Raw genomic sequence first — 1153433 nt, 5'->3', positions numbered from 1 at the left:
CCGCGTCGGTCGCAATACATTATTTATCTTCCTATCATTGAATCGATTGTGGTCCACGATAGAAAAATCTGTAACAATAGGTGGCGAATAAATCGGAACGATCTTGGGAAATTTTACTTGTCAACCCACAAACAATGCTCGTTTTTAATTCATGTATAAGCATATCAATGCGTTAAGTACAAGATATTGACAAAAAATGAAACATTGAAGAGCATTATTATAAGTTTTACAGTAAATAAATTAATAAATATCCAAGAAAAGGCTCATTTTCGATTTTTAATTTTCGTCGCCTAGTTCTAGGATTTCTTTAAAATTTCCTGCACCAAAGTAGTTAACAAAACGGCATTTTTGAGGTCACTAATTTATTTTCTCCTGAAAAAGCTCGACATAAAATAAACAATGTTTACTCTTAAACGACGGTCTGATCATGCTAAAAACCAGCAGAATATGATGATATTTCAAAATTTACAATTTTAGTTTTAAGACCATATAAATTGATTTAATTTAAAGTTACCCAACAGATATATTATTCCTGCCATATTTCAGATAATTCATCACGAACATTTACAGGAATTTGCAAATCGAGGTAATAAAATTTATATTAATATTATAAGAAATAAGGTTGGTGTAATAAATATAAGAAATGCCACGCTAATGGCGCAATAACGAACTTTTTCAAGGCCTCATGTACCAAAAAATGCAGATTTATATACCGAAATCAAACAATACGAATTGTTGTTCCCAAAATGTTTTACTAACAAGCTCTTTATATTGTCACGAATAATTATTATTGCTTTATGTATAGTTGGACGAAATTTAACACTAAAGTCACGTGTTGATCTTCTATTGGTCACGAAATGTTCATTGTTATCTTTTTTTTGTTGTACTTTTATTTAAAGTCATAAATACCAAAAATTATTAGATTTTGAGTTACAGGACCTTAAATACTTCAGTTTTAAAGTTTTTTTTTTGCAATGATTTAAGTTACTTCTTTATGACCTCAGTTCTACTTTAAGGCTTCATTTATTTTTAAATAACAGAGTTGTGAAAAAAATCATGAATTTTAAGGGAAAATTTTGTTATAGTCAAATCATATTGTGTCAATCATTCTAATTTAACTTTTGTTCCAGTTGCCTGTACTAATTAATTAATGATTTTTAAGTTGAAATTACTTTGCTATACCAGGCAGTTAAACCACAATTTAAAAAAAAAATTTAAAACCACTTTAATTAAAATTTTACCTCAAGTGCTTTGACTATTTAATTAATTTTTTAAAGGCGTTTTAATCGGAATTATTTCAAAGTTCTAGATAATTAAGTCATTTTAATTAAACATAAATTTCAACTGCGAGGACTATTTCATAAATGAAGTTTAAATTAGAATTACTTAACTATTCCAGGCAGTTGAGTCCTTATTTCTTTTTAAGTCGTAAAAACTGCCTCGACTAATTAATTTACTAATTGATGACTTATTAATGTTAATTTAAAATTATTTTAAAGTCATAGATAGTTCAGTCATTTTAATTAAACTTATGTTTCAATTGCCTGGACTAATTAATTAATGAAATTTAAACTGCAATAATTATCCTATTCCTGGCAGTTGAGCCATTATTTCGTTTTAAGCCGTAAGCAACTTAATTAAATTTATACCTCAACTGCCTCGACTAATTATTTAATATATAATAAAGCTTAAGTTGGGATCATTTTACATTAGTTTAAATTGAAAGCACCTTAATTAAAATTTTATTTAAACTGCCTTGGTTAATTAATTAATTTATTAATAACTTATTAATGTTTAAATTGGAATTATTTCATACTTTCATACAGTTAAGTCATTCTAGTTAAACTTATGTTTTAATTTCCTGGATTAATTAATTAATTAATTTATTAATTACTAAGTTATGTTCAAATCGGAATTATTTCATACTTCCAAAGAGTTGGGCCATTTTAATTAAGCTTATATTTCAATCGCTAGGCCTAATTAATTAAAGAAGTTTGAATTAGAATTATTTTTCTATTCCTGGCAGTTGAGCCATGGATTTTTTTTAATTGTAGGTACCTTAATTAAAATTTTACCTAAACTGCCTTGACTAATTAATTAATTTATTAATAACTTTCTTTTCAAATTGTAAACACCTTAATTAAAAGTATATCTCTACTGCTTCGACTTATTAATTAACTTATTAATGACGCTTAAGTCGCAAATAATTAATAATTCCAGATAATTTAGTCATTTTAATTTAACTTGTGTTTACTTATTAATTAATGACGTTTAAGTTGAAATTATTTTCCTATTCCAGGCAGTTGAGCCATAATTTGTTTTCAAATTGTAAGCACTTCAATTAAAATATTACCTTAAATGCTTTGACAATTAATTAATTTATTAATGACTTATTAATGTTTAAATCGGAATTATTTTATAGTTCCAAATAGTTAAATCAATTTAATTAAACCTATGTTTCAATTTCCTGGACTAAATTATTAATTGATGACTTATTTATGTTTAAATCGGAATTATTTTATAGTTCCAAAGAGTTGTGTCATTTTAATTAAACTTCTATTTTAATTGCCTGGACTAATTAATTAATTTATTAATAACATTTAAATCACAACTATTTCATAATTCCAGATGTTTTAGTTATTTTAATTAAACTTAAATTTCACTTACCAGGACTAATTAATTAATGACGAGTAAGTTGAAATTAATTTACTATTCCAGGCAGTTGAGCCATAATTTATTTTCAACTTGTAAGCACCTTAATTAAAATTATACCTCAACTGCCTCGACTAATTAATTAATATATTAGTTACTTTTAAATCGCAAATATTTAATAATTTCAGATAGTTAAGTCATTTTAATTAAACGTTTATTTACTAATTAATTAATGACCTTGAAGTTAAAATTATTTTTCTATTCCAAGCAGTTGAGCCATAATTTATTTTGAAATTGTAAGCACCATAAATAAAATATGACCTCAACTGACTCGACTAATAAATTAACTTAATAATGACATTTATATTGCAAATAATTATTAATTCCAGGTAGTTTAGTGATTTTAATTAAACTTTTATTTACTAATTAATTAATGACGTTGACTGAAATTATTTTCTTATTTCAGGCAGTTGGTTTATAATTTGTTTTCAAATTGTAAGCACTTTTATTAAAATATTACCTCAACTGCCTCGACTAATTAATTAAGTTATTAATGTCGTTTAAACTGCAAATAATTAATAATTCCAGGTAGTTTAGTCATTTTAATTAAACTTTTATTTACTAATTAATTAATGACATTGAAGTTGAAATTATTTTCCTATTTCAGGCAGTTGGGTCATAATTTGTTTTCAAATTGTAGGCACTTTTATTAAGATATTACCTCAACTGCCTCGACTAATTAATTAACTTATTAATGACGTTTAAATCGCAAATAATTAATAATTCCAGGTAGTTTAGTCATTATAATTAAACTTTTATTTACTAATTAATTATTGACGTTGAAGTTGAAATTATTTTCCTATTTCAGGCAGTTGGGCCATAATTTGTTTTCAAATTGTAGGCACTTTTATTAAGATATTATCTCAACTGCCTCGACTAATTAATTAACTTATTAATGACGTTTAAATCGCAAATAATTAATAATTCCAGGTAGTTTAGTCATTATAATTAAACTTTTATTTAATAATTAATTATTGACGTTGAAGTTGAAATTATTTTTCTATTTCAGGCAGTTGGGCCATAATTTAATTTCAAATTGTAAGCACTTTAATTAAGTTATTACCTCAACTGCCTCGACTAATTAATTAACTTATTAATGACGTTTAAATCGCAAATAATTAATAATTCCAGGTAGTTTAGTCATTTTAATTAAACTTTTATTTACTAATTATTTATGACGTTGAATTTGAAATTATTTTTCTATTTCAGGCAGTTGGTCCATAATTTGTTTTCAAATTGTAGGCACTTTTATTAAAAAATTACCTCAACTGCCTCGACTTATTAATTAACTTATTAATGACGTTTAAATCGCAAATAATTAATAATTCCAGGTAGTTTAGTCATTTTAATTAAACTTTTATTTACTAATTAATTATTGACGTTGAAGTTGAAATTATTTTCCTATTTCAGGCAGTTGGGCCATAATTTGTTTTCAAATTGTAGGCACTTTTATTAAGATATTACCTCAACTGCCTCGACTAATTAATTAACTTATTAATGACGTTTAAATCGCAAATAATTAATAATTCCAGGTAGTTTAGTCATTATAATTAAACTTTTATTTACTAATTAATTATTGACGTTGAAGTTGAAATTATTTTCCTATTTCAGGCAGTTGGGCCATAATTTGTTTTCAAATTGTAGGCACTTTTATTAAGATATTACCTCAACTGCCTCGACTAATTAATTAACTTATTAATGACGTTTAAATCGCAAATAATTAATAATTCCAGGTAGTTTAGTCATTATAATTAAACTTTTATTTACTAATTAATTATTGACGTTGAAGTTGAAATTATTTTTCTATTTCAGGCAGTTGGGCCATAATTTGTTTTCAAATTGTAGGCACTTTTATTAAGATATTACCTCAACTGCCTCGACTAATTAATTAACTTATTAATGACGTTTAAATCGCAAATAATTAATAATTCCAGGTAGTTGAGTCATTTTAATTAAACTTTTATTTACTAATTAATTATTGATGTTTAAGTTGAAATTATTTTCCTATTTCAGGCATTTGGGCCATAATTTAATTTCAAATTGTAAGCACTTTAATTAAGTTATTACCTCAACTGCCTCGACTAATTAATTAACTTATTAATGACGTTTAAATCGCAAATAATTAATAATTCCAGGTAGTTTAGTCATTATAATTAAACTTTTATTTACTAATTAATTATTGACGTTGAAGTTGAAATTATTTTCCTATTCCAGGCAGTTGGGCCATATTTTGTTTTCAAATTGTAGGCACTTTTATTAAAATATTACCTCAACTGCCTCGACTAATTAATTAACTTATTAATGACGTTTTAATCGCAAATAATTAATAATTCCAGGTAGAGTAGTCATTTTAATTAAACTTTAATTTACTAATTAATTATTGACGTTGAAGTTGAAATTATTTTCCTATTTCAGGCAGTTGGGCGATAATTAAATTTCAAATTGTAAGCACTTTAATTAAGTTATGACCTCAAATGCCTCGACTAATTAATTAACTTATTAATAACGTTTAAATCGCAAATAATTAATAATTCCAGGTAGTTTAGTCATTATAATTAAACTTTTATTTAATAATTAATTATTGACGTTGAAGTTGAAATTATTTTTCTATTTCAGGCAGTTGGGCCATAATTTAATTTCAAATTGTAAGCACTTTAATTAAGTTATTACCTCAACTGCCTCGACTAATTAATTAACTTATTAATGACGTTTAAATCGCAAATAATTAATAATTCCAGGTAGTTTAGTCATTTTAATTAAACTTTTATTTACTAATTATTTATGACGTTGAATTTGAAATTATTTTTCTATTTCAGGCAGTTGGTCCATAATTTGTTTTCAAATTGTAGGCACTTTTATTAAAAAATTACCTCAACTGCCTCGACTTATTAATTAACTTATTAATGACGTTTAAATCGCAAATAATTAATAATTCCAGGTAGTTTAGTCATTTTAATTAAACTTTTATTTACTAATTAATTATTGACGTTGAAGTTGAAATTATTTTTCTATTTCAGGCAGTTGGGCCATAATTTGTTTTCAAATTGTAGGCACTTTTATTAAGATATTACCTCAACTGCCTCGACTAATTAATTAACTTATTAATGACGTTTAAATCGCAAATAATTAATAATTCCAGGTAGTTTAGTCATTATAATTAAACTTTTATTTACTAATTAATTATTGACGTTGAAGTTGAAATTATTTTCCTATTTCAGGCAGTTGGGCCATAATTTGTTTTCAAATTGTAGGCACTTTTATTAAGATATTATCTCAACTGCCTCGACTAATTAATTAACTTATTAATGACGTTTAAATCGCAAATAATTAATAATTCCAGGTAGTTTAGTCATTATAATTAAACTTTTATTTAATAATTAATTATTGACGTTGAAGTTGAAATTATTTTTCTATTTCAGGCAGTTGGGCCATAATTTAATTTCAAATTGTAAGCACTTTAATTAAGTTATTACCTCAACTGCCTCGACTAATTAATTAACTTATTAATGACGTTTAAATCGCAAATAATTAATAATTCCAGGTAGTTTAGTCATTTTAATTAAACTTTTATTTACTAATTATTTATGACGTTGAATTTGAAATTATTTTTCTATTTCAGGCAGTTGGTCCATAATTTGTTTTCAAATTGTAGGCACTTTTATTAAAAAATTACCTCAACTGCCTCGACTTATTAATTAACTTATTAATGACGTTTAAATCGCAAATAATTAATAATTCCAGGTAGTTTAGTCATTTTAATTAAACTTTTATTTACTAATTAATTATTGACGTTGAAGTTGAAATTATTTTCCTATTTCAGGCAGTTGGGCCACAATTTGTTTTCAAATTGTAGGCACTTTTATTAAGATATTACCTCAACTGCCTCGACTAATTAATTAACTTATTAATGACGTTTAAATCGCAAATAATTAATAATTCCAGGTAGTTTAGTCATTATAATTAAACTTTTATTTACTAATTAATTATTGACGTTGAAGTTGAAATTATTTTCCTATTTCAGGCAGTTGGGCCATAATTTGTTTTCAAATTGTAGGCACTTTTATTAAGATATTACCTCAACTGCCTCGACTAATTAATTAACTTATTAATGACGTTTAAATCGCAAATAATTAATAATTCCAGGTAGTTTAGTCATTATAATTAAACTTTTATTTACTAATTAATTATTGACGTTGAAGTTGAAATTATTTTTCTATTTCAGGCAGTTGGGCCATAATTTGTTTTCAAATTGTAGGCACTTTTATTAAGATATTACCTCAACTGCCTCGACTAATTAATTAACTTATTAATGACGTTTAAATCGCAAATAATTAATAATTCCAGGTAGTTGAGTCATTTTAATTAAACTTTTATTTACTAATTAATTATTGATGTTTAAGTTGAAATTATTTTCCTATTTCAGGCATTTGGGCCATAATTTAATTTCAAATTGTAAGCACTTTAATTAAGTTATTACCTCAACTGCCTCGACTAATTAATTAACTTATTAATGACGTTTAAATCGCAAATAATTAATAATTCCAGGTAGTTTAGTCATTATAATTAAACTTTTATTTACTAATTAATTATTGACGTTGAAGTTGAAATTATTTTCCTATTCCAGGCAGTTGGGCCATATTTTGTTTTCAAATTGTAGGCACTTTTATTAAAATATTACCTCAACTGCCTCGACTAATTAATTAACTTATTAATGACGTTTTAATCGCAAATAATTAATAATTCCAGGTAGAGTAGTCATTTTAATTAAACTTTAATTTACTAATTAATTATTGACGTTGAAGTTGAAATTATTTTCCTATTTCAGGCAGTTGGGCGATAATTAAATTTCAAATTGTAAGCACTTTAATTAAGTTATGACCTCAAATGCCTCGACTAATTAATTAACTTATTAATAACGTTTAAATCGCAAATAATTAATAATTCCAGGTAGTTTAGTCATTATAATTAAACTTTTATTTAATAATTAATTATTGACGTTGAAGTTGAAATTATTTTTCTATTTCAGGCAGTTGGGCCATAATTTGTTTTCAAATTGTAGGCACTTTTATTAAGATATTACCTCAACTGCCTCGACTAATTAATTAACTTATTAATGACGTTTAAATCGCAAATAATTAATAATTCCAGGTAGTTGAGTCATTTTAATTAAACTTTTATTTACTAATTAATTATTGATGTTTAAGTTGAAATTATTTTCCTATTTCAGGCATTTGGGCCATAATTTAATTTCAAATTGTAAGCACTTTAATTAAGTTATTACCTCAACTGCCTCGACTAATTAATTAACTTATTAATGACGTTTAAATCGCAAATAATTAATAATTCCAGGTAGTTTAGTCATTATAATTAAACTTTTATTTACTAATTAATTATTGACGTTGAAGTTGAAATTATTTTCCTATTCCAGGCAGTTGGGCCATATTTTGTTTTCAAATTGTAGGCACTTTTATTAAAATATTACCTCAACTGCCTCGACTAATTAATTAACTTATTAATGACGTTTAAATCGCAAATAATTAATAATTCCAGGTAGTTTAGTCATTTTAATTAAACTTTTATTTACTAATTATTTATGACGTTGAATTTGAAATTATTTTTCTATTTCAGGCAGTTGGTCCATAATTTGTTTTCAAATTGTAGGCACTTTTATTAAAAAATTACCTCAACTGCCTCGACTTATTAATTAACTTATTAATGACGTTTAAATCGCAAATAATTAATAATTCCAGGTAGTTTAGTCATTTTAATTAAACTTTTATTTACTAATTAATTATTGACGTTGAAGTTGAAATTATTTTTCTATTTCAGGCAGTTGGGCCATAATTTGTTTTCAAATTGTAGGCACTTTTATTAAGATATTACCTCAACTGCCTCGACTAATTAATTAACTTATTAATGACGTTTAAATCGCAAATAATTAATAATTCCAGGTAGTTGAGTCATTTTAATTAAACTTTTATTTACTAATTAATTATTGATGTTTAAGTTGAAATTATTTTCCTATTTCAGGCATTTGGGCCATAATTTAATTTCAAATTGTAAGCACTTTAATTAAGTTATTACCTCAACTGCCTCGACTAATTAATTAACTTATTAATGACGTTTAAATCGCAAATAATTAATAATTCCAGGTAGTTTAGTCATTATAATTAAACTTTTATTTACTAATTAATTATTGACGTTGAAGTTGAAATTATTTTCCTATTCCAGGCAGTTGGGCCATATTTTGTTTTCAAATTGTAGGCACTTTTATTAAAATATTACCTCAACTGCCTCGACTAATTAATTAACTTATTAATGACGTTTTAATCGCAAATAATTAATAATTCCAGGTAGAGTAGTCATTTTAATTAAACTTTAATTTACTAATTAATTATTGACGTTGAAGTTGAAATTATTTTCCTATTTCAGGCAGTTGGGCGATAATTAAATTTCAAATTGTAAGCACTTTAATTAAGTTATGACCTCAAATGCCTCGACTAATTAATTAACTTATTAATAACGTTTAAATCGCAAATAATTAATAATTCCAGGTAGTTTAGTCATTATAATTAAACTTTTATTTAATAATTAATTATTGACGTTGAAGTTGAAATTATTTTTCTATTTCAGGCAGTTGGGCCATAATTTAATTTCAAATTGTAAGCACTTTAATTAAGTTATTACCTCAACTGCCTCGACTAATTAATTAACTTATTAATGACGTTTAAATCGCAAATAATTAATAATTCCAGGTAGTTTAGTCATTTTAATTAAACTTTTATTTACTAATTATTTATGACGTTGAATTTGAAATTATTTTTCTATTTCAGGCAGTTGGTCCATAATTTGTTTTCAAATTGTAGGCACTTTTATTAAAAAATTACCTCAACTGCCTCGACTTATTAATTAACTTATTAATGACGTTTAAATCGCAAATAATTAATAATTCCAGGTAGTTTAGTCATTTTAATTAAACTTTTATTTACTAATTAATTATTGACGTTGAAGTTGAAATTATTTTCCTATTTCAGGCAGTTGGGCCATAATTTGTTTTCAAATTGTAGGCACTTTTATTAAGATATTACCTCAACTGCCTCGACTAATTAATTAACTTATTAATGACGTTTAAATCGCAAATAATTAATAATTCCAGGTAGTTTAGTCATTATAATTAAACTTTTATTTACTAATTAATTATTGACGTTGAAGTTGAAATTATTTTCCTATTTCAGGCAGTTGGGCCATAATTTGTTTTCAAATTGTAGGCACTTTTATTAAGATATTACCTCAACTGCCTCGACTAATTAATTAACTTATTAATGACGTTTAAATCGCAAATAATTAATAATTCCAGGTAGTTTAGTCATTATAATTAAACTTTTATTTACTAATTAATTATTGACGTTGAAGTTGAAATTATTTTTCTATTTCAGGCAGTTGGGCCATAATTTGTTTTCAAATTGTAGGCACTTTTATTAAGATATTACCTCAACTGCCTCGACTAATTAATTAACTTATTAATGACGTTTAAATCGCAAATAATTAATAATTCCAGGTAGTTGAGTCATTTTAATTAAACTTTTATTTACTAATTAATTATTGACGTTGAAGTTGAAATTATTTTCCTATTTCAGGCAGTTGGGCCATAATTTGTTTTCAAATTGTAGGCACTTTTATTAAGATATTACCTCAACTGCCTCGACTAATTAATTAACTTATTAATGACGTTTAAATCGCAAATAATTAATAATTCCAGGTAGTTTAGTCATTATAATTAAACTTTTATTTACTAATTAATTATTGACGTTGAAGTTGAAATTATTTTCCTATTTCAGGCAGTTGGGCCATAATTTGTTTTCAAATTGTAGGCACTTTTATTAAAATATTACCTCAACTGCCTCGACTAATTAATTAACTTATTAATGACGTTTTAATCGCAAATAATTAATAATTCCAGGTAGAGTAGTCATTTTAATTAAACTTTAATTTACTAATTAATTATTGACGTTGAAGTTGAAATTATTTTCCTATTTCAGGCAGTTGGGCGATAATTAAATTTCAAATTGTAAGCACTTTAATTAAGTTATGACCTCAAATGCCTCGACTAATTAATTAACTTATTAATAACGTTTAAATCGCAAATAATTAATAATTCCAGGTAGTTTAGTGATTTTAATTAAACTTTTATTTACTAATTAATTAATGACGTTGAAGTTGAAATTATTTGTCTATTTCAGGCAGTTGTTTTCAAATTGTAAGCACCCTAATTAAAATATTACGTTAACTGCCTCGACTAATTAATTAATATATTAATGACTTTTAAATCGCAACTATTTTATAATTCCAGATAGTTGAACTATTTTAATTGAAATTCAATTACCAACACTAATTAATTAATAAGATTTAATTTAGAATTATTTTTCTATTCCAGGCAGTTAAATCATAATTTTTTTATCGTAAGCATCCTAATTAAAATTGTACCTCAAGTGCCGCGACTAATTAATTAATTCACTAATGAAGTTTGAATAGGTTAATTATTTCGTAATTGCAAATAGTTCGGTCATTATAATTAAACTTGTTTTTACTAATTAATTAATGGCGAGTTTAAGTTGAAAAAATTTTCATGTTCCAGGCAGTTAAGCCATAATATATTTTTAAATTGTCAGCACACTAATTAAAATTTTATCTCAACTGCCTTGCCTGATTAATTAACTAAATAATGATTAATTAACTTATTAGTTGAGCGATAGGTTTCTTATAAGGTCTATGAGTATAATTTTTAATAAATGTGTAATAATGCCTCTACATACCTCTACCATATAATGAAGGGTGATATGCCAATATTCTACATGAATCATCAGCATTACAAATTTTCATCGAAACTCATCTGAATTGATCCACTCAGGTGAGTACGATTTCCTGAATAATTAACTCATAAAGTTTAATTTGGAATTAATTTACTATTCCAGACAGTTGGGTTAATTTTAAAAAAAATCGAAGCACTTTAATTAAAGTGATTCCTCAACTGCCTCGACTAATTAATTAATTTAGTACTGACGTTTAAATCAGAATTCAAAAAGATTCATTTTCCAACAAAATATAGATTATTTATTCCTAACCTTACCTTTAACCTTGCCTTTTATCTTGAATGTCATTTAAAAGTCAAATTCTTTTATTTTTAACAAGAGAATCGTGCAAACTCACGAGTTTTCAGAAAAAAAATCTCTCTCAATTTTTCGTTTTTTTTTTTTTTGGAAATCCGATGCGCATTATGTGAAACAAACCTCGGCCCACCTGCTGACACCTCTTGCATGAATTGCAAATTAGGCAATTTAATAATTTATGCGGAAGATAAAGTCTTATTTTCGTTAAAAGAAATAAAAAAAAGTCGAACAAAGCGTTAATAAATTATTTGATTTCGACAGTCAAATTATCGGGTAAAAACGACGAGGGTCGTTTGGGACGAACGTTTTTGGCAAAAGATTAATATCGGGCTAATAATATTTACATTATATAGAAATATTTGCATTTACATCACTTTTGTCAGTAACAAAAAAATTTAAGTTCTATATCTGATTTAAAACGGAAGAAATACATAATACATTACTTTAAAGATGTCTTGCACTTTATTATCAAGAGAACGACATTTTTTATGTATGATTTAAATTTTGTCCTAAAATAACATTTGAGAATCATCTTCTTTGTCGGCGTCGCCTAGACCCATGGGTGCGACAAGGATAAAGCAAGAGACCACGACATCTCTTGAGGACTGTAGAAAGTTCACGTGAGCGAAAAGTTCTCCGCTAGAGGGGGTAGTTTAAATCTAAATATTGGCGCGACTTTTAAATGTGTGTTTCGTCATTGTACACTAAAGTAGTAAATAACTGAATCCGTAGAAAAAATTATTAATAACACTCATTCAATCTTAATTTTCAACGCTAATTTCCGTCGTTTATCGTTAAATGTATCAAAGTCATCATCGCTCCAGCAACAAGAAACCAGATACAAATCTTGGTTTCTTGATAAAGCGAGTCTTTCTTAATTGATCGCCCTTCGCCAGGCAGGCAGCTGTACACATTGTGTAACGTAAGCGAAAAATAATAATAATAATAAAAAAAAGGAAAAATCGACCTGCACCGCTCATTTAGATAAACCTTAAAAGTAAAAGTGACCGTCTGACTCAAAAACAGTTACAAAACCGGCGGATATACAGGCGACCAGTTTTTAAAACGGTTATGTGAGTATATGTAGAATTTTTTTTTCAAGTTTGGATGTACTACGTGGGCCGAAATGTGTTTACATTAAGCGCTCGTTTATATGCTTAATATTACTAATATTGAGTAAACAGACGGTTTGTTTTTTTTCTCAGGTGAATTTAAATAAAGCCCCGTCATATTTTGATTAATAAACCTTTAAGTTATTGCCTTATTTATATATGAAAAAAAATTATTAATTTGTTCCGGAGTTAGTGGAGTCTTGGAAATACCGACTCTTTTGAGTAATGGATTCGAGGGATGCAGTTTGATCTTTAAGGTTTACTCATTTAAAATCTTAAAAACTAATGAGTATATTTTTATGAAACAAAAATCATAATATTCTTAGGGACATTTCTGAGAAATGCTCTTTTGGGTTTAAGGCAGTCCAAGTAAAACTAAAAGAAATATCGAGCTCAACAATTCAACTTTCCCCCTATTTTCTGTCTCATAGTTTGATTTTATTAATAATTCCTGGAAAAATAGTGTTTTTCGGGCTTACTTGGTCCAATTATGCAAGAAAAATATCATTTCATTTCCATCCTCCTCTAGTTTGTAAACTGGAACAAGGATATATAAAACAGAACTCAACTTTTATCCCTATTTTCTATATCATGGTTTTATTTTATTAATAGTGTCTGGATCGTCTGAAAATAGTGTTTTTTCAGTTTAATTATATACTTTTTTCCCATCGTCTTTTAATTCTTAGACTGAGATAGGGATACATAAATGAGAATTCAAATTTTCCTCCTATTCTCTATATCATGGTGTTATTTTATTAATACTGGCTAGATTTTCTGAAATTATTTATTTTACAAACTATTAAGGTAAATAAAAAGCTAATATATTAGACTCTTGTACGGTGCAAAATTTGTTCTAGCTACAGGGCGAAATTTAGGCTTAAATAAAAATTCTTATATAACTTAATTATAACTGACGACTCAAATATCTGGAAGAATGGAATTAAAAAAAAATTAAACGTCATTAATAAGTTAATTAATTAGGCGAAGCAGTTGAGATAAAATTTTAATTAGGGTGCTTGCAATTTAAAAATATATTATGGCTTAACTGCCTGGAATAGGAAAATAATTTCAACCTAAACTCGTCATTAATTAATTAGTAAAAACAAGTTTAATTATAATGACCGAACTATCTGAAATTATGAAATAATTAACCTATTGAAACGTCATTAATGAATGAATTAATTAGTCGCGGCACTTGAGGTACAATTTTAATTAGAATGCTTACGATAAAAAAAATTATGATTTAACTGCCTGGAATAGAAAAATAATTATAAATTAAATCCTATTAATTAATTAGTGTTGGTAATTGAATTTCAATTAAAATAGTTTAACTATCTGGAATTATAAAATAGTTGCGATTTAAAAGTCATTAATATATTAATTAATTAGTCGAGGCAGTTAACGTAATATTTTAATTAGGGTGCTTTCAATTTGAAAACAAATTATGCCTCAACTGCCTGGAATAGCAAAATAATTTCAACTTAAACGTCATTAATTAATTAGTCCTGGAAAGCGAAATTCACGTTTACCTAAAACGACTCAAATATCTGGAAGAATAAAAGTCAAGGCAGTTGAGATAATATTTTAATTAAGGTTCTTATAATTTGAAAACAAATTATGGCTCAACTGCCTGAAATAGGAAAACAATTTCAACTTCAACGTCATTAATTAATTAGTGAATAAAAGTTTAATTAAAATGACTAAACTATCTGGAGTATTAATTATTTGCGATTTAAAAATAATGAATATATTAATTAATTATTCGAGGCAGTTTAGGTAAAATTTTAATTAAGGTGTTTACAATTTTAAAAATGCTAGGGTTTAACTGCAAGGAATAGAAAAATAATTTCAATTTAACCTTCATTAATTAATTAGTCCAGGCAATTAAAATATAAGTTAAATTAAAATGACACAACTCTTTGGAACTATAAATAAATCCAATTTAAACATAAATAAGTCATTAATAAATTAATTAATTAGTCGAGGCAGTTGAGATAATATTTTAATTAAGGTTCTTATAATTTAAAAACAAATTATGGCTCAACTGCCTGAAATAGGAAAACAATTTCAACTTCAACGTCATTAATTAATTAGTGAATAAAAGTTTAATTAAAATGACTAAACTATCTGGAGTATTAATTATTTGCGATTTAAAAATAATGAATATATTAATTAATTATTCGAGGCAGTTTAGGTAAAATTTTAATTAAGGTGTTTACAATTTTAAAAATGCTAGGGTTTAACTGCCGGGAATAGGAAAATAATTGCAATTTAAACTTGATTAAATTAATTAGTCCAGGCAATTAAAATATAATTTTAATTAAAATGACACAACTCTTTGGACTATAAAATAATTCCAATTGAAACATTAATTAGTCGAGGCATTTAAGGTAATAATTTAATTAAAGTGTTTACAATTTGAAAACAAATTGTGGCTCAACTGCCTGGAATAAGAAAATAATTTCAACTTAAACGTCATTAATTAATAAGTAAACACAAGTTAAATTAAAATGACTAAATTATCTGGAATTATTAATTATTTGAGACTTAAGCGTCATTAATAAGTCGAGGCAGTTGAAATATACTTTTAATTAAGGTGTTTACAATTTGAAAAGAAAGTTATTAATAAATTAGTTAATTAGTCAAGGCAATTTAGGTAAAATTTTAATTAAGGTGCCTACAATTTTATTTTCATGGCTTAACTGCCAGGAGAAGAAAAATAATTCCAATTTAAACTTCATTAATTAATTAGTCCAGGTAATTCAAACATATGTTTAATTAAAATAACTCAACTTTTTGGAACTATGCAAAAATTCCGATTTAATCATTAATAAGTAATCAATAAATTAATTAATTAATTAGTGGAGACAATTAAGGTAAAAATTTAATTAAGTTTCTTACAAATTTAAAAGAATTAAAAGGTCAACTGCTAGCAATAGAAAAATAATACCAATTTAAACTTCATTAATTAATTAGTCCAGGCAATTGAAACATAAGCTTGTATAAAAAAAATATAATATAAAAAAAATTCTTACGAGTTTCCTTCTAAGTTCAACTCCTTAAGAGTTATTCACCCATTTTCCAATAAATGGAAAAAATCTTGATGCTGTCAAAGGCTTCAGAAAAATCCAAATATTTTACAAAATCTTGTAAGGATTTTAAAAACTTTAGTTTCAAATGAATATAAGTGAGTTTCTTTGCAAAAAAGATTCCTACGAGTTTCCTTCTAAATTCAACTCCTTTAGAGTTATTCAGCCATTTTCCAATAAATGAAAAAAATCTTGATGCTGTAAAAGGCTTTAGGAAAATCAAAATATTTGACAAAATCTTGTAAGGATTTTAATGAATTTAGTTTCATATGAAAGTTCATGAGTTTTTTAACAAAAAAGGTCTCTTTAAGTTTCTTTGTAAATGCAATCGTTTTGGAGTTATTAGAGTCGTTTTGCAATATAGTAAAAATCAATTATATCAATTATACAAAATTTAAAATATTTTGAATACTCGTGTTTCGATTTTCTTGATTTTAGTTTCGCATAAAAGATAAAGAAGTTTTTTTGCAAAAAAGACTCAAAAGACAAATTGGAAAAAGTCAAAAATTTAAATAAAAAAATATTTATAACGTTATAAGAGTGAGAAGCAAAGGGATTTTGTAATGAAAAGTCCCATATCAACTAAATACTTATTCCCAAATAAAATTAATTAACTAACAGACCGACACTAACTAAAGCTAACGTTAATTTTTCCCAACGCATTCACCAAAATCTAGTAAAAGTTAATTAAATTCAAATTTACTAGATAAAAAGGTATGGGTACTGGACATAAATTCAGTAGGATATGCTTTGAATAGTATTTAATTTATATAAATCAGTAATGTGAAATTCAGTTTTTAATTATAATTAAATGATGATTTATATTTATATTGAGGTCATCTGCTTGTCATGGCTTGTGATAACTCATTTTACAAAAAGAACTTTGGAAGCATCTGTCACTTTTGTAGGTGACAATGGTGATCAAAAAGTGGAATTTTTCGAATGAAATCGCCGAAAATAGACTTGTTTACATAGGAATGCTCCCATTTAATCACATATAGATAGATAGACATGATTAAAATGTTATCAGCTTTTGTGAGAGACCTAAATATAGATTTTATTTTTTAAATAATTTAGGGGTCACATCTAATTAAAATTCATTAAAACGTCACCACGCTTTCGTACACCGACGACATAATAAGTTAAGACAACAACTTTTTTTACTTAATACTTACTTAATCGGTATCTTTAAAAACCGTATAATTATTCTTTTAGACCCCGCCATATTGTTTCTCTAATCCGATACAACGGCACGAATATTTCATTTTTTTAATTAACATGTTAGGTGGCTTTGTCAAAACGATATTTCTGATCGAGTGAAAAACTTAATTTGTTTGTTTCGTTAATTCTAACGCACGCCCAGATTAGTGTCGTTATTGTGAAATGTATTAATCATTTAAGGAATCAGGAATTTGATTGTTTTGTAAAAGGTCACTTTGATTTTTTTTACAGTAAAATCCATTCTTGGAGAAGAAACTATAGAGAATGGTTCAGCTGTTGTTTAACAGCAGTTTATCTCAAGGTAGTATCAGCAGCATAAATTTTTAGATGAAGCTTGGACGTTCCCGTTTGGATACATTAAAAAGTTTAGTTCATGCAATTATTTAATCAAACATATGAAAGCAAGAAGAGCAACAAAAATGCTTCTAATGATAAGGTACTTTTTTCAGAAGCAATGCGTGATTGTCTAGTTCATTACCTAAATTTTGGATAAGGGACAATTGCTTAATTTCTTTTAATAATATGAAGTTATTAACTGCCTGGAATAAATAAATAATTACTTCCAGGCAGTTGAAAATTTAATATTAATGGCCTGGAATTAACAGACAATTATTATAAAATAGTTGAAATTTTAAAGAAAAAACGCATTAAAAAGTCTCAAGCAGTTAAAAATCACTTCCACGCACCACTGATTAAATGCTTCAATAGTGTATTGATTGGATTATCCATAGAGTATCAGTGTGGGTCATTTTGAATGCACTAGTCCTTGTGGTCTTCTGCAGACTTAGTCCATTGACTATGTAATCTACTTGCAGTTGAAGAGATTCCTTGTACCTTTCTAGACCACCGTTCTTCAAAAATTGAAAATCTAGAATAAATAAGTAGGAGTTCATAATATAACCGAGTTGTTGCTGCTTATTCGACCACCACTCTATAAATTTAAAAAAAAAATAGTAGAATTTGGTAATATAATCGAGTTATTGCTGCTTATTCGACCATCGCGTCGTCAATTGAAAATTACAAGAATCAATAAAAAATGCATAGGGGTTTACAGCACAATTAATTTGTTGCTGCTTATTTTACTGCAAGTTATTTTTAGCATGAATAAATCTCAAATTAATTAAGAGTACACAATGAAAAGCCTTTGATAAATCGTAAAAGATTGTTACGAAAACCCCACCATCGTTAATCTGGATATATGGTGGGAAATTAAAGTTGTAATTGGCATTGTCTGTAAGTCGTTTCTTAAAAAATAAATTGTGTTTAAGAGAGTGTGTTTAATCACAGAAAAGTCATCATGCTTTTTGTCTTTTATGGTTATCTATTGAGTAGTTCATATGTAAATAATGGCAAATTTTGTTTAGTGCCTGGAGGATAACAAACGCACCAACAAGTTTCATTTTAAATGCCTGGAATTTAATGAAAAATTACTTCAAATGCCTGAAAAAAGAAAAGAGCAAAAAAAAATTCAAATTCCTGGAAGTCGCGATAAATTCTTTCCAGTATCTGGAGAACATTAGGCACAGCATCAAGTGCCAGAAATAAATGCTTTTCTAGAACACATTTTTAAATTCCTGAAATAAATTGGGTAGTTCATATGTAAATATTGGGAAATTTTGTTCAGTGTCTAAAGGATATTAAACACACTAACAAATTTCATTTTTAATACTTGGAATTAAATGAAAAATTGCTTCAAATGCTTAAAAGAAGGAAAGAGCAAAAAAAATTCAAATTCCTGGAAGTCGCGATAAATTCTTTCCAGTATCTGGAGAACATTAGGCACAGCATCAGGTGCCAGAAATAAAATAAAGAAACGCCTTGCTAGAAGATATTTTTAAATTCCTGGCATTGGATAGTTCATGCGTAAATAATGCGAAATTTTGTTCAGTATCTGGAGGATATCAAACACACCGACAAATTTCATTTTAAATGCCTGGAATTTAATGAAAAATTACTTCAAATGCCTGAAAAAAGAAAAGAGCAAAAAAAATTCAAATTCCTGGAAGTCGCGATAAATTCTATCTAGTATCTGGAGAACATTAGGCACAGCATCAGGTGCCAGAAATAAAATAAAGAAATGCCTTCCTAGAAGATATTTTTAAATTCCTGGCATTGAGTAATTCATACGTAAATAATGCGAAATTTTTGTTCAGTATTTGGAGGATATCAAACACACCGACAAATTTCATTTTAAATGCCTGGAATTTAATGAAAAATTACTTCAAATGCCTAAAAGAAGGAAAGAGCAAAAAAAATTCAAATTCCTGAAAGTCGCGACAAATTCTTTCCAGTATCTGGAGAACATTAGGCACAGCATCCAGAGCCAGAGATAAAATTAAGAAATGCCTTCCTAGAAGATATTTTTAAATTCCTGGCATTGGGTAGTTCATACGTAATTAATGGGAAATTTTGTTGAGTATCTGGAGGATATCAAACACACCGACAAATTTCATTTTAAATGCCTGGAATTTAATAAAAAATTACTTCAAATGGCTAAAAGAAGGAAAGAGTAAAATGAAATTTAAATTCCTGGAAGTCGCGACAAATTCTTGCCAGTATCTGGAGAACATAAGGCACAGCATCAGGTGCCAGAAATAAAATAAAGAAATGCCTTCCTAGAAGATATTTTTAAATTCCTGGCATTGGGTAATTCATGCGTAAATAATGGGAAATTTTGTTCAGTATCTGGAGGATATCAAACAGACCGACAAATTTCATTTTAAATGCCTGGAATTTAATGAAAAATTACTTCAAATGCCTGAAAAAAGAAAAGAGCAAAAAAAATTCAAATTCCTGGAAGTCGCGACAAATTCTTTCCAGTATCTGGAGAACATTAGGCACAGCATCCAGAGCCAGAGATAAAATAAAGAAATGCCTTCCTAGAAGATATTTTTAAATTCCTGGCATTGGGTAGTTCATACGTAATTAATGGGAAATTTTGTTAAGTATCTAGAGGATATCAAACACACCGACAAATGTCATTTTAAATGCCTGGAATTTAATGAAAAATTACTTCAAATGCCTGAAAAAAGAAAAGAGCAAAAGAAAATTCAAATTCCGGGAAGTCGTGATAAATTCTTTCCAGTATCTGGAGAACATTAGGCACAGCATCCAGAGCCAGAGATAAAATAAAGAAATGCCTTCCTAGAAGATATTTTTTAATTCCTGGCATTGGGTAGTTCATACGTAATTAATGGGAAATTTTGTTAAGTATCTAGAGGATATCAAACACACCGACAAATGTCATTTTAAATGCCTGGAATTTAATGAAAAATTACTTCAAATGCCTGAAAAAAGAAAAGAGCAAAAGAAAATTCAAATTCCGGGAAGTCGTGATAAATTCTTTCCAGTATCTGGAGAACATTAGGCACAGCATCAGGTGCCAGAAATAAAATAAAGAAATGCCTTGCTAGAAGATATTTTTAAATTCCTGGCATTGGGTAGTTCATGCGTAAATAATGCGAAATTTTGTTGAGTATCTGGAGGATATCAAACAGACCGACAAATTTCATTTTAAATGCCTGGAATTTAATGAAAAATTACTTCAAATGCCTGAAAAAAGAAAAGAGCAAAAAAAATTCAAATTCCTGGAAGTCGCGATAAATTCTTTCCAGTATCTGGAGAACATTAGGCACAGCATCAAGTGCCAGAGATAAAATAAAGAAAGGCCTTCCTAGAATAAATTTGTCTGAAGAAGTCTGAATGAAATATGCAAATTAAAGACATAAAAGTTAAATATTAGGAACAAAATGCTCCCAAACACCTAAAAACCTAATAAATAATAATATTGTAAATTACCCTAATTTTGTAGATATTTGGAAAAAAATGTAAGGTAAAAAATTGAATTTTTGGCGCCCAACACTGTGTTTGTTTTATATTCGATCGATTATTTCGATTAGTGAGTTGCGGATAACGCTATATTTAATTCTCTTCTTAAAAAAAATATTCATAATATAATTCTTCAATCTCTCCCTTTTAGCTCGAAATTATTCAATAACGTATTGTTTTAATTATCCATGAACTATCAGCGTGTGATTTTTAATTCAGTAATTTTCTTACGGTCTTCTGCATACTTAGTCTACATTTGTCATATGCAATCAATTTTCTGTAATATAATCAATTAGTTGCAACTAAAAACTCAATAATTTCCATTAAAAGCTTATAATTTGTTCGAATTTACACCCCCCGGATGCAAAACGACTCAACTCTTCAGATTTATAACGTAAAACGCCCTAGCAAAGTTTGCACTCATTAAACCACTCATAACTTCATTAATTTTTCTGCTCTTAACGCTCGCAATAATTAATTAATAATTAATTAATTCATTAGTATCGAGTTAATATACGTCCGCCTTCTCTCGCTCTTACACAGGGTGATCCCCGTTTGCCGGCCTTGCGGTTGTCAAGCTAACATATCACCGTTATTAAGTTGCAATGTATAGGTGTAGATTTAGTTATATGCCCGACCCATTATATCCCACAGTACGTAGCACGGTAGCCAATTCCATTTATAATTTTTCTATGGTAATTTATGTAGCGGATTTTCATTTACAGGGCGTGTTTTAAAATAATATCGACCTGCAGTAGGTCTTTATTATATCGGCTAGAGTGTAACATATGAATTAAAAAATCATGACAATACGCTTATTTAATTAACGTAATTTATAATTCGATATGAGAAACCTTGCATATACCTAAGGAACAATGTAAAAAACATCAATATCCCCTAATCAATTACGCGTTTGGCAGTTTTTGTTAGTAGGTAGACAAAGACACTGGCTAACAATGGGTTTACAAATGTTTTGACTACTTCGATCTCTAATTCGACGCATTAGAGGGAGATAACTCCGGGAAAGTATGATTGATCGGTCCGACAAAAAAATGACCGGGAACCATAATTTATTATTTCTGTGCGTGTTGAACAGTGACAGCGATAGTAAAATAGTAAAAGACAAATATTAGAGCTTAAATTGATGTAAAAATTTTGTATATATTTGCCAAAAGTTTTGTGATTATAAATTGAATTTTTGGCGCCCAACACTGTGCTTATTTTATATTGTCTCGTTAGAGTTTGAGTTTTGGTTGTCAAATTAAATGAGTTTAGTATAAAAATAATATTAATAGGAAATGAGAGAGGGTATTTTTAATTTTTCATAAAAAGAAAAAAATTACTTCCGAAAGCCTGGAAATCATGGAAAAATGCCTCTCTAGAAGAAGGTCCAAGCAAAAAAAATATCAATGCACTGGAAATCATATCAAATGCGTTCCAACCTCTGGAAGATGACAAATGCTTAGAAAAAAATACTGACTAGCTCTACCTGGACGAAATTAATTACACAATAATTAACGGATAAATATAGATAACCTTGCTCACAGCTACTTTCTAAGTTAATAAATTGATTTTTACGCAAGACCTAAACTTTGCGAGACCAGTAAAATGCGTATGAAAAAATATGGATTTATCAAAATTTAATTTAAATTCAACCGACACCGAAATATTTCTTTAACTCCCTAGACGAGAAATTAATTACACACAAGAACTTTGTTGGTTGATAGTTAAGATATCTTAAATGCTTGGAATTAAATAAAAGGTTCCTTCAATTGCCTAAACAAAGAATGGAGCAAACGAAGAAATTATTTCCAAATAACTGGAAATCACAAGAGATCCAGTACCTAAAGGGCATCAAACATATAAATGTCTGGAATATAAAAAATATTTCTAATCCTTGCAAGTAATAGACTTTTTTTTCTCAATTAGGTTAATTTTGTATATATTTGCCCAAAATTTTGAAGTTATAAATATGAAACTTTTTGGCGCCCAACATTGTGTTTGTTTAATATTTTCTCATTAAAATTCGAGTTTTGGTTGTAGAATTGATTTGATTTTTAGCTTTTTAAAGCATTTATAAGCTAACTTACCTCTTATTATTATTGCGGAAATTCAACAATCAATAAAATAAAAGAAAAAATTTCTCCTTAGAAGACATTGTAATGCCTGGAATAAAACTAAAAATTGCCTAAAAAGCCTGGATATTTTTAAAGACTAGACTAGGAATGCCTGGAATAAATAATTTAATGAGCTTCGAAGCAACGACCTAGAAAAGTTGTAAAGGAGCCTGCAATAAAAATCAAGATAAGTCCAGAAGTTTAAAATGTATCCAAGAAAATAAACCATTGAGCTTTTATTTGTTACTAAAATATGACTTAGATCTTCTGGAATCTCGTCAGTATCAAATTTATTGTCTAAAACTTCTGAGTCGTCAAATCAATAAATTAAAGCCACAACAAATTTTTTAACTAGTACGTCCTTATCATTCTTCCCAGTTATCTTCCGATAAGACACTTGCCCTAATATTTGATACAAATTTGTCGAAACATTAATATTAAATATCAAGAAACAACTCTACTAAAAATAAGGATCATTGCTAATGAATATTCAGTAACTATTTAATTACAATCGTTGCCTGACCATATGGTAAGATGATTATTATCTGCTCTTGATCTTTCAATAATTATTCTTTTAAAAATAACTCAACTATATATAATAAGCAAATAGGACTGCGATGAAAGTACGGATTAAAAAGAATACAAATAAAGTTTTAACGGAGATTATATGAACAGTAACTTATTTCTATCTTGTTTAGTCCCGTTGAAATGATATACTGAAAATTTCATGTTTTAAGTAAGTTAAAACATGAATTACTTTGTTTTTTAACACAAAGGAACTTATTTCAAAAAATGGCTTAAAATAGTAAAAAGAAACTTAAAATATGATTAGTAAAAATGACTGAAACATAAATACCTTTAAATAACTAAGGGTGCAAAAGAATGTACCTAAAATGCCTCGAATTAAATAAAAAATTAACTTTCTTTTCGGAAATTGAAAATATATAAAAAATAAGTAGGAGTGCGTAAGCTGAACTCTTGCAGCTTATTCGACCATTGATTTCAAACATACCGTTTTTGACAAAAACTGTCCTCGCTATTGAAGCCTCAAGAAAGTGTGAAATTTAAAATAAAATTTCTTTTGTCAACTGTTTAAGTATCAGTTTAGTCTATGAATCATTATAATAAATAAAAGCGTCACTTTGCGGGTATTATTTTCAAGTTTATCAACGGTTTTCCTCGAGAGTTGTCACGTTTCTTGATGCGTCTCTTTAATTTCTTTATTGTTTCTTTACTTTATTTAGTTTTTGGATTTTTATTTTAGTTTTTTATTTCAGAAATTCAAAAATGCCTTTAATACCTGGAATAAAACAAAATATTGCCTAAAAAGTCTAAATATTTAAAAAAAAACACGACAAGGAATGCCTGGAATAAATAATTTATTATTTAATAAGCTTCGAAGTAACGACCTGGAAAAGTTGTAAAGGAACCTGCAATAAAAGTCAAAATTGTCCTCGCTATTGAAGCCTCAAGAAAGAGTGAAATTTAAAATAAAATTTCTTATATTAACTGTTTAAGTATCAGTTGAGTCTATGAGTTATTATAATAAATAAAAGCGTCACTTTGCGGGCATTATTTTCAAATTTATCAACGGTTTTCCTCAAGAGTTGTGACGTTTCTTGATGCGTTTCTTTAATTTCTTTATTGTTTCTTTACTTTATTTAGTATTTCTCTTTACATTACAAATTTTGAAATAATTACATTTTGAAATACGTCAAGAATTGATAACCGTCAAAAGCGTCGCTTTACGAGGATTATTTTTAAATTTATTAACGCCTTTCCTCAAAATTTGTGAGGTTTCTTCGTGCGTTTCTTTGATTTCTTTTATGTTTGTATACTTTATTCGGTTCTATTTTTCATTACTTTTTTTTTTAAATCAATCACAATCAAAAAAGACAATTTTGGCGTATGTGCTTAGTGTGAAACTAGTAAAAGCTTATTTAAAAGTATTGGAAACCTCTTTTCGTAAAATAAAAGATTCTTACCATGTATTGCTCATATTTAGCGTAAATCTACAACCATATTCCAGGGAGTGTAAAGGGTGAGATGTCGAAAGCTTATATTGCCTGGTTCAGCTTATTAAAGCATGAAAGAATATTACTGTGATAAAATTCATTTATTAGAATATTAAAAAAACATCTTACTTCAAAGCTTTTAGGATCATTTTGGATAAACCCATGGCATAGGGAAAAAGAACTTATTTTTTAGAGGCGTTTGAGCGAGATTTAGAGCACTTAAAGTTTGAACAATCCCAAAGAGTTAGAATAAAATTACATAAATGAAGTATGAGAATTTTAGAGCAATTGAAAGACGCTCAACTCCCTGGAATAAGGCAAAAATTAATTATTCATTTTTCTTTACTGTAGCTTAAAGCTTCTGTAAGAAATCAAAAAAACGTCTTTACATAAACGACTTGATGCTACTTATTCGATTAATGTCCTTTAAAAATTAGAAAAGATTCAATGTGAGTTCCTTATGGAATTACTTTGATGCTACTTATTCGACCGCCGTTCTTCATAAATTGAAATAAATAAGTAGGAGTTTGTAATGTCATGTCGAGATGTTATGTTCGTAATGTTATGTTGACACCCTTAAATAAATGAAAAACTTTCCAATCACTGCAAGTTACAAACCTCACATCGAATGTCTGGAACTAAAGACACATTCACTCCCAAAGGCCTGGAAATCTTTCCAGTGGCTGAATGTTATCAAACACGTCGTCGAATGCCTGGAATAACAACAAATAAGTTCCTTTGTGTTAAAAAACATACTTATTTATAAATCAAAGGAGAACAACACAAAGTCTCGGTGTCAAAAAAATTCTTTTATTGTTAGAGTGAGAGAACCAAATAAAATTACAAAAAGACCTTAAAGTAAAACGAAAAAGTGTACCTCAAGAAAATTAAAAACACGCCCGACTGGGTCAACTGGGTAATTTTATTTGGTTTTGTTTCCATTATTTTTAGGTCTGATGATGATGCTCTTAGGAGCGAAACACGTATCACCACTCTAACAATAAAAGATTTTTTTTTTGAGACCGAGACTTTGTGTTATCAGTGTCTCTTTGAGAATATGGACGACTTCTTACATACTTATCTATGTTTTAAGTTACTTAAGTATTTTCTTGTCTACATTTTAAACTTCTGGATTTATCTTGACTTTTATGGCAACAACTTTTCCAGGCCGTTACTTCGAAGCTTATTAAATTATTTATTCCAGGCATTCCTAGTCTAGTCTTTCAAAATATCCAGGCTTTTTAGGCAATTTTTAGTTTTATTCCAGGCCATTGTCTTAACTTCAAGCATTACAATGTCTTCTAAGGAGACATTTTTTCTTTTATTCCAGGCATTTGAGGGATTGTTGAATTTCCGCAATAATAATAAGAGGTAAGTTAGCTTATAAATGCTTTAAAAAGCTAAAAATCAAACAAATTCTACAACCAAAACTCGAATTTTAATGAGAAAATATAAAACAAATACAGTGTTGGGCGCCAAAAAGTTTCATATTTATAACCTCAAAATTTTAGGCAAATATGTTCAAAATGAACCTAATTGAGAAAAAAAGTCTATTACTTGCAAGGATTAGAAATATTTTTTATATTCCAGGCATTTATGTGTTTGATGCCCTTTAGGTATTGGATCTCAATTTGCTCGTTTGCTCCATTCTTCCTTTAAGCATTTAAAGGAACATTTTATTTAATTCCAAACATTTAAGATATCTTAACTATCAACCAACAAAGTTCTTGTGTGTAATTAATTTCTCGTCTAGGGAGTTAAAGAAATATTTCGGTGTCGGTTGAATTTAAATTAAATTTTGATAAATCCATATTTTTTCATACGCATTTCACTGGTCTCGTAAAGTTTAGGTCTTGCATGAAATTAATTTATTAACTTTGAAAATGGTTGTGAGCAAGGTTATCTATATTTATTTATTAATAACTCGGTCCGTTAATTATGATGTAATAAATTTCGTCCAGGTAGAGTTAGTCAGTATTTTTTTCTAAGCATTTGTCATCTTTCAGAGATTGGAAGGCATTTGCTATGGTTTCCAGTGCTTTGATATTTGCTTTTGCTTGGACCTTTTTCTAGAGAGGCAATTTTCCATGATTTCCAGGCTTTCGGAAGTAATTTTTTGAAGAATTAAAAATATTCTTTCTCATTTCCAATTATTATTATTATTATACTAAACCCATTTAGTTCGACAACCAAAACTCAAACTCTAACGAGATAATATAAAATAAACATAGTGTTGGGCGCCAAAAATTCAACTTATAACCACAGAACTTTTGGCAAATATATATAAAATGTTTACACCAATTTAAATTTTAATGTTTGTCGTTTACTCACATCGAATGCTTGGAACTAAAGACATATTCACTTCCAAAAGCCTGCAAATCTTTCCAGTGCCTGAAGAGTATCAAACACGTCGTCGACGACGAATTTTGACTTGGAATTAAATGAAAAGCTACTTCGAAGGCCTAAAAAAAATCCTAGAAATTTCGAGAAACCTTTACCAATGCCTGGAACAATACAAAATTGAAAATTACTACAAAAGTCTTAGTATGCATGGCAGTGTTCCTGGATCTGACGAAAGCCTTTGACACTATACCACATTAAAGACAAATTACATGCATATGATCTACGAAACACAGTATCTGACTTCTTTTCAAGCTACATCGAGGAAAATTTTATGGCAATGACTTACTTCTTATGGAGACCAGATTGTGCATCTAAGTGCCTTTAAGCAGTTGAGATTTTATATTGTGCATGCAATTGAAGAATAGAATCAGGATACAAGCTCAAGAATACAAACGCAATGACAACAACTTAAGAGCACAAAATCCTGAACTGGACAAGCTAAAACTTCTTTCAGCTACCTGGAAGATCCAAATCATTCCTCTTCTTTTCAATTTAATCCCAAATCTTCAACATTTTCTGGAGATTAGTGTTTTTGTACTTGTTAGCCTCAACTGCCTGGACGACCATTAAGAAATCAACTTAAGACCATAAAACTGTGATAATTTATGCACTCTAGACGAAGAAAGAAGCTATAAAACTATAGAAATGAATAAATCTCCATAAGGCCATGGGATACTCCAAGGGATACTAGCCCTTCACAAAGTGTCACATTCTGTAACCACAAATGAGAATAAAATTTAAGTAAAATTCAAGCATTCTTTTCGAGACGCTACTGAATCGAACGCGTTAATTTTAACATTATCATGGTACTACAATGGCCGAACCAGTAGATGAATAGAACGGATGACAAAATGCGTAATAAATCTCCGAGAAGGATTTCGGGGGTCTCACAAAAGAATGTCAAGTTTCTCAACTTTACGTTCTTGTGGACCGTTGATCAGATACAAAGTGAGTAATTCGATTACACTCCGCGGAAAGAAAAATGACCGCATTGTTAACTAGAGGGAAAGATTGTGATCGTTGGCTTCAAAAAATTTGAAAGGAGTTTTGATTGGAACAATTAACTCGAATGTGACGTTAATTTGTTAAAATTAGATGGATGTGGACCACATAGAAATCACTCTCTTAGATGTTTGTTATTAAGTTCGAGATGATTGAGTGATAAGATTTAGAAATCATAAGATGCAGTTCGGTACTATTGTATTTTATCATTTGAGTTTTTTTTTTGACGTTAATGGCCATTTCCTTGTTCTGTGTACTATAGAGAAGTTTTTCTCAAGATTCAAAGTCATTATTAACATCTTACAAATAGTTCAAGTAAGTGTTTACGGATTCTGGGTCCATTTGGTCCATCTTCCAGGCATTTGAAGTTTGAAGGTTGAAAATCTTGAAAAAAATAAGTAGGAGTTCGTAATATAATCGAGTTATTGCTGCTTGTTCGACCGTTCTTTAAACGTTGCAAAATTAAATTCCTCTGTTTACTTACTTGAAGAAAAAATTGATTCATAAATCAAACAATGGATTTCTTTCTTCCAAGCAGTTCAAGTGATGATGTTGAGAAAGTTTGATCGTAAAAGCAACTGCAGTGGTGAGACAACAGTGACGACCTCAACTGCCTGGAAGAATCAATAAATTACTTCGTTTATTTCTTCCAGGCAGGTGAAGTGAAGGTTCTAAGAAAGTTTCTAATAGAATTGTTTTATTTTTATTGTGAGATAAAGAAACCAGCACTAGTAGCTCGTAATTTAATCTAATTAATGCTGTTTACTCGACTACCGACCATTGAAAATTTAAAAAATCAATGAAAGATGCATAGGGGTTCATAGAAAAATTAATTTATTATTGTTTATTTAACCGCGGGTCTTTTTTGACATTTTAAGTAATTTTCACCATCTTATAGGAGTATGTACTATATTTAAATAAATAAATAAATAACGCCTTTATTTAAGTGTTTCTTTGTACATACAATGCAAAAACATATCAAAATGTACACTCACAATTCGCCGGATATTAAGTTCACCATCTTTAAATGTTAACAGAGAAAGTCCAATAGAATGCTTTTAAGAGATAACACCGAAGATGGTTTTTTGTTAATATTTTCGAAACGCCTAGTCGCAATTTTTCGAAAGTCATTGTTGATAACTGATTTTATGCTAAAATATATACAGGGTCGATTAAAATTAGTGGTCAGCAGACATAAAAATGTCATAACTTTTTCTCTGGTTACTTTTTAATTATGTGGATAGTAAAATTAAAAAGAACCAACATTTTTGCAAAAAAAAGGTGCTTATGTCTTATTCCGATAGGAGCGCCCGTTTTTGAAATAAGTTTACTTACTTGAAATAAAAATTGATTCATAAATTAATAATTGATTTCTTTCTCCCAAGCAGTTCAAGTGAAGACTTGATGACCTCAACTGCCTGGAAGAATCAAGAAATGACTTATTGTATAAGTATAACTTATATCATGTTATATGAAAAACTAATTATTTATTTAATATTAAGTTATATAATAATATTAATTTAAGATTCTTTAATTACCTAGCCCCTAAGAACTTATGCTGCCTGTTAATATTAAAAATTAAAAAGTGACCAAAAAAAAAATTATGACATTTTTATCTTTGATGACCCTATATAAATTTTATAAAATCAGTTAGTAACAATAACATCAGTAGTATAGAATAAAAATTTAAAAAAATAACGACCAGGCGTTTCGAAAATATTAACAAAAACCCATCTTCAGTAGGAATGATAAAATACCATGTAACATGAAAACGATTCACTCTTAAAGATTCCTGTATATGAAGTTTTTGTCTTATTTTTGGCTGGTAAAATATTGCGATATCATTTCGGGACACCCTGTATACATACAATGTATCTCTCACTAAAAATACCTTAAATGACCAATATTGCATACCTCAAATTGAAGAGGTAAATTATTATATAAGTTAACACAATTATAACTGAAGCTCTTTAAAAAAAAAAGTTGTATTGTTAAATAATTTTTCTCTCGTAAAGAGCGATTATGCACAGCCTCCCTATAAATTAGGTTTTTAAACAAATATACATTTTCTAGCAAATAGAGTCAAGTTAAAATTATCCCAGTTATCACACTCAACTCTTTTATATTTTCTGAGACATGATCAAATTTTCTTAATTTATAAATAAATCTACAGCATGTATTTTATTTGAATTTTTGCTGCTTATTCGACCGCCATCCACTGAAAACTACAAAGATCAATAAAGAATATATTCATAGTATAATAATTTGTTGCTGCTTATTTGACCGCGGGTCATTTTCAGCATCTTATTTAAGGAATTCTTCATAGCTTTTGGGCTCTCGTGTCTCTTCTGTGCAACTGAATGCGTATATGGATATTAAATGACTGAAAGAGAGAAGAAAAATATACTTCATTAGTCTCAAAGGGCGAATTTTCATAAAAACTCAATTTAAATATCAAAATTTGCACTTTGAAAAAAGTGACTAATATTCAGTAGTTGACCAACAGAAGTGCCGTGGTGCAACAAAAGACTGAAAATCGGCAGCTTCTTCTCGATCGTATCGCAATAGCTGAAAGTGCAAATCGCAACATGGCAATTTATTCGCCCGCCGACGACGTATTATCTGATAAAAGTCTAAGGAATAAGTCTATGGTGGTTATACGTCGATATCTCAACGTGTGATCTTCGGCTCTATAATGCTATGAAGCTAACTGTATTATTTGTAGGTCCAACATGGAAATTGATGTTAATTATTGGTATGTTTTATTTGCGAAATCCGACTTTTACATGTAGGCCCGGCAGGTTTGGTGTATTCACTTTCAGTTTTAAAATGGGAAAATGTGCATGGATGTCATGGATAATTATCAGAAAAGGCAGCAAACCCATGTAAGTTCATATAACCATCTTCTTCTGATGGATATAAGTCAATCGTTAGTTAGTCTCATTTTTCTGATACTGTCCAAAATATTCAATAAAGAAGAAATGAAATGTTCAAATAAATAAAAATAGCTCTTTGTATGCCACCTGGAAAATCAAATTTTTAGCTATAGGGGGTATAAAAATTATAAATGAAATTATATACCTTCTATACATAACCTGTGTTTTTATCAATGGAACGCCCTGTAAATTTTACCCAATTTTTACTCTTTATTTAATTTTACATGAGAAATGTATAATATACTATACGTCAAATATTGATGGTTTTTGATATATATATTTTAAATGACATCATAATAATAACTCCTTGTTATGATGTATCAGTAAATGTGTATACAAATATTCATAAATTTTCAAAGTTAGGTTAGGTGACTAATTAGTGAAACGAATTATTATATTTTATTTTCGAACATATGACAAAACGTTCACAAATGGTCGATAAATTTTAAAATTAAGTTTAAATTTTAGGTTAATATGCATTAATTAAAAAATAGGCAGAATGCTAACCAATTATACAAATCCCTGCAGGTTCCGAGCCTTCAAGTGAACAACTTAACTGAGCGTGCATAAAATAATTACCGTGTGGCCAATAAGCACCATCTGCTTAGGCTCACTTTGTTATAATTACCGAAAGAAGTGAACTGTTAAATTCCAGACCGTTTGTAAGAAAACGTGTAAAAATGGGCCTTGAGAGGCTGCACGTTCATTTGTTCTTACAAAATTGAAAAATTATAGGTATGCAGTTTCCTAAAAAGAATTTTCATTGTAATTTAGCTAGAACCCAAGGGTCAGGTACCGTAAGAGGAAAAACCAATGAGGTGTTGCTACCTATTCGACCGCCGTTCATGAAAAATTACGAAAATTAAAAAAAAAATTAAAATATGTAGGGGTTCGTAGTAGAATTAATTTCTTGCTGTTTATTTGACCGACGTCCATGGAAAATTACAAGAATTAAGAAATTTAAAAGAAAATACATAGGGGGCTTGTAGTAGAATCAATTTGTTGCTGCCTATTTGACCGTCGTAAATGGAAAATTACGAGAATTAAAAAAAAATATCTAGGGGCTTGTAGTAGAATAAATTTGTTGCTGCTTATTTGACCGTCGTCCATAGAAAAGCACAAATATTTAAAAAAGTATATATATAGGGGCTTATAGTAGATTCAATTTGTTGCTACTTATTTCACCGCAAATCTTTCAGGCATTTTACCTCTTCAATTCAAAAACTGATAATCTTTAAAAAAACCAAGTAGGACTCTGTAATATACTCGAGCTGTGGCAGCCTATTTGACCATCCTTAAAAAATTGCAAAAATAAATAGAATTGGTACTTTTGTTTTCATCCGTTAATTCGATGCGTTAGAAAACTGTGATAAAGCATGATTCCTCTACTTCCTCCCTTCTCAAGTTCTATATAATAACTTGAACCACAATAAAAATAATTCTCTAAAGTTAATCCTGGACACGTACACACACATTACTAAAAATAAAATTCAAGCGAATCGAAATACTAACTGCAAGACACCATAAAAGCGTGATCAGACCGTAATTTCAATGTATATTGTTCGAAAAATAACAATGCCCATAAACAATTTGTTGGCGTTTTGTCATGACTAGGGTTGGGTTATTATTATTATAGATGGTGCAAGAATCCAAAACCGAAAATAGTGCAGCCTTTAAATTGGATGTTTTGCGGATGATTTGGGCGAAGCAAGGTCGGAGGTAGAACAAGGATGAAATCGTTCGTTATTTTTGATGAGCAACAATTTCGTGTTATGATTGATGATGGCCCAGTATTTGGGTTCCTTGAAGGTTGCCCCAGATTTTTTATAATTATTGGTTATGTTAAGTTGATCATTAATTTCTATGATCTTGTGTTATTTGCGGAATTGGAAGGATCAATGTTTTTTTATATCATTTATTTAAATATAAATTATTAATGGAGAAAAATGCCTGAAAACAGTAAAAATTTTCTAATTTATTATAATGGAATGCGTCGAAAGACAAATGTGGTATTTAAAGAATTTTATTAAATTCCTGAAGTAAAATAAAAAATTAAACGAGGTATTCCAGGTAATTGAAATCAGAGTAACTCAAGTAATTGTTTATATTTTTGGAATATTTCAAGTAATTTCCTATTTCATTTCAATGGCTTTAAAATGCCTGAATTATATGAAAAATGAGTCGAAATTTATATAGTACTTGAAATGTTTGGGAAACCGGAAAAATTACTTTAATAAAATTACCAAAATCTATCTATATACGGAATCTATACAAATGCCTAGAATAAAATGACAAATAAATTCAATTGCTTCAATAATAAAATATTACCTTATATTCCTGGAACAAAATTAAAAAATCATTTGTAAAATATCAAAATTGGCTTTAAAAGCCTAAAATGTATAAAAAATTTTGTTGAAACTCATGTAATAAGATGAAAGTTATTTTATTTAAAACACATGAAAAATAACGATAAATACCTGGAATAAAATGCCTGATAAGCAGAAAATATGGCTTCAAATAAATTAAAAATTGCTGCAAAAAATTAAGTCAAATTGAAAATTTCTTCAATTCTTGGAAGCTGTACAAGGAACCGAAAATGATTAAAAATTATTTCTGTATTAAGAAAGCCCGGAAAATTCAATATATGTCTGGAATAAAATGAAAAATGGCTGAAAAACAGGAATTATCACGTTAAATGCCTGGAATAAAATCACTTCAATTTCTAGAAAATATGCAAGAATATGATAAATTTAATATGTGTCCCTGTAGCATATGATATCAGTCAAAAAACCTGGAACTTATTGAAAATTATTTCAACTTCCTGGAAAAAGTAAAAAATGACATTAAAAGTTGTTGACGTCAGATGCCTGGAATAAAATAAAAAAATTATTTGAAATGTCTGGAGAACCTGAAAAATGACTTAAATGCCGAAAACACGATAAAACATTTTGGCGCCCAACAATTCATGTTGACGATTCAAATTTGTGTACTACGTATCAACATTAGGGCAAAATGGCTTGAAAAACATGAGTGTAAGGTTTGTATGATTCATTTGGTTGCTATAAGGTGTTTTTTTAATTAAATTTATTCATCAGTCAGTGTCTAATAAATGAAGAAATTGCTTTAAAGTCTAAAAGTACGTAAGATGAAAATTTTTAATTGTCTAGAAGAGAAATAAAACTACCATAAGAGCCTGAAAAAAATTAATCACATTATATGCCTAAAAAGTAAGAAATTAAAAAACTAGAAACAACTGTTGGCCTTTAAAATGAAAGCATATACTATCGCCCAGTTTCTTATGAATAACACAGTAACAAGAGGAAGCCTTAAAGTACATTCATAAACGAACCCACTATCGCTTCTCGATCATTATTACCTGAAAATAATTAATAAAAGGTAATTTCTATTATGATCACGGTGATGCATAAGTGTGCATCTTTTAATAATGGGCTCCTATACAGGCTTCCAACAAACGACGTGTTCGCTACTTGCCTTGTTTCCTATTAATTATCAAGAAATTGACTTTGTTGCCTGATCTGAGCGATTTTTATCCGATAACAACTTAGTATGAATTTGCGACTGTAAATTAAGTCCTGTATAGAATCGAGGGATGAATGAACGTTAAGAGTGAGTTATCCGGCTAATACAATGCAAAATGCGAATTCCTATAATGATAATAGTGGCATAAAAGCCATAATTTCGTAGTGAACAAGTTAGAAGCCACAAATCGTGTCCGAAATATAATAAAATGGCCACTAAATTATCGAGCGGCACTCGGCAGTTCGAAATCGGGTACAATTCGTGAATAAGGGGCCGAGCAGGAAAAGATTGCGACGAGGTCGTGCCACGATCTGATGCTTTTATTCTTCGACTCTGTGAAAATTGCCGCTCCTTTTTCACTTCCCTAATCTATTCGCCGAACGGCTGTTTTTGTTTATTGTCGACATAATCCCGGTATGTGGTTTTTAGGAAATACCAGACACTGATTGATGAATTGATTTCATTGAAAGGACACCTAATATTTCAAACTATCGTTCTCCATAATTGAAACTAAAAATACCCTAAATTACTGCATGCTTAGTGCACAAGCTTCCATCAGACTTTTCGTCGACGTTAAGTGTTGGGCGCCAAAAATGTCGATGCATACCAGACGTGAAATATTCGCGACAATCAAATAAATAGTTTTCAAACGCAATCGTGAATATCTGAAATAACGCGATCTAAAATACGACTCCGGTTGAGTTTTCCACATGTAAATTCCGCCATTGTTGTCGTAATAGACACCGTAGGAGAGCACAGACGTTATTTTTTTGTGGTGATTAGATCTTGCAAGTTTGTTGAATTTTTGAAACGATAGAGATGATGCTTATGATTAATTCATGGTACTGAGATAGAGTATCAAAAAATTGGGTAAAAAGTCCACTTACGACTTTGATCGCTTGAAAAATACATAGTAATGTACTACGTAATTGAAAAACCTAATTTTTTAATGAACCTCAATGATTTGTGGGAAAATCAGGTCAAAAGTCTGCTTTTTGAATTTTTACCGCATTAAATAGTTTTTAATTTAATTTTATACATTTGTTATATTCTCTGTCTGCTTTATAACTCAAATAATATGAATTTCAACCTTTTGGCGCCCAACACATTACGCTGATGAAAAGTGATTCAGCCCAGTTTTTAGAGTTTCTACCGCGTTTCACTTCTCACTTACTCTTGAAATATTCTTTTTCTTATATAGAAATTTTGCTTATAGACGAGGAACCTCATTTTATAGGGATCGTTAATGATTCATGGGTCTGAGGAGGAAAATTAGGCCAAAAAATGAATAAAAGTCCACTTTGATTTAAAAAATGAGTACAAAGATCAAATTTACAATTAAAGAACTAGAGCTATGTTTTATTTTATGCAGAAAAGACTTCCTGCTAAGAAAGTCGCTTCCTTGATAAACATTTGCTCAGGATAGACTTCTTTAATAAAATAAAAATTATTATAAAAATTTATCAGAAAAAATGCCTAAAATAAACTAAAAAAATTATAAAAGACTAATCAATCAAAATGGACCTTAAAATTTATTAAAAGTGGATTGAAATTCATGCAGTTCGGGTTGAAATTTAGACACAAAGAATTACGTTAATACCTAAAACAAAATTGAAAATTATTTGAATTATGAAAAACCCGAAAAATTACATTATATTCCGAAAATACGAATAATATGAAAAGTTTATTTAATAACCTCGAAGGATGAAACTACCCCAAAAGCCTGAAAAATTATTTAAAAAAAAACACATTATATGCCTGGAATAAATGTCTGAAAAACATAAGAAATTACGTGAAACTTCTGGCATAAAATTAAATATTATTTTAAATATAAACCCTAAAAATCTGGAAAATTGTCCTTACGTAATATACATAAAATATATAAAAAAAAATAATTAAAATTAATGAAATTTGGGTTGAAACTCAGACAGAGAAAATTACATTAATACCTAAAATAAAAATTTATGTAATTGCCTGAAAGCTTAGTATTTTAAATATCTGAGAAACTGGAATATTACCACGTAAGAAAAGTGATTTCTCCAGGCGATCCAAGACGTAAGTGAGACCCAACAAACTTGCACGATCTAATTATCTAAAAAAACGTCCGTGATCTCTTACGGTGTCATAATAAAATAAAAATGCGACAACAATGGAGTGGTTTGTATGTTAGAAGTTCTATTCGAACCGTACTTTAGACCGTTATTTGGTTGTCTCGATAAAACTTTTTGGCGCCCAACACCTTTCGCGAAAAGTGATTTATTCCAGTTTGTGAGTTTCTACGGCGTTTCACTTCTCACTTAGGTCTTGAATTGCCTGGAATAGTTATTTTATTTTCGTAGTGATGTTGTTTGCAATCGAGGAACATTAGTTTAGAGCGATCGTCAGTGATTCGTAGGCCTGAGGAGCAAAATCATGCCAAAAAGATGATTGTTCAATTCCAAATCTTGTACTCAATTTTTTTCTTTATTTTAATATTTTTAAATAATTAGCCTTACTTAGTGATACTATGTACTTTAAAATTCCAATAAAAGCGTTGATTTTTAGTAATATAGTGTAATTTTTAAAATAAATGGACCTAAGCATATTTTATATTAAGTTACCAAAATTTACAGCACACTATAGGCACCTTAATACTTTGAATATACGACATACTTGGAATACTTTTCCAAGTATGTCGTAAACTTTTAATAATAATAATAATATTAATAAAAGACGACGCATGATTTTTAATCAATTTTTTTGTTCGCGCAAATATTTACCCGAACGTTTTTTGAATTTATGCGGCACCGGAGGCGGGTTTCGATCATAAAGTCGACCGGAACGAAGGACATAAATGTATACGAAAATTACAATAAAAGCCCCGTAAAAACCGAAGATTTGGGACGATTTAAACCGACGCTTAATTGATTTTGACAACGTGAATACGGCCGCGAAAACAATTTCCGAAAAACGTTTAGGCAGACCCGCTTTTCTGCTGGTATACGTCATTATTTACGTGGACAGGAAAATTAGTGCCGATCTTAAAGCAATCAATTAGGGAAAATTGCCGAAACCGTAAACCATCGTTTCGCTCCGGGTTAATAAAAAAAAAAAAACACGAGTCAGTTATTGCAACACCTGATTTTAATACGAAAGAAATCTTCATCAAATTGATCAGTACATTATTTAATAGTTTGCAATTTGATTTAATATTTAAGTGTATTGCACGTAGTGCATGCACGCACTTTAGAAAGAAATATGCCAGACTGGTATAGGCAAAATAGGCAACATATACATGCAAACCAACTAAAGAAGTACGTAGATTCTTAGCACAATATTTAATAATATAAATTTAAATTCAATAGGGTGCCTTGATCAAGTTGATGCCATACACCGACTTCTCCAAGGCATTTAACAAAGTAAATTACTTGCTCTTGTTTAATATAAATATAGAGTTTTCTAATGGGTTTGCAGGGTGGGTGCTTAGTTTTCTTTGCGGTCGTTAAGGTTATGGTAAAAAATCTTCTTTCGCTATTAACTTGGTCTATTTATCAACGATCTTAAGCACTGTATAAACCATTGTCAATTGGTGTAAGTGTTATTTGTTAAATCTTAACATAGATAAGTGTTTCTCTCTTGGCCGCTAGATGCTCAGTTTTTGCAAAATGAAAAAAAGAAAAGAAAGTTCTTGGGTGCAGAAAACACAAATTAAAAATAAGATGTTTGCCAGGCCGGTATGGATAAAATGTGCAGCTTTTTTAACCATAATTTCGATCTGGGTTAATTAAAAACAAATTTAATTTTCACTTTTCTTATAAATATTGTTCTTGGACAAGGGAGACGAAAGTTTGTATTTAATTGTTTTATAATTTAACGAACCATTGTAAAGGCAAGTTTCCCTAATCTGTTATTGCTTATTTTATTAATTTATAATAAGCAGTTTAAAGAAATTCACTCACTTTTCACGAGGCCATGAGTGTTGAGAAGTCTTCCTTCTTGAACTTATGATTTTGGGCCCTAAGCAAACCAAAAGTATAAATACATATCATTAAACTGGCGCAGTCGGTAGGATCACATCTAACTTATGAAAAAATGATTTCAATTGAAGGTATCATCCAAGGAGTTAACTGTACCATCGAAGTATAAGACTTGGCTCCCTAAAACCTCCTACCTGGCTAAATTCCAGAACATTTAACTGCTTAAATTATTTTTTTCAAGTCCAAGAATCACGGAACTGAGATAGGTTACTTCATCGGATTATTGAGTAAAAAATTAACTACTTGAACTATAATTTTCTTATAAATCTATGATCTATACAGCCAGAAGGGATCAACTAATAAATATCGATCAAGAATAAGTTTAAATTTGTTTAAAAATAAATTTTTTACCCATAGTAGCTAGCTACACGATACCAGTTTACAGCTAAACTAAAGATATCAATTTAGTTAATAATTAATAAATAAATCAAATTTATATTATTTAACTAGGTGCAGTCGGTAGGATCACACCTAGTATACGAGAAACTCCCCTTCACTGTAACATTGGAAAATTTATTGTCTCTAAAAGTTACGGTACAGGCAAAATATATACCATGCTTTTCTTTGAAGTCCCCCCCCTCCCCCATTTATTTTTTGAACGGGTCAAAAAAATTTTTTGAAACTTGGCATAAGTAAATTGGTCTATAGATACTATTTTTCACTGTAAACTAGGTAGTTATAAATTCCAAGATGGCGGCTGGGCGATATCTTGAGAAAAAATTTTAAATAGAAAGAGGGGTCGTGTGGTACCTCATTTTAAAGGTCTCAATGAGTACTTTATAACCCTGAAATATTAGACCCATATCTTAACACGTTTCAAAATGGCGGCCTAATAAAAAAGTATTTTTTTTAATTTTAACGTTTTACATTTTTATGATTTTTGAATAGGTAAAAATCAGTATACGAAAATAAATGCGTCACTATTTTATTTTGACATAAAAACGACAGTTCTAAATGTCAAAATAACACATAAGCGCCATCTTGAATTAAATAGAAATCTTGTGTTACCTCATTTAAAAGGTTTTATTGAGTACTTTTAATATTTATTACATGGACTCGGTGGACTCCGTTTTGACCTGTTTAAAAGTAACAGCCAAAAAAATACACTGTTGCGATTTTATTACCGTTTTTAATAATAATATACAAATAATTTATAATTTTTGAATTTTGGATTTAAAGATTAACTTTTTGGTTTCTAAAGACTTACTGAACCGCCCTCGTATGTCACATTTCACGTTAAAGGTTATTGAACATTATTTAGACATCCCAAAAACCAAATAGCTATTAAAAAAACTCGAAAAAAAATTTTAAGATATTTTTCCTTAACCGGTAAATTACTCTTGTATCGGTCATTGTTAGATGTTGTTTAGTGTGTTTGGCAGTTTGAATTTATTGTTTTTTTCAAAATGGTTAATTCTCGTCCATTGGAGGAAAAAGTAGAAGCAATTTTTATTTATGGAGCAATGCGTAATTTTCAGAGACTGAAAGGGTTTTCAACGAACGTTTTCCTGATCGTCCTATTTGCCGTTAATATTTAAGGGAACTTGTAAATAAATTTACAACTACTGGTACTGTCCAGGATAAAAAACGCCCAGGCCATATGTCTATTTCAGAAGAAAAGCAAGTCCAAATAATTGGCGAAATAATAGAAAATCCCCAACATTCTACTCCAACTGTTGCTGATATCTGTGAAGTTTCAACTTCGACGGCATGGAGAGTTTAAAAAAAAAATAAGTTTCACCCATACAAGATCCAAATGGTCCATCAACTGACTGAAGATTATCCTGACCGAAGAGTGCAATTCTGTGAAATTATGGCAGAGAGAGTAGAAAGGCAACCTACGTACGTGCGCAACATTTGTTTTAGCGACGAATGTACTTTTTTTTTAAATGGTAATGTCCACAGACAAAATTGTCGATATTGGAGTGATACCAATCCACACATTTTTCGTGAAACCCGATTTCAGTATCCGCAAAAAATCAATGTATGGGCAGGAATATTAGGGAATCATATCGTAGGGCCGCTGTTTTTAGAAGAAAATTTAACAGGTGAATTGTACTTAAATATGCTGGAAAATGCTATCGATCCTCTCATAACAGAAATTGTTGAGGCTAATGTACATGAATTTGACATGGAAATTACATTTCAACAAGATGGTGCTCCTCCGCATTTTGCCAGGAATGTGAGAAATTATTTAAATGATAATTATTTTGGTCGTTGGATAGGTCGTCGGGGTCCTATTGAATGGCCAGCTCGGTCACCAGATTTAACGCCGCTAGACTTTTTTTTATGGGGATACCTAAAGCAAAAGGTATACGAAACAGAACCTGCCTCAATTTTTGAGCTACGACAAAGAATCACTAACATTTGTCAAAATATTGAGGCAGATGTATTTGAAAATGTTCGACGTGAATTTTCAGATAGGTTATTTATGTGTCAAGAGGTACAAGGAAATCATTTCAAATTAAATATTGTTTATCTTTTGATAAATTGTTTATTTGCTAATTGTAAATTAGTATTTCATTGTATTCTATTAAAAACGTTAATAAAATCGCAACAGTGTATTTTTTTGGCTGTTACTTTTAGACAGGTCATTGAAACCTTTAAAATGAGGTACCACACGACCCCCCTTTCTATTTAAAATTTTTTCTCAAGATGTCGCCCAGCCGCCATCTTGAAATTTACAACTACCTAGTTTACAGTGAAAAATAGTATCTATAGACCAATTTACTTATGCCAAGTTTCAAAAAATTTTTTTGACCCGTTCAAAAAATAAATGGGGGGGGGGGACTTCAAAGAAAAGCACTGTATATTTTTTAACCATAACTTTGCTCTGGGTTAATCACAAACAAATTTAATTATTACTTTTTTTATAAAGTTCATTCTTGGACAAACGTCTTGATATTTACAAAATTTTCGATTTATTGTGTCCTTTACTGCTTATTAATTTATAATAAGTAGTTTCCTCTGGAGTGAAACGTCCTTCTTAGACTAATCATGTTTGACGTAGACTATTTTGGAATACCTATAACTAAAACCTTGTTTAGTTCACAATGCTCTGTATAAAGAAATAAAAAATCAATTTGGAATACTCCAATAAAACTACTGTCTTGAAGAACCATAGATAGTACTTAGATTTGTCAAGTATGTCATAATCGGATTTGAACATGAACATGAAACAAGTACAGAAAAGACCATTAACACGTTCTTTTTAAAACAATTTTTTACATATGTAATTTGTTTAATACGCTTTGTAACTACAACATAGATCTATTTGTTGATACGCTATCTTCTGTGCTGAGGCTACTCAATCAATAACCTAGTATTACAACCTGTAAGTACCTGTCTAATGCTGTTTGTTATTTAGAAGTGTGGCATAAAGGTTTGTTGAGTTCTTTTTTTTTTATTTTTCTTTTCTTTTTGTTTATTCTTTAAATTAGTTTTAACTGTTTTACTTTACTACTTTGTTTTTTTGCATTTAATTTTTATTCTGTTATTATTGTTTTGATTTGTATTTTTTTTCTGCACTTCCTGTAAGTGGGTGACCGTTGGAAATAAAGACTTATTTATTTATTTAAAGACTTATTTATTTAAAACAAAGGAAAATGTGTATTAACTGAGCAATAATAAAATTATCCTTTAACTTCCAATACGTTAGGCACTCAAGAAAGAAATTTGCCAGGCCGATATAGGCAAAATGTGCAGTTTTTTGCTGCCGGTTAATTAAACACATATTTAATAGTGGCAAGTTTCTTTGCTTAATTCATTAATTTATAATCAATAAAAATGTCAAATAAATAATAAAGTTTTTGAATGGCACAAGTTGAAACAAGAGAACGCCATGGCGTGAAGCACTCGAGAAAGAACGTTTCCAGGCCAGTATAGGGAATACGTACATCTATTTGTTTTATTAAACTGTGTCACAAAAGTTTAATTAATACCTTAAGGTAAAATATAGTTTAAAAAATCGTACTGGTCCAATCAGCAGTTGTCAACCTTAATTACGTTTTGCATAGGACCTACTTGGTACTAACCCAACGAAATAAATTGATTGGGCAAGTCGTGCCTTACCGCGGCGCTCGTTCTAAGAAATACATCAGGGGTGGTACAACAACTACTCATAGTCGTTATATGGGAAACGAGATTTGTGCATCGTTGCTCGCAAGTTACGAAAGACACATCAGAAAATGAGAAATAGAGAACACCGAGTGGCCGCACCTGATCGCAAGCTGTGCGAAATAATGCAAAATTATTATAATGCGCGAACATTATTAGGAGAGGTCGCTGCACGATTTTTCTTCTTTTATTTGAAACCCGATATTAGGCATAAAATAGTTGGTATTACCTGAATATTTGTGTTATTTTAATGGTGTTAACTCCTTGCACATAAGTCTGCTTTAGAGGTTCCTTAAAAGAAAGGCAGAAGAGAGGAATATGAATAAATGCACTTGAAAAATCTCCAAATACCAAGTTTCTGTTTATAATTCAATAATTGGATTCTAGTCTTATTAGCATGAAACAACGAGAAGCTACTGTGTATGTATTTTTAAACTATAACTAACGATAAATAAATTAAATGATTTTCCAGGCATTATAATTGATTTTATTCCAGGTATTTGGCGTGAAAATGGCTGCCTTCCAGAAAATTGATATCTTGAATTTTTCCTAGTTTCCAGGATTAATTTTTGTAACTTTCAAGCAATTTGAATATTTTTAATTGACCATTATATTTCAGACATATTTTTGTCATATTTTCTTGAATTATCAGGCACATTTTTATTTTATTCAAGTATTGGAGGTAAATTTATGATTTTTGTATTTTACTTGGCATTTTGTCGTATTTTTGGGTAATTTTTTTATTTTATTTTAAGTATTTATTATATTCGCTCATCATTTCAGGCACAAGTGTTTTCTCTAATATAAGTTTTCTTATTTTCCAGGATTTCGCATCAGTTTCTTGTTCTTACATTCCAGAGACCTAAAGACACATGTTGCCTTATTCCAGGCATTTATTGTATTTTTCCCACTTTTCCACCTTTGTAAGTGTTCCAGGAATTTTGTTTAAAAATCACATTCTAGGAATTCAATGTAATTGTTTAATCTCTTTTAATAAGTTTATAAGTGTCAAGTAATTTTTCACTTCATTCCTGGAATTTTTTGAAGATAAACGATTTATATTTATTTTTATTCCAGGAATATGAAGTAATTTACTATTTTATTCCAGACATTTAATATTATTACTTTTCTAAGCACTAACTTTTTTTAATTTATAGCTTTTTAAATTTCAAACGAGATTGATCGAGTGCACATAGAAATCGACTTTAACTAAAAATCTTGACTTAACATAAGTCATTTTTATCAAAGAAAATTACTACTTATAATTATAATTATTTTCATATTTTTTTAATAATTTTTTGTTTTATTAGTTTCAAGAAGTTCCAATATATTTATTTTTATTTTAGTATTCGACGTAGGGTGAAGTGGGGTAAATGTAATCAAGCCCTATGATTTTTTTTATAACGTTTTGGAACATATTTTCTTCGAAATTCGAAAATATGACCCTTTTTATACCCATATTACTTTTTATTAACCTCATAGTTCCAGTTTCAAAGATTTCCCTGTTTCTTTTTTGTACTTTGACATTTATAATAATTTTGTGAGTGCCTTTTTGGAATTTTAATTCCCTATTACTACTGCTAATATTAGTATTTAGTTGTAATATTTTGCTCCCTTATTTTCCCTTGATTTTCGATACTTAACAAAAAATGTATGCCAGCGATTACATTTACCTCACCGAAATACGCATATGGGGTAAGTGTAATCACTGAGACTGGGATAAATGTAATCACTGACTACATTTGCCCCAGCCTCCTCCTTCTTGAGTTTTTAGGCTATAACCTATCATTTTCTCTATTGTTACAGGCTAAAACTAATATCGAAGAAATAGTGTAAATACTCACCAAAGACCTAAATTAATTGTAAAGACAGTGTGGAAATCTTTAAAATAGGACCGATCTAAGACTAGTTTATACAGTTCCTAGTGAGTTCCTTCAAAATGGTGAGAGTGTATAAAAAAAAGAAACAAGACCCTTCTTACAGTGCTGAACTTTTAAAAGATGCGATCAGAAATATCTAAGAAAATTGTGTCAGTATTCGTGGTGCTACCCAGAGGTATCAAAAAATACTTACGAGGAACCCGAGGATCAAAAAGCACGTCCAAAGGAACACCCACCGTAATACCTGCAGCTGATGAAGAAAAATTAGGGAATGCCATAAAAATCATGGGGAAGTGGGGTTGGGGACTCAGCAGAAAGGAAATCCTAGAATTGGTGGGAAAGTATGTCACGAAAAATAGTATAAAAACGCCATTTAAAGATGGAATACCTGGCGAGGATTGGTTCTTATCCTTGATCAGCAAAGCCAATGATCCATTTGTGATTGAAGAATATTTTGACATGTTAAAAGCAACCTTAGAAAATAAATTAACATGCAAAATAAGCCTTCTCAGATTTATAACATCGACGAAACTAGTTTTACGCTCGATCCAAGTAAAACTATAATTGTGGGTCAGAAAAATGCCCCTGCTTCAAGAATAACCATCGGGCCTGGAACAGAGAGTACGACAGTTCTCATGGGTGGCAACGCCAATGGGGATAAACTATGGAGTACCTGGTTGGCTTCCAAGGAATCTACCTTTCCAGGTACTTCTTATGCTGCGTAACCAAATGGTTGGATGTAAACCGAAATCTTTGTAAACTACTTTACAGAAACTTTTATTCGTAACGTTGTACCTGAAAGACCAATCCTGCTTTTGTATGATGGACATTCAACGCACTTAGACCCAAAACTTATCGAGGCGGCTGTCGAAAATGATATAATTGTACTTAAATTACCTCCACACTCCAGCCACCTATTGCAACCCATGGACCTAGCGGTCTTTAAGAGACTTAAGTCACGGTGGGATTCCAAATTAGCGAAGGAAACATGTGGGTGTTAAAATACCAAAAAAAAAAGATTTTTCGGTACTTGTGAGCACAATTTGGAAAGAGACAGATCCAGCTTTACTGACATCGGGCTTTCGTAGAGGAGGAATATGCCCATTTAATAGATCTGTCATCGACCGCTCTAAATATGATCCAGAAGCTCTACGAAGATATGAAGAACGTTTGAGAAATCCCCAACCTGCCACAGAACAACCTCTTAATGAACCCAGCACAAGCAGCCATCGAGAGAGAAACCAACCACGCAGCAGCTAGCATCAGAACCGCGACCAGAACCAATAGCAGGGCCAAGTAGACCAATACCAATAGCAGCACCAAGTAGCGGTTCTGTATCATTTGAAGAATTGTTGCTGGAAACAGTGAGGTAATCGCCCCGCCCTAACGAAAAAGAAAGAAGAAAAAGAGTAGCTCCGGGAGCGAGTTTGTTTCTCAAAGGGGTAAAAAACCTTAACATTGGAAACTGGGTTTTGGTGTCATTTAAAGGAAAGAAAAGTATACTTTTCTATGCTGGTCAAATAACAACGCTTGATGAAGAATCGCAACCTACCATTGAGTTTTAAAAAAAATTAAACCGAAACGCGCATAGTTCAGTGTTTTACTGGCCTGAACAAGAGGACCATCACTTAGTGGCTGCATCAGATATAGAGCGACTTTTACCAGAACCCACTTTAGGGCGAAGAGGAGAACTAACTTTTCCAGTATCCTTTACCTCATATAACGTTAAATAAATAAAAAAAAACATGTCACGGCCTGTTTTGCTCAACTTACCTACGTAATATACTTTTCAGAAAATCTTTGAGTTTTATTCCCTATATCATTGCTCCACGGAAAAAGTTCATAACTTTCTTATAAATTAAGATATAGGTATCAAGCTATTTTTTTAACCCAGAATTTTTCATACTATAGTATACTTGCCCCAGATCTATCGGCAGAATAAGCATATGGCAGTTAGGAGCCGTGAGTACACTTGCCCCAGAAAATGGGGTAATCAGCCGACATGTTTTTTTTAATTTGGTTTATAAAAAAAACAAAAGCAGACAAAAAATAAATAAATATGACATTGATTTAACAAAGAAATAAGCTCTGTGCCTACTAAAAATGAACCCGATTTCTCTTTTGGTTTTTTTGTTATGAAATTTTAAAGTGCCACTATCATTTTTTTGATTACACTTACCCCACTTCACCCTAACTTAAATAAAATAATTTATAAAAATTTTAAATTTGGAAAATAAGGAAAAATACAATAAATTTTCTGAAAAACAATTTAACATATTAAAATTATATTTTTCCATATTTTTGGAATTTCGATATAATTTTCAATTTTAAGAAATTCAATGATTTTTATTATTTATAGTTTTATTCCAAATATTTCGTGTAATTTTGTTTGTTTGTCAGGAAACTTGTTGTTTTTTGTCCTATTTTCCAAAATTTCAAATTTTTGTATTTATGAATTAATTGGAATATTTTTATTCATATTCCAGGCATTTGAAGCCTTTTATCATTTTATACCAAACACTTATTATAATCTTGTTTCTTTTTCAGGCAATTTTTTATTTTATTCCAGGCATTTATTGTCTTTTTCGTATTTTCCAGGATCTCGAATTCATTTAAACAATTGGTATGTTTTTTTTCATATTACAGGGATCTAAAACCATTTAAAAGGTTTATTGTATTTTTCTATATATTTTTAAGGCTTTCGGAGTAATTCTGTATGTATTCCAGAGATTTTAACAAAAGTCACATTCCAAGAATTTCACGTAAATCTTTCAGTCTAGGTATTGCAAATAGTTTTTCACCTTATTCCAGGAGTTCCTTAAATATAAGTTATTAGCTTTTATTGGTATTTTTAGTTCAGGAACATGAAATCATTTATTTTTTTATTCCAGGAACAAATTTTGATGTGTTCCAGGGATTTGAAATAATTGTTCATATATTCCAGGCTTCTGAGGAATTTTTATCTCTTTTAGGAAATTTAATAGAAATCATATTTTAGGAGTTTTTGGCAAGTAAGTCCAGTTGTTTCAAGTAAAATTTCACCATAATACAAGATTTAAATTAATTTTAATTTTTATTCCAGAAACGTAAATTTATTTACTTTTAAATTACAGGCTTCAATTTAATTTTACCATATTTTCCAGGCACTTAAAGTATTCTCTTTAAAATAATTTTAAATTTTTTCTAGGTTCTTTTAATTATTTTTTACGTATATATTAAGTTATAATGAGACCATTATTTTCAGGGCGCCATTAAGAGATCCTAGAAATTAGAAAAAACCCAAAAGAAGTCCAAAATTCTAAGCAATGATTAATTAATATTAAAATAATCATACTGTAACCCATTACACAGATGGTGCCAGCCTGTGTTTAATCCTCCCTAATGGCCATCCTGGGCCCTGAGAAAAGCAAACAAGCCCAAACAGATTACAAAGGGGTCACAGAATAAACGATCTCTGAGATCGTTTCGATCTGATCGATCTGAGATCGTTTATTCTGTGAAGGGGTCTTTAGAGAACCGATAAGATTACGATGCACCCTATCATAAGCCACCCAGAAAAAGAAAGTGGCATCACGTCTTCTTGGCCGGGTTTTTGGAAGGTTTAGTCAGTCCATTTGCGGTATTATTATCCGTCGGTTTCTAAGCGCTCGTTGTAGTATTTCTTTATTTATTAAAACAATATTTTGTTCTCGAAACTTTATTTGTTTTATTCACATCGATTACAATACATTTTTGTAGGCATTCCTATAGACCCTCCTGTTATTCAAATTTATTTCCATAGCAAGTCAAACCAATTTTGTAATAAGCCATTTGCAGGTGATGAATACTCCAATGGCCATAAAGAATAAAACACTGCAGAAAAGTTAATCAACCTTTCGTCCTTTTACTTACTACAGATTATGATGATCCTTATATATATTGTGTCCGATCGTTCGTACTCACTTACTCTTGCAGTTGAAAAAATCCTCTCGTTTTTACACTCACTATCCGGCATTCAGGAATTATCTTGTTAATTGCCCCGAAGGTGCGACAAGGATGGAGCGAGCGACATCTACGGACGCACGTCGAAAGTTGACGTGTGCAGTGACCTCGCCGCTAGGTGGCGAATATTGGCGCGAATTTTAAACCGACATAACTAATACTGGGCGAATAAATGTTTATAGTAGTCTTAAGCTGTTGGGTGTTTTAATTCACACATAAATGAATGAAGCCCTCATATCGGGCACCTCCTTTTTAATCTTTTGCTTGTTTATTCAGATTATTAGTTGCGTATTAACAAGCAATATATTTTGGAAACGCCCAAATTACGAAAAATATCCACTTTCTTAACTTTAAGACCCAAAAGCGCGCTCCATTAAATTTTATCGTATCAAAATTAATTTGGCGAGATTGTGATCGGTTGAGGTGGCTGCTTTTTCATTAAGCCGAATTACCGACTAACTCCCTATCGAGATTAACTCATAAAAGTGGCGTTTTTTTTCCACTACATTCCGTCCAAAGTGTCCGACTGATTATTCTTATTTTCTTAAATTATATGCTGGTGAAGGTGAAATTTGAAGGTAATTTGTGGTTTAAACATAAATTGGCTTTATGACGTTCTAAAATGCTACTGTGACTTTTTGACAGTAAAAACAGTATCGCAGCATAGATAATCAAGAAAATAATTAACCAGATCGTTGATTTCATAATAACGTTTAAAAACGAAATAATTTACTGATGAATACTAACGTGCCATTAAACCAGTTGAGAGCTGTCAGGATTAGCACGCATCACACAAAATTACTACCAATTAAGTTCAGTAAAACTATTTTCAGCAGATATGTTGTAATAAACCGCGTTGTTTAAGTATAAGAAATTACTTATTTTATGACTACGAGTTAGAATCGAAAAGAGACAGGATCAGGTATGGAGGAATTTGCAGGGAAACAATATAGAAAAAAATATTCTACGGCCAGGGATTGGCTTTGTTGTTGCTTAACTGGGGCACTGAAATATTTTAACCAATATCCGATCCGTGTAATTCGATTGGCTCGAGAGATGAGCATGTCGAATCCAACTATTTCTTCACCATAAACAATGGATGCCTAGCAGCGTGGTCATGATGAGGCTGAATTACGATTTTATTAGTTCACAGTGACAAATTTCAAAACGTGCAAAAAATGTAACGAATAAGGTGATTTTTTTTTAACGATAAATTTATGCCCAGAAGGTGTGGCGTTTACCATTATTTTCTTGTACGATCCCCACTAATACGTGTATACACTTTCACTGGTGTACCAATAGCTTTGATTACCCTATACATTAGTTAGTAGGAAAAGATGTTTTTTTTTTTTTAATTGATTGTTGCGTATAATATACAGTGTGTTTTTTATATATTGCGACAAAATTCAGTAACGTATTCTTTGAACAAAAATTCGCAAAAAGTTCCTATAAAAATAGGTCCTAAACCTTTTAGATTTTGAGCTACAGCACAAAAAATTAAAAAACATTTTTCTACTTTTACTGATCGCTAAAATTTATTTTTTCTATGATCGTTACAAAAATTTTTTTTTTTAATTTTGTTTAAAATTTCATTGTAGTTCATAATATGTCACTTTATTTAACATGTTAAAAAAAGTGACATTGTGAGTAACATGTTAATATTTCACGCTTCCAAAATCGCGAAGTAGCCTGTGAACATAATTTTTTTTAACGTAACTACGGACAATGCCGCCGTAACGATATTCACATTCTTGTTTAGGAGTTTAATCTTTTTACCACATTCTTCCTCTGCCCACGATAAAGTTGATATTTGTAAGATTTTGTGATATTTTAAATTTTAAATCATAGTCACTGTCCGCCAGTTGACAAGATTAATTTGTTAAAAAAATGGCCAACAATTACACAAATAACGAAATGTGCGATATGCACTTCTGGCTAACGAAAACCCACGATAAGCCTTGCGTATTTATGCAGAATCTTACCCGAATCGTGTTATTCCTCATCACTCCATGTTTACGCGTTTACGCCAACGTCTAAGTGAAACCGGCAGCTTTAAAAAACTCACCGCTGAAAACGGACATCCCAGAACAGTTACTCCTCAAATTGAAGAACAGGTGCTCAATGAATTCGAGGAAGATCCCACCACAAGCACTAGGAAAATTGCTCAGACGGTACACATTAGTAACTTTACAGTTTGGAATATTCTTAAAAGAAACCTTTTATACCCGTATCATATTTAGCGGGTGCAGGCACTTTTGCCAGGCGATTTTCCGAAAAGAACGGCTTTGTGTCGTTGGATGCAAGAAGGCATAAGGCAAGACGCACCGTTTATAAGAAAAATACTTTTCACCGATGAGGTTAATTTCTCCAGGGACGCAATTATGAACTTCCACAATAACCACATATGGCATTATGAGTGGTAGAAAACCGTCATCAGCACCAGTTTTCACTTAATGTATGGGTCGGCATTATTGAAAACTTTCTCATCGGTCCATTTTTTTACCAGCAAGTGTATCAAGAATTTCTTGATGCTAGAAGATGTCCCCATTCAGCTGAAACAGCAAATGTTTTTTTTTACATGACGGTGCTCCAGCCCATTTTAGTTTAGTGGCTTGGCAGTATTTGGATATTACGTATCCAAATTGTTGGATAGTTCGGGGAAGTATTTACCCTTGGCCCCCACGGTCTCCCGACTTAAATCCGCTGGATTTTTTTTGTGAGGCCACCTTAAATCACTGGTTTATAGAAATCCAATTGATAATGTGGAGGAATTGCGTAATCGCATTATAACGTCTTGTGACATAATTCGGCAGACAACAGGAATTTTTGAACGTGTCCGCCAATCAATGCGACGTCGATTAGATGCCTGTATTGATGTTGGAGGGGCATACATTGAACAACTTTTGTAAAAATAATAATATTACTTAAATAAATAATAAAAAATGAAATATTTTTTTATCACTTAAAAACTTGTATTTTAAATTAAAGATTGTAGAAGCAAAAGTTTTAAATCCTCAATTACAATTTTATTAAATTGGGCTGACTTTTGTACTAAATTATTTAATAAAAAATTTATTATTTATTATTAAAATTGCAATAAACTAAAAAAAAACGAATAATTACTAGAATAAAGAAAGTCTAATCAAATCTGAGCAACATGTCCATGATTTTTAATTTTTTGTGCGAAAACCGTGCATCTAACGGACAAAGTCCAAGGGATCAAAAAAGTTGCAAATAAAACGAGGAAGTTAAAAATATTTTTTAATACAAGAAAAACCAGTGGCGTACCATTTTTCTTTATAAAAGTATTAAGCGGAAAACCCGCACACACGCCACTGGAGAACATAAAAATGTTAAAATTATTGTTAATTAATTTTATAATTTTAAATAGTAATAAAAAAATACAAAAATATATTTAAAAATAAAGTTAAACAAAAGTTAAGCTCTGTGTTCTATTTTACGCTATCCATATTGGTCTAATGATCCCACTAGCGCGGCGGGTTCCTGGCCTCGGTCTCGCAATACGCTGACTCTTTGCTAGATCAGCATAAGACGCGAGGGGACAACAGCGATAAAGATGACGTCATTGCTCACACCGCCTTTCCTGACCTAAGAGAACGTCCTCGTTCTTGAAATTGTATGCAGTCAACAGAAGACTGCCCTTGGGATCATTGCTGTCAAAATAAACCAAAATTAAAATCAATGTAATTATTGTATCTCAGTTAAAAGCGTCCTCTTAACCCAGATACGAGATTAAATAAATAAAAGAATACATGGGGAATTAAAAAGTTGCCATAGACCAGCCAAGAAACTCACAGGCACAATCTAGAATAAAGGCTCAAAAAAGAAACATTACGGTCACGAAAAACAGATCAACTGCCACAGACAAGTCAAGCAAAGCACAGACACAGTCAAAATCAGATACCTAGATTTTAATTAGACGTACCCAACCTTAAAAATGAACTACTTTTCATCAAAAGGATTCGTTGCTAAGTGAATCCAGGCTTTAATGTTCTCAATACAAGCCACTCCAAGATAAGATTTATGCGAACGTTTAGATCCTACCACGTCACTTACTTCATAACGATCGTTTTCTAAAACTTTGGTTACCCGGAATGGACCTCTCCACTTAGGAATAAGTTTTCGACTAGTTCCTGTAGCCGGTAAACTAGTTACTTTTATCAAAACAAGATCTCCCAACGAAATGATCTTGGGTTTACATCTTGATTTGTCGAACCGCTCTTTATCTTGAAGTTGTTGTTTTTGGATTCTTTGAACGACTTCTTGACGTACTTTAGTTATATCGATTAGATCTTCAATAACTGGTTCCCTTCCACCATGCACTGAGACTCGAAACCCCATTAGTACTTCACTCGGTGAGACTTCCAATGTCTTATTGACAGTACCATTAATACCCAACTGTAGTTAAAGAACATTCTCGTCCCACCGTTTGTCATTATCCTTGCTTAACGCTGCTAAGGATTCCAATATGGTTCGATTGTACCTCTCCACTTGACCATTTCCCCTTGGCAGTGCGACAGCAGTGAGATGGTGAGTCATACCAAACCCCTTAGATGATGCTGTATCTCAAGACCCTTTTCTTGGCCATATCGTCTTCATGGGGTAAACGCAAAGGGGATGTATAACTTTCACAACGTCGCTGTTCAGATAATTGTTTATGTGTACCGGAATATCGCGTCGCGGTGGACCGGCGCCAGTGTTCAGCGGAATGTTTTGGCATTTTTAAAGGCATAATGGGTGATTCCACTTCTGATGTTAATTAATTTTATAATTTTAATTAATTGAAATTAAATTAATAAAAAAATACAAAAATATATTTAAAAATAAAGTTAAGCTCTGTGTTCTATTTTACGCTATCGATATTGGTCTAATGATCCCACTGGCGGGTTCCTGGCCTCGGTCTCGCAATACGCTGACTCTTTGCTAGATCAGCATAAGACGCGAGGGGGCAACAGCGATAAAGATGACGTCATTGCTAACAGTATGTTGGTAAATGGCCCTGGATACATAGACCCTGCATACCAATCTTTGGACAAATATCTACAAGGGTATTTAAGTTATCGAAAAAAAATCATTTTTTTGTTAAAACTTTACCACCCTGTAGCTCGAAATCTAAAAGGCTTAGGACCTATGTTTATAGGAACTTTTTGCGAATTTTTGTCCAAAGAACACGTTCCTGAATTTTGTCGCAATTTATAAAAAACACCATGTATATGTTTTGATTTAATTTTGATAAATTTGACAATTTTTATAAATAATACAAAGATCTTGGACTAACTGTGGGACGAATTTCGTACAGTCAGGTTTTTAAACAAACCCTCTATTTTGACTTATAGGGTGGTAAAACCTTCATTATTAGATATATTTCTAAAAATTGCTAAGCGGTTTCTATGAATCCATGGGCATTTATCAACGCATCATTGAAGTTGAATAATATTTCACTTCTCGGACTTTTGTTGCTACATATAGAAAAAAAATGGGCATAGCAATTAAATTTGAGTAGGTCAATTAAGTAGGTATTTCTTGATTCTAATAAATATTTATGACATTTTTATTTAAAAAATTGTAATTTAGGATAAAAGTTAATATTTTTAGGATCTTTTTCGCTTAATTCCGCCTAAAAAACACGTCCCTGTAATTTGTTAGTCATATTAAGGAAACACCACGTATAAAAAAATAGCTCTTTGTTACCCTATGATTTAGGTATTTTAACGAAAAAAAAAACTTTCTTTCTATTTTACTACCAGAATTTGTGATTGGACTTTATTATGTTCATAGGAGCTTTTTACGCCTTTAAATTTTTGTGTCTGACATAATTGTTTATATTTTCAAGTAGACTCGGTTGTTTTCAATTATTTTTCACCTTATTCAAAGAAGTCTTTATCCATTTTATATGCCAGGCAATTTTTAATGTTGGTGCATTTATGATATAATTTAGTCATGGTTTTATGTGAAAAATGACACGCAAAATAATCAGCACTTTTTACAAAAAAAAACCCGTAGCTTCCAAATAACCCGTTGTAACCTAACCCTGCTTAAGTACCTATGTTTAATAGATCAGCAACGGTATAGCAAGCTTTTGCTAGATCCAGAAATATTTTCAATGCTCCTTTATCAGACCTATTCAGATTAATTTTTTTCCACAAAACTACTTTTACTTTTAAATTTCGAATATTATTCTGGACTCTTAAGAGTCCTCCTCATGAGAATTAAAGTCATTCCTCATGAGAGTTTTCTCTTCTAGAGGAGCGTTTTTTAAAAATTATAAAAAATAAGTGGGAGTTTGTAATATAATCAAGTTGTTGCTTGGACCATCTTTTAAAAATTTCAAAATTAAATAGAATCGTGTTTTTTTCGTAAAAAATAACTAGGAGTTCGTAATAACCTTCATTTGTTGCTACATATTCGACCGCCGTTATTTAAATATTGGAAGAAAAAATTAAACTCTTAAATAGAAGCAAAAGATAGTAACAGTTTCAAGGAAAAATAATTTAATTCTTCATTAATTTTTTACCCAAGACGATTTTGTTCTTCAAATTTGTCACTCAATTCAAAGACCAATATCTTAAAACCTAGCGGAAGAATTTTCACGAAATAAAAAGAATAATATTTGGAATTGTGTACCCTATAAGAGTCATTAATAAGTTTAATTAATTTAAACAAGAATTTTAAATAGCTTCTTTTCCAGTCATACTCAAGAAGAAGGTATGTTCTTTAAAGTTACTACTCACTTCAATGGGCAAAATCTTAAAAACTAGTTAAAGAATTTTTATGGAATAAAAAGGATATTATTGGCAATTGTGTGCCCTATAAGAGTTGTTAATAAATTTAATTAATTCTATCAAGAATTTCCTGGATATATGACATCTTTTCCAGTCATACCTAAGAAGAAGGTATGTTCTTTTAAGTGATTACTCACTTCAGAGGCCAGTATCTTTAAAACTAGTTAACGATTTTACATGAAATAAAAAGAATTTAATTTGGAATTGTCCGTTTTATAAAATCTATTTTTTAAAAGGCGATTTTATTGATTTTTTCCAAATTTCTTTTAGATAAAAGCTAATGAGTTTCTTCAACAAAAAGTTGTACATTTATTGAGTGGTTGAAGAAATCTGGATAGTGTCAAAGGCTTTACTAAATATATACCATCCCAAAATTTTTCAACGATTTTTTAGTAAATTTTGGTATATTTATCAACCGTATATAGACAAGGTATATTTATGATACCGTAGAATATACGTATATTATATACAATTCTATTTAAAAAAGAGGGAACATTTTAGAAAATTTAACACGTGATTTTGTATCTATTTTTTAAACTCGATTACTAGATCTCAAATAGTTAATGAAATTCATCTGAAAAATCATTGTTTTTCGTCCATAATATCCAGTCTAATAACACGCTGTTTTTGTATTAAATAATTTATATATAAGATTATATCAAATTTAAATAAACAGCATTATTAAATTAAACATTGCATGTATGCAGAAACATTATTTTTCATCAACATAACCCGTACCCCCCCCACCCACCCCAAATATTTTCCCAGTAAGAAACTCCTTTAAAAAATCACCGTTTTTCGTCTATAAAATCCAATCTAATAGCGCTGTTTTTGTATTAAATATTTATATATAAAATTATATGAAATTTAAATAAACAGCATTATTGAATTAAATATTACATGTATGCAGAAACATTGTTTTTTATCAACATAACCCGTACCCCCCCACCCACCCCACACAATTTCGCAGTAAAAAATTCATTTAAAAATCACTGTTTTTCGTCCATAATATCCAATCTAATAGCGCTGTTTTTATACTAAATATTTATATATAAAATTATATCAAATTTAAATAAACAGTGTTATATAAATTAAATATTGCATGTATGCAGAAACATTATTTTTTATCAACACAACCTGTACCCCCCCACCCACCCCAAACATTTGCCCAGTAAGAAACTCCTTTGAAAATCACTGTTTTTCGTCCATAATATCCAATCTAATAGCGCTGTTTTTATACTACATATTTATATATAAAATTATATAAAATTTATATAAACAATGTTATTAAATAAATTAAATATTGCACGTATGCAAAAACTTTGTTTTTTATCAACATAACCCGTACCCCCCCCACCCACCCCAAATATTTTCCTAGTAACAAACTCCTTTGAAAAATCACCGTTTTTCGTCTATAAAATCCAATCTAATAGCGCTGTTTTTATACTACATATTTATATATAAAATTATATCAAATTTAAATAAACAATGTTATTAAATAAATTAAATATTGCATGTATGCAGAAACATTGTGTTTTATCAACACAACCTGTACCCCCCACCCACCCCAAACATTTGCCCAATAAGAAATTCCTTTGAAAAATCACTGTTTTTCGTTTATAAAATTCAATCTAATAGCGCTGTATACAAATGTAAATATACAAATATAAAATTATATAAAATTTAAATAAACAAACTGTGTTATTAGATTCGAAATTAACAACGAAATGAGTTGTTACTCATGCGTATTATTTTGGGAAACAATGATTTTTGAAAACAATTTCTTACTGGTAAATTGTGTGGGGTGGGTGGGGGGCTAAGGGTAGCCTAATAAAAAACGGTTATATTTTCACAAAATAATTGCCTGAGAAAAAAATACCTTTTAAAGGTGAGAATATACGTATATAATATACAATTCTATTTACAAATGTGAGAAAACTTCGGTATTTAAAAAATTTGACACACTCGGTGTAAACTAAAAATGAACGTTTTTTTAACTATAGTGTATTGCTTGGATATATTTTCAAATTTATTCTCATGTTCCACTCAGTTTATTTAGTAAATTTTTAAGTGGAAAAATATATAACGTATTCCAACTGTGTATTAACGAGTATCCGATTACCGGCACGATCCCTGATGAATATTGATCGAAGCAACGTTTCAATAAACAACAATTATTTTAAAAATTATCCCTTAATCGGCCTCCATAGGAAATAACTCAGGGCCCAATTAACCGAACCCCGGTAAAAAAATTTATCGGTTCCCAATTTAAAAATCGACTCGTAAATTCGGGTATTTCCACTCGATATTATAAAGAAGAACAAAAATTGCCAACGCGTCCTGAAAAAAAATCATTTTACTTGTCGGTTTTTCGCGTAAGTCATGATTAAAGGTTAATTACAAGGCGCTGGGGTAATTTATACGATCCGACTTAAGTCGCCATTTTAAATGAGTGAAAGCGTGTTTCAAAAAATTTTATGCTCCCGATGAATTTTTTCGACTCTTAATTGCGAGTAATAAATTATTTATGGCGTTTTTTTTTAACATAATTATTAATTTCGTTATTGGCGTAACCTCTAAGTCACTTCTCGCATTACATTCGTGATTTAATAACAGGGGTTCAAAAAGATCTATTGAAGAATCAATTGTGTTTATCCTTAGACACTAAATTTTGATTCATAATTCAATAATTCTCACGATAGGGTAGATTGTCAAAATTATATGCTTTTGTTGGAATAAATCAAAATGTTCGTCCAGCCAATTGAGTCAATTATTATTATTATTAATAATATATCCAGTTATAGCCCGTTCTACTGTACAGCAATGTCAGTGATTGCCTATTCCTCGTTACAAAATTTATAACCTCCGTTAACGGAAAAAATGCACTCGCAGATAGAAGATACCCAATTAAATTGATAGGTAAATACATTAATTAATGTAAACCCTCAAGGTTCTTACTTGAGATGATCGACATTACTTAAAAGATCTCCCCGTGATAATTTTATCGGTTTTATAAATAACAGTCTCCTATAAATTAATGGTCGTACGCGCTAATTGAACATGTCCGGGGCAAACGAGGCCTATCTCGGAAATTTGTTGACATAATATCGAACAAACGGGAATTATCATTAAATAAAATTAGGATCGGATGGTGTCGCTTCACATGCGTTAAGTTCAATTTACAACGTCAGGTTTGCCCGTTAATTGAGTGACACTATCGCAGTTTATGAACGATGCAGCGACAAGTTCTTGCGGCAAAATTGTGGGAATTATGATAATTTGTTATCACGACGGCACCTTTTGCTCGCCGTAAAACTCGATGTTTATAAATAAACCTACTGGGCAATTGATCGTTTATAAATCCTTAAAGTTCTAATTAGTTAATCTTAATTGGGGGCCTTTAGAGGCTTAATATATGAACCAAAGTGCCGATATTATAACATTATTTCTACCGCAAGAAAATATGCCAAAGATGGAGAAGTAGCAGAACCAATCTAGTGCAAAATTTCCTTCCTACAAGATTTCCTTGTAAATTATCAATTGAGACAATCGCAATATCTCGAACCTTTTGCAGTCATTCTGGGAAACAGCATCAGGAATTTATCTTTTTTCTTTTCTTTTTTTTTTTGAACACTTATCTAGATCTCACGGTGGCAAGATCGGTAGCAAGATCATAGATCCATCAATGTGTAACAGTACGACGTACACAAAATTGATTGCCACTGAAATCAATAGGAATCAATAGGAATAAAACACATTTCAATGATGTGAACATTAATCTCGCTCGTATTTTATTACTTACGAAATAACGTATTATTTGTCTTTCGGTTGATATGTAAACTAGGTAAGATGGGATCGGTTCCTTAAGGTCAGAGAGAAAGAGGTTTTAGAGATATGCGCTGTTTTTTTTTGTATTCGCCAGAAGATTTAAATAGACTAGTTAAATATTTTATTAAAACTAAAAGAAAATTAACATAAACAAAAGACAGTAAAAGCTTCCAGTCTTGTTGTCTGGCAGAATAATTTGATAACTACCAAAGCTTGGGTTTTTTTCATTTTTCGGGTATACCCCCCCCGTATCAAAATTTTCACCAAAAATTGATTTTTTTCGAATTTGAATTAACTATACCAGCGGCTTGTTCCCATCACCTACAACACGAAAACACCGGGTTATAATGAGTTTCGATAAAAACTAAGGGAATTATAGCACTTTGAAAATGCGAAAAATCGATTTTCTTTAAACCCAAAAATAGCTATGGAAACCCCTATCAGCGGCTTATTCGCATCACCTACATCACGAAAACACCGGATTATAACGAAATTCGACTAGAACAAGTGGAATTATAGCACTTTGAAAATTCGTAAAAAAGTCAATTTTCGACCCCGTTTTTGAGCCCAAAAATGGGCCACAAAAATGCGATATCTCAGCTAATATGGGAGCTACGACCTTGCGGGTGGTCTCGTTGGATTCAGAAGGACGAAACTAAGACAAAACCGTTGGAATTTTCCCGATAGCTCCCATAGAAGCCGAGATATAGGCCTTCAAAGTTTGGGTTTTTCATTTTTCGGGTATACCCCCCCGTATCAAATTTTTCACCAAAAAGTGATTTTTTTCGAATTTGAATTAACTATACCAGCGGCTTGTTCCCATCATCTACAACACGAAAATACCGGGTTATAATGAGTTTCGATAAAAACTAAGGGAATTATAGCACTTTGAAAATGCGAAAAATCGATTTTCTTTAAACCCAAAAATAGCTATGGAAACCCCTATCAGCGACTTATTCGCATCACCTACATCACGAAAACACCGGATTATAACGAAATTCGACTAGAACAAGTGGAATTATAGCACTTTGAAAATTCGTAAAAAAGTCAATTTTCGACCCCGTTTTTGAGCCCAAAAATGGTCCACAAAAATGCGATATCTCAGCTAATATGGGAGCTACGACCTTGCGGGTGGTCTCGTTGGATTCAGAAGGACGAAACTAAGACAAAACCGTTGGAATTTTCCCGATAGCTCCCATAGAAGCCGAGATATAGGCCTTCAAAGTTTGGGTTTTTCATTTTTCGGGTATACCCCCCCGTATCAAATTTTTCACCAAAAAGTGATTTTTTTTCGAATTTGAATTAACTATACCAGCGGCTTGTTCCCATCATCTACAACACGAAAATACCGGGTTATAATGAGTTTCGATAAAAACTAAGGGAATTATAGCACTTTGAAAATGCGAAAAATCGATTTTCTTTAAACCCAAAAATAGCTATGGAAACCCCTATCAGCGACTTATTCGCATCACCTACATCACGAAAACACCGGATTATAACGAAATTCGACTAGAACAAGTGGAATTATAGCACTTTGAAAATTCGTAAAAAAGTCAATTTTCGACCCCGTTTTTGAGCCCAAAAATGGGCCACAAAAATGCGATATCTCAGCTAATATGGGAGCTACGACCTTGCGGGTGGTCTCGTTGGATTCAGAAGGACGAAACTAAGACAAAACCGTTGGAATTTTCCCGATAGCTCCCATAGAAGCCGAGATATAGGCCTTCAAAGTTTGGGTTTTTTCATTTTTCGGGTATACCCCCCCGTATCAAATTTTTCACCAAAAAGTGATTTTTTTCGAATTTGAATTAACTATACCAGCGGCTTGTTCCCATCACCTACAACACGAAAATACCGGGTTATAATGAGTTTCGATAAAAACTAAGGGAATTATAGCACTTTGAAAATGCGAAAAATCGATTTTCTTTAAACCCAAAAATAGCTATGGAAACCCCTATCAGCGGCTTATTCGCATCACCTACATCACGAAAACACCGGATTATAACGAAATTCGACTAGAACAAGTGGAATTATAGCACTTTGAAAATTCGTAAAAAAGTCAATTTTCGACCCCGTTTTTGAGCCCAAAAATGGGCCACAAAAATGCGATATCTCAGCTAATATGGGAGCTACGACCTTGCGGGTGGTCTCGTTGGATTCAGAAGGACGAAACTAAGACAAAACCGTTGGAATTTTCCCGATAGCTCCCATAGAAGCCGAGATATAGGCCTTCAAAGTTTGGGTTTTTTCATTTTTCGGGTATACCCCCCCGTATCAAATTTTTCACCAAAAATTGATTTTTTTCGAAATTGAATTAACTATACCAGCGGCTTGTTCCCATCACCTACAACACGAAGACACTGGGTTATAATGAGTTTCGATAAAAACTAAGGGAATTATAGCACTTTGAAAATGCGAAAAATCGATTTTCTTTAAACCCAAAAATAGCTATGGAAACCCCTATCAGCGGCTTATTCCCATCACCTACATCACGAAAACACCGGATTTTAACGAAATTCGACTAGAACAAGTGGAATTATAGCACTTTGAAAATTCGTAAAAAAGTCAATTTTCGACCCCGTTTTTGAGCCCAAAAATGGGCTACAAAAATGCCAGATCTCAGCTAATATGGGAGCTACGACCTTGCGGGTGGTCTCGTTGGATTCAGAAGGACGAAACTAAGACAAAACCGTTGGACTTTTCCCGATAGCTCCCATAGAAGCCGAGATATAGGCCTTCAAAGTTTGGGTTTTTTCATTTTTCGGGTATACCCCCCCGTATCAAATTTTTCACCAAAAATTGATTTTTTTCGAATTTGAATTAACTATACCAGCGGCTTGTTCCCATCACCTACAACACGAAAACACCGGGTTATAATGAGTTTCGATAAAAACTAAGGGAATTATAGCACTTTGAAAATGCGAAAAATCGATTTTCTTTAAACCCAAAAATAGCTATGGAAACCCCTATCAGCGGCTTATTCCCATCACCTACATCACGAAAACACCGGATTTTAACGAAATTCGACTAGAACAAGTGGAATTATAGCACTTTGAAAATTCGCAAAAAAGTCAATTTTCGACCCCGTTTTTGAGCCCAAAAATGGGCTACAAAAATGCCAGATCTCAGCTAATATGGGAGCTACGACCTTGCGGGTGGTCTCGTTGGATTCAGAAGGACGAAACTAAGACAAAACCGTTGGAATTTTCCCGATAGCTCCCATAGAAGCCGAGATATAGGCCTTCAAAGTTTGGGTTTTTTCATTTTTCGGGTATACCCCCCCGTATCAAATTTTTCACCAAAAATTGATTTTTTTCGAAATTGAATTAACTATACCAGCGGCTTGTTCCCATCACCTACAACACGAAAACACCGGGTTATAATGAGTTTCGATAAAAACTAAGGGAATTATAGCACTTTGAAAATGCGAAAAATCGATTTTCTTTAAACCCAAAAATAGCTATGGAAACCCCTATCAGCGGCTTATTCCCATCACCTACATCACGAAAACACCGGATTTTAACGAAATTCGACTAGAACAAGTGGAATTATAGCACTTTGAAAATTCGTAAAAAAGTCAATTTTCGACCCCGTTTTTGAGCCCAAAAATGGGCTACAAAAATGCCAGATCTCAGCTAATATGGGAGCTACGACCTTGCGGGTGGTCTCGTTGGATTCAGAAGGACGAAACTAAGACAAAACCGTTGGAATTTTCCCGATAGCTCCCATAGAAGCCGAGATATAGGCCTTCAAAGTTTGGGTTTTTTCATTTTTCGGGTATACCCCCCCGTATCAAATTTTTCACCAAAAATTGATTTTTTTCGAATTTGAATTAACTATACCAGCGGCTTGTTCCCATCACCTACAACACGAAAACACCGGGTTATAATGAGTTTCGATAAAAACTAAGGGAATTATAGCACTTTGAAAATGCGAAAAATCGATTTTCTTTAAACCCAAAAATAGCTATGGAAACCCCTATCAGCGGCTTATTCCCATCACCTACATCACGAAAACACCGGATTTTAACGAAATTCGACTAGAACAAGTGGAATTATAGCACTTTGAAAATTCGTAAAAAAGTCAATTTTCGACCCCGTTTTTGAGCCCAAAAATGGGCTACAAAAATGCCAGATCTCAGCTAATATGGGAGCTACGACCTTGCGGGTGGTCTCGTTGGATTCAGAAGGACGAAACTAAGACAAAACCGTTGGACTTTTCCCGATAGCTCCCATAGAAGCCGAGATATAGGCCTTCAAAGTTTGGGTTTTTTCATTTTTCGGGTATACCCCCCCGTATCAAATTTTTCACCAAAAATTGATTTTTTTCGAATTTGAATTAACTATACCAGCGGCTTGTTCCCATCACCTACAACACGAAAACACCGGGTTATAATGAGTTTCGATAAAAACTAAGGGAATTATAGCACTTTGAAAATGCGAAAAATCGATTTTCTTTAAACCCAAAAATAGCTATGGAAACCCCTATCAGCGGCTTATTCCCATCACCTACATCACGAAAACACCGGATTTTAACGAAATTCGACTAGAACAAGTGGAATTATAGCACTTTAAAAATTCTTAAAAAATCCAATTTTCGACCCCGTTTTTGAGCCCAAAAATGGGCTACAAAAATGCCAGATCTCAGCTAATATGGGAGCTACGACCTTGCGGGTGGTCTCGTTGGATTCAGAAGGACGAAACTAAGACAAAACCGTTGGACTTTTCCCGATAGCTCCCATAGAAGCCGAGATATAGGCCTTCAAAGTTTGGGTTTTTTCATTTTTCGGGTATACCCCCCCGTATCAAATTTTTCACCAAAAATTGATTTTTTTCGAAATTGAATTAACTATACCAGCGGCTTGTTCCCATCACCTACAACACGAAGACACTGGGTTATAATGAGTTTCGATAAAAACTAAGGGAATTATAGCACTTTGAAAATGCGAAAAATCGATTTTCTTTAAACCCAAAAATAGCTATGGAAACCCCTATCAGCGGCTTATTCCCATCACCTACATCACGAAAACACCGGATTTTAACGAAATTCGACTAGAACAAGTGGAATTATAGCACTTTGAAAATTCGTAAAAAAGTCAATTTTCGACCCCGTTTTTGAGCCCAAAAATGGGCTACAAAAATGCCAGATCTCAGCTAATATGGGAGCTACGACCTTGCGGGTGGTCTCGTTGGATTTAGAAGGACGAAACTAAGACAAAACCGTTGGAATTTTCCCGATAGCTCCCATAGAAGCCGAGATATAGGCCTTCAAAGTTTGGGTTTTTTCATTTTTCGGGTATACCCCCCCGTATCAAATTTTTCACCAAAAATTGATTTTTTTCGAATTTGAATTATCTATACCAGCGGCTTGTTTCCATCACCTACAACACGAAAACACCGGGTTATAATGAGTTTCGATAAAAACTAAGGGAATTATAGCACTTTGAAAATGCGAAAAATCGATTTTCTTTAAACCCAAAAATAGCTATGGAAACCCCTATCAGCGGCTTATTCCCATCACCTACATCACGAAAACACCGGATTTTAACGAAATTCGACTAGAACAAGTGGAATTATAGCACTTTGAAAATTCGTAAAAAAGTCAATTTTCGACCCCGTTTTTGAGCCCAAAAATGGGCTACAAAAATGCCAGATCTCAGCTAATATGGGAGCTACGACCTTGCGGGTGGTCTCGTTGGATTCAGAAGGACGAAACTAAGACAAAACCGTTGGAATTTTCCCGATAGCTCCCATAGAAGCCGAGATATAGGCCTTCAAAGTTTGGGTTTTTTCATTTTTCGGGTATACCCCCCCGTATCAAATTTTTCACCAAAAATTGATTTTTTTCGAATTTGAATTAACTATACCAGCGGCTTGTTCCCATCACCTACAACACGAAAACACCGGGTTATAATGAGTTTCGATAAAAACTAAGGGAATTATAGCACTTTGAAAATGCGAAAAATCGATTTTCTTTAAACCCAAAAATAGCTATGGAAACCCCTATCAGCGGCTTATTCCCAACACCTACATCACGAAAACACCGGATTTTAACGAAATTCGACTAGAACAAGTGGAATTATAGCACTTTGAAAATTCGTAAAAAAGTCAATTTTCGACCCCGTTTTTGAGCCCAAAAATGGGCTACAAAAATGCCAGATCTCAGCTAATATGGGAGCTACGACCTTGCGGGTGGTCTCGTTGGATTCAGAAGGACGAAACTAAGACAAAACCGTTGGACTTTTCCCGATAGCTCCCATAGAAGCCGAGATATAGGCCTTCAAAGTTTGGGTTTTTTCATTTTTCGGGTATACCCCCCCGTATCAAATTTTTCACCAAAAATTGATTTTTTTCGAATTTGAATTAACTATACCAGCGGCTTGTTCCCATCACCTACAACACGAAAACACCGGGTTATAATGAGTTTCGATAAAAACTAAGGGAATTATAGCACTTTGAAAATGCGAAAAATCGATTTTCTTTAAACCCAAAAATAGCTATGGAAACCCCTATCAGCGGCTTATTCCCATCACCTACATCACGAAAACACCGGATTTTAACGAAATTCGACTAGAACAAGTGGAATTATAGCACTTTGAAAATTCGTAAAAAAGTCAATTTTCGACCCCGTTTTTGAGCCCAAAAATGGGCTACAAAAATGCCAGATCTCAGCTAATATGGGAGCTACGACCTTGCGGGTGGTCTCGTTGGATTTAGAAGGACGAAACTAAGACAAAACCGTTGGAATTTTCCCGATAGCTCCCATAGAAGCCGAGATATAGGCCTTCAAAGTTTGGGTTTTTTCATTTTTCGGGTATACCCCCCCGTATCAAATTTTTCACCAAAAATTGATTTTTTTCGAATTTGAATTAACTATACCAGCGGCTTGTTCCCATCACCTACAACACGAAAACACTGGGTTATAATGAGTTTCGATAAAAACTAAGGGAATTATAGCACTTTGAAAATGCGAAAAATCGATTTTCTTTAAAACAAAAAATAGCTATGGAAACCCCTATCAGCGGCTTATTCCCATCACCTACATCACGAAAACACCGGATTTTAACGAAATTCGACTAGAACAAGTGGAATTATAGCACTTTGAAAATTCGTAAAAAAGTCAATTTTCGACCCCGTTTTTGAGCCCAAAAATGGGCTACAAAAATGCCAGATCTCAGCTAATATGGGAGCTACGACCTTGCGGGTGGTCTCGTTGGATTCAGAAGGACGAAACTAAGACAAAACCGTTGGACTTTTCCCGATAGCTCCCATAGAAGCCGAGATATAGGCCTTCAAAGTTTGGGTTTTTTCATTTTTCGGGTATACCCCCCCGTATCAAATTTTTCACCAAAAATTGATTTTTTTCGAATTTGAATTAACTATACCAGCGGCTTGTTCCCATCACCTACAACACGAAAACACTGGGTTATAATGAGTTTCGATAAAAACTAAGGGAATTATAGCACTTTGAAAATGCGAAAAATCGATTTTCTTTAAACCCAAAAATAGCTATGGAAACCCCTATCAGCGGCTTATTCCCATCACCTACATCACGAAAACACCAAATTTTAACGAAATTCGACTAGAACAAGTGGAATTATAGCACTTTGAAAATTCGTAAAAAAGTCAATTTTCGACCCCGTTTTTGAGCCCAAAAATGGGCTACAAAAATGCCAGATCTCAGCTAATATGGGAGCTACGACCTTGCGGGTGGTCTCGTTGGATTCAGAAGGACGAAACTAAGACAAAACCGTTGGACTTTTCCCGATAGCTCCCATAGAAGCCGAGATATAGGCCTTCAAAGTTTGGGTTTTTTCATTTTTCGGGTATACCCCCCCGTATCAAATTTTTCACCAAAAAATGATTTTTTTCGAATTTGAATTAACTATACCAGCGGCTTGTTCCCATCACCTACAACACGAAAACACCGGGTTATAATGAGTTTCGATAAAAACTAAGGGAATTATAGCACTTTGAAAATGCGAAAAATCGATTTTCTTTAAACCCAAAAATAGCTATGGAAACCCCTATCAGCGGCTTATTCCCATCACCTACATCACGAAAACACCGGATTTTAACGAAATTCGACTAGAACAAGTGGAATTATAGCACTTTGAAAATTCGTAAAAAAGTCAATTTTCGACCCCGTTTTTGAGCCCAAAAATGGGCTACAAAAATGCCAGATCTCAGCTAATATGGGAGCTACGACCTTGCGGGTGGTCTCGTTGGATTCAGAAGGACGAAACTAAGACAAAACCGTTGGACTTTTCCCGATAGCTCCCATAGAAGCCGAGATATAGGCCTTCAAAGTTTGGGTTTTTTCATTTTTCGGGTATACCCCCCCGTATCAAATTTTTCACCAAAAATTGATTTTTTTCGAATTTGAATTAACTATACCAGCGGCTTGTTCCCATCACCTACAACACGAAAACACTGGGTTATAATGAGTTTCGATAAAAACTAAGGGAATTATAGCACTTTGAAAATGCGAAAAATCGATTTTCTTTAAAACAAAAAATAGCTATGGAAACCCCTATCAGCGGCTTATTCCCATCACCTACATCACGAAAACACCGGATTTTAACGAAATTCGACTAGAACAAGTGGAATTATAGCACTTTGAAAATTCGTAAAAAAGTCAATTTTCGACCCCGTTTTTGAGCCCAAAAATGGGCTACAAAAATGCCAGATCTCAGCTAATATGGGAGCTACGACCTTGCGGGTGGTCTCGTTGGATTCAGAAGGACGAAACTAAGACAAAACCGTTGGAATTTTCCCGATAGCTCCCATAGAAGCCGAGATATAGGCCTTCAAAGTTTGGGTTTTTTCATTTTTCGGGTATACCCCCCCGTATCAAATTTTTCACCAAAAATTGATTTTTTTCGAATTTGAATTAACTATACCAGCGGCTTGTTCCCATCACCTACAACACGAAAACACCGGGTTATAATGAGTTTCGATAAAAACTAAGGGAATTATAGCACTTTGAAAATGCGAAAAATCGATTTTCTTTAAACCCAAAAATAGCTATGGAAACCCCTATCAGCGGCTTATTCCCATCACCTACATCACGAAAACACCGGATTTTAACGAAATTCGACTAGAACAAGTGGAATTATAGCACTTTGAAAATTCGTAAAAAAGTCAATTTTCGACCCCGTTTTTGAGCCCAAAAATGGGCTACAAAAATGCCAGATCTCAGCTAATATGGGAGCTACGACCTTGCGGGTGGTCTCGTTGGATTCAGAAGGACGAAACTAAGACAAAACCGTTGGAATTTTCCCGATAGCTCCCATAGAAGCCGAGATATAGGCCTTCAAAGTTTGGGTTTTTTCATTTTTCGGGTATACCCCCCCGTATCAAATTTTTCACCAAAAATTGATTTTTTTCGAATTTGAATTAACTATACCAGCGGCTTGTTCCCATCACCTACAACACGAAAACACCGGGTTATAATGAGTTTCGATAAAAACTAAGGGAATTATAGCACTTTGAAAATGCGAAAAATCGATTTTCTTTAAACCCAAAAATAGCTATGGAAACCCCTATCAGCGGCTTATTCCCATCACCTACATCACGAAAACACCGGATTATAACGAAATTCGACTAGTACAAGTGGAATTAAAGCACTTTGAAAATTCGTAAAAAAGTCAATTTTCGACCCCGTTTTTGAGCCCAAAAATGGGCTACAAAAATGCCAGATCTCAGCTAATATGGGAGCTACGACCTTGCGGGTGGTCTCGTTGGATTCAGAAGGACGAAACTAAGACAAAACCGTTGGAATTTTCCCGATAGCTCCCATAGAAGCCGAGATATAGGCCTTCAAAGTTTGGGTTTTTTCATTTTTCGGGTATACCCCCCCGTATCAAATTTTTCACCAAAAATTGATTTTTTTCGAATTTGAATTAACTATACCAGCGGCTTGTTCCCATCACCTACAACACGAAAACACCGGGTTATAATGAGTTTCGATAAAAACTAAGGGAATTATAGCACTTTGAAAATGCGAAAAATCGATTTTCTTTAAACCCAAAAATAGCTATGGAAACCCCTATCAGCGGCTTATTCCCATCACCTACATCACGAAAACACCGGATTTTAACGAAATTCGACTAGAACAAGTGGAATTATAGCACTTTGAAAATTCGTAAAAAAGTCAATTTTCGACCCCGTTTTTGAGCCCAAAAATGGGCTACAAAAATGCCAGATCTCAGCTAATATGGGAGCTACGACCTTGCGGGTGGTCTCGTTGGATTTAGAAGGACGAAACTAAGACAAAACCGTTGGAATTTTCCCGATAGCTCCCATAGAAGCCGAGATATAGGCCTTCAAAGTTTGGGTTTTTTCATTTTTCGGGTATACCCCCCCGTATCAAATTTTTCACCAAAAATTGATTTTTTTCGAATTTGAATTAACTATACCAGCGGCTTGTTCCCATCACCTACAACACGAAAACACTGGGTTATAATGAGTTTCGATAAAAACTAAGGGAATTATAGCACTTTGAAAATGCGAAAAATCGATTTTCTTTAAAACAAAAAATAGCTATGGAAACCCCTATCAGCGGCTTATTCCCATCACCTACATCACGAAAACACCGGATTTTAACGAAATTCGACTAGAACAAGTGGAATTATAGCACTTTGAAAATTCGTAAAAAAGTCAATTTTCGACCCCGTTTTTGAGCCCAAAAATGGGCTACAAAAATGCCAGATCTCAGCTAATATGGGAGCTACGACCTTGCGGGTGGTCTCGTTGGATTCAGAAGGACGAAACTAAGACAAAACCGTTGGAATTTTCCCGATAGCTCCCATAGAAGCCGAGATATAGGCCTTCAAAGTTTGGGTTTTTTCATTTTTCGGGTATACCCCCCCGTATCAAATTTTTCACCAAAAATTGATTTTTTTCGAATTTGAATTAACTATACCAGCGGCCTGTTCCCATCACCTACAACACGAAAACACCGGGTTATAATGAGTTTCGATAAAAACTAAGGGAATTATAGCACTTTGAAAATGCGAAAAATCGATTTTCTTTAAACCCAAAAATAGCTATGGAAACCCCTATCAGCGGCTTATTCCCATCACCTACATCACGAAAACACCGGATTTTAACGAAATTCGACTAGAACAAGTGGAATTATAGCACTTTGAAAATTCGTAAAAAAGTCAATTTTCGACCCCGTTTTTGAGCCCAAAAATGGGCTACAAAAATGCCAGATCTCAGCTAATATGGGAGCTACGACCTTGCGGGTGGTCTCGTTGGATTCAGAAGGACGAAACTAAGACAAAACCGTTGGAATTTTCCCGATAGCTCCCATAGAAGCCGAGATATAGGCCTTCAAAGTTTGGGTTTTTTCATTTTTCGGGTATACCCCCCCGTATCAAATTTTTCACCAAAAATTGATTTTTTTCGAATTTGAATTAACTATACCAGCGGCTTGTTCCCATCACCTACAACACGAAAACACCGGGTTATAATGAGTTTCGATAAAAACTAAGGGAATTATAGCACTTTGAAAATGCGAAAAATCGATTTTCTTTAAACCCAAAAATAGCTATGGAAACCCCTATCAGCGGCTTATTCCCATCACCTACATCACGAAAACACCGGATTTTAATGAAATTCGACTAGAACAAGTGGAATTATAGCACTTTGAAAATTCGTAAAAAAGTCAATTTTCGACCCCGTTTTTGAGCCCAAAAATGGGCTACAAAAATGCCAGATCTCAGCTAATATGGGAGCTACGACCTTGCGGGTGGTCTCGTTGGATTCAGAAGGACGAAACTAAGACAAAACCGTTGGAATTTTCCCGATAGCTCCCATAGAAGCCGAGATATAGGCCTTCAAAGTTTGGGTTTTTTCATTTTTCGGGTATACCCCCCCGTATCAAATTTTTCACCAAAAATTGATTTTTTTCGAATTTGAATTAACTATACCAGCGGCTTGTTCCCATCACCTACAACACGAAAACACCGGGTTATAATGAGTTTCGATAAAAACTAAGGGAATTATAGCACTTTGAAAATGCGAAAAATCGATTTTCTTTAAACCCAAAAATAGCTATGGAAACCCCTATCAGCGGCTTATTCCCATCACCTACATCACGAAAACACCGGATTTTAACGAAATTCGACTAGAACAAGTGGAATTATAGCACTTTGAAAATTCGTAAAAAAGTCAATTTTCGACCCCGTTTTTGAGCCCAAAAATGGGCTACAAAAATGCCAGATCTCAGCTAATATGGGAGCTACGACCTTGCGGGTGGTCTCGTTGGATTCAGAAGGACGAAACTAAGACAAAACCGTTGGAATTTTCCCGATAGCTCCCATAGAAGCCGAGATATAGGCCTTCAAAGTTTGGGTTTTTTCATTTTTCGGGTATACCCCCCCGTATCAAATTTTTCACCAAAAATTGATTTTTTTCGAATTTAAATTAACTATACCAGCGGCTTGTTCCCATCACCTACAACACGAAAACACTGGGTTATAATGAGTTTCGATAAAAACTAAGGGAATTATAGCACTTTGAAAATGCGAAAAATCGATTTTCTTTAAAACAAAAAATAGCTATGGAAACCCCTATCAGCGGCTTATTCCCATCACCTACATCACGAAAACACCGGATTTTAACGAAATTCGACTAGAACAAGTGGAATTATAGCACTTTGAAAATTCGTAAAAAAGTCAATTTTCGACCCCGTTTTTGAGCCCAAAAATGGGCTACAAAAATGCCAGATCTCAGCTAATATGGGAGCTACGACCTTGCGGGTGGTCTCGTTGGATTCAGAAGGACGAAACTAAGACAAAACCGTTGGAATTTTCCCGATAGCTCCCATAGAAGCCGAGATATAGGCCTTCAAAGTTTGGGTTTTTTCATTTTTCGGGTATACCCCCCCGTATCAAATTTTTCACCAAAAATTGATTTTTTTCGAATTTGAATTAACTATACCAGCGGCTTGTTCCCATCACCTACAACACGAAAACACCGGGTTATAATGAGTTTCGATAAAAACTAAGGGAATTATAGCACTTTGAAAATGCGAAAAATCGATTTTCTTTAAACCCAAAAATAGCTATGGAAACCCCTATCAGCGGCTTATTCCCATCGCCTACATCACGAAAACACCGGATTTTAACGAAATTCGACTAGAACAAGTGGAATTATAGCACTTTGAAAATTCGTAAAAAAGTCAATTTTCGACCCCGTTTTTGAGCCCAAAAATGGGCTACAAAAATGCCAGATCTCAGCTAATATGGGAGCTACGACCTTGCGGGTGGTCTCGTTGGATTCAGAAGGACGAAACTAAGACAAAACCGTTGGAATTTTCCCGATAGCTCCCATAGAAGCCGAGATATAGGCCTTCAAAGTTTGGGTTTTTTCATTTTTCGGGTATACCCCCCCGTATCAAATCTTTCACCAAAAATTGATTTTTTTCGAATTTGAATTAACTATACCAGCGGCTTGTTCCCATCACCTACAACACGAAAACACCGGGTTATAATGAGTTTCGATAAAAACTAAGGGAATTATAGCACTTTGAAAATGCGAAAAATCGATTTTCTTTAAAACAAAAAATAGCTATGGAAACCCCTATCAGCGGCTTATTCCCATCGCCTACATCACGAAAACACCGGATTTTAACGAAATTCGACTAGAACAAGTGGAATTATAGCACTTTGAAAATTCGTAAAAAAGTCAATTTTCGACCCCGTTTTTGAGCCCAAAAATGGGCTACAAAAATGCCAGATCTCAGCTAATATGGGAGCTACGACCTTGCGGGTGGTCTCGTTGGATTCAGAAGGACGAAACTAAGACAAAACCGTTGGAATTTTCCCGATAGCTCCCATAGAAGCCGAGATATAGGCCTTCAAAGTTTGGGTTTTTTCATTTTTCGGGTATACCCCCCCGTATCAAATTTTTCACCAAAAATTGATTTTTTTCGAATTTAAATTAACTATACCAGCGGCTTGTTCCCATCACCTACAACACGAAAACACTGGGTTATAATGAGTTTCGATAAAAACTAAGGCAATTATAGCACTTTGAAAATGCGAAAAATCGATTTTCTTTAAACCCAAAAATAGCTATGGAAACCCCTATCAGCGGCTTATTCCCATCACCTACATCACGAAAACACCGGATTTTAACGAAATTCGACTAGAACAAGTGGAATTATAGCACTTTGAAAATTCGTAAAAAAGTCAATTTTCGACCCCGTTTTTGAGCCCAAAAATGGGGTACAAAAATGCCAGATCTCAGCTAATATGGGAGCTACGACCTTGCGGGTGGTCTCGTTGGATTCAGAAGGACGAAACTAAGACAAAACCGTTGGAATTTTCCCGATAGCTCCCATAGAAGCCGAGATATAGGCCTTCAAAGTTTGGGTTTTTTCATTTTTCGGGTATACCCCCCCGTATCAAATTTTTCACCAAAAATTGATTTTTTTGAATTTGAATTAACTATACCAGCGGCTTGTTCCCATCACCTACAACACGAAAACACCGGGTTATAATGAGTTTCGATAAAAACTAAGGGAATTATAGCACTTTGAAAATGCGAAAAATCGATTTTCTTTAAACCCAAAAATAGCTATGGAAACCCCTATCAGCGGCTTATTCCCATCGCCTACATCACGAAAACACCGGATTTTAACGAAATTCGACTAGAACAAGTGGAATTATAGCACTTTGAAAATTCGTAAAAAAGTCAATTTTCGACCCCGTTTTTGAGCCCAAAAATGGGCTACAAAAATGCCAGATCTCAGCTAATATGGGAGCTACGACCTTGCGGGTGGTCTCGTTGGATTCAGAAGGACGAAACTAAGACAAAACCGTTGGAATTTTCCCGATAGCTCCCATAGAAGCCGAGATATAGGCCTTCAAAGTTTGGGTTTTTTCATTTTTCGGGTATACCCCCCCGTATCAAATTTTTCACCAAAAATTGATTTTTTTCGAATTTGAATTAACTATACCAGCGGCTTGTTCCCATCACCTACAACACGAAAACACCGGGTTATAATGAGTTTCGATAAAAACTAAGGGAATTATAGCACTTTGAAAATGCGAAAAATCGATTTTCTTTAAACCCAAAAATAGCTATGGAAACCCCTATCAGCGGCTTATTCCCATCACCTACATCACGAAAACACCGGATTATAACGAAATTCGACTAGAACAAGTGGAATTATAGCACTTTGAAAATTCGTAAAAAAGTCAATTTTCGACCCCGTTTTTGAGCCCAAAAATGGGCTACAAAAATGCCAGATCTCAGCTAATATGGGAGCTACGACCTTGCGGGTGGTCTCGTTGGATTCAGAAGGACGAAACTAAGACAAAACCGTTGGAATTTTCCCGATAGCTCCCATAGAAGCCGAGATATAGGCCTTCAAAGTTTGGGTTTTTTCATTTTTCGGGTATACCCCCCCGTATCAAATTTTTCACCAAAAATTGATTTTTTTCGAATTTGAATTAACTATACCAGCGGCTTGTTCCCATCACCTACAACACGAAAACACCGGGTTATAATGAGTTTCGATAAAAACTAAGGGAATTATAGCACTTTGAAAATGCGAAAAATCGATTTTCTTTAAACCCAAAAATAGCTATGGAAACCCCTATCAGCGGCTTATTCCCATCACCTACATCACGAAAACACCGGATTTTAATGAAATTCGACTAGAACAAGTGGAATTATAGCACTTTGAAAATTCGTAAAAAAGTCAATTTTCGACCCCGTTTTTGAGCCCAAAAATGGGCTACAAAAATGCCAGATCTCAGCTAATATGGGAGCTACGACCTTGCGGGTGGTCTCGTTGGATTCAGAAGGACGAAACTAAGACAAAACCGTTGGAATTTTCCCGATAGCTCCCATAGAAGCCGAGATATAGGCCTTCAAAGTTTGGGTTTTTTCATTTTTCGGGTATACCCCCCCGTATCAAATTTTTCACCAAAAATTGATTTTTTTCGAATTTGAATTAACTATACCAGCGGCTTGTTCCCATCACCTACAACACGAAAACACCGGGTTATAATGAGTTTCGATAAAAACTAAGGGAATTATAGCACTTTGAAAATGCGAAAAATCGATTTTCTTTAAACCCAAAAATAGCTATGGAAACCCCTATCAGCGGCTTATTCCCATCACCTACATCACGAAAACACCGGATTTTAACGAAATTCGACTAGAACAAGTGGAATTATAGCACTTTGAAAATTCGTAAAAAAGTCAATTTTCGACCCCGTTTTTGAGCCCAAAAATGGGCTACAAAAATGCCAGATCTCAGCTAATATGGGAGCTACGACCTTGCGGGTGGTCTCGTTGGATTCAGAAGGACGAAACTAAGACAAAACCGTTGGAATTTTCCCGATAGCTCCCATAGAAGCCGAGATATAGGCCTTCAAAGTTTGGGTTTTTTCATTTTTCGGGTATACCCCCCCGTATCAAATTTTTCACCAAAAATTGATTTTTTTCGAATTTAAATTAACTATACCAGCGGCTTGTTCCCATCACCTACAACACGAAAACACTGGGTTATAATGAGTTTCGATAAAAACTAAGGGAATTATAGCACTTTGAAAATGCGAAAAATCGATTTTCTTTAAAACAAAAAATAGCTATGGAAACCCCTATCAGCGGCTTATTCCCATCACCTACATCACGAAAACACCGGATTTTAACGAAATTCGACTAGAACAAGTGGAATTATAGCACTTTGAAAATTCGTAAAAAAGTCAATTTTCGACCCCGTTTTTGAGCCCAAAAATGGGCTACAAAAATGCCAGATCTCAGCTAATATGGGAGCTACGACCTTGCGGGTGGTCTCGTTGGATTCAGAAGGACGAAACTAAGACAAAACCGTTGGAATTTTCCCGATAGCTCCCATAGAAGCCGAGATATAGGCCTTCAAAGTTTGGGTTTTTTCATTTTTCGGGTATACCCCCCCGTATCAAATTTTTCACCAAAAATTGATTTTTTTCGAATTTGAATTAACTATACCAGCGGCTTGTTCCCATCACCTACAACACGAAAACACCGGGTTATAATGAGTTTCGATAAAAACTAAGGGAATTATAGCACTTTGAAAATGCGAAAAATCGATTTTCTTTAAACCCAAAAATAGCTATGGAAACCCCTATCAGCGGCTTATTCCCATCGCCTACATCACGAAAACACCGGATTTTAACGAAATTCGACTAGAACAAGTGGAATTATAGCACTTTGAAAATTCGTAAAAAAGTCAATTTTCGACCCCGTTTTTGAGCCCAAAAATGGGCTACAAAAATGCCAGATCTCAGCTAATATGGGAGCTACGACCTTGCGGGTGGTCTCGTTGGATTCAGAAGGACGAAACTAAGACAAAACCGTTGGAATTTTCCCGATAGCTCCCATAGAAGCCGAGATATAGGCCTTCAAAGTTTGGGTTTTTTCATTTTTCGGGTATACCCCCCCGTATCAAATCTTTCACCAAAAATTGATTTTTTTCGAATTTGAATTAACTATACCAGCGGCTTGTTCCCATCACCTACAACACGAAAACACCGGGTTATAATGAGTTTCGATAAAAACTAAGGGAATTATAGCACTTTGAAAATGCGAAAAATCGATTTTCTTTAAAACAAAAAATAGCTATGGAAACCCCTATCAGCGGCTTATTCCCATCGCCTACATCACGAAAACACCGGATTTTAACGAAATTCGACTAGAACAAGTGGAATTATAGCACTTTGAAAATTCGTAAAAAAGTCAATTTTCGACCCCGTTTTTGAGCCCAAAAATGGGCTACAAAAATGCCAGATCTCAGCTAATATGGGAGCTACGACCTTGCGGGTGGTCTCGTTGGATTCAGAAGGACGAAACTAAGACAAAACCGTTGGAATTTTCCCGATAGCTCCCATAGAAGCCGAGATATAGGCCTTCAAAGTTTGGGTTTTTTCATTTTTCGGGTATACCCCCCCGTATCAAATTTTTCACCAAAAATTGATTTTTTTCGAATTTAAATTAACTATACCAGCGGCTTGTTCCCATCACCTACAACACGAAAACACTGGGTTATAATGAGTTTCGATAAAAACTAAGGCAATTATAGCACTTTGAAAATGCGAAAAATCGATTTTCTTTAAACCCAAAAATAGCTATGGAAACCCCTATCAGCGGCTTATTCCCATCACCTACATCACGAAAACACCGGATTTTAACGAAATTCGACTAGAACAAGTGGAATTATAGCACTTTGAAAATTCGTAAAAAAGTCAATTTTCGACCCCGTTTTTGAGCCCAAAAATGGGGTACAAAAATGCCAGATCTCAGCTAATATGGGAGCTACGACCTTGCGGGTGGTCTCGTTGGATTCAGAAGGACGAAACTAAGACAAAACCGTTGGAATTTTCCCGATAGCTCCCATAGAAGCCGAGATATAGGCCTTCAAAGTTTGGGTTTTTTCATTTTTCGGGTATACCCCCCCGTATCAAATTTTTCACCAAAAATTGATTTTTTTGAATTTGAATTAACTATACCAGCGGCTTGTTCCCATCACCTACAACACGAAAACACCGGGTTATAATGAGTTTCGATAAAAACTAAGGGAATTATAGCACTTTGAAAATGCGAAAAATCGATTTTCTTTAAACCCAAAAATAGCTATGGAAACCCCTATCAGCGGCTTATTCCCATCGCCTACATCACGAAAACACCGGATTTTAACGAAATTCGACTAGAACAAGTGGAATTATAGCACTTTGAAAATTCGTAAAAAAGTCAATTTTCGACCCCGTTTTTGAGCCCAAAAATGGGCTACAAAAATGCCAGATCTCAGCTAATATGGGAGCTACGACCTTGCGGGTGGTCTCGTTGGATTCAGAAGGACGAAACTAAGACAAAACCGTTGGAATTTTCCCGATAGCTCCCATAGAAGCCGAGATATAGGCCTTCAAAGTTTGGGTTTTTTCATTTTTCGGGTATACCCCCCCGTATCAAATTTTTCACCAAAAATTGATTTTTTTCGAATTTGAATTAACTATACCAGCGGCTTGTTCCCATCACCTACAACACGAAAACACCGGGTTATAATGAGTTTCGATAAAAACTAAGGGAATTATAGCACTTTGAAAATGCGAAAAATCGATTTTCTTTAAACCCAAAAATAGCTATGGAAACCCCTATCAGCGGCTTATTCCCATCACCTACATCACGAAAACACCGGATTATAACGAAATTCGACTAGAACAAGTGGAATTATAGCACTTTGAAAATTCGTAAAAAAGTCAATTTTCGACCCCGTTTTTAAGCCCAAAAATGGGCTACAAAAATGCCAGATCTCAGCTAATATGGGAGCTACGACCTTGCGGGTGGTCTCGTTGGATTCAGAAGGACGAAACTAAGACAAAACCGTTGGAATTTTCCCGATAGCTCCCATAGAAGCCGAGATATAGGCCTTCAAAGTTTGGGTTTTTTCATTTTTCGGGTATACCCCCCCGTATCAAATTTTTCACCAAAAATTGATTTTTTTCGAATTTGAATTAACTATACCAGCGGCTTGTTCCCATCACCTACAACACGAAAACACCGGGTTATAATGAGTTTCGATAAAAACTAAGGGAATTATAGCACTTTGAAAATGCGAAAAATCGATTTTCTTTAAACCCAAAAATAGCTATGGAAACCCCTATCAGCGGCTTATTCCCATCACCTACATCACGAAAACACCGGATTTTAACGAAATTCGACTAGTACAAGTGGAATTATAGCACTTTGAAAATTCGTAAAAAAGTCAATTTTCGACCCCCGTTTTTGAGCCCAAAAATGGGCTACAAAAATGCCAGATCTCAGCTAATATGGGAGCTACGACCTTGCGGGTGGTCTCGTTGGATTCAGAAGGACGAAACTAAGACAAAACCGTTGAAATTTTCCCGATAGCTCCCATAGAAGCCGAGATATAGGCCTTCAAAGTTTGGGTTTTTTCATTTTTCGGGTATACCCCCCCGTATCAAATTTTTCACCAAAAATTGATTTTTTTCGAATTTGAATTAACTATACCAGCGGCTTGTTCCCATCACCTACAACACGAAAACACCGGGTTATAATGAGTTTCGATAAAAACTAAGGGAATTATAGCACTTTGAAAATGCGAAAAATCGATTTTCTTTAAACCCAAAAATAGCTATGGAAACCCCTATCAGCGGCTTATTCCCATCACCTACATCACGAAAACACCGGATTTTAACGAAATTCGACTAGTACAAGTGGAATTATAGCACTTTGAAAATTCGTAAAAAAGTCAATTTTCGACCCCGTTTTTGAGCCCAAAAATGGGCTACAAAAATGCCAGATCTCAGCTAATATGGGAGCTACGACCTTGCGGGTGGTCTCGTTGGATTCAGAAGGACGAAACTAAGACAAAACCGTTGGAATTTTCCCGATAGCTCCCATAGAAGCCGAGATATAGGCCTTCAAAGTTTGGGTTTTTTCATTTTTCGGGTATACCCCCCCGTATCAAATTTTTCACCAAAAATTGATTTTTTTCGAATTTGAATTAACTATACCAGCGGCTTGTTCCCATCACCTACAACACGAAAACACCGGGTTATAATGAGTTTCGATAAAAACTAAGGGAATTATAGCACTTTGAAAATGCGAAAAATCGATTTTCTTTAAACCCAAAAATAGCTATGGAAACCCCTATCAGCGGCTTATTCCCATCACCTACATCACGAAAACACCGGATTTTAACGAAATTCGACTAGAACAAGTGGAATTATAGCACTTTGAAAATTCGTAAAAAAGTCAATTTTCGACCCCGTTTTTGAGCCCAAAAATGGGCTACAAAAATGCCAGATCTCAGCTAATATGGGAGCTACGACCTTGCGGGTGGTCTCGTTGGATTCAGAAGGACGAAACTAAGACAAAACCGTTGGAATTTTCCCGATAGCTCCCATAGAAGCCGAGATATAGGCCTTCAAAGTTTGGGTTTTTTCATTTTTCGGGTATACCCCCCCGTATCAAATTTTTCACCAAAAATTGATTTTTTTCGAATTTAAATTAACTATACCAGCGGCTTGTTCCCATCACCTACAACACGAAAACACTGGGTTATAATGAGTTTCGATAAAAACTAAGGCAATTATAGCACTTTGAAAATGCGAAAAATCGATTTTCTTTAAACCCAAAAATAGCTATGGAAACCCCTATCAGCGGCTTATTCCCATCACCTACATCACGAAAACACCGGATTTTAACGAAATTCGACTAGAACAAGTGGAATTATAGCACTTTGAAAATTCGTAAAAAAGTCAATTTTCGACCCCGTTTTTGAGCCCAAAAATGGGGTACAAAAATGCCAGATCTCAGCTAATATGGGAGCTACGACCTTGCGGGTGGTCTCGTTGGATTCAGAAGGACGAAACTAAGACAAAACCGTTGGAATTTTCCCGATAGCTCCCATAGAAGCCGAGATATAGGCCTTCAAAGTTTGGGTTTTTTCATTTTTCGGGTATACCCCCCCGTATCAAATTTTTCACCAAAAATTGATTTTTTTCGAATTTGAATTAACTATACCAGCGGCTTGTTCCCATCACCTACAACACGAAAACACCGGGTTATAATGAGTTTCGATAAAAACTAAGGGAATTATAGCACTTTGAAAATGCGAAAAATCGATTTTCTTTAAACCCAAAAATAGCTATGGAAACCCCTATCAGCGGCTTATTCCCATCACCTACATCACGAAAACACCGGATTATAACGAAATTCGACTAGAACAAGTGGAATTATAGCACTTTGAAAATTCGTAAAAAAGTCAATTTTCGACCCCGTTTTTGAGCCCAAAAATGGGCTACAAAAATGCCAGATCTCAGCTAATATGGGAGCTACGACCTTGCGGGTGGTCTCGTTGGATTCAGAAGGACGAAACTAAGACAAAACCGTTGGAATTTTCCCGATAGCTCCCATAGAAGCCGAGATATAGGCCTTCAAAGTTTGGGTTTTTTCATTTTTCGGGTATACCCCCCCGTATCAAATTTTTCACCAAAAATTGATTTTTTTCGAATTTGAATTAACTATACCAGCGGCTTGTTCCCATCACCTACAACACGAAAACACCGGGTTATAATGAGTTTCGATAAAAACTAAGGGAATTATAGCACTTTGAAAATGCGAAAAATCGATTTTCTTTAAACCCAAAAATAGCTATGGAAACCCCTATCAGCGGCTTATTCCCATCACCTACATCACGAAAACACCGGATTATAACGAAATTCGACTAGAACAAGTGGAATTATAGCACTTTGAAAATTCGTAAAAAAGTCAATTTTCGACCCCGTTTTTGAGCCCAAAAATGGGCTACAAAAATGCCAGATCTCAGCTAATATGGGAGCTACGACCTTGCGGGTGGTCTCGTTGGATTCAGAAGGACGAAACTAAGACAAAACCGTTGGAATTTTCCCGATAGCTCCCATAGAAGCCGAGATATAGGCCTTCAAAGTTTGGGTTTTTTCATTTTTCGGGTATACCCCCCCGTATCAAATTTTTCACCAAAAATTGATTTTTTTCGAATTTGAATTAACTATACCAGCGGCTTGTTCCCATCACCTACAACACGAAAACACCGGGTTATAATGAGTTTCGATAAAAACTAAGGGAATTATAGCACTTTGAAAATGCGAAAAATCGATTTTCTTTAAACCCAAAAATAGCTATGGAAACCCCTATCAGCGGCTTATTCCCATCGCCTACATCACGAAAACACCGGATTTTAACGAAATTCGACTAGAACAAGTGGAATTATAGCACTTTGAAAATTCGTAAAAAAGTCAATTTTCGACCCCGTTTTTGAGCCCAAAAATGGGCTACAAAAATGCCAGATCTCAGCTAATATGGGAGCTACGACCTTGCGGGTGGTCTCGTTGGATTCAGAAGGACGAAACTAAGAGAAAACCGTTGGAATTTTCCCGATAGCTCCCATAGAAGCCGAGATATAGGCCTTCAAAGTTTGGGTTTTTTCATTTTTCGGGTATACCCCCCCGTATCAAATTTTTCACCAAAAATTGATTTTTTTCGAATTTGAATTAACTATACCAGCGGCTTGTTCCCATCACCTACAACACGAAAACACCGGGTTATAATGAGTTTCGATAAAAACTAAGGGAATTATAGCACTTTGAAAATGCGAAAAATCGATTTTCTTTAAACCCAAAAATAGCTATGGAAACCCCTATCAGCGGCTTATTCCCATCACCTACATCACGAAAACACCGGATTATAACGAAATTCGACTAGAACAAGTGGAATTATAGCACTTTGAAAATTCGTAAAAAAGTCAATTTTCGACCCCGTTTTTGAGCCCAAAAATGGGCTACAAAAATGCCAGATCTCAGCTAATATGGGAGCTACGACCTTGCGGGTGGTCTCGTTGGATTCAGAAGGACGAAACTAAGACAAAACCGTTGGAATTTTCCCGATAGCTCCCATAGAAGCCGAGATATAGGCCTTCAAAGTTTGGGTTTTTTCATTTTTCGGGTATACCCCCCCGTATCAAATTTTTCACCAAAAATTGATTTTTTTCGAATTTGAATTAACTATACCAGCGGCTTGTTCCCATCACCTACAACACGAAAACACCGGGTTATAATGAGTTTCGATAAAAACTAAGGGAATTATAGCACTTTGAAAATGCGAAAAATCGATTTTCTTTAAACCCAAAAATAGCTATGGAAACCCCTATCAGCGGCTTATTCCCATCACCTACATCACGAAAACACCGGATTATAACGAAATTCGACTAGAACAAGTGGAATTATAGCACTTTGAAAATTCGTAAAAAAGTCAATTTTCGACCCCGTTTTTGAGCCCAAAAATGGGCTACAAAAATGCCAGATCTCAGCTAATATGGGAGCTACGACCTTGCGGGTGGTCTCGTTGGATTCAGAAGGACGAAACTAAGACAAAACCGTTGGAATTTTCCCGATAGCTCCCATAGAAGCCGAGATATAGGCCTTCAAAGTTTGGGTTTTTTCATTTTTCGGGTATACCCCCCCGTATCAAATTTTTCACCAAAAATTGATTTTTTTCGAATTTGAATTAACTATACCAGCGGCTTGTTCCCATCACCTACAACACGAAAACACCGGGTTATAATGAGTTTCGATAAAAACTAAGGGAATTATAGCACTTTGAAAATGCGAAAAATCGATTTTCTTTAAACCCAAAAATAGCTATGGAAACCCCTATCAGCGGCTTATTCCCATCACCTACATCACGAAAACACCGGATTATAACGAAATTCGACTAGAACAAGTGGAATTATAGCACTTTGAAAATTCGTAAAAAAGTCAATTTTCGACCCCGTTTTTGAGCCCAAAAATGGGCTACAAAAATGCCAGATCTCAGCTAATATGGGAGCTACGACCTTGCGGGTGGTCTCGTTGGATTCAGAAGGACGAAACTAAGACAAAACCGTTGGAATTTTCCCGATAGCTCCCATAGAAGCCGAGATATAGGCCTTCAAAGTTTGGGTTTTTTCATTTTTCGGGTATACCCCCCCGTATCAAATTTTTCACCAAAAATTGATTTTTTTCGAATTTGAATTAACTATACCAGCGGCTTGTTCCCATCACCTACAACACGAAAACACCGGGTTATAATGAGTTTCGATAAAAACTAAGGGAATTATAGCACTTTGAAAATGCGAAAAATCGATTTTCTTTAAACCCAAAAATAGCTATGGAAACCCCTATCAGCGGCTTATTCCCATCACCTACATCACGAAAACACCGGATTATAACGAAATTCGACTAGTACAAGTGGAATTAAAGCACTTTGAAAATTCGTAAAAAAGTCAATTTTCGACCCCGTTTTTGAGCCCAAAAATGGGCTACAAAAATGCCAGATCTCAGCTAATATGGGAGCTACGACCTTGCGGGTGGTCTCGTTGGATTCAGAAGGACGAAACTAAGACAAAACCGTTGGAATTTTCCCGATAGCTCCCATAGAAGCCGAGATATAGGCCTTCAAAGTTTGGGTTTTTTCATTTTTCGGGTATACCCCCCCGTATCAAATTTTTCACCAAAAATTGATTTTTTTCGAATTTGAATTAACTATACCAGCGGCTTGTTCCCATCACCTACAACACGAAAACACCGGGTTATAATGAGTTTCGATAAAAACTAAGGGAATTATAGCACTTTAAAAATGCGAAAAATCGATTTTCTTTAAACCCAAAAATAGCTATGGAAACCCCTATCAGCGGCTTATTCCCATCGCCTACATCACGAAAACACCGGATTTTAACGAAATTCTACTAGAACAAGTGGAATTATAGCACTTTGAAAATTCGTAAAAAAGTCAATTTTCGACCCCGTTTTTGAGCCCAAAAATGGGCTACAAAAATGCCAGATCTCAGCTAATATGGGAGCTACGACCTTGCGGGTGGTCTCGTTGGATTCAGAAGGACGAAACTAAGACAAAACCGTTGGAATTTTCCCGATAGCTCCCATAGAAGCCGAGATATAGGCCTTCAAAGTTTGGGTTTTTTCATTTTTCGGGTATACCCCCCCGTATCAAATTTTTCACCAAAAATTGATTTTTTTCGAATTTGAATTAACTATACCAGCGGCTTGTTCCCATCACCTACAACACGAAAACACCGGGTTTTAATGAGTTTCGATAAAAACTAAGGGAATTATAGCACTTTGAAAATGCGAAAAATCGATTTTCTTTAAACCCAAAAATAGCTATGGAAACCCCTATCAACGGCTTATTCCCATCGCCTACATCACGAAAACACCGGATTTTAACGAAATTCGACTAGAACAAGTGGAATTATAGCACTTTGAAAATTCGTAAAAAAGTCAATTTTCGACCCCGTTTTTGAGCCCAAAAATGGGCTACAAAAATGCCAGATCTCAGCTAATATGGGAGCTACGACCTTGCGGGTGGTCTCGTTGGATTCAGAAGGACGAAACTAAGACAAAACCGTTGGAATTTTCCCGATAGCTCCCATAGAAGCCGAGATATAGGCCTTCAAAGTTTGGGTTTTTTCATTTTTCGGGTATACCCCCCCGTATCAAATTTTTCACCAAAAATTGATTTTTTTCGAAATTGAATTAACTATACCAGCGGCTTGTTCCCATCACCTACAACACGAAAACACTGGGTTATAATGAGTTTCGATTAAAACTAAGGGAATTATAGCACTTTGAAAATGCGAAAAATCGATTTTCTTTAAAACAAAAAATAGCTATGGAAACCCCTATCAGCGGCTTATTCCCATCACCTACATCACGAAAACACCGGATTTTAACGAAATTCGACTAGAACAAGTGAAATTATAGCACTTTGAAAATTCGTAAAAAAGTCAATTTTCGACCCCGTTTTTGAGCCCAAAAATGGGCTACAAAAATGCCAGATCTCAGCTAATATGGGAGCTACGACCTTGCGGGTGGTCTCGTTGGATTCAGAAGGACGAAACTAAGACAAAACCGTTGGAATTTTCCCGATAGCTCCCATAGAAGCCGAGATATAGGCCTTCAAAGTTTGGGTTTTTTCATTTTTCGGGTATACCCCCCCGTATCAAATTTTTCACCAAAAATTGATTTTTTTCGAATTTGAATTAACTATACCAGCGGCTTGTTCCCATCACCTACAACACGAAAACACTGGGTTATAATGAGTTTCGATAAAAACTAAGGGAATTATAGCACTTTGAAAATGCGAAAAATCGATTTTCTTTAAACCCAAAAATAGCTATGGAAACCCCTATCAGCGGCTTATTCCCATCACCTACATCACGAAAACACCGGATTTTAACGAAATTCGACTAGAACAAGTGGAATTATAGCACTTTGAAAATTCGTAAAAAAGTCAATTTTCGACCCCGTTTTTGAGCCCAAAAATGGGCTACAAAAATGCCAGATCTCAGCTAATATGGGAGCTACGACCTTGCGGGTGGTCTCGTTGGATTCAGAAGGACGAAACTAAGACAAAACCGTTGGAATTTTCCCGATAGCTCCCATAGAAGCCGAGATATAGGCCTTCAAAGTTTGGGTTTTTTCATTTTTCGGGTATACCCCCCCGTATCAAATTTTTCACCAAAAATTGATTTTTTTCGAATTTGAATTAACTATACCAGCGGCTTGTTCCCATCACCTACAACACGAAAACACCGGGTTATAATGAGTTTCGATAAAAACTAAGGGAATTATAGCACTTTGAAAATGCGAAAAATCGATTTTCTTTAAACCCAAAAATAGCTATGGAAACCCCTATCAGCGGCTTATTCCCATCACCTACATCACGAAAACACCGGATTATAACGAAATTCGACTAGTACAAGAGGAATTATAGCACTTTGAAAATTCGTAAAAAAGTCAATTTTCGACCCCGTTTTTGAGCCCAAAAATGGGCTACAAAAATGCCAGATCTCAGCTAATAGGGGAGCTACGACCTTGCGGGTGGTCTCGTTGGATTCAGAAGGACGAAACTAAGACAAAACCGTTGGAATTTTCCCGATAGCTCCCATAGAAGCCGAGATATAGGCCTTCAAAGTTTGGGTTTTTTCATTTTTCGGGTATACCCCCCCGTATCAAATTTTTCACCAAAAATTGATTTTTTTCGAATTTGAATTAACTATACCAGCGGCTTGTTCCCATCACCTACAACACGAAAACACCGGGTTATAATGAGTTTCGATAAAAACTAAGGGAATTATAGCACTTTGAAAATGCGAAAAATCGATTTTCTTTAAACCCAAAAATAGCTATGGAAACCCCTATCAGCGGCTTATTCCCATCACCTACATCACGAAAACACCGGATTTTAACGAAATTCGACTAGAACAAGTGGAATTATAGCACTTTGAAAATTCGTAAAAAAGTCAATTTTCGACCCCGTTTTTGAGCCCAAAAATGGGCTACAAAAATGCCAGATCTCAGCTAATATGGGAGCTACGACCTTGCGGGTGGTCTCGTTGGATTCAGAAGGACGAAATTAAGACAAAACCGTTGGAATTTTCCCGATAGCTCCCATAGAAGCCGAGATATAGGCCTTCAAAGTTTGGGTTTTTTCATTTTTCGGGTATACCCCCCCGTATCAAATTTTTCACCAAAAATTGATTTTTTTCGAATTTGAATTAACTATACCAGCGGCTTGTTCCCATCACCTACAACACGAAAACACCGGGTTATAATGAGTTTCGATAAAAACTAAGGGAATTATAGCACTTTGAAAATGCGAAAAATCGATTTTCTTTAAACCCAAAAATAGCTATGGAAACCCCTATCAGCGGCTTATTCCCATCACCTACATCACGAAAACACCGGATTATAACGAAATTCGACTAGTACAAGTGGAATTATAGCACTTTGAAAATTCGTAAAAAAGTCAATTTTCGACCCCGTTTTTGAGCCCAAAAATGGGCTACAAAAATGCCAGATCTCAGCTAATAGGGGAGCTACGACCTTGCGGGTGGTCTCGTTGGATTCAGAAGGACGAAGCTAAGACAAAACCGTTGGAATTTTCCCGATAGCTCCCATAGAAGCCGAGATATAGGCCTTCAAAGTTTGGGTTTTTTCATTTTTCGGGTATACCCCCCCGTATCAAATTTTTCACCAAAAATTGATTTTTTTCGAATTTGAATTAACTATACCAGCGGCTTGTTCCCATCACCTACAACACGAAAACACCGGGTTATAATGAGTTTCGATAAAATCTAAGGGAATTATAGCACTTTGAAAATGCGAAAAATCGATTTTCTTTAAACCCAAAAATAGCTATGGAAACCCCTATCAGCGGCTTATTCCCATCACCTACATCACGAAAACACCGGATTATAACGAAATTCGACTAGTACAAGTGGAATTATAGCACTTTGAAAATTCGTAAAAAAGTCAATTTTCGACCCCGTTTTTGAGCCCAAAAATGGGCTACAAAAATGCCAGATCTCAGCTAATATGGGAGCTACGACCTTGCGGGTGGTCTCGTTGGATTCAGAAGGACGAAATTAAGACAAAACCGTTGGAATTTTCCCGATAGCTCCCATAGAAGCCGAGATATAGGCCTTCAAAGTTTGGGTTTTTTCATTTTTCGGGTATACCCCCCCGTATCAAATTTTTCACCAAAAATTGATTTTTTTCGAATTTGAATTAACTATACCAGCGGCTTGTTCCCATCACCTACAACACGAAAACACCGGGTTATAATGAGTTTCGATAAAAACTAAGGGAATTATAGCACTTTGAAAATGCGAAAAATCGATTTTCTTTAAACCCAAAAATAGCTATGGAAACCCCTATCAGCGGCTTATTCCCATCACCTACATCACGAAAACACCGGATTTTAACGAAATTCGACTAGAACAAGTGGAATTATAGCACTTTGAAAATTCGTAAAAAAGTCAATTTTCGACCCCGTTTTTGAGCCCAAAAATGTGCTACAAAAATGCCAGATCTCAGCTAATATGGGAGCTACGACCTTGCGGGTGGTCTCGTTGGATTCAGAAGGACGAAACTAAGACAAAACCGTTGGAATTTTCCCGATAGCTCCCATAGAAGCCGAGATATAGGCCTTCAAAGTTTGGGTTTTTTCATTTTTCGGGTATACCCCCCCGTATCAAATTTTTCACCAAAAATTGATTTTTTTCGAATTTGAATTAACTATACCAGCGGCTTGTTCCCATCACCTACAACACGAAAAAACACCGGGTTATAATGAGTTTCGATAAAAACTAAGGGAATTATAGCACTTTGAAAATGCGAAAAATCGATTTTCTTTAAACCCAAAAATAGCTATGGAAACCCCTATCAGCGGCTTATTCCCATCACCTACATCACGAAAACACCGGATTTTAACGAAATTCGACTAGAACAAGTGGAATTATAGCACTTTGAAAATTCGTAAAAAAGTCAATTTTCGACCCCGTTTTTAAGCCCAAAAATGGGCTACAAAAATGCCAGATCTCAGCTAATATGGGAGCTACGACCTTGCGGGTGGTCTCGTTGGATTCAGAAGGACGAAACTAAGACAAAACCGTTGGAATTTTCCCGATAGCTCCCATAGAAGCCGAGATATAGGCCTTCAAAGTTTGGGTTTTTTCATTTTTCGGGTATACCCCCCCGTATCAAATTTTTCACCAAAAATTGATTTTTTTCGAAATTGAATTAACTATACCAGCGGCTTGTTCCCATCACCTACAACACGAAGACACTGGGTTATAATGAGTTTCGATAAAAACTAAGGGAATTATAGCACTTTGAAAATGCGAAAAATCGATTTTCTTTAAAACAAAAAATAGCTATGGAAACCCCTATCAGCGGCTTATTCCCATCACCTACATCACGAAAACACCGGATTTTAACGAAATTCGACTAGAACAAGTGGAATTATAGCACTTTGAAAATTCGTAAAAAAGTCAATTTTCGACCCCGTTTTTGAGCCCAAAAATGGGCTACAAAAATGCCAGATCTCAGCTAATATGGGAGCTACGACCTTGCGGGTGGTCTCGTTGGATTTAGAAGGACGAAACTAAGACAAAACCGTTGGAATTTTCCCGATAGCTCCCATAGAAGCCGAGATATAGGCCTTCAAAGTTTGGGTTTTTTCATTTTTCGGGTATACCCCCCCGTATCAAATTTTTCACCAAAAATTGATTTTTTTCGAATTTGAATTAACTATACCAGCGGCTTGTTCCCATCACCTACAACACGAAAACACTGGGTTATAATGAGTTTCGATAAAAACTAAGGGAATTATAGCACTTTGAAAATGCGAAAAATCGATTTTCTTTAAACCCAAAAATAGCTATGGAAACCCCTATCAGCGGCTTATTCCCATCACCTACATCACGAAAACACCGGATTTTAACGAAATTCGACTAGAACAAGTGGAATTATAGCACTTTGAAAATTCGTAAAAAAGTCAATTTTCGACCCCGTTTTTGAGCCCAAAAATGGGCTACAAAAATGCCAGATCTCAGCTAATAGGGGAGCTACGACCTTGCGGGTGGTCTCGTTGGATTCAGAAGGACGAAACTAAGACAAAACCGTTGGAATTTTCCCGATAGCTCCCATAGAAGCCGAGATATAGGCCTTCAAAGTTTGGGTTTTTTCATTTTTCGGGTATACCCCCCCGTATCAAATTTTTCACCAAAAATTGATTTTTTTCGAATTTGAATTAACTATACCAGCGGCTTGTTCCCATCACCTACAACACGAAAACACCGGGTTATAATGAGTTTCGATAAAAACTAAGGGAATTATAGCACTTTGAAAATGCGAAAAATCGATTTTCTTTAAACCCAAAAATAGCTATGGAAACCCCTATCAGCGGCTTATTCCCATCACCTACATCACGAAAACACCGGATTTTAACGAAATTCGACTAGAACAAGTGGAATTATAGCACTTTGAAAATTCGTAAAAAAGTCAATTTTCGACCCCGTTTTTGAGCCCAAAAATGGGCTACAAAAATGCCAGATCTCAGCTAATATGGGAGCTACGACCTTGCGGGTGGTCTCGTTGGATTCAGAAGGACGAAATTAAGACAAAACCGTTGGAATTTTCCCGATAGCTCCCATAGAAGCCGAGATATAGGCCTTCAAAGTTTGGGTTTTTTCATTTTTCGGGTATACCCCCCCGTATCAAATTTTTCACCAAAAATTGATTTTTTTCGAATTTGAATTAACTATACCAGCGGCTTGTTCCCATCACCTACAACACGAAAACACCGGGTTATAATGAGTTTCGATAAAAACTAAGGGAATTATAGCACTTTGAAAATGCGAAAAATCGATTTTCTTTAAACCCAAAAATAGCTATGGAAACCCCTATCAGCGGCTTATTCCCATCACCTACATCACGAAAACACCGGATTATAACGAAATTCGACTAGTACAAGTGGAATTATAGCACTTTGAAAATTCGTAAAAAAGTCAATTTTCGACCCCGTTTTTGAGCCCAAAAATGGGCTACAAAAATGCCAGATCTCAGCTAATAGGGGAGCTACGACCTTGCGGGTGGTCTCGTTGGATTCAGAAGGACGAAGCTAAGACAAAACCGTTGGAATTTTCCCGATAGCTCCCATAGAAGCCGAGATATAGGCCTTCAAAGTTTGGGTTTTTTCATTTTTCGGGTATACCCCCCCGTATCAAATTTTTCACCAAAAATTGATTTTTTTCGAATTTGAATTAACTATACCAGCGGCTTGTTCCCATCACCTACAACACGAAAACACCGGGTTATAATGAGTTTCGATAAAATCTAAGGGAATTATAGCACTTTGAAAATGCGAAAAATCGATTTTCTTTAAACCCAAAAATAGCTATGGAAACCCCTATCAGCGGCTTATTCCCATCACCTACATCACGAAAACACCGGATTATAACGAAATTCGACTAGTACAAGTGGAATTATAGCACTTTGAAAATTCGTAAAAAAGTCAATTTTCGACCCCGTTTTTGAGCCCAAAAATGGGCTACAAAAATGCCAGATCTCAGCTAATATGGGAGCTACGACCTTGCGGGTGGTCTCGTTGGATTCAGAAGGACGAAATTAAGACAAAACCGTTGGAATTTTCCCGATAGCTCCCATAGAAGCCGAGATATAGGCCTTCAAAGTTTGGGTTTTTTCATTTTTCGGGTATACCCCCCCGTATCAAATTTTTCACCAAAAATTGATTTTTTTCGAATTTGAATTAACTATACCAGCGGCTTGTTCCCATCACCTACAACACGAAAACACCGGGTTATAATGAGTTTCGATAAAAACTAAGGGAATTATAGCACTTTGAAAATGCGAAAAATCGATTTTCTTTAAACCCAAAAATAGCTATGGAAACCCCTATCAGCGGCTTATTCCCATCACCTACATCACGAAAACACCGGATTTTAACGAAATTCGACTAGAACAAGTGGAATTATAGCACTTTGAAAATTCGTAAAAAAGTCAATTTTCGACCCCGTTTTTGAGCCCAAAAATGGGCTACAAAAATGCCAGATCTCAGCTAATATGGGAGCTACGACCTTGCGGGTGGTCTCGTTGGATTCAGAAGGACGAAACTAAGACAAAACCGTTGGAATTTTCCCGATAGCTCCCATAGAAGCCGAGATATAGGCCTTCAAAGTTTGGGTTTTTTCATTTTTCGGGTATACCCCCCCGTATCAAATTTTTCACCAAAAATTGATTTTTTTCGAAATTGAATTAACTATACCAGCGGCTTGTTCCCATCACCTACAACACGAAGACACCGGGTTATAATGAGTTTCGATAAAAACTAAGGGAATTATAGCACTTTGAAAATGCGAAAAATCGATTTTCTTTAAACCCAAAAATAGCTATGGAAACCCCTATCAGCGGCTTATTCCCATCACCTACATCACGAAAACACCGGATTTTAACGAAATTCGACTAGAACAAGTGGAATTATAGCACTTTGAAAATTCGTAAAAAAGTCAATTTTCGACCCCGTTTTTGAGCCCAAAAATGGGCTACAAAAATGCCAGATCTCAGCTAATATGGGAGCTACGACCTTGCGGGTGGTCTCGTTGGATTCAGAAGGACGAAACTAAGACAAAACCGTTGGAATTTTCCCGATAGCTCCCATAGAAGCCGAGATATAGGCCTTCAAAGTTTGGGTTTTTTCATTTTTCGGGTATACCCCCCCGTATCAAATTTTTCACCAAAAATTGATTTTTTTCGAATTTGAATTAACTATACCAGCGGCTTGTTCCCATCACCTACAACACGAAAACACCGGGTTATAATGAGTTTCGATAAAAACTAAGGGAATTATAGCACTTTGAAAATGCGAAAAATCGATTTTCTTTAAACCCAAAAATAGCTATGGAAACCCCTATCAGCGGCTTATTCCCATCACCTACATCACGAAAACACCGGATTTTAACGAAATTCGACTAGAACAAGTGGAATTATAGCACTTTGAAAATTCGTAAAAAAGTCAATTTTCGACCCCGTTTTTGAGCCCAAAAATGGGCTACAAAAATGCCAAATCTCAGCTAATATGGGAGCTACGACCTTGCGGGTGGTCTCGTTGGATTTAGAAGGACGAAACTAAGCCAAAACCGTTGGAATTTTCCCGATAGCTCCCATAGAAGCCGAGATATAGGCCTTCAAAGTTTGGGTTTTTTCATTTTTCGGGTATACCCCCCCGTATCAAATTTTTCACCAAAAATTGATTTTTTTCGAATTTGAATTAACTATACCAGCGGCTTGTTCCCATCACCTACAACACGAAAACACTGGGTTATAATGAGTTTCGATAAAAACTAAGGGAATTATAGCACTTTGAAAATGCGAAAAATCGATTTTCTTTAAAACAAAAAATAGCTATGGAAACCCCTATCAGCGGCTTATTCCCATCACCTACATCACGAAAACACCGGATTTTAACGAAATTCGACTAGAACAAGTGGAATTATAGCACTTTGAAAATTCGTAAAAAAGTCAATTTTCGACCCCGTTTTTGAGCCCAAAAATGGGCTACAAAAATGCCAGATCTCAGCTAATATGGGAGCTACGACCTTGCGGGTGGTCTCGTTGGATTCAGAAGGACGAAACTAAGACAAAACCGTTGGACTTTTCCCGATAGCTCCCATAGAAGCCGAGATATAGGCCTTCAAAGTTTGGGTTTTTTCATTTTTCGGGTATACCCCCCCGTATCAAATTTTTCACCAAAAATTGATTTTTTTCGAATTTGAATTAACTATACCAGCGGCTTGTTCCCATCACCTACAACACGAAAACACCGGGTTATAATGAGTTTCGATAAAAACTAAGGGAATTATAGCACTTTGAAAATGCGAAAAATCGATTTTCTTTAAACCCAAAAATAGCTATGGAAACCCCTATCAGCGGCTTATTCCCATCACCTACATCACGAAAACACCGGATTTTAACGAAATTCGACTAGAACAAGTGGAATTATAGCACTTTGAAAATTCGTAAAAAAGTCAATTTTCGACCCCGTTTTTGAGCCCAAAAATGGGCTACAAAAATGCCAGATCTCAGCTAATATGGGAGCTACGACCTTGCGGGTGGTCTCGTTGGATTTAGAAGGACGAAACTAAGACAAAACCGTTGGAATTTTCCCGATAGCTCCCATAGAAGCCGAGATATAGGCCTTCAAAGTTTGGGTTTTTTCATTTTTCGGGTATACCCCCCCGTATCAAATTTTTCACCAAAAATTGATTTTTTTCGAATTTGAATTAACTATACCAGCGGCTTGTTCCCATCACCTACAACACGAAAACACTGGGTTATAATGAGTTTCGATAAAAACTAAGGGAATTATAGCACTTTGAAAATGCGAAAAATCGATTTTCTTTAAACCCAAAAATAGCTATGGAAACCCCTATCAGCGGCTTATTCGTATCACCTACATCACGAAAACACCGGATTTTAACGAAATTCGACTAGAACAAGTGGAATTATAGCACTTTGAAAATTCGTAAAAAAGTCAATTTTCGACCCCGTTTTTGAGCCCAAAAATGGGCTACAAAAATGCCAGATCTCAGCTAATATGGGAGCTACGACCTTGCGGGTGGTCTCGTTGGATTCAGAAGGACGAAACTAAGACAAAACCGTTGGAATTTTCCCGATAGCTCCCATAGAAGCCGAGATATAGGCCTTCAAAGTTTGGGTTTTTTCATTTTTCGGGTATACCCCCCCGTATCAAATTTTTCACCAAAAATTGATTTTTTTCGAATTTGAATTAACTATACCAGCGGCTTGTTCCCATCACCTACAACACGAAAACACCGGGTTATAATGAGTTTCGATAAAAACTAAGGGAATTATAGCACTTTGAAAATGCGAAAAATCGATTTTCTTTAAACCCAAAAATAGCTATGGAAACCCCTATCAGCGGCTTATTCCCATCACCTACATCACGAAAACACCGGATTATAACGAAATTCGACTAGAACAAGTGGAATTATAGCACTTTGAAAATTCGTAAAAAAGTCAATTTTCGACCCCGTTTTTGAGCCCAAAAATGGGCTACAAAAATGCCAGATCTCAGCTAATATGGGAGCTACGACCTTGCGGGTGGTCTCGTTGGATTCAGAAGGACGAAACTAAGACAAAACCGTTGGAATTTTCCCGATAGCTCCCATAGAAGCCGAGATATAGGCCTTCAAAGTTTGGGTTTTTTCATTTTTCGGGTATACCCCCCCGTATCAAATTTTTCACCAAAAATTGATTTTTTTCGAATTTGAATTAACTATACCAGCGGCTTGTTCCCATCACCTACAACACGAAAACACTGGGTTATAATGAGTTTCGATAAAAACTAAGGGAATTATAGCACTTTGAAAATGCGAAAAATCGATTTTCTTTAAACCCAAAAATAGCTATGGAAACCCCTATCAGCGGCTTATTCCCATCACCTACGTCACGAAAACACCGGATTTTAACGAAATTCGACTAGAACAAGTGGAATTATAGCACTTTGAAAATTCGTAAAAAAGTCAATTTTCGACCCCGTTTTTGAGCCCAAAAATGGGCTACAAAAATGCCAGATCTCAGCTAATATGGGAGCTACGACCTTGCGGGTGGTCTCGTTAGATTTAGAAGGACGAAACTAAGACAAAACCGTTGGAATTTTCCCGATAGCTCCCATAGAAGCCGAGATATAGGCCTTCAAAGTTTGGGTTTTTTCATTTTTCGGGTATACCCCCCCGTATCAAATTTTTCACCAAAAATTGATTTTTTTCGAATTTGAATTAACTATACCAGCGGCTTGTTCCCATCACCTACAACACGAAAACACCGGGTTATAATGAGTTTCGATAAAAACTAAGGGAATTATAGCACTTTGAAAATGCGAAAAATCGATTTTCTTTAAACCCAAAAATAGCTATGGAAACCCCTATCAGCGGCTTATTCCCATCACCTACATCACGAAAACACCGGATTTTAACGAAATTCGACTAGAACAAGTGGAATTATAGCACTTTGAAAATTCGTAAAAAAGTCAATTTTCGACCCCGTTTTTGAGCCCAAAAATGGGCTACAAAAATGCCAGATCTCAGCTAATATGGGAGCTACGACCTTGCGGGTGGTCTCGTTGGATTTAGAAGGACGAAACTAAGACAAAACCGTTGGACTTTTCCCGATAGCTCCCATAGAAGCCGAGATATAGGCCTTCAAAGTTTGGGTTTTTTCATTTTTCGGGTATACCCCCCCGTATCAAATTTTTCACCAAAAATTGATTTTTTTCGAATTTGAATTAACTATACCAGCGGCTTGTTTCCATCACCTACAACACGAAAACACCGGGTTATAATGAGTTTCGATAAAAACTAAGGGAATTATAGCACTTTGAAAATGCGAAAAATCGATTTTCTTTAAACCCAAAAATAGCTATGGAAACCCCTATCAGCGGCTTATTCCCATCACCTACATCACGAAAACACCGGATTTTAACGAAATTCGACTAGAACAAGTGGAATTATAGCACTTTGAAAATTCGTAAAAAAGTCAATTTTCGACCCCGTTTTTGAGCCCAAAAATGGGCTACAAAAATGCCAGATCTCAGCTAATATGGGAGCTACGACCTTGCGGGTGGTCTCGTTGGATTTAGAAGGACGAAACTAAGACAAAACCGTTGGACTTTTCCCGATAGCTCCCATAGAAGCCGAGATATAGGCCTTCAAAGTTTGGGTTTTTTCATTTTTCGGGTATACCCCCCCGTATCAAATTTTTCACCAAAAATTGATTTTTTTCGAATTTGAATTAACTATACCAGCGGCTTGTTCCCATCACCTACAACACGAAAACACCGGGTTATAATGAGTTTCGATAAAAACTAAGGGAATTATAGCACTTTGAAAATGCGAAAAATCGATTTTCTTTAAACCCAAAAATAGCTATGGAAACCCCTATCAGCGGCTTATTCCCATCACCTACATCACGAAAACACCGGATTTTAACGAAATTCGACTAGAACAAGTGGAATTATAGCACTTTGAAAATTCGTAAAAAAGTCAATTTTCGACCCCGTTTTTGAGCCCAAAAATGGGCTACAAAAATGCCAGATCTCAGCTAATATGGGAGCTACGACCTTGCGGGTGGTCTCGTTGGATTTAGAAGGACGAAACTAAGACAAAACCGTTGGAATTTTCCCGATAGCTCCCATAGAAGCCGAGATATAGGCCTTCAAAGTTTGGGTTTTTTCATTTTTCGGGTATACCCCCCCGTATCAAATTTTTCACCAAAAATTGATTTTTTTCGAATTTGAATTAACTATACCAGCGGCTTGTTCCCATCACCTACAACACGAAAACACTGGGTTATAATGAGTTTCGATAAAAACTAAGGGAATTATAGCACTTTGAAAATGCGAAAAATCGATTTTCTTTAAACCCAAAAATAGCTATGGAAACCCCTATCAGCGGCTTATTCCCATCACCTACATCACGAAAACACCGGATTATAACGAAATTCGACTAGAACAAGTGGAATTATAGCACTTTGAAAATTCGTAAAAAAGTCAATTTTCGACCCCGTTTTTGAGCCCAAAAATGGGCTACAAAAATGCCAGATCTCAGCTAATATGGGAGCTACGACCTTGCGGGTGGTCTCGTTGGATTCAGAAGGACGAAACTAAGACAAAACCGTTGGAATTTTCCCGATAGCTCCCATAGAAGCCGAGATATAGGCCTTCAAAGTTTGGGTTTTTTCATTTTTCGGGTATACCCCCCCGTATCAAATTTTTCACCAAAAATTGATTTTTTTCGAATTTGAATTAACTATACCAGCGGCTTGTTCCCATCACCTACAACACGAAAACACCGGGTTATAATGAGTTTCGATAAAAACTAAGGGAATTATAGCACTTTGAAAATGCGAAAAATCGATTTTCTTTAAACCCAAAAATAGCTATGGAAACCCCTATCAGCGGCTTATTCCCATCACCTACATCACGAAAACACCGGATTTTAACGAAATTCGACTAGAACAAGTGGAATTATAGCACTTTGAAAATTCGTAAAAAAGTCAATTTTCGACCCCCGTTTTTGAGCCCAAAAATGGGCTACAAAAATGCCAAATCTCAGCTAATATGGGAGCTACGACCTTGCGGGTGGTCTCGTTGGATTTAGAAGGACGAAACTAAGCCAAAACCGTTGGAATTTTCCCGATAGCTCCCATAGAAGCCGAGATATAGGCCTTCAAAGTTTGGGTTTTTTCATTTTTCGGGTATACCCCCCCGTATCAAATTTTTCACCAAAAATTGATTTTTTTCGAATTTGAATTAACTATACCAGCGGCTTGTTCCCATCACCTACAACACGAAAACACTGGGTTATAATGAGTTTCGATAAAAACTAAGGGAATTATAGCACTTTGAAAATGCGAAAAATCGATTTTCTTTAAAACAAAAAATAGCTATGGAAACCCCTATCAGCGGCTTATTCCCATCACCTACATCACGAAAACACCGGATTTTAACGAAATTCGACTAGAACAAGTGGAATTATAGCACTTTGAAAATTCGTAAAAAAGTCAATTTTCGACCCCGTTTTTTGAGCCCAAAAATGGGCTACAAAAATGCCAGATCTCAGCTAATATGGGAGCTACGACCTTGCGGGTGGTCTCGTTGGATTCAGAAGGACGAAACTAAGACAAAACCGTTGGACTTTTCCCGATAGCTCCCATAGAAGCCGAGATATAGGCCTTCAAAGTTTGGGTTTTTTTCATTTTTCGGGTATACCCCCCCCGTATCAAATTTTTCACCAAAAATTGATTTTTTTCGAATTTGAATTAACTATACCAGCGGCTTGTTCCCATCACCTACAACACGAAAACACCGGGTTATAATGAGTTTCGATAAAAACTAAGGGAATTATAGCACTTTGAAAATGCGAAAAATCGATTTTCTTTAAACCCAAAAATAGCTATGGAAACCCCTATCAGCGGCTTATTCCCATCACCTACATCACGAAAACACCGGATTTTAACGAAATTCGACTAGAACAAGTGGAATTATAGCACTTTGAAAATTCGTAAAAAAGTCAATTTTCGACCCCCGTTTTTGAGCCCAAAAATGGGCTACAAAAATGCCAGATCTCAGCTAATATGGGAGCTACGACCTTGCGGGTGGTCTCGTTGGATTTAGAAGGACGAAACTAAGACAAAACCGTTGGAATTTTCCCGATAGCTCCCATAGAAGCCGAGATATAGGCCTTCAAAGTTTGGGTTTTTTCATTTTTCGGGTATACCCCCCCCGTATCAAATTTTTCACCAAAAATTGATTTTTTTTCGAATTTGAATTAACTATACCAGCGGCTTGTTCCCATCACCTACAACACGAAAACACTGGGTTATAATGAGTTTCGATAAAAACTAAGGGAATTATAGCACTTTGAAAATGCGAAAAATCGATTTTCTTTAAACCCAAAAATAGCTATGGAAACCCCTATCAGCGGCTTATTCGTATCACCTACATCACGAAAACACCGGATTTTAACGAAATTCGACTAGAACAAGTGGAATTATAGCACTTTGAAAATTCGTAAAAAAGTCAATTTTCGACCCCCGTTTTTGAGCCCAAAAATGGGCTACAAAAATGCCAGATCTCAGCTAATATGGGAGCTACGACCTTGCGGGTGGTCTCGTTGGATTCAGAAGGACGAAACTAAGACAAAACCGTTGGAATTTTCCCGATAGCTCCCATAGAAGCCGAGATATAGGCCTTCAAAGTTTGGGTTTTTTCATTTTTCGGGTATACCCCCCCGTATCAAATTTTTCACCAAAAATTGATTTTTTTCGAATTTGAATTAACTATACCAGCGGCTTGTTCCCATCACCTACAACACGAAAACACCGGGTTATAATGAGTTTCGATAAAAACTAAGGGAATTATAGCACTTTGAAAATGCGAAAAATCGATTTTCTTTAAACCCAAAAATAGCTATGGAAACCCCTATCAGCGGCTTATTCCCATCACCTACGTCACGAAAACACCGGATTTTAACGAAATTCGACTAGAACAAGTGGAATTATAGCACTTTGAAAATTCGTAAAAAAGTCAATTTTCGACCCCGTTTTTGAGCCCAAAAATGGGCTACAAAAATGCCAGATCTCAGCTAATATGGGAGCTACGACCTTGCGGGTGGTCTCGTTAGATTTAGAAGGACGAAACTAAGACAAAACCGTTGGAATTTTCCCGATAGCTCCCATAGAAGCCGAGATATAGGCCTTCAAAGTTTGGGTTTTTTCATTTTTCGGGTATACCCCCCCGTATCAAATTTTTCACCAAAAATTGATTTTTTTCGAATTTGAATTAACTATACCAGCGGCTTGTTTCCATCACCTACAACACGAAAACACCGGGTTATAATGAGTTTCGATAAAAACTAAGGGAATTATAGCACTTTGAAAATGCGAAAAATCGATTTTCTTTAAACCCAAAAATAGCTATGGAAACCCCTATCAGCGGCTTATTCCCATCACCTACATCACGAAAACACCGGATTTTAACGAAATTCGACTAGAACAAGTGGAATTATAGCACTTTGAAAATTCGTAAAAAAGTCAATTTTCGACCCCGTTTTTGAGCCCAAAAATGGGCTACAAAAATGCCAGATCTCAGCTAATATGGGAGCTACGACCTTGCGGGTGGTCTCGTTGGATTTAGAAGGACGAAACTAAGACAAAACCGTTGGAATTTTCCCGATAGCTCCCATAGAAGCCGAGATATAGGCCTTCAAAGTTTGGGTTTTTTCATTTTTCGGGTATACCCCCCCGTATCAAATTTTTCACCAAAAATTGATTTTTTTCGAATTTGAATTAACTATACCAGCGGCTTGTTCCCATCACCTACAACACGAAAACACTGGGTTATAATGAGTTTCGATAAAAACTAAGGGAATTATAGCACTTTGAAAATGCGAAAAATCGATTTTCTTTAAAACAAAAAATAGCTATGGAAACCCCTATCAGCGGCTTATTCCCATCACCTACATCACGAAAACACCGGATTTTAACGAAATTCGACTAGAACAAGTGGAATTATAGCACTTTGAAAATTCGTAAAAAAGTCAATTTTCGACCCCGTTTTTGAGCCCAAAAATGGGCTACAAAAATGCCAGATCTCAGCTAATATGGGAGCTACGACCTTGCGGGTGGTCTCGTTGGATTTAGAAGGACGAAACTAAGACAAAACCGTTGGAATTTTCCCGATAGCTCCCATAGAAGCCGAGATATAGGCCTTCAAAGTTTGGGTTTTTTCATTTTTCGGGTATACCCCCCCGTATCAAATTTTTCACCAAAAATTGATTTTTTTCGAATTTGAATTAACTATACCAGCGGCTTGTTCCCATCACCTACAACACGAAAACACTGGGTTATAATGAGTTTCGATAAAAACTAATGGAATTATAGCACTTTGAAAATGCGAAAAATCGATTTTCTTTAAAACAAAAAATAGCTATGGAAACCCCTATCAGCGGCTTATTCCCATCACCTACATCACGAAAACACCGGATTTTAACGAAATTCGACTAGAACAAGTGGAATTATAGCACTTTGAAAATTCGTAAAAAAGTCAATTTTCGACCCCGTTTTTGAGCCCAAAAATGGGCTACAAAAATGCCAGATCTCAGCTAATATGGGAGCTACGACCTTGCGGGTGGTCTCGTTGGATTTAGAAGGACGAAACTAAGACAAAACCGTTGGAATTTTCCCGATAGCTCCCATAGAAGCCGAGATATAGGCCTTCAAAGTTTGGGTTTTTTCATTTTTCGGGTATACCCCCCCGTATCAAATTTTTCACCAAAAATTGATTTTTTTCGAATTTGAATTAACTATACCAGCGGCTTGTTCCCATCACCTACAACACGAAAACACTGGGTTATAATGAGTTTCGATAAAAACTAAGGGAATTATAGCACTTTGAAAATGCGAAAAATCGATTTTCTTTAAACCCAAAAATAGCTATGGAAACCCCTATCAGCGGCTTATTCCCATCACCTACATCACGAAAACACCGGATTATAACGAAATTCGACTAGAACAAGTGGAATTATAGCACTTTGAAAATTCGTAAAAAAGTCAATTTTCGACCCCGTTTTTGAGCCCAAAAATGGGCTACAAAAATGCCAGATCTCAGCTAATATGGGAGCTACGACCTTGCGGGTGGTCTCGTTGGATTTAGAAGGACGAAACTAAGACAAAACCGTTGGAATTTTCCCGATAGCTCCCATAGAAGCCGAGATATAGGCCTTCAAAGTTTGGGTTTTTTCATTTTTCGGGTATACCCCCCCGTATCAAATTTTTCACCAAAAATTGATTTTTTTCGAATTTGAATTAACTATACCAGCGGCTTGTTCCCATCACCTACAACACGAAAACACCGGGTTATAATGAGTTTCGATAAAAACTAAGGGAATTATAGCACTTTGAAAATGCGAAAAATCGATTTTCTTTTAACCCAAAAATAGCTATGGAAACCCCTATCAGCGAACTATACCAGCGGCTTGTTCCCATCACCTACAACACGAAAACACCGGGTTATAATGAGTTTCGATAAAAACTAAGGGAATTATAGCACTTTGAAAATGCGAAAAATCGATTTTCTTTAAACCCAAAAATAGCTATGGAAACCCCTATCAGCGGCTTATTCCCATCACCTACATCACGAAAACACCGGATTTTAACGAAATTCGACTAGAACAAGTGGAATTATAGCACTTTGAAAATTCGTAAAAAAGTCAATTTTCGACCCCGTTTTTGAGCCCAAAAATGGGCTACAAAAATGCCAGATCTCAGCTAATATGGGAGCTACGACCTTGCGGGTGGTCTCGTTGGATTCAGAAGGACGAAACTAAGACAAAACCGTTGGAATTTTCCCGATAGCTCCCATAGAAGCCGAGATATAGGCCTTCAAAGTTTGGGTTTTTTCATTTTTCGGGTATACCCCCCCGTATCAAATTTTTCACCAAAAATTGATTTTTTTCGAATTTGAATTAACTATACCAGCGGCTTGTTCCCATCACCTACAACACGAAAACACCGGGTTATAATGAGTTTCGATAAAAACTAAGGGAATTATAGCACTTTGAAAATGCGAAAAATCGATTTTCTTTAAACCCAAAAATAGCTATGGAAACCCCTATCAGCGGCTTATTCCCATCACCTACATCACGAAAACACCGGATTTTAACGAAATTCGACTAGAACAAGTGGAATTATAGCACTTTAAAAATTCGTAAAAAAGTCAATTTTCGACCCCGTTTTTGAGCCCAAAAATGGGCTACAAAAATGCCAGATCTCAGCTAATATGGGAGCTACGACCTTGCGGGTGGTCTCGTTGGATTCAGAAGGACGAAACTAAGACAAAACCGTTGGAATTTTCCCGATAGCTCCCATAGAAGCCGAGATATAGGCCTTCAAAGTTTGGGTTTTTTCATTTTTCGGGTATACCCCCCCGTATCAAATTTTTCACCAAAAATTGATTTTTTTCGAATTTGAATTAACTATACCAGCGGCTTGTTCCCATCACCTACAACACGAAAACACCGGGTTATAATGAGTTTCGATAAAAACTAAGGGAATTATAGCACTTTGAAAATGCGAAAAATCGATTTTCTTTAAACCCAAAAATAGCTATGGAAACCCCTATCAGCGGCTTATTCCCATCACCTACATCACGAAAACACCGGATTATAACGAAATTCGACTAGAACAAGTGGAATTATAGCACTTTGAAAATTCGTAAAAAAGTCAATTTTCGACCCCGTTTTTGAGCCCAAAAATGGGCTACAAAAATGCCAGATCTCAGCTAATATGGGAGCTACGACCTTGCGGGTGGTCTCGTTGGATTTAGAAGGACGAAACTAAGACAAAACCGTTGGACTTTTCCCGATAGCTCCCATAGAAGCCGAGATATAGGCCTTCAAAGTGTGGGTTTTTTCATTTTTCGGGTATACCCCCCCGTATCAAATTTTTCACCAAAAATTGATTTTTTTCGAATTTGATTTAACTATACCAGCGGCTTGTTCCCATCACCTACAACACGAAAACACCGGGTTATAATGAGTTTCGATAAAAACTAAGGGAATTATAGCACTTTGAAAATGCGAAAAATCGATTTTCTTTAAACCCAAAAATAGCTATGGAAACCCCTATCAGCGGCTTATTCCCATCACCTACATCACGAAAACACCGGATTTTAACGAAATTCGACTAGAACAAGTGGAATTATAGCACTTTGAAAATTCGTAAAAAAGTCAATTTTCGACCCCGTTTTTGAGCCCAAAAATGGGCTACAAAAATGCCAGATCTCAGCTAATATGGGAGCTACGACCTTGCGGGTGGTCTCGTTGGATTTAGAAGGACGAAACTAAGACAAAACCGTTGGACTTTTCCCGATAGCTCCCATAGAAGCCGAGATATAGGCCTTCAAAGTTTGGGTTTTTTCATTTTTCGGGTATACCCCCCCGTATCAAATTTTTCACCAAAAATTGATTTTTTTCGAATTTGAATTAACTATACCAGCGGCTTGTTCCCATCACCTACAACACGAAAACACCGGGTTATAATGAGTTTCGATAAAAACTAAGGGAATTATAGCACTTTGAAAATGCGAAAAATCGATTTTCTTTAAACCCAAAAATAGCTATGGAAACCCCTATCAGCGGCTTATTCCCATCACCTACATCACGAAAACACCGGATTTTAACGAAATTCGACTAGAACAAGTGGAATTATAGCACTTTGAAAATTCGTAAAAAAGTCAATTTTCGACCCCGTTTTTGAGCCCAAAAATGGGCTACAAAAATGCCAGATCTCAGCTAATATGGGAGCTACGACCTTGCGGGTGGTCTCGTTGGATTTAGAAGGACGAAACTAAGACAAAACCGTTGGAATTTTCCCGATAGCTCCCATAGAAGCCGAGATATAGGCCTTCAAAGTTTGGGTTTTTTCATTTTTCGGGTATACCCCCCCGTATCAAATTTTTCACCAAAAATTGATTTTTTTCGAATTTGAATTAACTATACCAGCGGCTTGTTCCCATCACCTACAACACGAAAACACTGGGTTATAATGAGTTTCGATAAAAACTAAGGGAATTATAGCACTTTGAAAATGCGAAAAATCGATTTTCTTTAAAACAAAAAATAGCTATGGAAACCCCTATCAGCGGCTTATTCCCATCACCTACATCACGAAAACACCGGATTTTAACGAAATTCGACTAGAACAAGTGGAATTATAGCACTTTGAAAATTCGTAAAAAAGTCAATTTTCGACCCCGTTTTTGAGCCCAAAAATGGGCTACAAAAATGCCAGATCTCAGCTAATATGGGAGCTACGACCTTGCGGGTGGTCTCGTTGGATTTAGAAGGACGAAACTAAGACAAAACCGTTGGAATTTTCCCGATAGCTCCCATAGAAGCCGAGATATAGGCCTTCAAAGTTTGGGTTTTTTCATTTTTCGGGTATACCCCCCCGTATCAAATTTTTCACCAAAAATTGATTTTTTTCGAATTTGAATTAACTATACCAGCGGCTTGTTCCCATCACCTACAACACGAAAACACTGGGTTATAATGAGTTTCGATAAAAACTAATGGAATTATAGCACTTTGAAAATGCGAAAAATCGATTTTCTTTAAAACAAAAAATAGCTATGGAAACCCCTATCAGCGGCTTATTCCCATCACCTACATCACGAAAACACCGGATTTTAACGAAATTCGACTAGAACAAGTGGAATTATAGCACTTTGAAAATTCGTAAAAAAGTCAATTTTCGACCCCGTTTTTGAGCCCAAAAATGGGCTACAAAAATGCCAGATCTCAGCTAATATGGGAGCTACGACCTTGCGGGTGGTCTCGTTGGATTTAGAAGGACGAAACTAAGACAAAACCGTTGGAATTTTCCCGATAGCTCCCATAGAAGCCGAGATATAGGCCTTCAAAGTTTGGGTTTTTTCATTTTTCGGGTATACCCCCCCGTATCAAATTTTTCACCAAAAATTGATTTTTTTCGAATTTGAATTAACTATACCAGCGGCTTGTTCCCATCACCTACAACACGAAAACACTGGGTTATAATGAGTTTCGATAAAAACTAAGGGAATTATAGCACTTTGAAAATGCGAAAAATCGATTTTCTTTAAACCCAAAAATAGCTATGGAAACCCCTATCAGCGGCTTATTCCCATCACCTACATCACGAAAACACCGGATTATAACGAAATTCGACTAGAACAAGTGGAATTATAGCACTTTGAAAATTCGTAAAAAAGTCAATTTTCGACCCCGTTTTTGAGCCCAAAAATGGGCTACAAAAATGCCAGATCTCAGCTAATATGGGAGCTACGACCTTGCGGGTGGTCTCGTTGGATTTAGAAGGACGAAACTAAGACAAAACCGTTGGAATTTTCCCGATAGCTCCCATAGAAGCCGAGATATAGGCCTTCAAAGTTTGGGTTTTTTCATTTTTCGGGTATACCCCCCCGTATCAAATTTTTCACCAAAAATTGATTTTTTTCGAATTTGAATTAACTATACCAGCGGCTTGTTCCCATCACCTACAACACGAAAACACCGGGTTATAATGAGTTTCGATAAAAACTAAGGGAATTATAGCACTTTGAAAATGCGAAAAATCGATTTTCTTTTAACCCAAAAATAGCTATGGAAACCCCTATCAGCGAACTATACCAGCGGCTTGTTCCCATCACCTACAACACGAAAACACCGGGTTATAATGAGTTTCGATAAAAACTAAGGGAATTATAGCACTTTGAAAATGCGAAAAATCGATTTTCTTTAAACCCAAAAATAGCTATGGAAACCCCTATCAGCGGCTTATTCCCATCACCTACATCACGAAAACACCGGATTATAACGAAATTCGACTAGAACAAGTGGAATTATAGCACTTTGAAAATTCGTAAAAAAGTCAATTTTCGACCCCGTTTTTGAGCCCAAAAATGGGCTACAAAAATGCCAGATCTCAGCTAATATGGGAGCTACGACCTTGCGGGTGGTCTCGTTGGATTCAGAAGGACGAAACTAAGACAAAACCGTTGGAATTTTCCCGATAGCTCCCATAGAAGCCGAGATATAGGCCTTCAAAGTTTGGGTTTTTTCATTTTTCGGGTATACCCCCCCGTATCAAATTTTTCACCAAAAATTGATTTTTTTCGAATTTGAATTAACTATACCAGCGGCTTGTTCCCATCACCTACAACACGAAAACACCGGGTTATAATGAGTTTCGATAAAAACTAAGGGAATTATAGCACTTTGAAAATGCGAAAAATCGATTTTCTTTAAACCCAAAAATAGCTATGGAAACCCCTATCAGCGGCTTATTCCCATCACCTACATCACGAAAACACCGGATTTTAACGAAATTCGACTAGAACAAGTGGAATTATAGCACTTTGAAAATTCGTAAAAAAGTCAATTTTCGACCCCGTTTTTGAGCCCAAAAATGGGCTACAAAAATGCCAGATCTCAGCTAATATGGGAGCTACGACCTTGCGGGTGGTCTCGTTGGATTTAGAAGGACGAAACTAAGACAAAACCGTTGGAATTTTCCCGATAGCTCCCATAGAAGCCGAGATATAGGCCTTCAAAGTTTGGGTTTTTTCATTTTTCGGGTATACCCCCCCGTATCAAATTTTTCACCAAAAATTGATTTTTTTCGAATTTGAATTAACTATACCAGCGGCTTGTTCCCATCACCTACAACACGAAAACACCGGGTTATAATGAGTTTCGATAAAAACTAAGGGAATTATAGCACTTTGAAAATGCGAAAAATCGATTTTCTTTAAACCCAAAAATAGCTATGGAAACCCCTATCAGCGGCTTATTCCCATCACCTACGTCACGAAAACACCGGATTTTAACGAAATTCGACTAGAACAAGTGGAATTATAGCACTTTGAAAATTCGTAAAAAAGTCAATTTTCGACCCCGTTTTTGAGCCCAAAAATGGGCTACAAAAATGCCAGATCTCAGCTAATATGGGAGCTACGACCTTGCGGGTGGTCTCGTTAGATTTAGAAGGACGAAACTAAGACAAAACCGTTGGAATTTTCCCGATAGCTCCCATAGAAGCCGAGATATAGGCCTTCAAAGTTTGGGTTTTTTCATTTTTCGGGTATACCCCCCCGTATCAAATTTTTCACCAAAAATTGATTTTTTTCGAATTTGAATTAACTATACCAGCGGCTTGTTCCCATCACCTACAACACGAAAACACCGGGTTATAATGAGTTTCGATAAAAACTAAGGGAATTATAGCACTTTGAAAATGCGAAAAATCGATTTTCTTTAAACCCAAAAATAGCTATGGAAACCCCTATCAGCGGCTTATTCCCATCACCTACATCACGAAAACACCGGATTTTAACGAAATTCGACTAGAACAAGTGGAATTATAGCACTTTGAAAATTCGTAAAAAAGTCAATTTTCGACCCCGTTTTTGAGCCCAAAAATGGGCTACAAAAATGCCAGATCTCAGCTAATATGGGAGCTACGACCTTGCGGGTGGTCTCGTTGGATTTAGAAGGACGAAACTAAGACAAAACCGTTGGAATTTTCCCGATAGCTCCCATAGAAGCCGAGATATAGGCCTTCAAAGTTTGGGTTTTTTCATTTTTCGGGTATACCCCCCCGTATCAAATTTTTCACCAAAAATTGATTTTTTTCGAATTTGAATTAACTATACCAGCGGCTTGTTTCCATCACCTACAACACGAAAACACCGGGTTATAATGAGTTTCGATAAAAACTAAGGGAATTATAGCACTTTGAAAATGCGAAAAATCGATTTTCTTTAAACCCAAAAATAGCTATGGAAACCCCTATCAGCGGCTTATTCCCATCACCTACATCACGAAAACACCGGATTTTAACGAAATTCGACTAGAACAAGTGGAATTATAGCACTTTGAAAATTCGTAAAAAAGTCAATTTTCGACCCCGTTTTTGAGCCCAAAAATGGGCTACAAAAATGCCAGATCTCAGCTAATATGGGAGCTACGACCTTGCGGGTGGTCTCGTTGGATTTAGAAGGACGAAACTAAGACAAAACCGTTGGAATTTTCCCGATAGCTCCCATAGAAGCCGAGATATAGGCCTTCAAAGTTTGGGTTTTTTCATTTTTCGGGTATACCCCCCCGTATCAAATTTTTCACCAAAAATTGATTTTTTTCGAATTTGAATTAACTATACCAGCGGCTTGTTCCCATCACCTACAACACGAAAACACTGGGTTATAATGAGTTTCGATAAAAACTAAGGGAATTATAGCACTTTGAAAATGCGAAAAATCGATTTTCTTTAAAACAAAAAATAGCTATGGAAACCCCTATCAGCGGCTTATTCCCATCACCTACATCACGAAAACACCGGATTTTAACGAAATTCGACTAGAACAAGTGGAATTATAGCACTTTGAAAATTCGTAAAAAAGTCAATTTTCGACCCCGTTTTTGAGCCCAAAAATGGGCTACAAAAATGCCAGATCTCAGCTAATATGGGAGCTACGACCTTGCGGGTGGTCTCGTTGGATTCAGAAGGACGAAACTAAGACAAAACCGTTGGAATTTTCCCGATAGCTCCCATAGAAGCCGAGATATAGGCCTTCAAAGTTTGGGTTTTTTCATTTTTCGGGTATACCCCCCCGTATCAAATTTTTCACCAAAAATTGATTTTTTTCGAAATTGAATTAACTATACCAGCGGCTTGTTCCCATCACCTACAACACGAAGACACTGGGTTATAATGAGTTTCGATAAAAACTAAGGGAATTATAGCACTTTGAAAATGCGAAAAATCGATTTTCTTTAAAACAAAAAATAGCTATGGAAACCCCTATCAGCGGCTTATTCCCATCACCTACATCACGAAAACACCGGATTTTAACGAAATTCGACTAGAACAAGTGGAATTATAGCACTTTGAAAATTCGTAAAAAAGTCAATTTTCGACCCCGTTTTTGAGCCCAAAAATGGGCTACAAAAATGCCAGATCTCAGCTAATATGGGAGCTACGACCTTGCGGGTGGTCTCGTTGGATTAAGAAGGACGAAACTAAGACAAAACCGTTGGAATTTTCCCGATAGCTCCCATAGAAGCCGAGATATAGGCCTTCAAAGTTTGGGTTTTTTCATTTTTCGGGTATACCCCCCCGTATCAAATTTTTCACCAAAAATTGATTTTTTTCGAATTTGAATTAACTATACCAGCGGCTTGTTCCCATCACCTACAACACGAAAACACTGGGTTATAATGAGTTTCGATAAAAACTAAGGGAATTATAGCACTTTGAAAATGCGAAAAATCGATTTTCTTTAAACCCAAAAATAGCTATGGAAACCCCTATCAGCGGCTTATTCCCATCACCTACATCACGAAAACACCGGATTATAACGAAATTCGACTAGAACAAGTGGAATTATAGCACTTTGAAAATTCGTAAAAAAGTCAATTTTCGACCCCGTTTTTGAGCCCAAAAATGGGCTACAAAAATGCCAGATCTCAGCTAATATGGGAGCTACGACCTTGCGGGTGGTCTCGTTGGATTTAGAAGGACGAAACTAAGACAAAACCGTTGGAATTTTCCCGATAGCTCCCATAGAAGCCGAGATATAGGCCTTCAAAGTTTGGGTTTTTTCATTTTTCGGGTATACCCCCCCGTATCAAATTTTTCACCAAAAATTGATTTTTTTCGAAATTGAATTAACTATACCAGCGGCTTGTTCCCATCACCTACAACACGAAGACACTGGGTTATAATGAGTTTCGATAAAAACTAAGGGAATTATAGCACTTTGAAAATGCGAAAAATCGATTTTCTTTAAAACAAAAAATAGCTATGGAAACCCCTATCAGCGGCTTATTCCCATCACCTACATCACGAAAACACCGGATTATAACGAAATTCGACTAGAACAAGTGGAATTATAGCACTTTGAAAATTCGTAAAAAAGTCAATTTTCGACCCCGTTTTTGAGCCCAAAAATGGGCTACAAAAATGCCAGATCTCAGCTAATATGGGAGCTACGAGCTTGCGGGTGGTCTCGTTGGATTCAGAAGGACGAAACTAAGACAAAACCGTTGGAATTTTCCCGATAGCTCCCATAGAAGCCGAGATATAGGCCTTCAAAGTTTGGGTTTTTTCATTTTTCGGGTATACCCCCCCGTATCAAATTTTTCACCAAAAATTGATTTTTTTCGAAATTGAATTAACTATACCAGCGGCTTGTTCCCATCACCTACAACACGAAAACACCGGATTATAACGAAATTCGACTAGAACAAGTGGAATTATAGCACTTTGAAAATTCGTAAAAAAGTCAATTTTCGACCCCGTTTTTGAGCCCAAAAATGGGCTACAAAAATGCCAGATCTCAGCTAATATGGGAGCTACGAGCTTGCGGGTGGTCTCGTTGGATTCAGAAGGACGAAACTAAGACAAAACCGTTGGAATTTTCCCGATATCTCCCATAGAAGCCGAGATATAGGCCTTCAAAGTTTGGGTTTTTTCATTTTTCGGGTATACCCCCCCGTATCAAATTTTTCACCAAAAATTGATTTTTTTCGAAATTGAATTAACTATACCAGCGGCTTGTTCCCATCACCTACAACACGAAGACACTGGGTTATAATGAGTTTCGATAAAAACTAAGGGAATTATAGCACTTTGAAAATGCGAAAAATCGATTTTCTTTAAAACAAAAAATAGCTATGGAAACCCCTATCAGCGGCTTATTCCCATCACCTACATCACGAAAACACCGGATTTTAACGAAATTCGACTAGAACAAGTGGAATTATAGCACTTTGAAAATTCGTAAAAAAGTCAATTTTCGACCCCGTTTTTGAGCCCAAAAATGGGCTACAAAAATGCCAGATCTCAGCTAATATGGGAGCTACGACCTTGCGGGTGGTCTCGTTGGATTTAGAAGGACGAAACTAAGACAAAACCGTTGGAATTTTCCCGATAGCTCCCATAGAAGCCGAGATATAGGCCTTCAAAGTTTGGGTTTTTTCATTTTTCGGGTATACCCCCCCGTATCAAATTTTTCACCAAAAATTGATTTTTTTCGAATTTGAATTAACTATACCAGCGGCTTGTTCCCATCACCTACAACACGAAAACACCGGGTTATAATGAGTTTCGATAAAAACTAAGGGAATTATAGCACTTTGAAAATGCGAAAAATCGATTTTCTTTAAACCCAAAAATAGCTATGGAAACCCCTATCAGCGGCTTATTCCCATCACCTACATCACGAAAACACCGGATTATAACGAAATTCGACTAGAACAAGTGGAATTATAGCACTTTGAAAATTCGTAAAAAAGTCAATTTTCGACCCCGTTTTTGAGCCCAAAAATGGGCTACAAAAATGCCAGATCTCAGCTAATATGGGAGCTACGACCTTGCGGGTGGTCTCGTTGGATTCAGAAGGACGAAACTAAGACAAAACCGTTGGAATTTTCCCGATAGCTCCCATAAAAGCCGAGATATAGGCCTTCAAAGTTTGGGTTTTTTCATTTTTCGGGTATACCCCCCCGTATCAAATTTTTCACCAAAAATTGATTTTTTTCGAATTTGAATTAACTATACCAGCGGCTTGTTCCCATCACCTACAACACGAAAACACCGGGTTATAATGAGTTTCGATAAAAACTAAGGGAATTATAGCACTTTGAAAATGCGAAAAATCGATTTTCTTTAAACCCAAAAATAGCTATGGAAACCCCTATCAGCGGCTTATTCCCATCACCTACATCACGAAAACACCGGATTTTAACGAAATTCGACTAGAACAAGTGGAATTATAGCACTTTAAAAATTCGTAAAAAAGTCAATTTTCGACCCCGTTTTTGAGCCCAAAAATGGGCTACAAAAATGCCAGATCTCAGCTAATATGGGAGCTACGACCTTGCGGGTGGTCTCGTTGGATTCAGAAGGACGAAACTAAGACAAAACCGTTGGAATTTTCCCGATAGCTCCCATAGAAGCCGAGATATAGGCCTTCAAAGTTTGGGTTTTTTCATTTTTCGGGTATACCCCCCCGTATCAAATTTTTCACCAAAAATTGATTTTTTTCGAAATTGAATTAACTATACCAGCGGCTTGTTCCCATCACCTACAACACGAAGACACCGGATTTTAACGAAATTCGACTAGAACAAGTGGAATTATAGCACTTTGAAAATTCGTAAAAAAGTCAATTTTCGACCCCGTTTTTGAGCCCAAAAATGGGCTACAAAAATGCCAGATCTCAGCTAATATGGGAGCTACGACCTTGCGGGTGGTCTCGTTGGATTCAGAAGGACGAAACTAAGACAAAACCGTTGGACTTTTCCCGATAGCTCCCATAGAAGCCGAGATATAGGCCTTCAAAGTTTGGGTTTTTTCATTTTTCGGGTATACCCCCCCGTATCAAATTTTTCACCAAAAATTGATTTTTTTCGAAATTGAATTAACTATACCAGCGGCTTGTTCCCATCACCTACAACACGAAGACACCGGATTTTAACGAAATTCGACTAGAACAAGTGGAATTATAGCACTTTGAAAATTCGTAAAAAAGTCAATTTTCGACCCCGTTTTTGAGCCCAAAAATGGGCTACAAAAATGCCAGATCTCAGCTAATATGGGAGCTACGACCTTGCGGGTGGTCTCGTTGGATTCAGAAGGACGAAACTAAGACAAAACCGTTGGACTTTTCCCGATAGCTCCCATAGAAGCCGAGATATAGGCCTTCAAAGTTTGGGTTTTTTCATTTTTCGGTATACCCCCCCGTATCAAATTTTTCACCAAAAATTGATTTTTTTCGAATTTGAATTAACTATACCAGCGGCTTGTTCCCATCACCTACAACACGAAAACACCGGGTTATAATGAGTTTCGATAAAAACTAAGGGAATTATAGCACTTTGAAAATGCGAAAAATCGATTTTCTTTAAACCCAAAAATAGCTATGGAAACCCCTATCAGCGGCTTATTCCCATCACCTACATCACGAAAACACCGGATTTTAACGAAATTCGACTAGAACAAGTGGAATTATAGCACTTTGAAAATTCGTAAAAAAGTCAATTTTCGACCCCGTTTTTGAGCCCAAAAATGGGCTACAAAAATGCCAGATCTCAGCTAATATGGGAGCTACGACCTTGCGGGTGGTCTCGTTGGATTTAGAAGGACGAAACTAAGACAAAACCGTTGGAATTTTCCCGATAGCTCCCATAGAAGCCGAGATATAGGCCTTCAAAATTTGGGTTTTTTCATTTTTCGGGTATACCCCCCCGTATCAAATTTTTCACCAAAAATTGATTTTTTTCGAATTTGAATTAACTATACCAGCGGCTTGTTCCCATCACCTACAACACGAAAACACTGGGTTATAATGAGTTTCGATAAAAACTAAGGGAATTATAGCACTTTGAAAATGCGAAAAATCGATTTTCTTTAAACCCAAAAATAGCTATGGAAACCCCTTCAGCGGCTTATTCCCATCACCTACATCACGAAAACACCGGATTTTAACGAAATTCGACTAGAACAAGTGGAATTATAGCACTTTGAAAATTCGTAAAAAAGTCAATTTTCGACCCCGTTTTTGAGCCCAAAAATGGGCTACAAAAATGCCAGATCTCAGCTAATATGGGAGCTACGACCTTGCGGGTGGTCTCGTTGGATTTAGAAGGACGAAACTAAGACAAAACCGTTGGACTTTTCCCGATAGCTCCCATAGAAGCCGAGATATAGGCCTTCAAAGTTTGGGTTTTTTCATTTTTCGGGTATACCCCCCCGTATCAAATTTTTCACCAAAAATTGATTTTTTTCGAATTTGAATTAACTATACCAGCGGCTTGTTCCCATCACCTACAACACGAAAACACTGGGTTATAATGAGTTTCGATAAAAACTAAGGGAATTATAGCACTTTGAAAATGCGAAAAATCGATTTTCTTTAAAACAAAAAATAGCTATGGAAACCCCTATCAGCGGCTTATTCCCATCACCTACATCACGAAAACACCGGATTTTAACGAAATATGACTAGAACAAGTGGAATTATAGCACTTTGAAAATTCGTAAAAAAGTCAATTTTCGACCCCGTTTTTGAGCCCAAAAATGGGCTACAAAAATGCCAGATCTCAGCTAATATGGGAGCTACGACCTTGCGGGTGGTCTCGTTGGATTTAGAAGGACGAAACTAAGACAAAACCGTTGGACTTTTCCCGATAGCTCCCATAGAAGCCGAGATATAGGCCTTCAAAGTTTGGGTTTTTTCATTTTTCGGGTATACCCCCCCGTATCAAATTTTTCACCAAAAATTGATTTTTTTCGAATTTGAATTAACTATACCAGCGGCTTGTTCCCATCACCTACAACACGAAGACACCGGATTTTAACGAAATTCGACTAGAACAAGTGGAATTATAGCACTTTGAAAATTCGTAAAAAAGTCAATTTTCGACCCCGTTTTTGAGCCCAAAAATGGGCTACAAAAATGCCAGATCTCAGCTAATATGGGAGCTACGACCTTGCGGGTGGTCTCGTTGGATTCAGAAGGACGAAACTAAGACAAAACCGTTGGACTTTTCCCGATAGCTCCCATAGAAGCCGAGATATAGGCCTTCAAAGTTTGGGTTTTTTCATTTTTCGGGTATACCCCCCCGTATCAAATTTTTCACCAAAAATTGATTTTTTTCGAAATTGAATTAACTATACCAGCGGCTTGTTCCCATCACCTACAACACGAAGACACCGGATTTTAACGAAATTCGACTAGAACAAGTGGAATTATAGCACTTTGAAAATTCGTAAAAAAGTCAATTTTCGACCCCGTTTTTGAGCCCAAAAATGGGCTACAAAAATGCCAGATCTCAGCTAATATGGGAGCTACGACCTTGCGGGTGGTCTCGTTGGATTCAGAAGGACGAAACTAAGACAAAACCGTTGGACTTTTCCCGATAGCTCCCATAGAAGCCGAGATATAGGCCTTCAAAGTTTGGGTTTTTTCATTTTTCGGTATACCCCCCCGTATCAAATTTTTCACCAAAAATTGATTTTTTTCGAATTTGAATTAACTATACCAGCGGCTTGTTCCCATCACCTACAACACGAAAACACCGGGTTATAATGAGTTTCGATAAAAACTAAGGGAATTATAGCACTTTGAAAATGCGAAAAATCGATTTTCTTTAAACCCAAAAATAGCTATGGAAACCCCTATCAGCGGATTATTCCCATCACCTACATCACGAAAACACCGGATTTTAACGAAATTCGACTAGAACAAGTGGAATTATAGCACTTTGAAAATTCGTAAAAAAGTCAATTTTCGACCCCGTTTTTGAGCCCAAAAATGGGCTACAAAAATGCCAGATCTCAGCTAATATGGGAGCTACGACCTTGCGGGTGGTCTCGTTGGATTTAGAAGGACGAAACTAAGACAAAACCGTTGGAATTTTCCCGATAGCTCCCATAGAAGCCGAGATATAGGCCTTCAAAATTTGGGTTTTTTCATTTTTCGGGTATACCCCCCCGTATCAAATTTTTCACCAAAAATTGATTTTTTTCGAATTTGAATTAACTATACCAGCGGCTTGTTCCCATCACCTACAACACGAAAACACTGGGTTATAATGAGTTTCGATAAAAACTAAGGGAATTATAGCACTTTGAAAATGCGAAAAATCGATTTTCTTTAAACCCAAAAATAGCTATGGAAACCCCTATCAGCGGCTTATTCCCATCACCTACATCACGAAAACACCGGATTTTAACGAAATTCGACTAGAACAAGTGGAATTATAGCACTTTGAAAATTCGTAAAAAAGTCAATTTTCGACCCCGTTTTTGAGCCCAAAAATGGGCTACAAAAATGCCAGATCTCAGCTAATATGGGAGCTACGACCTTGCGGGTGGTCTCGTTGGATTTAGAAGGACGAAACTAAGACAAAACCGTTGGAATTTTCCCGATAGCTCCCATAGAAGCCGAGATATAGGCCTTCAAAGTTTGGGTTTTTTCATTTTTCGGGTATACCCCCCCGTATCAAATTTTTCACCAAAAATTGATTTTTTTCGAATTTGAATTAACTATACCAGCGGCTTGTTCCCATCACCTACAACACGAAAACACTGGGTTATAATGAGTTTCGATAAAAACTAAGGGAATTATAGCACTTTGAAAATGCGAAAAATCGATTTTCTTTAAAACAAAAAATAGCTATGGAAACCCCTATCAGCGGCTTATTCCCATCACCTACATCACGAAAACACCGGATTTTAACGAAATATGACTAGAACAAGTGGAATTATAGCACTTTGAAAATTCGTAAAAAAGTCAATTTTCGACCCCGTTTTTGAGCCCAAAAATGGGCTACAAAAATGCCAGATCTCAGCTAATATGGGAGCTACGACCTTGCGGGTGGTCTCGTTGGATTTAGAAGGACGAAACTAAGACAAAACCGTTGGACTTTTCCCGATAGCTCCCATAGAAGCCGAGATATAGGCCTTCAAAGTTTGGGTTTTTTCATTTTTCGGGTATACCCCCCCGTATCAAATTTTTCACCAAAAATTGATTTTTTTCGAATTTGAATTAACTATACCAGCGGCTTGTTCCCATCACCTACAACACGAAAACACCGGGTTATAATGAGTTTCGATAAAAACTAAGGGAATTATAGCACTTTGAAAATGCGAAAAATCGATTTTCTTTAAACCCAAAAATAGCTATGGAAACCCCTATCAGCGGCTTATTCCCATCACCTACATCACGAAAACACCGGATTTTAACGAAATTCGACTAGAACAAGTGGAATTATAGCACTTTGAAAATTCGTAAAAAAGTCAATTTTCGACCCCGTTTTTGAGCCCAAAAATGGGCTACAAAAATGCCAGATCTCAGCTAATATGGGAGCTACGACCTTGCGGGTGGTCTCGTTGGATTCAGAAGGACGAAACTAAGACAAAACCGTTGGAATTTTCCCGATAGCTCCCATAGAAGCCGAGATATAGGCCTTCAAAGTTTGGGTTTTTTCATTTTTCGGGTATACCCCCCCGTATCAAATTTTTCACCAAAAATTGATTTTTTTCGAATTTGAATTAACTATACCAGCGGCTTGTTCCCATCACCTACAACACGAAAACACCGGGTTATAATGAGTTTCGATAAAAACTAAGGGAATTATAGCACTTTGAAAATGCGAAAAATCGATTTTCTTTAAACCCAAAAATAGCTATGGAAACCCCTATCAGCGGCTTATTCCCATCACCTACATCACGAAAACACCGGATTTTAACGAAATTCGACTAGAACAAGTGGAATTATAGCACTTTGAAAATTCGTAAAAAAGTCAATTTTCGACCCCGTTTTTGAGCCCAAAAATGGGCTACAAAAATGCCAGATCTCAGCTAATATGGGAGCTACGACCTTGCGGGTGGTCTCGTTGGATTTAGAAGGACGAAACTAAGACAAAACCGTTGGAATTTTCCCGATAGCTCCCATAGAAGCCGAGATATAGGCCTTCAAAGTTTGGGTTTTTTCATTTTTCGGGTATACCCCCCCGTATCAAATTTTTCACCAAAAATTGATTTTTTTCGAATTTGAATTAACTATACCAGCGGCTTGTTCCCATCACCTACAACACGAAAACACCGGGTTATAATGAGTTTCGATAAAAACTAAGGGAATTATAGCACTTTGAAAATGCGAAAAATCGATTTTCTTTAAACCCAAAAATAGCTATGGAAACCCCTATCAGCGGCTTATTCCCATCACCTACATCACGAAAACACCGGATTATAACGAAATTCGACTAGAACAAGTGGAATTATAGCACTTTGAAAATTCGTAAAAAAGTCAATTTTCGACCCCGTTTTTGAGCCCAAAAATGGGCTACAAAAATGCCAGATCTCAGCTAATATGGGAGCTACGACCTTGCGGGTGGTCTCGTTGGATTCAGAAGGACGAAACTAAGACAAAACCGTTGGAATTTTCCCGATAGCTCCCATAAAAGCCGAGATATAGGCCTTCAAAGTTTGGGTTTTTTCATTTTTCGGGTATACCCCCCCGTATCAAATTTTTCACCAAAAATTGATTTTTTTCGAATTTGAATTAACTATACCAGCGGCTTGTTCCCATCACCTACAACACGAAAACACCGGGTTATAATGAGTTTCGATAAAAACTAAGGGAATTATAGCACTTTGAAAATGCGAAAAATCGATTTTCTTTAAACCCAAAAATAGCTATGGAAACCCCTATCAGCGGCTTATTCCCATCACCTACATCACGAAAACACCGGATTTTAACGAAATTCGACTAGAACAAGTGGAATTATAGCACTTTAAAAATTCGTAAAAAAGTCAATTTTCGACCCCGTTTTTGAGCCCAAAAATGGGCTACAAAAATGCCAGATCTCAGCTAATATGGGAGCTACGACCTTGCGGGTGGTCTCGTTGGATTCAGAAGGACGAAACTAAGACAAAACCGTTGGAATTTTCCCGATAGCTCCCATAGAAGCCGAGATATAGGCCTTCAAAGTTTGGGTTTTTTCATTTTTCGGGTATACCCCCCCGTATCAAATTTTTCACCAAAAATTGATTTTTTTCGAAATTGAATTAACTATACCAGCGGCTTGTTCCCATCACCTACAACACGAAGACACCGGATTTTAACGAAATTCGACTAGAACAAGTGGAATTATAGCACTTTGAAAATTCGTAAAAAAGTCAATTTTCGACCCCGTTTTTGAGCCCAAAAATGGGCTACAAAAATGCCAGATCTCAGCTAATATGGGAGCTACGACCTTGCGGGTGGTCTCGTTGGATTCAGAAGGACGAAACTAAGACAAAACCGTTGGACTTTTCCCGATAGCTCCCATAGAAGCCGAGATATAGGCCTTCAAAGTTTGGGTTTTTTCATTTTTCGGGTATACCCCCCCGTATCAAATTTTTCACCAAAAATTGATTTTTTTCGAAATTGAATTAACTATACCAGCGGCTTGTTCCCATCACCTACAACACGAAGACACCGGATTTTAACGAAATTCGACTAGAACAAGTGGAATTATAGCACTTTGAAAATTCGTAAAAAAGTCAATTTTCGACCCCGTTTTTGAGCCCAAAAATGGGCTACAAAAATGCCAGATCTCAGCTAATATGGGAGCTACGACCTTGCGGGTGGTCTCGTTGGATTCAGAAGGACGAAACTAAGACAAAACCGTTGGACTTTTCCCGATAGCTCCCATAGAAGCCGAGATATAGGCCTTCAAAGTTTGGGTTTTTTCATTTTTCGGTATACCCCCCCGTATCAAATTTTTCACCAAAAATTGATTTTTTTCGAATTTGAATTAACTATACCAGCGGCTTGTTCCCATCACCTACAACACGAAAACACCGGGTTATAATGAGTTTCGATAAAAACTAAGGGAATTATAGCACTTTGAAAATGCGAAAAATCGATTTTCTTTAAACCCAAAAATAGCTATGGAAACCCCTATCAGCGGCTTATTCCCATCACCTACATCACGAAAACACCGGATTTTAACGAAATTCGACTAGAACAAGTGGAATTATAGCACTTTGAAAATTCGTAAAAAAGTCAATTTTCGACCCCGTTTTTGAGCCCAAAAATGGGCTACAAAAATGCCAGATCTCAGCTAATATGGGAGCTACGACCTTGCGGGTGGTCTCGTTGGATTTAGAAGGACGAAACTAAGACAAAACCGTTGGAATTTTCCCGATAGCTCCCATAGAAGCCGAGATATAGGCCTTCAAAATTTGGGTTTTTTCATTTTTCGGGTATACCCCCCCGTATCAAATTTTTCACCAAAAATTGATTTTTTTCGAATTTGAATTAACTATACCAGCGGCTTGTTCCCATCACCTACAACACGAAAACACTGGGTTATAATGAGTTTCGATAAAAACTAAGGGAATTATAGCACTTTGAAAATGCGAAAAATCGATTTTCTTTAAACCCAAAAATAGCTATGGAAACCCCTTCAGCGGCTTATTCCCATCACCTACATCACGAAAACACCGGATTTTAACGAAATTCGACTAGAACAAGTGGAATTATAGCACTTTGAAAATTCGTAAAAAAGTCAATTTTCGACCCCGTTTTTGAGCCCAAAAATGGGCTACAAAAATGCCAGATCTCAGCTAATATGGGAGCTACGACCTTGCGGGTGGTCTCGTTGGATTTAGAAGGACGAAACTAAGACAAAACCGTTGGACTTTTCCCGATAGCTCCCATAGAAGCCGAGATATAGGCCTTCAAAGTTTGGGTTTTTTCATTTTTCGGGTATACCCCCCCGTATCAAATTTTTCACCAAAAATTGATTTTTTTCGAATTTGAATTAACTATACCAGCGGCTTGTTCCCATCACCTACAACACGAAAACACTGGGTTATAATGAGTTTCGATAAAAACTAAGGGAATTATAGCACTTTGAAAATGCGAAAAATCGATTTTCTTTAAAACAAAAAATAGCTATGGAAACCCCTATCAGCGGCTTATTCCCATCACCTACATCACGAAAACACCGGATTTTAACGAAATATGACTAGAACAAGTGGAATTATAGCACTTTGAAAATTCGTAAAAAAGTCAATTTTCGACCCCGTTTTTGAGCCCAAAAATGGGCTACAAAAATGCCAGATCTCAGCTAATATGGGAGCTACGACCTTGCGGGTGGTCTCGTTGGATTTAGAAGGACGAAACTAAGACAAAACCGTTGGACTTTTCCCGATAGCTCCCATAGAAGCCGAGATATAGGCCTTCAAAGTTTGGGTTTTTTCATTTTTCGGGTATACCCCCCCGTATCAAATTTTTCACCAAAAATTGATTTTTTCGAATTTGAATTAACTATACCAGCGGCTTGTTCCCATCACCTACAACACGAAGACACCGGATTTTAACGAAATTCGACTAGAACAAGTGGAATTATAGCACTTTGAAAATTCGTAAAAAAGTCAATTTTCGACCCCCGTTTTTGAGCCCAAAAATGGGCTACAAAAATGCCAGATCTCAGCTAATATGGGAGCTACGACCTTGCGGGTGGTCTCGTTGGATTCAGAAGGACGAAACTAAGACAAAACCGTTGGACTTTTCCCGATAGCTCCCATAGAAGCCGAGATATAGGCCTTCAAAGTTTGGGTTTTTTCATTTTTCGGGTATACCCCCCCGTATCAAATTTTTCAACCAAAAATTGATTTTTTTCGAAATTGAATTAACTATACCAGCGGCTTGTTCCCATCACCTACAACACGAAGACACCGGATTTTAACGAAATTCGACTAGAACAAGTGGAATTATAGCACTTTGAAAATTCGTAAAAAAGTCAATTTTCGACCCCGTTTTTTGAGCCCAAAAATGGGCTACAAAAATGCCAGATCTCAGCTAATATGGAGCTACGACCTTGCGGGTGGTCTCGTTGGATTCAGAAGGACGAAACTAAGACAAAACCGTTGGACTTTTCCCGATAGCTCCCATAGAAGCCGAGATATAGGCCTTCAAAGTTTGGGTTTTTTCATTTTTTCGGTATACCCCCCCGTATCAAATTTTTCACCAAAAATTGATTTTTTTCGAATTTGAATTAACTATACCAGCGGCTTGTTCCCATCACCTACAACACGAAAACACCGGGTTATAATGAGTTTCGATAAAAACTAAGGGAATTATAGCACTTTGAAAATGCGAAAAATCGATTTTCTTTAAACCCAAAAATAGCTATGGAAACCCCTATCAGCGGCTTATTCCCATCACCTACATCACGAAAACACCGGATTTTAACGAAATTCGACTAGAACAAGTGGAATTATAGCACTTTGAAAATTCGTAAAAAAGTCAATTTTCGACCCCGTTTTTGAGCCCAAAAATGGGCTACAAAAATGCCAGATCTCAGCTAATATGGGAGCTACGACCTTGCGGGTGGTCTCGTTGGATTTAGAAGGACGAAACTAAGACAAAACCGTTGGAATTTTCCCGATAGCTCCCATAGAAGCCGAGATATAGGCCTTCAAAATTTGGGTTTTTTCATTTTTCGGGTATACCCCCCCGTATCAAATTTTTCACTCTCACGAGATGTGTCGAATTTGAATTAACTATACCAGCGGCTTGTTCCCATCACCTACAACACGAAAACACTGGGTTATAATGAGTTTCGATAAAAACTAAGGGAATTATAGCACTTTGAAAATGCGAAAAATCGATTTTCTTTAAACCCAAAAATAGCTATGGAAACCCCTATCAGCGGCTTATTCCCATCACCTACATCACGAAAACACCGGATTTTAACGAAATTCGACTAGAACAAGTGGAATTATAGCACTTTGAAAATTCGTAAAAAAGTCAATTTTCGACCCCGTTTTTGAGCCCAAAAATGGGCTACAAAAATGCCAGATCTCAGCTAATATGGGAGCTACGACCTTGCGGGTGGTCTCGTTGGATTTAGAAGGACGAAACTAAGACAAAACCGTTGGAATTTTCCCGATAGCTCCCATAGAAGCCGAGATATAGGCCTTCAAAGTTTGGGTTTTTTCATTTTTCGGGTATACCCCCCCGTATCAAATTTTTCACCAAAAATTGATTTTTTTCGAATTTGAATTAACTATACCAGCGGCTTGTTCCCATCACCTACAACACGAAAACACTGGGTTATAATGAGTTTCGATAAAAACTAAGGGAATTATAGCACTTTGAAAATGCGAAAAATCGATTTTCTTTAAAACAAAAAATAGCTATGGAAACCCCTATCAGCGGCTTATTCCCATCACCTACATCACGAAAACACCGGATTTTAACGAAATATGACTAGAACAAGTGGAATTATAGCACTTTGAAAATTCGTAAAAAAGTCAATTTTCGACCCCGTTTTTGAGCCCAAAAATGGGCTACAAAAATGCCAGATCTCAGCTAATATGGGAGCTACGACCTTGCGGGTGGTCTCGTTGGATTTAGAAGGACGAAACTAAGACAAAACCGTTGGACTTTTCCCGATAGCTCCCATAGAAGCCGAGATATAGGCCTTCAAAGTTTGGGTTTTTTCATTTTTCGGGTATACCCCCCCGTATCAAATTTTTCACCAAAAATTGATTTTTTTCGAATTTGAATTAACTATACCAGCGGCTTGTTCCCATCACCTACAACACGAAAACACCGGGTTATAATGAGTTTCGATAAAAACTAAGGGAATTATAGCACTTTGAAAATGCGAAAAATCGATTTTCTTTAAACCCAAAAATAGCTATGGAAACCCCTATCAGCGGCTTATTCCCATCACCTACATCACGAAAACACCGGATTTTAACGAAATTCGACTAGAACAAGTGGAATTATAGCACTTTGAAAATTCGTAAAAAAGTCAATTTTCGACCCCGTTTTTGAGCCCAAAAATGGGCTACAAAAATGCCAGATCTCAGCTAATATGGGAGCTACGACCTTGCGGGTGGTCTCGTTGGATTCAGAAGGACGAAACTAAGACAAAACCGTTGGAATTTTCCCGATAGCTCCCATAGAAGCCGAGATATAGGCCTTCAAAGTTTGGGTTTTTTCATTTTTCGGGTATACCCCCCCGTATCAAATTTTTCACCAAAAATTGATTTTTTTCGAATTTGAATTAACTATACCAGCGGCTTGTTCCCATCACCTACAACACGAAAACACCGGGTTATAATGAGTTTCGATAAAAACTAAGGGAATTATAGCACTTTGAAAATGCGAAAAATCGATTTTCTTTAAACCCAAAAATAGCTATGGAAACCCCTATCAGCGGCTTATTCCCATCACCTACATCACGAAAACACCGGATTATAACGAAATTCGACTAGTACAAGTGGAATTAAAGCACTTTGAAAATTCGTAAAAAAGTCAATTTTCGACCACGTTTTTGAGCCCAAAAATGGGCTACAAAAATGCCAGATCTCAGCTAATATGGGAGCTACGACCTTGCGGGTGGTCTCGTTGGATTCAGAAGGACGAAACTAAGACAAAACCGTTGGAATTTTCCCGATAGCTCCCATAGAAGCCGAGATATAGGCCTTCAAAGTTTGGGTTTTTTCATTTTTCGGGTATACCCCCCCGTATCAAATTTTTCACCAAAAATTGATTTTTTTCGAATTTGAATTAACTATACCAGCGGCTTGTTCCCATCACCTACAACACGAAAACACCGGGTTATAATGAGTTTCGATAAAAACTAAGGGAATTATAGCACTTTGAAAATGCGAAAAATCGATTTTCTTTAAACCCAAAAATAGCTATGGAAACCCCTATCAGCGGCTTATTCCCATCGCCTACATCACGAAAACACCGGATTTTAACGAAATTCGACTAGAACAAGTGGAATTATAGCACTTTGAAAATTCGTAAAAAAGTCAATTTTCGACCCCGTTTTTGAGCCCAAAAATGGGCTACAAAAATGCCAGATCTCAGCTAATATGGGAGCTACGACCTTGCGGGTGGTCTCGTTGGATTCAGAAGGACGAAACTAAGACAAAACCGTTGGAATTTTCCCGATAGCTCCCATAGAAGCCGAGATATAGGCCTTCAAAGTTTGGGTTTTTTCATTTTTCGGGTATACCCCCCCGTATCAAATTTTTCACCAAAAATTGATTTTTTTCGAATTTGAATTAACTATACCAGCGGCTTGTTCCCATCACCTACAACACGAAAACACCGGGTTATAATGAGTTTCGATAAAAACTAAGGGAATTATAGCACTTTGAAAATGCGAAAAATCGATTTTCTTTAAACCCAAAAATAGCTATGGAAACCCCTATCAGCGGCTTATTCCCATCACCTACATCACGAAAACACCGGATTTTAACGAAATTCGACTAGAACAAGTGGAATTATAGCACTTTGAAAATTCGTAAAAAAGTCAATTTTCGACCCCGTTTTTGAGCCCAAAAATGGGCTACAAAAATGCCAGATCTCAGCTAATATGGGAGCTACGTCCTTGCGGGTGGTCTCGTTGGATTCAGAAGGACGAAACTAAGACAAAACCGTTGGAATTTTCCCGATAGCTCCCATAGAAGCCGAGATATAGGCCTTCAAAGTTTGGGTTTTTTCATTTTTCGGGTATACCCCCCCGTATCAAATTTTTCACCAAAAATTGATTTTTTTCGAATTTAAATTAACTATACCAGCGGCTTGTTCCCATCACCTACAACACGAAAACACTGGGTTATAATGAGTTTCGATAAAAACTAAGGGAATTATAGCACTTTGAAAATGCGAAAAATCGATTTTCTTTAAAACAAAAAATAGCTATGGAAACCCCTATCAGCGGCTTATTCCCATCACCTACATCACGAAAACACCGGATTTTAACGAAATTCGACTAGAACAAGTGGAATTATAGCACTTTGAAAATTCGTAAAAAAGTCAATTTTCGACCCCGTTTTTGAGCCCAAAAATGGGCTACAAAAATGCCAGATCTCAGCTAATATGGGAGCTACGACCTTGCGGGTGGTCTCGTTGGATTCAGAAGGACGAAACTAAGACAAAACCGTTGGAATTTTCCCGATAGCTCCCATAGAAGCCGAGATATAGGCCTTCAAAGTTTGGGTTTTTTCATTTTTCGGGTATACCCCCCCGTATCAAATTTTTCACCAAAAATTGATTTTTTTCGAATTTGAATTAACTATACCAGCGGCTTGTTCCCATCACCTACAACACGAAAACACCGGGTTATAATGAGTTTCGATAAAAACTAAGGGAATTATAGCACTTTGAAAATGCGAAAAATCGATTTTCTTTAAACCCAAAAATAGCTATGGAAACCCCTATCAGCGGCTTATTCCCATCACCTACATCACGAAAACACCGGATTATAACGAAATTCGACTAGTACAAGTGGAATTAAAGCACTTTGAAAATTCGTAAAAAAGTCAATTTTCGACCCCGTTTTTGAGCCCAAAAATGGGCTACAAAAATGCCAGATCTCAGCTAATATGGGAGCTACGACCTTGCGGGTGGTCTCGTTGGATTCAGAAGGACGAAACTAAGACAAAACCGTTGGAATTTTCCCGATAGCTCCCATAGAAGCCGAGATATAGGCCTTCAAAGTTTGGGTTTTTTCATTTTTCGGGTATACCCCCCCGTATCAAATTTTTCACCAAAAATTGATTTTTTTCGAATTTGAATTAACTATACCAGCGGCTTGTTCCCATCACCTACAACACGAAAACACCGGGTTATAATGAGTTTCGATAAAAACTAAGGGAATTATAGCACTTTGAAAATGCGAAAAATCGATTTTCTTTAAACCCAAAAATAGCTATGGAAACCCCTATCAGCGGCTTATTCCCATCACCTACATCACGAAAACACCGGATTTTAACGAAATTCGACTAGAACAAGTGGAATTATAGCACTTTGAAAATTCGTAAAAAAGTCAATTTTCGACCCCGTTTTTGAGCCCAAAAATGGGCTACAAAAATGCCAGATCTCAGCTAATATGGGAGCTACGACCTTGCGGGTGGTCTCGTTGGATTCAGAAGGACGAAACTAAGACAAAACCGTTGGAATTTTCCCGATAGCTCCCATAGAAGCCGAGATATAGGCCTTCAAAGTTTGGGTTTTTTCATTTTTCGGGTATACCCCCCCGTATCAAATTTTTCACCAAAAATTGATTTTTTTCGAATTTGAATTAACTATACCAGCGGCTTGTTCCCATCACCTACAACACGAAAACACCGGGTTATAATGAGTTTCGATAAAAACTAAGGGAATTATAGCACTTTGAATATGCGAAAAATCGATTTTCTTTAAACCCAAAAATAGCTATGGAAACCCCTATCAGCGGCTTATTCCCATCGCCTACATCACGAAAACACCGGATTTTAACGAAATTCGACTAGAACAAGTGGAATTATAGCACTTTGAAAATTCGTAAAAAAGTCAATTTTCGACCCCGTTTTTGAGCCCAAAAATGGGCTACAAAAATGCCAGATCTCAGCTAATATGGGAGCTACGACCTTGCGGGTGGTCTCGTTGGATTCAGAAGGACGAAACTAAGACAAAACCGTTGGAATTTTCCCGATAGCTCCCATAGAAGCCGAGATATAGGCCTTCAAAGTTTGGGTTTTTTCATTTTTCGGGTATACCCCCCCGTATCAAATTTTTCACCAAAAATTGATTTTTTTCGAATTTGAATTAACTATACCAGCGGCTTGTTCCCATCACCTACAACACGAAAACACCGGGTTATAATGAGTTTCGATAAAAACTAAGGGAATTATAGCACTTTGAAAATGCGAAAAATCGATTTTCTTTAAACCCAAAAATAGCTATGGAAACCCCTATCAGCGGCTTATTCCCATCGCCTACATCACGAAAACACCGGATTTTAACGAAATTCGACTAGAACAAGTGGAATTATAGCACTTTGAAAATTCGTAAAAAAGTCAATTTTCGACCCCGTTTTTGAGCCCAAAAATGGGCTACAAAAATGCCAGATCTCAGCTAATATGGGAGCTACGACCTTGCGGGTGGTCTCGTTGGATTCAGAAGGACGAAACTAAGACAAAACCGTTGGAATTTTCCCGATAGCTCCCATAGAAGCCGAGATATAGGCCTTCAAAGTTTGGGTTTTTTCATTTTTCGGGTATACCCCCCCGTATCAAATTTTTCACCAAAAATTGATTTTTTTCGAATTTGAATTAACTATACCAGCGGCTTGTTCCCATCACCTACAACACGAAAACACCGGGTTATAATGAGTTTCGATAAAAACTAAGGGAATTATAGCACTTTGAAAATGCGAAAAATCGATTTTCTTTAAACCCAAAAATAGCTATGGAAACCCCTATCAGCGGCTTATTCCCATCACCTACATCACGAAAACACCGGATTATAACGAAATTCGACTAGTACAAGTGGAATTATAGCACTTTGAAAATTCGTAAAAAAGTCAATTTTCGACCCCGTTTTTGAGCCCAAAAATGGGCTACAAAAATGCCAGATCTCAGCTAATATGGGAGCTACGACCTTGCGGGTGGTCTCGTTGGATTCAGAAGGACGAAACTAAGACAAAACCGTTGGAATTTTCCCGATAGCTCCCATAGAAGCCGAGATATAGGCCTTCAAAGTTTGGGTTTTTTCATTTTTCGGGTATACCCCCCCGTATCAAATTTTTCACCAAAAATTGATTTTTTTCGAATTTGAATTAACTATACCAGCGGCTTGTTCCCATCACCTACAACACGAAAACACCGGGTTATAATGAGTTTCGATAAAAACTAAGGGAATTATAGCACTTTGAAAATGCGAAAAATCGATTTTCTTTAAACCCAAAAATAGCTATGGAAACCCCTATCAGCGGCTTATTCCCATCACCTACATCACGAAAACACCGGATTTTAACGAAATTCGACTAGAACAAGTGGAATTATAGCACTTTGAAAATTCGTAAAAAAGTCAATTTTCGACCCCGTTTTTGAGCCCAAAAATGGGCTACAAAAATGCCAGATCTCAGCTAATATGGGAGCTACGACCTTGCGGGTGGTCTCGTTGGATTCAGAAGGACGAAACTAAGACAAAACCGTTGGAATTTTCCCGATAGCTCCCATAGAAGCCGAGATATAGGCCTTCAAAGTTTGGGTTTTTTCATTTTTCGGGTATACCCCCCCGTATCAAATTTTTCACCAAAAATTGATTTTTTTCGAATTTGAATTAACTATACCAGCGGCTTGTTCCCATCACCTACAACACGAAAACACCGGGTTATAATGAGTTTCGATAAAAACTAAGGGAATTATAGCACTTTGAAAATGCGAAAAATCGATTTTCTTTAAACCCAAAAATAGCTATGGAAACCCCTATCAGCGGCTTATTCCCATCACCTACATCACGAAAACACCGGATTATAACGAAATTCGACTAGAACAAGTGGAATTATAGCACTTTGAAAATTCGTAAAAAAGTCAATTTTCGACCCCGTTTTTGAGCCCAAAAATGGGCTACAAAAATGCCAGATCTCAGCTAATATGGGAGCTACGACCTTGCGGGTGGTCTCGTTGGATTCAGAAGGACGAAACTAAGACAAAACCGTTGGAATTTTCCCGATAGCTCCCATAGAAGCCGAGATATAGGCCTTCAAAGTTTGGGTTTTTTCATTTTTCGGGTATACCCCCCCGTATCAAATTTTTCACCAAAAATTGATTTTTTTCGAATTTGAATTAACTATACCAGCGGCTTGTTCCCATCACCTACAACACGAAAACACCGGGTTATAATGAGTTTCGATAAAAACTAAGGGAATTATAGCACTTTGAAAATGCGAAAAATCGATTTTCTTTAAACCCAAAAATAGCTATGGAAACCCCTATCAGCGGCTTATTCCCATCGCCTACATCACGAAAACACCGGATTTTAACGAAATTCGACTAGAACAAGTGGAATTATAGCACTTTGAAAATTCGTAAAAAAGTCAATTTTCGACCCCGTTTTTGAGCCCAAAAATGGGCTACAAAAATGCCAGATCTCAGCTAATATGGGAGCTACGACCTTGCGGGTGGTCTCGTTGGATTCAGAAGGACGAAACTAAGAGAAAACCGTTGGAATTTTCCCGATAGCTCCCATAGAAGCCGAGATATAGGCCTTCAAAGTTTGGGTTTTTTCATTTTTCGGGTATACCCCCCCGTATCAAATTTTTCACCAAAAATTGATTTTTTTCGAATTTGAATTAACTATACCAGCGGCTTGTTCCCATCACCTACAACACGAAAACACCGGGTTATAATGAGTTTCGATAAAAACTAAGGGAATTATAGCACTTTGAAAATGCGAAAAATCGATTTTCTTTAAACCCAAAAATAGCTATGGAAACCCCTATCAGCGGCTTATTCCCATCACCTACATCACGAAAACACCGGATTTTAACGAAATTCGACTAGAACAAGTGGAATTATAGCACTTTGAAAATTCGTAAAAAAGTCAATTTTCGACCCCGTTTTTGAGCCCAAAAATGGGCTACAAAAATGCCAGATCTCAGCTAATATGGGAGCTACGACCTTGCGGGTGGTCTCGTGGGATTCAGAAGGACGAAACTAAGACAAAACCGTTGGAATTTTCCCGATAGCTCCCATAGAAGCCGAGATATAGGCCTTCAAAGTTTGGGTTTTTTCATTTTTCGGGTATACCCCCCCGTATCAAATTTTTCACCAAAAATTGATTTTTTTCGAATTTGAATTAACTATACCAGCGGCTTGTTCCCATCACCTACAACACGAAAACACCGGGTTATAATGAGTTTCGATAAAAACTAAGGGAATTATAGCACTTTGAAAATGCGAAAAATCGATTTTCTTTAAACCCAAAAATAGCTATGGAAACCCCTATCAGCGGCTTATTCCCATCGCCTACATCACGAAAACACCGGATTTTAACGAAATTCGACTAGAACAAGTGGAATTATAGCACTTTGAAAATTCGTAAAAAAGTCAATTTTCGACCCCGTTTTTGAGCCCAAAAATGGGCTACAAAAATGCCAGATCTCAGCTAATATGGGAGCTACGACCTTGCGGGTGGTCTCGTTGGATTCAGAAGGACGAAACTAAGACAAAACCGTTGGAATTTTCCCGATAGCTCCCATAGAAGCCGAGATATAGGCCTTCAAAGTTTGGGTTTTTTCATTTTTCGGGTATACCCCCCCGTATCAAATTTTTCACCAAAAATTGATTTTTTTCGAATTTGAATTAACTATACCAGCGGCTTGTTCCCATCACCTACAACACGAAAACACCGGGTTATAATGAGTTTCGATAAAAACTAAGGGAATTATAGCACTTTGAAAATGCGAAAAATCGATTTTCTTTAAACCCAAAAATAGCTATGGAAACCCCTATCAGCGGCTTATTCCCATCACCTACATCACGAAAACACCGGATTATAACGAAATTCGACTAGTACAAGTGGAATTATAGCACTTTGAAAATTCGTAAAAAAGTCAATTTTCGACCCCGTTTTTGAGCCCAAAAATGGGCTACAAAAATGCCAGATCTCAGCTAATATGGGAGCTACGACCTTGCGGGTGGTCTCGTTGGATTCAGAAGGACGAAACTAAGACAAAACCGTTGGAATTTTCCCGATAGCTCCCATAGAAGCCGAGATATAGGCCTTCAAAATTTGGGTTTTTTCATTTTTCGGGTATACCCCCCCGTATCAAATTTTTCACCAAAAATTGATTTTTTTCGAATTTGAATTAACTATACCAGCGGCTTGTTTCCATCACCTACAACACGAAAACACCGGGTTATAATGAGTTTCGATAAAAACTAAGGGAATTATAGCACTTTGAAAATGCGAAAAATCGATTTTCTTTAAACCCAAAAATAGCTATGGAAACCCCTATCAGCGGCTTAGTCCCATCACCTACATCACGAAAACACCGGATTATAACGAAATTCGACTAGTACAAGTGGAATTATAGCACTTTGAAAATTCGTAAAAAAGTCAATTTTCGACCCCGTTTTTGAGCCCAAAAATGGGCTACAAAAATGCCAGATCTCAGCTAATATGGGAGCTACGACCTTGCGGGTGGTCTCGTTGGATTCAGAAGGACGAAACTAAGACAAAACCGTTGGAATTTTCCCGATAGCTCCCATAGAAGCCGAGATATAGGCCTTCAAAGTTTGGGTTTTTTCATTTTTCGGGTATACCCCCCCGTATCAAATTTTTCACCAAAAATTGATTTTTTTCGAATTTGAATTAACTATACCAGCGGCTTGTTCCCATCACCTACAACACGAAAACACTGGGTTATAATGAGTTTCGATAAAAACTAAGGGAATTATAGCACTTTGAAAATGCGAAAAATCGATTTTCTTTAAACCCAAAAATAGCTATGGAAACCCCTATCAGCGGCTTATTCCCATCACCTACATCACGAAAACACCGGATTTTAACGAAATTCGACTAGAACAAGTGGAATTATAGCACTTTGAAAATTCGTAAAAAAGTCAATTTTCGACCCCGTTTTTGAGCCCAAAAATGGGCTACAAAAATGCCAGATCTCAGCTAATAGGGGAGCTACGACCTTGCGGGTGGTCTCGTTGGATTCAGAAGGACGAAACTAAGACAAAACCGTTGGAATTTTCCCGATAGCTCCCATAGAAGCCGAGATATAGGCCTTCAAAGTTTGGGTTTTTTCATTTTTCGGGTATACCCCCCCGTATCAAATTTTTCACCAAAAATTGATTTTTTTCGAATTTGAATTAACTATACCAGCGGCTTGTTCCCATCACCTACAACACGAAAACACTGGGTTATAATGAGTTTCGATAAAAACTAAGGGAATTATAGCACTTTGAAAATGCGAAAAATCGATTTTCTTTAAACCCAAAAATAGCTATGGAAACCCCTATCAGCGGCTTATTCCCATCACCTACATCACGAAAACACCGGATTTTAACGAAATTCGACTAGAACAAGTGGAATTATAGCACTTTGAAAATTCGTAAAAAAGTCAATTTTCGACCCCGTTTTTGAGCCCAAAAATGGGCTACAAAAATGCCAGATCTCAGCTAATATGGGAGCTACGACCTTGCGGGTGGTCTCGTTGGATTCAGAGGGACGAAACTAAGACAAAACCGTTGGAATTTTCCCGATAGCTCCCATAGAAGCCGAGATATAGGCCTTCAAAGTTTGGGTTTTTTCATTTTTCGGGTATACCCCCCCGTATCAAATTTTTCACCAAAAATTGATTTTTTTCGAATTTGAATTAACTATACCAGCGGCTTGTTCCCATCACCTACAACACGAAAACACCGGGTTATAATGAGTTTCGATAAAAACTAAGGGAATTATAGCACTTTGAAAATGCGAAAAATCGATTTTCTTTAAACCCAAAAATAGCTATGGAAACCCCTATCAGCGGCTTATTCCCATCGCCTACATCACGAAAACACCGGATTTTAACGAAATTCGACTAGAACAAGTGGAATTATAGCACTTTGAAAATTCGTAAAAAAGTCAATTTTCGACCCCGTTTTTGAGCCCAAAAATGGGCTACAAAAATGCCAGATCTCAGCTAATATGGGAGCTACGACCTTGCGGGTGGTCTCGTTGGATTCAGAAGGACGAAACTAAGAGAAAACCGTTGGAATTTTCCCGATAGCTCCCATAGAAGCCGAGATATAGGCCTTCAAAGTTTGGGTTTTTTCATTTTTCGGGTATACCCCCCCGTATCAAATTTTTCACCAAAAATTGATTTTTTTCGAATTTGAATTAACTATACCAGCGGCTTGTTCCCATCACCTACAACACGAAAACACCGGGTTATAATGAGTTTCGATAAAAACTAAGGGAATTATAGCACTTTGAAAATGCGAAAAATCGATTTTCTTTAAACCCAAAAATAGCTATGGAAACCCCTATCAGCGGCTTATTCCCATCACCTACATCACGAAAACACCGGATTATAACGAAATTCGACTAGTACAAGTGGAATTATAGCACTTTGAAAATTCGTAAAAAAGTCAATTTTCGACCCCGTTTTTGAGCCCAAAAATGGGCTACAAAAATGCCAGATCTCAGCTAATATGGGAGCTACGACCTTGCGGGTGGTCTCGTTGGATTCAGAAGGACGAAACTAAGACAAAACCGTTGGAATTTTCCCGATAGCTCCCATAGAAGCCGAGATATAAGCCTTCAAAGTTTGGGTTTTTTCATTTTTCGGGTATACCCCCCCGTATCAAATTTTTCACCAAAAATTGATTTTTTTCGAATTTGAATTAACTATACCAGCGGCTTGTTCCCATCACCTATAACACGAAAACACTGGGTTATAATGAGTTTCGATAAAAACTAAGGGAATTATAGCACTTTGAAAATGCGAAAAATCGATTTTCTTTAAAACAAAAAATAGCTATGGAAACCCCTATCAGCGGCTTATTCCCATCACCTACATCACGAAAACACCGGATTTTAACGAAATTCGACTAGTACAAGTGGAATTATAGCACTTTGAAAATTCGTAAAAAAGTCAATTTTCGACCCCGTTTTTGAGCCCAAAAATGGGCTACAAAAATGCCAGATCTCAGCTAATATGGGAGCTACGACCTTGCGGGTGGTCTCGTTGGATTCAGAAGGACGAAACTAAGACAAAACCGTTGGAATTTTCCCGATAGCTCCCATAGAAGCCGAGATATAGGCCTTCAAAGTTTGGGTTTTTTCATTTTTCGGGTATACCCCCCCGTATCAAATTTTTCACCAAAAATTGATTTTTTTCGAATTTGAATTAACTATACCAGCGGCTTGTTCCCATCACCTACAACACGAAAACACTGGGTTATAATGAGTTTCGATAAAAACTAAGGGAATTATAGCACTTTGAAAATGCGAAAAATCGATTTTCTTTAAACCCAAAAATAGCTATGGAAACCCCTATCAGCGGCTTATTCCCATCACCTACATCACGAAAACACCGGATTTTAACGAAATTCGACTAGAACAAGTGGAATTATAGCACTTTGAAAATTCGTAAAAAAGTCAATTTTCGACCCCGTTTTTGAGCCCAAAAATGGGCTACAAAAATGCCAGATCTCAGCTAATAGGGGAGCTACGACCTTGCGGGTGGTCTCGTTGGATTCAGAAGGACGAAACTAAGACAAAACCGTTGGAATTTTCCCGATAGCTCCCATAGAAGCCGAGATATAGGCCTTCAAAGTTTGGGTTTTTTCATTTTTCGGGTATACCCCCCCGTATCAAATTTTTCACCAAAAATTGATTTTTTTCGAATTTGAATTAACTATACCAGCGGCTTGTTCCCATCACCTACAACACGAAAACACCGGGTTATAATGAGTTTCGATAAAAACTAAGGGAATTATAGCACTTTGAAAATGCGAAAAATCGATTTTCTTTAAACCCAAAAATAGCTATGGAAACCCCTATCAGCGGCTTATTCCCATCACCTACATCACGAAAACACCGGATTTTAACGAAATTCGACTAGAACAAGTGGAATTATAGCACTTTGAAAATTCGTAAAAAAGTCAATTTTCGACCCCGTTTTTGAGCCCAAAAATGGGCTACAAAAATGCCAGATCTCAGCTAATATGGGAGCTACGACCTTGCGGGTGGTCTCGTTGGATTCAGAGGGACGAAACTAAGACAAAACCGTTGGAATTTTCCCGATAGCTCCCATAGAAGCCGAGATATAGGCCTTCAAAGTTTGGGTTTTTTCATTTTTCGGGTATACCCCCCCGTATCAAATTTTTCACCAAAAATTGATTTTTTTCGAAATTGAATTAACTATACCAGCGGCTTATTCCCATCACCTACATCACGAAAACACCGGATTTTAACGAAATTCGACTAGAACAAGTGGAATTATAGCACTTTGAAAATTCGTAAAAAAGTCAATTTTCGACCCCGTTTTTGAGCCCAAAAATGGGCTACAAAAATGCCAGATCTCAGCTAATAGGGGAGCTACGACCTTGCGGGTGGTCTCGTTGGATTCAGAAGGACGAAACTAAGACAAAACCGTTGGAATTTTCCCGATAGCTCCCATAGAAGCCGAGATATAGGCCTTCAAAGTTTGGGTTTTTTCATTTTTCGGGTATACCCCCCCGTATCAAATTTTTCACCAAAAATTGATTTTTTTCGAATTTGAATTAACTATACCAGCGGCTTGTTCCCATCACCTACAACACGAAAACACCGGGTTATAATGAGTTTCGATAAAAACTAAGGGAATTATAGCACTTTGAAAATGCGAAAAATCGATTTTCTTTAAACCCAAAAATAGCTATGGAAACCCCTATCAGCGGCTTATTCCCATCACCTACATCACGAAAACACCGGATTTTAACGAAATTCGACTAGAACAAGTGGAATTATAGCACTTTGAAAATTCGTAAAAAAGTCAATTTTCGACCCCGTTTTTGAGCCCAAAAATGGGCTACAAAAATGCCAGATCTCAGCTAATATGGGAGCTACGACCTTGCGGGTGGTCTCGTTGGATTCAGAAGGACGAAACTAAGACAAAACCGTTGGAATTTTCCCGATAGCTCCCATAGAAGCCGAGATATAGGCCTTCAAAGTTTGGGTTTTTTCATTTTTCGGGTATACCCCCCCGTATCAAATTTTTCACCAAAAATTGATTTTTTTCGAATTTGAATTAACTATACCAGCGGCTTGTTCCCATCACCTACAACACGAAAACACCGGGTTATAATGAGTTTCGATAAAAACTAAGGGAATTATAGCACTTTGAAAATGCGAAAAATCGATTTTCTTTAAACCCAAAAATAGCTATGGAAACCCCTATCAGCGGCTTATTCCCATCACCTACGTCACGAAAACACCGGATTATAACGAAATTCGACTAGTACAAGAGGAATTATAGCACTTTGAAAATTCGTAAAAAAGTCAATTTTCGACCCCGTTTTTGAGCCCAAAAATGGGCTACAAAAATGCCAGATCTCAGCTAATAGGGGAGCTACGACCTTGCGGGTGGTCTCGTTGGATTCAGAAGGACGAAACTAAGACAAAACCGTTGGAATTTTCCCGATAGCTCCCATAGAAGCCGAGATATAGGCCTTCAAAGTTTGGGTTTTTTCATTTTTCGGGTATACCCCCCCGTATCAAATTTTTCACCAAAAATTGATTTTTTTCGAAATTGAATTAACTATACCAGCGGCTTGTTCCCATCACCTACAACACGAAAACACCGGGTTATAATGAGTTTCGATAAAAACTAAGGGAATTATAGCACTTTGAAAATGCGAAAAATCGATTTTCTTTAAACCCAAAAATAGCTATGGAAACCCCTATCAGCGGCTTATTCCCATCACCTACATCACGAAAACACCGGATTATAACGAAATTCGACTAGTACAAGAGGAATTATAGCACTTTGAAAATTCGTAAAAAAGTCAATTTTCGACCCCGTTTTTGAGCCCAAAAATGGGCTACAAAAATGCCAGATCTCAGCTAATAGGGGAGCTACGACCTTGCGGGTGGTCTCGTTGGATTCAGAAGGACGAAACTAAGACAAAACCGTTGGAATTTTCCCGATAGCTCCCATAGAAGCCGAGATATAGGCCTTCAAAGTTTGGGTTTTTTCATTTTTCGGGTATACCCCCCCGTATCAAATTTTTCACCAAAAATTGATTTTTTTCGAATTTGAATTAACTATACCAGCGGCTTGTTCCCATCACCTACAACACGAAAACACCGGGTTATAATGAGTTTCGATAAAAACTAAGGGAATTATAGCACTTTGAAAATGCGAAAAATCGATTTTCTTTAAACCCAAAAATAGCTATGGAAACCCCTATCAGCGGCTTATTCCCATCACCTACATCACGAAAACACCGGATTTTAACGAAATTCGACTAGAACAAGTGGAATTATAGCACTTTGAAAATTCGTAAAAAAGTCAATTTTCGACCCCGTTTTTGAGCCCAAAAATGGGCTACAAAAATGCCAGATCTCAGCTAATATGGGAGCTACGACCTTGCGGGTGGTCTCGTTGGATTCAGAAGGACGAAACTAAGACAAAACCGTTGGAATTTTCCCGATAGCTCCCATAGAAGCCGAGATATAGGCCTTCAAAGTTTGGGTTTTTTCATTTTTCGGGTATACCCCCCCGTATCAAATTTTTCACCAAAAATTGATTTTTTTCGAATTTGAATTAACTATACCAGCGGCTTGTTCCCATCACCTACAACACGAAAACACTGGGTTATAATGAGTTTCGATAAAAACTAAGGGAATTATAGCACTTTGAAAATGCGAAAAATCGATTTTCTTTAAACCCAAAAATAGCTATGGAAACCCCTATCAGCGGCTTATTCCCATCACCTACATCACGAAAACACCGGATTATAACGAAATTCGACTAGTACAAGTGGAATTATAGCACTTTGAAAATTCGTAAAAAAGTCAATTTTCGACCCCGTTTTTGAGCCCAAAAATGGGCTACAAAAATGCCAGATCTCAGCTAATATGGGAGCTACGACCTTGCGGGTGGTCTCGTTGGATTCAGAAGGACGAAACTAAGACAAATCCGTTGGAATTTTCCCGATAGCTCCCATAGAAGCCGAGATATAGGCCTTCAAAGTTTGGGTTTTTTCATTTTTCGGGTATACCCCCCCGTATCAAATTTTTCACCAAAAATTGATTTTTTTCGAAATTGAATTAACTATACCAGCGGCTTGTTCCCATCACCTACAACACGAAAACACCGGGTTATAATGAGTTTCGATAAAAACTAAGGGAATTATAGCACTTTGAAAATGCGAAAAATCGATTTTCTTTAAACCCAAAAATAGCTATGGAAACCCCTATCAGCGGCTTATTCCCATCACCTACATCACGAAAACACCGGATTATAACGAAATTCGACTAGTACAAGAGGAATTATAGCACTTTGAAAATTCGTAAAAAAGTCAATTTTCGACCCCGTTTTTGAGCCCAAAAATGGGCTACAAAAATGCCAGATCTCAGCTAATAGGGGAGCTACGACCTTGCGGGTGGTCTCGTTGGATTCAGAAGGACGAAACTAAGACAAAACCGTTGGAATTTTCCCGATAGCTCCCATAGAAGCCGAGATATAGGCCTTCAAAGTTTGGGTTTTTTCATTTTTCGGGTATACCCCCCCGTATCAAATTTTTCACCAAAAATTGATTTTTTTCGAATTTGAATTAACTATACCAGCGGCTTGTTCCCATCACCTACAACACGAAAACACCGGGTTATAATGAGTTTCGATAAAAACTAAGGGAATTATAGCACTTTGAAAATGCGAAAAATCGATTTTCTTTAAACCCAAAAATAGCTATGGAAACCCCTATCAGCGGCTTATTCCCATCACCTACATCACGAAAACACCGGATTATAACGAAATTCGACTAGTACAAGTGGAATTATAGCACTTTGAAAATTCGTAAAAAAGTCAATTTTCGACCCCGTTTTTGAGCCCAAAAATGGGCTACAAAAATGCCAGATCTCAGCTAATATGGGAGCTACGACCTTGCGGGTGGTCTCGTTGGATTCAGAAGGACGAAACTAAGACAAATCCGTTGGAATTTTCCCGATAGCTCCCATAGAAGCCGAGATATAGGCCTTCAAAGTTTGGGTTTTTTCATTTTTCGGGTATACCCCCCCGTATCAAATTTTTCACCAAAAATTGATTTTTTTCGAATTTGAATTAACTATACCAGCGGCTTGTTCCCATCACCTACAACACGAAAACACCGGGTTATAATGAGTTTCGATAAAAACTAAGGGAATTATAGCACTTTGAAAATGCGAAAAATCGATTTTCTTTAAACCCAAAAATAGCTATGGAAACCCCTATCAGCGGCTTATTCCCATCACCTACATCACGAAAACACCGGATTATAACGAAATTCGACTAGTACAAGTGGAATTATAGCACTTTGAAAATTCGTAAAAAAGTCAATTTTCGACCCCGTTTTTGAGCCCAAAAATGGGCTACAAAAATGCCAGATCTCAGCTAATAGGGGAGCTACGACCTTGCGGGTGGTCTCGTTGGATTCAGAAGGACGAAACTAAGACAAAACCGTTGGAATTTTCCCGATAGCTCCCATAGAAGCCGAGATATAGGCCTTCAAAGTTTGGGTTTTTTCATTTTTCGGGTATACCCCCCCGTATCAAATTTTTCACCAAAAATTGATTTTTTTCGAATTTGAATTAACTATACCAGCGGCTTGTTCCCATCACCTACAACACGAAAACACCGGGTTATAATGAGTTTCGATAAAAACTAAGGGAATTATAGCACTTTGAAAATGCGAAAAATCGATTTTCTTTAAACCCAAAAATAGCTATGGAAACCCCTATCAGCGGCTTATTCCCATCACCTACATCACGAAAACACCGGATTATAACGAAATTCGACTAGTACAAGTGGAATTATAGCACTTTGAAAATTCGTAAAAAAGTCAATTTTCGACCCCGTTTTTGAGCCCAAAAATGGGCTACAAAAATGCCAGATCTCAGCTAATATGGGAGCTACGACCTTGCGGGTGGTCTCGTTGGATTCAGAAGGACGAAACTAAGACAAAACCGTTGGAATTTTCCCGATAGCTCCCATAAAAGCCGAGATATAGGCCTTCAAAGTTTGGGTTTTTTCATTTTTCGGGTATACCCCCCCGTATCAAATTTTTCACCAAAAATTGATTTTTTTTGAATTTGAATTAACTATACCAGCGGCTTGTTCCCATCACCTACAACACGAAAACACCGGGTTATAATGAGTTTCGATAAAAACTAAGGGAATTATAGCACTTTGAAAATGCGAAAAATCGATTTTCTTTAAACCCAAAAATAGCTATGGAAACCCCTATCAGCGGCTTATTCCCATCAACTACATCACGAAAACACCGGATTTTAACGAAATTCGACTAGAACAAGTGGAATTATAGCACTTTGAAAATTCGTAAAAAAGTCAATTTTCGACCCCGTTTTTGAGCCCAAAAATGGGCTACAAAAATGCCAGATCTCAGCTAATATGGGAGCTACGACCTTGCGGGTGGTCTCGTTGGATTCAGAAGGACGAAACTAAGACAAAACCGTTGGAATTTTCCCGATAGCTCCCATAGAAGCCGAGATATAGGCCTTCAAAGTTTGGGTTTTTTCATTTTTCGGGTATACCCCCCCGTATCAAATTTTTCACCAAAAATTGATTTTTTTCGAATTTGAATTAACTATACCAGCGGCTTGTTCCCATCACCTACAACACGAAAACACCGGGTTATAATGAGTTTCGATAAAAACTAAGGGAATTATAGCACTTTGAAAATGCGAAATATCGATTTTCTTTAAACCCAAAAATAGCTATGGAAACCCCTATCAGCGGCTTATTCCCATCACCTACATCACGAAAACACCGGATTATAACGAAATTCGACTAGTACAAGTGGAATTATAGCACTTTGAAAATTCGTAAAAAAGTCAATTTTCGACCCCGTTTTTGAGCCCAAAAATGGGCTACAAAAATGCCAGATCTCAGCTAATAGGGGAGCTACGACCTTGCGGGTGGTCTCGTTGGATTCAGAAGGACGAAACTAAGACAAAACCGTTGGAATTTTCCCGATAGCTCCCATAGAAGCCGAGATATAGGCCTTCAAAGTTTGGGTTTTTTCATTTTTCGGGTATACCCCCCCGTATCAAATTTTTCACCAAAAATTGATTTTTTTCGAATTTGAATTAACTATACCAGCGGCTTGTTCCCATCACCTACAACACGAAAACACCGGGTTATAATGAGTTTCGATAAAAACTAAGGGAATTATAGCACTTTGAAAATGCGAAAAATCGATTTTCTTTAAACCCAAAAATAGCTATGGAAACCCCTATCAGCGGCTTATTCCCATCACCTACATCACGAAAACACCGGATTTTAACGAAATTCGACTAGAACAAGTGGAATTATAGCACTTTGAAAATTCGTAAAAAAGTCAATTTTCGACCCCGTTTTTGAGCCCAAAAATGGGCTACAAAAATGCCAGATCTCAGCTAATATGGGAGCTACGACCTTGCGGGTGGTCTCGTTGGATTCAGAAGGACGAAACTAAGACAAAACCGTTGGAATTTTCCCGATAGCTCCCATAGAAGCCGAGATATAGGCCTTCAAAGTTTGGGTTTTTTCATTTTTCGGGTATACCCCCCCGTATCAAATTTTTCACCAAAAATTGATTTTTTTCGAATTTGAATTAACTATACCAGCGGCTTGTTCCCATCACCTACAACACGAAAACACCGGGTTATAATGAGTTTCGATAAAAACTAAGGGAATTATAGCACTTTGAAAATGCGAAAAATCGATTTTCTTTAAACCCAAAAATAGCTATGGAAACCCCTATCAGCGGCTTATTCCCATCACCTACATCACGAAAACACCGGATTATAACGAAATTCGACTAGTACAAGTGGAATTATAGCACTTTGAAAATTCGTAAAAAAGTCAATTTTCGACCCCGTTTTTGAGCCCAAAAATGGGCTACAAAAATGCCAGATCTCAGCTAATATGGGAGCTACGACCTTGCGGGTGGTCTCGTTGGATTCAGAAGGACGAAATTAAGACAAAACCGTTGGAATTTTCCCGATAGCTCCCATAGAAGCCGAGATATAGGCCTTCAAAGTTTGGGTTTTTTCATTTTTCGGGTATACCCCCCCGTATCAAATTTTTCACCAAAAATTGATTTTTTTCGAATTTGAATTAACTATACCAGCGGCTTGTTCCCATCACCTACAACACGAAAACACCGGATTTTAACGAAATTCGACTAGAACAAGTGGAATTATAGCACTTTGAAAATTCGTAAAAAAGTCAATTTTCGACCCCGTTTTTGAGCCCAAAAATGGGCTACAAAAATGCCAGATCTCAGCTAATATGGGAGCTACGACCTTGCGGGTGGTCTCGTTGGATTCAGAAGGACGAAATTAAGACAAAACCGTTGGAATTTTCCCGATAGCTCCCATAGAAGCCGAGATATAGGCCTTCAAAGTTTGGGTTTTTTCATTTTTCGGGTATACCCCCCCGTATCAAATTTTTCACCAAAAATTGATTTTTTTCGAATTTGAATTAACTATACCAGCGGCTTGTTCCCATCACCTACAACACGAAAACACCGGGTTATAATGAGTTTCGATAAAAACTAAGGGAATTATAGCACTTTGAAAATGCGAAAAATCGATTTTCTTTAAACCCAAAAATAGCTATGGAAACCCCTATCAGCGGCTTATTCCCATCACCTACATCACGAAAACACCAGATTATAACGAAATTCGACTAGTACAAGTGGAATTATAGCACTTTGAAAATTCGTAAAAAAGTCAATTTTCGACCCCGTTTTTGAGCCCAAAAATGGGCTACAAAAATGCCAGATCTCAGCTCATATGGGAGCTACGACCTTGCGGGTGGTCTCGTTGGATTCAGAAGGACGAAACTAAGACAAAACCGTTGGAATTTTCCCGATAGCTCCCATAGAAGCCGAGATATAGGCCTTCAAAGTTTGGGTTTTTTCATTTTTCGGGTATACCCCCCCGTATCAAATTTTTTAACCAAAAATTGATTTTTTTCGAATTTGAATTAACTATACCAGCGGCTTGTTCCCATCACCTACAACACGAAAACACCGGGTTATAATGAGTTTCGATAAAAACTAAGGGAATTATAGCACTTTGAAAATGCGAAAAATCGATTTTCTTTAAACCCAAAAGTAGCTATGGAAACCCCTATCAGCGGCTTATTCCCATCACCTACATCACGAAAACACCGGATTATAACGAAATTCGACTAGTACAAGTGGAATTATAGCACTTTGAAAATTCGTAAAAAAGTCAATTTTCGACCCCGTTTTTGAGCCCAAAAATGGGCTACAAAAATGCCAGATCTCAGCTAATATGGGAGCTACGACCTTGCGGGTGGTCTCGTTGGATTCAGAAGGACGAAACTAAGACAAAACCGTTGGAATTTTCCCGATAGCTCCCATAGAAGCCGAGATATAGGCCTTCAAAGTTTGGGTTTTTTCATTTTTCGGGTATACCCCCCCGTATCAAATTTTTCACCAAAAATTGATTTTTTTCGAATTTGAATTAACTATACCAGCGGCTTGTTCCCATCACCTACAACACGAAAACACCGTTTTTTAACGAAATTCGACTAGAACAAGTGGAATTATAGCACTTTGAAAATTCGTAAAAAAGTCAATTTTCGACCCCGTTTTTGAGCCCAAAAATGGGCTACAAAAATGCCAGATCTCAGCTAATATGGGAGCTACGACCTTGCGGGTGGTCTCGTTGGATTCAGAAGGACGAAATTAAGACAAAACCGTTGGAATTTTCCCGATAGCTCCCATAGAAGCCGAGATATAGGCCTTCAAAGTTTGGGTTTTTTCATTTTTCGGGTATACCCCCCCGTATCAAATTTTTCACCAAAAATTGATTTTTTTTCGAATTTGAATTAACTATACCAGCGGCTTGTTCCCATCACCTAAAACACGAAAACACCGGGTTATAATGAGTTTCGATAAAAACTAAGGGAATTATAGCACTTTGAAAATGCGAAAAATCGATTTTCTTTAAACCCAAAAATAGCTATGGAAACCCCTATCAGCGGCTTATTCCCATCACCTACATCACGAAAACACCGGATTATAACGAAATTCGACTAGTACAAGTGGAATTATAGCACTTTGAAAATTCGTAAAAAAGTCAATTTTCGACCCCGTTTTTGAGCCCAAAAATGGGCTACAAAAATGCCAGATCTCAGCTAATATGGGAGCTACGACCTTGCGGGTGGTCTCGTTGGATTCAGAAGGACGAAACTAAGACAAAACCGTTGAAATTTTCCCGATAGCTCCCATAGAAGCCGAGATATAGGCCTTCAAAGTTTGGGTTTTTTCATTTTTCGGGTATACCCCCCCGTATCAAATTTTTCACCAAAAATTGATTTTTTTCGAATTTGAATTAACTATACCAGCGGCTTGTTCCCATCACCTACAACACGAAAACACCGGGTTATAATGAGTTTCGATAAAAACTAAGGGAATTATAGCACTTTGAAAATGCGAAAAATCGATTTTCTTTAAACCCAAAAATAGCTATGGAAACCCCTATCAGCGGCTTATTCCCATCACCTACATCACGAAAACACCGGATTATAACGAAATTCGACTAGTACAAGTGGAATTATAGCACTTTGAAAATTCGTAAAAAAGTCAATTTTCGACCCCGTTTTTGAGCCCAAAAATGGGCTACAAAAATGCCAGATCTCAGCTCATATGGGAGCTACGACCTTGCGGGTGGTCTCGTTGGATTCAGAAGGACGAAACTAAGACAAAACCGTTGGAATTTTCCCGATAGCTCCCATAGAAGCCGAGATATAGGCCTTCAAAGTTTGGGTTTTTTCATTTTTCGGGTATACCCCCCCGTATCAAATTTTTCACCAAAAATTGATTTTTTTCGAATTTGAATTAACTATACCAGCGGCTTGTTCCCATCACCTACAACACGAAAACACTGGGTTATAATGAGTTTCGATTAAAACTAAGGGAATTATAGCACTTTGAAAATGCGAAAAATCGATTTTCTTTAAACCCAAAAATAGCTATGGAAACCCCTATCAGCGGCTTATTCCCATCACCTACATCACGAAAACACCGGATTATAACGAAATTCGACTAGTACAAGTGGAATTAAAGCACTTTGAAAATTCGTAAAAAAGTCAATTTTCGACCCCGTTTTTGAGCCCAAAAATGGGCTACAAAAATGCCAGATCTCAGCTAATATGGGAGCTACGACCTTGCGGGTGGTCTCGTTGGATTCAGAAGGACGAAACTAAGACAAAACCGTTGGAATTTTCCCGATAGCTCCCATAGAAGCCGAGATATAGGCCTTCAAAGTTTGGGTTTTTTCATTTTTCGGGTATACCCCCCCGTATCAAATTTTTCACCAAAAATTGATTTTTTTCGAATTTGAATTAACTATACCAGCGGCTTGTTCCCATCACCTACAACACGAAAACACCGGGTTATAATGAGTTTCGATAAAAACTAAGGGAATTATAGCACTTTGAAAATGCGAAAAATCGATTTTCTTTAAACCCAAAAATAGCTATGGAAACCCCTATCAGCGGCTTATTCCCATCACCTACATCACGAAAACACCGGATTATAACGAAATTCGACTAGTACAAGTGGAATTATAGCACTTTGAAAATTCGTAAAAAAGTCAATTTTCGACCCCGTTTTTGAGCCCAAAAATGGGCTACAAAAATGCCAGATCTCAGCTAATATGGGAGCTACGACCTTGCGGGTGGTCTCGTTGGATTCAGAAGGACGAAACTAAGACAAAACTGTTGGAATTTTCCCGATAGCTCCCATAGAAGCCGAGATATAGGCCTTCAAAGTTTGGGTTTTTTCATTTTTCGGGTATACCCCCCCGTATCAAATTTTTCACCAAAAATTGATTTTTTTCGAATTTGAATTAACTATACCAGCGGCTTGTTCCCATCACCTACAACACGAAAACACCGGGTTATAATGAGTTTCGATAAAAACTAAGGGAATTATAGCACTTTGAAAATGCGAAAAATCGATTTTCTTTAAAACAAAAAATAGCTATGGAAACCCCTATCAGCGGCTTATTCCCATCACCTACATCACGAAAACACCGGATTATAACGAAATTCGACTAGAACAAGTGGAATTATAGCACTTTGAAAATTCGTAAAAAAGTCAATTTTCGACCCCGTTTTTGAGCCCAAAAATGGGCTACAAAAATGCCAGATCTCAGCTAATATGGGAGCTACGACCTTGCGGGTGGTCTCGTTGGATTCAGAAGGACGAAACTAAGACAAAACCGTTGGAATTTTCCCGATAGCTCTCATAGAAGCCGAGATATAGGCCTTCAAAATTTGGGTTTTTTCAGTTTTCGGGTATACCCCCCCGTATCAAATTTTTTCACGAAAATTTTTTTTTTCGAAATTAAACTAAGTATACCAGGTTCTTTTACACGCAGAGATATCGGACCTTCCACATCACCATTACCATTTTTAGACTCACTTCGTTCATTGTACTGTCAATAACACCTAATACACCCAAATAAAACACTGATAACCATCCGTACAATTAACACTCAAATATCTAACAAACAATCCTTAAAAGTATTTCGGTATAATTTTGAAGAATTCTTAGTGAACTTGTCGAGCATTTTTCAAATATTTCAAATTCAGTCTGATCGCCGTTTAAGGAATCGCCTTGAAATATTAGAGTTATATTGAATAGTGTTCCAAGAGCTTCTTATGGTACTGTTAGTGTGGTATTTATTTATTTATTTTCTATTAATTATTGTTTTGTACTTAATGTAGTTGGCTTACAGTTTTAATTTTATTAAATTATTTTTATACGGCAGCATGTAAAAATGCCATTTTTTAGCGTATTAAGTGGTTTTTTTGTCCCTTTTGTTTTAACGGAATATCGCCCTAATTTCCCCATTTTAAATGGGATACCCGGAGTGTTATAAATTGCCATATTTTTAATACGAGGCCCATTACACAACATTCTCCCCATCGCAATTCCCGACCGACGGTGTAATTCAGTAGTACCGCGGTTCTAAATGTAAAAGAGAAAGCAAAAATGACCCGCGTTAAATGGGACGGACCAAGCGTAGTACCGCCTTTTGATACGCGTATGGCGCAATTTAACTTTGTTACCGCAAAATGACAATTAATTATTATTCACGGGCGCTATTTTACATTTCACTTTTGTTAAAATGCGACCTTAATGCAACCAGTCAAGTCGAGCCGAGCCGCTTTGTTGTTGCTCCCAGTGAGATGAACGAATATAAATTTTATTAACTGTTAAGCAATAATTTGTTTCACGACTTAAGGCACTTTTCTAAGGAAACCTATTATAGTGCAATACCCGGAAAATCGGGTAGAATTTGTTTTATGTCATCTTGATGAGCAATCACGTTAAATGAAGCACTTTGTTATTATACTAGCGTTCTTTTGATAAAGGCCCTATTTGCCAAAATGTAGTTTTCGTGAAAATGGCCATTGAAGTTTTAGTTATTGTGTATTTTTGAAAGCTCTGCCGCAGTTAGATTGTACGTGTAAATAAATGTCTTTAAAAAAACATTTTCTCTATAACTTATGTGTTTTTCAAGTTACTCTAAAGAGCATGATAGGTACCTGAATCAATTCTAGTGGTAAATGTTTGGATACTAAGCAGGAAAACCGTATGTGAAGATCCGGTTGGGTTCTATATATTAATATTCTAGTTTACTTAAATTTTTTGTAAAATAAGTGACTGAAGCCTCTTCTTGCCTCAATTAAACCAATGTCCTTCATAAGTGAACGATCCTTATTAAGTTCATTGAGCTGATTTGTAAAAGTAAAATTTAAAGAGTTTAATTCATTGACATTTACTGAATTGTATTTTGTTCAATTCTGAACTTTATTTAAGAAATCCTAAGGCCCTGTTCATTATTTGTTTGTAACTTATCAACACGATAGATCCCCCTTGGTATATTTGACTTTTTTAATGTTTTGTACCCACGTAAAACAATTTGAACAATTAGTATTTAATGAATAAATTAATTTCTTGATTCTTCCAGGCAGTTGAGGTCATATTTTACATAATTCCCACATTATGAGATTAAACTTTCTTAAATTCCTCACTTCAACTGCCTGGGAGAAATAAATCAATTTTTTTCTTGGTAAGTAAATAGAGTAAATATATTTTTTCATTTTGGATGTAAAATTTTCCGCTCTTTCAGAATCCGGTGTCAAAAATAGGGGTTCCCATTAAAAAAAATCGCTTTGACCTTCAAATAACCTTGAAGGTCAAGCTCAAGGTCAAGTTTAAGATCACCATCAGATGCACCGATTGATTCCCCAAAACTTTTGTATTTAAAGATTTTTTCTAGCGCCCATATTTCCCAAGATTTTTGGCTGTGTCCATACTTTTGGGACACCCCGTATTAATTATCTGCTTAAGTATACAGGCCTGGCAAACCGAGATCTTGAGTGCGGGAATTCGTGTATTACAAGCGCAAAGAGAACGGTAGTAAAAAACGAACCACAAAGATACATTAGTCAATATTTAATTGAATACTCAAGGTCCTACTCTTGAGTGAGACTCACATATATGCGAGTTGCTCATTGATGGTTGTAACAATATAGGATTAATAAGTAAGACCACTTTTAATGGAACTTAGTCAACATTAAAATTCTTTTATATTAATGGATTTAATTAAATACTAAAGACCCCGACTAAAATAACGCCAGGAAGTCAGATACTGATTAATTATTTAATTTCAGATAATAAATATCTTCTATCTATAAATAAATAAACAAAAAGATCAGCCTGTGCACCCAATATTTCCTTAATCCATTTTTAAGACTAATTGCTAGCATCTATTTTTATTGACTATTGGCTTATAAAATACTAATAAATTACGTTATTTAAGCAAAAAAAGAATTATTCAAATACCTTTAAAATTACCCGAGTAATAGAGGTTTCAAAATTTCCTTGCCAGGCACTTTCACCATTAATCACCAAACCTTCAAACTCTTATATCTCAGCGAATATTTAACCGATTTTCGAAATTTTTTCACTAAATTATAGAGTAATGACCGTCAATATATCATATTACAACAAATCTGGTGCTACTATGGAGCTTCTTGATAAATCGATGAATATTAAATTTTTACTACTAAAATCCAGAATATTCACTTGCCAATCAATAAGAGACAAATTATTTTGCTTGTAAAACTTCTGGTATAAAAATTTTAAGTTCCTGACTTTTGGTTAATGTATTTAAGTTATTTTTTAGGTTAAGACTTTAAGGTTCTTCAAATTTGTCAATTAATCAATCATTTATAAATTTTGACTAGTAGAACTAACGATGTTCCAAGTTTTGGTTATTTTCAGTTTCGTGTTTGTGACCCAATATCTTCAATATTGCGGAGGGTTGTTGGATATTGGGTCACAAACACGAAACTGAAAATAACCAAAACTTAGACTGGAACGTAACAACATGGGATTTTTGGAAAATATAAAACGTAATCATGGAATACAAACCTATGAGTACTTGAAGAAATGGGCGAACATCAGCAGACAACTTGCGAATTACAGAAATCACAAGTGTTTTCTTTTACAATGTAGAACCAACCAGTGTCCTGAGGATGACTTAATATAAGTCGAAACGTCGACATTTAGGTAAACAGGTTTCTGTTTTATTTCTGATCCCAGCCAACAACCCTCCGCAATATAGAACTAACGATATTCACTTGCCAATAAGAGACAAATTATTTTGGTCCTTACAGGCACTCCTGATATAAAAATTTCAATTTCTTGGCTTTTAGTTAATGGATTTTAGTTATTTCTTTAGAAAAGACTAAAACAATCTTCAGAGTAGTCCATAAATCAAAAATTTATAAATTTCGACTAGTAGAACCAAAGATATTTACTTCTCAATAAGAGACAAATTAGTTTGTTCCTTACAGGCACTCCAGACATATAAATTCCTATTTCTTGACTTTTAGTTAATCGATTTTAATTATTTCTTTAGAAAAGACTAAAACAATCTTCAGAGTAGTTCACAAATCAATAATTTGTAAATTTTGACCATTAGAACTAAAGATATTCACTTGTCAAATTATTTTATTCCTTACAGGCACTCCTGGCATAAAAATTCCAATTTCTTGACTTTTAGTTAATGGATTTTAATTATCTCTTTAGAAAAGACTAAAACGATCTTCAGAGTAGTTTACTAATCAATAATTTCTAAATTTCGACTAGTAGAACTAAAGATATTCACTTGTCAAATTATTTTATTCCTTACAGGCACTCCTGGCATAAAAATTCCGATTTCTTGACTTTTAGTTAATGGATTGTAATTATCTCTTTAGAAAAGACTAAAACGATCTTCAGAGTAGTTCACTAATCAATAATTTCTAAATTTCGACTAGTAGAACTAAAGATATTCACTTGTCAAATTATTTTATTCCTTACAGGCACTCCTGGCATAAAAATTCCAATTTCTTGACTTTTAGTTAATGGATTGTAATTATCTCTTTAGAAAAGACTAAAACGATCTTCAGAGTACTTCACTAATCAATAATTTCTAAATTTCGACTAGTAGAACTAAAGATATTTGCTTGTCAATAAGGAATAAATTATGTCGGTCCTTACAGGTACTTCTGGTATAAAAATTTCAATTTCTTGACTTTTAGTTAATGAATTTTAGTCGTTTTTTTAGAAAAGACTAAAACAATCTTCAGAGTAGTCTGTAAATCAATAATTTATAAACAAACAAACAAAAAGTAAAAAAAACAATGTCACGGTCTCATAAGCAAATTTTTAATTTTTAACAACCTGTTGTCCAACCAGGTTGTTAGTTTTACAGTGTATGTGTAAGTCCTAAGGCCTGATGATGCCCTGTTTATACAAGGCGAAACACGTGTAGCCAATAAAAATTTGCTTATGAGACCGTGACATTGTTTTTTGTTTGTTTGTTTATATTTTGTGTGGTCTCTTGGAGACAATGAATGAGGATTTTATAATAATTTATAAATTTCGACTAGTAGAACCCAAGGTATTCAATTGCCAATAAGAGACAAATTATTTTGATCCTTACAGGAACTCCTGGAATAAAAATTCCAATTTTTTGACATGTAGTGAATGTATTTTAGGTATTTCTTTAGAAAAGTCTTGAATTGTCCATACATCAATAATTTGTAAATTTCGACTAGTAGAGCCAATGATATTCACTTGCCATTAATTGAACCAATTATGTCACCGTCTCATAAGCAAATTTTTAATTTTTAACAACCAGGTTGTTGTTGTTGTTTTACAGTGTATGTGTAGGTCCTAAGGCCTGATGATGCCCTACTTATACAAGGCGAAACACGTGTAGCCAATAAAAATTTGCTTATGAGACCGTGACATTGTTTTTTGTTTGTTTGTTTATATTTTGTGTGGTCTCTTGGAGACAATGAATGAAGATTTTATAATAATTTATAAATTTCGTTTAGTAGAACCCAAGGTATTTAATTGCCAATAAGAGAAAAATTATTGTGGTCCTTACAGGCACTCCTGGAATAAAAATTTCAATTTTTTGACATTTAGTGAATGTATTTTAGGTATTTCTTTAGAATTGTCCATACATCAATAATTTGTAAATTTCGACTAGTAGAGCCAATGATATTCACTTGCCATTGATTGGACCAATTATTTTCTTTCTTACAAGCACTACTGGCAAAAAACTTGAATTTTTTGGCTTTTGGTTAACACGTTCGCTGCCAACTCGGTCTATCAGACCAAAAACGAATTAGTTTTATTCGCCACCATGATCTATAAGACCGAAAAGAAATTTTTCCACCCTCGCCAATGCGGTCTATAGAGCCGAGCTAAATATTCAATCCTCCTTCGCCAACTGTTTTATTTTACATTGGTTTAGGGCTGGTTATAGGAGTTGGCGTCTGACGATAGTTCGAACATATTAGTTTTTTAAAAATATGCCGAACTCGAAATATTTATATAATCTCGAATATTTTATATAATATATTGTTTATTTTTGAAATAATCTTAAACAAAAACCAGTAGTTTAAATAATAATGTATGAACAAACCTAATAAAAAAAAATTCTATCTATAGATTTTCATATCTATGAAATTTATTGAAGCAGTCCAAGCAGAAAAACAGTTCACCATCGCAACCTTCACGATAAAAACGTACTCTAGTGGGTTTTCGTGCCTCTTTCCATCCTTTTTCGGTTCTTAGTTTTTCATAGCATTTACTGCAAGGTCTTCGTTTCTTATAGTCACTTTTGCTCATTTCGTGTTTTTGGCGTTTTCTTTTTGGAGTAATCTCTGCATGCGGTTGCTCTAAAGGATTTTTTAATTTGTAAATTTTGACCAGTAGAACTAAAGATATTCACTTGTCAAATTATTTTGTTCCTTACAGGCACTCCTGGCATAAAAAATTCAATTTCCTGACTTTTAGTCAATGATTTTTAATTATTTCTTTAGAAAAAACTAAAACAATCCTTAGAGCTGTTCACAAATTAATAATTTGTAAATTTCGATCTTTAAAGTAGTCCACAAATCAAGAATTTACAATTTCGATTGGTAAAACTAAAGATATTTACTTGTCAATAAGAGACAAATTATTTTCTTTCTTACAGGCACTCCTGGAATAAAAATTCAAATTTTTTGATATTTAATTAATGGATTTTAGGTATTTCTTTAGAAAACTCTTAAAAATAGTCAACAACTATATTCACTTGCCAATAAGAGACAAATTATTTTGGCCCTTACAGGCACTCCTGGAATAAAAAATTCCAATTTCTTGACATTTTATTAATGAATTTTAGGTATTTCTTTAGAGAAGTCTTCAGAATAGTCCATACATCAAATTCCGACTGGCAAAACCAAATATTTAGTTAAAAGAAAAATCTGAACGCAAAATGTCTCGCCCTTCATACTTCCAGAATTCAAAACGCTCGACGGATTACTTCGACCCCAAGGTTCAATACATATCTGAATGTAAAATTTTGCGCTCTATCTGATTCTGGAATAAAAAAGAGGAGTTTCTGTTAAAAAAAACAAAAGTTGACCTTGAAAAATGACCTTGGGGGTCAAAAACAAGAATTTTTAAGTCAAAACTGAACCAGTTTTCTTAAAAAATGCGATCTCAGGAAATTACAGGGGTGTACCGTACACTCGTATGTAGACTCTTAAATGTTCTATGTGTTCGGTTAAATATTATTCTTTTCTTATATCACACATATAAAGCACTAGAATTTTTTAAGCAATAAGTACTTTTATATATTTTTTTTTATTTTCGCTAGTAATTTACGACTACTATAAAACTGCCGGTAACTAACTACAAAATTTGGTTATTCTGACGACTTTGGTTTCAGTGTACTTATACCAAAAACGAGCCCATGAAATTCCCACTTTATTATAGTTATCAAAACGATTTTTACCGCATTACGTCCAATTACGAGAGGCTTAAAGGTAAATATGTAAGAAAATGGGACGACAAGAATGCCCTCACGATGCAAATAAATGTATTCCACGAATGGACTCCCGCTGCGGAAGGTGCATGAAGATGTCTTTCTAACACGACTCTTTGGATGTTTCTCTTTTTTTGTTTTTAATTTCGAAATAGTTCATACTTAAAGAAATATTAACTTAAAATTAAAATTTAAAAAAAAATCATTTTATTTGTCCAAAATATACACATAAAATACGGTAAGTAATGCAGAGATAATTTTAGCAATTCTTCGATAAAGGACAAATTAGGAAAGCATCGCGATTATAAACAACCCATACACAGATCCATGCAACACCACAAAGATGTCGATATATCTGCGGGATGCTACCCTTTAAAAGTATAAATATACTGTTTTCAGCAATATAAAAGTATCTAATACAAAAATCTTATACTTATATAAATTAAAACACAAGTCTCTTAAATTATTTCACTTACAAAGCTAAAAGAAACCGTAGATTTACGCAATTTGTATTGTATTAATTAGAAATCTATAATAGATTTAATCGAAGCAATAACCTGTGATACACAGATCAATTCAATCACATACACATTCAATTAAAAAATTAAAAAGACATTCAATTTTTATTTTTTATAAAACAATTATTTGTACTTATAACGATGTAACAAGAAATACAAAAAAAAATTAAAATATATAAATCATAAGATATTTCTTTGTTTGGTCAATAAGTCACTTTTAACACTCTTTATAAATGTATACATTTATGTTTTTATTTCGTCCGCTAGTTTATTCCATAACTTAATGATTTTTGGAAATTCGCAGTTTTATATCACGGAATTAAGAATTTATCTATAAGCACCACGAGCAATTAAGGCGTGTAATTTAGCGTGGAAAAATAATTATTTCACCAAGGGACTTGTTGTTGAGGAAAAAAATCGCTCGCGCTGCTACGATGATAATTAAAATACGCCCATTTGTCCCCCATTTTAGTTGAAAGCCAGAACACGGGTAGCCTAGAACCAATAAAATAGATAAGTGCCGGCTAATTACGACTTGGGTAACTGATATCGCTCTTGGGGACAAGTTGCGCACCGTTGAATGCCTTGGGTTTATGTCCGTCGCTTTCTTTTTTTTTCTTTATCATTTGTTTAGTTCAGAAATTTTATTGAGTTTTTTTGCACCTAATATTGAACCCACTATATATATATATATATACCGCAGAACTTCCATTAATATATGAAAATCTTGAGTTATTATTAAACAACATACACATTTCCCCTTGGGGCAAAATTTAAATAAAAACCTACACGAACAGTCATTTTTCAAACATCGCAACTGATAATGGGCCGAATAAATTATGTTATTACCATAGTACCCCGCACATGCTATTTAGTATTAATAATTTAACGATACGGTAATTTGTAATATTTATTTATCCAATTTATTACGGGTATATCTAACGTGGTATTAGTGCCGGCCTCTTTGGTCGAAGCCTACGGATGCTATGGTGCCTTTTGTGAAAAATCACTTTAAGGCTCTGATTCTTGGTGGGTCATAAACAGTAGAAAAGAATTGACATTTTTTGCGATCTCTGCAACGCTTATCTTGGTACAAGTTCAGTGAATTAAATCCTATATGTATCTTTCGTTTTTAAATTCTAAGATTTTTTTATTTGCATTTTGTGTTGTATATTTTACACTAAAATGATGTTTGTGTATGAAATTCGGTATTATTTTATAATACAACTATTGAATATTTACCCATTTTAAGATTCTATATGAAATACCAAAAAACTTAAGGGGTGCAACAAGTGCTACCCTTTGATCAGCCGGTTTTTGAGGTATAAGCAGTTATATATGTATTATCACCAAAAATTATTTTTTTTCGAAATCAAACTAAGTATGCCAGCGTCTTATTCTAATCATCCAGATTACGAAAACACCGGGTTATAACAGGATCCGAACAGAACTAAGGGAATGAGAGCAATTTGAAAATCCTGAAAAAGTCGTTTTCGACGTCCGTTTTTGAGGCCGAAAATGGGCATCAAAAATGCCATATCTCAGCTATCGTAAAACCTACAATCTTGCGGATAGTCTCGTTGGATTCAGAATGACGAAACTAAGACAAAACCGTTGGAATTTTCCCGATAGCTCCCATAGAAGCCGAGATATCGATTTTCAAAGTTTGGGTTTTTTCATTTTTCGGGTATACCCCCCCGTATCGAATTTTTTCACCAAAAATTGATTTTTTTCGAAATCAAACTAAGTATACCAGCATCTTATTTGGGTCACCTAGATTACGAAAACACCGGGTTATAACAGGATCCGAGCAGAACTAAGGGAATGAGAGCACTTTGAAAATCCTGAAAAAGTCATTTTCGACGTCCGTTTTTGAGGCCAAAAATGGGCATCAAAAATGTCATATCTCGGCTATCGTAAAAGCTGCAATCTTGCGGATGGTCTCGTTGGATTCAGAATGACGAAACTAAGACAAAACCATCGGAATTTTCCCGATAGCTCCCATAGAAGCCGAGATATCGACCTTCAAAGTTTGGGTTTTTTCATTTTTCGGGTATACCCCCCCGTTTCGATTTTTTTCACCAAAAATTGATTTTTTTCGAAATCAAACTAAGTATACCAGCGTCTTATTCTGATCATCTAGATTACTAAAACACCGGGTTATAACAGGATCCGAGCAGAACTAAGGGAATGAGAGCACTTTGAAAATCCTGAAAAAGTCGTTTTCGACGTCCGTTTTTGAAGCCAAAAATGGGCATCAAAAATGCCATATCTCGGCTATCGTAAAATCTACAAACTTGTGGATGGTCTCGTTGGATTCAGAATGACGAAACTAAGACAAAACCATCGGAATTTTCCCGATAGCTCATATAGAAGCCGAGATATCGACCTTCAAAGTTTGGGTTTTTTCATTTTTCGGGTATACCCCCCCGTATCGAATTTTTTCACCAAAAATTGATTTTTTTCGAAATCAAACTAAGTATACCAGCGTCTTATTCTGATCATCTAGATTACTAAAACACCGGGTTATAACAGGATCCGAGCAGAACTAAGGGAATGAGAGCACTTTGAAAATCCTGAAAAAGTCGTTTTCCACGTCCGTTTTTGAGGCCAAAAATGGGCATCAAAAATGCCATATCTCGGCTATCGTAAAAGCTACGACTTTACGGATGGTCTCGTTGGATTCAGAATGACGCAACTAAGATGAAACCGTTGTAATTTTCCCGATAGCTCATATAGAAGCCGAGATATCGACCTTCAAAGTTTGGGTTTTTTCATTTTTCAGGTATACCCCCCCGTATCGATTTTTTTCACCAAAATTTGATTTTTTTCGAAATCAAACTAAGTATACCAGCGTCTTATTCTGATCATCTAGATTACGAAAACACCGGGTTATAACAGGATCCGAGCAGAACTAAGGGAATGAGAGCACTTTGAAAATCCTGAAAAAGTCGTTTTCGACGTCCGTTTTTGAGGCCAAAAATGGGCATCAAAAATGCCATATCTCGGCTATCGTAAAAGCTATGACTTTACGGATGGTCTCGTTGGATTCAGAATGACGCAACTAAGATGAAACCGTTGTAATTTTCCCGATAGCTCATATAGAAGCCGAGATATCGACCTTCAAAATTTGGGTTTTTTCATTTTTCGGGTATCGATTTTTTTCACCAAAAATTGATTTTTTTCGAAATCAAACTAAGTATACCAGCGTCTTATTCTGATCATCTAGATTACGAAAACACCGGGTTATAACAGGATCCGAGCAGAACTAAGGGAATGAGAGCACTTTGAAAATCCTGAAAAAGTCGTTTTCGAGGTCTGTTTTCGAGGACCCTTGACTGTTTGGAAAAGTAAAGAAATCATTCGTTTTTGGTCAAATAAATGCTAAAAGCATCCGGTTCGAAGGACCAAAATAACTTGGAATAAGAAATTTTCGGTGTGCTCTTTCAGGCTCTCCTGGACTTTCCTACCTGGAATTGATAGAAATAATGTACTCTTTCCAGGAGTCACTTTTCTCTTATAAATCGTATTGTGCCGTTGCAGTTGTATTGTACAGATGATACAAACCTGTTGGCTAAATAGCAAATGATACCAGTTAAGAATATTCCCAGATATTTCCAGATTTTTTGATTGAAAAATTAATTGATCTGGTAAGATTCTTGGTCTTACCATAAACCTCTAGTTATTTTACTACATAACTCTATTTATTTATTTTTTTAATTGCACTATAAATCTCACAAGCCCCTATTTATTTTAATATGAACCCCTATATATTTTATTATAAAGGACTGCCCTAGCGGTGGTCGAATAAGCTGCAATAATATTAAACAACGGTTGTAGGATCCTCTAGTTATTTTTTTACATGCTCCTATTAATTTTTATTGCATTATTACTTTGTACTTTAATTAAATGGTTTTTAAAGACTCTCAATTCTTCATTCATCAATTATTGCACCTGTAACTCACTTTTCTAACTCTGGACTTTGAATTGAGTTACTTGCTATAAACGTGTGCCCCATACAAGTGTTGGTACCGAATGCCACTCTATAGCATTTAATGACCCAATATTAAGTAAACATAAGGAGTATAATTAGTTGATTAAATGATAAGTCCGCGCTAACAAGTGCACGTTTCTGTTCTTTCCATAAAGCTTTGCAAATACACCGCAATTATATAAAGTTTATTTTAATAAATTATCGTTATAACACAACGGTTTCTTAACGGATATATCGGTTGCATATATCGAGGCGATAAAGCCTATATTTGGCACTTCCGGTATTTTCATCGTCTTCTTCTCCTTCTTCTTCTTCTCGTACTAAACTTTTCAACTTTATTTCCTACGCCATGGGTCTCGCCTGGGCAAATTGGTACCATAAAAATCAACTCGGTATGACAACCACCGAATGGTATGAGTCATTAGAGATCTAATAAGATTCTTCAAATACCGGCGTACTTCCTATGGGTTGCTTCGAAGGTGGTCCCGGCCACGGTGGTACTTTACTGGCGTAATACTCGGCTGGAACCTCTTTATCTCTCTTCGCTTGGACATATGGGAGGCATAATCGTTTATCGGTACGACCGCGGGCAGGTTGCTAGGTGCGTAAACATCCAAAGAGTGCACGCGGATATTAAAAACTATTATTTAACTGTTTTATTGGGTATTACGGACCCCTACTTATTTTAATATTTTATTGTAAAAAATACTAGCGGTATAAGGACTGCGCTCGAATAAGCAGCAATATTGCAAAAAACCGTTGCAGGATCCTCTAGTTATTTTTTTACATGCTCCTATTAATTGTTTCTTTATTGGAAATTATACATTTTATTGGAGAATTCGACTTTAGGATGGCGGTCGAATAAGCAGCAACAAGTTAATGCTCAAACCAGGTCCAACTTTGTAATTTTTTCTCAAGATAACCAGTAAAATTATAAGTTAAATATAAAATTATTTCTTTTAATATCCCTATAATGACCGAGACCTTCTCAATCATGTGATGCTAATAAAGTTTTTTCTAGGATCTTAGATACGGCCCAATAAAGTCGAAGCTAAAATTAGAGTTAAAATAAACGGAAATTGCGGTCGAATATGCTGCAACAAGTTCGTGGTCAAAACAAGCAGGTCCAACTTTGAAAATTTTTCTTAAGAAAACCAATTATTATAAAATTTTACTTGTAATGTCTTTATAAGGATTAAGACTTTCTGATTCATTGGATGCTGATAAAAAAACCCTTATTCAGCTAGTTTCAGAGGAAAGTTCGCAGATTTGTTGCTGTTTATTCGAACGATTCATGCTACAATAAAAGTGTCCCGGGACCAACAATTTTCCAAGAAAAAAATTATCTTCAAATGCCTGAATGTAAGAGGAATACTTTTGAAAAACTGCCTGCCTGGAAGGACTCCATACATTTATTTGATGCTATATATTCGACCGATTGAAGCAATTTGTTGCAATAAAAAGTGTCCAATAGCCACAAATTTAATATAAAAAACGCAATATTGTCTTCAAGTTAAAGTAAGAGGAAACCGTAATTGGCTCATGTAAAACTGCGTCAACTACCTAAACGAAATAAAAAATTACATGAAATCAAGGAATTAATTCTTTTGTTTTTTGATTCCCAATTTTTTGCCCCTTGATGACATTTTAATTCAAGAATGTCTGATATTTCTTATCCTGATAAAGAGCTCTCCTTAGATGAATCAATGGTATTATGGCGCCAAATTTGAACCAGACTGTATTATTCCTATACAACATTTTGCCGATCATAGTTAAATAACAATAATTTGTTTTGAAGTACATAAACTCTTTTATTACACACCATAGGAATAACCCCTTATACTGGAATCAAGCATCGAAGGTGTGATACAAAATACGCATTGTAAGTATTAAATTTGTTATTACAGGATAAACAACTTCTGCATCTATATATGGAGCACAAATGGAGCAGAAAATTCGGACCCGTCGGACAAAATTGCTTATAACTTTGTTGGTATTTGGGTTAGAGAAACGAAGTTTACCTTCTTATAATCTAGAAATATGGGGCTAAAATCTGATTATTTGCAAATTTTTATTAATTTTTTTGTTTAGGAAAAGGACGCCTTCGAAACCAAAAAAATTTTAGTCCAATTTTTTCAATAGGAATTCAATAAAGGTCGCAACGCTTCTTTGAATGTTATGAAATTTTACGAATCGATTAGAATTCACGTGAGAGAGTGCGGTATAGTTTTTGGTTATTCTCAGCATACGGGAAGTATTTTTTTATCGTCCAATGATTCAGCCATGTGTGATATTCTTTGCGGAAATAATGACCTACAGAAGATATGTGCATCTCATCGAGAACTACCAATTTTATTAAGGGTTTTTTTTTCTTAAAAAAATCAATAAAACCTTAAAAAATTGCACTTTTTTTGTTTTTTTTTTTGTGTAAAATTTTAATGGTGCAAAATGTAGAAAAAAATTATTTGGATTAATTAAAGCTGCATCCTTTCCGAATAAAACGGTTTATCAAGTTTAACGCTATCATTTATACGGAGCGAGCACTGTTCATTTGAAAACACCCTTTTTCACACACACACTTTTTTCGACTTATGATTTTTTTTTAATTTTTTGACTTTGGAAACTAATTGTGCGCTTCCTGTATGTTACAGGTGAGCCATAACTACTTGAGCTAATGCGCCATTCATTTTAGTACCTTATACTAAATTCTCATTTTTTCACTAATATTGTAAGTACCGTAAAAATAATTTTTTAAAAAAGTATCAAGCGCGAAAAATCGCCGAAACTCCCAGGGTGATTTTCAATGGCCGCGTTTCCATGGCAACGGAAACGGGGATATTCGCCGAAAAAAGACCCTTTTTATAATTAAAATTTTACTACTAAAACCGATTGAAATGGGGCCAGAATTGATGCTAATCTGTTCCTAAAGATTCCTACTATTTTTCCATGTACAAATCTTAAGGTCAAAACCTTTTTTTATACCCTAAAACGTCGTCTGAAAGTGGTCGATTTTGACGTCTATGCTCGATTTTAATGGCATCATTTCGACAACATGGCGTCAAAGTGGATGATTCGGCTAGGACTTGCTTCCTAATTTCATTGATAAAATGATTAAAAAAGCTCAAAACTTTCAGGAATTGGTATGGAAATATTCAGGAGACTTTAAACAATCCGAATATGTGTGTATCTTTTACCAAATCGTGTTCTTTGATCCGTGATAATTCGGCAAAGTTTTGACGTTTTCGAATTTACCGTGTACTATTATAATATTCATGCAACACAGTGGACCATACAAGGCATTTTGCTAGACAAAAATTACAATACAGTGGGTCCTAATGATAAAGAAAAAATGTAATCGGGTTTATTTTATGTAAGTATTATCATTTTATGTGGGATTATTTTTTTTTAACTTTTTTGTTATTTGCCCGATTTGAATGAAATTTGGTTATTGGGGTTGACTTAAGGTGTAATTATTATTTTTTTAAAATGTTTTGAAATATTGAGTTTTGGGGTCACGTGACTATCAAAACGTTTTTCCTATGGGTCCGATTTCATTGAAATTTGGTATTTGGAGTTTATTTAGGATACAATTCTTCAATTTTTACAAATTTGCAAAATTGTGCATAAGTATTTACGTCAAGTGCTGCAGTCATATTATGTATTAAAGCATACTTGAATTAGAGAGGAGCTCTTATGACATGGTTCTCTGAAGCATGGTACCCCAAAAACCGTCAATTTAAAACTTGTAAAACATACAGGGTGTTCGAAAAATAGACAGAGATATTTCAATGGGTGATTTCTTGTAAAAAAATATGAGAAAAAGTTTCTATAAACATGGGTCCGGAAATGCACAGTTTTCAAGATACAGAGAGATATTTTTTTTTAATATTCATTTTTTATTAATATTAATTAATTTATTTTAAAAAACCTTCCAGAAAATTTCTACTGGTCCAAGCAACATTTATAGTATTAATACAAATAAGAAAAAAAGATTCTCAAAAGCTCTTAAATTGGAAGCTCTCCTGACAATAAGGTGGGTTTGTTTAACGCCTAGAAATACCCATTCAATAAATCCCTATAGAAAATCTGTCGTAACTCAGTGGTAAGGTACCATAGCGGCAAACCATAAGTAAAGAATTCTTCTCGAATACTTCCACGTCCCTCCAATTACCCATCTAGGAACGCCAATCGGTAAATCGGCATCGTTTCAAAATATCACAAAAAAATTCAAAAAAAAAACAAACAAAACTCGCCTTATTTGCGGGTTTCTGCTTCGCTACCATTTTGGTCGGTCGTAACGCGGAGCTTCTTCAAACGCACAGTCGAACACGGGTGCGGAATTACGTCATTATGCTCGTTTCTGTCATTACCATTAGCGAACTAATTGATCACCGATCTTACTTAACTTATATAGTTCGTAATGTAATTACGTCATTTGCTTCGGTTTATCTTCTGTAGGGCCAAAATCCATTCATTCCTAGATCATTTCGCTTCACGTCAATCAACCTCTAAAGGTTATAATATATTTATGTAAGACAACTATTTCATTTATCGTAAATCTTAAGTATTTATTCGAACATTTCCATGAGCTACTTGTACTGCCCGTAATATCTTAAAAGATTTAAGATAGTCAGTAAACTCTGAGTTTATGTGACGGAACTCGATATAAAACCTAATAAAATAATAATGATTGGGTTGTACGTTTGCTACCGGGTATAATACACCTTCCTGTAATTTTACCATAAAGATTTCTTTAGTAATATTCACCTAAATAAGAGGCTATTAATTACATTAAAAGATACTTTACCACATGAAGATACTCAATCATGTGACTTCACCAAAGCCTAGTTTTAACCCTTAACTGGTTTGTTTCTTATTAGAGTGAATGCACATTGTATCTGTAAGGAATAAAATTGATGTTCCTCACTACTGGAACTCGAATGATTCACAAATAGTAAAATTTGAGCGAAAAAACACACTAATTTTACCAATGCGTCCATGAGCGAACGAATCCTTTGTGTTTTTCCTGGTTAATTGTGTCTGGGTTGCGTTAGGTCAGTGCCCATTATTTTAAGTTAACCGAATTACGGAATTAATTAACTAAGTAACAGCGGTGGCGAATCCCGAAATAGCCCCGAAGTCGAGAGCACCACGGCAGACGATACGGTCCTTTAGTTTGTTAAGAAAAGCGCTTTTCTATTTCGCAGACGTGTGAAACTGGAATGCCGTTTGTCTGGAAAAAACGCCGCTGCTGAAGAATCGCGTTGTATCCAGTGAAGTAAACACGTGTCAGCCGTTTATCATGTTTGGTGATTTTTGAGGGAGATATGCGCGTGTATAAGACAATTGATTTTATGCACGTTTTATAGGGTTGAAAGTTTTCAGGTTTTATGACTGTTCTGAGATAAAAAAAGAGTAAAAACTTTGTACTCACTAAATCATTATAGTTGAGAGTTTTACTAAAACTTCTTGTAAGGTTTCATTTATGTCTCTTTAAGCATACTTGCTGAGATTTTTTAGTAAGACTGTATCCATGTGCCTTTGCAGTTTTTCTAATATTATTCTAAGGTTATCAAATGAGTTACAAGAAACTAGGAATGAATAGTTTTTTAGTCATTTTCCCATATCTCCTAGGCCCTTAATGTCATTTTTCAGGCATTCCGAAAGTGTGAAAAACAATAAAAAATAGATGACTTGGAAATTATAGGAAAATCCTGGAAAATATGAACAATTATCTTAAATCCCTGGAAGTTATGAGGAAAGTTTGCAATCGTCGAGAGTGTAATCGGGAAAAGAAGAAGGCTATTTCAAACAAATATAGGACAAAAATGACTGTAATTAATTCAAAATATTATTTTCTATGCAGTTTGTACTTGTCCAATATCCTTGTCTGCTACATTTATTTTGTTATACGGAACAATTTATCAAAAAATCATTGTCAATTTAAGTCAATATTTTACTTTTGTGCAATTTGTACGCGTCCAACTTTTAAACTTATTACTTACTACTCTCAAATCACTGTAAATAAAATGAATTTTAAATTAATCCCAGGCATTTAGATGTTTCCGAATTGCTCCTAAAAAATAAAGTAAAATGTAATTTTATTCCAAGCATTTGGATGTGTCCTAATTACTCTAAAGGTCTATAAATTACTCCCAAGTACCTTTTAGTGGCGTAAATTTTAATTTTATTCCATGCTCAATACAGTTCAATTTTAAACCAGTAAAATAAATGTAAAAAGTAATTAGGGGACTTCTACGTATCGATTATACTAAACTTACATGAAAGTTATCGCTAAGGAGTCCAAATATCCAAAAGTTTATTAACATTAAAACATTATGTGACTTAAAGGTGATGTATGTAAAATAACTTTCTACAAAAGACCCAGTCCAATTAGCGTTACCTTTTCTTTCGTAAAAAAATACCATCGAAGCCATTAACAGCAAAATAAGCGAAATTAAACAACAACCAACAAAAAAAAATTACAAAATAATACCTAAAATAGTGTATTACAAAATTTTGTTAATATTTCTGGAATTTTAATCCGAATTGTTCTAAATTAAATTTAATTTTTTTTATAAAATTTGGGTATTTTCTAACTACTCTATAGTGCTATAAATCACCCTCAAATGCCCTTAAGTGAAGTAAATCTTGATTTTATTCCAAGCATTTGGATATTTCCGAATTGCTCTATAAATCACTTCCAAGTACCTCTGGGTGAAGTAAATTGGAATTTCATTATAGGCATTTAAAGATTTTCAAGTTCTTATCAATAAAAGAGCCGACACTGATATTATCTCCATTTAACTAACTTTCTATATTTTTTAAAATTTTATTCTAAGGTCCTAAAGATGCCTTAAAAACTAGTTTTAGGCCCCAAATTCACCTCCCTTTCTGAATTCATGCATTTTTTGAAAATATTCCACAGTGTTGGGCGCCAAAAATGCACGTTTTTTGGTATGGAGAGAAATGTTGAAAATGGAATGAAATTGAAATGGGAAACGAGAACTGAGGCTTGAATTCAATAGAAATCTGTAGCAAATTAAATAAAATATTTTTTTTCATGCAATTTGTACCCGTTCAACAACCCTGATCTGCTAAAATGCGTATCTCCTATTATTAAAAAAAATTATTTAAAATCCAAGGAAGAAATTAAGAAAGATCCCGAAAGTGTGAAAGACAATAAAAAATAGATGACTTGGAAATTGTGAAAAACTCCTGGAAAATATATCTTAAATCCCTGGAACTTATAGGGAAAATTGGCAATCGTCGAGAATAAAATCATCGAGAGTAATAAGGAACAGCTAGGAAGCTAAAAATGACTGTAATTAATTCAAAATATTTTTTTCTATGCAGTTTGTACTTGTCTAATGTCCTTGTCTGCTGCATTTTTTTTGTTATACGGAACAATTTATCAAAAAATCATTGTCAACTTAAGTCAATATTTTACTTTTGTGCAATTAGTACGCGTCCAACTTTTAAACTCATTACTTACTACCCTCAAATCACTGTAAATAAAATGAATTTTAATTTAATCCCAGGCATTTAGATGTTTCCGAATTGCTCCTCAAGTTGCTCTCAAATGCCTCTTAATAAAGTAAAATGTAATTTTATTCCAAGCATTTGGATGTGTCCTAATTACTCTAAAGGTCTATAAATTACTCCCAAGTACCTCTTAGTGGCGTAAATTTGAATTTTATTCCATGCTCAATACAGTTCAATTTTAAACCAATAAAATAAATGTAAAAAGTAATTAGGGGACTTCTACGTATCGATTATACTAAACTTACATGAAAATTATCGCTAAGGAGTCCAAATATCCAAAAGTTTATTAACATTAAAACATTATATCGTTTAGGCGCTGACCTGAGCGGACGTGTGTTTTTGCGCTGACCAGTAAAGTGTTAAGGTTTGGCTGTATTTATGGTTCGAAAATTCTGAAATTTTCACAGAAGCTTCTCTGGTGACCACTACAGATTGGTAAGTGATTTAATTTCACTTAACCCATTGAATTCCATCAATAAAGTCAGTTTGATCCACACCGCATGAAATCTCTTATCAGTCTATAGAGATAAAAAATGTCCTTGTGTGGGCTTTGCAACACGTCGGCGGGATCCTCTCGCAGCAAGCCGCATCTCACCTGCGCAGGATCTTGTAAGAAGCGATTCCATGCTGAATGCATGCGTATACCCAGTGATGCAGTAAATGTTATTACAGCGATTCCTGGACTGACTTGGCGTTGTCTTTCCTGTCGTAATCTACCTTTGGATGAAATTAAAAGTACCATTCGGGAAGCTTTGCAGAACGACATTTCTTCTGTCAAAGAATCAATATTGCAGACCATAGATGAGAAACTCTCTGTTCTACAACCTACTGAGATCCAGCAACCTAGAGTTAGTTATGCAGATGCGTTGAGCGGTCAAAAAACAAGGCTTATTATAAAACCGAAGAATACGGCACAAGATAACAGTCACACTAAGGCTGACATCTTAAACCGTATCAAGCCAGCGGATGAAAGCATATCCTTCAACCATGTTAAACACATTGCAAATGGCGGTGTTCTTGTCACAGTTGAACCTAATAGCGCAGAAAAAATGAAGGATCTGGCCAATGAGAAACTTAGGGAAGACTACGAGATTCGAGAACTTCAGTCGACAATGCCGTTGATCCGAATAGTTGGTTTATCAGAAGATTACTCTAACGAAGCACTAGAATTTCATTTGCGGTCTCAAAATAAATTGTTGTTTAGTGGTGCATCTAGGATGAGTGTACTTAAGGTCTGGCCTACAAAAAAAAATGAAACTATATTTCAGGCTACTTTACGTTTAGATACTTTTACTTTTAAAAAGCTAATTGATCAAAAAAGAATTGTTGTGGGTCTTGACAATTGCAACATTTATGACTCCACATCAATAACACGCTGTTTTAGATGCAATGTTCTTGGTCATTCAGTGAAGTTTTGCCAAGGTAACGTCGTTTGTCCTCTTTGCGCAGGCGCACATGAAGTTAGAATGTGCACATTAAAAGCAGCAGATAAAAAAAATTATAAGTGTGCTAATTGCGAGTCTTTAAAAAATAAATATAAATTGAATATTGAAATCAATCACGCTGCTTGGGACCATTTTGCTTGCTATGCATACAAACAATCTAATAGCAAATTCAAGTCCGATATTTTTGGGTCCACTCTGTAGCAACCAACTTTATTGGTTTCCCCCAACCTGCAAGGTGAAACCGCCTGCCCTCTCTCTCGTGGTTCCTGCGGCTCGCATTCAGTCGAGTCTCGGCAGCATGGTCGTTGCAATGACCTTCGCATCTGTTATCAAAACGTTAGAGGACTTCGCTCGAAAACAAAAGTACTTTACAATTCTCTTTTAACATGCAATTTTGACGTTATTGCTTTGGCCGAGACTTGGCTGAATGATGGGATTTATAGCTCGGAACTTTTTCCGAATGCGTACTCTGTCTACCGCTGCGATAGAAACTATGCAGAGATGTCCGAGAAGAGGGGCGGGGGGGTGGCATTAGCAGTAAAGCAGTCATTTTCGGTGGTAAAGTTAAACTTGGCGCTTTCTTATAACCTTAAAAATATTATTGAAATCATAGGTATAAAAATTATATTTGAGCACTCTTATGTATATGTTATTTTAATATACATACCACCCGGACTTAATGCTGATATATATGAAAATATTTTTGAATACTTATCTTCTTTAACCTATCTTTTCAACTCAAAAATAATTTTGCTAGGAGACTTTAATATACCTGAGTATATTAATTATTCGGAAAATTCATTATCATCCAACAGATTAAACCAGATTATTTATACTTTAAACTTTTTTGACTGGAATCAGGTAAATTTTATTAAAAATTCTCAAGGTAAATTATTGGATCTGGTCATTACATCAGAGCCTCAATTCTGTACTGTGGAGCGATGCTACGACTTCTTGGTTGACGAGGAAGCTATCCATCCTTCGTTATTTATAAGGTTCAATTATACCCCTGACAAAAAGTTTAATAACTGTAAAATAGATAATATTTTTTATAACTTTAAAAAAGCTGACCTCAGATTGTTATATGACAGTTTTCTTAGAGTTGATTGGAGTGATTTGGAAGCGGTTAAAAATGTTAATACTGCTATGAACATTTTCTATCTGAAGATTTATTCTTGTCTTGATATGTATGTTCCGAAAACTGCAAAAAGAGCTCGTACCTACCCGCCCTGGTTTTCTTTTGAAATAGTAAGAGACATAAAACAAAAACATAAATTTTGGATAAAATTTAGACGCTTTCATTTTCAACAAGATTTAATAAATTTTCGAGAATTGCGTTCTAAAATAAAAAGAAATGTTGAGCTGTCATACAAACAATACTGTGCGAGACTTGAGAATGATTTAAACTCGCAGCCTAATAACTTTTGGAAGTTAATTCGGAGTTCACAAAAAAATAACTCCCTGCCCCAAAATATGTTTGATCAACAAGGAACTTTGTTATCGGATCCGCAGAGTATTACTGATGCATTTGCAGCTTTCTTTCGGAGCTCATACACGACTTTTAGTTCACCTCAAGCCTCTAACTCTAATAATATTCAGACACCGTACCCGGAGTGCATAACCATAACTAGATTTACTGAAAACGAGGTATTAAGTGCTTTAAAAACTATAAAACCCACACCGATAGTTGGACCTGACAAAATACCCGCATTTCTTTTATCAGACTGTAGACATGTTTTTGCAAAACCATTAACAATTCTTTTTAACTTGGCCCTTAAACAAGAATGTTTTCCTGATCTTTGGAAGTCGTCTAAAATTGTTCCCATACATAAAAAGAATGACAAAAACATGGTTGAAAATTACCGGCCTATCACAATAATAAATAACTTCTCCAAATGTTTTGAGCGCGCACTTCATTCTGCTTTATATCCTAAAGTGGGGAGTCTTATAAATACTCGACAACATGGATTCATGAAAGGTAGATCTACCACTACAAATTTGATTTCTCTTACAGAATATATCACCGAATCAATAAATGCAAACTCTCAAGTCGATGTTATTTATACAGACTTTTCAAAAGCATTTGACCGACTAGACCACAACATTCTCATTAATAATTTCGACCTATATTATGGATTTTCTTCTTTTTTGTCAAATCTTTTACAGTCCTATCTTACCGAGCGACCACAACACGTGGAATGTTTTGGTCGTAGTTCGGTGCAGATAGTTGCCACTTCCGGAGTCCCACAGGGCTCAATTCTGGGACCACTTCTTTTCAACTCATTCATTAATACAATATCTGACCAACTTGATGTTAATAGCCTGCTGTACGCAGATGACAATAAACTATATATTAGAATTGACTCTATTTTGGATTGTGAGCGGCTACAAAATAATTTAAGTCTTTTGAATACATGGTGTAAAAATAATAATCTACCCCTTAATGCGGCTAAATGTAATGTTGTCTCATTTGGCTTAAAGAAAAACTTCATTACTTACAACTATACCATAGATGATGTTATTCTGCCTAGATCAACTGAATTTAGAGATTTAGGGGTGATCTTTGACAGCTCTTTCTCTTTTCAACCGCATATTTTAGATATTGTCAAGCGCAGTTATAGAATGTTGGGATATATCATCAGGAACTCGCAAAATTTTAATAATGTTCTTAGTCTAAAAATTCTGTACTTTTCTTATGTCAGATCAATATTGGAATATGCATCCCAAGTTTGGTCACCATATTATACAAATCATATTCATGAACTTGAAAATATTCAACGAAAATTTCTCAAATATCTTTGGTACAAGAGTGACAGAGTGTACCCAGAAATTGGTTTCCCACATCAGCGTTTATTGGAAAGATTTTCGTTTGCTTTGCTGGAGGATCGGCGAAAATCCGCTGATTTGCAATTTTTATTTAAGTTGGTAAATAATATTATTGATTCACCAGATCTATTGCAGCAACTAAATTTTCATGTGCCTCGCATATCAGCAAGGAATACATCAACTTTTTACCTATCAAGACCTAGAACCAACATTTGTAAATTTTCTCCTCTGCGCAGAGCATGTAACATACATGACTCTGTTCTGGATCAGTGTGACATCTTTAATTGCAGTTTGTCGGAAATTAAAAGGGTACACTTTTCCTAGATGTTTTACCTTTAATTTACTTTGTCTATATTTCTTTTGATACCATTTGCTTGTAATTATTGATAATATTGTATTCTTTTTGATTTTCTTAAGATACCTATGTTTTGTAATTTATTGTTGTAATTTTCCCACTCATTAATTGGAATTTATTCTGTGAAGTGGTGTAAATAAATAAATAAATAAATAAATAAATAAATAAATAAAATAAATAAATTATGCGACTTAAAGGTGATGTATGTATGTAAAAAATACCATCGAAGCCATTAACAGCAAAATAAGCGAAATTAAACAACAACAAAAAAAAAATACAAAATAATACCTAAAATAGCGTATTACAAAATTTTGTTAATATTTCAGGAATTTTAATTTTTTATAAAATTTGGATATTTCCTAACTACTCTATAGTGCTATAAATCACCCTCAAATACCTTTAGGGGAAGTAAATGTTGGTTTTATTCCAAGCATTTGGATATTTCCGAATTGCTCTATAAATCACTTTCAAGTATCTCTAGGTGAAGTAAATTTAAATTTCATTAAAGGCATTTGCACATTTTCCAATTCTTATCAATAAAAGAGCCGACACTGATATTATCTCCATTTAACTAACTTTCTATATTTTTTAAAATTTTATTCTAAGGTCCTGAAGATGCCTTAAAAACTAGTTTTAGGCCCCAAATTCACCTCCTTTTCTGAATTCATGCATTTTTTGAAAATATTCCACAGTGTTGGGCGCCAAAAATGCACGTTTTTTGGTATGGAGAGAATTGTTGGAAATGGAATGAAATTGAAATGGGAAACGAGAGCTGAGGCTTGAATTCAATAGAAATCTGTAGCAAATTAAATAAAATAATTTTTTCATGCAATTTGTACCCGTTCAACAACTCTGATCTGCTAAAATGCGTATCTCCTATTATTAAAAAAATTATTTAAAATCCAAGGAAGAAATTAAGAAAGATCCCGAAAGTGTGAAAGACAATAAAAAATAGATGACTTGGAAATTGTAGAAAACTCCTGGAAAATATATCTTAAATTTCTGGAACTTATAAGGAAAATTGGCAATCGTCGAGAATAAAATCATCGAGAGTAATAAGGATAAGCTAGGAAGCTAAAAATGACTGTAATTAATTCAAAATATTTTTTTCTATGCAGTTTGTACTTGTCAAATGTCCTTGTCTGCTGCATTTTTTTTGTTATACGGAACAATTTATCAAAAAATCATTGTCAATTTAAGTCAATATTTTACTTTTGTGCAATTTGTACGCGTCCAACTTTTAAACTCATTACTTACTACTCTCAAGTCACTGTAAATAAAATGAATTTTAAATTAATCCCAGGCATTTAGATGTTTCCGAATTGCTCCTCAAGTTGCTCTCAAATGCCTCTAAATAAAGTAAAATGTAATTTTATTCCAAGCATTTGGATGTGTCCTAATTACTCTAAAGGTCTATAAATTACTCCCAAGTACCTCTTAGTGGCGTAAATTTGAATTTTATTCCATGCTCAATACAGTTCAATTTTAAACCAATAAAATAAATGTAAAAAGTAATTAGGGGACTTCTACGTATCGATTATACTAAACTTACATGAAAGTTATCGCTAAGGAGTCCAAATATCCAAAAGTTTATTAACATTAAAACATTATGCGACTTAAAGGTGATGTATGTAAAATAAACTTTCTACAAAAGATCCAGTCCAATTAGCGTTACCTTTTCTTTCGTAAAAAAATACCATCGAAGCCATTAACAGCAAAATAAGCGAAATTAAACAACAACAAAAAAAAATTACAAAATAATACCTAAAATAGCGTATTACAAAATTTTGTTAATATTTCAGGAATTTTAATTTTTTATAAAATTTGGATATTTCCTAACTACTCTATAGTGCTATAAATCACCCTCAAATGCCTTTAGGGGAAGTAAATGTTGGTTTTATTCCAAGCATTTGGATATTTCCGAATTGCTCTATAAATCACTTCCAAGTACCTCTGGGTGAAGTAAATTAGAATTTCATTAAAGGCATTTGCACATTTTCCAATTCTTATCAATAAAAGAGCCGACACTGATATCATCTCCATTTAACTAACTTTCTATATTTTTTAAAATTTTATTTTAAGGTCCTAAAGATGCCTTAAAAACTAGTTTTAGGCCCCAAATTCACCTCCTTTTCTGAATTCATGCATTTTTTGAAAATATTCCACAGTGTTGGGCGCCAAAAATGCACGTTTTTTGGTATGGAGAGAATTGTTGAAAATGGAATGAAATTGAAATGGGAAACGAAAGCTGAGGCTTGAATTCAATAGAAATCTGTAGCAAATTAAATAAAATATTTTTTTCATGCAATTTGTACCCGTTCAACAACCCTGAAAAAAATACGTATCTCCTAGGCACTTAATGTAATTTTTCAGACATTGTAAATATATTTCTATTACATCCAGTGTCAAAACAATATATCTAGAAGACTTAAATATTTACTCGATATGTCTGGAAAAAGTGAAAAATTATTTAAAATCCGGGGAAGAAATTAAGCAGGATCGCGAAAATCTGGAAGACAGTAAGAAATAGAGGACTTGGAAATTGTAGGAAAATCCTGGAAAATATGAACAATTACCTTAAATCCCTGGAAGTTATGAAGAAAATTGGCAATCTTCGAGAGTCTAATGGAGGCTATTTTAAAAAAAATAAAATTCAGGCAATACTTTTTTATTTGTGAATTTCCCTTTAATTATGCACATTTTGGATTTATTGTAGTATTTTACACCTTCCAGAGATTTGAACTATAGCGATTCTAGCGAAGTTCTCTGTTTCATTGGATGACGTAGAATCTTGGACACTCACCCCAAAAGCATTTGAGATGTAGCTGTATAGAAGAATTCTCATATTGTTCTGGACAGCTCACATTACCAACATAGAAGTGGTAAGAAGGCTATTAAAAAAAGAAAACTAGAATATCTGAGGCATGTTACGAGAAATGGAGATCGATAATCTCTACTGCAAATCATAATACAAGGAAAGGTAATGGGTAAAAGAAGGTCTGGAAGAAGAAGAACCTAGAAGATTTCTATATAATGTCCAATAGAATGTCATTCTTGTGCTATCAAATATCATTTGATACGAAAATCGTGACGCGAGAAGTCGTTACAACAAGTGCGAGATCTAAGGTATAATTTGACTTGGCTGCTCGGAGGCAAGACCCATAACAAATAATTGATAAAAGAAGGCACTAATATACAATTATTATTTATGTGGAACGTGAGAAGTATAAACAAAAACTGCGAAAAAGCTCTCCTATCCGCCGCCGTGTGCTATTATAATATGGCTATCCGCGACTATACTACGATTGTTATTACGGTAATAACACGCTTTCTGCTCTTTTTTTTTTTATTTATACCTATAGTTATGATATTTATGGAAGCGATCTGTTACATAAATCCTCAGCCGCTTCGTGTTTATGAAATGATTTAAAATGCCCGCGATTTACGGAATAAATAGGCGACAGAAACGAATCTCGTGCACGAGAATTTCACCTCTTATTTCGCGCATTTACAGAGGTCAGGAGTATTTCTTATTTTTGTGTTTTTGTGTATTTATTGCAATAGATACATAAAAAATCTATTAATATGTAAAACTATATGTCCCTCACAGTACCCATTCGCAGATCTCAATATCCTCTTTATTATGTATTTTTATGCAGAGATACGCAGGAATCCACCACTAGGATTTCTTAAAATTCTTTGTGGCATAGCTATTGATATTCTTATAAATAGATGCCTACAATTGATATTTGCATTAACTAAAGCAAAGTAATTTAAATTCATTACAACAATGCTCAACATGTTCATGAAACAGCAATTTTTCATCAAGTATTTCACTCTCTCTTTGTCTATGGACAACTTTACTTCATATCACAGATCAAGTTTTCCTTTGAAAGTCTTGGATCCGATTCAACTATAGACTCGTTTAATAAATTTCCTTCTATAAGACAACCAATGCATTTTAAACATTCATTCATTTATTCAAATTATTTCAAGTGCCTGCAGTAATATGAGAAATCATTTGAAATAACTGAAGGACATAAAATATTGTATTGTGGACATGTAATATTAAAATCTCTTGAGAATCCAAAGGAGGAACCGGTATTTAATAAAAAAAAAAATTTTCCATGCAATTTGTATTGGTTCAATTTCCTTATTTGCTGCACTTATTTTGTTATATCGTATGATTTATCAATAAATCATTGCCGAGGTCAATTTTTTACTTTTGTGCAATTTGTACGCATTCAACTTTCAAAGTATCTAATAGATATATTTTTATTATCTGATTATATTTGAGTAGTAGAGGTCCTAAAAATGCCTTAAAAATATTTTTAACTCATCCTCGTCATCAATTTTTCAAAAAAAAAACAGTTTTGAAGTAAACACAATGTTGGGCGCCAAAAATGCGTGTTTTTTAGTATGGAGAGAAATGTTGGAAATGAAAACATAGTAAAATGTGTACAAAAATCATTGTCAAATAAATTTTTTTTAGTTTTGTGTAATTTATACGTGTCCAACTTGCAAAGATCAAAATCTGGAAATCTGACAAAATAGGACAAAAATGACTGTAATTAATTCAAAATGTTTTTTTCTATGCAATTTATACCCGTCCAATTTCTTGGTTTGCTGTATTGAAATAATTTTTTTAAAAATCATTGTCATTGTCATCTTTTCACACATTAATAAATGACTTTTTTAAATTTTCAATCCTTTATATATTTGAAACTATTAAAACACTTGAGAGTTGTATAAAAGTTTTTTAAAGGAATTTTGACAAAGTTTTATTTTATTTATTAGAACAAATATTATAAGAGCAATACCAACGGAGATATTTGACAAAATGTGCCCGTGGACGCTTTTTTCTATACGTCCAAATTCAAAAAGTTCAAAATTGGAACTCTTGCAATGTGCAGGACAAAAATATAATTAATACAAAATATTTTTTTGATGCAATTTGTACCCGTTTAATTTCCTTGTCTGTTGCATTTATTTTGTTCTATGGAACAATTTATCAAAAAATCATTGTCAATATTTTACTTTTTTTAAATATTTACACAGTGTTGGGCGCCAAAAATTCATATTTTTTAGTGTGGAGTAAAATGTTGGAAATGGAAGGAAATTGAAGTGGGAAACGAGACCTGATGCTTGAATTCAATAGAAATCTATAGCAAATTAAATGAAATATTTCTTTTCATGCAATCTGTCTCGTCCAATTTTCTTGTCTGCAACATGTCGGATTAAAAAATTTTTTTAAATAAATTCAGTGGAGAATGACCGAAGTATTGTTAGTTACCCATTGACTTATTAACTCCACTGCAAGAATGGACTACTCCTTCGACTACAAAAATCTATTGTCAATTTAAGTCAATATTTTACTTTTGTGCAATTTGTACCCGTCCATGTTGTAAAATTTATAATTTGGAACTCTTACAATGATGCCTTAATTAGGATTAAAGGATGCCTTAAAAACTATTTTTGGCCCCAAATTTACCTCCCTTTGTAATGGACACTTATGTTAAATAATTAAGCTAAGCAATTGCGACAAATTCATTGTTATAAGAGGCCATTGACACCTTCAAGCCATACCAAATTATAATACTCCAAAATTGCAATAATAACATATTAAGAAATAAGTAGATCTATACGTGTATGCATTACTTATCTGTTCAATGTACTTAAATTATTGATGACCATGACTATTTCGGCGACTGTATTTTTTGATGACCGTTAATTGAATATATTCCGAGCTATGAACAGAACAAGTTGTGTCTAATTAATAAGGGCACGTAGTGCTACCCCCGAACCTGTCCTGTTGGGAATAACCCAACATTACACCTTTCTCAATTCTTGGATTTTTTTTAAACACTTACACAGTGTTGGGCGCCAAAAATTCATATTTTTGGTATAAAGAGAAATGTTGGAAATGGAAGGAAATTGAAAGGGGAAACGAGGCCTGATGCTTGAATTCAATAGAAATCTATAGCAAATTAAATAAAATATTTTTTTTTAATGCAATTTGTACCCGTTCAACAACCCTGATCTGGTGTAATGCGTATCCTTCCCGCTTCCTGGCCTGCAATATTTATTTTATTAAAATTTAGAAATCTGACAAAATAGGAGAAAAATTACTGTAATTAATTTAATTTTTTTTTCTATGCAATTTGTACCCGTCCAATTTCTTGGTTTGCTGTATTAATTTTTTTTTAAATCATTGTCGATATGAATTTTTTCACACATTAATAAATCACTTTTTTAAATTTTCTTTCCTTTATATATTTGAAACTGTTCAAACACTTTACTTATTACAATAAATATTATAATAGTAATACCAACGGAGATATTTGACAAAATGTGCCCGTGGACGCTTTTTTGTATACGTCCAACTTCAAAAAGTTCAAAATTGGATGTCTTGCAATGTACAGGACAATAATATAATTAATTCAAAATATTTTTTTTCATGCAATTTGTACCCGTCCAATTTCCTTGTCTGCTGCATTTATTTTATTGTACGGATTAATTTATTAAAAAATCATTGCCAATTTAAATCAAAATATTTTACTTTTGTGCAATTTGTACGCGTCCAACTTTTAAAGTTGAAAATTTTAAACTTTTACATTAAGCGAAAGGGGTCCCAAAGATGCCTCAAAAACTAGTTTTAGGCCCCAAATTCACCTACTTTTCCATTTTTTGGATTTTTTTAAAAATTTACACAGTGTTGGGCGCCAAAAATGCATGTTTTTTAGTATGGAGGAAATGTTGGAAATGGAAGGAAATTGAGATGGGAAACGAGACCTGATGCTTGAATTCAATAGAAATCTATAACAAATTAAATAAAATATTTTTTTATGTAATTTGTACTCGTTGAACAACCCTGATCTGCTGCAATACATATCCTTCCAACTTCTTCCTTTAAAAATTAAATATATAAGCCCCGTGTCAATTTTTTTAAATACCGAAATTTTCTCCCTTCTGCAGACAGAATAAAGAAGTTGATAAATATACCAAAACAAAAAATTCATTAAAAAATTATACATTTTTAATATATTGCTTGGGCTGCTTACCCCTTGTAAACTGCTCATCTGCCGCTCTTACAAGAAACCTGGAATAATGAAGAGAATCATTAGCAACTGGCATAAGAAATGTGGAATTTTATTTATAATAAAGTGGAATTATTCTAAATAACAATCAATTAATGGAAGTAATATACCGGGTGACACAGGAAAAGGGAACACTTAATAACTTTTTTACTTTTCGTCATATCAATAGAATAGTCACATTGTGTTTTATTGCTTAAATCAGTTTTTCAGAAATACAGTCAGCAAACATTTCAAATATTAGTAAACATTGAAAAAACTACGGCCAATTTATTTGAATAACAACTAATAATAATTGAACTTGACAAGATGTCATGTATTATGTTTTAAAGAAATCAAAGTTTTCTGTGCTATTTATATTAATTAAACGCGTTTATTAAGGGGTCTTTTTTTTTCTTATGGACTTATTTCCTAACCGATTCAAAAAATTAATTATATCAAATTATTGGGAAAAAGAAACCGCGTTTTAAAAAAAATAAAGTAAATGCCCAAATTAATAGTTCGGACATTTTAAATAGGCGTCTAAACGATTTAAGTCATAAAATGCAATGGAAGCTATTTTTCCACGCATTCCTATTTTAAAATTTGTATAAAACAAAAAGTATACTTATATACTCAGAATATTATTTTCTATCGAAATACAAAATAATATACCAATAATCCCCATTTAAAATAAGAAAGTTAGTGTCACTTCCAGTTCAACTAGAAGTGACGGAGAACAACTGAATATGTCAGAAGATGCTCTTATAATAATTCTATCGATATACTAAATTTCATTTGTTTATCGTAAATAGTTATTAAGTGTTCCCTTTTGCCTGTGTCACCCGGTATATTATTTTTTGTGACATAGTAGATTTTTAATAACGTAATTACTGGTTTTTCGAACATACTTAAAATACAATAAACCCGTCACTGTGGTCCTATTTTTTAGCTCCTTTTTCCGATTAATCTAGTGGTGCAACTGGTCCTTTTGTACCATATAAAGAGAACCTCGAAAATTGAGGAAAAAATGCCAGAAATAAAAAATGCAGACTTTTACAATAAGTGAAAGGAGTCCTAAAGTTGCCCCAAATTCACCTCCCTTTTTCAATTTTTAGATTTTTTCAAATATTCACACAGTGTTGGGCGCCAAAAATGAGAGCTGATGCTTGAATTCAATAGAAATCTATAGCAAATTAAATAAATGTTTTTTTTTCATGCAATTTGTACTTGTTCAACAACCCTGATCTGCTGCAATGCGTATCATTCCAACTTCCTGGCCGGCTATATTTATTTTGTTAGATAATAAAAATGTATACAAAAATCATTGTCGAATACAATTTTTTGGTTTTGGGCAATTTATACGTGTCCGACTTCCAAAGATCAAAATTTGGAACTCTGACAAAATAGGACAAAAATGTCTGTAATTAATTCAAAATATTTTTTTCTATGCAATTTGTACCCGTCCAACTTGTAAAATTTATAATTTGGAACTCTTACAATGAATAAAAGGATGCCTTAAAAACTATTTTTCGGTCCCAAATTTAGCTCCCTCACTCAATTCTTGAATTTCGTTAAAATATTCACAAAGTGTTGGGCGCCAAAAATGCATATTTTTTAGTATGGAGAGAAATGTTGGAAATCGAAGAAATTGAAATGGAAAACCGTTATACATGCGTTTTGTAAATTATGAGACAGCTTATAATAAAGTACAACATTCTTAAATGATACAAAACCTTCAAATTAGCGTGACATAAGTATTATCGCAAATCTATATGGGAATCAACGAGCTTCTGATGTTTTTTATTTAATCCTTCGTCAAGCTTTTTGGAATATTGTTTTCTGAAAAGTCGCACTAAAATGCAATAACTGTAGTTCACAACACGATAATATTTGATACCAAATCAAACTCATTTGTTTTCTAACTCGATGTACTTTTTCTCACAAAACCCTCTAAAAGATCAAGGCGACAGATCGATAATTTATTATAACAGACATCGATGATGCGAAAATAAATGTCTTCATTAAAACAAACGTTTGTCTTGTTAAAACGATTTTTATCTAAACTGAAAATCATTATTTTTCCTTAGCATAATGAAGATATAAGCGATTGATTTTGATCTGCATGAACTGCTTGTTACTAATAAGTAGTCGATCACGACCTTTAAATTCGGAGTTACTTTAATATACATTTAAAATGACAAAAACCTATCGTTGAATTAATTTAATGACACCTTCAATAATTAACCACCGAAAAACCTTTTGATTTTTATAACATTCTTTATTAACCTTAATATGGTTTCTTGCTTAATTGACTTTTTGTTTTATTAAATATTAATAAATCAGGTTTCTTTTGTACTTGCACCGGCTTAAGAGAAACCGTATATTTTATTTTTGTATATGGATAAAATTAAAGCAAGAAATTAATTCGATCGTTATTGTTTTTTGGTTTGTTTTAACGGAGAAATAATCAAGAAACGTGTAATTAAAACGCGCTTGATTGGCCACCTCAATTTTTTCGGATACCATAAAGAACAATCAGGTGTGATCATGAGACCAAACATCCATTAGCAATAAGTTAACTGGTGGAAAAAAAAAGGCCGAGAGTCTCTTTAATTGGACTAAAGGTCTTTCCTTTTAAGGCCAATAAGTTTTTAGGTATTTAATACATGTATTTATTAAAAGAATTAATCAGCCTGTTTTCCAAAGTTTCCAGAAGTAAATCATGCTTAAATATAGGAAGTAGGATATGCCAAAAAGTTTGTATTAACAAATATTTAGAAAATCTAAATTTGCGTTTTCAAAAACCCACTCCTTTGGTTTTCGGTGAAGGTGAACACTTGTAGCAGTAAATTTAAGTTTCAAGTAATTAGTATTTTTATTCCAGGCATTTGGAGCTGTTTTGTAACCTTCCAGGTATTTAAAGTCATTTTTTTTATGTAACGCATTTTCATGTTTTCTAGGTTTCTCGAAAAAGTGTTTTTTTTTTAATTATTTCCGGTAATTTTTTATTTAATTTCAGGCGTTAGGGGCATTTTTTTAATTTCTAGGTATTTTTTTTAAATCTTACAGATTTTGAACTTTGTACTCTTTTAAAGAAGAAATCTTACGATTCAAACAGGAAATGTACTTTAATTGCTTTAAATAAATGATTGATTTTCCACTCACTTGACTAATTATTTAAATTAATTAAATGCCTTTAAGAGAAACAATAAGAGACAACACTTGAAATTCAGCTTGAAGGACTAAAAAACAATTTCTTTATTTTATTAGGTATAATAAATCTTATACTATTCAAAAGCCCTACTTCGATTAAAGGATGAATAAAGTGTGTAGTCAGAATGAAAATTAAACCCTTCCACCTTTTCCTATTTCATAATTTCATTTTGCAAAATTATTCTCTGGATCTTCTGGATATTAAGTGACAAAACATTATTTTATTACCTTGATACCACTGTTGGTATTTAACCATACACATTTTATTACTGATTTAGTTCACAAACCTAGAACCTGGAAGAGTTTAATTATTTCTTCCAGGCAGTTGAGTGCTTTAAAGCAGCTCAGTATGTCTAAAAAGTGCACAAAGCTATAACTCAACTGCCTGGAAGAGTTTAATTATTTCTTCCAGGCAATTGAGTGCTTTAAAGCAGCTCAGTATGTATGAAGAGTGCACAAAACTATAACTCAACTGCCTGGAAGAGCTTAATTATTTCTTCCAGGCAGTTGAGTGCTTTAAAGCAGCTCAGTATGTCTAAAGAGTGCACAAAGCTATAACTCAAATGCCTGGAAGAGTTTAATTATTTCTTCCAGGTAGTTGAGTGCTTTAAAGCAGCTCAATATGTGCAAAAAACGCACTGCGTGGAAGAGTTTAATTATTTCTTCCAGGCAGTTGAATGCTTTAAAGGAGCTCAATATAACCAAAAAACACACAAAGCTATAACTCAACTGCCTGGAAGAGTTTAATTATTTCTTCCAGGCAATTGAGTGCTTTAAAGCAGCTCAATACGTCCAAAGAGTGCACAAAGCTATAACTCAACTGCCTGGAAAAATTTAATTATTTCTTCCAGGCAGTTGAGTGCTTTAAACGAGCTCAATATGTCCAAAAAAGGCACAAAGCTATAAATCAACTGCCTGGAAGAGTTTAATTATTTCTTCCAGGCAATTGAGTGCTAATCCAGACTACTAAAAATCAGGTTTGATATGCCATAAGTCCAGTACTCGTCAGATCATTATAAAAAGAGTATTGGTCAAACGCTTCTTCGGTATCCAGAAATACACCACTAAGATAATTCTTTTATTTTCCAAGGACCTGTCATAGTCCTAAGGCAACATTTAAATATTATGACATTAGAGGGCGTATGGCGATATGTAAGAGGCGGGAGATTTAAAAAATATATAATTTTATTACCATACTGAGAGGACGATAAAAAGGCCAATAATAACATGTTATAGGAAAAACCAGATTTGTTGCTGCTTATTCGACCAATATCCCTAAATAGAATTTTTTCCAATACTAGGAGCATGTCGAAAAATAACTAGAGGATCATAAAACAGTTTCGAAGTCAACTATCATAGTTAATATCGATAACGTTAAATACATGGCTGAGTAAGGCATAAAAATACAAAAATATGCGCATTTTCAAGTTTTTTAATGCAAAATTTTCACAAAGTTTGAAGGATCATGTATTAAAAACCGAAAGAACTGAGGTTTATTTAATAGCATCAGGAGATTCAGAAACACTTAATTCTTATAAGGATGATAAAATTAACATTTGAAAGTTTCTGGTTTTCATTGAGAAAAAATTACAAAGTTGGACCTGGTTTGACCACCAACTTGTTGAATTTTAGCTGAGTTTAAAGAGTCGTAGCTTGGATCCTGAAAGAGATAGGGTTTATTTAATGGCATCAGGAGATTCAGAAAGCCTTAATTCTTATAAGAATGATAATATTAACATTTGAAAGTTTTTGGTTTTCTTGAGAAAAAATTACAAAGTTGGACCTGGTTTGACCAATTACTTGTTGCTGCATATTCGACCTAAGTGGAATTTTCTATCGAAATATATAATTGAGAAGGTCTTAATCCTTATGGAGATGTTAAATGGAACCTTTTAGATTCATTGGTTTTCTTCACAAAAATTTACATTACATTAAGTTGAAATCGGTTGACCACCAAGTTATTGCTGCTTATTCGACCGCGATTTACGCTTATTTTAACTCTAATTTTAGTGGAGTTTAAATGGCTGTATCTTAGATTCAAGAAAAGTTAGGGTTTATTTAATGGCATCAGAGGATTCAGAAGGTCTTAATTCTTATAAGGATGGTAAAATTTTTATTGGAAATTATTTAGTTTTCTTGAAAAAAAATTGCAACTTTAACTTGTTAAGTCGAATTTTCTATCGAAGTGTATAATTTCCAATGAAAAAAAAATTAATAGGAGCATGTAAAAAAATAACTAGCGGATCCTACAATGGTTTTTTGCATTATTGCTGCTTATTCGACCGCCGCTAGCTTAGTAGTAGTATTTTATATAAGATGTCGAAAGATTTATTGTGCAGTAATAATATAATGTTAATAATTCGTGAATTTTTTGAATAATTTACGTGAGTGCTACTTTTTGCCACCACATAAAAGTTCAACTTAAAAAAATATTTAATTTTTTTGGTTTTTCGAGGTGGGTTATATTAAAGATTGTTTTTATATACTACTACTATATGTAAGAGGCGGGAGATTTGAAAAGAACATAATTTTATGACCGTACTAAAAAGGCCAATAATAACATGTTATAGTAAAAATCCGATGTTACTAAGCAGTGTCGCAATAAGGCAAAAATAATAGTTGTGGGTTTAGTTAACGAGATCCTCGTCGAGAGAGATTCATTATATCTACTACGTTTTGCCACAAGTAATTTGATAATATGCATGGTGCGCTCGGTTCTGTTATGCAACCCAAGCACTTTTATTGGCAAATAAAATGGCCACTTTAAAAGGGGGGTTTCGCGACCTTTGGCCCCCCTTTGTAACCTACTTCCGTGCATCTAAATAAGATTAAAAGATGTTTATTTTTCGATTCATTAACCTGTCAAAATATTTCAACGAAAGTACGGCGGAGTTTGTGTTACACGACCTCTTAACAGTTCGGTCTAATGGGTCGTCGAAATCTACTCAGCGGGGGCGTGAGACTTTCTGGTTTTTCTCCTCGTCATCGTCAATGACCGAAATAGAATATGAAAGAGACTATAGAGTCGTCGAAATTTTATAATTAAAGTCGTGAGGCGAGAAAGTGTTTCTTTTTTCGTAGTATTTGAACCTCGAGAATTTGCCGAATGTGGAGTGCAATGAAAATTGAAGTAATTGACTTACACAATTTGCATTCAATTTTATAGCGCCTCTATCTTAGTCAGAATATGCGTCTAACCAGTAGTTTGTAATTTAAAAATAAAATAATGAGGTAGAAAACCAGTTGGGGCTTACAGGGGGTCTACATTATTCGATTTAATATTTATACAATTATTAAAAACTTACCTAAAATTGCTTGAAAGTTGGATTTTTTTACGTACGAGTATAGTAAAACCAAAAAAAATTTCCAAATATGCCAAATCCAGCTCAAATGACCAAAACTTTTTAAAATAGCAAAAAATATCCCTAACCAAATCCTAAATTATTCAAAAAATTGTTGACATCTTACAAGGCCCTATATATTTTAATATCAAAAATACTAGCATTATAAGGAATACGCTAGCGGCGGTCGAATAAGCAGCAATAATGCAAAAAACTCTTGTAAGATCCCCTAGTTATTTTTTTACATGCTCCTATTAATTTTTTTCTGCATTGAATATTATACATTGGGACGACTTAAGGATAGCGGTCAAATAAGCAATAACAAATTAATAATTTTGTAATTTTTTCTCAACAAAACCAATAACTTCCAAATGTTAATTTTATAACATTTATAAGAACTAAGTCCTTTTGAATCACCAGATTCCATTAAATAAATTTTATCTCTTTTAGGATCTAAGATTCAGCCCTTTAAACTCAGCTCAAATTAGAGCGAGAATCGCGGTCGAATATGCAGCAACAAGTTGGTGGTCAAACTTTGTGATGCTAATAAAAGAAACCCTAAACCTAAAATTTTAAAATGAGCACATTTTTCAAATGACTCCATTTGTCGATAGTTGACTTCTAGTCAATTCAAAACTGCCCTAGGATCCTCTAGTTATTTTTTTACATGCTCCCAGTATTTTTTTCATATATCGACTTTAAATAGAAATATGGTTTTGGGATGACGATCGAATAAGCAGCAACAAGTTGGGTGTGATGCCAGGTCAACTTTGTATTTTTTTCCATGAAACCTAATAAATTTTAAATGGTAATTGGACCTTAAGATCAACGTTGAAAACAATAATTTGACACTTCAAAATTTGCCTCGAAGGAACAAAAATTGCAAACGAGATATTCATAGAAACTCGATTTAAAATTGGTTCGGTTTAATTCCCTCTCAATAATATTTAATCTTAATACTTCAAAACCTTAAATAGTTTGTTCTCCAATCACTGGATTAATTATTTAAATATATTGCCTTTAAAAGACACATAAATTACTTAATAAAATATGTATCACAGTATTTGAAATTTGACTAAAAGGAACAGAAAAATTACGAATTTCTATCTAGAGCAAATTTTGGCATTTTTTTACATAAAAACTCACCATTTATAATGTAAAATTGGTCAAAAATGTCGTAAAACTCACTTAAATGTGAGTCGATTACCAAGCAAATGGCGGTTTAGAGACCACTAGTTATTTTTATCCGGACTATTTATGAATGTATGATTTTACATATTTTAGACGAAAATATCAACTCGACAAAATAAAATAAAAAAATAAATAAACATGTAAATAAAAAATGTGTAGGTACGGGACCCCAGATTTCCAGATTCCAGGATTTCCAGGAATATTTTCAATTAACGAGTCGATTTTTGACTGATCTATTAAACCTCTAGCTATTTTACTACATACCCCTATTTATTTATTTATTTTTTAAGTGTAAAATAAATCTTTCAACATCTTACGAACCCCTACTTACTTTAATATAGACCTCTACATATTTTATTATCAAAAATACTAAGCAGTGTGAGGACTGCCCTAATCGAATAAGCAGCAGTAATACTGTAGGTTCCTCTAGTTATTTTTTTACATGCTCATATTTTTTTTTGCATTGGAAATTATACATTGCGATAGAAAATTCGACTTAAGGATGGCAATCGAATATACAGCAACAACATGGTAAAACCAGGTCCAACTTTGTAATTTTTTCTCAAAAAAACCAAAAACTTTCAAGTGTTAATTTTATCATCCTTATAAGAATTAAGGCTTTCTGAATCTCCCGATGCCATTAAATAAACCCTATCTCTTCCAGGATCCAAGATACGACCCTTTAAACTCAGCTAAAAGTTGGTGGTCAAAGCAGATCCAACTTTGTAATTTTTTCTTAAGAAAACCAATAAATCTAAATGGTTCGTTTTAATATCTCTATAAAGATTAAGAACTTCCGAATCATTTGATGCTAATAAAAAAATCCTAGTTCTTTTGGTTTCTAATATATGATCCTTCAAACTTTTTTATTTTATGCTTTAGTCAGTCATGCATCTAACGTCATCGATATTAACTATGATAGTTGACCTATTTATTTATTTTTTAAGTGTAAAATGAATTCTTTGACATCTTACAAGCCCCTTGAATATACACCTCTACATATTTTATTATAAAAAATACTAAGCAGTGTGAGGACTGCCCTAATCGAATAAGCAGCAATAATGCTGTAGGTTCCTCTAGTTATTTTTTTACATGCTCCTATTTTTTTTGCTCAAGAAAACCAATACCTTTCAAAAGTTAATTTTATCATCTTTATAAGAACTAAGAATCCGTTGATACACTACGCATATGTTCTGTGATCTCTCTAAAGCATTCGATTTCCATCAAAGCTCCATTTCTATATACCACATCTATGTGCTTTTTATCAGAAATCTTTTTTCTAAAATGTTCCCTAAAGTGAAATATGGATAGCACTACTTCTTTTTCTTATTGATATCAATGATCTACATTTGATTACATAAGACACCAAACTCAAAAGCAGTTTGCTACTGTAAACATCTAGGGTCTAGAGGTCTTTGGAAGTTTCCCTGCTTATCTTCAACAATATTGTGTAACTATTCTATACTATAAAGAATTATCGACGATCATTAGAAAATCGCTTTTGCCTTTTAGACGGTTTTAAAGCATACATCGACTCCTTTGAGGAAGCAATTTAAAAGCGTTCAAATAGAAAATCCCATATGTAACCCGCCAGAAAGAGTAATTGAAGCAATTTTCCCAAGATAGTAGCGGGGCAATTATCGTAAAACCGCGGTGCGATCTAAACGGGGCAAATCTATAGATAGAGAGATTAAGAATGTCGATATGAATCTGCTAATGGCCACTATAATGTCGATATGTGAACGAGGGCTGTCTTTTGATACATATATGTATCACCACAAAAATGAATAAATTTAATTTAAATGATAAGGAACAGTGGTATAATTAAAATCTACAAACTTAAATCTGATTTGAAACCATCAACTTGTTGCTACTTATTCGACCGCGATTCTCTCTGATCGTAACGCCGATTTCAACTTAGTTTGAAGGGTCATATCTCCAAAACCGAAAGATTTACGGTTTTTTTAATAGCACTAAACAATTTTGAAGGTCCTAATCCTTAAAGGACCGTTAAAAGAAAAATTTTAAATTTACTAGTTTTCTTAGAAAAATTGTTGCTGCTTATTCGACCGCGAATTATTCCTACTTATTCGAAGCGAAAAAAAAAATAATAGGAGCATGTAAAAAAATAACTAGAGGTTCCTAGAACAGTATTTTGCATTATTGCTGCTTATTGACCGTCATCGTTAAATTCCCATTTTTTAGTTTTTTAAACGTACAATTTTTAACGCTTAAATCGACAATATTCCTGTGAATCCTGGAATACTTCATTGTTTTCGAGAATCTACATTTTCATAATGCTTAGTATTCTCAGAATATGAAAGATGTTCGGTTTTTTAATAGCACAAAACGATTTAGAAGGTGTTAATCCTTACAGGATCATTAAAAGAAAATTTTTGAATTAACTAGTTTTCTTGAAAAAAAATTACAAAGTTGGACATGTCTTAATCATTAACTTGTTGCTGTTTATTCAACCGCTATCTCTATGTCTAATTTCCTATTTAAATATGATATATGAAGAAATACTAGAGGATCCTCGAACTGACTATCTACAAGTGGATATATGAGTAAGTCGCGAAATAAAAAAATATGCTTATTTATAAACTTTTCAATTTCAAATTTGATAGGTCATATATTAGAAACTAAAAGAATTAGGGTCTTTCAATTAGCATCAGATGATTCAGAAGGTCTAAATCCCTATAGAGACAGTAAAAGGAACCAAAGATTCATTGGTTTTCTTGACAAAAATTTACATTATATTAAGTTGAAATAATTGACCACCAAGTTATTGTTGCATATTCGACCGCGATTTACGCTGGACCTCATTTGACCATCAACTTGTGGAACTTTAGTTGAATTTAAAGGCTGTACCTTAGATCCTGGAAGAGATAGGGTTTATTTAATGGAATCAGGAGATTCAGAATGCCTTAATTCTTATAAGGATGGTAAAATTATCATTTGAAATTCTTTGGTTTTCTTGAGAAAAAATTACAAAGTTGGACCTGGTCTGGCCATTAACTTGTTGCTGCATATTCAACCACCATCCTTAGGTCGAATATTTTATTTAAAAAAAAAATAATAGGAGCATGTAAAAAAATAACTAGAGGGTCCTACAACAGTTTTTTGCATTATTGCTGCTTATTCGATTACCGCTAGCGCAGTTCGTATACTGTTAGTATTTTTTATAAGCTGTGGAAGAATTTATTGTGCAGTGATAATATATTGTTAATAATTTGTGAATTTTTTGAATAATTTACGATTTCGTAAGTGATTGATACTTTTTTCCATCACACAGAAGTTGAATTTAAAAAATATTACATTTTTCTGGTTCTTCGAGGTGGGTTATTAAAGATTGTTTTTATATACTATTACTTAGAGATAAAAAATGAGCAATTTTTAATTTTTTCCAGAAACTTGAGCGATTTTTTGATGTTCTCTTCTGAAATTTAAAAAAGTTAATTTTTTTTTAATGAAATTTAAGGAAGTTTTAGTCTTAGGTTAGGGATTTACAAACTCCATCAGTTCTTGCGGGAATTTAAAATAATTGATGAATTTCAGTGTATTTCATGAATAACTAGTTTCAAATAGCTCAGGTCAACAATGATTACAACTGCCTGGAAGAAATTAAAAATTATTCCAATTACATGCAAGAACTTTCCCAATAAACAGAATGTGGATTTGGTAAGAATTACTAAAGCCATAACTGTTTCCTTCCAGATAATTTTTTTCCACTGTGAAATCAAGTAGTAGCTTCCAAAAACGAGGAAATAAATGACTTCAACTGCTTGAAAAAAAGCTGAAAAGATCGATCGCTAATAATAACGTTCAACTCACCATTGTTGATTTCCACTTAATTCATTATCCAGAATTCAATAATTCGATAGTGCGTTAGCAGCACGATCAATAATCAATTAAGGTAAAAATAACATACCTACCCACCTCCTCGTTAGATCTTTCCATATACACACGCAATTCCCGTAATTATACGACTTATATAGGCGCTATATTATTTCTTTGATCACGGCAGATTTAACAGGTGGAATATTTTCTTTTAATATGTCTCGAGATATGCATCAGCAGGTTGGGTGTGTTTTATATCCACCGATAGGTGCACATTATCACCTCTAAGAAAATTATCGGGGCATTTAAATAAGCCTTTCGAAAGTGCATCTATTGCCCAATGACGTTTTTTTTTTTTTGATTTGCATTAAAATTAAAAGCACAACAAATGGTTTGAACCGTTAAATTAATTAAATCGTAAATTTTGCCGTGCAGCAAATATTGTGATATTTGGGTCAAATTGCCGCCTTCGTTGTTCGGTTCATTCTCGCGAACTGACGCATTCAGTGAATTAAGTTGTTGCAAAATTGATTTAGTCCAGTGGTCCAGCATTAGCCATTAACTTTGTATCATCCGCAAAGATCTTGATTACCGTCGATGGAAGAAATCAAAAACTTCCTATTTTGAAAAGGTGTCGATGTTTATTTACGTCTTTTTCAAGGGTGTTTACTGGCTTTTTTGTCGATTGCATCACTGTAAAAAATGGCTTTGTATTTTTTACCACAATGTTGCATGGCCCTTTTTTTTACAAATTGTAGCAAATTTTTCACTATCAAAGTAAATCTGACAGTATTCCAAACCCGTCGAGTGGTAAATAGCCCAATAAGTAGCATATTTTGCTACAATGAAATCAGGAAATGTGTGAAAGTAGTTGAGAGAGTTATTGCTTTTAATATATTAAGTCTACTCTTAGTCCTTGTCCAGAATTAATTAACTATTTTTAGAAAAAGCTTCAAAAATAGTAGAATATTTTTTTTTGACAACCTTTTGTGACGGTTTTCTTAACAACGAGGAGTGAGGTATGTTATTTTTACCTTAATTGATTATTGATCGTGCTGCTAACGCACTATCGAATTATTGAATTTTAGAGTCTCAGTGGACAAAAATTATCTGGAAGATAACAGTTAAGGCTTTAGTTATTCTTACCAAATCCACATTCTGTTTATTTGGAAAGGAATTCTGTTTATTCTTCCATGTAATATTGGAATAGTTTTTAATTTCTTTCAGGCAGTTGTAATCTTTGTTGACCTCAGCTATTTAAAACTAGTTATTCATGAAATACACTGAAATTTATCAATTATTCTAAATGTCTGACAGAGTTTGGAAATCTCTAACGGAAAACCTTAACTTCTTTAAGTTTCATAAAAAAATATGAACTTCTTTGAATTTCAAAAAAAAGCATCAAAAGATACCTCAAAAATTAAAAATTGCTCATTTTTGATCTCTAAGTAATAGTATATAAAAACAATCTTTAATAACCCACCTCGAAGAACCAAAAAAATTTAATATTTTTTAAATTTAACTTTTATGTGGTGGCAAAACGCTGGCAAAAAAATCACTTACGAAATCGTAAATAATTCAAAAAAAAATTCACGAATAATGTGAATCATCTTATAATCCGTTACTTATTTTAACATTATTATCAAAAATATTAGCAGTATAAGGACTGCGCTAGCGGTGGTCGAATAAGCGGCAATAATGCAAAACAGGATCCTCTAGTTATTTTTTTACATGCTGCTATTAATTTTCTTTTCATTGGAAATTATACATTTTGATAAAATATTCGACCTAAGGATGGCGGTCGAATATGCAGCAACAAGTTAATGGTCAAACCCGGTCCAACTTTGTAATTTTTTCTCAAGAAAACGAAATAATTTCAAATGATAATTTTACCATCCTTATAAGAATTAAGACATTTTGAATCACCTGATGCCATTAGATAAACCCTATCTTTTCTAGAATCTTAGATACAGCCCTTTAAACTAGGCTAAAATTAGAGTTAAGATAAGCATAAATCGCTGTCGAATATGCAGCAACAACTTGATAATCAACCGGGTTCAACTTTGTAAATTTTTGTCAAGAAAACCCATAAATCTGAAAAGGTTCTTTTATTGTCTCCTTTCAAGACCTTTTGAAACAACTGATGCTGATAAAAAAACACACTACCAATTCTAATATATGACCCTTAAAACACGCACTTGTCGATAGTTGACTTCAAGTCGATTCTAAACTAGTTCTAGGATCCTCTAGTTATTTTCGTACATGCTCCTAGTCTTTTTTCATATATATCCGCCCTAAATAGCAAATTTGATTTAGGGACGGCGGTCGAATAAACAATAATAAGTCGGTTATCAACCAGGTCAATTCCGAAGAAAATCAATAATTTTAACATTATTATAAAAATACTAAATTTTCCAATATCACACACCGTTTATTTGTTATTTGTGGCAATTGCAGCGGGTTTTTAAAACATCAATGAGATGGTTAAAAATTATCTTGCACCACCAAGAACTTTCTTTAATTCTCTGTTTTTTTGCATTTAAATTGCAGCCGTTTAGAAATATCTATAACTGAAAACATACAAACATTGATGAGATTTTAGGCAGTTGATTATTTCAAAAAAAAATTATTCATTTTTTTTAATTTCGTGTAATTGAATACATTCTTCCAGAATTTTTTCAAAATTCAGATTACAGTCAGTTAGATGCAAAAATTATTTAAGAATCTAAAAAAGATCCTAGACAACTAAATGTTTTATTTATTCCAGGCAGTTGAGCCCTAAAAAAATGCAGTTTAATCAAGATTTCAGGCTAATGAATCAACTTTTTAAAAATTTTCCGTATTTTGGTCTATTTTTCTTGAATTCCAGGCAATTCAGCCTTTTCAAAAGAAAACTTCCTAGTTTTTTTTAAATCCAGAAAATCGGACAAATATTTCACAAAATTCAGTCAATTTTTGATTTGACTCCATCAAGTGCCTGGCATAAGTAAATATATTTTCATCACTTCCAGGCAGTTAAAAGAAGAAACTTTCTCCAAATCCAGGCAGGCCCGCAAGACATAAAGGACATTCCAGAAGAATCACTTTATTAACTGTCTTTACATCAGGTGAATGCAGACGATATACATTACGATACCCATTTTTTTACCGGCAAGATTAATAGGTGAATCCTACACGGATTTCTTGCAACACCATTTACCCACTTTATTAGAAGAAGTACCCCTACAAGTAAGAGTCAATATGACATGTGGTTTATGCACGACGGGGCTCCAGCTCATTTCAGTGTTCTTGCTCGTCAGCATCTCGACGTCATTTAGTTATAAGTTTTTCATAAGTTTTAGAATGAGTTAAAGATACTTAAAATTTTTTTTTTCGAAAACAAAGCCAGATATGAAGATAATATAAGATACGAAAAAGTTGTAAGCATGTGGTGCCCACTGACACGCCACTGGACCTAATAATTTCAATCTAGTTACAGCTAAATAAGCGTCTTATAACTTCAAATAACTGCACCAAATTTCAACCAAATCGGTTTAAGGATAGTTATAGTAATTTTAAAATACCGTTATTTTTTCACCCTGATTCACCCTGTATAGTTTCGTACCGTAGTTAGGAAACACCTTGTATAATGAGGTTACAACACCAAATTGAAAAACTCATTCAAGGCTTTCAGATTTCTCTAAGGCATTTGATACCGTAAAGCGTCATCTTTTTTTGTACCTGCCGAGTTGATTTACAGACTACTTAATTGCGTTAATATTATTTTGCAGTCTGTCGTGCAAAGTTAGCAGAATATTAAAGCCTTAAGACTAATAAGATTTCTTAACAAATGAAATTTGATTTTACCGCCTTAATTTAGCCTTTCTGCCATCCTGATTGGTCAAACTAACCAAGCATTAATGTCCAACTGTTAAAGTAGATGTAATAGCTCCCATTGCCAAGCGAGAGATCGCTACCCAATCTGTCACAGAATGCAACCAACAATTCTTTATATTTTTGTGTTTTGTGGTCCCCGTTCTCGTGACTTTTGGCCGCATACGCTCTTTGGGAATTTTTTAAAAAAATTTCATAAAAGTCAAGGAATTACTAGACTTTTTAGGATTTCATACAAATATTCGACTTACATTACGTTTTCTATATTAAAATACTACCCATTTTAATGATTGTCGTTATGAACTAGAATGAGGATCGTTATGAACTAGACTTTTTTAAAACGTATCCTTATCAGCAATTTTTGTTTTATTATTATGTCGCTGGAATCTGTAAATTACTGATAAAATCAATTAAAACTTGATTGATTTACCCATAAATTTTAAACATTTCTATGGTTTTTAAAATTAATACATTTCATCCAGCGTATAGTCCAATTAAATGTACCTTATATAAACGGTAATATTTTTAATCAATAAGACGTTTCATTTAAATGTACCTCTTAAACTCATCATTTATTCAACCCTATTTTAGCTAAAGAAATTTTACTCTAACTTTAAATTCGTATACTCTAAAATAAAGTAAATATCGCTTAAAAATAGAGGCAAATAAAGCAATTGTATAAAGTTTAATTATTACTATGTAACAGCAAATTTATATAATTTTATTTCGATATTACCTAAAAAAGTTTTTTATATATAAAACGTAGCAATAAATAAGTTAATGCAAATTTTCCTGGAGGAATAGCCATAGTTTATATATACACTTGTGCAGGTATGCCAAATTTCTTGTAGCAACAATTTTTAGCAACTTATTATAATTTGCTTTTATAATGTCTCACAAATAATTCACTTTCTTCTCATAGGATGTGGCATCAAACTCTACTTATTGGAAATCTTTCTACTTTTCGTGTGGTCTATGATTATTCAATTTTGTAACAGTATGTCCTACTTTTAATATATATCAGATTTTTCGATATATTGTATGTAACTTATTCAAATTGCAACACTTTCGATTACAATTTTAAGGACATTTATAGATTGTACTAATAATTTATTACCGTCCCTATTTGTACCTTTTTTTATAAAGAAAATTGCTCCAATTGTAGCATTTATTCTTACACATTTTTTTCAGTGTATATACTAATGGCAACAGATTAATATATGTAGTTGGGCACATAATATGTGATTATACTTTGAACAATTATAACATAAATCACACCTAATAGACATAAACAATTTTTTTTTATACTTACAGTATTTGTAAATATACTGATTATATATTAATAAAAAACGAACGCGGTCAATAGACACAGATGAAAAGTATTAAAAAAAAATATCTAAGCTACATTCAGTTGATAAATCTTGATGATGAACCGTCAAGTTTGTATCATTTGCAAATATTCCCTATTCAAACGATTGCGAAATGTTCTTGTAGAATGACCCAATATATCTTTAAAAAGACAGTAAACCGATGAAAAAATATTGTAACAATAGCTTTTACACATCATTGTGCCGGTAAACGATCTTAATAGAATAATAACGCGCTACATTGTAATGGTTGTTATCGAATTGCACAAGTTCGCTTATTGAGTGGGAAATTTGCATTGGCGTTTGGCAAACTATTGCGGATCGGTCGGGTTTTTTTAAAGCCGATGACTTTGGGTGCTCTAAAGGTTTTCGTTTTGGTATTAAAAGAATCATGAAATATTGATTATGGAAGTGAAGGTCTAAATATAAATGAAATTTTGCATTTAGACTTAGAAGAGCGGAAAAAAATTGTTATTTTTTTTTGGCTTAAGTCCGACATATAAGTTGTATCATAAGTGTGTGTCTAACGTTGGTTGTATTAAAATTAGGAAAATCAGTTTTATTTATTTTAATTTCAATTATAATTAAGTTTTAACTGTACATAATTTTAATGTAACATTCTTTTTTCTGTTATTTTAATTATTAAATTTATCCAACAAGTAGGTACTCGCTAATGATATAAATGGCATGCCAAAATCAATTTTTGAAAAAAATTAATTCTTTACTTGCTGAATCCAATTATATTATTGAGTCAGGGTTTTCCAGCTGTCTCTTATAGCAGATTTGTGTGTATGTTAGGCCAAATTCTAGGCGCACAATGCTGTCAGGTGTATTAGCAGGCAGATAAAACAACTTTTTGAAAAAACTGACCTGTACACGTTCCAAAACCTCAATGTAACGCAAACTCCAAATTGCAGCATTATTAAGTAAGACACTCAGAACAAGTGAATTATAGAGTGTCATCTTTGCAAACCAACTGGTATGGGTGGACTTGGACATAATACCACGAACAACTCCAATAGCTTGTTTACCTTTTATTTTTTTTTTACCTTTGCTTGTTTTACCGGTATCCTCCGCCATAATATTAAACAATGATGAAGAGGTAAAAGATCCCCCCAGGTAAACATACTTCTTTGTTATCTTCACTTTTTCGCCCTCATATTTAAAATCTTGAATAGCTCGACGGCCACCTCCCCTAGCAAAGATCATAGTATAGTTCTGGTTTTATTTTAATTGAAGTCCGTTTTGATGTGTGTAATCTTCAAGAGCCAGCAATTTTTGCTTCAGTACAGTAAAGCAAGGATGTCAGAAATACTGTCAATATTAATACCATCGAGTCCCCGACCCCGAAAAAATAGTTCAAAGTCACTTAAAAAATAGTGAAAATAAAAAAGGGGCTCAAAGAGTCTCCCTGTAGAACTCCTCCCGACACCGGAAACTCCCTGATAAGCTCGTTGCTACTTTTTACCCTAAAACTGACACAATCGTATAGCGACTTTATAATAGAAATAACTGATGCTGACAACCCAAACGTGCACCAAAAGGTCGTGTGAAAGTGAGTCAAAGGCTCTTTTAAAATCAATAAAGAGTGCATAAACTTTTCGCCCTCTAAGACGCAGATGCAATTGAGCAGACATCATTAGTGTATCTGTGCACCCTCTGGACCTGAAAGCCACTTTGACACTCAGGGATACAATTGTTCTCGTCTGACCATACCTCCAGTCTCCTTAAAATTATCATTGTGAATAGTTTCACCGCGATAATTGTTGGGATCATTAACGGGGCCATTTTTATGGAGCACTGTCAAGATAATGCCATCCTAATTATGCGGAACGGCACGGTATCGCATTATTTTGGTAAAAAAGGAAATGAAATAAGTTATCCAGATGGAAGGTAGAGCCTAAAAAAATTCATATTCATGTGTATTCGCTCGGACTTTTGCCATTCTTGCGACGGTTTAAAGCTTCTTGTACTTCAAAAACTAAAATTTCGTGGTCTAAAAGTGGATGTCTAGCATCAAAGAAGTTATACTGTAATTTAATTTGGGGGCTATTAATTGATAAATAGAAGATATCCCATATGCTAGTTGGTAGATCGCAAAAGTTTTTATTTTGTTTGAACTGCCTGACTGCGCGCCAAAATTCATTGGGAGATTTCGTATTAGAAAGCGAAGTAAATACTAAACTTTCATATTCGTATTTTTTCCCCTTAATTCCGTATTTATAGTTTTTTTTAGCCTCTGCGAAATGTGACCGAAAAGGCTCCGAAAAATTATTTTCTTTGCATAGTTTTAAAGCATTTTTAATTTCTTTTTTTAGAGAAAAACAATAACTATAGCCAATTTTTTACGTTACTGTTTTTAGTTTTTTATATTTATTTTTTATTATTTTTTTTTTATTTAAGTTATTCTGCCTCGTGACCTATTTTATAACTGTAATTTTTGTAAACGGTGCTTTATGATTCAGCAGATTTCTTTATTTTGTTTTTGTTTAACGATATTTTTCTTTGTAATGCCTGTACTCTGTTGCTATAAGTATACTTTTTAATTAGAATAGTATTACTTTAGAAGCAATTAAATTATATTGTCTATTGTCTATTTTAATTATTATAATTGTATTTTAGCGCCCTGAAGATGCAAATATATTTTGCGAAACGTCGGCAAATTAAAATAAGCTTGGACTTTTATTTTATAGATCCCTAAACCCAACAATATCCTAAACAATAAAATTGTTAATAATCAAGAAAACTTCAGATCAGAAATTAAGATCTCATCAGCATGGTACTTTTATTGAATAATTCATTTCTTGATTTATGAGATTTTATCATTTTTTAACTTGAGTAGAATGAATTTACATAATTGATATAAGGTCCTCTTGTTGTGGAGGAGTTATCTCAACGGAATTTTCTTTCTAATTTATTAGTATTAGTTTTAATAATTGTAAAAATAAAAATCAGATAAAGAAACCGTTATTAATAGTTTCTAATATTTGGAATTTTAAAAAAATCCGTGTATAAATAAAAACTTATAAACGATAATTTGTATCTTTTATTAAGAATGCACCAAAGTGACGAAAACACATTTTTTTTGCATTTTTATTATAATTGAAATTTGTTTTTTCAATATCGGAGATTCTTAAAGGATATATTATATCTTAGGTATCAAAAAACATATCGAATTTTTGTATGCATTTTTTTTACTAGTGAATTTATTCCCAGAATATGGACTTAAAATTTTTGGAAATATCATTGAGCAGTATCCCAAAAACCAAAAAACCACCCTATATTTAGAAACACCCTTAAAATAGAAAATGTGTCTTAAATCAGTGGCTTTAGTTACTTGGATAATCTAAGCCATAACTACTAAAGAAAAGTCTTTTGAAAACAATTTTCTTCATTTTCCATAAGTAATTCAATTGGTTGATCCAAACTTATAAAATGCACTGGAAATTATCATTTGTTGCTCTCAAATCCAGATTTTTTTCTAATTGATCCTTGAGTTCTTCCAGGCAATTGGAGCAAATTTTTCATTTCTTCCAGGCAACTGAAGACTTTGTTTGAACCATTTGGATCAGATTATTTACCAAATATATTCAAATTCATCAATCAATCTCCTGATGTAGTTTGACCTTAAATCTCTAGCTAAAATATAATGAATTTGAATTCTTAATACGTTCATTAACAAACTTAATCCATTTCCACCACACAACCCTTAACTGAAAATCAAGTTCCAAGACTAACAAAAGACTGGAAATCAACATTCCTCCTGATGATGCCCCAAATTGGTCTAACCGAAACACGTGATATTAAATTTCTGAATGATTTTTGTATTAAGTATATAATTGTTAGGAAAACGCCATCAAAGACGTTTTGAGCACAAGGTTCTTCGTTCGAGGTAGCCCGAAGTTAACGTGAACGATTACTATAATCGGACGTTTACCGATTTGTATAAAACAGAGCCTAATTGTGCGATCTTAACAGGGGAGATTAAATAGGTAGATTGCGATTAACGTAATTATCAGGTACAAAACAGACTCGACGAGGCTGCTGATTATCATAGTACAAAACGACCATTGAATCATTCACAAGTGTTAACACCCTCTATAGATTTATCATGAATGATTCATTAGGGTATAATCAATATACAGTAGCAAAGGATTAATATATATTGATCGATCCTTGTATGTTTGGACTGGTCCGCCCATTTAGAGAAGAGATGCCAGGTCCATAAAGTTTTGAAACTGTGAATCATTCAATTAAAGTGATCTGAAAGGTTCAAGCAAAGTAGAGCTCAGTCACACTTTGTTAATTGAAATAAAAGTGTTTGAGTTAAAATGAAACTTTAATCCGATGTAGCTCCTCAATATCAAATTGCATGGATCGTTTCCTTTATCAACTGCCTGGAAGAAGTAATTTAAGATCTAAGTCCAGGGACTTATAACCAGAGAGAAAATATGGAAAAAAGAGGAGGAAGACTGATTTTATTTGTCCAAGCAGTTGAAACCGTGTTTTTTCAATTCCAATCCCGATGGTTGAAGCAGGTGTGTCCAGACAGGTCAAATATGTCATCCAAAGGGAACACCTTAATCCATATGTATCATCTCTGTTCTGACCATAAAAGTATTTTCAACACGTTGATGTGAAATAAGGAAATTATAAAATATTTCAGGCAGTTAAAGGGTCTGATATTTCCTCCTTTTGGTAATTAATTACTTACAGACATACTTCAGATCCCTACGAGTTAACTTGACTCTTTAGAATAACTTTCAGCTTAATATTTCCAATTCTGGCTTTTACTTTAAGCTAACTTGAATTTATTTCTTATTATTTTAAAACAGTTCCGACCAACTAATTTCGCCGATCTATCTACTAGTGAATTCAACTGCCTGGGATAATTTCGATCTTAATCCAAGATTGTTGCAAGCAACTACTCTCTGCTTAACTTATTCCAGGCACTTTAAGCAGTTAAGTAAATTATAATAATTTATAGGAACATTTTCGGAAAACCGTTCTGCTGCAAATGTCTACTAGCGAATTCGGCGGCCTGTAAATTGTTGAATATCCCCTTAACTATCTGGCATCTAGTTTAATTTATTTCAGGTAACAGTGACATTTTACTTAATTATTCCAGCAATATATGAGTTCAACATTTCGTCAAGGCAGTTAATATATCCGCAACTACTTTTTTTAGGAATTTCTTGCCGTTTTTATTCTAGTTCTTATTGTTTTAAATTAATTATTATTTTCTGTAATCCAGATGTGCAGGTATTTGTATTTTCAAACTCTTTTTATTGGTTGATTTAGTAAAGTTATGTTCCATGATTATAAATAAATTTATATCCTTGTAATGGTTTTATTTAATAGTCTTTGAATCTACAGATCTTGTTACCTTTCCATCCCACTTATATATACCTGGAATAATTAAATACAAACCCAGACTAATTGCCTGAAACTAATTTAGCTGAGAGTTATTCCAGGCAATTAAAGAAATTCTTAACATTTTCCAGGCTTTTTATTATTATTCCAGGCAAGTGTTCTTTGTTTAACTTATTCCAGGCTGTTAAAATTGATAGTTTTCAGATCTCTTCAAAGTATTCGATATGATTTCTTGTCTTTATTAAGTTATTCCAGGTAGTTGAAGTATATACAAAGGTTTCCTCTTTCGTTCTTTTAATTATCCAGACAGCAGCTCTAATGAATTCACGTGCCTGGACAACTTTGGATATACCTGCCTGGAATCACCTTCAACTTTTAATTTCTTTCATGCATTTGGTGACATTTTACCTAATTATTCCAGGTTGTTGTATTTATTTCCTACTATTCCAGGCATTGGTTCTCTTTTTTGGGTTATTTCAGTTAAAGCTAATAGATCAAGTAGTTTATGTATACACGTAGATTATAATATTGAAGCATTAAATCGAGATTGTCCTTGTTTAGTGTAATTAATAAACTTACAAAATACCCTGTCGGCATGTTATATTGCAGCAACGTTCGTTATATTGCAACAATAATTCTTTTGATATATTACTTCTGCAATATTGTTACATTACAGTAACATTGGATTTAAAATATAACAAATACTGTTATATTTTACATCCAATGTTGCAAAATTGCAAACTGTTGCAATATTTCATTATTGTTGATAATGCATTATATCAGTGAAATGCTAGTGTAATGTTGCATCTGTATTGTAAGCACACTATTGCTGTAATATTGCTTATATAAAATTCCAGCAATATTTCATTTCAATTTATAATTTAATATTTCATCTGCAATATTGCGTATATACTGTTAACTTTATTTGCACCTATGTTGCACCTGCAATACATTTGCAATATTTAATAACCGTCACAAATGCGATATATATCACTGAAATTCGATGTGTAATATTGCAGCTTATGTAAGATATTTAATGATTGATTAAATAGCTGATTAATTTCACAAGTATCTGCTAAATTTTGCAAACAAATGTTTATTAAGTGGGTTTCAATGAAATATAGCATTATATATATAATAATCGAAATATATAGATAGTACAATTATTTATTATTATCCAGGTGTGTAAATATATATATTCAACAAAAAACGCAATATAAATGAAAGATATAAGTAATATTACGTGAGTATTACTACAATACAGCACATATATTAATGCAATATTACAGTAACATACCCCATGAAATATTGCTATAATGTTTCAGCAATGTTGCGGATACAATGAAAAATGCAAACAATAAAACATTGCTGCCATATGACTGTAAGTAACTAGTAATATATGTGCAATATTGCTGCAAGACGCAATATTGCCGATGTAATATTTTTGCAATATAATTTGCCGACAGAGTAAAAAGAAATTCATTATTTACCAAATTCTATATAAAAACACTAAAGTAATAGAAAGAGTAGAGAAAATATGGTGCATAGACTGCAATATTAATGATACGTGGGATCATAGTATTAATTATTAAAAACTCGTATTAAAAATTAAAGTCTTAACAATTCATAATTCAAAATGAACGAAAAATTATTGGAAACACCTGAAAATTGTGTTCTTTAAATAACCTCAATTAATACCTCAAATAAAATGGGAGCAGTCATGAAAATTTCGTTTTAATTTTCAGGCTAAAAAATTAACTTAAATTCTGTGTCTAGAAGACATAACCATAATTTATGATATTATTACCTAAAACGCTTGGAAACATTTAAAAAAAAGGTCAACTGCCTGGAATAAAATTCAAATAATTACTACGTTGTCCTATCAATGTACACTTTGCTCTTTAGAGATACATACGAAAAATTCAAGGGAGTTAAATCAGGTTAATGCGAAGTCTATTTAGTTGATCCTATTTTCTTAATATCTATTAGAAAATATTTCATTTAGATCAATACTGTCATTGTACATATTCTTAATATAAGATATTTTATCATTGGCCTATGAGGGTGATATGGAACTGTAAAACTCGTCTTATATATTTATTGATAAATGTGTGCGTAAGTCCACTCCTGTATAAAACGTAAATACCCATTACGAAAACCGATCCCGAAATAGAAGTGGCGAAGAATCCAACAAATCCTTATTTTTCCCACTTTTTAAAATAGTCCCGGTTCTATTCCCGGCTGCGTCATAAAACATCGGGAGACATTTTAATCACCTGCACCGTTTACTTGTCGTTTTATATCGAATTTAATCGTCTCTATTCGATTAGACGAATAATAGACATCTCGCGGACTATTTCGGACTAGAATGCCGGAAGATAGATTTTTATAATGGGATCTTACGCATTGATCAAATGCCCCTTCTGATGCTTAAATAGACTGTAATTGTTTGAAAAATAAAAAATTTATTATTGCGCCACGTGGTGCGGGGACATTAAAAAAAATCCCGTATAATAAATTATCGGACAAAAACGATTTAATGTTCTCCAAGCAAGAAATCAGAGACATATTTTATGTGGTAACGTTTGTTTTTCTCACGTATACATAAGGGCGTGACGTATATCGACATCGATATTTTATTTAAATCCCGCCATTTGAATAATGTAACCCCTATAAATTATTTTCGCCGGGAAATTCAAACTATTTTCGAGGCGCGACATTTAATAATTTTATTCTGAAGTCTATAGTAAAAGGGCGAGTTTTGCAAAAACGTTCAAGGCAATGCTGAACTCTTCAAAAAACTACCGTACTATGTGGTAAAATAAATAGGGAAAAACTGATCGCTCCTCGTACGCTTGAAGGTTATAGCAGAAGATACATATATAGTTCAGTTCAGAGATCTATTAGAATCTTTGATGTGCCGCGAATAGTCCGTGTGCCGGTGTTGCTTGTATTGTCACATCACATGCATGTTTAAATCGCAAAATTTTATGTAGAAAGAGTCATAAAGTAATATTCTAAGCGATATTTAATAAATAAATGTTTTAAGCATTTTTTTAAGAATTTATACATTTGATTCGTAAAATTTGACTACATGCGCCCACGTACTATTTTGTTAGACGTCTGACCTGAGTCACAGGCACTCAAGCGTGAAAAGTTGCACAGGTCCGGCCTTAAAATTTATTATTCGGGATTATTGGGATTTGTTTTATTAAGTTAGAAATTCAGGATAGTTGATACGTACATAATATTTAATTTAAATATAAGTAAGATTTAAGTACGTAAAATGAGTTTAACCAAAAATTTCTAAATCCTAAAACTACAGTGAGGATACTAAATACTTTTATAAATTTAACCAGTCTTTTGAATCTCGCCCAAAGAGTTAATACAATTTTCTAAATTCTGTTTTTTTACCTTTATTCTTTAACAGTTTCTTTCATTAAGGAAAGAAACAGTTTCTCTGTTGCTGCTATCGATTTCAACTCCATCTCGCATATCAGCATATGGATACTAAAGCATTACATTATAATTATATTCTTTATTGTGTCGCTTAAGGACAAACAGGGGCAATAAGCTGAAAAAAACAAAACTTTAAACTTGTTTAATTAATAAAAATAGGGTTTTCTTACTATGGCAAAAAAGGGACTTTTTTCCAGAGAATGAAGGAAGTAGCAGTCTTTATTGTGTCGCTGAAGGGCACATATTGCTGCATGTTGTCAATGAGCCAAAAGATAAGATTGGAACGAAATTCGTGATAGGGACTTACTAATTTTTGATCAGTTGACTGTCGTTTTTTATAAACTCATTCAATTTTTTTACCCATAAACACTCTATTATTTAAATGTTATTTATGAAAAAACGTTTGAATATTAAAATGTATCAATATCTTTTTGACACATAAGTTTATCTCTATCTAGCTCATAAAGGAATGAGATAAGTATACTTTTATCTCATATAAATGTTGACAAATTATTAAGTTTTTACAGGCACTCCTGAAATAAAAATTCCAATTACTTGACTTTTATAAAATGGATTTTAGTAAGTTATTTAACAAAAACTAAAAAAGCCTTCAGAGTAGTCCATAACTCATTCATTTCAAAATTAAATCAATAGAACCTTAAGATATTAGAGTACTAACTAGAAACAAATTATTTTGTCTTTTACAGCCACCCCTGGAATAAAAATGCAATTTTCTTGGCTCTTAATAAATGGATTCTAGGCATTTCTTCAAAAAAGAATAAAAAAACCTTTAAAGTAGTTCATAAAACAATAACGGGAAAATTTTGACTGTTAGAACTCAAGGTATAAGTAAGATGCCAATAAGAGACAAATTTTTTCCTTCTGGAATAAAATGTCCATTTTCTTCCGACTTTTAGTCATTAAATTTTAGTTATTTTTATAGAAAAGACTAGGGAAGTCTTCAAAGTAGTCAATAAATCAATAATAACGAAATTTTTGCTACTAGAATTCAAGATATTGGCGGGCCAATAAGAGACAAATTATTTTTTTTCTTACAGGCACTCCTGGAACAAAAAATACAATTTTTTGACTTTTAGTAAATGAATTTCAAGCGTTTCTTCAGAAAAGACTAAAAAAGCCTTCAGAGTAGTCCATAAATCAATAATTTCAAAATCTTGACTACTAGAACTCAAGATATTATTGTGTCAATAAGGGACAAATTATTTTATTTTTTACAGGCACTCTGGAATTAAAATTTAATTGTCTTGACATTTAATGAATAAATTCCAATCATTTCTTCAGAAAAGAGATGGCCATAAATCAATAATTGAAAAAATGTTGATTTTAAAAAATTAAAAATATTGGGGTGCCAATAAGGGACAAATGTTTTTTTCGCACAGGCACTCCTGGGATGAAATTTCAATGTTCTGGGCTTTTAGCTAGTGGATTTTAGTCATTTCTTTAAAAAAGACTAAAAAAATCTTCAGAATAATCCATAAATCAATAATCGCAAAATGTTGACATTTTCCTTCTTGAAAAAATGACTGTGGTTATTATTAAGTAAGAAAAAAATGTGACTTGTGTTGTAAATTTCTTCGTCAAAACAAATTCCTAGACAAACACGAAATTTGATCCTCAACTGCGACAACAGAGGGAAGTAAGCTGTAAAAAACAAAATTTTAGACTTATTTTCTTAATAAAAACAGTGTTTTTCTTACTATAGCAAAAAAGGGTTTTTTCCCAGAGAATGGTGGAAGAAGTAGTCTTTATTGTGTCACTGAAGGGCAAACAGGGGCAGTTATAATACTAAAACAAATCCACAAACACAAATAAAAAAACACACTTCCTCACAGTAAAAACTGCAAAAAATTTAGACGAATACAGGCCAAATTCTAAATTCACCACTTTCATAAAAGGGGAAAAAGGAAAACCAGCAAAACCCATTAAATAATAATGACCTCACCTGACCTCCCTCCCAACTATTAAAGGAGATAGACCCATCCTTAAAGATTTCTTTAAAAACACGTCAAAAGTAATACAAAAACAGCCCATAAATTTATCTGGGTACGGCCCCGTAATTCTCAAAATCAGTGGGATAGAGAGAGATACACAATTACTTGCACAGCCTAAAGTAGGAATCGCCAGAACGCAGATGTTTTATTTTTGTTTAATAGACTGGCTAAAAAGAGGTGACAAGTCTGTGAGTGCTGGGAGTGTTTAAAAAATTTTCTAAGATGCTTGGATTTTAGTCCGCGGTCAATTTTTTGATATTATTTTCTTGTGATATTATTTTCTTTCTAAAAATGGACATTTTCGAAAAAAAAATAAAAAATAGTATAAAACATGCGGTTTTACGTATATTTAAAATGATTTCATAGATAAACTATATAAAATCTTACCATTTAAACATGTATATCATGCGACAATAAATACGACATAGGCGCACGGACTAGTTAGTGCGGCATCTGCGAGACATGAAAGATTCTAATAGATCTCTGAATTGGACTTTAAAAGAAGTTTCTTTAGGGTTTAGTTTTAGTGCGTAATCTTTGCTTGCTTTAATACGGTGTCATCTGCGTATTCTAATTTTATTGTTAAGTTGACCATTCATTATAATACCGTCCTCGGAACTCCCTTTCTGACTACAAAGATATCAGACAGTTTGCTTTTGGTTTATTTATGATAAAGGCTTTACTATCCAAAAACGAAAAGCACAGATTAATACAAACCAATCAACAGGAATTAATAATATTTTATTTAATGTAAAAATAAGAATGAATATGAAAAAGTTTATAAAAATCGAAGTAGCAAGAACCTACATATAAAATTAATAAATTAATAAAACTAAGCGTCAAGTTGCTTTTTTAAATATGGCCTAAATATATTAATACTGTCAAAGAATAAGTCTCTTAATAAACTCTAAATAATGGAGTACATATACAATATCGTACTAAATGTCAAATTGTTTTGTATCAAAATAAGGACACCACCTGTTTGTCTTGAATTCGAGTTATATCTTACTTGAACATACATTTTAACATCTTCTATGTCTGTTGTATATCTTACTTCCCTCCATATAATAATTTTGGCATTAATAAATTTGGAAAACTTTGTGAATTCACATACATACATCATTAGTTTGAAAAGGGTGATTTACTGAGTCCATTGCCTTAAACGAAACCCTCCATTTATTTTAATACATTAATATTAGTTATCTGATGTTTTTAATCCGAAATTGAATAAATTCAGTGACTTCGCCTAGTATTACTTTTTGACGTACACCCTGTATCAAGCAAAAATACTTTACAAGCCTCCCTGGTATATAAAAAATAAAGTTGACAAAGTGGCGCCATCTCCTAAGGGATGACGTACGCATGTTGCAGTTCCCTAACAATCCTCCACTTTCATATTTCGACTATAAAGAGATACCAAAGACAATGCTGCATGATAAAACATAAATACTATATGCTTATTAATTACCTTAAAAATTAGAAATATGAAGATAATCGTCAATAAATTGAAATCCTTTCATCCTGTCATCTATCAATTATGACGATAATCAAGCAAGTGACGTTACCGATAAAACAGAACTCCCTGGTGTCAGTTTCACTGAAGGCATTTTGTCAATCAACCATTTTTTTAACGGTAACGAAACCTCCGCGTTGGCAATTAGTACCATTTTCCATTTATTTATTAAACCGAAATTATTCCTCGATATATACGTAAAAGTGCGATTCTTATTAATTTTACCGAAGATTTTCCCGTTGTGCCGTGAAACTTATACAAAAGCGTTTAAATAAAAAAAATCGGATTTGAAAGGCCCGACCTGTCAAATTCAGCGTAGGAATATCCAGTACGATTCATTCCCGCAAAAGATTAATCTAGTCGAGTTGAATCATTTTACATGTGGTGTTCGCGGTGTTCGCCGGCATTTTTCCATTAAATCGCTAAAAAAACACCCAGTTACAGTCGATTAAATAGTGAAACGATGGAGCCAGACACCCTTCAGTTGATAGAAGTGCTAGAAAAAACAGTTTCTCCTGGTAAGTAACCGAACCCCGGCCATAACCGCCGACACTGCCAATTACCAATTGTGTCATTCTTACACTTGTTTACCCCATTATTACCCTTAAAACCCGTTAAATTCGCGATAATCCTCGCGAAATCCCGAGTGGTGTTATCGGATTTTAATAATGTCAATGCCATTAAGGTCACCGAACCATATAATTCAATGGTATCATGTCAGCAGAAGGCCAGCTCACAGTTTGATACTTTTATTGTAATAAAGCTTAAGATACACCTTGAGATTTTATACACCACAACTTCTTCAATAGGGAACATCAATATTACCAAAAAGCCTTAAATTTTTTATCAATAGGCACCAATAAGTATGTATCAATCTGTGCTTACTGACACATCCTTACATAGCTAGATACCAGAGATTCATACCATTCATGTTTGTCAAAGAGTAATCAAAATATCACAAGAGTATCAGCGGGATATAGGGTGATCTTATGTATATTATGTGTTTCAATTGGAATTGTACTGCTTCAATACCATGCACCATACTCTGGTGAGATTTCCCAGTACAATTTGGGCCTATAATGTCTATTGTCATTGCTTACAATATAATGGTCTACGATCAGAGTTCAATCTCTCAGATTATAAGGTTCCTCGAGATAAGGTGCTAGGACAATTGCTCTTTCTGATCTACATATATCAGTAACTTTGATAGTAGTGATCCAGGTATTGATTTTATCTTATTGCGGATGATACTGCATTGAGGAAGAAAGGTAAGACACTTGCTGATCTGCAAATGGGTCTGGAAAAGGCACTTGCTGATTGCTTTTTATGCTTAGCAATTGGGCGTGAATTATAGTAAAAATCAAATTGTTTGTGACTACCTGTAATAGGAGTTACAGGTTGCAAAAGAACAGGTTACTTTTTTGGGATGACAAGTTTATTAAAATACACAGGAAGCAAACCTTTTCTTAGTGTGTAAATAAAAATGATTGTTAAAAAGTATAAATGTTGTTTTACTATTTTAAAATTCTGAACATGTGTATATACTAAGGTTGCTTTTTCAGTCTATTTTGCATGTATTCGTTCAAGAATAAAATATGGGATTCTTGTTTGGGAGTCCTGGAAGTGATGTAAGCCACATTTTTTCCATACATTTCAGTTTCTCTTACCATCTAGTATAAGAATGTTATTTCGCTAGAAAGAAACTTAATAAAGCAGTACTATGTATCTAATCTTCACTTGTGTAAACTATGTTATAAAGTATTAACACCTATAAACAACTTTGTCTTTGTCCAAAAACTAATAATAATTCGCATTAATCTCTATAAGAATAGACACATCAGTTAGGTGTAGGAAGGACCATAAAGCCAAACTTCAATAATTGTGCCCCTTATAATCTTTTATTACAAATACAAAGAACCCATCACTTTTTACTTTAGAACCTTCAATTATATGTCACTGTGATGTCAGTTTTTAATTTTGCACTGTATTCTTTGTTATGGTCTTATTTCTGTATATATTAAAAGATTTTAAAAATCCTCTCCTATGCTAGCACTCGCTAGTATTAGAAATACTAGCTCCTCAGTAGGACAATAGCCAAGACTACTCTCGATATGCAATATCTGAAGTAAGAAAAGCCTAAAGAAAACAAACCTTTATACAGAATACAGAGAGGAAAGTCAGAGAAAATTAAAACACTGATGACCAATGACCCATTTACCAAATATAATTTAATTTTTTTAAATAATCTTGGCTTCAAGATTTCTTATGTCAAGTAGAATATCATTAAAGAACTGAACAGAATTTAGTTATCAGGGCCTCGTCTGCTTTTAGAGAATTAGCAAATTGAAGTTATCGAATCTCATTTTTTTAAATAGGGAACAGTATGTTAAGATTAGTTGGGTATTAGTTCCTCGGCAATCCCTCAAGGTTCCAATTTAGGACTTCTGTTATTTTTAATTTGTATTGATGTTATGTGGTCTATTACTATATTGTTTACAAAAAAAATTGTGTATACCTATATATGGTCAACTGGTGTAACAGATATTCCATTACTTTCAATATTAAATTCTGGCATGTCGGACCACGAGGCAGTGATCTGTGAAATCGGTGACGAAAAATGCCCCAAAACTGCTGAGTGCTCCTACGGTCGAATTTTCAGCAGGCGGTACTACGACAGATTCCATGACTCGTGTGTGGCTGCGGGATGGGAAAGCGTGTTGAATTCGACGGATCCATTGTCGTGTTTCCACCGGAAATTGATAAACCTCTTTGATGTCTCTTTTCCCATGGTGAAAATTAGACCAAAAAAGAACAAGAAGTCATGGTTAACTAGGGGACTTAAAACTTCATGTAGAAATTTGTGATCCCTTCACACATTAAGAAAGTTCACGAATTGCCCGGCTTTTCATCAATATTTTACCTCTTTGTATCGGCAAATAATAAAAATCGCCAAAAGATCCTTCTACTCAAATTGCCTAAATAAGGCCACAAACAAGTCTAAAGAATGCTGGAAGATTGTTAATGATATCCGTCAATCATACAGCAATTATTCCATGGCAGTCCCTGAATGTTCTGCTAGTCATATAAATGACTTTTTTATTGGAATTGCTGATAAAACCCATAAAGATTTGGGTTTCCCAACAACAGATCCACTTACTTATTTATCAAGCACCAGTATTCAAGGATGATTTTTCTTTATACCTACAGACTTGGTTGAGCTTAAGGAGGTATTAACTTCTATAAAAAAACAAAAACTCATCAGCCGGGGAGGATGGCCTATCTGCCAAAATACTCCTGAACATGCCGGACATCTCTCTGAGTGTCCTTGTTGAAGCTATAAATGCATCATGGGTTATGGGCACCTTTCCCACTTGCCTAAAATCTGCTAAGGTTGTCCCAATTCATAACAACGAATTTCAACGACAATCAGATTTTAATTAATTAAGGGAGACCTAGTTCTTTTCCTAACCTGTTTGTTTTAAATGTTTTTCTTTTTTTAACCCTAAATGTTGAACTGTACTTAGTTAAGAAAAGTTAGATATAGTTGATTTTATTAATTCAAATAAAAAAAAATGTAAATTTTAACTGTTTAACTTTGATCCGTCATTGTAACTTGTATTTTTAAATATAATTTTAACCTTGTAACTCTGTCTCTTTAGGATTAGGTGAAGCTTTGTTTATAACAATTTTTTGTTCAAACAATAAAGCATTTGAATTTGAATATTTTTTTGCAATGTCTCTTACTTTCAATAGGAATGTTATCTCATATACTAGTACCTATAGCATTAATGGTATTACAGCTAGTGAATTCAGAAAAAGAGAGAGATTTGGGTTTGATAATGAATTGTAACAGTCACATTGTTAATATGGTAAATCAGGTACATACAACAATGGGCATCATTAGATCTACCAAAAATTTTAATCTAGAATAATGTCTGAAGCTAGTAGTTTGATATTACCAAGATGGGGTTTTGGGCATGACGGGTCCATCAGGAGATGCACAACTGCCTTGACAGCCCACTGTTCGTCAATTACCAAGACTGGAATACAGTAGCATTGTATGGTCTCCTTAACCCTTAAACGGGCAAGTTTTTATTTTTAATTAAAGAATATATTGGCACAGTTTTTTCTTTATTTGTATCATAAAGACTACAAAAAAATCAAAATTTTTAATTTTCTATGCACAGGTACATAGTAAAATTATGCATCCTATAGGGTATACATTATACATTGACCTCTCAGATATCTTAAAAAACAATTGCGCGGGTTCTTTCCTTGCACAAAACATAATCTGACACTTTTGATAAAGAACATAGTTTGTCAGTTGGTACACAGCATACATCTTTCTTTCTGTATGAATGTGAGAAAATGTCCAATTTGGTCATATCTGATATCGTCAGTTGGTTTTACAGTTATTGGCACTTTGATCATTGTTTGCAAAAATGTCCGTCTTTTGCTCGGATTTTAACATCGATAAAGCCAAACTCGGAATTTTTTCAAATGGTCCAAAGGGCTTCACTCTCTTTACTGTGAAACAACCAAGCATTATTTATACAAATGTCAATAAGTGGTCGGAATATCCCAAGATACCAACGCCAGATGCTATTAGTATGTCAGCTAAGTGTACACCACCCATATGGGAATTGAATTGTTTTACAGTTAACTTTCTTTTTCTCCTCTTTGCTGAAAAGTAAGAGTGTGTGATACAACACTTTGTGCCCTAGTTATCAAAATATACATATAACTAGAAGCGGGACCTGGAATTATTTTACAAAGCTTGGTATAACTATTTTACCACAAGAGCCAAGTTCGGCCAGTATATATAAAAAAGTCATTTACTATTCCTGATATCCCTGGTTCTCACAAACATCTTGAATCCCCATTGTTTAGACTTTTCTGGTATATATTGTTTAAGGTTTCCAGATTTAGTCCCTGTATATGGCCATTTCGTCAATCAAATAAAGGTTTTCAGCTTTCATTTTTACACAGTTAGTTCTAATCATGTCTTACAAAGGCCTTATCTTGAAAAGACGATCCTTATTGGCTTAGGATGGCATCCTTACAACTCCCATAAGGAGTTCCATACCTATAGAAACTTTTATTTTATTTAGAAATTTGTTTATTGATGTAGCAGTTGATAATGTTAAGTATATATTTGTTTGCTCAACAATGTACTGAATAATAGGCACTTCCCAGAATTTCTGAAAATATTGAAGAAGGGTAAGTATTCCATCTGGCATCTAGAGAATCGTACTTAATGGGCGTTTGATAAAGCTCAAATCTTCTTTTTCCCATTTAAAATGAGGTCTTTTTTTCTTTTTTCCGATTTTTTTTTTTAATTCGCAGCAATAATGGATAATGGTATATCATCGTCGGAACAATCATAATCATTAGATTGATACATGAAGTGGATGAATTTCAGGATTGCAATCTAAATCTAAAATATTTAGGTTTACCTCTTCATCATCTGATGAAGACCTAACATCAGAAACGTAGCAGTCTTCGGTGGTCATAAAATTCATTTCCCTATTTCTTTTGTTATTGAGGCTGCTCGAAATCTGAAATTTAAAATTCAAGGCTCTGTATGTTGGGAGATACATCAGTCGATTAAGGGTTAATATGAGGTATGCAAACTATAGAATCTACATCAGCATACATTTTTGAAACGCATGTTTTATAAAAAATTTGCATAATATACACAGCAAAATTTGAGGGTTAAAACTTGCCTTGTTTATATTTATATGTATAAACAGGACAAGTATTGACAACTTGTTAAAGTATCTTTAGTCAGCTATTCTGAATTCATGATAAGCTCATATATTTGATTGGTATACCTTAGTACCTAGTAGGTAGTTCCAGAGATACTAATTTGTTATCATATGAAATGGATCCGTTGCAGGTTTTGGAGAGAAAAGAACAAGTGGATTTGATCTATACCCATTTCTCCACTCTGTCCCTATATATAATATAATTTTGTCAATCCTTGCATATTTTTTAACCTAAAACTCAATTTTTTACAAGAGTAAAAAAATATTCAACCATCTCCCATGGACTCTTTGTGAGACTAATCTCAATTTTTATGATTCTCTTTACAAACACTGGGCAGACAGTAATTACATGTAAAGGCAGCAACAAAAATTAAATTAAAACCTTAAAATACAATGAAAAACAAAATTAAAATAAATAAAAATATAACATGGTTTGTAATAAAACCACTGTATCTATAAATCTATATTATACCTATATCTATTTTTAAGGGTCAGCCTTAGATCTGCAGAAGATATAATAATAATAATAATAATAATAAATATTTTTTATGTGCATAGAAGAAACAAAAAAAATACAAGTTTACAAAATCTAGCAATAAATTTACGCAAATAAAACGCCTACAAATTCAGAATTCTGCCATGGCAGATTCTGGTCTTTCACATTGTGGCCCCACACTTCATTAAAAAAAAATGGTAATTTCAGTAACGCTTAACTAATAAGTGATTAAATACAGCCTTTTCTTTAATCATATACCTAATAAACCTACATATAAGAGTTCTAAATTCTAAATTTGACAGTTTAACATCAAGCAAAACAATACACACTGCAAATACCCAAAAAACAGATTAAATTTTTTGTTAAATAACAAAAAATAGAAAAATTATTGCAGACAATAAATAAATAAATAAAATGATCCCAATACCAAAAATTGTAATAAATTACTCAAGAAAACAACCATTCAAAAAGTTAAAAAAAAAGAACTTAAATTATATACCCTGCTGATTCATTAGATTTACAATCATCCTCCTACGAAAAGTATTACAAGAAATTATTAATTGGTCCGGATCCAAATTTAAAGAATTTATTTGATAAGCAAAATTGTAAGAAAATGATCGTTTAAATAACTGTGTTTTATGTCTCGGAATGAGAATAGTATTTCTTCTTAAATTTAAATGGTGTACATCATTTCTAAAAGTTATTTTTTGATAGAGATAGGGCGGACTACGATATATTAAAATTTTATAAAAAAATGTTAAAGAATGAGCAATTCTTCGATTATGCATATTAAGCCATCCAAGTTCGTGAAGTTTATGGGAAATGCGGTTTCTCCTACGAATGCCAAATATTAGTCGAATGCAAGAGTTTTGGAGCTTTTGCAGTCTACCCCTATCCTCATAATCAAGACACCAGCCATACACTACATCACAGTAATTACATTGTGAAAGGACCAATGAATCACATAAATGCTTCTTAATATCTTTACTTAAATAGTGTCTATGCAAATAAATTAATTTCAAAGCAAGATATGCCTTTTTAAGAATATTAGACACGTGATGTTTAAAACGAATATTATTATCTACTATAAGGCCCAAACTCTTACATTTGTTAACAACTGGAATTCTTTCGTCCCCCAATTTAATGTTTATACCATTTAAAATATTATTTACATTAGTTCGATTACCTATGAACATTACAGATGACTTCGAAGGATTTCATTTTAATAAATGCTTTGAAGAAACATCACAAATAGCTTGTAAATCTTGATTAATTTTAAACTCAGCCATTTTAAAATCTCCTGGTAAAAATGAATAATATAACTGCGTGTCGTCTGCGTAAAAATGATGGGCACAATGCTTTAATTGAAGATAAAATCTAGACGTGTAAATGATAAAAAACAAGGGTCCTAAAATACTACCCTGAGGCACACCACTTTCAACTTCCAAAGGATCAGATATGTCGTTATCTATTTTAACACGTTGAATCCTATTATTTAAATAAGAGGCAATTAAATTAATAGCAGCATCAGAAAAGCCAATATAATGAAACAAAGACTTTAAAATTGAGTGGCTAACGAAATCAAAAGCTTTAGTATAATCCAACAACACCAGAGCAGAAATCTTTATATATATATTAAATAAATCCACATGAACTTGATTAAGGAACTGGTTCGTAATTGCCATCACATTATTCATTGGAGACACACTATCAGAAATAACACAAAATAAACTGTGTGGATTCAAAATCCTTAAATTGACTTTTGGTACATTTATTTTGATGAAGTTTATAAGATCACAGTTACAATATTTAATGTTATTTATAATAATGAACAAATATATCACCACTTGTTGTTTTCTCCTATCCAAATCATAAGAGTCTTAAGCATACTCATATATGAGATCATAATATAAGGATATTCATTGTGCTTTCTAACATAGAGATACCTGGCAAATCCAGATATGTGACGCATATTCCAGGTGCGGTCTCACCAAGGCATTATATAATCTTTTATAGTTGGTATTTTAAAATTCTTGCTGTTTCTAGTTATAAAACCCAAAGGTTTAAGAGCCTTCTGTTTGATGTACATGAAATGATTATTAAACTTGAAATTCGAATTAAAAATGTATGTGTGTAAATTGAATAAACATGACGCTTTATTTGACTTTAATGTTTAGATCAAAACGACCAGAAACAAGCGTCCACCTTCCTAGATCAGGCCGCAGCCACAAATCTACTGGGCTTCATAAAAACCCTCTCGGACATCCTGAGACATGGCGGTAACAGCCATGTCGCCCGGATGGCCGCGGGTTTACAGCTCAAAAACCAACTTACCGCTAAAGATCAAACCGTCAAAGTCCAGTATCAGCAACGATGGATCGCTTTTCCCGAAGATATTCGCAACTATATTAAGAAGAATGTAAGTACAACATGATCCGTTAATAATATCCATTATGAACTGTGTAAAAGTGTCACTCAGTATTGACTCTTCTCTGGATAAAGAAATGCTTCTGATGCATGGAACTGTTAAAATAAAAATGTTTACTACACATAAATTAGGTTGTGGGAGCTTTGGGAACTGAAACGAACAGACCCTCTTCGGCCGCCCAATGTGTCGCTTATATAGCGGTCGCGGAATTGCCGCAACAACAATGGCCGGACCTTATTTCCACTTTGGTCAGTAATGTGGTGAATGCCACCTCGGAGATGCAAAAGGAGGCCACTTTAGAGGCGATTGGTTACATATGCTCTGTAAGCACTTAAAGAAATAACTATAAATTTTATTATTAATTATATATTTTGGAAATTAGGAAATCGATTCGGATGTCCTGGTGTCTCAATCGAATGACATTCTCACGGCCATAGTTAGCGGGATAAGGGTGGCGGAGCAGAGTAACCACGTTAGGTTGGCCGCAACAAGAGCCCTTCTTAATTCCCTTGAGTTTACTAAGGCCAATTTCGATCATCCGGCTGAAAGGAATTATATTATGGAGTGTATTTGTGAGGCCACACAGTCTACAGATACCGCGATTAAGGTGAGATAATGAGGGTTACATTTAATTAATTATTATGTGTTTTATTATCATAAAAGTAAATTTGTTGACAAGCTAAGAAGCAAAACGAATGACACAAACACATTAGGCATTATAATGGCAGAAATCTATTTCAGATATCGACAAATATTCATAATAGCAACTAAGAACACTTTTTCTAAAAAGTTTCCAGCTATCTATAGATTCCAAATCTGCTTGAAGATAATTAAAGACTCTTTTACCAGCAAATGAAAATCTCACTTTGTCTATTTATGCCTATTTGGTATGTTTATGCAGAAGAAAAAAATTAACATGAACAACCTTCAGTAAATTTTTTTAAGTATGTTTGATGATAGTTTTTACCTCTATTACGTGTTTAAATGACTAAACTGTCATCGGCAATAGACCGGATATAAATTTTAGTAAACAAGAGACAGAAGAGCTACAAAAAGCAGCTCATTTATTTAAATTCAAATTCTTTATTCATGTCAACACAACTTTCAAGATGTTTGCATATGTCAATCAATAAAAGGATAAGAAATGTAAGTATTAAATGATTTAAAAAAATATATAGATTTAGAGAGTCCTAATTAATTTTCAATTACAATCTTTATACCTACTTTAGAAAATATTAGTATAGTAAACCTATTAAGAAAATTTAAAAAAAAGAAGAAAATAAAATTTAATTAAATTTAAGTCTAAGAATCTAGAAACGGGTGAAATACTTAAATATAGTTAAATTAAAAAATCTATAACTTTTAATTTGATTTGACTAATCTTTAATTAGGATGTTAAAATTTTAATTTATTTTACATTAGAATTATATTAAGAAAATGTGGATATTTTAATTTAATTAATTAAACTATAGGGTTACAGTTTGAAAGTTAATATGTACAATAATAAGTAAATAATTAGTGTACAATATAAAATAAATATTTTAATTTAATTTCTAGGGCAATATTTAATTAAGAAGTAAAACCATCAATTAGTTGTAAATTTATTAAGATACAAAAGTTTTAACCTCAAAGCTAAATTTTGAATATTCTGAAAAGAAATTATTATTTAATTATTTAAGTGACTAAAATTCTAAATTCATTTTATTATTTTGTTTTAATTAAATTTCTCAAACCTTAGGGTGAAAATAGTAAAATGCAACTAAATTGAAAATCTATATTAATCAACTTTGTTTTTTTCTAGGTGATTAGTTAATTAGGATTAATTAAATTAATCCTTATTATTATAATAAGATCACTTTTTAAGAAAATTTATACTCTTTTCGTTTTAAAGTTAAGTTTTGATAAAGAAACCGTCGTATTTATTTATATACATAACAGAATTTGACAATGATAAGTAAAGAATGTACGTGCGTGCGGTATTATATGGTAAGTCAGCCGTTTTATACAAAAAGTGCCGTGTTTTTGTCAAGAAAAACAACCGAACCACAAGTATGTACGTAGCATAAGTTGGTAATTATTTACAAAACGGTTTTCAGCGTTTTTACTAATAAACGGGAAATTCCTTGTTTAGGCACTTGGGTGTTGATTATAAAGTTAATAGATGTGCTGGTGAAAACACGTTTTTTTTTGTAAATAAAAGTCTATATTTTTTTTAATGCAAAAAACAACCAAACGCGGCAAATTAATAAAATTCAGTTTTTTAAATGGGGCATCCCATACATTATTACACCGATTGATAAGAAAGATATTTTTTTTACAAGTAGAAAAGGTGATATTCACAATTTACTGAAAAGTCAAAAATGTAATTTTCCAGTAGTATTTGAAAACTATAGGCCGATAGATCATTATATCCTCGGAAAAAAATAATTTTTGACTTTCGAAAATTTTATTAACTGTAATTTTTTATGGGTTCTCTACATAAATTAATGATAAGTACACTTAACTAAAAACAAAGCAGTGTAACATAGACATAGAACTTTGTTAAAAACAGATTAAACAACATTGACAAATAATAATATTTTTCTTAAATTGTCAACTCCTTAGCTAATTAAATTGACTAACTTAAATGAAAACATTTTCTTTTGAGAACAGTTAATCTTAGTGTTGAGTAATAATAATTCAAACTTCTAAAACTAAGTTGATTATAGATATATTGAGATCTCTTAGTTGTAATTATTTCATGAAATAAGGCGCATAGTGTGTTTTTCTATTTTTTCATTTTAATCCTTCTACTTCGTGGGAAAAATGATTTTTACTGTTTGAAAAAAAGAATATTAAAGTCCCTGGATGTAAGAGAAAAATCACTTTTACTGCCTGGAAAAACAGAAAATGGCCGTTGATCTCCTTTAAAATGTCTAAAAATCAATTTTACTATCTGGAGAAAAAATTAATAACTCAACTGTCTGGAATCAAAATTTCTTTTTTAAATTAGAAATATGTCAAAGGCGTTAAAGCAATGATTTTTACTGTCTGGAGAAGTAATATTTAAAGTTTGGATATAACAGAAAAATTATAAAAGTAATTTTTGCCTGAAAATGTCTGAAAATTAATTTCAGTGTCTGGAGAAAAATTTAATGATTCAACTGCCTGGAATTAAAAAAAAAAAACAAATAAACTTTTCTTAACTGCGCGATATGACTTTCAAATTTTAGTTTATCGTCATTGATTTTCGTCCAAGTTGTTCAGAATCTGATTTTTCAAGCACATAATTTAAAATTCATAACACTAGTTTTTAAATATTTAAAGACTCGATTTCAACGATATCTCTGTTAACTGTGCTATTTAGATCATTATTGCATTTGTGTAATGCTGCAAAAGAATCTGACAAATCAATATGAAAATCTCTGCACAAAATTACCTTTGAATAAAAACTTAAATACAACAACAAAACTTCTAGTCTGAATTAAAAGTCAGTCACATACAAATCAACAGAGCTAATTTATATTAATTGACGATTTAAACGTCCTGTCTTTTCAGAATGTAAAAAACATTAAGGAATTACTTATAACTTATCAATGACAACATAACTCTCAAAAAAATAAGATTTTTTTTAATGGTTAGTGTGTATTTTATTAATTTTTTTTTTGAAAAACATTTAGCAGCACATGCAGATATTCGGTTATCTAGGTGCTTAATTCTAGTGCTTATGCATTATATTTATGTATGTGGATTTATGAAGTAAAAAAAAACTTAAGAATAATAAAGCAATATAAGTTTTTACAAGCAATATAAGAAGTTCATCCATTTTATTTCTTATAGAGTGAATATTAAGATGCACCAAGGAACGTTTAGTAAGGGGGCATTTTTGTTCAAAAGAATGAAAATAATTAATTTCCTGAAAATTTATACTAATATTATTTATTGCACGGGAAATTTCAATTCTCACGGCCTAAATCTGTAGTTATTAACAACATTTACAAAATCACGTGCAGCAGCACAAGTTATTTGTTGATCCTGAATTCTGATTACTAAATTAGACAACAAACGAGAAACACTTATAATTTTTTATCTTTTTATTCAAACTATTGCAAATGTTATCGAAAAGTAAACAAATTTCTATAAATTTATTATTCAACACTTGAAAAGTCAACGTTTTCGGTTAAAATTCTGTAAAATACCTGCCAATACCACTGATGGACATATAGTTGAGTGGTAGGTAAAAATCTGTTTTATTAAGTGGTTCTCATTTTTTTCTAACACTGTAATTGATATCATCATTGAGAATATTTAGCTTATCAGTCCTCTTCTGCAGCTTCTTTATATCTTCAATATAACCCACAATTTCCCTCTCTACAGTATTTGTTTTAATTAGAAAAAGTCTTATTTAACACTACAAAAATTCTTTTTTCCCTTTTAGCCAATCTTGAATTTTCTTACAAAGCACATTTATGTAATTTTTTTAGGGTAAGAAGAAAACTGTTGTTCTGCCTCTGTCACCTTAATTTCAAAAACACCCCTGTTTCCTTGATAAATATGCCCTTTCTTTTTATTTTGACATTTTTCACAAAGACAAAATTTCATTCAAAACTGTATTGGGATAAAGACTCGTACTTGCACCAGACACAAAAGAAATTTGAGTAAAACTTATAAACTCATAAAAATTGGTTCTGTACTGTAGCTAGTTATATATAGGGCAAATTATGAGACAGTTTTACTCTTTATTTTACTCTCGTAGTTACTCTTGTTGACTAATTATTTGACTGTCACACCAAAAGTTCCAACCATAGAACTATATATAGAGAGTTTCTGCTTGATCTCTTTTCACGCCACTTTCATATTCAACAGTGGAATAAAAGAATATTCTATTTTAGGTAACCGCTCTCGAATGTCTAGTGAAAATCATGTCACTCTACTACCAACACATGGAGCCATACATGGGACCCGCTTTGTTTCCTATTACTTTAGAAGCTATGAAGTCCGATAATGATGCTGTGGCTCTACAGGTAAATTGTACATTCCCTCGTTCATCCACAGTTTTAATTGTATTTTTCTTGGAAAGGGTATTGAGTTTTGGTCTAATGTGAGCGACGAAGAGGTAGATTTGGCCATAGAGGACACAGAAGCTCAGGAAGCCGGCAGGCCGCCTTCCAGGTAAACTTTGAACACGTATCTAATAATAATTTAGTCTTTATTTATAAAAGAAAATGATTATACGAATAACGAGCGAAGTTTAGCCTAGGCGACTCCTACTTACACTTAACTCATTAGTTTGATGGAAATTTCCATAGATCTTTTTATAATTTATGGCAATGTTACACTACTCTTTCTTATCTACATAAATGACCTTGTTTTGGAAGTGAAAAATACAGTTACAGACTTGGCAAATTTTGCAGACAACACTAACATCATAGTAGTATCTCTTTGAAGATCTTTGAAGCCGGTCGACTTCAGTGACTCTAGCAAAAGCAGACAATTGGTTTGTTAAAAATAAACTCGCTTTAAATAAGATAAAACACAAATTATCTGCTTTCAAACACTACAACGAAGTAATATTCTGGACTCTGCAGACTGGTGAGGTCACTACAAAATTCCTGGGAATACACATAAATCAAAACTTAAATTGGAACACACATATACAAGAAATTAAACCCTCATTAAAAAGCATAGAAAGTTGGAAGTTACACAAAAGAGAGCAGTTTACACAAATAAAAATATGATATTTAAAAATTACTGTAGAGAAAAATTCAATAAAATGCATTTATTAACTGCATATGCTTTTTATATATTTCAATTATTATTTGCCTTATAAATATTGAACATAAATTATAATACACGCTCATTAAACTATAACGTCCCTTTACACAGATTGTGACATCGTACTATCGTATAACATTGTACTTTGACTTTTGATTACAATTCATTTAACTGTGCAATGTTTATACTTAAGTTTTATTTGTATTGTATGACTCTTTGAATACTTTGAACCCTGCCAAGTTTCCAATAGACCTAATTATCATTTTTTTTTTCGTTGTGAATTGCATAAATTAGAACTTCATAGGTCCAACGCTCGTTTTTTCTTAATTTTTTGCACTGGCTTAAATAGATTGAGATTTTCTTTGGTTAAAATGTCACAAACCCATTTTGATGTGAATTTTCACGACATATTGGAATTTTGCCTTTTGCAAAGACCAGAGCTTTTTTATTTGGATTTAAATGTAGTTTTCTACTAAATAATCTAATAACACTGTATAAATACATATAATAAATAATTCTTTGTCTTTAGAGTTTCTTGTCATTATGCCAAAGGGGCCCTGCATTACATTGTACCGATTCTTTTGCAAAAACTGACAAAACAAGAGGAGTTAGACGATGAGGATGATTGGAATCCCACTAAGGCGGCCGGGGTTTGTCTCATGTTGCTCGCCAGTTGCTGCGAAGACGAAATTGTGCCTCACGTGTTACCATTTATTAAAGGTAGGAATGATATCGTATTTTTCAGGTTGTAACCTGCACAAATAATGGTTCTTGAGGCAGGTTTATCAATTTTTTTGCTTTTTTGCTTTTTAGCCTAAAAAATAAAATATTTCATAAACAAAGTTAGATTTTAACAAATTTACTAAACTCCTAGATTGTCAAATGCGTATAAAATTAAGGTAATAAAAAAATAATAAAATAAGAAGAGCAAATCATAATAATTAAACTTGAAGAAAATATATTTTCTATAAATTAATGTACCACTTGATTCAAGTGTATTTCAAGAAAAACAGACACTTGATCATTGTTACTTTTGAAAGATTAAATATTTAAAGTTGGCAAAGAAATGACAATAAAATTATCATTATTAAGTGCTAAGTTATTGTTGGTTGTTGAATTTCTAAAAAAGATATATTAACGACAATAAAACTAAAATTATCCTTACCGGGTTTTACTTATTTCAGTGGTTCTTCTTTTTGTATGTAAATTAAATTTGACACTACTAACTTTGTATTTTGAAGAGCATTTTCCTATTCTATTTAAATAAAGTAAGTTGTTTACTAAACACATTTGTGAAAAGTACAACTATGTATATTGTTATAAAAACTTGAGAAATTGGTCAAAATGTTATTTATATTTGGATAAGAACAATTTTAGTTGTATTTTTAAAAGCTATCTTTAGGTGTAGAACACAATAGTAAGTTTTCGTTGAAACCTTTGTTTGTCAGCTTATAATTTTTTTTGTTACATTTCTTTATATTTGTATACCTTATATACCTTCCCTTTCACTAAAGTCTAATATGACGGTCACCAGTCTTGCAAAAAAACTGTAGCGAATAATAATCTTTATTGAAGTACTTAGATAAGTCTCTAAGCATGTAGACCAGACCCATTAAAAGCAGCACTTTCTTTTTAATAGTATTTGTCTGTTTTTTGGTGTTATGTTTAATTTAATTGTTTAGAGGTTCCTTTTCTTTCGGAAGGTTATTTACATTTAATTTAATATCATTTAGTTTATTTTGTAGGGATTTGTTTCTTATTTGAAGAGTTGAGATCATATTTCTATTATCTTGATGCAATTATTCAAATGCTTTATTCAACTTCTTCTTTTGAGTGCAATATCTGAGAGTTATATTTTACTTTTAGAGTCAGAGTGTTTAGAAGATTATTCCAGGCACTCCCAAGTAGCTCATTTGAAAAAAATGGCTATGAAAGCCTCGAATATACGAAAAGTAACTTGGAGTGCTTGGAATGAAACGAATAATTATCGGGAAACCCTTGAAAATGTAAGAAGTAACCGAAAAATATAGAAAATGATTTGAAAATCCGCCAAAAGCCAGAAAAGCCTTCACATATCAGAAGGAAACTTCAAATGCCTGGAATTAAATTAAAATTTATCCTCTAGTTAATTTTTTTGTCACTTCTATCCTTGCTATTCTGTTTTTTGAGGGCGGAAATCGCTATACCTACAAGAATCTGGTCAGCCTAATAGATAATATCCAACAAATACTAAAAATCATTTAAAATGAAAACGAAACGCTTAAAATGGAACAGGTAGAACTATGAACAAAAATTACAAGTCTTGAAAAAGATGATTAAAAAAATTGAGAGAAAACGAAATATTTAGAATTTTCTCCATTATTTTTGGCGAAAGAGAGCAATAATTTCATGAGAATACTGACAGTCAAACCAAGCAAGTATACAAATTCTAGAGAATGTAAAATACAGGGAATTACAATAATATAACCTAAATCGGGGCCAAAATGGGGCTCTCAAACAAGATAAACTACTTAAAAACTAGACACTATTGAAGCAAATATTAAGCTAATCGTAAGTAAAACCCTACTAATGAACTTTTAACTACAAAGTATGAATAAAATAGTACAAAAACTAGGAGAATAATTTGCGCATTTACATTTTCATAATACTAATTTGCTGTAATGAAAATTTGCCATTCATGAACTGTACAATGAAGCCAGGCAATTAGAAATTCTGAATTAAGATGCGTCTAGTGCAACTACTAGTAAACTTTTTTTTTCACTAAAATAAGTAATTCTCGAAATGACTGAAATAAAAATGTATGTAGGTATATCAAGTTTTCCTTATATATAGGGGAAAGTTAGCCTGTTATCGGATACTTTTTTCTTTTAATTAACAAAAAATAACTACATACCACATAAATTAATTGCATGTTAAAAACGGTTAGGATGATATATGTTCTTTCATTATGTGACACGAAATAGCTCTAACTGGCTCTAACTTTCACAAAAGGTAAAAAAAAACATAACAGTGCATTAATTATTATTTTGAAATTGGTTTCCTTATATCGGATAGTAGGTGTTCCTAATATCGCATATATCCGACATTCGGAACTTAAACGTTTAAAATAAAAAGCATAGGTATTTGTTTAGATTTTTGTTAATATTAAATTGAAAATACGTTCAAAAACTTTATGAAAAACCTTAAAGTTAATCTAAGCACATCTCACAAATAAACCATAGATTTTTGTCAGTTCCTGCACATTCTTCATGGCACCAATGAAAGCATTGATTGCATCTGATCCACTTTTCCCCTGCTCTGTCCTCTGAATAAAAATTATTGCAATACAGACACTCGGCCTCTTCAGCATCTCTGTCCATATCATCATCACTGTCTACTGACTGCAATTCAATATCAGTGTCATCATCACTGGATGAGGTGAGAGGTTTTTTAGCTTTTCCTTCCCTTTACCATTTTTTTTTGGTTTAGTTTTTGTGCTTCTGTTTTGACCCTTAAGTGCAGTGTTAATCGGAACTGTTTTTAATTTTCTTTTGTTTAAAGCTTCTTCCAGTTCTGATTTGTAAGGCGATCCAGTTATTAACGCAGTAGTGTCACGTCTTCCTCGCTTATTCGTAGATCCGGACGTGGGCTGATATCTGTCGGTTTCACCAACTTTCTGTTCGTAGAAGGAGTGGTCAAGCTATTTATTAAGGGTTTTGTGGGGATAGCATCAGGTGTTTTAATCCTGTCCCTCATAGAAGATAGAGTATTTCATCTTCGCTTTCTATTTCCTCCGATTCTGGCCTGTTTTCATCAAGTTGTTGGGGTGGTGGCGGGGTTCTTTCACGTTGTGAATGAATAGCAAAATCATCGTCTCGGAATGCATGCCTGTTGAGCGGAAAAATTCCACATTTTCTACTAAACTCGAAAAATTCATCCATTATCCCAAAGATGCTGGTCATACACTTTTATAAAAGGTAAAAAACACGAAATCTACAGCATCACAAATACATTTAATAAAATAACGAAGGTTACATGTTTCGCTCGACTAGAGCATCATCAGACCTAAACAATAATTAAAATTATGTAACCCGAAAAAAGGAGAATTCAACAAAAACTTACCATAACATACACAAAACACCTAATATTTAAGTAAACAAAGCTTACAATAAAGTGGCACTATCTATGTACGAAGAACTCAACTAAACAATCAAATCACTTTATACATTTTAGAAATCTAACCATCATTTAAGGGTCTAGAACTACTTAAGGTTATTAAAAACTAGGTGGCCATCAAAATCAAACCTTTCATTAACACAGGACAGATCTGGGCTTTTAAAAGCTTTACTAATCTCCATTGTCTCCAACAAGTCTAGTTTTTTACTTTTGTTGCATTGATGCAGTATTTTTATATTTTGGCTGTCAGGAAAATTATGTTTGGAGTCGAGGAGGTGATTAGCAAAAGCTGATCTGGTCACTGTGATTTCGGTATCTTTGAATTTATTATATTGGGCCTTGTGTTCACTAATCCCAGTAGAAATCTTCCTACTAAGAGGTTTTTATTCAGTATTTTCTTCCAAATACCTATAAAATACATCCCAGAACATGGACACCCTTCTTCAAACTATTATTTAGTTTAATTAGATTAATGACCACTTTCAGACAATATTAAATCGGACAATTGGAGACTGAGGGACGCGTCACTGATGGCCTTCGGTTCGATCCTGGGCGGCCTCGATAATCCCACACTGAAACCGTTAGTGGAGCAAGCGATGCCCACTTTGATCGAACTGATGTACGACAGCAGCGTCACTGTGCGAGATACGGCCGCTTGGACCTTCGGTAGAATCTGCGAGATCATTCCAGAGGCGGCTATAAACGAGGCCTTCCTCAAACCGTTACTGGAGAGTTTAATAAACGGACTGAAAGCGGAACCGAGGGTCGCTGCGAACGTTTGTTGGGCATTTTCCGGTACGGAGATGTTTTGTTTTTTTTTTGAATTCTTTAGAAATTAACGGTTTAATTGCAGGTTTGGCGGAAGCCGCATACGAAGCGGCCGCATGCGAGATCGCTGGTGGTGATGATACTAATCCGGAAACCTACTGTTTGTCGCAATATTTCGAGTTTATTGTGCAGAGGTTTGTTGCGGGTTATTCTCGGGTGATACGGAAATTTCATGATTAATTTTCAGACTGTTAGAGGTGACAGATCGACCGGATGGGGCGCAGCACAACCTGAGACCGGCTGCCTACGAGGCCCTCATGGAAATGATCAAGAATTCCCCGAGGGATTGCTACGTTACTGTGCAAAAAACCACCATGGTCATTTTGGAACGGTTACAACAAGTAAGTTCTGTCTAGGGTTCTATGTGATTTATTTATCAATATAGAGAAAACAAGTAAACATCACAAAACAATCAAGCCTATCAATTATAAGCTTAGTAAAGTGGTTTGGGAGGTATGAACCATCATCAATGCTAACTAACAGTGAGTTGTATGTGTATTTTACAAAAAAAACGACGTTAAAACAAAAGTTACAGATTAAAATGTATTCAGTTGTCAGTGATGCATACCACATTTTTACAAGTTAAGACTTAAATAATTCAACCCCAATATATAGAGTGGTCCGGTTTAAACGTCATTAATTTTAATACTTGATAGAGAATTTAAAAAGAAATAGACTTTCATTTTAAAATTTTTCTCAGAAATGTTTAATAAAGATACAGGGTGTTAAAGTTAAGAATAATATTTTTTTATTTATTTATCATAACATTTAAACTGCCTTTTAAGCAGAAGCTGAATTTTAATTCAGTTTTGCATGCAGATTATTGTAGTGAATTATAAATTACTGATGAATTTCTAAAAAAAATTGCCAGTGACGTAATGTACGGAGGGACTTGGTCCTGTTAGATTCTCCATTTAATTTGGGAAAAAAGTTACTCTTCCAAAATTATGATTTAATGCACTGTTTTTAAAATATCTTTAATTGTTCAGATATACCTGCTAAAAAGTTGCAAAAATTTATAAAAAAGAGGAAATCGAGCTGGGATTTGTAAAAAAGTTTTACCTTTTGCTTTCAAAAAATAACGCAATTCCTTTAAAGTATATGCATTAAAAAAAGTGAAGGAAAAGGTCTCGCTTCCGCAAAGTAAAAGGTGTTAGCTTTTTCTTATTTATAAAAAGAAGCATTTGCTTAAAAACTAAAGGATTTGCTTCTAAAAAAAGGAATCTAGGTTACAGCAGCTTTTCTCATTTTATCATTAGTTGTCCCGGCATCTTAGAGCCTGCCTCTTAAAATTTGTGCATTTCATTTAACAAAATCTATTTGTAAGGGCTTGTTTAAGTGAACTTTGGTTGATTAGTCGCAGTATTGTGTTAGTTATGGCTAATGTGGTGGTGCATTTACGTACAAGAAAATACTACAAACCAAGACGTACACCTCGTGAGTCAGATTTCAAGACGTTATTTAGATTTGAGGAGGAAAATGTGGTGTGGTTGGCAAATTACTTTCTTGGCATGAATTTCGAATCTCGTGGAGCAGCCCAGTCACCTGTGTAGAAAATGAAAATATTTCTGCGGTATTGTGCGAACCCTGGATTTCAGGGGCCGTATTTTTGAAACCATGCGAAAATCTTCGAATGCGAATAAAGTCGAGCGGCAAAATTCGCACACGAATTAAAAAGTGCATTTTTGAACAGCATTCGAAATTTCATTCGCATGCGAACATGAAATGTAGTGGCAACGTAGCAAAGTCGAGTGCTATTGGAGGCCGTGTCAACCGGGATGGATTTTTAACCTAACCTAAAATTTAACTCTAAAAACATTAGGGAATTTTGAGGTTTTTTCATGCGTTTCTTAGGTTTTTGCAAATTGACTTTTTTTTTTAAATGAATTCAAATAATAAAAAATATTGCGGTTTTGTGTCGAGTGAGCAAAAGAAAGAACTAATTTCATTTATGGAAGAGCACCCGGAATTAAAGTCGGACAAATTCACCCAAAATTTTTCGGCTAAAACTGCACAAGCCTTGTGGATAAAAGTAGCGGACAGATTACAGTCTCTGGAGCACATAAAGAGCACATCAATTCTATCGTAATAGTCTTGCTTAATCTATATAATTTATTAAATTGAGCATCTGAATACATTTCAATACTGGGTCAAGAAATGAAGAGTACATCCTATTCCTTTCGATGACGTTTCTTTGCACAAGATTGTTTAATCTTGCCATTTGATTATAATTTTTTTTTCAATAAATAACAAAAAAACACTACGAAAATACTTACCCAACTCACAAATTTAAAAAAAATACAAAGCTAGTTTAAAATCAAAACAAGACAAGTGGCAGAATCGCACACGAACTTTGAAATTCGAATGGTATATACCCATTCGAGACACCGCATGCGAAAAAGTTCGCATACGAAGCGGTCGAAAATACGAATATCGATTTTTCGTGCGAAATCCTCTAATTTCGTATGCGAATCAACGTCGAATGGTTTCAAAAATACGGCCCCAGAGCGGAATAGCTGAAGAATTGGGATTTTTCGCAACCCAGTGTCCAGTATATTTTATGACGTGCTAGAGCGAATTGTACAACAAGCCGGAAAATTTATCAGGTTCCCAAATACAGAAAATCAAATTATGCAGGCCAAAGAGAAATGGTTGACCAAGTTCCGTTTTCCCACAGCTATCGTCTTGATGGAAAACCAGCCCAATTTGGAGATGAATATGTAAATCGAAAAGGTTTTGCCAGTATTAATGTACAGGTTACATGCGACCAAAATTCTGTTATAACAGTATAGATGCAAGTTGGCCTGGATCAGTCCATGATGCTCGTATATGGAAAAATTCGGCAGTGTGTGAAATCATGAAAAAGACAAGAAACACTATTCTTCTAGGAGACAGTGGGTATGGTATAATGTCATGTCTTATAACTCCTTACACCGACCCCACGAGGAATATCAGAGAGTCTTTAACAGGCTGCTTACATCAGAGCGAGTTGTGATTGAGCATACATTTGGGCAAGTAAAGCGGCGATTTCCTATCCTGAAGTATGGATGCAGATTAAAACTAACCAGTATTCCAAAAGTTATAATTGCGTGTGCTGTGTTGCACAATATAGCTAAGCAATTAAGAGATGAAGATTTTCAAGAAAATGACAAAGAAGAAGAACAGGACTTGTCATTTATAGAGAATGAAAATGTAGATGCTATTCGCGCACAAGGACAAGGGCGGCGAGAGGAATTAGCTCGTTTTATTACCAATAACAATATAGCTGTATAATTAGGATTAAAACTTTCATGTAATGCTATGTATATGTCGTTTACTTCAAACGTACAAAGATGTATTTACTTAAACTAAAAATAAACTTACACGTTTGAACTGGAAAAAAACGTTTAATTATTTTTTTTGTTATAAATGTTACATATTACATATACGTCTATTTTTACAAGTTTTGGTAAATATTATCTCCAACAACAACATACTCTTGCGGGGCTTTTTCGTTTGATGCCTCGTTTAAATTTTTTAGCTTGGCAGACTAATGTTGTTGGAGAAGGGCAACTTTCAGTTGTTTAACTAAAACTAATCGTTGAAGCTGGGTTGTCGTTAACTGCCTCGTCTCGTCAGACTCTTGTTTGCTCGAAGCAAAGGTAGGCTTCGGAGGAATTTTTTTTGCAGCAACCTCTTCAACCGATGTGTAGGATCGCTTTTCGTTAGCTACTACTTGAGGCATAATCATCTGATGAGCATCGTTTTCCACCATAATGTCATCCTTTAAAGTAGGTAAAGAAGGTTGACTTGCCACGCCAATTGCAAGAACCCCTAATAAAAATATACATGCATTCTAAGTACCTACAAGGTAATAATAAAGACCTGAATCTATTTCTCACCTGGTACCCGACTTAGTACAGGATTTATGTCCGCATCCATAGCATTTAACATAACTTTCTCCCAGGACAAAAGACGAATGGGCTTGTTCCCTGTTTTATTTTTCAGTCGCGTTTTCATATTGTTCACTTTTTTCATAAAAGCTTTAATATCCATCTCCTTGCCAAATAAAGTAACGTATTCCTTAACGATACAGGTTAATGCAGCAGTTTTCTTTTTTTTAATCGCTGGAACTTGAGATTTCTCGAGAATCTCCGGAAATGCTTGGACTTTTTCAGCGATAAACATCTCGTTAGGGGCATCTTCGGTAATTTCCTCTTCACTATCGGTGTCAGACATTTTAAATATTTTATTTACTTTAAAATAGCTGCACAAATAAGTTAGATGGATCTTCTTTACATCAATTTGACGTGCAAACTGCTTTTGATTATGAAACAAATAAGATCAACCCCATCAGTTACAGACCACATACGCGTTGACTGCACGCTGCAAGTCATGTCTTGTCGAAATCGCTAATCTCTGTACCTTTTACTTTATTTTCCCGAAGCATTTGCTTGCAAGGAAGAGGTAGAGATTATGAATACGAATTAGAGTCAAACCTTTTACTTCTACCTTTTGCTTGTATCTTTTACTTCAAAGTAAATGCTTCAGTTTTATAAATACGGGCTATTATCTCATTTGACAGGTTTAATTCAAAGTTTCTGCATCATTTTAACTGACGTTTCTGTAAAATTAAACTAAGATATTTTAAAAGCAGTGCCTTAAATCAAAATGTTGCAATAGTAAATTTTTTTCCAAATTAAATAGAGAATCTAACAGTTGATCTATATTATTAAACTATATGAACTATAAACATTCATGTTGACAAAGGTGATTTTAAACAATTGTTAAAAATTTATAATAATTAAAATTCGACGTAGACTTTTTCAATAACAATGACATTCAATGTATTACGATATATTTTATAGCAAGATCTGAGACCTGTGGATTTATTTAACATATTTGAATACATTTTGTGTTTGGTATTTATGTTTTTTAATAGTCCTGGGGAGGAGGATGCTCCTGATCCTTTTCCGCTGATAAGACTTAACAGACGAACATTGGGATAGTTACTTCTTTAAGATTGAAATAAAATTAATTGTGACAATTATTCGGAACACTTAAAATCAAATTTATTACAAAATTATTTAAATTTTATCGTTTTAATTATTATTCAAGGTGCTCCAGATGGAATCGCACATCAGCAGTCACAGCGATCGGTCCCAATTTAACGATCTGCAATCGCTACTGTGCGGCACGTTACAGTCGGTACTGAGGAAAGTTACGCCTGAAGATGCACCGCAGATTTCCGATGCGGTAAGTAGTGACGTCAATTGTTAGATATTAAGTACGGTAAAATATCGGGGCTATTTACGGCTTTCAGAGATTAAAAATCCAAAACTCTTTATGATTCGAGATAAATGTAGTTTACATTACATTATCTTATAATAGCTTATCTTGTTTATAGTAGTTTATCAATGCACCTAGGGAACTAAGCAGTATTAATTTAAATATTGTCCTAGATATTACCTCGAATTTTTTCAAGTTATTTGATATTTGATGAAATAAAATTGCTAATTATCTGATTTTAAAGTATATTTAAAGTGATTGCGTATTTGAAAACGACTCAGCAGTAGTTAATATTTTTACCATTAATTTCATGAAAAAATCGAATGGGTTAAAGTCTGGGCTTCGTGCAGGCCAAGGTCTCACGCAATAAATTGCAATAACTAACAAATAGTCTATTGGTTTTATATTAGACTGAAGTATGTGAAGCTCATTTAGTCTGCTGACTACTTGTTGTTTATTATCCATTACTGTAGTCTATTTTACTTTTCAAAGATTTGGTTTATATTTGTTATTTATTATACTGTTTTTTTTTCTTTTTTGGACAGTCTTTCGCTACATGCTCCTCAGCATAAGTTTTACAAACCTTTTTTATTTGGGCACTCACTAATAATTGTATGATAAAACTCTAAGCATTTAAAGTATCTCATGATTTCTTATGTACAAAACCTGGAGTGCATTCATCAAATATTATAGAAGTAGCAGTAATGTTTAGGTTATTGTAGTTTTCAATAAATTTATTTTGTTTTTTCAATGCACTTTTAATGGTCTTCAAGTCAAGATTTCCTTTGACTACTGGTTAAATGAAGTTTTCACTCAAGCTAAGATAAACATTTTGAATACTTCTTTAAAAGATTTCAAAGCTTTACTGTGATTTTCGATTTAACTATAATATTTAAGTTGGGAAATACTATACCAGGTTAAGACCCCTTTTATGACTCTCCTTGTTTCTTTTTTTATATCTGTTAATCATTTTTAAGTTTTATATTCGATTTTTATTTTTCAAGTTATATTATCTTTTCTGTTTTAAATTTAAGGCTTAATTACCAATTTTGTGGAGTATTGATGCAATAAAAATAAAATAAACTTCATCTGACCAACGCAAAAATTCCATTGAATGACACTAAGGGAATATTAATTTGTTTCTTAGGTTATGACGGCCCTACTGACCATGTTTAACTCGAACAAGAGCGGTGGAGTCCAGGAAGATGCGATTATGGCTGTGTCTACTCTAGTGGAGGTGCTCGGCGAAGGTTTCCTCAAATACATGGACGCCTTCAAGCCCTATTTATATTTAGGCCTGAAGAACCATCAGGAGTACCAAGTGCGTCCCGTTAATCCTCTAAAAATATCCCGTTTGCCAAAACGTTAACTCGGGGTTTTTCGTAGGTTTGCGGTACCGCCGTAGGTCTTACCGGGGACATATTTAGGGCCTTAAAACTGAAGGCTTTGCCGTATTGCGACGAGATTATGGCCCTGCTGTTGGAGAATTTGGGCGAGCCTACGGTACATCGGAACGTGAAACCGCAAATTTTATCGGTGTTCGGCGATATGGCTTTGAGCATCGGGGGTGAGTTTAAGAAGTATTTGGAAGTCGTGCTGGCTACGTTGGCGCAGGCGTCACAAGCACAAGTAAGTAGAAATTTACAGGGTGGGAAAATTTGATTTTAGTTTCCTATTTCGGCAAATTAATTGAGGATATAGAATGCCGTTTATTGCAAATTAGGTCAGAATACTAAATGACCATCAAAGTGGCCCTATTTCGGACATAGCAATTTCCTCTTTGATATTAAATTTTAGTTCTTTAAGATAAAATGAGAATCCTACAGTGTCTCTCCACTTGTTTATTTACCATAATTCCCGACATGTTTCAAACATGGCAGTGTCCATCCTCAGGGGATACAGAAGTTAAGTTTAAAATTGGTACAACTTACCCAGAACAGGTTTATGTCAAAAAACCTTTCTTTTTTTTGACAAGGATGAGAGAGGCATGAATTATTAGACTGAATAGTTTGTCAAAGAAAATACTAGACCAAAACTTAGGTGACATCTATGCTGAGAAGTCCTAAAAGCACCCGGGTACCTGAATGAAGGTGTTTTGCAAAAATTTTTGGTCAAAGCTAGAGAAAAGTAGAAGGTTCATGGAGAACATAGTGAAGGAATGCAATGGATCGGTACCATATAAAAAGAAATTGTAAAGGGCAAGAACGATATTATATTAAAATACTATGAAGAGTCACAATACAATGAGTTAAAAAGTTTTTTAATTCTTTCTCACTCTTTGACTTGCTCGCATTCAAGTAACCGTCGCAGAAAAAAAATCCGGTGCCGTCGAATCCGGAGAACAAGGAGGCCAGTCCAAGTAACCCTTTTGATGAGAATTTGATTAAAGAAGTAAAAAGGTCTAGAATTAATTGAACAAAGCCAATATGTACAGAGTGGTTATTGACCAGAGGTGGATTAGATATATGTGGAGCATTATGGTGGGATTTTGTGATAAATTTTCTTATTATTTGTTTGATGGCGTTGTTTAGTGGTATTGAACTGTATTGTCTTGAACCACCTGAAAAACTAATTTAACTAATGGTTGGAATAAATGAAGAATTTGTCGAGAAAGTTGGGGCATTGAAAACCGCTTCAATTGCCTGGAATATCTAAGAAATTACTCCAAATGTTTGAAATAAATGAACAATTATTCCAGGAACTTAAAACACCTAAAAAACGAATTCAACTACGTGGAAAAACTAGAAAAGTGCTGAAAACTCCCTGGAATAAATGAAGAATTTTTCCAAAAAGTTAAAGTGCATTGAAACCCGCTTCAATTGGCTGGAAATTTTGAAAAATGACGTGAAAGTGACCGAAACAAATGAAAAATTATTCCAGGAACTTAAAACATGTGAAAAACTAATTCAACTACCTGGGAAAAACTGAAAAAGTGATCTCAACTGCCTGGAATAAATGAACAATTTTTCTAAGAAACTAAACCGCATAAAACTACGGAAATTTGTAAAAAAGACTTCCAAGTGTTCAAAATCAATAAAAAACTATTCCAGGAACTTGAAACAGGTGAAAAACTAATTCAACTACCTGGAAAAGTGACCCCAACTGCCTGGAATAAATGAACAATTTTTCTAGGAACTTAAACCGCATGGAAACCACTTCAGTTGTCTGGAAATTTGTAAAAAAGACTCCCAAGTGTTCAAAATCAATAAAAAATTATTCCAGGAACTTGAAACAGGTGAAAAACTAATTCAACTACCTGGAAAAGTGACCCCAACTGCCTGGAATAAATGAACAATTTTTCTAGGAAACTAAATCGCATGGAAACCACTTCAGTTGTCTGGAAATTTGTAAAAAAGACTCCCAAGTGTTCAAAATCAATAAAAAATTATTCCAGGAACTTAAAACAGGTGAAAAAGTAGTTTAACTACTCCGAAAAAAACTGGACAAGTGACCCCAACTGCCTGTAATAAGTGAAAAAATTTTCCAAGAAGTTACTGCATTTAAACCTTTGTAAATTGCCTGGAATTTAAAAAAAAATGTGACACCAAGTGTCTGAAATAAATGGACAATTTTTCTAGGAAACTAAACCACATGAAAACCATTTCAATTGTCTGGAAATTTTTAAAAAAAGGTTTAAAATCAATAAAAAATTATTCCAGGAACTTGAAACACGTGAAAAACTAATTGAACTACCTTTCCACTGGGAAAGTGACCCCAACTGTCTGAAATAAATGAAGAATTTTTTCAGGAGGGTAAACTGCATTGAAATTCACTCCAATTGCCTGTAAATTTAAAAAAAATACTTCAAATGTCCGAAAGAAATGAAAAATTATTCCAGGAACTTGAAACACCTGAAAAACTAGTTTAACTACTCCGAAAAAAACTGGAAAAGTGACCCCAACTGCCTGGAATAAGAGAAAAAAATTTCCAAGAAGTTAAACTGCATTTAAACCTTTGTATTGCCTGTAATTGCCTGGAATTTTAAAAAATCTGACTCCAAGTGACTGAAATAATTATTCCAAGTACTTAAGACACCCCAAAAGTCAACTTGACTGCCTGGAATAGTTCAGACATTTTTCCAAGAGCTGAAAACACATTCGAAACGCACTTGAAACACGTCGTCCAAAGAGGGGATTAAATCCTAAAACTAAATAATCATAGTTTTATTATCAAGTATAGACCAAAATACTCATTTTAAATAGAATTTTGAATTGAGCAATCATTGAAATTAATGTACTTGGCTCAAACTTATTGACCTTTATATTTCGTTTATAGACATAGGCGTAGCCGACTTCTTATTAATTTTTTTACTTTTATGGCTTATAATGAATCTCATTAGATCTTGCTATTTTTAATTGTTGAAGTAAATCTTAAATAATTAGGAAATCGATATTAAAATCAAATTAATGCAATCAATTTGATAGCCGTCTGAATTGGAATTAAAAAAAATAGTACATGTATGTTAAATAAATCTATTACTAGAACAATCAGGAACATAGGTAAACACTAAAAAGTATATAATATTAGGTTTTAAAACATGCGTTAAAGTATATTGGTAAAAGGAATTGTAGCTGTTAGTGGAAGACGCAAAACACTCCAGATACAGAAGCCTAGAAGAAGTATTTCTTACAAAGAGAAGTAATTAGCACTTTTTATATTCATAAATATATGCCTTTACATAAAAATATAATATACATGTCAGATGTCAATTAAAATTGTATTAGAAACAAACATTTGTGTTAATGTGATGGAACCAACATATTCTGACTCTAATGGCAAGGTCAGAATTCTCCGAAATTCTCGCTTTGTATTTAGAAATATATTTATTGTCCTTTTACGGATCTTTATATGTATTTGAAAAAGAAAAAGTAATGTTATAAAAAAGCACACGCAAACTTGGCACCATCGCTTAAATATATATAATATGTGTGTATGATTTTATTTTATGTAAACATGTTGAGTGTATCCTTGATTATAAGTCTATGGCTAGCAGTATATCGTGATTTTGTGGGAAATTTGACTCGTTGCCACGGCATTGCCGGACTTTTTTTTTACATATTTTAATGGGTTATTAAATTAATTAAATTTTCTATTATTTTGAGCTGTGTTGTCAAATATGTATTTTTTTTTGAACAATAAAATATGCACCAATTTTTCTAAAATATCATATATCCCTTTTGCTAAAATTGACATGACAACATTGCAATTAGAGACTGTGTTGTCAGGGTTTTTTTCAGGTTCATTTTATGTATTTATTTGTTGTCTTATTGTTATATTTTATTCCATTGGTGTCCCTTTTTACATATTGAAAATAATAAAAGATAGATAACTGTCAACGTCACTGAATGACAATAACAGATTATCTGTCAAAGGATCAACAGTTTAATTGATATTGATAATGTGTCATTTAAAAAAAATATATATATTTTTTAAATTTTATTATAATTTCATAATAAATTTTGTAACTACTCTTATCAAAATTACATAACCTCAAAGCTTCAAAAATTGTCACTGCTGTCACCGAAACTCTTAGCAGTTTGACACGTACGATCTGCCAATGTTATCCAGTGACGTCGACACTTAACCACATTTATTTTATTTAGCATGTTGAAAGATCCATAAAATGGTTAATTGACACTGTCACTGGTTGAAATTGACAAATCATATCTGTCAACAGCTTGAGTGGCAGTGGTGTCAATCTATTCCTTTTATAAGAGTTGAAGAAGTTTCGTAATAGCGCGGGATTTTCACAGAACAATACAATAAATAATCTATAACGCGTTTATTTATTCAGGTTGACCGTACCGATTTCGACATGATCGACTACCTAAACGAGCTGAGAGAGGGCGTCCTGGACGCCTACACTGGCATCATCCAGGGTCTAAAGGGCGACGCGTCGAATCCCTCGCCCGACGTCAATCTACTCGAACGTCACATCCCGTTCATCGTTCAATTTATTACCGCGGTCGCACAAGACGCCGATCATTCGGACGGCACCATTGCCGTGGCAGCTGGTAAGTATTAAAATGAAAATTTAAGTAAATTTAGATGGGTACTTTAGTCTATTAAGCCCATATCTAAAATTTAAATCATTCTACTCCGTTATAGAATTTTTTTTTTTTTTTTTTTAGGTATTGTAGGAGATCTATGTTCGACGTTCGGTCCGCCGATGTTGCCGTTGCTAGAGTTGCCCGCGATCCAGGAGATGCTGGCCCAGGGCAGAAGATCGAGGATATCGCGTACGAAAACTTTGGCCACGTGGGCCACGAAGGAAATGAAGAAGTTGAAGGTGCTTAATCAGCCGACGGCGCCTGCTGCCAGCTGGTAAGTTGACTGTTATAGAGAAAACTTATTCATAACGTTTTAGTTTAGTTCATTCACTTATTTATTAAACATCATTCAGTTTTTTTTTTAATTCCTGATATGTTTCGGACAAAGCGATGTTCATCATTAGGGGATACTACCAGACAACTCGACTTAATTAATATATGGAAACAATTCAACAAAAATATTCGATGATCAACGTAAAAACGTATTTGATGCTTAATTAGCAATTGTAGTCAATCGATAGGTTTTAAATATTTTCATATTATTTACGAAATTAATCCAACATACAGGAACATAAAAGAGGGTAGCAAAAGATCTAAAAAGGACACATTACAGGGGCAAAACAATCTTCAAAAAGACATTAGCCATTAATACATAATATAATTTACTAAATTTCTTACATATTAAATCACATTAAACAACACCGTTTATGCAAACATTTATTTGTTTCTTTATTATTGGTTTTTGATCAAACAGTACTTTATTCGCAATATATTAATAAAAAGAACACAGTAATCAAAGTAGCGAGTAATCAACAACAAATTGGCCAAATAAAAGGGTCTTATGCACAAGTTTTGCATACTTGTATAAAAGTTATACAATGGCACTTTATTTTAAGGTAATCTGCCTTCTTATCGTTATAATTGTTATATTGTTTATTTTTCAAACACTCAAAATTATTTGCCTAATACATATTGATTTATTGTCTAATACACTATGCTAACTTTGTGTCTACTTGTACAGGAAACTTGTGGAAGTTCAGCAAACGTTCTATTGACTTTTATCCACCGTAAGTTTTTTTTTTCATTTAATTGTCAAGCATTACTAATGTGTGCTCTATACTAAAACCTTTTTTTCTTTTCATTTACATTTCTTTTGTTCTGCAAGTTTTCTGTATATACGTATATCCATGTGTGTGTGTGTTATTTTAATAAAAATAAATTTTATCAGTGATTTTTTGCTTTTACTAATTTTTTTTAACAAAAACAAGTGCTATTAATGGCCATACTAGCGGCATTAAAATCAATATTAGGTATTTCATAATGTCAGGCCAAAAATGTTCAAATTAAATTCAAATCCGGTTTTTATTATAAAACAATATTAATCAAATACTAATCTTAGTGCGTACATTTGACTATGTACTAAAAAAAAAAAAATACACACCTATTGAAGTAATAATCTAGCAAGTATCTTACCATTTTGAAATCTAGATTAGATACGCCAACTTTTGAAATCACTTGCCAGCGGTCAAGTAATTTTCTTTTTTCCAGGGGCAGTTAGTTAAATTTGGGAAATAAGGGTCAAAAGACACACCTTTCAACACAATTGTTGCAAAAATCTGATAATTTCGTAAAAATGTAAAGTTTTGTTTGAATTTAGTTTTGTACTTTATCGCGGGTTATTCAGGGTTACATTAAAATAAAAATTGTTAAGAAATTCAAAAATTTGTAGCCACAGTACTAAAAAGATCAACAGGGGGTGTCAATTTTTTTTAGTTTTTCTATGAATGCCTATAATTTTAAAAGTACTCAAGATAGATATTTTTTATTATTTTTTTTGAATCCCTGAGCACCTGGTCTATTCTATTGCCCTTTTTCGGCTCATCGTTAACTTTTGAGACACCCCGTATCTATTTTTTTAATTTATGCATATTTAGGCGAGAGATTGAGTTTTTTTTTAAATCAACATTCTCTGCTTGGATATCTGATACCAATTGACCTTTTATTTGTTTATATATTTTTTTATCTACATATTTACTATTGTTATTATTATTATTATTTCAGATTTATGACGTACCAGTCAGACTATCTTACGACCAACGCGAACACACCCGAAATCGGCCCGGTAATCTTGGGATACGGAAGGTACAACCTGGGCAACTAACACCGGAACCGCAATCAAAATTTTCAATTATCGAAAGTGTCTCGCGAATGGACCGCAGTTTAGCAAACAAACATAATAATAATAATTTGTTTCTTTTAATTATTTTAATTTCGATCTCGCTCGCTCCCTCTCGTGGGGTAGTCTGAGTATGGGTCGGGGTCGTCTTTTTAGTTATATCATTTGTTAGTTGGGGGCAAAAAAAAAATAACAGGGAAAAAAATTGCGCGTTTTGAATGATGCAAATGCGAGGAAATTTTATTATGTTAATCAAAGTTTTATGTAAATATGAATAATATTATAAAGGAAATGAAACGCGCAGTTTTTATCGTTTTGTATCGAACACTTTTAGCCACGTAATTCGAAATTGCTACGGGGTAAGTAACATTGATGTTTAATTATTATTTTTTTATTATTATTGATTCAGTCAACGGATGAATTATAATATATTTTTTTTGTTAAAACTTGTATGTCTACACTGTCTACTCGATATGTTGCTTAAAAAAATATAGTGTAATATCATGTGGTGGTTGTTCAATCGAAACGATATGTAGTTTAGTGTTTGTTCAGAGGCCCCCGCTTCACGCATTAATTTTATTTGTTTTTAATTCGTGTGCAGAAGGGGGTTTTGTCCTTATTATGGTAAATGGGTTAAAAAAGGACAGAATTGGCGCATAAATAATTAAGAAATGGCACGGATCAAGTTGGAAATTTGTGTGATTATCGTCCAATGTTATTACAGAACAGTCATATTTGAGGGGTTCAAAGCTGAGTGTGGGCCATGAAAATTGTCAAAAAATGAGATTTTTTTTGGTAATGTTGCAAAATATCTAGAGGTCAAGAACCAAGGCAGATACAGTAATGAAATTCCGTGTAGAGGTTCTTCATTTAATTTCATGAGACACCTTTTTCAGGATTTTTCTGGGAAATATACTGGAAGTTGTAAAAATAAAATTTTAAAGGTGGCTATTTTTTTTTTCTAAAGAAGTGGCAAAGTGTCTATAACTCGAGAACTATGAGAGTTACAATCATGAAATTTGGTATAGAGGCTCTTTATTTAATTTCATTAGACACCTATTTCAGGATTTTTCTGGAAAACATCTTAAAAGTTGTAAACAAAATTTTTTTAGGGTGTGTAATTTTTTTCTCTTAAAAAAATGGCAAAGTGTCATAACTGGAGAACCATGACAGTGAGATTCATGAAATTTGGTATAGAGGCTCTTCATTTAATTTCATTAGACACCTATTTTAGGATTTTTCCAGAAAAAGATCCTAAAAGATGTAAAAATTTTTTTTTAATGGTGGCTATTTTTTTTTTTTTTTCATTAAAAAATATCGTCTGTGAGCCTGCAATTTCTCCTAACTAAATTTTACCCGATTTTTCACAAGAGCCAAAAAACTGATATTGTGTTAGTTTGTTAAAACTCTCCAAATTTTTGCTGCTCACATTGTTTTTATAAAAGGGTTTTTTGAGTAATTTATTTTAACTTTGATAAAAAGTTTTTATTTTAAGATAGGATTTATTGATATGAAAAAACAGACAGATAGGGTAATTTGAAACAAAAGAATAAAGGGGATAAAATAAAATTACTCTTTTAAAAATGAAAAGTTTTATTTCAAAAATAACTAAGTGAACCAAAAAATATTGGATGGCATTATAGACTACTTCTTCTACATTAAAAAATATTGTGCTTTTAATAACGAAACTCAAAAAACAAACTTATAAATATCAGACCTATAAATGAGCGAAACTATCATAAAAGTGATGGACATCTCATGGCAAAGCACTTTTTAACTTTTGCAAGTGTTTAAATTTACTTACAGGAATTTTACATTGTTGAGTATGCATCTTGGGATATTCCATTATTACCTCAAGATTTTTCGGCCTCACCGGCAACGTTTGCCATTTACCATCAAAAACTGTTTTAATCTGAATTAGATTATCGTATTTTATGCACTTTATGTCCGTAACTTTAGGATTATCTGCAGATTTTCCTGGGCGTATGGAAGAATACCTTAAATGGCCTGCTAGCAAATAGTTTCTAAAAAAACAAAAATACAACTCGACCGCTTCGTAGGGTCTAGGATTATGTCGTGCTTCTCTAGTAACCGACAAATAATCGCTAGGAAGATGAATTTTCTCGATTTTGCAGTTTTCGTTCTATTGTAGAGTGGACTCCATGTAGGGATGTCCGGACTCTAAAAATTTTTGGTAAATGGTCACTCCAAATTTAATAGAAAAGTTTAAAAGAGCATTCGCCATTATGTTGTTTCTATTTTGATACGTTCGAATAAATAATGATGGGAACGCTTGTTAAAACACATTTTTTTTCTAAATAGTCCAACAAGCATGAAACAAAAGTAGACGCTTTCAACTCGCTGTTTTGGTCTTCAGAAAACCAATAGCAACACGCATCATGCGTTTTCATGTTATAAATAGTAAAATTATGGCAACATAATTTTGTCTTATAGTAAAGAGCATTGGCCTGCAAGTATGGAGATAATTTGACTGCTTGCAGATCCATTGAAATTAAGATACAATTATCTAAAAGTGCCTCGCTTTTATCTTTCAGTTTTTCCTCCCGTGCACGATCTTTCCTGCGAATATGCTCTTGATAGTCACTTTCTGCTAGATTTCCTTTCTCATAAGAGGTACAAACGTTACATTTATCTTTTTTTAAAGTATATATAGATAAATTTAATTCCTTAAATCTCCTCGGTAAAGTATTTCCTGGTGATTGATGGTAATTTTTTTTCTGAGCAAAACTCTTGATAAACCTTAAAAAGTTCAAGTTTTGTTTTAAATACCTCCGAAAACAGCTTTTTTGAATTTTTTCTATTATAGTGAGAGGGTAGCTTAGGTAAGGAATTTAAAAACGTATCAACGTGCTGTATACTTGAAGTGTTGCGTAAAGCAATTTCTCGCTTTTTAGTTATTTTACGGCCTTCATCCTGATGCATGCCTGATTCACTACTGTTCACCCAGTCTTGGACTGTTTTGTATCCAAGAGCAAGGGTGTTTAGAAACATTGTGCGACATTTTTTATTGTCAACATTTAGGTAATACACAAAAGTCCTCTGTCGTTGTCTTGAGTTTTCTTGCGTTTTACGTTTCACGGAAATTTTTTCGACAGTTGAAGCAACGTAAACCTTTTTCTGATCCCACGACATTTCGCTCCAAAAGTAATTAAAAATTATTTCTCTCTGAGCTTCCGTAATTTGAAAACATTTTCTTACTTTTGACTTTCTACAGAAATTTGAATTACATCCACCTTTTAGTTTTCTTTCTCTTCTGTTTATATTTTGCTGATATTTTCCATTCTCTCTTCATATCAACGTCCGAGTCAACGTCTGTCTGGACGCCTAAGAGTGAAACGTTCTCAACGTCAACGTAAATAAACTTATTTTATTTTGTCTAACTGACCTTCGTTATGTTTCCCAACAGTCTCAACTTCTTGGCAGATTTGTATTAGTAAATTTGTATTAATAATTTGTATTAGTATAGTAAACTCGCAGCAGAAACACTTTCATCAGATGTTGATGATATATCTGAAGGTACGTAATCGTCACCTGCATTGTCAGAACTGCAATTTGTGGCTTTAGAGAAATCACGACTGTTATCAGGCGGTTATAAAGCTCAAAGCAAAAGAACATTTTAACTATTGCAGAGGTACCTATCTTCCACAACCGGATCTGTGAATATGTCGGAATAACTGTTTTGCAGCACATCATCAGTTATTTGTGCGAAATCTTCATAATAAGGCCCGGAACTGTTTAAAAGCATTTTATCGGTATCTAAAAAGTCATGAAAAATTTATTAAAGAGTTTATAGTAATTTTAATTATTTTCAAATATTTTTCTTAGATTGTTCCGATTTTTTTGCCGACAACTGTACTACTTACCAAGCACAACGACACTACTTTGTGGGTTTTCCACTATATTTATTCCTACAACAACAAAAAATATTTTAATTACTTTTGTATATAAATTTTCCTAATATTGAACCTTTACAACTAATAGTTCCTATTTTTATTAAAAAAACACTTTTGCACAAGTAACTATTATCACAAACTAGAAAAATGAAGCTGAAATCTGCCGACAACAAGTTCTTGCTCGAAAGCGTGGATAAACACTGCAGTTAGGAGAAATTGCGTTCAAAAAACGTGCCAATTCATTAGGAGATATTGCCACAAGGCAATTTTACGCGCGAAAAAATTTTTGACAGTCGAGTTCATGCGCAGTAACGTAAAGACTGTTGGGTTGCCTAAAAGTCATTTTTGCTGAAAATGCTAGTTAGGAGATATTGCAGGCTCACGGACGATATGGCAAAGTGTCATAACTCAAAAACCATGATAGTTAGGTTCATGAAATTTGGTGTAGAGGTTCTTCATTTAATTTCATTAGACACCTATTTCAGGATTGTGCTGGAAAATACTTTAAAGTCTGATAAAATACTTTTTTTGAGACACTGGATTAATATTTTAGTACTGGATGAATAATTTAGCAAAATTGGTATGTGGAATTTTGCCAGTGGTGCTGGCTACTGCTCGTTCAGATTTTTTGTCTAAAAATACCTGGAAAAATTACTTTTTACAAATGTCATTTATTCCAACCTCCGAATGCCTGTCAAAATAATCAAATTTGTTATTTCTTCCAGGAATTTGGAGTACAAGTTAAAGAACTATGAAATTTTGCATTTTTTTCAGGCATTTAGAATAAAAAAATTGATAATATTCAAATTCCTGTTTTCCATTTGAATCAGATTACTGAAAAAAAAAAATTGAAATTTCCTATATCTTCCAGGCACTTGAAGTAAACATTAATTTAGGCAAAATCGTCAAATTTGTCATTTACTCCAGGAATTCGGAGCGAGAGTTTGAAAATATTCAAGTTCCATTTAGTTTTCATTCAATTTATTGTACTAAAAAAAATTCTTTTTTGTCCAGGCAAAAATTACCTAAATACTAAAACCTTGAGAAAACCAAAAATACCTGGAAAAAATGCAACGTTAAACATAGTAACATTGAATTAGATCCATTATTGTCCAAAAACTGTATACAGTTGACACAATTTCTTTTAAAGGGTAAATAAAATTTACGAACTTGCTCCACTTTAGCTTTGAGCCTCTCATTTATCGGAATTATCTGCGACTCCTTGTAAACTATTTAATAAATGTGTTTTGGATGCTTTTGGACACCCCTTATACACAATTTCATATATATAATACTAATATTTAAGGCATAATTATATAGTTGCCAAGAGTCACAGTAAAAGCGAGTTTTTGCCCAGAAACTCTCTTTTTTTTTTTAATTGAAAAATCACAAAACTATAAAGCACTCAGTCAGTCAAACGTCCTTTTCTAACCCATACCAGTTTAATTAAATTAAAAACCAAAAAAAAAACTGAAAAAAAAAGAAATCATTACTACTATAATATACATCGGAACCAAACGGATTCCATTGGATTAAATTCATTGAATAAACGCTCAGGTAAATTTGCATTGTTGCATGTTGATGATGATGGCTGGTATAAAGTGGAGGAGAGAGATTTTCTGCTTGGTATGTTTATTATGGATGGGTAAGTCGTTATCGGTGGTGAATAATAGTGATCGGTAAGGATTTGTGATGAACGTTTTTTGTTGTTGTTGTTGATAGGAGGACGGACGCTCCGCGTTGTGCCTTGTCCGGGTGATGATGATGATGTTGTTTCAGGTGGGTGGGTGGGTGTTTGATTTATTTTTTATTAATGTGAAGGTTGGGGGTAAGAAAGTTATTAAATTGAAGGTTTAAATGCCATAGCCATATAGAACTTACACTTGGAATGCCTGGAATATTTTTTTATATTTATTCTTTTTAAAGGAACTTTTAGTTTCTTCTAAGAAAACCGTGCAATTTAAGTGATTTAACTCATTCATACTCTTATTTGTAACCAGAACAGAACACTTTTCTTTGCACAGGCTTTTCTATGAGGCAATTGACAATTATGTGTTACACTTGTTTTTTGAAAGTCAAAATAGTTTTAGAAAATTATTCTTATGGAAAAATTGTTTACTTCGAACTTTTTAAAAACATAAATTTTGTTAAATGAAATGTTTCGCAATAGGTTTCGTCAATGCAGTGATAGATTTATGAGTTTTTTAGCTTAAAAATTGATTTTCTACATAGCATGATCGATCGTTTCTAAAATAATATTTTTTTTTAAGATTCTTCACTATATACTGTGATAGTTCTTCCAGGCAATTCAGACTCTTGGAGTGCCTGGAATAATTAATTATTAGCTTGTTTTGCCACTGTGTCCCCGACATAGTGCCTGAAATCTTCGAAGTACTCTGATTCTCCTTCCAGGCAATTGAGACATTTGATATGCCTGGAATATTATGTGCTCTAACAGTTCTTCTAAGCAATCGATCCACTTAAAGTTCTTGAAATACTTTTATAAGTACTATGATAATTCTTCCATACGACGAAGAAACTACAGCATTAATAGCAATCGCTAGTGGTTGTATAGTAATTGCATTTCAAGCCTATTTTCATCTAGCTTTTTGTCCTTCTTAAAATAATCTCTATTTGTTGGATCCCATAAATTTGGAAATCCCCTATACAAATCGATTAAATCAAGTTGTTTGTCTTCGTTCCACATCGCAACAGATTTTGTTTTTAATTTTTTTTATTAATTTCCGACGTGTCTCCCTCGGAAGCTGCCACAAACCGTACTAACTTGTACCAACGCGCCTCCGACGGGCCCCCCTTTGAGCGCGTCGAAAAGACCGACAGAAAATGGATCGCAGCGCACCCACAATCGAGCCCGTACATACTTCACGAATTTGGCCCGTCTCCTCAGGTCTATACGAAACTTTACAAAGGAAAGCAGTTTCAAGTTCTTTGGCGAATTTTTCATAACCCTTTCTCAATAGTCCAAATTTTATTTTGAAATTGTGATTGTCTATTTGTAGTTTATCCAATCACGTCCGAAAACAATCATATTATTAGGATTATTCCCTTTTTTTGTATTTAAGTGCCTGGAATCCTCTTCTAAGTACTCTGATACTTCTTCCAGACAATTGAGTCACTTGAAGTGCCTGGAACAATTTTTAATCTACTCTAACAGCTTGTTACAAGCTTATATTTATTATCTTTAAAATAATAATTTTTTTCCAAAGAAACCCGTATATTTCCCATTAATTTAAGGTGGACGCTATAGAGAGTAACGTTCAAATTTGGCGCCGTATGCATGATTTAACTATTATTGCGCTGTTGTTAAACATGTTTTAACCAGAACATTTTTATTTGCGCAGGCTTTTCTGTCAGACAAAGATCTTTGCAGTTAAAATATTCTAAAAGAGGAAAACAGTTTCGAGCTCTTTTGGTGAATTTTTCGAACATATCCCTTGCTCATTCCTTGAATACTTCAAGTTTTATTTTGAAATTGTGATTGTCTATTGTAGTTTATCTAATCACATCTGAAAACAATCATATTATTAGGATTCTTTGCTTTTTTTGTATATGCGTCCTAGATATAGTGCCTGGAATCCTCTTCTAAGTACTCTGTTACTTCTTCCAGGCAATTGAGACACTTTGAATGCCTGGAACAATTTTTAAACTACTCTAACAGCTTGTTACAAGCTTATATTCATTATCTTTAAAATAATAATTTTTTTCCAAAGAAACCCGTACATTTCTCATTAATTTAAGGTGGCCGCTATAGAGAGTAACGTTCAAATTTGGCGCCGTATTCGTGATTTAACTACTATGGCGCTGCTGTTAAACACTTTTTAACCAGAACAGTTTTATTTGTGCAGGCTTTGCTGCCAGACAAAGATTCTTGCATTTCAGATATTCTAACATAGGAAAGCAGTTTCGAGCTCTTTGGTGAATTTTTCGAACACATCCTTTTCTCATTCCTTGAATACTTTAAGTTTTATTTTGAAATTGTGATTGTCTATTGTAGTTTATCTAATCACATCTGAAAACAGTCATTTTATTATGGTTTTTCGCTTATTTTGTATCTGCGTCCTGGATATAGTGCCTGGAATCCTCTTCTAAGTACTCTAATTCTTCTTCCAGGCAATTGAGTCACTTGAAGTGCCTGGAACAATTTTTAATCTACTCTAACAGCTTGTTACAAGCTTATATTTATTATCTTTAAAATAATATTTTTTTTCCAACGAAACTTGTACATTTCCCATTGATTTAATGTGACCGCTATAGAGAGTAACGTTCAAATTTGGCGCCGTATCCGTAATTTAACTACTATGGCGCTATGGCGTTAAACACTTTTTAACCAAAACAGTTTTATTTGTGCAGGCTTTTCTGTCAGACAAAGATCCTTGCATTTTAGATATTCTAACATAGGAAAGCAGTTTGGAGCTCTTTGGTGAATTTTTCGAACACATCCCTTTCTCATTCCTTGAATACTTTAAGTTTTATTTTGAAATTGTGATTGTCTATTGTAGTTTATCTAATCACATCTGAAAACAGTCATTTTATTATGATTTTTTGCTTATTTTAAATCTGCGTCCTGGATATAGTGCCTGGAATCCTCTTCTAAGTACTCTAATTCTTCTTCCAGGCAATTGAGTCACTTGAAGTGCCTGGAACAATTTTTAATCTACTCTAACAGCTTGTTACAAGCCTATATTCATTATCTTTAAAATAATAATTTTTTTTTAAAGAAACCCGTACATTTCCCATTAATTTAAGGTGGCCGCTATAGAGAGTAACGTTCAAATTTGGCGCCGTATCCGTGATTTAACTACTATGGCGCTGCTGTTAAACACTTTTTAACCAGAACAGTTTTATTTGTGCAGGCTTTTCTGTCAGACAAAGATTCTTGCATTTCAGATATTCTAACATAGGAAAGCAGTTTCGAGCTCTTTGGTGAATTTTTCGAACACATCCCTTTCTCATTCCTTGAATACTTTAAGTTTTATTTTGAAATTGTGATTGTCTATTGTAGTTTATCTAATCACATCTGAAAACAGTCATTTTATTATGATTTTTTGCTTATTTTGTATCTGCGTCTCGGATATAGTGCCTGGAATCCTCTTCTAAGTACTCTAATTCTTCTTCCAGGCAATTGAGTCACTTGAAGTGCCTGGAACAATTTTTAATCTACTCTAACAGCTTGTTACAAGCTTATATTTATTATCTTTAAAATAATAATTTTTTTCCAACGAAACTTGTACATTTCCCATTAATTTAATGTGAACGCTATAGAGAGTAACGTTCAAATTTGGCGCCGTATTCGTGATTTAACTACTATGGCGCTGCTGTTAAACACTCTTAACCAGAACATTTTTATTTGTACAGGCTTTTCTTTGAGGCAATTGACAATTATGTGAACACTTTTCTTTAATAAATAATAATTTTTTTTTAAATTGCCCTACTTTTTCAAAAATTGCAGAAATGAATATTTTTGCTAAATGAAATGTTTCGCAATAGGTTTGGTCAATACAATGACACACCATTAGTTTTTCAGATTAAAATTGAGTTTCTACATAACATTCGATCGATCATTCCTAAAATAATAATTTTTTTTAAAGGTTCTCCGCTAAATACTGTGATAGTTCTTCCAGGTAATTCAGACACTTGGAGTGCCTGGAATAATTAATTATTAAGCTAATTGTCGTACTCTGATAGCTTGCCTTAAGTTTATATTCATACTCTTTGAAATAATAAAAATTTTTTAAAGAAAACCGTAGATTTTCCGCCATTCTAACGTGGGCGCTATGGAGAATAACATTCAAATATGGCGCCACATACGTGATTTAACTCATATTGCGCCGGATAGGTGGCACTGCTGTTATTGTGTCTTATTTTAAAAGAAAAAGTTCTATATGGTAAACCAGTTTAAGAATTACTGTCAATCCCCAAGCCTTCAATTAAACGTGTGAACTTTAATTAATTAATTAGAAAAACAAAACTGTGCCTTTACGGGTTAAAGGGGCAGTTACCAGGGGAGGGTAGATCATTAAACAAATTAAAAACAAAAAAAACAACAAAAAAATAATCTGTGATTTGGAAGGGTTTCTGGGAACCGTTGCCAAACAAACAAAAAAAATACGATGAATTCCATTAGTTTTTTAATATTGAAATTGTTGAATGTAAAATATAGAATAAAGAAACCCTTCCAATGTGCGTAATTATAAATCGTAACGATTATATAATTATCGATTCCTCGTATGTATGTGATATTTATCCGTGGGGGCGTAATTATTAATGGACGGCTAAGGAACGAACGGACGGCATTCCATAGAGATTTATTTTTTTACCGCGTTGCGTTTTGCGACATACGATACATATCTAACCTTGTAATTTGTCACAAAAAAAAAAACGTATATACAATGACATATCTTGGGAATGGTAGTTAGTTCGTTATTTAATGTAGTTACCGATGCCTTCTTTGACACGTTTTTTGAGCCTAATTATATTTGCTCTAGACCCAGATATACCCAAAGTTTTTCGTTTTAAATTGTTTCCCCAACAAACAAAATGGTATTAGGATCACATTATGTACATTAGTAATTTTTAATTCTCATCTAAATACTAACTACTATATACACTCAAAATGGACAAGACGCACACGTTTTATATAATATAGACTTTTGTGGTTCCATTTGGCCGAAACCGACGTCCCCCACGGTGCAAAACAAGGCTGTATGAACTAGTATGTAAGAAGCATGATCGTTATTTTGTATGTAAGTTAATTTAAACTTTTTTTTTCTCATTTAGTACAATAAGGATTTTTCCACGTTACTGTGTAAGGATTAAATTACGATTTTTCATACCGAGGCCTACGAACTACTATATATATATATTTTTTTTTAATCGTGAACGCCGAATATTACGGTGGGATTTTTAATTACTAAGTTACAGCGAATCGGTATAGTTTAGATCTCGCGTGTGTCGTTTCAGAACTTCTTAATTGAGGAGCGAAATATACAAAAGGGTCCTAGCATGAAACCAGTATTTCTCTACTTTATTATGTCCAGGATAGGGGTAAAGTGTAATGAATAAAATGTACAAGTTTTGGAGTTTAACTCTTTACTTGGTTAAGATTATTTCGTGATACTGACATTGATTGGTTCAGTACATAATTTTAAATTACTCGGAGGTTAACGTCCCTTACCCTTTACTAGCTTAGGGTTCATTTTTTAAATTGTACTGACATCACTAAGGTGAAAGGTCGTTGTTCTACATCTCTTACTTCCAGAGAGTAAGAGAGGTTGGTTCTGTACCACAAATTCCTAATATGAACGAAGCCAATCGGAGATCTCTACAGAGCCTTTCCAGAGAAGTTGGAATACAAAATTACCTGGAAATATAGATAAATCTGGTCCAAATTTAAGTACAATCAACCGAGATCTATGCACCTAAAATGTTCATCATGTCTTGCAGGTCTTCCTGGACTTAGGACGTTTCCTTTGTCAACTGCCTGGAAGTGCTAGAAATATTTGACTAATGCCAGGCATTTGATGGAGTGGAATTAAAAAAAAACATGAAAATTTACTTCAGAAAATGTTGAATTGTGTGGAATTTAAGAGTAATAGACCAAACTAAGTGAAAATTACAAAAATTGATTCATTAGACTGAAATTTTGATAAAACTGTGCATTTGTTCACTTATTCATGGCTCAATTGCCTGGAATAAAAAAAATATTCAATTGCCTAAAATTCTGAAGGAATTTATCCATGGACATTCGACTGCCTGGAATCGGAACGAAAAGTTTATTGAATTTTGAAAAAAATCTGGAAAAATGCATTCGATTGCCTGGAATTAAAAAAGCATGGAAATTTACTTTTAAAAATTGCTGATCTACCTAGAATTAAATAAAAAATTCACTGAATTTTGAAGAAAAAAGCGATACAATTAAACCCGCTTTAAAAATGCTTGACAGTAGAATCCTAAGCATAGTTTTGACGATTTCCATGCAAAGATCCGTGGTTCAAATCCGCTTAATGTCATATTGGACGTTTATTTTTTTTAGTATGTTATTTGGGTTAGAAAGTAGATGAAGAATTTGGTTTTATAATATTAATGTTTAAAAAAAAAATGCGTTGAATTATTTTGCTTATTGCTTCTCTTCAAATGCTTTCTTTCCAAGATACAGGGTGTCGCAATTATTAGATAGTTCCCTGGAAATTAAGAAAAATAGTAATTTTTCCATGGACATTCAACTGCCTGGAATCGAATGAAAAATTGACTGAGTTTAAAAAAGAAATCTTAATTGGAATTTGTAATGGCCTGGAATTTAAGAAAAATGGCCTATACTAGGTTGAATTATCAAAAAATAGTTGAAGTGCCTCAAAATCTCATAAATTTCTATTTTTTCACTTATTCATGGGTCAATTGCCTGGAATTAAAAAAAAAAATTCAATTCCCTAAAATTCTGTGGTAATTTATCCATGGAAATGCAACTGCCTGGAATCGGAACGAAAAATTGATTGAATTTTGAAAAAATCTGGAAAAATGTATTCGATTGCCTGGAAATAAAACAACATGAAAATTTCAACATTTTTGCATCTAATTATTCTTTTTTACTATAAATTAAATTAATTATGTATGAAAATCTGTATTTAGAACAGTTTTATGCAGGGTAGGTCAGATCTTAGCCAATAAAATTTTAACCACGTCCAAGTACTAGTTTATCATATAAACATATGCGAGAAATGCTTTCTCTCCAAGATACAGGGTGTCGCAATTATAAAATAGTTGCCTGGAGTTTAAGAAAAATAGATTGAACTACGTAAAATTTTAAAAAACTGGATGCATCAATCAGCTTAAAACCTTGACTAAATTCCGCATTTTTTCACTTATTCGTGGCTCAACTGCCTGGAATAAATTAAAAAAAACTCGGTTGTCTAGAATGTTTTAAAATCATTTTTCCATGGACATTTAAGTGCCTGGAATCGAATGAACTGACTGAATTTTTAAAGAAATCAGGATAAACTTATCCAGTTGCCTGGAATTTAAGCAAAAGAATTATCAAAAAAATCCTCAATTGTCTGGGATCTCATAAATTTCAAGATTCTTCCACTTATAGATATTTTTAAAGGGTTGCAATTTAAATGCAAGTAAACGAACAATTAAATAAACTACTACTGGAATTAAAAAAAAAACAAGGAAATTTACTCCAGAAAATGTTAAATTGCGTGGAATTTAAGAGTAATAGACCAAACTACGTGAAAATTACAAAAATTGATTCATTAGACTGAAATTTTGATAAAACTCTGCATTTGTTCACTTATTCATGGCTCAATTGCCTGGAATAAAAAAATATTCAATTGCCTAAAATTCTGAAGTAATTTATCCATGGACATTCGACTGCCTGGAATCGGAACGAAAAATTTATTGAATTTTGAAAAAAATCTGGAAAAATGCATCCGATTGCCTGGAATTAAAAAAGCATGGAAATTTACTTTGAAAAAAATCTTTTGCTGATCTATGTACCTAGAATTTAATGAAAAATTCACTAAATTTTAACAAAAAAATAAAAAAAGCGATACAATTAAACCCACTTTAAAAATACGTTCCAGTAAGTATCCTTGTCATAGTTTTTATGATTTCCATGCAAAGGATCCGTGGTTCAAATCCGCTTAATGTCATATTGGACGTTTATTTTTTTTAGTATGTTATTTGGGTTAGAAAGAAGATGAAGAATTTGGTTTTATAATATTAATGTTTAAAAAAAATGCGTTGAATTATTTTGCTTGTTGCTTCTCTTCAAATGCTTTCTCTCCAAGATACAGGGTGTCGCAATTATTAGATAGTTCCCTGGAATTTTAGAAAAATGGCCTATACTACGTTGAATTATCAAAAAATAGTTGAAGTGCCTCAAAATCTCATAAATTTCTATTTTTTTACTTATTCATGGCTCAATTGCCTTGAATTAAAAAAAAATTCAATTCCCTAAAATTCTGAGGTAATTTATTCATGGAAATTGAACTGCCTGGAATTGAACGAAAAATTGATTGAATTTTGAAAAAAATCTGGAAAAATGTATTTTTGCAATGAATTATTCTTTTTTACTATAAATTAAATTAATTATGTATGAAAATCTGTATTTAGAACAGTTTTATGCAGGGTGGGTCAGATCTTAGCCAATAAAATTTTAACCACGTCCAAGTACTAGTTTATCATATAAACGTATGTGAGAAATGCTTTCTCTCCAAGATACAGGGTATTCCAATTATTAGTTAGTTCCCTGGAATTTAAGAAAAATAGTAATTTTTCCATGGACATTTAACTGCCTGGAATGGAAAGAAAAATTGACTGAATTTAAAAAAGAAATCCTAATTGGAATTAAGAATGGCCTGGAATTTAAAGAAAATGACCTATACTAGGCTGAATTATCAAAAAATAGTCGAAGTGCCTGAAATCTCATAAATTTCTAGATTTTTTCATTTTTTTCAAGGCTCAATTGCCTAGAATTAAAAAAAAAATCAATTCCCTAAAATTCTCTGGTAATTTATCCATGGAAATTCAACTGCCTGGAATCGGAACGAAAAATTGATTGAATTTTGCAAAAAATCTGGAAAAACGTATTCGATTGCCTGGAAATAAAACAACATGGAAATTTCAACATTTTTGCATCGAATTATTCTTTTTTACTATAAATTAAATTAATTATGTATGAAAATCTGTATTTAGAACAGTTTTATGCAGAGTGGGTCAGATCTTAGCCAATAAAATTTTAACCACGTCCAAGTACTAGTTTATCATATAAAAATATGTGAGAAATGCTTTCTCTCCAAGATACAGGGTATTCCAATTATTAGTTAGTTCCCTGGGATTTAAGAAAAATAGTAATTTTTCCATGGACATTTAACTGCCTGAAATCGAATGAAAAATTTACTGAATTTAAAAAAGAAATCTTAATTGGAATTTACAATGGCCTGGAATTTAAGAAAAATGGCTTATACTACGTTGAATTATCAAAAAATAGTTGAAGTGCCTCAAAATCTCATAAATTTCAATTTTTTCACTTAATTCATGACTCAATTGCCTGGAATTAAAAAAAAATTCAATTCCTTAAGATTCTGAAGTAATTTATCCATGGAAATAGAATTGCCTGGAATCGGAACGAAAAATTGATTGAATTTTGCAAAAAATCTGGAAAAACGTATTCGATTGCCTGGAAATAAAACAACATGGAAATTTCAAAATTTTTGCATCGAATTATTCTTTTTTACTATAAATTAAATTAATTATGTATTAAAATCTGTGTTGGAGGGGTTTGAATCACTGGATTTCGAAGGACCACTTGCCCTCTCACACAACTTAATTATGATGTTGACTGTTTAATTATAGACATTGATTTGTTTGATAATTTTATTAATGCTACTAAACGTAAACTTTAATCGATTATATTGTTACTTTGCTTGCAGACAGACATGTTCTATGATAATAATGTACTTCTCCCTCTCCCACTCGCCGTCTTGGAGCTCTCCTCGCATCGGTACAAAGTAAAATTTAAATGAAATTTTATACAGGGCTTAACAATCTGTATTTAGAACAGTTTTATACAGATCTTAACCAAGAAATTTTAACTCAACTGCCTGGAATAAATAAAAAACTCAGTTGCCTGGAATCGAATGAAAAATTGACTGAATTTTCAAAGAAATCAGAAAAACCTTATCCAATTGCCTGGAATTTAAGAAAAAAAATTATCAAAAAATCCTCAATTGTCTGGAATCTCATTAATTTCAAGATTCCTCCACTTATAGATATTTTTAAAGCGTTGCAATCTAAATGCAAAAAAACGAACAATTAAAGAAACTACTTGGTGGTGCGAGGCCTCTGGCCACGCACAAGTCGGTTCTAGTACAAATATTCAAATAGGACAAAGTTCTGTGAATATTTTGTACTAATTATCAGCCATTGTATAACACAACTGTACTAAAAAGACATTTACTTCACGCATTTTTTCCTTGAAGTTCCAAATTATTAAACAGCAGCATTTTCGTTTCGAGGGCGCCACTTTAGTACTTCAATAGTTCCCTTTTGTATATCTCGCTCTTCGATTAATTTACCGTAATAGTACCAACTGTGATAGTTCTAAGGGCCGCGATAATTTTAACCATCTCACTTATGTTTAAAAAAAAAAACCCACTGTAATTACTACTTAAATTACAAATAAACAAACAGTGCGTGATATTGGAGAATTTCAGACCCTCGAAAAGGTTTATGCATTATTTTGCTTGTGTGTTTCAGTTTGTCAGTGCCATGATTGTTGTTACATAAGCGCTAAAGAGTCCGTTTTACAAATGTTTGTAGACGAACATTCGTTAAACGGGCCGGGCGAGCTTGACGAGCCGATGTTTGACAATAGTTCGTTTTATACAGTGTGAAAATGAAGACTGATGATCCCTTATGATAGTGTATAAGTTTATAGCTCAAATGGCCGGTTGCAAGTGGCTGCATCCAGTAAGTACTGTGCTGTGCGCGGCTGTATTCCAACATTTATATTCTTTTTGCTCTTTTAGGTTTATTATCATTATTGTATCACTTTATCTTCGGCGAGTGTTCTTTCCTTTTTTTTTTCTAACGGGATATTCTGTTTTGTTTTATTTAAAGTACACGAGTCAAGCAGAATGTCCTTGGGACACTTTAATGTCTATCGGTTGTTTTTTTTCCATTTCCCTAAAACGGTTTCGTTTTATAGCGTCATTAACGGTTTATTGTAAATTTTTGTTTACCGCGGATTAAATTTTTTTGTGGATATTTTTTTGTAGTTATCATATCAGGAACAATAAACGTATTTCATTTAGCTGTTGTCTTTTTTTTCCCACACACAGGCATAAGAGAAAACAACGGATAGGACATCACACGCAAGACCCTTAAGGATAATAATAACGTTTATTATTTACCATTGAATTTACATACAATATAAACTTACAGGTGAGTATAATAATTGAGGTAAATAAAAGCTAATGTATCAGGAATCTTCTAGCTTAGATTTCATTTTTAAAATTATACTCGCATCACGAACATGAAAAATCTTTGTTTATAGTTAGATCTCTGGGGTTTTTAGTCATAGCTCCCTGAAAACTATACTACTATATACTATATAACTACCAGCAATTAAACCAGGATTCCCAGAGAGTAAGAAAGGCTTGTCTTGTACCTCAAATTCCTAATTTAAACGAAGCCAGTCGGAGATCTCCACAGTCTTTCCAGAGAAATTGGAGTACGAAATTACCTGGAAATAGGGATAAATCTGGTCCAAATTTAATTTAAAAAATTTGTAAGGTCCAACCAACCGAGTTCTACTCACCTGGTAGCAAGTAATAGAGAAATGTTTTCACACTTGCTTATATTAAGACAGCTGACCTATAAATCCCTGAATATCAGTAAATGGTCAAATTAAGAATTATTAAAAGAACAAAAAGTCTATTGGGAATATGGGTTTCGCTTAGTACCTCAGGATGCCATTTTCTCTCTTCAAGGCAGCAGAGGTACTGTGTCATTAATTGTGTGAATCATAAAGTAATGCTTGACTGTTATGCATTTAAAGGGGTCCCTTTATATTGTCAAGTTTTCTTTTTTACTGTTTACTTTTTTTTAGAACGTTTCTTTTGTCAACTGCCTGGAAGTGATGGAAATATTTGACTAATTCCAGGCACTTGATGGAGTGGATTTTTCTATGGACATTCAAGTGCCTGGAATCGAATGAAAAGTTTATTTCAGTTTTAAAAAAATCTGGAAAAACTTATCCAATTGCCTGGAATTTAAGAAAAAGCAGAATGTCCTTGGGACACTTTAATGTCTATCGGTTGTTTTTTTTCCATTTCTCTATAACGGTTTCGTTTTATAGCGTCATTAACGGTTTATTGTAAATTTTTGTTTACCGCGGATTAAATTTTTTCTTATGGATATTTTTTTGTAGTTATCATATCAGGAACAATAAACGTATTTCATTTAGCTGTTGTTTTTTTTTTCCCACACATAGGCATGAGAGAAAACAACGGATAGGACATCACACAAGACCCTTAGGGATAATAATAACATTTATTATTTACCATTGAAATTACATACAATATAAACTTACAGGTGTGTATAATAATTGAGGTAAATAAAAGCTAATGTATCAGGAACCTTCTGGCTTAGAGTTCATTTTTAAAATAATACTCGCATTGCTAAGATGAAAAATTGTTGTTTATAGTTAGATCTCAGGGGTTTTTAATCATAGCTGCCTGAAAACTATACTACATATAACTACCAGTAATTAAACCAAAATTCCCAGAGAGTAAGAGAGGCTTGTTTTGTACCTCAAATTCCTAGTTTAAACGAATCCAATCGGAGATCTCTACAGAGCCTTTCCAGAGAAATTGGAATACGACATTACCTGGAAATAGGGATAGATCTGGTCCAAATTTAATTTAAAAAATTTGTAAGGTCCAACGAATCGAGTTCTACTCACCTGGTAGCAAGTAATGTTTTCACGCTTGCTTATATTAAAAGAGCTCACCTATAAATCTCTGAATATCAGTAAATGGTCAAATTAAGAATTATTAAAAGAACAAAGTCTATTGGGAATATAGGTTTCACTTAGTACCTCAGGATGCCATTTTCTCTCTTCAAGGCAGCAGAGGTACTCTGTCCTTAATTGTGTGAATCATAAAGTAATGCTTGACTGTTATGGATTTAAAGGGGTCCCTTTATATTGTCAAGTTTTCTTTTTTACTGTTTACTTTTTTTTAGAACGTTTATTTTGTCAACTGCCTGGAAGTGATGGAAATATTTGACTAATTCCAGGCACTTGATGGAGTGGATTTTTCTATGGACATTCAAGTGCCTGGAATCGAATGAAAAATTTATTTCAGTTTTAAAAAAATCTGGAAAAACTTATCCAATTGCCTGGAATTTAAGAAAAAGCAGAATGTCCTTGGGACACTTTAATGTCTGTCGGTCGTTTTTTTTCCATTTCCCTAAAACGGTTTCGTTTTATAGCGCCATTAACGGTTTATTGTAAATTTTTGTTTACCGCGGATTAAATTTTTTCTTATGGATATTTTTTTGTAGTTATCATATCAGGAACAATAAACGTATTTCATTTAGCTGTTGTCTTTTTTTTCCCACACACAGGCATAAGAGAAAACAACGGATAGGACATCGCACGCAAGACCCTTAGGGATAATAATAACGTTTATTTACCATTGAATTTACATACAATATAAACTTACAGGTGAGTATAATAATTGAGGTAAATAAAAGCTAATGTATCAGGAACCTTCTAGCTTAGAGTTCATTTTTAAAATTATACTCGCATTGCTAAGATGAAAAGTTGTTGTTTATAGTTAGATCTCCGGGGTTTTTAGTCATAGCTCCCTGAAAACTATACTACATATAACTACTATATACTATATAACTACCAGTAATTAAACCAGAATTCCTAGAGAGTAAGAGAGGCTTGTTTTGTACCTCAAATTCCTAGTTTAAACGAAGCCAATCGGAGATCTCTACAAAGCCTTTCCAGAGAAATTGGAATACGACATTACCTGGAAATAGGGATAAATCTGGTCCAAATTTAATTTAAAAAATTTGTAAGGTCCAACCAACCGAGTTCTACTCACCTGGTAGCAAGTAATAGAGAAATGTTTTCACACTTGCTTATATTAAGACAGCTGGCCTATAAATCCCTGAATATCAGTAAATGGTCAAATTAAGAATTATTAAAAGAACAAAAAGTCTATTGGGAATATGGGTTTCGCTTAGTACCTCAGGATGCCATTTTCTCTCTTTAAGGCAGCAGAGGTACTCTGTCATTAATTGTGTGAATCATAAAGTAATGCTTGACTGTTATGCATTTAAAGGAGTCGCTTTATATTGTCAAGTTTTCTTTTTTACTGTTTACTTTTTTTTAGAACGTTTCCTACGTCAACTGCCTGGAAGTGATGGAAATATTTGACTAATTCCGGGCACTTGATGGAGTGGAATTAAAAAAACATGAAAATTTACTCCAGGAAATGTTAAATTGCGTGGAATTTAGGAGTAATAGACCAAACTACGTGAAAATTACAGAAATTAATTCATTAGACTGAAATCTTGATAATAAAACTCTGCATTTGGTGTTAAAAAGCTTTAAAATTTATTCACTCACAGCGTGGATATAACTCAGAATGTTTACAAACAATTAAGTGCCAAGCCTATAACTGTGTTACATTAAGAGGGATTCAATACACGAGACAAAAACTTCCTATTTTACTCTCGACGACACGTGTTTCGCTAACGATGTTAGCATCTGCGAGAAGATTGAGACAGTTTTAAGCGAAACACGTGTCGAGAGTAAAATAAAGACTTTTGGTTAGTGGGTAAAACCGGCTCGTGATTTGAGGGTCACACCAAAGGATACCTAGTGTTGCATTCTGCTCTTGATACACGTAAACCTAATCAAAGTGCCCAACCACCGCTTTCGACATATCGTCAGATATACCGTACAACCCCAAAACGGGAAAGAACGTGGGAGCGGGTGGTTCTCGGTAGGGCTCCAACGAGCCGCCGTTATTCGTTTGACATATCACATGGACCACCGGTGCCTGTGGGGCCGCCAAAACCGTCCCCGGGGGATTACGGTTCGGTTTTCCCGTAGGTGGAATCTCCTGTAACGTCCTACAGTTTACGCTCGTGTTGATCCCGTGCCGTCGTTTCATGTGTTTGTTGTAGTTTGGCCAATCGGTGAAGTGGTGTTGGCATTCGGTACACGAGTACGGACGCTCCCCTAAGAAACACATGTTGATGTTGTACTGATGTGAAGAAGGCTTTTGATAAAGTAAGGCATAGTTAGATAGTAAATACTCTTTATAAAAGTAATGTGACAAATATTTTTATTGAAATTACTTAAGGCTCCGCTTCCTAGGACCAGAAAAATTGCTTTTTAAAGGTTTTGAGCTTATCCTTTTGGGATGTCTAACCGTTGCACTTTATTACTTTTTTAAATATTTCACATAAAGGATTGATACATACTTAAAACTATATGAGAAGTGTAGTAAAAATTAAGCAATATATAAATTTATCAATTAAATATTGTGATATTTTAAAGTAGTTTTAAGCATCCAGCAAAATCGTTTTTAACGTTATTTCTGTCCCCTATTATATTTGATTCGAATGATGAACATGTTATCAATCGTTCTATTGATGGCATTATGCCGACTCAAGGATTAAGCTGACTGAACCAAAATCAAGAACCGTGGGACGGGAGAGCAACGGAGGCACTTGAGACTCGGCGGGCTCTGACGATACATTTATTACGGTCAACATTAGATGTTGTTATATTGTTTGTTTTAATATTATTCATTTAATTTAACTCTTTGTTCGTTTCGTTTAAGGACCATTAAAGTGTAGAGTAAAGAGTGTGGTTGTTATTTCTAACAAACAATGATGGCGAGGCCAAATAATTTCAATTTAAACATAAACAATTTTTTAAACAGAAATAATTATTTGTATGAATATAAAGCATTTTACTAGCGTGTATTTAATTCGATTTTTTTTTATTCGTATAAATAATAATATAGTTATTTAGTAGTTTTGTAAAGGCCTGTATTTATAGTTATTTCTAAGTCTTTTATTTTCCTTAAGTTGTGAACTTAATAACAATGGTACCATTGAAGTCAAGCATGAAATTTGACAAATAGGTAAAATGCGATGTGACGTAACGGCTTTTACATATTACTAAATTCCTTCATTTCTAATGTAGCGAAGGTTTTCGGGCCAGTGTTTTATTTTATTTAAATAATGCATTTTTTGAATGACTGCGAAACCAAATTATTTCCATTTTATGAAAAATTCCTTAAGTAAAAATAATTTAATAATTAGCAGTAAAAGGGGTGAAGTCTGTATATTCAAGTGATCTGTAAGATATGGTATTTGTGTGATTTAAACTTTTTTATTTTTTTTTGTCCTTAGATGGGACAGCCTTTATCTACTACAATGGCGAAAAGTCCAATTTTTTTTTATGGAATCTCCTATATATTTTATTTTTTATTCTAATAAGACAGTTAAAATAACTTTAATTTAATAAAAAACATTCCTATACCTAAGTATCAGAAATAAATATTTATTTTTTTGTGAAATTTGTTAATTTTAAATATTTTTATTTTGTAAATTACTCTAGTACTTAGTCGGCTATGAAAATGTCACAATGGTAAATAAATGACATTTTTAGTTGAATATGTAGAAAATTTAAGACATATCTAGATGTACAACCAATGGATAAAATAGAACGAATTTGTACTACAAAATAGTTCGTTAGATATACGTAAAAGTAACAAAAGAAAAAAATACTATTATAGGAAATTTTCGAAATGACTCTCACTGTTCTTTAAACATTTACAAAATCATTTTCTAGTGACTATATTCGTCGCTCTTCTAATTTCCCTTTCATCTAGCTCTTCAAAACAGGTAATAACTTACTGACGTACATCTTTACTATTTACTGGTGTTGCGTACACCCTTTTACGCTTTTTACATTACGCCACAAATAAAAACCAAGGGGTATCAGATCTGGCGATCTCGCCGGCCAATCCCATCTATCATCAGACATGATACACTGTCTTCTTGTTACACTGTCTCCTCAGTGAAGGGGGGCGCCGTCGAGTTGAAATAGCGTCTTCATCAATATCCATCAAAATGTTTTCACAGATTTCTATCCTGGATTTGGGGGTTTCAAAGCCTGAACTTGTATGGATGCATTTTATGATTGGCCAATATTTTTTCAATTGAATAATAAAACAAACCTAAATCATCCTAAGCACATCTAATTGAAGCTGGTGGTTATGCGAATACATTCATAATATTATCTTCTTCATTGGTAACTGGCTTTGTTTTATTGAATTCAGGTTTTAATTTAGAGCCCTAATTACCAAAATTGTTTTGTAACCTTACATACGTTCGCCGATTCATGGATAGTAGATCTGGATACATTTCGTTAAATTTTCTACATTTGATCACATTGTTCATGGATTATAAATGAATCGGTCATTTGAGAAACCCCGTAAGTCCATATTTTGGCGAAAATGACATTTTAGCATTATTATTACTTGAGGGTCTAGACGCATCGATTCACAGAGAAACCTTGCTTGTTTCCATATAACTAACGTTTCAAATAAATATGGACTTCTGCTATTCATTTGAGAAACCCCTTAAGTGCAGGAGTTATGGTGTTTCTCAAATGAATGCGCGCGCGATATTCCCACCTACGCAGTTGCTTCTATCGAAAACGTCAAGTATTATAAAAGTAAACAGGCCGACTTGCGTTTATTATTTTTTATAAGCTTATAATCACTTTACCTTTTAAAAAATCTACTGAATAAAATGTCTAGTGATATCGACGAAAGTGTTGCAACGAACCCGAAAAAAAGAAGGAAGGGTGTGAAACAAGTAGAGTACCAGTGTAAAAAAATAAAGAAATCGAGAGTGAAAAACGAGGAATACACAAACTATAGGGGCCATGTTGTTCAACCGACTCCCCATTTATATCCGTGCAAGTATGTATTAATATGTTTTTTTTTTGTTTTATGTTCTACAGCAATAATGTTTTTGTTATAGCTGCAAAAAAAAATGTATACCGAACTTGTTTACAATGCAAGGTGCTGAAATCGTGTACAATGGAATAATTTCATTGCAAAACAAGGACGAGCAAGATATTTTACTGCAAAACAACATAGATATCTTTGATATAAAAAGACGATGTGGCAAAAGAAATGAAGAAGCATCTCAGAGAAATTCATCAGTTAGGTACCTAATTTATGAGGTAATACTAAAAGGTAATCCGACAAAACATTTTTTTAGGTATTTGGTAAATGTTCCCGGAAAGACTAGAATCAATGTTTGTAAAAAAGAATTTGTTAGTGCCTATGGTATTACCGATGATAGAATTCGAAGAATATGTAAACTTTCGGCTGCTGACAGTGCTTCCAAAGACTCCCGGAAATGTAATGCCTGGAGAAATTGTGCAAAAAATCCACGAACATATTTCCTCATTTCCTACAAAAATTGCGCATTATACCACCCGTGAAGTGCTTTAGCTTAACGTTCGTTTAAATGTTAAAATTATATGGAATCTTTATATAGAAAAGTACCCAGATTTAAAAAATAGGGTCAAATACAAATTTTATATGAAAATATTCAATGAAAATTTTGATTTACAGTTCCAACAACCGCAAATCGACACATGCTGTACTTGCGAGGAGCTGTCAGTTAAAATTAAGATTCCTACCTTAAACGAAAATGCTAAACGGGTAGCGATTATTGAAAAGATGGTGCATAATCGCCGTGCAAAAAAATTTTATTCCAAAATTTCAGAGATTCAGAAAAAATGTTCAGAAGATCAAACTGTTCTGGGTATTTGCATGGACTTTATGCAAAATTTGCAACTTCCTGTAATTCCAGTACAGGAATCATTTTATTTACGACAGCTAATAGTAGATGTTTTTAATATTCATAAGTTGCGCAATGATACTTCTAGATTGTACATCTATCATGAAGGAGAGCCAAAAAAGGACCCGATGAAGTATGTTCCATGTTGCTGGATTATATTAATACAGCAATTAACCCATCTGTTAAATAATTGTATGTATTCTCAGACGGAGCCTGGAACCAGAATAAAAACCACGCTGTTGTTCGACTGATGATGGCTTTGCAATCAACTGGTAGGTTTCAACGAATTTTTCAATATTTTTCTGTCAGAGGTCACTCTTTCTTGCCATGTGACAGAGACTTTAGTATCGTTAAACGGAAAATTAGACGAACTGATCGAATCTACACAATGAAGGAATATGTGTCATTAATTGCAAATTTCTGTTCAATTCGTGGAAAATTCACTGTTAAACGTTTACAAACTCATGAGGTCTTAACTTTTCAAAAATGGTGGCCAAAGTTCTTTAAGAAGAATGTGCTCTCTAATGAGTCATATCAAAGAAAATTACCCAAAGAACTGAAGCAATCGTTCACTATCTCTAAATTCAATCAATTTGAATATTGTGAAGGAGTCGTTGTAGCTCGAGATTTCATTGATGAATTGAAATCTCATTCATTTTCATTGAAATTATTGGCAACAACGAGGACTTTAAGAGACACTTTATAATGGCCTGTTCCTATCAATGTGACCAAACTGAATGACGTTAGGAGCTTGATGCAGTACATACCTCAAGACGAAGAAATACAAAACTTTTATGGGGAATTGACTCGATCGGATACTCTGTAGATTACGTTGTAATAAATACATGATTTAATCATGAAATTTTTTAGGCTGTATTTATTATACTAGTTTACCTTAAGCTTAATACTCTGAAAATTGGCATTCATTTGAGAATCCCCGTATGTTTTCAAATTTCAAAATTTTTTTTGAGCTAAAAAATATTTTTTTTTTGTGTGCTATTATATTGTCTTTAATTTTTAACACTAAATTGTTCATTAAATTAGTATTGAAACAACTTTAAATTTATTGTAACTTCTTGTAAGACGTTATATCCAGTTTTCCCAAAATTGTATTTTTTGGACTTACGGTGTTTCTCAAATAACCTGAAGAACCTGAATATGAAAACCTGACCATTTTAGGCTTTTTAATTAAGTTGATCATAAAACACAATGTTATGTATTAGAATTATATCTGTAATCGGCCTTTCCGCTGTTTATGCATTATAAATAAATAAAAACGGTAAGAAAAATCTTGCTTACCGGTGTGTTGTCTCCTGTGTGTAGTAAGTACCCCTTTAAACCTGAACGATTTACCACAAAACTCGCAAGTAAAAGGCATAACCCCTGTATGGATCCTTTGATGTTCCCTGAGGGTACTTTTCTCTCTAAACTGACGCCTACAGGTGTCACACTGGTGGGGTTTAAGCCCCGAATGGATGGAGCTATGGTTCCTAAGGCGAATCTTTAAAAACACATCTAATAACGAACATGGAACATACATAACTCATATAAATTACCAAAGACTTAAACGTTTTATCACAAACGTTACATTTGAACGGTCTATTACTGTTATGAATAAGTAAGTGGTTGTCCAGATTCCCTTTTTGAACGAAACTCTTGCCGCACTGATTGCAGCTGTAATCTTTAATACCTAAATGAATCCTCTTGTGTGCGATAAGGTTCGGTTTTGTTCCTATAATAAAATTATTATACTGATGTTGTGTTTTAAATGGATTGTGCCTACCAAACTTTTTGGGACACTGATCGCATGGATAACAATTCTTAACGCTACTAGGCAAATGAGATCGGTTGTGGACAGTCAATAGGGATTGCACCCTAAACCTTTTGCCGCAAGTGGTACATTGGTAAGGTTCATCCTCAACGTGAGTGATTTGATGCTCTTTTATTTCCTTACTCGTTTCGTACCATTTGTAACATACGTCGCAGCAGAATTTTAAAAATGGTTTGTGATATTTTACATGATTGATAAAACTTACGTATTTGGAGTAAACCTAAAAGGAAAACGCCCAGTTATTGTATTGGGAGGCATCTAAGTCAAATGATTATGAAGGAATTGTAAAAATATGTAAATTAGGACCTCTGATAATAAACTTAATGTTGTAAAGTCCAGTGCAACGATATATTAGAATGGTCACCCGTCAAAACACCAGCATTCCACCAGCCAAACAATGTCATCCACCTTCTATTTACATTATTTGAGAAGTAAAATGCTGGTGTTTTGACGAGTGACCATTCTAATATATCGTTGCACTGGACTTTAAATGGTCTACTTTAATTATTCTGCGTTTGTTCCAGGCAATTAATTGACAAATAACTTCAACTGCCTGGACGAATTTTGCATTTATTCCAAGCAGTTGATCACATCATCTTTTCCATTTAATTGACAAATAACTTCAACTGCCTGGACGAATTTTGCATTTATTCCAAGCAGTTGATCACATCATGTTTTCCATTTAATTGACAAATAACTTCAACTGCCTGGACGAATTTTGTATTTATTCCAAGCAGTTGATCACATCATGTTTTCCATTTAATTGACAAATAAATTCAACTGCCTGGACGAATTTTGTACTTATTCCAAGCAGTTGATCACATCATGTTTTCCATTTAATTGACAAATAAATTCAACTGCCTGGACGAATTTTGTATTTATTCCAAGCAGTTGATCACATCATGTTTTCCATTTAATTGACAAATAAATTCAACTGCCTGGACGAATTTTGTATTTATTCCAGGCAGTTGATCACATCATGTTTTTCATTTAATTGACAAATAAATTCAACTGCCTGGACGAATTTTGTATTTATTCCAGGCAGTTGATCACATCATGTTTTTCATTTAATTGACAAATAAATTCAACTGCCTGGACGAATTTTGTTTCTATTCTAGGCAGTTGATAATGTCATCTTTCCCAATAAAATGAGAAATTGAAAAACTTCAACTTCCTGAAGAAATTTTTTGTTTATGCCAGGCAGTTGAAGACATAACTCCACCCATCTGGACGAATTTTATTGTTAATTAGTTAGCCAATACAGGACATACGACTACTTTATTTCATGCACTTAATTATCTTATTTTACCTTAGGACAGTCTGCACATAGATACTTTACTGAGACAATATTATGCGCCGCGACACAATGATCTTTCAGAAGTTCGGCTCGCAAAAATACTAAACTGCAATCGCAGCATGTCCACGGATAGGCATCCCATCCGTGAATTCCTGGATTCGGAACTACTGTTCTGTCTGGATTGATGAACTCTATTTCTGTAAAGGTATTAAGTTCTTCCAGTTTCGCCTTGGTTTTACTGGCAGTTGATGATTTTTTAGACTAAAAAATAGATTTGTGTTCTCTCCAGATGTCTAAATTCAGTGAACTAGGGGATATTTTGTAAGTTATTTAGGTCTGACTAGAATGTAACATACTACTTTTTTGTGTCCACAAAAGCGCAAAGTACCACAGAAACAACCAGGTACCACCAATTCTAAAAACATAATTTTTATCTATTAAATGATTTTACTTTTTTACTGCAACAGTGAACTAAAGAGATAAAGTATCAATGATTATCTGCAGTCGATTACAATATAATTTTTTTTAAACAGATCATCGTTTGCTTGAAAAACATTATAGGGCGAATTAGCCAGTAGTCGGACAAACCCCAGTGGTCGGACAAAACGTATTTATCGTGAAATAACTTTGAAACGTTATTTACAGTTACGCCAATGAGTTAAAAATTCAGTTCTGCCAATCCTTACCTTTGGTTCTAGAAATTTTTATATTCTTAAGTTGTCTCCATGAAAGAAAAAAAAGCGCGCTAAAGTGACCGCCAGTTTTTGTGCGTGAAAGATAAAAATAAGGCAGGTTTAAGGTAGGTTTAAAAACTTAATAACTTATGAGGTACTTTAGCTTCATGTATATAAAAAATGGGCTAAATATGCCATATATATGACGAAAAACGCATTTTTTTAATATTTTAAGGTTAATTTTAGGTGTCCGGTAAACTCATATATAATTTTGTTATAACTCGAATAGTCGGACGCGTGTCCGACCACTGGAAAGTGAAGCTTTTTTGTTTTTGTCTTTTTCTCGCTTACTGCTACATAAATAAGCTCCTTCTATTTCTAATATATATTGTAAGGAAAAGTTTTAGATGGTATTCAGTGGTCGGACAGCAAAAACAAAATACACACGAGAATTAAATCTATCCGACCACTGGTCAGTATCAAAGTTAATATGTTTCAAAAGTCGGACACTATTCTTTTTTCGACGTCTCTTTGAAGACTTTAAGCCGTTTTTTTATGTTTTTATTTAGTTTTCAGACATGAAACCAAAACCAAAGGGAAAATTTCATCAATACGATGAAGACGCACTAGAACAAGCGGTCAATGCAGTTAGAAACGGGGGAAAATTGCGCAAAACGTGTAGGCAGTACGGGGTCTCCAAGTCAACGGTCCAGGACCGCATTAAAGGAAAAGTTGTCGACCTTTGCAAAACGATGGGGCCAGTTTTGAAAAAAGAAATTGAAGAAAAATTAGTTGAATGGATTAATTGCCTTACTTCTATTTTTTTGTAGAGCTTGGAAATGACACACAGCTTAAAAGATGGAAAGAAAGTCAACCTAAAAAGTGGAAAAGAGCTGTGGCGAAAAAAAGAAGAAGCGAGGGACTTGATTATGTGACTAACAACAAACAGCGGCCAGCCAAGAAACCTCAAGCCATTAACTGTGAAAAGTGTCGTTTTAAATGTCAGACAACATTTTTAGAAGAGGAAAGGCAAACTTTGTGTTTAACTTATTGGAGAATGGATAATTTTACACGGCAAAAAGATTTTATTCTTGCAAATGTCACAAGCTCTTCTCCAGAGAGAAGAAGTCAGAGAAATAGAAATAAGACTCCTAGAAGTAATTCTAAACAGTACTATTTTACAAAAGATAAAAACAAACTAAGAGTTTGTCAGGCATTTTTTTTGAAAACTCTTAATATAAGTGCTGATGTTGTAAAAAATACATTTTGTTATAAAGGCTCTTCTGGCGTATATGTCGGTGAAGACAGACGTGGCAAATCGGTACCCAAGAACAAAACCAGGCCAGAACTTCTTGCCGATGTAGAAAGGCACATTCAAAGTTTTCCGACCGTACCATCCCATTATTCCCGAAAGTCAACTAAAAAGGAATACTTGGACAGCAAATTATCAATAGCTAAGATGTACAACCTTTATGAGGAAAAATGTAAAACAGAAAAAAAAGAAGCTGTATCGTTCATAACGTATAAAAGGTATTTTGGTTCCAAATTTAATTTATCCTTTTTTCACCCTAAAAAAGACCTTTGTCAAACTTGTGAAAAACATAAAACAGGTGATGAGAGTCAGACCGATATTGAAAAATTTGAAAGACATGAAAGTCGTAAAAGGGATTGCTACTCTGCCAAAGAAAAGGACAAAATATGCGCTCTTAACGACCCGACATTTATTTCAGCAACTTTTGATTTGCAGTCAGTCCTTCAAATACCCTGCTCCGACGTAAGCCCCACGTACTACTCAAGAAAACTATGTGTTTTCAACCTTACTATTTATAACTCGGCCCCTCTAAATGATGCCAACTGTTATTGCTGGACTGAGATTAACGGAAAACGAGGAAGTTCAGAAATAGGCACTTGTTTGTTTGAATATACTTAACACACCTGCCTCTGCATGTAAATCGGGTGTCACTCTGGTCCGATACATGTGGAGGACAGAACCGCAACCAACATGTTGCAGCTTTACTGCTTTATTTAGTGCAGGTTACGCACCTTCAAGTTATTCAACATAATTTTATGGAAAGTGGGCATTCCTACATGGAGGTGGACTCCATGCATAGCTCAATTGAACATGCAAAGAAATATGTACCAGTTTACACAATTCAAGATTGGCTTAATATTTTTAGACTCGCCAGATCAAACAGAAATAAAAACAAAAAAAGTCAACCATACAATGTCCAAGAATTAAAATTTAATGACTTCTATGATCTAAAGGCTTTGTCTGTAAAAATACTTCGAAATAAGCGTAAAGATACCGAAGGAAACACAGTCATTTGGTTACTAATCAAATCATTACGTTACTCAAAAGACAAGCCAGGCATAATTGAATTTAAATACATGCATTCTGACCCTTATAAGTATATTAATGTTTTTGGAAGGGGGAAAACCCCAACTTTTCCGAAGGTCTTGAAACCATTATACAGCAAGCAACTGCCAATCACTGAAAAGAAGAAAGAGGATCTTCTAAAACTGTGCCATAACAATATAATTCCGGCCGAATTCCATGGATGGTACAATTCTTTGCCAACATCCACAAATGCACCAGAACACTTGGTCGAATCAGACAGTAGTGATGATGACGATGATTTACCATTAATCACTTATGTCCAACAAAATAAATAAATTTATCAGAAAAAAAAAGCTAACAAATCATGTATACAGCTTTAAAATATCACATATTCAAAAACAACTTTTACAGGCAAATTAAAATCTTTTTTTCCATTTTTCTCACAATTCACTTTTATGGACTTATACGGTTACGGCTTGTACGCCCACGATATGTAAAACCACCAAAAAGTATAGTAAACGGTATACCTCCTCATTCGGTCCTCGGCAAATCAGATAGCGGGTGGACGAGGTCGGAGGTATTTTTCGAGTATGTGGCTAACGACCTAAATAAATGGTTAGAGAACGAAGGGATTCAGAGACCGGTATTATTTTTAGTAGACGGGCATAAATCCCATATGTCTGTGGAACTTAGTAGATTTTGCCATGAAAATGGAATAATATGGTATGCTTTGCCGCCAAATGCAACGCACTTACTACAGCCTGCGGACGTCGCGGTTTTTAAGCCTTTACAGGATTATTGGCGGGAAGAGGTAAGAAAATGGCAGGCTGAAAATGAAAATCGTGTGGTTACAAAGACTGAGTTTTGTCCCATATTTGAAAAAGCCCTTCAGAATCCTAATATGTCAAATAATATGAAACAGGGCTTTAAGGCATGTAGTTTGTACCGGTTTAATCCAGACACAGTAAATTATAAAAAGTGTGTGCAAAATGTTCTGGAGAACTTATTAAGCGAAACAACGCAGGTTGAGGAAACAGTATCGGAAGCAGATATCATAAGCACCGAAAAAGTCATTTTAAAGCTGAAACCGAAGCTATCTGAACTAGCACGGATACAATTTTAACCCTTATAAAAACACTTACTCCTACTAACAGAAGTGAAGGTAATGACGTTTCTTTTTTTACTCCAGAAGAGATTCAGAAAATGAACGTTATTTTTACTGATGATGCAGCTACACCTAGCAGTGAAGTATCAAATCAAGAAGAGACTGAAAACCTTCAAAACCCTCAAGTTGTAATACTACAAAATGTACTTCTCAATCCAGGTCAAACAAATCAAAATAACCGACATTAGAACCAAATGTTTGTTCTTATGAAAATATAGAAAAGAAAAATATCTTAGAAATACTGGATGATTATGAATTTAGAGATTTAATGCCGAGTATTGTGTTTGAAGATGTTAAGATTTCAGAATCAGATGGAAGAAATGACCAAGAAATAAAGAAAGCACATGAGACCATTTTAAAAGAAAATAAATTGGAAGACACCTCAGAGAACATCAAAACTAACGAAGATGAAGAAAATAAAAATCCAAATAAGAAAATAAAGTTTCAAAAAAAAGTCAAACCTGATGCAACAGAACAAGCTAACCCTGTAAAAGGACTTATGGAAATAAATCACAATCTGATTGAGAAAAAAATCACTTCATCCACAATAAATGACAAATGTCCAGAGGAGAAAAAAAATAATCAGGATGACAAAGAGGAAAACTGCACACCTTTGAAAAATGAAACTTTAAATTCAGTTGTAGTGGCTAAGTCGGCTAGCTGGAACAGCTCTTCATTTGAAAGACATCTTGCATATCCACAACCTATTAGCAAAACAAATAAGAAACTGGAGACAGTATTATGAAGGAAAATTAAAGGAAAAAGAGGAGAAAGAGAATGCGAAAAAGAAAAGGAAAATAGCAACCCTACAAAAAAAAACAAAGTAAAACAAAAAACAACAGTGCAGGTAACCAAGATAAAGATAAGGTAAAAGAGTCATCTACCGTACATAAAAAAAGCAAACATGTGGAGAATGCGAAGACGAACTTGATAGTGATACTGAAATCGAAGGTGAAAAGAATGTTGGCTGTGATTTATGTAGTCGCTGGTATCACTTGGAGTGCACAAAGTTGTCAGGACTCTCCTAAGATGAAGTCTCTAACTTGGATTTTGTCTGTAAACTGTGTGATGATGACTAAAACACATACGTTAGTGAAGTACTTAGTTTTTAGTTTCGTGATTTTAGACACTAGTTACCAAAGAATACCTATAACGCTTTTTTTGCTCAAGTTTTTTTTATTTGTTGTTTTGATTGATACTACGTGGAGAAAATTTTTGTTTTTTTTTACCCCAATAAAATATTTTTATTTTATTTAATAGCATTTTATATAATTACCCATGATTTAAATTTTTTATTAAAAAAACAAACAAAAATAGGTAGGTTTTAAAACTGCAACATTAAATTTGCACTTAAATTCTAGTAAACCTTTGATAATACGGGACTGTCAAGAATCAGCCAATAAGAAGGTGTCCGACTAGTGGCAACTACCCGGCCGACCATTGGCAAATACTGTCCGACTACTAACAAAACTTTTTTACTTAAGTAAATACCACAAATACTAAGTAAATTTATGGACAAAACTGATATATTTAACTTTATCCCAAATAACCAAATTATTCATGTCAAAAGACTTTGGTTCTATCAAACCTATCAATATTTTTTTATTCATGATTTAAATTTAGTTTTCTCTAAATTAAAATCATACTACAAGTAGAGCTAAATACCTTTTTACAATGACTTAGCTTCTCATCAATTTGTTGAGATTCACTTCTACCATAGCTAGGTGCCTCGGCACTTTGGACATGATATGAACTCTTCTGTTCATCCACTTGCTTTTCTGTACTAATGATAACAGTATTAATTTCCACATTATTTGTACCTATTATGGGAAATTTGGTTTCCTCGTTGGTCAAAGATAGGGGTGGTATCCTCGTTTCATTAACATGAATCGGAAGTTTTTCTATGCTGTTTAAGATATTAGTTAGTAGTATTTGAGCTCGATCAACTTGTCCTTTGAACTGCCAGATGCGTTCCACAAAGTCAAAACAGCCCTCGCACACTGTTGTGGGCAATTTGTCTTCTATGGTAATTTTAATTTGGAAGAAGTGATTTGCCATGGATAAAAAGCTGGCATTTTCGGATACGTCGATGTTATTGTGGAAAATTTCCGCACACATCCGACAACGGATCTCCATTTATGTCAAAACTATAAAATATTGTAATAAGTTTGAAATTTTAATTCAATTTAGAAGAGTAAATAAACAATTACTGTTGTTGTTTATCAAAACAAGAGGGCATGTAGACAGCATAGTGTACCACACTGTTGCCATAATATATAGTCAAAAAATTGCAGCGAGAATTTTTTCAGACCATGTAAGGTTAAGACAAGTAATCGTTTGAATTGTTAAGTTTGTAGAGAGGAAAGTACTGATGTAATGTATGTAAAGATCTATAAACTCATAAGATTATCTTAAAATAAGAGAACATATATAGACAGCATAGTATACCGCGGAGTTGTGAGAATTTTTTTAGGTTAAGTAAGATGTGAGGTTATGGTTAAGTAAGTACTGGGTGGTACTTAGTTTATGTATGTATTTATGTATGTATGTATGTATGTATGTATGAATAGTGGTATTTAGTTTACAAGAAAGTACACACCAGGATCTATAAAATCAGAAATATAAAATATACCTTCCATAAATTTATTTTATGATATATTTATAGGGTTGCCAGATTTTAAAAATTGAAAAGCGGGAGGCGGGTAGTGTCTTTGAGGGGAAAATAAAGAGAGGCGCAGAATTTTTTTTTGAGCCACGCCTTAATTTTGCCACATTTGAAAATGTTGTAATAAAACGTAAATTTATTAAACTTGAAAGAGAGAAAGAAAGAAAATGTGCTATATTACGTAAGAATAATCTTGTGTACAAGCATCCTACAAGCTAAAAAAAACAAAACAAAAATACAATTTCAAAAATCGACAAAAACAATAAACACAAGAACACAAAACTTTTTGAACATACTTGAAATAAAGATAACTAAATAAAACAATCAATTACTAAATAAAGGTAAACTTGTTGACAAAACTAGAGAAGAGAAAAGGAAAAAAAAACTTTCCAACATGTCAAGGTTAAAACCTATCATTAAAAAAGTCATCCAGGTTATAATATGCCTTAGCCAATAAAAGCCTAGAAGAGAGCTAGAAGAGAATTAAATAAAGTCTTTAATTCTCTTTTATTTTAATTTCTTAACATCCGATATATGTCTAACACATAGAGGAACATGATTGTAAATTTTTTTACTTATGTAAATTAATGAGTTTTTGGTAAGGGAAGACGTAGGAATAGGTAGGGGACCATCATTTACACGACGAGTCAAATGGCCAGTGTCAGAGGGTAGTTTGGGAATTTTGTGAATAAGAGCAGCTGTTTCTAAGATAAAGCGTGAAAAAAGAGTTAGGATTTTTTTAGAAATGAAGAGAGGTTTGCAAGAATCTCTTAACTTAGCAGAACACAGGTATCTAACTGCTTTTTTTTAATAACAAAGACAATGTTAAGTAGCCCCTTATTGGTTAAACCCCAAAAAGGCAAGCCATACCGAATATGAGATTCAATAAGTGAAAAGTACACTGAACGTGCAACCACCCCTCCCAGCTCTTGTTTTGCCATTCTTACTGCAAAACATCCAGAAGATAATTTCCCAGCTAAATGTAAAATATGATCTTCAAACCGAAGGCGACCATCAATGGTAATTCCTAGGAACCTGCAGCACTCTTTATTCTGCAAGAGGGAATTTTCGCCAAACATCAGACCCTGAACATCGCACTTAAACCCTATAATAGACGTCTTTCTTACATTAAACACGAGCCTGTTGGAAGCACACCACCCTGATAAAATCTGAATTTTTATGGCTCCATAGTGTGGTGGTATCATCAGCAAACTGAACCACCTTGCCCTGCAGTTTCAATGAACTCAAGTCATCCACATACAGTAAAAATAACAGTGGTCCCAACACTGAACCCTGGGGAAAGCCGCATTTTAGAGATCTAGAAGCAGACAAACGCTCAGATACTGTGACCTTCTGAGTACGATTTGATAGATAAGACTCAAGCCATCGCAACGCTACGCCCCTAAAACCATATTTATCGAGCTTAGATAACATTATTCCATGATCCACACAGTCAAACGCTTTGGATAGATCACAAAACACTGCCGCCGATGACTCTCCAGAATTCAAGGACACATAGACGCTCTCCAAAAAGCTAAAAACAGCATCATGAATCCCTTTACCGGCTTAAAATCCAAACTGATTTGCAGACAAAATGTCATTATGATGTAAAAAGGACAAAATTCTGCTTTTTGCAAGTTTTTCAACTATCTTAGAGATGGTAGACAAAATAGAAATGGGACGGAAATTACAAGGCTGATCGAAATCTCCACCCTTATGAAGAAGGATAACCACTGCCTCTTTTAAACATGAAGGAAAAATGCCAATATTTAAAAAAGTGTTTATGGCAGAAACTAAAGCATTTAAGGCTGAATCAGGCAAAAAGAGTAACAACCTCGAAGATATCCCATCAGCTCCAGATGATTTATCGTTTTTTAGGCGTTTGATTTCATTTCGTACTTCGATAAGATCGACAGGATGAAAGAAAAATGAATGCTCAACCGACACTCGTTGAAGATAGTGTAAGGGATCAATGTTACTACGAATGCTCTTGAGCAAGATATTAGGTATATCACAATAATAGTCGTTTAAAATGTCAGGTCTTAACTCCGGTTCAGATACTTTTCTATGGCAAAACTTGATAATTTATTTTGAAACTATTTAACAAATCTTGACCAATTTTTCGAAGACAAAATGTATAAGTAGAAACAAATCAAAACGTAAAAGAATATTTTTAAAACCTTAAACTAAGCAAAAAATATATTATATACAAAAACAAATAAAATAAAACCTTCTTCCTAAAAAGTGGAACACATCAAAACTAAATACATTTACGTATGTAATATAATACCAAAAATAAAATATCACTAAACGTTATTAATATTTTTGGCAATATTTTACCTTTTTTATAATATTTGCACAATACTTTTTTAAAAATTGACAAGATTGGATAAAATTATGTTTGACCATTAACTCGGCTTTAATGTTTTTACCATTATTATTTTTCCAGTCTGCTTCTCTCTTTTCTCTATGTCAAACCTATTAAATTAAAAATTCCTTTGGTGATAGCATTTTCTTGCAGAAGGGAGAAAACTAACGAGCAAATTTTGTAAAACTTAGAGGCATTGCTGATTTGCAGTCAGCTCATCAAAATTTCCCAAAAAGGTTTCTATGAAATTTAGTACGATAACAAATTCTTCAAAAATTCAAATTTCGATAGGGAAATCTTCACAAATTTTCAAAAAATTATTCATATTTAGCTTGTTTTGCAAAGCTATTGCACTAAGTGATTTAAACTTATTATCATCATCAAAGTAATATTTACAAATTAATTTTAATATATTTTCAACATAATTATATCTACTTTAGTTTATAATTCTCTCCAAAAATACATCTGCTTCTCGGGTAAACATGGCAACTTTCGAGTTATCATCAGACTTTCCTAATTGAGGAAGCGCTATGATGGATCCATATTATTATTGTTTCTTTTTTAAATTATTGCTATGGCCCTCTGGCTAACTATGGCCCTCTCAATGATGACATAATATTAAATAATTTATTGATAACTTAGTTATTGTATTGTGTACCGATATTAAGTAATAAACCTACAAAAAAAGCATGCAGTTTATTTATGCAGTTTACAAGAATAAAACTAATTTATATAAAGATCTTTATCATAGCAAAATTTTCACCAGCCAAAAATTAATCTCAATAGAGATACAACTGGAAAAAACCTTGATATAACAAATTTCAAGACGTTAAAATAATTAATAGGTGCTTACCTAAATAGGATTCAGCAAGCTCATTTCCAAAAAAAGATCCCAGTAGTAGTGGAGGTCATTCTTGTGAAAATAAGATTTAACGGGAGTAAAATGTTTTAAAAGACTTTCAGTGGCAGGAATTAAAGAAAGCCTTCTTGGTGGAATGGTTCTTATTAAATCGGACCATTCTTTTCCGCAAAAAATGAAAAATTCCTTCAATTCGTTCACTTTTTTGTGCTATTAATAAATTCATTGTTCAACACTTATCTGCGCAATAGGCTATAATGTAAATAAATAACGTAAGTCCATAAATAACTGTAAATACGATTTATAGAGCGAAAAACAAAAGCACATTTTGCTTGAGCAACTACGTCTAAATTATTTTAAAAAAAATGTATAATTTTTTTTCCTGCAAATTTTTAGTCGAATTTTTCTTGTGCTTTTCAGTTTTCATGTGTTTAATTATACCGTTTTCTCTGCCCTGATTTATTGTAAAATGTGATTCACAAATCCAAGAATAAGTTTGGCTCCATTCATTATTAAACTTTATAATCCATTTAGATTTTTTAATAGAATAGAAGGTCCAGCCTTGATTTGAATTATTTGTCTCAAATACCGGAATTTTTTTTCTTGCTTATCATCTTCGTCAACACTTAAATCAGTACTATTAGAAAAATCCTTACTATCAACCTCAAAAAAACAAACAGTTACGACCTAATAGAAAGAACGTGGATAAAATCCGGTGCGTTTTTTCACTTGCCGAAAAGCGGGAGGTTTGTTTAAGGTTGCGGGAGTCGGGAGGTTAAGTAAAAAAGCGGGAGCCTCCCGCCTAAATCGGGAGGGTTGGCAACCCTATATATTTAGTCGTTTCCAGCAGCACCCTCAAGAATGCTCATATATAATTTATTTCTGTTTATTTATTTATAAACGGAATTACGGAAATATATAATGAATAACATATAAGTTTAGTGAAAAGTATCACACTCCATATAAAAACACCATATCCATATCAGTGCAAAGTCAGCAATAAGTACATCATTTAATACAAATTACTAACAAGACCATGGTTAAAGAAAGAACAATTTACAAAATTTGTTTTAATCAATGTGAGTGAATGAAATGGTATATTATATCCCCAAAATAAAATCATTGGACCATTGATATCTAAATAGAGAAATTTTTACTGAATTGTTAGGCCTTTAGTATTAACAGAATTGAAAAAACCAAAATGGAGATCTTGTTCTCGATTTACTGCATTTTCCACAGGACAGAGCACCACGACTAGACAGTGGCTAGATAATCATGATCCAGATCACAGTCTAGTATCACAGATTAGTTTTCCTTTTTAACACTATTCTCGCCAACAGTCATTCTTTGTAAATTAGGTATCAAGTCTTGAATGTCCTTTTTCACATTGCGAGAAGCAATAAAATTTAAATAGTTGAAATCATCCATGTCATAAACGTGATCCTGCACTTTATTAATGGTGTCATATACATCTTTTAGTAATAGCTTTTGAAACTGTTCTTTTAACAATATTAGATAAGTCACATGTTGTGAGGCCAACACTTTCATTTTCTCACTCAAGGGCCTTTCACACCAAGATTTATTAGGAACTTCCAAAGCTTTTTCAAGTATTGAACTGGGAAAATTCAGGTAGTGCACTAAACATTCAGAAATGCTTCTTTCAAATGACGGACAGTTTCCGGATTCTCTCTTCTGTAGCATTAAATCCACGATTTGTGTGTCAAAAGTGTTTTGAACATAAATGTTATATTCTCTATAAAGTTTGTCTACTAATCCAGCACTTTTGTGTATCACTTTGCAGATATATTCGGACTCAAATATATGTTTTAGTTCTGGATAAAGTTGTTTTTTCTCCAGATGTGCCAGATCGAAAATATAAATTTGATTCCAAGTGGAGAGAACGAGAAGTTGTAAGCTACCTTGAGACCTGTGCATCTCTGCTCCTAAGCTTACTACTCCTATCGTTTCAGAATTCTCAAGCACCTCGATAGCCTGAAAATATCTCTTATCAGGATTTTCAATATATATGTAGCTACTGGAAAGCTCTTTCAAGCGAAAATAGTCATTTTCACACACTTTAATAGTTTTACACCCATTGGTATTCAAAGGGCAGTCAGGTTTAGTCTGTTTTGAAGCAGGCCCCTTTAATCTATGTATCTTCGCAATTTCACCCCTGTGAAAAGCATAGATCCCATTGAGAGTATTGTTATTGTTGTGCTGAACAACATCAGTGAGTTCAATGAAATGTTTTCCTCCACCCGAGTATAATCCTTCAAAGATGTCCCCATTTGTTAGTTCCAATATAAGGCGATCTCCTGCATTAAATGATTTATTGTAGTCATCACCAGGTTCCATTTTGTACACACTCTTTTGCAATATAAATTAATTTTGGGGTTTGTTTTGATGCATGCACAATGCACACAAAAATACAGGTTGATGCAGCTTGAAAACAAACACTGACAGCTAACAACTTGTCAGTTATTGAGGTTAGAATCAAAAAGTCACTCAATCAGCTGTTAATGTTTATCTTTTTCAAAAATTGATAAGTAATAAAAACAAAAATTTAGATCTTGATTGTGTATAGACTATTATGTCTAAATTATATATTTACCTGAAATAATTACTTATTTTAAGTGAGGATAAGCAAGAAAAGAGTTAAGGTAATTATTCTGCCATAGAGACATTTTCCAACTTCATTTACTTCGAGTAAAGGAAATTGGAAAATTCTGTTTTTTAAGCAAACCCTGGGGACCAATTGGTCAATTTTTACCATAATGTAAAATAAATATCAAAAAACTACTTGTTACCGAACAGCCTCAATAATAAGCCACATTTAGTCATACATTAACTGTATCATTAAGATGAGAACCAACGGTTAATTTGAAGTCACCTAATTCCAAAGAAAGCTCGCAATATTAAACCATGTTCATACTGAATTATATTTGACTCTGCCCAATGTGATACCGAAGTATTTCTGTACATTTAACTCCAGACAATTTATTTATTTATTTATTTATACTCTTACAAACACATTTGAAATGTAATTATATGTGGGAGTGCTTACTGGCTTGAAGAAAGAAAAAGGAAAACCAATAATAATGATGAAACTAAACCTACACTAAAACTAATAACATTTATTTTTATTTATTTATTTATTTTATGGGATCAACCCCATTACAACAGTAAACTAAATACAAAATCAATTGAACCTAACCATACTTAACAGTAAAATACTAACTATTAAGCAGTAATAAAGCCTACTTATAAATGTAAAATACCGAAAATAGTTTTATAACTTAAATCAATATAACAGAATTCTAAAAATACTAAAAACATACCCTACTAAAGTATAATATTCAGTATTGCACTAAAAAAAAAAAAAAATTATTAAACAATTTCTCTTATTTGACTCTTAAATCTAGATAAGGAAATGCCCAAAATTTCAACCTCCCTAGTATTGACAATTCTTAGAGTTCTTTCAATAGGAGCATGTAATGCATAATTGGCGCTATTAAATGGTAATGAAAAGACATGATACTGCCTTAAATTCCTAGATGGAATATTAAATTGTATTGTCATCAGAAGTTCTGGACAAATTATCTGACCATTCAATAATTTATACAAAAAAATTAAATCTGCATATATCCGTCTTTGTCTCAATGTCTTCATATCAAGCATTTCTAAAACAATATCATAAACATGATCATCCGGAATTCTCATTCGAAGTTTATAGAGACAAAACCTAATAAATTTGTTCTGAACTCTTTCCAAGGACAAGCAATTATTCATGTAAAAGGGCGACCATATCACTGAGCCATATTCCAGCAATGAAACAACCAATGACATGTATAACCTCTTACAGGTCTCTATAGAAAATTCTTTACAGTTCCTTAGTACAAAACCCAGATTCTTAGAGGATTTGAGAACAATATTGTTTATGTGTGCATTAAAGTTTAAATGAACATCAAACGAGATACCAAGATCTTTAACTATGCTGCAATATTGAAGTGTACTTCCTTGAATGTTATATGAAGTGACAACCTTTTAAGTTCGCTTGAGAAAACTTATAGAATTGCATTTGCTTACATTCAAAAACAAATTGTTGTTAACACACCACTCATTCAATCTATCCAAATCACTTTGCAACAAAATCTGATCAAGTATTGATAAAATCTCTCTAAAAAACTTCATATCATCAGCAAATAAAAGGAAGTCACTGTTCTCAAAACAGGCACCAATATCATTCACAAAAATATTAAATAGCAAAGGTGAACAGTGCCCACCTTGTGGAACACCTGAAGTGACATTAATATAGCTTGATCTTGCATTACCTATTTGTGCCTGCTGGGTCCTCCCTGACAGGGAATTTACAAACCAATTTAATAAAATACACCTACTTACAATTGAAAATCAAAAACAAAAAGAACAGATTAACAAGTAAATGATTAATCAGATAAGGATACAAAATCAGTCTTAATTTGGCGAATACTAATATTAAAGAGATCTATATCATATTTTTGTATATAATTATTACTTTCTTGCATCATTCTATTAAATGGCGAACAACTTGAGGGTGAACACTGGAAAAGATTGTTATTTCTTATTCTCAAATTGATTTTAGGAACAGCAAAAGATAGATGATTAATTAAAGAACAGTTCTTATATTTTAAGTTGTTAGTTATGTAGTAAATAAATAAGACATCATTCATATTACGCCTAACACTCAATCGTACCATTTTAAATTCAATTAGCATACTATTATAGAAGATCATATAAGGATATGCATTATGTGTTCTTAAGTACAAGTATCTTAAAAATCTTTTTTGGACCCTTTCAATCATATTAATATGCACCATCAACACACCATCAACAATCTAGGTCCCTCTGAAGTAATGTTGTACCAAATTCTTGATTATTTTATACAATTTAGTTCTACTACTAAGGTCCCTTATAACCAATATAGTCACCAATGCTTTTTATTCATTTGAGGAATTCCTGAGCTCAAATTTCAGTGCTATTGCATAGGCTGGGTCTCTTGACTTTTAGTGTTAAGTGTTTTTAAGCATTACTTTTTAGGCTTATATGTGTTTTATTTTTGTTCTTAGGTGAAACGAATTTTACAGTTTAATACTTTTATTTGGAGTTATATTTTTGACTGACTTGTGTAAAAGCTTTATACTTTTTGGCATGAATAAATAAATAAATAAAAAAAATAAATAACAAGATCAAGAAGTAATTTAGGCAAGCCTATTAGACCCAAAAGCTCGTCTTTGATTGTGTGAAAAATCCCAAAGGTCCATCAAACCTATGCTTATAAATCCCTAAGGATCCTCCCCAGAATGCCAAGAAAAATGTTCAAAGAACAGTGTACAACATAAATACAGTTACAAACCTTAATAGTTATTTTTTTTAGGTACTTTCATTGCATTGTCCCCTAATACATATCATAACAGCAAAAATGGCTCGAGTTATAAACAATGATTATTATATAGCGCTGGAATGTAAGGATCTTCAGGCCAATGCTATGTCTGTTGATTGCACAGGAACTTATGCTTTATTAGCAGGGTAAGTACATCTATTTTATGTTGAATTTATGTTTATTAGATGTGAAAATTGATGAGTCGTAACAGGGAACTAAAAAACAGGTATATCTTTTAAACATGGTTTATTTGTCAATAATATTAATAATCAAGTAATGATTAAAAGCACATTAGTTTTGTAATGGATTTGTTATCAAATGCTTATTTACTTTTTGGAATATTTGGAGCATCTTAGTTGCTTGCCTTAATTCCTTGCGTGAATTTAGTGTCTAACTGCAATCAATAACCACTAAAGTGTTCTTTAAACCTTGCAATAATATATTTAGGTAAACTCAAAAGTTATAGTGTTTGTACCATTATGAGTCTCTGATAGTATAAAAATTTAGTCCCAGGTAACTCTTTACCTTCTTTTACTACTCATTTTATTACACCAACCAGTACCATAATTTGAGTAAAATTGTTGTTGTTGGGTGAACTTTAAAACAAATAACTTTTTGGTCTGTGGGTGCTAACCTAAAGTTGTGTGGACATTTCATTTAAAAGATGGAACCTTTTTGTAGGTAAGGGAGCAAGAGCAGTCTATATGCCTTATGCAATATTCATTGAAACTACTAATTGTACTAGCGAGGATCTGCAGAACAGAAAAATTGCATAAAGCATTTTATATAAATGGGTGTTTCTTGTGCCATAATTCGATTCAGGGTTCATTATTCTGTTACAACCTGTTATTGTCTATTAGTCCTAGGGCTGTACACACAAATTTCCCTATACCAGTGAATCTATTTGGTAATTTTTTTAGGCGAAGATGTATTGCTCTAAGAAACCTAGACGAAGAATACGAAAACATATTAAAATTTCCAAGGACAAGTAAATATGAAGTGGGAGCGGCAGAGTGGAACCCCACGTCACATCATAAGGATATATGTGCTATATCCGTAAGCACTTTTCATCAAATCACGACATAAATAACTATTATATATAAATAAACTCCATAGACAAACGAAAGGCTGGAAATACTTAACTGGAGAGAAGAAACTTTGTCGGTGTCTCATTCGCTACGAGCGCACACCAGATCAATTTCCGGACTAAACTGGCACAAAACCGATCCGAACATATTGGCCACGTCATCGGTGGACACTTTTGTGAACATTTGGGACATACGAGATGCCAAAAAACCCACTTTATCCCTATCGAACGTGGCCGAATCCTCTCAGGTCAGATGGAACAAAGTCTCCCAAAACTTGCTCGCAACAGCGCACGACGGTCGGTTGGAAACTTAATTTCCTGCTGATAATGGCTTTTGAAAAATCGATTTCTTACAGGCGATATTAAAATTTGGGATCAACGAAAGGGAAATTACCCGTTACAGTACATATCGGCTCACTTGGCTAAAATTTACGGGTTGGACTGGAGCCCTCACATCGAGAACCAAATTGCGTCAGCCAGTCAGGATAATACCGTTAAGTTCTTCGATACCAGTAACCCGAGAAAGCCGGAATTTGTTTTGAGTACCGGATCACCTGTCTGGCGTGCAAGGTATACAAGATTTTCCTTATAATAGTTTAGATTTCTATCTGAGGTTGACCGAATATACTTATTTAAAGAATTATAATTACGAATTATACTTTTTAAACACAGGACTTATTTGAATCATATAGACTTCTTCTTTCAATGGTTCAATAAATTTTTTTTTAATGTAGGATGGTATATTTTCAAGCCCTATTGCTTTATTTTTTCATACTAAAAATGCAGAACTATTCCGGTCAAATCCTTCAGTGCCACACACCCGAATATCCCGTTCATATACTGACTGAAAATAGCTTGCATTCAGGGGCGTCTCTAAGCACTTGTGATTGGGGGGGGGGGCAGTTAAGTTAAAAAACCCGACTACATTAAAAAAAAACATTTTTTTTAATATAAGCGGATACCTTATTTCTATTGGGAAATTTTTAATGGTCAAATAAAAATTATACATATGTGATGTATAATAAATAATTATTTAATGATAATCGAGGTATTATATCTAAAAGTTAATTAAAAAGTAGGTACCCTACATGTAAATAAAACTAAAATTATCAATTTCTGATTTAATTTATTTTAATTTTTCTGTTTTTTAATTTGCTCCATTGCACAGCAAGATCTTTAATATTAATTAGGTCACAAATGTCTTTCTCACTAGACAAACTCAGTAAGTAGTCAAGACGCTCGTTACCCATAGTTGAACGACACAACACTTTTAATGTGTTTTAAGAGACTAAATTTTCGTTGATTAGTGGCCACTGAATATTCAGCTGTTAAAATTAGTTGACATAAACGGTATGCAACTTTCAAAGCAGGTTTATATTTTTTAGCTATTTCCATTACTTTTTGCATAGTATCTACCTCGTTTTTAATGCATAGGTCAAGCAACACTTCCAACTCGGATAACAAGGCAAATTCATTGGGCCTGTGTTGTGGAGGAAATAGATTAAGAACTAGCAATACATTACACATTTTAATATTATTTGTCGAAAGTGGAAAAGAGAACAATTTAGGAAACCCTTCAATATTTTTCAGAACGGTTGCCAAATTATTTTGAAGGAAGTTGATTAAGGTATCCAAGACTAAATTAAATTCTTTTCTAAAAAAACTGTTTAAAGTAAAAACGCATTCGGTGTCCCTATTATCATCAATTTTTTTTGGTGTCAATCGTCGTCAATGGTGACGCTCTAGCTGTCCAACGGGTTTTCCACAAATTTTTTAGTAGAAGTGAGTTTTTAATTTGATCTAGTCTTTCTTTAAGACGCTGGAATCGCTTGGTACTAGGAGAAAAAAAAACATACAATTCTTGTAAAACGTTAAAAGTTTCAGCGATAATGGAACTAGCTTCAACACAGTGTTCAAGGGCGGTATTGGTACGATGGGCTTGACAAGGAATATACGGTATATTGTAGCCAATTGAGTCAGATAGTTTCTGCTGACTGCCTTTAAATTTACCTGACATCGAAGACGCAAAATCATAGGATTGAAAAGATAATTTTGATACATCTATACTACAATTTGTCAAGCACCTGAAAATATCGTTTGCCGTACCTTCACCACTTTTATCTTTTGCTTCTAGAATCGACAGCAAACGCTCTTGAGGGCTACCATTATTGTCAACGTACCTTATGACTACAGATAATATATCTTTATTAGATGAGCCTGGAGTGTGATCTGCCATAACAGTAAAAAATGGGACATTATTAACTTCCTGTACAATTTGTTTTTGAATTTCCTTTCCTAACAGCCCTATAAATTCATTTTGCGATGTTGCACTTAAGTAGCTTGTATGATATGGCCGCAATTTTGACTCATCTAAAAACTTTTTAAATACTGGATTATGGCGAGATCTAAGTTTAATAATTTGTACAAAGTTTCCACTTTCATTATCATGTCCGCGGAAAGCTATCCCTTGCTTTGCCATAGTCCTGCAAGTATCCAGCATAATTTCGATAACCTTTGAATTCTGGTTGAGTATGCGTTGTTCCTCGATAATGAGATTCCTTTTTTTACGATCATGCAAAATATTAACATGCTGATATGTTTTTAAAAAAGTACAATAATCCAATAAACCCGACTTGTGAGCTATCGAATTAAAGTGCTGCTGAAGTTTGCCGGCTTTATTTGCTCCAGCGCTTTTCATTTTTCTCCAGTTTCGAACGCCACCTTTTACCCATGAAGATTCTGACTTATCCCGTCCAGGACCATTGGGGAAAAGGGAACAAATAAAGAAATAAGCCGAATCGTTTGCAATACTATACTCAAGATATTTAAAATCACTATACCAATGTGGATTAAATCTGTTGTGGCCATCACTAGGGAAAAAATGTAAATGCGGTTGGTGTGGTCCTAGTTGAATAAGGTAATTTCTTTCTTCCGCTGATTTTACTTACCAGGCTCATGCTCTAAACGTACATTTTCTTTTATTTTATCGTTAATTTTTAGGCTAGAATTGAATTCTTTAAAATTTTGGAAATATGTTTGGCAGTGATTTCTTAAGTTTTTGGTGCCCTCCCGTATTTGATCAGCCGCTTCACTCATTTCTATGACGAAAAAGTATTCTTCAACAATTTCCTTATTTTTGGTTTTATCTAAAATTTTTGCTGCGGCTAGCTGCTTGCTAGCTTCCCCACTCATTCTAGCCACAATAATGAAAGTTTGACAGTTAAAATATCATCTTCCTTAAGTGTGACTTTGGTTTCTGGCATATCGGCTTGAACCTCTACAAAAAATTATATATGTAAATTTACAGGATGTTGTATCGCCATGCGGGGCATAGGAAAACCCATGTAATATTACTAATATTTAAGGGGGTCACATATTGGCTCCCCTAATTATTTTAAGTAAAAAATGTATTAAGGTTGATTAAAGAACACTAAAATCTGCAACTAATCAAATACCTGTTACTAGTTTTAATTAACCCGTTTAAGAATTATTGTCAATAATCTTTTCAAAAATTTGACTTTTTTTTAAATTAGAAAATCAATACTATATATCTAGGGTTTTCTGATTAAAAATCAGTGGTTTTTAAGATGTCGCTTTAGATCGAAATTTTTTTTTGGTAAATACGTAAAAAATTGACATACCGTATTGTTGTATTAAGATGCTAATGTTTATTTCTTAGGAAATAAATTTTGTGGAAGAAAAATATTTACCTGAGTGTTGCATTTCATAAGAAGTACTTGCCTCTTGTAGATCATTATTACAAACGTCAGCGTCTTCATCAATAACCATATTTTCTAAAAAATCTCTAATTAATATACAGTCGTGTGACCCATTTGTTTACGAAATACCCTTATAAAAAATTATTTTTTGTCCAATTTGGATCGTATTTTTTCTTAAATTTTAAAGGTAGAAAAAATGCACCTTCTCACTAAAATTAAATTTAGTTCATTAAATGCCAAGGATGCCATGATAGTCTTTTATGAACAATATTTTGATGAAATCATATTACTTAGGGATTTTCCCAAAAAGAACTTGTACATTGGCTTTTAAAGGACAAGTCAGTTTCAGTGAGAAGGTGCATTTTTCTAGCTTTAAAATAAAAGAAAAAATCGGATCCAAATCAGACAAAAAATAACTTTTTATAAAGGTGTTTCGCGTTTCGTAAACAAACGGATCACACTGTAGGTATGGAAGGGCGAAACATAAATAAATTTACCTAAATTAGAGTTAAAGTTCTCTATGGACCTGGCATTTGATTTGCTGCATTCGTCAATAGTTGTCTAATTAGGTTCTCTAACTGAACAACCTAAAAATTATTAAATAAGCCAACATTTTCAATTCTAAAATTCCTTTAGTCAAAAAAATAATTAAATATAAAAACAATACATCAATACAATACTTTTTTACCTTTTTTGAGCGATTCCAAACCAACATCTTTTTCCGAGTCTTTCTCTCTTAAGCAAGTTTTTGTTTTTTTTGCTGCAATCACAAAAGGATTGTCCAGCGCTCCGACATTTTTAATTTGCACTGTATCCCCACTATGAATTTTTTTTTCATGGGTCTTTTTATAGTCCCTGTTAAAAGTTGCTTTACATCTCACACATTTCACCTGTACCCGACCGGGGCGTATTTTTTTGCTCAATTAATATTTAAAGCTAATTTCAATAAAAACCAACTGTAGGTATAACAAAAAGGCGAAATACAAATACAAAAATTAAACAAATACAAATACAGAAATTAAACAAATACACATAGCCAAAAATTGTCTTTAAAACACTGTAAGAAAATAAGCCGTTTTCCTGCTTTGTTTCATTAATATGTAATTCAAGGTTTGGAACGGGAGATTCCCCGAGTAATCATCATAACAATGTCAGTTGCTTTTACAGGTCGTTAATGAAACTGCTACCCTGTATTGCTGGTTGCCTAGCATATTTGTTTAAATGTATGTATCTAATGGTAAGGTAACATGAAAATTCGTAATAGTATCTACTATGAAATTAATGATTAAGTAATTATATATGTATATGCAATTATACATTTTATTGTGTTTACTTAATCCGGTGGAAATTAAAAAATATTCGAATATGTTATTTAAAAAATATACGTTTTTTACCAGAGGTAAATCAACTCGGCCAATTATTGGGGGGGGGCGCCGCCCCCCCTCGCCCCTCCTCTAAAGGCGCCCCTGCTTGCATTTGCAATTGCCTCTCATATTAAACATCATTCCAATAAACTTTTTCGCACTATTCTTAGAACTAAAATATACTGCCAGAACGATTTGGACTCCGTACTCGTTAGCCATTTTAACATCTCTTTTAATTAACAATATTTCAGATACACACCCTTTGGCAACGGCCTAGTAACAGTAGTAGTACCACAACTACGTAGAGGACACGAGAACAGTCTCCTGCTGTGGAACATTGCGAACAGAACCGCCCCCATGCATACTTTCGTGGGTCACAGAGATGTCGTTTTGGAGTTCCAATGGCGTCCATCGAGATCCAACGATCCGAACTTTCAGTTGGTCACTTGGTCCAGGGATCAAACGCTACTGGTTTGGAAGATCGAACCCTTTTTGCAGAAACTATGCGGCTACGAGCCGGACGATATTAGTTTTTATGACGACAACAGCTCCAGTAAGTATTAGATATCAAGTTGTTGAAGTTCCCGAAGTTCAAATAGTATTCGATTAGTTGGACTTATCGACGAAGTGGCCAGTACAGTATCGTCGCGAAAAACCTCGAAAATTCAACCTCTTCAACAAGAATTCTCCCTGTTGAACGTGCAGATTCCCAATTTGGAAGTGAAGAGCATGGAACCGATATCGAGATGCGTCACCGTAATGGCCAGAATCAGTAGCTTTATCGTTAATATGCAGATAACGTTTCCCAACTCGTATCCGCACGGAGTGCCGCCGGTATTTCAAATAGTACATGGATCCAATATTAACGAATCCTCACGCTCCCAATTATTACAAACTTTGAATCACTTAGGTAAGAATTGTAAGAGAATTAGTTCAAACATTGAATGCCTAGAATAAGCCTGGCTGCAAACCATAGGCGAGGTTGTTGATTTCTTAATCCACTCTAATCTTTAAAATATTCTTTTATTCCCTGACTAATAATATATACCTTGAGACTAATCAAAAAACTTTTCAGAATCAAAAAAATATTTTTCACAAAGAAGTTAATGAGAAAAAAGTAACTAGACAACGTAGAATACCTTGCTATTTACAACGCAAAGATTCAATGATGCCACTTTGTGCTCGATATATGTTTTTTTTGTCCAGATATTAACAATTAATAACCAAATCGATTTATGGTGGTTACAGACCTCTACAAACTAAGTTTTTTTTTTTGTGAAAATTAATTGAGCTTACAACATCGAGAATCGCTTTGTTGCCGACGATTATCGTCCGGTCTGGACTAAGCTTAATACTACCAAAGGTACACCATCCAAAACGAGAGTAAGCAACGAGCGCAGTTGCCAAATACATTTATCGCTACAATATTTCCGGGTGAAATTTACAGCGTTGCCGTTCTGTGTTCTATATATATTTGGCAATTTTAAGAATCCAAATTAAAAATATTAGTAATGAGTATGATTACAGTACAAAATAGTTTTGGTTATTAAACGAATTTCACTTTTTCTTCTGCTTTTTAATAAAGAATGCAATTCAGTTTCTGTTAATTACAATAATTTATTAAATCACTTTATTTCCTTCTGTTGAAATTGAGTAATCGCTGCGCAATTGAGAATAGATGTGGCGCTCAATCCAAAACATTCAATCACAGTACATTTAAAATCTCTCTGCTAAAAAGTCTCTTATTTCATAATAGCCTTCTGCAACAAGCGATCCTTTTACATTTTTTCAAAAGAGCTTTTTATTATGAATCTCTTTGATATCTGCAGGAAGATGATTATACAGCTTTTTACCATCGAAAATACATTTTTTTCTATTGAAGTACTGTTGGGTGTAGGTAAAGTTACATCATTAGCTCTTCTACTGCTATATTCATGTCTTTCTGTTACATTGCTATGGTTTCTATATTTTTTATGAAGAAGACAAACGGATTTCAAAATGAATAAAGAAGGCAGAGTTAAAATTTTGTGTGAAATTAACATTTCTTCGCATGAATTCGTCGCTCCAATTTTGCAGATTTATCTGATAGCCCTTTTTTGCAACACAAAGACACTTTTGAAACACTTTCGGTGTCTAGACCTATAATTGTTTCATCAGGGGTACCTCAAGGGTCACACTGCGGCCCCCTTCTTCAATTTGTTCCTATTAGATTTACCTCAAAATATAAAAAATAGCTCGGTACTAATGTTTGCAGATGATGTAAAGATATTTCGGCCTATTAGAACAATGACTGATGTTAAGCTTCTTCAGGAAGACATTGATAATTTTTATGGCTATCATATGGACCTTAACGTAAAAAAATGCTATCAAATATCATTTTCAAGAGTAAAAAGTCCTATTTCTTACAATTATTCCATCAACCATACTAACTTAAAGGTGACCGATGAAATAAAGGATCTTGGTGTTGTATTGGACAGCAAATTATCATTTGATATTCATATATCGGGTATTATCTCTCGGGCTCATAGAATGTTAGGTTTCATCATACGGTCTAGTAAGGACTTTTCAATTTTTACGATAAAGAAACTATATTGCTCGCTAGTTAGAAGTGTTCTGGAGTATTGCTCATCTATCTGGAACCCTTGTTATGTAACAAATGTAACTGCAATTGAGCGAGTGCAGAATAAGTTTCTCCGTTATATTGGTTACAGGTGTGGTTATATCAGAGATGATTATTCTTATAGTGAATTAAGATCGCTAGTTAATATTGATACTTTGGAAGGGAGGAGACTAAATCTTGAAATTCGTTTACTTCACAAGATTATTAATGGTGTAATTGATTGTCCAGATCTTTTAAATCTAGTATGTCTGAATGTACCTATAAGAAGGAATCGGCATACTAACGTTTTTTATGTTCCTTACCATTCTACAAATTATGGCAAAAATAACCCTATTACAAGAATGTTAAATAATGCAAACTCTCTGCAACAATCTGTAGATTTTTTTGGAACTTCAGAGGCAAGATTTAGAGGATCTTTAAGGCATATATTGTGATATATAAGTCCGTAAATAAATAAATAAATAAATAAAAAGTCGGTCAAAACATGCACCCCGGAAACATAATCCATATCTTAGATTTGATTCAATTAATGCAAAATAAGTATTTTTGGCAACACTAAACCCAACCTCCTGGGACACTACCTTAAGAGCATAACACTTCTGAGATCATTCGCTTAATTGAAAATAAAGAATTAGCTTACAAAAAATATAAAAAAAACAAAACTAACTATTACTATGAAATATTTCAAAATGCTAGACTAACTCTTAAAACACTACTTGATAGTACATTTCTAAATTATTTACGTCAATTACAAAATAATATCCACGCTGACAGTTCTCAGTTTTGGACATACATACAGATGAAGAAGGGCGACTCCAGAATACCAGGTGTGGTGAAAGATGGCACTAATGAGTTCTCGGATCCCAAGTCAATAGTCGAGGCTTTTGCTAATTTCTTCCAGAGCGTTTTTATTGATTCAGATGCAAGCAACTTTGTTCCTCATATTTTACTGCATAATTAAAACACAGTCTTAATTAATCCTGTTCAAGAGTCCGATATAATTGAAGCATCCAAAAAACTTAAAAACAGATTAACATGTGGTACCGATTCTATTCCAAGCTTTTTAGTTAAAGACTGCGTTACACCTTTAGCGAAACCATTAGCTCACAGTTTTAACTTATCCATTCAAATAGGTTCGTTTCCGTCTTGTTGGAAGATCGCGCGAGTTATTCCAGTTTTTAAAAAGGGCGACAAGTCAGAACTTAGAAACTATAGATTGATACCAATTCTATGCAATTTTTCAATTACACGCACAAGTAAGTACGCTAATATCGCCCGATCAACATGGTTTTATGGAACGAAGATCATGTATCACCACTTTCTGAATACATATGTCAAGCCCTAAACAACAGAAGTCAAGTGGATGTTCTGTACATGGATTTTCAGAAGGCTTTCGATCAAGTAGATATCACTATTTTATTGATAAAACTTTATTATCTGGGTTCCTCTGAAAATGTATTAAAATTATTTTCTTCGTACCTTCTAGACCGAATGCAGTTTGTCGAAATCGACGGTTTTCCCTTCAATCAATACATCGTAAGATCTGGTGTCCCACAAGGTGCAAACTTGGGACCGCTTCTTTTTTTGTTGTTTATCAATGACCTTGCACTGACTATTTTATGTTTTAAACTGCTTTTTGCAGACGATTTTAAAATATATAGTAACATAGAAATTATATATGATTGTTAACTGCTTCAATCTGAACTAAATAATATATATGACTGGTGTCGGAATAACAGACTTTTTCTTAATGTGTCAAAGTGTTTTCAGGTAACTCTTTGTAGAAACAAAAATTTTATTGAGCATAATTATGAAATACAAAATTTTCCTTTGACTAGGTGTCTTGAAATTAAAGATTTGGGTGTTACTTTTGACCAAAATTTCAACTTTAAAAATCATATCCATAATACAGTTAGAGCAGCATCCAGGTCTCTGGATTTTATAATTAGAAATTGTCGCAATTTTGATGAAGTTTGGGTGGTGCAGTTCTTATATTGCTCATTTGTTCGCTCCAAACTTCAATTATATGGCATCCAGTATATCAGGTGGAGATTGATAAAATTGAGTCAATTCAGCGTAGATTTTTAAAATATTTAATGTACAAGACCGATGGTGTTTATCCAGCGAGAGGAACATGTCAAGATATAATGCTTGCACGTTTTAACATGAAAATCTTAGCCGACCGCCGTGTGGTAGCGGCAGTGGTCTTTTTATATAAGTTAGTTAATTATAAAATCGACTGTAGCTCATTGTTAAATCAAATTTACTTTGTTGTTCCCAGATTAAACTCTAGAAACTCTCGAACATTTTAGTGTAATAGAGCAATAAATAACATTTTTAGAAGGTCGCCGATTTATTATATGTCTAACTTATTTAATACTCTTTGTAACCACAACTTGGACCTTTTTGTTGCTTCAATGTCTTTCTTAGGAGGATTTTTTAATCAATAATCTTAAATCTCTTAGAGATTTTGTAGGTAGGTAATGCTTTGAGTAAATGTATGTTTTCTAACATTTTTATTAGCCTATAAGCCTCTTCCATAACTTTTCCTTTAGCTTAATATTATATTGTATTATTTAATTTTAAACCTTAAACCTGTTGTACACAATTCTTTCTGTATTTCCTGTAAGTGGGTGACTGTTGGAAATAAAAGCCTTATTATTATTATTATTATAACAATTTGATGCTAGTTTATTGCTTAGTAGCCTAATATGGCTTTCAAATTTTAATTTATTGTCTATGCCAATTCCCAAAACTGTATTTTCACTCAAATTTTTAAAAGCCGTTGTACCCAAGAATACTTTATACTTAAACTACATTTAAAATTTATAATACTGCTTTTGGCAATATTTAGAGTTAATTTATTACAGTCACGCCATTTTTTCATCACAGCCATGTCCCTATTTATGCTTTCATTTAGATTTGCAGCATTAATATCATACCAGAGCACTGTTGCATCATTGAGTAAATTTACCTGTAATCTTTAGACTTGCCATGTCATTCATGTACAGTAAAAACAAAATCGAACACCCAAAACTTGATTGGCTAAACGGCCAACGTTTATTCTAGTGTATTCAATGTTCTAAGGCCATTTTTAGCGCAACAAAGGGTTTCTAAAAACCGAACGTGCCTGGAACCATGTTTGCGACAAATGGTGGCCACTTTGGAGCAACTCGCGTGCGACATAGACCTCGACCGGAACTTCGATAGGGTTTATACAGAGTCCGCTCTAACAGTGGGAGGTTATAACGACTCGTACATCCCGTTCCCGAGGACTTCCGGTGCGAAATTTTGTTCCGTTAACACGCTGGTCTGTTTCGGCAGGCCGTTGCTTACCAGACGGTTGGGCAGTAAAAACGATGCCGGTACCCCGAGAGCGTTGTCCGCGCTGGAGGCCCTTTTAGCTAAACGTTCTACCGACCAAATGACCGTGTCCGCGTATTATTTCCAAAAGCAGAAACAACGGTAAGGACTTTATTTAACGCTTATATTATGATTATTATTGTGCTTTAGGTCTCGCTCGAAGCATACTCTTTCGAAAGCGTCCAAAGCGATGGTTCATGTCTACGATGCTACATGTTTGTTTCTCATTAATCGGCAGTTGGCCGAGGAATATATTTTAGATGGAGATGTAGACACCGTTTGTAAGGTAAGCGGAACGTAATTTTACGCATTTTGCCAAGATACCTACATTGAATTTGATGCTGTATTATAAGTATGTTTCAAAATGTCTTTTCCCTTGTTATTATTGGAAAAATAGTGAAAGGAAATGAGCGGGATGAAATAAAAATGTCTTGACCAATTTTCAAGCCATTTTTTAGATAACTGAATTCTTATCCTTAAATTGTAAACAAGGTTGAAAATGTTTAAGAACTTATTTTTCAAAAATTACCTAATATTGTTCCAATGAAACCTAATTAATTTTTCGAGTACTAACAAGCAATAAATCACTATGAAAACTTTTCTTTGACAATAACACACAGCGATAAAAATAAAAATCTGAAAAATTTTAAATGTGTTGTGATAACTAGTCCTATTTTATTAACTTTTTAACAAAACATTAACAAATTACTTATTAACAAAAAACAGAAAATACAGTATCATTGTTTTCGGAATATTATTTTTTATCGAAATATGTAATAATATACCAAGTGTCCCATTTAAAATAGGAAAGTTAGTGTCATTTCCTGTTAAACCGGAAGTAATCGAAAACAATACAATATGTCAAAAGTTGCTCTTATAACTATTCAATCGATATACCAGAAATTTTGCAGGGGTGATACAGTTTGTCCACTTTGCGCAGGGGCACATGAACTTAAAGCTTGTTCTGTCGCAGCGATCGATAGTAATTACAAATGTAATAATTGCGTTTCCTTAAAAAATAAATATAAATTAAATATTGCAGTTAATCATGCATTGTGGAATTATTCTACCTGCTACGCATTCAAACAAGCCAATGCGAAATATAAATCGGATGTGTTTGGGGGCACCCTGTAGCAATTACCGAGGACGGACATCGCGGCCTCCTCCTCTCGCGACACTCGTGAGCGTCATCGGTTGCAGTCAGTTGAGGAATCACAGAGCGAATGTACCAGTACCACCGACCTTCGTATATTCTATCAGAATGCCAAAGGACTTAGTTCAAAAACTAAGTTGTTTTTTAACGCGGTTGTATCGACGGACTTCGATGTTATTGCGATATCGGAGTCTTGGCTGAATGATGGCATTTTTTCGTCAGAACTATTTCCAAATGAATATTCGGTATACCGCTGTGATCGTGACTATGCAGAGATGAGAGGGAGGAGGGGTGGCGGTGTTATTTTAGCCGTGAAGCAAACATTTTCGGTCATTAACTTCAATTTAAAGCTACCTCAAAATCTTATTAATATGGTCGAGATTGTGGGAACTAAGTTGATTCTTGGGTTTTCTGTCTTGTTTATTATTTTATTATATACACACAACCAAACTTATATGGAATCACCCAGTAATTTCGCAAAATGGAATTTATTTAAAAAAATAGTCATTGAGGATTAAAGGGCACTTTTTCAAAACCAAGTTTATTAAAAAAAATAATAAAACTGATTACAATTTTCACAATAATAGAACAAAAAACAAAAAGTGTAGATTTCTATAAAAATGATTTTTCTGAATATGACAATTTAACAAAAATGTTAATAATCAGTATTGCCACCTCTAGCATCGATGCAAGCACGAATTGTCTTCTTGGGGAACATTTGTCCATTCCTCTAAAACCGCTTGAATAAGTTGCTCAGTGTTACCAGGAGCATTCTGGCGAGCTCTAATCTTTCTTTTTATCTTATCCCATAAGTGCTCTATAGGATTAAGATCCGGTGAGCAAGAAGGCCACTCTAAAACGGCAATACCTTCCGTTTCTAAGAAACATTTTACAACTCTGCTGGTATGTGGAGGGATATTATCTTGCATAAATAGAAAAAAATTGCCAAAACCACCTCGCCAGAGCCTAACTACAGGTTGCAATACCAAATCTACATACCTTTGACCTGTTAGGGTTTGTCGAATTGGAATTAAAGGAGTTCTTTCACCAATCATAATTCCACCCCAAAACATTACAGTACCTCCTTTGTATTTCGGGATAGGTTTGGCAGCACGAAGTCTAGCTTGTCTCCCTCTACCTCTTAAAAATGCGAATCCGCCGTTCATCGGATCGTAGTCCTATTCTGGTTTCATCCGAACATAAGACATTTTTCCAATTTTCAATATCCCAATTTTCATGCTCCAAACACCAATTTAAACGGTCAATTTTATGAAAGTTCTGGAACCCTTAACTGTCTTCTGCTAAATAATTCCCGAGCGCGAAGTCTTCTTCTAATAGTTTCGACAGAAACACTCACACCCGTAGCTTGTAAAAGTTGCCTTTGAAGCTCTGGATGAGATGTTGTGGGATTTCTTCTTGCTATTTGAGACAAAAAGCGATCCTGCCCTTCAGTAGTTGCTCTTTCACGACTTCTCCTTGGTCTGTTTTTTAAGGTTCCCAATTCCAGAAATCTTGAATATGTTTTTGAAACAACACCTTGTGTAACCCCCACCGTTCTAGCTATCTGCCTTTGTGACATGCCTTGTTCTGCCAGAGCAATAATTCTTCCCCTCTGAACTTCCGATAGCCCAATGTATGGCATTCTCGTTTAGTTTTCAAAAATAAATAAATTATAAATTTGATGCGACTTGCAAGTGAAACAGTAAAATCGACACTGCTAGGTAAAACATTATTATTTATTATTAATCTGCCTGTCCTTGAGAGTAAATACTTGTACTTTTTTATTGCTTGCAATAAAAAATATCTTACTAAAATATTTCGTATTAATACAAGGTGATTCCATATAAGTTTTGTTGTGTGTATACCGCCCGGACTCAACTCCCAGGTATATGAAGATATTTTTGAATATTTATCTACTTTAACCTATTTATATAATCAAAGAGTACTTGTTTTGGGTGACTCTAATATCCCCGAGTTTACTTCTTATTCAGTTAATTCTTCCTCATCCAGTAGACTAAGTCAGTTTATTCACCTCTTGGAATTTTTCGACTGGCATCAAAATAATTCTATTAGGAATTCTCAAGGTAGGATATTGGATCTTGTCATCTTGTCTGATTCTGATTCTGACGTCAAGAGCAAGAAATGTAATACTTGTAAAGTAGAAAATATTTTCTATAATTTTAAGAGAGCTGATCTTAGAGTTTTATATGATAGCTTCCTCGGAATTGATTGGAGTGATTTGGGAGTCGCTGGGGATGTCAATAATGCCCTGGAGCTCTTTTATCAAAAAGTTTATTCCTGTCTTAATGAGCTTGTTCCAAAAACTGTAAAACGAACACGAACCTATATATAAGCCATAGTTTACAGCAGAGATAATGAAATCCCTAAAAAAAAAAACATAACAAGTGGAAAAAATTTAAACGTTTTGGTCATCTTCAAGATTTAGCCAGATTTAAAGAAGTACGTTCTATGATTAAAAGAGATATTGATCTGTCTTATAAGCAATATTGTAGAGGGCTTGAAGATGAGTTAAAATTAAAACCTCATAATTTTTGGAAGTTAATTCAGAACTCAAAAGAAAATAGCTCGTTACCAGAATCTATGTTTGATCAGAGAAGAGAGCTGTTAAGTAGCCCTCAGGGTATTGCCAATGCATTTGCCGATTACTTCCAGAGTTCTTACACTACTGGTGAATTGCCGCAAAATAATGTTGATATAACTCAAAAGCCTTATGTACAGTCCATAATTTTGTCTGATTTCACTGAAAATGATGTTTTACTGACCTTAAAGACTATCAAGCTAAAATCAATAGTTGGCCCAGATAAAATACCAGCTTTTCTCTTATATGATTGTGCTTGTATTTTTGCTAAACCGGTAACAGTTCTCTTTAATCTGGCTCTAAAACAAGAATGTTTCCCGAACCTCTGGAAGTCATCAAAGATAATTCCAGTACACAAAAGAAATGATAAAAATCTCATCGAGAACTATCGGCCAATTACAATAATCAACAACTTTTCTAAATGTTTTGAACGTGTTCTTCATTCGGCCTTATTTCCTTCAATGAGGGGTCTTATAGATCATCGTCAGCATGGATTTATGAAAGGTAGATCTACCACCACAAACTTAGTTTGTCTTACAGAACATATATCTTAGTCAATAAATGCCAGGTCACAGGTTGACGTTATTTATACAGACTTCTCGAAGGCTTTTGACCGTCTGGATCATGGTATTCTTCTAAATAATCTTGACCAAAACTACGGTTTTTCTTCTCAGCTAATACACTTTTTTAGCTCTTATCTTACGGGTCGTCTTCAGCACGTGGAATGTTATGGCCGTAGTTCGGCTCAGATAGTTGCAACGTCTGGAGTTCCACAGGGCTCCATATTGGGGCCGCTCTTCTTCAACACATTTATTAATAGTATATCGGAACAGCTCACTGTAAATAGTTTGTTATATGCGGATGATACAAAATTGTATTATGGCATTAATAGTATCTTAGATTGTATGGAATTGCAAAATAATATTAATCTTCTCAATGCATGGTGCAAAAATAACAATCTTCCTCTTAATGCTGCCAAGTATAAAGTTGTTTCTTACTCTTTGAAGAAAAACCTGATTATGTATGACTATACTATGGACAGTGAGACTGTCCCGAGATCAACGGAGTTCAAGGATTTGGGGGTGACATTCGACAGCACTTTTTCCTTTCAGCCACACATTCAGGACATTGTTAATCGGAGCTACAGAATGCTGGGTTTTGTCATTAAGAACGCACATAGCTTTAATAATATCTTTAGTCTTAAAATTTTGTATTTTCTTATGTGAGATCAATACTGGAATATGCTTCTTCTGTGTGGTCACCATTTTATATGAATCATATACATGAACTAGAAAATGTTCAGCGTAAATTCTTAAAGTTCCTTTCATATAAATGTGACGGAGTGTATTCAGAAATTGGTTTTTTACATCAACGCCTACTAGAAAGGTACTCCTTTAGTAGTCTTGAGGAGAGGCGAAAATCTGCTGATCTGAAATTTTTATTTAAACTTCTTAATAATAAAATTGATTCGCCAGACTTATTACGACATGTAAATCTTGTCATGTGCCCCGCATATCATCTAGAAATTCTGACACACTTTACCTATCTAGACCTAGAACGAATATTTGTAAATATTCTCCAATGCGTAGAGCATGAGGCACTTTTAATTCTGTTCAGGATCAATGTGACATATTCAACTGCAGTTTGTCCGAAATTAAAAGAGTGCGCTTTTCCTAGATAGTAGACATAAACAAAATTATTTTTTATTCAAGTATTGTATAATATTGTAGGAAACTATTGCTATTAATAATGTATTCTTTTTTTTTCTCTAGTTTTGGATTGTAATTTGTATAATATTGTATTTTTTCCCCCACTCAATAATTGGAATTTTTTCTGTGGAGTGGTTTAATTAAAATAGAATAAAATACCAAATTTCATTTGTTTATCTTGAAAAGTAACAAAGATATTTAGTGTTCCCTTTTTTCTGTGTCACCCGGTATATATATATTTTTTATTTGGATAAATTAGTTAAACTGGGTTTATTTGCCTTCTTTTTGTATTAGATAACTTTTTAGGATAAATTTAATAAAACACTGTACAGATATTAAGTTCTCTAGTTTTTAACAACTATTAGAAAATTAAATTGTCAATTTTGACTTAATTAAGTGATTTTGCAGCATAATGCGGCAGCTGCCGCAGTAGTAGGTAGAAAAGACTTGGTACAGGCCTGGACTATAGCGGAATTAACTTTGTCCCATCGGCAATCGGATGACGATGGAGTCTGGACCGCTCACCCTTGCGGCGACAATCTCCTGACCGCTCTGTAAGCTGCTTCCGCTAATTTAACTGTTGAAAATCATTTAAATTGTTTTTAGAATTAAACACTACGCGTCCCAGTCGGATTTGCAGATGGCGGCCATGTTATGCTGTATATTTGGGAAACACCAGGCGAATTTGTTGAGGAAGAAAGCGCAACTTTTACCTGCGGTAAGCATTCACAGTAAGGGTTTTTAAATCCATTTTTGGGTCCTAAATATCTAATTTGACTAACCTACCTGAGGGCTTATTGGTGTTCGTTTTTTACCCACTAATGCTAAGACATTTTTCATTTTATAGCAACTAGGCCCAAGCAAGAGGTGGTTTCAGGTAACTAGAAATTTCACGTGCTTGCTTTAGTATTTTTGTTGTCTCAGTGCTATTTTATTGGTACAGTAGAGATAGCAATGATGTAACTAATGTAATTCACTTTGCTTTTTTAGATCGGAGGGTCGCCGTACCACACCATACCCTCGGCAGACATCGTGGCCGAAGGATGGGTACTACCTATTTTAAAAAGCACACGTTCCACTTCGTTGGATAATTTGAAGATCGACGAAATCGTAATTTCGCCCCTTCCCCCAATAGTTCCTTCGAAAGTTCCTTACGTGGCCCTCTATGAATATTTTAAATTGGCTTATGCCGAAACGCTTCATAGATGGCGGCTGCTGTATAACAGAGCAGAGGTAACGTATTCGATTAATTTATAATTAGAAAAGTTTAGTACACAATAAAATGCCAATCCCAATGTGAGGAGTGATGCGTTTCCGCGAGTCTTCTTGCCACCGTCAGGCTAGAAAGTAACTAATTGTCCTGACACGTTCATAAAATATAAGCAATAAATAAAATATAAATAATAAGTTATTACAGATTAGGTATGCCACATTTTAATTGACAGTTTTCTGTTCTTTAATTTTTCTACATAATGACTCATTAGAGGAAAGTCAAATGTTGGTAGAAAAACTGATATCGCGCCGGGGAGTATTTTGACATTCCGCTATAGGATTCGGCACCTTCCACTTGGTTGATTTCGATATAGATCCAGATCCAGATTGTCATTATACTTTAGCCTATTGCAGTTCTTTATAGCCCCAAAGATTAATGCATTATAATTTAAAACGTGTGTTACCAATTATCGTTTTTTGCACTGCTCCGCTCCTAATTCCTTCCAGGTTTTCTAGGATCCGCCAAAAGCGTTCGATTTTATCACTGCCCTTGAAGCAGCTTATTAGGTATTGGTTTTATGGGGCCAAAGTACAGTTTAGCAGACCCAGCGTTATGTCATTAAATCAGATATAATTTCTTAAGTAAGCACGTACTTCGTAAACGGCGATTGTGGTAAATCTGGACATTAATATTAGAAAGACAGACTCACTGATGATTATAGGTAAAGACAACATCAATAACTCTACCGTGCCAAGGCAAAAGAATGTACTCGCAAAAAGCAAGTTTTGAGAAATTAAGGTTTTTGCTTATTTTTTGTGCCCTGCGGTTATTAGTTGACGTATCTTTATAAAAATTTGCGAACCTATGTTTTTTTACCATACCTTTTAGACTATACTAAAATAAAGCTCTATAAATATCAATTTAACGCAGTTATGTCGCTTACATTCTTTTGCCTTGGTAATTATTTTTAAATACCTAATTTCAAAAAATGGCAAAATAATGTATTGGCTTGTACATCATTTTGCCATGGTTTAACATGCGTAGAAAATCGTGAAATGTGTCAAAACAGTGTATATTTTATACATTTATATCTCACTTCTGGGATTATAAATAAAATTAAAGGTTTTTATTAAGTAATATAAAATGTAGGAAAGATTAAAGGAACATAAAAGTAAAACCTTTTAAATAAAAATAAAAAAAAAATTCTAACAAAATAAAAACATATTTGGAAAGTGCATAATAAACAAACAATTAAATAGAAAATATGCCAACAAAAACACGTTTGAAAAATACATTTAAAAAAAAAAAACAAAAATTCTAACTTTTGCATTTGCTTAGAAGTAAAATAAAATGTAGGAACATGTTAAAGAAACGTAAAAATAAAACCCTAAATATTAAAATAGAAAATTCTAAAATAATGGCACATTCTGATGCTCATGCATATAATTGATAATAGTATTTTATTCTTTAGTAAAATATCACAAAGTTTGAAATAAAACGGGAAAAATAAATCTTAAACGTTAAGGTTAAACACATAATATCATTAAAGCCCTTCTTCCAATAAATCTTCCGCTTCTGTTGAAGAAATATCTTCCCAAAATCTTTTGCGCGAGGGTTTCATATATGCCCAGGACAGCGAAAGTCAGTTTTATAAAAGAAGTTGTTTTCTCCTTTCATAAAGGATATTTCGACAATTTCCTTTATTAATATAGTATTGCTGCTATTGCTTTTGCCCTTTTTTAAAGTATTTCGGACAAAAATATTTTGAACATTAAAAAAATCTGAAAAAGTCATTTATTTTGGCACTAAACATTTCGAGGACTTTTCTACGACTTGTACAAAATCATCCATATCTTCAATTGTCTAAAATTTTTTTGTCGACTGTTCTATTTTCCCATGCAAATCATCAGCCGAATTGTATGTATGTCCCTTCAATAAGTATTTTATTGTTACAGAGTGTAATGAACAACATTCGTTATTAATATATAACAAAAGCATGTAAAACAAATACTTATTCTTATTTTGTGCTGTACAATTGTCTGTCCATAAGATTATATCTGTAGCATCTCTACACAAATCTAAAAACCTAACAAAGACACTGGCTACATCTTCATCTCTTCTTCCAGCAATCGCCTCGTGTCACAAAATGGCAAAATGTTTGTCATAATTTTTCTTTAATGAAGCAAAAGTCTCAGTAAAAACAATAAGTCTTGATGTAAAAAACGAGTCTTTTATTTTGGGCATTATTGGCAGTAAAAACACTTTCTGCATATCCACGGCATAAACCTTGATGGCTGGATTTTCTAGGAACTGCTTGGCATCTTTCTGTTATAAGGAGCGACGTAGGTGATACTAAAGAAAAATAACCATAACAGTTGTTGCTCGTTAATATTATGTTATTAAAATCTGCATTAAATTTTATTGAAATAAGACAAAAGGCGGAAATATTATAGGTAGAAAACTTCAAGGATTTAGCTGGTAGGTTAGGTAGATTCAGCTGCTCAAAAATAATAAAATATTATCTGAAATTGAGGACAATAATTTATTATATTTAATTGCAGATACTTTATGTATATTTTGTAGGAACTTTTAAGAGTTTTTTGTTAAAGAAAAGCAAAAGTAATAATTAAAGGCCGGTAAAAGGGTATAAAAATTACCTCTGCTATGTGTTCTTCTTTTTTAAGCTGACTATTCTCATCATTCTGAAGGTCCAGTTGAATACAAGTGCCACACTTATCGGCTTCGATTTCATAAAACCCAATATTCATCTTTTCTATCTCTTTACGGTAGGTTTCGTAACAGACTTTATTTCCCATTTGCCGGTAATGAGAAGGTTTTGGATTGCAGGAATTTGTCATCTTTAATGGGTGTTTTGGATTTTATGTTAGATGAGGTGCGCTTTTCCCTCTGATCGTTTGAAGGGGTTGACAGCTTTATCCCATGAGTGTCTTTGCATTTTTTTTATTTTTAACATGTGGTCGACAATTGTGCTACTTTTATAACCTAAGGTCGACAGACAAAACTTTTGACACACCTTTTTTTCTTCTTCATTATTTGTATTTATTTTTTTTAACGGTAAATTCTCGAGAAATTTCTACGGCTCTCTCGAACCTGTCGTTTAGCCTTTTTCTCAACAATGTGGCAAAAAAGCCACATATTTTGGCACTTTCTTCTCAAGTAACCAGAGGTGGTCGTGAATATTTTTTCTTTTATGTTCATTAAACAAATTTGTACACCGTTTAAATTCGCAAACTGGATTTCTAAGAGGATGGATATGGACCGCACTTGGCAGAGGATTACGAAATACTAAATTAAAACAATGGAAAAACAGGGTATATGAAACGCATGCCTTATTCTGCCTTAATTCTGTTGATAAATATTGTAAAGTGTTGCCAAGGCAAAGTAATGTATGAGCACATACATTCTTTTGCCTTGGTACGACAAAAAAAAATTAATTTAATTTACAATATTTTGTTATGTAAGAGCATATACATTATTTTGCCTTGGTACAAATCCCAAAAAAATGTCGAGTACATTCTTTTGCCTTGGGACAGTACCAAAAAAGTGCATATACATTAATTTGACAGGGCCATTATCTCCCTTATTTTTTAAGCTATAAAAATTCTAAAAATATTCACTTATGCAGGACAAAAATCCGATTCTAAATATCGAAAAAACTCATTTTCGCATTTTTTGCGAGTACATCCTTTTGCCTTGGCACGGCAGAACTGTTAATAGCTTATAAACAACCAAAAACCCATAGTAAGCAATATTACTTATTTACACTGAAAACTGCACCAAATTTTTCTTTTTTTTGGAAATATCAATGAAAATAATCAATGACGAATCAAAGAAATTTGAGGGTATTTTGAAGACAAAAAATTAGATTAATACAATGAAGATTAACAGAAGAAAAAGCCAAAGAAACAAAATTGTAAACACCGAAAACGATAAAGAAACGCATTATCAGCTTTAGGCACAATCTTTGATTAACCTGAAGTACACAATTAACTATTTTTTTAGCTTGCAATACGTGTATATCAAAATCAAAAACAGTCACATGTACAGTCACAATCAAATAGAAAAAATATTTAAAACAAAACAAAAATAAATGAGTAAACAAGACAGAAATTAAAGAAACGCATTAACAAGCGTAACAAGTTTGAGGAAGCGATTGAATAAATGCGGAAATAATTCTCGTAAAGCAGCACGCACTTGTGACGGATAATTTTGTTCAATTACCTGTTTTTCCTGCAACTGAAATAACTTTTTACATATATTTCTTATTCTTATTAAAAACACAACTCATATTTAATATAATTTTATTTATATTCGCGGACAATATGGTATATTTGTTGCAAAATGCATCTACATTTAAAAGAATAATATTATGAGTCTAATATAAGTATTCTTAAGTTTTGAACCTAAAAAATAATGCCCTAATGTAAGAAGTATTACAATTTTATTACTGTAACATGCCAATAAGCAGGTGTGCAAATTTGTGAATTCCATCTCCAAAATGCAAGTCGGAATTTTCCGCTTCTACTACTTGGCATATGAGCTGACAATTTCTAGGATCTTGATGCTCTAAAAATATATGGCTAATTATTCCTAACTGTGTAACTGTTTCTGCATTTAGACATAATACTTGCATTTTTTTTAAACATCATTCAATTTTTTCAAACCTCAAAGTTATCTAGTATTGTTGAATAGAGTTGTAAACTTTAGAGAAACTACTGCCTGGAATTAATTATTATTTTATTCCAGGTAATTGGGATGAAGTTCTACTATAAGGGTAAAAAATATTCAGAGATCAGATTATAAGGGCAAAAAATCACTTCTTGGAATAAAATATTCCACGAAATTGGGTTTAAATTCTAGATAATATATAGGTTAGGAATATTCAGAAATCATTTTATTAAGGCAGCAAAATATGCATAAATTACTAACTGAAATCGATTAATATTTAGAATCAAGTTCTAACTACGATTTTAAGAAATATTTAAAAATCATTTATAAAGGCAGGACCATTTACAGGAATTACTGCCTTTAATAAACTACCTCTTTATTACAGGCAATTTTTAATCTGAGTATAACCTATTTGGAAATCGTATTTGAACTAACGAAAACTAACGGTTTGTCTTTTCTAGTTTTAGCATTTTTGGCAATTTTCTTTAATTACTTATAGTTTTAATTACCTTCAAAGTGAAAGAAAATGTGTTTTTGAAATAGGTCCCACTTTTCTAATTGTGTTAGAATAATGTAGGAACAGTTCATGTTTTGGTTTCAATGTCCTCCGGGGACATAAAATAAGGCATTTTTCTAGATGATTCTGAATAACATTTTCTAGCGATAAACTTTTTTCAGTAATTTTTAATAGACGGATAAAATAACCAAAATTCGTTGTTTTGTGCTTAGCAACGATTACCTACAACGTATAGTTTTATAGAATAAAACAAAGATAATATTATATAATCTACATATAAGAAGTTATCTCAATTTTAGTGGTTTAATCAAAAAGAACGACTATCCAAAATATATACGATTTAGGAAGATATTATTAGATATTGGATAGCTGAATTCTTATGAATTCCTTTTTATGCATGTTCCTCCTGCTTTTAAGCACACTTAATGTATAGGAAATTTGAAGCATCCGATTTTATCGTTGTTACTCTTAATAATGGATCTAATGTGGACTGTTCAATATTCAGGTTTTTTTAAACATCAGCCTTTTCCCAATCTTTTGATCAGTTCCTTAATTTGTTCCTCGTTGTATAACGATATATAAGAATAATATAAGAATATAAGAAAATACAAGTAATTTACAACTATAGGAAAAAGTTACTTTTCTCCTTGCAAATTTAGTAAAAGTGTTTTCTATGTAATAATATGTACCTAACAAGTTATAAGATACCAGAGCATAACTATCATTTTCAATATAAAACAACAAAAATACCTGATTCCAATAGCGGTATCTGGGTCTGGATAAAGACCATAGATAAAAATGCCTCAGGCGACTTACTTAGACTTTTAGAGCTGACTTGGCCTTAATCCATCATAAATCATTTATTTTCTAGGTTATGAAGTTCATGGCGATCCAACCGGAGCCCTATAAAGGGGCCGAATTCATTCCCGACTGTCAGACCTGTCAGACGCCGATTAAAAAGGCGGTTTGCACGAATTGCAAAAAACTGCCCCTGCATTGTATCGTGTGTAACATGGCGGTAAAGGCGTCCGTTAACTGTTGTCTCCTTTGCGGCCATGGGGGACACACCGACCATTTGGAACAGTGGTTTCGGAAAAAATCGGTCTGCGCCCTATGCGGGTGTCATTGTTTGTTCGAAACTACTTCGACCATAGGCAGTTAGATCGTTGGATCGTCCGAGTCGGTTGTTTTGTGATATTATCGTATACTTGTATAGTCTTTACTGAGTAAAGTGTGATTTTTACAGATATATCGTAATTAATTTGCCGCTGTAAAAGTGTAGGGATTAGGAATGATTTATGTTAGTCTTAATTTAATTATATTAAATTATTTCTTTAGTATCGTTGTTTTATTTTAAGATCCACTATAAACGAGGATACAATAGCGTTTCCAATTAGGAGGGTTATTCATTTTCATTTAAGTTATTGGGGTTAAAAAGTCTTACAGTGTCATTCTTATATATTTTATATCAATTTTACAGTACTAGTCTAGTTTCGTGGAATTTAGGTTTCCAGTAATTTCTAGAAAGAATTGTGAGATTGACAAGTATTGGATTTCCTTTGACCCCAGAAACCCTGCTAAAAAAGGATAAAGGAGATATTGGCATTCTACATTTCTAAAATATCAACCAGGCATGAATAGTGAAAGATTAGATCCCATATTACAACAGTTTGATGCAAAATATTCACCAGATAGGATCTACATCAAAGAGAAGGCTTACATTATATTACCAGCAGTTAGTCCTAGCTGTAAAAGGATCTCACAAGAATGAAATGGTGGCCTGTGTTAATGCATTACTCCAATGATTTTATTTAAAGGATGTCATGAAAAGCTTGCTTAGGCATGTCGGTTGGAATAAAAAAAAACTTCACTATTTAGGCAAGTATTCTCTCTATCAAAGACCTGTAGAACAGGAATCTTCTTTTGATGAGAGCGATACGCCACTTACTTCTATAAGGCTAAAGCCTTTATTTGATTGGTTTGTTATTGTAGAAAACTAGTATTGGAAGCTTTGATGTTCACGTATAAGCACTTGTTCTACTCATAAAGGCAGTACAAACAGGTGCAAGAATGGTTAGAGCAATTTTTAGAAGACTGATAGTTTTCGTCAAGGAGTTCCCGGAAGTTTATCTTTATGCAAATTAAGTTTGTCCCTGCTTATTCACACTTTATCCTTAATATCTTCGTAAATATCAATCTCATAATAATAAAGAATGATATAAGTTTAAATTGCTAAAAAATAAAAACGAATTGATTAATTTCTATGATTGATGTTTCATGTCATACGTAGTTTATGTAACATTATGTTTTAAATAAAATATCATTAAGATGTCGACCTCGGCTACGGCGGCAGACGTTTAGATGATGAACCCAATTTTCAATCACTTTTTCTAACAAGTGAATTTCGCGAATAACCCTAGTTGCACCTTCGACTTCCCATATCCCCAAAGAAAAAAGTCCAGGGGAGTAAGATCACAGGACCTTGGTGGCCAGTTGATATTGCCATGTCGCGAAATTATTCGATCTTCAAAACGCTCTCTTAAATTGTGGCTCGGGCGGTGTGTGATGTTGCTCCGTCCTGTTGAAACCAATTCCGTTCGAAGTCTCCACCATCAATTGCAGGCCAAAGAAAGTTTGTTATCATGTCGCGATAGCGTCTCCGTTCACTGTCACAGTAGGCCCCCCTGCATCCTCGAAAATGTATGGACCGATAATTCCACCGACATGCAAACCACACCACACAGTCACTTTTAACGGGTGTAATGGCACCTGTACTAATTTCTGGAGATTGTTCTGACACCATAAGCGGCAATTTTGCGTATTGACAATGTAGTATGGAAGTATCACCCAGTATAACAAATATTGTGTAAATAGGAATCTCAAAAACATTTATATATAATCAAAAACATTTTCGCCCATACTTATACGGACGCCGATTTAAAATAGTGACAGACCATAAACCCTTGTACTTTTAGCCTTACAGACCCATCTAGTCGTTTAACAAAATTTCGCTTAGGTCTTAAAGAATACGATTTTTATGTAGAGTATGTAAAAGGGAGTGAAAATGTTACAGCAGATGCGTTATCTCGAATTATTCTAACATCGAATGAGTTAAAAACTATGAACAATGACATGATTGCTGTTATGACTAGAAATCAGTGTAAACGTATAGCAGAAGAAGATGGAAAGTTAGATAAGGATAGTCATAGTGCTTGGCCTGATCAACCAAACATTGTGGAAGTCCTTAGACAACCAAAAAATTGCACTGAGTTAGTCTTGATAGACTCATCAAAAATAAAATCTTTGTCAAAAATTATAACTGAACAATCAGGAAATTTTTATTATGTACCACTACATCTTACTGTATATTTAAGTCAAAATTCTCGATCAACATTGACGCGAGACGGAATGCTGAGAGACTTGACCGATATTAGTAAGAGAGCTGACATAAAAGAATTGTATATTTTAAAAAACGAAAATTCTGCAGAATTAATTGAATGTATAGGGAAAGAAATAAAAAATAATATTAGTTATCAGGGGCCTCGAATAAATATTTTAAAAGGAATTATCAAAATAGTGGACAATGATGAAAAAAGAGTTATTTTAAATGATTTTCATTTACTTCCAACCAGTGGACACGCAGGTATAAATAGAATGACAAATAATATAAAAAAGTATTACTTTTGGCCAAATTTGTATAATGATGTTAAGGCATTTGTAAAAAGATGTGGTATGTGTCAAAAACAAAAATATTCAAATCATTATACAAAACAGCCAATAGTGATTACTACCACAGCCAGTTCTTCGTTTCAAAAAATTTATCTAGACATTGTAGGACCGCTACCTACAGATATCAATGATTTTTCCTATATTCTTACCCTGCAGTGTGAATTAACAAAATTCGTGGAAGCATATCCATTAAAAAATAAAGATGCTGTGTCAGTTGCAAAGGTGGAAAATTTTATCTTAAGATATGGAATTCCGCAGGAAATTGCAACTGATAGGGGATCTGAATTTATTTCTTCTACAATGAGTGAAGTTTGCAAAAATTTAAAAATAGAACAAGTTCATTCCACTGCATACCATCACGAAAGCATAGGGTCATTGGAAAATTCACACAAGGCTTTAGGAGCATATTTAAGAATTCAGTCAGAAAACCATGTCGCAGCTTGGAGTTCATGGATTCCGTACTGGTGTTTTGCGTATAATACGGCAGTTCACACTGAAACTAAATATACTCCTTTTGAGCTTGTTTTTGGAAAAAAATGTCAGATACCAAGTAATTTAAAAAATATTGTGGAACCTATTTACAATTTTGATAGTTATCCAATCGAATTGAAATACAGGTTACAGAAAGCTTATGATGACGCAAGAAATAATATTTTACTTTCAAAAGAAAAAAGAAAAATATCTTATGATAAAAATATAAATCCCATTAAATATAAGAAAGGAGATTTAATTCTCGTTAAAAATGAAAATAATGGTAATAAAATTGCCAGTCCTTGTTTCCTGGGGCCGTATGTAGTCGTTCAGGATGAATCTCCTAATGTAAAAATTGTAAAAGAAAATAATATATATAAATATTGAAATTTTCAAAATTACTGGATATTAATTGAATGTATGTATATAATTTTAGGAATGTGTTAAGAAGAGTTGTTACTTTTATAGTATATATATCCGGAATTTTCAATTTAAAAGAAATATGTAAATTCCTTAAATTTCCCGGGGAGGTGTAGTATGGAAGTATCACCCAGTATAACAAATATTGTGTAAATAGGAATCTACTATATTGTAATAATACATTAATTAATTCTATATAGCAAAACATTATAATGTCTAGTAAGCATTATCATAAACCAGGTCAACGGGAAGTTCAACGATCCTTGGATGTAGCTTTTTGATATTTTATTATAGATCTACTTAACCCTAAGAAGGTTGTTTCATTTTAACCCTATGTCTTAAATCATAATTTACTACAACAACGCCACTAAGACAAAAATGGGCTTCATCTGAAAAGATGATTTGTTTCCCAAAATCGGCATTTTGTTCCAACTGCAACAGGGCCCAGTCGGTAAACGTTCTTCGCAAACCATGGTCAGCAGGATTCAATTCTTGAGTTAGAACCATCTTATATGGATGTAGGCCTAAGTCTTTCTTCAAAATGCGCCACAGGGACATTGATGAAATGCCTAATTGCTGAGAACGGCGCAAGACAGACACATTGTTATTCGCGTCAACACTTTCTCTTGCAGCGGTTCTTGCACTTTTTTGTCGCGTTGGTGGCTTATTATCCAGAAGAGTGTACTCCCGTTCAAACTTATTGCAAGCTCAGAAGGCCGGCCACGATGGCCAAAATCTTCTCTAAGAGCACGATAACAGGCTCTAACCGATTGCGCATTTTCGTAATACCTTTTCACGATAGCTATACGTTGCTCTTGACTTAAACGATTCATGATGAAATGTCAAAGTATACTTAACACAGCTGACGCTTGATCCGCGTTTTGATACATACCATTTTGCGTACATGGCCCACTAAACTTCTATCACTTCTATTGGTAGACCCTATATAATGAGATCTACAAGAATAATTAAGAGTATTTTTTTCTGTGAGTGCAATACTTTTCTTTTTCCACTCCTGGAATTATTTTACTTCTGAAGATGCCCACCTATTCACCGATTTTTCATCCACAATTAGACTTTCTGACTATATTTGGCTAAAAGTATTATCTAGAAATGCAATTATACCATAATATGTTGCTGGATACCTGGGAGAAGGCATGTTTGATTTAAGAAGGTTAATCACAGGTTGTTAATTGAGAAGATTCACAAAATTGTCTTTTTTTTGTTGTGAAAGTCTGATCGACTATTCTGATCGAAATTTTAACAAGAAGTAAAGACTTTAAACTATATCAGGTTTCATCTCAACTTTATTACACAAAATTTTATAATAAATTTACTGTCTATATAAAAAAAACTTTATTCAACGTCATTCGCTTACCACCTTTACTCTATCTCTTACTAGAGAACTATACAGCTAGCAAGGAGAACCTGTAATGTGTACTATAACTCCCGTCAATAAGTCTGGATAACTTAAACGACAAAATTTGGGTTTAACTAAATTGTTTTGTTGAGGGTAGTAAATGGATCGGTGTTTTCCTTGATCTTGGTAAGGCATTTGACACTGTGATGAGTTAAAAAGGTTTATCAAGAACTCAACACCGATTTCAAGGATTTAAAAAAGCTCTGAAGCAAAGAAGAGCCATTAGGTTTAAGACAACCTTAAAGTAAAAGACAAAATCAGGCGGTAAAAGAACATCCTGGAAACTTTTCGGTTTTTCCAGCAAGTCAAGAATTTTAAGAATGAAGGCTCTTAATAAAACACCACATATAAGTAGTAAAGATTTCTTTAGCATTGAAGTTGCAACCTAAAGAAAAATTAGCAAAAAACCCCAAAAACAAGAAATTGGATGCATGACTTTGGTTTTGTTTGGGTTCCAAATAAATGCTTATTATTCAACAATATATATATATACGTTCAAGTTTTTATTCATATATTTTATTTGTGGGCCCTATTGCCCTTGCCTACCTTACATAATTTTTTAAATTTTATCTAAACTTAAGCCTTAATGTCACATTTAACATAGAGATTCCTAAACGTTGACGATTTTGTACAATTGAAAATATTCTTAGCCCGTGACGGTGTTTTGTGACCATATTAATAAAAACGGATCGTTAATTTTTTTTTGGTATAAACCTATAGGTAAGTATTAAAATTTAATCACTAATAAAAAACAAAACGTACCCTTAAATATCTTAATAATTATACCTTAAGCATTCCTTATAATATCTACCTAATTAATTTAATTCTAGAAATTAAATACCTACTTCGGATAAAATTCAATTGGATTAATTATTCTAATAACAGTCAATAAACAATTTCGTAATGTGACCTATTGTAAGTCACATAACAAATATAAACATGCAGATTTTAGTTTATATACAGGCTGAATTTTAAATACTTATTCCTATCTAATACATAGAAGACGCACGTGCTTATATACAAGATGTCCGCCCGTATGTAAAACATCAAACGTTTTGTATCAAAAAAACATGTAATGTTTTATCATTTGCCAGACCTGTTACATCTCAGTTAAAAGCGGAATTATGTATGAGTACTAGTAAATTATTGAAAAATGATTTTATACGCACATGGAGAAGACACAATGTATTGAAATACTTCAATTTCAAAGGTCTAAGTCATTCATCACGGAAATAAAAAGGAATGAGAGCAAAAAATGACCTCTACAAGCTGTAGTTCACTTCCATAGTCGTTTTCTCACAAAAACATTTCTTCAGCAAATCTTTGAAGCGGTATTTTGTGATTTAATAAAGGCCTTCGACCGTGTCGATAACGAAACAATTACCTACGAGAATTCAGTCAATTTAGGGTAAACGTGATAGTTGTTGGCCCGCAGTTTTTATAATATTTCTAATTAGTGCTGTGTAAATAAACCTTTAACGGTCTTTTTTGATTTGCATAGTGTGATCATCCATTCCTTTAAGGAAATGCAAAGCTTCCGGATATATCATCGTTTAGTTGTCGTTTAACAGCTGTTAGAGAGAGAACGTGTTTTGCTAAAGTGAATTTGTCTCCATTTTTCTTGAAACAGGTAAGTTAGAGCTAATTTTTATTTATAGTTTTTCTTGTCAATATCATCTTTTTCGGTTAACATTCACTTGTAAATCATTTAGTGGGATTTTAAATTAATTTTTTTGAGCAAAAAGGATTAAAAACATGCTTTTTTTACTAAAAATTAAGGGGGCCAATTACTGTATTCGTAAAATGTATAGAATAGATAGTAGAATAATAACTGTAATTTTGCTCTATTATAAAAAAACTTGGTTTAATAGATTTTGCATTGCAAATGGTGTTTATTTTATAATATCAGTACCATATTTTCAATATTTTGTTTGGATTGAGTTATTGTCCACGGCCGATAATTGTGTAAATAGCATTTTGATGAGTTTACACAATTTTTCTTAACTAAGCCACATTTTTGGCATAATTTGTTAAAAATAGCAACAATAATAACTATTTTAATAATAATAATAATATACATAATTAAAACCTTTTATTTATTTTTTTTATAGTTGTTATTGTCATTTTTTTTATTCTAGAATGCCTAAGACTGCAAATCAAGAATCAAATACTAAAAGGTATTCGATCGTTTAAATAAAGCTCTTCAGGAAGTAAATAATGGAATGCCCAAATGAGAGGCTTGTAGAAAGTACAACACTCCCAGAGCTACTTTGCAATTTAGGCTGTCAGATAAGTTTTCCAAATCTTCCCACGGCCCATCTCCTATTCTAACAACCAATGAGGAGCTCATTTTTTAACTGGATTAAAGAGTGCCAAAAAAAAATCCCGCGTAGAAAAGAGGATATCCATATTTCAGTGAAACAATTTCTCGATGAATCACCTCGAGAAAATCCATTCAAAGGTAACCTGCCAGGAGATGGATGGTATAAAGCTTTTATGAAAAGACACCCGGAGTTGACGATCCGAAAAACTGAGTATCTGCTGCATCATCCAACGTTAGCGAGAGTGATATAAGATCTTGGTTTGATGGTATTTAAGTGAAAAAGGATACAGCGAAGTGCTTCAGGATCCCGAGCGACTGTTTAATGCCGATGAGACGAATTTTCAACTATGCCCCCAAAATTAAAAAAGTAATCACGCCCAGGGGCACCAAAAACGTATTTACTCTTTACTTTTAGTGCTGCGGGAAGTTATACTCCGCCATTAATCATAGATCCAGGTAAAAGACTTCGTAAAGAAATTGGTGATTCTGTTCCTGATGGATTTACATTCGCAACTAGTGATACAGGCTGGATGAAAACAGAAATCTCCTACGAATATGTAGCCAATAGTTTCTATAAGCATTTAAAAAAAGTAGGCATTAATTTTCCGGTAATACTCTTCGTCGACGGTCATAAAACACATATTAAACGAAAATTAAGCCAGTTGTGTAGTAACCTGGAAATTATTCTCATATCCCTCTACCCCAATGCAACCCGCATTCTCCAGCGAGCGGATGTATCAACGTTTAAACCTTTAAAGGATGGCTGGAGAAAGGGGGTCTTAGAATGGCGTAGAACTAATCCAACTGAAGAATTGACAAAAAAAGAGTTTGCAGGATTATTGAGCGTTGTCATTTCAAATTCAGTTCGTCCGGAAATTATAATCAATGGTTTTAAAGCATGCGGGTTGTTTCCATGGAAACCAAACTCGATTGACTTTAGTAAATGTTTGGGGAAAAACAATACAACATCCAGTGCTCCAACAAACAATGACGAAAAAAACTATAAACTTTAGAAGATTTAAAGAAATTATTGGCCAAACAAAAATTGATCTACTCACAAAAAATACTGATGGAATTTTTGATACGAATGATGATAATATTTTATATAATCTATGGAATGAATATCAAAACGTAAAAAAAATATAACAAACTGAAGCTAGTGCATTAAATTACGTAGCCAAAAATGTACAAACAGAAACAAATCAAGTACTAGCATCCGAGGAGGCTCAACAAGAAATAGAAAAAGAAAGTGCTACACAAACTATTCCAAAAGAAGATAAAGCAAGTGAAATAGCAAGTTATGATCCTATTCGACTGGAAAATACTGAAAATGACATGTCTAAAATAGATATCCAGACTTTGCCTATTATTATAGAACAAGATGGTGTTTGGCATGAAGTTATAGTTTATCCTGAAGAAAATTTAATGGATTATCCTAAAAGATGGGAATCTTAATAATCCTAAAGAAACTGAGTTTGATTTTGAAGACCTTTTATTAGATGAAATCACCGTGGACAATTTCAAAGAAATTAATAAGGCAGATATACCTTTAGATATTCCTAATGATTTAACTATGGATGATCCTAAAGAAAACATTATACAATTTCCAGACAAAACCGCTCTAGATAAATATTTATACTACCCTAATACGCCCCAAAGGAAAGGGAAAAAACTTCCGAAAAGGTATCTTTTATTTTGTCGTCGTCATCATGGAAAAAGTTTCATGATGATAAAGAACTAAAGAAACAGATCGGGCTTAGTGAAAAGGAAAATAGAAAGAAGGAAAAAGAATTAAAAAAAGCTGCTAAAGAAAAGGAAGCGCTTAAAAACAAAAACAGAAGAGGGCAAAGTGAACAGAAATGCTTAAAAAATATAAAGGTTGAAAATACCATTTTTAGTACTCAACAACCACCACGAGAAGAGCTTTTCATAAATAAATTAACCCTTAGACTAGAGAAACCTTTACAAAAATCACAACTGCAGCGTGTCACGAGAAAACTACAATTTGGAGACATTTCTGAAAAAAGTGATGACCATTCTAACGATCAAGAAAATATTCATGAAGCAGGTGATTTAAAAGAAGTCGAAAATGAGCTCAAATTTATCAAAAATATTCTAAATGAAGGGATTTGCTTTTCACGCACGTGTAACTTAACGTTTTCAAAAGCTGGTGTAATCATTGCAGTAGGACCTATCTCGTTTACCCTACTTCGTTAAAGGCCTTTGAAAGTATCTTATTTCTTGCGACCCTGATTGCTATTCGTATTATTTGGTAAGTGTGCATGTGCCTCATTAAACCCCAATAATAACTCCCTTAAATTTCAATTCTGGAATAACCTCCTCAAACCCCAAGTATTATATATGATACCTGAGGATTTAATTTTTTTTTCGGTGCGCTGAAGCAATTAGCCGCCAGTTCTCGATGGTATCATAAGTGATACATAGCCAATAATGCGCACACATTTTTATTTTGCCGACGCACGCTGTAGTGGTGAGGTTAGGTTACTGTATTGTTTACATTTGCAAGTGCACGTTGCATCATTATGCCTTTTGACCAAAATAAGAGTAAGTAATATTGTTCTTGCTTTTTTATTGTTATATATTGACGGCAGGTAGCACATAGAACATGTTTAATAAAAAATTCTCTCTTAGTAATCTAATCGTGCCGCAAATGGTAGACTTAGTAAAGGTATCACCAGTGGGTATCTAAGACTTCTGTGTTAAATATAAAATCATATTTTGGATTTTTTTAATTATTTGCCTTGTTGAACATCATTATTTCGTAACTCGTCTATGAAATAATTTTTAGGGGCCTTAACCAGCTTCGAGCTAGAAGAATTAGTTAGGACTTAATCTGGACCTAGACCAATCAGATATCGGCGATTTATCGTCGGAGAGTGGAGATGAAGTAGATATGGACTTGGATTTGGTTAATATTAACATTGATCATCAGGATGGATTAGAAAGTATAGAGGATATGGAGATGGCAGAAAAAATGAGTGATTCTTCGGATGACGAGCCTCTTGCCCATGAAAAAACTTGGTCCCGTGTCCGGGAATTTGAACCATTCCAGTTTAACTTTAAAAACGAGAACATTTCCACTCAATTAAATCAACCAAGTATGTACCTAAGAAAATACATTTCTGATACTTTCTTTGAACAAATGGCACTTTTCACAAATATGCGTGCGGTTATTGAGACAGGCCCTTTGTTCCCTTGAAACTTCTGAATATGGATTGCGAAAATTCTTTGGAGCTTCCATGTTGATTGGAATTTATGGTCTACCGAGAATAAGGATGTACAAGAGTACCCATTGTTTCAGACACAATTTCAAGAAATCGTTACTTTATATTGCCATCACGGGTAAAACTTGTAGAAGATCAGAGGGTTACCAATAAAGAAAAAATAATAGATAGATTCTGGAAAGTAAGGCCTTTATTGGACGTAGTGCAAAGAGGATGCCGTTTAAATGAACGAACGAAAACAGTGTCAATAGATGAACAAATGATTTCTTTTCATGGCCAAGTAAAAATGCGACAATTTATTAGGGGTAAGCCAAATCCAGTGGGATTAAAAAATTTCGTCATGACAACACCGAAGGGAATTCCGTTGGACTTTTATCTCTATGACGGAAAAGGACCATCTGTCGAATCATCGCTATTTAAAACACCAGAAAAACTAGACGTAGGTGGCAGAATGGTGCTGAAGCTGACCGAAACTTTGCCGATAGGAGTATCAGTGTATACTGACCGTTATTTTACTTCAATATCTTTGATTGATGTTCTTTTGTCAAGACAAATAACTTTGGCTGGTACAATAATGGCTTCTAAAATTCCCAAAAACGCAATTCCGCAAACTGATAATCAGTTAAAAAAATTGGGTCGTGGATCACATGACTCACTCAAGAGAGGAGATGGAAAAATTATTCTGACTAAATGGTTTGATTCGAAACCAGTGCATTTTGTTTCCTTGTGCTCTGGTGTTGAACCCCTGGGTGGTTGTAAAAGGTGGTCAAAGACCGAAAATAAATACATTAGAATTAATCAACCCGCAATAATAGTTGCCGATTACAATGAGAATATGGGAGGCGTCGATTTATTAGATAGGGTCATTGGAAAGTATGCAATGCGTGGACGTACCAAAAAGTGGACGTACAATTTATCATTTTTTGGATTATGCCGTAGCTGCGTCTTGGCTGGAATACCGACAAAATGCTATTGCAGAAGGCTTGCGGAGAAAAGAAACCTTAGATTACCTTGACTTCAAATTATTAATTGCCAAAACTCTCGTTTACACTGATATTCCTCAAGCAGATTGCGAGCAAAGTGATTCTGATGAAGAGCAGGTAACGCCCCGAAAACAAAGGAAAATTCAGCCTATTCCAAATAGAAGAGAGAGGAAGCAGGGAAACACTCATCTACCAGTATTTACCAAACACGACCAGAAATCCAGATCAAAATGTCGATATCCGAAATGTGGTAAATTTGCTAAGTGTGCTTCATGTGACGTATATCTTTGCTGCTCCGTTGAGCGAAACTGTTTTGCTCTTTTTCACCAATAAAGTTTTTTATTGAAACTTTTTTTGTATTTATTTAAACCCAAGGTATCAAATATGATACCTTACTTTTTACTTGTTGTTTTTTGGGCCCAACACTTTACAAAAAAGTACGTGTTTTAAAAAGATATGTTTTAATTTCACCTTGGGTCTGAGGAGGATAAGGAAGTCATTATAGACATCTAGAAAATGTTAACTTAAACTTCTTTAATCAAGGTTAACCTTGATTAAAGAAGAAAAAGAAAGCAAACTAAGAAACATTGTTGGATCACGTGTATGGAGCTAAAAGGAGACTATACTTATTATATTACCATTACTAGGTAACTCACACATAATATCGAACTATAACTTGAACTGTAACGTGATTATATACAACATCGATAATTGACGCCACCATAACATAACCCGAAAATATATTTTTTAATATAAATGAGTTTTTTTAGAAAAATTTGTTATTTCTATAGAACATAAAGCAAAGGTAAAAAAATAGTTGTATCAGAAGTACTGTTAAAATAAAGACGCTATATTGAATTACTCAATGGTTGTCCTAAGTCCAGATATTTGCAAAAAAAACTAACGATATACCGAGCCGGGGCCCATTTTGACATTCCACCATAGGATTCGGCACCTGTCTTTATTCTTTGATTGATTTAATTAAATTTCAACAAGTATTGTCAAAGGAAGACATAGTGTGAAATTCCTTAATTCAACTTTTCAAGACTTTTTTTTTGAGAGATTTGTAGTAAAAATTCCTTTATGTGACATGACTTAAACCTGGTGATTCTACACAATATGCTGTGAACACATTTTTCTTATTAGAAAGAAGTACAAATATAGAGTTGAATAGTCTGTATGTATCTTTCCTAGAAAATGAGTCAAATGGTATTTGCTAAACTGTCTTGTGTGATCATTACCACAAAGTTAAGAGTGATATTTAGTGATCAGAAAAAACTACATGGTTATCACAATGATATCTAATATATAAGTCCTAATTTACAGGATGAAACACGTAGTAAATTCTTTTGAAATTTCGTAAACACAAACTTGTAATGTGTGTTGATATTATTAAAATGTATAGGATGGTTTTGGTTAGTACGTCAGATTTAAAAAATTGTATGGAGTTTAGATTCTAATCATAAAATTCAAGAATAGACACTCAATACAGTGACTTTGGTATCAATGGAACTTCTGCATTACATCTATGCGGATGAATTTTCAAAGTGCAATTGTTTAAAGTCTAAAAATTGATCTAATTCTAAGGTCAGAATGTATGAATTCTTTGCAAGTGGAAATTTGTCAGATATGAAATCAATACATTTTGGTGAAGAATATAGTCATAAAACTTTGGTAATTTGAAATTTAGTATCTCTACTACTTTCTAATTCCAGTAAGGTTACAATATTATCATATACAGTGAAGATCTTTGATTCTTTGGGCTTCTTAGGACCATGTTTAATCTTGGCAAAAATCTTAGTTTAACAGTTATGGCATATCAATGAAATTAGATGCTTGTGAGAATGATTTCTGTCTTAAAAGACTAAGATCTAAGTAACATAGAGTTGCATGGTTGGTTAGAATTTGATTAGAACAGTAAAAAGGGTTAGCATTAATTGAATAACTTCAATATGTATAGATTGGTTAATGACCGATGGTAGATTAGATTATATATGTGGAAAATTATGGTGGGAATTTAAGTTTTTTCTAGAATTAATTTTTTTATTAAAAATTTCTTTAATTGTCTGGAAATTCTAAGAAATTGCTCTAAGCGTTGAAATAAATAAGAAATTATTCCAGGAACTTGAAACACCTAAAAAACTAGTTCAATTGCCTGGAGAAAATTGGAAACGTAAGGCCCAACTGCCTGGAATAAGTGAAGAATTTTTCTAAGAAGTTAAACTGCATTGAAACCCATTTCAAGTGGCTGGAAATTTTAAAAAATGACTAAGTGTCCGAAATTAATAGAAATTATTCCAGGAACTTGAAACACGTGAAAAATTAATTCAATTGCCTGGAAAAAACTGGAAAAGTGACCCCAACTGCCTGGAATAAGTGAAGAATTTTTCCAAGAAGTTAAACTGCATTGACACCCACTTCAATTGCCTGAAAAAATCACTCCAAGTGTCTGAAATAAATAAAAAATTATTCCAGGAACTTGAAGCACGTGAAAAGCTAATTCAATTGCCTGGAAAAAACTAGAAAAGTAGGGCCCAACTGTCTGGAAAAACCTGAAAAAGTAGGTCCCAACTGCCTGGAATAAATGAACAATTTTTCTAGGAGGTTATACTGCATTGAAAACCACTTTAATACCCTGGAAATTTTTAAAAATGACTCCAAGGGTTCGAAATAAATAATAAATTATTCCAGGAACTTGAAACACGTGAAAAACTAGTTCAATTGCCCGGAAAAAACTGGAAAAGTGACCCCAACTGCCTGGAATAAGTGAAGAATTTTTCTAAGAATTTAAAGTGTATTAAAGCCCTTTTTCTGATGCATCTATTATTGCCTATATTTATTTAAGAAAAATTTCCTTAAATAATGAATGACAGTTTTACTATGATGTTCAAAGGTTAAGGTTTCTCTTGTTTGGAACTTTGTGGAGCCCTATTATTGGCAAACTTATTAAAAAAAGGTTCATAAATAAATAGTTCATAGATAAATTTTGTGAAAATTAAATAAATAGAATTAAATGATAAAATTAGTATTGAAAATAATAAAGTAAATCCATAAACAAACAATTATGTTACATTTACAACTGTACATCTAAGAGCATGTTTTTTGTGTCAATTGTGAAATTTTACATAAAGTGGAGAAGGCAAGTTTTGAACTATTCGTTCATGTTTTATTGGTATTTGTGTTTTTCTATTTTTTTTAATGAAATTACAGGATGGCTTTATAACAAGTAGAATTATATTTATTACTTTAGTATAGTGCCAAAGGAATTATTATTTTTTAAATATCTGTAACAGTGGAAAATTTGTTAGAAAATAGGAAGCTCTTTTACTATATGTGAAATCGGCCGAGAATTTTGTTGATCTTTGATCTCATGATATTTTACCACCTGAAAATATTTTAGAATGTTCCAAATTATGGCACGGTCCTGCATTTTTCTTAAATAAGAAAATTGACTGGTCAAACTCTAAAATAGTATCTTTAAAGGGATCATCAGGATGAAAATTAATAGAAATTAAAGCAATTTTAAGAAATAAAATAGAATAATGAATAAACAGAATTAATAAAAAAATGAGAGCAATTTTCAATTTCCCAAAGTAAAGAAGGAATCACCGATATACAAAATTAAACGTTTGTGGATATTCGCAGTAATATTTTAGCCGTCGTAGGGTCGCTGCTTTATTGAAGGATTTGACTCGACAGATACTTTTACTATAATAGAAATGTTTGATCGCTGATTGCCCCCTGTGCCACTAACTTAAACACTACTTTTGATACACCTTGATAGAAAACATACCATTTTATCCTCGCTAAACATTAATAATCAATAGGCAATTAAATCGATAACAAAAAGGAGGACCAAACAAGCCATATGACACAAACATCATACTTCATCTTGAAAATATAAAAAATGTGGCGTCAATAAATGCGGCAACTACCATATCCGGTTCTCGGTTTGTGGGGCGCGCATCACACCCACCCCACCCCCCAATCGTCTGTAGTTCATCGAGCCGCACAACCGCCACTGGTTCTGTTCGGTGTCGTAGAACTCGATCGTTTTCAAATAGGCGGTACCGTCGAAACCGCCCACGGCGTACAGTTGCCCGTTGACTACCGCCAAACCGACCCCGCTCCTTCGCGATGTCATCGCTACGATGGGGCTCCAGGTGTTCGTGTGCGGATTGTAGCGTTCTGCGCTGCTCAGTTCCATGCAGTCGTCCCTACCGCCCACCGCGTAGATCAGGTTATTGAATACGGCGCAGCCCAAGTGTTTTCGCCTCGTCGACATCGGACTGACCAATGTCCATTTGTTGTGTCGCGGATCGTACCTAATTGATAAAAATTAATCAGTACAGTACATTACAGCCGAGAATGAAATACAACCGTTCAAATGAAAGAATAAGAATATTAACGTATGAATTCAATTGCTTCTGAGACGTAACATAGTTCGTTTCTCACCTATTTATACTTACAGTGCTTTAACAACTTATAATCGACTAATTTTTCAATTTGAATAATTTGCTTTAAAAATAATTAACAAAACTTTGGTCTTGCAGGGACAATTGGTCAATAAGTTATTTTTCTTATGTGGAATTTCTTTCAATTTGTTCTTTGGTTAATTTTTATATTACTACATGTTTATCAAAGCATTTTTAATTGTTAAAGGATAAGATAAGATATAAGACATGTAAGGATAAGAGATAAAAGTAGCTTTAGCTAATCTTCGCCTTTTTGGACAAGTGTAATGTGCATTTGATACCAAATAAAGATATGTTTATTTTTAAAAAAGTATTTTTTTCACCAGAAATGGAGAAGTTTAGTGTTTCAGAGAGAATGTTTGGAAGCATGTAAGAAATGTCTCTGTAAGTTGGGGTATTTGATTTTATTTGGAAAATATCTCTAGTGTAATTAAATATTTGCCTCATTTTCCTTCCGAAAAAAGATCGAGAAAGGACGATCAATTATCAAGAAATGAATATAAATCTGTTTTGTATCAACTATTGTTTCTTTAATCAAAACAAATGTTCTAATCAGGAAATTCAAAATCCAATTACTGTTGCAGAACCCAAGCGGAAAACTCCGTAGGGTTTTGCAACGAAGGGTTATTTTCAATTTATTTTCCAAGTATGTAACGGCACTCCATAAAAGAAAATACACAAAAACTCTTCCCTGTAATGTGAATTGTGTAATTTTATGCAATTTTAAATCGACTAAAGAAAAATAACATCTATAGAAATTGAATTTTGGAGTACATAAACAGATTTCTAGAAATGATTATTTTGAATAAAGGTGGTCCGATAATATAAGAACAGAAGTGGAGTATGTGGAATTTTTACGTCATCCAGAGGAATTTATCATTAAATTATGGTGTAATTGTTATCCGGTTAATTGCTTTACAATTACTTTGGTCTCCTTATTAGTCCTGTAGTATCAAAATAATTTTAAATAAATTCACTGGATAACGTATTGCAGGGAAATGCAGCGGATCAATGCGAATTTCTGATTGGTTTAAAAGCTCACTCCATTGACCAAACATTAGGTGGAAATAGTAAATTTGTTGAATTTAAATTTTTCCATTTATTTGAGGCATTTCAAGGTAGTTTGAAGCAGTTACTGCCTGATGTAAAGCAGTCGAAATTCATAGATTTTATACCCCAAAGCAGTTAAGTAATTAATATGATACTTCAACTGCCTGGACTAATCGAATATGGTCAGTTACAGTTTGATTATATTTTCTTGCAACTAGTTTAGACAATATTTTGAATATTCCAAGTAATTGAGACATTCAATATTAATGAGCGGCTTAAATAAACGATGAATTTTCCTGATTATAAGATTTTGAAAATCATCTTACGCTATTTATATAGTTTACAAAATTGTTAATTTTTTATTGTAAAATTAGACTGAAACTCATAAGTTTTAATGCTAAGCTCTACGTAAGCTATTAAGACAGAAAAATTATATTAACGAAACTGAAAGCCGCAAACAAACAAATAAAAGAATTTATTAGCAAAAATGCTTTCTGAGACATTGCATATCCTAAAAAAAATACCGATTAAAATCATAAAAACTGTGTCTAACTTCATTAAAAGTGGTAAACCAAGAAAGTTTCTTAAAAAATTCCAAATAATACTAAGAAACTATAAAAAATACTAATAGAAAATAAAAAATACTAATCGTATACAGGAATAAAAAATAAGGCTTACACAAAGATGCCAAAAAATCTGACTGGGATAAAAATTCACCAATCAACTCCTTAGAATAAAACCCCAATAAAAATAGAAGACCGCAGGAAGCTATTTTAGAAATCTTTATACAAATACAGGTTAAAGGTATATAATATCCTCTTCAGACCCCCGGTACACATTTGTGTACAAAATATTTAACTCCATTTTTTGACTTTACCGTTTACGCAAATTAAATTTCAATCGATAAATCCCTATTAGTAACAGTCTGTTTACGCCCCGCAAGTGCCACTTGTTCTCTAGCAGGCAACCTGTGCGAAAGTGAAAGTGTCATGGCGTCTACCAGCACAGCTGATTCTGAAAAGGCCAAACCGGTTCGCGGTAAGTACCAAATTTTACTTAAAAACAAATTATGTAGGGTAGAAATCTAGTAAATTAGTATCTAGGAAGACTAAAATATAGGAAAAATTCCTTAAAAATTATAAATTAATTTTTGTTTGTAAATCACGCCACGACAAATTTGTTTGTACACACCAAAAGTGCCTATCACAAATGTGGCCATTGGGTCTAAAAGAAGTTTTTTTTTAGGTCGGAACGTTTATCACAGCGACGAACAATTAGCGGAGATTTTGGATCAGAGCGATTTTTTTTGCCACTGACGAAGAAAGCGACTTTGAAGCTACTAATGCCCATTACGATAGTGACTCCAGCAGTGACTTTTCAAGAAATGGGGAATCATCTATCAGGGAATCACCAGTGATCCCAACAATTAATTTGGATGCCCATAACAATGCAACAAGTTCAGAAGAAGAAGATTCAATTCCCCTTAGTAGAGCTTTTCCAAACTTAATTTGTCCCGTTCAGAAAGACAATGAAAGTGATATCAGCAGCTCCTTCGGTAATAACTCAATACTAGCCACCAAAAAAAAAAAACCATCCCCAAAAAAGAGATCTGTTGGTAACTTAAATCAATCGCGTAAGCGGCAAAAAACTCAAAAAGTACCGGCCCAAAAATGGCATGACGTAGAAGAGGGCTGCCATTTAGAGACTGATTTTGCGCAATTCATTCCTCCTTTACCTGATGTTCAGGAAAGGAAAAACTATTATCCAATTGATTATTTCCATCAGTACTTCGATGAAGCTTTTTTTAAAAGTCTAACGGAAAATACAAATATTCATTTTCAACAAACTTGTAATACTTTGCTTAACGCAAGCGAGACCGAAATACGTGCGTACGTCGGAATTACATTATTAATGGGAGTTTTGGGTTACCCTCGAATACGCATGTACTGGTCAAAATCATTTAAAATTCCACTGAGCGCTGATACAATGGGCAGGAATAGATTTTTTAAAATAAGAAATTATCTTCATGCTGTTAATAACTTGGAAGTTTCAGATGAAGAACAAAAACGTGATAAACTATGGAAAGTGCGTCCAATAATAACTTCTTTTCATAATGCGGTTTTGCGGCTACCGAGAGAGGAGAATGTGAGCATTGATGAACAAATTATACCATTTTCGGGTAAAGTAGCTGTTCGACAGTACGTTCCTCGAAAACCCAACCCCACTGGTCTAAAAAACTATGTTTTAGCTTCAAAAAACGGAACTATTTTAGATTTTGAAATTTACCAAGGAAAAACAACTAATTTTCCAGAAGACGTCGAGAAGGAAAATTTAGGTGCAGGGGGTAGAGCCGTATTGCGTTTAAGTGAAACTTGCTCACCTGGAACAAACATTTATTTCGACCGCTATTTTACAAGCGTTACTTTATTAGATAAACTAAGGGAAAAGGGAATTTCTGGTACAGGAACTACAATGTCCAACAGATTTCCAAAAGTTGGTTTTCCCACTGACTATGAACTAAAAAAGAGATGATAAAAAGGTAGCTCTAGTTAGGTGGATGAACAATAAGGCAATAACAATGGCCTCTTTAGCACACAGCATTAATCCAATACATCAATGTCGAAGATATTCGAGGCCTGATCAACAGTATTTGAATGTTCCCCAACCAGATGTAGTAAGGCGCTACAATGAATTTATGGTAACGCCGAAAGGGGTTAATTTACTGAATTGACTAATTGCAGCTTATAGATGTTATCATAAAACTAAAAAATGGCCAATAAGAGTGTTTCAACATTTCATGGATTGTGCAGTAGTCAACTCATGGAATCAGTATAGGAGTGACTGTGAAATATTAAAAGTCAAAAAGACTGACATTCTAGATTTAATCGGATTTAAAATGGGCATAGCAGAAGCACTGAATATCAACTGCCGAATCTGAATCTGATGATGAGTCTTTTGAACCTATATCGCGAAAAAAATTACCGGGTCGGCCTGGAAGGGTGCCTCTACCTCCTCCAGAAGTGGCAAAATCAAAAGCCCGGCATCTACCAAAAGCCATGGATATTAAAGAGGCTCAGAGGTGCAGAAATCCCGACTGTACGAGACGTACGCGAGTCAAGTGCATTTCGTGTAATATTTTTTTATGCGTTATTAAAGACCGTGATTATTTTATTGAGTTTCATAATTAAAACAAGATTCCTCTTTTATGTTCTTTAGCGATATATGTTATGTTTTTTTTCATATTAAATAAATGCACTTTTAAAATTAAAAAATGTTTTTTATTTTTTATTTTAACTTTAGTTAGATACTAAATTTTAACTGTTGAAAAATATTTTGTACACAAATGTGTACATTGGTATTCGCGAGTTTAAAGGATATATGGACCCAAGATACACATTTGTGTACAAATTATTTTAGCGCCCCCTTTGGCGGGGCAAGTACGATTGTGATAATTATTAGCTTAAAATGGTGCCCTAGTTAACTCCAAGTGAACCAAATAAAAATTGCACACACTATTGTCGCCTGGGTCTGAAGAGGTTATGAGAGTTCACCTATAGAACGTTCTTCCTTGATGATTACCTAAATTAAGGATTATTGAAGAAAATAGATGATATGTCTCTATTACCTAATTTATGAATAATGTTAATGTTAATGTTTTAAATGTTTAATGCTCCTGCACACATAAATAAATAGAAAGTATGAATTAATAAATAAAAAATAGCTAATTTAGTTTTACCTATTCACATTATGCTTAATTGACTTAGAGTTGATAACGTAATACCTTTTTTTTCAAATTAAAAATTAATACCTGCTCCTGCTAGAAATATAGTTAATATTCGCCCATAAAGTAAGATTGGTTTTACTACCTTGAAATACCCAGAAATCAATTTAACTTCTCGATTTATTTAAGACATTTGCTGTTACTGCAAGCGGTTAAATTTTTAAATATTCCAGGCAGTTGAGGAATCTAATAATGCCTTAAAAAAATAATAATTTCCACTACTACATAAAGTTACAACGTCTAACGATTGTAGAGTGTTTGAATCGCCTATTTTATTGCCTTTTGATTCGTGAATTATTTGAAATGTTGATAATACCTTTCAACGGTATTCAGAGGCGACTGTCCATCGGATCCTCCAATGGCATAAAGGTAACCGCCTAAAACGGCGACGGCTACCCCCAAGCGTCGCGTGGTCATCGAAGTCACTTTTGACCATTTATTTTCTTTCGGATCGTACCTGTAAATAGCGTCACTAAGAAACCAATCTTCAAATAATGCAGTTTCTCACCGTTCAACGTGATTTAAGCACTGAACTCCATCTTGTCCTCCAACTGCATAAAGAAGGTTATCTAATACGGCCACTCCGACGCTGGTTCGGCAGGATGTGGTCGGTGCGACGTCGCAAGACCATTGATCAGTTTGAGGGTCATACCTAGGGAATTACGTTAAAGATAAGACTGAAACAACACGGTGTTTTATTACCTCTCGATGCTATTCAGATAGCTTTGTCCGTCGTGCCCTCCTACCGCGTATAAGAGGTCGTTTAGTACCGCGACTCCTACTCCGCATCTCCTTTTGCTCATCGGAGCGACCATTTTCCACTCCATCGTTTGCGGATCAAATTTTTCTACGGAGGCGATCGCGTCGCCGCTACACCATCCTCCAACAGCAAATAATACCTCACCTGTATGAAATACGGTAAACGTAAACTTAAATAAATAAGGCATAACCAGATTGTTAAGGCAGAACTACACAAGAGGTAGTAAAAAACCATATAAAATTGTCTCTTTTACCTTTAAGTGTTGTGGTTATTTGTGAAAAAAGTAGATTTATTTTCAAACTTTTTGTATGAATTTTTATTATCTTAACTAATAAAGTATTGGTGTAATGTAGAGAATAAATAATTTTTGTTTTTTATGTATATAAAGTAATTTACTTTATATGATGTTTGACACTCATTTAGTGGATGTGTCACACTACGTAACTATACTAGATATGTCTATACTAGACTTTAATCATAGTCAAGATTAAGTTCCTCAGGTTCAATATTTCAATGTTAATACAAAGTTTCTTTAAATAATTATATTTTTAATATTAATGGGTATTTTTGCTTTATATGCTATCTTAAGAATTTCTGATATTTAATTTAATAAATACTAGTTCCTCGTTAAAGTCTTTATAACTATAACTTACTTAAGCAGCATAATCGCTTCTGGAATAAACGGCTCTTTTAACTAACCGATATTTTTAATTTACTTTGTCAAGTGAAATATTTTTAAAATCAAAAAATTAAAGTTTCTGGATTTTCTTTTTTTTTATAAGTTGCTTGAAAATTAGCTGACTAAAGAATCTATTGGTTGTGCTAATAGTTTGTTAGTAAAATAAGAACTCAGTATTAAAATTGTAAAGCACTCACAAAATGCTCAATCAATGTGAACTAATTGCCTAATATTCTACCTAATTTCTTTGTTTGACTTCTGTTTGTCTTGATATTAAAATAGATTTTTCTCGTTCTACCTTGAACACTTAACATAAACTGAGATGACAATAAATTACCTCTTCTAGTAGGTTTCCTTGGTCTAGTCCGTGGTCCTTGCATGAGCGGCCTCTCCTGCGGAAGCAACAAATAATTCTTCGCCTCGTCCACTAAGTCCCTACAAGACTCATCAGATCTAACCAGCAGGTCTGACCCAACGGTGCCAACAAGAAATTTCGGACTCAACAGCGGTAATCTGACATGCTGCAGTACCGAGGCCAAATGTTGTCTCCTCTCGGTCACGTTATACTTAACCCAGGCCATCACCGCGTTAAAAACCTGCTCCTCGGTCCTAACGTTTAACTCGTCGCTCGCTATAATGTCGACCAATTGACTGGCCGGTAGGAGCATAAACTCCTCGGATTCCATCACTTCTTGGAAGTTATGCTGGGTGAATTTGTCCGCGATCCGTAGCAATTCCCTGCAAGAGTGAGTGTCGGCGAATGCCCGGATACCGAGACAGTTTGACGGATCCAATTGTCGTTTGAGGAATTCGCAACAAATGTCTTGGATTTCGGTCAGTTGTAGTAAACAAGCGGCCGGTAAGAGCATTTGCACGTTCGATTCCTCTACTGTTATGTGCGAGGTGTAACAAAAGTCTGAAATAAAAAAAAAAACGGTTCATAATGTGGGATAGTAAAGGAACTAAAATAATGAACCTGATTGGCTAAATGTGCCAATCAGGTTCATTAGTTCTGTGCCCCACTGCTCTTCAATCTATTTGTGAATGATATTGTTAATGTGATCAATCATAGTTCTGTAAGTATGTTTGCTGATGACCTGAAGCTCTACATGCAGGTTAAGCAGGTAAATGATATAGCCAAACTTCAGGAAGACCTTGATGCCTTGTGTGAGTGGTCAGTGATGAACGGATTGAGGCTCAATATTTCCAAGTGTTGCTACATAACATTTCATAGAGGTTCGAAGAGATTCAATTCTATATAATACAGCGTCGTTGATAAGTCCTTGCAGTATGTGAATGTAGTCAAGGATTTGGGCGTGTGGTTCGATCAGCATCTAAGATTTGTTCAACACATCTCTAAAATAACTTTAAAGGGACTAAGAGTATTGGGTACTGTAAACAGGTATAGTTCACTTCTCTCTCTGCAAGCCTATAGTCTCCTTTATGTCTTACTGGTTAGATCTAATCTTGAATTTTCTCAGTAGTGTGGTCTCCTCTATATCAGAATTCAATAGATATGAGTGAGTGCAAGATGGATTTTACGGTGTGCTGCATTTAGAATGGGCATTAGCTTTGACGAGTACCATCGTGAGGACATGAGAGTAATCTGGATACATTGGCCAAAAGGCCTCGTGTGAACGTTGATCTTTGTTTTGTCTTTAAGCTAGTTAATGGCATGATTAATGCTCCTGACCTTCTTTCTAAAGTGGGTCTCAATAGAACTCTACGCAATTTTGACCTTTATCATGTTCCTAAGCACAGAACCGAATATGGCCGTCATTCTCCTATCGATAGATCTCTGAGTGTCTTAAACGCTCATAACATTGATTTATGTAGTAGTTCACTGTCCGTTTTTAAGAATAACCTGAGCAAACTATGACTGTAATGGTGTCAACTCAGTTCTTAGATATATACATATATATATATTTATTTACATTGTATCAACTCTTTAATAATAAATAAATAAATAACTTCTACCGTACCATAAATTGTAAAATAGCAGGTCAAATTCAGGGCTTTTCAAACTATGAACCATTTTTTTTTGAGTGTACAGATTCATTATTCCTTTTGCCTACTGATCTACTTGAATGTGCGGTTATTTTTCAATTTACCTGATGCGGCACTAGAGGTGTCAGTCAAAGTCAAAATATGCTTTATTATCTAAAGAATACAAAATTCCTATAGATAAAGCTTTTACATATTTTAATATGTAGTACACAAAATAAAACTTATAAATGTAAGAGAGAGAATAAAGTTACAATACTGGTTGAATTGGCTATAATTAGAAACCCTTCTAATGGAAATAGGAAGATGATTAAACAGTTCCTTCCTAAAGTAAATAATAGAATTATGATAACTCATGGAAGATCGAGGTATGAGAAGGTTTATTTTAAACGTAAAGCGAGTAACAATAGAGTATAACAGATTCAAGTATAAATATTGATGGTAAGGTTAACATTTTAATATGCTTTACAAGATTCTCTATATCCAATATTGCAGAGGTATCTTAGGGCGTGCTTTTGCGAAATAAAGATAGTTCGAAACATGTAACTTAAGCAACATCCTCAGAAGCAGATACCATATCTCAAGTGGAAGTCAATTAAGGTAAACTAAGCACTTTTTGTTATATAATGCCTATCTCAATCTAAAAATTAGAGGGCAATGGGAATTTACAGCATCAACTTGTGAGCCTAACGTTGATTATATGGATTCAGGAATTTGGCTTTTATTTGTATATAGTATAGAGTATATAGAATGTTTCTGTGTATGGTGCCTCTTCAAGCAAGCAGCTTGTGACAACAATATTGTGGCATGAAAGCAGCAAATAAATACCACGGTTAACAGAGATATTGTTGAAATCAAGAAATGGTGTGATTCTAACACAGACTCTCTGGAACACATGGATACAAATATCTCATTGAATACACATAAGAGCCCAGTCAGGAAAGGAGAAGATTTGGGATTGGTGTATCTAAGCATTTCAGGAAAATTAGTTTGTGCAAAGCAAACCCAAGCAGAATTAAAAGTAGCTCAAAGTATTGGAATTCTTAGTACAGGATGACCTGTAAGGAATTTTTTTATAAGGTCTAACTAGTGGAATTCTATGAAGGTCTTTATTAAAAAACCTATTGAATTCCTTCAGTCAAAATATTGGAACTTTTAGTACAGGAGTGCCTGTTAGTAATTTTCATAAAACATCTAACTGATTGAATGTTCTAAAGGTTTCTATTAAAAAAAACATTTCAATTTCCTTAAATTTTCCAAAAAAAGTACAAATATTGGGTTTCTTAGTCCAGGAGTGTCTGTAAGCTGTTTTTTACAGCTCTTTTACAACCTACAAGTCATGGAATTTTATGAAGGTTTTTATCAAAAAAACAATTAAATTCTTTACAGAAAAAAATCAAAATATTGGCATTTTTAGTACAGGAGTGTATGTATGGAATTATCTTACAATTTCTAACTGATTGAATTTTCTAAAGGTTTTTATTGAAAAACATTTAAATTCCTTACAGGAAAAGTAAAAATATTGGAATTCTTGGTCCAGGAGTGCCTGTAAGGAATTTTTTTATAATTTCAAACTGATGGAATTCCATGAAGGTTATTATTGAAAAAAAATTGAATTCCTTTAGTCAAAATATTGGAATTTTTAGTACAGGAGTGCCTATAAGGAATTTTCTTACAATATCCAAGTGAATGAATTTTCTTAAGGTTTCTATTGGAAAAATATTTGAATGTCTTACCAAAAAAAGGTAAAATATTGAAATTCTTGGTACAGGAGTGCGTGTAAGGAATTTTTTTACAATATCTAACCGATTGAATTTTCTTAAGGTTTCTATTGAAAAAACATTTGATTTTTTTACAGAAGCGGCTTGTGACAATAATATTGTGGCATGACACAAATGCTACAGTAAATCTAAATGCCACAGTTAACAGAGATATTGTTGAAATCAAGAAATGGTGTGATTCTAACACACTTTATTTGTTTATCTATGATCCAAGAAATTATTTTATATCAATTACATAAAAGTACAAAATAAGCACCTAAGTAACTTAATACTTGTGTATGCTATATATAAATGTATTCTACATATAACACCAATCTACTCTAAAAGACACTCGATACTACTAATAATAATAATAAAAAAGGACAAGATATAAAGAGTTTAATATAAGGTGGAAAAGGCAAATAATTCAGAAATTACTAATGTTTTGAATAATAAAATGACCGCAATAATGGCCTAAAAGTATTAAAATGCTCATCTTGACCTTTTGAACACTTTCTGATTTTTTTATACAGGAATTCAGTTATAAAATGTTGCTCCTAAAAAATCTATAAAATGAAGAATAATTTCCTTATGATTCTGTGGCAAAAAAAATGTACAAAAGAACATACTTTTTGTATATACAGATGATTTATATCGGTAATATTGAAGTTGTATAGTAGTAAATCAGTTGAGTAAAGTCTATTTGTTGTATAAATTACTTTAAGAATGTAATTTTGGACAATTTTTAACGGTTGAAAATTAGACTTGTAAGTACCACCCCATACTATTAAGTGATAAGAGAGGAGACACTCCACTAAAGATTTCAAAAACTAATGTTATGAATTTTAAATTATGTGAACAACTTGGGACGAAAATAAATTCTTAAATTAATTTATTAACATAAACTTAAATTTGTGTAGAAAAATATCAGCAAATGGTTATGCTCTTAAAGTGGTGAGAAATGTTTATTTTCCTTTAATTGAGTCCCATTTAAAGTATGTGTTGTGTTTCTGGGTTGTATGCATACATTACTTATGTAATAATGTTTTTGTCTTGCAAAAGAAAGCGATACAACGTCTGTGTAATGTGAGTATTAGAAAGTCTTGCAGACTCATAAAATCCTACCTTTCTGGTTCTGATTTACAGTGGTAGCCAAAAAAATTAGAGTGCCTCGTTTTATTTGAATATTTCTAATATTATATTGTGCTACATAGAGAAAAAAACAATAACGATTTCATATTTGTAAAACATATGCCATCAGTGATAAAAAAAATAGATACACGTTATTCTTTGCCAGTTTAATTTGTAATTATAAATAAATAATTTATTTCTTACACGTTTTATGGTGGACAAAAAAATAGGAGTATTTTTGAAAAATGGCCATAAAAAATTATAATTACTCTTATTTTTTTTTGGCCACAACTGTAAATTGGAATCTATTTGTCTGGTTTATAAGAAATTGCTTATGCCAATAATTTATTAATCAAAGAAACATTTTTATTTGATGGTAAATCTCTTTAAACATCTTCCAGTAAATTTAAAAGCTATAGATAGCTGGGCAATTTTAAAGAACTCTTGGTTATAAAGGGCTATTCTGAAATAACTGGATTTTAGTCAAGATCTTTGGTTTCTTGTTTTGCATCACGTCACTTTACCTAATTTGTTTGTGTAACTCACTTTATTTAATTTCAATTTTACATTGCATTCTACAAATAACGTGTTTGTTTGTGTATATATATTTTCTCTATTTACATCTTTGTCCACAAATTTATATACTGATAAATTCAACAACAAAAAAAATCTCAAACTAACTTTTGACGTCACACAAATCGATAATGGGCTCTCATCTCCGTTATGGGTTGCCATTTTGGGGTTTGTGCTCCAAGGCACTGCTTAAAATAATTTTTACTATTCAGAAAAAAACATCTGTGTGGTGTTGGTCTGAGAGTCTTTTGTAAACCTCTTTTTGAAGCCGAAAGAATTTTTTCACTCTTTATATTGGAAACTGCCTCACTCATACATAAGTCCACCATCCTGCGCCAATCATAATACTCGTCAAGTAAACAACTTAATCTCTTCCAATCCCCACCTTCTCACTTATAAGAAACTCTCTTACATTTATTAGTCGTAAAATATTTAATCATGTCATGTTCCTTTTTGCTATTAGGACTGTTAAAAAGTTTAGGAGGGATAATCTTACTTACAGCATTTGAAGAGTATTTTAACGACTCATTTTATTATTTAAACTGAATGGAACTAGTGCAACACTTCACAAATGAAAAGCATGGTTTGCTGACAATAATCTATGTTTGAATCTAAACAAAACAGAGGTGGTTAGTTTCTCTTTAAGGGAAAGACATCAGCGAATAGACGCGATCAAATTTCTGGGTGTTTATCTAAATAATAAATTATCATGGAAGAGCCATATAATAGATCTGGCAATAACACTCTCGTCGTTTCTTTTTTTGTTGCGCAGAATTGTTCAAGTTGCAAAAATCTGCACTCAGAATTCTAGAAAACAAAAAACCAACAGATAGTTGTAGACCTTTATTCAAAAATTTCAAAATCATAACAATGCCTGGCCTATACATCCACCAATGTCTGATGTTTGCTAGAACACACTCTTTTAGATTTAGCACAGTAAATAGTAGGCACCTATATGACATAACCAGACAATGGGGGAAATCTCTTACTTCCACAACACCGGCTTAGTCTGACCCATAAGGGCTATATGACTAATGCCATAAAACTTTTTAATGCAACACCCGAAACCACAAAACAACTACACTTAAATAGATTTAAGCAAGTAACGAAAAACCTGATCTTGGAGATCTGTCCATACTCATTGGACGAATTCTACAATAGTCTTTAACCTAGTCTATCAAAATTTATCGAATATTATACTTTCATACCTATATAAAATTTTAGATGCCTTTTGATTGTGAACAAAATGTAAGTTTTTTGTTTGCACTGTATTATTGGCGTTTGACAGTCTATACTTTTTGACGATGCTAAGCTGTTGAATGTATATGAGCAAATAAAGAAGTATTATTATTATATGCTCCTATGTACAATCAAAATCGATTCTGTATCCTGTTTTTATCCTGTGTCCTGTATAACCAAATAACGACTATATAGTATTATAAATTCTAGGATTAGAAAGCTTTTAGTACAAGCTGGTAAACTTAAATATATTTTGACTTTGACTACCTAGAGAAATACGTACCAATTAACAAATCCATAGCCATCTCATCGATATCCCTAATAGTAACTTCGGTCTGCCTGGACTCGGCCAATTCCCCAGTGAACATGGCTCTAAAATAAGGGCTACAAGCGCTCAGAATAACCCTGTGGGCGAACAGTTTACGTCCGCCTACATTTAGTACCACGTCGCACAACTCGCGATGTCTTCGCAGTAGATTCAGTTCGGTCAGGGTGTTTTTCGGATGTTTATCCGAAGTGTGTGACAGTCGGGCGGGCGAGGGGGGTCGATCCCCTCCGGTACTCTCGCCCATTCGGCAAGGGCCCCTCGACTGCGAGGAAAACTGGAGGCGTAAGGGCGGAGACGCCCAGCCCCACACCGAATCTATCTGTTGGAAATACAGTAATTGTTTATGTATTTTAAACGTTTTTGGGAATATGGAATTACTGCTATAACTTTAATTATAAAACTTTATTTTTTACTAATTAACCTTGATTTCTGCAAAGCTTTTGATCAAATTGACCACTTTGTACTTCTTTATAAGCTAACATTTTTTGGTTTTTCTAAGGATTTAGTTGCTTTAATAAAATCTTGGAAGGCTGTCAGAGTTTACTGTTATGCGGATGATATAAAATTGTTCACAAAAATAGATACTGAAGACGATTGCAAATTCCTTCAGGTAAATCTTAATAAAGTAAAGAATTGGTGCAATGTCAATAGAGTATATTTAAATGTTAATAAATGCTCTATTCTCTAATTTTCTAGAAAACTGTTGCCAATCAATTTTGACTATAGAGCAAATAATGTTGTGTTAGCCAGAGTGGATGAGGCGATTGATCTGGGAATTACTTATGATGCTAAATTAAGTTTCGCCAAGCATATAGCAAAAATAGTTTCTGACTCTGCCAAATTGTTGGGTTTTATTTATCGAAACTGTTGGCATTTTGAAAATATTAATTTATTTATTTATTTATTTATTTATTATTTATTTGGAGGGATCAGTACACCCTGACTCCCTGCCACATTTATTTACAGTAATTCTATAAAAAGAAAAATTATGTACGAACAAAAAAAAAATATATATATATTATTACACTGTATCTATCTTAAATTAACGCCTAGGTGTTCATAACACACCTGTGTGCGCTGTTGTTTCAAAAAAAAAGTTGGTTCTATTTTCCGAATTATAATAAACTTGCTTAACTAACCTTAAAACTATTGTGATAAATCCTGCTCTCGATTTTATATTTTTTGTCCTAGTTTTAAATGAAATATTTTTGTCCTTTTGGTCCTAAACACCTACGTCTCTCAACAATTGCATAACACTTGTTATTACATATTATATACAGGTATAAAAACTAACTATCCTACATTAGAAAAACAGTGGCAAAATCTTGGTAATGGTTATGAACATACTTATTGCATTCCTTGCTAAATTTTGATTTATTTTTTAATTTTTTTAATGTGCAAGGCAGAAGATTATAGGTTTTTGGTGCTAAGTATACAAAGAATTTTAAATTTATATTTTTTAAACTGCCAGGAATGTATAAATCACCTCTAGCCCTTGATCTTGTATTATGGATATGATTTATATGGTTTCTTATGTGAGTTTTAAAATGAATATATGTACATATTGTTGTAATGTATAATGTCCTAATATTAGTTGCTTGTTCTGTAAAAAGTTGATTTGTAGGGAAAAGCCTTGATTTGTTAAAAATAGTCTTCAAGATATATTTATGGACAATAGTTAATTTATATAAAGCATTGTTATATAATCCTCCCCATACTAAAATACCATATCCTAAAATTGACTCAGTGAGTGATTTATAAATTATAATAAGTTCCTTAATATTTAGAAACGTTCTAAGTATATAAAATTTATAAATCAATTTTTTTAGTTTATTTGCCAGATAATCTGCATGTACATGCCATTTTAGATTCTGATCCACACATATCCCGAGATACTTAGTATGAGCTGTTTCCTTGATCTGATTATATCTATCTAATACTTTAAAACTACTCTTACATGTGCTCAAAAATAGAATACAGATCTCTAATTTGGCACCCAATTTACAGCTACTTGATAAATGATATTGAGTGCATTCAGTGCAAGTTTATGAAGTATCTCTGGTTTAGAGAGGAAGGTGTCTTTATATAACCTTTTTCATAACAAGATTGACTGTCTCACCCTTTTGGCTGGATTAACCTTTCAAGTACCAAGAATAAACTCTAGGCATTTTAGATTATTTTATGTAAATCCCGCTGGGACTAATATTTTGTTTAAATCCCCTATTAATATAATGCATCAGAATTATATTAATAATAATTTACATGAACGTTTCGATATTTTTGTTGACAGTTTAAGGTCCATTATAGAAAGTATAAAGTAAATAGGTGATGCAGAGTCTTCCTAGTATGTATATAGACAATATATATAGCATTCTGATTTCTCATTTTTATACATATTTTGGTAATTTTTTTTTTATTCCTGCCTGTAATTGGGTAACAAACCTGTTGGAAATAAATGCCTCTTATGCCCTCTAAATGTGTTAGATCTAACTGGGCTAATATCATGAGGTCTTGTCGATACAGTTTCAGATCATCAGCAAAGAAAATCAGATTTGAAAAAGGATTCAAGATAATATATTATGTAGGTTTCAGACGTCTTATGCCTAATGAGTACCTACATGTTCGATACATTTGAAATCACTTTCTATTTTATTCTGGTAATTTGTCCTAATTGTTTTAATGTATTCCAGGGATATTTCTTTATTGAGGAATCATTGCCCAATGCCCTGGTTAGTATCCTAAGCAAGCAAAGTCTTCTATCATGTCAAAGAGTATAAAAAAAAGAGTCACAAATACACCCAGGATTATAGTTATGCCATTGTTAAAGCGAGACCTAGTATTAAAGCATTAAAGTGAACATAATCAGAAGTAGACACAGGCAGTTTGAACTGTTTGTGCCCAATTTGCTTTTGAGTTATAAGATTATTGAGTTCATTAAAAAACCACTAGTAAAAGAAGTGATATGAGCATAAGTCACATAATATAAATTATAAGTTAACACCAGTGATGTATGAGGTATCCCAGTTAAGAAATATTTATAGATTAGAGAGGTGATATATATAGCAATGTATTGGTTAATCTTGCCTTTGTGGTTTTCAAACTTACTTGTTTTTCTACTATAATAAATATTTAGAAAACCTTTTAGGGTATCCTTGATTTGACTGGAGTGCCCATAAACCTGATTATCATATATATAATGCAGGTTATTTGGTTGTTTACTTAAGAGTCCACACTACTAAACATATACAAACTACTTGCACTTATTACAAAGACCAGAAGCACCTTAAAAAAAAGAACAGTTAACAGTTATTCAGATACCTGGAGAACATATGAGTACACAACAGACCCATCAGTTAAACAGCTAATAGTTGATCGATAGTGTACATATTAGTGCTATATGAGACATATGTATAATTGCTCTAATAAAGGGATCATAATTTTTCTTAATAACAATAAGATGGGATGAACTTATTATATTGTTCTGTTGCCTTACCCACCTTTAAATCGTTGAGAAACTCGGGAGCGAAAATGGTGGCTAATTTTAAAAACTACTCCCTAAATCAAAAAAATTATCGCTTTTGCTTAGGATTAATTAAATATGTTGAGAAATATACACTTTTTTGCTTATTACTATATTTTTTTATTTATTTTGATTTTTTTTGCCCTAACTGTCAGTCAGATGTCATTCGAGAGGAGTTGAGACGTTGACAGATACTGACACGGGAAAATACACCGGTGTTGCCAGAAGTGTTAAATGTCATTCAGGAGAGAATGGACGCGCTTTAAGACCACAGTTGCCGGTGCACTGTATGTATAAGCGGGAGTTTTGAAATGTAGCTTCTCAAAGCAGGCTTCTATCTAACTCCCCTTGTCTTTTAGCTTATTAGGTGATAGACAATTGACCTAATAGTTTATTAGTTTGGACTTAAAACCAATCTAATAAAACAGAATAAAAGCTGCTTTTACAATATGCTGATGATATAGATTCACAAATAAAACAATAAGTAATGCATTTATCGATTATATTTAATTACAAAATTTAACTTACACTAGTTTATCATCATATAAAATTTGACATACAACCTCGCTCACAATATGAATACAGTATAAATTATAATAAAATTTTGCATTTTTGAAAATGTCTTGGGATTGACGGGTATTTAAAAAATAACATCCTTTATTTTATTGATATGAGTGTTAAATGACTTAAATTCATATATGTAAATTAAAACACATTTTTTATTGTACCTGTATAGGTTTCTACTTATTAAATGAAGACTGTTCGATTTATCTTCAACATATCCTTAGGGCACTAAGGTTTGCATAGATCATAGGTAGTCGCAAAATTGAATTGTAACCCCATTGAGATGGCACAGGACTGTTGTTAATGTTTGGTTGCCTATTTGACCCTGAAAAAGACATGAACAAGTTAATAATTATTCAAGTTTAAGACTAAAGCAGTAAATGGCATGGAAAACTTCAAAAGAGACAAAAACACTTTGTACCAATATTCGCGCTCTTTTTAATTAAAATAAAAGCCCAATATTTCAATTTCTGAACTTACTGCCACTTAATGCACTTATTTTACTTCTTTTGCACCAATAAATAGATAAATAAATAAATAAAATAAAGTAGTCAATGATAAGTTATTTAATGTAGGAGCAAAAAGCATATAGCATATTTTAAATATTTGTGTTCAGAAGTAAATAGGAGCATAGAAATACTGTGGTCCACATAGAAATATTAATATTTATAATGGATTTCAGGTAAGATTTAATTATTACAAATTTCCTTAAACCTTATTGCTTTTTAATCAAGATATAAATATGGACGATATAATTCGTGCCTCACACCCACTTTCATGCCTTATATACAAGTGTGGCAATGAGTAATCATACTTTATTTATTTATTCCATTAGATTAGGAGTGGGACATATAATATTCTTAACTTTTTTTATGTATTTTTAGGTAATTTGTTATAAATAGAGATGAATAAGTGCTGTTATGGTTTTCAGTAGAGTAACAAAACAAAAAACAATTTGTCTCATTAGAAAGAAGTTTGTAGGTAGTATTATGGCAATCGATGCAATTGGTAAATGATGCCTTTTCTTTGGATAAGACTCCTGTAAGAATATTCTTATTATTCTTATAGGATTATATTTATTGAGGTAATATGTGTTTCAAAAACCTCAAATATGGTGGCTCTTGGGCCTTGCTGGACAAAATCTGCTCTAACTCAGAGAGTTTTTGAGGTACAAGAAACGTTGTCATAAAAAAAGCCCTTTCTTTCGATAAGACTCCTGTAAGAATATTCTTATTATTTTACAGAAAATTGTGTAAGAATGAACTGCCTTAAAACCAACCTTCAGAGATCTCTTTCTCATATTTAGACATGACATCTACTCTATATTCAGTGCAAAATTTCCAATACGTTAGTTGAAATAATTGGCTATGACGTGATTGTGTTGGCTGAATGACTCGCCTCTTTCTTAGTCTTTTTTACTGCTGCATGCATAATTTATAGAATGTGTCTGTTTAAATATGAATATGTAAATAAATTTCACTGAACCTCTGGGTCTTATGACAGTACTATGACAAAATCTCACTTCAAAAAAAATCAAAAATGAATCACTATAATATACAAGAACTGGTTAACAAAAACCACCTGATCCAGAACTAGTAGATGATTTAGATTGTAGTCTTGTGTTGTGTACATTTTATTATATTATGTTATTGTTTTATTATATTTTATTATATTATATAACTCTGCTATTATTTTAATTTATATGCTTCTTGATTATAGCCTTAATCAATTTAGGACACTCATCACAAATACATTTAAATCAACATAACATCCTGCTTCTCTTACGTTTTTTTCTTGTTGTTTTTGTATTAACTTTAAAAACTCTTAATCATGCATTGTTACCTTATTATTTTAATATCTGTGTTATGTAAATGTCAGATATGACTTAGTTGGTACATTTTACTTTAGTGTTTTTTGTTTTCCTAATCACTTATTATACTTTATATGACTTAGTATTTAGGTTGGTATCTGTAAGTAGCTTTTGGCTGTTGATACTGTGATTAAATAAATAAATATTCAGGCCCACCGAGAGGGAGGGGGGAAAATGAGGGAAATATAGAAATATAAATCAAGAACTTTTCTGGTTCATGCGTATCATGTTGAAAAACAGGGATTTTGCAGAAGAATTTTTTACTAGTAAATTGTTTGGGGTGGGTGGGGGGTGTAAGGGTTGTGTTGATGAAAAACGTTTTTATTGAATAAAATAATTGCTTTAAAAGAAATCATCTTTTGAAATGGTATTTTTTTAATTTCCTTAGTAAATTTCAATGTTTTCTTTCCTCTAAGGTAATTATTTTCTGCAAAAAACCTGTTTTTCATTAATCCTACCCTTACCCCCTCACCCACCCCACACAACTTACCAGTAAAAAATGGTTTTCAAAAATCATTGTTTTTCAAAATAAAACGCATGAATAACAACTAGTTTTATCATTAATATCTAATCTAATAACTCAGTTTTTTTTTATTTAAGTTTGATATAGTTATATATATCGTTATTAATAAATATTTAATACAAAAACAGTGCAATAAGATTGGATTTTATAGACGAAAAACGGTGATTTTTCAAAAGAATTTCTTACTGGTAAGTTGTGTGGGGTGGGTGGGGGGGCAAAGGTAGGATAAATGAAAGACGGATTTTTTGCAGAAAATAATTACCTATAATAAAAAAAATTAGGGTTGTGTCGATGAAAAACGTTTTTATTGCATAAAATAATTGCCTTAAAAGAAAACATTTAATTTATTAAATAATTTACACTCTCAGGTTACAGAAAATTAACTATAATTTAGTAAAAATTTAAAAAATCAACGTACTCATCAGAGATCCTCTTCTAGAACACAACTTTTATTCTGTTGCTGAGTTTATGACCACGCCTTTGAATTAATGACAAATGTGTTTAGATCTTTTGTTAAATTTTATTGTATTACTATTATAACTTTGTTCAGCAACAGTATTTATGTTTTTGTTAAGATGGCATAACTTTATACTTGTTTATATTTTTTGCTTACATTTATATGTTTTTGTTTGTATTTATTTTTAGGTTTGTGTCATGACTTATAGGTATCTAATTTTTTTCTTTTAATCTCTGAATTATTGAACTGTATTTTTAACTTCTGCATACACTATTTTTCTTGGTTTAATTTTGTGACTTGTGTAAGACTGTAAGGGTTACTAGCATCAATAAACTACTTTTACTTTTACTATATTATTCTTTATTTTTAATCACCTTTACACACCAAGGAAAGCTTTGTATAGTCTTTATCAAATCAATCTTATGATTAGTATTTTTTTGAATTTCCTTAGTAAATTATAAAGTTTTCTCTCCTCTAAGGCAATTATTTTCTGCAAAAAACCTGTTTTTAATTAATCCTACCCTTACCCCCCCCACCCACCCCACACAACTTACCAGTAAGAAATTGTTTTCAAAAATCATTGTTCTTCAAAATATAACGCATGAATAACAGCTAGTTTTGTCATTAATATCTAATCTAATAACTCAGTTTTTTTTATTTAAGTTTGATATAATTATATATATCTGTATTAATAAATATTTAATATAAAAACAGTGCAATAAGATTGGATTTTATAGACGAAAAACGGTGATTTTTCAAAAGAATTTCTTACTGGATAAATGTTTGGGGTGGGTGGGGGGTGTTAGGGTAGTGTTGATGAAAAACGTTTTTATTGCATAAAATAATTTCCTTAAAAGAAATCATTTAATTTATTTAATAATTTACTCTTTCAGATTATAGGAAATTAACTATAATTTATATTATTCTTTATTTTTAATCACCTTTACACAGCAAGAAAAGCTTTGTATAATCTTTATCAAATCAATCTTATGAATTAGTATTTTTTTGAATTTCCTTAGTTAATTATAAAGTTTTCTCTCCTCTAAGGTAATTATTTTCTGCAAAAAACATGTTTTTAATTAATCCTACCCTTACCCCCCCCCACACAACTTACCAGTAAAAAATTGTTTTCAAAAATCATTTCATAATACCATTCACATAATAAGATACGATAAAGCTGTTAAACTTTCAATGCTACCACCGACATCGAGTGCAGCTCAATCACATTTATGTCGTGTTTATTATTAAGTCCAGAAATAGCTTGGTAAGAATTTGAATCCAATGAATTGGGGATGGACCATGGTTAATAATTATTTACAGCCAATACAAACATTATAGCCACCTGCTCCTGATGTTTTATTAAACACAATCTTTTGTAATTGTACGAAAGGTTGCGGAGCTAATTGCGGATGTAGGAAACTTGGACTACACTGCTCTCCGATTTGCGGCTACTGCCATGGACAATCCTGTTTAAACATAAAATCGGACAACGAAGAGTCCAAAAACATTGAATTTGATGAAAATTTAGATCCAATGAATTTTTTGTGCTCAACACTTGAAGTTGGGGAAGACTTGGAAGATGCCGCATCACTTCACACTGATGACTAAATAAAAAATTCTATTTACTTCATATTTTCGTTGTAGCTTCGTGGATTAGGCCTATTGGGGAGACCACATAAAAAAAACGCTTTTGGTACTTTACCTCTATGATAACGTGGAAAAAAGTACAATATGTTACAATATTTTCAATGTCCAACATTGAAAGTAAAATTTCTATAAAAAAATTACCTCTACGAAAAAAATGCATAAGACCTTTTTTGTGGAGAATTTCATACTGAACACAAAATGTAATAGCTCATTTTATCGTAGGATTGATAGCTTCGATGTTATTTGTAAAAAAGTGTTTTTTGTGACCTTTGACCCCCCTACGTCAAAAAGAAGCTGTGGTAAAAAATTAAGCCAGATGGGATTTTTTCAGCAGAGAAAGTCTAATCGTCCCGGACTATTATTAATATTTTGTTTCTTACAGGCACTCCTGGACTTTTTTTTATTTTTAATATATAGGGTGTCAGAATGTTTCTATAGGCTTATTTTAAGGAGGTTATTTACCGATTAAAGTTTAAAACGTTGAGTCAAAATTACATTAAAATTTATAGTATGAAACAAATATACTGTACTTATAATATAAAACAAGAACTTTTCTGATCCATGCGTATCATGTTGAAAAACAGGGATTTTGCAGAATAATTTTTTACTGGTAAATGGTTTGGGGTGGGTGGGGGGTGTAAGGGTAGTGTTGTTGAAAAACGTTTTTATAATTGCCTTAAAAGAAATTATTTAATTTATTTAATAACTTACTCTCTCAGTTTAGGTATAGGAAATTAACTATAATTTATAATTATTCTTTATTTTTAATCACCTTTACACAGCATGAAAAGCTTTGTATAGTTTTTATCAAATCAATTTTTTTGAATTTCCTTAGTAAATTACAATGTTTTCTTTCCTCTAAGGTAAATATTTTCTGCAAAAAACCTGTTTTTCATTAATCCTACCCTTACCCCCCCACCCACCCCACACAACTTACCAGTAAAAAATTGTTTCCAAAAATCATTGTTCTTCAAAATAAAACGCATGCATAACAGCTAGTTTTGTCATTAATATCTAATCTAATAACTCAGTTTTTTATTTAAATTTGATATAATTATATATGTGTATATTAATAAATATTTAATACAAAAACAGTGCAACTAGATTGGATTTTATAGACAAAAAACGGTGATTTTTCAAAAGAATTTTTTACTGGGTAAATATTTGGGGTGGGTGGGGGGGTAAGGGTTTTGTTGATGAAAAAAATTTTTTTTGCAGAAAATATATATTTAATATTTAATTTAATAGCACTGTTTATTAAAATTTTTTAGAGTTTTATATATAAATATTTAGTATAAAAACAGCGTTATTAGATTGGATAATATGGACAAAAAAACAGCGATTTTTTAGAAAAATTTAATCAAATATGTGAGGTGTAATAATGGAATTTAAAAACTGGATATACAAATCCGGTGTCAATTTTTTTAATGCCGAAATTTTCTCCCCTTTTGTAAACAGAATAGTATATGATATACGTACAGGGAGGCCAAATTCGACCCTCATCATTGGGATCTCGGAAACTATATTGACTGACTTATCATCTATCAACTTATTTTATTATTAATAAAAACTTATCCAAAAAGCCAAATAACAATTAAACTATTAACACTAATTAAATTTTGATTATAATAATAAAAATACATGAAATGCTCAAATAATCCTCCTTTAACTTCGATGCATTTCTGAATTCGCTGATGCTATGCCTTACTAATTTGTATTTTCCTTTTTTAAAACTCACTTGTTCCAATATTTAGTTGTCAGCATTTTTCAATTATTTACCAAGTAATTAAATAGTAAATAATTTAAAATATATAAATAAGTTATAAAAACAATATTAAACATTATAAAAAAGCTTGTTCATTTCATATTTATGATTAAAAAAAAATTAATAAAATATTTTCGCTAAATGGGCATTTTATTTCAAAATAACTGCTTGTTCCAACATATATAATAATAATAAATATATAATAATAATTATAGTTGTTAGGGCTCGTATACGTACATTCTGTAGTTTAATAAACATATTTAACGATAATAATATATGATGTGTTGCTTGGAAATAACAGACAAATTATTTTGTTTCTTACAGGCACTCCTGGACTAAGAATTCTATTATCTTGACTTTTTGTGAATGAATTTAGTCATTTCAAGAAAGACTTTAGGCTAGTCTAATTTGTTTTTAAATTTGTATATATACAGGGTGTCAGAATGTTTCTATAGGCTTATTTTAAGGAGGTTATCTACCGATTAAAGTTTAAAACGTTAAACGAGTCAAAATTACATTAAAATTTATAGTATGAAACAAGTATACTGTTTAATATAAAACAAGAACTTTTTTATTTTCAATCACCTTTACACAGCATGGAAAGCTTTGTATAGTTTTTATCAAATCAATTTTTTTGAATTTCCTTAGTAAATTACAATGTTTTCTTTCCTCTAAGGTAATTATTTTCTGCAAAAAACCTGTTTTTCATTAATCCTACCCTTACCCCCCCACCCACCCTACGCAACTTACCAGTAAAAAATTGTTTTCAAAAATCATTGTTTTCCAAAATAATACCCATGAATAACAGCTGCTTTCGTCGTTAATATCTAATCTAATAACTCAGTTTTTTATTTAAATTTGATATAATTATATATGTGTATATTAATAAATATTTAATACAAAAACAGTGCAACTAGATTGGATTTTATAGACAAAAAACGGTGATTTTTCAAAAGAATTTCTTACTGGGTAAATATTTGGGGTGGGTGGGGGGGGGTAAGGGTTCTGTTGATGAAAAATATTTTTTTTGCAGAAAATTTATATTTAATATTTAATTTAATAGCACTGTTTATTAAATTTTTTTAGAGTTTTATATATAAATATTTAGTATAAAAACAGCGTTATTAGATCGGATAATATGGACAAAAAACAGCGATTTTTTAGAAAAATTTAATCAAATATGTGAGGTGTAATAATGGAATTTAAAAACTGGATATATAAATCCGGTGTCAATTTTTTTAATGCCGAAATTTTCTCCCCTTTTTTAAACAGAATAGTATATGATATACGTACAGGGAGGCCAAATTCGACCCTTATCATTGGGGTCTCGGAAACTATATTGACTGACTTATCATCTATCAACTTATTTTATTATTAATAAAAACTTATCCAAAAAGCCAAATAACAATTAAACTATTAACACTAATTAAATTTTGATTATAATAATAAAAATACATGAAATGCTCAAATAATCCTCCTTTAACTTCGATGCATTTCTGAATCCGCCGACGCAGATTACTCGTGACTACCCCTTGGATCATTCTTCCTCTTGCCCGTAAATTTGTGATTTTCAAAGTAAAATTGTGGCGGAAAACATTTATATTTTAAGGATTTTCTTTAAGTACATACACGGTATTTTAAATATCCTTATAAAAAATAATCAAGAGGTGACAAATCGAGGCTTCTGGCAGGCCAGCGAACTGCTCCTTGGTTTCCAATTAACTTATTGGGACAAGTTTGATTAAGACACAGCAATAATACCATTATGTGGTGGTGCCCCATCCTGTTGCCACCTTAATTGCTGAACAATATTCAAGAGCTCATCATCTAGGGCATCAAATATATGGTTTTGTAACAAATTTAGGTATTGTTCGGAATTCACATTTCCATTATGGAAAACTGGCCCTAAAATAATTTTGTTTTAATATTGGCCATCAAAAAATATCATTGTGTTGAATTTCCTCCACATTTGCTTGCATTCGCCAGTTTATTGATAGTTGTTGATGAAATTGCCAATTATTGCAAAAATATATGGAGTGCATTAGTTTTTATAAGTCAATACTAAATACTTCGGTTTACTTAGGTTCGTATTAATATATATTTTTTTAATCATGGAAAATCTCAATTTTTGCTATTAAATCGGTTAAAAATAAAAAAGTCTGATACGTCATAGGCTTTATTAAAATATAGGTCAATAAAATAAGGTAATAGCAATCCAAGGCCGTATTTGACAAAAAAAAAGTTGATGATGGTATCTCAAAAACGAAACGTCGTATTTTAATTCTGAAAACGCCTTCTTGTAGAGGAGAAAAAGTGCCCTTAACAAAGTGTTATTTATTTCGTTATACGATGTTAAATAACGTCATAAAAAAATAAAAAAGATTTTTCCAGATATCTTCGGAACTATTCGAAATTTTTTAGGTTTTAAAACGGCACTTTGTTAAGTCTTAAATTGAGCAACTTTGCCATAATTTAACCGACCTTCATTTATATATCGCGGTTTAATGATTTACAATCACATTAGCGTGGAATTAAGAAGTGTTCAGTCTTTGCGCCAGTTTCGTTGTAAACTGAAGTCATATTTGCTTCTAAAAGCCTTTTATTCGATTGAAGACTTTTTTAAGGCTGAGGATGTTGTGTAGTAGATGCTAAGCTTTTAATCTGTTAATTTTAATTTTGAACATACCTTTATGTGTCCCTTTATCTCTGCTACCTTTGTCTACATGCATGTATTTTATTTTGTAAAGATTTTGTTTGTAACATTTTCTCTTGCATTTTTTTTTAGGCATTTTATGTGTTGTATAAATTTTTTATATTTGTTTTGTAAAATCTGATTTCATTGTATTTATTTTCTGAAGCTTTGTCAATAAAATTCGTGTACATGTACCAAATTTTCGACAATAAAGTACTTGAAAAAAAAAAAAAAAATCTCTTACGGTTTCCGAGATCCCAATGATGAGGGTAGAATTTGGGCCACCCTATTCATTCTATAGTTTAATAAACATATTTGACGATAATAATATATGACGTATTGCTTGGGATGTTTGTATCCCACCGGCCTGACATTATATTATATTAAAAAAATAGATACCTATTAGAATAACAACTCCTCCTATACATCCCAAAACAAAATATTACTTAATCCTCGGATAATAATAAAGAACAGACGATCCGGGTAGCTGCCAATTGGAAGCGTGCAACTCGATTAACTGAAGCAACGTACGTCTGACGCTGGCGGAACCGGCGTTCGCCAGAAAACCGTCCCGAACATTGGCCAACAATTGTTCGAGCTGTTGCGGAATTTCCGACTCCAAGTCCCGTCCAATCGACGTCAACACGAAAAAGAGACACTCGGTCTCCGATAAACACTTAATAGGCAAACTGACGCACGCCTGACAACATTTGGACAGCACCGATAACAGCACCAGTTCGGGCTGTAGCGTTTCCACCACTTGTTCCTGGATCTGTTGTCGTTTCAATAAACCGTAAAGTTCGGTGAGAAACCACATGAAGGCGGTGAAACGGGTGCCGTCGCCCGCCTTGATGCCCCGTAAAATTTTGTCTCTTTCTTGATACCATTGTTGGCACGTGTTCAATAAGGATTCGAGAAAAGTGTGATTTTTTTCCGCTTCTATTATCGTCACGCACAACTTAGCGATGGATTCGCTATATTTAATTCCCTCGACCGCTTTTTCCATTATGATTTTCACCAAGTCCATTAGGGTGCGCGAAGGAAGCTGGTTGGGGTCATCTATGGCTTGCTTTATATTGTCTCGGTCTTCTTCGGCAAATACGTTGATATCAATGTCTTCTTTAACGATGCTTTTTAGCTTTGTCATGAGGTTCTGTGAGTCAGAGGCTCCTAAGCTTTTAGACCTCTTCAGGCTAGCTGCCGACGAGGGGGCTTGAGGGGCATTATGAAAATTATTGGGCATGTAACTGCCTTGATGGAATATCTGATGCTGATTCTGTCCGGAGAATACCGGGTGCGCCATCAGTTCTGGAGCGAATTGGTAGTTTGGTCTCGGCATCGCTCCCACTAGCTGTGCCGCGGAAGCAGAATGCAACAAAGGCAAAGGCATTCCCGCAGGCAGTATTGGGATGAATCCCGGATGATGGCTTACGTGACGTAAGATATTTCCACTGGATTTCGAGTGCTGTAGGGGCATCGGCTCGAATCCCATTGCCAAATGGATGTTACCGCTCGACCTGGAGGCCTGTAGCTCATTCATAGTAAATTCTTTGGCGTGCACGTTCAACTTGCCAGACATGTTTGGTAAGTCGGTTCTCACGTTGGGTGGTCTATATATTTCCATGGTGGGTTTACCCGCTTTGATGGTGGCCATGGTTTGACTGCGACGCTTAAGGGAGTCTCTGCTCGGTTTCACGAAACTACGTTCCCTCATTAGGACCCCGGGAGGGTTCGCGGTAAAGTCCGTCTTTTGGCTTCGCTTCAGGTGCGACATTTTCGATTCACTAAACACTAACTATAACATAAAATAATATAGACGGCCGATGACTACTAACTACCACGCAAGATGACCAATTTTGGCGCGGGCAAGGCTGCACCTCGACGCTACTTTTAGTTTAGACGCCGCTTTCATTCTTTCCGGACTTTTTCGTTTAAACAATTAAACACCGATAAGGGACAAATTAGGAACAAAGACGCGCTTTATAGGTTCTACGAGCGATTTTGGTGCGGTGCTCACTAAAACTGTTCGAAGTAAACGCCATATATTTAGAATGTATATTTTTAAACGTGGGTTATAAATAGGCGCGATGTAAAAATTCTAGGCGTACATCATTCACATACATTATGTACATAACCACACATGTAAGTATTATATAAAAACCATACGACATGAGCGTCATTGTTTGTTGACTTAATTGGCAATATTCGGATAGAAGCTAATGATGCATCTAATATCGTGCCAAATGAAGACAGTGTGAATGTTTATGTTCGCTGTTTCGCAGACGTTTTTATGGTTTATTGAATATGACATAGTAGCGACTATATTATACAAATAACGTGGTGTAGATTGTTTAATTTCGAGGGCTTGAATTGTTTGAATTTGAATTGAACAACACAAGTGATGTTCTAAATTAAAAATCCTTTTCGCAGATCTAATTTTCATGGAAATCGGTGAGAAGTTAGGCAATTTATTCCTGGTTTTCTACTTGGAAGTCATTAATTTGTCATAATTTTACGTATTTAATTTTTGTTCTGAAATATTAAGTTTTTCACAATTTTTATAAAAACACTATTTGTTCTAAATTCAAAATCCTTGATGCAGATGTAATTTTCATGAAAATCGGTGGAAAATTAGGGAATTTATTCCTGTTTTTCTACTCGAGAGTCATTAATTTGTCATAATTTTACTTATTTTATTTTTATTCTGAAACTATTAAGTTTTTTACAATTTTTATAAAAACACTATTTGTTCTAAATTCAAAATCCTTGATGCAGATGTAATTTTCATGAAAATCGGTGGAAAATTAGGGAATTTATTCCTGTTTTTCTACTCGAGAGTCATTAATTTGTCATAATTTTACTTATTTTATTTTTATTCTGAAACTATTAAGTTTTTTACAATTTTTATAAAAACACTATTTGTTCTAAATTCAAAATCCTTGACGCAGATGTAATTTTTATGAAAATCGGTGGAAAATTAGGGAATTTATTCCTGTTTTTCTACTCGAGAGTCATTAATTTGTCATAATTTTACTTATTTTATTTTTATTCTGAAACTATTAAGTTTTCCAAAATTTTTATAAAAACACTATTTTTTCTAAATTTAAAATCCTTGACGCAGATGTAATTTTCATGAAAATCGGTGGAAAATTAGGGAATTTATTCCTGTTTTTCTACTCGAGAGTCATTAATTTGTCATAATTTTACTTATTTTATTTTTATTCTGAAACTATCAAGTTTTCAAAAATTTTTATAAAAACACTATTTGTTCTAAATTCAAAATCCTTGACGTAGATGTAATTTTCATGAAAATCGGTGGAAAATTAGGGAATTTATTCCTGTTTTTCTACTCCAGAGTCATTAATTTGTCATAATTTTACTTATTTTATTTTTATTCTGAAACTATTAAGTTTTCCAAAATTTTTACAAAAACACTATTTGTTCTAAATTCAAAATCCTTAACGCAGATGTAATTTTCATAAAAATCGGTGGAAAATTAGGGAATTTATTCCTGTTTTTCTACTCCAGAGTCATTAATTTGTCATAATTTTACTTATTTTATTTTTATTCTGAAACTATTAAGTTTTCAAAAATTTTTATAAAAACACTATTTGTTCTAAATTCAAAATCCTTGACGCAGATGTAATTTTCATGAAAATTGGTGAGAAATTAGGGAGTTTATTACTGTTTTTCTACTCGAGAGTCATTAATTTGTCATAATTTTACTTATTTTATTTTTATTCTGAAACTATTAAGTTTTCCAAAATTTTTATAAAAACACTATTTATTTTAAATTCAAAATCCTTGACGCAGATCTAATTTTCATGGAAATCGGTGAGAAATTAGGCAATTTATTCCTGGTTTTCTACTTGGAAGTCATTAATTTGTCATAATTTTACGTATTTAATTTTTGTTCTGAAACTATTCAGTTTTTCAAAACTTTTATAAATACACTTTTTGTTCTAAATTAAAAATCCTTTCCGCAGCTGTAAATTTCATGAAAATTGGTGGAAAATTAGGGAATTTATTCCTGTTTTTCTACTTGGAAGTCATTAATTTGTCATAATTTTACTTATTTTATTTTTATTCTGAAACTATTCAGTTTTTCAAAACTTTTATAGATACACTTTTTGTTCTAAATTAAAAATCCTTGACGTAGATGTAATTTTCATGAAAATCGGTAAAAAATTAGGGAATTTATTCCTGTTTTTCTACTTGGAAGTCATTAATTTGTCATAATTTTACTTATTTTATTTTTATTCTGAAACTATCAGGTTTTTTAAAATTTTTATAAAAACACTATTTGTTCTAAATTAAAAATCCTTCCCGCAGATGTACTTTTCATGAAAATCGGTGCAAAATTAGGGAATTTATTCCTGTTTTTCCACTTGGGAGTCTTAATAATTTATCATATTTTAACATATTTAATTTTGACTCTAAAACTATTTAGTTTTTCAAAATTTTTATAGATATACTTTTTGTTTTAAATTCAAAATCCTTAACGCAGATGTAATTTTCATGAAAATCGGTGAAAAATTAGGGAATTTATTCCTGTTTTTCTACTTGGGAGTCTTAATAATTTGTCATATTTTTACATATTTAGTTTTGACTCTGAAACTATTCAGTTTTTTAAAATTTTTATAGATACACTTTTAATTCTAAATTAAAAATCCTTCTCGCAGATGTAACTTTTATAAAAATCGGTGCGAAATTAAGGACTTTATTCCTTTTTTTCTATTTGATAGTCATTAATTTGTCCTATTTTTACTTTATTTAATTTTTACACCAAAACTATTCACTTTTTTAAAAATTTTATAGATACGCTTTTTGTTCTAAATTAAAAATCGTTTTCACAGATTTAATTTTCATTAAAATCGGTGCGAAATTAGGGAATTTATTCCTGTTTTTCTACTTGGGAGTCATTAATTTGTCATATTTTTACATATTTATATTATACTCTGAAACTATTCAGTTTTTCAAATTTATAGCAACATTGTTTGTTCTAAATTAAAAATCCTTTCCACAGATCCAATTTTCATGAAAATCGGTGCGACATTAGGGACTTTATTCCTGTTTTTCCACTTGGGAGTCTTAATAATTTGCCATATTTTTACATATTTAGGTCAACTTTGCCGATGACACCAACTTGGTTTTGATCTTTGACTCGCAAATAGATCAAAACCTATACTGTGAGGAATTATGTCACTCTAACTAAAAACTTAGAGCTGATAAAAAATAAATTAGGTATCATTCGTTTATATCAACTTAGAAGGCAAGGGATAGATTGCACCTACATATGTATATGTTTTTCTGAAGGTAAAATTAATGGTATACCAATAGAATTGAGGTGCCAACACTGTGTTACAAATAAAAGCAGCATCCATTCTTTTCCTAATACATATTAATTCATCCTTAAGGACACTATTACCACCCACTATATTAGTTGCACTAAATAAGTTAATATATCAAGGTGTAAGAAACAGTTGCAGGCTGAACAGTGTTCATCACTTCAGTAAGATTCTTATTTAGATCGATCAATCGAATACATCAGCCTAGTACCTGGGCTTTTGCTCCCTGTTGTCCCTTCCAAATTTTATATTTTAGAGTTTTTTTTTAATTTAATCTAAAGGCTTTTCTCACTCAGAAGGAACTATCCAAATATTAACAGTATTATAATATATATGAAGTAAACTGTATATAGAGTAAATCATTGGTGCATAATTTGTCTCAGCAATATATTCACAGTCAGTAAACATGCGCACTAAGTAGTACCTTTAGCATACTCATACTTGACCCTTTTTGGTGATTGTACCACTATTAGCAGCAACAAATAAGTTTAATTTTAAACTATAGTGATGTCAGAAGATACATATAGAGTTTGACTCCATACGGATGCCATTGCATACATCAGCTGGGCACCTGTAATTTGTTCTCTCTCAGTCACTTTCAAATTTTATATTTAGTGTTTCACTTCATGTTTAGAAGGAAATGCCCAAATATTAGCAGGATTACAATATACTAAGTAAACAGTATAGAGAGTAAATCTTCCATGTCTAATTTGTCTCAGCAACATATTCACATTCAATAGACATGCGCACCAGATAGTACTATTAATTGGAGGTATTATCATTTTTCATCCCTAAGGCCCATATTTGACTCTTTTTGGTGACTGAACTATTATAATAAATTTAATGTTGGGCTGTAGAAATGTCAAAAGAGACGGGTTTGATCCCCGGAAGATTCATTTTATTGGACCCTCCATACTAATGCCATTGCGTACATTAGCTGGGCACCTGTGATTTTTTCTCTCTCAGTACCACTATTAGCTGATGCAGCAAACGAGTTTAATGTGAAGTTGTAGTGATGTCAGGAGATCATTTTCTATTGCCGTGAAATTTTCCACTTAGGACATTCACTGTATTGGATCCTCCATAAAGATGCCATTGCGTACATCAGCTGGGATTGACCTTTGATTTTTTTCACTCAGTCACTTTAAGGTATAAAGTCTGTATATAAGGTATAAAGCACTTTACATTCAGCAGGATTACAATAGAGTAAACTGTATAAGCAAACTTTTATATATTCACGTCAGCAGATATGTGTACTATGTTTGACTATGTCTAGGAGGTGATATCTGAAACAATTTAATTACAATATTATTTTTTTTTTAAACGCACATATAGAAATTGCGCCAGATATTTATTATATACGTAGTATATTATCGATTAAACGTTCTGGTACTTCGCATATTTCTTGATATTAAAATAAAAAACGTTCAATGTATGGATATTATTCTCACATTCTTAGAAATATTAAGCCGTTCTAATGATTTGTTTATTTTACAGGTTTTATGTAAATTAATGATAAAACTAACGCGTTGACCGTCCGGTTTTTTGAATCCAAAGTAGGTTTAATAAGTTACGCCTTATATTTTGCAAAAATACAAACTCGCTTCTGATCATTTGCATATCTTGTTTTTTTTTCAATTTACACTGCTTTCCAAAAAATCTAAAATATGCCTCCATATAGAAGCGTGTATTTATGCTTAGGTGAATGCGGTGTCATCTGCAAAGCGGGCAAAAGAAGTTGGTGTCCAGCATGCGATTAATTAGAATATTTAGCATCGGAAATAGGGAGGTTCCATTTTGATAAGCTTACCTTGAGTACCATAGATTTTATTTAACCCGAGCAGTGTATTTTAATAAACCAAGAACCAATTAAGAAACTCGCTGGAGAAAAACAGCTTCTTTGCGAAACGATCGGTTACTTTACAATTCAAATTGTAATCATACGAGTTTCTGATATCGAACGAACAAGAAAGAGCTACTACTGCTAATATTCGCTCTCGCTTTTACTGATAGAAGTACCATATATATAGTATATCCGTTGGTGAGCATGCTCGAAAAATTAATCAAAACCGGCGAAATCAGCATTTTCGATTCCGCGCGAAGTTGCGAATTCGGCAAACGCGAGTTGTGGAAAGTCGACGTGTCTACGTCGGCGAAAAATTGCCGAAACTTTATAAGGGAGATCGTCGATACCCTCGACCTTCAACCGAATCCGACCAAACCGGTCATCGCCTTATCATTAGGTTTGTATTACAATTATAGATAGTCGTAATCAAAAAAATTGGTCACTCCTAATCGGTTAAATCTATCATCCCTAAAGGACCATCATCAGGTGTTTTCATTATTATTAGACCGTAAAATGGTCGTGTCATGTGGTATATTATTATTGTTAAATATCAATTTATTCAAGGATTTTTTAGTAAGTTTTTGATTTTGGTATATTTATCACCTGTATATGGTCCAGGTATATTTATTAACTGTAGAATATACGTATATTTTATACGATATTGTTTACAAAAAGAGCATTTAAAAAAAGTGACACGACGTGATTTAGTAATTGGCACGGGATTTACATATCTAGTTTTTAAACTCGATTGCTGCACCTCAAATATTTGATTAAATTCTTCTGAAAAATCACTGCTTTGGTTCCATATATTATCCAATCTAATAACGCTGTTTGTATACTAAATATTTATATATAGAAATATAACAAAAATAAATAAACAGTGCTATTAAATTAATTATTGAATATATTTTTTCTGCAAAAATTTTGTTTTTTATCAACACAACCCTTGCCCCCCCACCCACCCCACACATTTGCCCAGTAAGAAATTCTTTTGAAAAATCACCGTTTTTCGTCTGTAAAATCCAATCTAATTGCATTGTTTTTGTATTAAATATTTAATAATATAGATATATGTAATTATATAAAATTTAAATAAACTCACTGTGTTATTAGATTAGATATTAACGACGAAAGTAGCTGTTATTCATGCGTATTTTTTTAGAAAACATTGATTTTTGAAAACAATTTCTTACTGGTAAAATATGGGGGGTGGGTGGGGGGTCAAGGGTAGGATTAATGAAAAACGGTTTTTTTGCATAAAATAATTACCTTAGAGGAAAAATTTTCTAATTTACTAAGGAAATTTAGAAAAATACCATTCAAAAAGATTGATTTGATAAAAACTATACAAAGCTTTGCTTGCTGTGTATAATAAATAAAAATCTTATCGATAACTATAAGCCAGTTACACTTATTAATAACTAAAGTTTTTGAACGGGTCCTTCATTCAGCATTATACTTTCCTATAAAACTTTTTATAGACACTAGACAGCATGGCTCCATGAAGGGCAGATCCACTACCACTAATCTTATTACGATCACGGAATTTATATCAGAATCTATAAATGATAATTCTCAAGTTAATGTTCATTCTTATATCAAATCTTTCTGACCCATTTGTGTTTTCATCTCGTTTAACTTCTCTTATCTCTTCTTTTCTCACTAAACGTCCTCAACATGTTGAATGCTGTGCACACAGCTCAACTGAAATAGTCGCTCCTTAAGGCGGACCACAAGGCTCCATATTGGGACCTCTACTTTTCAACTCATTTATTAATATCATTTCTAAAGACCCAGAAGTAAACAGCTCATTATACTGTAGAATTGATACTATTGAGGCCTGCATTAAGCTCCAAGCAGCCATTAAAACTCAGTGAATGAAAGGTGCAAGAATAACAACTTACCTCTAAATGCTGTATGGTCTCCTACTCCTTAAAAAAGAACTGTGTTACTTACCAGTACAAAATTGATAATGTAACACTACCAAGATCAACCCACTTCAAAGACTTGGGAGCCATTTTTGATAGCTCACTTTCATTTAGTTCTGATATCGAAGATATCATAAAAAGAAGTTATAAAATGCTGGGTTTTGTTGTCAGGAACTCTCCATTCTTTGAGAATATCTCTAGCATTAAACTCCTGTACTTTACCTATGTTCGTTCAATTTTGGAATATTATTCCCAAGTCTGGTCGCCGGGCGAATACAGCGAAAATTTCTTAAATTCCTTTGGTTTAAATGCGAAATAGTGTGCCCGGAAATCGGCTTTTCACATGATCGTTTGCAAGATTTCAGGTAAGAAAACGGGATTCGGCTTTATAATTTTACATTAATTAATTAATGGCGTAATTGACTCGCCAAAGATCTTGCAACTTCTAAATTTACACACTCCTCGGCTATCAGCTCGCAGTTCTCAAACTTTTTACCTTTCAATACCTCGAACCAACATTACAAAATTTTTTCCTATACGTAGAGCTTGCAATACATACAAATTACATATGCCGAAATTAAAAGAATTCGCTTAATTTAGATAATCTTGTTTTCTCATTTTTTATATATTTATTAATAATTTATCATATCTATAATATTAATTTTATTTTGATAAGATGATTTCATGTTTATTTTCGTCGTTTTCACTCTATTATTGGAGTTTCTCTGTTGAGTGATGTAAATAAATAAATGATTAAAAATGAAGAATGATATAAATTATAGTTAATTTTCTGTAACCTGACAGAGTAAATTAAATTGTTTCTTTTAAGGCAATTATTTTATATAATAAAAACCTTTTTTATCAATACTACCCTTACACCTCCCACCCACCCCAAACAGCTTACCAGTAAAAAATTCTTCTGCAAAATCGCTGTTTTTCAACATGATACGCATGGAGCAGAAAAGTTCTTGATTTATATTATACAGTATATTTGTTTTATACTATAAATTTTAATGTAACTTTGACTGAACGCTTTTAATTTGAATAGGTATATACCTTCCTTAAAATAAGCCTGTAGAAATATTTTGACATCCTGTATATTAAGAAGTTTAAACAAACTAGACTAGTCCAAAGTCTTTCTTGAAGAAATGACTAAAAACCATTCACCAAAAGTCAAGATAATAGAATTCTTAGTCCAGGAGTGCCTGTAAGGAACAAAGTAATTTGTCTTATAAACAGTGTTATTAAATTAAATATTAAATAAATATTTTCTGCATTAACATTGTTTTTCATCAACACAATCCTTACCCCCCCACCCACCCCAACCATTTACCCAGTAAGACATTCTTTTGAAAAATCACCGTTTATCGTCTATAAAATTCAATCTTATTGCACTGTTTTTGTATTAAATATTTATTAATAAAAATATATATAACTATATCAAACATAAATAAACACACTGCGTTATTAGATTAAATATTAACGACGAGAGCAGCTGTTATTCATGCGTATTATTTTGGAAAGCAATAATTTCTGAAAATAATTTCTTACTGGTAAGTTGTGTGGGGTGGGTGGGGGGGGCAAGGGTAGGATTAATGAAAAAAAGGTTTTTTGCAGAAAACAATTACCTTAGAAGAAAAACTTACCAATAAAAAATACCATTCAAAAAGATTGATTTGATAAAATCTATACAAAGCTATCCATGCTGTGTATAAATGATTAAAATTGAAGAATAATATAAATTATAGTTAATTTTCTGTAACCTGGGAGAGTAACTTATTTAATAAACTAAATTATTTCTTTTTAAGGCAACTATTTTATGCAATAAAAATTTATTTCATCAACACTACCCTTACACCCCCCACCCACCCCAAACTGCTTACCAGTAAAAATTATTCTGCAAAATCCCTGTTTTTAAAAATAGTACGCATGGACCAGAGAAGTTCTTCTTTATATCATACAATATATTTGTTTCATACTATAAATTTTAATGTAATTTATGTGTTTATTTATATGTATTATGTATATAATAATACAATATTGATTATTGTGTATATTGCATTATGTATATTAAAAATTTTAAAAAAAAAACTAGACTAGTCTAAAGTCTTTGTTGAACAAATGACTAAAATCCATTTACAAAAAGTCAAGATAATAGAATTCTTAGTCCAGGAGTGCCTGTAAGAAACAAAATAATTTGTTTCCAAGCAATATATTATATATTGTTATCGACAAATATAAATAAAATAATATAAAAATTTTTAATATTTGGTTATGGTATATTTATTAAACTGTAGAATAAATTCTAATATCATATACATGGAATGCCATACACAAAGAAATGTAAAAAACAGTAGGAAATAGATTCATAAAATGTGATATTAATGTTCCTCACATCCTAATCCTCATGATTCTTGTGTCAATTTTCACCATTGCTCTCCTTTAAATTCATTGATGAAAGCAAGCACTTCCGATTGAATTTGCTTGACAAGTCACCAAAGCCCAAGGGCTTCTCTCTTATTGAGAGAAGTTTTATTGGTTTCAAAAAAAGAGGGCGGCTCAAGATTATGTGTTGACTACAAAATTTTAAATAAATACACGGTACCAAATCAAAATCGCTTGCCGTTAATAGACGACCAGATCGACCGATTATCCAGTTTATTAGGTCTTGCATCAGGATATTATCAAATGATTCACTCTTGACCTACCCAATGTTCTTTCAGGAGATCCTACGGTTTATGGTAACCTAAAACCTGCTCCAGAAGTCACCCGAGCTGTCGTAGAAGTGGTCGAAGAAGGACTCTGCAACGGGTACGCCCCAAGTACTGGATACGAGTCAGCTCGCGCTGCTGTAGCCGAGTACTTAAACTATGACGGCGTGAGTTATAACTCTCGAGACATCATTTTGTGCAGTGGATGTTCGTCCTCCTTGGAACTGTGCATCACCGCCCTATGTGACGGGAGTCGTGGTCAGAATATTTTGATCCCGAGACCAGGGTTCGCTATCTATAGAACTCTGGCAGAATCCATCGGCGTCGAGGTGAAATACTACAATCTGATCCCGGAACGTAATTGGGAAGTTGACCTGCAGCACTTGGAGGAGCAAATTAATGAACATACGGCTGCTATTGTTTTAAATAATCCTTCTAATCCTTGTGGGTCTAATTATAGCGAGGAGCATTTGAGGAGTTTCTTGGAGATTGCTTATAGGTGAGTATAGATATTTTTTAAGTCTTATAATTGTGACAATAGAAAAGCCCTCCAACAACCCTTCGCAATATTGAAGATACTGGGTCACAAACACGAAATTGAAAATAGAAAAGCCTTTTAAAGTTCTAATAAATTTTTATTTACTTCACATATGCACATACATAAATATAATGCATAACATAGATATACAAAAATTAGGATCTTATTTAATAATTTTTTAAATAGCATTCAATATATCAGTGGCAAAGATCGTTGGGAAATAAATACTTTTTAAGTTCCTGCTATGATCAACTCCAAAATATGTCATTTGTAGACCTTTCCAGACTATTCTGTAGTCCAAATTCTCTGGAAAAGCCGGTTGTTCATTAAAATTTATGTGTCTTTCTTAGGGATTCGCTAAAATGGGCATCAACTTTGAATCTTTTACACACTTAACCACATTTAAGGCAAAGCTATTTTTATTCCACTTTGAAATTCTTAATGCAATGATAGATATCTTTTGTCTTCAAGGTCATTATTATTAATGAAATAAGGTTCGGTTGACTTTTGTGTTGTTAACAGGCGTAGGGTACCAGTAATCGCTGACGAAATTTACGAACGTTTGGTGTTTCCTGGCAAAAAGTTCGTCTCCACTGCATCGCTCTTCTCAGAAGTCCCGATTCTCGTATGCGGGGGTACAGCCAAAAGATTCCTGGTGCCAGGATGGAGGATGGGCTGGATCGCTGTACATGACGAAACAGGGGCTTTCGAGCACGTAAGAAAGGCCTTGGTCAGCCTTAGCCAGAGGACCATCGGCAGTAACACTTTGATACAAGTAAGAGACTTCAGAAAATTTAGGAACTTTTGATTGAATAATATCCTTTTGTTGTTTAGGGGGCTTTACCAGCCATATTACAGTACACCCCCGATTCCTTTCATGACGATTTAGCCAAAACGTTGGCTTTACATGCACAAATCGCCTTCGAAAGGTTCAGTTTCATTCGTGGACTCGCCCCGTACATGCCAGAGGGCGCCATGTACATGATCGTGGAAATCAATTTGAGGTGCTTCCCCGAATTCGTGAACGGTCTGGAGTTTTGCAAGCAAATGATGCGAGAGGAGTCGGTGTTTTGTTTACCAGGAGAGGTGGGTCAATAGATGCGATTATTTTAATTGAATTAACCGGCGTTCTTTCAGTGCTTCCAGATACCTGGGTTTATGAGAATCGTCCTGACTGTGCCTCAAGAGATCCTGGAGGAGGCCTGTGAGAGAATCGCCGAGTTTTGTAACCGTCATTATGTCGAGTGAACAGGTTTTAAACCGAATCCTCGCGGTGTTGGCATGCAACATCTTCAGTCAGTTGAAAGAACTCATCTATTATCTCAAAGAGATTTACGTTACTAGAGAAAAAAATAAAAAACTCCAAGTCTCAGTATCAAAACATCTTTTTGTATGTCACGAAGGTTACATGTTTCGCTAATAAAGCATCATCATACCTTATAGCTAGATGATCTGCTAACTACTGACCTTTTGAATCAGTCAAACATTACATTACAATTAGAAAAATCCAAACGGTCATTCGGTAATTTGTTGTATAGTTTTGGGTCTTTTTTAATACAAATTTTTTAGAAATAAGTAGCCTGCTATGAGGCATGGACAAGTCATTTCTAGAACGAGTTGGGTAATTACCATTGTAAAACTACCATTGACAGTAAAGAAATTAAAATTTTTAAAAACATACAAGGAAACTTCAAATATATACACATACGGGACCGAGAAAGAAGAAGTTTACACCTAAGAATCTGTTTTTGGCTAATAAACACTCGACGTGCATGAGACGTACAGCTCCAGAGCTGAATACCGTGCAAAATTCGTGAGTGTATAATAGCATAGCATACACTGATTAATTTCCATTACCACTCTAAGGTTCCTAATGGCATAACATTGATTCAAATTAGGAATTTTCATTCTTTTCAGTGTCAATATACAAAATAAACTTAGGTAGGTTATTAAGAAGAAGAATGGACCTCAGAGATTGATAAATAAAACCTCTGCTCCTAAAAAATCTGTTATAATACCTCAAGTATAAAGTTCATATTTCTTTGAAATACGTGAGATAGTACTTTCTCTATAGATTTTTTACTATAAAAGTGACGTACGTAATACCCAACAAAATAAGTAACTCATTAAAGGTGGAAGCATTAACAACAACTGACTGAAGATGTTGCACATCGTCGCCGTGAGGGTGCTACAATCAAGATGCTCTTTCTCTTCAATATTAACTTGATAAACTTCCGTATTGGTATATGGAGGGTTTTACGTAAAAACTTACTTTATCTACCTCAGCGTCTTGTTTTATCCAAAGATTTTTTTTTGTATATTCGTTGCTATACCTTTAGGCATCCGACTGACTTTACAAATTAAAGGATTAGGATGGAAAATGTCTAGAATTAATTATTGTTGGTGAACTCTTATTTGTACCTGAATAAACTTAAGTAAATATAATATCTAGTGTTTGTTTTCTTTTAAAAAGTGTTGAAATTAGCTCCTACTGTCAAGGATAAAAGAGGCTTTAGACAAGGGAGATTCAGCAGCTTCTCTGAGGAACATCGTCGGTTTATAACCTATTCATACTGGAACAATACATAAAATATCTATGCTTTTTGGAGAATACTCACCATCTTTTATTTAGAAAAATTATGTTTACAAAAATACCTATTGAATGGCAGCGATATCATATACATGAATGTATCAGATACAGAATGTCCTTCATATCAGTACCAGTGAGGTCCAAAATACACTATGGCTCCTAAACAACATGAACTTGTGGTATTACAATGAAGAACCACAGGAAAGCCTGTCTTGTAATTTAATTCATGGTACTTTCATTGAATAAAGCACTTTTAAATATCTTACATTTAAATGAGGAGTGACTTATTAAAGCGCATTATGTCACCTAAATCCAGTTTCTCAATAATGAGCAAAAACGATTTACAGCTAAACCAAAATGGTTTAGAGTAAAATAATGAGTAAAATCGAGAGTTATACATCCGCAGATATAAAAAATTACGTTGTTTAAATCAAAAATAGCAGAGGTTTTTAAAAGAAGTAATAAAATTCTAGGACAAAATGCGTTTTGATAAGTCACTCCTTTAAATATGGAATTTAAATTAATACCTATTTTTTAGTTAGAATTTGTTATTTTACCTCTCTGGCAAATTGATAAAAACTGTTTTGAGGTGTCGTCGAACCGATATATTGGCTCAAGTTTAATTTTAATTTCTATCTAAAGTCACGGTCTCACAACATGTAATGAAACGGGCTACACGTGTTTCGCTCTAGTTAGAGCATCATCAGGCCTTTAGAAAGTCGATCTGAAATTTAAAGCCTGGTGGTTTTAGAAATTATTTTTATATAACTTGGGTATATGATTAAGCATTTAATTTGAATTTGATTAAATTTTTATTGGAAATTATGATATTTCTTATAATTTTATTTTAAATTTAAATAAGTCATCTAGGTGAGTCGTTGCTATTTATTAGTTTGGAATATTGTAAATTTGCCTGGGTATTAAACGTTTCATAGTAAATTTTTGATTGGGATAAACACAGTTAAGCTTTAATTTTTTTTCCTTTGTAGATACTTAGATAATAACTTGCCATCTTTTTTTCTAAAATTCGTAGATGCAAATAAAATAGCAAAACAGCTTTAAAAGATGATAGTGCTCCTCGAATACGATTTATAGATACAAGTTATAAGCTTAAATCATCCATAGGTGCTATTTAAGTAAACTTAGCTGTTAAGTATTATAACCTATCTTCCTGTTGTTATCGAATATCGTTTTGTATTATATCATTAGCATTATGGAATATCGTGGGCTGTAAGAAATAAATACCTGCACCATAGTGCCATTTTTGACCATCTATCCAACAAAAAAAAGTTTCTGAAAATTGGTCAAGAAACAAAAATTTTAGAGGGGTGGCTAACCCTTAAGTGGGACACACTGTATATCATATACGATTTTGTATACAAAAGGAAGAAAAATTGACACGGGATTTACAAATCTAGTTTTTAAACTCGATTACTACGCCTCAAATATTTGATGACATTTTTCTAAAAAATCACTGTTTTTCGTCCATATTATCTTATCTAACAACGCTGTTTTTATACTAAATATTTATATAAAAAATTATAATAAATATAAATAATCAGTGTTATTAAATTAAATATTAAATAAATATTTACTGCAAAAATATTGATTTTTATCAACATAATCCCTACCCCCCCACCCACCCCAAACATTTGCCCGGTAAAAAATTCTTTTGAAAAGTCACCGTTTTTCGTCCATATTATCTAATCTAATAGCACTGTTTTGCATTTAATATTTAATAATAAATATAATTATATCAAATTTAAATAAACAAACTGTGTTATTAGATTAGATATCGATGATGAACCCAGCTGTTATTCATGCGTATTATTTTGGAAAATCATGATTTTTGAAAACAATTTCTTACTGAAGAAAATAATTCCCTAAAAGAAAATTAGGGTTGATAAAATAATTGATAGCTTTTCTATCCATACTTTTTTCACATAACCTTAAGGTTTTCGAGTAAAATGGAGTAAATAATCGGATTTTATTTCAAATTAATTGGTTTATTTATCAATAGTTTATGATCAAGGTATATTTATTAAACTGAAGAATATACGTATATCAAATACGATTCTGTTTACAAAAGAGAGAAAATGTTGACTTAAAAAAAATTGACACAAGATTTAGATATCTAGTTTTTAAACTCGATCACTACACCACAAATATATGATAAAACGATCCCGATTTTTCATACACGTATATAAGTCTTAAGTTTGTCGGTAGCCAGAATTTCTGGATTTCAAGTTTAGGTTTAATACTGGTTTTTTAAAACTAATTATTCAACATTTTGCTGATGGTAAACATATTTGTTTAGAATATAATGCAGTTCAACCACAAATGTGCTTCTGGTATAAGCCAAAACTAAACGTTTATTCAACTATCGTATGTCGATTTGATACTCGTAAGCGATACAGTTCTTAGCACTTTTAGAGGCATTTAAAGGTATATAAATTGTTTTTATTGCACGAGCTTTTAATGGACGCCTGGAGTTTAATGCAGTCAACTAAAAACCTGTTTTCTAGATGCTTAAAGATATTATTTATGAACGAGTTGAAGAATAGAGGTTTCAGCTACTATTTTATGTGTGAATTCAACAAATTGAGAGCGATTAATAAGATAGGAAGAGACACTAAATTCCATTAATATTGAACAGAAAAATTTGATGTAAGAATACAATGGTCAAGGCGGTCTAGAGCTTTCGAGAAGTGTAAATAGACTATACTAACTTGGGAGTTGTTATATTTTATAAACTCTATGATCGTATGAAGATTAGTAGGAGGATATCAGATGTTTCATAAAAAAGTACAATGATGAATGAAGGAGATCCTCAAAAGCTTTAGAGACGTTATTAATAAAAGCAACTGGTTTATAATTATCGATGAGATTTTTTTTATTGATAGGATTAACTTTATACTTTTTAAAAAGCAAAGGACACTTTTCAGTTGCAGGGGCAAGACTAAATAATATCATCAGGCCTTCAAATTAAAGTAAACTTATTTAAATAAAAAAAACTGCAAAATTTAAAATGAGTAAAAATATTTTAAAAGTCTGTCATAATAATTATCCCTTATTTATTATTTCTGTACGTACAAGTTATCATTTTATGTTGATTTATTATTTACAATTTTTTGAAATTAATAAACAGTAAATTAACCCACTTACAAATTATTAATTATTCAATTAAATACATAACAATATAAATGGCTAAAGTACACGCGCACCTTGACAACATAAGTTATTGAATTTATATATTTATCCGTATAATAAAGGCTCTATTATATTTCCTGCAGACAATACTGACTAACTTCCATGAACTTCAAGGGCAAAACCTTGGCCTAAATTAATAGTTTATGTGAAAGCTAAATATATATATTATAATAATTTAAATAATAAAACCATATATTTTTTATTTATTCAAACAGAAGATTCTTTTAAAAACTCGATGATCTATTTATAACAGAACTTAAACAAATATGTATTTATATTAAAACCGAGTAACATCTCACGGAACAGTAACGTATAAGCCCAAAACTCCCCCGACAAACTAAACTTTTAATTCAATTATACTAGTAATTCTAAAACGATTCGATATCCTACCTCAATAACCCGTTTCGTGTACCCCGCAAGAGGCGGGGGAAGGGCAATTAGCGCAGATAACCGGATAGCGGCTCTATTTTAAGATTCTGTTCACCTCGGATCCTTCAAATAGCCTGCAATTCCCTTGGTACCAACACGCGATAGTCACAGGAGACCCAAATCCGATGCTCCCGCTAATGCCAGGATATAAAAAACAGACAAAACTGTTGCAATTCCCTCAGTTCAGTTTTAAATTCGCCACCACCAGGCATTTTCGGTAGCAGCGGTATGAATTAGTTTGTATGAAAACGGAAATGGACGGGACGATAATGGGTCGAGAAAGGTCAGCTGCATTGTAAGTGTACACCTTTTTTTAATTGTAATTTGTTCTAATGGCTTTAAAGTGCTTCACAAACAAAGAGATGTGCTCTCAGTTAGTTTATGTAGATAGATCTAGGGAGCGACATGGTCAAAGGCCTTGCGTAGATCTTTAGAAATTGCACTATAATGCGATGTATCTCGAATAATAATTTTTATACTGATTGATTAGGGATGTGAATTTTTCAACAAAATTGTCCATAAGCACGATTGCATCGTGAACGCTTTGCCCACGGTGCTACCGGGGTCGGCTGTCCATAAGTCAAACACTAGTTCATATCTGAAAAACTAGTCAAAAATATTTTAGAAATTCTTGGTGTCTCTTATAGGGGACATTAGAGCGCACTCTGCTATCCAGTTTTTAAGACTCTAGTTGTGCCAGTTTTTTTGAAAAATTAGGAAAGACTTTGACGTCACCTTATATATTAATTTCACCTTTATTTAATTCTTACTGGAGCATTCGGACCAAACTGCCTATAACTCAAAAAACTAGTCAATAATATTTAAAAAAATCTTAAGAGGATACCTGAGCGCACCCTACTGTCTACCTTTAAAAAAAGACTTAAATTTTGCCAGTTTTTTTAAAAAATTGAGATAAACTTTGACCCAACCTTTGGCTCTCAGTTAGTCTATTTAGTAGAAACTGATAAGTGACATTGTCAAAGGCCTTGCACACATCATAAGACACTCTATAGCTGGAGTAATGCACCTTCTAGAAAGATTTTTATACTGATTGATTAAAGAAGTGAATTTTTCAACAAAGGAGCATTGAGTGCATATTGTTTAACATGTTGAGGAAAAAGTGTCTCATTAATAATCACCGTTTTCAGTTTTTTTAATTAAAAAGAAAACTTTGAATATAATAGTTTTTAGGTAATTTAATGCTATAGAATAAAAATTACTTCAGGAACACCACAAAGTTATTTTAATTCTGTATTGCATGAAACCCTTAAATGCCTGGAATAAACTAAAAAATTACTCTAGATGTCTGGAACATAAGGAGCATTATCAAAAATGCCTGGAATGCCTAAAAATGAACTCAAGCGCCTAAAATGGCAAGAAAAATGGCTGAAAGGGCCTAGACTAGAACGAAAAGTGACTCTAAAAGTTTGGAAGGAAATTAGACTTTGAATTACTAGAATAGAATAAGGAGTCAGTTCAAGGTTTGGGTGAACGCAAAAACGTCAATTCCAAATGCATGGAACACATAGAAAATCTCTTAAAATGCCTTGAATAGAACGAAAAGTCACTTTAAAGACCAAGAACATATAAAAATTATTTTCAAATTCCTAACATATTTAGGTTACATGAAATGCATTCTGGAATATGTGGAACTAACTACTCTTGAGTGCCCGGAATATCTTAAAAAATCACTCTGGAACACAAGGAGCATTATTAAACACCTACAAAATAAACTCAAATGCCTGGAATAGAATAAAGAGTAACTTCAAAGTCCAGGAACACACAAAAATTGTTTCTAAATATGATACGCTTTCAATAAGATCCAGATTTGGCAATTCATTGACAATATACTTAATAATTACATAAGGGTTATGTTCATTCATTAGGTTATCAGCTTTGAAATAAAATTTAAATCATTCAATTTTCCTCACTTTTACACACCCTTGACCCTCACAGCCCAAAGGGCTCACTCTCAATTATCATATTTAGTAAAAACTAATGAATGACATTGTCAAAAGCCTTGCAGAGATCATTAGAAAGTGCATTAGTGATAAGTAGCTTCTAGAAAGGTCTTTGTGCTGAATGATTAGGGATGCGAATTTTTCAAGAAAAGTGTTTATATCTGAAAAACTAGTACTGTCAATACTGTCAAAACTGTCAATATCTCAAAAATTAGTCAATATTATTTTGAGAATTTTTTAAGTGTCTTGTAGAGGACACTTGAGCGCACCTGTTTTGAAAACTCTAGTTATGCAAGGTTTCCGTGGAAAATTAGGAAAGACTTTGACCTCACCTTGAAACACCCTCGACTGTCACCACTTGAATAAAAAAAATAAGACAAATGCCTGGAATAGGTTAAAAAATTACTTGAAAGTACATGAACGTAGAAAAGGTGATTCGAATTTGCTGGTAAACATAGATTACATAAAACACATGGGACTGCTCTCAAGGTCCCAAAATATATTAAAAAATTACTCTGGAACACAAAGAGCCTTATTAAATACCTACAAAATAAAGTAAAATGCCTGAAATAGAATGAAAAGTGGCTTTGAAGGCACAGAGAATGTTTAATACACTAATGATATACACTTAGAAGGATCTTTGTACAAATCGATTAGGGATGTGAATTTTTCAATAAAATTGTCATCGTAACCAAGTTCGGACAAAACTAATTAAAAGTTTGTTGAAAGTTCTTGGTATCTGTTATAGGAGACATTAGCCTAGTTTTTAAGACTCTACCTATGCCAGTTTCCTTGAAAAACTATCAGGGTCTTTAAGGTCACCTAATACATAAATTTTACCTTTAATGCAATTTTAACTAGACCATCCGGACAAAACTGTCAATATCTCAAAAACTAGTCAATATTATTATGAAAATTTTTGATCTGTCTTGTAGAGGACACTTGAGCGCACCCTATTGTTCAGTTTTGAAGACTCTAGTTATGCCAGTTTCTGCAGAAAATTGGAAGACATTGACCTCATCTTAAAACACCATCGATTCTATAACCAAAGAGATTGGCTTTGGAAAAGTGCATTAGTGGAATGTAGCTATTAGAAGGATTTACGTATAGATTGATTAAGGTTATTTCTCAACAAACATGCATTTAGTGCATTTTATTAAAAAATTGACATCCCTCATCATACAATTTTTTATGATGTATGTAAGTCCTTTGACAATGTCACTTATCAGTTGTTACTAAATAAACTAACTGAAAGCCAATTTCTTGGATTAAGAGAGATTTTTCATGTTAATATCCTGAGGATAAGAACAGAATTTATCGAAAAGTCTAAATATCTATAAAATCCCCTAGAAAAATAAAACCATTTTCAAGAAATTAATCTAAATTGCGACAAAACTTCATTAAATAAGTAGTTGAAATAAAGCAAAAATAAAGTATTTTTCAAAATTCCCGGAGCTCCCACTTTTCGCATAATATGGCAACAATGCTAGAGCCGATACCCACGATCTGTGACGAGTCCTCCCGATTTCTCTATAGTTTAACCAACAAGCTTACTGACTGACATTTGACAATACGCTTGCGCTGTTGACGTATTAGGGAAAGCTGGGGCATATCCTCTTAAAAATGCCTTTTTTAGAAATTATTTTAATAAATTAAGTTTTTTATGGTAATCACTCATAAAACGGACTCAGAGCTGAGTCCCTTCCGTTTTGACAGTCGTTAATCGAGGCGCATCGCCGATCCGATGCCTCGTCTACCCAGTGCGATATTTTTAAACATTTTCGATGTTTTAAAGTGAGGGCAAATTTTTTCCTAATTTTTCAAGGAAACTGGAAAAACTACAGTCTTCAAAACTATACAGTAGGGTTCGCTCTAATGTCCTCTACAAGAGACACTAAAAATTTTTAAAAGATTTTTGACTAGTTTTTAAGATATGGACAGTTTTGCCCGGACTAGTTTTTCAGATATAAATACTTTTGTTGAAAAATTCACATCCCTAATCAATCAGTACATCGATCTTTCTAGAAGCTGCTTTTCACTAATGCAATTTCTTAAGATCTGTGCAAGGCCTTTGACAACGTCACTCACCAGATTTAACTAAATCGTGAGCCGATTTCTCTACTTGTAAGGGTCGAAAGTCTCTCAAAGTGAGGTTAATTAGTTTGCCTTAAGACAACTCAGGCAACCATCTTGTTAATTTAAACTTTATTCTAAAGCTGATGAGTGGATTCAATCCTTATGGGCTTATTGAGTGGATTGTCAATGGATTGCAAAATCTTGATGTTATTGAAAGCGTATCACAGTTTGAAGTAATTTTTCTGTGTTCCTGGACTTTGATTTCAGTTTCCATTATATTCCAGGCATTTCAGTTCAATTTGTAGGAGTTTAATAACGCTCCTTGTGTACCAGAGTAATTTTTTATTTTATTCTCGGCACTTAAGGGTAGTTCCATATATACCAGATTGTATTGCCTGTAAACCGTGACTTTAAAGTAACTTTTCATTCCATTCCAGGCATTTAAAGGAATTTTATATATGTTGCATGACCTTTTTGTATTTTCCTGGACCTTGAAGTCACTTATTACTTTATTCCAGGAGCAAGAAGTAATTTCCTTGTCTTCCAGGTCTTTAGAGCCACTTTTCGTTCTAGTCCAGGCTCTTGAAGGTATTTTTCTTGCTATTCTGGGCATTTCAGTTAATTTTTACGTATTGCACGGATTTTTAATAATGCTCCTTATATTCCAGATTTTTATAGTCATTTTTTTAGTTTATTCCAGGCATTTGAGGGCAGCTTCATGTATTTTAAAGTAACTTTTTGTATTCCTGGATTTGATATTATGTCCTTCAGTGCTGTGGGATAATTTTTTATTTATTGCATCAGATTCCGTAAGACCAATCAAGACTAAAATACCCTTAAAAACTAGATGTATAATTTATTCCATAAGAAAATTTTCGAAAAAACTCAGCATCAACATAAGGCACAAGATTTTGTATTTCTGCTGAGGCTGATCCTACTATAGAATTAATCAGTGATATTGCTCCCTGATCTCTATTGCACGAAATACTATAGGTATGACATGCATTCGGGTACTAATAATTCCTGTATTTAACATGGGATCGTGGTCTAAAATATGGGATACCCTGGTACCTGGACTAATTGATCAGTTACCATTAGATTTAAACTTTCGTTAAAGAACGCAATTATTGAAATAAGTGTGAATATAACAGTGCTAATTAAACGGACACTTTTCTCCTTTAATTTAAATTATCTTGCAACTCTAAGGGAATTTCAATGTTTGTTTGTTGGAAAATTGACATCCCTAATCGATCAGTACAAAAATCTTTCTAGAATGCAGCTTATTTCATTGGTGCAGTTTTTCATGATCTATGCAAGGCAAAATTAATGTAATATCAAAGTTTTCCCTAATTTTTCAAGGAAACTGGGAAAACTAGACTCTAAAAAACTGGACAGTAAGGTGCGCTCTAATGTCCCCTATAAGAGACACCAAAAAATTTCAAAATATTATTAATTAGTTTTTGAGATATAGATAGTTTTGTCCGGATAGTCCAGTACAATTTGCAAAAAAGGTGAAATTAATATATTAGGTGACGTTAAAGTTTTTCACAATTTTCCAAGAGATTTTATATTATTACTTAGTACATTGACATCATAAAGAGCCTTGCATAGATCATAAGAAACTGCACCAATAAAAAACAGCTTGTTGAGAGACTGCTAAAGACAGACAAGGAAGAGTGATTGTTTGAAAGTGAGATGACTGCGGTAAATACAGACATTTTGAAAGCATTTGACTCATTGGACCACACATTTTTGGTTGAAATTATTTCTATCCATTAAATATAAAGTATAGTGCAAGCTGATTTGTATGTGAAAACTCCCTGTACTCTAAGCATGATGATTTAAATTTAAATGCTATTTATTAATATTGATTCCACGCTGAATTGCTGAATTGCTGCTTATACGAACATGTTGAACTTGACTTTCTAATAAAGCGACACCTTTACAGCAGGTATCCGTCAAGTAATCGATTATCGCGGTAACGACATCTGTCACCCATGCCCTGCTACAAAACACAGATTTCTCCGACCTTCGAACCAAATTAAACATCGCATCGCATTATGGTTAAGGATGTTACCGATGAGGAAAACAGTGAGAAAACTAAAGAAATCATCGAAGTGGCGAACAAACGAGAGAATGCACCAAGGATCGAGCAACCGGTGAGCAGACTGGTGGTCAGCGCTCCGTCATCTCCTAAAGTGAAAACCGTCACTCCGGAAATACGGGAGACCATCGAAAAATGCGCCCGAAGATCAAAGTCCTGCTTGGAGGGTAGCAAGATCAGATGTACCATCACTAGCGAGAGACTGGCACAGCTTCGGAAAACCGTCGAGGGTGCCGTTAAGGAACACAAAATATTTTCGATTAAGGGTAAGTAGGACTTTAGGCGATATTATACAAATCGATTAGAGAAGTGAGTTTTCAAATTTCTGGTGTAAATCTTTAGATTGCTTTAGAAAACTAAACTTTTTGATCTATCCAGAGGAATTTTGGTAGTGTGGTTGATGGCTTAAACCCAGCTGCTTTAGTAGACCATCATTTATTGCCCAAAAAAACATATAATCTGCAGCAAACATATAAACTTCTGAACTTTACATGAGATCCAAGAACATTAGAAAAAAAAAGTGTGGATATTGGAGTGACCAAGTTATCATATTTCTTTGAAACGACGTTGGGCAGGCCATCACCATATTACAGCACCATAGATTGATGATTTCCAACCTCTTTAGGTCTGATTTCTGTGACCGTGGTGTCACATTGCTTATTGGCCATTCTGCACGCGATTTAAGGAAAGATCAATATGTTTTATTGGACGTTGACTGGCTGAAACATGACTAATACAATTCTTTGTTTCCATCTATAGATGCAACTTTACAATCAGTTTTCAAGCATTGTAATCAGTCACAAGCCAAGTAGCAAAATCAGACTTGGCTTAGATACTCTTCTGTCTGGTCTCTGCAATCCCCTTGAATATTAAATTTGATATTATCAATCTAGTGTAGACTCGAGTGATTCTTTTTAGGTGGTTGGCCTGTTATAAGACGAGAACTCCTAAAAAGAGGTTGGGTGGAAAAATACGAGCATGGCACCAAACAGAGGCTCACCAATAACGACGACGTGACCAGCAATTTACCGGCAAAACAAGAGTGGGAATCACCCGCGAATTATGTGGAGAAATGCGAACGAACAGGTATTTTTAGTATCCAAGTCACTTTGGACAATTAATATCCAAACTGATTTGGATCACACTCATTTCTTTTCCCATAGTAATGTCAAGAATGCTTGCGGCATACGACTGTGACCTCTACTGGTCCATGAGGAAGGAAACGTCTGATCTACAGCATAGAGGAAACGCTTATAAACTAATCAATCGGTTCAGTAGATCCTTGTTTGCCTCAAAAGAAGGACTCGCTCTACTTTTACAACAATCCTATTGGTATTGCGAGGAAAACGTGGCAAATGTATGAGACTGATGAATTTTTTGATGAATGTTATGTAATTCGGTTATTTGTAGATCAATTTTCCAAGGTGTTACGTGCTAGGATTCCCCGACCACTATAACTTATTTGTAGACGATTTCCGGATGACCGCTTGCATGGGAATACTGAAATGGTTCACTGAGAGGTACGAGTTGAAGAAGGAAGTGCATTCCATTGAGGGCACCGTGCCTCATATCGCTTATAATTTTGCAATGGAAAGGTATTAAAAGAGTAAATGAGGTTAAGCTCTACTGATGTGTTGATTTTTAAAGATGTGCCGAGTATATTGCGTCACAAAGGCATCAAGATATCGACAAGGAAATTAACAGGATCTGGGATCATGAGTGGGAGCAGTTTTTGGGGTTCTTTCACGCTGTGGTGCATGAGAATGAGGTTTTTGTTGATTTTAAGGTAAGTTTTGTGTTAAGAATGTGTGTCATAGGAATTAATTGATGCAACTGGATACCAGGGCATTCCATATGCAAGAATGATCATTGATCCGTTTATATGCTACTGAAACAGTGTCGAAACCTCGGATTTTACATTCATTAAAAATAAAAATGACCGTTTGGTTGCTTCCTAATATTTTAGGTAATTTTGTGACTTATATCGTTTATCCCTAATATTTATAAAATTACATTATCATTAATCAAAAATTTAAAAGTGTAAAGATATTTTAAGGTCTAAGACTAAGAGAAAAAGTTGTTTGGTTTAAAACGGACTATGGTTTGCAATATATTTTATCATCTTATGTTATATAGTTTTTGAGAAAATTTAGGAAAACTAATTTTTATATTTTTTCTAATTTTTATTAGAACTGTAGGAAAAAAAGTGTTTTTTATTTTTGAGTTGTATTCTATGTGAGGGTGTCTGTAAAATTTCTAGAATACTTTTTTGCCCTAAATTGCATCTTAAGAGAGCTATGAAGGATTTTTTAAAAAAATAAAAATACCACATGATAAAGCGATGAATTAGCATTAAAAAATCCTTATAACACTTTTTTCTAACTTTGATAAAAACGGCACAAAAAAAATGTGAAAATTTATTTTTTAAAAAGAAAACTGAAAAATTGACTCTTAACTCAAAAAAATGTTGCGTTTAAAATGCTTCAAGGAAGAAGCATAGTTAGGAATGTTAAAAGTTCTCTTTTGAACTAAGAATGTTATTTAAAAAAAAAATCTTTCAAAAACATTTCATATTTTTTATTTATGTCCATTTTCAAAAAAAAAATTAAAAAACTATATTTCATATTTTTCTCATTTTCTGTGGATCTATTGCGATATTTAATGTATTTACTATTGAATTGTATTCTATGTAAGAATGCCTATAAAAAAGCTACAATCACTTTTTGCCCGAAATTGCATAATAAGAGAGCTATGGAGGATTTTTAAAAAACAGCTTCACCTAAATTTCAAAATTTTGTATTTTAAAAACTGTAATAGTTACATAAAAGTTATATAACAGTTTCTTATGGTCCATTAAAGGTACTTTTATGATAATTTTAAATCACGTCTCTATCTTATTTCAGTCAAAAGTTATCTAAAAAAAATATTGGCAACTGGTTTAAGACCCAACAGACTTCACCTTGATTTCAAAAATTTGTACTTTTAAAACTGTAATAGTGAGATAAAAGTTGTATGATAGTTTTTTATACTCTATTAAAGAAATTTTTTTTGTAACTTTAAATCACGTCTCTATCTTGTTTCAGTCAAGAGTTATCTGGAAAAATATTGAGCCAACTAGTTGAAGACCCAACAGACTTCAGCTTGATTTCAAAAATTTGTACTTTAAAAACTGTAATAGTTACATAAAAGTTGTATTATAGTTTTTTGTAGTTTCTTAAATGTACTTTTATAAAAATTTTAAATCACGTCTCTATCTTATTTAAGTCAAAAGTTATCTGAAAAAGTGTTGATGCAACTGGTTGAAGACCCAACAAACTTCACCTTGATTTCAAAAATTTGTACTTTAAAAATTTTAATAGTGAGATAAAAGTTGTATGATAGTTTTTTATACTCTATTAAAAAAATTTTTTTTGTAACTTTAAATCACGTCTCTATCTTGTTTCAGTCAAGAGTTATCTGGAAAAATATTGAGCCAACTAGTTGAAGACCCAACAGACTTCAGCTTGATTTCAAAAATTTGTACTTTAAAAACTGTAATAGTTACATAAAAGTTGTATTATAGTTTTTTGTAGTTTCTTAAATGTATTTTTATAATAATTTAAAATCACGTCTCTATCTTATTTAAGTCAAAAATTATCTGAAAAAGTGTTGATGCAACTGGTTGAAGACCCAACAAACTTCACCTTGATTTAAAAAATTTGTATTTTAAAAATTGTAATAGTTACATAAAAGTTGTATTACAGTTTTTTATAGCTCATTAAAGGTACTTTTATAATAATTTAAAATCATGTCTCTGTCTTATTTAAGTTAAAAGTTATCTGGAAAAATATTGAGTCAAACGGTTGAAGACCAAACCGACTTTACCTAAATTTCAAAATTTTTTATTTTAAAAACTGTAATAGCTATATAAAAGTTGTTTAACAATTTTTTACAGTTTATAAAAATTACTTGTAGGATAATTTAAAATGAGATCTCTATCTTATTTCAGTCAAAAGTTATCTGAAAAGATGTTGAGCCAACCGGTTGAAGACCAAACTAACTTCACCTAAATTTAAAAAAATTATATATATAAAACTGTAATAGTTACAAAAAAGTCATATAACAATTTTTTACAGCCCTTAAAAAGAACTTTTATGACGATTTTAAATCACGTCTTTATCTTATTTAAGTCAAAAGTTATCTGAAAAAATATTGAGCCAACCGGTTGAAGACCGAACCGACTTTACCTAAATTTAAAAATTTTGTATTTTAAAAACTGTAATAGCTATATAAAAGTTGTATAACAATTTTTTATAGCTCATTAAAGGAACTTTTAAAATAATTTTAAATAACGTCTCTATCTTATTAAGATCAAAATTTATCTGAAAAAATAGTGAGCCAACCGGTTGAAAACCAAACCGACTTGACACAAACTTCAAAAATGTGTACTTTGAAAACTGTAATAGCTACATAAAAGTTATATAACAGTTTCTTATAGCCCATTAAAGGAACTTTTAAAATAATTTTAAATCATGTCTCTATTTTATTTAAGTCAAAAGTTATCTAAAAAAATGTCGAGCAAACACTTTAAACACCTAAATGACTTCGTCTAATATGAAAAATTCATATTTTAAAAACTATAATAGCTACATAAAAGTTGTATAAGAATTTTTTGTAGACCATAAAAGGTTCTTTCTAAATAATTTTTTTTTCTAAATAAATCACGTCTCTATCTGGTTTGGGTACCTTAAATTACATACTAAGTTTCAGTTGGTTCAATAACCTGATGAGAAATCGTTGCTTTCGCATGGATTAATGTGTAATTGTAATTTTTCACTGCAATAGAGGGTCGAAGATAAAAAAAAACACGCAATTTATTTTTTTAGTAGCCTAATGTCTATCTGTTGTTCCTTTATCGATTTTTGCCTAAATTGGTATCAATCAAAGATAACTGCATACATTGAAAAGGTCCAGGAAAACCTAAGAGACTTATGAAAATTGATACAATCGAATCGATCGATTGTCCAATCACCATTTCATTTATAATTATTTCATAATTAATTAATTATTCCAAGCAGTTAAAGGTAATTTTAACTAAAGAATGACTCCATTAACTGCCTGGAATTAAAAAAATATTTCTGTCTCTTACAGGCACACAGGGAAACTTGAAAGAGATAAATCGATGTTTGTGCCCTCGATATATAATGCATGCACGGATATTATCAAGAATTCTAGAATGTAAATAGAATATTCTTGCATGATAATATATGGGATGCTCTGGTACCTAATTGAAGTGTAAAGAATCTAGACACAAATCAGGTCTGTGCACATTATGCAGTTTGTCTGCGACCAATTTTTACAGTCCAGATTTCTTGTCATCCATGCGGTTTATCTGGGACCACTGTCTCGAGGTCACAGTAATTATTTTCTTATTTATGATTAATTTTGTGCATTATTTGCATATTGCTCAAAAAAAAAATCTTCTTCATACTTTGAATTGTGCTACATTATACTACTGATCATAATTTTAATGTAAATGCTTCTAAAACTAAGATATTATCATTCTGTTTTGAAAATCGCCTTATCTTGGATAAAAAAAACCTTGGACTATTATATTTGGATACAGACCCAAGATTTGGAGAAACGATTTTTTTTTTAGGATAAACTTCTAAACAACTATGCACAAGCGAAGATAAGACTCAAGGAAATGGCGAAGTATTGGCCTCAATATGAACTGGACGGCATGAGGAATATATGGATAATGAAACCCGGTAATAAGTGTAGGGGACGTGGGATACAGTTGGTCAAAAGCATAGGTGAAGTCGACAAGATAATGGGACTGAAAATTAAGTACGTGGTTCAAAAATATATTGGTAAGTGATAAAGACTAGCAGAATAGAAAACGAAAAACCCTGTATTTTTAAAACAGTACCTAAAAGCCTTTTGCTATGGTAAACTTAAAAGAGTAGTAGTTCTTTTCAGAAAAACCCTTAATAATTTACAAAACGAAATTCGACATAAGACAGTGGTTCATGGTGACCAACGTGCAACCCCTCACCATCTGGATATTCCGGTAACACCTTTCAATATTTCAAAATAGATTTAAGACTTATCCAATAGTTTACAGCGATAGTTACCTAAGGTTCAGCGGACAAACCTTTAATCTGGAAAATTTCCATGAATCGCTACATTTAACCAACCACGCTGTACAGTGCAAATATACCAATGGACAAAGGGATAAAGCTTTACCGGACGATAACATGTGGGACTGTCATACTTTTAAAGCGTATTTGAAGCAAATTGGATTCTTGGATAAATGGAGTCAGGTATAGTACACTAGTAAATTTCCTCATTGATTGCTGTACGTTCTCTTTTTAACTGGTGACTTATTGCATGTTATTACGTTGATTGGCGTACTTAAGAACTTCGTTTACCGTGCCGGTATATCCACATAATTTGAAGAAATAATTTTTATATTTTTATAAGCGTATATATATTAACATTGTATATTGTTTTTATCGAAATTTGCTATCTTGAGGTACACCATACTCTTCTGATACAAAACAATTAATTAATTCTTATATCGCTATCCCACTTGGGCCTATAATAAATCATGATAATAAAACTCTGTACATTAAGTTAAAACAGGGTTTTCAGTTAGCGGGATTTAAAAAAAACAGGGGCGTACCATTTTTTTATACTTTTACTATTTTAGATAAATGACATTTTTATATTAACAGTATTTTTCTATAGCTTCAGTTTCGTTTATTCTTTTAACTATTTTCATATTTTATAACAGTTGCTTTTGAAAATAAGAAAAATACGTAAAAACACGTTTGACAGTATTATTAACAGATGGCACAGGTCTTATTGCACAAATTAACCAAAAAAATCAGTGCAGAGTTGGGCCTTTAAAGATTGTTAAATTCCAGGCAGTCGAGTTGATTTTATTCGAATTTTAAGTAGTTTTTTAATAAGGTTCAAGCAGTTTATTTAATTTTTTTATTAAATTCCGAATTATGCAATTAATTTTAAGAATTTTGTTAAATTTCAGGTAGTTCAGTTCTTTCCTTATTAAATTCTAGGTTAAATCATTAAATTGATTTCATTATTTCAGGCAGTTGTGCCAAGGATCAATTTTTTAAGAAATTTGTCAAATTTCAGGTAGTTCAGTTCATTCTTTAATAAATTCTAGGTTAAATCATTGAATTAATATCATTATTCCAGGCAGTTGAACTAAGCATTAATTTTTCACGATTTTGTTAGATTTCAGGTAGTTCAGTTAATTGTTCATTAAATGCTAGGTTGAATCATTAAATTAATTTCATTATTCCAGGCAGTTGTGCCAAGAATTCATTTTTCAAATTATTTGTCAAATTTCAGATAGTTCAGTTCATTCTTCATTAAATTCCAGGTTAAATCATTTAATTAATTTCATTATTCTAGGCAGTTGAGCCAGGAATCAATTTTTTACAAATTTTGTTAAATTTCAGGTAGTTCAGTTCATTCCTTATTAAATTCCAGATTAAATTATTAAATTAATTGCATTATTCCAGGCAGTTGAATCAAGGATTAATTTTTCACGAATGTTGTTAAATTTCAGGTAGTTCATTTCATTCTTCATTAAATTCTAGGTTGAATCATTAAATTAATTTCATTATTCCAGGCAGTTGAATCAAGGATCAATTTTTTACGAATTTTGTTAAATTTCAGGTAGTTCAGTTCATTCTTTATTAAATTCTAGGTTGAATCATTGAATTAATTTCATTATTCCAGGCAGTTAAATCAAGGATCAATTTTTTACGAATTTTGTTAAATTTCAGGTAGTTCAGTTCATTCTTCATTAAATTCTAGGTTGAATCATTGAATTAATTTCATTATTCCAGGCAGTTGTGCCAAGAATTCATTTTTCAAATTATTTGTCAAATTTCAGGTAGTTCAGTTCATTCTTCATTAAATTCCAGGTTAAATCATTGAATTAATTTCATTATTCCAGGCAGTTGAGCCAGGAATCAATTTTTTACAAATTTTGTTAAATTTCAGGTAGTTCAGTTCATTCTTTATTAAATTCTAGGTTGAATCATTGAATTAATTTCATTATTCCAGGCAGTTGAATCAAGGATTAATTTTTCACGAATGATGTTAAATTTCAGGTAGTTCATTTCATTCTTCATTAAATTCTAGGTTGAATCATTGAATTAATTTCATTATTCCAGGCAGTTGTGCCAAGAATTCATTTTTTAAATTATTTGTCAAATTTCAGGTAGTTCAGTTCATTCTTCATTAAATTCCAGGTTAAATCATTGAATTAATTTCATTATTCCAGGCAGTTGAGCCAGGAATCAATTTTTTACAAATTTTGTTAAATTTCAGGTAGTTCAGTTCATTCTTTATTAAATTCTAGGTTGAATCATTGAATTAATTTCATTATTCCAGGCAGTTGAGCCAGGGATCAATTTTTCACGAATTTTGTCAAATTTCAGGTAATTCACTTAATTCTTCATTAAATTCTAGATTGAATAATTGAATTAATTTCATTATTCCAGGCAAATGAACCAAGGATCAATTTTTCACAAATTTTGTTAAATTTCAGGTAGTTCAGTTCATTCTTCATTAAATTCTAAGTTGAATCATTGAATTAATTTCATTATTCCAGGCAGTTGAGCCAGGGATCAATTTTTCACGAATTTTGTCAAATTTCAGGTAATTCACTTAATTCTTCATTAAATTCTAGATTGCATAATTGAATTAATTTCATTATTCTAGGCAGTTAAGCCAAGGATCTGTTTTTTCAGAAATTTGCCAAATTTCAAGGCTCAACTGCCTGGAATAATGAAATTATCTTCAATTATTGCCTGGAATTGAGCGAAGAATGAACTAAATAAATAGCCTGAAATTTCGCAAAAATCTGAAAAAAATTGAATGCATAATTATTCAACTGCCTGGACTAATCAGACTTAACTGTAAAAAAATTCAAAAATTCACTATTTAATTTTTTTTTAATTTCAATTCAATTGTGATATGACAGTTTTCAGTTAATTTTCACAAGCAGTTGAACAGGAGAAAACGTTCAACTGCCTGGAAGAGTTCAATGCTTACTTGAGCTACTTGGGAGGCAAAAAAATTTAACATTCTTCCAGGCAGCTTAATTATCTGGTTGATTCTTGTAAATAAAACTCCCTCTAACTCTGAAATTTTTTGAGGTCCAAGGAACCTTCATATCTGAAATTATTGGAAAAGGATTGCTTCAATTTCCTTATTTTTCCTGGATGCGTATTCAATTGCACGTCATTTAAACGTATTTACGTTCGATTTAACAGTTAATTCAAGCACTTAGTGTGCTTATATGCATTGACCAATGCTGTTCAATGCCATACAGTATACACGCTTGACAAACGTCGCTTTTGCGTGCATTAGACCCTTAAGTCCTCACAAATTTTTAGGTTATATTTCCCGGTATGAAACAAAGTATCATCTGCGCAATGTTGGCCAGCCAAGATACCATGGACCGAAGACCCAACACCTACGAGATATATGGGGCAGATTTCATGCTAACCGAAGACTTCACTCCGTGGCTTTTAGAAATAAATTGCAGTCCAGATTTGAGCTTTTCGACCTCGGTTACTAGCAGATTGTGTCCTCAATGTATGGAGGATATACTCAAAGGTAAGCATTAAAGCATCAAAAGTATTCACTTTTCTGTCAAGGCCTTTTTTTTAGTTATAATTGATAGACGTAAAGATCAGAATGCTGATACTGGCCTATTTGAATTAGCTTACAAGCAAAACTACCCCAGAACACCCCCGTATTTGGGCATGAATTTATCTGTTAGAGGAAGGAAAATATTCAGAGCGAAAGCGAAGACTGTAAAGTCAGAAGGAAAGGTAGTACCTTTACGTTTAGGAGACACTAATCTATATTTAGAGTGCAGAGATTTTTTAGAGCTATGTGTGTAATACAGTAGGTGTTTTATTTAAGGAGCAAAAAGAGAGGCATTCCTTAACTGTAGCCCGACCAAAACGAGCAACACAACTGATTAAGGCCGAAATTTTGAGTGACGCAGCGGCTTCTAGAGCTTTACCGAAATTACTCTCTCCTAACATTTACTCAGGACCGGTTATTGAAGATCTTATCGAAGAATTACACAAAACAAGTGAGACAATAGGCTAGTTTTAAATTATATTAAGGAGTACACCATTTATAACCATTAAACAACCATTAAAATTCCAACATCAGAATCATGTCACGTTATTAGCTAATCATGCGTAAAGGCTGTCAACTTTCTTTTGATTGAAAGGTGTAAAATTTCATTGATGAATTAAATGGATCCCTAGGGATCTTCCACCATTAGGTATTGTGCAGATGATCAAGAAATATTATTATTGTTAGATCAGTAAGAACGTGAATGACAAAAAGGTCCATAGGATCAGCAGTAATTGAGATATCAAGCAAAATGGCCAGGTTTAAGGTTCAGGACAGGATCCACCTATGAACTTGGATGCAATATATCCAGAAAACTATTAATGTTAGAGAATAAATCTATTAGAATTTCTTAAAGGAAATATTATTCTAAAAAACTTTGATAATAACGAAAAATTTCATAGGATTAATAGCAATTGAGATATTAAGCAAATTGTCCAGGTTCAAGGGTCAGGACCAGATCCACCTTAGAACTTAGATGGAGGATATCCAAAAAACTATTAATGTTAGAGAATAATTCTATTAGAGTATCTTAAAGGAAATGTTATTCTTATTGACTTTGATAATTATAAAAAATCTCATAGGATTAACAGCAACTGAGATATTAAGCAAATTGGCCAGATTCAAGGGTCAGGATAAGATCCACCTCTGAACTTAGATGCAGGATATCCAGAAAAATATTATTGTTAGAGAATAATTCTATTAGAATTTCTTAAAGGAAAATTAATTCTCATTGACTTTGATAATAACAAAAAATCTTATAGAATCAAGAACAATTGAGATATCAAGCAAAATGTCCAGACACTAAATCACAATTTTTTCGACAATATTCTCAGATACACACAGTCGAACGCCTTTGGTAAGTCACAGAACACTGCTGAAGCATTTTAAGCCAAATTGTGCTCTGATCAATATGACTTCTATTAACTATTCAATAATTTTTAAAAGTGTTGTACCCTCCAGCTATTTTTAGTCTGATTCAATTAAAAGGAAATTGGAACCTTTGGTATTTGATATTTATGCATGATAATCTAAAATAGCACGTGGTTTATTGCACATTTCTTTATTTTACCAACGGATTTACATTAAGTGAAACTTAGTCAGTTAATCCTACAGGAGAATAATAACTAGCATGGATTTTTGGGGTATTTCATTGAACCTTATTTACATTTACTGAAATGTTATTTGTGTCACCTCTGTGTTATTCTGAATGGTATAGTTTGCTTTCTATAGAAGCCAAGTAAAGGGTAGCAAAAGCCTTCGAGAGATCAAAAGATATACAGTCTTACCTGGAAAACCTTAAGTATTAAGTCAATAGGTACCTTAGGTTGGAGGGATCCTGTATAATCTTTTTAAGACATTTTGGAAAGTATAGTGATTTAGAAGCTAAATCAGGAGGTGATTGAATTATAAAAAGTTAGATTTGATCGCAGCTTAAAGGGTTTTTTGATTTTTAATAAGTAAATAACAGAAATGTGTTTTAAATATTCCAAAGGGACTTAAAAGGTGCTTGGGATCAGATATGACTTACCAAAATAGCAATTTTTACTCACCAATTGATTCATTATGTTCCATGATTTTTTATTTTAGTTCCAATTTTTGAAACGTATATCTTAGTTTGTTTTACGCAATCAGTGTCTTCCGTTGCATGTTTTGGAAAAATTCTTCATATCTTCAGGGCATTTCAAAGGATCTTTCGATTTACTACTGACATTTGACCCAATGTTTTATGGTTTTCTTACAAACATTGTTTGGCCCTTTCCAGGCTTCTGGACTAGTTTTTAATTTCTTCCAAGCATTGAACGTCAATTTGTCAGGTATTCCAGGCATTGGAAAATATTTCTTAGACATCTCATTGTCATTTTTCATCTTATGCCAGCTTCAGCTTCTTGGGAAAATTGTCGAACTTTAACAGAGGAATTATGAATCTCTTCTAGGCAGTCGAAGTCATTATTTTCAAGTAATTGAAGTCTAGTGACATTTAAAGTACGCTAGTACTTCGTACGTTCTTTTTAAATGTATACTATATCTGTCTGAAAGAAAGAAATATTGACTTTAAGGTTTGTAAGTGATTTCAATTGCTTGGAAAATTTGTTTAATTTAATCAAAGAAATTATGAGTCTCTTCCAGGCAGTCGTAGCCATTATATAACACTTTACAGATAACTGAAGTAACTTTTGGTTCATTTTTAGACATGAGAGTTAATTATGAGTTTATTTGCCTGAAAGAATAATCATTTGGCTTCAAATGTCCATAATTGACTTCAACTACCTTAGAGAGGCTTTTAATTTTAAGTTTCCTATTCAGGCAGTTGAAGCCTCGAAGTCTAGTCACATTTGAAGTGCTTGCCATTCTTTTTAAACGTACTATATCTGCCTGGTAGACTAAAATATTGACTTTTAAGTTCTATAACTGACTTCAATTACTTATAAAATTTGTCTAGCTTGAACAGAGGAATTCTGAATCTATTCCAGGCAGTTGAAGCTGCTTTACGATATTTTACAGTTTTCAGTTCATTTTTAGACTTGATAGTACTTAAAAATTACTTTATCTGCCAGGAATGAAGATTAATTAACTTTAAACGTTCAGAGTGACTGCCTTAAAAAGGCTTTTCATTTCGAATTTCTTATCCAGAAGTGAAAGTCATATTTTTCAAGCAATTAAAGTCTAGTCACGTTTGAAGTACTAGTCGTTTCTTTTAAATGTACTATATGTGCCTGGAAGAAGCAAATATTGACTCTAAAGGTTCATAAGTGACTTCAATTACTTGAAAAATTTGTCTAACTTTAACACAGGAATTTTGAATCTCTTCCAGGCAGTCAAGACTACTTTACGACACTCTACACTTAATTAAAGTCACTTTTGGTTCATTTTTAAGCATGAGAGTACTTAAAAATGACTTTTACTTAGCTAGAAAAAAAAACAATTGACTTTAAACTTCTATAAATAATTTTAACTCTCTTGAAAAGGCTTTTATGCAGCTGAAGTCATATTTTCCAAGCAATTTAAGCCTAGTCACATTTGACGTACTAGTCGTTTCATTTAAACGGACTATATGTGCCTGGAAAAAAGAAATATCGACTTTAAAGGTCTACAAAGTGAAACAAAGAAATGTTGAATGCCTTTCAGGCAGTCGAAGTCATGTTATGACAATTTACAAAGAATTGAAGTCACTTTTGGTTCAAAAGAAAAATAAATTTCATTTTGAGTTTCATATTCAAGCAGTTGCAGTTATCTTTTTCAAGCAATCGAAGTCTGCTCACATTTTGAAGTACTAGCCATTATTTTTAAACGTACTATATCTGCCTGGGAGAGAATTGATTTTAAAGGTTTATGAGTGACTTTAACTGCTTGGAAAAATTGTCTTTTGTTGATCCTATGGATTTTTTGTCAATATCATAGTCAATGGGAATTAAATTTCTGTTATAAAAGTTTAATACGAATAGTATCATTGCAAAAACCTTAAAAAAAAATAGAGAGATTAGAGAAGGTTCTAAAATCCTTTAATTTTTCGAATTATAGAACATGAACCAATTCAACCTTTACACTTCTTAGGCATTTGCATTCCTATGGTTTGTGTCGTAGTTCAGAGTCTTTTGGGAAATGTTTTTAGAGTATCTTTAGTGCAGTGAGGTCATGTACATTAAAATTCATAAAACACACTAACTGGACCATTTCGAAGGATAATTATTAACAGGTATTTTTAAGTTGACATGTTTTCTGATCAGTTGTTGCTTTCGAATGGTTTTCCACGAACTTCTTCCCAACTGCTTTTAATGATCAGAAGAAGAAAGATCCACAAGGGACTTCAATTGCTTTGGAAATTCGTCTAACTTTAACACAGTAATTTTGAATCTCTTCTAGGCAGTCGAAGCTACTTTACAGATAGCTGATGTCACTCTTGGTTCAGTTTTAGGCATAAGAGTATTTAAAAATGGCTTTATCTGTCCGTAAGAATGATTAATTGACTTTAAAAGCCACTCTGAATGCTTGGAAAAAGAATTTTATGTTGAATTGCTTATTTAAGCAGTTGAAGCCATACTTCTCAGGCAATTGAAGTCTAGTCACATTTGAAGTACTAGCTGTTCTTTTTAAGCGTACTATATCTGCCTGGGAGGAAGAAATATTGACTTTAAAGGTCTGTAAAGTAACTTCAACTGCTTGGATAAATTGTCTAACTTTAACAGAGGTCTTACTTTGATTTTGAATTACTTTTAGGCAGTCAAATGACACTGTATAAACAATTGAATATACTTTGGCTCTTAAAAATAACTTTTCTTGCCTAAAGGACAGTAACTGACTTTAAAACTTTAACTGCCTGAATTTAGCTTCAAATTTCTTATCTAATCAGTTAAAGCCATATTTTTCAAGCAATCACAGTCTAGTCACATTTGAAGTACTATCCATTCTTTTTAAACGTACTATATCTGCCTGAAAGAAAGAAATATTGACTTTAAAGGTCTATAATTGACTTTAATTGCTTTGAAAATGTGTCTTTAAAATAAAAATTACAAATCTCTTCCAGGCAGTCGAAGCTATTTTATGACACTTTACAAATAATTGAAGGCACTTTGGGTTCATCGTTAGACATGATAGTACTTAAAAACGACTTTACTTGCCTGGAATAAAAAATAATTTCTTATTTAGGCAGTTGAAGTCACTCTTTTTAAACGTACTACTAGTCACTTTTTTTTAAATAAATTTTATTTTGATTTTTTTCTCTAAGCAGTTGACGTCATATTTTTCAACAATTGAAGTCTGGTCACATTTTAAGTACTAGCCATTACTTTAAAACGCACTATATCTGCTTAGGAGAAATAAATATTAATTGTATAAGTAGAAGTGACTTCAAACATCTTCTCAGGAAAAATTGTCTTACAAAGGAATTTTGAATTTAAATCCATTCCTAAACTTTGATTCAGAATATCCAGACAACTGGTAATGTTAGCGAGTACTTGTATTTGGGTTTTTTAAAGATAATTTCATTCTCACGACTTATATATTAATAAAAAACTGCAAAGGGGCAACTGAAACTGAGATATGAAGCAAAATATCCAGATTAACACCGTTTCCTCCTTTTGTTTTCAGTATATGAATCTGATAGCGGCATAGACTTCGCCTTGCCGGTAAACCAGAAGGTGAACACAGAACTGAATGTAAGAAAGAAACCTACTGGCACGGGAAAGGGCGACATCAGGGTACCGAAATTCCATCCAACACGACACAAAATTAACCAAAGATCTTGTTTATCTAGAAAATCAAGCGGAAGCGAAAACTCTAGAAACACAATAAACGGTCAAAAAGGCATCGGAGGTGCGACCGGTGCGTCAACGTATCAACATAGACGTAGTTATTTCGGGTTATTTCGGCAATGGGCCTCAAAACATCAAGATTCGTGGGAAAAAAGCACCGTTAGCATATTAAAAGGTGAAAATATCGTAAACAAGTCGGAAAGTTCGGCCGGTCACGTGGACGTCGGGAAAAATTTCGTTAAAAGTGTACCTTGTCTTAATTTACAGACTTTTGACTTGAACAAGTTGTTACCGGAAATAAATGCAAGTTGTAGCAATAGTTATTGACATTATATATTTTTAAGTTAACAGCATATTTGCCATAAGACTATAGGGGCCTGTCTACAAGATCCCCTATGAAGTTCATGTACTTGATTTTCTTTATTCTTCTCCCTAAAGTTCCTCGCAACAGATTTCTCTCAAAATTCTCGTCAATTGATTGATCCATTTAACTAAGATGTCTCTCGTAAATCAGAAATGGTGTGGACAAGTGTTTTTTCAATGGTATTTTGTCTATAAGTAGTGAATCAGTCCTGTCTAGTACCTGGGCAAGTTGGAATCTTATCGAATGCCTTAGAGATGACAAGGATTCCTTTAAAGATATGTCTTTTCAGTTTCTTCTTATGACTTTCCCATTGGCTGATAAGAAAGGATTGATTCACCCTGTTTCTGGTGATATAGATTTGGTGGCAAAATTTACTTCTGCAAAAATAGAAAGAACTGTTCTTGCTTTGCATCATTTGTTGATCTACATCATTTGTCATCACCACAGAGTCAAACTTATTTACGAGTACCTCTAAGGAAGAAGGATTTGTAATGGTAGGAGCTGAAGAGGAGGGAGAAAGGTATATTCAACAATTTTTTATTTAAATATATACCAAATTCAAAAGCTAGACTCAAAACAACAATAAAAAAATATTTGAAACTGCTTTTTAAAAAACCCTCAAAAGTGATATTTGGACTCTGCTGTACAATGCTGTAATTTTTATATGTTTTAGTTGAGGTTTAGAGCTGACTTTTCTTTTCCTTTTTTTTTATAAATGTACACAGTGGCTCAACAAATGAAGTCAAAAAACAGCAACAAAATTAACCGAAACCGCTTTTGATAAACTTTTAAAATTAACGTTTGGAATCATTGTACGGGACTGTATCTTTTATATCTTATAGGCAAAAAATTGCAAAAAATAAATTACAATAATTGCTTTTTTAAAATTGATGTTTTAGACCACTGTACAAGATTGCCCTCTTAAAGACGGAGCTAACTTTTCTTCTTCCATAGATTTAAGTAAAAAAAAAACTAAACAAAACTGCTTTTTATAAACTTTTAAAATTATCGTTTTAAACCACTGTACAGAGCTGTACTTTTGATATGTTGTAGTCAAGACTTAGAACTAACTTTGCTCTCCATATAGATTTTTTTAATAATTTACACATTTGCCTAAAAACTATGGTCCAAAAACACCTAAAAAATTTAGAAAAGCCGCTTTTTAAACAATTTTAAAATTTATATTTTGGACTACTATACAGGTCTGTATATTTGATGTGTTATAGCGGAGGCTTGAAACTAACTTTTTTTTATATAATTTTTTGTATAAATACACACAGTGGATTGAAAAATTAGGTCAAAAAGCAACAACAGAATTTGCTTTTTAAAAATTTTTTAAATTAATATTTGGGACCAGTGTATAAATCTTTAAACTAACTTTTTTTTTTCCATAAATTTTTTCATACATGTATACAGTGGACTGGAAAATTGAGTCACAAAACCGCAAAAAAATTGACAAAAATCGCCTTTTAAACATGTTTAAAATCTATATTTAAGACCACAGTACAACGTTCAACTTTTTGTATATTGTAGTCAAGAATTGGAACTAACTTTTCGCTCCCTATAGATTTTTTTATAAACAGATACAGGGGCTGGAAAAATAAGGTCAAAAAACAGTTAAAAAAATTACAAAAACCCCTTTTAAAATTATTATTTGGAACCACTGTATAAAGTTGTACTTTTTATATTTTGTAGTCAAGGAATTACAAAACTCGCTTTTTTAACATTTCTAAATTTGTTATTTTGACTCACTGTGCAGGGTTCTCTCTTTCATATATTCTAAGCAAGGCCTGCAGCTAACTTTTTTTTAGAACGTTTTTTTATAAATATACACAGTGGCTCAAAAAAAGGGTCAAAAAACAGCAAAAAAAAAAATTACAACACTCGCTTTTCAAAGAAGTTTAAAATTAATATTTGAGCCCACTGTATAGGGTAGTTTTCACATATTGTAAAATTTTTTTATAATATTACCAGTTGTCCAAAAACAGGGTGATGTAGTCATGGCTTCTTACTTAAAATTCCTCCTAAAAGAATTTTCTCAGATAAACACCTTCTCGTCCATTGATTAATCCAACTATCTGAGATTGGTCTAGTTTCTCCCCATTGTGTTGTTGTTATGTCATCGGCAAACTGGAAAGTCTGGTTCAATAGACCTATAAGCCAGTAGGCATTCTATGGGAAAACGCTTGTCAATAAAAACCAGTAATATCTGGTTGTGGAGAAAGTTGGAGCCTATCGAATGCCTTAGAGTTATCAAAGAATATGAACTAGTAATCTGACAGGTAACCTTAAGTCTTTCATTGGTGGTTTTTCAGTTTCTTAAGATTAGTCTTTTAAAGACTTTCTCTCCTTGGTTGGTAATAAGAGATTGATATGAAGAGTTTGATGGATCATGGAACAGATAACCTGAATTCTTGACTTTTCGGTTCCTTAGGATTAGTTTTTTCATGACTTTTTTCATGGCTATTAATTCGTCATGCTTGTGGCTCAAGGGTGACGTATTGTGTTTAATTTTATCGAATTTTATTTTGCTATGACATTTTCTTGGTACAAGCTTTTGGTTCTCGATAGAATTGGTTTGAAAAAAAATCGAACTTATCCACGACTATGTTCACATTCATTTATCCACAACAGTAACTGTACAGGGACCACTGTACAGAGTTTTTATAGGTGTGGTTTCAAGGCTTGAAACTAATTTTTCTCTTTCTATAATTTTTTTTCTGCATAGGCACAGTGGGTAAAAAAAACAGGGTCAAATAAAAATATCACTTTTTAAATATGTTGATAAAATTGGTATTTAAAAACTCTGCATAGGGTTGTATTTTTTATATGTTGTAGTCAAAGATTAGAGCTAACTTTTTTCTTTCTATAGATTTTTTTATAAATATACACAGTGGCCTGGAAAATGGGGACAAAAAACAGCAAAAGAACAATACAAAAACCGCTTTTTAAAAGCGTTAAAAATTAATATTTGGAACCACTGCACAGACCTGTGCTTTTTATATGTTGTAGTCAAGGAAGAGGGTTAGTTTTGTTTTTACTATTTTTATATTATTTTTTATAAATATATACAGTGGCCAGGAAAATGAGTTTAAAAAAAAATTACAAAAACCGCTTTTTAAAAACTAATGAAATTAATATTTTGGACCACTGTATAGCTTTATACTTTTTGTATGTTGTAATTAGGTATTGGAACTAGCTAATTTCTTACTATATTTTTTTTTTATAAAAATATACACTAGCCTGGAAAATTGGGTCAAAAAATCAATCAAAAATCACTTTTGAAACATGTTTAAAATTGATATTTATAACCACTGTACGGGGCTGTCTTATTTATATTTTGTAGTCAAGGCTCAAAGCTAACTTTTCTCTATCTATAATTTTTTTCATAAATATACACAGTGAGCAGAAAAATGAGGTCAAAAAACACCAAGAAAAATTACAAAAACTGCTTTTTAAAAATATTTAAAATTCATATTCAAGACGATAGTACAGGATTATACTTTTTATATGTTATAGGCAAGGAATGCAACTAACTTCTCTCTTCCTATAGATTTTTTTATAAATATACACAGTAAGCAGAAAAATGGGGTCAAAAAACAGCAAAAAAAAAAATACAAAAACCGCTTGTTAAAGATGTTTAAAATTGATATTTAAGACCACAGTACAAGATTATACTTTTAATATGTTATAGTCAAGAAATGTAACTAACTTTTCTCTTCCCATAGATTTTTTTATAAAAATACGCAGTGAGCAGAAAAATGGGGTCAAAAAGCAGCAAATAAATTACAAAAACCGCTTTTTAAAGATGTTTAAAACTGACATTTAAGACCACAGTATAGGTTTATACTTTTCATATGTTATAGGCAAGGAATGCAACTAACTTTTCTCTTCCCATAGATTTTTTTATAAATATACGCAGTGAGCAGAAAAATGGAGTCAAAAAACAGCAACGAAATTGACAAAAACCGCTGTTGAAACACGTTTAAAATTATATTTAGACTTACTGTACAGGGTTATATTTTTGATATAATGTAATAAAGGCTTAAAGCTAACTTTTTTCTTGCTATACATTTTTTATAAATGTACATAAGAGCCAAAAACTGGGGTCAGAAAAACAACAACAATATGACTTAAAACCACTTTTCAAAAACCCCTAAAATTAATTTTTTAACTCACTGTACAGATCTGTATTTTTTATATGTTGTTGACACAGCTTAAATCTAACTCTTCTCTTTCAATAAATTTTTTGATAAATATACACAGTGGCTCTGAAAATAGGATCAAAACACAGCAAAAAAAATATGAAAAAACCACTTTTTAAAAACTTTTAAAATCAGCATTTCCGACCACTGTAAACGGCTGCATTTTTCATATGTTTTAGTCAAGACTCGGAACTGACTTTTTTGTTTTTTTTAATTTTTATGAAAACATGCACAGTGGTACAGAAAACAGGCCAAAAAAATAGTCCAATACTGGTCTTTGACAATCCCTAAAATCGCAAACTAACTAACTCTCTTCCTACTGGAGGAATTCTCTCTACAGGACTTACCTCCAATCAGAACCATAAAGTATTTTAAACCCTTGCAGCTGATATCGGTTGTCATGTCGAATAACTTTCATAGTTATTAAACAGTAGGAAGTGATCAGAAGTTAGAATATTTCGTAATTTCCCAATATGTTTGTGCACAATACTTACTAAAGAATTTTAAATTCTTCATAGATAACAAACTCTTCTTTGTTTTCCAGATCTCCAGATACTAAATTCCTCTTTGTTTTCTGTATATGTTTATGTGTAGAATCAGGATCAAGATTTCACGTCATTTCATACCAACCTGTATTTAATAAGTAACAAATAAATTAATATAAAAGACGTCTTAACTAAGCATTATCTGGTACGCCTGTATCTTAACTTCTTTTATATCCATAGAGGGTTAAAGGAATAATTCGTCCTCTAATATAATTTCACAGTAACAAAATATATCACACCCTCGGGTATTAAAAATGGCATTTTCCCTACGTCTGACATATTGGCTTTAAACAAGATTAAAAGAAATAAAATGACTTATGTACTTTAGCAAGTAAATCGTTCAACTGCCTACTTTTAACTGCCAAATTTATGTTCTTTGTTAATTATTAAGCCACGTTTGTTCAATTATTATACATACACTGCCCTAAAATGATATAATTGCTTGATGTATTAATGTTAAATAAAAAGCGTAGTTCTTTGATACATTTTTTTTTATTTCACCCCTTACTTTTAGGAACTGAAAGTACCAACATTAATCAGTGCTGAAAAAAGTATAGAATACAACAAGTTTTATTTTAACATAAACGCGTCAAACGTTTCAACATATATGGGCCAGTTTTTTTTTAAGTAAATGGCCTAGTTTTTCGCCATTTACTTAAAAACTATGCAATATTCAAGAAAAATCCATAAGACTTTCTTAAAGAGACTTCGATTCCCTATAATTTGATATGCATTACAACTAGAAACAAAGCAAATAATATTTCCTTGTAAAAGAACTAGGGGTACGTATTGCCTCAGTTTTTCCTCATTTACTCAAAAACTATGCATTCTCAGAAGAAAACTCATAAGACACTTTTTTAGGGAATTGAGTTTTTATTCTTTTGATATGCATTACTATTTTCAATACTTTTTTATACTTAAGAAACAAGGCAAATTACATCTTTATGCAAAAAAAAACTAGGGGTATCAATTAGTTCAGTTATTCTAAGTTTTCTCAAAAACCATGCAATTTTTAAGAAAACCCCATAAGTTTTTCTTAAAGAGAATTCGATTCCCCGTAATTTGATATGCATTACAACTAGGAACAAAACGAATAATATTTCCTTGCAAAAGAACTAGGGGTACGTATTGGTTTAGTTTTTTCCCATTTACTCAAAAACTATGCATTTTTAAAGAAAGACTCTTGAGACACTTTTTAAAAAGAATTTATTTTCCTTTCATTTGATATATATTACAACTCTCAATACTTAAGGCAAATGACATATTTATTCAAAAAAACTAGACGTACCTACTAGCTCAGTTTTTGTTAAAAACTGCCCAAATTTTAAGAAAAACCCATAAGACTTTCTTGAAAGGAATTCAATTACCTGTAATTTCATATGCATTTTAACTAGAAACAAAGCAAATATAGTTTTTTGGCAAAAGAACTAGGGGTACGTATTGGTTCAGTTTTTTTTCCAATTACTCAAAAACTATGCATTTTTGGAAAAAAACTCTTAAGACTCTTTTTGAAGAGAATTTAACTTTAAAAAGACCCATGATGCATCAGTGCAGCTGTAAAGCGTAAATAAATTCTGAGGTACTGACATGAGTTCACATAATGGGTTTCTGAACCCTCACTTGGAAATCTTAGTTGTACCTCCAAAAGGTTCTCTATTAAAACTATTTTTTAACATTTTTAAAATGATCAACGACTTTAACCAAACTCGTCAACACGTTTTTCTTCTGGCGAAGTTCTTTGATATCATGCAGAACTTTTACCACTCTCCTGGTTTCATCTTCGGTCAAAGTGTCTTGACTACCCCCATTTGATATTTCACACGATAAATGATCGGATCCTGCATCCGAAATGGTCGAGTTTTCATAAAGAGACACCAGTTCGGTCGGTTTTGGCACCCCCAACTCGAACACTTCCGATTTAGCCTCTACTGACTTTTCCCTTCTTGATCTCCTACAAAATAACTCGTCATCAAAGATTAATGATAATGGTTCAGTTGGTTTTAAACTTGAGATACTCGTCCCAAAAGCCTTTTGGTGGCCTATGGCAATGCAGAACTACGAACCTTTTCAATTTTTCACGTTTAACTAGGTCCAGCAGGTTTTTTAACGCGTCCCTCATCGACTCCCTCGTTTGTATCAAGAACTTTCCTGGATCTGGAGTCTCGAATTTTTCAGGTGGTTTTGGGGGTGTTTGCAGTAGGGTCGGGTCTTTTTCCAGGTCACAAAAATAGTTTTCTGGCAATGGTTTCCCGGTTACTTGGAATTTCTGCTTGAATTTAGGACTAGCAGGCATTTGTTCTAAGTAGATTAATTCGAAGTTCCCAGTTGAAGCTTTCGGGTTTCGATCGTAGTCTATCACAACTAAAAAATCAAAATAATGTAAGCAATAGATGCATTTGGAGGTGATAAAGTTAGGAGTTTATCTGGTTTTAAGTGAAAAAGTCCAGGGGTTCAGTTTTTCCCAGTTTTCTCAAAAACTATGCAATTTTCAAGAAACACCCATAAGAGTGTCTTGAAGAGAATTCGATTCCCTGTAATTTGATATGCATTACAACTAGGAACAAGGAAAATAAAAAAATTTTGCAAAAGAACTAGGGGTACGTATTGGTTCAGTTTTTTCAAAAACTATGCAATTTTCAAAAAAATCTTATAAGACTTTCTTGAATGAAATTTAATTTCCTGTAATTTGATATACATTTTAACTAGGAATAAAGCAAATATAATTTTTTTGCAAAAGAACTAGGGGTAGGTATTGCTGTAGTTTTTAGCCATTTACTCAAAAACTATGCAATTTTCGAGAAAATCCCATAAGACTTTCTTGAATGGAATTCAATTTCCTGTAATTTGATATGCATTACAACTAGGAACAAAGTAAATAATATTTTTTTGCATAAGAACTAGGGGTACGTATTGGTTCAGTTTTTCCTCATTTACTTAAAAACTATGCATTTCATAAAAAAACTCTTAAGACACTTTTTAAGGGAAATTTATTTTCCTTTCATTTGATATATATGACAGCTCTCAATACTCTTTTATATCTAAGAAACAAGGCAAATTACATCTTTATGCAAAAAAAACTAGGAATACCAATTGGCTCAGTTATTCCCAGTTTTCTCAAAAACTATCAAATTTTCAAAAAAATCCCATAAGACTTTCTTGAAAAGAATTCAATTTCCTGTAATTTAATAATCATTTCAACTAGGAACAAAGCAAATAATATTTTTTGCAAAATAACTAGGGGTACGTATTGGTTCAGTGTTTCCCCAATTACTCAAAAACTATGCATTTTTAGAAAAAAACTCTAAAGACACTTTTTGAAGGGAATTTAATTTTAAAAAGAGATGTACTTGTGAAATCTCTTTCATAAGATCTATGATGGATCAGTACAGCTGTAAAGTGTAAATCAATTCTGAGGTACTGAATTGAGTTCACATAATGATCCTGATGAAAAAAAAAACTTAGTTGTGCCTTCTGAATTAGGTCTAAAGAGCCCTTGAGTTTGCCTCATACTTATCTGAATCCAATGAAGAGTTTTCTTGTTGAAAATATCCAAACTTCTTGAAGAAAATTTTGACTGGATCTGATAATCATGAGAATGGATAGGATCAATTATTTCTTCTGGATTTATTTGTGGTTGCATTTCTGCAAGGCATGTGAGTTGTTTTTTTAATAAAAGCCTCACTAATTTATCGTAACAGGCAAGTAAGATAGAAACTCTTAATAATTGTCTTCGAAGAAAATAATTTTAAACTCTTATGGCTTTTTTCACATATTCTGGAAATGTCCTGACTATCGGATAGCAAATGCAGTTAACTGGCCCTCGAAACCACCATAGTTAAAGCCTCTGGACCATGCATACAGTAAATTTCCCATACCAGAGAACCTTAACGCGTTAATTGCCATATGACACACGGATGTGTCACAGAAAATATTTCTTAACAGATCCTGTGACCTCGTAACTCAATTTTGAAGTTGTGTACCGTCCGTGCGCCACGGCATTTACATAATCTTAAGGACGAGTAGAGAAATTACACATGCAAATATTTTAGAGGTAATTTATTTGATATGCATTACTACCCCAATACTTTTTATACTGAAAAAAAGACAAAATGACGCAAATGACGCAATCTTTATGTAAAAGGACTAGTGGTACCTATTGATACGGTTTTTCACAGTTTTTTCAAGAACTATCCAGTTTTCAACAATGACCCATAGGACTTTCTTAAATAGAATTGGATTCCCTGTAATTTGATATACATAACAACTAGGAACAAAGCAAATAATATTTCCTTGTAAAAGAACTAGGGGTACGTATTGGGTCAGTTTTTTGCCATTTACTTAGAAACTATGCATTTTCAGAAAAAAAATCATAAAACGCTTTTTGAAGGGAATCTATTTTCCTTTCATTTGATATGCATTACTACCCTCAATAATTTTTTATACTTAAGAAACAAGACAAATGACATCTCTATACAAAAAAACTAGGGATATTTAAGTTTTGCATCATTTACTCAAAAACTATTCAATTTTTAAGAAAAACACATAGTTTTAATTGAAACTGACATCTGAAGAATCTAAGATTTTCAAATTTTAATTATATATTGGTACTAACTTGACTTGAATTCAAGTAAGAGAAGCAGTACTATTTGAAAAATTATTCTGAAGGTCAGTCTTAGGTGAGCTAGAATTTTCGAAAACAGAGTTCTACTTTGAGCATCTAGTGTTTCTGAGTATATTATTGAAATTTGGATCCACTGGAAGAACAACTTCCTTATTCAAGGTTCACAGAAAAAGAAAGTAAACTAATACCTCCATAATAGTTAAAATAACATATCGAACTATGAATAATGTATTCGCTTGACAATATCATACCTTTAATTGATTATGTTACAATTTTGGAAGACACAGGGATCTACAATTGGACTATTCCTTATTTACACCTTTGTCATTTTTTAAGCCACTTTATATATTCAATCTTATGTTGACGACACTCAGCTGCTGCATTGCTTTGACCCTAATAATCTCACAGAAACTGAAGAATTCCTTAGTAAAGATCTTAAGTCAGTGTCTGATTATTTATCTACTAACACAGAGGTGATCTACGAAGGTACGTTCATGTTTCAGTAAAAATTAAATAGCTTAAGACTTCAAATTTAGTAAAGCTTTTAATAGTCCCATATATCTGAGAGAAAAATTGGTATTTCAAAGATGTTTCACTGTTAGATTACGTTTCTTGAATTTAGGGTGCATTTCAAATTTCTCCTCTACTTTTATTGATATACTAGCTGCTAGAGTTAAATTGGGAAAGTATAACACTAGCCTAGACTAAATCTCGTCATTTTCTTCAACACTATTATTAAACATACAAATAAAAGACAATTTATGATACCTTTGATCACATCTTCAAGCACCTCTGGACACAGTCTAGCGGTAACCGGTGTAGACGCATGTAGAGCCGGATTAGAGTTGATCTCCAGTAGCCAGGGTTCGAAATTTTCGGCCAACATAAAGTCGGCACCGTACAGCTCAAAGCAGCACTTTCTTCGGTCGATTTTGTCCCGATGCGCTATCATGGCACCCGTGATACACTGCTTCATTCCCGGATAGATAACTGTGTCGAAAATCTCTGGGAAGCCGATATCCGATAGGTAGTTCTGAAACGAAGAAGAATGTGAAGTAGGTTTGTTGATATTGGAAGTTGTGCACGCAAGACCTGACTTGGCCAGACCTGTATAGATAGCACTTAAAGGGGCATATTTGGTTATATGCGTCGTTGAGAGAGACAATTTTTTTCTCAATTTGTCTTTTTCTATTAATCTTGCGTAATAAATAAAAAAGTTTGTTCAGATTAAAATAAGAGAACTTCTGTCCTTTTCATATGCACTAACTTTTATTCGGGCCACACTTCGAAGATTACTCTTAGATGGCGCCACGACTAAAAGAATAAACATTTCTACTTTTTGAAAAAGGGAGAATATTACAAATTCCGAGGTTCTAAAAATTATGTGATGAAGAAATAGATTCATTAGGTAATCAGTGAGTGAATATTCATTAATTAAGTTGACTGTGGCGCCATCTAAGAATCACTTAATAGTTATTAATAGAATTATATGCTGTTCTTGAAGCTATTTTATTCCTGGAATAATTGTATATTTTCCAGTTTTTAAACTCGATTACTACACCTGAAATATTTGATGAAGTTCTTCTGTAAAAAGGCATTTGTTCTAAGTATGTTAAGTCGAAGTTCCCAGTTGAAGCGTTCGGATTTCGATCGTAGCCTATCACAACTAAAAAATCAAAATAATGTAACCAATAGATGCATTTGGAGGTGATAAAGTTGAGAGTTTATCTGGCTTTAAGTTGCTATAGTGAAAAAGTCCAGGCGTTCAGTTTTTTCCAATTTTCTTAAAAATTGTGCAATTTTCAAGAAAAATTCATAAGGGTTTCTTAAAGAGAATTCGATTCCCTGTAATTTGATATGCATTTCAACTAGGAAAAAAGAAAATAATATTTTTTTCAAAAGAACTAGGAGTACGTGTTGGTGCAGTTTTTCGCCATTTACTCAAAAACTATGCAATTTTCAAGAAAATTCCATAAGACTTTCTTGAGAAGAATTGAGTTTCCTGTAATTTGATGTGCATTACAACTAGGAAAAAAAACAATATTTTTGCAAAAACATTTTTTTTCATTAAAAAAAACCCTTATTCCCCCTCCCCCACCCACCCCAAACATTTTCCCAGTAAGAAATTCTGTTGAAAAATCACCGTTTTTTATCCATAATATCCAATCTAATAACACTGTTTTTGTATTAAATATTTATTAATATACATATATATAATTATATAAAATTTAAATAAAGAACTTGTGTTGTTAGATATAATATTAATGACGAAACCAGCTCTTATTTATGCGTATTATTTTGGAAAAACGTTGTTTTTTCAAGACAATTTCTTACTGGCAAGTTGTGGGGGTGGGTGGGGGGGTCAGGGTAGGTTAAATAATAAACATGTTTTTTGCAGAAAATAATTGCCTGAAAGAAAACTGCTTTTTAAGAAAATTATAGGTTATAAAAAAATCTATAGTTTTTGCATCTATACTTTTCTCACATAACATTATCCTTGTCTATCTAGAAGCTACTCTAGGCAATTGAGGTAAGTTTTACTGTATTTCGAGCTCCTGGAATAATGTTTCAATTTTTCTATCTACTTAAGTTTTAAAGGTTTCCTAGGATGTTTTTCATTTGTTTTAAGTTCCTGGAATAACTGTTGTTTTCTTTCAAGTAATTAGTGTACATCACTCTTGATCTGTTCCATCTATTCTATCTATACGTTCCAGATAATAGTGGACTCCAAGGACATTTTTTTGGAATTTCACCTGGAATTCTCTAGAGATATTCCAGTTTATTGGGTTGCTACTGGATTGTCTAAGTCTACAATTAGGGTCCTTATAGATCCATTTTACTTGCATAAAGTTCGTGCCTATACCCTATTATATGCACATCTAATCTCTTTTATTATTATTTTTTATATTTACTTGTCTCATTCCTATTTTTTTAAATTACCACTCATAAGCAAATACCTCATTAATCATGCAATAGTAATGGTGCAACATGTTCTTATGCTCACCATACATTTTTACAGTGCAGTTTAGTTTTCATGCTCTTCAGTTCCACAGTACTTGAACCTTTCAAGCTTTTTCTTGATGTTCTATATTGTCATTTACAACTAGTTTTCTATAGATCAAACTCCATCTGGATATTAGTGTCTATACGTAAATGTAATTTGCTATAGTAGCCTCTTGATAGAAGGAAGACGAAGCTATTATAGGCGAACCAAACCTGCTCACACCTTTTAGTTCTAACAAAAGTCCTCGTTTTTCTCTTTTTAACTTTTATGGTATTTGGGACATTGCCAGACATGTATACCTATAGTCTGTTCACAACTAACTGACAGTATAACCAATTTGTTTTGCTTCTTATTGCTTGTAAATGGACTATATTTAATCTCCAACACTCTTACCTTAAATTGTTTTGAATCCCACATTCCGTAAGAAGGAAGCAACGGATCCCTCGTGTTTTTTTGCATATACTTCGCTTGCACCGAGTTGTTTGTCAAATGTATCGACTCGTGCAGTTTCCTTAGGTTGTACGTTTGGGAACTGAATCTCAAGTAGCACACCCTACAATTACCATTTAAATATTTATAATTATTATAACTGGGTAATTTTTAAAGTGCGACATACTTATACAACCAAATTGTCAGTGGGTAAGAACTGCTTACTAAGAACCACTGTCTGATATCGAACTTTGTGTCGTGGATCAAAAAAGGACGCTCTAAAAATTGTCACTTGTTTAAGTCAGTTTTTAGGAATAAATCAATTCATACCGATGTATTTTTGAATGACGTATCGCCTATTCGGGTTCTTCCTCACAACTTCCAAAATGTACTGAAGGGTTCGGCAGATGTGTATCCCTATGCCCCTGCTGCTATTCGTCGGTTTCAAGATCCAGATGTTCATGTACCCGTCCATATCTAGCCAAGGCATGTACTCCCTCAATTGATTGAGTAGATAGTTTGATTTACGTACCATATCCTTAGTTTCTTTAACAAACAAATATTGAGTTTTGAGTTTATAAATAAGCAATAAGAATAAATCACTAGACACAACAAGTTCTTTTTCAATATTCTCTAATTACTCATTAAATTGTATATTTCTTTTTAAATAATAATAACTTTAATCAATCAATCAATTACATATTAATTTACAGTTATTATGTGCTGATGATATAATATGAATACAAGGGACATATTATGTCTGTGTGTATGCACATTCAGCTCATCAATAATTAGTTTATAATGAACTTGAACCTAAGACTAATAATTCCTGCTTAAATTATATTATCAAATTAAGAAATATTAAATTGACTAAATACTAGCTTGGTATAATTTAATAGAAGTTAATGGCACCTTTGATGAAATTTATGTTATTTTTTAATATACATAAATAACATTTTAAGCTAATTTTTCTTACTTATTTGTAGAGTCAGAAGATTTCAGAAGCCAATACTTAATTAGTGCAAAATTTTAATGGATAGGACGCACGTTTTCTATTTTGATGAATCTCCTATTATTTCCCGATTTCCTGGGATACCCTATGCATTTATGGAAAATTATATAATAAGTAATAATCGAGTCCAAGGTATGAGGAGTAACATATTAAAATTGCAACACTGTATAGTGGTTCTAAATATTTAATTTTTGTAAAGTGGTTCTACGTTGATCGTTTTTCTTGGTGGTAATTTTATCCCAATTTCCATGGACACCCTATATATTTACCAAAAAGTATGCTCGGTATTTCATATTTTGTTCGCATTTAAAGATTTTATTTAAATTAATTTTGCAAAATTTCTTTTTTTTAAGAGTCCAAAATATGGGAATTTTAGATAACTGGAGCAATAATTTTACTTCTACTGCTCAGATTTGAATAATTTTTATTTTAAAGGATTCTCTGGATTATTTTCAAGCTTCCATTGAAACAATCCCGAAGCTCCATACAATGAAACCTTTTTTATTCAAGTTTTGGTAAATCAAATCCAAAAAAGGCAGGTTCAGGTAATTAGGGTTATAATTTCACTTTTACTGCTCAGATCTACTTTATTTTTATTTTAGAAGCTTCTCTGGATTATTCCTAAGTTTTCATTGAAAAAATGACTTGTTTATCTAAGTTTTTGTCAATCAAGTCCAAAAAAAATGCAGGTTCAGGTAATTGGAGCTTTAATTCCACTTCTGCTGCTCAAATCTACTTCATTTTTATTTTAAGAGCTTCTCTGGATTATTTCTAAGTTTCCATTGAAAAAATCCTAAAAATCCATTGAACGGAACCTTTTTTATTCAAGTTTTTGTAAATCAAGTCCAGGTAACTAGGGCCATAATTCCACTTCTACTACTCTGGATTCTCTGGATTATTCACAAGCTGTCGTTGAAAAAATCCCGAAAATCTATGCAATGGAACCTTTTTTATCTAAGTTTTTGTAAATCAAGTCCAAAAAAATGCAGGTTCAGGTAATTGGAACTATAATTCCACTTGTACTGCTCAGATCTGCTTTATTTTTGTTTTAGAAGATGAAATAAAAGAATAGAAGAGAAATGAATATTATATGGTGTTTAATGAATTATCTTTCATCATTTTTAAGAAAATTATTAATTTGAATTAAATCGATAGATCCTTGACATTCTGAGGATTTCAATTGCTTTTACTTAATAGCAATTTTTCTTACTTATTTATAAAAGAGTCAACTTGTGCAATTTGTTTTAGCATCCAGTGATCTAAATAAGCACAAAACAAAACTGTAATATAAAGGGCGTTTTTTTAGAGGCGGAGAACTTTCATTTGGCAACACTGTTTTTTATGGCAGCCGACCTGACAGTTCTGGGATATTTTTAGATTAGTTTGGTTAACCCCTATAAACTGTTTATCATGAACAGACTCACGCTGGAGCAACGTTTCCAAATTATTCAAATTTGTTTTGAAAGACATGGTTCTATTCGAGAAACACATCGGGCATTACGTGAGTTTTATGGTGCTCATAATCGTCCTTCAGAGAGATTAATTCGAGAAACTGTTGATCGTTTTCGCAATACTTTTAGTCTAGTCGACAATACGCATCCCGTAAGACGCCGTACAGTGCGCACGTAACAAGCGATAGCTGCTGTGCAGCATAGTGTTGATTATGATCCAAATGTATCAATTCGTCGTCGTTCTCAACAAGTCACAAACTTATGTCCATCCACTTTATGGAAAATTTTGCGCAAAGATCTCGGATTGCGAGCATATAAAATTCAACTTGTCCAGGAGTTGAAACCCCAGGATCATCTTTTGCGCCGTACATTAGCTGAATGGGTGGAAGGAAAGATTGCTGTTAATCCACGATTTCATATGAAAATTTTGTTCACTTTTGGTTAAATGCAAATATAAAAGCAAATTCGTTTATAATTTTAATAATTTCAATTTAAAGTTCTCGACCTCTAAAAAAAAACACCCTTTATATACAAAATTAAATTATTACCTTGCAAGCAATCTAAGTCCTTATCAGCCAGTTTAAAGTGATTGCCCACATGCACGATTTTATAAAACTGATCGAGAAACTCGTTCCATTCTACTTCCATTGCATCGCGTATTTCTTCATCTATATCTTGATGTGTCTGTTGTTTTATGAACTTGTAGCATTCAGCTACGGCAAAGTGGAATGCCTTCATCTAGAATTTTAGCATTATACTAAAAAGTAATATTAGTATATTGAAAACACTTACTGGAATTTTTCCTGTATCACTTATAATCTTACACTCCCCAGTGATGTTGTTCTTTATCACCCATTTAAGCAACGATACTGCCGCAGTTAGTCCGAAATCTCTTAGGAAAAATTTGGTGTCGCCTCCTTTGGTTAGGACAAAGCATCTAATAATTAAATAAGATGACCACTATTATATTCAAATTAATTTATTTGTATTTGTATGCCTTATCGCTATTATAACAGTCACATTTTTTTGATAAGCAATTTTTAAAGCAACGTCAAATTATACACTAATTAGTGTAAAGGATTTAGGGCACATTTTAAAAATGACTTTCTGTAATCCAAATAGTAAAGCATCTATAGACTACTGACTTTCAAAAGTCTATATGAGTGATGTTTTTCATTTGTGTGTTTAATACTGGAAAAAATTAGACAACGCATTCATGGAACTCCATGTTCATCAAACCTTTTTTTAATGTGCCCCTAATTATTGGATATTCTATTATTATAACTAAAAATTTAATAATTGGATACTTAATTTAATTAGGAAATTTCTTTACTGTAGTTTCTGTGTTTTTTACTCAAATTTATACCTGGACTGGACTAGACCTGGAATTTCAAAAGAATATCATATTTAAAGACAATAAACCGCTGTGCTGCCAAAATGGGTCCTTGAGGGACTCTATTAATAAGAATCTCTTATATGAATATTAACAGCACACAATGAAATACCTTCATAGATTATACTATATCCATAAAGGATTTTTTTATTCAAATATACCATATATTCATTTTTATATGTACACCAATCGAGGGATTTCAGAAGCCAATACTTAATTAGTGCATAATTTTAATGGATACGAGGCACATTTTCTATTTTGAATCTCCTATTAATCTTTGAAATAAATATTATTAAGTAGGTGTTTAAGGAATTATTTGTCATCATTTTCAAGGAAAAAATTTATTTCAATTAAATCAGATTAAAAAAAATAGATTTCAAGTGCTTTTACTAAATCAGTGCATAACTTTAATGCATATAGCACACACTTTCAATTTTGTTTCTACTATTTTGAATCTTATTAATTAAAATTATTTTTACGACTCGTTTCGGTATATTTCGGGCATCTTCAGGAAAAAATTAATTTGAATAAAATAATGATAATTCTTTGATAATTTTGGGATTTTAAATAATTTTACTTAATGAATGCATAACTTTAATGCATGTGAGGCACGTTTTCGATTTTTTTTTTATTATAATTTTCTTATTGGATGATAGTTATTAAATAAGCATTTAAGAAATTATTTTTGTCACGGGTTTCGGATTATATTTGATCATTTTGAGAGAAAAAAACTCAAATGCTTTTCCTTAATTAGTGCATAACTTTAATGCCTATGATGCACATTTTATATTTTTTTCTATTTTAAATTTTCTATTAATCTTTGATGTTTATTATTAAATAAATATATATATAAAAATTATTTTTTTTTAATCATATTTAGGGACAATATGAATTTTTTAATAAAATCGAGAGTCCCTCAATAATCCTAGAAGTTTAAATGTCTTTACTTAATTAGTGCATAACTTTAATGTCTCTAATAAACATTTTCTATTTTGAATCTGTCATTAATCTTTGATATTAATTATTAAATAAGTGTTTAGGAAATAATTTTTTTCCACGCATTTCGGATGTTTTGAACACTTTCAGGAAAAAAAATAATTTGAATAAATACGCCAGTTTTTTGAGAATCCTAGGATATCAAGTGCTTTTACTTAATTAGTGCATAACTTTAATGGATCTGATGCACATTTTTGTATTTTGAATCTTCCATTAATCTCAGAGATGAATATTATTAAATAAGCATTTAAAAAATAATTTTTACGACGCGTTTCGGATTATAGTTTATCATCTTCAAGAAAAAAATTAATTTAAATAAAATCGATAGTTCCTTAAGAATCCTGGGATATCAAGTGCTTTTACTGAATTAGTGCATAACTTTAATGAATCTGATGCACATTTTTGTATTTTTTTGTATTTTGAATCTTCCATTAATCACAAAGATGAATATTACTAAATAAGCGTTTAAAAAATTGTTTTTACGACGCGTTTCGGATTATATTTTAACATCTTCAAGGAAAAATCGATAGTTTTTTAAGAATCCTGGGATATCAAGTGCTTTTACTTAATTAGTGCTTAATAATAATAATTTTAATGGATCTGATTCACATTTTTGTATTTTTTTATATTTTGAATCTCCCATTGATCTCAGAGATGAATATTATTAAATAAGCGTTTAAAAAATAATTTTTACGACGCGTTTCGGATTATATTTTATCATCTTCAAGGAAAAAATTAATTTAAATAAAATCGATGATTTCTTAAGAATCCTGAGATATCAAGTGCTTTTACTTAATTAGTGCACAACTTTAATGGATCCGATGAATATTTTCTATTTTGAATCTGCCATTTATCTTTGATATTAGTTATTAAACAGGCATTTAAGAAATTATTTTTGCCACGCGTTTCAGTATATTTTGATCATCTTCAGGAAACAAAAATAATCTAAATTAAATTGATTTGAGTTCCTTGATAATCCTATGTATTTTTTATTTTTATTTTATTTAAAATCTCCGATTAATATTTGATGAATTTTTTTTTGTCACGGGTTTCGGTATGTTTTAATCATCTTTAGGAAAACAATTAATTTGAATTAAATCCATGGTTCCTCGATAATCCTGGGATTTCAAGTGTTTTTACTTTATTAGTGCATAATTTTAATGGATATGATGCACATTTTTTAATTTTTTTCTATTTTGAATCTCCTATAAATCTTGGACGGGAATTATTAAATAAGCACTTAAAAAATTGTCTTTGCCACGGGTCTCGATATTTTTTGATCATCTTCAGGAAATAAATAATTTTAATAAAATCGATAGATCCAAGTGTATTTCAAGTGCTTTTACTTAATTAATGCATAATTTTAATAGATGTAATAAACATCTTCTATTTTGAATTTTGCACTAATCTTTGATGATAACTATCAAATAAATATATAAAAAAATATATTTGCCTTACGTTTTGGTATGTTTTGATCATCTTCAGGAAAAAAATTATCTCGAATAAAATCGACAATCCTGGGATTTCAAATGCCTTTACTTAATTAGTGCATAACTTTAATGAATCTGATGCACAGTTTCCATTTTAAATCTCCCATCAATACTTGACGTTCACTGATAAATAAGTACTTAAAAAACCTCTTTTATCACGCGTTTCAGAATATATTTAATTATCTTCAGAAAAACAATTAAAGCTTTTTTACGAAATGTAATTAGAGCATCGAACTTACTTCACAAACAGAAGTAAACTAATGATAAACTTAATACCTTGGATGATTTATGCATGCCACACCGGGAATTTGAAGCCAGTGTGCTTCTCTAGCCGCTTGGCACAGTCCTTGTTTACTCGTATAACTAAAAGACTCCCTTCTAAATCGATTGATGAGCGTTAACTGGAAATAAAAGTACAAATTATCGATTGGCACAAGAGCACTTTAACTCATTATTGAAACATGTTGAAGATAAAAGAACTTTCATAGAAGCTGAACCACCGCACTCAAGATGGGAGTTTGCCAGACCTGTATACATTTATATACCAGGGAAAACTAACAGTAAGTCTGAGAGAGTTAGAATATACTTTTCATCTTGTACCTGACTAGCACTTAACCTCAATAAGTCGCTTAAGTAGATTAAAGAGGATTAGCTGAAGAAGGTGATATGCTTCTGGAGATTTGCGATAAATTTACCTTAATATTATCAGGGCATTCTTTAAAAGCATCATAGGTGTGGTCCCAGTAAAGATCTACCTGAAAAATCAACAGTTAAGACTTAGTAAATATAAGTAGAAAGACTCTGCTTACCTGATGATCTTTTAAAAGTTTCGACTTGATGATTTTCTTAACAGACTCGGCTTGCTCTTTATTCCTTAAAAGATCCACTAAATCGGTGACTTCCATAAACTTAAATTGCCGAAAATCGTCGTTCAACCTGAAATTAAATACATGAAACCCCTTTAACAGTAACAAAGAAAGTTGAGCCTCTAGGACCTGTGATTCGGATGGTACTTTTCTATCCATCCGCGTTTTAGGAGAGCCCTTTTTACAGCGGGAAATTGCCCTTTAATGGTGAAAGTTTTCTTCTCCCTAATAGCTCGGTCTACTTCGTCTTTCAAAATCCCTAGGGGATTGTAGATCTCCCTAGGGGGACCTACCGAGTTGGATCTCCTATGTTCGGAGGTAGGTAGGGGTCGCCTCAGGGTCGGACCGTCTGTTGTCTTAGGCCTACCTAATCTAAATAAATATTTAGTAGTAGTAAGTTACTCTTATTTCATTTAAATGAAATATTCATGCGGTTTGTCTGTAGACGGATTTTTAAGGTCAGAAACGAACGAATGGGTCTCAATGCGGTTTATACAACTGAACGATATTCCAAAACCGTTCTAACCAGAAGAACAATAAACTATTGTTATTTCTTTCTAATTTTTCTCAAAAAAATTTGTTAATGGAAATCAAAGGCTCTTAAATAAGAAGAGAAAGAAAAAGACAAAGAAGAATAAGAAAAGAAGTACGTGTTAAAATTAATGAACTACGTGTAATAGAAAAATTAATAATTTCTTCCAGGCACCTAAAAAAGAAGAGGAAGAAGAAGAAGAAAAAAAATATATTAATATCTTCTTCCAGGCAATTGAGAATGACATAAAGAAATGTGGTCTGATTCCAATTTCTTCCAGGTACTTAAATAAGAAGAGAAAGAAGGAGAAAAAGAAGAATAAGAAGTACGTGTTAAAATTAATGAACTACGTGTAAAAGAAAAATCAATAATTACTTCCAGGCAATTGAGGTCATAAAGAAGAATTGTGGTCTGTAGTGACTCAATTGCGTGTAAAAAATTCTGTAATTACTTCCAGGCACCTAAAGAAGAAGAGAAAGAAGGAGAAGAAGAAGAATAAAAAGTACGTGTTAAACTTAATAAACTACGTTGTAAAAGAAAAATCAATAAATTCTTCCAGGCAGTTGAGGTCATAAAGGAGAATGACGTGAAGAACTGTGGTCTGTAGTGATTCAATTGCCTGTAAAAAAATTCAATAATTTCTTTCAGGCAATTAAATAAAAAGAGACAGAAGGAGAAGAAGAAGAATAAGAAGTTCGTGTTAAAATTAATTAACTAACTGTAAAAGAAAAATCAATAATTTCTTCCAGGCAATTGAGGTCATAAAGAAGAATGACATAAAGAACTGTGGTCTGTAGTGACTTAACTGCCTGTAAAAAAATTCAATATTTTCTTCCAGGTAAAGAAATAGGAAGAGACAGAAGGAGAAGAAGAAGAAGTACGTGTTAAAATTCTGCTGTCTGTAAAAAATTCGTTATTTTCCAAATATTTCGAGTTTTGAGCTACGAAAACCAGTGATGTTTCTTTTACGCATGTATTGTTGGATTACCACTAATTGTTATTTTAATTAATAATTTTTTTTAATTCTTTTTCTTAAGAACTTATTTCCATATTTGAATTAAGCCTGTAATTTTTTGATTAATTTTTTAAAGATAAAAAGATTTGCCTATGTTGTTATGTTTGATACGTTCGCGTCTTTACTTCAGTGCCTGAGGAAGCTGGATTTTAAATGGTAAGTAAACTAATAATAATTTAATTCCTACTTCTAATTACCATTAATCTTAAAATTAAAACTGTACCTGGTTATGGTGTCCGTGCTTGGTCCTTTGGCAGCCTTACTTTGAGCATTTAAATACGAATTCTCTTTAGGGAATTTTAAGTTTGTTACTGTAACCTTCTCCTTAGAACTAGAAGGTCTCTTCTTCAAACCCTTGGTAGCCTCGGGCTTCCTGGACGACGTTACAGAATTCGTCGTGTTACTGGTTTTCTTAACTTTGCCCTCGTTATTTTTATTTTGCCTTAATTGGTTCGTTTTCGTCTTCTTTTCCTCCTCCGCTTTCTTCTTCCTCGCTTCTTCCTTTTGTTTATTGATTTCATCTTGTTTCTTGTAAATTTTGTTCAGTTCCACCTCTATATTCGTAAGGGATTCCGATTTCGAGGCACTTTTTACTAAAGAGATGCCGTTCCTTAGGTCCTGGAATACATTTGCCATATCACGTACAACCTAGAAGATTACATCGGTTATAGTCATTTAGTCCAAGGAAAAACTTTATAATGTTCTCAGCACATAGAATGTACAGTAGATTTGTTGAATTGCCTTGAATTTACTCAGTCAATTTTGCTGAATTTTGAATCCATACAAAACTCAATTAATATTTAGGACCTGAAAGTAAACCACCCATAAATAGCGACGTATGTTCCCTTAATAGACCCTGGATCAGTTGGAAACTAACTCTAATATTCTAGTCCCAAAGGCATTCTGGACTGAGTCAACTGTATGCTGATGATTACGATATTCTTTTGGTCTAAATTGAATGATATGAATAGCTGCTATATGGTGTTGAATTGTACTTACCTTCTCAAGTGTGAGATCTTTTATATGCCCCACTGAGTTTGAATGGTTCGAAATCAAACTCTTTATGTCCGGTACTACGTTTTTGACAATTTTCTCGACATGATCTTCGTATCCTTTGTAACTTTTCTAAAATTTAACAAGGAAATTTTATGGTGTAAATTATATATGGAATTTCATTATTGTTGAGGCTTACCGGGCGGTTTGACATCGCGGCCACGTTTTATTTCACTAAAATTTTGATAATTTACATTTTTTAACACGTAGAATTTAGGACATCTTTAAACTCTGACACTGTTATTTAGAAATCTGCGTTCGGAAAATTGAATTTTCTAAGATGAGTTCGACATTACTTAGCTGCCTTAATAAAGAGAAAATGTCCAAAGGAATAAGATGTAGTTTTGTAGGGCATAAAAGTCTCCTAAGAATTTAGTTGCTTCAGAGCCAAGGTTGCCTCAGTTTTTAAATTTGAATTTGGCGGGAAAATTAACGCGTGTGAAAGCGACTTAAGAAAATGACAACACTAAAGTTTGACATTGACGTGCGCACTTTATGTCAATGTCACACTCAGCTGATTTTAATGTTTGACCAATCTATTGGGAACGTAAACAATAATATAATTATTAAATAAAATTCAACCTAAAAGAGTAAAAATTAGGTAATATTTAAACCAACAGTAGGTTTTAAAGTTCCCTATATAATATGTCAGCCCTTTATTCATATTTACATTGCCTAAGGGTGTTATAACAACTTTATTATATATTATACTTTCATAATTGTTCTTAGATAATCCATGGATAATGAAGAAGCGACTGCCTCAAACCAAATGGGAGAGTGTTCAACGTATGACGAGAAAAAGAAAGAGGAACATGCGAGCCGATGGAACAATTTGCAAAGAATTCGACTAAAAAAGCAGCAAATCATGAAGATTCCTTTGAGCGGAAAACTGCAAAGGCTCTCCGTCTACTCCAAATGTCAGGTATTAACTTGAATAAAACTCAATTTGAACTGTAATTACTCATTCATTTTATTGATTTATCTATCATTGGACTCAATTAACATTGTAGTGTTAAACATACAATAGGTTACATCCGAGCTTAGTGAAAATTATCACACACACACACACTGTATCGCTCAATATAAACCAAAAGCAGTATCACAGTAAGTAAGTCATTTAACATGACCACAAATTAGTAATAAGACTGCAATTGACAAAAGAATAATTTACAAAGTTTGTCTCAGTTTTTTACTTCAAAACACTAAATCTCCAGAAATATTTATTTAACCAGTCATGTAGTCAAGAAGAAATTCTAATTAATATTCAGTATGAACATATTATAATTTCTATTTCAAAAAAGAGATTCTTGTAAACCTCTCTTTATATCTCAAAAAATCCTAACTCTTTTTTCTCTTTTTATCTTAGAAACAGCTACTCTTATTCATAAATGTCCTAAACCTCCCTCTAACACTGGTCATATGACTCGCCAGGTTAACGATTTTCCCTTACCAATCCCTACATCCTCCCTCACCAAGAACTCACTTATATACCTTAGCAAAAAAATTTACAACCATGTTCCTCTATGTATCAGACAAATTTTAGAAGTTAAGAGATTCAAAAAAGAATTAAAATCACTTTTATTATCCAGGGCATATTATAGCCTTGACGATTTTTTCAATGATACCTTTTAACCTGTGCTCTGACATCATTTTAGTGTTTTAGTTTTGTTTCCTGTTAAATAATTTAATTTACTTCTTCTAAATTCTGTTTTATTGACAGCTTTACTTATTTTTTAATGAAATTTATCAAAAAGATGCTTTTTTTTTCTCAATCTGTTTTGTTATGATTAATTTTGGTAATGTGTGTAAATGTTATGGTAAAGTGTTTTAGATGTTATGTTTGTTTGAAATTTGAAATTTAAAGTAAATTTGGAATTTTTTAGTTTTTAGGATGCTTGTACACAAGATTTTGTTGTCTTACGTAATATAGCACATTTTCTTTCTTCTTTTCTTTAAACTGAAAATGTTGCACTGATAATATTTTGCTAGTATATTAATTAGTGTTTAATTTTTAATTAATATATAGAAAGAAGATATTCAAGAATTGAACATTAAACACTGCTTTTGTTGCAAAATCAAGGTATTCGGAAAGTATCTATAGGATAAGTTGACAACCTTATATTACTTATATAACCAAAGAGTAACGTGAAATTTCAAGTTGAACCTCGATATCTTAACTCTTTAATTGACCGAACTCTTTTCAGGTTGCCGGGTGTGAATGTATCGGATGGAAAAGACCTGAAAAGTCCGAAGTTCCATTGCCAGCCCCTGCCTTCGAGGACCCTTGCAAATGTGAACATAGCTTAGGTAAAATTAGCTGATTATTTTAGACTTTTTATATATTTATAAACATTTTAGAACACCATGTTTCCCATCTAAGATCCATGCCTTCAGACACCATTAATTGGCTTTTAAGCATGATGATCGACGTGGACATCTTATACTCAGCAATGCAAAGGCAAGAGAACCCGGAAAATAAGAAGGTTTACCTGTATTTTTATAAGGTGAGACTACTATATGGGATATGTTGAACATTTTTTAAGATTTAAATAACGTGCGTAAACATTATTTCCAGTTGTTAAGGCACTGCGTTTTGACTCGTGAAAAACCGGTTATCGAGGGTCCCGTGGGTCAACCGCCCTTCGAAACCCCTAGCATTCAAAAGGCCGTTACTAACTTACTAGTGTATAAGTACTCGCATATTGGGCAGGAGCTGAAGCACATGTACGAACTGGTTAAGATACTGTTTCACTGTTTGAACACTTGGGATTTCCCTACACCGAGCAGTCAGAAGTATATCGTCAGTCCGGAGGAGGCCACTTTGTACACTATCGAGTACACTAGGTATGTATTTTTTTATTCCTAATAGCAAAAGGTAACTTTGTATAATTTATTGGTCTTATTGTTAAATGACACGGAATTTATAGAATTTTTTAATTTTTAATCTCGATTACTACAATTCAAATATTTGATAAATTCTTTTGAAAAATCGCTGCTTTTCTTCCATATTATTCAATCTAATAATGCGGTTTTTATACTAAATATTTATATACTTGAACTGATTTTAGATGGTTGATGTTTTGTTATGTGCCCTCGTTTTGTGACTCGCTGCCCCATTATGACACAGTCGACGTTTTCGGTCGAAGATTACTCAAAAGTGTCTTTAAGTATATCAGGAAACAAATGATGGATCAATTTTATTTGGAAAAAGAAACAATGACACCAGGTGAGATAAGTTAAGATTTAATAGAGAGGTATCTTTAGAAGGACCTTTTAGAGCGAAGGGTGATGTTATTGAACAACTTTCCTCCTTTTCTTAATCAACTGGAGGAGGAGATTTACTCCCCGAATTCGGCCATTTGGGATCCAGATTTCGTTGCGCAACCCGTCAGTTTTCCTTTGGAAGCGGTTAAGACTAATCGGGGTAAATTAGGTCATGCTTTGTAACATTTTGTACTACTCAATCATTTAGGTATCACCACAGCTAAAAAGGGAGAGTTCGAGAAACTTACCGGGGGTACTTTAGGGAAGGACGGATTTACGACTGTCACGGTTGCCTCAGGTATACCTCCAAAGCTTTTGAATAATTTTATATTTTAATTTATGTTTTATAGGCAAGGCACTGAGACCCACCGAAACTCCCCAGAGGGAAGTGAAAAGGAAGAAACTCGCCCAGGACGAAGTGTTTGAGGATCTTCCTCAAGAAACTGTGGACGAAATCACGAGGATTATTGACGATCCTAATTATATGACCGGCACCGATGTAAGTAATTTGAATTAATCAACATTTGGCAACACTTTTCAACTATTTCTCTAACTTTTTGAAACTATCTTATTTGATTGATTCAATGATGAAGTAAAGTATAGTATGTCAACATAATTTTTCCCGAAAAAATCAACGTTAACCAACTTAATAACAGTTTGCCAATATGTACAGGATGCTTTTAATAAATGAGGACAGTTTATACTGATTTGGAGAGGGATTTCATAAAGTAGCAGCATAGTCAGATAGTAAATTCTCTCTCTATAAAAATATTCGTCTCTTTAAATGATAGGCAGCAAGCAATATGTTGAATTCAGGGGAACTAAGTCTGATATTTATACTAGCACAAGGAGTCCTCCAAGGCTCCAATTTGGGGCTCCTTTAAATACTTTGTTAAGTTCTGCAGGTAATTCAAATAACTTATGTTTCTATCACTATAAAATCTGCATGGAAATAAGTTATAATATTCTTAGAAGCAGTTGAATTAGAATCTCGTCTCTCTATCTCTCTGTCACATGGTACTTAAGTCATTTAACTGCCTGGAATAAATTAAATTATTCTTCCAGGCAGTTGAGTTATAGATTAGTCTATAACTTTCCACTTTCTCAATAAAGATCTCATTGAAAACGCAAATAAAACTGAGGTGCAATAACTCTCTTCTCTATATGTGACTTGTGGCTAACTTCAGGCGTGTCAGCCAGCGCCATCTATGTACTTAAAAGAGAACCTATAAAATATTTCTGTTTAACAATCGAGAGTAGAAAACTGAATTTAGAACTGAAAACTGCAAGAAGGAATGAGTATTCTGTTTACAGGTGTAAAATCACTGATTGAACTATTTTATATTAATATAAAAAAAATTAATCGTGGGACTCAGAATCTACTAAGAATAATAATGAAGCTTTATCTACCACTCTCAGAGTCTCTTTGCTGTCTCTCTCTGACACATGGTTAATTGCACTCAACTTCCTGGAATAAATTAAAATATTCTTCCAGGCAGTTGAGTTGGATTCTTTTTTCTCTCTTTTCTCAATAAAGATCTCATTAAAAACGCAATTAAAACTGAGGTGCAATAACTCTCTTCTCTATCTGTGACTTGTGGCTGCCTTCAGGAGTGTCAGTCAGCGTCATCTATGTACTTAAAAGAGAAGCTCGTTACCACTGTTGTGAAAACTCACAACAACACCGCTTTACTAATTTCCTTTCTGTAAAGAACCTAAATTTTAAACAAAACTTGCAACACCGCTTTAAACTCTAAAAATAGATTACCGAGCCGACAGCGCACCTGAGGCTGATGGGAGAAAGAAATTGGGTCAGTCGTAGTATGTAGTTGTTGTTGAACGAAAGTTGCGCCGCCTGGTCTCTCTGCTCTGGTTTTACAACGTGTCAATTTAAAAAATGGCCCTTGTAAGAAAAAAAGGTTGCTTTAATTAATGATATAGTCTCTCTGTACTGTCTCATATCAATTGGTTTGTGTTGAAGTTCTCTGTGGCCTAAATACTTAAACGTATTAATTCGTTTAACCCAAGTTATGGAATGGAAGCAAAATGGCGGCCTTTATTATGTCAATAGTGTCTTGTTGTTGAGTGAAGTTGAAGCAATGTAAAGAAAAAGAAGTTGTACAGTGTATATAATGACTGAAATCAGTAAGTGAGTAAAATTTGTTTATTAAATGTGTACATATTATGTTGTACAAGTGGTGTTTTATTTTTTAATCATATTGATTTGGTCTTTCGAGTAATTAGACACAACTCAGTCTTGTTGTGTCCCCCTTGGATGATGGGAACAGGATAAGACATCCACCCTTCAATCACTAATAATTCCGTAGACTAATTTAAAATGCTTAAAGTATTTAAGTTGATTAATTTTTAAGAATGAGAAATCTGTGTCCAGCCTTTCGTAAAATGTAAAGTGCTCTTTATTATAAATACAGTTTGTATTAATTGCTTTGATTTCTAACCTTTTTAATTTATTTAAATTGTTTTCACTGGTATTTCCGTAAATTGGGATCAGATACCTTAGATGTGGTTCTATAACGCTATTGTGTTATTTTAATGCTGTCCAAGTCCAGTAGAGTACGTTCGAAAAAAGACCATTTTCCTAATTTTTTTTCAATAAAAAAATTATGTAAACTGTATCAAATGCTCTTTGCAGGTCAACAGACATAATTATTATGTACCTGTTTTTATCTATCTTACTAGTTATGAAATCTAGTAGATCTATTGTTATTCTTAGAGTGCTGCTTTCCTTTTGAAAACCGTACTAATTGATGCCAAATTTGAAAGTGTTGCCTATTAATTCTCTATCATTCTAGCTTTTATTGCAATGAAGGATTGTCATAGTTTTAGTAATTGTAGGTATTGACAAAGAACTTTAAAAATAAAGTTTTTTTTACTTAAAGTTTAAAAATTTTGATTCAATAAAGGCAATTGAATCAAAAATCTCTTTTCACTCTCTGTTACATGGTACTGAATTGATTCAACTGCCTGAAATGAATTAAAATATTCTTCCAGGCAGTTGTGTTATAAACTTGTTCCACTTTCTCAATAAAGATCTCATTAAAAACGCAATTAAAACTGAAGTCCAATAACTCCATTAAATCTCTCCTCTATCTATGAATGTGGCTAACTTCAGACGTGTGAGCCAACGCCATCTATGTACTTAAAAGAGAAGCTCCTATGGAATTTTCCTGTTATGTCATCTAGTAGATCTATTATTAATCCCGAAGTGCAGCTTTTCTTTTGAAATCCATACTGATTGTAAGTGTTGTCTATGAATCTATCATTCTAGCTTTTATTCCATTTTCCAGGATTTTACTAAAGGTGTTTAACAAAGAAATTGCTCAATAGTTATTTGTTAATGATATACATTAATGTATAATGTATATGATAATATACATTATATATACATAATGTATATGATATACATCATTGGACTGTGAATCTATCTGCTGATAGACATGCGTGTTACTAGATATTTGTTATGGCTATAGTGTTTTATTACCTATTATTTTACTATTTATGTGCTAAATGTACACTGTATCTTATTTTGGTTAAAATTGCATGGTTATCTTCCATCCTCGATTGTTAAACAGAAAGATTTCGTTGGGACATGTCTTTTAAATATATAGATGGCGCTGGCTGACACGCCTGAAGTCAGCAACCATTCACATCTAAAGGAGAGTTATTGGCATCAGTCTTAATTGCGTTTTTAACGAGATCTTTATCAAAAAATTGGAGCTAGTATATAATTCAACTGCTTGGAAGAATATTTTAATTTATTCCAGGCTATTGAATATATACTTAATTTCCATGTAACAGAGAGAGAAAAGAGATTCAAATTCAACTGCCTGTTGACCTCCAAAAAGCATTTGATACAGTGTACATACAATTGTTAATAAAAGAATTTAAGAAAATGGGATTCTGAGGTGTATATCATAAGAACTTGCGATCATACTCTACTGGAAAAAGACAGCAAACAGGGAAAAAAATTAACACGTGGACATTATTAAAATTGCACAACAGCTTTATAGGACCACATCTAATCCCACGTTATGGAAATACCAGTGAAAATGATTTAAATAAATTACAAAGGTTAGAAAATAAAGCAATTAAAACTATATTTAATAAAGAGTACTTTACACCCAATGAAAGCCCGGGCACAGATTTCTTATTCTTAAAAATTGAAACAACTTTGAACATTGCTACTCTCGATTGTTAAATAGAAAGATTTCATAGGAGCTTCTCTTTTAAATACACAGATGGCGCTGGCTGACACGCCTGAAGTTAGCCAAAAGTCACAGAGAACAGATTTAATAGAGTAATTGTTTTAATTGCGTTTTCAATGAGATTTTTATTGAGAAATTGCAATTAGTTTATAATTCAACTGCCTGGAAGAATATTTTAATTTATTCCATGTAATTGAGTGCAAATAACCGTGTGACAGACAGCGAGAGAAAAGAGACTCTTATATTGAGAGTGGTAGATAAAGCTTTATTATTATTCTTAGTAGATTCTGAATCCCACGATTATTTTTTTTTCTATATTAATATAAAATAGTTCAATCGATGATTTTACACCTAGTGAAAACCTGTACACAATACTCATTCCCAAAAATTTAAGAACTTTAATACTTTAAACAATTTGCGGTTTTCAGTACGGTTCCTTCAATCTAAATACAGTTTTCTACCCTCGATTGTTAAACAGGTAGATTTTATAGGAGCTTCTCTTTTAAGTACATAGATGGCGCTGGCCGACACGCCTGAAGTTAGCCACAATTCACAGATAGAAGACAGATTTAATGAAGTTATTGAACTTCAGTTTTAATTGCGTTTTCAATGAGATCTTTATTGAGAAAGTGGAATTAGTCTATGACTCAACTGCCTGGAAGAATAATTTAATTTATTCCAGGCAGTTGAATCACTTCAGTACCATGTGATAGAGAGAAAAAAGAGAGTCTAAAACTCAACTGCCTGGAAGAATATTTTAATTTGAATTACTTGCGTACCATGCAACAGAGAGAGAAAAAAAACACTCTTGTTAGTAGATTTTGAGTCACAGGATTAATTTTTTTTATTAAATAGTTCAATCAGCGAATTTAGTAAAAATCCATGAAAGTTCATTCATAAAAATTAACCAACTTAAATATTTTGAGCAATCGAAACTAGTGTGTATAAAACTGCAGACAAATTTCATAAAAACAAATTCTGACTTTCATGGGTATACTATGAGAACAAACGGGCGATTTAGAGGACGTACAAAAGCAGGACAGTACTCTGGTTTACCAGTTTTATTTTATTCCATACTCTGTATTTGAAAAGACAACTGAAAAGGTGGTGTAACGGGACCTAAAGACTTTCTGGACAAACAAGGACTGCTAACCAAACAAAAAATTGCTATTTGAGTTATATTTAAATAGTCTAAGGCCTCTGAAGTCTAAGTACTTATTAAAAAAATAATTTCTGCATCTGAAATCGTTAATAATCCAATAATAACTCTATACAGCTGGTATTCTCCGAAACAACTGCAGCGACAGACGAAGCTCCCAAACTGGAAGAAAAGAACGGAATCATTCAACTTCATTTAATAGGAAACAGCCTCACCCAACCGGTCACCAAACAAGTCATGATCTGGCTGGTGGGTTTAAAAAACGTATTTTCTCATCAACTACCCCGGATGCCACCGGAGTACATTTCTCTATTATTGTTCGATCCGTAAGTACCTCTATAGTAGCATATAGTACCTCTAACAGTTCTTATTACAGCAAACACCGAACTATCGCCCTTATAAAAAACAATCAGCCAATCGGAGGAATATGCTTCAGACCATTTTTCACGCAAGGTTTCACCGAAATCGTGTTTTGCGCTTTAGTATCGCGCGAGCAAATTAAAGGTTACGGCACCCACATGATGAACCATCTGAAAGATTATCACGTGTCCAAGGGTATTTATCATTGCTTGACCTTCGCCGATAAGGAGGCCATTGGTAAATTACACCGCAGTGAATATGATTCTCTTACTGTTAAATTATATATTCTAGGTTACTTTGAACGTCAAGGCTTTTCCGATCACATCAAACTGAGTCCATCAGTGTATCAAGGCTACATTAAAGAATACGAGGCGGCGACCTTGATGCACTGCGAACTAAACCCGAAAATTATCTACACCCAGGCGACTAGCGTGCTTCAGAGACAAAAGAAGTTCATTAAGCAGCTGATTTATCAGCAGCAGAAAACGGTGTCTAAAGTGCATCCCGGAATAACGTTTTTCAAAGATGGTATTTAACTTTTTGGGTTCATCTTTGTTGAGTTTTAATTATATTTTTTAGGGGTCAAAAGTATCCCGGTCGAATCGATACCCGGACTAGACGAAACAGGTTATAAGCCAGCCACCAGGGTGACCCGAGGGCAACTGTTGGAAGAGTCGCAAGATATCGATACGTTGACCAATATGCTTCGGAATGTTTTAAATGCGGTATGTATTGCATTTTTACACGAAATCCTTCAGGGTTAGTAGTGGTAAAACGGACAGACAATATTCTTCTCGGGAAAACCATGAAATTCGATAGATATGTCACTCCACTACGATGCATTTTAATTTTAGTACTTAATTAACAATCGCTCGATTAACGTTGTGAGACCGCAGGCGATCCTCGTACTTCAGATGTTCCCGCGAAAAAAATCAAGGAGAGAAATCGGGTAATCCCGAAAGTTTCATTCAGAAAATGCCGCTCAGCCTGAGTGCTTAGGTGATGTACGGAATGGCATTTCCACTAAATGCCGTCAAATTGCGCCCGATACTCTTCACAATATCTGGGAATACTTTGACCAATTGCTGTATTATTCTATGGAGATGAATGGCAGACAATAACATCAAACGTATGATAAGTGTAGCAGTGATGCATTAGCCTGGACCTCGGCATTAATTAATTACAAAACCTATTTTCCAGATATGGGTTACACTTTAACTACAAAAGATTGTGTGGTCTAAAAGGAAATGAATTAATGAAACTGTTGATTTTAAATGTTCGCCTGAAGAGCATTTAAGGGGAGATAAATCGGGTGATCGTGCAGGGCATTTAAGGTGGACTTTATTTTGACGATGATCTTTCCGTCAAATTCGGGCAAGAAATCGTTATGACCGTCCTGCGTACAGCCCCGATTTAACTACCAATGACTAATATTTGTTCCTCAACTTGAATAGCACTTGCGGGAAAAGGGACGGAATCCTCAAGAGGTGTAGAGCTGAATGCAGCAGTCGTTTCCTTCCTGTGGGACTTGAGAAGTGCACGCGAATGACAATTGTCAAGTTATTTCCAGGCAGTTGAAGGAAAAATGACGAATTACTTCCAGGCAATTGAAGTAATTCGTTGATGCTGGTGAAATGATGAAAAAAATCCGAAAATTTCAGTTCAGACCACGTAAAGTCCAGTGCAACGATATATTAGAATGGTCACCCGTCAAAACACCAGCATTTTACTTCTCAAACAATGTAAATAGAAGGTGGATGACATTGTTTTGCTGGTGGAATGCTGGTGTTTTGACGGGTGACCATTCTAATATATCGTTGCACTGTACTTTAACTGTTTGGACTTAAATAACATAAAATCCAGGATCGAGAATTTGAGGCACTTGAGACCACACGTCACGGAATTTCGTTAATCGCTTAGAATTCCGAGCAGAATCGAATAATTCCAGGATACAGAAATGTTCGATTGACTAAACTGCGTGGAACTATAAATTAAATTTAATTTTTGATCAAAAAGTTGAGGCGATAGAGATCACATCGCGAAAGTGCCTAAGATTCCAAAAGAAACCCTGGAATTGAGACGGAGATTCAAAATCCAGTAAATTCTATTAGAAAACAGAGCAGTTCGACTGCCTCAACTACCTGGAATTACATAGAACACCCTGAGTGTGAATATATGAAAAAAAGGCAAAAAATAATTGATGTAATGTTTTGGAATTTCAAGCGAGCCTGCGAAACCATTGATAGAGAGTTATTGTTCCTAAAATTGCGAAAATATTGGACCGGGCATTAAAGTGCTTATAGGCAGAAATCAGCTTGTGAAATATAATAATTCAAAGGCGAATTTCTATATTTTAATTTGATTTGTCGAGAACCCTTAAGAGACCTGGGAACCAACTTAACGGAGTTGTCATATTACGTCATTTAAAACAAGTACCAACGAAAAGGGGTGTAAAGATTATTGTTACCTTAAATCATGCACTAACAATCCGTTCCAAAAAAATAAAGCTGATACTTGAGAACACTAAGTTAGTTCAGAGTCCAGAATCTATCTTGATGAGAATTCCTTTTCTGACCAATGAGACATAGTCAAGTGTGTGGCATCAAGTGCTATACTTATTATGCACTTAATCTTTTGCCTGCCATTCATTTCTATACAAAAATACAGCAAATTCATTCAAAATGCCAATCCATACATCACCTAAGCGCTCAGACTGGGCGGCATTTTCTTGACTGTCCTGCGGGATCACCCGATTTGTTTTCCCTTGATTTCTTTTTGTGCGGACATCTGAAGTTTCATTAATTTATTTCCCATTAGACCACACCAATATCGAAAACTATATGAGCTCCTATGATTAAGGTGTAATCTATACCCTGCGCTATTTTCATAGATAAAGAATAGGTTTTGTAATTAACTGATGTTGAAATTCAGACTAATGCACCACTGCTACACTTATTAGGGATTTTATTGTATTAATTGTCCACCATTGATTTCCATATAACAGTAGAGCAACTGTTCAAAATGTTCCTGGACATTGTGAAGAATATATCTCGTAATTCTTTCATTCAGAGATGCTATTCCGTATATCACCTAAGCATTCAGGCTGGGCTTCAATTTTTGAAGGTAACCTTGAATGCCCTGCAGGATCACCCGAGTTGTCTCCAATTGTCACGTTTGCAATAAAACGTAACGCAATAATACATTTTGGTCAAGCATATTTGGGTTCGATATTATTTTCATCTTTAAAATTCGTACATCTTCAGCAAATAGTAGGTAAAGCGTTTCATTGGACCTTCCTTCACCACAGGATCTCTCAATAATCAATCAGACGACGACCTTTAACACAGTCAAAAGCCTTGGATAAATCAAAGAAGACTGCAGCGGAAGCTTCAGTCCTCTACAAGCTAAGGGTGCAAAGAGAGTTGTCAGTCGTGTCATTTGTGCTTTAATTTACCCAAAATCCAAACTGGATTGATTCTTGATGTGTGGCGGAAATTGGTTTGAAATTTGAGGGATTGTCAAGAGTTCATTGTGTCATTGTTGTCATTTTTTATATTGCTAGGATTTTAGAAGACTGCAGAGATGCAAATACCAATCGGCTATGAAGTGTTGATTAATTTTCAAAAGCCTTAAATAAATCAAATAATATTGCAACGAAAATGAAGAAGAACGTGCCCAAATTGTACAAAGAATCATTTACGTTTGAAATACAGTCATCTTAAAACCTTGATCTCCTCTTTCCTCCGGTTATATAATTTTAAAAACATCAGAGGGAGGGACTCTGAAACAGCAAAAGCTTCGCTTTACGGAGATTTTACCCAGTACCTTGTCCAGTGTGTCTTCTTTAATTGTTTTACTATTTTTCTTTAAATTGTTCCTCGATTACTTCCATACAGTTATTCTATTGCTTGCAGGAAGTTCGGGTCGTCTGTTCCAGGCACTCGAGATAACTTTTTGACTATTCCAGGCACTTCGAGCTCTGACAGAGTAAAAAAACTACCTTCAAATGCCTGGAAATAAAGAATTTAAAAGAGCATATTTGAACCGCCTGGAATAAAGAAATAAATACGTAAAACGTCTGTACAATGTAACGAACATATGCATTATATTTTTAAAGTTATTTTGTGTTTCTTCCAGACACTCGATTAATTTTTTTTACTTTTTCCAGGCATTTGGATCATGTACGACTTGAAATGCCTGAAAGGGGCAAAAAGTGCCTAAATTAAATACAAAAATAGCCTTTTTAGGCATTAGTAGTCCTTTTTCCAGGCAGTTGAGGTTGAACGATTAGTTACTAACTCCCTAAAATTGATTCAGGCTTATGTTCCTGCAATAGGTAAAAAGTGACTGACTTCAACTGCCTGGACAGAAGAGAAAATGTCCGTCCAATTCTTAAAAGAGCGAGACTCTTTAAAGGGTCCAAATGACTGGATAAATTACTTTAATTTAATTAAAAAAGTTTAGCGGATATCTGTACACCGGTTTTGGCAAACTCTAATAATACTAATTGCCAGTGTAAATTTTAGAGAATTGAATTATCGTTATATTCTACCGAATTCTTTAGGTGAAGGCTCACGACGCATCCTGGCCCTTCAGGCAACCGGTGAACAAAGCAGATGTCACGGACTATTACGACCACATCAAATACCCCATGGGTAAGTGATTGATGATCACATGATTCTCTTCCTTAGTTTTGTTGGTTAGTACCGATGTCATGAAACGTTTCAGATTTAAAAACGATGACGGAAAGACTGAAGGCGAAGTATTACGTTTCGAGGCGACTCTTCATCGCCGACATGATGCGAATATTTACCAATTGTAAATTGTACAATTCGCCCGAGACCCGGTACTATGAGTGTGCCGTAACACTACAGCAGTACTTTCAGACCAAACTAAAGGAGCTTGGATTGTGGGATAAATAAGTCATGGATATTTTTTTTTGTTTCTGTCTAGCTTGTATCTATTATTAATATAATAGGTATGAGTTTAAAAACCACTTTTTTGGTTTAATCCTTAAGCATCCTTAATGCATGTAGATTACTAAGGTAGTAAAATACTAATAGTATATTTATTATTCTTATATAATCTAATCCAGAGCTATTCTAAATAAGTGACTATGAATATGAATCTAACCATTCTAAATATACTGTCGCAGGCACTCGAACAGGCGCGACGTTGCAAAATTTCGCCTCTATGCGGTTTCCTATAAGTAACGAACGAAAACACGATCTGTATATATAAAACTAAATGGTAGGTATAAAGGTGGAAGGTATAAAACTAAATGGGGTATTAAAGGCGTTTTTAAGCAACTTTATTTGGGATAACTTGTAATGACCTTCTAAAATCCTGTAAATGAATTAGAATATGAATCAAATTCACCTGGATTTACACCACACAGGCAGTTTAGGGATCACTTACACTAAATAGTGTACAAAGCTTTAATTCAACTTCCAGGAAGAATTTGATTATTTCTTTCAGGCAGTTGAGTGCCTTGAAATATCTCACTAAGACAGAAAGCAGTAACAAAACTGCCTGGAAGAATTTGATGAATTCTTCCAGACAGTTAAGATCAAAAGAGTGCACAAAGTTTTAGGTCAGCTGCCTGGAAGAATTCGATTATTTCTTCTAATTACTGAGGATCATGAGACAAAGAATTATGCAATTAGATGATATCCAATCACTGAAATTCAGGTTAATGCAATCAGTAACTGAGCAGTATTTTTACTGTTAAGTTTTCATTTGAAAGGCAATTTAGGTTGGCTTAATGTGACTTTACAGTGATTTTAACCCATTAAAGAAGATCCTGATTGTGAATTTAGTCGACGATCATTGATTGGTCTGTAGTAATGTTATTCCTCTAGATCCTTCCCATTTGGATGTTTCCAAAATTTAGTTTCGTGAAGTCGTGGAACTTCCTGGTGTCCGTCCGATTACAAACGATTTTCGAAATTCTATTGCTTTTTTGAGGAAAACGGGAAAAGGTTTCCAAATTGGAAATTAGTATAAGTGATGGAAATATTTTACTAATTCTAGGTAGTTGACAGGAGAAACGTCGTATAACCAGTGGCGGCTCGTGGGTCAATCTTCGGGGGGGTCATTTTGGTTTGAAAACTTATAGTATACTCTAATAAAAAAAAAACAAATCAAGCTATTAATTTTTTAAAGTATTTGAAAGATCTTTTAGCATTTATATTTTAGATAAAAAATACAGACTTGGATAAAACCTCAATAATATTTACCGAGATTTTTGGAATGCTTTTGACAAGCGTTTTCTCGATGCTCAACATAGACAAGGCACTCTACATAGACAAGTCTAGATTGTCTTATCGTATTACGCAGGAATGTTTTTACTCTTTTTAAGGTAGAAAAACATCTCACTCACTTTCCACGGTTGTCATAGGGAGTGTGCACAAAATATTTAATAATTTCACTGCTTCAAAAAATGTTTCAGACAAATTCATGTTAATAAATAGCTGAAGTATGGCTACTGCACCGGCACTATTGCGAAAATCCTCACGACAATATATGACTTCAAGTTCCGATTTTAGTTCGGAAATATTTACTGTGGGATAATGATCCTTCACTATATTTAAAATATTTTGCGGAAAGTTGGAAGTGTATGCTTCAAATTTCTTTGTGTAGAATAACTGTAAAATCATGAGATGATCATTGAAATCAAACCTGTGATTTATTTCAGATATAATAATATCACAAATTTCCAGTGTAGTTCGTCGCTTTGGATCCTCTGTAGCTGTAGTACTTTTTCTTTTTTTTTTTGCTGTTCATGTGCTTGGTTCTTCTGATTCCAATATAGTATTTCTAATTATTTGGATATTGTTGTTAAAAGACAGTATATAATTTTTAACAGATATGACATCAATATCTCGCATTTGTAATTGTTTAAACAATATATCAACATGGGGCATTATTTTATCGAAAAAATTCAACCAAAATAAAAAAAAGCTCATCTTTCAAATGTCTTTTTAAACCAGTTGCTTGATTTATATTATTATTATATTACCATCTTGCTCCTCATCAATAATTTCCTCTAAGCAAGATTTTAAATCATCTTTATAAGTGTATACAATTTCAACACATTTTGTATTGAAAGCCCATCGAGTGGGTGCAGCTTTAGGTAGCCTTACTTTAACCACTCTATCCAGAACCATCGTACGTTTTGGAGATCGGTCGAAAAAGGACGAAAATGCGTGTAAATTTGAAAAAAAATATTTTTATACGTTTATGTTGACTCGCCGCTTTTTGCAGGATAAGATTAAGTTGATGGGCATAGCAGTGAATAAAGTGTGCATTTGGGTATATTTCTTTAATTTTTGTTTGTACTCCTCCCAGTTTACCGCTCATGACTGATGCACCATCGTAACTTTGGGCAATCAATTTTTCAGGTGCTTCATTAATTTTTAATAATTGAAGTTCTTCCAATATTACATTAGTTAAATGTTATGCTGTGGTACCTGGTGGGTTAACAAATTTCCAAAATCTTTCATGTACAATACCAGTTAATACATATCGTAATATGACAATTATCTGCGTTTTATTGGAGCTGTCTGTGGTCTCATCTACTTGAATTGCCACAAAATTTGTCTGGCCAATCTCCTTAATTATATGAGTATGTACAATGGCTAACATTGATTCTAAAATATCGTTCTGAATTGTTTTTGATGTTGCTTTAAATACTGTACTTTTTTCAATATATTCCTTAAACATTAAATCCATTTCAAAAACAAAATCGATAAGGCCCAGAAAAATTCCAGGAATATTGGAGCTGTTACTTTCGTCATGACCGCGCAATGCAATTTCGAAAACTCCGCAAAATTTTACACAGACGATTACTTTGTTTAAAATACAGTACCTAACGAAAACATAACATTCATCCAGTCGGGCCGTCGACTACGTTAGCGATATAGGATTGAAAGGTGACTCTCACTCCCGCTCACGAAATGCGAATCTGTCCTCTTTGTTCTATTTTACATGCATTTCTCCATAAGCCATAAGAACTGTATAGGGACAATTTAAAATACGGCCCAGCCACGGGCTTGTGTGATGAGCGCGAGGCGCGACGTTAGTAATATATTTATTTGTTTTGCTATTATATTTGTTTTGCCAATGCAGACTGCTTAGAATTTTATAATTCACAGTGAAGTTTTAGATAAAAGATATTTTTAGAAAATTGGTATTTTTATGAGATTATTTTAGGGGGGTCATTGACCAATTGACCCTAAGAAGGAGCCGCCATTGCGTATAACAACGAAAGCCTGCAACTTTCAGAAGATTTACTTGATCAACTGCCTGGACTTATTTATAAAATATGTACATCACTTCCAGGCAGTTGAAACAGAAGAATTACTTCGTCAACTGCCTTTACAGAAACGAATGCAGACGATAAAATATAATGAGGCTATAACATTAAATTAAAATTATTGAGAAGAAAGAGATAGGTTTCTGCAAAGGTACAGTTTCCTTTAAGAACCATCTGATATAATAAAGAAAACTTAAGGAAGACTATACAAGAAACCTTGCCTTTAAGTTTATGACAGTCAAGCAGTACTTTATGCCTAATCAAAAGCTTTAGACAGATCACAAAACACCGCTGCTGCTTTGGAGAAAAATAAAATGACATCCTGAATACCTTTGACTATGGCTACCAGGTGGTGGGTTGGCTTAGATTGGATTAGACTTTTAAAGAACTTTTTATTTAATTTGGATTGGAGTTTTTCATATTTCCAGGTAATTTTGTATTCCGATTTCTCTGGAAATGCTCTTTAGAGTTATCTGATTAGCTTCGTTCAGACTAGGAATTTGAGGGGCAGCACAAACCTTTCTTACTCCCTAATGTAATATCAGTTTTAAATATAAAAATAAATAAGTACCGATCATGTACAATTAAATTAGGCACTAATTAATATAGCTGAATTATCACATTTTAAATGAACTTTCTGGATTTTTTGGGATAATTGGTCTTCACTTAATCAGGCTATCATAAGGATCATTACGCCAACACAGTTGGTGTGCCAATAATAAAATAAATTATTTTTTTCATTTTTAATTTAAAAAAAAAAAACGATCATCATCAACATTTAATTTCGAATAAATAAATGCAAGAGTAGACATTTAACCTTGGACTTCGTCTTCGAGGTCATTTGAAAGTCAACTTTTTTTCAAAGTTTTGCGGCGACCTTGACAAGGTCAGGACCAGACCATTCAATGTCAACTCAAAGGCATCTCGAGAGCTACTTCTGGTTTAACATAAATCTAACAAAATGTCATTTATTATTGTACTACGACATGGTTAAATCACCTTGATGCACACGGATATTTTCGATTGGCAAAACCTTGTAATTTAAATTACATACTTTGACAGTTACCTACAAAGGAAAGAAAAATTTCGTTTAGTATATACACGCCTGGCCAAGGAAGTAATAGAAGAATGAAATTTGCCAGCCGTGTATACGAGGTAAAATATAGGACCAGATTGAGGGCCTCTTGAGGTCCTAAAAGGTGATTCTATAGTTCAAGGAGTTGTTGAGTTAGAGCAGTTTTGCTTGAGCCCTATTTCGTGAAACTTTTCCTACCAAAAATCTAATTCTATGCAAGATAATTTAAAAACTATTCCAGTCCTATACACCACTTCAAGTGGTGTTTTTTAATGAACAGTTTGATATATAAACGACTCTTGTAGCTTAAGAACTCACCGAGTTACAGCCAATTATATGAGAACAAACAAGAATCCTTAGAGGTTTTCACTCAATTTTTTCAGGAGGGTATTGAGTTGCAGTTTTAAATATAAAAATAAATAAGTACAATTAAATTAGGCACTAAGTAATATGGCTGCATTATCACATTTTAAATTAACTTTCTGGATTTTTTTGGATAATTGGTCTTAACTTAATCAGGCTATCGTAAGGATCATTACGCCAACACAGTTGATGTGCCGATGATAAAATAAATTATTTATTTCATTTTTAATTTAAAAAAATGATCGTGGTCAACATTTAATTTCGAATAACTCTTGTCTGAGTAGTTCTGAAAAGGTGAAACTTTCAATATAAGCAGGTAGTACTAGTAAAATGTTCCTGCAGAAATTTAACCAACTATAAGTATAAACAGCTTTAATAAATGTGCTATAAAAATAGACCTTGCCCCCTAATATACGTTGTCATCCTGCTATAGTCTAGGTGCAATATATATTAAAAAAAAAAAACTATTTACTTATAAATATTATATACATTATTTACTAATAAAACACATAGTTCAGCAAAGATGGGTCACCCCATAAGTCTTGTAGCTTAGAATGGCATCTATCAAGTAAATTATCGCAGCCAACAAACCAATAACCTAAAAACAGATTGTGGTATGTTTATTAAAACATTATTTAAAAACTGATCGTTCCTCTGCTTACCCCTCCTGCTACAATAACCTTATTATCCGGAAACTTATCTATAAGCAAGGAAGACACGTTTAGATTGAATATAAACAAGAAGAACAGTATGTAAAATTGTCTCCTAAGCAGTTTGTTGCAATATAAACCCAACGTGGAACTACAGCTCAGCGATAAGATAATCGCGGAAATTATAAGTCCTAAAACAGTGGCTGCATAAAATGCGTTCACGGTGGTTATCACAGATTTCCAATTGGCCTCTATGCCGACCAAAAGGGCCCCAAGAAGACAAAATAACTAAAAAATGAACGTCGGATGACTACTCACTTAAAATCTCATTTGAAACTCACTATTTCGAGTAACTTCAGTATTCCTAAATGTGTTCTTATGTGGTTTCTTCCATAGACCACACCCTTAAAAAAAAATATTAAAATGAATATTTTTTATAATAGTAATAATTCGTGGTTCAAGAGGGTTAAGCTGTATCCAATTGATTGATTAACACAGATTTAAGTTGATGATCTCCTGTGATAAGTCTGACATCATTGTGAAGGACAAGGGGAAGAAAGGAGGTTAATTGAATATTGATTACCGTCCCTACCTCCATTTTTTTTTTCGCTATTTTGTATACTGCACCAATATCTTTCTATATATGCCTTAAACTGCACCACACGACATAATATAATAGCGATAAGAAATTATTTTAATGTAATTATTGAAATTCGCCACTATCTTATCGATATCACTGCAAAAAAATTATGTTTCATGAATTATTTTCCGATTAGAGTCGTATTAAAAAGAAAATTATCGATGCAATAGAATAGATATAGTTATGGTTTACTTTATGCACGCCCGTTGCACCCGAGAAAGAAATTTGTCGAAGGTGTATACGCGGTATATAATATACTTAAAAGGATCGTGTAACATCAATATTAAGAAGTATCTGTGAACATTGGATTCTTGTCAAATGTCTTGTATATTGACGAAAATCCATTCTGACGTTACCAAGGCGTTTGACATAGTGAGTGCGTCACTAGAATTTGCTGGACTAGACAGCAGTGATCTATTTCTTGCAATCGCATCTCTATAGACTGCTTAATCCAACAAAATGTTAAGAAATAATTTAAGTGTCAAATTCTTCTGATATTTAAATTCCTGTCATGTTTTTGCACCTACCTCCTCGACCAAGGAAGGTCTATAAGGTCAGATCAAGGTCAAAAAAGTACTCATCAGTCTTCATTAACTTTTAAAAAATTAAACAAGTGCAAGTGAATATCACCTTGGAGTCAGTTTTCAAGGTTCCTTGCAAGTCAAGGCCATTATTTTAATTAGAATGAAAATTTTACTAATTTTTAAAACGGTTTGTGGCGATCTTGACAAGGTCAAGCCGAGATCAAGTTAGATCAAAGTCAGGGCAAGACAACTTCAATCAAGGGTCGAACTGAGGTCATGACCAAGTCAAGATCGAGTTAAATTAAGGTCAAGTAAAGATCAATCAAGAGTCAAGGATAGTCCGAGTCTAAGCTTGAGTTAAATTTTGAAAAAATCCTCATTAAAACCTATAATATGTAATTTTTTATAAACTAATAGGTGAATTTGACCTCGGAGTTTATTCTGAAGGTCACTGAAAAGTCAAGATCCATATTTTTATTAGAACTCATCCCTATATCTAAAGTGAAGGTCTATTATGTAATGGAACCCCCAGTATTTTAATTGATTTGTTACCTTTTTACGTTGAATGTATTTCAATTATCATTATTACTATCTTGACAAGGTTAAATCAAGGCCAAGTCAAAATTAAATTTTGAAAAGGTGCTCAGCAGAGCCCTTTATAAAAAGTCAATTTCACTTTGGAATATATTTTCAAGGTCTCTTGAAAGTGAAGGTCTATTATGTAATGGAACTCCCGGTATGAATATATTTCAATTTTCATTACCATATTGGCAAGGTCAAATCAAGGCCAAGTCAAAGTTAAATTAAAACAAAAATGGTCATCGGAGCGCGTAAATTCTTAACAAAAAAGAAAGAATTGCAAGTGAATTTGACCTTGGAATCAATTGTCTAATTGGCTTGAAAGACAAGGTCGTTGTTTTAACTGGACCGCTTTTTTTGACCTTGATAAGGTAAAGATCAATTAAGAGTCAAGGCCAGTTAAAGTCAAGTTCAAACCAAATCAAGGTCAGGTCCAAGTCAAGATCAAATTTTGGAAAAGTGTTCATCAGAACCTATTATTTCTTTAAAAAAAAACCAGTAAAAGTGAATTTGATTTTAAAGTCAATATTTAGGGTCACTTGAAATTCAAGGGCATTTTTTTTTAACGCAACCCACCTCCCCGTTATTTTTAATTCATTTTTCGAATTTTTACATTGAAATTTGTTCAATTTTTGTGTCGACCTTGACTAGTTCAAGCCAAGTCAAAATCAAGTTAGAGGTCTAAGTCAGGTCAATTCAAGGGTCAAATTAAGGTCAAGATTAAGTAAGGTTAAATAAAATTCAAGTAAAGATCAAGTCCAGTGCAATCAAGGGCCAAGTCCGGGTCAATACCGAGTCAAGGTCAAGATCGAGTTAAGGTCAAGTAAAGATCAAGTCTAGGCCAGTCCAAGCCGAGTCAAGGTCAAATCCAAGCCAAATTTAAAAAAAAGTTCAAATGAATTTGTTCGAAAATGAACTCCAAGGTCAGTTGAAAGTCAATGTCTATTTTCTTAACTCCTATTTTTCACTCAATTTTTTTGGTTAGTTTTTCTTTAATTCTTGTGTAGAACTTGACCAGTCAAGATCAATTTTAGTCTGAGTCAGGTCAAATTAAGATCAAATCCAAGTCAAGATCAATTCAGGTCCAAGTCAAAGTCAAAATTCGAAAAAGTGCTTATCAGAGCCCATTAATTAACACATGCAAGTGAATTTGACCTGAGGGTTCAATTTTAAGGTCACTTGAACGTTAAGATCAATTTTTTTAATGAAACCCTCTATTCTTAATTCCATTAATTTAAAAAACCAACTTGGATTTGACCTTAGAGATTATTTTGAAGGTCACTTAAAAGTCAAGGTCCATTCTTTTAATTATACTCATCCAATTTTAATGAAATTTTTGTGGCGACTTTGACAAGGTCAAGTCAAGGCTTAGTCAGGGTCAAATCAAGCAAGTCAGATCAAGATCGAGTCAATTCAATGCTAAGTCAAGATCAAAAACAAGTGAAGGACGAGTCAAGGTCAAGCCTAGTCCAAGATCAGGTTGAGTCAAGAGCTATTTCTGTATAGACAAGTCAAAATTTAGTCTTGGCAAAACCTTTAGCTCATTTAAATTGCATATTTTGGAACTTACCTACAAGGGATTTTCATGGAAGGAATAACTTTCGTTAGTATATACACGTATGGCAAAGAAAGGTGTTGAGTGCGGATAAGAATATGTACAACTAATATCATAACAATGGATTTTTTTAAATGATGAAATAGGACATAAAATGGTAATTTGCCAAGGAATTTAGGTCCATTTATAAGTTTGTACGTGTTTGTGTAAAAAGTAAAAAATTTATCGTTCTTCTAAAGATCCGATTCTTTCCTTATATAATAATCGTGTAAATAAACAAAAAGATTCCAGACTTAGAGGGGGGGGGGGGGGGTTGCAATAATATAAAACTAAACCACTTTGTATAAACGAATAACGATTTTAATAATTATCATTACAATTCACGTTGCCATAATTGAAGAGGAAGTAGATCTATTATTGTCTACACCTTAAAAATACATTATAAGGTGCAAGTTTTACTCGGTATGTATGTACATAGACCGCTAATACAGTTTAAACAAATACTGTGAACAAACAATCTTATACTTATAATAAATATATACCAGCACATAAACTTACTCTAAGCCTCCTTTAATACTGGGCAGCATATATGTTTAGTTGCCTTTTTTTTACAAACGAGAGAAAAACACACAATAGAGAGCCACGATTCATTTGATTTGGTTGCAAAGTAAATTATCTCTATGTAAAGAATACAATAACACCGATAAGTTTCATTATTCTTACATATAGAGGAACATAATATTAAAAAATAAATTAATATTGTTTGCACTTAACATTAAAAACTTTAGACGCTCCTAAATATTTTATTAAAAATTTGAAATAATTGACCATGATTTTCGGTTCGCGTTCTTTCTAATAAAGCATAATAAAGCAGATCATGTAGATGAGTTGTTCCATCCTTTTTAAGTTCGTTTGATGCCCAATAACCTCTCGGCTACCCCCAAGTAGTACACGGTTTGAGCTATTCCAAACAATGGGGCGATTACGATCATACGGCAGGCGCCTCCTTTGAAGAAGGCCGTCGGTCCTTCGTACCTTAGAATGTTACTGAAAAAAAGTTTAATGGAACTTAAATTCGTTGTTAATTGTTCCACTGTGTCGATAATAAGCAATCAACACACAGTAAAGATACAAATTACCATGTTGAAGGAATTCGTGCATTATGCTCAATATATTACTTTGATACAATTTACAACAAAACGACAGAACTCGCTACTAACTGCAGTGGTGTAGTGATGATCTTTGATCATTTATTTTATTTGATTATATAGTTTTTGATTTGCGTTCTTTCCCAAGTACCCTACCAGGTTCATTTACTGACCTAAAATTGCTCTACTCTACTATTGTGTAAATGATTTTTCTATGCATGTATGAGTCAGTTCTCAAAGCCAACTTTATCAGGTTTCTTCGGTTCATAGATTCGTCAATGTTTGAACAGTAAAATATCTATAGGGATCGCAAATTTATCGATCACCTGTAGTTCAAAATCTAAATTCTAATGGAATTTAACTGTACTGATTTAAGTGTATTTAATCTGGTCTAAACATATCGTCCAGAATTAAAGATTTTAAAAAGGTAATTTATATTATATCTTAGGATTTACCGAGTAGATTAATCTTTAGATAGGATTATTTAGCACTGACCACTTTTTATGTTTCCACTGAAATTCTCTTGAAAATATTACAGCAACCCACCTTTTCAGACTAATTGGTATTCCAAATCCTCTGGAAACACCTTATCACTAAAAATTTTAAAAGTTTTTTGGCTGTCCTATAATGAAAAAAATTGATGCTTTTACACTCCCAGGTTTTCTTCGGCCCTAACAAGTAATTTATAATGAAAAGCAAAATATCACTATTTTAAATCTCAGTTGGGGTTATTTGAAATTGCACGTCTTAGAGCCTTATAATATTGTTTAATTTCTTCTTTTACCCAAATAGTATTTGCCTTCTATTGTAATACTTGAAGACTTAGAAGTGGCTTTGTACCTTAAGTTGACAAACCATGAAGTGAGTTGAAAAAACAAACATTAATGGACAAACCAGATTTTCAGCAGCAAATTCTTGCGTGAAATAAAGTTCTTCTTATAAAGACGAACCAGTTACATCTGAATGGCATTACGAAATTAAGGGACATGAGAAGGTCAATTAACCAGAAAAAGCGAAATCAAAGGACAAAAATCATAGGGGGAAATAATTGGGTTAAAAAGAGAACGATTCTAATTTCTAACATATATGATTTTCTCAATAATATGATTGGCGAAAGGAGAAGAGGTATTGGTTATAAATCGGTTTCTATTCTTTTCAATGAGTTTATTATGTTCTTTGACTCTCGTCTCGATTCTCCTTCCGCTTTGTTACATCGCACACATTGTAGTCAGGATGAGAACATGTAAAGAGAGAGAGATTTTCATTTGAGACCGGACATGGGTTCGAGCCCTGGGGCGCATACCGAGGTGCTCCATGTTTGTCAGAAGGGGTGAGGGTTGGATCTTTTGGAAATCCTAGAAATAAATAAAGCCATCAAATCACCGGTTTACACTTGTATTAATGAGCAAACTCAATTTGAGAGCAACACTTTCTTTAATTCCTTGGGTCCTAACAGTAACACTGACATTTGATTTGATCTGACTTATTAACACACATTTATTTGTTTATTTGTTCACACCCTATAAAACTACAGCCCGATGGCTCTCTCTCACTCGCTCCCAGTGCTCAGTAGAAATCTGCTAATCTCATATTGTTCAATTTTATTATAATTTTAACTGTTCACTAGATATCGTGCAATGTACTATTCAAGTATTGTTTGTTATTGTTTAGAATTTGTGTATGTGTTAAGTAACCCAGTAAGTATTTTACAATTTCATAATTTGTCATCACATGTCACCTGTCAAGAAAAAAAAAATTCGTATATGCTTTTGAACTGTTTGAAATATATTTTAGAATCATGATGACAAGAACACTTGCCGAAATGCATCACTCCTGAAATTAGAGAATTGGCATTTTATTTGTGGAGAAAAGACTTCCTCTACTGACTTTTCAATAAAATGATTAGAATTAAAGATTTTGTAGTTTATTTGAACCTGACTCATATTTATTTATGCCTAAAAAAAATCCAACCACTCATTATTTATAGCCTTTGAATACGGGTACAAGAAGGTTATCTCTGGTATAAGTTAGAGCTGAAGTTCTTAAGGTTTTAAACTACTTTCTGGAAAATGGAAACGTTCCTTGTTGTATTGGACAATTCCCTAATAATTTAGGAAAAACCCAATCCTACCTAAGGTTGTCAGGCATTATTAAAAATTGTACAATAAAAAATTGATTTTTCCTATACTCATAAGTTTTAGAGTCCACAGTCATTTTCCTTTATCTATGGTTTTTAAATGTTTTTTTTTTTTAATTTAAATTATCTGCTGAAATATTGGGATTTTCAGAATCTCTTGAAGGACCAACTTTGTAAACGTCAATATCTCGAATATTGTTAAAGATACGAGAAATTTACAAGAGATCAATCAATAATAATTGTTTTTTTATAATCTATAAAATATAGAATGAAAAATTTGATTTTTTTTGCAGTTTTTCTCAGACATGTATAGAAAATTGTGCTCTGCCTAAAAGGAGCTCAAACACATTGAAATTATCCGCATTATTTACTGAGATAATGGGATTTTAAGCGCATAAATCCGGCTCGAAGGACCAACAATGTAAACGTCAATATCGCGCATATTAGTAAGATACGAGAAATTTACAAGAGATCAATAATAATTGTTTTTTTATAATCTATACAATAACCGTTTTATTTATTTCTTTGTTGAAATATTTGAATTTTTTTTGTAGTTTTTCGTCGGACGTGTAAAACTAAAGCTTCTAAAAATAGAGACAACCAAACGGAATTCACACAATTTCTTCTTAAGATAAAAAACAGACTTCCCAGCATTCAAGGTTAAATTATGATCCACTGAATACTTGTGTATTATACCAAGATGACTATTTAATAATATAGAGAAAAAAATTGAAAACTCCAAGTCTCAGTCTCAAAATGTCTTTTTAATTAATCAGGTGGTGACATGTTTCGCTAATACAGCATCATCAGACCTTATAGCTAGATGACCTGCTAAGTACTCTTAATAATATATTGCATAGCCTAGTTCTACTATAAAAACAAGGGACTTGAAATATCTCTAGATGAACTTCTGCGTAATTTACAAACTTGGATAGTTAGCTCGAACTTTTTAACATAGCATTAAGCAAAGCAGGAAAAATCAATAGGTATGTATGTAAAAAACACCTTTACCTTAATAATCAATATTAGTGATAAGAATACCGATATTTATTTTACTTTAATGTTTAACAATCTATTTGTAGTTTACTGGAAATATCGTTACCGTAATAATTCGACGATAACTTGCATATATAGGATCCGCTTTATGTAAATGTAGATGATTAATATTTTCTCATTTAGAGTAAGTGTTAATTCATTTCAAACTATCAAAAGTCATTAATGCAGACAATTTACATTTCTAGAAAACTGTCAGGAAAGAAATATGACTTTTGCAGCAATCGAAATTATTTATCGATAAGTTTGCAACACAGAATTTAATGATATCTGATCACAAGAACAGAAATCTGAAATGGAAGAATATACTTAGCTTATTGAAAATAAAAAACAGTCACGTAAAATAAGTGGGTAATGAAAAGCCAACAATATGCCTTGCAAATTTTAAGAGCAAAAGAGATCATAGTCAAATGCCTTCAAAAAATCTAAAAGCAGCAATAATATTTTTAAATTTACCTCCTCACTTTAAGAATAACTTAGTACTAAATATTCAGATTATAATCTGAGACCATTAACTTTGTGTCCCTTCAATCTCTGAATATTTACTACTGTTTTGAATTGACCCTATACTGATGACCGTAGTAAAAAAAAAATACTTACACAAATGCATTAACAACTCCGGAATAAGACCGTTCACCTTCGGCCTTATGAATGGCTTGCAACCGAGTTTTGACAACGTCAAACGGATTCACTGCCAAAGCCGCAAACGAACCGGCCGCACAACCGGACAAAAAGGAGCACCAGAACACAGCTTCACCTAAATCCAGCAATAAATTAATTTAGAGGAAAATTAGATGTTATCGATAAAATTTACCGGATCCGTCGCTTTTCCTAGGACCGAGATCGTTCAGGGTAGCGAAAAGTGGGAAATATATCACAGAAAACGAGACGTCTCTTAACATGGTGGCCCCGGTGCCTTTGTAAAGTCCCAGGATGCCGTGCTGTTTAAATAGACCGAGAGCGAGTTGGGTAGCAGAGGTTCTCTGCACGGTTTTACCCACTATAATTAAAATACTTTTATTTGCCTAAATAAACACGAAAAAAAATCAATGTTAATGCATAAGTATAGTAAGCAACTAAAGAAATGTTCATGAGACAAATTAGGAAGACATCGCGATTATAAAACCGATACATAGACACGAAACAATGTTGGGAAGTCACAACAATGTCAATGGCGGAACCGTGTGATGCCACCCTTCTAAACGCCATAAACAATACCTATTTTATAAACCTGATACAAAAAGCCAACGGCAATTAACTTTAAGATCTATTATTTTAAAATAAAAATTGAATATACCGCAGTGTTTACCTAAGAGAGCTTGTGCTGCAACCCTTCCGGCGTCTTGCATTTGGATTTTCAGTAGTTCCATCGGGGTGGTAATGACGATTTGACATAGTCCAGCCAAACCTCCGGCAACCATTTGACGAAATAACGGAAGCGTTCTGCAACGATTTTATTGCTCCATTTACAATTAAATTAATATTCTTATTGACTTACTTTTCTTTGGTTTGTAGATGGTACCGGAAAAAGTCATTGGCAGCCAACTTGATCGCTTTTTCGGGAGTGATCAGTAGAATGTTAACGGCCGATCCGCGGTACATGCCGAAGAAACCCTCATGCGCTTTGATTTTCTTAAAAGCGTCAAACCTGAAGCGCATAATCAAAATTTAAACTGAATTTTCCCTCTTTATTAGATGCCTTACATGCTGTTATACATTCTCTCTCCGTTCGGTCCGATTTGTTGGTTTTGCAGCCGGGTTTTGACCAGATCCAAAGGGAAGACGCAGGTGACCCCGATGATGCCAGCGATGCCGCCATTGATAATTTTTGGGACCAAGCTGATAATATATTTAATTGGTTTCAAATTAATAAATTAACATTGTATCAAAGCAAAACAAAATACATTCCGTTTGCATCGTAGGTACTCCGATGGCTTACCTGAGTTTCAGTTTTTAAATACTTCTAAACACTAAGATAATATCAAATATCTGGGTATAATAATCGATAACCACTTATCCTTAACCACAAGGATAAGCAAATGGTTTATATTATATATGTTATTATATAACATCCAAAATAAGATATTTGATATCACGCTTTTCTTTATTCTATACATCACAATTTTTATTTTCAATACCCTGTATGCGAGGTGTAAATAAATAGATGCGAAAAAATTGTTATATTATTAATGAAATTAAGAGACAACATGTAATTATTAGAGAAAAACAATCATATTTGAATATCTTTTCCAGGCAGAAAGGCAAGGACTTTTGGGAAACTTAAAATACCTTATTGCAAAACATACATTAGAATTACCAGAAACCCTAAAAAATGCCAATTTAATGCACTCGTACTTTCAGGAAACCGATAAATTATTAGGCACTACTTCAACCGACTTAATTGATTTCAATCGTAACAATTGGATAACTAACTAGTGATCGTTTAAATTGATTAATGCTATCGAAATGGATATGATTCGCAACTATACTTAATGTGCAAGAAACTCAAGATAAACTAAATTCGGACCTTCAGAACATACTAGAATTAATATCTTGAAAACCTCTGGTGCATCTCTTGATGGAGTTTAATATTTGTATTTATTGAGCTTTTCAAAGTTCTCCATTGAGTTACGTTTTGACAATAATTGCTTCTTAATTTATATATATTAGCATATACCAAAAAAGGTCATACTTACGAGAATGAACTTTGTTTTTCTGCCATATGTACGTCTTCCCTAAAATAAATAATAAGTGATATGAAAGCTCTCTTAATAAAAGAAAGATTAAATTAATAAGAGGAATCATAATCAAGGTATTATATGGAATTGTTTCTAATTGAATTATTCCTAAAAAAAATCATTATTGCATATTTGGGTCCAATGCAGTTTAGGCTTCTTATTACGAATTATTTCTGAATACCCCTATATACAAATCAATTTTTTTACATCTTAAGACTAAGTACGACTATACTATTTAAAATAAAGTACTTTAAATTGTTTCTAGTACTAAATGTTAAGTAGGTTTAAAATATATGTCAATTAAAAATATTTTATTTTATTACTCATTTTCATCTAAATATTTTACTTGAACTTGACAATTGTGGCTAAATTTAAAAAGGTAAAATCCAATAGCACCAAAACAAGAAGTATTTAAATAGAAATCGGAGTCTATAGGATTTTAATATTAAGAAAACATGTATGTTGTAGTGTTCAAGTCTTGAACACCCACATTTTCCTAAGAAATTGCCCCTAATATTGCAACTAGGAATAACAAGAATCCGCGGTTCTGTGCCTCTTATACTGCTATCCTTGTCTATTTTACTTCAATTAAAATGTTGTTTTTCATATTTTAAACACGAACTTAGTACCATCATAATCCTTGTAATTACTTGTGTTTATTGGCGAGTGTAGTACACACTTAAGTGTATTTTTTTATAAACTGTAGTGATTTAACAATTGGGTCATTACCATGGTATTTCAGGTTAACAAAAAATGCATCAAATATTATTAGGACCGAAGGTGAGACAATTTTAGGCGGCCTGTACTTAATAATTCAAAATAAAGGTGCATTAAAAATGATTACTTTATTTCTGTAAGGCAATATCCGATAACAAACTTAATATTTATAATAACAATTGGTTGATAAAAAGTTGGGTTTATTAAGTGTCTAGCAGATTTGATAATGCCATCAAATATTATCAGTTGATTATCGAGAATTGCATATACAGATAAGTATATCAATAATTCGAGTTTCAAGCAGGCTTACTGACACATTTTTAAAAAATAAATATGCATATATTTAATCAGAATTTTCAACTTGATCCTAAACTGACTTGGTGCAACGTTAATATTGCTCAAATTTATCAAAAGTGAAGATACTTTTATTTGAATGTTTTCAATACAATTTGACTGATAAAATATTCTAAAATTAGCCTTTGTTATACAGTCATATATTAGTTAATTTAAATTAATAAACCAATTTATTTGTGTGCAGCAATCTCCCGAGCACCACTAGCAGCAAGGAATAAAAATTAACTTATGTACAAAAAAACTATTAGAGTGTGGTCTGACTCCTAAAGCCTCTACTGCTCTAAATTATTTTCATCAAACATAAATATTTAAAAAGGTTCTTTCAACTTATAATAATAATTACAACATAGGTGCTACTGAAAGGACTCTTATTGCCTTGTGTAAGAAAACTATGAAAGCACAACCACCATTATCACTGACTTCTATTGCCTGGAATAATACAAGAATTTGTTTGATTGTTTGGAATAAGAAAAATCAAAAAACACAACAAGGAAACAAATTATCAACTGAATAAAAACAATAATAATTGCCCTCGAAAGAAATAAAAATTGGAATCTGATTGGTTGCTTGGATCCAGGACCTCTTGGGTTTAAAAAATTTTTTATCTGAAATAATTAAATTAATAAATATATAATAATTAAAACTTACTTTTTGCAAATTTTATGCTTTATGAATCTTCAGGGTTTCTATTTAATAAACAAATCAAAATTGCCGCAATTTTTTGACATAACCTAAAATACTGCAACGTTGAAAGTATTTTAGGTTATGTCTGTTACCATGGTAACTAAATATTCAAAAAAAAAAGGTCAGGATTTAATTTAAGGCTCCATCACCCTGTATATAAGCTACTTTGCCCCCCAGTTAAATCGATCATAATATACCTCTTATAGGGTTTCCAAGATCCTGTAAAATCTGTAAAATAATAGGTCACATTAACTGAATTTTTTTTATTAAATATTAGGAAATAATTTTTGACCTTTTAACCGGTTAACCTCCGGGGGTGAAACCTATAAAATCGATTTAAAATTCAAAATCAAACGGAATTAGGTCAAAAATATCCTTTTTTTAAGTTACCTTGGCTATTTCCCGTGTCAATTATTATCAATATTACGCTGCAAAAATACGCGAAAAAAAAATTATTGGCAGAAAAACAGCAGAGGTTGCCCGAAATTTAACTACTACTAATATATTAAAAAACGTTCATACCCAGCTGACCCGAAGGCTACGCTCAATAAAATACGGGGCACATTCGTTCCGCTTACTCTCTCACTCTTAAAGGAGGTTTTCCACATGTGCGAAAAAGAGACAACTACCTGAACCGACCAGTGATCGATAGTGAAACGAGTAAGGGATTAATTCAGTTGGAGTTTCCTGTTAGGTGCTGCCTATGTTTAAATTGTAAGCTAACAGATGGCCCTAGTGGCTGGCAAAGAGTCGAGGACTTTTAATTTCGCTAATTGAATGCTTCACATAGCTCTAAATGTTCAGGAAATGGTCTGGAAACCTTCAACAGACTACGGGCATTTTAAAAAGACGAACACTTTCTAATGAATCGTGTTTTTTTGGCCGCAATAATTCCGCAAAGTTTGACGTTTATAATGCGACACAGTGGACCGATACATGGCATTTCGCTAGACAAAAATAATGACACAGTGGGTTATATAATGAAAAAAAATCTTAATGTATTTATTTTTTTTAAAGGGAAGATTTAATTTTTTTATACGTTTTTTTTTGCTATTTGTGTGGTTTTATTAAATTACTAAGATGATAATTCAATTCATATCATAATTGTGAAATATACACTTTTTAGGTTACGTGTTTAATAATTAATGGTTTTCTGAAGGAATAATACAATGACCATAAAACATTTTCTTTTTAAGTATACAGGGCGTGTCTAGGAGAATTGCATCAACGCATTATAAGAAAATATTGAAAATTATATAATAGAAATATAAATTATATAAGAAAATTATTGAATATTGGCAACGTGGCTCAGCTAAAATATTTTAATAGTTTTGACCAGTTGTAGGTCAGTAAAGTTTAAGAAACTAAAAATTATCAAAGAGACACGTGCGTTAAAGTTTGGTGTGTAAATTTATAATATAGTTATAAGAGTGATTTAATGTATTCAATCAGACATTCAACCCCTCAGTATCCACCATTGGTTACATATAAAACCGAAGAAAAAATGAAGGAATAACCGAAGAAAAGTCTAGACACGAAAACAAGCAATTTTTACAATCCAGTCAATACCAGAAGAGAAACCAAGAAAGAGAGGAACTTGGTGTCCAAATATTGCCCTAGAAGAAGAGACTAGAGGTCCATCATTAATGGATCTGGAGAAATTGTTTTTATTAGATCTGGTTAGTGAGAGGGCCAAATATTAATGGGAAGCAATTCGTCATATTTATCTGGAGCAGTTTTAATTCCTTATTATTAATAACCCACCCTTACATAAAAATACAGAAAGCACAATGAAGTTGGCCATTCTGCTTATTGATTAGTCTAGTTTAAGACTTCAACATAGTGGTGTTTAAATGTTAATTAAATTAACGGTGCAGTCTGTATTTGGATATTAGAATTCACTCTTTTTTCTATGTGCTTCAATAGAGTTGTTAATCCCCCTGTGAACGTTTTGTCCTGAAAAGTCATGAAATAGTTTATATTTCTTCAGTTGTACATGATTAATTTCTTATAGTTTTGCATGTGTATATGCCTACATATGTATAGATCCTCTCTGGTATTCTCAGTATTCTCTTCTTTTATTATTCTAATATATATACCACCTGATTTGTACATAATTTATGTAGAATTGTGTGAACCGCGTAACATATTAATCAGTGTCATTTTATTAATCAAAAAATATGTCATAGTTAAACGTATTATTTGTACGCAACTGAATTTTCCTATTTTCTATAATTATTTTAAATGATTTGAGGCTTAAAATTCTGATATTTATTTGTCTTACATGATTTAAGGGAATTATTTTAAAATTTTGCCTTACACATCTTGGATCTGGTAAGTGCCATATACTAACTGCATTGTATTCAAAGTACTTTCAATTAAAAAATGAATAGTAATAAAGCATTAAGTTGACGATTTTTAATAATAAAAATGATTGGCCAGAGCATTGTTACTTTTATAGCTCACCTATGTAAAACCATAAATAATTTTCTAATGTTCTATGTAGACGCAATTATATAACACTAGGGTAACACGATTCAGTGTGGCGTTTTAAGTGATCTTTATTTATTTTAGAGAAATTTATTATAATGGCGGAAAATCAGAAACAGTTCACGTAAGTCCCCTTAAAAGTTTTAATTATTTATTGCAAATTAATTTATTAATATTAAAGGTTACTACCTAAGATTTTAAATGGGGGCATAGCAGGGATTGTTGGGGTCGCATGTACGTTTCCGTTGGATTTAGTTAAAACTCGACTTCAGAAACAGTCTGTTGGTAAAGATGGAAAAATGATGTACTCAGGCATGTAAGGATCTATTATATCTTATGGTTCTGTTTTTCATGTATTATATTTAGACCGGATGCCTTTAAAAAAATTTTCGCGTCAGAGGGATTACGTGGAATGTACCGAGGCTCAGGCGTCCTTATCCTACTGGTTACACCTGAAAAAGCAGTCAAATTAGCGGCCAACGATTTCTTCCGTTATCACTTTAAAGACGCACAAAAGTATGTCAATCATTAGACTTCCATAATAATTTATTTTACACTAATTTCACTCCTTAGTAACTTAACAGTATTTCGGCAAACGGTAGCAGCAGCACTGGCGGGTGTCGCTCATGTTTTCGTTACCACACCAATGGAACTTCTTAAGATCCAGTTGCAGGATGCGGGAAGGATCGCGGCAATGGACGCAAAAATTGGTAAACATTTCAAATAATTTGTTCCACCCCATAAAACCCCTTTGGTCCCTATTAAGATCCGAAAACTGGTAGAGCAATCATTCCCAAAATATCAGCGACAAAAATCACCATGGACATCATAAGGCAAAGGGGCGTCACTGGGCTTTTTAAAGGAATAGTTGCTTGTTGGGCCAGAGACGTACCTTTTTGTATGATATATTTTCCACTTTTTGCTGCGTTGGATCGGTATGGACCTAGAAAACCCGATGGATCAGGTACTAATCTAATAAAGTCTTATGCTTAAATGTAACGATTGTTTGTTAAAGGGGATGCCAAGTTTTATTGGTCCTTTATATCGGGAATGGGAGCTGGTGGGACCGCTGCCTTCTTAATGACCCCATGTGACGTCATAAAGACTCGAATTCAATCACTCAGTAAAGCCAAAGCGGACAAATCCTACGCAAGCGTTTGGGGTGCCTTCAAGTAATTATAAGCATTGAAAAGGTTCAGAATTCAGATTTTAGAACTGATCATTCTTTCTTATAGGGATATTTTACAAAACGAAGGAATCAGGGCGTTTTTCAAGGGTGGTGCCTGCCGCCTAATCGTCATCGCCCCCTTATATGCCATAATACAAGGAGTTTACTTCTTGGGGGTCGCTGAAAAATTATTAGGAATCGAAAAAGATGTTAAACATGTAAAGAAATAATATGAAAACTGGTATTTTTAAATATATAAAACAAAACAAACGCGTTAGTCGTAACTCCCCTTTGATCATATTTACTAGTTAAAAGTGCGACTTGGAAAAGTATTAAAACAAGTCTAAAGTCCAGGAAGAACTAAGTTTATACTTCCAGGCAGTTGAGTCATAGTTTTGTGCACTCTGGGGCCTTACTGAGCTAGTATAAAACACTCAACTGCTTAGAAGAAATAGTCAAATTCTTCCAGGCAGTTGAATCGTAACTTACATGAATTTTTGATTTAAAAGTTAAAGGGAAATAGGTTTTAAACATGAAAATCTAGTTGAATTTACGACTTCAATTATTGGATGTCTAGAATATTCATCTACATGACAATATATTTGTTGTTGAGAAAAGGACTTGCAAAATCTACATCTATGCATTGAAAAGAGACTCGATTATTGGATTGTTTGGTTTTAGTGATAGCTTGATATCCTTTATATCCTTAAGTTCCACAGCACTTGAATTATTTTTAGTAGATTCTTGTACGTCTTTTAGAGTCATCGCTTTAGGTGAGATTCAAAGCACTCAACTGCCTAGAAGGAATAATCAATTTCTTCCAGGCAGTAGTTGAGTGCACTAGCGATATTCTGGATCTTTTCATCCCTGCTCCTCAATCAGAACACATATGTCTTGCATGTATCTTAGAATAAACGAGGCCGAAAAGAAAAGTATGAAAAATCCTGCATACTAAACTAGCAGGTAAATACAAAATGGAAGCGCAATAGGAAGCTTAGTAGTACCAATTATGCAATATAGTTTTGGAAATTTCCACTGACTGGATCATCGTAAGAATGAAACAGATTCATCGTCAAGACTGGAAATCTTCTAATAATTAACGGCGGCAGAGGATTATTAACTTTGGCCGATTTCGTATCAAGTAACCAATAAATGAGTTCAGCTCACTAAGGTCATATAGAATAGTTAAAGCTATAACTCAACTGCCTAGAAAAATAGACTGTTTCCAGGTACTAACTAATTATTTTTTGGTCCGATGAACCTTCAGTCATTGTGCCTTTAAGGCTGCTACAACTATCTGGAAGAACTAAGTCTATTATTTACTACAACTGCCTGGAATAATAGACTTGGTTCTTCCAGGCAGTTGAGTGCGCCAGTAAACCAGCTCGCGACGATCATAGAGTGCACAAAGCTATAACTTAACTCTCTGGAATTTAAAAAATATTCTGTGGCTTAAAAGGTTATCATAAAAAGCTCTCGCCGCTAGATGGCCAGTTGAAGTCTAAAAATTGGCGCGACTTTTGAATCGAGATAAGTCGCAGGAAGTAAATATTGCGTAAATAAATGTTTTTAGTAGTCTTAACTCATTGTTTTTAATGTGGACACGTGTAAATTATACGGGTTGTACATAAAATTAATAAAAACTCAACTGCCTGTAATTGAAAAATCATTCCTGATAATGTCTCGTAGATTTTTGTCCAACCGATATATGTATCACAAGGGAGGGAATCTACTGACTCTATTCTGAGTCCACTTTGGCTCCAAGCCTTGCTCGACTTAATAAGTCAGGGAAAGTCACTCTGCAATAACACTTACTCTCTCGTACATTCTGGAGCATGGGTATCAAATTTAGAATCATTCAACTCCTTTTTGCTTACCATCTAGTCATTACGAACTCTATCCAGTTGCACTTGAATTTTTGCTTCCTATAAATCCCGTCAATTAATAATGTAATGCGGTAAAACAGCAAAAAACAATTTAGTTAAAGTTCTTAAACATTTCGAGCGAGTGGCGACATCTAGAGGAGATACGGGGAAAATTAGAGTAAAAAGCTGTCGCCGCTAGGCAGCCAGTTGAATATTGGCGCGACTTTTAAATTGAGAAAAGTCGTAGGAAATGAATACTATGTAAATAATTGTGTGCAATAAATACGTTGTACATGAAATTATTAAGGATTCTATAATTCAACATCATGACTTAACTGCCTGGAATTGAAAAATAATTTCATGGATCAATTGTCTGGAATATTGAAACAACTGGACTATAAACTGTCTGGAACTAAGCTACAGACCGTCTGAAGACTGGAATACTGACTCAGTTCTGAGTGCACTGTTGTTCTTAACCTTACCTGACTTAATAAATCAGGAAAATTATTTAATCTGTTTGCGGATGATACTTGCTTGCGTCTGCAGGTGTTTTCATTTACACCTAAACGAATAATAAACATAACAAATTATTTCGTATGTGAGAAGAGGATGAATAGTTCTAGTGAAAGGTTCAAATTTCCTTAGTTTTCTCTAAAGCCCATAATATGTCTAAGACAGGGGACATTTTTTTCTTATTTAGTTCGTAGGGAGTTTCGAGAAGTAATAAAACCCAAAAAGTCGTAATAACTAATGAGTCGTATATTTTTTCAATTAAATTTCAGTGTATTTGTTGGAAAACTGAAACTGCTGCAACGATATAAATGATGGCGAACGTAGACTCTATAACCTAAAAATAAATTGATTAATAATAAATAACAAATTGAAACGCATAAGTCGTACCTGTGAAATCGTTTTTAATCGCATGCGATTTTTTATCATTATCAGCACTGAAATACCCGTAAAAGTTCCAACTAAAATTAATTTTATCGTTAACTGGATATAGTTGGAACATACCGTGTAAAATTCGGTTGTACACCCCAACCAACTGGACAATACCATCATCAATCCCAAAAAACAAGTACACAAAAGAGAATCTATATAATGACAATCCATGTTTCTCTCTACTCGACAGTAAGTTGTCAACTCGACAAGCAATCATTGCCAACTAAATTAAAATAATCAATAATTAACATAATTTTTTACAATTTATGTGGTATACGAGTTCATATACCGGTATAGCAAATTTGTTACTTGAGTGCCTATAAGTTAGTAGACGACGCACCTTCGTTGACCAGGCCGGTATATATAAGTGAACACTTTAAGGTTATTTTATTAGTTTATCAATTAAATGATAAGAGCTTACTTAAAGCACTCAATTGCCTGGAAGATATAATCAAATTCTTCCAGAGAATGCAGTTATAGCTTCGTGCACTCTATGGTCTTAGTGAAATGGTTTAAAGCACTCAATTGCTTGGAAGAAATAAATTTATTCGTCCAGGTAGTTGAGTTACAGCTTTGTGCCTTCTATGACATTGGCGAGCTAGTTTGAAGTACTCAACTGCCTGGAAGAAATACTAAATTAGTGTAGCAGAAGCCCTAAATATGCAGAAGAAGTTATTTGGGTAGTAAGGCCTCGTAGAGAGGGATCAACTACTAATAGAGGATCAAATAGAAACTATTGGTACTCAAGAAACTTTGTCCATATAACTGCATAATAAAAGCATCATCTTTCAAAAGAAAAACTGAATAAACTAAGAATAGTACAGTTGTTGACACTGTTACAGTTTATTTTCGTCAGATACATAAAGAATAAGAAAATAAAATGAATCTAAAATGTTAGCGAAAGCATAGCTCGATTATAGAACTTTAAGAGGCAATTCCTAAGTTATTCTGGTGCTAAAATTAATAAAATCAACAGTTATCATTTCAGTATTAATTATATTTTTGATATCAATAATTTTCAACCCTTATGATGAAACTCAAATTATTAATCATAACATCATAATTTTTTTTAATTGTTTTGATTTCACTAATGTCAGAAGTCATATCCTAGCCAATAAGATCCCAGCTCATTCTCATATATCCCTACTAAAACCATTTCTGGCGCGAAAATCTTTGACCTCTAGGAGTCTTGAAGAACAAGCCTTTGAAGAAGGTTGTTTCTTGGTAATTTTGCCGATTTTACTCCCATGAAAAGTTGAAAACTCACCTTTTGGGTATTTTAGTTTGTGGATACTAAATGCCATACTGCAATAGTGCAGGATTATAAGTGGTGTAGTTAAATCCCAACTTTTTCAAGGTTCTTTGTTCAAGTGTCCAGTTTTGTGTTCCCGAGAAAAGGCCAATTCCATTGGCTTTTTTCTTTTATCCCCCAGTATGGTCTTTATCCACGATTATGAGAGGTAGAAATATCCACTCATCTACTCCAATAACGTCCACAACATTTACATTGACATTCACTGTTAAACCGATCCACCCAGGTCCCCCATCGCAATTATGCAGCCCTTTTGGAGCCAGGTTTGATTAATGTTTGTGACGTTTAGTGAACCATGCAGTCAGTAAAACAACCTAACCAGTAAACCAAAGTCCTGTCAATATTCATTAGCTTTACTGTAGTATATTAGATTAAATACTAACCTCAAAATTACATTGCTACCACTCTCATCATTAGATTTTACTACCACACCATTGTTTTGAATAGTTTCATAATAACTAGGTACATATTAGTTATTTTATTGAAATAGACCGTATAGATCTTGTAAACTGGATAAATAGGCCTATTTCGAAGGTACTCATGCAAACTTTTAGCCCCAAACAACATAATACAAGATTTTAGTTTTGATATAAACACTATATTTAGGAAGGGCAACATAACTTGTTCTTAGAATAATAAGTTTGATTATTAATTTTTCTTTTAATATAGATTCACTTAAAACTGTCTGTTCTTCCTTGTGAGATTTTCTTTCAGGTTTATAGGTCCTATAGTGCTTTTAGTAATTTCCTGTTTTCTTGGTCATCGGGATTTTCTTATCCATCTGGGATAAAACAGGTGGCGCTTATATTTTATTGATCTCTTGTTGAATCCACGCCACTCTACCAAAGTGGTTAGTGCTAGTCGGCTTCCCTTTGAGAAGATCCCCTGAGCTGTCTCCATAGCCTATAGTAAGTCTCCCTCCTTCCATTGGTTCCCTTGTACCCACTTTCTAATCCTCACTCCCCATATCTTTACTCTCCTTTTTCCTTCCTGTTATTCCCCATCCCTCCATTCAAATTTCATTTAATCCAAGTATAATTAAAGCAATATTAAAGTAATAAATTTTTATTGATTAATTATAATTATTTTTTTTTATATTTTTTTATTTTTATTTTTTTTATTTAACAACACGTGCTTATTGCTTACTACTTTAAGGAAATTCCACATAGTTGAACCGCAGAATAATTTTTCAATTCCAGACAGTCGAGCCATGAATTATTGGTTGAACTGTAGGATTTTTAATAATTTTATGTATAAATCATGTGTTATGCACTAAACACAACGGCCTAACAGGCTCCCAAAAATATTTATTTCCTTAATGGATTTTGTCGATTCAAAAGTCGCGCCAATATTCGGGCTTCAACTGGCCACCTAGCGGCGAGACCTTTCTACGCTAATCTTCCACGTGTCTCCTCTAGATGTCGTCACTCGTTTGAAGTTTCTAAGATCGTTACATTATTGTTTGACGGATTTAGGGAGAGCAAAAAGTGAAAAAGAGTTCAACAGTGGAAGGGTTCTAGTAAATTAAGAGTTATTTATTACACAGGTTCCAGAATAAACGACAGAGGTGCAGACACTTGGTGGGTCATTAGGAACCGAATGCTGGAGGTTACAGGGATTTATACTCTCTAAAGTAAATATTGAAACAATGAAATCTGTACATATAATCGATTTATTTATGTTATCAGGATTTTTGAATTCCAGGCAGTTGGAATCCTTTTTTAACTCTGTAGTCTAGTTGTTTTATTACTTTACGTAGTTGAATGATTTTTTAGTTTCAGGCCGTTGAATCATGAATGATTATAATGAATGAGTAATAATTTTATGTATAATCATGCACGTGTATACACTAAACTTAGGACCACTAAAAACATTTATATACTTTCCTACGACTTATCTCGATTCAAAAGTCGCGCCAATATCCAGACTTTAACTGGCCACCTAGCGGCGAGAATTTTTTACACTAATCTTAAATGTGTTTCCTCTAGATGTCGCTTGGTGTATTTGGCGCTCGCTCGCAGCTTTTAGGATCGTTACATTATTATTTGGTGGATTTAGAGAAAACAAAAACTCGAATGCAATTGCATAGAGTTCGACGCCTATAATGACTATATGGCAAGCAAAGAGGAGTGATGAGAGGAGTGAGTGATTTGATACACAGGTGCCAGAATGTACGACAGAGAAAGTGACACTCCAAAGATGAACGAAAGTATATGATTGAATTTCCCTGATTTATTAAGTCGAGCAAATTTTAGAGCTAAGTTAGTCTTAATTCCCTAGAGACATCATCAGGAATTTTTAATTCCAGACAGCCTGGCACAATTGTTTTAATATTCCAGGCAATTGATCCGTGGAATGATTTTCTAATTCCAAGCAGTTGACCCATGGAATACTTTTTTAACTCCAGGTAGTGTAGCCATGAACGATTGGTTGAATTATAGAATTCATTACTTACGACTTATCTCTATTCAAAAATCGCGCCAATATTCAACTTGCCACCTAGCGGCGAGAGCTTTCTACGCTAACTTCCACGTGTCTCCTCTAGATGTCGCCCTGTTAATTCGCGGCTGTTATATTGGAGTGCAAGTGAATCACACCGATATATTGAGTAAAAATTGAAACGATCAAATATGTGTATACAATCGATTTATTTATGTCATCAGGGAATCTTACAAACAATTTGTTATTAATTATTTCTACAGTAACGGTATAAAATATGTTATAGAGATCCGAAACAAAACAGACAACTTAATCAAATTAATTTTTGTTAATAGATTATTATTAATGTAGGGCTTCAATCGACTTTTTTGACAACAACGTAGAGCACACAATATCCAATGAGAAATTGATTAAAGCATGTTTTACCTCTGAATACAAAAATTACACTTTTAGACCGATTTTTCAAGAGCTCTCACTTGTAAATATCATCATATTATCAATAAACAAATATACTGGGTCCCACTTTGGGATTACGATCTCCTACCAATGAATAAAATAAGTTATATGATTCACTATATACTGATAATACCTTTTCTTTACTAACAATTTAAAGTAACTTTGTCACTTTTGTAATCACAATTTGGTTTCATAATAAGAACGCAACCATTGACGATTGCAATCATATAACGTCATCAGATCTATGCAAAGAAACCATTTTAGTAGCTCCTAAAGACACCCGATCATTTTTTTTTAAATTAATTCAGTATTTGGTCAATATAACACTTATCTAACTAATAATACTTTGGTATTGGAATCTCTTCTTTTTTGGCAACAATTACTAGTCTACAAATGTCAATATTTAATTTACAACTGATCAAGTACATTGCGACATAAAGGAAAACCTTATATTAGTTTTTTTGCTAATTGGATTGTGTTTAAAACGCTGAAATAGGTCAATTTAAACCGAGAATCAGTATACGAATTTTCAAATGTATAGGTTGAGTAGCTTTTGAGTTATGAAAACAATAAATAACCCAATCAATGCAGCAAAAAAACTAATCCTGGGTCAAAATAAGACCTTTTATCCCTTATAAACACCCCATACGTAACAACCAAACTTTGACAGAACGTTTCTATATAAAATAACTATAAACAAAAAAAATATATATATATATATATAAACTTTTGAAAATCATTAAAAATCGACTTAAAGCTACATTTATTATTATATAGACGAATATAACAATAATAATTATTATCTGTATTATTTTTTTTTTAAGTAACAAGCACACACATATAGAAGTACATTTAAAGTCATATAACTATCAAGTATATGAATAAAAGTGGTGTTGCTTTTAAAGCAACTTTTCTGCCCCAAAATATTTATTATATCCGGTTATTATAACCTACTTATATTGTTTAATACTATCAATTCAATTTTACAAAATACGACTTTTTTTAATAAATAATTTATGAGAATTGCAAATCCCTTTTGTCCACTTTGTGTACACTCTTGCCAAATAAACGTTTTAAGAAAAGTAGTACGTAAAAAAAGGGGTTTAATCATAAAATAGGATGTTTCAAAGCTGAGTTATTTATTATTAAGAGTAAACGTTATTTTGAATTTCCCGCTATTCAAAATAATTGATAGAACAGATCTCTTCTTTTTTTTTACCGGCAAGCCCTGTTAAGGAATTTTCAGTTAACAGTAATAAAGCAGCAAAAGATTATTTAAAACAGCGTCATAAACTCCCACTAATTTAAACACTTTTTGAATTTCCCGCCCTTGTCAATAGCCGATCGAACAGATCTCTTCTTTTTTTTGTCTCTAAATCCTGACAAGGCTTTTTAAGTTGACAAAGGTGAAGCGGAAAAAGAACATTTAAGAGGGTCAAATAACTGTCACTCACTCCGTGAGTATAAGAGTCATAAATTGCCAAAAATACCATGACATTTTGAATTTCCCGCTTTTGTTAACAGCCGATCGAATAGATCTCTACTTTTTTTACTTCCAAGTCATGACAAGGTATTCTCCGTTTATAAATCTAAGCTTCATAGACTTCCATAAATTCCAAGATTTTTTTTTAATTTCTCGCCCTTATTAATAGTCGATCGAACAGATCTCTACTTTTGTCATTTCCAAGTCATGACAAGATCTTCTTCATTAACAATGTTGAAAATAAGTCTAAGCTTGGTAGACTTCCACAAATTCCAAGACTTTTTGAATTTGCCGCCCTTGTCAATAGCCGATCGAACAGATCTCTACTTTTTTTAATTCCAAGTCAAGACAAGGTATTCTCCGTATATAATAGTGAAGATATATCTAAGCTTTATAGATTCTCAGAAATTCCAAGACTATTTGAATTTCCCGCCCTTATCAATAGCCGATCAAACAGATTTCTACTTTTTTTACTTTCAAGTCGTGATAAGATATTCTCCCTTAACAACAGTGAAAATAAGTCTAAGCTTCATAGACTCCCAGAAATTCCAAGACGTTTTGAATTTCCCGCTCCTGTCAATAGCCGATCAAACAGATGTCTACTTTTTTAGTTCCAAGTCGTGACAAGTTATTCTCCGTTAATAATAGTGAAGGTAGATCTAAGCTTCATAGACTCCCAGAAATTCCAAGACTTTTTCAATTTCCCGCCCTTATCAATAGCCGATCAAACAGATCTCTACTTTTTTTACTTCCAAGTCGTGACAAGTTTTTCTCCTTTAACAATAGTGAAAAAAGATCTAAGCTTCATAAACTTCCACAAATTCCAAGACTTTTTGAATTTCCCGCTCTTGTCAATAGTCGATAGAATAGATTTCTACTTTTTTTACTTCCAAGTCATGAAAGTTATTCTTCGTTAATAATGTAGATAGATAGTGTAGATAGATCTAAGCTTCATAGACTTCTATAAATTCCAAGACTTTTTGAATTTGCCGCCCTTGTCAATAGCCGATCGAGCAGATCTCTACTTTTTTTAATTCCAAGCCGTGACAAAAATTATTCTCTGTTAATAATAGTGAAGATAGATCTAAACTTCACAGACTCTCAGAAATTCCAAGACTTTTTAAATTTCCCGCCTTTAACAATAGCCGATCGAGCAGATCTCTACTTCTTTTACTTCCAAGTCCTGAAAAGGTATTCTCCGTTAATAATAGTGAAGATAGATCTAATCTTCATGGACTTCCATAAATTCCAAGACGTTTTGAATTTCCCGCCCTTATTAACAGCCGATCGAACAGATCTCTACTTATTTTAATTCCAAGTCGTGACAAAAATTATTCTCTGTTAATAATAGTGAAGATAGATCTAAACTTCACAGACTCTCAGAAATTCCAATACTTTTTAAATTCCCCGCCCTTAACAATAGCCGATCGAACAGATCTCTACTTCTTTTACTTCCAAGTCCTGAAAAGGTATTCTCCGTTAATAAAAGTGAAGATAGATCTAGGCTTCATAAACTTCCATAAATTCCAAGACTTTTTGAATTTTCCGCCCTTATTAACAGCCGATCGAACAGATCTCTACTTTTTTTAATTCCAAGTCGTGACAAAAATTATTCTCTGTTAATAATAGTGAAGATAGATCTAAACTTCACAGACTCTCAGAAAAATTCCAAGACTTTTTAAATTTCCCGCCTGTAACAATAGCCGATCGAACAGATCTCTACTTCTTTTACTTCCAAGTCCTGAAAAGGTATTTTCCGTTAATAATAGTGAAGATAGATCTAAGCTTCATAGACTTCCATAAATTCCAAGACGTTTTGAATTTCCCGCCCTTATTAATAGCCGATCGAACAGATCTCTACTTTTTTTACTTCCAAGTCGTGACAAGTTATTCTCTGGTAATAATAGTGAAGATAGATCTAAGCTTCATAAACTTCCATAAATTCCAAGACGTTTTGAATTTCCCGCCCTTGTCAATAGCCGATCGAACAGCTCTCTACTTTTTTTACTTCCAAGTCGTGATAAGTTATTCTCTGTTAATAGTAGTGACGAAAGATTCAAGTTTCATACTCTCCCATAAATTCCAAAACTTTTTGAATTTCCCGCCCTTGTCATTAACCGATCGAGCAGATCTCTACTTTTTTTACTTCCAAGTCTTGACACGGCATTTTCCGTTTACAATAGTGAAGATAAGTCTAAGCATCATAAAGTCCCTTTAATTCCAAGACTTGTGAGTAAGTGAATTAAATCACTTACTCACGCTGAAGAGACAGTATTAGCATAAGACTCCATCTAGCGGTTTCTACTAAGCCACACCTGATTTCTTCAGTAGATTCCATTTATGTTACCTTGAACTGCGCATGATGAACTTTAGGGACCTCAGATAACATCAAGATTCTCCAAAAAGATCTAAAATTTACTCTTAGGACTATCGATGTGTTTTTAATAATAGGAAATATTCAATGATGCTAGTTATCAAGCATCCACGTTAACTTTTGTTCCAATATGTAAATGACACCTTTATTATATAGTATATGGGAGAAATACTCTATGAAAGCATAAGGAATATGTAGCAAGACAGTATTGGGAGGCACACTCTCAAAAATTGTCAATGAAAGAGATACCAATGCATTAATTAATGGACAAGTATATTGACCATGTAACTATACCACAATCATATATATACTAAACGAAGGAAGGAATGTTAATAGATGTAGTACAGTTATTGTATTAGAATGAATCACTCAGCTTTGAAACACCTTGTATACAATCATTTCCAATGCATTTAGTCTGATTTATTTTGATTGTACTGCTCTAAAAAACACTATTAAATTTTAATGAGTGATGTATGCCTATTTTTTTTTTAAATGTCCTGATATGTCCTGATACCTTTCATCTCAATAAAAGGATAATTAAACATTCCACGTTTTTACGTCGTACTTTTCTTCTATGTCTCAACTATAAAGTACCGCCTTTTACCATTCATTGCGCCACGTACCATGGTCCGGGTGAGTATTTCAAACGTTCATAGCGTAAAATACCGGTTTTTGATTGGTGACAGTCACGGGTGGGTTTTGAGGTGACGTTGGTGAGGTCATGGTGCTATTGGAACTTTGGCTTACACCTGAAATTAACGAAAAATTCAATCCTTTTCCAGGCGAATGACTTCTTATAAGGAATATTAAGTCGTACCTGACATATCTTGTGGAGAAACACTCGCAGCACCTTCGGGAACTCCTCTTTCAATAAACCGGGGTTTAGTCGGGGAGTTTGGAATGGATAGGTCGGGTCTATTATAACCGTTCGGAATGGAACCGCTATGCTGACTATCGCTGTCCGTTAATGATATGCTGTCAGCCGGAGGATATCTATTAAAAATTAGGAACATTAGAAGAGTCTGGATCAAGAATTGACTGACTTATATTTACCGAGGAATAGCTGCCGGGAAACTGTGCCTGTTCACTTTAGTCGCGTAATTTCCCTCCCCCTGCCAGATTTGAACCGGACGGTACCGGGGGTTGCCCCCCGGGTAATATCCGCACTGAGACATAGACGGGACCGGAGTTTGCGTAGATCGAGCAGTGGAGAACTGACCTAAAATCATTATAAAATTAAGTCGGGTTTTCCTCGCGTAACATCAGTCGTTTGGGACGCGGTTATTTAAATATGAAACCTTCAAAAAACAGGAAAATTTTAGCATCGAAAGCTTAAAGGAGGCTTAAGAACTGTTTAGTTTTTGAACCGGTTCGGTATACGGGGAGGGTTATTGTGTCCCTTATTAGTGAAGGGACCTCCAAATCCACTTTATTGAAAGGGCGAGAAATGGTCCTTAGGCATGATTTGCTCGCTACTTTTAGCACAAAGTCTGTAACAAACTAAACATTTTGAGGACATTTTTGATAACATTAATTTGTGAAGGAAATAGGATAAGTTTCTTTTGTATATAAGAAACTTCAGGGTTTAAGTGTATGTTCTACAGAAAAATTCTGAAATAGGTGTCCAATGAAATTAAATGAATAATCTCTATATAAAATTTCATCATTCTAGGTGTATTGGTTTTCTAATTATTGACTATTATTTAATAGTTCTAAACATAAAACGCAATAACTAACTAATTCTTACCCGGTAACGGTGACTCGCTTCTGCTGCCCGCCATCATGTGGTGGGCAGGGGGGGCCTGCCCGTTTGGGTACGACACCCGATTCATTTTCGGTGGTACCGGTGGCGGAACCACGTTGGGGTTGTAATGGTGGTGCTCCTCCCCGTGATGGTGCACCCTGGACGACTGGTACACCGGCTCAACGTATCGCTTGTTAATTTGATTTTGACTAGAGACCCTCGACACGTACTCGCTCGAGCCGGTGGTGTGTTGGTAATACTGTACCGGTTGGTATCTGAAAATAAGTCGAATTTATAATCATTTGAGTCGTTATAATAAGAAGAACTTACCCGTCTATGTGGTTGTACGGTATATAGACCATGGTTTGGTGGTATTGTCTGGACATGTCCATGGGAGGGGGAGAATGGGGCCTTCCGGTCCTTTGCCTCGGCAACGATTGATAGCACTCGTTATTCGTTCGTACATACACATTGGCATTTGTTCTGAAATTGGAGAAGTTCAATCGCGATCACGCCATCTATATGTTAATACAGACTAAATAGGATGATTCTCAATTTTAGCACGAGATGGCGTGGTAAAATTTGGGATGCCTTGGTACCTGGCACAGACTAAAAAAAGTTCTAAAGGTAATTCCTCCTTACCTTTGGTACATTTCTCTGGAAACACACATCTGATTGGCACAATTCTGATACAAACTCTCGTCGTGTCCTGCAGGCGTGGTCTGCTGCCTATATTGAGGCGGATAACCTCTACTCTTTATCACCTCCTCTCCGACATTAATATAAGCGTAATTCCCTTGATTTATGTTCTTTTGCTTCGCATTTGAATCGCTCTCTGAGTAATAGGGCCAAGCAACCTAAAAATTCATTAAAAAATTATTAAGGGGTATAATGCTAAATATAGGGTAAGTACCCTGGTGGCCGGTGGTGCGGGTGGTTGCAACTGGTTCTGAATTTGCTGTAGAATTTCAGTGGTCGTACTGAATCTGGGTTTGATTCCACGGACACTGGGTCGCCTGTTGAACCCGTAATCGTCGTGTTCGTCATCCTCGTCGTCGTTATGTTTATTGTCTTTGTGTGGCTGATTTTGTCCTTGTTGTTGTTGTTGTTGTTGCTGTTGTTGTTGTAGCTGAATCTGCAATTGCTGTTGTTGTTCCATAGGCAAGTACCTGTAATAGAAAATATATATAATAATTAATAGCTCACTAGTTAAGGTGCCACAGGACGAATGAATGTGTGCAAATGATCTACTATCAGTGATCCTAAATTGAACGTTAATATTCGATATTTGGACTTTAAACCTTAAAACTTATTTAACTGACTTAGGAGTGAAACAGGTGTCTAATGAAATTAAATGAAGAGTCTTTGTGCAAAATTTCGTTATTCTAAATGTCTTGGTTCTCGAGTTATAGGCAATTTAACACTTTAAAAAAAAAATTAGCCACATTTAAAATTTGTTTTTTTAAATTCTCTGTATGTTCTAAAGGTAAATCCTAAAATTGGAGTCTAATGAAATTAAATGGAGAACCTCTGGACAAAATTTCATCATTCTAGTTGTCTTGGTTTTCGACTTATAGACATTTTTCAACTTTTTAGAAAAAAAAAATAGGATACACTTAAAATTTATTTTTTTACTTCCTGTATGTTTTGCAGAAAAATCCTGATATAGGTGTCTACTAAAATTAAATGAAGAACCTCTGTACAAAGTTTCATCATTCTAGGTGTCTTGGTTTTCTAATTATAGACGTTTCGTAATTTTTTTAGAAAAAAAAATTTAGCCACATTTAGAATTTTTTTTTTAATTTCCTGTATGTTCTAAAGGTAAATCCTAAACTAGGAGTCTAATGGAATTAAATGGAGAACCTCTGGACAAAATTTCATCATTCTAGTTGTCTTGGTTTTCGACTTATAGACATTTTTCAACTTTTTAGAAAAAAAAAATAGGATACACTTAAAATTAATTTTTTTACTTCCTGTATGTTTTGCAGGAAAATCCTGAAATAGGTGTCTAATGAAATTAAATGAAGAACCTCTGTACAAAATTTCATCATTCTAGGTGTCTTGGTTTTCTAATTATAGACGTTTCGCAATTTTTTTAGAAAAAATAATTAGCCATTCTTAAAAAAGAATTTTTAACTTCCTGTATGTTCTGCAGAAAAATCCTGAAATAGGTATCTAATAAAATTAAATGAAAAACCTCTATACAAAATTTCATTATTCTAAACGTCTTGGTTCTTGAGTAATAAATGTTTTGGTTCTTAAGTGCTTGGTTCTTTGTCACTTTTAAGAAAAAGAAATTAGCCACTCTTAGAATTTTTTTTCAACTTCCTGTAGGTTCTGCAGAAAAATCCTGAAATAGGTGTCTAATAAAATTAAATGAAGAACCTCTATACAAAATTTCATCGTTCTAAATGTCTTAGTTCTATAGTTATAGACATTTTTTTTTAGAAAAAAAAATTCACTTTAATTTTTTTTTTATTTCCTGTATATTCTACAGAAAAATCCTGACATACGTGTGTAATCAAATAATTAGAAGAATATTTCTACAAATTTTCAAATGTTTAACTTGATTACTTTTTGAGTTTTGAGCATTTTATGCTTCTTGGCGAATTTTTTTTTGAAATATGCTCCCTTTAAAGTGCAATATAATAAAAAATAAATATCGTAGGACCACAAATTTGGTTTCAAAATTTTGAGAAAAATCTATTTTATAACTTTTATTAATAACTCCAAGTACTACAGTAACGGCTCTAAAAGTTATCAAGGAATTGGATAACACAGCTTTTCTCTTTAAAGACACCAAGACTGTCTTCAATATGTTCATATGTGCACTTAAATAAAAACTGTCACATGTAAATATAAATATCATTCTCTATTTACGACATATGACCACAATCGTCTCTGATCTATAAGGTCAAAAAATGGGTCATGCCAGTACTAGTTTCATAATTTTCCCTTTTTAAAAAAATGTCAACGACAACGGTAGACAATAGAAAAATCTACTAAGAATTAATTCCATTGTAGAACCGTAGATTAAAGAAAGTGTAACACGGTAGGCAGTAGTGCCCGCCATATATCCGCGGTTCCCACTAACTAACTGATTTAGGTCTAGCCTCTTGACAATTGAAATTGCCCGCGTAATTTGATTCGTCAAATTAAATATGCGCGCCATGAACCTACTTCTTTTTGATTCGTTCAATTCTCCCGGCATCTTGTTGAACGAACATGGCCAACTCGTCTCCTGACTCTGAAGCAGACGGGGTGCCGGCCAAAACGTCTGGAGCAATTCTCTTTTGCTCTTCCTCTTCAGTCTTATTGAGTCCCTCTTCAATGTCTTCCAGGCTGTATTCGGTGCCTGAGCTAGCCACCGAGACACGTTCACCTAAAAATTGTTTTGTACTGTTAGTTCGTTTAATACTTTTTTTATTTAGTTAGAATTTGGTTTGTGATTGAATCATCGCGAACGAAATTTCAAGAACCCGATGATGAAATAAAAATCTGCATTGCAATCTTAGAGAGGAGAAAAAACTCACCTGGTTGATTAAGATGTGGATGATGATTACTCAGATGATAGTAATAGTCATCATTATGCGATACTCCTCCCATACTGACGCAGGCAGCCAATGGAGTGAGACTAGAAAGGAACTGACGTCGGGATTCGCTGGTGTTGGAAGACGAGCTCATCCTGTTAGCGACAAGACAATGTCCCGGAAGGTCGGGAGGGTTTGCCGTGACTCGATGAGGGATATCTGAGATGTCATGGTTGTGAGGACCACCTGTAAAGAAAAAATACTTTAAATTATGCTCTCTTATGAGACCCTTGAGTAAGTAAAAACATTTGAAATCCCATGATTCATCACTCAAAATGATCAGATATATTTTGGTAAAAGTTTTTTTTTTAAATAGTTACGTAATAGTAAAAAAGAATAACGGGAAATTCGAAATAGAACATGTGCCTCACTAGTTGAGTAAAAGCTTCTGAAATCCTGTGATTCCATATCGATTTTTATCCAAGTTAAATTTTTTCGATTGACCCAATCAAATTTAAAGTCATTTTAAAAGCTTTTTTCAAGTTCAAATTCAAATATATTACAAAACGGCATAGACACATCAATAAATCATAACTCGCGCTTATAAAGCTGAGACCACTGTATTTAAACGTGCTTATCATTTCAATTATCGCTAAAATCAATTTTTTAAACAACAGATTCGCTCTTGTCTGATTGTCAAAAAGTGTTGGCCTACAAATGAGATGTGAACCTGTTTTGTATAAATAATATTGTTCTGCATATAACTTAATACGTTTTTAAGATAGAGTTCTCTTATTGTCAAACTCTACTTTCTTCCACGCTTGTTGTGCAAGCACTGCCTCAGATCCTTATACCATAGTTTAAAAGAAATTCCTCCAGAGAAAAGAGGCATAAAATAAACTCACGAAGTCGATAAAATTTGTCATTTGTTTTTCTGATTTGTTATGTAGTCAAAGTGTATCTTATATTTTAAGTTTTCATGAGCCTATGCCTAACTCTTTTCAAAGATTTGACGAGCTCTTATGTAAGTATCTATCGTTGTTGCTGCTCAATCTACACTACTTTTCGCTGGCATGTTGACAAGCAAGTATTGGTCGTTGGGAATCAACTATTCTTTCATCCCAATGTCACCAAAGAGGGTTTAAGCATGACAATTGAGAGCAAGAAATGACCATCAGCATGCCTTATGCGCTTTTGAATGGTTGGAAATATATCTATGGAAATTTCGAAAAACTGGAAAATGCCAGAGTTAAAGGGAAATGTTCGAAAATTTGCCTGTGCCGAAGACAAAGTGCCATAATTTCCCCAATTTTCCACCGATTTTCGTGAAAGTTGTTTCATTAGGAAGGGTTTTTAATTGTCAACGAAAAATGTATCTACAGAAATTTGCATAAACCTAACTGTTTTCTAAGATAAATGAAATTTTGAAAAATTTAAAGAGTCCTCGATAGAGTGTAAGTGAAAAGTGTGAAAACTTCCCTAATTTTCCGTCGATTTTCATGAAAGTTGGCTCTAGAGAAAGGGTTTTTAATTTAGAACAATAAGTGTTTCTATAAAAAATTTGAAAAATTGGAAGGTTCCAGAGTTATTGGGGGATATCCAAAAATGTGACAAACTAAGGAGTGTCTAAGAGAAAAACTAGAATAGCCTTCTTAATTTTCAACCGATTTTCATAAAAGTTGGCTCCAAAGAAAGGATTTTTAATTTAGAAGAAGAAATGTATCTATGAAAATTTCAAAAAACTGGAAAGTTCCAGAGTTACAGGGGGATATTGAAAATATGACAAACTAACAAGTAAAACAGGTAACAGGTAAACTGGACCAGTTTCCTTAATTTCCCACCAATTTTCATGAAAATTGCATTGATGCAAAGGGTTTTTAATTTAGAATAATAAATGTATCCATAAAAAAATTAAAAAATTGAAAATTTCTAGAGTTACAGGGGTATTTTCAAAAATATGACAAAATATCAAAGGTGTCTAAGAGGAAAACTGGACTAGTTCCCTTAATTTCCCACCGATTTTCATGAAAATTGTATTGATGCAAAGGGTATTTAATTTAGAACAATAAACGTATCTACAAAAAAAATCAAAAATTGGAAATTTTCAGAGTTGAAGGGGGATTTTCAAAAATATGACAAAACATTGAAGGTGTCTAAGAGGAAAACTGGACTAGTTCCCTTAATTTCCCACCGATTTTCATGAAAATTGCATTGATGCAAAGGGTTTTTAATGTAGAACAATAAGTGTATCTATAAAAATTTTAAAAAACTGGAAAGTTCCAGAGTTACAAAGGGATATTGAAAATATGACAAACTATAGGAGATGTCCAAGAGAAAAACTGGAATAGTTTCCATAATTTCCCACCGATTTTCATGAAAATTGGCTTAAAAGAAAGGGTTCTCAATTCCAAATGGAAAATATATCTACAAGAATTTTCATAAACCCAACTGGTTCTGAGTTAAAGGAAATTTTGGAAAATTTGAAGAGTCCTCGACAGAGTGTAATTGAAAAGTGTTATAACTTCCCTAATTTTCTATCGATTTTCATAAAAATTGGCTTGAAAGAAAGGGTATTTAATTTAGAACAATAAGTGTATCTATAAAAATTTTAAAAATCTGTAAAGTTCCAGAGTTATACGGGGGGATATTGAAAATATGACAAACTAGAGAGGGTGTCTAAGAGGAAAACTAGAATATCTGTCTTAATTTCCAACCGATTTTGATAAAAATGGGCTTGGAAGAAAGGATTTTCAATTGCAAACAATAAGTGTAAATACAAAAATTTCCATAGACCCAATGGTTTCCGAGTCAAAGAAGAATTTGCAAGATGTTCCAAAGTCCACAGGGTGTGGAGTCAAAAACTGGGATAACTTTTCCAATTTTCCACCGATTTTCATGAAAATTAGTTTAAAAGAAACGTTTTTTAATTTCAAACAAAAAATGTATCTACAGAAATTCTCATAAACCCAAATGCTTTTGAGTTAGAGGAGATTTTAGAAAATTTGTCAAAGATCTCGACAGAGTGTAAGTGAAAACTACAATAACTTGCTCAATTTTCCATCAATTTTCATGAAAATTGGCTCTAAAGGAAGGATTTTCAATTTAGAACAAAAGACATATTTATGGAGATTTTGAAAAACTGGAAAATTCCAGAGTTGAAGGGAAATGTTGGAAAATGTGCCTGTGCCGAAGACAAAGTGCCATAACTTCCCCAATTTTCCACCGATTTTCGTGAAAGTTGTTTCATTAGGAAGGGTTTTTAATTGTCAACGAAAATTGCATCTACAGAAATTTTCATAAACCCAACTGTTGCCGAGATAAATGAAACTTTGAAAAAATTGCTAGTAGTTCTCGAGTCCTTCCTGTTAATGTAAGCATCTACTCAGTTGTTGACCGAAACCTAAAGGACCAAAAGTTCGTCAGTTTACCCAGTCAAAGGCCTTCCTGAAATCAGTATAGATGGAATTAGTGTGTTAAGGCCCTACTTATGAAAAATTGAGGAAATATGTGGAATCAGTCACGTTCATATTAGTATTTTAATTTTAGCAAATGGTAAAAAGTGTTATGGCGCATATAGCGATAATAGTTATTTTAGTTCAAAGTATTTACCTATTAAGGTCAGCCAATCAAGTATTCTTAATAACCAGGTCAATTATGCACCTTTTCTGCATTCGAATTATTACTTCACTATGAGTAGAGTGGCACCAGTTGAAGAGAAATAGCCATAATATGGGATCATGAGAATTTTTCTAGATTCATTTTTAGACAGTCCAGACCCAGAGCTGAAGATCAGCTAAAACTTTTCTCAAATAAAACCTAAAATTCTGAGCCTTTGTGCTATTCACGCCAAGTCTAATTAGTTCCTCACTACCTTTGGCTCTCCAGGTACTAGTAAATGATATTGCAGCAAAGTGGTCTCATCTGCAAATTAATTCACGTAAATAAGAAATAACCGTAAAGAACTTACTGCAGACACTTGGACAGTTAACCCAAGGGCTGTGGATTCATTTTAATTGATATAAACTTCTAGACTTACTAGGGCTTTTATAAGGAAATCATGAAGGTTGGTCCTGTTATAGGCTGTATGTACATAGAAAAATTAATAAAGTGAATCTTGGAATTACTTAGAGCTAGACTAAATCTGGGTTTTTGATATTATCAAGGCTTTTGACACCGCACTGTGTTTGTGGGAGTCAAATATGTCAGCAATAGTTACAGTTTAACGAGACTGGAGTTGACAGCTTTGGCATTTATAATTATATCGGAAGTAGATCTCAATAGTTTTATATAAAACCCTGATACTATAAAACATTTATCTTTTTCATAAAAGGGCTATCTATATTAGCAAAAACGGCTTCAAAAAAAAAAAAAGAACGATAAAACCTTTAATACGAAAGCACGGGAAGAAATATGAGTCGGCAATATTTGAAAAAGGCGCAATAAAAAGTGAGTTACCGAAACGACGTCGTCCTTGTCCCTTTTGCGAAAGAATGTCGCCTCCGCAATAAAGCTTCAAGCGATCATTACTCTAATGCAGCAACGTGGGGGCTAAACACCCTTAAAATAAGATTAGTACTTGCTTGTTTTCATATCCGGCTCTAAGGACCAATGTTGGATAGACAAATTACAAGATTTAAGCTTACTAATAGCTGATTTACAAAGAAATTAAGATAAAGAGTCATAGGCTAGAATTTTCCAGCATGCCATTAAAACGTATAATCCTTGTATGTAGTTTATATACATAGAATTTCTGGTGGAGCTTTAATTATAGCGTAAAAGTGCCGCAATGGAGGCGGAAACCTGACGTGACGGGGCAAAGCACTTGTCTTTTCTCCTCGTGTGAGAGTGTGTGTTGACCTTTGAACCGACTGACGAACCCCAAGGAAATCCCGGCGAAACGACGAACGCTACATTTCTTTAATGAAGTTTTTCTTAACAATCCTCCGCTGTCTCTGCTTTGCGTTTCCTTTCTTTCGAAAAGAAAATTCAATTTGCTTTGGCTGTTTTTTTAGGAGTGAACTTTAATTGTGATTACAATTTTCTTTTGTGTAAATGGGTTTTATTGAGTTAAAATTGTATAAAATCCATTCAAGAGAGCACGAATCTTTTCCTGAAAATTGCCACGTTTGTACTTGTTTAGTTGTTTTTTTGGACTTTTATGGCAAGCATTTCGAGAAAATACACAAAATGCACGGTTGTGCATTAATTGTCCATAACAGCTTTATCTAGTAATAACTATAATTAACTATATAAACTGGATAAAATAAAAATCTATCATGCCTATTAAAGTTATGCATTAATTACACTAAGGAGTATTAGTAAAGGCATCTGAAATCTCGTGATTAGATGTTTGATTGATTTTGTCCTAATTAAATAATTTCCTGAAGATGATCAAATATATTCCTAAACGCGTGCCATAAGTAATTTTTTAATATTTATTTAATAATAATCGTCAAAGATTAATGAAAAATTGAATATAGAATATAAAGTGCATTATATCCATAGTTTATTTAATGCGTCAGACAAAGATAGATAATTTTTTTTTCAAAGTCATATGCGTGGACCCAAAGACAATAAAATATTTTTTCCAGAAAACCTAGTAAAACGATTGTGTACGCATCTCTATTTAACTCACAGTCTTCGCATTAAATTTGTCTTTGTCATACACATTTTATGGCTAAAAAATTAGGACTTTAATTTAAATTTCCCGCGATTTTTTGCAATCTACTGAGTATGACAGAGAAAAACTTATAGTTTATTTAATGGGTCAGACAAAGATAGATAATTTTTTTTCCAATGTCATATGCGTAGACCTAAAGACAATATAATATTTTTTCCAGGACCGTATTTAAGAAAATAATAATATAATAAAAAATCAATAAAAATGATTATGTACGCTCTTTATTTAACTTCCAGTCTTACACATTTTGTGGCTAAAAAATTGGGACTTTAATTTAAATTTCCCGCGATTTTTTGCAATCTACTGAGTATGACAGAGAAAAACCTATAGTTTATTTAATGCGTCAGACAAAGATAGATAATTTTTTCCAAAGTCATATGCGTAGACCTAAAGACAATATAATATTTTTTCCAGGACCGTATTTAAATAATAATATAATAAAAAACCTAGAAAAACGATTGTGTACGGTCTTTATTTAACTTACAGTCTTCGCATTAAATTTGTCTTTGTCGTACACATTTTGTGGCTAAAAAAATTGGGACTTTAATTTAAATTTCCCGCGATTTTTTGCAATCTACTGAGTATGACAGAGAAAAACTTATAGTTTATTTAATGGGTCAGACAAAGATAGATAATTTTTTATCCAAAGTCATATGCGTAGACCTAAAGACAATATAATATTTTTTCCAGGACCGTATTTAAAAAATAATAATATAATAAAAAACCTAGAAAAACGATTGTGTACGCTCTTTATTTAACTTACAGTCTTCGCATTAAATTTGTCTTTGTCATACACATTTTGTGGCTAAAAAATTGGAACTTTAATTTAAATTTCCCGCGATTTTTTGCGATCTACTGAGTATGACAGAGAAAAACTTATAGTTTATTTAATGGGTCAGACAAAGATAGATAATTTTTTTTCCAAAGTCATATGCGTAGACCTAAAGACAATATAATATTTTTTCCAGGACCGTATTTAAAAAATAATAATATAATAAAAAACCTAGAAAAACGATTGTGTACGCTCTTTATTTAACTTACAGTCTTCGCATTAAATTTGTCTTTGTCATACACATTTTGTGGCTAAAAAATTGGAACTTTAATTTAAATTTCCCGCGATTTTTTGCAATCTACTGAGTATGACAGAGAAAAACTTATAGTTTATTTAATGCGTCAGACAAAGATAGATAATATTTTTCCAAAGTCATATGCGTAGACTTAAATACAATATAATATTTTTTCCAGGACCGTATTTAAAAAATATAATATAATAAAAAACCTAGAAAAACGATTGTGTACGCTCTTTATTTAACTTACAGTCTTCGCATTAAATTTGACTTTGTCATACACATTTTGTGGCTAAAAAATTGGAACTTTAATTTAAATTTCCCGCGATTTTTTGCGATCTACTGAGTATGACAGAGAAAAACTTATAGTTTATTTAATGGGTCAGACAAAGATAGATAATTTTTTTTCCAAAGTCATATGCGTAGACCTAAAGACAATATAATATTTTTTCCAGGACCGTATTTAAAAAATAATAATATAATAAAAAACCTAGAAAAACGATTGTGTACGCTCTTTATTTAACTTACAGTCTTCGCATTAAATTTGACTTTGTCATACACATTTTGTGGCTAAAAAATTGGAACTTTAATTTAAATTTCCCGCGATTTTTTGCGATCTACTGAGTATGACAGAGAAAAACTTATAGTTTATTTAATGGGTCAGACAAAGATAGATAATTTTTTTTCCAAAGTCATATGCGTAGACCTAAAGACAATATAATATTTTTTCCAGGACCGTATTTAAAAAATAATAATATAATAAAAAACCTAGAAAAACGATTATGTACGCTCTTTATTTAACTTACAGTCTTCGCATTAAATTTGTCTTTGTCATACACATTTTGTGGCTAAAAAATTGGCACTTTAATTTAAATTTCCCGCGATTTTTTAAAATGTAATGGATATGACAGAGAAAACCTTATAGTTTATTTAATGCATCAGACAGAGATGGGTATATTATTCGTGCTTTTTTAAAATAATGTTATACGTTTTTTTTTGTGCAAAAGGCAAATTTTGCATTACTTATTTAAAAAAATATATTATAAACAAAGACAATCATATACCTATCTCTATCTAACTCATGATTTGCTCCATACGTTTATCTCTGTCAAGCATATTTTGTTGTGAAAAAATTTTAATTTAAATTTAAATTTCCCGCGGTTTAACTAGGAACAAGTTTCTGAAATCCCGCATGATTCATTATTGATTTTATCAAAATTAAACTTTTTCCTGAAGATAATCAAATACATTTCGAAACACGCATGAACTGATTTTTTTTAAATATTTATATATTTAATAGTGAACATCAAAGACTTATGGGAAATTCAAAAGAGAAAGTGTGCATCATGTCCATTAAAGTTATGCACTAATTAATTAAAAGGTCATGAAATTCCATGACTCATCATCGTTTTTATTAAATAAAATTTTTTCCTGAAGATGACCAAATACATTTCGAAACGCGTATAAGAGTGATTTTTTAAACATTTATGAATTTAAGAGTGAACGTCAAAGATTTATGGGAAATTCAAAACAGAAAGTGTGCATCATGTCCATTAAAGTTATGCACTAATTAATTTAAAGCTCATGAAATTACATGACTCATCATCGATTTTCTCAAATTAAATTTTTTCCTGCAGATGATCAAATACATTTCGAAACACGTATAAGAGTAATTTTTTAAATATTTTATATATTCAATAGTGAACGTCTAAGATTTATGAAAAATTCAAAAGAGAAAGTGTGCATAATGTCCATTTAAGTTATGCACTAATTAATTAAAAGCTCATGAAATTCCATGACTTATAAATCGATTTTAACAAATTCATTTTTTCCTGAAGATGACTATTGACATAGCGAAACGCGTGGCAAAGTAAGTTTTTTTATATAAAAATATGTTTCAAAATAGAAAATGTGCGTCACTTTCATTAAAGTAATGCACTAATTAAGCAAAAGCATCTGTAACCTTTGCTTAAATGAGGTACACATAAAATTGAGCATGACAAATATTAAATATGATATTGTGTGATCGGTCTGAGGCCTTTGACTGTCTGCTGTAAATATTCGTATAATCAAATGACTAGTGGAGTCCAAAGGAAATGTATGGTCTTCAAGGTAGCCACTCACTTCAAAGTGCAATATTTCAAAAACTAGGCAACATATTGTTGTGAGAGAAAAATCAAAATACTTAGAAAAGTATACTAAACAAATACCGTTAAAACCTTAAAGTTGTCCAAGTAATAGTTTGGGAGATATCAAGCTTTATCTTCTAGTGGGGTTCAAAGAGAATGCCTGGTCTTGAAGGTTTTACTTACTTTAAAGTCCAATATCTCAAAAATTAGTCAACGTATTTTTATGAAACAAAAAGTGACATATTTAAAAAAGTGTGATGTACAAATGTTGCTTATGGTCCAAAGTTGTCCAAGTAACATTTTGGAAGATATCACACTTTTTGCCCTCGAGGGTCAATTTTGGAACCACAATTCTTTATTGCCTTTAAATATGACTTTTTTGTAATACCAGGTCTGGATGAACACTATTATACCTATTCCAAATCTAATTTTAAGACTACTAATAAAAAAAATACATCAATAAAGTTTAATAAGCCATTTCGTAATGAATCTCGTGATTGTAAATCAAATCCTACACCAAAATGGTTTTCCAATTTATCAAACGCTTCGAGGGGCAAACTTGCGGGTATAAATAACGCAGACTTCCTACGTTTTTACGGGTTTATCGATCCGTTCTCGTCTCTACCCTTTCATATTTTAGGTGGCCACAAAACAGTTTATATAAAAGGCTTCAATGTCATAGATCAAACTAATATTAGGCACACATTGTTCTTTTATTATTTTCTTATTTATTACTGGGTTAATGAGTGCTTTTTTTTAACCCAAATTAGTCAGAGTTTTTAACCTTATAACCAGCGCTAAATTTACATGAGAATTTGGCAACAATAATCAGCAAAAGTGAGGATTTTTTAAAAGCTCTTGAATGCTTTTTTCATTAAATAGATTTTTCTAATATTTCCCTATATTTAGAAATTTTTCTGTATTAAAAAAATTATGTTTCTTCAGTTTTAAATCAGTGAGAAACTAGGAATCTTATCCCACTTTTTCTCCTAGGTACTCTCATTAATTGAAACAGGTATTTCCAATATGTCTTTACATTCCAGAAATGTTATAGTTTAGTTGGATAATTTATTAAATGCTAAGTTTTCTTAATAGAAACCCACAAACTCGACCCTAACTCTAGCATCTAACTCCTTGATTGTACATATACTTACTGATCATTTTTGCATCTTTCCTTTGGCATAAAATATGTATAACTCCCTTCAAATTGACTGTAATTTTAACCGAGTTTCAATAAATCGAAGTTTGACTTACCGATATCAGGCAACGGTTTTGTATCCCTCCTAAAATTATTCTGGATATCTGGCACAGCATCCACCCTCTTCAGATCCAGCATCAACACTTGCTCGCTCGCATTTGACAATTTTCTTATCTGAAATAATCATGCATTTGTAAAATTTTCACACTTTATCCAATATATGAGTCAGTTCTCCGCTTATCATATGTGTTATCTCACAACTATTTAGATATAATTATTTTTTTAAGCATTTATCAATTTTCCAAGCACTTGAACATATTACGTCGTTCATCAACTGCCTAGAATAAGGAAAATTATGTTTGTCTTAAGTGGCAATATTTCCAGGCAGTTCCAGCATATCTTTTTTAAGAACAAATTTAAGAAGATATTTTAAGCTCTCGGATTTTATTCCATATATTCGAACAGTTGAATACGTTTTAAACCTCAAACTCAACCTTGCCTGGAATAAATGAAATAATTATTATTTTCTTCCAGGCAATTGATAATCGTAACATCTTTGAATAGTTGAAAAACACCCTTCAACTGCCTGGAATAAGTTAGTTATTTACTTCCAGGCAGCTGAATAAGAAAAAACTGATTCTACTTCTATTTATATAAATAATTTTTTTAAGTAGTGAGTTACCCGATTATAGTTTTGCTGGTTAATCGACATAGAACTGCTCGAACTGGCACTACTAGAAGACGAGGGTGAAAAGCTCTTATCATTGCTTTTGTTGGCACTAAGTGTATTTACATCGGGCGATACCCTGGATTCTTCTCCCGGTGGACTGGCACGACTATCCAAGACATCCTCGGGTGTTTCACCGGATTCTATTGACGATTCATGAGCGGTTGTGCCTTCTGGTTTAATTTCTGATATTTCTTCTGTAAAAACGTAAAAAATCAATATGAATCATAGATTGAAATAGTAGCATATAAGAGCCCGAATCCTTTAAGTGTCACAATAATTTTTTTCAACATTTAAAAAACACTTTTTTCCTTACTTAAACCAGTTTGTTTAACAATGTTATTTTCGATAGTTTTTGAGATATTTGAATTTACGTGAGTGTTAGTTGGTTAGAGTAAACCTCTCCTTAGTCTTAGATAACTTTAGAGCTTCCCTCTTGTTGAAAAAATGAAAACTCATACAATAACCCACATTTAATGCCAAATGAACTGAATTGGAAGTGAAAACCACAATTTAAATATTTACTTACAAATCAATAGTCCGAAAACTACCAGGCACTGATTTTATGACAGTTCGGTTTTATATGCTGGGAAAAGCGTAAAAAATCACACTCGTAATTGAACTTCGTGCAGATGGTATGAAATTATAAAATGCAAACGAAGAAACCGCTTCTTTCCATTAATGAAAAGATTTCTAAACTGACCAAAACGATATACATACATGGAAGAACGATACGGTATTTACTCGCATACCTTCGTGCCCACTCACGCTTACATAATGAATATTAATTTAATTCTTGTGGAAGTAATTACTGTACGAGGAAGGTTCGAAATGTATAAACAATAAAGTTTATTTTAATTTAATTATATTTAGAATGTTGGTTTACGATTCTTGTCAATGACTTTTTATTAATATTTTATTGATTTTGGTCGATATTTCCGACATATGCCTGTTTCAGTTCTCTAATATCCTCTGTATAATTTTAAAATTGTGTTTTTCTATTAAGGTTTATTCAATTACGTATGAAAACAGTCATTTTATAATAATTCTTCGCTTATTATTAAACTGTGTCTGGGATATACGTCTTTGGAGAGCGAAAATCTCGACTTTTGGTCGGTTTTTATATCCTTATATCCTTGTCTCAGTTCTTTAATATCCTCGGTATCATTCGAAAATTGTGTTTATATATTGAGGTTTATCTAGTTACGTATGAAAACACTCATTTTATAATAATTCTTCGCTTATTTTTAATCTTATTAAAAAAGAGAATAGTTGAAAATAAAGAGTTGTACTACTATCTCTTGAAATTGGTAATCCCAAATTTCCAGAAGTTCTTGTGGAAGATTCTCTAACATCAAATAATTGGCCCAAATCAACATGTACTCCATAGCTTTCCGCCATTATTATTTTATAATTTACCATGAAAAAGTAGATTTCTTACCCTATACATATGATATACACTGAACTAAATATTTTTTATACAATATAGGTATTGACTCATCAACTACTATCAGAAAAACAAAATCTATATACACCTCTGACAAAACTCTTTCTTGACGCACGCAAGACCTTAGTTTGCCCCGCGTGTATACACTGCAATTACAAAAAAAAAAATGATCTCACCTGTTTGCATATTACAATTCGACATATTAGCCGAATTATTATCGTCCACGTTACACGTAAGCTGCTTAATCCTCTCCACAAGGGAATTATCGTTTTTGTACGGTTGCCTCTTGTTCCTCGGTTCGTAACGGATCAGGGATCTTCTCAAAGTATTACGCTCTATCGCTCTTTTGATCGGCTCATCAATATCGCCAGTCTGGATGATCTGAGGTAACTTGGAACGTTTGGCTTCCTCAAAGGCTTTAAGGGACTCCGAAGTGACCAGATACTAGAAAAAAAGCAAAAGTTTCAAGTGAAACTTTATAGTATCATTAGGACATCATGATTACACGTTTCTCCTTCAATGGTATTAAAAACTGTTTTTTTGTATTAAAAAGTGATAAAAAGAAATTGTTACAATGTATGTCACAGTTCCGGGATAAAATACTCGAATTCCCGATATTGGCACCGGAAGCGAAAAAGTTTTCGACTTCCTATAAGCCTTGGAGGATTTTCAATTGATTTCCTGGCACTTATTGCTTTCATATATGCAGATGTACGAATATTTCACCTCTCAATATACCAGAGTGAATATTTTGATATTTACAATACCTGTACCTTCTCGGCACCTTAATTAATGCTTTAGAGCGTGACTCTTAGATGGCACCACGGTATAGAAGAGGATTATGCAATTATATTGTAATAATAAAGTTAGTTTCTAAGGAATCTGTGCCAGAAATGCAATTTAGATGAGTAAATTAAGTAGCAAAGGAAGATAATAAAAAAACTAAATATTTTCCTTTCAGATCTTCATTGACCTTAATTCATGGTTTGAATTACGACTCTAAGACACTCAGAGAAAATTAACTTACTTGCTGCGAATCCTCTTCCTCTGGAATCTGAATAACTTGAGGTGTAGCCAGACTTTTAGTGCAGGACGAGAACAGTTGCCTGACAGCAGAGTTCGGCTTCAAACTGTTCTCTGACGGGATGAGCAGATGGTTCCCAAACCTCAAAGTTATATCGATGGCATCGGTGGGCGAAGTACCGTAAATATCCTGTTTGTTACTCTCTTTGTCCTGATGGTTCTGCGTTCGGATCTCTTCTTCGGACGTACTTTCGGGTGCACCGTCGCAGCTGACACGTTTCTCCTTTTCGTCGGTTTCGATGAATCGTACCGAGCGTTTGTTGGTCGTCTCTTCGTCCGAAGTAACCGAGTCAGAAGACTGGAAATTATGAATAAATTTTGTTAGAGTAAATGCTGATCAACTAGTTCAATTGGACCTCTTGGAGACATTTGCATTCAAGTAGAACTAATATTAATTTGATATGTAATGTCTTGATAATAGTGCAAAATATTCGTCAGAAATTCAACAAAAGTGAACGGAGTTCCTCGTTTTACTCTAACTCTACCGGTGTGGTCGATGAAGCTTTTATATGCGAAAATTAATATGGTTAATTAACGTAGGGAACTTGCTGTTTATATTTTGCTTGCTGTTAAAATTTGCCCTACCGGTATATACCGTGTGTCCCAGAATAAGCAAATTTATACGTAAAAATGGTAAAAACGGTCAAATTTCAACTACGAAATGTTTGTCATTTCTACATATAAATTCCCTCATCCTGGGACACACTGTATGTGCAAAATACATTAATATAAGAAACATTCTATACAAAACTTATTTCGTAAGATCGGAATGGAAAATTAATATATTATAGATGTTCCAAACTTCTAATAGATGTTCAGATGCCAGCTTTCTCTTGGAAACTTAATTCAGACTTTCTGAGCCAGAAATAGAAATAAAAAGAGCATAATTTTTGAGCATAACTTGATGATGCTTAATCGTTTACATAACCTTTATATAGAGCACAAGTACAATTAGGGCATTTTTGGGATCAAATCTTCAGTATAAATATATTTTAGGTAGTGTGAAAATGATTTGCTAATAATTCTAACATACAGAAGTCTATACATGGATTAACTTAACCAGTATCGACTGCTACTTACATGAGTATTTAGCTCCAAGTTCTTTGCCAAATTCGCCTCAATACTTTGCTGTTTCCACAGCCTTCCCCCTTTTAAGATTCCACTGATAGGTGAACCTTGATTCGCTGCAGATCTTCGGGAATCTTCTGATGATGGCCTCGAAGGGTACTGCTGAGTCACTTTGGTACTGCTTAAGGTATCCAGGATGTAGCTTTGGTTATTGGAGTTTTCTGGAAAAAATTCTATTTAGTTGTTTGATTTCAATTGCTTTCCTAAGAGAGTATACAGAGTGTTTCAAATTTGACCCTCAACATGAAGATCTCGGAATCTTAAAATATTCAATTCAATTTAAAAAAATTCCGAATGATTCCGAAGATATTCGAAAAAATACAAAATTTTGAAAAATTCAGTTTATTTCTTATCCGATCTTAAAATGAGTTGCACATTTGCGTTGCCACTTTTTTCGTGCCACATGATGGTGTTTTTAGATTTTTGATACGACAATTCGTCTTTTGCCAACCATCATCAACTTTGTTTTTGCTTATAGGCGCTTTGTTTTGCATTTTTAAGATCTTTGCAAAATTTCCTTTTTACTGGTATATTAGAAAAAGTATTTAAAATTTTTAAAAACCTGAATTTTTGAGAAAATCTAGATTTATCGCAGTGCATAAACTGACAAGACAATAATTAAACTGTCAATAAATTAGACATATTTGAAGTCATTTTCTATTTTATTTTACGAAATTGCTTTAAATACTAAAGAAAATGACGCAAAATTCCTGAAAAATATGAAAAAAATTATTGAAATTCATGGAAGGAGTAAGAATTTTCTTCAAATATCTGAAACAACATCCAAACTATCAACATCCAATAAATTAATCCAGTTTTCTGGAAAACCTGCAGAATTACGTTAAATGTCTGGAAGTCATAAAAAATCACTTCAAGTGTCTGGAAACTGATTCCAAAAAACATGGAATAAAAACCAAAAACCTGTCAATTTTCTAAATAAAAAAAAATCCATTGTATTCCAATATTATATATTCCAAATACCTGAAAGACATAGAAAAATTACCGCAAACCTTGGAATAAAACAAAATTTTATTACAAATGCCTGGAATAATATAAAAAAAAAATAAAAAATCTAGAACGTATTAAAAGTTACTTCAAAAATTCTGAAATTAAAAACTGACAACAAAAACCTATTTTAAAGCATTAAAATTAAAAGAAAAGTTACTTAGAATACCTGGAAGACGTAGAAAATGATTCCGATGAAGTCCTGGAATAAAACAAGATTTTATTCCTAATGCCTCGAATATTAAAAATTGGAAACAAAAATTTGTCCTAAAACAATAAAATTAAAAGAAGAATTATTTGAAATAATCGAAACACGTGGAAAATGACCGTAAAGTCCAGGAATAAAATAAGAATGTATTCCAAATTCCTGGAATAACATAAGAATACTTGAAAAATTCGTAAAATATTAAAATTTCGTTCAAAAATTTAAAAATTCTGACTTCAAAAACTGAAAAGAAAAACTATTTTAAAACATTAAAATTAAAAGAAAAGTTATTTAGAATACCTGGAAGACGTAGAAAATGATTCCGAAGTCCTGGAATAAAACAAGATTTTATTCCTAATGCCTTGAATATTATAAAAATATCAAAAAAATCTGGAAAATTTGAAAAATTCTGAAATTAAAAATTGATATCAAAAACTCATCCTAAAGCATCAAAATTAAAACAAAAATTATTTGAAATAGTTGGAGGACGTGATAATTGGCCCAAAGTCCTGGAATAAAACAAGATTTTATCAAAATGCCTGGAATAATATAAAAATACTTAAAAAATCCGGAAAATGTTAAAACATTTAAATTAAAAATTGAAAACAACATTATATTGGGGCATTAAAATTAAAAGATAAATTATTTAAAATCTTGAAAGGCAAATGACCCTAAGATCTAAGAATAAACTGATATTTTATTCAAAATGCTTGCAATATTGCAAGGATGTTTGAAAAATATAAAAAATTCTAAAAATGTTTTCTTAGATTTCAAAATTTCTAGAATTAAAAATTGGAAACAAAAACTTTACCCTAAAACATTAACATTAAAAGAAAAATTATTTAAAATAATCGAAACACGTGAAAAATGTTAAAATTTCGTTCAAAAATTCTGACTTCAAAAACTAAAAAAAAAACTTATTTTAAAACAATAAAATTAAAAGAAAAGTTAATTGGAATACCTGGAAGGCGTAGAAAATGATTCTGAAGTCCTGAAATAAACCAAGATTTTATTCCTAATGCCTCGAATATTATAAAAATATCAAAAAAATCTGGAAAATTTTAAAAATTTGAAAAATTCTGAAATTAAAAATTGATATCAAAAACTCATCCTAAAGCATCAAAATTAAAACAAAAATTATTTGAAATAGTTGGAGGACGTGATAATTGGCCCAAAGTCCTGGAATAAAACAAGATTTTATCAAAATGCCTGGAATAATATAAAAATACTTAAAAAATCCGGAAAATGTTAAGATTTCGTTCAAAAATTCTGACTTCAAAAACTAAAAAGAAAAACTTATTTTAAAACATTAAAATTAAAAGAAAAGTTAATTGGAATACCTGGAAGGCGTAGAAAATGATTCTGAAGTCCTGGAATAAAACAAGATTTTATTCCTAATGCCTCGAATATTATAAAAATATCAAAAATATCTGGGAAATTTTAAATAATATTTAAAAAATTTTGAAATAAAAATTGAAAACAAAAACTTATCCTAAAGCATTAAAATTAAAACAAAAATCATTTGAAATAGTTGGAGGATGTGATAATTGGTCCAAATTCCTGGAATAAAATAAGATTTTATCAAAATGTCCGGAATATCATAAAAATACTTAAAAAATCTGGAAAATATTAAAATATTTAAATTAAAAATTGAAAACAAACTTATTTTGGGACATTAAAATTAAAAGATAAATTATTTAAAATGCTTGGAAGGCAAATGACTCCATGTGTTATTTCAAATGCCTGGAATATTGCAAGAATGTTTGAAAAATATACAAAATTCCAAAAACGTTTTTTTAAGTTTCAAAATTTCTGGAATTAAAAATTGGAAACAAAAGCTTACCATAAAACATTAAAATTAAAAGAAAAATTATTTGAAATAGTTGGAGAATGTGATAATTGGTTCAAAGTCCAGGAATAAAACACGATTTTATTCCAATTGCCTGGAATAATATAAGAATGCTCGAAAAATCCGTTAAAATTTCGTTAAATAATCTAAAAATTCTGACTTTAAAAACTGAAAAGAAAAACTTTTTTTAAAACAATAAAATTAAAAAAAAAGTTAATTAGAATACCTGGAAGGCGTAGAAAATGATTCTGAAGTCCTGGAATAAAACAAGATTTTATTAAAATGCCTGGAATGTCACAAAAATACTCAAAAATTCTAAAACATGTTAAAACATGTAAATTAAAAATTGGAAACTAAATTATTTTGGGTTATTAAAAATTGGAAACAAAAACTTACCCTAAAACATTAAAATTATTTGAAATAATTGAAACACCTGAAAAATGACCAGGAATAAAACACGATTTTATTCCAAATACCTGGAATAATATACTCGCCGGCACAAAATTCCGCCACCCTGAAATATTGGCCAAGTTTGATGTTTTATAAATTTTTTATTTTTTATCAGATTCTCACGATTTTGCCATCAGTATTTAGATACATTTGTTGTGATTTTTTAAAATCATTTTGTAAAGTAGCATTTTTCGATTAGACTATATTATACAGGAGTATAATAACTGTTATTTTTTCTCGTAATTTCAAAAGACCCTGTAGGAAAATTAAGGTGGATAATTTTGTTTACATACTGTTCCTTGTAATCTTTGATGTATTCTAAACATTTCGATTTTTGATTGATTCCAGTATCTCATTTCTGCTGCGAGCTGCAAATTTTTTATTAAAACGCTGATTTAAAGCGTATTTTTATTAGGAGAAACAAACACTAGGTATATCATAAAGTTAATTAAAAAAAAAACAATTTTAATAGCGTGTATTTCCTCCTCTCGCAGCAATAACAGCTTGCAGTCTTCGCGGCATCGAATGAATAAGGTTCCTTATTCTTTCTTGAGGAATAGCCTCATATTCTTCGATCAGCGCTAGTCGTAAGTCTTGCAAGGTTTGTGGTTGTACAGGACGACGACGAACGGCCCTTTTAAGTTGATCCCAAAGATGTTCTATTGGGTTGAGATCCGGGCTACATGCGGGCCATTCCAATCTTGGGAGTCCAACTTCGTCCAGATATTCGCTCACTACATGTGCAATGCATTATCATGCATTAATGTAAATTGCTTCCCAATAAATGGAGCAAATGGGACAACAACTTCTTGAAGGATTTCCTCAATGTAACGGCGGGCAGTTAGAGCTCCATTTTCAATAAATACAAGATTGGTGCGTGCTTCGGTAGAAATACCCGCATGACTGTGATTTGTTCTGAAATGGTGCAGTCAGCATATCTTTCATTTCTACGTCTGTATACCCACTCACGACCATCCGGCGTCCTTAAACAAACCCTGGATTCATCTGTGAATAGTACGTTTGCCCACCGTTCTAGAGTCCACTCAAAATGCGATCTTGCAAACCTCAGTCGGTGTTGTCGATGCCGAGGAAGTAATTGTGGACATCTTGCTGGCCTTCGTGAATAAAGTCCAGCTTCTGCTAATCTTCTACGTATCGTTCTTTCACTTACACTTACTCCATGAAGTATTCGCAAGTCATTTTTTAGACACACAGCAGTAGATCTTCGATCTCTTAAAGAACTAATGGTGACAAAGTGATCATCAGCTGCAGTGGTCATTCTCCTTCTGCCAGAGCCTTGTCGTCTAGTAAAAATTCCCGTCTGTAAATACCTATTCCAGGCATCTCGAACTGTAAACCACGGAAATCTCAGAGTACGGGCGACATAACTTTTGCTACGGCCATCCTCTATTAACGGAACAATTCTATCCACGTCTGCTGGAGTTAATACCATATTGACACACAACAAATTATAATAGTGACACTGTCAAACTTTATGTCACATTAATTGCGTCCTTGGCCAACGTCGACCAAATTCATTTATTATTTCTGTTAAAAATGCAATTGTTTGTAAATGTGATTTTCGGCCCATATTACCTTTATAAACAATTTTAATCATATATTGCTTTAATTAATTCGTAAAAAAAAACATAATGGCAAATTTTTAGTAAAAATAAAATAAATAAAAATAAAAATATAATATTTAATAAAAATATTTGATACTTATGACAGTTTATATATTGTCTTTTCAGTTTATCACGGCCTACTGCGGTAACTTTGTTTTTTTCGAAAAATGTGAATTTTTACAAAAAGTAAATATTACTTGTGACACATTGTTAAAAAGGTAAAAGGTAAAAAATATAAAAATTTAATATGACGCTTATAGCAGAAAACAGAGTTGATGATGGTTGGCAAAAGAACGAAACGTCGTATTTAAAAACACCATCATGTAGCACGAAAAAAGTGGCAAAATAATTATTTTAAAATCGCATAAGGAAAAAGATCAAAAAAAAAAATAAAATCGATTTTTCAAAATTTCGTATTTTTTTCGAATATCTTCGGAACCATTCGAAATTTTCAATTTTTCAAAAACTCAAAAATTCTCAACTTTGGCTTAATTTAACCAATCTTTATTTTCACAGATTCCGAGATCCTCATGTTGAGGGTCGAATATGAAACACCCTGAATAAAGTAATAAATATTATAATTACACGTACATTAATTATTTGCCATTAGAATAATGTAAACGCCTAGGAGCTGAAATAATTTTATCCAATAATGATTTAAACAGGTACAACATATATCGTAAAAACCATTGAACCGCTGTTTATTTATCGAACAACTGTCGGCCATTTTAACGCAATATTGCCTGCTAATAAATCTTGCGCAAATATAAAATATATGCACCGGTTATTATTAGGTAATAAATTATTTTACCGCAAAATTATAAAATGAGAGCAGGGTTTTGCATAATACTCGAAGTTTGTTTGTTTACAGTTTGCACCTTAATATTTTAAATTGGGAACCTATACAGGAATAATTAGTATTAATGTCCAATTTAATTATAATCCTTGTATATCTCATTGACGTTCTAGACATGATCCTCTAATAAAAATGAACAAACAACAGCCGGTTATTCGTTCATTTTTCATGGCTATATATCAGAGTAAGAATAATTTAATATATATCTCTTAATAAATATACAAAGCAACACGTAAAGAGAATTTTCCAATTTTCTTAAGATAATAACTACATATTATTATTATTATCTTAAGATAATTGGAAATAAGAAAAACTAAACGGAATAGAATAGAGTGTGGAAAAATACCATTCTTAGACTTGTAAATAGTATGACCTGTTCTTTAAATTTAATGTACGATTTTCCTTTGCTATACAGATGGAATATATTGAGTGTTGTTTTGCAGAATATACAGTGAGAACATCGTAGAAAAGAGCCGATACATGATAATCTTTTTAAAATTAATTTACCAGTGTCTAAAATACGTTAGTAACAAAATATCCAGAAAATATAAACTTACATAAACACTGTGAAGTTCTGCGAACATAAAAGGGTTGGTAGCCAACGAAAGCGGGTATATCCGAGCCATTAGTTAAACTTTGTCACCCCCAAAGCGGTTCCCAGTCTGATTAAATCTAACTTCTCTCGCCGCATTGTTTGTCGAAAAGCGCTCCTTTTGAATCGCAATGAATCTGTACTGCAGAAAATACTCTCTCCAGAGGTGTTTATTTTACATTTAGATGCACAGCATAAGCTAATTCTTAAGCATTTATTAAAGCGACATTATACTGAAGTTAACTCACCCAGTTGGGTTAAAAAACAATTAACAAGTAGACATGAGGGATGAATGAACCTTAGTACGCAAATGTAGAGAATAGAGACAGGGGTATTAGGAGCTGATAGTCAATAAGTCAACGTGATCTACACATACATATATAACATACGCTTGGATCAACACATTTAATAATACTTTGTTGGGCGCCAAAATATCGCCCAAAAAGAAACAGAAATTTCATAATTTATTGAAGTGTAAATTCGCACTAATACTTTCAGGGATAAAAAATTAATGCAGCAGTTCAAGAGCTTGAATAAGAAAGAAACTTGGCTTAGAGAAGATTCTATTATAGAAAAACCAATTCAGAGTACTTAGAAAAGTATTCCCAGTAGTAAATTACCTAAAAAAACTGTCAGAGTACTTAGAACGATATTCCAGGCAGAAAATAGAGGGAAAAGTTCACTTCTCATTTATATATCTCTTTTTCAGTCTGAAAATTAGAGAGCAATAGGAAAAAAACTGATATTTTATAATTAGACCAAATAAACCCGAAAAACACTATTTCCAGACGATCCAGACACTATCAATAAAATAAAACCATGATATAAAAATTAGAGGAAAAATTGAAATTCTATTTATATATCCCTATCTCAGTCTAAAAATTAAAGAAGGACGGAAATAAAATGACGTTTTTCTTATATAATTAGACCAGTTATGTCAGTGTGCCTTTCATGATATTTCAGACATTTCCGAAAATTAACCTGTACACTCTGTTGAGCGCCAAAATATAGCCTATAAAACAAACAAAAAGTTCGTTATAATTTTTTTAATTTTTATTATTTTTAAGCCAAATTTTAAACGCCTTTAAAGTATTCTGTATTGACCATATCGCATTTCTTCAAACGCAAAAAAAAATCGTTTTAAGCCTTTTTATCCACCATTTAAAAAAAAACTCGTGCTAATGATTGTTGGTTTATAAAGTGGGTCAAAGTGGTGATAGTTCAGCAAGTATTGGACCAACAAAAAATGATTTATATTCTAAGAAAACGCCCAAAAATGTTGTACTTTCCTCTTCCAAGCAGTTGAGGTAAAAATTATAATTTCTTCCAGGGAGTCGGAGCCATTTATAACCTCAATGGAACCTCAAGTATGTAAAGTCTGGAAGGAACTTCAGGCAGTTACCTTAAGGTTGCTGAAAGAGGTGACAAAGGACTTTACGAATTAAAAATTACCTCAGGTGTCTTCAGTTAAATTCAATAAGTTGAAATAGAGTGGAAAAACTTGTAAATATCCTCAAGGGCATAAATATAATTTATATACTATAAATGGCTTCAAATGCCTGGAAAAAAATCTTGGCCAATTATAGTAATAACTGGAATAATTTACTGTTTTGAGAACCTTGAATAATTAAATTTTTTTAGTAAAAACCTGATATAAATACGTACGAATTTATTTAAAAAAATACCCTGGAATTACAAGATTTTTAGCCAAGACAGCTTTTCATCTAGTTTCACTTTTTCTGGATAGACTTGATCTGCAGAGTAGCCCCTATAATACAGTAAAGGAATTACAAGAATATATTAAATAAATTGAAAGTTATAAAGGAACATGTCCAAGAACAATTTGAAAATTTAAATGGTTAAAACTGGCTAAAAACGGAGCCTCTATATCTCCATTGCTATTGGTCAAACTAAGTGTGAAAGATACAATTTCCAGAGAACAATAATATAAATAAACTTTTGTTTTTCAACTGCTCCCAAATAAGGATTTGGCATTTAGACAAATACCGCGATAAAGTTCAATTCGCTAATTATGCGACTCGTCGGAGCCCTTTTGAACCCCTCTTAATTACGAAAAATACTGAATTCGCACAGAGGCTCGAATTAAATTCTCGCTTTAGCTTAAAATTACGTTTCAGGTGTCAAAAGGGGCTCGGAGATTGCACACATTTAGATAAATCCGCGTAAATTTAACGCATAAACTCACAGAAATAATGTGAACGAGTTTTTCTCACTAGATTTGATAGTATACCATTGTCAAATGCCTTGGTAAAATCTATATAAATAAGAACATAACTCTATTAGAACTATATGTTCTTCAATTGTAAATTGTTGCTAACTTCAGACGTGTCAACCAGCGCCATCTATATATAAAAAAAACAAGCTCCTATGCAAGCAAGTTTCTTCTATTAGGCTTTTAAGAATTGAGGGTAAAAAACTGTAATTTGTTTAAAAGAAGTTGTTCTGCAATTAATTGGTTACCTTATCAAATGCCTTAGTAAGATCTATATTATTAAAACTATATAAATTACTTTGCAACATATGAATAATAAATATGCATTGCCTTTATTCATTTATACTATTACGCTCGCATAACTAATTTCCATTAATAAACCCTTTGAAAACGACCATATTCGGAGTTCCATTAATGTCGCTAATTTAATATTCCGCAGAAGTTTCTCCGCCCAAAACGTTTGTTTCCGAGTTGATCAAATATTAATTATGATCGTTAAGCCGATGTCAGGGCTGCTTCAAGTTGATATCTGTATTTTATGTAGTATACATTAGAGAAATTAATGATGGCATATACAGTCGTACCTATTGAAGCTAATATATGCATATGCATGAGCATTAAGGGTGAAAATGCCTTGGTTTATGTCCAGAGGAAAAGAGAACTACTGCTTATTCATTTTGCAGATGACACCACACTGCCTTCATAACTATGAGTACTCTCTTAATATGAGTGCACTTAACTGTCTGGAAGAAATTAAAATATTCTTCCAGGCAGTTGAGTTATAGACTAGGTCCCATTTACCAATAAAGATCTCGTTGAAAACGCAATTAAAAAACCCAATGACTCTCCTCTATTTATCTATTCATCGTTGCTAACTTCAGGCGTGTTAGCCAGCGCCATCTGTGTATTTAAAAGACCAACTCCTATGCACGTTTCTTACTTAACCATAGACAATTGAAGGAGTCGTACTATCAGTTCAATTATTCGCCATTTTGTGAATAAAAAATGTTCGATATTAAGAATATTGCATATAAATGTTAATTAATTTGCTTTATATAGTAAATTGTTATACATGCTTCCTTAATATTTCTTTTAAATTATACCTAGAATTGAAGTAAAATCAATCATATTTGATTAATTTTCGACTACTACTAACTTGTTATTAACTATTTCCAATTTGACAATAAAGATCTCATTGAAATGATTCTTCTCTATCTATTCATGGATGCTAACTTCGGGCGTGTCAGCCAGCGCCATCTATAAATTCAAAAGACAAGCTCCTACGTAAGTTTCCTATTTAATAAACGAAAACTGTATTTAGATTGAAGGAATCGTGCTAACGATTCATATATGCACTATTTTGCGAGTAAAAATAATTGAATATTAAGAATATCGCTTTGAAATGTTAATTAAATTGCTTACTATAATACATCGTAATAGATGCTTTAAAGAAAACTCTATAGTTTCTTTTTAAGATCACTTAGAGTAAAAGAACTAACTAGTTTCTCACGCAACAATCTCTGCTATTCTAACTCGGAATATAAATGCACTAAACTCGACTATATTTGTTACTTCTGGGTCTGTTTTCTTATTATCAAGTAGTACTAAGTATTTATAACTTATTTCTAATATGACAGAGACAAGATGTCATTAAAAATGAAATTAATAGCTTCTAGTAACTCTTCTTTATCTGTAAATGTTCAGACGTGTCAGCCAGCGCCACCTTGAAATTTAAAAGTGAAGCTCCTGCGCAAGTTTCCTATTAGACGTTTATCAATTTAGAGAAGAAAACTGCAATTAGATTAAAAAAAGATGTTCTGCAATAGGGCTTTAAAATTTGATGATATCTCCCAGGCAGTTGAATTGAAGCCTTTCTTCTCTCTCTGTCACATGGTACTTAAGCGATTCAACTGCCTGGAATAAATTAAAATATTCTTCCAGGCAGTTGAGTTAGAGTCTTTTTTCTCTCTCTGTCATATCGTACTTAAGTAATTAAATTGCCTGGAATAAATTTTAATTTTCTTCGAGACAGTTGATTTATAAACTAGTTCCAATATCTCAATAACGATCTCTTTTGAAACGCGATTAAAACTGAGGTTCAATAACTCTTTAGAATCTTTCTTAGATCTGTGAATGGTTGCTAACTTCAGACGTGTCAGCCAGCGCCACCTTTGCATTTAAAAGAGAAGCTCCTACGCAAGTTTCCTATTAGACGTTTAACCATTTAGAGTAGAAAACTGCAATTGGATTAAAAAAAGATGCTCTGCAGTAGGGCTAGAAAATTTGATGATATCTCCCAGGCAGTTGAATTCGAGCCTTTTTTCTCTTTCTCTCACATGGTACTTAAGCGATTCAACTGCCTGGAATAAATTAAAATATTCTTCCAGGCAGTCTTTTTTCTCGCTCTGTCATATGGTACTTAAATGATTCAATTGCCTGGAATAAATTAAAATTTTCTTCGAGACAGTTGATTTATAAACTAGTTCCAATATCTCAATAACGATCTCTTTTGAAACGCAATTAAAACTGAGGTTCAATAACTCTTTCGAATCTTTCTTAGATCTGTGAATGGTTGCTAACTTCAGACGTGTCAGCCAGCGCCATCTGTGTATTTGAAAGACAAGCTCCTATGCAAGTTTCCTATTTAACAATCGAACTTTATTTAGATTGAAGTAGTCGTACTGACGAATCATATATTCACCATTTTGTAAGTAAAAATTGCTTGATATGAGCGATATCATAATATATCTGAGAAAAACCTCAAGATTCTATTACCAGTTAGGAAGACACCCTGCAAATATAACAAAAATGATACTTTATAAATAGTAAAACACTAGCCTTAATAAGCAAACCATAACAAATAGTAATGCGCATGAGTATTAGTAGATTCAGATCGATATACATCCTTGGCAAATATTGTTCTTACGCACCGAATAGCCAATGAAAATCGAAAAACGAGCATTGATGCTCTACTTGGAAAATATTTCTCTGCCTTTTTTCTTATATACAAATTATTTTCAATCATTTCTTTGATATGTTTCTTTCACTTCCATCTTTTATGAATAACTTTGTCAAATGTTCCTCCACCTGCGACGAATGTTGAACGAAGCAAAACGCCAGACGGCGTAACATTTTCCAACATAAAAACATAAAAGGAAACACGTCGAAAGAGAGTTCAGATTTAGATTCAAAGGGACGTTTAAAAAAAAAACGGAAAATTTCGCTTCAAAAAATTTCATTAAGAAAAGAGGAGAGGAAGCGACTTAAATCAGTGAAAAGCGTTAAACAAGGTGATTAAAAGGGTTTAATTATAAAAGATTTTAATATAAACAGTAAGCTAAATATTATTTAGACTCATTAGCAAGAGGAATTCTTAAACAAAGGGAAGTTGTCGCAAGTTCCTTGAGGTTCACTCCTAATCCTCCTGCAGACACCTCAATCTGGAAAAATTGGAAAAAAAATCCGCACTTTGCACATTTGCTTCTATGTTAAATTATTACCAGGTGCCCATCTATAGTACGTAATGGCCACGTAATATTTAAAACAGACTCTGTTTATGTTTTGGTATAAATAAAATCAACCTGCAGTCAAATGATTTATATATGGTCAAACATTCGCTAAAGAAATTGCTTGAGTTATAGTCTCTTTTCTCTCTCTATTATATGGTACTTTAGTAGTTCAACTGCCTGGAATAAATTAAAATATTCTTCCAGGCAGTTAAGTTATAAATTAGTTCCAATTTCTCAATAAATATCTCGTTTCTTAAAACTCAATTAAAACCAAGGTCCAATAACTCTATAGAAGTTCTCCTCTATCTGTGAACAGTTACTAACTTCAAGCATGTTAGTCAGCGCCATCCATATATTTAAAAGCCAACCTCCTAAGCAAGTACCCTATTTGACAATCGAGGATTGAAGAAATCGTGCTATATGAGTTCAAATATTTACTATTTTGTAAATAAAAATTGTTCGACATAAAGAATATCGCATTTAAATGTTAATTAAGTTGCTATATGAAGTAAATCATAATTTCTTTTAAAGAACACCTAGAACTGAAGTAAAATTAATTAATTTTCAACTACTACTAATACTTCTTATAAATATTTCCAATAAGATAATAAAGATCTAATTGAAAAAGCAATTAAAAGCCTTACTGAGTTCTAGTAACTCTCCTTTATCTGTGAATGATTGCTAACTTCAGACGTGTCAGCCAACGCCATCTATGTATTTAAAAAACAGGTTTCCTATTAGAGATTTAGGTAGAACCATTGAGGTAGAAAACTGCAATTCCATTAAAAGTCCTTTAAACACAATTCACACATAAACATGGAAGGGTACTAACCTCTTCCCTTTTTCAAGTATTCAACGACCTTTAGTGGTGTGTTATTTATATTTTTAATGTTGTTTCAATTTATGACAATGTTTTCCCACTATATGGTGGCTCATACGCTGAAAGTGCTCTGCTAAGACATTAATAAAAACTTTGCCCCAAATAAATCTGATTTCATTATTTCATACTATTCTGCGATCAAGACATCTACGTGACTCAGTTAATTAATTCATAATAAAAATCTCGTAAAAAACGCAACTAAAATGGAGGTGCGATAACTATTTAGAACCTTTCCTTTATCTGGAAACGGTTGCTAACTTCAGGCGTGTCAACCGGCGCCATCTATGTGTTTAAAAAACAACCTCCTAGGCAAGTTTCCTGTTTAACAATTGAGGATAAAAGACTGTATTTAGATTAAAGTAAATGTACTAACGATCCATATGTTCACTATTTTGGGAGTAAACATTGCTTGTTATTAATACTTAGACGTTAATTAAGTTGCTTATTATAATATGTAAATGGACGGAAAAATGAAAACCGAAAGATAATAATCTTTAGCAGTAAGAAAGGTATTTTGCAATTATAACCAAAATGAGACATAATGTACATAAACCATATAAAAGGTAAAAAATTAGCCACAATAAAAAAAACAATAACACGATTTTATGACTTTAAAAAAAAATATATAAAAACCTAATATAATAGGCCTGTTGTCTCATACAAATTTCATCAAGTTTTCATCAAAACAAAATATTCTTTCTGTCTTTGTCCATCTTGTGACTTTACTTAGGGCTGATGTGTTGGTGTTTCATGTTCCTTATTAAGGCAACATTATCGTGTCACCTATTCTTCAATTATAGATTAAAACTTCCTTTCTTAGGGCAAATTTCAATAATTTGTTGGGCGCCAAAGTATCTCTCCACTACATTTCGAACTATTGTAATTTAAAAAAAGCCTTAGCGTTTAACTTGCCTTAATAGCGAACAATTTTAGGCTTCAGATATATGCACAAGTATTCTTTAGCAAAAAATTCTATAATAAAAGGGTGGCATAACACACACTACCTTTCAAAAAAAAAAAAAAAAAAAAAAACATGTTAAGGTTAAAACAACCTTGCTATCGTATCATCCCAACGATAAATCATTATATTTTAATTTAAATAATTTAAATATTAGTCATTAAAAATTACATCGGTGTGCCAATTTGGGAGGACGATGGTCTTTCTCTCTCTGTTCATCTTATGACGAAATTTAGAGCTGATGTGTTGATGTTTTATGTTCTTTACTAAGGCAACATTATCGTGTCACCTATTCTTTGTTATAGATTAAAAGTTCCTTTCTTAGAGCAAATTTCAATAATTTGTTGGGCGCCAAAGTATCCCTCCACTACTTTTCGAAATAATGTAATTTTAAAGAATCTTGAGCGTTTAACTTCCACAATTTTGGACTTCAGATATATGCACTTCTAATAAGTATTCTTTAGTAAAAACTTATATAATAAAAGAGTGGCAAAAAAAAATCAGGTGAAGGTTAAAACAACCTTGTTACCGTATCATCTTTATCCTATATCCCAACCATAAATCATTAAATTTTAATTTAAATATGAGTCATTAAAAATTGCATCGGTGTGCCAATTTGGGAGGACCATGGTCTCACTCTCTCTGTTTATCGTGTGACGAAATTTATTTGAAAATTTTGTGTCTCATATTTCTTACTAGTGGACTATACTAAGACATCATCGTATCACATATTCTTCAATTTACGCAAGACGAATTTACGCAACTTGTTGGGCGCCAAACTATTTTCCCTTTACTATTCAAAATAATGTAACTTGAAGTCCAATTTTATCCCTTCGCGTTTAACTTACAAGGCTAAGTGTCAAATTATAATATACCGTTTTTTAGTGGTTAATACTATTTAAAAAAAAGTGATAATAGATTAATGTGTTTATGTTCCTTAGTATAAGAGCATCCTTGTGTCACCTATTCTTAAGACAAACTTAAGCAATTTGTTGGGCGCCAAACTATCTGTCTACTATTCAAAGTAATGTAACGATTTTATCTTAGTACAAGTATTTGTTGATAATACTTTACATCTTAAAGAAAGGGCGAAATTTGTTTTAAACTGATATCCCGTTAAGAAAAATGCCCAATTAATACGGACAATCTTCCCTCTCTGTTCATCCGGTGACGATATATAGGGCTGATTACTAATGGGACATTATCGTGTCACCTATTCCTCATTCATACTTACAAATTCCTTTCTGATATCAGCTTAAGACAAATTCAAGTAATTTGTTGGGCGCCAAAGTATCTCCACTACTTCCGTTCGAAACAACGTAATTTTTATCGAAATATACCGCATGACAAGGTTAAAACTGATTAAAACGACCGCTACTTTCGTCAAATTTATAGCAAAACTCACTTACCGATACTGGGAGGTGTGGTGGGCGTAGTCTGTTGACTTTGATCAGTCTTTTCTTTCTCCTCCTGTTCCCGGACGTCCGTCTGTCCGTCCATATCACTGTCAGACTGCGACGCCTCACCTGAAATTAATAATGCGACCAACGTTTTATAAAATAATTTAACTTATTTAGTGCTTTATTGTTTGTTCTGTCAAGTTATCGAGTCGCTATCAGCACTAAAGTCGAGGAAGGTACTATAAAAGAACTGATCACTTATAGGGACTACAGAAATATGTATTTAAGTACGTTTATTAGTGATGATCGAATATTTTACTTTTTGATTTTTATACATCGAATGTTTTTTCCACTTTCAACGTTTGTCACCACAAAATCCGCAAAAGCCATACATGTTTTCGTACTTTGCCCACAAAGACGAATCCTCGTCCCTTTTTTCTTTTTATAGCGATTTCTTAGGTTAACGGGTACAATTCCCTTGACAATCAGAAAAAGGCGACGGTCGACTTAGAAACCGACACTCAGGAGACATAAAAACGACGAGCCCCCGGAATATGGGACTGTAAGGACAAAATCCCAGATAGCTGCTTCTATTTATGTTTTCGCTGATTGATAAATCCATTATAAATACTATTTTGGTCTCAAAAAAACCTTGAGGATAAATCCTGGGGGGTAGTAAACAACATCCTTTCGCTTATAAAAGGTTTTGCTTAGTTTATTTTAGTAGTTGATAACTAGGGCTTGTCCATATGCCTGTGCCAAAAGTTCAGTCAAATGCGACCTTACACATTAATATTGAACGATCCGAAGTGGATTTTACTTTTCGGAATAAAGGGATGATTTCTATTTATAGAATATTGCCAAGTGGCTGTTTTAAAACATAGATGATGTAATAAGACCACGAAAGCGAAAGATGCGATAGTTATATATTCCTTGTTTATTTTTTTGCTAACACGCAATCAAATAAAAACAAAGATCCTTACCGACAGAAATATTAATATCGTTCCACCATGTGTACACGACCGGTATAACGGTGATTATGTTGGCGCCCACCAGGTGGGGAACTTTTAAAACGTCTTAAGAGCCATTTATTTAATGCCCCATTTCAGTATACGTCATAAATTTTATTTACACGTCATAAATCGTTTAGTTTTTCTATTTGTGACCTCGATTCATAACAAACTTTGACACTCGGTCGCTTTTACGGTTTCGTATCCTAGGATGCTATAATTTTAATGCATACATATGCTGTTCATTTTTGAATTTGATTTTAAAGCATCGCATCATTTTGTAAATAGTGCCTGGATCCTCTGGAAATAAGATTTTTCTACCTTAATTTGTCCAATTATACCCAAAAAACATCACTTTATTCCCATAGTCTTGTAATTCTCAGACTCTCATCATTTTCTTAATAGTGCCTGGTTCGTCTGGAAATAGTGTTTTTCTCCCTTAGTTGTAAGCTTAATTGAATAAATAAAAACTGGTTAAATAATAAAAATAGCAGTCGAATTGATGCAATCCCTACAGGTACTATAAAACTCTTGAAATTAATAATGTCCTGTGATTGTAAAGTCATTTACGACTCTTTTAAATATGGAATATTTTCGGAAAATCTAAAAATTGCTTAAACTGAATCCGTGCTTTAAAAAGGGAGATTCTTCTGATAATTTTAATATTTAATTATAGGCTCGTAAGCCTATTACCTGGGTTTTTCAAAAAGTCTGATTAATTTCTTTACTTTCAATAGTGAAAATCAATCAGTTTTTTAAAAGGCGAATTCCCACAAGCCGTATTATATTTGCATTTATTAAAAACATTGTAGACATCTTCAAAATGGCGAAGTTGCTCTTGAAATGCTTTTGGATCTAACCAAAACGAATGAATCCCTTGACAGGGTGATACCATATAAACCAGCTAATAAAAAAGCGAAATTCTATTTTTAATGGTATAAGAGTAGTTCAAAAATCCTTCTGTGTATAATTTTTGCAGAATATAAATCTCGCAGGATGATCATCATCCTAATTAACGGATTGGGAGAAGGGATCCTATGAATGGCCACCCTGATCACCAGACCTAACACTTCTTGACTTCTTTTTATTGGGTTAGCTTAAATCGCAACCTGTGTTACTATAGACACTTGAATAGTTCAAGAATAGCGTGCTATCCAGGCAAATATTTGTAAAAGTACGTGAATAATTTTTGTCTTCAAAATAACGGAAGTTATTTTAAACATTTCATTAATTTAAATAATAAATAAAAAATTTAAAAATGTGTCTTTATTTATTGTTTTTCTTGAGAAGAATTTCATAAAATGTGGCTCTCTATGGTATCACTGGAGGGCCTTTTTCACGATTATGAATCACCCTCTTCTCTATTTAAGAATTCAAGGGTGTACGAGGGTGGTCCCAGAAGTACCCGACCCAAGAAAGAAAACACGAAAATTTTGGAAAAAAACTGCATTTATTTTTCTCCTTTCAGCTCTATACACTTTTCCCAGCGATGTTTTATAAGTTCGATACCCTTTTTATAATAAGAACTGTCTTGCGCCTCGAAATAGCCATTAACTGCAGACATCACTTCTTCATCGTTGGAAAATCTTTGACCACTGAGCCAGTTTTTTAAGTTTGGAAACAGAAAATAATCTGACTAAATCTGGCGAATAGGGTGCATGAAGTAGCAATTCAAACTTTAATTCGTTAATTTTGGCCATTGCAATAACGGATTTGTGAGCTGGTGCATTGTCTTGATGAAACAACACTTTCTACTTAACCAAATACGACCGTTTTTGCTTGATTTCTTCGCTCAAACGTTGCAATAAATCGTTAGTGTATGATATTTCTTTATTACACTATAAGGTAAATACGTGTATGAAAAGTATATCGTATCCTACACAATAGCATATATGGAAAATCGCTTTTTTTAGTAATTATTTTCTGAAAAAAAACCGTTTTTTCATTAATACTACCCTTAGCCCCCCACCCGCCCCATACAGCTTACCAGTTAAAAATTTCATTCAAAAACCATCGTTTTCCAAAATAATACGCATAACAACACACTTTGTTTATTTAATTTTGATATAATTATATATATGTATATTAATAAATAATTAATAAAAAAACAGTGATTTTACAAAGAAATTTCTTACTGGGCAAATGTGTGTGGTGGGTGGGGGGGAGGGGGGGGGCAAGGGTATTTTTTTTAAAGATATTTTTTATTTTAAAAAAAAAACTACCCTTAACCCCCCACCCATCCCATATACTTTGCCAGAGAAAAATTCTTCCCAAAAAATCACCATTTTTTCATCTGTAATCCTAAAAAAACTACCCCTTACTAAAACAGCTCTGGTTACCTCAATTTTTCACCCAGACTGACGTTTTTACCCTCAAATCCATCCTCAGGAATCACACTATAACGACGTAAAAGAATCATGGAAATATCTTAAGTAGTTTCGGAGTTATGACCAAAATTGCCCGGTAATAAATAAAAAATCTTGTATTTCCAATGCTATTCAAAAGATTTCAATGATCATTGGTGCCTGTAATAATTAATTAATTAATTAATTAGTACTTGGATTGCTAATTAATTGGTCCCGATCAGAGCTGCGCTCGCTTTTTCGATCCCTGAAGATGGTCAAATACGAATACGAAATGTTGGCACAAAATAAATTATACTGCCTGGAATAATTTTTTTAAATATTCCAGGCAATTGAACTGGTTGGTAGATCAATTTTCTTGAAGTTTCAGGCACTTTCAAATGCTTGGAATAAATAATGAATTTATTAATGACGTTTCAATTAAAAAAATTATTTGACAATTCCAGGCAGTTGAACCATGAATTTCTTAAAGATATTCCCAAAAAAAAGTTAGAAGAAGCAATAAAAACTACCCCTAACTAAAACAGCCCTCAATATTCAACTTAGACCGACGTTTTTACCCTCAAATCCATCCTCAGGAATTACACTATAATGGTGTGAAAGAATTATGAAAATATCTTAAAGGGTTTTGAAGTTATGATCAAAAATGTCTTATTAGGGTAATTTAATTTATATAAGGGTTTTAGCAATAAGTTTTAAGTCTGTCTATTTGTTTTTTTTTAATAAGTAGATCCAAGTATATACTCCAGCAGATACAAATAAACTTATAACATATTTGGAAGACTTGCTTTCAGAATTGATCACGTATTAATTATATAAATTAATCATGTATTAATGCACGTACATTTTTTTAGGTGTTCATTAAATTATTAACTTTCTCTCAGCCACTTTCTTTACTCTTTACTCTTATATACGCAAACACCCTTAATTAATTACTCAAAAATCAAATGAAAACCCTTTAAACGTTTGATTAGTATGGGCGCAAAGCGTAAACGCACTTTTTATGTGTTAAAACGCTCGAAAAGCATTAAAACGAGTCGGCTACTTACGAAGGGTAGAAAACCCCTCGAGGGGTTTTTCACTAATTAACGTAATTATGAATTTAAAACGATAGGCGCTTATAGAAAAAGACTCTTTCTCTCCTACTTAGTTGGATACTCTCAAATGCCTGAAAAAAAACATTTAGACAAATTTCATTGAATTTAACTCTTTAAGAGAGGAAGAGAGAGATTAAGAAACTCCAACTTAACAGCCTGGAAGAATCTTTCCATTTATTTCAGGCAGTTGAGTGCATTTGACTACATGATAGAGAGAGAGAGAGAGAAAGAGAGAAAATAATTGAGTTCAAGTCAATTTCATGGAAAGGTCCAAATTTTAATTTCCAGTCATAAGTATATTCTCAGAATCTAATTAAATAAATATTTAAGTCTTAAATAATAAATATTCTCAGGCATTTAGCCTCAGGAGAAAAACTATTTGATAAATTTAGAAATTACGTCACCTAATGCTTGAAATAAAATTATTCCAGGAGGTATTAAGAAATGATGATAATAACTTTTATAATAATAAACTAAATAACATTTTATAAAACTAAAAAGTTATTCTACTTTAGAATTAGAAATTTTAATTAGGTTCATGTATACCAAGGTGAAAAAATCAAACAGAATCGAGTTTTAGATTTGCCTTTTTTTCTTACAAATTCCTTATGAAATATCGAATTTTGCTAATTGAAACTATTTAGCGATAATAACGCAAGTTATTCTCATCTGAATAACTCAAATTGAGAGAGAGAGATAGGACTACTCCAATAACTCAATTGCTTGGAATATATTTTTTTATTCTAGGCACCTCAGTGCATTTAACCACATGAGAGGAAGAAAAAAAACAAGAGAAAAAAAAGATAGAGTTCAAGTCAATTTCATAGAAGGATCTTTTTATTTAGTCCAAGCATTAGGTTACATGATAGAAAGAGAGATAGAAGAGAAGAGAGTAATAATTCTAGGCATTTGAGCGTATTATGTTACACGACAGAAAGATAGAGAGAGAGAGAAGAGAGTAACAATTTCCAACTGAATTTCTAAGAATTTTTTTTACTACTTCAGACATCTCATTGAATTTAACCCTTAAAGAAAGGAAGAGAGAGATTAAGAAACTCCAACCTAACTGCCTGGAAGAATCTTTCTATTTATTTTAGGCAGTTGAGTGCATTTGACTACATGATAGAGAAAGAGAGAGAAAAAAAATAAATGTGTTCAAGTCAATATCATGGAAGAATCTTTTTATTTAGTTCAGGCAGTTGAGTGCATTTAACCATACGAGACAGAGAGAAAAAAATTAAGAAAGTTCAAGTCAATTTCATGAAAGAGTCCAAATTTTAATTTCCAGTCATAAGTATATTCTTAGAATAAATATGATTTAAAAAAATAATTACGATAAAGCTTTTACAAAAGTGTGTATAAGGGTTGCACAAAAGCGAACCGGAAATTTCCTTTTTATAAAAACAAGCGAACTATTCAAATTTAATTAAAGCCCTTCTATTTCTGGAAAGGGTACAGATAACGAAAATTTGAAAATTTGATGCTAGGCGAGGTAGAACGTTTGCGTTTGTTTAGGCACGAAATATTACATGGTTTAGTCAAAACTGGTCTTATTTACTTTATGGAGGCGAAAGTTTACCTTCTATATATTCCTTAATTGCATTAGGTACAACAGCAACACTTAACACTACTGGTCGAACTTTTTTTGTAGGTAAATAGTTTATTAGCACGTGCGTTTCAAGCAAGTGCATTTTTTCTACAATATAATAGTTTAAAACATAAAGCACTATATTTAACACGGATTTACTTGGAAATTGCAACTTTTTTATTTAGTCTAGCAAAGCATAATAAATACCGAGAATATATAGATCGCGTAATAAATTACGCCAAACAATTAATTTTATTTTCATTCATGATTTACTTTACACGTGTGCAACATTCTTATCGTACTGATATAAGTATACATGAATAAAAATCACTCTATAGTTATAAATAGCACTGATAAAATGTATAAACATTTACCTTTGACAATTATTATTAACATACAGTGCTTTTATTTCAGAAGTATCGGAAAACACTTCGGTGTAATTGGAGAAAGCTAGTGCTGCGACATTTGTGGATACACGTCGAAAATTGGCAAAACAAGTCAAAATATTGGCGCCACTTTTAAACCTGAACAAATAAATACCGTGGAAATCAATGTTTCTAATAGTCTTAGATGATTGCGTTTAGTCTGTAATAAATCCTTTAAATTAGACTCTTCTTATGAATCGAGTGGTTTATATACTTCTCTGGCACATATAACGTGCAATTGCTTGAAAAAAATCAAAATATTTTTTCAGGCAGTTATAGTTATAGAACAAATTGGTTCGAATTTGTTAATAAAGATCTCGTTCACAAAGCAATTACTACTGAAATCCAATAACTCTCTAACAAAATTTCTCTTTTTATCTGCGATTGGTTGCTAACTTCAGACGTGTCAATCGGCGCCATCTATGTATTTAAAAGGCAAGCTTCTATGCCAATGTTCCATTCAACAATCGAGGGTAGAACACTGTATATAGATTGAAGGAATCGTACTAACGATTCATATATTCACCGTTTTGTGAAATGAATTTAATCCATTATCAAATCAGCTTCGTTAAAATTTTGTGATATATGTACATCTTGAGTAAGTATCGCTTAGTTTAATATTAGATACCCAAGTAATCCCTGATTTACTTACTGTAACTGAAATTTCAATTAAGAGCAGTAAATTACGATTTTTTACAGTGCAGGAAAAAATTTGATTAATCATAAAATAGGCGTGGAAAAAATTAAAATTCATCTAGACTCATACATTGAACATTTTGTGAGTAAACATTGTTTAATATTAGGAGTATCGTAAAATATATTAGGAAAACCTGAAGATTATATTAGCAGTGCGGGACACGAAGACGTTGCAGTGACCCTGCAACTATAACTAAAATAAAACTTAGTATACATATAGTATATTAATAGTAAAACTCTACCCGTAGTAGTAACACTTATGTATAACAGTAGATTAACATTAATATACACCCTTGGCAAAGTACGTTCTTGCGTAATATAACTCAAAAACTAATATAACTACAAAATTTCTAGTAGCAGCCTCTTAACCCTTTCAAAAGTTAAATATTGTAACAATCTTAATCTCGAATGTTCTCCATCATTCGGGAATCATCTGGATGGAACATACCTTGCTACATCTGTGGACACACGTCGAAAGTTGGCAAAACAAGTCAAAATATTGGCGCATTTTTTAAACCTGAACAAATAAATACCGTGGAAATAAATGTTTCTAATATTCTTAGATGATTGCATTTAGTGTGAAATAAATCAGATGACTCTTCTCATGAATCGAGTTGTCTAAATATTTCTACTAAAATCAATTGCCATTTAACCAGTACTTACACAACAACAAGCCATGAATCATCAAAATGACATAATAATTGATTAAATAATTGTTCAGAACCGCCTTTATGTTATTCCAACGGTCCCTTTTGTGACCCGCATTTGCAGATTTGACCTTATTAAGCCTGAAACTCGAGTTTGATCCAGGGATTTAGGGAATAAATTCTGGATAATGGTGGCCCTAAAAACTAAGAGTAAGCCGATGACTGTTAGATTGTAAATTAAGTGCGTGCTTAAGTTTAACGAAAGTTCTTGGGGAGTTAATCTTTGCAGAGCAATATGACTGGTTCTATGAAGCTATTTATTCAGATTACTCCAAGGCGTTTGATCGTGCATTAGTAGTAGGAAACCTTTAACTTTTATGACTGTATCAATTAATGTACATTTTATGTTAAAATCACGAGCCAAATATGTACATATTCGCTATTTAATAAAATGACCACAGTGAAATTTTCGGCTTCAATTTAATTACACTAGAGGGAAAAAATTGAACGGGGATTTGCATTGGCAAGTCAGTAATTGAAAATCCCGTTCGATGTACCCGCAGTTTTTAATTATCAATATGTTGTTTTTTTTTCAACTATAGGCAAAAATTGTATCAGTACGTTATTTATTAACTATTTTAGAGCATTCATACGTTTTAATTAAATTATTTGTGTGATACATAGGCAAAGCTTGTAACTTGAACAATGGAAATTTGCTTAAAAATGAAATACAGTGCGGGAGCATCTAATAATAAAAATGAATGGAACAATTGACTGTTATTTATCTAGGAAAAAAACCCAAATATGCCCCGATAAAAAAGTTTTCCATTCACCCTCTGTCGGATCAATATAAAGCGTTTGCCTTTTCACGGTTTTTTTTTATGTCGGTTTATCCTCGCATGGGAGATAATGCCGAAATATCTATGTTCCCTGAATATCTCAGCTTGGCTCGGGACCTTTTATACCGTTGAAAGATATTAAAGCCCGATACAATAACGATACTTATAGACCAAAAAAGTGGGATTTTTAGATTAAACAGATGAATTTTAACCGATTTGTCCCATAATACTTACAAAATGGGTCAGTTGTTCATGACCATGGGGATCACCGGTTCGCATTAGATTTGACCTTAAAGTTCATTTTTAAGGTGAATTTTTAAAGGCACATCTATTTTTTACAATGGATTCGGATAGCGAGAAAAATGTTGGTCCAAAATGATTTTTTTTTGTTGGGACTTTGACAAGGTCAAATTAAGTACTAAAATCCGTGAACTTTTTCACTCTTTCTGAGTTCTACTCTTAATTTTATTCGAAAGACCTTAAAATGACCTTAAGGTTACCAAAACGTGACGATCCAACGTCATTATAACTTGTTTTGACCCATTCTAGGATAAATTGGGTTCCGTACAAAAATCTGAATAGTATGAAAACTCGTCAAAGGATCTAATTGATTTTAGTTTCATTTGAAAGCTAATGAGTTTTCGTAAAAAAAATTATTACAAGTTTCCTTGTAAATTCAACGGTTCTGGAATTATTGGGCAGTTTTTCAATAAAATTCAAAAACTATCGATAGAGTCAAACGCTTTGCAAAAATCCAAATATTTTGAAAACTTATTAAGGGATCTTGCTGATTCCAGTTTTATATGAAAGCTGATAAGTTTCTTTCATGAAAAAGTTCATTATAGGTTTCCTTGTAAATCCAACAGTTTTGGAGTTATTAAACAGTTTTTCAATAAAATGCAAAAAATATTGGTAGAGTCAAAGGCTTTGTAAGAATCTAAGTAGTTAAAAAATGTTGATGACATGGAATAAAGTGATGCAGAGAATGCATATCGTTAAAGTGAAGTAACGTCTTGAGTGCGCAAAACAATGTATTACATTGCCTCTCTCCAACACTTTGTTGGGCGCCAAAATATAGCCCAAGACAACCAGAAGTTTATTCATGGCCTTTCTTAATATAAGGCACTCCAAAAGGCTCAACTGCCTGAAAAGCTGCTAGAGTAATCATTTACAGTCATAGGAGAGATTTTATAAAAGTCATTGGATTTTAGTTTGAATTGCGTTTTGATTTTTATTGATAAATTGGAACCAGTCTATAAATGAACTGCCTGGAAGAAATTAAAATATTCTTCCAGGCAGTTGAGTACCCTTAACGATGCAACAGAGAGAGAGAGAAAAGAGGCTCCAAATCAACTGCCTGGAAGATATGTTTTAATTTATTCCAGGCACTTAAATCTATACCGGTCTGGCAAACTAAGTGCAGATCGTTATTAGTAAATTTAAGATGACCATTAATAAAAATGATATTATAAATCGAGACCTGATCTATTCAGAACTACCGTGTAGCGGCATGTCACCGCAAAGGTATTTGTGCACGCAAAAAACAAATTTGCCAGCCCTGTATATTTCCTAATTGTCCTATAAAATGTGTATATTCCTAACGTAATCCCGACACAATACTTGCAATTTCTCATCAATAGAGCGTCAATCAATCAAACGTGATTTTGATGCAGAGCCTATAGCAAAAACAGTGCGCCACTTGACAAAACAATTTATCATCATGGATCAATATTGACCAATCTGTATGGAGGATTAAACAACGCATTTATGAAGGGTCGATTCAATCACGGTGTTGCTATTAAGATACACGAGATGCCTGAGAATGGTAAAATATGAGGGTATAGGGTTAATATGGGCTTATTATAAGGAGGAAGTATAAACCTATATAAAATTGTTTTGTATGAATTAAGCTTGATTTATTTTTATGCCCGCTTTTATATGAAGAAAAACGACAAATTCCGTGAAGTACGGGAATAAGAAACCCCCGCAATCTTTATTTTCTTCCGAGAAATAAAGAAATTTGTCAGGTTAAGTTCGTAGGAAACAGCCGTAATGGACCAAATTTATTTTTCTAATTGTGCCATTTTTAACATGGGAGTTATATGGGGGGACTTCTTGGTAGGATCCGGGTTATCTCACATAAAAGATCTCGATGTCAATTTGCGGTAAAAGGACAATAAAAAATTAACTGATAGAAATAACACTTTGGTTGCTCTCAATTCATCATTATAAGGATTAATTAAGTGAACAGATAATGAAAGGATATAATTAAGCAAAAATCACTACTTTTATGAAATAAGTACTTATTCAGAGAATGAAATGATGTTGTTGATGCCTGAAGTACTTGTATCATGTTTACATTCCGTAATTGAATTCGGCACCCAATTTTTTATTTAATAATTTTTTTTCTATCGTCTGGTTATTATTACTATGAACTCTGAAAGTCTAATTTCCTTTCCAATATCCTGGTCTGAGATTTTTTTATTTATGTCCCCTTATGCCTTTAATGGCACATCAACCCTAAGTGAAAATAGGAACAGGTAAACCGGCAAACCCTTTTCAATCAATTTTTAATGCTTACAGACCGGAAAAAGCAGGATATTGCTTAAGGGTTGGTGTATAGGAGAGCCGTGTATTTGAAATACCAATTTTTAACCGGATAAGGTTTGATTTATTCTCAGATAAATTAAAATCAAATTATTTCGTACTGATTATATATCCTCATTTCCGAAATAAACCAGCCATACATTAGTTCCTATATAAGGGCTTATATACGAACTGGTGAAGGTAAGTTTAACGAGAAACACTACTAAACAACGAGAGCTCTGATTACCGACTAATTACGAAATATCCGAGAAACAAACATAAAACTCCAGCAAACTCGATTGGCCTCTGTTAAACAGAACAACGAAACGCTGCACTGAATAAAGCTACACTACCGAAAATATTTGTTGAAAAACATTGATTGGATTTTCGTAATAGGCTTAACAGCAGAAGAGAGAGAACACGAAATATCCCGTAATTCCCTTTTCTCTCTCTCTCTCTGTGGCACATATAACGTGCATCAAATGCTTGGAAGAAATCAAAATATTCTTTCAGGCAGTTAAGTTAGTTAACAAATTAGTTTCAATTTGGTAAAAAAGATCTCGTTCAGAAAGCAATTACAACTAAAATCCAATAACTCTCTAACAAAATTTCTCTTTTTATCGGCGAATGGTTGCTAACTTCAGAAGTGTCAATCAGTGCCATCTATGTATTTAAAAGGCAAGCTTCTATAGTAATTTTCCTTTCAACAATCGAGGGTAGAACACTGTATGATGTCATGAGTTAGTATCGCTTAGTTTAATAAATTAGAAACCCAAGTCGTCCCTGATTTACTTACTGCAACTGAAATTTCAATTAAAAGCAGTAATTTACGATTTTTTGCAAATTAATTAATTGATTAATCATAAAATAGGCGTGGAAGAAATCAAAATTCATCTTCCAGGCAGTTGAGTTAGAGTCTCCTTTTCTCTCTCTGTTATATCGTGAAAAGAAATTAAAATATTCTTCTAGACTCACATATTGAACATTTTGTGAGTAAACATTGTTCAATATTAGGAATATCGTAATATATATTAGGAAAAGATGAAGATTATATTAGCAGTGAGGGAGACACCCTGCAACTATAACTAAAATGCAACTTAGCATATTAATAGTAAAACACTAGCCATAATAGTAACACTCATGTATATCAGTAGATTAATATTGATATACACCTTTGGCAAATTACGTTCGTGCATAATATAACTCTACAAAATCTCTTAATGATAACTTCAGGCATGTCAACCAGCGCCATCTATGTATTTAAAAGACAAGCTCCTATGCAAAATTCCTATTAGACATTTAGCAATTGAGTGTAGAATACTGTAATTAGATTGAAACTTAAACACCTAGAATGCCTGGAATAATTTTGGAAATACGCTAAATACTTTTTCGGGCAATTAAGCCACTTGAAGTATAATTATCAACAAAGTGTTATTTCGGTTCACAGGGAGGAAGACACTTTAATTAATAAATGTCAATTTGCGACTTAGGCAAGAGACATTGTTCGGCGCACTCCAGTCCTTAGTTTGCCATCCCGGTATGCATTCCAATGTAGTTTTTAGTCAAGGAATCACTTTACTCCGTTACGTTAATAAATATGTGGTACTTAAGTGATTCAATTGCCTGGAAGAAATTAAAACATATTTCCCATACAGTGGAATTGGAGCCCTTTTCTTTCTCTCTCTCTCTGTCACATGGTTAAGTGCACTCAACTGCCTAGAAGAAATTAAAATATTCTTCCAGGCAGTTAAGTTATAGACTAGTTCCATTTCTCAATAAACATCTCGTCGAAAATGCAACTAAAATGGAATAACTCTATAAAATCTCTCCTCTATCTGTGAATGTTAGCTAACTTCAGGCGTGTCAACCAGCGCCATCTGCGTATTTAAAAGACAAGCTCCTATTCAAAACTCCTATTAGACATTTAGCAATTGAGGGTAAAGAACTGTAATTAGATTGGTATTAAGTTGGACACTTGAAATGCCTGGAATAATTTTTTGTGTAGTCTAACAGCTTTTTCAGGCAAATTGAGCCATTTAAAGTAGCTTATAATAAAAAAGGTTCATAGCCCTAAAAAGAAAAATTTCATAACCATAACCTAAAAACCAAAAATATATTGGAACCTGCCCCTGGAATTATCTGGAACTTACTCGTGCTTAGCGCCATCTTTGTACAGTCGAAGAGAGAAATATTTAATATATTCGTGTTTGTTCAGTCAAGATGTTTTTTCTCTGGACGATTTGTGTGAAGTGAAGAAAAAAATATTTGAAACGGAAAGACATTTGTTTTGTTCCATTTTTTGCTTCACGTCAACTGTATCTATCTTAGCAAATTACACTAGTCCAAATAACAAGAGTTTAGTACACAATTATTCTGTCTCTGGATGGTTAGGTTATGTCTCTAGGTTAGGTTTAATCATAATTAAACTTTTGTTTTTTTTGGGCTATATTTTGGCGCCCAACAAAGTGTTGACTACGTATTTTGTTACCTGAATTTTATTGAATTATATAGTGCGGTCAATTTCGGTTTTAACTCTAGCTAGTAGAAAGAAAAGTGACAAAAATACTTTCAAATTGACGACATAGATAAGAGACAAAGCTATATATTGATTTCTGCACTCAAAAACTTAGTTTGCCCTACCGGTATGCATTTCAATATTGTTTTTAGTCAAGGAATTACGTTATTCTGTAATCTAGTTAAAATAAAAATTATTATTTAAGGTAAATGAATATCTGGTGCTTAAGTGATTCAATTGCCTGGAAGAAATTAAAACGTATTTTCCAGGCAGTTAAATTGAAGTCTCCTTTCTCTTTCTCTGTTACATTGTTACGCGCACTCAACTGCCTGGAAGAATGCTTAAATTTCTTCCAGGCAGTTGAGTTATAGACTAGTTCCAATTTCTCAATAAAGATCTCGTTAAAAACGCAACTAAAACTCCTCTATAAAATCTCTCCTTTATCTGTGAATGTTCGCTAACTTCAGGCGTGTCAACCAGCGCCATCTGTGTATTTAAAAGACAAATTTTCATGCAAAATTTCTATTAGACATTTAGCAATTGAAAGATTGAAACTTAGACACTAAAAATGCCTGGAATAATTTTGTAAATACTTTTTTGAGCAATTAAGCCACTTCAAGTACCATTTATAGTTAAAACAAGTTGATTAAAAAATGACTAAAGTACTGTTTTCTTTTGGGTTATATTTTGGCGCCCAACAAAGTGTTATTTAGTTTCCTGAAATTTTTGAATTTGTACAATGCCCTTTCTCTAACGTTAATATAGAGGATAGTAGAGAGGACAATGAGAAAAACACTTTTAAATTTGCGACTTAGGCAAGAGACATTGCAATACATTGTTTTGCGCACTCAAGACCTTACTTTGCCATACCGGTATGCATTTTCTGAATCACTTTGTTCCATAATCAAGTTCTGTAAAAATTATTAAACGAATATCTGGCAATTACGTGACTACCTTTCAAACAATTACACGCATGCAAAACAGGAATTACGTGCTGGATTGCGTCCAAATAGAGACACTCGAACAACAACAATATACTCGACGGAGATAAATAAAACTCGAGATCTTCATTATTTATTTGACCTAAATAACCATTTACCCTAGAATATAATATGATATTTTCCCTGTTATTGTGAAAAAAATCCTTCAGACAACGATAACGAGACTGCGCTCGAATGTGGAAAACGTCAAGGTATTTTCCCGTTTTAATCCCTTTCGCCCTTTTGCGATTAATTATTCTTAAGGGGAGGCGATTTTTCATTTAGGGCGGAAAAGGGTTTTGTCTTGCCGCTTTCTTGTTTTTCTGTCGTTGAAGTTGTAATGGGGCATAATTTAGTACTCGAGAGAAGGTCTTTATCGCTGTAAAATTTAATGAAGAGCATGTTAATGAGCCTCTTTTTCATTGAAACTATTTATACTCTAAGGAGCTCCATTGATAAGACCCATAAATTTTCATTGAATTGGTTTAAAAAAAGCTATATCAAATACAGAGTATTTTATAGCTTCAGTTTATTTAAAATCTATTTTTTTTGGAAATCCCATTGACATATCTTTCTCTCTTGCACTCATGGAGTTCTTATGGGAAGTACTAGAAGAAGTAATCGGACATGCAAGTGCGATACCTCATTTAAAAGGCAATTAAAAATACTTTTTAAAAATGAGAAAATTTAATACGGCGCCCATAAGAAAAAATAAAGATGATGGTGATCGAAAAAGAACGAAACGTCGGATTAATTTTTTTTTGCGTCATGTTGTAATACATAAAAAGTGGCAATGAAAAACTATTTTTAATTTTCTAATATCTCTTTAAATAAAGTCGGTAGAAGGTAAAAAAGATTTTGACAATTATTTATTTTTTTCGGATAACTTCGGAAGTATCCGGAATTTTACAATTTTTTAAACGTTATTTTATTGGACTCCAAATTGCGCAATTTTGCCTCCATTTAACCGACCCTGTAACCCTTACGGTTTCCGAGATTCCAATGGTCACCCTTGAATTTGGGACACCTGTATAGAAGCTTCTTCAACATATTCCGTTTCATAGGATTATTCCTATATCTTGGACAAAAATGTCAATGTCAAAAGCTTTAGCGAGATCCATGAAAACATCAAGGCACATAATAAAAAACCTCCAACGTTTTTTTTATCGTAAATTGCTTCAAAAAGTACGCTATTTTAAAGTGCTACTTAAAAAAAACCACACCAGTTTATAACTTTCGTTAACAGTAAATGATATGCCTGTTAAACAAACATTCGTAAACTCTTTTGTGTATTGTTACAACCCGCAAATGCTAAAACAAAAGCGAAATATTCTTTGATTAGCTCTCATTTGTATTCTACACGTTAGAGCAGACCCGAAACAATAACAGTGAAAGATGCATAAAAACGAGCCCAGTCTAAGTCAAACAATGGACATTTGTGTATTCTGAATATAAACAGTTAGGGCGTGCCTTCGTGGTGTAAATATGTGAAGTTTAAGGCGATAATTTTTAAAATTTTATTTATTTTTTAAGTCGCAATGCAGTAGTATCTAAAAAAGACACTCAATCATTAAAACCCACTCAAGAGAGATAAAAAGTCAAATCAAATCAATCAAAGAGAGTTATGTTTGATAAACTCAGAGGTTGCAGAATATTATTATATTCAAAACCCAATATCCTAATTCTAAATGCTACAAATTGGAAACCATATCAACGCAGCAGTATTTTAATATATACAATCAGTGGTTAACGTTAACTTGTCAAGTTTGCGTTTATGTTATCTGCAAACTTCGACTCGGTAAAAAGATTCAATAAAAATGAGTTCACAATGACTGTGCTCGGTCTACAATGAACTTTTGGATAGCTGAGGCAAAACTGGACTTAAATTGGTTTATTTCGTAGTCTAGTTGTAATAAAAATTGTTATTTAAGGCAAATTCAACTGCCTGGAAGAAATTAAAACACACCTTCCAGGCAGTCGAACTGAAATCTCTTTTCTCTCTTTTTCTGTCATCGTTGAATGCACTCAACTACCTGTAAGAATATTTTAATTTCTTCCAGGCAGTTGATTTATAAACGAGTTCCAATTTCTCGATAAAGATCTCATTGAAAACGCAACAAACATGAAAGATTTCTATAAAATCTCTCCTCTATCTGTGAACGTTAGCTAACTTCAGGCGTGTTGACCAGCGCCATCTATGTGTTTAAAATGCAAGCTGCCATGCAAAATTCCTATTAGACATTTAGCAATTGAGCGTAGAAAACTAGTAAACTTTTTTAAATATAATCAGTGGTCAAGGTTAACTTATCAAGTTTAGTGCACAATGGAAGTGTTATATCAATTAGTATGTAATCAATACACAGTATATTCTCAGGCTCCATCAGTATAAGAAACTGACTGGAAAATGTGTGTATCATCTGCAAACTTTGACTCAGTAAAAGGATTCAATAAAAAAAATGAGTTCACAATGACTGTGCTTGGTCTACAATGAAGTTCTGGACTTGTTATGTAATAAAGGCCTTTGATAAGTCCATAGGACCAGAATAATGAAGCTCTGAACAATGATTCACTTACAAATTTAATTTTCCAAAGTAATTTAGTCTGAGATTCGGCAATCAAGAAGATGGTCCCCAGCATTCTTCTCTTAGGATTCACTTTCAAAGGGGAACATATTTTCAGATCTATGTACCTAACTTTGATTTGAGATATATCACTGCAACAAATTCCATATTTTTTTTACAGCAATTTCATCCAATATTTTTCTCTTGTGATTCACTTATAAGAGAGATAATTTCTTCGGACCTATATGACGAAGTTTATTACTAATAAAACCTTTATAATCCATGCTGCTCGTAAACAAATAACACGTTCAAAGATAATTTCTTAATGGCCCATAAGTCCAATATTTGTGGAATTTCTGAAGAAATGAAAATATTCTTCCAGGCAATTGAATTGAAGTCTCTTTTCTCTCTCTCTCTCTCTCTCTCTATTGCATCGTTAAATGTACTCAACTGCCTAGAAGAATATTTTAATTTGTCAAAATTTTGTTTAAATGTCAAAACAGTCCGAATACTTTATTGGAGGTTTGAATTGGGTTACAATCGTACAAGATATCAATACAATATTAAACCTTTTAAAAATTTGCTTTATTTAATGCTAACGTTTGCATTTAAATTGTCTAGAGTAATAATTTTTCATTTATTCGAGGGGTCAATTTTCACAGTTTTTCAAGGCATTTCAAAGAAAGTCTCAAGCTTCTGGAATAATTTTTTATTTATTTCAAAAGTCATTTTTGGCATTTTCCAGGTAGTTGGAGTCTCCAATTTCTTCCAATTTTTCCATACTGTCGAAATTATTTCTCAAGTGTCGTCATTTCATCTGCTCCTGGAATATTTGTTCATTTAGTCCAGGAGTCACATTTTTCAGGATTCTCAAATAATTCCTCAACTTCCTGGAATAATTTTTCGTTTTTTCCAAACAGTTAAGTTCCTTTCATCAAATTTTTTTGACAGTAATTTCTGCTCAAGCACCTACAATAATTTATCGTTTATTTCAGGGATAATTTATAATTTTTTTGTAGGCATTTCAATAAAACTAAATTATTAAAGATTTTCTCGGGTGCTGAATTCAATGACGGAATGTCATAACACTTCGAATACTTTATTGGAGGTTTGGAGGTAAAAAATATCAATAAAACGTTAAAAATTTGTACTAAAAACGCCTTATAACACGCACAACAGACGTCAAAATGCCTAATGCAAAGAGGTTTCAAAGGATTTCCACCCATTCATAACTTTTAAATAATTTCTCAAGTTCCTGGAATAATTTTTAATTTATTCCAGGCAGTTAAGATTATTTTTTCAACTTTTTTAAGCAGTAATATGTACTCAAGCACCTAGAATAATATTTTGAATATTTCAGGGATATTTCTTCGTATTTTCATGGCATTTTAAATATTTTCTTTATAACTGAATTATTTGAAATTTTGCTGGGTGCCGAATTTAATAACGGAATGTCAACACACTCAGTCAAAGTTTCTTTGGAGCAGTTAAAGCAATTAAAAGCTGCTGCAAATGTTTTTTATTTTTTTTAGGTAGTTCAGATGGAATTTTCTGTTTCAAGCTCTTGAAAAAATTGTTCCATATTGTCAGTTGGTGTAATTTTTCCAGACTTTTCCAGATCATTCAAGTAATTTCTCAAATGTCTCAATCTCCTGGAATATTTTTTTCAATAATTGCAGGGGTCATTTTTGGCATTTTTCATGGATTTGGGGTCGTTTTTTTTAATTTTTGCATGCTGTCAAAGTTATTTCTCAAGTGCCCTGATTTCATTTAATCCAGGAGTCACTCATCATATGAAATCTCAAATAATCCCTTAAGTCTCTGGAATAATTTTTCATTTTTTCCAGGCAATTGAGATCATTTTTTCAAAATTTTCAGACAGTAATATCTACTCAAGCACCTAGAATAATTTTTTAAATATTCCAGGGATCGTATTTTCTAGGCATTTCAAATAATTTTTCTATAACTGAATTATTCGAAATTTTCCCGGGTGCCGAATTCAATGACAGAATGTCAAAACAAAAATTAATTTTGTATTGATCTTCAAGGCTAATGGTTACTTTCAACCGAGAGATTCATTATTTCCAAAGTTCCTCAAGTTTGAAAAAAAATAATTCCGATACAAAAATTAATTTTCGAACATTTGAGATATAATTAATTGTCTCTTCAATATCAACACAAATTCTCCGAAAAATCAATGTAGCCTGTAGAGTGAGCGATATTTTCAAATTTAATTAATCATATTTATAGTTGGAAATCAACTTTTGTTACCCTGTATCTCCATTATAAGTGAAATTGTGAATCCATCTCCTTGTGCCCCACACACAATAATAAATAATGTGTAAAACAAGGAGATCTCTGCAAGAAACGTGTTCCATATTGAATTACTAACGTGGACCAGAGCAGAGAGCTGCATCTGCTTGTCAACACCGTATTATTACTTTGGCAGTATGTTAGTGTCACATCCGCAAAAGCCTTGTTCCAAAGGATATGCGGTTTCGGAGATTTATCGATATTAAGCTGGAAATACGTAAATTAGAACTAACTCAAGACGTATCAGAGCAAAATGGATTAAAACGTTATTATTAAAAGTACTCATTTAAACTTATAGCGCGTGATATGGCATAACAATAGAAAATAACCTACCATACGCTAATCATAAGAATTATTACGTAAGAAACTAATAAGGAAAAACATGATTACGGGTTCGTATTAATTCATAATCTAATGACTTGTGTCTATTGAATTGCTGACTGTGAGAAATTTTGTGAAATCGCAATGAACCCTCGATTGTATCAGTTGAATTTTAATTAGGATACCGGCAGAAACAAAGCCAAGGTTGTCGGCCTGATATGGGAAGTGATTTTTTGTTTTTATTTTCTTAAATGTGAATAATTTTTTTTAATAAAAAAAAGTAGCAAAGAACATACCTTAGCTATAGAGGCAACTGTATATAGATATGATAAAAAACTAGACAGCAACTGAACGTATACATATGTGGTTTTCTTTTTTATGCCCATGATATTGCTGTGAAAACAAATAGCTATCACAAAAGTAAGGATATCATTGGAAAGCATATTAAATGCAGTAGGTTTTGCTGGAAAAAAAACATGTCCCTATTCGCCAAATTTTAGAAAAATGACAACGAAGAAGATACTACTAATTTTGTACATTTCCCAAATGTTACATTTAACTTCTGATAACACCCGGTACAAAAAATTACTCAATCTTATAGCAAATTTAATTCTCTTTCAGATGGTATATCTAAATTTTATATGGTGGTACGAATAACGGAGGTATTCTTGTTTATATGAGAAAAAAAATAAAGAAATTTGATAAAATCAAAAAATGTTAAATACCAGAAGAACTAACAACTTTTCGAAAATATGTTATACGACTTTTTTGTTGCAAATGACTTGTATAATCACCTCTTAAAGTTTGGCGGTTTTTATAGTAGACACCCTGTATAAATATTTACCTTCATCGTCCAGTTCGTCCTCATGTGTTGCGCTACATTCCCTGCATACCGGACCTCTCGTCTGCAACCTCCCCGCCATCATTTCCATGTCCTTGTAACCCTCCGGAGGGCTTAAAGTCACCACGTCCACAAACTCCATCGGCGGTGCGAACTTGGGGCTTTGGGGGGTCGGTTCCCCCGCGGCTCCCTCGTACTGACAATTACAATTCGGTTCGCAACACGTGAGCCGAACCATTTCGTGTTGCTGACACGTACAAATACCGTCGTCATCGTCCTCGTCCAGTTCGCAGTCCTCACGGATGAGGATGATGTAGTCGGCGTCGAAAAACTCGTTTTTGTTCTCGTTGAAAATCACCCGGTTCGATTTTTTATCGCGCGATTTTCCCGGTTTTTTCAGTAAGGATTTCAGGTTGTCGCGATCCGGGTTATGTTTGGAACGGTCCGAGGTATCGTTTACCATTGCTCCGTCTCCGTTCGTCCTTCTGGAAAACGATCATCATTATTATCAAATAAATAAACAATATAAAACTGAATATTGCATGAGTTTTCCAAATATTTGGATATGATGTTTGTAAAGTCTTACTTGACACTATTAAAATTTATTCAATTAATAACATACTCTTCCACGACAATCAATCCAATCTCTACAACTGAATTGAGGTTACGTCCATAATGTTAAAGAAAAGTAGTGTCATTAGCATTTGCAAGAGTCAAAGGCTTTGATAAAGTCCGTATTTTCACACATACATATCTCTTATACTAAGAACCCCCAAGTATTGAGGAAAACATCATCAATTTTCATTCTTATATTAGCCCTCCAACTACCTCAAATGTTTAACTCAGTATTATGTCATTACCATTACTGGTTTATCCAAAGAACATTCTCTTAAGGTTTAAAACATTGCCAGAAGATGTGAATAATGCATATTTTATCTATTTTCTTTGATGTGACCGACATAGTCCAGGCGTTTAAGAGTTTGTACAATTAACATTAAACAAATAAAATAATCCTTAATATTCGGATTTTTAAAGTCATTTGCAGTACTCTACAGGTTCGGATATGAAATATTTATTATTAATTTTATGGATATTTATAGGAAAATAACGATCTGAGTCACGGACATGTAGGTTAATTTGAATGTAACAGATGACACACAAATTAAACGTTAATATGTACCATTTGTTTGGAAACCATGCCCATAACTCTTGGTTAACAGTTTTTCCAGATAAATCTGCAGCATGTTTTTGTTCTTCTAGTTCTTTCCTTAGTTTAATAGCTTTAACAGGTAAGAAGTTACGGCCATTTGAATCTAGATTCACGTCAGCGGGACCTTGTTGCGTTAAGCTTAGGGTACTCATAACCAAAGTTCAAGAGGGATTGATTATATTAGCTTGTAGGATCAAGGATGTCGAACGTCTTACTGTAATCTAGAAAAACAACCTGTTTCACCTGCATGTGCAAAGTATTTAACCCCAAATAAATCAGACATACTCTAACATAGAAAACCGATTATAAAAACGATGCCTGGACTATGCCGCTAAGATCAAAGGAAATATCTTTATAAAAGTTTAAAAACTTACCTGATTACAATAAAGTGGTCCTCCTCGCCGCAATCGCAAGAGTCACTGGACGAGCTGTCCTCGATATACTCATTATACAGCGCCAAATCTGGTTGACCCACTGAAAACGTTGAGAATCCAGTCACGTCAAACTGACAGAAACCATGAGATTCGTCCAGGATAAAGTCGTCGGATAAAGAATTGTCTGGACACTCGGTCGCTTGTTTACTTTGGAACTCTGAGTAGTCAACAAACTTTGGATTCAAGTTAAGTTGGGGCTCCTCAGAGTCGACGGTGTAGGAATGCGATTTTACAAAGCTACCGTCTAGTTTCAAATCAGTCAATTGCGAACTATGATCACTAATAGAGGTCTTGACTGTATCAGCTGCATCCCGATTGTTTTCTCCAATAAGATCACTGATTCCAGCTTGCTTAAGCTTACCCTCCAAATATTTTATGCGAGTATCCTCGGAACGACGATTGATAGACTTACTAGACAATAGACTAGTTGTTACCCTGCCATCTGTTGAACTGCAACTGCTTAATAAAGAAACAGGTGGTCTTTCATGACTGTTCACTTCCTCCTCTTTTGATTCTGCGGTGTTTACCTCCTCACACTGGTTCTCAATAAACACCAACCTGCCATTTTCATTAAATATCCACGTCAGCTGTTTACGGGAATCAGTAGATGCTATACCGCACCGATCCGGAAGCGAGCGCTGACCCGTTCCGCAGCTATCAATAGAGTTTCCCGTCGAAGTTGAGCTATCGGCAGGAGCTGAACGAGCCGTTTGCGAAACACGAACGACGCCAACGTCGGACTCGCGACTGGATAACGACGCTTGCTCCTGCTGGACGTCGCTGCCGTCGATCGATCGTCGTTTTAGTAGAGAGGAGGCGCAGGATTCCCGTTCGGGATGGCCAACGTTCGGGAATGGATCTGGAGGATTACTGACGAGGTGCTGGGCTAACGTTGTTATTGGGTCAAGGTTAACCTCACTTGATGGCAGTGAGGCATCTTCTTCTTTTCCCTCCGAGGGTTGATTACCGATGTTTTTTTTTGTGCTCCAATCAATAGGTGTTGAACTTTTAATCGTATTTACGTCTTGCTGGATAAGCATTGACAAATTATCGTTAGTGTTTTCCTTTAAGTTACTTAACAGATCCAGAAAGCGTTTATAGTCATCCGCATTCTGAGGCTGGTCCTTCAGTTTTTGAGCCAGTAGTTTTAGGCTCAAAAAGCTGTCAGCCATCAGCAGCAGTTCATTTTTGGCATGCATTTTTATGCAATTTTTATCAAACTGCTCCCCACTAGTTTCTAAACAACGATCTAAGACCACCGGTTTAGGTTCCGCATCGTTCGCTATTTTCTCATCGTTATTGTCTGTGATGCTTTCACACGATTCCTTTATGCCTATTATAAAATCGTTATCATTAGTCTCCTGATTAGGTAAGTTTTGAATGTTTACGTAGCAGTCTTTGCAAAAGTGGCTTTTCTCGTTTTTATCGCAGTTGCACTTTATAAACTCCCTTGCGTCCAGCGTTAACATTTCAATGTAATCTATGGTGTTGTTGTTTAAATTGTTTTCAATATTGTCGTTCATTTTGTTTTGTGCGGTTTCTAGGGAGGTAGCGTCTTTTTCTTTGGGTACTTGGGTTATTGTTCCTTGATCTATAATGAGAATAAAAAAAATATTCGTTAGTAACGGTTTTTTATAAAACAATTAATTGAAAATTACAGGCATAACAGTACAAAACAACAGCTATAATCAAAGAAACTGAATTTGAAACTTGTGCAAGGAATTCTGGAAAGCTGACTGAACCGAACTTCCTGAAACTCACCAGTATGAAAATTCTTAATGGAAACTTAGTCCTAAAACAGGCTTCTTTTTTTTGATCATTAAAACCCACTGTATTTTAATTTTTATGTCTTTCACGGTAAATTCTAACACGTCAAAACTTTGCTCAATTATCACGGATTAAAGAACATAATGGGGTAAAAGATATGCATATATTTGGACTGTCTATAGTCTCTTTAATTTTTCTGAGACAAGTTTCTGGAAGTTTTTAGCTATTTGAAGCATTTTATCATTGAAATTAGGAAAGAAATCCTCGGTAAAGAGACACTATGAAAATTGAGAAAATGATGTCCTAAAAATCGACCATTTTCAGAGGATGTTTTAGGGTATAAAAAAGCGTTTTACCTTATTGGTCTTTTTTTGGACAAAAATTACTTTTAGGATAGTTGTAAAAATGATGAAAAAAAATGGTTTTAGTGTGTTGTAGTAAGATGAATGAGGCATCTGCTCAGCTGGTTTTGGTTCAGCTAGGATATACAGGGTAAGCACAATTAATTTTCAAAGGTTCAAGAATTCATAACTCGAAAACTGTTTTAGTTACAAGAAAGGTTGATACAGGAAAATGTTCTTAAAATTACGGACTATATGCCGTCTTTTGGCTCTAGGTTGTGTCACTAAAAAGATATTAAAAATAATAGTCTTTTTAAATGATCAATACTCTCTCTGTATAAATGATAGCATTAAGGTGCATACGTCGTTTTATTCGGAAAGGATTTTTATACAAATAAAAAATTGTACACAAATAAAATTTTAAAAAATGTAATTTTTTTATCATAAGACCTTCATAATAATTATAGTCCTTGATGAAAGGCATATATCTTCATAGGTCATTATTTTTGCAAATATACCGTTAAACCTAGGCTATAATATCACAAATTTCTTAAACTTTGATTGTTAAAAAAAATACTTCCTGCATACTGACGATAGCCAAAAAGTATATGGTTTAAGTTCATATGAATTGTAATTGACCCGTTAAGTTTCATGAAATTCTATGAACTGTTGCGACCTGTATTGAATCCCATGTAGAAAAATTTAATTTTTTTTTTAAATTCTAAAACGCCTTAGTCCTAAATACATAAACAATTAAAAATGTGTAAATAACCAAGTTATAGCCTTATATTTTTAGATTATAAACAGGTACACTTCGTTTCTCTATCCTAAATAGAAGCAATGTTATAAGCACTTTTGTCTAATAGATGATGATTTTATTTCATGAAAGTTCCAATAACTGTCCATACCTCAAAAACTACTTAACTTACACATTTGAAAATTCATATATAGATTCTCCGTTTAAATTGATTAGACACCTATTTCAGCGTTTTTCAAAAAAAAATCAGAATCTTGAAAAAAAAATATTTTTTTAAGGATGAATTTATTTCATGAAAACTCCAAAAACTGTCCATAACTCAAAAACTACTTAACTTATATATTTGAAAATTCGTATGTAGATTCTCCATTTAAATTGATTAGACACCTATTTTAGCGTTTTTCAAAAAAAATTCATAATTTAAAAAAAAAATTTTTTTTTTTTGAGGATGAATTTATTTCATGAAAATTCAAAAAACTGTCCATAACTCAAAAATTTCTTACACATTTGAAAATTCGTATATAGATTCTCTGTTTAAATTGATTAGACACCTATTTCAGCGTTTTTCAAAAAAAAAATCAGAATTTTCAAAAAAAATATTTTTTTTTAAGAATGAATTTATTTCATGAAAATTTCAAAAACTGTTCATAACTCAAAAACTACTTAACTTACACATTTGAAAATTCGTATATAGATTCTCTGTTTAAATTGATTGGACACCTATTTCAGCGTTTTTCAAAAAAAAATCAGAATTTTGAAAAAAAAATATTTTTTTAAGAATGAATTTATTTCATAAAAATTCCAAAAACTATCCATAACTCAAAAACTACTTAACTTACACATTTGAAAATTCGTATATAGATTCTCTGTTTAAATTGATTAGACACCTATTTCAGCGTTTTTCAAAAAAAAAATCAGAATTTTGAAAAAAAAATATTTTTTTTAAGAATGAATTTATTTTATAAAAATTCCAAAAACTATTCATAACTCAAAAACTACTTAATTTACACATTTGAAAATTTGTATATAGATTCTCCGTTTAAATTGATTAGACATCTATGTCAGCGTTTTTAAAAAAAAATTAAAATTTTGAAAAAAAGAATATTTTTTTAAGTATGAATTTATTTCATGAAAATACCAAAAACTGTCCATAACTCAAAAACTACTTAACCTACACATTTGAAAATTCGTATATAGATTCTCTGTTTAAATTGATTGGACACCTATTTCAGCGTTTTTCAAAAAAAAATCAGAATTTTCAAAAAAAATACTTTTTTTTAAGAATGAATTTATTTCATGAAAATTTCAAAAACTGTTCATAACTCAAAAACTACTTAACTTACACATTTGAAAATTCGTATATAGATTCTCCGTTTAAATTGATTAGATACCTATTTCAGCGTTTTTCAACAAAAAATTCAGAATTTTCAAAAAAAATATTTTTTTAAGAATAAATTTATTTCATGAAAATTCCAAAAAATGTCCATAACTCAAGAACTACTTAACTTACACATTTGAAAATTTGTATACTGAACAAAAAGCGTGCAAAGCAATTATAATCAAAGAAACCTAATTTTATAACATAATTTTAAACTTGCAAAGCTTTTTGGAAATCCGACTGAACCGAATTTTCTGAAACTCACTAGTACGAAAGACCTTCATGAACACTTGGTTCTAAAGGGCGCATTTTGCATACAGTCCAGCAGAAGATGCTTTTTCTCGTAAATGTTCCTTAATAAATGTAGTTTTTATAAATGTAATTCAGTGCCAATAAAGCCCAATTCGCAAGTGATCCTGACAGTTATTTAGTAATAAAATGGTGAAATAAAAAAAAGGTGTACTTATATCCATATCTCAGTTTAAAGCACCATGATGAAAATGAAGTATATCCAACTTAATAGGACAAATCACAATTTCTTTATAAGCCGATTATAAAATATAATAATTAAAAATCATCATTACCTTCATCTGCTTGCTCCTCGCATTTCCCTCCACCAATTCCCGCAAATTCAGCATCGATCACCACAAATACACTCGATTCGTGATTTTCACTATCCGCCACTTTCTCTACAGATTTTTCTCTTCGACAAGTTACTTCATCGCTTCCTTTATCTAAACACTTGACGTGACTTTCTTCGGTATTGAAGGAAAACGAGTTATTGTCGTTAATCGAACGTGACGACTCTTCATTGACAATATTTTCCCTCGTCTTTGGATTATCGGACGCTGATGATGATGAGTAGGTTAATTTACTTTTACGGTTAGAGGTTGGATTTTCGTTTCTATTAGTTGGTTGCAGCATCTGAAAGAAACAGTGAAATTATTAAATTAGTAGGACAATTTACCCAAGAAAAGAGCAACATTCTTTGCTTTCAACTTATCAAGAGTATAGTCTGAAATGCCATGAACTAATAGGAATATTTTTAATAAGAATCCAATAGTGTCCAATAAGAACGTCTCATTTAAAACTTCACAGAATATTCAAATCGATTCAAAGACATGTCGCGATAAACCCAAAAGAGAGAAAAACGCCGCGAAAACTTTATTAAAACTTCTCGTTCCCCCGACTGATGAAGACCTGAGAAAAATTCCCTTAACCATTTTCTGCTTGTTTGCTCGGGCATGAAAGGCCTTAAGAGTTAATCAAAAATTCCCGGATGGTGCCTTATTTTTACTCGTTTCCTATAAAATGAAAATTTTCATCGTAGAGGCGTCTATACAAAAATCTCGGTCGGTATTTGATTACTTTCTATATTGTTTGTACGTAGGTATTTTATATCAAAATAAGGAGAGATCAAGCTGTATCGAACGCCTTAGTGCAGTCAGTAAAGATCAAATCATTAAGCCTGCAGTATGTTTTGGTGTGGATATAATTGCAGAGGCTCATTATACTGAATAACTGCTCCTTCTGTAAACTGTTTTAAAAATTAAAGTCTCGATAAATTGGACATGTTTAGTGTTAAAATTTGAAAGCTGACATTTGAAGATGCATTAAGATATATTGTAGTGCCTACTTAGTTCATAGACCTATACAAGAAATCAATAATTTCTTCCTGGCATTTGACGTGCTTAAAAAAGAAGATGAAGAAGAAGAGAAGAACCGCTTGACAAACCTGTCTGTCGGGAATCAATAATTTCTTTCAGGCATTTGATGTGCTTAAAAAAGAAGAAGCAGAAAAGAAGAGTTTGGCTTAACTGCCTGTAAGAAATCAATAATTTCTTACAGGCATTTGAGGTGCTTAAAAAAGAAGATGAAGAAGAAGAGAAGAAACGTTTGACTTAACTGCCTGTAAGAAATCATTAATTTCTTCCAGGCATTTAAGATGCTTGAAGAAGAAGAAGAGAAGAAACATTTGACTCAACTGTCTGTAAGAAATCATTAATTTCTTCCAGGCATTTAAGATGCTTGAAAAAGAAGAAGAAGAGAAAAAACATTTGACCTCAACTGCCTATAAGAAATCAATAATTTCTTCCAGGCATTTGCGTGCTTAAAAAGGAAGAAGAAAAAAAAGCGTTTGGCTTAACTACCTGTACAAAATCAATAATTTCTTCCAGGCATTTGACGTGCTTAAAAACGAAGATGAAGAAGAAGAAGAACAAAAGAAACATTTGACTCAACTCCTTGTAAGAAATATTGCATATAACTTAACAATTTCTAAATAGGAAGAAGAAGTGACGTTTGATTCGACTACCTGTAAGAAATCAGTAATTTCTTCTGAATATTTGATGTCTCCAAAACAGAAGGAATCAATATTTTCTTTCTATCCTTCTTCTTCTTCTTCTTTAAGGAAGAAGGTCAGACTTTCTTCATATACATATGCGAAAAAAATATTGCAAATAGATCAACAATTTTCAAAGAGAAAAAAAAAGAAACGTTTGGTTCAACTGCCTGTAGGAATTAACAATTTCTTCCAGATATTCTTTTTGTTCTTCTTCTTCTACTTCTTCTTCTTCTTCTTCTTCTTCCTCTTCTTTAAGGAAAAAATTCGTGGACTTTATCTGTTCTTCTAGGTATCCTTATTCTTCATCCTTAAGGAAGAAAGTCATAGACTTTATTCTTATTTATTTGTGAATAGAATAATGCATCTAGATTAATAATTTCTGAAGAGGAAAAAGACGAAATGTTTGACTCAACCGCCTGTTATAAATCAATAATTTCTTCCAGATATTATTCTTCTTCTTCTTCAAGAAAGAAGGTCATAGACTTTATCCGTATTTATCTGTGAATAGAATAATGCCTATAGATTAACAATTTCTACCAGGTATCTTACTTCTTCTTCTCGAAAGACCATTGAAGTTAACCCTGTCAAACGCCCTGGAAAAGTCAATATAAATTGAATCAACCTTATTATAGATGAATGTCCCAATCATTCTTGAACCTCAATCCACCTAAGATCCTTAATGCTTTTCTCTAGCAATTAATATTTGAATGCATAATTACATCAAGAAATTCAGTCTGGGAAGCATGATATTATGGATGGATCTACTCACAGACAAACATCAATTTAAGAGTGCACAAAGCACTCAATTTCAATGAATTCAATAAATAATCGTCATCATCACTCATGGCTAATCCTTCAACATTGACCTTAAAGTACATCAAAAACAGCTGAACCATGTATTTAGCCCTGATTCTTTGCAGGTTCTCTCAGTAATAAAAAAAGTATCAATTCTTAACTGGATTTTCAATGTAGTATACTGGCATGATTTTGAGAGATACGAGTACATCTTTGTAATTTTCTGTTGTCTCCAAGGGTCTAATTGAGTCACTATACTGGGATGTGCCTTACCTGCAAATCCAGCCTCAGCATTAGTGATTATGAGATATAATGATATAAATCCACTGAGTAACAATCACCATATGAACAAATACCATTCACCGAACTAAATCACTACGTTTAGCAGTTTTTTTATTAACCATTGAATTATGATTAAACTATCGCGACTCACGTGTACCATATGTCGGAATTTAAATGGCTTTCCTATAATACTGGCGCCTTACGCGAATAGAAATCAATCATTTCTTCCAGGCATTTGACGTGCTTAGAAAAAAAAGAAGAAGAAGAATGAGAAATCAATAATTTCCAGGCATTCAAGATGCTTGAAAAAGAAGAAGAAGAGAAGAAAAATTTGACTTCCACAAGAAATCAATATTTTTTTCCTAATCTTCTTCTTTTTTTTTTAAGGCAGAAGGTCCTAGACTTTATCCGTATTTATCGGTGACTAGAATATTGCATATAAATTAGCAATTGCTGAATAGGAAAAAGAAGAGACGTTTGACTTAACTGCCTATAAGAAATCAATAATTTCTTCTGAAAATTTAATGTCTCTAAAAAGGAAGAAAAAACCAATAATTTCCTTCTATCTTTCTTCTTCTTCGAGGAAGAAGGTCAGACTTTCCCTATATACATCAATAATTTTTTCTGAACATTTGATGCCTCTAAAAAACAAAAAGAGAAGAAATCTTTGAACCCAACTACCTGTAAGAAATCAGTAATTTCTTTCAGGCACTTGACGTGCTTAAAAAAGAAGAAGAAGAAGAGAAGAAACATTTGACTCAACTGCCTGTAAGAAATCATTAATTTCTTCCAGGCATTTAAGATGATTGAAAAAGAAGAAGAAGAGAAAAAAGATTTGACTTCAACTGCCTGTAAGAAATCAATAATTCTCTTTTTTAAATTGAATCAATCTATTGTCTCCAATAGTCTAATAGAGCCACTATACTTGGATGTTCCTTACTGTGACTCACCTGCAAATCCAGGCTCAGCATTAGTGATTATGAGATATAAATCCTTGAGGTCACTCAGTAACAATCACCATATGAACAAACACCATTCACCGAACTAAATCACTACGTTTAGCACTTTTTTTTATTAATCATTGAATTATGATGATTAAACCATCGCGACCCACGTGTACCATATGTCGGAATTTAAATGGCTTTCCTATAATACTGGCGCCTTACGCGAATACATATTATTTTGTTTTGGTCACTTTAACTCGCTGCACGGCCTTCTTCGAGCGAAAAGTAACGGTGGTACCCCCCGCGGCACCGGACGCGTACTGGGTATGGTTATGGTAGTACGGCGTGGTGTAGTGGTATACGTTCACGTGACGTCGACATACCTCTTTTGTTTTTGTGAACGGTAGCGAAACGAGCCGTAATAAAAAACGAAAAAAAAAAAAAAAAAACAGGAGGAAGTAGAGGTGATATGGTGGACTAATCAGTGTGAGAACCGCAGAGCGGCGGAGTTCGGAATTTATGGATATTTATTCATGAAATTTCTTTTTGTTTTGTAGGTTCGGTCGATGTATTGAACTCGTTGTTTGCAAGTAATTGATTAATAATTATCAAAGCATTTTTCAGGCACAATCTATTGGACTTGGATATGCCCAAAGACCTCCCACCAATTAACGCAACTCTTCCAGTTATCACAATGTATGCATGAAACACTATATGGAAATTTATTGGTGTTTTCTTCAATTTTTTAAAGCAGCGTTTAATCAATTGCAGGTTATGCTTAGGATCACGGTTTTTGGACTAGAGGCAACTTTTAATGGCAAAGAATTTTTTTCAAAAAAGAATTAAAAAATCAATTAGTAGGGCTAGTGGAGAATCCTGAATACCTTGAGGGGTAAGACTGACTATATATTCACTGTGAATTGATTGAATTCGCTCAACTGCCTGGAAGAAATTAAATTATTACTGTAAACTGTTACAATCCTTTTTTTCCGTTTGAGGATTTAATACACTCAAGTTTCTTTATAAAACAAGAAAATCTTGTCGAGAGTGTTCCTTTGCTGTCTGTGAGTGGTTAAGTAAACTCAAACTATTCTTCTAGACAGTTTTCAAGATCTATCGATTTTATTAGGATTATTTTTTTCCTGAAGATGATCAAAATTAATCGAAATCCGTAGCAAAGACAACTTCTTAAGTGCTTATTTAATAATTAATATCTAAGATTTATAGAAAATTAAAAATAGAAAAAAATAGAAAAATGTACATCATATCCATTAAAATTATGCACTAATAAAGTAATAACATTTGAAATCGCAGAATTATCCATGAATTTAATTTAAATTAATTATTTTCCTAAAGATGAATAAAACATACCGAAGCCCGTGAACAAAAAAAGAATTTCATCAAACATTAATCGAAGATTTTAAATAGAAAAAAAAATACAAATTTACATAGGGTTATCAAGGAACTCATATCAATTTTATATAAATCATTTTTGTTTCCTGAAGATGATCAAAATATACTGAAACGCGTGGCGAATATAATTTCTTAAATGCCTGTTTAAAAATTAACGTCCAAGAATAATGGGAGATTCAAAATAGAAGAGTATAGAAAAATATCCATTAAAATTGTGCACTAATTAAGTAAAAGCATTTGATATCCCATTTTTCTGGTTGTTACTGGCAAGGGAACACTTTCATTGATATTCTCCGACTACTAATAAATTGTAAAAGTCGTTGGTAGAAAGACTATAAATGTAAATTATGCTTGTTACACAAATCAAAAATTTCATAGGCTAGTTTTTCATTTTTAATAATACAGAAAAAATCACTATATATGAATATAAAATATTCTTACTTTATAAGACCTTACTCCTTCAGCAGTACGGTTATGCCCCAGGGGCAGGGGGATCCTTGACAATTGACGCGTTTTCTTAATTTCCACATAGCCCCCCTTATTTACCCGATTATTTATTTCGACGCCCCGTTGCTTCGTCGCGATTTTCAAATTCGATTTTGACCTTGAACGGTCCCGAGATATTTCCATTTCCTTCGACGCGACGTTTGAAGATCCGTAATGAGTGTGCCACTAACTGGAAATAAACATATTAATTAGGTTCGGTTTTTATCAAAATATCAAGGACCAAATCATTGAAAATATTTAAAAAATGAACAGTGGATATAGAGCAAAAAATCGCGTTATTAAAGCTTTTTATGCTTTGCGGACGATGCAAACCTCTTGGCAGCAAATAAAGTTAGTACTGGCACACAAATTTCACATGAACATCATAACCGCAGAAATACAATTAATGCTTTTACCTCTAAGGAACCCATAAGATGCATATAACACTATAATCCAAAAGAAAAGAAGATTCAACTAACCTAAAGTGCGTTAACTAACTCAAATACTTATTTAAAGCAATTTGTAGCCATACAGTGCTGACTTTTTGTAATAAAATACAATAGATATCTGTCTGCGTTACTTAATATTGAAAAGAAAGAGATACAAACGTAATCTTCAGACATAAATTATCGTAGTTTATCTTAAAAGACTGTTTGATTCTGAATGTTCATAGTATTTTTCGTAAAAGATTGATAGGAATTATTTCAAATTATTTCACAATATACTGAAGGAATGTACGTTTAACGTTTTAGAGTTTCGGTGGTCTGGTGATGAAAAATGGTATTGGAAATGTTTGACTGTTTTAAATGCGTATTGTATAAACGGAATTTTCTATTTTATTTGGGTTTAATTAAATATTGTAGTGAAATGAACTGGGTGTGAGTAAAATGTTGTTATGCTTTATCCATCAGTGTAAGTAGGTTACAGTTTTCTGTGATTTTAAGAAAAAGTGTTTAAAAGAGGAAAATTCCAACAGTTCTGTCTTAGTTTCGTCCTTCAAAATTCAACGAGACTATCTGCAAGGTCGTAGCACTTAAATTAGGTGAGTTATCGCTTTTTTAGCTTGGGCTCAAAAATTAGGTCGAAAAATTACTTTTTCTAAATTTTTAAAGTTTTTTTTTTGATTTGCAGTATAGATTTTTATTAGTAATACCCTTTCCTTTTTGTATCATACATTTATTTTCTCTTCTCTAGTCATTTTTTGTTGTATAAGTATAGAACAGTGGCCATACCTAGACTAAGTTATCCTTAGAATTTAATTAATTTTTTTTTAATAAGGTTTTAATTTCGGACTTCTTACTCGTAAAGAAAAAATATTTATTTTTTTAATGTCCTGAAGGTTACCTGTTTCGCTTAAATTAACGCATCATCAGATTTGTCTCAAAGCAGGTCACCTCGTGAGAGATATTACTAGTTTATAAGGTCTGATGATTTTAGGCGAAACATGTTACTTTTGGGACATAAAAAAAAGAAAAATTGAGATCCAGACTTACGGTTTTTATTTTAACTCTACTGGCGTAGATCTCTTTGAGATAATGGACAAGTTCTTTCAATTCTTACTCATAGTCTGTTTTTCATTATTAATTTATTTTTTCTTTGCTCTAATAACTTGATTCAGTGGAGTTTAAGGGCCTATTATGTTTATTTTATACATACCATGTATTGATATAATTAGTCGAATAAAGGTTATATTTATTTATTAATTTCTTCCAGGCAGTTGAGGTCAATCTTTACTTAAATTCAGTAGGTTTAGGATTATTTAAAAAACATTAAAGTTCGGCTTTAATTTTCAAAAAAATTCGATACGGGGAGGTATACCTGAGAAATGAATCTCGGTTTCTATGGGTCATATGGGGCAAATTCCAACGGTTTTGTCCTAGTTCGAAACTTTCAGGGTACATTGGAGGATCTTCACAATAATTTTTATCTTCCTAGCTAAAATAGTTTTTTAATTAAATGAGAGTGAAGTGCTTAATTAAATTATGCCCTAGTATGGTGTTTAAAATCAAATAACTTTTGACTGATGACAATTATTAGTATGAAACTTTTAGGTTCGATAGGTAGTACCTAAGGGCATTTTTCTACAAAAATTCAGCTTTCTAGCTAAAGTAGTTTTTTAATTAAATGACCGTGAAGTGCAATTAAATTATGACCTACATTGGTGTTTAAAATTAAATAAGTTTTGACTGATGAGATCTATTGGCACGAAACTTTCAGGTTCGATAGACAGTACTTTAGGGCACTTCTCCAGAAAGTTTCAGCTCAAGTTTTCAAAGTTTCTAGCTCAAGTAGTTTTCAATGAAAAAATAAATAAGTGTCGTGTTAAATTTTGCATCAGTTGATACTTGGGCTTAATTTCGTAGTACTTCTAATAGCTGAGATGTCGCATTTTTCGAGCCCATTTTTGGCCTCAAAAAGTAAGTTTTTTCAAATTTTCAAAGTGCTGTTATTTACTTAGTTCTGCTCAAATCCTGTTAAAACCCGGTGTTTTCGTGATGCAGATAATGCCACTGGTATAGAAAGTTTAATTTTGAAAAAAATAAATTTTTGAGTTTTTTCGTCCATGTTACACCAATCAAAATTACCGATCTTTAGAAAGTCAGGCATAAAATAAATGGGAAACCTCCTAAACCAAATAAAGTTAAAAAAATGGAGTCGTATTAACTTAAGTAGGAACCGAGACCGTTTCCGAATTCCGTATCAATTTTAAAACCTGGACAAATACACCGCGCTCCGGTTTTACTGCGGGACAGGACTTAAAATGAATTTTCCTCGTTTTTCGTGTCCCGCAAGGCCGATTTATCACTGAACCTGTCATCTACAAATACGATCCATTTCAACCTTTTTGCCTTATTTATACTTAATATATCCGCGGTACGGAAAAAGCAATCAATATTTATTTAATTTCGATAAATTATGTTCTTTCAATATAAAAGCACCATAAAGTGTTCTGTACAGAGTGTCCCAAATTCCAAGGTGACCATTGGGTCGGCAAATGGAGGCACAGTTGCGCAATTTGGAGCTTAATATATAAAATCAATTTATTTTGAAATCCCATTGATAAATCATTCTCTCTTGCACTCATAGAGTTCTTATGAGAAGTACTAGAAGGAGTAATCGGACATGCAAGTGCGATACCGCATTTTAAAGGCAATTAAAAATACTTTTTAAAAATGAGAAAATCCAATATGGCGCCCACAAGAAAAAATAAAGTTGATGATGATCGGAAAAAAACGAAACGTCGGATTAATTTTTTTTGCGTCATGTTGTAATACATAAAAAGTGGCAATGAACAACTGTTTTTAATTTTCCGATATCTCTTTAAATGAAGTCGGTAGAAGGTAAAAAAGATTTGATTTGAGATGACTGATATTCGGTTTTTTTTGGATATCTCAGAAAGTATCCAGAATTTTACAATTTTTGAAACGTCATTTTATTAAGCTTCAAATTGCGCAACTTTGCCTCCATTTAACCAACCCTGTAACTCTTACGGTTTCCGAGATTTCAATGTACATACCTATTAAATTATCTAATAACTGATAATCAGGCACGGCGGTATAATATGTATTTAATTGGACTTAAGTACGCGTCACTTTAAGTCCAATGCACCGACTTCTAAGAAATTAAATGTACATAGGTACGCACAAACAATGAAACCACCACATGCATTTTACAAGTCCCACGAAACATTTACTTAAAGATAAAGAACAGGTGTAATAAAAAAGAAAACGCACGACGCACACGGTTTGGGTAACGTTAGCGAAGTAACTGACTTTTTAATGAGTCCTTCCTATACTTCCTAATTCCCTTTGTAGTTAACCAAACTTTATTATAATAAGGTCGGCTATACAGAACCGGACTATACATTAGGAGTTTTAGAAGTTGATCCAAACCAATAATTGGGTTGTAGTCTATTACTGATTTTACTGTTGTAATCTCAATTTTATTTTGATATCTTGCAAACTTTAGCTGTTTACGGCAACTTCGGTTCACTTGAGCTGAACCTAATTAGGATAGATTACGTACCTTAAAATCTACTAATCAATGTCTAGGTATATCTAGATAACCTTCCTTAAACAGGAAACCAATATACAACGACCCGCTTACTTTAATTTAATTTTTATTTCCCAAGCAAATAGTGACATATTACGAAGCCGCATTAAGCATAAAATGTTGACTAAAAACCATTAAAATGGCAACCTGCGAAGCGCACGAAAGTGCCTACTAGAGAACCGTAACAGCTTTAGAACTAATTAGCGTCATTTCTTAAAATTACCGACTAATTGGGCATTGTCAACTTTAAAAGCTTAAAGATCGGTTGTTTAATCGGTGAATTGCTTTTAGAACCAGAAAATTGCCACGAGTGTCATCTGGAGATATGCTCGAGAGGCTGCAACCTATTTCTCTGATGTTTGTTTTCTGCTTGAAATAATTGAAAAAGTATAAGAAGTTCCGCATACGAGAATATAATTATATCAATTATTAAATTGTCGTAATAACTAAAAAAAAATTGGAGGAATTGGGAGCATATGAAATTGTACCTGCTTCTTTTCTATCTTCTAGTGTTTAATGGCCTTAATATTATCAAAAGAATAATGAACTTATGGTAAGATAATGACTTTAACTGCCTGAAAGAAATTAAGTATGATTTAATTAAAAGTTTTTTTTTGGCCTTGTTGGCACATTTAGGCACTTGTTACAAAATACGAACTCATTCATAACAGAACAGGTTGCTAATATAGTATTTAAAAAATTATACTATTGGGTAGTATGACATTGTATTGTCATTGTATCTAAAGTTTCTAAAAAGGAGTATAAAAAAGAAATCGTTGAAAAGGGAATTAAATGGGCTTTAATTTGATGCATAAATGTTATGGAGTTCATAAGAGAAATTGTTGAGAAAATTAGGGTAGAACTTCGGGAGAGTTAGATCAGGTGTTCCTGGAAGTAATTTTAAAATAATTACGGGATGTTTGAGAGTATGCCAACGATGTTTATACCGTTAAAAAAAGAATTAAACGGGCTTTCATTTGGTGGATAAATGTTATGGAGTTCATAAGAGAAATTGTCGAGAAAATTAGGGCAGAACTTCGGGAAGGTTAGAACAGGTGTTCCTGGAAGTAATTTTAAAATATTTCCGAAAATTTTTCAAATATGCAAACCAGATTTATATCGTTGAAGAGGGAATTAAATGGGCTTTAATTTGATGCATAAATGTTATGGAGTTCATAAGAGAAATTGTTGAGAAAATTAGGGTAGAACTTAGGGAAGGTTAGAACAGGTGTTCCTGGAAGTAATTTTTAAATATTTCCGGAAATTTTGAGAATATCCCGACGATGTTTATAACGTTGAAGAGGAAATTAAATGGGCTTTAATTTGATGCATAAATGTTATGGAGTTCATAAGGGAAATTGTCGAGAAAATTAGGGCAGAACTTCGGGAAGGTTAGATCAGGTGTTCCTGGAAGTAATTTTTAAATATTTCCGGAAATTTTGAGCATATCCCGACGATGTTTATAACGTTGAAGAGGAAATTAAATGGGCTTTAATTTGATGCATAATTGTTATGGAGTTCATAAGAGAAATTGTTGAGAAAATTAGGGTAGAACTTCGGGAGAGTTAGATCAGGTGTTCCTGGAAGTAATTTTAAAATAATTACGGGATGTTTGAGAGTATGCCAACGATGTTTATACCGTTAAAAAAAGAATTAAACGGGCTTTCATTTGGTGGATAAATGTTATGGAGTTCATAAGAGAAATTGTCGAGAAAATTAGGGCAGAACTTCGGGAAGGTTAGAACAGGTGTTCCTGGAAGTAATTTTAAAATATTTCCGAAAATTTTTCAAATATGCAAACCAGATTTATATCGTTGAAGAGGGAATTAAATGGGCTTTAATTTGATGCATAAATGTTATGGAGTTCATAAGAGAAATTGTTGAGAAAATTAGGGTAGAACTTAGGGAAGGTTAGAACAGGTGTTCCTGGAAGTAATTTTTAAATATTTCCGGAAATTTTGAGAATATCCCGACGATGTTTATAACGTTGAAGAGGAAATTAAATGGGCTTTAATTTGATGCATAAATGTTATGGAGTTCATAAGGGAAATTGTCGAGAAAATTAGGGCAGAACTTCGGGAAGGTTAGATCAGGTGTTCCTGGAAGTAATTTTTAAATATTTCCGGAAATTTTGAGCATATCCCGACGATGTTTATAACGTTGAAGAGGAAATTAAATGGGCTTTAATTTGATGCATAATTGTTATGGAGTTCATGAAGAAAATTGTCGAGAAAATTAGGGCAGAAGTTCGGGAAGGTTAGAACAGGTGTTCTTGTAAGTAATTTTAAAATATTCCAAATTTAATTTTTTTTTTAATAATCTTGAACCTACTGAATTTAAGTAAAGATTGACCTCAATTGCCTGGAAGAAATTAATAAATAAATATGACTTTTATTTGAATAATTATACCAATACATAGTATGTATAAAACAAATATAATAGGAGTATCTTTACCAATACAAAATTATTAACGCAAAGATATATAAAAGTATCTTTACCAATAATAGGAGCTTTAGTTTGATTATACAAAACTTCTAATTCTTTAGATTTTTCTTCTTTTCTTTCTGATAGCCTATTTTTATATTTATGCACAAATACAGTATTTTTCGTAAAAATTCCTATATACGGGATTCATTTGTGATTGCATAAGGCTCATGTGGAAGTTCCTATTTTAAGGTCAATAATTTTAGCAGGGGTTTTATTAAAATTAGGGGGATATGGTCTTTTGCGGTTAATAAATATTTTTATGGAAACTGGGTTAAAGATAAATATTATTTTTATTGTGATTTCTTTGATTGGTGGAGCTCTTATTGCTATTATTTGTGTATGTCAAAGAGATATAAAGATACTAATTGCCTACTCTTCGGTGTCTCATATAGGGTTAGCGTTAGCTGGGATTATAACTATAAATTTATGGGGATTTTGGGATGCCTTAGTTTTGATATTAGGTCATGGTCATTATTTCTCACTAAAATAAAGCATCAGTAAAGATATAAATATTAAAATTATTTATATCTTTACTGATACTTTATTTTAAGTGAAACATGTAACCTTAAGGACACGAAAAAAAATGAGACCGAGACTTAGGGTTTTTATTTTTTCTCTACGAGTAAGAAGTTCAAAATTAAAACCTCATTAAAAAAATAAATTAAATTCTAAGGATAACTGACTCTACGGGTCGCCACTGTTCTATAATTATACAATTTAAAAAATGGGTAGAGAAGAGAAAATAAATATGATAAAAAAAAGGAAATAGTATATTACTAATTAAAATCTATACTGCTGAATAACTGATAACCCTAAGTTTGTTTCTTATAAAAATATACAGTGTGGTAGAAAAAAATAGGTTGAATTAGGGCACTCTGATAATAAGGCATCGTCAGTTTGGTTAGTGTCCTAATAACAATAACATTTCTCTAATGGTTATAGGAGACTTTGGAAAGAAAACATTTTTTATAAGAAAAGTGCATGAATAAAGTATTCGACGCTGATCTATTTGAAGCCAATCTATTTTCTTATATAAGCAATACGCCTTGCTTTTCAGATAAAATAAGGTTTTTTCACGTTTTTTTCTCGAAAACCTTAAGGTTATGTGAAAAAAGTACAGATTTTTTTTATCATCTATAATTTACTTAAAAAGCATTTTTTCCTCAATTATTTTTCTGCAAAAAAAAACGTTTTTCATTAACCCTACTTTTGCCCCCCACCCACCCCACACAACTTACCAGTCAGAAATTGTTTTCAAAAATCACTGTTTGCGAAAATAATACGCACGAATAACAGCTAGTTTCGTCGTTAATATCTAATCTAATAACACAGTTTTTTATTTAAATTTGATATAATTTTTTATATAAATATTTAGTATGAAAATGGTGTTATTAGACTGGTAAAGTGCATGAATGAAGTATTTGACGCTGATCTATTTTCTTATAAAGAGATTAAATAATGTGATCAAATTTTCTTTTACCAAATACAAACCGGACACAAGCATTTTGTAATTTTTGAATTTTTTGTTTACATACATTATCCAAACAATGCCCATACAAAAATTACAATTACTAAACTCTCATATAGACTACGTTTAAGTGATTGACATAAAAATCATAAAATAAACCTACTATATAACAATCGTAAAGTCATAAATTTATATTTATTTATATTTCCAAAAATCATAAAATTACATCTGATTTAATACAAATTTCAGCTTCCGCTGATGTTTTCAGAACCTATAAACAGAAATACATTAACTGTCTATCGTCAATAAACGCGTGAACCTTATTAAGTGATGTAAGGATTTAATTTGCTATGCTTTAATTAATAATAACTGTTTGGAAAAAAACTACCCTGAAACTAAAGACATTAATGAAATGAATCCTAAAACGACCTCCACCCCTTAGAAGTAATTAAAGATGACCTTAAATGTTTTAATAAAATCACAAGTAAAATTCTTTTTAAAAAACTATTGAATTCAAGGCAAGATGGGCCTCAACTGCCTGGAAGAAATTAAATATTACTTACTAGGTCCACAATTTTCAAGTTAAGATAAGACAATTACGTTATGAATTAATAAAAGATGAACCCAAGCCCTAAAACGTTTCGTTTGCATTAAACTTGGTTTAATAATTCGTCCCGTCAGTCTAGTCGCAACCCAACCCATGCCATTGTTCGAGACTCACCAAGTGTAACTTTACAAGACAACGTGGAACTCAATTAACTCTTAAATTAACTGCCAATTATTATTATACGTTCTTGAAGTTCAAGCTAAAGGGTCTCTCTCCTTTGTAATTTGACTTAGCTATAATTTTCTGCAAATTGTATTTATTTTATTATAATTTAATGCTATTATTATAAATTGATTTTATATAGTGGATAAAGATCAGAGTACTCTAGCACGGGTATCACATAATAAAATGAATCAGCTGATGGTAAAACGCAATAAGCACATACACCCTTGGTCAGTTTAGGTCTTGAGTGCGAAGTTAGACCTCAACTGAACATAACTTAAATAGTTATTAACCCGTCTCTTATCAAAAATTCCCGTATAATAAAAATATTATACTTAGCATTTTTATCGACTTAAAACGATCATTTGATACTATAGATCGCGATATCCTTATTAGGAAACTAAAGTTATATGGAGTTAAAAGTACTGTATTAAAATGAAAATGGATAAAGGATTATTAAATATAAAGGTGATAGATTTTCAAATAAGGTTCTCAGCAAACTAGGTGTGCCACAGGGCAGTGTTCTTGGGCCCTTATTATTTATAATTTACGTAAATGATATAAACACAGAGATATAAACATTGCGTAATTCATTTATTAACCTGTTTGCGGACGACACTGTGGTATGTGCGATAGGAAACGACTTCAAAAAAATTACCAAAATAATGAACTCTGAGATGCATATTTTCTATGATTGGTTGTGCAAAAATAAATTAAAATTAAATATAAATAAAACAAAATGTACTGTGTTGGGGTCAAAGACATACTATGTAATAAATTTTATGAATCAGGCTGTACTGTAAATATAAATGGAGATCAAGTAGATTTCGTTTCTGAAATTAAATGCTTGGGAATAATTATTCATCCACAGTTGAACTTGCACATAGTTTGTAAAAAATTAGGTAAAAAAAATTCATTTTTGTCTCATATTTCAACTTGTTTGTCACTATGGTCTACTTGCAAACATCAAACTTGGCCAATATTTCAGGGTGGTGAAATTTTGTGCCGGCGAGTGTATTTAGCGACGTTTTTGGAAAAAAGAGAAAATTTCTATCAATACAATATTCGGACAAAGCAGATACAATACTCAACAATATTCAATATGTTATCACTGTTTTTTAATGGAATTCGCCTGTTTAAGAAGCAACATCACTGAATATGTTTAATAGAAAAGAATCAATTATAATTTAATTTTAAGGAATTTATTATGTTACACACATGTATAATGAAATGTTTGTTATATGTACTAGCCAGGTGCTAAATAATGTATATTATTATTATTATCAAAACCGTTTTTTCCAATACAGTTTTCTTGATAAAGAAGCAAAAGTTTCTCGAGATACTTCGTTATATAAAAAACCGACTCGAACAGCTGTTAAAGTTTCCAAATAAGACATAGATTCTCCGTGCTCGCTAATAGCGTGCTGAGTTTCTGGAACAATATAAAAAGTGGCGAACAGTGAAAGGCGACAAGTAGACAGCGAGTTGTTTAGAAATTTTCGCACGTTTTTCCACTACCCATGAAAATACACAACTGGGAACGAAGAGTTTTTCGGAAACTTCTCTGGTCACAGATGAAATAATTTAACTTAGTACCCTTATGGATATATAAAAGGTGAGTCAATAAGAGGCTTCAAGAACATATCAATAGTATCAAATAAAAAACATTGAAGTACTCTTTATATGGCCTTAATTTAACGAAAGTTTCACAGTCTGATATTTACCCACTAGTAGTAGAGACTGACTTTCTGTGAAATGTTCTCCTCAAAATTTTATATGGGAAGAAAATTTCCTTCCTCTGGACTTACCAGCCTATCAATTCGGATGAAAACGGTCATAATTTATTAATTTGGTAAACTATATATAAAAAAAATACAATTTCTAAAATGGCCACAGACACCGAGAGTCCACAAGAAGTTTAATAAAATGGGATTTTTTTTTAAATACATTTACTACTACTGTGGTTATTTTTTTAAATTTGCAGATTCGGTTTATGTATCAGAGGGCGTTTTTCGACATACAAAGAAGAAAAAATAATGTTTAACAATGGCTTAAATAAGGGATTTATTGTAGATATTATTTAATAAAAAAAGTACACCACTGCATTTTTCTAAACGATTATTTTTATTTTTTAAATCCTTTTTTGGTTTTGAGCAAATTTGTATTCTTGAGTTTTTTTATTTCTATATCTTATTTGGTATAATTATTGTTTCATACACGTTTATTGTATTTCCTATTTATTTCTAGATTTTTTTGTGTATAATATTCCATTACTACACTATAAGATGTATGAAGTATGAAAAGTGTATCCTATCCTACACAATGGCATATATGTTCTATCGGCGTCGTTTTATTACATACTTGTAATAGGTGTAGTGATCGAGTGTAAAGACTACTAGTAGTTATGTAAATTTTTATAAATGCCGAAATTTTCTTCCTTGTGTAAACAGAATCGTATGGTAAACATATATTCTATTGTTTTATAATTAAACCTTGACCATATATGGTTGATAAATATACCAATAGTCTTAATTTAAAACCTGTATTTTTGAACCTAGAGAATGAAAAGTTGTCTAGAACCAAAAAAAACTGATTTTTTTGCAAAACTTAATGACCTATCTAAAAAACCTGAATTTCCACTTATTTGCGATAAAAAATGGCTCAACTACTGTAATTTTCATAGCGATATGCCTTGCTTTTTAGATATAAAATAGGGTTTTTTCACGTTTTTCTCGAAAACCTTAAAGGTATGTAGGAAAAGTATAGATACAAAAACTACAGATTATTTTATCATCTATAATTTTATTAAAAAGCATTTTTTTCTCAGACAATTATTTTCTGTAAAAAAAAAACGTTTTTTATTAACCTTACCCTTGCCCCCCCCCAACCACCCCACAAAACTTACCAGTAAGAAATTGTTTTAAAAAATCACTGTTTTCCAAAATAATACGCATGAATAACAGCTGGTTTCGTCATTAATATCTTATCTAATACCACAGTTTTTTTAATTTAAATTTGATATAATTTTATATATTTATATTAATAAATATTTAATACAAAAACGGTGTTATTAGATTCGATATTATGGACGAAAAACGGTGATTTTTCAAAAAAATTTCTTACTGGTCAAAAGTTTGGGGCGGGTGGGGAGGTAAGGGTTGTGTTGATGAAAAACAACGTTTTTGCAGAAAATATATATTTAATATAGTAACACTGTTTATTTAAATTTTATATAATTATATATATATATAAATATTTAGTATAAAAACAGCCTTATTAGATAATTGTATTTATGTTTGCATAACTTTTATATATGTAGGTACTTATTGACTAAAAATGCCTTAAAGTTTGCATCATTAACAAAACTCCCAATTAATCTCTGAAATGAGTTGATACAATAGGAAAAAATTGGCTTTGCGAAAGTTGTACCTACTTCTAATTCTGGTCAACTACTTTAAAATGTACATACTTAAAAATATCAACAATTAGTGAAACATCAGTCGCAGGATGTTAAACAATCTCAAACACTAGAGGCAAAACAGGTTTTTCAACATTAAATTCCAAATCATTGAAAACCAGGACAAGGTTGTTACCTTGTGCATTATTGTAATATTGTTACATTGTTTTGGAGGAGTAAATGCAAGAAAATCATTTAGATTACTAAGCTTAGAGCTTACTAAACTAAGGACAAACTTACCCAGTACGAGAACCTTTATAACAAAATTAATACCCCACCTATCTCAACACAAACAAGAAGGTGATCAAATAATGCTTCATAATGAGTAATTGGAGTTATCATTGATCCAAATCAATGCAGAAAAAATTACACTCTCTGCTAACCGAACTGTATAAAAGTCAGCTATGAGAATATTGGTGTGTTATCTTAATGATAATAATTAAAATTTACCAATAATAGTCATATTTAATCTCTTCCAGGCAGTTGAGGTCAAAAAAACAATAGTCCTCAAGCTGCAATCCAACCCAAAGGTAAGTTTCTTATAATTATGGGCTGGGCTATGTTTAAAACTAATCCGATACATTCCAACCAGTGTCCAACATTGCACTTTTTAAGAATTAAAGGCCTAGGAATAATGTCTGATCTTCACTTTAAAATCGAAAAAACTTTACTATAAAAGGTTCATATTAATTCAAGCTAATTATTGTAAGATGTATCGCCCTTTTTAGTGAGTGGTCTCTAGGGTTGTCGTTTAATCTTCAACGTGTTGAGTTGCTTCAAATTCCAAAATCTCAAAAAACACTAGAAATATTCCTACTTTAACTTCTGATAGTCCAACGGTTGGACACAAGGTAGCAGTGAGGCATATGCCAGTGTAAAAAACGCCAATCAGTAAATTAAAAAAGAAATTACGTCGATTAGTGAAATCCATCGGAGCCGCCCTTAGTCGAACATAACCACAATCTTTTTATTTACTATTCTAACCTGTTTTGAATTTGGAGGTTATGTTATCAGTGTTTTGATGAAAGATTTATATTTATACATTTTTATTTTTCTCAAATACTTCTTTGTTCTAAATAAATAAATATATTTGACGATTATCCTAAAATGGCAGGAGAAGTAATTGTAGACGCGCTACCTTATATCGACCAAGGATATGATGAACCAGGGGTTCGAGAAGCAGTAAGTTTACTTTGATTTTTTTTTTTACCAATTTACCAAGGAAATTAAGGATATAGAGCTTAAATGGCTCTAATTATCTTATTTACTGCAACTTTGAAGTTCTAGAGTTCATAATTTAATTAAAATGCTTGTTATGTACTGGCTTTTTAAACATTCGCACAGCAGGTCTACCTCAGAAGAATCTTGGAGGTTGAGGACATGTTATTATGTATTTGCATGCTTGTCTGCTTAATATTTAATTAATGCAAGGAGTTCACAAATTGTATCTTGCAATGTTCTATTTTAATTAAAAAATTGTATAGTCCTCGCCATAATATATGGTATATATACAAGTCGAGTCAATGAAAGCTGCAATAAGAGTGTATAATATATAATACTCATACTCATTTATTCATGTAAAATACAAAATTGTTTACATTATGTCAGGCAATATAAATTTACAAACTAGAATCATAAAATGATACATACTATACAAGATACACTAGTTACAAACATCGAAATCTAAATTCAATGTACTTGCCTAATGAATTAAAACAATTACTTATTAAAATGGACTTAACTTTTGTATAAAATTCATTTACAGGTAACTGCTTTATTTCTACTGGTAAAACATTTAAAAGCTTGATAGCCGAGTATCCAGGTCCATCCTGGCACACCAATATATGAACAATACTTTTCGCTCATATACACAAATATGAAAATCAAAATTTTACCCTAAAAAACACAGTTTTAATAAATATCACAGTGAGAAATAAAGTGAAACAAACTGAAAGTGTTGCGTTAGAGTATAGAATGTGCATGGAAATAAAACTTTCTTTCAATCTTTGCCTAAAGTCACAGTAAGAATCAAGGCTTTCATATTTTTTAGGGACAGGTGGTTATAGATTTTCTTTCAACGAACAACATGTGAATCAAATATTGTGTCCTAGAAAAACCCCAGAAAGCAACACCATAGTGAAGTTGATAATCAACTAAATTAAAATAGGCGGTCTATGCTGCCTCCTAGGGCAAGTCATTAGAAATTGCACACAAAGTAAAACAAGTTGAGGCAAGCTCTTTGGAAAGTTTAACTATGTGTGTGTTAACATTTAGATTATTATCAATGTGTACTCAAAAACATGCTTATTTATCAGATTACTGCCTAACCAGATAGTATTCAGTGAAACTCCAAGACACTAGTCTTAATAATATTCAATAACAAACTGTTGAAGGCACACCATTGCCTGATTTTAGCCAAATCTTACATACCATCTTGGAAAGTTCCACATCATTACTTGTTAAACCTTGATGTATAATCAAGAATTTCTTAACAAACCCTATAAAATCTTTGCCTATATTATAGGGTTGGGGTATCCTGATACTAGAAATTTCTCTGGATAAGTGTCCGTGACATTTTGTGTTATATTTAGGAATTTATCTATTATTCTGTCTATTTTAAGCAATGACATACAATGATTCACAAAACCATTATCACTTAATGGATTATGGATATATAACAGTTTCCGAAAAGTGTTCCAACTCCCTATGATAAATTTTTACTTGATTATTATTTAACTACAAATAGTGTTTCTCTTTATTTGTTAAGAGCATTTAAATTTTGCTTATTTTGCAGTGTTAATAATATGACTCCATTTAGTTTGTTCTAGATTCTATGTGTTTGATAGCTCTATAAACAATTTATTTGAGCCAGTTTGTTACTTATCGGAGTGTTTTATTATCAATCCTTGTTTAATTATTATGGATCTTGTATATGCTTCCTTGCTTCAATCATTATAATGATTTGGGACTTTTTAAGGGTGTAATCAAACAATCTTATTGGTCATAGATAGAATATATATTCTCGATTATTGAACCCATACAAGGTTTTGACCCAGTTACAAGGTTTACAACAATAAATGCCATATGGACTTTTTTAATTGTACAAAATATTTCTACTGAGTGTTACTACATTACACCATCATAATTGACTCTATATGCATTGGTTCAAAACCCCAAAAAGCCAATTTAACATTTCTCAATTAATTTGGAATATTTGTTTGTAAATTAAGTACTTAATGTATGCAACGCATCTGATTTTGATTAGGAATATTTTGCAAATCACATGTATCATAAAATGAAACAGATTGTTATTATCATGCATACATAATGCCATTAATAAGTAACTTATTCAACAATATCCACAATAACTCAATTTTAGGCCTTTGCTATGGTAGAAGAAGAGTGCAGACGTTACAGACCGACCAAGAATTACTTAGAACATCTTCCACCCCTAAACATATCCTCGTTTGAAACCCAAATCATGCACAACGAGTTTGAGAGGCTACAAAACCGTCTACCGATGGAAACCATATCGATGAAACGTTACGAGCTTCCACCGCCTCCCAGTGGTAAATTAAACGAGTTAAGTGCTTGGGCCGAATGTGTCGATAACTCCCATGCTCAGCTCGAGCATCAGGCCGTTCGAATATTGAATTTACAGCTTATGATGGAGTATTGTTGTCCAGCTTGGCAAAGGTAATAAAAATGTGCTTTTCCACCCTTGTTCTGTATAGTAAATATATCTTTATTTGGTATCAAATGCACATTATATAACATATGCCCAAAAAGGCGAAGATTAGCTGAAGCTACTTTTATATGGTTTGACAAACAAGTAGTAATATTTTCAATTAGGTCTAAGTCGATTATAAATTGTTTGGGCATTATAAGTAGTATAACTACACGAGAAAAGAGCTGCCCGATGGTGTGGCAATAACATTGTCTTATGTATCATCATTTAACTTCTATATTACTTTCAATTCGAATGTATTAGTTAAGCTAACTATATTTTGTTACAGATACATCCAAACCTTGCAGGACATGGAGAAGAAAGCGTCGAAGAAACTGGCCACCCTGCGACAGGCCTTGCAAGAGGTCAATTGGCAAAGGAAGTCACTTCAAACGAAAGGGGGGGATCAGTTGAAAAGTCTCGAGGCGAAATGGGTGGCTCTGGTGTCGCACAATTACGAGATCGAACAGGCCTGCGTGATGGCCGAGGAGTACATTCAGAGGGTTAAGCAAGATCCTGAACTTATAAATACTCAGACTGTACCTAGTAATTCTGTGCAGTAAAAACCGTGGGATTGATGTAAGATATGTAATATTCTAATAATTAGAACCTTAAAGCTTCAAAATAGGAACTCTATAAAAAATAAATTCAATATTAAGAACTCGTGAATCTCCATTTTTGTTTCTTGCCTACAAATACAATTTTCTCATTAAATACCATTAACAGTTATTAAAAAAATATATTTATATACAATTCACTTAATACTAAGTTGAATATTTTTAAAAATATCCGAAATAATATCAATATTTTCGATTAAAACGTTGATGCGATCCAGTCTGGTTTGTATAATGGTTTTGCCTATTTTCCTGGATGCCCTGACGTCGTTTCGGGATATACGCACGAGTTTTTCACACAAGTCGGCTATCTGGCAAAGTCTTCGGTTGGCGACGAATTGGATGTGTTGGGAGTCGCCCGTTATGAAGAAAATGTCTTTTTTTGACGATTTACCGTAAAGAGCCTTTATCTGCCAAAAAAAAAAACATAGTTATGTTTATTAAGGGTGTTTTCATCGCGGTGTTAATGTCTTGTCTGTCTAAGGTGTTCGGGTGAAAAAATTAAAACCATCTTCTACAGGTTGTATGTCAGTTTACATGGAAATGAAGGGTTTCTCGCAAAAGATCTGAACTACCTAAAGAAAAATATTATTGGATATGAGATGCATCCTAAGACAGAAACTCACAATTCACTGTCAAACACTATTGATTCATTAATGAATTCCATACATTGGAAGAGTGTACCAAAGCAAAACTGGTTGAATATCAAAATTGTTGAAGAAGAATTCCTGGATTTGATGTAAACTTCAGCTCTATTTAAAGGCCTAAAACACTTGTAAGAAAAACAAAATTAAAGGTTAAGTATTCTAAGGACCAAAATTTGAAACGTCTTACGCAAGACTCAATCAATCAATCAATGCTTTATTGTCAAGAAATTGTTACAATTTGTAGACAAAGCTGTAAAACAAAAAAGACACAAAAATGCAAACAAAACACAATTAAAAAAAAGAAAAACAAAACAAAATTTAAAAAAAATATAAATAAATAAATAAATAGAATAGATTATCTACAATATATACAGATTAATACAATTTAGAAATTGTAAGTAGTTAAAAATATTATTATAAAATATACAATTTAATGTATACAATGTCAAAAAAAAAGATCATTAAAAAATCTCTCTACGTTAAAAAAAAATGTAAAAAATGTTTAAAAAAGTAAAAAATTATAAAAAATCCTAAAATAGCTACAAAAAGCAGTATACCTAAACATGTACAGATAGTAAAAATACATAATCTGCTAGTGCGAAATTTCAAATTAATGATTACAAAAAAAAATCGTTAACTGTGTAAAAAGCTCTCTCCAGTAAGAATGCTTTTAATGCTTGACTCATAATGATTCACTGAAACTTCCCAGAGGTCCTTGAGTAGGCTGTAAGGCGTAAATAGATTCTAAATTACTGACATATGAACCAGAATTTCTGGAGTTAAACAGCTTTTTCTGCCTTTTAACACTCGAAATATGTTTGCATACATAAACCTCTGATTCCTATCACATAAATTTAGTAACGGAAAACTAAACCAAATAGAGAGAAATGAATATTAGTGCAACTTAATATGCACAAAGATATCTTGAAAAAACATCAATCATTTAAAAGAAAATAATGTTTTGATCAACAGGAACTAAATGTTGAAAGAACTCGTCCATTATCTCAAAGAGACTTATGTAACTAGAGAAAAAAAATGAAAACTCCAAGTCTCAGTCTCAAAATGTCTTTTTTTTTTTTTTTTTTTTTTTTTTTGTCACCTGAACAATAAAAAAGACATTTTGAGACTGAGACTTAAAGTTTTCATTTTTTTCTCTAGGAACTAAATGGCAATTTGTTTATCCAAAAACAGTCACCTGGACACCTTTCGATGGCTATAAATAGAAATTGTTTATAACGATTATAAACACAAACAGATTAAAAGGTAACACTTTTTTACGGATAATTGAAGATAAAATTTAAATTTTGCTTTTCTGTATGAAGGGGAAACGTTAGACTTGTTTTTCAACCAATTGAAGAAATATCGAGTTCAGACAGTTAGTCTAGAAGGGAGCTACTATTTAAAGGTGCACTTCACTGGTAGTTAAAGCTAGTGACGATTTTGAGGTAGCCGAAGTATAATTGTGTTTGTATTATATGCCAGGTAGATGTAGAGGAAGCAACTTTAAAAAACTGTTTAATTTTTCTTTTCAACTGCCTGGAAGGAAAAATTAAAGATTTCTTACAGGCAGTTGAAAAAGAAATTGTAAATGTTTGAAATATATTTTTTAATAATGTTCAATCAAAGGTGTGGTATGGTAAACTGAAAATCTTTTTTTTTTAAATAAATACAATGGAATGCGAGTATTAAATAAACCATACAGGAATGCTCTGTATGAACAAACAGCCAGCACGTATTTTGCACTAGCATTATTGGCCCTGGCAAGAGTCGTACACAATCATGCAATAGTTAAGTACTGACATAATCAGTGACTTTGACAGTTTTTATTTACAACTTTAAGTATGCATAAACTTTTAGTTTAGCCCTTTAAATAGAGCTAAAGATTCCAACATATCCAAAAATTCTTCACAATTCAGCTAGTTTAGGTAAACTTGTACTAATAATCAGTATCTGCACAAAAACTCAAATCATACGTAGAATATTTCATTCGTGGGTGTCAAAATACCGGTACATTAACAGGCAATGGGAGTTTATAGTCCAGGCATTAACTTGTGAGTGAACCTCTACTTGCAAGGTTACATTGGACGTGTATACTTTTAGTAATTTGTATTAAAGGCTATTTTGATATATAACTTAATTTAATTAATGCTGAACCTTAACTAACTTTCATTTTTTTTTGTTTGGTGTGGCTTTTGGTAGTAGTAAGTAGGGCCGTTTGTGTATACATTTTATTCAATAATTCTTTTGTCTATTCGTAGTGTGCATCAACTAAAGTCTTACTGTATTTTTCAACCAATATATTCTTCCAGGCACTCGTACCGCTTCCCACTGCCTGGAAGTAATAAATAATTTAATGTCTCTCCAAATTAATTGCTAAGAAAAGTGCCGTTTGAATAGCCCTTGCAAAATGACGCCACGCCCCTTGTTACTCTGTTGTCACACGTCACGTGATCGATTGTATAAGTGTCAACGGTTGGTCATGTGACTGTCAAAGTAAGCTCCGCGCACCAGTTGACGTTCCAAGATGGCCGTTTTAGGGAAAGAGTCAATTAGTCAATCAAGAACAGTTGTTTTACTGTTTGTTTTTTTTTCTCATAAAAGTGTAATAATTTTTTTAAAAAATGTTGGACTGCCTGGAAGAAATCAATCATTTATTTGTTTCCTAATAATTAATAAGCAAATAATTGACAGAATATCAATATGCGTCAATAGGAACAAGTTTTATTTTTAATGTCTTCTATAAACATCAATTTTATACATTAAAATTTATACCCAGGCACAAAAACTTGGTAAACTTAGTAAAATTTAGAATTTAATTTCTTGTGATCCTTTTATATCTGTCCACGGAGCTGTACTGTTTTTGCACTCTTCCGATAGATGGAATGCATCAAAGATTCAATCGTTTTTGAATAGTAAGTCGTGAGTTTCTGACTCAGGATCATGGATACGATGCATTTTATCTGGAGTAATATTTTTCTTAAGGAAAACTTATCATTTCCATCTAAACTGACATATAACCTCCTGCATATGGCTTTCTTTACTCGAAAACCTTGAATCGTACAAAAAAAATGCAGAAAATCAGATTTGCACCCAAAATATCTAACAAAAGACAGAATATCTAACAAGAGACAGAATGCAAACATAATGTAAACACGATTTAAAAAAAAAAAAACTAGAAGACAGACTCACCGTTTTTGACATCAGCTGAAAATCTTCCTCCGTGGTAATTTTAATGCCTTCTCTTTTCCTTAAGACGCACATGGATATAAACGTCATCGCGTCCATCCTGTTCTTTGGCACCGCTATGGCATCCTCGAACCTTTCGCCACTTTTAGGTTTTATCACGAGCCCATCATCCGGTTCGATATCTTCGAGAGACATACAAGAACTGTTAATAGAAGAATTGTCATTTTTGGAAGTATAGTGAATTATTAATGCATCACTCTTGAAACAAGATTGGCATTTTATTTTATGGATAAAAGACTTCCTTCTTAATACATTGCTATGGTATTTTTCAGTAGAGAAACATTAAAATTTAATACTCTAATCAGCCCAGATAGCACCATTTGTCCAGTGGATATTATCCAGTATGTCCAAGTACAAGGAGTGAATATTCATTGTAGAGCCAACTACTTATTGTTGTCCAATGTTGAAAATATTGTTAATTCAAAAAGCCATTAAGTACAAGCAGAGGTTTCAAAATGGTGAATAAGGGAGTACATCCTGAATGGCGTGTGTCAATGCTAAATGTAAATGTAAATTTCCAAGGATAAAAAGCAATCTCCCTTATTTTTCTTTCTCAAACTTATGTGAAGCAATCAATATGTTTTGGCTATTGATTTGAATGCGTGTTTACAGTATATTACTTAATTATACAGTCTAAAAGCGATTAAAGTATTTCAGAAATCAATCGTTGTTAATACTTTAGCCACTAGAAATCGAAATATTTAGTTGCCAATAAGAGATAAATTATTTTATTTCTTCCAGGCACTCCTGTGAGAAAAATGTCAATATCTTGATTTTTAGTGTATGGATTTCAATAATTTTTTCAGCAGTTGCTTAAAGAGCCTTTTGAGTAACCTAGCAATTAATAATTACAACATTCTAGCCACTAGAATTTAAAATATTCAGTTGTCAATAAGAGACAAATTATTTTATTTCTTCCAGGCACTCCTGTGAGAAAAATGTCAATATCTTGATTTCTAGTATATGGATTTCAATAATTTTTTCAGTAGTTACTTAAAGAGCCCTGGAGTAACCGGGAAATCAATAATTACCACATTTTAGTGACTAGAATTCAAAATATTCAGTTGTCAATAAGAGACAAATTATTTTATTTGTTCCAGGTACTCCTGTGAGAAAAATGTCAATATCTTAATTTCTAGTGTATGGATTTTAATAATTTTTTCAGTAGTTGCTTAAGGAGCCTTTGGAGTAACCTAGCAATCAATAATTACAACATTATAGCTACTAGAATTTCAAATATTCAGTTGTCAATAAGAGGTAAATTATTTTATTTCTTCCAGACACTCCTGTGAGAAAAATGTCAATATCTTGATTTCTAGTGTATGGATTTTAATAATTTTTTCAGTAGTTGCTTAAGGAGCCTTTGGAGTAACCTAGCTATCAATAATTACAACATTCTAGCTACTAGAATTTCAAATATTCAGTTGTCAATAAGAGGTAAATTATTTTATTTCTTCCAGACACTCCTGTAAGAAAAATGTCAATATCTTGATTTCTAGTGTATGGATTTTAATAATTTTTTCAGTAGTTGCTTAAGGAGCCTTTGGAGTAACCTAGCAATCAATAATTACAACATTCTAGCTACTAGAATTTCAAATATTCAGTTGTCAATAAGAGACAAATTATTCTATTTCTTCCAGGCACTCCTGTGAGAAAAATGTCAATATCTTGATTTCTAGTATATGGATTTCAATAATTTTTTCAGTAGTTACTTAAAGAGCCCTGGAGTAACCGGGAAATCAATAATTACAACATTAAAACCACTCGAAATCAAGATATTTCAGTTGCCAATAAGAGACAAATTAATTTAATTCCTCTAGGTACTCTAATAGGGAAAATGTCAATATCTTGATTTCTAGTGTATAGATTTTAATCATTTTTTCAGAAAATACTTGAAAAAAACCTTAGAGTATCCCAGATAGCAATAATTACAACATTTTAACTACTAGAAATCAAGGTATCCAATTGCCAGTAAGAGACAAATTATTTCTTCTAGGCACTCCTATGAAAAATATGTCAATTACTTCTTTTTTAATGTATGGATTTTAGTAATCTTTACAAAATCTGCTAAAAAACCATTAGACCAATGATAAACTGAATTGACGGTTTTTAATCTTTTCCTGACGATGCTAACAACCTTGGCGAAACACGTGTCGAGAATAAAATAAACACGCTTTTGGTTAGTGGTAAAACTGTTTTGTGATTTTTTGTATTTATCTAATTTTAATGTGTCTTTTTTAAATTTTAAGTAAATTTTCAGTGTCACTAATTCGTACAACTAAGTGTACATTATAGAAGAAATATTGGATGCCCCAAACTGCGTTGTTTTCTCTCCCTTGAATATTCATTGGATATCTATCATTTGAACAATATTCGGATGTCCAAAAGAGTACATCCATGGTACTATCTGGGAGGTGAACTCTTAGGAGAAATTCTTATATACCTTCTCCACCTCTAAGATTCTTCCTCCTGACCCTCAGTAGATTCTTATAGTACTTCCATTTTTCCTGCACGAATTTCTTCACTTGACTCTCATCGTCCGCATATAAATCCTTGGCGTCTGCATAGTAAATATTGACGATGGCAATGTAAACCGTCATAAACAACAGGGAGAACAGCATGAATACTACGTAAAATAACACCCCCAACGGGTGATTATCGAACTGCTTAACGTTAAAGTTGTTGTATAAATTCATGCTCAGGAGAAGTAGCGTTGTAAAGGCGGTAGGATAATCTCGGAAATCCTATAAAAAAACCTGATGATGCACAGTGACTTGCTGAGGGTTATATATGATTCCTTACCTTGCCTGACGATGAAATAAATATCACAAAAATGGCCGAAAATGCTATCAAGTACACGGTTTGGTATAACATGCATACTAGTAAAGATTTCCAACTGAGGCTTATCGTTTTTTCGGCTATTTTTATTATTACCATAAACCTAAAACAAATAAAGCAAAAGGCATATATGTTAGGAATATGAAAATGTTGCTACCTTAATAACTTCCAGAGGCGAAGAGTGGCCACGAACACTAAACTCCCTGTTAAAACAGTCAACAAATCATCCGTGTCAAATAAATGAAAATATGGTATAAACTCGTTGTTTTTCGCATTTGACACCGTTTTTATATAGGACTTGATCGCTTTGTCTCTGGCATAAGAGAAGTAAATAGAAATCCCGGTTAAAAGAACTAAAAACCATCGGTTAAATAATCGCAACCCTTATGTATATACACTTACTAATAACAATGTCAAACAAGGACCAAACGTCATTAAAATACGCTGCTCTTTTCTTAACCAATTTATACAGCACACGTACCACCAAGATGAAAATAGATATGGCAAATAAACTAGATGTCACTTCCAACGTAAAGATTCTGTTTCTATCGATCAAGAGGAACTTCCTGGTTAAAATCTACAAAGTAATAATATAATGCAAAAAAAACAGCTTATGAAAACCAACCTCAAAATGCCTGATGATATATCCAGCGGAGTTACGCTCGAATATGACAGTGACCCCATTAAACAGGTTAACGTTAGGGTTATAATTTAGGAACTCCAGAAAAACCGCTCTGGTTCTCAAGTCGAACCATTTGTGCTTCTGCAGATATTGCATGTTTATCAAGGAGTTCTTTAGGTTCCTTCCTAGGGTTGCCACGTAACCTCCACCTGGATAATACGCATATTCACCTAAAATAGAAGATTAAAGGTAAGGGCAGGGTTAATGAAAAAACGGTTTTTTGCAGAAAATAACTACCTAAGAAAAAAATGCTTTTTAACAAAATTATAGGTGATAAAAAAATCTATAGTTTTTGTATCTATACTTTTCTCACATAACCTTAAGGTTTTCGAGTAAAACGTAAAAGTAAAACTATATATAAAACCTATTTCTTTTCTCGAAAGCAAGGGGTATCGATATAGGGTCAAGGTATAATTATTATTAAACTCTAGAATATACGTATATCAAACACGATTTTGTTTATAAAAGGGAAAAAAATCGGCATAAAAAAAAATGACAAGGGTTTTACATATCTAGTCTTTAAACACTGTCTTTAAATTTGACTAAAAAATCTTGATAAAAAAATCTTGACTGACTTTGGTTTTCAGAAAATAAAGCAATCTGATTTAAGTCGGCGTTAATTTTATTCTGAGCCACCTGAACGTCTGATATTTTAAAAGAATTATAAATTCGGGAGTCGTCAGCAAATTGGTGCAGCTTACAATTTTTGATGCACTGCTTCATGTCCGCAACATATAAAGAGTAAAGTAAGGGGCCTAATATGGAAACCTGAGGCGCCCCTTTTTTAAATGACAAAAACCTTGAAAATTTAAATTCACCATCATTCACCGTTCGGACACAATGTAACCGATCTTTAAGATAAGAGCTAAGAAAATTTATAGCATTTGCCGAAAAACCATAATAGTGCAGTTTTGCCAAAAGCATTTAGTGATCTATGGTATCAAATGCTTTACTTAGATCTAAAAGAGTTAGGCAAGGTATTTCCTTTGAATCCTCTTTAAACCTGATATCATTAACAATACTGATAAGACTTGTTATAGTACTAAAAGATTTACGAAATCCTGACTGGCAATCAGGAATAATTATTAAATTATAAACATAGTCAGCTATTTCGTTATATACGTGACGTTCTAAGATTTTTGACATGACAGGCAGCATATTTATTGGTCTAAAGTCTTTATAATCTGTTAGACAAGGTATTTTTGATAAGGGTAATGAGTAACGCTTTTTTCCAATCATCGGGGAATTGGTTTTCTAAGATGCAGGAATTTAAAATATTGACTAATGGCTTAAGACAAAATGGAAGACATAGTTTAAGATCTCTAATGGAAATTCCATCACCATCTATTGCATTTGACCCTATTTTATTTATAATATCGACAGTTTTATTTTCAGTTATAAGACTTATATTAAATTCCGTTTCAAAGTGACTAAATGTATTGGAATTATAAAAGTTAAGTTTTTCTAATGATGTTGAATTAGTAGGGCCCACGGTGTTCGAAAAAAAATTATTTAAGTCCTCGGGTAAATTGAGATTTTCAGGAATAGGGTCAATCTTTTTTTTATTAAAATTAAGTTTTTTTGCTTTGTTCCAAAATTCTTTACCCTTTTCTATAGACATTTGCTTGAAAAAAGTATTTTTTTCGCGATTAATTGCGTGTTTAGTATAATTCTTTAATTGCCTGTAATATGTCAAATTCACGAGAGTTTTTTGTCGAGTATATTTTTTTGCGAGCTTTGTCTCTTAATTTAATTAGATATTTAATATTACTCGTTATCCACGGCAAAAATGGTCTATCCTTATATAGTCTTGTTTTAAACGGAGCGTATTTATTTATTAAATAGGAAATATTATAGGTAGTATGACTTTTTGATTAATGTCAGAAATATAATAAATATTATGCCACTGTAGCTGCTGGGCCTCCTCCCCAAATGAAGTCATGTTAATAATATTGTAGTCCCTGGACCTAACAACTTTTTTACATAATTTAGATTTTGGTAAGTTTAAAATCGCTTGAACTAGATTATGATCAGATATGGGCTCCGATATACAGGTAGATTGAGAGCTAATACACTCGATGTTACTGCTAGCTACAATGACGTCAATAAGGGTATTAGACCGATTGTTGATTCTAGTAGGGTTATTAATCAGTTGCCGAAGATCGAATACTTCCAAAAGATACTTAAATTTTTGAGTTGCTACAGTTGGTCTCAGTAAATCTATATTTAAATCCCCCATAAAAATTGTACTATCATAGCATGGAACAGATATAGTAAAAATTTCTTCAACAAGTTCAAGAAATGTAGGCATGCTAGAAGAGGGTGGCCTATACATATTTACTAATAAAATATTTCTTTTATTTGCAATAAACCTTATACTTAAATACTGAAACTCATCAGTTATATGGGGAAATTATATGCAATTATATGAAAATTCCGATCTTTCCTTATAAAATTATAATTAGGTATGTTAAAAATCAAGCTATCATCATCTGGTGTAAGCCAAGTCTCTGTAACTCCCAAAATATCAAAGTCATATTTACTGGCATAATTTAGAAATTCATCGAAACCGGTTTTTATGGAGCAAAGATTTAAATGAGCATATCATGATTTAAAGTGTCAAATGCCTTACTAAAGTCCAGTAAACATTAAGTTTATTAATTGTTTTTGTTCTTCATAGTGCCTGATATCATTTATAAAATTTACAAAACAAGTGGTTGTAATAAACTGTCTCCTAAATCTGGATTGACATTCAGGTATAATTTTATAAGAATTTGAAAATGAAATATCTTGATTATACATGTGTCTCTCTAGAACCTGAGACAAGACAGATAAATAAATAGTGATAAATCTTTAGCTTCTTTGGGGTTTCAAACTTTTGCAAATGGTCTGGAAATTGATTTTCTAAGATACAGGAATTAAAAATGTTGAGAACAGGTTTGCTTGCTACAAAATGGAAAATAAGTTATTACATCTCTTATCGATAATACATCATGGTCTACTGAATTAGTACCAGTTGAAGCTATAATATCTTTTAAAGTAATTTCAAGATTAAAATTCAGTAAATTGAACGCTCTATTACTTTGATTATCGTTATTTATCGCATTTAGTACATTTCCTTCAGATGTATTTTTTCTTTGAATAATATTTACATTTTCACTGTATCCCAATAGAGCTTTAAATAGATATTTTAAGCCCTAGAATCTTAGAAAATAAATTAATTACTCAGGTTTATCTGAATTAATATATAAATCATCAGAACTATTTATCCCGAAAACAGTAGGTGAATATAGAATAACTGCTTGTGACATCTAGGAGTACAATGGGAATTGACGAATGTTCCGAAACAGTGTTCCCTCACCGCAAGGAGGCGCTTATCAAGGCCTTAGAATTAGACCAAGAAAACAAACTCTCTTGATTTTTTTTTCTTATGGAACTATAAATTCTATGAATGTCTTACCGAAATAAAAGGGTGCTTTAGTAACGCTACTATCGCGATACTTCCAAACGCCTGTCATGCGACCAGTGGCATTGATAAACTGATTAGGAGGCTGCCAGTCTTTGGAGTACTGCCCTCTATCGATGAAACGTCCAAAATCCGGACGGCATCTTTGGTTCCACGTTAAATCCATCATTTCTGGAGGTATTTTGCAGTGGACTTCCTGCGTTCGGTGCTGCCTCAGACGAATTACACCTAAATGAGGATTATCAAATTTAATGGCGGCAATGTGGGCAAATGTTACCGAGGTAAGTGTTGGAAAAATCCCTGGTCATTCCGGGGTTTTCTTGGATAAACTTGCCGTACCACTTGAGGGACTGAACGGACGGCAGTAGCATTTCCGTTATGTAATTTTCCATGCTGAAATTAGTTGCTTCATAAAAATTGGGTGCTACAGTTACACGACTAAATCCACCTTTTAATAGACCTAACTTTAACTGGTTTCCTATCAATCGTCTTAAATTCAACCAGTTTCTTCACCTCCTTATGGCTATAAATCGCCTGCTGTTCTCTATCCAGCATCAACATTAGATAGAGCAAGGTAACGTACAGTATTATCATCATTAAATCGTCTAGTATTTCTTTGATTCTTAGCTTAGTATATTCCCATTTTATGCGTTCCTTAAAAAATATTCTTTGTTAAGGAGAAACCCAGTTATTAAGCCAAATATGAGTAAAAGATTTGTATTTAAGCGATAATTAAATCAAAAAATTACCTTTAAAGAGATATAATCCAAATCATAATACAAATGTTTCAAATAAGGCCTCAATCCCAAAGCACCGAACCGCTTATAGACCCAGATCCGTTGCAACTCAACATAATTAATGATTCTTTTAATTGTTTCCGCAAACGATTGCGCCTACAATCGACTTCGTTTAACATCAATAATGACCGATTAAATGCCTTTACCTGTATATGTAACTTTATACAATAAATGTAGAAAATCCTGGATAAGTTCTGCAAAAAGAACCAATTTATTAAAACGGCCAATGCAGATGAAATCAGCCATAAGAGGCTCGTGTCCGTTGGTATAAAGAAACCGCAAACTATAAGGGCCGTGACTGATGCTAATAGAATGAAAATCAGTAGAGACCTAAAAAAAGGTCTAATTATTAGTCTCCTCTTCTGGGGTCAGCAGATTTTATGTTAATTATACTCTTGTTTTATCAGTTAATTAATGAGAATATTATGTTGCAAGTCGCGGAATTCGTTCCTGGTTCATAGAACTACCTGACCAACCATATTGTAACATTATTGGCAACACGCCATCTCTGGAGACATACGGAAAGTTGCTAGCGAATCTTCCGGACGCCGCTAGGTGGCCAGTTGACTGTTCGGTTTGAAATATTGGCGCGAGATTGAAATCTGGCATAAATAGGGTGAAAATAAATATTTCTAGTAGTGTAATTAAATCAGTTGACCATTTTTGGGCATCGAGTGTTTTAATTCACACCTAACGAACGGGTATAAATGCCACAATATTTATGATAGATACAGTGAGGGTTTAAAAGATGGAACAATGCAAGAGATGTTATTAATAACGAAAGTTATTGCAACCATGTTTCTCTTGGTTAAGCCAAGGCGTTCGATCTTATACTGAGAATACGAGAAGTGCTAGATCGGATCATACCTGGAGTTCAGTGAATGATAATGATACCACCTTGATTTTTAATGAAAGTGAATGAGAGATTTATATATAATAAACAGAGTAAATTTATGTGGCTCTGATCACGCTTTTGAACGCTCGGAATAATCCTTTAAGTACTCTTAAACCTCTTCCAGTGATTTGATTTTCTTTGAATGCCTGGAATCATCTTTCAAGTACTTTGAAGCTTTCGTGTTTAATGTGAGATATTCGAAAGTAATGCCAGAGGCTTCTTTCAGAAGTAGTTTATCAATTTCTGTAAATTTTTCATAGTTGGACTTCATCCCAAGTGCCTGGAATAATCCTTTAAGTTCCCTTAAACCTCTGTAGGTAATTTAGGTAACTTTAAGTGTCTAGTATAATCCTTTAAGTACCTTTACGCCTTTTCCATCTGTTTGGACTTTAAATGAATACCTTCTAAAGTAATTCCAGAGGCTTTTTCCAGGAATTCGAGTGCTTTACTCTAAGCTTTGACTTACTTTGAGTGTCCAGAATAATCTTTTCTCCTTCTTAGTATGGTTTTTATCGGTTCATTTAACTAGAATATTGTGTGTAAGTCGTGGAATCCGTTCCTGGTTCATAGAACTAACTGACCAACCATATTGTAACATTATTGGCAACACGTCATCTCTGGAGACTTATGGAAAGTTGCTAGCGAATCTTCCGGACGCCGCTAGGTGGCAAATTGACAGTTCGGTTCGAAATATTGGCGCGAGATTGAAATCTGACATAAATAGGGTGAAAATAAATATTTCTACTGATGTAATTAAATCAGTGTGCATCAAGTGTTATGAACGGTTATAAATGCTACAATATTTATGATAGATACAGTGAGAGTATAAAAGATGGAACAATGCAAGAGATGTTATTAATAACGAGAGTTATTGCAAACATGTTTCTCTTGATTAAGCCAAGGCGTTCGATTTTATACTGAGAATACGAGAAGTGCTAGATCGGATCATACCTGGAGTTTAGTGAATGATAATGATACCACCTTGATTTTTAATGAAAGTGAATGACAGACTTGTATATAATAAACAGAGTAAATTTATGTGGCTCTGATTGGGCTTTTGAACGCTTGGAATAATCTTGAACGCTTGGAACATAGTTGGACTTCATCCCAAGTGCCTGGAATAATCCTTTTTAAGTTCCCTTAAACCTCTATGAGTAATTTAAGTAACTTTAAGTGTCTGGTATAATCCTTTAAGTACCTTTACGCCTTTTCCATCTGTTTGGACTTTAATTTTTAATTTAAGACATCTTTGACTGCTTGGAATAATCCTCTAAGTAGCCTCTCCCAGTGCTTTGAGTGCCTCGAATAATTTTTTATACTTCTTAGAGGTTAGATGATTTCCCGACAAATGGACGTCGACGTTACGTTCAACGTATTTTCTTTATAATAAAGTTTAACGTCCTTAGTGTAAAATGGAAAGAAACCGTCCCAGGTTTAGGACTTCAAATAAAACTGATTTTATTTCAGAAGAATCGCGCCGACGTTTCGGCCTTTATTTAGACCATCTTCGGGGCTATTTCTGTTAAAAAAATCTGCATGTATGTCCAGTGATGAAATAAGTAATAGTAAGTAGTAAGTAAGTATTCATAATCAAGTAATAATCAGTCGCCATAAGATGCAATATCTGTTATCCGATATTTTTTAAAGCTGTTATTTTCGATACTCACTATAATATAATAATTTAATTATTACGTAGTTACTATAACAATATACTAGAATTTTCAAATAATTATGTACGTTTACTGTCGGTACAACAAGTACTTACCTTTAAATACAGATACAATATTAAAAAATACTTGTAATTAATAATTTCAGTAATAGGGAACAAATAGACGTTACTTGGGGCCAGATCTGGTGAGCATGAAGGGCAATTCCTTTACCCAGGATATGTTTGCATGTGATAGCAATTCAGTCCCCTAATACTAATGTGACAATTAAATTATTAAACCAACTCAGTATAACTACTATTATAAGGAAATTAGGAGTGTGCAACTTACCACTCAATATGGCAAATAACTGTGCACTTATTCATATTCCTATTGCCAATCAGTTTGCCTCTTTTAAATAAATAAACGAAAGGACATGTGATAAGAAAGGCGATACTGCTTCCAACTAGCGGAGTCCATATTATGTTTATATGAAATCCAAAAGAGTTCATGTCAATTGTATCAGACTCGTTAAACTGCGGTACTGAGTAGATGAACATTATTATCACGTACATTAGGAACATTGCAGTAAATATTAACATCACCCGTTCTTTTCTCGATAAAAGAGCGTCTTTGGCACTAAAAATTAATGATTTTATCATATAAATAAGTGCAGCTACACTACTATTACCTAAGCGTCCATAAATTAACTTCGATCTCCAGTTTACCGCATAAATCCCTGATAGCATTGGCAATACGTGAACTCTTAATAGCATTCTCCTTAGAAACGGATCTACGTTTTACTGGTGTCAAGACAAACTTATGATGTCCCTCTTTAGTCACATTAAACCAATTTTCTAATTCAAACAACCATGCGGCTGACGTTTGTAAGTCGAAGATTTCGATTTTTGAACAGTACCTTTATTACAAAACCAACAAGATATGATAGGTCACTAAATAATCAAGCAAAATTACCAGTTGGTATTATTTCCAAGGGAATCAAACCATATCTCTAATTCCGTTATGTCACCCAACCTCTTCTGACTGGCCACCACGAACCAACATTCCGTTTTTCGTTGCATCATCACTAAATCCGGATCTGGATAGTTTAGTACGTGCTCCTGTTGGAAAACAAGGTTAGTCTCATGTACAAGGATTTAGAAATTGTCGTTTGTTGAAATCAAGTCAATGCATTTTAATTTATAAACTTGGATAGAATAGGAGGGAAAGTATATAGACGATATATTCGTCTCTAATTAACTATTTTTTGTCCTTAGTATTTTCCAGTTTATGGAGGATTGTAAGGAGAGAATAGTAATATCCAACTGTTCAAATGTTGCTCCAGGGAGTTCTCTTAAACCCTGATTGTTCAAAGTATTGTCGCAACTGTTTCTAACCAATTGTGTCAATAATTAATAAATTATTGGGTCAAAAATCTGCAGGAATCTTTGATGCACTGGGTATTGGAACCATTATACTAGTTTTTAAATCACTTGGCACGTTTCCAATTGATAAGCACGAATTAATTAAATAAAGGGTATGCAACGACACTAAATAAATCTTTTACTAATTTCACACTAGCACTAGTTTTTTATAAGGTATATTTAAAACGTAAAGCAAAAAAACTAAATAAAGTACACAAACAATAAAGAAATTAAAGAAAAGCACGAAGAAACCGTACAATTTTTAGGAAGGACGTTAATAAATCTAGAAATAATCTTCGTAAAGCGACGCTTTTGATGGTGATGGAGATTTTATAACCAAATGCTCCCTTCTAGAGAGTCATTTCATTAGTAATACAATCCCTAACACATTGAGTTGGTTTCAAAATGCAATTGTTTCAAGCTCTATTAAAGCAGCTAAAGAAAAATAAATGTAAAAGAAAAAAACTGAATAAAGTAAAGAAACAATAAAGAAGTTGAAGAGACGCATCGAGAAGCGTGACAACTCTTGAGGAAAAACGTGGATAAACTTGAAAATAATGCTCGCAAAGCGACGCTTTTGTTTATTATATTCACTCCTAGACTAAAGTGGCCTATAAACAGTCAATATTAGCGATTTTCTTTTAAATTTCGCTCTTTTTGAGCCTTTAAATAGCAAGAACGACAGTTTGCTTAGGAGGGCTACGTTCTGTGCTGCTATGATTTTTATTGCAGATATCATAAGTGTGCCAGCAATTTGTCTACAGTTCACTCCCTATTCTACAAACATTCTCTATTTGTCTATAAAACATTTGAAGATTTCATTCAATACTACCATTCAGAATAAAAGTTACTTCCAGAAGCCTGGAATAAAAAAGAGATTTGCTTCGAATAAAGTGGAAAATTATTCCCTATTCCTGGAAGATCAACATATACGTCAGATGCTTGGAATAAAACGAATTCTATTAAAAACTCACTCACAAATGTCTTGAAGGTAGGAAAAGATAGCATGATTTTAGTTTCTCAAAAATTAACAGCTCGTTTATTTTTACAATTGAAAACTAAGTTTCATTACTTACAGTTTTACCCTAAGATGGATAATATCTTGCCACGATGTCTCTTGCAGTATCCAAAAAACAAATATCTAATTCTAAGCAAGATATTTGAAAAACTATTTCAAGCATTTTAATGGAAATTTCACCGTAAGTTAAGGTATTTCTTAATAAACAGTTTGACATATGAACGACCCTTGTAGGTTAAGAACTCATTGAGTTACATCGAATAATGTGGGCCATGGTCCCAAAGTGTATAGCTTGGAATTTAAAAAGTGACCATAAAACACACTTTTGAGGCTCAAACAAGAACCGTTTGAGGTTTTTACTCCAAGCAAGATATTTTAAAATCTATTCCAGGCACTTCAATGGAAATTTCATTGAGACTTAGGGTGTCTCTTAACAAATAATTTGATATAAGAACGACTCTTGTAGGTTAAGAACTCATTGTGTTATCGCCAATTATGTGACACATGGTCTAAAGTATAGAGTTTGGAATTTGAAAAATGACTATAAAACACACTTTTGAGGCTCAAACCAGAACCGTTTGAGGTTTTTACTCAATTTTTTCAGAAAAGTATTAGGGGCTTCTTGAGGTTTATTTTGAGGTATAAAAGATGATTCTAGCTCAGGGAGTTGTTGAGCTAGAGCACTTCTGCTTGAGGCCTAATTCATGAAACTTTTTCTACCAAAAATCGAATTCTAGGCAAGCTATTTCAAAACTATTTCAGGCACTTTAATGGGAATTCCATAGTGAGTTAGGATGTCTCTTTACAAATAATTTGATATAGGAACGACTCTTGTAGGTTAAGAACTTACTGAGTTTCAACCAATTATGTGAGCCATGGTCCAAAGTGTATAGCTTGGAACCTAAAAAATGACTATAAAACACACTTTTGAGGCTCAAACCAGAACCGTTTGAGGTTTTTACTCAATTTTTTCAGGAAAGTATTGAGGGCTTCTTGAGGTTTATTTTGAGGTATAAAAGATGTTTTTAGCTCAGGGAGTTACTGAGCTAGAGCACTTTTGCTTGAGGCCTAATTCATGAAACTTTTTCTACCAAAAATCGAATTCTAGGCAAGCTATTTTAAAAACTATTTCAGGCACTTTAATGGGAATTCCATAGTGAGTTAGGATGTCTCTTTACAAATAATTTGATATAGGAATGACTCTTGTAGGTTAAGAACTTACTGAGTTTCAACCAATTATGTGAGCCATGGTCCAAAGTGTATAGCTTGGAACCTAAAAAATGACTATAAAACACACTTTTGAGGCTCAAACAAGAACCGTTTGAGGTTTTTACTCAATTTTTTCAGGAAAGTATTGGAGGCTTCTTGAGGTTTATTTTGAGGTATAAAAGATGATTCTAGCTCAAGGAGTTGTTGAGCTAGAGCACTTCTGCTTGAGGCCTATTTCATGAAACTTTTTCTACCAAAAACTAAATTCCAAGCAAGATATTTTAAAATCTATTCCAGGCACTTTAATGAGAATTCCATGGTGAGTTAGGATGTCTCTTTACAAATAATTTGATATAGGAACGACTCTTGTAGGTTAAGAACTTACTGAGTTTCAACCAATTATGTGAGCCATGGTCCAAAGTGTATAGCTTGGAACCTAAAAAATGACTATAAAACACACTTTTGAGGCTCAAACAAGAACCGTTTGAGGTTTTTACTCAATTTTTTCAGGAAAATATTGGAGGCTTCTTGAGGTTTATTTTGAGGTATAAAAGATGATTCTAGCTCAAGGAGTTGTTGAGCTAGAGCACTTCTGCTTGAGGCCTATTTCATGAAACTTTTTCTACCAAAAATCGAATTCTAGGCAAGCTATTTTAAAAACTATTCCAGGCATTTTAATGGGAGTTTCACTGTGAGTTAGGCTGTTACTTAATAAACAATTTGACATATGAACGACTGTTGTAGCTGAAGAACTTACTGAGTTATGGTCAATTATGTGACCCATGGTCCAAGGACCAGCGTAAAGTTTGGTTACACTGGAAAGAATTTAGTGTTACTTCCAGGCATTTGCGAGTAATTTTTCTTGCTTTGATCGTCCTTTTTTAAGGTATTCGAACTAATTTTTCATTTCGTTTCAGGCATTTTTTCCATTTTCCAGACATTAGAAAGATGCAGTAATTCTTATCCTGTGACTTCACTAAGGCATTCAATTTTTCAAACCTTTACTTCTGTAAATTAGGAGACAATTTCTCAGGTGTATTCAATATTTCGTGTTCCCTAAGGTTCAGAATTACCTTGTTTGCGGATGATGCTACAATAGTCATTAAAGAGTACCAATTTTGTCCCAAGGAGAGGCAATGCACGAAAACGTTTAATAAATGGTTTTTTTACACTAAGAAAAGCATATTTCAAAAACATATCTAACAAGGTCTTTAAACTACATAGCGAGAAGCAATTCGGATTTTTATATTATAGGGTCTACCGTAGAGAAGCTTTTAATTGCCTTGATATAATGAAATTTTAATATGATAGTAGTTCTGTAGATTTTATTTATAAAACCGTCTTTATTCTTTAAATAGTTTCCAATAATAAGGACCTTTGGGTTTGATATTTGTAAAATCTGTACCGAATAATGTTCAGAGAGTTCTGCCTCGACTATTTTTTGGTCTTCGACAGTTTTCTTTTAAGGAATCTGAATTATTACACTCGATTACAACACCGTCATGACCAAAAGCCTTTACTTTATAGATTGTCTAGAAATTATAAGACATGTCTAGGAAAGCCCAAAAGCCTGGAAGAAAAAAAAAACATTTAAAACATTTGCCTGGAATTAAATAGAGAATTATTTCCAATACCTGGAAGAGCATAAATGACGTCAAATGCCTGGAATAAAACAAGGAAATACTAAAAATGTCTTGAAGGTAGGAAAAGTTTGTTTAGTTTCTCAGTCTGGTTACAACTTAATAACTGACTTTCACTGTTTCACTAAAATACCCTAAATATCTTACCAAGCTGTCGCCCTCAGTACCCCGTAACTTGACGGTTACATTAGACGTGGTACCCGCGTGCTTCTTTTTCCCAGTATTAACGTAAATCAAATAAGCATATTCGTAGAAACTGGGCACGTCTCCCACAAAAAAAACCATTTCCAATATCTATAAATTGTTCCCGTATAAATATCAACTCTACACTCCTAAAACAAAACCTCTTACATCATCGTCGCGCTCGAAACTAGTCATGAACAGTAGCAAAGTGAAAACCGTGAACGTTACTAGAGTCGCGGCATAAATAATCCAGCAGTAGGAAATTTGTAACTTGAAATTGAACGCTTCTTCTTCCTCGTATGTCACCACGATGTCCCTGCGATAACCGGTGAAGGTTGTACCAGATTTGCAATGGCAGGTTATGTTTTTCGTAGTGGTTTCTTCGGCCTAAAAAACAAATTTAACTAAGCCATAGAATTATTATTTTATTCACAAGTTTTTTGTTCATATTAAGATACTTAAAAGCTTCTTTAGAGTCTTCAGAATCCGAATCTGTAGCTTGAAGACATACCAAAATATGCCGTTCTTGGTGTACTTGCTGAGGTACAACCAGTCAAAGGAGTAGTCTTCAACATTGTCGTGAATTCCCTTTTTTTAGAATAATGAGTTGGCTGACCCAGCTATTGTAGCGTCGTCCGCAAATAACGTAACTCAGAAACTTAGGGAATACTAATATAGTGTACACCTTCATTGAAACACCCATTAACCCCGACAAATTGTGTCCTATTTAGCATCTAGTAAAGTACTTTGTTTTGAAAAATTGTATTTTTTGAAGCAATGTCACACAGTCAAAGTCACAGAATAAGGCACTCTTTTCAATGCCTGGAAGATGGAGACAATGCCTAAAATGAAGTGAAAAATGCCTCAAAGAAGGATGGAGCAAAACTCTTTTGAAAAAGTTGAGTAAAAACCTCAAAGGGATCTTATTTGAGCCTCAAAAGTATGTTTTTTAGCAAGTTCTCAATCTTTGATAGTGATGGTCCTTCCATAGCTATTTAGATCATATTAATCAGACAACCTGTATATGCATTTTTATATTTCTATGTCTAAAAGTTTTTGATTTGCAAGCATTTTGTGATATATTTTTTTTAAAAACCTTAAATAGGTGCCCAATCAAATTAAGCAGCACAAATTTTCATACTTTTATGTGCAATAGTTTTTCAGTTACAGGCATTTTGTGGTTTTTTCATTAATTCTTTAAAAAAAAAATTATTTCTATATTTTTTTCAAAAATCCTGAAATAGGTGTCCAATTAAATTAATCAGACAATCCGTATACAAATTTTCAAATTTCTATGTCCAGTAGTTCTTGAGTTGCAGGCATTTTGTGATTTTTTCATTAATTTTTCACTTTTTTTTTTAATGTATTATACCACAAGTTGACTTTATTCTATAGAACACAAAAGATCATAATCTTTACTACAATAGATGATATAGTGCATAGATATGCAATCAAAGGCTTTGCTTAAGATGCAGAATGTGCTTATTCCTTTAATTGGGTTGACGGTTAGAGGACAAATGGACCATGGTTGTTTTGTATTTATTGTATTTATTTTTTCTTGTATTGTATTTATTCATGTCAGATTTCGAGGAAATAAATTATTTCTTTTTAATATTTAAGGAAAAATCCAGATTTGTATTTCAAAAATTAAAAGAGTCACAATTTCAAGGACCCAGTGAATCAATGAGTCAAGGAGTGAAAAATTCAAAGATTCAAGGATTCAAAAACCAAACAATTCTAAAACTGCAAAGTCAAAAAGTCTAAATTGAGAAAACTAAAAATCCACAAACTTATAAACTGAAAAATCCAAAAAACCAAAAAGTTTAACACTCAAAAAACGAAAAATACAAGAAAACAAAAATTCAGAAAACTTAAAACCTAAAAGGCCGAAAAGTCAAATATCCTAAACTCCAAAAATTCAAAAAATCAAGAACCTAAAAACTGAAATATTCAAAAATCCAAAAAAACTTGAAAAATGTAAACAAACACAAATTTAAAGATGAAAAACTCTAAAAATCTAAACCACAGATCCAAAAAACCAAAAAGACATACAAAAATTAACGAAAAAAAAATTGAAAAAATTCAAAACCTAAAATATTCAAGTTTCAATTATCCAAGAAATCAAAAATCCAAAAAACTAAAAATGCAAATGCCAAAAATAAATACAAAATTCCGGAAAACTAAAAATTCAAGAAACCAAGAATCCAAAAATGTAAAAGTTCAAACTCTACACTTTGGGCTGGTCTTGGACCATGGCTCACATAATCGACTGTAACTGAGTGAATTCTTAAGCAACAAGAATCGTTCATATAGCAAACTATTTGTCAAGAAACACCGTAACTTACAGTGAAATTCACAATAAAGTGTCTACAATAGTTTTTAAAATATCTTGCCTGGAATTCGATTTTCAGGAGAAAAAGTTTCATAAGTTTCAAACTATACACTTTGGACCATGGCTCACATAACTGCCCATAACTCAGTGAGTTCTTAAGCTACAAGAGTCGTTCATATATCAAATTGTTTGTTAAGAAACACCCTAGGTTACAGTAAAATTCCCATTAAAATGCCTGTAAAAGTTTTTAAAATATCGTGCTTGGAATTTGATTTTTGGTAGAAAAAGTTTCACGAAATAGGCCTGAAGCAAAAGTGCTCAGCAACTCCTTAAGCTAAAATCACTTTTTATATCTTAAAACGAATCCCAAGGAACCCTCAATCTAATCCTAAAAAAATTGAGTAAATACCTCAAAAGGTTCTTGTTTTAGCCTCTAAAGTGTGTTTACTATCCAGTTTTTAACTTTGAAACTGTACTGTACTGTAACTGACACCTTCTGGTTATCAGCCCCTTGTACTAACCGCAGATTTAAATGCCTGGAATTAAACAAATGATTTCTAATTTCTGCAAATTAAATTATAACAAATGTCTGAAAAACTCAAAAAACCTGAAAAAAAATTGAAAATAGATAAAAACAACTGAACACAAAGTAAACGGTCTCATTTTATAAATTTATGATACGTGTCCCGCAACGAAGAAAATTGATTAAACATGGAAACAATGCCTGGAAATGAAACAAAGGAAAAATGTCCTTCCTAAAAAAAACATTTTAAATACCTTAAATTAAGTAAATAATTACTTAAAAGAAGATAAAGAAAAAAATACTTCCTAAAACACCCTAGAAATTGCAAGAAACTCTTCCCAATGCCTGGAAGATAGAGACAATGCCCGTAAATTATCTGAAATAATAAGAAGAATGTCTAGAATAGAAGAAAAATGTCTGTCTAGGAGATAATTATATGAAAATGCCTGGAACTAAACCACAAAATATTATAAATGCCTAAGAAAGATGAAAAATTAATTCCAAACCCTTGGAGTTATAAAAATGTCGTCAATTTTCTGGAATAATAGAAAAAAATTACTTCCAACTCTATTAATGGAAATCATGGCAAACACTTTCAAATACCTGAAGGACGTCAAATGCCCGGAACAAAGGAAAAAATGCCTCCCTAAAGAACAGTTTAAATTAAATGTACACTGCAAGTGGCTAAATGAGTTGCAATATAAGATACAAGAAAATGCAAGATCTTGCAAACGATCGATTCATAATTGTCTGGAAAGTAATTAATAGACTTCTTTCAGGCTCCACAAAAGAGTGAAAATGTTCCATTTATATCGGCATCTCACTCTGAGGTAACATAGGTGAGAAGGATAAAATAATTACGTCAGAAAAACACACTTTTACTATAAGACCTAGGAGACAATAAACGACAAAATTCTACCATTTTAAAATCATTTTGGTATATTTCTTAGAACAATTTACTTACTCTACAAGACGGTTGCCAAAACTTGGCGGTCTGATTCCACACATAACAGCCTATAGATGACACCGTAAACTGGTAGACTTTAGAGCCGCTAATTACTCTCTCACTCGGTAACACGCTAAGGAACCAGAAACAGTCGTAAGGATGCGTTCTGGAGATAACTATTACGTTGTTGGTTTGATCTACGTGTATCCTTTTTAGCTGGAACGTTTTTAAAGTGGGCTTCTCGAAGTCCAGCAAAGTAACCTAAACAAGACCCTTGTAAATAACTTGTATTAAGTGAGACGAGCTAATGCTCACGTCATAACTATCCGCTGCAGCGAGATTGATAAACTGAACAGTAAACCCTCGTCCACGGGGAACGAAGATTCTATGAGTGGAAATCTGATTGTCATCATTTAAGTCAGTGATTGCTTTCAATGGTAAATCCGCCTCTTGGATTTTTAATGATGGCCAAGACAACGTTTCGCCCATAACTAGCTTAATTGAAAAGTAATCTACAATCATATATGTATCGTAATTTTTAAGCAACAACCACTTTATATATATATATACCTTCTCCTGAAAGATCTATATCTTCAGAAGAGTTCTCTCGTATCCCAGTAAAATTCAGATAGAGCACCGGGGTGTATAATGGTATGTTGTCTATGTACCAGTAAGGATTTTTATCGGTTGTACACATCTGAAAGGATACTGTAATATAATTTATTTGAAAAATCAAAGAAATTATAAAAGAATCAAACCTAGACTGTCTGATGTATTAATTAATAAAGGCAATAATTGGAATGATTACATGGAATTCCAGTCCTCAATCTTCTACTCCAATGAATTTTACTTTGGACAAAAGAAGACTCGAATCAACTTGATCAAAAGCCTTAGAAAAGTCTGCGTAGATAGGATCGAACTGAATCCCCTTCTCTATTATTTACTAAGTTTACAGGTGACGCTTTGGCATGTGTTTACACAACGGTTTTAACGTAAACGTTAATCAGATGTTTTTTATTTTAGAAGATTGAGTAAAAACATATCTAATAAAAAGAATATAATTCTTTAAATTTTGCGAAAACGCTATAAGGTACACCAATAAAAACGACATTGTTTTCTCCCTGTCTCTCTTTTCCAAATTTTTGTTACTTAGCAGCCAGTTTAGCTCCAAATTAGTCACTGGACTTGACACTAGAATGAACAGAATCTACAATTGTTATTAAGTTATGAACGTAAATTGTGGTCCAAGTACATCATGCTCCACCAAGTAAAATTCACTAATATTATTAACCATTTTAACTTGTTAGGTTCGATTTTCTACATATGCAGAGTCAAATGCCTTAGTTAAATCAAGGAAGATTATTAAGCATCTTGAAATGTGATCTGTCTCCCTCCCGATCATCGTATAAAGATTCTGCCTAGATGCATTTTTTGTCTCCTTAAATATAACAATGAGTAAATCATTATTGTTGGCATGGGTGTTTGTAAGTGTGTGATTTAGTTATAAGTTCAAAATTATGATATTATAATACATCAAAAGAATTATTCTTATACTTTTTACTCACCATTATATTTACAACAGCGACGTTTTTCTTATGGCACGTTTGAGAAGCCTTGACTAGTGCCTCGGGTGACGTTACGTATTGAGAGACGGCATTTTGGCAGGTCCTAAAGACGTAGATCGTATAAACTTATTATCATAAGCGGAATTTGCAAAATATTCAACGTGAATTTTAAAGAATAGAAATAGAACAAAGTTTGTTTTGGTGTAATCTCAGTAAATTTTGTTTTCTCCAGCACGATAATGTCGTTCCATTGAGATCAGGAATGTGCAACAATTGAATAAAAATACTCAGGAATAAGATAAACTCGTGTTTACAACCCGAATATGAGCCTACAGTAATATGGCTAAACTAAAGAGGCATGCTGTTAAAATAGAGGCACCCATGGTCAGAAAGGCGTCCTTTTAGACTATTTTTTGCCTAAAACCCTATATGGAATAGAGACGGTTGGTAAATAATAATGAATAGTTGGTAAACTATTTAATTTTCATTTATTTATAATCCAAAAATTTTGTTACATGTTACCATGTTTCGATTCCAGCTCTTTTTTAAAGTTCTTTAAATGAATAATTTAAATAGTCAAAAACTACACTACATATACATGTTAGCATTTTATAAAAATTTGGAAAATCCACAACCGGAACTTCGTGTTGTTGCATATTTTAGCAAAAGAACTACCCCATAAGCATCGCGGTATCATTCTTATGAGCTGGAGACATTAGCCCTCGTTAATTCAATTAAATATTTCCGTGTTTATTTATTGGGTATTAAATTTAAAATAATAACAGATTGTAATGCAATTAAAGCTACAGCTCATAAGAAGGACCTACTTCCACGCGTTGCAAGGTGATGGATTTACTTGCAAGATTTTGATTTTAGCATTGAATATCGTAAGGGTAAATATGTTCAGCATGCAGATTATTTTAGCAGGAATCCTCCATCTGAAGGCCATCGTGTAAATATCATACATCAAAGTTCATGGCTTGAAGTCGAACAAACTAAAGACAATGTAACCCAGGATTTAATTATTAAATAAGAAAGAGGGAAACAGGGGACAATTTCGGAATATGGTATGAAAGATTCCTTGTTTAATTATTTCATGTGTGAGTTTACCGGTGTTAAATATATTGAATTATTCGATGGTTCTAGGATGTCGGTAATAACAATGGCTTTCTCCGGTGGCTTTATTTTTTCTTTCATTTTATTTCCAATATTTATGAAGTAGTTATTGCAATAGTTGGCCATATCATTTATTTGATGTAAATTTCTTCACTGGTGTTCACTATGCTTGCTTCAATCTTCCTGTCTGTTTATACTCATTGTTCAGTTCTTTTTCTTTTTTAGCTTGCCCCTCTTACAAATAGCAATTATTAGCTCCGTGTATATCCATTCTTTTATTTTCATGCCTTATGTTTGTTGGATCTTTCAATTTTACACGAGTTTAGAATATCTATAAACTTTGCTGTGAATTTGTGAGTTGCTTACTAATTATAATGGCAACTATTTTTGTATCTTTAAAAAAAAACATCATATAAATAACTTTCTACCATCCAAAAACTGGAAAATCTAGTGTATCTCAGTGAACATACTTTGCATTTAGAGTGGCTTAATGAACAATGATTTCCAGGCGAAATTCGCCAGCAATCTGATATGCAATTTGAATACTACATACATTTTCGCAGATACAACAACCATAGACCCCTGTTCGTTAATCAAAGGTCTTTCGTCCTGATCCATCGTGTAAATAAGCAGCTTGGAATTGGTGAAGCACATGCTTTCCATCAGTGTGGCCGCCACTTCATACTACAAAAATAATGGCAAATAATTACTTTTATTGATGATATTTCCAACTTACTTGGGAGGCTTTTTCGGAGGCACTCTCGTCGTCAACATAGTCAGGATAATGTTCCAGAGGCCCTTTCGGGGGTAACAAGGGGCTATCGGTGGTTGGAACTGTTATATCTATAGGGGGTTGAGCGACCTCCTCTGGATTCGGTTTTAGGCCTACTTGAGAACAACCGGATAGCGATCTAAGATTTAAAAAAATTAATATATGTGTTTATTATTTATATACAGTTTCTTTAGGCTAAAATGTACATTGCAACTTTCGTTTTGCACTAAATAGAAAACATCTATAAATTTGTCTAGCGATTTTATATTTTTAAAAATATTGTATAAGTGAAGAATAATTGATTTGAATTTACCGATGATTAATCTAAAGGGAACTACACAAAGTTGCGGTCGCAAAAGTATTAATAAGTTATTAATTCTAACAATAGGTTTCACGTATTTCGCTCATATTAAGAGCATCATCGGACCGAAAAATTAAAAACAAAGAACCTAAATACAATAAGAACCTTAAAGTTAGATAAAATTGGTACCTTAAAATTCGACTACAAACAGTATATGCTTTACGGTCAAAAAAATATAAAATTATTCTCCTGTAGTGTCTCGAAATTGTATGGTCCTGAAGTGTATATTTTTTTATATATTTGTATTTTATCCATTTTAATTTAGTTGTTTTGGTTTTTTTACAAACTCGTGGCATATCACATTTCATAAGAATTTATTTTATTTAGTGTGTGTGTATAATGTGACCGTAAAGCTTGTACTGTTTGTAGTCGAATTTTAAGGTACCAATATAATTGTCGTTTTATACAGGACATTCTTTATATAATACTCAGTAAGCAATATTTTAAAAATAAAAATAAATCATATACTGCTTGCCGTAAAAATCATTATAAAAATCCCATCTGAATTTCAATTGAAAAATTACTTAACATATACAGAACCTATATCAATTTAAGGTATTTATTACAGAACCAATCACTGAAAAGCTTACAGCGTAAATTTAATTTTTTTTTTTAACATGGATTCATTTATTGACAACGTAAAGCGATTAAAATTTCCATATTTATAGTTTGGGGAAAGATGTCATATTACACCTTCAAATTATTACCAATATGTAAAGGTTTTTCTTTTCCTAACTTACTTCATAGCATTGGTCAAACGTTCTTTCATTATCTCGGGATTTTTTATAAGTTTGGCATCTTCTAGCATGGTCTGTCCGGCCTTTTGGCATAAAACCGCCGCCTCGACCGATATATCCGGATCTGACTGATTGTATCGGTTCGCTATATGTTCTAGGATGTTTGCCGCTTGTTGGGCACCCGCTGCATTGGTAATATCGATCTAAAAATTAAGTAAAATAAGACATGAACATTCCAGAAGTTAGGGGATAAGGCATTATTCCTTAAAGGAGAATTTACTTTCATTGACGTACCTTCTTTATTACGTCTAATATCTTCCGATCTAACTCTTTTGCAGGCAATCCGGGTAATTTCGAAAATTCCTCCTCGACTGCACCGATGATTTGCATCGCCATGTTCTTATCGTCCTTCCCTACATTCGCTGCCTCGTTAAGTTTGTTTTTAATATCGTTGACGAGTGCTTCGGTCGGTTGATTGCTATCGAGACTTTTCGTCACCTAACGATTATGACACTATATCCACTATACAGGGTGTAAGTAAATAGATGCGAAGAAAAAATTCAGGGGCTGATTAATATATGTTTCTTTTATAATACCTTTAAAACCCCTGTAGATATTTTAGTAATTTTTGGTGCAATGCATTTTCTATGCATCAAAAGGCATTTTCTGAGGCTCACTAATTTTTTTTTTATCTGTATCAGTGTCCGGTACTGGGTATTGACGACTTGAAAAATCGAATCGTTAATTCGTGTGCCGTAATTCAAAATTCTTTTTATCAGCATAATGGCGGAGGGTGGTAATTTTCAACATTTTTTATATTAATTTAATTTATATTTCTTTCATTTGGTTTAATCTAAACATTAATAATAAACACGTAATACATTAAGATAGATGGATTTATTTTTTTTAATCGAATACGCAACCTCGGACAAAAGAAAGTCAAGAGATCAAATTTGCTCAGAAATAAATAAGAATGACAGAAACAAGTGTCATACCATATTTTTCATCAAAAATATTTAGTTTACACCTTACACGAACGTCACTGGTACAAATTAAAAACACCCCTGAAGTTTTTCGCATCTATTTATTTACACCCTGTATATCAACACTATACCAAACTGGTATTTTGGCAGAGTCTCATGTAAAAGTAAATAGTAGATTGAGGAATGTTCCGAGGTAAAATGTATATCAAATAAAAAGCAAAGACTAAAACCGTGGATCACTAGTGACCTTTTAACGTCAATTAGGTTTAGGAATCAATAAAATAAAGATTACAACATTGAAAGGCCTTTAAATGTTCTAAGAAATAAAGAGTGATAAAGTCATAATTTAGGAGTATATTACCATTGATAACCCTTAAAACCATTTACTATGTATGAACTTGTTGAGTCTGTGATTTCTTATGGGATTGTAGTTTTGGGTAATGCAGGGCAGACAATAATTTCCAAATTACCAATTGTACAAAATTATACTTTAATGTTTAGAGGTGTGCATCGAGTGGTTAGCAATAACACAGGATATTAATATTAAAATGTATGTTGCACCGATAACTGATTGATTATTTAGATTTATATAATAAATAATAAAATTAAGTTGGGGTTTTGGGACTTTAGAGCTCTGATTTGTGATTAGAATCTAAGAAATGATTTATTGGTAAATATATTTATGGGTATATGTTACAATGATTGTAACCCTATCAAAAGTCTTCTCAAAATCTGTAAATATATAGCATCAACTTAAATGTCCCATTTTCTTAAGAATCCTGAAGGTATGACTCCATCGACTGCCTGGAATTAATAGAATATTTCCGTCTCTTACAGGCACACAGTAAAGCTTGAACGAGATTGATTTTGTAGGTAATTTAGGAGGGAAAAGTGACTCCTGGAAATATTAAATTATTTCCATCATTTCCAGTTAGTTGAATTGGTGTCCTAAATTCAGGAAAGACTTATGGAAATTTCTGGAAAATTACTGCATCAATTGCCTGGAATTAATCAAATATTTCTATCTCTTACAGGCACACAGTAAAGCTTGAAAGTGATTGGTTTTGTGTGTAATTTAGGAGGGAAAAGTGACTCCTGAAAATATTTAATTATTTCCCTCATTTCCAGTTAGTTGAATTGGGGTCCTAAATTCTGGAAAGACCTATGGAAATTTCTGGAAAATTACTGCATCAATTTCCTGGAATTAATCAAATATTTCTCTCTCTTACAGGCACACAGTAAAGCTTGAAAGAGGTTTTTGGTTTTGTGGGTAATTTAGGAGAGAAAAGTGATTCCTGTGAATAGTAAATTATTTTTGTAATTTCCAGGTAGTTGAAGTAGGGTTTTTTTTATAAATTTCTGAATAAAGACAGTTCTACTGAAGCAAATTAATTAATTTATCTCTTAGAAGTTGCAAAATGTTGTTCCGAAGCTTTTAAGGGTAAAATCAAGCAAATCGGTTTATTAGAAGTGAAGTTATAAGACTTTTTACACAATAAGCCTGCTTGGAAGGGATTTTTTATAAATTTCTGTATAAAGTCAGTTCTACTGAATCAAATTAATTAATTCACCCTTTAAAAGTTGCAGAATGTTGTTCCAAAGCTTTTAAGGATAAAATCAAGCAAATTGGTTCATTAGAACTCAAGTCATAAGACTTTTTACAAAATAAGCCTGCTTGGAAGGGATTTTTTATAGATTTTTGAATAAAGTCAGTTATACTGATCCAAATTAATTAATTTACACCTTAAAAGTTGCAAAAAATGATTCCAAAGCTTTTAAGAATAAAATCAAGCAAATCGGTATATTAGAAGTGAAGTTATAAGACTTTTTACAAAATGAGCCTTCTTAGAAAGAATTTTTTATAAGTTGCTGAATAAAGTCACTTCTACTAATCCTAATTAATTCCTTAGTCCAACTTTTCCTAAGTTCAAGAAAGCCTGAAAGTATTATGGAAAATCCAAAAGAATGACTCCATCAAGTGCCTGGAATGTTCAAACTATTTCTATCTCACACTGTGTGCGTGAAAGAGACAGAAATATTTAACTAGTTTTTTAGGAATAAGACTACTGTATCTGACGATACACGGTTTGTCTTGCTCTGAATGACTTTAAACAGTTAATACAATCTGAACTTGGATTTGTCTTGAAATTACTGAAATTTTTCCTTAATATAAAAAAAAAAACAAATTATTTAGCTTTTTCTATTAATTCGTTAATAATTATTAATGTCGTTAATAGACCGTCATTCCAAAGCATAAAAATAGGAAATTTTGAAGAAAAAATAAAAGATGTTAAAAGTGTTCAATATCTAGGAATTAAAACAGACCTGAAATTGGAAGAACACGTATTGTTTATAACTGAAAAAAGTTAAGGACTCTTATACACATATTTTTTTCAACTACGAGAATCTCTAAATAGAGAATTACTGCTGATAATTCATAAATCACTTGTTCAGTCCTTATTAGGAAAAGAGAACAATGCCTTGAAGCAACTTAATATTATTCAGAAAAATAATACTTAGGAAACATAGACTCTACCACGCTGATCTATTATTCAAGTCAAGAACATATATGAACACTGTATACAGGAATTTTGTGTTCTTTTACTGCAAAAAGCAGTGAATTAATGCAGCATGTTAACCAGATTTATAACGGGCAGAAATTTAATCAAGCTGTCACAGAATATTTAAAAAAATTGTGAAATAGGACTTCTTTTAAGAAAACATCTCCAACATCTTTAATAAAATTAAATATTGATAATAAGAGACAGAAATAATTTACTAATTCCAGGCAGTTGGTGTAGTCATTCTTTTGAAATTCCTTCAAGTCTTTCAGGCTTCCCTAGACTACCTCAACTGCCTGGGAATAAATTACTATTTCCAGGAATCACTTTTCTCTCCTGTATTTCCCTGTGTGCCTGGAAGAGACAGAAATAATTTACTAATTCCAGGCACTCGAAGTACAGTCAATTAAATTATTTTAATCTAAAGATTACTTACCTCCACGTCAAAATTTAGATGTTTTATATTTCCGGTGCTGGAATCAATATAATCAAGCCGAACTTTAGATCCGACCGGGAGAACGAAAACCTCCGTTTCTATTTTATTGGTTTTCGCTAAGAGCGAAGCTGTAAATATATTTTTTTAAATGTATCCTCATCAATTTCAGTGAAAAAAGTCCCTCGCTCACTCACTTTTTTTCCCAATAATAGAATAAATTTCGAAATTCAAAGATCCGGGCTCATAGTTGCAACCCTTGATCCTGAAACCGGTTTGACCGGCGGTTCCTTTTTTGGGCATTATTTCACAGCCGGTAAGTGCCGACAAATCCTCCATGATCCTCACTTGCTTTAGGTAAGTGTGGATGACACTCCCTGAAATTTCGTATTATTAGGCTGGCAAATAGGAAAGATATTGGTAAATTTGTGGGAGGTAGATGTTGTTCAACTTCTACAGGGTGTCCCCTTTCAAATGGTCGAAAAGGTTACAGTATGTACAGGAACCATAAAAATGTAGTTTGAGACTAGGACATCGATGGTAGAAAGTGCCCGGTTTCCAAAACTACAGGGTGTGGCATTTTTATTTATTTTTATTTTCCTTACTACACTTGTTCAGGTGTAATTTTTTTGTAGGTGTTTGGTTGTTTGTAGAGTTTTTTTTAGATTGTTTTTTTTGACATTGACGAAAAATACAAACTTTACAAACAACAACACATTTACGAACAAATTACAGGTAAAGTAAAGAAATTAAAAATAAATAAAAATGCAAAAAATAGGATTTTGAAAGGTTGCCATTTTGCTATGGGTACTAAGTAATGACTTTCAAAGTTTTATATAAAAACACTTCAAGCGGTGTAAATGAATTTTTTAAGTTGATTAGCAAGTTTTTGAGGAGTTGCAGCTAATTTGACTTGTCTAGGAACGGACTTGCAGCATATGTACTTTAAATTTTTTATAAAAAAAGCAGGTAGGCTACGTTTTTAAAAATTTAGCCAGTTTATATACCCAAATTTATGTTATGTGCTATACCCAATAGCACATAATGTCAAGGCGATAATATGAACTAGAGAAAAATGAGTGACAGTAATAAAACAGAAATTACTTTTATTATTATCACTAAATTAGTAGTAATTAAATTAATTACTATCAAATAATTAACAGGTGTAGAAAATTTATGGAAATACACGGAGGATACCTTAAGCATTTGGTTTGAATTGTTTATTGTTTAGTTAAATTATTTATTTTTTATTGTAACGATATTAAATTTTTCTGATCAAGATCCTTCTGAGGATTTTATTTTTTTGCACGAAAACCGTGCGTCGGAGCGCAAAAATGCAAGGGATCTCTCAAGAGTAAAACAAATATTTTTTTTCTCAAAACTGTTAATTTTTTTCAAAAACGCTAAAACTGGTATATACACTACCGGACAAAAGTGAAGAAACAACGTGTCTTTTGTATTTATTTTTATATTAGTGTATTTCATCATTAATTTTTTATTTTTTTTAAATATAATTTTGTTTCTAGTCTTCAGTACCTCAATAAAAAATTAAAAAAAAAAAAAACAAGTGACAACTAATATATTTTATTCTATTTTTTACAGGGGACAAAAGTGGAGAAACACTATTTTTATTTATTTTTTATACACAATGTATTAGTTAGTTGTAGTCCCATAGGTTTTCTATCGGGTTTAGATCCGGACTTTGTGCGGGCCATTTCATAAGGGGCACATTGTTGTCTTCAAACCATTTCTTTACTACTTTTGCGGTATGCTTCGGATCGTTATCCTGCTGAAACGACCATCGAAGCGGAATATTTTCTTCTGCGTATGGAAGCATATGATCCTAAAGAATTCTTAAAAATTGAAATCTGTCCATTTTTCCTTCAACTTTTCTTAATGGTCCTACTCCTGATCCGGAAAAGCAACCCCAAACCATGATATTGCTTCCTCCATGTTTCACAGTTGCCCTGGTGTACTTTGGTTTAAGTCTAGTATTGGCAGGATGACAAACCTATTTCAGTCCATCAGATCCGAATAGGCAGAACTTACTTTAATCAGAAAATAGAACCGTTTTCCACTTTTGGGTTGTCCAATCAAGATGTTCCTGTGCAAATTGGAGTCTAGCCAATCTATTGTTTTTAGAAATGAATGGTTTTTTGGCTGGACGATGGCTATAAAGTCCAAATTCAGTCAAACGACGACGAATAGTACGCACAGATACCGAAACCCCAGGTATTTCATTATAAATTTCTGTGGCGGGCATAAAGGGATGTTCTGTTGCCAACATTTTTATTTTTCTCTCAATAACTTTATTCGTTTTCCTTGGCCGTCCATACCTTGGACGGGTAGTCACACTATTATATTTTTTAAAAGCAGCAATAGTTTTTGAAACTACGGATCTATTACGATTAATTTGCCTAGCAATAATTTCACTTTGTTTTACACCAGCTTGAAATTTTGAAACAATTAATTTTCGGAGATCAATACTCAGGTCGATTCCGCGAGGCATTTTGCACAAATCGTATATAACAGTTTAACACTCAAAGTTAAGATCAAACTAATGATTAATAATCACTTTAAATGCCAAATAAGATTTGTTTGGAATGTTTATTCACTTTTACACGCATAAAATAGCATAAATAATTTTTTGATCAACTGATAAGGTAAATACAAACAAGAAGGATGTGTTTTTATGCTGCAATAATAGAGCTAAATATTTTCTACTAAAAATGTAAAATAATATCTTGTATGTTAGGATGTTATTGTTAAATTTGTAAATGTTTCTTCACTTTTGGCCGGTAGTGTATATAGTTAAATTATTTTTCATTGGTTTTTGGTTTATGGACATTTTATGAAATTTCAGAAAAATAAAATCGACCTCTCCAAATATTTTTTTTTTCTTAAAAACTGTAATTTTTTTTTAAAATGCTTAAATGGGCGCTTAATAAAATTATCCTAGGAATACGTGTGAAAATTTTCAAAATTTTATTTTTACTGATCTTTGAAATTTTTGGAAAAAATCGACTTTTCCAAGAAAATCATTTTTCTCAAAAACCTTGTCGGTTTTTTTGAAAAACGCTGATATAGGTATCCAGTCAAATTACACCAGGAATATGTGTAGAAATTTTCAAAATTTTATTTCAACTGGTTTTTGAAATATAGGCTTTTTGTGAAATTTTTGAAGAAAAAAAATTGACTCTTCAAAAAAATACTCCTTTTCTCGAAACCCTGTTAATTTTTTGTAAAACGCTGAAATAGGTGCCTAGTCAAATTATTCCAGCAATATGTGTAAATATTTTCAAAATTTTATTTTTACTAGTTCTTGAGTTATATAAATGGTGAAGAGTTGATTTTTTCAATTTTTAATTCTAATAGACAGTTAAAATATGTTAAATTTAATATAGCGTATCCCTATACCTGAGTAATCGCGTTTTAGAAATGAATACTTATTTTGGTGAAATTTGATAATGTTAAACATTTTTATCTGCTATACAGGTATTTTGTGAAATTTTTGGAAAAAATTTCACAAAATACTTATATATTTTTGTGTTCCGTATTGTACCATGCTCCACAAAGACAGGATGCTGCCTTTATTGAGTTTTTTGAAAACTACCTAGACGAGGTAAGCGATTTTAATGGCACTATTGTTATTTTGGGAGATTTTAATCTGGATTTACACAAATTGTAAAATCGCCTACAAGAATAGTACCTACAAGCCAGACGCTTATTGATTATGTAGTAACTAACGATAAAAATTTACCTCTTGAAGTTCATTTAACACCAAAAATCAGTGACCATTCCATTATCTCGATTAATGTTGATCATCAAAATATAGTGACTCCGAATATAACTACTTTGAAAAGATCTACTAAACATTATAACTCAACACGCAACTATGCAACATGATATTATTAGTACACCTTGGAACACCAGCATTTCAAATGTGAATTTACAAGCAGAAGCCTTCATCTTCTCTGTTACATCAAGCCTCAACGAAATGTGTCCCATGATCCCAGCTGTCACAGAACAAAAATATCAAGATAAGAAGTGGATTAACTCGGAAATTAAAAATATAATGCGTGAGAGGGATAGTCTGTATAAAAGAGCCATTTTACATAAAAGTGAAGACATATGGGCAGAGTATAAATCAAGACGAAATGCTATCGTGGGTAAAATTAGGCAATTATTTTGCTGCAACCATAGATGAAAATCGAAAAAATCCAAGGGAGCTATGGAAAAATCTGAAGACCCTTCTGCCGGGTAAAACTGAAGCAATACAGAGCGAAATTCTCTTTGGAACAAAGATTGAGACTGACGTGGCAGCAATACCACATCAATTTAATCATTTTTTTATAGATAGTATCAGTGAGATTATTCAAAATATACCGCAACAAAATACAGTTAGCAATGCCCCAAGAAGTCCAACCTCCAATGGCTAAATTGAGACAAGTCGTTAATAATCTAAAAAATGTAGGCGGGGGTGAAGATGGCATCTCCAAACAGATTCTTTGTGATGTCTTTCATGTTGCTGGAAATAGGGTTCAAATGCTTAATTCCGTGCTATATAAAGGTTTGCTCGAATTTAATTAATTGCCTAATGACTTAAAAATCTGTAATAATATAAATAGTTTTAAACGATTATTAAGAGTACATATATTAAAATTGTATTATTAGGCCCATGTTTTGTTTTTTATATTTAATTTTTGTCGTTTTAACGTCTTTGTATTTTATATGTAGCAATTTGCTAAAGATTATTATTATTATTATTAAAAAAAATCGATTTTTCCAAAAACAATTTTTTCTCAAAATTCTGTACACTTTGTTAAAAACGTTAAAATAAGTGTGCAATCAAATTATTCCAGGAGTATGTATAGAAATTTTTAAACTTTTATTTGCACAGTTTTTGGAAATATGGGCATTTTGTGAAATTTTTGAAAAAATAAATTCGATCTTTCCAAATATTTTTTTTTTCTTAAAAACTACATTTTTTGAAAAATGCTAAAATGAACGCTTAATTAAATTATTCTAGGAATAAGTGTAGACTTTTTCAAAATTTAATTTTTACTGATTTTTGAGATATGGGTTTTTTTTTAAATTTTTCCAAAAAAAATCATTTTTCTCAAAAACCTTGTCGGTTTTTTGAAAAACGCTGAAATAGGTGTCTAGTCAAATTATTCCAGGAATATGTATACAAATTTTCAAATTTTTATTTGCACAGTTTTTTGAAATATGGGCATTTTGTGAAATTTTTGCAAAAAATCGACCTCTTCAATAAATGTCTGTTTTTTCAAAATTCTATGATTTTTTTGGAAAACGCTGAACTAGGTATGCAGTAAATTATCCTAGGAATACGTGTAGAAATTTTCAAAATTTTATTTCAACTGGTTTTTGCGATATGGGCATTTTCTAAGATAATGGACCTTCAAAAATTAAAATTTTGGATATTTTTGAAAAACGATGAAAGACGATTGTTTCAAACCCCTGTATATTTTTTAAAAAACAGTAAAATAAATTATTAATTATTTATTCTACCACTGTGACATTTTCATAGTAAGTAATTTACAAGATAAAAATGTTTAACATTATCAAATTTCACCAAAATAAGTATTCATTTCTAAAACGCGATTACTCAGGTATAGGGATACGCTATATTAAATTTAACATATTTTAACTGTCTATTAGAATAAAAAATTGAAAAAATCAACTCTTCACCATTTATAGTAAATTAAAATATTTCAATTTAATTTATATTTATATTATTGATCCTGTATAATGCTGATTGAATCACGCTATGGGAAGTTCAAGAATCAAGATAATCCCTTAAAGCGATGTTAAAAATTTAAGCTTTTTAGGAACTTAAATAGCTGAGAAATAAACAATTAATTATGGATTGATTATTAGCAAAAAACACGCAAATTTTTTTTTCTCGAAAGCCGTTAAAAATATAGAGGGTATACTATTTTAAAAATCAAAAGTGTTGCCATTTTTCTATATAAGCGGCCACGCTATCAATATTTTTAGACCGATAAAACGTTGTCTGTTACCACGGTTGCCAAATACTTTACTAACGTACCCTTGGTCATCAATCACCCCATATATCACCCCAAGCATCTGCAATAAATTTATAGTAAAGTTTTTTAGACTTATCATTATCTTATCTATATTTAATCTAGATTCGTCGTCGAATACGTCTAATTTTAAAACGGTTTTCTTTTTTTCCTTTCAAGTTCCCAAGATTATTGGTATTAATTAATATGTACCGCAGATGGCAGAAGTTATTGCCGAATTTGTTCCCGTCTTTTAACAAATCAATTTCAAGCGTTTTGAGACTTTAGAGTATTTGATATAATTATTTAAACTAGACAGTTTTGGACTGTTAGTTCTGAAGTCCCTCTGAAGATTTATAAATTACAATCAATGTAAAAGGTTGTGCATTAAAGATAGCTGCAGGGAACCTAGTACAGGCTGGAAACTCTTGACTCCTGACACAACAAATACAATTAATTATAAAGAAAATATGGTTCTTGTCATACCATCATGGGCTTTTAACTGGAACCTCAAAAGGTATTGTGCACCCGGTATGAGGGCACCCGACTCGGCTAAAACCTTGCTCTTATCAAGTCCAGTAATTTTCGAGAGTTCTATCTCGGAAGGATCCTTGGGCGGTTTGAAGGTATCTAAATAAAAAAGTCACAAATCAAAATAGCGGGAGAATAAGACTTACCGATAGTCAAGAATATCCACGTGAAAAAAAAGGGCTGGTTCCTAAAGAAAACCGGAGAGCAGTTATTAAAATCTTCCAAATTAGACTTGGCACCGCAGCCTGCGACGATGTTCGTCTTCATGAAGCTGCTTAATTTCAGGCAATCTACCGGTGCCTTGTTTTGTTGACAACTGAAAAAAAATTAACCCCCCTGTCATGTATATGCAGGAAATGGCAATTGACTACTTACGTAATAGACAGTGGGGCTGTACCTTCGGGTTTAAAAAAAATCACGGTTTTTTCCTCCGCGAAAATCGACGGATCATCTTTTAGGGCCACTTTTGCAACCAACTGGAACCTATTCACCGATTCGATAGAATTGGGAATCGAGATCTTTTTTTTATCTGTAAAAAATATCGGTTTATTATATTAAGTAAGTTATTCATCATTCCAGTAAACTATCACAGCCGACTTTATTGAAGAACGACACAAACAAATATTTAAAATAGAAATAAAACAATAAATGAGGGGTATGCAGGTGTTGTCAACTCGGGTCTTCCGTGTGGAAACCAATATATATTAACTGGCAAATTAAATATTTGATCTTCACTTAATTAAATTTTCTTGTTTCAGTCGGACTTACCCTTAAAGCCGTTCATTACGTCCTCGGTACACAAAGGATTATCACCTTGTTTGTCTATCAAAATACACGTCCAAGTTATTGTAAGCCCTTCATCACTGTTCGATTCGATATTTGGATTTTTCGCGTCCATTTCAACTAAAGTTGACGATAAAATTATTTACAGAATTACGTGCGTGTGCTAACTTACCGGCAAACCCATAAGTCTTGCGCGCGTAATATTCTGGATTCATGTTAACAATAGGCTTCGCAAGTTTAACTGTGAATTTGGCCTGTAAAACGAGGTAATCATCACTCAAGTGTTAATGTGCATGGAAGATGAGTATAAAGTACTTTTTTACTGTCTGCACGTTTGCTTTTGGTCTGTTTATTAACCGGATAAACAATTATTTCCACTGGTTTTTGGCCAATCGTGTAAGGCTTAATTGTAAATGTAGCCTGACCAACAGCATCTACAGTTGCAAATCTTTCGTGGGTGTCCCAGTTTATTGCGTTCAATTTTGGATCTAAAAGGGCCAATGGAAAATTGCTTCAAAGAAATTTTTACTCAAATGTAAAGTAGGTATACCGGGTGGAGAAATAAGGATAATATAGTCCTGGATCGAAGGGCTGCAAGCGCCCTTAATCGGGGTCATTTTTACCTGAAGAAAATCTTTGCGATAAATCGACTCTCCATCTTTTACTTCCTCATACCTCGATCCAGATTTTCGAAAACTATAAAAGAAAAAAGACTAACTCGGTGTTCCTCATACTATGCATAATAGTCTTACCATTGTAACGTAAAAGCATTATCAGGTTTTTGACAATTTTGTGCATGCACATAAGTGATCCAAAATAACACTATAAACCCTAGAAATAGGTCAAAATGATACCAATGAATTCAGGAAATAAAGAAACTTACTCCAAACATGTCTGGAAATTGCCATAATGTCAGAAGAACATCAAACTGTTTCTTCAAAACAAAAGTAATTAACCAGCACTCCCAGGTTACTTACCTGTACTGTAACCAAGGGAAACATTATTAAATTTTAATAAAGTCATAATGTCATTTGAATAATGGAATACTGCAGGATATTTATTAATTCCTCAGCAAAGCCTTAACTTATAAAATGCTCACAAGGAAAGAGTTTAAGGTTTCTATACCAATTCAATTTCATTTGCTTACATTATAATATAATAAGGCATAATCAATTTTAAATCACAAAAACTCCTATAGGTAATAACAATCTTAATGTAACAAAGCCTATACACATAGGAACCAAAGAATCTTAACAACATTATGAGATAAAAATTTTATAACTGACTTTTTAATGATTTTAAGTCACAGAGACCCTTGTCGAATACACCAAAAGGGGTGGAAGACCTTTTTATATAGTGTTTACATAAAAGTTGTGCTGTTGCCTTGTCCGATAATTATGAATCTCATTATTTCTTTTAATATAAACCCTGCAAGTATGTACTCTTTTTACAAATAAATAAAAGAAGTTGATATTTAGAACTTTGTTCTTTTTTACTTCAATTTAAAATAGTTACCATAGCTCTATTTTGCAGTACTTGCAACTTGCCACAGCAGTGACCCACAGTAGTTTGCCTAACTTATTTTATTCCCTACTTAATTTGCTGAAAAATATTGTATATTTCCTATAGAATTCTGGAAATAGTACAGTTTCAAGCATCTTATTGCTGATTCTGGGGAGAGGTGGAACCCCAGAACAGCTATTTTACCTTGTAACCTGTTTATTAATAACTTGGTAATATATTGGACTTCCAGGGCTTCTTGAATATATAGGAACATCAATTTACAATGTATCAGAATATCATATTAAGTATTTCTTAACAGGAAAGCTGATAAGTCTGTGTTCAAGTGTGTGGCTTCACTCATACTTGTCTAGTCACATTAAGAGAGAACTTTGTTGAAAAGTAGGGCTTAAATATGATGTCCTCAACTTAAAGCCATTTTTTTAATTTATATAAAAGATCTGGGTTCTGTTTCTTCTACATAACCAAGCAGTTCAATTTGCTGATGATACTACCATATTATGGCATCATAAGGATTTCATGTAGGACTTTCCTTTCCTTGCCCAGGATTATAGGCCGATAAGATAATACCATCATACTGCAGTTTAAGTGTGATGTTTATGGACAAACTTTGCTTATTACCTTGCTCTGTTGTTGTATGTGTATGTTAGTTAGGTTATGTTTTTTCCCGCCATTCTTCCGTTCAAATCTCACCAATCAGAAGAGCTATTTCTTCATCGGTCACACGTCACCTCACCCAAAAGTGAGGTTATATTAATGACATTGACAGTTTGCTGATGTGTTTATATCTCCGTGTCAAGTTTTCAAAATTTTACATAAAGCCCTATAGTAAATAATTAACTAACTATAATAATAAACAGCACACAAGATGGTAATAATACTCAATAAAACTGCCTATACTGATATATAATAATAAAATCATCAATTTCAGCCCTTAAGACTTGACATAAAAAGAAAACTAACCGCAAGATCCGATAGGGTGAAGGCTGTAGATTTACATCCCACGGAACCCTGGATGTTATGTGCCCTATACAGTGGGGTCGTAAATGTATTCAATTTGGATAATCAGCAGTTGCTTAAGACTTTTGAGGTGTGCGATGTGCCGGTACGAGCTGCCAAGTTTGTCCCGAGAAAGAACTGGGTTGTCAGCGGTTCCGATGACATGCAACTAAGGGTTTTCAATTATAACACCTTGGAAAGGGTTCATAAATTCGAAGCGCATTCGGATTATGTGAGGTGTATCGTTGTTCATCCCACTCAGCCTTATATTTTAACCAGCAGCGGTAAGTAGGAGAGAATTAAAACAGTTAGTTACGTGTGAGCAAGGGTTCAGGGTCTTTGTGGTTATTGGGGAAAGTATTGGCATATAATTACAGAATTGTAATCATGATATTGTTTGTACGTAAATTTTGATTTACTTATTTAAATGACATGCTTATATATAGACACAAAAAGTCTGATCATGTATAAAGAATTATTCCAGGATTCACAATTATCGATGATCATTTGATAGTGCAATATGTTACTTTACCTCTTAAGACATTAGCCATAAAAGACAAGCAGTATAAATACATTTGAAATTTTATTAAGGAGGTCAATATATTATTAAATTTTAAAAGTTTCTTACAGCATGAATCCTGGAATGATTTGACCAATAAGGAAAATAGTGCTGATGTTAGTCGATAAAATTCTAAATAAATATGTTGATATTTCTTTTTCACTCGGACTTGTTAACTGTTCCCAGATTCATAGGAATGTGTGCCAACTATAAACTGGGATTAAAAGAACTAATTATTAATTAGAACTTGTTTATATAATAATGCCTTTAATAAAATAAGGACTTCTTGGGGCAAATAATAAAAAATTAATGGAGTTCATATATAAAAAACAGAGACCAATTTTACATTTGCAAACTTTATATCCTTTTAATTTAATTTTATATCCTAGGCATCAATCTACTTTCTTTCAAAAATGCTTTAAATATATGTCAAGTCCAAATAAGTGTCAGAAAATTCCTATCCTATTTATAGAAAAGGCATATTACTCTGTACAAGAATTCCTGGAAGATACATTAAATTAATATGGCAATGGTACATGATGTAGTGGAAATAAATAAATTTGAGTTTAATTGAAACTAAGAGATTGTCAGGATTATGCATTGAGTAGGTGCTTGGTTTTTTTACTTGTACTTGTTTAGTACTTGCTTTAATGAATCTGATCTGGTATTAAATATTAATGATGGTGATATAAATCAGGTGATCTTTAACAAGTTTTTTGTAATTATGTTTGATAGTGCACTAAGTTCATGTATTAGTAAACTGAGACAAAAAAAATTGTTGTCTGATTATTATGCTCATGTTTATTCATTGTTAAATTAGGCCATATTATTCTGGGGTTTAATTAATTTCCCAGTCTAAAGGTGCTACAGTTATTTCTATTTAGATTCTGCAGTGTTGCCTTTTCCAATTCTTTTGTCCTAGTAGAAGATATAAATAAGAGGGATCCTGCTATACCAAGTGTCAACTTCTCCTCTTTTAGATGATATGCTTATTAAACTATGGAACTGGGATAAAGCGTGGGCATGCCAACAAGTGTTCGAAGGGCACTCCCATTACATCATGCAGATCGCTATAAATCCAAAAGACAATAACACTTTTGCCAGTGCTTCTTTAGATCGTACCATCAAAGTGTGGCAATTAGGTAAGAATTACCATTGCCTGACTGTTACATTTAAGAAGTAATTTTTAATGCTTCATCCTGCAGGTTCTCCTCAGGCCAACTTCACCCTAGAGGGTCACGAAAAGGGTGTGAATTGCGTGGATTATTATCATGCAGGAGATAAGCCTTACCTTATTTCCGGAGCGGACGATAGGCTCGTCAAAATCTGGGACTATCAAAATAAAACGTGCGTTCAGACTTTAGAGGGTCACGCTGAAAACGTTACGGCCGTGTGTTTTCATCCGGAGTTGCCTGTGGTACTCACTGGTAGCGAAGATGGCACCGTCAGGGTGTGGCACGCCAACACACATCGGTTAGAGAGCAGTTTAAATTATGGGTTCGAAAGGGTTTGGGCCATAACTTGTCTGAAGGGTTCCAATAACGTGGCTATAGGTTACGATGAAGGTAAACAAGTTGCTTTTTGAGTGTTTAAATTTATAACTATAGGAATAATTAGGGAGCATTATGGTGAAGGTGGGAAGAGAAGAACCGGCGGTCAGTATGGACGTTAATGGTGGAAAAATCATTTGGGCTCGCCATTGTGAGTTGCAGCAGGCTAACCTGAAGGCCTTACCGGAAGGTAAGTGTAGATTTTGATATTTATCCTAACACTAAAAGTATTCCTGTCATTGTAATTAAAATTGTCTTAAAAATGGGCCGGTAGTGTTGTTTTCTGGTTTTAAAAAAGAATAAATTACAACATCTTTGGAATCATTTGTCTAGGTGCAGAAATAAGAGACGGAGAACGTTTACCGGTAGCAGTCAAAGATATGGGTGCATGTGAAATTTACCCCCAAACGATTCAGCACAATCCCAATGGTAGATTCGTAGTGGTGTGTGGGGATGGAGAGTATATAATTTACACAGCGATGGCTCTAAGGAACAAGGCCTTTGGTAGTGCCCAAGAGTTCGTTTGGGCACAGGATTCCAGCGAATATGCGATAAGGGAATCAGGTAAGAAACTTGATTGCTGCTAAGGTTTTCCCGTCAGTTAAAAGTGAACCTTAAAATTTAAAAAGTATTTATTTAGCACACATAAAAAATATATGAATATGGTAATAAATAACTGAATAATCTACAATAATTGAAGAGTGTAAAAAGTAATATGCAAACACAATTTCTAATGGTAAAAAGAGATAACATTAAAAGGAGTATAACTTCAGCTAAGGATAAAATTATAAAAGTAAATAATTAAACTAATAACTAAACACTTAACCATAACCTAAGTGAAATGCTTTTAAAACTGGTTTAAATTAACATAAGGACTCAGTACGTATTATTGCCAACTATATAGATCTTTAGCAACAGTGGAATTCTTTCAGATCTGGTATTTACTAATTCAAATTTAATTGTTGTAAAACCTGCAATAGAGACAATTTTTGGAGATAGCTGATATTAGCTTTGATCATTTTTGTAAAGAATAATACTCCATGGAGGTTTTGGTTAGCAATAACACAACTAATGAAATAGTAACTTTATTTTATGATATAATGTACTCACTAATAGAACAATTTATCCCTCAAAAGAAATCTTAGTTTTCTCCAGGACTTCGCCGATTATAGAGAAAAAACAAATACATAGGAAGTTTAATATTAATGAGTTATAGGTGTATTATAATAATATCTAATAATATCGTTCCTTTTTTGCAACAATCAATACAATAGCAAGTAAATGTATAGTTAAACAAACCCCTATACAATTAAACTAATAAGGTATAGTTTTATGAGTCATGAGTAATACATTTCGAAAATATGCTTATAAATTTTAATATGGTGCACCTCACTTTGCATTTATTAGTTTAATGAATGATGAGTGGCATTATATAGTGTATCTGCATATCCAGCAATTTGGCTTCGTGTAGCTTATGTGACACAGGATTATATTTTATGAGACATGGTCCGTACGAAATATCACAATTGTTAAACTAACTTAACGCTAAAGAATCTGCTAATTTTCCCTTTTTTATATAATATGTCCTATTTGCTTCCTAAAACCAAGTACTATGTCAATTCTAAGACCGATTTTCTTGCACAATTAGTAAATTGTAGAATGTATCCTTTACTACTATATTAAGGTCTAACATTAAATGTTTCCTTCACTTACCGAAATCATATCGAATAATTTAAAGAAACCAGAACAGACTTTTTGTGTCCTTCGACAAGATATCAAGTGTGTGAAGTTTTAAGAGATGCTTGTCTACAAATTTCGAAAATATCTAAATTAAATGTTTGATTGTTGCTGCATTTAGAAGTGATGAATATAACTATCAGTGGATGAGAGATTTTCAGCTTAAATTTGCCAACACTATTTTGTAAATTGTTCTTTCTTCAATCATGGTCTTATATTACTTAGAAGTTTTGTGAAAGTGTTACATAAACTACTTTGATTTTGAGTGATATGGAGTTTGTCTATTGAATGATATAGATTGTGATACTTTTCACTAAACTTAGATGTTACTTTTTATATATTTCTATATTCAAAGATTAAGTGATTGGAAAACGACAATTCAATTCCAGGCAGTTTTTTATATATTTTCAATAACTTAGAGAGGATATTTAGTATCTAGTTAACTTAGAAGTGACGTAGCTTAGACAAAGGAAAAGGATTTTTTCCTTCCTTATATAAGAATAATAATAATAAAAATATACTTTATGTAGCATTGGCTAATAAAACATTCAATTTGGTAAATTTAGTAGTACAAAAATAAATAAAACCTATCTAGATTAATACTACACTACTTCTGAATAAGTGATTATAACATGTTTAGTAAATAACTTTAGATTACTTGCATTTTTGGCTTCTAATCGAAGAGAATTGAAATTGAAAAAGAGATTTCTTTAAAAAAGTTGATCTAACTCTTGATATATGATAATGATAAATAATTTTTTGATTTTTTATTATGTTGCTGAAAGTTGGCCGTTTTCCCTCAAAAATTTTGCAGATATTGTGGCATAAATCCGTGCTCTACTTTATATATTAAAAAAAAAATTCCATAAGAATAGTCTGATTCACAGGAAGCATCTGATTGATAGTTGTTTATTTATTACAGTTAAAAACAATTCCTATTACTTCATTTTGTTGAAGTCCTATTTGATTTATATGTTCCTGACAGCGTGATATAAGCAATGAGGAACAGTAATTAAAGTGCGTTAAAATCACTGTATTGTATACTGACATTTGAGTCTATTGAGAAAAATGAAATTCTTCGAAAAAACTTAACTTTCTTTTACGAATATAATTACATGTCCATGAAAATTAAATTGTTAATTTACGAGTACCTTAAACATTTTATTTCAGTGAGAAACTCAAGTTTTGATTTATTAATTTTAACACTTAAACCCTTGATCTAAAAATTTGTTTGTTTTGGTACCAATTAACATACATTTGCCTTTGATTCATTTAGTTTCAATTTATTTTTACAAAAAAACTTAAAAGACCTATCTGCAGTTAAATTTACGAATTTTTTTACACTACCTTGTGATACACGTATAATACTTTATATTTTAGTTGAAGAATTTTGTTTTATACACACTCTATTATACTTTTTATCCAGTTAATTTTTAATCCCGTCCAAAGCTATATTACATACACCATAAGAGAACAGTTTTTTAATAAGAATGTAAGGTATTGTCGCAAAAGCACGTTGAAGATCCACAAATACACTAATAACTAATTTGTCATGTCATTGTCACAAGAGTGATTATTCCTAAACATTGACTGTTTATGTTGTAGTATGATCTAACAATCGTCTCTAGTAAAAGTGGAAATCTATTTTTCTTAGCAGTTAAACCTATATTTATTCAATTTTCCATGAAGAAGTAAATAGTGGAATTCTGCTTGAATTTCTTCGACTGCCTGGAAGAAATCTAAGAGAAATTCCATTACGTTAAACTTTTATTTTTTGGACCGAATCTCTTATGTACCTAATAACATTAAATCATATTATCGTTAGGTTCGACGATTCGCATTTTCAAGAACTTCAAGGAGAGGAAGCATTTCAAGCCGGACGCCTCTGCAGACGGTATTTTCGGGGGTTACCTGCTGGGCGTAAAGTCAGTAGCGGGTCTGAGTTTTTACGATTGGGAATCGTTGGAATTGGTGCGACGTATTGAGATTCAACCGAAAGCGGTTCATTGGTCTGACAGGTAAGAGTTAAGTTAAGGGTCCTTAGGGTTTAAATTTCAACGATTTAAATTATAAGTTTCATAGAGCAGAATTTAGTGGACTTATTAATGAAAAAAACCGATATACTTATACTCTCATTTCAAATTGAACCACCCTTAATAACTTTGTTCAAAATAAACGATAACTTAGATATACAGGGGAAAGTTGCATTTGAGAAAGTTCTGTTTATCACTAGGCTTAACTTGATTGGATTCAATTACAGACTATTGATATATGACTATTGTAATTTACATTTTAATGCAAATTGTTGCCTTTTTAGCGGAAATTTAGTGTGCCTAGCGACTGATGATAGCTACTACATACTGTCTTTCGACTCGGATCAAGTACAAAAGGCCCGTGAAAATAACGAGGTAGCAGAGGATGGGGTCGAATCGGCATTCGACGTTTTAGGCGAGGTATAAAAAACAAACAGCAAAAAACGAGCAGTTATCAACTAAAAAAAAAAAATGAAAATTTCCAGGTTAGCGAAACGGTCCGGACCGGATTGTGGGTGGGAGACTGTTTCATCTACACCAACGCCGTAAATCGGATTAATTACTTTGTCGGTGGGGAATTGGTGACGATTGCCCATTTGGATAGACCCCTTTACCTCTTGGGTTACGTGCCGAAAGACGACCGGTTGTATTTAGTAGACAAGGAGCTCGGTGTAGTCAGTTATCAACTCTTACTTTCGGTAAGCCTAAAAATGTTAATGTTTTAAACGTTGCTAAGAAAATATTCTTGAAACTCGAATACCCAAATACACATAATAAGGACGAGTTTTACATTTTTTAAACTATATATTGCATTCAGCCTTATTTCGACTGGCCTCGAGTCATCTATCGGTCTGGAACAAAGTACCTCTCTGGCTCAATTTTATTCCAGGTTGCTCTTTACGCATCCTGATCATTGTCATTCCATTAAATCCAACAATTCTCTCTCTCTTCAGTCGTTATCGGTTTTCAGACGTCGTCACTTAATCATGGAAGCATTACTTCTGATACGGACATTTGTGTGAGATCTTTTATTTGACTTTCCTCTGGATCATCTTCTTTTGATTCCACCTTACGATATTTTTTATGTTCGTGCCTAGATAAATAACTTCTTCGTCGTTTATTTCTGTGTTTTAAATTAGCTGTATGGGTGGAAAAAATCATACCTACCCGATCTATAATCATCAGATGACATTTGGCTCTATTAAGCCGCAGTTCGCAGTCCAGGCTTACTTGTTCTATTTGTTTCAAAATGTACCACAGCTTATTGCGGTACTGTGTCGAAAGCCTCGCTGTAATCCAGGAAACATCATAGCCTGGGACTTTATATTCAAATAGCTTTTCAATTATCTGTCTCGCATTTAAGGTCTGCATATTCTGGGGCTATATTAGGAACAACGTAGCTCTTGAGTCATTAGGCCGATGGTTCTGTAGTTACTGCTTTCATCTTTTGGGCCTTTTTCTGTATAGTATTTTGCCAATTTCTTGTCAGGGTGACACCTTTGCGACCAGTACATTTTAACATCTCCGCGACGATATTATCAGCTGAGCTGGGCAATTTTCTGTGTTCAAGTTTTTTGAGTGCTTTCTCTACTTCTTCCCTTAGGAATGAGGGTTCATGCATCTAAAACTGGAGCGGGAGGTTTTCCTGTACGTTAATCGCCTCAGATGCCATGAGATTCTCATAGTGTTGAGGCCATTTTCCTACGATTTCAGGTGTCGTAATCGGTCTGACCCCAGTGGAGTCTCTTATAGGAAAATATGTATTGAGGTTCAAAGGTTTTTGAGAGCATCTGCACTTTTTTAAATAGATCCCGAGGCTGATTTTGATTTGCATGTTTTTCGATACCCTCAAATTAAAAAAAGACCTTTATTATCACAGAGTTGTTAACAAAGCCTTGTTAAAATAATCCTAATAAAATGCAAATTTTACAGAGTACAGAACGACATTATTGAGTATAAAAATGGGAAGTACATAGAATATACATTGAAGATTTAAAACATTAAAATACATAAAAAAAACTTATCAATTATACGATGAACTAGTTATATAAAAGAAAAGTAGGCTATTTGCGATGAGCTTTTGAGACCAACATTTTCTTTAAAGATCTTCAATCTATCAGGACAGTCTATTGATCTAATTTCAAGAGGAAGGTGGTTAAAAGATTTTCTTATTCATATAAACAAATCACTTTTTTATTTGCTCATTAACCTGAAACGGTAAGTGAGCCTAGTACCAAAAGAATTGTCTTCGTTTTTATGATTTTTGATTATAAAACTTGCAGTCTGTAAGATATATAAGGAACAAAACCTTATTACATATCTTGTTAATATGGTCTTGAAATTTAAGCACATCATCAATTTTTAGACCCAAAAATTTCTTATAATGGTGCCTTAGAATAGGGTACATTGTTGAACACAATCATAGAACACTTTAAAACTCAACCCATTTGTTTCCTCGCATATTGAGGCGACTTATGCATTTTTCCCAATTCAAGTTCAAAGTTTTGCTTAGGTCTTTATATGACTCTTGGTCTTCAATTGCCTGTATCCCTTTACTTTTCAAATAATTTCGTTCTAGAATTGTTTCCCACGTATTTTGAGTTGATCCATGGTTTCCTTGACAGGTTTTCGTCGGGATTTACCCTGTCGGCAGCGAGCTCAATGGACTGTTTCAATTCCGCCCATAGATCTTTTAGCATTATTTCGACGCATTGCATTCGCAGTTTGACTAAAATTAAATAAATTAATTATTCTATATTGTCTACTGAGTAGCCACAATAGGTGTACATAATAATGGAAAAAATATTTTACAGGCAAACAAATATTTTGCCGACGGTAGAGGTGAATTATTGGTTATCAAAAGTTTTGGACCAGTAAAAAAACCTTCGGTTTGAACTTTGAAAGAAAAACTTCATAATGGGAATGCGTTTTAAGTATCAGAAATTCTGTGTCTATGTCGATGTTACTACAGATCGGATTGTTAAAAATCTTTTTAGAGGGCCATGCGATCTGTGTATGCAGAACTGACCGCCAGTGACATAAGAGCATTTATGACACAATCTCGAATCGTTCCATATTTTATGCGAAGGCTGTTTAAACACCGTTAAGCAAGTAGGTAACATACAGAAGACACCTGAAGATTTACAGAATAAGCTAATGAGAATTGTGTCAACATGAAATAGGAAATTGAGCGGCTTAACTCCAAGGTTGATTCTTACAGTAAATAATATGCTCAAGCCTTATAAAGGGCAACCAGTTCAATGAAGAAAGATTGGCGACATCAAGAATTTAGGAAAGTTTACCTCAAATTCCTTCGAAGTACAATAGAATGACTTGATCAAGACCCCAGGAAGAGAAAAGGAAATAATACCCTTGAATTAACCATTAGCAAAATTGAGATTAAACTGATGTCAACGAGACATAACGAAAAGGGAAATAATTCTGGTTTTAAAATATTTTTAGACATTTGAACCTGGAGTCTGTGAAAATTAATTATTGCATTGAATAATAGAGAAAATTCTCCTCTCATGGTTGAACTGGGGAACAGAATGAAAAAGGACTTAACAAAAAATAAATCTATATCGAAACTTGCTAAAACAGACAGGCTACAGCGACATACAAACAGAACTAAACATGATTGATTGGCATTCTTTGTTTAACTCCTAAAATATAAATGATAATTTTTTTAAAAATGTATTTGTTTCAAAACCATCTACTAAGAAACTAGAGTCTTTTGACTCATTTTAGAGGGTACATACAATTTACTTCTTGAAGCTTTTAACAATTTTTATATTCCAGGCAGTACTCTTTGAAATATTTTCTAGAATTTTAAAGGAAAACGATATCATGCAGGCCTCTCCGGGTTCAATTATTTTTCTTTATCTACTACCTGGAATAGGTAAAATAATTTCAGTTAATTCAGACATTTAAGAGAATTATTTTGTGAGGTTTTTTTTTCTTAAAACCAATGTGTGGATCAGGCAAGGTATTTATTTGAAAATTCGTTCTCTCAATTAATCTATATAATGCATATGAGAGTATACACATATAGACCACTTTGAAAATTTGTTAGAGAGAAGCTGAAAGGAGTTTTTTTTACTGTTAAGTAAATGATTTGAATCTTTATTTGTCTGAAAGATTGGATTTTTTTTTAACTTCAGGTAGTGGAGTTCATATCATCCCTGGAAATTCTAGTGAAAACGATATCCGTCTAATATTTTAGGCATTCGTTAGCATTATTTTCTACGACTTTATCTTCTTTCTTCTGTATCTATCTTTAAGGTGCATTTTCCTGTAAATCTCAAATTATTAAACTTGGTGGTAGTGTTTTGGAAAGAGTCTCACTTGGACTTGGGTGTCCTATTTAGCCCCAAAATGTCTTTTAACTGGCATATTGATAAACTAGTTAACGATTGCAATAGAATACTGGGATAATTGCGAAACAGTGTGCTGACTTACATAATCATAAGACCATGATAACTATTATTTATATGCGTCTGACTCCAGTTTGCCTCAGACACTTGGAGTCCTAGATACAAGAATAATATCGACAGATTTGAAAAGATACAGAGTCAGTTTTTGAGAATCATTTGTTACAGTACTCACTTTCTCATTGAGAATCATATTTGGTCTGATGCTTGTTTACATTTTAAAATCTTAGAATTGGAAAAAATATATTTTGACTATTTACAAGATTGTAAATAATCTCTGCAACTCTCAAGATCTACTCATTCCTTTGCCAACTTAGAACCTATGAGTTATTCTATATTCCTTATTGCAGAACTAATTATTATCAAAATGCTCCGTTAGAATGATTAAAGCTGCCAACTTGCATTGTACTCATTATATTTTAGATTTTTTTTGCAAAGAGTTTGCAGTTTTTAAAAAATAATCTTAAATGTAAGATCCTAGTATAGGATTGGTTTGAGGTTGTGTGTTTTTTTTGTAACATTTAATATTTTGTAGTAGTGGGTATTACATTTATCAAAATATTACAAATGAAAACTTTTTATTTCAATAATTCATTATTCAGATTTTCAAATAATGTTCGCCATTATTCGTTCGTCTAGTGCTAAGTGCTACTCTTACATAACCATAAAAAATCGCATATAAACCGACAATAATAAAAATAAGATTTTATTCTATAGAGCTGTTATATGATACATGGTTAATAAATAATATAGTAAGAGAAAAAAAAATTATAAAATGTAATTTAATGTTAGGGGTACGTGGTGCAGAGACCTATTTAAAATATATCTATTTATTATAAGATATACAATTTAAGACAAGTTAATTGGACGAAAGAAAATTGAAATCCAAATTTAAAAAACCCTATATCCATGATGTGATGCTAACCTATGCTTGTTTTTTTGAGATAGATACAGCCAAAAGTAGATAGACAAATGGTTTAAAAAAAAATCAAAGGAAATAAAAATTCTATAATAAAGATATTTAAGTATATTATGGGCAACATAAACATGTATAAAAATAATAAAACATTCTTTAGAAACAATCACCTAATTTGGTAAATAATTAAAAATAACTAAATATACGCTGGACAAAAGTAGATAGACAAATTTAAAAAATAACCAATTTTCTTTTTTTTTTCGAAGTATTTTTTTAAATTACAAACTAAACCATCTACAATATTAGTATTTTGTAAAATACCCATTATTGTCTATTACAGCCTGACATCTACGTGGCATTGATTCAATAAGATTGTCTATGAGTTTAAAATCAATATTTTTCCATTTCTGTTGCAACCGTTAGAATAATTCACCTTTATTTGAATAGTTTGTATCCCTAATATCACGATCTTCAATTTCCCATAAATTTTCGATGGGATTAAGATCGGGTGACTGGGATGGCCATTTTAAAACTGGTATTTTTTCTTCTTCGAAAAATTGCTTCATAATTTTGGAGGAATGCTTCGGGTCATTATCTTGCTGGAACTGGAATCTCAATGGTAAATTGTCTTCGACATAGGGCAACATAACATCTCTGAGAATATCCCTGTACATAAACCTGTCCATTATGCCCTCTATGCGATGTAACGGGCCCATTCCATAACCTGAGAAGCAACCCCAAACCATCAGTGATCCACCTCCATGCTTAACTGTGGGTTTTGTGTACTTGGGATTCGAACGCTGGCCAGAAGGACGTCTAACATATTGAATTCCATCTGAATTAAACAAATTAAACTTCGATTTGTCGCTCCAGCAAACACGTTTCCATTCATGCTTTGTCCAGTGTATATGCTGACGGGCAAATTCCAATCGGGCTAAGCGATTCTTTTTTGAAAGCAATGGTTTTTTGCTGGCCTACGTGCAAATAGATTCTCTTCTACCAACCTTCGTCTTACAGTCCTTGAGAACACATTACAAATCCCTAGAGCCTGTAATTCTATCTGAATTTGACGAGAAGTCATGAAAGGGTTATTCTGGCTAATTTGTTTTAATTTGCGTACAGCTCTAATGTCCATTTTTTTTTTGGTCGACCAGATTTATTTTTTGGCTCTAATGATCCTGTCCTTTCATATCTTTTGATAATTGCCCAAACAGCTTTTCTTTTAGCATCAAATCTACGAGCAATATCAATTTGACGATCACCCACGCGATATGCATTAATAATGCGTTGTCTTAGATCAAGAGAGAATCTAATTCCGCTAAACCTTGAGTTAAAGAGAAGCAATACTATACTAATTTTATTTTATAAATATCTAGACAAAAAAATTGTTCCAAAATTGTTTTTGTCTATCTACTTTTGACCAGCTATATTTATATTATTGCTTTATCTGATAGCAAGCAAAATATTTAACTGAAATTTATTGGTATCTTTTTATAGACCGCCTTACAAATAACAATAATTTAAAATCTAGAGGACCTGTGGGTAAATCTTTAAACAATTATATGAAAATAATACTTTGTCATATCTACTTTTGACCACTACTGTATTTCCTAAATTTTTATTTACATTAAAAAGTTTAAACTTATTTCGTATATGGTTATAATATTCGATAGCATTAAATAGGAAAGATCTTTTGAATAAGGCAGATTTAAATTTAGTCATGGTGAAGAATCCTGGATTTCTTATATTTAAATTATGTACTGAACCTCTAGAAATGTTGAGGATGGCACTATAATAATGTTGTGTACAAAATTTGCTATATGAGAGTTGCACCTATTTGACACAGTCAGCCAATTGGTTTATTTTATGTGATATACGATCACGACTTTTAATTCCATATATTAATCTGCATCGACAATTTTGCATTTTTATGTATTCTTTAGTTATGCATGTATATAAAATTACAGTAGGAATAATGCAATCACACAGCATTTTTTTCAATATTTAAATTAGGTTTAAGTTGTAATATTAGGAAAACTGAAATGAATAAAACAATTACGCTTTTATAAAATTCTGCATTTTTTACACCCTTTGGTATCAATATGAACTCACAATTGAGCTGAATCTATACAATAATGTCGTGCATAACAAGCAGTCGATTTAATTTTAGGTTCTGGAGTATCAGACCGCGGTAATGCGTAAAGATTTCGAAACCGCCGACCGGGTGTTACCGTCTATCCCGAAGGAGCACAGAACGCGAGTCGCACATTTCCTGGAGAAGCAAGGATTCAAGCAGCAGGCGTTGGCCGTGTCCACCGATCCCGAACACAAATTCGAGTTGGCCGTGGCGTTGGAGGATTTAAACACGGCCAGGGCGTTGGCGGTCGAGGCCAACAATCCGCAGAAGTGGAGTCAATTGGGCGAGTTGGCTGCCAGCACTAATAATTTAGAATTGGGTAAGTTCTACAAGTAAATCTAAATCTAAATCTTGACGAATCTACTATTATCTGATTTGAAATTAATAAAAGGCCATGTGCATTGTGTACGTTTTAGCTAAGGAATGTATGCAAAAAGCCCAAGACTACGGGGGTCTACTCCTGTTGGCCACCAGCGCAGGTGATAAAAACTTGGTCGAATACTTGGCGGAATCCACCCAGCAGGAGGGCAAATACAACTTGTCGTTCCTGTCGCATTTGTTATTGGGCGATCTGCAACGGTGTCTGGATATTCTTATTGAAACCGGACGGTTACCGGAGGCCGCGTTTTTCGCAAGGTGCGTGTCAAAAAAAAGAAACAATTTAGGTCAAAACAAAAACGACGCGTTGGGTTTTAGATCGTATCTACCGGATAAAATATCGGACGTAGTCAACCTTTGGAAGTTAAAATTGGCGGAGAGTAACGAGAAAGCCGCGCAAAGTTTGGCCGATCCCAAGCAATATGAAAACCTGTTCCCTGGTAAATGTTTTATAGATTTTTCCTAATTTACAAACTCATTGTGTTACTTTTTTAGGTTTGGCCGAGGCTATCGTCGCTCAAAAACAACGTGAGGGAAAAACCGGTGAGCAGGAGATGGTGCCAACTGCCTCAAGGTAAAGTTGAATATTCAATAAAGCCCGGATTTTATTTTTGTCACGCGATATAAAATTAGATAAAAAAATCGTTAAAATTGGCAAATATCAATTATGATCCGAAAAAAATTGTCAAATCCGGCGAAAGCAGAACATAGGAAAACCCATGTAAATTTTAAGGGGGTCAATTATTGGCTTCCCTATACATTTTATAGAAAAAATTTAAGATAACTTTTTGAAGAGACCAATCTGGCAAACCCTCGTGCAAAGTTTCAAAAAATGTTAATAAGCGAATCTTGAATTATCCATTTAAATGTAATTGCAAAATTAGCAAATTTTCGGTTCAGGTAAAACCAAACGGGCACCAGTAAAATAAATGTTGTCACTGACGTGAGGAAAAGTGTCAATAAATCAGTGACGGTCGATATTTGAAAACAAGTATGAATTATTCAGTCGACGAAAAAATAGCCATAATTAAGTGGCATTATGCGGAAAACAGTTTTAGAGCAGTATCTGGAATGTTTTCAGTTTATTTCCCCACCAAGTATTCGGCTGTATGTCAGATTTGACAAAGCCTTATGACAAATTGTTTGCCGGTGTCTGGTTTTACCTGAACCGAGCAATTAGATTTAATTGAATAATTCAAGATTCGCTTATTAAAATTTTTTGAAACTTTGCACGGGGGTTTGCCAGATTGGTCTCTTCAAAAAGTTATCTTACATTTTTTCCGTATGTACAGGGAAGCCAATAATTGACCCCCTTAAAATTTACATGGGATTTCCTATGTTCGGCTCGGCGACGCACCACCCGGTATACTTTTCAACAGTAGCCACCGAGTAACAAAGAAACTTAAAAATAAGACACATATCAGTTGGCACTGACTTAGTATCAGTAAAAATAATTAAAGCCGTGGCAAAAGTGGCTGAACCGTTGGCAACCATTATTAATACAACATTGGTATCAGGCACATTTCCATCTTTGTTAAAAATAGCTAAAGCAATTCCAGTTTTTAAAAAAGGCTGTCACCAAGCTATTAAAAGCTACAGGTCAATATAAATTCTCAGTATATCTTCCAAGATTGTTGAAAGAGACTTGTGAGATTTTTTAACAAGCCTCCTAGACACGGATTCTGGACCGAAAAAACTACCGAATCAGTAGCAGTTGAGCTTTGTGAATAGTATATTTTTTGACCTGAATCCTGATCCTACATTTATTGAATCCAAAGTACATCATTTAAGAATTAAGGCAAATCGTCTACGAATAACAATGTCTTATTTAATCGAAAGGAAAATACTGGTGAACCTAAAAGGATCCATATTTGCAGCAATATTATTTCTACATTAATGAATCACCATTACCTGGTATCACCATAAAATTTGCCGATGATGCTTCGATGGGAATAGCTGCTGGTGAAATTAATTTTCTGCACGAAATTAATCCAGTAAGTTTCTGGTAAATTTAAAATAAAAATAAAGGTACCAATAGAAAAAGTGGAAGAGCATGTACAGAGCAGAGATTCCATGGTTCTTACTTCAATCAGAGAAAATGATTTACTTAGTGAAAATTCCGTAGAAGGAGAGGATCGTGTTTCTATTGAAATTGTTAAAAGCAATCATGGTTTTTATTAAAACCACTGAAACACTTGGTACAATGTATACTTAGTACTGGTATATATTCCAAAATGGTTAAAATATCTACTGTAATCTCTGTATACGAATGAGTACAATAACAAATAAATAAATAACTATAGACCCATAGCGTTAACAAGCACAATGAATAAAATCCTAGAAAAATTTATTAAATTTTATAAAAATTTAATTTCAAAGAATAAATTTGGGTTTAGAGAAAAGCTTAGTGCTGCTGATGCTATTTCTGAGGTAATAGATTTTGTACTAAAGTTTCGACGATTGATACAAAGCGGTTTTTCTGGATCTTCCAAAAGATTTTGATATTGTGAAACATAGCACTCGACTTGAAAAACATGGATATTAGAGGATACCTTACCAACCGCAGGCAAATTGTAAAAATTAAGAATTCATTCACTTCAAATGCTGGGATACAGTGTTGGGTTCAATTCAAAAAATTCCAATCCATTGTTTTACCAAGACATAAAAGTTCTGCGATTTCTTTTTTATATTCTCTTTCTCTTAGTTGTAAAGCCTAGACATTTTTTTAATAAATTTCAATTTTATCCTTAAGTTTTATAATTTGAACCTGTCAATAACGTTTGTTCGTTAGTATTTATGTCTTCAATGTTAGGATTTATTATTTTATTAATATTAGTCTATTTATTTTTTAGTATTTCTCGTTTGATTTATGTTAATATTAACAAAAGACGTCTATATTAGATTTAGTAATTAACAACCTCAATGTCCTGATATATGACTTGATATGGTATTAAAGGAATTTGAATATTTTTTAACTTATGTTTTAGAGCACCACCAACTGGCCCTGCAACACTACAAGAGGACGACGATGACGATATAGATCTAGACTTGGACGGTGTGAATCTAGATGACAATATTGATACCTCTGTAAGTAAACATCATTTTCTATCTGGTACATTTCTATGAATGACATTTTTTAGGACATAAATATCGATGATGACCTGTTAAGCGACTAATGCCACCTATAGTCTCCGGAGTTAGTATTACAAATATTATAACGTTTATGTTCATTCCTATTGTTAAGTATAGATTTTTAAGTAAATTGTATAATATTATACGCAGTTGTTTCTTTTTACTCACTTTTGTGTTGTTTTTATGAAAAATACAGTATGGGCAGTAATAATTACTTTAACAATTTATTTAAATAACTGAAAAAAGGACATACAAGTTCATAAAACGGGGATTATTACTCAATTTTCCTCCTCAAGGCTAGATTCAAGTTTTACGTATCTTCGGGAAATTAGTTTCATCGCTTAGGCTTACATCTTGGCAACCATATGATCTGCAAAAATTAATATATAATACCCCTGTATTCTTATGTACAAAAAAAAAAAACGACTAATTAAACTTTATACTTTTAATAAATCCTATATAGGAACAATCTCATTGCACTAGTTTTAAATATACATACATACATACATAACAATCCAAAACGTGTGTTTTACCCTAATATATACAAACTATTATAGCGTTTAAAAACATTAACAATAAAATCGTAAAAAACACTCTCTAGTTAATCACTATGGCTTAGAGATAAAAAGCGTAACGTATTCTTATATTATTGACTATCGAGATGAGGAGTGAATCGACTTTGTTTGGATCCACCTGGCTGTAAATTATTAAGTTATTTCTTTATATTATTGTCTGACTAGCTGCAATGTGTTTAACTAAACCGTAAAAATATCAGTATTATGTACTTTCACGGCTATCAATGACTTGAAAATTTTTTCCCGATTTAAAGGGACGTTTTTATATTAAATGGCTCCTAAATTTTACCAGCGACATCCTCAAAGAGTCCTTGATGTTGTCGTAGGTGGAGTAACTGATACCGACTGCTATCGGCCCCTTGATCCAGTTCATCGACAATCCCTTGTAGAAACCCTTCTTTATACCTTCGGTTCTGAAACGGAAAAGGATGGTTCTACTTCAGGTTTTCATTAATAAGTGAAATAATTTGCATTGAATTGCACCAAAATAAACTCCTGGACAAAATTATCGCACCACTTGGTTTTTAGAGATTTTTTTTTAATAAAGATAAAAAAATAAGCAAACTTATAAGCATTGTTAACTATGCATTATTAATTAATAAAAACAATTATATTCTATTTAACAAAACGAGATTTAAGTAACTAAATTCAATACAAGGAAAAGCATCGATTTTCATTAACTTCAATTTTGATACAAAAATAAAACAATAGACCCATAATGAATTCTTAATAACGTGTATTGCCACCTCTAGCTGCAATGACCGCTTGAAGTCTTCGCAGCATTCCTCGTATCAAATTATGAAAACTTTCCTGCGGATGTATTCTCACTCCTCACGAGCAGCATGTTTCATGATAAAGCATAAACATAGTTTTTGTCCAGTTCTGCTTTTTATACGAGAAAAGATATTATAACTGTTTTAACTGATATTTATTTTTATTTAAATTTTCTTGACAAAATAATTAGTGGTGCGATAATTTTGTCCAGGAGTTTATTATGCAACATCCTCAAAACTTTCGTAGGGTGTAAATGGACCCCTAAGGTACTTCTGATAGAGGAATTAATAGGTCAGGTCTGAAACCTTTAATCTTATAAAAAGCTACACAGATAACGAACTCTTTAAATTGGTTTGCAAATTATTTGATGCTGTTTAAGAGACCATATCTGAGGTCCAGACACTGTTTCAATTAGTAAATTAAGCATACTGATCGGCCTTCATTCACCTTTTATAGTAAACTTATTGATTTTTTTTATTACATTACAACTGTAGATTATGAAAATTATATATGTATATTTAATGAGACCGTGACGTTTGGTTTTTTGGAAAAAATAAATTATATATTTCTCTCTTTATGGAACCTTAACAAACATGAATTTTAGGAGAAAATTGTCTTGTTCAGTCTTTGTTTTTAAGGAATAAAAGAGGAAACTTCTTAATGTCTTGCATTGTAAGCATTAAATACATATTGAAAGACGTTTTAAATTTTTGCACTCACTCTTTGAAATGGGGTAAAAGAAGTAAATTACGCCACAACAAGTGTGTAAATAAAACTGCGTCCTATTGGTTCCTATGGACAAGAAGCTAGAGTACTTATAATTCAATAGATCGACTTGGAACAGCAATCATACAGATCCTTTGGCATGTCTTAGCTTCAAAATAAATTAAAAAAGCAGATATGGTTGAACGGAGTTCGAAGTTTATGTACATATCAAAGGGTCAAGAAGGGGGTGAATACTTTTAAAGTCATCCTTGGCAACGTCGACTCTGAATTAAGAAGACGGTGCCTAATATATGAAATCTACGAGAAATTTTCCCTGAATTTGGCAACATCGATTGCAGTGTTAGAACATTTGATAAAAACTTATTCTACAGACCTTGAGCTCTTCATTCGATGAAAAAATGATTCGAGCGTACTGTACTTAATACTAAACAAAAGTTGAAACGTAATGCTTTACGTTCGTTTGGTGAAATGCTTTTCATTTTTTTTGTGATTTCAATATTAGTAGTACCCACGTAAGTTAGAGCACCATTTTCACGAAACCCGGCACTGATGTCAAAGACAAATATCCTAAATTTTAAATGCGATCCTAATGATATTTGTTCAGGTTTATAGGTGTGACAACATTTAACAAAGTTTTGAGCTTAATTATTGACGATATTTAAGGTTTGACCAGCATATTCAAAAACTGTGTTCTGACTCTTGCTGACCTTGCTTTATCCATCATTAAAAGTGAAAAACCTTATGCGAAACTTACTTATAAACATAAATAATCGTTCGGATCATATTCGGGTACTTTCCGGTAGTGTCAGTCTGCATTCTCCTCCTGACAATATCGAAGGGATAACTCGTGCTTTGGCCAATAACACCGGCTACGGCACCGAATAACATGGAAGCTAACGGATGGATCACGAAGGCATTATCCACATGTTCTAAAAACGTTTAAATCACCCTTTAAGACTCAACAAACAAACAAACTTACCTCTGTATATTCGTTTGAGCGAGTCGTAGGTGAAAAACGACATTCCGGCATAAGGGATAACACCGACCATCGTCGGGATAAATCCCCTCCAAAATGCCTTCAGACCTTCCACGTGATATATTTTATGAAATACCTAAAAAAAAAACAAGTGATTCAGTTTGGGTTTTTAATTGTTTTTTTCGGTTCTAACCTCTTTCAAACTGGAGTATTGTAGTTTGTGTGTCACAGCCATTCGTGCTCGTGCCAAATCGAACGGGTAAGTTAACGCTTGCGACGTTACTCCCGCCAACGCACCTGCCAAAAAGAGTCTCTCATTGGACCTTAATAAAGGAAAAATATAGTGAGAATTCGGCTAATGTATTGATTAAAAAAATTATGACATCCAGAAGGCTCTCTGGGATACACACATCCAGGAAAATTTCTAGGGTCTACTGGGTTTAGGTTGGGACAGCGGGCCAATCTTACCCATTATTTTGGTCAACTTTTAGCACCCGTTTCCACTGTTCGTGTGCGGTAAACTGGATAGCCGAGTACGGCACTATGCGGGCCATAGTGGCGCTGTTTCCCCTCCATAACGCGAAGAATCCTTGCTCCTTCAACGTTTTCAGTAAAAACTTAAATGCTTTTTTCGTCGAGTAAGTTCTGTCACTAAAAAAATAATGTTTCACTATACAAAGCTCAACTACATATTAATTTGTTTTTATAAATGAACTATTCGTTTACGTTATCAGTGCAATAAACATGCTTAGGTCTAATGATTAATAAGGTAAGTTCTGACGAAATAGAGGATTATTGAATTCAATAAACTCAATTTTGAAAGTTGGTAAAATGCCAAAGGACCTAAAGTGCTCCGAGTCCCCAAGGGGGATATTTTATGGAACTTACTGACGCCCGAAAGCGAGGAACGCGGCTAGTCCGTTCGAATATCGTTTGTAAATGGACCAATAGGAGCCGATTATTTTAAAGACCGATTAATTTAAAGCGGTTTTTTTAAATATAGGCCTTATTACCCGACAAGCCTTATTACCTGCAGGTACCTTATTCGATTACTCTGTATCCTGAATCCTATTAAAGGTATTCCAATACTTTTACGAGACTTTTTCATCTAAGATTCTACCTTTTATTGTTAAATTTAGGTCCTCTAAATTTTGAGATGTAGTTTGATAAACCTGGTTCTTAATAAAACCCCGTATGGAAAAATCCATGTGTGTTATGTTGGGCGATCTTGTGCTGTGGGCCAATTTATAGGACCGTTATTACCAATCCAACAAATATTAAGTATTTAAGTCAGATCCGCCCTAAGGAAAAATTCCTGATTCGTAATATCACGTTTAGATCCTAGAATTATTAGTGTATGCAAGGACAGCAACATTGATCATTGAGAATTTAATAAAAAATTAAGAGAGTAAATCCACGTTAATCCAAGTTAAACGATTGGGTTTTGAAGTACTTAATGATTACCATAGATAGATTACCATAGTGGAGAGATTGTTTTTGGTTCTTTTAATTAATATATGCATTGAATAATAGAGTGAATATGTTTTATTTACCTAATTTGAAAATTAATCTTGGTCCTATCGAGAGGAGCGATGGTAGTCTTAGCTAAAGCTCCGGCAATAGCTCCCGCCGATAAACTGGTAAGCACAACCTCTGTATTGGTTAAATGTTTCAATTTCGGGTCTAGATTGGTCGACTTGCCCATAATAGCGACGAACACTGTCACATTATTCTCCTATTAACCGCTATGGTCGTTTGAGAGGGTTCATCTGTAAAAAATAGTCAATATACTTAATGGACCCAGATATAAGTTTTTTATTAATTCTCATGTTCAGTGTAAATAAAAAACTTAAATTTACTGAAGGCAATTAATAGAAAGGTAAACAAGAGAACACATCAAGTCCGACTCGTGCAATGTGCACCAAACAACTATTTTACGTACACGAACATCCGTCTATTTTAAATTTGTGTATTTTTTTTTAGACTATATGGAAACTAATTATAGATTGATTTACTATACAAATTTTTGCACAGTAGGTAAAGTTTCATCTGGAAACAAGACTTATGGCGGAATGACTGATTATCTTATTACAGTTCAAAACCAGATTTAATGGGGCATCAGGGTTTCAATGTCAAGCTAACTGGAGAGCATGTAATTTGTGGATCAATTTAATGGAAAACTGTTTTAATATTCAGGACTAAATTTTTTATTTACATCCATCATCGGAGGGAGTTTATACCTCACAAGAAATTACCTTAGACAGGTCAAGAGTCTTGGTAAGACCGCAGTAAATTAGAACAAGTTCAAAGAACATTCATAAACTTTTGCAATTTTATATTTGGGCAACATCAATATCTAAATATGTAACAGAAAAGTCTGGAAAATTATGGAATACACAGTCCATAAGTTTTCTGAATCAACTTTTATCTTCTGAGCAATGTTATGCATGCATTGGAGCAGGATGTAGGTTAGATTATAATATTTGTTGTTATGTGAATTTTGTATTTTACATTTGCCAAGTATTACAAGTATTTAGATTGTTAATCTCTATACTAGATGACTATTTCAAGTTATTTTTTCTAGTAGTAAATAATCCTTGAGCAAATAAATAATGTTGTCGGGTTTCCCTCATTTTATATTTGTTGACTTAACAGACATTAGTATATATTTCTAATATTATGTTAATTCAGATACATATAACTCTCTCTATTCTATCATAATGAACCTGACAAAAGGACGACCAATCCTATGTGATGTGATCCAAGCGAGACAGAACAGTGAAAGGATATACCAAGGTAACAGTAGAGCAGTAATTTGTGATTCAATTAAATGGAAAACTGTATTATTAATAATCGAGACTAAATTCTCTATTTATGTCTATTGCTACAGGGAGTTTTAACTGCACAAAAAATTATGTTGGACATATTCAGATCATCAGCAAACATCCATTTCGAGAGGTCTAAGTGATATCATTGGGAATAAGCAAGAATAAAAGTGGCATAGTGAATTTGTTGTGACATTTTAAATATATGCATTGTGTCAAAGGCATTGGAGGAGTCAGTAAAGATAGAATCCTCTTAGTAGAAACATATTAACTCAAAAAATTAAAACTAAATAAACGGTATCAGTAAGAACATTCACAATATTTAAACGTTTATATATTGTGATTGTTATGTTCTCGCCAAAAGTACCAATCAGATTAAAGACATTAATTGAACCTGTAGATTTAGAGTCTTTATTTATAATAATTTTAACCTAGAAGAATTAGTTTTATATACAATTATTAATAAAGTATGGCTATAATGATGATGCTTATTTTGTTGTAGTAATTATACAATATAGACTTACCAGTGATCCACCATCACTAAGAATGAAACAAATTAAGTATTCACTATTAAACAAAACAACCTTTTTGATTCATTATTGCTGCATCAAATCTCCATAGTTTATAACCAAAGACCAAAGTTTGAGAGATTTTCGGTTATCAGCTTTAATTTTTCACTTGTTTGCATGATAAACATATTTTGAATCTTAGATGTGTAGGAAACAAATTCAGAACGCAATTAATGCAAATTTGTGTTTACATGTGTAACAGCATTATAATATATGAAGAATGTTAATATATAAAACATTTAGTAAAATTTGCAATATATCCTATTAATTATTCCAACCTAGATATGTAGTTGAAAACGTGGACTTTGCGAACAAGAATATGTGAAATTTAATTATAATAATACTCATAAAAGGGAGCCATGCTAACCTTGGTTAAACTGCCTATACTGTATTACCATAAAATTTATAAAGAAAATCACTCTATAAAAAATATGTTCACCTTTAGAACTACGGCGTTATCACTAAAAACCATAAAAATTATAAACAAGGTACACAAGGAGAGGAGATGCTAATTATATCATTGTACTGAGTAAACATTAGTCAGAGGGTCTAAGGTAAATAATGTGTAGTCTGGAAATAAATGATAAAAGTTTTTTTTTTAATTATTCACATTAAATAAGAGAGTATATTTTGTAACATTTCCTCTGGTTTGGATGGATTCATTACTAGACTCAATTAACATCATCCCAGATGAAGATTTGACTAATCAATAACTTTAGACCAATCAGGTAAAATATAAAATGATGGCATTTTTAAATCAATATGAGATTTTTGTCAGAGATTCAATTATAGGGTTTCGGTGAAACAAGAACACTATACTGATGCTACATATTCTTCTTTGGAGAATCTCTATGAACACACTGGGTTAGCAGAGGTATTTTGTGACTCAACTAAGGCGTTCAATTGCGTTAGTCATGAGGTACACAAAGTCACAAAGACAGGAAAAAAACTGCAGTGACCTTAAAATGAAAAGCCTTGATTCTTACTGTAAACTTAGACAAGGAGGAATACTTTTATACTGTGACATTTATTACAACTATTGCCTAATAGTAGAATTCAAATATATTATACAAATTTTACAAGTGATATACATTACTTATAATATATAAATTTTATTTAGAGTGCACAAAGGATATAATCTCTGTGTGCACATAGTTTAATTAAATACAAAAAAAAGAACTAATTATAGGTAAATATAATATTACACTAAGTGCCTAAATATGTGAATAATGAATTGCATGTAAGCATGCACAAACCAATCTATATTATTTACAAGTAACCATGTATTAATTTTTGCGTTTTATTTTTCATATCAAATGGAAGCATATTGTATATTTTAGGCACAATATAAAAAGGACTTTTTTGACATTTTCCAAGTTTTACTGCTTCTTTGTTACAGTTTGCCCTGGTTTTAAATGTAACAAATAATTGATTTAACCTTAATACATTAGGTTCACAGAAAATAGCAGTAGATGAGTACAGTGTAGGTTTTCTTAAAATAATTTTTTATATATATTTCTATGGGTCATCACTAAAGGTTACATAATTGTTTTATTTGTTGCTCTCAATATACATCAATGTAATAATTTGATATAGTTTCTATACAAGAGATGAATAAAGTAACCTTAGTAAATGATAGTCCATAAACTTACCTTGGTAGAATTTATAAATTTTGGCTGGATACATAAGTATTCTATTCTGAGATTTTTAAGTGACATTCACAATGAAAATTATCTGAACAGTTATGATTAGATTTGTTTGCTTTTATCATTAATTAATTAACATCAAACCAGGTTTTACTTTTTTATTACATTTTCTGCTTTATTCTTAATCTTTAGTAGTAGTTTCTCTAATCTGTTCTTAGTTAGTTTCTATCGGTGTATATTAGGTTAAAATTTTGATTTATGTATGAGTGAAAAGTATTGTTGTTAATAGATATTTTACTTAGATATAGCTAAATTATACACTTTATTATTGGATCTTCCCAAGATAGATAATAAAACTTTTATTGACAATGTATTCCAGAGGCAATATTAAGGGTGATACTGTTGATCGAACAACTTTGGGTCCACTGCACCTTTCACATTTGTACTGAATGTACAAGCACAGATATAAATAGCTCCGCTGCGGAGTATTTATTTATTATAAATAGTATTATAAGTATAAGTATTATTATAAGTAGTATTATTATAAATATAATGAAATAAGAGCACCGAGGCACTTTTAAAGAGGATTAGCTACCTGTACTTAAAATAAATAAATTTAGGGAATTACCCTCGATCATTTCCCAAAATTTACAATACTTTTTTATAATATTGTATTATTATTACGTAATACCTGGTTCCAGCCCTTTTTATAAATACCAGAGTAAGTGGGCTTAATTTATTTAGTCCTTTTCGTGGTTCCAAAGAGTTATTACAGTGTTGATTATGCCTCGTTTAAGTGATTCCGTTAAGCACCGCATCATCGCCAAATTAGAAAATGGTTGGTCCATTTCTCGACTGGCTGATGAATTTGGTATATCCAAAAATACCATTTTCAAGTTAAAACGCAAATTTGAAGAAACCGAAAGTGTGGAAAACCTACATCGAGGGGGGAATATAAAAATTACTTCGGACCAACAAGATCAACTAATTTTTGCCGAGAAAATCCATTTAAATCCGCCGTTGAAGCCGTGTCTACCACAGCATTCCCAGCAAGTGTTAGAACTGACCGAAAAAGATTAGCTGCAAGCATTCTGAGATGTCGGACAGCCAGCAACCAGACTGAGTTAACCGAAACTAATAAAGAAGTCCGGTTGCAGATATGCCAACAGTTTAATCGCTTATCGATGGGTTATTGCGAGAGAGTAATATTTAGTGATGAAAAGATGTTCCAAAGTAATTACAACGGTAAAGTTAAAGTATACAGACCTTCGACGAGTTCAAGATATGACGAAAGATTTGTGTCACCCAGAAGAAGAAGTGGGCATTTTTCCGTAAATATATGGGCTTGGATCAGCCACCGAGGACCCGGAATCTGCTGGAAAATTGATGGCCGATTCACAGCAGATCGTTATTGTGAAGTGCTTGAAGGAGGATTGATACAAAGTGCCAGAAAAATGTATCCTGAGGGATTCGTATTTTAGCAGGACAACGCTCCTGTACACACAGCAAATATTGTTCGCGAGTGGTTTACCGAAAACAATGTCGAAAAGCTAGAATGGCCGGCGAAGAGTCCCGGTTTAAATCCTATAGAAAACATATGGGGTAGCATGGTAAGGTCGATGGAGAATTTCATACCTGACAATAAGAATGCGTTATGGCAGAAAACTCAAGAAACCTGGGAAGAAGTAGCAACTAATGATGTCTGCTGCCAACTAATAGGTTCAATGAGCAGGAGAGTTCAGAAAGTTATAATAGCTGAAGTTGGCTATACGAAATATTAATATATTATATAATACAAAATTATACGAATTTTATTTATTTTATACTTACACACTTTTTCTTTTACCCAAATTATTTAAAACATTCAGAGAATAAACGAAATTTAAATTTAAATCAAAATATTTCTTTTTTGCTTCAAGATGCCACAAGGCAAAAAGATATTTGCATTTTATGGTTTTATTCCTACAGTGGTAAATTTCTACTATCCGCTACTTTATCTGGGAGTCGGCCCAGCACGACGTTGCCGGTACGAAAAGTTACGAGAAACGCGTTCAGGTCGTTCTCTTTCAACCGGCCGGGACTGTACATACTTTTGTGTCAAAGATATAATAACTTCTAATTTGATAAAGACAGTAAAAAGGAAAAATTAAAAAAAATAAAGGGTATTGCAACATAACTCCTATGTGACTAAGCATCTGCATGTATGTGCAAATATAAAAAATAAAAAACATAAAAGTAAAGGCAGTAAGACAACAAAAACAATACAGAATAAATTATAGATTTCATTGAACTAAAAACACACCAACTTTATTAAATATTTGCAAATGATTATCCACTATTGTAAATGTTACAACTTTTCATACTTTTGCCATCTGACTAAACAACACGACTCGTTCCGCTATACCTGTACCCCTACCTAAAAAAATTACCTGGTGGGTAGGACTTGCACAGTCGTCGTCATATGTTCGGCTAAATACGTTTAGATTACAAAAGATAAAATCCACGTACAATAATTAATCCCTTTTTAGCAAATTTTAATTATAATGGTGGGTACACTGTTTTAATTTGTCTTTTTTCATAAATAATAAATTCAAATTCATTTCAGGCCAGATATTTTAAAGAACAGGATATCGATGGTACGTATGCCGTTAAGAAATTAAATGAAAGTGCAATGTACCGTTAAAACGTTGTTTAGTGGATTTAAGATAACAAAACAGTGAAAAATGTTTTTTTTTATTATTGTATCCTTTGGTTGGGGTCAAGTCTATTTTGTATATTGAACTTTAATTCGAGGTAAAAGGACTATTGAAATTTTGAAATTAGAGTTTTTTTGCTTATTTGATCATAACTAATTGGCTATGTTTAAAGGAACTAAACCTTGATACAAAAATTAATATAATTAGAGTGATAATTTCATTACCATGATCTGATAGTATAAGAAATATTTCTTATAAACGAAAAATCAACAAAATTGTTTCAGAATTCAGAGAATGCTTTTATCTGTTCGCTCGTTCTGGCCACATAAAGTCCCTTGATGAGCTCACCGTGATTATGAGAAGCCTAGGGCTTAGTCCCACTATATCGGAATTAGCTGGATATTTTAAACAAAAGGTTAGTATTGGAACCTCCAAGTAAACAACATATAAGTTAAAAAAAATAGTTCATTCTTGTAATGCAAGAAAAAACATAAAATCTTTGCATTCATAAATTTCAAACTTAAAGAGGTTCATCCTCAGCAAGTTATATAGAAGATCTTGCTGCTAACAACAACGCTTATAGACTTATAGAGTAAATTTAGACAGAACTTGTCTCATCAATAAGATAAAAGTGTCCTTGCTACTATTCCAGGGTGGAAAAATGACATTCGCAGACTTCCTAGAAGTGATGCACATCCACTCGAGTGTAGAAAACTTGCCCAAAGAAATAGTGGATGCATTTAAAGCAGCTGATCCAGAAAACAGGGGCACAATATCGGCTAAGCATCTGCGGCACCTTTTACAGAACTGGGGCGAGAAGTTGTCCTCGAAAGAGGTGGATAGGATCTTCCGAGAGGCTAATGTTAATAATGCCAGCATGGTGAAATATGAGGATTTTGTGAAGATTGCTTGTGCTCCTGTTCCTGATTATTACTAGAGTATATGTGTAGTATTTCTTTAATAGCCTTTGTCCTAGTTTTATAAATAAAGTATTGATTGGAGTATTGTCTCTATGATGCATGGCAAATGCCATAATTTCACATAGCTTTTGAGTAATTTTAAGAATGTTCATGTTAGGTTCTAGGTCAATTTTATTTATTACATAAAAACAATACAAGCACAATATTATAGAATTTCAATTTGCATGCATGAGGTGTGGTAAAAATCACAAGACTATAATAATTATAAAAAATGTATTATGAATAAATAATTACCTTCAAGGAAGACAGACTGCTATTTTGAAAATTCGGAATCTCGTTTTCTTTACCTTTGTACTTTGTAAATCATGATTATAATTTAGAACGTCACTACTTTCGTCACTTAACCAAACAAAGATGTCATGGATATCATATAGGGAACAATGATAAAGTAAACCGTAATAATGAATCTCGGTAACAAAAAAAAACGATGAGTTGCTTTTTCAATTAAATTAATCTACGTTTTGTCAAAAAGACATCTTAATAATTGCCCAAATTTAAATAACCCGCCAAAATAATTTGTCAAATTTTGACATTAATAAATGTGACTTACAATCTTCTTCTTTTTATACTATAATTTCATCTTCTTTAATTCACAAGAATCAGAATTGAATTCAAAAAATTTATAGTCAACTACAATTAAATTAAACCATAAGACTTTAACACATAAAGATTTACTCGTAGTGGCTTAGACCCTAAAAGTCTTTCTATAGCAACACGGTAAAAGCACGAATATAGAAGAAGAAGAAAATCAGGCTCTAACCTAATTTACCTAATCTTGGTTATGGTTTGTTTACAGTTTATGAACGTTTCCCTCTTTTCGAATACCTTGTGATACTGCTAAATATATTAGCACTGATCTAAAGAATTTAAATAAGACAAAATCCAAATCTGAAAATGGCCGCGGCTATGCCAATAAACCCCAAACCGTTCCTGAACAACCTTACCGGCAAAGCGGTGTTTGTGAAGTTAAAGTGGGGCCACGAATACAAAGGGTATTTGGTGTCCGTGGACGGCTACATGAATCTACAGCTGGCAAATTGTGAAGAATTTATTGATGGTGATGCTACAGGTATTGATGTCATATTTATTTACTATATAAAAGATTCGACTAGTAACGGCACACATAAAGCAAGCTTATTAAAGAGTAGTTATAATCCTACTCATTTGTTCACTCTTATTTAGTTAATAAGTCCTTTGAAGAATACAGTACTAGTTTCTAAAACATTTCTGTAGTGCCAATAAATGATCGAGACGAGTAATATTGATTGACAAAATGAACAGGCCAATACCAGTCTTTAAATTTAACTCTTCTAACATCAACAAAGAGTGCTGTAAAGTATTTAAAGCTCGTTAATAATAAATTAAATTGTTCTCTTATTTGACTTTTAGGTAACTTAGGAGAAGTCTTTATCAGATGTAACAATGTCATGTTCATTAGAGGTGCAGAAGAGGAAGACGAAGAAGGTGAAATGAGAGAATAGGCTGATGCCTCTGTATATCTATTGTACTTCTGCTTAAATTTTTTTTTAACATTGTACCTGTATTTTCTAATAAAATAACCCAAAAGTACTGTATACAACTCTAAGCATTATTCAAACCCCAGTAAGTTGCTCGAGTTCTTTTTTGTGCAAGTGGTAATAAAAACTTACCTTATTTCATTGATCGCTGGAAATTTTGCACTGTATCATTGATATTACTATTGGAATTTGCTCTTTTATACAAAGTTTATGGAAGTTATAACCTTTGTTTGACAATGATGACATTGCTGTTTGAGGTGTAAATTTTAAGGTTCCTAAGTTTTGTTAGTCATGGGATTCCTCTAATAATTTATTTCCAAAGAAGCAAATATAAGAATCAAGGGAAAAAGAAAACAGTTTCAGGTAAATTGAGTCATAACTCTGCTTCTAGTGCTCAGATCGGTTTGATTTTTGTATTAAAAGTTTCTTTGAAATGTTCTTCAGCTTTTATTAAAAAAATCACGTAAATCCATGCATTGAAAGTTTTTTTATCAGTTTTTGAAAATCATGTCTTAAAGAAAAGACAGTTTCGGGTAAATTGAGTCATAACTCTGCTTCTAGTGCTCAGATCGGTTTGATTTTTGTGTTCAAAGTTTCTTTGAAATGTTTTTCAACTTTCATTGAAAAAATCACGTAAATCCATGCATTGGAAGTTTTTTTATCAAAGTTTTTGAAAATCATGTCTTAAAGAAAAGACAGTTTCAGGTAAATTGAGTCATAGCTCTGCTTCTAGTGCTCAGATCGGTTTGATTTTTGTGTTACAAGTTTCTTTGAAATGTTCTTCAACTTTCAGTGAAAAAATCACGTAAATCCATGCATTGGAAGTTTTTTCATCAAAGTTTTTGAAAATCATGTCTTAAAGAAAAGACAGTTTCAGGTAAATTGAGTCATAACTCTGCTTCTAGTGCTCAGATCGGTTTGATTTTTGCTTTAAAAGTTTCTTTGGAATGTTCTTCAACTTTCATTGAAAAAATCACGGAAATCCATGCATTGGAAGTTTTTTTATCAAAGTTTTTGAAAATCATGTCTTAGAGAAAAGACAATTTCAGATAAATTGCGTCATAACTCTGCTTCTGGTGCTCAGATTGGGTTGATTTTTGCTTTAAAAGTTTCTTTGAAATGTTCTTCAACTTTCAGTGCAAAAATCACGTAAATCTATGAATTGGAAGTTTTTCTATCAAAGTTTTTGAAAATCATGTCTTAAAGAAAAGACAGTTTCAGGTAAATTGAGTCATAACTCTGCTTCTAGTGTTCAGATCGGTTTGATTTTTGCTTTAAAAGTTTCTTTGAAATATTTTCCAACTTTCATTGAAAAAATCACGTAAATCCATGCATTGAAAGTTTTTTTATCAAAGTTTTTGAAAAGCATGTCTTAAAAAAAAGACAGTTTCAGATAAATTGCGTCATAACTCTGCTTCTAGTGCTCAGATCGGTTTGATTTTTATTTTAAAAGTTTCTTTGAAATGTTCTTCAACTTTCATTGAAAAAATCACGAAAATCCATGCATTGAAAGTTTTTTTATCAAAGTTTTTGAAAATCATGTCTTAAAGAAATGACAGTTTCGGGTAAATTGAGTCATAACTCTGCTTCTGGTGCTCAGATTGGGTTGATTTTTATTTTAAAAGTTTCTTTGAAATGTTCTTCAACTTTGATTGAAAAAATCACGTAAATCCATGCATTGGAAGTTTTTTCATCAAAGTTTTTGAAAATCATGTCTTAGAGAAAAGACAGTTTCAGGTAAATTGAGTCATAACTCTGCTTCTAGTGCTCAGATCGGTTTGATTTTTGTGTTACAAGTTTCTTTGAAATGTTCTTCAACTTTCATTGAAAAAATCACGTAAATCCATGCATTGGAAGTTTTTGAAAATCATGTCTTAAAGAAAAGACAGTTTCAGGTAAATTGAGTCATAACTCTGCTTCTGGTGCTCAGATCGGTTTGATTTTTGCTTTAAAAGTTTCTTTGAAATGTTCTTCAGCTTTCATTGAAAAAATCACAAAAATCCATGCATTGGAAGTTTTTTTATCAAAGTTTTTGAAAATCATGTCTTAGAGAAAAGACAGTTTTAGGTAAATTGAAAGAAAAGCGTAAAGAGAATGGTGAATATAAAAATGAGAAATTTAAAGAACATTTTTTATTTATTTCGTAAATCAAAATTATCTACAGCTGTAACATCCACACTAATTAAATACTTGAAATAAAATACGGTATTTGTCATAAATGCAAAACACTGTAATTGTACTATTTCTTCAATCTATTTACGACTTTTCGGACACTTAAAATTAATGTTTAAAGTGCATAATAATTCAATTATTGTACAAAATCTACGATAATTTTTTCCACGAAAAAAAACACCTTCAAACAAAAGAAAACGATTAGTTTGTTTTCCTACTTCTCAGACTTTTTGCTCCTCGCCATGTGGCTCAACAGTTTGTGGCCCGCAAAGAAGGTGAATCCCCCGATAGGAATCAACCAAGCGCAAGTGGTGAACATGTCAAGTTTCAACCAGAACAACGTAAACAGTGCCAAAATCGCGCCGAAACCCAAATGGAACGGTACCGCTTTCGCGGTAAAATTGCTAATATTCGCCCCGATTTTCGCCCAAAGTACCAACAGAACCAAAAATGGGGCCGCAGTTAAAGCGGTAAACAGTAAAGAAACCGCTTTGGCGGGTCTCTTATCCGGTTGTCGGAACATGTGCTTGATTTCCGGTTTGGGACCTCGGAGTAGTACTTTAGAGGGTGACGCGACCGCCGGAGCGTTCGGAATCTTCACTTCCAACTCTCCGACGTTCCACCTGAACGGATTCGTGATTACCGAGTCTCCGATTATCAATTCCAGGTTAAAGGTGCCGGAGGTGGTTAGTTCTTGACCCAGTTCCGCCTCCACTTTGTATTGGTTGTTCGATTCGTGGCCTGCTACGAAAATTATCTCTTTTTTACCCGAGGATAGACGAATAAACGCTTGATGGACCTGGAAGAAAACATTGAGTGATGACAGTCATAGAAATATTTAGGTGTTATTTGCGTGTAGTGATGTTCCATCAGGTCAAACAAAATACATCGAAAAACTACAAATATAAAGGATGTTAAGGCAAAAGGTTAAAACTTATTAACTAACACAATAGCATTGAAGTAAGACTTAATTTGTCCTAATGACATAATCAATCATTGATAGCATATCTTGTTATAATATTTTGTTTTAAAGGAGTATTTACTAGAATTAACTATACCTACATCGGGAAATCTAATACCTCTAAACAGCTTTCAAACTTGACTGTTTGGTATACAGGAATATGAACAGTTGAATTCAAATGCCTGAAATTAATGGTACGTAAAGAAGTCCTTGGAATTCGGAATTGCGCCAAATATTAAAGGAGTATCAGTATTTATAATTTTATCGATAAACAAGAAAAAGTAAAGTTTCACACCCACAGTTTAACTGCCCAAGGAGATTAATATAACTGAAGGTAAAATGAAAATCCTGCAGTATCCCTCCACCTATTTATTAAACATTCAGCTTTTCAAAATTCCCGACATGTTTCGAACACCGTGGTGTCCATCATCAGAGAATAAAAGGTTTAAAATTGGTATCAGATATACGCCCCAGGGTTTGATTCCATGTCAAAAAACCCTCTATTTATATCCATCATTGAGCACATATGACTATTATCAGTGGAATTATTTATTTTTAGGTAAAGGCATTACAAAGGATTATAAAGAGATGACGACAAGGTAATTAATGTCCCTCTTCATTATTTTTTTGATTTGCAATGTTATTCCTGAAGAGTAAAATGAGGTGTTTTCACAAGTTTAATGCGTGTTCAAGTGCCACTGATCTTTTAATCTTAGAATTTTATTAAAAAAATCAAATTACTTACCGGCCTGGTCAAAGTGAATTTCACCAATAAATTCTGACTGGAATCTCCCTGCAACTTCTTGCCCAGTTTGTTAGGATAAGAGACCTTCTCCAATTTAGGGGCCGAGCTACCGTCCGTGTCCGTCACGCCGATTTCGAACGATTTCACCTCAACCGGTCCGAGTACTCGAGCAAAAAGATTCGCGGAATGCGTGCCGGCGTTCAACAGGATCTTATAATATCCAGGTTCAAGTCTAAATTAAAACAATACTATTGGTATTAGGGCCCAAAGACGTTTTACTTATCACACCCAATAGACATTGGATACGTACTTCAAAGGCAAAACGAATTCGGTCTCCTTCGTGCCGGCGCTGAGGGGCTGCTTAACTAAGACAACTACGTCATCGGCGACCCTCGTAGCTGACTGGGCCACTACTGGACCGGGGGCGGGTTTTAAGGTACGACCGAGAATATCCGAGACCTGCACCTTTAGATTAGGGCTGTCCAAACTGACCGAAGCTGGACCGGCTATCGAGATCGATACAGGGGACAGTTTGCTCGCTGCTAAAGCCGCGGTGGCCTCCAGGAGAGCGGAAACACCTGAAGATTGAAATATGCAGTCACTTCTGCTTCTGATGATGTTGATTAAACAACAAGATAAAACGAGACGTGATTGTTGATATATTGTTAGAATACAATGGTAAATAATATTACAGTTTGCTAGTGTGTTAAGTTTAGTATACCATTCAAGAGATGACGCTACTAGTACTAAAAAGTTATTTTTAATGACACATGTTTTGTAAAAATGTGAGGTTAACGTCGGGTTTTTTTAGTCTCTTAGCAGTTTTAGTTTACATAATACGGTTCGTTTTGGGGCGCTTTTTGGTGTCTTTTCTTTTTCAATAAACCAGTTTAGTAATTAGTAACAGTCTTTATTTTATGCCCCACGCAAGTGGTTATGGGCCCAGGTATCGCGGATCGCCGGAAATTAAGACTGGTCGTTGTGAATTAGTTAAAAAAGTGCGCGAGCCGGTAGTTTGGCAGTTTCGAGTTGTCGATAAAAGGTACGTCTTTGCTGTTGGTTTCAAGGGCGGTTGTTGTGTCGTGTTCAAAGTAAATAGTCATGGAGAAAGAGCAAAGTGCAACGGTCAAATTATGTGGCAATGAAAACTGGGTTCTGTGGGAGTTCCAGATTCGGGTGATGTTAAAAGGCAGAGGGCTTTATGAGATTGTAAGTGGTGAAAAACAGAAACCAGCCTCTGGGGATGAGCTGGAAAGCTGGCTAAGCAAGGATGCCAAGGCACAGGAGCTTATTGTATTGAGGGTTGACCAAGGCCCGTTAACACATCTGCTATCATGTGAAACCTCTTGTGAGATGTGGACAAAGTTGAAGGCAGTATTCGAGAGAGAATCTCAAGTAAGCATACATTTACTTCAACAAAGATTTTTCAATATGTCTTTTAGTGACAGTATGACTGTTTCTGATTTCATTTCACAAATTGAAGAGCTAAAGACTAAATTGAAACAAGCCGGGGAAGCTTTGTCAGATAGAATGATTATTACAAAGGTGTTAATGTCCCTTCCGGACAGATTTAAGCATTTTAGAAGTGCTTGGGAGTCTGTACCAGAAGAGAGTCAAACATTGGCAGAGCTTACCTCAAGGTTGTTGGTTGAGGTATAAGTCCACAGAGGAGCATACAGCCTTAGCTGCTGGTTTTAGTAAAATAAAACTTAAAGGAAACGAAGCCAGGAAATGTTTTACGTGCAATAAAGTTGGTCACATGGCAAGGGAGTGCCCAAGTAAAAAGAAAAGTGATTCAAGGAAATGTTTTTTCTGTCAAAAACCAGGCCATAAGATAGAAAATTGTTGGCACCGGAAGAATAAGAATCAAAATGGCAAAAAGGATGGTGACCAGCCAGTTGCTTTAGTTGGTAACTCCAAAACCGAGGTATGTGAAGATTGGTGTCTCGACACAGGGGCTAGTGAGCATATGTGTAAAGATATAAGCATGTTTGAGACTCTGAGAGAACTTAAAAGTAGCCAGAAAGTGAGAGTTGGCAATGGTGATCTTTTGGAGGTTAAAGGCATTGGAATTATAAGAGTTCAAGCTTATACAGGAAATATATGGAGAGAAATTACATTAAATGAGGTGTTTTATGTACCGCAGCTGAAATTCAATCTTTTTTCTGTGGGTCGTGCTTTGGACAAGGGCTTTAAGATGGTCTCAGATGATAAAGGGTGCAAAATTGTTAACAAGGACAATAATGTTTGTGTTGTCGCAACCAGAGACAATAATATGTACAAGTTGAGATTTGTAGGTGCAAATAGGGGTACAAGTAACTTTGTAGAGTGTCATCAGGCCAAAAGTGTGGAAAGTTTGAGTAGCTGGCATAGGAAATTGGTGCATCAAAGCTATGGACATGTAAAGAATCTACTCAAGAAGCACAACATTCCTTATGTTGCGGATAAAGAATTGTGTGAGCAGTGCTTGGCGGGTAAGCAACATAAATTTCCTTATGTTAAAAGCAGCTCTAGAGCTACCAAACCTTTGGAACTAGTTCATGCTGACGTTTGTGGTCCCATGGAGGTGACATCTTTAGGTGGTTCCAGGTACTTTTTGTTGTTGAAGGATGATTTTTCATCATATAGGTTTGTTTATTTTTTAAAACATAAAGATGAGGTCAAAAGATGCATTGAGGACTTTATGGCTGTGGCTGAGAACTCTACCGAGTGTAAGTTGAAGGTGCTGAGATCGGACAATGGTTTGGAGTTTATAAACCATCCCCTTTCTGAAGTTTTGAGATGTAAGGGTGTTATACATCAGAGGTCAGTTGTGTACACCCCTGAGCAAAATGGTCGTGCTGAGAGAGAGATGCGAACTCTAGTTGAGGCAGCTAGAACTCTATTAAATGGAGGTCAGAAGGAATTATGGGCTGAAGCCTTAAATTGTGCAGTATATGTGCTCAATATGTCAGGCAGCACATACATAAAAGACAAATCACCATGTGAGTTGTGGTCGAAACAAAAATGTAAGCTGTCAAAATTTCACATTTTTGGTAGTCGAGTGTCTGTTCATGTTCCAAAGGTGAAAAGATTAAAGTGGGATGCTAAGAATGAAGTTGGTATATTTGTTGGGTATTGCCATGATGTTAAGGGCTTCAGAATATTTTTTCCTCATAGGAAGAAAGTTGAAATTTACAGAGATGTAATCTTTTTACCAGATCTTTCTACAGATGTCAAAGAAACACCAACCAAGATCCCTACTAGTGAGTTACCCAAGCCCCCTATGTTAGAAGTTCCATATAGTGATGTTGAAGAGGAGCCTCAGGAAAATGGTGGCCAAGAACCTCAAGTAGCTGAATTTGAGCTTGAAAATTCAGAGTATGACTCAACCGAGGACTCAATTACTGAAGAGGGAGACAGTGAGGCGCAGCGAGAGCGAGTCAGAGATGGGCAAGGCAGATATAACTTGAGGAGAGTGATTCGTCCACCACAGGGTCTGACCAATGACTACATACTAGGCGCTGCAGCTTGTATTGTTGAGGGTGAACCTGTGACATATGAGGCAGCCATGGGTGGAAGTGATGCTGCAGAGTGGGCCAGAGCTATAGACGAGGAGATCAAGTCCTTAGAGAAGAACAGTACGTGGCATGTGGTTGAAGACAGTGCTGGCAAAAAGACTATCCAGTGCAGGTGGGTGTTTACACGCAAAGAAGACGATGCTGGAAATATTGTGAGGTATAAGGCGAGACTTGTTGCTAAGGGTTTTCAACAAACTGAAGGCATGTCTTTAGATAACATTTATAGTCCTGTTGCTAAGTTAAACTCCATAAGAGTGTTTCTAGCTATATGTAATGAGTATAAGATGCAAATTTTTCAGTTAGATGTTTGCAGTGCTTTCCTTTTTGGGGATATCAATGATGATGTATTTATAGAATTACCAAAGGGATTTAAAGATAATGAGGGAAAAATTTGCAAACTTTTTCATAATTTTATGTTGGCTTTAAATTTCAAGAGATCTGAATTTGAATACTGTTTATACACTAAAATTACTGAAAAGTCTAAGGTGTTTTTGCTAATATACGTGGATGATCTTTTATTATCGGGAAATGATTTTAATGAGATTGAAAATCTTAAATGCAGGTTAAAAGAGAGTTATGAAATGAAGGATTTGGGTAGACTTAGTAACTTTTTAGGAATTAAGGTGAATCATGATGTTCTTGAGGGCAAAATGTTTTTAAATCAAAGTAAATATTTACGAGGCGTTCTTAAAAAGTTTGGTATGCAAGACTGCAAGCCTTGTAAAACTCCGATGGACTTGAATTTTAGCCATGATGTTTTAAAAAGAGATTGTCCTGAGAGTACCGAAATCGAACATAAATGTAGAATGTTAATAGGGTCGATAATGTACGCCATGCTTTGCACAAGACCTGACTTATGTCTTTGTATAAGTATCTTAAGTAGATATCAATCTTGTGCTTCTTTAGATTTATATCAGGCGCTTAAAAGGGTAATGCGATACATTCAGGGTACTTTAGATTATAGTTTAGTATATAAAAGAAAATCAGTGACTGATAAAAGTGACATCGTTGTTGGGTACGCGGACGCGGATTGGGCCGGTGATAAACTGGACAGAAAGTCAACTTCAGGTTATGTCTTTAGAATTTTTAACTGTGCGGTTTCATGGTCGTCGCGAAAGCAGTGTAACGTGGCTCTTTCATCGACTGAGGCAGAGTATGTCTCATTAGCGTTAGCTGTAAGTGAAGCGTGCTGGTTAAGAAATATTTTAAATGACTTTAAGATCCTAAACGGCTTTGTTTGTGTAATTATCTATGAAGATAATCAGGGCGCTATTAAACTTACTAAAAACCCTGAATTTCATAAACGTTTAAACATATAGACATTAAATTTCATTTTGTTAGAGAAAAGGTAAACGGTGGGGTTGTCAACATTAAATATATACCTAGTAATCTGCAGTTAGCTGATGTTATGACAAAACCACTTGGAAATGATTTATTTTGTAAATTTAGGAATATGTTAGGGTTAGAATAAGGGATTTACCATTGAGGGGGGGTGTTAGAATACAATGGTAAATAATATTACAGTTTGCTAGTGTGTTAAGTTTAGTATACCATTCAAGAGATGACGCTACTAGTACTAAAAAGTTATTTTTAATGACACATGTTTTGTAAAAATGTGAGGTTAACGTCGGGTTTTTTTAGTCTCTTAGCAGTTTTAGTTTACATAATACGGTTCGTTTTGGGGCGCTTTTTGGTGTCTTTTCTTTTTCAATAAACCAGTTTAGTAATTAGTAACAGTCTTTATTTTATGCCCCACGCAAGTTATATACCAAGTGGTGCGTCGCCGAGCGGAACATGTAAATTTTAAGGGGGTCAATTATTGGCTTCCCCACAGATAAAAATGACTTCTTATTACAAGAAAATATATTATCTTGGCTGTTAATTATCTTTAATTAAGGATATACATTTAGTTCAAACTTACGTTATCTTGTCAAAAGAGAATCCACGTTCTTCGCATTATTTTCTAATTATCTTAGCAAATTAAATCCTTGCTATTATAGACAACTGTCTTTAAGAATAAAATTGTGAATTTATCGATACTTGTTGAAAGAGTACGTTCTTGCTTTAACGTCACAGGTGCTTTGCGTTGGGTCGCGTAGGTATAACCCCGGTGTTTTCCCTTTGTCGGAACTTTGTCCTTTGGTCGTTCCGGTCATTAGCAAGTTAGACGCGGCATTGTCAACGCGACACGATGTATAATCGCATTTTTGTGTGTGAATTTGGTTTTCTCAACATGGACAACATGAATTTTGAAGTTGAAGTAAGTGAAGTTTTCTCTTTTTTAAAGCGGAATGCTTTGGAACACTTGTGGCCTGTGTTTGAAGGTATATTTATATTATAAATACATGTGGTTTTTATTGTTCTTTTTTAATTTCCTTTTTTAAATTATACCGGTACCTATATATGCGTGTGTAGATTTAAAATACTCAGTAGGGCTATAATGCATTTTTTACTTTCTTATAGGTATACCTAGATTAGTTTATAAATAACTAAATAAGCATGCATTGATTTTTAAAAGCTTTTGTGTAAATTATTATTGTATCTCAAACAAAATGGTGGACGTTTGCGTTAAAATATTCTTTAGAAGCTAATATAGCTATATAGCTATTTTCACAGGACAGTCCTGAACTAGTCCGGGATTGTTTTCCTAAGTTTCGATTGGCCGATGATAAAATGCGGACATATTAAAACCAATAAAAATACAGGAAAAGACTCGGTAAAAGAATCCCGGACAACTTCAGGACTGCTTCGCGAAAACCGCTATAAATTTTCCTAAAAGAAGAAAATATAATCTTAGCAGAAGAGAATTTTCTTACTTTAAAATTAAAAACTTGAAGGAAAGGTTATGTACTTTAAATAAGATAATTATTTCGAGCTAAGAATCGTACCATTTTATGACAAAATAAATATTCTTGGCGCAAACATTTATGTAACTGTGAAAAGTAATCCTTTTTTATAAAAATATACGTTTAATTTTTTTTCTCTTATATCGAAAAATATATGTATAATATACAGTGTGATCGTAATAGTAAGGAATAAATTCAATGTTTCATTGTCATTCATCATGTTAATTTTTTCAGGAATTTTATTAAGTTATGCATAGGTGGTTAGTCTGGTTAGCAGATATATTAGCTACAAGTATTAGAGTTTTGGAAATGTAAATAACTTAGAAACCATAAGCCTAGGCAATAGTTATAACCTTCTGGTTTCATAAAATTATTTTAAAAAATAAGACTAGTGCAATAAGTGTTGTGATTTTTTTTTTTTTTTTTGATGCTCATAGCATAATAGAGAGTTGAATTTTGCGTTGACGTTAAATATTAACTATATAATATTAGTATGTATTTTGTGAAACTTATGACTTCCATAATATAAAATAAAAGTGTGTTATTAATATTTTATCTTCTTTTCTTTTTTATATCCTCGAAAAAACCTCGTAAAAAGCGCTATAAATTTTGCTTCGATATTTAATATTGAATGCGAAAACTTATTTAAGTGAATAAAATATAAAAAGTAAAATCAAAAACAGTTTATGAAAAATGAAAACATAAGATACATTTAAATAAAAAAATACATAATTATAAAGGGGCTTTAAATACAATAAAGATATTATATACTCGTATACGTATTTGGTTGTGAACAGTCGTAATCCACAAAAAAATATAAATAAAATTGTGTGAAGCTGTCTAAGTACCTTTATAATTAATATTATAGTGTTTTCTGACAGGCTTAACTTAATTTTATATTTTTTTGTGAGTTATATTACGAAATTTCGAAAAGTTATCTTCCGAAACCGAAATAATAATTTTTGGGTCAAGTAAATAATTTCTTAATACAAGATATTTAATATTTGACGTAAGAACTTAATGATGATGATAAGTATGTAAAATTTTTCATAAATATAGATTGATCCAATTTGACACTTACCTTTGGGAGTTTGTACAGTGGCTCTAGACAACAAATAATTTGCCAATTTATCGGCCTGAGCTTGGTTCAATGTGTTAGCCGCGGGGAACTTAAATAAACCAGTGGTAATTAGAGAAGTTGTACTCAATCCTCCTTCCCATTGCAACAATTTACCGTCGACTTCGTCGGCTTGTACCACTATGTCTTCGATTCTTTCTGTGATAAATTTACCTAAAAAAAACAAATTACCATTATTACACCAATTATTGAGCTAGATTTAAGCATTTCTTACCTGAGCTACCCAAGTGACTAGCCAAATGCAAAGCATACGCTAAACTCAAGAGATTGTCGTCTGCTTTTAGCTGAGCTTGAGCCAACTGTGATACTTTTGCAGGGTTTGGAACTGAACGGCCGAGTAATGCTAATAGTTCAGTTGCAAACCACAAGTTGGTGACAGTTGATTTATCGTTTTGGAGAATATCATCCACTTTCTAAAAAACAAGCATACAAATTGTTGTATTAGGTAACACAACAGATCAGTTATGTTTTTCAATGAGCTCTTTGTCCTTATCCACAAAAAATAAGTTAGGTTAGGAATTGTCAACTCTTTTTTCCTGGGGGGTTACAGTGAACTAAGGAATAACAAATTATACACACAATAGTCCTATGTCAAGGCAATAATAGTAATAAATCATATATAATAGTAATAATTACCACTTTGGGCTCAAATTATTTTCAAGGGGGAAATAATGCTGCTATTACAATTTCCCAGATTCAATCAAATGCATATTAGGTCTACATTGAATTTCTCTACCGCTTTACTTATCAACAAACATTATTTTACCTTAGAAATCGCATCGGTTGGTAATTTTCCTCCACAACCCAACAACTTTTGACTAGAAATCCCATAAAACAAAGCATCAACCTCCAGTTCGGGTTTGAATAACTTTTGAAGTTGCTCGCATGCTTTAACTTTCAATTCTTGTGGTACAGGTTGGTTTAACAGTTTATAGGTGTTGGCCCCATAGTATATGGCAGCGAGGTCGTCGCCCTCTGTTTTTAGGGCTTTACTGGCAATATTCTCGAACTTCTTCGTTGAATAAGGGCAAAAGTAACCTTCAATGCTTGCAAACGAAAGGGTGGTTTGTGTTGCGATTAGAAGTAAGCAGACTGAAAAAGACAACAGAAACAATGAAGAAAAGCGGGGAATTAAGGCTTCATGCTTACCTAACGATGTTTTAAAGGCCATTTTAACGTTTTTTCTTCCTGAATAAAATCGCCGGCACTTCAATACATACTTTTGACACGTCCCTGTTTATTAGAGCGTACCGCGCGTGCCTGTGTAAAAAAAGATGAATGAAAAAACACTCAAGTGTATTCGTTTAAAAGGAGACGTGATCGGGAGGAGAGAGAAAGAGATTGGTTCAACTGGGGAGCGCGTTGTGTATTAAAAAGAGACGGGCATATGGCGTCGAGGTCAGGTCAGCATATTTAAATCTATTCTCCATATGGATGACGTGTTTTAAATGAACTTGATAAAGATAAGGGACAATTAGGCGGTGAGGTCAGATCTAAAGAAAATTCGCTAGATCTAGGATTTTTTCTTATGTTGCCAAGGATAAGGGAATTTTGAGACAATAAAATTGTTTATTTATTGGCTTTTTTTTCAGTAAAGTTAGATGGGCATTTTAGATTTATTTTATAAGTTAATCTTTTGCCGTTATATTTTTTGTGTTTATATGAAGATATTTTTTAAAGTTTAACTTAAAAATTTAGGGAGTTCTATGAAAAACTGGCAACATTGCCAATATTTTTTATGACAACGCGACTCTATTGGCGCGGCTATTTAACCAATCCGGTTCAAGGGCAAGCCTCTCAAATCGAGCGGCAAATTTAAATGATGACCTAATTAAATTGTTCCTGTAGAGCACATCAAAAATAAAACATCATCAATTTAAATTATTTTTTCATTGGTGCTTGACTTACATTTACACCACCTGGTATACTTAAAAAAGAGGCAGTAACTACGCACGTAAAAAACGCCCTTATTACAGTAAGCAAATAAAATAGATATGCAACAATAATAGTAAAACTATAAGAATAACATAAATTCATTAAAACCAATAAAAAATTAATACAGCGGAGGCGGACTAACTTAAAGCAATTATGCTGCGATCACGATTTCGTCGAACGTTTGACAGACGTCAAAAATAAAAAATATAAATAAATAAATGCGTTAACACATAACCTAACATTTCAAAAGTGATGCGAATGCGAAATTACTATTAAAAGAATTAAACAATTTTTTCCAATTCGGATAAATAAATGAAATTTAAGCAGAACAAAGTCATATAATGTACACCGGGCCATCATCATAAAAATCCAGTTTTTCCGCTTTGGTTGACTTAAAATAGTGCACAAATCTATTATGGCAACCAATATATCCGCAAGACTAGTGCTCCTAAAATTGAGGCCGCACCACGTAATAAAACTACCGGTTCAACCTTACTGTTGTTGCGTATTTAAATGGAACTGCAATTCAAAATTACATGTTCAACATGGCTCGGCCTTAAGGATAAGGGATAACCTATATGAACACCATTACAGTATACCTAAAGCCTTACCGATAGTATTTCAACCTTTTTCATCTATGTCTCAGGACAACAAAGTCAATCCCGAGCAAAAACCGGAAAAGTTGTCACTTTTTAAAAGGTTTAAACAGATGTATAGGGATTATTGGTATGTTTTAGTTCCTGTTCATTTAGTGACATCTGCGGCTTGGTTAGCAGGATTTTATTATTTAGCTAGTAGGTAAGTAACCAAGATGAGGTGTAGTTATAACGTCAACTGTCCAAATTTAATTTTGTTTAACATTAACATAACACACTTTTAATTAGATATACATTCACTCAGATCTCTCACATTCAGGAGTAGAGAAAAGAAGAAATTTGAAATAAAGTCAATCGTTGGAAACATTTCTTGAATTAAAAAATTGATTATTTAACTATTCTATTAATACAAACATATTAGTAAATTCTTGATGCATGTATGGAACTAATAATGGAAAGTTACTCTTACTAATTAAATAACTCTGAAAATTCTTTGTTCTTTCTATCCTTTCCTTGCATGTTTATTAAATACAATCGCTAACATTTAGTTTTGATTTCAGTGGTGTCGATATACCTGCCCTGCTGGAATTCATGAACTTCAATGAAAAAATTGTGAATTCGATGCGTAACTCGAGCATGGGTTATGTTGCTATTACTTATGGCTTATATAAAATAGCAACGCCTATAAGATATGCAATAACATTGGGCGGGACAACTGTCTCTATAAATTACCTTACGAAATGGGGCTACATCAAACCCATGCCGAGTAAAGAACGACTGAAAGAAATTTATGCCGAAACTAAGGAAGGCATGAAAGAGAAACGGGAAAATTTGATAGAGAGTGTCCAGAGTTTACAGAAAACAGTTAAAGATACCAGAGAAGGAATAAAAGAGAGGAAGGATAGTATTGTATCTTCGGTAAAAGAATCGAAAAGGAGCTTACAAAATATTAAAGAGAAAGTAATAGGAAGCAAATCACATAAAGAAGGAAAACCATGAGGGGTATATGACACTAGGTAAAGATGATTTGAACTCTGGTAGCTTTAGGACATAAACATGTGAAAGAATATATATTATTATATATATGTACCTATTTAATATAAATTATATCTTCTGTTAGCATGTTTTTTTAGATTTATTGTTGACAAGTATTTTATATCAGTGGTTACTTTTTTCTTATCGTTAAACTATTTCATATGTATATATAAAAAAAATTAATATAAATAATTTACAATATGATGTTTTATTTATATCAGTGATGTTCTATGAAAAACGCTGGATAATGTGTCACTCCAACTAAATCAGGTGCTTATGAGGTAAGTGCTATAGTAACTTTACAGTCTTACACAAAGTTGAGACGAATTATGAATCTCTTTCAGGCAGTCGTAGCCATTATATGACACTTTACAGATAACTGAAGTCACCTCTGGTTTATTTTTAGACTTGAGCATACTTAAAAATGACTTTACTTGCCTAGAATAAAGATTAATTGACCTTAAACGTTCATAAGTGACTTCAACTGCCTTAAAAAGGCTCTTAATTTCGAATTTCTTACCTAGGCATTGGAAGTCATATTTTTTAAGCAATTAAAGTCTAGTCACGTTTGAAGTACTAGTCCTTCCTTTTAAATGTACTATATGTGCCTGGAAGAAGGAAATATTGACTCAAAGATTCATAAGTGACTTCTATTGCTTGGACAATTCGTCTAACTTTAACACAGGAATTTTGAATCTCTTCCAGCAGTCGAACCTATGACACTTTATAGACAATTGAATTTACTTTTGGCTCTTAAAAATACCTTTCCTTGCCTGAAAGAGAGTAACTGACTTTAACTGCCTAAAATATGAAATGAAATATCTCCCAGGCAATCGAAGCAATTTTATGACACTTTACAGATAATTGAAGTCACTTTTGGTTCAATTGAAGGCATATAAGAGTACCATAAACCTGGGTTACTTTGTCACCGCGGGGTAAATTTGTCACGTCGAGTAGCGCGCCATTGTTTTTTTTATAAAGGGAAAAATGTGCGGCTGCAATTTAAAACATAATGATAGTTGTTTTGTTACAGATCCAAGTAACTAATTAAACCAAGAGGACCTACGAAAAAACCCCTGGCAGCCGGCCATATGCCAACTATAGCGAAGAAAATTTAGAAAAAGGAGTGGAGGCCGTTCGAAGTGGTATGAGCAAAAAAATAGCGGCCCAAACCTATAGGATCCCACACATGACTCTAGTCTATAAATGCCTTGAAAGGCACCCAAAGTCTGTTGGACATCCGACAGTCCTCAGTAAGGAAGAAGAAGGGTTAATATCAAGATCCTTGGGAGTCGTGGCAGAATGGGGATTTCCACTAACAAAGGCTGTTATTAAAAAATACCTTGATAAAAAGGGTATTTTTATAAAGTCCAGTGCAATTAGAATGGTCACCCGTCAAAACACCAGCATTCCACCTGCCAAATAATGTCATCCACCTTCTATTTACATTGTTTGAGAAGTAAAATGCTGGTGTTTTGACGGGTGACCATTTTAATATATCGTTGCACTGGACTTTACCTGTATTAAAAGACAACACCCCTGGGGATGATATGGTTAGTGCTTTCATCAAACGAAACAATTTATCTGTTCGAATAGCCTCGAATATCAAAAGATCCCGATCCTCAGTGGACCAAGAGGATGTTTTGAAGTTTTTTTGCAAATATTACACCTGCATTATTAGACTCTAGTGGGGATCATATATATAACTATGACGAAACAAACGTCACTCATGACCCCGGTACTAGAAAAGTCATTGTTCCAGGAAACTCGAAAAGGGTCGAACGTGTCCAAAATTATTCTGCGGTTCTGCGGTCTGCGGTAGCGCCAGTGGAGTCTTGTTGCCGCCCATGGTGGTATATAAAGCCAATAATATTTGTAAAGGCGGCCCACCAGGAACAGTTTACAAAAATAGTCCAAGTGGCTGGTTTGAAGCCAACTTATTCGAGATATGGTTTAAGGAAATTTTACTTCCACATGTCCTAAGAACAAGAGAACCTAAAAAAAGAGTGATCCTCGTAGGAGACAACTTGGCCAGCCATTTTGCTCCAAGTGTCGTACAGGCACCACAAGAACATGATATATATATGAGCCCGTTTCCTCCCAATGCCACACATCTAATGCAACCATTAGATGTGGCGGTATTCGGACCAATGAAGAAAAGATGGCGTGATATTCTCGAAAGCTGGCGAAGAGAAAGTCGATATCCTGGGTCATTTCCAAAAGAACAATTTCCCATTTTACTGAACAGACTTTGGGTGGCCATTAGTGACACAGTGTCGCAAAATTTAATATCAGGATTTCGCACCACCGGCTTATATCCATGTAATGCGCAAGAGGTTCTACGAAAACTTCCCGATACTGCTGTTCAGGAAAAAGAAATTAGGAGAACATTAGACGAAAGTTTAGTTGAGTTGTTAAAAGAACATAAGGGAGTTCAAAATCCCGAGAAGAAAAGAAAACGAGGAAAAAAAATAGAACCAGGGCAAAATGTTTGGTCGATCACCTCCTCAGAAGTAGGCGAGAGCGCCATAAATATTGTCGATGATGATGCAAAACCATCCACCTCTAAAGGAAATTCGAAGAGCGCATCAAATAAATCAAAGTTGGGTGTTAAGGGTAAAGAAAAAATCTCCCATTAAGAAAATCGACACGAAAAATAGATGATTCCAACAAATGTGGCATCTGTAAGTGTTTATGGGAAAACTACAAATATCGAGTTGAATGGATAAAATGCTGCAAATGCCAAAAATGGATTTGTGGCATCTGTAATAATGGTAGTAGGGATCCCTATTTCATTTGTGATAGATGTGAAGATAGTTCGGATGAAGATCCCTATCATACAGACGAAGAAGACGAATATGTGCCTAACTAAAGTCTAGTGCCTTAACGTTTAGTGCCGTATTGATTAACCTCAGTGATTTATTATTTTGTTTTGTTGAGTTTATGTTAAGTTGAATATTTTTGTATATTTACTACAGCATTAAGGTTGTGTATCAAAGTTTCTGTTTATTTAGGCATTAATTGCCTACTACCTACCGATACCAAAATGTATGTATAAGTTTGTTTTCTATTTTCTTGTTTTGTTTACTAGAAATAAATATTTTTCAACTTTTGTATAAGCAAGTTGTTTATTTTTCGTGTTTTTCACCAATTGGATGTTAAAAAAAATTAAGTACCTACCTATATGACACACGCCAATATATTTTAGCCCCATATCTGGGGTTTCTTTGTCAGTATAACGTCGTTTAAGATGTTTTAAACGTTAATAAAACTTATATATATTAATAAACAAAGTAGCCCCAACCACGGGGTTACTTTGTCACCATCAATATATTTTTTTTAGCTAAATCGCTTTTTATAAAAAAAAATTAGCGTAGTTGTAGAGGATGATTTCGTCGGTATACTCATAATTTTTGGCCACCCAAATTCAAAGTGTGTTCAAAAGGTGACAAAGTAACCCCGGTTTACGGTACTTAAAAATGACTTCACTTATCTGGATGGAAAATTTATTATTATTATTAATTGACTTTGAAAGCCTCTTCAAATGCCTGGAAAAGGAATTTTATTTTGAATTTTTTATCTAAGCAGTTGAAGTCATATTTTTCAAACAATTAAAGTCTGGTCACATTTTAAGTACTAGCCATTCCTTTTAAACGTACTATGTCTGCCTGGGAGAAAGAAATATTAATTGTAAAGGTTTATAAGTAGTGACTTCAAACTTCTTGGAAAAATTGTCTTACAAAGGAATTTTGAATGTTAGCGAGTACTTGTATTTTTTAAAGGAAATTTCATTCTCATGACTTATATATTAATAAAATAATGCAAAGGAGCAGCTGCAGCTGAGATGTGAAGCAAAATGTCCAGATTAACACCGTTTTCTTCTCTTGTTTTCAGTATATGAACTATATACTTTCATACTTCTTTATGTACATCATATTACATAAGTAAAACCAAAGATTCCTCTATTAAATTTGTTAATGTGAATAGTTCACATTCTTCCTTTACTAGGCAAAAGAATAAATTGTATAGACCAAAAATGCAGTAACGTAATATCGGGTTGAAATCTGTTTATCAATATTATACTAAAAGTTAAAGACATTTTTAGTCAAGACAGTATAAGTCTTGTAAGTGTCCTTGGGGACATTGATGCAAGTGTGGACATGGGGTAATAATATCTTATCTGATATATAAAAATAAAATAACGTAGCGTAAGTATATATGGTGTATTTAAAAACAAAAAAATAACATTTAAAACAACTATAACAAAAAAAATAATCTCTGGTAAACACTTATTGTATAATAAATCACTTTGAAAAAATACTGCAAAAAATAAAAATAAGGACATTAGTTCAAAAATTCATTAAGCCCTTTATACTGGTCTGAAGCCCTTCAATTTATCCACTTCTTTTAAAAGCAAAATACACAGACAAAGCTTATGACATATAACACAATTAGTAATACAAATATTGGAGAAATGCTATTACTGCAATACTAACTTTAATATTGTACTTTAAAAACTTGCCATTTTCTTAGGAACTACTTACTATAAGTATAGGTAATTCTTGAATTTCTCTATTGACTGGCCTTTTTTTGGTATAAACATGTAAACTGTGTCTAAATAACTAGATAAGTCACTGCCTGTCCTGTCTTTTCTTTCTAGTAACAAAAAAAAAAGTGCACGCATTTTCTCACAGCTGCAAACATAAATAACTTACGCTAAACATCGCAATATTTACATGTATATTAATATTTAATACCTAAATAATAAAGCGGCAAATACATACCAGAATGTATAGGTAACAAAAAAAAAATGACTAGATTAGTATAGACGTTTTGGATCGACGAACTGGACTTATTATTATAGGTCTTCCATATCATAATCCTCTATAATATCCAGCTCGTCATCGTGACTGTTTTCGAAATAATCATCGTTGAATTCCTTATCTTCCAACAGGTCCATCTCCTTGGTGATCGCAGTTGCAGGCCGTACAACGGCTTGACTCAAATACTCGGTGTTTAAATAAGGAGGCAATTCGTCTTCCTCCTCATCTTCGGGTTCCAGTTGCTGAGAATCGACCATTTGTAACCATTGGGCGTTGTGGTGCCTAAACTTCTCGATCCTGATCCTCACTGCCCACGAACTATCGTGTTCGGAAATAATGTTTAAGCACATATTGCATATTTTCTTAATATTCTTGTTGTTGTCTTGCAGGAGGTCGATCAAATATGCCGGCACATCGGTGTTATTTATCAAATAATCCACGTTAGTTTCATACCATAGGGTCACATAAAACACATAAACGATTTGCAAAACGATTTCGTCGTCCTCCTGATGGGTTTTCAGTAAATCTATTAGGGTTTTAGCCATGCCACTTTCACATAGTAATTGGGAGCAGTTTTCGTCTGCAGCAGCGGTTCCTAGGAGGACAATAACTTGCAAAACCAATTCCGGATCAGTGCTGTTTACGCTTATGATTTTTTTAATCCAATTGGCCATTTTAAAGTGCTTAAACACCTCCGCCCAATCCAAGTCCGGCAGATGCAAGTTGCTTAAAATCCCGATGCATTCCCTGACAAAATCGAGGTTCTTTGACTCGACCACCGCCTTCGAAATATCCCCGACGAATTCTAGAAAAGACGATGATACGACCAAGTTGTTTGAGATGTTATGGATCAGTTTCATGAGCATACTGTCCTCGAATGTAAACGCTCTTATTATAAGGGATCGCAGTCGGTTCTCCCTCGCCATTTGATGGGATATTTCGGGGTGAGCTGCCAGGTTTATGCACAGGGCGATCATTATTTTGTCACCCTCGTTACCGACGTTCAGTAGAAGCATGTCCACGATCAACCCAATCGAGTCGGCAAAGTGGGATTTTGAGTCCTCATCGTAACTTAAATGGTAGAGCAATTTCATAACGACTTCTTGGTGTCTGTCGTCACCCATGAAGCTGATTACTTTAGGAATCAGACCCGCTTTAATCATCTTACTTCTGATCTTATTGTCAAAGGATAAATTGAACAAGAGCTTTAGAGTCAAATGGACTAGGTCGGCGCTCCTCGAGTTTAACAGCTTCGGTAGTTTGTCCACCAGGTTGCAATTCGCCATTATGTCCTTATTGCATTGCATTATCGATAACTTCTTTAAGAATGTTACGACTAGAATTAGTAGGTCGTCATTGTTGCGATCCAAGGCCTTTATGAGCAACCCTGCGATGTTTCTTTTAGACATTTTTTCCTCGACGTTTTCGTCCTCTGCAATGTTTAGGAGGAGGTAGTAAGCAACTCGCAGTAAATGCTCTTGTTTCTTAACTAATGTTCTGAAACGTTTAAGTTTCTGTTCGGGGGTAAGGCGTTTGTCTTCTAAGCTTTCCATTGACGTAGTAAGTTCATCGTACACGCTACCATCTAACTGCTTGTTGTTTTCGGGAGTTTTCACTTCTGCAGCCGCTTTAATGTTTAAATCACCGAAATGACCTGATTTAGGACGGACAGGTTCAGGAATTCTACTGCGGGGTATCTCTGACATACTCGCGCTGCTTGGACAAGATTTCTTTACGATCGGTACGTCAGATGGCGGTTGAGCACCTTCCAGTTCCGCTTTCCACTTGTCATACCTTCTAAGTTCGAAATCTATTATGTCCATACAAATTGAGCCGACTTTGCATTTGAGTATAATATGGTGAAACGTCGAGTACATAGAGAAGCAGAAAAAGGTGAAAACTAAATGGCTGCTTAAGGCGATGCTTCTTTTCCAGTCTTCGCGTAGCACCCGACCTAAAGCACTTATGAGAGTTTCGTTTTTGGAAAGGGCCTCCAGATTTTCCGGATCTCTGGCCAGGATCTGGATCAGATGTGCCCCCTTGACCTTTTCCGCCATACCCTCGTAAAGAAGATCAATATAATCAGCAAGATTATTATAATTCGCTTCAGCGGCGTTGTTAATGTCGCCGTTTTTCTCAAAGTCACCCCTGGCACTTCCGTGCAACTTTCTCTTCTTGAGGTAGTAAATAATCTGTTCCACTTCGGGAATCCTGGAATGATGAATTAAATCACATTGGTTTACGACTTCTCTCGCCACACTATGCGGATCCGTTCTGCTATTGATCATCGGTAATTCTATGGTTTTTTTTAATGTCTTCTTTTCGCCGTGTAAAGGATTATCGTTGGGGCCTAGAATTTGAACGTTAACTTCGTAGTTTAGGATTATTGCGTCGTAATGAGGATGGACGTCTAGGGAGCCCGGTTTGCGTTCCGTTCGCATATATTTGGCCACTTCTGGATCCATTTTGATGCCTCTGAAAAGCAATAGTTTACTTGAATGTTAGTATACTCAATTGACTTCTAGTTTTAAACAATATTTATTAAATAATGATAATTTGCCTTCAATAGGAATCACAGCAATCAACCTAAGCACTGTACAGGCTATAGGTACAATATACTAAAGAAATTAGGACTATGAGCATAAATAAGAATCAAATTCTTCAAGAATCCATGGGCAGACATCCAGGATAAGCCTTTTTATATTATTTCTAAATATTAGTAGTGGAAGACTCTGTACAAGGAGTGGTATATCTTTTTTGAAGTTGTCTGTAAACTTTAACTGCTGTGTCAAGTGCACCAATCTCCCACTGTACCAAATTCAGAAAGGTGGGTTTTTATATACAACAGGCATTGGTAAATATACAAGCTGGGAATCGTTTAAACAAACCACTGTCAGTTGGATTTTTATTAACACCATATCCTTGTGGCAGTTTTCTGCATTTCAAAGACTTGTACCTAATCAAATGAATTTCCCCAATAGATTTCCCTTATAGGATAGCCTTGAATAAATATGACCCATATGCTGAATTCAACATAGTAATCCAATGAAGTAATAGAACCTTTTTTAAAAGCAAATTAATATGTGGCTTCCCAATTAGTCTGTCATTTTTTTTTCAAGAAAAAGAGATATGCTCAGTTTTTCCTATGTTAAGACATAAATTACTATCTGCAAACCATGTTCGCAGATAATATGAATATTTGCAGATAATCAGTTGTTAAAACTGTAGCTACTTAATGTTCTGGAAGATTTTTACCATAGCTGAGAAGGGTGGTATCATTAGCATACTGGATGACTTTGAACCTAGACATGTGAGCCGAGTTCATTGACATATAAGATAAAAAGCAGAGGATCGATTATAGACCCCTATGGCGAACCTGTACAAATATGAAATACTGATTTCAAATGTTAAACCATTTAAGTTGGAACTGTTAGAATATTACCTCTTATACCATAGTGCACTTTGCTCAGCGGGATATGATGTAACATACAATCAAAGGCCTTTGAGAGATCACAGAAAACTGCAAAAATATATTCGCCCTTCTCAAAGTAATATAAACTAATTGAGTTGAAGAGTTGAGAGTGTATATAATTTAAAGAAAAACGTACCTAAAGTCTCTATTTATATTGTGACAAGTCTGTTCTACATCATCATGAGGGAAGTAGTAACTTAACTGGATATCATACTTGTAGACGTAAATAAATGATTCAAGCTCACAACATATTCAGGTGCTCATACTTGTGCCAGTTATGTGAGTCACCTTTATCTTTATAAAACATTCTTACTTTGTATAAAACTTTGTGTAAATTCAAAATACTAAGCAATTTGTTAGTGTTGTAATAGAAGAAAAAAACCTTGACTTTATTGAAGTAATAACGTGTGCTCACTTTTATTCTTTTTTAAAATAAATATATCATTCCTATACATTATTTTTTAGAGTATAGATTAAATATAAACTAAAATCTAAGGGTAAGTGGTATAGGTTTAATAGTCTGATTAAAAATGCCTTTATGGTAAGCCCCATAGGCATGAGGGTATAGAAAATTAAACGTATTTACCTCAGGTTTCTTGCATCTACTACAGGTATAGGGTTAATAAATTAACTAATGATCCTTTATAATCTCAAATCATTTTAAGGTAAGAAAAAAAGGGCATTTTTTTAAATGCCAATCAGCTGACTTTGTACGTCAAAATCAAAAAAGGAGTGAGACAGAACATATGGGGACAAATCAAATCAGCTGCTATGTTGCCAACTCGTTTATAAAGCCGGACTTTAGTAAGTGATTCAACTTTAAGATTCATAAGCAAGTTTTTTGTAAACCTACGGATTCATTATGAATGCCTGCTCTTGTCACATCCATTTTCTGATAAGCCCCCTATACAATCTAATATGAAGAGTAATAACAAAGTTTGGCAACACCGGTGCTGTTCAGGTTATGACACGTTCCTATGTCAAATATGACAGATGTCAAGGGGTATTGACGTTTCAGATGACGCATGTCAGACGTTTCTGGTGCCTTTTCTGCTTTTGCTAAGGATTCGTTCAGCTTTCGTCGGTTTCGAGGAACGTTTTTGAACATAATTTTCTCAAAATTTGCATGATTTTAGCAACACAAGCGATTTTCAAGAGCTTATTTCCTTCGTTAATCTATTTACAATAACTTCAGGTAAGTGCGCTTTTCCTAAACGAGCCACATTGGCTTTTCAAGTATGTTTTTGTGGTTAGAATATTGACCTCAATGGAAAATTTACTAAAAAAAAAAAAAAATTAGAATGCATCTATTCACGCTTTCGCCAATCATTTACGTAGTTTTTTCTCAAATCGAGTCTATTGTATAACGCAGACAAACTTCAGTAAACATGCCCTCTGATGCGAAAAAACGTGAACAACAGCGCAAAAAAGATGCTGCCAAGGCGAGACAGGCTGGAAAAAAGGTGCAGAAAAGTGAGGAAAATGAGAAGCCTACGGCCGTCAATGGTACCAATGGAACCCAAAATGGTACGACCAATGGGACTCTTGAGCTTAGCGCTGAAGGTAAGTGAGAATTGATTTTCAATAGTTTTATAGCTAAAATTGTGAAATTACAATTGAAAGAAATCACAGATTACTTACCTCATAAACATGTACTAAGTTCACTAAAACAAAGTAAGAAATAAAAGCTTCAATCACAAATCAACAAAGTAGCATGTAATATAAGGTGTGAATTTTTTTTTAAACAATGGCAATATTACTATAAAACATTTCAAGGGTGTTCCTTATTAGAATATTTCTGTTATTGAGAGGGTTTATAGGCAAGGATATACATTTTAAAGCAGTTACATTATATGCCTAATGTAAATGGGATTTTATTATCTATCCCATGTGGACTTCAATAGATACTTTACATGGCTGAGGGAGTTGTAAATTTACTACCTCCTTGTTCAACATACTTTCATGAATACCTAAATGCTCCTCAAAGTACATGCTTTAAATTTTGCCCTGCAACATTTAATGAAATTAGATCAATGTTTTATGAAATTAAAAACAGTAAGTCTAGACTTTTTCATCATGAGCATATATGAATAATTAAAACTATGAAAAACTTCATACTCTGACCTTTAACAAAATTAATAAAGTCCATACTTTCAGCCTATCTTGGATATTCACATGATCTTTGGCTTTCAGAGGAAATCTGTCAGAATTCTGGGATACAGGGATCATTGCCATTGGATTTTTGTTCAGCTGACATAGCTCTGTCTTTTTAGATTAGAGAGTCTTTTCTATACCCTAATCTTTTTTCTACCTATGCATCCTTTCATTCATACCTGACTCAGTAACAGTGCTAACTTGGCTCCAGAGTTGAGACTTTCCCAAGGGAACCAACTATAGTATAGAATACAATTTTTTAAAGCTCTTTTGCCAAGTTTTAGGACTCTCACCTATGGCAGTTTGAAAGAAAGAATTAAAATCTTCTTAAAAAATAAAGCCTTTTATGAAGCAACTTTGAAGAATTTGTAAATAGCGAAAAGGATATGTAACATTATTCACTTTTGACTTGTAAAAATGCTTTGCACATTTTTTTCAAATAAATTTGAATACTGGTGCTTATAAGTGGCATTTATTTGTGGAACCAATAACTATGAAATTTGACATGCAGAGGCCCTGTGCGCTAAACTCGAAGCCGACGCAAGACTAAACGCTGAAGCGAGGGCATGTACTGGTTCTCTTGCCGTCCATCCTAAATCCAGGGACGTCAAGATCGAAAACTTCTCGATCACTTTCCACGGTTCAGAGATGCTTCAAGACGCCATGTTAGAGTTGAACTGTGGTCGACGGTACGGTTTGATTGGACTGAACGGTTGCGGAAAGTCCACCCTTTTGGCCGTGCTCGGGAATAGGTAACACATCTCCTTTCATTTATCTTAGTAAGAAATGTGTTCCAAGATTTTAGCATTTTTGTATTTAAATAGGGAAGTTCCGATTCCGGAACACATTGACATCTTCCATCTAACGCGAGAAATGCCCGCTTCCGATAAAAGTGCTTTAAAATGTGTCATGGAGGTGGACGAGGAACGAACGCGGCTCGAAAAAATGGCTGAGAAACTGGTGGCCTGCGAGGATGACGGTAAGTTTAAGCATTTTTTGCTTTACTCCATTGTGGAATTTGAGGTTTTGTTATCAGTACTACAAGAGATTAAAGATCTCCCTAAGTAGCCATCCATATTTAAAGGGATAAGAAATGTATTTACACAGACCCTAAGAAGTGCAAAGAAAGCCTGTTTGAATTATTTAGCTCATACTAAAAGTTCAAAAACGATGTGGAATGCCTTATCTCAGATGAACGTCTATAGTAAAATAATAAATATTACCAATATTCCACATACCTTAAAAATTTCAGACAATATAAACCAATTTTATGTAGAATCAAGTCAATTTTGTGTAGATTTTCAAAAGTTTGATGTCAAAAGACTTATTAATATTCTTACTACAGTTAAGCAGCTTAAGTCTCATGCTTTTGGGTCTGATGGTATTTCTCTCCAAGTGATTAAGCTTTGTGCTCCTGTTATAACGCCTTTTCTGTTCCAAATTTTTAACCAATATTTAAGTACAAACAATCAACATTCTCAAAAGCATAGAAAATTGCTATTGTCTTATCACTTCTTGTACATAGCATCTTCGAATTAAGATCCATCAGTTAACTGTTGGAGGAAATAGTTTATTCACAGATACTAGAATATTTGCTACAAAACAATTAACTCAGTCAGTATTTAACTATATCACAGTCTCTAATTTGTGAGGCTGATAGTGCTAAAACCTATTTTTCATAAAGCATTTGATACCCTAGACCACAGGCTCTTATTTGCAAGACTACCGTATTACAGTTTTTCTTAAATATGAATTCTTAATGATCCTTGAAGTCCCTAGAAAATCTTCTATTTTTCTCAGGCAGTTGCAGGCTACTTATCTTCCAGGCAGCTTAAAATCATAGCCGAACTGCCTGGACAGAAAATCCTTTTTTGAATTATCTTCTTTACTCTTGAATATTAAGAGAACAACTATGATTTGTATGCAACATAAAGGTCTTCAAAGAATTTAGTTTCTTTCTCATTCAGTTGAATGCCCCTTATATTCCAAGCTATTGAACTCATAAAGAAACGTTTGTTTAAGTTTATTAATGTAGCAAGAACCTTCAGGTAAGTTGCTAAACATTTTTATGAAAAGGTAATATTAATAATTCCTGATGACTTTTTATATCTCTGAATATTATTTAAATTGATATGAAAAAAAGATTATTAGAATTTGACACTGATATATTCTTAAGGGATCAACTTCTGATTAAATCTGTGACACTAAGTTATCTGCCACTAAGCAGTAATGATGATTATAATCTCAGAATTTATTTCAGTTTCGTTTATAGATGAACAAATTTCTTTACTTTTTGCATTCTAAATTCTAATAGTACAATATATTTTTTTGTAATTTTTTTTTGCATTTGTTAAAATAGGTTTTGAGAAACTTGGTAGGGAAGATCTTTATAAGATTGTTCAAAAATTCGATTTTTTTATTAAATTTTTATAACTCAGAGTTTTTTGCTTTTTTTTAATAGTTCCTAATGGAAAACATTTATTTAATAAATGAATTATTATAGCATTACACTAATTAAGAGGATCTGCTGCAATTTTTTTTTGTTTCAACTGTAGGAGAGATACCAGATTTTCTAAGGATTTAAAAATTTTTGCATTTAGTTAATAGTTCTCTTGACTTTCAAGTTTCCACAGAACGGTCAGCACAACTTCAATCCCTTATCGATAAACCATCCTCCTCCCACAGCATTGGATTTTATTTTATTTAAATTGTCTTGATTCATTTATTTGGTTTACAATTGACATTTCTAAGGACATCATTGATCCCTAGAAGGTTCCCACAGGTCATTATAATATAATCATTTTCAATTCACGAACTATCCTTTAGATAGAACAAAGGTTAGGTGCACATTGATGGAAAAAGGTACACAGTTCAATTAAAATAAAATCAATGAAACTGCTATGATTATAAATAAATGTCTTGAATCTATTTACACATGTTCTCACAGTACTGCGTCAAAAATTAATCCATCCAAATCAGTTGTGATTTTTTTTGGTCCAGACAAAGACTTCTTCACTAAACAAACCATACTTTAATTCCTAATGCTCTAGAATATAACAATCCTAGAGTTATCCTTAAACCTACTTTAGGATTTAAAACCCATGTAAGCAAAATTGTGCACAGTCAATTATTTTACTTAAAAATCTCTATAAAAATAGAGGCATATTCAACAGTTTCTTAACTTTTTCATTCATTAGTTCTTTCCCACTGTTCTTACACAATATTTTTGCTTGGATCTCCAGTCTAAAGCTAAGCTATAAAGAATACAAAATTCCCGTATTCATTTTAATATGTTCCCTTAGAATGAGAGATCATGTAAGTCACAAGTTGAGTTAACAATTTACTAAATATAGTTCTTTCTCATAGGTTATTCCTAAATTATTCAATAGTGAGATGCAAACTGTTTGTGTCCATGTAATTTATTTAAGCAAACATTTATTTACTGTCAAAATATTAATGTGAGAAGAGCCTGGGTGCATCAGTACAAGATTCATAGTTGATTTATTCACATTATAATTAAAACTCAAGAGGACAATTTCTCTTTTGCATTCTTAGTTAAGCAAACAACTATGATGCACTTTGCCGAGTAAAAAATAAAGATGCATTTATTTATTATTATTATATTTAAAAACCCTTAGTACCCACAGGGTATTTTCAGTTTAAGCACTAAATTCAGTTGAAAAGCAAATAAAAGAAGACCTATTATTATATCTCTGGATTGACTCATGGCTCGATTTAAGAGATCATACTCAGTGTTGAGGTAATTCTCAAATAACTTGAGACTGCTATTTACAACAATTTGTTTGATTTACATATATATAAGATAAACGTTTGCTTCCAACTCGATACTAAATAACGTTTTATGTATTTCAAAGAGTCTCAAGAACAATTAATGGACATCTACGATCGCCTCGATGAAATATCGGCGGATACGGCCGAGGCGAGGGCGGCGAACATCCTTCACGGTCTAGGGTTCACCAAAGAGATGCAACAGAAGAAAACGCGCGACTTTAGCGGTGGTTGGAGGATGCGGATCGCGTTGGCCAGAGCTCTCTATGTAAAACCGCACCTGTTACTATTGGACGAACCCACCAACCATCTGGACTTGGACGCCTGTGTATGGTTGGAGGAAGAATTGAAAAAGTATTATCATAACTAACTAGATAAGTTCAATTTGGGTACTAATTGGGACCTTTTTCCAGCTATAAGAGAATCTTAGTATTAATTTCGCACTCGCAAGATTTCTTAAATGGGGTTTGCACCAATATCATTCACATGGATAAGAAACGGCTTAAGTATTACACCGGTAACTATGACGCTTTCGTACGCACCCGTATGGAACTATTGGAGAACCAAATGAAGCAATATAATTGGGAACAGGATCAGATCAGTCACATGAAGGTATTATTATAAAATAATTTAACTTGAAAGAAATATTTGGATGTGCCTTTTTAGAATTACATCGCGAGGTTCGGTCACGGTTCGGCGAAACTCGCCAGACAGGCTCAATCTAAAGAGAAAACTCTCGCTAAAATGGTCGCTCAAGGTTTAACGGAGAAAGTGGTGAGCGACAAACTGGTCACGTTCTATTTTCCTAGTTGCGGGACAATACCTCCGCCCGTTATTATGGTGCAAAACGTGAGCTTTCGGTAAGGGATTTATTTGACTCACATTTGTCAATTAAAAAATGGTATTTTTTTACATTTTATTAGGTACAATGACCAGACCCCGTACATCTATAAAAACCTGGAATTCGGTATCGATTTGGATACGCGTTTGGCTTTAGTAGGGCCTAACGGAGCCGGTAAAAGTACGCTGCTCAAGTTACTTTACGGAGATGTAAGTTTTCTCAAAAACTATTGGTTTTTTCTTGTCTTGGTGTATAAAAGTTGCGTTATTGATTGAAGTACGTGCCAGTTTTTGAATCAAGTCTCTATCTCAAATAGGAAGGAAATTATGAGATTTTTAGTAAATGAATGTTGCAACAAAATACAAATTGTGATTTTGCTCAAAAACTATTGATTTCTCAAATACGTTTATTAATAAGTAAAAGTTGCTTCATTCATTGAGGCACATGCCAATCCTTGAATTACATATCTATTTCTATTAGCAAGGAAATTATGAGGTTTTTTCAAAATCACCTGAAACCTAAAAATGGCAAAAAAGTGAAAGTTTGATTTATCTCAAGAACTATTAATTTCTTACTTTTTTTTGTAGATACATAAAAATTTCTTCCTGGATTGGGACATATGCCAATCCTTGAATCACGTTTCTATCTCTAATAGCAAGGGAGTTATGAAAATTTCAGGAAATCACTTGAAATTTAAAAATGGCCAAAAAGTGCAATTTTAATTTATCTTAGAAACTATTAATTTTTCAGTTTTTTTATAGATACATAAAAATTTCTTCATTGATTGGGACATATGCCAATCCTTGAATCTCGTCTCTATCTCTAATAGCAAGGAAGTTATGAAAATTTTAGGAAATCACTTGAAATTTAAAAATGGCCAAAAAGTGGAATTTTAATTTATCTTAGAAACTATTGATTTCTCAGTTTTTTATAGATACATAAAAATTTCTTCATTTGGGACACATGCCAATCCTTGAATCAAGTCTCTATCTCTGAAAGCAAGGAAGTTATGACATTTTTAGGAAATCACTTGAAATTTAAAAATGGCCAAAAAGTGCAATTTTAATTTATCTTAGAAACTATTAATTTTTCAGTTTTTTTATAGATACATAAAAATTTCTTCATTGATTGGGACATATGCCAATCCTTGAATCTCGTCTCTATCTCTAATAGCAAGGAAGTTATGAAAATTTTAGGAAATCACTTGAAATTTAAAAATGGCCAAAAAGTGCAATTTTAATTTATCTTAGAAACTATTAATTTCTCAGTTTTTTTATAGATACATAAAAATTTCTTCCTGGATTGGGACATATGCCAATCCTTGAATGACATCTCTATCTTAAATAGCAAGGGAGTTATGAAAATTTTAGGAAATCACTTGAAATTTAAAAATGGCCAAAAAGTGCAATTTTAATTTGTCTTACAGACTATTGATTTCTCAGTTTTTTTATAGATACATACAAATTTCTTCATTGATTGGGACATATGCCAATCCTTGAATCACGTCTCTATCTCTAATAGCAAGGAAGTTATGAAAATTTTAGGAAATCACTTGAAATTTAAAAATGGCCAAAAAGTGCAATTTTAATTTATCTTAGAAACTATTAATTTCTCAGTTTTTTTATAGATACATAAAAATTTCTTCATTGATGGGGACATATACCAATCCTTGAATCACGTCTCTATCTCTAATAGCAAGGAAGTTATGAAATTTTTAGGAAATCACTTGAAATTTAAAAATGGCCAAAAAGTGCAATTTTAATTTATCTTAGAAACTATTAATTTCTCAGTTTTTTTATAGATACATAAAAATTTCTTCATTGATTGGGACATATGCCAATTCTTGAATCACGTCTCTATCTCTAATAGCAAGGAAGTTATGACATTTTTAGGAAATCACTGGAAACATGAAAATGGCCAAAAAGTGCAATTTTCATTTATCTTAGAAACTATCGATTTCTCAGTTTTTTTTATTAATACACGGTATTAAAAAAATTTCTTCATTGATTGGGGCACGTGTTAGTCTTTGAATCACATCTTTATCTCTAATAGCAAGGAAATTATGAAGTTTTTTGCAAATCACCGAAAACATAAAAATGGCAAAAAACTGAAATTTTAATGTATCTCAAAAACTATTGATTTCTCAGATTTTTTTATTGTGACATAAATGTTGCTTCATTAATTGAAGGACCTGTCAGTCTTTGAATCATGTCTCTATCTCTAATAGCAAGGAAACTATGAAGTTTTTTCAATAAATTAAATTTAAAATATTTACTATTATTCCAGCTCGTCCCAACTGAGGGTATGATTAGGAAAAATTCCCATCTGAGAATCGCGAGGTATCACCAACACTTGCACGAACTGTTGGACCTAGATCTGTCCCCTTTAGAATATATGATGAAGAGTTTCCCCGATGTGAAGGAGAAAGAGGAGATGAGGAAAATTATTGGCCGGTACGGTTTAACGGGCAGACAACAGGTAACATTAATCCGTTGCGTTTTTTTTTGGAACTATTTAATTTTTCATATTTTTGTAGGTTTGTCCTATTAGGCAACTTTCGGACGGTCAAAGATGCAGAGTAGTGTTCGCCTGGTTAGCTTGGCAAGCTCCCCATTTACTTCTGTTGGACGAACCCACGAATCACTTGGACATGGAAACGATCGACGCCTTGGCAGAAGCAGTTAACGACTTCGAAGGAGGTTTGGTTCTCGTCAGTCACGATTTCCGACTGATCAGTCAGGTAAGTTAAATCTTCGGGGAATTCTGTTTGGTTTTATTGTTATAAATGTTTCGTTTGTAGGTCGCAGAGGAAATTTGGGTGTGCGAAAAAGGCACGGTAACCAAATGGAACGGAGGCATTTTATCGTACAAGGAGCACTTGAAAACTAAAGTATTAAAAAATAACGAAAAGAACGCCAAACAACCGAGATAATTTAGCAAAATATAGGTGGATTATTATACAAATTTTTTCTAGACTCATTTTAAGTGATCACCCACCACTGAACTTTATTTTATTGTTTCTTATTTTCTTGATTGTGCTTTATTTGATTAATAAATGGTGTTCCTTATTTTAATGTTCTCTCATTTTAGTACGAGTTTTCAGGTTCCAAATAAAAACAAGTACAAATTAATTAACAAACTATAGGGCACCACAGACTAAAGCCTGTGAGCGTCTTTGAATTATGTTTTTAGTGTCTGCATCAAGGCAAGGTTTATAAATAGGTACACAATAACTGAACTGAGACAGGACATCAAAGTGTCGCATAACATTTTGTTAATAGCAATATCTCTGTATATTTAATCTAACGTACTCGAAATCGCATCTTTTGATCTAAAATTCAACCTATTCCTTGCATTACTAGTAATTCTGATATGTTAACTGAACATTGCCTTCCATCAGCTCACAATTTTTTTTATTGCTAAAGAGCATTGTTACAGATTTTGAGTTTAATGTTAAAGAATGCTCAGCAGGTGTTAAGATCTTTATTAATTACTTCAGTTGCATTTTCAAGATTATCAACAGGAAAGGAAAAGTAAAACTGGCATAAAAATGAGCAGCACAGTAATGCGCAAATTTCCAAAACTGGCTTCGAGGAAGAGACACGTTATTTCCAACATTGACGCTTTGTAATGCTGGACATACACCACATGATTTTAAAATTGCTATTAAAGTTAAATGATCAATGTAGTACAAAAATCCATCATCAGTAGCTCGAAAAATGTCATCAGTATGTGCAAATGCTGTAGTACAACTATATCCAGTTTGAAACCTTGACTGAGTAAGTGGTAAAATATGATTGTCATATTTATTTAACCAAATACTAATATACAAATAATTACCTAATAAATTTACATAGATACACTATCAAAACATGCTGTTTGGGTGCAAATATAATCGAAGTTATACTCTATTTTAGAAATGTATAGAGTAGTGAACTGGGGAATCCCGTTCTGTTTGGCTAAATTTCGTGGTCGTTCATAAGCGTAGGTACTAGATTAAATGCCTTTATTTTGAAAGAGATTAAATACTAATTTGATACTTTTAATGTACCTCTTAACGCTTTGAAGCATGAAATTACGGGGACAGGTAATATATACAGAATATAAATACTTTTAAACGTTAGTATTCACTGCTACGCTGTAGGGTAGGTAATCAGAATACTATTAAAAAAATGGAGGTATTCAGCCCAACGAAAATCAGATGTTCTAATAATTCTTTCCTATCACTGAGTGAAAAACTTATTATTTTAAATGTACATGATTGCATAAAACACGATGACCCTAGTTTTACTGTACAAGAAATTGTTAAAAGATGTTCTCGAATGACTGGAATTGGAATCTCCCATTAATTAGCCAAACGACAACCATTATAACTAACCAAAGATATTTTTTAATTCATCTGGAAGGTCAGAGTTTTAGATATAATAATAATTCTAGTATTCGGTTTACAGGATATAATGCTTATGCCTGAAGTATAGTAATTAAGTTAGGCGTAATAGGGTCTTTAGCTTTAAGCTTTGTATTGGCTTATATGGCATTTGCTTTTTCTATAAGTTTTAAATTATTTATATATAATGCACAATGGTCTATTTACGTCTTTGATTAATGAACTATTCTAGTAAATACAGAAACCTCATCCATTCATCTCAAAGAGACCAACACACAAAATTGACCAAAACAAAGAAAACACAAATTCACGGTCTCACATATAATCACAGGCTACACGTGTTTCACTCTAGCTATAATCATCATGAGCATCATCATGCTACAAGGTAGTGTAAAGTTTGTATATGACTTTTAGAGGCCTGATGATGCTTTAGATAGAGTGAAACACGTGTAGCCTATATGTTGTGAGATCGTGACTTTGTGTTTTCGTCTATTCTAGTAAAATTGAGGGGCTTGAGACAACAAGGTATATAAGCCACATTTTACTGAAGAGATTCGAGATTTTCGCAGAATATATTGGATATTTTCAGTGAACAACAAAGCGTTCAGACAATTTGTCTGAAAGTCATTTTAGTTCAATGAGTATAGCAAACAGAGATTACTTTCCAACTGATAGTGACCGTAAATGACTACCCGAATCTAAAATAACGACAACCAAACAAAATTGTGTCCTCAAATATCTCAAAAAAAAATTTTTTGGGTGTCCAATAACCAATTTGTATAAATATAGTAAAATTTAACTTAGGAGAAGCTAACGGTTACATACATGTTGGAGAGAAACTTGTTTCCATCTGGAAAAATTAACGAATTGGATTGGGCTTCCCGATGACCTGATTTGAATCCTATAGAGATTTCTGGCCTTGAAGAGTGCTTCTTAAAAACTTGATTATAATTATTACCGAACACTAATAAGTTGCTCCTTGCATAAATAATTTTTCCGTCACACTTATTTGATCTAGTTTTATCATAGTAATAGTCGTACATCCATCAATATAAAATTGCTGTAAATCATTAAAGGCAGACGTTTGATGATTGCAAAGCACAATGAACGCGTTTATAACTAAGACCACATATATTTGGGTAAGACAACGTAGCCGACGATCCACTCGTTGATGTTGCTTTTGCAGTGAAAATCGACAGACTATAAGAACTCTTTCTTCAAAAACTTGAGGTATAAGGAGTAAAAAGTAATATATCTTTATATCAACCCAAATGGAATCTCAAATTTATTTAGAAAGAACCATAACTAGAAAGTTCTTACAGAATATTTCAAAAGTCCCTTGATCCCTTAATTTGTTTCCTGCATAACGGATCTAAAAGTGATCGGTAACTATAAAGGATTACCATAGATTTCTCCAGGGTGAAGTACCATTATGCAAAGCAAAATAATAGGCGAAGGGTCTTGTTTCACAATCTTTATTTCAAAAATCCCGACGCGTTTCGATTGTTAAACCATTTGTCAAGGGAAAACTATGTAAGTAAATTATAAAAGGGTGTTATTAAACTAATAAATTAATTAAAACTTACATGATATTATGACAAAATGATAAAAAGGTTAAAAACAACGGCACACACATAACATTACAATACATTAATCTAAAAACGTGTCATCACACAGTATTTACAAACAATAACGGATTTTGTTTTAAAAAAAGTCCATATGGGTACTACATTATACACAGATAATTAATAGTAATACGAATGGAGACATCTAGGATTAAACGCGGTTAACAGAACCTTTTATCTCTCTTAAAATCTCTGGACTCTTCAACCTTTTTGCTGACGACACCTCAATATTCTAGACAAACTTAGAGAGATTATATAGTAAACGATTTAAAACTTATTAAAGAATGATTCAACGTTCATTAATCGCCTTTGGCTTAAACTTGACTAAAATTCACATCGTTGTGTTTAAGTGTGATGTCGCTGACTACGTTTCATGGAGTGCCAATTGATGGCAAGCTGAATTTTGAAAACCATATTTTAACCTTAAATAAGAAACTCTCATTTGATAACTAGCACGGAATGTTTACTTTGTGCTATTTGAGTCCCACCATAATTTCCAATCAGGGACTTTTAACTATGCTTTTTGTTTTCCAGACGAAAGGACTGCGATTTATTGTCATAACATAAATCAGAGATTTTCTTGTCGGCCATATTTTGTACCTCGAAAAATTCTAACTCTTCATCTCTTTTTATTCTGCAGACATCTACTCTTCTTTTTAAAAATCGCTGAAGGCTTCAGTAGGCCCTTACTGCTCTTTATAATACTAATATTAGCTTTAGCTATACCTAAAAATAATTTGGTTAGGAAATCTCATATACGAGGGTAGTAAAATGTACGAATGATCTGCCGAGCAGTCTGAAATCGATAAATTCCTTAAAAACGTACTGCTTTAGACTCTCAGTAAAACATACTACAACTTAAAAGAGTCGTACCGGGATGAGGTAGTCCTAAGCCTTCCTGCTGTTGTCGTTTATTACAGTGCGTTTGACTCTTGTTTATATAAACATTTTAGCTAGATACTTGCATTTTGTTTTCTGTTGTGTAACTGCTACGACTCAGTAATAAAGTATACTCGTTGGCTTTTTCTTAAAAAACATATATATTGATAAATAATTCGCCTATTTCAAGGAATGTATACAAATGCTAACAATCACAATACAATTTTACTATGCAACTAACAAATTTAACGATGTTTCCAAACTTTTGTTTTAAACAGAGTTGCTGACGATGGGGATTTTGTTATAGCTCTCCTGGCACTGGGAGGCTTCCCTTAAAAACTAAAAAAACAAAAAAAAAACCTTTAAACACTGTCGAGTGGCTACTACAATTAACTCTCTTACCAAAACGTGACCGTCCATCTCCTGCAACAACTTATCGATCCATTGCAAGGTGATCTTATCCTTCTGTCCGCATTCGTATTTGGCAATGAGGGCCAAATGGGTGACGGCCAACGTTAATGCGGCCGCCCTGGCCTCCAAAAGTCTCGGATCTAACGGTGGACACATACTCCTGACCATGTCGTCTACCCTGCTCGAGATTCTTTTGGCACTGTCGACGATTTGACCGAAATTCCCTGATAATGGAGTGGAGTTCATTGCCAAGGTTGTTAAACGTTCGGTAAGGTACCGGCATGTTTTTAATATGGCCAGGCAATGTGGTATGAGACCGGTGGCATCGTCGATCCACTGTTCGTCGGTGAGGATGTTGTCGAAGTTGAGATTCATTTCTCCTAGTTCCAGTTCCGGACGTTCGGGTTCTATCAACTGCTTTTCTGGCCTTAGAGTCATTGATTAAGGGTGAATATTAATATTATTTGAAAATGCGGGAGAATGTTTCTTTCTTAAACTTTAGAACTATATCTTCACTACCTACTTTAACAAAAATAATAATAAAAAGAGAGAGAGAGAGATATTTATTATAGACGCACCGGTAACTTCGACCTTTTGGCGTTATATATAAATAAGCAAATGAAAACATCTATAAATTGTCTATGTACAATGCTTGTATATATCAATGATCTGAATAGTAAAAAATGTGTTTTCTTTAATTTGTTTTCAAATCTTTGAGTATAATTTTGTCTCTTTTAGAAAGGAGATAATTAATTCATTGTATTTAGGACTGAGTAAGGTTTTGATGTTGTTTGATAAGTTATATTTAAGCCTAGAGTCTTTATATTTAATAGACTCAATTAGTATATGCTGGACTGACAGAGGTAGATTGCATGTTTTACACATCGGCTGGTTACCTTTTTGTACTAGATATTCGTAGGTGATTTTTGTGGGACCTATTCTAAGTCTGGTTATTACTACTCTGTCTTTTCTTGTTAGGTTTGATATTTTATTTCCCAAGAAAAATTTGTCTTTGATTCCTATATAGTTTATTGCTCTCGTCTTGAAGGTCCCAATCAAGTTGTCTTTATTAGATTTTTAATAATATTAAAGGAGAAATTATTTATATTTTTTACATAGAGATTATGTATGGAAGTTCCATTAACTTGTTCTTTAGCGAGTAAGTAGGCTTTTTCATTTCCCTGTATTCCAATGTGACTGGGGAGTTGGGGACCCAGATGAATATGATATTATATTTATGTGAATGTATCTTTTCTAATTGGTGTTAGTTCAAGAGCAAGCGGGTGTTTTGGGAGATATGATTCAATACATTGTAATGCACCCATGGAATCAGTTGGGGTTTTTTAAAGTAAATAGATGTTCAATTGAAATAATAATACAGTTCTGTTTTGTGACCTCAGCAAAGCTTTTGACAGTGTCAGCCATCAAATCCTTTTAGATAAACTCTCTAAGAATCTTTCTCTATATAAATATATACATGTGGGTGTGTGTCTGTATTACATTTTTTTAACTTGGTTCACCTCTAATAGTTGACACAAACTTTATTGTTTTAGTGTAGATGCTTTAAAGTCTTGTAGACACCTTAATTCCTTAAAAACTATATAATGAGACATACCTTATAGATTCATGGTGGGAGTCCAAATAATTGGCCTTATAAAAGAGCCTCTGTCTGCGACAAATTACCACAAGGATAACGAAGGCACTTACAAAAATAGCAGACAAGACGCCAAAGGCGATCGCTGCGACCATTTCGGCATATTCTGGAGACATGTTTGAGTGTCTTCTTGTGGGAGGCACCTCAAAAATATTGAGTCCTAACATATGTGGCTGGGTACTGTTAACGCTGAAGTATAGTGTATTTGTCGCTCGTTATATTAATCAAGTTTTTCCATAGAGGGACATTTTGGATGCAGAAAAACGAATAATTTGTTAAAGATAATAAACAAAAATTAATATGGCAAAACAAATTTTGACAATTGGGTACTAATAATAACTGGTACTGCCTGACACCGCGGGAGCGGATAGGACTAGAAACGATCCGGTGTTGCCCAATCAGGCTTGAGAGAAGACTGCGTCAAATTTAAAGTTCGATTATTTTATTTTTAAGAATTATTATAATTTGCTTTCAGAGGCATGGCATTTCGCAATATCTAAAGCAAGCGACCGAATAAAATTTGATTTTGCCGCCTTAATTTGGCCACGCCTTCATGACATTTTGATTGATCAAATGTCACTTGACGAATGAGAAGGCGGTACAAGATCTGCTTCTAAATAAAATTCTATATTTCGATCATAGAATAACATACAAGGAAATCAACGTAAATGTGATCCAATGCTCATGGAGTTCGTCATTTTTTTCTTTGAATTATACGTCTGACTCTATCTGAACCATCTCTCTGCTTTATCCGACGTGTAGTAAGCATCATATGGACTAGCGACATCTAGAAATGATTGAGCTGACGTGCGGTACAATAAAAAGTGAGTTATTCAGTCCAGTAGCAACCAAGCAAATAGGCAATTTTTAACTTAATTTAATGCGGATGCTGTTCACTTGGATTTAGTGACGCGTATGAATGTTAATAATTATTGAATTAAATCAAGAATAAGAAAAATATATAAAGTTGCTACTGGATTAAAAATATTTTTTAAGTATATAGGTTCATTAGTCCAGTAGCAACAGAGCAAATAGATACTTCTTGTAAAAAAACCAATTGTATAATGATTTTCATACGAAAATAAATCTATTTTAATGATATCGAATTAAAAATAAACAATTTGTTTCTTTGTTGCTACTGGATTAATAATATTTTTAAAACTAATCCAGTAGCAACAAAGCAAACTAGACCTTATTTAATTGTATTTACTGCGAATGGGTTTTGTGAAGGTTTAATAATCTACAGCTGTTAATAAATCTTGAATTAGGTAAAAATTATATTTTATGTTGCTACTGGATTAAGAACTTTTTTAGTATTATTATTTAATTAATATTTGGATAATTTATTACAAAATTGAATTTAAAATAAATATTTTATTAAAATAAACCTGATTTAATAATTAAACTAAATAATTAACAAGTTTTCTTTTGGTTGCTACTGGACTAATCATTTTGTAAAATAGACACGTCAATTTTGTCCAGTAGCAACTGCACTAATTGGAACTTTTTAAATTTAATTGCATGCAGATTCTATAGTTACATGCAGTGACCCTCGAATGCTATTAAATAATAAATCTCTTCTTTAACCAAGAATAAGAAAAAAAAAATATGATGTTGCTACTGGAATATTTAATTTTTAGTAAGAAAATTTATTGGTCCAGTAGCAACACTACTAAATTTGATATTTTCATATTTAAAAATTATTTGCCTTACAAAAATAAACCTGATTTAATAATAAAATGGAAATTGGTTATAATTAATAACTGGATGTTTTTTACACTTAACCTAGTTGTCAAATGGAAAACACTATTCAATAAAACACATTTTTATTTTAGGTTATGTGAGAACTATTAGGTTATGTCACTCGTTCCCTTTTGGTCTTGTTTTTATTTTTACTTGTATCCCTGACCCTTTCTCCTCCAATCCCTAAAATCAGTAATTTAATAAAATGGACGACGATTTGGAAGATTTACCGCAGGACTTAGACGACATAGAAATCATTTACTCAGACGGTGAACCCGATGAGGACGAGGAACAACATTTCAATGCTGAAGATCAGTTCGAGGATCAGCAAGAAGATCAAATTGAGGCAGAAATCATCGATATATCCAAGTTAACTTTCAGTAAGCACACAAAGTCTGTCTTCAACTGTGCAATAAGCAAAGATCAAAAGCTTGCCGTAACTGGAGGCGAGGATGATATAGCTTACGTTTGGAGCACTGACACTGGCAATGTTGTTTTTGAATGTACCGGACACAAAGATTCAGTTACTGAAGTAGGGTTCAATTATAATGATCAATACATTGCTACTGGAGATATGGCTGGAATGATACAGGTATGTTTACTTCATGTGTGATTATTCAATTTCAAAAGTATGTATCTTTATTCATTTATTTATTTATATATATACACGGGATCAACCCCATTACAAAAAATATATATATTTCTGAAAAAGAAATAAAAGCTATACTACCTAACCACTAATTACTTAATTAACAATAATTATCAGACTTAATCTTAATACCAAGGATAATTAAACCGTTTTACAAGTGGTAACAATATTCTCTCAAAATCAGAACAATTAACAATGCAAAATTAGCTAAGAAAAAACAAAATATATTATTATCAATGACAATGATCAAATGTATTTCAAATTATTAATCATGGAGCAAAATTAATTCAAAAAACAAAATCCTACAAACTCTTAATAAGATTCCTAAAATGCAATAAGGAAATTCCCAAAACTTCAATTCCAGTAGAGTTTACCAGCCTCAAGGTCCTTTCAACAGGCGAGTGCATAGCATAGTTGGTACGATGATAAGGCAAAGAAAACAATCGATTTGCCCTCAGATTACGGTATGGAATATTAAATGAAATCCTATTAAGTAGTTCGGGACAAATCACAAGGCCATTCAAAAGTTTATAAATAAACACCAAATCATTCTCAGTGCGTCTCTTAAGTAAACTCCGCATATTCAGCAAGTTCATTGCTTTATCATAACAATGGTCATTAGGAACTGGAATGCGAAGTTTATAAAGGCAGAATCGTAGAAATTTATTTTGAACCCTCTCCAGTGCCATACAATTATTCATGTACAGAGGAGACCAAATTATTGATCCATACTCCAACAAAGAGACAACAAGTGATATGTACAACCTTTTGCAAGTTTCAACCGACAGAACCTTACAATTGCGCAGGACAAAACCAAGGACTTTAGATGCTTTAGTTATAATAGTATTTACATGGGTATTAAAATTCAATTGTTCATCAAAAAAGATACCAAGGTCCTTTACTACTTCACTGTACCTAAGATTAACATTATCAATAGTATAGGAGGAAGTTACCCGTTTGTTTCTTTTGTAGAAACTAATGTAACTGCATTTACCCACATTCAGAGCCAAACTATTACCAACACACCATTCACACAATCTATTCAGATCATCTTGCAAGAGAACCATGTCTTGTTCTGAACTAATCACCTTATAAAACTTTAAATCATCGGCAAATAACAAAAAATTACTATTTTTAAAGCAAACCAAAATATCATTAATGAAAATATTGAACAACAGGGGAGAACAATGACCACCCTGTGGAACCCCAGAGGTCACACTGATAAGATGCGACCTAGCATCCCCAATTTGTACCTGCTGAAATCTGTCAGAAAGAAAACTTGCAAACCAGGCCACCAAACAATCTGAAAAACCAAAAAGACTCAATTTTTCTAATAATAAGCTATGGTTGACACTGTCAAATGCCTTGGAAAAGTCTGTATATATTACATCCACCTGTTCACCCCTCTCCAAAGCACTTAACAGATCAGGCTTGAGAAGAATCTTTATTATTATTTATAATTAATTCAAAAGTATGTATGCTATTAATGGAAGATCACAGGTTGATGTTAGAAAGCCTTTGATAGAGTAAGACACTGTACAATCCTGAAATCTTTATCAGACTTGAATGAGTCTCCTTCTATCACTTGCCTAATTCAGTTATACCTCAGTTGTAGGTTTCAATATGTTGAAATTAAAGATTCCAAGTGATGTATCTTTAAAAGTACTTCTGGTGTTCCACAGGGCTCCAATCTTGTTTTTGACTGCTGTCAACAGTCTGAGTTGCAATATTAAGAGAAAGCATTATTGTTTGCTGATGATTTCAAGTGTTTCCTTCAGATTCAGTCTGAGAATGATTGTCAGGCAATTTTGCGATGTTACTAATTAAATAGCTTCAGATTAAATGTCAGTAGGTACCTTTAATCGTGAACAACTTTAAATCCCAAGTAACATTTTCTCAAGCAGTTGGTTTTTAAAGTTGCCTTTTAGCCGCACCAAGGTTCTGCAATAGTCATTGGCTTGCTTGATGGAACTATTTAGGTTAAATTTTGTGCTAATAGGAACTAGGAACCTTAGGTAAATTAAAAATCTAATTAGTTCTAGTCAAGTGTCAACAATAACGTTGTTATGGCCATAAACGAGGGCTTGATGGTTTTGAGATAATAAGGTTTTGGAGAGGTTATATTTCAGCATTAATTTGGCAATCAAAATTCCAATATAGAACGATTTTAGCATTAAAATTACCTATTCAGAACCATATGGTCTTGAATCAATTGCCTAACTATTTGGCACTTTATACGGCCTATTCCGGAAAATATAGCATTTTTTAACACCTAAAGGACTTGCTAAAAGTCATATGGATAAGGTTTAACCAACTAGTCACAATAAAACACAGTTTGCGGACGGTCGCGATTATTAAATCCTACGTCATTTATTCTTAGAATACAGGGATGTCTTGGCACAAAATTGTCAGAAGTGGTAATTTTAAAAGAAAAGTGAAGCGAAATTTGCAATGAATTACAACTGGTCAGGTAAATGTGACAAATAAAATATTGACAATTTTGGTAGATTATAACATAAAAAAAAATAGTTTGCAATAGATACACCGGAAGAAGATAATTCTCGTAATTTAACTGATGGTGGTCTTGGCATTGAACCTGATCCTCTAGAATCAGATATTCACGATGCCAGTACCAGTGGCTTAACAGAAAAACTGGCTTTAGAACAACCAAGTTCATCTATGGATTGGAATGAAGATGATGAAATTGATAACTTTAAGAAATTTGATTTTAGTCAAGATTTAAAAGATTGGGCACTGAAATATAACATTAGACACGTTGCCATGAAAAATTTTAAATAAAAATACAGAGGTCAAGTTTCCGAAGGACCCTAGAACTTTTTTGGCTACTCCATGTAAAATAAATTTACGGGATATTGCGGGAGGTCAATATTGACAAATCGACTGCTGATATACATATCGTTCCCCGTTCTATAGTTTGGACCACTTTAAATGGCATTTTCAGGCAATATTGTTTAGGTCAAAGTTTGATCCAATAGGTTTTCCAGTACCTAATCAACTTAATTCAATCTAAAATACTATTACAAAGACAAAAATGAAGTATTAATACAAGGATTAAAGTAGGTATGATTGCTCACAGTAACCAAAACCATACCAAAATATAAAGTCCAATACTATACAATTTTTATTATTTAAATATTTATTTATTTATTAAATTTACTAATAAAAAAAATCCAAAATTTATAAAGAATATAAATCTAAACATAAATTACCTTTATTGTTGAAGCTTTTTTTTTTACTTTAAAAAGTCAAAACCCATTAAAAGAGTAAAATTAAATAAAAAATGCAATTTGTTATGACTAGTGTTGTGAACGTTCACGACTTATTGGTAACGTTTATCCTCAACAGCACGAATAAGCATGAATCCGAACATTACTCAAAAATTTAAACAATCCCATAGCGTTAGCGTTAATATTAAGTATAAACGGTCCTTTAGCAACAAGACATGCGACGACAACCAACCTAATGCGATCGCCTCGCATTAGGTTGGTTGTCGTCGATTGTTGGCAGCAAATAACATCTGACAGTGTTGATTTTCGGGGATTCACATCGTATTAATTTATTGGAAATACATACAATCTTACAATCATTATATTTCTTCAATTTTTTTGTGGTGCTAATATACTTTGAATTTATATACTATTGCATGGGTGTGTTAAGAGAAAAATGATTTGGTACTCATAACCTCTAAACTTGCAACAATCTGAATTTATCCTTATCAAAATCGCTTTGCCTATCTTTATTATATGAACTAAAATGAACTTACCTTTTTATGCACCTAAATACAGCCCTGTATGGAATTTGAACGATAAAAAAATACACTTTATTTTCACAGTAACTGGAACCACCAAAACCAAACGCAAACTGAATTGCAATAAAGAAGACTCAAGAAATCCCGCGTAGTAATAAGTAATGCCAATAGATCCTACTAAATGCCTAAAATCCATTTATTGAAATTCGCCCAGACTTTGCCAGCTAATTGGTTATTAAAAGTGGCCTATAAGTCCTGAAAGATGCTAGTTCTGCCCTGTTTTAGCTTTTTTTTAAAACCCACTGGCATTTTTTTAAGCCTTTTGTCCTACGACATAGCTTTTGATACTTAAGTTATTATAGCAGCTTAAAAGCATACCCTGCTAGGCGTCCATTTTGAAGAAAAAATGTAATTCTTCCATTTTTATAAGCTATTCAAATACAGGCAAAAATAATGTAATATGTAAACAATTTAGATAATATATAAAGACACTGGAGCATCTAAGTACATATTATCACTAAAGCATCTCAGAAATAAAAATATATTAATTTTTTATTGGCACCGAATAATGTTTCATTTGTAAGATATCAAAGGCGCGCGTGTTTTACAGTTAAATTACACCAAACTTTTTCAAGAAACTGGTGTGCGCAATGAAAATCGGTCATTTATTCCAGTATAATATATTGTTTTCTAAAATAAAAAAGCCATACTTACTGAAAATGTCGCCATTGCTTTTTATTTTGGCGTTGTCTTATTTTTACCCTGGCTGTATCATATTTAAAACTAAAAGGTCAGATTTTTATACTTTGGTATCTCTGAAATACCATATTTAAAACTAAATGGCAAAATTTTAATACTTCAATATGTATCTGAAATGCCAAAAGCCGGCGAACAGGCCAAATTATATAACCACCTAAAAGTCTAAAAGGACTTTGCTAAAGGGTTGTAAACAGGTAGGCGTAAAAGCTTTTAGGTTCTACACAGGTTACTTTTAGGCATCTTCGGGTTCGATAAAGGTTATTTCTATTAGCTATATAGGTTCTGTGATATGCGATCTGGTTTCAAATTGGCCAGGGCCTATTGGCAACGACAACCGCTTTAGGGCTGGGCCTTTTTTTACTACAGGAGGTTATGCGGGCTAATAAATAACGTTGTTTGTGCTTAATGGCATAATCAATATTTTTTCTTATAACCTTTTTAGAACCTAAATTGTTACTTGGGATAGTACCCCAGCAGAGGGATCTTGGAGTGATTTTTGACTTGAGTCTTTCATTTTCTAACCACATTTTATCTAAAGTAGAATGAATACCTGAACATACCTTATTGAGCTTCTCAGTTTCCAAATATTTTAACATTGTTGTGTTCTATGCTCCTTTACAGTCTTATAAAACATACCCCTCTTAAGCTCAATCCTGGGTTTGATCACTTTGTCCCTTTTAAAACATTGCTAGTTATCATGTTACCCTTTTTATTACAGGTTTGGTCCATAAAAGACCGGAAACTAGTATGGTGCTTCGAGGGTGACGACATGGAATGGCTCACCTGGCATCCGTTGGCCAACGTCTTACTATGCGGTTGCCAAACTGGCGACATCTACGTCTGGCAAATCCCATCTGGCAACTGTAAAGTACTGCCGGCTCCCAGTAACGTGTCCTCGACATGCGGTAAAGTGCTTCCCAATGGTAAGCAACTGCTCGCAGGTTACCAGGACGGTCAGCTGCGACTTTGGGACATCAAAGAGAGCGCCGCGATATGGATCAATTCCGATAACGACACGATTAACGGACTGGACGTAAACGGCGACGCCTCTTTGGTAGTGACCACTCCCGCGGCACAAATCGTTAAAATAACCGATGGAAAATCCATTGGAAAAGTTTTGCTGGATGGCGAAACTGAAATTGAGTCCGCGTTGTTTAATAACAGTTTGGGTGTGGTGGTTACCGGGTCGTTGTCAGGTCAATTGTGCGTGTGGCAACTGGGAAAGTTCGTTTTAAGGCATCAGGCGAAAATTGAATGTTCGGTGACCCTGTTAAAAGCGGGAAGTGAGAATAAGGTTTTTGTTGGTGCGACCGATGGCGCTGTGTATGTTTGTGATGTGAAATCCGGTACGCTTATTGAGGTTCTCACTGGGCACAGGACAGATATTTTAAGTATTGCTCCGTTTGCTGACGGTAATAGGGTCCTTACGACTTCTGATGATGGAACGGCTAAAATATTTCATATTTCTTGAAAAGAATATATCTAAGATGTAATTAATATATTAAGTTTTATACAGAATATTTCTTGATACTTGTAGTAAGAAATAATATACTTTTTAGGTTTATCGGTAAAGTTTTCGGTAACTGATTAGTTAAGGTCTTAAATAAATCAATTGTTTTATACAAATAATATATCTTTTATTGATTCATATACAAAAATACATCCGCATAGCATTTGTTAATAATTACTAAATAATAAAGGGTAGTGTGATGAAAAACGTTTTTATTGCCTTAAAAGAAATCATTTAATTTATGAAATAATTTTTTACTCTCAAGTAACAGAAAATTAACTATAATTTAAATTATTGTTTATTTTTAATCACTTATACACAGCTTGGAGAGCTTTGTATAGTTTTTATCAAATCAATCTTTTTGAATGTTATTTTTTTGAACTTCCTTAGTAAATTAAAGTTTTTCTTCTAAGGTAATTATTTTCTGCAAAAAAACCCTTTTTCATTAACCCATCCATAAAGCATTCGACACGGTAGAATTAACTTCAATCCTTAAAGCACTGAGAGACTGCAGAAATGATTACAGATACTCCAAGATCATACAACAGATCTAAGAAAATGCAACAACAGTGAAACTAGTACATACTATCACAAAGAAAATAAACAGGGGAATCAGGAAATGAGATACTATGTCTCCAAAACTGTTTACTGTAGTCTTAGAACATGCATTTAAAACTTTGGAATGGGGGTGACAAGGGTGTGAACATAGATGGTGAAAAATTAAACCACCTTCGCTTTGCAGATGACTTATAGCCGACGATTTGAAAGACGCTAAAGAAATGCTGGAACAACTACAACGCGCTACACGGGACATTGGTTTAAAAATAAACTATAACCATATAGAGTAATTAAAAGTATATTTAATATTCATTTCTCTATGACTATAACAAGACCAAAATGATGACAAACTTCGTACCTAGTGTTTTAATCAGACTGGAAAACACCGAAATTGAGATCGTGGATAAGTACGTTTACCTTGGACACTAAACTGAAGAAATGGCAGAGATAACCAGACCACCGAACTGCTGAGAAGGATATCACACAATAAATCTATATTTAACGATGAAAAAATAAATTATTTTGTTTCTTACAGGCACTCCTGGACTAAGAATTCTATTATCTCTTGACTTTTTGTGAATGGATTTTAGTCATTTCAAGAAAGACTTTAGACTAGTCTAATTTTAATTTTTTTTTAATATATACAGGGTGTCAAAATAATCTTATTTTAAGGAGGTTATCTACCTATTCAAATTAAAAACGTTCAGTCAAAATTACATGAAAATTTATGGTATGAAACAAATATAATAAATAACATAAAACAAGAAGTTCTTTGCCCCATGCGTACTATTTTAAAAACAAGGATTTTGCAGACAAATTTGTACTGGTAAGCTGTTTGGGGTGGGTGGGGGGTGTAAAGGTAGTGTTGATAAAATACATTTTTATTGCATTAGATAATTGCCTTAAAAGAAGTAATTTAGTTTATTAATAATTTACTCTCTCAGGTTACATAAAATTAACCTTAATAATTTATCTATACTTTTTGTACCTATACTTTTCTCACATAACCTTAAGGTTTTCGAGTAAAATATGAAAATTGTAGTAGTTGTGCCACTTTTTATGGCAAATAAGTGGAAATTCAGTTTTTTTTTAAGATTTTGATTTGTCACCTGTTTCAATCGGAATTTTTATAGGTTTTGCAATGAGGGAATTGGAATTCAATTGACTGTGATACATACGTACAGACATTATATAGCCCCTCTCAATAATATTGAAAAAAATAATCAGAATACAAATAATACCGATAGCAGATGTACTCAATAAAAAACACATTGTTAACCTGTTATCTTAGGAAATCTTGATAACAGAAAGGAAGGAAAAATGCCATCAGTATCCAACGGGTGGTGCTATGAGCAGCAACGATTGTAATTTTCGATATCGTAATAATTGTAGTGATGCTATACTTTATATTTCAGTGTAAATATATATTTTAATTGGTATGTTTATCGTAAGAGCATATCGTATCATACCTGATCGTTTCATTATATGTTTCAGACATTGGAAGTCAAAAATGCATGTAAATGTAAGTAACAGTTTTTTTACAATACTAAGTCATGTTTTCTTCCATATATAAATACAGATGCAAAAGTGCGGTAAACCCTCTTCAACAGTGGTCTTAGACAAACTGAAAAATCGCACTTTTCCTCTTATGAAGTGTGTAACAACCCTGGTCTCGACAGGTCCAAGAACGAAATGCCGAATACACCCGAGCATTTTCCGATATCCGGCACGCCATCCTGCGCAGTAGGCTTTGAGTGGCACGTATGGCGCCAAATTTGAATGTTTCATTCTCCATAGCGACCAAAAAGTGTTCAAAAGAGTATACCGAACAATTCAAAAGCGATCATCTACTTTTATACCTGTTGCGAATATCTACAGCTATAAAATTCCTTAAATGTCCACATTTGCTACCTCCCATGCACCCTATTCGGTCCTGCTATGGGGAAAATATTTCAGTCCGGTCAGCGACAGTGCTCCGGAATGTTGTAGGGAAGTGCGGGATTTGCACTTTCACGATATTTTATCAGTTTGATACGACGACGTAACGAAAAACTCGAAAAGGGAATCGATTACCGCCTTATCTGCTATAATAGTCTGAATAATCGGTGTGCAGTGTGGGTTTTGTGTTATTTAATAATGTGATGCGAAAGCGAGGAGTTTTTTGCGTCCGAACATGTTTAGGGGAAGAGTAAGTAAATACATCAGTAATTTGAAAAGACAAAAACTAAATAATCCATCATAATAAGCGACTTTATCGAGATAAAATAAACCACTCCTCACAGCACAAACTCATTCATGTTACTCAGGTAGATGGTAAAATCAACACTCAGTTCATTAGCCTCATTAATAAATGAATGTGCGAGTTGTTATTTGTAAAACACAAACAGCCAGACCCGGAAACATCTAGGGATGGGAATTCTTTAAGAAAAATCGATAAATAGGAGGATCGCTAATGTAAATATTTAAAAAAATATATACAGGTCTGGTTCAGGTTAATGCATTTCAACACCCAAGAAGGATATCGCCCAGTCGTGTATAGAGAAAAGAGGTGGTTCCTCAGACAAAAATTGATAATCGTATTAGCATTTGCTGTTGAGTGAGAAAAATTACTTACCACACATTATTTATAACTATTGTTCCTTAATTAAAATGCTGATTCAATACCTCCACATGCCATGACAAAAATGACACTTAGACACGTCATAGTTTTCAAAGTAGCTTAAAAATTCATCAAAGGATTATAACGAATGAGCAATCAACAGATCCCTTCATTTCATGGTTAAATTGGGAGTTTGTACCCGAATTTAACTGCCCAGTATCTATAGTTGCGGTTTGGCATCTCTTTAGTCTGATGTAAGGAAGTACAGCATCCAACCTGTGCCTTGTAAAATAGGAATGCACATCTTGGTGTGTCTCAATGCTTGGACAATTTCTTTTCATGTATAGCAAACTTTCATAAATAAATAATGATGGAAATGTCAACGTTTTCCTTGTTTAACACACTCCACTTGCCCATAGCATACCATCTACTCTCCGATATTATAGTATCTAGTATTATGATAGTATAGTATTATTTTTTTTAGAATAATGTCTTGATTCATGCAGTCCAATGCTTTGTTTAAGTCACATGACATGGCTGAGCTATATTTTTAAGACTGGTATAACCATCCAGGATTCCAGGGAGTAAATCCAATTTTAGGTAAAGGTCTATAGTTGTCCAGCGCCGCTGGATCCTCCCTTTTTGAACTGAAATAACTAGGGCTGAGCCTGAAAACCTTTTTACTTATTGTGTTTTTACAGAAAGGTACCTTTAGGTTTATTGTGACAATGGCAAGATAAATTCACTTCAAGGACCTCAACATTAGCTTCAAGATTCACAAAAATATTATCCAAGCAGTGATTACTCGTTGTTGGTTCATTAATTGTGGGTTTAAGGTTGTAACTTACCATAATGTCCATTAGATCCTGGCTGTCACTATCCCCTTGACCAATTAGTAGATATTAAAGTCAACCCCTACCATGCAACTGGAACCTTGTTCTAGATTATTTAAAATCCTCTGAATTTTCCTTGAAACTGGATGATCTGTACAGTGTAAAATAAACAATAACATTCAATACAATTTTTTTATAATACGGCCATTTACTTTTTTTTTTTTAACTGAAAAATAGCAATTTTTCTGGAAAATAGATGTACCACTGCCAGTAAACTGTGTTGTCTAGCTAAAAACTCTACGAAAGTGTAACCATCAATGTTCCACTTTCCGAGCATTCAGTCAGGAACAGTATATCACAAAAAAGCCATTTCCTGAATTTGTAAGGGACAATCTTGTTGGTTCTTTGTTCCTTTTAGTGGTTTTTGGCCGGTTATATTGGTTGTGGCTTGATTTTTCCTGCAATGTGGCCTTTCTTTTATTCAATCACTCTTTTGGTTTTTAATAGTTTTTGATATAGTCCTAATAATCTCCATCATTAATTTGTCCATGTCGATAGGTTTTCCAGGACTCTCTTGAGGAATGCTTATGCGAATTTAAATATTCAGCTCATTTATTATTAAAGGGGCTCTGTCATAAAAAGACACTTTGTGGCCTTTTATTGGAGAACCCGGCAAAAAACAAATTCGACCAATTCAAAACACCAACAAAACTTTTTTAGGTTAGAATTTTGAGTGTTATGACACCCTAACCTAACTTCAAATTTGAATTTTTTTAATATCGTTTAGGTGTAGAACTAATAGAAGAATAATATGGCAAAAAAGGCTGAAACAGTCACATAATTAAGCGCTAAACCTTGTCGATATTTAAAAACAATAATCGAATTCCGAAATAAGTTATGTGGTATATCAGTGCGGTTTCATAATATATTAGGCGCGATTTTTATTTACCTTTGCATACTTTGAAATAAATAGTATAGTGGAATGCATAAGTAATAACGTACCGCCGGTTAAACTGTTTGGGAATTTGGTGACAATATTTATTTATTTTTAATACAAACAATTATGGTAAGTATTTACCGAATGTTATACTTTTAAGTTATCATCAGGAGTATGTTTAACGTACTTTTACAGGCTGTCTTAAATAACGTTTGTTGCTATTATTGCACTCTTAAAGGCTTAAGTCATATTCAGAAAAATTTTTTGTTTGTAGAAAGAGCATGGTCTATTGAATCTTTCAAAACGAAACAATTTTTTTAGATGTAGGTATTATATTTTGTACTAAAAAATAAAAAAAACGTCTTACTAAATGACGTCATTTTCAAAACATTGCTGTGCGAAAACTCTCCAATATGTCCATTTTGCTCTAAAAGCATATTTGGCAGTGTTGCCACACTTGACGAAATTCATAATTTAACATAAGTCGATGATAAATTCTTGTTTTATTTGGAATTTCTTGTAAGTGAATTTCCTGTTCAATGTTCCCTAATATAAAAATACTGAAATATTAACTTAACTCTATTATTTTAACTCTATTTTTTTTAAAGGTAAATATGTAAAATTTAAAAGTGGTAAGACTGGTGTCTACAACCCAACCCAACACGACCTAACCTATAACGCAATACAACAAAACCTAACCTAACTCAGCAAGTTAAAACATTGACCTCCGCACTTGAGACCTCGGTTTACCAGGTCGGTATACAATGAGTTTACCCTTTGTAGGGCTGAAACTCTTCGTTATTCACTTGATAATCATAATGAATTACCCCCAAAAGGGCAAATTGAATTACTGTTTATGACCTCATCGATACTTTTTACCTCGTGTTTTCAATTTATTGATAGGTCCAATTAATCTCGAGTGGTATCTATGTAGCACTCATATTGATATACAGGGTGAGTTTTTTAAAGTGTTACAATGCGATATGTCAAAAACGGCTGCAATTTTTTTTTTCACATTTTGGTGACATTTCAAGTATACCGGGGGACTCTTTTTGTGATATTTTTGACATTTGTCCCTTCACCCCCCTAAGAGGGGGGGAGGGTCACTTCCTTATTTTAAATGGAATGACGTGTTTTTTATTCTTAAATACGAATCTACATAAAATATGAAGTCTGTTTACAAAAAAATTTTAAAATTACTCTGCTGGTTACGGAATTATGATCAAAAATGTTTTGATTAAATTTAAAAATAATTCGAATATTTTACCATAATAACAGCCGGTTGCCATGGAAATCCTACTGTTTATTTTACTAGTATGGATGGAAATGAAAATCCTAGTAACAGTAGGATTTCCATGGCAACATAACAAGCAGTGTCACATAAAAATTTTGACGTGTTATTAACAAGTAAATTGTGTTTAAAAAGAAAATAATGGAAGCGAATTTAGAAACAGTGTAGAAGTAGATATGTTGTTAATTTTGGGGGAGTGCAGAAAAAATTATAGGGAGGCTGCAGTAGTGTGGGCCGAGAGGTTTCCGGATATTCCAAAATCTCATATGGCCTTTAAGAGACTGGAGACCAGAAGTCGTATGACTGGTAGTCTAAAAAGTAAATGACGAAATCGGATTAAAACGCAAACAGATGAAAATAAGGCAGTTGCTGTATTAGGAGCAGTAGCTATTGATCCTCAAATCAGTACCAGGCGGCTTGCTTTAGATGCTGGAATTAGTCAATCATCAATTATAACAATTCTGCACCGGTACAAGTTTCATCCTTACCACATTACACTTCATCAAGAGCTTTACGGACATGATTTTGAGAATCGCATTAATTTTTGCACTTGGATTTCAACAAAAATGCGTGAAAATAACCATTTTTTGAGAAACGTTATTTTTTCTGATGAGGCTTCTTTTAATAATTGCGGGCAGGTAAGATTTAACTTATTTAAATTAGAACATATTCAAGTTTTGGTTGTTTGTTTTTCTAAAAGGTAAACAGGCACAACATGCATTACTGGGCAGCAAATAATCCTCACTGGATGAGAACTGTACCATATCAACATCCCTGGTCTGTGAACGTATGGTGTGGTATTTTCGAGGATAGAGTTATTGGTCCGCATTTTTTCCAAGGTCATTTAAATGGACAGGTCTACACAGATTTTTTAAGAAATCAGTTACCTCGTCTACTAAACCAAAATTTAAATCCTAACGTATGGTTTCAGCAGGACGGAGCTCCACCCCATTATGCCATACAGGCCCGTACTTATTTAAATAAGATTTTTGAAAACAGGTGGATTGGTCGAGGTGGTCCTGTCAACTGGCCTGCTCGTTCGCCAGATTTGACCCCCCTTGACTTTTTTTTATGGGGATTTATAAAAGACAAAGTAATGGCTAGTGCACCTACAACTCCAGAGGACATGAAGAACAGGATTCGTTTTGCTTGTTCATTAGTGACACCAGCAATGTTACAGCGGGTACGAAACTCATGTCAAGAAAGGATAAGAAAGTGTTTGGAAGTCGAAGGCGGTCACTTCGAACAGCTCCTTAGGCATAATACATAGACGATAAATAGTAAAAAAGTAGGAAATAATTTGTTTTTATTGTAGTAGAATATTCGAATTATTTTTAAATTTAATCAAAACATTTTTGATCATAATTCCGTAACCAGCAGAGCAATTTTAACATTTTTTTGTAAACAGACTTCATATTTTATGTAGATTCGTATTTAAGAATAAAAAACACGTCATTCCATTTAAAATAAGGAAGTGACCCTCCCCCCCTCTTAGGGGGGTGAAGGGACAAATGTCAAAAATATCACAAAAAGTGCCCCCCCGGTATACTTGAAATGTCACCAAAATGTCAAAAAAAAATTGCAGCCGTTTTTGACATATCGCATTGTAACACTTTAAAAAACTCACCCTGTATATTATCAGTCTCAGAGGTAACTAAACGACCACATTTAGTTCATATAATAATAATGGTCAGCTGTTGACTATTTAAGGTAAATGGTAAAAAATATAATTTCGAAACTCTCTTTGCTTAAACGTAACTTGCACGCTATCAAGGTCTTGCCAATAAGCAAGTCTCTCAAGAATCTGTGTGGGTTTGATTGGATTGGTACCTAAATTACGTTCAATGAAGCTCGAACACAATTTCAACTGCTTGGAATAAAATGAAAAAATTAACTGCAAATGCCTGAAAAATGGCTCCGAGAGCCTGGAATATATAAATAATTATTTAAATATCCAGAAGAATTCAGTCACAATTTCCACTGTCTCGGAGGCACCAGAAATAGCTTTAAATGCCTGGAATAAAGTAGAAAGTAACTTCAAATGCCTGGAATATACGAGAAATTCAAGTGTCTAAAAATTGTTGCATATATTCCTTGGAGACCTTAAAAATGCCTATAAAGTTTAGTCCAGTAAAGAGGTTGACTGGTTAAAACGGCAGATTTAGAAGAAATTATCTTCATTTAGGATCGTATTCTGATACAGTATTTACATTTTTTTTTAATAAAATTTTTTCTTAAAGGTACGACCTGACTCCCCATAATTCCTTAAAATTCCCCACTATTCCCACGCATTTGCTTTGAGTTTCAGGGATCAACCAATATAAAAAATACTTCACTCGTCAGTTCGTATATCGCGAGCAGTCAAGTGCTAGTAAGCGGAGCGACCCAAAACCGAAAAGAAAATCGATTTTCCCGTTTACTAGTCCGAAAAATTACAGTTTGTGTTTATATAATGTGACGCAACGTTTGTTTGTCATTAAATATGGTCTGGACGAAAGTGGGAGTAAGTTTTTATATGTTTTTCTCTCTATTTTTAGTTGATAATCCTATAGAGAGAGAGAAATACTATTATCAGTAAAAGTTGCTTAAAGTGAACATCTTAATTTAGATTTAGAACTTTGGAAGCCGGTTTTTGCCGAGTAAACACAGGTCTCATGGTTCAAATAACGAATCGACCTTTAACCTTTAATAATTTTGCATGTTTTGTCCCATTAGTGATTTACGCAATAACAGTCTATTTATTAGACTGAAAAATGCGGAAACAATGCCATCATTGAGAAGTATTACCGAGTTGGACCAGATAACTCTATATCCGATCAAAAATCCCAACTTTAAGCCAAGGAAAAAAAAAGAATATTGGTTAGGGCTTTTTGTGCTGATTAAGACAAGCCCTAACATGACATAGTTACCCCGTTCCGTTAGCGACGAATTTAATTATTCATTATTGTAACGGGACTGATTAATAAATTAAAAGTTTGAAGACGAATATCTCGGGAATAGTAACAAGTGAAAAAATCCTATATATCCATTGAAAGTACTTAAGAAATGATACAAGTTAAATCAACCGAACAAGTGATAATTTTCAACTGCTACTATCTCAACAACTATTTTATCAAAAGATAAATCTCGAGCTTATTAAACTAGTTAGAAGCGATGCAGGTTCGTTTATGTCTGGACATCAAGTTTGACATTTAGTTTAGACCATCATGCGTCAATGAGTCTAAACCATTTAACTTTAAAGCTGTGCCAGTTCCTTGAAAACTCTTAGAATTATTGTTGTAGCCCTTGGAATTATCTAATAGTTTTTTCTCAATATTTTGGTACCAAATTTATCGTTCCACGATATTTCACTTTAAAGGGAACCACGTCCAAGACAGCTTTAATCTCTTTAAATACAATAGCTGGGCTATAGTTAGGACACACCCCATGACAATCAACATTCCAATCAAGATAATTTGAAAAATATTGTAGGCATTTAAACGCAAGTTTCACCCTAAGAAAGGCTGTTTCCTTACGAACATTTTCATATCAAAACGTTTCCTGTAGGTAAATAACTTTCTTAGTTAGCATCAGTTTTATGAGCTAAGGTCGAACATGAGGGATACTTTGAGGCGCACCCAAAAACCATTTATGCGATTCTTTTAAGGAACTGTAAATGGATCCTTAAGGATCAATTTGAGGCATAAGTTGTCTTTCTAGTTTAAAAATTCACTGAGCGATAGTCGACCTATCTAATCTTAATTTTACCACAAGTTTTCTATTATTATCAGAGTTATTGATTTTACTGCGGGAAAATCTAAACAGTTTATACGACGAATTGATTTGTTTTCTTACTGATAACGATTCAATAAATTCTATTTAATCAACCTTCGAAAATACGATTACCTGTCGTAAATTATAGGCGTTTAATATGTGATTCACTCATACCTACATGGCTATAATTTTTCTCAAGTTGATTGTGTAACAATAAAACTGTATAGAAAACATGATTATGATTTTATATGATAATCTAAATAATCCTTTTGCACACAAAAAGTCTTGAATAAAATGATTGATTGATTATTATCATCATTATTGGAATAGGGCACATGGTACGCCATAAGGTTCAAAGTCTACACCAGATGAGTAACCTGCTTACTAAAATTATGGGATTATGTTTATGCAGCGTAAGCATATGGTTCAGATTAGTATTGAGGCAAGTAAACAAACACGATGGGCGTGTGTAGGTGCACCTAATTAATTATGAAAATATACTTTTTCTTTTTTCTTTTCAAGTACTTTATTGTCGAAAATTTGGTACATGTACACGAATTTTATTGACAAAGCTTCAGAAAATAAATACAATCAAATCAGATTTTACTAAACAAATATAAAAAATTTATACGACATATAAAATGCCTAAAAAAAAAATGCAAGAGAAAAATGTTACAAACAAAATATATGCATGTAGACAAAGGTAGCAGAGATAAAGGGACGCATAAAGGTATGTTCAAAATTAAAATTAACAGATTAAAAGCTTAGCATCTACTAAACAACATCCTCAGCCTTAAAAAAGTCTTCAATCGAATAAAAAGCTTTTAGAAGCAAATATGACTTCAGTTTACAACGAAACTGGCGCAAAGACTGAACACTTCTTAATTCCACGCTAATGTGATTATAAATCATTAAACCGCGATATATAAATGAATCTTTGATAGATGTAAAATGAGGACATTTTATTAGTAATATACAGACATATCAGATTGAAAGGAATACCACTCTGAAGTGCACAGTATATCCTGAAGAGAGTCTCTGACTAAGTGCTATAGGATATGGGGAATAAATTCATCTATAGTGCCAGGAATTTAGTATTTCAGATTCTCTCTTTACAACTTGATCCCATGAAACGGTACATCTCATTCTTGCATCGCTATCATAAATCCCTTTACGCCAAACTATTTATAGCACTAACTGATACTGTGTGTTTTCGCTTTTAGGTCTATCAAATTAGAAGATTCTCCTTGGCGGTGTTAGTTTTGGTGCTGTTATCGCTGATCATTTGTTCCTACGTGGACATCAATTTGAGTTCCTTCAAAACCAAGCCATTTCGAAGTAAGTATTTTATTAGAAACATAAATGGCCTCATTATAATTTTTATTATATATATAGGGCAAGGCCAACCGAGCTTAAATTCTCTAGGGACAGCTTTAATAAAAAAAACAGACACTCGATAATTACGTTAATTAAAAAAATTAATTCCAACAGCTGATATAAAGCGAGGCTAATTGATTTTATTTGATCTGATAGTCCGGGCCTTTAAGAATACATTTTTATGTGTCGTTAATATTGACAAATATTAATATTTTTTTTGCAACCTAATCTAACATAGATGGAAAAAAATGGAGGATCCATTTATGGACCTTTAGTAGGTCAGTAAGGTTGGAGTGTCAAGAGTAAGATAGAATAAATGTAATTCGTGAGCAACTACTCACTTCGATTCCCGACTTAACTCATACGCTACATTCTTTTAAAGGTGTTTATTAGGTACGGAATTAATCAAAGGGATCAGTGCCTAAGAGCTATGAGTCCGACGAATTTATATCAATCAATAAACAAATTACAATATTAAAATTCAAACTCAAATTTACATATACAAATACATCGATGAAATATTAAAATTTTAATATTATAAAACATGTTAAAAAAGGACACAGTACATTTACAATCTCTCTGCTAAAAAGTCTCCTATTTCATAGTAGCATCTTTTTACACTTTTTCGAAAAAGCTTTTTATTATGCATCTCTTTGATATCTGCAGGAAGATGATTACACAGCTGTTTACCATCGAAAATAAAAGATTTTTTTATTGATGTACTGTTAGATATCGGTAAAATTACATCGTTGGCCCTTCTACTGCTATATTCATGTCTTTCGGTTACATTGCTGTGGTTTCTATATTTTTTATAAATAAGACAAACGGATGCCAAAATGAATAAAGAAGGCAGAGTTAAGATTTTGTGTGAAATGAAAAGTTCTTCGCATGAATGTCTCGCTCCAATTTTGCAGATGTATCTGATAGCCCTTTTTTGCAACATAAAGACACTTTTGAAAAGTTGGTCGCAACATGCACCCCAGAAACATAACCAAAGCAAAATAAGTATTTTTGGCAATACTAAACTCATACTTCAGGGACACCACCTTAAGACCATAACAATCTGATGCTAGTTTATTGCTTAGTAGCCTAATATGGCTTTCAAATTTTAATTTCTTGTCCATGCCTATTCTCAAAAATTTATTTTCACTTAAATTATTTAAAGCACTTGTACCCAAGGATACTTTACTTAAACTGCATTTAAAATTTATAATGCTGGTTTTGGCAATATTTAGAGTTAATTTATTACAGTCACACCATTTTTTTATCACAGTAATGTCCCTATATATTCTTTCATTTAGATTTGCAGCAGTAAGATCATGTCACAGCGCTGTTGCATCATCTGCAAATTGACTAAATTTACCTGTGATATTTAGACTTGCCATGCCATTTGTGTACAGTAAAAACAAAAAATTTAATGTCACAAATTTTATACGTAAACATCATAATTACAAATTCAGTCTGTTGCGTTGAGCATTATTGCCTAGAGTCCAACTGTTGCCTAGAGAACTAAATTAGGGCACGCCAAAAACACTTTTTATGCAACTATCGATTCTAATAAAATGTAAACATGGTGCACCTCAAGGAGAGCCTCGGGTTGCGTGTTTTCAAGGGTTTTCTCATAAAAGTACATGGAAATTGTAACTTATATGAGAAACCATCAGACATAGTAGTTCTCGGTGCATTTTTATTTTTAAAATTACGTCTTGGCCCTATGGTACCATATAACGATTCTGAGCATCTCTCCAGTGAACCCACATCTGATCAAGACTATTCTCATTGTTTATTCCAGAAAGATTTACATCAGTGAGTCTTAATGACACTAAAACTGCAGTCGAAATGTATATAGTAGAGCTAGAAGAGTGTTTACAGAAACACACTGTAGAGACTTGACCTCGTTTCTTGGGACACTAGTTGGATTGCACAGACAAAGATTGAGGAGTTATATAAACCACAACATATGTTTATTTTAATACTCTTGATTATTCTGAAAAACTCCATAATATCTCTCATATTTAAATCTGATGTTCGCCAGTGCGTTAAAAATTATCGACCTATACTGCCATAACGAGTACCCTGAATGAATTACTTGAAAAGTGCATTAAAATTAAATTAGAAATACAGTTGGAAAACAACAATTGACACAACGAGCATTTTTATTGATTTTGCAAGAGCCTTTGACAATGTGGCACATCACGTTCTCTTGCAAATACTGGGTGATGTAGGGCTGTGATATATATTAATGATGGGTGATGATGAAGTTAACTTACATAACTTAGTAATCGAACCCAACAAGTAAACATTAATAACCTCGTTGGAGAGAAGGATGGTTGTATGTGGGATAGTGTTGGGGTCACTTTTATTTTTGATCTATACAAGGTGTTATAGAATAAGATGCTGATACTTAAGGGTGTTAATCCTTAGGTGATTTTAAGCAAAAAAATGTCCTAAACCCCTTAACTTTTGAGCTACAGGGCGTTAAGATCTTAAGAAAAAAACCCGTGAACGCCACTGTATTTGATTTCTTGGTTTTTTTTTCGTCCAATATGCTACTAAATGCATGGTCAATTTATTAGTAAAAAAATATTTATTTTATATAAGCATATGTAAAAACATAAACATAATATGTACTAAATTATTTTACCATTCCAGTATAAAAACTCTAATTCTAGAAGTCTAGCGGTACTTTAACATTAAACATGTTTTACAAATTTCATACAGGTTCTAAGGGTGACAACTTTCAACACTCTGTATCTCAAAAGTAAAGGAGTTTAGGACATTTTTTTCTTAAAATCACCTAAGGATTAACACCCTTAAGGATCAGCCTCTTATTCTGTAACACCCTGTATAAACAACCTTACAAGAATTTTACCTGAAATAAATTGTTCTATTATTTGTTACGTTGATGATACTGTAATTCTAGTAAAAGCAAAATTAGGGTCAGAAGTACAAAAGAAAAATTTATCATTTTTAATTAAACTTTGGACGGATCAGCACCTCCTAACCCTAAATAGTAATAAAACACACTTCATAAATTTCTCTATTTATATCAGTCAGCTACCCAAATGCTTTAAACAGTGCCAAAAAAAACAGAAACTAGAAAAACCTTTACTTATCCTTGTTTTGCAAATCAGATGGAAAATTGTACTTATACAATATGCATCTATTAGGCCCTGGTTTAATCCACTCTAAATTATGGTATAAGAATTTGGGGTAGTGTAACCTGGTTATCACTCAAAAATATTCACTACATTTCATGAAGAATAAGAATATTTATCAGATCCTACCCAAGGCTTTGAAATTACTAGATCTGTCGAGAAAATATGTTTTATTGACTAAGGTGGAGTTTACAATGTTAATTATTACCTTATACCACACGATTATAGGGCTATAAAAAAAAAGTGCCCTTTCTAACGTAAACAAATGTTGATAGAATGGAAGAATAAATTAATTTTAATAGTATTTTTACAAATTTAATCCAAGTTGAGTTACTTTGGGTTTTATAATAAGATCTGAAATTTATTGTTAAATTCCGACAAGTCACTTGTGACTTGAAGATACAAACACTACAACTTTGTAACAATACTGTACAATTTTAAGTAATATATTTGAATGTGATTACTCATTTTTGATATACGCATTTTATGTATAAATGATGTTGTTTCAGTTCTAGGTTCTCTTACACAACAACAAAAGTACCTGATCAACACCAGCGCCTGTAAAATCCCCGATCTCGCTCCCCTCAACGAAGATGTATTGCCGTTTGTGGATAAAGAAGAATACGAACCATGTTCCGACAAACCGTTACTATCCTACATAGAGAAAACCCGTGAGGGAGAAGTGAAACTTAAAATCAACGAATCTGTGATTGCTTTGTATAGCGCCTTTAGTATCAAATGTTGTTATTCATATATTTTAAGGAAGGATGGAGACTCGTCTGTGACGTAAGTAAGCATTCATCAAATAATCCCTAATTATAATAATGATTATTATTTTAGGCACACAAGTTGCCTAAAGTTCCAAAGCGAAGTTACCCTTAACCATCCACATGTTAAAGTAGTTTGTAAGAGTTTTTTGGGTACAGTTTACCAGAACGTTCACGCAACAATATTAACCAAAGAGCCCTCCAAAGGTGATTCGGTTACTTCTAATAATAAGCTTAAAATACTCATGATGGGAATCGACAGTGTATCGAGGCTAAACCTGGAACGCTCTCTACCAAAACTGCAGGCATACCTGGAAAGAACCTTCATCGGCTTCAAGGGATACAATAAAATCGAAGATAACACTTTTCCCAATCTGATGGCCATATTGTCAGGACGAAGTATGGACACCTTGGAGCCGCACTGCGTCAGAAGCGAACCGTTCGATAATTGCGATATTTTATGGAATATATTTAAAGATTACGGTGTTATCACTGCTTATGGTGAAGACGAACCGTTTTTAAACACGTTTACTTATTATAAAAAGGGATTCATCGACCCGCCCACTAGCGTGTACTTAAGGCCTTATTTCTTGTCGGCCTATTTGTTGCCAATGACTTATAAGCATTCAATGGGGGTCTGCACTGGGCCACAGAACACTGGAGAAAGAATGTTGGATGCAGCAAAAGATTTCTTGGTAACTTTCAGGAATAATTCGTTTTTCGCCTTTTACTGGATGAACAGCTTTAGCCATGACAACGTGAATTTCGCCAGCACCATGGATGAGCAACTGATCAACTTTTTTACACACTCAGTCGTGCAAGAGGCCATGAAGGACACCGTGATCATTTTCTTCAGTGACCACGGGTTCAGATTCGGGGATATTAGGTTTACTTACTCCGGTTGGCTCGAGGAGCGTTTACCCTTCCTATACGTTTACTTCCCGGAACGGTTCCGTCAAATCAACCCTCACTACTTGAAGAACTTCCAGTTTAACGCGCACACTCGCCTCACGACTCCTTACGACTTGTACATGACTTTACAGGATCTTTTGAAGATGTACAATGACAGTTATGCAATAAGGCCCAGTCCGGGTTGTCCTAAATGCAAATCACTGTTTGCACTGATGCCAGAAAGTCGGTCCTGCGAGGACGCCGGGATACCGAGGCACTATTGTACCTGCGACGGGTACAGTCGAGTATCGCTTACAGATCCCGCGGTCCTCGCAGTAGCCGAGTTTGTCGTAAAGGAAGTGAATGATCTCATAAATGGTTTCGGTGATGAAGGATCCAAATGTGCCACGTTTACTTTAAAGACCATCGAGACTGTCGTTAAATCGGATACGGATGCGATTTATCTAATTTTAGTCAAGACTTATCCTTATGCGATGTTCGAGGCGACGGTACGGGTCAAGAAGAATAACGACCACGAGTTGCTGGGTCAGATAAGCAGGCTGAATAAGTACGGGGCGTACAGCAGCTGCGTCCACAACGATATTTTGAAGAAATATTGCTTCTGCGATAGTTGGTCCACGTTGATATTGAGCAACGTTTGCTACTTGTTCAAGTGTCAAGTGTACTGATTCGACTGACTGTATAATGTTAAATGGAAATTTATTATTTATTTATTTTTGTGAGAGCTGTGACTAATGAATATTAAGAAAGATGTTGTTTTTTTTTGTATTTTATAGAGAAATTTGTATGAATAAATATAAAGTTTTTTTTTAAAGTGACATTTTAATAAACCCTAGGGTATAGATAAACCAGCGGTAAAAATGGTAATTAAGAAAGTAGTCTTGCAGCCATATATTTAATATTAGAATTGAATTACCTTAAAAAATTAAATAAGATTCTTTCAATATATGAATCAGAATAGAACAGTGCTCTCTTTATGGGATTTCAGCAAAGCCGAACTGATACGTTAAGTGGGAAATCTTTGCTATATCAGTATTATTCAAGGCTCATGTATACTGATATGGAAATATGTACATTATATTAAAGGATACAAGAATAATTTGGGAGTTTTTTTTTAATAAAGAGATTGTTATAAATAAATAAATATTACTGACATAATTTACAATATATTACACAGGTAGTTCTAGAATTAATTACATTTGTCTTAATATCTACACTGCACTTAGATATAAATATCTGTATGTGCAGTTATATTCACTACATAGATTTAAACATTCTAAAGTTAGTAGCTAACTTAATTAAAATCAGTAAATATCTGAATGAGAAGAAAAAACTAGTTTAAATATATTTAGTATAAAAATACAACTACAGTAGAACCAAAAACAAATATGTTCCTAATATAACCAGGCAACAGTTGTAGAACTTAGGGGCTAAGGTAATTACAGATTCTTAAATTAATATTAGAATTACTGCTTGCTATAACAAGATGTTTATTGACGTTATTTCTAGTTCTATGATGGGAGTGATTGACTGTTGCAGCAGAGGATGGCTTGGCATAAATAAGTAGGCACACAGAATAAATATACACAGTTCTAATATTTGGAACATTTTCAGAATACAAGGATAAGTAAATGGATTTTAAAAATTTCTTTTACAGGGCCGCCTGAGTTAAATATATATTTATTCAACGATTTATTTATAAAGTTTTGGTTTTGGTATATTTGTCACCTGATCACCTGATAGGGTCAAGGTATATTTATCAAACTGTAGAATATATATTTTATACGATTCTGTTTACAAAAAAGGGAGAAAATTTCGCCATTTAGAAAAATTGTCACGGGATTTACATATCTAGTTTTTAAACTCGATTACTACATCTCAAATATTTGATTAAATTCTTTTGAAAAATCAGTTTATATTATCGTTTTTATAAAATCCAATCTAATAGCACCGTTTTTGTATTAAATATTTATACATATAAATAATTATATCAAATTTAAATGAACAAACTGTGTTATTAGATTAGATATTAACGGCGAAAGCAGCTGTTATTCATGCGTATTATTTTGGAAAATAATGATTTTTGAAAATAATTTCTTACTGGTAAGTTGTGGGGGGTGGGTGGGGGGTAAAGGTTGATTTAATGATAAACGTTTTTTTTTTGCAGAAAATAATCACCTTAGAGAAAAAAACTTTGTAATTTACTAAGAAAACTGAAAAAAATACCATTCAAAAACATTAATTTGATAAAAACTACAAAGCTTTGCATGCTGTGTATAAATGATTAAAAATTAAGAATAATATAAATTATAGTTAATTTTCTGTAACCTGAGAGAATAAATTATTTAATTAATTAAATATATTTCTTTTAAGGCAATTATTTTATGTAATAAAAACGTTTTTCATTAACACTACCCTTACACCCCCCGCCCACCCCAAACAGCTTACCAGTAAAAAATTCTTCTGCAAAATCCCTGTTTTTAAAAATCGTACCTATGGACCGGAAAAGTTCTTGTTTTATTTTATTGATTATATTTGTTTCATACTATAAATTTTAATGTAATGTTTACTGAACGTTTTTCATTTGAATAGGTAGATCACCTCCTTAAAATAAGCCTATAAAAACATTTTGACATCCTGTATATTAAACATTAAACAAAACCAGACTACTTATGTTTCCCCTATACACACTAAAAAACACCTTCGCTTTCATTTAGAAAATAGACCTACTAAACAAAGTCTATATATTTCAATTTGAAATAAATAGACTTTGTATAAGTATAACTTAGCAAAAAATGCACCCTTAAGTATATAGAGCTTGCTCATACTCAAGCAATAATGATATTAACCTGTTTAATAGCACTATATCTATATATAGCTACATTCAAACGCAAAATTGCAAAAGACTTATACCCATATTAAATATTTCTATATATATAAATTCTCCATTTAATTCTCTGTTGCCTCTAGCTGTTTTTGAGTCAAATCAATTTTTGTAGGTTCATATGCTATTTACCTAAGCTAGTTTTGTATAATTACTTTTCATCTGTTAAGCATATGTTGTCTTGTTATTAGGAATTTCCTGTTAGACAATGTTTGGTAAATAAATAATAAAAACAGGATAAAATAGACTTTTCTTATAATATTACTTTACCCTAACTAAGAAGAATTTTAAAAACATGTAATTGGTTTATAGTTCTGTCGAATAATTTAGGAATGTATTTTGTAATAATAGGATTGTAACAATAGTGTAATTTGTAAAGTGCAAATAAACAATTAATTTGTGCATCCTGATGGGAGATATAAAATGAGAGCTTGAAAAACGATTTCAAATCCAAGGAAAAGTAATCGAAGGAAATGACGTCAAGGGACGAAAAACACATCAAATGCCTGGACGAATCCTTGAGGAATCTCTGCACACAAAATGCCTGGAAAACACGAATACATACAATATACCTGCAGTAGAATCAGAAATCACTTGAAGTGCCTGGAAAGAATGAACATTTAAATATTAAATTTTATTTTATTTAAATGGCAAGTAAGACCTGCCAGAACATCTATTTGCTTCAATCAGGGGCAAAAACTATATTCAACACCCCCCCAATGGTCATCCTGGATGCTCGGATAGCGATTAGAGGTGAGTTAAACAGGCTCAAAGCGGTAATCCGAGCGGTGTTTGTCGGCGAATAGAATAGAACACCCGGTAGTCGTCGTTCTAATGCTAATAAACTAAACTAGATTAAAAAGAGGGGCCAGGGCCGATACGGTGCGAAAGTAAACATCAAACAGCGTATATACGTTAATAGCATACAGAGATGTATTGTATAGTAAATTTACACAGGAAATCGGCGGGCGAACCTTTCCTTACCGCACGTTCGGGCAACATATATACATACATACGTAGGTAATCTTGCATGTTTAACCGGTTTTTAGTGGGGATAACTGTCGTACCCTAAATAATACCCACGATATTCGACTACCACGTGTGGCTTAATCGCGGCCATATATCGGTATACCCCCTCAATATTATTCTATGATCGCGGCATGGTATCAACTGGTGTGCAGATGGTAAGGTGGTGGTAGTGCGGGTAGTCGAGATGGCGAAAAGTGAAGAAAAAGAGGAGTCCTCCTCCTCCTCGGAGGGAGGATTCAAAATGAAGAAGGAACTTACTTTGATAGACGGAGTGGCTATTATAGTGGGTGTTATTGTGGGCTCCGGCATTTTCGTTTCCCCCAAAGGAGTTTTGAATTATTCAGGATCTATGGGCATGGCTTTGATTGTATGGGTCATGTCTGGGATATTGTCCATGCTAGGAGCACTTTGTTATGCCGAACTAGGTAAGAGAACACTAGAAATATAATCATGATAATTTGCCACATATTATGTATATAGGTGTTCGCGGTGCGCCACTTATCAGAATACCATCAGGTGGAATTTTGTAATCATTGCATCAGAATGTTTGAATTGAAATCTGGGTCAATATATTAAAGCACTTAGTAGTAATAGCTCATTAAATATAAGTGGAAGATTTCTTAGTGAAAAGGATGTTATATATTCCAGTAAGAGTCTGTATTAAGAATATGCTTATTAAAGGTCCCAAAATAGAAGTTCCCTTCTTCTGAGTATTTATCCTTTATGCCACTGTTTTGGAAGATCTAAAGCAAAACTATTATATGGATTCTTAGCACATGCCTATGATGTTTAAAGGAATATTTTTACACTGTTCTTTAGTTGAGATCCATAAAAAGAATTATTGTGTGTTACTAAAGGCAACTAAAGGGGCAACTGATACCCACCAGATTTCTGATATTTTTCTCATTTCAACTTATTTAAATCAATCAAAATCAATACTCATTTATTTGCTTCAACTATACAACTTTACAATGAAAAAGAGAAGACTCTAAATGAACAATATTTATTTAACCAATAACAAAAATATAAATACAACTAATGAACATCGGAAGATAAGTCTAAAAAAAGTAATTTCTTTAAAAAAATTTCAATTTCCAGTGGTTTATACAAAAATTTTAGTAATGTAAAAGGAGAAGGAGATATTAATATGCTCTTTACCATTTATTATTTAAATTGTTTGTAATTGCATAAGCCTAATGCTGCCTGAAAGATGATTATATAATTTAATAGAAGTAATTACAAAACTTTAGTATCTTTCGTGCTACATCTGTGTGCCTTGTTCACAAAAAGTTCAAAGAGGAACTGTATTTTACTCAGCCATATAATACAAGACCACCTTTTTTCTATCTTTACCTATACCGAGGTCTGGGCAAGTGAAAAAGTCCATAGTTTATAAGGGAAAAAACTATTTAATCATTTTTCCCTCTCATCCACTTATTTCATTAAATTTTTCTATGTCCTACATTGGTTTAAATTAAGTTTACCCTCTATTATTTTATATGCAACTTAAAAGTAAAATAATAATAAATGTGCTTTGCATATTTACTAACTTAGAAATTAAGATAGATTAGAAATTAAGAATTAAGAGATAAGGCTTTGTACACAACATTATTTTGTTAGTTATAAATAAAATAAAGCTACTTTTTGACTTTGACATAAGTAATAAATTTAATCAAATAAAAAGTACAGGCACTGTTAACATTTGGAGGTCTTTAAAGTACCTGAAAAACATCTCCTGCAATCTATGCTGTTAATTTTCCATCTATTGCTGTTAATGCTAATAATTTTCCGATTAATAAAGTTATGCTAGCAAGGTAATTTTTCTATGTGTTGTTTAAAATTTAATCCTTTATTAAGGAAGATACCCAAAAATTTAATAACATTCTGAAAAATGTTGTCCTCGGGTCTTAGCTAATGAAAATATTGAAGGTTTTTTCTTTATGTTTAATAACAATACATAAAGCACTTTGTCACTTAGCTGTATTTCTTCTATAAACCTAAAGGGAGGTCTCATTAAAGAATTCAATTGTAGAGAAAAATCATTCGAATAGAGCAGAAACAATAATGGCCCCAAAATTGAACCTCGAGATACCTATACTTACCTATAGTCTAACCACTAAGACATCAGATCTGTTAACATTACTTTCTACAAGTTGGTATCTTTTAGAGATATAAGCCGGTATACATTGGTATGAATTTCCTCTTATTCCATATAGGAATAAAAATATCTTTAGGAAAAATAAAATATTTTTCTGGATCAGGAGGGTTTCTTTCATTGGCCCCTCGACTTCCTGGAATAAAAACAATAAAACTCTCTTTGTAAACTCCATGTATTGTATATCAAATCTACATTATCCCTAAGTATAATATAGTAACAACCAGTAAGTCAATTAAAATTAGTGACTAGCTCTTATATATTTTATCTGTGATGGCTTTTGGATTCAGGTCCAATGAGTAACTTGAAATTTCTTTCCCAGGTTTTGGACACTTGCACTTTTTCTCCTCTCCTCGTTGAATAAAACTTCAGCATTTCCAGCACAATGTTTAGTTGCAAAACCTTTACATCTTTAAGCTTAAGTAGCTATTTTAAAGCTGCATGATTAGTTTTCAGCAAATATTATAACATTTTTAGCTTACAGAGTGACAGGAAGTTGTAAGTCCTTAACTACTTATTGCATTTTTGACAGTCAATCTCTGGATACATCCACCTGCCACTGCGGAGGTCCTTCTGAATCCAAAGATTCACCTCAGAGTCATGGCTTGCATATTATATAATTCAGCACTTCTATTTACATAAATAAATAAATATTTATTATACAACGACAAAGTATTACATAAAAGGTAACACTCACATAATGCATAATGTGTTCCTCTATGCTAATTAAATAATACAGTATTAGTGATGGATAGTTGCAATACAATACTATTTCATTTTTTAACATTACAATAAAGTCTTGTATTTTGTTTTATAAAAGAGAGAATGGCTGTATTAAATTGTATACTCCAGAGTGTACTAAAAAATTCACCCTGATAAGCAAATGAGATTTTAAAATCTTCTGTTCTATACAGTGGTATTTGAAATCTTATGTGTAAATCTTATCTTCTGCTGTGAAATAATCTGAAAAATATTTAGGATCCCTAGACTTGTAAATTCTATAAACAAACTGACCAAAATGCAAAGCTGCTCTCGGATCATATTTTAGTATTTTATTTTGAACATATATTATGGTGTATGATGGTTACATTTTCATATATTGCAAACAAATCTCAGAGACTTTTTTGAGCTAATTGGATCTTGAGATTTATTTCAAGACTGAGGCTATTGTAAAAAACAATATTGCAATAATCTAGCTGTGACCAAACAAGAGCCTCTACGAGTATTAATTTGATACAAACTTTTAAGTAAAACATACATATATGCAGAATAATTTAATAAGAAAGAACACTATTATGTATAATATGTAAAGTAATAAAATAAATTGAAGAATTTTTTTTTCATATCAGAACTATGCTCTTATCAGCATTCAAAAGTATCCCATGCCATCTGGACCGTATTTAAATACTGAGTCTCTAACTCTTCATTAATTTCCTGCATATGCATAACAAGAAGAAAAGCTGAATAACAGTTGTGTGTCATCTCTTTAAAGATTTATGAAACAAAACTATTAGCTTTTGTTTTCCATTATTTCCTACCAACTCAATCAATTTCCCATTAAGTAAGTGTTGGTTTAATTTAGTCATAAAGACAATCTGTACCAATTGCTGCTCTACAATGAAATTTTCAGATGCTCTTGAATAAATAAAATTAAGTACAAATGTTCTACCTCTCTTATGGTAAGCTTTTCTGATTAGTATAATAGATCTTATACAATCTTATAGGAACCTCCTACATATTTATTTATTCACTTACCTTGCTCCTTCCCTAAACATTAAACAAGGATCAAAATAAGAGAATCATGACCCTTTGGTGAAAGCAGGTACGCATGCACCATATTATCACAATAATGTGCAGAATTTTCAATGTATTCCTTTAGTATACTGAATGAAGTAATAAATTATCGACCAGTTACTATACTAAACTCTGTATATCCAAAGTGTTTGAAATTATATTGTTCGATGGACTATATTATGATGAAGTAAAATATAGTATATTGGAAAGTCAACATGGTTTTTTACCAAAAAAGTCGACATTGACTAACCTGATAACATTTTGCCAGCATGTACATAACGCCCTTAATAAGAAAGAGCGAGTTGATGTAATCTATACTGATACAGAGAAGGCTTTTGACAGAGTGAAACATAGTGAAATCTCTGTATAAAAGTAGTGTTACAAATATTTTAATAAAATTAATTATTTCTTATTTAACCGAAGTCAGAGGTGCAAAGTCTAATATTTATACTAGTACCTCTGAGGCTCCCCAAGGATCCAATTTGGGACCCCTTTTGTTTCTAATTGCTATAAATGCCATATTGTATGCTATAGGTAATTTAAGGGCCTTATGTTTTGCTGATTACTTTAAAATGCAAGTATATGGAAATTAGTACACTAGAGGATTGACATGTTTCGCAAAGAAATTTACAAAGTGTTGTAGACTGGTGTAACTTAAATGATTTTAGTTTTAATGAAAAAAAGTGTTCTTCTATGTTTCTAACTCTTAATAAATATTTTTTTAAATATGAGAATAGCGTTAATGGTACACCAGCAGACTTTTACTGACAACATTGTTGAGTTTGTATATAAAGCACATAGAACAATGGGATTTATCGTCAGGTCTACCAAGGGTTTTAGGGTTGAGTGTTGTTTAAAATTGTTTGACCGTCTGGTGTGGAGTATGGTCACCACAATATGTGGACTAAAACTATAGAACGTGTACAACGTAAATTTCTGAAATACATGTTTTTCAAAAAGGATGGATATTTTTCCAAGTCAGGGCTATAACCATTTATTGGTATTGCAGGAATTAAATAGGGTCTCCCTGGACAATAGACACCAAAAAATTTGCCTTGTCTATATGTGTAAAATCATAACAAATAAAATTAACTCTCCAGAAATACTTTCCATGCTTCCATTTTTTGTCAATGCTGGCTCAACACTAGACAAAGAAAGACTTTCAATTTAGATTTTTGAAGGACAAATATTTTTAAAAGCACACCTACATATAAAATGTGCAATTCTTTTAATATTCATGCTAGTGACTTGGACATAGATTTCATAAGCCTAGAAAGTTTTACTAGAATTATAAATGATAGGTTGTATGCTTCTCAGATGCAGGATTCAAATAGTTTATAACGTTTGTTCCTGTGTAAGTAGGTATTTAGATTTCTAAAAGTTAATTAAATTTAATTTTCTAAAAGTTATGTAGGATTTTGTATTATTTACTTAGTGCTTCTGATTATTTTGAATTTATTAGTTATAAGTAATTTCAGTATCTGTGATTGGCTATTTGGCTGTTAATGCTGTAATACTAATTAAATAAATAAATACTCAAGTTTCTTTGTCTCTCACATCTCTAGAGTATGTTATACATCGGAGATGTTTCGGAGCAGGACTGAACTCTCTTATAAACACTCACTATTTACATAGAGCACTTATATGTAGGTACTGAAAAGCTGCTATACAGTGAACAACTTTATTTCACTTTATTTCTTTCTAGGTACAATGATTCCAAAGTCGGGAGGAGACTACGCCTACATAATGGAAGCATTCGGTCCTCTACCAGCCTTCCTGTACCTCTGGGTCGCCCTATTCATTTTAGTTCCTACGGGCAATGCTATTACAGCGATGACTTTCGCCCAGTACATCATCCAACCGTTTTGGGGCGATTGCAAAGCCCCCGTGGAGGCAGTTAGGTTGCTTGCCGCAGCCACCATCTGCGGCTTAACTTTGATTAACTGTTATAACGTAAAGTGAGTTATTTATAATTGAGATGCAATGAAAAATGCCTTGCAAATGGTACTTTTTCAGGTGGGTAACGAGGGTAACAGATACGTTCACTGCCACGAAAATATTCGCTTTATTAATAATCGTGGCAGCCGGTTTTTACCATCTTTTCACTGGACATTGGGAGAACTTTCACGCTCCCATGGACGGGACGAACTGGGGCCCGTCTCATCTTGCGTTGTCTTTTTATAACGGACTGTTCTCCTATTCTGGATGGAATTATTTGAACTACGTCACTGAGGAACTGAAGAATCCTTACAGGTAAAGTGTCCTTAAGCCCCCAGGTTCATTATTTATGTTTCATTACTTTCAGGAATCTTCCGAGGGCAATATGCATATCTATGCCGCTAGTGACGATCATTTACGTTGTGACGAATATCGCTTACTTCGCAGTATTAACCCGAAACGACATATTGGCATCGGATGCCGTGGCCATAACTTTCGGCGACCGAATGTTGGGAGTTGCATCGTTTTTGATGCCAGTTTTTGTGGCATGCGCCACCTTCGGGTCTTTGAATGGGGCCATTTTTGCGTCGTCACGACTGTTTTTCGTTGGTGCTAGGGACGGCCATTTACCTAGAGCCATCTCTTTGATAGACGTTAAAAGACTGACACCGGTGCCTTCTCTTTTGTTTATGGTAAGTCGAATGAATTTTTAAAAACACTAGGGGGACCTTATTCTTATGTACAATTTAAACGAATACCTACCTAAAGCACATCAACACCTATTAATCTTCTGGATTAAAGTCAACGGTTCTTATTAATCGACATTGTTGGTTGTAAAAGTTATTTTGCAAAACTATTACTTTGTAACTGTTCTTGTATTATACATACCTCCCTCAATAAAAATCGCATACTACGAACAATTTATTGAAGCCTCGTCTTTGCATGAATGTAGTACACAAAATAAAAAATTGATTTTATAAGACGACTTTAAGGTGCCAAATTTCTATTTGAATTTCAATGATTTTAAATATAATTTATTAAACAATTTCTCTGCCATGTTGGACTTGTCAAAAAGTGAGTGTAAAGTCCATTCATGTCTGGGATCACCTTGAAAAGTTACTCTACTTACCATAATTATGTCCACCCAAGACGATGAACATCATTAAATAGCGATCGACCATGATTTGTGAGTCTAGGAACACGAAAAATGCAAAAAAAATGGGTGTAAAGTTCTTTCTTTGGGTTTCTACCGCATGTGACGTTTTAGTTACGTCCTGGATCACCTTGAAAAGTTACTTTACTTACATAAGTATGTCCTCCCAAGACATCCTCATTTAATAGCGTCCAACATCATTTAATAGCGATCGACCGTGATTTGTGAGTCTAGGAACAAGAAAAATGCCAAAAAGTGGGTGTAAAGTCTATTTTTTCAGTTTCTACCGCATGTCACGTTTTAATTACGTCCTGGATCACCTTGAAAAGTTACTTTACTTACATAATTATGTCCTCCCAAGACGATGAACATCATTTAATAGCGATCGACCGTGATTTATGAGTCTAGGAACAAGAAAAATGCCAAAAAGTGGGTGTAAAGTCCTTTTATTGAGTTTATACCACATGTCACGTTTTAGTTACGTCCTAGATCACCTTGAAAAGTTACTTTACTTACATAATTATGTCCACCCAAGACGATTAACATCATTTAATAGCGATCGGCCATGATTTGTGAGTCTAGGAACAAGAAAAATGCTAAAAAGTGGGTGTAAATTCCTTTTTTTGAGTTTCTACCGCATTTCACGTTTTAGTTACGTCCTGGATCATCTTGAAAAGTTACTTTACTTACATAATTATGTCCACCCAAGACGATGAACATCATTTAATAGCGATCAACCATGATTTGTGAGTCTAGGAACAAGAAAAATACCAAAAAGTGGGTGTAAAGTCCTTTTTTTGAGTTTCTACCGCATTTCACGTTTTAGTTACGTCCTGGATCACCTTGAAAAGTTACTTTACTTACATAATTATGTCCACCCAAGACGATGAACATCATTTAATAGCGATCGGCCATGATTTGTGAGTCTAGGAACAAGAAAAATGCCAAAAAGTGGGTGTAAAGTCCAGTTTTTGAGTTTCTACCGCATGCCACGTTTTAGCTACGTCCTGGATCACCTTGAAAAGTTACTTTATTTACATAATTATGTCCTCACAAGATGATGAACATCATTTAATAGCGATCGGCCATGATTTGTGAGTCTAGGAACAAGAAAATTGCCAAAAAGTGGGTGTAAAGTCCATTTTTTGAGTTTCTACCGCATTTCACGTTTTAGCTACGTCCTGGATCACCTTGAAAAGTTACTTTATTTACATAATTATGTCCTCACAAGATGATGAACATCATTTAATAGCGATCGGCCATGATTTGTGAGTCTAGGAACAAGAAAATTGCCAAAAAGTGGGTGTAAAGTCCATTTTTTAGGTTTCTACCGCATGTCACGTTTTAGTTACATCCTGGATCTCTTTGAAAAATAACTTTACTTATATAATTATGTTCACCCAAGACGATGAACATCATTTAATAGCGATCGACAATGATTTGTAAGTCTAGGAACAAGAAAAATGCCAAAAGTGGGTGTAAACTCCCTTTTTTGAGTTTCTACCGCATGTCACGTTTTAGTTACATCTTGAATCACCTTGAAAAGTTACTTTACTTACATAATTATGTCCCCCCAAGACGATAAACATCATTTAATAGCGATGGACTATGATTTGTGAGTCTACGAACAAGAAAAATGCCATAAAGTGGGTGTAAAGTCCATTTTTTCAGTTTCTACCGCATGTCACTTTTTAATTACATCCTGGATCTCTTTGAAAAGTTACTTTACTTACATAATTATGTCCTCCCAAGACGATGAACATCATTTAATAGCGATCGACCGTGATTTGTGAGTCTAGGAACAAGAAAAATGCCAAAAAGCGGGTGTAAAGTCCAGTTTTTAGGTTTCTACCGCATGTCACGTTTCAGTTACATCCTGGATTATCTTGAAAAGTTACTTTACTTACATAATTATGTTCACCCAAGACGATTAACATCATTTAATAGCGATGGACTATGATTTGTGAGTCTACGAACAAGAAAAATGCCATAAAGTGGGTGTAAAGTCCATTTTTTCAGTTTCTACCGCATGTCACTTTTTAATTACATCCTGGATCTCTTTGAAAAGTTACTTTACTTACATAATTATGTCCTCCCAAGACGATGAACATCATTTAATAGCGATCGACCGTGATTTGTGAGTCTAGGAACAAGAAAAATGCCAAAAAGCGGGTGTAAAGTCCAGTTTTTAGGTTTCTACCGCATGTCACGTTTCAGTTACATCCTGGATTATCTTGAAAAGTTACTTTACTTACATAATTATGTTCACCCAAGACGATTAACATCATTTAATAGCGATGGACTATGATTTGTGAGTCTACGAACAAGAAAAATGCCATAAAGTGGGTGTAAAGTCCATTTTTTCAGTTTCTACCGCATGTCACGTTTTAGCTACGTCCTGGATCACCTTGAAAAGTTACTTTATTTACATAATTATGTTCTCACAAGACGATGAACATCATTTAATAGCGATCGACCGTGATTTGTGAGTCTAGGAACAAGAAAAATGCCAAAAAGTGGGTGTAAAGTCCATTTTTTGAGTTTCTACCGCATTTCACGTGTTAGCTACGTCCTGGATCACCTTGAAAAGTCACTTTACTTACATAATTGTATCCACCCAAGACGATGAACATCATTTAATAGCGATCGACCATGATTTGTGAGTCTAGGAACACGAAAAATGCAAAAAAAATGGGTGTAAAGTTCTTTCTTTGGGTTTCTACCGCATGTGACGTTTTAGTTACGTCCTGGATCACCTTGAAAAGTTACTTTACTTACATAAGTATGTCCTCCCAAGACATCCTCATTTAATAGCGTCCAACATCATTTAATAGCGATCGACCGTGATTTGTGAGTCTAGGAACAAGAAAAATGCCAAAAAGTGGGTGTAAAGTCTATTTTTTCAGTTTCTACCGCATGTCACGTTTTAATTACGTCCTGGATCACCTTGAAAAGTTACTTTACTTACATAATTATGTCCTCCCAAGACGATGAACATCATTTAATAGCGATCGACCGTGATTTATGAGTCTAGGAACAAGAAAAATGCCAAAAAGTGGGTGTAAAGTCCTTTTATTGAGTTTATACCACATGTCACGTTTTAGTTACGTCCTAGATCACCTTGAAAAGTTACTTTACTTACATAATTATGTCCACCCAAGACGATTAACATCATTTAATAGCGATCGGCCATGATTTGTGAGTCTAGGAACAAGAAAAATGCTAAAAAGTGGGTGTAAATTCCTTTTTTTGAGTTTCTACCGCATTTCACGTTTTAGTTACGTCCTGGATCATCTTGAAAAGTTACTTTACTTACATAATTATGTCCACCCAAGACGATGAACATCATTTAATAGCGATCAACCATGATTTGTGAGTCTAGGAACAAGAAAAATACCAAAAAGTGGGTGTAAAGTCCTTTTTTTGAGTTTCTACCGCATTTCACGTTTTAGTTACGTCCTGGATCACCTTGAAAAGTTACTTTACTTACATAATTATGTCCACCCAAGACGATGAACATCATTTAATAGCGATCGGCCATGATTTGTGAGTCTAGGAACAAGAAAAATGCCAAAAAGTGGGTGTAAAGTCCAGTTTTTGAGTTTCTACCGCATGCCACGTTTTAGCTACGTCCTGGATCACCTTGAAAAGTTACTTTATTTACATAATTATGTCCTCACAAGATGATGAACATCATTTAATAGCGATCGGCCATGATTTGTGAGTCTAGGAACAAGAAAATTGCCAAAAAGTGGGTGTAAAGTCCATTTTTTAGGTTTCTACCGCATGTCACGTTTTAGTTACATCTTGAATCACCTTGAAAAGTTACTTTACTTACATAATTATGTCCCCCCAAGACGATAAACATCATTTAATAGCGATGGACTATGATTTGTGAGTCTACGAACAAGAAAAATGCCATAAAGTGGGTGTAAAGTCCATTTTTTCAGTTTCTACCGCATGTCACTTTTTAATTACATCCTGGATCTCTTTGAAAAGTTACTTTACTTACATAATTATGTCCTCCCAAGACGATGAACATCATTTAATAGCGATCGACCGTGATTTGTGAGTCTAGGAACAAGAAAAATGCCAAAAAGCGGGTGTAAAGTCCAGTTTTTAGGTTTCTACCGCATGTCACGTTTCAGTTACATCCTGGATTATCTTGAAAAGTTACTTTACTTACATAATTATGTTCACCCAAGACGATTAACATCATTTAATAGCGATGGACTATGATTTGTGAGTCTACGAACAAGAAAAATGCCATAAAGTGGGTGTAAAGTCCATTTTTTCAGTTTCTACCGCATGTCACGTTTTAGCTACGTCCTGGATCACCTTGAAAAGTTACTTTATTTACATAATTATGTTCTCACAAGACGATGAACATCATTTAATAGCGATCGACCGTGATTTGTGAGTCTAGGAACAAGAAAAATGCCAAAAAGTGGGTGTAAAGTCCATTTTTTGAGTTTCTACCGCATTTCACGTGTTAGCTACGTCCTGGATCACCTTGAAAAGTCACTTTACTTACATAATTGTATCCACCCAAGACGATGAACATCATTTAATAGCGATCGACCATGATTTGTGAGTCTAGGAACAAGAAAAATGCCTAAAAAGTCAATTTTTTAGGTTTATATCGCATTTCACGTTTTAGTTGACAATAAACGAAACCTAACGCTCTCCCACAAACTGTTTACTAACTCTATTATTTTTTTTCAGTGTCTAATTACACTAGCACTCCTGATAGTCTCGGACGTTTACGTACTCATCAACTACGTTCAATTTGTGGAAGCCCTTTTCATCACGATCAGCGTCCTGGGGCTCCTATACATGCGTTACACCATGCCGAACGTATCGAGACCGATTAAAGTGAACTACATCTTACCGATAACGTTCTTCGTCATTTGCGTCTTTTTGGTGATATTTCCGTGTTACGAGAGTCCCGTGGAAGTGGGCGTGGCCACGGCGATCATTTTGCTCGGCATACCAGTGTACATGGTCACCATATGGTGGCAAAACAAACCGAAATGGCTACAAAAACTGTTCGATAACTTCAACGATAGTTGCGCGAAATTGTTCATGTGTATACCTGAACAGGTTTACGAAAAAGGGCTGTGATTTTAGGGTTTGTTATATTAGGGTTCGTTTGGACTTATATGTGAATTAAAAGTGGAAACTTTTTGGACCAATTTTTATACGAATTTAACACACCCTGTAAATAATATATAATTTTTTACGTACGCCTACATTTTAAATTGGATCCTAACATTTTTAATGTACTCCCTGTTTACAATAGTTTTAGCGATTTATAGATAAGTTTTATTTTTTTATTAAAGTGCCTTTTTGCAACCGACGAATTGTATGCCTCAAAAAATGCTCTATACAGGGTGTTCGAAAATTAGGCGGAGATATTTCAGTGGGTGATTCCTTGTAAAAAAATATGAGAAAAAGTTTCTATAAACATGGGTTCGGAAATGCACAGTTTTCAAGATACATGCCTATTTTTAGAACATCCTGTATAGTCTTGAAATATTTTGACATAATAATGTATCCGAATCAAATTTCACAATAATGATATGTAAATATTTTATAGATCTGTTGTTCCAAATACAATCAGGCTAATCAATACCAGAAATTTATCACATACACGCTTGAGATTATATACGTCTGATGAAATTGTATTTAAATAAATTATTTCATAGCATTTGATTGGTTTCGTTAACCTTACTTATCACGCCTGTCTTTGATTAAATCAGTCAGAGTCAACAATTATTACAAGTGCAAGGTGTTTATTAAAACATATATGTCCATAAGGTGCTCTTGGACTACTAGTAAATCAGACCCAACTTTAAATTGCCCAGGTTCCTAACTTTATCAACAGTACTTATAAGCATTCCATTCACACGTGGAGTAGTACTGCTTCCAATCAATAGTAGCATATACATGGCAGGAATTAACAAGCCAATCAACTCAAACACTCGCACACTTAACCTAACCTAACATGCATACAAGCCTGGCAAACTCAGGTCTTGGGTGCGGAAAGAAATCGATCAGTAGTGTCTAAAATGTACTTTCTATAGTAGGTCGAGTCTCAAGATTCCCTTTGTTTTAAATCATATTATTCGGTTAGTTAATTTTAAATTGAATCTGTGAGAAACGTGATGCTGTTTTGCCCGGACGTTGCTTTGTAGGTTTAATATAGGTCCATTGTTAAGAATTCTTTTGTCATTTAAACCGTTCGGTAAAAGTACCCGCATAAAATGATTTAAGTTTTAATAGGTGCCTTTTGTGAAAAGATCCTCGGAAGAATGAACTTCTTAGAAAACAATAAAATTTGTTTTTTTTTTTAAGTTGATAGACAATGGAGAAATAGTAGACACCCTTAGATTTTTTTCTTTGGGGAACCCTTAAAAACAAAGTGTACAAATCAAGACCGCAAACTCTACATGATCTTTGTGAGCGCATTAAAGAAGAGTGTAATGAAATAAGCGTAGGATACAGTTAAGAAGGGTGGTAGTAAACAACAGAAGACGCATAGAAAAATGTATAAAAATTAATTGAGGACATATTGAAGGAACTAATATTTAGTTTTGTGGCATTAATTTTTAAATTTGAGTGTTTACAAACATAAAATACTAGAAGTATTATTATCTTTGGTGTTAGGTAATTCTTTAAGGTAATTATTTTCAGTTTTTGCTGCTTAGCCTACATTACATTATTAAGTAACCAATGAAGTGTAAATTGCAACCTAACAATGAAATAAAACTAAAAAAATTATAAATGAAGTTGTATTATTGTGAAGCCCAAAATAGTATGATAATATGATCGATTGTTGTTTGTTAAAGGATATTTCCAACCTTTGTGTTCTCAAGACGCATCTCAATTAGCCAAAAATTTAAAAAATATTCGTATTCGATTAAGAATGTTATTGCGCCTTTTAAAAATTTTACTCCAATTTATTTCAACACCCTGTATACTATCATAACCAAATTCGGTACACTTATGTTTTAAGTGGTCCTGAACAATAATCCAGTACCATTTTTCAAAAATAAATATCGCTAATACCACTTCTCGATTTTTCGCACTTCAAACTTGAATAGAGTAGACCATGACCTGCTTTCTCTAAATGTCGAACTTGGCTCATAAGTGCCATTTTTGACCATCTATCCAACAAAAGAAAGTTTTTGAAAATTGGTCAAGAAACAAAAATTTTAGAGGGGTGGCTAACCCTGTACGTATATTTTACAGTTTTATAAGTATACCTTGATCATATACGGTTGATAAATATACCAATAGTTTTAATTTAAAAACTCTATTTTTCGACCTGGATAATGAAAAGTTATCTAAAATCAAAAAAACTTAATTTTTTTTTAAACCTAATGACTTATCTTAAAAAAACTGAATTTCTACTTATTTCCGATAAAAAATGGCGCAACTACTGCAATTTTCATAGCGATACACCTTATTTTCAAGAAATAAATTTCACATTTTACTCGAAAACCTTAGGGTTATGTGAGAAAAGTACAGATATAAAAACTATAGATTTTGTTATCACCTATAATTTTCCTAAAAAGCTTTATTTTCTCAGGCAATTATTTGCAAATAAACCGTTTTTCATTAAGATTACCCTTGCCCCCTCCACCCACCCCACACATCTTATCAGTAAGAAATTGTTTTCAAAAATCATTGTTTTCCCAAATAATACGCCTGAATACCGGCTGATTTCGTTGTTAATATCGAATTTAATAACACAGTTTGTTTATTTAAATTTGATATAATTATATCAATATATAGTTAATACAACAACAGTGCTTAGATTGGATATTATGGACGAAAAACAGTGATTTTTCAAAAGAATTTCTTACTAGGCAAATGTTTGGGGTGGGTGGGGGGGTAAGGGTTGTGTTGATGAAAAACAATGTTTTTGCGGAAAATATACATGCGATATTCACTTTGATAACACTGTTTTTTATAAATTTGATATAATTTTGGATATAAATATTAAGTGTCAAAACAACGTTATTAGATTGGATAATATGAATGAAAAAAAGTGATTTTTCAAAAGAATACCATTAAATATTGGAGGTGTAGTAATCGAGCTTAAAACTAGATATATAAATCTTGTTAAAATTTATTTAAATGCCGAAATGCTCTTCCTTTTGTAACCAGAATAATATACGTATATTCTACAGTTTAATAAATACACCTTGACCATAATAAATCGTTAAATAAATATATATTTAATGGTAATAATATATCATGTGTTGTTTGTGTAAATCAATTCACATTAAGAATTTCTCACTTAATTCTCAAATCTTCAACATCACTAAATTTTCGCTTTTAGGATGTGCTTGAAATAAGTACAACTCTATATAGGATCAGTATGATTTATAATAATAATAATTCGCCTAATTTAAATAAATATATTTGATTCCTTTCATATTTATTAATGTGTTAGTCAATATATATTACCTATTTATTCTAATCTATTAATAGAACGGTTGAGCGATGTAAATAAATAAATAATTACCTAGTTCAATTTCTTAAAAGAAGTCAGGCAGTGGCAAATGAATTTGAAGAATCGATACAACTGGTTGACAATTTACGCAACGACGGATTTTCCTCGATTGTTTTATATTAACTAAACACAGTAAAAAAGAATTACTCGTCTTCGCGTAAATATATGTATACATTGACTCATTATTTCCCTTGGGGTTTGTTGCGTAAACGCGTTCTTGACGGTGACACCGGCTATTTATTCTTGTTACAAAGTGACTTTTTTCCATGATTTTTGCTGTTTTAGGTGGTAAGATTTTAAAAAATATATATAAGATTATACACGACACGATATTATACAAGAATATTTCATTAATGGAAAAATTGAAAGGCAATTCACAGAGACTAAAATAAATATGATACGGTGGTATATAAATTTATACTTCGAAAACCCTTGAAATAAAATAAGAGATGTCGCGCATCAGATATGTAAAAATTTCTGAATTATGCATTTTTATCAGTTTCATTGTTTTTACAAGGTTAAGTATCAAGTCTGTTAATAAAAATATTGTTTAAAAAAAAAGCCCTTATGGAGAAAATATGTGGATACATATAAACTCATTATCAAAGAATATATTTTTATTTATATTTTATTATATTAATCGTTTTTTCATTATAGTATAAAATCTGACTAAATAAATTTCATTTATTACCTAAAAAGCACGCAAAAATTGCTTGTTTTTTTTTTATAAATAGATAGATATCTATTGATATGAATTATAAAATAAGTGCTTCATTCACCCTAAAAAAACACTTAATTATATACTGAAAAGCACTCGCTGTAAAGCAAATATTTCAGCAGATGTTCCCAATTCAAAATAAAATAGAAAGCCATGATCTTAAAACAGTCTTAGATAGACACCTAATAAGAAAAATTATACCAGAGAGTTTCCTAGATAAACATACTCGTTGCACAAGATTCATGTCATGTTGCAAATTGCGCGAACTGATATTATTGAGACGCAATCTGATACGCAGAGATTAAGGACTGCAATAATATATGTCTAGGAACCAGTTGACTTATTTTAATCATTTACAACTTATTGTTTTGGTTGACTAAGCCTAACTTGTATTAATTATTGTTTATAAATCATTTATTTAATTAACAGTGTGTGTGTTATTTTGAATCGAATAAAATGTCTAGGGTATCCGAGGTACTTCAAAGGTAATTATTTAATTATTGTATTTTTCAATAAAGTCTAGTAAAGTAATATTTAATTAAAACGTTTATAATCTTAGAAGAGATTAAATATTTTATAAAGGAATTAAAATGAACGACAAATTTTAGTAGAAAGCTAAATGGAGTTGCTATATGGCCATGCAATAAAAACAATTAAGAAATAACAGGATAATATTGTAAAGATCTTAAACACCACGAATAAACCAGCAGATATCCGATACTCGGGAACCATCGTGGTGGCGACATCTCTGGAGACAAGTTACAATGTTAGCGAATCTTTCGTTTTTGCCGCCAGGTGGCCAACCGGGATATTGGCGCGACTTTTAAATCGGAGTGGGTAAATACAGTGCAAATAAATGTTTCTAATGTACGTGTGTAAGTGATATTGCTACAGAATGATAAACCTGTTTAACTATCATTTTCCTTTGATGTTTTCTGCTCAAGTACTATCCAAAAACTCTCCATTCATCATCCACTTACATTTTCTCTCTTATTAGTTAATTTTCAATTAATCATTGTGTTGTTGTTTTGTAAAAAAAACTTGAGAGAGCAAAGTTTCGATCTTGATAATCAGCCAATCACTACGTTTCATTACTTAAATCTATTCTTAACTTAATCAGCTTGGACAGTTTTATTCAATCAAATGTCAAAATAAGTTAACATAATACATTTATCACATCACATATTTATCAGCCATTGATTAGGTAAATTAACCGGAAATCGTTTTAATTTTTTTTACGCATTTGACTTATGTAATAACATTACAATGAATATATTATTATTAAGGCTTCTTGTTGATTTTACCACAGAAGCAGCTTATTAGTTATTAGCTACCTTGAGAATGTCAATAAGAAGAAACACGTGCCAAAGAAATGTTCTCTTTTTAGCCCAATAGCCATTAAATGCATTTTAAAAATCGTCAACGTCGATTATTCATTGAGGGTAATTACCTATTTTCCTAGTGTTCCAGAGCATTTTTCGGCTCTATAATATAATTAACGACCATTAAATTATAAGTTTTGCTCTTAAGTCAATATTTAACACATACTTGTTTACTTAATTGTTCAACTATATATAGAGGGGATTATTATTGTTGACCAGAGCAAGTTCAATTATTTCGGTAAATGGAGAAGATCTTGTTTAGTTGGTGTATAGGTAAGTGTCTTACATATTACACTTGTCCTTTTTTTGTATTATTTAAGTATATTAAATATAAAAAATAAAATAATAAATACACGTGAAAACATAAATACTCTAGCGTTTCTTACTGTTTGTTTAGGTGTAAATTAAGACACTGATTTATTAAACACATACACACTTAACAAAATAATTTAAAACTACTAAAAGTTCCTTTTTACAACTTTTTATTTATTTCAAGTTAAAATTCGCGCCAATATTCAAAACTCGCCACCTAGCGGCGAAAGCTTTGTTCACCTAACTTCCTACGTACGCCACAGTAAGAGCATTAAATTAATTAATTAATTTCCCTTATTAATATATAGTTATTTTACTGACTTAAACAAATTTTAATCAACGATCATATTTAAGAAAATATACCTCGCATAATAAAACTAACCTAATATAACACAATTACTATCAGCCTGCATCATTGTTCCGATAAAATGAATTATCTTTAATAGGATTAGAAGCACACATCGGTTACATGGAACTGTTCCAGCACGAATGACTTTAAGAAAGTCAGGTCTCAGACAAACCGCATGGATGACAAGTATAGTCTTCTTCTTCTCCTTTATCTTTCCTGACAATATAATTTCTAAATTGTTCCTTACTTTTTAGGTCTTTTCTGTTGTTTCTATACTTGTAGAATCATTTCATACTTTTTTCTCCTTCTTGACATATTGGCGTTGGTATTTTTACCTTTACTGAACGGAACCTAATGCATTCATCCTCTGTCTCACTCTTAATAATTAGTAAATCTTGAAAAATATATATAGATATTATTAGTTCGTCTGTTTCTTTCTTCATGGCTTTTGTTTCTTCAACGCTTTCACCTTTTTTTTCTCCTTCTTTTCATACGTTATTCATATCTCTATTTCTGTTTAATTTCCATATTTGATGCTCCACCTAAAGGATTCAACCATAAGTGCCTGGAATAAATTAATATTTAATTCCAGGCACCCTTTTTTTGCCCTAAAACAAAACTGATTCCAAGTGCCTGTAATAAATAATTTATTAACATGATTTCTGGATGTCTCTCACCCTTAAATTACAAGTCAACCCCAATTGCCTGGGATAAAGCAATAATTTAGTCCAGGCAGTCATTTTTCTACAGTTTTGTACCCTTTTAAGATGATATCTGTACAATTTTTACCCTCCAAGGAGAATTCAACCCTAAGTATCTGAAATAAAAAATAATTTATTCCCGGTACCGTTTTATGCCTTTAAAACACAACTGAGTCCAAATGCCTGGAATAAATAATTTATTAACATGATTATAACCTAACTTTAATTGCCTGGAATAAAACCATAATTTAGTTTAAATACACCTAAAACATAAATACTATAGCGACTTTTATCGTTTGTTTAGGTGCAAATTAAAGAACTCAATACCCAAAAAATACTCATCTAATTTATTATACAATTATTACACATGTAGACAGTAAAGAAATTGAGTTATGACTACTAGAAATAATTCGCGCCAATATTCAAAACTTGCCACCTAGCGGCGAACGCTCGATTCACTAACTTTCTACTACGTATGCCACGAGATGTCGCCAAGTAAAAATGTCGAAGAACTGGTATATTCGTGGCTGTTAAGATCGTAATGTAATCAAATTTAAGTATAGTAAATAAATAGGAAAAAGTGAAAAATATAAATTCAAAAACGTTAACCGGAAATCTGAACCTGTACAGCTGAGCATGGTATATAAGCCTTGACGGTCTGAATATTAGTCCGGTAAGGATTTTTTACAAGAGGAATACTATATTTGATTAATTGTTGTAAGAGAATTGTACAGTAGAAACTAGGCCGGAATAAAGCAATAATTTAGTCCAGGCAGTCATTTTTCTACAGTTTTGTACCCTTTTAAGATGATATCTGTACAATTCTTATCCTCCAAGGAGAATTCAAGCCTAAGTACCTAAAATAAAAAATAATTTATACCCAGTACCGTTTTTTGCCTTTAAGACACAACTGAGTCCAAATGCCTGAAATAAATAATTTATTAACATGATTATAACCTAACTTTAATTGCCTGGAATAAAACCATAATTTAGTTTAAATACACCTAAAACATAAATACTATAGCGACTTTTATCGTTTGTTTAGGTGCAAATTAAAGAACTCAATACCCAAAAAATATTCATCTAATTTATTATACAATTATTACACATGTAGACACTAAAGACATTTAGTTATGACTACTAGAAACAATTCGCGCCAATATTCAAAACTTGCCACCTAGCGGCGAACACTCGATTCACTAACTTTCTACTACGTGTGCCACGAGATGTCGCCAAGTAAAAGTGTCGAAGAGTTGGTATATTCGTGGCTGTTAAGATCGTAATAAAATCGAATTTAAGTATAGTAAATAAATAGGAAAAAGTGAAAAATATAAATTCAAAAACATTAACCGGAAATCCGAACCTGTACAGCTGAGCATGGTATATAAGCCTTGACGGTCTGAATATTAGTCCGGTAAGGATTTTTTACAAGAGGAATACTATATTTGATTAATTATTGTAAGAGAATTGTGCAGTAGAAACTAGGCTGGAATAAAGCAATAATTTAGTCCAGGCAGTCATTTTTCTACAGTTTTGTACCCTTTTAAGATGATATCTGTACAATTCTTATCCTCCAAGGAGAATTCAACCCTAAGTACCTAAAATAAAAAATAATTTATACCCAGTACCGTTTTTTGCCTTTAAAACACAACTGAGTCCAAATGCCTGGAATAAATAATTTATTAACATGATTATAACCTAACTTTAATTGCCTGGAATAAAACCATAATTTAGTTTAAATACACCTAAAACATAAATACTATAGCGACTTTTATCGTTTGTTTAGGTGCAAATTAAAGAACTCAATACCCAAAAAATACTCATCTAATTTATTATACAATTATTACACATGTAGACAGTAAAGAAATTGAGTTATGACTACTAGAAATAATTCGCGCCAATATTCAAAACTTGCCACCTAGCGGCGAACGCTCGATTCACTAACTTTCTACTACGTATGCCACGAGATGTCGCCAAGTAAAAATGTCGAAGGACTGGTATATTCGTGGCTGTTAAGATCGTAATATAATCAAATTTAAGTATAGTAAATAAATAGGAAAAAGTGAAAAATATAAATTCAAAAACATTAACCGGAAATCTGAACCTGTACAGCTGAGCATGGTATATAAGCCTTGACGGTCTGAATATTAGTCCGGTAAGGACTTTTTACAAGAGGAATACTATATTTGATTAATTGTTGTAAAAGAATTGTACAGTAGAAACTAGGCTGGAATAAAGCAATAATTTAGTCCAGGCAGTCATTTTTCTACAGTTTTGTACCCTTTTAAGATGATATCTGTACAATTCTTATCCTCCAAGGAGAATTCAACCCTAAGTACCTAAAATAAAAAATAATTTACTCCAGGTACCGTTTTTTGCTTTTAAAACACAACTGAGTCCAAATGCCTGGAATAAATAATTTATTAACATGATTATAACCTAACCTTAATTGCCTGGAATAAAACCATAATTTAGTTGAAATACACGTAAAACCTAAATACTACAGCGACTGTTATCGCTCGTTTAGGTGTGAATTAAAGGACTCAATACCCAAAAAATATTCATCAAATTTATTATACAATTATTACACGCATAGACAGTAAATACATTTAGTTATGACTACTAAAAACAATTCGCGCCAATATTCAAAACTTGCCACCTAGCGGCGAACACTCGATTCACTACCTTTCTACTACGTATGCCACGAGATGTCGCCAAGTAAAAGTGTCGAAGAACTGGTATATTCGTGGCTGTTAAGATCGTAATATAATCGAATTTAAGTATAGTAAATAAATAGGAAAAAGTGAAAAATATAAATTTAAAAACATTAACCGGAATCCTAAACCTGTACAGCTCAGCATGGTATATATAAGCCTTGACGGTCTGAATATTAGTCCGGTAAGGATTTTTTAGAAGAGGAATACTATATTTGATTAATTGTTGTAAGAGAATTGTACAGTAGAAACTAGGCCGGAATAAAGCAAGAATTAGTCCAGGCAGTCATTTTTCTACAGTTTTGTACCCTTTTAAGATGATATCTGTACAATTCTTATCCTCCAAGGAGAATTCAACCCTAAGTACCTAAAATAAAAAATAATTTACTCCAGGTACCGTTTTTTGCTTTTAAAACACAACTGAGTCCAAATGCCTGGAATAAATAATTTATTAACATGATTATAACCTAACCTTAATTGCCTGGAATAAAACCATAATTTAGTTGAAATACACGTAAAACCTAAATACTACAGCGACTGTTATCGCTCGTTTAGGTGTGAATTAAAGGACTCAATACCCAAAAAATATTCATCAAATTTATTATACAATTATTACACGCATAGACAGTAAATACATTTAGTTATGACTACTAAAAACAATTCGCGCCAATATTCAAAACTTGCCACCTAGCGGCGAACACTCGATTCACTACCTTTCTACTACGTATGCCACGAGATGTCGCCAAGTAAAAGTGTCGAAGAACTGGTATATTCGTGGCTGTTAAGATCGTAATATAATCGAATTTAAGTATAGTAAATAAATAGAAAAAAGTCAGAAATGTAAATAAAAAAATATATATTTAAATTATTAATTTATTGCGTTAACACGAGTCGAATTTTTATAAGTAATTTTTGAAAGCCTTTGATTATTAATTATATATTTTGAATAGTTTCGCTTACATAAGTATTCCAGGATCGATTTACAAATATGCAGACGATATCTTGATTGTAACTTTGAGACTATTGAGTAACGGCTTTATTATTATTGTTATTATTATTAATGATGTAGGAAAAAACCAAATTACTATAAAAAGTATTATTTATATAAAATGTAAGACCTCCTTAAGCTTCTCCTAAGCTAGGATGCTCCCTAAGCTAGTCGGATTAAGATGCTAATAATATAATGAGAACTCAAGTCAAACAATAGCAATAAATTCGCGTTATTTATTATTCGCAAGTCAAACAATAATTATTAATTAAGATGTACCACAGTATCTAATCTACCTTTTATTTTAGATAACGCTTAATCGATTTATAAAGGACACCTGACTTTACCCAAAGAGCTTCCGAATGCCAGTAGTTTGATTTATTATGGCACGATAAAGTTAAAATAACATTTTTATAGGGAAATTATGGCGGTCAAGTGGGGATTTGGATTTCTTTTGGTGGTGATAGGATGTATTGTTTCAGTTTACGCACAAGGTAAAAAAAAATATAGTTGCTAAATCTTTCTAATTTTAAAAATAAAATGTAATATTTATTAATTAAATTCCATGAACATTTGGCAATATTTTCCGTAATGTAGTGTTCTATGTAGTGTGCTAGCTCTATAAAAAACTGTTATGTATTTGCTAGTTTAAATACCCTATGTATTATATTTTTTTGAATTAATCTTTTGACAATTTAAATAAATACAGGATTGGCAAAAGTTTAAAAATTACGTTGACAAAAACATTAGGATTCAAAAAATTAAGATTTTTTTCAATGTAACTTTTAAGGCTAATTCTTGATCACTCTGTATTTATTAATTGGGAAAATATTAAACTAAAGAAGATTTTTTTTTATCATCATCAACATTTTCCTTGAGTTTATCCAGCAATATTCGCGGTTATATTGGATTGGGTTAGATTAAGGTGGGAGAAACGTTTGGTCTGTTTCAGGTAGTTGCTGAGGGAAAACATAATTTTCTTAAAATTTTCATCAATTTCCTGAAATTGGAACATTATTTTAGTATTCCAGGAAGTTAAAATTGAAAAAACGCCAACTATTTAAATACGTTTGATTAAATAGGGTCATCCGATTAAGATAAGTTGTACCTATAGCAAGTTTTTAGTTTTTAACCTATGGTTCAAAAAATAACAGAGAATTGAATTTAGAAAATTTAAATAGAAGAAAGGCTATCATAGTATCAAAACATTTCTTTATATATTAAATAGTATATCACAAATAGGCCTTTTTTTCAGAATCTGTATTACATGATTGAACTTTTGTAACAAAAAAAGTACTTTTTTTAGCATTTTTATTTTAGTTAGCCCCAACATTTTTTTTTAATTAAATTATTTTTTCCAAAATAATTTTTACAATTTTCATAGCTTAAAAATCTTTTGTGTCTCATAAATTTTAATAAACTCTTACGATAGCTACTTACAAATATCTAAATACAGAATTATCTTGGATAAATAAGATCTTATAAACTTAAGTGCTATAACTTGATAAATAAGATGTAAAGTATTTCCGATGACGTCTTCAATTTTTATAAGCACTTTATTTTTGTTGAAACGCTTTTGCAATATGTCTATAATTTGCGGTAAAAGGATTATTTCTGATAATTCGATGTGTAGCGAATTTATCAAAAAAAACAATAATTTCTCTAAGTGTATTGGCTCAAAGAACAACTCCTAATTCATATTTAAATAAACTGAAAAAAAGATTACTGTTAAATTATCTATAATTAAAAAAAAAATGGTATTTATAAGTGTTGTTAGCAAAATAATTTGTAAAAGTTTGATAATGAATAAGTAAAATTCATGTTTTTACACATCACTATTTGTTTCTTTATATTATTGACCCTTTTATGATTATATACCGTGTTTTATTAGAACGCTCGTTACTTGTTCTTAACTTAACGTTACTTGTTCTTTGAATGAATTATATATCAGTCATTTTTTAATTTACTTTAACCGAGTTAGCTCTTTAATTAATTAATTATATTGACGCATTATAACGTAGTAATATGCAAGCAACGACGTGACTGGAATCGTTTTTTTATTTTAACAGATCAATCAATTTTGTCTTCCAGGCTTTTAAAGAAAAATCCAAAAATATTATGTTGTATTTCAGATAGTCAACATTTTTCCACTATAACTGCTTGGAATACATAAAATAATGTTTTATTCCAGGCATTTGATATAAAACCCAAAAACATTATGTTGTATTTCAGATAGTCAACATTTTTTTATCTTTAACAGCCTGGAATACATAAAATAATGTTTTATTCCAGGCACTTGATAAAAAATCCAAAAGAAATTTGTTTTCTCCTAACAATTGCTTGAAATGCATTCATCAATTTTCTCTTCCAGGCTATTAATAAAAATATCTAAAAACACTATTGTGTATATCAGACAGTGAACATTTTTTCATCTTTAATTGCCTGGAATACATAAAATAATGTTTTATTCTAGGCAGTTAATAAAAAATTCAAAAGAAATATGTTATGTCTTTACAATTGCCTGGTATACATCAATCAGTTTTCTCTTCCAGGCTGTTGAAGAAAGAGCCAAAAAAATTATGAGGTATTTCAGACAGTCAACAGTTTTTCATTCTTTAACTGCCTGGAATACATAAAATAATGTTTTATTCCAGACAGTTAATAAAAAATTCAAAAGAACTGTGTTTTCTCTTAACAATTGCCTAGAATATATGAATTAATTTTGCCGTCCAAGCAGTTGAAGAAAAATCCAAAAAAAATTATGTTGTATTTCAGACAGTCAACATTTTTTTAACCTCAACTGCCTGGAATACATCAAATAATGTTTTATTCCAGGCAGTTAATAAGAAATTCTAAAAAAAAATGTTTTCTCTTAAAAACTGCCTGGAATATATCAATAAATTTTTTTTTCCAGACTATTGAAGAAAAATCCAAAGTAATTTATGTTGTATTTCAGACAATCAAATTTTTTAAATTTTTAACTGCCTGAAATACATAAAATAATGTTTTATTCCAGGCAGTTGATAAAAAATGTAAAAGAACTGTGTTTTCTCTTAACAATTGCCTGGAATATATTAATTAATTTTGCCGTCCAAGCAGTTGAAGAAAAATCCAAAAAAAATTATGTTGTATTTCAGACAGTCAACATTTTTTTAACCTCAACTGCCTGGAATACATCAAATAATGTTTTATTCCAGGCAGTTGATAAGAAATTCTAAAGAAAAATGTTTTCTCTTAAAAACTGCCTGGAATATATCAATAAATTTTTTCTTCCAGACTATTGAAGAAAAATCCAAAGTAAGTTATGTTGTATTTCAGACAATCAAATTTTTTTAATTTTTAACTGCTTGGAATACATCAAATGATGTTTTATTCCAGGCAGTTGATAAAAAAATCCTAAAGAAATATGTTTTCTCTTAACAATTGCCTGGAATACATCAATCAGTTTTCTCTTCCATGCTGTTGAAGAACAAACCAAAAAAAAAGTTTTTTCTCAACAATTGCCTGAAATATATCAATCAATAATGCCTGGAATAACTTCACGTGTGTGCATATCATTTTTTTTCATTAATATTTTTCTTAGTGGTTTTTCTTGATTTTTTTATGTTTTTTTTATTCATTCCCATTCAAATATAGGTTCTTTTAATTATGGCTCATAAATATTTAAAATTTATTGCAGCAGGAATGTAAATAGTTGTTTAAGGTCTTTAAAAGGGTTGTCTCACTTGTACTACAGTTTACTGATGTGTCAGGCAAACGGTTGTTTAAATTAACAATCCTATTTGTCATAATAAAATAAGTAAACACAAAATTAAAAAAAAAACTAACAATTTAAAAAAAAATTAAAACTCTTCCAGGTAATTGAAAAAAAAATTAAAATTAAAAATTTTAATTTTAATTTCAGGCAATTCAAATTTTTTAATTTCTTAACTGCCTAAAATATGTTGAATTTCAGGCATTTTTGAACATTTTATCAACTGCCTGGAATAAATTAAATTATATTTTCTTTCAGCTACTACTAGAGTAAAACAGATTATAACATGAATTAAAAAAAATATAAATTATAGATGACCGAAAAATACGCCTTCAGTTACACTACACTAAAGGGATTAAATAAAGACATCTATCGATCGATCCGAAGAAACCAGTATTATAAGAAAAATCAATACAAACGAGATAGAAAGAGTAATATAACTAAATTAACTAAAAAGCAAAAACCTGTACCTGATAACAAAAACAAAGAAAGAAATATAACTACAAATAGAATAAAAATCATTCCTCTATTAATCAGCTATCAAGCAGACTTTGGGTAAGCTTTTTACTCCATTTACCGAGGAAGAATCCTATTGCACTGGAACAATGCAGTATCTGTTTTATTACACAAGAAAGGAGACTTAGGTGTCGATACGTCAACGATACGTGAGTCGATACATGAGTATACGATGAGTATGAGTATACGAGTCGATACAGTCGATACGTGAGTCATTGGATGGTGTAAAATTATCCAAACAAGATGCAAGAAAATTCCTTATACAAGAGACATCATTTCTCTTAAGTTATTTACGGGTCGAACATACTTGTAACATAAAAAGAGAGAACCTGAGTCATTTAGGATCGTATGAAAAAGACACAAATAATGACGAATTCCTGTTGCTGGAAAATATTAGTAGACTATAAAATTAGACTAGGCAGGGATAATAGAAGTTGTAGAGCTCCCCTCGTTTAATAAATTATTCATTTTATTGTTTTTTTTTCTCATATAATGTGGCGATAAATACGTAATGATATAATAGGGATCTATGTTTTTGTAACCCTAGTTAACTAATCAATAAGTAAACGAACTGTCGTCAACTGAAAAACTTCAGTTAGTTATCAAGTACTGATTTATTCATCGCATTCAATTTCAGGCAACCAGGAGTATGTTTCGAAAATGACACCCACTAATTCCAGCGACGGGGAAGTTTCGGCTGTTCATATATCCGACTTACTTTACTCACAAAGGTAAGGGAAAGCAACGATGTGTAAAATATTAATATTCAATATGACTTTTTAGTATAAACCCCTTTGGAATGTCCTTGGACAATAAAAACTATGAAAATCTACTAGAAACCACCACAAAATCGAGCGACGATGATGAGTTTCCGCCGTTCCTAACTCCGGAACAACAAAGAAACGGGGGAGTGGTGTTGTGCTTTATCGTAGCAATTTATTGCTTTACACTTCTGGCCATTGTTTGCGATAAATACTTTATTCCCTCCATTGAACGGTTGTGTGAAGTTTTAGATATACCTGCGGTAAGTTTGATAAAAATGCACCCAAACCTTTTTTATAAAAGAAGAATTATTCATTTTATAGGATGTTGGAGCAGCGACTTTTATGTCAGTGGCGACCTCATGTCCCGAGCTATTTACGAACATTATAGCAACCTTCATTACTGGATCAGAGCTTGGAATAGGGACTATCGTTGGGTCTTCTATGTTTAATTCCCTTGGGGTCGCTTCTATTGGTTCTTTGGCCGCTATAAGGGTAAGAACTATTATTAGTTTTTTTTTAAATTTAATTTAGATTCAGATGTAGTTATAAGAGAAAAAAATTGCCTCTAGACTCGCTTCCTTCCTCCCAATTTATTGATATAAAAAAATATTCCATAGAAACATAAACAATGTGCATTACATTTAATAATTATTATGTTGGATTAATGGCAACTGTTATCAAGAAAAAACATGTTAGAAAAAATAATTTCGTTCTCATTTCATTGAGTTTGTTATTAATCAGCTGCCTGAGATAATATATTTTGTTAATCTGATATGAAAGAAATACTATTTGTCATAAATAAAATAACGAGAAATATCTTAAAGTATGTACGTACCTCTAGGGCTTAATGACGTTTTTTTAGGAATAACTCGAAGCAAGGGAGTGGGGTTTATTTAAATTATGCATTAATAGTATGATTGTTAATAATTAAATTTAATTAAAAATCGTTAATATTCATCAATTTATTTTTGTACTTATTAAAAAAAAATAATTCTGCACTTAAAAAAATAGTTATTTTTAACCAATGAAAATTATGATTTTTGCCTTAAGACTGTCCTGATTCTTGATTTGTGTGGGATTTCTTTGCATAATAAAAAAAATGGATTGAACTTTTGATCGTCACTGCAATTGGGCATTTCCTGTCTCCCTTTAGCTCGTACTAAAATAATGTCTGGTTAATTGTCAAAATGCAAACCAGTGATTGTCAATTTTTTTCTCTTATTTAATCGATTATTATTTATTAGAAAATTCAAATTGTTGTAGAAAATTTTTGAGTCGAAACAAATTTATACGCGTACCTTTGCTGAAAAATAAATTATTCTTCTTATATCAAAAGTAAGAATTTTGGACCTTACAATGAAGTGATTCTTGATTTGCACGATTTTGTCTCAAAAATCACTAAAATCTATACAATAGAAGACGAGATATTATAGTTTTTATTACAGGAGCGCCTGGACTAAACAAATTAAATTTTATTTTTCATGTTAAAATATTCAAAGGAATTTTCGATGGTCACTGGAATTCACAGAACACAAGTTGGATTAAACTTTTGATGGCCACTGGAATCAGCTATTTTCTGTCTCACTTTAGCTCGTATCAGATTAGTATATTTTTTCTTATTTATAAAATATCCATATTAACAAATTACCATGTTTTAAAAAATAAAAAGAAAAAATGCTTTATAAGTGAATTTAAAAAAAAACTGATCTATGCAGTAGCAGACGAGATATTATAGTTTTTATTACAGGAGTGCCTGGACTAAACAAATTAATTTATATTTAAACATAATTTCGACGGAACTTTCGATGGTCCCTGGAATTCGTCGTGTTCTGTCTCTTTTTAGCGTGTATTAAACTGATCATTAAGGTGCAAACCAGTGAATGTCAAATTTCTTATTTATTAGAAAATTCAAATTGTATGTATCAATATTCAATTTTGGCTCTAAAAATATAATTATCAATTAAAAATTATAATTATTAATAAATTTAAAAATGTATTATAAATTATAATTTTTCTTATATGAGAATGAGAACTTTTGACTTTAGAATGAAGTGAATCTTGATTTGCAGGAGTGATTTTCTTGAGGTTTTTAATACTTAAATCTCAAAAATCACTAAAATCTATACAGCAGCAGATGAGATATTATAGTTTTTATTACAGGAGCGCCTGGACTAAGCAAATTATTTTAAATTAAAAAAAAATATTTTTCATTAGCAAAAAATAACAATAACATAATTTCAAAGGAACTTTCGATGTTCACTGGAATTCGACGTGTTTTGTTCAAGGTGAAAATCATAAGTTGGATTGAACTTTTGATGGTCACTGGAATCAGCCATTTTCTGTCTTACTTTAGCTCGTACTAAAATAATATCTTGGTAACTGTCAAGGTGCAAATCAGTGAATGTCAAATTTTTCTTTCGTATTTATGGAATAATAAGTTTATTATTTATTAGAAAATTCAAATTGTTGTAGAAAATTTTTGAGCGAAAAAAAATTATTAATTTTTGACTTCAAAAATATAATTATCAATCAAAAATTATAATTATTAATAAATTTAAAATTGTATTATTAATTATATTTTTTGCCTTTACAATGAAAAGATTCTTGATTTGCACGAGTGATTTTCTCTAGGTTTTTATTACTTAAAATCAAAAATCACTAAAATCCATACAGTAGCAGATGAGATATTACAGTTTTTAATACAGGAGCGCCTGGACTAAGCAAAGTATTTTAAATTTAAAAAAAACATTTATTAGCAAAAAATAACAATAAAATAATTTCAAAGGAACTTTCGATGTTCACTGGAATTCGACGTGTTTTGTCCAAGGTGAAAACACAAGTTGGATTGAACTTTTGATGCTCACTGGAATTAGCCATTTTCTATCTCACTTTAGCTCGTACTAAAATAATATCTTGGTAACTGTCAAGGTGCAAATCAGTGAATGTCAATTTTTTTTTCGTATTTATGGAATATTAAGTTTATTATTTATTAGAAAATTCAAATTGTTGTAGAAAATTTTTGAGAAAACAAATTATTAATTTTGCTTCCAAAAATATAATTATCAATCAATAATTATAATTATTAATAAATTTAAAATTGTATTATTAATTATATTTTTTGCCTTTACAATGAAAAGATTCTTGATTTGCACGAGTGATTTTCTCTAGGTTTTTATTACTTAAAATCAAAAATCACTAAAATCCATACAGTAGCAGATGAGATATTACAGTTTTTAATACAGGAGCGCCTGGACTAAGCAAATTATTTTAAATTTAAAAAAAACATTTATTAGCAAAAAATAACAATAAAATAATTTCAAAGGAACTTTCGATGTTCACTGGAATTCGACGTGTTTTGTCCAAGGTGAAAACACAAGTTGGATTGAACTTTTGATGCTCACTGGAATTAGCCATTTTCTGTTTCACTTTAGCTCGTACTAAAATAATATCTTGGTAACTGTCAAGGTGCAAATCAGTGAATGTCAAATTTTTTTTTCGTATTTATGGAATATTAAGTTTATTATTTATTAGAAAATTCAAATTGTTGTAGAAAATTTTTGAGCGAAAAAAAATTATTAATTTTGACTTCAAAAATATAATTATCAATCAAAAATTATAATTATTAATAAATTTAAAATTATATTATTAATTATATTTTTTGCCTTTATAATGAAAAGATTCTTGATTTGCACGAGTGATTTTCTTTAGGTTTTTAATATTCAAATCTCAAAAATCACTAAAATCCATACAGTAGCAGATGATATATTATAGTTTTTATTACAGGAGCGCCTGGACTAAGCAAATTAATTAAAATAAAAAAAATTAATATTTTTGACAATAACATTATTTCAAAGGAACTTTTGATGGTCACTGAAATTAGTCATTTTCTGTCTCACTTTCGCTCGTATTAGATTGGTGTCCTGTTAATCGTCAAGTTGCCAACCAGTGAACGTCAAACATTTTTTCTTATTAATAAAATATTCAAATTAACAATATACAGGGTTTTAAGAAATTAAAAAAATTGTCTTATAATTGAATTAAAAAAACTGATAAACATTTTTTTAATAGAAACAATTTAAGCCAAAAAAATGTATACGTGTACCTTTACTAAATACCAAAAATTTTATTATATAACTGTGAGGATTTTTTACTTTAGAATGGGGTGAGTCTTAATTTATAGAATTTTCTGAAGGTTTTCAATACCTTAATTTAAAAAATCACTAAAATCTATACAGTAGCAAATGAGATATTATTGTTTTTATTACAGGAGCACTTGGACTAAACAAATTAATTGATATTTAAAAATAATTTTGATCTTCACTGGAATTAGTCTTGTCCTGTCTCTTTTTAGCGTATATTAAACTGATCATTAAGGTGCAAACCAGTGTATGTCAAACTTTTTTTTTGATTTATGGAATATTTATATTTAAAATAAATGAGATGTAAAAAAATATATTCTTTACGGTTATAATAATTTATTTCATTAATTACTATTTTTATACTCAAATATAAAATCAGAGAAATTAAACACATAACATTTTTGATAATATCTTGTAAACAGCATTATCTTATTCTCACTCTCTATCATACTTTTGAGTGAAATAGGGATATAATATCTGAAATTCAAGATCTTTCATGATTTTTCAAAAGGATATTCATCGAATGCATAACTCAAATGAACTTGAAATAAATTGCAAAAATTCGTGTGTAATAATGGGATTTTTAAATTTTTGCAAGGGCTTTTTACATAGATGACATGTTGACAAGTAATAAATGCAATCAAGTGTAAGTTTGCTAGATTCAATCTTCAAAAGTAGATTTCTTTTGATTTCAAAAGATGTTAGATCATGTAAAGACAAGGTCATCTACTTACATGGTGTTTTTTGCTGAATGAGGTCAAATCAAAACGTTAGGGTAGTTGAAACTATTTTAATATATCAGATTTATATAATTTATTAAAACATAACCAAGAGATCAGTCCTTTCTCTTGAACTAAGACTTGGTGTCTTGTAAGTGCAAAAATCATAATGCAGAGATGTGGTTACTAATTATTTACTAATTTCCTGGAACACTCTGTATATTTACCGAAAATTTACTAATAAAATAAAAGTCCAAACATATTAAAAGTAAAAATTTGTTCATTGTTTAGAAATATTTGTAATTTTAATTTTTGTAAAGCGGGTTTATGTCAATTTTCATAGTTTTTTTTTATATAACTTTGTCTTGATTTCCTGGAGTACCCTATGCACTTACGGAAAATTATATAATAAGAAATAAGCAAGTCCATGGTATAAGGAGTAACATATTAAAATTGCAACAGTGTACAGTGGTCCTTAATATCTTAATTTAATTTTTTTTTAAAGTGGTTCTACGTCAATTTTCATCGTTTTCTTGGTGGTAACTTTATCCCGATTTCCTGGGACATCCTATAAATTTACGGAAAAGTATGTTCGGTATTATATGTTTCGTTTGGATTCAAAAATCTCATTTAAATTATATTTGGAAAGGTTCTTGGGATAATTTTTCAGATTCACGAAAATCCGTGCATTGGAAGCTCTTTTTTTTTTAAGTTTTTATAAAGAAAGTCTAAAAGAGAGAGACACTTTTAGGTAATCGGAGTCATAACTCCACTTCTACTGCTCGGATCTACTTCATTTTCATTTTAAAAGCTTCTCTGGATTATTCGTAAGCTTCCGTTGAAAAAATCCTAAAAATCCATGCAATGGAACCTTTTTTATTCAAGTTTTGGTAAATCAAGTCCAAAAAAAAGGCAGGTTCAGGTACATGGAGCCATATTTCTTCTTCTACTACTCAGATCGAATTAATTTTTATTTTAAAAGATTCTCTGGATTATTCTTCAGTTTTCGATAAAAAAATCACGAAAATCCATGCATTTGAAGCTTTCTAACATATAATTTTCAAACATCATGTCTAAAAATAGAAATCCGACCCTTAGTGTATTGTTTTTTAATATAAGAGCCTTTTAAAGATTACTAGAATTTTGATAATAAAAATAACATCAACACTTCATAAAATAAACATTAACTTAATCATAATTACCGTTGAACTAGTGTTCCAAATTTATTTCTTTAGGCATAACTTAATAGCATCCGACTCTCACTTTAATATTTCATAAATAAAACTGTAAATGATTGATTCAGATATTTGTTTACATGCCACAGAGTTGGACAAAAGAAGTAAGTAAGTCAATTAGTACCTCTAAAACCCCTTAGAGAATAAAATGCTTTAACGAGAACGTTAATTTTCAGCCTATAAAACTTGACTGGTGGCCAGTAACCCGAGACGTCTTTATTTATATCGTGGCCATTTCGGTTCTAATCGGAATCGTATGGGATGCTCGTATATACTGGTACGAAGCACTGGTTCTCTTCATCCTTTACTTCGTTTACTTCATCGTCATGTTTCAAAACACTAGAATATCCAGGTTTGTTCGGAGACAAGTGGATCGGTTTCAGAATAGGTCGGCTGTCGATGTCATCTCAAGTAAGTTTTGTATTAAATTATAGAGGGATTTTTAAGAGAAAAAGGTTTTCAGGTGAAAATGGGAAAGACAAGGAATTTAGAGAAAAAGAGTTTAGTAGAGACTCAGTGAGGGCTTCAGTAGCGTCTGCTTTCGGTACATACGCTGAGGAAGCTAGAAGATCCGCATATGAACATCCGGATGACTATAAGAAGCAACGACAAGTTCAGGAGGAGCAAGAAATAAACTGTAAATATTTTTTTTTTTAAATTTTTTTTTATGAATCAAATACATTGCAGCAATTAAGAAGAGTCCATTCATTATACCGGAGGGAGGATGGTTCGTTAAATTTATGTTCTTTTATACGTGGCCAATCAAAATGGCTCTGAGGTGCACCTTACCTAATCCGAAAATCCATCCGAAGTTGTGGTCAATCACTTTTTTGATGTGCATTATTTGGATCGGAGCCAATTCTTATATGGTGTCCTGGATGGTTTCTATTATTGGTTAGTTAAGAAGAATATAAAGGATTTCTTAGACTACTTAAGGCTGTTTTAGGTGATGTCTTTAACATACCCTCCACTGTACAAGGTATGACTTTTATGGCAGCCGGTGGGTCTTTACCAGAGTCAATTTCAATCGCTATTATGGCCAGAAGGGGTAAGTTCTGACTGGTATTAATTATATGTAAAAAAGCTCAGTAGTTTTTTCAATGAATACAAATTAAAAAAAAAAACTCTTCTCTTTGGGTCATCAGCATATATTCAGTAGAAACGTTTTTAGAGGAGTAAATTACGTCGTTGATATATTATTTATTTTTTAGTACACACTTAACACTATACTGTACCAGTATATTAAACACTCATTTGACAAAGAAAAGAATACAGTGCAATTCAATGCTTATTACATTACCTAATAATTTTAGATTTAGAGATACTTTTTATTAAAATACACAAATCTTAGAGAGTATTGATTGATGACTCGTTATTAATTCTTTATTCCACAAATCACAATTAAATTAACAGTAAATAAATTAAATATAAACAGTAAGTGGTGAATTTTTATAATAATTGGTACGAGTACTGTCCATAGGATTACGTGTTATATACCTAGGTGCATACAAGTTAATTTGACAATTAACTATTTATTAGTTATGTGATTAATATGTGCCCTCAAATAATAAAAATAGGAAATGGTTAGTGTACGATCCTTGGAGGGAGAGCCATAGTTCTTATATTTTATGTGCAAATGCACCATCAATAAACTAATTAACTGAACACTATTTTTATGTCTAGTGGCACCACCTATAGTAGATAATTAAAGTATGATAAGTGGCGCCTCATTGCGGCGTCGCGTCATCGCGCACCATCTTCAGTCTGTGTACATCGGGCGTGAAGAAATAAATAGACCTTGCTACGTTCTTAATTTTCAACGAATTTTTATGTAGTTCCATAGAAATAGAAGACTCTCAAAAATTTTTAGTATCTCAGGAACTATAAGTACTTACAAATTGGATGCAGAGGAATGAAAGTATAATTAAACAGTTAGACTTATAAAAAAAAGTTTCCAAGGTTTGCTTGTAATCGATTGTGAAAGTTTGGGATTCTTAGCAAATCGATTTTTCGAAATTAAACTAACTACACTAGCAGCAGCATTTGACTCCAGTGATAATGAAAATACTGGCTTATAACGAGATCTAAATGAAACTTCAGGAATTATAGAACTTTGACAGTCCCTAAATTTGCCATTCCTAATAATTTTTTAGCCTCAAAATATTGAATTTATTAAAGACTATAAAAGCTACGACTTTACGGATAGCATCATTAGATTTAGAAGAACGAGAGCTTGAATTAACCATTTAAATTATACAAAAAGACTTCGTCGTTTTTTCATAATTCACTATCAAAGTATTAAGTTTCTTATTTGTCAAGTGCTCTTGGTACTAAATTGTTTTAAAGGTCAAACTAACTACATTTAGGTGAATAAAAGCATCAATTAATAGCTGGAATTATAAAAAAAAGAACTCATAGATTTCTCGTGATCGACTGTCAAAGTTTCAATTTTTTTTGTGAAGTGGGATTCATAGATCAGGAAAACATCAGCTTATTAAAAGATCTCAGTAAAACCTTATTAGGACTTAACCTAGGATATATTCTATTTCTGATGACCTCAAGAAAAGGACATCAATTTGTCTGATATTTCATCTCATTCTCATTGGATTCAGAGGGATGACAGTATAAAGAAACCGTTGGAATTACTATGAAAGACCCAATAGTTTTTTCGCAAACCTAAATCGAACTTAATTTAAGACCTCACACTCCAAAAAAAAATTAAAAATTACATAATCTGTAGCAATAACATCACTAAATCAATTTGTGTGTTTGTAATTCAAATTTGCGCATCACATCAATTAGAGGAAGCTAGGAGGATAATCATAGCCACTTTCCAGTAATTGAATTTTCATTTAGGTTAAGTCAGCTTAATATTATAATGCTCTGCTCTTACCCAAACATTTAGCGAGGTAAAAACTATATATTAGCACTAAATTGCAAACCTGTGAGCCTAATTTAAATGTCGAGTTGCAAGATCTCCATGAGTTTAATCCTGTATTAACAAAAACCCCTAATAAACTATTTAACTTAACATTATTTATATGTCTATAGTAGACAATTAAAGAAGCGCTAGTGGAGCGCCCTCGCGCCGTCATCGCGCTACATCTTCAGTCAGCTGTGTGTACATTGGGCGTGTATAAATCAATACATATGATATGTTCTCAATTTTGTTCTGCTCATTGGTCAATATCTTAAGAACTATAAGCGCTATGACTTTGCGAATGGTTTCATTGGATTCAGAAAAATGAGAGTATGAATCAGTCGCCCATGGTTTTCTCGTAATCGACTATCAAAGTTTGAGGTTTTTTCAACAGCCAAAGATAGTAACCGTTTCCGATTCAATTGCCTGGAATTATAATTTAGTTTTAGTGAATTCAGTCAGTTAGCGAAGAGAGAAACAGACTCGACTGCCTAGAAGAATACTTTAATTACTTCCAAGCAGTTAATTGAAGTAATTTTTAATAAAGATCAGAAATATTCGAAGATACCCGACATAAATATGCTAAATTGAAAGACGAACTCGCTAATAACTGGTAGTCGTCTCTAGAACAGAAAATTACGTCGTTGATGAGGCATCAGTTTAAAATCCTTGGAGACATTCAGAAGTTCCTTTACATTTGGAAACGCACCACTAATGATGTTTAGTGCAATCATAAGAAGAAACATGCAAGAGACTAATTATGAGAATACACTGGATTGCGTTTGGAACAATAGAAAAAAGAGAAATAGGAGATATAAGATGCAAGAGAAAGTTTATAATTTGTAAATTGTGTTTTAAGGTTAGGGATAATAAAAAATGTTTTTTTTGCAGAGAATAATTGCCTGAGAAAAGAATGCTTTCTAAGAAAATTATTGGTGATCTATTGCCTAAAAAATTATTTTACCCACTAGTGCTTAAAAAAAATTCAAAAAGTGTTTTAAACAATTATAAATTAAATGTCAAATTTATTTTTACTTACTAGTGCGTAAAGTAATTTGTGATTTTTGATTTATCTTAAGTTTAATAGGTATACTTCGACCATATACGGTTGATAAATATACCAATAGTTTTAATTTAAAACTGTATTCTTACAACTAAATAATGTATAGTGGTGCAAAACCAAGAAAAACTTTTTTTTTCAAAACTCATTATTTTATCTTAAAAATTTAAATTGCCACTTGTGATAAATAATGGCACAACTAGTACAATTTTTTTAGTAATACGCGTAGCTTTTGAGAAATAAAATAGGGTTTTTCTCGTTTTACACTTAAGGTTATATGAGAAAAGTATAGACACAAAAACTATAGATTTTTTTATCACCTATAAATTTTGTAAGAAGATTTTTTTTTCAATGACCCTACACTTAGCCCCCCACCCACCCCACACAACTTACCAGTAAGAAACTTAAAAAAAAATCATTGTTTTTTAAAATGAAACGCATGAATAACAGCTAGTTTTGTCAATAATATTCAATCTAAAAACACAGTTTATTTATTTAAATTTAATATAATTATATACTTGCATATTAATACAAAAACAGTGCTATAGGATTGGATATTATGGACGAAAAACAGTGATTTTTTTAAAGAATTCCTTACTGGTTAGAAGTTTCTTGTTTTTTCAGTTATATATACGTAATTATTGTTTGTTAGCACTCCGTGTGATCCTCAGGAGTCTTAAAAAAATAAAAAACCTCAATCTTTAAAAGTCGATTACGAGAAAACTATAAGTTCTTTTTTCATAATTCCCATGGTTTATGCATTCTCTCGTTCTTCTGAACCATGCAAAGTCATAGCTCCTATAGTTCCTATAGTTCAAAATTGAGAACGCAGCATATGTTTATTTATTTATTATGACCGATGTACACTGCTGACTGAATATGTTGTGCTATGACGCCGTTACTGTCCATCCTTGAATTGTCTATTATAGACATAAAAATAGTGTTAATTAATTTATTAAGGATTTCTGTTATTATATTATTAAACTCGGGCAAATATTGCATCTGTAGTAAAACAGTAGTTTCTCCAATTACTGTAAATCCAGATTCGGTAAAGAAAACTGCTTTTATTACTTCAAAAGGATTATACGAATACCTACCTGTACCATGTTACATTATGTAACGCACCTTCAATATTTCAAAAAAATGATTTCAGTAATTTTTGGATTTTTTTGGACATTTGTTTGGACGATATCCCCAAATACTTACAAGAAATTGTCAAAATCTGCGTGTCTACAAACTGAGGTTGACATTTTACGCTTTCTAATTGATAAACAATGTTTCTCTAAATGATGACAAAATTCAAGAGGTACAGCGTTTTCCAGTTCAATTATGCGCCCTTGATTAAACCTTATTCAAGAAACACTGTCAATAAGGAATTAATGAAGCATATGAAATTATAGTAACCAAATTAAAAAAAACATGTAACGTCTAATATTCATTTTAAATTAAGCATAGAGCTTGTACTTGAATGCAGCATGTAGATTCATTAAGCAGAAACTATACTCAATTGAATTCACTCAACTGCTAGGAAGAAATTAAATTATTTGATTAATTAACAACAATTGTACTGGAAACTGTTACTATCTTTGATCAGATTCAAATGATAAAACACCTCAATCTTTGACAGTAGATTACGAAAAAACTATGGGCTCTTTTTTTAGTTCCAACTATTTACTTTTTTTCTTATCCCCGTATCCTTACCAAATTCGAAAAAAATGTCTACAGTTATTACTTGTTTGTAACCCTTCAGTAACATTCTGGATCTTCTGGAAAAGTTATTTTTGGGAATTGACTTAACTAATTACAGACGGGAGATATCGTATCGATTCATAGTGATCGTTCATAAATTCTGGATCTCTGAGTGACATTTATACCGATTTGGGAGTCAAAAGTGCCTTTTTTGACTTTCAACCGCATCCCACCTTTCAGGAGCATTCTGGATTTTTTGAAAAAAATATTTTTTAGACGTAAATAGACCAACTACAGATGGTGAACATCATTTTATAGAGATCGTCTATTAATTCTGTATCCCTGAGTGACATTTATGCCGATTTGGGGGTCAAAAGTGTCTTTTTTCACATTCTACCGCACCTCACTTTTCAGTAACATTTTGAATCTTCTGGAAAAATTATTTTTTGGACTTGACTAGATCAATTACAGACGGGAGATATTATTTCATAGCGATCGTCCATGAAATCTGGATCCCTGAGTGACATTTATACCGATTTGGAGGTCAAAAGTGTCTTTTTTCACTTTCTACCGCATCTCACCTATCAGTAACATTCTGGATCTTTTGGAAAAGTTATTTTTTGGATGCAAATAAACCAACTACAGACGGTGAATATCATTTTATAGCGATCGTCCATGAATTCTGGATCACTGAGTGACATTTATACCGATTTGGGGGTCAAAACTGCCTTTTTTGACTTTCTACCGCACCTCACCTTTCAGTAACATGCTGGATCTTCTGGAAAAGTTATTTTTTGGACGTGACTTAACTAACTACAGACGGGAGATATCAATTCATAGTGATCGCTTATGAATTCTGGATCTCTGAGTGACATTTATACCGATTTGGGGGTCAAAAGTATCTTTTTTCACTTTTTTCCGCACCTCACTTTTCAGTTACATTTTGGATCTTCTGGAAATAATATTTTTTGGACGTGACTAGATCAATTACAGACAGGAGATATTATTTCATAGCGATCGTCCATGAATTCTGTATCCCTGAGTGACATTTATACCGAGTTGAGGGTCAAAAGTGTCTTTTTTCACATTCTACCGCATCTCACCTTTCAGTAACATTCTGGATCTTTTGGAAAAGTTATTTTTTGGACGTAAATGGACCAACTACAGACGGTGAATATCATTTTATAGCGATCGTCCATGAATTCTGGATCACTGAGTGACATTTATACCGATTTGGGGGTCAAAACTGCCTTTTTTGACTTTCTACCGCACCTCACCTTTCAGTAACATGCTGGATCTTCTGGAAAAGTTATTTTTTGGACGTGACTTAACTAACTACAGACGGGAGATATCAATTCATAGTGATCGCTTATGAATTCTGGATCTCTGAGTAACATTTATACCGATTTGGGGGTCAAAAGTGTCTTTTTTCACTTTTTTCCGCACCTCACTTTTCAGTGACATTTTGGATCTTCTGGAAATAATATTTTTTGGACGTGACTAGATCAATTACAGACGGGATATATTATTTCATAGCGATCGTCCATGAATTCTGTATCCCTGAGTGACATTTATACCGAGTTGAGGGTCAAAAGTGTCTTTTTTCACATTCTACCGCACCTCACCTTTCAGTAACATTCTGGATCTTCTGGAAAACTAAAGTCAAATCTTCTATAGTTTCTGAGATATTTAAAAAAAATGTGAGTCGACTATTTCCATGAAACATAAAAATTCGTTGAGGATTAAGAACGCAGCACATGTCTAGTAATTTATAGACAACTGACTGTATATATTGAGCAATGACTTCGCGAGAGTGCACCACTTACTAAATTTAAATTCTGTAACGATTTCTGCGTACTAAGATATTTGTTTTATTTTTAGGTGAAGGTAAAATGGGCGTGTCAAATTCCCTGGGAGCCAACACGATGAACATCCTCTTCTCCCTAGGGATGCCCTGGTTCTTTAAGACCATGACGATGGGTATAAACAACGATTCATTTATCGGGATTGAATCGGGCTCTATAGTATATACAATAATGTCCCTTATATTGGTCGGACTCATTTTATATGTCACACTTATATTCAATAAGTTTACACTGTCAAAGGTTACAGGATGTATTTTGGTTGTTGTATATATCATTTGTATTGTGCTAGCGTGTCTTTCGGAAATGGTGTTCTTTAAGTCATAGTATATGTTGTATTTTTTATATAATGTTCCTTGTTTTGTTATATAATAAGTCAGGCATTAGCAGTTGTATGGTACTGTGATTCCGATTGATCATAATATACTCAGGTGTTTGGGAATTTTGAACATTTTATGGTCAAACTTGTAGCGTATGGAGTGCTCGTTTCGAACTTTAGTTGGATTGATCTAAAGACTATTGTAATACTATGTATTTTATTAAGGGATGTTGTTTATATATGAAGATTAGGCAAAGAATTTGATCAAATCAATTTGGAATTAAAAATATCAATTTTCTAGATCAGACTCTCACCTCCTAATTAGGTTATTTACTTTTAATAAAAAAAATGTTTTTTTTTTAAATTTTAATATTAAAAATAACTTTATTTCTTGTAAAGTGTCTCATGACTCAAGTATATTTATCAACGTTTTGTTCAATAAAAGAGCCATAGTTACGAAAAAAAGCCATGATGATGGCTCCTTTTCATACGAAACGTCGATTAAAAAAAAACATTTTTTTTATATTTCTCTTGAATTTTTGGACATAATTCAAATTTGGCAACTCTGTAAACACAATTTTATTATTGTTATTTTTACAGCAGTCGATATAATAATATGTTTTGGAACGTCGACGTTTCGATCGAAAAAATTAATCGTCAGGAAAAATAACAACTTGACTATCATTGATTTGCTGTTTGTAATACGTACCTGTATTTTTTATTAATTAATTTATTTAGTTTTACCTATAAAATTGTTTTTTCAGTTATATATATTTTTTCCGCATAAATTTTTAATTTTTCATAAATTGACGGAAATTTAATTCATTTATTTTTTTTAATATTCCCTTTAAATTTTTACCAATTACTAATAAAAACCTTGACCATGGCTCTTTTTTCGTACGAAACGTCAATAAAAAAAAAATAATTTTATATATTTTCCCTTGAATTTTGGAAAAGAATTAAAATTTGGCAACTGTGTAAAAGCAATTTTTTAATTCTGTTATTTTTTACACACCGACGTTTCGATGTAAAATATTCATCTTCAGGAAAAATACCAATTTTGTTACTAAGAAGTTCAAATCTAATAGACACTCCTATTAAAGAATATATACAGGGTGTGTCAAAGAGTAGACTTGACATCAAAGTTTAAGCATCATCGATTTTTTTTTACTGAATGTATTTTTTTTTAATTAATTAATTTACTTTTAATTATACAATTGTTTTTTCAGTTAAATATTTTTTTTTTCTGTATAAAATGATAATTGTGACAAGTTTTACATTTTTAATTTTTATTTTTAATAATTTTTTATTATTTTGAGAATAGCATATGACTCAATTATTTTTACCAAATATTAATAGAAACCTTGAGGATGGCTCTTTTTTCCTACGAAACGTCGACTAAAAAAAAATATTTTTTTTATATTTTACCTTGAATTTTGGAAAAAAATTCAAACTTGCCAACTTTGTAAACGCATTTTATGACTACTATTTTTTACACATCGACGTTTCGAACCAAAATATCCACCTTCAGGAAAATTACCAATAAGTTGAAAGGTAAATTATACAGGGTGTGTCAAAAAGTAGATTTAATATCTAAAGCTGGATTATAGTATCGATGTCTTGTTTTTAATACGTACCTGTATTTTTTATTAATTAATTTATTCAATTTTAATTAAAAAATAATTTTTTCTCTCTATTGACATATTTTTTATAATAATTTTTAATTCCCTTTAAAATTCTAGCTTTCTAAAATTAATATGACTGAAGTGTTTTTGCCAACGTTTCGTACAAAAATGGATCATCGTCAAGGACTTTTTTTCTTAATGATGGCTTTTTTTTCGTACGAAACGTCGACCAAAAAAAAATCATATTTTTCTATTTTGCCTTGAGTTTTGGAAATTAAATCAAATTTGGCAACTCTGTAAACGCAATTTAATTTTTGCTATATTTTACAAATCGACGTTTCGATCCAAAATATTCATCTTCAGGAAAAATTCCACCACTTACCAATAAGTTGAGAATTAAATTAAGAGATTTTCATCCCTTTAATAAGGAGTATATACAGGGTGTGTCAAAGAGTGTATTTGACATCAAATATTGACTATCATTAATTTTTTTTTCTAATACGTACCTGTATTTTTTATTAATTAACTTATTTACTTTTAATTATAAAATTGTTTTTCAGTTATATATTTTTTTTCGCATAAAATTATAATTGGGTCAATTTCTTAATTTTTTTATATATTGACGGAAATTTGAATGTTTTAATTTTTTTTCTTATATTTTTTAAATCTTTTTAAATTTTTACCAATCATTACTTAAAACCTTGACGATGGTTCTTTTTTCATACGAAACGTCGACCAAAAAAAAAAAATTTTGTTTTTTTTCCCTTGAATTTTGGAAAAAAAATCCAATTTGGCACCTCTGTAAACGCACTTTTATTAGTGCTATTTTTTACACATCAAAGTTTCGATCCAAAATATTCATCTTCAGGAAAAAATTCCACCACTTTTAAATTCTTTTTCTTATTTTTTATTAATTAATTTATTCACTTCTAGCTAAAAAAAATATTTCTTTCTCTCTATTGACACAATTTTTAATTCCCTTTAAAATTTTAGCATAATATGACTCAAGTATTTTTACCAACGTTTCGTACAAAAAAGAACCATCATCAATGCTTTTTTTCATAATGATGGCTCTTTTTTTGGACGAAACGTTGAAAAAAATATAGTAAAAAAGGAAGTAAAAAAAATTATTTAATAAAAAAATAAATTAATAAGTATCAATACAAGAGCAACTAAATATTTAAAATAAAAATATGCTTATCAACTCTGTAAGCGCACTTTCATTACACATAAAACGTCTCGATCCAAATAAATTCATCTTCAGGCAAAATTTTCATTATGCCCTTGACTAAAATTAAAACTGAGCTGGCACAAAAAAAAATCAGCATTTCTACCTGAAGACGAATAATCTGGGTCGAAACGTTGACGTTTCAAAACTTGTTTTTTATTAGATTATTTAAAAAAAAAAGGTGAAGATGATCTTAGAGGAGCCAAACGTCGAACTTTAATTAGCCAACTCTTAATAAAATTTGATCGAATTTTTTGCTATTTTAAGACCCTTTACGCACTAGAGATCAAGTTGCACCTTGAAAGGAAAAAATTTTAATTAATTTTTAATGACCCTCTTTCTTTACCATTTTCCATTAAAATTAATTTATTATTTAATTGCATTAAATTTAATTTCATTAAGCGACAATTGTTGCTCAACTTGGTCTTTAGGCCCTACGGGCATTATATCAACCAATATAAGTTTCTTATTATTTTGCAAAATATGACTAATTATTGTAAATACTCATCGAATGAGTTCTAATTAGGTAAAGGACCCTTGTGATATTTGTAACCTCATGTGACCTCATATTCTGTACATAAGTATATGGATTTTTTGTTATATGTTTGTTGAAAATAATTAAAAAAAAATAAAATGTTATTTATTTATATTTGTAGTTTTTTTTATATTTAGTCCCTTTTTGTTAAGTGAATTATAAGCGTTCTTATATATGAAAAATTCAATCATCTTTGAAATTAACTGTGTTTAAAAATGTGAGTTTAATAGAATTAAATAAATATAATTAGCAGAATAAGAGAGACACCTCAGCTTAAAAAATTCAATACATTTGAGATTTTTGTTTATGCAGGTAAGAACTCTAAATTATGTATGTAAAGAATATTCCATTGATTATTATGATTTTTGTCTCATAATAATATTCTTATTAGTTTCTGAGATATTGGACTTTGAAGTCAATGGTCACCTTAATGGTCAAACATCGTTAAAAAAATGAATAGCAATGTAATAAATAATTTATGTATAAACCTTTATTTATGATAAGACCCATGTACGGCTATGCTATGGACCATTTACCAATATCTTATCAACTTACTTTACCTGGGGTTATTATTAAATACGAGATTTTTGCATGCAAATCCGCCCACGAACTCCGGAAAAGTAGAAAATGCGGTAAACCCGAGGGGAATTTGAAAATCTCCGTTGAAAAATGTTAATAAGCTCCGTTCTAAATAAACTTTATAAATCTGAACTTTTATTTACTTGAAAAGCGGATCAAAATTGATAAAAACCACGTCAAACTAAAACTTTAATTTTTAATTTTCTCATCTTTCATGTTAAGGGATAAAGCGTCTCATTATTTCTTTCTTGGGTGTTTTAAACTATAATCTTTCACTTAGCATGTAAATAGTGAACAAGTGACAGAAGAAGCCCATATATTATGCTATAAAACTAGCACAACTTATTTATTTTCACCTAGAATATCGTCTATAAAAAACTGACCTAAATAATGGCTATTTTTTGTTAGAACTTCCCTATACTTCTCTCAATGGCCGAAAATCCTAACCGAAACTGTAAAGCGTGAAAAACCTGAAATAGCACCACTCCTAAATGTAATTTCCAACCAAAATATGTCAAGGAAAATTGCCGGTTACCAAGTGACCTGGAAGATCCGGAATTGACCAAGCGTTTGCTGTGTATTAGTAAATCGAACTTACCTCAGAAAAATGTATAGTGTAAACTCAAGTGAGGCCAGTTTTAAGACAAATACTAAAAATTACATTAACCTTTTGTAAGGACATTTAAAATATTTAAAAAAGTATTTAATTTACGTACTTAAGGTGTAAATTGAGGCTATAAGTGCAATATCGGACCCACAAAAATTCAAAATCGGCTTTATTGTAGAATATTATCCGTCAAGTTTAAATCTATTTATTGCACAGTAGATCAAACAACCAATTCCTTTTCGTTACGAGATGGCAGCACTAAACTAGTTATTGAACTTAATTATTGATGAAAGACTAAAGAAGCAAAGTGGACTATCCTCAGTTAGTTCACTGAGCTACTAAAAGTAAGAAGTTTATATGCTAGAGACACACTAAAAAAAAGTCACTAAACTGGCAAAAAGTGGAAACGCAACGGTCATCTGTTTTGATCTAATGAAGACTCTTCCTACACCTGTACTTACCACAGGCATTTGTTACTATAAAAGGCAGTTATGGACTTACTGCTTTAATATACATGAAATGGGAACCAATAATTCGTTCATGTTTGTATGGGATGAAAGTATTGCTTCCAAGGGGCCGCAAGAGGTGGGATCTTGTATTTTATATTACATAAAAAACTTTGTTACATCGAAAAGACTTATGTGTGTGGTCAGAATCGTAATATAAAAATGTCATTGATATGTAACTATATTACTGCATCTCCATTATTTGCTATGGAAGAAATAGATCATAAATTCCTTGTAAGTGGTCATTTCTATTTAACATGCAACAAAGATTTCGAAATCATGGAAAAAGAAAAGAAATTCCATCCACATATTTTTATACCTCAAGACTGGTATACAGTCATAAGACATCCCTTTACCATAATAGAAATGGATAAGTCAAGATTTTTTTCCACAAAGGAACTTGAAAATAACATAATAAACACAAAAGTATCTGAAACAAAAACAATGGTGGAGAGGCTCAAAATCCAATGGTTAAGGTTTAGAAAAGATTATCCCAATACTATTTTAGTTTTTCCCAATACTATTTAGTATAATTACTCGAATAATGAATAGGTTTATTTTAACACAGTAGATCTTAGTAAAAGGAAATCTGTTTCCAAGGAGATTAAAATCTTCCCCTTTTATACCCAAATGGTAGTGCCATTAATGAAGCTAAAATAAAGATCTCCTTGAGTTCATGGAATTCATATTTCCTATATACCAAGATTTTCATAAAAATCTGAGGTCATTTGCTCAAGCAACTGGAGGTGAAGTAGTTGGCCCAATTGAGGAAAAAGAAACTTTACGTATTTAATAACTACCTACTTAATAAAAAAATAAAGTTTCTATATTTTTTTATTTATTCTCGTGACAATACGAGTAATACAGTTTTTGACGTAATACTTATAATAGCTTAAGTTATGGTAACCCATTAAAAACCCAATCTATTTTAAATGCACTAACCCACATAGAAAAATCGAATATTATAGCCATATCCAAAAATTTAAAACAAGTTGCGCAAATTTAAGTAACACTCAAGAACATTCAATTAATTCGAACTACAGAAATATCCTTTTAAAAGGGTTTTGCGCACTTACATTTTCGTATTTTTTTTAAACCTATTTTTTAGCACTTAATAATATTGGGGTTAGTCCGTTTTTGCACTCATAGCCTCAATTGATCAACTGATTTATTTACCCACTGACACTACCAAACACGATCACTTAAGACTAATTTGCATCGTATTTATTTACTAGCGTTTATGTCCGATTTAAATATCGCGCCAATATTCCGAATTGAACTGTCAACTGGCCTCCTAGCGGCGACGCGACAACTTAAACCCACTTTCCGGAGCCTTCCACGCGTCCCAACAGTTGTCACCGGTTGCGGATTTGCTAATACTTAAAATTTAAAAAATACCAATAAATTTAAAGAGTGTATGGATACGGGTATTTCATTAGTGACAACTTAAGGACTGACTAATATAGAGAAAAGTGCTAAAAAACTCTGAGTTTGTCAGGGAATCATAAAAAGTGCAATGTTGGGCATTAGTCTAAGAAACATAATAGCAAATAAAGAAATAAGAGGAAGATCGTGGTTGGCTCATGATGTAAAGAAAAATGCAGGTGGAAACTGGTTCCAGGTAGCACAGGACATAAAAACATGGAAGAATGTTGAAGAGACTTTTTTACTAACCATATCTAACTTCAGATCCAATACAATGACTCTAATCATATTAAAGCTTGATAAGTAAAATATTTAGGATAAATAACGTTCTCGAAAAAATCATATTTTATGATTGATTCAGCACAATCAATAATCCTCTCTGACGTAATTTCACTTGATATAAATACAGTGATTTATCATACTAACATCACATACGAACTAAAATGAAGTGCCTAATCATTTTTACGCTATTAAGTCTAATACCTTTTGTGATTTATGCCAAAATAACAAACGATTGGGAACACATAGACAACAGAACTGTTCCGGACTGGTACGATAAAGCCAAAGTGGGAATATTCGTGCACTGGGGACTGTTTGCTGTTCCAGGATTCTCAGACGAATGGTTCTGGAACGAGTGGAGGGCTCAAAGTAAGGAGGAGGTCGTTCGGTTTCTAAACAAAACGGAGAAACCCGGATTTACTTATCAGGAGTATGCCACGAGGCTCACAGGCGAGTTTTTCAATGCAACCCAGTGGGCTGATTTATTTAAGAAATCTGGTGCAAAGTATGTGGTATTCACTAGTAAACATCATGAAGGTTTTACCATGTGGCCTTCTAAATACACCTACTCATTTAATTCAGTTGATATGGGTCCACATAAGGATATAGTGAAGGAAGTCAGTGAGGCAGTAAAAGCTTGCGGTTTAAAGTTTGGTGTTTATCATTCTTTATTAGAATGGTTTCATCCGCTGTACATTGCTGATCAACAAGAGAACACCACATACTTTATAGATCAAAAAGTATATCCAGAAATGGTGGAGCTAGTAAACAACTATAAGCCAGATATATTTTGGTCCGATGGGGAGTGGGACATGTCCGATGAGTATTGGAGAGCCACCGAGTTTTTAACGTGGCTTTTTAACGAGAGTCCAGTCAAAGATACCGTTTTAACGAACGATAGATGGGGCAAAAATACTCCGTGTGTCCATGGAGACATCCATACCTGCATTGACAGGTACAATCCAGGAGTATTGCAGGGTCATAAATGGGAGAACGCCATGACCATTGATTGGCACTCGTGGGGCTACAGGAGAAACTCAAACATTGACGAATATGCTAGCAGCAAGCAACTTATAGAGCTTTTAATCGAAACGGTAAGTTGTGGCGGGAACATTTTAATCAATGTGGGACCTACGAAAGAAGGCCATATTGACCCGATATATCAAGAAAGGCTAATCGATTTAGGCAACTGGCTAAATGTTAATGGTGAGGCCATATATGAAAGCAATCCTTGGATAGAACATCAGAATGATACGGTTACCAGTGGAGTATGGTTTACGCAAAAAAATGGAAATATATATGCGTCAGTACTTGAGGGTGTCTACGCTATTCAATGAGTCTACACAAGTTGAATTGCTTGGTGCTAGTGGACGGTTGGATTGGTCTCTGGATGAAGGAGTTGTGACCGTTCAGATGCCCGATAAAGCAACCGTTTGGGGTAACGATGCTTGGATGTTAAAAATATACAGAGAATAAAGTTAAAAAAAAATATTTGCACACAGGCAGTAATGTTATTATTACCTAAAATCAGGTAATAACCTTGGTCAGTAAAATTTATTTATTACATTATAATTTGTTGCCTTATTTTTATGTTGTTTTTTTTTAATATATATTTACCTTTTTTATGTGTTTTAAATTCTTCACCCAGTGCCACCATAATAATAAATAATAAATAAATCAAAAGTTGATCAACCACTGAAGGGGTGTCGTAATTCTTTTGTCCTCATGTGAGTTTAAAAAACGCTCTTTTAATCATACTCTAAAACTGCCTCTGATCCTATAGAATAATGATCTATTGATATCACAAAATTACTAAGCGTAATTTCTGTAGACAGTTCAAAGTCAGGGGTAGGAGCAGTTTTGCTTCAAAATAATTTACCGTGTGCATTTGCCTCCAAAGTTTTAACTGAAACCCAAGAAAGATATGCGCAAATTGAAAAAGAAATGGCAGCAATATGCTTTGGTTTAAACAGGTTTCATGAATATATCTTTGGGAAAAAAGTTAAAGTGGAGACAGATCACCAGCCTTTAATAACAATTTTTAAAAAGCCTTTAAATAAGTGCCCTCCTAGACTTCAAAGAATGTTATTACAGGTACAAAAATATGATTTAGAAGTATACTATAAGCCAGGCAAAAAACTTATTATAGCAGATACTTTATTAAGGGCTTATATTCAAGACAAAAGTTATGATAATTTTGATAATGAAATGCAGGCACAAGTATGTCTTGTAGTGTCGGAAATAAATGTTACAGAAGGAAAATTAAATGAAATTGAAAAAATGACTGTAAGTGATAAAACTCTACAGGAATTAAAAACTGTTATTTTAAATGGGTGGTCCAATTCAATTAAAAAAGTCAGGGAGTGTATAAAACCCTATTTTAAATTCAGAGATGAGTTCACTTTGCATAAAATTTTGATTTTAAAAGGAAATTGTCTAGTAATACCTAAAAGTTTGCACAGTGAAATGTTAAACAAAGTACACTAAAACCATTTGGGTGTTAAAAAGTGTTTGGACTTAGCTAAAGGTTCAATTTATTGGCCCACAATGTCTAATGATATTAAACAAAAAATTGAATCATGCTATATATGTCTAAAACATTCTAAATCCCAAACTCCTGAACCCTTAATGTGTCATAATATACCCTTAATCCCATGGAATAAAGTAGGTTGTGATTTGTTTGAGCTGTATGGTGAAAAATATTTACTTTTAATTGATTATTATTCAAAATATATTGAAATAGAAAAGTTAAATTTTGACACTTATAGCTCTACAGTAGTACAAATAATGAAGTCAATATTTTCCCGACATGGGATTCCCAGAATAGTTATTTCTGATGGTGGACCTCAGTTCATGTCAGAATTATTTAAAAGATTTACTAAAGAATGGGAATTTACTCATGTTGTTAGTTCTCCAACCTATGCCAAATCAAATGGTATGACAGAGAGAAATGTTCAAACATCTAAAAATATGTTTAAAAAGGTCTTAGAGGAAAAAAAAGATATCTATTTGGCTTTGCTGTATTATAGAAATATGTCAATTTTTGACAATGTTTCTCCAGCAAACTTATTAATGTCGAGAAATCTAAGAACTACTGAAACTATTCTTAATAAAGAACTATTCCTGTCACTGAGCAAACCTTAAGACCATATGTAATAGATACTAAGATGTATACTAAGTTTTTGGAAAAAACACAACAGGCACAGTACAATAATTATAATAGGCCAAGAGTTACCAGACATTTTGCCTAATACCAAAGTTGTAATTCAATTAAAGCCTAAAGGTATTTGGGTGCCTGGTAGGGTTGTCCAAAAACTTAGAGACAGGTCATATCAAGTAAAAACTGATTCTGGCTCTATATTTATTAGAAATAGGATTTTCATAAAAGTTGTGCCTTCAGATACTAAAGATATAGGGGTGAAAGATGAATATAAATCGGTTAGGTTCTTCTCAGACAATGAGGGGGATGAAGGTAAAAACAAAAAGTGTTTCTTAGAGTTAAGTGAAAGTGAACTAGGGAATGAAAGTGAAAATGAGTCAGAAGACACTGAGATGTATAGTGCAGAAAGTGAGGATAAAGAAGAAGAAAACTTAAATCCTGTGGTTACTCGTAGAGGTAGATTAGTTAGAGCACCTACTAGGTTAGATCTTTAAGGATGTAGTACTGTAAGTTAATCAGGATAGAATGTTTATTTTTTTTTATTTTATAAAAAAGGGAGATGTCAGGTATACAACCAGAGTATACTTTGAAATTACCTATTTATGGCTTGTCAGACATTGACAAAAGACAACTGATGTTTTGAGTAGTGGTAGGTTGAGTTGTTGGTATAACTTGCACTTATGGAGAATAAAGCAAGTAATAAAATAATTATAATGTGTTATTAATCATTATTCAAGTGTACCCAATCAAGTGCTCCCAAATTACAAGTACAAAAACAAATATAAATTAACACTAATAAGATTGCATCGTTTACTCTGTCATAAGTTACGTTTACAACGAAGGTACCAAATATTTAATTATATTGACCTATTTTGAAGTATCAAGAATGACAAGTTTGACATTTTATTGGACGTTAGCTTACGAGGTTTTAATTTTTGTCCACAAAAATAAAGAAGAAAATACAGAGTACAAGTTTAAGCCTTGAAAAAGAAATTATTAGTTTTTTTATTATCTTTAAACATTTAGAGATTATGTCCTATAATTCTTCGTCTAAACACTCTTTAACTGATATTTTGATCCTGGACTAATTTAATCTCTTATTAATCACCCAAGTAACAAAAGTTGAGATTAGTCTTATTTTCACTAGTTGCAACGTTGTTTTCAGTGCAAAATTTAGTTGCACCTGTATCGCAACTGTTGTAAAACTCTGCTGTTTTTACAACGTATTTTTTACTATAGATGGTAGCAGTAGTAATTTACACTTAAAACAACGACTTGCAGACGTGTAGGGGAGAGTGTTCCACAATCAGACACAAAATAGATTTTGCTAAGTATTGACCTTATTTATTGAACCAACCAAAGTTTGATTATCATTAAAATAAATTAATGCTAAACATAAGTTTTTATGGTAGAACAAACATCATCCAAAAACTAATTTAAAAAAAGTTTGTACGAAGGAAGAACAGTTGTCTGTTGGTGGAACGCACATGTTCCACATCCAGACACTGCATGTTCCACAATAAGACAAAAGGTAATAATGTTTTAACGAACTTCTAAAGCTGAAAAATTTACTTGCAACTTCAAATAAGATTGTTGCCGCTTTGTTGTTCCCACATGTGCTGGTTTTGGTAACACCATCTTAATGTTTTCCAAACATACCAATGAGACGTCTTCTATTTCGGGGTAAATGAAGCTGTTATTATACTTAACGGACTTTCTCAAGAATTTGACCTCGCATTCCCTATCCTTTTTACAGAACACTTCAGCTATTTAATAAATTAATTTCTTTCTGTCCATAAATTCTATCAAAATAAATTCGCCAACTTCTGGCTCTTTATTAAGCTTATCTAAAAGTGGTGGTGGATCGATTTCTCCTACAAAATCAATTTCATCATCGGAACTTTCGGTTACAAGCACCATTTTAGTTTACACTTGATAACGGTTGCAGATACTTACCAACCGAAACGTCGTGTTACATTAAATAAATAAGACAATGCAAGTTCGACAAGATGTTTTCAATGCAACGCTGCGATGCAATTTGCAAAGTTGTCGTGTCGAACAATTGCTAATTATATTAAGACAACCGCTGAGACTAAAAGTTGTATACTCAGTAACTAATTAATTAAAAAGACGTTAGTCGTATTACCTGATGACTAAGGTCTTAAGTCTGGAATTGTCGCTTATTTGATAGAAGAAGAGCTGAGTTTGCTCATAAATATGGAGATCCGCTGATGCACATATTTATTTACAAAAGAGTAGAATTAAGATTTGCATGCGCTAATACAAGCGTTGTACTAGGCCCTTTCTTAAAAACTCCTTATATTTTACGAGAACCTTATTTGAATTCCTTATTTATGAAAGAGTCTAAGGCAGTACTACTATTATAAAATATTCTTTATAATATGCACAAGTCATAAATTGATCAAATTCACTACTGCTGATAGTCACTAACAGCATATTATATTTATTTTTATTGAAAGGGTATGAGTCAGTGACTTAAGTAGGGAGTTACTCATTGGAATTGCCTCGTTTGCTTTCTCTCAAAAGACAAAGACTTATGTAAAAATAGTGTGATTCGAAGATTAATTTTCTTTATTAAGGAGATCCACAGTGTTTTATTGTTGGCAAATATAATGACTTAAAGCAATACTAAACCTTTTAAAGATACCCTGTATACCCTACATACGTCTATAAAAAGTATAAGAAAAGCTCAGTTCCAGTTCAATCAGACCCAACTAAATTCGTCTCAATAAAAAAATCTAAACATTCCGCTACGATCAGTCAGTCAAATCTACAAATCCCCGGGACCTAATCGGTCTTTTTTTACTGTAACAACACCCCCGGGAACAAATTTAATGCCGCTCCCGTTAAAATGGAGGGAATCGAGGTGCGCACGTCCTGCGTCAAAGTTTCGCGAATTTCTTGAAATTTCTTGTTGAAATTTACCGCCAGTTTTGGCGCAAACTTCGAGCAAACCACCGCAATTGGGAAAACCGCATTCACTTGTAGTAGTAGTAGTTCGTTCATTAGCTTGCCTTAGATAATAAGTTGAGTGAGAAGAGGATTTTATTTAGGTGAAAAGACGTTCATTTTGTTAATAAGTCTCTTTCAATTATCGCAGTGATTTTTTTTATAATTGTACTAACTAGTGTGTTATTGCCTGTACAAACGTTCGGGATATACTAGTGTTTCGGGTTTAGTGTTTTGGTGTTGGCTGTAACTTCTTCTCACAGATATTTTAGTGTCATATAAAATAGGTAAAGCATTTTTATTTATAAGAAAAAAATTTGCAAATGCATATAATCACAAGAAGCTCGCTTAATTTTTAGTAAAAAAATACCGTTACTCTGTTTTATCAGAACGTAATGCCAAAAAATTAGCAACATATCCATCAACCAAACGTCATTTGTTGGTAAGTGCAAATTTACTTTTTAGTAGTTTAATAATTTCATTTCACTGAAGGTTAAAAATACTATCATTATACCATGCTTTTCTTTAAAGTCCCCCCCCCCCCCCATTTATTTTTTGAACGGGTCAAAAAAATTTTTTGAAACTTGGCATAAGTAAATTGGTCTATAGATACTATTTTTCACTGTAAACTAGGTAGTTGTAAATTCCAAGATGGCGGCTGGGCGACATCTTGGGAAAAAAATTGTAAATAGAAAGGGGGGTCGTGTGGTACCTCATTTTAAAGGTCTCAATGGGTACTTTATAACCCTGAAATATTAGACCTATATCTTAACTCGTTTTAAAATGGCGGCCTAATAAAAAAGTATTTTTTTTTATTTTAACGTTTTACATTTTTATGATTTTTGAATAGGTAAAAATCAGTGTACGAAAATAAATGCGTCACTATTTTATTTTGACATAAAAACGACCGTTCTAAATGTCAAAATAACACATAAGCGCCATCTTGAATAAATGCATTAAATAGAAATCTTGTGTTACCTCATTTAAAAGGTTTTATTGAGTACTTTTAATATTTATTACATGGACTCGGTGGACTCCGTTTTGACCTGTCTAAAAGTAACAGCCAAAAAAATACACTGTTGCGATTTTATTAACGTTTTTAATAATAATATGCAAATAATTTATAATTATTGAATTTTGGATTTAAAGATTAACTTTTTGGTTTCTAAAGACTTACTGAACCGCCCTCGTATGTCACATTTCACGTTAAAGGTTATTGAACATTATTTAGACATTCCAAAAACCAAATAGCTATTAAAAAAACTCGAAAAAAAATTTTAATATATTTTTCCTTAACCGGTAAATTACTCTTGTATCACAGTTTTTTCTTGTTTGGCAGTTTGAATTTATTGTTTTTTTCAAAATGGTTAATTCTCGTCCATTGGAGGAAAAAGTAGAAGCAATTTTTATTTATGGAGCAACGCGTAATTTTCAGAGACTGAAAGGGTTTTCAACGAACGTTTTCCTGATCGTCCTATTTGTCGTAAATATTTAAGGGAACTTGTAAATAAATTTACAACTACTGGTACTGTCCAGGATAAAAAACGCCCAGGCCATATGTCTATTTCAGAAGAAAAGCAAGTCCAAATAATTGGCGAAATAATAGAAAATCCCCAACATTCTACTCCAACTGTTGCTGATATCTGTGAAGTTTCAACTTCGACGGCATGGAGAGTTTTAAAAAAAAATAAGTTTCACCCATACAAGATCCAAATGGTCCATCAACTGACTGAAGATGATCCTGACCGAAGAGTGCAACTCTGTGAAATTATGGAGAGAGTAGAAAGGCAACCTACGTACGTGCGCAACATTTGTTTTAGCGACGAATGTACTTTTTTTTTTAATGGTAATGTCCACAGACAAAATTGTCGATATTGGAGTGATACCAATCCACAAATTTTTCGTGAAACCCGATCTCAGTATCCGCAAAAAATCAATGTATGGGCAGGAATATTAGGGAATCATATCGTAGGGCCGCTGTTTTTAGAAGAAAATTTAACAGGTGAATTGTACTTAAATATGCTGGAAAATGCTATCGATCCTCTCATAACAGAAATTGTTGAGGCTAATGTACATGAATTTGACATGGAAATTACATTTCAACAAGATGGTGCTCCTCCGCATTTTGCCAGGAATGTGAGAAATTATTTAAATGATAATTATTTTGGTCGTTGGATAGGTCGTCGGGGTCCTATTGAATGGCCAGCTCGGTCACCAGATTTAACGCCGCTAGACTTTTTTTATGGGGATACCTAAAGCAAAAGGTATACAAAACAGAACCTGCCTCAATTTTTGAGCTACGACAAAGAATCACTAACATTTGTCAAAATATTGAGGCAGATGTATTTGAAAATGTTCAACGTGAATTTTCAGATAGGTTATTTATGTGTCAAGAGGTACAAGGAAATCATTTCCAGCATCTTTTAAATTAAATATTGTTTTTCTTTTGATAAATTGTTTATTTGCTAATTGTAAATTAGTATTTTATTAAAAACGTTAATAAAATCGCAACAGTGTATTTTTTTGGCTGTTACTTTTAGACAGGTCATTGAGACCTTTAAAGTGAGGTACCACACCACTATTTAACATTTTTTCTCAAGATGTCGCCCAGCCGCCATCTTGGAATTTACAACTACCTAGTTTACAGTGAAAAATAGTATCTATAGACCAATTTACTTATGCCAAGTTTCAAAAAATTTTTTTGACCCGTTAAAAAAATAAATGGGGGAGGCGACTTCAAATAAAAGCACTGTATGTATTGAGTCCTCAATGGGAATCAAGGTATCTACTCGTATGAAAGTTTAAAATATCGGAGAACTGGTAAAGTTAATGTTATAAAACAAAAACTATGTTCTTTTATCGTAGATCCATTGCTGTATAAATAAACAAATAAATAACTATATAATAGGTTTGTAAGAAAGAATTATGTGGAATTTAAAGAAAAAAAACCTAATGGGTTTATTTTATCTATAAGTCTGATCAACAGGCCAATTTTTCACTTCTAAAATAATTTCACGAAGCTCATTAAAAAAAAAAACGAGAGATTTAAGAGGGTAAATAAACGGAAAATAGACAAATCTCGTCTGAATATATCCAACGAAAGACTAATGGCTTTTACCTTGGATTAAGTTAAAACATAGATTGGAACGTTGAGAATTTAATTAACCTGCTGAAAATATTTGAAAAGCTGTTAATTTTATATGACCTGAAGCTGTTTCATACATAAGCAATTTATGTAATAAATATTTATATACAGAGAGTGTCTGTAAAGCGTTACAAAAAACTGGCCAATTTTAGTAAGTAAACTTACCTTAGGATAAAGAAACATAGAAGAAGTGAATACCATTATAATTTCTCTCGTAGTATAAACAGATGATCAGGAACTGATATGTATATATGGCACATTTACATGAATAGAAAGCTGAAGGCATTTAAGTTAACTTAGCTGGGCATAACTTAATTAAATACGATTAGCATAAAACGTGTCGCCGTTATTTTTGTCATCCAATATATTAGTTAATTTTTTTATTATTAGAAGGTCAATATTATTTTTGATGTTTACAATAGATTAAACAGCCAATAATTATCTAATTAAAGGCGTGTTTTAAAGAATATTAAATTAAGCAAAAGATTTAGGGTTATATTATTATAAGGCTTTACTACAACTTTTTATTTTGAGACAAATATTAACTAATTTTTGACAACTTTATGTATAGTATAATGAAGCGTGTATCCCAATTATTAAAATTATAATTGAATAAAGTTTGATTTTGTATATTCTTGTAATATGTCCCAATTTTATTTAACCATAATATATTATTTGTATGTGCATGTTAAATTAACACAAGGTTTTCATTCATTACACTCCCTTGAGGATGGAATCCGAAACGTCGGCAAGAAAACGAATAGTGACTGTAATTTTTTTTACATTTCCACTTATTTTCTGTCACTTGAAGTATATTACGATTATTTAAAGCAATTTTTGTTTTTTTTTGAAAATGTACAACGGTTCTTGATAAATTGGCTTTCGTGTTTTTTTTTAATAAATTTTATGTTTGTCATAGTTTAAAAATATTATTTTTTTTCGTAGACCCCTATGACTAATTTAACGTTTGGTTGCATAACTTTAATGGATACGACTCGCATGATTCTTTTACTTAAAATATGTCTGCTTTTTAGTGGAGTTTACTGCTCAATTATGACAAGAAGACTTTTATTCACGGGCACCTGCTGTGAACGCGAACAATTATAATAATATTTGTTTTGTAATTATAATGCGAACAATAACAATAATAATAAATAAAGAGTCCGTCTTTAAAGGAGATTTTAAATTCTACAATAAAATGCAGCACAAAATTGCAGACGAAAAACAGAAAAAAGTCAAAATATTCCAGGCAATTTCCACCAATTGCCTGAACAAAACGTGAAGGTTTACCAGTGATCCTTGGAAACTGCAAATTTTTCGTTGTGCATCCTGATTTTTCCAGATTTTCCAAGTTCTTCAACTGCCTGGAAGAATTTTTAAGAATTATACCAGCGCTACAAAAAAAATAAAAAAAAAAGAATTAAAAACTCCAGTAGTGCCTGTAAGAGAAAACTACTTATTTTTGCCCTTTTTAGAACCAATTTGTAAAAATATTTATTTTCTCAATATTTTATTACAACTAAAATATGACATAATTTAATTTTATACTATCAGATCATTAAAACTATATAAGACAAACATAAATATAAAGAAATGGTATATACAGAATGGCAGACTGCTCTTATATCTTTCAGCTGGACCCTTAAAATGTGATATTTTAGCGTCCCGAGAAAACAAATATATTTCGGGAAATGTTCTTTTACAAACGTTTAATGTTACCGATCCCGTTTAATCTTCCGACTAATTTCCTAAGTATTTTTGTTTTATAACAAACATTTTTCGGTTAGAAATTCCTTTGTTGATCAAGTTGCCCTACAAAATGCTTGGTTATTAAACATAAAACAATTAGTAAAAAACATGCCTTCTTGAGTTAAATAATTAAACAAACTTTAACTATGCCATTGAATTTAGATCAAAATAACAGGCTCGCTTAAAGATGATGATACTCATATTTGGCCGACGTTTCCATCTTTATGAGATCATTCTTAGGACCCTATAAGTCAGGAATATGATATGGGGTATACATCAATAGATTCCTGTGAAGAATGTTTTTTTTTAAGTATACTTTGACCATATACGGTTAATAAATTTCTGTAAAAAAAAAAACGTTTCATTAATATTACCCTTGCCAAGTGTTGAGGTACAAATTGCTTTCTATAGATAAATTTACACCTAAAGAGAAAAAGATTGGGCTAAAAAGGGAATAAGGGATAAAACGGGAGAGGGACTTTTTAAAAGATAACAAACGTGCCCTGTGTATTTAAGAGCTTGTTTTTATTTATTTCCATTAGGAGGCGTAATGGATCCTCGGCTTATCCAATATTGTTTTTAAGTCTAATTATATCATTTATTTAAAGGACACTGACGTGTCAAATTAAATTATTATTAAGTTTATCGGATTAAATAAAGGATTTAGTTTAAGTTGAGACAGGGAAATTTAATGACCACTTTTTATGCTTCCACTAAAATTCTCTTGAAAGCATTACATTAACCCACCTTTCCAGCTTAAATGGTATTCCAAATCCTCTGGAAACACCTTAAAACGATTAGATTTTGAATGAAAAAAATATTTTCTTCCAGGCAATTGAAGCCTAGAAGTGTTTACTGTGAAAATCAAATTATTTATTGGCTGCCACTAAACAAAAAGGTGTATATGTCGAAAATTTGACCCTGGACTAACGTGGACTATAAATGGCATTTATAAAGCATACTCCTCTAAATAGGATACCTTATGTTTCATAACAATAACTCCACCAGTTCTTCGATATTTTACACTTTCAAACGAGTAGACACCTTGATAAACAAACATTTTTCTGGAAAGTAACTACAGAAAATGTTCGATATTTCAGCAGTTTGATCTTGGACTAAATTGAACCTTAAACATTATTTATGAAGAAGCTTTCTTGGAATATCATGCTTTTGATCTCATAGGAATACCTTGGCTAGTTCTTCAGATTTTACCATATGAAGTAAGTGTTTACTTGGAAAATCAAACATATTTATTAACTTCCACTGCACAAAAAGGTGTATATTTTGAAAATTTGACCCTGGACTAACGTGGACTATAAATGACATTTATAAAGCATACCCCTCTGAATAGTAGAGCTTTTGTTTTATAACAATAACTCTAACAGGTCTGAAATATTTTAGACTTTTATACGGGTAGTCACCCTGACAATTAAACATTTTTCTAGAAAGTGCCTACAAAAAATGTTCGATATTTCAGCAATTTGATCTTGGACTAAATTGAACCTTAAACATTATTTATAAAGAAGCTTTCTTGGAATATCATGCTTTTGATCTCATGTAAATACCTTGGCTAGTTCTTCAGATATTACCTTCTGAAGTGAGTATCCACTTTGAAAATCAAACATTGCCTGGAAATGATATGTCTTAGTTGTTCCAAACAGTTCAAACCTAAGGCAGTAGCTCAGATTTTGCGACCTCATTAGTCTAGAAGAGGTTTTTTTTCCAGGCATTCCAGGTCTGTTAAAGTCAACTTCCTGGAAGAAATAAATTATTTTCTTCCAGGCAACTTTCCTCGTTGAAGTTTTTAATTGATTAAATCACAAAAAAAATGCAGGTTGTTTTGTTAATGGGTAGACATTCTCTGGCCCTCTATTAAAGGTGCAATAATTCGAACTAACTTTGACATTTATAAGCCGTAACTTTATGGGCAACCCGCTTAACCAATCAGATTTGAAAGAGAGCATCATCAAATCTGGCGCCAAATTTAAATGCAATTAAGCGCGGCAAATTCAAATTCGAAGACTGGCATAAATTCAGAAAACTAGTAAGTATTACAACCTAGAATTTGTACAATTTGTACAATTTGCACCTTGTCAGTAAACCCTTAGTAAAGATCATTAAGCAATGACCCCTTTTTATGCTTTCACTAAAATTCTCTTGAAAACATTACATTAACCTACCTTTCCAGATTAATTAGTATTCCAAAGCCTCTGGAAACACCTTAACACTATTAGATTTTAAATGAAAAAAATATTTTCTTCCAGGCAATTGAAGCCTAGAAGAAGCCTCGACAGAAACTACGTGAATAAATGTCGTCTTAATGGTTAGTGCAAGTTTTTCCTAAAAAGGAGCTTCAACTGCCTGGAATAAATCAAATATTCTCGTCCAGGCAGTTGAAGCTTCTTTTAAGGAAAAATTATTTTTGTCATAAACGTCAAACGTGATTCAGATAAGGGATCGACCTAGAATTGATCAGGATAATTAGCACGTTGATTAACAATTAAGCTAAAATCAATGACACAATATTACTATTGATATAATTTAATTAGAAAGGGATAACTATGGCTAAGAAATTTAAAAAAGGACGAAAAAAATTATAGGATAACATTTGACAGATGACAGGTGTGACTTTCTTAATTACGTTGACAGATAATAAATGTCATTGAAAGATGAAGTCGTTTATTAGCCTTCTTGGGGTACAACCAGTAATAGCAGAGCAGTATTTAAATTACTATTAAATATCCTTAAAAAGATATCTGGAGTCTAATATAAAGGCAGGGGGTAATATTTGAAATTTTGACATGGCACATTACAATTTCTATAAGAACCCACATAATGTAACGAGCTTAACAGCCTCGAATAAATCAGCTACTAGACCTGAAGGTGCGACAAGGATGGAACGAGGAGTGACACAACGCGACATCTCTGAACATACGTAGAAAGTCGGCAAAACAGTGGTCTACCTAATAAGGTACACTTGCAGCTAAGAGGTTAGTTCAAGTCTGAATATTGGCGCGAATTTTGAAATGGAAATAAATAATAGGAAGGTTTAGTGTGTACGTGTTTCATAAACACATTACGTTTCATTGTTGAATTAAATCATGTAATTTCTATATAATAATACCCAGAAGCCAGAGTTTGGTAATCAAATGTTATATAAACCACAAGACTTCTTTATTCTATATCTAATTGTAATGCACGAATTATAAAATTGCATGCATGCCAGGATATGGTGGCCATGTGTGGCCTCTCAATTGCCAACAGGTGCATTTTGGTTGTTATAAAGCACGTGAAAATTTCCTACAAAAAAACTACTAATTGCATTTTTGGCACAGATCAAGTGCAAATTACTATAAACCATATAAATGTTGTTTTAAGACAGTTTACATACACTGAATCATCTTTGATTACTTTATATTAAGTGAAGTCAGATTAGCTTGTTCTAAAGTAGACTAGAAATAAATAATCAAAGCCCACCAAGGACACTTCAGTATTCCATGTGGATTCATTGAGTTTTTTGGGGTCAAGTATATATTTTAAGACCAAGAACTCCTGGAAACAAATAAATAACTCTCAAATTATTTCAGGAAAGGACAGAATTAGTATGCTGTGACTAAAATAGTAAAAAGCCTTTGAAAAATCAAAGAATACCATTGCAGTCACTTCTCTCATTTATTTAGACGTAAAAAATGCCATGGAACTTATTCACTAATAGTGACAATTGAAAATTTAAAAGTGAACAACCGGAAATTTGATATTTTATTCATACAACGCGTATAACTTTATCTCTAAATAAAACCGTTTGTTTAGCAAAAAACGGAAACGATTCTGAACAAACTTGCCAAGTGTTGAGGTACAAATTGCTTTCTATAGATAAATTTACACCTAAAGAGAAAAAGATAGGGCTAAAAAGGGAATAAGGGATAAAACGGGAGAGGGAATTTTTAAAAGATAACAAACGTGCCCTGTGTATTTAAGAGCTTGTTTTTATTTATTTCCATTAAGAGGCGTAATGGATCCTCGGCTTATCCAATATTGTTTTTAAGTCTAATTATATCATTTCTTTAAAGGGCACTGACGTGTCAAATTAAATTAATATTAAGTTTATCGGATTAAATAAAGGATTTCGCTTAAGTTGAGACAGGGAAACTTAATGACCACTTTTTATGCTTCCACTAAAATTCTCTTGAAATTATTATATTAAACCACCTTTCCAGATTAATTGGTATTCCAAATCCTCTGGAAACACCTTAAAACGATTAGATTTTGAATGAAAAAATTATTTTTTTCCAGGCAATTGAAGCCTAGAAGTGTTTACTGTGAAAATCAAATTATTTATTGGCTGCCACTAAACAAAAAGGTGTATATTTCGGAGATTTGATCCTGGACTAACGTGGACTATAAATGACATTTATAAAGCACTCTAAATAGGATACCTTATGTTTCATAACAATAACTCCACCAGTTCTTCGATATTTTAGACTTTCAAACAAGTTGATATCTTGATAATCAAACATTTTTCTGGAAAGTAACTACAGAAAATGTTCGATATTTCAGCATTTTGATCTTGGACTAAATTGAACCTTAAACATTATTTATGAAGAAGCTTTCTTGGAATATCATGCTTTTGATCTCAAATGAATACCTTGGCTAGTTCTTCAGATTTTACCATATGAAGTAAGTGTTTACTTTGAAAATCAAAAATATTTATTGGCTGCCACTAAACAAAAAGGTGTATATTTCGGAGATTTGATCCTGGACTAACGTGGACTATAAATGACATTTTAAAGCATACTCCTCTGAATAGTAAAGTTTTTGTTTTATAACAACAACTCTAACAGTTTTGGAATATTTTAGACTTTTATACGGGTAGTCACCCTGACAATTAAACATTTTTCTAGAAAGTGCCTACAAAAAATGTTCGATATTTCAGCAATTTGATCTTGGACTAAATTGAACCTTAAACATTACTTATAAAGTAGCCTTCTTAGAATATCATGCTTTTGGTCTCGTAAGAATACCTTTGCTAGTTCTTTAGATTTTACCTTCTGAAGTGAGTATCCACTTTGAACATCAAACATTGCCTGGAAATGATATAATATCTTAGTTGTTCCAGACAGTCAAACTTAAGGCAGTAACTCTTCATCTGGCATTTCAGGTCTGTTAAAGTCAACTTTCTGAAAGAAATAAATTATTTTCTTCCAGGCAACTTTCCTCGTTGAAGGTTTTAAGTGATTAAATTACAAAAAAAATGCAGGTTGTTTCAGTAACGGGTCGAAATTCGCTAGCCTTCTTCTAAAAGTGCAATAATTCGAACTAATTTTGACTTTTATAAGCCGTACCTTTATTGACAGCCCATTTAAGCAATCAGATTTGAAAGAGAGCGTCATCAAATCTGGCGCCAAATTCGAATTCAATTAGGCGCGGCAAATTCATATTCGAAGACTAGAATGAATTCAGAAAACTAGTAAGTGTCAGAACCTAGGGGTACTCTATAGATTATTTTCATTGACAACCAAAATACCACCCTTCCATTATTTGAATATTTTGTTCCTCTTTCCTTGTCGGTAAACCCTTGGTAAAGATTATCAAGCAATCACCACTTTTTATGCTTCCACTGTAATTCTCTTAAAATTATTACATTAACCTACCTTTCCAGATTAATTGGTATTCCAAATCCTCTGGAAACACCTTAAGACTATTAAATTTTAAATGGAAAATTTATTTTTTTCCAGGCAATTGATCTAGGCTTCAAGCCTTTTAGTGCAAGGTTTTCTAAAAAAGGAGCTTCAACTGCCTGGAATAAATGAAATATTCTCGTCCAGGCAGTTAAAGCTTCTTTTAAAGAAAAATTATTAATTAATTATTAATTTATTAATAAGGGAGAGGGAATTTTTAAAAGATAACAAACGTGCCCTGTGATTTTAAGAGCTTGTTTTTATTTATTTCCATTAGGAGGCATACTGGATCCTCGGCTTATCCAATATTGTTTTTAAGTCTAATTATATCATTTATTTAAAGGACACTGTGTCAAATTAAATTAATATTAAGTTTATCGGATTAAATAAAGGATTTAGCTTAGGTTGACAAGGGGAAATTTAATATGTTAAATTAGGATTTATTTAAGGGTTAAATGTTAAAAGGTGTTTTTTTGCTTGGTTCATTTATCCATTCATTCCAGTGCACAAATTAAAAAAAAATTATCTGTTTGGGTTAAAATATTCCCGAAAATACCGTAGCAAACTTTTTAAATTGTCACTTTTCAACATTACCCAGATGCCTCGTTTCTCACTTGCCATACTTCGCTATTTACCTCGATTATTTAGAACTCGGGAAGTTGCCTAAGGGAATAACCCAAAGAAATTAAAACAAGGCTTGTCTAGAGAAAGAGATTTTTAATTTAAGTTTTCGAACGAGTTAAGAAGTACTTTGAGCGAACAGCAATGCGAATACTTTGGTGTTGGTTTGAAGGTAAAAGTGCCTTAAAAACATGCTAAATTATTACTGGAATAAAATGAGAAATCATATCCAAGATATGGAATTTTGTTCTGGGGTCTGGAAAAATGCACTTGACATAAGTCCATTTTTCTTGATTTGATCTTTCACAAGCAGTTGTTGAAAGGCAAATCGAATGAAATGTATCAGTAACCAGACACACACACGCAGTTCAATTTATTTTGCGTAAGGTAAGATGCCACCCCCATAAATTCAGGAAGATTTACCAAGGGAATTCGAGCTGCGAACATTTCATTTTCCCTCTCAAAGTTATATGGATCGATGAAAGTATGGTCTTATATAAAAAAAAATATTCAGACATTGAGTGTTGAATTTTTAGGAACCAAAATACTTTATTTACCATAATATATTTCTAGTTTGTTTTTTAAATGAAAATTAGAAACTTTATCAGATGGCAGCTAAAATGACGATAGAAAATAAAATACACATTTAAAAAGTGACTTGAGCCTACTAGAAACACTTATTTACACTGCATTTGCTTCCTGCTATTTATTGCGATTTAAAAGTCGCGCCAATTTTCAAACTGGCCTCCTAGCGGCGAGTTCCGGAACTCTCCAATTTTTTACGTGCGTTCACAGATGCCGCGCGGTATTGCTTATGCTTTTGCACATAATTCTAGGAAAGCTTGAGAGGATCTTTTGCATCAATTTCTTGAAAAGTGTATTGGAGCTGCCAGGGAAGTGTCTTGGCCAGCACGAACTCCGGATTTAACTCCACTGGACTTTTTCATCAGGGGTTTTGTCAACAAATTTTGGTCTAAATAGATGAAAAAGATTAAAGGTACCTTTAATGAATTATTCCAGGAACTCAAAGTCAAGAAAATCACTAGGAGAGGTCTGGAAGTACCTAAACGATTATTCTAAGCACTCAAATGCCTGGAATAAAATTCTATAATTGCTTTTAGAAAGTCCAAATACAGGAAAAAGGCTTAAAGGTACTTAACAGATTATTTCAAGGACTAAAAGTCAATAAAATTACCCTGCAGCAAAATTCTAAAAATTTCAAATTTTGAGAGTTACAAGCTATTACTGTAGACTTAGACGTATTAGTGAAATCTTCATGATCCAACGTCAATATAATGCCTAAAATAATTTCTGTGGATAAAATACTGTAGATAAAATCAAAAGAAATATCTATAAACCATTTTCACACTTCAAAAATTCAAGCAGGATTTTTAATCAAATTTCAGTACTTTCAAAATTTGATTTTTTGTTCATTTTTATATACTCGATAAATTGTTTATAAAAAATGTAAATAATTAATTATTTATTCCAGGCACTCAAAGTCAATAAAATCACTGTGAAATGTACAAAGGCATATTCCAAGCACTCAAATGCCTAAAAAATTAGGAAACAACCCGACTGCCTGGAAGAAATAAAAAATTTAAATTATAAAAATAAAAATCTCAAGGGATCAAAGGGCTTGGTATGGACAAACAAGTTTCTATAAATAATTTTTAAAAAACAGTCAAAAACTTAAGAAATCCAATGAAAAAAGGCATCAAGAAGGAGAGTTCTAGTGCCATGGCCAGCGAGATCTCCCGATTAAACTCCACTGGACTTCTTCATCAGGGGTTTTTTCAAAAAATTTCAATCTGAATAGATGAAGAAGGTTAATGGTATCTTTAAAGAATTATTCCAGGCACTCAAAGTCAACAAAATCACTAGCAGAGATCTAACTAGTTAAATGCCTGGAATAAAATTCTATAATTACTTTTAGACAGTCCAAATACATAAAAGAGGCTTAAAGGTACTTAATAGATTATTCCAAGGACTCAAAGTCAATAAAATTACCCTGCAGCAAAATTCTAAAAGTTTGAAACTTTGACTGAGTTTAAAAATAGATTTTTCTTCTAAAATCATAGTCTTTGAATTTAAAAGATTTTTCCTTTCCTTTCAAGGGAGCAGCTTGTGACTCATGGTGTTCCTTAGGGTTCAGTTCTTGGGCCACTTTTATACCACATTTATATTAATGACATGGCCAATCTTAGGATCTCAGGTAAATTCATTCAGTTTGCGGATGATTCAACAATTTTATGGCATGACACCAGTGCGATGAATCTAAATACCATAGTTAACAGAGATATTGTTGAAATCAAGAAATGGTGTGATTCCAACAAACTGTGTTTCAATATTTCAAAAACTAGTGTTATGAATTTTAAATGCAATTTAAATAATGTATTTTGGAGAATCACATTGTAAACAAATTTTTAGGTTCATTTATTGATAATAAACTAAAATTTGAGGGCCATATCACGCAATTGTGTAGAAAAATATCAGCAAATTGTTATGCTTTTAAAGTGGTCGCGGGAGAGGTTGATTTTGACATGGCGAGAAATGTTTATTTTTTTTTAATTGAGTCCCATTTAAGGTTCCTATAAATAAAATACTGTGAATGAAATTAAAAGAATTATCTCTGGACCATTTTTACACTTATGTGCGAAATTTCAGCGCAATTCCAAAAATTCAAGCAGGATTTTTATTTAAATTTTAGTACTTTCAAAATTTGATTTTTTGTTCATTTTTATAAAAGCGATAAATTGTTTATAAAAAATGTAAATAATTAATTATTTATTCCAGGCACTCAAAGTCAATAAAATCACTGTGAAATGTATAAAGGCATATTCCAAGCACTCAAATGCCTAAAAAATTAGGAAACAACCCGACTGCCTGGAAGAAATAAAAAATTTAAATTATAAAAATAGAAATCTCAAGGGATCAAAGGGCTTGGTATGGACAAACAAGTTTCTATAGATAAATTTTAAAAAACAGTCAAAAACTTAAGAAATCCAATGAAAAAAGGCATCAAGAAGGAGAGTTCTAGTGCCATGGCCAGCGAGATCTCCCGATTAAACTCCACTGGACTTCTTCATCAGGGGTTTTTTCAAAAAATTTCAATCTGAATAGATGAAGAAGGTTAATGGTATCTTTAAAGAATTATTCCAGGCACTCAAAGTCAACAAAATCACTAGCAGAGATCTAACTAGTTAAATGCCTGGAATAAAATTCTATAATTACTTTTAGACAGTCCAAATACATAAAAGAGGCTTAAAGGTACTTAATAGATTATTCCAAGGACTCAAAGTCAATAAAATTACCCTGCAGCAAAATTCTAAAAGTTTGAAACTTTGACTGAGTTTAAAAATAGATTTTTCTTCTAAAATCATAGTCTTTGAATTTAAAAGATTTTTCCCTTTCCTTTCAAGGGAGCAACTTGTGACTCATGGTGTTCCTCAGGGTTCAGTTCTTGGGCCACTTTTATACCACATTTATATTAATGACATGGCCAATCTTAGGATCTCAGGTAAATTCATTCAGTTTGCGGATAATTCAACAATTTTATGGCATGACACCAGTGCGATGAATCTAAATACCATAGTTAACAGAGATATTGTTGAAATCAAGAAATGGTGTGATTCCAACAAACTGTGTTTCAATATTTCAAAAACTAGTGTTATGAATTTTAAATGCAATTTAAATAATGTATTTTGGAGAATCACATTCTAAACAAATTTTTAGGTTTATTTATTGATAATAAACTAAAATTTGAGGGCCATATCACGCAATTGTGTAGAGTTCGAGAGGTTGATTTTGACATGGCGAGAAATGTTTATTTTTTTTTAATTGAGTCCCATTTAAGGTTCCTATAAATAAAATACTGTAGATGAAATTAAAAGAATTATCTCTGGACCATTTTTACACTTATGTGCGAAATTTCAGCGCAATTCCAAAAATTCAAGCAGGATTTTTATTCAAATTTTGGTACTTTCAAAGTTTGATTTTTTGTTCATTTTTATATACTCGATAAATTGTTTATAAAAAATGTAAAGAAAGAAAAAAAGAAAATGTGCTATATTACGTAAGAATAATCTTGTATACAAGCATCCTACAAGCTAAAAAAACAAAACAAAAATACAATTTTAAAAATTGACAAAACAATGAACAAAATTAAGCACAAGAAGACAAAACTTTTTAAACATACTTGAATTAAAGATAACTAAATAAAACAATCAATTACTACTAAACCTATCATTAAAAAAGTCATCCAGGTTATAATATGCCTTAGCCAATAAAAGCGTATTTAATTCTCTTTTAAATTTCTTAACATCCGATATATGTCTAACACATAGAGGAACATGATTGTAAATTTTTTTACTTATGTAAATTAATGAGTTTTTGGTAAGGGAAGACGTACGAATAGGTAGGGGAACATCATTTACACGACGAGTCAAATGGCCAGTGTCAGAGGGTAGTTTGGGAATTTTGTGAATAAGAGCAGCTGGTAATTCCTAGGAACTTGCAGCACACTTTATTCTGCAAGAGGGAATTTTCGTCAAACATCAGATCCTGGACATCACACTTAAACCCCATAATAGACGTCTTTCTTACATTAAACACGAGCCTGTTGGAAGCACACCACCCTGATAAAATCTGAAGGTCTTCAAGGATACAAGTCTTAATATAATCTGAATTTTTTTGGCTCCATAGTATGGTGGTATCATCAGCAAACTGAACCACCTTGAATAATTAATTATTTATTCCAGGCACTCAAAGTCAATAAAATCACTGTAAAATGTATAAAGGCATATTCCAAGCATTCAAATGCCTGAAAAATTAGGAAACAACCCGACTGCCTGGAAGAAATAAAAAATTTAAATTATAAAAATAAAAATCTCAAAAGACCGAACGGTTTGCATGGCAATTTAAAAAAAAAATTAAAAACTTAAGAAATCCAATGAAAAAAGCCGTCAAGAACGAGAGCTCTAGTGCCATGGCCAGCGAGATCTCCCGATTTAACTCCACTGGACTTTTTCATTTGGGGTTTCACCTGAGCAAGATCATTTGAATTTAAATATTTATTTAAAAAATGATAAATATTAGATGAGACGTTAGGTAATATGTTACAGACGACCATTCACGTCCGTTTGCAATACCTACTTAATGCACTTTTTTAATTTAAAAAAAAATGAATGGGAATTAGAGTGCATATAAAAAAATTAAATTGATAATGACGGTTTTGTTGAGAACGATACGTAAAATCTGACAACACCATCATGTTGTACCATAAAAGTGTCATTAAAAAAGTGTTCAAAAGCGTCATCTTGAATTGGTTATTATCCATTTATTTCCCAAAACAGCACTACAAACTATATCTAGATAGTAAAAAAAAATACCCCGTATAATAACATACATATAAAATAAAATTAATAGCTCATGACCGAAATTGACCCTCGCTATATAACAAGATATCGCAGAATTCGGGACGTCTGGAGCGCTCTTCAGTGGGAATCCTGCTTTTTTTTTATGGGTTATAAAAGTAAAGGAAAAAGCAAAACGACTTTCGAACGAAAATAATCTCGTTGATTTATAGGCTTAAAGGCGTAAAAATATACGTGTATATCCTGCCCAAAGTATGTGCAAAAATTGTTTTTTTTTTAAAATTAATATTGAAACTATTAGGGATCAATAATACAATAAGACATCTATATAAGTTATTGTGTGGGTGGAACAAAAGGGTTCAAATAGAAGACATCTAAGTTGATTAAGAGTGAAAAAAGTTCCTATAGGTTATCCAATATATATTCGTTTTTATTGGTCCAGTTTTAGTTTGCTCCTTTATTATTCTTTCCCTTTGTTCTTACTTAGGCAAGCTCTCCTAATTCTTGATGAATTTTTTTTATTGAGTTTCTCTCTAAAAGCTTATGAAGAATTAAGTTCTAAATCTATAAAAATTTGTATGTTCATGCAAACTGTCTGATCCCTTAAGCATTTTATTTGCATTTTTCTAATTTGAATATTATAATTCGTCCAGGAAGTCTACTTATGATAGTCTGAATTTTTCTAATTAAGATTTTGTGATTTTCTTGGGTTTCTGATGCACATTTCTTAGATCTCTTACTACTAACTGTATAATTCATTTTTTAACTTTATATATAAAAACTTGTATATCTATGCAAACTGTCCGATTCCTTGAGATTTTTCTAATTAAAATTTTATATTTCGCCCAGGCAGTTCAGTTATTTCCTAATTTTCCCTGAATTTTTCTACTTCAGATCTTTTATTTTTTTAGGGTTCCTGATGGCCTTTTTCATTGTTTTTTTCAAGTTTCTAAATAATTTTTTAAATTTTTCTAAAGCAGTTTATTTATATATTATTTAATAATATTAATAATAAATAAATAAATAATATTATATATTATTTATTTATTTATTAACAAACTTTATCCATGCAACTGTCCGATCCCTTGAGATTTTAGTATTTCTTATTAAAATATTATAATTCGTCCAGGAATTCGTCGAGTTATTGTCTAATTTTTTCGTGAATTTTCAAACTTGTAATATTCTAATTTCCTTGTGTTCCTGGTGGACTTTTTCATTGAATTTTTGAAGTTTTTAATATTTGAATAAATTTATTTAAAGAAATATGTATGCCCATGCAAACTGTCCGATCCTTTAAGCATTTTATTTGCACTTTCCAATTTTCCTAATTTATATGTTGTGATTTTCTTGGGTTCCTAATGAACCTTTTCATTAAATTTCTTAAGTTTTTGAATACTTTATTAAATTTATCTTAAGAAATATGTATGTTCATGCAAACTGTCTGATCCCTTAAGCATTTTTCTAATTAGAATATTATAATTCGTCCAGGCAGTCGAGTTATTCCCTGATTTTTCCTAATTCATATTTTCTGATTTTCTTGGGTTCCTGATGGACTTTTTCATTGAATTTCTTAAGTTTTTAAATACTTTATTAAATTTATCTTAAGAAATATGTATATCCATGCAAGCGGTCCGAGAAGAGCATTTTTTTATTTAGAACATTATAATTCGTCCAGGCAGTCGAGTTATTCCCTGAATGTTCCTAATTTATATTTTGTGACTTTCTTGAGGTTCTGATGGACTTTTTCATTGAATTTCTTATGTTATTAAATTCTTTATTAAATTTATCTAAAGAAATATGTATTTCCATGCTAACTGTCCCTTAAGAATTCAAATTTAATTTCTCTAATTAAAATTTTATATTCGTTAAGGCAGTCAACATTTTTAAGCCATTTTCTTTGTTTAATGTAGAAAAACCCTTGCATTTATCACCTGTACCTTTACCCAGAAAGTTGCAGGTTTTTAGGTATGACTACTATTAATGATTTTTTGAATATTAATGCAAAAATATTGAAAATATGTTTAAAAATAATCACAAATGATTGCTTTTGCCTGTCTGGATCAACAGCCTTGGTAAAGTCTGCGTGGATACAACCAACCAAAATACCCGTTTCCAGAAAACCGATGCCAATAAAACAATTCAGCAATTTCTCTCAACCATTTAATATCTTAAGCCCTTTTTTTGACAAAGGGAGCTTAACAAGATAAAATAAACACTACTATAATCCAAATTATTAGCCCGTGAAAAGGCTGACACTTAATACCCGTATAATATCAATTTTATGATGCAGATCACGACATAACGTTATCGCTTTTTCATATTATTAACATATTTCCAGATAGAGAGATAAACTACTAATTTATGACAACCCATTACGGCTTTTTTTATTGCTTTTATCGGGAAAAGCTTCAAAGTTAAAGCCCTTATTAAAAAAAAGAAGAACCTGTATTTATGGCCGTTGTTTTTTTAAGCATGACGTTACCTAATTAATTCAGTTTATGTTTATGCAAGCAAAACGTCTTCAAGCAAATTTATTTAGACTCTCATTAAAGGGACACACCCTAAAAAATTAGCTTCTTTCATTAAGCATTTTGTGTATTATATTGCAAAGTATTGATTGGTTTTTTTCTTAATAAAGTTGCTTCACGGTATTGCTTAGATAATAAATCAATAGGCTTAAATTATCAGCAAGTTCGAGATGTTTAAAGCTTACTTGAGTCAAAAGTCTGCTTGGAATAATCTTGAATAAATTTCAGATAGTTAAAGTGTAGTTCTTTGAAAAAATTTATATAAAAAAAATCAAATTTTCTTACTTTTATGATTAAGTTATTGCACTTTGAACATTTTTTGGTCCTTTGAACCGAATTTTTATACCCAAAATCTACAATTTTTTAGTCGTTTTTTCACATTATTTGGTCCTTTGTGCCGGAATATTTGTTAAGAATTTCTAATTTTTTGAGCCGAGTTATTGAGCTTTTGATAGTTGTTGGTCCTTCGAACCGGATTTTTATATTTAAAATCTGCAATTTTTTAATCGTTTATTGACATTATTTGGTCCTTTGAGCCGGGTATCTTTCATTTAACAACATCTAGTTGAAACCAATAGCTGTGCCAAAGGTAAATCTTCTAAATAATTTGGCAATAAATTGAGATATCGGTCTGTAATTATTTAATTATTGAGTAAGGATTCCAGGCCAAACGATTAAACATTTGCAAAGAAAATAGCTCTCAATGGTATCAGGCACACCTCGTGACATCTCTGAACACACTCAGAAAGTTGGAGGGTTCCGGAACCGACCGCTAGGTGAGCAGTTTAAGTTTGAATATTGGCGCGAATTTTGAATCGCCGTCGAAGTTCCGGTTGTCTTAGCTAAGTTATTTCGCTTTTAACATTTAGTTTTACTTTGAGTCCCTGGAATAGTCGTTCAAGTACTGCTAAGCCTTATTCGTGTATTTGGACTTTTAATTAAAGACTTTCTAAAGTAATTTCAGAATTATTCCAGGCATTTGAGTGCCTTTAAAACTGTCCTAGTGATTTTATTCACTTTGAGTGCCTGGAATAATCTTTTAAGTACCTTTAAGCATTTTTCGTTTATTTGGACTTTGTAAGGATCCCAATAGATTAAAAATTTCTAAAGGTTTCTAAAGAAAACGGCTTTTAATGGTGTCAGGCATACCTCGCGACATCTATGAGCACACGTAAAAAGTTGGAGAGTTCCCGAACCGACCAGTTCAAGTTTGAATATTGGCGCGAATTTTGAATCGAAATAAATAGTAGAAAATAAATGTTAGATTAATAATAGTCGATCTCTGAGCTCGTTTCTTTTCTTCATTATTCTACCTAACAAGTTTGAATTAAATAAATACTTTTCAAACTAATTTCAGAGTCTTATTCCAGGCATTTGAGGGCCTAGAATAACCCTGAATAAATGTTGGACAGTCAGTGAGTATGCTGTGTTAATCGATTAATTATCTTGTAATTTTTTAGTAGTTTTTTCACATTATTTGGTCCTTTGTGCACGATATTTGTTAAGAACTTTTAATTTTTTGATTGTTTGAGCCGAGTTGTTGCACTTTTGATATTTGATGGTCCTTTGAACCGGATTTTTATATTCAAAATCTGCAATTTTTTAATCGTTTATTGACATTATTTGGTCCTTTGAGCCGGGTATCTTTCGTTTAACAACATCTAGTTGAAACCAATAGCTGTGCCAAAGGTAAATCTTCTAAATAATTTGGCAATAAATTAAGATATCGGTCTGTAATTATTAAATTATTGAGTAAGGATTCCAGGCCAAAAGATTAAACATTTCCAAAGAAAATAACTCTCAATGGTATCAGGCATACCTCGTGACATCTCTGAACACACTCAGAAAGATGGAGGGTTCCGGAACCGACCGCTAGGTGACCAGTTCAAGTTTGAATATTGGCGCGAATTTTGAATCGCCGTCGAAGTTCCGGTTGTCTTAGCTAAGTTATTTCGTTTTTAACATTTAATTTTACTTTGAGTCCTTGGAATAGTCGTTCAAGTACTTTTAACCCTTATGCGTGTATTTGGACTTTTAATTAAAGACTTTCTAAAGTAATTTCAGAATTATTCCAGGCATTTGAGTACCTTTAAAACTGTCCTAGTGATTTTATTCACTTTGAGTGCTTGGAATAATCTTTTAAGTACTTTTAAGCATTTTTCGTTTATTTGGACTTTGTAAGGATCCCAATAGATTAAACATTTCTAAATCTTTCCAAGGAAAACGGCCTTCAATGGTGTCAGGCACACCTCGCGACATCTGTGAACATACGTAAAAAGTTGGAGGGTTCCCGAACCGACCGCTAGGTGACCAGTTTAAGTTTGATTATTGGCGCGAATTTTGAATCGAAATAAATAGTAGAAAATAAATGTTAGATTAATAATAGTCGAACTCTGAGATTGTTTCTTTTTTTCAATATTTTACCTAACAACTTTGAATTAAATAAATACTTTTCAAACTAATTTCAGAGTCTTATTCCAGGCATTTGAGGGCCTGGAATAATCCTGAATGAATGTTAGATAGTCAGTGGGTATGCTGTGTTAATCGATTAATTATCTTGTAATTTTTTAGTCGTTTTTAACATTATTTGGTCCTTTGAAGAAAATATTTATCAAAAAAGTCAAATTTTTCAAACCGAGTTTTTATACCCAAAATCTACAATTTTTTAGTCGTTTTTTCACATTATTTGGTCCTTTGTGCCGGAATATTTGTTAAGAATTTCTAATTTTTTGAGCCGAGTTATTGAGCTTTTGATAGTTGTTGGTCCTTCGAACCGGATTTTTATATTTAAAATCTGCAATTTTTTAATCGTTTATTGACATTATTTGGTCCTTTGAGCCGGGTATCTTTCATTTAACAACATCTAGTTGAAACCAATAGCTGTGCCAAAGGTAAATCTTCTAAATAATTTGGCAATAAATTGAGATATCGGTCTGTAATTATTTAATTATTGAGTAAGGATTCCAGGCCAAACGATTAAACATTTCCAAAGAAAATAGCTCTCAATGGTATCAGGCATACCTCGTGACATCTCTGAACACACTCAGAAAGTTGGAGGGTTCTGGAACCGACCACTAGGTCGCCAGTTCAAGTTTGTATATTGGCGCGAATTTTGAATCGCCGTCGAATTTCCGGTTGTCTTAGCTAACTTATTTCGTTTTAAACATTTAATTTTACTTTGAGTCCCTGGAATAGTCGTTCAAGTACTTCTAAGCCTTATTCGTGTATTTGGACTTTTAATTAAAGACTTTCTAAAGTAATTTCAGAATTATTCCAGGCATTTGAGTGCCTTTAAAACTGTCCTAGTGATTTTATTCACTTTGAGTGCCTGGAATAATCTTTTAAGTACCTTTAAGCATTTTTCGTTTATTTGGACTTTGTAAGGATCCCAATAGATTAAAAATTTCTAAAGGTTTCTAAAGAAAACGGCTTTTAATAGTGTCAGGCACACCTCGCGACATCTGTGAATATACGTAAAAAGTTGGAGGGTTCCCGAACCGACCGCTAGGTGACCAGTTCAAGTTTTATTATTGGCGCGAATTTTGAATCGAAATAAATAGTAGAAAATAAATGTTAGATTAATAATAGTCGACCTCTGAGCTCATTTTTTCTCTTCAATATTCTACCTAACAAGTTTGAATTAAATAAATACTTTTCAAAGATTCCAGGCATTTGAGGGCCTGTGATAACCCTGAATGTATGTTGGATAGTCAGTGAGTATGCTATGTTAATCAGTTTAATATCTTATCTAATTTTTTAGTCGTTTTTCACATTATTTGGTCCTTTGAGCCGGGTATCTTTCGTTTATCAACGTCTAGTTGAAACCAATAGCTGTGCCAAAGGTAAATCTTCTAAATAATTTGGCAATAAATTAAGATATCGGTCTGTAATTATTTAATTATTGAGTAAGGATTCCAGGCCAAACGATTAAACATTTGCAAAGAAAATAGCTCTCAATGGTATCAGGCATACCTCGTGACATCTCTGAACACACTCAGAAAGTTGGAGGGTTCCGGAACCGACCGCTAGGTGACCAGTTCAAGTTTGAATATTGGCGCGAATTTTGAATCGCCGTCGAATTTCCGGTTGTCTTAGCTGAGTTATTTCGTTTTTAACATTTAATTTTACTTTGAGTCCCTGGAATAGTCGTTCAAGTACTTCTAAGCCTTATTCGTGTATTTGGACTTTTAATTGAAGACTTCCCAAAGTAATTTCAAAATTATTCCAGGCATTTGAGTGCCTTTAAAACTGTCCTAGTGATTTTATTCACTTTGAGTGCCTTGAATAATATTTTAATTACCTTTAAGCATTTTTCTCTTCATTTTCATTGCATTTTCTCTCACCTTTTCTTATTTCTAAAAGTTTCCAAGGAAAACAGCCTTCAATGGTGTCAGGCACACCTCGCGACATCTGTGAGTACACGTGGAAAGATGGAGAGTTCTGGAACCGACCGCTAGGTGGCCAGTTCAAGAATATTGGCGCGAATTTTGAATCAAAGTCAATATTAAATTAATAATAATCCTATAACTTTATTATTTTTTTTATTGAAATTGAGAAGAACTAAAAACCTATTTAATGAATAAAAAGACTAAATCTGCTACCGTTATTAAGGTCAATAAAATAAATTAAAATAAAATATATAAAACCATTTTTTTTTAATTTTTGCTTCTTTTAATTACAATTTATACATCACTACTTTTTTATTTTAATTTCACGTTTGTTTGACTTTGACCCATAATCAATATTCTTAATAACTAGGGCCTCTCTCCGAATGTTATTACGTTATTTACACAATATATTTAATAAATGAATTTAACTCAAGTTGCGTAATATTTAATACAAGTCAACAGAAAACTTATAAATTTTCCCATTCTCCTTCATTGACGGGAAATCCTAGCAAACGTTACACAGTAACAATAAAACCCTATTAATTCACTCCAGGTTTGTATTTTTAATATTTATTATTAAATTGCATATTATTACGAAAATAACAAAAAAATTATTTACAACATTACGAACTCTTTTATTTCATGGTTTATCACATAATCCGTAAACCCATAACCAGACTCGCCATTAAATAATATATTCCGATCGATCATTTTTTTTCTCTCGATACATCAATGGAAACGGTAGTAATAAATCATTGATCAAATATATTTTAAATAAAATCGTGAACACGATAAAACCTATTTACTTGTTGATTACCCTATTTTGGTCTCAGGAATATATGAATAATTAAATTTAGTTTTTCATTGAACACCTGAAGATTTGTAGTGCGTAAAGTCATATAATCGGATGTGAAATGACGTGATGTCTATGTAAGTTATATATTTGATAGTTTTGTACTCACTTGACAAACTGACTGAGAGATTCTAAGATATTCAATACAACAGTGAGTGAAATAGTCATAGACTATGTTAAAGAATGTTTTTTAAAACTAAAAAGAACAATTCGACAGTTTCTGGTTAATTTGGCATTCTACTATTGAATTCGGCACTCTTTTTCTTAGTTGTACCAAGGAAGGATTTTTTTCACTAGTTGAAGTGTCTAGAATAATTTTTTAAGTACTCTTAAGTCTCTTTTGGCCATTTAGAGATAATCTGACTAGTTTTTAAATTCTAAATATGCTAAAGTAATTCCAGAATTTTATTCCAGGCATTTGAGAGCCTGAAATAATTCTTTTGTTACTCAGTAAGTCTCTCACAGGCATTTGAGTTACTTGGAGTGCCTAGAATAATCTTTTAAGTACTCTTAAATCTCTTTTGGCCATTTGGAGATAATCTGACTGAGCTTTAGACTTGTTTTTGAATTCTAAATATGCTAAAGTAATTCCAGAATTTTATTCCAGGCATTTAGGAGACTGAAATAATTTTTTTGTTACTTAGTAAGTCTCTCACAGGCATTTGAGTTACTTGGAGTGCCTAGAATAATCTTTTAAGTACTCTTAAGTCTCTTTTGGCCATTTGGAGATAATCTGACTGAGCGTTAGACTTGTTTTTGAATTCTAAATACGCTAAAGTAATTCCAGAATTTTATTCCAGGCATTTGAGAGCCTGGAATAATTCTTTTGTTACTCAGTAAGTCTCTCACAAGCATTTGAGTTATTTGGAGTGCCTAGAATAATCTTTTAAGTACTCTTAAGGCTCTTTTGGCCATTTGGAGAAAATCTGACTGAGATTTAGACTTGTTTTTAAATTCTAAATATGCTAAAGTAATTCCAGAATTTTATTCCAGGCATTTGAGAGCCTGAAATAATTCTTTTATTACTTAGTAAGTCTCTTACAGGCCTTTGCGTTACTTGGAGTGCCTAGAATAATCTTTTAAGTACTCTTAAGTCTCTTTTGGCCATTTGGAGGTAATCTTACTGAGCTTTAGACTTGTTTTTATATTTTAAATATGTCAAAGTAATTCCAGAATTTTATTCCAGGCGTTTGAGAGCCTGGAATAATTCTTTTGTTACTTAGTAAGTCTCTCACAGGCATTTGAGTTACTTGGAGTGCCTAGAATAATCTTTTAAGTACTTTTAAGTTTCTTTGGGCCATTTGGAGAAAATGTGACTGAGCTTTAGACTTGTTTTTGAATTCTAAACATGCTAAAGTAATTCTAGAATTTTATTCCAGGCATTTGAGAGCCTGGAATAATTCTTTTATTACCTAGTAAGTCTCTCACAGGCATTTAAGCTACTTGGAGTGCCTAGAATAATCTTTTAAGTACTCTTAAGTCTCTTTTGGCCATTTGGAGAAAATCTGACTGAGCTTTAGACTTGTTTTTGAATTCTAAATATGTCAAAGTAATTCCAAAATTTTATTCCAGGTATTTGAGAGCCTGGAATAAATTTTTTGTTACTTAGAAAGTCTTTTACAGGCATCTGAGTTACTTGGAGTGCCTGGAATAATCTTTTAAGTACTCTTTAATCTCTTTTGGCCATTTGAAGATAATCTGACTGAGCTTTAGACTTGTTTTTCAATTTTAAATATGCTAAAGTAATTCCAGAATTTTATTCCAGGCATTTGAGAGCCTGGAATTATTTTTTTGTTACTTGGTAAGTCTCTCACAGGCATTTGATATACTTGGAGTGCCTGGAATAATCTTTTAAGTACTCTTAAGTCTCTTTTGGCCATTTGGAGAAAATCTGACTGAGCTTTAGACTTGTTTTTGAATTCTTAATATGTCAAAGTAATTCCAGAATTTTATTCCAGGAATTTGAGAGCCTGGAATTAGTTTTTTTACCTAGTAAGTCTCTCATAGGCATTTGAGCTACTTGGAGTGCCTGGAATAATCTTTTAAGTACTCTTAAGTCTCTTTGGGCCATTTGGAGAAAATCTGACTGAGCTTTAGACTTGTTTTTAAATTCTAAATATGCTAAAGTAATTCCAGTATTTTATTCCAGGCATTTGAGATCCTGGAATAATTATTTTGTTACTTAGTAAGTCTCTCACAGGCATTTGAGTTACTTGGAGTGCCTAGAATAATCTTTTAAGTACTCTTAAGGCTCTTTTGGCCATTTGGAGAAAATCTGACTGAGCTTTAGACTTATTTTTGAATTCTAAATATGCTAAAGTAATTCCAGAATTTTATTCCAGGCATTTGAGAGCCTAAAATAATTCTTTTATTACTTAGTAAGTCTCTCATAGGCATTGAGCTACTTGGAGTGCCTGGAATAATCTTTTAAGTACTCTTAAGTCTCTTTGGGCCATTTGGAGAAAATCTGACTGAGCTTTAGACTTATTTTTGAATTCTAAATATGCTAAAGTAATTCCAGAATTTTATTCCAGGCATTCGAAAGCCTAAAATAATTCTTTTATTACTTAGTAAGTCTCTCATAGGCATTGAGCTACTTGGAGTGCCTGGAATAATCTTTTAAGTACTCTTAAGTCTCTTTGGGCCATTTGGAGAAAATCTGACTGAGCTTTAGACTTATTTTTGAATTCTAAATATGCTAAAGTAATTCCGGAATTTTATTCCAGGCATTTGAGAGCCTGGAATAATTCTTTTATTACTTAGTAAGTCTCTCACAGGCATTTGAGTTACTTGGAGTGCCTGGAATCATGTTTTAAGTACTCTTAAGTCTCTTTTGGCCATTTGGAGATAATCTGACTGAGCTTTAGACTTGTGTTTCAACTCTAAATATGCTAAAGTAATTCCAGAATTTTATTCCAGGCATTTGAGATCCTGGAATAATTATTTTGTTACTTGGTAAGTCTCCTACAGGCATTTGATATACTTGGAGTGCCTGGAATAATCTTTTAAGTACTCTTAAGTCTCTTTTGGCCATTTGGAGATAATCTGACTGAGCTTTAGACTTGTTTTTGAATTCTAAATATGCTAAAGTAATTCCAGAATTTTATTCCAGGCATTTGAGAGCCTGGAATAATTCTTTTATTACTTAGTAAGTCTCTCACAGGCATTTGAGTTACTTGGAGTGCCTGGAATCATGTTTTAAGTACTCTTAAGTCTCTTTTTTTATCCATTTGGAGATAATCTGACTGAGCTTTAGACTTGTGTTTCAATTCTAAATATGCTAAAGTAATTCCAGAATTTTATTCCAGGCATTTGAGATCCTGGAATAATTATTTTATTACTTAGTAAGTCTCTCACAGGCATTTGAGTTACTTGGAGTGCCTAGAATAATCTTTTAAGTACTCTTAAGGCTCTTTTGGCCATTTGGAGAAAATCTGACTGAGCTTTAGACTTGTTTTTGAATTCTTAATATGTCAAAGTAATTCCAGAATTTTATTCCAGGCATTTGAGAGCCTGGAATAATTCTTTTGTTACTTAGTAAGTCTCTCACAGGCATTTGAGTTTCTCGGCGTGCCTGGAATAATCATTTAAGTACTCTCAAGTCTCTTTTGGCCATTTGGAGAAAATCTGACTGAGCTTTAGACTTGTTTTTGAATTCTAAATATGCTAAAGTAATTCCAGAATTTTATTCCAGGCATTTGAGATCCTGGAATAATTATTTTGTTACTTGGTAAGTCTCTTACAGGCAGTTGAGTTACTTGGAGTGCCTGGAATAATTATTTTAGTACTCTTAACCCTCTACATTACTAACATCCGGTCTCATATTAAGGGAAAAGCAACCAAATACAAATGGCATGGACGTTGACTTTATTGATGCCATTTAAATTGAATAATCATAACCTATATTAATGTAATCCTTGTGATATTGGTACATAATTATACACTTAATCGAAACCAAAAAACAATTCATGCAATATGTGCAATTCAGTGATACGTTGGAACATTATTGACTGATCTTTGTGAGAAGTTGGTATCATCTGCAAACTTTACCTTTTGATTAAATTAAATTTCTCACTCTTTATTTCAATAACCTGCCTGCTGCATAAGGGGTGCTCTGGTACCTAATACTTGGGCATAGAAGAATCGAGATTTATGTCGGAAGGGAGTTTTCGCACCTGGATTTGAATAATTGGTTATAATCTAATTTTTGAGGTAAATTGTTTAATTTTCAAGAATTTGGGTTAGGAATTAAAGGACTCCATGACGAATCATATGATTCGTGAGCAAATTTTAAAGCCAAAAAAGAGAGAAAACGTTATTAAACGCGATGGAAATTAGGCATAAGTCTATCTCACATTAGAGATCTCCACTGTGCCCACTGTTGTACTCTCTATGTTTGCTTCACTTTTCTTAAAATGGTAATAGGTTGGGTTAAGTAGTTATAAAAGGACTAAACCATTAACGAGAATGTTGTTATTCTATTTTAAGCTAATTTGCCATTCTGCTATTGAATTCGGCACCCTTGCAAATAACTAAAATAGCTTATGAGATTTTGAAAATAGGTAAAGTATTATTAGTTCAATGAAATTTAATCATTATTTAACCATGTTAAATAATTTATTTTTAAATAAACGCTATTTGCATGTCATTTAAAAAGGGGAAATATTATAATGAGAAGCGACGCTTGGGTTGTCATTGAAGGTGCTAAAATCAATGGCAGAATGTCCAAATATATTAAACTGATAATATTAATAAACGTGGAAATTCTGAGTTGGGTTGGGTTGGTTTTAGTTAAATTGGGTTGAGTTATTGCAAAAAACCTAAACCATAAATCAGACTCTTATTATTCTCATATAGACAAAAACTCTGCAATTTTTGACTAATTTACTATTATGCAATTGAATCCGGCACTCTTTTCTTCAGTTGTCACTGCACCAAATGCATTTTTTTGATTTGGATGGCGAGTACATTTAATAATGTTATTAAACCTGGAAAATCTGGACTTGACTTTATATGACTGAAATAGTGGGTTCAGTTTTTTAGGATTTGAATGCCTGGAGTAATTTCTTAATTACTTATGAGTCTCTCACAGGCATTTGAGTTACTCGGAGTGCCTGGAATCATGTTTTAATTACTCTAAAGCCTGTTACGGACATATGGAAGTAATCTGACTTTTATTGCCTTAGCTGACGATACTATAATTCCCGTGAAAAATAAATGTATAGAGAACTTAATATTGATTAATCATAATCATCTGAGTGGATCATTTTCATCCACATAATTACTCAAAAAAGTGAATTTAATTATATAAAAATTGTTGGTGATAACCTTAAGAACACTCCAGCTTATTTTTCGGGATACAATAATTAATGGTAAAATAAAATCAAAAAATGTCCTTTTTTACTCTTTTGCTGAACATTTTTCTAGTATATATGATTCAACCTATTGGTCCAGAAACAAACATTTCTTTTGATATTAAACTCTCTGAAATGTAAGAGGGGATTTGTTAACTCAGAAGTTCTTTTTCAACAGGATCAGATAAAAATACAAACTACTTTTTCAAACTTATGCTATTTCTTTATATTTTCTGTTCAGTATATCTTTGCTAACCTGTATCTTCTATACTAGATGGAAAGAAAAAGGGGTATCTTTATGATTGTTTTATATTGAACAAAACAAATTATACTCAAAGGAGCAAACATTAAAATTCCTTGTGGACCTTTTGGGTATAAAGCTCTCGATCCATCTGAGAACTAATCACCTATTTTTCTTAATTTTCCTTCTCAAATTTCACACGTTTCCCTATAATAGTCCCCTTAGGGACAACATACTTAGATCCTAATTACTTAACGAAAAAGGGACTAAAAATTCATTCATTCAATTAAATAAGGTCCAGTTATATTATGCCAACAAGGCATAACGTCTTTAAGTCATAACATCTCTTAAGTCTCTTTTGGCCATTTGGAGATAATCTGACTAAGCTTTAGACTTGTTTTTGAGTTCTAAATATGTCAAAGTAAATCCAGAATTTTATTCCAGGCACTTCAAAGCCTAAAATAATTCTTTTTTTACTTAGTAAGTCTCTCACAGGCATTTGATATACTTGGAGTGCCTGGAATAATCTTTTAAATACTCTTAGGTCTCTTTGGGCCATTTGGAGAAAATCTGACTGAGATATAGACATGTTTTTGAATTCTAAATATGTTAAAGTAATTCCAGAATTTTATTCCAGGCATTTGAGATCCTGGAATAATTATTTTGTTACTTGGTAAGTCTCTTACAGGCATTTGATATACTTGGAGTGCCTGGAATAATCTTTTAAGTACTCTTAAATCTCTTTGAGCCATTTGGAGAAAATCTGACTGAGCTTTAGACATGTTTTTGAATTCTAAATATGCTAAAGTAATTTTAGAATTTTATTCCAGGCATTTGAGAGCCTGGAATTATTTTTTTTACCTAGTAAGTCTCTCACAAGCATTTGAGCTATTTGGAGTGCCTGGAATAATCTTTTAAGTACTCTTAAGTCTCTTTGGGCCATTTGGAGAAAATCTGACTGAGATATAGACATGTTTTTCAATTCTAAATATGCTAAAGTAATTCCAGAATTTTATTCCAGGCATTTGAGATCCTGGAATAATTCTTTTATTACTTAGTAAGTCTCTCACAGGCATTTGAGTTACTTGGAGTGCCTGGAATCATGTTTTAAGTACTCTCAAGGCTCTTTTGGCCATTTGGAGAAAATCTGACTGAGCTTTAGACATGTTTTTGAATTCTAAATATGTTAAAGTAATTCCAGAATTTTAATCCAGGCATTCGAGATCGTGGAATAATTATTTTGTTACTTGGTAAGTCTCTCACAGGCATTGAGCTACTTGGAGTGCCTGGAATAATCTTTTAAGTACTCTTAAGTCTCTTTGGGCCATTTGGAGAAAATCTGACTGAGATATAGACATGTTTTTCAATTCTAAATATGCTAAAGTAATTCCAGAATTTTATTCCAGGCATTTGAGATCCTGGAATAATTATTTTGTTACTTGGTAAGTCTCTTACAGGCATTTGATATACTTGGAGTGCCTGGAATAATCTTTTAAGTACTCTTAAGTCTCTTTGGGCCATTTGGAGAAAATCTGACTGAGATATAGACATGTTTTTCAATTCTAAATATGCCAAAGTAATTCCAGAATTTTATTCCAGGCATTTGAGATCGTGGAATAATTATTTTGTTACTTGGTAAGTCTCTCACAGGCATTGAGCTACTTGGAGTGCCTGGAATAATCTTTTAAGTACTACTAAGTCTTTTTCGGCTATTTGGAGATAATCTGACTGAGCTTTAGACATGTTTTTGAATTCTAAATATGCTAAAGTAATTCCAGAATTTTATTCCAGGCATTTGACAGCCTGGAATAATTCTTTTATTACTTAGTAAGTCTCTCATAGGCATTTAAGTTACTTGGAGTGCCTGGAATAATCTTTTAAGTAGTCTTAAGTCTCTTTTAGCCATTTGACTGGGCAGCCAATCTGACTGGGCTTTAGACTTGTTTTTTAATTCTAAATATGTCAAAGTAGCTCCAGAATTTTATTCCAGGCAATTGAGAGCTTAGTATAAATCCTAATTACTTAACGGAAAAAGGACTAAAAATTCACAAAAACCCTTGATCAGCTCGTAACTATTGTTTAAATTACGTTCTCAATAATTGCATACCATGCTCATACTCATATATTTAATAATAATAATAATAATAATAATAATAATAATAATAACTTTTATTAATCCACATATACATATGTTTACAAAGCTGTTAAAAACATCATTGTAACAAAAAGTGATAGACAAAATGCGGATGAAAAGACATAATGAGTTACTTGGAGACGTACAACAAATTATACTTGTTTTAAATGATTTATTATGAGTAGAAACTGACTATACTGCTCAATTAGAACAACTGAAACCTGCACCTCAGGAACCACTGTATCAGGGACAGTAATTAGATTTTTTAAAGAGTCACTTGCAGTAAATATAGAGGCGCTTTACATATCCAACAAGATTAACTCTATTAAAGCCCCATTTATCATTATTACATACTTAAACGAATAAAGCACGTTTACATTTGAGGGCATCATATCGATGACAAGACACACGCAAACATTATCGTAATTTTATGGGGGGCGATGTCAGAAACCATATTACACGTAAAACATAATATAGTGGTTACATTAAGATATTATCTCGATGTATTTAGGTGAAGTGTTACTACTGTTAAAATTGTAGTGCGGTTTTTTTTTAGTTATAGTAGTAGGTAAGCCATTGTAAAGTTTTTTCTGTCTTGCGCATTTTTAATATAAGACTAAATTTTCATAATGCATTTTTCAATAGTTTTCTCTCATATAGGGAAAATTATGTTTGCTCTCCATTTAGATCAGACGTCGAGAGTAATAAGGCTTTATGTAAAAAAGGACGACATAAGCTGGGTTCGTTTACACCCAGAAGAGTTTATTAAATTTTAGTATTAAATTTGCATACGTGTGTCTGCTTATTACCTTCTTCAGCAAACAAAGAAAAATTCAGTGCATTTTAGTAAAAAAAAATCAACTTTATGCTCCTAACATTTTACCTTTAAAAGATGTTAATGCCTCATGTAGTGCCATGCGATACAATGATTAAACGCTGCCAATTAATATTTAAACTAACAAATGATGACACTTTACGTGTTGAATAGGACCCTCGTGTGTTCGGGGTATTAAGGAGAGACGAGATTTACCAAAATTAATTACGTACATGCGACAACAAAGGCTGCGAACATTAGGATATAATTAACGGTGGTAGTGTGGGTTAAGTGAATTTATTGATCAAAAATTTGAACAAACCCTTAAAGGAGTGCTTAGTTGTAAGTACCACTTTGAATTCTTTGTAATGTTTGCTTAAAATTTCTCGACGTTTTGACCTTCACGAGGTTCTCTTCAGGGTCTCTAAAGCACGATAGATGCACTTACATCGTATATTCTTTTGTCTCAACTAATTTATGTTGTCCTGGGGTCAGAAATTAATTAATTAATGAAAATTTTATTCTTAATAAGAAAAATTATTCTTACTAGTTTTGTAGATCTCATTAAATGGTACAATTTTGGTAATAACTCGAAACATCAAGAGATTACAATTAACCGAGATATTCGGGGACAAAAGTGAGTGAGCACTTCTAGGCTTAATTTGCATCGAAGTAAACTTCCAGGAGCTGTATCTTGAAAAGTATCACAATTACAAGAAAAATTATTCTTACTAGTTTTATAGATCTCATTAAATGGAACAACTTTGGTAATAACTCTTAACATCATAAGATTGAAATTACCCGAGATATTCAGGGACAAATGCGAGTGTGCACTGCTAGGCCCATTTTGCATCGAAGTAAACTTCCAGGAGCTGTATCTCGAGAAATATTATTCTCATAAAAAAAATCATTCTAATTAGTTTTATAGATCTCATTAAATGGTACAACTTTGGTAATAACTCTTAACATCATAAAATTAGGATTAACCGAGATATTCAGGGACAAAAGTGAGTGAGCACTTCTAGGCTTAATTTGCATCAAAGCAAGCTTCCAGAAGCTGTATCTCGAAAAGTATCACTCTTACAAGAAAAATTATTCTTACTAGTTTTATAGATCTCATTAAATGGTACAACTTTGGTAATAACTCTTAACATCATAAGATTAGGATTAACCGAGATATTCAGGGACAAAAGTGAGTGAACACTTCTAGGCTTAATTTGCATCGAAGTAAACTTCCAGGAGCTGTATCTTGAAAAGTATCACAATTACAAGAAAAATTATTCTTACGAGTTTTGTAAATCTCATTAAATAGCACAACTTTGGTAATAACCCTTAATATCATAAAAGTGAAATTAACCGAGTTATTAAGGGATGAGTGAGAGTGAGGCGTTTTAGGGTTTAAATTTAAAATCTCCTTAAGAACCCCTCTTTGAAAATTTTTTAAAAGCTCACTCCAGTCGATTTTTTGATAATTTTATTTACCGTATACTAAAACTTGCCTTGAATTATAAATTCAAATGGAAAAAATGCCAAAAAAAAAAATTAATTTTTGGGAAAAAATTGGTAGGGGTAGAACCCTAAAAATTTTCAAATAAGTACGTTTTAATTTTTTACAAGAAATCTGTGGGCTAACCAATAAAAATGATAAATAAAAAAGTTATTTAGAATAATGAAATCTATCTAAACAAAAAGAAATTTTTATTCTATTTTACATACAGTGGGAGAAAATCCCGAAAACCTCTAAATCAGAAAAATGCAATTTTCTCAAAATGTGTATGCAATAAAATTTTTGTAATTTTTGAAATCTATGTATTTTTGAAATGTGAACTGAAAAGTATTTTATAATTTTTTTCCAAAAACCAACCGGGAAGAAGTTATTGGGGATTTTTAGATTTTGGCTAAAAATCACTAAAAAAATTGAATATTTTCAAAATTCATGCGATTGAAAAATTTTTTTTCTATAAATTGTGCTTAAATAGGCAATTAAAAAAGTCTTATAGTAAAAGTCTCTATTTCCCATAGGAAAGCCAGGAAAAAATAATTGAATATTAGTCTCCATAAGAACCTGTGCTAAAGAAATTTTGAAAACTTTTTAAAAACTCACTGCATTCGATTTTTTGAAAATTTCATTTATTTAATACTAAAACAAGCCTAAAACTGTATATTCAAAGTAAAAAAAAACGCCAAAAAAAATCAAATTTTTTCCTCATAAATTGACAGGGGTAGAGCCATTAAATTTTTCAATTAATGACATTTTAATTTTTTACAAAAAATCTATGGGCTTAAGAAAAAAATTATAAAAATAAAAGTTACTTAGAATAATAAAGGTTATCCTTACAAAAAGAAATTTTTATTTTATTTTCAATACAGTGGGAGAAAATCCCGAAAAACTCCAAATCAGAAAAATGCAATTTTTTCAAAATTTATGGGAAATTAATTTTTTTTAATCCTTGCAATCGCTGTAATTTTAAGATGTTAACTTAAAAGTATTTTATAATTTCCTTCAAAAAACAAACCATAAAGAAATTATTGGGCATTTTTGGTTTTTGACTAAAAATTACTGAAAATTTAGAAAATTTTTAAAAGTTAGCAAACTCAAAAATTTTTTTTGCTGTTTATTAAGCATAAATAGGCAATAAAAAAAGTCTTATAGCAAAAGTCTCTATTTACCATAGAAAATTCAGGAAAAAAAATAAAAGTAAAAATAAATAGAAATTAAAAGTTACATCAACTGTCTGGTATAGAGTAAATAATTTCTTGAAATGCTTAGAAAATATGAATATTTATTTTAAATTCATGGAAGGATTAAAAAAATGTATAAATAGTCTATGACAAACCACTGTAAAAATTACGTTAGACGCCTTAGTAACATCACAAATTACTCCCAACAAGTAGTTCATCCATTTGATATTACACTACCTGTATATATTGAAAAATTAAATATATAATTTAGAAAAAAAATTAAGATTTCTTATATTAGTAGGATTTTAAATATTTCCTATTTAATTAGACTAATACAGCAGTAGGTCATAAATCATTTTTAATTCCAGTTTAATCCCAGTTAATCACCTTCTCAAGGAAACCCCCGATTTCCTCTAATATATCAAACTATTCCTTAGGTTTAAGGTGTGGTGCCCTATTAAACACTCTAAAAATAAATACTAATGCAATTGATCCAGCTTATAAAAAAGGGGACACCCAATCTCTTCTCTTAATTAACTAAATAGATACACCTTGGAATTTCTCTATAAGTTCATGTAAATACATTTTTATTCAAATAAGCATCCAGATATCAGCGGTACCACATTTTTATATTTAAATAATTTACGATCTTGACTGTGAGGAACAAACATTATTGTGTATAGAACCTACAGCACGTTCGTTGGCTTTAGTAAGTCTGTCTCAGTCGTTGCGTGCTTATTTGTTGATATCTATCCTAGAGGTAAGTTGTTTCCGTAGTAAATATTGGCTAATATCATTTATAAATTATTGTCGCGAGTGCAAACTTGTCCGTTTGTTTTAAGATATTTTTAAGAACAGTTGTTTCGTATGTCCTCTTTCGCTTGTCCAAGATATCGACCTATAAAGTTTGGGATTTTTCATTTTTCTAGTATAACCCCCTTATCGAATTTTTCGTGCAACATTTTTTTTTTTAATTAAACTAAGTATACCAGCGTCTTATTTAGGCCAACTAGAATACGAAAACACCGGGTTATAACAGGATTCGAGCAGAACTAAGGGAATGAGAGCGTTTTGAAAATTCTGAAAAAGTCACTTTTTGACGTCAGTCCTTGAGGCCAAAAATCGGCCCTAAAAATGCGAGATCTCAGCGTATGGAAAAGCTACGATCATGCGGATGATCTCGTTGGATTCAGAAGGCCGAATCTAAGATAAAACCGTCGGAATTTTCCCGATAGGTCCTCTAGAAGCCGAGATATCAACGTCCAAAGTTTGGGTTTTTTCATTTTTCGGGTATCCCCCCCGTATCAAATTTTTTCACTAAATTTTTTTTTTTCTAAATTAAACTAAGTATACCAGCGTCTTATATGGGTCACCTAGATTACAAAAATACCGGGTTATAACAGGATCCGAGCAGAACTAAGGGAATAAGAGCACTTTGAAAATCCTGAAAAAGTCACTTTTTGACGCCGTTTTTGAGGCCAAAAATGGGCTTCAAAAATGCAAGATCTCAGCTAATAGAAGAGCTACGACCTTGCGGATAGTCTCGTTAGATTCAGAACGACGAAACTAAGATAAAACCGTTGGAATTTTCCCGATAGGTTCTCTAAAAGCCGAGATATCGACGTCCAAAGTTTGGGTTTGTTCATTTTTCGGGTATACCCCCTCGTATCAAAAATTTTGGTAAAATTATTTTTTTTCGAAATTAAACCAAGTATACCAGCGTCTTATTTGGGTCACCTAGATTACGAAAACACCGGGTTATAACAGGATCCGAGCAGAACTAAGGGAATGAGAGCACTTTGAAAATCCTGAAAAAGTCACTTTTTGACGCCGTTTTTAAGGCCAAAAATGGGCTTCAAAAATGCAAGATCTCAGCTAATAGAAGAGCTACGACCTTGCGGATAGTCTCGTTGGATTCAGAAGGACGAAACTAGGATAAAACCGTTGGAATTTTCCCGATAGATCCGATAGAAGCCGAGATATGGACCTCCAAAGTTTGGGATTTTTCATTTTAAGGGTATACCCCCCCGTATCGAATTTTTCACCAAAAATTGATTTTTTTCGAATTTGAACTAAGTATACCAGCGGCTTGTTCCCATCACCTACAACACGAAAACACCGGGTTATAATGAGTTTCGAGAAAAACTAAGGGAATTACAGCACTTTGAAAATGCGAAAAATCGATTTTCTTTAAACCCGAAATTAGTTATAGAAACCCCTATCAGTGGCTTATTCATATCACCTACATTACGAAAACACCGGATTATAACGGAATTCGACCAGAACAAGTGGAATTATAGCACTTTGAAAATTCGTAAAAAAGTCAATTTTCGACCCCGTTTTTGAGCCCAAAAATGGGCTACAAAAATGCGAGATCTTAGCTAATATAAGAGCTACGACCTTGCGGATGGTCTCGTTGGATTCAGAAGGACGAAACTAAGTCAAAACCGTTGGAATTTTCCCGATAGTGCCCATAGAAGCCGAGATATGGACCTCCAAAGTTTGGGATTTTTCATTTTAAGGGTATACCCCCCCGTATCGAATTTTTCACCAAAAATTGATTTTTTTAGAATTTGAACTAACTATACCAGCGGCTTGTTCCCATCACCTACAACACAAAAACACCGGGTTATAATGAGTTTCGAGAAAAACTAAGGGAATTACAGCACTTTGAAAATGCGAAAAATCGATTTTCTTTAAACCCGAAATTAGCTATAGAAATCCCTATCAGCGGCTTATTCCCATCACCTACATTACGAAAACACCGGATTATAACGGAATTCGACCAGAACAAGTGGAATTATAGCACTTTGAAAATTCGTAAAAAAGTCAATTTTCGACCCCGTTTTTGAGCCCAAAAATGGGCTACAAAAATGCGAGATCTCAGCTAATATAAGAGCTACGACCTTGCGGATGGTCTCGTTGGATTCAGAAGGACGAAACTAAGTCAAAACCGTTGGAATTTTCCCGATAGTGCCCATAGAAGCCGAGATATGGACCTCCAAAGTTTGGGATTTTTCATTTTAAGGGTATACCCCCCCGTATCGAATTTTTCACCAAAAATTGATTTTTTTCGAATTTGAACTAACTATACCAGCGGCTTGTTCCCATCACCTACAACACGAAAACACCGGGTTATAATGAGTTTCGAGAAAAACTAAGGGAATTACAGCACTTTGAAAATGCGAAAAATCGATTTTCTTTAAACCCGAAATTAGCTATAGAAATCCCTATCAGCGGCTTATTCCCATCACCTACATTACGAAAACACCGGATTATAACGGAATTCGACCAGAACAAGTGGAATTATAACACTTTGAAAATTCGTAAAAAAGTCAATTTTCGACCCCGTTTTTGAGCCCAAAAATGGGCTACAAAAATGCGAGATCTCAGCTAATATAAGAGCTACGACCTTGCGGATGGTCTCGTTGGATTCAGAAGGACGAAACTAAGTCAAAACCGTTGGAATTTTCCCGATAGTGCCCATAGAAGCCGAGATATGGACCTCCAAAGTTTGGGATTTTTCATTTTAAGGGTATACCCCCCCGTATCGAATTTTTCACCAAAAATTGATTTTTTTCGAATTTGAACTAACTATACCAGCGGCTTGTTCCCATCACCTACAACACGAAAACACCGGGTTATAATGAGTTTCGAGAAAAACTAAGGGAATTACAGCACTTTGAAAATGCGAAAAATCGATTTTCTTTAAACCCGAAATTAGCTATAGAAATCCCTATCAGCGGCTTATTCCCATCACCTACATTACGAAAACACCGGATTATAACGGAATTCGACCAGAACAAGTGGAATTATAGCACTTTGAAAATTCGTAAAAAAGTCAATTTTCGACCCCGTTTTTGAGCCCAAAAATGGGCTACAAAAATGCGAGATCTCAGCTAATATGGGAGCTACCACCTTGCGGGTGGTCTCGTTGGATTCAGAAGGACGAAACTAAGCCAAAACCGTTGGAATTTTCCCGATAGTGCCCATAGAAGCCGAGATATGGACCTCCAAAGTTTGGGATTTTTCATTTTAAGGGTATACCCCCCCCGTATCGAATTTTTCACCAAAAATTGATTTTTTTCGAATTTGAACTAACTATACCAGCGGCTTGTTCCCATCACCTACAACACGAAAACACCGGGTTATAATGAGTTTTGAGAAAAACTAAGGGAATTACAGCACTTTGAAAATGCGAAAAATCGATTTTCTTTAAACCCGAAATTAGTTATAGAAACCCCTATCAGTGGCTTATTCATATCACCTACATTACGAAAACACCGGATAAAAACGGAATTCGACCAGAACAAGTGGAATTATAGCACTTTGAAAATTCGTAAAAAAGTCAATTTTCGACCCCGTTTTTGAGCCCAAAAATGGGCTACAAAAATGCGAGATCTCAGCTAATATGGGAGCTACGACCTTGCGAATGGTCTCGTTGGATTCAGAAGGACGAAACTAAGCCAAAACCGTTGGAATTTTCCCGATAGTGCCTATAGAAGCCGAGATATGGACCTCCAAAGTTTGGGATTTTTCATTTTAAGGGTATACCCCCCCGTATCGAATTTTTCACCAAAAATTGATTTTTTTCGAATTTGAACTAACTATACCAGCGGCTTGTTCCCATCACCTACAACACGAAAACACCGGGTTATAATGAGTTTCGAGAAAAACTAAGGGAATTACAGCACTTTGAAAATGCGAAAAATCGATTTTCTTTAAACCCGAAATTAGCTATAGAAATCCCTATCAGCGGCTTATTCCCATCACCTACATTACGAAAACACCGGATTTTAACGGAATTCGACCAGAACAAGTGGAATTATAACACTTTGAAAATTCGTAAAAAAGTCAAATTTCGACCCCGTTTTTGCGCCCAAAAATGGGCTACAAAAATGCGAGATCTCAGCTAATATGGGAGCTACGACCTTGCGGATGGTCTCGTTGGATTCAGAAGGACGAAACTAAGTCAAAACCGTTGGAATTTTCCCGATAGTGCCCATAGAAGCCGAGATATGGACCTCCAAAGTTTGGGATTTTTCATTTTAAGGGTATACCCCCCCGTATCGAATTTTTCACCAAAAATTGATTTTTTTCGAATTTGAACTAACTATACCAGCGGCTTGTTCCCATCACCTACAACACGAAAACACCGGGTTATAATGAGTTTCGCGAAAAACTAAGGGAATTACAGCACTTTGAAAATGCGAAAAATCGATTTTCTTTAAACCCGAAATTAGTTATAGAAACCCCTATCAGTGGCTTATTCATATCACGTACATTACGAAAACACCGGATTATAACGGAATTCGACCAGAACAAGTGGAATTATAACACTTTGAAAATTCGTAAAAAAGTCAATTTTCGACCCCGTTTTTGAGCCCAAAAATGGGCTACAAAAATGCGAGATCTCAGCTAATATGGGAGCTACGACCTTGCGGATGGTCTCGTTGGATTCAGAAGGACGAAACTAAGCCAAAACCGTTGGAATTTTCCCGATAGTGCCCATAGAAGCCGAGATATGGACCTCCAAAGTTTGGGATTTTTCATTTTAAGGGTATACCCCCCCGTATCGAATTTTTTACCATAAATTGATTTTTTTCGAATTTGAACTAACTATACCAGCGGCTTGTTCCCATTACCTACAACACGAAAACACCGGGTTATAATGAGTTTCGAGAAAAACTAAGGGAATTACAGCACTTTGAAAATGCGAAAAATCGATTTTCTTTAAACCCGAAATTAGTTATAGAAACCCCTATCAGTGGCTTATTCATATCACGTACATTACGAAAACACCGGATTATAACGGAATTCGACCAGAACAAGTGGAATTATAGCACTTTGAAAATTCGTAAAAAAGTCAATTTTCGACCCCGTTTTTGAGCCCAAAAATGGGCTACAAAAATGCGAGATCTCAGCTAATATGGGAGCTACGACCTTGCGGATAGTTTCGTTGGATTCAGAAGGACGAAACTAAGCCAAAACCGTTGGAATTTTCCCGATAGTGCCCATAGAAGCCGAGATATGCACCTCCAAAGTTTGGGATTTTTCATTTTAAGGGTATACCCCCCCGTATCGAATTTTTCACCAAAAATTGATTTTTTTCGAATTTGAACTAACTATACCAGCGGCTTGTTCCCATCACCTACAACACGAAAACACCGGGTTATAATGAGTTTCGAGAAAAACTAAGGGAATTACAGCACTTTGAAAATGCGAAAAATCGATTTTCTTTAAACCCGAAATTAGCTATAGAAATCCCTATCAGCGGCTTATTCCCATCACCTACATTACGAAAACACCGGATTATAACGGAATTCGACCAGAACAAGTGGAATTATAGCACTTTGAAAATTCGTAAAAAAGTCAATTTTCGACCCCGTTTTTGAGCCCAAAAATGGGCTACAAAAATGCGAGATCTCAGCTAATATAAGAGCTACGACCTTGCGGAGAGTCTCGTTGGATTCAGAAGGACGAAACTAAGTCAAAACCGTTGGAATTTTCCCGATAGTGCCCATAGAAGCCGAGATATGGACCTCCAAAGTTTGGGATTTTTCATTTTAAGGGTATACCCCCCCGTATCGAATTTTTTACCAAAAATTGATTTTTTTCGAATTTGAACTAACTATACCAGCGGCTTGTTCCCATCACCTACAACACGAAAACACCGGGTTATAATGAGTTTCGAAAAAAACTAAGGGAATTACAGCACTTTGAAAATGCGAAAAATCGATTTTCTTTAAACCCGAAATTAGCTATAGAAATCCCTATCAGCGGCTTATTCCCATCACCTACATTACGAAAACACCGGATTATAACGGAATTCGACCAGAACAAGTGGAATTATAGCACTTTGAAAATTCGTAAAAAAGTCAATTTTCGACCCCGTTTTTGAGCCCAAAAATGGGCTACAAAAATGCGAGATCTCAGCTAATATGGGAGCTACGACCTTGCGGATGGTCTCGTTGGATTCAGAAGGACGAAACTAAGCCAAAACCGTTGGAATTTTCCCGATAGTGCCCATAGAAGCCGAGATATGGACCTCCAAAGTTTGGGATTTTTCATTTTAAGGGTATACCCCCCCGTATCGAATTTTTTACCAAAAATTGATTTTTTTCGAATTTGAACTAACTATACCAGCGGCTTGTTCCCATCACCTACAACACGAAAACACCGGGTTATAATGAGTTTCGAAAAAAACTAAGGGAATTACAGCACTTTGAAAATGCGAAAAATCGATTTTCTTTAAACCCGAAATTAGCTATAGAAATCCCTATCAGCGGCTTATTCCCATCACCTACATTACGAAAACACCGGATTATAACGGAATTCGACCAGAACAAGTGGAATTATAGCACTTTGAAAATTCGTAAAAAAGTCAATTTTCGACCCCGTTTTTGAGCCCAAAAATGGGCTACAAAAATGCGAGATCTCAGCTAATATAAGAGCTACGACCTTGCGGATGGTCTCGTTGGATTCAGAAGGACGAAACTAAGTCAAAACCGTTGGAATTTTCCCGATAGTGCCCATAGAAGCCGAGATATGGACCTCCAAAGTTTGGGATTTTTCATTTTAAGGGTATACCCCCCCGTATCGAATTTTTCACCAAAAATTGATTTTTTTCGAATTTGAACTAACTATACCAGCGGCTTGTTCCCATCACCTACAACACGAAAACACCGGGTTATAATGAGTTTCGAGAAAAACTAAGGGAATTACAGCACTTTGAAAATGCGAAAAATCGATTTTCTTTAAACCCGAAATTAGCTATAGAAATCCCTATCAGCGGCTTATTCCCATCACCTACATTACGAAAACACCGGATTATAACGGAATTCGACCAGAACAAGTGGAATTATAACACTTTGAAAATTCGTAAAAAAGTCAATTTTCGACCCCGTTTTTGAGCCCAAAAATGGGCTACAAAAATGCGAGATCTCAGCTAATATGGAAGCTACGACCTTGCGGATGGTCTCGTTGGATTCAGAAGGACAAAACTAAGTCAAAACCGTTGGAATTTTCCCGATAGTGCCCATAGAAGCCGAGATATGGACCTCCAAAGTTTGGGATTTTTCATTTTAAGGGTATACCCCCCCGTATCGAATTTTTCACCAAAAATTGATTTTTTTCGAATTTGAACTAACTATACCAGCGGCTTGTTCCCATCACCTACAACACGAAAACACCGGGTTATAATGAGTTTCGAGAAAAACTAAGGGAATTACAGCACTTTGAATATGCGAAAAATCGATTTTCTTTAAACCCGAAATTAGCTATAGAAATCCCTAAAAGCGGCTTATTCCCATCACCTACATTACGAAAACACCGGATTATAACGGAATTCGACCAGAACAAGTGGAATTATAGCACTTTGAAAATTCGTAAAAAAGTCAATTTTCGACCCCGTTTTTGAGCCCAAAAATGGGCTACAAAAATGCGAGATCTCAGCTAATATGGGAGCTACGACCTTGCGGATGGTCTCGTTGGATTCAGAAAGACGAAACTAAGCCAAAACCGTTGGAATTTTCCCGATAGTGCCCATAGAAGCCGAGATATGGACCTCCAAAGTTTGGGATTTTTCATTTTAAGGGTATACCCCCCCGTATCGAATTTTTCACCAAAAATTGATTTTTTTCGAATTTGAACTAACTCTACCAGCGGCTTGTTCCCATCACCTACAACACGAAAACACCGGGTTATAATGAGTTTCGAGAAAAACTAAGGGAATTACAGCACTTTGAAAATGCGAAAAATCGATTTTCTTTAAACCCGAAATTAGTTATAGAAACCCCTATCAGTGGCTTATTCATATCACCTACATTACGAAAACACCGGATTATAACGGAATTCGACCAGAACAAGTGGAATTATAGCACTTTGAAAATTCGTAAAAAAGTCAATTTTCGACCCCGTTTTTGAGCCCAAAAATGGGCTACAAAAATGCGAGATCTCAGCTAATATGGGAGCTACGACCTTGCGGATGGTCTCGTTGGATTCAGAAGGACGAAACTAAGCCAAAACCGTTGGAATTTTCCCGATAGTGCCCATAGAAGCCGAGATATGGACCTCCAAAGTTTGGGATTTTTCATTTTAAGGGTATACCCCCCCGTATCGAATTTTTCACCAAAAATTGATTTTTTTCGAATTTGAACTAAGTATACCAGCGGCTTGTTCCCATCACCTACAACACGAAAACACCGGGTTATAATGAGTTTCGAGAAAAACTAAGGGAATTACAGCACTTTGAAAATGCAAAAAATCGATTTTCTTTAAACCCGAAATTAGCTATAGAAATCCCTATCAGCGGCTTATTCCCATCATCTACATTACGAAAACACCGGATTTTAACGGAATTCGACCAGAACAAGTGGAATTATAGCACTTTGAAAATTTGTAAAAAAGTCAATTTTCGACCCCGTTTTTGAGCCCAAAAATGGGCTACAAAAATGCGAGATCTCAGCTAATATAAGAGCTACGACCTTGCAAATGGTCTCGTTGGATTCAGAAGGACGAAACTAAGTCAAAACCGTTGGAATTTTCCCGATAGTGCCCATAGAAGCCGAGATATGGACCTCCAAAGTTTGGGATTTTTCATTTTAAGGGTATACCCCCCCGTATCGAATTTTTCACCAAAAATTGATTTTTTTCGAATTTGAACTAACTATACCAGCGGCTTGTTCCCATCACCTACAACACGAAAACACCGGGTTATAATGAGTTTCGAGAAAAACTAAGGGAATTACAGCACTTTGAAAATGCGAAAAATCGATTTTCTTTAAACCCGAAATTAGTTATAGAAACCCCTATCAGTGGCTTATTCATATCACCTACATTACGAAAACACCGGATTATAACGGAATTCGACCAGAACAAGTGGAATTATAACACTTTGAAAATTCGTAAAAAAGTCAATTTTCGACCCCGTTTTTGAGCCCAAAAATGGGCTACAAAAATGCGAGATCTCAGCTAATATAAGAGCTACGACCTTGCGGATGGTCTCGTTGGATTCAAAAGGACGAAACTAAGTCAAAACCGTTGGAATTTTCCCGATAGTGCCCATAGAAGCCGAGATATGGACCTCCAAAGTTTGGGATTTTTCATTTTAAGGGTATACCCCCCCGTATCGAATTTTTCACCAAAAATTGATTTTTTTCGAATTTGAACTAACTATACCAGCGGCTTGTTCCCATCACCTACAACACGAAAACACCGGGTTATAATGAGTTTCGAGAAAAACTAAGGGAATTACAGCACTTTGAAAATGCGAAAAATCGATTTTCTTTAAACCCGAAATTAGCTATAGAAACCCCTATCAGTGGCTTATTCATATCACCTACATTACGAAAACACCGGATTATAACGGAATTCGACCAGAACAAGTGGAATTATAGCACTTTGAAAATTCGTAAAAAAGTCAATTTTCGACCCCGTTTTTGAGCCCAAAAATGGGCTACAAAAATGCGAGATCTCAGCTAATATGGGAGCTACGACCTTGCGGATGGTCTCGTTGGATTCAGAAGGACGAAACTAAGCCAAAACCGTTGGAATTTTCCCGATAGTGCCCATAGAAGCCGAGATATGGACCTCCAAAGTTTGGGATTTTTCATTTTAAGGGTATACCCCCCCGTATCGAATTTTTCACCAAAAATTGATTTTTTTCGAATTTGAACTAAGTATACCAGCGGCTTGTTCCCATCACCTACAACACGAAAACACCGGGTTATAATGAGTTTCGAGAAAAACTAAGGGAATTACAGCACTTTGAAAATGCGAAAAATCGATTTTCTTTAAACCCGAAATTAGCTATAGAAATCCCTATCAGCGGCTTATTCCCATCACCTACATTACGAAAACACCGGATTATAACGGAATTCGACCAGAACAAGTGGAATTATAACACTTTGAAAATTCGTAAAAAAGTCAATTTTCGACCCCGTTTTTGAGCCCAAAAATGGGCTACAAAAATGCGAGATCTCAGCTAATATAAGAGCTACGACCTTGCGGATGGTCTCGTTGGATTCAAAAGGACGAAACTAAGTCAAAACCGTTGGAATTTTCCCGATAGTGCCCATAGAAGCCGAGATATGGACCTCCAAAGTTTGGGATTTTTCATTTTAAGGGTATACCCCCCCGTATCGAATTTTTCACCAAAAATTGATTTTTTTCGAATTTGAACTAACTATACCAGCGGCTTGTTCCCATCACCTACAACACGAAAACACCGGGTTATAATGAGTTTCGAGAAAAACTAAGGGAATTACAGCACTTTGAAAATGCGAAAAATCGATTTTCTTTAAACCCGAAATTAGTTATAGAAACCCCTATCAGTGGCTTATTCATATCACCTACATTACGAAAACACTGGATTATAACGGAATTCGACCAGAACAAGTGGAATTATAGCACTTTGAAAATTCGTAAAAAAGTCAATTTTCGACCCCGTTTTTGAGCCCAAAAATGGGCTACAAAAATGCGAGATCTCAGCTAATATGGGAGCTACGACCTTGCGGATAGTCTCGTTGGATTCAGAAGGACGAAACTAAGCCAAAACCGTTGGAATTTTCCCGATAGTGCCCATAGAAGCCGAGATATGGACCTCCAAAGTTTGGGATTTTTCATTTTAAGGGTATACCCCCCCGTATCGAATTTTTCACCAAAAATTGATTTTTTTCGAATTTGAACTAACTATACCAGCGGCTTGTTCCCATCACCTACAACACGAAAACACCGGGTTATAATGAGTTTCGAGAAAAACTAAGGGAATTACAGCACTTTGAAAATGCGAAAAATCGATTTTCTTTAAACCCGAAATTAGCTATAGAAATCCCTATCAGCGGCTTATTCCCATCACCTACATTACGAAAACACCGGATTATAACGGAATTCGACCAGAACAAGTGGAATTATAGCACTTTGAAAATTCGTAAAAAAGTCAATTTTCGACCCCGTTTTTGAGCCCAAAAATGGGCTACAAAAATGCGAGATCTCAGCTAATATGGGAGCTACCACCTTGCGGATGGTCTCGTTGTATTCAGAAGGACGAAACTAAGCCAAAACCGTTGGAATTTTCCCGATAGTGCCCATAGAAGCCGAGATATGGACCTCCAAAGTTTGGGATTTTTCATTTTAAGGGTATACCCCCCCGTATCGAATTTTTCACCAAAAATTGATTTTTTTCGAATTTGAACTAACTATACCAGCGGCTTGTTCCCATCACCTACAACACGAAAACACCGGGTTATAATGAGTTTTGAGAAAAACTAAGGGAATTACAGCACTTTGAAAATGCGAAAAATCGATTTTCTTTAAACCCGAAATTAGTTATAGAAACCCCTATCAGTGGCTTATTCATATCACCTACATTACGAAAACACCGGATTATAACGGAATTCGACCAGAACAAGTGGAATTATAGCACTTTGAAAATTCGTAAAAAAGTCAATTTTCGACCCCGTTTTTGAGCCCAAAAATGGGCTACAAAAATGCGAGATCTCAGCTAATATGGGAGCTACGACCTTGCGGATGGTCTCGTTGGATTCAGAAGGACGAAACTAAGCCAAAACCGTTGGAATTTTCCCGATAGTGCCCATAGAAGCCGAGATATGGACCTCCAAAGTTTGGGATTTTTCATTTTAAGGGTATACCCCCCCGTATCGAATTTTTTACCAAAAATTGATTTTTTTCAAATTTGAACTAACTATACCAGCGGCTTGTTCCCATCACCTACAACACGAAAACACCGGGTTATAATGAGTTTCGAGAAAAACTAAGGGAATTACAGCACTTTGAAAATGCGAAAAATCGATTTTCTTTAAACCCGAAATTAGTTATAGAAACCCCTATCAGTGGCTTATTCATATCACCTACATTACGAAAACACCGGATTATAACGGAATTCGACCAGAACAAGTGGAATTATAGCACTTTGAAAATTCGTAAAAAAGTCAATTTTCGACCCCGTTTTTGAGCCCAAAAATGGGCTACAAAAATGCGAGATCTCAGCTAATATAAGAGCTACGACCTTGCAAATGGTCTCGTTGGATTCAGAAGGACGAAACTATGTCAAAACCGTTGGAATTTTCCCGATAGTGCCCATAGAAGCCGAGATACAGACCTCCAAAGTTTGGGATTTTTCATTTTAAGGGTATACCCCCCCGTATCGAATTTTTCACCAAAAATTGATTTTTTTCGAATTTGAACTAACTATACCAGCGGCTTGTTCCCATCACCTACAACACGAAAACACCGGGTTATAATGAGTTTTGAGAAAAACTAAGGGAATTACAGCACTTTGAAAATGCGAAAAATCGATTTTCTTTAAACCCGAAATTAGTTATAGAAACCCCTATCAGTGGCTTATTCATATCACCTACATTACGAAAACACCGGATTATAACGGAATTCGACCAGAACAAGTGGAATTATAGCACTTTGAAAATTCGTAAAAAAGTCAATTTTCGACCCCGTTTTTGAGCCCAAAAATGGGCTACAAAAATGCGAGATCTCAGCTAATATGGAAGCTACGACCTTGCGGATGGTCTCGTTGGATTCAGAAGGACAAAACTAAGTCAAAACCGTTGGAATTTTCCCGATAGTGCCCATAGAAGCCGAGATATGGACCTCCAAAGTTTGGGATTTTTCATTTTAAGGGTATACCCCCCCGTATCGAATTTTTCACCAAAAATTGATTTTTTTCGAATTTGAACTAACTATACCAGCGGCTTGTTCCCATCACCTACAACACGAAAACACCGGGTTATAATGAGTTTCGAGAAAAACTAAGGGAATTACAGCACTTTGAAAATGCGAAAAATCGATTTTCTTTAAACCCGAAATTAGCTATAGAAATCCCTATCAGCGGCTTATTCCCATCACCTACATTACGAAAACACCGGATTATAACGGAATTCGACCAGAACAAGTGGAATTATAGCACTTTGAAAATTCGTAAAAAAGTCAATTTTCGACCCCGTTTTTGAGCCCAAAAATGGGCTACAAAAATGCGAGATCTCAGCTAATATGGGAGCTACCACCTTGCGGATGGTCTCGTTGTATTCAGAAGGACGAAACTAAGCCAAAACCGTTGGAATTTTCCCGATAGTGCCCATAGAAGCCGAGATATGGACCTCCAAAGTTTGGGATTTTTCATTTTAAGGGTATACCCCCCCGTATCGAATTTTTTACCAAAAATTGATTTTTTTCAAATTTGAACTAACTATACCAGCGGCTTGTTCCCATCACCTACAACACGAAAACACCGGGTTATAATGAGTTTCGAGAAAAACTAAGGGAATTACAGCACTTTGAAAATGCGAAAAATCGATTTTCTTTAAACCCGAAATTAGTTATAGAAACCCCTATCAGTGGCTTATTCATATCACCTACATTACGAAAACACCGGATTATAACGGAATTCGACCAGAACAAGTGGAATTATAACACTTTGAAAATTCGTAAAAAAGTCAATTTTCGACCCCGTTTTTGAGCCCAAAAATGGGCTACAAAAATGCGAGATCTCAGCTAATATGGAAGCTACGACCTTGCGGATGGTCTCGTTGGATTCAGAAGGACAAAACTAAGTCAAAACCGTTGGAATTTTCCCGATAGTGCCCATAGAAGCCGAGATATGGACCTCCAAAGTTTGGGATTTTTCATTTTAAGGGTATACCCCCCCGTATCGAATTTTTTACCAAAAATTGATTTTTTTCAAATTTGAACTAACTATACCAGCGGCTTGTTCCCATCACCTACAACACGAAAACACCGGGTTATAATGAGTTTCGAGAAAAACTAAGGGAATTACAGCACTTTGAAAATGCGAAAAATCGATTTTCTTTAAACCCGAAATTAGCTATAGAAATCCCTATCAGCGGCTTATTCCCATCACCTACATTACGAAAACACCGGATTATAACGGAATTCGACCAGAACAAGTGGAATTATAGCACTTTGAAAATTCGTAAAAAAGTCAATTTTCGACCCCGTTTTTGAGCCCAAAAATGGGCTACAAAAATGCGAGATCTCAGCTAATATAAGAGCTACGACCTTGCAAATGGTCTCGTTGGATTCAGAAGGACGAAACTATGTCAAAACCGTTGGAATTTTCCCGATAGTGCCCATAGAAGCCGAGATACAGACCTCCAAAGTTTGGGATTTTTCATTTTAAGGGTATACCCCCCCGTATCGAATTTTTCACCAAAAATTGTTTTTTTTTCGAATTTGAACTAACTATACCAGCGGCTTGTTCCCATCACCTACAACACGAAAACACCGGGTTATAATGAGTTTCGAGAAAAACTAAGGGAATTACAGCACTTTGAAAATGCGAAAAATCGATTTTCTTTAAACCCGAAATTAGTTATAGAAACCCCTATCAGTGGCTTATTCATATCACCTACATTACGAAAACACCGGATTATAACGGAATTCGACCAGAACAAGTGGAATTATAACACTTTGAAAATTCGTAAAAAAGTCAATTTTCGACCCCGTTTTTGAGCCCAAAAATGGGCTACAAAAATGCGAGATCTCAGCTAATATAAGAGCTACGACCTTGCGGATGGTCTCGTTGGATTCAGAAGGACGAAACTAAGTCAAAACCGTTGGAATTTTCCCGATAGTGCCCATAGAAGCCGAGATATGGACCTCCAAAGTTTGGGATTTTTCATTTTAAGGGTATACCCCCCCGTATCGAATTTTTCACCAAAAATTGATTTTTTTCGAATTTGAACTAACTATACCAGCGGCTTGTTCCCATCACCTACAACACGAAAACACCGGGTTATAATGAGTTTTGAGAAAAACTAAGGGAATTACAGCACTTTGAAAATGCGAAAAATCGATTTTCTTTAAACCCGAAATTAGTTATAGAAACCCCTATCAGTGGCTTATTCATATCACCTACATTACGAAAACACCGGATTATAACGGAATTCGACCAGAACAAGTGGAATTATAGCACTTTGAAAATTCGTAAAAAAGTCAATTTTCGACCCCGTTTTTGAGCCCAAAAATGGGCTACAAAAATGCGAGATCTCAGCTAATATGGGAGCTACGACCTTGCGGATGGTCTCGTTGGATTCAGAAGGACGAAACTAAGCCAAAACCGTTGGAATTTTCCCGATAGTGCCCATAGAAGCCGAGATATGGACCTCCAAAGTTTGGGATTTTTCATTTTAAGGGTATACCCCCCCGTATCGAATTTTTTACCAAAAATTGATTTTTTTCAAATTTGAACTAACTATACCAGCGGCTTGTTCCCATCACCTACAACACGAAAACACCGGGTTATAATGAGTTTCGAGAAAAACTAAGGGAATTACAGCACTTTGAAAATGCGAAAAATCGATTTTCTTTAAACCCGAAATTAGTTATAGAAACCCCTATCAGTGGCTTATTCATATCACCTACATTACGAAAACACCGGATTATAACGGAATTCGACCAGAACAAGTGGAATTATAACACTTTGAAAATTCGTAAAAAAGTCAATTTTCGACCCCGTTTTTGAGCCCAAAAATGGGCTACAAAAATGCGAGATCTCAGCTAATATGGAAGCTACGACCTTGCGGATGGTCTCGTTGGATTCAGAAGGACAAAACTAAGTCAAAACCGTTGGAATTTTCCCGATAGTGCCCATAGAAGCCGAGATATGGACCTCCAAAGTTTGGGATTTTTCATTTTAAGGGTATACCCCCCCGTATCGAATTTTTCACCAAAAATTGATTTTTTTCGAATTTGAACTAACTATACCAGCGGCTTGTTCCCATCACCTACAACACGAAAACACCGGGTTATAATGAGTTTCGAGAAAAACTAAGGGAATTACAGCACTTTGAAAATGCGAAAAATCGATTTTCTTTAAACCCGAAATTAGCTATAGAAATCCCTATCAGCGGCTTATTCCCATCACCTACATTACGAAAACACCGGATTTTAACGGAATTCGACCAGAACAAGTGGAATTATAACACTTTGAAAATTCGTAAAAAAGTCAATTTTCGACCCCGTTTTTGAGCCCAAAAATGGGCTACAAAAATGCGAGATCTCAGCTAATATGGGAGCTACGACCTTGCGGATGGTCTCGTTGGATTCAGAAGGACGAAACTAAGCCAAAACCGTTGGAATTTTCCCGATAGTGCCCATAGAAGCCGAGATATGGACCTCCAAAGTTTGGGATTTTTCATTTTAAGGGTATACCCCCCCGTATCGAATTTTTTACCAAAAATTGATTTTTTTCGAATTTGAACTAACTATACCAGCGGCTTGTTCCCATCACCTACAACACGAAAACACCGGGTTATAATGAGTTTCGAGAAAAACTAAGGGAATTACAGCACTTTGAAAATGCGAAAAATCGATTTTCTTTAAACCCGAAATTAGCTATAGAAATCCCTATCAGCGGCTTATTCCCATCACCTACATTACGAAAACACCGGATTATAACGGAATTCGACCAGAACAAGTGGAATTATAACACTTTGAAAATTCGTAAAAAAGTCAATTTTCGACCCCGTTTTTGAGCCCAAAAATGGGCTACAAAAATGCGAGATCTCAGCTAATATGGAAGCTACGACCTTGCGGATCGTTTCGTTGGATTCAGAAGGACAAAACTAAGTCAAAACCGTTGGAATTTTCCCGATAGTGCCCATAGAAGCCGAGATATGGACCTCCAAAGTTTGGGATTTTTCATTTTAAGGGTATACCCCCCCGTATCGAATTTTTCACCAAAAATTGATTTTTTTCGAATTTGAACTAACTATACCAGCGGCTTGTTCCCATCACCTACAACACGAAAACACCGGGTTATAATGAGTTTCGAGAAAAACTAAGGGAATTACAGCACTTTGAAAATGCGAAAAATCGATTTTCTTTAAACCCGAAATTAGCTATCGAAATCCCTATCAGCGGCTTATTCCCATCACCTACATTACGAAAACACCGGATTATAACGGAATTCGACCAGAACAAGTGGAATTATAGCACTTTGAAAATTCGTAAAAAAGTCAATTTTCGACCCCGTTTTTGAGCCCAAAAATGGGCTACAAAAATGCGAGATCTCAGCTAATATGGGAGCTACGACCTTGCGGATGGTCTCGTTGGATTCAGAAGGACGAAACTAAGCCAAAACCGTTGGAATTTTTCCGATAGTGCCTATAGAAGCCGAGATATGGACCTCCAAAGTTTGGGATTTTTCATTTTAAGGGTATACCCCCCCGTATCGAATTTTTCACCAAAAATTGATTTTTTTCGAATTTGAACTAACTCTACCAGCGGCTTGTTCCCATCACCTACAACACGAAAACACCGGGTTATAATGAGTTTCGAGAAAAACTAAGGGAATTACAGCACTTTGAAAATGCGAAAAATCGATTTTCTTTAAACCCGAAATTAGCTATAGAAATCCCTAAAAGCGGCTTATTCCCATCACCTACATTACGAAAACACCGGATTATAACGGAATTCGACCAGAACAAGTGGAATTATAACACTTTGAAAATTCGTAAAAAAGTCAATTTTCGACCCCGTTTTTGAGCCCAAAAATGGGCTACAAAAATGCGAGATCTCAGCTAATATTAGAGCTACGACCTTGCGGATGGTCTCGTTGGATTCAGAAGGACGAAACTAAGTCAAAACCGTTGGAATTTTCCCGATAGTGCCCATAGAAGCCGAGATATGGACCTCCAAAGTTTGGGATTTTTCATTTTAAGGGTATACCCCCCCGTATCGAATTTTTCACCAAAAATTGATTTTTTTCGAATTTGAACTAACTATACCAGCGGCTTGTTCCCATCACCTACAACACGAAAACACCGGGTTATAATGAGTTTCGAGAAAAACTAAGGGAATTACAGCACTTTGAAAATGCGAAAAATCGATTTTCTTTAAACCCGAAATTAGCTATAGAAATCCCTATCAGCGGCTTATTCCCATCACCTACATTACGAAAACACCGGATTATAACGGAATTCGACCAGAACAAGTGGAATTATAGCACTTTGAAAATTCGTAAAAAAGTCAATTTTCGACCCCGTTTTTGAGCCCAAAAATGGGCTACAAAAATGCGAGATCTCAGCTAATATGGGAGCTACGACCTTGCGGATGGTCTCGTTGGATTCAGAAGGACGAAACTAAGCCAAAACCGTTGGAATTTTCCCGATAGTGCCCATAGAAGCCGAGATATGGACCTCCAAAGTTTGGGATTTTTCATTTTAAGGGTATACCCCCCCGTATCGAATTTTTCACCAAAAATTGATTTTTTTCGAATTTGAACTAACTCTACCAGCGGCTTGTTCCCATCACCTACAACACGAAAACACCGGGTTATAATGAGTTTCGAGAAAAACTAAGGGAATTACAGCACTTTGAAAATGCGAAAAATCGATTTTCTTTAAACCCGAAATTAGTTATAGAAACCCCTATCAGTGGCTTATTCATATCACCTACATTACGAAAACACCGGATTATAACGGAATTCGACCAGAACAAGTGGAATTATAGCACTTTGAAAATTCGTAAAAAAGTCAATTTTCGACCCCGTTTTTGAGCCCAAAAATGGGCTACAAAAATGCGAGATCTCAGCTAATATGGGAGCTACGACCTTGCGGATGGTCTCGTTGGATTCAGAAGGACGAAACTAAGCCAAAACCGTTGGAATTTTCCCGATAGTGCCCATAGAAGCCGAGATATGGACCTCCAAAGTTTGGGATTTTTCATTTTAAGGGTATACCCCCCCGTATCGAATTTTTCACCAAAAATTGATTTTTTTCGAATTTGAACTAACTATACCAGCGGCTTGTTCCCATCACCTACAACACGAAAACACCGGGTTATAATGAGTTTCGAGAAAAACTAAGGGAATTACAGCACTTTGAAAATGCGAAAAATCGATTTTCTTTAAACCCGAAATTAGCTATAGAAATCCCTATCAGCGGCTTATTCCCATCACCTACATTACGAAAACACCGGATTATAACGGAATTCGACCAGAACAAGTGGAATTATAGCACTTTGAAAATTCGTAAAAAAGTCAATTTTCGACCCCGTTTTTGAGCCCAAAAATGGGCTACAAAAATGCGAGATCTCAGCTAATATGGGAGCTACGACCTTGCGGATGGTCTCGTTGGATTCAGAAGGACGAAACTAAGTCAAAACCGTTGGAATTTTCCCGATAGTGCCCATAGAAGCCGAGATATGGACCTCCAAAGTTTGGGATTTTTCATTTTAAGGGTATACCCCCCCGTATCGAATTTTTCACCAAAAATTGATTTTTTTCGAATTTGAACTAAGTATACCAGCGGCTTGTTCCCATCACCTACAACACGAAAACACCGGGTTATAATGAGTTTCGAGAAAAACTAAGGGAATTACAGCACTTTGAAAATGCGAAAAATCGATTTTCTTTAAACCCGAAATTAGTTATAGAAACCCCTATCAGTGGCTTATTCATATCACCTACATTACGAAAACACCGGATTATGACGGAATTCGACCAGAACAAGTGGAATTATAGCACTTTGAAAATTCGTAAAAAAGTCAATTTTCGACCCCGTTTTTGAGCCCAAAAATGGGCTACAAAAATGCGAGATCTCAGCTAATATGGGAGCTACCACCTTGCGGATGGTCTCGTTGGATTCAGAAGGACGAAACTAAGCCAAAACCGTTGGAATTTTCCCGATAGTGCCCATAGAAGCCGAGATATGGACCTCCAAAGTTTGGGATTTTTCATTTTAAGGGTATACCCCCCCGTATCGAATTTTTCACCAAAAATTGATTTTTTTCGAATTTGAACTAAGTATACCAGCGGCTTGTTCCCATCACCTACAACACGAAAACACCGGGTTATAATGAGTTTCGAGAAAAACTAAGGGAATTACAGCACTTTGAAAATGCGAAAAATCGATTTTCTTTAAACCCGAAATTAGTTATAGAAACCCCTATCAGTGGCTTATTCATATCACCTACATTACGAAAACACCGGATTATAACGGAATTCGACCAGAACAAGTGGAATTATAGCACTTTGAAAATTCGTAAAAAAGTCAATTTTCGACCCCGTTTTTGAGCCCAAAAATGGGCTACAAAAATGCGAGATCTTAGCTAATATAAGAGCTACGACCTTGCGGATGGTCTCGTTGGATTCAGAAGGACGAAACTAAGCCAAAACCGTTGGAATTTTCCCGATAGTGCCCATAGAAGCCGAGATATGGACCTCCAAAGTTTGGGATTTTTCATTTTAAGGGTATACCCCCCCGTATCGAATTTTTCACCAAAAATTGATTTTTTTCGAATTTGAACTAACTATACCAGCGGCTTGTTCCCATCACCTACAACACGAAAACACCGGGTTATAATGAGTTTCGAGAAAAACTAAGGGAATTACAGCACTTTGAAAATGCGAAAAATCGATTTTCTTTAAACCCGAAATTAGCTATAGAAATCCCTATCAGCGGCTTATTCCCATCACCTACATTACGAAAACACCGGATTATAACGGAATTCGACCAGAACAAGTGGAATTATAGCACTTTGAAAATTTGTAAAAAAGTCAATTTTCGACCCCGTTTTTGAGCCCAAAAATGGGCTACAAAAATGCGAGATCTCAGCTAATATGGGAGCTACGACCTTGCGGATGGTCTCGTTGGATTCAGAAGGACGAAACTAAGTCAAAACCGTTGGAATTTTCCCGATAGTGCCCATAGAAGCCGAGATATGGACCTCCAAAGTTTGGGATTTTTCATTTTAAGGGTATACCCCCCCGTATCGAATTTTTCACCAAAAATTGATTTTTTTCGAATTTGAACTAACTATACCAGCGGCTTGTTCCCATCACCTACAACACGAAAACACCGGGTTATAATGAGTTTCGAGAAAAACTAAGGGAATTACAGCACTTTGAAAATGCGAAAAATCGATTTTCTTTAAACCCGAAATTAGTTATAGAAACCCCTATCAGTGGCTTATTCATATCACCTACATTACGAAAACACCGGATTATAACGGAATTCGACCAGAACAAGTGGAATTATAGCACTTTGAAAATTCGTAAAAAAGTCAATTTTCGACCCCGTTTTTGAGCCCAAAAATGGGCTACAAAAATGCGAGATCTCAGCTAATATGGGAGCTACGACCTTGCGGATGGTCTCGTTGGATTCAGAAGGACGAAACTAAGCCAAAACCGTTGGAATTTTTCCGATAGTGCCTATAGAAGCCGAGATATGGACCTCCAAAGTTTGGGATTTTTCATTTTAAGGGTATACCCCCCCGTATCGAATTTTTCACCAAAAATTGATTTTTTTCGAATTTGAACTAACTATACCAGCGGCTTGTTCCCATCACCTACAACACGAAAACACCGGGTTATAATGAGTTTCGAGAAAAACTAAGGGAATTACAGCACTTTGAAAATGCGAAAAATCGATTTTCTTTAAACCCGAAATTAGCTATAGAAATCCCTATCAGCGGCTTATTCCCATCACCTACATTACGAAAACACCGGATTATAACGGAATTCGACCAGAACAAGTTGAATTATAGCACTTTGAAAATTCGTAAAAAAGTCAATTTTCGACCCCGTTTTTGAGCCCAAAAATGAGCTACAAAAATGCGAGATCTCAGCTAATATGGGAGCTACGACCTTGCGGATGGTCTCGTTGGATTCAGAAGGACGAAACTAAGTCAAAACCGTTGGAATTTTCCCGATAGTGCCCATAGAAGCCGAGATATGGACCTCCAAAGTTTGGGATTTTTCATTTTAAGGGTATACCCCCCCGTATCGAATTTTTCACCAAAAATTGATTTTTTTCGAATTTGAACTAACTATACCAGCGGCTTGTTCCCATCACCTACAACACGAAAACACCGGGTTATAATGAGTTTCGAGAAAAACTAAGGGAATTACAGCACTTTGAAAATGCGAAAAATCGATTTTCTTTAAACCCGAAATTAGTTATAGAAACCCCTATCAGTGGCTTATTCATATCACCTACATTACGAAAACACCGGATTATAACGGAATTCGACCAGAACAAGTGGAATTATAGCACTTTGAAAATTCGTAAAAAAGTCAATTTTCGACCCCGTTTTTGAGCCCAAAAATGGGCTACAAAAATGCGAGATCTCAGCTAATATGGGAGCTACGACCTTGCGGATAGTCTCGTTGGATTCAGAAGGACGAAACTAAGCCAAAACCGTTGGAATTTTTCCGATAGTGCCTATAGAAGCCGAGATATGGACCTCCAAAGTTTGGGATTTTTCATTTTAAGGGTATACCCCCCTGTATCGAATTTTTCACCAAAAATTGATTTTTTTCGAATTTGAACTAACTATACCAGCGGCTTGTTCCCATCACCTACAACACGAAAACACCGGGTTATAATGAGTTTCGAGAAAAACTAAGGGAATTACAGCACTTTGAAAATGCGAAAAATCGATTTTCTTTAAACCCGAAATTAGTTATAGAAACCCCTATCAGTGGCTTATTCATATCACCTACATTACGCAAACACCGGATTATAACGGAATTCGACCAGAACAAGTGGAATTATAGCACTTTGAAAATTCGTAAAAAAGTCAATTTTCGACCCCGTTTTTGAGCCCAAAAATGGGCTACAAAAATGCGAGATCTCAGCTAATATGGGAGCTACGACCTTGCGGATGGTCTCGTTGGATTCAGAAGGACGAAACTAAGCCAAAACCGTTGGAATTTTTCCGATAGTGCCTATAGAAGCCGAGATATGGACCTCCAAAGTTTGGGATTTTTCATTTTAAGGGTATACCCCCCCGTATCGAATTTTTCACCAAAAATTGATTTTTTTCGAATTTGAACTAACTATACCAGCGGCTTGTTCCCATCACCTACAACACGAAAACACCGGGTTATAATGAGTTTCGAGAAAAACTAAGGGAATTACAGCACTTTGAAAATGCGAAAAATCGATTTTCTTTAAACCCGAAATTAGTTATAGAAACCCCTATCAGTGGCTTATTCATATCACCTACATTACGAAAACACCGGATTATAACGGAATTCGACCAGAACAAGTGGAATTATAGCACTTTGAAAATTCGTAAAAAAGTCAATTTTCGACCCCGTTTTTGAGCCCAAAAATGGGCTACAAAAATGCGAGATCTCAGCTAATATGGGAGCTACGACCTTGCGGATGGTCTCGTTGGATTCAGAAGGACGAAACTAAGCCAAAACCGTTGGAATTTTTCCGATAGTGCCTATAGAAGCCGAGATATGGACCTCCAAAGTTTGGGATTTTTCATTTTAAGGGTATACCCCCCCGTATCGAATTTTTCACCAAAAATTGATTTTTTTCGAATTTGAACTAACTATACCAGCGGCTTGTTCCCATCACCTACAACACGAAAACACCGGGTTATAATGAGTTTCGAGAAAAACTAAGGGAATTACAGCACTTTGAAAATGCGAAAAATCGATTTTCTTTAAACCCGAAATTAGCTATAGAAATCCCTATCAGCGGCTTATTCCCATCACCTACATTACGAAAACACCGGATTATAACGGAATTCGACCAGAACAAGTGGAATTATAGCACTTTGAAAATTTGTAAAAAAGTCAATTTTCGACCCCGTTTTTGAGCCCAAAAATGGGCTACAAAAATGCGAGATCTCAGCTAATATGGGAGCTACGACCTTGCGGATGGTCTCGTTGGATTCAGAAGGACGAAACTAAGTCAAAACCGTTGGAATTTTCCCGATAGTGCCCATAGAAGCCGAGATATGGACCTCCAAAGTTTGGGATTTTTCATTTTAAGGGTATACCCCCCCGTATCGAATTTTTCACCAAAAATTGATTTTTTTCGAATTTGAACTAACTATACCAGCGGCTTGTTCCCATCACCTACAACACGAAAACACCGGGTTATAATGAGTTTCGAGAAAAACTAAGGGAATTACAGCACTTTGAAAATGCGAAAAATCGATTTTCTTTAAACCCGAAATTAGTTATAGAAACCCCTATCAGTGGCTTATTCATATCACCTACATTACGAAAACACCGGATTATAACGGAATTCGACCAGAACAAGTGGAATTATAGCACTTTGAAAATTCGTAAAAAAGTCAATTTTCGACCCCGTTTTTGAGCCCAAAAATGGGCTACAAAAATGCGAGATCTCAGCTAATATGGGAGCTACGACCTTGCGGATAGTCTCGTTGGATTCAGAAGGACGAAACTAAGCCAAAACCGTTGGAATTTTTCCGATAGTGCCTATAGAAGCCGAGATATGGACCTCCAAAGTTTGGGATTTTTCATTTTAAGGGTATACCCCCCCGTATCGAATTTTTCACCAAAAATTGATTTTTTTCGAATTTGAACTAACTATACCAGCGGCTTGTTCCCATCACCTACAACACGAAAACACCGGGTTATAATGAGTTTCGAGAAAAACTAAGGGAATTACAGCACTTTGAAAATGCGAAAAATCGATTTTCTTTAAACCCGAAATTAGTTATAGAAACCCCTATCAGTGGCTTATTCATATCACCTACATTACGCAAACACCGGATTATAACGGAATTCGACCAGAACAAGTGGAATTATAGCACTTTGAAAATTCGTAAAAAAGTCAATTTTCGACCCCGTTTTTGAGCCCAAAAATGGGCTACAAAAATGCGAGATCTCAGCTAATATGGGAGCTACGACCTTGCGGATGGTCTCGTTGGATTCAGAAGGACGAAACTAAGCCAAAACCGTTGGAATTTTTCCGATAGTGCCTATAGAAGCCGAGATATGGACCTCCAAAGTTTGGGATTTTTCATTTTAAGGGTATACCCCCCCGTATCGAATTTTTCACCAAAAATTGATTTTTTTCGAATTTGAACTAACTATACCAGCGGCTTGTTCCCATCACCTACAACACGAAAACACCGGGTTATAATGAGTTTCGAGAAAAACTAAGGGAATTACAGCACTTTGAAAATGCGAAAAATCGATTTTCTTTAAACCCGAAATTAGCTATAGAAATCCCTATCAGCGGCTTATTCCCATCACCTTCATTACGAAAACACCGGATTATAACGGAATTCGACCAGAACAAGTGAAATTATAGCACTTTGAAAATTCGTAAAAAAGTCAATTTTCGACCCCGTTTTTGAGCCCAAAAATGGGCTACAAAAATGCGAGATCTCAGCTAATATAAGAGCTACGACCTTGCGGATGGTCTCGTTGGATTCAGAAGGACGAAACTAAGTCAAAACCGTTGGAATTTTCCCGATAGTGCCCATAGAAGCCGAGATATGGACCTCCAAAGTTTGGGATTTTTCATTTTAAGGGTATACCCCCCCGTATCGAATTTTTCACCAAAAATTGATTTTTTTCGAATTTGAACTAACTATACCAGCGGCTTGTTCCCATCACCTACAACACGAAAACACCGGGTTATAATGAGTTTCGAGAAAAACTAAGGGAATTACAGCACTTTGAAAATGCGAAAAATCGATCTTCTTTAAACCCGAAATTAGCTATAGAAATCCCTATCAGCGGCTTATTCCCATCACCTACATTACGAAAACACCGGATTATAACGGAATTCGACCAGAACAAGTGGAATTATAGCACTTTGAAAATTCGTAAAAAAGTCAATTTTCGACCCCGTTTTTGAGCCCAAAAATGGGCTACAAAAATGCGAGATCTCAGCTAATATGGGAGCTACGACCTTGCGGATGGTCTCGTTGGATTCAGAAGGACGAAACTAAGCCAAAACCGTTGGAATTTTCCCGATAGTGCCCATAGAAGCCGAGATATGGACCTCCAAAGTTTGGGATTTTTCATTTTAAGGGTATACCCCCCCGTATCGAATTTTTTACCAAAAATTGATTTTTTTCGAATTTGAACTAACTATACCAGCGGCTTGTTCCCATCACCTACAACACGAAAACACCGGGTTATAATGAGTTTCGAGAAAAACTAAGGGAATTACAGCACTTTGAAAATGCGAAAAATCGATTTTCTTTAAACCCGAAATTAGCTATAGAAATCCCTATCAGCGGCTTATTCATATCACCTACATTACGAAAACACCGGATTATAACGGAATTCGACCAGAACAAGTGGAATTATAGCACTTTGAAAATTCGTAAAAAAGTCAATTTTCGACCCCGTTTTTGAGCCCAAAAATGGGCTACAAAAATGCGAGATCTCAGCTAATATAAGAGCTACGACCTTGCGGATGGTCTCGTTGGATTCAGAAGGACGAAACTAAGCCAAAACCGTTGGAATTTTCCCGATAGTGCCCATAGAAGCCGAGATATGGACCTCCAAAGTTTGGGATTTTTCATTTTAAGGGTATACCCCCCCGTATCGAATTTTTCACCAAAAATTGATTTTTTTCGAATTTGAACTAACTATACCAGCGGCTTGTTCCCATCACCTACAACACGAAAACACCGGGTTATAATGAGTTTCGAGAAAAACTAAGGGAATTACAGCACTTTGAAAATGCGAAAAATCGATTTTCTTTAAACCCGAAATTAGCTATAGAAATCCCTATCAGCGGCTTATTCCCATCACCTACATTACGAAAACACCGGATTATAACGGAATTCGACCAGAACAAGTGGAATTATAGCACTTTGAAAATTTGTAAAAAAGTCAATTTTCGACCCCGTTTTTGAGCCCAAAAATGGGCTACAAAAATGCGAGATCTCAGCTAATATGGGAGCTACGACCTTGCGGATGGTCTCGTTGGATTCAGAAGGACGAAACTAAGTCAAAACCGTTGGAATTTTCCCGATAGTGCCCATAGAAGCCGAGATATGGACCTCCAAAGTTTGGGATTTTTCATTTTAAGGGTATACCCCCCCGTATCGAATTTTTCACCAAAAATTGATTTTTTTCGAATTTGAACTAAGTATACCAGCGGCTTGTTCCCATCACCTACAACACGAAAACACCGGGTTATAATGAGTTTCGAGAAAAACTAAGGGAATTACAGCACTTTGAAAATGCGAAAAATCGATTTTCTTTAAACCCGAAATTAGTTATAGAAACCCCTATCAGTGGCTTATTCATATCACCTACATTACGAAAACACCGGATTATAACGGAATTCGACCAGAACAAGTGGAATTATAGCACTTTGAAAATTCGTAAAAAAGTCAATTTTCGACCCCGTTTTTGAGCCCAAAAATGGGCTACAAAAATGCGAGATCTCAGCTAATATGGGAGCTACGACCTTGCGGATGGTCTCGTTGGATTCAGAAGGACGAAACTAAGCCAAAACCGTTGGAATTTTTCCGATAGTGCCTATAGAAGCCGAGATATGGACCTCCAAAGTTTGGGATTTTTCATTTTAAGGGTATACCCCCCCGTATCGAATTTTTCACCAAAAATTGATTTTTTTCGAATTTGAACTAACTATACCAGCGGCTTGTTCCCATCACCTACAACACGAAAACACCGGGTTATAATGAGTTTCGAGAAAAACTAAGGGAATTACAGCACTTTGAAAATGCGAAAAATCGATTTTCTTTAAACCCGAAATTAGCTATAGAAATCCCTATCAGCGGCTTATTCCCATCACCTTCATTACGAAAACACCGGATTATAACGGAATTCGACCAGAACAAGTGAAATTATAGCACTTTGAAAATTCGTAAAAAAGTCAATTTTCGACCCCGTTTTTGAGCCCAAAAATGGGCTACAAAAATGCGAGATCTCAGCTAATATGGGAGCTACGACCTTGCGGATGGTCTCGTTGGATTCAGAAGGACGAAACTAAGCCAAAACCGTTGGAATTTTCCCGATAGTGCCCATAGAAGCCGAGATATGGACCTCCAAAGTTTGGGATTTTTCATTTTAAGGGTATACCCCCCCGTATCGAATTTTTTACCAAAAATTGATTTTTTTCGAATTTGAACTAACTATACCAGCGGCTTGTTCCCATCACCTACAACACGAAAACACCGGGTTATAATGAGTTTCGAGAAAAACTAAGGGAATTACAGCACTTTGAAAATGCGAAAAATCGATTTTCTTTAAACCCGAAATTAGCTATTGAAATCCCTATCAGCGGCTTATTCCCATCACCTACATTACGAAAACACCGGATTATAACGGAATTCGACCAGAACAAGTGGAATTATAGCACTTTGAAAATTCGTAAAAAAGTCAATTTTCGACCCCGTTTTTGAGCCCAAAAATGGGCTACAAAAATGCGAGATCTCAGCTAATATAAGAGCTACGACCTTGCGGATGGTCTCGTTGGATTCAGAAGGACGAAACTAAGCCAAAACCGTTGGAATTTTCCCGATAGTGCCCATAGAAGCCGAGATATGGACCTCCAAAGTTTGGGATTTTTCATTTTAAGGGTATACCCCCCCGTATCGAATTTTTCACCAAAAATTGATTTTTTTCGAATTTGAACTAACTATACCAGCGGCTTGTTCCCATCACCTACAACACGAAAACACCGGGTTATAATGAGTTTCGAGAAAAACTAAGGGAATTACAGCACTTTGAAAATGCGAAAAATCGATTTTCTTTAAACCCGAAATTAGTTATAGAAACCCCTATCAGTGGCTTATTCATATCACCTACATTACGAAAACACCGGATTATAACGGAATTCGACCAGAACAAGTGGAATTATAGCACTTTGAAAATTCGTAAAAAAGTCAATTTTCGACCCCGTTTTTGAGCCCAAAAATGGGCTACAAAAATGCGAGATCTCAGCTAATATGGGAGCTACGACCTTGCGGATGGTCTCGTTGGATTCAGAAGGACGAAACTAAGCCAAAACCGTTGGAATTTTTCCGATAGTGCCTATAGAAGCCGAGATATGGACCTCCAAAGTTTGGGATTTTTCATTTTAAGGGTATACCCCCCCGTATCGAATTTTTCACCAAAAATTGATTTTTTTCGAATTTGAACTAACTATACCAGCGGCTTGTTCCCATCACCTACAACACGAAAACACCGGGTTATAATGAGTTTCGAGAAAAACTAAGGGAATTACAGCACTTTGAAAATGCGAAAAATCGATTTTCTTTAAACCCGAAATTAGCTATAGAAATCCCTATCAGCGGCTTATTCCCATCACCTTCATTACGAAAACACCGGATTATAACGGAATTCGACCAGAACAAGTGAAATTATAGCACTTTGAAAATTCGTAAAAAAGTCAATTTTCGACCCCGTTTTTGAGCCCAAAAATGGGCTACAAAAATGCGAGATCTCAGCTAATATAAGAGCTACGACCTTGCGGATGGTCTCGTTGGATTCAGAAGGACGAAACTAAGTCAAAACCGTTGGAATTTTCCCGATAGTGCCCATAGAAGCCGAGATATGGACCTCCAAAGTTTGGGATTTTTCATTTTAAGGGTATACCCCCCCGTATCGAATTTTTCACCAAAAATTGATTTTTTTCGAATTTGAACTAACTATACCGGCGGCTTGTTCCCATCACCTACAACACGAAAACACCGGGTTATAATGAGTTTCGAGAAAAACTAAGGGAATTACAGCACTTTGAAAATGCGAAAAATCGATTTTCTTTAAACCCGAAATTAGTTATAGAAACCCCTATCAGTGGCTTATTCATATCACCTACATTACGAAAACACCGGATTATAACGGAATTCGACCAGAACAAGTGGAATTATAGCACTTTGAAAATTCGTAAAAAAGTCAATTTTCGACCCCGTTTTTGAGCCCAAAAATGAGCTACAAAAATGCGAGATCTCAGCTAATATGGGAGCTACGACCTTGCGGATGGTCTCGTTGGATTCAGAAGGACGAAACTAAGTCAAAACCGTTGGAATTTTCCCGATAGTGCCCATAGAAGCCGAGATATGGACCTCCAAAGTTTGGGATTTTTCATTTTAAGGGTATACCCCCCCGTATCGAATTTTTCACCAAAAATTGATTTTTTTCGAATTTGAACTAACTATACCGGCGGCTTGTTCCCATCACCTACAACACGAAAACACCGGGTTATAATGAGTTTCGAGAAAAACTAAGGGAATTACAGCACTTTGAAAATGCGAAAAATCGATTTTCTTTAAACCCGAAATTAGCTATAGAAATCCCTATCAGCGGCTTATTCCCATCACCTACATTACGAAAACACCGGATTTTAACGGAATTCGACCAGAACAAGTGGAATTATAACACTTTGAAAATTCGTAAAAATGTCAATTTTCGACCCCGTTTTTGAGCCCAAAAATGGGCTACAAAAATGCGAGATCTCAGCTAATATTCGAGCTACGACCTTGCGGATGGTCTCGTTGGATTCAGAAGGACGAAACTAAGTCAAAACCGTTGGAATTTTCCCGATAGTGCCCATAGAAGCCGAGATATGGACCTCCAAAGTTTGGGATTTTTCATTTTAAGGGTATACCCCCCAGTATCGAATTTTTACCAAAAATTGATTTTTTTCGAATTTGAACTAACTATACCAGCGGCTTGTTCCCATCACCTACAACACGAAAACACCGGGTTATAATGAGTTTCGAGAAAAACTAAGGGAATTACAGCACTTTGAAAATGCGAAAAATCGATTTTCTTTAAACCCGAAATTAGCTATAGAAATCCCTATCAGCGGCTTATTCCCATCACCTACATTACGAAAACACCGGATTTTAACGGAATTCGACCAGAACAAGTGGAATTATAACACTTTGAAAATTCGTAAAAAAGTCAATTTTCGACCCCGTTTTTGAGCCCAAAAATGGGCTACAAAAATGCGAGATCTCAGCTAATATAAGAGCTACGACCTTGCGGATGGTCTCGTTGGATTCAGAAGGACGAAACTAAGTCAAAACCGTTGGAATTTTCCCGATAGTGCCCATAGAAGCCGAGATATGGACCTCCAAAATTTGGGATTTTTCATTTTAAGGGTATACCCCACCGTATCGAATTTTTCACCAAAAATTGATTTTTTTCGAATTTGAACTAACTCTACCAGCGGCTTGTTCCCATCACCTACAACACGAAAACACCGGGTTATAATGAGTTTGGAGAAAAACTAAGGGAATTACAGCACTTTGAAAATGCGAAAAATCGATTTTCTTTAAACCCGAAATTAGCTATAGAAATCCCTAAAAGCGGCTTATTCCCATCACCTACATTACGAAAACACCGGATTATAACGGAATTCGACCAGAACAAGTGGAATTATAGCACTTTGAAAATTCGTAAAAAAGTCAATTTTCGACCCCGTTTTTGAGCCCAAAAATGGGCTACAAAAATGCGAGATCTCAGCTAATATAAGAGCTACGACCTTGCGGATGGTCTCGTTGGATTCAAAAGGACGAAACTAAGTCAAAACCGTTGGAATTTTCCCGATAGTGCCCATAGAAGCCGATATATGGACCTCCAAAGTTTGGGATTTTTCATTTTAAGGGTATACCCCCCCGTATCGAATTTTTCACCAAAAATTGATTTTTTTCGAATTTGAACTAACTATACCAGCGGCTTGTTCCCATCACCTACAACACGAAAACACCGGGTTATAATGAGTTTCGAGAAAAACTAAGGGAATTACAGCACTTTGAAAATGCGAAAAATCGATTTTCTTTAAACCCGAAATTAGTTATAGAAACCCCTATCAGTGGCTTATTCATATCACCTACATTACGAAAACACCGGATTATAACGGAATTCGACCAGAACAAGTGGAATTATAGCACTTTGAAAATTCGTAAAAAAGTCAATTTTCGACCCCGTTTTTGAGCCCAAAAATGGGCTACAAAAATGCGAGATCTCAGCTAATATGGGAGCTACGACCTTGCGGATGGTCTCGTTGGATTCAGAAGGACGAAACTAAGCCAAAACCGTTGGAATTTTTCCGATAGTGCCTATAGAAGCCGAGATATGGACCTCCAAAGTTTGGGATTTTTCATTTTAAGGGTATACCCCCCCGTATCGAATTTTTCACCAAAAATTGATTTTTTTCGAATTTGAACTAACTATACCAGCGGCTTGTTCCCATCACCTACAACACGAAAACACCGGGTTATAATGAGTTTCGAGAAAAACTAAGGGATTACAGCACTTTGAAAATGCGAAAAATCGATTTTCTTTAAACCCGAAATTAGCTATAGAAATCCCTATCAGCGGCTTATTCCCATCACCTACATTACGAAAACACCGGATTATAACGGAATTCGACCAGAACAAGTGGAATTATACCACTTTGAAAATTCGTAAAAAAGTCAATTTTCGACCCCGTTTTTGAGCCCAAAAATGGGCTACAAAAATGCGAGATCTCAGCTAATATAAGAGCTACGACCTTGCGGATGGTCTCGTTGGATTCAAAAGGACGAAACTAAGTCAAAACCGTTGGAATTTTCCCGATAGTGCCCATAGAAGCCGAGATATGGACCTCCAAAGTTTGGGATTTTTCATTTTAAGGGTATACCCCCCCGTATCGAATTTTTCACCAAAAATTGATTTTTTTCGAATTTGAACTAACTATACCAGCGGCTTGTTCCCATCACCTACAACACGAAAACACCGGGTTATAATGAGTTTCGAGAAAAACTAAGGGAATTACAGCACTTTGAAAATGCGAAAAATCGATTTTCTTTAAACCCGAAATTAGCTATAGAAATCCCTATCAGCGGCTTATTCCCATCACCTACATTACGAAAACACCGGATTATAACGGAATTCGACCAGAACAAGTGGAATTATAGCACTTTGAAAATTCGTAAAAAAGTCAATTTTCGACCCCGTTTTTGAGCCCAAAAATGGGCTACAAAAATGCGAGATCTCAGCTAATATGGGAGCTACGACCTTGCGGATGGTCTCGTTGGATTCAGAAGGACGAAACTAAGCCAAAACCGTTGGAATTTTCCCGATAGTGCCCATAGAAGCCGAGATATGGACCTCCAAAGTTTGGGATTTTTCATTTTAAGGGTATACCCCCCCGTATCGAATTTTTCACCAAAAATTGATTTTTTTCGAATTTGAACTAAGTATACCAGCGGCTTGTTCCCATCACCTACAACACGAAAACACCGGGTTATAATGAGTTTCGAGAAAAACTAAGGGAATTACAGCACTTTGAAAATGCGAAAAATCGATTTTCTTTAAACCCGAAATTAGCTATAGAAATCCCTATCAGCGGCTTATTCCCATCACCTTCATTACGAAAACACCGGATTATAACGGAATTCGACCAGAACAAGTGAAATTATAGCACTTTGAAAATTCGTAAAAAAGTCAATTTTCGACCCCGTTTTTGAGCCCAAAAATGGGCTACAAAAATGCGAGATCTCAGCTAATATAAGAGCTACGACCTTGCGGATGGTCTCGTTGGATTCAGAAGGACGAAACTAAGTCAAAACCGTTGGAATTTTCCCGATAGTGCCCATAGAAGCCGAGATATGGACCTCCAAAGTTTGGGATTTTTCATTTTAAGGGTATACCCCCCCGTATCGAATTTTTCACCAAAAATTGATTTTTTTCGAATTTGAACTAACTATACCAGCGGCTTGTTCCCATCACCTACAACACGAAAACACCGGGTTATAATGAGTTTCGAGAAAAACTAAGGGAATTACAGCACTTTGAAAATGCGAAAAATCGATTTTCTTTAAACCCGAAATTAGCTATAGAAATCCCTATCAGCGGCTTATTCCCATCACCTACATTACGAAAACACCGGATTTTAACGGAATTCGACCAGAACAAGTGGAATTATAACACTTTGAAAATTCGTAAAAAAGTCAATTTTCGACCCCGTTTTTGAGCCCAAAAATGGGCTACAAAAATGCGAGATCTCAGCTAATATTAGAGCTACGACCTTGCGGATGGTCTCGTTGGATTCAGAAGGACGAAACTAAGTCAAAACCGTTGGAATTTTCCCGATAGTGCCCATAGAAGCCGAGATATGGACCTCCAAAGTTTGGGATTTTTCATTTTAAGGGTATACCCCCCCGTATCGAATTTTTCACCAAAAATTGATTTTTTTCGAATTTGAACTAACTATACCAGCGGCTTGTTCCCATCACCTACAACACGAAAACACCGGGTTATAATGAGTTTCGAGAAAAACTAAGGGAATTACAGCACTTTGAAAATGCGAAAAATCGATTTTCTTTAAACCCGAAATTAGCTATAGAAATCCCTATCAGCGGCTTATTCCCATCACCTACATTACGAAAACACCGGATTATAACGGAATTCGACCAGAACAAGTGGAATTATAGCACTTTGAAAATTCGTAAAAAAGTCAATTTTCGACCCCGTTTTTGAGCCCAAAAATGGGCTACAAAAATGCGAGATCTCAGCTAATATAAGAGCTACGACCTTGCGGATGGTCTCGTTGGATTCAGAAGGACGAAACTAAGCCAAAACCGTTGGAATTTTCCCGATAGTGCCTATAGAAGCCGAGATATGGACCTCCAAAGTTTGGGATTTTTCATTTTAAGGGTATACCCCCCCGTATCGAATTTTTCACCAAAAATTGATTTTTTTCGAATTTGAACTAACTATACCAGCGGCTTGTTCCCATCACCTACAACACGAAAACACCGGGTTATAATGAGTTTCGAGAAAAACTAAGGGAATTACAGCACTTTGAAAATGCGAAAAATCGATTTTCTTTAAACCCGAAATTAGCTATAGAAATCCCTATCAGCGGCTTATTCCCATCACCTACATTACGAAAACACCGGATTATAACGGAATTCGACCAGAACAAGTGGAATTATAGCACTTTGAAAATTCGTAAAAAAGTCAATTTTCGACCCCGTTTTTGAGCCCAAAAATGGGCTACAAAAATGCGAGATCTCAGCTAATATTAGAGCTACGACCTTGCGGATGGTCTCGTTGGATTCAGAAGGACGAAACTAAGCCAAAACCGTTGGAATTTTCCCGATAGTGCCCATAGAAGCCGAGATATGGACCTCCAAAGTTTGGGATTTTTCATTTTAAGGGTATACCCCCCCGTATCGAATTTTTCACCAAAAATTGATTTTTTTCGAATTTGAACTAAGTATACCAGCGGCTTGTTCCCATCACCTACAACACGAAAACACCGGGTTATAATGAGTTTCGAGAAAAACTAAGGGAATTACAGCACTTTGAAAATGCGAAAAATCGATTTTCTTTAAACCCGAAATTAGCTATAGAAATCCCTATCAGCGGCTTATTCCCATCACCTACATTACGAAAACACCGGATTATAACGGAATTCGACCAGAACAAGTGGAATTATAGCACTTTGAAAATTCGTAAAAAAGTCAATTTTCGACCCCGTTTTTGAGCCCAAAAATGGGCTACAAAAATGCGAGATCTCAGCTAATATTAGAGCTACGACCTTGCGGATGGTCTCGTTGGATTCAGAAGGACGAAACTAAGCCAAAACCGTTGGAATTTTCCCGATAGTGCCCATAGAAGCCGAGATATGGACCTCCAAAGTTTGGGATTTTTCATTTTAAGGGTATACCCCACCGTATCGAATTTTTCACCAAAAATTGATTTTTTTCGAATTTGAACTAACTCTACCAGCGGCTTGTTCCCATCACCTACAACACGAAAACACCGGGTTATAATGAGTTTGGAGAAAAACTAAGGGAATTACAGCACTTTGAAAATGCGAAAAATCGATTTTCTTTAAACCCGAAATTAGCTATAGAAATCCCTAAAAGCGGCTTATTCCCATCACCTACATTACGAAAACACCGGATTATAACGGAATTCGACCAGAACAAGTGGAATTATAGCACTTTGAAAATTCGTAAAAAAGTCAATTTTCGACCCCGTTTTTGAGCCCAAAAATGGGCTACAAAAATGCGAGATCTCAGCTAATATAAGAGCTACGACCTTGCGGATGGTCTCGTTGGATTCAAAAGGACGAAACTAAGTCAAAACCGTTGGAATTTTCCCGATAGTGCCCATAGAAGCCGATATATGGACCTCCAAAGTTTGGGATTTTTCATTTTAAGGGTATACCCCCCCGTATCGAATTTTTCACCAAAAATTGATTTTTTTCGAATTTGAACTAACTATACCAGCGGCTTGTTCCCATCACCTACAACACGAAAACACCGGGTTATAATGAGTTTCGAGAAAAACTAAGGGAATTACAGCACTTTGAAAATGCGAAAAATCGATTTTCTTTAAACCCGAAATTAGTTATAGAAACCCCTATCAGTGGCTTATTCATATCACCTACATTACGAAAACACCGGATTATAACGGAATTCGACCAGAACAAGTGGAATTATAGCACTTTGAAAATTCGTAAAAAAGTCAATTTTCGACCCCGTTTTTGAGCCCAAAAATGGGCTACAAAAATGCGAGATCTCAGCTAATATGGAAGCTACGACCTTGCGGATGGTCTCGTTGGATTCAGAAGGACGAAACTAAGCCAAAACCGTTGGAATTTTTCCGATAGTGCCTATAGAAGCCGAGATATGGACCTCCAAAGTTTGGGATTTTTCATTTTAAGGGTATACCCCCCCGTATCGAATTTTTCACCAAAAATTGATTTTTTTCGAATTTGAACTAACTATACCAGCGGCTTGTTCCCATCACCTACAACACGAAAACACCGGGTTATAATGAGTTTCGAGAAAAACTAAGGGAATTACAGCACTTTGAAAATGCGAAAAATCGATTTTCTTTAAACCCGAAATTAGTTATAGAAACCCCTATCAGTGGCTTATTCATATCACCTACATTACGAAAACACCGGATTATAACGGAATTCGACCAGAACAAGTGGAATTATAGCACTTTGAAAATTCGTAAAAAAGTCAATTTTCGACCCCGTTTTTGAGCCCAAAAATGGGCTACAAAAATGCGAGATCTCAGCTAATATGGGAGCTACGACCTTGCGGATGGTCTCGTTGGATTCAGAAGGACGAAACTAAGCCAAAACCGTTGGAATTTTTCCGATAGTGCCTATAGAAGCCGAGATATGGACCTCCAAAGTTTGGGATTTTTCATTTTAAGGGTATACCCCCCCGTATCGAATTTTTCACCAAAAATTGATTTTTTTCGAATTTGAACTAACTATACCAGCGGCTTGTTCCCATCACCTACAACACGAAAACACCGGGTTATAATGAGTTTCGAGAAAAACTAAGGGATTACAGCACTTTGAAAATGCGAAAAATCGATTTTCTTTAAACCCGAAATTAGCTATAGAAATCCCTATCAGCGGCTTATTCCCATCACCTACATTACGAAAACACCGGATTATAACGGAATTCGACCAGAACAAGTGGAATTATACCACTTTGAAAATTCGTAAAAAAGTCAATTTTCGACCCCGTTTTTGAGCCCAAAAATGGGCTACAAAAATGCGAGATCTCAGCTAATATAAGAGCTACGACCTTGCGGATGGTCTCGTTGGATTCAAAAGGACGAAACTAAGTCAAAACCGTTGGAATTTTCCCGATAGTGCCCATAGAAGCCGAGATATGGACCTCCAAAGTTTGGGATTTTTCATTTTAAGGGTATACCCCCCCGTATCGAATTTTTCACCAAAAATTGATTTTTTTCGAATTTGAACTAACTATACCAGCGGCTTGTTCCCATCACCTACAACACGAAAACACCGGGTTATAATGAGTTTCGAGAAAAACTAAGGGAATTACAGCACTTTGAAAATGCGAAAAATCGATTTTCTTTAAACCCGAAATTAGCTATAGAAATCCCTATCAGCGGCTTATTCCCATCACCTACATTACGAAAACACCGGATTATAACGGAATTCGACCAGAACAAGTGGAATTATAGCACTTTGAAAATTCGTAAAAAAGTCAATTTTCGACCCCGTTTTTGAGCCCAAAAATGGGCTACAAAAATGCGAGATCTCAGCTAATATGGGAGCTACGACCTTGCGGATGGTCTCGTTGGATTCAGAAGGACGAAACTAAGCCAAAACCGTTGGAATTTTCCCGATAGTGCCCATAGAAGCCGAGATATGGACCTCCAAAGTTTGGGATTTTTCATTTTAAGGGTATACCCCCCCGTATCGAATTTTTCACCAAAAATTGATTTTTTTTCGAATTTGAACTAAATATACCAGCGGCTTGTTCCCATCACCTACAACACGAAAACACCGGGTTATAATGAGTTTCGAGAAAAACTAAGGGAATTACAGCACTTTGAAAATGCGAAAAATCGATTTTCTTTAAATCCGAAATTAGCTATAGAAATCCCTATCAGCGGCTTATTCCCATCACCTACATTACGAAAACACCGGATTATAACGGAATTCGACCAGAACAAGTGGAATTATAGCACTTTGAAAATTCGTAAAAAAGTCAATTTTCGACCCCGTTTTTGAGCCCAAAAATGGGCTACAAAAATGCGAGATCTCAGCTAATATGGGAGCTACGACCTTGCGGATGGTCTCGTTGGATTCAGAAGGACGAAACTAAGCCAAAACCGTTGGAATTTTCCCGATAGTGCCCATAGAAGCCGAGATATGGACCTCCAAAGTTTGGGATTTTTCATTTTAAGGGTATACCCCCCCGTATCGAATTTTTCACCAAAAATTGATTTTTTTCGAATTTGAACTAAGTATACCAGCGGCTTGTTCCCATCACCTACAACACGAAAACACCGGGTTATAATGAGTTTCGAGAAAAACTAAGGGAATTACAGCACTTTGAAAATGCGAAAAATCGATTTTCTTTAAACCCGAAATTAGCTATAGAAATCCCTATCAGCGGCTTATTCCCATCACCTTCATTACGAAAACACCGGATTATAACGGAATTCGACCAGAACAAGTGAAATTATAGCACTTTGAAAATTCGTAAAAAAGTCAATTTTCGACCCCGTTTTTGAGCCCAAAAATGGGCTACAAAAATGCGAGATCTCAGCTAATATAAGAGCTACGACCTTGCGGATGGTCTCGTTGGATTCAGAAGGACGAAACTAAGTCAAAACCGTTGGAATTTTCCCGATAGTGCCCATAGAAGCCGAGATATGGACCTCCAAAGTTTGGGATTTTTCATTTTAAGGGTATACCCCCCCGTATCGAATTTTTCACCAAAAATTGATTTTTTTCGAATTTGAACTAACTATACCAGCGGCTTGTTCCCATCACCTACAACACGAAAACACCGGGTTATAATGAGTTTCGAGAAAAACTAAGGGAATTACAGCACTTTGAAAATGCGAAAAATCGATTTTCTTTAAACCCGAAATTAGCTATAGAAATCCCTATCAGCGGCTTATTCCCATCACCTACATTACGAAAACACCGGATTTTAACGGAATTCGACCAGAACAAGTGGAATTATAACACTTTGAAAATTCGTAAAAAAGTCAATTTTCGACCCCGTTTTTGAGCCCAAAAATGGGCTACAAAAATGCGAGATCTCAGCTAATATTAGAGCTACGACCTTGCGGATGGTCTCGTTGGATTCAGAAGGACGAAACTAAGTCAAAACCGTTGGAATTTTCCCGATAGTGCCCATAGAAGCCGAGATATGGACCTCCAAAGTTTGGGATTTTTCATTTTAAGGGTATACCCCCCCGTATCGAATTTTTCACCAAAAATTGATTTTTTTCGAATTTGAACTAACTATACCAGCGGCTTGTTCCCATCACCTACAACACGAAAACACCGGGTTATAATGAGTTTCGAGAAAAACTAAGGGAATTACAGCACTTTGAAAATGCGAAAAATCGATTTTCTTTAAACCCGAAATTAGCTATAGAAATCCCTATCAGCGGCTTATTCCCATCACCTACATTACGAAAACACCGGATTATAACGGAATTCGACCAGAACAAGTGGAATTATAGCACTTTGAAAATTCGTAAAAAAGTCAATTTTCGACCCCGTTTTTGAGCCCAAAAATGGGCTACAAAAATGCGAGATCTCAGCTAATATAAGAGCTACGACCTTGCGGATGGTCTCGTTGGATTCAGAAGGACGAAACTAAGCCAAAACCGTTGGAATTTTCCCGATAGTGCCTATAGAAGCCGAGATATGGACCTCCAAAGTTTGGGATTTTTCATTTTAAGGGTATACCCCCCCGTATCGAATTTTTCACCAAAAATTGATTTTTTTCGAATTTGAACTAACTATACCAGCGGCTTGTTCCCATCACCTACAACACGAAAACACCGGGTTATAATGAGTTTCGAGAAAAACTAAGGGAATTACAGCACTTTGAAAATGCGAAAAATCGATTTTCTTTAAACCCGAAATTAGCTATAGAAATCCCTATCAGCGGCTTATTCCCATCACCTACATTACGAAAACACCGGATTATAACGGAATTCGACCAGAACAAGTGGAATTATAGCACTTTGAAAATTCGTAAAAAAGTCAATTTTCGACCCCGTTTTTGAGCCCAAAAATGGGCTACAAAAATGCGAGATCTCAGCTAATATTAGAGCTACGACCTTGCGGATGGTCTCGTTGGATTCAGAAGGACGAAACTAAGCCAAAACCGTTGGAATTTTCCCGATAGTGCCCATAGAAGCCGAGATATGGACCTCCAAAGTTTGGGATTTTTCATTTTAAGGGTATACCCCCCCGTATCGAATTTTTCACCAAAAATTGATTTTTTTCGAATTTGAACTAAGTATACCAGCGGCTTGTTCCCATCACCTACAACACGAAAACACCGGGTTATAATGAGTTTCGAGAAAAACTAAGGGAATTACAGCACTTTGAAAATGCGAAAAATCGATTTTCTTTAAACCCGAAATTAGCTATAGAAATCCCTATCAGCGGCTTATTCCCATCACCTACATTACGAAAACACCGGATTATAACGGAATTCGACCAGAACAAGTGGAATTATAGCACTTTGAAAATTCGTAAAAAAGTCAATTTTCGACCCCGTTTTTGAGCCCAAAAATGGGCTACAAAAATGCGAGATCTCAGCTAATATTAGAGCTACGACCTTGCGGATGGTCTCGTTGGATTCAGAAGGACGAAACTAAGCCAAAACCGTTGGAATTTTCCCGATAGTGCCCATAGAAGCCGAGATATGGACCTCCAAAGTTTGGGATTTTTCATTTTAAGGGTATACCCCCCCGTATCGAATTTTTCACCAAAAATTGATTTTTTTCGAATTTGAACTAAGTATACCAGCGGCTTGTTCCCATCACCTACAACACGAAAACACCGGGTTATAATGAGTTTCGAGAAAAACTAAGGGAATTACAGCACTTTGAAAATGCGAAAAATCGATTTTCTTTAAACCCGAAATTAGCTATAGAAATCCCTATCAGCGGCTTATTCCCATCACCTACATTACGAAAACACCGGATTATAACGGAATTCGACCAGAACAAGTGGAATTATAGCACTTTGAAAATTCGTAAAAAAGTCAATTTTCGACCCCGTTTTTGAGCCCAAAAATGGGCTACAAAAATGCGAGATCTCAGCTAATATTAGAGCTACGACCTTGCGGATGGTCTCGTTGGATTCAGAAGGACGAAACTAAGCCAAAACCGTTGGAATTTTCCCGATAGTGCCCATAGAAGCCGAGATATGGACCTCCAAAGTTTGGGATTTTTCATTTTAAGGGTATACCCCACCGTATCGAATTTTTCACCAAAAATTGATTTTTTTCGAATTTGAACTAACTCTACCAGCGGCTTGTTCCCATCACCTACAACACGAAAACACCGGGTTATAATGAGTTTGGAGAAAAACTAAGGGAATTACAGCACTTTGAAAATGCGAAAAATCGATTTTCTTTAAACCCGAAATTAGCTATAGAAATCCCTAAAAGCGGCTTATTCCCATAACCTACATTACGAAAACACCGGATTATAACGGAATTCGACCAGAACAAGTGGAATTATAGCACTTTGAAAATTCGTAAAAAAGTCAATTTTCGACCCCGTTTTTGAGCCCAAAAATGGGCTACAAAAATGCGAGATCTCAGCTAATATGGGAGCTACGACCTTGCGGATGGTCTCGTTGGATTCAGAAGGACGAAACTAAGCCAAAACCGTTGGAATTTTCCCGATAGTGCCCATAGAAGCCGAGATATGGACCTCCAAAGTTTGGGATTTTTCATTTTAAGGGTATACCTCCCCGTATCGAATTTTTCACCAAAAATTAATTTTTTTCGAATTTGAACTAACTATACCAGCGGCTTGTTCCCATCACCTACAACACGAAAACACCGGGTTATAATGAGTTTCGAGAAAAACTAAGGGAATTACAGCACTTTGAAAATGCGAAAAATCGATTTTCTTTAAACCCGAAATTAGCTATAGAAATCCCTATCAGCGGCTTATTCCCATCACCTACATTACGAAAACACCGGATTATAACGGAATTCGACCAGAACAAGTGGAATTATAGCACTTTGAAAATTCGTAAAAAAGTCAATTTTCGACCCCGTTTTTGAGCCCAAAAATGGGCTACAAAAATGCGAGATCTCAGCTAATATGGGAGCTACGACCTTGCGGATGGTCTCGTTGGATTCAGAAGGACGAAACTAAGCCAAAACCGTTGGAATTTTCCCGATAGTGCCCATAGAAGCCGAGATATGGACCTCCAAAGTTTGGGATTTTTCATTTTAAGGGTATACCCCCCCGTATCGAATTTTTCACCAAAAATTGATTTTTTTCGAATTTGAACTAAGTATACCAGCGGCTTGTTCCCATCACCTACAACACGAAAACACCGGGTTATAATGAGTTTCGAGAAAAACTAAGGGAATTACAGCACTTTGAAAATGCGAAAAATCGATTTTCTTTAAACCCGAAATTAGCTATAGAAATCCCTATCAGCGGCTTATTCCCATCACCTACATTACGAAAACACCGGATTATAACGGAATTCGACCAGAACAAGTGGAATTATAGCACTTTGAAAATTCGTAAAAAAGTCAATTTTCGACCCCGTTTTTGAGCCCAAAAATGGGCTACAAAAATGCGAGATCTCAGCTAATATGGGAGCTACGACCTTGCGGATGGTCTCGTTGGATTCAGAAGGACGAAACTAAGCCAAAACCGTTGGAATTTTCCCGATAGTGCCTATAGAAGCCGAGATATAGACCTCCAAAGTTTGGGATTTTTCATTTTAAGGGTATACCCCCCCGTATCGAATTTTTCACCAACAATTGATTTTTTTCGAATTTAAACTAACTATACCAGCGGCTTGTTCCCATCACCTACAACACGAAAACACCGGGTTATAATGAGTTTCGAGAAAAACTAAGGGAATTACAGCACTTTGAAAATGCAAAAAATCGATTTTCTTTAAACCCGAAATTAGCTATAGAAATCCCTATCAGCGGCTTATTCCCATCACCTACATTACGAAAACACCGGATTTTAACGGAATTCGACCAGAACAAGTGGAATTATAACACTTTGAAAATTCGTAAAAAAGTCAATTTTCGACCCCGTTTTTGAGCCCAAAAATGGGCTACAAAAATGCGAGATCTCAGCTAATATGGGAGCTACGACCTTGCGGATGGTCTCGTTGGATTCAGAAGGACGAAACTAAGCCAAAACCGTTGGAATTTTCCCGATAGTGCCCATAGAAGCCGAGATATGGACCTCCAAAGTTTGGGATTTTTTATTTTAAGGGTATACCCCCCCGTATCGAATTTTTCACCAAAAATTGATTTTTTTCGAATTTGAAATAACTATACCAGCGGCTTGTTCCCATCACCTACAACACGAAAACACCGGGTTATAATGAGTTTCGAGAAAAACTAAGGGAATTACAGCACTTTGAAAATGCGAAAAATCGATTTTCTTTAAACCCGAAATTAGCTATAGAAATCCCTATCAGCGGCTTATTCCCATCACCTACATTACGAAAACACCGGATTATAACGGAATTCGACCAGAACAAGTGGAATTATAGCACTTTGAAAATTCGTAAAAAAGTCAATTTTCGACCCCGTTTTTGAGCCCAAAAATGGGCTACAAAAATGCGAGATCTCAGCTAATATGGGAGCTACGACCTTGCGGATGGTCTCGTTGGATTCAGAAGGACGAAACTAAGCCAAAACCGTTGGAATTTTCCCGATAGTGCCCATAGAAGCCGAGATATGGACCTCCAAAGTTTGGGATTTTTCATTTTAAGGGTATACCCCCCCGTATCGAATTTTTCACCAAAAATTGATTTTTTTCGAATTTGAACTAACTATACCAGCGGCTTGTTCCCATCACCTACAACACGAAAACACCGGGTTATAATGAGTTTCGAGAAAAACTAAGGGAATTACAGCACTTTGAAAATGCGAAAAATCGATTTTCTTTAAACCCGAAATTAGCTATAGAAATCCCTATCAGCGGCTTATTCCCATCACCTACATTACGAAAACACCGGATTATAACGGAATTCGACTAGAACAAGTGGAATTATAGCACTTTGAAAATTCGTAAAAAAGTCAATTTTCGACCCCGTTTTTGAGCCCAAAAATGGGCTACAAAAATGCGAGATCTCAGCTAATATAAGAGCTACGACCTTGCGGATGGTCTCGTTGGATTTAGAAGGACGAAACTAAGTCAAAACCGTTGGAATTTTTCCGATAGTGCCCATAGAAGCCGAGATATGGACCTCCAAAGTTTGGGATTTTTCATTTTAAGGGTATACCCCCCCGTATCGAATTTTTCACCAAAAATTGATTTTTTTCGAATTTGAACTAACTATACCAGCGGCTTGTTCCCATCACCTACAACACGAAAACACCGGGTTATAATGAGTTTCGAGAAAAACTAAGGGAATTACAGCACTTTGAAAATGCGAAAAATCGATTTTCTTTATACCCGAAATTAGCTATAGAAATCCCTATCAGCGGCTTATTCCCATCACCTACATTACGAAAACACCGGATTATAACGGAATTCGACCAGAACAAGTGGAATTATAGCACTTTGAAAATTCGTAAAAAAGTCAATTTTCGACCCCGTTTTTGAGCCCAAAAATGGGCTACAAAAATGCGAGATCTCAGCTAATATGGGAGCTACGACCTTGCGGATGGTATCGTTGGATTCAGAAGGACGAAACTAAGTCAAAACCGTTGGAATTTTCCCGATAGTGCCCATAGAAGCCGAGATATGGACCTCCAAAGTTTGGGATTTTTCATTTTAAGGGTATACCCCCCCGTATCGAATTTTTCACCAAAAATTGATTTTTTTCGAATTTGAACTAACTATACCAGCGGCTTGTTCCCATCACCTACAACACGAAAACACCGGGTTATAATGAGTTTCGAGAAAAACTAAGGGAATTACAGCACTTTGAAAATGCGAAAAATCGATTTTCTTTAAACCCGAAATTAGCTATAGAAATCCCTATCAGCGGCTTATTCCCATCACCTACATTACGAAAACACCGGATTATAACGGAATTCGACCAGAACAAGTGGAATTATAGCACTTTGAAAATTCGTAAAAAAGTCAATTTTCGACCCCGTTTTTGAGCCCAAAAATGGGCTACAAAAATGCGAGATCTCAGCTAATATGGGAGCTACGACCTTGTGGATGGTCTCGTTGGATTCAGAACGACGAAACTAAGACAAAACCGTTGGAAATTTTCCGATAGCTCCCATAGAAGCCGAGATATGGACCTCCAAAGTTTGGGATTTTTCATTTTAAGGGTATACCCCCCCGTATCGAATTTTTCACCAAAAATTGATTTTTTTCGAATTTGAACTAACTATACCAGCGGCTTGTTCCCATCACCTACAACACGAAAACACCGGGTTATAATGAGTTTCGAGAAAAACTAAGGGAATTACAGCACTTTGAAAATGCGAAAAATCGATTTTCTTTAAACCCGAAATTAGCTATAGAAATCCCTATCAGCGGCTTATTCCCATCACCTACATTACGAAAACACCGGATTATAACGGAATTCGACTAGAACAAGTGGAATTATAGCACTTTGAAAATTCGTAAAAAAGTCAATTTTCGACCCCGTTTTTGAGCCCAAAAATGGGCTACAAAAATGCGAGATCTCAGCTAATATAAGAGCTACGACCTTGCGGATGGTCTCGTTGGATTCAGAAGGACGAAACTAAGTCAAAACCGTTGGAATTTTTCCGATAGTGCCCATAGAAGCCGAGATATGGACCTCCAAAGTTTGGGATTTTTCATTTTAAGGGTATACCCCCCCGTATCGAATTTTTCACCAAAAATTGATTTTTTTCGAATTTGAACTAACTATACCAGCGGCTTGTTCCCATCACCTACAACACGAAAACACCGGGTTATAATGAGTTTCGAGAAAAACTAAGGGAATTACAGCACTTTGAAAATGCGAAAAATCGATTTTCTTTATACCCGAAATTAGCTATAGAAATCCCTATCAGCGGCTTATTCCCATCACCTACATTACGAAAACACCGGATTATAACGGAATTCGACCAGAACAAGTGGAATTATAGCACTTTGAAAATTCGTAAAAAAGTCAATTTTCGACCCCGTTTTTGAGCCCAAAAATGGGCTACAAAAATGCGAGATCTCAGCTAATATGGGAGCTACGACCTTGCGGATGGTATTGTTGGATTCAGAAGGACGAAACTAAGTCAAAACCGTTGGAATTTTCCCGATAGTGCCCATAGAAGCCGAGATATGGACCTCCAAAGTTTGGGATTTTTCATTTTAAGGGTATACCCCCCCGTATCGAATTTTTCACCAAAAATTGATTTTTTTCGAATTTGAACTAACTATACCAGCGGCTTGTTCCCATCACCTACAACACGAAAACACCGGGTTATAATGAGTTTCGAGAAAAACTAAGGGAATTACAGCACTTTGAAAATGCGAAAAATCGATTTTCTTTATACCCGAAATTAGCTATAGAAATCCCTATCAGCGGCTTATTCCCATCACCTACATTACGAAAACACCGGATTATAACGGAATTCGACCAGAACAAGTGGAATTATAGCACTTTGAAAATTCGTAAAAAAGTCAATTTTCGACCCCGTTTTTGAGCCCAAAAATGGGCTACAAAAATGCGAGATCTCAGCTAATATGGGAGCTATGACCTTGTGGATGGTCTCGTTGGATTCAGAACGACGAAACTAAGACAAAACCGTTGGAAATTTCCCGATAGCTCCCATAGAAGCCGAGATATCGACCTTCAAAGTTTGGAATTTTTCATTTTTCGGGTATACCCCCCCGTATCGAAATTTTGCACCAAAAAATGATTTTTTTCCATATCAATTTAAGTATACCAGCGCCTTGTTCTTTACATACTTGATAAACGATTGAAAACAAAAATCATGATTTATTTCTTATAAATTCACATATATCCATTCTAACATTTTAAAGATATATATCGTTTCTCATATATTGAATTTTTCCAGACAATTATGATAAATGTGACGCAACTTGACCGCAATGATCTAGACATTTCCAATACTACTACAACCTGCGGGAAACGGAACAACACAATCGAAGGTGAGACTTTACAAATTTAACTTCAAGGTAACTGTTAAGGCAAGAAAGAATAAATTATTAATCTAAAGCTCTATCTTAGAGTGTATACTTCTAAAAACAGCTTCAGGAGTGTTATCCGGATTAACTTCTGAAATCTAGCTAAGACGTTCTAAATATTAATGTTTGCTCTATAAAACACAGCGAAGAAATATTTCAATACTTTAATGTTTCTGGACCAGAGGCTTTTGGAATAAGGTCAAAGGAATAAGGTCCAAATACTCTTCTCACAATTGTTCTTATAAAATTTACAGTTTTTTTTTATAATTGTTAATTATTCTAGGATGGTGTCCAGAAGTGTTCGACGACGCCCTCTGCTGGCCACCCGCTCCACCGGGCACAATATCCAACCAATCGTGTCCCAGGATAGACGGGTTCAACAGCAACAAGTTGGCTTACAAACAATGTTGGGAGAACGGTTCTTGGTTCGTTAATCATGAAAATGTTACCTGGTCTGACTATAGAGACTGTATTGACTACGAATCCTTAGAGGTACCATTCACCTTTCATTTATTTCATTTATTTATTACAGAACTCACTTTACTAGCGTATTTTATTTGCCCCTTGACCTTCGCACTTTAGAACGAGGTTTGCCAAGCCGGTATAGTTATGTATGGGGTTGAAATTTTTAAATAATTAACAATAATATTCGAGAAAGTCTTGGTTACTTTTGGATATACAGGAGGTCTATTTAATAATAGAAACGTATCATCCATTTTTCTCTAAGAGACCAAACGAAAACAAAACAATGGTAAGGACACTAAGTCACGGTCTCATCAAATCCATATAATTTTTCTTTTTTTTTTTTTAAAGCTACACGTGTTTCGCTCCTCTCGGAGCATCATCAGATTACACATTAAAACATCTGTTGTAATGTGATCTGTGCAGGTCTAGGCCTGATAATGCTCCGATAGGAGCGAAACACGTGTAGCTTTTAAAAAATGATATGCATTTGATGAGACCTTACCTTTGTTCTATTTAATAAGGTGATAAAATTTTTAATATTAAAATTTTTTAAAATTTGGTGTGATCAAAATCGTTACTCAAATAATGATATTTTCAATTAAATTTTGCGCCATTTTTTTAAATGGAAATAATTTGGTAATAGAAATTGACTCGATTAAATACGTAAAAGTCGATTACGCTTGTTCGATGTCTAAACCCGCAGAAGTGTAAATTCTCATACCGTCAACGTCCTACGTAAACGATAAATTTGGGACTTAGACGTTAAATCAAGAAGAAAATTGCATAGTTTCGCGGTGGCACGTCGAACGTTCGCGTCAAATTAAGGGGTTTAAGTTTCCTATAGAGTTTCCAATAGTTTTCCAATAACTTGAAAACTCTGTTGCAATTAAGTCGTGGATGCGTGAGTGCGGTAATATTTATTGAAAAAACGCGATTCGTTTGCTAATCAGTTTATTTAAATAATCGTTTTTTATTTTCAGTTCTACAACTTTGTGAATTTCCTGTACGTAATAGGATATGGAATATCTCTAGTGGCCCTCCTAGTTTCCTTATGGATATTCTTGTCTTTTAGGTAAAAAAAACATTGACTTTTTCATATATATATATATGCTAAGGCACCCTCTAAAAACGCTTTATTAAAATAATTGCCAATTATTCAGACAATCATTATTACACGTCACATTAAACCTTAATATTCCTTGTGCACAAATAAATCGTATATCAAACAACAAGCAGCAATTATTTCCAAACAAGGTGTACACGTCGGCATTTTTTCTCAGAGGTGTGATATTACATTCACCCTTTCCTATTAAATATATGAGTGAGGATAGTAAACAAGCAGGGTGTAATAAAATAAAGGTGATTTATTGCCGTGCTTTTTAGGGCGGTCTGAAGTTTCTTTGTCAAGTTTATGGCGTAATTAGGTACCACAGTATCCCATATTTTAGTACAGTATCTCGTGGTAAATAGCAGAATTATCATTATTTTGTCGTGTGTGTGTTACAGTTTCCTATTTGCTTTATTTCTTACTAAGGTTAAATTAAGTGCGTTAATAAATTAGATCTTCCAGGCAGTTGAGGCAAATAAATGGAGGAACACCAATTCCCTAAAAAAATAAAAATAATTACATTAAAAAAAAGAAGAGAACAAAGAAGAAAAAATAATAAAAAGACGAAGACGAAGACGAAGAAGACGAAAACGATGAAGAAGAACAATTTCAGTTTTCAAGGCAGTTGAATTTGTTTGTTCTTAGGGAGTCTTGTGTGTCCATTTCAGTGTGCAAACCTTCTATTGTCCTCGAAGGGTTCTTAAAGCATGCTTTCAAGATCATTATGCTTCTTATTTGACAAGACTATTTCTATTAGCTTTTTAGATCTGAGACTTTGAAATGAGTGCTTACCCTAAATAGTAAACCATTTTTTTGGATCTCACTGGGCACAAAGTCGGATATTTCCAAAACTACTTATTTGATTGACTTAGACTCTTAAAAGCATTTTTACCTCAGACTTTCCAAATTATTATGCTTGTCATTTTACAAAAAAATCTCCAGTAGTTTTTTATATATAGGGTCTTGAAGTGAGTGTCGCCTTGAAAAGTAAACCATATTTTTGGATCTCACTGGATAAAAAGTCGGATATCTCCACAACTACTATTTGGATTGACTTGAACTCTTAAAGGCATTTATACACCATATTTTAAGGATTATTATGCTTGTTGTTTTATAAAAATGTCTCAAGTAGTTTTTGAGATATGGGGTCTTGAACTGAGTGGTCACCTTGAAGAGCAAACCATGTTTTTGGATCTCACTAGATAAAAAGTCGGATATTTCCAAAACTACTGGTTGAATTGACTTAAACCCTAAAAATTATTTATACACCGGACTTTCCAAATCATTAATCTTGTTATTCTAGATTAATATCTCCAGTAGTTTCTCAGAAATGGGGTCTTGAAGTGAGTAGTCACCTTGAAGAGCAAACCATTTTTTAGAATCTCACTGGATAAAAAGTCGGATATTTCCAAAACTACTGGTTGGATTGACTTAAGCCCAAAAATGTATTTATACACTAGACTTTCCGGATCAATAAGCTTATTACTCTAGATAAATATCTCCAGTAGTTTTTGAGATGTGGTGTCTTGAATTGAGTAGTCACCTTGAAGAGCAAACTATATTTTTGGATCTCACTGGATATAAAGTCGGATATTTCCAAAACAACAGGTTGGATTGACATGGACTCTAAAAGGCAATTTTAGCTTATACTTTCCAGATTATTATGTTTGTTATTTTATAAAAATATCTCTAGTAGTTTTTGAGATTTATGATTTTGAAGTGAGTGGTCACCTTGAAGAGCAAACCATGTTTTTGAATCTCACTGGATAAAAAGTCATATATTTCCAAAACTACTGGTTGGATTTACTTGGACTATAATAGACGTTTAAACAGCATAGTTTTCGAAGTATTTTGGTTGTTATTTCATTAAAATATCTCAAGTAGTTCTTGAGATCTGGGACCTTGAAATGGGTGACTACTTACGAGCAAACAATTCTCTTAAAAGGTAATTTCTAGAGAAGTAACGCTACCCACCTATTAGCGGGTACCAGAGCATCCCATATTTTAATACGGCATCTCGTGGTAAATATCAGATTTACCATGAATCTATTCTATGTAATCTCGTGACTGTGCTTAAGTGCGTTGTATTCTTATGATGATTTCTTAATGATAAGTTGATTTTATTTGTTCAGACAGTTGAAGTAAAGAAGTGCAAGAACACAGATCCCTGGGAAAGATTAAAACTTAGGGATTAAATTGATAAGAAGAGGAGGAAGAAGGAAAAGAATGACTTAAATCTTCCAGGCAGTTGAAATGCGTGTATGCTACAACTGCCTGGAAGAGTTTAATTATTCACCTTCTGCTTCTTCGTCCTCCTCTTAACGCCATAAATATGTTTTATCGAAACACTAAATTCAACACATGCATCGTGACTGTCTTTTTGTGTCATTTTGTAAATTTATGTAATTATTAACCTTATTTCTAGGACCCTAAGGTGCATAAGAATCCGAATTCACGTACAGCTTTTCGTCTCTTTTATACTTAACAACATCATGTGGATCGTCTGGTATAGGAAAGTGATACCGCAAGTAGCTGTCCCCCTTGAAAATCCGGTAAGCACTCTCGTAATTACCGTGATTTGGAAATTCATGACCATCATCACTCTGATGAGGAAATTGTTCTAGAATAAATTAAAAAAAAAAAAAAAAATAGTGGTAGTTCAAGTGATGTTCAGATTTTCTTTTTAAAGGATATAGAGTCAGAATGATTTAAGAAAGTGGCTTAGTAGAAAATTAAACCTAAATGAAGCTTTGTATAGCGAACAATATTTGCTAAGCTAGTACCTTTGAACTAAATAAACTTTCTACATCGTGGCTTGATCATTTACCACATCTTGGACTTTAATAATTCTAACTGAAACTTCTTTGAACAAACAAGAGATGTTATACGATCACTGGAGTACTTGCTCCTCAATATTAGTCTGAATTTATACGAATTTTAGGCCTGGTGTCAGTTTCTGCACATAGCCAAAGAGTACTATATGGTGGCGAACTACATGTGGATGTTCTGCGAGGCTCTACATCTACACCTGGCCCTGGTGGTCGTTTTCGTGCGAGAAGAACGCACTATGAAGTGGTTCTACTTCGTCGGATGGGGCATCCCTTTCATAATCGTACTGGTGCACAGCCTCATCCGGATTTTTTATAACCAAGATACCGACTTGTAAGTAGTCAAAGTTAGTTTTTAAAGCATACAACAGAATCGGGAGAGTTGATCCAGATCAGTGTGTATAAAAAAGGGGTTTAACTCTCAGGACAATGGGGATCTTATCCAGGTCAATGCTTTAAAAATATGATTTTTTATTTATTTCGTTTGACCTACACGTGCGAGAAGTTTGGGTAATATACAGTGTGTCTAAAATTAAATCTGCACTACCGTTAGCTCCTTTAGTCAAAAATGATTATGTAAATAAGAACGCTTCTTGTTAATTATCTCTAAGTAAGTTTATTTTTTGATTTAATTCTGACCATGAGCTCTATATATGACAAAGTTGCTGCTATTTGCATACTAATTAAATTGTCGAGGCGAGACTGCCGTACTTCCCTCGTGTATCGCCAATAGTGAAATGCAAATTTTGTGCCTATTTTGCAAATTATGTACTTCCGCTAATCCGAAGTTTGAAAGTATTATGCTGCATAATAATTTTTGATAGGAAAATACTTGCGGTTGCTGGCCATGACTATTATCATATAAGAACTTAATTATAAGAGATTTTTCTAATTTAGATGAAAATTGGGAAACTTTTTTCTTTTTTTTTTAATAAATTAATACCACATATTTTAAAGGATTCCTAATCCACATCAGTGTGTATTGTAGGATTTTTCCTATCTAGGTTATTAGACATAATACATTTCAGCAGCCTGGTGTTCCTAATTCAAATTATTTAAAATATTTATTAATATATCCGTTATTGCATCGATAGGGATCTGCAATATGTGATTTACCTTTGCTATTCCTTGAATTACAAAACAAACAAGGGTATTGAATATCCACAGTATTCACATTGTGTTCTCATGTTAGTTTCAACAACGGGTAATAGAAGTCTTTTATATAATTAGACTGGAAATTGATAATAAACCTGGCCTAAGGGCCGCAATATATCGTTATATATGTTCTATTTATTTCGGGTAAAACTGCAGAGAAAATCACCCTTTTTAGGCATATTAATAATTTGCAAAGTAATACCCTTTTTATCGCAAAAATAACTCGTATTTATTGCCAATATAAATCTCCAATGTCGAAATAACATGTTGGTGAATGCGGTTTTATGGAGCGTTATAAATGTAATATAAAAACCCTTATGTGAAAAACAATGATATAAAAATATGTTTTTTTTTTTGAATGAATTTAGGTGTTATCGTCTTTTATGTTTGTTTTTCCTCTTCGTAAGGGGACGATTTTCTCAAGTATTCTTAAAAACAGGATGTTGATAATAAAGGGAGTGAATTTACTGAATATAGGCATACATTTTTGAGGTAGAGGGTGTCCTTTTAATAATTTTGATTTATTTTTATGAAATTTTGCATAAATATTTTAACAGTTAACGCGTAATGCCAGATATAGACTAGGCTGTACAATTAGGACAATTTTCACAATATTTTTTATAGGTTTTGACCAATTGATGAATACATTTAGAAACTATTAAGCATTTCATTAGGTTCTCAACTTGCGATTTTGGAATGAGAGGAAAATTGGCGCCCAACATGTGGGTAACTTTAGATGCTACAGAGCTTTATGGAATAAATTACCGTTGCATCATTTGCCAACGAGTTAATTTTCCCTTAGTTAGACTTTTTAATTAAAAAAAAATTGGTGCAGGCAGAGGTACAGGGCATACTATTGTCATTATTTATATAATAATGTTATTTCACACACTTGGAATAAAATTAAAAATTGTGCTTCTTCCAGGCTCTAAAATAATAATTATTTAAAGTCCTGGAATTTATAATTCCATTACTATTCTCTATTTAATTTTAAAGAAATTTACCAGGCATCAACAACCAATAAAAAACATTAATAATTAAAACACAAGTGGTGTAAACTAAATGGCCTAATATCTATGTGGCTAACTTCAGACGTGTTAGCCAGCGCCATCTATGTACGTAAGACAGAGGCTCTAATGCAAATTTCATAAGGAACTTTAAAGTTGATAATAGAAAATTGTGGTTGTGTATAGGGTTATTTCATTTTATAACTGTATCATTGTAAAACATGAAAATTATAATTTATTCAATTTGTAGCAAAGATTAAAATAATTTTTTTATCAATTTATGTAAAGCTTTTGTTAACTAATGATTTGTGTAAATTAAAAGAATAAATTATACAGGAGAGTAATAACAGTAATTACCCAACTGTTGCCTAGGTAGTAATTGAAACACTAGTTCACAACACAATTCAATCGATTTTACGTGCAGGGCTTGTAAATTAAATGGATTTATTGTAAAAGAGAAAATTGCTTCGTTTATGCAGTGATGCGTTTAAAATATCAAACGGGCAATCCATTAGATATTACGTAGTAATACCTAGTAATGCTGAAAGGGATTTGGCTTGATTTACATCACTTAAAATAGCAGTATTGTTTATTGATTTCTGATCATGTTTGTTTTTTAATAATTTACTTTGTATTTACTGTAAATTAATTCAATCTTTAAAAGTAATAAAAAAACAGAATCGTCTGCGTTCACTGATTTAATTTATCCTCCTAAGGGTCTTTCACCCTTAAATAAGTAATGCACTTTCTAGATCACGCTGTATTTAAAATGTCCAGTACCTAAGGAAATACTCTTATATTAAGTTACAATCAAGGTAAATAAAATAACATTTCCATGCAACTAAGTCTCCTTTTTCTTTAATTAAATCATTAATAATCTAAATCACATCCTATCAATCAAATCTTAAACAACTCAAAAGAAATAAAGTCGTAATAAATTAATACTAAAGTCAATTACACTAAAATTCTTCTCAAATTGGAGTAAGAGAAATGGAATGAATCGAATTAATTATAAACATTACTGCACAAATCGTGTAAAAGCTACTACGTTGTTAACTTCAGACGAGTTAGGCAGTGCCATCTATGTACGTAAAAGGGAAACTCTAATATAAATTTCCTAAGGAACTTTTAATAAAATTATAGAAAACTTTATCTTAGAGGATGATTGGAGGGAGAAATTAGGCATATATTGAATGAACTTCATTAATAAAAAACATTAATAATTAAAACACTACATTACAAATGATGTGAAGTTAATGGCGTAAAAGCTACACTGCTAACTTCAGACGTGTTAGCCAGCGCCACCTGTGTATTTGAGAGAAAAGGTTTATGCAAATTTCCTAAGGAACTTTTAAATTGATAATAGAAAACTATATTTTATGTGTTCATTAAGGGGAAATTAGTCGTATTAATGAATGAGCCATATTAATATGAGTCGCATTAATGAAAAACATTAGTAATTAAAACGCTGCATTACAAATGATGTGAAGTTAAATGGCGTTAAAGCTACGCTGCTAACTTCAGACGTGTTAGCCAGCGCCATCTATGTACATAAAATAGAAACTCTTATGTCAATTTCCTGAGGAACTTTGAAATTGACAATAGGATGATAGGAGGTATTTTGAATGTTCATTAAGGGAAAATTAGGCATATAACGTTAACATGTTACCCACTAAATATGTGATGTAGAGAATTAATTGGAAAATTCGCTTTCCAAATCGCTTTGTATTTTAATTATAAAAGGCCCATTAATTACTGTTTTTCTTAAATTAGACAATTTGTACGCCATATAAATTTTCTTCTGATATCAATCATAATTTGATTTTGTTAAAACGGTTTCGCTCTGTTTTACCCCAAAACCGCCCGCTCGATTTTAATTAAACCCTGACGTTCAAGGAATTAAATTAATTCCTTTTTTGTTGTTTCAGCTGCTGGCTACATGAAAAAACCTTCGGATCTTGGTTCATTAGCGTTCCAATAGTCTTCACCTTGACGCTATCCATGAGTAAGTATTTTGCGAGTAAAAGCTATTTAATTCATCCGTGTTTTTTGTTCTAGTTTTCCTTATAAACATTCTGCGAGTAATACTGACAATCATGCATCCAAACTCACCGAATCCGGCACCAATTGGAATAAGAAGGGCGGTTAGGGCTGCCCTAATTCTTACTCCTCTGTTTGGATTGCAATTTATCTTGATCCCTGTTAGGCCTGACACTGAACATCCCATGTATCATGCTTACGTTTACACCAGCGTCATTATCATTCCATACCAGGTAACGACAACAGAATATTAGTTTAATGAGTGTTTGAGGAGTGTAAGGTTTTACGTAAGCACAGTCGAAAAAGGCCTAAAAAATAAAAGAAAGGTACTATGGAAATTTGAGAATCTACTGAAGTTTTATTAATTATCGAGCTGATAATTAATGAAGAAAGTTTCTGGTCCGTATAGGTTCTGCTTCAGTTTTATATTTCCACGCACCCTTATGGGGTACTAGCTGGAAATGGTATGTAGTTCAAGAAGAATAAAATGAAAAATTATGAAATATATAGAATGTCTAGAGAAGAATGAATGTGACGTCAAATGCCTGGAATAAATAAACTGTAAATAAAAAAAAAACAATTTTTAGTTAAAATTGAATATTATTTTTCCCTAAAAATTGGCTTCAATGGCTTGGCAATAAAACATTATTTATTGTTATTAAGTAACAAACATTATTTTTTCTGGAATTTAGAAATTTATGAAAATCATAAAATTGGAATTTTTAGGATTCTTTTATCATAAATTCGAAGCTTTCGGATTTTTTTTTTGTGTATTTAAGTTCTTTTATTACATAAATTTAAAAATTTCCACATTCTTATTTTAATTATCTGGAAGTACTCAATGTTTTTTTCCAAAAATGGGCCTCAACTGTAATTTAAAAATTATTTCCTTTTTTTTGTTTCTTATTCCTGAATTTTTAAATTTTACACAAACCATAAAATTAATTTTTCATATTTTTTTATTTTTTTTTATTTTTTTTTAGTTTGACGATATTTAGAATTTTTGGATTTATGATTTTCAACATTTTTATCCTATTTATTTAAAAAATAATTATCTTTATTCTTATATAAGTACAGTTTCACCTTTTTTTTGCAGAAAAATTGTTGCGCTCTTATTTTTTTTGTTCTTTTTTAGATTCATTAATTTTTTATTTTTTAATATTTTTTTTTTATTCATCTTACAAAATGTGCAGAAACTCAAGAATATATAGAACATGGAAAATAAATCAAATGCCTGGAATGTATGAAAAATTACTTTAAAAACCTTAAAATATGATCTCAAATGCCTGGAATTAATCGAAAATTCGCCATAAAAATTAATATTAAAAAAAAAAAAAAGATTTTTAGCCAAAATTTGATATTTTTCCAAAATTTCCATAAACACTTTATTATCGAAAATTACGACTAATATAAAATTTGAAACACATTATGGTGATTTCAGTAAAAACTGATGGCTAATAAATAAATGAAACTTTTTTAAAAAATTTTCGAATTAAACCAATTAATCACTTAATATATCATGTTGTATAAGCTTAAATGAAGCAAAGGTAACTTTCTCTTATAGAAAATTAATAAATGAAACTTTTTGAACTTTTACAATTTTTCGAAATAAGCGATATTAAGGGAGTTATAAGAAAAACAAAAAAGTGAGGTTAGGGACGATAACTTTTTAAATATTGATTTTATCGAAAAATTACCAAAAACAAAATATGTTTATTTTTCAATTTTCTATTAGAAATTACTTTTATAAAAATTATACTACCATAATCACTAAATATCTCACGCCATATAAGCTTTATTAAAGCAATTGTTATTGCATTTTAAAGAAAATAAATAGAAGAAACTTTTTTAACTTTTACAATTTTTCGAAATAAGCGATATTAAGGGAGTTATAAGAAAAACAAAAAAGTGAGGTTAAGGACGATAACTTTTTAAATGTTGATTTTATCGAAAAATTACCAAGAATAAAATATGTTTATTTTTCAATTTTCTATTAGAAATTACTTTTATAAAAATTATACTAACATAATCAATAAATATTTCACGCTGTATAAGCTTAATTAAAGCAACGGTTATTTCCGTTTATAGAAAACAAATAAATAACACTTTTTTAACTTTTACAATTTTTCGAACTAAGCAATATTAAGGGAGATAAAAGGAGAACTAAAAAGTGAGGTTAAGGACGATAACATATTTATTTTTTAGCAATTTAAAATGTGTCATTTTTAGTCCTGAAGATGGACTGAATAAAGACCAAAACGTCGACATTTGTGCTAAAATAAAATTCGTTTTGCACACAAACATTTTCTCTCCAGCAAGATTTATTTATATAATTTAAGATACTGTATTGTATGAGTATTATCTTGATACTTATTGTGTACCAAAATCGTATTAAGTATTTTATATAGGAGATTTATTTTTTCATTTATAAAGTGACCCAAAAATTGGTCATGCCCAAAAAAATTGACCCTACTTAATAAATCCTTTAAAGCCCGATATATTTTAAAGCTCCCGTTTACACTCGGTAAATTTAATTTTTCCGTTTGATTTAATTTTCGCTAAATATATTAAATTAGTGTTAATTCCAGGGAAAAAAACCGTTTTATAGCCAAAGGATTTAATTCCGGTTTTTACTCGTACGTTTAAAAGTATATTATATAAGCATGGTGCCGGTCGATAAAAACCTTAATTGTTGCAATATCAAATCCTTTTGGAACTCAATAAATTCAACTTTCCTCAATATTTCCATAATATCCCATATATCATATGAATTTAAAACAAACTGATCAACTCTGTGTAATTTATTACCCTCTACTTGTTCCACATTAAATTTTCCTTAAAAAATCTCTACCAAGAATGTATGATGTGTCAGACTTTCCCTTATAGAATGCCAGGATATGATTATAAAGCAATGAAGTGAAAGCGAGTATGTATCCAAGGAAGTTTCCTCCTAAGTCTTTAATTAATAACATACTTAAATAGGGATTTGCATACGAAATAAATTCGAATCATAAAGAAAAGTTAATTATTCTTTACCCCAATCGCCTTGGCTTTAGACTAGAACCCAAGCAATACGTCATCATATTCATTATAGTTAAATATATATTTATTAAACGATTTTTTAGTAAATTTTTGGTATACTTATCAAATATTTGATGAAATTTTTCTGAAAAACCACTGTTTTTTGTCTATATTATCGAATCTCATAAAGCTGTTTTTATACTAAATATTTATATATAAAATTAAATCAAATTTAAATTAACAGTGTTACTAAATTAAATATTAAATATATATTTTCTGCAAAAACTGTGTTTTTTATCAACACAACCCTTACCTCCCCACCCACCCCAAACATTTGCCCAGTAAGAAAATCTTTTGAAAAATCACCATTTTTCGTCCCAATAAATTTCGTCCCCCTAATCCAATAGCACTGTTTTTATATTAAATATTTATTTATAAACATATATGTAATTATATTAAATTTAAATAGATAAACTGTGTTATTTAATTAAATATCAACAAGGAAACCAGCTTTTATTTATGCATATTTTTTTGAAAAACAATGATTTTTGAAAACAATTTTTTACTGGTAAGTTGTGTGGGGTGGGTGGGGGGGTAAGGGTATAGTTAATAAAAAATGTTTTTTTTTTTGCAGAAAATAATTGTCTGAGAAAAAATGCTTTTTAGGAAAATTATAGATGAAAAAATAATTTTTATATCTATACTTTTCTCACATAACCTTTCGTAATTTATAACATATAAAATTATATCAATATTAAATAAATAGTATAACTAAATTATCTAATAAATATAAATTTTCTACAAAAACATTGTTTTTCATCAACACAACCCTTACCCTCCCACCCACCCCAAATATTTAATTAGTAAAAAATTCTTTTGAAAAATCACCGTTTTTCGTTCATACTGTCCAATATAATAGCACTGTTTTTATATTAAATTTAAATAAATAAACTGTGTTAATCAATTAAGTATCAAAGAGGAAACCAGCTGTTATTCATGCTTATTATTTTGAAATACAATGATTTTTGAAAACAATTTCTTACTGGTAAGTTGTGTGGGGTGGGTGGGGGGGTAGGGGTAAGGTTAAGTGAAAAACAGTTTTTTGCAGAAAATAAATGCCTGAAAAAAAATGCTTTTTAGGAAAATTATAGATGAAAAAATAATTTTTATATCTATACTTTTCTCACATAACCTTTCGTAATTTATAACATATAAAATTATATCAATATTAAATAAATAGTATAACTAAATTATCTAATAAATATAAATTTTCTATAAAAACATTGTTTTTCATCAACAAACCCTTACCCCCCCACCCACCCCAAACATTTGTCCAGTAACAATTTCTTTTGAAAAATCACCATTTTTTGTTTATAGTATCCAATCTAATAGCACTGTTTTTATATTAAATATTTATTAATAAACATATATGTAATTATATTAAATTTAAATAAATAAACTGTGTTATTCAATTAAGTATCAACGAGGAAACCAGCTGGTATTCATGCTTATTATTTTGAAATACAATGATTTTCATGGCGTTCAATTCAAATGGCATCTTTCCGGAGTCCTGGAAGATATCAACAGTTATTCCTGTCCCAAAGGTGCCAAATACCAAATTGTCTAATGGGTTTCGTCCTATCAATACTGTTCCTATATATGAAAACGTCTTAGAAGTATGTGTAAAAGAATAATTACTGCACTGTGATAGCAGCCAAATTATAGTTCCTAACCAATCTGGCTTTCGTGAATATGATTCATGTGAATCTGTACTTAATATCTGTGATAATTTTTTAAAAGCAATTGACTCAGGTAATTATGTGTTGGCTGTGTTTTTGGATTTTAAAAGGGCATTTGGAACTATTGATAGAGATATATTGTTGGGTAAATTAGAGCACATAGGAATTAAGCTGAACGTTTTAAAGTGGTTAAAGTCTTATTTGTGTGAAGTTTAATAATGCTATGTCTGAAACTGTAAATGTCGATGTCGGTGTGCCCCAAGGTACTGTTCTGGGTCCATTATTGTTTTTATTTTACATTAATGATATGGTTAGGGTGGCTCAAAAATCAAATATTATTTTATTTGCTGATGATACTATGCTCTATATAGTTGGTCAAAATCTATAGCAAATGGTTTGCGACATGAACATTGAACTTGGCAATTTGTTTGACTGGCTTTGTAACAATAAGTTAAGCTTAAATACCACAAAATCAAAATTTTGTATATTTGGTAGACGGTCGAAGACATCTTCTATTGTCATTGAAAGTGTAAGTGTTTGTGTGGATGAACAGAAATTAGTTTACGAGGATCAAATTAAATATCTCAGAGTAATTTTAGACTCGAACTTAATTTTACAGGCTCATGCGGATTATATCATGAGAAAGTTTGCTAAAAAGGTAGGGTTCATTAATAGGGTGGGACAAAACTTATCATTGAATATAAAAATAACGTTATTTAATGCTATAGCTCTTCCTCATTTACAATTTTGTTCAACTCTTTTATATAATTTACCGCAATATAAAATCTCTCAATTGGAAAAAATTTAAAATAGGGCAATGAGAACAATATTGAGATGTAACCGCTATACTCCTATTAAAATAATGTTAAATGTCTTAAATATGTTGACCGTCCATCAACTAATTATGTTTAATGTTAATGTATTAATATTTAAGTTGAAGAAAGGCTTTTACCTAATTATATATGTGATAAGTTAGTGCTATTTCGTGATGTCCATAATTATAATACTAGGAATTGTACTGATTTTATTTTATCTCATAAGTGTAACACCGTTCAAATGCTTAATTCCGTGCTCTATAAAGGTTTGCTCGAATTTAATAAATTGCCCAATGACTTAAAAATCTGTAATAATATAAATAGTTTTAAACGATTATTAAGAGTACATATTTTAAAATTGTATTATTAGGCCCATGTTTTGTTTTTTATATTTAATTTTTGTCGTTTTAACCTCTTTGTATTTTATATGTAGCAATTTGCTAAATAAAGATTATTATTATTATTATTATTATTGTTATTTTTGAAAACAATTTCTTACTGGTAAGTTGTGTGGGGTGAGTGGGGAGGTAAGGGTAGATTAAATAAAAAACGTTTTTTTGCAGAAACTAATTGCCTGAAAAAAAAAATTCTTATAAAAATAAAATTATATCAAATTTAAATAAACAGTATTACTAAATTATCTTATCAATATAAATTTTCTACACAAACATTGTTTTTCATCAAAACAACCCTTACCCCCCCAACCACCCCAAACATTTGCCCAGTAAAAAATTTTTTTTGAAAAATCACCATTTTTTGTTCATACTGTCCAATATAATAGCACTGTTTTTATATTAAATATTTATTAATAAACAAATATGTAATTATATTATATTTAAATGAATAAATTGTGTTATTCAATTAAATATCAACGAGGAAACCAGCTGTCATTCATGCTTATTATCTTGAAAAATAATGATTTTTGAAAACAATTTTTAACTGGTAAGTTGTGTGGGGTGGGTGGGAGGGTAAGGTATGGTTAATGAAAAATGTTTTTTTTTGCAGAAAATAATTTCCTAAGAAAAAATGCCTTTTAGGAAAATTAAAGGTAAAAAAATAATGTATAATCTTTTATCCATACTTTTCTCACATAACCTTTAATTTTGTATAACATAAAAAATTATTTCAAATTTAAATAAACAGTTACTAAATTATCTAATAAATATAAATTTTCTGCAAAAACATTGTTTTTCATCAACACAACCCTTAACCCCCCACCCACCCCAAACCCTTGCCCAGTAAGAAATTCTTTTGAAAAATCACCTTTTTTCGTTAATACTATTCAATCTTATAGCACTGTTTTTATATTAAATATTTATTAATAAACATATATGTAATTATATCAAATTGAAATAAATAAACTGTGTTATACAATTAAATATCAACGAGGAAACCAGCTGTTATGTATGCTTATTATACTGAAAAATAATGAATTTTGAAAAAAATTTTTTACTGGTAAGTTGTGTGGGGTGGGTGGGGGGGTAAGGGTAGTATTGATAAAAAAACTATTTTTTTGCAAAAAATAATTGTCTGAGAAAAAAATGCTTTTTAAGAAATTTATAAGTGTTAAAAATCTATAGTTTTTTTGTATGTTAACCATCAATACCCCATCAATACAATAAAATGTAAACAAAACATAAATGACACTAATGTGCACCCTTAGTGTTCTGTATAGTCTTAAGTGTTTTTAAATGTCCTATGTTCCTTAGAATAATGTTGATCCTATCAAACGCGTTCCCACCATGGAAAACTTCTGAACTTAACTGACAATAAGCACTGATGATGGCTCATACGCCGAAAGCGCTCTTCTAAGCTTTTAAAAATAAATTGCTTTGAATACATTTGGTTTGATTAATTTGTATTGTCCTTTGAACAACACAGGCACTTCCCTCTTCTAAATTTTATTATATTAATTACAAATACACGTTTATTTCACTGTCGTATGTTACTCAAGGAGCATCTGAATTAAAATTAAAATCTTTGGCTAAGATTAGTTCGGTTTAGACAAACTGACCCACTAGAGTGGACTTCACCTTAAACCTATTTAAATAAATATTCAAAAACCTTCATAGGTTTCACAAAAAAATACACATATGCGTGTTTGTCCCACCATCTTATATCCGCCCAAAATCAATTTTTCAGGGTCTATAGGATACTTTCCTTAAGACCCTTGAAACGGCAATTTTTTATATCTCGGGATGACTGTCATGTTATTGGACCCTTCGTCCATTTTTCCCTGAACACTGACGTATCGATTGGCAAACTGTAAATTATTTAGTAAACGCACGAAGTTTTATTGAAATAGTCGCTTAATGGGGTAGGAAAAGTTTGTTTGACGCAACAAAAGTTAATTGTGTTGACCATGAAGCCTGATCGTATGTAATCATATGAGTCGATTTGTTTATAAAGATTCTTTATATGCTACCAGAAATGCCCTTCATGAATTGTTTTAATAGGGCACAGACCTGAAGCACAAATTTAATTTTAATGCACTTAATAGATTGGCCTTCTTAGTCACCAGGTCTGATACTATTAGGGAATCTCTGGCACTATTTAAAAAAGGAACATAAAATTTCTAATAAAGGCCAATTGCTTAGTAGCATAAGTATTCATTAGTTAATAATCAAATGGATTGAGACAGGGAATTTTCAAACATTCATTAGTGGCGAAAAACGCAGAACAGCATTACGGTACGAAAATTAAATAAATGAAGCCATTTGAATTAAAAATATCACGTCAATAAATTTATGCAAACTTTCGTTAACCTTTTAGCCTTAACCCATTTTACTAACTACCGCGTTTTTTCTTGAGTAATTCAATACCGAGGTAAAAGGTTCATCATCCTATAGCCCCGAATAAAATGTTCGTTGAGTAAATCAAGGCCGGGCTATTTTGACGTAGTAATCTCGCTATTTTCGACTACAATCGGCCTCCTTTTTGGCCGCAATTTAATCCAAGTTGCGGAAATATTACCCTATCAAAACCAGACTGAACCCTTAGAGCAACAAAAAAAAGGACCTTTAAGTGAACAATTGACTGGAGAAGCTTCATCACATTTATTATTATCGAACATTATACATCACATTTATTATAAGCGAATATACTGAGAAGAAATTTCTTTTTTTTTTCAGGGTTTTTGTTGTGCAGTTCTCTTCTGTTTCGCCAACCACGATGTCCATCAAGCGATCAAACGAAGTTTCCAAAGGAACCTCACCAGACAGAACACCAGATGGAGCAACTATCAAACCGGTGAAAGTGGTGCTGCGGTATTTATGGTGAACGCCAATGGACAAAATGGCAATACCGTGCCTTTGTTGTCTTTACATCGTAAATCGACCCAAGGATCTGTGAAGCTTTAAGAAACCAGTGAAGTAGGTGTTAATTGAGTAGAATATTGAGGAACAGTTGCATTCATTAAGCAGTTTTCAAAGCGTTTAACTCACTAAAAAGGACACCTTGAATCACTCTTTTGTTCCCTCATTTTTTTAAAAACTAGTGGGAATATGACAGATTCTCTTTTAGCATTGAACTCTTTGTCAAAAACAGAATAAATCATAAAGAATGATATTTAACAGTAAATCGAAAAATAAGAGAGTTATGGAGGATTTTTGAAAAATTTGATAAATTTTTGGGTGAAAAATTAAATTTTTTTTTAATTATTTTTTTTTGTATATTTATAAATTGTTTAAAAAGGATTAAAAAAGTCTTATAAAACATTTTTGAGAAATGTAGCAAAAAAATGTTAGAGTCAAATTTGCCCAAAAAAAGTATTAAAAATAATATCTTAGGAAAATGTTCGTAATTTTGATTCTAATTTGTTTTCTGGAAAACTAATTATTAAAGAAAAAAATTCTTTAAATTAAAGTTATTTAGAATGCCAATGCGTATCAGATTTATTAGAAAAATAATTTGTAAGTCTATTAGTTTTTCAGAAAATTGAGAAAAACCTCTAAAAAGATTTTCTTCGTTTTCTCAAAAACTATTGGGAATATCACAAATTTTCTTTTAGCATTGAAATAACAGTCAAAAACAGAAGAAATTATAAAGAATAATATTTAGCCGTAAATCGAAAAATTAAATAGTTATCGAGGATTTTTGAAAATTTAGACAAATTTTTCACTCAAAAAATTTTTTTTTAATTTTTTTTTTTGGAAATTTATAAATTGCCTAAAAAGCCTTAAAAAAGTTTCATAAGACATTTTTGAGAAATGTGCCAAAAACAAGTTATAGCGAAATTTTTCCAAAAAAAGTCATTTGCAAAAAATCGTGAGGGGTATCATTGGAAAATGTTCGTAACATTAATTCTTATTTTTTTTTGAAAAACTATTAAATAGAAAAATAATTGTTAATACAAAGGTTGTTTAGAATATCAATGTGCATCAGATGCAATAGGAAAATAATTCATAAGTCTACTAGTTTTCCAGAAAATTGAGAAAAACCTCTGAAAAGATTTTTCTCATTTTCTCAAAAACTGTTGGGAACAAATTGTAAAGAATAATATTCAGCCATAAATCAAAAAATAAAATCACTCTCTTTATCACTTAATTGATCTCAATTATAATACTCGGCCACAACACTGCGATGTAAACTAAAGCATTAAATTAACGTGACTAAAAAGATATTTAATATATCTTCCTTACTAAATATTGCTAAGGGCTTTGGTACCTAGTACATGGGGTTTAAAAATTGTTGTTACGCTGTTAAGGCCCAAAAAATTTTTTTAAGCAGAATTTTTGCTCCACGTCTTCTTGTTTGATTTTTTTTTGAAATGGAAGTAGAGGGAAGCTGACGTACGGACAGCAAACAAATGGGATTATCTATTTATGTCATAAAAATGATGTGAAAAAGCAACTTACTATTACCAACAAAGATGGCAATATATAGAAGATTTCATTGAAGTCCATCATCTCTCTTTAAACCGAAGAGATCTACGGATAACGCGAATCAAAATTAATTTAAAATATGTAGCAGTAGTTACATTGCGAAATACGTTTTTTCCATACAGTTAACCTAATTACAGTCAAAACAGTTGTTTATTATAAAGAAATGTGTAGTATGTAACGAAACAACGATAAATTGAAAAGAAATTGGCCCTGCCAAAACTGCTTGTTTGGCTCAGCGAACCTTTAAGCTAAAAGGACGTTTTTATTCTCGAATTCATCCTCAGCACTCCCATTATGCTCCTATGAAAGAATTATGAAGATATCTTAAGTAGTTCTTGAGTTATAGTCAAAAGTGCTTATGAGTGTTCTAAATCTAAATGCAACTCATCAGGCTGCGTTAAAATCTTAGCTGACTAAATGGGCTCTATCTCGGAAAATTTTTCAACCATAGAAAAGCTTATTATATGAAATTATTGAGTAATAAGTGGAGCAGCTTTATATGAAAACTCTAAACAAATACTTCAAACATGTACCAACTTATATCAATTAAAACTGCAAGTTAGAAAATTAAAAATTTTTAATAAATATCCCGCTGAAAGGTGTAAATAATGTCAAAAAATTGCATATTTTGAGAATAAAAATCCGGTTCGAAGGACCAAAAAATGGCTAAACTTAGCGATAATTTGAAAACTTGGAAATAAATTAGTGTTTTTCACATTTTATTCAAAAACCTTAAGGTTATGTGAGAAAAGTATAGACATAAAAACTATAGATTTTTTATCACATATAATAATATATAAGGCATTTTTTTCTCAATTATTTTCTGCAAAAAAAAACGTTTTTCCTTAACACTACCCTTATCCCCCCACCCACCCCACACAACTTACCAGTAAGAAATTGTCTTCAAAAATCGTTGTTATCCAAAAAAATATGCATAAATAACAACTGGTTTCATCGTTAATATTTAATCTAGTAACACAGTTTGTTTATTTAAATTTGGTATAATTATATATATGTACATTAATAAATATTTAATACAAAAACAGTGCTATTGGATTACGGATGAAAAACGGTGATTTTTCAAAAGATTTTCTTACTGGGTAAGTTCTAACTAAGTTTGGGGTGGGTGGGGGGGGGTAAAGGTTGTGTTAATGAAAAACAATGTTTTTGCAGAAAATATATATTTAATATTTACCAATCTATCTCAATTAAAATAGTTAAAACTGCAAGTTAGAAAATTGAAAATTTGAAATAAATATCCCACTGAAAAGTGAAAATAATGTCAAAAAACTACTAAAAAATTGCATATTTTGAAAACAAAAATCCGGTTCGAAGGACCAAAAAATGTTAAAAGTTCACAACTTGGCTAAACCTAGCGGTAACTTAGAAACTTAGCGATAGGCCTTGCTTTCGAGAAATAAAATAGGGTTTTTTCACATTTTATTCAAAAACCTTAAGGTTATGTGAGAAAAGTATAGATACAAAAACTATAGATTTTTTTATTACATATAATTTTTATAAAAAGCATTTTTTTTCTTAATTATTTTCTGCAAAAAAAAACGTTTTTTCCTTAACCATACCCTTACCCCCCCACCCACCCCACACAACTTACCAGTAAAAAATTGTCTTCAAAAATCGTTGTTATCCAAAAAAATATGCATAAATAACAACTGGTTTTATCGTTAATATTTAATCTAGTAACACAGTTTGTTTATTTAAATTTTGTATAATTATATATAAATGTACATTAATAAATATTTAATACAAAAACAGTGCTATTAGATTATGGATGAAAAACAGTGATTTTTCAAAAGAATTTCTTACTGGGGAAATGTTTGGGGTGGGTGGGGGGGGGTAAGGGTTGTGTTAATGAAAAACAATATTTTTGCAGAAAATATATATTCAGTATTTAATTTATTAACACTGTATATTTAAATTTGATGTAATTTTATACATAAATATTTAATATAAAAACAGCGTTATTAGATTGGATAATATGGACGTAAAACAGTGATTTTTTATAAAAATTTCATCAAATATTTGAGGTGTAGTAATCAAGTTTGTAAATCCCGTGTCAATTTTTTTAATTGCCGAAATTTTCTCCCTTTTGGAAACAGAATCGTATATGATATACGTATATTCTACATTTTAATAAATATACCTTGACCATATACGGTTAATAAATATACCAAAATGAAAAATTAAAAAAAATCACTGAACAAATAATATTTATTTACTCAATGAAAAATTATAAAAAAATTTAGCTTTTTCAAAAGTGCGTTAGCTCAGCAAATTTTTAATCTAGTAAGAACAACTCTTATTCCGCTCTTTTTTTCTCCCTATCATACTGAGTAACTATCTACTATTGGAACTCTATTAGTATTACAACACTTCATTGAAGCCTTTGATAATGCCCATCAATGCGAGCTAATGCAGGAAAGTGACCAACGAATGATTTAATACCACATCAATATTTACCAAATACATAGACTTTATTTGCAACAATCAACATGTGGACAAACGAGAATATGCTCTGAAATCTCTAAATAATAAATTTCAACGGATTTTTGACACGTGCAATTCTGGAACGTTTGATAAATTTAACGTTGCACTAGTTAAAAATATGCGGGGTGTCATTTTTACTCCACGGCGAGTTGGCATATTAATTTATTGCTTTTTCATCGGAACGTTTCTCCCTGATGGAAATTTTCCGTTACGAAAAATTTTCATCGTAATTGTTCAAACGGACATTTCCATTTTAATTTGCTTCGATTGCAATTTTTGTTTTGCTCGATTTTTTAATGTAATCAATATTTATTGAACTTTGAACAAAAATTAATCGAGTTTTTTTTTAATGAAATTAAATTCATCGTAGGTATTTTTTTTGTTGTCTTTAATTTATTATTATGCTATTAAACGTTTTCACTTATATCTGTATTTTAAGGCCTATAATTAAATATCAATTTAAATTAAAAAAAAAGAACACGAAAACATCGTTAGTGCTAAGCTGAATGACCTAATTGTTAACCAGTGAAAGAAGAGGATAAATTAATATTTATCTATAGGACGTGAATCAGCGATAGGCACTAACAATAGAGACAAAAACAGAGGGATTGAAGTATAATAGAAAAAAAGTTGAGCTAAAGAAAAGTTTATTTAAACCACCCTATCTGTTAACGATATAAATAAAAACCGTTTAAAAAATATACTGACGACATAACTATCTTCTTCTTTTAGACTCTTTATTTATTATGGTTTGAAAATTGCGGTAAAAATAGACGTTCTAGGATATTATATTAACTAAAACATTGAATAAACCCCTATAAATAAATACATTTGTGTTGCAGTAAACATTATTATACAAACTGGTTGGGGTCGAGAGTCGTGAAATCATAATTCGGATTTTAATTAATAAAAACCTCCAGTAGAACTTATAATAAAATACATTTCGTTTGTTTCATTATTAATTCTATGCTCTTTGTTCCACTTTGGCCTATTTTATTTTAATTAATAAAAATTAAAGAGACACAAGATTGTTAGGAAATAATTAAGAGGCCAAGGAATTAATTAAGACAGATCGCAAGTACGTTTTACTGATATAATTCCACTCATCCGATTTTCCGGGATTTGGAAATGAAAATATTTAAAAGATTTAAATATATTTAGTTAATAAGTAAATTCTTTATTTTTTTTTTTAAGGAGAATATTGATTTTGGATTATTTGTTTTTAATATTTTTGCATTTTTTTAGGTTTTATTAAACTTATTTAGGAACCAATTTTAGCTTCTTAGTCCTGGGGAATTACATTAATTTATGTCGAAAAAGAAAAATATTCTTAAAGTGATTCGTGTCAATTTTCCATTGTAAAAAAGTGTTTTTTATTGTAAAAATATATTTTTTGTCTCTCTGTAATACATTTATAAGAAAAATACATTTTTCGATAAAGTGCGATACATAAGAGGATCCTAATATCTGTAAGGAATAATCCAGAATCAGATTAAAAATTACGAAACGTCGATTCGAAAATATGACAACGCCATTTTGAAAAACAGAGAATGTGAAATTTATTTTATTACAGTTTTTCAAATAGAGTCGTAAAAAAATAAAATCTCCAATTTTTTCATAAATCTTCGGCATTCATTATTCGCAATTTTTAAATTAAAAAAAATGCTTTAAAAACCTTTGTTTTAATAAACAAAAGATAAATGGACTATTATAGTGTTAATTCCAGGAGTGTATTAAATTTTAGCTTATTTATGGCAGCATTAAACATCCAAGAGTAGAATATCCAGTTTAAATTGGGTGATAATGTTTCCACGATGTTTCAAATAATTACTTAAAAATTTATGTTTCAATTGCCTGGACGTAATATCTTATTTCTTCCAGGCAGTTGAAGGAAGCCACTCCTAATGTAATAACGTAATTCTATATTTTCTTCAGGGAAAAACTTTTAAGGTAAAAACATGAAATTTACAGCATCACAAATATATTTTATTGAATAAATATATTTATTTGTGATGCTGTAGATTTCGTGTTTTATAAAAGTGTATGACCAGCATCTTTAGGATGAATTTTTCGAGTTGAAAGTTTATGTTTTAACTGTGTAAACGTAACCATTAATTTTTTTTCAAGCAGTTGTTCCCAGTTTTCAATCACTTGAACATATTCAACTATCGAGAATTTATTTTCAACTGCCTGGACGTAATACTTTATTTCTTCCAGGCAGTTGAAGTAAGCCATTCCTAATGTAATAACGTAATTCTATATTTTCTTCACGCAGTTGAAAAATTACATTTTAACTGTTTAGGAATAACTTCTTATTCTTTTCAAACAGTTGAAGCCATTCCTAGTTTATCAAGGAATTTAAAAATTAATTTTTTAACCACCTGAACATAATCAACCATTAAACATTTATTTTTCAACTGCCTGGACATAATACCTGTAAAGCTATTGGATTAATTACTTAGAGTGACGCCCGAGGCATTTTGTCAACTTTTTGTCCTATAACTGTAAAGAAATAGTGAGGGATGTTGACGGATAGCCTGCGATGTCAAAGGTTAGAGGGTGGACATACGGCGAGTACGTAAGTACACCCCCGCTATAAATTTGCCCCGCTACAAATTTGTTTGTGGTGTTAATCCAATAGCTTTACCGGTAAGTCAAATCTCTATATTGTAATTTGTGTCTATGCATTGTTGTTTTTGTACTAGGGTTGTTTTCTATTTTCTTTTAGATCTGACGATGCCTTAGGGCGAAACACGTGTAATCATTTTTAAAAAAATAAACATCTTTTGAGACCATTGACTTTGTGTCCCTCTAATCTCTGAATTTTTAAAGGAAGCCATTCCTAATGTAATAACGTAGTTCCATTTTTCCCTCAGGCAGTTGAAAATTTACGTTTCGACTGTTTTAACATAAATTCTTATCGTTTCCAAGCAGTTGAAGCCATTCCTAGTTTTTCCAGGAACTTAATAATTAATTTTTCAAACATATGAACATAATCAACCATCGAAAATTTATTTTACAACTGCCTGGACGTAATACTTCATTTCTTCCAGGCAGTTGAAGTAAGCCATTCCTAACATAATAATGTAATTCCATATTTCCTTCAGGCAGTTGAAAGTTTACGTTTCAACTGTTTGGACGTAACTATTCAATTTTTTCAAGTAGTTGAAGACATTTCTAGTTTATCCAGGAACTTAAAAATTAATTTTTCAACCACTTGAACAATATCAACCATTGAAAATTTATTTTTCAACAGCCTGGACGTAATATGTTATTTCTTTTAGGGAGTTGAAGTAAGCCATTCCTAATATAATAACGTAATTCCATATTTCCTTCAGGCAGTTGAAAGTTTATGTTTCAATTGTTTGGACGTAACTTCTTATTCTTCTCAAGCTGTTGAAGCCATTCATAATTTTTCCAGGAACTTAAAAATTAATTTTTAAACCACCTGAACATATTCAATTATGAAAAATTAATTTTTCAATTGCCTGGACGTAATATCTTATTCTTTCCAGGCAGTTGAAGTAAGCCATTCCTGATGAAATAACGTAATTCCATATTTCCTCCAGGCAGTTGAAAGTTTAGGCTTCAACTATTTTGACGTAAGTTCTTATTTATTTAAGCAGTTGAAGCCATTCCTAGTTTTTTCAGGAACTTAAAAATTAATTTTTCAACCACCCGAACATAATCAACCATCGAAAATCTATTTTTTAACTGTCTGGACGTCTTATTTCTTCCAGGCAGTTGATCTAAGCCATCCCTAATGAAATGACGTAATTTTATATTTCCCCCAGGCAATTGAAAGTTTACGTTTCAATTGTTTGGACGTAACTTCTTATTATTTCCAAGCAGTTGAAGCTATTCCTAATTTATCCAGGAATTTAAAAATTAATTTTTCAACCACCTGCACATAATCAACCATTGAAAATTTATTTTTCAACTGGTTGGACGTAATATCTTATTTCTTCCAGGCAGTTGAAGTAAGTCATTCCTAATGTAATGACGTAATTCTATATTTCATTCAGACAGTTGAAAATTTACGTTTTAACTATTTTGACATAGCTTCTTATTGTTTTCAAGCAGTTGAAGCTATTCCTAGTTTTGCCAGGAACTTAAAAATTAAATTTTCAACCACCTGAACATAATCAACTATCGAAAATTTATTTTTCAACTGCCTGGACGTAATATCTTATTTCTTCCAGGCAGTTGAAGCTATTCCTAGTTTTCCCAGGAACTAAATAATTAATTTTTCAAACATATCATCGCCTTGCACACATAGGGGCGTATCTGAAATATTTGTATTTTACAGGAAAAGCATTTTAAGATGTTGGCTCAAGACGAACTCTCGCTGTGAGAAAACGGTTTGGAATTTGCGGCTTAAATTTTGTGCTCATGTGGGCATCTATAATTAGAACAATTTGCTATTATGAAATTTAAGATAAGTTTTCCAGTTTTTCCAAAAATCAAAAAAAGATTGAGATACGCCTTTTTGTGTGCTGTAATCGAATTGTCTTAAAACAGTTACGCCCTTTGCAAAATAACAACAACTCATGGTAATCAAACTTTTATTCGAAAAATTAAACATTTATTAAATTTCAAATTAACCTAGTACTTCAAAGAAAAGAAAAGTGGAAATCCTGGCCTGGCCTTAAAAAAAAATTCTTATCGCAAAAAAAAAACGTAGGTCCCTTAACGCCCTTAACACTATCAGCTTTATAAGAATAAGTAAACATTTTTGTTAATTTTTTAACATAAAAAATATTTCATAATAAACCAAAACAAAAAAACTAAGCTGTTTATAACATAAAAATAGGGACTTATTCATGTGGAAGGGAGCTGTAAAATGACACATGCTTCTGAAATCGAATTACAGGAGTTTCTCCACTGCACAAAGAAATTAGGCCCTGATATTTTAGACATATTATATTTGGTCGTTCATTGTTAAGTTCTCCGAGGGAAAAATGATCCATGTTTGTTCTCTTCAATGTGAGGCTTCTATAATGTTCATCACAGTGAGACACTTAAAAAAATATTATCTGGACTTTCCTTTTCAACTTTAATTTCAAAGAATTCTGTCCAGTTGATTTGGTTTCTGTCATCATCTTGGCGTATGCTTAAAACTCTTAAATCTTTCGACAAGCCTTTAAAATCTATGCTAGTCTAAAAATCAGAATCAACTGAGATGGAACAAATATGTTTCCTGAACGCGAAATGGCAGTACTTATGGCACTATGGACTGAGTCCCCTTCAGTTTGACCATGAAAGAGCTCAAAAAATCGAAAACGAATTTGCCTAATGTTCTTGCTGCTTCTTACAAAATATAGTAACATTATAGCGATTATGGAATTTTTATTTTGGCCGCTACAGCCATTGGCAAATAAATCTGCAGATTTAACCTCTTTTTCATCGTAATGCATCAAAAATTTGTAGATACATGTTAATATTTCCGATGAGCCTCTTTTGCTGTCAATTTCACTCCATGTATAGCAAAAACATTCCTTAGATGCCAAATTGTATAATGTAAAGTTGTAAGCTGCTAGACTCTCTGACTTGTTGTAAATCAAACACTGCACTTAAAAAGGAATTATCATCAATAGATTTATCTTTACTTTCTTATTTTATTTTTCTAATTTTTTCATTGTTTTTAATGTGTAATTGGTATCTTTCATCTAGTTTCATTTTCTCAGAAGCATTTCTTTTACGATATGTAGTACATAGACTACACAAGTCTTTTTTTAGCCATATCTAAGATACGCCTTTTTGTCTGCTGTTTTAAAATGACTTGATGAGATACGCCTAAACAGTTTGCGTGCATAACCTAGGCAATTAATTATATTGAGTTACGCCCTTTTGAGAGCAGCTAGAAAACACCAAATTTGTCAACCTCCGGGCGAAATCCAAAAAAATTCTGTTTAATTATGAGTATTAAAAATTCTAAATTATGAGTTACGCCCCTTTGTATGCAAGGCGACGATATGAACATAATCAACCATCGAAAATTTATTTTTCAACTGCCTGGATGTAATATCTTATTTCTTCCAGGCAGTTGAAGCCTGGTTTTTCCAGGAACTTAAAAATTCATTTTTCAGCTACCTGAACGTAACCTCTTATTTGCTTTAGCATAGTTGAACTTAGTTTTTAATCCATTTATTTAAACATATCTTCCAGAGTGAATATCTTTATATTATGTCGCCTTATCGAGGAGTTTGATATTTAGCATTATTTTACATATTTTCGTTAATTCTATGATGAAAGTCTATGAATGCTTGATGTATGAGCATGTTATAATAAAAAATTTTGTTCCATTGTATGCAATTGTACGAAATCTTGTTGATCTGGACCTTTAATAAATTTCCTATATCAAAACACTTTATCGAGATATTTATTTATGCGCATATTTAGGTCAACTAAATTCAAAACAAAAATAAATTTAAGGATTCGCTCTTTAATTCTAGATTTGAGCATTTAATAGTACGGATATAATCGCTTTATTCCGTGTTCCATAACATCAACACTCGTACAGTTACTATTAAGATAATCGCTAATTTATTCTGCACTATTTTGGAAAACGAGGATGAGTCTATCGTAGATTGTATAAATTACTACGTAATACTGCTTAATAATAATTTATTTTTTAATTTTTCAGAGAGATGTACAGCATAAGAGAAATTACTTCAGGGACAGCTATAATGCATACGAACTTGGACAAATTACATTAATAATGTATGATGCTTTATTAATTAAACTTAATTAGTAAGAAATCGTTCTTTTTTTAATATTATGATCTCAATAAGAAGTAACCAGATCTAGTTAACCCAAATAAGACTTTAATTTGCTTTTTTTTGACATTTGTATGTAGTTTTATAATTTTAGTATGTAATTTTTTAATTTAAATCATCTGTATAAAATAATGTATAAGAATATGACAAAATGTAAAATATTTTTACCGAATAAGCAGGCCTCTCGATAATCTTCTTGCATGTTGCCTAGTATAAGTGTAAAGGAACTAAGTATGTGTTACATTTTAAGGGAGAAAAAAACGCTTTATGAGAAAAATACAATACAAAATAGGCTACATAACTGTATTAAGTGTAATAAATTTTCCAATAAATGTATGTTGTTTAAATTGTTTTTTTTTTATCGAGAAAATCCTTATTACAGTTTCACTATAGCAATTTTTATAAAAGAAATACAAAATTAATCTCATACATAAAGAAATATATAGAAAAATAACATAGCGACGAATATCAGCTCTCCTTGTTTGACCACGACATCTGTGGACAAACGTAGAAAGTAAACGAATGTTCCGGAATAGTGGTAAAAGCTCTCGCCGCTAGGGGGCTCGTTTAGGTCAAAACATTGGCGCGACATTTAAATCGACATAAATAGCAGTAAGTAAATAATAATATAGCAGCCACGTTATAGGAAACTTAGGAAAATAAAGGTGATTTTTTAATACAAGAACAAACAATACAAAAAAAAGATCACGTTTACCATTAGGTATTCGCACGTAAAGTACGTGATTATGACCTACATTAAGTCCCTCGACAGCCCCTAGAGGAAGTAAACACCCTTTAAATTATAAATTGTAAAAAAAACACACGCACACACATTAATTTAATAAAAACGCTCGAAAACATCTTTTAAATAATATAGGGCTTCATGAATTTTCGTTTTGTAATATCGAGCAACGGAAATTACGTATGTATTTTTGTCATCGAGAATAAAATCAAATTCGAGTTTCATCGTGATGTAACGTAAATACTGCTGGATGTATTTCGAATTTAATTAAGGCCCTTTTTATGTATTTTATATGAGTTTACTGATTTCATATGTAAAGAGTGTCGAAAGTTCGAGGGGTCAGTTGCATAAATTAGTCAATTTTTGCTGAAAACCAATCTTTCCCTTACAACGTTTCTTTATTTTAGCAACTATCTTCATTTTTTTATGGTTACTTTATGAGAATTCTTTTTCACTGGGGCTAAAATTCATTTATTTAAAACATTCTATACAAACCTCTCTTTTTCTTACAAAGATCATAAGGAAAGTACTCGCCTTTGATCATATCAACGTTTTTTTTTCAATTAATTATAAAATTATTTAATGACGATTAAATCTACAAAGAAAAAGGAAATTAATATTTTTGCACAGGTTTTATTACCAAAATGACAAATATTAAGGTCAAGTAAGAACCGGGCCGAAAAATTTGTAACTCACATATTTTATTGATTTATTTGTAATTTAAATTAATCCGATCATACTCTTTAATTCTGAAGGAATAAAAATCGCAGCCATTTGATAATCAACGAACTATTTCTAATTAAAATTAAATATTGCTTATTAATGGTGCAATCAGTAGGATTGGGATGCACTATGGCACATCTATGAATCTTATGAATGAATCATTTAATTAATGAACACTCAAGAAACATCAAATATTTAATTTAATTATTCAGTACGTTTTCCCCATTATTCCTTCTTCAAGCACAAACGAAAATAAAAGCCGAGACTTTAATTAGACGTTTCTAATTTCGCTGAGCCCCTTAAAATTCAATTCATGACGTTCCGAATCCCTAATATCGGCAAAACATTCCTAAAAGACCGAACTTTCTCTCGCACTAATTTGTTTTATACATATGCCGACGTGGTTTACCCTGCCCAAATAAAAGTACAGTAAAGCATCAAAGTTTTTCGCTTAAAAGGTTTTTTCTGTTAATTTTGGATAAACGTAGACCATTTAATTTGTAGAGATCCAAAGCTCGAGTGGATGCTAAACTCAGTTAAGGGTAATTTTAACTAAAGCAACGTGAGTTTGCAACTTTATGTTTTTTAGAGTGTATATACGATTCTTTCCCTCATTATTTGTTTGAAAATTCCCAACCATCATCAATCTATTGGGTACCAGAGCATCCCATATTTTAGCATATTCTGTCTATCTTCGCCTGATTATGTTTTCATTTATTCAATAAATGAAAACTACTTATATTAACGTAATAAATTACACTAATTTCATTAGTGTAATTTATTACGTTTAATAAATTACACTAATGCTTATTTATTTTAAAATGAAAATAATATTGACTATCCATGCGTTTTGTCTGCATCTACTTTTTTAGTTCGCAATAGTCGTTGTTCATGCGGTTTATCTGTAACAGTTTACTCAAGAAAAATTTGTAGACGAAATAACGAGTTACGTCTAGGCAGTTGAAAAATGAACTCTGAGCATCCTGGAGAAACTTGGAATGGTTTAGAAATAAAGAATTACTTCCAGGCAGTTGAAAATTACCCTTGAACTTCCTGAAAGTACTAGCACTGGCTCTAAATGCCTGGAAGAAATAAAAAATTACTTCCAGGAAGTTCAAACACTAGGAGTCTTTTTCCAAGAATTTTTTAATTTCCTGGAACCTTTAGGAAGGCCTGGATGGAATAAAGTTCTCTGTATTTGGACCAAGGACTTAAAAAAAAAGGACACTTGGGCAGTAACCTTGATAGCTCAGATTCACCAGTATTGTAAGAGAATATCCCTGGATGGACCAAGAAGTTCCACTTCTACTTTCATTTCTGGTTACTATAGTAATGAAAACTTAAAAACTCGAATTGATAGTCAAAGAACTATTTTAAATAAAATTAAATATTGGTTATTATTGGCGCAGTCGGTAGGATAGAGATTCGGTATGACACTTCTATAGACACCACACCTTAACATAACAGGTATAAAATGTTAAGAACATACTCTTTGATTCTGTACAAATAAAGATGGCAGTTAATAAATAGCCAAATAATTATTTCGAATAAAATTATTTATTACTGGTGCAGTCGGTAGGATAGAAATGCGGTATGATACGTTTATGGTCACCAGATCTTAGATAATAGTGGTAATAGATGTACCAAGTAGACGCTACGCGTAGGAAAAATTTTTTGATAGCCACGTGACATTAAAACTCAATATTTCAAAAGTTTGTTAAAAATCAATAACTATTTCCTAAATAAACCCCAGATATCAAATTTCATTCAAATCGGGCAAGTAACAAAAAAGTTAGAAAAAAAATTCCACATAAAATAATAATACATATTAAGTCCCGATTAGATTTTTTTTAATATCATTAGGACCCACTGTGTTGGAATGTTTGTCTAAGAAAATACCTTGTATAGACCACTGTATCGCACCAATATTATAATAATACACGGTAAATTCTAAAACTTCAAAACTTTGCCGAATTATCACGGCTAAAAGAAGACGATTTGGTAAAAGATATGCATATATTCGGATTCTCCAGAGTCTCTTGACTAATTCCGTACCAATTTCAGGAAGTTCTGAGCTATTTCAAGCATTTTATCAATGAAATTAAGAAGCAAGTACAATCCGATTCATTCACGTTGACGCCATGTTGTCAAAACCGCCATTCAAAGTCGTCATTAAAATCGCGCGTAGACGTCAAAATTGACCATTTTCAGACGATGTTTTAAGGTATAAAAAAAGGTTTTTACCTTATGCTTTGTACATGGAAAAATAGTACAAAACCTTAGGAACAGATTAACATCAATTTTGGACCGATTCCAATTGGTTTTAGTAGTTACATTTTGATTTTAAAAAGGGTCTTTTTTCGGCGAACATTGCCATTTTCGTTGCCATGGAGACGCGACCATAGGCTTGTTGACACAGACCTTGTTCTAAAACTTCAAAACTTTGCCGAACTATCACAGCTAAAAGAAGACGATTTGGTAAAAGATAGGCATATATTCGGATTCTCCAGAGTCTCTTGAATAATTCCATATTAATTTCAGGAAGTTCTGAGCTATTTCAAGCATTTTATCAATGAAATTAAGAAGCAAGTACAATCCGATTCATTCACGTTGACGCAATGTTGTCAAAACCGCCATTAAAATCGCGCGTAGACGTCAAAATCGACCATTTTCAGACGATGTTTTAAGGTATAAAAAAAGGTTTTTACCTTATGATTTGTACGTGGAAAAATAGTACGAAGCCTTAGAAACAGATTAACATCAGTTGTGGACCGTTGCCATGGAGACGCGATCATAGGCTTGTTGACACAGACCTTGTCCCTATACTTTTACATTGGCTGCTGGACCACTTACTTATTGCACCATGAGGGCTCCTACCGGTGTGTTGATGGTAAGACTGCTTCGTTGTAGCGGCTTATTTTTTGGGGTTTGGCGTAAATAACCGCGTTTTGCGAAAAAACGGTAGTATTTAAAGAAAAACGGGTTTTAATGAATTACAGCTAGATAGTTTCCGGTTGTTTCAGGAAAAAAATGGTGTTCGTAGGCGTCAAAGACAAACATAAGTGTAGAGCAAAAACTGCTCTACGTAGACGGTTGCAAATTATGCCAAAAATTAAGTTTTAGAAAGCTTTTAAAATGCTGAAAATTTGAATCTCCCAGGTACCGCCAATAAAAAGTTATTAAGTAAAATTGAAAAAATCGGTCAAAAAAAGGGGTTTATATTTGTTAACACAGCTCACCCTGTATAATACCTAGCGACATGAGTAATACCTCTATTTAGTCCTAAAGAATTAGGCTTTCAAATGGTATAAACGAAAAAAATTAAAAAAAAATTTCTTTAGTAGAAAAAAAATCATTCCTCTAAAAATTAACTTTTTTTTTTCGAAAAAAAAATGTTTACGTTTAAGCTCGTTTATCTCGGAAGGAGTTTTTTTTTGCAAAAAATAGTTTTTACAAAAAAGATAGCTACATTTATGTAGAAAAACGCTGTTTTTTAATTAACTTTTTAATTTTTAAAATTTCACAGTCACGTAGCGTCAACCTTCTTAGATAAAACAGTGAAAACGAGAAAACAAAATTCGCCATAGAACAAAAGTTATTAGCGTTTGACCAATGACTCCAAGTGCCTCCTTTCTAGTGGTTTAAGGAATTACATTTTCAACTACCTGGAAGTAATTTCTTATTTCTTCAAGGCAAATTTCAAGTGCCTGGACGTAATTGCTTATTTCAACCTTTAAGCGGACTCAATCCTTGCAGATATGATTCAATAAGATTCGATGAGATACACAGACAAAGGCCTTGAAGGTCACAAAAAATGGCTATTATTAAACTAAAGACAATTGTGAATATTCATGCGTTTTGTCTCCAGCCGTTTGTCTAGGTTGCTTTACAAAAGCTAGTTTTGCTTAAGTAAATTAACTAAAGTAAAAAAACCATTTAGTAATAAATTTGTGTTAATTTGAAATAAAATTAATTATTCCTCATTACTGGTGCAGTCAGTAGGATAGGACTAAAAGTAATTAAGACGGTGCAAAAGCTTTGGAAAATGTTCCTCATAGTAAAGGGCGATTGTTGTTTAAATTGCTGCATTAACTCAATTGTTTGAGCTTGTAAGTAATTTCTAATTTCCTATTTAACTGCAATATTTTCTCACTTTCTCATTTTTGTTTTTGTTCATTATTATTACATCTAATTAAATAATTTTCTCAATGGTAATGTACGTTTTTTTGCAGCTGATTCATGCAGCATTTACCCAAAAAAACAAACAAACTTGAACAACGGTAATTTTTTTGTTTTTCATAACATCTTTAATTTACTTTCCGATATGCTAAATCCAGATTCGATTATTTTCAAAACGCACGTGAAAAAACTTAATTAAGTCCTAATTGCTTACATAAAATACGTATGCCGCTACATCAGAACTACCTATATCCTAACCAAATGGCTTAAAGTAAACCGACCGCTCATCAAGGAAATTACTTAAGGATTAATTATAAACAAATCTGATATTGACAGGGCTGAATTGTTTATGGATCAAAATAGACAACTTAATCTAGTTGGTTGTAAATTTTCTCTTTTTTTTTCAGTCTTTATGATTTATACGCGTCATATATCAACTGATATTTGAGATTGGGACATTTAAGTTAATAAAGCCTAATTAGTTAATATTTTATTGTTAAAAAGCTAATATGTAGATAAGACTTTATCGGTTTTAGGGGGATTTCTGAGGGTCACTTTTCTTTTAAAGAACATTTAATTCAATAGCTCCAGCTCACTTTTTATACCTGATAAAAGAAAGACCACGATAGTTTATCTCATAATCATTATAATATTGACATAACAGTGTTTTTTTTTAAATAAATGAAAAACAAGGAACTTATTTTAAAGTCTGTATTGCATCTTTGAAATATAACAATAAATATAATACAGCATACGAAAATACAATTTTATTTATTGAACTATTTCATAATATTAGGGATGGATCCTTGGAACAAAAGGGTCAATTTCGGGATGATAACCTGGATCTGAAGGGTCAATGCAGCCAATATCAGGAATAAAAATGCAGCGAGGACAGCACTCTATTGGCACCTCAATGTTAGACGGGTTATTCTAAAATACATATATACACTTTATATTTTTATATCAAGTCAATAAAGGTAAGCAAGGTAATATTTTAATGGTAATATTTGTAGTATATAGTAAATTGTTCTTGGGCCCTTAACAATCCCACCACCCCTAAAACAAATCGATTGACTCAAAGCCCAAGAAATTGGCACTAAGTGAGCTCATTTTAGTGAAAACTTATGAGTGATATTGTCAAAAGTCTTGGATAGATCACAAAAGACTGTATAAGTGAAATGAAGCTTCTAAAACATTTTTCGTACTAATTGATTGGGCAAGTGTCTAATTACTATTCAACACACTAACATTCTTCAATAACATTTTAAATGCAATGGTAACCAAGCAATTGTTTCAGGTACGAGAGCAACACAATTTCAAAAATCCCGCCATTTTAATTTATACACACCGTTACAGGGCGCAGTCGTGCCTAGTTGCCGGATCTCTGATCCGTTCTCCTGATTGGTTACTTTTCGAACCTTAAGATATGAAAAGATTAAGAACTAACCAATCACGACAACGGATTAGACCTGGGATATCTAGCAACTAGGCGGTGCAAGGACCTTTTTCTTAAGTTGATTTAGAAATTTAACATTAGTCTAATAAACAAATATAGCGTCGTCTTTTTCTTGTACACTAGTCTACACTAAGTTGAAATTTCTTTTTCTATATGAAAACCAACCCTAAGCAAGTGTAAAGAGGATCAGGGAAGTACAGATAATTTTCATTGTACTTATGTTTCGCCATTAACGTGAAAATAATTAAACAGATTCTAGTTTCAAATAGCCCGCCATTTATTCGGCAAGTTTGGCAACATTGGAGCTGAAAAGTGAGTTTATACGTCAGCAAGTACTTGTATCTGATAGCGTTTTCTATTTGTCACATTAGTGCACGCTAAATTTGATTTTTTTTTCATAGCTTTCCTAGTTGTTAAGTTTCTATTGTAATTTGGAGATCTAACGTAAAATAGCGACATCTATGAATTGACTATGTCCCAGACGATGGTAAGTGTTAAAGACGACCAGTAGTGTGCAGATAATTTTCATTGTACATAAATTTCACTATTAACGTGATTATAATTGAACAGGTTCTAGTTTTAAATAGCCCGCCATTTATTTAGCAAGTTTGGCAACAATGGAGCTTAAAAGTGAGTTTATCCGTCAGCGAGTACTTGTATCTGATAGCGATTTCTATTTGTCACATTCGTGCATGCTAAATTTAATTTTTTTTTCATAGCTTTCCTAGTTGTTAAGTTTCTATCGTAATTTGGAGATCTAACGTAAAGTAGTGACATCTATGAATTGACTTTAACCCAGACGATGGTAAGTGTTACAAACGACCAGGAATGTGCAAATAATTTTCATTGTACATAAATTTCACTATTAACGTGATTATAATTGAACAGGTTCTCGTTTCAAATAGCCCGCCATTTATACAGCAAGTTTGGCAACATTGGAGCTGAAAAGTGAGTTTATCCGCCAGCGAGTGCTTGTATCTGATAGCGTTTTCTATTTGTCACATTAGTGCACGCTAAATTTGATTTTTTTTTCATAGCTTTCCTAGTTGTTAAGTTTCTATTGTAATTTGGAGATCTAACGTAAAATAGCGACATCTATGAATTGACTATATCCCAGACGATGGTAAGTGTTAAAGACGACCAGGAATGTGCAAATAATTTTCATTGTCCATAAATTTCGCTATTAACGTGAAAATAATTGAACAGGTTGTAGTTTTAAATAGCCTGCCATTTATTCGGCAAGTTTGGCAAGATTGGAGCTAAAAAGTGAGTTTATCCGTCAGTAAATACTTCTGTCTGATAGTGTTTTCCATTTATTACACTAATGGACACTGTTTTCTTGTACCAATATTTCTACTATTGTGACCTTCTTGTACCATATTCGTTGTCCTCTAATTTGGAAATCAAGAAGATCTTGTTAATGATTATCTTCTTCTCGTTTGAGAAGAGAAAAAGTTGAGATGGAAAATGTGTTGATGGTTTTAAAGAGGTTACACGAATAAAGTGAAGTTTTTTAAAAGGGCCTGTAATCTTTGCTTCTATTGGTCCTTTAATTCTGTGTTAATTATCTTGTGTTTTGATGCAATCCAAGATACTTGTAAGTTTTTTACATTTTGCATAATATTTAATTTTTTATGGTTTTTTTGTTCTCACTTTCTTAAAAAAAATGAAAAATGGTAGTAGATATACGACTTTCTATAATATAGAAACGTAATTTACAAGAACTTACCTGACCGAACTCATGGTTATCCAGCATACCATCTTCTAACACCATCATAGGTTTCAAATATGTTTTCCCAATAAAACTGAACAATAGCATGTTCACCAGCAATAACTTATAGTGCGCCATATTTAAAGTTCTCTTAACTATACTGCAAGGGCCAAAATGAAATAACGCAAAAGTGAATCGAACTAATTAATATCAGCTCATTATCGGAGCATTTTTTTTTCAATTTTAGATTATGCAGATAATGATGTTTTTTTAAGATAACTGATCCTTTAAGTAACAAAGAGAAAAGTGCAGCATTTATTGAGACAAAAACTAATCCGTTAAATGGTCGCTGTGTTGTGCAATCCTCTTAATGCTAGATAATAATAATTAATTATAAATTAATTCCTTAAGAGGACGTTACCCAAATAAGTGTAGTACCTGCAGTTTTAAATGAAAAATACAAGAATCTACTACTATAAGAGAATATAGGATTTTATAAATTAATTAATTAATAAAATGAAGACCCATTAAAAAAATTGCGTTTTTTACAACATAAAAAAAATGATCTAGTGTGATCAAAGATCCGGAAAATTTTGTCTGCTTAAATTTAATACGGGATTATACGGTGGAAATTGGTGCAAACCCACGGATTAATTTTATCACATTTTGTTTTTTAATAAAAACGAAGGGTGACCGACGTAATTATTAAACGAGAATTGATTACTGGCAAATAGATTTAATTAGATTTGGATATCCGTTGATCCAATATTAATTTCCCATTTAATAACTCTAATCCTAAAAAAACTATATCATTATCTTTATGATTGATATTAGAGTCAAATGATACAGTGACTAGCAACATCCATATTTAATTTATTATAATAAATTAATTTGGAAAAAATAACATTTTGTCAAGCTGGAAGCGGTTTGGCATTCTGTCGTTGAATTTGGCACCAAGGAAAATCTTCAATAATTCGGTTCCTGTTAGCAAATATGCCTTAGAATTGACTATAGAATTGAAAAATGCATTAGAACAAATAGGATGTTTCCCGTTTAAAAAAAACGGCAATACAATAACTTTTTGTCAATTATTTAATCATGATCCTATAGAACCGCACCGTCTGAAATTTTCGCGACGTTTTGACATTCCGTCATTAAATTCGGCACCCAAAAACAATATTATTTAGTCAATTCAATGCCTTTGAATTGACTAAAGAGTCAAAAAACGCATTTAAATAAATTGGGCCTTCCATTTATGGCGTAAGCCTTTTATTTTTTATTACGATTTTTCCATATTTCAGGCTAAAATACATCGATAAGCTATCTCGAATTTCTTGAAAAATACGGGAAAAAGTCGTGGAAAGGCTAATGATGAAGAGCCACCTCAGGTTTCTCCTCTTCCCTGGATTGTATGGACTCTGGAGGAAGCACAGGTGCGGTGTTCCTTGATATCACGAAGGCGTTTGACAAATTCAATATATGCCTTTTTATATTGTTCAGTTTTTTATTTGTTATAATATTGTTGTTCATGTTGCTGGTAGGTCTTGGCGGTGTTCATGATTTTTATAAAAGTAGGAAGATATTCTTGGACAGTCCCAAGGTCTCCAGGTTCTAGTTGCCAGCTCAGTATACTTCCTCTTCTTTTCAGTTATTGTAGTGTAGATGTTGTGGTCATGTCGGCAATTGGTAATGACAGATCTGTGTCAGTGTATCGATAGAAAAAAAAAAACGATTTTTTAACCTTTAAATCCATCTCAGCATTATCGTTTTTGGTATGTGGTGAGCGTAAGAAAGTTGTCATTTTAATTCGGTAGAAACCTCCAGAAATTGTCAAGAACATTCAAGTTTGTCAATTATTTAGTCTGAAGGATTTTGACATTTCGTAATCGAATTCGGCATTTAGGAAAATATTAAATAATTCAGTGCTTATTAAATAAAATCGCTTTATACAAAGCGATATGTGATATGAGATATGAATAAATAAGTATTTATTTGTATTTATACGACTGTCGAGATCGAGATTTAGCAGAAAATAATGCGAGAAAAATTCTAGATCTATTGGGAATTAATTAGTATTCTTACATACTCTAAATAAATGACCAAAAATTTATAATTCACTTTATGGTATGAAATATAAAATAGGTCAGTTTTTTTGTGCTTTTTGCAGAAACATGAATATAAATGGCTTAAAATCTTTACAAGAATACATTAAACCACATATTTTATGCAATATTTCTTATAGCTTCGGAAGATGTAATATCGATAATAATTCTTTATAATTTATATCTTTGTATCTGTACATAAGTGAGCATAACAAAATTATCATTTTAATGCGATTCAGTTTGCATTACTCTGTAATTCGGTAGGAACCTCATCAAATTGACAAAAAAATTATATTTTTTTAATTATTTAATTATAAACTATAAAATTGTGCCACCTGAAGCGTTTTGACATTCCGTCACTGAACTCGGCACCCAGGAAAATTATCAATCATTCGGTTTTTATTGAAATATGTTTCATACAAAGCGATATGAATAAAAAATTATTTATATGTATTTATACGAATGTCAACTTCAGATTTACCAGAAAATAATGCGTAAATTCGTCTTTACTTTTCACCAAATAGAAAGAGTGTTTGAAGATACAGGACAGCAAGTAAAAGACGTTATTATTTTTTGAACGTCGTTTCTATCCTTCATTAGACCTTCTTCAGGCTTCCAAATATGCCCTAAAGAAAGTCTCGTTTTGGTTCTCCTTCAGCAGATTAAACTGTCAGCATTCATTGATTGTACCAAGGCTTTTGATACCATAGAACATTGGGTCTGGGTGGCACTACTTTTATGTTTACCAATTTTTTTTTCTTAGAAAATACAATTATTTATTTGTATTCGTACTAATGACAGTTTCAAATGTACTCGAAAATATTGTAACAAAAAATGATAATGAGGTAATGATAACCTCAACAAACTGAGACAAATACTACATTTTGTCAATTATTTAGTCATGAACGTGCAAAACTGTGCCCCCTGAGACATTAGTAGCGTTTTGCCATTCCGTCATTGAATTCGGCACCCAGGGTTATTTTCAATATTTCGGTTTTTATTAAGCAATATGCTTCATACAAAGCAATATGAATTTTGACTCAAATGCTTCGAAGAGTCTTTCCTTATTTATTCCAGACTGTTGAGTGCTTTTAACCATATGAAAGAGAGAGAGAAAAGATGATTATAAGAACTCAACTACCTCGAAGATTTTTTTTAATTCCAGGCAGTTGAGTGCATTTGATCCCCTGAGAAAGAAAAAGAGAGAAGATGAGTAAAGGAGTGAGTAAGAGAGTCTGACTCAAATGCTTCGAAGAGTCTTTCCTTATTTATTCCAAACAGTTGAGTGCTTTTAACCATATGAAAAAGAGAGAGAGAAAAGATGATTAAGAGTAGATGATTAAAAGAACTCAACTACCTGGAAGAATTTTTTTTTTAATTCCAGGCAGTTGAGTGCATTTGATCCCCTGATAAAGAAAAAGAGAGAAGATGAGTAAAGGAGTGAGTAAGAGAGTCTGACTCAAATGAAAAATTATTTATTTGTATTTACACGAATGTCAGCTTCAGATTTACCAGAAAATAATGCGTAAATTCGTCTTTACTTTGCACCAAATAGAAAGAATGTTTGAAGATACAGGACAGCAAGTGAAAGAAGTTATTATTTTTTGAACGACGTTTCTATCCTTCATTGGACCTTTTTCAGGCTTCAAAATATGCCCTGAAGAAAGTCTTGCTTTAGTTCTCCTTAAGCATGTTTTACATTCATTGATTACATCAAGGCCTTTGATACCATTGACTTTCATGTTTACTAATTTTTACGTTTTTCTTAAAAATATAATTATTTATTTGTACTTTTGTATCCGAAAACATTGTAACCAAAAGGATAATGAGAAAATGATAACCTCAACAAGCTGAGACAAAAATAACATTTCGTCAATTATTTAGTCATGAAAGTGTAAACCTGGGCCCTCTGAGACATTAGTAGCGTTTTGCCATTCCGTCATTGAATTCCGCACCCAGGAAAATTTTCAATAAATCAGTCCGTATTATTCCTCTCCATAAACTTCTTTATACCCTTTAATTAAAAATTCTTAATAAATTTGAAAAGTGGAATTAAATACAGCTAAGAAGGTGCAAATAATACTTTGTCGGCAGATACTAATTAAAATCGTTTTTTACTGTTTTATTTATAATCATTTTCGGTATCTAATCGATTAATTTAACCTAAATTTTATTACGACCTAATAGAATCTTAAAGGAAAAAGATGATTAACGGCGATTGTTTTAAGATTAGAGTATAAAAATAATCTTGGAAAACCTTCCCAATAGTAATCGAAAATCGCGCCGACCACTTATAAACAATTTAATACCTGTATTTATTTTAGCACCGTTTTACTGATAATTTATTGACATTAACCAATCAAGAGAGAGAGAGCAGGTTAGAATTCACCAATATAGTTGCTATAGCATGAATCGAATTCAATATCCCTCCACATGGTGTTGCGCTAATTCTAAAACTCTTCTGTTTATAGTCGCGATGTACAAACTTCTTATTTACTTACGGATTTAGGTATGTGGGATTTCTCTTAAGCTTTTCCAAACGTTTTTCGCTTTAGTTCAGGTGTAGTTGGTTAATGTGAGAGTGTGAAAAAGACTGATTAGTTTTTATTGAATTTTTTTGTTGCTATGGAGGAAGATCTGTGTGGAACTAAGAACGTCACTAACATAGGTAAGGGATTTGTAATCATAAGCAACTTGATAGATTTAGATAAGGGTTCTTACTAATTTTCAAAAGCAATAACTGTTTGCCTAACTGTGCTTTAAAGTGAGAATTGCACAACTTTAAAATCATCAAAAAACTAATTCAAAAGCATGGAACAAGTAAGAGATGGCTTTAAATGTCTGGAAGATGTAAAAAATTAAATTAAATACGCAAAAAAAATAAAAGAAGAGTTGAAATGCCTCGGAAGAAAATAAGGAATTACTTCAAACATCTAGAAGAGATGAAACAATAGTTTAAAAGCATGATACAAGCAAAAATTGGCTTTAAGTAGCAAAAGCAAATTTAAAATGGCGTAAAAAGTGTCTGGATCGACTTTAAATATCAGAAATTAATAATTAATGACAATAAATCGATTGCCCATTATCGTCTGTTTTGATGGAAAAGATGATGGGAAAAGTGCATTGTTAAATGGTAAATTTAGGAATTTATTACAGGCAGTTTTTAATCGATTAATTATATATTTTTTTCATCATTTGTCAATTTTTAACTAATTGAAGGAATTTTCAAAAGAGCCATAATTTTTTTATATATTGCAGATTTTTGAAATATTCTAACTCTTATTCCAGGCTTCCAGGTTATTAAAATGATGTTTTTGTCTAAACTGATAGAGACATATTTTAGTTTATTTTAAGTATTTCACTTAAATTTTAATTTTTTCCAAGTATTAATGCTATTTTTATGCGTTTAACGCCTTTGTACTAATGCTTTTAGATTCCTAAAGATATTTTATTTTAAGTTCTTTTAATTTTTTTTATAGGCTTGTAAAATAAATTTTTGTCTTATTCCAGGCATATAGAATATTTTTTCACAATTGTGCTTTTATTTATTTAAATATTTCGCAGTCATGTTTTACGTTTTTAAGCCTTTTAAAATAATTTTTTTTTGGAAATTCCTCATTTTATCCAAATAATTTTTTTAATCAATATTTTCCAAAAAAAAAATTATTTTAGACATCTGACGTATTTTTTTTTGTGTCACTAAGGAATATGAACTAATCTTTTAATTTATTCCAGAAATCTAAGAATGTTTCCAGGCATTTTAATAACTGTGCTTTAAAATAAGAATTGCACAACTTTAAAATCATCAAAAAACTACTTCAAAAGCATGGAACGAGTAAGAAATGGCTTTAAATGCCTGGACGATGTAAAAAATTAAATTAAATACGCAAAACGAATAAAAGAAGAGTTAAAATGCCTCGAAAGAAAATAAGGAATTACTTTAAACATCTAGAAGAGATGAAACAATAGTTTAAAAGCATGATACAAGCAAAAATTGGCTTTAAGTAGCAAAAGCACATTTAAAATCGCGTAAAAAGTGTCTGGATCAACTTTAAGTATCAGAAATTAATAATTAATGACATCGATTGCGCATTATCGTCTGTTTTGATGGAAAAGATGATGGAAGAATGCACTGTTAAGTGGTAAATTTAGGAATTTATTAAAGGCATTTTTTAATCGATTAATTATATTTTTGTTTCTTTTTACATCATTTGTCAATTCCTGACTAATTGAAAGAATTTTTAAAAGAGCCATTATTTTTTATATATTCCAGATTTTTGAAATATTGTCACTCTTATTCCAGGCTTCCAGGTTATTAAAATGATGTTTTCGTCTAAACTGGTAGAGATATATTTTAGTTTATTTTAAGCATTTCACATAAATTTTAATTTTTTTCCAAGCATTAATTTTTTTTATGCGTTTAAGGCCTTTACACTAATGCTTTCGGATTCCTAAAGATATTTTATTTTAAGTTCTTTTAATTTTTTTTCTAGGTTTGTAAACTAAATTTCTGTCTTATTCCAAGCATTCAGAATATTTTTTCACTATTGTGCTTTTATTTATTCATATATTTCGCAGCCATTTTTTAATGTTTTTCAGCCTTTTAAAGTGATTTTTTTCTTTGAAATTCCTCATTTTATTCCAACAATTTTTTAATCAATATATTCCAAAAAAAAATATTTTAGACATCTGACGTTTTTTTTTGTGTCACTAAGGAATATGAACTAATCTTTTAATTTATTCCAGAAATCTAAGAATGTTTCCAGGCATTTTGATAACTGTGCTTTAAAATGAGAATTGCACAACTTTAAAATCATCAAAAAACTAATTCAAAAGCATGGAACAAATAAGAAATGGCTTTAAATGCCTGGACGATGTAAAAAATTAAATTAAATACGCAAAACAAATAAAAGAAGAGTTGAGATGCCTCGGAAGAAAATAAGGAATTACTTTAAACATCTAGAAGAGATGAAATAATAGTTTAAAAGCATGATACAAATAAAAATTGGCTTGATGGAAAAGATAATGGAAAAAGTGCACTGTTAAATGGTAAATTTAAGAATTAATCAAAGGCAGTTTTTAATTGATTAATTATATATTTTTTTATTCATTCGTCAATTCTTCACCTTAGAAATAGAATTAACAACTGAAATTGGTATATAGGTTACCACCTCCTATTTTAAACCACCCTTGAAAATGGGAATTATTTTACCAACTCGCCGTTCACTGGGGAAGGTTGATGTTTTAAGACAAAACTGAAACATAACTGTCAGTGTCTGAGTTAGTAGATTGCAATAGGCTTTTCGAACATCATCAAAGCCAATAGTTATATTTCCCGTTAATTTCTTAGCTGAACTGATAAGGTCAATCTGCAAAAAAATATCAGCAAAGTAGATAGCAAAAATTTTTTAGAATTTTGTGATTCAATGTAAGATAAGTTATTATAGTTTAATTTTTATAGGAATTTTACTTTTATTTCTGATTCATGATAAAACTTACTTGGGAAAATACTTGGGATCTGTATCCAAGGCAGCCTGAACCTTCAGCAATCAGTATATACTCCTTGTATTTTGAAAGAATAAAATGTTTCAGTTTGCGCCTAACTTAACAATATTACCGATTTAACATCTTCTAAACTAACAAATATTGAAGAAGAGTTTGAGGAACCAAATAGACCAAAGTATAAGCTAATTTTTTCCAAAGTAATTAGAAACTCTCAAAAGAAATTTAATATTGTCAGTTAGAAAATGGAGAACCTTGTGAGCATTTATTGAAGCACTATTAATTGTTCGAATGAGACAACGGTTCTATTATGACAAGAAATCATAATTGGAAATTTGTCTCTTGTGTAAATGATATACTCGTATATATTACTATTAATTATCGAATTTCAAATTGCAGGCTCACACTGTATAATATATTTGTTATTAGCACATAGTTATTATATAACCATCTAGTTATGCATGAATAACACCACCACAACATTTTTCTCACATATGCTATGGAAAATGGTTTAGTATTTGGTTGTACCTAGGGATTAACGCTTGGCTTTAAGGCTTTAGTAGGGACATATTATTCATTAAAATTTAAATATTGGCAGTTTTTGTTTTGAGTGTAGATATGTTGTTCTTTAATTAATTTTGACTAAAAGAATTAGTAAGTTCTGCTGAACTAATTATAAGCCAAAAAAATTTAAAAAAAATTTGTTGGTTTCTGTTAAGTTTTATCAAGTTTTGGTACTTAATACTAATTAAAGGAATTTTTAAAAGAGCCATTATTTTTTATATATTGCAGATTTTTGAAATATTCTAACTCTTATTCCAGGCTTCCAGGTTATTGAAATGATGTTTTTGTCTAAACTGATAGAGACATATTTTAGTTTATTTTAAGTATTTCACTTAAATTTTAATTTTTTCCAAGTATTAATGCTATTTTTATGCGTTTAACGTCTTTGTACTAATGCTTTTAGATTCCTAAAGATATTTTATTTTAAGTTCTTTTGATTTTTTTTCTAGGTTTGTAAAATAAATTTTTGTCTTATTCCAGGCATTCAGAATATTTTTTCACTATTGTGCTTTTATTTATTTATATATTTCCCAGCCATGCTTTACGTTATTTAGCCTTTTAAAGTGATTTTTTTCTTTGAAATTCCTCATTTTATTCCAACAATTTTTTTAATTAATATTTTCCAAAAAAAAAATTATTTTAGACATCTGACGTATTTTTTTTGTGTCACTAAGGAATATGAACTAATCTTTTAATTTATTCCAGAAATCTAAGAATATTTCCAGGCATTTTAATAACTGTGCTTTAAAATGAGAGTTGCACAACTTTAAAATCATCAAAAAACTACTTCAAAAGCATGAAACAAGTAAGAGATGGCTTTAAATGCCTGGAAGATGTAAAAAATTAAATTAAATACGCAAGACGAATAAAAGAAGAGTTGAAATGCCTCGAAAGAAAATAAGGAATTACTTTAAACATCTAGAAGATAAAACAATATTTTAAAAGCATGATACAAGCAAAAATTGGCTTTAATTAGCAAAAGAACATTTAAAATCGCTTCAAGTGTCTGATCAATAAAATAGTCACTTTAAATATTAGAAATGAATAATTAAGAACATCGATTGCCCATCTGACTTTATTTCAAGCTCTAGAACAGAGTAAATTATCCATTTTAACGTCTTATGGTGTTTTAAAACTAAGGCTTCGACGTTTTGTTTTTTATCAACCATCATCATTTTTTTCCTATGGGAGCTATATTAAATTATATTTGATTTATATAGTCGCTTTACTTAAATGTAGCAGTTTTGAGTCATTAAGTAGACTTTTAATAGATTGAAAAAATCTTGATAATGTCAAAGGCTTTACCAAAATCTAAATGTCTTAAAAACTCATGTAAAGATTTATTGATTTTACGTACTATGAAAACTGATGTATTTTTTTTAAGTGTTTAGTAAAGACCAAGAATAATAATAGTTGGTTTGCTTACAGGCCATTGTAATTTAAACGAACACCTGATAACTTATGCGGGTTCTGTCAGAAAAAGAAAAAAAACCTTTGAATATTTACGATTACTGTAAAGCTATGAAAGTTTGAGAGTTTGAAAGATCATAACCACAACCAAACAAAATGCAGAAGCCAGTGTTAGGAGTTTTGGAGTCTCATCAAAAAGATGGATCTCGATAAAAAGCTCTAAGACATTCTAGGATACTACAATAATCTCCTCCTTAATTGAGTCTAAGATAAAGAAGGTTTTAAGTTTTCTTGTAAATAGGTGCATCTATTTGGGAGCTATTAAGTAGATTAAATCAACCATCGATTGCCCATTATCGTCTGTTTTGATGGAAAAGATGATGGAAAAAGTGCACTGTTAAATGGTAAATTTAGGAACTTATTAAAGGCAGTTTTTAATCGATTAATTATATTTCTTTTACATCATTTGTCAATTCTTAAATAATTGAAGGAATTTTTAAAAGAACCATTATTTTTTATATATTCCAGATTTTTGAAATATTTTCACTCTTATTCCAGGCTTCCAGTTTATTGAAATGATGTTTTCATCTAAACTGGTAGAGACATATTTTAATTCACTTAAATTTTAATTTTTTTCAAGCACTAATTTTTTTTTATGCGTTTAAGGCCTTTGCACTAATGCCTTTAAAGATATTTTATTTCAGGTACTTTTAATTTAATTTAATTTTTTTTCTAGGGTTGTAAAATAAACTTCAGGCCTTATTCCAGGCATTCAGAATATTTTTTTACTTTTGTGATTTTATTTATTTATATATTTCGCAGCCATGTTTTACGTTTTTTAGCCTTTTAAAGTGATTTTTTTTTTGAAAAATCCTCATTTTATTCCAACAATTTTTTTAATCAATATTTTCAAAAAAAAGAATATTTTAGACATCTGACGTATTTTTTGTGTCACTAGGGAATGTAAAATAATTTTTCATTTTTTTCCAGAAATGCCTGGAAATATTTTTAAGCATTTTTTTAAAGCTTCATGTCTTCCAAAGATCTGAAACAATTTTTCATCCTTTTTAAAGTAAAATTTTTTTATTTCTCAGGCACTTTAGGAAGTTCCTAGGTTTCCTTCAGTATCTTTTAATTTTCCAGAAATTCACAATTATTTTTCCAGAGCTTTTAAATGATTTAAAATTTTTTACCAATATTTTTTCTCCTTCCAGGTATATAAAACAATAAATTGGATGTATATAATTTAAATTATAAAATTTAATTTAAGAATCGTATTTTTTAAGCAATATTTATAAAGAATTGATTTCCTTATACTACGCATTTCATTTTAAAAGAATAAGCCCATTAGTTTTTGAGATATTGATCTTCAAAGTGACTGCTTTCCTTAAAGACCAAACATAACCTCTAGACCGTAGTACATACAAAAATTATTATTTTTAAAACCAGTGCTTGGATTTTTGTGGATTTAAGACAAAATTTCTAAAGAATTGATTTCTCAATATTATGCTTCTTATTTCATAAGAATACGTCCGTTAGTTTTTGAGATATTGACCTTCAAAGTGAGTGCTTTCCTTGGAAAACAAATCCTACTACAAAAAAAGTTTCTTATTTACAAACCTATTGTTTGGATTTTCTAAGACCCAAGACAAAATTTGTAAAGAATTGATTTCCTAATATTACGCTTCTTATTTCATAAGAATACGTCCATTAGTTTTTAAGATATTAAGCGTCAAATTGAGTGCTCAATTTTTCAATTTTTTGATCTTTCAAGCATTTCTGGAGAGTTTTAAGGAAATGTGTCCTCTTTTCCAGGTTTTTTAAGTAATTTTGGATTTTTCGCTATGGTATCTATAGTAGATAAAGTTGAAAATATTATAGAGGAGAAACTTCTACTGTGAACTCTTTTCCTGTGTTATTTTTTTGGTTGATTGAGTGGAAAAGTGGCTAACGGAAATGCTTTAAATTCCAAACATTTTTCCAGACATTTCTAAACTTTTTTTTCGGCTTTCATGTTTTCCATAAATCTGAAATAATTTTTCATGTTTTCCAGCCTTTTAAAGTCAATTTTCTTTTGGCACAATAATTTGTACTATTTTCCAGGTCTTTTGAGTAATTCGGATTTTTCGCACATAATTTTGTTTTCGTTCCAAATATTTAAGAAAAATGTATATATATTCCAGGCAGAAATTCTATTTTAAATATTGGACGTATTTTTTAAGCAAAATTTAAAAAGAATTGATTTCCTAATATTATGCTTTTTAGTTCATAAGAATAAGTTGATTAGTTTATGAGATATTGATCTTCAAAGTAAGTGCTTAAGACTCTACCACACAAAAAGTTCTTTATTTCAAAAACTGTTGCTCGGATTTTTGTGAGTCTAACGCAAAATTTATAAAGAACTCATTTCTCAATAAAATGCTTTTTATTTTATGAGAATATGTTTATTAGTTTTTGAGATATTAACCTTCAAAGTGAGTGCTCTCCTTAAAGAACAAACATGACCTCAAGATTCTACTACACAAAAAGTTCCTTATTTCCAAAACTATTGCTTAGATTCTCTTAAAACTTAAACAAAATTTATCAAAAATTGATTTCTCAATATTATGTTTGTTATTTCGTAAAAATGCATCCATTATTTTTTGAGATATTGACCTTCAATGCGAGGGCTCACTTTGAAAAACAAACATGATCTTTGGACCTTACTACACAAAAAGTTCCTTAGTTCCAAAACTGTTGCTTGATTTTTTTAAAATCTATAGCAAAATTTACACAGAATTGATTTTTCAATATAATGTTCCTTATTTTATAAAAATACGTCCATTAGTTTTTGAGATATTGATTTTCAAAGTGAGTGCTCACGTTAAAGAACAGACATGATCTCTAGACCCTATTACACAGAAAGTTCCTTAGTGCCAAAACTGCTGCTTGGATTTTTTTGAATCCAAAACAAAATTTGTTAAGAATTGATTTTTTAATATTACGCTTTTAATTTCATAAAAATACGTCTATTAGTCTTTGAAATATTCAGCTTCAAAGTGAATACTCCCTGTGATCTCTAGAATTAGAACTCCTCCAAAATTAATAAACCAATAAATTTATTGAAACAGTGTAAGGCCTTGGAGAATCCAATGGTTCTCTTGGATTTTTGTGGAATTGGTTTTCTTTCTTTTTTTTTGAGATTCCTTGGATTCTCTGGGATTTTTTTTCTCTATTTAAGAAAAAAAATTACGATACCTTGAATTTCACAAAAAAGGCAAGAATTTAAGTGAAAATTCTTATAAAATTGGACAATTCATTGGTTTTCTTGTTTTTTTTAATTGAGTTTAACGAATTGCCTGTGAATATCAAAATCTATGATAATTTAACAGATCAAGAGAAATTTATGTTTAATTTTTTCATTTAATCAAAAAAAAAATGAAAGCACAATTTTCGACGATAATTCCCCAATGGAATTTTGTACCTGCGTCTATATTTTAATATACAATATAATTGTTAATTAAAAAAACATGTCTTAATAAACGCCTCATTTATGTTTAAGTTAACGAGCTACTTGCATTAATTATCAGCAAACTATAGTAGTAATGTTGCTGCATGTCTCAATATAAATTGCATTAACCACAAAAAGATCGGAACCACTTAAACTAAAATAACTCAAAAACTACTAAAGATAAAAAAAATACTCAAATTGTGTTGGATTAAGGAAAGAATGCTTTACAATTTTTATTAATAATGCAAAACAATCCAGATACAACTTCTTAAGATATCCATCCTTAAAGCGAGTTAAACAGTCTGAGCGACGTATGGCTCTTACAGAGTTGCTTTCTCTAAAACTCAAATAATTCGAAAACTACTAGACATAGAAATGTGATTCAACTTGCGTTGGATTAAAAAAAGTGTGCTTTAGAAATGTTGAAAAAGCTGCAAATCAATCCTTAAAATATCTAGTTGCAAACTGAGTGAGGAGCGTATGGCTCTTCAGATCAATAAAATGTCTTTTTTTGTTTTAAGGTTGGTGTCCAGAAATCAACGACACAATATTGTGTTGGCCAGAAACGCCTCCTGGAACTTTAGCGAATAAAACGTGTCCAAACTACCTCGAAGGTGAAGCAGTAGTGGGTTTTGCTTATAAATTATGCAGAGAAAATGGCACCTGGTATGTGAACGAAAAGAATATTACCTGGACCAATTATGAGGATTGTAGATTTCCCGATGAAATATTGGAGGTAAGCTTAAATGTTTAAAGGACAACATCTTGTTCAACTAATGTTCTTTTTAGTTCTATAAGTGTATAAACTTCCTATATATAATCGGTTATGCGATATCTTCCCTAGCATTACTTGTTTCCTTAGTTGTCTTCTTCTCCTTCAGGTAAGTCCTAAAGCGTTTCTCAATTGCTGCAACTATAAACCCGATTTTCAGAATACTTAAATGCACAAGAATCAAAATTCACATACAACTATTCATATCATTTTTAATAAATAGTTTACTGTCCATTATATGGTATACGGAAGTGGTCACTAAGGTGGAAGTGACTGAAGCAAATCCGGTAAGTAAATTTGCCCATACATTAAAGAAAGAAGGCACTTACAGGAATTTTTTTCTTATTTTTTCTATTTGGCAGCTTATAACATAAAAACTAATAAAAATTTTCGCAAAGTTTTAACGGAAATAGGTACTTACATGAGTTGTTAATATTGTTGCCAAATTTTAATGTTCCACTAGCCATATAGCCAGAGTTATGATTTCTTTTCCCTAAAAACTTCCTTTTTCTGAGTTGCGTAAGGAACACGCTAGACCTCAGTTGGCCAGACGTGTATATAATCTCTGCAAGAATTTTTTGTACCTAATTTTTTAACAGCTTATAACTTAAAAACTAATAAGAATTTTAGTTAAATTTTAACGAAAAATGGTTGCTACATGCGTTGCCAACACTGTTGCTAAATTTCAATATTCCACTAGCTATATAGCCAGAGTTATGATTTTTTCCCTAAAAAATCCCTTTTTCTAAGTTGCGTAAAGAACACGCTAGACCTCAGTTGGCCAGACGTGTACATTATTCTCTGCAAGAATTTTTTGTACCTACTTTTTTGACAGCTTATAACTTAAAAACTAAAAAGAATTTTAGTAAAATTTTAACGAAAAATGGTTGCTACATGTATTGACAATACTGTTGCAAAATTTCAATATTCCACTAGCCATATAGCCAGAGTTATGATTTTTTTCCCTAAAAAGTCCCATTTTCTGGGTTGCGTAGAGAACACGCTAGACCTTAGTTGGCCAGACATGTATATTAATCTCTATAAGGATTTTTTGTACCTATTTCTTAAGCTAGCCTATAACTTAAAAACTAATAACAATTTTAGTGAAATTTTAACGAAAAATGGTTGCGACCTGTGTTGCTAATATTACAGCCAAATTTCAATGTTCCACTAACAATATAGCCAAGGTTATAATTTTTTTCCCTAAAAAGATCCTTTTTCTGCATTGGATGGCTAAGGTAGAGGGCACGCAAGACCTTAGTTGACCACACGTGTATATTCATCTTTAAATTAATTAAAGTTAGGCAATCTTATCTGAGAACTATTATTTTAAAAACAAAAACCTAATAATTCCACTTAACCTAAAAGTAGAAGAAGCTTTTATAGGCAATTAATATATTAGGCATAAATGTACGCACTCAAGACTTAAGTTTACTAGACCTGTATGTTAATGTTTAATCAATTATTTGTCATCTGTAAAAGCAATTTGCTGACGATTAAATCCTTAATAAAGAAAATAAAATTTGTATTGGAAAAATATCCAGCAAACACTTATAGTGCCTAATAGACATTTAAATGTGGCTTCTTGTGATGACTTATTAACCTAGCACCCAAGATCTGAGTTGACCAGACGTGTATATTATTTGCTATCAAGCACGAGTATGAATATTGAATAATGCTAATATTGACACAGAAATATGCTAGGATTTTATAGATGCACCACTGGTTAATTCTTTTTTATATGTGAAGTGAATATATTAATCGGAACAGAATTTGTGCACTCATGGCATGAGTTGGCTAGACGTGTAAACTATTTTCTTATAAGTCTTTCTATCATTTATTATTTACTGCATTATTGCCTGAATATTATTGTTAGCTTTGATATTCTTGATGTTATAGATATTTAGGGACAAAATGCTCATATCTCTAAACCTAAAGAAGTTAGAGACTTGAAATTTGGGCCACAGATTCCCTTAATAAAATCATTGAACACGTATTTTAGCGTTTTTCTCTAAACATTATTAAAATTAAAGAAATTAGCCTTGGAAGTTGAAAAAATTCTCTTATATAACATGATATTCTCAGCGACAAAATGTTTATATCTCTAAACCTCAAAAAGTTAGAGACATGAAATTTGGACAACAGATTCCTCTAATAAAATTATTCGATACGCATTTTAGAATTTTTTTCTTAAAAATATTAAAATGAAAAAAATTAGCCTTGGAAGTTGAAAAAATTCTCTTATAAAAAAATGATATTCTCAGCGACAGAATGCTTATATCTCTGAACCTAAAGAAGTTAGAGACTTGTAATTTGGACCACAGATTCCTCCAATAAAGTCATTAGATACATATTTTAGCGTTTTTTTCTTAAGACTATTAAAATTGGAAAATTAGCCTTGGAATTTGTAAAAATTTTTTTATAAAAAAATGACATTCTCAGCGACACAATGTTTATATCTCTGAATCTAAGAAAGTTAGAGACTTGAAATTTAGAAAACAGATTCCTCTAGTAAAATCATTGGATACCTATTTAAGCATTTTTTTCTAAAAACTATTAAATTTGAAGAAATTAGCCTTGGAAATTAAAAAAAATTTCTTATAAAAAAAAAATTAATTTTCAGCGATAAAATGCTTGAATCTCTGAACCTAAAGAAGTTAGAGACTTGAAATTTGGGCCACAGATTCCCTTAATAAAATCATTGAACACGTATTTTAGCGTTTTTCTCTAAACATTAGTAAAATAAAAGAAATTAGCCTTGGAAGTTGAAAAAATTTTCTTATTAAAAAAAATGATATTCTCAGCGACAAAATGCTTATATCTCTGAACCTTAAAAAGTTAGAGACCTGAAATTTGAACCACAGATTCCTGAAATAAAATAGTTGGACACCTGTTTCGGCATTTTTCCCAAAAATAAGTAAAAGTGAAGAAATCATCCTCGAAATTTGAAAAATAATTTTAAAAAAATTCATATTCTCAGTGATAAAAAGCTCATATCTCTGAACCTTAGACTGTAATTCAAGAGTATATTAATTTTATTAGTATAAATATTTAATATTAAAAATATTAACCCAAAAATACCAGGAGATATTTAAGGATTTTTTGTGACAAATATTAAATTAGGAAAAAGACTAGACGACACTACTGGTTAATTCCTTTTATATAATATATGAGTAATACATTAAATGTAACAAAATTTGTGCACTCAAGATCTGAGTTGACCATAGGGGTATATTAAATTAAAATCATTGATAAGTATAATTTTAAGTGAGGATAGGTCTGTTATAACAAATATTCATGATTGAAAAATATATAAACTTAAGATGATTTAAAAGGAGGAATATTTCAAAAAATATATATTGTTGCACGTTAGTTATAACGTAACTTAGTATAAACGTAAGAATATTCATTATTGAAAAAATTAACACAGAAATGACAGGTAATATGTAAAGACGAATAAATATTCAATTATTTAGACATGACCACTTAATTTCTTTCCTATATATAAAGTTCGTAAAAGAAGTTGTGCACTCCAGACCTAAGTTGACCACACGTGTATTTTAACTCTGAATCAATGATGACTATTCATTACTAATATGCCGGAATGGGCTCTTGTAAAATAAAAACAAATTAATATAATTATAATACTTTTATTACGTACATTTAAATTTTATAAAATATATTTTTTTTTAAACGCTAATATTTATGTTATAAATAAAAACACATCAGAGCGTTAAGATTACAAAGTGAGATAGTCATAAATATTTTAGTGGCCATATATTATCACCGAAAAACCGCAACGTACAAACGTCTAAATATTTAATTGAAAATAAAACGTTACGGATTTGTTTGGTTTTATAGGATGCACAGACATTAACCATCATACTCGATATTATTCGTATGACGTACTATATTTATCTGTGATAACAATCATTGTGGTGATGGTGATTATTAGTACCTACATTTATATAGTTATTGATTGTATGTTAAAAAAATAGCACTGTATTAAACATTTCAGTGCTATGTATTAATTCAAATTTTTATTTAAATACGAAACCCTCCTACTTCTAAAATGTTAAATCAAGCATCCTGTATCTATAAACCGATTCACCCAAGCAAAAGTTTACATAAGCTTTTCATTTTATGGCCCATTAAATTTCTGATTGATGTTTTTTATTCACATCAAAATTGAGTTTGAGGAAGCGGATGCATACGTTGCTTCCCTACTTTTTTTGTTGTTTATTCCTGCTTTTCCCGAATTCATCATTACTCCAGAATCGTCAATCATAAATACGCACCCTACTCTATCAGGTTATACTGGTAGGGCAACCTCAGTTTTTGCGTGCGAATTTAAATATCTAGAGAGAAACTTTATTTTGAGAGAAATTTCATATTATTTTGGCATTAATTTACGTTCATTTACCCTTGAAATGCTTTGGTTCAAACTTGTTTCATATAAAATTAAGTTAATTAAAAAGTGATTAGATTAAATTCTTCTTAAAGAAAAAAATAACACTATGATGTCTCCCTAAGTCAGAATCCATGGCATCGCACAGTCTTTTTCTCTCCAATTTGAGACATAATTAATTTCGCACTCAAGACCTGACTTGGTCAGACCGGTATACGGGTCTGGACAAGATTCACTTTCTCTGTCTCTCACTACTAGATTTTTTATTTTATTAGCGTTTTTGTAGAAGGTTGATGGTATTTTGCTTATAATTTGCAATAGGTTTATTTGATTGGTAAAACCGGCATGCCAGTGCTTTAAAATTTCTATTAATTTTTTCATTTCGATATGCAAATTTTATTGGCCAAATTTCAAGTGTATGTAATTTATTAACTATAATAGTTAAAGAAAAATTGTTTAATAATTTTTTAAAGCTACTTAAACAAGCTAATAGGAAATTTTTATTTTACTGCCCTATCTTTATCCTGGAACAAGTTATCTGGAAAAATATAGAGGCCCTCGGTTTGGTTTCCTAAGACTTGACCTAAACTTGACTTTAGTTAAGATTCAAGTATGTATACTGTGGTAACTATAATAGTTACAGGAAAGTTGTTTAATAGTTTTTAATAACTACTTAGACTGTCTATCAGAATAATTTTATTTGATGGTTTTATCTTTATTCAGGAAAGAGTTATCTGAATTAAAGTTGAGTCACTTGCTTTGGTTTCCACCTGACTTTAGCCTAATTTCAAGTACCTATACTGCAGTAACTATAATAGTTATAGCAAAATTGTTTTACAATTTTTTATAGCTACTAAGTCTAGCTATTAGGATGTTTTTATTTCATTATCTTAGCTTTATCCAAAAAATAGTTATTTGGAAAAATGTTGAGCAATTCGGTTTGGTCTCCACCTGACTTTTGGCAAATTTCAGAAATGTATAATTTAGTAACTATAATAGTTACAGAAAAATTCGTTTACAGTTTTTTATATCTACCTAGACTAGCAATCAAGAATATTGTATTTCACTACTCTAGCTTCATCCTGGAAAAAATTATTTAAAAAAATGTTGAGCCACTCAATTTGGTTTTCACCTGACTTTAGCTAAATTTCATGTACCTGTACTTCGGTAACTATAATAGTTATAGCAAAGTTGTTTAGCAATTTTTATAGCTACTAAGCCTAGCTATTGGGATGTTTTTATTTCATTATCTTACCTTTATCCAAAAAATAGTTATTTGGAAGAATGTTGAGCAATTCGGTTTGGTCTCCACCTGACTTTAGGTAAATTTCAAAAATGTATGGTTTAGTAACTATAATAGTTACAGGAAAATTCTGTAATATTTTTTATAGGTATTTAGACTAGCTATTAAAAAGTTTTTATTTCATTACTTTAGCTTTATCCTGGAAAAAGTTATTTGTAAAAATGTGAAGCCATTAAGTTTGGTTTCCACCTGACTTTAGGCAAATTTCAAAAATGTATAGTTTAGTAACTATAATAGTTACAGAAAAGTTGTGTATTAATTTTTTATAGCCACTTAGATTAGTTATTAGAAACTTTTTATTTCATTACTCTAGCTTTATCCTGGAAAAAGTTATTTGTAAAAATGTGAAGCCATTGAGTTTGGTCTCCACCTGACTTTGAGCAAATTTCAAAAATGTATAGTTTAGTAACTATAATAGTTACAGAAAAATTATGTAGTAATGTTTTACAGCCACATAGATTAGGTATTAGGAATTTTTTATTTAATTACTCTAGCTTCATCCTGAAAAAAGTTATTTGTCAAAATGTGAAGCCATTAAGTTTGGTCTCCACCTGACTTTGGGCATATTTCAAAAATGTATAGCTTAGTAACTATAATAGTTACAGAAAAGTTATGTATTAATTTTTTATAGCCACTTAGATAAGTTATTAAGAATTTTTTATTTCATTATTCTAGCTTCATCCTGAAAAAAGTTATTTGTAAAAATGTGAAACCATTGAGTTTGGTTTCCACATGACTTTTTCAAAGGCAAATTTCAAGTATGTATAATTAAGTAACTTTAATAGTTACAGAAAAGTTATTTTACAATTTTTTATAGCTACTTAGACTAGCTATCAAGAAGTTTTTATTCCACTACTCTAGCTCTATCCTAAAAAAAGGTATTTGGAAAAATGTTGAGCCACTCAGTTTGGTCTCCACCTGACTTTAGCCAAACTTCAACTATGTATATTTTGGTAACTATAATAGTTATAAAAAGTTGTTTTATGGTTTTTTATAGTTATTTCAACTGTTTATTAGAAAGTTTTTATTTTACTACCCTTTCTTTATCCAGAAAAAAGTTATGAAGACAAATGTTAAGCCACTCGGTTTGGTTTTCACCTAACTTTAAGCAAATTTCAACTACGTGTATCTTAATAACTATAATAGTTACAGGAAAGTTATTTAACAGTCTTTTTTAACTACTTAAATTTTCTATCAGGAAGTTTTTAATTTACAACTCTATCTTTATTTTGGAAAAAGTTATCTGGAAAAATGTGAAAGCAGTCGGTTTGGTCTACATCTGACTTTACGCAAATTTCAATATTGTGTTTTTTTATTAGCTTATACCAGTCGAGCCAACTCCGGTCTTGCGTGCACATTTAAACATACAGAAGCTATTTATAGGCGTGAAAGATTTTTTTCTCAAAAAAAAAAATTAAGTGGAGATAAATCGGGTGGTCGAGCGGGCCATTGATCAACACCAGTTCTCTCCATTCATGCTCCATATATATATATATATAAATATTTATAGTATTCCTTTTTAGTTATGGTGTCAATTCCTTCACATAGCCAAGGAGTACTTTATGGTGGCGAATTACATGTGGATGTTTTGCGAATCTCTTCACCTCCACATCGCCCTGGTGGTGGTTTTTATGGCCGATGAAAAAATCATGAAGTGGTTTTATGCCATCGGATGGGGTGGATCGTTCCTGATAGTTTTAACGCACAACTTAGTTCGAATTTATTTAAGTCAAGATACCGAGAGGTACGTTAATTATTTGTTGTTTATAGTTACATCAAACTTTTAAATTAAATAAATAAAGTAGAATAAGAGGGTCTCAAAGAGGTTTATTTACTTGATAATTCATTAAATAATTCCAATGATTTACAGATGCTTTATGGAAGAGAACAGGGTCAGCACATGGTTTATTAGCGTCCCAATTGTGCTTACCTTAGCATCGTCAATAAGTAAGTATTAACCTGAAAAAATTTATATTTAAAAGGGAGTAAAATTATAAAATAAAGACAACGGTGCCGCCTTGATTATGGACTTAATCACCGTGATAAGGCAGGGCAATAAAAAAATTTAGATAAGATACTGAAAGTTAAACTACAAATAAATAAATATATTTACTATAAAATCTCATGATGCTTTTGTTGTTACTTGCTATTCCGGGTATTACATCCAAATGATTTAAAGCCACTTAAGCCTAGGCTGACAGATGCACATTAAGTTATTTACTATAAAATAAAGTACACAAAAGAGTCTTAATATATTGGGATTTTTCCTCGACAAACCTGATAACTTTAAGAAGAAGGGTCATCCTGATTATATTTATAAGGACTTCTCAAACGCATTCAATAAAGTCAATTTGAATAATAATTTTTTTTTAATTAGAGCGTACTCAGTGGAGCTTGTAGCTCCTAGAAACTGAAAAATTGTGGTTTTTTTTGCAGTTTTCCTTATAAACATATTACTGGTGATCCTAACAACACGGAATCCGGCCTCTCCTAATCCTGCCCCAGATAGTACAAGGAAAGCGGTAAGGGCTGCATTGATACTTACCCCATTGTTCGGGTTACAATTCATTTTTATCCCGGTCAAACCTGATGTAGGACATCCCTTGTACAACATATACCTCTATTTTAGTATGGTCATAATTTCTTACCAGGTAAGTTCAAAATCAGTTGGAATTCATATGATGCAGTTGTGAAATACGATTATAATTTTAGGGATTATGTTGCTCCATTCTGTTCTGTTTCGCCAACCATGAGGTGCATCAAGCAGTCAAGCGAAGTATCCAGAGAAATGCACATTTTCAATACACCAGATCGACAAATTACCAAACTGCCGATAGCGGTGGAACTGGTTTTAATTTAAATGGACAAAATTCGATGCCGTTGCTCTCTACACATAAACATGCGACAAATAATGGCAGTGTTAAACTTTAGAGTCCGAATTTTAGCGAAAAAAAAACTGTTATAATAAACCAATCTAATTAGTTAGTTTTGATCTTTGATTGAGTTGATCTTTGTCTTCAGTGCAACTTTACTATCTAATAACCAAGACACTTTCTCGTTCTTTGTTTAGCTTTGCAAAAGTACTAATTGGATGCCTTGCCCTGAAGGAGGTAATGAGCAGAAACACGTAAAGAAAACCTACTGAAGAACCTTTTATTTAGTATATAAATTTGATTTGATTAAAATTTAGTTGTACAGTTGACTGAAATAATGAGAATTACAAAAGTGTTTAGTTCTGCCTGAAAAGTCTTAACTCAAGGGCCTAATAAATGAAAAAACTGAAATTTACAATAAAATCTAGGGGTTTCTAAATAATTCGATGACAAGTTGTGGCGCCCAACATATGGTAACTACTTTTTGGCTAAATTTTTAGGTTTTGTTGGCACAACAGATAAATTTTGCACCAAAGTGGTAGACTTTTGTACATAGAATCGTGCAGTACAAATTTGATTTTTTCACGAATTTTTTTTCTCATTGTATTATTAATTTTAATATCAAATTGAATATTCGCAATCAATATTTCAGATCGTGTGATGATGACAGTAGAGTTTGTTTAATGATATAACTTAATTGTAATTTATGTACTTAATATAGAAATGACTGCTAAAATATGGGATGCCCTAGTATCCAACACAAGGTTTTTGTAATCATACTAGAATTATGTGTCATATTGCTCCTATAAGAGCTTTCTTATTGGCTCTTTGCCTTACTGTCTCTTTTTCTCACCTTAAACTTTATATAAGTGTAATCAGATCGAACCTCTTTGTCTTGGAATTAAGTCAAAATATATCGGTTGAACTGCCTAGAATTATGAAAAAATAATCTCACTCAATCCTCTCATTTATTTAAAAACAAAACCAACCTCCTTTACAAAAGGTATGACAATGTCGGAACTATTTATATAATCATATAACCTAACGACTACTTTTATATTAAATATGGAACTGACTGAAACAGAACAGGTTGCTCTCTTATCCAACACGAACTTAACGTATTACAAACAAGTGTCAAATAAGTAATGAAAATTATAAAATTTTTAGTTCTGCATAGGACGACCCTGAAGAAGCTTAAATCAAGGGTAGAAGAGCCTAAAAATAAAATTTACAATAAAATGTAGGGGTTTCTAAACATTCCGATAATAAGTTGTGGCGCCCAACATGTGGTAACCACTTTTTGGCTAAATTTTTAAGTAAGAAAATCTCATCCATTTTTCACAAAGAGACCGACGTATACAACAGACGAAAAACAATGAAAAACACAAAGTCACAGTCTCACAACATTTACTTAAAGCTACACGTGTTTCGCTCTATTCAGAGCATCATCAGGCCTTAAAAAGCCACTAACGTTGGCAAAACTGTAAAATCAAAAAGGATTTTACTGTTTTGCCGGTACAAATTTAATTTTCTCACGATTTTTTCTTCTCATTGGATTATCAATTTTAATTAAATTAAATCTTCGCAATCGATATTTCAGATCGTGTTATGACGACACAAGAGTTTGTTTAATAGTAAAACTTAACGATAATATATAAATGGCTGCTAAGATGTGGGATGCTCTGGTATCCAAAACGAGTAGTTCCAAAATGGGAATGAAATATTGCATGGTATATATTTTCAAAATGTCGTATTTAAAAGATTTGAGACCAGATGCCGAAGCCGATGTGTTCTCTTGAAGTTTGAGACTGGTCACACAAGCATTCAAGCCTTGAGGGTAAAAAGAGAGACATTTCTTAGAAAACAATACAATTTTATTGGTTTCTACTTTATTTTTTAGTAAAAAATTACACGTCATCTTGTTTCTATGAGATTTTTCTTATTGGCTCTAAGATCGACCCTCTTCGTCTTGGAAGTATGTCAAAATTAATCGGTTGAACTGCTTATTTAAACTCCTGAAATTAAACAAATATTAAACTGAATAAAGTAAATAAAACTATGAAATAATAAACTGAATCAACTTCGTGGAATGTTGACAAATAAACTGACTAAATTGCCTGGAATTATAACAAAATTATCTTAATCAACTGCCTTGTATTATAAACAAATAATCTCATGCAATTTCCTTACAAAAAGGTAAAATTTGTTTTGATTAAGATTTTGTTGTACAGACTGTCAAATAAATAATAAAAATAACAAAATCCTTAATTATGCATAATGCGACCCTGAAAAATCTCTACTCAAGGGCCTAATAAATCAAAAAAATTAATTTAACAATAAAATGTAGGGGTTTCTAAATGTTTCGATGATAAATTGTGGCGCCCAACATGTGGTAACAATTTTTTAGCTAAATTTTTAGGTTTTATATGCACACAAGATAAATTTTATACCAAAGGTTTTTATAAGCAGAATCATTCTTCCTGGAGGTATCATTCTTCCAATTACCAGTTACCAATCTACGTAGATGGAAGCATACAATAGTATGGTGTCATCGGCAAAGAGGGTGTATTTCACATATGAAGTATCCAACCGCCTATAATTTCCCTATTTTTTTTTCAAGTAATTATTGTCATGTTGTATAAATACACGAATTTAACGAGTAGATAAGCTTTAAAGTCGATAGTATTTAAAACAATTTAATTATCTATACAAGTCGGGACTAATAAATTATTGTCAATCAATTGCTTTGCAAGGATACCAACTGGATTCTTTGGCCCTGAAGAGCAGAAACGCGTGGCGGCAGGTGCCACGTGTTTTCGATAGTGCTTCTGGTTTTTATCTTATTATTGATAGTGTGAAGATGTAAATAAAATGCTCCTCGATAATTTAATTATGGAACCGAAGTGTATAAATTTAATTTGATTAAAATTTGGTTGTACAGGTGGTTGGCTATCAGATAAATGATGAAAATTAAAATTCTGCATGGGATGATAATATTTAAGGGCCCAATAAATAAATAATGACAAAATTTGAAAATAATATGTAGGGGTTTCTAAATAATTCGATAATAAATTGTGGCGCCCAACATGTGACAAAAACTTTTTATGTAAACAATATAAAGTTTGTGCCAAAAAGGTATACTTTGACAAGTTTTGTATACAGAATCGTACAGTACAAATTTTTATTTCCTCACATTTTTTTTCCTGATTGGATTATCAATTTTAATTAAATTGAATAATCGCAATCAATATTTCAGATCGTGTGATGATGACAGAAGAGTTTGTTTAATGATATAACTTAAAGGTAATTTTTGTACCTAAAATTGAAATGACTGCTATGATATGGGATGCTCTGGTATCCAAGACAAGGTAGAATGTTCCCTATTATATTTATAAGAGGAACAGCGAGTAGTTCTAAAATAGAAATGAAATATTGCATGATATGCTATTAACAAAACCTTATTTGAAAGATTTAACACCAGATACCTAAGTCAATGTGTTCTCTTGAAGTTTGAGACTGGTCACACAATCATTCAAGTCTGCGGGTAAGAAGAGAGACATTTCTTAATAGATAATACAATTGTATTGATGACAATTGATAGAATTGCCTGGAATTATAAAAAAATTATCTTAATCAACTGCCTTGTATTTGATTAAGATTTTGTTGTACAGACTGTCAAATAAATAATAAAAAAAACAAAATCCTTAATTATGCATAATACGACCCCGAAAAATCTCAACTCAAGGGCCTAATAATTCAAAAAAAATAAATTAACAATAAAATGTAGGGGTTTCTAAATGTTTCGATAATAAATTGTGGCGCCCAACACATGGTAACAATTTTTTATAATTATTACAGTACGAATACAGTACGAATTATACTTATATTATTATTAATTATACGAATTTATACAGTACGAATTTCATTTGCTCACTAATTTTTTTTTGATTGGCTAAATAAATTAAATATGTATAATTTTTTTTGGTTTTTACTTTATTGTTCAGCAATTTGTTTACGTAGAACCATTACTTCTTGGTCACTAATTATGCAGGCATACGCAAGTGATTTCCTAATTAACTGCAATTAATACTATGCTGTGATCGGCAAATAGTGTATATTTCACATAGTGTTGTTCTTAACAGGATTTGGGAGGTATGAGTTTTTGGAAATTTTCGTCAACTTAAGTTCCAGAACGTGTCCAAACTTTTCATGCTTTTCTTGTAATTGAACAAAAATTATGTGTCATCTTGCTCCTATGAGATCTTTCTTATTGGCTCTAATCTTGCTGTCTCTTTCTCCCTTCGAACTTCGTCTAAGTATAATAAGATCGACCTTCTTTGTCTTGGAATGATATCGCAATAAATCGGTTGAACTGCCTAGCATTATGAATTAATAATCTCCTGAAATTAAGAAAATATTAAACCGATTAAAGTACCTAAAATTATACTGTAATTAATTAAATAAACTGCCTGGAATTTTGACAAATAAACTGATTAAATTGCCTGGAATTATAAACAAATTATCTTAATCAACTGCCTTGTATTATGAATAAATAATCTCATGCAATTTCCTTGTTTATAAAAACAAAAACAACCTTTCTTATAAAAAGGTAAAATTTAATTTGATTAAGATTTTGTTGTACAGACTATCAAATAAATAATAAAAATAATAAAATCAATAATTCTGTATAGTAAGACCCTAAAAACCCTCAAATCAGGGGCCTAATAAATGAAAAAAATTCCAAAAAATATAGGGGCTCCTAAATATTTAGATACTAATTTGTGGCGCCCAACATGTGGTAGCAACATTTTTAGCTAAGTTTTTAGGTTTAGTGTGCACAGAATAAAAATTTTGTGCCAAAAAGGTATACTTCGACCAGTTTTATACCCAGAATCATACAGTGCGAATTTCCTTCCTTCAAATAGCGTTGAATTTGCACAAATTTTTTTTTATTGGTTAAAATATTGGTTGGGCGCCACAATTTACTATCGAAAAATTTAGAAACCCCTATATTTTTTTGTTAATTTAATTTTTTTGATTTATTAGGTCCTTGAGTTGAAAAAACTCATGCTTCTTATACCTTCTTTAGAAAAACACCATGTGAAATATACACTATTTGCCGATGGCAGCATAGTATTAATTGCAGCTAATTAGGAAATCACTTAAGTATACCCGAATTGTTAGTAATCAAGGAGGAATGATTCTATGTAAACAAATTACTGAACAATAAAGTAAAAACCAAAAAAATTGTACATATTTAATTTGTTTAGCCAATCAGAAAAAAATTGGAATTAAGAAAATATTAAATTGATTAAAGTAAATAAATGTATAAAATAATAACCTGATTCAACTACGTGGAATGTTGACCAATTAACTGACTGAATTGCCTGCAATTATAAAAAATTAACCTAATCAACTGCCTTGTATTATAAATAAATAGTCTAACTCAATTTCCTCGTTTAAAAAACAAAAAAAAAAACCTTCCCTAAAAAAAGTTAAAATTTAGTTGTACAACTGTCAAATAAATAATAAAAATGACAAAATCATTAATTCTGCATAGTACCACCCTAAAAACCCTCAAATCAAAGGCCTAATAAATAAAAAAAATATAGGGGTTCCTAAATATTCAAGTACTAATTTGTGGCGCCCAACATGTGGTAACAACATTTTAGCTAAAATTTTAGGTTTTGTGTGCACAGAATAGAAATTTTGTGCCAAAAAGGTATACTTCGACCAGTTTATAACAAGAATCATACAGTGCGAATTTCCTTCTTTCAAATAGCGTTGAATTTGCTCAAATATTTTTTTTACTGGTTGAAATCTTGCGATCATAAATTGAGATGTTTTTGTATCTGGAAAACTATGTAAAAGATACTTTAGGATATATAAAGTTCAACTAAGAATAAGACCAACGTACATTACAGAATTCTTTCAATTTTCTCTATTCATCATCCATTGATTATCATCAAATCAGATATTCGACCTCACTTGCATGACCTTAAGCTCCCCGAATGCTTGGTAAATCGAGTATAATTTTTTTTTCAATTTAATGAATAATATTTGACACAGAGCAGATTCTTGAAGCACTGCTCTATTTTGCAGGGTACACCTCACTCACTCTTGAGCCAATAAGTCCAACAACATGTTGAAGAGCAGATTATGGGTGCACAATCGAATGCCTTAGTTAAGTTACAGAAAAAAAAATTCTTTCTTGTTTTCACATCGTTTTAATTAGTCACAATTAATATTTTAGATCGTCTGATGGAACAATTTGTATATTAATATAAATTATAACGTAACGATAATGCTAATTTATGAAGAAAAGAGTGAGTAGTTCCAAGGACTTGTATGCTTATAAATGCTCTCAAAAATAGCTGTAGTAAGATCTCTAAGAGAAAATACAATTTTAGTAGTTTTACCTTATTAAGCCTACGATTCTGCGTATAAAAACCTTAACCTAAAAATGTTGCTAAAATATTGTTACCACATGTTGGGCGCCACAATTTATTATCGAAACATTTAGAAACCCCTACATTTTATTGTTAAATTATTTTTTTATTTATTAGGCCCTTGAGTCGAGGTTTTTTAGGGTCTAACTATGCAGAATTAATGATTTTGTCATTTTTAATGTTTAATTGACAGCCTGTACAACTAAATCTTAATCAAATCAAATTTTACGTTTGTATAAACAAAGAAATTGCATGAGATTATTTATTTATAATACAAGGCAGTTGATTAAGACAAATTGTTTATAATTCCAGGCAATTCTATCAGTTTATTTGTCAACATTCTAGGCAGTTGATTTAATTAATTACATTATAATATTAAGTACTTTATTTATAAAAAATTTGGACACATTTTGGTAACCAAGTTGACGAAAATTTCAAAAAACTCATACTTCTTATATCTTCTTTAGAAAAACACCATGTGAAATATACACTATTTGCCAATGGCAGCATAGTATTAAGTTATACTAATTAGGAAATCACTTGTGTATGCCTGAATAGTTAGTGTTCAAGAAGTAATGGTTCTATGTAAGCAAATTACTGATTAATAAAGTAAAGACCAAAAAAATTGTACATATTTAATTTATTTAGCCAATCAGAAAAAAAATAGTAAGAAAATGAAATTCGTACTGTACGATTCTGCGTATAAAAACCTTTGGTACAAAATTTATCTTGTCTGCATACAAAACCCAAAGCTTTAGCTAAAAAATTGTCACCACATGTTGGGCGCCACAATTTATTATCGAAACATTTAGAAACCCCTATATTTTTTTGTTAATTTAATTTTTTTGATTAATTAGGTCCTTGAGTTGAAAAAACTCATGCTTCTTATACCTTCTTTAGAAAAACACCATGTGAAACGTACACTATTTGTCGATGGCAGCATAGTATTAATTGCAGCTAATTAGGAAATCACTTAAGTATACCCGAATTATTAGTAATCAAGGAGGAATGATTCTATGTAAACAAATTACTAAACAATAAAGTAAAAACCAAAAAAAATGTACATATTTAATTTGTTTAGCCAATCAGAAAAAAATTGGAATTAAGAAAATATTAAATTGATTAAAGTAAATAAATGTATAAAATAATAACCTGATTCAACTACGTGGAATGTTGACCAATTAACTGACTGAATTGCCTGCAATTATAAAAAATTAACCTAATCAACTGCCTTGTATTATAAATAAATAGTCTAACTCAATTTCCTCGTTTAAAAAACAAAAAAAAAACCTTCCCTAAAAAAAGTTAAAATTTAGTTGTACAACTGTCAAATAAATAATAAAAATGACAAAATCATTAATTCTGCATAGTACCACCCTAAAAACCCTCAAATCAAAGGCCTAATAAATAAAAAAAATATAGGGGTTCCTAAATATTCAAGTACTAATTTGTGGCGCCCAACATGTGGTAACAACATTTTAGCTAAAATTTTAGGTTTTGTGTGCACAGAATAGAAATTTTGTGCCAAAAAGGTATACTTCGACCAGTTTTATACCCAGAATCATACAGTGCGAATTCCCTTCTTTCAAATAGCGTTAAATTTGCTCAAATATTTTTTTTACTGGTTGAAATCTTGCGATCATAAATTGAGATGTTTTTGTATCTGGAAAACTATGTAAAAGATACTTTAGGATATATAAAGTTCAACTAAGAATAAGACCAACGTACATTACAGAATTCTTTCAATTTTCTCTATTCATCATCCATTGATTATCATCAAATCAGATATTCGACCTCACTTGCATGACCTTAAGCTCCCCGAATGCTTGGTAAATCGAGTATAATTTTTTTTTCAATTTAATGAATAATATTTGACACAGAGCAGATTCTTGAAGCACTGCTCTATTTTGCAGGGTACACCTCACTCACTCTTGAGCCAATAAGTCCAACAACATGTTGAAGAGCAGATTATGGGTGCACAATCGAATGCCTTAGTTAAGTTACAGAAAAAAAAATTCTTTCTTGTTTTCACATCGTTTTAATTAGTCACAATTAATATTTTAGATCGTCTGATGGAACAATTTGTATATTAATATAAATTATAACGTAACGATAATGCTAATTTATGAAGAAAAGAGTGAGTAGTTCCAAGGACTTGTATGCTTATAAATGCTCTCAAAAATAGCTGTAGTAAGATCTCTAAGAGAAAATACAATTTTAGTGGTTTTACCTTATTAAGCCTACGATTCTGCGTATAAAAACCTTAACCTAAAAATGTTGCTAAAATATTGTTACCACATGTTGGGCGCCACAATTTATTATCGAAACATTTAGAAACCCCTACATTTTATTGTTAAATTATTTTTTTTATTTATTAGGCCCTTGAGTCGAGGTTTTTTAGGGTCTAACTATGCAGAATTAATGATTTTGTCATTTTTAATGTTTAATTGACAGCCTGTAAAACTAAATCTTAATGAAATCAAATTTTACGTTTTTATAAAAAAGGTTGATTTTGTTTTTATAAACAAGAAAGTTACATAAGATTATTTATTTAATACAAGACAGTTGATTAAGATAAATTGTTTTTAATTCCAGGCAATTCTATCAGTTTATTTGTCAACATGTCAGGCAGTTGATTTAATTAATTACATTATAATTTTAAGTACTTTAATCGGTTTAATATTTTCTTTATTCCAGGAGATTGAATAAGATTATTTATTCATAATTTTATGCAGTTCAACCGATTTATTTCGATATCATTCCAAGACAAAAAAGGTCGATCTTATTATACTTAGACAAAGTTTGAAGGGAGAAAGAGACAGCAACATTTAGAGACAATAAGAAAGATCTCAGAGGAGCAGGATAACACATTATAATTTCAGTTCAATCACAAGGAAAGCATGAAAAGTTCGGACATATTTTGGAAACCAAGTTGACGAAAAATTCCAAAAACTCATGCTTCTTATACCTTCTTTAGAAAAACACAATGTGAAACATACACTATTTGTCGATGGCAGCATAGTATTAATTGCAGCTAATTAGGAAATCACTTAAGTATACCCGAATTGTTAGTAATCAAGGAGGAATGATTCTATGTAAACAAATTACTAAACAATAAAGTAAAAACCAAAAAAATTGTACATATTTAATTTATTTAGCCAATCAGAAAAAAACTGGAATTAAGAAAATATTAAATTGATTAAAGTAAATAAATTTATAAAATAATAACCTGATTCAACTACGTGGAATGTTGAAAAATAAACTAACTGAATTGCCTGGAATTATAAAAAAATTAACCTAATCAAGTACCTTGTATTATAAATAAATAGTCTAACACAATTTCCTCGTTTAAAAAACAAAAAAAAAAACCTTCCCTCAAAAAAGTTAAAATTTAGTTGTACAACTGTCAAATAAATAATAAAAATGACAAAATCATTAATTCTGCATAGTACCACCCTAAAAACCCTCAAATCAAAGGCCTAATAAATAAAAAAAAATCCAAAAAAAATATAGGGGTTCCTAAATATTCAAGTACTAATTTGTGGCGCCCAACATGTGGTTACAACAACATTTTAGCTAAGTTTTTAGGTTTTGTGTGCACAGAATAGAAATTTTGTGCCAAAAAGGTATACTTTGACCAGTTTTGTACCCAGAATCATACAGTGCAAAATTCCTTCTTACAAATAGCGTTGAATTTGCTCAAATATTTTTTTTATTGGTTGAAATCTTAAGTTAAGAACTTTTTTTTTATCCGGAAAACTGTGTAAAAGGTACGTAAAAGATCAACGTACGTACATTACAGAATTCTTTCCATTACAGGACACAAGCACTACTCTCTCTATTCATTCTCCACTTATTAGCAACAAATCAGATTTTCAACCTCAAATTCCCTTAATGCTTGGTGAACCGAGTATCATTCGCAAAGAGGGTGTATTTTTCCTTTTTTTTTATTTAATGCGCAGATTCTTGAAGCACTGCTTCTAGAATTTTGCAGAGTACACCTCACTCACTCTTGAACCAATAAGTTCAACAAGATGTTGAAGAGCAGATCGTGGGTGCACAATCAAATGCCTTAGTTTTCTTCTCTTGTTCATTATCCGTCATGTATTTCTTTTTTTTTTAAGTTTAGCCTCGGTATATCGTTTCAATTAGTCACAATTAATATTTAAATCGTCTAATGATGATAGAACCATTTGTATATTAATATAACGTAACGATAGCGCGTGTACATATACATATGTATAAAATTGGCTGCTAAAGTATGGGATGCTCTGGTATCCAATGAGAGTAGTTTCAAGCACTTATATGCTTATAAATTCTCTCAAAGATAGCAGTAGTAAGATCTCTAAAAGAAAAATTAAAATTTTATTAGATTTACCTTATTGAACCGAATCATTCCTCCTTGGTCACTGTCTATGCAGGTACAATCAAGTGATTTGCTAATCAACTGCAAACACCACTACAGTGTCATCGGCAAAGAGTGTGTTTTTCACATTATAAAGTATCCTATTTTAATTTTTCAAGTAATTACTGTCATGCTTAGTAAATCAACGAATTTAACGAGTAGGTCTTAAACATGTCCTTTGTAAGCAAACCGAGTAATTTCTTAATGACAATACCTTATTATGCTAATGATACGTTATACGTTCTCCTTCTGTAAAATGCAAAATAAAAAAAAATTAATTGTACGGCGAGTTGTTTGTTATTAAAAAATCAATTGTCGGATATCCGCCGATGATATCTTATTAAATTAAAGCGAAATTAGAGGAGGCGGTGGATTTCTTTGAATGAATCGTAGTTTACGATTTATATATCGATGAGATTTTCATTAATGGTTTTATATATTGACTTCAAATCTATAGAGAATGAAAATGGAACCCTTATGTGGGTTAAAATTAGAGATTTCCGCACTCAAGGCTTTCATTGGCCAGACCTGTATATTGCATGCACTCATGTAGAAATAAAGTAATTATTAAAGGTATTATAGGAATGCTTTCATAACTTCATATAATCCCTGAGCCTATATAACTATAAGTAAAACTTTTAGTTTAGCCTATCTCTCATAGTTTAGAAGATATTTGGGAAAAACATTTGGTCCTTCGAACCGGTTTTCACACTTTGATTCCCAATATCATAGAACCTATTGAAGATAATTGCATGCTGTTTTAGATCATTTTAATCAGCATATAATTCTCTATCCAATTACTTGAAAATCTGACTAGTTTTTTTATTTAAGTGCCTGAAAAATAGTTTTTAGTTGAAAAAGTCAATTACGCTTTTTTTCCTGATTTCATTAATACCAGACACCCCATAGCTATCGCTTATAGTTTAGGAGATATTTGGGAAGAACATTTGGTCCTTCAAGCCGGTTTTCTTACTTTGATTTCCAATATCTTGGAGCCTATTGAAGATAATTGCATGGTGTTTTGGATCATTTTAATTAGCATATAATTCTCTATCCAATTACTTGAAAATCTGACTAATTTTTTTATTTAAGTGCCTGAAAAATAGTTCTTAGTTGAACAAGTCAATTACGCTTTTTTTCCTAATTTCATTAATACCAAACACCCCATAGCTATCGCTTATAGTTTAAGAGATATTTGGGAAAAACATTTGGTCCTTCAAGCCGGTTTTCTTACTTTAATTTCCAATATCTTGGAGCCTATTGAAGATAATTGCATGGTGTTTTGGATCATTTTAATCAGCATATAATTCTCTATACAATTACTTGAAAATCTGACTAGTTTTTTTATTTAAGTGCCTGAAAAATAGTTTTTAGTTGAACAAGTCAATTACGCTTTTTTTCCTGATTTCATTAATACCAAACACCCCATAGCTATCGCTTATAGTTTAGGAGATATTTGGGAAAAACATTTGGTCCTTCGAACCGGATTTTGCAGTTTCAGTCCCAATATTTGAATGTTTTAAAATCTCCTAAGCCGAGGCATAAAAATAGACCATAATGAAATATTTTAAATTATTTTCGAGTTATTCATGATTAAATAGAAGCATGTTCAGTCAGGATGAACAGATTTTGATCTGTTGACTCGCTAAAAAGCTCGATAACTTGGAAAGTTATAACTAAACAATCTTGTGACCTGAATAAAATTTATTAAATATTTCTTCAGTGATCTAGTGCACTTTATTTCACTTAAATATCTTGAACAGTTTTAAAGTTATTGAAGTTTAAGTGGGAGCACGTTGAGTCAGGATCAACAGACTTTAAACTGTTGACTCGCTAAAAGGCTGGATAACTTGGAAAATTATAACTGAACAATCTTGTAACCTCAGCAAAGTTTATTAAATATCTCTTCAGTAATCTAGGCCACTTTATTTTACTTAAATATCTTAAACAGTTTTAAAGTTATTGAAGTTTAAGTGGGAGCATATCGAGTCAGGATGACTAGACTTTGAACGGTCGACTCAATATAAGGCTGGATAACTTAAAAAATTGTAACTGAATATTCTTATGACCTTAATAAAATTTATTAAGCAATTTTTTAGTAATATAGTACACTTTATTTTACTTAAATATTTTAAATGGTTTTAAAGTTATAGAAGTTTAAGTGGGAGCATGTCGAGTTAGGATAAACAGACTTTGAACTGTTGACTCGCTAAAAGGCTGGATAACTTGGAAAGTTATAACTGAACAATCTTGTACCCTTAACAAAATTTATTAAGCACTTTTTCAGTAATCTAACGCATTTTATTTTACTTAAATATCTTAAGCGTCTTTAGAGTTATTGAAGTTTAAGTGGGAGCACGTCGAGTCAGGATAAATAGACTTTGATCTGTCCAGTTTATAAAAGACTAAATAACTTGGAAAATAATTACTGAATGATCTTACATGGATAACTGGAAGACTTAATTGCCCTTGATTTAAGAGATATTTGAGTAAGACATTTGGTCCTTCGAGCCGGATTTTGCACTTTAAGTCTCAATATCTTGGAAACTATTAAAGATAATTACATGCTGTTTGGACTAATTTTGTGAAGCATATCCCACCAATTCAGAATCTGAATATTTGATTTTATTTAAGTGCCTGGAATAGTCAAAATATTTCTAAATGCTTATCTGCCGTAAACCTTTACTCCAATAAACATATAGCGAACTTCCATTTTTAACCTGTGACTTAAATTTGTCTTGAGTGCGGCAATACAGCGATTGCCGCACTCAAGACCCCTACGTTGGCCACACCTGTATATTTCGAGCGTTTAAAAATTAATTTGATTTTCTTGAATCCTAGTTGTTTCTCTGTATCAAAAAGTCTGCATTCAGCCCTAAATTCATCCAAATTTGTAGACTAGAAAATCATCATTCCAGTGCCTTAAAGTGCCTATAAAAAGATTCTCTGTTTCTTCCAAAGATATTATTGTGGTATCATCTGCAAGTAAAGTATAACTTTCCTTATATCAACCACTGTCAGTTATAATTTTTGAATCAACAAGGAATAATTGCCCCCTAATGCATGGACACACCCATCGTAACATCATCATGCAACCATTCTATAATTTATGAATTGTTTTTTTTTTTCAATAGAGAAATACTAAACGTTAACAATTATACGTAAAGGCTAACATTAAATTTCCCGTATAAAATGGGAACTAATCCATTTAAAATTGGTTGAAATTTTAGTAGGCGGACAGTTAAGTAGTGAATTGAAAGACATCTCTCCTAGTAAATGAATATGATTATTTTAAGTGCTTTGGGATTGTTCTTTATGTTACCTAATGTCCTGGTGAGTTGAACTGATGAGTTGTATTAATGAGAATTACTGCCTTAATAAATTAGAAGTTTTTGCAATATATTGTAGATTTGTCAACCGGATTCTGGTCATTGGTACTTAGATTCTTATTGTTACCCTAGGGTAAGTTCTGCTTTAGTAAAAATAACCCTATTTTTAAGCTATATAGGTGCTAAGGCTTTTATGCCCTAATGTCCAGAAGACTAATATTAAATTTTTCACATGTTTAGTGTACTACGTGTGTGTCCGATTATAAGTGCAACTTAACTGGTAAGTGCAAATCAAGCAAAAATAGAGAGACTTTATTTGGCAGTAATTCTCATTTAATTTATTATTAAAGATCTAACGGATTTAATATGGTTAATAATTTTTAGTGTTTAAGTGAAGAAATGCAAGAGTTAGCGAACCAGTTGCATGACACATGTGTAGGAGAAACTGGAACTACTAATGGTAAATTAGGAATATATGCAATACAGTAATGCTCAATGTTTAATACACTAATGCTTACGTAATGATTTATTTGCAGATGCTATAGCTAATGCTAGAAATGGCAACTTCGAAGATAGCGATAGCTTCAAATGCTATATAAAGTGTCTTTTGGACCAGATGGCTATAGTAAGTTTCCTTTTTTGTATTTATTAATTTTTTTATTAGTTGCAGTCAATATGTGTGAATATTTGCCTATAGAGAGTGGTCAGTTTTCAACAGGAACCACTAGTTAAATAAAAGATATCTTCTGTGTTTAACCATTTTTAAAATATTCTAATTATTTCATAAGTCAAGTCAAAGTGTTCCAATTAAAAATGTTCTAATTAATTACATTTTTAATTCACAATAACGTTTTTACCCTTTAAATAATCCTCAGGAATTTCACTATTTTTTCGTGAAAAAATTATGAAAATATTTTCGGTGGTTCTCAAGTTATGACCAAAAATGTTCCTTAAAAAATAAAAATCATAAAATGTTTCTTCAAATTTGGTTGCTCTTGGACTTTGGATGACAAAATCGCCTTTAACTCAAAAAGTTTTTGAGGTACAAAAAACTTTTACGTATGAAATTTTTTGGAAATAATTGGACTTGTTTACGTGTAATTTTTTTTTAAATTCCGATTATTTCATAGAAATATTGACAATATAAGGAAGAAATCAAAAAAAATGAGCAAAAAAATGGTCCAACCAAATATGTCCTTCTCTATTAAAATTTGGATTTTTGAGTGACGTTTTTATACTCACATTTATCATCAGAAATTCCACTATTTAAAAAATAAAAATCATAAATTAGTGCTATCATTTGGAAAAATGTTTATCTTTCTGCTAATAAAATGAGAAGTAATTTTTTCACAAAAAAAATGCTCTTATAAAAATGAAAGCCACATTAACAAAGAAAACATATCATTAGTCCATTATATCATAGCTTAAACCATTTAGGTTTTAGAGCTTTTTTAGTACTACGAGGTACCAAGCAAAACTTCAGCTCATCTTCCTTCCAAAGGCTTTTATGCCTGTGAGTTTTAAAAAATTAGGAAAAACCATAACCACGTAAACGGATTCTATGTAAAAATTTACAAAAAAATAGTTTTTCCGTTTTTTCTTCCTTTAAGAGACGTGAGTTGGTTTTTTTTCTTTTATCACATGCTCTTGTCCTTATAAAAAATTCGAAAATTCAAAAAATTCTCCATAGAACCAAAGTTATTAGCCTTGATATATTAAAAGGTCCGAAAATCGTCACGAAAAAGTCACGAAAACTCTATCTGAAATTAAAGCAACATATACTAAAAGCAATAAATAAAAAATCTATGTATATTTCAGATTGATGATGATGGTATAATAGACGTTGACGCAATGGTAGCTGTATTACCGGATGAACTGAAGGAGAAAACAGAGCCGATTATTAGGAAATGTGGCACACAAAGTAAATATCTTAATTTTTGTTTTTTATTAATTTTATAAATGGATTTTAATTAAACAAATATGGTTGGCATCTTTTACTACTTAGTTTAAAAACGTTGAATTTTTGCTATATTTTGATGATTTCACTGCATTTTATTTTTAATTCTCTAATTGCAATTAAAAATATTACCACGACTATATGATGATTTTCAGTGATTGCCTGTAAATAAAATAATTTATACTTAAATATACATTTTTTTTATAATTATGTGCTTACAAAATATTTATATAATATTTTCGTTTTATTTTTAGAAGGGGCAAATCCGTGCGAAAACGCCTGGCTGACCCACAAATGCTACTATAAGGAAGGACCAGAAGTACGTTTTAATTATATATTTATTTATTCAATTAAAAATGTAATTATTTGAATTCTTATGAGATGAACTAATGACGTACAATTTCAAAATTCTTTTTTTTTTCAGATATACTTCCTGATTTAATCACTTTTTGGACTGAAATATTCCGGCCCTACATAACCTAAATTTTAAGGTATTTATATTGTTGCTCTTTGTTGAATGGTTGTTAAAAATTAAATGTTGAAACAGTGTCTACGTATTTTATTAACTGTATATGGTCAACGTATATGGTCAATATATACGTATATCATATACGATTCAGTTTACACAGGGGAGAAAATTTCGGCGGTTAAAAAAATTGACACGGGATTTACAAATGTAATTTTTAAACTTGATTACTAGAATCTTTTTGAAAAATCAGCCTTTTTTGTCCATAATATCCAATCTAATAGCACTGTTTTTATATTAAATATTTATTAATATTCATATATAAAATTTAAATAAAGAAACTGTGTTAATAGATTGGATATTAACCACGAAATCAGCTGTAATTCATGAGTATTATTTTGGAAAACAATGATTTTGCAAACAATTTCTCACTGGTAAGTTGCGTGGGGTGGGTGGGGGGCTAAGGGTAATATTAATGAAAAACCTTTTGTTTGCAGAAAATAATTGCTTGAGAAAAAAATGCTTTTTAAGAAAATGATAAGTGATAAAAAAACTATAGTTTTTGTATCTATACTTTTATCACATAATTTTAAGGTTTTTGAGTAAAACATGATAAAACCCTATTTTATTTCTCAAAAGCAAGGCGTATCGCTATAAAAATTGCAGTAGGCCTAATTTTTAAGGTCAAGGTATATTTTTAAACTGTAGAATATACGTTTATTATATACAATTCTGTTTACACAGGGGAGAAAATTTCGGCAGTTAAAAAAATTGACACGGGATTTACAAATGTAATTTTTAAACTTGATTACTAGACCTCAAATGTTTGATTAAATTCTTCTGAAAAATCTGTTTTTCGTCTATATTATCCAATCTAACGACGCTGTTTTATATTAAATATTTATATATAAAATTATATCAAATTTAAATACAGTGTTATTAAATTAAATATTGAATATATATATTTTCTGCAAAAACATGGTTTTTTAACAACACAACCCGTGCACCCACCCACCCACCCCAAACATTTGCCCAGTAAGAAATCTTTTTGAAAAATCACCCTATATTAAATATTTATTAATATACATAATTATATAAAATTTAAAAAAATAAACAGTGTTAATAGATTAAATATTAACGACGAAACCAGTTGTAATTCATGCGTATTATTTTGGAAAACAATGATTTTGCAAACAATTTCTCACTGGTAAGTTGCGTGGGGTGGGTGGGGGGCTAAGGGTAATATTAATGAAAAACCTTTTTTTTGCAGAAAATAATTGCTTGAAAAAAAAATGCTTTTTAAGAAAATGATAGGTGATAAAAAAACTATAGTTTTTGTATCTATACTTTTCTCACATAACTTTAAGGTTTCCGAGTAAAAAGTGATAAAACCTTCTTTTATTTCTCAAAAGCAAGGCGTATCGCTATAAAAATTACAGTAGGCCTAATTTTTAAGGTCAAGGTATATTTTTAAACTGTAGAATATACGTTTATTATATACAATTCTGTTTACACAGGGGAGAAAATTTCGGCAGTTAAAAAAATTGACACGGGATTTACAAATGTAATTTTTAACCTTGATTACTAGACCTCAAATGTTTGATTAAATTCTTCCGAAAAATCCCTGTTTTTCGTCTATATTATCCAATTTAACAACGCTGTTTTTATTAAATATTTATATATAAAATTATATCAAATTTAAATAAAGTGTTATTAAATTAAATATTGAATATAAATTTTCTGCAAAAACTTTATTTTTCATCAACATAGCCCTTACCCCCCCACACACCCCAAACATTTGGCCAGCAAGAAATTCTTTTGAAAAATCACCGTTTTTCGTACATACTATCCAATCTAATAGCACTATTTTTATATTAAATATTTATTAGTATATATAATTATATAAAATTTAAATAAATAAACTGTGTTAATAGATTAGATATTAACGACGAAACCAGTTGTAATTCATGCGTATTATTTTGGAAAACAATGATTTTGCAAACAATTTCTCACTGGTAAGTTGTGTGGGGCAGGTGGGGGGGTAAGGCTAATATTAATGAAAAACCTTTTTTTTGCAGAAAATAATTCCTTGAGAAAAAAATGTTTTTTAAGAAAATGATAGGTGCTAGTTCTTGTATCTATACTTTTCTTACACAATCTTAAAGTTTTTTAAGTAAAAAGTGATAAAACCTTCTTTTATTTCTCAAAAGCAAGGCGTATCGCTATAAAAATTGCAGTAGGCCTAATTTTTAAGGTCAAGGTATATTTTTAAACTGTAGAATATACGTATATTATATACGATTCTGTTTACACAGGGGAAAAAATTTCGGCAGTTAAAAAAATTGACACGGGATTTACAAATGTAATTTTTAACCTTGATTACTAGACCTCAAATGTTTGATTAAATTCTTCTGAAAAATCTGTTTTTCGTCTATATTATCCAATCTAACGACGCTGTTTTATATTAAATATTTATATATAAAATTATATCAAATTTAAATACAGTGTTATTAAATTAAATATTGAATATATATATTTTCTGCAAAAACATGGTTTTTTAACAACACAACCCGTGCACCCACCCACCCACCCCAAACATTTGCCCAGTAAGAAATCTTTTTGAAAAATCACCCTATATTAAATATTTATTAATATACATAATTATATAAAATTTAAAAAAATAAACAGTGTTAATAGATTAAATATTAACGACGAAACCAGTTGTAATTCATGCGTATTATTTTGGAAAACAATGATTTTGCAAACAATTTCTCACTGGTAAGTTGCGTGGGGTGGGTGGGGGGCTAAGGGTAATATTAATGAAAAACCTTTTTTTTGCAGAAAATAATTGCTTGAAAAAAAAATGCTTTTTAAGAAAATGATAGGTGATAAAAAAACTATAGTTTTTGTATCTATACTTTTCTCACATAACTTTAAGGTTTCCGAGTAAAAAGTGATAAAACCTTCTTTTATTTCTCAAAAGCAAGGCGTATCGCTATAAAAATTACAGTAGGCCTAATTTTTAAGGTCAAGGTATATTTTTAAACTGTAGAATATACGTTTATTATATACAATTCTGTTTACACAGGGGAGAAAATTTCGGCAGTTAAAAAAATTGACACGGGATTTACAAATGTAATTTTTAACCTTGATTACTAGACCTCAAATGTTTGATTAAATTCTTCCGAAAAATCCCTGTTTTTCGTCTATATTATCCAATTTAACAACGCTGTTTTTATTAAATATTTATATATAAAATTATATCAAATTTAAATAAAGTGTTATTAAATTAAATATTGAATATAAATTTTCTGCAAAAACTTTATTTTTCATCAACATAGCCCTTACCCCCCCACACACCCCAAACATTTGGCCAGCAAGAAATTCTTTTGAAAAATCACCGTTTTTCGTACATACTATCCAATCTAATAGCACTATTTTTATATTAAATATTTATTAGTATATATAATTATATAAAATTTAAATAAATAAACTGTGTTAATAGATTAGATATTAACGACGAAACCAGTTGTAATTCATGCGTATTATTTTGGAAAACAATGATTTTGCAAACAATTTCTCACTGGTAAGTTGTGTGGGGCAGGTGGGGGGGGTAAGGCTAATATTAATGAAAAACCTTTTTTTTGCAGAAAATAATTCCTTGAGAAAAAAATGTTTTTTAAGAAAATGATAGGTGCTAGTTCTTGTATCTATACTTTTCTTACACAATCTTAAAGTTTTTTAAGTAAAAAGTGATAAAACCTTCTTTTATTTCTCAAAAGCAAGGCGTATCGCTATAAAAATTGCAGTAGGCCTAATTTTTAAGGTCAAGGTATATTTTTAAACTGTAGAATATACGTATATTATATACGATTCTGTTTACACAGGGGAAAAAATTTCGGCAGTTAAAAAAATTGACACGGGATTTACAAATGTAATTTTTAACCTTGATTACTACACCTCAAATGTTTGATTAAATTCTTCTGAAAAATCTCTGTTTTTCGTCTATATTATCCAATTTAACAACGCTGTTTTATATTAAATATTTATATATAAAATTATATCAAATTTAACGACAGTGTTATTAAATTAAATATTGAATATATATATTTTCTGCAAAAACATTGTTTTTTAACAACATTACCCGTGCACCCCCCCACCCACCCCAAACATTTGCCCAGTAAGAAATCTTTTTGAAAAATCACCCTTTTTTGTCCAAAATATCCAATCTAATAGCACTATTTTTATATTAAATATTTATTAGTATATATAATTATATAAAATTTAAATAAATAAACTGTGTTAATAGATTAGATATTAACGACGAAACCAGTTGTAATTCATGCGTATTATTTTGAAAAACAATGATTTTTGCAAACAATTTCTCACTGGTAAGTTGCGTGGGGTGGGTGGGGGGCTAAGGATAATATTAATGAAAAACCTTTTTTTTGCAGAAAATAATTGCTTGAGAAAAAAACGCTTTTTAGCAAAATTATAGATGATTAAAAAATGTATACTTTTCTCGCATAACTTAAAGGTTTTCGAGTAAAACATGATAAAACCTTATTTTATTTCGCAAAAGCAAGGCGTATCGCCATAAAAATTCCAGTAAGATATATTTTTAAACTGTAGAATATCCGTATATCATATACAATTCTGTTCACACAAGGGAGAAAATTTCGGCATTTAAAAAAAATTGACAAGGGATTTGCATGGCTAGTCTTTACACTTGATCGCTACACCTTAAATATATGATAAAATAACCCCGATATCATATGTGTATGTGCCAATGTGTAGGATGCGATATACTTTTTATACACGTACATATCTTAAGTTTATTTTATTTTAATTTGGTTCTTTTATGTGGAATTCCTGGTCAAAATTATTTTTTCATTGGAAACTTAAAACGCACTGCTAGTCTATCCACAATTACAAAATGCTGCTTTGAAATTGCCGATAAAGATTTATTATTTTTGGTCCTTTGAACCAGATATTTTTAATTGATACTAATTTTTCTTCTAGAAACTGATTTTTTTTTAAACCTGGTAAATCTATTAATTATATAAATGGAGAATATATTAAAGCATACATTTTGTTGCTCCTTTGAACCGAATTTTTTTAAAAAAGCCTAAAACCTTTTAACAAAAACAAAGAAATGTTTACAAAATTTGATGTTCATATAGTTCCACTAGTTTTTGAGAGTTGGTTCTTATGTGAGGGAAATAGCTGAACATCAAGAGGACCACTCACTTTAAAGCCTAAAATCTGAAAAACTAATGAGAATATTCTCACGTAATTAAAAGAATGATATTCAGAAGAATATTATTTTTATATTTTTATAGACGATAATAAATTATCTTTTGTCGACTCTGCTAAGAATTTGGGATTGATATTGGATAGTGAAGTTAGATCTAGAGAACATATCAAGATACTTATTCAAAAGTCTTATATGGCATTAAAAATACTTTATAGTAATAGACATATTTTAAATTTTAATTTAAGAAAAATGTTATGCCAGTCACTTGTTCTGTCTAATTTTAATTATTGTGATTATATATACGGATTTTGTTTAGATGTTAGTAGTAAATATAGGATACAAAAAGTGCAAAATTCTTGTGTTCGATTTATATATGGCATGCGCAAATTTGATCACATTTCTCCATTGTATACTGCTTTAAACTGGCTTAAAATGGATTATAGGAGAGTCTTACATTTTTGCATTTTTTGTTTAAAAATAGTTAATTATATTGACTCACCTAGTTCCCTTAAGGAACGAGTTGTTTTTCGTCATGATGTCCACAATGTCAACGTGCGATTTTCAGATAGATTGTCTATGCCACATCATCAAAGTACAATTTTTCAACGCTCTTTTACTTATAATTTTGTAAAATGTTATAACGCACTTCCAGTGCCTCTCAAAATTCAAATTGTCAATTGGATCTCCATTCTTTGTGCTTTGAATAATGTTGTTTTCTGTTTTTTTATTGAACTCTTCTCTGTAATTTTAATTAAGATACTTCTTTTATTTTTATCACGCTAGTTGTCTTTAACTCATTTACTATGTGCGTATGTGGTTCAGTAGAGTAGCTAATACAGCTAGACTGCGCCACCTATGCATACTTAGTTAATAAATTGATTCGTAAATAATGTTTGTAACTTTTGGTAATATAGGACATTATTATTATTATTATTATTTACAAATGTTGTTAAGGGTCCAAGTCTATACAAAAAAAAATCAAAAATATTCGACTTTTTAGGTAGTAAGGCCTTATCTTCACGTTCAAGTCATTTCAATTAAAATTTAATTTTTATATTAATGTCCTTCGGTCCAGATTTTCTAGCCTATTATTAGAGCCTAAAAATAATCTTCGGTCCTTCGAGTCGGATATTTTTAAGTAAAATCAGGAGACTTTTATAAAGAAAAATCTGTGGTTTTATTGTGGTTGAAAATTTAGAAAATTCCTTGTTTTTTGAGCCGTATTTTAGAGGATTATACCCTAAACAAAATCTTAGTGTTATAACGAAATATCATACACACAGAAAAAAAATAGGCATAAATGCATATCTCCTCCTTGTCCATAGACTACTACCTAGACTATTGAGTATTGAATCCAGGCATACCTCTTTAGTTTTACTTAAATAAAAAGTAAAAAATAAACAAACCCAGCAATCATTTATATGATTGCTTAAAGCTTGAAGGTTAACCCTAACTAGATATCTAAAATGATTTATAGTAACGTTACTATAATTAGCACTTCTGTTAATAACAACGATACCTGTTATCACCCCGTTTTAACCTTAACCAAAGTTATTTTTTGCAATGTGCGGCGTATTTAAAGTGTTATATATAATCAAATGTTGAGTTAAACAGTTAAGCCATAACATTCATGATGTTTTACAAGGTAAGTCCTAAATAAATAAACCTAATAAACGCTATAAATAAATAATTTTTAGATTTTTATCATATTGGCCATTATGGTGGTCTACGCCTATGGACGTCCAGACTGCGACCCAAATCAATGCGAAAAAGTCGACAAGTGCGAATCTGGGTTAGTGTTGGGTTACTCTGATTGCGATTGTTGTCTTAAATGCGTTATACGTAAGTAATTATTTAAGAAGACCAGATTTTGTTCTATAATTAAAAATATTTTAGCTGAAGGGGGTAAATGTCTCTATATACCACCAGGTCTTGGACCAGGTCCGGTAGTGACAGTATTTTGCCAAGCAGGTACCAGTTGTTGCAGAGGTATTTGTCGTTCAATATGTCCTATAGCAAAATAAGGTTTATTGTCAAAAGTAAATTTTTATGAATAAAAGTATCAGTGAATATTTTGCTTATTTTTTTGAAATCCGTTATATCGTGGGCCAAAATAATGTACGGAATGGCACAGGATGAGTGTACTCCATTAACAATAAAAGTTACTCCCTCAAGGCACCCCAGATCTTAATTTAGTTTAATACATGAAGGTGCAATCAGTTGAGCAACATTTACTTTGTCAAATGCCTTTGCACAGTCATTCACGATTGCATCAAATTGGGTATTTATTGCTTCTACAACTGAGTGTGTAAATAAAAACGTATTGAGATCACAGGGTTTACATATAAATGAAAATCTCTAAACCAAAGTAAGCATATAAATTACATTAAGTCCTGACCTGAACAGCGGAATATCATTATTAGTCCGATAAGGAACTTTATTTAAGTGGACTTTTTTTCTTTAATTGCGGTTAATTTTTGATGTGTGAAATTGATTTCAGAGATACGTTGGATTGTCTTAAAACCAACAAAAAAAATTAGTATTTGTAAATGTTTGTTAATTTTAAGTATATCTTCGTCCAAAATGTGTGTCACGTAGGTTCCAAGTAGTTAGGGCAACTTTTCCAGGCATTTCAACGAATTTTCAAGTAAAGAAAGTCTTTTCTTGACACGTTTAGTTAGATGACACTATTCGGAGTCATTTTTTGGTACATCCAGACTGTTAAAGCATCAATTTTTCCCAGGGAATTGCCTGAAAGAAGTTTCAACTGCCTGGAATAGTTACGTGAGTTCCAAGTAGTTTTAAGGCAACTTTTCCAGGTATTTGAAGTGATTTTAAAGCAACAAAAGTCATTTTTTAACTCTGCCAGTAAGTTGACCCTGTTGGAAATAATTTTTTGACACTTGAATCATCAATTCCTTCTAGGGAATTGCCTGAAAGAAGTTTCAACTACTTGGAATAGTTACGTGAGTTCCAAGTAGTTAAGGCAACTTTTCCAGGCATTTGAAGCGATTTTCAAGTAACGAAAGTCATTTTTTAGCACGTTTAGATAGTTGACAGTAATAGCAGTCATTTTTTGACACTTCCAGGCAGTTGAATCATCAATTTCTCCCAGGGAATTGCCTGAAAGAATTTTCAACTACCTGGAATAGTTACGTAAGTTTCAAGTAGTTAAGACAACTTTTTCAGGCATTTCAACGAATTTTCAAGTAAAGAAAGTCTTTTTTTTGACACGTTTAGTTAGATGACACTATTCGGAGTCATTTTTTGGTACACCAAGGCTGTTAAAGCATCAATTTCTCCTAGAGAATTACCTGGAAGAAGTTTTAACTGCCTGGAATAGTTACGTGAGTTCTAAGTAGTTAAGGCAACTTTCCAGGCTTTTGAAGCGATTTTGAAGCAACGAAAGTCATTTTTTAACTCTGCCAGTGAGTTGACATTGTTGGAAATCATTTTTTGATACTTCCAGGCAGTTGAATCATTTATCCCTTCCAGGGAATTGCCTGAAAGAAGTTTCAATTGCCGGGAATAGTTACGTGAGTTCCAAGTAGTTTTAAGGCAACTTTTCCAGGTATTTGAAGTGATTTTAAAGCAACAAAAGTCATTTTTTAACTCTGCCAGTAAGTTGACCCTGTTGGAAATAATTTTTTGACACTTCCAGGCAGTTGAATCATCAATTCCTTTCAGGGAATTGCCTGAAAGAAGTTTCAACTGCCTGGAATAGTAACGTGAGTTCCAAGTAGTTTAAAGGCAACTTTTCCAGGCATTTGAAGCAGTTTTGAAGCAACGAAAGTCATTTTTTAACTCTGCCAGTGAGTTGACACTATTGGGAATCATTTTTCGATATTTCCAGGCAGTTGAATCATCAATTTCTCCAAGGGAATTGCCTAGTCCCTTGAGTTCCAAGTAATTAAGACAACTTTTCCAGGCATTTGAAGCAACTTAAAAGGAATGGTAGTATTTGTAAATATGTGTAAATTTTAAGTGTACAGCGCATACAAAGTCTTAAACTAACCGCAATTGCCTGGAATAATGTAATATTGATTCCAGGCAATCATTTTTGAAAACCTTCAATTTAATATGAGTTTTAATTTTATATGACTTAAACTATTCAAAAGCCACTTTTTTTGTAAATATTTTATTTAAGGTTCTTTATTAAATTAAAATATTTGCTGCAATTGAATACATATAAAACATCCTTTGTATTAAGACTTACTACAATTATAAATAGGTTTTAACTACCTGGAATAGTCACGTCAGTTTCAAGTAATTAAGGCATTTTTTCCAGGCAGTTGAAACATCAATTTCGCCCAAAGAATTACCTGAAAGCAGTTTAACTGCCTGAAATAGCCACTTGAGTTCCCAGTAGTTGAGGCAACTTTTCCAAACATTTTGAAGTATTGGAAGTTATTTTTTGACACGTTTAGATAGTTGACACTCTTGGCAGTCACTTTTTGGCACTTCCAGACAATTAAATCATTAACTTCTTCCAGGAAATTTCCTGATAAAAGTTTTAACTGCCTGAAATAGTTACGTGAGTTCTAAGTAGTTAAGGCAACTTTTCTAGGCATATGAAGCAATTTTGCATTTGAAGCAACGTAACGAAAGTCATTTTTTAACTCTGCCAGTGACACTATTGGGAATCATTTTTTGATACTTCCAGGCAGTTGAATCATCAATTTCTCTCAGGGAATTGCCTGAAACAAGTTTCAACGGCCTGGAATAGTTACTTGAGTTTCAAGTAGTTAAGGCTAGTTTTCCAGACATTTGAAGTAACGAAAGTCATTTTTCGACACTTCCAGGCAGTTGAATCATCAATTTCTCCTAGGGAATTGCCTGAAAGAATAGTTACTTAGTTCCATGTAGTTCAAGCAACTTTTCCAGGCATTTGAAATAGCTTTTCACGTCTTTTAGGCAATCATTTACCTATGCCTTAGGCATTTGAAATAATGTTTAAAGTGCTTGGAATAGAACCGAAAACATGATTTTAGTCTGAAATTATTTTAATTTATTTTAAGTAATTGAAATGATTTTTTATTTTATTACAAGAACTCGAAATAATTTATCTGTATTTCAGGCATTTGAAGAAATATTTAAGTATATGCCTGGAATAAAAGCAAACTTCAATATAAGAGCCTGGAATTCTTTAGAGTCGTTTTTTACAGACATTTAAACTAATAATCTTTCAGGCATTTTTCCATTTTATTCCAAGCAGTTGAGTCATTTTCCTATATTTCAGGTATTTGAAATCATTTTTTAAACCTTCCAGCCAATTTTGCATTTTATTTTCGAAATTTGCAATCATTGTCCTGTACTTTAAAAATCATTTTAGCCTGCTATTGTTTAAAGTCGTTTTTTATATTTATTTTAGGTATTCGAAGTCAATTTTTATTTAATTCCAGAAATTTAAAATAATTTTTCTGTGTCTTAAGCATTTTAGGAAATGTTTAAAAAAATAATGCCTGGAATAAAATAAAATATGAATATAAAAGCCTGGAATTATTTAGAGTCGCTTTTTCCAGGCGTTTCAATTAATTCTTTATGCCTTCCAGGCATTTAAAATAATGTTTAAATTAAATGTTTAAGCTTATTTCAATAATCTAGAATATTTTTTCTCATAGAGATTAGAGTTTCAGGCATATAAAATATTGTTTCAATTATTAATAATTAATTTTTTAATTACTGTCTAAATCTTCGGAAAATCATGTTCCTCTTAAGTAGTTTATCCCATTACATACGAACCTCATTATTTTGATGTTTTCACTTTGAAACTTCCGCTGCAGTGTTTTATGATTTATGCAAAGCATTTGACTGAACTGCTACCTATAACAGACTTATAGAAACTATTTGCATACAGGCTATCCAGGGATCCCCTATTAGACAAATGTTGATTAAAATAGCTTTGCTCGGCTTTAAAGTGATATTTTAATAAAACCCTTAGAAAACGCAATCTTTTAAGCAACATTTATTTTATCAAAAGCCTTTGCACAGTCAGTCATGATGGCATCAATTTGTTATTTGTTATTTAAAACTTCTGCAACTGAGTGTAAAACCAAGAGTAATTGATGGCCCTAGTCAAGTATATAAATAAGGTTGAAAAAACTCGTTCATTATCTCAAAGAGACCTATGTAAGAAGGAAAAAAAACCTAAGTCTTAAAATATTTTTATGTCCCGAAGGTTACATGTTTCGTTTAAAATAGAGCATCATCAGACCCTATTTATGAAGTAAGGCCTTTTTTTTAATGAGCTGCATTATTAATATAAATTTCTTATCACAGAGCTTAAGTATAAAAATTTGAAACTAAATCAACATTACAGATAGAAGAAAAGATTTTGAGTCCGGACCTGTATAGCCGAGCACCTGCAAATGAGGATCGAATATTATTAGTTCGGTAAGGAATTTTATAAGTGAATTTTTTTCAATACCCAGTCCTAACCTAGAACTATAAGTACTGCAACTGGTGGAAACGATCTCTAGAGGCTTCAACCGACTTCAATCTACAAGATGATCAAATGCAGGTGATGATCGAACATCCCCAGAACACCACTGGCGATCTATGCTGACGACACCGCCGCTGGTGAAACCTTCCGTGGGTTACTACAGAAGGTCATAGAAAGTGATCGTTGATTGGAGCATCACTTGAAAGAACCAAATCAATACCAATGGTATACGAAGTCTTAAACCCCTGGACTATGGCCTTATTGCTGACTATACCTTCAAGTTACTTACACCAGAATATGCTCACTACTATATAGAAGAAAGAAATAAACAAACAACATCATTTTTCTACTAAACTACTCATTTATTTAAAAATTATTAACAACCAGACCAAATCAGAGTGTTGCATTTACCGTTGCAGCAAGTATAGGGATAGCCACATGGGATGCCACCCTTGAAACAACTCCCTCCTTTAGCTAAAATTGAAATAATAAACTCGCGTTCAAAAGATCTCAATCAATTACTTACGAATGACACATCGATTGTGACAGCAATCGCATAAACTAGTGCTACCTATAACAGAACCATCTTCACATATTGGAACTACTAGCGAACAAGCTATCCTAGCACACCTTATGCGACAAATTCCGATTGGAATAGAGCTTAAAGAAATAGGGCTGGAAGTAGTGGTTTCATGACCACAAGTTGATGACAGTAACAGAGTAGTCAGAAATATAAAGTGATAAAGCATCTGGAATATAAAAGGATTATTAGTTGCACAGCATATTAAAATCGTACTTGCCTTATTAGATATTGCTGTGGAACTGGTGTCAGTTTAAAATTACGTATATATGTAGGTGCTTTAAAGTGCGTCAGTAATTGCTTTTATCTTGTACAGTGAAAATATGATTATCTATAGTATAATGGCGTAAAATATTAGCAATTTACCTAATTAGAAAAATAGGTAAATTGCGTTTTGACTTTATCGTTTAATAGAATCTAGGAGCTTAGTAGATCTATGTCATGGGAGTTCTGGATTCAAGCTTTATCAAAACAGTTTCCTCAGTAGAGAATTTCTTAAGGGGCGAATCCTTCACATCCTCTTAAAGAGAAGAGAAGATTTTATTGAATATCATCTGCAAACAGTAAGAAGTTTGATTCCAAATAAGAGTAAGCGTCATTAATTTAAAGTATAAATTGCAATGGTTGCGGGTACTCTATCAACGTAAATTTCAATCAAATAATGGAGGTGAAGCATCAGTTCGATTTCCATATTGGAAAGTGATTTATGTAAAAAATATGATAAGCACGTTTTTGTTACTTGGTTGGAGATATCATCGCAGGATAGTCATCTGTATTAATGCTGCTTCAATTCCAGTAGTAATTCCTAACCTCAAATCAAGAAGAAATCTGCATTTTTTTGATGCACAAGCTCAGACCTTTTCAGAGGACAATTTTAAACTTGTTCCAATTTAATTAAACGGTCTTTTGAGATTTGTCATCAATTGCAGTTGAATTAAATCTTACTTAATCCACTAAACCTAAGAATTTAATAACATAATTTACTAATTGAACATTTTCAATCAAATGATTATTTGTTTTAAGGCAAATTGCTTGCATTATTGCCATAATCAAGAAAAACATAGTTTTTCTGGAAAAAGTTGAATGGTGTGAATATTGATCATCTTTGGTTTCAATACGAACATTCTAAACCTAATAGTCATTATACCAGAATCAGACAAGGAGAAATTTGATCACAATCCAACCAGGTTTAACTCATTGATCTGCTTTAATTGAATCAGAAAATCCCTCTGTAAGATAGAGCATTTTTATCAGAATAGTCACAAAAGGCCTTCAGGTTGGAATAAATTCCTACTGATACATTTAACACATAAATTAGGTTCCCTTAATTACTAAAAGCATCATGATCGACGTCTCATATAATACTTAATTTCTTCATAATTTCGACGGTTCTTGCAAACTCATCCTTCCATTAAATCAATGAGACCATCTGGAAAGTGCCTGGAAAATTCCTTTAAGTTCTTAGAATACTCAATAAAAGGCAATCAAGGATTTTTTCCAGGCTCTTGATTATAATCACACTAGTGCCTGGAATACACCTTTTAGTATATTGAAATGAGTGATTGTTATTTTTTTGGAAAATTATTAGTTAAATCCTAAAAATCTTGCCCACCATAAGTTTAAATAAAAAAAATGTATGCTGGTCGTATATAAAATTAAAAAATGAAACTTTTTTGTTTTTTGCTTTTTTTCTACATAAACGATATCAAGCGAGATATAAGGGGAACAAAAAAGTGAGGTTAAGTCTGACAACTCCTTTAATATTTAATATTCTGAAAAATTGTCAAGAATAAAAGATGCTTAGTTTTACATTTTAAAAACAAAAATCATAATATTTTTATCAAAAATATATTTTTTTTGAAGAAGAGTGGGAGGGGGTGGGACGATTTACTCATAGATGCAATAAAAGAGAAAACACATAAATAATTCCACTCAATCAACCAAATTTTATGCTCTTATTAAAGGCATTTGATACCGTTGATTGATTTATCACCATGATAACATTGATATTATTATCATCATCATCACCGGTAAATTTCAACATATTTAATAAAACCACGAATTTCCTATTAAAATTTAAAAAGAATTTTTTATTGATGTAGACCAGACTATCGAAGAAAATGGAAGGTTTGACCCAATTAAGGACCCATAAAGAAATATTTAAGGGTTGCATAAAACTGGAACCCTACTCCTTAGTCTACAAAATACTCTACACCATGACGTATATTCTTGTAAACCTTAGAATATATCATAAAGATCCCTCTGAAGTTCTCCAACTGCTTCATCCAAAAACAATCATCTCAATATTAAGTACCACTAGAGGGACATAGTGAAAACTTTAAAGGTTCTTAATTAATTTAAGTAAGAAACTCTAGAAGGTCAATGTTCAATGGTGTTAAGTTAATACTATCAAAAGCCTTGGAGCAGTGGGTATATACAGCATCTCTATGGATCCTTCTCTCCCAAGTTCTTAACTGATCACACTCATATTTTCCTCTACATTACCGAGGCAGCTGTTCACACATAAATTGTTTAATGACCTTTGTTTAAAATTATTAAAGAAATTACAATTTATTAGCGCAGATTATTAGTAATTTGCCCTATGACTCTGATATATTGTCGATACTAATTAAAAGGATCTCCACCTCTGTACCTTATAATTAAAATGTGAATATATAATGAGAAACACTTGTCGCCATAGGCTTTGCTTGATTAAATGTAAGCAATGTTTGTGTTGCTTCTGGTTATCGCTGGTTTCCATATTTATCCTGCCGTAGTGGTAAGCAATTTCTTTCCAGCTTATTATTTGTGTAGTGCTTATGAATTTATGGAATTCTATAGAGGTCAGGTTGTTGCAATTTATACGGACTTCTCCGAGGCGTTTGATAGAGTCAATAATTGACTATTGAGAGCCAAAATGACACCGTTATTTGTAGCTAGTAAAATAATTATTTTTATGTGAATTTTTGGCTTGTAGTAAGTAAATGTTAGGTTGATTAATTGTGTTTTTAGTGATTAATATTCCTAAGTATCATAGAGGGTAGTTAACTTTTTAAGGTCAATTCCAAATACTAGTTTCCAATATTTCCTTTTTTTATAGAAATTCCTTGAAAAAAAGAATCCTGTTATTTAAAATAATTAAATAATATTTCGGCACAACAAAAATACGAAAAAAACATAAATACAAAACATGAACCAACATACTTTATTTATATTTATATTAATTTATTTATTTATCTATCAGGCAATGAGCGATGAAATGAAAGAACTGGCCCAAATGCTGCATAATACATGTGTAGCAGAGACGGGTGTTTCTGAAGGTAAATTTTATGTTTTACATGTTTATATTATTTTATTTTATTTATATATAATTTTTCAAACTGTAAATCAATAACTTTTCAAATATATAACTCGTCTTTCTCTAAATTAGCAATAATTGAGACGCAATTAGTTTTTAATACTTTTCAAGGGACTTATTAAAAATGGGGCCTAATTAGTCGATTGACTCAAAAAAATATTTTTTTTTTGCTTTATATTTCAATATAGTGATAAAAAGCCATTTTAATTAAATTGAAAAAAATGCTTTATTAGTAAAAGAAGATATACATGAAAATGTTATTAAAGTAAGGTTATAAGGAGGACGTGTCTCCTGTACGTTACAATTTATTCTACTAAACAAATTTTATCAAATATTTTTTTTTTGGTTAATATCCAGTTACTACATATGAATTAATTAAATTGATTTTTTTTGTTTATATATTTTAGCTCTTATCGACAAAGTAAACAACGAAAAAGTGTTCGAAGATGACGAAAACCTGAAATGTTACATTAAATGTCTCATGGCTCAAATGGCTTGCGTAAGTAGTAACCATTACATCCAAATCGGTGTCGATTTTTGTGGTTAGCAGTAATTTAAACCGTTTTTTTATTACTAAGCAATTTATTGTTATATTTCCATTTGAGTACGTTTACATTGACTTATTGCTAAGGGAACAGTCGTTTATAAAAACCTGAAAAAACAATTATACCACATACTAGTATAAATACTTTTATGAGAATAAATAGGGTAAAATGGCTTTTTTATTGGATTAACCAAATACACAAATTATTACTTTATATTCTCTACTTGTCAATTCACATCACTCGTGCCAACGTAACAAAACGCAATAACTGGCTGCACATTTGACGTTAAAATTCAAATTTTAAAATTAAATAATACAATAGTCCAATTTATGTATAAATACATTGCTACTAATAAGTAAGTCTTTTATTACGTTCAAAGTATTTTGCCGACGTTTTAAACCAAATCAGATCATCCTCATGGCAATAAAATAAGGTAAAGTAATGTGGAAATATTCATAATTTGTGAATAATTTTTTTTCTCAATAAGTCCTTGATTTACGAGAATTAACTCTCATACATGGTAACTCATGGAATATTTTCCTCATATAAACTTTTCATTTTAACATTTTTCTCAGAAACTATTAATATTGAATTTAAAGTTGCAGGAGGTAAACGTAGTTAATAATTTATTGTTGTTTTAACTAATTTTTTCCTATATGCTGTTTGCATTGCAAAATTTGAAAATTGCATTATGTTTCGACTAAAAAAAGATATTTGCTTTAATAAATACAATACATTTTAGCATAATTCATAAAAAGTAACTGATAAATCATGGTCCAAATAGAAAAGATTATAAACGCGATAATCCTTGTAATTTTTTTTTATATAAATTATTTAATTTTTATGTAGATAGATGACGACGGGATTATAGATGAAGAAGCCACCATCGCTGTACTACCAGAGGAAGTACAAGACATTGCTGCTCCAGTTATTCGTACATGTGGAACTAAAAGTACGTTTCTGTTAGAAATTACGTATTTTTTCCAGGTTCTATTAATGACCTCGTATTCAAATATCGGTTTTCTAAAGGCTTTAAAGCTTTTTGCGTTAAAATCCCACTTTATTCGATCATAATAAACAATTTTTCGTAATAACAATTAAAAATTTATTTTTTAATTCTCACATGACTGCAATAAAAACACATCTCACAAACTATCTTTATTGAATTGATAAAAGGTGAGTATTAATTTTTCGAACTTACCGTATATTACAGGAACAATATTTTAATTAACACACTTTTTTTCTATCGACCTATTATCTATTCGACCCTTAAGGAATACCGCTCTAAAGCTCTTTACTTCTAAATCAAATATCCTTTTAACTTATAAAAATTGGCTTATGGTACCCATTTAAGTTATGCCCAATTTGTTTGATAAATAGGCTTAAATAAGTGATGTAGTATTACAATGATCTAATGTTTTCGATCTAATTCTATGTTAGTACGTTGTGTAGAAAGGAAATTGTCTGGTTATGATTAGACTGCCCTAAAAATTAAATGTATTTACCAAGTTGACTTACAGAAGATCTGTGGATTGAATTAAAATTTGCCTTTAAACAAAGAAGCGTATACCGAGTGATTCTCATCTATTGGAGACCTTGGAAACTAAATTTTTATGCTACAGTTGATCAAATTTCGTACGTAGAACACCATTTAGATAAGAGTGTTAGCGGTAGATTAGCCAGAGAGGGCAATATAGGACCAAAAAGGGAAAAACATATTGATCGTTCTTTTTCTAATACTTAATTATGAATAGCAACTTTTGCAGTCATTTAAAGGAATTTTGAGGCAACGGAAGTCGTTTTTTGACAATTCTAGAGAGTTGACACTATTGGGACTCATTTTTCGACAGTTGTAGCATCAATTTCTTCCAGAGAACTATCTGGAATAGGCACTTGAGTTCCAAGTAGTTAAGGCAACTTTTCCAGGGATTTGAAGCAATTTTAATTCAACAGAAGTAATTTTTTGGCACTTCCAGGCAGTTGAAGCATCAATTTCTTCAAGAAAGTTGCCTGAAGTTGCAACTGCCTGAAATAGTGAAATGAATTCCAAATAGTTAAGGCAAGTTTTCTAGGCATTTACAGTAATTTTGAAGCAACCGGAGTCATTTTTTGGCACTTCCAGGCATTTGAATCATTAATTTCTCCAAAGGAATTGCATAAAATAAGTTTTAACTGCCTGGAATAGTCACGTGAGTTCCAAGTAGTTAAGGCAAATTTTTCAAGCATTTACAGCAATTTTGAAGGAACGGAAGTAATTTTTTGGCACTTTCAGGCAGTTGAAGCATCATTTTCTCCAAGAAAATTGTCTGAAATAAGTTACAACTCCCTGAAATAGTCAAATGAATTCCAAATAGTTAAAGCAAATTTTCTAGGCATTTACAGTAATTTTGAAGTAACCGGAGTCATTTTTTGGCACTTCCAGGCATTTGTATCATCAATTTCTCCAAGGTAATTGCATAAAATAAGTTGTAACTGCCTGGAATAGTCACGTGAGTTTTAAGTAGTTAATGCAACTTTTTCAGGCATTTACAGCAACTTTGATTCAACAGAAGTAATTTTTTACACTTCTAGGTAGTTGAAGCATTAATTTCTCCAAGAAAATTGTCTAAAATAAGTTTCAACTGCCTGAAACACGTGAGTTCCAAGTAGTTAAGGCAATTTTTTCAAGCATTTAGAGCAATTTTGAAGCAACGGGAGTTATTTTTGGCACTTCCAGGCATTTGAATCATTAATTTCTCCAAGAAAATTGCCTAAAATAAGTTTAAACTGCCTGGAATAGTCAAGTGAATTCCAAGTAGTCAAGGCAATTTTTCCAGCCATTTACAGCAATTCTGAATCAACAGGAGTCATTTGTCGGCTCTTCCAGGCAGTTGAAGCATCAATTTCTCCAATAAAATTGCCTAAAATACGTTTCAACTGCCTGGAGTTGTCACTTGAGTTTCAAATAGTTAAAGCAAGTTTTCCAGGCATTTGTAGTAAGTTTTAAGCAGCAGGAGTAATTTTTTGTCACTTCCAGGCAGTTGCGGCATCAATTTCTCAAAGAAAATTGCCTGAAAGAAGGTTTAACTGCCTGGAATAGTCAAATGAGTTCCAAATAATTTAGGCAAGTTTTCTAGGAATTTGTAGTAATTTTGAAGCAACAGGAGTAATTTTTTGGCACTTCCAGGCAGTTGAAGCATCAATTTCTCCAAGAAAATTGCCTGAAATAAGTTTCAACTGCCTGGAATAGTCACTTGAGTTCCAAGTAGTTAACGCAAATGAGGAACTTCTCTATTTAATTTGTCATTGCAACTTAATACAGTGAATCCCGCACTCAAGACATGCGTTTGCCATACCTGTATATGTCAAGCGTATTATTCGACTGGGTCTAGGCATAATTTATATGTAATAAATCAGAACATCTTCTCTATTAAATACATTGACTAGGTGCCTCTGCTAATATTCTGTGATTTTGCATTATTTTTAACTTGCATGAACACTGGAATTTTGCATCAAGTAATAAGTTCATGAAAAGATAAATAAATACAAATAAACCCCAAATATTTATTTGTTCATTATTTATATGCTACGGATCGATATAATTAAAATAAAAGTGCAAAGGAATTTTATGATATTAGGAGTTTTATTGTTTATAACCGGCTTAAAATAATTTTTTTAGGAGGTAAAAGTCCATGCGAAAACGCCTGGTTAAGCCATAAATGCTATGCAGAAATGAGACCCGATGTAAGTATGTTTTTTTATTATAATTTATTTAAATGATTTGATGTACAAAATGTCTCAAATTTAAGAATCAAAATTGCTAAATAAAAACTGAGTTATTTATATATTATTTCAAGCCAAATATTTATTAACTAGAATGTAATGATTTAGTATGTAATCTTATGAGATTCCTAATATAAGCCCAGTCGTTATCAACTGCAAACTTTCAACCATAAATGCAGGTTTTATTTTCAGATTAATTAGTTAATTAGATTTAATAGATGTTGCCTCTATGTGGACCACACTGGTATTTCTTATTACTAATAAAAAAAACAATTATTGGTAATTTGCAAAAGTTTAAGAGCTTTAGTCTATCTGTACTACTCAGGCCTATTTTGCCTTATATTCTTCAATATTTAAAGAAGATCGTCATAATACTTTTCAAGATCAAACTACTAACTCCTGGTTTCGTTTAGAACACTAGACTCTTAATTGAGTTTTAATTTTTGGAGGTCTTCAAAGCATGGAAATGGTCCTGAGTGCTCTCTCTAATTATGTCTGTTGAGAGTTAAATTAATGATTAATTTTTAGTTAGAAATTGTTTGCTTAAATTAATTCGTTGATGGAGTAAAACCTTAATAGCAACTTAGTTTTTTCTTTCATTTTAGGTCTATATGCTGGTTTAATTGACAGATTTAAGGGAATACATTATCACAGAAGGGATGTTCATGAACACTGCAGCTAATAGAAGGATGCTCGCTTTTATTGCACTTTATATTTTAATAAATTATAAACGTAAAGGAACAAACTCGTTATATTTTCATGCTTTGAGTAATTAATGTTTTGGCAATAAAAACCCATGCATTACCCATTGTTTTATTTTTCAACTTTTTAATCGTATTAAAGAGATTAGTATACTGATTATATAGATTTCGAGATCGGAATTCCGTTGTGAAAAGTATTCTAGTGTAAGATACAGATTTGGAATTTCTTGAATTATTATTATGCAGGTAAGTTTCACATGTTTAAACCGTATAAATATAGAAACAAAAAATTTACCGTTTTTTTATTATGGCTAGAATTACCCAATTTATTTACATTGATTATTTATGCTAATTATATATTTTGTGGTGGAATACTTATTTTTAAAATTTTTTATTATAATTAAAAATACAGAGTGATATGATGTACTTAGACTACAGGTATAAAGAATGAGCTTAAAACTACGATTATATACAGGGTGTTTCAGAACTATGGGATCAAACTTCTAGGCGTTGTTCAGTGCAACAGAAGAATCCATTTGAGTATTGGAACCCATGTCCGGAAATGCGTTACTACGCCACTACGGCCCTAAGACGTTAAAATTTATAAAAAACATTAATTACCTAAATAAGATCTGTTGCATTTATTTTTACCTTTTATACATAATACCATAACAACAATTGTTTAAAATCAACGCTTATCAATGTCAATTCTCAATGTCATGTTTAAAAATTTTATAGCTTACAATTTTTAAACATTTATTGCTAATGGAAACCTTTACCAATCAAGAATTGGCAGATATGCATTTGGCATACGGAGCAACAAACATGCAATGCACGAGCAGCATCGCGGTTGTATCATAAACGTTATCCCGAACGACAGCATCCTGGATACAACAAATTTATTGCGGTACATCGGTGGCTCGCTGAGACAGGCATGTTTAAGACCAAGATGCATGATACTGATGTTGCTCGAACCGTAAGAACGGTCGAATTTGAAGAAGAGGTGCTTCAGCGAGTTGCCGATGAACCATCAAATAGCACATGTGACGTCGCTAAGAATATGAATACGAGTAACGCTTCTGTCTGGCGGGTACTACACGAGCAACAACTCCATCCTTACCACTTCCAGAAAGTTCAAGGTATGACTGCAGCCGATTATCATCCTAGAGTTCAATTTTGTCGATGGCTTCTGGATCACATCATTGCACAACCAGATTTTTTACGATATGTTTTGTGGACCGATGAAGCCCCTTTCACAAGAGAGTTTGGGACGAAGAAAATCCTTATGCAATTTTTCCAAGAAAACATCAGAATCGTTGGTCTGTCAACGTATGGGCAGGCATTGTTGATTTTTATTTAATTGGGCCATACCTTCAACCGGAACGGTTAACAGAACCTATTTATCTGCGTTCCCAGAACTCCTTGAAAATGTTCCACTAAACGTTAGACAGCAAATGGGGTTTCAGCATGATGGAGCGCCGGTTCACTTTGCTGTACAAGTACGCGAGTATTTGGCTCAGCGGTTTGGGCACCGTTGGATTGCAAGAGGTGGAGCAGTTTCTTGGCCTCCTAGGTCACCCGATTTAATGTCGCTCGATTTTTTCTTGTGGGGACATGTAAAGTCTTTAGTCTACGAAACTCCAGTAGAATCAGAGCTAGACTTAATTGAACGAAAAACAATAGCATTTGAAATCATTAAAAACGAGGATCAAATTTTTAGTGTAGTCCACCGAAATCATGTGCGGCGTTTAAATCGGTGTATTGAGGTTGGAGGAAGACATTTTGAACAATTGTTGTGATGGTATCATATACAAAAGGTAAAAATAAATACATCAGATCCTATTTAGGTAATTAATATATTTTCTAAATTTAAGCGCGTCTTAGGGCCGTAGTGGCGTAGTGACACATTTCCGGACATGGGTTCCTGTACTAAAGTGGATTTTACTGTTGCACTGAACAACCCCTAGAAGTTTGATCCCATAGTTCTGAAACACCCTGTATATTTATATAATATAAAAGCTGATCTAGCAAAATAGAGGTGACTGATGAATAAGTGTATATACTGGGCGTTTTTAACTATATAACTTGCTGATCAGGTCAATTTTTTGCAATTAAAAATTGTATTAGGTGAATCCGTTTTTTGGGATAAAGTATTGTAAATCAAAGATGTTATTATTTGTTAAACAATGTTTCGATCCTTTATTGGACCTTCTTCAGGCTTCCAATAAGACCCTATAGAAAGTCCAATAAAGGGTGAACAAATAAAAACGTCTTTTATTTGCTATATCATGTACCTTAAAAATAAAAAAATTAGCTCTGTACAAATTTGATGCTTTCATCCACATAGTCTGAATTTAATTTTAACTATGGTACAATAACCACTCTTCTACATACATACAGGGTGTCATTGAAATGGTGTAAAAAAATTCGGGGGGTGATAGTACTCCTAAAAATTTTAAAAAAAGTTCCTATAACTATAGGGCGGAAAATGCATATTAAGGGAGTTAGGGGCACTGAAAGGGTAAATTTAAAAAACGGTTTTTTGAAATTGTAGGCTTAAAAAACGAGATAAAATTTCGAAAAAAAATCCTCTGCCATAAATTTTGACCCAAAATCAAATGGTGATACTGAAAAATAATTTGGAAAATCGGAAAGGGTAGTTTTTGCAAGGGTAGGGGGTTAATTCGTGAATAACTTTTTTTAGGTTATTTTTTTCGCAACGTGGGTTCATTTTTTAAAAACTACATACTTTTTCCTACAAAAAAGGTACTCTTGTTGCACATCGCCCAGAACGATGGTTTTCGAGAAAATTGAAGGCAAAAAGTTTGCTCTGATGGGCTGCTAACTGGTTAAACAACATAAACTTATGAAAGTTATGGGGTTTCAAAAGTAAACAAGTAGTTATTAAATAATTAATTGAAAAATCTAAATTTCATGATTTTTAAAACATCGTATTGCTTTAAAAAAACGAAATAAACCAATTACCAAAATTCCTTATTAAATGCATACTTATTTGATTCATTAGCCTAGTTTACACCGCGAGTACCAAATATTCAATACGCGCTTGTTATTTATAATAATAAACATTTTAGGCTAAATGGTCAAAGTTACCTTAATTTTCTAATACATGATCTACCAGCACTTTTGGAGGAAGTTCCCATAGCACAGAGGCAGATCACGTATTTTATGCATGATGGTGCACCAGCTCATTTTCCGCTAGCGGTGAGGAATCATTTAAACCAAGTTTTTGAGAGGCGTTGGATAGGACGTGGTGGTCCACAAGCTTGGCCAGCAAGATCACCAGATCTTAATCCATTAGATTTCTACTTCTGGGGCCACTTGAAAACTTTGGTTTACTCAGTGCCGATTAATACTGAAGAGCAACTACGTCAACGCATTATCGACTGTTCCAATCAAATTCGTACAACCCCAGGGATATTCCACAGGGTACGCAGATCATGGAGAAGAAGAGCAGATGTCTGCATTGAAATGAATGGTGGTCACTTTGAACATTTACTATGAATGAATTAAGAAATGCATTATTTTAATAAGGAATTTTGGTAATTGGTTTATTTCGTTATTTAAAGCAATAAGATGTTTTAAAAATCATAAAATTTAGATTTTTCAATTAATTATTTAATAACTACGTGTACTTTTGAAACCCCATAACTTTCATAGGTTTATGTTGTTTAACCAGTTAGCAACCCATCAGAACAAACTTTTTGCCTTCAATTTTCTCGAAAACCATCGTTCTGGGCGATGTGCAACAAGAGTACCTTTTTTGTAGGAAAAAGTATGTAGTTTTTAAAAAATGAACCCACGTTGCGAAAAAAATAACCTAAAAAAAGTTATTCACGAATTAACCCCCTACCCTTGCAAAAACTACCCTTTCCGATTTTCCAAATTATTTTTCAGTATCACCATTTGATTTTGGGTCAAAATTTATGGCAGAGGATTTTTTTTCGAAATTTTATCTCGTTTTTTAAGCCTACAATTTCAAAAAACCGTTTTTTAAATTTACCCTTTCAGTGCCCCTAACTCCCTTAATATGCATTTTCCGCCCTATAGTTATAGGAACTTTTTTTAAAATTTTTAGGAGTACTATCACCCCCCGAATTTTTTTACACCATTTCAATGACACCCTGTATATTACTAGTTATAACTTCACGTTTCGGTTTAAATTACACTTTATTTAATTCAGTAGAAACCTAATTTTTTCCAATTATTTTATTATGAACTATAATAAAACTGTGCCATTCCGTTATCGAGTTTGGCACCTAGGACACTTTTAAATAATTCAGTTAAGGAATATGTTTACTTTTTTAACGATTTTGATACTCTTTTCAGGAAATATAAATTAAAATTGTTTACTTGTAATTATACGAATGTTAGCTTCGCGGATTTGATAGAAAATATGAGAGAAAAACGATAAAGAGATTAGTGATGTAATTGTTCGAATTTATATGCTCGAATAAATATTTTTTTTCGGTGACCTAAATATTCTAGTTATTGAAATGTATTAAATTATAAATTTTAAGGAAAAAAATCTCCGTTTTCATAAATAGTGCCAGGAATATAATTCTTATTAAAATGCTTGTATTGGAAATTTAGGAAAATTTGTAAAATGTGTAATCTGTAAAAAAATATTTTTCATGTTTCTCATTCTAGAAAAACCATAAATTTAAAAACATTTATAAAAACCTCTACATCAAAGTACCATAAAATGAAAACGCAATTTCTTAAAAAAACTAAAAGAGAATGTCTTTAATAAAAATTTTGAAAAATATCAGAAATAGTTTTTTTGCAACCTTAACCTGACATAGAATCTTCGTATGTAATAAGATTGTTGAAGATTCTTTAAATAATCAAAAAAAATTTTTTTTTGACAGATATATACATAAATATTTTGGTACTTCTAGACTTCTCTAAGGCCTTTGATACTCTGGATCACCGTCTCCTATTAGCTAAGCTAAAATATTATGTGTTCGACGCGGACTCTGTTCAATTAATTAATTCATTTCTAAGCAAACGGTCGCAAAAGGTGGTCTATAACAATATTACGTCGAATGCATTCGATGTTCTGTCGGGTGTGCCACAAGGAGCTATTTTATCACCCCTTTTATTTATTATTTACACCACTGATATAATTCTCGCACCTAAATACTGTAAAACACAAGCATACGCGGATGACACACAAATCTATGTCTCTTTTGATTATAACAAATCGCAAGAAATTGCCAATCAAATAAATGCTGATCTTCAGGTAATTAAAGAATTATCTGCTAAACATAACCTAAACTAAAAATTCTGACAAAACTAAACTATTATGTATTGGCAGGAAAATCAAAAGAAACTCTATTAAAAACAACTTAAAATTAAAAATAAATGATACTACATTAAAATTTGTATCCAGCGCAAAAAATCTTGGCTTAACTATCGACGAAGATCTCAGATTTAATGCACACGTTCAGAATATAACAAGAAAAAGCTTCTGTGCGCTGAAATTATTATACAGGGTGTCCATTTATAAACTGACACATTTTAACTGCTTATAAGTCGAGAACGAAAAATGACAATAATGTGCGGTTTTCACAGAACTTTATCAATATTTTTAAAGTTTTTTTTGACAGTGTTGTCAAGTTTCAAAATTTACCTGAAATAGGAGGAAAAAAATTAATGATTTTCAAAGGTCGATTTCTTTAAAATTTTAAATGTAACACCCTGTACTTTTTAATTTCACATGAAAGCCTGTTAAATCCTCTTTCCGAAAATGTATAAATTGTCTTAAATTCATTGTTTTTTTTACAAAGCCAATTTTAGTAAATGACACCTTTTTGAAATTTTTCCTACAATAAATACCTATTAAATATCATTTTTAGTATCAAGTGACAACAATAACAATTGTAGCTTGTCAAGGAGGCTGTGAGTTGCATAATTTGTTTTGTGGGCTTCAACTACTGTCAAATCTTTTTAACGTCATCCGTTGAGGAGTCCCAATAATTTGATTTCTATATGTATTTTTGCATTTTTTAAAGATTTTGAAAGGTTTAAATATGTTTACCACCCAGGAACACTGCATAGGCACGTTGCATGTTATTATTTAGTAAATGCAAATCAGTTACGCAGACGAGAAGAAGATTTAGGCTGATTTTTGAAAGGGCTCCACCTTCACGAAAATCTATACTTCATTGGGTACGCCAATTTTCTCAGAAGGGAACAGTTAAAAGAAAAGTTAGAACAAACCGAAATGCACAAGATGTAGACAAGCACAAGATTCTCTTGGATGATATTTTGCTGGTAAAAGAAGTTAGTAAAGATCTGTTGTCCTACAACAGATAGATATTTGGTTATATATCTATTAGGAACATAGCTCAAATGAAAAATATGTCAAAAAGTAAAGTACATAAATTTCTAAAAATAATTAAATTTAAACCCTACAAAATTCAAACTTTCCTAAAAATAGAAAATCGCGCCCTTGAAAAAAGATATTTAATGTGCGAAACACTACTAGATCTTTTTAGAAATGAGCCGGATACCAATTTAATAATGTCTGATGAGGCAACATTTCACATCAGTGGTCGAGTAAATAAGCATAACTGCCGAATATGGGGAGATGAAAATCCTCGAGTGTATAACGAATTTGAAAGAAATTCTCCTAAGTTGAACGTTTGGTGTGCAGTATCAAAATCTAAAATTTATGGGCCATTTTTTTTTCAAGAAGCAACAGTGAATGGAAACAATTACACCGATATGTTGGAAGCATTTTTTTATCCTCAACTTCAGTAGGATGGAATTTAAGACACGGTCTACTTCCAGCAAGACGGTGCACCACCACACTTCTCCAGGGTCGCAAGGGATTCCTTAGATATTACTTTTGGAAACAGTTGGGTAGGGCGAGCAGGTTCAATCGAGTGGGCATCTTATTCTCCCGATCTAACCATTCCAGATTTTTATATATGGGGATATGTAAAAGACCGCTGCTACAATCCAACCCCAAGAAATTTGGATGAACTGCGCAACAACATAGTAAACGTTTTCAACCAAATTACACCGCGAATGCTACAAAACGCCTTCGGCAACATTTGTCTACATTTGTGTTCCGAGCAAAATGGGGGTCATATTCAGCAGCTAATTTATTACTCATAAATTAAAATTAATTTTTTCAGTTGTTTGTTGTTAAAATTGTTAGAAATAGTCGTAATTTAATACATAGAATAAATACTTTTTATAGATATGGCAATAGCGCAAATTATTTAATTATGCTCATGCTAAAGCTATACATAGGCAATTACCAGAAAATGTTCTTCAATCACCAAATATGTATTCTAGGAAATTTTTCAAACAGGTGTCATTTACTAAAATTGGCTCTGTAAAAAAAATAATGAATTTAAAACAATTTTCGGAAAGGGGATTTAACAGGCTTTCATTTGAAATTAAAAAGTACAGGGTAAAATTTTTGAGAAATCGGCCTTTGAAAATCATCAATTTTTTTCCTCCTACTTCAGATAAATTTTGAAACTTGGCAACACTGTCAAAAAAACTTTAAAAATATTGATGAAGTTCTGTGAAAACCGCACATTGTTGTCATTTTTCGTTCTTGACTTATAAGCAGTTAAAATGTGTCAGTTTATAAATGGACACCCTGTATAATAATCGGCACATTCTTAACTACTCGTTGAAAAAAAGTTTATGCGACACATTAGTACTCTCACATTTCAACTATGGTGACTTTATATACGGTCCATGTCTTACAGCTCTCGATAAACAAAAAATACAAAGGGTACAGAACGCATGCTGTTGATTGATATATGGAATCAGGAAGGACGACCATATTACTTATAAATTTGTAGAATCTAATTGGCTAAATAAGGAAAGCCGTAGAAAACTACATCTTTCAAATTTTGAGCATAAGCTTCTCAATACCACTAACACCTCGAATACTCTTAAAAATAAATTTCTGATAAGGATAAGCATGCATGGACAAAATATTAGAAACAAAAACAAATTCTCCATCCTGTTACATAAAACATCTATGTATAAAAGATCCTTTTCATATAATGCAATCACCTTATATAATTCCATACCTGATAATTTTAAAATATTTAATATTAATAAATTTAAATACAAAATGCGTTTGTTTTTATTTAATCAACAAACTCACCATGAATAAGAAAGGATTTTTTTTTCTTTCTTATTAAAGACAAAAAGACACTTAAAATGAGCATGTTGAGGCAATACTTAATAAAAAATAAATAAAAAAATTAAAAAATGGGAGAATAACCGCTACTGGATAAAGCTATATTACCGCACAGTTTGTCGTTGTGCATAATAATTCTTTAAGTAACTTTTTTTTCTTTCTACAATGTGTGCGTAGTTTTAAAGAGCTATTTGCTACTAAGTTGCATGATATTGTTTTATTTTCACTTTAGAGGGATTAGGTAGGTTAAGTAAAAGTAGCCACATGGCTAGACTTCACGTCTCTTATATCCCTATAGAAATGTATCTATGATAATCACAACTGTAAATTATTTGTTTGTTAAATAAAAGACGTTTATTATTATTATTATTATATAACAGTCAGAATCCGTATTGTCACATGTCAAAAAAGTTTCCTATACTCCTTGGTAGCTTGATATTTAAGACCTGTTATGAAAATGGTTAAATTATTGTATCCAATAACACTCAAAAGTGAACAACTGCTTAACAAAATTAACTGCTATTATAGACTATGATATACCATTTGTTTTGATCAACAAAATGGGTTTAATGAAAGTTTGAAATAATTCATGAAAAGCCTGTAACCAGGATTAAATTACCATTAAATTCAATAATCTCTTATTTATTGATTTCCAAACCAGTCATACAACTAAGGTCTGCTATAGCATAAACTTGTTAGAAATTAAAGACACATTTTTAAACTTTATTATAAAAATTGTTTTTGCCAAAATGTGGGTATGCAAAACAGACCTCAAATCGAAGAAAAATTAAATATATTGACATTTTATCGTAAAAAAATAATTACAAAATCAAGTGAGAAAATTTAAAGTATGCTTTCTTGCTGAGCAGTTTTTGATGTGCTGCTCTGTATTTTTCAAACAAGTTAAATAATTTTGTTAAATTTGTTAAATTTGTTAATTTTGTTAAATTTCAGGTAATTCAGTTAATTCTTTAATAAATTCCAGGTTGAATCATTGAATTAATTTAGTTATTCCAGGCAGTTGAACCAAGGATTAATTTTTTAAGATATTTGTCAAATTTTAGATAGTTCAGTTTATTCTTTAATACATTCTAGGTTGAATCATTGAGTTAATTTATATATTTCAGGCAGTTGTGCCAAGGATAAATTTTTTAAGAATTTTGTTAAATTTCAGGTAACTCAGTTCATTCTTTATTAAATTCCAGGTTAAATCATTGAATTCATTTATTTATTCCAGGCAGTTGAACCAATTATTATTTTTTTTAGATATTTGTCAAATTCTAGTTAATTCACTTTATTCCTTATTAAATTCTAGGTTAAATTATTGAATTAATTTCATTATTCCAGGCAGTTGAACTAAGCATCAATTTTTTAAAAATTTTGTTAAATTTTAGATAGTTCAGTTCATTTTTTATTAAATTCCAGATTAAATAATTGAATTAATTTAATTTTTTTTTAAATATATTGACATTTTATCGTAAAAAAATAATTACAAAATTAAGTGAGAAAATTTAAAGTATGCTTTCTTGCTGAGCAGTTTTTGATGTGCTGCTCTGTACTTTTTAAACAAGTTAAAAGTTAAATAAAGTGGTCACTTTTTTTATTTTTACTAAATTTAAATTTATTTTTGTTTTTAAATGAGAAAATTACCATTCCCGTTGGCATTTTATTGATCAAGTAAATTTTCTAAACTTAAACCGAAGGTCACGAATGCAGTTGGTTACTTTTACGACATCAAACGTTACAGTTTTGCCAAATTTATTACAAATTGGTTCATTCACTTGTAATTGAATTTCACGAAAATCTGCCGTATTTTTAGTATATACAATAATATTGCCTATTGTCTATTATTTTAGCCATCGATGGCTGCCATTTTACTTTTATAAAGGTTTTTGTTCAATCCACAAACCATATAAACATATAGGTATTATTAAATAACCCGCGATAGAAGTAATATATTTTAATATCTGTAAAAAAACCTGAACTTTCAAAATCTCCATTTGTACATAAACGCAAAATCCGCATACTTTACGTATGTATACATATACGGATAGGATGATAAATACAACCAATTAGTTCCTATTAATCCTAGTGCAGATTCAAGGTATGTACCCATAAGAAATCCATCCGTGTTTAAATCATAACGAGCATGTAAAAATTTGTAATGTTTCTTTTTATCTGTCGGTAAATTCCTTGATAGGAGCACGTATAGTTTTGGACGCCTTGAATATATGCATTAGTACTAGTAGTAGTAGGTTAGTGCTCTCTTATGTGTAAATATATTAGTAATTTTAATTTTTAAGCGTTTACTGGCCGGGTTTAATTTGATTTTTTTATTTGGGTTTAATTTGTGTTAGAATTTGGCAGTGTTCAGGTAAGACTATTTTGTTGTTGCTTTGTTTTTTCACGTTTTTAGCAACAAATATTACAGGGTGTTAATTAGTTAAACAGAGTGGGTTTCTTAAGGTTCTAGAATAAAGTTTCTTTCTAATTATTTATTAATTTAAGAAACTAGAGGTATTTAGAAAAAAATACCATGAATGTTTATTGATTGCAATTCTCTATTTTTTTAGGCAATTTTCTAACTGTTCTAAATTCCATGATCTTTGCACTAAACGTTAAATAAAAAATAATGTGTGCATTACTACTAAATAAAAATCGTGGGTTAATGTAACTTTTGAGGTTATATTTTAACCACATTGTACTCATTCAGTATAATAAAATTTAGTACAGTGCATTTTTATAAGAATTCATGGGTACATTTTTAACCTGTAAAGGTATTTTTTAACATATATTTAAAAAAAAAACTCAAAAACAGTTCAATTCAGTAGATTTTCCAAAATCTACTTTTTAAAAAATCTATTATAGCAGTTCATTATCGGATACCCAGTAGAGTTTTACATCTTCCCAAATTGATGTACACTTAATTCAAGTTGTATACGATTTTCTATAAATCAAACACCTAATTTAAAAGTATAATTAACCAAGATAATTATTAAGTTTTAATTAAATTAAATTTATAAATAAATAATATTATGCATACAGATTTTAATTAAATATTAGGGTTTAAAACAGAATAAAAATTATATAGTTTATTAGGGTCAATTATAGGAATAAATAGATTGAAAATATTTAATTTAATTTATATGTATGTTTTTTTATTTTTAGTTAGTCGACTCAGAAAGAAAACTTGATTTTATAATATTTATATTAAATATCTTGATATTTTTTCGACAATTTAACACTGATCATGATGAAAATCATTGAATTAATTTTGTTATTCCAGGCACTTAAACCAAGGATTATTTATTTAAGATATTTGTCAAATTTTAGGTAGTTCACTTTATTCCTCATTAAATTCTAGGCTGAATCATTGAATTAATTTCATTATGCTAGGCAGTTGAACTAAAAATCAATTTTTCATAAATTTAACAAAATTTTAGATAGATCAGTTCATTTTTCATTAAATTGCAGGTTAAATCATTGAAACTATTTAATTATTTCAGGCAGTTGTACCAGGGATGAATTTTTTAACCATTTTGTTAAATTTCATGTAATTCAGTTCATTCTTTATTAAATTCCAGGTTAAATCATTGAATTAATTTATTTATTCCAGGCAGTTGAACCAATTATTTTTTTTTTAAGATATTTGTCAAATATTAGTTAATTCACTTTATTCCTCATTAAATTCTATGTTAAATTATTGATTTAATTTCATTATTCCAGGCAGTTGAACTAAGCATCAATTTTTTACAAATTTTGTTAAATTTCAGGTAACTCAGTTCATTCTACTAAAATTTCAGATTGAATCCTTGAATTAATTTAATTATTCCAGGCAGTTGTGCCAAGGATACATTTTTTAAGAATTTTGTTAAATTTCAGTTAATTCAGTTCATTCTTCAGTAAATTCCAGGTTGAATCATTGAATTAATTTATTTATTCCAGGCAGTTGAACCAAGGATTAATTTTTTAAGATATTTGTCAAATTTTAGGTAGTTCACTTTATTCGTCATTAAATTGTAGGTTAAATTATTAAATTAAATTCATTATTCCAGGCAGTTGAACTAAGCAATAATTTTTCACAAATTTTGTTAAATTTTAGATAGTTCAGTTAATTTTTCATTAAATTCCAGATTCAATCGTTAAATAAATTTTATTATTCCAGGCAGTTGAGCCAGGGATCAATTTTTCACTAATTTTGTCAAAATTCAGGTAGTTCACTTCATTCTTTATTAAATTCCAGGTTAAATCATTGAACTAATTTAATTATTCCAGGCAGTTGAACCAAGCATCAATTTTTCTCAAGAATTTTGTTAAATTTTAGGTACTTTATTTTATTCTTTAATAAATTCTAGGAATTTATTTCAATATTTCAGGAAGCTGTACCAAGAATCAATTTTTCAAGGACTTTATCAAATTTCACGTAATTCAGTTCATTCTTTATTAAATTTCAGTTTGAATCATTAAATTAATTTCACTATTCCAGACAGTTGACCTAAAAATCCATTTTTTCCAGAAATTAGCCAAATTTCAAGGCTCAACTGCCTGGAATAATAATATTAATTCAACTATTCAACTGCGTGGAATTCAGTGACGAATGAACTAACTAAATTGCCTAAAATTTCGCAAAGTTATGAATAATTGAATGCATAATTCAACTGCCCGAAAAATAACAGAAAATCCACCAATCAGACTTAACTGTAAAAAACCCAAAAAAAATTGATTTTATAATGTTTATATTAAATATCTTAATATTTTTTTGACAATTTTTTTCTATTAATTTAACACTTATCATGATTATTTTACATTGATGGTAATTCATTTTATAACCGGGATAATCCTGCTTTCTAGTAAATTTGCATATAAATTAAAATATTATTGTCAAAAATCCTATTTTAGTGTAATTAAATTATTATCTCCACGCAATATAGGAAAATCCTTATTTATTTAATTATATTTTGCAACTAGAGAAATTAATAATAGATTTTTTTTCAAGAAAACGATGAAATTAACGGAAATGGGAAACCCGTTAAAATACATACCTTCATGCTTTAAATATAAATTAAAATTTTTAACATACGTTATATGAATATCATTGTATTATACAAAATTATTGAACCATTGCATGAAATATATATTTTATCTGAAACACTGTACGTTAAATTAAAACGGGGTTTTCTGTTAGCGAGATTTAAAAAAACATGGGTATTTTAATTTTAATATTATCGCCAAATTAATCAGTATACAGTATAGAGAGTAATGGTTTTTGAAATATGCGGTTTTTTTACTGTAAATGTGCACTGAAAAATTCCAATAAAAAAACAGTGTCGTACCATTTTTTTCGACGAAAAAGCCCCCTATATGTTGGATTAATGATATTTTTAAATTAACGGTATTTTTTATAGATTTAATTTCTTTTATTTTGAATCATTATTCACAAATTTTGTTAAATTTCAGGTTAAATTATTGAATTAATTTCATTATTCCAGGCAGTTGAACTAAGCATCAATTTTTTACAAATTTTGTTAAATTTCAGTTCATTCTTTATTAAATTTTAGGTTGAATCATTGAATTAATTTAATTATTCCAGGCAGTTGAACTAAGCATTAGTTTTTTACAAATTTTGTTAAATTTTAGGTAGTTCAGTTAATTTTTATTAAATTCCAGGTTAAATCATTGATTTAATGTAATTATTCCAGGCACTTGTGCCAAGGATAAATTTTTTAAGAATTTTGTTAAATTTCAGGTAATTCAGCTTATTCTTTATTAAATTCCAAGTTGAATCATTGAATTAATTTAATTATTCCAGGCAGTTGAGCCAAGGATTAATTTTTTAAGATATTTGTCGAATTTTAGGTAGTTCACTTTATTCCTCATTAAATTCTAGGTTAAATTATTGAATTAATTTCATTATTCCAGGCAGTTGAACTAAGCATCAATTTTTTACAAATTTTGTTAAATTTCAGTTCATTCTTTATTAAATTTCATGTTGAATCATTGAATGAATTTAATTATTCCAGGCAATTGAACTAAGCATTAGTTTTTTACAAATTTTGTTAAATTTTAGGTAGTTTAGTTAATTTTTATTAAATTCCAGGTTAAGTCATTGATTTAATTTAATTATTCCAGGCAATTGTGTCAAGAATAAATTTCTTAAGAATTTTGTTAAATTTCATTTAATTCAGTTCATTCTTTAGTAAGTTCCAGGTTGAATCGTTGAATTAATTTATTTAATCCAGGCAGTTGAACCAAGGATACATTTTTTAAGATATTTGTCAAATTTTAGGTAGTTCACTTTATTCTTCATTAAATTCTAGGTTAAATTATTGAATTAATTTTATAATTCCAGCAGTTGAACTAATTTTTTACAAATTTTGTTAAATTTTAGATAGTTCAGTTCATTCTTTATTATATTCTAGGTTAAATCATTGAATTAATTTCATTATTCCAGGCAGTTGAGCCAGGGATAAATTTTTCACTAATTTTGTCAAATTTCAGGTAGTTCACTTTATTCTTCATTAAATTCCAGGTTGAATCATTGAACTAATTTAATTATTCCAGGCAGTTGAACCAAGGATAGTTTATTCTTTAATAAATTACAGGTTAAATTCTTTAATTAATTTAAGTATTCCAGGCAGTTGCACCAAAGATCATTTTTTTCCAAAAATTTACCAAATTTTAAAGCTCAACTGCCTGGAATAATAAAATTAATTCCACTCTTCAACTGCGTGGAATTTAGTGAAGAATTGAAGAACAAAAATTGAATGCATAATTCAACCGCCTGGAAATTAACAGAAAATCGACCAATCAGACTTAACTGTAAAAAAATCCAGAAATTCACAACTTTTGAGAAATGACAGTCGAAAATTATGAGATGACAGTTTCCAGTTAATTTTTCCAAGCAGTTGAAAATGAGAAAACGTTCAACTGCCTGGAAGAGATCAATCAGAATCTAGATCTGATCAGAATCAGATCAGAACTACTTGGTAACACAAAAAAAGTTGACAATCTTCCAGACAGTTTAATTATCTAATTGATTTTTGTAGACAAAACTCCCTCTAACTCTAGAAATTTTTGAGGTCCAAGGATCCTTCATATCTGAAATTATTGGAAATAGATTGCGTCAATTTTCTCATTTTTCCTGGATGTATGTATTCAATTGCCTTTCCAGGGAGTTGTTTTTTTCTATTCAACTGCCTGGAGGATTTAGGAGACTTTCACAAAATTTAAAGATAACAGTTTCCAGTTAATTTTTCAATTTTTCGAGGCAGTTGAATAAAGAGGAAATAAAATTACCTAAAATTGACTATTTCATATAGTTGAAGCATTCCAGAAAAAAACAATTGATTAACATAATTATTCAGATCAGTTTAATGTTTGTCAATCATTAAATAATTTTTTTCTCTATACAGGGTGTCCCAGAAAAGAGTGTCAAGGGGTGGCGCAGAGGTAGAGCACTCCTCGGGGAATCCGAATCACACCGTATCTTTTTTGTTTAGGAGTTATGATTTTGTTGTGATTTTTCAGTATTTTCACCTTCTTAGCTAATTTTCTATAATCATGGTAAATAATGCCTGATTTTTTATTTAAATATTTAGTTAAAACTTGGGCCTAACTAACATGAAAACGACTAAATCCACCAATCGAAATCGTGCGCTCAAAAATATAAATAAATTGCTTTAAAAAACAAGAGGGAAAAAAGTCAGCATTTTTCATTAAAAAAAGGATCATATACAGGGGGTGATTCGGATTCCCGAGGGATTCTGTACCTCTGCGCCACTCCTTGACACTCTTTTCTGGGACACCCTGCATATTTTAACCTTGTATTTCTATATAAAACCCGTATAAAATTCACTTATTATTATTATCTATTTTATTATTGAAAAAAAAATATTTTCACATTGATTTTGTAATTTTTATGTATTAATTTTTTTTTTATTATAAAGTTTTATAAGAAGTCAATATAACCGAAAGGTTAATCTGACTTAAGCAATTTGATTTTAAAAGTTGACCCACAAAGACAAACAAAATCAGGATAATAAAATGACCAATAATAACCGTTTAAATATGCACGGTTTTTTAACGTAACGTCCCCACCATGGAGAATTTCGGTGTGTGGCAAATAAGTCTTTCCTAAGAAACCAATGGTGCATTTAATTGCCGCATATTGTTGTTCAATAATTTTTAGTAAACTTTTGTGTCCTATAGAAGTGAGATATTTTATTTTGTGTAGCACAAAAAATTAATTAACATTTTTTAATTTAATTTGATTTAATTAGAAAGTTATCGGCAGGTGGGTAGTGTTAAATTAACGATATTTGAAATTTGGTAAGTTTTTATGGCGCACTTACATGTTTAGACCATATATTATGTAGAAATATATAAAAGTGCACTTAACTAGGATGAATAAGGAAGGTACTTCCTTCCAGGCAGATGTCTATAAAACCTTATATACGTTTAACTTCCTGAAATAAATGACGGTTTTCTACTTTCTGACCATTATGCTTGAGTGCCGAATTCATTTGCAGAATGGCAACCGTGTTTATGATGATTTTAATTCTTTATGAAGCTTCATCAAGTTTTTATGGTACAACATAGGACATACATAATTATTATATAACCTAAGGTATCGATATGTTTTATTATTTAGTAGCGAGGTAAACACCTTATTTTAATTAATTAAAAAACTTCTTTTATTTTGAATTATTGAATTAATTTCATTATTACAGGCAGTTGAGCCAAGAGTTAATTTTTCAAAAATTTTGTTAAATTTCAGGTAGTTCAGTTCATTCTTTATTAAATTTAAGGTTAAATCATTAAATTAATTTCATTATTCCAGGCAGTTGAAACAAAGATTTTTCAAGACTTTTGTCAAGTTTCAGGTGATTTAGTTTATTCTTCAATAAATTCTGGGTTGAATCATTAAATTAATATCATTATTCCAGGCAATTGAACCCTGGATCATTTTTTTTTTAATTTTGTCAAATTTCTGGTAATTTATTTCATTCTTTATTAAATTACTGGTTGAATCATTGAATCAATTTCATTATTCCAGGCAGTTGAAACAAAGATAAATTTTTCAAGACTTTTGTCAAGTTTCAGGTAGTTTAGTTTATTCTTAAATAAATTCCGGTTTGAATAACTGAATTATTTCAGGCAGTTGAACTAAGGATTAATTTTTCAAGTATTTTGTCAAATTTAAGGTTGTTTAGTTTATTCTTCAATAAATTCTAGGTTAAATCATTAAATTAATTTCAATATTCCAGGCAGTTAAATCAAGGATCAATTTTTCAAGGATTTTGTCAAATTTTAGGTAATTCAGTTCATTCTTTATTAACTTCCAGGTTGAATCAATGAATTAATTTCATTATTCCAGGCAATTGAACCATAGATCAATTTTTTTAAAATTTTTTCAATTCTTAGGTAATTCAGTTCATTCTCTATTAACTTCCAGGTTGAATCAATTAATTAATTTCATTATTCCAGGCAATTGAACCATAGATCAATTTTATAAAGATTTTGTCAAATTTTAGGTAGTTCAGTTTATTCTTTACTAAATGCCAGGTTGAATCATTAAATTAATTTTATTATTCCAAGCACCTGTTCAGGTAAACCATAGATTATTTTTTTTTTATTTTTTCAATTCTTAGGTAATTCAGTTCATTCTTTATTAACTTCCAGGTTGAATCAATGAATTAATTTCATTATTCCAGGCAATTGAACCATAGATCAATTTTTTTAAAATTTTTTCAATTCTTAGGTAATTCAGTTCATTCTCTATTAACTTCCAGGTTGAATCAATTAATTAATTTCATTATTCCAGGCAATTGAACCATAGATCAATTTTTTTAAAATTTTTTCAATTCTTAGGTAATTCAGTTCATTCTCTATTAACTTCCAGGTTGAATCAATTAATTAATTTCATTATTCCAGGCAATTGAACCATAGATCAATTTTATAAAGATTTTGTCAAATTTTAGGTAGTTCAGTTTATTCTTTACTAAATGCCAGGTTGAATCATTAAATTAATTTTATTATTCCAAGCACCTGTTCAGGTGAACCATAGATTATTTTTTTTTTATTTTTTCAATTCTTAGGTAATTCAGTTCATTCTTTATTAACTTCCAGGTTGAATCAATGAATTAATTTCATTATTCCAGGCAATTGAACCATAGATCAATTTTTTTAAAATTTTTTCAATTCTTAGGTAATTCAGTTCATTCTTTATTAACTTCCAGGTTGAATCAATTAATTAATTTCATTATTCCAGGCAATTGAACCATGGAATATTTTTTTAAAAATTTTGTCAAATTTCTGGCAATTTATTTCATTCTTTGTTAAATTCCAGGTTGAGTCATTGAATTAATTTCATTATTCCAGGCAATTGAACCATAGATCAATTTTATAAAGATTTTGTCAAATTTTAGGTAGTTCAGTTTATTCTTTACTAAATGCCAGGTTGAATCATTAAATTAATTTTATTATTCCAAGCACCTGTTCAGGTGAACCATAGATTATTTTTTTTTTATTTTTTCAATTCTTAGGTAATTCAGTTCATTCTTTATTAACTTCCAGGTTGAATCAATGAATTAATTTCATTATTCCAGGCAATTGAACCATAGATCAATTTTTTTAAAATTTTTTCAATTCTTAGGTAATTCAGTTCATTCTTTATTAACTTCCAGGTTGAATCAATTAATTAATTTCATTATTCCAGGCAATTGAACCATGGAATATTTTTTTAAAAATTTTGTCAAATTTCTGGCAATTTATTTCATTCTTTGTTAAATTCCAGGTTGAGTCATTGAATTAATTTCATTATTCCAGGCAATTGAACCATAGATCAATTTTATAAAGATTTTGTCAAATTTTAGGTAGTTCAGTTTATTCTTTACTAAATGCCAGGTTGAATCATTAAATTAATTTTATTATTCCAAGCACCTGTTCAGGTGAACCATAGATTATTTTTTTTTTATTTTTTCAATTCTTAGGTAATTCAGTTCATTCTTTATTAACTTCCAGGTTGAATCAATGAATTAATTTCATTATTCCAGGCAATTGAACCATAGATCAATTTTTTTAAAATTTTTTCAATTCTTAGGTAATTCAGTTCATTCTTTATTAACTTCCAGGTTGAATCAATTAATTAATTTCATTATTCCAGGCAATTGAACCATGGAATATTTTTTTAAAAATTTTGTCAAATTTCTGGCAATTTATTTCATTCTTTGTTAAATTCCAGGTTGAGTCATTGAATTAATTTCATTATTCCAGGCAATTGAACCATAGATCAATTTTATAAAGATTTTGTCAAATTTTAGGTAGTTCAGTTTATTCTTTACTAAATGCCAGGTTGAATCATTAAATTAATTTTATTATTCCAAGCACCTGTTCAGGTGAACCATAGATTATTTTTTTTTTTATTTTTTCAATTCTTAGGTAATTCAGTTCATTCTTAATTAACTTCCAGGTTGAATCAATGAATTAATTTCATTATTTCAGGCAATTGAACCATGGATCAATTTTTTTTTAAAACTTTGTCAAATTTCAGGTAATTTATTTCATTCTTTATTAAATTCCAGGTTGAATCATTGAATTAATTTCATTATTCCAGACATTTACACTAAGCATCAATTTTTCTCAAATTTTGTTAAATTTTAGGTAGTTCAGTTATTTCTTTATTAAATTCTAAGTTGAATCATTGAATTAATTTCATTATTCCAGGCAATTGTACCAAGGATCAATTTTTCAAGAATTTTGTTAAATTTTAGGTAGTTCACTTCATTCCTTATTTAATTCTAGGCTGAATCATTGAATTAATTTAATTATTCCAGGCAGTTAAGCTAAGGTTAAATTTTTCAAGACTTTTGTCAAATTTCAGGTAGTTCACTTCATTCCTCATTAAATTCTAAGCTGAATCATTGAATTAATTTAATTATATCAGGCACTTAAACCAATGAATTATTTTTTAAGATATTTGTCAAATTTTAGGTAGTTCATTTTATTCCTTATTAAATTGTAGGTTGAATTATTGAATTAATTGCATTATTCCAAGTAGTTGAACTAAGCATCAATTTTTTTACAAATTTTGTTAAATTTTAGATAGTTCAGTTAATTTTTTATTAGATTTTAGGCTGAATCATTAAATTAATTTCATTATTCCAGGCAGTTGAGCCAAGGATAAATTTTTCAAGACTTTTGTCAAATTACAGGTAGTTCACTTCATTCCTCATTAAATTCTAGGCTAAATCATTAAATTCATTTAATTATTCCAGGCATTTGAACCAATGAATTATTTTTTAAAATATTTGTCAAATTTTAGGTAGTTCATTTCATTTCTCATTAAATTCTAGGCTGAATCATTGAATTAATTTAATTGTTCCAGGCAGTTGAGCCAAGGATCAATTTTTCAAGACTTTCGTCAAATTTCAGGTAGTTCACTTCATTCCTCATTAAATTCTAGGTTGAATTATTGAATTAATTGCATTATTCCAGGCAGTTGAACCAAAGATTAATTTTTTAAGCTATTTGTCAAATTTTAGGTAGTTCATCTCATTTCTCATTAAATTCTAGGCTGAATCATTGAATTAATTTAATAATTCCAGGCAGTTGAGCCAAGGATCAATTTTTCAAGTCTTTTGTCAAATTTCAGGTAGTTCACTTCATTCCTCATTAAATTCTAGGTTGAATTATTGAATTAATTGCATTATTCCAGGCAGTTGAACCAAAGATTAATTTTTTAAGATATTCAAGTCAAATTTTAGTCTCATTAAATTCTAGGTTGCATTTTACAAATTTTGTCAAATTTTAGATACTTGTATTTTCTTAGGGCCTTTTATTCTTAAATCTAAATTGTTTTCTGACTTTTAAATATAGCGTTTTTATCATAATTTTCATGTTTGAAGGCTTATAACCTTGTAATATGAAAAAAAATTACCAAAGTATTAATGGTAAAGAATAGACACATGTATAGACAATACTTGTGCGAAATTTCAATGTTCCACTGGCGGTACAATTAAAGTTAATTTTTTTTTTCCTAAAAAGTAAAAAAGTTCCGTTGAAAGCTATTTTTGCAATATATGAATAAAATATTTTATATGTGGTAGGATACCAAAAAAAAACTTTACTATAATAATAGTCAAGGCACTTCTATTCCAGAAAAACATTACTGATTCATCACAACTGGTCCTCGAATCATATAATGGATGATAGTGCTTTCGATGAGTTCAAAAATAAGGCGGAACATCCTAAATCCAAGGCAAACTTCTTGTCCAATTTGTTTTTCTGGTAAGTTACAATTTTTGGAATAATTATTGCAATATGTCCGCACGTTAGATCTTACTTTGCCAGACTGGTATGCATGTTTTAGAATTATAAAATCAGCACTAAAATAACGGTTTTTTTTGAGTGGTTTCTTTTGAAAAATTAATTAGAGCTCAGGATTTAACAATGAAAGACAAAAGTGAGATAAAAGAAAATTACTTTATATTCCGAGGGTCTTAATTGAATAATCTTGGGAGTGTCGAATGTAAAATTAGTATTTTATTCATTAAATGTAAATGCTGCCTGGAATCTCGTTTTAGCGGTCCTACGAATACCGCGTCCCTTTTAAATTGTAAGAATTTCATTAAAAGTTGCTAAAATATGTAAAAATGAGGGCCTATAACAAGCCCTTAAAGTAGTAATTTCAACTACCCCGGGCAGTTTTGTAAAACTGGGTTATAAGGATTTTTTTGTTTTTATTTTAGTGCTCAATATTCCAGTCAATTTTCAAATATTTAAATTTTTGGGTTAAAAATGGGCCTTTTTGAACAAATCCTCTGTAGCTCTCTTATTATACATTTTTGATGAAAAAAGTAATAAAGCTTTTTCATAGATTCTTTAACACAGAAACTAGTGCATTGACAAAAATATTTATTTTCTCTATAGTTTTTGATAAAAATGAGAAAATATAAAAATCAGTTTTTTAAAATGTTCAGAAAATCGTGATATATATGAATTAAAAATATTTTGTAAATTGTACCCCTTTTTAGGTTCCACAGTTTTTATAAAAAAGCTTTTTCTCTAAAGTCAACTGTTTTTTCAAAAAATAAAATAAAAACCATTTTTCAAAGGTACTTCTGGCAATTGTCTAAGAATCATACTTACAGCGTTTTTCGTTTTTTTGTATCATTACTCTAATAGTTAGAAACTTGTGTTATAAGGATTTTTTGTTGCTATTTTAGTGGTCTATATTCAAGTAGTTTTGTTTTTTAAATTTTAAAAATTGTAATTTTTCAAAAAATTTTGGCTCAAAAATGGGCCGTTTTAAAGAAATTCTCTATAGCTCTCTTATAATGCTTTTTTGATAAAAAAGTATTTTTGATTTTTTATAGGTGCCCTTTAGTATAACGCATTTCAGTAATAAAAATATTTATTTTTTTTAAAGTTTTTGATAAAATTGAAAAAATATGAAAATCAGTTTTTTCAAATTTTCCAAAAAATAGTAATACCTATGAACTCGAAATATTTAGAAAATTTAGTAGTCCTCTTTAGGGTCCACGACTTTTACATAAATACGTTTTCTCTAAACTCAACTGTTTTTTCAAAAAAAAATTATTACGATTTTTTTAGAGGTACCCCTCTAAAAAATTTTTGTATTTTTTAAAAAATTAAATGTCTTAAATTTATATTTAAAATTCATATAAATTTGTCCTTAAAAACCGGAAATAACATAGAAAATTAGTCCAAATTCCTGAAATGTATTAAATAATTAATTCAAATACCTGAACATGAAAAATGAACAAAAAAAAATTCTCTAAATTCCTGAAAGAAATGCAAAATGTTTTAATAGCTTACGTGTTTTCCAGGCATATAGGATCAATTTTTAGGTCTTCTGATATTGATAATTATTTTCCATATTCTTTTCAGGCTTAGAGTACTTTTTTAGGATATTTTAATTTTCAGGTTTACGCATTTTTTTTTTAAATTTAAAATTTGCAATTTTTTTTCACATTTTCCAAATTCTCGAGAGTATTTAATGCCAATCAGTTTTTAGATCCTTGAACGTAATATTTCATTTTATTTCAATCATTTTAAAGGACTTTAAGAATTTAAAAGTTTAATATGCTTCAAACATTTACAGTTTTTTTTTCCAAGCCTTTTAGAGTCAATTTTTGATATTTCAAGGCAGTTGAACTCATTTTATAATTCCAGGCATATGAAATTTTCGACATTCTTAGTTTTCCATTCGTTTTCATATTTGCATTTCTTAAATCGGTATTATTTCTACGCAGAACACAATTGGAATGGTAGGAAAATTGGCGTCCAACATGTAGGTATTTTGTTATTCAATATTTTTTTTAAAGTGTTTTTTAAGTTTTGTGTTATAAATTATCATTTTATCCACAGTATAGGGTTATCATTAATTTATCTTAAAAAGTGTCTGGAATAAACTTAATAAAAAATATTTACAAAATATTTTTTATTAAGAGCCTGAAATTAAACGGAGAAAGAATGAATTCAAGTGCCTGGAATAGAATTAAAAATTAACTAAAAAGCCTGTAATATATATGAAGGCTCTTTAAAATTCAAAATTTATTGAAAACCTGTAGGAAGATAAAAAATGAGTTCAACATTCTGGATTATATTGAAAAAAGTAATTTACCCATAAGAAGAAGAAAATAAATATTGTTCCAAATAAGTCTACCTTCCTGGACAAAATTTAAATTGTTTTTCCAGCTTACGTCTTTTTAAGAATTTATTCCAGTCCAGAATTTTTCCAGTCATCTGCAAGTAATTTTTTAGGGCTTCCATATATCGAAAATCAAATTTTAGGTATAAGCATTCGATTTTAAAATTGCTAAATTTTCGAGGGATTTAAAATGTTTTTTCACATTTTCCAAGCTCCTTAAATGCCAGTCAGTTTTCAAATTTTTAATGAAATATTTAATTTTCTTCCAATCATTTTAACGGAATTTAGGGGCTTAAAAGGCTTAAGAGTAATGTTTAATACGTTTCAAATATTTAAAATTAAATTATTTTGGAATTAATTTTTTGTTTTTCAAGGCATTTGAAGTTATTCTATAATTCCAGGCATTTGAAGTTTTCTATGTTCTCAGTTTTTGTTTTTTTTTTAATAAAAATATTATTAATTTTTAATCAGAAGACAATTGAAGTTGGAAGAAAATTGGCGCCCAACGTGTGGGTTTTTTATATTTCCTCAGTGTTTTTTAATTTTATATAATAAATAATCGTTGTTTCATCTGCAAACAAGTTATATGTGCCCTTAGTTTTTATAGAAAACATACATAGGTCCACAGTATAGAATTATCATTAATTTATCTTAAAAAGTGTCAATATGTAATAAACTTGTCAATTAGTCTTTAAGCACGAAATTCATAATAAAATCACTCTAATTTATAAAGTTAAATTGCCTCAAGAGCCTGGTATAAAATGGAGAAAAAAACCAAGTGCCTGGAATAAAATTAAGAATTAATTCAAATGCCTGAATGATTAACAAAATATCTTTAAATTTCAGGAAGATATGGCTTTAAAAACCTGTAATATAATGATAAATTAGTGCAAATTCTGCTTTAATTTTTTATTTTATCTCAGGCACTTCGCATTTTTTTTTAATTTGCAAAATTTTCATGGAATTTAAAATATTTTTTCATATTTTCCGAGCCCTCTAAAGCAGATCTTTGACGTAATATTTAATTTTATTCCAATCACTTTAGCGGAATTTACGGCTTTAAAAGGCTTGATTCAATATGTTTCAAATATTTATAGTTAGAGTCTTTTGAAGTCAATTTTTAGTTTTTCAAGATATTTGAAATTATTTTACAAGTCCAGACATTTGAAAGTTTTCGATGTTCTCATTTTTCCATTCGTTTTCACATTTCCATTTCTTAAATCAGTATAATTTGTAAGCAAAAGATAAATATAGGAGGAAAATTGGCGCCCAACATGTGTGTGTTTTTTTGAACATTTTCTTCAGTGTTTTTAAATTTTGTGTAATAAATTATCGTTATATCATTTACAACCAATTCATTTCTTCCCTTCTTTTTTTAAGGAAAACAGGTTACAGAATAAGATTATCAATATTTTTTCTTAAAGAGTGTCTTATGGAATAAATTTAAAAATAAATTCAGAGGCCTGAAATATATAGAAAATAAGTTTAAAATTGACGAAGATATGCCTTTAAAAACCTTTAATAAAATAACAAATTAGTGCAAATTGTTAAAATATATTTAAAAAAATTAATTCAAAAGACGAAGAAGATAAAAAGGCTCCCAAAACTCAGGAAAATAATTAAAAAATTGATATAGTCTAAATTTCTGGAAGAAATTCATAATGTTTTAACAGCTTACCTCTTTTTTAGGCATTTATGATAATTTTTTAGTCTTCTGATATTGGTAATTATTTTCCATATTCTTTCCAGGCATCGGCATCTATTTTTCATTTTATCTCAGACACTTATGGTAAATAAAGTAAATTTTAGGACTTCCAGGCATTGGAAATCAATTTTAAGGTCTACGCATTTTTTTTTAATTCGCAAAATTTTCATGGAATTTAAAATATTTTTTCATATTTTCCGAGCCCTCTAAAGCAGATCTTTGACGTAATATTTAATTTTATTCCAATCACTTTAGCGGAATTCAGGGTTTTAAAAGGCATTAAACTAATGTTCAAAGAATCTTTTGAAGTCAATTTTTAGTTTTTCAAGACATTTGAAATTATTTTACAAGTCTAGGCATTTGAAAGTTTTCTTTGTTCTCATTTTTCCATTCGTTTTCACATTTCCATTTCTTAAATCGGTATAATTTCTAAGCAGATTTTTTTAATTGATATAGGAGGAAAATTGGCGCCCAACAACAATTTATTTTTCGCCTTTTTTTAAGGAAAACATCGGTCTACAGAATAAGATTGACATTAATTTATCTTAGAGTGTCTTACGGAATAAATTTAAAAATAAATTCTGGCCTGAAAAATATAGAAAAAATATGTTTAAAATTCAGGAAGATATGGCTTTAATAAAATAATAAATTAGTGCCAATTTCTAAAATATATATTAAAAAACTAATTTAAAAGACGAAGAAAATATAAATCTAGTTCAAAAAACTTGGGAAAATAGCCTGGAAGAAATTTTAAATGCTTTGTTTAAATTTTCATTTTTTTTTAATATAAGATCCTTTAACAGTTTCTATCTGGAAACAACGTTTAAAAAAAAATAAAATTAACCATGTTCTAGATGTACCCCTGGAAATTTCCTAAAAAATTAAATTTTTTTTTGCACTATTACTCTAATAGTTAGAAAATTGTTTTATAAAGATTTTTTGTGTGCTTCATATTTAAGTATTTTTTTTTTAATTTTTCAAACAGTTTTGGCTCAAAAATTCACACTTTAGATCAAGTAGACCCTTTATTATACATTTTTTTATATTTAAGCTTCCTAATTAGGTAGCAATTTTACACAACTGATTCATATGACATTTCCAATTAATTTTCAAGCTAAAAATGAACTCATACAGAGGGTCTCTCTCTAACACAACTTAAACTTAAGACACCACGTTAAATCAAATAAAAAAAAGTGAAACAGTAAGTGATTTTTTTTTTAAGTTGGGGCCTCCCAATCTTCTACAAAGGCTGGATAAAGGATTTCAACGAAGATGATTTATATAAGCCATTAAAAGAGCACACCTCCCATAAACTCGGCGATAAATTGGAACAAGAATGGAAACTGGAGCGAATGCATCATCCCAATCCGCTCCTGTTACGGGCCCTATGGAAAATGTTCAGGAAAGAAATTTTCATTTACGGTGTCGTGTTGTTCGTTCAAGAGTTTGTTTTGGGGTAAGTTTATGCGAATTTCTTGCCCATAAAAAGTACGTCGGTTAATTTTATTTTATAGCCTATCGCAGCCTCTGGCTCTGCAAAAATTAATGAGCTACTACTCTTCAAATCAGACCTCGGTGTCCTTAAACGAGGCTTATTTGTATGCCGGGATTTTGATCCTGACATCGTTCCTCTCTGTCTTGGTTTCACATAGCTATATGCTAGCTAGCCATCATCTTGGTATGAAGATAAGGATAGCCTGTTGCTCTCTAATATACCGGTAAGTTCATTGTAATTAAAAAAAATATGTTATTTGTATACCGGTCTGAACAACTTAGATCTTTAGTGCTAAAAAATATTATAAATTTCATAAATTTAATTTTTTTTTTAATTTCAGAAAATGTTTATAAATCACTAAATAAAAACGATTTTAATTTTTTTAAAATTTGGCACACGTGTTATCCACGACACCATTTTTGCAAAAACATTCACATTTTTCCCGAATAATCAAATTAAACTATAGAGTTTATAAATTAATAAAAAAATTAAATCAAGACTAATTTACTTGAATTTTATCGAGGTTATAAAGGGTTCTATTGGCAATGCATGAGAGAAGACCAGAATTTAATTGGTCAATTACGTTTAAAGTTATAGAGGTTTTTCAAAAAATACTCCAAAAAAATGAAGTGTCAAATTAAAAAATTCGTAACAAATTCAAATCAGGAACAATTTACTTAGAACTTACTAAGGAATTATAAAGTGCTCTAAAATACCCAAAAAACATTATTTTATACCCATCCTTTTCTAATTTTTAATAAAGTATTTTATTGGCATTCGCTAAAAGAAGACCATATGTAAATTGGTAAAAGCTATGAAAGTTTTCCAATAAAAAATACTCTTAAGTTTAAAAATTCATAAAAAATTCAAAACATGACCAATTCACCTGAATTTGACTGGAAATATAAAGTGTTCTATTAGCAATCCATAGAAGAAGACCACAAGTAAATTGGTCTATTATTTTTCAAGTTAATATTGTTTCTCGAAAAGCGGTTCAAAAAATTTATTTGTCAAATTTAAAAATTCATAAAAAATTCATGGCAAGACTAATTTACTTGAGTTTTACTGAGATTTTAAAGTGTTCTGTTGGTTATCCAAGCGAGAAGACCAGAATTAAATTGGTCAATTACGTTTAAAGTTATAGAGGTTTTTCAAAAAATACTCCAAAAAAATGTAGTGTCAAATTAAAAAATTCGTAACAAATTCAAATCAGGACCAATTTACTTAGAGCTTACTAAGGAATTAGAAAATGCTCTAAAATACCCAAAAAACATCATTTTATTACCATCCACTTCTAGTTTTTAATAAAGTATTTTATTGGCAATCAATTAAAGAAAACCATAAGTAAATTGATCTATAATTTTTTAGGTCAAAAGTTTTCCAATAAAAAAATACTCTTAAGTTTAAAAATTCATAAAAAATTCAAAACAAGACCAATTTACCTGAAATTGACTGGAAATATTAAGTATTCTTTTAGCAATTCATAGAAGAAGACTGCAAGTAAATTGGTCTATTATTTTTTAAGTTAATAATGTTTCTCGAAAAGCGGTTCAAAAAATTTATCTGTCAAATTTAAAAATTCATAAAAAATTCATGGCAAGACTAATTTACTTGAGTTTTACTGAGATTATAAAGTGTTCTGTTGATAATCCAAGCGAGAAGACCAGAATTAAATTGGTCAATTACGTTTAAAGTTATAGAGGTTTTTCAAAACATACTCCAAAAAAAATGTAGTGTCAAATTGAAAAATTCATAACAAATTCAAATTAGGACCAATTTACTTAGAACTTACTAAGGAATTATAAAGTGTTCTAAAATACCCCAAAAACATCATTTTATTCCCATCCTCTTCTAATTTTTAATAAAGTGTTTTATTGGCATTCGCTAAAAGAAGACCATATGTAAATTGCTTTATAATTTTTGAAGCTATGAAAGTTTTCCAATAAAAAATTAATTTCTTATGTATAAAAATTCATAAAAAATTCAAAACATGACCAATTTACCTGAATTTGACTGTAAATATAAAGTGTTCTATTAGCAATATATAGAAGAAGACCGCAAGTTAATTGGTCTATTATTTTTTAAGTTATTAATGTTTCTCGAAAAGCGGTTCAAAAAATTTATTTGTCAAATTTAAAAATTCATAAAAAATTTAAAACAAGACCAATTTACCTGAATTTGACTGGAAATATAAAGTGTTCTATTAGCAATATATAGAAGAAGACCGAAAGTTAATTGGTCTATTATTTTTTAAGTTATTAATGTTTCTGGAAAAGCGGTTCAAAAAATTTATTTGTCAAATTTAAAAATTCATAAAAAATTCATGGCAAGACTAATTTACTTGAATTTTACTGAAATTATACAATGTTCTATTGACAATCTATGGCAGAAGATTAAAAAAATAAAGGCTAAAGTTAAGATTTAAAAAAAAATTAAATCACGCACAATTTACTTAAAACTTACTGGGATAATTACTATTGATAATCGATGTGCGAAGACCATAAGTAAATTTATCGAAAAATTAAAAAGGAATTAAAAAAAATTATATTTAGTTTTAAAAACTTCAGAATATGCTTATAACTCACTAATTAACATTAATAGACTTTTGAAATTTTCCACACGTATTGCTTATTAAAATCCATCCATTATACACGTTTTTTAGCTTTTTTGTTAAATATTTACTTTTTGCCATAACATTTCCGCTCCATATATTTAAATTTGCTTTATAAACATGCTATAGAAAAACCCTTATCATGTGTATTTAATTAAAACTTACCCTGCAAAGATATGATAAAACTAAAACAATATTCATTTGCTTAGGCATACATGTGGTAAAACATGCTTACTTAGGACCCCTTAAACCCTAATTTCCTTGCAGAAAAAGTCTGAAATTAAGCAAAACCGCTTTAACGGAAACAACCATAGGCCAAATGATCAATTTATTATCAAACGACGTTGCCCGGTTTGATACATCCATAAGATACCTACACTTCCTATGGATCGCACCATTGGAAACCATTTTTATCATGTACTTACTGTACTACAACGTCGGTTACTCATCATTGTCAGGATTTTGCTTAATAGCGCTATTTATGCCTTTGCAAGGTAATAAAGGAAATTCACGTTTTATTATTATGATATGAAGATGTTTGTTATAGTTCTATTAGGGAAATTATCCTCAAAATACCGCTTGAAAACAGCAATGACAACCGACGAAAGGGTCAGAAGCATGAGCGAAATCATCTCGGGCATTCAAGTGATCAAAATGTACAATTGGGAGAGTTACTTTTCAACCCTGATAGAAAACATCCGTAGGTAAGTAAGGGTCAATTCCCCCAAAACAACACGCTTTAATGAGCCTCTATTTTTCAGAGTAGAAATACGGCAAATCCGCTTCTCATCTTACATACGGGCACTGCACCTAAGCTTCAGTAAAATCCTAACGAGAACCTCGATCTTCCTCTGCATCTTAACCTACACCCTTACAGGGAGTCGCCCTAACGCAGAATTCGTTTATGTAATCCAATCCTTTTACAATACGATCAAAAACGCAATGACCAACAGCTTCCCCCAAGGGGTCACCGATCTCGCAGAGATGCTCATTTCCATTAAAAGAATCGAAGACTTCCTTAAGTTCCATGAAGTGAAACCACCGCAAATAAACCAGTTAAAAAGCAAAATTATTCACACTTCGACGCCACTGATTAATGCTGCGAGTAAAAAGAGTGTTGGGGTGTACATGCACGACGTCTCGGCCAAATGGAGCTGCAACAGCAACGAAAACACTCTATCGAAAATCAATTTTAGTGTTGGACCGAAAGAACTGGTGGCAATCGTTGGTGAGGTAGGCTCAGGAAAAACCTCACTTCTGCACGTAATCATGAAAGAGATGTTTGTAACCAAAGGTATCCATGAAGTGGTCGGATGTGTGTCATATGCCTCTCAAGAACCCTGGTTATTCGCTGGAACTATTAGGCAAAACATCCTCTTCGGAGAGGAGTTTCTTAAAGCCCGATACGAATTGGTGATAAAAGTTTGCTCACTGGAACGTGATCTTGAAATTTTACCTTTTGGTGATAAATGTATGATAGGCGATAGAGGTGTTACTTTGAGTGGAGGTCAAAGAGCAAGGATCAATTTGGCTAGAGCGTTGTATAAAGATGCCGATATTTATTTGTTGGATGATCCGTTGTCTGCTGTTGATGCCCATGTGGGCAAAAGGCTGTTTGAAAACGTGTCAGGTGAGTAATCAAGTTCTATACCGGTATGGCAAGTCTTGCATTAGCTTATAAAGTTTTATTTAGAGCTTTTTAAATAGGTTTAGTTTTTAGTAGATTGAGTAGTAAACTAGACAAAGAGGCTGGCTTTAACTGGACGATTTTTACGACATACAGGTTGTCTAATTTGGCCTTTTTTAGACAGATTTTCAAGTTTAACTTTTCTAACTTCGTTTACTTTTGTCTTTCTTAAATCTAAACAAAACTTATTTAGCAGAAACCTAATTTTTTTTGTCTTTAAAGATAAAAATGCGAGAAACTGATTCTCTGGAGTGCCTGGAGGAAATAAAATAATTTTTCTCTTACAGGCAAGTGAATATCTTGATTTTTAGTGATTAAAATTTTACAACTATTGATTACTAAGATGCTCTAAGGACACTTTAGGTATTTTGAAAAAAAAATTTAAATTAATTCACTAGAAATCAATATATTGATAATTTTCTCACTATAGTGCCGGCCTCTGCTTTTGAACTTGCCTTTGTAGCAACTCAAGATTTGGACCCGATTTGGTCGCCCCAAAATACCAGTCCAAACATTTAATTTTTGAGGATGCTGAATACGAATTTTAATAAAGGAATAATTGTGTTTTTTATTTAATGGAGAAGAAGATTCACCTGCAAAGGAAATCTTTTGTAAAAAAATTTCATTTTCATTTGCGAAATTCCATCATGGTTTCACAACATTCTATTTTTCGCCACTGGTCTTCAGTAAATCTCTAGAGTTTTTCAATATTTAAAATATTTCTACTTATTCTACCTTTGTTTTATCCAAATACCGGTAACAGTTTTATGAACCATATCCAGTTCCTCTCCAACATTATTGGAAGGTAAATATCTTTTGATTTTATGGTTGAGATTTTGTAATTATTGATTTAGGCGATACTCAATTTAAGGATACCTCAAGGATTTTTAAATAAAATATTAAAATTTATACACTAAAAATTAAGATATTAATAGTTTTCTCACTCGAGTGCCTGGAAAAGATAAAATATTTTTCCGCTTATTAAAAAATTAATATCTTGATTTCTAGTAATTAAAATTTTGTGATTATTGATTTCTGGAATACTATAATGATAGTTCAAGTATTTCTGAAAAAATTATTAAAATTTTAAGTATTGACATTTTTCTTACTGGAGTGCCTGTAAGAGATAAAATAATTTGTCTCTTACAGGCAAATAAATATCTTGATTTTTAGTGATTAAAATTTTCTAATTGTTGATTTCTGCAATACTATAAGGATACTTCAATCATCTTAAACAAAATTATTAAAATTCATATACTAAAAATCAAGATATTGACATTTTCGTCACTGGAGTGCCTGGAAGAGATAAAATAATTTCTCTTTTACTCAAAATTGAATATCTTGAGTTATAGTGATTAAAATTTTGTAATTATTGTTTCCTTAAATACTGTAAGGACATTTTAAGCACTTCTGAAAAAATGATAAAAATTGCTTTACTAGAAATCAAGATATTTATATTTTTCTCACTGGAGTGCCTAGAAAAAATAAAATAATTTGTATCTTATTAGAAAGTAAATATCTTGATGTCTAGTAATGAAAATTCTGTTATTATTGATGTCTAAGATACTCTAAGGACACTTCAAGGATTTCTAAGAAAATCATTAAAATCAAGATACTGATTTTTTGTACACGAGTGCCTGAAAGAGATAAAAAAAATGTCTCTTACAAGCAAGTGAATATCTTAATTTTTAGTAATTAAAATTTTCTAATTATTAATAATTGAGATACTCTAAGACCACTTAAAGCATTTCTGACAAAATGATTAAAATCTGTTCATTAAAAATCCAGATATCGATATATTTCTTGCTGGAGTGCCTGTAAGAGACAAATTATTTTATTATATTTATGGAAGAGATAAAATAATTTGACTTATTATCTTAATTTCTAGTGATTAAAATTTTGTGATTATTGATTTCTGTGATACTATAATGATATTTCACGCATTTCTAAAAAAAATTATTGAGATTTATACACTAATAATTAAGGTATTGACATTTTTCTTACTGGAGTGCCTGGTAAAGGTAAAATTATTTGTCTCTTACAGGCACGTAAATATCTTGATTTTTAGTGATAAATATTTTATAATTATTGATGTCTAAGATACTCTAAGGACACTACATAAAGCATTTCTGACAAAATTATTAAAATCTGTTCATTAAAAATCCAAATATTGATATATTTCTTACTAGAGTGCGTGGAAATAATAAAATAATTTGTATTTAATATTAAGGTGAATATCTTAAGATCTGATAGTTAAAATTTTTTAATTATCAATTTCTGCAATACTGTAAGGATACTTCAAGCACTTCTGAAAAAATTATCAAAATTTATATACTAAAAATCAAGATATTGACATTTTCGTCACTGGAGTGCCTGGAAGAGACAAAAAAATTTTTCTTTAGCTCACAAGTGAATATTTTGAGTTCTAGTAATTTAAATTTTGTAATTATTAATTTTTTAAATACTCTAAGGACACCTTAAGCTTTTTTGCAAAAAGGAATTAAATGCATAGACTAAAAATCAAGATATTGATATTTTTTTTACTGGGTTGCCTGCAAATAATAAAATAATTTGTATCTTATTGGAAAGTGAATATATTAAATGTGAAATGTGAAAAAATATTGAAAGTGAATATATAATAATCTAGTGATAAACATTTTATAATTATTGATGTGTAAGACATTATAAGGACACTTACATTCAAATACATTCACAAAAAATGAAGATACTAATTTTTTTTGCACACGAGTGCCTGGAAGAGATAAAAAAATTGTCTCTTATAAACAACTGAATATCTTAATTTTAAGTAATTAAAATTTTCTAATTATTAATTTTTTAGATAAATAAATCAGTGCTACAAAAATTATTAAAATACATGCACTAAAAAAAATTCAGATATTGATACATTTCTTATTGGAGTAGAGTACCTGGAAGTGATAAAATAATTTGTCTCTTACAGGCACGTGAATATCTTGATTTTTAGTCATAAAAATTTTGTAATTATTGATGTTTAAGATACTCTAAGGAGACTTTAAGCATTTCTGAAAAAATCATTTAAATCCATTCACTAGAAATCAAGATATTGATATTTTTCTTACTGGAGTGCCTGGAATTAATAAAATAATTTTCCTCTTATTGAAAAGTGAATACCTTGGAATTTTAGGGTTAAAAGTTTGTAATTATTGATTTTTATGATACTTCAAGGACACTTTAAGCATTTTTGGAAAAATGATTAAAATTCATAAACCAAAAATCAAGATATTGACGTTTTCGTCACTGGAGTGCCTGGAAGAGATAAAATAGTTTGTCTTTTAGTCACAATTAAATATCTTGAGTTATAGTGATTACAATTTTGTAATTATTGATTTATATAATACTCTAGAGACATATCAAGCATTTTTGCAAAAACTAATAAAGTCTCTGTAGTAAAAAATCAAGATATTGACAGTTTTCTCACTGAAGTGTCTGGGAGAGATAAAATAATTAGTCCTTTACAAGCAAGTGAATATCTTGATCTCTGATAAATAAAATTTTGTAATTCTTGATTTTTGGTATAGACTTATCATTGACAAAAAATTAAGATATTGATATTGTGTTCTAGTGGTTATATCTTGAGTCCTAGTGATTAAATTTTTATGATTCTTAATTAATGTTATATCCTAAAGACACTTTAAGCATTTTTTAAAAAATTGATAAAATCTATGCACTAAAAATAAAGGTATTGATTTTTTTCTCACTGGAGTGAATTAAAAGTGAATATCTTGAGATACCTCAAGGACACCTTAGGCATTTCTAAGAATAATATTAAAATCCATACATTAAAAATTAGGACATTAACATTTTTTTCACTAAAGTGCCTGCAAGAGATAACATAGTTCGCCTTTTACAAGCAAATGAATATCTTAATTTCTAATCACAAAAATTTCAAAATTATCAATGTCCAACATACTCTAAGGAGATTTCAAGCATTTCTGAAAAAATTATTAAATCCATTTACTAGAAATCAAGATATTAATTTTTTTCCCACTGGGGTGCCTGGAATTAATAAAATAAATTACTTCTTATTGAAAAGTGAATATCTTGGGATCTTAGGGTTAAAAGTTTGTAATTATTGATTTTTATGATACTCTTAAGACACTTTAAGCATTTTTGAAAAAATTAATAGAATTCATGAACTAAAAATCAAGATATTGACATTTTCGTTACTGGAGTGCCTGGAAGAGATAAAATAATTTGTTTCTTACTGAAAATATCTTAATAAGGATATCTTGAGATTTTGCGGTTAAAATTTTGTAATTATTAATTTTTACAATATACTAAAGATACTTCAAAAACTTCTGAAAAAATGAATAAAATCCATGTACTAAAAATGAAAATACTAATACTTTTCTCACTAGAATACCTGGAAGAGATAAAATAGTTTGCATTTTACAAGCCAGTGAATATCTTGATTTCTAGTGATTAGTTGATTGATTGATTAATATTGATTACCTAGCACTTTCCTTAGTTTCACTCTATCAAACGCTCGAGTTATGTCAACAAAGCGGAGGAAGGCCGATTTGTCAAATGCTCTCTTTCTTTTCCTCCTTATCGTAGATATAGATTGTAATGCTAGATTTTTATTTTTGGGGTATTTATCCTGTAGACAAAAAACTAGAATTACCTTAAAGACCTGAAAAGTAGAACAAATTATTGTAAATATTAAAAAGAAAAATACTTTTGATATTCATAAGCAAGCAATTTGTTAAATTAAATTCAATTGAAAAAAAACAAAGATTCTTTAAGGAAAACATTCACTTTGCAAATGAATATTGCAAAAACTAATGGACTTATTCTTATGCAATAAAAAGCATTGTAGTAAGACATCAATTTTGTACAAATTTTGCTTTGGATGCAAAATAATCCAAGCAGCAGTTACGGAAATACTGAACTTTTTGTCCAATAGGGTCCAGAGACTCGGTTTGTCTTTAAAGGAGAGCACTCAATTTGATGATGAATATCTCAAAAACTAATAAACGTATTTTTATGAAATAAAGAGCATAAGATTAAGAAATAACTTATTTAGTAACTTACTCAGAATTTTCTTCAGTTTCTTTAATAAATATAGTAGTTTCTCTACCTCTGAAGTGCAAAAATCATTTAATTAAATTAAAAAAACATTTTTTTTTTGTTTTAGAATTTTTAAAAAATAAGTGTGCCGTACTAGTAACACACCAGCTTCAATACCTCAACTCGGTATCGAGAATTTACGTTATGGAAAACGGAAAAATCACAATCAGTGGCACCTTTAATGATATACAACAAGGCGATGGGGATTTTGCGAAATTATTTAAATCGCAGCAAGAACCTGAGGAGGAAGATTACGTGGATGATAAAGGCAATTTTTTTTATCTTATTGATGAATCATTATTATGTTAATCCAGTTTTTTTCCACAGAATCTAAGTCTCGCTACCTGGAATGTCTAGAGGAACCATCAGAAGTAAAAGAGTCAATGGAAACTGGATGTATCGCAAGAAAAGTGTATAAAGGGTACTTTCAAGCTTTCGGAGGATGGTGCTCGTTTATGATTGTGATCATTTTATTTATGCTTACTCAATTAGGGTCCAGTTCTTCAGATTATTTCCTTAAATACTGGTAAGTTTATATATAAGAGAGTGAAATAATTAGATCCCAAATCCCATTGATCCGATAAGGAAGAAACATTAGTTTTGTGTTGGTTTCGACTAAGCAGTGAAAATATGTTTCTTCAGAAATTACCTGAAGTTGTTGTTCAATGGTAAAGTTGAATATTAACTAGTATCAACCAAAAATCATTTTGATTAATTAATTAATTAAGATCCAAAGTTTGCTATAAACCTTAACTTGGAAATACAGCCACTGACAGCAAGTAAGCCTTAACCCATTTATTTAATGCAAATTTTCCTTTAACTGAATCGTGATGTCATCTGCAAGCCGTATGATACGAAACCGCTAATTAAAAAATGCGACACGTCATTTTACAAAAAATTAGATTTTAATGTGTAAGAACATTCGGTTTTTTAGCATAGACCTTCGACTATAAATAATAGATTTGACTACACTGCGTCGGCTCTTCCTTCTTACTTTCTCGCTCTAACGCTTCATGATATAACGTTGTCTCTGTTTGTTTTTCGCTTACTAGTCCAGGCGTATACGGTCGAATAAGTAGAAATAAAGACAGTTTATTTCAAGAATGCTTGGAAATACTATGGAAAGATTCCAGGGAACTTTTAAGCAACCAACTGCCTGGAATAATTAAAATTATTTTTTTCATTCAAATGCGAAAATTCCTCGATTTTTAATCTAAAAAAAAATGATCACACTCGATTGTAAGGTAACCAGGGGTTCCTTCTTATCATAGTATCCACGGTTCACATCCAAACATTTCTGTATTAACTTAAATTAATATAGTCTAGAGGCTTTAAGGAGCTCAGTAGCATCCTGATGATAGTGAAACGTCATGGAAATACATGAAAGAGAAAAAAAAAAGCTTTTTTTCAACATAGACCCATGGACTATTTTTAAGCGGTGCAGCCACGCTGTATCGGAGGTTCCCTCTCGCTCTAACGCATTATGATGTAACGAGGTCTTTGTTTGTCACTACCTCTAGTCCAGGCGTATATTATCGAATTAATAACATTTTGTTCCTCAGTTTTTTTTTTACAGGATTTTGAGGTAATTTTTTTATGTTTTATAGGAACTGGGATCAGTTTTTCATTTTATCCTAAAAATTTTCCTTTTAAATGCCTTGAAGTAATTTCTTAATTATTTCAGAAATTTTAGGTAATTTCTAGTTTTTTCCAGGAAACTGCAATTGTCTCTATTTTTTCCAGCGATAAAATTTCTTATTTCTTCGACAAAACTGAAGTAATTTGTAAATCATGCCAGGCAATTCAAGTCATTGATAACGTTTATTGGGAAATCGATCATTTATGTTAAAAGACTAAGAAAACTTCCTGATGATGATTATTTCTGTGGTGAAACGTCGAATGAAGCACTTATGCTGCGTCGGCTCTTTCTTCTCTCTATCTCACTCTAACGCACTATGATATAAGGTTGTTTCTGTTCGTTTTTTGCTCCTTAGTCCAGGTGTATAGTGTTGAATAAGTAGGTAAAAAATCAGATTTCTTTCAAGAATGCTTGAATACATTTTAAAAATTCTTGTGAGAGTATTTTTTCATTTTTATTCAGGCAATTAACTGCCTGAAATAAATAAAATAATTTTTTTATCAAGTTTAAAGATATGTAAATGGATGTGTAAATCACTTGACAATTTTCTAAATGCTGAAAGTTTGTCTTTTTTGTAAACAGAATCATGTATAATATACGTACATTCTACGGTTGAATAAATACACCTTGACCATATGTCGATACGTCTTGTTTTCGAGAAATAAAATAGGGTTTTATCACGTTTTATTGGAAAACTTTAAGGTTATGTGAGGCAAGTATAGATACAAAAACTCTAGATTTTTTTATCACCTATAATTTTCTTATAATGAATTTTTTTAAGCAAATATTTTCTGCAAAAAAATACGTTTTTTATTAATTTTACCCTTACCCCCCCCACCCACCCCACACAACTTACCAGTAAGAAATTGTTTTCAAAAATCATTGTTTTCCAAAGTAATACGCACGAATAACGTTTGTTTATTTAAATTTTATATAATGTATATATGTATATTTTATAAATATTTAATACAAAAACAGTGCTATTTGATTGGACATTATAAATGAAAAATAGTGTTTTTTCAAAAGAATTATTTACTGGGGAAATGTTTGGGGTGGGTGGGGGGGTACGGATTGTGTGTACGGAAAACAATGATTTTGCAAAAAATATATATGCAATATTTAATTTATTACCACTGTATATTTAAATTTGATAAAAATTTTTATATAAATATTTAGTATAAAAACAGTGTTATTAGATTAAATAATATGGGCGAAAAACAGTGATTTTTTAAAAGAATTTCATAAAATATTTAATTTGTAGTAATCGCGTTTAAAAACTAGACATGTAAAATCCATTTCAATTTTTTTTAAATGCCGAAATTTTCTTCCTTTTGTAACTAGAATATAGTCTATAGTAAATATACCAAAAATCTACTAAAAAATCGTTGAATAAATATATATTTAACAATAATAATAAATCAGGTGTCATTTGTGCAGCTATCCAGACGTAATTTCCTATTTTTTTCCATAAAATCTCGTAGTTCCGTCCTTTTTCCTTACAAGTACAACTAGAGATCCATGACAAACCATCCATGGACAAACCGGAGTGTCCTGATACAGTTATAGCCAATTTACACTTTTAGTTTATTTTTCACCTATGTTTTTATTGAATGTAGCTTCTTGCTAAATAAAGATATTATTTATTTATTTATTTATTTATTATATTTATAATTATATTTTTATAGTTTACATTAACTTGTTTTGTCAAATCATCGGTTTGCAGTGACCCACGTATATATTAATTCGATATTTGTTATTCCTGCTTATGAAAGAAGGTTATAATATACTGGGTTTACAAAAATATTATAATTTCATTGAACTTTGTAAAAATGTATTGTATTTTATATGTAGCTTTTTTTATGCTAAATAAAGATTATTATTATTAGATGTCCAAAGACTTTGGGATGCTTCTATCACTTCTTGTGTCCTCATTTCTTCATTTATTGAGTTCACCTTGTTAACCTATTGAAATTCTTTGAGGTGCTTCTTCAATCACCAAATCAATATTTTATATTATTAAATACCTCGATTCCCCTCAATAAGCCGTCGCAATTTAATACTCTCAATCCTGGGGTATTAGTAAAAAGAAGCGAAATAGCAATTATCAACCATGGATCCCCGGACTATTCATAAGAGCCACATGGCTAATATTCCCTCTTGCTCGAACGCACTATGATGTACCGTTGTCTTTATTTATTGCTTCTTTTAGTCCAGGCGTCTATTACCAAATTAAAACGAAACAATTTATTGTATTATTTGAAAAGGAACGTACATTTTCATGGTCTCTTTCACTCTTATTGTATTGAATGCTTTTTCTCCATCCGTATCTCATTAGTCTGACTTTCTCTTTTTAGGATAAGTCTGGAGCAGGCCAGAAAACAAAACAACAAAACAATATACAAGTCGAGCAAAGACGAGGATTATTTAAAAAACTACGATCGTATTGACATAAGAGATATTAAAGGGGCAACCGCTATAGACGCCTTGTTTACCACCAATATTTGCTTCTACGTTTACTCGGCCATTATAACCTCCGTTATTCTTATCACGGTCTTAAGAAGCATAACGTTCTTTACGTTCTGTATGAGGGCTTCAACTGAGCTGCACAACACCATGTTCGCAAGGTAACAACATCCTTATTAAAAGAGTCAATAAGTAGGCACATAAGTCCTTTTAGGGTGATTAATGCTACTATGAGATTCTTCAACACAAACTGCTCCGGTAGAGTCCTAAACAGGTTTTCCAAGGACCTAGGAGCAGTTGATGAGAAGCTGCCTTATGTGATGATAGATACAATGCAAGTGAGTTGAATTTTTTATATTAAATATAATGTTTTAATTATTTCTTTTATATATAGGTGGCCCTTAATGTTATAGCAGTAACTATAATAATCGCTTTGGTTGACCCATGGATCATGATACCGACATTCGTGATCGGATTCCTGTTCTATTTATACCGAACTGTTTTTCTCAGGACAAGCAGGAATATTAAGAGAATTGAAGCAACTAGTATGTATGGTTATTATATTGACTAAAATTGCTGTACTAATGTGATTTATTTAGCAAAGAGCCCAGTATTTGCTCACATAAATGCCTCCTTACAAGGCCTCACCACCATAAGAGCCTCCGGTGCCCAAGAGATCTTACGAATGGAGTTCGATCACTTTCAAGACGTTCACAGTTCGGCTTTCTACATGTTTCTCTGTTGTAATCAGACCTTTGGATTTTGGCTCGATTTTCATTGCATCATTTATGCTGCCTTGGTGACCCTCAGTTTCTTTTTTATTGGAAATGGTAAGCATTGATGAACACTTATGAGTTATAGATACTTTGTTCAAAGAAGACTGTATTAGCAATGTTCGTCCTTTTTTTTTGAACTGGTTTAAAGAGAGGACAATGCAATAAAGTAAATTCACTAGAATCGGTAAAACTGTTGAAAAAATTTATTTATTTCTTAAAGACAAATATAGTGATGATTTTTTGATCTCTTACTCAACTGCTTGAAAGAAGCTATTAAATGACCACTGCACTGGAAAAATTAAATAACTACTTTAAAACTGCATTACAGTTTCCTCAGGTAGTTAATAATTTAGGCCAACCAATTGAAGCCAAAAAAAAGAGGAAATCTATTTATCTCTTTCTCAACTGTTAGAAAAAATAAAGAAGTGAATATGTTTTCTTGAGAAAATTATAAATGGATTAAAATTCTGTCACATATTTTGCAGATGATTACAAACATTGTTGCAGAAACTGTCGTTTTTCTACGACCTGTATTCGCCTCAAGATTTGCAGATGACAAGCATTTTAAGTTCAGAATATTGAATATGAAAGTAAACTAAAATTTGTCGATATAAAAAAATAAAGAAATTTGCAGATGATACAGATGTCCTGGGACGAAAAACAAAACTAAGATCGGCATTATTGGTAGGGTTCACGTTGTATTTAACACGGTTTTTTTTAATTTATATTGCAGATGACACAAACATTCATTTTTCATCAACAAATATTTGCCGATGATTAATAATGAGAAAATAAATAAAGATGATGCAAACATTTTGAGTTCAGGATCATAAATATTAATTTAAAATTATCAAAATAAAAAAAATTAAAAATTTGCAGATGATACAAGTGTCTTGGAATGACAAGCAAACTAAAATTGGCATTGTTGACAGGGTTGTCATTTTGACGGTTTTTTCTTTTTGATACTGTCATTATTATCATCAAATATTTTGCAGATAACACAAAGATTATTGCTGTCATTGAATGAATATAAACATAAATTTAAAATATATTTGAAATAAATTTGAAATAAGACAAAAAACTAAGAATTTGCAGATGACACAAGTATTTTGTGGTCAGGATAATGATAATTAAAATAAATTCAAATTTGTCAAAATACAAAAAAAATAAAATTTGCAGATGATACAAACGTCCTGGGACCAGAAGCAAATCAACATTGACGCTTTTTATGAAACTGTAATTTGTAACGTCAAATATTTTGCAGATGACACAAACATTGTGGCTGGAACTGTAATTTTACAAAAATAAATATTTGCTCGATTTTTTTAAACTGTCACTGTTATCGTCAAATATTTTGCAGGTGACACAAACATTGTGGCTGGAACTGCCATTTTCCAAAAATAAATATTTGCTCGATGACTGATATAATGAGAAAAAAAGTAGATTTGCAGATGACATAAACATTTTGCAGGTGACACAAACATTGTTGCTGAAACTGTCATTTTTCAACAAACAACAAATATTTGCGAATGACTGATGAGACAAGATTTGCAGATGACAGAAGTATTTTGTGGTCAGGATGATGATAATCAAAATAAATTGAAATTTGTCCAAATACAAAAAAAATAAGATTTGCAGATGACACAAACGTCCAGGGATCAGAAGCAAATCAATATTGACGCTTTTTCTGTAACTGTAATTTCTAACGTCAAATATTTTGCAGATGACACAAACATTGTGGCTGAAACTGTCATTTTACAAAAATAAATATTTGCTCGATTTTTTTTAACTGTCACTGTTACCGTCAAATATTTTGCAGGTGACACAAACATTGTTGCTAAAACTGTCATTTTTCAACGAAAAATATTTGCTGATGACTGATGAGAAAAAACTAAAGATTTGCAGATGACAAGCATTTTAAGGTCAGGATGATGTTAATCGAAATAAATTCAAATTTGTCAAAATACAAAAAAATATAATTTTTGCAGATGATACAATTGTACTGGGATCAAAAGTAAATCAACATTGACGCTTTTTATGAAACTGTAATTTGTAACGTCAAATATTTTGCAGATGACACAAACATTGTGGCTGGAACTGTCATTTTCCAAAAATTAATATTTGCTGGATTTTTTAACTGTCACTGTTATCGTCAAATATTTTGCAGGTGACACAAACATTGTTGCTGAAACTGTCATTTTTCGACAAACAACAAATATTTGCTAATGACTGATGAGACAAAAAACTAAGAATTTGCAGATGACACAACTATTTTGTGGTCAGGATGATGATAATCAAAATAAATTCAAATTGTCAAAATACAAAAAAAAATAAATTTGCAGATGACACCAACGTCCTGGCATGAAAAACCAGTAAAAACCAACATTGTTGACGTGGGTTGTCGTGGAGACGCTTTTTTTGTAACTGTTATATTTAACGTTAAATATTTTGCAGATGACACAAGCATTGTTGCTAGTATTGTCATTTTTCAACTACAAATATTTTTTGATGGCTCATAATGAAAAAAAAATTTAATATTTGCAAATGATTAATTAAAATTAGTCAAAATAAAAAAAAAATAAATAAATTTGCAGATGATACCAACGTCCTGGCATAAAAAACAAATGTGAAGATCGCCATTGTCGACTGAGTTGTCATGGTGATGCTTTTTCGAAACTGTCATATTTAACGTTAAATATTTTGCAGATGACACAATGTGTAATTTTTTAATGACAAATATTTTTAGATGACTCATAATGAAAAAATAAATAAATATTTGCAGATGATACAAGCAAAATTAAGATTTTATTCATAACGTTGGCATGTTGACACTTTTTTAAAACTGGCATTTCAAACGTCAAATATTTTGCAGATGACACAAACAGTGTTGTTTAAACTGTCATTTTTAAAAGTCAAATATAAGTAAAGATTTGCAGACGACATTTTGAGTTCAAGATGATGAATATAAAAATAAATTAAAATTGGCCAAAAAAAAACTTGCAGATGATACACGTCCTGGAACGAAAAGCAAATTATGATCGGTATTGCTGATAGGGTTGTCATGTTGACGTTATTTTGAAACTTTTAACGTCAAACATTTTGCAGATGATACAAATGTTGTTGCTGCAATTAGCATAGTTCAACGTCGAATATTTGTAGATGATTGATATTGAGAAAATCACTAAAAATTTGCAGATGACACAAGTATTTTCAGCTTAGGATGATGAATATGAAAATGAACTTAATTTTGCAGATGATGCAGATGTTCTAGAAAAAGAACAAATTACGTTTGGCATTTTTGAGAGTTGACATTTTTACTGTCAAATATTTTGCAGATGATACAAATGTTATTGCTGCAAGTAACATAGTTTAACGTCAAATATTTGCAAATGATTGATAATAAGAAAATCACTAAAGATTTGCAGATGACACAAGTATTTTGAGTTCACGATGATAAATATGAAAATTAACTAAGTTTTGCAGATGATGCAGACGTTCTGGGAAGAGAACAAATTACGTTTGGCATAGTTAACAGCATTCTGAAACTATTATTTTTAATGTTAAATATTTTGCAGATGATAGAAATATTGTTGCTTAAGCTAACGTAATTCAACGCCAAATATTTGCAGATGATTGATAATGAGAAAATAATTAAAGATTTGCAGATGATACAAATGTCTTGGAACGAAAAACAAATTAGGATCGTCACTGTTGACCGTGTTTGTCGTGGTGACGTTTTTTTTAAACTGTCATTTTTAACGCTAAATATTTTGCGGATGACCCAAACATTGTTGTTGCAACTGTCATAGTTTAACGTCAAATATTTGCCGATGTCTGTTAATGAGAAAAAAACTGAAGATTCGCAGACGACACAAGTATTTTGAGTTCAGGAGATGAATATACAAATTAATTAAAATTTGGTAAAATAAAAAAAATTGCAGATCATGCAAACGTTGTCATTACTAATAGGGATGTCGTGGTGACACTTTTTTAACTGCTATTTTTAACGTCAAATATTTTGCAGATGACACAAGCCTGGAATAAAACTAAAAAATTATTCCAAAAGCCTGGAATAAATATGAAATTACTTTTAGTGTCTTAAAATTAGTAACAAAACCGAACATAATGAAATAATTCCAAATCTCTTTAATAAGTTATTTAGTCAAAGTACAGGAGCTATTAAAAAAATATACACGTCGGGCAAATTTTGCTCATGCGTGCCAAAATCCCCATAACAAGCAAAAAAACCGTTAAGCTTAAATGCTTCACCGATTCTCCCATTACTTACCATTGCACTTAAAATCTAACTATGCACCCCAAACCTTCGTTGTCCATACCTGTATACTCTCTTATAATCGACGTTGATTTCCAGAATCTTTTGGAGCTAACGTAGGTTTAGCAATAACACAAGCGATGAGCCTAACTGGGACCTTCCAATGGGGAATGAGACAATGGAGTGAATTGGAGAACAACATGACCTCAGTTGAACGGGTCGTTGAGTACACGGAGATCGAGCAAGAGGTCAAACGTAACGAGAAGGAACCACGCAAAACTTGGCCTGAACATGGACAAATCGAGTTTAATTCGGTTTACCTAAGGTAAGAGTCATATACACTCCGATTGTCATCTGCAAATAACGACTCAATCAAAGGCTTTACTCAGATCTTTCTTCAATTAGTCTTCCTTAATTAAATAAACTATTATTTAGATATGCTTCAAATGAATCCTACGTGCTAAACAATCTCACTTTCAAAATAAGTCCGAAACAAAAGGTCGGAATTGTCGGTAGAACTGGAGCTGGAAAATCTTCAATTATGGCCGCACTGTTTCGATTGGCAGACCTGGAAGGCAAAATACTCATTGATGGCATTGGTACCACCAATATTCCTTTAAAAACTATACGATCGAAGATATCCATTATACCTCAAGAGCCAGTCATATTTTCGGGTAAGTAGATATTATTCATAGCCTATATCAATAAAATGCAATAGAAATTCATAGAGAAACATAGGTCGCACGGCACTGCATCGTACAATCCTTTGCTCAATTTTAATAATACTGTAGTAAGTAACGAGGAAGAAGGAACAAAGCTAACGTTCTCTTTTTAACTTGTGACCAACGATATAGAACGCTATGTGGGTCAAGAGTTTTCAAACAAATGTCCCAATTAAATTACAATAACTCCAGATCGTTTAAGAGTAGAGAAGTGGTAGTACTATTAGTGAATCAGAGCAAGATGGCGCTTTAGGTATATTTAAATATGATTTTCATAAAATGCTCCATTGAGGAGTACAAATTTTTTATATTTAAAAAAATGCAAAATAATGTTTAAGGCGATGTGGGACAAGAGTCTTCAAACAAATGTTTTCCTAGTAAAATTACCATAATCCACCCAGATGGTTTAAGAGTAGAGAAGTGTTAGTACTATCAATGAATCAGAGAAAGATGGCACTTCAGGTATATTTAAATATAATTTTCATAAAATGCTCTATTGAGCAGTACTAATTTTTTATATTAAAAAAAAATTGCTAAATATTATACAAGGCGATGTGGGACAAGAGTTTTCAAATGTTATCCTTGTTAAAGTACAATTTCTGTTAGGTTTCAGTATAAAATATCTTTAACACCATAATATTATTTGTTTTCCTTTGATTTAAAATTATTTGATATCCTTAATAAATTAATATTAAATACCTTAAGAAAGGTTTTATAATAAAATATTATTAGTCAATTGTCAAAATATGCATGCACCAATCTATACAGAACTTTCTTAGTAGTATACACGTGTGGCAAACTTTTTTCTTGCGTGCCGAAGTAACGTGAGGTTCATTTAAGGATAAAATTTGCTCTAGATCACTTCTTGTAATCAAACTCTTATTACTCTACAGGTACGCTTCGCTCTAACTTGGACCCATTTAATCAATACTCCGATAAAGAACTGTGGAATGTTCTAGAAGAGGTGGAGCTGAAAGAAGTGTGTGCAGAAAATAAAAACGGCCTCGACTGTAAAGTGTCTGAGGGAGGATTGAATTTCAGCTTGGGTCAAAGGCAACTGATTTGTTTGGCCAGAGCTATATTGGCCAATAATAAGATATTGGTAATGGATGAAGCTACCGCAAACGTGGATCCAAAAACAGATGGTCTCATTCAAAGTACCATAAGGAGGAAGTTTGCTGATTGTACTGTGTTAACTATTGCTCATAGGTAGGTCAAGTTAAAGAGGGAGAGAAGGGTTCAAAGAATCCTGAGATATATAGAAATGTCATATAGACATGCAGGAATGTGTAATAACGTCCCAAGATATTATTATTGTTAAATTTATTATATTTCTTCAATGATTTATTGGTAAATTTTTGATTTTGGCATTTAAAAAAATCGACACGAAATTTACATTACATACCCTTAACCCCCCCACCCACCCCAAACTTTTGCCTAGTAAGAAATTCTTTTGAAAAATCACCCTTTTTCGTCAATAATTTAATAGCACTGTTTTAGTATTAAATATTTATTAATGTATATGTATATAATTATATTAAAATTAAAAAAACAAACTGTGTTATTAGATTAGATATTAATGACAAAACCAGCTGTTATTCATGCGTATTATTTAGGAAAACAATGATTTTTGCAAACAGTTTCTTACTGGTAAGTTATGTGGGGTGGGTGGGGGGGTAAGGGTAGGTTTAATGAAAAACGGTTATTTTACAGAAAATAATTGCCTGAGAAAAAAATGCTTGTCAAAGTAATTGTAGGTGATAAAGAAATCTATAGTTTTTGTATCTATACTTTTCTTACATAACCTTAAGGTTTTCAAGTAAAACGTGAAAAAACCCTATTTTATTATCGCAATGCATTTTTTATCGCAAATAAGTGGAAATTTGGTTTTTATAAGAAAAGTCATTTGGTTTTGTAAAAATTTATGTTTTTTTTTAGTTCTAGAAAACTTTTTCTTATCTAGGTTTAAAAATACAGTTTTTAAATTAAAACAATTGGTATATTTATCAACCATATATGGTTAAGATATATTTATTAAAAAAAAATCAAAAATCATTTATTGTTTAAGATATTAGAAACAGCATACGATTGACGTAAATGTATGGGTATTCCTTACTCAGGAATTTGTCAAAATATATGAACATACATATATTAAAAATAAAATAATATATAAAACAATAAACATTAAAAAGTTCTAACACTGATAAAATTACACAAGTTAACACATATTTGGCATGCAGTATACACTCTAACATTTATAACATTTTAAGAAGGTTTCAAACTCTCCAACCGTATAAAAAACATCGCTGAAGAGCAGCGTTTTAACTTTAGTTTTAAAATTAACTAGCGATTTTGCCAATTTTACTTCTGTAAGTAACAAATTAAAAAGATGGCTTCCAGAATACAAAGGAGATTTTTTATAAAATTGGTGCGTACGCTTAGTGAGAAGTAAGTTGTTTTTACCACGAGTATTGTGCTGATGTCGATCACCCAATGTAATCAGTTTACTTTTATTTTTAAATATAATTTGAAGAGCCTTTAAAATATAAATACCCGCCACTGTTAAAATCTTTTTCTCCCCAAAGATTCCTCGACAAGACTGTCTATCCTAATTATACGTTTTTGAATCACAAACACTCTCTCTATATCCATGGCCCTACCCCATAATACTATGCAGTAACTCAATAGACTGTAAACAGAGCTATAGGTACACATTCATCAGTTCTTTGATATCAAGTGAATTTTTAGGTTGAGTTATAAGATAGACACTTTTATTTAATTTTTTACATACAATATTAATATGTTCCGACCAGTTCAAGTGTTTGCCAATCATTATGCCTAGGAATCTAGACGATTCTGAACCCGACAGAAAGTTGCCTTCAAAACTAAAAACAAATTTATTTGGCTTTTTATATTTATAATATATTTCATCCATATCAGTTTTCGCATTAATTTATTCAATTTACACCAATTATTAATTTCAGTTAGACATGACTGGACTTTGCGTTGTAAGTTTACCGAATCCGGATCAGAAATAACAGCTGTTGTGTCATCACAGAAAATAAAGATCTTCGTACTTTTAATAAATTCTGCTAAGTCATTTATAAAAACTGTAAAAATAAGCGGTCCAAGTATACTACCCTGCGGTGTACCCAGGTTTATCACAAAATCTGCAGATTGTTCATTTCATATTTTCACATTACACTGCCTATCGGTCAAAAATGACCGAAATATTTAATTGATATTCCCTCTAATCCCCACTCTCTCCAATTTCTCACTCACAAACGCTGGGTCAACTGAATCAAAGGCTCGCGAGATATCAAACAGCAATACAACTATATGTTCATTTTCGTCAATGCAATCAAAAATGTGCTGTGTTACTTCTACTCCAGCACTCTCTGTGGATAAGCCTCTGTGAAAGCCGTATTGGTTAGAGCAAAAAACGCTATTGGCATTAAGAAAATCAGTCGTTCTATCATGAATCACTTTTTCAAAAATTTTTGAGAACACACTGTAAAAAAAAATAGGTCTATAATTTTCTATGTTGCTTTGTTCACCCTTATTAAAGATTGGAACGACTACTGATATTTTTAACTGGTTGGAAAACAATCCCTTTTCTACCGAGATATTGATAATTATAGACAGTATTGTTGAAAGTTCATTCAAGACACTGGAACGTTTTCAGGTCCAGTGGACTTTTTGTTTGGTAAAGATTTTATAATATTTGCGATTTCTAGAAGAGTAGTAGGCATAAAAAATATTGAGTGAGGGACATACTTCCCAGAAGTACATGTGGCAAATTGATGAGCATCAAAATAAATCTGTAGTTTATCCTTTACCAAATTCATAATTATATTAAAATTAAAAAAACAAACTGTGTTATTAGATTAGATATTATTGACAAAACCAGCTGTTATTCATGCGTATTACTTAGGAAAACAATGATTTTTGCAAACAGTTTCTTACTGGTAAGTTATGTGGGGTGGGTGGGGGGGTAAGGGTAGGTTTAATGAAAAACGGTTATTTTACAGAAAATAATTGCCTGAGAAAAAAATGCTTTTCAAAGTAATTGTAGGTGATAAAGAAATCTATAGTTTTTGTATCTATACTTTTCTTACATAACCTTAAAGTTTTCAAGTAAAACGTGAAAAAACCCTATATTATTATCGCAATGCATTTTTTATCGCAAATAAGTGGAAATTTGGTTTTTATAAGAAAAGTCATTTGGTTTTGTAAAAATTTATGTTTTTTTTTGGTTCTAGAAAACTTTTCATTATCTAGGTTTAAAAATACAGTTTTTAAATTGGTATATTTATCAACCATATATGGTCAAGACATATTTATTAAACTGTAGAATATACTATTAATCTATTGAGTCTGTAGCCGGCAAAAGAATGTTAAAAATGCAATAGTTGAGTTCAACCGAGTTGCCAATTTGAGCTATATTATGCATACTTTTTACTTTATTCTATTTGAATCTTCGAAAAAGAAAATTAGGACTGACAACAGTGCTTTTTTTTAAGGTTTAACAATGAATTTTTACGAGTATATCGCGAAAGCCGTAATATTTTCAATAGGTTATAAGGAAAAAAATAGACCCACTGAGAATTACCCATAAATTATGGTATATGTATATGCAGGTAATATATTAGTTTAATTATCAATTTATTAGTATATTATAATAGTTGGATTATTAAGGAAAGGGAAATTTAGTACTTTAATATATTTATAAAATAATTAATAACTTATGACCTGCACCTATCGTTAATCCTTTTTATATTTACCAGTTATATCTTAAAGGGCTAATTTAATAACAGTAGTTGAACCAAACATGTTTTAATCTAATTATTTATGATATATATTCATATTGGTAAATGATTTGGGGACAGGGTTATTAATCGTTTTTTTTTATTAAACTTTGCCAATGTAGTCTTTTACCTACATAGGTACACACCTACTATTTTAGAACCGCCCATCCTTTTCTAAAAGTGTGCAGTGTTTAAATTTTCATTTATTGATAATCTTGTGATAACGCGTTAATTTTGTTCCTTGGTGTTTATATTAGTTTTTGCGTGGAATCGTGGTTTCTTAGCCAGTAATATGGAACATTTAAAAAATAAAGTTTTGGAAGGACAAACTCGTGAGGCTGTTATGTGTTACTCGTGATATTGTTAATGTAATAAGAATTGGTGGCGAGGAAAGTGCCAATAATGCTCTTAAGCTACCCTTAAAAATAAAACAGAACGAGCAGCTATGTATTGTGGAGTAGGGCGATCTACTATAATTAAAATTAGAAAAGAAGATCAACATCGACGTGAGTTTGACCCTACAGAGCCTTTATCGACTCCAGGAAAAACACGTAAGAGATTATCAGTACTGGAAAAAATTGATCATGCTGATTTTGGCGTAATAAGAAGAATTATTAGAAAATTTTATACAGAATATAAAGTAATACCACATTAAGGAAGGATGCTGGCGAAAATTAAGGAGGAAATTGAGTTTCCATGTGAAAGAGACTCACTGCGAAGATTATTAAAAACTAATGGATTTTATTGTACCGGCGCAAAATTTTATTGGATTATTCGGAATGGCAGAAAACATTATTTCGAGTGATCGCTACATTGTAGTACATGCCGAAAACTCAGTTATAAAAGAGGATAATGATAAAATTGATACTAGCTCTGATGAGTTAGACGATTGGGAAGAAGAAAACATTGATCCCGATTCTGACTAATAAACAATGACAAATTTTTTGTGTTAATTGTTTTATGTTTATTAGTATAAATTTAAGTGAGAAAATTATTTGAATAATTATACATATATATTATTGGCTCATTTGGCACTGAGCGTTATTATTATTATTATTATTATTATTATCATTATTATTTATTATGTATAAAGTCTTTTAAGTTAGATTGTAGTGTTTAATTTAACATGTGTTTTGTTTAATTTTTTTATTTTATAATGAAAATAAAAACAATTAAAAAATTTACTTCAAATCGTGTTAAGAAAAAATTTTCATTAATATATGTGTACAAAATCATTTGCTTTTATTCTTGGTTATAAAAATAAAAAAACCAGGTTAGTAGAAAGAAAAAAGGTAACATATCCAATATTTTTTTAATTGATAGTGTGCGCCACTGAAAATGCCTCAAGACCAAGTTCGAAATGTTTTTTTACAGTATTTATGGCCTTCTTCCCCCTTTCGTCGCGGTTACAGTTACCGCAGATGAATAGTACGTGTATCGTATATGATTCTGTTCACAAAAGGGAGAAAATTTTAGCATTTAAAAAAATTGACACAGGATTTACGTATTTAGTTTTTAAACTTAATTACTACACTTCAAATATTTAATGAAATTCTTCTGAAAAATTCCTGTTTTTCATTCATAATATCCAATCCAATAATGCGGTTTTTATACTAAATATTTACATAAAAAATTATATCAAATATTAATAAACAGTGTTACTAAATTAAATATTGCGTACATACAGTGGTGGGCAAAAAAATTAGAGTGCCTGGTTTTATTTGAATATTCCTAATAATATATTGTGTTACATAGAAATAAAAAGAATAACGATTTCATATTTGTACAACATATCAGCCATTAGTGATAAAAAAATAAATACACGTTATTCTTTGCCAGTTTAATTTGTAATTATAAATAAATAATTTATTTCTTACACGTTTTACGGTGGACAAAAAAATAAGAGAATTTTTCAAAAATAGCCATAAAATATTTTAATTACAATGTACCGCAGAACAAACGACAGCATTAGATAAGCGAGTCAGTACTTGGTAGAATAACTTTTATTCTTGAGGACGGCTGCGCATCTTCGTGGCATCGAATCGATCAACTTTTGGCATGTTTCAACTGGGATGGAATACCAAGCTTCCTGAACTTCCTTTCATAAATCTTACTTATTTGTTGTTTTTTTACAAGCTACTCGGTTTTTCAGCTCCTTCCAAAGGTTTTCAATAGGGTTAAGGTCGGGCGATTGTGATGGCCACTCCAGAACCGAAACCCTATTTTGTATAAACCATTGTTTCACAATCCGTGCAGAATGTTTAGGGTCGTTATCTTGTTGATACACCCACTTTATAGGCATGTTTTCTTTGGCATTTGGTAGCATGACTCTATCCAAGATAACCAAATAAATTTCATGGTGTTTTTAATCCAAAATATGGGACCTACTCTATTGTAGGAAAAACAGCCCCACAGTTTGATATTTCCACTTCCATGTTTAACTGTACCTATTGTGTTCCTAGGATTATATTCTTCATTCTTCCTCCTTCTAACTAATGTTCTTTCTTCTGATTTGAATAAGTTGATCTTCGTCTCATCACTAAAAAACTGTTGCACCAATTTCCTTGAAAATGTTCATTACAATTTTTCTTAATAAATGCTAGTCTTTGTTTTACATTCTTTTTGCTTAGAAATTAAACTTTTCTGGCCACTCGACCATATAATTTTTGGCCTTGCAAACGTCTTCTTATCGCCCTAGTGCTAATACTTAGGCTTAAGTTTCGTTTTATAGAGGTAGATGTGGAAAAAGGTTGTTTACTGACTTCGCGTACAATAAACTTATCAGTTTTCTGTGTGGTTTTTCTTGGATGGCCTCGATTTTTAGGAATATTTTCTGTTTCATTTTATGTTTTTAAAACCCTGGAGATTACACAAGGTGATCTTTTAAGCACATTTGCAATAAATGCATAGGATTTATTTTGACTCCTGAATTGCAAAATTAGACGCCTTTTTTCGGGGCTACAATGCTTTGCGCGACCCATATTTACCAACGCGATGCAACGATCTTGTTGAAACTGACTTGTTTTTATGGAAAATATCACAAACAAATCTTATTTTTTGTCCACAAGATTCTTAAACAATAATGAAAAAAAATTGCTTTTAAAAGATAAGGCATTCTTGGTATATTTATAAATTTGATCAAGTAAACAGATTAAATACCGGAAGAAAATGCGTAGTATTTTATTTGCAAATTTCAACATATAGCGAAGCTAATTCAGTTTGATTTGAAATTTTATATGCACTCTTATTTTTTTAACCACAACTGTATTTACTGCAAAAACATTGTTTTTCATCAACACAACCCTTAGCCCCCCACCCACCTCAAACTTTTGCCCAGTAAGAAATTCTATTGAAAAATCACAATTTTTCATCCAATATCTAATTTAATAATGCTATTTTTATACTAAATATTTATATAAAAAACTATATCAAATTTAAATAAACAGTGCTATTAAGTTAAATATTGAATAAATATTTTCTGCAAAAACATTATTTTTCATCAACAAAACCCTTACCCCCCACCCACCCCAAACTTTGGCCCAGTAAGAAATTCTATTAAAAATTCACTATTTTTCGTCCATAATATCCAAACTAATACCACTGTTTTGTATTAAATATTTGTTAATGTACACGTATATAATTATATAAAATTAAACAAACTGTGTTCAAAGATCAAATATTAACGACGATCCATTTCTCTCGCATGTTATTACACGAATATTTCAGCAGTCAAGAACAAAGTTTGCCAGCTCCTTCCAAAGGTTTTCAATAGGGTTAAGGTCAGGCAAGTGTGATGACCATTCCAGAACCGAAACCCTATTTTGTATAAACCATTGTTTAGCAATCCGTGCCGTATGTTTAGGGTCGTTATCTTGTTGATACACCCACTTTATAGGCATGTTTTCTTTGGCATTTGGTAGCATGACTCTATCCAAGATAACCAAATAAATTTCATGGTGTTTTTAATCCAAAATATGGGACCTACTCTATTGTAGGAAAAACAGCCCCACACTTTGATATTTCCACTTCCATGTTTAACTGTACCTATTGTGTTCCTAGGATTATATTCTTCATTCTTCCTCCTTCTAACTAATGTTCTTCCTTCTTATTTGAATAAGTTGATCTTCGTCTCATCACTAAAAAAATGTTGCACCAATTTCTTTGAACATGTTTATTAAAATGTTTCTTAATAAATGCCAGTCTTTGTTTTATATTCCTTTTGCTTAGAAATGAAACTTTTCTGGCCACTCGACCATATAATTTATAAAAAAGTGAAAACATCTTGTCGAACTTGCATTGTCTTATTTATTTAATGTAACACGACGTTTCGGTTGGTAAGTATCTCCAACCGTTATCAAGTGTAAACTGGTTTGTTTACACTTGATAACGGTTACACTTGACAACGGTAAAACAACCGAAACGTCGTGTTACATTAAATAAATAAGACAATGCAAGTTCGACAAGATGTTTTCACTGTACCATTGTCTACCACCTTCAAAAACAGATATAATTTATAGTCTTGCAAACGTCTTCTTATCGCCCTAGTTCTAATACTTAGGCTTAAGTTTCGTTTTATAGAGGTAGATGTGGAAAAAGGTTGTTTACTGACTTCGCGTACAATAAGCTTATCAGTCTTCCGTGTGGTTTTTCTTGGACAGCCTCGATTTTTAGGAACATTTTCCGTTTCATTTTGTGTTTTTAAAACCCTGGAGATTACACAAGGTGATCTTTTAATGCGTAGGATTTATTTTGACTCCTGAATTGCAAAATTAGACGCCTTTTTTCGGGGCTACAATGCTTTGCGCGACCCATATTTACCAACACGATGCAACGATCTTGTTGAAACTGACTTGTTTTTATGAAAAATATCACAAACAAATCTTTTATCTGAATAAACAAAGACCTAATAGTTACAATAAAGAAATACTCTTATTTTTTGTCCACAAGATTCTTAAACAATAATGAAAAAAAATTGCTTTTAAAAGATAAGGCATTCTTGGTATATTTATAAATTTGATCAAGTAAACAAATTAAATACCAGAAGAAAATGCATAGTATTTTATTTGCAAATTTCAGCATATAGCGAAGCTAATTCAGTTTGATTTGAAATTTTATATGCACTCTTATTTTTTTAACCACAACTGTATTTACTGCAAAAACATTGTTTTTCATCAACACAACCCTTGGCCCCCCACCCACCTCAAACTTTTGCCCAGTAAGAAATTCTATTGAAAAATCACAATTTTTTATCCAATATCTAATTTAATAATGCTATTTTTATACTAAATATTTATATAAAAAAATATATCAAATTTAAATAAACAGTGCTATTAAATTAAATATTGAATAAATATTTTCTGCAAAAACATTGTTTTTCATCAACAAAACCCTTACCCCCCCACCCACCCCAAACTTTGGCCCAGTAAGAAATTCTATTAAAAATTCACCATTCTTCGTCCATAATATCCAAACTAATACCACTGTTTTGTAATAAATATTTGTTAACGTATATAATTATATAAAATTAAACAAACTGTGTTATTAGATCCAATATTAACGACGATCCATTTCTCTTGCATGTTAATACACGAATATTTCAGCAGTCAAGAACAAAGTTTGCCAGGCATATATAGCGAAATATGATATATTTCCAGGTTACATACAGTGATGGATTCAGATAAAGTATTAGTGATGGATGCTGGGGAAGCCGTCGAGTTTGACCATCCGCACATTTTACTACAAAATATCGAAGGGGTATTTTATGGATTAGTCAAGGGGACTGGAAAAGCCACTGCAGAACAATTAGCGGAGATTGCTAGAAAGGTACATTTTTTCTATATATATTATTTCAACAATTTTCTCATATTTACTTGAATCGAGTATTTTCTGTAATTAAATGATAAAAACGCTCAACACAGACACCGAACGAGCTGAAATTCTTCTACGTGCCTATATTTGACAATCATCTTGTTAACTGGATGTCGAACTGCTTGGTATTTTTTCATTTTATTTATTGGGTCTGGGAATTTAATTTTATTCGTTTTTTGTTTGTTTTTTTTCATTGTATTAACGCAAAAATTGCTGTATACAAATTCAATTTTTCATAAAGAGCTGCATAGGTCATGAACAGTAGAATATGTATTTTATTTAATTCTTCAATAAATAATGATTACTGATTAGATGTAATCCACATATCTATGGCAACTTAAGAACTTATACCGGCCTGGAAAATTTCTTTTAAACGGTTTTGAATTATTTAATAAATATTATTCAAGCTGATTAGAGCCGTGAATTTTCAAAAAAAAGACCGTCTTTATGACAGTATTCACTGTTCAGTGGAATTTGATCCGATTTCACTCTACTTCCCACTTAAAGAAACTTAATAAAAACACTATAAAAAAATACACTAGAACACGAATATATTTATTGTAAAAATTCAATTTTTAACATTATTATTTAAAATGATTATGCCCATGAATTTTCAAACAAATCCCGTCTTTCCAAAAGTTTTTACTGCTCAATGGAAATTGGTCCGATTTTGCTCCAGTTGACACTAAAAGACACCATGAGATGATACAAATAAAAAATACACTAGAATACTATATTAACTATTATAGAAAAGTTATTTGTTGAAATAAATATTTAAAAACTATTATTCAAACTGATCAAGATAATGAATTTTCAAACAAAAACAGTCTTCGAAAGTGTTCAGTGTTCGGTAAAATTTGGTCCGATATTGCTCTAGTTTCCACTGATTTCTAGAGAACACTCTAAAAAATTACATTAAGAGACTTGCTATAGCAGAACTATTTTTTATGCCTCTTCAAAAATATACTAATTTAACGCAAAAGTAAATAAATATTGGATCAATTGTGACAAATAAACAACAAATAATTTTTAGCAATATTTTCGCACTCAAGACCGTCGTTGGTCTAACCGGTATACTTCAGCATTCTTGACCAATTCAAAAATTCATTGCTCCTGAAATATTGGACCGATTTTACTCCAGCTTTCACTAATGACTAACGAACACTTTACGCTATGTGGAAAAAAATATATTAATACACTCGTTTGGTTAAAAGTATTTTTCAAATGGCACCAAAAAAAAAACATAATTATTTTTTGTGACTAATTTTATTTTGAAAAAATTACTTCTGTTAACTTAATTTACTACATTCAAATACTCAAATTTTTACTAATTCATACAAAACACTTGAAACTACAATAAAAAGGCTACATTAAAACACTACTTTAAGTAAATATTTTTTTAATCATGTTTGAACCATGTTATTCTAGTCGATTAAAATTAAGAATTTCCAAGCAAAGCATAAACACAAAAGTGCTTTATTCCTCAATGGAAGTTGGTCCGATTTTACTCTAGTTTCCACTGGAAGACAACCTTTAAAACGATAATGCACTATAACCTCATTTCTATGAATATAAAAACATTAACTTATTAAATAGTTATTCGATTAATATATTAATCGTTAATAATCAAACCGATCAGAACTACGAATTTTCAAACAAAAACCTCTCTTTACTGTCTAGTGAAAAATGGTCCGATTTTACTCTAGTTTCCACTAGTGGCTTCTGATCACTTTACACCACAAGGAAAAATTTGTATTAAAACATAAACTGGACTAAAATTATTTTTTTAAGTCACTACAATCACCAATTTTTCGTTACTCATTTTATTTAAAAAAATTATTGCTGTTGACTGAATCCTATACTCTTTTCCACTAGTTTATGGGTAAAACCTAAATTTGCAGTAAATGCAGTATACTAGAACACTGGAACGAGTTTATTTCTTTTAATAAACAATAAACTCAACAATTCCTACTGAACTGTATACATTTTATAAAAGTGTTTACTGTTTAGTAAAAATTGATTTGATGTTAGTCCAGTTTCCGCTTGAAAAAACACTTTCAAGTTTGAAAAATAATTAGTAGTTATTATTCATTCACATTTAAATTGACGAATTATTAAACAAAAATTATCTTTAGAAACGTGTTCCTTGCTCAGTGGAATTGGTCCGATTTTGCTCTAGTTTTCATTGGTAGCTAAGGTAACTAACTCTCTAAGGTATCTTAAAGAAATTATATAAAGACACTTACTATAGTAGAACTATTTAATAACTTCCGCAAAAGTATGTACCAATAAATGGTTCTTGACACATCCTGTATTATATTAATTTGATATTTATAATTGTATATAAACATATAATTGTAATAAACAATAAAAAAATTACACTTTTAAATAATTAGTAATTTTTAATATTATTTATTTAATTTATTTTCCAGAAATTTGAAGAAATGCATCACGAGTCCAAAAAAGCCTAAATCAAGAACCTGTTTCACAGTACCACCCTCATTTAATTAAATATTCCTAATAGAGAGTTCCTAATGTAAATAGTTAAGGAGATGTACCATGTTTTGTTATTTATTTATATGTTTTTATGTGTTATTTTAATAAAACCCGATTTTCATTAAAATAATTATAATTTTCCACACGAAGGTATACATAAATATGATGTATAGGTGTACGTAGTAAGTTAAAATAGGAATAATTTATTTTATTACAGGGTATTTTCTGTTATTAGTGGTCTCAGTTGTATGTTGTTAGAATCACCCTGTATATAGAGTTTTAGCGCATTCACTTTTAATGTGATATTTTATACCCAGTTACTTTATATTTTTTAAAGCGTGTAATTAGCAAGTGAAGACGTAATACTAAGTTGTATTGTTTTTTTTTTAATTTAAAAAATGTTTAATATATGGTTCTTTATTTTAATAGGCCTTTTTATTTTATTACTTAACGCAGTACCTTACATTTTATCTGCAGAATCAGTCAATATTAAGCAGATATTTGCTATAGAAATATTGCTGATACCTTGGTGAAAGTGCCAGTGGCTTTATTGATAATTTATCACCCTGTCCTATAAAGAGCTGTTTTGCTTCAATTGAACATAAAACCTTAATCGATACTGGTAAATATTTGCTGCAATCAACAACTCTCGGTTTTTTAATAAATAATTAAGCACCCCTAATGTGAAAAACATCAATTATAGTGTTTGTATTCACTGACAACTCCCCATATTCAGTGTCTATTAAGATGGCTCGTGGATTGAAATTTAAAACTTTAAATAAGACTATAGTGCACTTTTGCCAAGAAACAAGCTTACACGGGTGGAAATACGTTGTCTTACAGCACACATCCAAGTTTGAAAGGTATTATTTAAATATATAGGAAGGCACTTATAGAGATTGTTCTAAGGCTTTTGATCGAGTCAACTATACAACATATTCGAATGTAATTTTCCATTTTAGACTCATATGGTTAATTCTATGTGGCACCTCCTTAGGAATCGCCATTTACTTCCTCACAACAGCTTGGATGACTTATGAGTCCAGTCCAACAATCACTTTAACTGAATCCACTCAGTTTGAAATTTACAAGTACCCATTCCCGGCCGTTACTTTGTGCAGTTTTAATAAAATATCGAAAAGGGCCGCATATGATATGGCTAAAAAGCTGTAAGTAGTCGTTTTGTAACATTCAGTTTTGTAGAGTGGCTTTGGATCTAAACCTTTCTGGATAGATATCAAAGATCAAGGTGTTTAGGGTTTATTTGAGGTTAAACTAAATTAGGAAGGAAATTACTGGAATAGGTGGGATAGGTCCATAAAAGGAATTCTATTAAAAACCTTGACACAATTCAACTCTTTACATCTGATGTTATGAATGCTTGAATTGGTTTTGACTTTAGGAAAGGTTACGTCTCGTTTAAAGAGCCCATTCAATTTTAATTGCAATCACTTAGAATAATTAAACTCAAATGTAGTCAAATCAATAGGGATTTCTGATACTTTGGCGAAGGTGCTCTGGCTGTACCGTAAAAACTGGTGCGATCTCAGTTTAGTTTGCAACAGGACTAAAAAAAACCAGAGCACTAATTAATTTCTAATAATTATTAATTATTATTGAAACTGAATAGGATTATGAATTTTCAAACAAAAACCGTCTTTGCACAAGTGTTTATTGTTTTGTGAAATTCATTCAGTCCGATTTTTCTCTGGTTTCCCCCAAAAAAAAGGGGAAAGAAACATTATAAAATAGAACACACTAGAATACTGTTTCCATTATTAAAAAAAAATTATTAATTATAATAAATATTTGAACAATGTTATTCAAACCGACTGGGACCATGAATTTTCAAACAAAAACCGTATTTACAAAACAATTCACTGCTTAGTGAAATATATTCCGATTTAACTCTGGTTTCCCCCAAAAAAAAAGGGGAAAGAAAGAGAACACACTAGAGCACTATTTCCATTATTAAAAAAAAAATTATTAATTGTAATAAATATGTGATCAATGGTATTCAAACCGACTGGGACCATGAGTTTTCAAACAAACCCAGTATTTACACAATAATTCATTGCTTAGTGAAATTTGGTCCGATTTTGTTCTAGTTTTCACTGGTGGCTAAAAAACACTCTAAGGTACCACCCGAAAGTATATTAAGATGCTTAATATAGTAGAACTATTTTATAAGTCTCATCAAATCAGGTACATATTTAACACAATAATACGTGTAAAGTATTGGATCTATTTTGACAAATATTTTACTATTTCTTATTGGAATATGTCTGCACCCAAGACCTTCCTCAGTAGTGGATTGATTTTGACGAACAGTTTTATATTATAAGGGAAAATTTATATTAAAGCATAAACTGGATTAAAAGAATTCCTTAATTGTCACCAAATAAACGTAACTATTTTTTGTGACTAATTTTTTTTAAGAAATTGTTACTGTTGGGTCTATTTTACTCTGAATTTCACTGATTTTTAGAAAACAGTTAAAAAGACTACAATAGACCACTACTTCATATATAAATTTTTTTAATAATGAATAAAACGTATTATTTAAATTGATTAAGATTACGAATCTTCAAACAAACCCATAAACGCAAAAATGGCTCAGTACTTAGTGGAAATTGGTAAGATCTTACTATAGTTGTCATAGTAAGATCGAAGACGAAGACGAAAACTCTATAAAGAAACGATGGACTAGAATACTATTTCTAGTAATATTATATTATTTCATTAAATAGTTAATGAACAATATTAATCAATCTGATAGAGATCACGAATTTTTAAACAAAATCGGTTTTTACTCAGTGGAAATTGGTCCGATTTTACTCTAGTCTCCACTAAAAGACACTATGCGAAAATATTAATAAAAAAATACGTTACAACGCTATTTATTAAAAACAGCCTTCTTGTAATAAAGAGTTCTAATAATCAAAAACAAAATTGCTTAAATAATAATTACTGTCTCCCTCCACTTATTTATTAAACTTCATTCAGTTTATATATTTCCCGACGTGTTTCGGACACAAGGGTGTCCATCATCAGGGGTTTAAAATTGGTATATAAGTTATACAGACCAGGGTTTGAGTCTATGTCAAAAAACACTTTATTTATTATTATAAACTTTTTATCCCCTGATGATGGACATCGCTATGTCCGAAACATGTCGGAAATAATAAATACTGAATGATGCTTAACTAATAAGTAAAATTCATTTTACCTTAATCTATGAGTCCATTGCAAGTATAGACTATTTCTTTACTAAACCGTTATTATTCAAATTTATTAGGACCATGAATTTTCAAACAAAATGTGTCTACAAAAGTACTGACTGCTCAGTAAAAATTTGTCCGATTTGACTCTAGTTTCTACTGATATATAGGTAGAGAACATTCCGATCTTATTTTAGTTTACCCTGGAGAAAAGCATTCTAAAAGAACACAAATATTATAAAAAAAATTAGTTGATTAAGTAATTATTAATCATTATTATTAAACCTAATTAGGACTACGAATTTTCAAACAAACCCCGTCCTTGTGTGTTCGCTGTTCCGTGGTATTTGGACCGATTTCCAAATAAATGTTTTAATTCCTGATAGTTTGGCGAAGGAGCCATGTGTCCCGAAATCCGTTGATAAGTTGATGGAATTATCTTCATGGATTGTCGGGATTTTTTCATGTCCTGTTAAATTAAATTGACTGTTTTTTTATTTTAAAAATATCTTCATCAAAAAAAAAGACCAAAGTAATCTAATGGATCTGGATTGAGCGGAAGATCACTAATCCTAATTTTCTTTGCACCAGCAAAAGGAAACTCCGTTGGATCTACTTCAATATCCGTCCACGATTCTTCAATGTTCTCTGCTTCTGTAGTGGTTGGCACTTCCGGTGTCCTCACGTTTCTTGATATATCATCTAGGCTACTATATTCTACATTTTCTTCAGACTCTGAACTACTTTCTTCTCTATCCGGATTAAACGAACGGTCCTTATCATCATCGCTGGAAAACTCAAAATCACTTTCCTCTGAGTCATTTAAACACGCCTCCAATTCAGCACTGGTCAGCGGCCTTTTATTCTCATCATCAACATCCCTTTTTCGTTTTCGGAGACCACTGCAACTAAAGAAAAAATTAACTTAATTTTACGAAATCACAAACACTTGGCAACAGCGCATTTTAGATGGTAACCCGCCTTTAATAAAACGAACCTAAACAGAACATTACTAAAAAAACCACGCCATAAATAAAAAAAATATTACAAAGTTGTGCACATTTGTCCTAAGCCCATTTAAAATATCTTTTCGTCTACCGCGATGCTGCAATGCCAAAAATATTGAATCCCGATAGTTGCCCCAAAATGTATCGACGACAATAAAAAACAATGAGAGTTATAAACAACACCACTTATAAACCTCTTCAATTTGACAACAAGAATTACGAAATAATGTACTAATGATAACATAAATAAACACGCCTTACCTGGGAGTTCCTTCATTCACATTCATATTAAAAACCCAAACACAAAACTGTTACACTTGTATAAAACCCGCCAAAACCAAAATATAAACACTTTCTTCAAAAAACCACAACAAACTAGGTTTAAAAACATGCCCGGCAGCGACACGCACGAAATAACTTCGTTCGTACTCGATGTTGCCATATTGTGCCTAATATGAGTTTGATAAGTAAAATCGTAAAATATTTACGTAAATCATATACAATTGACAATTATTCTAATCCATTCACATAGCCCGAAAACAAATCTGTATACATTAAAGCGCGATTGTAAAATGTCCAGTTAACTGGACGCGGGCTGTGAGTAACAAACTGCTATATCCAGTAAACTGGACGGTGGCACTGTTTTTTTGATATACCTGTTGTATTTTAAGTCTGGCTTCACCTAATGTCTTTAATTTAAAAAATAAGGAAAAATGTATATGAGAAGCTTGATTTTGCCATTGATAGTGTATGCAATTGTCAAAACTAATAAAGGTTTCTAATTAATTAAAGGAAGTTTCTAAAAACCCTGTATTCAAAATAGGGAATTTTTTCAAAAAATATCGAAAGTTTCGTAATTTTTCTTTTTTTTTACGATGATGGTCTATTCAAGAATAAAATTGAAGTGATTGGCATTTTTCTTGGTTTTCAACTGGAAAAATTTGATCATATTTTTGATCCTTTTTAGGTATAAGAAGTAATTTTTAGCTTAATTTTTCACATTGCAGCTATTTGAACTCACTCCTTCCTTGTTCCAATCATTTGATTAGGTTCTTTATTCGCTTTCACGTATTTGAACCCGGTTGTCCTTTTTTCTCCGTAATTAAAATTGCATTTTCCAGGCATTTGGTGTTTGTTTTTTAATTTCTTACCGCCATTTTTCGTTTGTTTCAAGTACTTGAAGTGATTTTTCTTCAGGGATGTCGATCTATTTTTTTAATTTCTTCCAGGTAGTAAAAAAATAGTTTTTTAGGCATTTAGAGTCATTTTTATATTCTTCCAGGCATATTTCATGCTATTTTTCCTTATTTTTCGTGAACACTTTTTGTGAAGATGGGTTTTGTTTGAAAACTCATAATCCTGGTCGGTTTGAATAATGTTGATTAATAATTATTTAATCAAATAATTTTTTTTTAATAATAATTGTGTCTCTTCTTCCAGGAGAAACTAATAGCGGCCCATACACGGGCGGATTATCTGTCATATCTGACACGTGGTTCACACCAAATTCGTAAAGATATCGGTGCGTTAATGGTTAATGAAGAGCCAGATACGGCGCGATAATAATTTCGTACAAATCAAATCTGCAGGTTCTAATTCCCCAGCTACATCTCGTCGTTAGTGAGTACGCACGAATAATAATAATATACATTTATTAAATGTATAGAAGTCATACTTCTATACATGCTTATGGCATATAAAAGCAAAAGAATATAGCAACAAAAATCTGAAAAATCGTGCTTATGATGAGCTAGTACGTTATTGCCAGGCTTACTTTCCAAACGTAGATCGTGGCTTTGTGACAAAAAAAACAAAACATCCGAGCTGCATTTCGATTTTCAAAAGAGGTAAATAAAGTAAAAGTATATAGCGAAGATGTGTACGTACCGACACTTTGGTAAGTATTTTAGGTCTCTTCTGCTGTTAAACAAAATAATCTGATTTTTTTTAATTTTTTATAGGTACTACGATTTGCTCTTATTTACCATAGACCAAGACACTCCACTAGATAGCATTTCAAACATTGGATTGCCCACTACAAATTCAAATGATAATGAAGAAGAAAATCTTGGTGTTGACGAATCTTTAAAAGTGCAAGTGCGAGAAAATATAAACGGTGAATCAGAAAGCAAGAGACAAGAAATATAAAGTCATGTGAACAATTCAAAAAATATTTAAGCTCTTCCTTGGAGAATCATATCATGCTGCCACTCCACTTCTCCGAGTCCATTAAAATATCCCAAATACATTTTGTCGATTTGGCTGAAGTGGAACAAGGCTATTATGCTTAGCTCTTCTCCAGTCTCCTTCAATAATTTCGTGATTATTGAGATCTTCAGCATCCACTAATGATGAAGTTATGTAAGAATGACTGGTTTTTCTTAAAAAATTATGTAGCATACAGATTGCTAAAGTAACAAATATTGGTTTTTGGGGATCAATACATATTTTTGTGTGTAGAATTCTAAATCGAGATGCCATCAAACATTTCCACATCTGGAAATACGGTAATTATAAATACGTCTTTCATTCGTCAAATTTCTTTGAGAAAATGGCTTTAAAATGTGTTCATGTAGAGCAAAAGCTTCATCTTCAACTATGACAACATTTAATTTCTCGTCGTTTTCATCGCTGTTTGGGAATTGTAGTTCGTCCTTCACTAACATGTCGTGAAACTTTGTTGACAATATAACTCCACCATCAGATAATCTTCCTTGCTTCTCTACATCAACGTATACGAATTCGTAGTTAGCATTAACCAATGCCATCAGCACAATGCTATAAAAAATTTTGTAATTATAATATTGAGCCCCTGATAAAGCCGGACGTTCAATACGAATATGTTTTCCATCGAGTGCTCGACCACAATTTATCTTCTGCCAACGATTTTTGAAACCTTATGCAATTTCTATCTAAAAATTGACATTCGCCTCAGTCAATTATCTTGACTATCTCTGATTTTAAAAATGTTTACCATAATGTTCCAATATATTTGTATTAAATGCACTAACAAGAATACATTTGTAGGTTTTTAAGACACCAACTACATCTTCTAGTAGACTTTCATCGCAAAAAAGAAAGGTTAACGACAATGCTACAGAATTAAAGAAATTCATGAATGTCTGTTCCACCACTTTATCGCAAAAAGAGGAGGTTGATGAATTTAGGGGCGAAACTGAAGATGTCATCAGAACAAGCATATTTATCGGAGTCATTAATTAGTCAAATAATTACAAAAGGCTTGTTCAATGAGTTAACAAGAACAACAGTTGTCACGGAGATGTCTGCTGCCATTCCTCCTGATTATTCAAGATCTACATCTTCTGCTGGAAGCAATTCTACAGATTTAAGTGATTTTTATGTCAATGCGACAAGATTGTATAATCTTTGAACAGTTTTATTGTTGGCAAAAATGTACCTTTTTGATTTACTTTAAATAATGTAGTTAGTATTCTTTTCGCAATATTTCCAAATTAAAGTTGCTTTCTTACCTTCATATATTTTTCTTTCAATACATTATATATAACTTTACAGGTCTTTGGTATGAGCTGCCCTAAAGTTTGAGCTGCAATGCATGTAGAAAATTTCAAGTCTTCGTACGATCTTCCAGTGGCCAGAAGTCGAAGAGTGGCAATTAGTCGTTCTTCGGCATGTAATTGCTTGTCGCATTACTGTTAAATTACCTTTTATTAAACCTTAAGGTTAAACGTATTTTCGTCCATTCGTAAATAATTGCAAAAATCATTTTTATCAGCAGCTCGAAGCTCTCTCAAAAGTGACATATGACTAAAATCGTTTCGTCGCGATAACCAATTCTTGGTCCACTTTCTTCTCACTCTCTTTTTGCGTAGATATTCGGAAACCACTATGATGCCGGCACAAGCTATAGCCCTTCGTTTCTTGCTTTGCAAAAACATTTGACACTTTTCTGCCGCTACCACGACCAGATCTCTTAGCTCACCTAAAATACCACGCGCCAAATCGAATCTGTCTGAAATGTGTGATTTTACTCCACTAACTGACGAATTTGATACCTCGAATTACGCTCGAAGATCCGGAACGCATGCATGGTATATTAATTAGCGGACAAGGTCCGTCCGATCCGGATCTGTCGAACCAAATCTCTACGTATCTGAACTATTAGGATAATCCGCCCGTGTATGGGCTGCTAGTATGAGATCAGAATGTTCTCTACATACCAGCGGAAACTAGAGGAAAATCGGACTAATTTTCACTGAGCAGTCAATACTTTTGTAAAGACGCCTTTTTGTTTGAAAATTCACGTTCCTAATCGCTTTGAATAATAACGCTTTAATAATTATTTGAGCAATTTTTTTTTTTAATATAATTGAAATAGCATTCTATCGTATGTATCTTCTAGTCGCAACTAGAGCAAAATCGGAACAATTTTCACTAAGTAGTGAACACGTTTGTAAAGATCGTTTTTGTTTGAAAATTCTTCACCTTAATCAAGTTAAATATTATGGCTTATTAGTGTTAATAGCATCCTAATCATTTTGAAACTTCTACCGTTGGTCTTTATAGTCTTAACTCTAAAATAGTTTTTCCTCATTGTATTCAGCAGAACAAGTTTAACGAGTCACGAGAATTTAAAGTTTGATGTATTCTGCTTAACTTATAGTTGCCAAATATGAGTCAAATCAAGTCCACTACCTCCTGACTTACAGATTTGAAACCTTTAATTGTTTTTAGGAACGAAAACTCATCCAGCATAGAATCTTTAGCGCAAAGCTTTAAATTATTATATCATCTGGTAAATTATAACAATCAAAACATCCCTCGAAGTGAATATGATAGACTGAATCAAGTTTTGAGGTCCAGAGGTAAAACTGAGGAAGAGGTACACCTTTAACAAATTTAACTCTAAATGGTTGTTTATTTACGATATAATTGCAGGTGTTTGAAGCGATTTCCCCTTCATGCCATAAACTAATCAAAAAATGCTTCTGGAAAGGAGAACGTAAGAAATGCGAGGATATGTTTGAGAAAATTAAGACCCCCATTGGCTATTGTTGTGCCTTCAACTACTTCGGCTTAAGGAATATGTCCCGTAAAAAGTATTGTGAGTAATTAATTTGGTTTTTCGGTTATCGTTTGTAATTTTTAGGACAGCATTTAGATATCCGAGTAGGACGTCATCTTGTGGTTTTCAAAGTGGCTTGGAAGTGCTCATTGATAATGACCCAAATGATTATTTTGCCACGCATATTCCTTCAATTGGATACAGGGTAAGAAACTACGTACGTAAGCTTTGATTCTTTATCATATATATTTAAATATTATTGCAAAAAAGTGTCTAATTTCGTATTCTTCAGATAAGTATACTGAATATTCTCTCAATAAGTTTTAAATGAACTATATATTTTGTAGGTCTTAATTCACTATCCTTATGACATCCCAGACTGGTCGGTACGTAATACTTTATGCGAAATAAGCACGAATAACTTCATAGGACTAAATCCGGAAATTATTACTGCCACTGATAATATAAAGGGCATGTCCGCTAGTGACCGGAAGTGCCTTTTTCCTAAAGAGCGCACTTTGGAAATGTTTGAAAGTTACACATTTCATAACTGTTTGAACGAGTGTAAGATGATTTTGATCGTGAAATATTGCGGATGTATACCGTTTTATATTTATAATAAAGGTAATACGTGTTGTATTTTTGCTAGCTTTAGAAAGTATTAGAGGTGCAATATTCGTATCGTGGTTATGAAAAAATTAATTGTTGAAAAAATGTGCCGAATAATTCATGATTTTTAAATTATGTCAATGATTTCCGATTACTATCCTAATTAAATGGCATTCCCTATTTCTTATAAAATCCATTGTTTGTTATTTAAATGTAGACGAATCTCTCCTAGTGACGTCCTAAATTAGAGAATCGAGTTCATTTTCTCTCTTTAGATCCAATTACCATTTAATGAATAACTTAACCACTTTTTTTTCAAAATTTTCAAAAATCTTCCATAACTCTTTTATTTTTTGATCTACGGTTAAATATTATTCTTTATGATTTATTCTATGTTTGATTCGGATTCTAATGCTAAAAGAAAATTTTTCATATTTCCAATAGTTTTCGAGAAAATAAAGAAAAACTTCTAAAAGGTTTTTCCTAATTTTCTGGAAAACTGTGAAACTTGAAAATTATTTTTCTGTTGCATTTGATGCGCACTTACATTCCAAACAACTTTTGTTTAAACAATTTTTTTCTCCAACCAATAGTTTTCCAGAAAAAAAAATAGAAACGAAAATTATGAACATTTTTTCATGGGTACCCCTTTGGATTTTTTGATCAAGACTTTTTTGGGAAAATTGGGGTATAACGTTACTGTGGTAAATTTTTCAAAAAAGTTTTATAAGACTTTTTTAAGGCTTTTTGGGCGATTTAGCAATTTATTAAAAAAAAGTTAATTTTTCTAAAAAAAAAAATTTCAAATTTTTTGCTGAAAAATTTTTACAATTTTTCACAAGTCTTCCATAACTCTTTTATTTTTCGATTTACGGTTAAATGTTATTCTTTATGATTTGTACTATTTTTTAATCGGATTCTAATGCTAAAAGAAAATTTTTCATATTCCCAATAGTTTTCGAGAAAATAAGGAAAAACTCCTACGAGGTTTTTCCTGATTTTCTGGAAAACTATTGCACTTAAAAATTATTTTTCTGTTGCATTTGATGCGCACTGACATTCCAAACAACTTTTGTTTAAACAATTTTTTTCTCCAACCAATAGTTTTTCAGAAAAAATATAAAAACGAAAATTATGAACATTTTTCCATGGGTACCCTTTGGATTTTTTGATCAAAACTTTTTTGGGAAAATTGGGGTATAACGTTACTGTGGTAAATTTTTCAAAAAAGTATTATAAGACTTTTTTAAGGCTTTTTGGGCGATTTATTCATTTCCAAAAAAAAAAATGTTTTTTCAAAAAAAAATTATTTTCATTTTCCATTGATAAATTTTCCAGTTTTTCAAAAATCCTCCATAACTTCTTTATTTTGGAATTTGCGACTTAATCTTATTCTATATGATTTATTTTGTTTTTTAATTGGATTCTAATGCTAAAAGAAAAATTGTCATATTTCCTATATTTTTCGAGAAAATGGGGAAAAACTCCCAAGAGGTTTTTCCCACTTTTTTGGAAAACTGTTGGACTTAAAAATTATTTTTCTGCTGCATCTGATGCGCACTGACACTCTTAACAACTTTTGTTTAAACAATTTTTTTCTCCAACCAATAGTTTTCCAGAAAAAAAAAAAACCAAAATTATAAACATTTTCCCATAGGTACCCCTTTGAATTTTCTCGGAAGACCTTTTTTGGGAAAATTAGAGTCTAACGTTTCTCTGGTATATTTTTCAAAAAAGTTTTATTAAACTTTTCTGAAGCTTTTTGAACGATTTCCAAAAAAAAAATTGGTTTTTCAAAAAAAAAATATTTTCATTTTCCATTGATAAATTTTCCACTTTTTCAAAAATCCTCCATAACTTCTTTATTTTGGAATTTACGACTTAATGTTATTTTATATGATTTATTCTATTTTTTAATCGGATTCTAATACTAAAAGAAAATTGTCCATATTCCCAATAGTTTTCGAGAAAATAAGGAAAAACTTCTAAGAGGTTTTTCCTAATTTTCTGGAAAACCATTGCACTTAAAAATTATTTTTCTGCTGCATCTGATGCGCACTGACACTCTTAACAACTTTTGTTTAAACAATTTTTTTCTCCAACCAATAGTTTTCCAGAAAAAAAATAAAAACCAAAATTATAAACATTTTCCCATAGGTACCCCTTTGAATTTTCTCGAAAGACCTTTTTTGGGAAGATTAGGGTCTAACGTTTCTCTGGTATATTTTTCAAAAAAGTTTTATTAAACTTTTCTGAAGCTTTTTGGGCGATTTATTAATTTCCAAAAAAAAAATTGGTTTTTCAAAAAAAAAATATTTTCATTTTCCATTGATAAATTTTCCACTTTTTCAAAAATCCTCCATAACTTCTTTATTTTGGAATTTACGACTTAATGTTATTCTATATGATTTATTCTATTTTTTAATCGGATTCTAATACTAAAAGAAAATTTTCCATATTCCCAATAGTTTTCGAGAAAATAAGGAAAAACTTCTAAGAGGTTTTTCCTAATTTTCTGGAAAACCATTGCACTTAAAAATTATTTTTCTGTAGCATTTGATGCGCATTAACATTCCAAATAACTTTTGTTTAAACAATTTTCTTCTACAGTAAATAGTTTTCCAAAAAAAAAATAAGAACCAAAATTATGAACATTTTCCCATAGGTATCCCTTTGAAGTTTTTGAGGAAGACTTTTTTTAGGAAAATTGGGTATAACTTTTTTCTGGTATATTTTTTAAAAATCTTTTATAAGTCTTTTTTGAAGCTTTTTAAGCGGTTTATTAATTACCAAAAAAAAAACATTTTTTCTCAAAATAATTTTTTATTTATTTTTCATTGAAAAATTTTTCAAAAATCCTCCATAACTTCTTTATTTTTAATTTTACCACTAAATGTTATTGTTTATTAATTATTCTATTTTTAATTGGGACTCCAATGCTGAAAGCAAATTGTCCATATTTCCGACAGTTTTCGAAATAATAAGAAAAAACTATCCAGAGGTTTTTCCAAAAATGAAAAATTTCATGCTTCTTTGACTGGAAATTTTCGCAATTTTGTCCAAACAATTAGGCTGAAAACCCGTAAATTATTATGTAAATTTTCTCCCACAAATCGAGTGAGTCTGCACACTCACCTCTCAACATTAAAATCCTCAAACCACCTTGAATTTTCAGCACTAAGGGCTATATACGGGCTATATAAGTGTCCTATATACTTATTGAAGAAAATCCGTATACAGAACAAAAAAGACAATCGTTGCTCCGGCATTGGCCCTGCCACTAACCTGATCTAGCTACTCTTAATTTTCAGCTTTCTTATTAATGTAGATGGAACTGATAGCCAATCAGAAATTGATAGAAATGTTAAATAAAATAGTGAATTGTCTGGTAAATTTGACCTTACATTATTTTGCTGTTTATTTATGATTAAATAAGTATAATAATACATTGGAATTTAGTATTAAATTAAATCAAGTACAAACAGGGTAAGGCATTTTTACCTGGCAAAATAGTACGTTACATAGTAAATTGCACCTCTGTGTATTATGGCTACAATTATTGAATTTTATTTACTATAACAGATATTATCTTTATTAGAAAACTCAGTAAAAACACGGGAATTTACAATTTTATAATACTCAGTTTATCGTTTTCTGTCCCTGTTGCACACATAAACCATTCCAATTCTTTTACAGATCTAAAAAACAAGACGAGGATCTGCTCACTTAAGGATATACAGTGCATTTTTGAAAAGGAGAGTTTGTACTTAAGTAAGTTTTGCTTGCATTAATTATTAATTTTTTTAATTAGAATACCCCTCTTTTAAATTCTTCAGATCTGATGTTCAACGAAACTTACTCCACCCAAAGAAACAGAGAGTTCAATGGAAAGTGTCGATGTTTATCAAGTTGTGAGAGTGTGACGTATACCCCGGAAGCTTCTAAGGGCGCACTTTACAATTCGTTTTCAACCAACCAGTTCTTGATATCGTAAATTGTTCAATTAACTTGAGTTTATTTAAATTATAATTTATTTTTTAGTTCAGGGGTTAACGTGGAAAATCACACAATTATCAGAGTTTTTTTTAATGATCTCTTGGGTACGAGGCATCGGAGGGATGCTGTCTATACTTGGCATACATTATTAGGTAAATTATATTGTAGTATTTATAAAAGGAAGAATTCCCAGTATGGGTATATTCACTTTATACAATACTAAGAGTAAAAAGAAATTTAGTATACTACCTTAATGCAATGGTAAAATAAAATCTATATAATTATTAAAAATTGTTATTTCTAGGATACTATGGAGGGATTCTTGGCTTGTTCACTGGATTCAGCTTTATTTCCGCCGTAGAAATAATCTACTTTCTCGTTATTGGATGTTTTACACGAGGCAATATGAAAAAATCCAAAAAAACCACTCAAAACGACGTATTCAAGTTTGCAGAAACTAAAACCAATTAATACATACATCCAATGCAAATATGTATTTATTTATTCAAACCTTTATTACGTAATATAAACGTTAGTTAAGTGGCTACTAACTTTCAGATTAAAAAGGTAAAATACGCTAAACTAACTAAATAACAAGATATAACAGTGCGGTTTTAAAATGTATGTTTATACAATACTTTACAGGTCTATTAATTTATTATGATACGGGCAAAACTACTTTTTGCTGGCCCAAAACGGGTCCAGAGCACTTAAGGGATCGATGATGTTCTCCTGCATGTCTTGGATGGGACCTGATTTCGATTCCTCCTTGGGTACGACTTCGCTAAGCTTCTTCTTCAGTGCATCTAAATAAATATTAAATTATAAGAATTTATAGAGACAAACATACAACAATCGACAAAAATAAGTATCATATTTATTGGATGGGTCAAAATGTTCATAAAATTTAGCCAGCTATTTTTAAATATTGTACAATAGGATGGGATTACTCTATTACAGTTTTTATTGAGGTTCTTCTTTTTATATAGTAACTTGGGATTTAAAGATTTATCATTTGGTGTATGCTTCTTTAAGTTTTAATGTTAATCAGCAATATATTAAATATACTTAATATTTTTACTTCCTATCGGTTTTTCAATGATACCACTAGCGTGGAGATGTCATTACTGATGTGTTTTGTTATTACTATTACATTTCCATATCGTGGTACATGTGCACTTATTTACTAATGAGAATTGATTTATTATGGCAGTTAATGTTTTACTTGGATATACTTCGTTTCATGTATCAAAACAATTTTGAAGAAAAATTCTTGTCAAATATTAATAATATAAACAACTGTTTCATTTTTTAATTAAGGATTTTGCTTTAGTTTTCGATATTTTGAGACTATAAATTTTGATGATGTTTTTACCATATTAGGTGAGATACTCGGTTATATTGATCCTGATATAACCATGAATAACTTAAATGGGGATCAAGGAATTAGTGGTTAATGGTTATTGGTTCGACAACAGCGTAACACCTGTTGTTTTGAACTCGTAATTTATATCAACAAATTAGTAGTTTTAGTCTCAAAATAATAGTTAAAAGCATCATAGTACTAAAATTCAAGTAATTATTTATCAGTGCAAGTAAAGGCAAACGTGTGTGCTTTAAAAAATAGTGATAAAATCATTAAACAGATTGTACCAAGCGGTGTGAAGGTTATAATCGCAGCAATTGATGCAAAACCAAGTGCCAGGCTCAGCAGTGGCGTCAGAGAAGTGCGATGTATGCAATAAAAAAAGTGTCTGATGATGATGAAGGATTATTGTGCGAGAAGTGTTATATTTGGAAACATAGGATATGTACATCACTTTCACAAAAAGCCTACATTCAAGTAGGCAAATCTAAACAACCTTGGTTCTGCGAGCCATGTAAGAAAAAAATAAACAGAAAAAACTTATATCACAACAAAAAAACTACACACTAGCGAACGTAATGGCAAAACTTGATGAGATGGATCAAAAATATAATAATTGGTTTGCTAAGTACCAGGAGCAGATAAAGCTAAATGAAATAATGCAAGCTGAATTAACAAGTATTAAAAAACAGCTGAACAAAACGAGTTAAACAACAACATTATTATAGAGGGAGTTCCCTTTAAGGAGAATGAGAATATGCAACATAATTAAGAAAATAGGAGAAACATTAGATGTACCAATAGGAAATAATGGTCTCACAGTATATCGTTTAGGCAAAGAGCCATCAAAAAACAGCCCAATCAAAGTGTGTTTTGAATATAAAGGAGTAAAAGAGCAAATCTTTAAATCAAAAAAAAGATACGAATTAAATACAACGGACCTAGGCTATACTGAAAACAATAAGATTTATTTAAATCATGACCTAACAAAACAAAATGTTAAACTATTTACAATGGCTAGAGCATTTAAAAAAGATCATGATTATAAGTACCTGTGGATGAGTGATGGAACTATTTTTCTAAGGAAAGAAGATAGATCAAAAGTGATACCAGTCGATTCGGAAATTGCGCTGGAAAACTAATTAGGCCTCTTAAACAATTGAGTGTTTCTTATATGAATATTCAGAGTATTCGTAACAAAGTTGATGATGTGAAGTGTTTCTTACTAGCAAATTCATGTGATGTTCTAGCACTATCTGAGACATGGCTAAATAAGGACGAGGTGTTCTTGTATGACATAGACAATTACACGGCTATACACTCATGCAGAGACGGCAGAGTTGGCGGAACATCACTGTATATAAAAAAACTATAAAGTGCCAGGAAGTAAATAGGTTTAGTACAGAAAAGACTACAAACTGGATCTGCGTAAATATCGGCGAGTCTGACTTAAAATTAAGTGTTGTATATAAACCACCCTCATATAGTAACATCGAGTTCCTAAGAAACTTGGAAACCTTATTCATTTGGTATTAATTAAATTGATTACTCTAAAGAGTATTTTAATTTTTTCTGAAAAAACGACTAAAATCCATTCAGTAGAAGTATAGAAAATTGAATTTTTATTCAAGGAGTGCTTGTAAGAAAGAAATTAATTAGTGTCTTGTTGGTAGGCCAATATCTCCAGTTCTAGTAGTCAAAATTTTACATCTATTCATTTATCATTAATTAAATTGATTACTCTAAAGAGTATTTTAATTTTTTCTAAAGAAACGACTAAAATCCATTCAGAAAAAGTAAAGAAAATTTAATTTTTATTCAAGGAGTGCCTGTAAGAAAGAAAATAATTTGCCTCTTGTTGGTAGGCCAATATCTCAAGTTCTAGTAGTCAAAATTTTGCATCTATTTAATTGTTATTAACTAAATTGTTTACTCTGAAGAGTATTTTAATATTTTCTGAAAAAACGACTAAAATCCATTGAGTAAAAGTAAAGAAAATGGTATTTTTATTGAAGGAGTGCCTGTAAGAAAGAAAATAATTAGTCTCTTGTTGGTACGCCAATATCTCAAGTTCTAGTAGTCCACATTATGCATCTATTTATTTGTTATTAATTAAATTGATTAATCTGAAGATTATTGTAATTTTTTCTGAAAAAACGACTAAAATCCATTCAGTAAAAGTAAAGAAAATGGAATTTTTATTCCAGGAGTGCCTGTAAAACAATTTGTCTCTTATTAGTAGACCAATATCTCAAGTTCTAGTTGCCACCCATATATTTAACCATAGGTCATCATAAAATGCAATATAAAAGGGTCGACAAGAAAAGAGTGCTGGGCTAGCCGGAGATCTCGCGGAGAGTGGTCGTGCAAGTTCTTTAAAACAAAGGAAGTAAATAAAATAAAGCTCAGGGGCGCCAGTGACCAAATTACCCTTAAAACACTCCTATAGAATTTAAGTAAAGGGCCACACAATACTTACTACAAAAACTACTGCATAAAGATCCAAATATCTACGAATTTTAAGTCATGTAAAAGCTCTGCCTCTGGAAATTAGGGTCAAACAAAAGCTTTAAAATCTTTTTTCAAATGACAGGTAAATGTAATTTAAATTTAGGTTGTTAATTATATAACTTTAATTAGGGGACGAACCGTAAGGTTATGAAAATATCGACACTACAAAAGAACGAGCTATTATACCATGGTATCACTTAATAAAGCTTATAAAAAAATACAACGAAGATAAACCCACCTTATTGTGATCACAATTTGGTTTACATTTCTGCCGATATAAAAAAATAAAAAACTGTATTATCACACCTTTTGTGTCGATAAGTAATATTTTAAGCACTACTTTTAAATAAAATAAATACTTACAAAAATTACACTTTTGACACGGTAAGTAAAAATAGGTAAGTTTTCAATTTAGCCTTAATTTAAATTACAAAAAAAATATATATTAATCAATTTGTTTTCAGCATTTAGGCTGCACCAAATTTACAAAAAAAACGACTTATCTGGAACACCACGACAGACCCAAGGAATCGAGGACACCATCAAACAACTGGACATATCTGGAGCTTCATCATACCAAACTAACTTTTATTCAATCTGGAAACTGGAGACCAACGAGGAAGAATAGAACTGCTTTGGGTCTTTCTTTTCACCCTATCCTTCAACCCTAAAATACCCCAGTACCCATGTAACTTTTGTCATAAATTTAAGAATAAATATTTAATTTAAATTTAGAGTACTTATTTAATTATTTAAGTTGTTGTAATAAAATTTTAGAAGTAAGCTATTATGTAATAAAATTATTCTTTAGTGTCAATAAAATGTACAGTTAATATCAAACTTCAAGATGAATAAAGAACTTATTTTTAATATTTTTGGCTTAATATTAATAAAATTATTACAAAAAAATAGGTTTATCTTTTACTTACACAATGGTGGAATTTTTGTGGCTTTTATATATCTTTTTTTTTACACTTCAGAATTCAGCAGTGGGTGAGCAACAGAATTAATAAAATTGTTCTAGCTTTCGACTCCTCCAATAAAAAACGAAGAACGCATACAAATAATGCCAGACTAGGATTCTTTTCAAACGAATATTATTTATACAGGATGGCTGTGAATTAAATAGTAATATACAGTTCGATAATTTTTAATTGTTTGATTAAATAGTTAAGAAACTTTGTTTTTAAAGAATTATATTAATATATTAAATAGTTTAAGCAAAAATCAACCCTCACAAGTCAAGTCAAAATTTTGCATCTATTTATTTGTTAATAATTAAATTGATTACTCTGAAGAGTATTTTAATTTTTTCTAAAGAAACCACTACATTCCATTCAGTAGAAGTAAAGAAAATTGAATTTTTATTCCAGGAGTGCTTGTAAGAAAGAAATTAATTAGTGTCTTGTTGGTAGGCCAATATCTCAGACGCCACTAAAAAGCACCCGATTCCCGCCGGTGATCGTGTATGTTCGAAGAAAAATTCGGTCGTTTGACGTGAATGACAAGAATAACGACACGAATGTTCCCGCTTTTTTTGCGTTTGTTGATTGTTTACTTTTGTAAAAAAGCTCCAACTAATTTGATTAATTATTGCGATTATACTGAACTTGTTTCTTTGTGAAATATTGACCATGTTGTTGCTTATAGTGTTTTAAAATAATACCTGAAAAGCTGTATTAATTCCAATTCACCGATTTTAGCTGTAAAGATGGACGGCCCTACTCAAAACCATCAGAATTAGGACCAAACTATCAACAAAAATATGTGCCACTTATGCAGTAAAATGTTTTCTTCCATTTCAGCTATGAACAAACATATTAAAGTTATTCATAAGCAGCAGCTCCCAGATAACCCAAAGTCATACATTTCTTGTCCCTGATGCATAGAGACTAAGTATTCTTGTGAGACTTATCAAAGACTTGAAGCTCATTTACAGGTAAGTCATGATATCAAAATAGAGTCCTCAACTTTCCATTTTTCCAGCGAAGAAAGATTTGAGGAATGGTTAAGAGAGCATAAAATAAGCACAAACTATGCACTTGTTCACACAAGGAAAATTGAAGACAAGATTGAAAAAGTATATTGTTGCAATCGAAGCGATTTTAGAGGTAATTTGTACCAATTTCAATTGTTCATTATGGTGTGTGAGCAAAGGAAGGGAAGCGATTCTGTTTTAGGTGAACTCCTTGGGGAATGTTCTTCCAATAATATTAAAGCTAGCCATAGTCTAGAAATTGAAACATTTGTTAATGAGAAGATTACTGAAAATCATCAAGTAGCAGTACAACGATTCACAACAAGCAATCAACAAGAGAAATTGAAATTGAAAGTGTATCAAACTTTTTAAGATCTTTAAATGATGAAACTTATGATAAGTAATTTATTTTTTTATAAAATTATATAAGATATATTAACATATACCTTTAAATGTCTAGGTGCATGAGACAACTGACATCAATGATGGAACAGATAAATAAGACAAATACAAGTAAACGATAAATGGACAAACAAGTTTATTTTCCATCAAAGAAGAAGGAGCAGTAAATAAAAATAATTAATTGTATATTTTTTTCTATTTATCAGTATTTTTTTTATATAATAGTAGGTATATTTTTATAGGTTTAAGTATATATGTATGTATATGTGTATTATAATTTTTTATGTAAGTTTTAGGCAAATATTTTAAAAAACATTACCTATCTCATAAGTTTCTTGCAGTTTCTTCTTATGAGTATTAATCGAAACTGCGAATTGTAAATTAGTATTTTGGCATAAAATAATTAAGTTTCTTTTCAAATCAGTCATATACATTATACATGTCTTTGCAGCATTTATAAAATAAAACTTTTAATATATGATACATTTATATAACAGTATAACTAATTAAATCCATTGTGTTTTCACTTACCAAAATTACCTCTCTACCTAGGTATAAAAGTTATTTAAAAAAATAGGTACTTATTTCAAAAAGATTAATAAAATTTATATATTTAAGATTAAAATTAAAGTACAATACTACAATATTTTATAAATTTTGTTTTCCATTTATTTATTTTTTCTAAATATACAATACCCTATTGTTTAAGTTGGGCTTTTCCTTTTGATATGTCCACATATTATAGAGAGAACTTAAAAAAATAATAGTTATTTGTATAACGAAAGGGAGCAAAGTGCATAATTTCCTTAAGTGGGTGAAGTTTGATCTAGCAAAAGCATCCATAGTGAGGAAATGACGCCGCTCCTACAGTACTTCATTTTCTACTTTCATTCTTATTAATAAGCACAATTTAATGTAAAAAATTAATTTTATAAAAAATAATAAGCAAGATATAGTGAAATAAAAAAATTCAATTATGCAGGGAAATAAAATTAAATATTTTCTTATAAGGTAGTAGAAAAATAAATATTTCAAATAACACTTTCTCAAAAATAAACTATAGTAATTTTAAATAATATCTAAAATCAATTAAATCCATGTCCGCCCAAAGAAATTTTTAAAAATATTTATTCAAAAAAAAAAATTAAATTTTCATTCCATTGGATTGCTCAACCAAACTGCATTTTTTTGATACTTACATTAGGGTATTATGTATAAAATTAATAATTTAATTTTCTTGTTTGCATCCTTTATTTATATTTAATTTATTTAAAGAATCAATAATTATTATTATTCCAGAAACGCTATTTTTTATTTTAATTAAATTATTATTCCATTAATTATTATTTACATTAATTATTCTTATTGCCAGAAACTGTTGCTTCTAGCAGCAAACATTGCTCTTTTGTTGGTTGCCCGCCATTCACATAATATTTAAATATCCGAATGGGACAGTCGGGAATCGGGTGCTTTTTAGTGGCGTCTCAATATCTCAAGTTCTAGTAGTTAAAATTTTGCATCTATTTATTTGTTATTAATTAAATTGATTACTCTAAAGAGTATTTTAATTTTTTCTGAAGAAACGACTAAAATCCATTTAGTAAAAGTAAAGAAAATGGAATTTTTATTTCAGGAGTGCCTGTAAGAAAGAAAATAATTAGTCTCTTGTTGGTACGCCAATATCTCAAGTTCTAGTAGTCCAAATTATGCATCTATTTATTTGTTATTAATTAAATTGATTACTCTAAAGAGTATTTAAATTTTTTTTGAAGAAACGACTAAAATCCATTCAGTAAAAGTAAAGAAAATGGAATTTTTATTCAAGGAGTGCCTGTAAGTAAGAAAATAATTTGCCTCTTGTTGGTACACCAATATCTCGACGACTAATGGTCAAAAATTTGCAATTATTGATTTGTCTTCAGTAATCCAAGGTGTGTTTCCTTTTTTGTAACATTTAAGATTAACGTGACGCATGTTTGTAGAATAATGTAATTAAACTATTATTTAAAAACTTAGTTTTATCATTAATAGATTTATATTCACAAATAAGGTGAAAAGGAATAGCTTCCACGTAAAAGGTGAGACAAATTGATATCTTTAAAAGAGGGTAACTTTATACAACATAAATGTTTTATTTATGGCAACCATATTTAAAATTTTATCATGATTGTGTTATTGGTTAAGCGTGTAAATAAAAACAATCGTATACCTTAAAGATACATATGCATCATTTTTACTGTGTAAATATTTAAACAAAATAGCGACGTTATTAAATTTTGTTATTTAAATTATGTTTTATAAATAATTTCAATATATGAAAGGTTTCTATGCGTTTAATTGTATCGCGCTGTATATATATATATTATTATGAAAATGTAAATACGTTAATTTTTCTCCTAGCTTTTGTACTACTTTTATTAGTATTCTGTAGTTAAAGTTGATTCGTAAGGTTTATTTAGGGTTCTACTTATGTTTGGTTTATTATTTTTATTTATAGTGTTTAGTTCTTAAGAGAGCCCCATTTTGGCGCCAATTTAGGTTATATTATTGTAAATCCCTGTAGTCAGTATTCTCCTAAAATGATTGGTCTCTTTCGGCAAAAACAATGAAGATAATTCTAAATATTTCGAAACTGTTCTATCGGGTTTTAAAAAGGACGCGCTTCGTGACCATTAATTCAATTTTTAATTGTTTAGTCAGTTTTTTTACCTTGGAAACAATTAAACGACTGTCAAGGCGAGTTAGGTTAGTGTTTTTGACGTTGACAATAAAAGTGTGTTCCCGAATTTCGTTACAGTATTATACCGGGTAGTAGAGCGACCAGTTCTTATTTCAAATTGTTGGGCTATAGATTTATTTGTATTTAGGCTCTCATTTATCTAATATTTTCCGAAGAAACGACTAAAATCCATTGAATAAAATTAAAGAAAATGGAATTTTTATTCAAGGAGTGCCTGTAAGAAAGAAAATAATTTGCCTCTTGTTGGTACGCCAATATCTCAAGTTCTAGTAGTCCAAATTATGCATCTATTTATTTGTTATTAATTAAATTGATTAATCTGAAGATTATTGTAATTTTTTCTGAAAAAACGACTAAAATCCATTTAGTAAAAGTAAAGAAAATAGAATTTTTATTCAAGGAGTGCCTGTAAGTAAGAAAATAATTTGCCTCTTGTTGGTAGGCCAATATCTCAACAACTAGGTCAAAAAAGTGCAATTATTGTCCAAGGTGTGTTTACTTTTTTGTAACATTTAAGATTAACGTGAAGCATGTTTGTAGAATAATTTAATCAAGCTATTATTTAACAACTTAATTTTATCATTAATAGATTCATATTCACAAATAAGGCGAAAAGGAATAGCTTCCAAGTCACGTTGAAAGTGAGGCAAATTGATATCTTTTAAAGATCTAAAAGAGGGTAATTTTGTACCAGAAAAATCTTTTATTTATGGTAACCATATTTAAAATTTTATCATGATTGTGTTATTGGTTAAGCGTGTAGGTCAGTAATAAACTGCACCAAATTTGAGTAATAAACTTTGATACGCCAATATTAAAATTCCCTAAGCAGGCATTAAATTGGGAAAACGTATTAATTAAAGTATCTCGGAAATCTTCAAAAACATGTTTGCAAGTTAGAAATCTGTTTTTCCAATTTTTTTTAATAAAAATAATCATATACCTTAAAGATACACATGGATCATTTTTGCTGTGTAAATATTTAAACATAATAGCAATGTTTTTGAATTTTGTTCTTTTATACATAATTTCAATACATGAAAGGTTTCTATGTATTTAATTGTATTGCGCTGTATATATACTTTTTTCAATTAAACGTTACGTAATATTAAAGGAGCTTTTAGCACAAAGTATGTATCCTTTTAATATTAAAGGTTTCACATTTCATTATATAATTCCTAAGGAATTCAACAAAAAACTTTTGTTTGATGCTTAGTGTTATATATGAAAATAATTATCAAGCATTTGCCCAGATTGTCCTTAAGGCCACATCACTATGTACTAGTTTTACAGTAACTATTACTGCTTCTTTTAGGCTTAATTTGTATGTCTTAATTCTTACTGAACGACAAATTCTTACCCTGCAAAAGAATCTGTTTCATATAGCACAGTAAAGCCTCGTAAGCGAACTTCAAATGTTCCCGATCTCTCAAGATATTCCTCCTATAGTTATCCAACTTGATGGTCATCATGGCCAAATCTGGAATGCACGTAGTTTGATTGGTCGCTTCCAATATAGCGTTGGCCAATAAACAGGTTAAACCGCTACGTCCTATACCGGAAGAACAATGGACCAATAACGGGTGAGAAATCACTTTTTGCTGTTGAAACAGACTTATAAGCTCCAGGACGTAGCTTAAGAACGGTTCGGGAGACGTTGGAAATAAGCTAAAACATACGATTTAAATAGAATCAAGTTATTCAGTGGTATAACTTACCTTCCAGGCCAAGAAGTGAATTGTAAATGCATCACTGTCCAGGATTCTTTTTTTTCTGGTAGGGTTAGTTGGATCAGTCGCTCGGTCCAGTGGGGTTTTACCACGACGCTTTGCAAGGATAAAACCATGTTTTGATTTAGTATAGTCAGGTTTTGCCCTTTTTCATTTGGCCAGTATATATCACTGCCCATCTGGTTAATAAATGTCACATTAGTAGAAAGAAAAACTTTCTTGAAACTGATTCTTAACAGTACCAAAGTTTTATAGATTAAATTATAATGGAAACAAGTAGTTTTTAGTGAGTGGGTAAATTTATGCTACTAACTATAGGTCATAAAGGAACTTTTATTTTAGGCATTTTTGGTAAACCATAAAACCCTAAAAAAATAAATAATCAAATCTTGAGACCTAGTTCAACAAAAAGCGAATTTCGCAATAGCAATAATCATCAATAAATCAAACTCTAATGACAAAATTAAAAGAGTACAAGAAATCACACAAAGGAATGTTTAAAAGAAGGATATACAATAATTATGTCCAGACTTAAAAAGCTCATAATAGAATATGTACAGGAAAGAAGTTAATGAAGATTTGAAAATAATTCAAGGTTTTGATTATTTATGTATACCAACAAATCGTTTATAAAAGTCTTTTATTTAAATGGGCACCAAAAAAAAACATTAAATATTATTATTCGAATACTTCTCCACATTCCACCACCGGCAACATTTACATTTGGCATTCTGACCTCTATTTCAGCACCCTTCTACTCATTATTCAGCCCTCTAATTTAGCACTTTTTTAGGATTTAGTATTTTAATAATGAATGTAACACTTTTCCTTATTTTATATTTTATTATGTGCCTTTTGATGTTGTAAAATCACCTGTGATAATATATTGAATAAAATTTGAATTTGAATTAGATACAGTAGTGGCCAAAAGTAGATAGACAAAGTATTATTTTCATATAATTGTTTAAAGATCCACAGGTCCCCTAGATTTTAAATTATTGTTATTTGTAAGGCGGTCTATAAAAAATTACCAATAAATTTCAGTTAAATATTTTGCTTGCTATCAGATAAAGCAATAATATAAATATAGCTGGTCAAAAGTAGATAGACAAAAACAATTTTGGAATAATTTTTTTGTCTAGATATTTATAAAATAAAATTAGTATAGTATTGTTTCTCTTTAACTCAAGGTTTAGCGGAATTAGATTCTCTCTTGATTTAAGACAACGCATTATTAATGCATATCGCGCGGGTGATCGTCAAATTGATATTGCTCGTAGATTTGATGTTAAAAGAAAATCTGTTTGGGATTTTATCAAAAGATATAAAAGGACAAGATCATTAGGACCAACACTAAATCTGCTCGACCAAAAAAAATGGACACTAGAGCTGTACGCAAATTAAAACAAATTAGCCAGAATAACCTTTCATGACTTCTCGTCAAATTCAGATAGAATTACAGGCTCTAGGGATATGTAATATGTCCTCAAGGACTGTAAGACGAAGGTTGGTAGAAGAGAATCTATTTGCACAAAGACCAGCAAAAAAACCATTGCTTTAAAAAAAAAAATAGCTTAGCCCGACTGGAATTTTCCCGTCAGCATATACATTGGACAAAGCATGAATGGAAACGTGTTTGCTGGAGCGACGAATCGAAGTTTAATTTGTCTAATTCCGATGGAATTCAATATGTTAGACGTCCTTCTGGCCAGCGTTTGAATACCAAATACACAAAACCCACAGTTAAGCATGGAGGTGGATCAGTGATGGTTTGGGGTTGCTTCTGAGGTTATGGAGTGGGCCCGTTACATCGCATAGCGGGCATAATGGACAGGTTTATGTACAGGGATATTCTCAGAGATGTTATGTTGCCCTATGTCGAAGACAATTTACCATTGAGATTCCAATTCCAGCAAGATAATGACCCGAAGCATTCCTCCAAAATTATGAAGCGATTTTTCGAAGAAGAAAAAATACCAGTTTTAAAATAGCCATCCCAGTCACCCGATCTTAATCCCATCGAAAATTTATAGGAAATTGTAGATCGTGATATTAGGGATACAAACTATTCAAATAAAGGTGAATTATTCGAACGGTTGCAACGGTAGAAACGGTTTGCATTGCAGAAATGGAAAAATATTGGTTTTAAACTCATAGACAATCCTATTGAATCAATGCCACGTAGATGTCAGGCTGTAATAGACAGTAATAATTTAATAATTCATAATATTTTACAAAATACTAATATTGTAGATGGTTTAGTTTGTAATTAAACAAAATAGAGTATTGGTTATTTTTTAAATTTGTCTATCTACTTTTGTCAGTGTGAGACCAATTAAAGAGCAGAATGCTTAAATGCATCCCCATGTATTTAAGAAATTTCTTTAAATACCGTTTAAACAGTAGATTATAAAACAGTAAAATTGTGGTGTCTATATTTACAGTAAGACCCTATTGAATGTGAAGCCTGAAGATGCTTTAGTTTAACCAATAACATGTAAAGCCATTAGGAAATTATTAGGAATTGCAGAATTCATACTGGAATTTGAAACTATGATAAGAATATTGGATTTCTAGTTTTAACAATGTTCAACAGTATAATTTCAGATAAGTTCATTATATAACTAAACATTCAAAAACATTGAATAAATTTATTATTTATAATATAAAGGCAATTTAATTTTTATTTATTAATAATTATTAAATAGTTACATATGAATTACACATTATTTAATTGTACACGAACTTCAAGGGATATATAAATAGTTTTGTCATTGTTGCATTTTTTATTAAAATTCTATATTTTACATTTATAATTACAAAACCTTTTTTTTTGCAGAGAAATTTATTTTTTTTATAATTTTATAGAATTTGAAATTATTTAAGTTTATAAAAAGGGTTTCCTAAAATTCCTTGTTTTTTAGTTTTTTTTAATAATTTTTCTAGAATTCCATTAGAATTAACATATCTAGAAAAAAACAGTTTAAATTCATAATTGAAATTTAACTGTTTCCCCAGAATTCCTTGACTTTTCCTGTTTTTTTAACAGAGTTTCCTAAAGACTTTTGTATAGTCTCTTACTTGGTTATAAAAAAATGCTAAAATTATAAAAATTTATGAATAGATCGTAAAAATAAGTATATTATTTAAGGGAAAACAACTTACAATTTTATTTTTTATATACTAATTACACAAGCATTTAATAGTCTGGAAACCCTTTTATTGTGCATTTACAGTGATTGTGTGATTTTTTTCAGAAAATTGTACTTTGTTATCGTTTAATTTTCTTAATATTGTTTTTTTTAACAAGACTTTTAGGGCCAACTTTCGTGATATTTTTTCACGATTAGTTTACAAAATTATGTTTAACAAATCCTGTTTTATATATACATTTACAAGACTTTTTGTTTCCTTGTAATTCCTTAATTTTTCGTTTAATTTTAGGGTCTTTCTTACGATTTTTCGATTTTTTTTTTAAAGTTTCATAATTTCTAGCAAACTTTTTATTGACTGTCTAAGAATTTTAGTTTTTTACAATAGTGTAGAATTCTAAATTGAAAAAAAAATCGAGATAAAATTTTTTTTTTTACAATTCCTTGACTTTTCCGCTTTTTTTTACGGAATTTCTTAAAAATTTGTTTCTCCTGTAAAGTCGACAGGATAAAAATCTGAGAACATACAAATATATAAACGATAAAAATTGTACCAAAAGCGTGTAATTTTTTAAATTTTTGCAGAAAAATGAGTAGATCGCTCATTCCCTGTTTGAACATCAGATGTATAAGGACTAAATCCACGACAATCAATTACTTTATATCAAACATCAACTTGAAATATATTTTGCAACGAAAAGTGAATTTTTCTTAATGGTCTAGTGGAGTTTTGACTAAATTTGAACCATTTTTGTCGAAGTTATGAACGTTTTTGTACTGAAGGTCCAAAAAAAATAGAAAAAATGTTACCATCATCTTAAACAGTCTGTAAAAAGCTCTAGAGTTAAAGCTTCAACTTTAAATATATTCTTTAATAAAAAGTGAAGTTTTCTTAACGGTTCTGTAAAAGTTTAACTTAATTTGAACAATTTTTGAGGAAGTTATGAACGTTTTTGTACTGAAGGTCCAATAAGATTGACAAAATGTTACCATCATCTTTGACGGCCTATAAAAACTTCTCCAGTAAACCTTTAACTTGAGATATATTTTTTTAATGAAAAGTGAAGTTTTCTTAGTGGTCCGATGAAACTTTGACTAAATTTGAACAATATTTGCCGATGTTATGAACGTTTTTGCTAAAAAAAAAAGATTATTACCTCAGCATCACTCAAAACACAAAAAATCAACTCGACTCGCTGTTCTCGGACCATAGCCCAAAAATCACCGAGGGTGTTTCCTAAGGGAGCCTGCGTCACTATAAATTGAGGTCCGTAAGCTGAAACTTGCTACAAAAAAAAAATAACCTTAATTATTTCATAATTTAAAGGAGACGGACCTACGTTAATAAAGGACGCATTAATATAATCATCTCCGGTGGTTTTCAGTTCAACCCTGGTGTAATCGTAGGGTAAAATATCAGGAAAACGATTTTTCGAGTGATAGCACCTTGCCACCGATATAATTCGCTTTTGGCCGTCCGGTTCTTGACTCTCTTGGATTTCCTTCCATTTGAGGTCTAAGGCAGTGGGTCCGCTTAGCGTGTGACTGGACAAACTCTCGACGTACTTTTCGAATTTATCTACTTCTTGCTTGAACAGGTGTTTCACCTGGAATAAATAAAATAAGTAATCGTGTGGTAACTTTTTGTGTGCAGATAAAATGCATGTCAGCTTCATATAGGCTCGTTTTTACTTATTATCGTGCTTTAATGATTATATCCTTATTATATAAATACAAAAGAATCTCCCCGCGGAAATATTATCTTCTTTTTACTCAAAGTTGTTATTTTTGCATTAGGGCGAGACAGTCCTACCACCAAATACACTAGAGACGTATTTTAACTTAATAATAGAAAAAATGTCTATACTTGGGCCTCCTTCTTTTGCTGAGAATCTTCTACAAGGGGACCGTTGACCCTGTATTGGTTATTTTTTTAAATGAATTCTATACAACTTTTCATGTTGAAAAATCTCATAGTTTTACATTTAGAAGGACTCAGTGATATACTAAAACCAATCAAATAAGTTATCCAGATTATATTGTAGTTTTTCAAAGCCCTGGAATGATTTGACAAAGCAACTTAGCTTCAGATCGTCTGAAAAGTAAAAAGGTAATTGCAGCAGGTAAAACATCATTTATTAACAATTGATACTGAAAAGGATAAACTCAAGATCCTTAAGAAACACCAGTCGGTCTTGAATTACCTTCGATAGAAAACCACCGATTTGAATAATCAGTAGCGCCTGAACTAACTCAGAAGTAAAGTGAGTTTTTAAGTGAAAATTGGCAAAATATCAAATTTCTTGTAAAATATCGTATTGCAATTAAGTTTCGTCTTTCTACGGATATTTTCAAGTCTCTAAGGATTTTTTCAAAAACCAATGGAAAAATTGAGCAAAAGTACCAAGAGTGTCTTTTTACGACCTTTTTTTTTTAACATTTATTGACTTTTTTGTATTAATTTTTCATTCCTTCTTAATTTTTATATTGTTTACTTTCTTTATCACGTTTTTTCCATAAAAAATTTAAATGAAATTATAGGTTCTTGAAAATCCTGAAAAATCGGCAAATGCCTTGCATTCACGTTTCGTCTTTCCAGGTAGGCGACCTCAGGAATTTTTGATCGTCTAAGAATTTTTCAAAAAACAATCGAAAAATTGGGCCAAAAGGCATCAATTACCCTTTAATAAAGTTTTGTGTATTAATTTTTATATTTTTCTTAAGTTTTCCTGTTTAATTTTTGTATTGTTTACTTCTTATATCGCGTTTTTTTATAATAAATTTAATTTAAATTATAGGTTCTTGAAAATGTTAAAAAATATTAAAAAATTGAGTACCAAAAGCGTCCTTTTACGTCAACATTTAATGAATTGTTTTGTATTAATTTTTTATTCCTTCTAAATTTTTCTGTTTAATTTTTGGATTGTTTATTTCCTTTGTCATGGTTTTTCTATTAGTGCTTAATCTATAGTCCTAAACAAATAAAAAAAAATTAATGCAATCACGTCTTTCCAGGAAGGCGTAAAGCGAAGTACCAAAAACGTCTTTTTACGACCATTTTTTTAACATTTAACGAAGTTCTTTGTATTAATTTTTTATTCCTTCTAAATTTTCCTCTTAAATTTTTCCCTTGTTTACTTCCTTTACGACATTTTATTTTCTACTATTTATACTTTTATACTATTACTATACTATCTACTATTTATTATCTTTATACTTTCCAGGAAGGCACCTTCAGGAATATTGTTCCTCTAAGGATTTTTCAAAAAACCTTTGGAATAATTGGGCAAAAATACAAAAAGCGCCTATGCCAGAAAAACGCAGTTTCCAGAATATCTAGAGCGTAATTTAAAAATACGAAAGCACTGCAATGAACCTAATAGTAGAATAAGGTCAATGCACAAAAACTGACTAATTACATGATTTTAATTTTATTAATTGCACGGTTTTCGTTACTTATGGAAATACTTTTTGTTTATTTTAAACCCAAATTACCGCTTAATCTTAAAATTTTCATAACATATGTCAAACAATTGGTCTTGTTTTTTAATTAATTGAATTATATTAAAACCATCATACCTCGGCGTTGTTTAATGGTTTACTGGGTAAAATCCTGACGGTTTCTTGTGGCGGTACCAAGGGTCTCTCCTCTAATTTCTGCGTTACTTGAACGGGTTTAATATCGATAACCGGCTTTTTTTCGGGTTCTTTAACCGCTTCGGGTATTATGTTCGGTTGAGGTGTAAGGGTGGGAATGTTGCTCGATGCTGAGAAGTCAAGACCTAAAATTGAGAAACCATAAAAATTATATAAATTAGTAAATATAATTTATTGCGTTTAAAATTAGACAAATCAATACGGAAATCGTGCTTATCTTATATATAGAAATTCCTCTTCACTCGTTTGCCATTTTTCTTCTCTTATTACACGTTAAATTTCGCTTCTACGATCTTGGAAAACGGTATCAAACAAAACCATTAGTCGATTAACCACAAACAAAATTGTTTGGTTTTTTCAACTTAGTATTGGTTAAAATTAGATTGACTAATTTTATAGGAATATATGATAAACACGTAATTTTATTAGATAAATCTTATGTTAGAAGTTAAAAAAAAAAAGAAAATATTTAAGTGGGTATTAAATATACAAATAAATTATTCAAATGATATGAGGGTAAATAATGATGGGAACAAATAGAACAAAAAATACAAAGTTATTAAAATATGTACAGATTGAATAAATAGCGCACTTTAAATATTATTTGTTCTATGTCATTCGGAAATTGATTCGTCGGTAAAAAGAATACGTATTTTTCAGAATGCGTCAAGAATTGTTAGTATCCGAGGATATCCAAATTCTAGCATTTTTTAAAATTATCCAAGGAGTTAAGTAGTGCTTTCATAAAATAAAAAAATTCCTTCAACTGTTTGGAAAAAGTATGGAACAAAATAACTGTTTATTTATATCTACATACTTTTATCTATCTAGAGGAAATGGCGCTAATTGCATGGAAAATTGTTTTTTATATTAAAAATTATAATTCAAATGCTTAGGAATAAAATTAACTAAATCCCTACAAATCATTAGGTCAAACCAACACCACCGAAATAAAGAAGGCCGCGGGGCTTCGCTGTGACGTCATCACAAGAAGGCAAATGCTTTGCACACGTTTATGAATCTCGGTAGCGATAAGGACGTGTATTTAGGATAATATCGGCCGTTATATTTAAAGTAGAATGTTTTTTAACGAGTATGGGTGTTAAGACTTGTAAAAACCTAATTTAGGCAAATAATTGTGTCTTTATCTGTCTCTGGAATAACCTCATAACCGGTGTATTGCCTCGATAACTTTCGAAGAAGTTAAGATATTAATTTGAAATTTGGTACACATGTTGCATTCCTATAAACTATTAGTTAGGATATCTTTTGAGTAATATCGGTTCTGAAAAAGGGGTAGAAAATAAGGGATGGTTTTTATTCTTTGACAAAAAATATTTGGCTTTGATAAAATAGAAAAAACAATTCATGAGGTATGTAAACAAACTAAATATTAAAAATGAATTATCTTAACATTCATTTCAATAAGGGTAATTGCAAAAATAAGAATTGAAATGAGGGTTGAAATTTAAAAAAAATTATTTGTATCGAGGGTTGTATATAGTATTTGGGGCTCATACTAATATCAAAAATAATACTTAGTATTACTAATTAATTGTAGGTATCACCTATCTTAACTAGTATGTTCATATTTCATCTTTTTTTATTTTTTGTATTTTTTTTAACAGATTTGAAAAAGAAATTAAACTTCAAAAATTCATGTCATAAATTGGCGGGGGTGTTAATTAAGCAAATTTAAGAAGTTTGTGTATCTAATTTCCTTTTACTGCCTTTCCCAAGTCGATAATTTTTTTTGCCACAGTAATTTTTTAAAAGAGTATTTGTAACAGAATTAATAATAATTTTTACATTAGTTTCACTACTATGAATATGACATTTTGGAAAACTGTCTAGAAAATTATTGTTCTTAAGATATTCCAATGTGGTCATTGCTAAAAACTTTTTTTTATTATGAATCACTAGGAAGTCATCTGCAGAGTTTTGTAAAATTTGATTAAAAATAATATATTCATATAAAACAATGTTACTTATATAATCTTTAGGAAATTTAAGACACCCTCTTGTCAAATTTTTAATAAGAGTATGATTATCATCAATTTGAAGGTCATCTTTTAAAGTTAAATTTTCTTTACATATGTCACATTTAGTTTTTTTTAAAAGAATATAGCAACAATACCCTCCTAAATAGGCAATTACTGGCATTTCTTCTTTGACATTCTCGATATCATGTTCGGTTATAGACATAGTAGGACTAAACCAACCTGATTGGTAGTCACTTACACAAGTCGTATTATCGGTATCATTTCCTTCATCATTGTCATAAAATGCATCTATTTTAAGAGGCCCAAAACAAGTGGATTTTAAAGACATTAATGCTTGAATTCTGAGTTTTTTTTTACTTTCATATAGTTGACGAATAGAGATATTATATTGGCCTCCTGCCATTTGCCTGTATTTTCCAAATCTATTTTCAAGTGGATCAGTCTGAAATTTTCCTAATAAAACATATTTCATTATTTTATTTTTCATTATATTATTCATTATTTTATATTTAATTCTTCGAAACAATATGTTATTATCTCTAACATGTCATAAATAGTGTGATGAAGAGCAGTTTTATAATTTATACAATATTTCATTCAGTATTCAATTCAGTATTTTAATTTATACAATATAATATCATTTTGATTATTAACAGATTTTAGCCAATCATTAGGCAGTACCACTGCATTAAAAATAGGTAAAAATTCTTGGAAATTTTAATAAGTTATAGTTTTTTAATAGGCTGAAAATTCATCAATACTGTTTTGAATTGCTAGACACAAATTTTGTTGTTCAATTTCAATTTTCTTTTCATCTCTACTTTTCCTAATAACTGGTATAGACTTTGAAATATATAAGGGACAATTAGGGAACTTTACAGGGATTGTACCTTGTTGAAGTTTGGGATATTTCAATGGAACTTGTAAAGTCTTGCCTGTCTTTTCATCAAACTATGTTGTCACCCAAATTATATTTTCCTTGGCAAAATGTGCGTCACAAACCCTACTATACTGGGTAGGTTTAAAATTGTCTCTAGGAATCATTCTTAGCCACTTTTTACACAGTTCATCATCCTTCGGAAATTGTAACATGTGCCGAGTATGTTCGGCATCGTAATTGCCTTTGCAACCCGGTACACAGCACTTATTAGGCATAATTACGAACGGCAGTCGGATTATACAATATTTAATTTATATAATAACACAATAACACCGAAACCGGCACCGAAACACCTGTTATATTCACCTGTAGAAATACTACAAGTTGTCAACAACAAACACCCTTCCAACGGGATAATGTGTAAAGTGTAAAAGATTCAGCATTGTTGCCACAATGTGGGTATAATAACCACAGATGTCGCGGTCAATAAGTATTACCCCAAATATATTTTCAATGATATTGCGGTTGATTTGGCACCGAGGCTCGGGCAAAGGAACAAGAAATGGGTCGTTCCATTATAAGATTTGAAGGGGGAAGGCGGTAGCGAATTTCTTCGCCTTCTTTGCGTGACGTATTACTTTAGTGACGTCAGAGCACCTCGGCCTTCTTTATTTCGGTGGTGTTGGTCAAACTCGAGTGCTGCAAAATAAAACCCAATGCACCTACGAGCGAACAACGAGAGCAAAAAGGAGGAAAGATACACAGACTGTCGATTTATAAAACAAAATTATTCACATATTAATATGAATATTATATTGCAGCGAAAATTGTATACTGAATACATTTTTCAATTTACTAAATACGCCTTAAAAGATTTATTTAATTTAGCTTGTGGGTAAATTGGTCCAAGGCTGAAGAAAACTACTTGTTCTAGTCAACGTTTCGAATTATATTTCATTTTATCTTCAGGACTCTACGTAATATGTAAATGATAATATGCATGCATGAGTTTCGAGAAGGCAAAACTACCAAAAACACTTAGCTAAATCGCAATTTTCTAACGTTAACTTAAAACAACACATTACAGAGAGGCGACATAATTAAAATATATGATGTGAGCAAACCTATAGACTAGACAATTTAGTACTACCTAAATTTATATTGGTAAATAACTGATACCAAAGTCGGTTATTTACATATTAAATTTAAGCAACTAGAGCTTAGGTTTTCAGTGGCATGTCTAAGGTTATTAGCAGTGAAGTGAAAAAAAATTAATCCATTTCTCTAATATGTTCAATTAGTGCTGTAAGGTGAATAATATTTCTATGTGGGACATCTGTTTTGTATTCTTTAATATGTTCTTGGAGATATCTACCACGTTCTCCTACGTAACTCTTGACACGTTCAAAATGTCATTCAATGTGGTATTAGAAAAATTAACCGTCTAAATATATTAATATTTACAATTTACCAGTGAACACCTGAAGCTTTTCAGCAATGATAAAAGAACATTCCAACCGACATAAACTCAACAAATGCATATACCTTTTTATTAGATCAGGTGGTCCCAAAAATATTGGTAAAAAGTGGAGTAAGAAGAATGATATATTTATACCAACTGAAATGAACTTTCAAAATGTTTGAGGTTATAACCACATATGTATATTAGCAAGTTTGCTTTACTAAATTAAAAATTAAAAAAAGTTGGTGAATTCGAAGGATAAACCACAAAAAGAAAAACCAGTTAATATCGTTGAAAATCAATCCTCTCGGTCTTTTGATGAGAAAGAACTTGATGTTATTTTAATTAAAGCAGAATATTTTAAACGAATGATGATCTTATTGAAACTGGACCATATGAAAAGATTTCTAGGATCTCTTTATCTCAGGTTAGGACGTTAAATGATTGCAAAACTTTCTTTTCTCGTCAGGAAAATCTAAGTTACAACTTTCGAACCCAAAAATTCCAAAATTATATCGTTTACTAATAATCCATATATCTATCCATAAAATATATTTCCAGCAAGACGGCGCTCCTCTTCATTATGTTCTTCCCGTTCGGAAATGGCTAGACGACGAGTTTCCAGATAAATGGATAGGGTGACGGGGGCCTATAGAATGGCCTGCTAGATCTCCTGATATAACGCCGTTAGAATTTTTTCTATGGGGTCATTTGACATCTATTGTATCTATTGTATTGGGGAGTAAACCCCCAACCTGAAAGTTTGGATGAACTTCGTCAACGCATCATCGACAGCTGCCATGATATCCCACAACATGTTTCTTAAAATGTCCGTCAGGAATTTGAGCATCGCCTATATCATTGTTTGGCCAAAAACGGGCAACTTTTTGAATACTTATTGAAATAAAAACTGATATTTTCATGTTTTTGCTTTCTATCTGAACAAATTAAGAAAAACAAACTAATTTTCTCGAAAACGAATCGAGCGATTTGAAAAAATCAAACGTCAAAATAAAAGACTTCGAAAGACTTTTTAAACAAGCTATTACTTGCTATTATTGCCTTGCCATTTAAAATTTTTAAGGGAATGACCCTGTGGGGCAGAGGGTGAAGTAATTTTAGGTTAGAAAGTTGTCCCCCTTGACAAACCATTTGACGTATTTCGGCGTTTTTTTTAAACAATGGTTTTTGATAAATCCGTGGTGGGAAGTTTTCAAATGGACACCCTGTATAAGGCCACTTGTAAGTAGTTTTAGTTTAGTCTTAATCTTCTCCCGAAGATGCTAATATCGTAAGCGAAACACGTGTCGAGAATAAAATAAAAAGTTTCAATTAGTGGTAAAACCGTTTTATAATTTGAGTGTGACACCAAAGGTCACAACCGTAGAACTATAATTTTGACTATTTAAAAAAATTAAATTTGTGATTTTTACTCTTCCTAAGAAAACATGAATTGAAAACAAAAACGTGTTTTATTATAGAAAAAAGGCAAAAGCCCAAAATGTTGAAATGTAAATCAGTGATGATATAATGCATATAATTAAGTTTTTTTTGAAAAATTGAATATTTTCTAATGAATTCACCAATTTGCAAAATGCCAAGCTTTGGTATTACGAATACAATAAAGATTGTATTTAACGTGTAAAAATACAGTAGCTAGATTGTTAAATACTATAGTGGATTCAAAATATGTGTGTCGCAAATAAACAACACAAACAAATTTACGCTTCTAGGGGCTCTTCACTTTTCAAATACTAATCAATTAAAAAAGCTTTCCCCAAAAAATAATGAATATATTTAAATGTTTATAAACACAATAAGGGAACTCATATCACTTCTTACCGGTAAGCAAGTCAATATTCGACTCCTTAGAAGCGGTAGGTTTAACTAAAGGCACGGTGCTATTGGCCACATGTGACGTACTGGTTGGATACGTATACGAATTAGTTGATGTGGTAGAGGCATAATTCGGCTGCGAGTAACCATAAACGCTTCCATACGGATTATAGTTGGAACTTAAGGAGTTCGTTACTGCGGCTGAATAATTCACTGAAAATATCAAAACATTATTAAGCAAACATACTGATTCTAACACAAATTTTATAGAGAGTATAAACAATTAATTAATGCAAAAGAAAAATGAAAAAACTCGAGAACATTTTAGTATATTCGCGAGCAAAATCAACTACAACGTTCTATAGATCATATTTCAGTTATATATATATAAATTATGTTTTTTAATTACCTGTAGATGCCGCCGAGCTAGGAGGAACCCCAGTAGACATATTATAAGAATTACCCGATTCACCCGGTTGTCCTTTGTAAGGGTCTACAGTGGGAGCGGAGTAAGTTGAATAATAACTTGGATTGTAATTGGTGGTAGCGGATGCTACAGACGAAGCATGCTGATTATTATAGTACTGTTGGTTATATTGATTCATTCCGGTCATGTTTGGGGAAGCACCCTGTAACATCAAAGATATAACCAACAAAAAAAAGCATTGCTACCATACTTACATCTACCGGATTGGTATAATTAGGTGCGTATCCCACTGGATAGTAATTTTGGCCCATTTTATTGCTCTGCTGTTGTATTTGCATCGAGTATTCTGCACCTGAATATTGACTAGTAGCTTGATAGGTGGCAGGAGTGGTATTGGTGTTCTGTGATTTACCTAAATAGCAATTCTTTTATAATTATTCAGCATATAATTGCTTTCAACTATATTTTATGTTGTATATCTTCTTTATACAACATAAAGTTGAAAGTATTATATAACAAACATATTTACAATTTGTTGGAAGCATCATGACGGGGTCGCCTCCAACTCTAGGATGCTCCTGATGCCAAGATTTTCTTTCTGTATGCATTTAAAAGCAGCACACGTGTTTTTAAGGGAAATTGGTTAAAAAGGTGTGTTTTGGTAATAAAGATAAAATTACAGTGCTGAAATAAAGATGGCATTTTATAGTATAGCCATAAAAATCCCACTGAGAAATTCAAAAATAATAAATATAGGAATTCCACAAGGCGTGATACTGGGACCAATTTTATTGGTAGTTCATTAGTGTTCCCTACCAAAACTTAATTAGTAGAAAATAGGAGAGTAAAACTAAGTAAACTGTTTTTCCTTTAGAGTGAGATGAGGATTTATAAACAAATACTTAGCATAAGACCTTGAATTGCCCTTTAAAAAAAAAGAATTATCATTTTAAACGTACAATTTTTCTTTTGCACATGATTTTCTTATGTTATGTCCACGTTTTGATCTACTTTTGAGGTCATCTTCAGGACAGTATGATTTTATCGAGATTCCAATTCTGGGATTCGAATCTTGGGCTTTCAACCTATTTGTTAATCATCTTGTAAGCAAAATAACCCTGTAAGTAATTTTTTATGTATTGGAGGTAATTTTCCAGGTATTGGAGGTAATTTTATCCTGCTGTTTAATTTTTTCGTTTTATTCCAGGAATTTAACGTAATTTGAAACCTTTTCCAGGCATTTGAGGTGAATTTTTAATGTCTTTAAGGCACTTTTGGTGTTTAAAGTCATTACTAATATATTCCAGGCTTTTGAAGCCTTATTATTAAGCCTTTTATTTCCTCCATGAATTCAAAGAATTAGTTTTTTATGTTCCAGATGTTGTACTGGAATTTGTACATAATTTTTAACATTTTTCAAGCATTTGTAGTAACATTGAGTTTTTTCCAGGTTTTTGATGAATTTTTTTCGATTTAGTCCAGAGAAACCCCTTATTATGTCTGTCCTGAATCCATCAATCATTTAAAAGAAAAGAAACTCATCAGCTTTCATTTGAAACCAAAATCAATAAAATCGGTGCATGAGTTTTCAAAATATTTAGATTTTCATAAAGCCTTTGACAATATCAAGATTTTTTCAAATCATTGAAAAACTGACGAATAACTTAAAAATGGCTACATTTACAAGGAAACCTGTAAAGGCCTTTTTACTGAAGAAACTCATTGGCTTTCATTTGAAACTAAAATCAATAAAATCGGTGCATCAGTTTTAAAAACATTAAAGTCTTTGTGAAGCCTTTCATAGTATCAAGATTTTTTCACACCACTGAAAAACTAACCAATAACTCAAAAACTAGTACACTTACAAGAAAACTTGTAAGAATTTAACCCACTCACACATCAAATTCAACAAACATCTAAGAACAATAAAACCACTCACACAACTCATTACTCCCAATACAACTTATACTAAAAAAACCAACTTTACCTAAACTGTGACTTCCAGAGTTGACCTCCTGATTACCACCAATCTGATGAGTAGAAAGTCTCGCATCTACCGAAGGAATCTGCGTCGCATTACTTGAAATATTCCCCAATTGGGTTGCTGTAGATCCATACGATTGGGAACTTTGACTATTCAATCCATAATTTCCACTTGACGAGGTATTATAGCCAGTCGCACTATAACTTAAGGCACTACTGGGCTGCTGAGTATATTGGCCGTAAGAAACTTGGTACTGTGGATACTGTATATTCGCATTATTTGCTGGTTGGTACTGATTAAACTGAGATGCTGCCTGGTTATTTACGGGTGCTTGATATACCCCAGGGTACTGTCCAGATTTAAGGGTATCATCAGGGTATTGCATATGGGTCATCGTGTCACTCCCTTGGCCACTATTCGGCATATAACTTGAAATAGTTTGGTAAGAATTGGTTGTGTTAGTGGCCGCTTTGCTAACATCTTGACTTATTGGACTATGTATGGTTTGGACGTCACTGTAGTGCTGTGACGTGTTACTGTACGACGAAGGTGTATAGTTTTGTGGAATGTAGCTACTGTAAGAGTATTGACACTGACTGGAAACCGGTTCAGGTTTCGACAACAAGTTGCTCATTCGGTTATTCAACTGGGACATTTCGTTGTTGTAGTTGTAAACCACGGAGGGATCTGCAGATGGATATTTTTGCTGATAGAAGGAGTTGGTGGAAGCCGCTTCGTTCGTAAGTCTTAGTGCGGGGTCTGTGTTGATTTCTGAGCCTAGAGGGGCAGGTCGCACCCCTGGTGGCCAATTTTGGGAGTCCAGTTTTGTAGGTGCACCCTGAGGATAAATAAATATTAGGATATTAATGTGTTAAAGTCTCAAATTGATATTGTCAGTGATGTGTATGTGTATCTTTTCGGTTATGCATCGTTATCTACAGCCCTCTGTCTAAAACACATTTTCGAAATTTACAGTGATAAGAACAAAACATTTCCACTTATGCAGTTTTCGTGTAAAATTAAGCCGTTAAAATGAGCATTTCCCTTTCAAGATTTGTGTCTGGTTTTCTTTTCTTTTAGAACTTTTCTGGTTTCAGAGATACGAGTGTTTTGTCTCCGTAGTTTTTTATTTTTAATTCTAGGGTTTATTGACATTTTTGATAAAATTCTGAAATTGATTTTATTCGAAGAATCTGTGACCTAATTTTAAATTCTCTAACTTTCTTAGTTTCAGAGATTTGAAAATTTTAAATTTAATGTTTCCTGTTTAAAGAATTATTTTTAAAAACCCTAAAATAGGTGTCCAATCATTTTTTTAAAAGAATCTGTGATTTAATTTGTATGTTTCTAACTTTCTTAACTTACCATTTTTAGAGATGTGAGAATTTTGTCCTTGAAATTTAAATATTTTTTTCTCCCTAAACTGACATTTCCATTTTTCAAAATGTTTGTAAAAAACGCTGAAATACATATACAATTATTTTGTTAGAAGAATTTGGGTTCTAGATCTCAGATCTTTAATTTTCTTATTATCAGAGAAATAAGCACGTTCATGGTTTCAAAAATATGAGCATTTTGCCCATAATTTTTTTTCGAGACTGATATTATTATTTTTAAAAGTCTTTGCTTTAATATAAGAAAATAATAAATATAATAATATAAAATTATTAAAAATATAAATATTTGTGCTAAATGTAGTATTGGAATACACATGAAAGTTTTAATTCCTGGGATAAGATTATCAACTTGTTTATCAAAGTCAAAAGGAAAAAGCACTTGAATTATCATTCCAGACACTTGAAATATCTGAAATTATCAAGGTTATTAGAGCGAAAAAAACGGCAACTAAAGCCAATAATTGCCATCCTAGACTGATGATTTAGCTTCAATTGCCTGGAAGAGGTCTAAGACTACTAGGAAGATTATTCCAGGCACTTAAAAGTCGTTTAAATTCCTGAAATGAGACTTGTCAAGTTCGGTATCAAAATCAAAGAAAAAGAATAGTTGAATTTTTATTCCAGGCATTTGAAGTATCTCACATTCCTAGTATAGGACTTTTAAATTACTTATCAAAGTTATTAGAGCCAAAAAATTGGTAAGTAGAGTCAATAATTGCAATTCTATACTCATGATTTTGCTTCAATAGCCTGGACGAGGTCTAAGACTACTTGAAAGATTATTCCAGACACTTGGTGTCTTAGATTCCTGGAATAAGACTTTTAAATTGTTTATCAAGGTTATTAGAGCCAACGAACCAGTAACTAGAGCCAATAATTGCAATTCTGGACTCCATTATTTAGCTTCAATTGCCTGGAAGAGGTCTAGGGCTACTTAGAAAGTTATTCCAGGCACTTAAAAATGATTCAACTTCCTGGAATAAGACTATTAATTTGTTTATCATAGTCAAAAACAAAGAGCACTTGATAACTCATTCCAGGTACTTGAAATGTCTTAGATTCCTGGCATAAGACTTAAATTAGTTATCAATGTTATTAGAGCCAAAAAAACGGTCAAATTGCTTATCGAGATTATTAGAGTCAAAAAACCGGTAACTAGAGCCAATAATTGCAATTGGACATAAACTCCTGGACAAAATTATCGCACCACTAATTATTTTGTCAAGAAAATTTAAATAAAAATAAATATCAGTTAAAACAGTTATAATATCTTTTCTCGTATAAAAATCAGAACTGGACAAAAACTATGTTTATGCTTTATCATGGAACATGCTGCTCGTGAGGAGTGAGAATACATCCGCAGGAAAGTTTTCATAATTTGATACGAGGAATGCTGCGAAGACTTCAAGCGGTCATTGCAGCTAGAGGTGGCAATACACGTTATTAAGAATTAATTATGGGTCTATTGTTTTATTTTTGTATCAAAATTGAAGTTAGTGAAAATCGATGCTTTTCCTTGTATTGGATTTAGTTACTTAAATCTCGTTTTGTTAAATAGAATATAATTGTTTTTGTTAATTAATAATGCATAGTTAACAATGCTTATAACTTTGCTTACTTTTTTAACTTTATTAAAAAAAAATCTCTAAAAATCAAGTGGTGCGATAATTCTGTCCAGGAGTTTAGTTATGCATAACGCGACCAAGCGCCAAATTAGTTTTTTTTGGTATTATTGTGTCATCTGACGGCCAAATACCATGTTTATGTACGAAAAAAATCTCGAGCGTTAGAAATCTATAGTTAAGGATATATTTTAAATTAAATTAAGCGCCAAACGGTTCATAACACTAGTTGAATTTTGCATAAAATGACTAAATGCCACGAAATTGCATAGGTCAATTAAACGCGATGATACTGGGCGCTTGATTTAGTAATGCAAATAGCAGTTAAGTTCGGTCACGTGATCTGGCACCGAAGAATAGGTAATATATCACGTGATATTTGTCAAATTTTGTTAATTTTTCTCGCGGATGCATTTACCGATTTTAGCTAGGAAATATCAACAGACGTTTCTTGAGTGATTTAATTTAAATTTTCAAAAAATGCTGACTGCTATTTTACTAAATCGCGCATATGAAATAAATTTAGAGGTAAGTAGATACCAAACTATCTAGTGCTACTATAAAATGGGGCAGTAATAGAACTTTTTAGATAATCGTTAGTTGTTGCAAAGAAACTCTAGTTTTATTTGAAGTTTTTCAAGGTATGATATAGCTATGTAGTTGTAATTTGCTTAGCTTATTATGTTAGTAAATAAAGTGGTTTAGTTTTACTGTAATTTTGTTGTTTCCTTTACTTTAAAATAAAAAGTGCTTTTACAGGATTTTCTAACAGATCTGTAAGAGTTTTAAATAATCAATAGTAGATTTTCATTTTAAGTCGGTGTTTCTAACAAAATCTTCAGCTGTTCATAAACTACCTTAATGAAAAATAGGGCGGTCAGTTGAAATATATAGTCTAAAAAGAAAATACATGGCATTGCATAAACGCGCTATGCGACAAGTTTGGCGTGTGGTTCAATTTTGTAAAATAAAAAACCTAATAATAAGTAAAAAAGCATAACCAGACTAGGTGACATTTTTTATCATAACTTCTAAAATTTATAATTTTTTGCTAAAAGCTTACATAGTATAATTTGAAATAGTGTCTTGGATATAGCTTGCAAAAATTAGATCTGTATTAGATTTAATTGATTTTTAAGGGCATTCGAAACTTAATTGTGTTTTCCTACAATTGTTATTCTGGCGCTTGGTCGCGTTATGCATAACTACGTCCAATTCTAGACTCATGATTTTGCTTAAATTGCCTGGACGAGGTCTAAGACTACTTGAAAGATTATTCCAGGCACTTGGTGTCTTAGATTCCTGGTACAAGACTTTCAAATTACTTCATCAAGGTTATTAGAGCCAAAAAAACGGTCAAATTGCTTAATAAGATTATTAGAGTCAAAAAACAAGTAACTAGACCCAATAATTGCAATGCTAGACTTATTATTTAGCTTCGATTGCCTGGAAGAGGTCTAGGGCTACTTAGAAGGTGATTCCAGGCACTTGAAGTCATTTAAATTCCTGGAATAAGACTATCAACTTGTTTATCAAAGTAAAAAAGAAAGAGCACTTAGATGATCCTTCCAGGCACTTGAAATGTCTTAGATTCCTGGTACAAGACTTTCAAATTGCTTATCAAGGTTATTAGAGCCAAAAAACCGGCAACTAGAGCTAATAATTGCAATTCTAGACTCATTATTTAGCTTCAATTGCCTGGACGAGATCTAAGACTACTTGGAAGATTATTCTAGGCACTTGAAAGTCGTTTAAATTCCTGAAATGAGACTTGTCAAGTTCGGTATCAAAGTCAAAGAGGAAGAATAGTTGAATTTTTATTCTAGGCACTTAAAGTATCTCACATTCCTAGTACAGGACTTTTAAATTACTTATCAAGGTTATTAGAGCCAAAAAATCGATAAGTAGAGCCAATAATTGCAATTATTGACTCATGATTTTGCTTCAATTGCCTGGACGAGGTCTACGACTTTTAAATTATTTATCAAGATTATTAGAGCCAACGAACCAGTAATTAGAGCGAATAATTGCAATTCTGGACTCACTTGAAAGTCGTTTAAAGTCCTGAAATGAGACTTATGAAGTTCTGTATCAAAGTCAAAGAGCAAGAACAATTAAATTTTTATTCTAGGCACTTAAAGTGTCTCACATTCCTAGTATAAGATTTTCAAATTACTTATCAAGGTTATTAGGGCTAAAAAAGCGGTAAGTAGAGCCAATAATTGCAATTATTGACTCATGATTTAGCTTCGATTGCCTGGAAGAGGTCTAAGGCTACTTAGGCGGTTATTCCAGGCACTTGAAAGTGATTCAACTTCCTGGAATAAGACAATTAATTTGTTTATCAAAGTCAAAAACAACGAGCACTTGATAACTCATTCCAGGCACTTGAAATGTCTTAGATTCCTGGCATAAGACTTTTAAATTAGTTATCAATGTTATTAGAGTCAAAAAACCGGTAACTAGAGCAAATAATTGCAATTATTGACTCGTGATTTAGATTCGATTGCCTGGAAAAGGTCTAAGACTACTTAAAAGATTATTCCAGGCACTTGAAAGTCGTTTAAATTCCTGAAATGAGACTTATCAAGTTCGGTATCAAAGTTAAAGAGGAAGAATAGTTAAATTTTTATTCTAGGCACTTAAAGTGTCTCACATTCCTAGTATAAGACTTTCAAATTACTTATCAAGAAAAAATCAAAGGATAACAACACAAAGTCTCGGTCTCAAAAAATTCTTTAATTTGTTAGAGTGGTGACACGTGTTTCGCTCCTAAGAGCATCATCAGACCTAAAAAATAATGTAAACAAAACCAAATAAAATTACAAAAAGACCTTAAAGTAAAACAAAAAAGTATACCTCAAGAAGGTTAAAAACTGAACACACACACTGAATGGTAAAATATAAGTTTAAAAATCTGACGTCACAAATATATAAAAAACAATAACATAGAACTTAAACTCAAGAAAATAATAAAAAAGTAAAAAGGAACTATCGAGATTTGAACCTACAACCTTGCAGCAAGACTGTTACCGTTTGCTGCGTTGACCGCTAGGCCACACCGTTCATGCGATAGCTTGGAAAGAAAGAATGAGTCCCGGCTCAAAATTGAACACGTTGTTAACGCAAGTTAAAACTGGAGTCTTGTAATCTCTAGCTTCTCTAGAAGATCCAGCTTTTTGCCCTTCTGGCAGTCATGAACCACTGCCACATTATTGGTGTAGGAATAATTATGACCTGTTGACAATAAATGATTGGCAAACGCTGACTTGGTCTCGAGAATATCGGTGGCTTTAAACTTGTTCTTCAGACCTAGATGTTCTTGTACCCTTGTTGAAATTTTCCTCCCGGACTGTCCCACATAAATCGTAGGGCAATCGGCACAATGCAAACTATAAACTCCCGATTTCGAAAGCGGATCTGGCTTATCCAATGGTTTAACCAGATTTCGCTTTACGGAATTAGAAGTCTTAAAAGCGATTGAGATGTTAAAAGGTTTAAAGAATTTCGCCACCCCCTGGGAAATACCTCCAAAGTAAGTGAAACATCTAAAATTTTTATTATTACGTTCCCTTTCCTTCTGGTGTACAATGTGGTACGAAAGTTTGTACTTATTAAAAAACTTAAAATATAGTTTTTTGAAACTTGATAGAGGGAAGTTATTAATGATTGCAATAGATTGTATTATATTGTACTCTTTTTTAAAGGCTGCATTGGAGAGAGGTAAATCAAATAATCTATAGAAGAATGAGTTAAGAGCAGCAAACTTGTGTTGGCCAGGAGAAAGGGAATTAAATTGGATAATATTATCCGTAGCGGATGGTTTTCTGTACACTTCAAAAGTTATTCCGTTGTTGTACCTAGTTATTAGAGCCGAAAACCGGCAACTAGAGCCAATAATTGCAATCCTAGACTCATGATTTAGCTTCAATTGCCTGGAAGAAATCTAGGACTACTTAAAAGATTATTCCAGGCACTTGAAAGTGATTCAAATTCCTGGAACAAGATTATCAACTTGTTTTTTGAAGTCGAAAACAAAGAACACTTGAATGATTCTTCCAGGCACTTGAAATGTCTCAAATTCCTGGTACAAGACTTTCAAATTACTTATCAAGGTTATTAGAGCCAAAAAACGGTCAAATTGCTTAATAAGATTATTAGAGTCAAAAAACAAGTAACTAGACCCAATAATTGCAATGCTAGACTTACTATTTAGCTTCGATTGCCTGGAAGAGGTCTAAGGCAACTTAGAAGGTTATTCCAGGCACTTGAAAGTGATTCAAATTCCTGGAATAACACTATCAACTTGTTTATCAAAGTCAAAAAGCAAGAGAACTTGAATGATTATTCCAGGCACTTGAAATGTCTCAGATTCCTGGTGTAAGACTTTTAAATTGCTTATCAAGGTTATTAGAGCCAAAAAAACAGTCAAATTACTTATCAAGATTATTAGAGTCAAAAAATCGGTAACTAGAGCCAATAATTGCAATTCTAGACTCATGATTTAGCTTCAATTGCCTGGAAGAGGTCTTAGAGTACTGGGAAGATTATTCCAGGCAATTGAAAGTCATTTAAATTCCTGGAATAAGACAATCAATTTGTTTTTCAAAGTCAAAAACAAAGAGCACTTGAATGATCCTTCCAGACACTTGAAATGTCTCAGAATCCTGGTGTAAGACTTTCAAATTGTTTATCAAAGTTATTAGAGCCAACGAACCGGCAACTAGAGCCAATAATTGCAATCCTAGACTCATGATTTAGCTTCAATTGCCTGGAAGAAATCTAAGACTACTTAAAAGATTATTCCAGGCACTTGAAAGTGATTCAAATTCCTGGAATAATACTATCAACTTGTTTTTTAAAGTCGAAAACAAAGAACACTTGAATGATCCTTCCAGACACTTGAAATGTCTCAGATTCCGAGTATAGGACTTTCAAATTACTTATCAAAGTTATTAGAGCTGAAAAACCGGTAACTAGAGCCAATAATTGCAATTCTTAACTCGTGATTTAACCTCAATTGCCTGAAAGAAATCTAAGACTACTTAAAAGATTATTTCAGGCACTTGAAAGTGATTCAAATTCCTCGAATAAAGTCAACGAGGAATAGCATTTAGAAAATTATTGCAAACACTTGGAAGTGTCTCTAGAAAATGTTCTCTAATTTGCCATTTTCTCTATTTATTCCAAAGGTTCCAAAGATAATTTTCTTATTTGTATAGTGGAATTTTAAAAATTTCCAGTGTACATTTGGCATTTTTTATATTTTCCATATTAACTAGAGACTTTTTGGTAGCTACTCAGGCTCTTTTCCACAATACCAGACAACAAATTTTAAACTAGATTCCGATACGACAATCATACTAAAACAAAAATAAAATATTTATGAGTGATTTTAGATCTACATTTAAAATGGAATTAACACACAAAATATATCTCAAATAAGCTTTTAGATTTGTAATAAGTAATTTCAAAAGACTTTTTTATATTAATTGTAGATAAACTCACAAATACTTAAAGTATGTCTGTTTGTGTGTTTTTTTTAATCAAATAGTTTGTACGTAAATTAGTTAGTTGCCATAGATCTGATTTACCGTAAATTTGGGTGCTTTGGACAAAATAATTTCCTTTTATAAAATGTTCACAATCAAAAGAACTTACACTATAATTATATCCAGCAGTATAAGCAGAACCAGCCTTCTTTCTCGCTTCCAAATAATCCCGAAGCTTCGGAGCTGTTGCCGTAGAAGAAACAACAGGATTAACCGCACGCACTTCTTCTTGCTTCGATACACTTTTCGCTAACATCTGCTCCCTTTCCTCTTGCTGAACCTTGATGGCCCCCTTAATCCTTTGCAAAAGTTTAGAAACGTTTGCTTCTAATTTGGTATAAAACTCCACACCCTTCAAGGCTTTAGCTAAAAGATCGTCGTAGGAATCGTGCGACGCGATCAAAGCCTGGATGGTCGAGTTTCTTTTCTGGATAATCTCCGATATGTAACGGCGCGTTCCTACGGATTTCGCGTAACATTCTACGAACGCTTTTTTGATGTTGTCTTGCGCCACGAGGTTTTGGTCTAGGAGTTCGATCTGGGAAAACCATAAGAGGTTAAAACAAACAATAAGTCATCATTTATAATAGTGTAGTACAAAAAACTCATTTATTTTATTCAAGGAGACATAATTTATGAAATAAAGAAAACACAGTAATATATAATAACAGGCTACGCGGGTTTCGCTCTAGCTAGAGCATCATCAGATCTAAAATCAAACAAAACTAAATATTTAAATAAAAAAACCTTTAAAAGCCATATCACAACCTTCTCACTACAAAAAATTAAAAAAACATTTTAGGTTGTGATATCGCTTTTAAAGGTTTAAATTTTTAGACTAATATTTTTGATTTTAGGCCTGATGATGCTCTAGCTAGATCGAAACACCTGTTATTATATGTTGTGACTGTGTGTTCTTTTTGTTTTCCTCAATTTTATATTAGTGTAGGATAAGTATAGGTGAGACTAGTGGAAAGTACACAATTATTCCTTTATACGGATTGAACTGGTCATAATGCTAAAGTATATACAGGAACATTGGAAAAGTAGTCTGAATTAGAACCTCGATGGTCAGAAATGAGTCGTTTCCAAAATACATGTTGTTGAAATTTTTCAAGAAAATCGGTTATAAAATTGGTAATAAGTTGAGGACCACTGGAAATATTTTCATCATTTTTTCACGACGAAATAGTGAAATTCTTCGGGATCATTTTGAGGGTAGAAAGGTCACCTTGGATTAAATATTTTGATAGTAATGGCATTTTCGGTGGGGACATTTTTTTTGTTAATTGTTTTACCAATTTATCAATTTTATTGCAAATATTTCTATAAAATAATTGGAATATTTTAAAAAGAATTACACATAAAAAAGTCCAATTATTTTCAAATCATTTTATATACGAACATTTCTAGTACCTCAAAAACTTTTTAAGTTAAAGGCGATTTTGTCATTCAAGGTCCAGAAGTCACCAAATTTGAAGATCTTAAAACCAATTTGCATAATTTCTATTTTTTAACGAACATTTTTGGTCATAACTTGGGAACCACTGGAAATATTTTCATAATTTTTTCACGACAAAATACTGGGATTCCTGAGGATGAATTTGATTGTAAAAACGTCACTCTGAGTTCAAGATTTAAATAGAAAAGGCATTTTTGGTTGGGCAATTTTTTTTTGCAAATTTTTAACTTTTGTTGTAAATATTTCTATGAAATAATTGGAATATTTTTAAAAGAATTACACATAGAAAAGTCCAATTATTTTCAAACAATTTCATATATAAAAGTTTTTTGTGCCTCAAAAACTCCTTGAATTAGAGGTGATTGTGTCATCCAAGGCCCAAGAGGTATCAAATTTAAAGAATTTAAAACCAAATTGTAATTTTATGATTTTTATTTTTTTAACGGACATTTTTGGTCATAACTTGGGAACCACTGGAAATATGTTTATAATTTTTTCACGACAAAATACTGGAATTCCTGAGGATGAATTTGATTGTAAAAACGTCACTCTGAATTCAAGATTTAAATAGAAAAGGCATTTTTGGTTGGACCACTTTTTTTTGCAAATTTTTTACCAATTTTTAACTTTTGTTGCAAATATTTCTATGAAATAATTGGAATATTGTAAAAAGAATTACACGTAAAAAAGTCCAATTATTTTCAAACAATTTCATATATCAACGTTTTTTGTGCCTCAAAAACTCTTCAAATTAGAGGCGATTGTGTCATGCGAGGTCCAAGAGGTATCAAATTTGAAGAATTTAAAACCAAATTGAGTAATTTTGTAATTTTTATTTTTTTAACGGACATTTTTGGTCATAACTTGAGAACCACTGGAAATATTTTTATAATTTTTTCACGACAAAATAGTGGGATTCCTGAGGATGAATTTGATTGTAAAAACGTCACTCTGAGTTCAAGATTTGAATATAAAAGGCATTTATGGTTGGACCATTTTGTTTGCTAGTTTTTTACCAATTTTTAACTTTTGCTTCAAATATTTCTATGAAATAATTGGAATATTTTTTTTAAAGAATTACACATAAAAAAGTCCAATTATTTTTAAACAATTTCATATATAAACGTTTTTTGTGCCTCAAAAACTCTTTGAATTAGAGGCGATTGTGTCATCCAAGGTCCAAGAGGTATCAAATTTAAAGAATTTACAACGAAATTGTAATTTTATGATTTTTATTTTTTTAACGGACATTTTTGGTCATAACTTGGGAACCACTGGAAATATTTTCAAAAATTTTTCACGACAAAATACTGGGATTCCTGAGGATGAATTTGATTGTAAAAACGTCACTCTGAATTTAAGATTTAAATAGAAAATGCATTTTTGGTTGGGCCACTTTTTTTTTGCTAATTTTTTACCAATTTTTAATTTTTGTTGCAAATATTTCTATGAAATAATTGGAATATTATTAAAAGAATTGCACATAAAAAAGTCCAAGTATTTTTAAACAATTTCATATAAAAACCTTTTTGGTACCTCAAAAACTCTTTGCATTAGAGGCAATTGTGTCATCCAAGGTCCAAGAGGTATCAAATTTGATGAATTTAGAACCAGATTGTGTAATTTTATAATTTTTATTTTTTAACGGACATTTTTGGTCATAACTTGGGAACCACTGGAAATATTTTCAAAAGTTTTTCACGACAAAATACTGGGATTCCTGAGGATGAATTTGATTGTAAAAACGTCACTCTGAATTCAAGATTTCAATGTAAAAGGCATTTATGGTTGGACCATTTTTTTTTTGCTAATTTTTAACTTTTGTTGCAAATATTTCTATGAAATAATTGGAATATTATAAAAAGAATTACGCATAAAAAAGTCCAATTATTTTCAAACAATTTCATATATAAACGTTTTTTGTGCCTCAAAAACTCTTTGAATTAGAGGCGATTGTGTCATCCAAGGTCCAAGAGGTATCAAATTTGAAGAATTTAGAACCAAATTGTAATTTTATGATTTTTATTTTTTTAACGGACATTTTTGGTCATAACTTGGGAACCACTGGAAATATTTTCAAAAATTTTTCACGACAAAATACTGGGATTCCTGAGGATGAATTTGATTGTAAAAACGTCACTCTGCATTCAAGATTTAAATAGAAAAGGCATTTTTGGTTGGGCCACTTTTTTTGCAAATTTTTAACTTTTGTTGTAAATTTTTCTATTAAATAATTGGAATATTTTTAAAAGAATTACACATAAAAAAGTCCAATTATTTTCAAACAATTTCATATATAAAAGTTTTTTGTGCCTCAAAAACTCCTTGAATTAGAGGCGATTGTGTCATCCAAGGCCCAAGAGGTATCAAATTTGATGAATTTAAAACCAAATTCTAATTTTATGATTTTTATTTTTTTAATGGACATTTTTGGTCATAACTTGGGAACCACTGGAAATATGTTTATAATTTTTTCACGACAAAATACTGGGATTCCTGAGGATGAATTTGATTGTAAAAACGTCACTCTGAGTTCAAGATTTGAATATAAAAGGCATTTTTGGTTGGACCACTTTTTTTTGCAAATTTTTCATCAATTTTTAACTTTTGTTGCAAATATATCTATAAAATAATTGGAATATTTTAAAAAAGAATTACATACAAAAAAATCCAATTATTTCCAAACAATTTAATATATAAACGTTTTTTGTGCCTCAAAAACTCTTTGAATTAGAGGCGATTGTGTCATCCAAGGTCCAAGAAGTATCAAATTTAAAGAATTTAAATCCAAATTGAGTAATTTTATAATTTTTATTTTTTAACGGACATTTTTGGTCATAACTTGGGAACCACTGGAAATATTTTCAAAATTTTTTCACGACAAAATAGTGGGATTCCTGAGGATGAATTTGAGGGTAAAAAAACGATTTTATGATAATAACTTTGGTAGTTAGAGTTATTTGACTTGGAGCGCAAAAAAAACTGTAATTTAAATTATTCTTATTTTTTTTTGAAAACTAGTGATACTACCTTAATAAAATCAACTACATTTAATGATAGATTAACTATTCTTAAAATGTTATTTAAGGTCCCAAAGTACTTATCCAATAATTCTGATGAGAGCTTAATTAAGCACTTTTCCTTTACAAATACGTAACTCTTCAGTCAAAAAATTTTAAAAAAGTTCAAGAATCCACTTTATAGAAGTTGTCTAGAGACTTTCCTATACCAAACCTATAACAACAAGTAGATTGGTAGAGGTGGTCCGTCCTTTGGCCAGCAAGATCGCTCGATTTGACACCTCTAGACTTTTAAGAAAGGGCTTATATACGCAACTCCTGTGTAGAAAATGTGTGCAAATGCATGAAGAACCCTTTGATATACTCTAACATTTTTGACCAGTTTAAATTTCTTATGAAACGTACAAGGTGTCCCATTTAATAAGGACCAAGTTTTCACCCACTAGTTTTATTCTGTCAGTACTCTAGTAGCTTTTTTTTGTTGTAATTAACTTACCATATGTCCGTGTTTCTCTAACTGAGTCCGAAATACATCCTCCAAAGATTGGTTCGGTTGTTTCGTGACCAAAGCGCTGGTAATGTCGTCGTTATGAATCGCGTCCCTAATCTGGGCCCATAACATGCCCCTTTGGGACTTCATTTCGTCCACTTTTGCATTGAGTTTGTCTAGTTCTTGAAGGGCGGCTTCGTCGATGCTTGCTAAGAATAATAGAGTTAAAATTATCAAAAATCTGACTTATTTAAGTATCGAACTATATGGAAAAAAGTAGCTGAAATTGAGTACTATGTTGATGGATTTGAAGAGCAGAAGGCTAGTTTGCCATTGAATTCAGCACTCTTTTTTTTTAATTGTACCAAGTTATATTTATACACTACTGAGTGATTTTACTTGGTTGGAACTCACTCTCTCATTATATCCAGGAGTTAAAGTTAGAAATTTTCAACTACATGGAAGAAATTCATCCTTTTTTCCAGGTCCAAGTCCAATAATTTGAAATTATTATACACATTTCTTTGCAAAGCAGTGAAAGTATCCGAATATTTATTATTCAAGGTAATTGTACATTTTTAGTATTAGGCACTTCCACCAGTGTTGGCACTTGAGAAGATCATTTCAAGTTCTTCAGAAATGTAATTATTCTATGTAGTTTATAAATTAATAAGTAATTTATAAGTAGTATACCTAAATATACAAAAAAATTTGTATAACAATGGAAATTCGAAAATTAGATTTGACAAAAAATTTAACTACATTTCAATTTATAGATAATGGCATTTACCAATACTCCTTACGCACTAATTTACCTCTAAAAACCGAACTTTTACTTACGGTCAGGCAATTCCACGCTGGGCAACTTTTGTTGTAACTCCCTTATAGGTCTCTGTAATATCTTCAAATTCTCCAAATGAGTAACCATCGCTTTACTCAAAGTTTCATTAGACTCTTGCGCTTTGGCATGGGCTTCTTTATATTTAGAGGCTTCACGTGCCAGATCCGTTGTTATAATGCTAGCCGGTCTCTTTCCCATTATTTCCTGATAATTCTTTTCATTTTGTTCTTCTTCCTTCAATTTTAAAGATACTTTAAGTAAAAAGAGATAATAAAAATAGAGTGGTCATTTATGAATCTAAGGCCCTGAAGACGGCACAAGTTACTTCAAAAACGCTGGCTTTATAGCAGTACAGTTTTAAAATAAATTACCCAAAACACGGATCAATAATAAATAAGTGTAATACCTGCAGCAATTCATCAATCTCACTTAAATTATCCTTCACGTCGTGATAAATGTTGGATAACTTCGCCATTGAATCAATCAGGTCTTGAATAGCGGACGGTTTTGCTGATAAGGAAGCAGCCCTGTCGATAAGTTCCTGTGGGATTCCCGTGGCTTGGTGCATTTTCGAGAGCATGTCCAACTGTAGGGAAGACATAAACTCCACTAATGCTTGATCTTTTGCTTCCACGCGTTGGCCGATTTGTCTTAAGACTTCCGCTTTTTTCTCGCTGTAAATTGATGCCGCTTCGTGTGCCTCCATCGGTATCAGTCTGGAGAATATGTCTGGACCAGAGACCTTAATAATAAACAAAAAATTATAATGTAAATATAGAGTGAAAAGGTAAACAACTTACTTCTGGATCTGAAATACTAAATTCGATCCCTTTAACCAATGACGCTCCTTTTGCTTCTTGTAAATGCTCGAGCTTGGGTACCTCCTCGTGGTAAATATACTCGTTTTCATTTATGGCTGCTTTCTTTTTACCTTCGACTACGTCTACCGTAAAAGCTAGTGCGTCGGCTAGTTCCTTTTGCTAGTAATAAACATTTGTTTGTTATTTAGGTTTTTGTACTATAAAAAATTGTTACCATCATCTTTGATGGTTTGTAAAAAGTTCGCTAGTTAAGCCTTTAAGTTAAAATGTATTTTTTAATGAAAATTGAGGTTTTCTTAACGGTTTGGTGAAACTTTGAGTAAATTTCAACGATTTTTGCCGAAGTTATGAACGTTTTTGCACTGTAGGTCCAAAAAAATGAAAAAATTGTTACCATTATCTTTGACAGCATGTAAAAAGTTCTTTAGGTAAACCTTCAACTTGAGATACATTTCATAATGAAAAGTGAAGTTTTCTTAACAGTTTGGTGAAACCTTCACTAAATTTAAACAATTTTTGCCGAAGTTATAAATGTTTTTGTACTAAAGGTCCAAAAAAAATTGAAAAGTTGGTACCAACAACTTTGACCGACTGTAAAAAGTTCTTTATTTAAACCACGAACTTGAAATATACTTTTTGGTAAAAAGTGAAGTTTTCTTAACAGTTTGGTGAATTTTTTATTAAATTTGAACAATTTTTGCTGAAGTTGTGAACGTTTTTGTACTGAAGGTCCAAAAAAATGGCAAAATTGTTACCATCATCTTTGACAGCCTGTAAAAAATTCTACAGTGAAACCTTTAAATTGAAATATACTTTTCAATGAAAAGTGAAGTTTTCTTAATGTTTTGGTGAAACTCTGACTCAATTTGGACAATTTTTGCCGAAGTTATTAATGTTTTTGTACTAAAAGTCCAAAAAAATTGAAAAATCGTTACCATCAACTTTGACCGACTGTAAAAAGTTTTTTTTTTAAACCATGAACTTGAAATATACTTTTTGATGAAAAGTGAAGTTTTCTTAACAGTTTGGTGAATTTTTTATTAAATTTGAACAATTTTTGCTGAAGTTGTAAACGTTTTTGTACTGAAGGTCCAAAAAAATGGCAAAATTGTTACCATCATCTTTGACAGCCTGTAAAAAATTCTACAGTGAAACCTTTAACTTGAAATATACTTTTCAATGAAAAGTGAAGTTTTCTTAATGTTTTGGTGAAACTCTGACTCAATTTGGACAATTTTTGCCAAAGTTATGAATGTTTTTGTACTAAAAGTCCAAAAAAATTGAAAAATCATTAACATCAACTTTGACCGACTGTAAAAAGTTTTTTATTTTAACCATGAACTTGAAATATACTTTTTGATGAAAAGTGAAGTTTTCTTAACGGTTTGGTGAATTTTTTATTAAGTTTGAACAATTTTTGCTGAAGTTATGAATGTTTTTATACTGAAGGTACAAAAAAAAATGAAAAATTGTGACCATCATCTTTGACAGCCTGTAAAAAATTCTACAGTTAAACCTTTAACTTTAAATATAGTTTTCAATGAAAAGTGAAGTTTTATTAAAAGTTTGGTGAAACTTTCACTAAATTTGAACAACTTTTGCCAAAGTTATGAACGTTTTTGCACTGAAAGTCCAAAAAAATTTAAAAATTATTACAGTCATTTTTGACAACATGTAAAAACTTCTCCAGTTAAACCTTCAACTTGAAATATATTATTTAATAAAAAGTGAAGTTTTCTTAAGAACTTTAACTAAATTTGAAGGATTTCTAAGAAAATTAGGAACTTTCTTATACTAAAGGACCAAAATATTGAAAAATTCATAACTAAAAACACACTCACTTGCTTACTGCTTAAAAACTTATAAGCTTCCTGTAAGTTATCAGAAGCAGCCTGATAAAAAGCAACTCGTTCACCCATTTTCTGTAACTCTTCGGCCTGTTGCCCTTGAAACAGCAAAGAAATGCACCTGTGGTACGCAATCTTGAATTGGATATATTTAGGCCAATCTTTGCAAGTGTTTCCATTGATTATGTCGTCGGTAATCAATTTGAGACCGGTCAGTGATTGTCGATAGTATTCCCACACCTGAATAGCTACTTTTGCTGTAATATGTTATTATTATAAAAGTGTACATTTAAAATAAATGATTACTTACAAATTATTGTTGATTTTCTGTTATCCAGCATGCTTTTTTCCAGTATGCATTCCTGGGCCTGAGCTAAGCAGACTTGTTTATAAAAATGAGGGATTTCCATTGGAATTATGTAGGCTAAGGTTGTTGCATACTTTTCCTTCACTGTCTATAAAAAAAGTTAGTTCATTCATAAGAATTACAACCAATTTGAGATCCTCGAGGAATATTGTAAACTTTGGACAGCTTAAGTAGAAAAGGAGAGCACAGTTGTGTAAGTTATCAAGTAGTAATAAAACATTAATTTCTTCAAGGCATCTTACTGTAGTAAACCAAAACATCTTAATACAATTACTTTATCCTGATTTAAATATAGAAGATATTATGTAACTTTATTTCCAGATATCGGGGAATTGCAGTCAAGGGAGAAGATTTACATAGTTTGCGACAGTGTAAAATTACTCTTTATGTGGAAGTTTGTGCATCATTTTTCATCTCAATTACTTGTCTGTAAATACCAGTCAATAAATTTAGTTATTATTATTACTTTTGTGTAGCCTTTATTATTATTATAGTACACAAGCAATAGTTTTGCTTGTTTAATTTTAGTTCCTATAATTTTAACCTTTGTGTCATTCATAGTTTGTATGTATCATATTTTATATATTTCATTTCATAAAATTATTGTAATTATTAGAGTATTATAGCATCTTGAAGAAGTCTCAATATATACTTAAAAAAATTTGAACTAGTCAATAATACAAGCCTAATACAACAAAGCAAAATACATTAATTTATATTTGAATAAATGTCCTGTAAACTGTGTCACATAATCAAGGTTTTATTAGGGCATCACAACTGTTACTTATATTACAAGGAATCTATTATAAGAAGTTTCTCCAAGAACTTTTCAAACTCAATTAGTACTCATATTTGGAACATTAATTTTTTGACACTTGAATTTATACAACTAATTAAAGACTCATTACCTGAAAAGCCCAAACGGCACATTGAAAGTGTGAACATGCCAATTTCATTCCCTCCGGATTTGATCTTGAATCACTTGATCCCAGTATAGTGTGCATCACTCCAATATTAAACAATACTACTCCTAGTTCAAGTGTAATACTGCCGGAAACTAGAGTATTTTGATAGTCTTTCCTGCAAAGGTTTTAAATAGCAAAACATCAAGCTTAAGCTTAATTAATCATTACTAACCATGAAAATTCTATATAGCAAGGATCTGAAGCCTCCATGGGAAATCTGGATTTTAAAAAGTTCAATTGGCAATAGTACTTTTTTAGCACCTGTAAGCCGTTAATGTCCTTACTAGGATGCATTGCACTTATTCTTAGTGAATCGAGCTTATTAATTTCCGTAATGTAGCTCTCAGGGTCCTCATTGTAAAAGCCAGCAATATACTAAAAACATAAGAAGTTAAAACAGGATCTGGATGACTGGTTTTAGCTTATCTAACTGGTTTCAGTTTCTTTCCAAATGAAACTACTTCGGGACTTGTAAGTAGGTCAAAACTGAGCATGGGCAGGCGAGGAGCTGCCTCCATCCTGAACAAGGATTCTCACTATTCTGGTTTAAAATTTCTCTGCAAACGAATAGGGATGGAATTAGTCAGTTTTAAAGTGATAAGAAGATTGGAAGATCAATAATAGACATATTTGGAAGCTACTGTTTCCTGGGCAATAAACCCAATAAGTGATGGCCTAAGGGTGTGTAAAATCAGCTCTTACTTTAGCAAATTTCACAATTAATAGAGAAATTTCTGGAATACGTGGGATTTGGAAGTTAAATGGACAAAAACACCAAAAAATTTCAGAAGCAATGATTCACAACACCAAACAATCAACAATATAGCAGAGAGAATCTGTCACATTTGACGCTGACATTTGTTACGTCAATTGTATTTAAGAAAAGAAGAAAACTGTAAGGCTAATGAATTGCATTTTGAAAGTTTTGCACTTTACAAAGTAAAAAAACATATTGTAATTAAAAAAAAGTTTAAAAAAGGATGTTTATTTGAATACCACCCTGTATATGGCAATATACTCGGTGGTCATATATGCGACCTTCAGCTTCAAAAGCCTCCAACAGATACCGCCACACAAAAAATACTCATACATAACCTATAATTTTGGTTTCTATGTTTATGAAAAAAAAACAGTCAATAGAAAAAAGCAATTTTAAAAATGTATAACAATTACTCATTTTAATTGAACCTTTCAAGGCAATAAACAGGAACTGAATTATTCACTTCCAATAATACCTGAGGAAAGTCCCTTTTTACCTTGAGATCTTGGAGCAATGAGTGGATCAAAGGCAATTTTCCTGGATGTGGATTCTAGTATTGTTGAGAATAATTTAAGGATTACAGTAAGTTTATGATTTTACTGACAAATTCACGTAACACAGTGATGCTAAAGTAATTATTAATAAATTAAAGTATTATAAAGTAAAAAACAGATATCTGTTGGGAGCCAACTAGTTTAAACTGAATGATGTAGTGCAATCATTTGATCCTTACCAAGGTACCTAGTGAAGTAGATTGTTGAAAATTATCGCCCTATGTTGTGTATGTAGCCACAATAATTCCTATATTTGGAAAAACCTTTGATTAAGGCACATATTGAAGAATATTTTGAACTCTATTCATTGATCTATGAAACACAATTATGATTTGTGTTTTGAGGATAGCTTACACTTTCACCCGACATTTGATAATTTATCGAGAACCTTTGATTGCATTGAGCATGATATTCTTTAACAAAAATTAAATTAGCACATTTTTGACTTTAGTAGTCTTCATTTACTGGGATCCTATCTGACTGACAGAAGTCAGTTTGTGGTATTTGATGGGTATGAGTCACAGAGTTTAGCACTGAAGCATTGATTTCCACAAGGCTCTGTTTTAGTGCCTATTTTATTTTGGTATGCATCAATGATCATGATTGAATAAATGAATTAAAAATTCTGATTCTATCCTGTGCCCTGTGCATTTATTTTAGTGTGCCTATTACACATTAGGAAAAATGTAGCTAAATATGAGAGACACTTAGCTACATGATCTATTATCTATAAATAAATATTTCTATTCAAGGCAATTGATTGTTTTCATATAGTACCCATATAGTTTTATTTTTGTTTTAGGATAATAATGCTGATGAACTGAGTAACATATTTGGGGGCAACCTGGAATACCCTTCGAAATTTGTTAAACCTCATCCAGGTACTAATTTATTCTTTATTCCATTTTTATTATTTATTATGGTATCTTTTAGGTTTATGTGTGAAAACCAAGGAACTTCCCTCTAATGTCAAAATATTTGTCAACATATGCACTACAGATGCCATCCCTCCACCTAAAGATATAACCGAGGAGGAGTTGTTGGAAATATTAGATGCTGAAGATGAAAGTCCAAACTACAGGTAAACCATCATATAATACAAAAAATATCAATGATAAATTACTGAAAATCAATATCAGAATTATGACAAAGTTGCTTCATTAAATTCTTTAGTATAAAGACTACTATATGAGGGATATCTTTGTGATGTAATAGTCCTTGAGTATTTGTTTCAAAAGTTATGGTTAAATCTTAGTACTACTTCAAAAGTTCTAAATTTTTCTAAAGTCTATATTTTGGTTCCATTGTACACTTTTTTAATTGGTTTAAAATAATCCAATTTAAATATCACCTTAGCAGTTTTGTTTCGACTTCTCTGAAGTTTATTTAATTTATATATTATATTAAGAAGTTTGTGAGAAATCCTATTTATCTCATTTAATGAGCAAAATGTCTGTATATCAACAGTGTCAAAACTGTGCTTTTTGTAAATCTATGAACATGGTAACACATATTTATTTTTATCAAATTCAACTGCTACATATTTAAGTGAGCCTGTTATTTGCTTCTAAGCTATTACTGTTTTTTTTTAAACCGATTTTGTCTATAGAAATAATTTTTTAAGGGTACCAATGAGTATTGGCGAAATACGAACAGAAAAAGACAAAAAAGGCGAAGATGCAAAAGTGGTCGACATCGCAATACACCCGACATTCTTCCGAAAAATCGAAACCAATCAGAGCTTCAAAAATTTCTTTATGGCAGTGGTGTTTCAAGGATTAGAAAACAAATATGGTAAACCGTTAATTTGATTCATAAACTTCCCAATTTCATTAACAAACCCTCTAGGTCTAAATTGTGCTGAAGAAAAACTAATACTGACAAACCGAAAGTGTTTCGGTACCCTTCAAACACACCGAATTCAACAACGAGAGATCGACGAGAAAATGGGAAATAAATCAATTTTGAATGAATTAAATGGCCCTGCAAAGTCAGTTAAGATCGAAACGATTTCCTCTAAAGAAAATGCCACCAGGGAGCCTGAATATAGGCTTTACAAAAAGAAAATTGGACCGCATTGCTTGATAGGAGAAGTTAAAATGCCCGATATCGTAAGTAAATATGCTTGATTTTAACAATATTTTTGTGTAGTTTTATTAAATTTAATTGTTTCATTTTTCAGATATCTCCAAAAGAACTGACCCTGGACATAGGAGAAGACCGTATAGTATTAGAATCCCAAACAAAGGGATATTTACTCGATATTTTCGTTCCATACTGTATACGGAATAAGAGCTGTACCGCGTCTTTTGATAAAACTCTGAAGGTAAATTTCTTTTTTAATAAACTATTGATGTTTATGGTAAAATGACTTTATCTACTTTAAGAGTCGTTTTTTTTGCAGATTCTTACTATTGTTATGCCCTTAATCGGAGGATGATTTGAGCGGTTGAAATTGAATATTTACTAATTAAATTCTATTGCATATTTAAAGTTTAGTTGTGTCTTTGCTTTGGAGCAAAAAAATAAAGCACTGATTTATGTTTAAAATCATTGTTTGATTTCACATTAGTAAAGAGATGTTTATTTAGAAGAATGTGTGGACTTGTCACATGGTGTTTAATACATCAATAAGTCTACTCATTTTCCTAGATAAAAGTCATTTTAAGAGATATATCCATTAATAATTTTAAGCCAGTTCTAATTTTTGTTAATAATAAATTGTCCCAATAATGGCGGATGCTGTCGAACAAATCTATCTCCTGTGCCAAGTTGATAATAAGTACTAATTTATTTACATTCCACCGTAGCGTAGTCTCCTCTATGGTTTTGTATTAAACATCTTGTAACATTTATGTTTTTAGTGACTACAACTTGCCCAAGGCTGGACTGTGCCCAATGATGAGTATGGTGCTTTAGTCAAGTGTTCAGGGGGAGATCCAGGTTGCTCAATCATTTCGTAATTTCAAGTTTAATAATTTTTTATTTGCTTTCCTATAAAAAAAAAGTGAAAAACTTCTATAGTAACCACTCTCTCAATTGGTTCAAACCTACCTTATCAAATATGAGAGAAACATTAAATTCTAGCATTTCTCGGTTTAAAATATTGTAGCATTTTCTACTGTTCGTTCATCATGACTCACTAAGCCCTTAAAACAATAATTAGACTGACTGATTAATGTCTTAAAACCACTAGAAACACTTATTTGCACTGTCTTTTTTTTTTCTTGCTCGCTTGCTCCATCCTTGTCGCACCTTCGAGTTTATGGGACGGACGAGATGATACCCCAATGCCCGAGAACAGATCAGTAATTTTACTAAAATTTTGGTTTTTATATGTAATCGGATAAACTACTTAAGAATATTTAATTTTTCTACTTCCTGGTCTCATTGGACAGTTAAGGTCAATTGTCATTTATTCTAGGCAGTAAAAAATAGATTCCTCAATTGCCTGGAAGTAATTTCTCATTTATTCCAGGCAGTATTGTGGTTATTTCTCATTTTCTCAAAGGCAGTAAAGGTTATTTTCCATTTTTTTTAAGCAGTAATAAGTTAAATTTTCGACTTCCTGTAAGTAATTTACCATTTATTCTCATTTAACAGTTAAGGTCATTTCTCGTTTTTTCTAGATAGTAAAAAGATGATTTCTCAAATGCCTGTAGGTAATTTCTCACTTATTTCAAACAGTTGAGGATATTTCTCAAGGCAGTAAATGTTGTTTTTCATTTTTACCAAGTAGTCAGAAATATATTTTGCAAAGATTAATTGATCTCTTCAATAAAATATTATATTAAATGTCTTTAACCGAAACATTTAATATACTATATATTGTAATGGAACTAGCCTAAAATAAACAGTATCGTTATTAGGAAAACACTCTCATTTTCCAGAGCTAGAGGTTTCTGGTAGTTTCAGTATATATATTATATAAAAGTGTATAAGAAAACATACTTGGAGGTTTTTGTACTAGAGTGCATAAAATAACCAAACAATACAAAGTGAAGTTTTTTTCCTTTCATTGATTTTATATTATAAACGTTTAACTAATTTTGAAAAGAAAAATGTAGGAGTGCGTATTAAAATAAGTATCGGCTCCTCAAATCTTTACTCGATATAAAACCCAACAAAACAAACTGCTAAAAGTAAAAATATAAAGGTACAGAAAATAGAACGATAGCTGTATAGGTTTATTATTTCCAGAAGTTTCGGACAGTATGAGAGAGAAAGATTTATCCATGAAAAAACCAGTTAAACCCATTTTTTTAATCAATATCCTTCTCTTGTTGGACGTTTTAAATGGTCAGTTAATTATTATCAAATTGACAGGAATTTTTGCGTATTTTTTATGATCTCATAAATAGGCTGGATTTTGAACAAACATAAATTGTTATGAAACCTGATAGGGATATAGGCGTTTCTGGTCTATTTATTGTGATCATTCAAGGGCATTTTACACTATAAATGAGAATTTGCAAGTGCATAACTTCATTGTGGAGTCAGCTATAGTAAAAACGTGTAGGACTTTTTAATTGAGATGAGGATGGTCAATAGGTTCCATTAGCAGTGGTCACTTTAGTTATACGCTAAATGGAAGATTGCTGTTTGCATTTATTAGATAAAATTAAAGAAACGAATCTATGCAGGTTAATGCCTAGGTTAGTATTTAACGCACGACACGAACGACCTTTAAAATAGAATTACCCAACAACGTATTATTTATAAACTAAACAACTGACAATTCAAAACTTGTTATTTAAATAATTATTGACATCGAATAATATTTCAACAGACGAAAATTGTTTTGACCCCATTAGCAATCTTAAGTTTTTTTTTTAATAGTTTTCGCGTGACATTACCCATTTTTTTTTCTTGAAAGTTAATTACAATTTTTTTTTTAAATTTAAATAAAGCCAATTAATTTAATTATGTTCAGACGATTATTTTGGCTTTTTCTCTTATTAAATTACGTTTACGGAAAATCCAAATTACGTAAGTAACTTTTTTTTATGGGCATATATTGTCTGGATTATTTTTGTCTATATTTAAAAACATCGCGTATTTCATATTGCCGCTAATTGGCCAGTTATTTCCTAATTATCACATAAAAACTGTTCACGGAAATTATAATGACTAACATTGAATTTAAATCATTTAACATAATTTTTAATTATATTTATTGGTACGTACCATTATGATAAATTAATTGATTTTTATTTCTATATATTTCAATTTTTCCTGTATGAATAAATAATGTAATTTATCTTAATCGAGATATTAAGGGACAAATGCGATGAGCACTTCTAGGCCTGATTTGCATTAAATGCTCGAAAACTATTATTCTCACAAGAAAAATCATTCTTACTAGTTTTGTAGATCTTATCCAAGAGTAAAACTTTGGTAATAACACTTAACATCATAAGGTTGGAATTAACCGAGTTATTAAGGCACAAATGCGAATGACCCAATTTGTATTAAAGCAAACTTCCAGGAGCTGTATCTTGAAAAGTATCATTCTCACAAAAAAAATTATTCTTACTCATTTTGTAAGTCTCATTAAATAGTACAACTTTGGTAATAACCCTTAACATCATAACTTAAAAATTAACCAAGATATTAAGGGACAAATGCTAGTGAGCACTTCTAGGCCTAACTTGTATCAAAGCAAACTTCCAGGAGCTTTATCTCGAAAAGTATCATTCCCACAAAAAAAATCATTCTAACTAGTTTTATTAATCTCATTAAAGAGTACAACTTTATTAATAACATTTGACATCATAAGATTAGTTTTCAACGAGATATGAAACGCCAAATGCGAGTGAGCACTTTTCACCCTACTTTGCATCGAAGCAAATTTTTAATATCTTTAATAATTTTCCATTTCCAGCTTCATTCATAAACATTTGCCATAAATCTGATCCGAACATTAAGCAATGCCTGATAAACTCAATAGAGAGCCTAAGACCCTTTCTGGCGAATGGTATAGAAGAGTTGGGAATACCAAGCTGTGAACCCCTAGTTATTTCAGAGGTATTGATCGACCAAGGAAATGGACCTGTATCGGTTAAAAGCACTTATAAGAACATAAAAGTCTTTGGACCGTCTGAGTTCCTATTAAGAAATGTAAAGTAAGTATTTTTGCTTTAGTTTATGTACTTTAAAGGAGAAATACAGCCTTGTAGATCTTGTCTAGTTCATCTAGGTTTTTGTATGGAAAATGCAATACTCAATTAATAGGAACGTCACTACTTTCAAATGTCCTCCAATGATTAGGTAGATTTTTCTCCTATTTGGAGAACTATATTGGTCTTTTTTTGGAAGATTTGGTTCTATGGTACGGTATTTTTCCGGCTACGTATTTTTAATGTCATCAATAATGAAACTACTCAAAGTACAGGTTTCTGCATTTCCGTAATCTTGTAGTACAGTTTTATCATGTTCGTTAAAAGAAAGTTTTAAGCGCTGCGTTTGCTTAATACTACATGAATTACCGAAATCTATATATCATCATCTTTAGCGTTTCTGATTACATCAATGACAGATTTTCTTTTGCTTAACGAATACGTCATTATAGTGGGACCTGGAAAGTGATTTTCAGGCTCACTTTTTTCCCTTTTTTGTAGATCCTTCGGAAGTTTGACCCTCAGTATTAAATTCACTCAACTGCCTGGAAGAAATCAAAATATTCGTCCAGGCAGTTGAGTCTATGCCTCTCATTGAATGCACTCAACTGCCTGTAAGGAATCGAAATATTCGTCCAGGCAACCAAACTGGAAACTGGTACTACCTTTAGTTTGTTTGCCTCTAATAATGATGGTGAATTTGGAAGACAAGTCCTGTGATGTGTCTGTCTGTGATTATTTTACAGATAGACTATTACCAAGATAAGACTAATTGTCTGACCTTGTTACTGTGCCGATATCGCTGGACTACAGCTCGTCATTGATACAATATGTACACGAGCAGGAACCATCGGATTGTGTGATATAAGAGCTTACCTCTAAACGGTTTGAATCCTTTAATGTCTGTCCACGCTTTCTTGTTGGACTATTTTGCAGAATACAGCAGATGGCTTGTCTTGGCGTGATAAAAGATCGCTTCAATAGTTTTCATTTTGTAGGTAGAAGGGCAACTTCCACAGTGTGATGTTACCATTTCGTACATTGCGAACCAGTGGACTAATATTGATCACTAAAGAAATTAAAATATTCTTCCAGGCAGTTGATGATGTTGCTGATGAGTTTTTTCATCAGAAAGGCCCTTACAAATTTCCTTGTAAAAGCGGCCGTTTTCAAGTTATTCGTCAATATTTCAGTGGTTTGAAAAAATCTTGATATTGTCAAAGGCTTCACAAAAATTTAAATAATTTGAAAACTCATCCACCGATTTTCCTGATTTTGATTTCAAATAATAGCCGATGGGTTTTTTTACCAAAAAGACTCTTTCAAGTTTCTTTGTAAATGTAGCAGTTTTCAAGTTATCCGTCAATTTGTCAGGGGTTTAAAAAAATCTCGATATTGTTAAAGGTTTTGCGAAAATCTCGACATTCTGAAAACTCATTCACCGATTTTATCGATTTTAGTTTTATATGAAAACTGATGAGTTTCGTCATCAAAAAAGCCCCTATGAGTTTCCTTGTAAATGTAACAATATTTGTGTTATTCACCAGTTTTCCAATGATTTCAAAAAATTTTGATACTATCAAAGGCTTTACGGAAATCTACATATTCTGAAACCTCAAGCACCGATTTTATTGATTTTAGTTTTACATGAAAGCCGATGAGTTTCTTTTCTTTTGAATGTTTGCTGACAAAAAATCATACGTTCTTAGACAACCGTTTCTTTATATTATGTTAATGTTTTTACTTCTCTAAGGGGTTTCTTTGAATTAAAACAAAAATAATGCCTCAAATAAGAACCTTGAACGTACATACAAATAATTAAAGTAGAAAATGGCTTTGCATACCAGGAAAAGGTTTGAAATCACTTTAATTGCCTGGAAAATGTACAAATTGTAAAAAATAGATTCAAATATCACAATGAAATAAAAACCACGTCAAATATAAAAATGTATAAAGGAAATAAACCAGTGGTTCTAATGCGTTAATTAATAACCTCAAAAGTCTGAAATATATAAAGTAATCACTTTAAAATTCTAGAAAAACAAAAAATGTCAGTTTATAACTTTAATGTGTGAAATTTTTTCTAAATTACGTTAAAATCCTGGAATTAAATAAACAAAAAAACTTGAAAAGAACAAAAAAATTAAATTGGAAAATGTCTTCAAATGCCAAGAAGAAATTCAAAATTATCTGAAATGCCTGGAACATGTAACAAATTACGAACAGTTCTTGGTATAAAATCTGGAACATAATAATAATAAACATTTTGCCGATGAGTTTCTTCACCAAAGTACAGTTATTCTTGAGTTATCCATGAATTTTTTAGTTGTTTGAAAAAAAATCTTGATATTGTCAAAGGCCTCACAAGAATCTGAATATTTCAAAAATTAATGCACCGATTTCATTAACTTTATCTTTATATGAAAGCCAATGAGTTTCCACATCAAAAAAGCTCTTACGAGTTTCCTTCTAAACTCATCCATAAATGACTTATTAAGTAGTTTTATAAAGGTCTAAACAAAAATCTTCATAAGAAATTTAAATATTTCCTATATATCTCCTCGACGAATTGATTCTCTGATACACTTTTTAAAGCAACAAAGATTCATAACAAGTTTTGTTATGTTTAAGGATTAATCTGGACAAGGACCGATTCAAGATCAAACTGTTCATTCCGAAATTGAATATCAGCACGGATTATACAATGGACGGTAAAATTTTGATGATGCCTATTAGCGGATCTGGAGCAAGTACTGGAAACTACAGTAGGTGCAGAGATCAAATAAATAATTAACGAGATAATAGAAACAGATCCCCATATACGTCGCCATGAATTTTATTTTAGGTAATGTAGAGGCTATCATGACAATGAAGGCAAAAAAAATTCAAAAGGACGAAGAAACTTATTATAATATAGAAGATTGCTATGTTGACTTTAATATCGGGCATGCCGAGTTACATTTTGATAATTTATTTAACGGAAACGAGGAGCTAGGTAAAGCATTTAATTAATTTTCATGTTAAATTTAGTTTTTTATGGCTCACTGTGTCTGAATTATTTTGATCGATTAATATCGCAACAAAATAATTAAATTGTAAGGTTGTTTTTTAATCTTATTGTAGGTGCATCAATGAATTTATTTCTAAACGACAATTGGAAGAGCGTGGTGAACGAGATCAAACCAGTTTTGGAGGATAGGATAGCGGGGATCTTTAAGAAGTTTGCCAACAAGATTTTCCATAAATATCCCATTTCCATGCTGTTTCCCGAGTGATACAGTTACAATAATTAATTAGTTAATAATAAAAACATGTCGATCCTAATTTGTACTTTTCTTTTGCAAATTAACACCCGATGAATCTCCTAATTCAATTAAAAATATTTACTTATTGAATGCACGTGAAAACCCCTTGAAACGATTTGTTGATCTCATTTGAGGTGATTTTTCTAGTTAATTCCCTATACAGATACAGACAGTAACTTAACGTAATCTTTTCTTTTTATGATAACAAAATGTCTGAAATATCATAAAGAAATATGACTTTCAATGCTTGGAAGACATAGAAAATAACGCCAAGTCATAACTACAAATATATATATTTAAAAAAATGTGAAATACTTGAAATATGTAGCATTTTTTACAATTTTGCACGCAAGACCTCGGTTTGCCAGGCCGGTATAGTGGAGGCCAAAGGTTTGTGGGTATTTATTTGAATTAAGACGTATTTAGGCTGTTATTTATTAATACCTATAATATTATAATAATTTTTCAATTTTCTTTGTAAGTATTTTTTTTAAATACATTTATATAGAACTTCATGTTTTTTTCTATCTATATCTCTGAAAATATTAAAATGCCTACATACACATAGTGATTGTTCATTTATATTAAATATATTTTTACAATGATATTCGAACAAAGATATCAATTATAATTTTTTGGAGGGTTATATTGACGTGAAAACAATATGCAGTCGAATTAATAATATCTACAAATCAAATAATAAAATCAATTCGATGATTACCCATTTTTACAATTAATATTTTTATTATACTATCAATATCAAGGTTGATGTCTCTGAATGAAGTTGTTAAAGTCTTAGTTTTCATTGTGTAGTGTGCAGTAAAAATAGAGTACAATATTGCACTAATAACTCAATGAAAAGTTTACGATGACATGCGTATCAAAAATAAAAAAAGATATATCAAAATTTTGTATAACCAAGTGTATAAAAAACTATGAAATAAAATTTCTTGTAAACCGAATTTATGGTGATAGACTTTTGTAAATGTATATGAATATTAAATATGTTCTTAATAGAAAATTAACTTACATAAATAAAAGGGAACATATTAACGTCATGTGGTTTTTTTCTAGTTTTTATAATATTATAAAATTATGCGGAGTCTTGGCCTTATTTGCCTAGTCTAACGACCCTCCCCCCTCCACTCTTTGTCATAATAATTAAATTTTTACTAGACATGTTCAAATTAACCTTCTTTATTACAATATTAGATCACCCAGATTTTGATCTAACAACCGACCTTAAAAAAAATTAAATTAAATTAAGCTGCACACAAATTTTTCCCATGTTTTCATATACTTATGTGCGTTACTTACCCTTGACCTCCTCGTGCAACCTCCCATTAGACGACCAGTTATCCCTGACGTCTTCTGCAAAAAAAAGCATTAAAAACATTCTGTGAATCGCCGACTTCGTTAATTGAACTAAACACTTCGTGGCATAAAATTGTTGAATAATTAATTATTTCAACTGTGTTTTTTTATAATATATTGGGTTCGAAATCCCCCATATAAGTTTCGATTTTTGTGATACAAGTGTATTTTATTGTGATACTACGAAGTGAAAATGTCCAAAGTTGCATACGGTATTTTCGTAGTTGCGTTCGTCATTCATTGTGCAACAGCAAAAGGGCTTCGTATGTACACTTCAATATTTAATAAGTCTAATATAGTTTGATTAAGTTTGTTGTTTTAGCATCGTTTTTAAAACTGTGCAAAAGAAAAGATCCCAATTTACACAACTGCATTATCGAGAATGTCGAATTATTACGACCGAAACTGAAGCAGGGTGTACCTGAATTATTTATTCCGCCCCTGGACCCTCTCGTCATCCCGGAGGCTACGCTTAACAGTGGCGCACAATTTAAGGCTACATTTAAGGATATTCAGGTGAATATTAATTCTGCTAATTTATCGGTTATCATTATAAAAAAAATTAATCTATATCATTAAATTGTAATTAATTAATTTAATTAGTAACACGGGAATTCCTGAACTTCTTCTCGTTCGTCTCATCTCTCCATTGAATATCACTTAATATATTGAAAGTCATTATTATTACTATTATTAATTAGGCATCTCTCTTAGTCTTAATATTAATAAATACAAAAAAATATTTGGCATTCACTATACCGGTCTGTCAAACCGAGTTCTTGCGTGCAAAGATCAATGTAATAATTTTTAATAGTAAGAGGGCGATGTGGTTCATCATCGGAAAAATTAAATGAACAAACCCCTCTAACAAACAATTAAATTTGAAAATAATAATAAAGAAAATTACCATAATCGAGGTCAAAAACTAAAAACTAAGAAAAGTGAGTCTTGAGTAAGCAGTACATTTTACAATAGAGTACTGCTTACTGAAGTATAGTAGTAGTAAAGTAAGCTCTCCTTCTCTGATAGGTCAATGTATATTTATCTCTTTCCAATAATTGAGTTAGTCCACATTAGAATATATTTAATTCTTCCAGGCAGTTGATTTAAAGTGTCTTACTCTTTTCCCTCTCTTTCTCTGTCAAACGATTGAATGCACTCAAATACTTGAAAGAAATACAATTTATCTCTTAAATAGTTGATCTAAAGTATCTTTCTCTCTTTGTTAGGTAATCAAAGGCATTTTCATCTCTGTCTAATGATTGAATGCACTCAACTGCCTGGAAGAAATAAAGGTATTCTTTCAGGCAATTGAGAGTCTCTTTCTCTCTTTGTTATGTAGTCTAGTGCATTTTCATCTCTTTCCGATAATTGAGTTCATTCGACTGCCTGGAAGAATTAAATATATTCTTCCAGGCAGTTGATTTAAAGTGTCTTAATCTTTTTCCCTCTCTCTCTCTGTTCAACGATTGAATGCACTCAACACCTGGAAGAAATACAATTTATCTCCTAAACTGTTTATCTAGAGTATATTTCTCTCTTTGTTTGGTAATTAAAGGTAATTTCATCTCTGTCCAATGATTGAATGCATTCAACTTTGACAATTGACAACACCATTGATTTAGAGTCTCTTTTTCTCTCTGTTATGTAATCTAGTGCATTTTCATCTCTTTCCAATAATTAAGCGCACTCAACTGCCTGGAAGAATTAAATATATTCTTCCAGGCAGTTGATTTAAAGTGTCTTACTCTTTTTCCCTCTCTTTCTCTGTCAAACGATTGAATGCACTCAAATACTTGAAAGAAATACAATTTATCCCTTAAACAGTTGATCTAAAGTATCTTTCTCTCTTTGTTAACTAATCAAAGGCATTTTCATCTCTGTCCAATAATTGAGCGCACTCAACTGCCTGGAAAAAATAAAGGTATTCTTCCAGGCAATTGAGAGTCTCTTTCTCTCTCTGTTATATAATCTAGTGCATTTTCATCTCTTTCTAATAATTCAGTTCATTCAACTGCCTAGAAGAATTAAATATATTCTTCCAGGCAGTTAATTTAAAGTGTCTTACTCTTTTTATCCTCTCTTTCTCTGTCAAACGATTGAATGCACTCAAATACTTGAAAGAAATACAATTTATCTCTTAAACAGTTGATCTAAAGTATCTTTCTCTCTTTGTTAGGTAATCAAAGGCATTTTCATCTCTGTCTAATGATTGAATGCACTCAACTGCCTGGAAGAAATAAAGGTATTCTTCCAGGCAATTGAGAGTCTCTTTCTCTCTCTGTTATATAATCTAGTGCATTTTCATCTCTTTCCAATAATTCAGTTCATTCAACTGCCTGGAAGAATTAAATATATTCTTCCAGGCAGTTGATTTAAAGTATCTTACTCTTTTCGCTCTCTCTCTCTGTCCAACGATTGAATGCACTTAACACCTGGAAGAAATACAATTTATCTCCTAAACTGTTTATCTAGAGTATATTTCTCTCTTTGTTCGGTAATTAAAGGTAATTTCATCTCTGTCCAATGATTGAATGCACTCAACTTTGACAATTGACAACACCATTGATTTAGAGTCTCTTTTTCTCTCTGTTATGTAATCTAGTGCATTTTCATCTCTTTCCAATAATTGAGTTAGTCCAACTGCCTGGAAGAATTAAATATATTCTTCCAGGCAGTTGATTTAAAGTGTCTTACTCTTTTCCCTCTCTTTCTCTGTCAAACGATTGAATGCACTCAAATACTTGAAAGAAATACAATTTATCTCTTAAACAGTTGATCTAAAGTATCTTTCTCTCTTTTTTAGGTAATCAAAGGCATTTTCATCTCTGTCTAATGATTGAATGCACTCAACTGCCTGGAAGAAATAAAGGTATTCTTCCAGGCAATTGGAGTCTCTTTCTCTCTCTGTTATATAATCTAGTGCATTTTCATCTTTTTTCAATAATTGAGTTAGTCCAACTGCCTGGAAGAATTAAATATATTCTTCCAGGCAGTTGATTTAAAGTGTCTTACTCTTTTCGCTCTCTCTCTCTGTCCAACGATTGAATGCACTTAACACCTGGAAGAAATACAATTTATCTCCTAAACTGTTTATCTAGAGTATATTTCTCTCTTTGTTCGGTAATTAAAGGTAATTTCATCTCTGTCCAATGATTGAATGCACTCAACTTTGACAATTGACAACACCATTGATTTAGAGTCTCTTTTTCTCTCTGTTATGTAATCTAGTGCATTTTCATCTCTTTCCAATAATTGAGTTAGTCCAACTGCCTGGAAGAATTAAATATATTCTTCCAGGCAGTTGATTTAAAGTGTCTTACTCTTTTCCCTCTCTTTCTCTGTCAAACGATTGAATGCACTCAAATACTTGAAAGAAATACAATTTATCTCTTAAACAGTTGATCTAAAGTATCTTTCTCTCTTTTTTAGGTAATCAAAGGCATTTTCATCTCTGTCTAATGATTGAATGCACTCAACTGCCTGGAAGAAATAAAGGTATTCTTCCAGGCAATTGGAGTCTCTTTCTCTCTCTGTTATATAATCTAGTGCATTTTCATCTTTTTTCAATAATTGAGTTAGTCCAACTGCCTGGAAGAATTAAATATATTCTTCCAGGCAGTTAATTTAAAGTGTCTTACTCTTTTTATCCCCTCTTTCTCTGTCAAACGATTGAATGCATTCAAATACTTGAAAGAAATACAATTTATCTCTTAAACAGTTGATCTAAAGTATCTTTCTCTCTTTGTTAGGTAATCAAAGGCATTTTCATCTCTGTCTAATGATTGAATGCACTCAACTGCCTGGAAGAAATAAAGGTATTCTTCCAGGCAATTGAGAGTCTCTTGCTCTCTCTGTTATATAATCTAGTGCATTTTCATCTCTTTTCAATAATTGAGTTCATTCAACTGCCTGGAAGAATTTAATATATTCTTCCAGGCAGTTGATTTAAAGTGTCTTACTCTTTTTCCCTCTCTCTCTGTCCAACGATTGAATGCACTTAACTGCCTGGAAGAAATAAATGTATTCTTCCAGGCAGTTGATTTAAAGTGTCTTACTCTTTTCGCTCTCTCTCTTTGTCCAACGATTGAAGGCATTCAGCTACCTGGAAAAAATACAATTTATCTCCTAAACAGTTGACCTCGTGTATCTTTCTTTCTTTGTTAGGTAATCAAAGGCAATTTCATCTCTGTCCAACGACTGAATGCACTCAACTGCCTGGAATAAATACAATTTTTCTTCCAAGCAATTAATTTAGAGTCTCTGTCTCTTTTTATTAATTAATCAAATGCATTTTCATCTCTGTTCATCGATTATGTGCAGTCATTGAGTTTAGGAACAAGCTTTGATCTGTCTTTATCTGGTAAGCCTTAGTTGGCTTAAGTAAATGTAAATCGCATTCAAATTCTGATAAGCCTTTAAGTAATTATCTGTATTTGGCATTCACCATACCGGTCTGGCAAACCGAGGTCTTGCGTGCAAAATTCAATGTAATAAGTAGAAGTAAGAGAAGGATTGCGTTCTTAGGTCAACAAGTAGTGAGAGGAGACTGGAAGAAATATTTTGACGTTAGATAACTTGACTATTAATTAGGAGACTCTGTATCTGTGAAATACTAAATAGCATTTGGCACTTACTTTACCGGTGTGGCAAATAGAGGTCTTGCAAGCGAACATCAACCTTTAATATTAAAAGAACGATTCCACTCAAATTGAACATGCAGAGAGCTAATAAGTGGGAGGAAACTGCAAGGAATTATCTAAAAAAGAAAAATGGATGTCCGTAAAGGAATTTCCTTACGTCCTCCTTTTGTTGGCTATGGTCAACAGCAAACATTTCATAAAATACACATTTAATACAACATTTCATTAAATGACACTCACATAATCTGTTAGTCAATTAGCTTAAGTATTCTTCTATATCATCCATTAATTCTTGATTAATTTAAATCTAATTACTCAATTTAAGATAATGTTGGCAAAGAAGTCGGTTTCTTTGTCGGCATTCGCTATACCGGTATGACAAACCGAGGTATTGCGTAGAAAAACATAAAGAAAGCAAAAAAGTCATAAGAAAGTACTAAAAAGACTATTCTGCTCTCAGATAAGTTAACTGCTATACCTACAGTCCTCCTACAGAATGAAACAGAAGAAGCAGAAGAGAAAGAAGTGAGGAGATTCCTTCTATTGACAATAGCAGTACAATTTTTAATTAATTTCTACCTTTTGCATGAATAACATTTCTGAAACTAAATATTTGCATGGTCTACTTTAAAGAACTATTTACTACATTGGGCAGTGTTTTGGTAAAGTTGACCCTGATTGGTGAACCTTTAATATAACAACAGACCTCTAGAGTACAGAAACTTCTTACTTGATTGCCATGAATGTTGCTCTCTTTAATTCTAAATAATAAGTTCTTCTCTTTTGACAATTTAATTTCCAGATGTACAACACAGACAACTTCGACTTGAAATCCTTTGACGTCGATCTGGACAAGCACCACATCAACGTAAAAATTCTGTTCCCACTGCTAAGGATCAAATCGATCTACAATATTAACGGAAGGCTTTTGGTGCTGAATTTGGATGGTAAAGGGCCTGCTGATGGAAACTATAGTAAGTTAAATTACAGTGAGTCAATGAAGCAAGGGTAATAACTCATTTATTAATTTTTTAGCTAATGTAGAAGCTTCCTTGGCACTTAAGGGTACCCCGTTCCATAAGAACAACAAGGAGTACGTCTCTTGGGAAAAGGAGAAGATCGACATTAATATTGGTAAAATTAATCTATTGTTCGAGCGACTTTTTGGTGATAATAAAGAGCTTAATGAGCGCACAAATAAAGTTATCAATGAAAATATCGATACTATCATTGGCGAGTTACAACCTGTAATCCAGCAAGTCGTTAGCGATTTCGTTTTTAATCTGGTTAATCGGATATTTGCTAAGTATGCTCTAAGCGAACTGTTCCTATAAAAGATATGTGATATGATAAAGTTTTATATATATGAATTTTTTTTACTGTTTGTTTTTTAATAAATTGGATTAGTACCATCAATTTGTTTTATTGTTTAACCCAAAACACCAAGTAGAGTATTCCAGCAACATATAGTATAGCCTGATTCATTAAACTGGAAAAATTAGGAGTGAACCTTATTATACTTTATTGGTGGTCATTAAAACGAGGAAAGAAATACATGATAGAAATGGAGAGAATCCACATTTAGTGGTCTTAAGTGCTGACACTAATGCTTTTAAATTACTTAAAAAGTGCTGATCATATTGCAATACTGTACACCAACATCCTCCAGACATTTGACACCATTGGAGGTTTCTTCCTGGTGTTCAAAGGCATTTTTGATACCTTTAGATCGCGGGCAATATTTCCCATATTATTTTATAAATTATTTACTTATTCCAGGTATTTTTCAGGCTTTTCCAAGGATAATATATCCCAGGCATTCGCTATTTATTTTCATAAAATTCCAAGTAATTTTTTTGCTATTCCAGGCATTTCAAGGCACTTTTTGATAGGTTCTATCATTATTTTTGTATTCCAGCTTGCTTATATCCGATTTCTAAATTTTCAGAAACTTTTTCTATTTACCATAGTGTAGACTAAAAGATACACCCACCAGATCCTTTTCGATTATGCCGAAAATAAGGTTAAATGCCATCCCTGACCGAGTAATTCGTGCTTAATTGTGACTCCTTAGAAACAACAGTACACAAGATCAATTTGTCAATGTTTTATCTAAATTTCTAACCAAATCTTCGCTCCTTAACTTTTATCCTCTTTTTCCCTTTGTAAAAATTGAAAAAGAAATGAGCAAAAACCCTTTTAAGCCATTTCCAATCATTCGTAAAATATTTTCAAAGAATAGTGCATATTTACTACGAATATTGGCAAAAAAACATGCCTCAACTAAAACTACCCTAACTTTAAAAAATTTTAATCTAAAATCAAGTTTTTACCCTCAAATGCATGATCTACATTTTATCCCTGTGATCTACATTTTATTACTGTAAAAAAAATATAAAAATATTTCAAGCAGTTCCTAAGTTATACTAAAATATGTTCACTGATGCTAATATAATCTCGCGTCTATAGGGCTCGAAAGTTACGCTAGCGAACACCTCGCTAACTTCAGGAGTGTTAGTCAGCGCCACCTATGCATTTTAAAGATAAACTCTTAAGGCATTTTTATGCTTTTTCAAGCATAATATATCCCAGGCATTTGATATTAATTTTCCATGAAATTTCAAGTAATTTTGTAACTATTCCAGGCATTTTAAGGCACTTTTTGAAAGCTTCTATATCCGGTTTCCATAATTCCAGGACCTTTTTTCTATGTGTTATAGTAAGGACTATAAAATACACCCATAAAACCCATTTCCATGGTCAAAAATAAGGTTAAGTACCATCCCTGACCGAGTAATTCATGCTTAATTATGACCTTGGAAACAACAGTACACAAGTTCAATTTGTCCACGTTATATCTAAATTTCTAACCAAACCCTTGCTCCTTAACTTTCATCCTCTTTTTCTCTGTGTAAAAATTGAAAAAGAAATGCCCTTTCTTGAGCAAAAACCCTTTTAAGCCATTTCCAATCATTGGTAAAATATTTTTTAAGAATAGTGCACATTTACTACGAATATTGGCAAAAAAACATGGCCCCAACTAAAAATGCCCTAACTTTTAAAATTTTTAATCTAAAACCAAGTTTTTACCCTCAGATCCATCCTCAGAATCACCTTTTTATAACTGTGAAAAAATTATGAAAATATCCCAAGCGGTTCCCAAGTTATACCAAAATTTGTTCACTGATGCCAATATAATCTCGGGCCTATAGGGCTTAAAAGTCACGTCGCTAACTTCAGGCGTGTTAGTTAGCGCCATCTATTGGTTTTAAAGGTAAACTCTTAAGACATTTCGCAATTGCACATAGAAAATGGTATTTTAAATTCTTGTTGAGAGAAGGGCATATGTCTTATTAGTCCAGGAATTTTTCAATTATTCCAGGCATTTGACGTATCTTCCTTGCATTTACAATGCGTTTCTTCGTACTCATTATTTACGTTTTTATATCTCTGCGGTAATTTCTTGCATATTCCAGATCTTTGCAGTGAGACTCCTTTAATTCGAGGCCCTTGAAGTATTTTTTTGGATCTTCCAGGCATTTGAAACCACTGGAGGTTTCTTCCTGGTGTCCAAAGGCATTTTTTATGCCTTTAGATCGCGGGCAATATGTCTCATGTTATTTTATAAATAATTTACTTATTCCAGGCATTTTTCATGCTTTTCCTAGAATAATATATCTCAGGCATTTAGTATTTATTTTCATAAAATTCCAGGTAATTTTTTAGCTATTCCAGGCATTTTAAGGCACTTTTTGATAGGTTCTATCATTATTTTTGTATTCCAGCTTGCTTATATCCGATTCCTAAATTTTCAGAAACTTTTTCTATTTACCATAGTGTAGATTAAAAGATACATCCACCAGATCCTTTTCCATTGCCGAAAATAAGGTTACATGCCATCCCTGACCGAGTAATTCGTGCTTAATTATGACTTCTTGGCACAACAGTACACAAGTTCAATTTGTCAATGTTATATCTAAATTTCTTACCAAATCTTCGCTCCTTAACTTTTATCCTCTTTGTCCCTTTGTAAAAATTGAAAAAGAAATGAGCAAAAACCCTTTTAAGCTATTTCCAATCATTCGTAAAATATTTTCAAAGAATAGTGCACATTTAATACGAATATTGGCAAAAAAACATGCCCCAACTAAAAGTGCCCTAACTTTTAAAATTTTTAATCTAAAATTAAGGTTTTACCCTCAAATGCATCCTTGTGATCTACATTTTATTACTGTAAAAAAATTATGAGAATATTCCAAGCAGTTCCTAAGTTATACCAAAATATGTTCATTGATGTTAAAATAATCTCGCGTCTATAGGGCTTAAAAGTCACGGTTGCGAACACCTCGCTAACTTCAGGCGTGTTAGTTAGCGCCATCTATGTATTTTAAAGGTAGACTCTCAAGGCATTTCACAATTGCACTGTATTTTAAATTTTTATCGGTGTACTGGTACTATTGGTTTAAAAAATGTTCAACATTTTGTAAGTAGGATTTGTTTAAAAAAACTAAACGCCCGATATTCTCTGCTGATGTATAAAAATCTTGATCTGACTTCTATTAATCACCAGAAAAATCCTCATTTGGAGTAAAACCACCCTCCTGACATTTCCTCTATATTAAATGTTTTTACAGGCTATTTCCAGGTTTGATCCCAGATGTCCGGATTATATTTATCCTGCCGATCGATCCGTAAAATGTCACTTAGATTTTCCTGAAAATAAGTTACGTCAAGGCAAGTCAAACATAATAAGTATCAGGCCGTTAAAATTCAATATCCCAACTTAGAATGCGGGTTTCACTTCGAAGGAAAATCTTAGTGGAAAATTTCCAATAAAGTTTTGAGGAGCTTAAATTTCCGCATGCATTAAAAGCCACTCAGGAGATACATCCCTAAGATTAGTTTAGGAAATTGGCTAAAAGAGCCGCAGGATGCAAACATTTTTAAATCCAGTAACTAAAATAATCTTTTCTTGAATGTTTGAGAGATAAAACTCTCAATTAAACAGTCGGCACTCTCATACCTATACAATGAAATAACAGGATAAAAGAAACCTGAAATATTAGTTAATACTGGTATTAGTAAGATTTTAATGAATAATTTATATATATCTTGCAAATATAGCCAACAAATAAATGCTGAAAATCTTATTAACATAATAATTTATTAGTTTGTTATTATTAAATAATTAATTCTACGTGAGTATTTACGTCAGTCTTATTAGTCAAATACGTCAATTTAATAATTTATTTTAAATGTTTATTAGAGATAATGGCTGTAAATGTCAAAAAGGATGTTATGGAAACTCACACCTTTTAAATTAGGAATTTTGTGAAAGTAAATCGATACCAAAGACCTCCCTGGTCAATTCCTCGGTTCCTGTAGCTTGTAGCAAGCTTCAGATCAAGGAAGAAAGAGGAGAAAAAAAGGGATAAAACGACTCCCTAACAACTTAAAAAAAGACAGAAAGAGGCTTCAATGGGTGTAAAAGAGTGAAAGAAAGACAGAAATAGTGTTCAAATCCCTGGAAGAAATACAGAGATAATTTTACTACCTGAAAAAAAAATCGCAGTTTTAGTATTTCTGCAGACGTTAATAAAAAAATAGTTCAATTGTTAGTCCAATTGTTATCCATTATGTCCATGTACAAAAAATGGATATCCAATGGATATTCAATTTTGGACTTCCATCCAAGTTAAAAATACGGATTTCTGGAAAGACAAACACTTGTAAGGGTTGATGTAGTTCAAATTATATTCAAACATCTATTAAAGTCGCTTGATACGACTACTTTTTAATTATTATTTTTTTTCTTAAATTAAGCTTGAAATTGAAATTACTATTAATTAGGGAATAAAATTTTAGAAAAATCCTCTTTTTTATTATTAACCATTGTCACCTAGATAAATGTGAATTCTCTTTTTTTTTTGTTGTACATTGGTTTAAATGTCTGGAATACCAAAAAGGAATCATGATTTATTTACAAGTGCCTGGAAGACTTAAATATATGGAAAACAGAGAAAGTTAAGTAATACTTTCCAGGCATTTGTAGCCTGAAAAACCTATTTTGATTCAAATGCCTGGAATAGTTAAGAGATTTAATATAGGATCATTAAATTTTTCATTACAATGGATTCTTAGGTAGAAATAAGACATGTGAGTTACTTACAAATTTTGAATAAATTACTTGAAAAATATAGACTTTTAATTTGTTTAATTTAACAGGTTTTTAATATTCATATACAAATCCTTTATTTGGTGTGCGTATTAATTTTCTATTTATGAATAAATTTGTTTAACTATTGCTGACGATTTTATAAATTAGGACTCTTAAATTATTTTTTTAATTAATTAATTTTAGTTAAACTATCTGGAAAAGCTAAAAGATCTAATGATTTTTCAGGCATTTGTACTTACAAATGCCTGGAAGAAAAAAATCATTCGAATATTTGAAACATGTTAAACATTTGCATAATGTGGAAAAATTTATTTTTTAAATTTATTCCACGGATTTTTAGTATGAAACATATTATATGGAATAAAATACTATAGGGAATAAAACTTAATAGAAAAATATTTTTTTATAGAAAAAATCCTGTTTTTTTATTATTAACCATTGTCACCTGAATAAGTATGAATTCTCTTTTTTTTTTGTTGTACATTGGTTCAAATGTCTGGAATACCAGAAAGGAATCATGATTTTTATTTACAAGTGCCTGGAAGAATATCAAATATTGACTTAAATATATGGAAAACATAGAAAGTTAAGTAATATTTTCCAGGCATTTTTAGTGCCTAAAAGAAATAAAAATTTGAATAATTTCAAACCTAAATGTATGGAAAATTTGATGCCTGAAAAACCTATTTTGGTTCAAATGCCTGAAATAGCTAAGAGATTTAGCAATGCTATTAATTTTCCATTACACATTCTTAGGTAGAAATAAGACATGTGAGTTACTTACAAATTTGGAATTAATTATTTGAAAAATATAGACTTTTAATTTGTTTAATGCAACGTTCATCTACAAATCCATATTTGGTGTACTTATTTATTTTATATAATTATATAAATAATTTTTTTTAATCATTGCTGACAATTTTATAGATAAGGACTTTTAAATTAATTTTTTATAAGTATTTTAGTTGGAGAAAAATGAAAACTCTAAGTCTCAGTCTCAAAATATCTTTTTATGTGTTAATCGGATAACATGTTTCGCTAGTAAAGCATCATCAGACCTACAATAAACATAAAAAGACATGTAACTACAATAAAACCTTACACTAAAACAAAATCAAATATTAAAAATTAGTTAAAATTACCTTATAGCTAGATGACCTGCTAAGTACTGACAAATAAAATTTAAATCTGAGAATACCCACATATTTTGTAATAAAAACAATAATACGGCACGAAAATTCAACACAAAATATAAAAAGAGAAAAACGTGACAGGTGTAGACAGGTGTAGTATTTGAACGCTCACGTTCTAAAGTTGATATCGGTGAAACACCAGACCGTTAATCACTCTGCCAGCCCTGCTTATGAATATTAGAGTCAAAGGCATATATGCGTATCGTGAGCAGAAACAAGAGGTTAGATAAGATTATTAAAGATAAGTCCTGGCTCAAAGGTGAAAACATCATTAACGCATGTCAAAATTGGATTTTTTTTGGCTTTGGTGATTTCCATTTTCTCCAAGAGATCCAACTTTCTACCCTTAGGGCACTCGTGAACAATGGAAACATTTTCAGGGACCGAAAAACTATGACCCGTTAATAATAAATGGTTAGCAAATGACTTAGTTTCTGTGGTGTTGGTGTCCCTGAACTTATTACCGAGGCTTAGGTGTTCCTGTACCCTTGTGGATGCTCTCCTTCCTGATTGTCCCACATAAACAGCAGGGCAATCCTTACAATTAAGACAATATACACCCGATTTAGATAGAGGGTCACTTTTATCCAACGTCTTTACTAGGTTCTTTCTTAGCGAGTTAGTCGTTTTGAAAGCTATGGAAAGGCTGAAAGGCTTAAAAAATTTTGCAAGTTACAAATTTTACAATGTTCTTCTTGAAAAGCGTCTTTGGACAGAGGTAATTTACATAAACGGTAGAACGTTGAATTAAAGGCTGCATATTTGTGTTGATAAGGGGAATTGGAGTTAAATTGGATTATATTATCTGTTGCAGAAGGTTTGCGATATACTTCAAAAGAAATACTGTTATTATTTCGGTATAAAAGAAGATCTAAAAAGGGTAATTTTCCGTTTGTCTCTCTTTCCAGCGTAAAAGAAATCTGATTATGAAGGGAGTTAATAAATGACAAGAAATCCAATAAATCATTCTCGTCACCAACCCACAACACGCACACATCGTCCACGTACCTTTTATAAGCTCTCAAAAAGCCCGCAAAATGACTTTTCATGATTTTCTCCTCCAAGTGACTCATGAAGACCTCGCTCAAAAATGGTGAAAGACAAGAACCCATGGCGAGACCAGATTTTTCCTAAAGAACTGATCATTAAATTTGAAGAAATTTTGTTCCAAAACTAATGATAAAAGGTGGATAAGATTATCTACCACCAGTTTTGGCAAAGTACTATTATTGTTTAGCAGGATCTCAACCAATGTTAAACAATCTGACGAGGGTGTGCTAGGGAACAAGTTCTTTACATCTAAGGAAAGCAAAATGGCATTGTTTGGAACATCCATTTGCTTTAGATAATTGGCAAATTCAATTGAGTTTTTCATGGAGACTTCGTTCCGAAAACCAGTTACTTCTCTTAAAGTATTGTTAAGCCAAGAGGATAATTTGTAGCAAGGAGAGTTTACGAAGGAAACTACTGGTCTTATCGGGTTCCCCTCCTTATGAATCTTAGGTAAGCCATAGAGCACAGGAGTACGTGGGTTCATAGGCTATAGGTTAGATTTGGTGGCGTTAAAGTATTCCAGAGTTATAAGACATCGATCTAGAGAAAAAACTAATCGTTGGATCCCTAGTAATAGCCACAACGTCGTCAGTTGATAGAAATTTCGTCACTTTAGCCACATAGTCGAGTCTATTCATGACTACCAAACAAGAGCCTTTGTCTGCTCTGAAAATTAGAAGATCATGCGTTTCAATTTTGTTTTTAACAGAATTAAGGTGTTGTTTGTTGTAATTATTAGGGACAAAGTTATATCTCTCAGAGTTAAGAAAATTAATTATTTTTGTTAGGAATATTAACAGACTGAATGATGTTCTCAGCCTCCACTGCCAGGACCTCTCTAGTGTTTCGATTTATTTGTTGCGAAAAATTAAATTTTAAATTTAAATTTAGGATATTTTCCTTTTTTTGTGCCGTGTTATTGTTTTTATCACAAAATATGTGGGTATTCTCAGATTTAAGTTCTATTTGTCAGTACTTAGCAGGTCATCTAGCTATAACGTAATTGTAACTAATTTTTAATATTTGATTTTGTTTTAGTGTAAGGTTTTATGGTAGTTACGTGTGTTTTTCTGTTTATTGTAGGTCTGATGATGCTTTATTAGCGAAACATGTTACCTGATTAATACGTAAAAAGATATTTTGAGACTGAGACTTAGAGTTTTCATTTTTTCTCTAGTTACGTAGGTCTCTTTGAGATAATGGACGAGTTCTTTCAAGTATTTTACTTGAACTATATGGATGGAATAGCTGAAAAATCTAATGATTTTTAATTTGTACTTAAAAACGCCTGGAAGAAAAAGTAAAAATGTGGAAAAATTTATTTTTTAAATCTATTCCAGGGATTTTTAAATAAATAATAATTTTATAGTCGTTTAAATGCCTGTAATAGATCTGAAATTTTCCACTTCTTTTTACTAATGTGATACAAATGCCTGAGATAAATAATAAAAAATTAAATATTTTAAAGCTTTTCCAAACATTTGGAAAATTTGATGATTTTTTCCAGGCATTTGTAGCCTAAAAAAACCTATTTTGGTTCAAATCCTTTACTTGATGTGTGTATTTATTTTTTATATATGAATAAATTTTTTAAGCATTGCTGATAACTTTATAAATATTTTGGTTGAACTATATGGAAAAGCTGAAGATTTTTACTTACAAATGCCTGGAATAAAAGAGTCATTAAAATATTTTAAACATGTTAAACATCTGCATAATGTAAAAAATTTATTTTCCAAATTTATTCCACGGTCTTTTAGTATGACAAACATTAAATTTTTTACGTTTTTAGTATTCAACAAATGCTTGGAATAAATAATAATTATTCCAAGCGTTTATATAGCTGTTTAGTATTATCGTTTAAATGCCTGGAATAGAAATTTTCCACTTATTTTTAGTAATATGGTAGAAATGCTTGAGAGAAATAATAAAAAATTAAAACTTTTCCAAATGTTTGGAAAATTTGATGATTTTTTCCAGGCATATTAAGTCTACAAAATTCTGCATTTTGTCAGGTCTTAAATACGTACTTTAATTATAATTTTTTTACTCTAATCTGCCTTTAAAAAATGACAAATTTAATAATGTTTAAGCGAATTAAATAAAAGATAAAATATGAATTTTTCCATTTACTTTTCCTCTATAAGTCTACCTTTATCATGATCCCGGAAATCCCGGAATTAATACATTTATTCCCTAAGGCAAATACGTACAAAGTCTAGTTTGTCAGTATGTTTTCGTATAATACATGACTCGCGGGGTCTGAATTTTTTGCCCTTTGATAGAAAATGAACTGCATTTTATAATAGAAGATCTAAAAATATCGCAACATATACCCGTGTAAAAGTTTTTTATTTTTTGTTACAAGACATGTGGAAAAATTCAATATTTAGAAAATCCTCGTTTAGAAATAAGCATTTTAAACGAAAATCCTAATTTATTGATAATTTCTGAATAACAGAACTGTTTGTTACATGGTACTCTCCTTGCTAATCATTGTAACGTTTTAATTAAACTTAAATATCAGCAGTTTCACCTGCAATAACAAAAATGTTCACTTCTTAAGCAACATGCTGTGACCTCAACTCAACAAGATAAAATTATTTAATTAAAATTCGTGCTCGTTTGTCACTTTCTCCTTGCGATTGATGTCTCGGTGACGTAAGAATCTGAAGTGCAGTTTGCTGTATAGAAACATGGATGATATAGACAAAATTGCCAATTAGACAAATAACCATTATCAGAAATTTATTAAATATACAGTATGTATAGTTCCATCAACATCCTTGAATGCATAATCAGCAATGTATAATATTGAATGCATTCTATTATCAAAGATGAACAAAAATCTCTTTGTCATCTGTCAATTGCCAATGCTGACGTAAAGGAAACACAAACTGCCTGCAGCAGCACATTGAACCACATAAATGTCAAATGCTCAGTTTAATTATTTGACAATGCCGCAGTTCAATATGCTATCCACAAGCTTTTATTGATAAACATTCTAGATACGTTAAAATATTCTTTGAACGTTTTAGATGCTTTTATGTCTTATGCTTCTCTTAGTACGTTGTTAAATAAGTTGAGACTATTTATTAAAGGAATTCCATTAGGGACATTTAACTAGGCAAACATCTTTGAATGCACAATCAGCAATGCAAACTGTGAAGGGTATTTTTAGGTTAACTCCATCTACAGAAGTGCCCTCTTTAACTCTTTAATATTATCCAGGATTTGAAAAAAAAAATTATTGTCATCTGTCAATTACCAATGCTGATGTGTAGAAAACCTTGCAGACAGCACATTGGACCTCGTAAGTGTCAAATGCTCAATTTAATTAATTGACAACTCAGTTTACATTATTTGACATCTTTGAATGCATAATCAGCAATGCAATCTGTGAAGGGTATTTTAAGGTTGGATCCATCTACAGAAGCGCCCTATTTAATAATATCAAGGATTCAAAAAAATCCCTTTGTCATCTGTCAAATATCGATGCTGACGTAAATGAAACCTTGCAGACAGCACATTGGACCACATAAGGGTCAAATGCTCAATTTAATTATTTGACATCTTTGAATGCATAATCAGCAATGCAAAATGTGAAGGATATTTTTAGGTTAAATCCATCTACAGAAGCGCCCTCTTTAATATTATCAAGGATTAAAAAAAAAATCTCTTTGTCATCTGTCAATTGTCAATGCTAACGTAAAGGAGATATTGCAGACAGCACATTGGACCACATAAGTGTCAAATGCTCAATTTAATTATTTGACATCTTTGGATTCATAATCAGCAATGCAAATTGTGAAGAGTATTTTTAGGTTAAATCCGTCTACAGAAGCGCCCTCTTTAATATTATCAAGGATTAAAAAAAAAATCTCTTTGTCATCTGTCAATTGTCAATGCTATCGTAAAGGAGATATTGCAGACAGCACATTGGACCACATAAGTGTCAAATGCTCAATTTAATTATTTGACATCTTTGGATTCATAATCAGCAATGCAAATTATGAAGAGTATTTTTAGGTTAAATCCGTCTACAGAAGCGCCCTCTTTAATATTATCAAGGATTAAAAAAAAATCTCTTTGTCGTCTGTCAATTGCCAATGCTGACGTAAATGAAACCTTGCAGACAGCACATTGAACCACATAGGTGCCAAATACTCAATTTATTTATTTGGCAACTCAGTTTGCATTATTTGACATCTTTGAATGCATAATCAGCAATGCAAACTGTAAATGGTATTTTTAGGTTAAATTCATCTATATAAGCGCCCTCTTTAATATTATCAAGGATTTAAAAAAAAATCTCTTTGTTATCTGTCAATTGCCAATGCTGACTTATAGAAAACCTTGCAGACAGCACATTGGACCACATAAGTGCCAAATACTCAATTTAATTATTTGGCAACTCAGTTTGCATTATATGACATCTTTGAATGCATAATCAGCAATGCAAACTGAGAGGGGGATTTTTAAGTTAAATCCATCTATAGAAGCGCCCTCTTTATTATTATCAAAGATTAAAAAAAAAATCTCTTTGTCATCTGTCAATTGCCAATGCTGACTTATAGAAAACCTTGCAGACAGCACATTGGACCACATAAGTGTCAAATACTCAATTTAATTATTTGACATCTTTGAATGCATAATCAGAAATGCAAACTGAGAAGGGTATTTTTAGGTTGAATCCATCTACAGAAGCGCCCTCTTTAATATTATCAAGGATTAAACAAAATCTGTCAATTGCCAATGCTAACGTAAATGAAACCTTGCAGACAGCACATTGGACCACATAAATTGTCAAATACTTAATTTAATTATTTGACAACTCAGTTTGCCTTATTTGACTTCTTTGAATGCATAATCAGCAATGCAAACTGAGAAGGGTATTTTTAGGTCAAATCCATCTACAAAAGCGCGCTCTTTAATATTATGAAAAATCTAAGAAAAAATCTTGCTCTAAGAAAAAACTTGCAAACAGCATATTGGACCATGTAAGTGTCAAATGCCATAAGATGAAATCTGAAGAACTCAATTTACGTTGTTTGACAACGCCGCAGTTGAATATGCTCTCCACAAGCATTTATTGATGAAAGTTAAAAAAATATACTTTGAATGTTCTAAATGCTTTAATGAAGTACTACTTGTCTTAGAAATTTAAAGGTCAAGGAATATTTGGAACAAACCCTCAGTGCCAACCTTTACATGATCGTTGACAATTGACGTTGTTGACAGATAGCGATCATAAGTTCTTTGTAAGGAAACTCAGGAAGTATTGGAGTCACAAACGTTATACATATATGAAATTATTCTTGAGAAAACGTATTTTTTTGAAGGGAAAAACCCACTTAATTAGCTAAAACATTTATCATAAAAAAAACACTTGAAAACCTATTAGGCTCCAAGCAAAATTGTTATAGTTAAGCCAATATTTAATATAGAATTAATCTATAGGGTTTTCCATAAAATAATGTAAAAGAATCACAAAATTATCTTAAATAGACGATATATAGAAAAATGTACGAAAATAAATTAGAAATTCAAACTTTTCAAAATACTTCGCAAACAAAATTGACTCTAGCTCAGGGGATATTAGACCCAAAAAAATTATTCATATATCAAATTGTTCCTCAGAAAATGCTTCTCCTTTGAATGAGAATTCGAGTATTTGATATACATCTTTTAGGTCACAATCATAAGTAATAAATTACACCTAATAAATAATAGCACTACTAAGTTTGACGATCAATCGCACAACAAAAACTCATCATCAATACTGTAAAAAAACATTTTTAGTAGACCAACAATATGTGATGTTCCACTGTCTATATCAGACTCAACTCTATTTACATCATAAAATTCTAGTTTATCCATCAGGATCTGAATGGGAAACACAGTCAAATGCTTATGAGAGATCACAAAATACTGTAGCAGCGTAATGTTCCTTATCAAAAGCACCTCAATTGATCTTTTGGGTTGGAAGCCATAATGACAAGTGGGGAAGAGACCATTTATTGCAAAATACTTGCACAGTTGATTTTTCAATATGTGCTCATAGATTTTCCCATTAGTTCCCAATGAGTATTTGCCTGGATCAGAACCCTTCTTAAAAATAAGCAAATGGATCGGGTAATTTGAGTTTAAAATGAATTTAGTGATTTATTTAGAAGTTTGTAATAGTAATTTGTAATGTTTTTTAAATTGTTTCATTGTTTCAATTGTCTTCAGTTGGGCTCTTGTTATAGAGTTCATTGACAAAGATATCAAAGATCAGCTCCGCAATTTCTAACTTTCCAACTGAACTAATATCTTGTCCACTATGTATCTTGTGCTATCCATGTAAGTGAATGATGATGTCTCTAGATACCAAGTTGCGTGTAATGCAAAACCATTAATTTTTGACTACTACATCTCTATAATAGAGTCGGGAGCAAAATACTGGAGAGGATTGGTTTTAGATCAGAGAGGTTTTACACCAGGCGTGTTTGTGGATTTCTCTGCAGCTTATGACACTGTTTCGAGACACTCTATAAACTTTATCAATCAGTTCTGTGCAAACAACGTCTGCAACCTATTAATAACATGCAGTGTTCGGATTATACTGGGTAATAAAACAAGGCAATCATCAAGATTTATTTGTGCTTTGTGTTTATCCAAAATTTATAATGGGAGAGGGGAGTAAGAAAACACGCACTTTCAAATCGAGAAACGGCACTGTAGTTCCTCGTTAAACACCGCCAATATTATTGATTTTGTTTACGTGAAAACACGAGTAAATATCGCTTGGAAGTGAAAGGCAACTTGGAGAACCAGTTCCATTTATAAACCAGATTGTGGAAACAGAATAAAATGTGTCATCCTAGTTTTTTCTTCGTAATATTTTTTTATTCTGTTCTGAGATTTACCGAGGGACATTCTTTACGTAAGTAATCATAATCATAAGAAATATTATTTATAAGTTAATTATTATGTATAAGAAGTCGCTAGTTCAATGGCAAAGCCATATAGTTTGTTGCTTGTTAAAACGCCTTTTATAATTTTTTTTCTTTAAATCTAAGGAGAAATATTAAAAGAAAGCAACAAAGTAAAAGAGAAATAAAATAATAACACTCAAAGCAAAAAACTAGGTAAAGTAAATAACATAAATTAAAAGTATACCGGTATGGCAACATTATCTTAACGGTGTATATTATCTAATATCATGACGGGTTTATCAATTCCTGGCCGTTAATAAGAGCTTGACTGAATCATAATGATTATCATTGATGATAACTTAATTAATTCTTTATTAAATTGTAAAATTTATAATTTAAGATTCACGAGGTCTTAAAATGTTAATACTATTATCAACTTACTTATGCCAATAAGGAATTCAATGTCAATGACTTCTGATTTGGCCAAAATTCAATAAGAATTTACCCGAACCACAGAGCCTGGAAGATATGAGAACTTACACAAAAACTTAAAAAATATAAAAAAATCTTTTACTACTTAATATTAAGAGTATACACGTCGGGCCAGCTAGATCTTAGGTGCGGAAATCAATGTATTAACTTCCAAGTAAAAATTCAAGTGATTGAACCCCTAAAAACTGCCTAAAGAACATAAAAATTACGTAAAATCACTCCCAAAGTTCTGGATTATATTTACAATTCCTGGAATAAAATGACTTTTGAGTATTTTTTATATCTGGAAAACATAGAAATACTGTCAAATGCTTAAAAAATTGATAAACAAAATTACTCAAGGGTCAGGAAAACTGGAATTGTTCACTCATGGAAAATCAAAAATTAAATCAGACGCCTGTAAGATACCCAAAAATTTGAAAAATATAAAAAAAGTCTTTTACTACTTAATATTAAGAGTATACACGTCGGGTCAACTTAAGTCTTGGGTGCGGAAATTAATGTATTAACTTGCAAGTGGGAAATTAAGTAATTGGTTCCATAAAAAGCACTTGAAAGACATAAAAACGACGTCAAATGCGTGACAAATTACTCTCCAAATATTCTTGATTTTTTTAAATAAATGTATACACCTTAGGTCAAATCAGCTCTCAAGTGCGCTCCTTCTATGATTTAATGCCAGGGCTATTAACTCCTGTTGCATGTTACTGCACGCACATAATGTATCCATTCTCATAAGTATAATGGTGATCATCTTAATCAATCGCTTATTATGCTTTGTGATAATTATTTATCAATTAAAAAAATATTTGCAAGGGATCATTTTTTGCTTACAGCAATTTGCTCACATCAGAAGTTTTTATTTGAATCATTATGTGGCTTACGTATAAAGAAATTGATAACTCGTTCAGTTCGCCCTAATCATATTTTGATACATACTTTATCATGAAAAGATCTTATGGGATGAGGGTATAAATTGTTGGCAAATATCTGTATTATAGTTCAATTAATATCATATATCCTACCGACTGCACCAGCCCATAATTCGTTCTTTATAGTTATTTTCTTGGTATATACTTTTGCAGTCAAGAATCGAAATCAACTAGTCAAAAAGGGCCATAGCTCCAAAACTACTGTTTTAATTATTTTTAGTGATTAATAAAATTTCTAGAGCATGCTTTTCTAAATAACATATTTTTCGTTTCATGAAAATACTCCCACTGGTTTTTGAAATTTTAGACTTTAAAGCCAGTGGTCACCTTGAAGATCAAACTTGCTCTCTGGACACACCTTCCCAAGAAGCTCGATAATTGCAAAGTTATTGCTTGAATTGTTTTGAATCTTTAATAACATTTTTTGTGCATCCTTTTTTGAATCCTTTACTGTTTATTTTATAAAAATATTCCCACTAGTTTTTGATATTTTAGACTTTGAAGTCAGCGGGCATCTTGAAGATTAAACTTGCTCATTGGACACATCTGCCAAAAAAGCTTGATAATTGCAAAATTATTGCTTAAATTGTTTTGAACCTTAAACAAATTTTTTTGTGCATACTTTTCTGAACCCTATACTGCTTATTTCATGAAAATACTTCCACTAGTTTTTAAGATTTTAGACTTTAAAGTCAGTGATCACCTTGAAGATCAAACTTGCTCTCTGGACACACCTTCCCAAGAAGCTCGATAATTGCAAAGTTATTGCTTAAATTGTTTTGAACCTTTAATAACATTATTTGTGCATACTCTTTTGAAACCTATACTGTTTATTTGATGAAAATATTCCCACTAGTTTATGATATTTTAGACTTTAAAGTCAGTGGTCACCTTGAAGATCAAACTTGCTCTTTGGAAACACCTTCCCAAGCAGCTCGATAATTGCGAAGGTATTGCTTGAATTGTTTTGAACCTTTGATAGCATTTTTTGTGCATACTTTTTTAAACCCTATACTGTTTATTTTATAAAAATATTCTTACTAGTTTTCGAGATTTTAGACTTTAAAGTCAGTGCTTACCTTGAAGATCAAACTTGCTCATTGGACACACCTTCCCAAGAAGCTCGATAATTGCGAAGTTATTGCTTGAATTGTTTTGAACCTTTATTAACATTTTTTGTGCATACTTTTCTGAACCCTATACTGTTTATTTCATGAAAATACTCCCATTAGTTTTTGAGATTTTAGACTTTAAAGTCAGTGGTTACCTTGAAGATCAAACTTGCTCATTGGACATACCTTCCCAAGAAGCTCGATAATTGCGAAGTTATTGCTTAAATTGTTTTGAACCTTTAATAAAATTTGTTGCTCATACTTTTCTGAATCCTATACTGTTTATTTTATAAAAATATTCCCACTAGTTTTTGATATTTTAGACTTTAAAGTCAGTGGTCACCTTGAAGATCAAACTTGCTCTTTGGAAACACCTTCCCAAGCAGCTCGATAATTGCAAAGTTATTGCTTGAATTGTTTTGAACCCTTAATAGCATTTTTTGTGCATACTTTTCTAAACCCTATACTGTTTATTTTATAAAAATATTCCCACTAGTTTTTAAGATTTTAGACTTTAAAGTCAGTGGTCACCTTGAAGATCAAACTTGCTCATTGGACACACCTTCCCAAGAAGCTCAATAATTCCAAAATTGTTGAAACTAAATTTTAGACAATACCAATGCTTCATATATTCCATCTATAGGAACAGTAAAAATTATTGGTAAATTTATTGAGTTTCTTCTTGGTTTAATAAATATCATGTATCCTACCGACTGCACCATCATTTTCTTCATTATTATTTAGATAAGTGAGTGCTATTTTAGCAAATCAACTACACAAAAAGTTTTAATTCTAGAGCATGCCTTTCTGGATATATTGACAGTATCCATTAAAACACTATTCAATAGCTCCAAAACAGTTAAATTTTGATACAAAAAATGGTTTAAAAATGTAATTTTCATTTTTAGCCTCATACATTACACCCTGCAATAGATCCGACACGAACATACACAAATGCGTGGAGTCCAACATTAAAAAAATAAGACCTCATCTAAAAGAGGGCATCCCTGACCTCTTCATTCCTTCACTGGACCCTTTGGTGATACCTCCAACTTGCGTCAACGAGGAGGATCAAGTGAAAGTTACTTTTACGGTAAGAACGCTATAGAATACTTATTAGAAGTATTATATTAACTATCAATTTCACTTTTAGGACATTCATATTTACCATGCAGACGATTTCAACCTAAATAGGTTCGATATCGACCTGAAGAATCACGAGGTCAATATCACCATCAATTTTCCATATCTGAGGATAAAGTCGACCTATAACGTTAACGGGAAGTTCCTGGTTGTTACGTTTGATGAGCAAGGACCTGCTGACGGAAACTACAGTACGTATAAATTTAACAACTATAAACATGTAATGAATGCAATGAATTTGAATTAAATGTGTTCTTGTACACTTTAGGTCTGAAAGTAATAATTATAAGTTTATTTGCTAAATTACTCATTTTTTATAGCTAATTTCAACGTTCACCTAACGCTAAAAGGAAGTCCCTATATAGAAAAGGAACAGGAACACCTAAAGTGGGAAAAGAAAAACATCTCAATCGCAATTGAACACTCACATGTGGTTTTGGAGAAATTGTTTGGGAATCACACTGATATCGCCGATAAGACTAACAAAGTGATCAACGACAATATCGATGTGATTATTAACGATTTACAACCGCTGATTGAAAATGTAGTCGGTCATTTCATTTTTGGTATTGTGAACGAATTGTTTAGTAAATATTCTGTTAAGGAGTTGTTTGCTTGATTAGCATGTAAATATATTCTGTAGTAGTTACCAGGTCTAGTGTTTGTAATTTAAGTATTAATAATAATTTGTATTTTTCGTAGTATTGCTTTTATTTTTAATTAAATTGAGTCAATAAATTCACAGTTATTGGGTGGTGCAGTCGGTAGGATATATGATATTTATTAAACCAAGATGACACTCAATATGTTTGTCAATCATTTTTACAGTTTTTATAGCTGACTTTTTGATCTTCTTCGAGAGCAACGATCTTTTTTACGATTCTCAATATTTCAAGTCTCTGTCTGTTTCAAGTGCCTGAGAGAGAAAGAAATATTTTGCTAATTCCAGGCACTCGAAGCAATCATTCTTCTTGTGTTACCAAAAATTTTGTTTCAATAATTTCGGAATTATTGAGTTTCTTGGGTAAGGGTGTCTAATGAGCAGGTTTGATCTTCAAAGTGACCACTGACTTTAAAGTTCAATATCTCAAAAAGTAATTATAGTATTTTCATTAAACAAACATTATAAAATTTAGAGAAGCATGCACAAAAAATGTCATTAAAGGTTTAAAATATTTTAAGCAATATTTTAGAAATTATCGAGCATCTTGTGTAAAGGTGTCCAATATGCAAGTTTGATCTTCAAGGTGACTACTGACTTTGAACTCCAAAATCTCAAAAACTAGTAAAAGTATTTTCATAAAATAAACAGAATAGAGTTTAGATAAGCATGCACAAAAAATTTTAAGGGTTCAAAATAGTTTAAGCAATAATTTTGAAATTATTGACTTTCTTGGGTACGTGTGTCTAATAAGCAAATTTGATTTTCAAAGTGACCACTGACTTTAAAGTCCAATATCTCAAAAAGCAATAATAGTATTTTCATTAAGCAAACAGCAGAGGATTCAGAGAAGCATGCACAAAAAATGTTATTAAGGGTTTAAAATATTTTAAGCAATATTTCAGAAATTATCGAGCTTCTTGTGTAAAGGTGTCCAATATGCAAGTTTGATCTTCAAGGTGACCACTGACTTTGAACTCCAAAATCTCAAAAACTAGTAAAAGTATTTTCATAAAATAAATAGAATAGAGTTTAGATAAGCATGCACAAAAAATTTTATAAAGGGTTCAAAATAGTTTAAGCAATAATTTTGAAATTATTGATTTTCTTGGGTACGTGTGTCTAATAAGCAAATTTGATTTTCAAAGTGACCACTGACTTTAAAGTTCAATATCTCAAAAAGTAATGATAGTATTTTCATTAAACTAACAGTGTAAAATTCAGAGAAGCATGCACAAAAAATGTCATTAAGGGTTTAAAATATATTAAGCAATATTTCAGAAATTATCGAGCATCTTGTGTAAAGGTGTCCAATATGCAAGTATGATCTTCAAGGTGACTACTGACTTTACCCTCAAAAATCTCAAAAACTAATAAGAGGATTCTCATGAAACAAAAAGCATTTTATTCAGAAAAGCATGCTTTAGAAATCTTATTTACTATATCTCAAAATTATTGAAGAAGATGCTCAAGCAATATCACTCGAACGAGTTATTGGCTGGTGCAGTCGGTAGGATATATGATATTTATTGAACCAAAAAGAACCCAATATATTTGCCAATAATTTAAACCTTTATATGTAGTTTATTTTAGATAAAAGAATGTAGTGTCTAAAATGTTGGTTCAATTTCCTGGAAAAACAGAATAGAAATACTTGAATAATTCCAGGCAATTCAGTATCGATAATAATTTTTCTATGTTGTGCATAGTCTTTGAAACGTTTATAAAAGCAATACATAATGGTGGAAATCACATCAATCTTGTTGCTTGCAAAGAATAAAATTAAAACTATGATTTGTAGAATTGTAGAAGCAGATCATTCTAATTATATGCGAAAATCAGCACTCAAATTTATTTACTCAAAATTGACGTTCATCGGATTTTTATTGAACCACAATTACATCCTTATCATTTATAAAAATCAGGATTAATCTAGTTACAAATGCAGCAACAAACAAAGATCACTGTTCCTTGCAATCTATCTTCAAGAGAAAGGATCTCTTTAACGACTTTCCTTGTTTTAGGTCTCTTTCTGTTTCAAGTGTCTGAGAGTGAAAGAAATATTTTACTAATTCCAGGCAGTCGAAGCAGTGGGTTCTTCTAGTATTGCCTAAAATTTTGTTTTAATATTTTTGGAACTATTGAGCTTATTGGCCAGAAGTGTCCAATGAGTAGGTTCGATCCTTAAGGTGACTATTGTCTTTAAAGTCTAAAATCTCAAAAACTAGTAGAAACAATAAGCATTATATTCAGCAAAGTATTCTCAGGAAATCTTGTTCACTTTAAAAAATCATTAAAGTAGCAGTTTTGGAACTATGGCACTGTTTGTATAGTATTTCCATTGTTGACTGCAAAAGTATTTACTAAGAAACTTACCATAAAGAACGAGTTATTGGCTGGTGCAGTCAGTAGGATATATATAGTCTTTCCTTAAGCCTCTGAAAGAAAGATTGCTATTACAGTTCTGCATGTTTTAAGTCTCTTTCTAATTCAAGTACCTGAAAGAGCAAGAAGCAGTGGTTCTTCTGGTATTACCAAAAATTTAGTTTCAACTGCCTGAAAGGCAAAATAGAAGAGTAATTCCAGGCAGTTGAAGACTAGAAGTAACTTTTCAATGTTTACCTCTCTCTCTCTCTCTGTTTCAAATGCCCGGAAGAGATTGAAAAATCTATTGCCTAAAATTTTGTTTCAACTGCCTGAAAGATAGAATTGAGTTATTCCAGGCAGTTAAGGGTTGACTTATAGCTTTAATATAAACAGAATTTATTTCAGTATTTCACAAAGAACTGAAGGACGATCTTTTTCTTTGTAAGAGAATACAAATACCTGGGATTGGGATAAAAATTCGAAGGAACTAGAATCAGAATTTGCACATTTGTAAGGATTAAGCATTTTTTTTGCTAATGTAAATCATCCTGTCAGGTGATGCTACGGCATGGAAACCCGAACTGAAGACAAAACTGGAAGTAGTTGAAATGAATGCCTCTTATCTTTTCCTTTGTGGAGTGATGAATAAAGAAAGAGAAATACTCCTACCAATTAATGAAGAAAGAAGATTAAACTAATGAGTGAAAACCTGAGAAACTATTGATTTATTGATCTTGAGAAAGTGTCCAATTTTTCTTGAGTCAAAAAGTTCAAGAAGAACGGATCAATTTTGACTGATTGAACACTATTAAATTGTCCTTTACAGGTTTATGATAAATCAATAATCTTTGAGAACAAATTGTTGACTAGTCGTAACTAGGCACATATTTAAATAATAAAAAGGAGTCTTAAGAATAGTTTACTTATTGGAAGAGATGGGTATTTGGGGAGGATACATAAGCGCACAAAGATATACTGCAGGCTCTGGGTCTTTTAATAAAAACTTTGAAATCTGGTAGAAATTTCTAAATTCGGTGCTGCCTATGGCAAACAATAGCTCAATTTTGGAACCCTTAAAATAGGTGAAATTTTCAGGATGATAAGCCTTAAGAGCGCTTAAGAGCTGTATACTTTTTAAAGAAGATCGGTATACAGGGAGGGCTTTTATGAGGAAACAAAAATGTCAGTATTCGAATACTGCTGTGCGGTGTTGCAACGAGGAAATTAAAAGAGTGCAGAAAAATCATTATCTGGGTGGTGGTGAATCGTTGTGACAACACCAGGGAAGAATATGAATCTGATTATACTTGGCATTCTATAGATTTGGTAAGTATAGTCATTGAGTGCGTTAAAGCTCAAAGATGCAAGAGCTCAATTTTGATACCTTAAAACTACGTGATATTTTTAGGATTAAAAGCCTAAAGGGGGCTTAAGAGCTCTGTACTTTTTGGAGAAAATTGGTATACGGGAGGGTTAATATATGTCAATAAAGGTGAGTATGTTTGTCTTAACCTTCTGCATTAATACTGTTTTATCTTAGCCCATATTCATCCATGTATACCGTATATATTCGGATTACTGTTACCTTTTATTGAGGTATAATTTTGAATAGACTTTTACGACGTCCTTGCGGTCACGGCCGACCGTTTACGAGGTCAGTCGACACTCGAGGCCGAAGAAAAAAGAAAGGAATCTTCAGTTCTTCAATTTCTCCACTGCCAAGGACTTTAGTATAGTAAAGCTTTACATACGTTTATATGTAATATTTAGAAAAACAAATAGTTTAGTTAATAATTATTACCTAAAAATGGTTAATTATGCGGTTTTTTTAGTGGTATGTGTAGGACTTTTTAAATGGACTGAAGCTGAAAACCGTAAGTACCTATATAGTAACAGTATTTAATCTGAAGTTTCTCTAATGTAACATGCTTCAGTTTTTCTATTGGATATTGATTAGTAGGAAGAATCTGTTAATATACCTTCAGATCAGCAGCAAAGAGTGACGATCATTCATTAATGAGTAAAAAAGGTGTGGGTCAAAGTGTGAACCTCCAGGTACCAGAATGACGGTTTGCTTTGTCAAAAGCTTTGCTAAAATCAGTGCAAATGCTTGTGGTGTTAATAACAAGTTTAAATGTAATTGATAATTAGTAGTACACTAGTTGGATTCCACGTGAAAATATAATTAATATACTTTATTTGTTTTATCCTTGACCTAGTTTAAGAAATGACGTTTGCAGGTCATAGATTCTTAGTTCCTGGAGGTTTCCGATATTAATATTAATTAAAAAAAGCCTCATTTGAAAATTATTTGTACAGGGTTGTACAGAGTTGTACAAGCACAAAATAAAGCTGAAAAAATGTAAACTGAATGCCTAATCCATAACAAGGAAATGTGATTGGTCTCCAGAGTTTTAAGATATCGAAGGTTATTAAAAAAGTAAATGTCACTTTTATAAAAAAAGTTTTTTAAGTACTTTTTCAAATTTGTCATGGTTTTAGCCCTTTTTCATGTTACCATATTTTGAGGTAATTAAAAGTGTTAAAAAACTGTGAAAAATTTTAAATCAAGTCAGATTTGCTTTAAAAAATATATCGATTATAGACAAGGCACTTGTTAATGAAATCTTACCAAAACAACACAAACTAAATGGCCTATTATTTTAATTATTTAATGTTTTTCCAGAGACTATCGAAAAATTGCTTGAAAACTCACTAAAGAAAATAAATCAAGTCGGATTTACAAAAAAAAATTGGTGTACTGGTGGCATTGGAATATGTTAACTTCTTTTCAATTAAAACAGCAAACAAGTTGATTTTCATTGTTTCTTTTTTTAAACTAGAAAATGTAACTCAGGTCGAGTTTACTTGGAAATAAAAAATTACTTTTTTTTTAAATTACAATTTTTTTTTAAAATCAATTCTAGGATTATCATAAAAAAATAAATTAAGTGGAATTTACTTAGGAGAAAAATGCGTTAAAGACAATAAATACTCGATCTTTTTTGTTTTGAGACATTTTTTCCAGAAGGAGCTGGAAAGTCTTGGCATTCCTTTAAAAGCCTGGAATGATAAATTAATTAATCAAGGAAAAACTTAAATAATTTAAAAGATATTGGAACAACTGTCTTAATAAAATTAATTGTCTAGAAAATTCAAGAAATTATTAAGAACACTAATTAATTCAGTATCCAGAAAAGCCTTGACTTTCAATTGAACGCCTGGAAAAATAAATTAATTAATCAAGAAGAAATTTAATTAATCCAGAAGAAATTTGAAATAAATTCAATAGCCAGAATAAAATCCAAAAAAAATAGCTAAATGTCTGGAAAAACTAAGAAACTACTTTAAATTATTAACATAATTAATTGAATTTTTATTCAAAGCCTGTAAGTATAAATTAAATAGCCAAGAAAAATTAAAGCAACAAAAATATAAATAATCTAAATTTATTCGAGAAAATGACCAATTTCAAGATGGTCATAAAAAAATATAAATCAAGTGGAATTTACCCAAAAAAAAACATATTATAGACAAACCTCAAATCAATTGGTCTTTTTTGTCCATTAAAAATATAACTCAAGTCAAATTTACTTCAAAATAATGATAAGGTTTATAAAAGCTTGTTGTAGTAAAAAATACATGAGACCTGAAGTTAGTTGGTAAAACTTGCCAATTATTATGAGATTGCTTAAAAAATTGAAAGAAAAAAATTAAGTTATTAATTATATTAGTTTATATCAGAAAACATCTGTGTATGCCAATGATAATTTTTAAATTTTATCACATTAATAAATAATATTTAATTTAAAGAAAGTTGCGATTCTTCACTTTCACCGGATAAATGTTAATTAAGCACTGTGGGTGACAAACAATTAATTAAATTTTTTTAATCTTATTATATGGTTTTATAGGTACATGGGACTTGTACATATCAATGTTAAGCGTGTATACTTAAATTAAAGCCATTAGGGTTATATAGTTTTAGGCACCCAATTATTGTATTCTTTTTCCTGTAAATATATATTTTTTAATAATTAATAATAATTACTGAATTTTCAGTTATTCTTTTAATAAAAAAAAATATGTCAAAAGAACTGACCATGATACCAAAATCGATGTTCACCTTTATACCGTTACATTATACCGTAAAGCAATTCGTAAAAATGACCAATTTTAAGATTCTCTTAAAAAAAATGTAAATCAAGTGAAATTTACTCCGAAAAACACAAACAAATTAATTAGGGAAAAATTTAATTAATTTAGAAAAAATTAGAAATTAATTTAATAACCAGAATGAAATTTAACAAAAAAATCCAATTATGTGAAAAAATCAACAAATTACCCTAAATTATTAAAAAAATTAATTAATTTATGAAAAGTTTTTTCTGAAAAAACTTTGGCTTTTCATTAAGAGCCTGGAAGGATGAATGAATCAATCAAGGAAAATTAAAATAACCTAAAGTTAATTGGTAAAAATTACCAATTTTAAGATTGGCATAAAAATGTTAAGTGAAATTTATTTAAAAAAAAGTGCATCATAGACAAACCTTTAATTAATTGATCTCATTTGTTTAAAAAATTGCCTAAAACTACCAAGATAACTGCCTGAATTAAGAAAGTTCGTAAAAATATCAAATTCCTTAAAAAATAAATTTAGTCGGATTTACTTTAAAAAAAGGGTGGAGTTTACCCTATCTTCTTGTTAGTTATATGAAGAAAAAAGCAAACAAAAAAATTTATTAAAAATATATATGTCAAGTCGTAATTACTAGCAAAATACTAAGGTTTATGAATAAACTGTTTGTGATTAAAAATATAGAGAACCTGAAGTTAATCGGTAAAAATATATGAATATTTATTTATTAATTATACTAATTTATGTTTGTATCGACTCTATGTATTCCAACGATAATTTTTACACTTTAGCACATTAACAAATATTATTTAATTTAAAGAAAGTTGCGATTCTTCACTTTCACCGGATTAATTTTTTACGAGCATTTTAGAGCTTATTATTTAGGTAATAAAAATAAATTAAGCACTGTGAGGGATATACAAATAATTTAATTAAATTAAAAAAAAAAGAATATTTTTGTCCTATTATACCATTTTATAAATACATGGGGTGCATAGAAACGTTACGCTTTTAATAACCATTTAGAAATATCCAAAGTTCACTTCAAAAAAGATATTAAAACCCTTAGGGTTATATCGTTGATTGAATAATAGCCTATTATTGAATCAACGGTTATATGCTTTTAGACACCTAATTTTTTTATACATTTTACTTCATCTATATTTCTCATTAATTAATATTAAATACTGCATTTTTAGTTATTCTTTTAATAAAAAAAATATGTCAAAAGAACTGACCATGATACCAAAATCGATGTTCACCTTTATACCGTTACATTATACCGTAAAGCAAAGACCTGTTACCGCCTTTCTTTTACAATACATATACTGGGTTAAAAAAGTCCTTGACCTCCTTTAATTTTCCAACGAAATGCCCTTTTATCAAAAAGTGTCACTAATTAAGGGCAAAAAGGTATTTTATCTAATTTTAGTATAACATTATGTAGCACATCCTTATATATAATAATAATAATCTAATATTTATTCAAGTATAAGTAGATACCTACAGGGTTGTAATTAATTAACGAATAAATTCAATAAAGAGAGTAGTATCATGTTAAACAGTTACGTTTAAGGTGATATTTGAATTTGTAAGGAAAAAGGGCAAATCTAAAACTCGATTCTGTTTAATTTTTTCACAATGGTATGCCTGTAATTAAAGCTTCCTGTTCTATAGTAGAATACCTTTTTAATTTTATAAAATATTATTTAGTTTATTATTATCATTTCTTAATACCTCCTGGAATAATTTTATTTCAAGCATTAGGTGATGTAATTTCTAAATTTATTAAATAGTTTTTCTCCTGAGGCTAAATGCCTGAGAATATTTATTATTTAAGTCTTAAATATTTAATTAATTAGATTCTAAGGATATACTTATGACTGAAAATTGGACTTTCTTAATTTTTTTCTCTCTGTCTCGTGTGGTCAAATGCACTCAACTGCCTGGACTAAATAAAAAGATTCTTACATGATATTGACTTGAGCTCAATTATTTCTTTTTCTCTCTCTCTCTCTATCATGTAATCAAATGCACTCAACTGCCTGAAATAAATGGAAAGATTCTTCCAGGCAGCTAAGTTGAACTGTCTTAATTTCTCTCTTAAGGAGTTAAATTCAATGAAATGTCTGAAGTAGTAAAAAAAATTCTTAGTAAATTCGGTTGGAAATTGCTACTCTCTTCTTTCTATCTCTCTTTGTTGTGTAGGCTAATGGACTCAAATGCCTGAAATTAAATAAAATATTCTTCCAGGCAGTTGAGTTATACTCTCTTACTACTTACTCCCTCTCTCTCTCTCAAATGGATAAATGCACTAAACTGCTTCTGCTCTCTTTCTCTCCTACTTGGTTGAATGCACTCAAGTGCCTGAAATTAAAAAAAAATTTAGACATCTGAGTTGGAAATAGTTACTCTCCTCTCTCTCTCTCTCTCTTTCTGTCGTGTAACATAATACGCTCAAATGCCTAGAATTATTGCTCTCTTCTCTCTCTATCTCTCTTTGTTGTGTAGTCTAATGCACTTAAATGCCTGAAATTAAATAAAAGATTCTTCCAGGCAGTTGAGTTATAGTCTCTTACTACTTACTCTCTCTCTCTCTTTCTCAAATGGATAAATGCACTAAACTGCCTGGACTAATGAAAAAAATTCTTCCAGGCAAATTAATTGACTTAAACCCGCATATTTTCTCTCTCTCTCTCTCTATCATGAAATCAAATGCACTCAACAGCCTAAATTAAATGGAAAGATTCTTCCAGGCAGTTGAGTTATACTCTCTTACTACTTACTCTCTCTCTCTCTCTCTTTCTCAAATGGATAAATGCACTAAACTGCCTGGACTAATTAGGAAAATTCTTTCAGGCAAATTAATTGAGTTGAACTCAATTATTTTTTTTCTCTCTCTCTCTCTCTCTATCATCTAGTCAAATGCACTGAACTGCCTGAAATAAATGAAAAGATTCTTCCAGGCAGTTGAGTTATACTCTCTTACTACTTACTCTCTCTCTCTCTTTCTCAAATGGATAAATGCACTAACCTGCCTGGACTAATTAAAAAAATTCTTCCAGGCAAATTAATTGACTTAAACCCGCATATTTTCTCTCTCTCTCTCTCTCTATCATGAAATCAAATGCACTCAACAGCCTAAATTAAATGGAAAGATTCTTCCAGGCAGTTGAGTTATACTCTCTTACTACTTACTCTCTCTCTCTCTCTCTCTCTTTTTCAAATGGATAAATGCACTAAATTGCCTGGACTAATTAAGAAAATTCATTCAGACAAATTAATTGAGTTGAACTCAATTATTTCTTTTCTCTCCTTCTCTCTCTATCATCTAGTCAAATGCACTGAACTGCCTGAAATAACTGGAAAGATTCTTCCAGGCAGTTGAGTTATACTCTCTTACTACTTACTCTCTCTCTCTCTCTCTCTCAAAGAGATAAATGCACTAACTGTCTGGACTAATTAAAAAGATTCTTTCAGGCAAATTAATTGACTTGAACTCAATGTTTTTTTCTCTCTCTCTTTATCATATAGTCAAATGCACTCAACAGCCTGAAATAAATGGAAAGATTCTTCCAGGCAGTTGAGTTATACTCTCTTACTACTTACTATCTCTCTCTCTCTCTCATATGGATAAATGCACTAAACTGCCTGGACTAATTAAAAAGATTCTTTCAGCCAAATTAATTGAGTTCAACTCTTTCTCTCTCACTTTCTGTCCTACTTGATTGAATGCATTTAAGTGCCTGAAATTAAAAAAAAAAAAATAGACAAATGAGTTGGAAATTATTACTATCTTCTTTCTCTCTCTTTTTTATCGTGTAACCTAATGCCTGGACTAAATAAAAAGATCCTTCTATGAAATTGACCTGAACTCTCTCTTATTTTTCTCTTGTTTTTTTTCTTCCTCTCATGTGGTTAAATGCACTGAGGTGCCTAGAATAAAAAAAATATATTCCAAGCAATTAAGTTATTGGAGTAGTCCTATCTCCATAGTAGATTTATAAAATGTTATTTAGTATATAACATTATATAATAATTATTGCGTAACAGCTCTACAGCATACTTTAGACGATCGATAAACTCCAGCTGCACATTTTCAACTATATCTGGAGAAATTATCCTAATTATATTGAATATCAAGCGTGTGTGGCTATCTTTTGCATTTTATTTTTAAAATAACCTAAAAAAAATTTAAAAAAAATCAATTGGATTAAGGTCGGGTGATTTAGGTGGCCACTCCAATATTGATCCACGTCTGCCTATTCACCGAATTGGGAAAACAGTATCTAGACTTAGTTTGGCTTTATCTGGGTTATTTTCCTTAGGATACAATATCTCTAGCTCCAGTCAAAGTTCTATCAGAAAAGTACGGTCTATTGCTTATTCCTCTGATTTTATTCATTTCATTTGTTCCTTTGATTTTAGCATTTTACTACATAAAACAGTGCAACAGAAACGACCCGAACATCAACCAATGCCTACGCCAATCGACCAATTATCTAGTAGCGAACATGAGAAGGGGTATTCCAGAGCTACGACTAGCCGATCCAGAACCAGTGGAAATCGACGAAATCCAACTGGCTCTAGGCACTGGGCCTGACGGTTATAGAGCTACTTTTAGAGACATCGAAGCGTTTGGTGTCAGTAACTGTACAGTAACGGCGGTCAGGTAAGAACCGAACAGAGATTCCTCAATAAATGATAATACAAAAGGGGGTTTTTCTTTAAGGTCCGACGTTGATACCAATCAGTTCCAGTTCACGTTGTATATTCCAAAAATAACCGCAAGAGCTAAATACGAATCAAGTGGAGTGCTTATTTTAGTAAGAGCTTCTGGTGGAGGGAATTACTGGGGAGAATATGGTATGGTGTATCCAGAAATAGCCAGAGGTTAAGACTATGTTGTAATTTTAATGGTTTTAGAGGGTGTCAAGGTAAAAGCTTACCTGAAAGCCGAAAGGGTGCCGGGAGACGATGGACTGACCCACTTTAAATTGCAACAGATCAAGATGGACTTCAGTGTTAAGGATATTAAAATGGGAGTGGACGGCATACACAACGGCAACAGTGTACTACGTAAGGATAATTGTATTTGATCGTATCAAAAGACTTTGTAAGATTATTTGATTAATCTCTCTCTTTATTGGGCTCTCTATATACAAGAAATTATATTTCAAGCCTCCAATATTAGCTTCCAGAACCTCAAATTAGTCAAGCAGCTCTCCAAGTAGTTAGATACTCTGATCCAGTTTCCTGTCACTAAACATGATCCTTCCATTGTAACGTCACGTGAATTTCCACTGTCGTAAAAAGACGTGTCATCTGCAAAGGGTGCACTGATAAAAGAACATTTATTTAATAAGAAAAAAAAGAAGGTGGGTAGGTCCATGAAGAGTCCTGTGGTACCCATTCATGCTTTATCTCTATAGGTTAGAGCTAATGATTTGATTTCTTAAGTATTCAACATCTTTTACTCAAGAGCATACACATGTGCCATTAGATTACCCTAAAAAGAAAAAATCCAGTGTCTTTAAATCTGGCGGTCGAGCGGGCCCTATGTGTGATCCAAACCATTGAAATCACAATCGCGTTTGTCCTTGAAATATATTCAAGTAGCGAGTCATTGAATTTACATAATGAGCGAGAATTTATAGTAAAAGTCTAAAAGAATCTTTCAGATTATTGAAAATCAGTATTCGTAAAATTTCGAGCACGAATTTCTGAATAATTTTGCAATTCCTGCAGTTCTTCAGTGCTTCTTGGTTCTTTACCTTTTGTTTTACAAACACTTTGGTAAAATTTTAGTGAGTTTAAGTCTGGTGATCAAGCGGGCCATAAATGGGGTTCAACGAAACCACACCACTGAAAAGACCATCGTGATTGTTTTATTTAATATATGCAACATTGGCTCAGAGATTTGCAGTTCTGTATAACATTTTTTTTTAATTTGATGACTCAATTTAGTGTATTAAGCTCTGCTTTACATTAAAGTCCAAAAAGGTAATAAATTCTTTGATATAAGTAAGCCGTCAACAATAAATATAAGCAATTTCAGCAGAATAGAAGCAATTTTATATTCCTTTATTTTTTTTTACTTTTTTTCTTACACCTGTATCCTTTTAAAATTCGAAGAAAGTGTCTACAGTTATTACTTGTTTTGTAACCTTTCAGCAACATTCTGGATCTTCTGGAAATGCTATTTTTTAGACGTGACTAGATTAATTACAGACAAGAAACATCACTTCATAGCGATTGTTCATGAATTCTGAATCTCCGAGTGAGATTTATACAGATTTGAGGATCAAAAGTGTCTTTTTTCACTTTCTACCACACCTTACCGTTCAGTAACATTCTGCATCTTCTGGAAAAGTTATTTTTTAGATTTGACTTAACTAATTGTACACGATAGATATCAATTCATAGCGATCGTCCATGAATTCTGGATTTATGAGTGACATTTATACCGATTTGGGTGTTAAAAGTGCCTTTTTTGACTTTCTACCGCATCCCACTTTTCAGCAACATTCTGGATCTTCTGGAAAAGTTATTTTTTGGACGCAACTAGACTAATTGCAGACGGGAGACATCAATTCATAGCGATCGTCAATGAATTCTGGATCCCTGAGTGACATTTATACCGATTTGGGGGTCAAAAGTACATTTTTTCACTTTCTACCGCATCTCACCTTTCAGTAACATTATGGATCTTCTGGAAAAGTTATTTTTTGGACGCGACTGGACTAGTTGCAGACGGGAGACATCAATTCATAGCGATCGTCAATGGATTCTGAATCCCTGGGTGACATTTATACCAATTTGGGGGTCAAAAGTAAATTTTTTCACTTTCCACCGCATCTCACCTTTTAGTAACATTCTGGATCTTCTTGAAAAATTATTTTTTGGACGTGACTAGACTAATTACAAACAAAAGAAATCATTTCATAGCGATCGTCAATGAATTCTGGATCACTGAGTGACATTTATGCCGATTTGGCTCAAAAGTTGCTTTTTTCACTTTCTACCGCATCTCACCGTTCAGTAACATTCTGCATCTTCTGGAAAAGTTATTTTTTAGATTTGACTTAACTAATTGTACACGATAGATATCAATTCATAGCGATCGTCCATGAATTCTGGATTTATGAGTGACATTTATACCGATTTGGGTGTTAAAAGTGCCTTTTTTGACTTTCTACCGCATACCACTTTTCAGCAACATTCTGGATCTTCTGGAAAAGTTATTTTTTGGACGCAACTAGACTAATTGCAGACGGGAGACATCAATTCATAGCGATCGTCAATGAATTCTGGATCCCTGAGTGACATTTATACCGATTTGGGGGTCAAAAGTACATTTTTTCACTTTCTACCGCATCTCACCTTTCAGTAACATTATGGATCTTCTGGAAAAGTTATTTTTTGGACGCGACTGGACTAGTTGCAGACGGGAGACATCAATTCATAGCGATCGTCAATGGATTCTGAATCCCTGGGTGACATTTATACCAATTTGGGGGTCAAAAGTAAATTTTTTCACTTTCCACCGCATCTCACCTTTTAGTAACATTCTGGATCTTCTTGAAAAATTATTTTTTGGACGTGACTAGACTAATTACAAACAAAAGAAATCATTTCATAGCGATCGTCAATGAATTCTGGATCACTGAGTGACATTTATGCCGATTTGGCTCAAAAGTTGCTTTTTTCACTTTCTACCGCATCTCACCGTTCAGTTACATGCTGGATCTTCTGGAAAAGTTATTTTTTGGACGAAAATAGACCAACTGCAGACGGTCAACATCATTTCATAGTGATCGTTCATGAACTCTTTATCGCTGAGTGACATTTATACCAATTTGGGGCTTAGTCAATTCCTTTGATGTTACCGATACTCAACATTTGTTGATATCCAGGTTGGAGTTGTGATTTATCGTGAAAGGTAGTTCAAAAGAACGCATATTCTTCATTAAAAACTTCCGATCCTAAATTCACCTGAAATATAAAGCCCATAAAGCTTTCTTATACCAAACTCGAGACAATTGTCTTCAATCATTACTTTTAAGAGCTTTTCTAAGTCGATGTTAGTTTTAGTACATGTATAGTACATCATACACGGGATATCTACATTCACAAACGCACATACAACAATACTTTACACAACTCCAATGAAACACCATGAATCTGCTAAATAGGGTTTTAATGAGGAAAACTGAATTTACAACTGACCACATTATTCCATAACTTTCTGACCAAGGAACGCCAATAAGGAAAACAATTTTTTTTGTTTTAAGTAAGTAGGGTTATGTTCATTCGCACTTCTTCCTTTTATAACATAAGGTGAGCATCCACCTATAACCAAAGAGTATTTCAATCATAGTTTTCATTGACTTCATTTATCCAGGATACATTAAAGGTTCATGCTTCAATGCTGTAAAAGGAAACGTAGGTAGCAACTAACTAATCAACTCTTTTTCTCAAAATTTTTCAATTTTTAAGTTAATAACTGGATTTCTTTTTTTTCTTATAGAAGCTGCACTGAACCTCTTCATAAACTCCAACTCCCAAGAACTCCTGAAGGAAATGAAGCCTCACTTGAAGAGAAAGTTGCTGGTGCTAATGAGTGACTTCGTCACAAACATTTTCGAACACGTGCCCTATAACGCGATCATTAGTGAAGAATAACTTATTTATTTATATATAATTATTTATTTATATAATTTGTGATAAACTACTAAATAAAAGCAAAACTGTATAATCAAGACACGTCAATCTAATAAATTTACTTTCCTGCTTAATAATTTTCCATTTCCCGCCGCAATAACTGCTAATCGGAAAACAAATTGTGGGTCTTTTGTTTGTTTAGGAAGTGCACGATCTGCAAATGTATGATCTGTAACGTATCATTAGTTTTTTTCGTATAAAAGTGCTTAAATGGTTCTAAACGATGCGTTTTTCCTTGTTGTGACCATTATATCGGGCGACCTTTTCTTGTTCCACAATGGGGTTTGTGAAGTATGTCTTGGCCGTTTTCGTTCTTTCAGGAGCACACTCTGCAAAAGAATTACGTAAGTATAATTTCTTATTAACAAAGTAAATTATATTCATTACTTTTAATACTGAAAACCAGTTGTCCATGTAATATCTATTGATAAAACCCAAGAGCTTAGTAGCTCTATTTACAATCATCTACAAATATTAACAGTAACTTTTACTCTTAACTTGGATTGAACACTTTGCACCTATATCTTAAAAAACTAAGAAATAGAGCTTCATCATCTGCAAAGACTAGGAAACTGATTATAATTGCAGAAGAAAAACCACTAATTTTCGAGAATATTCTGATTAACATTGTCAAAGGCTTTACTAATGTCGAATAATGAAAATGATAATGGTGCTGAGTTTTCAAATATAGCAGATATCTAGAAAAGTCCAGAAATGCGAACATCAAAAGAAGAAAGTTGTATCACCTGCAAATGATATTTTATTTTATTAAATACCCATGTACTTATCAATGTACATTTATGTTTAAAATGGTTTTTGAGCTAAGTTTTAAATAAAAAGTACAATTTTTATGAAAAGCATTTTTTTATTGACTGTATTTTTCAAAAAAAAAAATTGAAAGTTGTATAATATTTTTTTTAAATATGAATTTATATTAGACAAGGGATTTAAAGAAAACTCAATCCTACCTATATTGGAATTGGATGGTACTGGATGCCTGGAATTAGCAATAGTTGTACAGTAAAAAATATATTATTTAGTTTTTACTGCACAGTTTTCTTGGATAAATTGTGTTTTGTACAATTTTCATAATTTTTACGTTCCAGAGCTATTTTTTTATATAAGATTTAAAATATACAATTTTTGAGCGGAAATTTTAAATGTAAATCCTTTTATAATAGTTTTTGAGCAATTTTTCACTAAAAAGTACATTTTTTAAGACAACCAACAGAGGGGTTTTCTAAAAAATTATTTTACAAGAAAATTTTTCTTAGAGTTCACATATGAATTTATAATAGACAAAATATTCCTTAGGTATTTTAAAAAAACACAACCCTACCGAAAGATGCCTAGAATTGACAATAATTGTACAATAAGAAATAGATTTCTTAGTTTGTACTATACAAATGTCTTGAGTAAAATGTTTATTGAACAATTCTCCTAATTTTTACAGTTCGCACCTTATTCCCTATCTATGAATTTAAATGTACAATTTTTGACCTGAATTTTTAAATGTAAATTTTTTTTTCAAGGGAATTTTGACAAAAAGTTCAAAATTTTATAACGGTCGTTTAAAAAAAAATGCAGTACATTTTTCTTAAAATTTGTACAATTATTTTTTTTCAAATTGTGAATTTTTATATGGTACTTAAAGAAAATGCAACCCCTCCCAAATATGTCTGTAAATAGCAATAATTGTACAATAAAAAAATAATTTAATTTTTTATTATACAGTTTTCTTAAGTGAAATGTGTTTTGTATAATTCTCATAATTTTTGCAGTCCACACCTATTTTCTTATATAAGATTTTAATTGTACAAAACAAAATATGGAATTTTAAGGCTCTATGTTCTCAGCATAATTCTTTCATAATTTGTACAATTATTTTTTCCAGATTATAAACTTCCCTATGCATTTTAAAACAAAAAACCCAACGTTAGTCATAGATGCCTGGAATTGGCAATAATTGTACAATAAAAAAATTATTTTTAAGTTTTGCGAAATCTCAATTTCAAAATCTGCTTGTCAAGGCTGTTTTTTGAAAAAAAATTTCAGTACAATTCTTTCATAATTTGTACAATGATTTTTATCGAAATTATGAAATTAAATTAGACCTAATATTTAGGTATTCAAAGAAAACCCAAAGATGCCTGGAATTAGCAATCATTGTACATTTTTCTTGTGTAAAATGTGTATTGTACAAATCTCATAATTTTTACATTATATAAGATTTGAAATGTACAAATTTTGACCTGAAGTTTATAAAGTAAACTTTGTTTAATGGTTTTCGAGTTAATTTTTACTACAAAATACAATTTTTATAACGTTGTACAACAGAAGGTTTTTCTGAAAAAAAATCCACAGTTCAATTCTTTTGAAAGTTGTACAATAAAATTGTTTTCACATTATAAATGTATATTATTGTGCCTGCAATTAGTAATAATTGTACCCAAATAAGTGATTTTTTTAGTGTTTGTTGTACAATTTTCGTCAATATATATTACAATTCTCATAATTTATACGGTCCATATCTATTCTCTTATCAATGATCTAAAATGTACAATGTCGTTTGATCTCAAGTTTTAAATGTACATTTTTTTTAAATTGCATTCAAGCATTTTCCTTAAAAAAGTGCTACTAAAAACTTTTACGACAGTCTGCAATATGTAATTTTAAAGGTTGCGTCTTTCTGTAAGAATAATTCTCAATTCGATTTTTTTTTATAATTTGTACAATTATTTTGTTAAATTAGATAAAATACTTTTTAGTTTATTGTACAGCTCTATTATTTTTACAATTTACTCATATTTCTCTATCTATGATTTTAAATGTACAATTTTTGACCTGAATTCTTAACTATATGCTTTTAAAATGATTTTCGCAAATTTTCACTAAAAAGTCCAGGGCCAGTTTGAAATATGTATCTTCTGAAAAAAAATCAGTACAATTCTTTTGAAAATTGTACTAAACTAGTTTTTTTCAGTATATGAATTTCCTGTTATTTTTCGAAAGAAGTTAAATTTTTTATGAGCAAAGGAGATAAAATGTGATACTTAAATGTACAATTTTTGATCTAAGGTTTAAAATGTACCTTTTTTTTTTTAAATAATTTGTGAACAAATTTTCAATAAAAAGTACAATTTTTACGACAGTTTACAATTCGTAGTTTTCAGGGCTGTACTTTTCTGAAACAAAAATCCTTAGTACAATTTTATTCAAAATTTATACAATTGTACTTCTCTAAATTATAAATTTCCTGCCATTTTGATAAGAAGTACATTTTTTTATGATAAAAGTAAATATAATAGTAAAAGTCATGCCTCTCAAATAAACAATTTTTGACCTAGTGTACATTTTTTTTCAAAATGATTTTGGAGCAAATATTTATTAAATAGTACAATTTTTCCGATAGTCCCAATATATAATTATCAAGGCTGTATCTTCTGAGATAAATTAATCAATCAGTACAATTCTTTTGAATTGATAATCTAATTGATATTCTTCTAAAACACATTTTTTAGCCCCTTTCTTGCACGTGTGCAAAAGAGATGATCCACAGCTCACCACGTGTATGATGGCCTCCGTAGAAGATCTACGACCATATTTGGTAGAAGGTAAATATTTTTTCTATTACATTCATATATTAAAATATAGATATTTTAGTATTTGAAAATTTAGCCATATGAGAATGTGCAATATATGAGCCTATACCTGCGTAGTTTTATAATTAATTAATTCAAGTTTATGTTAATAAAAAGTACCTGCATTACATCAAAATACCAAAAAAATGTAATCGATTAAATATTGCAACGAGTTTGCAGCATACCTTATAATTGAGGGTGCTAAAGTAATTTGTGTGCATGCAACTATTTGCCAAACATGTACAAATATTTAGATAAATTCATTAGTTTAATAGGAAAAAGAAGGAGTAAAAAGAAACAAATTTTAACGAACTTATAACTCTAAAGTGCAAGCACAGTACAAAAAAAAATAATACAAGGTTGGGGTTCATTAATAATTTGAATGCATTATTTATTGGGGTGATTCTAGAAATTATAATGCTTGTGCAACATGTTTTAATCATTTATTTTATTTATTAATACTAAGTTTGATTTAATTTTTATAGGGAAATATTTTTAAAAACATGTCAGAATTTGGCACTATGATTTGGACTATTTGTTCAAAGTCAAAATTGATCTTTTTTAATAAAAAACTAGATGTGCAGTAATAAAACTCAACTTCAGGGTCACCATTCAGTTCCACGTTCATGAAACTCTCTCTAGGATGTTTCACATGAACGATGCTATTTTTTTTGCACAATAAAAGGTTCTGATTTATTAATATAATTTTTTTTAATATAGGGGTACCTGAATACAATATACCCAGTTTGGAACCTCTGGTGATGACGGACTTCTTTGCAGACGAAGCAGCCGGTATGAAAATCGTGGTTTCAAATGTAAGCGCTTGGGGCTGCAGCGACTTCTTTGTAAGAGGACTTGAGTAAGAACAATTTAAATATTTACGGAATTTTTCCTATAATTAACCCTTATACAAAATTGGTATACTATCCCCAATATTTTGTAACAAAGACTCAATACCTTACATTACATTACTCCTTACTTATGCATCAATTTAATTAGATCATAATTTTCAAATGGAAAAAGTGAAAACTAATCTCTAACAAAAACATTTTGCATGCTTTATTAGTGAACGTATTTGCACTTTTGTAGTTATTTTTCACTTTATTTCAGACAGATCAGATAATTTTCCTTCTTATTTAAAGTCATTTTAATAAATTGTGCGTCAGCTCCATTAAAGTTATCCTAATTTCATTTGTGACTTATTGATATTAATACATGATTTAATATAAAATAACTAGACATTAATTGATTTTAGTGTAAACGTGGACACCCTACAATTTACTGTAGACGTTGATATACCGAAACTCCGCATCGAGGCGCACTACCATATAGACGGGAAACTTTTGTTGGTTCCTGTTAAGGGCGATGGCAATATGGAAACAAATATAAGTAAGTGATAAAAATAAATTAAGATTTTTGAAATCAATTAAATTGGCTTAAGTTTAGTATTAGTATTAGTACACTTAAATTTGTATTATTACAAGATGAACTTAGGCATAACTTAAAATGGATATGATCGTCTTTTATATATGCAATACTTTTGTAACAAATAACAAATATATCATTATTTATATAATTATTTAAACTGATTAACCTTAGCAAGAAACTTCTATATTATACCATTTACTTATGACCATCAACCATTTAGTTCACTCTTACAAATTCAAGTATAGAACTCAATGCCAAAATAAGGTAGCATATAATATTTATAATTATAAATAATTTGCCGCAATAATCTGCTCGTTATAAATATTACACTAATCGTTATAAATACAGTGATATATCCTATAATATCATATCCTTAAAAAAAACTTGATTTTTGATCGTTAAATAGGCACATTTTTATAGTGTAATTTACTCTTATTAATAGAACCCATTTTTTATAAACCTACATGGTTATCAAATTAACCGTTTGAAAATCGAAATAAAACTGTTTTACATCTTGGATTTTTGTTAAATTAATTTATTAAATTTTATTGATAGATTATTGCTAAATTTGGCCCATTTTTTAAATTAAAATAAAAATATTCTTGATTATTTTAATTTTTTATCTTGATTTTGTTTAATATATTCTTGGACTGCTTCTAAATTTAACGAATTTTTATCACTTCAACTTGAGTTTCCTTTTTTTCGTGATTTACAAGTTTTTTCTTAAATTTTATAATTTTTTTCCTGTTTTATTGGACCAAATGAAATTTTTATTAAATTTATTTGCATATAGTCATTTTTTGTCTTAATCTGATGTTGCTAGAATTAATTTTATTTATCTTGGTCTTGGATTTTCATGAATAATATTAATTCTTGGTTCTCTTGGACTAAAATACGTTTTTATCAATTTTAATTTACCGATCTAACATTTTGGTTTAACATTGTATTATAAAATATTTAATTAACTTAGGTGGACCTTGCATGTCTGTTAAATTTAATTAAATTTCTATGATTTAATTTAATTTAATAATTTTTTTTTTGGAAATTTAATTCTGTTGACTATGTTACGTATTTCTATTAAATTCAATAAAATTTTTCTGATTTTAGTGAGTTTTATTGGAACTTTAGCTTCCTTGGTTTATGCTTAGTTTTTAAGTAAATTTAATTAAATTCCTTTAATTTTCTTCTTTCCTTTTTATTCCTTTAATTCTCTAAATCTAACTAAATTTTTTTAGTTTTATTAATATTAATTAGATTTTGGCTTAAATTAACTTTATATTAAACTAAACTCTTGGATTTTTATGATTTTATTTTAAAATCTCCAGTTTTATAAATTTTCTTAAAACATTAATTTTTGTTGTATCTTGCCAATTATGGTAATATTTTTTTGGAACTTTAGTTTCTCTGGCTTATTCTTGAAATTAAATTAAATTTATTATTTTTTAATTTTCTTGAGTTTTGTCGATTTTACTTTGATCGTTTCATCATTTTAACCTGAGAACCTTGGATTAAAAAAAAATTAGTTGACTTAGATTAGTCTTGCATTTTTGTTAAATTTAATTATATTTCTATAATTTAATCAATTTTAGTTTAACTTTCTTGACTATGTTTTGGATTTCCATTAAATTTAATTAAATTTTTCTTGAAACTTTGGTTTCCTTGGCTTATTCTTGGATTTCAAGTAAATTTAAATAATTAATTAAATTTGACAAATTTAATTCCTTTAATGTTATGAATTTTAGTTTTGATTTTTTTGAAACAATAGTTTCCTGAGCATTTTAATTAAATTTTCTTGGTTCAGCCTTGGATTTTTGGTAAGTCTAATTAAATTTCTCTAGTTTTATTAGTTTTATTTAGATTTTCTTTCATTAAATTTTTATTTTACCCAAGTGAACCATAATTTTCCTTTTTTTGAAAATTTATTTTATTTGGTTCAGTCCTGGATTTCTGTTAATTTTTAATTTCTCTGGTTACATCAATTTTAATTGTATTTTCTTAAATTTGAAATAAAATTTTTAGTAGGTTTTGTATTTAAATTAAATAATTCGTGTTTTATCAATTTGAATTAAATTAATTTGTTTGAAAATTTATTTTTCTTGACTAATTTTCACATTTTTATTAAATCCAATTTAATTTCTCTAGTTTTATGAATTTTAGTTAAATAATGCTTGATGTTTTAGTAAATTTAATTAAATATCTTTAGTTTTATTGCTATTTTCTTGAAACTTGATGAAATTTTTTTTGGAAACCTAATTTACTTCGCTACATCTTATAATATTTTTATTAAATTAAATTTAACTTATCTAATTGTATTAGTTTTAATTAAATTTTCTTAGAACTTTAGTTTTCTTGGATTTGTCTCGGATTTCGGTTAAAATTAATCATTTTTCCATAATTTTAATTGGATTTTCGTGGAACATTAGTTTCTTCGGCTTATCCTTAAAACTAAATTAAATTAAATATTTAATTAATTAAAATAAGTCATTATCAATTTAATCAAATAATCTGTAATAACCTTGAATTAAAATTGTTGGATGACGCTTACATTTCTATTAAATCTAATTAAAATTCTATAGTTTGATCTATTGTAATTAAAATCTAATTCTACTAATTTTTATTAAATTTTTTTGAATTAATCTTATATTAACCTCGAATTAAAATCTTTGTTAAATTTTTATTAAATCCTAATGAATTTCTCTACTTTCATTAATTGTATTAATTTTTTCTTGAATTAACATTAAATTAAATGAGAGTTAATTAAACAATTACAATACCTCCCCAGCCTGTATATACACGTACATATATCGAGAGAGAGAGAGAGAGAGATAAAAATAAAAAAATACATAAGGCATCATTCGTTTGTATTATCACTTTTACCAATTTCAAAATAACCTCTCTGTGTAATACGATCTTCATCCAAATATATAAAAGGAAAGTAGGAAAGTAGAAAATTAAGGGTCACATACTTGCCCACACGTGTTTCTGCTTATTAGGTTCAAGAAGATCAAAGCGAAATATATGTTTTATATATATAAGGGATCACTAACAAATATTAATTTGATATCAGCTTTTGAGCTTTTTCAGATCTTGTTTCAGGTCTTTATTGGCTTGCTCTCCGTTTATTCGTTTCCCTGAAGTAACAACATTAGTAGAATTGAGAATAGAACTAACTAGAATAGAGCAAGTACGATTTTTAATATTTTTAGGCCTAATGTTACAGTAAAATTGCATTAATAAGCCTCCTATTTTGCAGCTGAAGTAAGTGCAAGGGCAGAACTACAGGGACAACTTAACTTGGATTTTTATCAATAACATTAATTCTTGGTTTTCTTGGATTAAAATTCGTTTTCGTTCATTTTATCGATCTTACATTCTGTTTTAATATTAAATTAATTATTTTAATTCAAGAGAACCAAGTAAGGAAAGTAATAAAAAAATTAAACTTATTAAATTGATTGAATTTACTAAAAATCCAAGAGTGAGTTAAGGAAACTAAAGTTCCAAGAAAATTTACTAAAGCTTAATAAAATCAGATAAATTTATAAAAAAAAATATGAATAATCGTCAAACAAGGTAAATTTCCAAGAAAAGTTAATTAAAATGCTCAGAAAACAAAAGTTTCAAAAAAATTGATAAAATTAAAGAGGTTTAATTAAATTTAACAAAAATGCAAGGCTCACCTAAGTCAACAATTTTTTTTAATCCAAGGTTTCAAAGTAAACAACGGAATGTAAGATCGCTAAAATTTAAATAGACAAAAATTTATTTGAATTCAAGAGAACCAATTTAATTTAATTTCACAGATAAACCAAAAAAACTAAAGTTTAAAGAAAATCTAAATTAAATTATTGAAATTATGAGAAATTTTAACAGACATCCCAGAAAAATTTAAGAAAACTAAAATTTTAAGAAAATTTAATTATCATGGTTAAAACTAGAAAAATTAATTGAATTTATTAGTGATCTAAGAAAAAGCCAAATAAATTAAATTTCCAAAAGAAAATTATTAAAATCAGATGTATTGAATTAACATCCAAGGTCCACATACGTAGACAAATAATTTTAATTATAGATTATTATCAAGAAAATTTAAGTAATATTAATAAAATCAATTAAAATTAACCAAAATCCAAGGCTTATCCAAGAAAATTTAATTAAAATTCATGAAATATCAAAAATCCTTGATGAATATAAGATTTTACAGAAATTCAATCCAACTCAATTTTCACAGAAAATTTGGACAACTAATGTTTCAAGAAAATTAAAATAAAATTTAAGAAAATTTAGAGAAATCACAAAAATTTAATTAAATTTAATAGAAATGCAAGGCTCACCTAAGTTAATTTTATCAATTTTAGTTAAAATTTTTTTTAAATTTTAGTTTTCTGAGCATTACAATGAAATTTCTTTGGTAATTTAATATCTATAGTTTAGCCTTGGCTTTTTGTTAAATTTGACTAAATTCCTATAGTTTTATTCATTTTAATTAAATTTTCTTCATTTAATCTGGTAGTAACCTTGAATTAAAATCTTTAGTTTACCCAAGTGAGCTTTGGATTGAAATTAAATGTTTCTGATTTTATCAAATTTAATAAAAGTAGTAATTTTTTTGGACAATTATTATACTTGACTTATTCTTGATTTTTACTAAATTTAATTTAATTTCTTTCGTTTTTTTCTTGAATTAGTCGTGGATTTCGGTTAAAATTAATTATAATGCCATAATTGTATCAATTTCAATTAGATTTTCTTGGAACTTTGGTTTACCTTTAAAATTAAATATCCTCAATATTGTTTGGTTTTCTTGACCTAAAAGAAAATGTAATTAATTTAATTAAAATTTTTTAGGTGCTGTATTAACCCTGAATTAAAATCGTTAGTAAACTAAGATGAGCCTTGCATTTCTTTTAAATTTAATTAAAATTTTATAGTTTAATTAATTAAATTCCTTAACTATTTAGCCATGGATTTTTGTTAAATCTAATGAAGTTTTTATAGTTTTTTTTAACTTTAATTAGATTTTTTTGAAGTAAAATTTTTGAGTTAAGTCAAGTGATTTTTAAATTTAAATTAAATATTTCTGATATGATCAATTTTAATAAAATTATCTTAGAATTTTAATTTCTTTAGGTTGTCCTTAAAATTACGTTAAATTTTCTCAGTATGTTTTAATCGTTTTAAATTAAAACAGGTCATAGTCAATTTAATTAAATTTTCCTATGTTTTGTATTAACCCTGAATAAAAATCTTTGATAAACTTAGGTGACGCTTGTATTTCTATTAAATTTAATTGAAATTGTCTAGTTTGATTAAATTATCTCGGAAATTTAATTTTCTTAATTATGTTTTGGATTTCTATTAATTTCTTCTGACTTTATTCGATTTGACTAAATTTTATTTGGAACTGTAGTTTTCTCAGCTATTTCTTCGGTTTCTCTGAAATTTATTAGAATTTTTCTTATTTCATTCATATTAATTAAATGTTCTTGGAAATTTAATTTCCTTGGTTAATCCTTGGACTCCAATTAATTTTCTTTACTTTTATTAATTTTAATTAGATTTTCTTGAAATAACTCCCGAGTACTCCTGATAGGTGCACATCTTACTCCATTACCTATCCATCCTGTATATCTATATTTATAGAGAGAAAATGAGAAAAATTGTATTATTCGTTTGTGTTGTTATCAGCTTTACCAATTTCAAAATAACCTATTTCTGTAATACAATCTTCACCCAAATATATAAAAAGAAAGTAGGAAAGTAGAAAATTAAGGGTCACATACTTGCCCACACGTGTTTCTGCTTATTAGGTTCAAGAAGATCAAAGAGAAATATATGTTTTATATATATAAAGGGATCACTAACAAATATTAATTTGATATCAGCTTTTGAGCTTTTTCAGATCTTGTTTAAGGTCTTTATTGGCTTGCTCTCCGTTTATTCGTTTCCCTGGAGTAACAACATTAGATTAGTAAAGATAATTGAGAATAGAACTCACTAGAATAGAGCAAGTACGATTTTTATTATTTTTATGCCTAATGATATAGTAAAATTGCATTAATAAACCTCCTATTTTGCAGCTGAAGTAAGTGCAAGGGCAGAACTGCAGGGTCAACTTAACGAAAAAGATGGAGAACAATATATGACTTATATTGATACAAAACTGAAGGTCCACGTGGGAGGAGGTTCGGTACGAATGGCAAACCTCTTTAATGGAGACAAGGTTTTACGTAAGTCCTGTAATTAATTTTATTCACTGTAATACTCGTAGATTAAGGACGAGGTACTAAAACAGCCCATTATAAAACACGCGATCATCAACATTTATTTGAACATTTTTTTGTACAACTACATTTTTTTAGTTATCATCTTGTATAATAATGTGAACCTTTTTTATTTAATGGACTTGTTAGTTTTTTTTTTTAAAATAGGAATATTTCCGCATTTATAAAACACACAACAAACAACGTGTTTTTGGCAAAATATTTTAATATGCAAAAAATAAGAATCTATTAACATAATAATGAATTAAACCAGGAAACTTAAAACAGGTATTGTTTTCAGAGGAAGATTTTCAAAATAAGCATTTTACATTAAACAATTTAATTAAAGTTTATTTAATACTATAATTTTTAGTTGCAATGATCAACGACGTGGTCAACAGGAACCTGGACGTTTTCCTCAAAGAACTGATGCCAGTAATCGAAAAAGCTCTTGCTTCCGTTTTCCAAAATACCGGAAATGTTATCGTGGGTTCATTTCCGTTTAGTCAATTGTTTCCTCAATAAATACATTGTAACTTTAATGACTCTTATGTAGCGTACTTAAGTTTATCGGTTAGTAACGTCGATTACTGTGATTAAGTTGATTTTATAGCATTTTGTGGTTGTTTTTCTGAATTTATGGCGATAATTAAATTATATTCCTTTTATTAGATAAATTTTGTTTTATTACTATTGTTTATTAATAAAAAACTGTATTTAAAATTTGTTCCTATAAATACAATTCATTTTAAAATACTGAAAACTGCACTTTTTCAGCGTGAAATTTAGAAGGTTTTTGGTCCTCCCAACTGGTCCTCCATATTACTTGAAAATGAGCAAAAATTTAAAATATGTGGTCCTTTGAGCCGGATTTTAAGAGCACATATCGGAAATATTCGTAAAAAGAAGACTTATTTTTGGTCCTCACACACATTAAATTTTTTTCATAAGAATTGTTGAAAATCATCATTTTATTTTCAAATTCTCTGCAATCCTTGGAACTGAAGTGCATCCCAATGCTTGAAAATGAGCAAAAACTCCACATTTTTTGGTCCTTTGAGCAGTATTTTAAGAACAAATATCTACAACAAATATATTTGTATGAAGAACACATATTTTTTGGTCCCTCGAGTCTCTGAATAAGCTCTTGTACAACCATTATGATGACTACTAACACTGTGACGCCATCTAATAGTCATGCCTGAAAATACAAATTAAGCTTTCGGAAATCGAGAAGGTAAACCACTCAAATACATTGCTCGTCAAGATTATCAATTAAATTATATATTATGCTCCCAATTGGATTGAAAGGAATTGAGAGGGTTTATACTTTTAAATAAATTCGAAGCTCTACACTATAGCAGAATATAATTATGAATTTTTAATTTTTAGGGGCTACTAAAATGTGTTTTCGATCCGTGGAATAAATATTGGTCTATTATCATCTATCATCTTGTTTAGTGAATAAGATCTTCCTCTTTTCCCCCTAATCAACCGTTAAAATACCTAAAATTTAAATCTAGAAAGCATATAGAAGGAGTATCATAGGCATTTATGATGATCATGTTCTGTGATCGCTGCAAAGCTTTGGACCGTGTTAACTATAAGAATTCAAGAAGGTTTTTGCCTGAAGGATAGTCTATCTTATGCTAAGTAATTACGAATGAAAAATAACGAGTCACCACATGCAAAGGTATGTTTGAACATTAGTCGAGGCCAAATTATTTTTAGAATATTGATAATAATCGGTGTCGCGTACTTATAATGTGATGTGGTTAAAAGTTGACTTTACCACCTAGATTTCCTATTGATGGATAGGAAAAACCTCATATAAAAGGCAAATATTTGCCGACAATTAAATAATATATTGATTGAATTAGCTTTGGTTGCAAATGAAGGTAATGGTTTTCATGCAATAATTTATGCTTTTATTGCAATAATTTATGCTTAATTCTGGAGGAGTTCTCTATTAGGCAAAATCCATTAAAATGTAATTGGATTATCTGCTGTAAACTTTTTTGGAAAATACTCCTCCTAGTGGAGTTACTTGCTTTGTTTTCCTCATTATTATCGTTATCGTTGACAATATGTTCCGCCCATTGTTCCATATTCCGTGCCTCTGGCAGCTTAATTAACTCGAACCTCACTTTACTGCACCATTGTTTTGTTAAACATTTCTCAAAACGATTGTAAAGAAGGTTTGTTTTGAAGATATTGGCATTCAAATAGAGATAAGAAATAAATTATTGATATACAGCAGGGGTAAAGAAAGGGCATCTTTTGCTACTTTTGGGTTTAAGCGACCCTGTACAGTATAAAACTTTTAAGTTAATAAATTTCTGTTGATGCTTAAAAGGCGTCAAGTTATATTATAACAAAAAACTTAATTTTTCTTTAAAACTTAACACTCTGTATCTGAAAAATTAAGAGGAATAGCATATAAAATAATAATTTTCAAATTATGTCATAAAAAATGGATTTTTTTAATGATTTTGAATAAGAGGCTCAAAGGACCAAAAATTTTGAATAATTGCTCTCATGTCTTTTTAGTGAAAGACTCGAAGGACCAAAAATAAAGTATTTTTTTCTTACAAATACGTTTTTGAAGTCCGACTCAAAGGACCAGAAATTTTAAATCTTTGTTCATTTTCAAGCACTTCAGTTCCAAGGGTTATGGAGAAAATAAAATCATGATTTTATGAACAGTTTTTATGAAGAATTTTATTTTGATATATTTTAAATGAAGCGAATATTTCCAAATATTTGTTTTTAAAATCCTGCTCAAAGGACCACAAATTTTAACTATTTGCTCATTGTCGAGTACTTTATTCAGTTCCAAGGATTATGGAGAATTTGAAAATAAAATTATGATTTTGAACAATAAAGAAAATAAGACTATAACGAAATTGAAAGTCCTAAACGAACAAATAAAACAATGTTTAAGTAGTTTTCAGAAAATTGGTCGTAGAAAAACTTCATCATTTGCCTGTCGCTTTACTAATTAAATCTGATAAGTCTTAACTGGTTAATTAACGTTACAACATTTCTTATCACTGATATCAAAATAAAACAATTCTTGAAAAGTTTACCTTTTAATCTATATTCAAAGACACGACAATTAGATGGCGCCACTCATCTCTTTCAGATCTACTGACCTTAATTTATAGTTTGATGTCCGATTCTTAGGTGGCGCCACGAAGCGAGTCATTATAAAACAAGTGCGAAAATGAACATTTTTGCACTAATATAAAAAAAAACTCAAAATGTCATTGTTTAACAGTCAAAACAAAAATCAAAGTGCAGTGCAGTAAATGTGTAGATAAACACTCATTTAAGTGCACATACATTTACACATTTGAGACCCAACAGATCTCCAATGCATGAATATGAATTTTACAAAAAACGTTTTTTGATTCTTCTAGGCAGTTGAATACATTTTTCCCTGTCTGTTCTTATACTAGATTAAATGCAGTCAAACTCTAATGCATTAAAACTGAATTCGAATGCCTGGAATTTTTTTTTCATTCTTCCAGGCGCTTCAATATATTTTCCAGGGTTCCAAAAAAAATCCGCCTTTATTGAAAAATTAACTTAAATGATTTCTAACCGTCAAGTGCCTGGAAGAAAGTTTTTTTATTCTTCCAGGTAGACGAATGCATTTTGCCAGTCTTGTAGATTTTTTTAACTTCTTCCAGGTATTCGTCATTTTGAGACGGTTTTTTATATACGGATTCCAGATGAAACTGATTTCCATGAAAGCTTTGATATCGTGTATGTCCAAAACCGAGTCTTAGTTATTTTCCAAATTTTCCTAAATTCACTTGAAAATAGCGCTGATTTTAATCAGAGTGAAACTGACACTTTTGAGGATCAGTATTTCGAAAATGTTGATTTAATTAAAGAACATAATTCACTAATAATTCACTTGTACCCTCGGCATTTATTGGCAATTCTGCAGTTTTATTGGTTCACAAGTACATCTGAGGATAAAACTGATTCAACAGGTTTATTTCGAAACATAACAGTGTAAAAATAACAATTTTTGAGTATTTTACCTTCTCTGCTCCCGATACCTTATTTATATTTACAGACATGATTATTGGATGGCGCCACTGTCTAGAAGTAAGGATGAGACACAATATCTCTTTCAGATCTGGTGCCCTTAATTCATGATTTGATGCGTTACTTTTAGATAGCATCATAAGGAAAGTCATTCTGAAATAATCCTGGAAAACCCCTTTAAATACTCGTAGCCCCGTCCAGGCATTTGAAGGAACTTAAACTAGGTTAAGTACTTTACCATGTTAATTATAAACATCCAAGAGTAATTTCAGAATGTTATTCCAGGAATTTGAGTGCCTGGAATAATTATTTAAGTACTTCTAATTCTTTTCCAGGCTTTTCAATCAGATTAAGCACTTGAAAAAATCTTTTAAGTGCACTTTACTTCTTCCAAACGTTTAAAGGAAATTGGAATAAGTTAAGGCCTTTACCATTTTAATTCTAGCCATATAAGAGTAATATCAAAATGTTATTCTAGGCATTTGTGTCCAACGAAATGAACGTCATAATGGTCATATCAGATATAATTAAATAGATTAAAAAAATTACATTTTCATCGTAAATTAGGATTCAATCTTATAAACATCTAAAGGTAAAACTGTCTCCTTAGCAGCTTTAATGTTAAGCTCTATGCAAGCTGCCACTGTCAAAAGTAAAGGTGAGACACAATATCTTCTTCAGATCTAGTGACCTTAATTCATGATTTGATGCGCGACTTTTAGAGGGCGCCACAAGGAGAGTCATTCTAAAACGAGTGCGAGAATTTATATTCTAGCATTGATGAACTAAATGAAGCTCATAATGGTAAAACAAAAAAATATTCCCTTAATTAAATATGATAATCCTGAACTTTTGCTTTTCTTATCAACCAATGATTAATTATCGCAGCGTTTGATAATCCTCTTGAAATTATGTCAATAGACTCTCCTGGTAGATTTAAGAAAACTTTAGGGAAAATGTTGGGCTCAAAAGCTTGTTACTCCCTGGACGAATATTTTATTATTGTTGAATTTTCAATGTATATTATACCCGCTTTCCATTTTTTTACACAGCAAGGCCTTGTCAACAACTCAATCTTCGAATTTTAATATCGAAATAAAATGGCAATTTTTCGAGTAATTTACCTTTTCAGTTCCCGATACCTTAATCTATATTAAAAGACCTGACCATCAGATGGCACCACTGTCTAGAAGTGACGGTGAGATACAATCAGATCTAGTGCCCTTAATTCACATTCAGATGGCGCCACGGGAAAACGTCAAAACAAGTGCGAAAATTAGTATTGCCGCACTGTGAACGAAAAAAAAAACATATTTCATCGCCTGTTTTGCCCATCTTTAACCGATGGACTTTTCAATGTCGCCTGGTTAATTACCGCAACGTTTTTTTTTTCAATGATATCAAAATAAAATTTTTCGTTCTTTTAATATAGCCGATCATGGAAGGTACTATGCGCGAATGACGTCGCTGATTTGACCAGTTTTTTTTTTTATATAAATATATAAGTGTAATTAATGCGAGGGACTTGCATTCAAATAGGTGTTTTCAGACAGAGAAGACCATGGCCGGTCAATTTTTTATATCGTCGTTTTTAATTGGATGCGTTATTAGTGTTGGATTTGCGGCTATCCGTAAGTACCCAAGACGTTAATTAATTATAGAAGTTAATTTACTCAATTAATTTAAATCATATTTTCTCCCAGAAACTTATTTTTTTTTTAATAAAAAAAATATTTTTAGGTAGTTTCTTAATACAGGGGTAGTTCTAAAGCATTCAATTCAGATAGAAAAAACCCAATTTGTGATTTTTTTTCCTTTAAAACCTATGTCTGTTTGACGCAGAGTTGGTCTACTAATTTATTTACTAAAAAAAAACAAGCAAAAATCGAATTACTCTGTTTGTATATATAATAAAAATTATTAAATTATTAATCTTCGTTTCACGACATGCGCGCGCTCTATTGCGGAGAATCCTCGCAACATCTTCAGTCAACTGTATCCTAATATATAATTACTCCTTAAATTTAATAATGTGAAGCATTAAAAAGGGTCCAGCAAGATGTGTGTGACAATGAGAAATGACTAGGATCTTTCCTGAAGAAGTTTGTTCCATATTTTACTTTGTGAGACTTTTGTGCATTAAAAGTTTTTCGATTTTATGCACCGAAGTTTAAATTCGTTAAAGTTTCCTCGTGAAAATTAGTTCTTTGTATGCACCCTAAGATAAATAAGATTCTGGAACTCGGATACGTGAATAGGAAGTTTTTGAAATTGCAAATATTTTCTTTATTTTTTATCGGATATGTTTAAGGACTTCTCGAAGGATTTCGATAAGATTGATGAATATTAAGACATTGAGTTTACTTTTAAAGACACGCTTCTATTTCCTCACTTTCTTTTATAATTTTTTTTCTATCCTTGGTTTCAATTTCTGCTCTTTCTAAGGTGCTCAGTATAGAGTTTACATGCACAACACTCATGAATTTATTAGTTATTTGAGAATAAAATTTTTTTACAAGTTGTCTGACTCTTTCTGGTTCTGATGAGCAACGGATGTAGCTGAAATCAGGTATTGGTAGTCACTAAGAACATTCTGCACCTTTTCCTGTGCTATCTTTACAATTGAAATTAACCAACTAATGGCATTGCTCTATCTGAATATAGAATAAGTATGAACTACTGATTTATCAGTTATTTGTGATAAGATTAGAGCATCTCCATAGTTGGGTTATAGAGTATTATTACCTGAGTAAAGTAAATTGATGGCAAGGTAAATTTTATTTAATTATTGTTATTATATTGGACTAAGTAAACTGGAAGGTTATTCCAGGCCCTTGAGCTACCTCAGATTTCTGGAATAAGACTTATTTTATTCATCAAGGTTAAAAAAGTCAAAAAACATAATCCTAGGGCATTGAAAAGGTTATTCCAGGCTATCAGGGTACCTCAAATTGGAATAAGAATCACTCAATTAATTGAATTTTAATTAATAATTTATTATTTAAAATTTTTCTCTTTATGAATTAAGTTTGTACTAACAAATTCTATTTTTTTTTAATTAATCATTCTTCTAGGTAGTTTTCCTGGCTTAGGTAGTTTCTGCATTTTTAATATCTCATTTTTTTTCTTAATTAATTATTTAATATTTCTTCATCGCAGTTAAATTTTTAATTAATTTGTCCTTCCAGGAACTTTCCGACGACCAAATTGTTTATTTTCATTTTTTTTTCTTAATTAATTAAACTCGAATTTTTGAAATTCACGTTCTCTTTTTAACTAATTTTTAACTTATTCTTGTTCTAAATATTCGGTTTGTTTTCCCGGCAACTTAATTAATAAATTGATTTCTTAAATAATTACTCAATATTTTTTCCAAGCAGTTAAAATAATCTGATTTTTTATTATATGTCCGCTTTTTAATTAACTTTTTTTTTCTTTTCAAATTAATTATTACTTTTGATTTTTTGACTTTATTTCTTGATTAATTAAATGTTTTCGAGCGATCGAATTATTTATTTCAATTTTTTCTTAGTTAATTAAACTTGTTATAGTTAGTAGGTAACTAATTGAATTTACGTAATTGAGGTGAACCAATTTTGGGTTTATTTATTTTTCAATTAATTAAATTCTTCCTCCAAACAATTGGATTAATTTTGAATTTTCCTTATTGTCTGTTACTGTTGTTACTGTCTATTTTTGCTTAATTAATTAATTCTTCCGTCTAGGCAGTTGGTAAATTTTTGAATTTCTTAATTAGTTAAATATTTCCTCAACGCAATTAAATATCCAATTATTTTTTAACTAATTATGTTCTTCTTCAGTAATTTATTAGTTAGTAATTTTTTTCTCCTAGTAATTAATTTTGAATTTTTTACTTTATTTCTTAATTAATTAAATGTTCTTGAGCGATAGAATTATTTATTTCAATTTGTTCTCAGTTAATTAAACTTGTTATAAATGGTAGGTTACTAATTGAATTTACGTAATTAAGGTAAATCAATTTTGGATTTATTTATTTTTTAAATAAATTAATTCTTTCTCCAAACAATTAGATTAATTTTGGATTTTTCCTGATTAATGCATTTTTAATGTCTATTTTTACTTAATTAATTAATTCCTCCGTCTAGGCAGTTGGTAAATTTTTGAATTTCTTAATTAGTTAAATGTATCTTCAAGGCAATTAAATATCCAATTATTTTCTGCTTCCAGTAATTTATCAGTCGGTAATTTTTTTAATTTTTTCTTAAAGTAATAAATTTTGAATTTTTCACTTTATTTTTTAGTTAATTAAACTTGTTTTAGTTGGTAGGTAACTAACTGAATTTACGTAATTGAGATTTTGCAGTTTTCTTTTTTTATTTTCTAGGCAAGTTTGGATTTATTTATTTTTTAATTAATTTAATTCGTTCTCCAAACAATTGGATTACTTTTGAATTTTTTCTGATAAATGAATTCTTACTGTCTATTTTTTTTAATTAATTAATTCCTCCGTTGAATATTTCCTGAAGGCAATTAAATATCCAACTATTTTTTAATTAATTATTTTCTTTGTCCAGTTAGAATAATATTGTTTATATACTTATTTTTAAAATTCATGTGCTTTAACTAATTTTCTATGCTTCTTCCAGACATTCATATTTCTTTTCCTGGCAAATTAATTAATACATTGTTTTCTTAATTAATAAATTTTCCACGCAGTTGATATAATTTGATTGTCTTCTTATTTTTTTTTAATCGAACTAATTACATATTTATTTTTTAATTAATTTAATTCTTCCTTCAAACAATTGGATTAATTTTAAATTTTTTCCTGATAAATGAATTCTTACTGTCTATTTTTGTTTAATTAATTAATTCCTCCATCTAGGCAGTTGGTAAATTTTTGAATTTTTTACTTAGTTAATTAAATTCTTGCTTAATTAAGTATAAAGCAACTATTTTCTTAAATTTTTTCCTTAGTTAATTAAACTTGTTATAGTTTGTAGGTAACTAATTGAATTTACGTAATTGAGGTTTTGCAGTTTTCTTTTTTATTTTCTAGGCAGGTGAACCGATTTTGGATTTATTTATTTTTAAATTAATTCAATTCTTCCTCCAAACAATTGGATTAATTTTGAATTTTTGTTATTGTCTGTTACTGTTGTTACTGTCTATTTTTGCTTAATTAATTAATTCCTCCGTCTAGGCAGTTGGTAAATTTTTGAATTTCTTAATTAGTTAAATATTTCCTCAAGGCAATTAAATCTCCAATTATTTTTTAATTAATTGTTTTAATTGTCCAGTTAGAATAATATTGTTTATATACTAATTTTTAAAATTCATGTGCTTTAACTAATTTTCTATGCTTCTTCCAGACATTCATATTTTTTTCTCTGGCAAATTAATTAATACGTTGTTTTCTTAATTAATAAATTTTCCACGCAGTTGATATAATTTGATTGTTTTCTTGTTTTTTTTAATCAAACTAATTACATATTTATTTTTTAATTAATTTAATTCTTCCTTCAAACAATTGGATTAATTTTGAATTTTTCCTAATAAATGAATTCTTATTGTCTATTTTTGTTTAATTAATTAATTCCTATGTCTAGGCAGTTGGTACTTTTTTAAATTTTTCCTTCTAGTAATTAATTTTGAATCTTTTATTTTTTAGTTAATTTAATTCTTCCTTTAAACAATTGGATTAATTTTTAATTTTTCCTCATAAATGAATTCTTACTGTCTATTTTTGCTTAATTAATTAATTCCTCGGTCTAGGCAGTTGGTAAATTTTTGAATTTCTTAACTAGTTAATTATTTTCTCAAGGCAATTAAATATTCAATTATTTTTTAATTAATTATTTTCTTTGTCCAGTTAGAATAATATTGTTTATATACTAATTTTTGAAAATTCACGTGCTTTTAACTAATTTTTTTATGCTTCTTCTAAGCATTCATATTTTTTTCCCTGGCAAATTAATTAATACATTATTTTCTTAATTAATAAATTTTCCACGCAATTGATATAATTTGATTTTCTTTCGTTTTTTATTCAAATTAATTACATATTTATTTTTTAATTAAATAAATTCTTTTTTGTAATTAATTTTTTTTAATTAATGATAAATAAACTTTTACTATCTATTTTTGTTTAATTAATTATTTTCTTTGTCCAGTTAGAATAATATTGTTTATATACTAATTTTTGAAAATTCATGTTTGTTAACTAATTTTTTTATGCTTCTTCCAGACATTCATATTTTGTTCCCTAGCAATTTAATTAATGGATTGTTTTCTTAATTAATACATTTTCCACGCAGTTGATATAACTTGATTTTCTTCTTTTGTTTTTTAATCAAACTAATTACATATTTATTTTTGAATTAAATAAATAATTTTTTTTAATTAATTAGTTCGCTGCCAATCAGTTGGTATTTTTTAAAATTTTTTCTCCCAGCAATTAATTTTTAATTTATTTTCTTTATTTGTAATTAAATTTTTGCTTAATTAAGTGATTTGTTCCAGCGATCCGAATTACATATTTAATTAATTACATATTTATTTTTTAATTAATTTAATTCTTCCTTCAAACAATTCGATTAATTTTGAATTTTTCCTGATTAATAAATTCTTACTGTCTATTTTTGTTTATTTAATTAATTCCTCCGTCTAGACAGTGGGTCAATTTTTGAATTTTTTAACTAGTTAAATATTTTCTCAAGGTAATTGAATATTCAATTATTTTCTTCTTCCAGTAACTTATCAGTTGGTAATTTTTAAAAATTTTTCCTCCTAGTAATCTATTTTGAATTTTTTACTTAGTTAATTAAATTCTTGCTTAATTAAGTGATATGTTTCAGCGATCCAAACTATTTACTTCAATTTTTTCTTAGTTAATTAGAATTGTTACAGTTGGTAGGTAACTAATTGAATTTACGTAATTAAGGTGAACCAATTTTGGATTTATTAATTTTTTAAATAATTTAATTCTTTCTCCAAACAATTAGATTAATTTTGGATTTTTCCTGTTTAATGAATTTTTACTGTCTATTTTTGTTTAATTAATTAATTCCTCCGTCTAGGCAGTTGGTAAATTTTTGAATTTCTTAACTAGTTAATTATTTTCTCAAGGCAATTAAATATCCAATTATTTTTTAATTAATTATTTTCTTTGTCCAGTTAGAATAATATTATTTATATACTTATTTTTAAAATTCATGTGCTTTAAACTAATTTTTTTATGCTTCTTCCAGACATTCATATTTCTTTTCCTGGCAAATTAATTAATAAATTGTTTTCTTAATTAATAAATTTTCCACGCAGTTGATATAATTTGATTGTCTTCTTATTTTTTTTTAATCAAACTAATTACATATTTATTTTTTAATTAATTTAATTCTTCCTTCAAACAATTGGATTAATTTTAAATTTTTCCTGATAAATGAATTCTTACTGTCTATTTTTGTTTAATTAATTAATTCCTCCATCTAGGCAGTTGGTAAATTTTTGAATTTTTTACTTAGTTAATTAAATTCTTGCTTAATTAAGTATAAAGCAACTATTTTCTTAAATTTTTTCCTTAGTTAATTAAACTTGTTATAGTTTGTAGGTAACTAATTGAATTTACGTAATTGAGGTTTTGCAGTTTTCTTTTTTATTTTCTAGGCAGGTGAACCGATTTTGGATTTATTTATTTTTAAATTAATTCAATTCTTCCTCCAAACAATTGGATTAATTTTGAATTTTTGTTATTGTCTGTTACTGTTGTTACTGTCTATTTTTGCTCAATTAATTAATTCCTCCGTCTAGGCAGTTGGTAAATTTTTGAATTTCTTAATTAGTTAAATATTTCCTCAAGGCAATTAAATCTCCAATTATATTTTAATTAATTATTTTAATTGTCCAGTTAGAATAATATTGTTTCTATACTAATTTTTAAAATTCATGTGCTTTAACTAATTTTCTATGCTTCTTCCAGACATTCATATTTTTTTCTCTGGCAAATTAATTAATACGTTGTTTTCTTAATTAATAAATTTTCCACGCAGTTGATATAATTTGATTGTTTTCTTGTTTTTTTTAATCAAACTAATTACATATTTATTTTTTAATTAATTTAATTCTTCCTTCAAACAATTGGATTAATTTTGAATTTTTCCTAATAAATGAATTCTTATTGTCTATTTTTGTTTAATTAATTAATTCCTCCGTCTAGGCAGTTGGTAAATTTTTGAATTTCTTAACTAGTTAAATGTTTCCTGAAGGCAATTAAATCTCCAATTATTTTCTTCTTCTAGTAACTTATCAGTTGGTACTTTTTTAAATTTTTCCTTCTAGTAATTAATTTTGAATCTTTTATTTTTTAATTAATTTAATTCTTCCTTTAAACAATTGGATTAATTTTTAATTTTTCCTCATAAATGAATTCTTACTGTCTATTTTTGCTTAATTAATTAATTCCTCGGTCTAGGCAGTTGGTAAATTTTTGAATTTCTTAACTAGTTAATTATTTTCTCAAGGCAATTAAATATTCAATTATTTTTTAATTAATTATTTTCTTTGTCCAGTTAGAATAATATTGTTTATATACTAATTTTTGAAAATTCACGTGCTTTTAACTAATTTTTTTATGCTTCTTCTAAGCATTCATATTTTTTTCCCTGGCAAATTAATTAATACATTATTTTCTTAATTAATAAATTTTCCACGCAATTGATATAATTTGATTTTCTTTCGTTTTTTATTCAAATTAATTACATATTTATTTTTTAATTAAATAAATTCTTTTTTGTAATTAATTTTTTTTAATTAATGATAAATAAACTTTTACTATCTATTTTTGTTTAATTAATTATTTTCTTTGTCCAGTTAGAATAATATTGTTTATATACTAATTTTTGAAAATTCATGTTTGTTAACTAATTTTTTTATGCTTCTTCCAGACATTCATATTTTGTTCCCTAGCAATTTAATTAATGGATTGTTTTCTTAATTAATACATTTTCCACGCAGTTGATATAACTTGATTTTCTTCTTTTGTTTTTTAATCAAACTAATTACATATTTATTTTTGAATTAAATAAATAATTTTTTTTAATTAATTAGTTCGCTGCCAATCAGTTGGTATTTTTTAAAATTTTTTCTCCCAGCAATTAATTTTTAATTTATTTTCTTTATTTGTAATTAAATTTTTGCTTAATTAAGTGATTTGTTCCAGCGATCCGAATTACATATTTAATTAATTACATATTTATTTTTTAATTAATTTAATTCTTCCTTCAAACAATTAGATTAATTTTGAATTTTTCCGAATAAATTAATTCTTACTGTCTATTTTAGTTTAATTAATTAATTCCTCCGTCTAGACAGTTGGTAAATTTAGAATTTTTTAACTAGTTAAATATTTTCTCAAGGTAATTGAATATTTAATTATTTTCTTCTTCCAGTAACTTATCAGTTGGTAACTTTTTAAAATTGTTCCTCCTAGTAATCAATTTTGAATTTTTTACTTAGTTAATTAAATTCTTGCTTAATTAAGTGATATGTTTCAGCGATCCAAACTATTTACTTCAATTTTTTCTTAGTTAATTAGAATTGTTACAGTTGGTAGGTAACTAATTGAATTTACGTAATTAAGGTGAACCAATTTTGGATTTATTAATTTTTTAAATAATTTAATTCTTTCTCCAAACAATTAGATTAATTTTGGATTTTTCCTGATTAATGAATTTTTACTGTCTATTTTTGTTTAATTAATTAATTCCTCCGTCTAGGCAGTTGGTAAATTTTTGAATTTCTTAACTAGTTAATTATTTTCTCAAGGCAATTAAATATCCAATTATTTTTTAATTAATTATTTTCTTTGTCCAGTTAGAATAATATTGTTTATATACTTATTTTTAAAATGTGCTTTTAACTAATTTTTTTATACTTCTTCCAGGCATTCATATTTTTTCTCTGGCAAATTAATTAATAAATTATTTTCTTAATTAATAAATTTTCCACGCAGTTGATATAATTTGATTTTCTTCTCTTGTTTTTTAATCAAACTAATTACATATTTATTTTTTAATTGAATAAATTCTTTTTTTTAAATTAATTAGTTCGCTGCCAATCAGTTGGCATTTTTTCAAAAATTTTTTTCTCAGCAATTAATTTTTTTTTTTACTTTAATTTGTTTTTTAGTTAATTAAACTCATTTTGTAGGTTATTAGAATAAATTTAATTTTTTTCTTGATAGGTGACTTGCTTCTAATTATCGCTGAAGTAGTTGGGTTTTACAGTTTCCTTTTTTTATTTTTGAAATTTTTCATGCAGGTTTTGTTTTCGTGACCACTTAAATATTAATTTCTTTCTTAATTAATTAATTCTTTTAAAAATATCTGCTTTTTTTCATTGAAATTCCATCTTCAGGCAATCGAATTAATTTTGATTTTTTACTTTTTTAACTAATTAAAAATTTAGTTTTATAAATAAAGTTAAAACCTTGAAGCCCATTTTTTAATTAATTAATTTCTTTTTCCACGCAGTTGGAATATTTGTTAATATTGACTGTTCACTCAATTTCCAAACATTAATTAATTAATCCTTTCTTCCAGGCAGTTGGAAAAATTGTCATTTTTTCAGTCTTCGATCAATTCGAAAAAAAATAATTTAATTAATTAAAAACATTATATGTAAAATCTCTATATAAAATTTCAATGGTTACTCTTACTATTAAACTGATTTTTGCACGCAAGATCTCAGTTTACCAGACCAGTATAGTGAATGCCGGTAACGAATAAAAAGATTGACCTCCTTGTCTAAGGAAGTTTTGACGTCACTAATCAGCTGTCCAGTGTTCCTAGGTTCAAATCAAATGCAAAACATGATTGCTTAACTTTTTTTTGTTAAATATAGGTCTAAAAAAACTAGTTCAAATGATCATTTTTGGTCGACGTTTTGATCTCTATGAGCCCATCCTCAGGACTATACATCGTAGATTATTTTCCTTAAGGATAATAATAAGTGGAAAGATTTATGGGAGTTTTTGATTTTTCGCAACCATCTACCTTTGGTAGACGAATGTTTTGCAAGCAGCTAATGTAAATATAATTTGACCAGTAGTAGGTACTATAGACTCTTTATTTAAACAAAGTATTGTGCATTTCAATGAAGACATTAAGTTTACCTTCAACGTCAGACAATATAATAAAAATAAAAAATGTATGTGTGTGTTCCTTGAATCACATATGGCATTGACATTTAATATTCCTATTTATAAATCGATGTGCAAATAAAGCATAGTGTTTCCAAATATTTACCAGGGATGTGTATATATAGTCGGAAATGTCGGTCAGTAGAGAACATCTCATTAAATCGCATATTAACGTGCAATAAATTATAGCGAATTAATTATTTACTTTGAAATAGTTTTTACGTGTAATTAAAGATAATTTGCACCGCATGTTTTTGGACGGATATCTTCCCTGTATTGTAAATAAATTACATTATTTATTTGCGTAATTTGGATTTCATTAGCATACAATTTAAACACGATGTGTTTGTAATAATAATTAGTATATAATGTATTTTTAGCTGAATATATCCATATATGCCACAGGTCCGATCCGAAAGTAGGAGCATGCATTAAAGACTCCGTAGAGTTCCTAAGGCCATATTTGGTCAAAGGAATTCCGGAGGTTAATGTGCCTCCAATAGATCCAATTAAGTTCGATAAAATTGTGATTTTTGATGGAGTGAGTACGCCAAACCTGAACGCCTATTTGGCCAATATCGAAGCAACTGGATTGAGCAAGTTTGAAATCACTAAACTCAAGTAAGTATATAGTCCAGGTCTATTAGATCAAGAGGAGATCAATCTATTGGAAAATTCCTATCTAAAATAGTTGAATTTTTTATCAGAGCTACTTTTCGATAGTAGAAATCGTCCCTCAAAAGTCCCCATGATGAAAAAATTAAGTAAATGGGACTTTTTTTACTTCGTCAAGTTCAAGTGTTGAGCAAAGAAGAAAACTCATTCGATCTATCAAATACAATATTTTTGGACTCTTTATTATCCGATTTAATTTTTAACAGTGTAGGTCCAGTTTCATATATCCATAATTAAATGCACAACCTATTATACAATTACAAAAGATTGTGCCTAGTTAATAAAACATCAGGAGCATTATATTGACTGCAAATAATCATCAATCATGATCAAATCATGGTTCAAATTTTTAACCAGATGTTGATGAGACATCATTTATTGTTAATGACGCTTTAATACCATTTGTAAAAATAATAAGTGGGGAGAATTCTTCCTCTGTAAACACACTCAACTACCAGGATTTAAATTAAAATATTCTTTCAGGCAGTTAAGTCGAAGTCTCTTTTCTCTCTCTCTTTTACATGGTTAATTGCACTCAATTGCCTGGAATAAATTAAAATATTCTTCAAGGCAGTTGAGTTGAAGTCTCTTTTGTCTCTCTCTTTATCACATGGTTAATTGCGCTCAATTGCCTGGAATAAATTAAAATATTCTTCCAGGCAGTTGAGTCGAAGTCTCTTTTCTCTCTCTCTCAATCACATGGTTAATTGCACTCAATTGCATGGAATAAATTAAAATATTCTTCCAGGCAGTTGTGTTGCAGTCTCTTTTCTCTCTCTCTATCACATAGTTAATTGCGCTCAATTGCCTGGAATAAATTAAAATATTCTTCCACGCAGTTGAGTTGCAGTCTCTTTTCTCTCTCTGTTTCTATCACATGGTTAATTGCACTCAATTGCCTGGAATAAATTAAAATATTCTTCCACGCAGTTGAGTTGCAGTTTCTTTTCTCTCTCTCTTTCTATCACATGGTTAATTGCGCTCAATTGCCTGGAATAAATTAAAATATTCTTCCAGGCAGTTGAGTTGCAGTCTTTTTTCTCTCTCTCTATCACATGGTTAGTTGCGCTCAGTTGCCTGGAGTAAATTAAAATATTCTTCTAGGCAGTTGAGTTGAAGTCTCTTTTCTCTCTCTTTCTATCACACGGTTAATTGCACTCAATTGCCTGGAATAAATTAAAATATTCTTCCAGGCAGTTGAGTCGAAGCCTCTTTTCTTTCTCTCTATCACATGGTTAATTGCGCTCCATTGCCTGGAATAAATTAAAATATTCTTCAAGGCAGTTGAGTTGAAGTCTCTTTTGTCTCTCTTTCTATCACACGGTTAATTGCACTCAATTGCTTGGAATAAATTAAAATATTCTTCAAGGCAGTTGAATCGAAGTCTCTTTTCTCTCTCTCTATCACATGGTTAATTGCACTCAATTGCCTGGAATAACCTAAAAAATATTCTTTCAGGCAGTTGAGTTGAAGTCTCTTTTCTCTCTTTCTATCACATGGTTAATTGCGCTCAATTGCCTGGAATAAATTAAAATATTCTTCAAGGCAGTTGAGTTGAAGTCTCTTTTGTCTCTCTCTTTATCACATGGTTAATTGCGCTCAATTGCCTGGAATAAATTAAAATATTCTTCCAGGCAGTTGAGTTGAAGTCTCTTTTCTCTCTCTCCTTATCGCATGGTTAATTGCGTTCAATTGCCTGGAATAAATTAAAATATTCTTCCAGGCAGTTGAGTTGGAGTCGCTAACTCTCTTTTTCTTATGGTAAATGGTTAAATCCACGCAATTGCCTGAAAGTGATTTATAAGTTATTCTAGGAAATTGAGTTATGGATTATTACTCTCTTTTACCTTTTTGTCAGATGCCTGTAAGAATTCATAGGTTCTTCTAGGAAATTAAGTTGTGGACTTTTAGTCTCTTTTGTCTTTGTCAGGTGGCTAAATGCACCCTACTGCCTGTAAGTATTTTATAATTTCTTCTATGAAATTGATGTGTCTACATTGACTCCCTTTTATCTTAGTCAGATGGTTAAATGCACCCAATTGCCTGTAAGAAATTCATAATTTCTTCTAGAAAATTGACGTGTGTACATTAACGCCCTTTTATCTTAGTCATATGGTTAAATGCACTCAGTTGTTTAGGAAAGAAACTTAAATATTCTTCTAGGCAGTTGAGTTGGAGTTTGTTACTCTCTTGTTCTTCTGTCAGATAGTTAAATGCACCCAATTGCCTGTAAGAAATTCATAAGTTCTTCTAGAAAATTGAATTGTGGACTTTTACACAATTTTATCTTTGTCAGATGGTTAAATGCACCCAACTGCTTGTAAGTCATTTATAATTTCTTCTAGGCAATTGAGCTGTAAATTTTTACTTCCTTTGATCTTTGTCTCAGATGGTTAAATGCACTCAGCTGATGGTAAAAAACATTTTGTAAAAAATAATTTTCACTGAATCAAGATTCTATAACCCATTCCTAACACTTAACACTAGATTAGAATGGAATAAAATGCTTGATATATCTTGAATATTACTCCAAGGATAATTTTGCCAAAAAGAAAACACTTTATTACTTACCTACCCTGTTTATTCCACAAACATCCTTCAAGAGTACATATGTTTTAAATGCGAAATTATGTACAAAATGCCTTCCACTTAAATTTTCAATAATAATTGCACCATATGGCAACATCGCTTTGACGAACACACACGATTCCAATCGCTCATGTTCGATTTAATAGTCCGAGCGTATAAGACAAATTTATGTATATTTACAGCGATTTGTCGAGTAATTGGTCAAATGACGTCAATGTTCTACTTAGACTCTATAAATAAGGAGGTCAGTTATGCTCTAGGTCAAAAAAAAATACCTATAATAGTAGTCGAATCTCTACCATAAATATTCAATGAGAAAACGATTTAAAAACACGTTATGATTTTTGTCAGTTAACACACTTTGACCGTAGTTTTTTGCGAATTGGAGTTCACTACGAAAAAAATGCATGGAACCATTTTTGTGACAAATTTTATAGTGAACAAAAATGGTAATAACTCAATTTATCATAGGTTTAATACTTTCGACGATATTTGTAAAAAAGTCCTGTGAGTGAGTTACTGCCGCAGCAGGTTTTCGGCCTGGATTAATTAATGAAGTTAAAATTAAATTATTTTATTATTCCAGGCAATTGAACTATAGATTTGTTAATATTTCAGGCACTGCAGTTAAAACAGTAGGTTCGACAACCTTGATTAATTAATATTTATGTATTATTGAAGTTCAAATTAATTATTTTCTTATTACAGGCAGTTAAGCCATAGATTTATTAACATTTTAGGCGCTTTAATTAAAATTAAGCGTCAACTTCCTAGACCAATAAGTTTCAATATTATTGGAGTTCAAATTAATGATTTTCTAATTACAGGCAGTTAAGTCACAGATTTATTAACATTTTGAGCACTTTAATTAAAATTAAACCTCAACTTCCTAGACTTATTAATTTATTTATTAATGGAGTACAAACTAAATTATCTTATTATTCCAGGCAATTGAGCCATAAATTTATTAACATTTCAGGCATTCTAATTAAAGCAGTAACTTCTAATGACTGAATAATTAATTTATTTATTAATGGAGCTCAAATTAAATTATTTTATTATTCCACGCAGTTAAGCCATAGATTTATTAACATTTCAGGCACTGTAAATAAAACAGTAATTTCGACTGCCTTGATTAATTAATTCTTAGTTAATGGAGTTCAAATTGAATTATTTTATATTTTCAGTCAATTGAACCATGGACTTATTCTTATTTTAGACACTTTAATTAAAATTGACCTCAACTGCCGAGACTAATTAATTTATTTATTAATGAGTACAAATTAAATTATTTGGTTATTACGGGTAGTTGACTACTAGATTTCAGGCACTTTAATTAAAATTGTACTTCATTTGTCCGCATTAATTTACTGATGACATTTAAATTAAAATTAATTTGCAATTTCAGACCTGTCCCCCAAAACCTGCAAAGATTCGTGGGGACTTTTATAGGATAATTTCTACAGAATAAATCTAATTGTGGTTAATCAGAAGTGGGATTCTTTAAAGGGGTTCGAATATTACACCAGTGGTAGTAGCATCACTAATAAGTATACATCGCTGGCAAATTGCCTTAAGTTAAAGAGAGAACGAAGTGCAATATGTCAGTTGTTTGGGCACCACTGTGAGCTACAAAACGTTATCGTTCTCTTTTTAACTTGTTACCTAGACTTGTTGATATAATAAATTGTCATTCTCATGCAAGATAATAAAAAATAATTAAATATATATTAAAGTTCATTGTTATAAAATAAATACAATTTATTTTATTAAATAGAAATATTTATATGGCATGTATTTTAATATAATTTTAAATTCAAATTGTATTCAATTATTCACTGGCGGCATTTCAGAGTTTATAAAATTAATTAAATACTTTTGTTTCGATTTTATTAATTAATAAATTTTAATTATTTGTTTTAGATTAGACGTGGATAAAATGACTTATCTGGTGGGGGTTAAATTTCCCTTTTTGGAAATGCACGGCGATTATAGTGTCGACGCTAAAATCTTGGCTGCACCTATAAAGAGTCAAGGACAATTCCATGCAAATGTTTGTAAGTAATTAATAATAATATAAATAATAGTAACACCAATTTTTTTATAAACTTTAGCTGGTATCCAGGGTCAAGGCCTAATCCAAGGATACATAGGAGAAGGAACCAATAGATTGTTATTTAGTTCCATATCTTTAAAGTTGAAGATTTCGGATTTCAATTTAGACCTGGAGAATTTCTTAAACAATGACCCAGTTTTAGGTAAGAATTTAATATTTCCTTTATAGAAAAAGGCCATTTTATTAATGGAAATTACCGCTGCCTAAAGAAGATTAATGGCAAAATATGATATATTACTTTGACTAATTTCTCTTTTGAATTAGGCTTTTAGCAGCAGTTTATCAATGAAAAAATCTAGAGGTATAAAAGAGCGTTTTTTTTTTGTATCAGGATGAAGAAATATATGGTCCTTTTAATTGCATTGAACGACACATGTTAATTAAAAAGAACAATGATACATGTCTGTATTTTTAAATAAATAAATGTACGTTCAATTAAAATATGATTAACAATTTTTTTTTGCTCGTATATTTTTCATTTTAAAGCATAAACCAATTTTCCGCTCTGCCATATTTTCAATTTTACCGAAATGAAAATGCTTGATTTTTGCCAGTTTTCCTCGTGGTTTAATTAAATATTTTATGTAAATCGATTTCTGCTTAAAATACGCTTGTGGGAGCAAAAAAACGAAATTAAATAATAAATTGAAAAACGTGGGAATATTAAAAATATATATATATAGAAATTTATTAAAAAGTTTGGGCAAAGGAATTAAATTAAATAAAAAGTTCAAATTCAAAACTTGCTTTATTATACAAGGAGTGTTTTACATCATTATGTAAAGCTGGAAAAGAACCAAAATCGTAGCAATAATAAAATCAATAGAAAAGCAGGAAAAAATTACTAAGACGAACAAATATTAACATTTCATCTATCATTAATTAAATCAGTTATTAAAATATAATGATAAAGGCTATATGTCCTCTTTAAAAAAATTTATGGATAAAACAGTGCAATACGAGTTTAATAGTTTCATTAGAGGATACTGCGCTTTAATTTTTGAATCTCTAATTGATTTAATTTCAGAAATATGAACGTTTTGTCCCCTAGAAGGTCAATTCTTTTTTAACAAATTTTGCCAACTTCGAAGGCTAATTTCTTCATTTTACAAAATGTATTAAAAAAATTGTAAAACACGTGTCTAATGATTTTATTAGAGGATCCTATATTCCAATTTTCAGATCTCTAGCTTTCCTATTTTCAGAGATATGAACGTTTTCTACTTACAATAACCAATTTTTTTTTTGTTTTTTTTTTTTTAATGTGTTAAAGGAACTAGACACTGGAAAGTGAAATATTAAACATTGTTAACAAAAAATTGTTAAATACTTTAAATTTGGTACTAAAGCAAGTCATCCGTCCAGGCATTTGGTGTCTTTGGTGTATTTTCCAGATATGCAAATTTTCAAGTTTTTGGAGTATTTTTACCTTCCCCAGGCATTCAAAAGTAAAAAAAGATCTTAGGCATTAGTAAAGCTCTTAAAGCTGAAACCATGAATTTCTGGAAAATATGGAAATGTGCTAGCTAGAACCGAGGTCTGGATATATACCTGGAAGATATCAAAATGGTCCACATGCCTGAAAGACATAAAAGAGTACTTTAGGTACTAGAAAGACCTGGACAATGGCTAAATCGCTCCTAGAGAAGATATTCGTAGAAAATAAAAAATTGTCTTTCAGGAATAATTTTCACTTCTCTTATATTTTTTTATTGTCTTGGTTAAGTTTTTTAAATGTTTGGAAACATGAAAAATTATTTAAAATTCCTGACATAAAAGTGTTTTTGGAAGTTGTCAAAACCTATTTACAACCCCTGAAAGATAAAAAGAAAGTGAAAAATATTCGAGGGATATTTTCTATATTTACCTTGATGGATATTTCCATATTTTCCAGAAATTTTGCATAGAAACTATTCAGGTTAAAAGCAAAATGAACGAGAAAGCGTTGCCTAAAGAAACGAAACAAATCAGAAGAATGTAAGGAACCTTTCCAGGGAATCGGGAATACCAAATTGTCTGGAAATGCAAGTGGTTGATGAACTTTAAAGAAAATTAAAGTAAAAGTCTAGAGAGGTTTATTTTACAAGACGACCTAGATTCATTAGTAAACAGAAGAAAATTTTGAAAGGAATTGAAAGTAATCAAAAAGAGATGATGCAGCTGATAAAATAAACATTCTAAAGCTTAAAAAAAATATCTTTTTGAATACTTAGAAAAGATAAAAATAGATCTAGAAGCTTAAAAAACATGAACATTTTTATCCTTGGAAAACATACCAAAGGGACCAAATGCCTGGACGAAGAGATAAGAGTTTTCTCCCTCAGAGTGACAATTTTTTTAAGATATTTTTTCCAACTTCCAAGGTTAATTTATTCATTCTAAAATATGTATAGAAAAAAAATAGTAAAACAGTATTTAATGTTTTTATTAGAGGATCCTGCATTTCAATTTTCAAATCCCAAAACTTTCTTAGTTTCAGATATATGGACGTTTTCGCCTTGAAGTAACCCTGTAATTTTTTTAAGTGTAATAAAGAAACTATTTACTGGAAAGTCAAATGTCAAACATTGTTGACAATTTTTTTTTAATATTTTAAATTTTTGTACTAAAGCAAGTGATCCGTCCAGGCTTTTGGTGCCTTTGGTGCATTTTCCAGACATATAAATTTTCATGGTCTTTAAGTTTCTGGGGTATTTTTACTTCTCTTTCTCTATAACCCCTGAAAGATCGGAAAAAATGTAAAAAATATTCGAGGGATATTTTCTATATTTATCTCGATGGATATTTCCATATTTTCCAGAAATTTTGCATAGAAACTGTTCAGGTTAAAAGCAAAATGAATGAGAAAACATTTCCTGAACAAACGAAACAAATCAGAAGAATCTAAAGGACCTTTCCAGGGAATCGTGAATACTGCATTGTCTGGAAATGCAAGTAGTTGATGAATTTTAAAGAAAATTAAAGTAAAAGTCTAGAGAGGTTTATTTTCCAAGAAGGCCTATATTCACTAGTGAACAGAAGAGTCTCAAAGGGATGAACAGTAATCAAAAAGAGATGATGCAGCTGATAAAATAAACATTATAAAACTTATTTAAAAAAATATCTTTCTAAATACTTAGAAGAGATAAGAATAGCCCTATAAGCTTGGAAAACATGGATATTTTCATCTTTGGAAAACATACCAAAGGGATCAAATGCCTGGACGAAGAGATAAGAGTTTTCTCCCTCAGAGTGTCATTTTTTTTTAAGATATCTTATTCCAACTTCCAAGGTTAATTTCTTCATTTTAAAACATGTATGGAAAAAAAACAGTAAAACGGTATTTAATGATTTTATTAGAGGATCCTGCGTTTTAATTTTCAAATCTCTAACTTTCTTAGTCTCAGAGATATGGATGATTTCACCCTGAAGTAACCCTGTAATTTTTTTTAAGTGTAATAAAGAAACTATTTACTGAAAAGTCAAATGTCAAACATTGTTGACAATTTTTTTTTTAATTTTAAATTTTTGTACTAAAGCAATTGATCCGTCCAGGCATTTGGTGCCTTTGGTGCATTTTCCAGACATATAAATTTTCATGTTCTTTAAGTTTCTGGCGTATTTTTACCTCTCTTAGGCATTCAAATGTATGGAGAACATAAAAAAAGATCTTACCTGGACAATTTAATATTTATTCCAAATTTCTGGAAAATATGGCAAAAAGCTTTAAACACTGGAAGCCTGGAAAAGATTTAAAACTATTATATATAGTTGGAAGATGTAAAAATCCTTTAAATACCTGAAAGAAATAAAAAACTACTTTAAGTACTTGAGAGACCTAGAAAAAGACCAAAGGCTGTCTGTATTTCTGGAAATTATAAAATTGTCTTCCAGGAATAATTTTCACTTTTTTACCTGGTCTTCCAGGCAATTTTTTTTATTATATTTCGGGAATATTAAACAATTTCAATAAAAGCCTGGAAATATTTTTTTATTGTCTAGGCTATGTTTTTTAAGTATCTGACAATGTGAAAAATTATTTAAATTTCCGAACATAGATTTAAGAAAAATATTCTAGGAAGTGGTCAAAAACTATTTCCAATCCCTGAAAAAAAAAAACAGAAAAAAAAGTGAAAAATATTCAAGAGAAATTTACTGCCATGGATATTTCCATTTTTTCCAAAAGTTTTGCATAGAAACTATTTAGGTTAAAAGCAAAATAAACAAGAAAACATTTCCTAAAGAAACGATCTTCATCAGGAGAATGTAAGGGACCTTTCCAGGGAATCGGGAATACCAAATTGCCTGGAAATGCAAGTGATTAATAAATAAAAAAAAAAATTAAAGTAAAAGTCTAGAGAGCTTTATTTTCCAAGATGACCTAGATTAACATAAGCACTAAATGCTTGGACATTTATATAAATTTTATTTTCTTACAGGTCAAGCTGCAAGGAGCTTAGTATCGGGTAACAAAGACGAACTAATCAGGATATCGACACCATACATTGAAAGAAAAGCTTCGGAGGTGTTACTCGAGCTTGCCAATAGGATTACTGAGCACTTGGACTACGACGAAGTGTTCCCTCTTTAATTTGCCTTAATATATTTTAAATTAATAATAAAACAAGATGTGCTTTTTCACCAAAGAAATTTAATTCAAATAAAACTTCTTTTGCTATATTATTGCAAATTTTAATATAATAAATTCTAAATAAGACTGCCTAAGCCAGTTTTTCTTTGACCGATATTAAACTGGAAATAGTTCATCGAAAGGAAACATCGCTGTTATACTGTTAGCGATATTGGTGAATTTCACAGCTAAAGATCGTTCTAAAACAGGCTTAATTTCGTCAATAAATAAGTCAGTATTATCGGCAACAAATGCATTGGTAGCTTTTCCTAGTACAGCATCATTGCTCCCAAATAAATTCCCTAAATGCAGGTAACTCTTACCAGTAACAAGAGTCAAAGTGAAGTTTCTAAACTGCAAGTAGGTCTTGTTGTTTCGTGTCACCTTATCAGCTTTCAGGAGACAATTGAAAACATAATTAGCTAAAAAAGAAAAGAGGTGCTGAGTTAACATGTTGCGCACTCAAGAACTTAGTTGACCACACCGGTATATTTATGAGATTATGTATTAGGACTTACTAAAGTTCCCTGTTAAAGGCCCTTGCCCCTTATACTTTAGGATAAGTACATTCATGTCGATATCATAGTCGCCCTTAAAATACAGGGTTGGTATAGTAAACTGCACCAAGAACCTCGTTTTTGCTAAGTCCGGCCTAAAATAAAATAAGAAGTGAATTAAAGGAAATATAGATCGAAGTCGATTTATTATATTCAGAAGCCTTTGATCATCTGTTAAGTACATGAGCGTCTATTGAAGTTGTATTAAGGATACTTACTTTAAATCTAGAATTTTAAAACTCGAAGGACCATGAACGATCAAGTGAGTAATATTAGCGTTGATTTGAGCTTGATTTGGTCCACTTCTTAGTTTGATTTCGTTAAGAGGTAACGGCTCTATTGATGGTAAATTTAACTCTGGTATTCCCTCTTTTAATTTTGGTCTCAGGTACTCGATAGAGTCGATAATGCATTTGGAGAGATTCGGATCGGTTCTTTTGCAGACTTTTATGTAAGGGGCTAAAATGAGTGAATTTGAATGAGTTTTGAGGAGGTTATGTACGTTTTGGTATTAAGGGTTTATAAAAATTGTTTTCATTATTTTTGGCAGGCTGTACAAAGTTAAAAAATTTAAATATATTTTTTAATGAAAAGTGAAGTTTTATTAACGGTTTCTTGAAACTTTGATTAAATTTATATAATTTTTGAGAAAGTTATGAGCGTTTTTGAACTAAAGGTCTAAAAATTGTTACCATTATTTTTAACGCCCTGTTAAAAGTTTTTAGGTTAAACCATTAACTTGAAATATATTTTTTAATTAAAAGTGGGATTTTCTTAATGACCTGGAAAAATTTGAAGTAAATTTGAACTACTTTTGCCGAAGTTATAAACGTTTTTGTACTAAAGATCCGAAAAAATTTTAAAAATTGTTTCCGTCATCTTTAGTCCCTCGTAAAAAAATTTAAAATGCGACCAGTAACTTGATATAATTTTTTCAATAAAAAATGAAGCTTTTTTAATAGTTTGGTGAAACTTTGATTTAATTTGAACAATTTTTAATAAAGTTGTGAACGTTTTTCTATTATAAATCCAAAAAAATTGAAAAATTGTTACCATTATATTTAACGCCTGGTAAAATATTCTATTGTTAAAACATAAATTTAAAATACATTTTTTAATAAGAGGCAAAGGTTTCTTCAGCATTTGGTGAAACTTTTATTTAATTTGAACAATTTTCGTCGAAGTTATCAACGATTTTGTGCTGAAAATTCAAAGAAATTAAAAAAAAATTAGTATAACTTTTGATAGCCTATAAAAAATTCTCCGATTAAATTTTTAACACAAAATATATTTTTTAATAAAAAATTAAGTCTTTTTAAGGATCTGGTGAAACTTTGACTAAATTTTACTAATTTTTACCAAAGTTGTCAACGTTTCAGTGCTGAAGGTCCAAAAAAATTAAAAAATTGTTACCATCATCTTTGACAACCTGTAAAAATTTCATCAGTTAAACCTTTAACTTAAAATAAATTTTTTAATGAAAAATAAAGTTTGCTTAATAGTTTGGTGCAACTTTAACTAAATTTGAACAATTATTACTGAAGCTATAAGCGTTTTTGTTCTGAAGGTCGATAAAAATGGAAAAATTGTTACCATCATCTTTGACGGCCTGTTAAAAATTCTACAGTTAAACCTTTAACTTAAAATATATTTTTTTTATAAAGTTGAAGTTTTCTTAATAGTTTGGTGGAACATTGAGTGAACTTGAATAATTTTTGCCGAAGTTATGAAGGTTTTTGTGCTGAAACTCCAAAGAAATTGAAAAATTGTTAACATGATCTTTGACGGCCTGTAAAAAATTCTACAGTTAAACCTTCTTCTGGAAATACATTTTTTCTAAAAAATTTAGTTTTTTTAAGGATTCGATGAAAGCTTGACTAAATTTAAATCATTTTTACCAAAGTTGTCAACGTTTCTGTACTGAAGGTCCAAGAAAATTAAAAAAATTGTTACCATCATCTTTGATAACCTGTAAAAATTTTACCATTTAAACCTTTACCTTGAAATAGATTTCTTAATAAAAAATAAAGTTTGCTTAAGAATTTGGTGCAACTATAACTAAATTTGAATAATTATTACTAAAGTTATGAGCATTTTTGTACTGAAGGTCGATAAAAATTGAAAAATTGTTACCATCATATTTGACGGCCTGTAAAAAATTCTCCAGTTAAACCTTTAACTTGAAATATATCATTTAATAAAAGGTAAAGTTTTTTAACAGTTTGGTAAAACTTTTAGTGAATTTGAACAATTTCTGCCGAAGCTATGAAGGTTTTTATGCTGAAACTCCAAAGAAATTGAAAAATTGTTAATATCATCTTTGAGAGCCTGTAAAAAATTCTCCAGTTAAGCCATTAACTTGAAATATATTTTCTAAAGAAACGTGAAGTTTTCCTAATAGTTTGGTAAAACTTTCATTAAATTCGATCAATTTTTGTCGAAGTTATTAACGTTTTTGTACTGAAGGTGAAACAAGCGAACATATTAGTGTTCGCGCACTCAAGAAGGAAATTTGCCAGACCAGTAAAGGCAAAACATGTCGCTTTTTTAAGCATTATTTATTAACTACAGGTTAATTAAAAACAAATTAATACTTTTCTTTTATTAAGTACGATATTTACAAAAGTTTTAACTTAAGACTTAAAGGAAACTTTGAAAAGGTAAGTTTCTTTGATCTCTCACCTCTTATTTCATAAATTCATAATAAGTAGTTTGCAAGAAATTGCATTTTTCATTCAACCTTTCCTTTTGGATTATTGGGCCTAAAAATCTTAATATGTATACAAAAGTTTCTATTTAATTAATTTGGACCTTCAGGAAACTTTGTAGAGTAAAGTTTTCTTAATCTATCACTGCTTATTTTGTTAATTTATAATAAGTAGTTCCCCTCCTAAATAGTTCTTGAGTACAAGAGAAGTTTAATTAAGTTTACTTAATTAATAACGTTATTTTATTCGTTAAATATCTGATCGTATATTCTGCAGATAGAAAGAATTATCATTTACTTTATAAAAAGTGAATTTTGTAGTAAATGTACTGAATCGAAGGCCTTTGAGTGGTCACAGGAAGGTACACAGGATTTCTCCTTATAAATTTAGCTCAATTTGTACAGGGTGACTATTTTATTAGGGGCCTATACCTTTTCTCAAAATCTACAGGGTATGTGAAAAAAAATCTTATAGAAGTGTTTTCGTTTTAAGCGAATTTTTAAATTATTTGAGTTTCATCAGTACAGGGTGGTCAAAAAGTGCTGCACCGACGCCAGAATTTTAAATGGGATACCTCGTATATTTTTATATTTTTAGGTTCCTTGGAAGACATAATAGTAACTTTCATAAGAACTACCTATCCGTATTTTGTGTATTTCAGACAGAAATGAAGGTTTTGTATTTTTTTAGCAAATTTATGTCCTCGGCATACAGTGTTTTTTAATGCTGATAATTAAGACTTTTTAGTAAAATTCCTGTTACGACTTAAGAAGACTTATTCCTATTGATCCTATTGATGTCTCATGTAATAAGATATAGTTTTAAATTTTCAATTCGTAATATACCATTTTTTTTAATGGAATACCCTATACTAAAGAGCAAAGGAATCTAATCAAGGATATATATTTTATTGGAGTGATATAATTTCAACTTTCTACAATACTATACACTCTTTGAACAAATTTTGCATCTTCTTTGTCTGAAAATTTTCTTAACTATTCGAGGCACTTGAGTGCATTTAATCCTCTAAGAAAAGGATGGAGAGAAAGTTCACGCGAGGAATTTTAATTTATTTCAAAGACTTACGTGCATTTAACCATTCGAGTGAAAGAGTAACAACTGGAAGAATCTATTATTTAATTCCAAGCACTTGAGGAGTACATTAGATTACATAACAGAGAGAGAAGAGAGTAATAAATTTTAACCCATTTGCCTGATATTTTTTTCTACTATTTCTGGCTTTCAATTGAATGTATTTAATTCTCTAAGAGAAAGAGAGGGAGAGTAAGAAACAGCAACTTATCTGCTTAGAAGAATTTTTAATTAAATTTTTTTAGACTTTCAGTCTTAAAACGTTCATTGCTTTGGCAAAATCAGCTCAAATTTACTTGAAATTTCACCAAACCATTAGGAAAACTTTACTTTTTATTAAAAAACATATTTTAAGTTAATGGTATAAATGGAGAAATTTTCGCAGGCTGTCAAAGATGATGGCAATAATTTTTTCGTTTTTTTGGACCTTTAGTATAAGAACGTTCATAACTTCGTCAAAAATGGTTAAAATTTAGGCAAAGTTTCACCAAAATTTTAAGAAAACTTCACTTTTCATTAAAAAATATATTTTAAGCTAATGTTTTTATTGAAATCATTTAAATCTCCAAGAGAAAGAGTAAGAAACTCAACTGCCTGGAAGAATTTTTAATTTTTTTAAGAACTTGCATTTAACCATCTCATAGAGAGAAAGAGAGTTCAACTTAATTTATTTTCTTTATTAATTTTTTTTCCTTAAAGTCCTTAATTGAAACTTTCGTAAATAACGAACCTACTAAAAGAAAAGTATTAATTTGTTTTTAATTAACCTGTAGTTAATAAATAATGCTTAAAAAAGCGAAATGTTTTACCTATACCTGCCTGGCAAATTTCCTTCTTGAGTGCGTAAAAACACTGTTGTTCACTTGTTTCATCTTCAGTACAAAAACGTTCATAACTTCGACAAAAATTGATTGAATTTATTTAAAGTTTTATCAAAGCATTAGGAAATCTTCACGTTTCTTTAAAAAATATATTTCAAGTTAATGGTTTAACTCAAGAATTTTTTACAGGCTCTCAAAGATGATGTTAACCATTTTTTTAATTTCTTTGGAGTTTCAGCACAAAAACCTTCATAACTTCGGCAAAAATTGTTCAAATTCACTCAAAGTTCTACCAAACTGTTAAGAAAACTTCAAATTTTATTAGAAAATTATATTTTAAGTTGAAGGTTTAAATGGAAAATTTTTTACAGGCCGTCAAAGATGATGGTAACAATTTTTCAGTTTTTTTAAACCTTCAGTACAAGAACGTTCATAACTTCGTCAAAAATGGTTAGAATTTAGGCAAAGTTTCACCAAAATTTTAAGAAAACTTCACTTTTCATTAAAAAATATATTTCAAGCTGGTGGTTTAATTAAAATTATTTAAATCTCTAAGAGAAAGAGCAAGAAACCAACTCAACTGCCTGGAAGAATTTTTAATTTTTTTATGAACTTAAGTGCATTTAACCATTTCATAGAGAGAAAGAGAGTTCAACTTAATTTATTTGCCTGGAACAATTCAAAGTTTCCTTAAAGTCCCAAACTGAAACTTTCGTAAATATCGTACTTACTAAAAGAAAAGTATTAATTTATTTTTAATTAACCTGTAGTTAATAAATAATGCTTAAATAAGCGAAATGTTTTACCTATACCTGCCTGGCAAATTTCCTTCTTGAGTGCGTAAAAACACTGTTGTTCACTTGTTTCATCTTCAGTACAAAAACGTTCATAACTTCGATAAAAATTGATTGAATTTAATAAAAGTTTTATCAAAGCATTAGGAAATCTTCACGTTTCTTTAAAAAATATATTTCAAGTTAATGGTTTAACTCAAGAATTTTTTACAGGCTCTCAAAGATGATGTTAACCATTTTTTTTAATTTCTTTGGAGTTTCAGCACAAAAACCTTCATAACTTCGGCAAAAATTGTTCAAATTTACTCAAGGTTCTACCAAACTGTTAAGAAAACTTTAGCTTTATTAAAAAAAATATTTTAAGTTGAACGTTTAATTGGAGAATTTTTTACAGGTCGTCAAAGATGATGGTAACAATTTTTTCATTTTTATCGACCTTCAGTACAAAAACGCTCATAACATCAGTAATAGTTGTTCAAATTTAGTTAGAGTTCCACCAAACTATTAAACAAACTTTATTTTTTGTTAAAAAATTTATTTCAAGTTAAAGGTTTAACTTGTAAAATCTTTACAGGCCGTCAAAGATAATGGTAACAATTTTTTAATTTTCTTGGACCTTCAGTACAGAAACGTTGACAACTTTGGCAAAAATGATTTAAATTTAGTCAAACTTTCATCGAATCCTTAAAAAAAACTAAATTTTTTAGAAAAAATCTATTTCCAGAAGAAGGTTTAACTGCAGAATTTTTTACAGGCTGTCAAAGATAATGTTAACAATTTTTTAATTTCTTTGGATTTTCAGTACAAAAACGTTCATAACTTCGGCAAAAATTGTTCAAATTCACTCAAAGTTCTACTAAACTATTAAGACAACTTCAGCTTTTATTAAAAAATATATTTTAAGTTGAAGGTTTAACTAAAGAATTTTTTACAGGTCGTCAAAGATGATGGTAACAATTTTTCCATTTTTATCGACCTTCAGTACAAAAACGCTCATAACATCAGTAATAGTTGTTCAAATTTAATTAAAGTTCCACCAAACTGTTAAACAAACTTTATTTTTCGTTAAAAAATTTATTTCAAGTTAAAGGTTTAACTGGTGAAAGTTTTACAGGCTGTCAAAGATGATGGTAACAATTTTTCAATTTTTATCGACCTTCAGCACAAAAACGCTCATAACATCAGTAACAGTTGTTCAAATTTAGTTAGAATTCCACCAGACTGTTAAACAAACTTTATTTTTCGTTAAAAAATTTATTTCAAGTTAAAGGTTTAACTGGTGAAATTTTTACAGACCGTCAAAGATGATGGTAACAATTTTTTAATTTTCTTGGACCTTCAGTACAGAAACGTTGACAACTTTGGCAAAAATGATTTAAATTTAGTCAAACTTACATCGAATCCTTAAAAAACTAAATTTTTTAGAAAAAATGTATTTCCAGAAGAAGGTTTAACTGCAGAATTTTTTATAGGCTGTCAAAGATGATGTTAACAATTTTTTAATTTCTTTGGAGTTTCAGAACAAAAATCTTCATAACTTCGGCAAAAATTGTTCAAATTCACTCAAAGTTCTACTAAACTATTAAGACAACTTCAGCTTTTATTAAAAAATATATTTTAAGTTGAAGGTTTAAATGGAGAATTGTTTACAGGCCGTCAAAGATGATGGTGAGAATTTTTCCTTTTTTATCGGTCTTCGGTACAAGAACGTTCGTAACTTCGTCAAAAATGGTTAAAATTTAGGCAAAGTTTCACCAAAATTTTAAGAAAACTTCACTTTTCATTAAAAAATATATTTCAAGCTCCAACTCAACTGCCTGGAAGAATTTTTAATTTTTTTATGAACATAAGTGCATTTAACGTTTCAACTTAATTTATTTGCCTGGGACAATATTTTTGTTTATTCCAGGCAGTTGAGTGCATTTAATCATCTGAGAAAGAGATAGACAGAGAATAAGAGAGTACAACTTAATTGCCTGAAAGAATCTATTATTTAATTCCAGGCACTTGAGTGCATTAGACTACTGTATCTCGACTTCTCTCGACGAAGAATATAAGACTAAAACACAATAATTAACTTAAAATGTGTGTAATAATTTTTTTTATCACTTCAATAAAATATATATCGATAAATAGCTTCATTTGCTCTTCTAAAAATACTCTCTAAAAAAACTGAAATACTGCGAGTCTTATCTATTACCTGAGACACCCTGTATAAATTTAAAATACCCAATCACCGTCGATCAATAGGAGGTAGTCTTCTTAAATCGTGGTAGGAATTTTATAAAAAAAATTTTAATTATAAAAAACTGTATACCGAAGACATAAATTTGCTAAAAAAAATTATAAAACCTTATTTTCTGTCTAAACTACACAAAATTCGGATAGGTAGTTCTTATAAAAATCACCTTTATTTCTCCCAAGGGACCTAAAAATGTAAAAATATGCGGAGTGTTCCATTTAAAATTCTGGTGCTAAGGTCGGTGCAGCACTTTTTGGACACCTTGTATTGATGAAACTCAAATAATTTAAAAACACTTCTGTAAGAAATGTTTTTTGCATAATATGCTGTAGATTCGGAAAATGGCCTCCTTGTACATTAAATACGTACAACAGTAAATTGGACAATAAAATTGAGGCAAAGTATGCAATGGTGTTCAAAGAAAACGTGTATTGCAAAAATTGGATGAATGTTTTTTTTGTCCAGAAAATTAAGAAATTTGACTAACTTAAAAAAAAAACGATAAATTCAAATATGCTTCAACCGGAAATAATTTCTCTCTCAATTTACGTAAAATAACGAGTCGGGTAGTTTATTAGCGCAATAAAATCAATAATACATTAAAATCTAGACTTAAATTTTATACAAAAATCTATCACTACGTATGAATGCACTTACGAATTATAGCTAAAATCCCATCAATCACCAAAAACATCATAAAAATCACTCTCATTATACCCATAATGTTATAAATTAAAAAAAAAATCTTAAGCAAAATCACCGGTTGACCGACCACTTTAAACGAAATAATGGCATTTGTTTTATAAACAATAACTAAATTATTCAATTTGCTGCGTATACATAATAAAAAATTAAATAGTTTTAATTATTATTATTATTCAGTGTGCATACATGACAAATCCTTCGTGGTAAGTCACGGGAATCGAATACTTTGTTCTTTATTTTATAAGGTGATCGGTTCAATATGGTAATAGTGAGAGACGATTAATGTACGATAGATAATGCAGTTGAATTTAAACCAAATGTCATCAAAATTGATTGATGCAATAATACCATACGCTCATATTACTGTATCGGAAGCTCTTGATAAGTCTTAGAAATTGCTTAAGTTTAGACTGTTAAGTTAGCTTTTCTTCTTGATCTAAGTTGGAATTTTAAGATGCAGTTCGTTTTACTCATGTTAAATTAAAATTTTTATTCTAAGGACACAAATATGCCTGAAATAAATTATTTTCTTATTACAGGCAACTGGGTTTTAAATTCTAATTTTTAGGGAAGGAATGTCCAAGAGTCATGCTCTAAGAGTACGAAGTTTCCGAAAAATAAATAATTTATTTATTCCAGGCAATTGAAGTTTAAATTCTACTTTATAGGGAAGAAATGTCCAAGAATCACATTTTAGGAGTACGAATCTGCCTGAAATAAATTATTTCCTTATTCCAGGCAATTGGGGTTTAAACTCTACTTTATAGGTAAGAAATTTCAAAGAATCATGTTCTAAAGAGTACGAATCTGCTTGAAATAAATGATTTCTTTATTCCAGGTAATTGGAGCTTAAATTATATTTTATAGGGAAGAAATGTCCAAGAATCATGTTCTAAGAATACAAATCTGCCTGGAATAAATGATTTTCTTATTCCAGATATTTGCAGTTTGAATTTTACTTTATAGGTAAGAAATTTTAAAGAATCATATTCTAAGAATACGAATGTGCCTGAAATAAATGGTTTACTTATTTCAGGCAATTGTAGTTTAAATTCTACTTTATAGGGAAGGAATTTTCAAGAGTCATGTTCTAAGAGTACGAATCTGCCTGGAATAAATTATTTACTTATTCCAGGCAATTGGGGATTGAATTTTACTGTATAGAGAAGAAATGTCCAAGAATAAACAATTTCTTTAGTCCCGGAAATTGGAATTTGAATTATTCTACTTTCTAAAGACACGAATATGCCTGGAATAAATAATTTGTTTATTCCAAGCAACTGAGGTTTGCATTTTACTTTATGGGTAAGCAATTCCAAAGAATCATGTTCTAAGAGTACGAGTCTGCCTGGAATAAATGACTTATTTATTCCAGGCAATTCTACTGTATAGGAAAGAGATGTCAAAAAATCAAGTTCTAAGAATATAAATATGCCTGAAATAAATGATTTATATATTCCAGGCAACTGGGGTTTGCATTCTACTTTATAGGTAAAAAAAATTAAAGAATCATGTTCTAAGAGTACAAGTCTGCCTGGAATAAATGATTTACTTATTCCAGGCAATTGAGGTTTGAATTTTATTGTATAGGGAAGAAATGTCCAAGAATCATGTTGTAAGAGTACGAATATGCCTGAAACAAATGATTTTTTATTCCAGGAAATTGGGGTTTGAATTATTCTACTTTATAGGGAAAAAATATACAAAAATCATGTTCTAAAGACACGAATATGCCTGAAATAAATAATTTGTTTATTCCAGGCAACTGAGGTTTGCATTTTACTTTATGGGTAAGCAATAACAAAGAATCATATTCTGAGAGTACGAGTCTGCCTGGAATAAATAATTTACTTATTTCAGGCAATTGGGGTTTGAATTTTACTGTCTAGGGAAGAAATGTCCAAGAATCATGTTGTAAGAGTACGAATATGCCTGGAATAAATGATTTTTTTTATTTCAGGCTTATTGGGGTGAAAAAAACTGGGGAGAACTTTTGCACTCAAAAATAAAATTTACCATACCGGTATATTAAATTTATTAAATAAGGAATAATTTTCATGGAACGTACATACCATAAACAATCAATTATATAGTATTAGTAAATAGATCAAAAGTTATATAAAGGTATTTATTAATAGTGTCAAAAGAATGTACCAGTACCACTAATCTACTATACTTATTAATAAGGGCTATTCAACATAATAACCATTGAGTGTACCTAAGTATAACAGTAAATTCAAATAAATAATTATTTAAAAATACAAACTATAGTGAGCTTTTGCACTCATGAATAAAATTTGCCAGACCGGTATATTAAAATTACCAAATAAAGAATGTTTACGTGTTACCTATATACGACAATATACTTTTATAGCACAAAAACGCAAAGTTTCGCTCTCAAAAATTATATATTCAAGCATATTATAGGTTACATGTTTCGCCTAAAAAATGAACCATCATCAGACCCGAATGGTCAAGGAACATGTAATATTTACTAACGCAGTTAAGGGAAGAACAGCTGATTATTTAAAAAGATGTCAAGCAAATGTCAAAAACAGTATTTCCTTTGTAAAATGTATTAATCCGACGTTGCCGTTTTAAATATCTTCAATTTGACAGGAAAAAAACTAAAAAAAATTAAATTTTCCAACTGTCTGAAATCATAAATTTAAATTCCTCATAATTAATTATAATATCAACGTCGAGCAGGTGATTTGACTTGTCCCTGTATACAATGTACAGATCCATTGTTGTTATTTTAAATATCTTCAATTTGACAGAACGTAAGAGCGGGATATTTGAATTTCTATTCTGTTTCTTAGTTGATTCTATTATTTAATTTCTAGTTTTTTCTTAAACGCCTGGAAAACTAAAAAATACATTAAACTTCTGGAAAAATTGTCTCGAATCACAACCTTGAATTTCTTCTGATTCTCTAAACAGTTGTCAATAAAAGCAGTATGCCAGTAGCTTCTATATGCAGTGACTGAACCAATGTTGCCGTCTGAAACATTTTTAAGGGCGGGAAATTTGAATTTCTATTAAAGAAAAAATATTTTTAACCCCTGGAAGAAAATTGAATTTTCCAACTGCCTCTTATCTCGATAACATGGAGCATGGAGATTACACGAGGATTGGTCAAATCATACATAGAGATTTGCTATCTTGCTATTTGAGATCTTGCTGCTTTTAAGAATAGGAAAATTTTTTGACTTTAATAGAACTAACAATATGTTTTAATCAAATCAGCTGCTGCCAGCATCAACTGCCAATCGCAATTTTTATGCGGAACGTACGTAAAACAAACAATCAACTATAAAATGTTGGTATATACATCAGCAAATTTCATCTACATAAATTATGAGCGTGGTATCGATCCTCCTTTAGCATCCACTCCTTTTCTCTGTTACACAAGACACGTCAGTTACTGGTTAACATATGATTTTATTCTGGATATGTACAACAGGGTCAAACTGTCTGGATTCAGCAAATATAAGGTTTTTGCTGTAAACTACGTAGGGAGTTCTCTATGGCTTATATCTGAGTTTTTAAAAACTAGTTCCATATTTCTCTAAAGATGTTTTCTTAGAGGTTTCATGTGGTGTTAGTTTTATAAATAATAACAGTCATTAAAAAAAAATTGTAAAATAGATAGGAAATAGTTAAGAGGTGATCTCTCCAAGGCATTCGACTGTGTATCTCAGCATATCCTTCTTTTATAGAGCATGCAGCCATCCAGATATTACCCTTATATTTGTTAATGCAAGAGATGCCTATTCTTTGAATCTCTAATTGAATAAGGGAATGAAAAAAATTAATGTATTTTTAGCTTCCCTGTTCTTGAAAGTGCGAAAGGGAGTAAGGGGAAAAGGGAGAAAAGCGCAAAGCTTTATATAAAGAACAAAATTAAGCTAGTGTTACAGAATTCATTAAATATTGATCCTTTCATGAGTTTTATTCTGCTTAATAGTCAGAATTGTATAAAATTCAGTGAAATTGGAACTAATTTTTCTTTGCAATTTTCTGGAAAACTTCTGGATCTAAAAATAATTTTTTTAATGCATTAGATGCCCATTGACATTCTAAACAATTTTTGTTTTTACAATTTTTTTGGTTATTCATTCGTTTCCTAGAAAAAAAATAAATACCGAAATTATGAACGTTTTCCCATGGGTACCCTTTTGGCCTTTTTGAGAAAATTGGGTATAACTTGTTTCTGATACATTTTACAAACAAAAATTATAAGACGCTTTTTGATGCTTTTTTTATAAAAAAATAAATTTCTTAAAAAAATTTTTTTTTTACGTTTTTCACACACTTTTTTTCATTTTTCTGGAAAACTGTTGGACCTAAAAATGAATTTTAGTTTGCATCTGATGCCCTTTGATATTCTAAATAATTTTTGTTTTTACCTTTTTTTTGTTTATTCATTAATTTCCTAGAAAAAAAATAAAAGCCGACATTATGAACGTTTTCTTATGGGTACCCTTTTGGACTTTTTGGGAAAATTGAGTATAACTTTTTTGTGATACATTTTACAAAAAAAAATTATAAGGCGTTTTTTGACGCTTTTTGAGCGGTTTATTAATTTGTATAAAAAAATTAAATTTCTTCAAAAATTTTTTTTTTTATTTTTCACACTTTTTTTTTCAATTTTCTGGAAAACTACTGGACCTAAAAATAAATTTTTTATTGCATCTAATACTCATTAACATTCTAAACAATTTTTGTCCCTACATTTTTTTTCTTTTATTTATTAGTTTCCTGGAAAAAAAATAAAAACCGACATTATGAACGTTTTCTTATGGGTACCCTTTTGGACTTTTTGGGAAAATTGAGTATAACTTTTTTTTGATACATTTTACAAAAAAAATTATAAGACGTTTTTTGACGGTTTTTGAGCGGTTTATTGATTTGTATAAAAAAATTAAATTTCTTCAAGAATTTTTTTTTTATTTTTCACACTTTTTTTTTCAATTTTCTGGAAAACTACTGGACCTAAAAATAAATTTTTTATTGCATCTAATACTCATTGACATTCTAAACAATTTTTGTTCCTACATTTTTTTTCTTTTATTCATTAGTTTCCAGGAAAAAAAATAAAAACCGACATTATGAACGTTTTCTTATGGGTACTCTTATGGACTTTTTGGGAAAATTGAGTATAACTTTTTTCTGATACATTTTACAAAAAAAAAATTATAAGACGTTTTTTGAGCGGTTTATTGATTTGTATAAAAAGATTAAATTTCTTCAAAAATTTATTTTTTTTATTTTTTACACTTTTTTTTTCAATTTTCTGGAAAACTACTGGACCTAAAAATAAATTTTTTATTGCATCTAATACTCATTGACATTCTAAACAATTTTTGTCCCTACTTTTTTTTTTTTTTATTCATTAGTTTCCTGGAAAAAAAATAAAAACCGACATTATGAACGTTTTCTTATGGGTACCCTTTTGGACTTTTTGGGAAAATTGAGTATAACTTTTTTGTGATACATTTTACAAAAAAAAATTATAAGGCGTTTTTTGACGCTTTTTGAGCGGTTTATTGATTTGTATAAAAAAATTAAATTTCTTCAAAAATTTTTTTTTTATTTTTCACACTTTTTTTTTCAATTTTCTGGAAAACTACTGGACCTAAAAATAAATTTTTTATTGCGTCTAATGCTCATTGACATTCTAAGCAATTTTTGTCCTTACATTTTTTTTCTTTTATTCATTAGTTTCCTGGAAAAAAAATAAAAACCGACATTATGAACGTTTTCTTATGGGTACCCTTTTGGCCTTTTTGAGAAAATTGGGTATAACTTATTTCTGATACATTTTACAAAAAAAAATTATAAGGCGTTTTTTGACGCTTTTTGAGCGGTTTATTGATTTGTATAAAAAAATTAAATTTCTTCAAAAATTTATTTTTTTTATTTTTCACACTTTTTTTTCAATTTTCTGGAAAACTACTGGACCTAAAAATAAATTTTTTATTGCATCTAATGCTCATTGACATTCTAAGCAATTTTTGTCCTTACATTTTTTTTCTTTTATTCATTAGTTTCCTGGAAAAAAAATAAAAACCGACATTATGAACGTTTTCTTATGGGTACCCTTTTGGACTTTTTGGGAAAATTGAGTATAACTTTTTTCTGATACATTTTACAAAAAAAAATTATAAGACGTTTTTTGACGCTTTTTGGGCGCTTTATCGATTGATATAAAAAAATTAAATTTCCCAAAAAAAAAAATTTTTTTTTTACAATTTTCTTACAATTTTTGTTTCAATTTTTAAAAATCTTCCATAAGTTCTTTATTTTCAGATTTACGACTAAATGTTATTCTATATGATTTATTCTATTTTTAATTTAAAATCCAATGCTGATTTATTTTTTTCCATATTCCCAATAGTTTATGAGAAAATTAGGAAAATCTATGCTCTATATATAAGGAATTGTACTGCATATTTCTCCTCTAACCATTCAAGTTTATAAAAAAAATAGTTTTTTTCTTAATTTAGGTTTATTTCTAACATTCCTGAATGACCTATTCTCCTAGTCAAGTCTATCAAAAATGATAATTATAAATAAAGTGATAAAAGCTATTTACTATTTTTAAACTACATTTAATTCAAAGCTTACATTTTTTTTTAATTCACCAACGTAATAAACAGCCGATTTAATGACACACGGTAATTTTAATGTGCCAATAATTATCCTGGGTGCAAACTGTTACTAGTAGTATAAAAATCAGAAATCTAAGGAATATTTCCCATTCGCAAAGAACATTCCAAGATGTGCTGGTCAAATTATTTAGTTCCAATTATATTTCTCCTAAATATATTCAAATCCCAAGCAGGCATTCGTAAGTAAACATTTACAATTAAAAATATTTTTTAATAGGTTCAATTTAAGCCTCCTATTTGCATGTATGTAAAAGGACCGATCCCCAGTTAGACGACTGCATCATAAATGACATAATAACCCTAATGCCAAAACTGAAAAACGGAATTCCAGAACTAAACGCACCCGCACTGGAGCCTTTAGTGCTGGATACGGTGAAATTGAGATCAGGTCCAAATCGGGCCAAAATCGATGCGGATTTAACCGATCTCAAGCTGTATGGCATCTCAGATTTGAAGATATTGAGCTTAAAGTAAGTTAATGCGGGTATTTTTTATGTTATTATTAATTCTCACCTTACAAGGGATTTAGGTCATGTAATAATTGTTTTTATTTCTCTGGTATAGTTTGCAACTCTTCTAGTTCAGTTAATGAGTGCAATGTCATTAGAAAAAACTGGTTTTATTTATTATAGAGTGAAAAACGTTAGGGCAAACTCAAAATGTCGTCTTTAAAATGACTGATATATCTGATCCACTTTCACGTAAAAGTGGTGCATCTATTTAATGTAACTTTTCCAATCAATAAGTATTTATGAAAGGGCTTAAGATATGCATGAAGAATGAAAAAATGAAACACCGTGAGATCTTGAAGATGGTTATCGTTCAGAAATTATATCAGAAGTATCCTCTGATGAACATATCCTCAAGATCTATGAATCCTCTACTATATCCAATGAATTACTTCTACTTAACTAATATTTCATTCTTCCAAATAACCTAGATGAGTGAACCTGATAGGATCGATCAATTCGTCTTGAACATTGGATGTATTTCTGAATTATAGTAAAAGTAGTTCCTATACATAAAGGTGAAAACAATTTTATTTTCCAATTGTATAGCCAGATTACCAGTGGGGGCATTTTTGCAGTAGTCTTTCTCGATTTATCAAAAGCTTTTGATTGTGTAATCTATAAGATTCTGCTGTAAAAACTATAACTGTTTGACATAAGGGTTATAGTCTTATTCATCTTTATCTCTTTCACTTTATTTGTGACGTAGTTCTAGTAAGTAATTCCGTGCATTTCTGATATATTTTGATTATCTTAAATTACGTCTGTAATGTTATTACATCATTAGTGTAATAAAAAAATGGTACGACTTACAAAACCTGTATATTCATTAAATCATTGAAATAAAGCAAATTATATATAAATACCATATTTTAGGCAAATTATTTTAATTTCCGGACTAATTTAGCCCCTATCTCACAGTAGTTATTAATATAATTTTTTTTTAATTTATTAATATTGATTGCGCTTGTTCTCGCTTAATGCGATGCAAAATTGGGTGTTTAGTTTTATGACTCTCGTACCGAGAAATCGCAATTGAACGTTCAATTAATGGAAAATTTCGATCCTATTTAAATATTTATTTAATAATATTATAAGCCTATAAAAGTGGTTGTAACAGAAATGATTAAATTGAAAGAAGAGGTCCAATTTCTCAAAGTCTCGGTCTAAAAAAAATTAATTTTTTATTCAATTTTATGTGATTTTTTTTTATAATTTTCTTAAAGAGCATTTTTTTCTCAGTCAATTATTTTCTGCAAAAAATTCGTTTTTTATTAACTCTACCCTTACCCCCCCCCCCACCCACCCCACATAACTTACCAGTAAGAAATTGTTTTCAAAAATAATTATTTTTCAAAATAATACGCATGAATAACAGCTGGTTTCGTCGTTAATATCTAATCTAATAACACAGTTTGTTTATTTAAATTTGATATAATTATTTATATCTATATAAATAAATATTTAATACAAAAACAGTGCTATTAGATTGGATAATATGGACGAAAAACGGTGAATTTTTAAAAGAATTTCCTACTGGAAAATGTTTGGGGTGGGTGGGGGGGCAAGGGTGTTAATGAAAAAAAATGTTTTTGCACAAAATATATATTCGATATTTAATTTAATATTACTGTTTATTTAAATTTGAAATAATTTTGTATATAAATATTTAGTATAAAAACAGCGTTATTAGATTGGATAATAGAGACGAAAAACGGTGATTTTTTAAAAGAATTTCTTACTGGAGAATTTTTGGGGTGGGTGGGGGGGTAAGGGTTGTGTTAATGAAAAACACACACTGTACAATTTTCTTGTATTCATATATTACTTGCCTAATTCAGCCATATCTCCTAACTTAGTTCCAATATGTCGTAATTGAAGTTCCAAATCAAGTACCTTTAAAAGTACTTCTGGTGCCTCACAAGGCTCCAATGGACCACTCTTATTTGCAATATTATAAATGGAAGAGGAATATTATTTGCTAACGATTTCAAATGTTTTCTTGAGATTCAATCATTCAATTGTAATACGAATTCTGTGATGTTGCTTCAGATTAAATATCAGTAATTGTATCCAATTCACCCTAAATATTTAATGATGAACAACTTCAAAGAGTACTTCAGCAGAAAGATTTAGAACTAATTTCGTTCTTTGAATTTCTGAACTAATTTTTTATAATTTAAGTACGAAATGCCCAAAAAACCTCTGGATTTATTACTAAAATCATTTAAGAGTTAAGTGGTGAATTGAGCCTTCATCTTTTTGATAGTTCGGTTTTGCCAATCTTGGAATAGGGATCTATTATCCAGTACAGTGCCTGGATAGCAATGATTAAAGGGGTTCAAAGGAGCTGTTTGGAATAATTTGAATTTTGTGAATTTTTTAATTTGCGTGACATTGATTCAGCTAGTTTAAGACAATGATACTAACTGAACTGAAATAGAATTGACCAGTAATATGTTAGGTATTTATTGTATTTTATTACTATAGGTAATTTTTGCAATATTATGTATCATATGTTAGGATCATGTAACATGTAACAAATAAATCAGCAAAAAATGGGTGTTCGACAGAAATATTTCAGGCAAAAGTGTTGCATGGTCACCTCGGAGAGACACTTTGATTTGTCAAATACAAACTCTCATTTTAATACCTCCAATTGGAAAATATACGTTCAGAGTTACAACAAGGTCTAAACAGTTGATCCAAGGTGAAAAGTTCAAAGTGAGATTCAAGGTTACTCAATATACAGAACCTTATCCTTGAAACTTTTCTCTCGAAGACATCTATTTATGCTAGAGAGAATTGGATGAATTATCTCATATTTTAGGTTGATCCTGTTTATGATATATTCTTTTGTTTTAGGTCGGACATCCCAAACAAGCTTTTCACCGCAAAAATTGCTCTACCAAGGATTACGTTCATAGGAAATTATGATATCGATATCAATGTTCTCATCCTGAAATACCAAGGAAAGGGAGAAATCACAGGAAACCTCAGTAAGCTCATAAATTTAATTATTATTTAATAGTTCGAAAGCTGAGTAAGAACTGTAGAAACAATAGCAGAAACCGATAGTTTGAAGTAGATTTATATATTAAAACGATACATGAATACAAATTACTTTTAAGCATCTTCTCCTATTCTATCTTCCAATAAAGAGAGAGATGTTAACAGGATCACTATCCGATATTTCTTCTCCTATACCACTAATTATTTTTTAAACCATTATTTAAGCCTACTTAATAGGTACAATCCTAGGGTAGTATAATGGGGGTAGGGTACAGGGTAGGGCAATACTAGGGTAGTACCTTAAATGATGATATCATCCTAAATAAATTCTTAGCAGATGATGCTGATAGTTTAGTATCTGATTTGCTCATTTGACTCACTCAAAATATTCATCAAGCAAACTTGATATGCTCTTATAATAAATTAAAAAGGGAAACTTAGAGAAGAGATGTCTTCTGCATAGTTATAGGGTTTCAAGAGGGCGAATTTGTTTGGTGGAATATGTTTCTGAACGCGTCTAAGGCTTTTGACTGTGTGCGTCACTCAGTGTGTTAAAAGAAAACACTGGATTTTTATGGCTCGTATTTTTAAAAGTGAATCCTTGATAAAAGATTTGTGCTAGAACTTCATATTTAAATTTAGGACATTTTTAGTGATGTAGCCACTCATAGGACGTTTCAGTACAATTTTTTAAAATTATTTATGAGTAAAAGGTTACCATTAGTAGAAAATTATCTGGCTACTAGTGAGGTATAACCACGTTTTTTGCTTATTTAACCCGTACGTCATGCTATTTAATTTTTATTGTTACAAATGAATAAACCGTTTTATCACCTTGATTTTAGTTATTTTTATTAAAAAATTGCATACTTTTTAATTCCCGGCAGTTAAGTCCGTTTTTTTTCTTAATTTTACGTAGTTTAATTTATTTTTTTTAACTTTAGGCAATTCAGTTTTTTTTTTAAGTAAATTAAATTTTTTTGTTAATTTTTAGGCTATAGAGCTATGCCTAAAAATTTTTCGGAGTTAATTAATTTTTCATTAAATTCTAGATAGGTGGGATGTTGATGGGTAAATTATTTTAGAATTTAAAAAAATTCTAGGCTAGTCCAGGCAAATAAGTTCTAAATAAATGAAAAAACGCAAAATTTTATCAATCAATCAATATTTTTAATTTTACGTAATTTAGTCTATTTTTCTTAAATTCCGACTGTCTTTAATAGTAAATCTTAATTTTTATTTAAATTCTACGCAAAACTTCATACTGACAAATCTATTTTTTTTAGTCAATTTTTTGTAAATTCCAGGTAAATCAGTATACTCTAGGCAATTGTATAAGTTCTTTTTCTTATAATTTAGTCAATTTTTTATGATATTCCAGACACGTCCATGAATAAATTATTTAAGAAGTTAAGAAAATTCTAGGCAATTAAGTCCTGAATAGTGAAAAAAACGCAGACTTTTATCAATGAATCAATATTTTTAATTTTACGTAATTTAGTCTATTTTTTCTAAATTATGAGCAATTCAGCATTTTTTTTAATAGTAAAAGTTAATTTTTACTTAAATTCTAGGCAAAATTTCAGGCTTATAAATCTATTTTTTATTCAATTTTTTTTTATTTTAGGCAATTCAGCATCCAGAATTTTTTTATAATTTAGTCAATTTTTCATTACATTCCAGGCAGTTGGATGTCCATGAATAAATTATTTCAGATTTTTTGAAAATTTTAGGCAATTCAGCATATTTTAGGCAATTGTATAAGTTTTTCCAGAATTTTCTTATGATTTAGTCAATTTTTCATTACATTCCAGACATAAATTAATTATTTTTTAATTTTAGAAAATTCTAGACAATTAAGTCCTGAATGTTTTTAATTTTACGTAATTAAGTCTATTTTTCTTAAATTATGAGCAGTTCAGCATTTTTTTTTAATAGTAAATATTAATTTTTATTTTAATTCTAGGCAAAATTTTAGACTAATAAATCTATATTTTATTATTTTTTTTTTAATTCCAGGCAATTCAGCATATTCTAGGCAATTGTATAAGTTCCTCCAGATTTTTCTTATAATTTTGTTAATTTTTCATTAGATTCCAGATAGTTGGAGGTAGATTTTAGGCAATTGAATATTTTTTTTATTTCAGACAGTTAAGTCCATTTCTCTTTAATTTTATATTATTTCGTCTTATTTTTTTATAACTTCAGGTACTTCAGTAATTCTTAAAAAAGTAAATTTTTAATTTCCAGAATATTGAGCCATACATAATTTTCCATAGTTTTCTCAAAAATCAGTTTTTTCATTAAACTCCAGACAGTCGGATGTTAATGGAAAAAGTATTTTGTAAATCCAGGCAAGTGAGTCGTGAATAAGTGGCAAAAACGTGGAATTTTATCAATGAATCCATTTTTTTAAAGTTGTATTTTGTCTTAAATTTCAGGCAAGTGAGGAATCAATAAGTTTCCAGAATTTTCTCAAAATTCAGTAAATTTTACAATAAATTCCAGGGTTAAATTAGATTTTTTTTAATAGTAAATGTTCATTTTTATTTATCAAGATTTCACTGATAAAGATTTTTTTAAATTTTGCGTCTTCCGTTTTTATTCCAGGAAATTCAGAATTTTTTTAAAGCAAATTTTAATTTTTTATTATTCCAGATAATTAAATAAATTTCCCCAGAATTTTCTCAAAATTAATTTAATTTTTCTTTAGATTTGGAGAGTTCCATGCCCGTGAATTTTAGGAAACTTAAATGAATAAATTTTATTCCAGGCAGTTGAGCCATGAAAGTGATGAATCCTTTTTATTTAAATTTAACGTAGTTTATTTTTTTCAGGCAATATAATAAAATGTTCCAGAAATTTCTCAAAATTTAATTAATTTTTTGTTAATTTCAGGCACTTCATAGATGTTCATAGATAAATTATTTTAAATTAAAAAAAAATTTCAGGCACTTTAATATTCTCATATTCCAGGCAGTTAATGTTACATAAGCTGAGGCAGTTGAGTCAACAATAAATAAAAAATGCGGAATTTTATTAAGATTTTAGGTTTTTGTTAGTAAATATACATTTTCTATGAATTTCCTTAAAATTCAAATAACTTTCTATTGAATCCAAGCACTTGGATGTTCATAGAAGAATAATTTTAAATTTTTAAAAAGTTCCAGGCACTTCAATACTCTCATATTCCAGGCAGTTATTGTTACACAAGTACAGGCAGTTGAGTCAACAATAAGTGAAAAAACGCAGAATTTTATTAAAGTTTTAGGTTTTTGTTAGCAAATATACATTTTCTTCTTAATTTAATTAATTCTTCATTAATTCCAGGCACTTCGATGTCCATAAATAAATTATTTTAAATTTTTGGAAAATTCTAGGCAGTTGAGCCATGAATAGGTAAAAAAAAATGGAGCATTTTATCCAAATTTTAGACTGATAAATTAATTTATTCCTGAATTCCAGGCAGTTCAGTATGATTTTTTTGAGCAAATTTCCATTTTTTTTTAAATGTTAATCAATTGAGCACTGAATAATTTTTCAGAATTTTCTCAATATTCAGTCAATTTTACAATAAATTCCAGGGTTAAATTAGAATTTTTTTAATAGTAAATGTTCATTTTTATTTATCAAGATTTCACTGATAAACAGAGTTTTTTTAAATTTTGCCTCTTTTTTAATTTATTTTTTTATTATTCCAGGCAATTCAGTATTTTTTCAAAGCAAATTTTAATTTTTTATTATTTCAGATAATTAAATAAATTTCTCCAGAATTTTCTCAAAAGTCAGTGAATGTTTCTTTAGATTCGGAGAGTTCCATGTCCGTGAATTTTAGAAAATTTTGGGCAATCGAATATATTTTATTCCAGGCAGTTGAGCCATGAGAGTGGTAAATCCTTTTTATTTAAATTCAAAGTAATTTATTTTTTTCAGGCAATATAATAAAATGTTCCAGATATTTTTCAAAATTTTAATTAATTTTTCGTTAATTCCAGGCACTTGGATGTTCATAGATAAATTATTTTTAATTAAAAAAAAATTCCAGGCAGTTATTGTTACCCAAGTACAGGCAGTTGAGTCAACAATAAGTAAACAAATGCGAAATTTTATAAAGATTTCAGGTTTTTGTTAGTAAATATACATTTTCAATTAATTTTCTCAAAATTCAAATAATTTTTCATTGATTCCAGGCATTTGGATGTTCATTAATAAATTATTTAAAATTTTTGGAAAATTCCAGGCAGTTGAGCTATGAATAGGTAAAAAAAATGGAGCAATTTATCAAAATTTTAAATTAATTTGTTTCTAAATTCCAGGTAGTTCAGTATGTTTTTTTTGAGTAAATTTCCATTTTTTTTTTAAATTAATGAATTGAGCCTTGGATAATTTTTTTCAGAATTTTAGATATTTCCAGATACCACGTGAATCGTAAATTTAATATGGAGGCATTTTTCCACATTTTCAGGAATTAAATTTTAAATTAATGATTTTCGTTTCTAGCAATTTTACTAAAGATGGCTGAAAAGTTTGACCAAAGTTTAAGCGATTTTTTAATGCAGTTTTCCGAAGTTCCACTAAGAAAGCTCGACGACTTTTTCGAAATTCAGTGGAATCTTCACAGAACTCCATTACTTTAAGTTTCACTTTTAGGCCATTTAGAGTCAAATTTTTAACCGGAGTTTTTTACTACAAATTTTTGAAAATTCCACTTATTTTTTGTACGGTTCTTATGAAAATACGACTCTGCTTAAAGCAATTAACGTTATTTAGATTTAACTAATGTTATTTTCTAAAATGTGCAACTCCCGCCATTTTTGGCCTGGAATTTAGGTCCTTTAAATTAGGAAGAAAATTCGACAATTATTAATAATTTAAAGACCCACTAATAATTACTAATTCCTCTAAAATGTTCTGTGACGACATATATGTTTGCGGATCCTTAAAAAAGCCCTACTTTTCCTATAAATTCACTTATATATTTTTATTTTAGCGGATTACGGTGTCGAAATAAAACTATCCTATAATATAATCACAAATGATGGGAAGGAGTACATGAACCTCGTGAACTTTAAATTATCACTTATCCAAGGTAAAAGTGTTATTATGCTAGACGGATTGCTTCGTCAAGGTAACACGGCCTTTGCCAAGGGCATGATTGAGGTTCTTAAGGACAATACCGACTTGTTTGTTACGGAAATTATGCCCAACTTAGAGGAAGGATTGAATGTAAAATTGATTGAAATCGCTAATAATATAACACACCAGTTTCCGTACGATGAACTCTTTTTACCATAGATATCCGTCAACAAATAAAAGGCGTTGTATTAGTTGATAAAAAAATTGTGTATCCATTTGTTTCTTTTAATAAATTAAAAAATTCTTAATTAATAAGGCTTTTTTTGTGATTGCTTTTTATATTTTAATGCTCCCTCTCTCTTTTTAATTTATTAAGCGATATTATGTGAGAGCTGTATTAAAAAAAAATATATTCACGTAAGTCTTACAAATAAAAAAGTATGTAAACTTTATTATAAATCTTTCTAAGAGCGTAGGATAAAAAAACAAGTAATACAAAATAAAGGGAAAACTTTTGTAAGTGTTGAAGTTACCGAAAAGCCTATATAAGGAGAAAAATAAATTTTCCATTTTTTTTTAGGTTACGAACATTAATGTAATTAAAACTTTATTTCGAGTTTCTTTAACTTTAGCTAGTCAGTTGCAGATTAAATTTTAATCAATAATGGAGGTTTTTAAGGAGGGTAAAAAATAATGTCTTCTTTTTATTTATGAATTTTATGTAAATATAAAGAATTTGTGGGATCTGTAGTGCCAAATTTCAAAGTAGTCTAAAGCCAATTAATAAAAAAATAATAATTAAATTAAATTTTTAGGAAAAAAGGAGGGTTGGGTTGGGTGTAAAACATTTTTCAACTATGTTTGGATTTTTCAACGATGATAGGATTGAACTCTGTTGCCTCTGTTGTTCACTGGTTGAAGTGAGATGGGTTGGGATTAGGTTTGGCTTAGTATATTAGTCTCCGTCTAAACTGTACAATCTTTGGACACTATTATATTGGATATTTGTTAACTTTTTTTGTATAAATTTAGTATAGCGGTTTGGAAAATTTTACTAAAGAAATTTAAATAAAAACGTTATTTATTTATGTCTATTATTAACCGTTGTTCTTGAATTGCATTGAAGTTTTGACGAGGATAAAGCTTATTTGTTGTATACTAACATTATAGGATGAAACAATGCGTTTAATCTGATTAATATAAAAAAATGCTTTTTTTTAATGAAATTTTTCCATAAACACCAGAAGGGAAGTGAGGTAAGTTATTTTTAAGCACAGGCTCGTAATGGCTCTCAGGGATAATCTAAGTTTCTTAAATCCGAGGGAAATAGTCCGGGCGTTTATGTACTGAATACCTCACATTTAAAATACATCATTAATGGTCCTTTTAAATACTTAAAAAAAATCAATGGCTCAAGGCTTAGAAATGGTGAAGGTGCCTATAGAGAACAAACAAAAAAATTTATTTCCCGCCTAGATACTGCTTGAGGGAAGAGAGAGGTCTGATCTATAACGTCTCTTTTTAATATAACCTCAAAATATAGTACTTTGAAAAATGTTTAAAAATGTTAATAGATTTCATCGTCAAGGTTTTCGTGAACTAAATTTTTATTCAAGAGACCCAAGGTCAAGGTATTTTTCGTTCTGATCAAAGAGCTACAGTGATCCCTATTATTTACTTCATAATAGCACTGAGAAGGTTGGAATCACACTAGAATTTGAAGATCGAAGAGAACTGATTGCTCCAAACTCACATGCTGATGTCGTGTCAGCTGCAAACAAAGGAAATTTCCTGAAAGGTCCCTAAGATTTACGTTGTCTGGAAATTGCATTACAGAAACATTTAATTGCCTGGAAGAAATTAAATTATTCTTTTAGTCAATTGAACGGCAAAAATGCTTTTTTTAATGGAATTATTCAATAAAGGTCAAAAAGGGAAGTAATTCATTCCTTAGGGAGATATACAGGGTGTTTTATAAGACACAGTAATTAGAAATACAGTAAATTCAACTCCCTGTAATTTAGTTATTATTGAGTCTGTTTAAAAATGTTAGGTACCACTAGAAAGCCCATTAAATTTCCTTCATCTACTTACTCTATATAAATTTTTGTATGTCCATTCCTTAGAGAGATATACAGGGTGTTCCACAAGACACAATAATTAGAAGTACAGCAAATTCAACTCCCTGTATCTCGGTTAATATTGAACTTATTTAAAACTGTTTGGTAACACTGGAAAGCTCATTAAATTTTCTTTATTTACTTACTCTATATAAATTTTTGTACGTCCATTCCTTAGGGAGATATACAGGGTGTTCTATAAGACACAGAAATTAGAGGTAGAGTAAATTCAACCCCCCCTGTATTTCAGTTATTATTGAGCCCAATTAAAAATGTTTGGTACCACTGTAAAGCTTTTTAAATTTCCTTCATTTACCCACTAAACATAAATTTTCGTACGACCATTCCTGAAGGAGATATACAGGGTGTTCTATAAGACACAGTA

The 1153433-nt window shown here is 32.2% G+C and overlaps 46 protein-coding genes and 5 long non-coding RNA genes across 86 annotated transcripts; 32 read left to right on the top strand and 19 right to left on the bottom strand.

Moving 5' to 3' along the window:
* Window positions 1–208320: 208320 nt before the first annotated feature.
* On the top strand, window positions 208321–257898 carry LOC126745973 (importin subunit beta-1). 3 transcript variants are annotated; one of them, XR_007663759.1, is made up of 17 exons: window positions 208322–208744; window positions 216668–216909; window positions 217050–217241; window positions 217301–217525; window positions 221790–221921; window positions 221978–222069; window positions 223202–223392; window positions 227314–227622; window positions 227681–227789; window positions 227843–227996; window positions 232753–232890; window positions 234071–234244; window positions 234310–234552; window positions 238718–238937; window positions 239055–239247; window positions 241035–248318; window positions 248823–257898. XR_007663759.1 is itself a non-coding variant. In XM_050454030.1 (16 exons), coding segments are annotated over exons 1-16 (2670 nt in total). In that variant the 5' UTR covers window positions 208322–208689; the 3' UTR covers window positions 241036–257898. The 3 variants fall into 3 exon arrangements, 2 of the variants coding, with proteins under 2 accessions (XP_050309986.1, XP_050309987.1); XM_050454030.1 differs by having other exon boundaries at window positions 241035–257898; XM_050454029.1 differs by lacking the exons at window positions 241035–248318; window positions 248823–257898 and having other exon boundaries at window positions 208321–208744; window positions 239055–239251.
* Window positions 257899–261195: 3297 nt separating this feature from the next.
* Window positions 261196–275280, bottom strand: LOC126745770 (gastrula zinc finger protein XlCGF26.1-like). 2 transcript variants are annotated; one of them, XM_050453758.1, is made up of 6 exons: window positions 274476–275270; window positions 268646–268894; window positions 267289–267556; window positions 267062–267237; window positions 266805–267006; window positions 261196–261849 (listed from the first exon to the last, which is right to left on the bottom strand). In XM_050453758.1, exons 1-6 carry the CDS (start codon window positions 274944–274946, stop codon window positions 261518–261520), a joined length of 1698 nt encoding a protein of 565 aa, XP_050309715.1. In that variant the 5' UTR covers window positions 274947–275270; the 3' UTR covers window positions 261196–261517. The 2 variants fall into 2 exon arrangements, with proteins under 2 accessions (XP_050309715.1, XP_050309716.1); XM_050453759.1 differs by lacking the exon at window positions 268646–268894 and having other exon boundaries at window positions 274476–275280.
* A 4294-nt stretch (window positions 275281–279574) lies between these two features.
* Window positions 279575–281171, bottom strand: LOC126745738 (piRNA biogenesis protein EXD1-like). The gene has a single exon (XM_050453718.1). The coding sequence runs from the start codon at window positions 281055–281057 to the stop codon at window positions 280008–280010; it is 1050 nt and encodes a 349-aa protein (XP_050309675.1). The 5' UTR covers window positions 281058–281171; the 3' UTR covers window positions 279575–280007.
* A 37-nt stretch (window positions 281172–281208) lies between these two features.
* On the top strand, window positions 281209–309492 carry LOC126745736 (GATOR complex protein WDR59). 2 transcript variants are annotated; one of them, XM_050453716.1, is made up of 14 exons: window positions 281209–281362; window positions 284116–284267; window positions 285042–285177; window positions 285238–285505; window positions 285565–285778; window positions 290543–290844; window positions 290902–291201; window positions 296010–296376; window positions 296425–296560; window positions 302144–302289; window positions 302342–302453; window positions 302583–302612; window positions 302726–302968; window positions 309026–309492. In XM_050453716.1, exons 2-14 carry the CDS (start codon window positions 284161–284163, stop codon window positions 309314–309316), a joined length of 2652 nt encoding a protein of 883 aa, XP_050309673.1. In that variant the 5' UTR covers window positions 281209–281362; window positions 284116–284160; the 3' UTR covers window positions 309317–309492. The 2 variants fall into 2 exon arrangements, with proteins under 2 accessions (XP_050309673.1, XP_050309674.1); XM_050453717.1 differs by lacking the exon at window positions 302583–302612.
* A 5192-nt stretch (window positions 309493–314684) lies between these two features.
* LOC126745633 (kelch-like protein diablo) lies at window positions 314685–342210 on the bottom strand. Of its 4 annotated transcripts, none has more exons than XR_007663622.1 (8): window positions 342023–342210; window positions 338481–338844; window positions 331828–332406; window positions 330754–330955; window positions 330560–330703; window positions 330368–330508; window positions 323298–325070; window positions 314685–323264 (listed from the first exon to the last, which is right to left on the bottom strand). XR_007663622.1 is itself a non-coding variant. In XM_050453565.1 (8 exons), the coding sequence occupies exons 3-8, from the start codon at window positions 338767–338769 to the stop codon at window positions 324677–324679; spliced, it is 1749 nt and encodes a 582-aa protein (XP_050309522.1). In that variant the 5' UTR covers window positions 338770–338844; window positions 341631–341807; window positions 342023–342210; the 3' UTR covers window positions 314685–324676. The 4 variants fall into 4 exon arrangements, 3 of the variants coding, with proteins under 3 accessions (XP_050309522.1, XP_050309521.1, XP_050309523.1); XM_050453565.1 differs by adding an exon at window positions 341631–341807 and having other exon boundaries at window positions 314685–325070; XM_050453564.1 differs by having other exon boundaries at window positions 314685–325070.
* A 323-nt stretch (window positions 342211–342533) lies between these two features.
* On the bottom strand, window positions 342534–353630 carry LOC126745512 (CBP80/20-dependent translation initiation factor). The gene is made up of 2 exons (XM_050453382.1): window positions 351963–353630; window positions 342534–342934 (listed from the first exon to the last, which is right to left on the bottom strand). Exon 1 carries the CDS (start codon window positions 353335–353337, stop codon window positions 352006–352008), a length of 1332 nt encoding a protein of 443 aa, XP_050309339.1. The 5' UTR covers window positions 353338–353630; the 3' UTR covers window positions 342534–342934; window positions 351963–352005.
* A 5218-nt stretch (window positions 353631–358848) lies between these two features.
* Window positions 358849–366379, top strand: LOC126745513 (tyrosine aminotransferase). Its single transcript, XM_050453383.1, has 5 exons — window positions 358849–359154; window positions 363409–363895; window positions 364457–364709; window positions 364769–365020; window positions 365072–366379. Exons 1-5 carry the CDS (start codon window positions 358959–358961, stop codon window positions 365180–365182), a joined length of 1299 nt encoding a protein of 432 aa, XP_050309340.1. The 5' UTR covers window positions 358849–358958; the 3' UTR covers window positions 365183–366379.
* Window positions 366380–376166: 9787 nt separating this feature from the next.
* Window positions 376167–392054, top strand: LOC126745511 (tubulin glycylase 3A-like). Of its 3 annotated transcripts, none has more exons than XM_050453379.1 (13): window positions 376167–376570; window positions 377223–377390; window positions 377468–377661; window positions 377715–377899; window positions 377952–378090; window positions 381943–382156; window positions 382266–382356; window positions 382411–382609; window positions 385727–385949; window positions 386004–386167; window positions 386226–386436; window positions 391572–391681; window positions 391738–392054. In XM_050453379.1, the coding sequence occupies exons 1-13, from the start codon at window positions 376261–376263 to the stop codon at window positions 391762–391764; spliced, it is 2235 nt and encodes a 744-aa protein (XP_050309336.1). In that variant the 5' UTR covers window positions 376167–376260; the 3' UTR covers window positions 391765–392054. The 3 variants fall into 3 exon arrangements, with proteins under 3 accessions (XP_050309336.1, XP_050309338.1, XP_050309337.1); XM_050453380.1 differs by having other exon boundaries at window positions 376168–376570; window positions 386262–386436; XM_050453381.1 differs by lacking the exons at window positions 391572–391681; window positions 391738–392054 and having other exon boundaries at window positions 386215–386381.
* Window positions 392055–398038: 5984 nt separating this feature from the next.
* LOC126745510 (tubulin monoglycylase TTLL3-like) lies at window positions 398039–414983 on the bottom strand. Its single transcript, XM_050453378.1, has 15 exons — window positions 414851–414983; window positions 414658–414783; window positions 413882–414306; window positions 412241–412483; window positions 412055–412181; window positions 411941–412000; window positions 411522–411646; window positions 408159–408303; window positions 407915–408104; window positions 405234–405449; window positions 405091–405181; window positions 404868–405027; window positions 402239–402503; window positions 398913–399210; window positions 398039–398800 (listed from the first exon to the last, which is right to left on the bottom strand). The coding sequence occupies exons 1-15, from the start codon at window positions 414863–414865 to the stop codon at window positions 398512–398514; spliced, it is 2775 nt and encodes a 924-aa protein (XP_050309335.1). The 5' UTR covers window positions 414866–414983; the 3' UTR covers window positions 398039–398511.
* Window positions 414984–415207: 224 nt separating this feature from the next.
* Window positions 415208–428716, top strand: LOC126745802 (histone acetyltransferase KAT2A). 2 transcript variants are annotated; one of them, XM_050453808.1, is made up of 15 exons: window positions 415208–415312; window positions 415441–415633; window positions 416916–417018; window positions 417070–417215; window positions 417287–417555; window positions 417780–417937; window positions 417989–418135; window positions 418184–418273; window positions 418326–418474; window positions 423478–423686; window positions 423737–423957; window positions 424012–424248; window positions 424300–424445; window positions 428285–428375; window positions 428449–428716. In XM_050453808.1, the coding sequence occupies exons 2-15, from the start codon at window positions 415448–415450 to the stop codon at window positions 428640–428642; spliced, it is 2346 nt and encodes a 781-aa protein (XP_050309765.1). In that variant the 5' UTR covers window positions 415208–415312; window positions 415441–415447; the 3' UTR covers window positions 428643–428716. The 2 variants fall into 2 exon arrangements, with proteins under 2 accessions (XP_050309765.1, XP_050309764.1); XM_050453807.1 differs by having other exon boundaries at window positions 415245–415330.
* Window positions 428717–433942: 5226 nt separating this feature from the next.
* LOC126745778 (uncharacterized) lies at window positions 433943–434872 on the bottom strand. Its single transcript, XM_050453766.1, has 4 exons — window positions 434718–434872; window positions 434467–434529; window positions 434138–434413; window positions 433943–434073 (listed from the first exon to the last, which is right to left on the bottom strand). The coding sequence occupies exons 1-4, from the start codon at window positions 434721–434723 to the stop codon at window positions 433990–433992; spliced, it is 429 nt and encodes a 142-aa protein (XP_050309723.1). The 5' UTR covers window positions 434724–434872; the 3' UTR covers window positions 433943–433989.
* Window positions 434873–437761: 2889 nt separating this feature from the next.
* On the bottom strand, window positions 437762–446765 carry LOC126745786 (mitochondrial glutamate carrier 1-like). Of its 3 annotated transcripts, none has more exons than XM_050453778.1 (8): window positions 446645–446765; window positions 444458–444496; window positions 443466–443600; window positions 443260–443409; window positions 443071–443204; window positions 442576–442761; window positions 442362–442518; window positions 437762–438470 (listed from the first exon to the last, which is right to left on the bottom strand). In XM_050453778.1, exons 2-8 carry the CDS (start codon window positions 444481–444483, stop codon window positions 438326–438328), a joined length of 933 nt encoding a protein of 310 aa, XP_050309735.1. In that variant the 5' UTR covers window positions 444484–444496; window positions 446645–446765; the 3' UTR covers window positions 437762–438325. The 3 variants fall into 3 exon arrangements, with proteins under 3 accessions (XP_050309735.1, XP_050309737.1, XP_050309736.1); XM_050453780.1 differs by lacking the exon at window positions 446645–446765 and adding an exon at window positions 446452–446470; XM_050453779.1 differs by lacking the exon at window positions 446645–446765 and adding an exon at window positions 446219–446247.
* Window positions 446766–448422: 1657 nt separating this feature from the next.
* Window positions 448423–450182, top strand: LOC126745724 (mitochondrial glutamate carrier 1-like). Its single transcript, XM_050453702.1, has 8 exons — window positions 448423–448588; window positions 448829–448868; window positions 448926–449060; window positions 449111–449260; window positions 449318–449454; window positions 449511–449708; window positions 449760–449916; window positions 449980–450182. Exons 2-8 carry the CDS (start codon window positions 448843–448845, stop codon window positions 450140–450142), a joined length of 966 nt encoding a protein of 321 aa, XP_050309659.1. The 5' UTR covers window positions 448423–448588; window positions 448829–448842; the 3' UTR covers window positions 450143–450182.
* Window positions 450183–452514: 2332 nt separating this feature from the next.
* LOC126745443 (uncharacterized) lies at window positions 452515–452891 on the bottom strand. Its single transcript, XR_007663544.1, has 2 exons — window positions 452678–452891; window positions 452515–452624 (listed from the first exon to the last, which is right to left on the bottom strand). It is a non-coding gene; the product is annotated as an uncharacterized LOC126745443 (long non-coding RNA).
* A 3769-nt stretch (window positions 452892–456660) lies between these two features.
* LOC126745652 (uncharacterized) lies at window positions 456661–527441 on the bottom strand. 2 transcript variants are annotated; one of them, XM_050453590.1, is made up of 19 exons: window positions 527119–527441; window positions 523332–523671; window positions 518445–520095; window positions 516864–517345; window positions 496088–496204; window positions 480469–480677; window positions 479333–479686; window positions 478482–478749; window positions 476814–477055; window positions 476188–476305; window positions 466061–466303; window positions 465708–465909; window positions 463441–463696; window positions 463170–463384; window positions 462858–463010; window positions 462531–462802; window positions 461837–462002; window positions 461601–461776; window positions 456661–461532 (listed from the first exon to the last, which is right to left on the bottom strand). In XM_050453590.1, exons 1-19 carry the CDS (start codon window positions 527137–527139, stop codon window positions 461426–461428), a joined length of 5592 nt encoding a protein of 1863 aa, XP_050309547.1. In that variant the 5' UTR covers window positions 527140–527441; the 3' UTR covers window positions 456661–461425. The 2 variants fall into 2 exon arrangements, with proteins under 2 accessions (XP_050309547.1, XP_050309548.1); XM_050453591.1 differs by having other exon boundaries at window positions 527109–527440.
* Window positions 527442–527596: 155 nt separating this feature from the next.
* LOC126745667 (pre-mRNA-splicing factor SPF27) lies at window positions 527597–545641 on the top strand. 2 transcript variants are annotated; one of them, XM_050453622.1, is made up of 5 exons: window positions 527597–527680; window positions 527737–527808; window positions 527884–528004; window positions 544625–544941; window positions 545262–545641. In XM_050453622.1, exons 4-5 carry the CDS (start codon window positions 544634–544636, stop codon window positions 545533–545535), a joined length of 582 nt encoding a protein of 193 aa, XP_050309579.1. In that variant the 5' UTR covers window positions 527597–527680; window positions 527737–527808; window positions 527884–528004; window positions 544625–544633; the 3' UTR covers window positions 545536–545641. The 2 variants fall into 2 exon arrangements, with proteins under 2 accessions (XP_050309579.1, XP_050309578.1); XM_050453621.1 differs by lacking the exons at window positions 527597–527680; window positions 527737–527808; window positions 527884–528004 and adding an exon at window positions 542246–542427.
* A 50-nt stretch (window positions 545642–545691) lies between these two features.
* Window positions 545692–585989, bottom strand: LOC126745651 (uncharacterized). 6 transcript variants are annotated; one of them, XM_050453585.1, is made up of 37 exons: window positions 585851–585880; window positions 585720–585798; window positions 585643–585663; window positions 585518–585590; window positions 585283–585455; window positions 585140–585221; window positions 584953–585087; window positions 584560–584713; window positions 584331–584500; window positions 584140–584283; window positions 577804–577983; window positions 577610–577737; window positions 573924–574127; window positions 573633–573832; window positions 572496–572670; window positions 572313–572443; window positions 570644–570746; window positions 569649–569775; window positions 569394–569590; window positions 569097–569339; window positions 565446–565664; window positions 565242–565388; window positions 560779–560924; window positions 560495–560722; window positions 560155–560442; window positions 557409–557592; window positions 557215–557358; window positions 556914–557119; window positions 556743–556858; window positions 556460–556693; window positions 552943–553169; window positions 552720–552894; window positions 552475–552670; window positions 552282–552420; window positions 551923–552223; window positions 549423–549601; window positions 545692–545996 (listed from the first exon to the last, which is right to left on the bottom strand). In XM_050453585.1, exons 2-37 carry the CDS (start codon window positions 585720–585722, stop codon window positions 545727–545729), a joined length of 6042 nt encoding a protein of 2013 aa, XP_050309542.1. In that variant the 5' UTR covers window positions 585723–585798; window positions 585851–585880; the 3' UTR covers window positions 545692–545726. The 6 variants fall into 6 exon arrangements, with proteins under 6 accessions (XP_050309542.1, XP_050309541.1, XP_050309543.1 ...); XM_050453584.1 differs by having other exon boundaries at window positions 585518–585663; window positions 585851–585987; XM_050453587.1 differs by lacking the exon at window positions 545692–545996 and having other exon boundaries at window positions 549429–549621; window positions 585518–585663; window positions 585851–585987.
* A 1208-nt stretch (window positions 585990–587197) lies between these two features.
* On the top strand, window positions 587198–604504 carry LOC126745654 (coatomer subunit beta'). The gene is made up of 15 exons (XM_050453592.1): window positions 587198–587359; window positions 587420–587771; window positions 589027–589188; window positions 589252–589611; window positions 589664–589786; window positions 589930–590160; window positions 593159–593351; window positions 593651–593786; window positions 593852–594064; window positions 600883–601168; window positions 601266–601485; window positions 601546–601667; window positions 601723–601801; window positions 604215–604314; window positions 604368–604504. The coding sequence occupies exons 1-15, from the start codon at window positions 587357–587359 to the stop codon at window positions 604401–604403; spliced, it is 2616 nt and encodes an 871-aa protein (XP_050309549.1). The 5' UTR covers window positions 587198–587356; the 3' UTR covers window positions 604404–604504.
* A 63-nt stretch (window positions 604505–604567) lies between these two features.
* On the bottom strand, window positions 604568–617879 carry LOC126745664 (mitochondrial coenzyme A transporter SLC25A42). 5 transcript variants are annotated; one of them, XM_050453618.1, is made up of 8 exons: window positions 610760–610926; window positions 608964–609179; window positions 607879–608061; window positions 607604–607733; window positions 607414–607546; window positions 607189–607363; window positions 605224–605347; window positions 604568–604729 (listed from the first exon to the last, which is right to left on the bottom strand). In XM_050453618.1, the coding sequence occupies exons 2-8, from the start codon at window positions 609113–609115 to the stop codon at window positions 604694–604696; spliced, it is 933 nt and encodes a 310-aa protein (XP_050309575.1). In that variant the 5' UTR covers window positions 609116–609179; window positions 610760–610926; the 3' UTR covers window positions 604568–604693. The 5 variants fall into 5 exon arrangements, with proteins under 5 accessions (XP_050309575.1, XP_050309574.1, XP_050309573.1 ...); XM_050453617.1 differs by lacking the exons at window positions 604568–604729; window positions 610760–610926 and adding exons at window positions 604790–605056; window positions 617776–617879; XM_050453616.1 differs by lacking the exons at window positions 604568–604729; window positions 610760–610926 and adding exons at window positions 604790–605056; window positions 616361–616526.
* On the top strand, window positions 609462–610718 carry LOC126745670 (uncharacterized). The gene is made up of 2 exons (XR_007663630.1): window positions 609462–610206; window positions 610301–610718. It is a non-coding gene; the product is annotated as an uncharacterized LOC126745670 (long non-coding RNA).
* On the top strand, window positions 614868–616147 carry LOC126745668 (calmodulin-like protein 4). Its single transcript, XM_050453624.1, has 4 exons — window positions 614868–614996; window positions 615056–615086; window positions 615431–615561; window positions 615799–616147. Exons 1-4 carry the CDS (start codon window positions 614994–614996, stop codon window positions 616081–616083), a joined length of 450 nt encoding a protein of 149 aa, XP_050309581.1. The 5' UTR covers window positions 614868–614993; the 3' UTR covers window positions 616084–616147.
* LOC126745669 (small nuclear ribonucleoprotein F-like) lies at window positions 616879–617705 on the top strand. The gene is made up of 2 exons (XM_050453625.1): window positions 616879–617195; window positions 617516–617705. The coding sequence occupies exons 1-2, from the start codon at window positions 617021–617023 to the stop codon at window positions 617605–617607; spliced, it is 267 nt and encodes an 88-aa protein (XP_050309582.1). The 5' UTR covers window positions 616879–617020; the 3' UTR covers window positions 617608–617705.
* A 1881-nt stretch (window positions 617880–619760) lies between the features above and the next one.
* On the bottom strand, window positions 619761–630325 carry LOC126745658 (dolichyl-diphosphooligosaccharide--protein glycosyltransferase subunit 2). The gene is made up of 7 exons (XM_050453602.1): window positions 630215–630325; window positions 629832–630157; window positions 629280–629478; window positions 629009–629218; window positions 621832–622099; window positions 621522–621753; window positions 619761–620614 (listed from the first exon to the last, which is right to left on the bottom strand). The coding sequence occupies exons 1-7, from the start codon at window positions 630234–630236 to the stop codon at window positions 620030–620032; spliced, it is 1842 nt and encodes a 613-aa protein (XP_050309559.1). The 5' UTR covers window positions 630237–630325; the 3' UTR covers window positions 619761–620029.
* An 884-nt stretch (window positions 630326–631209) lies between these two features.
* LOC126745665 (uncharacterized protein C18orf19 homolog A) lies at window positions 631210–632830 on the top strand. The gene is made up of 2 exons (XM_050453619.1): window positions 631210–631798; window positions 632157–632830. Exons 1-2 carry the CDS (start codon window positions 631416–631418, stop codon window positions 632593–632595), a joined length of 822 nt encoding a protein of 273 aa, XP_050309576.1. The 5' UTR covers window positions 631210–631415; the 3' UTR covers window positions 632596–632830.
* Window positions 632831–636840: 4010 nt separating this feature from the next.
* Window positions 636841–641673, bottom strand: LOC126745655 (kinesin-associated protein 3). 2 transcript variants are annotated; one of them, XM_050453593.1, is made up of 2 exons: window positions 641513–641673; window positions 636841–639929 (listed from the first exon to the last, which is right to left on the bottom strand). In XM_050453593.1, the coding sequence occupies exon 2, from the start codon at window positions 639917–639919 to the stop codon at window positions 637490–637492; it is 2430 nt and encodes an 809-aa protein (XP_050309550.1). In that variant the 5' UTR covers window positions 639920–639929; window positions 641513–641673; the 3' UTR covers window positions 636841–637489. The 2 variants fall into 2 exon arrangements, with proteins under 2 accessions (XP_050309550.1, XP_050309551.1); XM_050453594.1 differs by lacking the exon at window positions 641513–641673 and adding an exon at window positions 641063–641159.
* A 280-nt stretch (window positions 641674–641953) lies between these two features.
* Window positions 641954–650784, top strand: LOC126745657 (ATP-binding cassette sub-family F member 2). Its single transcript, XM_050453601.1, has 11 exons — window positions 641954–642121; window positions 642299–642489; window positions 643592–643832; window positions 643905–644059; window positions 646956–647223; window positions 647283–647481; window positions 647536–647729; window positions 647793–647919; window positions 649997–650188; window positions 650247–650450; window positions 650511–650784. Exons 2-11 carry the CDS (start codon window positions 642315–642317, stop codon window positions 650640–650642), a joined length of 1887 nt encoding a protein of 628 aa, XP_050309558.1. The 5' UTR covers window positions 641954–642121; window positions 642299–642314; the 3' UTR covers window positions 650643–650784.
* A 3959-nt stretch (window positions 650785–654743) lies between these two features.
* LOC126745666 (transmembrane protein 98-like) lies at window positions 654744–657098 on the bottom strand. Its single transcript, XM_050453620.1, has 3 exons — window positions 656628–657098; window positions 655004–655439; window positions 654744–654940 (listed from the first exon to the last, which is right to left on the bottom strand). The coding sequence occupies exons 1-3, from the start codon at window positions 656831–656833 to the stop codon at window positions 654872–654874; spliced, it is 711 nt and encodes a 236-aa protein (XP_050309577.1). The 5' UTR covers window positions 656834–657098; the 3' UTR covers window positions 654744–654871.
* Window positions 657099–658501: 1403 nt separating this feature from the next.
* LOC126745663 (angio-associated migratory cell protein) lies at window positions 658502–665215 on the top strand. The gene is made up of 2 exons (XM_050453611.1): window positions 658502–659001; window positions 664305–665215. The coding sequence occupies exons 1-2, from the start codon at window positions 658615–658617 to the stop codon at window positions 665055–665057; spliced, it is 1140 nt and encodes a 379-aa protein (XP_050309568.1). The 5' UTR covers window positions 658502–658614; the 3' UTR covers window positions 665058–665215.
* A 1777-nt stretch (window positions 665216–666992) lies between these two features.
* LOC126745656 (uncharacterized) lies at window positions 666993–682095 on the top strand. 5 transcript variants are annotated; one of them, XM_050453599.1, is made up of 5 exons: window positions 666993–667090; window positions 667149–667176; window positions 676291–676405; window positions 680112–680388; window positions 680443–682095. In XM_050453599.1, exons 2-5 carry the CDS (start codon window positions 667165–667167, stop codon window positions 681947–681949), a joined length of 1911 nt encoding a protein of 636 aa, XP_050309556.1. In that variant the 5' UTR covers window positions 666993–667090; window positions 667149–667164; the 3' UTR covers window positions 681950–682095. The 5 variants fall into 5 exon arrangements, with proteins under 5 accessions (XP_050309556.1, XP_050309553.1, XP_050309555.1 ...); XM_050453596.1 differs by having other exon boundaries at window positions 667003–667176; XM_050453598.1 differs by lacking the exons at window positions 666993–667090; window positions 667149–667176 and adding an exon at window positions 667622–667842.
* Window positions 682096–685215: 3120 nt separating this feature from the next.
* Window positions 685216–697944, top strand: LOC126745660 (large neutral amino acids transporter small subunit 1). Its single transcript, XM_050453605.1, has 5 exons — window positions 685216–685619; window positions 690849–691101; window positions 691160–691396; window positions 691449–691773; window positions 696960–697944. The coding sequence occupies exons 1-5, from the start codon at window positions 685379–685381 to the stop codon at window positions 697356–697358; spliced, it is 1455 nt and encodes a 484-aa protein (XP_050309562.1). The 5' UTR covers window positions 685216–685378; the 3' UTR covers window positions 697359–697944.
* A 3872-nt stretch (window positions 697945–701816) lies between these two features.
* LOC126745659 (sodium/potassium/calcium exchanger 4-like) lies at window positions 701817–730399 on the top strand. Its single transcript, XM_050453603.1, has 10 exons — window positions 701817–701961; window positions 708231–708416; window positions 712830–712923; window positions 712976–713216; window positions 713278–713448; window positions 719226–719460; window positions 719513–719686; window positions 719737–719943; window positions 719996–720097; window positions 726600–730399. Exons 2-10 carry the CDS (start codon window positions 708347–708349, stop codon window positions 726905–726907), a joined length of 1602 nt encoding a protein of 533 aa, XP_050309560.1. The 5' UTR covers window positions 701817–701961; window positions 708231–708346; the 3' UTR covers window positions 726908–730399.
* Window positions 730400–733838: 3439 nt separating this feature from the next.
* Window positions 733839–735305, top strand: LOC126745661 (alpha-L-fucosidase-like). Its single transcript, XM_050453606.1, is given in 2 exon segments — window positions 733839–734998; window positions 735000–735305. Coding segments are annotated over 2 exon segments (1311 nt in total). The 5' UTR covers window positions 733839–733847; the 3' UTR covers window positions 735160–735305.
* A 4508-nt stretch (window positions 735306–739813) lies between these two features.
* LOC126745662 (calcitonin receptor-like) lies at window positions 739814–852458 on the top strand. 4 transcript variants are annotated; one of them, XM_050453608.1, is made up of 10 exons: window positions 739814–740100; window positions 823637–823730; window positions 824050–824258; window positions 825212–825303; window positions 827765–827891; window positions 828281–828501; window positions 832258–832334; window positions 832388–832602; window positions 841076–841315; window positions 851979–852458. In XM_050453608.1, the coding sequence occupies exons 2-9, from the start codon at window positions 823643–823645 to the stop codon at window positions 841301–841303; spliced, it is 1257 nt and encodes a 418-aa protein (XP_050309565.1). In that variant the 5' UTR covers window positions 739814–740100; window positions 823637–823642; the 3' UTR covers window positions 841304–841315; window positions 851979–852458. The 4 variants fall into 4 exon arrangements, with proteins under 4 accessions (XP_050309565.1, XP_050309564.1, XP_050309566.1 ...); XM_050453607.1 differs by lacking the exon at window positions 739814–740100 and adding an exon at window positions 764138–764227; XM_050453609.1 differs by lacking the exon at window positions 739814–740100 and adding an exon at window positions 772284–772447.
* A 5994-nt stretch (window positions 852459–858452) lies between these two features.
* Window positions 858453–861337, bottom strand: LOC126745723 (uncharacterized). The gene is made up of 2 exons (XR_007663657.1): window positions 860941–861337; window positions 858453–858685 (listed from the first exon to the last, which is right to left on the bottom strand). It is a non-coding gene; the product is annotated as an uncharacterized LOC126745723 (long non-coding RNA).
* A 4022-nt stretch (window positions 861338–865359) lies between these two features.
* On the top strand, window positions 865360–883458 carry LOC126745686 (calcitonin gene-related peptide type 1 receptor-like). The gene is made up of 8 exons (XM_050453650.1): window positions 865360–865692; window positions 874512–874726; window positions 874780–874871; window positions 874923–875049; window positions 881997–882217; window positions 882344–882420; window positions 882910–883124; window positions 883186–883458. Exons 1-8 carry the CDS (start codon window positions 865650–865652, stop codon window positions 883402–883404), a joined length of 1209 nt encoding a protein of 402 aa, XP_050309607.1. The 5' UTR covers window positions 865360–865649; the 3' UTR covers window positions 883405–883458.
* A 13945-nt stretch (window positions 883459–897403) lies between these two features.
* On the top strand, window positions 897404–900035 carry LOC126745882 (general odorant-binding protein 83a-like). Its single transcript, XM_050453914.1, has 6 exons — window positions 897404–897533; window positions 897914–897989; window positions 898066–898154; window positions 899348–899450; window positions 899741–899805; window positions 899911–900035. The coding sequence occupies exons 1-6, from the start codon at window positions 897477–897479 to the stop codon at window positions 899926–899928; spliced, it is 408 nt and encodes a 135-aa protein (XP_050309871.1). The 5' UTR covers window positions 897404–897476; the 3' UTR covers window positions 899929–900035.
* Window positions 900036–911992: 11957 nt separating this feature from the next.
* Window positions 911993–912397, bottom strand: LOC126745525 (uncharacterized). Its single transcript, XR_007663581.1, has 2 exons — window positions 912178–912397; window positions 911993–912125 (listed from the first exon to the last, which is right to left on the bottom strand). It is a non-coding gene; the product is annotated as an uncharacterized LOC126745525 (long non-coding RNA).
* Window positions 912398–914914: 2517 nt separating this feature from the next.
* LOC126745524 (general odorant-binding protein 83a-like) lies at window positions 914915–920700 on the top strand. Its single transcript, XM_050453402.1, has 6 exons — window positions 914915–915010; window positions 915476–915551; window positions 915997–916088; window positions 916984–917086; window positions 919793–919857; window positions 920502–920700. The coding sequence occupies exons 1-6, from the start codon at window positions 914957–914959 to the stop codon at window positions 920517–920519; spliced, it is 408 nt and encodes a 135-aa protein (XP_050309359.1). The 5' UTR covers window positions 914915–914956; the 3' UTR covers window positions 920520–920700.
* Window positions 920701–920824: 124 nt separating this feature from the next.
* On the top strand, window positions 920825–980545 carry LOC126745521 (probable multidrug resistance-associated protein lethal(2)03659). Of its 4 annotated transcripts, none has more exons than XM_050453399.1 (18): window positions 920825–920843; window positions 941953–942081; window positions 947395–947628; window positions 947687–947890; window positions 950546–950772; window positions 950826–950982; window positions 951040–951908; window positions 957142–957342; window positions 957402–957600; window positions 961068–961337; window positions 961391–961514; window positions 961571–961721; window positions 961776–962006; window positions 966325–966550; window positions 966661–966899; window positions 967841–968156; window positions 977410–977578; window positions 980056–980545. In XM_050453399.1, exons 2-18 carry the CDS (start codon window positions 941996–941998, stop codon window positions 980092–980094), a joined length of 3942 nt encoding a protein of 1313 aa, XP_050309356.1. In that variant the 5' UTR covers window positions 920825–920843; window positions 941953–941995; the 3' UTR covers window positions 980095–980545. The 4 variants fall into 4 exon arrangements, with proteins under 4 accessions (XP_050309356.1, XP_050309353.1, XP_050309354.1 ...); XM_050453396.1 differs by lacking the exon at window positions 920825–920843 and adding an exon at window positions 930741–930898; XM_050453397.1 differs by lacking the exon at window positions 920825–920843 and adding an exon at window positions 930932–931049.
* Window positions 980546–980683: 138 nt separating this feature from the next.
* Window positions 980684–994467, top strand: LOC126745970 (sodium channel protein Nach-like). Its single transcript, XM_050454026.1, has 10 exons — window positions 980684–980982; window positions 981082–981288; window positions 989061–989208; window positions 989265–989425; window positions 989476–989596; window positions 989739–989955; window positions 993697–993771; window positions 993837–993990; window positions 994042–994148; window positions 994301–994467. The coding sequence occupies exons 1-10, from the start codon at window positions 980867–980869 to the stop codon at window positions 994465–994467; spliced, it is 1473 nt and encodes a 490-aa protein (XP_050309983.1). The 5' UTR covers window positions 980684–980866.
* On the bottom strand, window positions 982977–984713 carry LOC126745523 (uncharacterized). Its single transcript, XM_050453401.1, has 2 exons — window positions 984609–984713; window positions 982977–984248 (listed from the first exon to the last, which is right to left on the bottom strand). Exons 1-2 carry the CDS (start codon window positions 984632–984634, stop codon window positions 983855–983857), a joined length of 420 nt encoding a protein of 139 aa, XP_050309358.1. The 5' UTR covers window positions 984635–984713; the 3' UTR covers window positions 982977–983854.
* An 8-nt stretch (window positions 994468–994475) lies between the features above and the next one.
* On the bottom strand, window positions 994476–1039369 carry LOC126745520 (tyrosine-protein phosphatase non-receptor type 23). The gene is made up of 21 exons (XM_050453394.1): window positions 1039211–1039369; window positions 1038940–1039065; window positions 1038681–1038883; window positions 1038452–1038623; window positions 1037487–1037631; window positions 1037171–1037433; window positions 1035309–1035488; window positions 1034915–1035250; window positions 1034508–1034742; window positions 1033674–1033876; window positions 1028805–1029233; window positions 1020128–1020962; window positions 1018395–1018552; window positions 1018123–1018342; window positions 1017720–1017926; window positions 1011455–1011657; window positions 1009216–1009482; window positions 1009033–1009161; window positions 1004712–1004902; window positions 1004354–1004661; window positions 994476–994802 (listed from the first exon to the last, which is right to left on the bottom strand). The coding sequence occupies exons 2-21, from the start codon at window positions 1039024–1039026 to the stop codon at window positions 994672–994674; spliced, it is 4902 nt and encodes a 1633-aa protein (XP_050309351.1). The 5' UTR covers window positions 1039027–1039065; window positions 1039211–1039369; the 3' UTR covers window positions 994476–994671.
* Window positions 1039370–1039604: 235 nt separating this feature from the next.
* LOC126745522 (PIH1 domain-containing protein 1-like) lies at window positions 1039605–1042372 on the top strand. The gene is made up of 7 exons (XM_050453400.1): window positions 1039605–1039850; window positions 1040625–1040703; window positions 1040756–1040903; window positions 1041447–1041616; window positions 1041671–1041933; window positions 1042005–1042148; window positions 1042227–1042372. Exons 1-7 carry the CDS (start codon window positions 1039782–1039784, stop codon window positions 1042260–1042262), a joined length of 909 nt encoding a protein of 302 aa, XP_050309357.1. The 5' UTR covers window positions 1039605–1039781; the 3' UTR covers window positions 1042263–1042372.
* Window positions 1042373–1044641: 2269 nt separating this feature from the next.
* Window positions 1044642–1049265, top strand: LOC126745777 (protein takeout-like). Its single transcript, XM_050453765.1, has 5 exons — window positions 1044642–1044811; window positions 1045707–1045947; window positions 1048573–1048706; window positions 1048787–1048936; window positions 1049065–1049265. Exons 1-5 carry the CDS (start codon window positions 1044748–1044750, stop codon window positions 1049214–1049216), a joined length of 741 nt encoding a protein of 246 aa, XP_050309722.1. The 5' UTR covers window positions 1044642–1044747; the 3' UTR covers window positions 1049217–1049265.
* A 1388-nt stretch (window positions 1049266–1050653) lies between these two features.
* On the top strand, window positions 1050654–1056675 carry LOC126745898 (uncharacterized). Its single transcript, XM_050453942.1, has 4 exons — window positions 1050654–1050883; window positions 1050943–1051136; window positions 1056066–1056237; window positions 1056299–1056675. Exons 1-4 carry the CDS (start codon window positions 1050814–1050816, stop codon window positions 1056595–1056597), a joined length of 735 nt encoding a protein of 244 aa, XP_050309899.1. The 5' UTR covers window positions 1050654–1050813; the 3' UTR covers window positions 1056598–1056675.
* A 13725-nt stretch (window positions 1056676–1070400) lies between these two features.
* Window positions 1070401–1074987, top strand: LOC126745688 (uncharacterized). The gene is made up of 4 exons (XM_050453652.1): window positions 1070401–1070615; window positions 1074052–1074236; window positions 1074297–1074477; window positions 1074607–1074987. The coding sequence occupies exons 1-4, from the start codon at window positions 1070543–1070545 to the stop codon at window positions 1074903–1074905; spliced, it is 738 nt and encodes a 245-aa protein (XP_050309609.1). The 5' UTR covers window positions 1070401–1070542; the 3' UTR covers window positions 1074906–1074987.
* Window positions 1074988–1078999: 4012 nt separating this feature from the next.
* On the top strand, window positions 1079000–1090214 carry LOC126745880 (protein takeout). 2 transcript variants are annotated; one of them, XM_050453911.1, is made up of 5 exons: window positions 1079000–1079188; window positions 1085881–1086124; window positions 1086185–1086318; window positions 1086379–1086531; window positions 1089983–1090214. In XM_050453911.1, the coding sequence occupies exons 1-5, from the start codon at window positions 1079122–1079124 to the stop codon at window positions 1090135–1090137; spliced, it is 753 nt and encodes a 250-aa protein (XP_050309868.1). In that variant the 5' UTR covers window positions 1079000–1079121; the 3' UTR covers window positions 1090138–1090214. The 2 variants fall into 2 exon arrangements, with proteins under 2 accessions (XP_050309868.1, XP_050309869.1); XM_050453912.1 differs by lacking the exon at window positions 1079000–1079188 and adding an exon at window positions 1085684–1085821.
* Window positions 1090215–1090360: 146 nt separating this feature from the next.
* Window positions 1090361–1102185, top strand: LOC126745881 (circadian clock-controlled protein daywake-like). The gene is made up of 6 exons (XM_050453913.1): window positions 1090361–1090520; window positions 1093698–1093790; window positions 1094538–1094676; window positions 1095073–1095206; window positions 1101326–1101475; window positions 1101882–1102185. The coding sequence occupies exons 1-6, from the start codon at window positions 1090454–1090456 to the stop codon at window positions 1102031–1102033; spliced, it is 735 nt and encodes a 244-aa protein (XP_050309870.1). The 5' UTR covers window positions 1090361–1090453; the 3' UTR covers window positions 1102034–1102185.
* Window positions 1102186–1107047: 4862 nt separating this feature from the next.
* On the top strand, window positions 1107048–1151243 carry LOC126745969 (circadian clock-controlled protein daywake-like). Its single transcript, XM_050454024.1, has 8 exons — window positions 1107048–1107201; window positions 1117127–1117367; window positions 1121934–1122067; window positions 1122125–1122268; window positions 1126545–1126694; window positions 1142561–1142801; window positions 1145706–1145839; window positions 1150843–1151243. The coding sequence occupies exons 1-8, from the start codon at window positions 1107132–1107134 to the stop codon at window positions 1151145–1151147; spliced, it is 1419 nt and encodes a 472-aa protein (XP_050309981.1). The 5' UTR covers window positions 1107048–1107131; the 3' UTR covers window positions 1151148–1151243.
* Window positions 1126737–1135768, bottom strand: LOC126745588 (protein takeout-like). Its single transcript, XM_050453494.1, has 4 exons — window positions 1135607–1135768; window positions 1127511–1127751; window positions 1127254–1127387; window positions 1126737–1127157 (listed from the first exon to the last, which is right to left on the bottom strand). Exons 1-4 carry the CDS (start codon window positions 1135668–1135670, stop codon window positions 1126853–1126855), a joined length of 744 nt encoding a protein of 247 aa, XP_050309451.1. The 5' UTR covers window positions 1135671–1135768; the 3' UTR covers window positions 1126737–1126852.
* LOC126745589 (uncharacterized) lies at window positions 1135963–1136745 on the top strand. Its single transcript, XR_007663591.1, has 3 exons — window positions 1135963–1136421; window positions 1136493–1136620; window positions 1136691–1136745. It is a non-coding gene; the product is annotated as an uncharacterized LOC126745589 (long non-coding RNA).
* Window positions 1151244–1153433: the final 2190 nt, after the last annotated feature.

The sequence above is a fragment of the Anthonomus grandis genome, chromosome 16 (genome assembly GCF_022605725.1).
Source record: "Anthonomus grandis grandis chromosome 16, icAntGran1.3, whole genome shotgun sequence".
Lineage (NCBI taxonomy): Eukaryota > Metazoa > Arthropoda > Insecta > Coleoptera > Curculionidae > Anthonomus > Anthonomus grandis.
This window is presented reverse-complemented; position numbering and strand designations above follow the sequence as displayed.

Bases quoted from the DNA above. Each gene is read 5' to 3' on its own strand.
- LOC126745667 (XM_050453621.1), top strand. From the start codon at position 542,353: ATGGCAGGAGAAGTAATTGTAGACGCGCTACCTTATATCGACCAAGGA. The intron at 542,428-544,624 runs GTAAGTTTACTT...ACTCAATTTTAG, and splicing joins AACCAGGGGTTCGAGAAGCA to GCCTTTGCTATGGTAGAAGA. The intron at 544,942-545,261 runs GTAATAAAAATG...ATTTTGTTACAG, and splicing joins TGTTGTCCAGCTTGGCAAAG to ATACATCCAAACCTTGCAGG.
- LOC126745633 (XM_050453565.1), bottom strand. From the start codon at position 338,769: ATGGGCGAGAGTACCGGAGGGGATCGACCCCCCTCGCCCGCCCGACTG. The intron at 332,407-338,480 runs GTACGTATTTCT...TTTTTATTTCAG, and splicing joins GGCTATGGATTTGTTAATTG to ACTTTTGTTACACCTCGCAC. The intron at 325,071-330,367 runs GTATTATCAACA...TTTATCAATTAG, and splicing joins CCTCTGAATACCGTTGAAAG to GTACGATCCGCGACACAACA.
- LOC126745511 (XM_050453379.1), top strand. From the start codon at position 376,261: ATGGTTAAGGATGTTACCGATGAGGAAAACAGTGAGAAAACTAAAGAA. The intron at 376,571-377,222 runs GTAAGTAGGACT...GATTCTTTTTAG, and splicing joins CAAAATATTTTCGATTAAGG to GTGGTTGGCCTGTTATAAGA. The intron at 391,682-391,737 runs GTACCGAAATTC...TTGTTTATCTAG, and splicing joins CGGGAAAGGGCGACATCAGG to AAAATCAAGCGGAAGCGAAA.
- LOC126745651 (XM_050453584.1), bottom strand. From the start codon at position 585,875: ATGGCAATTTCCAGACATGTTTGGA. The intron at 570,747-572,312 runs GTATGTAGTATT...CTACGTCTTTAG, and splicing joins GTTGTTGTATCTGCGAAAAT to GACCTGCCAAAATGCCGTCT. The intron at 560,443-560,494 runs GTAATAGTAGTG...ATTAATTTTTAG, and splicing joins GTTAATTTATGGACGCTTAG to TGCCAAAGACGCTCTTTTAT.
- LOC126745669 (XM_050453625.1), top strand. From the start codon at position 617,021: ATGGCCGCGGCTATGCCAATAAACCCCAAACCGTTCCTGAACAACCTT. The intron at 617,196-617,515 runs GTATTGATGTCA...TTTGACTTTTAG, and splicing joins TATTGATGGTGATGCTACAG to GTAACTTAGGAGAAGTCTTT.
- LOC126745738 (XM_050453718.1), bottom strand. From the start codon at position 281,057: ATGGAACCTGGTGATGACTACAATAAATCATTTAATGCAGGAGATCGC.
- LOC126745658 (XM_050453602.1), bottom strand. From the start codon at position 630,236: ATGGCCTTTAAAACATCGTTAG. The intron at 621,754-621,831 runs GTACGTATCCAA...GTTTTAATTTAG, and splicing joins GAATTCGTTTTGCCTTTGAA to ACTTGAACCTGGATATTATA. The intron at 620,615-621,521 runs GTAAGTAATTTG...GTTTTCTTCCAG, and splicing joins AATTCACTTTGACCAGGCCG to GTCCATCAAGCGTTTATTCG.
- LOC126745657 (XM_050453601.1), top strand. From the start codon at position 642,315: ATGCCCTCTGATGCGAAAAAACGTGAACAACAGCGCAAAAAAGATGCT. The intron at 647,224-647,282 runs GTATTATCATAA...ACCTTTTTCCAG, and splicing joins TTGGAGGAAGAATTGAAAAA to CTATAAGAGAATCTTAGTAT. The intron at 650,451-650,510 runs GTAAGTTAAATC...TTTCGTTTGTAG, and splicing joins ATTTCCGACTGATCAGTCAG to GTCGCAGAGGAAATTTGGGT.
- LOC126745770 (XM_050453758.1), bottom strand. From the start codon at position 274,946: ATGGAGATCCGTTGTCGGATGTGTGCGGAAATTTTCCACAATAACATC. The intron at 268,895-274,475 runs GTATTTAGCTCT...TCTATTTTTTAG, and splicing joins AGCTAAGTCATTGTAAAAAG to TCTAAAAAATCATCAACTGC. The intron at 267,238-267,288 runs GTAGGCACAATC...ATTTTATTATAG, and splicing joins TCAGTGTCCCAAAAAGTTTG to GAACAAAACCGAACCTTATC.
- LOC126745520 (XM_050453394.1), bottom strand. From the start codon at position 1,039,026: ATGGAGGCAGCTCCTCGCCTGCCCATGCTCAGTTTTGACCTACTTACA. The intron at 1,009,162-1,009,215 runs GTAGGTCCGTCT...TTTTTTTTGTAG, and splicing joins TTAATGCGTCCTTTATTAAC to CAAGTTTCAGCTTACGGACC. The intron at 1,004,903-1,009,032 runs GTAATAATCTTT...TTTATTAACCAG, and splicing joins GTGTTTTGAGTGATGCTGAG to ATGGGCAGTGATATATACTG.
- LOC126745523 (XM_050453401.1), bottom strand. From the start codon at position 984,634: ATGAATGTGAATGAAGGAACTCCCAG. The intron at 984,249-984,608 runs GTAAGGCGTGTT...TTTTTTCTTTAG, and splicing joins GTGAATGAAGGAACTCCCAG to TTGCAGTGGTCTCCGAAAAC.
- LOC126745898 (XM_050453942.1), top strand. From the start codon at position 1,050,814: ATGTCCAAAGTTGCATACGGTATTTTCGTAGTTGCGTTCGTCATTCAT. The intron at 1,051,137-1,056,065 runs GTGAATATTAAT...TTTAATTTCCAG, and splicing joins CTACATTTAAGGATATTCAG to ATGTACAACACAGACAACTT. The intron at 1,056,238-1,056,298 runs GTAAGTTAAATT...TTAATTTTTTAG, and splicing joins GCCTGCTGATGGAAACTATA to CTAATGTAGAAGCTTCCTTG.
- LOC126745686 (XM_050453650.1), top strand. From the start codon at position 865,650: ATGGAGGAAGATCTGTGTGGAACTAAGAACGTCACTAACATAG. The intron at 865,693-874,511 runs GTAAGGGATTTG...TTTTGTTTTAAG, and splicing joins TAAGAACGTCACTAACATAG to GTTGGTGTCCAGAAATCAAC. The intron at 883,125-883,185 runs GTAAGTTCAAAA...TTATAATTTTAG, and splicing joins TGGTCATAATTTCTTACCAG to GGATTATGTTGCTCCATTCT.
- LOC126745663 (XM_050453611.1), top strand. From the start codon at position 658,615: ATGGACGACGATTTGGAAGATTTACCGCAGGACTTAGACGACATAGAA. The intron at 659,002-664,304 runs GTATGTTTACTT...TTTTTATTACAG, and splicing joins ATATGGCTGGAATGATACAG to GTTTGGTCCATAAAAGACCG.
- LOC126745665 (XM_050453619.1), top strand. From the start codon at position 631,416: ATGGCAACCAATATATCCGCAAGACTAGTGCTCCTAAAATTGAGGCCG. The intron at 631,799-632,156 runs GTAAGTAACCAA...TTTTGATTTCAG, and splicing joins TTTTATTATTTAGCTAGTAG to TGGTGTCGATATACCTGCCC.
- LOC126745656 (XM_050453596.1), top strand. From the start codon at position 667,093: ATGTTTATCGTAAGAGCATATCGTATCATACCTGATCGTTTCATTATA. The intron at 667,177-676,290 runs GTAAGTAACAGT...TTTCGCTTTTAG, and splicing joins AGTCAAAAATGCATGTAAAT to GTCTATCAAATTAGAAGATT. The intron at 680,389-680,442 runs GTAAGTAAGCAT...TTATTATTTTAG, and splicing joins GATGGAGACTCGTCTGTGAC to GCACACAAGTTGCCTAAAGT.
- LOC126745666 (XM_050453620.1), bottom strand. From the start codon at position 656,833: ATGTTAGGACTCAATATTTTTGAGGTGCCTCCCACAAGAAGACACTCA. The intron at 655,440-656,627 runs GTATGTCTCATT...AATGACTCTAAG, and splicing joins TCCCACCATGAATCTATAAG to GCCAGAAAAGCAGTTGATAG. The intron at 654,941-655,003 runs GTAAGAGAGTTA...TTGTTTTTTTAG, and splicing joins AGATGGACGGTCACGTTTTG to TTTTTAAGGGAAGCCTCCCA.
- LOC126745973 (XM_050454029.1), top strand. From the start codon at position 208,690: ATGGAGCCAGACACCCTTCAGTTGATAGAAGTGCTAGAAAAAACAGTT. The intron at 217,526-221,789 runs GTGAGATAATGA...ATTCTATTTTAG, and splicing joins CTACAGATACCGCGATTAAG to GTAACCGCTCTCGAATGTCT. The intron at 232,891-234,070 runs GTAAGTAGTGAC...TTTGTTTCTTAG, and splicing joins CACCGCAGATTTCCGATGCG to GTTATGACGGCCCTACTGAC.
- LOC126745802 (XM_050453808.1), top strand. From the start codon at position 415,448: ATGGATAATGAAGAAGCGACTGCCTCAAACCAAATGGGAGAGTGTTCA. The intron at 415,634-416,915 runs GTATTAACTTGA...AACTCTTTTCAG, and splicing joins CCGTCTACTCCAAATGTCAG to GTTGCCGGGTGTGAATGTAT. The intron at 424,446-428,284 runs GTATGTATTGCA...CGAATTCTTTAG, and splicing joins TTCGGAATGTTTTAAATGCG to GTGAAGGCTCACGACGCATC.
- LOC126745668 (XM_050453624.1), top strand. The intron at 615,087-615,430 runs GTACGTATGCCG...AAATTGTTTCAG, and splicing joins TAAAGAACAGGATATCGATG to AATTCAGAGAATGCTTTTAT. The intron at 615,562-615,798 runs GTTAGTATTGGA...CTACTATTCCAG, and splicing joins CTGGATATTTTAAACAAAAG to GGTGGAAAAATGACATTCGC.
- LOC126745969 (XM_050454024.1), top strand. From the start codon at position 1,107,132: ATGGCCGGTCAATTTTTTATATCGTCGTTTTTAATTGGATGCGTTATT. The intron at 1,122,269-1,126,544 runs GTAAGAATTTAA...ATTTTCTTACAG, and splicing joins AAACAATGACCCAGTTTTAG to GTCAAGCTGCAAGGAGCTTA. The intron at 1,142,802-1,145,705 runs GTAAGTTAATGC...CTTTTGTTTTAG, and splicing joins TTGAAGATATTGAGCTTAAA to GTCGGACATCCCAAACAAGC.
- LOC126745880 (XM_050453911.1), top strand. From the start codon at position 1,079,122: ATGGTTAATTATGCGGTTTTTTTAGTGGTATGTGTAGGACTTTTTAAA. The intron at 1,086,125-1,086,184 runs GTAAGAACCGAA...TTTTTCTTTAAG, and splicing joins TGTACAGTAACGGCGGTCAG to GTCCGACGTTGATACCAATC. The intron at 1,086,319-1,086,378 runs GTATGGTGTATC...TAATGGTTTTAG, and splicing joins GAATTACTGGGGAGAATATG to AGGGTGTCAAGGTAAAAGCT.
- LOC126745662 (XM_050453608.1), top strand. From the start codon at position 823,643: ATGATAAATGTGACGCAACTTGACCGCAATGATCTAGACATTTCCAAT. The intron at 824,259-825,211 runs GTACCATTCACC...TTTTATTTTCAG, and splicing joins TTGACTACGAATCCTTAGAG to TTCTACAACTTTGTGAATTT. The intron at 832,603-841,075 runs GTAACGACAACA...TTTTTTTTTCAG, and splicing joins TCATTATCATTCCATACCAG to GGTTTTTGTTGTGCAGTTCT.
- LOC126745778 (XM_050453766.1), bottom strand. The intron at 434,414-434,466 runs GTGAGTTTCAAA...TTCATTTTTTAG, and splicing joins TACTGAAGTTACTCGAAATA to TTATTTTGTCTTCTTGGGGC. The intron at 434,074-434,137 runs GTAAGCAGAGGA...ATCTGTTTTTAG, and splicing joins AGGTTATTGTAGCAGGAGGG to GTTATTGGTTTGTTGGCTGC.
- LOC126745736 (XM_050453716.1), top strand. From the start codon at position 284,161: ATGGCTCGAGTTATAAACAATGATTATTATATAGCGCTGGAATGTAAG. The intron at 285,779-290,542 runs GTATACAAGATT...ACAATATTTCAG, and splicing joins TCACCTGTCTGGCGTGCAAG to ATACACACCCTTTGGCAACG. The intron at 290,845-290,901 runs GTAAGTATTAGA...GTATTCGATTAG, and splicing joins TTATGACGACAACAGCTCCA to TTGGACTTATCGACGAAGTG.
- LOC126745655 (XM_050453593.1), bottom strand. From the start codon at position 639,919: ATGGATCCAGAAGTGGCCAAATATATGCGAACGGAACGCAAACCGGGC.
- LOC126745512 (XM_050453382.1), bottom strand. From the start codon at position 353,337: ATGTCGCACCTGAAGCGAAGCCAAAAGACGGACTTTACCGCGAACCCT.
- LOC126745881 (XM_050453913.1), top strand. From the start codon at position 1,090,454: ATGGGGTTTGTGAAGTATGTCTTGGCCGTTTTCGTTCTTTCAGGAGCA. The intron at 1,093,791-1,094,537 runs GTAAATATTTTT...TTTTTAATATAG, and splicing joins ACGACCATATTTGGTAGAAG to GGGTACCTGAATACAATATA. The intron at 1,095,207-1,101,325 runs GTAAGTGATAAA...CCTATTTTGCAG, and splicing joins CAATATGGAAACAAATATAA to CTGAAGTAAGTGCAAGGGCA.
- LOC126745588 (XM_050453494.1), bottom strand. From the start codon at position 1,135,670: ATGGGTATAATGAGAGTGATTTTTATGATGTTTTTGGTGATTGATGGG. The intron at 1,127,752-1,135,606 runs GTAAGTGCATTC...CACTCATTTTAG, and splicing joins TGGGATTTTAGCTATAATTC to CCCCTTACATAAAAGTCTGC. The intron at 1,127,388-1,127,510 runs GTAAGTATCCTT...ATTTTATTTTAG, and splicing joins TTTAAAATTCTAGATTTAAA to GCCGGACTTAGCAAAAACGA.
- LOC126745652 (XM_050453590.1), bottom strand. From the start codon at position 527,139: ATGCTGAGCCTGGATTTGCAG. The intron at 523,672-527,118 runs GTGAGTCACAGT...TGTTTCTTTCAG, and splicing joins TGCTGAGCCTGGATTTGCAG to ATGCTGCAACCAACTAATAG. The intron at 463,011-463,169 runs GTAAGGAGGAAT...CTCCAATTTCAG, and splicing joins TCCAGAGAAATGTACCAAAG to AACAAATGCCAATGTGTATG.
- LOC126745664 (XM_050453617.1), bottom strand. From the start codon at position 609,115: ATGGGCAAGTCGACCAATCTAGACCCGAAATTGAAACATTTAACCAAT. The intron at 608,062-608,963 runs GTAAATAAAACA...TTATTTTTTTAG, and splicing joins AAGATTAATTTTCAAATTAG to TGACAGAACTTACTCGACGA. The intron at 607,734-607,878 runs GTAAGATTGGCC...TCCTTTATTAAG, and splicing joins AAAGTTGACCAAAATAATGG to GTCCAATGAGAGACTCTTTT.
- LOC126745521 (XM_050453399.1), top strand. From the start codon at position 941,996: ATGGATGATAGTGCTTTCGATGAGTTCAAAAATAAGGCGGAACATCCT. The intron at 947,891-950,545 runs GTAAGTTCATTG...ATTTCCTTGCAG, and splicing joins TGTTGCTCTCTAATATACCG to AAAAAGTCTGAAATTAAGCA. The intron at 966,900-967,840 runs GTAAGTAGATAT...ATTACTCTACAG, and splicing joins AGAGCCAGTCATATTTTCGG to GTACGCTTCGCTCTAACTTG.
- LOC126745786 (XM_050453778.1), bottom strand. From the start codon at position 444,483: ATGGCAGAAAAACAAAGTTCATTCTC. The intron at 443,601-444,457 runs GTAAGTATGACC...ATATATTATCAG, and splicing joins GAAAAACAAAGTTCATTCTC to CTTGGTCCCAAAAATTATCA. The intron at 442,519-442,575 runs GTAAATTTTATC...TGCTGGATTTAG, and splicing joins TAGGAAAAGCGACGGATCCG to GTGAAGCTGTGTTCTGGTGC.
- LOC126745659 (XM_050453603.1), top strand. From the start codon at position 708,347: ATGGCGGTCAAGTGGGGATTTGGATTTCTTTTGGTGGTGATAGGATGT. The intron at 713,217-713,277 runs GTAAGTTTGATA...TTCATTTTATAG, and splicing joins AAGTTTTAGATATACCTGCG to GATGTTGGAGCAGCGACTTT. The intron at 719,461-719,512 runs GTAAGTTTTGTA...AAAGGTTTTCAG, and splicing joins GGCTGTCGATGTCATCTCAA to GTGAAAATGGGAAAGACAAG.
- LOC126745777 (XM_050453765.1), top strand. From the start codon at position 1,044,748: ATGTTCAGACGATTATTTTGGCTTTTTCTCTTATTAAATTACGTTTAC. The intron at 1,045,948-1,048,572 runs GTAAGTATTTTT...GTTATGTTTAAG, and splicing joins TTCCTATTAAGAAATGTAAA to GATTAATCTGGACAAGGACC. The intron at 1,048,937-1,049,064 runs GTAAAGCATTTA...ATCTTATTGTAG, and splicing joins TAACGGAAACGAGGAGCTAG to GTGCATCAATGAATTTATTT.
- LOC126745513 (XM_050453383.1), top strand. From the start codon at position 358,959: ATGCTCGAAAAATTAATCAAAACCGGCGAAATCAGCATTTTCGATTCC. The intron at 363,896-364,456 runs GTGAGTATAGAT...TGTTGTTAACAG, and splicing joins TTCTTGGAGATTGCTTATAG to GCGTAGGGTACCAGTAATCG. The intron at 365,021-365,071 runs GTGGGTCAATAG...GCGTTCTTTCAG, and splicing joins TGTTTTGTTTACCAGGAGAG to TGCTTCCAGATACCTGGGTT.
- LOC126745970 (XM_050454026.1), top strand. From the start codon at position 980,867: ATGGCTCGTGGATTGAAATTTAAAACTTTAAATAAGACTATAGTGCAC. The intron at 989,597-989,738 runs GTAAGAAACTAC...TATATTTTGTAG, and splicing joins TTCCTTCAATTGGATACAGG to GTCTTAATTCACTATCCTTA. The intron at 993,772-993,836 runs GTAAGTTTTGCT...TAAATTCTTCAG, and splicing joins AAAGGAGAGTTTGTACTTAA to ATCTGATGTTCAACGAAACT.
- LOC126745524 (XM_050453402.1), top strand. From the start codon at position 914,957: ATGTTTGTGTTGCTTCTGGTTATCGCTGGTTTCCATATTTATCCTGCC. The intron at 915,552-915,996 runs GTAAATTTTATG...TATATATTTTAG, and splicing joins AGAGACGGGTGTTTCTGAAG to CTCTTATCGACAAAGTAAAC. The intron at 916,089-916,983 runs GTAAGTAGTAAC...ATTTTTATGTAG, and splicing joins TCATGGCTCAAATGGCTTGC to ATAGATGACGACGGGATTAT.
- LOC126745688 (XM_050453652.1), top strand. From the start codon at position 1,070,543: ATGTGTCATCCTAGTTTTTTCTTCGTAATATTTTTTTATTCTGTTCTG. The intron at 1,070,616-1,074,051 runs GTAAGTAATCAT...TTTCATTTTTAG, and splicing joins TACCGAGGGACATTCTTTAC to CCTCATACATTACACCCTGC. The intron at 1,074,237-1,074,296 runs GTAAGAACGCTA...TTTCACTTTTAG, and splicing joins AAGTGAAAGTTACTTTTACG to GACATTCATATTTACCATGC.
- LOC126745882 (XM_050453914.1), top strand. From the start codon at position 897,477: ATGAATATGATTATTTTAAGTGCTTTGGGATTGTTCTTTATGTTACCT. The intron at 897,990-898,065 runs GTAAATTAGGAA...ATTTATTTGCAG, and splicing joins AGAAACTGGAACTACTAATG to ATGCTATAGCTAATGCTAGA. The intron at 899,451-899,740 runs GTAAATATCTTA...TTTTATTTTTAG, and splicing joins TAGGAAATGTGGCACACAAA to AAGGGGCAAATCCGTGCGAA.
- LOC126745522 (XM_050453400.1), top strand. From the start codon at position 1,039,782: ATGAGTGGATCAAAGGCAATTTTCCTGGATGTGGATTCTAGTATTGTT. The intron at 1,041,617-1,041,670 runs GTAAACCGTTAA...CAAACCCTCTAG, and splicing joins AGGATTAGAAAACAAATATG to GTCTAAATTGTGCTGAAGAA. The intron at 1,042,149-1,042,226 runs GTAAATTTCTTT...TTTTTTTTGCAG, and splicing joins CTTTTGATAAAACTCTGAAG to ATTCTTACTATTGTTATGCC.
- LOC126745510 (XM_050453378.1), bottom strand. The intron at 412,182-412,240 runs GTCCTAGAGGCT...ATTTAATTTCAG, and splicing joins AAGTACCATCCGAATCACAG to GTTGAACGACGATTTTCGGC. The intron at 408,105-408,158 runs GTAAGTGTTTTC...CTAAAATTCTAG, and splicing joins GTGATACAGGAAAAATTCCA to ATGAAGGCATTCCACTTTGC.
- LOC126745724 (XM_050453702.1), top strand. From the start codon at position 448,843: ATGGCGGAAAATCAGAAACAGTTCAC. The intron at 448,869-448,925 runs GTAAGTCCCCTT...TTAATATTAAAG, and splicing joins GAAAATCAGAAACAGTTCAC to GTTACTACCTAAGATTTTAA. The intron at 449,061-449,110 runs GTAAGGATCTAT...TATTATATTTAG, and splicing joins AAAATGATGTACTCAGGCAT to ACCGGATGCCTTTAAAAAAA.
- LOC126745660 (XM_050453605.1), top strand. From the start codon at position 685,379: ATGGCGAAAAGTGAAGAAAAAGAGGAGTCCTCCTCCTCCTCGGAGGGA. The intron at 685,620-690,848 runs GTAAGAGAACAC...ATTTCTTTCTAG, and splicing joins ACTTTGTTATGCCGAACTAG to GTACAATGATTCCAAAGTCG. The intron at 691,102-691,159 runs GTGAGTTATTTA...GTACTTTTTCAG, and splicing joins ATTAACTGTTATAACGTAAA to GTGGGTAACGAGGGTAACAG.
- LOC126745654 (XM_050453592.1), top strand. The intron at 601,169-601,265 runs GTAAGTTCTACA...TGTACGTTTTAG, and splicing joins CACTAATAATTTAGAATTGG to CTAAGGAATGTATGCAAAAA. The intron at 601,486-601,545 runs GTGCGTGTCAAA...GTTGGGTTTTAG, and splicing joins GAGGCCGCGTTTTTCGCAAG to ATCGTATCTACCGGATAAAA.